The 1,014,841-nt window shown below is 41.9% G+C and overlaps 7 protein-coding genes and 2 long non-coding RNA genes across 17 annotated transcripts; 4 read left to right on the forward strand and 5 right to left on the reverse strand.

Annotated features, from left to right (window-relative positions):
- Positions 1 to 662: 662 nt before the first annotated feature.
- On the forward strand, positions 663 to 73,453 carry gpsm2 (G protein signaling modulator 2). 2 transcript variants are annotated; one of them, XM_067990606.1, is made up of 15 exons: positions 663 to 740; positions 15,462 to 15,785; positions 30,820 to 31,041; positions 33,545 to 33,680; positions 36,571 to 36,713; positions 38,067 to 38,190; positions 38,978 to 39,093; positions 39,866 to 40,021; positions 40,968 to 41,076; positions 52,436 to 52,565; positions 58,339 to 58,409; positions 59,651 to 59,839; positions 68,204 to 68,360; positions 69,698 to 69,921; positions 71,566 to 73,453. In XM_067990606.1, the coding sequence occupies exons 2-15, from the start codon at positions 15,727 to 15,729 to the stop codon at positions 71,740 to 71,742; spliced, it is 2,013 nt and encodes a 670-aa protein (XP_067846707.1). In that variant the 5' UTR covers positions 663 to 740; positions 15,462 to 15,726; the 3' UTR covers positions 71,743 to 73,453. The 2 variants fall into 2 exon arrangements, with proteins under 2 accessions (XP_067846707.1, XP_067846708.1); XM_067990607.1 differs by having other exon boundaries at positions 69,701 to 69,921.
- A 6,348-nt stretch (positions 73,454 to 79,801) lies between these two features.
- On the reverse strand, positions 79,802 to 122,433 carry clcc1 (chloride channel CLIC-like 1). 2 transcript variants are annotated; one of them, XM_067990609.1, is made up of 12 exons: positions 122,333 to 122,433; positions 112,525 to 112,587; positions 111,453 to 111,593; positions 110,198 to 110,323; positions 104,646 to 104,756; positions 97,400 to 97,615; positions 94,571 to 94,708; positions 90,693 to 90,792; positions 87,886 to 87,983; positions 87,652 to 87,798; positions 86,449 to 87,249; positions 79,802 to 80,192 (listed from the first exon to the last, which is right to left on the reverse strand). In XM_067990609.1, the coding sequence occupies exons 3-12, from the start codon at positions 111,582 to 111,584 to the stop codon at positions 80,151 to 80,153; spliced, it is 1,911 nt and encodes a 636-aa protein (XP_067846710.1). In that variant the 5' UTR covers positions 111,585 to 111,593; positions 112,525 to 112,587; positions 122,333 to 122,433; the 3' UTR covers positions 79,802 to 80,150. The 2 variants fall into 2 exon arrangements, with proteins under 2 accessions (XP_067846710.1, XP_067846709.1); XM_067990608.1 differs by lacking the exon at positions 112,525 to 112,587 and having other exon boundaries at positions 79,803 to 80,192.
- Positions 122,434 to 123,879: 1,446 nt separating this feature from the next.
- On the reverse strand, positions 123,880 to 178,780 carry wdr47a (WD repeat domain 47a). 4 transcript variants are annotated; one of them, XM_067990610.1, is made up of 15 exons: positions 178,542 to 178,780; positions 162,741 to 162,924; positions 160,243 to 160,326; positions 159,107 to 159,191; positions 155,389 to 156,191; positions 151,601 to 151,739; positions 144,687 to 144,865; positions 144,204 to 144,467; positions 142,569 to 142,662; positions 139,846 to 140,003; positions 136,525 to 136,694; positions 132,700 to 132,870; positions 130,723 to 130,854; positions 125,722 to 125,940; positions 123,880 to 124,960 (listed from the first exon to the last, which is right to left on the reverse strand). In XM_067990610.1, the coding sequence occupies exons 2-15, from the start codon at positions 162,896 to 162,898 to the stop codon at positions 124,815 to 124,817; spliced, it is 2,802 nt and encodes a 933-aa protein (XP_067846711.1). In that variant the 5' UTR covers positions 162,899 to 162,924; positions 178,542 to 178,780; the 3' UTR covers positions 123,880 to 124,814. The 4 variants fall into 4 exon arrangements, with proteins under 4 accessions (XP_067846711.1, XP_067846712.1, XP_067846714.1 ...); XM_067990611.1 differs by having other exon boundaries at positions 178,468 to 178,553; XM_067990613.1 differs by lacking the exon at positions 178,542 to 178,780 and adding an exon at positions 178,103 to 178,229.
- Positions 178,781 to 187,263: 8,483 nt separating this feature from the next.
- Positions 187,264 to 344,028, reverse strand: LOC137325470 (calmodulin-regulated spectrin-associated protein 2-like). 2 transcript variants are annotated; one of them, XM_067990615.1, is made up of 17 exons: positions 343,518 to 344,028; positions 335,564 to 335,823; positions 270,731 to 270,892; positions 255,556 to 255,639; positions 236,076 to 236,217; positions 234,477 to 234,616; positions 224,149 to 224,242; positions 223,348 to 223,453; positions 220,107 to 220,189; positions 215,407 to 215,479; positions 212,602 to 214,828; positions 205,295 to 205,434; positions 203,831 to 204,048; positions 203,328 to 203,400; positions 202,139 to 202,254; positions 197,203 to 197,321; positions 187,264 to 196,383 (listed from the first exon to the last, which is right to left on the reverse strand). In XM_067990615.1, exons 1-17 carry the CDS (start codon positions 343,657 to 343,659, stop codon positions 196,078 to 196,080), a joined length of 4,485 nt encoding a protein of 1,494 aa, XP_067846716.1. In that variant the 5' UTR covers positions 343,660 to 344,028; the 3' UTR covers positions 187,264 to 196,077. The 2 variants fall into 2 exon arrangements, with proteins under 2 accessions (XP_067846716.1, XP_067846717.1); XM_067990616.1 differs by lacking the exon at positions 255,556 to 255,639.
- LOC137325472 (uncharacterized) lies at positions 343,548 to 349,575 on the forward strand. The gene is made up of 2 exons (XR_010963883.1): positions 343,548 to 343,871; positions 345,643 to 349,575. It is a non-coding gene; the product is annotated as an uncharacterized lncRNA (long non-coding RNA).
- Positions 349,576 to 373,419: 23,844 nt separating this feature from the next.
- Positions 373,420 to 455,547, forward strand: kif14 (kinesin family member 14). Its single transcript, XM_067990617.1, has 29 exons — positions 373,420 to 374,549; positions 384,872 to 385,126; positions 386,019 to 386,103; positions 387,097 to 387,195; positions 388,150 to 388,202; positions 389,114 to 389,144; positions 389,291 to 389,398; positions 390,666 to 390,782; positions 392,560 to 392,678; positions 393,044 to 393,216; positions 394,847 to 394,994; positions 399,068 to 399,131; positions 399,886 to 400,070; positions 404,778 to 404,880; positions 410,429 to 410,589; positions 415,039 to 415,186; positions 416,196 to 416,345; positions 418,651 to 418,780; positions 419,589 to 419,682; positions 421,294 to 421,435; positions 424,463 to 424,557; positions 427,715 to 427,809; positions 430,744 to 430,968; positions 431,309 to 431,493; positions 432,828 to 432,986; positions 435,191 to 435,313; positions 440,777 to 440,851; positions 447,862 to 448,006; positions 453,479 to 455,547. The coding sequence occupies exons 1-29, from the start codon at positions 373,420 to 373,422 to the stop codon at positions 453,889 to 453,891; spliced, it is 5,010 nt and encodes a 1,669-aa protein (XP_067846718.1). The 3' UTR covers positions 453,892 to 455,547.
- A 5,256-nt stretch (positions 455,548 to 460,803) lies between these two features.
- On the forward strand, positions 460,804 to 718,659 carry LOC137324915 (adhesion G-protein coupled receptor D2). Its single transcript, XM_067989607.1, has 24 exons — positions 460,804 to 460,860; positions 461,572 to 461,599; positions 461,700 to 461,933; positions 474,100 to 474,741; positions 490,843 to 491,037; positions 494,960 to 495,045; positions 498,166 to 498,450; positions 501,156 to 501,267; positions 502,064 to 502,198; positions 504,894 to 504,999; positions 506,083 to 506,194; positions 511,999 to 512,054; positions 512,823 to 512,949; positions 514,174 to 514,277; positions 514,522 to 514,624; positions 516,620 to 516,773; positions 520,633 to 520,766; positions 522,811 to 522,926; positions 523,443 to 523,563; positions 595,368 to 595,409; positions 614,758 to 614,811; positions 627,194 to 627,386; positions 651,999 to 652,081; positions 717,079 to 718,659. The coding sequence occupies exons 1-24, from the start codon at positions 460,804 to 460,806 to the stop codon at positions 717,226 to 717,228; spliced, it is 3,429 nt and encodes a 1,142-aa protein (XP_067845708.1). The 3' UTR covers positions 717,229 to 718,659.
- On the reverse strand, positions 579,178 to 595,004 carry LOC137325040 (uncharacterized). Of its 2 annotated transcripts, none has more exons than XR_010963785.1 (2): positions 594,700 to 595,004; positions 579,178 to 580,601 (listed from the first exon to the last, which is right to left on the reverse strand). It is a non-coding gene; the product is annotated as an uncharacterized lncRNA (long non-coding RNA). The 2 variants fall into 2 exon arrangements; XR_010963784.1 differs by having other exon boundaries at positions 594,558 to 595,004.
- Positions 718,660 to 721,221: 2,562 nt separating the features above from the next.
- On the reverse strand, positions 721,222 to 901,840 carry nr5a2 (nuclear receptor subfamily 5, group A, member 2). Of its 2 annotated transcripts, none has more exons than XM_067990618.1 (8): positions 901,668 to 901,840; positions 897,148 to 897,273; positions 892,333 to 892,451; positions 891,212 to 891,353; positions 885,581 to 886,227; positions 793,501 to 793,620; positions 783,154 to 783,301; positions 721,222 to 723,767 (listed from the first exon to the last, which is right to left on the reverse strand). In XM_067990618.1, exons 1-8 carry the CDS (start codon positions 901,729 to 901,731, stop codon positions 723,520 to 723,522), a joined length of 1,614 nt encoding a protein of 537 aa, XP_067846719.1. In that variant the 5' UTR covers positions 901,732 to 901,840; the 3' UTR covers positions 721,222 to 723,519. The 2 variants fall into 2 exon arrangements, with proteins under 2 accessions (XP_067846719.1, XP_067846720.1); XM_067990619.1 differs by lacking the exon at positions 901,668 to 901,840 and adding an exon at positions 892,860 to 893,001 and having other exon boundaries at positions 897,148 to 897,235.
- Between the last annotated feature and the right edge of the window lie 113,001 nt (positions 901,841 to 1,014,841).

Below are 1,014,841 nucleotides of genomic sequence, written 5' to 3' on the forward strand. Positions count from 1 at the left end.
CACCACACTTTAGGAAGGGTGCCAAGAGGGTGCAGAGGAGATTTACTAGAATGGTACCAGGGATGAGGGACTTCAGTTATGTGGAGAGACTGGAGAAGCTGGGATTGTTCTCCTTAGAGCAGAGAAGGCTAAGGGGAGATTTAATAGAGGTGTTCAAAATTATGAAGGGTTTTGCTAGAGTAGATAGGGAGAAACTTTCCAGTGGTAGGTGATAACCAGAGCACACAGATTTAAGGTAATTGACAAAAGGATCACAGAGAGATGAGGAGAATTTTTTTTAAGTAGTGATTTTTGTGGTGATCTGGAATGCACTGCATGAAAGGGGGTGGCAGCAGATTCAATAGTAACTTTTAAAAGAGAATTGGATAAATACATGAAAAGGAAAATGTTGCAGGGCTATGGGAAAAGAACAGGGGAATGTGACTAATTTCAAAGAGCCAGGACAGGCACGATGGGCCGAATGGCCTCATTCCCTACTGTAAGATTCTATGTACCTCAGGTATTCCCAGTTCTTCCGCAGCTTCTCTATCACCATAACAACAGCGAGGTAACCCCGCCCTCCCCTCGGAGCCCGATTCAAATTTGAACCAATGAGAGCGCGGGGATCGCTCATTTGTATAATTTATGTATCCGCCGTTGACACGGAGTTTGAAGGCTGAGCGAGCTCGGGGAGGGCAGCGCGTAACTGAAAACTTCTCAAATCGGCGCTCGGAGCGCGAGCGGCCCCGAACCGCAGCACCGTGAGTATTAAAAACATAGGAGAGAGGCTTCTCTTAGTGACGGCGGGGGAAGGGGCCTGGGGTGGAGGGGGGACAGACTTTAAGAGGAGTGTGCGTTGGGACAAAAGGTGCAATCTCCGGGTTAACCAATCATTTCAAACACAGCGCAATGTTCGCCGTAGTCAAGTGGGGTTCCGATACGATCAATTTCAACAAAACTCGCCAGCCTTTTCTGGCTGGGCCCCACCGAAATACTCCTAGCCTCCAGCTAATGATTTTGGTAATGGTCAGTATGAAAAAATGTCTCCCCTCCCTCCTACTGTTTCGCTCTTCTCCACTTGGTGTTCCTTATTCCTCCTCCGCTTTCTCTTACTTCCTTCTCTCCTCTGACTAACTTTTGACTCTTTCTCCCTTCTCTCAGTTGCGACTCTCGCACGTGTTTCTCCATTCTCTCTATTTTGCCTATTTTTCCTTTTTTTTAAGTCATGTTTGTCTCTGCAAGTTTTCTGTTAGTTGTATTTTACACAGCATTGGAGTTGCTCTATGCGGAGTCAGTTCCAAGGGAAAGATGAAGGAACTGGGGACCGAGACTTTAAACCGTGCCGCCAAGCAGGCTGCTGAAAATTGACAAGCCCGCCCTCGCTAAATGTTGGTCAAGACTTTACCCCGGGCTGCTGGTTGCACCAGTGACCTTTTAGGTAACACTTGCATCATGTGGCTTATAATAAGTACTCGTCGACCCAGACGGCTGTTGACACTTCTTGGGGTAATCTTCAATCAGATTACGCCGTCATCCCAGAATTTGTCATTGGGGAGTAATCAGAATTTGGCATTGGTGTCAGTATTGCTTGCAACATGGAAATAGGATAACCAGTAGATAAGAACGTGGCAACAAAACGGAAGTGGGTACGCTGTGTTTTTATTGTTAAAAATATCAGATGTATTTGAGGAATTGAATAGGAAGAATACCAGTAGCTAGACTGAACATTAGGTGTAATATAATCTGAAGAAGGATCTGGCAGTCTAAGTATTATCAATTTGGGATTGGAGACAATGAATCGTAGAACAATTAGAACAAAAGATAAGCAGTTAATAACTGAAGATATATTGAAATGCAAAATTGCATTTTTGAACATCACTAAGTCTTAAAGTTTATAAATGGAAAAATCATAACCGCTGCACATAAAGTTAAAAGTAACAGACAGCTTTTCCTCTTACTGGGGCTGTGGAAGGCACAGAATATACAAGAAAATCGTGTGGGGAGGTTTCCAAGCCCAGAAGGGACCCCCTCGATTTTTGTCCATTTAAATTAACGGGTGGAAAATCAGGCAGAGTCTGCACTTCTCTCTGCCCAATTTTTCCTGTATTTGCTGGGCTCAGGCAATCCAACAGCCCCAAGCGCAGCATTGGGAAAATCTGTCCTAAAATTTGTTGTGAACTGGACTTCTTACCTCTTTGCAATGTAATGAAACACAGAATATATAGGCCCTGTTAACTGAACTATTGTGGAACTCATTCACTTTAGGAAGAGAGTAAAAAGAAATTGGAAATAACAATAAACGTATGGAATGCCAGTCATCAAAAGGCCATTCAAATATGGATCAGAATCCTTGTAATCTGTTGAATAGTATTAAGCACACAAGACCATCTTTAATATTCAAAATATAAAGAATATCTGATCTTTGTACATACACTATTGTAATATAGATGGACCTTACTGTAACTGCTTCTGGGAGTGGAATTAACTAAAAGGATTGCCAAATTTTTTCTGCTTTGCTGTACTTAGTTTTTGCCCATATTGGTTGGGAGTTGGGGGGAGGGGATCAGATGTAATGTCATCAAAGCTGTTTCATTTCAAATTGAATATTGATCTTTAAAGTGATGCAAAACACAAGTATGTTTAAAACAACTGGATTGCTATTTCAGACCTTGAGTTAAATTTTATATCACCTGATGCTGTTTTTTATAGTGCAGTATTTTCCACTGTTTTACAAATCATGACCATGCTGAATAATTAAGGCTAAATACTTGACTCAAAAGTCATTGTTTGTAACCTTGCTGGTAACACTTTGCTAGTGTCTGTAATGCAGACTTGGCAAAGTTTCCTTTTTAAAGATTAGCATTTTGCTGACTCGTCAATGAACATCATTCAGCATCTTGGTCACCTGTATACCTGATCTACAGTGTACAACAGTCAACATATGCCAATGGACAACATATGGCAACCACCAGTACCACATTCAAATTACTGTGCAAAAGGACCTACTGACCAAACCTGATCCCTCAATAGTTTTCAGTTCCAGAAAGCAAACGTAAATAGCTTTATTTGACTCTGAATGTCAAGATAACATGTTACGATGATTGAGTATTCTTCTAAGTAGCAACTAATCGTCCAAGAGTTTCTTCATCCTGCTTTATTCAAAATCCTTATTTATTGATCAAAAATGTGACAACAGCTGGTACCATAGTGTTAAAAGTATGCTGTGCCAATCTTATTTAATAGCTATCAATCTCTGTCACTGTCCTGCAATTCATCTGATATAATGAGGCACAAATACGTTCACAAAGTTAAAGCGCAAGCAATTTACAAATGAATGTACTGTCAGCCTTATTTCAGTTAATAGCACTTTCGCCTCTGAGTCAGAAGGTTGTGGGTTCAAGTCTCACTCCAGGATCTTGAGCACATAATCTAGGCTGACTCTTCAGTGCAGTACTGAGGGAGTGCTGCACTGATGGAGGTGCCGTCTTTCGGATGAGACGTTAAACCGACCCGTCTGCCCCCTCAGGTATACATAAAAGATCCCATAGCACTATTCTAAGAAGAGGAAGGGAGTTCTCCTTGTTGTCGCTAATATTTATCCCTCAACCAACATCACTAAAACAGATTATCTAGTCATTATCTCATTGCTGTTTGTGGGACCTTGCTGTGCTCAAATTGGATGCTGCGTTTTCTACATTACAACAGTGACTGCACTTCTAAAGCACTTCATTGGCTGTAAAGCACTTTGGGATGTCCTGAGGTCGTGAAAGGTGCTATATAAATGAAAGTTCTTTTTTCTACTGCAAAACTTAAGACTTATAGAAGTTGAATTGATGTATGTTACTCCCTCATGCTAACTGTGAGCAACCTCTCGAAGCTACGCTAATTATTCCTTTTTGCTTCTCTGTTACGTGCAGTAAAATTCTCTTTCAGATCCTGGACACAGACTTGTGCTTCAGAGGATGATTCCACTTTGATAATTACTAACATGACAAGTAAGATAATATCTGACTATCATTTTGTACAACAGTAGCTATAAAGTAAGTTGGCCAGCCAGAATTCAAATAGAAGTTATTCAGTGGGATCAGATCAAAGCTCTGCAGTCCTGCCACATCCAGTCGTGAATGGTGGTGGACAATTAAACAACTAACAGGAGGAGGAGGCTCTGCAAACATCCCCATCCTCAATGATGGCGGAGTCCAGCACGTGAGTGCAAAAGACAAGGCTGAAGCGTTTGCAACCATCTTCAGCCAGAAGTGCCGAGTGGATGATCCATCTCTGCCTCCTCCTGATATCCCCACCATCACAGAAGCCAGTCTTCGGCCAATTCGATTCACTCCACGTGATATCAAGAAACGGCTGAGTGCACTGGATACAGCAAAGGCTATGGGCCCCGACAACATCCCAGCTGTAGTGCTGTAGTGCTGAAGACTTGTGCTCCAGAACTAGCTGCGCCTCTAGCCAAGCTGTTCCAGTACAGCTACAACACTGGCATCTACCCGACAATGCAGAAAATTGCCCAGGTATGTCCTGTCCACAAAAAGCAGGACAAATCCAATCCGGCCAATTACCGCCCCATTAGTCTACTGTCAGTCATCAGCAAAGTGATGGTAGGTGTCGTCGACAGTGCTTTCAAGTGGCACTTACTCACCAATAACCTGCTCACCGATGCTCAGTTTGGGTTCCGCCAGGACCACTCGGCTCCAGACCTCATTACGGCCTTGGTCCAAACATGGACAAAAGAGCTGAATTCCAGAGGTGAGGTGAGAGTGACTGCCCTTGACATCAAGGCAACATTTGACCGAGTGTGGCACCAAGGAGCCCTAGTAAAATTGAAGTCAATGGGAATCAGGGGGAAAACTCTCCAGTGGCTGGAGTCATACCTAGCACAAAGGAAGATGGTAGTGATTGTTGGAGGCCAATCATCTCAGCCCCAGGATATTGCTGCAGGAGTTCCTCAGGGCAGTGTCCTAGGCCCAACCATCTTCAGCTGCTTCATCAATGACTTTCCCTCCATCATAAGGTCAGAAATGGGGATGTTTGCTGATGACTGCACAGTGTTCAGTTCCATTCGCAACCCCTCAAATAATGAAGCAGTCCAAGCCCGCATGCAGCAAGACCTGGACAACATCCAGGCTTGGGCTCATAAGTGGCAAGTAACATTCGCGCCAGATAAGTGCCAGGCAATGACCACCTCCCCTTGACATTCAACGGCATTACCATCGCCGAATCCCCCACAATCAACATCCTGGGGGTCACCATTGACCAGAAACTTAACTGGACCAGCCATATAAATACTGTGGCTACAAGAGCAGGTCAGAGGCTGGGTATTCTGCGGCGAGTGACTCACCTCCTGACTCCACAAAGCCTTTCCACCATCTACAAGGCACAAGTCAGGAGTGTGATGGAATATTCTCCACTTGCCTGGATGCGTGCAGCTCCAACAACACTTAAGAAGCTCGACACCATCCAAGATAAAGCAGCCCGCTTGATTGGCACCCCATCCACCACCCTAAACATTCACTCCCTTCACCACTGGCGCACTGTGGCTGCAGTGTGTACCATCCACAGGATGCACTGCAGCAACTCGCCAAGGCTTCTTCGACAGCACCTCCCAAACCCGCGACCTCTACCACCTAGAAGGACAAGGGCAGCAGGCACATGGGAACAACAACACCACCTACACGTTCCCCTCCAAGTCACACACCATCCCGACTTAGAAATATATCGCCGTTCCTTCATTGTCGCTGGGTCAAAATCCTGGAACTCCCTTCCTAACAGCACTGTGGGAGAACCGTCACCACACTGACTGCAGCGGTTCAAGAAGGCAGCTCACCACCACCTTCTCGAGGGCAATTAGGGATGGGCAATAAATGCTGGCCTCGCCAGCGACGCCCACATCCCGTGAACGAATAAAAAAAAAAATTATAGCCCCAGTGTGCTCAGATAGACAAAGATAACCATTTTAGGCCTCACTAATTTTTTTTTAAAAAAGAGCTTATATTGTGGACATGATGTATCTTTGGATTTAACATTTACAAGATCACCAGATAGGTTCAGATGGAGAAGATCCTTTTAATTTCATCCTTCCAGAAAAACAACCCTACCTCCTTCCCATTACAGCTACTAGTTGCTTCTTAAACGTGTCCATTGTTGTAACCTCAACCCGTACTGACAATTTGCTCCAGCTGTTCATGACTGTAAAATAAATACTTTTTGGTTCTGTTCTAATCTTGCCATTTGGATCCTTGAACCTTTATCAACTTGTCCTGCTTTCTTGGCGTGTCTGAAAATATTACTGTGGATCTCGTTTTCTATCTCATTAAGTATTGTGCATTCTTCTGTAAGGTCCCTTCAGAGATGTTTCTTTTCAAGGTTAAAGAACCCTCACTTAACTATTTGTTTATCGTAGCTTCTGGGCCAGATTTTGCTGTAGCAGGACATCTAACGGCATTTGCTGTTAGTTAGACTTGTTTGTGCACAGTTAGGTTTTACAATTTTTTGCATTGCAAGTTGCTGGAAGTGTGAGCTGATGATTGCTTGGGGAACGGGGCAACCAACTGTGTATCTCCTTAAGCAATCAGATTGAAGGATTGAGAAATAAACAGAAGAAGGAGGAAGTGTAAATTAGAGTGGGTGAATTCAATGTCAAATCAGGTCAGAAAGAGAGGGAAAGAAAGATTGGACAAAGAGAGAGAAAAAAGACAGAAAGGAAAAGTTTAAAAACTTTTTTTTAATTTGCCATTTTTAAAATCTACAACACTTAATACCTGAAGGAATGAGACTCCATACTTATAATAGTTAATTTTCAGTGCAGAGAGGTTGATTGGCAGTAATTAACATTTACCGTGTTGTTAAAGGGTAGTTTTGACAAGACTTAACTTTCTGTGGTGAGTTTAGTTTGTATCTACCGCGCAAATACAGCAACTTCACGACATTCATTGTGTGTCAATGATGAGGCAGGCAGTGAAATGCCATTTTCGCGAAACTAACGGTGGAGAGTGGCGCAACTTGGACAGCAACTTTTGGATATTGGCACTTAACTGTGCATCTACTCCTCGCTTGAAGTTGCTGTACCATTTACGCATAAATAACGGCAAGCACCATTAGCTTCACCGTTACTTTGATTGCAAAATCTAGCCTCATATTGCTAACGCCAGATTCATTAGCGATGTCCGTGGGTCTTGGATGGTTCTTTATGTTGCAATCACTAAAACTGATGCAGTACTCTAGGTACAGTTTGACCAGAGCACAATACAGTTTCAGCATGATAGATTTCATAAAAAGTTTCAGAATTTTTGTCTTGTTTTTATCAGTGGTTTTGCACTTTTAACTCAAATCCCTACTTCTAGTACCTCAAGGCTGTTTCTGTAAATCAAGGGACTTTAGCTGTCCAATACAAAGGGGACAACAGTATCTCTGGTCAAGGTAGACCTGATTGTTAGATATGTTGTAATTTCTTGTCAATTGGCCCACTTAGCTCTGATACTAACAGAACAATGTGTTTTGACAGAGGACAAGATGTGGCATAATGTAGCCTAGAGCCTCTGTTTTAATCTGCCTGTTTGAGGGCTAGCCAAACACTGCCCTCAGTTATCAATGCCTTTCTAGCATCCAGAAAAAGCTTCCATGCCTAAGAAGAGTTAAATGATTTGTTTGTTAATGCCAGGGTAATGTCTGCCATATCTTTTCTACACTATTTACTCTGTCTAAATGAGAGTTGATGTGGCAGTTGCATTCCTTTAATTGTTGGGAAATTTAGTGGTGAGCACCCAATTTTAACTAGGTTCATAAAGGACATTTGAAAAAATCAAGCCATTGAACACTGGATATTGCCTGTATGGAATTGGAATGTTTTGAACTATTTCATAATGGATCCATTAGAACCAACACCTTTTCTTGTAACTTGACTTTAATATGTTTTACCTTGCACTTCTTTCCACTTGCATTGTTAGAGATCCATGCTCTGGAGGTAGATCCAGCTTATTTAGTTTGACAAGCAAATATGGCAGTCATAAGACCAAATTTGGAATTGTTTAATTTCTCTTAGAAAGTAAGGGGTTGGAATTTTAACTTGGAAGGAAGCGTTGCTTCATTGGTGGTCAACATTTTGGTGTTCTTTGGTGGCTGTACTTGGTTTTAGTTACAATCCAGGAAGTTTGTTCCATTTGGTAACAAAAGTCTGGAAATTACTGTGAGCGATGCTATCACATGAACGATTAATGTGCCCATATCAAATTGCTCTTTCCACTATTTGACAATAAATGGGTTAATACTTCCATTTTAAAATAGCAAAGGGAAAAATTAAACATTTCTGTGATAACATTTGCTGAAAGTAATTTCCAGGCTAAATTCTTGATAAAACTCATTACAAAATAATGGCTAACTAAATGGGTTGTGCAAAGTGTGTCATATGCTATGACATTGTCCTGCTCTAATACATAATAGATTTTCTCTTGACATTGTGAACGCGAAGAATTTTATGTGCTAATTTGGCATAATCCAGTTTTAAATGTGGAAGTTGAACAAATGAGGAAGAATATTAGATCATCTATTATGAGTGAGGTCTTCCTCATGAACATTGTTCAGCCTTTATGCACAAAACTTCTTGTCTTTCACCTGGAGCTTCCTTTTTAAGTGTATATTTTTTCTTTTTGCGTTAATTCCTTTTCTCCCACTCCCTGCTTTCAAAAGAGCAGAGGTATGCTTCCAGGTCCTGTTCGTAGAGAGCATGGTTCTGATGTTGATTCGAGAATGGAATTTCTGACTGGTCAGGATTGCTGTAACAATTACTTCCAAATCTTTTTATGTTCCAGTAATTGGTTTTGAAATCACCAGTAATTAACTGTGTTTGTGTGCAGTTACTCTTAGGGTTAAAAATAATCATGTTGTGGACTAGAACATGTAGTTTCTTAGCCTCAAACACTCAAATCAGGCATCTTCTGCATGGTTCAGAACTGTGAAATTAGGGTTAAGGAAGTAAATGGAATTATGCTCTTGCATATTATTATTAACCTGGATTTTGAATTTCCAGAAACATTATTTTGTAATAAAACTGTTCACAGCATTAACATGGGTATGTTCTTTCATTTTCTTCATGTGGTCAATTCCCACTCTTCGCTGTGCTATTGGGAAGAGGCACGTGCAGGCTAGACAAGATGATTATAGTCTAAAAGATGTGCATGCATTGCATTTTTACCTGTATTAGTCCATTATATGTTACAAACAAAATAAAATTTGAGCCCAAATTTCCATTAAACAAATGTGAATACTTGATGAAGTTCATCTTAGAAAATTGAATATTTTTGTATTCTGTAATATCATTCAGTTGCCTACAAGTTCAGATCAGAATTCTAAATCCGTTAAGCAGAGAAAATGCAGATAATGAGGTAGAATCATAGAAGGTTACAGCACGGTAAACAATAAATTTTGTCTCTATGATTGAAAGTTTTAAGTTTGTGTTTGTAACAAACTGTTACTTACTGTACAGTACAATATGAAATTCTAAGTTTCAAAAGACTCCCATCATAGTCCAGGAATTGCTTGATTACTTGCTAATTTACCAAATTCAGTACTGGACTTTATCTAATATTTTGTTTTGGTCAATTTTGACATTAAAATGCTGTAGTATCCTAAGTGTGTGAGTGAATGGTGCTGAGTTATCCCATGTTTTGTGTGACCTAGAATAATAGTACAAATGGTGGAATGGTTTTCCTTTGTTGCTGTGCAAATATGATGGGATGCTGAAATAGACTTGGTTGTTTGGAATTCTGCTTGTTGGTTATATTTTTCAGTAGTAGCCATTGCGTTGTGCAGTAAGCATCAAAAACATACAAGTCTACTTTCTAGATTGTTCCTCATATGATGTTGACATCAAATACCTTTAATCCATAAACCTCAGAAGTCCATCTGGCATGGAGTAGAAGTGCATTCCAACCCAGGCCCTGACACCCCCACCTGCTGCTGAGAGGAGTGGGGGTGGGGAAGAGAGACCTACAGAGAAAGAGTTCTGCGAGGCATTTGGGAGGAAATGGAGAGAAGAGCAGACTTACCAAAAGAATCCATGGCAAACCATTGCAGTTGATGAGAAGGTATTTGAGCATACAAAGAGAAACCGAGAGTGAAGAAAGACAGGGAGATGGAAATGATTAGTGTGAAACAAGCGGTGGCAGTCACAAGGGTCAAGGATGTCTCGGAGCGGCTGCAGGACATTCTGGAGGGGGAGGGTGAACAGCCAGTTGTCGTGGTGCATATAGGCACCAACGATATAGGTAAAAAACAGGATGAGGTCCTACAAGCTGAATTTAGTGAGTTAGGAGTTAAACTAAAGAGTCGGACCTCAAAGGTAGTAATCTCAGGATTGCTACCAGTGCCACGGGTTAGTCAGAGTAGGAATGACAGGATAGCTAAGATGAATACGTGGCTTGAGAGATGGTGCAAGCTGGAGGGATTCAAATTCCTGGGCCATTGGAACCGGTTCTGGGGGAGGTGGGACCAGTACAAATTGGACGGTCTGCATCTGGGCAGGACTGGAACCAATGTCCTAGGGGGAGTGTTTGCCAGTGCTGTTGGGGAGGGTTTAAACTAATGTGGCAGGGGGATGGGAACCGATGCAGGAAGTCAGTGGGAAATAAAGTGGTGACAGAAACAAAACGCAGTAAGGGAGAGTGTACAGAACATGACCGGACAGATGGTCTGAGAAAGCAGGGCAAAGACCAAGGGAAGTCTAGATTAAACTGCATTTATTTCAATGCAAGAAGTCTGATGGGCAAGGCAGATGAACTCAGGGCATGGATGGGTACATGGGACTGGGATGTTATAGCTATTACTGAAACATGGCTAAGGGAGGGGCAGGACTGGCAGCTCAATGTTCCAGGGTACAGATGCTATAGGAAAGATAGAGCAGGAGGTAAGAGAGGAGGGGGAGTTGCGTTCTTGATTAGGGAGAACATCACGGCAGTAGTGAGAGGGGATATATCCGAGGGTTCGCCCACTGAGTCCATATGGGTAGAACTGAAAAATAAGAAGGGAGAGATCACTTTGATAGGATTGTACTACAGACCCCCAAATAGTCAACGGGAAATTGAGGAGCAAATATGTAAGGAGATTACAGACAGCTGCAAGAAAAATAGGGTGGTAATAGTAGGGGACTTTAACTTTCCCAACATTGACTGGGACAGCCATAGCATTAGGGGCTTGGATGGAGAGAAATTTGTTGAGTGTATTCAGGAGGAATTTCTCATTCAGTATGTGGATGGCCCGACTAGAGAGGGGGCAAAACTTGACCTCCTCTTGGGAAATAAGGAAGGGCAGGTGACAGAAGTGTTAGTGAGGGATCACTTTGGGACCAGTGATCATAATTCCATTAGTTTTAAGATAGCTATGGAGAAGGATAGGTCTGGCCCAAAAGTTAAAATTCTAAATTGGGGAAAGGCCAATTTTGATGGTATTAGACAGGAACTTTCAGAAGTTGATTGGGAGAGTCTGTTGGCAGGCAAAGGGACGTCTGGTAAGTGGGAGGCTTTCAAAAGTGTGTTAACCAGGGTTCAGGGTAAGCACATTCCTTATAAAGTGAAGGGCAAGGCTGGTAGAAGTAGGGAACCTTGGATGACTCGGGAGATTGAGGCACTCGTCAAAAAGAAGAAGGAGGCATATGACATGCATCGGCAGCTGGGATCAAGTGGATCCCTTGAAGAGTATAGAGATTGCCGGAGTAGAGTTAAGAGAGAAATCAGGAGGGCAAAAAGGGGATATGAGATTGCTTTGGCAGATCAGGCAAAGGTGAATCCAAAGAGCTTCTACAAATACATAAAGGGCAAAAGGGTAACTAGGGAGAGAGTAGGGCCTCTTAAGGATCAACAAGGTCATCTATGTGCGGAACCACAAGATATGGGTGAGATCCTGAATGAATATTTCACATCGGTATTTACGGTTGAGAAAGGCATGGATGTTAGGGAACTTGGGGAAATAAATAGTGATGTCTTGAGGAGTGTACATATTACAGAGAGGGAGGTGCTGGAAGTCTTAACGCGCATCAAGGTAGATAAATCTCCGGGACCTGATGAAATGTATCCCAGGACGTTAAGGGAGGTTAGGGAGGAAATTGCGGGTCCCCTAGCAGAGATATTTGAATCATCCACCGCTACAGGTGAGGTGCCTGAAGATTGGAGGGTAGCAAATGTTGTGCCTTTGTTTAAGAAGGGCGGCAGGGAAAAGCCTGGGAACTACAGACCAGTGAGCCTGACATCTGTAGTGGGTAAGTTGTTAGAGGGTATTCTGAGGGACAAGATCTACAGGCATTTGGAGAGGCAGGGACTAATTAGGAACAGTCAGCATGGTTTTGTGAGAGGAAAATCATGTCTCACGAATTTGATTGAGTTTTTTGAAGGGGTAACCAAGAAGATAGATGAGGGCTGTGCAGTAGACGTGGTCTACATGGACTTCAGCAAAGCATTTGACAAGGTACCGCATGGTAGGTTGTTACATAAGGTTAAATCTCATGGGATCCAAGGTGAGGTAGCCAATTGGATACAAAATTGGCTTGACGACAGAAGACAGAGGGTGGTTGTCGAGGGTTGTTTTTCAAACTGGATGCCTGTGTCCAGCGGTGTGCCTCAGGGATCGGTGCTGGGTCCGCTGTTATTTGTTATTTATATTAATGATTTGGATGAGAATTTAGGAGGCATGGTTAGTAAGTTTGCAGATGACACCAAGATTGGTGGCATTGTGGACAGTGAAGAAGGTTATCTAGGATTGCAACGGGATCTTGATAAATTGGGCCAGTGGGCCGATGAATGGCAGATGGAGTTTAATTTAGATAAATGTGAGGTGATGCATTTTGGTAGATCGAATCGGGCCAGGACCTACTCCGTTAATGGTAGGGCGTTGGGGAGAGTTATAGAACAAAGAGATCTAGGAGTACAGATTCATAGCTCCTTGAAAGTGGAGTCACAGGTGGATAGGGTGGTGAAGAAGGCATTCAGCATGCTTGGTTTCATTGGTCAGAACATTGAATGCAGGAGTTGGGATGTCTTGTTGAAGTTGTACAGGGCATTGGTGAGGCCACACTTGGAGTACTGTGTACAGTTCTGGTCACCCTATTATAGAAAGGATATTATTAAACTAGAAAGAGTGCAGAAAAGATTTACTAGGATGCTACCGGGACTTGATGGTTTGACTTACAGGGAGAGGTTAGACAGACTGGGACTTTTTTCCCTGGAGAGTAGGAGGTTAAGGGGTGATCTTATAGAAGTCTATAAAATAATGAGGGGCATAGATAAGGTCGATAGTCAAAATCTTTTCCCAAAGGTAGGGGAGTCTATAACGAGGGGGCACAGATTTAAGGTGAGAGGGGAGAGATACAAAAGGATCCAGAGGGGCAATTTTTTCACTCAAAGGGTGGTGAGTGTCTGGAACGAGCTGGCAGAGGCAGTAGTCGAGGCGGGTACAATTTTGTCTTTTAAAAAGCATTTGGACAGTTACATGGGGAAGATGGGTATCGAGGGATATGGGCCAAGTGCAGGCAATTGGGACTAGCTTAGTGGTATAAACTGGGCGACATGGACATGTTGGGCCGAAGGGCCTGTTTCCATGTTGTAACTTCTATGATTCTATGATTCTATGATTCTAAGTAGAGAGACACTTTAGTTTGTGAGCAATACCAAGAAATATCAACTAATATATAGGAAACAGTGATTATGGTTGGAACGATTCAGTGGATACTACTCTTCATTAAACTTGACTGCCTTTCCATTTGTTTTGCAAGCCATTTCTGATAGAACCTTTTAGTGGGGCCTCTTCTACCATTATAATCCTGCTTTAATCTGACTGTTTGACAGCTGTCCATAACAGAGGTCACATGTAAAGCTGATTATATTTTCTGCATAAGTGCTGACACAAAGCATGTGCAGTGTTTTTTAACTCTTGAAATAAGATGCTGGCATTTCTGTTGTATGGGAGTTTGATTATCCTTTTGCCCCATGTAAGCGCATGTTTGGAACCGTTTTCTGATTATTTTTGCTTTAAGGCATCACCTAAGTGTTTCAGCCTATCTTGTCTAGTTAGTTGAATTTGCCAAACAGCAATTCCACTAATTAGGTAGGATGGGCTTGTCAATTAAAATGTTTCAAACAAATAGGAGGAAAGGCTCTTTTTTGCAATTACAAAACGCAGTCCAAAACTACTGGGCACTATTGAAATGATTAAACTTGCTATTTTATTATAGTAGTCATAGTGCATAATTCATGAGAAAATGCTTTGAAATGTATGTTTAGTGTGAACATTTTTGAACTGGTGTCATAGGAATTTGCTTTTGTATTAAGGCACTTTTGACGAGCATGATACAATATAAACTGCAGAGATAATGAAAGAACATACGTGCTACCAGATCTTTTAAGTAGTAACTTTTGCAGCTAAACTTGGAAATATTCCTTGCAGTTGTCCATGCGCTTCTGTCTGCTTGATTATTTCCTTCTCCTGCACTCTGCAGACAATACAATAGTCAGTGAAGAGAAGCAAAATTGTATCAATGCAATTTCATGCTTGAAAGCGCACTTCATGACAAACCATTAAGAAGTACATTCCATATTTAGCATCTTGTTGTAGTTTGTGCATGTGTGCCTATTCTCTGATTTGCTTTTCTCTTCAAAACAGAAAAAAAACAACACTGAAATGGCTTGAGTCTAGTTGAACTCATGTTTGAGTGAATTAATTCCTCTTAAATGAAGTGATCAATCAGCATAATTTTGGCAATTTTTAAATATACTATTATATGACTGTGTACACATTTAAAAGTTATGCTGTTGTGTCAGAGATTTACTTTGTATCTAGTAGTTTAAAAATATTGTCTAGTTTCGTTCCATTTTCTATTTGAGAAATTTTACTGATGCACATCACAGAAAATAGCTCTGTGTTTTGTACTATTAAAAATTCTGACTGCCATTTGGTGGAATCCACCTTGAGCTCTATTTATAATTTAAAGCATGGATCAAATATGGATTAAACAGAACAAAATAAATCTTTAGGATGAACTTCCTATTGAGTTGATGTGAATTTAAAGAATAAAATTCAAAATACAGAGTCGTGTGAATTTCTGTAGCATATCACTTCAAATTTAAGTGAGCTATTGCACAGAATTTTGTTTTGATCAATTGTCACTTTTACGGTACTTGTCATTTTTAGGACAACTATGGGGGATTATCATTTTTTAAAATGAAAGATGAGTAAAATTCCAGAGCTGGCTTTTCACCAGAATCCTTAAAATAAATGAATACTGCAGTTTGCTGTGGCTTTATTGCCTAAAATTTATTGCTTGGCAAAATTCCCATGGTTACATGAAGTATTTCCCCTTTCTTCATTGTAGTGATTGATGCCTTTATCGTCTGGCAGTCATTAATGCTTATGCACATAAGCTGTAGGGTTATTGTGGGGCTTCACACATCAAATGGGACTTTATGCAAGGCATCTTGTGTTCCCTTTTGCAGATTACAGTTGAAGAAACTGAAAAGGCCACCGTTACAAGAAATCAGGACATCTTTTTTGAATATGTGAGCTGAATTGATTTTATATAGTTCTGAGAAAGAACAATGAAGGAAGAGCTTAGCATATAGTCAGCATCCCCAAAATCTTCATACTTATGGGAGCCTGTATTTTAAGCATTTATTTGAATTTTCTGAAACTAAAAGAGGAATTGGTATTTTTCCTGAGCCTACAGTGGATGTGCTAAGTGTCATCATATAATGCAACTGAATGGAGGCAAGTGATATTTTGGTTAACCTGCGTGAACACCCCTATCATATCCGATACAGGTAGGATTTTTTTCCATTTTTAGGATAAGTAAATTGTATAAATTTGTGTTTTGTAAATATTTTCATATTAAAGTTGTGATCGATTATTTTGATGAAATATTTGCCTTACTACTTAATGTTTAAAAAGCACTTTAAAACGGAATCTTGTATCTTGTATAGTAAAAGTGTGCTAATGTAGAAGTCTCAGTTAAATACACAAGAAATGGACTAAAGTATCTGGTTTAACTTTAGAAAGTTGTATTTCCTCCCCCCCCCCCCCCCCCCCACCCCCCACCTATATTTTCTTTCCATTATTTCCCCCGCCCCCCCCCCCCCCCCCCGCAGGATTTAAATATTTCCTGAATTGTTATGAGGGAGGTTTGAAGGGAAGAGAAACTAGAAATTATTTTTGCATAGCACCAATCCTATTCATTTTCATGTTTTATAAAATATAAGTTGGTCCTGCATACGTTAAAAATTCAATTTGTATACGTTTCAGTATCCTTCCCCTTCATCCCCCTCTTTCCTCCTTCCCCCCCCCCCCCCCCCAACTATTTTGGGAGGCATCTCTGTCTTTGTTGTACTTTTGTCAAGTCAGATCATAGGATCAGAATTTTTATACCACGCAGGAAGCCTGTCAGCCCATTGCACCTGTGATTGCTTCCAGAAAGAGAGCTCCTCCACCCTATCAGAGACCTTCCCTTTTGTTCTTTCCTCCACCCCTCCCCACCCCCCTTTACCCTGGCTCTGTACTTGCTTAAAAACTGTTTAATCTTCAACTTCTCCCAGTTCTGATGAAGGGTCATCGACCTGAAACGTTAACTCTTTCTTTCTCCACAGATGCTGCTGACTTGCTGAGTATTTCCAGCATTTTCTGTTTTTATTTCAGATAGCACCTGCAGGATTTTGCTTTTGATTTTCTGAAAGAACTGGCCACTTAGTCCCACCCTCCTGTCCTATTTCCCCATCTATAAATATATTAAAATGTTACATCTACTCGTGCTTCTGGTCAACCTTTTCCATTATAAATTCCTATGTCCATATTTATAATGAGAACAACCTATGTTAGGTTAAGCTGTAATTACACTATCATGTCAGTGGAGGTGCTGCAGCCCCAACCCACACTGGATATAATTACAATGTGACAAATTTATGTAAGCAGTTTCCATTATAAATATGAACATTGAAATTTATAATGGAAACATAAAGATAAAAACAGAATGTATGCTGTTAAAATGTGAACTGAATTATGTTTGCATGCCTTGGTCCAATTATCCTGCTCCCTCTAACCCTACTTCACCTACAAGACTACAAAATAACATTTCTTTAATCTCTCCCTTTGTTGTTTTAGTGATCACCTTAAATTTTTTTAAACCTCTAGTTACTGATTCATCAACCAGTGAAAATATTTTTTTTTCCTAATACCTTATCAAAATCCATTACAATTTTGAGCACCTCTATCCGATTTCCTTTTTAATCTTTTGTTTTAATGCAAAAGGCCACAGTTTCTGTATTCTCTCCTTAAAGCTAAAGCCCCTCATCCATGGTATAATCTTGTGAATCTCATCCTTTCTAAAGATCCAAAACTGGACACTATTATAACTGTGACCTAACTAATGATTTGTCTGTTTTAGCATTACCTCTGCTTTTGTACTATACGCCCCTATTTGTAAAACCTAGGATCTCCATATCCTGTTTTATCAACTTATCTACAAGAGTTGTACTAATATGAACATTGCTCCTTGCTTGGCCCAGAGATGCACATTTCTGTTAGGCAAATGTATCATTGACCTTTTTTTAATCTAATAGCTAACCCAAGTAATTCCAATTTAACTAAGGAAGTGAAGTGAGGAAATGAACTTGGCCTCTATTCGAGGCACTACACTTTAGTAGCATGGTATAGCCCCTTGAATCTTCGGAGATTGCACGTGGCTTTCACAACCTTGAGTGAGTGTATCTTTCTAAAAATAACAAAGAAATAGTTATAATTAAGAGTCTGATTTGATAATGATTTGGGCTCTGAATATATCATCTTACTCATACTATAGCATTTTGGTGTGCCACTGTAGATGAGGATGGCACTAATCATTTTTTCACTTTGTTCTCTCAGCTAAAACAATTCTATTAACTTTGTAATTTTTTTTTCTAGAGTATGATTGTTTACTTCTGCATTGCACCTAGTATAAAAAGATTAGCCATTCATTTTTCTTTAAACAAAACCTCATTTGTCTGCTTTAACTTGCTGTGAATAGGTGAAGATTAACATTCATTTTAGTGTCCTTCACTCAACATTGAAACCAAAGATATTGCATTTCATATTTGTAAAGATTGACTCAATGAATTGGGACCACAATTCTAAATGTCTACTGTTAATTCATGCCACTCTTAGAAAGCATTACTGTGATCACATTAATTAGACTGCATCATTCAGCAAAGCAAAAACAAGAGTAAGTGTAGATTGAGTTTAGTAGTAGTAAACCTTAACTCAGTCCAGTTGAATCTTCCCAAAATTCAGATGATGCTTTTACCTGTGACATTAGACAGCAACAGTAGTCTTTTTAGCTGTTGAATGATGGTGTGGAATCCATTGTTATGTGGGTGGGTGTGACATTCCAAAACCTGAGGAAGGAGGAAGCCTCCGAAAGCTTGTGAATTTAAAATAAAATTGCTGGACTATAACTTGGTGTTGTAAAATTGTTTACAGTGGATAAATTCAACAGCTTGGAATGCAGACTAGCCCAGTACACACCCCGTATTAGCATTCAACAATGGCAATCCATCATGATTTTGAAACACAGGCTCTTTAGGCAACTTTTATATTGTTCTTTGGCTGCTATGGCATGCTATTTTGGAAAAGTGCTGATAGAGACCAGTGCTTTTCTCTATAATGTGGAGATGCCGGTGATGGACTGGGGTTAACAATTGTAAACAATTTTACAACACCAAGTTATAGTCCAACGATTTTATTTTTAATCCCACAAGCTTTCGGGGGCTTTCCCCTTCCTCAGGCGGTGTGGAAATGACAGTTTCGAATCCTTCGCATTTTAAGATCACAGAACAATTCCATGTTGATTATTGCCCGTTGCCAAGGCAATCACAGTGAGCAGACAGAAAGGTGTCATCTAAAAGGCCACTGAATATACAACCCCCCAAAAAAAAAGAGAGAGAGAGAGAGAGATAAGGAAGACAGTCAATGACCCGTTATATTAAAAACAGATAACATTTGTTCGCTGGTGGGGTTACGTGTAGTGTGACATGAACCCAAGATCCCGGTTGAGGCCGTCCTCATGGGTGCGGAACTTGGCTATTAATTTCTGCTCGACGATTTTGCGTTGTCGTGTGTCTCGAAGGCCGCCTTGGAGTATGCTTACCCGAAGGTCGGTGGCTGAATGTCCATGACTGCTGAAGTGTTCCCCGACAGGGAGAGAACCCTCCTGTTTGGCGATTGTTGCGCGGTGTCCGTTCATCCGTTGTCGCAGCGTCTGAACACAACCCTGCCACAGTAACCTCTGCAAGACATGCCAGATCATCGACACAGATACCACCATCACACGAGAGGACACCACCCACCAGGTGCACGGTTCATACTCCTGTGACTCGGCCAACGTTGTCTACCTCATACGTTGCAGGAAAGGATGCCCCAGAGCATGGTACATTGGCGAGACCATGCAGACGCTGCGACAACGGATGAACGGACACCGCGCAACAATCGCCAAACAGGAGGGTTCTCTCCCTGTCGGGGAACACTTCAGCAGTCATGGACATTCAGCCACCGACCTTCGGGTAAGCGTACTCCAAGGCGGCCTTCGAGACACACGACAACGCAAAATCGTCGAGCAGAAATTAATAGCCAAGTTCCGCACCCATGAGGACGGCCTCAACCGGGATCTTGGGTTCATGTCACACTACACGTAACCCCACCAGCGAACAAATGTTATCTGTTTTTAATATAACGGGTCATTGACTGTCTTCCTTATCTCTCTCTCTCTTTTTTTTGGGGGGTTGTATATTCAGTGGCCTTTTAGATGACACCTTTCTGTCTGCTCACTGTGATTGCCTTGGCAACGGGCAATAATCAACATGGAATTGTTCTGTGATCTTAAAATGCGAAGGATTCGAAACTGTCATTTCCACACCGCCTGAGGAAGGGGAAAGCCCCCGAAAGCTTGTGGGATTAAAAATAAAATCGTTGGACTATAACTTGGTGTTGTAAAATACTTTTCTCTATAGGGAGAGAAGGAATGCTGGCTCTCAATTTCAGGGAATCAGTACAAAGAAACTTGATCACTTGACCTGTTTTGGATGGGCTGCATCATGGGGCATCTAGGGAAATGAGACTGGTCCTAAATTTGTGCATGTGTCTCCAGCATACTTTTGAAGACTGTTAGAAGTGCTGCAGGAGATCTGAGAATTAGGCTTCACTAAGATTGGATGGAGCCCTCAAAGAGGTCTCCTATGTCAGAGTGGTTGTGACTGGGAAAGGAAACTTTCAAGCTGGATACTTCCATAGTCCTAACCTGGGTTCTGCTGGGTGTTTGAAATGCCGATTAGAACGCAGGCGTAAGGCTTTCTGAATGGTGGATGGAAAGCACACTTGGGAACCGGGCCTGAGTCTTGGCTTGGACCCCTGAAGAACTCTGGGAGGTTTTGTGTCTAATCATTTCTCATTGAGATATTTTGCTTTGACTGGGCTACTGTGGTCAGTCAGAATGAGGGGTTGCCCAGTGTCACCCTTCCCCGATGGGTGCCAATGATGCACCCATAGTAGCATGAGTTCCCACCAGTAATTGTAAAACTAGGGGACCTCCCTCTCCCCCTGGATACTCCGGTAAGGTCAGCAGGAAAGATTCTGAGGTAGGCCAGTCCCAGGGTTGGGATCAAAGGCCTGTGGATTTTCAGGGCCACTATCTTCAAGAGTGTCTCTTTTTAAGAGGAAAAAATCTTGAAAATGGATCTTTCCATAAAGTACAGCACTATGATCTTTTCACTGGACAAAGCAATTGCAGTGTAAATTCAATTTAGATAACCTGTTGGGATTGAATTAAATCTTATGACTTATTTCCAGATGGTAACAAGATACCCGACTGGATGATCTGATGCACAATTACCATGAACAGACTCCAATGTTGGTTGTAGAAAATGGATACCTTTAACAGACTTAAATTTTTTATAAGCTACTCTAATTGGAACAAGATAACATTTCAGTTCTATTGCTAATGTTGGGTGACAATTGGGGGGGTTTGCTTTGAATGTAGGAACTTCTTTTTATAGAAGCAGCTCTGAAAATGGAGGGTTTCGACCTTTTTTGTTATTAACATTCTCATTGAGCAGGAGGATGAAAGTGACCCTAAAAAATCATGGCTACCACAAGTCTAAGTGGCTGAAGACCTCTCATTCACTTGCTATTGGTAAACTGGTAATTTTGCTTGCATTTGATGGTAAAACAGCTTCCCTAGTTTTGGGGAGCTTTGGGAGGATTAAGCTACACATAATTGCGGATGTGCAAGTAGCATTGGGAAGACTCCATCCGCTCTGACTGAAAACATGGCTGCTGCTGCTTTCACTTTCAATGCCGCCATTGTTTACAAGCAAAGTCCCATTAAACTGCTATTTATAGTGACAATTGGGTGGTTAATTCCTTTGGTAATGTGGCCACTGTAAAGGATATACAGCTGCTAAATGAAACTAAACCAATTTTAGTAAAAGCAGTTTATTTCATTGCAGGCCTTGTATTCTAAAATTACCCATGCACCCATTGTCTCAGGGGAAAAGGCATTATTTTTCTGCTTCCAGGCCTTAACTTTTACACATATGTGACCAAGTGCTGTATTTTACTTGTATTTTGGAGGCTGTTAAACAATTGTTTTTTTTAAAAAATCGACGCATTACAGCATACATTTTGAACTTGTTACAAGGTAATACACATTCTGCAAAAGAAACCCTGGAAGCAAGAGTTAAATTAATGTTTCAATTTTATATGATGAAAAATTAAATGAAGCAACAAAGAATATTTAGATTATGTGAGACTTGGCCTTCAGTGTCTTTACTGCTTTAACTGTTTGTGTGCTTTAAATGCATGGTAATACAATCCCAGTAGCTGAAATAGATCAGAGTGAAATGCAATGCGATTAACTGACTGCTTTTAAAATATTTAATGAATTTATAAAACATGGATGGATATTGTGAAACTTCTCAATGCTGGGTTATGTCTGAGACCTTGTGGTTTAACTGTTGCTAAGGAAATGGTTGTTGTTTTCTTTGTACAACAGATTACTTCAGGTAAAAATGTAGCACTAAATCTAGTGCAATCCATTTGTGTGGCAAAAACACAAACTCCTGTCTGTCAGCATGTGGGAAAAGAAAAATCAGCTAGACTCTTTTTTTTCAGATATCGACAGATGTGTGTCCTTCCAGTATTACCTGTTCTATCAGTATTTAAGTATTTTCAGTTTTTCTTTATCTCTCCATTTATATGTCAGTTTGGTCTAAGAAACTCCAAGTCCTACTTTTTCTCCATAAATTATTACAAACACTTCTGAATGATTCAAAAAGTGTGAATTACAATTTAACTTGGACATTTGAGTTTTATTGTTTTCAATCTAGTAAAGTTGATTTGTTTCGGGGTGGCAGCTAAGGTGGTCAGCTGGACCATACCAAGTAGTTTAAAGCATACCTTAGTCTGAAGATGTGATTTTTTTTTTTTTTGTTCATTTTTCTTTTGGGTGGGAGGTGTCTGGCATGCGTAGAACCCATCTCCATGTTTAAGATCCTCCAAACCAAGCTACTGAGAAATCCACACAGAGTTTCTGTCTGCCAAACATGGAATGCATATGCTGTCCATGTGAGGTCAAAATCCACCTATAAACTCCAGAGGACTTAGGCATAGGTGGCAACAGCAAAGACATAAAAGATCACAAAAGTATGCACTCGAGCTTCTGTTTTAGACAGATGAAACAGTATAGCTTACTATCACAGCATTAGTAATTTTCCAACTGCTGCTCTGGATAGAACCACCTTACCCATTAGGTGTTATCTGGCACTGATTAAAAATCCCAGCTCCTGTGATAGGTCTACCTCTCCCACCATTAATAACCTGCCACCCTGATTTAATCATCACTGTGGACCTGCCTGGTTCAGTTATCAGGATTACTGATTCTGCCATGATGCGCGGACTCTTCCATTGTCAGGCACGACATTTTACATAGAATTTACAGCACAGATACAAGCCAATTCGGCCCAACTCGTCTATGCAGCACATGAACCCTCTCCCATCCTACTTCATCTAACCCTATCACCATACCCTTATATTCCTTTCTCTCTCATCTTCTTATCTGGATTGGGTGGGAAAGTGGAGTTGAGGTCTAAGGTCAGCCATGATCTTATTGAATGGCGGAGCAGGCTCAAGGGGCTGTATGGCCTACTACTCCTATTTCTTATGTTCTTATCTAGCTTCCCCTTAAATGCATTTTAGAGTCAACTTGTTGTCAAAGAGATCCTGCTTATGCCACCCCCACCCCAAAAGAAGGAAGGTTATTCATTAGACAATTGACCAAGTTCAGGTTTGAGCCCTACTAGGTAGACTGTCACTACCAGGAACTCCTCCAGCACTTTAAGCAGCATAACTTGGATCCTACCATCCTCCTGTCCACAGCATGCAACATGCCATACCCATTGAACAGTGGTTTCACTGATTGAGGTGCTTGAACAGCAACCTCATGTCTCTTTACAACCCAGTCATGGTAGGCATTAATGGATATGTGAGCATGTAGTGTTGTACTGAGCTTCCAAGTAACTCCTTTCAGCAACTGTTGTATCAAGCCTCAGAGTTTCCTCATCAGCTATTCAATGTCCATGGAATACATACTGTGCTTCCTAAGTATGCTTTGATGTGTGAATAGTGAGCAACCATTTTTCCTCTTCCTTTAAATGTCATTCAGTCTTCCTCTTCAGTCATAACCCAGAATTTTTGAGGTTGAAAAAGCTTCACTTTCTGTCTTCCACAACAGTTTTTCTAGTTTGTCCTCTGTGCAAATCAGTGGTATCTGAAGTAGGAAATGAGGATTTATTTTTGAGTGACAGTTTACGGAACAGATCAAGTTGTGCTTGGTCAATATCTGGTGAGGTTGATGTATTATCGAGGCAAGGCAATGGCCGTGACACTTTTTTTTCTCATTGTGTCTGATGACTCATCTCTCTAGTTTAGGTCAACAAAGGCAGAGCCTTTTTATTCATTCATGGGATGTGGGTGTGGCTGGCAATGTCAGCATTTATTGCCCATCCCTAATTGCCCTTGAGAAGGTGGTGGTGAGCCGCCTTGTTGAACTGCTGCAGTCCGTGTGGTGAAGGTTCTCCCACAGTGCTGTTAGGAAGGGAGTTCCAGGATTTTGACCCAGCGACGATGAAGGAACGGCGATATATTTCCAAGCCAGGATGGTGTGTGACTTGGAGGGGAATGTGCAGGTGGTGTTGTTCCCATGTACCTGCTGCCCTTGTCCTTCTAGGTGGTAGAGGTCGCGGGTTTGGGAGGTGCTGTCGAAGAAGCCTTGGCAAGTTGCTGCAGTGCATCCTGTGGATAGTACACATTGCAGCCACAGTGCGCTGGTGGTGAAGGGAGTGACTGTTTAGGGTGGTGGATGGGGTGCCAATCAAGCGGGCTGCTTTGTCCTGGATGGTGTTGAGCTTCTTGAGTGTTGTTGGAGCTGCACTCTTCTGGGCAAGTGGAGAGTATTCCATCACACTCCTGACTTGTGCCTTGTAGATGGTGGAAAGGCTTTGGGGAGTCAGGAGGTGAGTCACTCGCCGGAGAATACGCAGCCTCTGACTGGCTCTTGTAGCCACAGTATTTATGTGGCTGGTCCAGTTAAGTTTCTGGTCAATAGTGACCCCCAGGATGTTGATGGTGGGGGATTTGGCGATGGTAAAGCCGTTGAATGTCAAGGGGAGGTGGTTAGACTCTCTCTTGTTGAAGATGGTCATTGCCTGGCATTTGTCTGGCGTGAATGTTACTTGTCACTTAACAGCCCAAGCCTGGATGTTGTCCAGGTCTTCCTGCATGCGGGCACGGACTGCTTCGTTATCTGAGGGGTTGCGAATGGAACTGAACACTGTGCAATCATCAGCGATCTTCCCCATTTCTGACAAGATGGAGGGAAGGTCATTGATGAAGCAGCTGAAGATGGTTGGGCCAAGGACACTGCCCTGAGGAACTCCTGCAGCAATGTCCTGGGGCTGAAATGATTGACCTCCAACAACCACTACCATCTTCCTTTGTGCTGGGTATGACTCCAGCTACTGGAGAGTTTTCCCCCTGATTCCCATTGACTTCGATTTTACTAGGGCTCCTTAGTGCCACACTCGGTCAAATGCTGCCTTGGTGTCAAGGGCAGTCACTCTCACCTCACCTCTGGAATTCAGCTCTTTTGTCCATGTTTGGACCAAGGCTGTAATGAGGTCTGAAGCCGAGTGGTCCTGGCCAAACCCAAACTGAGCATCGGTGAGCAGGTTATTGGTGAGTAAGTGCCACTTGATAGCACTGTCGACGACACCTTCCATCACTTTGCTGCTGATTGAGAGTAGACTGATGGGGTGGTAATTGGCCGGATTGGATTTGTCCTGCTTTTTGTGGACAGGACATACCTGGGCAATTTTCTGCATTGTCGGGTAGATGCCAGTGTTGTAGCTGTACTGGAACAGTTTGGCTAGAGGCGCGGCTAGTTCTGAAGCACATGTCTTCAGCACTACAGCCGGGATGTTGTCAGGGCCCATAGCCTTTGCTGTATTCAGTGCACTCAGCAGTTTCTTGATATCACGTGGAGTGAATTGAATTGGCTGAAGACTGGCTTCTGTGATGGTGGGGATATCGGTAGGAGGCCGAGATGGATCATCCACTTGGCACTTCTGGCTGAAGATGGTTGCAAACGCTTCAGTCTTGTCTTTTGCACTCATGTGTTGGACTCCGCCGTCATTGAGGATGTGGATATTTACAAGCCTCCTCTTCCCGTTAGTTGTTTAATTGTCCACCACCATTCACGACCGGATGTGGCAGGACTGCAGAGTTTTGATCTGATCCGTTGGTTATGGAATCACTTAGCTTTGTCTATAGCATGCTGCTTCTGCTGTTTAGCATGCATGTAGTCCTGAGTTGTAGCTTCACCAGGTTGGCACCTCATTTTTAGATACGCCTGGTGCTGCTCCTGGCATGCTCTTCTACACTCCTCATTGAACCAGTGTTGATCCCCTGGCTTGTTGGTAATGGTAGAGTGAGGAATATGCCGGGTCATGAGGTTACAGATTGTGCTGGAACACAATCCTGCTGCTGTTGATGGCCCACAGGCCTTATGGATGCCCAGTTTTGAGCTGCTAGATCTGTTCTGAATCTATCCCATTTAGCATGGTGATGGTGCTACACAACACATTGGATGGTGTCCTTACTTTTGTTTACACTTTTGTTACCATTTTCAGGCTTTAATCTTTGCAGTGTGGCTCAAAGCCCTTGCATTGTATGCAATAATCATGTTATCATCTGCGTCAGACAGCTAATAATCTTAGCTGTCATATGTACTGGAATATCTCCTACTTTATCCTTCGTGCCAATCCTGAACTACAATTCACGAGTAGACGTCTGTAGAAAGAAATAGATGCATTAACACCACCATATCCATTTGATGCTTAGTGCATTTAATATCTTTGTATCCGTTCGTGATAACGGCAAGGTAGACAACTAATTAACATTTCTATCTTGGGAGTACAACATGAATGTCAGAGTAACAATTACAATGCCACATTTTGTAGTTTGTATGCTTTTTTTTTCCCCTCCCTGAAATACTATAACGTGCTCTGTAGTTCTTGAATGTCAAGATCTTTACAAATTATTCTGCATGCATTGTGTGCTTCACACCTGGCTGTACATACAGAGTTGGATATATTATCTCATGTTGGAAAATAGTACTTCCATAGTTCCTGGAGTTAGTTCAAGTAATAGGAACAAAACAGTTGAAATTATGGTTGGGATGTGTGCAACGTGCAGATTTGCCAAATCTAGCAAGTATTGTGCAAGATTCAATGTGGTTTTAGTAGGCTTTTTTTCCCTCCCTAAAATACCTTAAAGTACTCCATACTGCTTGGAATTAGCTGCTTCAGTGCCTCTAAAGACTAATTTGGCCAAAAAAACACCAAGAAAGCAACTACTAAATACTAGCTGCTCAGAGCAGGAACATTAATTGAGCCCTGCTGTACCACCGCGTAGACGTGCGCTACTAGTGTCCTACTCTTTGCCATGACACCAGCCCCTCCTCTCATTGATTGTAGAGGATGCAATTTTGCTTAGGATTCTATTGCCTATGAAATTATTTTTGTTGGCACTGATAACTACCTTGTTAATAGGAAGTGACTGGTGACATCAGGAGCTTATGAAGTGTCACCCCTTCAATAAGACCATATGTGCTGGAGTATTTTGTCTATGTTGCTACTACTGAAACTACTCCCAACTGATTGGCATTTCAATCTTGGGAGTACAACATGGTGTCAGAGTAACAGTTACAATGCTGTCGTTTCTCGTTTATGAGCTTTTTTTCCCCTCCATAAGACCATAAGAGATAGGAGCAGGAGTAGGCCATTTGGCCCCTTGACCCTGCTTCACCATTCAATGAGATCATGGCTGATCTGATTTTTACCTCAACTCCACTTTTCCGCCCTTTCCCCGTATCCTTTGACTCCCTTGCCGATCAAAAATTTGTCTAACTCAGCCTTGAATATATTCAATGACTCAGCCTCCACATGGGGTAAAGAATTCCAAAGATTCACAACCTTCCAGGAGAAGAAATTCCTCCTCATTTCCGTCTTAAACGGGCGACCCTTTATTCTGAGACTATGCCCCCTAGATTTAGATTTCCCCCATGAGGGGTAACATCCTCTCAGCATCTACCCTATCGAGTCCCCTCAGAATCTTGTATGTTTCAAGAAGATCTCCTCTCATTCTTCTAAACTACAATGAGTATAGACCCAACCTGTTCAATCTTTCCTCATAAGATACTATAACATGCTCTGTAGTTCTTGAATATATATCAAGATCTCTACAAATTATTCTTCTGCACGCATTGTGTGCTTCACATCTGGCTGTATGTGCGGAGAGTTGGATATATTGTTATCCCATGTTGGAAAATAGTACTTCCATAGTTCCTGGAGTTAGTTCAAGTAATAGGAACAAAACAAACAAAATTTTGGTCGGGACGTGTCCAACGTGCGGATTTGCTAAATCTAGCAAGTATTGTGCAGGATTCAATGTGGTTTATTTAAGTTTTCTGATATGATCAAGTGTCTTTGAATGGAGTAAAGAGAATGGTCATTGTTTTGCAAAAAACCTAGGAACATACTTGGGGGAAAAAAAGTGGCCAAGAAAAGAAACCATCTGCTGCAGGAAAATAATGTTGAATTTCAAAAAGAAACCACTTGGTTGATTTAAGTTCTTATCCAATTCACTTTTTTAAAAAAAAGGGTCCCTGAATTTTATAGTCATTTGCGTATTCATTGAAGGTGAAATTCATCTTGCATGGTAATGCATAGCGCATTGGCAACCTGTTTTATACTCTGCCTGATTTTCTTTTCTTTTTTTTTGAACTTGATCAAAGCACTTAATACATCAGATACACACATTGTCTGCTATGGGCAATTTATGCTGTACAGTTTTAGTAAATTGCAGAAGATGCTAAACATTTTGTTGGGTTTAGCATGCTAGGAGTTAAAATTTACCCATTGTGTCTATGCCGGCTCTTTGTTAGAGCAATCCAAAACTAATCTCATTGCTCGGCTCTCGTTCCATTGCCTTGTATCCTCTACTGCTTGAAATGCCTATCCACTTTTCTTTTAAAAAGTGTAGTGGTCTCTGTCTCAGCTACTCCCTGTGGTAATGCATTCAATGCTATACTAACTGTAAAGAAATTTCTCCTAATCTTTCAGTAGCAATTTTAAATTAATGCCACCTAATCATTGACATTCCAACTAGAGAAGATAGTTTTTCATGATTCTATCAAAACATTTCATAATTTTAAAAATCTCTTTTAATATATGATGTATAGCTGGTTTAGCCATCACCAGATCTGGCTGGACCACATCAAGTGCTATCGGCCTTCACTCTTTGCCAATACCACTCCCCACTCCAGGATCATCCTGGAGAGCAAAGACAATCCCCCAGCTAATCTCTCCAACTGTCTCCTTAAATCCCTCTCTCTTGCCACCTCCACCCTTGCCTCCAACAAGTGCAAGGAACTCATGGACATCTTTGTCACTAAGATTGAGACTATCCATTTTGCTGTTTCATCCCTTTTCCCCTTACCCTTGAAGCCAAACCTGCCTCGGGTACCCCCCTGCTCTAGCACTGAGCTTGTGTCTTTCTCTCTAGTGTCTCCTATCTTCCCTCAAGGCTTTTCTTGTCTGAGACCCACCTCTTGCTCCCTTGGCCCTTTTCTCACTAAACTGCTGACCACCCAACTTCTACTTCTACTTTTACCTCCACAACATCGGCAGCCTTTGCCCCTACCCCAGCCCATCCTCATCCATGTGGTTGTCACCTCCAGAGCCAGTTCTCTCCTGGCCAGCCTCTCATTCTCCAATTTCCATAAACTACACCACATCCAAAACTGTACTGCTCGCATCCTATCCCACACCGAGTCTCATTTGCCTAACACCCCAATCCTTGCTGACCTACATCAGCTCCCCAACGCCTCCGTTTAAAATTCTCATCCTTATGTTTAAATCCCTTCATGGCCTCGCCCCTCCCTATATCTGTAACCCCATACAGCCCCCTCTGAAGTCCATTCCTACAACTTTGGCCTCTTGTGCATTTCCTCCCCCCCCCCCCCCCCCCCAATCATTGCTGGCTGTGCAATTTAAGTGGCTAGGCCCCACGTTCTGGAGTTCCCTAACTATGACTCTACACCTTTTTAGACCCTCCTTAAAAACCCACCTCTTTTACGATGCTCTACTGACTCCTCCTAATATCTCATTCTTTGCATTGGCTTCTATTTAGTTCTGATTACGCCACTGAGAAGTGACTTGGGACTTCTTTCTATGTTAAAGGCTCTATATAAGTAACTTATTATTCCCTTCTATCTTGGGATAGTTTAAATCTCCCAATGTTTAAACTATATTGCCCTGTTGTTCTTGCATATCTCTTGCAACTATCTGCAAATCTCCCTCTCTCTCATCTTAATTGTTTGGTGGCCTGTAATGGACCGTTTCCCTTCCTATTCCATAAATCTATCCACATGGATTCCGTATTAACACAACCCCCAGAGCATCCTTGTGTTCTGGTGCAGTCATTGAATCCTTTATTAATTGGATACACCACCCTCTTTAGTCCCTTGCTATCTTTCCTCAATATGTTGCATCCGGAATGTACAGTTCCCAATCCTGTCCAAACCTAAACCACATCTTTCTTACAGATACAATATCATACCCCTGTTTAATTATTAACTAATTAAAACTGCTGTCTTGACCATATTTAATTTTTACCTTTACTTGAGCATTGAAAATCAAATCTTTTATGGTGCTTCACTAACAGTATCTTCTACTTTTACTTTTGCATTTGTGTATTTACTAGACTTTTTAAAAAAAAACTTTAAGGAAAAATGTAGTGAAATTAGTCCAAAATTTCTCATCTTAAATCATTATGGTGGAATGAGGCCTTTGCATATCTTCATTACACACAATACTTCATGCGTGTGTTTTTTCAGTGGGTTAGGTCTTTTGGCTTCCACAGATGGTCTGACTGATATGCAACTTGGTGTGTGGAGAATCATGGCCTTAACTGTATTTTAACCATTATGTAGTGCATTGCGTTGGTACTCTGTTAGACATACCACCTGATCACCCTAGCTAGCTCCATGGTTTGAGATGTAACTTTTTTTGTATGTGTTTTCAAATTGATCCTTTCAGAACAACCAACCCATATGTTTCTATAATCTGTTCTAGTGCAACTTGCTTCATAAGCCAATTTTGTAACCTCTTAAGTAGCTGCAATTATAGAATCAATATCTTTTATTTCCTGGTGTCTTTGCAGAATGGAAGCTTCCTGCTTGGAGCTGGCCCTAGAAGGTGAACGACTCTGTAAAACAGGTGACTGTCGAGCTGGGGTGTCATTTTTTGAAGCTGCAGTTCAGGTTGGAACAGAGGACCTGAAAACCCTCAGTGCAATCTATAGTCAGCTTGGAAATGCTTATTTCTATTTGCATGATTATTCCAAAGCACTGGAGTACCACCATCATGACTTGAGACTTGCAAGGTAAGCAAGTATTCTGCCTCACTTCGGGTCTCCGTGTATACAAAGACCCATGCACCTATTTCAGCTTGTAGCTTTTGGAGAAAATATGCAAGAACCATTCTGCTGGAATTTCACCAATGAATGTTCTCGTGAGCATTTATATTCGACTAACAGTTTAATTTTGGCACTTGTCTGTCAGATGCTATGTTTTCCCTCTTTCACTTCTGGGTGATTATGTAATAACCATGTAAACATTTCAAATTGAGGAAAGTCCACACAATATTATTGGAGGACCAACCGCAACCAATTCTGTTATATAGATCCCAGATTAAAATCTCGCTATTAACCATCAAACATTTTATGCAGTAACTGCCAAACATTTTATATAGTCCGTTCTTTCAAGGAAAGTATAGCTCAGACTTTAACTCCCAGCTGGAGTCTTGCAGTTGGGGGCCAAGGTGGACGGCAAACAATCCAACCCTTCGCAACGTGACCTGAAATAACGTTCCCTGGCAGTCAAGTAAATGGTTCAAGGTTTCCTTGTGGGTCTGGAGGAGTACTCCTGCTCCTCCTGGCCCACAATGAAACACAAAATAAATTAAAATAACTTGCTTTTCTGGGCCTCCTGACCCTGGATCCAGGTTGGCCTTGGAGGTAAGCCATGACGACTTTGCTGCACAGACTGGAGGTTAAAATTGCAGTGAAGCCCCGATGAGGTTATTGGAGCCTGATCTGCATATTAAAGCAGGATCCCACTGCTTTCCAGCGGGTGTCCCACTTGCCTGCTAAAAACAGATGGCTAAAATTACATCCCGCGGGAAGGCAGTGAGATCGGAGGGGTTGGTTGCTGCCCCGAGTTAAACTGCCTACCTCTTATCTGCTGGGCTGTGGGGGGGTGGTGGGGATTAAAATCAGGCTTTGTGTCTGGTGCATAAGGAGGTTGTCATTTGAGTTGGGGAAACTTTATTAACTGTTCAGGTTTAAGAGCTGATTAACATTCCTTTAGTTATAAGGGGGAACATGTCTCTGGGGTTCTCCTGATCTCCTGGTGGAACTTCAGCGGAAGCCTTGGGGAAACTGTGCAAAAGGCTGCTTTTTTTAAAGCTGTTTACAGTGTTTCTCTAGGGGGTCTGCCAATCTCCTGCGAGAGAACTCTTGATGAAATTTCCAGGCAAAGATGTTCTAGTTACAGCCTTGAATTATTCAAGTAAATAAGAACCTCATATCTGTAATTTATATGATTCTTACAAGTGTACCTCTGACTAAATATTGTAAAGTCTTCACCTTATACAGTACAGAGCCTAATGTAATCCATCGTGACAGTGGGTACAGGAAGCAAGGCAAGTTGATGTTAAATCTTAAGGATGAAATTGAACTGAGTCAGAAGTGGCAATTGTACATTTTTGAAGCCTATAGTGTTCTTCCACGACATACCTCGGGGTTGGGGGGGGGGAGGGAAGGGAAACTTGGAGTTGTAATATGTAGCATTGTTAAACAATTCATGACTCAGTTTTGTGATCTCAATGAGCAAATTAGGCTTAAATTTAAAATATAAACATATTGCTGGAAATACACAGCAGATCCATTGACATATGAAAAGAGAAAAGGTTGCTTTGTACCCAAAACTTTAACCTTTCATTAGAATCCAGTTCTGATGTTAACAGATCTGTTGTATATTTCCAGCGTTTTCTACATAAGTGAGCTGGATGCAGAAACCAGTTGTACATTTGTTTAACTTCGGAGAGGACACTTAAACAGGAAGAACAGCGGGGATATCAAATGTGGTTAACAATTTGCATCAATTATGAAATTGCAAATTAAATATAATACTAACAAATGAAAAGTATTGTATTTTGACAAAAAATAAGCACAGTATGTATACAACAAAGGGAACAGAGTTAGCACAGGCCGGTTTAGAAAGATATCTGGAAGTAACAGCAAACCCATTACTTTCAATGTTAAGACAATATGGAGAAGCAATTTAAAAAGCAAAAAGCATTTGGCTTCAACTTCTTCCAGTTCTGATGAAAGGTCATTGACCTGAAACGTTAACTATTTCTTTCTCCACAGATGCTGCCTGACTTGCTGGGTATTTCCAGCATTTTGTGTTTTTATTTCAGATTTCCAGCATCTGCAGTATTTTGCTTTTGATTAAGCATTTGGGATATATAGCTAGACTAGTGATTTAGAAGTTTACAGAAGTTATACTAAAGCTTTTATAATGCACTGGTCAGACCACAGAGTTCAGAACTGGTTCTAATGAATGATCTATACCTGAAGCTTTAACCTACTTTTTCTCTTTTCAGATGTTAATGGACCTGTATTTTTCCAACATCTTGTTTTTATTTTAGCCAAATTGGTTCATTTAGATCATAAAACTGAGTCATGAATGATTTAACCGTACTACATGTTAGAATTTTAGTCACGCTTCAAAAGACATGAGATGAGTGCGAAGAATGAAGGACTTAATACAGAAAGCATTGCCAGTTGTTCGCTTTCATTTACTATTTGCTTAATTTTTCAGAACAATTGGTGATCGACTGGGAGAAGCTAAAGCTAGTGGTAACCTTGGCAATACTTTCAAAGTTTTGGGACGCTTTGATGAAGCTATAGTTTGCTGTCAAAGACATCTGGACATTTCCAGAGAACTCTGTGATAAGGTAGTGGTTAGCAAAGAATTCAATAAGCTTGATATTAACTCATTTGCTAACAATTTTTTCTGTGCTTTTTAAATCAATGACATTAATATATTCAACAATTTTATTTTGCCAATGAAGTGTTAATGTATCCAATCTCAACTCTGATGGCTTAATGGTTCAGTGCACTGCATGGTGTGACTCTGAATCATACAAACTGAGAAGGTCCAAGATTGAATCCCTGGTCTGTGCTGAGTGAGCAGACCTGAAGTGGCCAGTAGTGGGACACCTACATTTTGGCTTTATTCTCTCTGGCTGACTACCCACTCCCTAACAGAGTTTCACGGAATCACATAGGAATGACAATACTGAAATATTGTAAACAATTTTACAACACCAAGTTATAGTCCAGCAATTTTATTTTAAATTCACAAGCTTTCGGAGGCTACCTCCTTCCTCAGGTGAACGATGTGGAATTTCTACATTCGTTCACCTGAGGAAGGAGGTAGCCTCCGAAAGCTTGTGAATTTAAAATAAAATTGCTGGACTATAACTTGGTGTTGTAAAATTGTTTACAATTGTCAACCCCAGTCCATCACCGGCATCTCCACATCAATACTGAAATAGGCTGTGCTGGTGTTTATCCTCCACTTGAGCAGTATTCCTAATTCCTCCGTTCCTATATCCCTTTATTTCTTTCTTTCAACCACCTATCTGACCTAGTCTTACATTTTGATATGGCTCTGCTTCAATCACTAACTCTGGTTGTGTGCGCGGGTGGGCGACTGGATGGATGGCCGGCCATTGGCTTCTAGCTAGTCAGCCCTATGCCGCTCCGCTCCCGAATGCTAAGTAGTGTTTCCTGTTAGTATGGCCATCACGTGAGGATCCGTTTACACACTGCTGTATTGCCTTCCACAGTTGAAGAGTCTGTTCAGATATGGCCCAAGCGCACAATCGCTTAATTGAAGTGCCAGAGGATTGCCAGCACCAATAAAATCACCATTATTTTTATTTGAGGGGGGAGTGAATTAAAGAGGAAACATTTATATTAATTTACTTTAGGGGTATGTCACCAGGATTCAGCTACTGCGGCTTATAGTTTGCTACAGTTCTATTGCTTTAAAATATACTTTCTATGAAGTACAAAGGATGAGTAACTGGAAACTGGCTATGGGTGAGAAGTTCACTTTTTTTTTCTCCTAAATGACCCTGGACAACATTAATCGTTTCTGTGCTAATGGAACAAATGACAGAGTATTTACAGAATTTCTGAGACTGTCCCATTAATAGTATAATGCTTAACTTGCATGTGGTATTTGTACCAGGTTACTGAGGCCGTGCTAGCTTAACGCACAAATCTAACCACCCCCTCTCTTTTCCTCTCCTCTCCACCCCCCCTCCCAACTCCCCTCCACATCCAACGGCATTACCATTGCCGAGTCCCCCCACCATCAACATTCTGGGGGTCACCATTGACCAGAAACTTAACTGGACCAGCCAAGTAAATACTGTGGCTACTAAAGCAGGTCGCTGGGTATTCTGCGGCGAGTGACTCACCTTCTGACTTACCAAAGCCTTTCCACCATCGATAAGGCACAAGTCAGGAGTGTGAATATTCTCCACTTGCCTGGATCAGTGCAGCTCCAACAACAATCAAGAAGCTCGACACCATCCAGGACAAAGCAGCCCGCTTGATTGGCACCCCTCCGCCACCAACGCACGATGGCTGCAGTGTGTACTATCTACGATGCACTGCAGCAACTCACCCCCAAGGCTTCTTCAACAGCACCTCCTAAATCCGCGACCTCTACCACCTACAAGGACAAGGGCAGCAGGTGCATGGGAATACCACCACTTGCACATTCCCCTCCAAGTCACACACCATCCTGACTTGGAAATATATCGCCGTTTCTTCATTGTCGCCGGGTCAAAATCCTGGAACTCCCTACCTAACAGCACTGTGGGAGAATCTTCAGCATGGACTGCAGCTGTTCAAGAAGGCAGCTCACCACCACTTTCTCAAGGGCAATTAGGGATGAGCAATAAATGCTGGCCTTGCCAGCCACACCCACGTCCCATGACTGAATAAAAAAATTGTATAAAATTTATTTCTGCAGTCTTAATAATGCTGACTTGTTTCATCATTTGGGAACCTACAGTTTGAGTTAGAGTTTGGATTTCAAAGGGCAGAATTTTAACTGTGAAAAAACGGTTGGGTTGGGGGTGTGGGGGCATTGAAAATTGCAACAATTTCCAACCTGCCCATTTCCGTTTTTCACTGGGGTGAGACGAGGGGCGGGCAACCAACCTGCTCCCAGGAGGCGGGTTGATCGCTAAAACCTTTCAAGGAGGCTATGGGCCTCCATTTTGAAAGGTTTTGTGATTGTAACCTCTGGGTGCTGTGATTCTTGGCCCCTCTCCACGTTGCGTGAGAGGAGGCAAGAAGGTCCAAAACTGCAGGTAAGTCCCTTTCTGGCACATGTTGTGGGCCCGGAGGAGTGTGAGTGCTTCCCCCAGGCCCAACAAGCCTACCGACAGCAAACCCCCCCCCAAAACGATCGCAGGCCTCTGCAATGACCTTCCATCCCGAAACCCCCCTCCCACAATGACTGACTCCCGCCCACCCATCCGTACAATCTAAGACTTAGCTTTTCACGTCCTCTTCCTTGCTCTTCCCCATCCAACTGAGGCCAGCCTATCAATCAGGCCAGCCTGTCGGACAGTAAACCGACAAAAAAGAACAAAAGATTCGACCCCGCTCCCTTCCCGGCTCCGGGTCAAAATCCTGGCCGAAGTCAAACATAATGGTTTGTAATTGTACTTGGGGTGCAGCTACAGAATTTATTTTTCTTTTAAACAACTAGTGTTCCTTCATACCATTTTTTTGAATTTTTTTTGTGTTTATAAATAGGTAGGCGAAGCAAGAGCACTTTATAACCTTGGCAATGCATACCACGCTAATGGAAAAAGTCTGGCTTGTGCAGGAACTCAGGACCCAGGTGATTTTCCAGAAGAGGTGATTGTGGCTTTACAGAAGGCTTCAGAATATTATGAGTGAGTAATTTCTTTCAATAGAATCATGGAATTTTAAAGCTCAGAAGGAAACCATTGCATCTGTGCCAGTTCTCTGAAAGAGCTATCCACTTAGTCTCATTCTCCTGCCCTCTCCTCATATACCCTCTTACATTGTTCTTTTTCAAATGTTATCCACTTACTTTTTAAAAGCTGTTCTGTATTCTGCTTCCCCCAGCGTTTCTGTTCAGGAAGTAGTTCACATTGATGCGTTGAGGCAAAGTGGACAAGTATTTTAATGGCTCTTTGGGACAACTCGGGGAACTCTATTTGAATTGAGAGCCAGAACCGATCGAGGCATAGCTTTAAAATGATCTCTCAAAGCCGAGTCACCCGCAATGTCGATCAAAATTCTTTTAGACTCGTGACAATCTTGACCGTTGCTACAAAGTCCTGTGAAAATGGATTTCAAGCCTGGGCAAAATTCTACAATTCATTTGCTTCTCTTTTGGGGGGTGGGGAGGGAGAATGCTGCTGAATTTTGTGCAAAGCTGATACAAATACTCCAGAATTACATCTTTTACTTTTAGGACCAACATTTCACAGTCCATGATGATAGAAGACAATGTTGGGAACATAGGTACATTGTCTTTCAGCACATAGCTACTTCATAGCAAATGTTTTTGTTTGGCAAAGCTCCAATTTTTTGTGCATAATAAAAGTATTACAGTTCTTGCCTTGCAAAGAGATGTTACATATCCCTGCAAGGAGGGTGGGTCATTGTGAAGCATCTTTGTTGATTCTGCTAAGAGCTAGGTAAAGATGGGAGAGGGAATATAACCCCCAACAGTTCCTGAACACCCTGATTTATGTTTTTTTGTGGGGTGGAGGGAGATTTGGTTATTTCCCCAGGTTTTTGTACATTATATGGTACAATGCAGAAGCATTGCACATTGTTCATGTTGCATAAAATGTGTTTTCTTTGAGTTCTTTTTGACATCCCATCATCTTCCCATGAGAATTTTGATCAGTCTTGAAAAGTTTCTCCATCCAGTTTTACTACTTTGTCCATAGAAAGGAATGAAGAGGTGGTAAGGGGACTTGTCTGTACAAGGGAACCTAGCATAACCTCATAATGAGCCCATATGCTGCTTCATGTGCTCTTAAGGGTCAGATGAACAAATTTATTCTTGTAGTGGCTGACTTTGGCCTTTCACTTATGTGGAGACGTTAATTTGAACAGTGATCACTGTTCCAGATGTGTATTAATCTACTATTTTGTATTTCTTAAACCCAATTATTCCTTGCTTTGTCTTTTCTTATGCAAAGAAAAGTTCTAATTAGAATTAACCATTGCAAATCACGAGTATTTACCTGTAACAACTTTGTTCACAGGGCAAATTTGACAATAGTTAAGGAGCTTGGAGACCGGGCAGCCCAGGGACGTGCTTATGGGAATCTAGGAAATACACATTACCTTCTGGGGAATTTCAGAAAAGCAGTGAAATCCCACAAGGAGGTAAGAGATGTCAAACTATACTATTTTTACCCCAATCCTCATTTTGGAATGCCAGCATGGAGATGCGAATTAATAAAAAGGCATTGGTTTTCTTCATGTAGTTTTCTATGGATAGAAGGCAGGATAGGGTAGTGAATCTGGATTTTTTCCTTGATTAATGTTGTTTTGTCTGCCAATGGGGGATAGAAGTCTGACCATGTCAGTTCTCCATTTACTGTAGGCATAGATCTGAAGCCAGCAAGTCTCACTGCAAACATTTTCAAGGCACCAGCCCCTTTGAAAGTGTGCTCATCTATTCTTTTTATTTTTCTCCTGTTGAGGTCTGTTACATTTTTCAGTGCTTCTGTGGATGTAAATAATTCCCAAAACTGTGTTTTTGTTTGGCCTGTAGGCTTGAGGTATTTTTTCCTCCACATTAAAGTTTTGCTAAGACCTATTTTTAAAAATTTGTTTTAAGCTACAGGGGAAAAAAAAGTTTCCCCTTATTGGTCATAAAAGTGTACACTTATGATTCTTGAATCATGTGAAATTTCAAATGAAAAATGTAATGTCTGGGCAGTACTAATCAGTTGTCACTGGGTAGTACACTCAAAGTAGCTAGAGGCTTCTAATTTTAGTTTAAAAGTGCATGGGAAAAAAAGTGGCACAATCAAACATGTATAATCATCCAGTAAATAAAAGTGCAAACTACGAGTAGAATTTGCTGCGCAGTATACATTACAGTTGTCTAAATATTGAAGTTGACTACTTTGATATTCTGTCTGATTAACTCATTTCATGTTTTCAGCGCTTAGAAATTGCAAAGGAGTTTGGAGACAAATCAGCTGAAAGGAGAGCATGTAGCAATCTGGGAAATGCCTATGTGTTTCTTGGTGAATTTGCAATGGCTGCTGAATATTACAAGTAAGCAGTATTTGCATATGAAAAACTTTGTCTTTGTTAATTTTGAAATCAGATAGCTAAATGTTGTGAAGGCACGTGATTTTATTCTATTTTTTGGAAATTTCTTTAACGTTGGAGACTCTTTGCTCTGAGATATAATTCCATGGCGCCTGTATCCTTCCATGATCTCACCGAAGTGGTCATGTGTGAGCCTAGATAGTGACTGTCAGCAAGACATCTTCCAAACTGAGATGCTATTGCCAATTTGAATGGCCTTCTGTTGCCTTGGCTTGAGATCAGTTAGCTCTGCATAGATTAAAGATCAAAGTGGGACTTTTCTTGGTCTGTATGACTCAGTGTCATGCCACAAGATACATACTTGGCTATAGTGGTATCACAGCTGTGTGTGATCCTGCACTTGACTGTCATTCACTCATGCGTAGTTTCTGGATGGTGAATAGGAGCAGGAACTATGGCGCTGCATTTTTTTTTTCTCCTTATCAAAACTGAGATGCTATGGCCAATTTGAATGGCCTTCTAAATGACCTGGCTTGGTCAATTAGCTCTGCATAGACCAGAGATGAAATCTGGGATTTATTTTGGTCTGTATGTCTCCGTTCCACACCACAAGGTGCACTTACCCATTTGGCCATGATATCCAAGTATGTTTTAATGTGAATCAGTTCTATTCTTTTAGGATTGAAATATATCAAAAATTGTATTTGAAAATGTTGCATAATATGTAGATACTTTAAAATGTCTTGACCTGAGTAACTTACTCTTATTCATTTAGGAGAACGCTGCACCTTGCTCGACAGCTAAAGGACAGGGCTGTAGAAGCACAAGCTTGTTACAGCCTTGGAAACACTTACACTCTGCTTCAAGACTATGAAAAGGCCATTGAATACCATTTGAAACACCTTGTAATAGCACAAGAGCTTAATGATAGGTAAAAATTTTTTAAAAGCCCCTTTCATCTCTGTGTATGCATTATTGGTGTCAGATCAAGCCCATTGTTGTCATCACTGGTCATAGTCCACACTATAAATGTATTCCTGTACAAAAAAAGTTTTGCAATGCAATGATTGCAGTACTACATTCAACTGGTAGGTGACGTTATTGAAGAAAGCTGAGCTTACATAGAATCATAAAATCGTTACAGCGTAGGAGGAGGCCATTTGGCCCATCGTTACATTAAAAGGTGCTCACAAAATCTGAAGGAAACATTTTAAGATAATTTGTATCTGTTTAAATGAACAAGCCACTTTTCACAACCTTTTAGTGAGAATCCTGCAACAATCCCTTTTTATTTCTGAACAAGTGATCATGTATAATTAAAAGGGACCTAATTAAAAGACCATGCATGACCATTAAAGGGCCTGCACCAAAAAAACTAAGGATGAAAGAAAACACATTTGTTAATTTTTGTTAAGTAGCATTGCTTTCAATTATTGGGCCATATTTTTGTAAGCATTTATGCAAGTACTAACTTCTTATCCCCAACCACATACAATAAACCAGTAATAGTAATAGTGAACAAAATTTAAACACAAGGTTTTCTTATTAATTCATGTTCCTTGGCCCCATCACAGCACCTGTTCACGAATGACCCCTTACATATACAGTCACAAAACTAAAAATGTCAACACTTAGTGACAACAAGATGATTTGCATATATATGTAACTACCCACTTTTTGCAAGATGATAGCAGAGGTTAGTGCATAACTAACTTTAAAAAAAATAAGTAATCTATTTTCATTACCTGCTTTGTCTATAGCTAGGATAACTTCTGTACGTGTATGTTCTTGTTTAAGAAGTAATGGAACTTGAAAATATGGAAAAAGGCTAGGAGATATTATTTAACTTGTTAAATCTGTTTTCATTTGAATTTTAGGATTGGTGAAGGGAGAGCTTGTTGGAGTTTAGGAAATGCTTACACTGCATTAGGAAATCATGAAAAAGCTGTGCATTTTGCAGAGAAACACTTTGAAATTTCAAAAGAGGTAAAATTATTTTATTACTATGGGGGATGCAGTTAAATTGTTACTAGCATATATGTGAAAGGCTGTAAGATTGCAGTTCAACATATTTTACTAAATTGAGTTATCCAGTGATCTATTCTGGGTTAGAAACTGAGAGTTGAGGCAAGAAATTATAACTGAATGTCTCAGGTCAAGGACGAAAATTTATTCCACATATATATTCTGGAAGAAATTCATTAGTCTGAAACCCTGTTTGATGCATATTTATTTAATTTTCTCTAGTTCTGCATTTGGTTCAAGTTTAACCTGACGGCAATGCAGAAGAGTAGTCAGTAGTCTATTCTGTAACTAAGTGTTACACATTTTTCCTTTTTTATTTTAACATGAAAGAAAGAAAGAAAGAAAATACTGCAGCAAAAATAAATCTGAAACAAAAACAGAAAATGCTGGAAACACTTAACAAGTCAGACACAGCGTCTGTGGAGTGAAGTGACAAGTCAATGATTCAGGCATTGCCCTTCGTCAGAACCAGAAAACATTACAGAATAGCAGTTTATAAGAAGGAACATGGTGAGGGAGGAGAAAACCCCCCAAATAAATGCACAAGAAAAGGAACGGATGAGCTGTAAAGTGATTCGGTGGATAAAGGAGATGGTTAATTGACAGGTGATAATAGCTTGAGACAAAAGGGGACACAATGAGGAAAAATTAGAAAAATAAAAGATACAAAACCTAGAGAATGTGTGAATAATGAAAGCTGGTTGGTTAAGTTGGAGGGAGCATGAAAACCTGGCAAAGTGGAGCAGGCACCAGTGGCCCAGGAATCTGCTGGAAGAGAAAGACTAGTCAACATCAGGATATGGGCCACCCTGCTGGCAGTGTACTGATGGGGGAATCCCCACCTGTCACCTCCCCCATCCCTGGAAGCACTGATAAAACCAATCCACTTTACCAGCACCTATTGTCGAGAGAAAATGGGAGCAGTGGTTAAAGTTTGAAGTCGTTGGAAGTCAATACTAAGGCCAGATAGCTGCAAAGTACCTAGTAGAAGGATGAGTTGCTGTTTTTCAATTTTATGTTGAACGTCATTGGAACAGTGTAGAAAGCCAAGGTCCCAGGACAGAGTGGGAGTGAAATGGAGAATTGAAGTGGAAGCGATAGGGATTTTGGGTGTGCGGGTGGTCGAAATGGTTTTGATCTTCCAGAATTCCCCAGATTCTAGAATGGTAGCCAATGTAATCCTGTTATTCAAGAAAGAAGGGAGAGAGAAAACAGAACTATAGGCCAGTTAGCCTGACATCAGTAGTAGGGAAATTGCTAGAATCTATTATTAAGGACGTAGTAACAGGGCACTTAAATCATAACATGATTAGGTAGGGGCAACACAGTTTTATGAAGGGGAAATCGTGTTTGACAAATCTATTAGCGTTTTTTTGAGGATGTAACTAGCAGGGTAGATGTAGTATATTTGGATTTTCAAAAGGCATTCGATAAGGTGCCGCACAAAAGGTTGTTACACAAGATTAGGACTCATGGTATTGGGGGTAATATATTAGCATGGATTGAAGATTGGTTAACGGAGAGAAAACAGAGTCATTTTCGGGTTGGCAGATTGTAACTAGGGTGCCGCAATGGTCAGCGATTCCACAACCGATGGATCAGATCAAAGCTCTGCGTCCTGCCACATCCAGTCATGAATGGTGGTGGATAATTGAACAGCTAACGGAGGAGGAGGCTCTGAACATCCCCATCCTCAATGATGGCAGAGTCCAGCTCGTGAGTGCAAAAGACAAGGCTGAAGCATTTGCCACCATCTTCAGCCAGAAGTGCCGAGTGGATGATCCATCTCTGCCTCCGCCCGATGTCCCCACCATCACAGAAGCCAGTCTTCAGCCAATTCGATTCACTCCACGTGATATCAAGAAACGGCTGAGTGCACTGGATACAACAAAGGCTATGGGCTCCAGAACTAGCCGTGCCTCTAGCCAAACTGTTCCAGTACAGCCACAACACTGGCATGTACCCGACAATGCAGAAAATTGCCCAGGTATGTCCTGTCCACAAAAAGCAGGACAAATCCAATCCGGCCAATTACCGCCCCATTAGTCTACTCTCAATCATCAGCAAAGTGATGGAAGGTGTCATCGACAATGCTATCAAGCGGCACTTACCAATAACCTGCTCACCAATGCTCAGTTTGGGTTTGGCCAGGACCACTCTGCTCCAGACCTCATTACAGCCTTGGTCCAAACATGGACAAAAGGGCTGAATTCCAGAGGTGAGGTGAGAGTGACTGCCCTTGACATCAAAGCAGCATTTGACCGAGTGTGGCACCAAGGAGCCAGAGTAAAATTGAAGTCAATGGGAATCAGTGGGAAAATTCTCCAGTGGCTGGAGTCATACCTAGCACAAAGGAAGATGATAGTGGTTGTTGGAGGCCAATCATCTCAGCCCCAGGACATTGCTGCAGGAGTTCCTCAGGGCAGTGTCCTAGGCCCAACCATCTTCAGCTGCTTCATCAATGACCTTCCCTCCATCATAAGGTCAGAAATGGGGAAGATCGCTAATGATTGCACAGTGTTCAGTTCCATTCGCAACCCCTCAGATAACGAAGCAATCTGTGCCTGCATGAAGCAAGACCTCGACAACATCCAGGCTTGGGCTGATAAGTGGCAAGTAACATTCGTGCCAGATAAGTGCCAGGCAATGACCATCTCCAACAAGAGAGAGTCTAACCACCTCCCCTTGACATTCAACGGCATTACCATCGTCGAATCCCCCACCATCAACATCCTGAGGGTCACCATTAACCAGAAACTTAACTGGACCAGTCACATAAATACTGTGGCTACAAGAGCAGGTCAGAGGCTGGGTATTCTGCGGCAAGTGATTCACCTCCTGACTCCCCAAAGCCTTTCCACCATCTGCAAGGCACAAGCCAGGAGTGTGATGGAATACTCTCCACTTGCCTGGATGAGTGCAGCTCCAACAACACTCGAAGCTCGACATCACCCAGGACAAAGCAACCCACTTGTTTGGCACCCCATCCACCACCTTCGCCGCCGCACCTTGGCTGCAGTGTGTACCATCTACAGGTTGCACTGCAGCAACTCGCGAAGGCTTCTTCGACAGCACCTACCAAACCCGTGACCTCTACCACCTAGAAGGACAAGGGCAGCAGGCACATGGGAACACCACCACCTGCACGTTCCTCTCCAAGTCACACATCATCCCGACTTGGAAATATATCGCCGTTCTTTCATCGTCTCTGGGTCAAAATCCTGGAACTCCCTACCTATCAACACTGTGGGAGAACCTTCACCACACAGACTGCAGCGGTTCAAGAAGGCAGCTCACCACTACCTTCTCAAGGGCAATTAGGGATGAGCAATAAATGCTGGCCTTGCCACCGACGCCCACATCCCATGAATGAATCTTTTTTTAAAAAGTGCTTGGGCCTCAGCTGTTTACAGTCTATATCAATGACTTAGATGAGGGGACTGAGTGTAATGTATCCAAGATTGCTGACTATACAAAGCTAGGTGGGAAAGTAAGCTGTGAGGAAGACGCAAAAAGTCTGCAAAGCGATGTGGACAGTTAAGTGAGTGGGCGAGAAGGTGGTAGATGGAGTATAATGTGGGGAAATGTGAAATTATCTACTTTGGTAGGAAGAATAGAAAAGCAGGATTTTGTTTTAAAAAGGTGAGAGACTAAGCAGTGTTGGTAGTCAGAGGGATTTGGGTGTCTTTGTACATGAATCAGAGTTAACGTGCAGGTACAGCAAGCAATTAGGAAGGCAAATGGTATGTTAGCCTTTATTGCAAGTGGCTGGAGTATAAGAGTAAGGAGGTCTTGCTGCAATTATATAGGGCTCTGGTGAGACCTGGAGTACTGTGCACAGTTTTGGTCTCCTCACCTAAGGAAGGATATACTGTCCTTAGAGGGGGTCCAACAAAGGTTCACAAGATTGATTCTTGGGATGAGAAGGTTGTCCAATAAGGAGCAATTGAGTAGAATGGGCCTATATTCTCTGGAGTTCAGAAAAATGAGAGGTGATCTCGTTGAAATGTATAAAATTCTTAGAGGGCTTGACAGGGTAAGATGCTGAGAGGCTGTTTCCCATGGCTGGAGAGTCTAGAACTGGAGGTTGTAGTCTCAAGATAAGGGGTCGGCCATTTATGACTGTGATGAGAAATTTCTTCATAGAGTTGTGAATCTTTGGCATTCTCCACCCCCAGAGGGCTGTGGATGCTTAGTCGTTGAGTATATTCAAGACTGAGATCGATGGATATTTGGAAATTAAGGGATATGGGGACAGGGTGGGAAAGTGAAGTTGAGGTAGAAGATCAGCCATGATCTTATTGTATGGCAGAGCAGGCTCAAGGGGCTGTATGGCTTATTCCTGCTCCTAATTGTTACGTTATGTTCTTATGCAATGAGTTGTTATGATCTAGACACACTGCCTGAAAGGGTGATGAAAGCAGATTCAAAAGTAACTTTCTCACGGGAATTGGATATATACTTGAAAGAGAAAAATTTGCAGGGCTATGAGGAAAGAGCGGGTGAGTGGAGCTAATTAGATAGCTCTTTTAAAGAGCTAACACAAGCACAGTGGGCCAAATGGCGGCCTTCTGTGCTGTATGATTCTATGATCTGACTCTTCCCTTCCCGAACTTCTCTCCCTTTCTGGGGATGGGCTGTCCACTGACATCTTTTACAAAGCCATCGATTCCAGCAACTGCCTAGATTATACTACTACCCACTTCCTGAAAGGACTCCATTCCCTTCTCCCAATTTTTCCATCCCAGTCACATCTGCTCTGACAATGCCACCTTCCACACCAGAACTTCTGAAATGTCCTCCTTTTTCCTCAGCTGAGGATTTCCCTTCACTGCGATAAACAGAGCCTTCAATTGAGTCCATCCCATTTCCTGTACTTCAGCCCTCTCTAGCCCCTCACAGAACCATGATAAGGCCCCCCTTGTCTTCACCTTACACCCCACCTGCTCTGTACTCGACAGATCATCTTGCACCATTTCTAAAATGATCCCACCACCGAACACACTTTCACCTCCCTTCCCCTTTCAATATTTTGAAGGAACCCTTCCTTCAGTAAATTTTAGTCCATTCTTCCATCACTCCTACTTCCTGCTCTCCTTCTTGCATTTTGCGATGCAAATGTAGCAGATGCGACACCTGCCCATTCATCTCACCCCACAACATCATTCAGGTCCCCAAACACTCCTTCCGAGTGAGTCAGTGATTTATTTGTATTTCCTCCAACTTAATATATATTTGCTGCTGACAAAGTGGTCTCCCCTCTACCGGGAAACCAAACATAGATTAGATGATTGCTTTGCTGGACACCCGTTCCATCTGCAAGCATGACCCTGAGCTTCCTGTCGCTTGCCAGTTTAAATTCTCTATCTCACTCCCGCACTGACCTCTGTCCTTGGCCTTCTATACTGTTCCATTGAACGTTATTGTAAGCGAGAGGAACAGCACCTCCTCTTTCTACAAGGCACTTTGCAGCTGCCTGGCTGACTTCAACAACTTCAAATTTTAACCACAGCTCCCATTTTTTTCTCTGACTGTAAGTGCTGGTAAAGTGGAGTGGGTGTACGAGTGCTTCCAGGGATGGAAGAGGGGGCGGATGGATGCTTGGGGTGGGGAACCTCCATCAGTATACCGTCTGAGGGGTGATCGGCACCCTGGTATTAACATGCGCTTTTCTTCCTCCAGATTCCTGGTGCCACTGGTGCTTGTTCTACTTTGCTAGGTTTTCACGCTCTCCCTCTCTAACTTAATTAACCTGCTTTAACTATTCACACATTCTGTGGTTCCTGTATATTTTTTTGTTTTTCTAATTCTTCTCATGCTTCCCTTTACCTAAAGCAATTCAGCTAAAGGCATCACTCAGTTACTGAAAGGGGTACGAGAAGACCAAACTGTTTGCTTATGCTTGCTAGTACTTGACACTGTTCTATCTGCTGAAGAAGCGTTCAGCCTCTGGACTTCCTGAACTGTAAATATGTGCCTTGTACTCCAGCATTAGCCAAATTTTTTGTACTTCAGAAATTTGTTCTTAGGATGTGGGGAACTCTGGCAAGGCTATATTTATTGCACATCCCGAGCTGCCCTAAGAAGCTGGGTGGAACTTCTTGAACTAAAGCAATCTTTGTGGTGATCAGCTGTTTTAGTCTGCAAGCAACTGGGTCTGTTTATAATATCTCCACCTATTGTAAAGGGATTGCATGTAGCATGTGACTATATTTAATTCAGTTGCAGTACTGTAGTGAATAGCTTAAATCTCTGGATCCATGTAAGAAGCAAAAAGATCCAGATTTCAAATCTTATGGGAAATAGTCCACTCTTGAGAACTCTCATTAGGCTGTTGAATGAGAGAATTGTGCAAAAGAATCTGAAAAGAAACAATTCCTTATGAGGAAAATTGTTTCAGGTTGAAACTATGGCTTTTTAATTTTTTTTAAAAACTGTAAAACCTGTAAGCCATTTTGAGAATGATCCCCAACTCTGAAAGTGACAAGCTACTTGTCTTCAATGTAAAACATGTTACTTTTCAGATTAAAATGACTTCCTTAAACTTCAGTATGACCCCATTGTGATCAGCCAGAGGGACAGCAGTGGTTTTTACTTGTCCTGTACATGGCTGTGTTCCTATGCCCCCAGAAGAGGAGAGCTGTAGGGAGAATCCTAACCCTGTTGGAATGCCTATTTGTCCAATTCAGCAGTGTCTTGATCATTCATTCTTTCTCCTCTCCCACCCACCATTTTCAGGTTTGCCAGTTAAAGGAAAATTGAGTCAGTCATTTTCGTTTGTAAATGCATTATCAAATTGGTTTAAAAAAAGACTTGCATTTATATAGCACCTTTTCATGACTTCAGGACTTCCCAAAGTGCTTTGCAGCCAATGAAGTACTTTAGAAGTGTTGTCACTGTTGTAATGTAGGAAATGCGGTTGCCAATTTGTGCACAGCAAGGTCCCACAAACAGCAAAGTGACAATGACCACACAATCTGTTTTTTAGTGATGGTGGGGGGGAATAAATATTGGCCAGGACACCTGGGAGAACCCCCCTGCTCTTTTTTGAAATAGTGCCATGGGATCTTTTACACCTACTTGGGATCTTTACACCTACCTACGTCCTATCCCAAAGACAAGGCAGCGCTCCCTCTGTACTGCACTGGAGTGTCAGCCTGGATTATGTTCTGAAGTCTCTGGAGTGGGACTCAGAGGCCAGAATGTTACCACTGAGCCACAGCTGCCACCAGAGCTATAGTGCTCCGAGATCTCTGGATCGGAGTCATATATACCAGACAGCTCCTACATTGAAGATAGTCATTTTGCCAATCTTTAAAAAAAAATTAAAGTGTTATATTAGGACAGGAAAGTTGAATGTTGTGCTCTCGGTACAGTGCTGTTTTTCAAAATAACACAAGCTATGTATTGGCCCTCAGCCCTATTGAAAGTCCGAAAAGACAAGCTCGGGCAATGAGTTTGTAGACCAGTCAATGAATATCACTCTTTTTAGCACTGACGTAAAATGCCTGCTTGAAGTATTTGAGGATCAATGTAGAGGGAATGGATCACCGATACAGTATATCTGTCTGTTGAGAAATGCTCGTAATTAGAATCATAGAATGGTTGGTTGCAGCACAGAAGGAGGCCATTCAGCCCATCAAGCCCGTGCCGGCTCTTTGTAAGAGCAATCCAGTTAGTTCCATTCCCCTGCTCTTTCCCCGTGGCCCTGCAGATTTTTTTTCCCCTCAAGTATCTATCCAGTTCCCTTTTTAAAGCCACGATTGAATCTGTTTCCGCCACCCTGTCAGGCAGCACATCCCAGATCATAACCAATCGCTGCGTTAAAAAAAAGTTTTTCCTCATGTCTCCTTTGGTTCTTTTGCGAATCATCTTAAATCTGTCGTCTGGCTCTCGACCCTTCCACCAATAGGAACAGTTTCTCTTTATCTACTTTATCTAAACCTTTCTTAATCTTGAACACTTCTATCAAATCTCCTCTTAACCTTCCTTGCTCTAAGGAGAACAACCCCAGCTTCTCCAGTCTATTCATGTAACTAAAGTTCCTCATCCCTGGAACCATTCTAGTAAATCTTTTCTGCATTCTCGCTAAGACTTTCACATCCTTCCTAAAGTGGGGTGCCCAGAATTGGACACAATACTTAGTTGTGGCTGAACTAGTGTTTTATAAAGGTTCAATATAACTTCCTTACTTTTGTACTCTATGCCTCTATTTATAAAGCCCAGAAACCTGTGTGCTTTTATAACCGCTTTCTCAACCTGTCCTGCCACCTTCAAGGATTTGTGCACATATACCCCCAGGCCTCTCTCTTCCTGCACCCCATTTAGAATTGTACCATTTAGTTTACATTGCCTCTCCTCGTTCTTCCTGCCAAAATATTTCACTTCACACTTCTCTGCTTTCAATTTCATCTGCCATGTATCCGCCCATTCCACCAGCCTGTCTCTGTCCTCCTGAAGTCTTTTACTATCCTCACTGTTTACTACACTTCCAAGTTTTGTGTCATCTGCAAATTTTGAAATTGTACCCTGTACACGCAAGTCCAAGTCATTAATATATATCAAAAAAAGCAGTGGTCCTAGTACTGGCCCCTGGGGAACACTACTCTGTACCTTCCTCCAGTCCGAAAAACAACCATTCACCACTACTCTGTTTGATGTCACTTAGCCAATTTCATGTCCGTGCTGCCACTGACTTTTTATTCCGTGGGCTTGAATTTTGCTGCCGAGCCCATTATGTGGCACTTTATCAAACGCCTTTTGAAAGTCCGTATACACCACATCAACCGCATTGCCCTCATCAACCCTTTCTGTTAGTTCATCAAAAAACTCAATCAAGTCAACTAAACACAATTTGCCTTTAACGAATCCGTGCTGGCTTTCCTTTAATAATCGACACTTGTCCAAGTGACTATTAATTTTTTCCCGGATTATCATTTCTAAAAGCTTCCCCAACCAGCTGGCCTGTAGTTGACTGGTTTATCCTTGCACCCTTTTCTGAACAAGGGTGTAACATTTGCAATTCTCCAGTCCTCTGGCACCACCCCCATATCTAAGGAGGATTGGAAGATTATGGCCAGAGCCTCCACAAATTCTACCCTTGCTTCCCTCAGCAACCTAGGACACATCCCATCTGGACCAGGTGACTTTAAGTACAGCCAGCCTTTCTAGTACCTCCTTTATCAATTTTTAGCCCATCTAGTATCTCAACTACCTTCTCTTTTTACTGTGACTTTGACAGCATCTTCTTCCTTGGTAAAGATAATGCAAGGTACTCATTTAGTACCTCTGCCTCCATGTGTAGATCTCCTTTTTGGTCCCTAATCAGCCCCACCCCTCCTCTTTCTACTCATTTACTACTTATATGCCTATAGAAGACTTTTGGATTCCCTTTTATGTTAGCCGCCAGTCTACTCTCATATTCTCTCTTTGCCCCTCTTTTTTCACTTCTCCTCTGTACGTTCTATATTCAGCCTGGTTCTCTCTTGTATTTATCAACCTGACATCTGTCATAATCAAAAGCAAAATGCTGCGGATGCTGGAAATCTGAAATAAAAACAGAAAATGCTGGAAATATTCAGCATATTAGGCAGCATCAGTAGAGAAAGAAACAGAGTTAGCGTTTCAGGTCGATGACCTTTCATCAGAATCTACTTCATCTTACTCTCTATCGCTTTCGTCATCCAGGGAGCTTTGACTTTGGTCGGCTTACCTTCCCCCTTGTGGGAATGTATCTAGACTGTACCCGATACATCTCCTCTTTAAAGGCCGCCCATTGTTCAATTACAGTTTTGCCTGCCAACCTTTGATTCCAATTTACCCGGGCCAGATCTGTTCTCAACCCACTGAAATTGGCAGCCCTCCAATTAAGTATTTTTATTCTAGATTGCTCCTTGTCCTTTTCCATAACTAATCTAAACCTAGTGATACTATGATCACTGTTCCCTAAATGTTCCCCCACCGACACTTGCTCCACTTGACCCACTTCATTCCCCAGAACCAGATCCAGCAATGCCTCCTTCCTCGTTGGGCCGGAAACATACTGATCAAGAAAGTTCTCCTGAACACACTTCAGAAATTCCTGCCCCTCTTTGCCTTTTACACTATTGCTATCCCAGTCTATATTAGAATAGTTGAAGTCCCCCATTGTCACTACTCTATAGTTCTTGTATCTCTCTGTAATTTCCCTGCAAATTTGCTCCTCTGTATCGTGGCCTATAGAATACACCAGTAGTGTAATGACGCCTCTATTGTTTCATATCTCTAAATAGATTCTGTCCTTGACCCCTCAAGGGCATCCTCTCTCTCCAGTACTGCAATATTCTCCTTAATCAATACTACCACCCCCCCTCCTTTTTTTTTCCTTCCCTATCTTTCCTGAACACCTTGTTTCCAGGAATATTTAGTATCCAATCCTGCCCTTTTTTGAGCCAAGTCTCCGTTATCACCACTACATCATATTCCCATGTGGCTATTTGTGCCTACAGCTCACCAACTTTATTTACCATGCTTCGTGTATTTACACACATGCACTCTAAACCTATCTTAGACCTTCTGGTATTCTCTCTTAGTCTGATCCCACCTAATACTGTACTATTTCTTACTCTAGTACTATCTGTCGCTCCCAGTTCTTTGTGCACTTTGTTTCTCCTTTCTAATGCTACATCCTGGTGCCCAACTCCCTGCCAAATTAGTTTAAACCTTTCCCCACAGCACTAGTGAACCTCCCTGTGAGGACATTGGTCCCTGTGAGGACATTGGTCCCTGCTCTGTTGAGATGCAATCTGTCAGTCTTGACCAGGTCCCAATGCCCCAAGAATCTGAAACCCTCCCTCTTGCACCATATTTCTAGCCATGCATTAACCTGCCTTATTTTCCTACTTCTGTACTCACTAGTGCGTGGCACTGGAAGTAGTCCAGAGATTACTACCTTTTGAGATCCTGCTTTTTAACTTCCTTCCTAGCTTCTGAAACTCTGACTGCAGGACCTCAACCCTTTTCTTTCCTGTGTCATTGGTACCCATGTTGACCATGACTTCTGGCTGTCCCCCCACCCCGGCAGAATGTTCTGCATCCTCTGTGATGTCCTTTACCCTGGCACCAGGGAGGCAACACACCATGTGGGACTCACGTTGGCGGTCACAGAAATGCCTGTCTGTCCCCAGACTATCAAACCCTCTATGACTACTGCATTTCTACACTTCACTGTGTCCCCCCGTTCAGTCCTTTGCCCCATGGTGCCAGTCCTGCAAAATAGGGACACAGTTCATACAAGAATCCTCTGTGAAGTACTTTTAACAGTGTTTATATTTATTTACAGGTAGGGGATAGAAGTGGTGAACTCACTGCTCGAATGAATCTTTCAGATCTTCAGATGGTGTTGGGCATTAGTTACAGTGCAAACAACTCCATCTTATCCACAAGCCATGAACTGGATTATAACTCACAAGGTAGGTGCGAGGAGATCCTTTGAAAGGTAGTCTTTTGCTGCCCTGACTCTAATCTGTAGTTTGAGCGCAGCTCCCTGCTGGATTTGCTGAATTTATCCTGTTACCGTTTCTGTTGTAGAAATGCAGATCTCAACATGAATTTGTGTTTGGTATTAGTATTTTTCTACTCATTAATACAGTAATTTGCCACAGTTAGAAGCACTTGAATATTTCACCTGTTGTTTCTATGTCCAGCTGAAATGTGATTATTACACCTTATAGATCAGTGCTATCTTAGGATTCAAAATATGGGTTTGTTTAATTTTGTCAGTACAGGCTTTTTTAGTACCCACAAGAACTGATTAAGTGCTTCATGTGGATGAAACAACAGAGCTGAATAAAATTACAGTGGAGCGGGGAAAGCAATGGAAAGACATTTAAGATTAATTAATGGATATGTGGTGCATTTGGGCGAGATCTCGATTCTGGTTAAAATAATGCCGTGGTATTTAAAACAAAAAGGATTCTTAAGGCCATGAAGATTTTTTTTTTTTAAATCCGTTCACTGAATCATGAGCAATGGCAAAAGTCACTCCAGACTTGCTCTGTAAGGCACCCAGAGACCAGTCTTTACACCTTTGCAAATTAATGTGCAGACATCTTCAATCATAGTTTCCAGGTGGGAAAGTAAGCTGTTGAGAAGGACACAATCTGTAAAGGGATATAGACCGGTTAAGTGAGTGGGCAAGTAGGTGGCAGATAGAGTATAATGTGAGGTTATTCACTTTGGTAGGAAAAATAGAAAAACAGAATGTTTGTTTTTTTTTAAATGGTGAGAAAATATTAAATGTTGGTGTTCAGAGAAATTTGGGTGTCTTTGTACATGAAATACAGAAAGTTAATATGCAGGTACAGCAAGCAATTAGGAAGGCAAATAGTATGTTGGCCTTTATTGTAAGGGGGTTGGAGTCCAAGAGTAAGGAAATCTTGCTTCAATTGTATAGGGCTTTGGTGAGACCACACCTGGAGTATTGTGTGCAGTTTTGGTCTCCTTACCTAAGGAAGGATATACTTGCCTTAGAGGTGGTGCAATGAAGTTTCACTAGATTGATTCCTGGAATGAGAGGGTTGTCCTAGGAGGAGAATGGGTATACTCTCTGGAGTTTAGAAGATGTGGAGATGCCGGTGATGGACTGGGGTTGACAATTGTAAACAATTTTACAACACCAAGTTATAGTCCAGCAATTTTATTTTAAATTCACAAGCTTTCGGAGATTTCCTCCTTCCTCAGGCAAATGTTTCAAGAGCTCCTTGAAGCCTACGCATTTATACATATAGAACAATACATGGTGTTTACAGACTGCCCCTGCAACTGCCCGTTGCCAAGGCAATCACCGTGTTCAGACAGAGAGGTGTCACCTGCAGAACCCCCGAATACACATTCAACAAAAAAACAAACAGGGAAAAAAAACAGAGAAAAAAAACAGAGAGAGGCAGAAACATCCGGAAGGCAGAGAGAGCCAGCAAATGACCCATTATATTAAAAACAGATAACATTTGTTCGCTGGTGGGGTAACGTGTAGCGTGACATGAACCCAAGATCCCGGTTGAGGCCGTCCTCATGGGTGCGGAACTTGGCTATCAATTTCTGCTCGACGATTTTGCGTTGTCGTGTGTCTCGAAGGCCGCCTTGGAGTACGCTTACCCGAAGGTCGGTGGATGAATGTCCATGACTGCTGAAGTGTTCCCCGACTGGGAGGGAACCCTCCTGTTTGGCGATTGTTGCGCGGTGTCCGTTCATCCGTTGTCGCAGCGTCTGCATGGTCTCGCCAATGTACCATGCTCTGGGGCATCCTTTCCTGCAACGTATGAGGTAGACAACGTTGGCCGAGTCACAGGAGTATGAACCATGCACCTGGTGGGTGGTGTCCTCTCGTGTGATGGTGGTATCTGTGTCGATGATCTGGCATGTCTTGCAGAGGTTACCGTGGCAGGGTTGTGTGGCGTCGTGGACGCTGTTCTCTTGAAAGCTAGGTAGTTTGCTGCGAACGATGGTCTGTTTGAGGTTGGGTGGCTGTTTAAAGGCGAGTAGTGGAGGTGTGGGGATGGCCATAGCGAGGTGTTTGTCCTCATTGATGACATGTTGAAGGCTGCGGAGAACATGGCGTAGTTTCTCCGCTCCGGGGAAGTACTGGACGACAAAGGGTACTCTGTTGGTTGCGTCCCGTGTTAGTCTCCTGAGGAGGTCTATGCGATTTTTTGCTGTGGCCCGTCGGAACTGTCGATCGATGAGTCGAGCGTCATATCCCGTTCTTACTAGGGCGTCTTTCAGCGTCTGTAGGTGTCCATCGCGTTCCTCCTCGTCTGAGCAGACCCTGTGTATTCGCAGGGCCTGTCCATAGGGGATGGCCTCTTTGACGTGGTTAGGGTGGAAGCTGGAAAAGTGGAGCATCGTGAGGTTGTCCGTGGGCTTGCGGTAGAGTGAGGTGCTGAGGTGCCCGTCTTTGATGGAGATTCGTGTGTCCAAGAAAGAAACTGATTCTGAGGAGTAGTCCATGGTGAGCTTGATGGTGGGATGGAACTTGTTGATGTTATCGTGTAGTCTCTTTAGTGATTCCTTGCCGTGGGTCCATAGAAAGAAAATGTCGTCGATGTATCTGGTGTATAGTGTTGGTTGGAGGTCTTGTGCAGTGAAGAAGTCCTGCTCGAACTTGTGCATGAAAATGTTGGCGTATTGGGGTGCGAATTTGGTCCCCATGGCTGTTCCGTGTGTTTGGGTAAAGAACTGGTTATCGAAGGTGAAGACATTGTGATCCAGGATGAAGCGGATGAGTTGTAGGATGGCTTCCGGAGATTGGCTGTTGTTGGTGTTGAGTATTGATGCTGTCGCAGCGATGCCGTCATCGTGGGGGATACTGGTGTATAGTGCCGAGACGTCCATCGTGGTGAGAAGTGTTCCTGGTTCAACTGGTCCGTGGGTACTGAGTTTTTGTAGGAAGTCTGTAGTGTCGCGACAGAAGCTGGGGGTTCCCTGTACGATGGGTTTCAGGATGCCCTCGATGTATGAAGAATGAGAGGTGATCTCATTGAAATGTATAAAATTCTTAGAAGGTTTGATGGGGTAAATGCTGAGAGGCTGTTTCCACTGGCTGGAGAGCCTAGAACTAGGGGGCATAGTCTCAGGATAAAGAGTCGACCATTTAGGACTGAGATGAGGAGGAATTTCTTCACTCAGGGTTGTGAATCTTTGGTTGGAATTCTCCACCCCAGAGGGCTCTGGATGCTCAGTCGTTGAGTATATTCAAGACTGAGATAGATAGATTTTTGGAATCTTAAGGGAATCAAGAGATATGGGGATCAGGTAGGAAAGTGGAGTTGAGGTCGAAGATCAGCCATGATCTGATTGAATGGCGGAGCAGGCTTGAGGGCCTACTCCTGCTCCTATTTCTTATGTTATTTCTTACATTATGTGTCTCTCCTTAACTGGAACATAACAAAAGGAGTAATACCTTTTTAAGACGTGCGTGCTTTTTCCGTATGAACAGAAAATTGTCCCAGTGCTTTTTGCTGGGGTGAAAAGGGAGATAGAAAGGTTATGGACCCGATGTTAGCAGGGCTGCGGGTTCTCGGCGGGGGGGTGCTATTGGGCGCGTGGGTAATGCGCCCGGTGAAATTAGTCAGCTTCCCGTGCGATCGTAGCAGACAATCCACTAATTGGATCCACTTACCTGTTCCTCCGGGTTTCCCACTGCTGATCTGCGCGTCGGGCGGGCTGCGCATGCGCAGTAAGATCTGTCAGCTGGAGGCGCTCTATTTAAAGGGGCAGTCCTCCACTGACTGATGCTGCAACAAATAGCAAAAATTACAGCATGGAGCAGCCCAGGGGGAAGGCTGCTCCCAGTGTAATGATGCCTCACTCCAGGTATCAATACATGGGGTGAGGAGGAGGGGGAGGACAGAGATCTTCCTCCCGGCGGGCGGGAGGAAGCGGCCTGCCTCTGCCACCAGGAAGGCCTGGCTCGAGGTGGCAGAGGAGGTCACCAGCGCAACCAACATATCGCCCACCTGCATACAGTGCAGGAGGCGCTCCAATGACCTCAGTAGGTCAGCCAAAGTGAGTACACGTAGTCTGTCCCCTACACTCCGTCTGCCACATCACTGCCCCCACCCCACATCTCCTTCAGCACTGCCAACACTACTCTGTCACATCACCCCTCATACCCACTCAAACCTCATCCTCATCTTACATGCACCTACTCACCTCGCCAGTACTCATCCCGCCACTACCACTCAACCCAATCTTCATACAATCTCATGGCTCTATCTCGTACTCACCCTCTCGTGCATTTCTTTCACGGCCAGCCTCACTCAACCTGCCACTACCTGTGCTGCAGCCACAGGGCATGCGTCGCATATGTGCAGTAGGCAGCGAAAGGCAAACGTGTCGTGAGCATGAAGGGGATGCACAAGGGTGTTTGAGGGTTTGTCATGGGTGTTACTTATATTGAATTTCTGAACAACTCACATTACATATTTTGGCACCACTACTGCCATGTCTTCGCGAATCCTGTCTGGTTTGTGCAATAATGCCCGCTCCTGAGGATCACTATGAGGACCCACAACTGATGCCACCCATTGTGTCACTGCAGAGTGGGTGTAGGTGTATTTGCAGGGCTCTTCTGCGCAGACAACTGAGAGACATCGGCGATGTCCCCGGTTGCACCCTGGAAGGATGCGGAGGAGAAGTTGTTGAGGGCAGTGGTGACTTTGACAACGACAGGTAAGAAGATGGTGCTCGGGCCAGCCAGGAGCAGCTCGGCATGAAAGAGGCTGCAGATGTCCATGACTACATGTCGAATGACTCTGAGCCTCTGTGTGCACTGCTGCTCAGAGAGGTCCAGGAGGCTGAGCCTCGGCCTGTGGACCCTGTGGCGAGGGTAGTGCCCTCTGTGACGCATCCTTCTCTGCGGTAGCCCTCCCTCCTGCTGTACAGGTGGATGTGTCACAGCACTCTGTTGTGGAGCTCCACGTGTCAGAGGTGGACGGTGTGGATGGCGAGGCTGGTGATGCTGTTCGCCCTCCGAGGAGGTCATGACTGCAGCTACGGCAGCCCCCATCCGCAAGATGTACATCTGAGGGGGTCCGCAAGGTAGGTACATGTCTCCGGACCCCGGGGTAAGTGTGCAGGTTGGTGACTTTGACTGTCAGGAGGAGGGTGGTGGAGGCCAAACTTTGTCCCAAGTGACAGAGTGGCCTCCTGCAATGGGTGAGGGTCTCTTTTTTTCTCCCCCCCCCCCCCCCCCCCCCCCAACCCCTGTCAAATGGACCTTTGCAGCTGCCACAGGCTGACAGCTGCAACACGTCCATTTGACCTGGGAGTGTTTCCCCCATTGTGGGAAACAGTCCCAGTTTGTTCTAAAATCCCACCCCTCCTCACATAATCCCTTAATCAGGTCAGTTAATGACCTGAAATACCTAAATAAACACTGTCAAGTGGCATCCCGCTGGCTTTAATTGCCTGCGGGATTCCCACCAGCGGGGGCTGCGCGCGCACGCTGGCGCGTCAGCGGGGAACCCGGAAGTGCGCGGGTTCGGGGCGGGCTCCGGTCCAGCTCCGGGATTCTCCGATTTTCGGAGCCCCCCCCCGCCAGGAACGCACCCAATAGCGGGTGCTAAAATAGAGCCCTATATTTTTGGATGGTTGTGCGCAGTTAGTAACTCAGCTGTAGTTAAATGTTCAAGAATGAAGGCAGCAACAAAAAATTGTATTATTAATCTTTTATTCTTCTTCCAGGTGCTCGACCAAGATTAGGGCGTCGACAAAGCATGGAAAAATTGGAATTAATGAAGTTAACGCCAGACAAGGTACTGGCATTTAAAATTCTGGGAAATATTTCAGCAACTCATAACTTAAGGCCAGTTGGTTTGAAATTAATTTCAACAATAGTGCCTTTATTATAGTAAAACATCCCAAGGTGCTTCACAGGAGCATAATCAGACAAAACTTGACACCGAGCCAAAGTCTGAGATATTTGGTCAGGTGACCAAAAGCTTGATCAAAGAGGAAGCTTTTAAGTAGGGTCTGGAGGAGGAGAGAGGCAGGCGGAGAAGTTTAAGGAGGGAATTCCAGAATTTGGGGCCTAGACAGCTGAAGGCATGGCTGCCACTGGTGGGATGAAGTCGGGATGCACAAGAAGCCAGAATTGGAGTAACGTAGAGATCTCTGAGGGTTATGGGGCTTGAAGAGGTTATAGAGATAGGGAGGGGCTGGGCAGCCTGAAACAAGCAGAAGGCCTCTTTCCCTTGCAAATCTGGGTTGTAATGACTTAGTTAGGTTAGATTGCAATTTTAAGTGACACATGGGCGGAGCTTGCGACACGAACGCTCCGTCCATGTGTACTGGCATTCCGATCAGGAAATGGCCAGGAAGGTTTTAAAAGTTGATTTTTTTTTTTGTGTATGGATCTGGAAGGAGTAGGAGTGTTCTCCTCTTCAGCTCCAGAAAAATACTGTGGGCCTCTGCCTGCCTGGCTTTGCCCCACCTCGATATTGCGTTTCCCCTCTTTTCCCCCCACCCCCACCGAGCACTTACTGTGGACTTCTGCGAACAGCGCGACTGGCTGACATTCCTGAGACCGAAGAGCAGCGAGCTACATCAGAGCACTTGTCTGGCGTCCACAGCTCGCCTGCCAAATTCAAATGAGGCCAAGGTCTCACTATCACGGGCTGATGGCCACCCAAAAGTCAAAACTGACCTCCCTCTTTTAAGTCCTGAATGCTGTTTGGAACTTGGGTCCTTGCGTTTCCACACTGCTACCTTTTTAGAATATAAACTCATATTATCTCGTAGAAAATATAAGAACAATAGAGATGTATTGCAGCCTGTTCTAGGTTGTAGAGCTAGTTCCCAGTCAGTGTGTTTTCAACTCCTGTCCAGGGATGGAAAGGAGAGAATACATGATTACACCCTCCCTAGCTTAAACTCCTCTTCAATTCAAACTACTATTTGTTCCTCTCTTTCCCCCATTCCAGTGATCAATAAATATTAAGTGGTTATATTTTTGATGTGCATGTTTTGTAATATTGATGATTTGATTTTTGTCCAGGTTCAGAACTGGAACAGTGAAATTCTTGTGAAACAGAAACCTGCACTTTGGAAGCCGTCAACCAAGTTGCTGTTTGTAAATCGATTCAGGGGCAAAAAGCACAAAAATAACAATTCATCTGCAAAAGTTCTTAAGGACACCAGTAATTCTGTGATCATAAATGACGCTAGAGTCCACATTCCACAAAAGGTAAGCTGTGTTACAGTACTTTGTATTTCTTTGTTTACAGCTTGTGATTTGATAAATAATACACAACACATCAAACTCTTTATAAGGCATTCATGAATTGAAATATGAAGTAGAACAAATTTCCCAAGACCTGATTCATGTGTTTTAATTTCCATCTATCTGCCTCATTTCCTAATCTTAGCTGCATCACTTCCCCTTAGGAGGAGGGAAAAATCAATGGAAGAGGCCTCCCTGCAAAAAAAAACCAAAATGTGCCTCAATAAAACATATTTAATATAGGCAAAGCCACTTCAATTGTTTTCATACAGAACCAAATGGATGTGTTCTCCTGAAGAACCTTTCTTTTTTAGTGAGTGGATATGCTTGGAAGCTAATAGGGATTAAGTGGATGCAGATAAGTAGGTACTTGGCTATGCAAATAAATCAGGCTGTTATAGTGTTCCTGTGATAACTGCAGTAAGATTTATGAACATTTAGAAGTTTGTTCTTGTGTGCATGTCAGTAGAATGAAACATCTTCCATTGTGCCTTTTTTACCTCTCCTAACTGGTCTCCCATCTTCCACCCTCCATAAAATTGAGCTCATCCAAAACTCTGCAGTCTGTATCCTACCTCGCACCAAGTCCCTTTCACCCATCACCCCTGTTCTCGCTGACCTACATTGGCTCCTGGTTTGGGAGTGCCTCGATTTTAAAATTCTCATCCTTGTTTTTAAATCTCTCCATAGCCTTGCCCCTCCCTACCTCTGGAACTTCCTCCAGCCCTACAACCCTCCAAGATCTCTGCGCTCCTCCAATTCTTGCCTCTTGCGCAGTCTCGATTTTAATCCCTCCACCATTGGTGGCCGTGCCTTCGCGTGCCTAGGCCCTAAGCTCTGTCCTTCTGTGGCTTGGTGTCAAATTTTGTTTGATAACACTTCCGTGAAGCGCCTTGGGATGTTTTACTACGTCAAAGGCACTATATAAATTCAAGTTGTTGTTGGAGTCAGATTTAACTTGGCTTAAATTTTTGGGTTTTAGTGGATGAGACTTCCTAGCAATTATTTTGGAAGATTGAGTAACGGTGTGGGGTGGGGGGGGGAAGAGTTGTTGCATTTAGATATCTGGAGTACCGGTGATGGTGAAGGTAAGAGTGACAGTGAGTACGTTTCATACAATTGTAATTTTTCACTAAAGGCTCATTGCAATAATTTCTTTTATATATGAACACAGATATCTGCTGTGGCTTAGTGGTACCATTCTCGCCTCTGGGTCAGAAGGTTCAAGCTCCATTCCAGAGACTTGGGCCCCAATATTACCAGGGAGGTGGGACTAGGCATGTGGGTAACCCGCCCAGTAAAATCCGTCCGTTCCCCACGTGATCGCGGGTAAATTGGAGCCACTTACCGTGGCTTCCGGGTTTCCCGTCGTCAACCTGCGCAGCAGGCGGACTGCGCATCCACATCACAGGCTGTCACCTGGAGGAGCCCTATTTAAAGGGGCAGTCCTCCAATGCTGCTCCTGCAGCAAACAACCAAAATTATACAATGGAGCAGGCCAGGGGAAAGGCTGCTCCTAGATTTACTGATGCCTCATTCCAGGACCTACTGGATAGGGTGAGGAGGAGGAGGAGGGATATTTTCTACCCGGAGGATGTGGCCTGCCTCTGCCACCAAGAAGGCCTGGCTTGAGGTGGCAGAGGAGGTCACCGGCAGCAGCAACGTCTCCCGCACATAGATCCAGTGCAGGAAGCGCTTCAATGACCTAACTAGGTCAGCCAAAGTGAGTACACTTACTCATTCTCCTACACTCTGTCTTCTGCATCACAGCCCCTAACCCACAATTCCTTCTGCACTGCCAACACTACTCCATCACATCACTCCTCACACCCACTCAAACCTCATCCTCAACTTACCTGTACTTCCTCACCTCCCCAGTACTCATCCCACCACTACCACCCAACCCAATCCTCGTACAATGTCATGGCTCTGTCTCATACTAACCCTCTGATTCATCTTTTTCACGGTCAGCCTCACCCAAACCAATGCATTCAGCGGTTGGCCACGTCACCATCCTTCACTCACGCCTCTCTACTTTCTCCCTTATAGGAGAAGAGAGCCCAGAATGCACGGGAGAGGTCGAAGACCGGAGGGGGGGCCGCAACATCTGGTCGTCCTCACAGACGCGGAGCAGGAGGCTCTGGAACTGAGCCGCACCCTCGAGTGCCTGTCCATCGGGGACGCCGAGACTGCCACCCGACAAATGGCTGGTGACAGAACTTTGACATTCAGCACTCACAATAGCAAATGATGTTAACAGGCCTTGCCATCTTCAGCACCTCAACATCTGTCATCATGCTTAATATTGCCTTCTGTTCTCTTACAGGGCCTTCAGCGACTACCGTGACTGCAGAGGGCGATTCCTCAGAGGACCTGCCGGCCTCTGAGGGGGCACCGTCACATCTGAGGGAGCCATCCACCAGCGCAGATACACACACCTCGATGGGTCCCTGTCCTTACTTGGTTGGGGTTGCACGTGGTGGGTCACCACACACATGAGCACGAGCAGACACTGGTGGCAGGGGCAGCTGTGGAGAGTCCGCATCGGTGGGAGCATTCTTCTCCAGGCTCTGCTTAGCTGGACACAGATGCTGAACCCTGGGGGCCATCCATGAAAAGGAGAATGATCAGGGGGCAGCGGCACATTTGCGAGGTGCTGGAACAAGTGCCACGTGCACTCCACAATTGCGCAGAGGATGGAGGAGTCCAACTCCTGCATGAGTGGAATGGTGGTACAGGAGGGAATCTCTTGAGATACTGTCACAGGGATGTGAGGGCATCTCTGAGATAGTGTCGCGGGTAAGTGCGGGAATGTCTGCGATGGAGGGAAGGCTAGCCTCCATGGAACTTCAAGCACGGCTCACCAATGAGTCCATTGAGGCCCTGACAACGGCCCTTCGGACTCAGGGGAGCAACGTTCTGCCGCCTTAAACAGGCAGACAGATACTCTGGCACTGGCCTTACGAGGCTTCACACATGTCCTCCAAACTGTCGTCCAGCAGGGTGGTAGGAGTGGTGTGGGCCTGGCCCAGGGGAGGGAAGATGGTGAAAGGGGACATGGAAGTGGGGACGCCACTCAAAGTGACCCCACGTCTCACCCGTTGCCCCCCCCCCCCCCCCCCCCTCTCGACCAGTACCCGCAATGCTGCCTCCTCTCCAGGTGGTCGAGTCTTCCCCTGCACAGGTGCAGGTGGAGCAGTCTTTGGAGGGGCCCTCATGGGCACCGAAACCCAGAGGGCGTAGGCCCAAAGTATCTAATCGGTTAGGGCATGAACAAAAACAACCTGCCACTACCTCTGCTGCAGCTACAGGGGAGGCACCACGTAGGAGTATTCGTAAGCGTAAGGAGAAGGTTTTGAGCACAAAGGGGATGCACAAGGGTGTTTGACGTTTTGTCATTTAAAAAAAATTTATATTTGATTTTTATGAATGGCACATTAAATATTATTATTGTCACCACCACTTCCATGTCTTGGCCATTCTTGAATGGCTTGTGTAATAAGTCCCTTTCATGAGGTTCACCATGAACACCCACGCTTGATGCCACACATTGGGTCACTCTACAGTGGGTGTATGTGTAGTCGCATGACTATTTTGTGCATGGGGCCGGGGTGGGGGGCGCTGGAGTGGCCGCTGCTCTGTCCAGGTGGTGAGGACTGGACTCTTTACACTGTCTGATGTTGGGAGAACCATTCACACATCAGTGACTCCCTGGCCTCATGTGCAGCCAGGTGAGCCGCTGTTCTGACCCTGGGTTGCTCCTGCTCCTCCTCCTCAATGTGGATGGCAGATGTGGATGCGGCCTCCTCCAGCGGCACCTCTCTCTGTTGTGCAGGGCACAACAGACGACTATAATGCGTCCCACTCTGGTGCTTATTGATGCACTCCCCCAGAACAATCAAGGCACCTGAAGCACACCTTGAGTAACCCTATAGCATGCTCAATTGTAGACCTGGTAGCGATGTGGCTGTTGTTATATTGATGCTGTTGCTCGGTGGTGGGGTTCCTCAGAGGTGTCGTGAGCCACGTGTGCAGGGGGTATCCCTTGTCCTGAGGAGCCAGCCCTTGCGGGTGTTCGGTGCGTGGAAGAGGGGTGGGATGTTGGACTCCCGGAGGATGAAGGAATCGTGGTAGCTGCCAGGGTATCTGGCACACATGTGAAGGAATCTCTTGCGGTGGTCACAGATGAGCTGAGTGTTGATGGATGATAGCCCTCCCTGTTGATGAACAGTCCTGGCTCGTGTGGAGGTGCTTGTATTGCTATATGGGTGCAATCGATTACACCCTGCACCCGTGGGAAGCCAGCCACAGTGTGGAATCCCACTGCCCTCTCCATCTGGCTGAGGTCATCCATGGGGGAGTTGACATAGTGTGAGGCCCTGCGAAACAAGCCGTTGGTGACCTGCCTTATGCACTTGTGTGCAGACGACTGAGAGACCCCGGCGATGTCCCCAGTGGCACCCTGGAACGATCCAGAGGTGAAGAAGTTGAGGGCAGTGGTGACTTTGACAGCGACAGGTAAGAAGATGCTGCTCGGGCCAGCCGGGAGCAGCTCGGCATGAAGGAGGCTGCAGATGTGTGCAACTACCTAGCGACTGACTCTGAGCCTCCATATGCACTGCTCCTCAGAGAGGTCCAGGAAGCTGAGCCTCTGTCTGTAGACCCTGTGGCGAGGGTAGTGCCTCCTGCGACGTTGCTCTCTCTGTTGTTGCCCTCCGTGCTGTTGTGCAGGTGCCTGGGGCGCTGCACTGTGTTGTGGAGCTCCACATGGTGGAGGTGGATGGCATGCCTGGCGAGGCTGGTGATGTTGCTCGTCCTCTGATGAAGTGATGAATGCAGCTATGGCACTCCCCAGCCTGACGGTTTGAGTTTGAGGGGGTCCGCAAAGTAGGTAAATGTGTTTGCACAGCAGAGTTTGGGGTATAAGTTAAGAATTTTTAGTGGAAAGTCAAAGGTGTTGCAGCCAAAACTTTGTCTGAAGTGACAGAGTGCCCTGCTGCAATAAATGAGGTATTCCCCCCACCTGCCAAATAATCCTTTGCATCTCCCACTCACTGCTGGCTGAAACACATCTGCTCCAACAGGAAGTGTTTCCAACAGGAAGTGTTTCCCACAGCACGGGAAACACGCTGAGGATCCTTCAAAATTGCACCCCAGCCAAAATCTCCACTCAATGAGGTCTGTCAAGTACCTCAACTATCTACCTAACTATCTAAATCAGCATCCCGCCGGCTTTAATTGCCGGTGGGAGTCCTGCATTCGGGAGCTGTGCGCGCACCTGAACGCGTCACTGGGGAACCCGGAAGTCCGCGGGTGGAGCTGGGCCAGCTCGGCCATCCAAAAATCGACCCCTTGAGCACATAATCAAGGCTGACACTTCAGTGCAATGCTGAGGGAATGCTGCACTGTTGGAGGTGCCGTCTTTCGGATGAGATGTTAAACTGAGGCCCCATCTGCTCATTCAGGTGGATGTAAAAGATCTCATGGCACTATTTTGAAGAAGAGCAGGGGAGTTTTTCTCGGTGTCCTGGACGATATTTATCCTTCAACCAACATCACTAAAACAGATTATCTGGTCGTTTATCTCATTGCTGTTTGTGGGACCTTGTCGAGTGCAAATTCGCTGCCGCATTTCCTACATTACACTTCAAGTAGTGAAAGGCGCTATATAAATACAAGCACTTTAAATATTTACCATTTAGAAGGCAGTGTAAAAGTGGCTAAGTGAAAAGTGGTAGAAATGTCTGCTTCAAGGTTGTGAGTATTAACATTTACTTACTGGGTTTACTTACTATTCCCCTACTATGGACTCTACACTGTCTGATGTTAGGAGAACCATTCACATATCAGTGACTCCCTGGCCTCACGAGCAGCCAGGTGAGCCGCTGTTCTGACCCTGGGTTGCTCCTGCTCCTCCTCCTCCTCAATGTGGATGGCAGATGTGGATGCGGCCTCCTCCAGTGGCACCTCTCTCTGTTGTGCAGGGCACAACAGACGACTATAATGTGTCCCACTCTGGTGCTTATTGATGCACTCCCCCAGAACAATCAAGGCACCTGAAGCACATCTTGAGTAACCCTATAGCATGCTCAGTTGTAGACCTGGTAGCGATGTGGCTGTCGTTATATTGATGCTGTTGCTCGGTGGTGGGGTTCCTCAGAGGTGTCGTGAGCCACGTGTGCAGGGGGTATCCCTTGTCCTGAGGAAGAGCAGGGGAGGGCAGGAAAAGACCAGCTGAAAAAGGGCAGGAAAAGACCAGCTGGTCTATTGCGCTTAGAATCATAGAATGGTTACAGCACAGTAGGAGGCCATTCAGCCCATTGAGTCCGTGCCGGCTCTTTAAGAGCAATCCAGTTAGTCCCATTCCCCTGCTCTTTGCCTGTAGCCCTGCAAATTTTTTCCCTTCAAGTAGTTATCCAATTCCTTTTTGAAAGCCACGATTAGATCTGCGTCCACCACCCTTTCAGGCAGTGCATTCCAGATCATAACCACTCGCTGTGTAAAAAAACTGTAAAAATTCCTCATGTCGCCTTTGGTCCTTTTTGCCAATCACCTTAAATCTGTATCCTCTGGTTCTCAACCTTTCCGCCAATGGGAACAGTTTCTCTTTATCTGCTTTTTCTAAACCCTTCACGATTTTGAACACTTCCATCAAATCTCCTCTCAATCTTCTCTGCTATAAGGAGAACAACCCCAGCTTCTCAAGTCTATCCATGTAACTGAAGTCCCTGATCCCTGGAACCATTCTAGTAAATCTTTTCTGCACCCTTTCTAAGGCCTTCACATACTTCCTAAAGAGTGGTGCTCAGAATTGGACTCAATACACCAGTTGTGGCAGACCAGTGTTTTATAGAGGTTCAAACGAGCTTCCTTGCTTTTGTACTCTATGCCTCTGTTTATAAAGCTACAGATAACAGCCTTCTCAACTTGTCCTGCCACCTTCAAAGATTTGTGTACGTACAGCCTCCGGTGTCTCTGTTTCTGAATCCCCTTTAAAATTGTACCGTTTAGTTTATAATGCCTCTCTTCATTCTTCCTACCAAAATGCATCACTTCACACTTCTGTGTTAAATTTCATCTGCCATGTGTCTGCCCATTTCACCAGTCTGTCTATGTCCTCTTGAAGTCTGTTACTATCTACCACGTTATTTACTACATTTCCGAGTTTCGTGTCATCTGCAAACTTTGAAATTATACCCTCTATACCCAAGTCCAAGTCATTAATATATATCAAAAAGAGCAGTGATCCTATTACTGACCCCTGGGGAACACCACTGTACACTTCCCTCAAGTCTGAAAAACAAATGTTCACCCCTACTCTGCTTTGTGTCCCCTAGCCTATTTTGTATCCACGCTGCCACTGCCCCTTTTAATCCCACGGGGTTCAATTTTGCCAACAAGTCTATTTTGTGGTACTTTATCAAATGCCATTGAGTACAGATTATTTAAAATAAATATCCATGGGAGTGATGATAAGGCATTAATGTTATACCAGAGTATTGGTTTCATGTTTTGAACATAAGTCATGAATAAGCAGTGTTAGTTAAGTCTCAGTATGATTCTGACACCTTATAACCTTTTTGTCGATTCTTAGCAGAAACCAACAACCAAAATTACTTCATATTTTTAAAAATCTAATTTATAATTTGTGTTCCCAGTGACTAGTGTTTTTTGAGATCATACTGTAAGAACTTTGTGTGTATGTTTAAATGAACTGTCTGTGTGTGGATGCTAACTATAATAATGCAGTAATATAATTTTGAAGAAGTTCACGTAAAGTGGAGGGACACGATTACAGCCCTGATGGTTGCTAATTGCAAATTTACTAGTAGCTGTTAGCAGTAGTGTATAGATGATCTAAAAGTGAATTTTGAGCTTTGCATTGAAATTAATGCGGAAAATTATTTTAATGTATCTACAGTTGATGTGTATTTAAAATCAGTTCATACTGTAATTTTTTTCTTTCCCCTTTAGAATGTGGTTTAAAATATTTGACACTTGTCAAGGCACTTTTAGTATTTATTTACACTAATTTAGATTTTTTTTTGACTCCTGTGGCTAATCTTAATTAATCTGGTGTTTGCATATAACTTTCGCATTACAACAGTGTTAATATATAATCTGAATGCATCTTCTTTATATTTTATATATTCTGAATTTTCATTTCCCCAGAATATTGATCCCGGCTCGCCTCCTCTCGAGTTGCTTAAAGAGAAGGAATATATTCTCCTTGATGTGTGTATGGTACAGATTGTGCATATCTGTTATGTAGAACTTCCTAAATGCAGCTAAAGTTAGTGATGTACAATTTACAAAATTTGTTTTCAGAGAATCAGTTCCAGTATGCTGGGAGATGAAGGGTTCTTTGACTTGTTGAGTCGGTTCCAGAGCAATCGGATGGATGATCAACGATGTTCATTCATAAAGAGTCAGAATGGGCTGGCGAGGGTTGCACCAGCCTCATTAACCCCACCCAAAACTATGGGTGAGTGTTCTTTCAATTTTCCTGTCTCTTTATGCTGGAATTATGCTCCTTAATTTCACCCATGATTGTCCCTGTCGGTATAGGGAAATTTCAAGTGTGTTTTCAAATTTTTTAGGAATTTTTCCTTTTTTTGCTCACTTTTTTTGGCCAACTCTGGCTGAAGAGGGTTTCTAACACTGTGCAAAGGAATAGCTTGTTGGCAAAACTGGTTCCGCCAAAAACAGTTAATGTCTCTATAGGAATTTTTTAAAATTTATACTATTTGAAGGAAAAGGAGGCGAATGAATAGAGGGATGCCAGGCAAGTTAATTACATCATAGGAAGATGGTGTCCAACAACCTTTATCCTACCTATTGCATTTATAGGTAATGCCGCACTTGTTTGAAGAACAATGTATGTGGATGCACTGATTCACTATGGATACTGTGATGGGAATTGTCACATGCTGCAAGCTGGCCTTCAACCAAACTCCAGAACAGGAATGGCACTGCCAGTGGCTGATGTTGCTTCAGCAGGAGAGTCCTGTTTTTACCATATGTCAGGATTTCCCAAAGTCCCAGACTTCAGTGACTGCACAGATGTAGCCGTACATGCTGCTGCACAAAGTGGTAGTGCATCTATTTAACTGCAAGAGCTACTACTCCATCATTGTGCAACTAGCCTGTCACCATTTGCACAGGCAGCAGAACACTTATCAGTGCACTGTGCTAGTAAGCTGTGTGGCTTTGGTTGGTCAAACCCCAGCGGTCCCCCTGTGCACACTTTGTGGTCCCAGGCCTTTCTGTTGTCAACCTGCACCTAAGCTCTCGAGACTTGAATAAGTGCGGTTGGTCCCTATAGGGAGAGAGCATGCACACAACGCCAGGCAAACAGGAACTCACCTGTGTGTATTTATCAGTAGCTTGGCTTGGAGACCATTTAAACATGGTGATGGGTTTTCATGTTGTGGGCACCTGACCAAAAATTAGTTTATCTCCACTTGTAACAATGTTAGATTTTCACCATTCATGATAAGCGATATCCTCATTAGACCTGTGACTTTTTAAAAATAGTCTTGAGTTCAATATATGGGTATAAATATTAAATTGGGCACTGCAATAAATTAATTTGGTACTTTCACTGAATTTAGAAAGCATTTCTACATTGTAATTGTTTATTAAAGCTGTATTGCTTTACTGCAGATCATATTTGTTCTGTAACAATACTGTTATTGCATAGTATTTCAAGGTTACTGGGTTTATAAGCTAATTTCAAACCTGACATGGAAACAAATGTCCTTTTATTGAAGGTGCAGTTTGTAGTTTTTGACCTAAAGTATTATATCTCCAATATCCTAGCAGCTCTTTCTACTTCAGTAGTTTCACCACAGACAGATGAGTTTTTGGATCTGCTTGCAAGCTCTCAGAGACGTCGATTAGATGACCAGCGTGCTAGCATTAGCAATCTTCCAGGCTTACGGCTTAACCAGCATAATAGCCACTCTGTTCTCACTCACCTGATCACCAATGGTGACAGCAAGGAGCCAGACGATTCTTTCTTTGACATGCTAGTAAAATGTCAGGTAAGTCATAATTTTGTACTTTACACCTTTATTGACCGCATTTAAAAAAAAAATCAGGCGCAGTTCACGTGTAAAGTTTTTGAATGTTGGATTCTACTCTTGCACCATTTGCATTTTTGGTCCAAGTGCTGGGGGGGGTTCTAGAACGAGGGGACGCAAAAGATTAAATGTAAGAAATTTAGGAACGAGAGCAGGAGAAAAGTTTTTAACACAGGGTTATGAGACTGGAATGCGCTACTGGAATTAGTGATTGAAGCAGAGACCATGTCAACATTTAAGAAAAGGATAGGTGATTGAAGAAGTGGAGGATAAAGGGATTATAGGTATCCAATGGGCACTTGGGATTAGGACTAGTGCTCGTACAGAGAATAAACACCAACTTGGACTGTTGGGCCAAATGGCCTGTTTCTGTGTTGTCATCTCTACGTAATTCTGAGTTTTAAGTTCTAACAAGCGTATCCATTTATAATGGAAACCACTTCCTATTTATATAAACTTCAAACTCTAAAGTGGGTGTAAAGCTTCCAAGCACAGGCAATGTGTAGCATAGCATTAAGCAATGCAGACCAAATTCCATTCCTGGTCTGTGCTAAGTTTAGCAGTTGGGGATGCTACATTTAGTTTCACTACACATGCTGTGAGGGAAAGATAGTTTTTGAAGAAAGGTGAAGTAACAACCAGGGTTCCTGCTGGAATGTACACACGGTGAGTGTTGGGCATGGCGTTTATGTTCTTCACCGTTAAATAGTCTACTGATGCTTATTATTGTCTGGGCTCACACTTGAACATCCACTTGGCTTAGGTATTAGGAGGGCTGCTGGGGCCTGTGAAACTATACCACCTTAGTGAAAGAGTTTGTATGAGAAAAGGGGAGAAACACATTTGAAGTCTTAACAATTGTTTAAATAATTACAATTGGTTTAAATTGGTGCAGTGGCTCTCTGATGCACTGAGCTACAAATTGATCAGATGCAGACTTGGTACTGAGACATTTCACACACCAATCATCATTTGTGACATGCTAGCACAAGTATGGTCATGACAATGATTACAGCCAGAGCCATCAAGCATTCAAAGCTTGTTCTCTTCATTCCCTTAGGGAAAAAGCATGCCACATCTGATATAATGTAACAATGGAACTCATGTTTGGAGTCTGATCCATGGCAGTAGGAAGCTAACCTTACTGTCTCCTCATAAGTTCATTGGATTGGTCTTTGAACATGGGCCAGTATTAGCTTTAATATGTATGTGTTCTGCTGATTTATATAGTTCTAGGGAGAATACTGATGACTGTTGCTTTGCAGTTGTGTATAATTTCATAGTTTGATGGAAATCAGAAAAAAAAATCAATTTAATTTGACAAAACAGTCTTTGATTTGGCCTGTTTTTTCATTAAAGTCACAAAAAAATAGAAAAATTCAGAGCTGTACAAAAAATGCATCAGTTATGAGTTTACAATATCAAACCAATACTCTGCAATATTGCTGGCTCTAGTCACTTGTGGATGAAATAGTAAATTTCAGAGATCATTTAATTTATTACATCACATCCTTAATTGTAATAACTTTTAAATGTTTAGTTTCTTCAATTAACAGAAGTGGAAATAATTCTTTTAGTAGCTTAATCAGTTTACACTTTCGTTAGGGCTCCAGGCTGGATGACCAGAGATGTGCACCACCACAACCTGTACATAAATGTATTACTGTTCCCGATGAAGATTTCTTCAGCCTGATCCTGCGATCTCAGGCCAAACGGATGAATGAACAACGTGTCACACTTCCCTCAAATATGAAGGAACAAAAGAGGGACGTCTCCCATTGAACTGAACAAGTGGAATGTGTTCAGTTATGTTTTCAGATAATTAAAACACTAATTATTCAAAAGAAATTTAAAACAATGTCTGGGATTTGGTAAAATTCACACTGCACTTTGGGCTGCTGGCAACCTGCAATCTTGTCTTCTAAGGTTCTATTGTCCAGAAGTGTACTTTACATTGTTGAGCTATTGCTGTAAGTTTTACAGGAATTTGAATGTTGCAAAAGATGAAATTGCTAAAAGTAGTAAAATGGGACCAATGTTTAACAATTCCTATATTAAACCAGTTGCATACATTTGTCTAAGGATATTCCAGTAATATTTTTAAAATTGAAAACAATTTGTTTTCTTTATCAGTGATCTGATGATCATAACAGAAATAGAGATCATCCTGATTTGATTTTTATTGGTTTTACATATTAGTTTTGGATTGGTAATGTCAACATTTGTCTTACTCATTCTGTTAGCAGAAAATTGCAACTGCCTTTTCCGTTTCTTTTAAAAAGCAATTTGAAAAATGAGCACTACCCATTTTAGGCTTTTAGTTTAAGCTAATTTTTTGACATTTAATTACTACAGGAAATCATTGGTATTTATAACAGAACTATTTTCTGATGTACAAAAGTATTTGTAGCCTTTTTTAAAACCTATTCCGCTGCCAATCTTGTGCTGATTTGTTTTCTTGCAGTTTAATGAAGGGACCTTCAAACTGCATACAATTTTTGTGGATTTTTTTTTGTAACTGCTGCTGTAAGAAATGCTTTTAGTTCTTGATGATAAATGCAAATCCAGTATTGAGCATTTGTATCTTGTTTTACATCATTTCTAGATGTATTTGTTTTTGTGCTTGGGATCCATTTTGAGTTTTCACAAATTTAAGTTTAAAGCACCAAATCTATCTCCTTTTGTCTATGTTCTATGTCTGCTTTCAGTTAGGTAAATGATGTGTATATAGATAATTTTTATAGTATATTTGTGAAGGGAATAAACAAAAGTACTCAATCTTGTGAAAATACTTAGTCTGTTGTGTTAAAGTGTGCAGAATTGTTAAGTTTTAAATTTTTTTTCCAAATCTCTAAGATAAAAAGCCTACAGTAATGAGGCATGTTCAAGAAATTGTTTTGTAATGCTAATATTGTTCTAAAACATTATTTCACATTTTGATTTAATTTGCCTTTAACTTTATTTTTAACAAACCAATTATTTCAGCATTCCCTCGAACTGGGAGGCAAGTTAATGTTCCCTAATTGCAAAACTTATAATTTCTTAAATCTTAATAGCTTTTATAACAGTACCAATGAAATGATATGTAGTAGAGGGAGTTACTGGAAGCATAGGTTGGATAGACAGGCCAAGATTGAGGTACTGTCTATTTCATCCAGCTATTAAAAGGGAGATAGAGGGGCATTGTGTGTTTCAAGAAGATTTTAAAAAGGATCCCAGGCAGCTCAGTTTGAAAATATCTCATGTTGTTCTATAACAAAAGGAGAGATGTGTTATATTCATTATGTAAGTCAAGATAAAACACTGAATAATGGAAGAATGTAGTACTTAATTACATTTGTATTTTTGGGTAGGCAAGGACTTCAGGTTGATTTTTGTTAGTGTTAATCACAATTGCATTTCAGTGCAACCACTTGTTGCTTGTGTGCTTTTTTTGCAATAATTTACTGTGTTGTGAAATCATGACCTCATTAAAGTTTTTTTATTACTGTAATGTTATTACATCTGTATGTTGCCTCCAATATAGGAACATAGCTTCCCTTTCATTTGTTTAAGGCACTGGATAAGTAAAATTACTTGGTGGCTAATTAGTATGTTTTCAGTAACCCAAATATGAACTATTTTGGGCAATGTTCAACCAATTTGAGGCCGTCCTTACTGTGCTGACTTTAGAAAAATGAATACAAGCAGCTAGCTGCTTCAACTTGGAAACCGACATAAAAGCAGCCAATATTCACTGGTTATAATATGAACACAATTAGTAATGACTAAACTTAACCCACACTTTCAGCATGAAATTTTGTTTTTATATTTTATGTAAGTGGCTGTAAGATGCTTTGACTCAGCCTTATGGTATTCAAGTTAAAATCTATACTTCATAAAGTTATTTTGTTAGAGGGCTTACCAACACCATAAACAATTTAAAATAATTATGAAAATCTTTCCTTGATCATTTAAAAATATTTACACTGGAACTGTAGCAATGTGTCTTGATTCACAGTTCTGGGACTGAAAATTACCTGCACCAGTATCAGAAGTCTATCACTGATCTGTTTACATTCAGTACTGTCACGCAAATTTCTTTTTTAAAAAAAGTTTAACTTTTTTGCAGTAAACTAGGAAACACTATGAACTGTGCATTACTTGGCCATCTGTCGCTTCCTCTTGGTGTACTGTGATAATGCTGCTGTGCATCTGAAATGTGATAGCAATGTTAAAAGAACCTGGAAGTAACCAAAACCAACTAAAAACAAGGACAGTTCTTCGTTATGAAGACTTTAGTTCATAATTTGTCAGGTCAGTGGCTTACAGCAGGTGTATCATTTGTGATGTGCTAGGATTTAGAGTCATAGAGTTATACAGCACGGATAGAGGCCCTTCGGCCCATCGTGTCCGCGCCGGCCATCAGCCCTGTCCACTCTAATCCCATATTCCAGCATTTGGTCCGTAGCCTTGTATGCTATGGCATTTCAAGTGCTCATCCAAATGCTTCTTGAATGTTGTGAGGGTTCCTGCCTCCACAACCCTTTCAAGCAGTGAGTTCCAGACTCCAACCACCCTCTGGGTGAAAAAGTTCTTTTTCAAATCCCCTCTAAACCTCCCGCCTTTTACCTTGAATCTATGTCCCCTTGTTATAGAACCCTCAACGAAGGGAAAAAGCTCCTTAGTATCCATCCTATCTGTGCCCCTCATAATTTTGTACACCTCAATCATGTCCCCCCTCAGCCTCCTCTGCTCCAAGGAAAACAAACCCAATCTTCCCAGTCTCTCTTCATAGCTGAAGCGCTCCAGCCCTGGTAACATCCTGGTGAATCTCCTCTGCACCCTCTCCAAAGCGATCACATCCTTCCTGTAGTGTGGCGACCAGAACTGCACACAGTACTCCAGCTGTGGCCTAACCAGTGTTTTATACAGCTCCATCATAACCTCCTTGCTCTTATATTCTATGCCTCGGCTAATAAAGGCAAGTATCCCATATGCCTTCTTTACCACCTTATCTACCTGTTCCGCCGCCTTCAGGGATCTGTGAACTTGCACACCAAGATCCCTCTGACCCTCTGTCTTGCCTAGGGTCCTCCCATTCATTGTGTATTCCCTTGCCTTGTTAGTCCCTCCAAAGTGCATCACCTTGCACTTTTCCGGGTTAAATTCCATTTGCCACTGTTCCGCCCATCTGACCAACCCATCTATATCGTCCTGCAGACTGAGGCTATCCTCCTCGCTATTTACCACCCTACCAATCTTTGTATCATCAGCGAACTTATTGATCATACCTTTTACATTCATATCCAAGTCATTAATGTAGACCACAAACAGCAAGGGACCCAGCACCGATCCCTGTGGTACCCCACTGGCCACAGGCTTCCAGTCACAAAAACAACCTTCGACCATTACCCTCTGCCTTCTGCCACTAAGCCAATTTTGTATCCAAAGTGCCAAGGCACCCTGGATTCCATGGGCTCGTACCTTCTTGACCAGTCTCCTGTGGGGGACTTTATCGAAGGCCTTACTGAAATCCATGTATACCACATCCACTGCGTTACCCTCATCCACACGCCTAGTCACCCCCTCAAAAAATTCAATCAAATTAGTCAGACATGATCTTCCCTTGACAAAGCCATGTTGACTATCCCTGATTAATCCTTGCTTCTCCAAGTGGAGACTAATTTTGTCCTTCAGAATTTTTTCCAATAATTTTCCTACCACTGATGTTAGGCTCACTGGCCTGTAGTTCCCCGGTTTTTCCCTACTCCCCTTCTTGAATAATGGTATTACATTAGCGGTTCTCCAGTCCTCTGGCACATCCCCTGTGGCCAGAGAGGTTCTGAATATATGTGTCAGAGCCCCCGCAATCTCCTCCTTTGCCTCACACAGTAGCCTGGGATACATTTCGTCCGGGCCTGGGGATTTATCCATTTTTAGGCCTGCTAAAATCGCCAATACCTCCTCCCGCTCGATGTTAATATGTTCGAGTATATCACAGTCCCCCTGCCGTATTTCTATGTCTACATCGTCCTTCTCCATAGTGAAAACAGATGCAAAAAATTCATTTAGAACCCCTCCTACATCTGCCGGCTCCACACACAGATTGCCATTTTTATCCCTAATGGGCCCTATTTTTTCCCTAGTTATCCTCTTACCCTTAATATACTTATAAAACATCTTAGGATTTTCCTTTATTTTGCTCGCCAGTGTTATTTCATGGCCCCTCCTTGATCTCCTAATTTCTTTTTTAAGTATCCCCCTGCACTTTTTGTACTCCTCTAGGGCTTCCTCCGTCTTTAGCCTTTTGTATCTGCCAAAAGCCCTCCTTTTTTTCCTAATCCATTCTTGTATATCCCCTGACATCCAAGGTTCCCTGGAGTTCTTGGAACCACCCTTGACCTTTACGGGAACATGTTGCCATTGTATGGTCTCAATCTCCCTTCTGAAAGACTCCCATTGCTCCGATGCGGATTCCAGTCCATTTTGGCCAGATCCTGCCTTATCCTATTAAAATCGGCCTTCCCCCAATTTAGAACCTTTATTTCCGGCCCCTCCCTGTCCTTTTCCATGACCACCTTAAATCTCACCGAATTATGGTCACTCTCACTAAAGTGCTCACCTACTAGCACTTCTTCCACTTGGCCGGCCACATTCCCTAGAATTAGGTCCAGTACCGCCCCCTCTCTTGTAGGACTTTCTACATGCTGGCTCAAAAAGCTCTCCTGGATGCACATTAAGAATTTTGTACCCTCTAAGCCTTTTACACTCTGAGTATCCCAGTTAATATTGGGGAAGTTGAAATCCCCCACTATTATTACCCTATTATTTGCACAATTTTCTGAGATTTGCCTACATATCTGTTCCTCTATCTCCCCCTGACTGTTTGGGGGCCAAAAGTACTCCCATCAAAGTGCTTGCCCCCTTTTTGTTTTTAAGCTCCACCCATATGGCCTCATTAGAGGAACCTGCTAATATATCATCCCTCCTTATGGCAGTAATTGATTCTTTAATTAATATTGCGACCCCCCCTCCTCTTATACCTCCCCCTCTGTCTCGCCTGAAGATTCTGTACCCCGGAATATTGAGCTGCCAGTCTTGCCCCTCCCTCAACCATGTCTCTGTGACAGCAACAATATCATACTCCCATGTGTTTATCAACACCTTCAGTTCATCCACCTTATTCGCAAGACTCCTTGCATTAAAATAGATGCCATCCAGCCTTGCCCTCACATATTTGCCCTGTCTTCCAAGCTGACTTGTTTTTTTCTCTATATTTGGCTGCACATCACCCCCTATTGTAGCTCCACTCTGTATCCCATCCCCCTGCCAAGTTAGTTTAAACCCCCCCCAACAGTGCTAGCAAACCTCCCCGCAAGGATATTTGTCCCGCTCTGGTTCAGGTGCAACCCGTCCGACTTGTACAAGTCCCACCTTCCCCAGAAGCAGGCCCAGTGATCCAGGAAACTGAAACCCTCCCTCCTGCACCAACTCTTTAGCCACGCATTCATCTGTTCTATCCTCCTATTTCTATACTCACTAGCCCGTGGCACTGGGAGTAATCCAGAGATTACAACCTTTGAGGTCCTGCTCTTTAATCTGCTACCTAGCTCCCTAAATTCTTGATGCAGGACCTCATCTCCCTTCCTACCTATGTCGTTGGTCCCAATGTGGACCACGACCTCTGCCTGCTCACCCTCCCCCTTGAGAATGCCCTGTAGCCGCTCAGTGACATCCATGACCCTGGCACCAGGGAGGCAACAAACCATCCTGGAGTCACGTTTACGGCCTGTCTGTTCCCCTTACGATAGAATCCCCTACCACTATAGCTCTTCCACTCTTTTTCCTCCCAGCCTGTGCAGCAGAGCTACCCCTGGTGCCAGGAAGTTGGCTGCTGCTGCCTTCCCCTGATAAGTCATCCCCCTCAACAATATCCAAAGCGGTATATTTGTTTGAGAGGGGGACGGCCACAGGGGACCCCTGCACTGCCTGCCTGCTCCTCTTACTCTGCCTGGTGGTCACCCAATTACTTCCTGCCTGTACAACCTTTACCTGCGGTGTGACCATCTCACTAAACGTGCTATCCACGACGTTCTCAGCATCGCGAATGCTCCTTAATGAATCCATCCGCAGCTCCAGTGCCGCAATGCGGTTTGTCAGTAGCTGCAGCTGGATGCATTTCCCGCACACATGGTCGTCAGGGACACCGGAAGGGTCCCTGATTTCCCACATAGAGCAGGAAGAGCATAACACGGGGCTGGGCTGTCCTGACATGACTTACCCTTTAACTAATTAATTCAAATTAAATGAATCCCACCAATTTCACTTCAATTAAAAAGGTATACTCAAGGGCCTTTGCTGAACAGCAGTTCCCCACTACACAACAGAGACCAGAGAATCCACAAACTCTAACCTTAGACAAATTCAGCAGGAAAATACTCACCAGCCAATCACTTACCTCTTCCTTGGTGACGTCCCACTTGGATTACTTTTTGCTTCTTATTTATCTTAGGTCCAGGAGTTAAGTCCCTGTGATGTCGCACAGTAGTTGTCTCTTGGTGCAGGTCTGCTGCTGCTTTTATTCCACAATCTCAGTCTTCTACTCTCAGGTCCACTACCGCTCTGCAGGAAAAGTTTGGAAAAGCAAGGCAAAGCAGCACCTCCTTCCCCCCACTTCACCAAACTCCCACACTTACCGAACTCTCAGCACACTGTGTAATATCCGCACACCGTGCAGTCCGCACTGACAGGCCCCGATTTGTTAGGGTTGTACTTTTAAAAGCATTTAGAGAGCATCTTGCCATTCTAATAATCAAAACATTTATCTGCATAAATAATATAATTCACAGTGTCTGTGTTAGATTTTGTTTTCACTTTCCTGCTGATAGATACCTATTAAATCACAAGTATTGGCATTAGTGAGCCCAGTAGAGGAAGGGAGCTGTATTAGTGGACAGCTGAAATGACAAAAACTAGTGAAGTCTCTTGGGTTAGTGGCAATTAGAGGAAGTGCGTTATCATTGGACAGAGCCAATCTCTGAATCACCTCCAAGTTTCTATGCAGTACCATCAGAACTAATTGTACAACCCTAACAAATCCTAGCACATCACAAATGATACACCTGCTGTAAGCCACTGACCTGACAAATTATGAACTAAAGTCTTCATAACGAAGAACTGTCCTTGTTTTTAGTTGGTTTTGGTTACTTCCAGGTTCTTTTAACATTGCTATCACATTTCAGATGCACAGCAGCATTATCACAGTACACCAAGAGGAAGCGACAGATGGCCAAGTAATGCACAGTTCATAGTGTTTCCTAGTTTACTGCAAAAAAGTTAAACTTTTTTTTAAAAAGAAATTTGCGTGACAGTACTGAATGTAAACAGATCAGTGATAGACTTCTGATACTGGTGCAGGTAATTTTCAGTCCCAGAACTGTGAATCAAGACACATTGCTACAGTTCCAGTGTAAATCTTGAGCTATCTGTAGTTCTAGACTGGTGCTAATAAACAATGGAAATTGGACCAGACCAGCAAATGCTGGTCCCAGTCTAGATTATAAGCAATGAAAGAACAAGAAAGAAAAATTCAATTGAAAAAGTGTTGCAGTGTGATCATAATTATGTGCCCTTAATTGAATTTGGTGCTGAAACTCTAATGTAATTTTTTCAACTTCCTGTGGTCTTTGCATACATTCTTGCAAAAAATTTTTAAAACACAATACTGACATGATTTTTGTATCTAAAACTACTATAGATTAGATTGAAAAAGAACTACAGATGATAATTCATTTACAATATATTCCTGGAATAAACATTTTAAAAATTATCTTTTTGCTTCTGAAAATACACAACATTTTAGTAAGAATGTAAAACTTTTTATATATAAAGAAATCATATTGCACGTCAGATTTTTTTTCTTGATATTGGTATTACTTTATGTTCATGAAGTTTGCAGCTTTGTACACCAGGAGATGTATGTAAAATCTTGAGGATTGCAACAGTATTTGTCCACTCAAATTTAAAAAGCTCATTTGCAATACAAATCCTTGTGTTACTTCAAATGTTAACAAAATCATGAAGTATGAAAGAAATGTGTTAAACTTAATTACGAAAGGTACTTGAGATAGTTTTGCTGAAATTGCCAATAACCAGCAGTTGTTACAAGATACATGTTCCGTGAATGTTGGTTTCTTCAATAGAAGTCTTCATGTTCTTTGATTCTCTCCAGATTCTGGATTATTGAAAGCCTATGGAACAGACAATCATTAGATATTCAACTCAAAGCTTGCAAAATAATAATATACTTTATTACACTCCTTTTGTTAAGTGTTAATCAAAGAACTGATGTTACTCCATTCAGATACAATATGAACAATGTTAAGAATCTCAGAGTAACTTTAATGAGATAGTGAAATTAACATAAGAAAATCATTAAGTACATTAGGAAATTTTCCCAGTACACATTTAAACCTTTACTTAGGACTGAGATGAGGAGAAATTTCTTCACTGAGAGGGTGGTGAACCTGTGGAATTCTCTACGACAGAAGGCTGTGGAGGCCAAGTCACAGAATATATTTAAGAAGGAGCTAGATAGATTTTGAGACACAAAAGGCATCAAGGGGTATGGGGAGAGAGCGGGAATATGGTATTGAGATAGAGGATCAGCCATGATTGTACTGAATGGCGGAGCAGGCTCGAAGGGCCGAATGGCCTACTCCTGCTCTTTTCTATGTTTACGATTTCAAAACCTGTGTTCTGTATCACATTATTTGAGACAAAGTTAGACTGAATTTATAATTAATTTATAATTTACATTATCACATTAGTGACAAACCCCTTGTTTAAATCAAAGTCCAGAGGAAGAATCCATGCAAAAAAAAGGCAGTTAACATTACACAAATGAAGTTAAAATCAGAAATCTCATGACTAGAACTGATAATACTGTACATTATAGAAACTGCTCACCCACAAATAATAATTTGGCTTTTTCTCAGGAAAACACTTTAGATTCTTTCTTCCGGCAACTTCTGATTGATAATTAAACTACAGCCAAAAGATTTGTTTTTTTATTATTATTCTCTAGATGTGGGCAGGCAAGGCTGCATTTATTGCTCACGCCTAGTTACCCTGAGGTGGTGGTGGATCTTCTTATTGAAGCCAGTGGTGAAATAAAAAGATCTGGGTGTTACACTCCATCAAGGTTCACGACCAATGCCGTGAAGCTATAGTTAAAGCAAACAGGGTTCTAGGTTGCATTCACGGGACAATTCACTACAAAACAAAACATATCATTTTGTCCTTGGTTAGGACTCATTTAGTGTCCAGTTTTTGTCCCCTCACATGATATGGGATATTGAGGCTTTTGAAAAAGTACAGAGAAGGGCGACAAAATTGATTCCCGGCTTAAAACACCTTAGCTACCCATGTAGGCGTAAAGAGCTGGGTGTGTATACTTTAAGAGAAGCATAGACTCTGGTGATTTGATCCGAGGTTTATAAAATAATGAAAGGATGGATTGTGTTTACGTGGATCAATTATAGGTTTGCGAGAACCAGGGGTCACGCTTACAGGTTATGTAAGTACAGAACTAGGTTGGATGCTGGGCGGTTAGACCTGTAGAACAGATTACTAGCTCGTGCGATGAACACTGATTTGCTGTATACCTTTAAGGGAGAGCTGGACCTGTTTCTGGCTGGGGTGGAGATGACCTCATACAAGAGGTAGGTACCCTGTAATATAAATCAGGGTCAATGTGGTCTACTGGACTAGTTTCGATTGCCTAACTGGGTCGGAGAGGAATTTTCCAGATTTTTCTGCCCGATTGGCCTGGGTTTTTATCTTTTTTCACGTCTCCCAGATTACATGGCTCCAGGTGGTTAGGGAGTGTCTGTATCATGATGCCTAATGCACCACGGCTGTATGGGACAGGCTAGATGGACCATTTAGTCTTTTCCTGTCCAACATTTTTGTATATTTGTAAGCTGTTTTTGCGACTGAGTGGCTTGCTATGTCACTTCAGAGGGCATTAAGAGTTAACCCCAAAGTGTAGAACTGGAGTCAAATAGGCCAGATCTGGGTAGGGATGGCAGGTGTCCTGAAGGCCATTGGTGAACCAGTATCTTTCATGGTTAATTTTTTCTGGTGCCAGCCTATAAATTACCAGATTTATTGAATTCAATTTCACAGCTTGCCATGCTGGGCTTTGAACTCACAACCTTTAGGTTACTTGTCAAGTACCATAACTACTACATTACTGCACAAACCAACATTCTCAGTCAAAAAATTTCTACCCAATCACAACTCCTCAACTAGTTGCAAAGCTATCTCCCAAACCGACATTTGTTCCTTCAGCTAAATTTCTGGGACAATCAAAGGTTCACTCTGGTGTACATTCTCAGACCCACTCAGAGCACAGCCTTCATCAAATGGACATTAATAACGTAATAGAATTGGCAGTAAATAGTACCAGACCAATATCAATGAAAATAAATTCAGTATAATCTCCACGTTCACACAGAAATATTAACCTCTTAACTCTGCATCAACTAAATAAGTGTTCTAATTGAGATAGCTTAGACTTAAGTGGCTCAGATTCTACATACATGCCAATTTGTCCTGGTCCATACTCATAATGTCAACCAAAACCTAATTAGAAAACTAGTTTCATCTTCAAATACCTCTCCTCCTCCATGCAGAGGCCTTTTTTCAACTCTACTTTCCTTCCATCCTTTTTGACTATACTTCTGCTATTTTGTAATCTTATCTGATAAATAATCTGCAACTCATTGCACTATTCCTGGATGCTGAAGTGTCTTTAAATGGTAAATGGCCATTCCCCAAACACCCATGATGTTTTCACCTCCCATCGGTGCCAGCTTGTATTAAGACGCTCGACATTTCTTTGACACTATTGCTGCATTAATATCCTTAAGCTGTTAAAATCAGCTATTTACTCTTTGAAACATATCAGTTCCCACTGGATAATCCTTTCAATCTCACTTACAATCTAATCATTAAGCTTCCCAGTCTCTCCAACTTAAAAGGTGATGTAAATTAATTGAATACAATTAAAATTAATTTATTTTGTAGCCATTATGTATTACATGCCTTACATGTTCTGTTTCAATGTATTTTATACTGATGAACACTTCTTCACTTCACGTATTTCTTTACCAAGCTCAAGTATTTTTGTTTATAAATACACCATATGCCTATTTCTCATAATTACAATAATTCAATACTTTATGAATCAGACAGATCAGATAATCCTCCGCTATATAAATTTTTTTTTATTCGTTCATGGGATGTGGGTGTCACTGGCAAGGCCAGCATTTATTGCCCATCCCTAATTGCCCTTGAGAAGGTGGTGATGAGCCGCCTTCTTGAACCGCTGCAGTCTGTGTGGCAAGTCGTAGCTGTAGGAAGGCAAATGGCATGTTAGTCTTTACTGCAAGGGGGTTGGAGTATAAGAGTAAGGAGGTCTTACTGCAATTATATAGGGCTCTGGTGAGACCACACCTGGAATACTGTGTGCAGTTTTGGTCTCCTTACAAAGGAAGGATATACTTGCCATAGAGGGGTGCAACGAAGGTCCACTAGATTGATTCCTGGGATGAGAGGGTTGTCCTATGGGGAGAGATTGAGTAGAATGGGCCTATACTCTCTGGAGTTTAGAAGAATGAGGTGATTTCATTGAAACGTATAAATTCTTAGAGGGCTTGACAGGGTAAATGCTGAGAGGTTGTTTCCCCTGGCTGGAGAGTCTAAAACTAGAGGTCATAGTCTCAAGATAAGGCGGCGGCCATTTAGGACTGAGATGAGGAAATATTTCTTCACTCGGAAGGTTGTGAATCTTTGGAATTCTCTACCTCAGAGGGCTGTGGATGCTCAGTCATTGAGTGTATTCAAGACTGAGATCAATGGATATTTGGACACTAAGGGAATCAAGGGCTATGGGAATAGGGCGGGAAAGTGGAGTTGAGATGGAAGATCAGCCATGATCTTATTGAATGGCGGAGCAGGCTCGAGGGGCCTTATGGCCTAATCCCGCTCCTATTTCCTATGTTCTTACGGTGTTTGTGGGTCAGAGAGAAACTTTTAAAAGAAATTAGGACAGACACCAAAAAGGCAGGCAACAACATGCTGCACGAGGAGAACCTCTGTCCTGATCAAGGAGAGTTTGTGCTTTCATGTTAAATAAAGAGCCCATCAGAGTGGGCTAGGGTGCACATTTTTGTCATACTGATTGTATTAAGTGTCTCTCATTATACTGAGTGTTCTGAAAATTTTGCCCACCATTGAATAAAGCAATGGTTCTGCCAGGACCACTCGGCGCCAGACCTCATTACAGCCTTGGTCCAAACATGGACAAAAGAGCTGAATTCCAGAGGTGAGGTGAGAGTGACTGCCCTTGACATCAAGGCAGCATTTGACAGAGTGTGGCACCAAGGAGCCCTAGTAAAATTGAAGTCAATGGGAATCAGGGGGAAAACTCTCCAGTGACTGGAGTCATACCTAGCACAAAGGAAGATGGTAGTGGTTGTTGGAAGCCAATCATCTCAGCCTCAGGGCATTGCTGCAGGAATTCCTCAGGGCAGTGTCCTAGGCCCAACCATCTTCAGCTGCTTCATCAATGACCTTCCCTCCATCATAAGGTCAGAAATGGGGATGTTCGCTGATGATTGCACAGTGTTCAGTTCCATTCGCAACCCCTCAGATCATGAAGCAGTCCGAGCCCGCATGCAGCAAGGCCTGGACAACATCCAGGCTTGGGCTCATAAGTGGCAAGTAACATTCGCGCCAGACAAGTGCCAGGCAATGACCATCTCCAACAAGAGAGCGTCTAACCACCTCCCCTTGACATTCAACGGCATTATCATCGCTGAATCCCCCACCATCAACATCCTGGGGGTCACCATGGACCAGAAACTTAACTGGACCAGCCATATAAACACTGTGGCTACAAGAGCAGGTCAGAGGCTGGGTAGTCTGTGGCAAGTGACTCACCTCCTAACTCCCCAAAGCCTTTCCAAGTCAGGTCACAAGTCAGGAGTGTGATGGAATACTCTCCACTTGCCTGGATGAGTGCAGCTCCAACAACACTCAAGAAGTTCGACACCATCCAGGACAATGCAGCCCGCTTGATTGGCACCCCATCCCTAAAAATTCACTCCCATCACCACCGGCGCACTGTGGCTGCAGTGTGTACCATCCACACGATGCACTGCAGCAACTCGCCAAGGCTTCTTCAACAGCACCTCCCAAACCCGCGACCTCTACCACCTAGAAGGACAAGAGCAGCAGGCACATGGGAACAACACCACCTGCACATTCCCCTCCAAGTCACACACCATCCCGACTTGGAAATATATTGCCGTTCCTTCATCGTTGCTGGGTCAAAATCCTGGAACTCCCTTCCTAACAGCACTGTGGGAGAACCTTCACCACACGGACTGCAGCGGTTCAAAAAGGCGGCTCACTACCACCTTCTCAAGGGCAATTAGGGATGGGCAATAAATGCCAGCCTCGCCAGCGACGCCCACATCCCATGAACAAATAAAAAAAAAACTGACTGGTTAGTGTTAACTTGGTTCACTTTTGGAGAAACTGAAAGACTGCACGTGCGTAAGACACCGATCTGGTCCAAAACGCAACGGAGTTTCACCGTTACACTCTTGGGTCCCATTACCAGGCTAATAGATACAGGAGAGAGGGAGTCAACTTCCACAAGAAGCAGGCAACAAGACTATTTAAGGAAGCGACTAACACCACTGAACCCAAGTAGATATCTGCAGCAAATTTGTAACACCCTCTTCCCACGAGCATCATTTTTTTTTGCCTTCCCTCTTCAAAGCTGAGCACCAATGCCCTGCCCTGTGACCACTTTATCCACCTTCCTGTCCCACCCCCATCGAGGTACATCGTCACTGGCGCACTGCTCCTACCCAACTGAGAAAATGTTTTCAGCCCCCACACCTTCAGTGAAGAGGAAATCAATCTCCACCCAATGCACCCCTTCTCATTATTGAGTAAGGAAATCATCCGCCACCCATTGCATGCGCCCCCTCTCCCACCCCTCAACCTAAGCTGGAAAACGATCCACAGCCTATTGCCCCCCTCCATAAAGCATCTAAACAGGACCTGGCAAACTGTTCACAGCAACCCCCCACCCCCCCAAACCACCACTATTCAACCAAACATCCTCCACACCAGTCCTTTTTCCTCAACTTCTCTCTCTCCCCCTTTCCCCTCTTTCTAAGAGTAATCTTTAAAAATAATTACAAAACATCTGGCTTTCCCACATAATTCAGTAACTGATAAAACATTGCCCAATGAAAGGCTGCCAACAGACGAATGTCCAACATCCAATTTTTGAAACATTGTATATTTATATTTAAAAACATGAAATCCCACGCTTCCACCAATTACTATCTTGTAGTTAAGTATTTATAAAAAAGGTTTAATTTCTGTCACAGAAGTATCTAAATTTCCAGGAAAACTTACTTGCACTCCCACATTTTCGATGGAGGATGCCTCACTTTTAGATTTCCTTTCCTGTACAGGCTTTTTGTCAGTAACTTCTGTCTTTGTGGCACTCCCTCCTGATGGAAACTGTGAAACTGCAACAAGGGGCCTGTCAGTTGTCTCAAGTTGCTCAAGAACTTGCCCATTATTCTGCATATCCTTTTTGTCTGCTCTTCTCCCCTTGTGTAATTGATTGTCTGATTTACTTTCAGCCAAACCAGCTGCCTTATTTTGCAAATCATAACCTTCGCACTGTTCAACACTCCCTCCAGCTTGGAGAGCAACATCATCTTCCATGACACCTTGTGTAGCAAATGGTACATTTTCTTCTGGTGGCCGTGGTACGTTAGATGCAACAACCCCATTAATTGGCCCCAGCTCTTCAGAAGTGTACCTAGCACAATAATAGTCTTGCTGGTGTGGTACTCTTCTTCTGCGTAGCTGGTTGTCACCTCTCCCATCATCAGGTATCCCAGCTCTTTCCCAGTTCATTAACTCTTCCACACCCTGGTGATCTATATCTCTTGGCCTATTAGGACCTGTAATTGCAACATCAGGCTGGTGATGGTTGGTACCTCTTCTGAAGTGAGGAACATAGCCAGCATCTCCCCCAGCTTGGTAATCTACATATCCTCCTCTTTGGTAAAAAGTATCACGAACAGGGCCTTCTACACCATATGGCACATTATGGTATGCAACTGGAGCTCGAGGACCAATGTCTCGAAGTGGTCTATTTAAAACATATCGAACAACTGCGTGACCACTGGAATAGCAGAATGCCTGCAAAACACAGAAGAAAAAAAGTTAGTCCTAGTAATGTCTGAGAATCACTGAACAATAAATTATGCAAACCCTTTCCCCATGCTAAAAAAGAAAGTTGACAGAGGTGCTTCAGGAATAACGCAACTTAAAAATAAAGTGTAAAGTCTGCTACTTTAGTACGTTAACTTCAGACCGTTAGCCTACAGAAAATATTTTTTGCTGATAGATTTATCCAATATAAATGAAGAAAAGGTGCAGGAGATGCACCAAACAACCTGCATTCCTGTATTCTGTGCCATTGTCTGTTGGAACCCCAATATAACATAGATTAGCAGGATCTTATTAATAAATGAACCTTTATTGCTAAAATATAATTTTATATAAATATTATACCATTTGGTAATTAAAGCTCTTACTTACAATAACAGCCAATATTATTGTCAGGGTCACAGGAAACTGCAACAGCCAGGGTAGATCTTTAAGGAGATCTCGCCAAAATTGACTGATGGGTTGTCCAATATGTTTCAATGGTTCAGTGAAAAGTGTTGTTATAGTAAGCATCAGAGCCTAAAAGAAACCAAACAAATTACATCATTGGGTATTTCAAACAAAATTAATACATTTGCATTCTGACCCACTATTATTCATTTTTACCTTGGTTGGAGGAACCTCCAAAACTGGATCCACCAAGAGAGCTTCATAGTATTTTTCACAAGGGTCGTCCTGTAAACTCCATGTTCGCTTGAACCACTCTGTTTAGAGAAGAATCCAAGAATGTTAAAGAGCTTAGGAATCAAACAAAATCTTCCCTGTTCCTCAAAAATTAGAGTAATGCATAACATTTACAAAATATAAAGAGCCAACATTACATTGATCACCTAGTGCCAAATCTGGCTAACCAATGCTGTTACAGTTTTAATTGGAAAACATCCTTTTTCTCCCCTCAAAAATAGGACATTTGGGAGGTCTGGAACATCTGTAGCCAACATGACAATACAAAATTAGCTTCTCTATAAATATTTTGCCACAAGGTCTTAAAGAGGTCTGACCCTTTCAGATTGGAGCTAAATAGACACTGATAAACAAAGGATCACCAAGATAAAGGATTTTCTTTACAAGGTTTCAACAGTAGTTTTGCAGCCAAATCTATTAATAACATTTTTAATCTCCCATGCCTTTGCATCACAGACAAAAGGAACAAATAATATTTCACTTCCTGTCTAAGAAAAAGAGGCAGATGTTCCCTTTTAAATATGTCTATATGTACAAACCTGCCCAGTGAGCCTATAATAATCTACTTTTTACTGTCGGCAGCACTGACATGCTGTGGTCTATCTGATGCTCTCAGCGTGCAACAATGCAGTCGTTTTTCTGACAGCCTTGCCACATTTTAGGTTCTCGTGTAAATTTGGTCAAAATAGTTAGGCCATCCCTTATACTCGACTATATTGCTATCACTGTCTGTGGCCTTCCCTGACCATACTTCTCCGATTAGCATTAACAGACTGTGCACTTGGTGTCCATATAGCTGTGGATGCTCAGTCATTGAGTATATTCAAAGACTGAGATCGATAGAATTTTGGACACTAAGGGAATCAAAGGTTATGGGGATAGGATGGGAAAGTGCAGTTGAGTTAGAAGATCAGCCATGATCTTACTGAATGACACAGCAGGCTCAAAGGGCCATGTGGCCTACTCCTGCTCCTATTTCCTATGTTCTTATGTTAGTAAATAGCAAATATGGCAACATTTTATCTCAATCCTTTGGGTTCTGCTCAGTATATGAGCATATCATACTAGTTGGTGCACCATTAAAACTCTCTATAAGCCCATTTGTCTAAGGATGATTTGGAGTGGATTGAAATTATTATTTTTTGATAGTGTTACCATAATTGTGTGACTAACAGGCATAAAATCAGCCCCCAAGTGAACAATATCTCTTCTGGGAACCCAACTTGATTGAACACATCTAGCAAGGCATCGGCGACAATATCTGTGGTCCATGGACAGGATAGCTTACAGCATCTGGATAATTAGACATGTAGTCTACCATGGCTAATATGCACTATTTCCCTAACTGACTTCTGTTAGGCATAGGACCTGCAATATTCATGCCCACTCTTGTGACAGATTCAGTAATAATGGGGAGGGGATGCAATGAATCTTTGTTGCAATTTTCCAGTTTACCCATATATTGACTTTGATCATACATTTAACACATTTGGCTGTGTCTTTAAAGTTACTAGGCCAATGAAGGCTGTTGCACTGATTTTTATACATTTTACTGCCTGATGTCCTGTGAGAAGGATACCATGGGTTACCGATACATCTGTGATACCACTGTCTGTCAGAATTCTTCCAGTTCCTGATCCACAACAGCTTTGGATTTGTAAAATCGAGCCAAGTCTGACTTCATTACTATACCTTTCCACTGGTTCAGACTTTGTGCCCCTGTCATCTTGGGTGGCTTGAGCTTGCACACCCTCTATTGTAAGATCAGTCGACTGAGCCTCTTAATTTTTGGTGCTTTAAACCACCCAAGTTCCCCTGGTTAGTTGCTTGTTGTGGGATGCTGCATGGGGAAACATCAGCTCCGTCCTGTGCTTTTATTTGACTCAGCATCACTCTGTTAGTAGAAATCTCCTCACCCAGGACCTGTCTACTGTGTCAGGTGCCATGAGAGCTGAGCTCACTGTTGTGGCTGGTGTTGCTGCTATTTTGGACTGGCTTGGCTTCAGTCTTAGCCTGATTTTGTGTCATTATCAAAGCTTTCCCCTCCTCAGCTAAATTAATCTTAACGTTCTGATCATTCAAATCATTCCCCAATAAAACTTTAAACGATACCAGAATAGACGTTCCTATTTTCTTAACTCCCGACCACAAGTGGATTTACAGTTGGACCTCAGCCAGTGCTAAAATTGATTGGCCCAGTGAAACTACGAGCTTGGTTTATGTAAGGCAACTCAAGAGATAACTTTGGCATCATACAAAAAAAAACTCTAGATACAAATCTAAATCCCAATCCAGTTTTTATACTAAACTCACTATTTATATAAATATTATCAAAGAGTAAGTCCATGAATACAAGATTGCTGTCACAGTTTTTCTACTCAAGTATCTGTGTTGCTAGTGGTTTTTCTTTCCTTCAATCCCAACAAAATTATCTGCCAATTAGTTTGTACTTAGCCCTTTTCTTCAAAACAAAATCTCATTCAGAAACCTCCTTGTACAAACTATAACCAAATAAGTACCAGTATTGACGATTTTGACATTTTATAGTGTGAAATAATATAATTTAAACAAAATTCTTTGCTGGTGTTGAAGCTGTGTATGTTTGATAAATAATTCTTGCTACTGCTAACAAGCTGGCATTTTACAGGACCAACCACGAATCAGCAAGAGATATTACATGATAACGGTAATTTCTTTAAATACAAGCTTGCTCAACAAAGCTTACTCACCAACCAGACTGCCCTTCCAGTCCATGTCCTGTACTCCTGTACACATAGGTTTATCAAGTTGTAACTTGGCAAAATTTGCTTGTCGCTTAGCAAAAGCTGTCTGCAAAAAAAAGTTTTTCAACTTCAAGACTTACATTCTAAAAATTAATTGCATGGCTGCACTATTTGCATAGAGTATATTTTATGGAGTCCCCAAAACTCAGTGAATTTGAGGCAACCCGATGTGTTGTTATATAGAAGTGCTCTATATCCTATATAGAACAATTCTAAGAAATACATCAGGAATCCTTGTCTTCATGGATCTTCACAGAATCCTGGAAAAAAGATGTTTTGTGCAAAAAATGCCTTCTGTGCAAAATATGCAGCCTAATAGGAAAAGAACAGGAATATTGACTCATATGCAAGGTTTTTTTATACATTCATTTTTTGTGAATTGTTGTGCCCACATGGGCAACATCTGGCATCGGTACAGGCTTCCTCTGATATTAAAACCAAAACCAGGTAACTTTGAGTGCATACCCCACATCTACTTTATGGTACGGCTCGCCAGGGAGGTCAGCAATGGGTAATGAAATGCTGTTTCCACTACTGCATCCAGTATGAAAATTGAGCATTCCCACATCAGATGCAGCACAGCCATATGCGGCATAAGGCTCTTTCTATTCTCTCTCAAAATATGTCTTAACTATAACCTCAGACACAAAACTATGATTTTTCCTCTTGCACACCAATCATCCTTTCTATTAAGCCAGCCTTTTTGAGATTGCCAATTCAGTGCCAAATCATGAACTGTTTTGTGCTAATGGGCCGGCATCCACCAGAAACTGAGTTTAAACTGTTCAAATTCACATAGGACTCTTACAGCCAGCAAAAAAAGAGAAACTTTCATCCCATCTGGGCTAGGTTCCAATCTGGGTTCCAAGGATGAGAGAACAGTGAAAAAAGGTATCCTAGAACGGTCATCTACATCTGCAGAGACCTGAAGTAGAAAACAAATTAATAGTATCATAGTAGGTACAGTAAAGGAGGAGGCCATTCGGCCCATCGTGCCTGTGCTGGCTCTTTGAAAGTCCCATTTCCCTGCTCTTCCCCCATAGCCCTGTAAATTTTTCCCTTCAAGTAATTATCCAATTCCCTTTTGAAAGTTACTATTGAATCTGTTTCCATCCCCCTTTCAGGCAGTGCATTCCAGACCATTACAACTCGCTGCGTAAAAAAATGTTTCCTCATGTCGCCTCCAGCTCTTTTGCCAATCACCTTAAATCTGTATCCTCTGGTTACCGACCTTTCTGCCACTGGAAACAGTTTCTCCTTATTTACTCTATCAAAACCGTTCATGATTTTGAACACCTCTATCAAATCTCCCCTTAACCTTCTCTGTTCTAAGGAGAACAACCCCAGCTTCTCCAGTCTCTCCACATAACTGAAGTCCCTCATCCCTGATACCATTCTAGTAAATCTCTTCTGCATCCTTTCCAAGGCCTTGACATCCTTCCTAAAGTGTGGTGACCAGAATTGAACACAATACTCAAGCTGAGGCCTAACCAGTGTTTTATAAAAATTAGCATAACTTCCTTGCTTTTGTACTTTATGCCTCTATTAATAAAGCACAGGATCCCATATGCTTTTTTAACAGCCTTCTCAACTTGTCCTGCCACCTTCAAAGATTTGTGTAAGTGCATCCCCAGATCTCTCTGTTCCTGCACCCCCTTTAAAATTGTACCATTTAGTTTATATTGCCTCTCCTCATTCCTCCTACCAAAAAGCATCACTTCACACTTCTCTAAGTTAAATTTCATCTGCCATGTGTCTGCCCATTTCACCAGTCTGTCTATATCCTCCTGAAGTCTGTTACTATCCTCCACATTGTTTACTACATTTCCGAGTTTCGTGTCATTTGCAAACTTTGAAATTATACCCTCTATACTCAAGTCCAGGTCATTAATACGCATCAAAAAAAGCAGTGGTCCTAATTTCTAGTCTTAAATGTGAGTATATCCAGTAACAATTGGGGAACACCACTGTATACTTCCATCCAGTCTGAAAAACAACCATTCACCACAACTCTCTGTTTTCTGTCCCCTAGCCAATTTTGTATCCACGCTGCCACTGTCCCATTAATCCCATGGGCTTTAATTTTGCTAACAGGTCTATTACATGGTACTTTATCAAATGCCTTTCGAAAGTCCATATACACATCAACTGCACTATCCTCATCAACCCTCTCCATTAACTCATCAAAGAACTCAATCAAGTTAGTCAAACAAGATTTTCCTTTAAGAAATCTGTGCTGACTTTCATTTAATAGCCCATACTTTTCCAAGTGCCAATTAATTTTGTCCTGGATTATTGTCTCTAAAAGTTTCCCCACCACCTATGTTAGGCTGACTGGCCTGTAATTGCCGGGTTTATCCTTCTACCCTTTTTTGAAGAGGGGTGTAACATTTCCAATCCTCTAGTCCTCCAGCACCGTCCCCATATCTAAGGAGGATTGGAAGAATGTGGCCAGAGTCTCCACAATTTCCACCCTTATTTCCCTCAGTAACCTAGGAGGCATCCTATCTGGACCGGGTGACTTTTCTACTTTGAGTACTGCCAGTCTTTTAAGAATCTCCTCTTTATCTATTTTTATCCTATTCAATATCACTACTACCTCTTCCTTTACTGCTACAATGGCAGCATCCTCTTCTCTAATGAAGACGGATGTGAAGTATTCATTTAGTACCTCAGCCATGCCCTCTGCCTCCACAAGAAGATCTCCTTTATTGTCCCTAATCGGTCCCACACTTCCTTTGACTACCTTTTTACTATTTATATGTTTATAAAAGACTTTTGGGTTCCCTATTATGTTAGCTGTTAAGCTATTCTCATACACTCTCTTTGCCCCTCTTTTTCCCTTTTTTAGATCTCCTCTGTACTTTCTATATTCAGCCTGGTTTTCTACCATATTATGAACCGTACATTCGTCACAAGCCTCCTTTTTCTGTTTCATTTTAATCTCTATATCTTTAGTCATCCAGGGAGCTCCAGCTTTCAATGCCCTTCCTTTCCCCCTCGTGGGGATGTGTCTACTCTGTACCCGAACCAACTCCTCCTTGAAAGCATCCCTATTGTTCAATGACTGTTTTGCCTACCAATTTTTGATTCCAATCCACCTGGACAAGATCCCTATTTAACTCACTGAATTTTACCCTCTACCAGTTAAGCATGTTCCTTGTCCTTTTCCATAAGATATTCAAGGTTTAGAATAGTTAATAAAACATGTAGCTTTTTAATCCCTATGTAAGTTAAAGATCAAAGATTTCAAATGAAACAATAATCCTTCCTCAGTGATTACAATGCTGGACTTGTAATTAAAAAGCTGTAGGTTAAAGTCCCTGGACTGCAAGAGGTATGAAGTTCTCTCCCCTCATTTTGTGGCCAGATACAGAGTGACATAGACAAAGTCCTGGGAGGTCATCTTCTTGGTCAGGGGATAGAGGATTCTAAAGAAAAAGGACCTGGATAACAATTTACAACTTATTTAAAAAAAAAGAGGGCTCACGGGTCAAACTTCTAGTTGAAATCGAAGCATTAACCACGTGAATTAATGGGCCAAAGTTACAGAGTTTCTGAACAGATCTGAAAATCTAGCAGTCAAACTGTCTTCTAGTATTAATCAATTATACCAGTACAATGGAGGACGTAGTGACCCAAATTGAGGAAAATGGCAATGTTTCACAAAAATTTTGAAAAACAGAGAGCTAAAGCTATTAATATATTGATCTTTGAATTTAAAATTGGTATTCGATGTGCAATTATTTGACAGGGCCTAGAAATCAAGCAAAAACATATGACTATATGTTAGATGAGATAAACCAAATCATAGACTTCTGTACCTTGTATAAAAACATCCAGTTCCAAACAAAACTAATCAGGAAGCAGTACAAGAAGAAGCGAAAAGGCCGTGTAAATGGTGAGGCGACAGTCCATACAGTCCGTATAATTATAACAATACAAGTCAGGCTGGCCGACGACTGGGGAGAAAATGAAAAAAAGTATGTTAAAGGGATACCAAATTACTCGCAATTAAAGCCTATAGACCCAGTTAACATATAACATATTTAAATTCACACTGCAATGTATTGTATATTTAACTGGCAGTTTAGTGTGAGACAATTTCCTAGCCTTTGGTGTAGAGGGAGAAATTGAACCACAAAAGCATAGGAACCAGGGCAAAATGGAACCACAAGCAACTGCCGGAGCATGTTGGTAAAGAGACCAACTACCTTCACTGTTGCGAGGAGCTGAATGTAGTTTTAAAACTAAGCAGGCCCTTTACTGCTGTCATTATACATTAGCTGGTGCTGTTTTCTATGTGTCCTTATCTTTCAACTTGGTTCAGTGTTAGCATTCTTACATGAGTCAGAAGGTAATTGGTTCAAACACCACTGCAGGACTTGAGCACATAATCTAGCCTGACACTTCAGTGCAGTATTAAGTGCTGTATTGTCGGGGGCACGGTGTTTCAGATGAGACATTAAACCTTCTTGTTCAGGTTGATGTGAAAGATCACATGGCACTATTTGAAGACTAGAGTGCCCTTATTATTATTTGTTACATAGAAATTACACCACAGAAGCAGGCCATTAGGCCCAACTGGTCTATGCCGATGTTTATGTTCCACCCGAGCCTCCTCCCACCCTACTTCATCTGATCCCATCAGCATTTCCTTTTATTTCTTTCTCCCTCATGTACTTATCTAGCTTCCCCTTAGATGCATCTATTCTATTCACCTACATGTGGTAACAAGTTCCACATTGTAACCGTTCTCTGGGTAAAGAAGGTTCTCCTGAATTCCTTATTGGATTTATTAGTTTTTATTGTCTTTCTCCCAATATTTAACATGTTCATGGCACAAGGCAATTTCAATCAGCAGTACCTTTACGTCCTGGTCAACATTTATCCTTCAAGCAGCATCACTAAAACAGATTAACTGGTCAGTTATCTCATTGCTGTTTGTGGGACCTCACTGTGTGCAAATTGGCTGCCACTTTTCCCTACATAACAGTAATTACACTTCAAAAGTAATTCATTGGCTGTGAAGTACTTTGGGACATTGTGAGGATGTGAAAGGCTTTATGAAAATGCCAGTTCTTTCTCTCTTCTCTATTTCTGAAAATAAATGTAGGTTGTTAATTCGGAATCAGAGATCAGCTCAACTCTAATGTATTGATATTAGTGTTTTAGAGTGGCTTGAAAAAAAATTAAAGTACAGTGGACACTAATGACCTAAGATCAAAAGGGTACAAGACTTTAGTCATGACAGGAGACCATAGGACAGATTAACTGGTCATTTTCAAAAATGTTATTTTTTAAAAGAAAGATTTGCATTTATATAGCGACTTTCACGACCTCAGGACGTCCCAAAGTGATTTACAGCCATTGAAGTACTTTTGAAGTGTAGTCACTGTTGTAATGTAGGAAAACATGGCAGCTAATTTGCGCACAGCAAGGTCTCACAAACAGTAAGAAAAATGACCAGATAATCTGTTTTAGAGATGTTAGTTGAGGGATAAATATTGGCCAGACACTGGGGAGAACTCCCCTGCTCTTCTTCAAAATTTTTTATGTTCAACTGAGAGGGCAGATGGGCCTCGGTTTAACCTCTCATCCGAAAGACGGCACCTCCGACAGTGCAGCACTGGAGAGTCAGCCTAGTTCTGTACTCAAGTCACTGGAGTGAGACTTGAACCTACAATCTTCTGACTCAGAGGCATGAGTGCTACCAACTGAGTCACGGCTGACATTGTTCTATGTAAGTATGCTGGCCTGACCAATCTTGATTAACATGCATATGAAAATCCTGGCCAATTTTAAGGTTGAATGAAGATGAATTGGTGAGTAACTTTGGTTCCCCAATGACTCATTGGAAAACTCAACCACTCCAATCTAATTGATACTAACAGTCAGACGTTAACTGGGACTCATTTTCACAATTTAAACCAATTTCCTATTTCATAAGCTGGCTTTTAGCCCCTTTATAAATTCACAATGCTACAACTTAAACTAATTTCCTCTATTACAAAAGCAAAATATTGCAGATGTTGGAATTCTGAAATAAAAACAGAAAATGCTGGAAACACAGCAGGTCAGGCAGCATCTGTGCAGAGAGATAACATTTGAAACATAGATGCTGGGTGTTTCCAGCATTTTTGTTTTTATTCCACTTTCCTCTATTGTCTTGTAGGGTTGTAACAAAATTCAGAGAGTGCCTCTTGGAACTGAGGTGGTGTAGTGGAGTCTCCAAGCAGGTTTAGAAGGAATGGTTCCCAAAATAAAAGCAGTATTTTACTTCATAATTAATAAGTCACTTGATTTGAAGTCTCCCATGTGATATTAGAGACTAAGTTATAAAATCAATTATTCCTTCACTGACATGAGGAAAGCGAGGAGAAAATCAAACTTCTGGTTCTGCTGTTTTGGGGCAAGATTTGACATCAGCAGGAATCAATTATGGCTGCAATGCAATGAAATACAACAAGATTGCACTTTATCGCTGGACTGTTCATGCAACAATCAGGAACAAAGAACAAAGAAAACTAATGTATATGAAACATGAGCTGATATTTTTCAGCAGCCTCAGATTGTATGAAATTTATGCAGTTATTTTCAACATACAAAATAAATCATGTTTTAATATGAAAACCAAGAATTGCCACTCTCACCAGAAATGCTGTTGAGGGATCCACGCCAAATGTGTCCTCAAACTTCCATTTCCAAGCTTCGTGATTATGATGTTTAAAATTAATTAGAAGTTTACTCAGTGCATCATCCAAAGCACCAGCTTTCCATGCTTTAACATTGAGAAACTTCTTAATCTCAATCACATCCTGTTTTGTAATGATAATCTCTGCATCATAATGAACTTCATTGTTATCAGGCTAGAGGAAAAAAGTGGGAAAAAGAGTGTAAGGCTATTTAGTATTTTTATTGCAGCAATAGTACAAAATAGAACCTGTATACAAAACCCCTGAAACCGTATGATCTGTTTTTATATAACTGAAATAGTCTAGCATCTTAATAGTTTTGATTTCAAAGCAGCCAAGTAGCACTGAGAGCCAAAATAATTGGCTCATCCAGAGCAAGAATACTCCTAATTTGTTGATTAAAGGGCAAGACTGACAGTGGTTGCTAAGAGACCCACCATGAGGATCGACCTGTGCCTCTGTGGTGAACTAAATGGTACTCGAATGTTTTAAAAATGGGATTCTTGTTTATATTGGTCAACACTGAGAAATCTCTGGAGTCATCCATTCTTTAAACATTATAAGAACCAAAGGTAAAAAAGTGATAAAGTCCATCAGTCCCATTTCTTACACAAATTGCATGCAGTCTGCCATATTATTAATTTACCCCACTTACTTAATCTCCAGAGGTAATTGACCATAGTTAAAATTTCTTAAATTTTTAAAAATGAAATTTCTCCCTGATCATCAAAGTAAATCTTATGAAACTCCAACATTCAGCCTACATTATTGAACCCCCTCCAGTTGCTTCACATATACATTTCCACAGTACTAGCAATCTGGAAACTGCAACATTACAGCAGCATTTAATCATCTCTACCTTCTCCCTTGTGGCCTTCATACAGTGTGTTTTTTTAAAAGTTATGCAACACAAGATTAACAGGTTTTACTGGAGTGCTGCCTAGAAATTACCATCTGTGATATTAATATTCAAACATTCATGGTATTTGGAGAACAAGTGTTTGAGGCACAGAGTTTTGATAGGTAGGAGCTACATGGCTCTGTTTGAGCATAAAGTGGAATTTCCATTTGGAAGTGAGTAAGGGAGGAGTGTTTAATCAGAAGTGGAAGAGGCGACTACAGAAAGAGAGTGATGGCTACAGCTGCACCTTTACTTGGGCTCAGGGCCTATGCTCTTATTTGGCAGCATTTCCATTACATGGGAGGAAAGACTGAGGGTTTTTGGAAGAATTTTTGAAAAAAATTTTGTTAAGACTGTCTTTTGCGGTCAAGACTGTTATCCTTTATCTAAAGATTTTTTGTCGTAATACTTGTGGTCAGATGTTTTGAAGACTTAAAAAAAAGTACAAACAACCAGAGTAGCAGCCTGCAACTAGGGGGAAGTCTTGGTTTACGATGTTGCTGGGATCAAATTAGAGCTGTATGGTGAGAAACTGAGCCACTCAAGTTATGACCATTCTAAAGTCTACTGAAATGAGAGAAAATATCCAATGCAGTGACTACAGTATGTGTACCTGTAAAGTTTCTTTGGGTGGGAGGTTGAAAGGAGGTATCATGGTCTCTTTACTTGCTGCAAATATTTTAATTTTCTTTCATAAGTCTCAGTCTTAACAACAATTCACCAGATACCAGTATTACTCCAAATACCATTCATAAGCCCAACAAAGAAAAAGCCTAACCCTGCCAAAAATAAAAACAAGGGGACGCTTGACAGGGAAGCATACTCCACCTTCCCAGGTAAGTATTAATTGGACCTGACTCTTCCGCGATCAAAGGAGATCAGGCGTTTTTGGAGTAGTTTGGCCATAGGCCTAACCCAAGGTAGTCCTATCTGAAGCAGGCTTAAGGAGTTAGAAGAACTTATCTCCACTGGAACCTAGCTGTTAGGTAATAGGGCAGGAAACAGACCCAGGTGTAACAGTTGGAAAAATGAATAGTAGGACTAGAAGTCACGCCTTTAAAATTTTTAAAAATTCATTCATGGGATGCGGGCATCGCTGGCGAGGCCAGCATTTATTGCCCATCCCTAATTGCCCTTGAGAAGATGGTGGTGAGCCGCATTCTTGAACCGCTGCAGTCTGTGTGGCGAAGGTTCTCCCACAGTGCTGTTAGGAAGGGAGTTCCAGGATTTTGACCCAGCGACAATGAAGGAACGGCGATATATTTCCAAGTCGGGATGGTGTGTGACTTGGAGGGGAACGTGCAGGTGGTGTTGTTCCCATGTTCCTGCTGCTCTTGTCCTTCTAGGCGGTAGAGGTCGCGGGTTTGGGAGTTGCTGCAGTGCATCCTGAGGATGGTACATACTGCAGCTACGGTGCGCCGGTGGTGAAGGGAGTGAATGACGGTGGTGGACAGGGTGCCAATCAAGCAGGCTGCTTTGTCCTGGATGGTGTCGAGCTTCTTGAGTGTTGCTGGAGCTGCGCTCATCCAGGCAATTGGAGAGTATTCCATCACACTCCTGACTTGTGCCTTGTAGATGGTGGAAAGGTTTTGGGGAGTCAGGAGGTGAGTCACTCGTCACAGAATACCCAGCCTCTGACCTGCTCTTGTAGCCACAGTATTTATATGGCTGGTCCAGTTAAGTTTCTGGTCAATGGTGACTCTCAGGATGTTGATGTTGGGGGATTCAGTGATGGTAATGCCGTTGAATGTCATGGGGAGGTGGTTAGACTCTCTCTTGTTGGAGATGGTCATTGCCTGGCACTTGTCTGGCGCGAATGTTACATGCCACTTATGAGCCCAAGCCTTGATGTTGTCCAGGTCTTGCTGCATGTGGGCATGGACTGCTTCATTATCTGAGGAGTTGTGAATGGAACTGAACACTGTGCAATCATCAGCTAACATCCCCATTTCTGATCTTATGATGGAGGGAAGGTCATTGATGAAGCAACTAAAGATGGTTGGGCCTAGGACACTGCCCTGAGGAACTCCTGCAGCAATGTCCTGGGGCTGAGATGATTGGCCTCCAACAACCACTACCATCTTCCTTTGTGCTAGGTATGACACCAGTCACTGGAGAGTTTTCCCCCTGATTCCCATTGACTTCAATTTTACTAGGGCTCCTTGGTGTCACACTCGGTCAAATGCTGCCTTGATGTCAAGGGCAGTCACTCTCACCTCACCTCTGGAATTCAGCTCTTTTGTCCATGTTTGGACCAAGGCTGCAATGAGGTCTGGAGCTGAGTGGTCCTGGCAGAACCCAAACTGAGCATCGGTGAGCAGGTTATTGGTGAGTAAGTGCCACTTGATAGTACTGTCGACAACACCTTCCATCACTTTGCTGATGATTGAGAGGCAGAGTTAGGTTACACACTAGGAAGCATTTATTTTTGCAGAGACATCGCCCTCTTGAACAAACTGCTGAGACATATGGTGAAAGGGAACTTGACAAGTTCCTGAAAGAAGATGACATTTCCAGTTAAAGAGGACAAATTGGTACTTATTTGGCCTTATGATGAGTCATGGGCAACTGTGATTTTTTTTAGGAATTGGGATGGAATATCCCAACGTTTTTCTGATTTGGCCAGTGTTTTGCCCCTCTCAGGAGAGGGCATTGCTAGGGTGGATGGTGAGTGAGGTTACGACGTCAACTGATAAGGATTGGTTTAATTAGCTTGATGGTTTTTCCACATCCTTTTTATAATTTCATATATTGCAGTCATTTCTAGATATAAATTCTACATTTCTAATATTCTCTCAATACTAATTTCTTATGATCATTAGCTTTTTCTCAAAGCCTGTTGATTTGTGCAGTCGGATGTAGTTTATCCATGATTTATTAAACCAAACGGCTAGGGATCCGAACAATTTTTGTCCTGATAAAAATTATTTATCTACAGACTATCCCTTGGTAACATTTTCTGGACGCTTTCACCTGTACGTTGATGGCACCCGGCTCTACCTCACTGCCTCCTCCACTAACCCAAAGGTTGCTGCCACGGTCTCAGATTGCTTGCCTGATATCAAATCAAAGCCCTGAGGTTTTCAGTGCCCAACAACGTGTCTAACCCTGTGGTCCATAACCTCCTGTATGCCATCTCAATCTGAGTCAGGGTGTGGATCTTTGGCGTCACTTCATGCCAACTCCAAACTTCCATTATAATTACACTTGTACACTGGCCCTTTCCCCACACTGCCCTATCCTGTATGCAGCCCGATATCAGCAAATGATCAATGGAGTTTTATTACATCCAGTTCCTAACAAGGATAAATCTTACATCCGGGTGCAAGTGTGTGGCTGAGTTTCAGTACCGACACAAAGATGGCTTCAGATACAAACGGTCCCAGTGTTCACCTTGAACATACCAGCTATATCTCCCATGCTTTCAGAGTGCGGCTTACAGCCATTACAAGTACGGTGATCACTGCAGCACAATACTAGCATTGCTAAGGCTTGGGAGAAAAACCCCAGAAACTTGGTGCAGTATTATACTTCATTTCGACCATCACTCTTCCGGGTTCTGTCCATTATGATTAAAAAGAGATATTGACCTGTGAGCCAGAGCTGCATATCCCCATCAAGAGGCCCAAAGGCAGGGATAAAAGGCCCGAGAACAGAGCGAGAGGAGACACCCGAGAGCAGGGATAAAAGGCCCGAGAGCGGGGATAAAAGGCCCGAGAGGAGAGGCCCGAGAGCGGGGATAAAAGGCTCGAGAGGAGAGTACGAGGAGAGACCCGAGAGCAGGGATAAAAGGCCCGAGAGCAGAATGAGAGGAGAGGCCCGAGAGCGGGGATAAAAGGCTCGAGAGGAGAATGAGAGGAGAGGCCCGAGAGCGGGGATAAAAGGCTCGAGAGGAGAGTACGAGGAGAGACCCGAGAGCGGGGATAAAAGGCCCGAGAGCAGAATGAGAGGAGAGGCCCGAGAGCGGGGATAAAAGGCTCGAGAGGAGAATGAGAGGAGAGGCCCGAGAGCAGGGATAAAAAGCTCGAGAGCAGAGTAAGAGGAGAGGTCCAAGAGCAGGGATAAAAGGCTCGAGAGGAGAGTACGAGGAGAGACCCGAGAGCAGGGATAAAAGGCTCGAGAGGAGAATGAGAGGAGAGGCCCGAGAGCAGGGATAAAAAGCTCGAGAGCAGAGTAAGAGGAGAAGCCCGAGAGCGGGACTAAAAGGCCCGAGAGCTGAATAAGAGGAGAGGCCCAAGAGCAGGGATAAAAGGCCCGAGGGAAAGGCCCGAGTGTGGGGATAAAAGGCCCAAGGGAAAGGCCCGAGAGTGGGGATAAAAGTTCCGAGAGCAGAGTAAGAGGAGAGGCCCGAGAGTGGGGATAAAAGGCCCGAGAGGAGAGGCCAGAGAGTGGGGATAAAAGGCCCGAGAGTGGGGATAAAAGGACTGACAGGCCCGAGAGCGGGGATAAAAGGCCCGAGAGGAGAGGCCCGTGAGTGGGGATAAAAGGCCCGAGAGGAGAGGTCCGAGAGTGGGGATAAAAGACCCGAGAGGAGAGGATAAAAGGCCCGAGAGGAGAGGCCCGAGAGCGGGGATAAAAGGCCCGAGAGGAGAGGCCCAAGAGCGGGGATAAAAGGCCCGAGAGGAGAGGATAAAAGGCCCGAGAGGAGAGGCCCGAGAGCGGGGATAAAAGGCCCGAGAGAGGGGATAGAGGATTGGTTAACGGGCAGAAAACAGAGAGTAGGAATAAATGGGTCATTCTCAGGTAGGAGATTGTAACTTGTGCGGTGCCGCAAGGATCAGTGCTTGGGCCTCAGCTGTTTACAATATATATTAATGACTTAGATGAAGGGACCGAGTGTAATGTATCCTAGTTTGCTGATGATACAAAACTAGGTGGGAATGTAAGCTGTGAGGAGGACGTAATGAGTCTGCAAAGGGATATCGACAGATAAGTGAGTGGGCGAGGGGGTGGCAGATGGAGAATTAAGTGGGGAAATGTGAGGTTATTCACTTTGGTAGGAAAAATAGAAAAGCTGAATATTTTTTAAATGGTGAGAACCTATTAAATGTTGGTGTTCAGAGGGATTTGGGTGCCCTTGTACACGAAACACAGAAAGTTAACATGCAAGCAATGAGGAAGGCAAATGGTATGTTGGCCTTTGTTGCAAGGGGGATGGAGTACAAGAGTAAGGACGTTTTGCTGCCACTGTACAGGGCTTTGGTGAGATCACACCTGGAGTACTGTGTGCAGTTTTGGTCTCCTTACCTAAGGAAGGATATAAGTCTTAGAGGTGGTGCAACGAAGGTTCACTAGATTTATTACTGGGATGAGAGAGTTGTCCTATGAGGAGAGATTGAATAGAATGGTCCCAAATTCTCTGGAGTTTAGAAGAATGAGAGGTGATCTCATTGAAACATATAAGATTCTAAGAGGTATTGACAGGGTAGATGCTGAGAGGATGTTTCCCTTGGCTGGAGAGCCTAGAACTAGGGGACATAGTCTCAGGATAAGGGGTCGGACATTTAGGACTGAGATGAGGAGGAATTTCTTCACTCAGAGAGTTGTGAATGTTTGGAATTCTCTGCGCCAGTGGATTGTGGATGCCCAGTTGTTGAGTATATTCAAGACTGAGATCGATAGATTTTTGGACTCTAAGGGAATCAAGTGAAATGGGGATCGGGCAGGAAAGTGGAGTTGAGGTCGAAGGTCAGCAACGATCTTATTGAATGGCGGAGCAGGCTCGAGGGGCCGTATGGCCTACTCCTGTTCCTATTTCTTATGTTCTTAAGAACTGTTACCAAATAGGAACAGTGAGTTGCTCCAAAGTGGAGCAAAATATCATTATCTCCAGTTTCTTCAACAAGTTCTTTGATGAATACACAGTGACCACCGATTACTTTCTCTGTAAATCTTACAGCGTCCAAGGAGATATGCATCAGCTTGACACTTTAGGAAACCAGTCCTTCCTGGCTAGGAGACACCCTTCCATCCTCGAAGTTAAAAATATCCTCACATAACCAGCTAGATAAATACACTGTCATTCGGACATCTTAGCAACTTAACTGGTAATGCTTTTATTCTGATGGGGACCCAAAAGGAGGAAGCACAGGTGAGGAGAAAAAGGAGTCACAAGAAGCGAGAATTGCATTTGAAAATAAATAGTAAATAGCCATCCCGATTTCTACATGTGGTCTAGGATTTGCAATCCCAGGATCAAAGTAGACATCCAGGATAATATATTTAGTCTAGTTTTGAACTATATGTAGATGCGAAAAATACCAACAAAATTCTTTTCAAATATCCTGTTACTGGACTACTTACCAAACCTAATTTTCCAATCTCCAGCAGCAGTTTATTCAGGTATCTCTTAAAAACAGGATTGCAACTGCTTTCTGTTGACTCAGCTGATTGTTTCTTTCCACATTCGTCAAACTGTTAAAGAAAAATTCACAGCTCATTTATCTAATATACTTCATACCATGCTTATATCAATACGATACCTGTGTAAAAATCACATGTTCGCAAACAAAATGGACAAGCCTATTTCACATACTGCAATACAAGTACTGAGCATTACCACTGCCAGCATAAATCATCAAGCTGCACACCCCTTAGCTATTATTCTTCAATTCCCCATTTTTAAAATAATATCAGTATTAAAAATAAATATATGAACTTGCCTGACATCTTAATAAATGCTTTCGTGATGTGAAATTACTCACTGTAGTTGCAGGCTTCTTCATTCTATCAATACATTACAGTGTCTACATAAAACTAGGTTTTTTTTTCATTCGTATGGTGGGTGGAGGATAAAGAGGGCCGGATATTCTATTTGTGGATGGAGACTTACAAATTAAGAATAGTGATAGTTTTCTGATCTTTTTTCTGTAGAATTTATATTTATGAGTACTGAAAGATCTGAACATTTACCCTAAAATCACAGATTAAGGTAGCTTGCCTATGCATAAGATTTTACTTACATGAGAAATGTTTGTTTTCCACTCCCTTCTCTGAGATCTCTACCACTAAGAAGGACAAGAGCAGCAATGTCATGGAAACACCAAGTTTCCCTCCAATTCACCCACCATTCTGACTTGGACATATATCATTGTTCCTTCATTGTTGCTGGAGCAATGTCCTGGAATTCCCTACTTAATACCATCGTAGGAGCACCATCACCACATGGATTGCAGTGGTTCAAGGAGAAGGCTCACCACCACAATCTCAGGGCAACGAAGTATGGGCAACAAATGTAGCTTTGTCACCATCACCCACATCCCAACAACAAATAATTTTTAAAAATATTCTATTCCTGGTAATGCATGTTGGTTGACAAATACCACAACCTGCTTACAGACTAAATGCGATAATTTGCCAGTGGCATTGCTCATGGTCAGTTGATAAATATAATTAGATTAGATATTTTATATATATATATATATATATATATATATACACACACAATATATATACATACACACACTCATACACACACAAGATGGTGATGGAGTTGGGAGAGACACTTCAGAAACTTACATCGAAACTACAGCACAGAAACAGGCCATTCAGCCCACCTGGTCTATGCTCCACACAAGCCTCATCCCTCCTTACTTCATTTAACCCTAACAGGATACCCTTCTATTCCTTTCTCCCTCATGTACTTATCTAGCTTCCCCTTAAATGCATGTATGCTATTTGCCTCAAGTACTCTTTGCGGTAACGTGTGGAAACTTGTTCCATACAGCCACCTAGTGAACAGAGGCTACAACTACTTGTCAATTGACATAGTAAAATTGAATGGAGAATGTTGACAAAGCAATTTACACTGGTAAATATTGACAGGATATGCAGTACATGCATCATACGTACTGAATGGGGTGATAGTATACATTGTAGCTGCGGTGCGCTGGTGGTGGAGGGATTGGATGTTTAAGGTGATGTATGGGCTTCTGATCAAGCGGATTGCTTTGTTCTGTATGTTGTCAAGCTTCTTGAGTGTTAGAGCAGTTTCACGTATCCAAGCAAGTGGAGAGTATTCCATCACACTCCTGACTTGTGCCTTGTAGGTGGTGGAGAGGCTTTGGGGAGTAAAGAGACGAGACACTCGCTGCAGAATACCCAGCCTCTGACCTGTTCTAGTAATCACGGCATTTACGTGGCTGGTCCAGTTGAGTTTCTAGTCAATAGAGACCCCCTAGGATGATGATGGTGGGGGATTCGGCGATGGTAATGTCGTTGACTCTCTCGTTGGAGATGGTCGTTGCCTGGCACTTGTGTGGCGCGAATGTTACTGGCCACTTATCAACCCAAGCATGGATGCTGCACGAGGGCATGGACTGCTTCATTATCTGAGGTGGAGATGACCTTCGATAACCAGTTCTTTACCCAAACACACGGAACAGCCATGGGGACCAAATTCGCACCCCAATACGCCAACATTTTCATGCACAAGTTCGAGCAGGACTTCTTCACTGCACAAGATCTCCAACCAACACTATACACCAGATACATCGACGACATTTTCTTTCTATGGACCCACGGCAAGGAATCACTAAAGAGACTACACGATAACATCAACAAGTTCCATCCCACCATCAAGCTCACCATGGACTACTCCTCAGAATCAGTTTCTTTCTTGGACACACGAATCTCCATCAAAGACGGGCACCTCAGCACCTCACTCTACCGCAAGCCCACGGACAACCTCACGATGCTCCACTTTTCCAGCTTCCACCCTAACCACGTCAAAGAGGCCATCCCCTATGGACAGGCCCTGCGAATACACAGGGTCTGCTCAGACGAGGAGGAACGCGATGGACACCTACAGACGCTGAAAGACGCCCTAGTAAGAACGGGATATGACGCTCGACTCATCGATCGACAGTTCCGACGGGCCACAGCAAAAAATCGCATAGACCTCCTCAGGAGACTAACACGGGACGCAACCAACAGAGTACCCTTTGTCGTCCAGTACTTCCCCGGAGCGGAGAAACTACGCCATGTTCTCCGCAGCCTTCAACATGTCATCAATGAGGACAAACACCTCGCTATGGCCATCCCCACACCTCCACTACTCGCCTTTAAACAGCCACCCAACCTCAAACAGACCATCGTTCGCAGCAAACTACCTAGCTTTCAAGAGAACAGCGTCCACGACGCCACACAACCCTGCCACGGTAACCTCTGCAAGACATGCCAGATCATCGACACAGATACCACCATCACACGAGAGGACACCACCCACCAGGTGCATGGTTCATACTCCTGTGACTCGGCCAACGTTGTCTACCTCATACGTTGCAGGAAAGGATGCCCCAGAGCATGGTACATTGGCGAGACCATGCAGACGCTGCGACAACGGATGAACGGACACCGCGCAACAATCGCCAAACAGGAGGGTTCCCTCCCAGTCGGGGAACACTTCAGCAGTCATGGACATTCATCCACCGACCTTCGGGTAAGCGTACTCCAAGGCGGCCTTCGAGACACACGACAACGCAAAATCGTCGAGCAGAAATTGATAGCCAAGTTCCGCACCCATGAGGACGGCCTCAACCGGGATCTTGGGTTCATGTCACGCTACACGTTACCCCACCAGCGAACAAATGTTATCTGTTTTTAATATAATGGGTCATTTGCTGGCTCTCTCTGCCTTCCGGATGTTTCTGCCTCTCTCTGTTTTTTTTCTCTGTTTTTTTTCCCTGTTTGTTTTTTTGTTGAATGTGTATTCGGGGGTTCTGCAGGTGACACCTCTCTGTCTGAACACGGTGATTGCCTTGGCAACGGGCAGTTGCAGGGGCAGTCTGTAAACACCATGTATTGTTCTATATGTATAAATGCGTAGGCTTCAAGGAGCTCCTGAAACATTTACCTGAGGAAGGAGGAAGTCTCCGAAAGCTTGTGAATTTAAAATAAAATTGCTGGACTATAACTTGGTGTTGTAAAATTGTTTATCATTATCTGAGGAATTGCGAATGGAGCTGAACACTGTGCAATCATCAGTGAACTGCCCCACTTTTGACCTTATTATGGAGGAAAGGTTATTTATGAAGCAGCTGAAGATAGTTGGGCCTAGGATGTTACTCTAAGGAACTCCTGCAGCAATGTCCTGGGGCTAAGATGATTGGCCTCCAACAACCACAACCATCTTCCTTTCTGCTAGGTATGACTCCAGCCACTGAAGAGTTTTCCCCTTGATCCCTGTTGACTTCAGTTTTACTAGGGCTCCTTTCATGCCACACTTGGTCGAATGGTGCCTCGATGTCAAGCGCAGTCACTCTCACCTCACCTTTGGGATTTGTCCATGTTTGGACCAAGGCTGTAATGAGGTCTGGAGCTAAGTTAAACGGACCGTCGGTGAGCAGGTTATTGGTGAGTAAGTGCCGCTTGATAGCACCGTTGACAACTCCCTCCATCATTTCGCAGATGATCGAGAGTAGGCTTATAGGACGGTAATTGGCTGGATTGGGTTTGTCCTGCTTTTTTGTGGACAGGACATACCGGGGCAATTTTCAACATTGTCAGGTAGATGCCAGTGTTGTAGCTGTGCTGGAACGGCTTGGCTGGAGGCAAGACTAGTTCTGGAGCACAGGTCTTCAGAACTACAGCTGGGATGTTGTCAGGACCCGTAGCCTTTGCTGTGTCCAGTGCTCTCAGCAGTTTCTTGATATCACGTGGAGTGCAACTAATTGGTTGAAGGCTAGCAGCTATGATGGTGGAGATCTCGGGAGGAGGCCGAGAAGGATCATCTACTCGGCACTTCTGGTTTCAGCCTTGCCTTTTGCACTCATGTGCTGGGCTCTGTCATCATTGAGGATGGGGATGTTCATGGAGCCTCATATCATATTAAATGATGATATAATGATTTTAAAATAAATGTTCAGAAATAAAAATCTAATACATTTAAGTACAAACTCATTGACTCTAAATTCCATCTTTAATACACGGTAACTATAGCAAATTCAGTTTCACTTTTCTGTGCAAAAACACATGAGGAATAGGAAAAATTGTCTTTATAAATTGTTTTTGAAAAACAATTTCTTTATTTGGTAAAAAAAAGTTACCAGTTTCACATAACAAAAAGTTTATATAACTCAAAGCTACAATCAGTAGGTTAGGAGACCAAAGCCTTATCCATTAGACCACTGGAGCTGTTCCCTCTCAGTTGGCATAATCTTAGCTCAACATCTCTAATTAATAGTCAGGCTGTGATCAATAACTGAGCTTGTAGAGAATCTGGGCCACATCCTATCATTCCAAGCTTATGCTAGATATTTCAGTTTGTATTGTCTCCATTTTATCACCAATTTCTCCTTAATACTGCTGTTAACTGATTTTGCAAACTTGCCAAGGGGTAGAGAAATACTGCTTTACAATCAGCAGATAGGCAACGAAAGTTCAAAGTGCAGCGGACCAACCTTTGTAGCTTTCTTTTCGCCATCGAGATGTGGTGTTTGCCTTGGCAGAATGCTCCGTCCTGCAGCTCTATTGAAAGCCAACAGAATTCACTCAACTTGTGAGTTTGAGTGAATGTGAACAGTAGCAGTTCAATACTTGATCTTTCAGGAATTCAGTTGCCAATTTTACTTTTCTACAAATTTCATCTTATTTCATCGTATATCAATTAAATAGTAACATATGTTAGAATTGACAAATTGAGTTCTTTATTAAATTATTTTATTTGTATAATTCAATTGTCATCCGTAACATACATTGCAACTCCAAATGTAGCTTTTGCAACAATCCAGCAACACAAATCGCACTTAGTTGTAGAGTTTTTATTCCGTCTCTTTTGCTCTTCTTTAATTTATGTAATTAATTTATGGCACCAGCAATCACAATGAACTGGGGGAAGAAGAAATCACATTACTAACCCGTTTTTGTAAATTATCAAGTTGTCTCTCACAACTAGAACAATCAGGACAGAAATCTTTCCCCCGATTATCTTCTGTAAAGTCCTCAGTGGTCAGAGTTTCAGTATCGTCCTGTCCATCGCTGGTCTTTGACGAAAAGAACGGAAAAGCACTTAATTCACTGAACACTTAAAATACATTTTAAAATGTAATATGATGAGTAATATAGATATCGGACAGCTGATTACTGGTTACTTTAAGCTGTTCTAAACTGTAACTACTGAATCAGTCGGAGAAAGTGAAGAAATATTTTAATGCGTTTATTTTGAATTTAAATTTCCTTCAATAGTAGGCATGCATCCAAAACATGTAAAAAAACACAATGGCCCAGATTTTGCTGCCAAAATAACGGCGAGTTTAATGGCATTCGCCGTTATTAATGTGTAAATCGTAGTGAAAGGATTTGAAATTCAGAATTCTATGACTCAGGTCACGGCAATATTGATCTGTTTAATTCATTCACTGTTGCAGATGAGGTAAGCCATTGGCTGTGCTGCTTTTAAGGTCCCTGATTCGCCATATGCTTGCTGCTACATATTCAAATTACTTTCCCAGGAAATTTTGGTGTAAGCTCGCAACAGGAAGATTGATGGTGAAACAGCGTAATTTATGGTGTATTTTGCTGATCATGCTGTTCCAGAAAATTCTGGGCCATTAATTTAGGTGGATTCAGAGTTTCAAGATCAGTTTACTTAGAAACAATACTGATGCTGTATTCAAACAAATTTGCATATATGGTACATCGGTTTTGTACCACAAGTATTATTAAGCCATTTCCTGTCAGAGGAGGTGACTTATGTCAGACTTCTGTCAATATTCTCTGGAACTGACTGCTCATGGTAGCTTCCATTAGATGCTGTCAGGCTAAAAAAAATTATAAATGAATGAGGAAGTTTGATTTATGCTGGTTGCAAGACGCTAAATTAGAAGTGGAGTTTGGGGTCATCATGTGGCCAATTCTTGTATGGGCAGAATGGAGAAGAGAAACAAGCTGAATTATAATAGATACAAACACATTTGATCAAAGTTGGCTGGGAAACTGGCTGAATTACAAGGTAAGAAATGCCAAAATTATCATGAATGTAGCAATTTAGACAAAAACAATGATGCCAATATTTTGGAAAGTTTTGTTGCAATACTTTACTTCATATTATTTGGAGCTTAAAATGAGGTAATTGAATTCTGCTGCAATAAAACTTGCTGCACATTTAATTACCTGTTGTGGCCTTCTCATTCGACCTGCTGCAGCATCGTAGTTCAGCATGTCTGTTGGATCAATCCATTCATCATCATCTTGTAAACTATTCACTACCAGCAGCACTTGAAATATCAACCAACGCATGAACATGATTCAAATCTAGGACATGAGATAAACATGGCAAAATTACTGAATGTAACTCTGTGAATGCTGTAGCCTAGTTTAACGAATATGCCGCATAGAATACAAATAATGAATAGGTGCAAAATTGACTGTCCCATTTCCCTACATTACAACAGTAACTATACTTAATTGGCAATGAAGCATGTAGAGACGTCTTGAGGTCATAAAAGGCACTATCTAAATGCAAGTTCTTTCTTTTATTGGTGATGGAGGAGAAAATTATTCAGTGTTTCTTTCCCTGCTGCAACTGTTGCTTTGTGACCTGTTGGAAGTGCTTCCCTACCCCACTGACTAGCCTACTGCAAGTCCCATTCCAGCTTTTCACAAGCTGCGAAACAAAGTTAACTCCAAAAACAAAAAACTGTAGATGCTGAAAATTTGAAAAAACAGAAAGTGCTTGAAAATCTCAGATCAGTCAGCATCTGTGGAGCTAATATTTCTGGTGCAGACCCTTCAGCAGAACTCAAAAGCCTCCAAGTGATAAGTGCGTTTTATCCTTCACCTAACATTCATGGTTTCTTTTTTCCCCCTACTGCTTCTTTTGAAGTTCTTCCCTGTCCCACTGACTAACTCATCTACATCATAATACTTTTAATAAGTTTTAAAAATTATTTTCAGTGCTAAATACATGCGTTAAAAAGTATACAAGGATTCAACCTGGTACAAAGTTTGGATATTCTCCATCACTAGACTGTCTTTGAGCAGTGTGCAACTACAGTACAGTGCATTTGAAATACAGAACTCAATTAAACTTTTAAGTATGATATAAAATTACCATTAAAAATTCTCATCAAAAGTTGAAACTAAACAAAAATTGTAAGTTAGAAGTCACATTCCGACACAAATAAAATTATTGTAGTCTAGCAATTGTAGTACAACAAGGAAATTAACAGTGAAAATAACTAACCAGTATTATTGCAACCAATCCTACATTTTACCAGTTTCCAGTCTCCTCCCCACTTCCACAGCACTGTAGACAAAGCAGCACAATTTTGATTTTGATTTTGCAGCACTCAAAGCCATTTAAAACCAAATCTATACAACTGGTGCACACACTATACATTTGTAGTGTAATTAATATAATTTTTAGCAGCATGTAAGTGGCAATCATCCCTATTTTTTTCAATCTAAGAATTTACAGTCCACCTAATTCATTTTGATTAACTTTCAAAACATTACCACTTAAACAGTAAAATTCCTGAAGGTCCCATGAGAGGATAATCGAACAAAAGCTGAGAAGAATCAACTTGATACGGAGTGACAGCAGACTTCAGTTGTGAGGGCATCACAGCTGATCCTGACCTGGTTCTCAGCTAATATTCATAAATGAGAACTTTTCAACAGAAGTCACTGGATAGCAATCGGGAGCTGGAACCCTGGCTGATTTTTCCCTCGCGATAGTAAACCATAGCATCCTGCTACTGCTGAGAGACCAGCTAACTCGGCACAAGACGGACCAGCTAACTCGGCACAAGACGGACCAGCTAACTCGGCACAAGACGGACCAGCTAACTCGGCACAAGACGGACCAGCTAACTCAACATAGGTAGACCAGGCGTCAAAGCTGGCAGCTTCCTGGTCTGCGCAGCTCAGGTATCTACTTTGGTAGGCAAGTACTGCAACATGTCCAGGCACCGGAAGCGTGATTTCAGCACCCCTACTGTCCTCTCCACTACTTGGCGCGTGCACATATGTGCACGGTTGTACCTTTCCTGTACTGCACCATTGGTCCTGTGGTAGGATGTCATCAGCCAAGGCTTTAGCGGGTAGGCCTGGTCACCTAAGATCCATCCAGATCCTTGCCAGGCTCTGGTGAAGGCATCATATAAGTTTGAGTGCCAAAGGACAAAGGCATCATGAGCACTTACCCGGTGACCTGCACTGACATTCATGATCCGCAGTTGGGCATCGCAAAGGATCATCACATTTAATGACTGGTACCCTTTCCTGTTGATGTATGTCACAGGTGCACAATAGGGTGCCTTCAATGGTACGTGGGTTCCGTCGACAGCCCCCCTTCACTTTGGGGAAGCCAGCGATCCTGTGGACTGCAATAGACCTCTCCCTTTGCCACGCTGGGGACATGTCAAGGCTGATGAAGTCAGAAGCCCTGCGGAATATGATATCTGTGACCTGCTGAATGCAGACTCTCGCTGTGCTCTGGGTGATGTTGCACACATCACCGGTGTCTGACTGAAATGATCCACATGCATAAAATTTGAGGGCTGTAGTTACCTTCATGGCCACTGACAAGGCCCTGCGGAAGTTAGAATGTGGCTGAAGGTCCTCTTTTAACATTTCAGAGGTGGTCGATTGCCTCCTTACTAAAGAGTAGCCCCCTCACACAGAGCGCCTCTGACATCATCATGAAAGACAGCCTCTCCCTGTAGACTCTCTGGGGTAGGTAATTGTTCCTCCTGGTGAACCTCCGGGCATGGTGGCCGACTCCTCGTTATTGTTTCCTGTGTCGGCCTTCCATGCTGTACCGTGCAGGATTGTTGATGTTACATAAATGTGAAAAAAATCTGACACCCTGGGTCTCACAGATACTTCTACAAAGAATCTCACAGCTAGAAAGCTCCCTCTGTCCGAGTTGAGGCTTATTTAAATATGCGCGGACCATAAATTGCGCCACGACAGGGTACATGAGTCACTTCAGACTTTCTGTGTTGAGTTTAGTTCGAATCTACCAGAAAATGCAGCAACTTCACGCCATTCAATGCATTTCCAGGGTGAGGCAGGCGGCGAGATGCCGTTTTCGCAAAGTTAAGGGCAGAGCAGAACAACTCAGACAGCAACTTTTGGATATTAGCGTTTAACCGCACACCTACTCCTCCCCTGAAGTTGCTGTACCATTTACGCATAGATAAGGGCAAGCGTCATTAGCCTTACTATCATTTTGACAGCATAATTTGGTTTTAACTAGGAACCTATAACTTGCTAATACTTTGTTAAAGTAGTAACTTAAACGAGATAAATTAGTTTTAAAAAATAACTAAAAATAAACCAAATGAATTAATTACGTAATAACTTTAATAAAGTAAATAATTAAAACAAGGTTAGATAGAGATGGCAGTGCAGGTGGTGTGCCGTAACTGCAGCATGTGGGAGTTTGTGGAGAGCAGCATGATCCCAGGCAACCACATCTGCAGTAAGTGTCTGCAACTCGAGGAACTTCGGCTCAGAGTTGTTGAGCTGGAGTCCGAGTTGCAGACATTGCGATGCATCAGGGAGGGGGAGAGTTACCTGGACAATTCGACCCAGGAGGTAGTCACACCCCTTAGGTTAGGTAGTGGTTTAGCTTTGGTCAGTGATCAGGGACAGGAGGATGTGACTGCGAGTCAGGCAGGTAAGGAGACCCCAGATGCAGTGGTGGAGGAGCCTCAGCCTTTGCCCTTGCCCTATAGATGCAAAGTACTTGCTACCTGTGTGGATGAGAACAAAGACTGCAGGGAGGATGGGCAAATTGCCTGTGGCACCGTGGTACAGGAGGCCATTCAAGTGGGGGGAGCGAAAAGGAACGTGGTAGTGAATAGTCAGGGGTATACTGTTCTCCGCAGCCGCGACCGGGAGTCCCGAAGGCTGTGCTGCCTGCCTGGTACCATGGTTAATGACATCTCCTCGTGGTTGAAGAACTTGGAGCAGGAGGGGGAGGATCTAGATGTCATGGTCCATGTAGGAACCAATGACATAGGTAGAACTAGGAATGAGGTTCTGCTGAGGGAATTTGAGGAGCTAGAGTTCAAATTAAAAATCAGAACCTCAAAAGGTAATAATCTCTGGATTACTATCTGAGCCACATGCAAATTGACATAGGGACAAACAGATTAGATGGTTAAATGCGTGGTTGAAAGAGTGGTGTGTGAAGCAGGGGTTTGAATTCATGAGGCAATGGCACCTGTACTGGGAAGGGGCTGCACTTAAACCAGGCTGGGACCAGTGTCCTGGCGAATCGAATAACTAGGGAGGTAAAAGGTGGGGGGGGCAGTGGGAGGGTTTGGGTAAGGGTAAATTTATAAATCTAAAGAGAAAGGTCAAGGCTGCAGAGCAGAGTAGCGATTTGGGTAAAAACAAGCAGTGTGTGTCAGGAAGGGACAGTTTAACAATGGTAATATGGCATTACTGACTAAGGTCACATCAGGGAAAAATAGTAAAAAGTTAAAATTAAAGGCACTGTATCTGAATGCACAAAGCATTCGTAACAAGATAGATGAATTAATGGCACAAATAGAGATAAATGGGTTTGATCTAGTAGTCAATACCGAGACACGGATGCATGGTGACCAAAGTCGGGAACTAAATATTCCAGGGTATTTGACTTTTAGAAAAGATAGGCAAAATGGAAAATGGGGGAGGTGGTTGGCTAACCCTGATAATAAAGGATGAGGTAAAGGCAGTGGTGAGAAAGGATCTTAGCTCAGGAAATCAGGATGTAGAATTAGTATGGGTGGAGCTAAGAAATAACATGGGGCAGAAAACACTGGTGGGAGTATTTATAGGCCCTCTAACAGTAGTTATAGTGTAGGACAGAGTATAAATCAGGAAATTAGAGGAGCAACTAACACAGGTAATGTAATAATCGTGGGGGACTTTAATCTTCATATATACTGGGCAAACCAAATTGGCAAAAGTAGTTTGGAAGACGAGTTCATGGAACGCATTCGAGGCAGTTTTCTGGAATAATATGTCGAGGAATGAACTAGGGAACAGGCTAGTTTAGATCTAGTATTGTGCAATGAGACAGGGTTAATTATTAATCTTATAATAAATCCTCATAATATGACAGAATTTCATATTGAGCTTGAGAGTGATGTAGTTAAGTCCGAAACCAGGGTCTTAAATTTAAACAAAGCCAATTATGTAGCTATGAGGGGCAAACTGGCTAAGGTAAATTGGGAAATTAGATTAAAAAATGATGGTAGATAAGTAATGGTGAACATTTAAAGAAATAATTTATAATTCTCAATGAATATACATTCCCTTGAGAAATAAAAACTCCATGGGAAAAGTGATTCAACCGTGGCTAATTAGAGAAGGTAAGGATAGTATTAGATTAAAAGTGGCTTACAATGTTGCCAAAAAGAGCAGTAAGACTGAGGATTGGAGGGTTTTAGAAATCAGCAAAGGATGACCAAGAAATTGATAAAGAGGGAGAAAACAGAATATGAGAATAAACTAGTAAGAAATATAAACACAGATTGTAAGCGTTTCTACAAGTATGTAAAAAAAATAACAGAAGTGAACATGGGTCTTAGAGGCATAGGCAAGAGAATTTATTTTGGGGAATAGGAAATGGCAGAGACATTAAACAAATATTTTGTATCTGTCTTCACAGTAGAAGACATACAGTGGCAAACCAAGGATCTAATGAGTGAGAAACTTAAAATAATTAATATTAGTAAAGAAAAAATACTGTAGAAATTAATGGGACTAAAAGCCAACAAAGCCCCTGGACCTGATGGTCTACATCATAGGGTTTTAAAAGAGGTGGCTGCAGAGGTAGTGGATATGTTGGTTTTGATCTTCCAGAATTCCCTAGATTCCAGAACAGTTCCCGTGCATTGGAAGAGGCAAATGTAACCTCGTTATTCAAGAAAGCAGCGAGAAAGAAAACAGAGAACTGTAGGCCAGTTAGCCTGACATCAGTAGTAGGGAAAATCCTAGAATCTATTAAGGATGGAGTGAGAACATAAGAAATAGGAGCAGGAGTAGACCCTATCAGTCTACTCTCAATCATCAGCAAAGAACTGGAAGGTGTCATCAACAGTGCTATCAAGCGGCACTTACTCACCAATAACCTGCTCACCGATGCTCAGTTTGGGTTCCGCCAGGACCACTCGGCTCCAGACCTCATTACAGCCTTGGTCCAAACATGGACAAAAGAGCTGAATTCCAGAGGTGAGGTGAGAGTGACTGCCCTTGACATCAAGGCAGCATTTGTGGCACCAAGGAGCCCTAGTAAAATTGAAGTCAATGGGAATCAGGGGGAAAACTCTCCAGTGACTGGAGTCATACCTAGCACAAAGGAAGATGGTAGTGGTTGTTGGAGGTCAATCCCAGGACATTGCTGCAGGAGTTCCTCAGGGCAGTGTCCGAGGCCCAACCATCTTCAGCTGCTTCATCAATGACCTTCCCTCCATCATAAGGTCAGAAATGGGGATGTTAGCTGAAGATTGCACAGTGTTCCGTTCCATTCACAACTCCTCAGATAATGAAGCAGTCCGAGCCCGCATGCAGCAAGACCTGGACAACATCCAGGCTTGGGCTCATAAGTGGCAAGTAACATTCGCGCCAGACAAATGCCAGGCAATGACCATCTCCAACAAGAGAGAGTCTAACCACTTCCCCTTGATATTCAATGGCATTACCATTGCTGAATTCCCCACCTTCAACATCCTGGGGGTCACCATTGATCAGAAACTTAACTGGACCAGCCATATAAATATTGTGGCTACAAGAGCAGGTCAGAGGCTGGGTATTCTGCGGCGAGTGACTCATCTCCTGACTTCCCAGAGCTTTTCCACCATCTACAAGGCACAAGTCAGGAGTGTGCTGGGATACTCTCCACTTGCCCAGAAGAGTGCAGCTCCAACAACACTCAAGAAGCTCGACACCATCCAGGAAAAAGCAGCCTGCTTGATTGGCACCCCATCCACCACCCTAAACATTCACTCCCTTCACCACCGGTGCACAGTGGCTGCAGTGTGTACCATCCACAGGATGCACTGCAGCAACTCGCCAAGGCTTCTTCGACAGCACCTCCCAAACCCGCGACCTCTACCACCTAGAAGGACAAGAGCAGCAGGTACATAGGAACAACACCACCTGCACGTTCCCCTCCAAGTCACACACCATCCCGACTTGGAAATATATCGCCGTTCCTTCATCGTCACTGGGTCAAAATCCTGGAACTCCCTTCCTAACAGAACTGTGGGAGAACCTTCACCACATGGACTGCAGCGGTTCAAGAAGGCGGCTCACCACCACCTTCTCAAGGGCAATTAAGGATGGGCAATAAATGCCAGCCTCGCCAGCGACGCCCACATCCCATGAACGAATAAAAAAAATTACAGCCCCTCGAGCCTGCACCGCCATTCAATAAGATCATGGCTGATCTTCGACCTCAACTCTACTTTCCCGCCCAATCCCCATATCCCTTGATTCCCACAGTGTCCAAAAATCTATCGTTCTCAGTCTTGAATATACTCAATGATTGAGCATCCAAAGCACTCTGGGGTAGAGGATTCCAAATTTTCACAACCCTCTGAGTGAAGTAACTTCTCCTCATCCCAGTCCTAAATGTCCGACCCCTTATTCTGAGACTATGTCCCCTAGTTCTAGACTCTCCAGCCAGGGGAAACAGCCTCTCAGCATCTACCATGTCAAGCCCTCTTAGAATCTTATATGTTTCAATAAGATCACCTCTCATTCTTCTAAACTCCAGAGAGTATAGGCCTATTCTACTCAATCTCTCCTCATAGGACAACCCTCTCATCCCAGGAATCAATCCAGTGAACCTTTGTTGCACTGCCTCTAAGGCAGGTATATCCTTTCTCAGCTAAGGAGACCAAAACTGTACACAGTTCTCCAGGTGTTGTCTCACCAAAGCCCTGTACAATTACAGCAAGACTTCCTTACTCCTGTACTCCAACTCTCTTGCAATAAAGGCCAACATACCATTTGCCTTCCTAATTGCTTGCTGTACCTGCATGCTAACTTCATGTGTTTCCTGTACAAGGACACCCAAATCTCTCTGAACACCAACATTTAATAGTTTATCACCATTTAAAAAATATTCAATTTTTCCTACCAAAGTGAATAACCTCACATTTCCCCACATTATGCTCCATCTGCCATTTTATCGCCTACTCACGTAACCTGTCCAGATCCCTTTGCAGCCTCTTTGTATCCTCCTCACAGCTTACTTTCCAACCTAGCTTTGTGTCGTCAGCAAACTTGGATATATTACAAAGGTACCTTCATGTAAGTCATTAATGTAGATAGAGGCTCAAGCTCCGATCCCTGCGGCACCCCACTAGTTATAACCTGCCAACCTGAAAATAACCCGTTTATTCCTACTCTCTGTTTTCCGTCCGTTAACCAATCCTCAATCCATGCTAATATATTACACCCAATCCCATGAGCCTTAAACTTGTGTAACAACTCTTGTGTGTCATCTTATCGAATGCCTTTTGAAAATCCAAACATACTACATCTACTGGTTTCCCCCTTATCTATCCTGCTAGTTACACCCTCAAAAAACTCTAATAGATTTGTCAAACATGATATCCCTTCATATGTGTTGACTCTGCCTAATCATATTATGATTTTCTAAGTGCCCTGTTACTATGTCCTTAACAATAGATTCTAGCATTTTCCCTATGACTGATGTCAGGCTAACTGGCCTATAGTTCCCTGTTTTCTCTCTCGCTGCTTTCTTGAATAGCGAGGTTACATTTGCCTCTTCCAATCCACGGGGACTGCTCTAGAATCTAGGGAATTCTGGAAGATCAAAACCAATGTATCTACTATCTTTGCAGCCACCTCTTTTAAAACCCTAGGATGTAGGCCATCAGGTCCATGGGAATTGTCAGCTTTTAGTCCCATTCATTTTTCTAATACTTTTTCATTATTAATCTTAATCACTTTAAGTTCCTCCCTCTCATTAGACCCTTGGTTCCACACTATTTCCAGTTTGTTTTTTGTGTCTTCTACTGTGAAGACAAATATAAAATATTTGTTTAACATCTCTGCCATTTCCTTATTCCCCATTATAATTTCTCCTTTCTCTGCCTCTAAGGGACCCAGGTTTACTTTCGCTAATCTCTTCCTTTTTATATACTTGTAGAAGCTCTTACAATCTGTTTTTATATTTCTTGCTAGTTTACTCTCATTCAATTTTCTCCCTCTTTATCAGTATCTTGGTCTTCCTTTGCTAATTTCTAAAACCCTCCCAATCCTCAGGCTTACTATTTTTGGCAACATTGTAAGCCCCTTCTTTTAATCTAATACTATCCTTAACTTCTCTAGTTAGCCACGGTTGGACCACTTTTCTTGTGGAGCTTTTATTCCTCAAGGATATGTATGTTCATTGGGAATTATGAATTATTTCTTTAGTAACAGGGCACTTAGAAAATCATAATATGATTAGGCAAAGTCAACACAGTTTTATGGAAGGGAAATAGTGTTTGACAAATCTATTAGAGTTTTTTGAGGGTGTAACTAGCAGGATAGATAAAGGGGAACCACTGGATGTAGCATATTTGGATTTTCTAAAGGCATTCGATAAGGTGACACAAAAGAGGTTGTTACACAAGATTAGGGCTCATGTGATTGGGGGTAATGTATTAGCACGGTTTAAGGATTGGCTGACGGACAGAAAACAGAAGGGTCATTTTCAGGTTGGCAGGTTGTAACTAGTGGAGTGCTGCAAGGATCGGTGCTTGGGCCTCAGCTGTTTACAATATATATCAACGACTTACATGAGGAGACCGAGTGTCATGTATCCAAGTTTGCTGATGGTACAAAGCTAGGTGGGAAAGTAAGCTGTGAGGAGGATACAAAGAGGCTGCAAAGAGATCTAGACAGTTTAAGTGAGTGGGCAATAAGGTGGCAGATGGAGCATAATGTGGGGAAATGTTAAATTTTCCACTTTGGTGGGAAGAATAGAAAAGCAGAATATTTCTTAAAAGATGAGAGACTAGAAATGTTGGTCTTCAGAGGGATTTGGGTGTCATTGTGCACAAATCACAGAAAGTTAACATGCAGGTACAGCAAGCAAATGGTATATTAGCCTTTATTGCAAGGGGGTTGGAGTATTAGAGTAAGGGGGTCTTGCTGCAATTATACAGGGCTTTGGTGAGACCTACGCCTAGAGTACTGTGTGCAGTGTTGGTCTCCTTACCTAAGGAAGGACATACTCCCCTTAGAGGGGGTGCAAAGGTTCACTGGATTGATTCTTGGGATGAGAAGTTTGCCCTATGAGGAGAGATTGAGTAGAATGGAGCTATATTCTCTGGAGTTTAGAAGAAGAGGTGATCTCATTGTAATGAGTAAAATTCTTAGAGGGCTTGACAAGGTAGATGCTGAGTTGGTATTTCCCCTGGCTGGAGAGTCTAGAACTAGGGGTCATAGTCTCAAGATAAGGGGTCGGCCATTTAGGACTGAGATGAGGAAAAATTTCTTCACACAGAGGCTTGTGAATCTTTAGAATTCTCTAGCCCAGATTTTGTGTATATTCAAGACTGAGATCGATAGATTTTTGGACACTGAGGAAATCAGGAGGATATGGGGATAGGGCGGGAAAGTTGAGTTGAGGTCAAGGATCAGTCATGATCTGATTGAATGGCGGAGCAGGCTCTAGGGGGCAGGTGGCCTACTCCTGCTCCTATTTCTTACGTTCTGAAAATCTGGCCCAATAACTGAGCTAGTGGAGCAGGTGGATCCACACACCGCACGTTAACCTCTCTGTTCCCCCCGACAGGCCTGCTGACCGTTTCCAGCGTCTACTCGTTGTTGCTGTTTCGGATTTCCAGGCCTCTGCACTTTATTTTTGTGTTGCCTCTTGTCTATCGACGTTAGATGAGAGCCGCCGGCAGCAGAGTGTCGGTCGGTCCATAAATTACACATCGACCCACCAACTATTTAAACATTTCATATGAAGGTGCGCGAGTATCAACGGTTCAAAACAAAAGCTGCAAGCACTGGTACATCACCTTCCTCTCCTGGGCCGAGCCCGGCTCTACCCACCACCCCTGGACTGGACCGTCTAAATCTCCAAGGTAAACAGCCAGGTCACGCCGCCAGCCCCACTGCTGATGCGTCACTTCCGGGGACAGATGCACATTGGGAGTTGTAGTCCCACTGCAGGCGCACGCCCAGCTGCTCCAACGCCGTCCTTCCACAAGCCTCACGGTTGACCAATTGAGCTTCCAGCCCCAGTTTTTGATGTTACACAGGCCACTAATGCAAAATGTAGCCTAATGTACTGAAACTTAACCATAATATTTAAGAAATTGTCACCAAGCTAAAAACAAACGTGGATATTTCAATCCAGCATGTTTTTTTTCCACCTCTTAGCAGATCTTTTGAGCAAAAAAGGGTTAACAGCACAGGTACAATTCTACACTTTCTAGCTTGTGCCTTAAACTGAAAATATGACTGACGATGATGCAGTAGATAACAACTTGCATTTATATCGTGCCTTTAACATCCCAAGGCCCTTCCCAGCTAGGCGTAAAGAAATCAGTCACCCGGACAGAAAGGGGCAGATTAGTGGGCTTGGTGAAGAAATGGGCTTTCAGGAGGTTTTTTTTTAAAAAAGAGTAGAGATTCAGGAAGTTGCAGAGATTAGGATAGAAGTGGCTGAAGGTAGTATCCGGGGATGGGGCAAAGGGAGGGGGGCAGGGATGTCCAGAAGGTTGGAGTTAGAGGAATACAACATTCTGGAAGGGATAAAGGAATGGAGCAGATTGCAGAAATAGGTTGGGGCAAAGCCAAATAACGATTTAAAGACAAGGATGACATTTTGAATTTGTTGTGGAAACCAGTATGTCAGTGAGGATAGGACAGCAAAGACAACATTAGTGTGTATTTGAATCTAGATGTGACAAAAGCATGTAAAAGGTTTCTGTTGGTAGAGGTGGGCACTGTTTGTACTGCAAGTCTTGGTGATGGAAAGGATGTGAGGTTTAAAGCTCAGCCCAGGATGACAAGTTGCAAATGGCCTGAGATGGTAGTCAGGGGAGGGGGAAGTGTGCGCTGTGCACAGCTTTGTTAATTTGTTTCGTATTCTAACTCTTTTTAAGACATTGACATTTTCCTAGTCTCCAGGTGGCCCACACTACACCATCTGCCAGAAAGTGACTGTGCCCTGACCTCAATTCATATGATTCCAGGACAGGGCATCAGGAGGCACAGAATTAAGGTCTAAGAGAATTCAGTTCTATGTTTTCACTTCTTTGTTTTAAAAATACAAACTAAATAAATCAGCAAATGAATGTGTATGAGGGGCAAAGAGATGAGAGGAGACAGAGGGAAGCAGAGACTTACCAAAAAGAGCAGGGGAGAGTTACGGACAGAGATGCATATGACAAGTGAATGAGAGCCACACAGAAAATGTGAAGAACAAAGATAGGATAGGAGACAAGCAGGCAGTTACAGGGAGAAAATGTATTATTTTTGTCTGCACAACACCATGGGAGATCAACTAACTGAAGCAAACTGAAATAGCCATCATCTTCCAATCTTGGTATGAAACAAATTTAAGTTCTTTATTAAATAAATGTTTTTATTGAGAAAACACTGCACAATCACACTTCGTAATTCTCATTACATTTTCAATCATTACAAGGGTTAGAAAAAAAACTACTAAATGAGGTGCATAGGGTATAATCCTCTGGTTCCTTGTAACCAAAACACAAATACATAAGTTAAATATTAATGAACCCAACATTTCAGTGTTTATATTAAACTAAACTGTACAATAGAAAATATAATAAAGCATTACATATACAAACAGAAAAAAATATTTCACAAGTTATTTAAAAGTTTGTAAGTGCAGGAACACAAGCATTCATTAGTTTCACGGGCCTGTTTGTGTAAATACTGTACTATTACCCATGCGCGCACACATACACACACAGTGGAAAGCCATGCTACTGGAAGTATAAAAGCAAAGCAGTTTTGTCCGAAATGTTCAGCATCAACCAACTGTTCCTCACCATGTCATGAAATCAACTGGCTAGCTTTAACACTTCCTACATCAGAACAACAAATTCCTGTTTGGGCTGATTAAATATCAGTTCACTTTGACTTATTGTAAAATTAACATACACATCCAATAATTGGCTCTATAATACTCAGCCAGCTTTCTACATTAGTCACTGGCACAATGAACAAGGAATGCCATAAATACTAATTAAACAATTGCCTCACTTGATTCAGTCATTGTGTACATTTGGCGACAGAGCTCATCAGTGACAGCGTGATCACATGTGGAAGACTTAAGCACAGCATAATAATACAAACACAGACAGCAGTTCCATTTAGCTTGAACAGTACCACATGTTGACCTTCGCTGTCTCATACTTTCTATTGGTCAATTACATGTGCAGTTATCAATCTGTGATTGCCAATAAAATTCAGCACTTGGGATTACAATTACAATTGTGCTTTATCTGCATTGGCATCAATTAGTCAGCTGCTGTTGTAAGTCCAGAGGGTTACCGTCCTGTCAGCAGATGAAGATAAGAAAGATAGATCCTCAGTGTGCCATCTACACTGTATAACTTTGTCCTTGTGCTCAGATACTACTGTCATAGGAAGTGGCTTTATTAGATCTCCTATGGGTAGAAAGTTAAAGGTTACACAAGTCTGAAACTGGAAAATGTATAAGCATTTAATTGTACCAAATTGAGATGACCCCGTGATGCGTAATTGTAAAATGCTAACTGATGACCAAACATATTCCTCAAGTTTATTTTCTCCCCCATTCAGGTTTAATAAAATGATGTGTTACATACATCCTTATTCCAAGTTTCATAGCCCATGCAAGTACAATGCATAATCAATATGGGAAGATAACTTGAAAATAAATTAAAATAATTTAAACCCAGAAATGAATTATTAGACTCCAATAATTTATTGGGCAAATGCACCACATAATCCAGGAAGGTACTATGTCAGTTCCTAGTCGATTCTGTGTTAGCCAATGCCAGCCAGGGTAAGGATATTCCAGATAGTGTCAGCTAAGGTTCCTGTTCCCCATTATTATCCAGTTACTCCCACTCGAACTGCACAAACATTAATGCTGAGCAAGTATGAGGGTTCAACTTGGCTGTTATGGCTCCCATAGTCAATAAGCTTGTTGACACCTACTGTCTGGGCTCACAAATCAAGATTGAAATACTGGATGTCCGCTGCCACCAGCCATGCAACTTTACCCAAGTAGCAGTCACTGACTTTAGGAGTAGAGGTGCGAGAGAGAAATTAAAGAAGTGAATAAAATTATAAAAACTTCACCAATGTTTCTAGCACAGTTTAGAATGAAAAGTAACACACCTTTATCAAATATTCTCAATTTGTAGTTCAAAAATAGTTTTACCTCGTAAGTCTGTTACTTTAACAGTAGTGTCATAAGATCCTGTAAGAAGGTAGTAAGCTCCTGGAGAGAACCGCACTGAACGTACATCACTACCATGTGGTTGATAAATTTGTACCACTCGCCCTCCTCTGATATCATACAGCATGCAGCTAGAATCCTCCTGACCTGTGGCTAGGAGTCGTCCACTTGGATCTACTGCCACAGAAGCAACAGCGCTGCCTGTATAATGAAAGTCATACAATGATCCGACAGTGGTACATACTAACTATACTGAAAGCATAATCGACTCTCTGGTATTTACTGCAAGAAAACAAAAAGTTAAGATGGCTACTAAAAATAATTAAATGAATGACAACTGGGGATATCATGAAAGTAAGGAATCTGCTTATTGCCAATTCACGCTTTTACTTTTTTGGCAGGCAGACTTGATAGTGGCAACGTCAGTAAGTATATTGATCCAGCAATTTGGTGAGGCATAAAAACTCAAACATAATAGATATTTATATGATCATGAAATAAATGTTTATTCATCAGATGAAAGTTGGCTTTATGGGATTCGCAAAATAAATGATTTAATTTGATTCTATGGGTTATACACCTAACATAACCACAGGATTATTGAAACCGCAATACACATGCAAAACAATTTTGTAATATTATATCTAATTTGGTTATAAGTGACTGGTTCTGGGAACATATTTACAGATATCTGTCCTTCCTATATGGGAGATGCAACATCTTCACAAATTTGAATATTAAATGAGTTTCTGCATTACTCATGGTTTTCCTTTGAGCAATACAACAAAATCCACAGTTATAGACTCAAGAATTTTTCCACTCTTTGTAAAACCTTTCAATTTTACTAATCTGCACATACCAGGTTAAAGAAAAATAAATTCCTTTTAAATATTTTCTCCTACTTTATAAGGTTCTCATGCAGCATCCTCCAACCAAATGCAACTGCTAAAGCAGTGTTGTCCAATACATTAGCCACTAGCCACATGTGGCTAATTGCATTTCTGATTAGTAAATAAAAAATGAGTAATAGACATCTTTGGGCATGGGATCTCAATACTTATATTCACACAGCACATGTATATGCACTTTATCTTTTTATGTACTTTAACTTTTGTGCATTTGTTGGTGAAATGGTAAGATGAATAGCAGAATGTGTGAGTGTTTTTAGATTGTTGTGAGTGCTTTACATAGAATGTGCAGCACACAAACAGGCCATTCAGCCCAACAGGTCCACGCCGGTGTTTATGCTCCACACGAATCTCCTCCCTTCCTACTTCGTCCAACCCAATCATCATATCCTTCTAGTCCTTTCTCCCTCATGTGTTTATCTAGCTTCCCCTTAAATGCATCTACGCCAGTTGCCTCAACCGCTCCTTGTGATAGCGAGTTCCACATTCTAACCACGCTCTGGGTAAAGAAGTTTCTCCTGAATTGCTTATTGGATTTATTAGTGACTATCTTATATTTATGGCCCCCGCAAGTGGAAACATCAAACCTATCAATCCCTTTCATAATCTTAAACACCTCTATCAGGTCACCTCTTGGTCTTCTCTTTTCTAGAGAAAACAGCCCCAGCCTACTTAATTTTTCCTGATAAGTATAACCTCTCAGTCTTGGTATCATCCTAGTAATTCTTTTTTGCACCTTCTCCAGTGCTTCTATATCCTTTTCACAACATAAAATCATAGAATGGATACAGCACAGGAGGCCACCATTCGGCCCATTGAGCTCGTTCAGGCTCTCTGCAAGAGCAATCCAGCTAGTCCCACTTCCCCACCCTTTCCCTGTAACCGTGCAAATCTTTTTCCCTTCAAGTACTTATCCAGAGACCAGAACTGTTCACATTACTCCAAGATTCTATACAAGTTTAACATAACTTATCTGCTTTTCAATTCTATCCCTGTAGAAATGAACCCCAGTGCTTGGTTTGCTTTTTTTTAAAAAAATGGCCTTATTAACCTGCGTCGCTACTTTTAGTGATTTGTGTATCTGTACCCCCAGATCCCTCTGCCCCTCTATCCCATTTAGACTATTATCCAAGGAGTATGTGGCCTCTTTATTCTTCCTACCAAAATGTAATACCTCACACTTATCTATACTGAAATTCATTTGCCAATTCTGCAAGTTTATTAATGTCTTCCTGTATTTTGTTGCAGTCGTCCACGCTATTAACTACACACCCCAATTTGGTGTTGTCTGCAAATTTTGAAATTATACTTCCAATTCCCGAACCCAAGTCGTTTATGTAAATGGTGAACAACAGTGGTCCCAGCACCGATCCTTGTGGAACACCACTTTTTCCAGTCTGAGTAACTACCTTTAACCACTACACTGTTTTCTGTTTTGTAGCCAGCTTGCTATCCATTCTACTACTTGTCCACTGACTCCACATGCTCTGACCTTAGCCATGAGTCTACTTTGCAGTACCTTTTTGAAGGACTTTTGAAAATCCAAATATATTACACATACTGCATTCCCCTTTTCTATCCTTCGTTATTGAATTCTTTGAAGTAGTACGGTTGAATGGTTCACTGAATGGTGGTACATATGTTAAGTAAATATAGAAACATAGAAAATAGGAGCAAGAGTAGGCCATTCAGCCCTTCGGGCCTTCTCCACCATTCAAAATGATCATGGCTGATCATCTAACTCAGTATCCTGTTCCCGCTTTTTCCCCATATCCCTTGATCCCTTTAGCATTAAGAAATATATCTATCTCCTTCTTGAATACATCGAGTGACTTGGCCTCCACTGCCTCCCGTGGTGGAGAATTCCACAGGTTCACCACCCTCTGAGTAAAGAAATGTCTCCTCATCTCGGTTCTAAATGGCATACCCCGTATCCTGAGACTGCGACCCCTGGTTCTGGGCTCCCCAGCCATCAGGAACATTCTCCCTGCATCTAGTCTGTCTAGTCCTGTTAGAATTTTATATGTTTCAATGAGATCACCTCTCATTCTTCTAAACTCTAGTGAATATAGGCCTAGTCGACCCAATCTCTCCTCATACGTCAATCCTGCCATCCCAGGAATCAGTCTGGTAAACCTTCGTTGCACTCCCTCCATGGCAAGGACATCCTTCCTCAGATAAGGAGACCAAAACTGCACACAATACTCCAGATGTGGTTTCACCAAGGCCCTGTACAACTGCAGCAAGACATCCCTGTTCCTGTACTCAAATCCTCTTGCAATGAACGCCAACATACCATTCACCTTCCTAACTGCTTGCTGCACCTGAATGCTCGCTTTCAGTGACTGGTGTACAAGGACACCCAGGTCTTGTTGCACCTCCCCTTTTCCCAATCTATCACCATTCAGATAATAATCTGCCTTTCTGTTTTTACAACCAAAGTGGATAACCTCACATTTATCCACGTTCTACTGCATCTGCCATGTTCTTGCCCACTCACCCATCTTGTCTAAATCACATTGGAGCCTCTTTGCATCCTCCTCACAGGTCACGTTCCACCCCAGCTTTGTGTCGTCTGCAAACTTGGAAATGTTACATTCCGTTCCCTCATCCAAATCATTGATATATATTGTGAATAGCTGGGGCCCAAGCACTGATCCCTGCGGTACCCCACTAGTCACTGCTTGCCACCCGGAAAAAGACCAGTTTATTCCTACTCTCTGTTTCCTGTCTGTCAACCAATTCTCAATCCATGCCAGTAATATTCCCCCCAATCCCATGTGCTTTAATTTTGCACCCTAACCTCTTGTGTGGGACCTTATCAAATGCCTTCTGAAAATCCAAATACACCACATCCACTGATTCTCCCCTATCTATTCTACTAGTTACATCCTCAAAAAACTCCAGTAGATTTGTTAAGCATGATTTCCCTTTCATAAACCCATGCTGACTTTGTCCAATCCTGTTAATGCCTTCGAAGTGTTCTGTTATCACATCCTTTATAATAGACTCTAGCATTTTCCCCACTACTGATGTTAGGCTAACTGGTCTGTAATTCCCTGTTTTTTTTCTCTCCCTCCTTTTTTTAAATAGTGGGGTTACATTTGCCACCCTCCAATCTGTAGGAACTGTTCCAGAGTCTATAGAATTTTGGAAGATGACCACCAATGCATCCACTATTTCCAGGGCCACTTCCTTTAGTACTCTGGGATGTAGATTATCAGGCCCTGGGGATTTGTCAGCCTTTAGCCCCATTAATTTCCCTAGCACTATTTTTTTTTACTAATACTGATTTCCTTCAGTTCCTCCCTCTCACTAGACCTTTGGTTCCCGAACATTTCCGGGAGGTTATTTGTGTCCTCCTTTGTGAAGACAGAACCAAAGTATGTGTTTAATTGTTCTGCCATTTCTTTGTTCCCCATTATAATTTCCCCCATTTCTGACTGTAAGGGACCTACATTTGTCTTCACTAATCTTTTTCTCTTGACGTATTTATAGACCTGTGAAATACATTTACTTGTATTGTGTATGTGTATGTAGGGCATTTCCCAATTAAATTAGTGCAGGTGGCTAAAGCGGTGTCACAGTAGCCACACCTGTGCCTAGTCAGTGATTTCTGTTGGACAACACTGTGCTAAAGCCTATCCTGCCTTGGAACTATGCTAGGGTCACCCATGATGGCTTTTGCTCCAATTTTCCCTCCTTTAGTGAGGATAAGTATTTTCTCTTTGCTCAATGCAACACAGCAATGATCAAGAATTTGCTGCAAAAGGAATTGTGGACACGAACAGGTTTCCTATCATTTTATGGGACAATGACATCACCCTGTCCCAATAACAATTTTGCACGTTGCAATATTTTTGTATCTACAAAGTAATGGATCATGTACTTAACAGCAAATGGCACACTGATCTTGCTACAATAAATATCTCTAACAGAGTCTCAGTACAAACTTGTGTTGTGAATAAAGGTCCAATATCCTTATAATGGTTGGAAGGGTACAATCTGTTCAGCTGAAAATTTTATAATGAATATCATTTGTACAATCAATGACAAACAGCAGAGCTAGACCTACCTGATCCATGAAATGCTGTTCCAACCACACGAACACAGCTTGGCACTCTCAGATCCCAGAATCTTACAGTCTTGTCTTGTGAGCCAGATGCAATCATCCACCCTCCCCAAGTATAGAGTGCTAGAATATGACCTAAAATCACAAAACAAATACTGATGTCCAAAATTCACTATGCAGCTTGTAACCACTTATAAGGAACATGCATGCATTATGGATTGTGGAGTGTGAGGGATAATCCAAAGAACGATGAAGATTGTACAAGGTAGATAATCTACTGGGCCTCTGAACATTACAAACTAAATGGTATAATGGATAATACAATCCATTAGCCACTTTGTTGCAATTACACCCACAGCGCAAAAAAAACTGCCAGGACTTCCTAAAGTTCTGAGTTTGGTGAACATAAAAACTGTCTGCTTTGACATGGTGAAACTTATAATTCTCATGTACTAGATGGGGAGACAGATTAAAAAAAAAAGGGTACAACAATCTTTTATCACCAGTGAAACTGAACACTTGGAGAGACACTCTGGGAGGGTCCATTAACTACTCTATCCTCCTGTCCAAAAAAGGGCCGATTTTCAATCTGAAGCCTACAGCTCATTAATTGTATAAACTGATCCACTGCAAATAATCTGGAATATAACAAACTTCACAAGTGGTAAAAAATCTAGCCACACGCCATTGCACAAATTTCTACCATTTGACATATTAAACCCGAACAGCAGAGACTTTTCTGCAACGGAGTAGGGTTTCAACCATCAATTCAGCAACAACTTGATCTAGAAATCAATACCACTTAATAACCATGTTATCAGCCAAAAAGTATTCCTGCTTTCAATGCAGAATCTGACCTCCCACTGCTAAAAGAGGTCTGATGGTAGAGGAATGCTGACTCTACTTCCTGCCAAGATCACCAAGAACAATGGCAGTGAAGCGATCAAGATGAGTGGCTACGATTTGCCAACTCCACTACAAGCCTCCTTCCTATTGCTTAATTATACGACTGCATTGGTGTTGTAATAAGCCTGTGGTATGGACTACTTCACTTACTAAGCTGAAGGTGAATGCACGTGATTAAGGTAAAACCTCAAAAAAAATAAACTGTTACAAGAAATGTCCAAGTTTCCACATCGATATAATTCTCCTCTGCAGTGTGTGAAGGAGCGTGAATGACAAACAATATATTTTATTTGTCTTAAGACTCATTTTTTCCAGTTGAAATTCAATAGTTCTTGGCAAGTAAAACATTAGTGAATTGAAAAAAAAACTTGCTCTGATTAATATATTTATTTACATATTTATTTCTTTACCCCTAGAAGTTAGAATTATGCACAAGGAGAATCTTTCACCGTTTTTTCTTCCTCTCAGAGGCAATAAACCAAAGTGGTGAAATATGGAAAACTCAATTGCAAGAGTTGGTTCAGACAGACAAACTCAGGTCACCTATTCATTCCGATACCTTGGCTGATGCATTATTTAATACAACACCAAAAGCCACAGATTTGTGAAAAACATTTGGGAGCCATCTACTTTACACGAGGAAGCAGCCAACCAGACCAATTACTGAAACCTATTTGCACTTCTACCAGAGCTTTTTATTACAAAAGAAAACTTAAGATTCTAAAATGCAGGTGACAGATCACTACTTCTAAACTTGCTTATTCTCCTTCACACCCCACTCTGAGCTGGTGTGTATTTGGGGAAAATTAACCACTTTGTTGCAGTACTGTTCTAGATTAATACTAAAATTACATTTTAAGGCTAAAAAAATGTATTTTTAGGATGAAAAATGAATCTCTCCAACTAATGGCACTCAATTCTGGATAGCAAACTTAACAATCCATATCGATTAAACTGCATGCTTCATCTGGTTACAAAGAACATGCCACTTCTTCCATAACAATATTGTATTATATTATGTATGTCCTTTGTTTCTACTTATGAATGCTAGAGATTTTTCAATCTATTTCATACCAGTATGTCCACTGAGTGCATGTAATCCCTGGCCTCGCTGACAGTCTGTAGTGTAAATATTACAGTCTCCAGCTCCAGCGCTGATTAAGATCGCCCCTCCACTTTCTGGGCCCTCCATGAACGCAAGATCCCGGATTGTACCATCATGCATGCTGAACTCCAAATCAGGACCTGTGAAGAAACACATTACAGTCATTTAGGTTTTTACCCTCTCTCGCAACCAACCACAATAATGTGATTTACTGCTTTTGCAATTTAGTCGTAGCTTTTCAGACAAGTAAATCTCATTAATTAGTATAACATTTTGCAATACATGATGTCGTTCAGTACATTTTCAATCATGCATATTGCAGGTTCAATAGTTTTTTTTAAAACCAAATGCAGAAATACTACTAGTACTTGCTGCTAGAATAACCTCCCAGTTAGTAACAGAATATTCCATTCAATTAAGTTATACGATCTAGTTCCCAGAAAAGAATTAAGCTGGCAGCAAGTGAAGTTAATTTTGGGTGGTATATCAGACCTCTGCAGGGCTGAAAATTGGCTACGATTTGCCAATTCCATTACAAGCCTCCTTCCCATTTGTTAATTATACAACTGCACTGGTGTTGTAATAAGCCTGTAGTATGGACTACTTCACTTATCAAGCTGAAGGTGAATCCACATGATCAAGGTGAAACCTCAAAAAACTGAACTGTTACAAGAAATATTTAAGTTTCCACATCGACTTAATTTTCCAAACATCCTCATGGGAATGTGAAAAGTTTGCTGTGCCTTTCTACAATTTTATATTTCTCTAAATGAGTAAACATCGACAGTTCTCTTTCCTCTCTAACGTATCCAAAAGTTACTATTTTATACCATATTTGATTCATTTGATGCCATTAAAACTTACTAATTCTCAACCACAAACCAAAACTTAAATTAAAATCAAAACAATGAAATGAAACAAACTGCAGACTTTGGAAAGCACAAGCACAAAACAGAACATTATTAATACATTCTCTCTCACATAGCATATGGTATAATTCCCCAGAGAAGAGGAAATCTTCAGGACATGTCCAAGAGCATGCTGGATCATCCAAATAAGTGACCATTCTTTTTTCCACCTTGTGCTCATTTTGACTGGTGTGGACTACATTAACTCATTAGGGAACACAAAGGTGGATATTCTGGTATTGATTTTTGGACTGCAGGACCACTGCATTGCAAACATTGTACTCACTCAAACTAGGAATGGCCAATCCAAGTATTCTTCCAGGGTCAATCCAATTATGTACGAAAAATGAGATTCTGGCTTGGTTTATAACTTGCTGGGAACTCACTCAACGGAGAGAGCAGCTGCAGCTCTTAAAGGATTACAGCTGCCGTTTAAAGGGAAGTGACCAACATGAACAGCAAAAAAAAGACGACAAAAGGTGAGGCATAATTCTCATGAGTTCAAGTCCCACTCCGGAGACTTGAGCACATAATTTAGGCTGACATTTCAATGCAGTACAGACGAAGTGCTGCATTGTTGGAGGTGCCGTCTTTTGACGGGACATTGAACGGAGGCCCTCTCAGGAGGACATAAAAGAACCCATGGTACTATGTTGATTTGTTGTTTACCACCCTAATCATTTTTTCTTATGGAAAACCAGCAGCAGAATGGTGAGTGCTACAATTTTTCCACATCACAGGATTCCCTAAAATCCAAGCTGTTATTGCGTTATCTGTGTACTGCAGATTTACTGATTTTGATTATGTCCCCTCTGGTAGATTTGAATGAGCCAGAGGCATAAAACATCAGGCTGCCAATGGCAGTGCGGTTACTGAGAGCACGCTGGTCTGGTCAGATTCCAAAAGATGGCACAACGCCATCATTGCCTTCCTGATTAAGCGAAGTGTGAAGATAGTTGTCCTTGATTATGCTCGTGTGGAGCATAAACACCGGCATAGACCTGTTGGGCCAAATGGCCTGTTTCTGTGCTGCACATTCAATGAATATGTCCTGGCAGGTGCGCTGGGTCATACACATGGTTGCATGGGTAAATGTGGGCAGACCACATCCAGTGCGAGCAAATCCTCCTCACATCTCGCTTTTCACCCTCTTTTGCAGTCAAAAAACTCGAGAAATGCACATAAGAATTCCCATATTCCGATTTTTGATTTATCAAATCACTTGCAAATAAAAATCCAACAGGGAGCCAGCTATCAAAAATCCTGCAGTTCAACTCAAAGCCCAGAATAAGTCTGCCTTCCTCACCCATTTTATATGGGTGAGCTGAGCACACCGAGTATTTCCTGCAAGAAAACTGTGGAAATGCACACTTACTCATTTGAATATAATTTCCATGAATGAAATTCATTTCAGGCCAGCTGGAAGATTAATTGCTGTGTGATTTGGGTGGGTTCCTTCTAAGTAGATCTGCAGCAGATTTCCTAGTCTTGCTCACCCATTCCACACCAGCATGAACCATCATACCAGCCAGAACATCTACCCTACTTAAGCTATATAGCTTTTGAAATCAAAATTTGACAATAAACTTACCAAATAAGTCACAAGTGACTGAACTGCTCACGTTTGAGGCCATAGGATGTCAGCCTTGGGTCAGTGGTAGCACTCTCGCCTAGGAGTCAGAAGGTTGTGGGTTCAAGCACTACTCCAGAGATGCGAGCACATAATCTAGATTGACACTTCAGTGCAGCAATGAGGGACGTGCCGTCTTTCAGATGAGACATTAAACAGAGGCCACGTTTTCCCTCTCAGGCGGATGTAAAAGGACCCCTGGCACCATTTGAAGAAAAGCAGGAGAGTTCTCCCCAGTGTCCTGGCCAATATTTATCCCTCAGCCAATATCACTAAAAAAGATTGTCTGATCATTATCACCTTGCTATTTGTGGGACCTTGCTGTGCGCAAATTGGCTCCTGCGTTTCCGACATTATAATAGCGACTACACTTCAAAAAAAGTACTTAATTGGCTGAAAAGTGCTTTGGCAGGTCCTGAGGTGATGAAAGATGCTATATAAATGCAAGTTCTTTCTTTCTGTGATAGGATCATAATAAACATTTTTGTATATTTCACACATTTGGTTGTATCAAAGTACATTTTGCTTCAATAGGTATTTTTCACAGGTTATTGTTATCAGCATTAATTTGGTCTTTGAGAGAAAGAGAATTTTTTTGGCCTTTAACTCTATGTTCCCTCTGGAACATTGTCCATGGTATATAAAAAAGCAGAGAGAGAACTCAATGCAATACAAATCACTTTCCTGTTTCGACTTAAAATACACAATACATTTTCTAGCATCCTTCGCAATCTCGAAATGTGTCAAAAATAACATTATAAATTGTCAACAATTCTTTTTTTTTTGCAATTTACCCCCATATCTTTTTACCTGAGACTAATATAGGTAAGTCTATGCTGTCGAGAGACTATAGGAAATCTGCTCCAAAACTTCTAACAATGTTTCTTTAGCCAGCCTTCTGGAAGCACAACATACTACCAGGCAAACCATTCCTGGACAATTTTCCATCCTGCTGTAGAGAGGGATGCCATAGCCTCACAGCATTGCTTAACTTGGGAACCAAGCAGAGTGGGGGGGTAATCAAATTCACGACTTTCCTACTCTGTGGTGCTGCAGGCTCATGCACATTCTGTACTACTATCATGCTGTACCACTAAAACATTGGCTGTTAACTTTCAACAGAGTTATCAATGAACTCTTCAGTATCAAGTTTAAACCTTCTTAACAACTAGAAAGATTTATTATAGTTAAGTGCATTTTCCATCCTAATGTAATAAGGAACCATTTCAATGACATAAAACAGAACATCAATTTACCGGTAGCATTGCAGGTCTCTGCACTAAATGGCAGCACTTTCACATATTTATCGTTCGATCCAGTAGCCAGTAGTTGTCCACAATGACTCCAGGCCACACAGTAGATTGATCCCTTGTGGTGTTTGTTCCTTTTAAACTTTACTACTGGTTGCTTAGGTGAACTGTATGCACTAGAAATGGGTGGGGGGGAAAGAGAAAGAAAAAACAGAACAAGTGATAAATACTACATCAACACTACAATTCCCCCACTAAAGTCAGAAAATAATTATTTGTACTGGTGATTTCACATTCGCCAATATAGATTATAGTTATATCACATTAGTTAACACGGTTGAGGCCAGATGCTGGGTCATTTTGTATGAAGTCAGTCAACAGTGATTGACAGAAATTGTTCAGATTTACATTTAAGATTGAGAAATTAACACACCTAAAACAGCTTTTCTGCACCATAACGATACAAATCATGTGGGTTTTCGGTATTGCCAGTTGGAGCCTGAATAAAGTTTTTCCTCACTTAAAACTTTTCAAATAAATACTGGCTTGAACAAAAATCGCAAATGTCTCTTCTCGTCATCTATATGATGTAATAAACGTTCTCTGAAATTGCTGGATTGCAGAAGATAACTAATCTCTTGTAGGTAGTCATAAGAAAGATGCATTTACTTACACGGCTTTATATCAAAAGTACTGCTAGGGGACCAACATTTCCTGGGCTCAGGTGACTCTGAATATAATCTCAGCTGCTTAGTTGCTTCGGGTTGCTTCCTATAATGGAGCAGCCTCGTGGAGAAGGAGACCATACTCAAGGAGCTCCACACCAGCAAGATTAACATTTCCAAAACAAAAAAAAATTCACATTTCAGGGTGAGGTTATCCCCTCTCCACAAAAAGGGGTACGAGGGATCGGAGTAGTGCATGGGTTAGACACTAGCATTTCATCGCCTGGACTTGGGTTCAAATTCAGTCCAAACTGATGAGATGAAAGTCTCCTGTCTCATGAATGTAAAGGTCCTACGTGAAATTATTCTGGGCAGTCTAAATTCAGTTCCTAGTGGGCAAACGCCTATTGCAAAAAACTGCCCTTAATTCAGCACTAATCAGCAATGTCATTCCTGAAGCCACAGGATGGCTGGAGTAGGAAATGAAATAAAGGCCACACTGGTGCAATAGGGCACGCTCTTCTGTGGCAAGGAAGTGTATCTAGCTGTATTATTCCTGATCTGGGAATTCTTGATGCAAACACTGGGTGTCTGGTTAGTTAGGTACTGTTTTTTTTTAAATTGAGATACCAAATGAAACATCAGAAAGTAGTAATTAGGTGACTCCAAGCTTGGATTTTAACCACCTGAAGATCCAGTGGAAAGAGGGTGGGGGGGGGGGAGGCAGAAATTCCACAGTTTCCTTGCAGAGAACAAGCAGGCGGCTTGCTCCCAGACCTCAGCTTGGTCCGTAACTGATCAACTAGTTGCTAGAAAGTTCATAAGCATGGCTGTAGTTGACTTGGCTATTGATTTCACTTCCCTCGTTATGGGAAAGCACCCATTTTTTGTTCACAAGATTCCCCCCGCCTCTAAGGCATGGCCAAAACCAGGAACTTGAAGTATGTGAAAATTGCAGATGGAAGTGTCATCAATATAGTCAGGCACCTGGGTGTTTTTTTTTAAAAAGCATGTAAAACTGGTATTTCAAAGCCTCCAGAGACCAGAAGATATCTGATGAAATAAAGATAATAGGATAGAGTTTTCGCTTTGGGTCCATCGGCAAATTGTGCTTGAAATTGAACTGGTTAGCTTTCAGTTCAAGTTTCCGCTAAAAGGTATTTGCATCATCACAAACGTAAAATCTTCCATGAACTAGCGCAATCGGTCAACTTAATAGAACGTAATCATTTATTTTCTTTTTCTTTGCACTAAAAGTTATTCATTGAAGTATTTAAAGAGTGGTAACCTGGTGCAGTTTTATTAATACAGCTGAAAACGAGTTTATCACAAAAAATAAGCATTTTTAATAAGAGTTGCTTGTCTTCCACCTCTGAGTAAACTGACTTTAAATCACTGATGTGGAGATGCCGGTGATGGACTGGGGTTGACAAATGTAAAGAATCTTACAACACGAGGTTATAGTCCAACAACTGGTAATTTTCAAATAAAATTGTTGGACTATAACCCGGTGTTGTAAGATTCATTAAATCACTGAAAATGACTTAAAGAAAAAACTATACTCAACCATTTACTAGTTTCATTAGTGTACACTAGTCAGATTCTTAGTAAATTAAATAGTTTTTAATATGTAAAAACATTTAAAATGTGCCTATTAGTGCCTAAGAAAACAAGTTTAATTTGAAGACCCTCCTCGAACGGCCGCATACAGGCGCAATCGGTGGAAACTCGCCATCCTGGTTATTTCGATCTGGGGCGTGGCCAGTTTTGTAGGAGGGGCTGGCTTCGGACGCAATGATTTTTGAACCAGCATTAAAGATTACGGAAACTCGACTTATGCTTGACTTTCTGCATTCTTTTGTGCTGGTTTGGGCATATTACGCAGATAAAACCATCACAATAGAGCGGAAACTCTACCCCAATATATTTAAAGGAAAAAGCTCAATGATGAAAGCAAAGGACTTGCATTTATATAGTGCTTTATGAAGTCCTCAGAGTGCTTCCCATTCACTGAGTTACTCTTTGGAGTGTAGTCACTGTTATGAAGAGAACACACCAGCCAACTTGTAACACAGCAAAGTCCCACAAGCAGCAAATTAAATGACTGGTTAATCTGTTTTTGATTGCGTTGGTTGAAGGAGGAAAGTTTGACACAGAATCTTCATCATCTACAGTAAAAACACCTGTTTAAGGACTCATCTGAAAGACAGAACCATCAAAAATGGACCCTCCTCTGTACTGCACTGGAATATCAGCCTAGATTAGGTAGTCAACCCTGGAGTAGGCTTCAACCCACAACATTCTAACTCAGAAGGCTGTGGGTTCTAGCCCCTCTCCAGTTAAAACCACATATTTCACCAGTACAGAGCACTGTTAAACTTCCCAATGGTCACAACCACCCGACCAATTCAGATTGGCAGGATTATCTGGGTCCAAGTGGGAAGAATTCCAGTGACAGTTGTACCTTTAGGGTTCCATTAATACGCCAGGCTGCCTAGTCAATCAAAAGTGCAGACCTCAAAAGAGACATTGCTTGACCCCTCCCCCTAGCAGAATAGCCACCAGTTGATCAGACACTTGACAAAATGTAAGTTGGACCTCAATTACTTGTTATTTTGACAGTTATATTTCTCAATAGTTTCACAAATTAGTTTTTTTTTACCTTGGGTCAATAACTTCTGGGTATGCACAAACCCGTAAGGTTTTGGTATTTGAACCAACAGCATAGAGTGTCCCGCTTGGATGGAATGCTACTGCCCTTATGGCTTGAGTATCTTCCAGTGTATTAATGGGAATGAATTGCTTTTTGGACCCATCATCCTATTACATGTATAAAAAAAAACAATTAATTAAATGCCGTTGAGCTTCCAAAATATACACGAGTTCTACAAAAATAGTTTTATGCACATAGACTCAGAACAGGCTGTAATTAAATCACAAGATTCTCTTTTTAAAAATTGTAGAAATCTTATCAGTTCTCAAAAGGATTTAAATACATCTCAGATTTATGGGTTTCATTTTTGTGTTTACATAATTCAAATTGTTTTTTTTGGGTCAGCCAGATGTTGGAGATATGTGGAAGCCCACCACCATGCTTAGGAATCTCCAAACCAAGCTACTGAGAAATCCAGAGAAAGTGTTTGTTTGCGTGACATGGAGTCCACTCTCTCCCCACACAAGGACATACCCTACTTACGCAAGTCCAGAGCTTAACCAGCTAAACCAACACTGTTTACCAGCATGGAACACTGGTAAACGTCCCATTGCTTGTATAGCCAGGATGACCATTTCAGATAGGGTTTACAGGGTCACGTGAAGTGGGAAGAATTCCAATTCTCAGTGACAGTTCTACCCCTTAAGAGTCCCATTAGCAAGCTAAGTTGGTTGGTCAATCATCAGAAGTGCAGCCACACTGCCTGAGCATTTTTTCCACTAGAGAACCTGCAGGCCAGAACATGTACTTCTGCCAAATGTGTTTACTGCCCCTCGAGCCAAAATGGCTAAAAACATAAATTGGCATGTAGAGCTGAAGGGAACAGGGGCGATTTGAAAATGGTGCACAAGGCTGAAAAAAATAGGAAGCCCTGAGGTGGAAGGGAGCAAGGCTCGCACTGCAAACAGGGAGCCCGGTGGTGCATCAATGGCCTGCAAGGCCAAAGAAAAAGTCGTGGAATGGAAGGGAGCTGAGCTATTGGTGCAATAAAAAAAAAATCTAAAATGGCCTGTAGGGCTGAAGGATGCTGGAATGGTGCAAAAATGGCCCGTAGGGCCAAAAATAGATAGGCTGGACCTGCGGGGAACATGATCAGGGCAGGAGGGAAAATATCAGTGGGACTAGAGGAAGCAGGGCACAAGGCCAAAAAGAGGAATTGAAAGTCCGAGGAAGGCACGAAATCTAAAGGAAAGAAACTTTAAATTTACTTACCTTGGAAGGCTACACTGAGGCAAATTTTTAGTTGCATTAATAAAACCTCAGTTGCTAGATGACAAGATGGTGGTGGTGATGTACTACAGAACCACACAGTGGTGAGGTCTGCAAGTGCGCTACGACAGGCAACTGCTTACATGGAAATTCCCATTATAAATATTAACAGAGTTTTCATTATAGATTTTGAATTAAAAGCATTACTTAAAAATCATGTCAACAGGTGGTGAGGTTTATGCACCAAAAGTGTGTCATATACAAGACTTAATAATAGATAAATACATAGCTAGATAGACGACCCACAATATATTAAAATTCTTGAGTCACAAACTCCATTGAAAACTGTTTTGTAAACATTTATAATGGGATTTACAATGTTAAAATATCCAGTTAGCTGTCACAATTCTCTGTCATGCCTGTAGGTGGCACTCTTAATAGAATTTATTATGTTAATCTGATCAAACAGCTGTCACAGCTCCCTGTCAGACCATCAAGTCCAGCTGTACAACATGATCACAACTACTTCTCCATTGCTGCTGCTGTTGAGGGTAAATTACTTTTAGATTTTTAACTGCTGAAATATTATTTAAAGGATTTTATTTGCCTCTCGAAGAAACCTTTGTAGCCCTCCAATCTGAACTAGCCATAATGCTCTTTGTCAGAGACCACAAACTCAATCTGCTACTCCTTGTGCTTTTGCTACAACTTCTCCCATTTGGCTGGCTGCCTTGGCTACTGCCTGTGAGCATGCCAGAAATGTACTGCAATCAACCAACACACACAAACCACACAGTGAATAAGTGAGTACCAATTAACAGTAACCAAAATTTTAAAAAATGGAAAAATCTGATATCCTCATCAGAGTACATAAATTTAATGGGGTCAGATCCAGTGCAACAGGCAGTCAATCTTTCAAGCAGCCAATATAAGAGGAAACGAGAGGCTACAGATTAGAAGATCAAAAAGAAAGGAACAATCTCTGTTTGGAAGAACAAAAAATAACCATGCAACTGAAAGTAAACTAAGGCTATTGTTAAATTCCTTCTTCGCACAACAAAAAAAAATTGAATTATCAAAAAAAAACTTCCATGGTTCCCTTCCTCACCACGTTTTGCCATCCATGACCTCCTAACTGAAAAGAAACAGGAAAAGAGAGAGCAGAAGAGGACATGTACAGAAACATAAACACAAAAGGCAGAGACAGGATTCAAAACCCAAAGAGAAACACAATGAGAAACAGCAACACGATGCGAGGGAGGCAGAAGGCTGACCATATTTTCCAAAGCTATGGGAGATCTATTAGTATATAGGAAACGGGTGGAGGCAGAAAGTTAATACCAAACAAGTATGCCTCCATTAACAATCTGCTTGTGTGACAATCTTTGTTAGCTCACAACACATAGCACACACCAATAAATTCTGAATCTATCCATTAATAAAGCTTTACAAGTGAACAGTACCTCTTCGTTCTTTGTCCCATTTCCACTGACCGAAGCATTTTCCACTGTTGGTGAGCTTATTGCAGGGTCTTTTAATGCAGATGAAGAATCTGCACTACAGAAAAATAAAATAAAAAAGGTTTTGTTACTTACACCAGAGATACTTTTTAAGTAGTTTAGGATAATGTACTGTTTCAAAAAAAAACCAAGCTCAAGGAGCAATTAACTTTAAGTGTAATTGTCAAGTACTTACAACAGTGAACCTGTTGAGGTAACACGTTAAGTCAGATGGTTTGGGAGTGCAGTTTAGAACTGATTCCAGTAATAATTATTCAGTTTTCACAACTATAGCAACATTTTTAAAAGCCAGTTATGTTACAATTTTGCTAGGTTTGACAACATCTCAGCAGAGGTTGGGAGGGAAAAAACACATTAATGTGCTGCTTTGTAATGGGCTAAAGCCCCTCAGTTTACACCACCTCAGCAGGGCTGGCTCAGCATATGGCAGATTAAATGGAGGAAATATTTGTTCCAGAGGATATTGTAAATGAAAATGCTTCACTGCATTTCAATTATTTACACATCATAAATATGTATAAACATAAGACCGTAAGAAATAGGAGCAGGATTAGGCAATACGGCCCCTCGAACCTGCTCCGCCATTCAATAAGAACATGGCTGATCTTCTACCTCAACTGCACTTTCTCGTCCTGATTCCCTTAGTGTCCAAATATCCATCGATCTCAGTCTTGAATATACTCAACGACTGAGCATCCACAGTTCTCTGGGGTCAAGAATTCCAAAGATTCACAACCCTCTGAGTGAAGAAATTTTTCCTCATCTCGGACCTAAATGGCCGACCCCTTTTCCGGGACGACGACCTCAAGTTCTAGACTCTCCAATCAGGGGAAACAGCCTCTCAGCATCTACCCTGTCAAGCCCTCTAAGAATTTGAAATCACCTCTCATTCTTCTAAACTCCAGAGAATATAGGCCCTTTCTACTCAATCTCTCCTCATAGGACAACACTCTCATCCCAGGAATCAATCTAGCGAATCTTCATTTCTAAGGCAAGTATATCCTTCTTTGGGTAAGGAGACTAAAACTACACAGTACGCCAGGTACGGTCTCACCAGAACCCTATATAATTGCAGCAAGACCTCCTTACTTTTATACCCTTAACCCCCTTGCAATTAAGGTTAACATACCATTTGCCTTCCTAACTGAATGCCAACTTTGTGTTTCGTGCACAAGGATACCCAAATCTCTCTGAAAACCAACATTTAATAGTTTCTCAACATTTCAAAAATATTCCGTTTTTCTATTTTTCCTACCGAAGTGAATGACCTCACATTTCCCCACATTATACTCCATCTGCCACCTTCTCGCCCACTCTCTTAACCTGTCTATATCCTTTGCAGCCTCTTTGCGTCCTCCTCACAGCTTATTTTCCCACCTAGCTTTGTATCATCAGCAAACTTGGATACATTACACTCAGTCCCCTCATCTAAGTCATTAATATAGATTGTTAACAGCTGAGGCCCAAGCACTGATCCTTGCGGCATAAAAGGAGACTTGCAGCAAATATTATTAATAAACACACTGCACAATTTCCAGTCATGCGTCGATACTGTTTGCTGAAATATACATATCTTACTTTTGCATGGAAAAGAATGAGGACACTTCAGTATAGGGGAATACATTTCCTGTACTGGGTTTACTTGGAGTACTTGAGCACTGGTTCAAGCTCTCAGACAATCCTGAACACTGCTGATTAACTTCAAGTGGTGTTAAAAACTTTGTGGCTGAAGAGCCATTTTGTATATTTGGTTGGTTTCCATTATACGGTTGGTTAGGAGACTGCGTCTCAGTGCTAAGGTTATCCATTCCTAGATTTAATTCTTCTAGCTTCTGCATTGATCTGTAAGAAAATACAAAACCAAATCATACTATCAACTTCACCAAATGCAGTGATTAAAAAAAAATTCTAATGCTATAGTATTTTATTTCAAATATGTATGCCCACTGTTTAAATTGCATTTTCACAGAATATTCTTAGAAACACATGTTACAAGATACAAATGGTACCTTGTGAAGAAACATAATTTTTTTTTTGGGAAGGAAAAGAATTGAAACTAACCTGCTAAGGAACTGCTCTGTGAGGTTCTGTTGCTGGCCTGCTCCATTTTCTTCATTGACCCCTCCTTCTAGTAACATTTGCTGGTACAGTTGCTTTTGTTGCTCCTTTTGCTCTAGGTGCTGTTGGTAGCGCATTCGCTGTCGATAGTACTCTTGAAATTGATCTGTAGATTCCCTCAGCTGAGAAGGTAAAGAAAATTACATGAATAAATTATTTGCATTTATAAGCCTATTTAAATTGTAATTCAAACTTTGTGTTTTACATTTCAGTCTAATCAAGCAGAATCTTGTGCCGCATGTTCTGAACTGTATACTGCTGTTCTGTCAAGAAACCCAACTTGTAGCATTGTATTTTATCACAACTAGGGGAATGCCACTTCATCAAATTGCATTCTGGATAACAGTCCAGCAATAATGCAAGATTAGAAAATACAAGGAATTTCTTCACTTAGAGCGCTGTGAATCTTTGGAATTCTGTACCCTAGAGGGCTGTGGATGCTCAGTCGTTGAGTATATTCAAGACTGAGTTCGATAGATTTTTGGACTCCAAATGCACTGTATGTTATAGCACTAAACCATGCAACCCTGCAAGGTTCCAGATACAATCTCTGATCTGGGGCAGCGATATACTGAAGGATCATAAGAAATAGGAGCAGGAGTAGGCCATACGGCCCCTCGAGCCTGCACCGCCATTCAATGAAATCATGGCTGATCTTCGACCTTAACTCCAATTTCCCGCCTAATTCCCATATCCTTTGATTCCCTTAGAGTCCACAAATCTATCGAACTCAGTCTTGAATATACTCAACGACTGAACATCCACAGCCCCTCTGGGGTAGAGAATTCCAAAGATTCACACCCTTTGAGTGAAGAAACTTCTCCTCATCTCAGTCCTAAATGGCTAACTCCTTATCCTGAGACTATGACCTCTAGTTCTAGATTTACCAGCCAGGGGAAACAGCCCCTCAGCATCTACCTTGTCAAGCCTTCTCAGAATCTTATATGTTTCAATGAGATCACCTTTTATTCTTCTAAACTCCAGATAGTATAGGCCCATTCTACTCAATCTCTCCTCATTGGAGAACCCTCTCAACCCAGGAATCAATCTAGTGAACCTTCATTGCTCTGCCTCTAAGGCAAGTATATCAGTTTTCTTTAGGAGCCAAAAACCTGTGAAAAGTTGCAACCTGTAGTTGTGCTTCAAGAATAGTCAAAGACTCTAAAGAAAGAAGATAATACTGTGTTTATTAACTCCTTAAAAAAGACTGCTGTTAATCATTATCCACAATGCACCAGATAAAAGAGAATCAATAGCATTTCTCAGAGCTGAAGCTGGAATTCTCCACAATGCGTAGACCAGAACAAATGAGAAATAACGGAGTTTGCCTAATGCTATAGTCTGATGAACTGTAACTGTAACATTATAAGTACTATAACAGGAGAACTTTCCTTATAAACACTTTCAGACGGTTTTGAAAACATTTACACTAATAAGGTTTTTTTCAAAAAAAACAAAATCAGTTATTTTAAACTGTTTATCTTCAAAATTGAATTACATGCAATTGCTTCTCCCATTTTTGCCAGACTAGCCAACATTTTTAAGTCAAACAAGTCACTAAATGAGCAACGCAAACAATTCTGAGCATCTTGAGACAGGCTGCTGGAGTCAGAGGATAAGGAGCTATGTCATAATCTTCAAAATTTTCACTATCCACACTAATTTCATTATTTAATTCCAGCTCAAACCTTTGAGAGAGTTTGGGTGATCAAAAAGTCATCAATGTGATACTGTCAGACTGAGGAACATAAGCAGACATCAGTCCTGCTTGCTGAAGTTTCTCCCAAATGCTCTGCAGCTCAGGGCCAGCTTCAATTTCTTCGAGCTCCACCAAATTCTCCTCTTCTTTACTGATGATATCCGCACAATGAATGCAGTTCGCAATGATGCTCTGAGTCACAAGATCCTAACTTCTAGCAACCAGATTCATGGTTAAGAGTTCAGTCTTGGCCTCGTAACCAGCTAGTCTTTTTCTAGCCAGAAACCTCCGACAGTTACCTTTGAAAAGTTTGACAACTCCAGCGCCCATTGCCTGAAGCTTAGAAGCGGTATTTTTTGGAAGATGGACAAGTTCTAAATTCATTAAGCCAGAAATTTCAGGGTGTGTAGGGCAGTTATCCACAATGATGAATGCACTTGAAATTTTCTGTCCAGGGATCAAATATAATCCTCAGAAATCATACAAGTCAGCCAAGATTGCCAACTGAAACAGAAAATGATACCTATAATGAAGTGTCAAACATTTTTGAAATACATTGGTTGCTCACTTTTACTGATGAAGGAAGAGGAAGCTTTTCAGATCCGTCCATATTGTCACCCAGAAGAATTATGGCTCCTTGCTGTTTCCCATCAACATACATCCTGTCGCTAATGGTGTGCATCCTCCCTGGCAGGAGCTTCCAGAAAAGTCCCTCTTCATTGAGGTTGAACACATCACAAGGCCAGCACTTTTGAAGTAATGCAGGTAGAGTTGATGAAAGCCATTCTTGTGTCATTTCAGGGGTCACTTCATTGGCTCTCCAACCATTTTTAAAAAAAAATGAGTTATGACGTGAACTTTTTCCTATCTCTTGATCCATCCCAAATTGACTTTAGAGAAATTAATAAACCCAATTTGTTCTGCAACTTTGAGAGCTTTTTCCAATAAAATTGGTTCTGAAATTCCAGGGAGTTTTTAAATGACATGATGCCTTGAACCATTCAAGAAGATCTGCTCCAACATCATTGAGTTTAGAAGTGCACAACCATTTCATGTCACATCTGAAATCTCTGCTTCTGACCTGTTTCAAGGCAGAATCCTATTGTTCTTTGTAGATTTTGCTGATGGCTGCCTGAGAGATATCATATTCTTTTGGTAATTCAGTCTATGACTTTGACTTTTTGTCCAGAAAGGTGATAATTCTGTATTTGTAGCTCAAATTCAGATCTGTGCGCTTCGGTCTTCCCAATATTTAGTTGGAGGAAACATTTGCTCATGCAGTACTCGGATGTCAGACAAATCAGAAACAGTGGAGGGATTGAGGGAGGTGGTCGTGAGGTAGAGCTGGGTACTATCAGCATCCATGTGGAACCTGACTTTGTGTTCTCGGATGATGTCGTCGAGGAGCAGCATGTAGATGAGAAATAGGAGGGGACCAAGGATAGATCCTTGGGGGGCACCAGAGGTAATGGTGCGGGAGCAGGAAGAGAAGCCATTGCAGGTGATTCTCTGGCTACAACTGGATAGATAAGAATGGAAATAGGCAAGCGCAGTCCCACCCAGCTGGATGACCAAGGAGAGGTGTTGGAGAAGGATGGCCTGGTCAACCATGTCAAAGGGTGCAGACAGGTGGAGAAGGATGAGGAGGGATAGTTTACCAAGGCCACAATCACATAAGATATCACTTGTGACTTTGATAAGGGCCGTTTCAGTACTGTGGCGGGGCGGAAACCCAATCAGAAGGATTCAAACATGGAGTTGCAGGAAAGATGGGCACGGATTTGGAAGGTGACAACTCATTCAAGGACTTGAGAGGAAAGGGAGGTTGGAGATGAGGCTGTAGTGTGCAAGGTTAGAGGGGTGAAAGGTGGGTGATGATGACAGATTTAAAGGGGAGGGGGACAGTACCCGAGGAGAGGGGACCATTAACAATATCAGCTAACATGGGGGCCAGAAAGGGAAGTTGGGTGGTCAGCAGTTTGGTGGTAACAGGGCCGAGGGAGCAGGAGGTGGGTCTTGTGGTCAAGATGAGCTTGGAGAGGGCATGACGGGAGATAAGAGAGAAAGCTGAGAAAGTTGCGAGTTCAGGGCTAGGGCAGGGGGGAACCGTAGGGGAAGTTTGGCTTGGTAGGCTAGGAGAAGGGAGGAAAGTGGCAGAGACAGGTGAACGGATGATCTCAATCTTAGTGGCAAAGTAGTCCATGAGCTCCTCGCACCTGTTGTTGGAGGTGAGGGTGGAGGAGGCAGGGGAGAAGGGTTTAAGAAAACAGTTTGTAGTGACGAGAAGCTGGGGGTTATCTTTGCATGATAATGCACTATGTGGTCCAGCCAGATCTGGCGATGAATGGCTCAACCAGTTGTCTGCCTTAAGCGTTTAAGGCTGTGTCCCTTGGACTCAAGGGAGAGCCGATGAGGGCCATATCCAGGGGAACGACCAAGGTGAGAGAGTGTAATGGTTTTAACGGGAACAAGGGCAAAGGTTAAGGTGAAGGTGTGATTGAGCAGATTGGTAGCTGCAGAAATGTTGTGGTGAGGGCCAAAGACTAACAGTTAGGAATTTGAAAGTGCTGTTGTAAGTGACTTGGGAGGGGGAAAGAGTTTTTTTCAGGGGCGAACACAGAAGGAAATGGAGTTGGGAGGGGGAAGGGGAATGCAGTTGGAGAGGGATACAAGGAGATGATCAGAGATGGCCTTATCCGTGATTGACACGTTGAGAGTAGAGAGGCCACCTGAGATGGCAAGTTCGAGAGGGTGGCTGTGAATATGGGTAGGGGAGTTTATATGAAGGGAGAGATTAAGGGAGGATAGGAGGGCTGTGAACTCAGAGGAGAGAGAACATGATGAGTTGAGATGGAGGTTGAAATCACCAAGGATGAGAAGTCGCTCGCTCGTGCAGAGGCTGAGGGAGAAAAGCAGTGATGATATCTCGATGAGAAACTTGGGGTGGTATATGGGTGGGCGGTAGAGAACGAGGATTTTAAAGGAGAGGTGAGAGGGATGGAACAAGGCAAGATACTCAAAGGAGGAGGAGTAGGGGGACTGACCAAGGTGTGACTTAGTGATAAGATCCACACCGCCACTGTGGTGGTCTGGGCGGGGCAAGTGGTGGAAGATATAGCCAGACAGGGAGGCTTCTTTAAGAGGGAAGGTGTCATCACCTGTCAGCCAGATTTCCATCAAGGCCATGATGTCGATGCAATCATCCACAATAAGCTCAAAAATACGTGCAACATTATTTGACCTTTCGTTATGTGGGACTGCAAATTTGCATAACATTAGATGAATTATAACATTATACAGGAATAACAATACGCAAACTCAAATGTGTACAAAACATACTAAGCACAGCCGGGGCTGGCCGTCATTATAACATTATGTGGATTATAACAATAGGTGACTTAACATTATGCGACCTTGACTTTAATTTGTAACTAAGCTACTGAAAAGTACAAAGAAATATAGAGATAAATTATTACTGACTAACATCTTACTTGAGCTGTGCCTTGTGATCATTGAAATGCACAGACATCAGCCATGAATTTAGTATCCTATTCTACCCTGAAGGTGGCAATGGAAAAGCAGACAGATATAATCTAATGTAACAAATTAGAGTTATCTCAAGAGGCACTTTTGTAGGTTAATGGCTAAGCATGTTGATTTTCTGTGAGTTTTGTTGCTTTCTAATATATTAGCAAGGACAGCTTGTGAATTTTAACAAAAAGCAAAATACTGCAGATATTGGATTTCTGAAATAAAAATGAAATGCTGGAAACAGTCAGCAGGTCAAGCAGCAGTTGTGAAGAGAGAAAGGATCATTGAGCTAAAACATTAACCCTACCCTCCTCTCTCCACAAATGCTTCCTGATCTGCTGAGTGTTTCCAGCATTTTCTGTTTTCATTTGTGAATTTTAATGACGGACAGCACACTTGTATCACAGCAGAGATCCTTTTGTATAGTTTACTAATGCTCAATATTGTAAACCACAAAAGCAACAATGTTACATGGCAGCACATGGGATTCAAAGCTCAATGGCAAGGTTGCAAATGGTCTGGTTCCTTTAACAATTTAAAATTGTAATTTCAGTTTAGAAGAATGTCCAGACTACAACATAGGAGCATTCCAATTACTAGTATGAAAAAGTAAAATACAATGAAACCAAACAGTGCCAATCCTAAAAATATCCCAGATTTTAACCTTAATTAAAAGAGCGTCTGCTTATAAAAGAGATCATGATAACAGAGTTCAATGAGATTCTAAACTGAAATTACAATTTAAAGTTGTTGTAAGGAACCAGACCATTCAGACTTTGCTTCGAGCTTTGAATCCCACTTTCTATCCCTTACCGAGGCCATTGCTCCCACTTCTGCAACTCTGCCTGTCTCTGCCCCTCTGCTGCTGAAATGCTTATACATTCCTTCATTGCCTCAAGACTGGACAACTCAAATGCTCTCCTTTCTGGCCTCCAACTTATTAAATTCAAAATCTCTGACCTCATCTATAAATCCTTCCTTGGCCTTGTTCTATCCTATCTCTGCCATCTCTTCCAGCCCTATATGCTCTCCGGAATGCTTAGTTCCTTTAACTCCTACCATCTTTGCATCCTACCTCCCTTCATTCCAGCATTGGTGGCAGAGCTTTTAGCCACCTTGCTCCAACTCTGGAAGTCCTTCACTGATCCTCAAAACTCATTTTGACCAAGCTTTCTGTCACCCCTCCTAATCTTTCCTCTTCCTGGCTTGGTGTTTGTTTTGCTTATACCTAGTTGTGAAGCACCTCAGGATGTTTCTTTACATTGCAAGTGTGATATAAATGCAAGCTGCAGTATATGTTTAGGAACAGGAGTAGGCCATTTAGCCCCTTGAGTCTGTTGCTCTATTCAATGAGATCATGGCTGATCTGTGACCTAACTCCATATACCCGCCTTACCCAAGGGCATTAAGGTATATGGGGCTAACATAAATCTATCAATCACAGATTTAAAATTAATAACTGAGATGGCATCAACTGCCGTTTGCGGAAGAGTGTTCCAAACTTCTACCATCCTATGCAGACTCTTTGAATTTTTTGTCTGTGAACACAAACTACAGGACACAGGTGTAAAATGAAAAAAAAACCTGAAGGAAGAGACAGTTTTAATATAATAAATCTAACAATTACCTCATTCTTTTCCACTTTAGAGGTGGCTGGATTTGATGCTGCTTCTATGGAATTGCACAGAGATGCTTCATCCTGAATCAAAGTTTCACCATTACCACTACCAGTAGAATGGTGAACTCTGGGGACTGGGGAATCTGTCCTATTAAGACATGGTGGAAGAGTGGAGAGAAAAGGAAAAGAAGCTGAATGAGCAAAATAGTTAATCCAACATAATAGTTCTTTTAAAGAAACAAGGAAAAACAATGAGAAAGGAATTATTCCTCTCTGATGCATTACTTGTATGTTGTGTCCAAAAAGACCTTAGTACTCATAAGAATCAAGACTACACCGAACTTAGATCCTGAACAGTTCATTAAAATTTCAACCTGTAAATGTCAGAGAGGAAGAATTGATGTGACCTGGTCATCCAGTTGACAGATGAATTTGGAAGTGGCACGGGTTACCGAAAAACCAATTGGCCAAACCAAACATTCCAACTGATAGAAATCATGAGTGGATGTGAATGTTTTGAAAAGGATATATCTTTTGGCATCTTATAGACAATATTCTTTTACAACTAAGCATGATGCATGAAGCTTACTGAGGTGTCTAAGAACAAATGTGCTTTAAAAGATAACTACTCAAATTTGAAATGCAACTGAGACAGGAAAAGCTGTATCGTGCACTTTTGGGCCGCAAGTTATATGCACGAGATGCAATCTGAAAGCCATGCATGATAGCCTCCTGGAGGAGGCTTAAACTCTCAGCTTTAGTGTTCACATTAAGATCCTGAGTTATACTGATACTTTCACATTTATGCATATGCAAAACCACTTCACATCAATGCAAAGTGGCATTATAACTCCATCATAAGTTTCAAGACTCTTCATCCTTGAATTTAAATTATGCTAATTTCTTGCCAGTGTCTCAGAACTACTCCCAACTGGTCTTGCATTGAAGGCATAACGTTTAATTTTTTTTTTCCAGAAGTGTGAATATATAGACACAATTCTAGGAATGAAACAAAAGTAGCAAATTTTATTGGTGAATACACATATCGATTCATATTGTAAGCCTTTAAAAGTGCACAAGATTTTGCTTTCCTGATCTACAAGTTTTTCTTTGGTACAAAAATATCCCCAACTATTCAAGTTCCTGACTTAAACCACCTTCTTTCTTTCAGTTTAAAACACGGAAGGAGCAGCGCCTCCTCTCCAAAAAGATGCATACACAGAATCCAACAGCTTCTTTGCACCCCAAGTGACAGCTTTTTAAAAAAAAAATAAAATGCTCCTCTGGATATGATTGATTGAATTCTTTTCAGACTCAGAACCACAGACACTGTCACTTCTCTTCTGGTATAACTGACAGACTTCATCATCAGAGGACTGAATTATGAGGAAACACCGGAGAAACTTAGGCTTTTCAAACATGAAAGGAGATGACCAAGAAGTGACCTTACAAAAGCATACATTGTAAGATAGAAAACTGTGTGAACATTTCCATTCCGAGAACTACTTTCACGATGGCATCGCTGCAACAGCATCAATGCTCAACACTAACAACAGCCAATCTCCAGACGCCATCCTACAACTCATCCGCTTCATCCTGGATCACAATGTCTTCACCTTCGATAACTAGTTCTTTACCCAAACACACGGAACAGCCATGGGGACCAAATTCGCACCCCAATATGCCAACATTTTCATGCACAAGTTTGAGCAGGACTTCTTCACTGCACAGGACCTCCAACCAACGCTATACACCAGATACATCAACGACATTTTCTTTCTATGGACCCACGGCGAAGAATCACTAAAGAGACTACACGATAACATCAACAAGTTCCATCCCACCATCAAGCTCACCATGGACTACTCCTCAGAATCAGTTTCTTTCTTGGACACACGAATCTCCATCAAAGACGGGCACCTCAGCACCTCACTCCACCGCAAGCCCACGGACAACCTCACGATGCTCCACTTTTCCAGCTTCCACCCTAACCACGTCAAAGAGGCCATCCCCTATGGACAGGCCCTGCGAATACACAGGATCTGCTCAGACGAGGAGGAACGCGATGGACACCTACAGACGCTGAAAGACGCCCTCGTAAGAACGGGATATGACGCTCGACTCGTCGATCGACAGTTCCGACGGGCCACAGCGAAAAATCGCATAGACCTCCTCAGAAGACTAACACGGGACGCAACCAACAGAGTACCCTTCGTCGTCCAGTACTTCCCCGGAGCGGAGAAACTACGCCATGTTCTCCGCAGCCTTCAACACGTCATCGATGATGACGAACACCTCGCTAAGGCCATCCCCACACCTCCACTACTCGCCTTCAAACAGCCACCCAACCTCAAACAGACCATCGTTCGCAGTAAATTACCCAACTTTCAGGAGAACAGCGTCCACGACACCACACAACCCTGCCACGGCAACCTCTGCAAGACATGCCAGATTATCGACACAGATACCACCATCACACGAGAGGACACCACCCACCAGGTACATGGTTCATACTCCTGTGACTCGGCCAACGTTATCTACCTCATACGTTGCAGGAAAGGATGCCCCGGAGCATGGTACATTGGCGAGACCATGCAGACACTGCGACAACGGATGAACGGACACCGCGCAACAATCGCCAGACAGGAGGGTTCCCTCCCAGTCGGGGGACACTTCAGCAGTCAAGGACATTCAGCCACCGATCTTCGGGTAAGCGTACTCCAAGGCGGCCTTCGAGACACACGACAACGCAAAATCGTCGAGCAGAAATTGATAGCCAAGTTCCGCACCCATGAGGACGGCCTCAACCGGGATCTTGGGTTCATGTCACGCTACACGTAACCCCACCAGCGAATAAAAGTTATCTGTTTTTAATTCAACGGGTCATTTTCTGTCTTTCTCTTCCTTTTGGATGTTTCTCCCTCTCTCTCTCTGTTTTGTGTTCTGGCCGTTTGTATATTCGGTGGTCCTGTAGGTAACACCTCTCTGTCTGAACACTTTGATTGCCTTGACAACGGGCAGTTGGAAAGATTATCTGTAATCACCAGGTATTGTTCTCTGAATATAAATGCGAAACGTTCAAGGATTTCCTGACATTCACCTGACGAAGGAGGAAGCTTCCGAAAGCTTGTGATTTTCAAATAAAATTGTTGGACTATAACCTGGTGTTGTAAGATTGTTTACATTTGTCAAACTAAACTGTGAAAGTAGGACAAAGGGACTAGGTTAAACTAGTAAATGGCAAATTTAGGACTAATATTAGCAAGTTTGGGAAGTGGTTCTTCATACAAAGAATTAACTTCGGAATAAGGTAGAGGAGGCAAAAAATTTGCATAGATGTCATGATGGGGGGGGGGGGGGGGGGAGGAGAATAAACAACACTTTAGGGTCTTTCTGAGATGGTTTCAAAGATACCCTTCAATTGCATTTATCTTGTGACTCTCAGCAAAGGCAAACACATTTAAATTTCTTTCCTATTTGGGATTCAAACTTAGCTTTTTCACAAGAGCAATACTTCACTCTCACCAGCTCTGGGCAGCTTGCCTGGGAAAGGAGTTTTTCATTTACTGCACCATTCATGGGATTAACTCCTAGTTAACAGGTCAACACTCCAGCAAAAAAAGTAAGCACATTGGGAAATTATAAATATTTAAATCGGTGTACAATTTTTAGTGGTCCGTTTCAAAGGCAGATTTATTGTAAATGATTAACATATCACAAGACACGCTGTTGATCCAAAGCCTTTTACCTAACAGTAATAAATATGAACATACAAATAAATACAAAAATAAACCAACCTTTCTGGTGATTCCTCGTATATGCTGTGACAGTCCGTGTTTTCCAGCAAGAGACTTCTGGAAAGATTTTGTGCACCAGGGTAATGAAAGTTAGCAAAGGAATGAGACATTGGAGAACTTCTGTTCACTAAATCAGCATTACGTTTCTCCTGACTAGTCAGCCCATATGACAGGCCATCCAATGCTGGGTTCAAGGAACGTGACATGTATGCATCAGCAGACTGTGGGCGCCTCATTGGGGATGATGGGTAAGGAGACAGTTTATTAATCAGAGGTGTTAAAATATCAGAGTATGTAGATCTTGTGGGTTTTACAAGTTTGTCTGTATGAATATTCAAAATCTTTTGTTCGAAAGCACAGGAGAAAGTATTGGGTGATAAATTTTGAAGCCATGAGAGAAGACTCAAATCCAGATCATCACACCCATTTCCACATAGCAAATCAATTCCAAGCAGTACTTCACTCTCACTGATCTCTTCACCAGTGGCTCTACTCTGACAGAATTCTACACAAGATTCGTAGAGCAAACCTTTAATGATAAGTTGAAATAGTCTGTTGTTGCTGGCTTTGAAACCAGCTTCACTCAGCTTTCTGTCAGCAGGAATGAACTCTGCCACCATAACACAGGCCTCGTCAAAGCACTGGACACGAGCAGTGCTGGGGTTCCAATCCTTAAATTCCGCATGGTTTGTTAGGCGAGGAAGGGTAAGCAGTAGGCAGAGTTTGCTGTAGTCTTCCTTGGAGGGACAATATTCCTCTAGTGCATGGAGACACTTCACAGCCTCTTGCATCGTATACTCTAGCTGCAACAAATAATGGCCAAGATGTATGAGTTCTTCAGTGCAAGCATATTTTAATGCAAGTCTAACTTTTATGTTTACAAAGTAAAAAAAAAAGCACACACATAATGCTAGAAGTAATATCCTTTTGACTAGGAGATCCAAACTAAAGTCATATAATTTTATTTTAAACATTTGCACTCTGCCTGCCCCTTCAGTGACTTTTACTTGTCTCAAAGTGTGGGATTGAGGAAAAACTTGTCAAAGGAGAAAGGGGTGATTTAAAAAGTTAACCTGAAGTAAATTTACAATCATATGAAGGGAGAGAAAATGGGAAAATCCTAATCACACTGTTTAGTAATCTTTCATAAAAAATGTCTATCTGGAAACCACCCTGTAGAAGGAACAAAGGACATCTCCCTCATGCCTGAAAAAAAATGCAGGCACATAATCTGGCTTTTCACCATTAGCTCAAATTGTTGCACATGAAAATTATTAGAGGGTGGCAAATCAGAGACCATCTTGTCACTTTACACCGGTTATATAGTTTAGAAAATAGTCTGGCAAACATTTGGAAAAGTATGGACTAATAAATGAAAGTCAGCACAGATTCGTTAAAGGAAAATCCTGTGTGATTAACTTGATTGAGTTCTTTGATGAAGTAACAGAGGGTTGATGAGGGTAATGTGGTTGATGTTGTGTGTATGGACTTTCAAAGGTACCACAGAATAGACTCGTTAGCAAAATTAAAGTCCATGGGATCAAAGGGACAGTGGCAGCATGGATACAAAATTGGCTAGGGGACAGAAAGCAGAGAGCAGTAGTGAACGGTTGTTTTTCAGAATGGAGGGAAGTATATAGTGGTGATCCCCAGGGGAATTAGGACCACTGCTTTTTTTGATATATATTAATGATCTGGACCTGGGTATAGAGGGTATAATTTCAAAGTTTGCAGATGATATGAAACTCAGAAATATAGTAAACAATGTGGATGTTAGTAACAGACTTCAGGAGGACACAGACTGGTGAAATGGGCAGACACACGGCAGATGAAATTTAACACAGAAGTGTGAAGTGAAGCATTTTGGTAGGAAGAATGAGGCGAGGCAATATAAACTAAACGGTTCAATTTTAAAGGGGGTGCAGGAACAGAGAGACTGGGGGTGCACATACAAAAATCTTTAAAGGTGGCAGGACAAGTTGAGAAGGCTGTTAAAAAAAAAGCATATGGGATCCTGGGCTTTATTAATAGTGGCATAGAGTACAAAAGCAAGGAAGTTATGCTAAACCTTTATAAAACACTGGTTAGGCCTTGGCTGGAATATTGTGTACAATTCTGGGCACCACACTTTAGGAAGGATGTCAAGGCCTTAGAGAGGGTGCAGAAGAGATTTACTGGAATGGTGACAGGGATGAGGGACTTCAGTTACATGGAGAGATTGGAGAAGCTGGGGTTGTTCTCCTTAGAACAGAGAAAGTTAAGGGGAGATTTGATAGAGGTATTCAAAATCATGAACAGTTTTGACAGTAAATAAGGAGAAACTGTTTCCAGTGGCAGAAAGGTCAGTAACCAGAGGACACAGATTTAAGGTGATTGGCAACAGAGCCAGAGGCGACGTGGGGAAACATTTTTTTTAATGCACGAGTCGTAATGGTCTGGAATGCACTGCCTGAAAGCAGATTCAATAGTAACTTTCAAAAGGAAATTGGATAAATACATCAAGGGAAAAATTTACAGTGCTATGGGGAAAGAGTAGGGGAATGGGACTAATTGGCTAGTTCTTTCAAAGAGCTGGCATAGGCATGGTGGGCCGAATAGCCTCCTCCTGTGCTGTACCTACTATGACACTATGAAACCACTATTATGTCATCACTACATTGAACAGGAATTGTGAAACCATTCATGCTTAACCCTTTCCAAGTTTTCCCATGGAAAGGTGATTCAGCACTGCATCATTTTAGTTGATTTTATACTACTAGTTTAGATGTACACATCTCCCTATTAATCAAACATATCTGATTTAAATGTCAGTTGCTATTAATTAATTGGTTTGCAAGGATGTACTTCACCAGTGTTTATCACCACAAAAACTTTTACTTATACAGCACCTTTAACATAGAAAAACATGATGTGGAGATGCCGGTGATGGACTGGGGTTGACAAATGTAAAGAATCTTACAACACCAGGTTATAGTCCAACAGTTTTATTTGAAAATCACAAGCTTTCGGAGATTATCTCCTTCGTCAGGTGAGTGAGGAAGGAGATAATCTCCGAAAGCTTGTGATTTTCAAATAAAACTGTTGGACTATAACCTGTTGTAAGATTCTTTACAACAGAAAAACATCCCAAGGCACTTCACAGAATTATAATCAGACAAAAATTGACACCAAGTCAAAGAAAGAGACATCAGGAGGGTTAACTAAAATCTTAAAGGTGGGTTTTAAGGTGGATCTTAAAGTAAGAGAGGGAACTGGAGAGAGAGGTTTAAGAGTGGGAATTTTAGAGCATAGGGCCTGGACCAGCTGAATGGATGATCTGGATTTTATGGACGATGGAGGACCATAGGCCAGCCAGAGCATTGCAATAGGTGAGTCTGAAAGTGACAACAGTATAGATGAGGGTTTCAGCTTTGCAGCAAGCTGAGGCAGGGGCAATGCTACATAGGTAGAAGTAGGCAGTCTTTGTGGTGGAGAGGATATAGGGTCAGAGCTCAGCTCAGAGTCAAATAGAATACCAAGGTTACAATGATATTAGTAACTAAACTATTAGCGAAACTAACTTTATAGAGTAGAGATAGTAAACCCTTTGGGGCAGTTACTCTTCAGAACATTTTGGGTCGCCGGTGTTGAAAAGGATTTCATTTGCCTTGTCTAGCACTCCAGCTTACTTTACAGAATGCCACATTAAAAGAGAAAGTTCATTAGTTCAAGCACTTACATGTTGGGGTTCATCATCTGCTGACACTGCATTGTTCACACATAACGCTTCCAAAAACTTCTGTTTTAATATAATATACCGGAATCTGGAAATGTAGATTAACTAGATTAAATGATTTTGTACTCTATCAAAACAGTTAAGAATGAGCAGAGGTAATATGACACATTCTTACAATAAACCCAAGAAATCAGATCACAAATGAGACAGCACACAGAATTAATAGGCTGTAATTCTTCCGTTATCTCAATGTTTTTATACAAGTAATCACTAGGTATAATTTTAGCGGTAAATTTCTAATATCAAATATTCAAAGCTGTGAAATGCACAGATGCATGCTTCAGCTTCCATCTACTTGTATATAAAACTTCCTAAATTGGAAGTTGATTAATTTGCTTGTTAGGCAGACAGCCACATATACCGTTCTTATAGGATGAACACAAGCCAAAAGAATTAAGTACGTGATTCGTTTGAAAGAACAAACCCTAAATTACAATTGTGAGCAGCAGAGAGAATACTTAGAACAGCAGTCAATATCCAAGTCCAGCTTGATAATCCAATCGAGTTTTTGAAAACTCTGCTCCAGCCAGTTTTCTTGAAAATAATGCATCAGTGAACTGAAGATTTGGTATCAAGTCCTAACTATATTGCAAACAGCTATCACAAATTGTAGATTGAACGTCTTAGCAATTTGTATATGATTACCTATGTAATTAAAAAAAATATGGAAAACTAAAAACAAGAGCCTGAAATACTAGTTTCAAGTAATTAGCTACATCAACCTACAAGGCAGGACAAAGACAACAAGCTGCACTTTTGTATTGATTTATAATCAACTAATTTGCCTCACGTGACCAAGCTCCTTTTCAGCTAAGAGGGAAAATAGCCATCATTAGCCCTGTTTCATAATTCACAAACAGTAATAGGGCCAAACCAGATAGAGTAGACAGGTGAAGAAGGGCAACAGCAACCATTTTTTCTGGACCTGCCAAATAACTGCACCGTGTAAATGGGGTTATTTTACAAACTAATAATGATAGATATTACTTCTAACTACTGTATCCATGGTAGCTGCCTGAAACGCAAGGATATGGGAGAGGCAAATTCTTGAGGGAGTGGTGAAACAAAGATGAGCTTACCTTTTCCCATCAAATTTTTCCATACACTCAAGTGGCTGGATGAACTGAAGCACCTCATCCCAATGGCCATCAAGTACCAGCTGTCTGCAAAATATACAAAGATGATTTTTTTTTAAGTGAAAGACTGCACTGTTTAAGGTGGGTACAAACCAAGTTTACTTCGATACATTTTCACATCAAAACTAGTAAAGAAGTCAATGCAAATGTCACCACTACATTACTTGGCTATTACTCTTACCATTTAACTTACCTTTTTCCCTCTATATTTATGCTAAGATGGCAAAAGCAGAAGGATAGCTCTATTTTGTAACTTACAAGTCTATGTAATGGTAGGTTCCCCTGATGACTCTGAGCAGCCGAGTCACCGTGACCAGGAAGGTCCCAAGTTTGATCCCTAGTCTGTGCTGATAGCTGATCTTAGCTGGAGCAGTGGTACAGAAACTACAATTGGTCTTATAACCTCTGAGCCAGAGTGCAAGAACAGACAGGGTCTGTCGCTCGTACACAATTTAATAACCCCTGCTGGAAGTACGTGTCTCGATGAGGACAGAATTGCACTTGGTTATGATGCTCCTTGCAGTCAAATAGTGTGCCTGCGTGGATTGTGAAGGGTCAACACAAATAACGGCCACTGTGACAAGTTATTGCCCATAGAACCTTACCTCAAAAAGATGTCAATATCTTCAGGAGAGGAAAATTGATAAATCTGGACAACAATTTCAAAAAGGAGGTGTTAAAATGAGACAGTACATGTCTCCTGTTATCAGCAGACTGCTGTACAACATTTTTCATCTTGGTGCAGGAGATTGCCACCTGCTGAGGTCAAAAGTCATACCTTCCTGAACTTACGTCTTATTCAAAAGATATGTTAATTGCACTCTTTTTGGCTTTAGCGAAGAGTTCATCCCATTAAGTTCCAGCGTTCAGTGGTACTTATGGGCAACAGGTCCATGTACCCAAAAGTGTGGAAACACCGTTGAGGCCTCGTTTAATTGGATCAACCTGCCCCATTTAGTGAGTTTAAACTGGTGTTTTAATGACTTTGCCAATCCATTTCCAATGTTAAAAACACATGTTGGAAACTTGTAACCTTTGTCTTTAACAGATGGTTATGTTGAACCATCTGATTTTTATGGGTGTCATTCTATAGGCAAAATGTCTGTCAGCCAGAAACTCACTCCCATAATCATACTGGTTAACTTGTCCTTGGTTACCTGGTATCACATTTGATACGGCATTAAAACATAATGATATAAGTACAAGAGTTTTTGCATTTTAGAGAAAAAAGCTTACATGTGAAGTCACAGTGCAATTTGGTTACAGAATACTTACAGGAAAATAAATTGACAGATGGAGGCAATTGGCACAGTTAAACACATGCTGGAAACCACACACTTTGGAGCTCAGCATAAATTGGTTCAGCTGAATCAGGAAGATTTCAAGGATTCTATCTGTGCAAAGGGGTTTTACATGATTGGTTCTAGTTGAATGACAGAGAACCTGCGATAGTTTGTGATCACATTCCAAGTAGATTCATTCTTAGCTTCACTTGGATCAATCTGGGTGGAGGCGGTTTCCAGGAAAGGGTTCCAGACTGCCTGTTGTTTCTAGAACTTTCATGAACTGGTGGCACAATGGGTTAGACAATTGCCTTTCACCTCTGGAATTTGGGTTCAAATCCAACCCAGATTGATGGGGTTAAAATCTCCTTTTTCCAAATGCCTCAAGGATTCTATATAGGAAATTAGTTTGGGCAATCTCAATCTGGTTCCTAGTGGGCATGGCCTACAGCACAATGCTGTCCTTAATTCACCACTAAATAGCAGTCTCACTCAGAGAGAGTAAGACCTGGTATGTGATTTGGAAAAGAAAGTTACACCGATTCAGTAGAGGGTACACCTGAAGTTGAGGAAAAGTACAGCAAGCTTTACTGTTAGTAGACCAGCAGTTTGTACACCAATAACCTCTTTCAACTGCTTAAAGATTGTAAAGCCTCAAAAGTTCCAGCTTTGATGAAAATGACTTCAAGAGTCAGTTCTGGATATCAAACTCACAACTATCAGATTAGAAGGAAGGTACATCATAAGTCTGAATATTTAAAATGTTAAAACAAAAGCAAAACACTGTGGATGCTGGAAATCTGAAATAAAAACAGAAAATGCTAGAAACACTCAGCAGATCAGGCCGCATCTGTTTCAGGTCAATGACCTATCATCAGAACTGGAAGGTGTTAAGAGATTAACAGCTTTTAAGCAAATACATAGCCAGGGAAAAAGGGGGGGGGGGTTGGGTGTGCAGGAAAGAACAAAAGCAAAGGTCTGTGATACTGTGGAAAGCAGGAGTGATTAAATGACAAAAGCGATGTAAGTGCAAGGCAATAGAGGGCGATAACTGGACAAGTAAAAAAGCAAAAAGATGGTTACAGCAAAATTTAACATTAACATTTAACGCCCCAGATGTACAAAAATAAAATAAGACCAGCTCTCAACACCACATACCTGAGGAAGAGCATGTCATCTGAATAGAGTCCATTTATAACACCACTCTCTTTCTCGAGAGATAGCATGCTAATATGGAGCTTCCTTGAATTAAGAAAATCCAGGATTAGTTTGATTATTTCCGCCTCTTTAACATTTATTGTCTCCTCGGCTGTCATGATTACAGTTTCCCGAGCAAGTTGGCCTATAAATAAAGCATACAATTGATCATTTTTTTAAAAATTAACCTTTGTTATGCTTCACTCTAAAAAGTATACATCATTTCATACAATGAAAGAGCTTTCAATCAGTACATTCTTTTACAACAACCACTTGCATTTATATAGCGCCTTTAACATAGTAAAACGTCCCAAGACGCTTCACAGGAACATTATCAAACAAAATTTGACACCGAGCCATACAAGGAGATATTAAGATAGGTGACCAAAAGCTTGGTCAAAGAGGTAGGTTTTAAGGAGCATCTTGAAGGAGGAGAGGTAGAGAAGTTTAGGTAGGGAATTCCAGATCTTAGGGCTTAGGCAGCTGAAGACACGGCCGCCAAAGGTGGAGAGATTAAAATTGGGGATACAAAAGAGGCCAGAATTGGAGGAGCGAAGACATCTCGGTGGGTTTTAGGGTTGGAGGAGGTTACAGCGATAGGGAGTCTTTATAGATAAATCCCAGTCTTTTATAGTTCTGCAAAGTAAACAGTTCTGAAATAAAATGTGGAAGATCGACCAATTTGTCTAAAACGCCATACAAATTTTCCACAAGTAGAAAATCTTGTGTTAGTTTTCAGAATATCCTGTTTTTACTGAAGTATCTGTGTCATTAAACCAGATTTCCAACTTATTGTATCATATGAATCTCTGTTACATAACATTTGTTTTTACAATACAAAGCACTATCTTCTTAGTCCCAGAGGAAAAGACAGCTACCAAACACTGCAGTCTTCATTACTATTGCTGAGCCACTAGGAACTATGCAAACTGAAATGGAGGAAAACATTCCAAACAGCATGTTACCTATTGTAGTATGTATAATGACATAGCCAATCTAAGTCAGAAAGGAGAAAGCATGCAACGTACAATCCATGTGCTTAGCATCCAGTCAAGCACATTTCCGCATAACAGTCACTATGTCTTAATTCACTATGTGAAGCATTTGAAATGTTTCAATGTGATAGCAGTAAAAGTTCTGTAATGCAATCCTCTCCGCAAAAGTGTCTATGCAACCCATTAATTATGTTAATAGTTATAAAATGCATTACAGTGTCACTACAATAAAAATGTGCATATATTTAAAATTGTTGAAAAATGATAATGATATAAGTGGCATGGCACATTGGAATATTGCTGTATGGCAAAATGAAGGTTCAATTCTCCTATTTTGTTGAACTGCGTATCTCAAATTACAATGCTACGTAAAAGCACTAAGGGAAGTCAGGCACTTTCCATTGGGATGGAAAAAAAGTCAACCCTGGGCCACTCTTGTCTCTCAGATCAAAGGGAACTAGATCTATGGGTAGAACATTTAAGTTTACTTGCATTTGGTTTGTCTTTCTAGAAAAGGAGAGGAGGAAGAGATGCAAGGTGAATGTTACGGGAATTAAAGGAAAGGCAGAAAGACAGGTGATTTAAATTGGAACTGACTGCGAAACCAGGTAAGCAGAGCACAATTTCTACGGTTCAATGGAAGGTCACCAAATAGTTGGTTCATTCCTTAGTTGACAATATTTCAGGCTTTTTCTACCATAACTATGAAGCTACAGTAGGAACTTCCTAAACCTGCTATAAGAAAAATAAAACAAACCCAAGAGGCTTGATAACTGAAAGCTAGTGGTCTGCGTTCTGTGTGTTAGGCCAAACGGCCTCCCAAGGTTACAGTTGTTTTCAATGCTTCGGTAATAGACTGACTTGCATGTATATGAATCCTTTGAATGGAACTTCCTGGTCTTAAAAAGACTGGACCCTTCCTCTATGGTTACATCATCACAACAGCTGAAATCTAAGGGCTTCTCGAAACAGATGCAAGCGAAGTCTCAACAGGTGGTGCAGAAGGATGTCTTCATGGCAGAGCACATCAGCTTACTTCTCAATCATTAAAATGTTTAGAAAGTACAATAAGTAACAATGCTTTTCAGTTAACAGATCCATATGCATGATTGTACACCTACTTAGGCTCTATTTTAAGACCTCACGATGATTTAAGTACCCCACAATGCTGATCTCCAGTAAGTTTCAAGTATTTAGGCAGAAATTAAAGAATTTACCTTCAAATACCATGATATCCAGCCTTTCTTCCAGTCCTTCAGTTCCAACTTATCTCAAGGAACTGAAGACATTTCTCATTTTAATTCTAACACTACTCTAACAATTCATCCTAACTAAGCCACCCAAGATGGACAATCACAAAAATCTAAAGATGACCACCCTCACAAACGAGCTTCTTCTGAATTTGTTCAGTGTTTCCTCAGTGCACCCATAGAATTTGAATCATTTCTTCAAGTTCATTAAATCAGAGTCACTCTTCAACATTGACTGTAATGAAGATGTCCATGCATGTTTTACAGTCAAATTAGATGATGGTTGTTATATTTCAAGATCATAATGTCAAAAGTTAGTTTCAACTGTCAGTCACTTGCTGCTACTATGGTTTTAAAATCTAAAACAACAACAGCACAAGATATTAGAGAGTTCTATAAAAATAATTCTTCATCCAATATGACAGTATAACCTATTATGGTAAATTGTGCACCGAATTAGAACAATCTTGAGGGGCTATGACCTGGCCACTATGAAATTGATTGTGTGAAGAAAAATCTGCAATATAAGAACATAAGAACTAGGAGCAGGAGTAGGCCATATGGCCCCTCGAGCCTGTTCCGCCATTCAATAAGATCATGGCTGATCTTCGACCTCAACTCCACTTCCCCGCCCGATCCCCATATCCCTTGATTCACAATATCCTGATTATATTCCTATAAAATCTATAGCTGAATAAGACTTTTTTAAAAAATGAACTCATCAAGGAGCATGCAATCAAAAATTTAAACACAATATACAATACTCCATATGTGTACTTTAATTCTTTTTACATAGTAAACCGAAAGACTTGCAATTGTATGACAACTTATATTGTCTCAAATATTTCAAAATACCTCATACAGAATGAAAACCTTTGAAGTGCAGTTAATGCTTTTATGCAGGTAAATACTGTAGACATTCTGCGTGCAACAAAGGTCCCATAAAGAGCACAGAGATAAATTATCAGCTGATCTGTTTTTGCAGGTGTTAGTTAAGGGAGGAATTCTGAGCAGGGCACCTGCTCATCCTTGAATAGCATTACAACAACAACAACTTGCATTAATGCAGTGCCTGTAATTCAGAAAAATGGCTCACGGTGCTTGCTTCATAGATGTGTAATCAAAAAAAAACACCAAGCCAAAGGAGATATTAGGAGGGATGACTAAAGCTTGGTTTTACAGAGAATTTCAGAATGTGGGACCTAGGCATCTGAAGGCACAGCTGCCAATATTGGGGTGAAGTGGGGGGGGATGTTGCACAAGAGGCCAGTCGAAGGAAGGGAGTGTTCGAGGGATGCAAGAGGTTACAGATAAAGGGAGGGGCGAGGCCATTAAGTAATTTAAACTGGAGAATGAGAATTTAAAATTTGAGGCATTGCGGGACCAGGAACCAGTGTAGTTCAGTGACCACAGCAGTAATAAGCAAGCAAAACCCGACGCGGAATACAATAGGGGCAGCAGAGTTTTGGATGTGGTGAAATTTACGAAGGGTAGAGGATGGAAGGCTGGCCAAGAGAGCACTGAAATGGTCGAATCTTGAAGTGACAAAGGCATGGATGTGGGTTTCAGCAGCAGATGGGTTAGAGGCTAGAGTCTTACTTCTAGATGTATGGAGAAAATAGGGGGAAATATTAGGCTTAGTAGAAGTTGAGGTAGCAGTACCTGTATGGTAGTGAGCTACAACCTGCTCTGTAGGCTAAACTTGGCCACTGCAGTGGAGTTGTTTATAGTCTCCACAACAATTAATCTACTTCTGCCCCTCAAATCTTCCAAGCATAGCCTGCAACACATGCTATGTTATTTAAGACATAAGAAAATTCTATGAAACCCAGCTGTTTAGAATGTCAGCACCAGCAGAGACTAATACTTATGCTGGTGAATGCATAATTTTTTTAAAAATGGGTATTATTCTGTCTCTTACATTTTAAGAGCTCTTCCCAAGCCAAAAATGAAAGGAAGTAATCTACTCACAAGGCTGCCATTCAGTAATGATTGTTAGAATATATACAAGGAAGTGTGGCTTTGGTTGTCTGAACTTCATACTTTCCTCCTGGAACAAGTGACTATGTTCTACCCACTATTTCCCCTCCAGCCTAAACTGGAATTTTGCATCCTCTAGTTCTGAGATGCATTGTGCACAATACATCACACTGCATCATTAATCTACATTCAAACTACAATAAGAGGATATGTATTCGACTGCATCAATGGCAGTATATTATAGGAGTCCTTCTGACAGCATTTTGTCCAATGAACATTGAGCTTGAGCCAATAACTTGGATGTTTCTCAAACAAGAAACTCCAGAATGCAGCTCACTGATTAAGTTATTAGATAGGTAGTTATAGGGGAAGATAAAATTGTACTCCATAACATGTCCTGTAGTTCAAAAAACAACAAAATTAGTTTTCACATTTTAGTAGAATTAACTATCTAACTCTAACATACTGATTTAACAGTACCCACATTAAAAACAAAAGAACCAAACCATTTTCACTGATTTTCTTTCATTCATTAAGCAATTAGAACTGGGATAATAAATGTATCAGTAACCTTTTTTGCTATGTTTTGTCCTGAACCACACACAGTGACTGCAATTCATACCATTGGTGTGGCCTCAGAAGCAAGACACTACTTTCCTATGAAACTATTTTCAATAACTGTAAGGTGTACCACATGACCCACTCCTTGTTGGTGCAAAATAGACTGTAACTTAAACATGTGAAATTATAACAAAAAAATATAAAAAACAATCCCATCACTAGCAACAATCAAGTGACAACCAACAATCTCCAACATTACAAATCTACATTATAACAGTTCTGACAAAAGGTCAAGCTCAAAATGCATGCTCAGTCAATGAATAGTTAATGTTTTGGTTGCCTGCTGTTTCTTTCTTCACAGATGCTGCCTCACTTGCTGAGCTTTTCCAGCATTTTCTGTTTTTTATTTTACATTATAATAGCATTCCCTTGCAATATTCCATTTCGCTAACAAGCATTATGGTAGTCCTTCAGATCGTCAAATTTTTAGAAACATTAAAAAAAATGTAATTAAAACTTCTTATATTCATTGTATAAACAGACCCCAAGTCCTAATTTAATAGTACATTTAAACAAATCATGGACTTCATCACTGATGCATCCCACTCACAACAATACGCTGAAATATACAGACCAGTAGCATGGGGAACCATCTACAAATACTAAGGAGCTCCTGGGGACCTCTGTCTCAAGTTCTGAAAGATAAAGTCAGCTGTCCAAAAGTACCAACAAAGCAGAACATTTTTATTAAATTGATATATACCTAGCAACTTGCAAGTAAGTCAAAAGCAGAAAAGTGAAGAAATCTGAAAACAAACAAATCTGACAACATTGTTTCAAAAACCATGACATCGACAGGTGCTTGGAGTCAAAGGTCACAATGCAGATGCACACAGCTCAGATTTGAGATGAACTGTTCCGGTCATCAAATAAACCCAAGCATATCAGACACATCTCTTGCAGTGACTTCTCCTCAAACAACCAGCATGGTTACCATGGAAATGCCCCAAGACTCCATTACTGGCCCCTCATATTCTTGTCTTTCCCTCAGCTATATCATCTGCAAGCATTGGGACGCCCAAGTCTACCACACCTAAACCCAAAACGATTGTGCTGTGTTACTCCTTGTCTGACATGGACTCTTGAATGAGCCAGAACCTTCTCCAACTTAAATTCATGAACTGGTGAAGATCATTCATCTTGTTCAGCTCCCACTATATGCTCTGTACCCTAGTCTGACTGCTTCCTCTCCTACTAGCACACAATTTCAGTGCCCTGTTTGACCTTGAGCTGAGCTTCAAGACCCATATACTATCCATTACCAACATGTCTTATTCTCATCTTACTACTATCAACACTGAAAGCCTCACCACACCTGTCATCTCCAAGCTTAGTTATAACAACTTTTTTCTCACTGGCCTTCCACGATCCACACTACATAAACCCCAAACCGCCCACCCCTCCCATCCTATTCCACAATAAGTCCCGATCCCCTATCAAGCCTGTCTGGGCTGATCTCTTTTACTCCACATCCCCCAGAACACTGAATTCAAATTTCTTAGTCATTCTTAAATCTCTCCATTGCTTTAGCACCCCCCACTTCTACAATCTCCTCCAACTCTATATGCCAGCACATGCATTCCACTCAGGAACAGGAGAAGGCCATTCAACCCCTCGAGCCTGTTCTGCCGTTCTATTAGATCATGGCTGATCTGTACCCCAACTCCATTTACCTGCCATTGCTCCATATCCCTTGATACCTTTATTTAACAAAAATCTATCAATCTCAGTCTTGAAAATTTCAATTAATCTAGCATCCACAGCCTTTTGGGGAAGCAAGTTCCAGACCTCCATTACCCTTTGTGTGAAAAAGTACTTCTTGATTTCACTCCTAAATGGCCTAGCTCTAATTTTAAGATTATGCCCCCTCATTCTGGATTCTCCCATTGGAGGTAACAGCTTCTCTGTATTTACCCTATCGAATCTCTTCACCATTTTAAAAAGCTCAATTAGATCTCCCCTCAACATTCTAAACTCAAGGGAACACAAGCCAAGTTATGCAACCTGTCCTTATGATTTAACCTTTAAGCCCTGGTTTCATTCTGGTGAATCTGCGCTATACTCTCATGTCAGCCACGGCTCAGTGGTAGCACTCTCCCCTCTGAGTCAGAAGGTTGTGAGCTCAAGTCCCACTCCAGAGACTTGAGCGCATAATGCTAGGCTGACACTTCAGTACAGTACTGAGGGAGTGCTGCACTGTTGGAGGTGCCTTCTTTCAGCTGAGACGTTAAATCGAGGCCCTGTCTGCCCTCTCAGGTGGTCTAAAAGATCCCACGGCACTATTCGAAGAAGAGCAGGGGAGTTCTCCTGGTCGATATGTATCCCTCAACCAACATCACTAAAAAACAGATCATCTGGTAATTATCACAATGCTGTTTGTAGGACCTTGCTGTGTGCAAATTGACTGCCGCATTTCCTATATTACAACAGTGACTACACTTCTAAAAGTACTTCACTGGCTGTAAAGCGCTTTAGCACGTCCTGAGGTAGTGAAAGCACTAGATAAATTCAAGTCTTTCTTTCCTATCTTTCAAAGGCCAATATATCCTTTCTGAGATGTGGTCTCCAAAACTGAACATGGTACACCAGATAGGGTATGGCCAAGACTCTATACAACTGATGTATCAAGTCCACCCCTTTGAATTCCAACCCCCTTGATTTAAAGGCCAAAATTCCATTAGCTTTTTTGATTACTTTTTGTACCCGTGCACTAGCTTTTATTGATTTGTGTACAAGGACATCCAAAATCTCATTGCTCCTCCACAGTTTCTAGTTTCTCATCATTAAGAAAATATTCCAATTTGTCTGCGTTGGATCCAAAGTGGATGACTTCACTTTCCCCACATTGAACTCCATCTGCTACAGTTTTGCCCATCACAGTCTATCTATGTCCTGCTCCCATCTGCACAACTTACTATGCCTAACAGTGTCATCTGCAAACTTGGATATACAACTCTCTATACCTTCATCCAAGTCGTTGATATTGCAAGATTGGGTACCAAATATTCCTGGATACAAGGTTTTCAGGAAAGATAGGGAAGGAAAGAGGGGGTGGCAGTATTGATTAAGGAGAATATTGCAGTACTGGAGGGAGAGGATGTCCTGGAGGGGTCAAGGACAGAATCTAATTGGTTAGAGTTAAGAAATAAAAGAGGTGCCATTACACTACTGGGTGTATTCTATAGGCCACCAACTAGTGGGATATGGAGGAGCAAATTTGCAGGGAAATTACAGAGAAGTGCAAAAGCTATAGAGTAGTGATAACTGGGGACTTCAACTTTCCTAATATAGACTGGGATAACAATAATAAGGGGCACAGAGTGGGGGGGAATTTTTGAAATGTGTCCAAGATAACTTTCTTAACCAGTACGTTTCTGGCCCAACGAGGAAGGAGGCATTGCTGGATTTGGTTCTAGGGAATGAGGTGAGCCAAGTGGAGCAAGCGTCAGTGGGAGAGCATTTAGGGAGCAGTGATCATAGTATCATAAGGTTTAGAAGAGCTATGGAAAAGGACACGGACCACTCTAAAGTAAAAGTACTCAATTGGAGGAGAGCCAATTTCAATGGGATGAGAACAGATCTGGCCCGGGTAAATTGGAATCAAAGATGGGCAGGCAAAACCATAATTGAACACTGGGCGGCCTTTAAGGAGGGGATGGTTCGGGTATAGTCTAGGCACATTCCCACGAGGCAGAAAGGTAGGGCAACTAAAGCCAGAGCTCCCTGGATGACAAAAGAGATAGTGAGTAAGACGAAACGGAAAAATGGGGCATATGACAGATGTCAGGTTGATAACACAAGTGAGAACCAGGCAGAATATAGAAAGTTCAGAGGGGAAGCGAAAAAGGAAATATGAGGGGCAAAGAGAGGAAATGAGAATAGATTGGCGGCCAACATAAAAGGGAATCCAAAAGTCTTCTACAGGCGTGTAAACAGTAAAGGGTAGTAAGAGGAGGGGTGGGGCCGATTAGGGAGCATAAAGGATATCTACTCATGGAAGCAGAGGGGCTGGCTAAGGTACTACATGAGTACTTTGCATCTGTCTTTACCAAGGAAGAAGATGCTGTCATAGTGTCAGTAATGGAAGATATAGGTGAGATACCGGATGGGCTAAAAATTGATAAAGAAGAGGTACTTGAAAGGCTGGCTGTACTTAAAGTAGATAAGTCACCCGTCCGGATGGGATGCATCCTCGGTTGCTGAGGGAAGTATGGGTGAAAATTGCAGAGGTACTGGCCATAATCTTCCAAACATCCTGAGATACGGTGGTGGTGCCAGAGGACTGGAGAATTGCAAATGTTACACCCTTGTTCAAAAAAGGGTGTAAGGATAAACCCAGCAACTATAGGCCAATCAGTTTGACCTAAACGGTGGGGAAACTTATAGAAATGATAATCCGGGACAGAATTAACAGTCACTTGGATGAAGGTCGATTGATTAGGGAAAGCCAGCACGGATTTGTTAAAGGCAAATCTTGTTTAACTAACCTGATAGAGTTTTTTGATGAGGTAACAGAGAGGGTAGATGAGGGCAATGCAGTTGATGTGATGTATATGGACTTTCAAAAGGCGTTTGATAAAATGCCGCAAGGTAGGCTGATCATCAAGATTGCGGCCCATGGAATAAAGGGGGCAGGAGCAACATGGATACAGAATTGGCTAAAGGACAGGAAACAGAGAGTAGTGGTGAACGGTTGTTTTTCGGACTGGAGGGAGGTGTACAGTGGTGTTCCCCAGGGGTCAGTGCTGGGACCACTGCTTTTCCTGATAAATATTAATGACTTGGACTTGGGTGTACAGGGCACAATTTCAAAATTTGCAGATGACACAAAACTTGGAAAGGTAGTAAACAGTGAGGAGGATAGTGATAGACAGGCTGGTGGCATGGGCGGATACGTGGCAGATAAAATTTAACGCAGAAAAATGTGAAGTGATACATTTCAGTTGGAAAAACAAGGCGAGGCAATATAAACTAGAGGGCACAATTCTAAAAGGGGTACTGGGGGTGTATGTGCACAAATCATTGAAGGTGGTGGGGCAGGTTGAGAAAGCAGTTTAAAAATGCATAATGGATCCTGGGCTTTATAAATAGAGACATAGAGTACAAAAGTATGGAAGTCATGATGAACCTTTATAGAACACTGGTTCAAACACAACTGGAATATTGTGTCCAGTTCTGGGCACCGCACTTCAGGAAAGATGAGAAAGCCTTAGAAAGCGTGCAGAAGAGATTTACTGGAATGATTCCAGGGATGAGGGGCTTTAGTTACGTGGATAGACTGGAGAAGCTGGGGTTGTTCTCCTTGGAGCAGAGACAGTTGCGAGGAGATTTGATAGAGGTATTCAAAATCATGAAGGGTCTAGACAGAGTAGATGGAGTTCCCATTGGCGGAAGGGTAAGGGATCAGAGAACACAGATTTACTGTGATTGGCAAAAGAACTAAAGGTGACATGAGTAAAAACTTTTTTTACACAGCGAGTGGTTAGGATCTGGGATGCACTGCCCGAGAGGGTGGTGGAGGCAGATTCAATCATGGCCTTCAAAAGGGAACTGGATAAGTACTTGAAAGTAAAAAATTTGCAGGGCTATGGGGAAAGGGCAGGGGAGTGGGACTAGCTGGATTGCTCTTGCATAGACTCAATAGGCCGAATGGCCTCCTTCCATGCTGTAAACTTTCTATGATTCTATATGGTGAAAAGCTGAGGCTCAGTTCAGATCCTTGGAGAACATCACTTATCACATTCCACCAATCAGAGTGCACTCTCTTTATCCCTACTTTCTGTCTCCTATCTCTCAACTAATTTTACCAACCCATGTCACAAAGTTACAACCAATTCCTCGTGCTTTCATTATGCTAATAATCTCGTGTGGAACCTTTTTGTTACTTTATTCTCGGGATATGGGCTTCACTAGCAAGGCCAGCATTTATTGCCTGTCTCTAGTTGCTCTCGAGAAGGTGGTTGTGAGCCGCCTTCTTAAACCACTGCAGTCCATGTGGGGAAAGTGCTCCCACATTGTTGTCAGGTAGGGCTGTCCAGCAACGACGATCAAATGCCTTCTGAAAGTCCATATAGGCAACATCCATAGACACTCCCCTGTCCACCCTGTTAGTGACCTCCTCAAAAACTTCAACTAGATTAGTCAGATATGACCTACACAGATCTGTACTGATTCTCTTTGATCAGCTCATATTTTTTCAAGTGCTCCATCACTCTGCCCCTCATGATGGAGGGGGAGGGTGAACAGCCAGTTGTCGTGGTGCATATAGGCACCAACGATATAGGTAAAAAACAGGATGAGGTCCTACAAGCTGAATTTAGGGAGTTAGGAGTTAAACTAAAGAGTAGGACCTCAAAGGTAGTAATCTCAGGATTGCTACCAGTGCCACGGGTTAGTCAGAGTAGGAATGACAGGATAGCTAAGATGAATACGTGGCTTGAGAGATGGTGCAAGCTGGAGGGATTCAAATTCCTGGGCCATTGGAACCGGTTCTGGGGGAGGTGGGACCAGTACAAATTGGACGGTCTGCATCTGGGCAGGACTGGAACCAATGTCCTAGGGGGAGTGTTTGCCAGTGCTGTTGGGGAGGGTTTAAACTAATGTGGCAGGGGGATGGGAACCGATGCAGGAAGTCAGTGGGAAATAAAGTGGTGACAGAAACAAAAGGCAGTAAGGGAGAGTGTACAGAACATGACCGGACAGATGGTCTGAGAAAGCAGGGCAAAGACCAAGGGAAGTCTAGATTAAACTGCATTTATTTCAATGCAAGAAGTCTGATGGGCAAGGCAGATGAACTCAGGGCATGGATGGGTACATGGGACTGGGATGTTATAGCTATTACTGAAACATGGCTAAGGGAGGGGCAGGACTGGCAGCTCAATGTTCCAGGGTACAGATGCTATAGGAAAGATAGAGCAGGAGGTAAGAGAGGAGGGGGAGTTGCGTTCTTGATTAGGGAGAACATCACGGCAGTAGTGAGAGGGGATATATCCGAGGGTTCGCCCACTGAGTCCATATGGGTAGAACTGAAAAATAAGAAGGGAGAGATCACTTTGATAGGATTGTACTACAGACCCCCAAATAGTCAACGGGAAATTGAGGAGCAAATATGTAAGGAGATTACAGACAGCTGCAAGAAAAATAGGGTGGTAATAGTAGGGGACTTTAACTTTCCCAACATTGACTGGGACAGCCATAGCATTAGGGGCTTGGATGGAGAGAAATTTGTTGAGTGTATTCAGGAGGAATTTCTCATTCAGTATGTGGATGGCCCGACTAGAGAGGGGGCAAAACTTGACCTCCTCTTGGGAAATAAGGAAGGGCAGGTGACAGAAGTGTTAGTGAGGGATCACTTTGGGACCAGTGATCATAATTCCATTAGTTTTAAGATAGCTATGGAGAAGGATAGGTCTGGCCCAAAAGTTAAAATTCTAAATTGGGGAAAGGCCAATTTTGATGGTATTAGACAGGAACTTTCAGAAGTTGATTGGGAGAGTCTGTTGGCAGGCAAAGGGACGTCTGGTAAGTGGGAGGCTTTCAAAAGTGTGTTAACCAGGGTTCAGGGTAAGCACATTCCTTATAAAGTGAAGGGCAAGGCTGGTAGAAGTAGGGAACCTTGGATGACTCAGGAGATTGAGGCACTCGTCAAAAAGAAGAAGGAGGCATATGACATGCATAGGCAGCTGGGATCAAGTGGATCCCTTGAAGAGTATAGAGATTGCCGGAGTAGAGTTAAGAGAGAAATCAGGAGGGCAAAAAGGGGATATGAGATTGCTTTGGCAGATCAGGCAAAGGTGAATCCAAAGAGCTTCTACAAATACATAAAGGGCAAAAGGGTAACTAGGGAGAGAGTAGGGCCTCTTAAGGATCAACAAGGTCATCTATGTGCGGAACCACAAGATATGGGTGAGATCCTGAATGAATATTTCACATCGGTATTTACGGTTGAGAAAGGCATGGATGTTAGGGAACTTGGGGAAATAAATAGTGATGTCTTGAGGAGTGTACATATTACAGAGAGGGAGGTGCTGGAAGTCTTAACGCGCATCAAGGTAGATAAATCTCCAGGACCTGATGAAATGTATCCCAGGACGTTAAGGGAGGTTAGGGAGGAAATTGCGGGTCCCCTAGCAGAGATATTTGAATCATCCACCGCTACAGGTGAGGTGCCTGAAGATTGGAGGGTAGCAAATGTTGTGCCTTTGTTTAAGAAGGGCGGCAGGGAAAAGCCTGGGAACTACAGACCAGTGAGCCTGACATCTGTAGTGGGTAAGTTGTTAGAGGGTATTCTGAGGGACAGAATCTACAGGCATTTGGAGAGGCAGGGACTAATTAGGAACAGTCAGCATGGTTTTGTGAGAGGAAAATCATGTCTCACGAATTTGATTGAGTTTTTTGAAGGGGTAACCAAGAAGATAGATGAGGGCTGTGCAGTAGACGTGGTCTACATGGACTTCAGCAAAGCATTTGACAAGGTACCGCATGGTAGGTTGTTACATAAGGTTAAATCTCATGGGATCCAAGGTGAGGTAGCCAATTGGATACAAAATTGGCTTGACGACAGAAGACAGAGGGTGGTTGTCGAGGGTTGTTTTTCAAACTGGATGCCTGTGTCCAGCGGTGTGCCTCAGGGATCGGTGCTGGGTCTGCTGTTATTTGTTATTTATATTAATGATTTGGATGAGAATTTAGGAGGCATGGTTAGTAAGTTTGCAGATGACACCAAGATTGGTGGCATTGTGGACAGTGAAGAAGGTTATCTAGGATTGCAACGGGATCTTGATAAATTGGGCCAGTGGGCCGATGAATGGCAGATGGAGTTTAATTTAGATAAATGTGAGGTGATGCATTTTGGTAGATCGAATCGGGCCAGGACCTACTCCGTTAATGGTAGGGCGTTGGGGAGAGTTATAGAACAAAGAGATCTAGGAGTACAGATTCATAGCTCCTTGAAAGTGGAGTCACAGGTGGATAGGGTGGTGAAGAAGGCATTCAGCATGCTTGGTTTCATTGGTCAGAACATTGAATGCAGGAGTTGGGATGTCTTGTTGAAGTTGTACAGGGCATTGGTGAGGCCACACTTGGAGTACTGTGTACAGTTCTGGTCACCCTATTATAGAAAGGATATTATTAAACTAGAAAGAGTGCAGAAAAGATTTACTAGGATGCTACCAGGACTTGATGGTTTGACTTACAGGGAGAGGTTAGACAGACTGGGACTTTATTCCCTGGAGAGTAGGAGGTTAAGGGGTGATCTTATAGAAGTCTATAAAATAATGAGGGGCATAGATAAGGTCGATAGTCAAAATCTTTTCCCAAAGGTAGGGGAGTCTATAACGAGGGGGCACAGATTTAAGGTGAGAGGGGAGAGATACAAAAGGATCCAGAGGGGCAATTTTTTCACTCAAAGGGTGGTGAGTGTCTGGAACGAGCTGCCAGAGGCAGTAGTAGAGGCGGGTACAATTTTGTCTTTTAAAAAGCATTTGGACAGTTACATGGGGAAGATGGGTATCGAGGGATATGGGCCAAGTGCAGGCAATTGGGACTAGCTTAGTGGTATAAACTGGGCGACATGGACATGTTGGGCCGAAGGGCCTGTTTCCATGTTGTAACTTCTATGATTCTATGATAGATTCCAGTGATCCCCACAATTGACGGTTTCATAGTTTTTTGGTTTCTCTCTCCCTTCTTAAATAATGGAGTGTCTTGGATTCTGACCTGCTTTGCCTCTACCCTCCCTTTACCTTACACCAATTTGGCTCTACAATCTGGAACTCTCTCCCTAAACCACTTTACCTTACTACCCCTCTCCACCCATCCTCAAAAGCCACGTCAAAGCCTATCTCTTCCATCATGTCTTTGGTCACCTGCACAATTCTTCTCCTGATGCTCTGATGAAATCAAAAACGGTTAACTGGTCCTCTCTTTTTATAGATGCTGTCTGTCGGACCTGCTGTGTATTTCCAGAATTTTCTGTTTTTACATCAGTTGTTGGACCAGAGGCCGAGTCTGGTCCTGTTAATGTGACCAGGACAAAGACCGGTCCCATTTGTGATTACTATTTACAGGCTCTAGAGACCCCGTTCACAACGGTCTTTCCTAACCCCTCTGGCATATTTGTTACGGATTAAAAAGCCGACAGGGGTGTTTCCGTCTGGTCTCGGGGGCCTCACCTCGACGCCAGAGGTAGCGGATGCGACACGGTCGATGGGATCGACCCGGAGCTGCAACCCATCCACCGATCGCATCGCACAAAGACGCGGCCTCATTGCTCACTCCGCGGGTAAACAACGGGAGAGGGAGAAGGGAATGGATTGGATTGGATTTAAACATTAAACACACACAAAACAGGGACAACGTCAAGCCAGGTCTGATAGGGACCGGGATCACCGCCGGTGACCGGGCACCCGCCCTCACTACTCGCCAATACCCAAATCATTTACAATGTAAAAATCCAGGTAAGGGTTACAATTCGTACCGTGCACACGCGAGTTGTACCGACGCGGACAGCGCCCGTTTTCTTTGCTCACTGCTCCCGGCTCTTTAACCCACAATCGCTGCTGACCGTTATTTCTCTCTCCATCCCGGTGATAGCCGTGGCGGTGTCTCACTATATGGCAGGAAGTGCTCCCCGCACCACACTGCGCCGGCGCCCCGCCGCATCAACCCCACGGAGATGAGTATTTCGCAGGAGACGCCCCGGGTGCTAGTCCCGGTCCCGACCCCCACTCCCAGCTATCGGGCAACGGCCAAGAACCGAGATGTCGGAAAACTTAAACGAGACTCAAAACGGTAACGACCGACCTCCCACCCGCCCGCGAGCTGAGTCTCACCGACACCCACATCTGTATCATGATTAGAAAGTTCCAGACTGGCGGCCGATTGATCCCGATCCCCGGCCTCGGCCTTCTGCTTACCCGGGTCAATGTGGCGCAGTGAAAGAAAGCGCTGCTCGAGCTCCCGCTCCGGCTCGCGGCGCCGTTGTCCTGGTGCCGGCGCCGCTTACGTCCAATCACAGCGCAGCTCTCGAGCCCCGAGCTCGCTCTTTAGCCCACACAGCCGCCTGATCATTTTGTGTCTCGCTTCCAGGCAGAGACGTTGTGTGTTTGTGCTGCTCTCAGACCTTCCAAGTCTAATCTATAACTCACTGAAAAGTAGTGGCAAATATTTAAATGTCTCCCACATCGACTTGAAACGTTAACTCGGTTTCTTTCTGCGTAGACGCTGCCTGACCTGCTGAGTGTTTCCAGCAGTTTCGGTTTTTAGTTTAAGTGGATCTACCGTCTGGACTGTCGACACGTTTTGATCCTAAATATCAATACTTCCCCTTCGGTTCATTGCTGTATAAATATACTGTTCACATATAATTGGTGTGGATTGCTTCACACACAGGTTGTCAGTTTATAATGCGGTGTTTCTCTCAGTTCCCCATGACAACACATCTAGATTGTCTTTTTACCACCAGGGGAAAACAAAGACAACACTAGCGTAAGGGTATTGGAGTAATCCGTTTCTGACAACAGGGGTTGTCAGCTCCTGATCGCACGTCCAAAATATTCCCTGCGTAGCTTGAAATTTTTTTCCTGTACACCTTTTACTTACAAAATGTATGATTAAATATGGTGACTTGGATAATGTTTCACTCATGATACATTTACATTTTTTTTTAGGTATTCGCACTATTTAATGATTGTCAAAATGTGTTGTCCTAAATGTTCACCGGTCTGTCTTTTATCGCTGGCATCTTATTGCAAACAGCTATTATTAATTCCTATCCCTCCCCGCCTCTATGATTTTCCTGAAAAAATGCTCCGTATATATTTCGTCGAATGCCTGATACCATGAATAGTAACCACTACACAATCGATTCAGACCATTCACCATCACACCAACAAAACCCATCCTGGGTTATGGCCTGATTTCTGATGCTCACTGCTAAAAATTCTTTGAAAATCTTACCGATCTTTAAAAATAATGAACTCATCATTAAATTAAAATGGACTTCTATATTTAAAAAAAATCATGATGTGGAGATGCCGGTGATGGACTGAGGTTGACAATTGTAAACAATTTTACAACACCAAGTTATAGTCCAGCAATTTTATTTTAAATTCACAAGCTTGTGAATTTAAAATAAAATTGCTGGACTATAACTTGGTGTTGTAAAATTGTTTTAAAAAAATCAGACAGCAGGTGTCCAGTTTTTATTTTAGAAACTTCTGGACACACCGTTCAAAAATGGACTCCCTGGTCTAAAACCAAACCCTAGCAGGAGATTAAAGGTATTATCTCCCTCCACCTTCCTCTCTCTTTCTTTCACCCCCCCCCCCCCAAAAAAAGAAAAAAATTGAAGATTACAATATGAAAAAAAATGAACAATATTTGGTGATAATTTTTATTGCACAAATGAGGCAGGCCTACATAATTCAACAACAACTACTTGCATTTATGATAGTGCCTTTAACATAGTAAAACATCCCAAGGTATTCCACAGAAGCGTTACCAGACAAAATTTGACACCGAGCCACATAAAGAGATATTAGGGCAGGTGACAAGGTAGGTTTTAAGGAGCTTCATAAAAGAACAGAGGTCGAGAGGTTTAGGTAGGGAATTCTAGAGCTTAGGGCCTAGGCAGCTGAAAGCACAGCCGCCACTGGTGGAACGAAGGAAATTGGGGCTGCACAAGAGACCAGAATTGATGGAACGCAGAGATTTTGGAGGATTGTAGGGCTGGAGGAGATTAGAGAGATAGGATAGGGTGAGGCTATGGATCAATTTGAACACAAGGATGAGAATTTTAAATTCGGTGCGTTGCTGGTCAATGAGAAATGTAGTTCAGCGAGCATAGGGGTGAGTTAGGATACGGGCAGCATAGTTTAAGATGAGCTGAAGTTTATGGAGGGTGGAAGATGGGAGGCCGGCCAGGAAATAATAAACTTGCTAATAAACAATAATTCCTGTCAAGAACATCTCCCTATCTGTGTTATCGATCTATACTATGAGCAGATATTGTATATATTCAAAACTCCAATCAAAAGAACTGAAACAAGACTCAAATAACATAAGGATCAACATTATAAAGCTTTTATCAACCAAAATTCTCACCTTCATGTAGGTTGGTTTCCACAAATATATTTCTTTGTTTTGTCTCATGTCAACCGGCACATTTCTTTCCACTGTTTCTCTGCTGCTGTAGTGCTGTAATAATTAATGTCCCTTATCAAATTCAGGACTGGTTTCCACCGTTGATTTTAAATATTTTCTCCCTAAATTTATCCTGCTGGGCTGTCTCCAGTTTTAAATCAGTAGTGGGAGTTTGCTCTGAAGTAAGGAAAGTTGCCATTAAATGAAAAAGTTCCTGAAGGAATGGAGTGGAGCAGTAACCAATAGGAATGCATTGGTATGGTGCTGCTGCTGCTGAGTCAACTGATGAAATTGCTTTGCTAAAAAGGAAAACCAACCAGGATGAAAACCGGAGAGAATGAAGGTATGACTTGCAAGTAAGAGAGCCTCCTCCGCCCCCCCCCCCCTCACCAGTTTTATCCCCAAACAAGGAGATATATTTATCATAGCAGGTACAGCATAGGAGGCGGCCATTTGGCTCATCGTGCCTGTGCCGGCTCTTTAATGGAGCTATCCAATTTGTCACATTCCCCTGCTCTTTCCCCAATAGCCCTGTAACTTTTTTCCCCTTCAAGTATTTATTCAATTCCCTTTTGAAAGTTGCTATTGACTCTGCTTCCACCACCCTTTCAGGCAGTGCATTCCAGACCATTACAACTCTCTGTGTAAAAAAAAAAGTTTCCTCATGTCGCCTCTGACTTTTTTGCCGATCACCTTAAATCTGTGTCCTCTGGTTACCGACCCGTCTGCCACTGGAAACAGTTTCTCCTTGTTAGAACCATAGAAAAGATACAGCACAGAAAGGGGCCATTTGGGCCATCGTGTCCGCGCCAACTCAAAGAACAACCAGGTGCCCATTCTAATCCCACCTTCCAGCACCCGATCCCGTAGCCCTGCAGCTCACAGCATTTTAGGTGCAGGTCCAGGTACTCTTTAAAAGAGTTGAGGGTCCCTGCCTCTGCCACCAATTCGGGCAGCAAATTCCATACACCCACCACCCTCTGGGTAAAAATTTTTTTCCTCATGTCCCTTCTAATCCTTCTGCCAATCAGCTTAAATCTATGTCCTCTAGTTCTTGAACCCTCCGCTAGGGGGAACAGGTACTTCCTGTCTACTCTATCTGGGCCCCTCAATTTTGTACACCTCAATCAAGTCACCCCTCAGCCTCCTCTGCTCCAAGGAAAACAACCCCAGCCTATCCAATGTCTCCTTGTATCTGCAATTTTCAAGCCCTGGCAACATTCTTGTAAATCTTCTCTGCACTCTCTCCAGAGCAATTATGTCCTTCCTGTAATGTGGTGACCAGAACTGCGCACAATACTCCAGCTGTGGCCTTACCAGCGTTTTAAACAGTTCCATCATTACATCTTTTGTATTCTATACCTTGGCTAATAACGGAGAGCATTCCGTATGCCTTCTTCACAATCTTATCTACCTGTACTGCCACCTTCAGGGACCTGTGCATATGCACTCCAAGGTCTCTCACTTCCTCCACCCCTCTCAATATATTCCCGTTTACTGCGTATTCCCTTTTACTGCGTTTGCCCTCCCTAAGTGCATTACCTCACACTTCTCCGGGTTGAACTCCATTTGCCACTTTTCCGCCCACGCTACCAACCCATTGATATCTTCTTGGAGTCTACAGCTATCCTCTTCACTATCAACTGCATGGCCAATTTTTGTGTCGTTTGCAAATTTGCCAATCATGCCCCCTACATTCAAGTCCAAATCAATATATACCACAAACAGCAAGGGACCCAACACTGAGCCCTGTGGCACACCACTGGAAACGGATTTCCATTCGCAAAGACATCCATCGACTTTTACCCTTTGTTTTCTGTTACTGAGCCAATTTTGGATCCAATTCGCCACATTTCCCTGTATCCCATGGGCTTTTACCTTTCTGACCAGTCTGCCATGTGGGACTTTGTCAAATGCCTTACTAAAATCCATGTAGACAACACCCACTGCACTACCCTCATCAATCCTCCTTGTCACGTCCTCAAAGAATTCAATCAGATTTGTAAGGCATGACCTTCCCTGAACAAATCCATGCTGACTATCCCTGATTAAACCATGCCTTTCCAAGTAACAGTTTATCCTATCGCTCAGTATTGATTCTAATAGTTTGCCCACCACCGAGGTAAGACTGACCGGCCTATAGTTGTTCGGCCTTTCCCTCGTACCCTTTTTAAACAACGGTACTACATTAGCAGTCTTCCAGTCCTACGGTACCTCCCCTGTAACTAGTGAGGATTGGAAAATGATCCTTGTTGTTATACTCTGTCAAACCATTCGTGATTTTGAACACCTCTATCAAATCTCCCCTTAACCTTCTCTGCTCTAAGGAGAACAACCCCAGCTTCTCCAGTCTCTCCACGTAACTGAAGTCATTCATCCGTGGCACCATTTTGGTAAATCTCTTCTGCACCCTCTCAACGACCTTGACATCTTTCCTAAAGTGTGGTGCCCTGAATTGAACACGATTCTCCAGCTGAGGCCTAACCAGTGTTTTATGAAGGTTTAGCATAACTTCCTTGCTTTTGTACTCTATGCCTCTATTAATAAAGCCAAAGATCCCATATGCATTTTTTTTTTTTAAAAACAGCCTTCTCAACTTGTCCTGCTACCTTCAAAGATTTGTGGATGTGCACCCCCAGGTCTCTCTGTTCCTGCACCCTCTTTAAAATTGTACCATTTAGTTTATATTGCCTCTCCTCATTCTTCCTACCAAAACGCATCACTTCACACTTCTCTACGTTAAACTTCATCTGCCATGTGTCTGCCCATTTCACCAGTCTGTCTACGTCCTCCACATTGTTTACTACTGTTCCGAGTTTCGTATCATCTGCAAACTTTGAAATTATACCTTCTATACGCAAGTCCAGGTCATTAATATATATCAATAAGAGCAGTGGTCCTAATTTCTAGTCTTAAATGTGAGTAGATCCAGTAACAATTGGGTTGCAGAGTGTTACAATATTCTAACACTGGAATTTCCTGTGGGGGCAAAATCGATAAGTTACACCCAAAATTATGCCCATTCATGTGCCAATTTTGCCGATGGATATTTACAGCCAAACTTCCTGCCAATCTCATTAACATGCTGAAGCGTAAAAATGGGAATAAACAAGCGGAAATCCATGTGAACAATTGGGGCCTGAGGGACGCGCCAAACTCACACCATATACTCCTTCTTTAAGTATGAAAATCAAAGTTTCAAGCCGTCTATCATTCATGCACATTAGGCATAGCTTGCAATCATGGAATCTTTTCCATTTTTGAAGTGATTTATACTGATGCCATAAAAATCCATTCAAAGAAACAGAAAATACAATGCAGGTCTCAGTGAGGATAAATATTAAAATCACTCAAAAAAAGCTCAATCACACACTAAAAAAGTGACTCCTTCCTGCTGTGCTTAAAATTCTGGGCTTAATTTTTTACCTGTTTTGAACTAGCGTAATTACAGGAAATTTGCGTGTATGGCTCTTGAACCTGGGAACAGAGGCATTATAAATTAGCCAAGATGTGTTCGGTTGCAGGGATTGATAGACTGGCGTAAAAGAGCAAGGAAATTCGGGCATAGTATAATTACGTACTTTCCTTGGTAAACTCAATAATCCAATACATGAATTAGGTATGTCCACATCACTCCAAGATACTGTTACTGATTCACGAGCCAGACTAGCTCACTAATGGGACCTGGATGGATAGACCTATTGTGGGGGGGAGGGAGGAATTCTTTCTCACTCAGCTCCAGATAACCCTATGAGCCATTGCCCCAAAGGGTAAGGAGGTCCTATTTATAGCTGGATAAATAGCAAAAAATTTACCAATGCTTTCTACTGGTAAGCCTTGGAGTTTTAGCTGGTTAAACTCCAGCAATACTTCTGTATACACTTGGAGGTTCCTAAGCCTTGACTGTCAATCTGTACTTAAGATTTCCGTAAATGGGATATGTTACTATAGGGTGATTATACACACTCCATATTGCATTAACAGAAACCTTACAGGAGGTTGTAGATTTGCAAATAGCTTGAAGGGAGACTTAGATTTTGCGAAGGGTTTCCTTAGCTGATCAAAACTAAATATTTTTTTTAAAAATCAGTAATTACATTCTAAGCAATATGTAAGTTATCTGTGGGTTTTTCTTTTTAAAAACGCAAAATAAAAACTTATTACGAGAAGCCGGAGTGCTGTTTCATTGTGTTATTTTATTGCAGTGCTTAAATACTGACAACATGAAAATAGCTGCTAAAGGGTTTGCCTTTTCCCATTCATACCCACTCAGGATGTTACCTTGCTACCACAACAGATGTGCAGCCAGACACCAGAAAGGCAACAGCAGCAGGAACCATTAGTATGATGGCACTGTATCAAGTTAACTGCAGCACATAAATGACAATGGCCAATATTTTCAAGGACATAAGGAGATAAAGTGCTAAACCAAGGATCAGATATGGGTTCAGTACTAACCTTGAAATTAGAAGGAATTCAATACAATTTCCGATTTGACAGTGCATTTTTCAGCCTTAATGGCAGCTTCTTTTACACTTCTACAATCATCTCATGGTTGCTATAATATTTTTAATCTGTGTTCCAGACTATATAATACACAGTTCCTGTGTTAATTATGAATCAATCTACCAGTGAAGAACATTATGGAGATTGCAGTTTATACTTAGAAGCGAATAATACATGACAAATATTGGCAAAGGTGAACTTCACTCAAATCTCTTTTTACATAGAACGTACAGCACAAAAACAGGCCATTCGGCCCAACAGGTCCATGCTGGTGTTTATGCACCACACGAGCCCCCTCCCTCCCTACTTCATCTAACCCCATCAACATATCTTACAGTTCATGTAATAAGTAACACATGTAGCCGTTTAAACAATTTTCCTCCCATGAAAATATTCCCATGTTAGTAATATAGTAACAGGAGTAAGCCCCTCGAGCTTGTTCCGCCATTCAATGAGATCATGGACAATTTGTATCCTAACTCCATCCACATCCCTTAATATCCTTGGCTAGCAAAAATCTATCAATCTCAGTTTTAAAATTATTAGTGCAAACAGTCTTAGATCCACCTCTCCTCAGTATCAGCATTGCAGTGTTAAGTATAATTTTTTGTGAAATAAATTACAAAAAACAGGCTTTTTCTGCATCATAGGCAAAATGCCAATGATAATTCTACAGGAGAATGATGGGTTATCAATTCAGCAAGGCTTACAACTCCAGGTATATTTTCATTGACTTTCATTTTGTCTTAATTATTAGGATTTTCCAGGTTCTCCAAATATTCTGCAGTTTCATGCTTTACAGACTAGCAGCATTTTTGGAACCCAAAAGGCATGATAAACAAGACAAAAATAAGTGACATTGAAACTTTGCATCAATAAAGGGTACAGTGCTATTAAAAAAAAGTCATGCAGTGCACACTGGAATCCTTACTGGTGTGTTGCTGGATTTATTACTAGAGGGACTAGTCATGTCTTTCTTTTATGACTCAAGAGAAGAAACTAATGTTCAGGAAGACTTATAGCAATGATTTATATCTGTATTTATAGCCCCAACACCAAACACATATCATGTGCACTCTGGGATTTTGAGGTTCTAGATAGGCTATAGGGGCTGAAAAACCGATAAATCCTGTAAATGGATGAACTGTATCCCAGAATACCTACACAATCTATGGAGGAACACTGGAAATCTTTGAGTGTCAAATGAACAACAGAGAGGCTCTGACAGTGTCAGAGAAAAGAGATATGAAGAACAACTTGGTAAGTCACGGCTCTTCATCCTCAAAGAGATGGCTCGTAAGAGACCTTATAGGAGGTATATAAATACTTAACGGGACAGTAAAAGTAAACCTGAAACAATACTTTAAGATATGCCAGGGTAGTAGGACAAAAGGCACAGGTTCAGGGTTGTGAAAGGCAAATTTAAGACAAATGTCAGGAAGCATTTCCTTACTTACAGGATGATCAATAACTAGAACTGTTTGGCAGGAAGAGTGGTTCAGGCCAAGACACTAAACTCATTTAAGAAAGATGGTAGGATAGGTATTCTGAGTAAAGATAATATGCACTGATGGAGCTTCCTCATCTGAACTGATCAAGAGCTTGTGATTCCCTCACCCCTTTTCCTGTCTCATGGAAAAATTGGTGCTCTTACTTGAGAATCCCTTCCACCACAGCACAGGATTATGCAGTCACCATTTATAAAGTTGTGCTGTTTGTCAATTACAGGTTGATAATACAGTATATGTCTATGTAAATACTATTAAAAAACCCAGACTTTGAACACTATCTGCCATTAATTGACATTCAATTACAATGTTAATGCATTGGAAGGATTTGGGAGGTCATTTTGATCAGATATAACTGAAAGGGTGGAAATAAAGCTTTAATCATTTCAACAAGATTAGTCCATGATAACTGTGAGGCAACACTTGAAGCCGCAAATATTGTTTATATACAAATAAAAAAATTTAAGATGAAATTGGCTCTGCCAAACATAGATCATAGAACAGTATATTTTCATTAAATACATTGCATTTATATGGTTCACAGCTGTTGCTTTCAAGAGATAGACATCTTTCACTGATACACAATTATCTTTGTATTTTGAAGGCTACTTGTATTGGTGTGTCCAGAATGGGTAGCTGAAAATATTGGTAGTCAATTCACTGTTGCTTCACCATAATGTATTTCTTACAGCCTTGTCCAGGGATCAGTGACTTTGTTCAGTCACCAATCAAGCATTGCAGAAATTACACATTTGGACGCCAAATGTCTGCCACACTAATTTCCACATTATTCATGTTGCTTTTTTAAAAAAAAATTACTTTGCTGAAAATAGCAAATGATAGATTCCGCACAAAGACAGTAGAGTGTAGGCTGTTCTATTTTTACACTCTAAAACGCATTTCTTTTGAAGAATTTGTCTTGCTGGACTTTTCTTCCAGTGGAGAATCTAAAAGACTTGTTCCAGTCCAAGTCTCTAATGAAGCATGTTGCTGAACTGAAATTACAATATGTTGCTATCATTGCTAAGCCAATTTCTGCATCACTTGGCCTTATTCCTACGACAGAGGAAAGCACTGGCTGTTACCATTTTATTTATCAAGATTTTAAAGCCCAAGAAATAACAGGTTCCTAAAACAATGTTCAAATTTAAAATTCTAAATTTATACCCTACAAATCACTTTTACATATATTCGATAGACATATCAAATTATTTAGCAGAATAAATCGACAAATGGGGAGCAGTACAATTTGGGTCTTAAATATAGAAGGGAGAATGGTATGGGTTCAGGATTCTCACAGGCTCATGTGGCAGCATTAAAATAAAATGAAACTTATCTGGGGGACTATACATTAAAATATTCATTTAACATTGAGCATATCTAAAGAGAGAATAAGGAGAACAGATGGCTAAAGCTTACTCTTCAGAATCATTTACAGATCTTCCACATTCATAACTTATGTTCCCCAATCAAGACAAAATAATAATCTTCAAGATGTCATGCTTTATCTACTTTATTCAAAGAAAAATATTCCACAGTACTAGTAACTAGCTAAATAAATGATTGCATGACAGAATTAGACAGCACAGCATCTGATAAATGGAAGCAGAGCTCCACTAAAGTGGACAGATTATCAAGTTTGAACATACAACACACTGTACATTTAGCAACAGTGGCTTTTAATAAAAATTAAAGTCAATTCTGGCTTGAAACAGCCAAAACTATGATTGTAACAGCCAACCTACATGAAACCCCAAAAACAAAGAAACCAAATGGTTTCAGCAACTGTTGTGACTGCCAACAATAATTTAGTTGGAGAAACAAATATATACCACATAGTCTATAAATATACCCCTGATGAAAGCACCAGTGTTTGTGATGGGATAGAAAACTATGCTATCCCCAAGTGAGCTTTGCCAATTACGATTAGAACCGAACAAAAAGGTACAAGTGACTCCAAGACTTGGACACATTCCTCCTGTCCCGCCGCCCCCCCCCCCACCCCCCATGATTCTCAATTCATAAAAACAATTATTTAACAATGGTATTAAATTAAAGTGACCCATTCTGCTTTTTAAAAACAATGCACATGCATTATCCAAGTACACTGTATCAAACATGTGGAAACGGCAGCAGTAGCAGCATTAATACAAAGGCCTGCCCCCTTTACAACTCCTTGTTCCAAAAATTCCTTATTTACAGCATTTTGATTATGATACCTGCATTTTTAAGTAAATGTAACTTTAATAGGGGAATACTACATATACTAATTTATTTGACAATAGGAAAAATTATACAGGCAGTCTGGTGGCACATATCACATTGATGTACTAACACCCTGTCATGGAGTGGGTCATCTTGGGTACCCACAAAGAACCAATGATGTTAACTAATACACCGAATGAAGAGGCACAGGCAGGACGGTTGGTCGGTCAAGTTGGATAGTAGTCAACCTGGTCTTCAACTGCTCCTGGATACCTCCCAGCACCCAGTCACAGAACAATACTGGCACAGAGACCCAAGACCAAATCACTCGCAATTCCTCCTTCTCCAAGCAGGGAAAGATGCAGGGTGGAAGAGACCCAAGGGGCAGATGGAAGTAAAAAAATGAAGGAACAGAAATGATTTCAGATACTGTAACCTGCCTTTTTGCATAACTAAATTATGTATTCCATTATTTGGATAATGCAAATATTAAAAACAAATTCCAATTTCCATTGAAGATTTTAATCAAATCTCTTCATTAATGGAACTGCAGATTCTATTAAAAACTGTTACCAGGAGTATTTTGGTAAGTTTGGGGCAGTGTGTCTAATCAGTAAAATGTGGCTGACAAAGCAAGCTCCGAATATTGGTTTTATGTACATGTTCATCTATACAAATCATTACATACAGTTTATAATTGTGCATTACATGTAACCTTATTGTCTGTAACATGCAAACAAGTATTACAAAATGTCAGCCATTGTAATTTCCCAATAGTAAGAGTAAACAAGTCTCAGTTACTAAATATGTTGAGGTCCATGTCTAGAATTTTGCATATACAGTTGACAAAATTATACATAGATATGATTGCATAAATTATATTTAAATATTAAAAAAAGAGCTTTTGACTTTAGTTTCATGATAACGAGGGGGATCTGAAGCCTGAGGCCTTGGGCAAACAAAAGTGAAACGACCAGCTGGTAAGATGCTGAAGCAATGTTCATCCTTTGTCCAGCAGGTATAGCATTTTAACTGTCAAACAAGTAGACCACATTAGGGCAAAAGGTCAAATATAGAGAGGGGGGGGTGGAAAACAACACAATCACTTAATCTCAGATCACTCTGTATCTGGAAAGCATGAAAGTAGGGGTTCCCCTTTCTCCCTGTTGCAATCGCGGTGGCAGCACGATAATCAGACACATTGAATACATGCAGTTGAAATTTTTCAATGCTTCACGCCACTTTGAGACTAAATTTTGGTCGACAATGACTTCATTATCTGAGATAGTGAATCAATATTTTTCACCGTAAGCACTTTCCTTACTGCTGGACAACAGGGCAGCATTTCTGGATTACATAGAAGCTAGTGGTGTCCTGTCATACACTTCAGAACATAACTATCAAGGAACAGCAACAGGTTTTCTGTTCCCATCATCATGCAAGTTTGTAGAATATATTACCCTATATACAAAAGATAAACTTAAAGCCTCATATCAGTTACTGAATAATCAAAATTACATATTTTGCCTAATTATTTTTATTGATGCTGCAATGTAGATGATATCTAACATTCAGATTAGTACACTGCAGCCCTCTTGGGTGTTTAGCAATACGACATTTTAAACATTTCCTACATTAAAGTAAAATCTTCATTTAGAACTCATTCTGTTCTAAATGCTACTCATATGTTGGGAAGAACACAAATCAATGCAATGTCAGGCACACCCAAACAGCCAAGAGGAAAGCCAAATATTAAACAATTAGTTCAGCAGTTTCTAGTACAACTGAGCTGGATTTGAAAAAAAAATCCGAAGACTTGTTCTCTGCTCCCTTTTACATATATAGTTAATTAGGCTGAATGTGGGACAAAAGGGAGAAATATGCAAAGTTTCCTTAACTGGATGGATATAATTATTTTCTTCTACACTTGGTACAAACACAAAAACACAAACAGATTTTGACAACCACATCTTCCCCCTCCCCCCAAACTAGTGCAAACCTACCCAAACTTGTGATGAGGCTCAGGGAGGACGGCTGGAATGTGGGTTGTGCGCACTGCCAAAACACAATGACCAAAGTGTTTGCAGATAAAACACTAGTTCAACGTACAGCATAAGGACAAAAAGCATAAGCAACTGTAGCAAAGAAATTAGCAACTAGATGGTCATAGGAAATCTCCAAAGAGAGCATTTTAAATGACCATAGAAGCTGTGTGTCTTGTCTTCCATAACTACACAGTAATCCATGAATATGGACATGAAAGATTTGGACATGGGCAAACAAAGGAAAAACAATTGCCTTCATTTTGCGGCAGAAATTTCTAGTTTACTAAATTTGGGGAGTGTCGGGTACAAAGTAACAATCGTACCTTCCAACAGTCTTGATTTAATCGAGACGCCCAACATTAAAACGGCTCCATTGGGAAAAGCAAATGCACACAAGTCACCCAAACCAGCAAAAATCAAATGATTTGCTAGCTCTACAGAAGACCAAGTCCATGACTCTTAAGCGCCGACTTGAATTCCACCCTTTCAACACATCTAAGGCCGAGAGGCATGGTAGCAAATATGATGAAAAAGCAAGGTCAACATAAATTTCCAAAAATGTTTCGTGGTCAGTTCTGAAATGGTAGTCTTCATTTAAATCCACTCTATGCTATGATCACATTTTAAAAAGTGATCAAAATATTTCAAAGGAAAGCTATGGCAGATACAGTTCCATCACCATCTTTAATTTTACTGAGATGACATAAATATGGTGATAGCTTTATCTTATTACTGTTCCCCTCCCCATTGTCCTTGTGAAATGTCAGTTCTTGGACAGCAATGCATACATACTTTAAAGATTAAAACACATGAACCCCTGAAGAAACTAGTCAAGTCAGTCAGATGCTGTTTATTGAGTGTATATTTAAATAGGTAAAATTCCCTAGGTTGTACTGGACAATAGCTCTAAAACTCTGTGCGGTCCACCTAACCCCACCTCTACCTACTGCTGCTGCTGCCACTAAGGAAATCACTGCCTTTCATCAGGCAAAGATGTGATGCAGGTAGATAGGCAGGGGTTCGGTCAGGGTTTTATGAAAACCTGTCAGTTTCTTCCCTTGTGCTGCAGATTATAAATGCAGCAAAACAAAAACAGCCAAAAATGTCAGAAATGGAAGCCTCTGCAGTCAGCCGGAAGTTCAAACACTGAAGAACTGCTGAACCTGCAGTACTGTGTGAGTGTCATCACAGCATTGCAAAATGTTGGTCTAATCACGCTGAACATGAATTAAAAATTTCAATTGTTCTCTCCATGCGCCTCTTCTTTCTGCTGCTGGCGTGGCTACCAAGTAATATTTCACTTTAGAAGTAACCTGTCACAGGCTGATGATCAAGTACCTTGCTTTAACAGCACCCAGCTCTCCTGGGCCTACCAATAAGTTACCTTGTTGGCCTTTTGGGTGCTTTGAACTTTTGAAAGAAAACCAATCTTTGACCTAGAGCGACCAATTCAAACTTTTAACGTTCAGTCTCCTGGTTAACTGAAATAAAAAAGCTTTTGGAAACAATGCCCAATTTTACTGATAGGGTTTCAGGTGGAATACTACAGGATGGTGACTGTACAGAAAACTATCAAAAAAAGGAAAAAAATGTTAAAATATAGTACATAGGCAATGTAAAATAAAATAGCAAATATATAGAAGAAAATGAGAACACAGAAGTAGAGAAAGCAGAAAGAGCAGAAGCAAGATTTCTAAGGCTTATTTTTATTTAAAAGTTTAAAACTGTACATTTTAATAACAGTATATTACAGTAATAATGCTACTCCAGATACCTCAAAGGCCTTATTACTGTAACAATAGGTGCAATTACAGCATTACAGAGTGAACTTAAACCTGAAAAAAAGAGCTGGCCAAGGAGTACAGAATTCCATGGGGTTGGAATTCCCTGGATCTGCTGGCACTCCAGGAATTTAAAAAAAGGTGCAAACAAAATCATATGAACAATCCAAGTGACCTAATGGTGATACTGAACTCCACCATATAGTCAGTCTGAGGTTTTATCATACTAGTACCATTTTGGTACTTAGTTTTGTTAATTCTAAAATAATCCTTGGTGTAAGCCTGATATAAAGAAGTCTTTTCATGTATTACTGTGCAAGAAGGAATGGATTTGGTCAAGATATTCATAGAAAAAAATAAAAACTAGGAAGAATTTGACAGAATGGCAGATAAAACAGGAAAAGGAGAGAGAATGAGAGAGAAAGCGAGCTTTCAAAGGGTGGAAACCAAGATTGAGCAAGACAGTAAAAGCAATTGAATGAGTGAGCACAGGAGACTGTGCACATGTACTGAAATGTGGCAGAATGTGCATAACATGGCACAGCAGTTTCCAGGTGATCCAATGGGCTGCTGCAAAGCCCAAGAGGTGCAAGGGTACCTACTAGGGCCTGTGTGCACTGGAAACTACTTTGCATCAACATGTAAGCGGTAACATTGGCACGTGGGAGTGATGCAGACAAACCACAAACGACGGAGCCTACGACACAGAAATAGTAGCAGCATCAGAGCAGTACATATGCTACAGAAAGAATAGCAGAGTTTTCATGCAAGAGAGTGAGCAGAACATGGCATGTTCAAGCAGCACTGCAAGGCCTCAAAAGAGCGTGAGACTAAGACATCACACAAAATACATAAAGAGATGACATGCAACATGAGCACAGGACGCAGAATAACAGTGCAAGCAAGCACCGGCGTGAGTGTGACAATGACAAAGACAACTCATGCACGGTGCCATCACTTGTACTTCAGAGTCAGAATGTGAATACAGCCAGACTGCAAAAGAACAGACGAGTGGGAGAATGTGTCAAACACACAGAGCGATTGACAGAGGAATGAGACAGAGACGCGTACAATATTTGGGGGGGGGGGCGGCAAGTGACAAAGGGGGAGGGGAGAGAGACAGTGAGCATATGGGGGGGGGGGAGGGGGAGGAACGGGGACAAAGAGAGACAGAAGGGAGAAAGATAACAAGCATCATGCGGGAGAAGGGGACCGCATGCATTGTGGTAGAAAAAAACACACAAAACAAGATCTCAAACCAGCGACAGATGTAGAGAAACAGCATGAGAGATTTAAGAGAGTGCACATTGGCTTGGGGAGAAAGAGAGCGGGGACGAGAGAAATACAGAAGGAAAAAGAGAATGCAAGTGGCCAGAGTAAGTCAGTTCAAGGACAGGATGATGGCTTGGATTCTGAAGATGGGTTTGCTGATAATGAAAATTAATTAAAACCCTCAAAACCTCCATATCCTGAAGCATAAAAGAAAGTGGAAGAAAAGTCATTAAAAACTAGGCTTCAGAATGGTTTAACTTTTAGAAACGTCTATACAGCATGCTCAAAAAATGATTCCATAATGAGATTGGTGGCAATCCTAAACTACAGCGAAATTCTCATGTAGGGCACATGTTCTGTAAGCAGGGAAGGTGGGCGGTAAATTATGTAGATAACGTTTTTATTACACAAATGCAATGTGTGAATTTTTGGTGGGGGGGGGGCGGAGAAAAGAGAGCGCTTGATATCTGGTGTACTATTGGTCACTGGTCAAAATCAAGTAGAGTCTGCGTTTTTCAGGAATGATCGGGTGGGGGGGGGTGGATGGGAAAGCATATTATCCAGCAAAAACAGAAGGAAACTGTATACTAGTGCTAATTATCCTAGTAATACTCTCTACAATATTCTCAAGGAGCAGTTTTTGTATGTAAAAACTATTTTAGTCAGTACTGGCAGGTAGCAATTCAGAATGCTGTGCACCTGGTCACCAGTGTGTGCCCTCTGATTCAGTTGAACACCAAAAGGTATTACTTAAAATTGTCTTGAACACGGCTTTATTTTTCCAACACATTAAAATAAGCAGGAGCATTGCATTTTGGCAAGATAAACTTGCACATTATTATTCACAAATGGAATGACTCCTCTAAAGATGGAATGTGAATTATGTTTCTCTAGCTGTTCAACATAGACTCATGTGGATCACTAGTCTAACCATGGATTTAAAATTATTTTAAAAATCTTGTTCCTTTGCCATGTCCATAATTTCGTTCAGTCAACTTCCTAATACATAATCTAGCGTCACTACGGCTGATCTGATGTCAGATTTTGGTCTCTACGTCCAATCGCTCATACATCACTATTACTATCAATATCCTTTCTTGATGTTCAAGATACACTGTACCTATTAAGAAGACATCAAGTAAAACAGCAGAAATCACAGGCAAATACCATTCACTCGTGAGGCTAATGTTGCATGCATCAGTAGTGTACTTAACAGCAACACTGGAATTGCCAGCAAAGGTTTTAAGAATTCTTACCATGACAGCTTAAAAACACCTTAACCACATCAAATGATGCTGTACTCCTAACACTGACCAACTAAGGATTATTTGGGTTAATTGTCAATACTGGTACAAAATCTGTTTCCAGTAGATATTCTGGAAAAATAATGGTACCAGACCAGTAGCTTTGTATTGGAGTAAATCATTGTAACATAGCACCCTTTCGGACTAATCAGCCGTCATCAGCCCCTTTATGCAGATATGGCTAATACTGAGGAACACTGAATATAAAAGAAGATTGAATGCATATAAAACACCTACCCTTTAAAATATACCATAAACAGAACCTTATGACAGTTGTAAAAACATAAAATGTGACTAAGGCAAAAATATTACTGGCTAGTTTAGATAGGCAACATTGAGATCAACGATGCTCCAGTGTACCAAACAATGAGTTATGGTATCGACGTCACATTAATTAGCAAATAGAAAACTACAAGCATGATCAGGTTAAAATCACTGCACACTTAATAATTTTACCTCTAATTGCAACAGTGATGTCCTTCAATGCCTCTTAACACATACATTCCAGTTGTGCATAATGAAAACAGAGTTTGGTGTCCAGTTTTCAATTGTTGTACATACTAGATATATTATCAAACCTACAAACATGAGAATTGCTCTTGGCAACTAGAAAACCCTTTCTCTTCAGGCAGTTATGATGAAGTGCAATTGTTTAATGCCATTAGTGTTTTCATGATGGCTCTCCTTACTATGACCTTGTTGGAGTGAGCTTTTTGGGGGTGTTGGGTCTTTTATACTGCCACAGGTGGCTGTGGATGATAATTGCATCCACACAGGCAGACAAAGATTTGGCAGGAATGCAACTAAACTGCTTGCGATCAGAGTTGTACTTGTAGAGTCCCTCAATCATTTTCTTTACGATGTTTTTAGGCCCTATTCCTGCCAACTTAATAATTTCTTCGGTTTCTGGACTGTAGGTGTAGAGTGAACGGAATTGGCAACCAGCATCTCGGAAAAGGATCAAAAAGTTATTGGCTTCGGAATTCTCCATTTCCTAAAAATACACAAAATATAGCTGTGATAACTTGGTCACCTTTAACCTACTGAAAGCACATTTGAATATACTATAGAAATATTTCAATGACTGAACTAACTGAGTCACAGAGAGCCAACGATCCATACAGATGGATATGGTCCTTGTACTATGCGTAGCTGGTTGATCTCAGCCAGTGTGACAACACGGGTGCTACAACTGAACACAGTTATGATGCCTCTCATGTAGGTATACTGTCTAGGCTCACTCATGAAGAATGGCCCCTCAGTTGAGGTATTTGGTTACACTCAGGTGCATGAAACTGTATCCGAGCAATGAATCAATGTCTTAATAGTAAATGCATTATACAAAAATGTAAACAATTTTATAAAAGATATTAAACTGAGTGAATGCAGCCAATATTTGTTAAGTCAAAGTCGTTTGCTCTAAAAAAAAATCCAGTAATATAAATAAGCAATTTAACTAAAAAAGGCACAGGAGGTGCTTTTTGCATAACTTCAATTCAAAATTAACAGATGATCGGAATTAAGGAGGAGACTTTGTAAAAAAAAATCTGATTTAACAAAAAAAAATTCTGGCAAAGGCAAACTCTAACAGCATATAGCACACTCCATTCATCGTACACTTAATCCTACAGCGATCACTGCAAAAGGGAAGGCTTTAAATTAAAAGAACTTTTTCACGACTGATGAGGGCAGACAGTTCAGTTTTGGAGTTTGTTGCACTGAATTATATACCATTAAATAAATGCAGTCTTTTGGTTTTTAAAATAAAGATTAGTTTTAGCATCACTATAGATATCAAGAATTCAGATCTTACCGCAAGTATTTTATTCTTCTGATTCTCATTGACTTTTCCAGCCAGACAGCAGTGAGAGATTGCATTCTGAATTATATGCTTGTTAGATTTTGCACTGGGTTCCTTATATAACTTTGGTCCTGCAAAATATATAAATAATTATAGACACATACACCAAAAGAACCACATCAAAAACCTTTATTTTTATCAATTCATGAATTTTACTGCATGATGCTAACAAGTATTACTTCTGCCTAAGCTACATTTAGCTCCTCACTTCAATTATCCAATGACTACATATGAATTACATATAGAAAATTATAACTTAAGGCAGAAGAAATACAGGATGTCAAAAATGAAAATGTAATATTTGAGTGTTCATTTACAAATATCTGTCAGCTCTGAAAGTTACAGCATTAAGTTTAAACTAAAATGGCCCAATCTAAAGACAAGGGTCCCCAGAGATTCCTGGGGGCACGCAACGCCAGTTTAAGTGTAGCAGAGTGGAAACCCTGACCGATCCCCCTCCTCACCCTAGCTCCTGGCCAGAGCCCCTTTCCTAAATCCCGGGGACAGGGTTATTTGGATAGCCAGGGTGGGCCGTTGGTTCCTCCAAGGGTGCATCAGCAGCTCCCGCCCTGGCCTGACTCAATCCATCTTAAGGCAGAGCAGTGCCTTGCCACTCCAACTTAGGTACTCTCCCTAAAGGCCCAACCGAACTGAAGACACCTTTTTCCCTCCCATCTTCAGCTTCCATTGGAGCCACTGCCACTCCCCTCTAGGATCAATTACCCTATTCCAGTGAAGGTTCAGGACCTAAAAAAAAAAGGGACTCGCACTAGCTCTCAACTAAGTTCCATTGAGGCCTTTCAAGGGCTTCAAGGGAGGAATTTTGGAACTCCCCTCAATATCCTCCCTCGATGTGGGAAACAGCTGGCCAAATCTCCCCTAAGCCGAATTTAAAGGTTTCATCTAAATAGGGCAGAATCTCAGTGGAACCTGGTTCAGCCTCATATTCCTGTCCTTTGGTTGGAAATCGGGCTTATTATCTTTCCAACCCCAGGAATTTCAAGGCAAAAAAAATCCTGCAGAAGTTTAGACACTCACTAGAATGCGGTCAATTGCCAATGCAAGGGTGTTGCACGGTTGGTGCCACTTGCAAACATAAACGAGCTGACCTCCATACAGGCAGCAGAAATGGACACCTACCTTTTTGAGGATCTCACAATCAGCCATCAGAACACCAGTTCCCTTCTGCAACCTGTGAAACAGGTTGAGCTGGTCCAATGTGTCAGCATGCTTGCACGATGATGAAAATAGCATCAGTGTGGTGCAAACTGACCGACCTATAGAACCAGCTAAGCAGTAAATTCCCAGGCTTGTCCACTGCGTGCACCTCGATGTGCATGCATGTGTGGAACAGCAAGTCTTCAATTTCTGTTCCAGTTTACATGGAGACCAGAAAAACCAGATAATGAGATTACGCAACAACAACTTGATTTGGCATCACTTTCCTGAGACTAAAAAGGTAAAAGTGTCTAATACAGAAATTCAAATAGAACATAAAACGCATTGAAGCCATTCGTAAATTCACCCCATCAATCTGTTTATGCATACAGCACAGAAGGAGGCCATTCAGCCCATTGTGCCTGCTCTTTGAAAAAGAACTATCTAATTAGTCCCACTCCCCTGCTCTTTCCCCATAGCCCTGTACATATTTTCCCTTCAAGTACTTATCCAATTCCCTTCTGAAAGTTATTACTGAATCTGCTTCCACCATCCTTTCAGGCAGTGCATTCCCGATCATTACAACTCGCTGCGTTAAAAAAAAGTTTCCCCAAGTGGCATCTGGCTCTTTTGCCAATCACCATAAATCTTTGTCCTCTGGTTACCAACACTTCTGCCACTGGAAACAGTTTCTCCTTATTTACTCTATCAAACCCATTCATGATTTTGAACACTCTATCAAACCTCCCCTTAACCTTCTCTGCTCTAAGGAGAACAACCCCAGCTTCTCCAGTCTCTCCACATAACTGAAGTCCCTCATCCCTGATACCATTCTAGTAAATCTCTTCTGTACCCTCTCTATGGCCTTGACATCCTTCCTAAAGTGTGGTGCCCAGAATTGAACACAATATTCCAGCTAAGGCCTAACTAGTGTTTTATAAATGTTTAGCATAACTTCCTTGCATTTATTCTCTATGCCTCTATTAATAAAGCCAAGGATCACATATGCTTTTTTAAATAGCCTTCTCAACTTGTCCTGCCAAATTGAAAGATTTGTGTACATACACCCACAGTTCTTTCTCTTCCTGCACTCCCATTAAAATTGTACTATTTAGTTTATATTGCCTCTCCTCATTCTTCCTATCAAAATTAATCACTTCACACTTCTCTGCATTAAATTTCATCTGCCATGTGTCTGCCCATTTCACCAGTCTGTATGTCCTCCTGAAGTCTGTTACTATCCCCCACATTGTTTACTACATTTCCGAAATTCATGTCATCTGCAAACTTTGAAATTATACCCAAGTCCAGGTTATTAATATATACCAAAAAGAGCAGTGGTCCCAATACAGACCCCTGGGGAACACCACTGTATAGATCTCTCCAGTCTGAAACAACCGTTCATCACTACTCTCTGCTTTCTGTCCCTTAGCCAACTTTATACCCACGCTGCCACTGTCCCTTTAATCCCATGGGCTTTAATTTTGCTAACAAGTCTATTCTGTGGTACTTTAACAAATGCCTTTTGAAAGTCCATATACACAAGATCAACCCTTTCTGTTACTTCATCAAAGAACTCACTCCAGTTAATCAAACTCGATTTTCCTTCAACAAATCCACGCTGACTTTCATTTATTAACCCAAACATTTCCAAGTGCCAATTAATTTTGTTTCGGATTATTGTCTCAAAGTTTCCCCACCACCACCGTTAGGTTTACTGACCTGTAATTGCTGGGTTTATCCCTCTCCCCTTTTTTGAACAGGAGTGTAACACTTGCAATCTTCTCGTCCTCTGGCACTGCCCCCATATCTAAGGAGAATTGGAAGATTGTGGCCAGACACTCCGTAATTTCCACCCTTACTTCCCTCAGTAACCTAGGATGCATCCCATCTGGGCCAGGTGACTTTTAAACTTTGAGCACTGCCAATCTTTAAAGTACCTCATTTTTATCCTGGTCACTATCGCTACTCCCTCCCTCCCTCCTCCTTTACTGCTACAATGGCAGCATCCTCTTTAGTGAAGACTGATGCAAAGTGTTCATTTAGTACCTCAGCCATACCCTCTGTTCTCACAAGATCTTCTCTTTTGGTCCCTAATCAGCCCCACCTTTTATAAACATAAATAGTAAAAGACTTCTGGGTTCCCTTTTATGTTAGCCGCTAATCTATTCTCACACTCTCTCTTTGCCCCTCTTATTCACTTTATTAGATCTCCTCTGTACTTCCTGTATTCAGCTTGGTTCTCCACTGTATTATTTGTCATAAGCCTCCTTTTTCTGTTTCATTTTAATCTCTAGTCATCCAGGGAGCTCTAGCTTTGGATGCCCTTCCTTTCCCCCTCATGGGAATGTGTCTACTCTGTACCCAAACCAACTCCTCCTTGAAGGCCTCCCATTGTTCAACTACTATTTTGCCTGCCAGTTTTTGATTCCAACCCACCTGGACAAGATCCCTTTTTAACTCATTGAAATTAGCCCTCCTCCAGTTAAGTATTTTTACACTTGATTGTTCCTTATCCTTTTGCGTAACTATTCTAAACTTGATATTAGGATTACTGTTCCCCAAATGCTCCCCCACTGAAACATGATCCACTTCATTCCCCAGAACTAGATCCAGCACTAGTCCTGGACTAGTGCGTAACTATTCTAAAACTTCCTCGCTGGGCTGGAAACACACTGATCAAGAAAGTTCTCTTTTATATATTTCAGGAATTCCTTCCCATCTTTGCCTTTGCTACTATCCGAGTCTATATTGGGATAAATTGAAGTCCATATTCACTGCTCTATAGTTCTTTCAACTTTCTGTAATTTGCCTGCAAATTTGCTCCACCATCTCTTTCCCACTATTTGGTTGCCTATAGTATACACTCATAGTGTCATAGCTCCTCTATTGTTCCTTAATTCCAACCAAATAGATTTTTTGACCCCCTCAACTACCTTCCAGTGCTAAAATAGTTTCTTTGATCAATACTGCCACCCCTGCCCCCACCCCACCAAGTTTCTTTCCTGAATAACTTGTAGCCAGGAATATTAAGTTTCCAATCCTCCCCATCTTTGAGCCAGATTTCTGTTATTATAGTCCCACGTGGCGACTCGTGCCCGCAGCTCACCAACCTTATTTACCACGCTACGCATATTTACGCACATGCACTCCAAACTCATCTTAGACTGCCTTGCATTTGCTCCCTGTCTGATCTCTCCTATTTCTGAACTATTCTTTACTATAGTGCTATTTGTCTCTCCCACTCCTCTGTGCACCTTATTTCTCCTAATGTTTCATCCTGGTGCCCATCCTTCTGCCAAATTAGTTTAAACCCTCCCCCACAGCACTAGTTAACCTCTCCGCGAGGATATTGGTCCCAGCTGTGTTTAGGTGCAACCCGTTCATCTTGAATAGATCCCTCCTGCCCCAGAACTGGTCCCAATGCCCCAGAATCTGAAGCCCTCTCTCCTGCACCATTTCTCCAGCTACGCATTAACCGGTCTTATCCTACTATTTCTATACTCACTAGCACGTGGTACTGGGAGTAATCGAGGGATTACTACTTTTTGAGGTCCTGCGTTATAACTTCATCCCTAGCTCCTGAAACTCTGACTGCAGGACCTCAACCCTTTTCCTTCCTAAGTCATTGGTTCCCACTGTGGAGGAGAAAATGGTCCAAGAGAGAGTGTAAATTCACCAATTGTAAAGGACTACCCAAGAATATTCGAGAACAGTATGTGAACATTACCCGTGTATTCTGTTGCAGAAGCCACTGAGGAAGTTGTTGAATCATTTTCCCAGTCTTTTTCACCAGTGCGATTGGTAGAACGACTTGGTGACATAAATGCATCAACTGATTCTGTCCTGTACATTTTTTTTTAAAGTGAAAAGAAAAATCTTCAATGAATACAGGAATTTTGATACGATTCAATATGCCACATTATAATTTGTAATTGGCAGACAAACTATTGCAGGGACAAAATTTCTCTGTTCTGAACTTTTCTTGTGCTTTATTCTTTGTTCCATCAATAATATGTTTTGAACCTTTATGGAATAATGGCCTTGAATCTATATTGCACAATGTAATAAATTCTATGTAACTTCCTTTGTCTGCTCGGCGATGTTAACCTGTTTAAGATGCTAATATTGTACAATGTTCACTAAATTGTACAATAAAGGCCAATATTCTTAAATCAGCTTTTAATTGTATCACTGTGTGTGCTACCAATGGTATTAAAGGAATGTTTAAATTAGTTGACTCTCTATATTATAATTTTAATGAGATTGATTTAACACATGAGTGAAGCAGCTTACTTACAAAAAAAAACACACAATATGTAATGAGAGAGGGTATGTAACTCTTTAGAAATCTACTAAGCCCCATTCTACCTATCAGTAGTCAGGATACCTGATAATGATCCCTCTCAAAACAAGCCCACCTATCTGGCACATGATTTAAGATTGTGTTAGAAACTTCGATTATGATTGCAGTGGACCCGAGATGGGAATAAGTTGGAGTCTACATTTGTAGAAAAAGTATTTGTAAGTGAGAGAGTTCATATTTATCCTCTGCATCCTAAATATACTGTAGCATGTCTTCTCCTCAGGGCTGAAGTCAAAATTTCAATGCAGTGTTGTAACTAAAAATTTCAGATTTGCACAGTGGTCAGGCATAACCATCTCTTGACCGAACAACACCAAGAACTTGTGGTAACATAGCGCCTTTAACATAGTGAAACGTCTCACGGTGCTTCACAGGAGCGTTATTAAACAAAATGTGACACCGGGTCACATGAGGAAATATTAGGACATATGACCAAAAGCTTGGTCAAAGACAGCAATCCAAATTTCATAGTACTATTCAAAACTGTTCCCTGTATATCACACTGTACAGCAGTCTTAACAAGAATTTAAATATCAGGTATGATTATTATTACCTGGGAGTTCTTTTTCCTGAATGTACACTGTCAGCATCTGCTGTGTTCAGTGATGCCAAAGATAGACAGGACACTGGAAAACAGTGAGCACATTGTGAGTCTATGTGAAAATAAAACAGTTGTTAAGAGTAGTAAGTCTAATAGTTTAGTTCTTTAAAAATGTTGTTCACCAGTGTCTGTACTAGGGCTGTCATCATCGGAGAAGAGAGATAGAGAGATGGGTTAACCTTTCGGGCGTGGAACCCTTCATCAGACCAGTCTTTTCTCTTTTCAGATGCTGATGGGCCTTCTGTGTGTTTCCAGCGTTCTTAGATCTCCAGTTTTTTGTTTGTATCTCTAATTTTTTCCCCCCAAATTGCTAGGTTACATGCAGTGATAGCAAATGTAATTTATGGTTACTTCATTTTCTTTTAGTAAGAGACTCTGAAAATGATTGACAAATAAACATCAACATTGTCTGTTCATTTGGAGAGACTCTTAAAAAAAATGTAGGTATTAATTACCTGCTGATGATCTGACAGGTGTTCGTGGATTCTGTGCATCCTCTCGGAAAGACTTTGGACGAGCCTTTTTGAGTTTCAGACTGGTGGGACGAGGCTTTATCACACTATCCATGTCTGTCATTAGTTTCAGCTGTTTTTTTCTTAGGTATTCCTGTTTAATGAACTCTCTGCGTGCCCTTTCATCTTCTTTCTTTTGTCGCTCTTCTTCAGCTTTGAGTCTGTGGGAAATTCAAGAAAGAAACAAGGAACTTGCATTTATATCATGCCTTTCAAAACCGCGGGACATTCCAAAGCACTTCACAGCCAATGAAGTACTCTTGAAGTGTGGTCACTCTTGTAATGTAGGGCAACACAGCAGCCAATTTGCACATTGCAAGGTCCCACAAACTGCAATGAGATTAATGACAAGATAATCTGTTTTTTAGTGATGTTGTTTTGAGGGATAAATATTGACCAGGACACCAGGAGAACTCCCTGCTCTTCTCAAAATAGTGCCATGGGATCTTTTGCATCCACCCGAAAGGGCAGATAGGGCCTCGGTTAACCTCTCATCCGAAAGATGGCACCTCCAATAGTGCAGCAATCCCTCACTACTACATTGAAATGTCAGCCTAGATTATGTCCTCAAATCTTGAATAGGGCTTGATCCTGCTAACTCAGATGAGAATGTTACCAATCAGTCATGGCTGACACCAAAAGTAGTTTAATGGCAGGTCAAAATTTTCTGGAGTGGAATATTTTGATGCATGGTACTCACTATGGTGCTCCACTGTTGTACCATAAAAGTAATAAATTAAAAGGTAGAAAATAGATCTCCTTGGTCAGGTCTGCAGTGGACCCAATACCTGTAACCCTGTGTTGCTATTAGCACAGGCTATACAGCACTCTGCTATTAGCTCACTTAATGGTGCCAAGGACTGAAATCTGGTAAAGATTCAAAAGAAAATGGTTTCCAACCACTTTTTAAATTTTAGAATGATAAGCAACTACATTCATAGACGCTGAAACATAATTCATCACAGCACGGCTGAGTAATTTCTCAAAAGGCAACAAATATCCCAAGTTACCAGTTCTGGAGTTATTATAAAAACAAAGTGTTTCATGCCATCAAACCTATTGTATAAAAAAAAGTGAACGTAAAGAAATTTTGATTGCCATGGATCACAGAATGATTTTAAAGTTTAGTAAAGAATTTCTTGTGGTTTATCTTCCGTTTTGAATAAATGCAAGTCTAATTAACAAGGCTCAAGTTGAAATCATCAAGCATTATTGTGAAACCAGAGGGGTTTGTTATGTAAATGCAATTCATGGCAGTATTGCTGTAAGCTGCAGATTCACAAGACTGAAACCCAAAAACATGCAGGTTCAAGGCACCTTTCGATAACTACATATTAAATATAAATCAGCAAAAATTCTAGAAAAAGCTGACTTTTAAAAAAAGTTATATTTCTGACCATGCAGTACCTAGCTTCTTCCTTCTTCTCTTCCAACTCTGCTTCCAGCTGCTGTCGTCTAATTTGTTTTTCCTTCTCCCTCCTCATACGTTTCTCCAAGAGGGCTGTTCGTTTCACAGCAATATCATCTTCAGCTTTCTGATCATCATCCTTTAAAAATGAGTTAAATTAGGAATTGATTGTTTTTAAGTGTGCATTTTATTTAAACATTAAAGTATATATAATATGAAACTACAAGATACCGCATTAAAAGAACACTGTGCTGTCATCTTCTAAAAACACATCAAAAGATCAGGTATCTCAATCCTTAATACTAAATCTTAACTTCTACATTTAGTTCTAGAAAAAGATTTTAAAAAGCTGGTAAGGAGTGTGGGGATCTACCACTCACCTGCCTACTGTCCCCACCATCACGATTTAGGAGAACCTTCACTTAGCCATAAACTTGGTGAACAGTATAGAATCATAGAAGTTACAACATGGAAACAGGCCCTTCGGCCCAACATGTCCATGTCGCCCAGTTTATACCACTAAGCTAGTCCCAATTGCCTGCACTTGGCCCATATCCCTCTATACCCATCTTACCCATGTAACTGTCCAAATGCTTTTTAAAAGACAAAATTGTACCCGCCTCTACTACTGCCTCTGGCAGCTCGTTCCAGACACTCACCACCCTTTGAGTGAAAAAATTGCCCCTCTGGACCAAATGTTACCAAATGTAGTGCAGGGAAATCAGACAAAGACTCATATCTACTCCGCACGGGGGCCTCAAGTCTACAGAGAATTGCCATCATGACACTGAAAACACATAATAGAATCTCACCCCATAAAACTCTGGAGGGCATTTCTAATGTTTTTCCTTCTAATTTTGAATGATGATTTGGAGTACTGTGTGCAGTTTTGGTCTCCTTACCTAAGGAAGGATATACTTGACTTAGAGGTGGTGCAACGAAGGTTCACTAGATTGATTCCCTCAATGAGTGAGTCAGTGCTTTTAGCAGAAAATTGGAGAAAAAATAAATGTTAAATTTAAAGGGTGCCGTGTCTAACATAAAGGCAGAAAACATCTGGAATAGTTACTTGTAAACATCATGTGCAACAGACATGATGTTTTTTGCAAAGCAATGATGCATTTTGACAAAATTTATGTTGCATTAATGAGCATTGGCAAATAAACAGAAAGAGGTTACCTTCCGGTTGTCAATAAATTCTCTCCCTGTTTTCTGCCAGGAAGAAAGTTGGATTTTGGGGTGGAAAGGTGGGTTTTCCAAATTTTGACATATGTTTGAATCTTTCAGTAGAACAAAAGTTTCCACGTTGTCAAAATCTATCAATTTTGCCAATTGTTAGGGGGCAGGTCCAACTAAAGTTTGAGCCATTGGGATCTACCACTGCTACTTTAGCCTTTCATCATGGACAAAACTTAGACTCGGACCTGATTTTAAAAATGAAGTCTGCAATGCAAAAAGGATTTCTATTTTTGTAATGCTGCCTTTATATCATATTCTATAACTTTTGTTTCTGTTGAACATACTTACATCAGTTAACCAATGCCTATGTTACCAAATGTTGACATTTTATAATGCAGCTATTGTCACCAAATGAGCAGGAGTAGACCATACAGCCCCTCGAGTCTGCTCCTCCACTCAATCAGATCATGGCTGATGATCTACCTCAACTTCATTTTCCCGCCCTATTCCTATATGTCTTGATTCCCTTAGTGTCCAAAAATGTATCAATCTCAGTCTTGAATACACTCAACGACTGAGCATCCACAGCCCTCTGGGGTAGAGAATTCCAAAGATTCACAACCCTCTGAGTGAAGAAATTTTTCCTCATCTCTGTCCTAAATGGCCAACCCCTTATCTTGAGACTAGTTCTAAACTCTCCAGTTAGGGGAAACAGCCTCTTAGCATCTACCCTGTCAAGCCCTCTAAGAATTTTATACGATTCAATGAGATCACCTCTCATTCTTCAAAACTCCAAAGAATATAGGTCCATTCTACTCAATCTCTCCTCATAGGACAACCCTTTCATCCCAGGAATCAATCTAGTGAACCTTCGTTGCACCGCCTCTAAGTCAAGTATATCCTTCCTTAGGTAAGGAGACCAAAACTGTACACAGTACTCCAGCCCCATATTACTAGGAAATGGTGTACTTAAAAAAAAATATGCATCTGAAAATGTAATGGTATTGATAAATAATTTAAATATATTGGTAAAATCAAAACAAGTTAGTACCTAAAGGAGGAGCCTAAGTTTCAGATGATTTCAGAGATTACTCAATGCCATTTGGTTGTACCTTCAATTGGAACTCAGGTGCAATGTTATGTAAAATTAAATTCGAAACCCATTATAAGATGAAAAGCTGTTTTCCAAAGAACATTGAAAAGTTTTATGGTAAATTTTAAAAGTGACTATAAACCAACTAAACATCAAATGAGGTGGATTCACCACAGAAATCCTAACTTTAAAATGTATTAGCCTCAATAGTAAATCCTTGTATGTGGTAAAATTTAAATATGAGCTGTAAATCTGATAGTAAAATGATCTTGGGATTAAATAAACAACATTGTAAGAGTCAGATTGCAATCAAGCTATCCACACTTAATTGTCTTAGGAGCTTTGGAAGGAATTTTCATTGGATATACCCTCCACAGAGTCATTCTAAGGATGGAATGACACGTCAGCCACAGTGTCACTAGTTGGTGCCCTAGCATACTTTCCAAGTTGGCCTTGAACTAAGTACACAGCGAGTGGTTGGGATCTGGAATGCACTGCCCGAGGGAATGGTGGAGTCAGATTCAATCATGGCCTTCAAAAGGGAACTGGATAAGAACTTGAAACAAAAAAATATGCAGGGCTACGGGGACAGGGCGGAGGAGTGGGACTAGTGGAGTGGATTGCTTGTGCATAGAGCCGACCCGGACTCGATGGGCCGAATGGCCTCCTTCCGTGCTGTAACCTTTCTATGATTCTATGATTTTTCTGCTATCATTCAGCTGATAATTTCTTAATTTTATTTGAAAAAAACACATATAAGCAGGTCACCCAACAGAAGTAAAGGGGGCGCGAAGGGAATATACATCTTCAGAGGCTCAAGCAGTGAATAGCCACACACTGGAACAGAACAGTCAGAGGAGGGCCAATTGATACCCACTCCTTAAATACAGCAACTACAATTTACTCAAGGTGGTGCCAGGCAATGTAATCACAATAAAATGGGCACTCATCTATTAATAATCGTGGTTTGAATTAACTGAAGTTGTGCATTTTGAGATGCATGCTTCGCTATTCCTAACTCTTCTCTTTTAAGTAATAAAAAGCAACCAGATTTTAACCTCTGTAACACTACTGAGGATCATTTTGTATTGTTTTGGACCAAATGCCAATCCCATTCATTTACTTCTTATGACTTGGGGCACATCAAACTGTTCCCTTCTAGCAAGGAGAGGGGAGGTATAAGAATAAAGGAGAACGTCACCATTTAATGTACAATAACCACACAAGCCAAATTACCTGGCTTGCCTTTGACCAAATGATTGCTGTGTCATGGATACAATAAGATGGGGAGCACTATTACAAATCCAGATACCCATCTGAAATAAGGAAACATGCTAGATAAAGATGGTTTGGTGGGGGGGGGGGGGGAAAGTGTTGGAGAAAGAGAGTTAGCTGCCCAATAGGGAAGAAATTTGAAATAAGTTTTATGATCAGTTTTATTAACATCAATGTGACCTAATTAATTCTGGAGAATTCCTGGGCAATTTTAATAACACACACTAAGGAAAAAACAAACAATCAATTCCTAATTTAACTCATTTTTAAAAAGGACCCTCAGATCATTACACTCCTCCAATTCTGGCCTCTTGCACAGCCCGATTTTAATCGCTCCACCACTGGTGGCTGTGCCTTCAGCTGCCTGGGCCCTAAGCTCAGGAATTCCTTCCCTAAACCTTTTTGCCTCTCTCTCTCTCTCTCTCTCTTTCTCTCTCGCTCTTCCTTTAAGACGCTCCTTAAAATTTACCTCTGATCAAGCTTTTGGTCACCTATTTTAATATCTCCTTATGTGGCTCAGTGTCAAATTTTGTTTGATAACACTCCTGTGAAGCGCCTTGGGATGTTTTACTATGTTAAAGGTGCTATATAAATGCAAGTTGTTCTACTAATACACTGAATAGAGCCTTTACAGTTAAAAGCAGACCTAGAAACAGGTAGTATCAAGTAAATGGAATTCAACAGATCCTAGGCCTGCACAATGATAAGTAGCAGTGATTATAACACATTATTGTTATGTAGATCCATAAACCAAATATAGATTTAAAAAATTTTAAAATTCTGTTACACTGTAAAAATGAACACTTCAGGTATGAGACCAAATAAGACTTACACTATTAATTTAGGAATACAAGATGTATTTATACAAGTAAAAAATAAATAAACTATTACACTATTGTACAAGCTTTACATCAAGTGAAATGAATACGATGTTTGATCTAAAGCTATGCAAAAATGCTTATGTATCTGTTTGCTTTTTGGATTTGTAGGAATGGGTTAACAAAAAGAACTAAGTTCTATTCTGTTACTTAACATTTAAATATTAATTACAAAATTAAATGTTCCACTTTTGACTCCTCAACCTGTATTTGGTTAAAGAAACTAACTCTTTCATGTTAGCTCAGCAAAATCTGGTTAGATTAGCAATTATTGTGATTTATGTTGAAAGGTCAAATAATAAAAAACAATCTATTTGGCAAGACATCTCAAGACTGTTAAAAAGTATGACTGTTAAACAGGATAGTAAGTTCAAGAAAGTTTTGACCCGTTCTCTAGGTAGAGTTCCCAATCTCATCCACAACAAAAGTGCCAAGCTGAGATCAAGCATCTTATCACATGGGAAAAGGTCAAAGTTGCAGGTAGATAAGTCACCCACCTATTCTTATGGCCTGGTCAAAGTAATATTGGCAGAGACCCAAGAGCAGGGAAAGGAAATAAAATGCCTTAAAAATTGGGAGGGAGGAGAAGAAATGTCTGCATGGCAAATCTATTATATATTAAATTTGGTTGTGGGGTGCACATTTAATTGAAAACTCATTCTAACTACTTTTTACTCCTGTAGGTGATGCTGTGCTAGGTATTTCCAATGTTTAAAGGTATCACACTGACACTAAATAGCAGCTATTTTAGAGTATATTAACCTGAGATTATACAATCTGGCCACCAGGTTCCCATAAATCATTCAAAATGCTGACTTTTTTTCCCATCTGACATTTTCTCTGTAACTGAAATTGATAATATCCAAAATAAGGGTTTAAGCAAAATAATTTTTTTTTTAAAAATCAAGGAATGACATGTTTCACAATAACATGATTAAATTTATCCATTGAATTTTCTTTTGTTTCTTTTAGTGCTTTTATTAAAGTTTTGTTTTACTTGAAGGCCTCAGCTTCTCTGGGTTTGGACTTGGTATTTTTGTCCAATGCCGTGATTGAACTGAATTTAGATTGTGCAGTCTGAGCATGTACAGTCTGAGCATATACAGTGTACCTAATTTTTCCAGGATGCATCAATACCAGTCATCTGTTCTGATGGGGATTTTTTCATAACCTCCTAGCACAAGACAACAAATTTCAAAAGCTTTACTGGAGGTAAAATGTATAGTATGCTTCTTTTTTTAATATAAAAGAGGCTGTGTTTGCATGTGTGATAAAGCAAATGACAGTGTTCTGATTACAAACCTGTTCTAGCTTTTGTTGTGTGTTCTGTAAACTATAAAAATGTATTAAAAGGGGGGAGTAGAAAAGAGAAGAGACAGACTGAGGTCAGAGGTCAGAGAAAAAGAGCGAGAAAAAAAAGTCTCATGTAGAGGAGCGAGACAGATAATGGGGTAATTTTCAACTTCACTGTCTGGGCGGTGACCCAGGTGGTGAAGTTGAAATTTCTCTCATTGTGTCTTTCTTCATTTAATGTTACTTAAATTTTCAAGTAAAATGGTTAGTTGAATTTTGAAGCCAGCTAATTATCTCCATTCATGCCTTGTTGCCAGCTAGTAAACGGTCAATGCTAAAATCGCATACACCTGTTAAGACAGAGATTCTAATTTTGAACACCTATGAGAGTTAAAGGGAGAGAAGGATCAGAGAAAAGAAAGAGAGAGACAGACAGACAGAGAGAATCAGCAACACAAAGACATCACAAGACAGGTAAGAGAGTGACCATATTCTCCGACTTACTGTGTACAATGCCATGGAAAATCAACAAGTTTAAAATTGCCACACAATGGCAAAAATACATTTATAAATATATAAAATATCCATACTGGGTTCCATGCAACAACACTTAACGTGCCAGACTGTTACTATGGACTTTTAATAGATGTGCTAGGTTTGTGCACTTCCTCTTGGGTCACTTTTTTGGAGAAAAAAGTGAATTTGAAGCAACTTAAGAATCAATGCACCATTATTCTCTTCCCTATTAACTCATCGGGGAATTGTAATCCTTAAAAGTAAATGATTTTGCACGCAATGCCTTCTATGGAGTTAAGCTTTTAATTTTATCTGCTCCACAGCTTATTTGATAATCTTTAACATGCAAACAATCAAAGCTTTGAACCGTATGAAATTGTGGTCTTGATACTGCATGATTCATAAAAAGAAAGTAATTCTTACATTTATATAGTACCTTTTATGACCTCAGGACATCTTAAAGTCAGTGAAGTACTTTTGAAGTGTAATCACTGTTGTAATGTAGGAAATGTGGCAGCCAATTTGGACACAGCAAGATCCCACAAACAGCAATGAAATAAATGACCAGATCATCTGTTTCAGTGATGTTGATTGAGGGATAAATATTGACTAGGACACCAGGAGGAACTCCCCTGCTCTTCTTAGATATAGTGCCGTGGGATCTTTCACGTCCACCAGAAAGGGTAGACGGGGCTTCGGTTTAATATCTCAGCCAAAAGACGGCACCTCCCAACAGGGCAGCATACCCACTCAGTACAGCACTGAAGTGCCAACCTGGATTATATGCTCAAGTCTCTGGAGTTGGACTTGAACCTTCAACCTTCTTTCTCAGAGGCCAAAGTACCACCACTGAGCCAAGGCTGACACCTATGTTGGTATTGACAGCTTATTAACAAGATTACTGTATACAATTTTGTTTTAATAAAATTATAAATGTCCAACAACCGACTGTTCCTGCATTGGTCAGTTTTTATCTGTGATGTTGCTGTTTTAGAGACTCAAAATAAATTCAGTTCCACTATTGATTCATTCTTGCACTGTAGTCCAAGAAAGCAAAAAAATTACCACTTACTTTAAAGAAGAATCCACAACACAATTTTTGTTGTTCTTCAAAATGCTCCCGTTCAACATCACCATCATTTGCCTCTTCCTGCTTCCTTTCAGCATCACCATCATTTGCCTCATTTACTTCCTCCTCTGAAGACTTTAGTTCTGAAAGGGAAACCTCAATTAAGCTTGCGTTCATGCTCTCGTCAGAAGGATGTTTTCTTTTAATAGGACTGTCTGTAAGAGCCACATATTTTCCTGTGGGCACCTGTGAAACCCAGAATTCAACAGGCTGCACGCTATCCTCTTTCTCTGTTTGCAAGGGATTTTCATTTGCCACTTTATTTTCTTCTGTCGGAGGTTCTGTTGCCTCATTAGTTGATTTTACGCACTCTCCTTTCGACGAAAGATCAGGTGTGTCATCTCCAAGAAAAATGAATGATCTAGTCTGGACCTGACTGGGAGAGAACTTTCTGAGATGAGGAAGACTATCAACAGTACGTGGGGGTGTGAGGACACGATTTAATGGTGTTACCTTCAATTCATTTGGCCTTGATTTTGAGTTTTTAACATGAGAATATGAAGACCTTCTGTGAAAAGTCTGAGGAGATCGTTGATTAGAGCGAGGTGATTCACCAGATGATGATAGGGAAGGAGATAGTGACCCGGTTGATCTTGAAGAAGATCGAAGTTCTCGGACTTGCTTTTGTGGTGAAGGTTGAGGAGGAGAAATTACCCATGGTTGTTGTTCCCTCATCTGCATTATTAATTCCTGCTGGTTTGCCAAGCGTTGCATCTCTTGTTGCAGGGCATGCAAAGCTATGTTCATTTTCTCAATTAACCTGTTGTATTCTGTGATGTCAACCTCTCCTAAAGCCTCTTCAGTGGGGCTACTTAAATTCCAGGCAATTTGTTTTTCTGATTGAACTGCAGTGATGGGGGATTTAAGGCCCTCTTTATCACTATCTGCTGAGTTACCATTCATTCCAATTGCCTCAGGTTTTAAATCATCTATTTCCTCAACACTCTCAGTTTTTGACATTTTCTTCACATGTGACAATTTGTCTCCATGGTCACCACCAGGTTCCGCCTTTAGTGGAGAAATTCCATCACCCTTCTTTTTAACTACGTGCAAAAATGCCGTCCTGCCCATTTTTTGTCTTTGCTTTGTAAAAGCAGCTTCAACTTTCTTCTTCTGGGCTTCAATGGCTCGACGTTTTTCTTCTAGTTTCATTTTAAGCTGAATCATTTCAGATGCCAAAAGCTGAGCAGGATCTCTAGTTTGTCTGTTGGGACTCAGCTCAGGCATGTAATCACAGGAAACCACACCTGGAGTGTTAAGCTCTGAACTCTCCGGGGTAGTCTTTTGGGAACTGCCACTGCTTAACCTGACATCAGTAAGATTCAACTTTTTGAATTTTTGTTCAGCAAAACTGGTCATTTTAATTGCAGAACTTGGAGAGATGCTATTTCCAGCTTGGAATGCAGCATTCAGTGAATTTGAACCTGGAATTAACATATTATGATCATCACTTTTTAGATCAAAGTCTTGAGGTTTGGAAGAGTCTTCCATGTCAGAATCCATACTAACAGTGTAATCTCTTAAGGAAAAGTCTTCATCTATTGTTTCTTGAATATCTTCAGATGGCACATGGATCCCTGTGTCTACCTCAGTATTATCAGTCAAGGGGCTTGTAGCACCCTTACTCTCAGCAATGGAATCAAGGCTGCTGGCTTGATTCATTTTGGGTTTTACAGGAATGTCATTGGCATTTTTAACATGTAGAAAAAAACCATCAGCTAGCTGCTCAGACTGAAGATCTGAGTAGTGCTTGTCTACGTCATGAATTATCTGCAGTGCTTCTTCTATGCTTGGTGGCCCAATGTGATTACCATAGTCCTCGATATCTAAACTATTTTCCTTTGGTCCATTTAATACTGTATCTTGCATGGGTCGTCTTCTCAGGATATCATTTGCCAAACCAGGCCTCCCAGTGGAACCTTTAGGTGGCTTCTCATAATTGTGATTAGATAGATGCACTTCTTCTTCTTCTTCTTCTATTCCATTGCTCTGTTCATTTATTGGCTGAAAAGATGCATTTCTCACTAAGTGTTTGGGTGTATTGTTGATGTTTGAAATCAAACTGTCATTACTAATTGATCTAATTATTGTCCGGTTATTTGTGGTGAAGGAATCAATGTTGTTGTCCGAATCAAAGGGAATATTGAAAGACACTGCTTGAGGCAAGGATCTGTTTAAAAGAAAAACATAGCTGGGTGAGCAGATTTTCAAATTTCATCATATTAAAATAAAATTTCTAAATGTTTTAGCTGCAGAAATGGACTCAATAGTAATTATGAGTTTTAAAACATTGGTTGCACAAATGTTTTATACAATTAAAATATACAGTGCCATAAACTTGAAGTGATGTTAGTACCACAGCACACCTTAATGTGATCTATCCATACTTCAATGAATACAATGTAGACTTATTTATATACGGAGAGAAAAAAAACAGTACAATATGTTTAATCTTGGTACAACATGTTACTTATATGTGAATTTTAAATTCTTGCCACCTCAAAATATGGGCAAAACACAACAACTTAATACAGTGCACAATGAATTTGGGAGGATCGTTATAAATAGGAAGATGAGTTTATTAGGATAATAAAATGTTTTTAAATAAACCTTGTAAACGTGTAATCTCAATGTTTCATTTTTAGCAGGATTAATTTGTACTAGAAACCAAAATTCTTCAGTACAAAACAAGTTACCAATTTCACACATTTCAACTTAAGTTGGAAACTTTTTAATGTCGTCACCAACCTTTGTTTCTTTTCGGGCCAGGTTCCTGCATAACCCTCTACATAAGACATGGATGCAGATCGACGCATGACTCCTAAAAGATTAAAAGTTTTTTAAAAAATTATGTGATTTCGACACTAGGGACGTGAAACTCCAATGAAAAATGAGAGAATTTCCATTTCTCCATAACAATCTTAAATCGCACTCAAATTATACATTTCCAAGCTATGTGCAAAACTAGCATTTCCACATTTTTGTTTAAATCAAGAGGAACTTCGGGCCCTTTGTAATATGAATTACATTCGACCCAAAATAAAAGGAAGGAATTTAAAACTGCTTTTCACTCATTCCTCTCTTTTGAGTCTCCATGCATGACGTACGTTTCCTAGCTGAGAGTGTGAGCAGGTGATCTGCTCTCAGGTGTCTGTTCATGTGGCACTGTGGTCAGCTGTTAAGAGGTGCATTACCGAGACTGGGATGAGTTACAGGAGCAAAAAGCCTGGTTGATTTTTCTTTTCCTTAGCCCAGGCAGCTGAAGCCTGATCAATCTGGCTTGTATTCCCTTGAGTTTAGAATGTTGAGGGGTTACCTAAATCGAGCTATATGATTAGGGGATTCAATAGGGTAGATTAAAACAGGTCAGTGAGGACAGGGGTGATGGGTGAGCAGAAGATCTCTTGCTGTGCTAAGTTAATTGATCAGGCTTCAGCTACCTGGGCTAAGGAAAAGAAAAATCAGTGGGTTTTAAAGAATGTCATTGGAGGAGAGGGAGGTGGAAAGGCAGAATGGTTTAAGGAGGGAATTATTGATAATGGAGCCTAGGCAACTGAATACATGACCATGAATGGTGGATCAAAAAGAGTGGCGGGGGTGGGGGGGGCGGGGGGGGGGGGGGGGGAGGGAAATGGATGAGGCCAGAGTTGGAGGAAGAGACTTTTCTGGGAGTAATTGTAAGGCTGGCGGAGGCTACAGATACAGGGAGGGGCAAGGCCATAAAGGGAATTAAGCACGAGGATAACTTTAAACTGGAGACAATGGGGGACCAGGAGCAAACGTAGGTCAGTGAGGACAGGGGTGATGGGTGAGCAGAAGATCTCTCGCTGTGCTAAGTTAATTGATCAGGCTTCAGCTGCCTGGGCTAAGGAAAAGAAAAATCAACCAGGCTTTTTGCTCCTGTAACTCATCCTGGTAATGCACCTCTTAACAGCTGACCACAGTGCCACATGAACAGACACCTGAGAGCAGATCACCTGCTCACACTCTCGGCTAGGAAACATACGTCATGCATGGAGACTCAAAAGAGAGGAATGAGTGAAAAGCAGTTTTAAATTCCTTCCTTTTATTTTGGGTCGAATGTAATTCATATTACAAAGGGCCCAAAGTTCCTCTTGATTTAAACAAAAATGTTTAAAATGACCACATTTTTGGTCGTCCCTGCTTATCTCTCTTTTTGGCTCAGCGTCTATTTTTTTTCTAATTACACCTCTGAACTGTGCCTTGGAACATTTTTCTATGCTAAAAGCATTACATAAATGCAAGTTGTTGTATGGTTCAGTTTCATATTTGCACCTCTTGAACAGGTACAAAAAGTAATCAATAAGGCTAACGGAATGTTGTCTGTTATCTCAAAGGGATTGGAATTTAAAAGTGAGGAAATGATGCTTCAGTTGTAAAGAGCCTTGGTCAGACCCCATCTGGAGTACTGTGTTCTGTTTTGGGCACCGAACCACAGGAAAGATATTGGCCTTAAAGGGAGTACAGTGCAGATTCACTAGTATGATACCAGGGCTTCAAGGGATAAATTATGAGGACAGTTCACATCAATCTGGCTTGTGTTCCCTTGAGTTTAGAATGTTGAGGGGTTACCTAAATCGAGCTATATGATTAGGGGATTCAATAGGGTAGATACAAAGAAACTAATTTCCTCTAGTGGGGAATCCAGAACAAGGGGGCACAATCTTAAAATTAGAGCTAGGCCATTTAGGAGTGAAATCAAGAAGCATTTTTTCCACGCAAAGGGTAATGGAAATCTGGAATTCCTTCCCCAAAAGGCTGTGGATGCTGCATTAATTGAAATTTTCAAGACTGATTTTTTTGTTAGGTAAGGCGACCAAGGGATATGAAGCAAAGGTGGGTAAATGGAGTTGAGGTACACATCAGCCATGATCTAATTGAATGGCAGAACAGGTTCGAGGGGCTGAATGGCCTACTCCTGTTTCTATATCCCACAGTGGCAATATTCGCTGAATCATGAGTGGAGCTGTATGTTTGTCATGGGCTGCATCTGTTGCTGTCAGCACGCTTTATAAATTCAATGAATACCAGTGTTTTACATAGATTTTAGGAGATAGATAAATCCCTCCAAATTTGAAGACGTTCAGGGAGGTGTGTAACAAACATAGCCAGTGAAAAACAGAGCTTCAACTATGGCTTGTTATGTTTAAAGAGAATGTGTGTTCAATTTAATTGTTTTTTTATTTCTACAATATTCACAGTCCAGTTTGTCAATCAAAAATAGTACAGGTTAATAGTGCTGTTAATTCCTCCTGTAGATGAGACTAAGTGGTGTCACCTTTTATTTGACAGAAAATAAAGCAATGGTGCAACCTTTCTAAAATGCCTTTTCCACACTAGTTAAAATATTATTTTGGTTAATAGCTTTTTATTAATGTTTAATGGTAATTTTAGATGGCTTTTGTGCAGGAATACTGTTTTTAAATATAAACTAGAATACCTCCCTTCACACTGCTCACATAAGTTGGAATGATACACTGCTTGATCAGGACAGAATTGTTATTCTATATAATGCACCGTGCATTATTCTACTAAAAAGTGGATCTGTGTTCTTTTAAGTCCCAAAAAATTAACTGTGAAGTAAACAGTGGTTCAATCATTCAGAGTTTAATTGTGGTTTAATCAGGCAAATTTGCAGATTGGAATGTGCTCATCACTTTCAGCCTGGAGGTTAGAATTGCAGGCAGAAGCATCCAGCATTTTAAGGTTGTTTTGCATCTGCAACAAATGGTGTTAAATGTACCATTTAAAATTTATTAGTAGTGTATGTTCCACAGTGTTGCTCATGATGAGTTGGAAGATATGCTAATTTGTAATGATTGGAGTACTACTGATGACAAAATTGTATTGACTGGATTGTTAGATGTGTTGGGGCCGGGTGCGAAGGTAGTTACTAAGGGGGTGATTGGAAATAGATATGTGGTGGGAAGGGGTGCAGAGGAATGAAATAAATAAAATAGCAGAACACGTGGGCATGAAATAAATAACCAACAGCAAATAGGTTGGGGAAAATAAGTAAGAGTATGAAAAGCCAGAATAAATAATTAATAAATAAGGAAGGAAGTAAAAGAGGGGACGTGAAGTAAATCAACAATCTGAAAGAGGGGGCATAAATTAGTTGGGATATATTTAATGTAACTACATTAAGGGCCAGTTGAGTGAACATGAGCAATGGGACTTATTTTATTTCAATACCTTTGATGGGTTGCTCAGGGATCAGGGGTAGTGGGGAGAGCAATTTTATTTAATATTCAGAGACAGTTTTATTTAATAACTTCCAGCAATGTTAGTTGAATGTATATTTTATTATTTAATTTGATTACATGAAACTCCAATTCCACTGGGGGGAGGGTGGAAAACGAGAGAGGTGGGTCCAATATTTTATTTCTCAATGAGTGGACCATTAAAAAATGATTTTTCAGTGATTAAACAGGTAGGTACAAATAAAAATGTTTAAAAAGCAGCAATTGGGCAGATGTGAAAAATACTTGGGAGTGATAGAAGGCCAAATGCCAGCGGGGGATTGGGAGGAGTTAGCGCAACATTTTTTTTTCTTCTCATGGCGTGCAAAAAGGGAAGAAATCAAACTATCAAAAAGCACCACAGCAGCTATTGGAAGAAATCCGAGTGGGGTGGGGAAAGTCCATCTCGGGGCGATAGAGCAGTGGAAAAGGCAGCAAGGGAGTGTCAGGGAACTGACAGGGAGTTGGTTGGTTGATTTTGGTATCCTGATGAGGTGTGGCCCGAGTTCTGTAGGTAGCAGAGTATGTGAGACATGAAAGAGGGAGGTGTAGCATTATCTCTAGTGTTGGGAAGATGGTTATTACCCAGTGACAGAGGCAACTGTTTAAGAGGGAGAATTATTGAAGATCAATGTTGACATATAAAGCAGGACACAAAATAGTGACTCAGGAAGTAAGGATAGCAGACAGAAAGAGCACAGCATAAACAAAACCTTTAATAACAGATAGATGTAATAACCTCACTTTACAATACAGATTAAAAATATATTGGCTTCACTTTAGGAAGTTATTTGATTCACAACAGGTTCATATTTAATACTAAGTAAATAGCAAAATGCCACAATATTTTCCAAACGCTTTTTCTAGCTTGATCTCTAGGTCGTAGAAAAACATTTTACTTGTACTTCAATATTATATCACTCCATCATTAAATGGAAGAACATTGGAAAATGCAAAAGCAAAGACTGAAGATTTGCTGACAGCTTTGCAACGCCCCAAGAATTTTATTTAAAAGCCAAACTTTGCTCATCAACTTGATTTCTACTATCAGGGATCTAGCAGCATTACATATATGGAAGTGCAGGACCTGGAGTTTAGCGGAAAGGATTTGGTACCCAAGAATGGAATTAAATTCAACCTCTGCACAATGTATACAACACAGAAATATGTAACGTATTTTTGTACCTGAACCGGATGAATGGGGACGGTGCTGCGTGTGACGCAGGGGAAGAAGTGGCTGTGATGGTGAAAATGTTGGACTCACTTTGCTGGAAAAAATGAGCAAGATTTATTGAATGAGACCAATTAACCTTGAATTGTACAAATAGAGGGAAGATGTCCCGTTCGCTCCTTGCAGCAAAATCAAACACATTCTTTATATTTGTAACAGAATCATGTATGCAAATAACAGGAAATCTTTCTCTGCAGTTTGCAAGTATTGCAAGATCCAAATGACTGTAAATATTAAAATCACTTTTGAAAGTCACTGACACACTAATTTACTGGTAACAATGAACAATGTTAAAGGCACTCTGCCACACTTATCAGCGCTGCCATTAACCCAATGCTGTGAATGATCATAAAAAAAGAGCAGGAATCTGTTAATGCTGCATGCAAATCAAAGGTTTTCAATACTACTGCCTACAAATATTTTAAGCACATTCTATAACACTTTAAAGGCCACACTGTAATGCAACAAACTTTTTTTAAAAAATGCGATAAATGCATTCTAATCATCCCAGATAGATTAGATTCAGGCCTGCTTCTGTAATCTAGTGGTTTTCTCCTGCACTGATGATGTTGTGGTTACCACAAAAGGAGGATTTATCAGCAACTATTCATGCATTTTTGAGGAGCTTATTAAACTTAGAAGACACACCACCCTTAAGAAAATAGTTAGGAGGTGTGCAAAGCTGGTGTCAACTCGCCATCTGATGTCCTGTCCTCCCCTCCCCCCGGCAAACTCGCCATCTGATGTCCTCCCCTCACTCTGGCAAACTCGCCATCTGATGTCCTCCCCTCCCCCCGGCAAACTCGCCATCTGATGTCCTCCCCTCCCCCCGGCAAACTCGCCATCTGATGTCCTCCCCTCCCCCCGGCAAACTCGCCATCTGATGTCCTCCCCTTCCCCCGGCAAACCCATAAGGGAGGCGTTTGATCTCTGCTCAGAATCCCATACCACACTGCGTTTGAATCTTCATCCCACCACTCTGTCATCAAATTGCTGATCCAATATGTACTATCTTGAACCGTCAAAATTCATAGTTGCACATTTTGTTATTTATTGAAAGACTTCCTAACAAAAAAAAATCGAGGGAGGATCATGATGGGTTAAGTAAATGTGGGGGTAACTTAAACAGATGTAGATTGCATGTAGGCTAACAGGGGAAGGTGGAAGAAGAACAAACTCTTTCCTGGCTAGGGAGACAAAATACAGATACCACAGAAAAAAAGTTAACTTTTAGCGAGTCTTTATGCAGATTTGACCGTGGAGAGGCTGGTAGCCGTTGGCTAGGAAGTATATAGTTTGGAGCGGAGATAAGAACATAAGAAATAGGAGCAGGAGTAGGCCAATCGGCCCTTCGAGCCTGCTCCGCCATTTAATAAGATCATGGCTGATCTGATCCTAACCTCAAATCTAAATTCATGTCCAATTTCCTGCCCGCTCCCCGTAACCCCTAATTCCCTTTACTTCTAGGAAACTGTCTATTTCTGCTTTGAATTTATTCAATGATGCAGCTTCCACAGCTTCCTGGGGCAGCAAATTCCACAGACCTACCACCCTCTGAGTGAAGAAGTTTCTCCTCATCTCAGTTTTGAAGGAGCAGCCCCTTATTCTAAGATTATGCCCCCTAGTTCTAGTTTCACCCATCCTTGGGAACATCCTCACCGCATCCACCCGATCAAGCCCCTTCACAATCTTATATGTTTCAATAAGATTGCCTCTCATTCTTCTGAACTCCAATGAGTAGAGTCCCAATCTACTCAACCTCTCCTCATATGTCCACCCCCTCATCCCCGGGATTAACCGAGATAACCTTCTTTGTACTGCCTCGAGAGCAAGTATGTCTTTTCTTAAGTATGGAGACCAAAACTGTATGCAGTATTCCAGGTGCGGTCTCACCAATACCTTATATAACTGCAGCAATACCTCCCTGTTTTTATATTCTAGCAATAAACGCCAACATTCCATTGGCCTTCTTGATCACCTGCTGCACCTGCATACTAACTTTTTGATTTTCTTGCACTAGGACCCCCAGATCCCTTTGTACTGCAGTACTTTCCAGTCTCTTGCCATCAAGATAATAACTTGCTCTCTGTTTTTTCCTGCCAAAATGCATAACCTCACATTTTCCAATATTGTATTGCATCTGCCAAATCTCCGCCCACTCACCCAGCCTGTCTATATCCCCCTGCAGGTTTTTTATGTCTTCCTCACTCTCTACTTTCCCTCCCATCTTTATATCATCTGCAAATTTTGATATGTTACACTCGGTCCCCTCCTCCAAATCATCTAATACAAGAGATAGATACTGTAGCAGGGCCAGAGTGGTCTCTTGGACTAGTGCTAATTGCTTAATGGGGTTGGAGAGGAATTTTCTAGATTATTCCCCCCTGGGTTTTTAAATCTGGTTTTTCGTCTTTCCCCGGAGATTACATGGCTTCCGTTTGGGGTGTGGAGTCTATGTACTGTGATGCACAAGACATCACATTTGTGTGGGACAGGCTGGATGGATCAGTAGGTCTTTTCCTGTCCATCAGTTTCCGTATGCTCTCTACAATACAGTCACAATATTACAGTTTCTACTGACATCTCAATCACAAATACAAACATTACAAAATGGCACTGTAGTAAATTGGTGGCTCGAAAAGTACTGCTTGATTTTAGGCTCTTACAATATCAGGGGACACAACTTCGAAATAAGGAGCAAGAAAAGAATCTATGTGAAACTTATTACCCTTTATGTAAAAACATAAGAGTTTTCGAATAAATTATCAATGAAAGGCAGTGGAATGGACAGTGCAAGAATTAGGATGTACATGATGAGAGATTGGGCATGTGAGCTTGTTCAGCCTAATGGCCTTTACTTGTTCCTAAAATTCCTTATCTTCTTAAAACCAAGCTATTTAAATGAAACCACATATGGAAAACAAGGCAGAATCTAATTTAAAAATCATTCTAAAATGTGCAGCCTGTTGTTTTTATACAAAATGGTTAGAGTGCACTACAGCTTCTCTGGGAAATTCAATTCCCTCACATACCAATATACACACTTTGGTATTACTGTGGACACATCATCTGACTGACAGTTTTGATAAACCAATTCAGGCTGATGGTGACAAGAACTGCATACTCCAAATCTTTCACTTCATTTACTTTGCTTGAAATATATGTGTTCCAAAATATAATTCAGCAAAATTCTACCTGCAGCCAAACTCCAGATTGGGAGAAGTATCCATGAAACTTTTTCTGGTGGCATTTGAAATTGGGAAAGCAGCAGGTATGTTCCTTATTGGGTGGAGTGGTTCAGCTGTGGATTAAGTTAGACATTTAATATTTACAGAAATACAAAACTGTTACTTAATACCAAGAGGGCATTCTAGGCACTTGCAATGTGAAGGAAATGAAATTAGGTTTTTTTTTGCCTGATATTACTAATCAGTATCTAATTACCAAGTGCACATTGAGCAAAATTTTGAAAGCATTTTTAAAAGAAACTATACAGTTACATTACATTTAAAATATACTTCAAAATTGCAGTATGCGATAATGATCACAGCATCTGTGAAAATGTGTTTTAACCCTTTGTATAGTGCCTGGTATAACCTTAAACTTCTCCTTTGTATCTGTCCTGCCATCAAACTTGACACACCCAGAAATATTTAATTTGGCACTCCTCATTCCACACGTTTTTTTTTTGTTGTGTAAAACTCTTGCCCCACTTTCCCCTTCGGATTCCTCAACTGTTAGCTCCCATCACCCTGCTTTAGCAGAGAAGGTGTGACAGTCTTGGCAGTGGAGTTTTCTACTCTGACAGGCTAGAAAGAGGTAAACTTGAGTTTGAATATGGAGGTGAGGCTGGGATTCAACTGGTGACCTTGTAGTTGGGAAGAAAAATACCCTACCAGTGAATCTGCATTACATGAAATCTCCAAAGATCTTCAACACAATGAACACTTAATAACCATCACAACACTACATAGGATTTAAGTTTCAAGCACTTACCTTCCACCTGAGGAACCATTCTGGGCTGTACAAAAGGGGGTTTCACCACCTCAAACCACCAGAACAGCTCTGCCATAAATACCAGGTAGTTATTCTTCAAAGAAAGCAGATTTAAAAATCAGTTGGACACCTTTGCCAGAAATAAAGACAATGATAAAAAAACATCTGCACATTTTGCAATGAAATGTGCAACTATTAGTTCTAACACATCAGAGGCTCACAATTCATGTTTTTATGAAAGATGCAAGCAGCCTGGTTTAGTTTCTACTTATCATAGACACCGATCAAAAACAGAAGCACTCATAATTTTGAAACATGAAGAAAAAGCTTTTAGTGGCAGAATGAGAAATATCAGCCAATCACAAAGCACTTGCAATAATATTATGCTTTAATACTTCTCAAACTGGTAAGGAGCCATTAAACCAGTATAAATCTCTCCAACTTCAGTAAATGCAGCTGGGGATCATGCAATTGTTCTGCTAAGTGGCTCAGACTTTACCAATTATGAGGGAACTCATGAATCTCTATTGGTGTATCTCCACAATGAATCAGATAAGATGCTGTTTTATACCAAAAGCAGGGTGGTACTATGTAATGCACAATGTATTATGCTGTTGCTGAGGTGCCCCTATAAAGTCCAAATTATATAAATAGGAGATCCTGAGTCAATTAGAGGTTAATTGCTGTGCGCAAAAGAAATTTGCAGATTGAGAGGTGCTAGTACATTTTCAGCTCCAGATCAGAAGAAATCAACATGACTACCTTTCTCCAGAGAGCAAGAAATTTAACTTTGAATGTTTGCTAACTTTTCCACATTCTGTCACTGCTGTGTATATGGATCCCAAGAGAAGGAAGGTGGGAGGCCAGGAGGAACAATGTGAGTTCAGAACAGTGGAAATACACCAGGAACAGATGAGTATTGCCCAGAGGGAACTGCAATACCATCACTTGTGTACAAGAAAAGCTCCCGACTTTAAACTGCCACAGTGGAAAAATTCTATTTATAACTCCAGTATATACAGCAGTTATAATTTAAAAAAATAATACACCCTAAAATATCCTCATGTTTTAAGCCAGTTTCCATAAAACAAACTCCTCCAAGTTGAAAACAACAGCTTCTGATTGGAGTATTGAAATTGTGAGTTTTATCATTTGATGAGTTGAAGTCTTTAAATCAACCTTGTATAAGAATTGGTACTTTGTTCTATTGGAATGGATGGCAACAACTTTTTATATATTATGTCTTTAAAGTAATAAAGCAACCCAAAGAGCCCCACAACAGTGAGACCAGTAATGGGAGAAGAATTAGATGTGACCTAACACATGGGGGGGCGATTTTAAACCCCAAGAACGGGTGGGTTGGGGGCGAGTGGGGGTTGAAAATAGTTTTTTTTTGGGTTGCAACCGTAAAATTTTCGGACTTTGCAATCCCAGTGGGAAGCCTGTACTTTTACACGCCGACATTAAACCCGGAAATAAAGTCGGGTTGCGGTCGCGACCCTAAAAACAACTATTTTCAACTCCCACCTGAACCCAACCCACCCGTTCTTGGGGTTTAAAATCACCCCCCCCTGGTCAAAGAGGTACATCTCAGGAGGGTTTTAAAGGAGGCAACAGAGGTAGCTAAATAGAAGGGTTCAGGTAAAGGGCTCCAGCGTGTGGGGTCAAGAGTCTGCTGCTGACGGTGGATTGGAGCGAGATGCTGATCCAAAGGAAGCAGAATTTGAAGAGTGGAGGGTACATGCTGGTGGTTAGGACTGGAGATGAATGCAGAGATGGGAGGGGCAAGGCTTTGGAGGGACTTGTAGATGAAGACAAGAATTGTTGGGTGGAGGAAGCCAATGGAGGTTAGCGAGGTCAGCGGTCATATGAGGTTTGCTGCAGCAAATGTTGTGGACAACAGAGTTCTGGAAGAGTTAGATTATCTAGAGTGGAATGTGAGAGTCCAAAAAGAAAAGTAGTGGAGTAGTCAAACTCAATGTGACAATGGTATATATTTAGTGCTATAGAGATGGACCATGGAGGATAGACAAGGGAGGAGGATGGGGACAAACACACCGGAGAGGTCAAGGAGGGATAGTTCACCACAGTCACAAAGGTTGTTCGTACCTTTTTCAGGGCAGTCCTAGTGGGCAGGGTAGCAACCAGACTTAAGGGATTTGAATAGGGAGGAATGGGAGACTAGCATGGAGTTGACCGGTGACAAATTATTTGAGGGCCTTAGTGGGTAAAGGAAAGTTGGAGATAGGATGGTAGTTGGAGAAGACTGAAGAATCAATGTATAACGGACGTAGAAAATGCCATATCTTTGGTTATGATTAAATTATTTGGGCACATTTCTTCTTTTAGTAATTAGATAAGCACAAATAGATCACCTGTGTGCATATCTTATTCGTAATAAGATAAATTAAATTACTTCCAAATTCTTTTTTTGGCAGCAGTTACCATTTATGTGATGCTTGTACAGGAATGGAGGACCTTGCCAGCAAGTATGGGTCTTCTAAATTTATTTTCATTAAAGTCATTGGCTAACCTCCTGTAGTGAGACACATAAGGGCCCATTTGTCCCAAAATTTGGGCCCTTTTTTTTTAATGAAAATATGTCCCTATATTTGTTTCTGCTAAGATTCAGCATGGGTTCACCATGCATCAATTTCGTTTACATATATATATCCAGTCAGTATGTGGAAAATTATAATCCGAGGCCAAAACACATATGTACTCGCTGCACAGTGCAGAATGCTCATTAAGGTGAGAAATGTTAGTGCTGGGGAATGAATATCTTCCAATTGGCATTAAGCATTCCCAGTCAGATATAGCACAGCCAGATGCACAGTATATAGCTCCCTCTACTCTGCCTCAGTCTCAACCTGAGGAGATTTACCTCCTGCAACATTTTCTCCATTTCTCACACCAACCATCCAGTGGCCTCTGAGGGAGACTGCCAATTATTGCCATAGAACAATAGAAGTTTACACCATAGAAGGAGGGCATTTGGCCCATCATGTCAGTGCCAGCTCTTTGCTAGAGCAATCAAAATCTAATCCCACCTCTCTGTTCTCTCTCTACACCTCTATCTTCCTTTGCTTACAGTATTCACCTCCTCTGATCTGTACTCAACCCATTCGTAAGTATAGGCACTAGATTCCCACTGCTTCCAGTATCTCCCACCTCTGATTTAGCATAATGCATTCATGCACAAGTATAGGTACTCGTTTCCTTTTGCTTCCTAATATTGGAAAGGGGAAAGAGAAGACATTCCAGTATAGGTTCAAATACCATTTGCATCCACGGCACGAGGCACAGAGAAGAACTGAGGCCTCTCATTTGTGCAGTCATCTGTTCTTTTTGTTTCCAAAAGAATAACGGGGCAATTAATTTGTTTGCTAAATTACAAGAAAGATGCAATTTTCACTTTACGAATTAGTTCAAATGAAACTGCCTAGGTATGTTTTTGAACTTGTATTTGGTAACACGCTGAAGCTTATGCCTTGGATAGTGCTTGTGTGGTACATCCACAGTATGGATTTCATACATTTGCACTGACTGATAACAGATACAGGTTTGGGAAATCATTCACAGCTCACAAATTAGACGAACCCAGCAAATATCAAAGGGCTAATTTGATGTGCGTGTAATTCAAAATTGAGCAATCAGTTTCATATTATGCAGAATCATTTTGGCAGCCAAGGGCACAAAACTAATCGAAGATGCATTAGTACTCCTGCAACAGCAGTTGTTGTTAATCTGGATCCTTTTGTGTGCTGAATAAGATCAGGAATAATAAAATGAAACCAATTACAGCTCTGACTGTAAGAAGTCTCTTTTTCTAAGTCACTTCATAGCTAAGCTTAATTACATTTGCCTTTTACTACTCTGCATAACTCAAGTTTAAATACCAAGTGATTATAGGTAGTGATCATCTGGGCAAGCAAGATTAGTGACATACAAAGTGCCCCTCTAGAGTTCATTAATACAGTGTTACATTCATGACAGCTGTGAAATCTCCACACCAAGTGGCCCAGGGATTCAAAACAAAAGAAAACCGCAACAAGATATTCTCAAATCAATTTTAATATCCATGTTTCAGTCATAATACTATCTATCTATCTGGCTAAATATGAATATTTACAGCATACTAGTTGATTGGAACAGATGTGAAATACTGGCATTTTACTGTTAGTTGGATCTGACACGGGGCCAACCAGTGCTGTTCCTCAATGATTTTTCAAGACTGATCGAACAACAATCTGTTCAGCAGCAGATGGCAGGCACAAGGTTTCAGCACATCACCCAACATAACTTTTGCTCTCTGAAACAGAACCATGGCAACCACAAGGTTCTGTTTCTGAATAACCATAAATGAGGTTTAGCTTGTTGCACCATCAACAATGAACCAGAAACCAACAACACAGAATGAACAGAAAAGATTTATTGTGCAAAGTTAATCTCTAAGATTGACTGGTAAGATTACACCACTGTGGCCATGGTTCTATGTGCTTCATTATATACACAGTGCAGATATCTTTATATATTATATTAATCAATCTCCCATGGCGCTGCACACAGGGAGTGCAGTCTGATTACCCTCCCTTCCAATCCTCTAATCCTGCTTGACCCCAATACTGCTCTTGGTCTTGACTTACACCACCACCTACTGGTAAAATACATTTGGAATCCTGAGACCACTCGCCATTTTTAATATGTAATAGATATATTTATGTTAACTGTGAAATGTAGTCATGTTCCTTTAGGCACACTTTATAACACCATTGTGGCTACACATATACATACACATGATACAAATTACACTTTCTCGTGCAGATCAGCATGAAACATTGAAAATCATGTTTTAAAAGGGTATTTTCTTTTATGAAGCAGAAAAATATTACAAAATAATCTAATAGGAGGATAAAAACACAAAGCGTGTTTGTGCAGATGAACATTTGTCTCTCTGCAATTGTTGGGGGACTGGGGGAAGATAGTACTTGAGGAAAGGAGCATCAACAATGTCAGCAAGCACTGGGCTAAGCAAGGTAATTGTGAAATAAGGAATTAATTTGGGAGAGAGTAACGGTGATAGGAAATGGGACTTATGAAGCAGATGAGCCGGAATTTTTTTTTGGGTGGGGGGGGGGAGTGGAAATCGAGTAGGAGCTACAATCAGATATGGTTGGGAGGAGGTCAAGTCACAATAAAATTCATGGAAAAAAAATCCATGAGCCCTCACAATTTATGTTGGAGGTAGAGGGAGAGATGAGGCGGAACTGGTTTGTCATCGTGAAGAGGAGTTTGGGATTGTGCTTACCTTTCAGTATAGTTCTGGAATAGATGATGAATTTTGGCTGTGGAACGGAGATCAGTATTACTTAAAGTGGTCAAGCCAGATCTGGCAGTGAATAACCAGTAGTGTGCCAGGTACATTCAAGCTGTGACCCTCAAGATCTAAGAGTGCAGGGGTGGAAATTGTCAGGCAAAACTGCTAGGATGGGAGAATGTGAGTACCATTGATTTTCTGGTAGATGAGGAGGAGTTTGTGAGGGTGTTGGAGAAGGAGCTGGGGTAGTTTCTTCCAGGGGTAAAAGTTGCTGCTAGAGGGGTTGGAGGCAGATAAGGAGATATCAGTGTTGAGAAAAATGATCATAGATAACTTTTAAGTGAAAGAAATCTCAGAGGTGGCAAGGCTTCATGTATGGCAAGATCAAACTGGTGGGGGTGTTGATCCACAGGGTGGTGGTGAATATGGACAGTAGTGCTAACAAATCAGAGGAGCGTGCGCTAGGGGAATTTAGATGAAGGTTGAAGTTACCAAGGATGAAAGGTTGCTCACTGGAGAGGCTAGGAAAGGAGAGTAGGGGTGCAGATCTTGACAAGGGTGTTGCCAGAGCACTTGGGAGACCAGAAAGCGATGAGGTGGGAAAGGGTGAAGTTCTCATAGAAGGTACCAGAGAAGAAAGGGTGCAGGCTGAAATGGGACTTAGTCAGGAGAGCCACACAGTTGCCATGGTTGGGTTAGGTTATGTGGTGGAACATGTAGCCAGGTGGGGAAGCCTCAGTGAGGGAAAGGAGTCACTGACAGAGACCCAAGCTCTGGTCAGGAGATTGATTAAGGATAAAGTTGTGAATGGCAAGTAGCTTTAGTCACAAGTTAGATAGTGGAGTAGATAGGATGGGAATAGACCTACAGAAAAGAATTGAGGAGGCGCAGGGGCAGTGAAGAACTTAAACTTGGGGAGGGGTTGGGGGGGAAGGGAATTACACTCACTTAAATAGATCCCAGAAATAGCAAGATATTGACCAAAAGAAATCTTCATGAATGCATCTATGATGTTGGTATTCGTGACTGGAACAATCCTTCCCTCACAGTTTGAAAGTAGACAGCACCTATGGCATCCTGACATAAAGTGGGTAGGAATGTGGTGCTCTACGAAACTGCATGACTGTGCTTTAGCCAAGGACTGCAACCACGAGAGATCCAGGACATACTATAAACCCAAATTACTGCACAACCTGCAATCTGGGCACTGGTTTAAATAAAATGGCTTAAAACTTCTTTACTCAAAGAGTAATAAATGTCTGAAATAATTTACCAATCAAGGAAAGAAGCAACAACATTGTGGTTGTTCAAAATGTGGGAGGCATGCAAAATAAGCAGTTTAGAAAAGGTAAATTTGAACAGTAACCTAAATCATAACAGTGGAACAACATCAATGCATAGAATGGACTTCCAGGTAGGGTAGTGGAGGGAAAATCAGTGGGATGCAATGCTATGTTCCGGTGGTGGGGGTGGGGGTGGGGTAAGGGACTGTAGATTCTGAAGGATGAGCTGAAATGGGGCGAAGGCCTTCCTCTTCCATACCCATCTTGTGACACATATTTACTATACAGACAGTCATTGCAGCATTTATCTTTCTCAGAAGTAAAATAACATATCAAAGAAATTCTAATTTGCAACTTTTGAAAAGACCAGTATTACAAAATAACCCTTTTATATACTAACAGAAAAAGTTCCTCATTGCGTTCTAATTGTTTGCAAACAATGGAACCACATTTCTACAGTTGTCATACAAATGAAATACCACCAGCCCTTCCATGGAACCACAGGAGGCCATTTTGGCCCATCACGTCTGTGCTGATTCTTTGCTAGAATCCAAAACTCATCCCACTGCCCTGCTCTTGCCGTAGACCTGTAACTTCCTCTGCCTGAAATGTTTATCGACTCTTACCTTAGTAAGATGCAATAGGGCACCCGACATTTAAAAAAATCTCCATCTCAGTTAACAAAAAGCATCTGTACCATGGTTTCTCATTCCCTCACATTTATAAATGTTTGCTAGCCGTCAAATGCCAATTTCCACTGTCCACTTTTGTACATTCACAGGACAGGTATGTGCTGTAACTGAGAAACCGCTTCAATCCTTTGACCAAACCAAACGATGAAAGGAAAGAAGCTGGTGAGGCTAACTGAGGCCACGCTGGGATAATTTTACTTCTATCACCTGAATATGGAAAGAAGGAGGGCGTGCCCGTTTCAGTAGCCTCTCAGACATTAAAATAACAATAGTTTAATGGCTTTCCTCACAAGCCATTACACTATTCTAGCTGTTTGTGTTATGAGTTTGTTGAACTATAATTTAATTCTCAATTTGGAGAAGGCATTTCAAGGTTAATGATTCTTACTTAACAGACAATGCCAGCATCCATTTGCTTCTGCCTATCTGAATCACTGACATTTTAAAATGTTTGCTTATTTCTTTCCTTTACCACAATGTACTTTTTAAGTTTACTTCCTTTTCTTCTTTCTCCCCACTATTTATTTTTAAAATTTTAATTAGAGCTCATTCTTTGTTCTTTTTAACTTTTCTTATCCCTTTTGTTAAATTGCAGACAATTCTCAGTAGCAGGTTGTAGAACTTAATTTTTATGTAGCACCACCCAGTGGCAAACCCAAGCACTATAACAGCAGACCATAATATTGCGGCACAGGCTTTCTTAAAGCACATTTTGTTACTGTAGTACATAATGGGGAGAAACATTTGCTGGAAGTTGATTAGTAAAATTTTCCAAAAACGAAGGACAGGACAAAACTAACTGGTGCAAGTTATGCACACCCTGACCCCATCTTCCCTTCACACCCCAACCAACCATACAATCTCCTGAGAGGCAAAAAAGAGAAAAAACCTTGGGTCAATTTAGGAAAATACAAAAAAAAAATCAAGAAATTCCTCTAAGACCTCCAAAGGAGATCAAATCGGTTTCAGAAGACCACGATGACTGGGAGACATGTCACCGAATACCCACCTACCTTCTTTACGTTGTTATGTTGGCCACACTCAGGAACCGGTCCAGTTCCCTTTTGAATGTTTGTAGCAAATCCACACTCACTGCACAAACCGACAACCTGTTTCATAGGTTGATGGATCTCTAATAGTAACCGCTTGACATCTAACCTAGTTCTTTACTGACATAACTTATATTCATATCCCCTGGTCCTCCTTAACCTAGCAAACTCAAAAAGCCTATCTACATGACCAAATCTAATCCTTTCGTTATTTGACGAACCTCCATCAAATCTCCTTGAAGTTTTCTAGAGTAAAAAAGCTCTAGGTCTCCAAGCTTGTTATGGTAACTAACGGCCTTTTTAACTAGGTATCTAGCTAGTGGCCCTTCTCTGGATCTTTCCCATGACCTCTATCACCTACCATATGAGAGGACCAAAACTGGACAGTTTTCTAAATGGCACCTAATCAAAGCCCTGTACTAAGACAGTATAGAGTTTTTTTGTTTGTATTTAATCATCCTGGCAATACATCCAAACACTGTTTGCTTTTGCAATAGCCTTGTGACACCTTCAGAGATTCATGCACTATAACAGTTGGATCTTTCTTCCACTCAACAACCTTGACCATACGACCCTACACGATAGTATGATCAAAATAAGCACCATTTTTAAAAGAACATTTAATTATTTATAATCCATCGCATAACAAGCTCACTTTCTCATTAGTAATGGGGAGAATGATAGACATCTGTATTATTTGTGTGACCGGATTGACAATAAAACATGATAAATACTAAATCTTGTAATTAAGTTTGAACCACCAATAGGTAAACTTTGTATCCTTAACTGAAAAATGATAGGTACAGAAAGGGTAACTAAAATTAATGGTAACTTTTCTTTTTAAAAACATTCCAAATTAATTCTTTTATTATAAAATTATATTTGTATTTCTTTTTTTCCCATATCCCCATAAGCTGTTGACACCTTGCTGAGGTATGGTTCCACGGAAATAAGAACATAATAAATTACTTTAAAATGGGAACTGAATAACGTCTACGTTTCCTGGTCCAATTATCCCTGCCCTCTAACCCCACTCCACTTGAAGACCAGACTTGGTCTTGACTTCCTGTGTGCGATACCATAGGAGAGATCAATTAGTATGTATTTCATTATATTGTATAAATTAACTAAACAACACATATGACTGTAGATGCACAAGTTCCTGTAGGTCCTTCAGAGGTTTCTTAATTACCAGCTCATCTATGCTCTAGAAGAGACCAAAAGGGTCTTTAGCTATTTCAGAAACGCCATCATTTGGACCAAATAAATATACTGAAAGCAGTGCAAGAATTGGAAATTTGGTTACAAAAACATTTTGCTCCCACAGGAGATGAGCAAGTGAATCCAAACTTGAAACAAGATTGCACAGAGCTCTAAATCCAGACATTAAATACAAAATTCTTCATTGTTTCACAGCACTGTATCAAGTTCTCAGGCTGCGATTTCTCCGTTTAAAGGCTGGAAATGGCACAATAGGGTGTGTCATCTGAGGTCCAAATTAATCCATACTTGGGCAGGTCTCAACAGATCTAAATTGGGCCAATTCAGATGAATTTGGAGCTCGCCCCAATACACAATGCCATAGTCTGAATACATAGTTGGTAAAGCTGCTGACGTTACAATGCAGTGAAGCAGCCAGTAAGGAGGTACACACATTTACAATGCAAAATATGAGTGCTATAATTGTCAAGATCCATGCACCTCAAGTGGCAAACCTGAATCCTTCAGATTTTCCACCTCATCTACTGACTTGACAAAGTCAGCTGGGTTATATGGAAACCTAAATTATGTTTTCTCATGCATTTGACAGCACTATGTAAACAAGGCTGTTATCAGCACAGTATGCAACTAATTTTTCTTGACCTAAACTAGACTTTTCCATTAATGTACTATAGCCAACAATTCAATTATTAGAGCAATGGAAAAATCAGAGTTCAAAACTCATAGGTAAAGCAAATTAGATGTACGAGGTTCATATCAGTTTTACCTTGATTGATGAAGAAGCGTAAAGCATATCTTCTAGTAGAAAATGGCAGCACTGGTTCAAATACCCTTCACAAAAATCCTGAATCAACTGCAGATTATATAGGCCATCAGCCAATGACATAGTCTCCTTCAAGCATATATCTGAAGAAACAAACATTTACAATTTAAGTGTCAGTGAGCCTCTCCTCCAGTCTCCATTTGCAATAATGCCTCCAATGGCAAACTAATAAAAATGATCCTTAATAGTCTGGCTCTGATTTTGTGCAACTGTCAGTCTGAATTAAAGTGGCTGCAGCACCCCGAGATTCCATGTTTATAGTTATTTTGCTTAAGTTATATTTGTTGTTACCAGCATGTTGATTTTTAAAGCATTGTGATTATAACAGTTACAGCAGAACTCCCAAGAAGTTTCAGGTGTACAAGCTTTGGTCTGCATGAGGAAAACTCAAAGGAACCAAAACAATTACCTGTTGCCTTGTGCTTTCATCAGCTATCCACGGTAACACAAACCCTTTGCAGTCATTCACTATAGACACACAACACAGTGCTTTAAATGATATTACACTGCCTCAAGCACGGAGGTGGTTCCGCATACAGTACAAAACAAAGCTCTCAATCTGCATTTTAAGAATGGAATTCAGGTTGGCACATGGGATAGGAGCGTGGCCCCTATGGAACTGGCAAATCACGGGGTTTTGCCAGTTCGGGAGTCTTGTAGCTACAACTGCTTTTCTCAGTGATGCTGTTTAATGTCAGGCATCCCAACTGAAATGATACAATTTAATATGGTATAGAAAAAAGCTTCCCCTCAGTTGTCATTGTAATTTTTCAGTGAGCTAGCAAGGGCAGCGTTACCAAGTGTAAAGTATTCTGTATTGATTACATTTCACAAAAAATCTGTGTCAAACATTAGTCTTCAAAGATTACTGGTAGTGCAACTGAAAGTATTGTAGATGAATTTACCTCATCTCATTCAATTAGCTTTTCTAGAATCTGCTCTTTACCATAAACTTATATTTTCTCCTCAAAAGAATTTTCCTTCATTGTGCACAATCATACCTACATGCAAGAGTAATCTACAGATGTCAAAATATGGATTAATTTATTCTGCTAAAAATTGTACACTCACTTTAGATTAGTTGATCATAACTTACTTAAAATGCACAACATCCTCTCCAATTTTGCTATAAATAACATACCTTCTCCATTAATTCACAATATGGATATTTTTTAAAAAATTCATAGGGAAAGTGGAGTTGAGGTAGAAGATCAGCCATGATCTTTAGAGGGTATATGGTGGTACATGTGACATCTACCATTAGATATTCACTGATTTAATATTTTGGTTGTCCAGCCAACACTGAATACAAGGTTTTCCAGTACTCTGCAGGAATCTGAAGGAAAGATTTCTAAAATATTCCAGAGCAATAAAACTCATTTATTTAATACACATTACATCATAATGTCATGACACAATCATCACATGTTCAAAACCACTGAGGAGAGTGGGTTTAAAAAAAAGGTTGGATCCTGAGTTACTGCATTACGGGAAAACAGGATGCATTCTTTGACACGGGATCCTTCTGAAAAAGAGCCTCACCTTCCATTCGGATAATATCGGGACAGTAAAAATGGATCAATGCTGCTAATGTGCAACCATCTGTGGTGTTCTTCAACAGATTTTCTACTGACGGGATGCAGGGCAGCTGTCTGGGTAGCATTTGCTCTTTCCTGTAGCGGGCCTATCACCAAATAACAGAGGCAGTTAGACAAATAAATATATTTATAAAAAGGAACAGCAGACCTGCTTTAAAAAATTCTCTATTCTCTAAAATAACAAAGAACATTTATTGAAAACCGTGCTCACATAGCTCACTATGCCTTTCAGTGATCTGAGACTAGGCCAATTTAAATGCATTTTTTTCGGCATTTTGTTTGGATATGGAAATGCTCTCACGTGGCACTAACAAAATACACAGACATTTCCATTCTACAGTGCTGCAGCAAAGTTTAAACTCTTTTTTACACTTTTTTAAAGGCACCGTGGACATTGAGTGGCAGGCATTAGGAAGCGTTGGTGTTTAACTTTTTTTTTGAATATATGTCACATTATGCATTCCATTGTTCTGTCTGCTGGTTGTAGCAGTCAAAAACATAGAAAATTCATTAAAATACCCGCATCAGCGCCTCAGGCTCCACATGAATACTTTGTCTGTCTCTTCTCTGTGGTGCGTTGCAGATTAAATAATAAGCGCTGAAACTGTGTGTGGAGGACGCAGGACTTCAACGATATCAGCTTTACAAAATACACGTTAAACTTAAACTTTTTTTAAAACCAAAATGCTAAATAGAATTTAGCCACCAATACGCACCTTGCGAGCCTGTAACAAAAAGCTATTTATAGAAGTTAAAAATGCCACTTTTTACTGCTTCTAACTTAACAATGGATCACTTTTGTTAACCCAACAATATCCCATCCAGTCGGGCATTTCAAAATACAATGTCTTTGAGAAAGATAATCAACTGAGGACAGTGGGGTCATGTAGCTCTTTTGCCTCAGGGGAGTGACACAAGTGCATTCTGAAATAGAAATGGTGCGACCTCCAGAACTCTGATGGTGTCACTGACTCCCTTTTATATGACTCTGGAGAGCTGCCATCTGATTACTTCTCGCTGGACTGCATCGCTTAATGCAAGGAGCGACTTCAGTGCATCTGGATGCTCTGAAACAACCAGTGCAATTCCCACATTGGCCTCCAATGGCCTATGGAGGACAGCTCCAGACAATAAACATAAACTGGGGAGATCAGTTCCTGGAGGTCATAATAATACCGCTTTGCCGAGACTAGGTACCATTGGGTCTGTGAGGTAGAAGTAGTCCTGGTCTGTAAATTAATGATTGTTCATGATGCATGCAGGTTGAAAAGTTAGTGATTTACAGTACTTCTAAACATGTCTTCCCAACAATATTGTTGGCCAGCAAAGTATCCCACTATATGTAAATACATCTATAATCATTTAAGTGGTGATGTGGTTCAGGTGGACCGAAGAGGTGAGCCACCTCTCTCACCTCTTGGGTTTTCAATAGAAGTGGTTTGAGATAAAAGCTATATGTAGGAACCCAATCCTATATGGGGACATTGTCTGGATCTCATAACTAAAAGCTGAGCAAGAAAGCCTTGATGGAAAAATCTCCCTGGTAGCAGTCATAGAACCATAGAAAATTTACGGCACAGAAGGAGGCCATTCGGCCCACCGTGTCCGCGCTTGCCAAAAATGAGCCACCCAGCCTAATCCCATTTTCCAGCACTTGGTCCGTAGCCTTGTATATCCAAGTACTTTTTAAAATGTGATGAGGATTTCCGCCTCTACCACCCTTTCAGGCAGTGAGCTCCAGACCCCCACCACCCTCTGGGTGAAAAAAATCATAGGATGTGACCAAATCATTGTAACTAAACTCCCTCCGTCTTAAGAAATGGTGATTACTTTGAAATCAATACATATTTGATTGACAGAGATGGCTTTTTTTTTTAAGGCTAATTGTGAATATTGTTCAGTATCAAGAACAATAAGTCTGCAGTAACAGGTTCTGAAGATTTGGAATCCTCATGGAAGTCTACATATTGCATAAGATCCCTTCCTTTTCTTCACTTCCAGCAAAGGTAGCATGACGAGCTTGACTGGCAACCTACTGTAGTCACTGCTGCACCTTTTACCACCTTTGTTCTAAAAGTTTCCATAACAAATTATTTAGTATAAATTATTGCTACAACTACTAAATACTCAAAATAGAGCAGGTGATAGCATTAGTGAAACAAGCCCACTTATTAATGTCTAAGTAAGAAATGAAAATACATCCTGGGAAAACTGGGAATATAAAAGGAAGGTATAGGAGGCTTTTTAAAAAAAAAAGTTAATACAATATATATGAAGGTATCTGTACTGACTTAGTTCTGATGAAGCATTGTTTCCATTGTGGATTATTTATTTTTGAATTTGGGCACATTAAACTCTTGTAAAAGAGTCCATCAACAGCTTAATTGATAAATGTACCATATGATGCAACAATAGATTAGACCGACAAGGAGACTGGGATTTTTTTTGCTTCTGCATTCACCAATCCACAATTATCCGCCCATTAAAGTGAATGAGCAGAAAATAACAGGCTGGCAAGGGCAGAAGCAAAAAAAATCCCAGTCGTAACGTCTCTGGCCTTAGTTCAGGTTATCCTGTTTCAGCGACGGTTCGACAACAAACCTAAACTTCCCAATTCCCGGAGATGGAGGTGGAGATTGATCTCACACACCCCTCTTTTCCATCAAATTCTGCTGTCAGCAGCAGAACTGATTTCTGAGGAATCTTTCCAAGTTCTAAAATATCAACTTGTTATTCCACATTTTTTTTTAAAAAGGTAAGAAACTTGACCATGAAATAGGGTTCCCAACCCTCCTGGAATGATCGGGAGTTTCCTGAAATTGGGGTTTCCAAGCGTTGTCTCCAGCAGCCCGGGAGATCAACGATTTAAATTTCCTGCCACAGTGCCCTCTACCCCCCACTCCGTGATGTCGCTGGCTGCTGTCAGAGGAGCCTCCGGCTCGGTAACATCATCTGCAGAGCTGTGACCACATGGAGCGCAGTCGGGAGGGGGCTGGAGAGTCTCAGCATTCGGGGGGGGGGGGAGGGGTCTCTGAAATGGGGGGGGGGGGGGTCTCTGAAATGGAGGGGGGGGGGGTCTCTGAAATGGAGGGGGGGGGGGGTCTCTGAAATGGAGGGGGGGGGGGGTCTCTGAAATGGAGGGGGGGGGGGTCTCTGAAATGGAGGGGGGGGGGTTTCTCTGTTTTCTCTCTTCCCCGGACTCTGTTTCCACTCTTCCCCTGCTCATGGGTGGCCTCAAGGTTCTTGGAGCTTGTCGCACAACAACTGCTGGCACGAAACCACGAGCAAAAATACTCAACGACAGGGGACTCAACCGTTCTACGGTAAATGCAATAACATTTGTAGAAGTCATGTGATCAGATGTCACGTGATCAAGCATCAGTCAGATGTCATGTGATAAGAATATCACATGATCAAACCACCAGGAATGCCTCGAACCAGAATTGGCAACCCTACCATGAAGGAGAGCTACATGTTTTAGTTGACAAATTTGATGTTTCCTTTACATATTGAAATAAACATCTACACAGTATAAAAACTCTTGTATTACTACATAGTAAAACAAAAAAAAATTGTTCCATCTTCATTTTTGCAACAGAAGAACCAAAAATTGTTACATCCAAACACAATCATCCAGTATATGCTTGTATTCACTGTACACAAAACCTTCTCACTTTTCTAAATTTTGGAGACATTTCAAACTCTGATATGCCTCATATAGTAACAAAATGAGTTGTAATAAACACAAAACCAATCTGTTTGCCATTGATTTCCGATCAACTTTACTTCGACATTTGCTCTACCTTATTCAGCATGGCACTCAACCCTGACCTGGCTTGGTTACATCGCGAGGGTGCTTAGATCACACTTGGAGTACTGTGAACAGTTCTGGTCTCCATATTATAAAAGGGATATAAAGGCACTGGAGAAGGCACAACAAAGATCTACAAGGATGATACCAGAACTGGAAAGATGAGCAGGCTGGGGCTCTCTTCTCTCGAAAAGAGAAATGTAAGGAATCTTACAACACCAGGTTATAGTCCAACAAATTTATTTTAAAATCACAAGCTTTCGGAGATTATCTCCTTCGTCAGATGAAGGAGATAATCTCCGAAAGCTTGTGATTTTAAAATAAATTTGTTGGACTATAACCTGGTGTTGTAAGATTCCTTACATTTGTCCACCCCAGTCCATCACCGACATCTCCACATCATAGAAAAGAGAAGACTAAGGGGTGACCTGATAGAGGTCTTTAAGATTATGAGAGGGTTTGATAGGGTAGACGTAGAGAAGATGTTTCCACTTGCAGAGGAGACCAGAACTAGGGGCCATAAATATGATAGTCACTAATAAATCCAATAGGGAATTCAGGAGAAACTTCTTCACCCAGAGAGTGGTAAGAATGTGGAACTCGCTACCGCAAGGAGTATTTGAGGCGACTAGCATAGATGCATTTAAGGGGAAGCTAGATAAACACACGAGGGAGAAAGGAATAGAAGGATATGTTGATAGGTTAGATGAAGTAGGGAGGAAGGAGGCTTATGTGGACCATAAACACTAGCATAGACCTGTTGGGCCAAATGGCCTGTTTCTGTGCTGTACATTCTATGCAATGATGCAGCCATATTATGTAGTCCCTAAGATTTATTTCTCCAAGCTATCAGCTAGGAATCAGCACAGGAGTAAACAAGACTCAACGCCTCAGTTCTTGGACAGAGTCTCCACATACTAACCAACAAACTCCATCTGTAGTTACTGGTTGGCCAGGGTTTCTACTCCTGGTCAACCATTGCCCATTTCTCCATCCCACCCCACCATTTCCACACTGCCCGCCGACTCAGGCAGCCACTATAGGAATTTTTAATTTTCAAGTCTGTGAATGCAAACAAAGTCCAACACACACATATCTTCAATGAGTAATGGAAGAGTTGCCCATCAGTATAAAGTGACTGCTTCGCACTTTCACTCTGAACCTGGATTAGAGCACAAGGTCTCAGCCTATAAAACAATATCACAGTACCGGACTGAATTATAAAATCATACACGTTTCTCAGACAAGTTATCCTAATTGTTGAGCTAATTTGTCAGTTTAAGATTAAAGCCCAGTCTGTGCCAAAATGGTCCATTCCGATAGACTCAGGCTGCCCTACCTCCTCATGTGGTCAATACCGAGGGAACGAGACAAACAGCCACAGATGCTCAAATTAATTTCTTTGCCCTGATTTAGAACCTGACGCAGAATCAAGAAAGGCTTTCAGTACTGAAGGAAACTAATGTCCTCTGGCTACCTCAGTCCTTAATGAGCAACAAATACATTGGTGTAATTAATGGCCTTAATTAGAGACAGAGATGCATGATTATTGTTAAAGTGAAAAGACTTCTTTGTAACTGTGTTAAAGAACCCACACAGCAGTGACAGCAATCAATAAGTGACAATGAATCACATTTCTACATAACGGGTACATTCCAATTAATAATTTATGTTGGGGGGGGGGGGGGTGGGGGGTGAACGACGACATTGGTTGCTGGCTCTGATGGCTGTCGGTAAATGGATCACATATTGTGACAATAAGGGATATTGATCAGGAATGCCTCTGGTTTGAATCCTTCTTCTGTACTGAGTTGTGCAGGTTGAGTGAGGTGCTATAATTGGCCCCAATATCCTAGGCTGTAGGGAAAAACAAAACACGATGGCCAGGGTTTCTACTCCTGGTCATCACCCAGTGAAGTTTGTTAGATGTGCACTATCATGGCCTGTCCAGTTATTGGTAGGTCATTCTGTGTGACACATTGGGCTCGATATTACCAGGGCAGCAGGTTCGCGGTGGGGGGGGGCGATTGGGCGCGTGGGTAACGCGCCCGGTGAAATCAGTCTGCCCCACGTGCAATCGCAGGCTAATTGGATCCACTTACATCTTGTTCCGGGTTCCCCGCTGTTGAGCTGCGCGGCGGGCGGACTGCGCATGCACAGAAAGGTCTGTCAGCTGGAGGAGCTCTATTTAAAGGGGCAGTCCTCCACTGACCGATGCTGCAAGAAATAGGAAAAATTACAGCATGGAGCAGCCCAGGGGGAAGGCTGTCCCAGGTTTAATGATGCCTCACTCCAGGTATCATTGGATGGGGTGAGGAGGAGGGGGAGGACAGAGATCTTCCCCCCGGCGGGCGGGAGGAAGCGGCCTGCCTCTGCCACCAAGAAGGCCTGGCTCGAGTTGGCAGAGGAGGTCACCTGCACCACCAACATATCGCCCACCTGCATACAGTGCAGGAGGCGCTGCAATGACCTAAGTAGGTCAGCCAAAGTGAGTACACTTACTCATTCCCATACACTCCATCTGCCACATCACCGCCCCCACCCCACACCTCCTTCTGCACTGCCAACACTACTCTGTCACATCACCCCTCACACCCACTCAAACCTCATCCTCATCTTACCTGCACTCACTCACCTTGACAGTACTCATCCCGCCACTACCACTCAACCCAATCCTCATACAATCTCATGGCTCTATCTCATACTCACCCTCTCATGCATCTCTTTCACAGTCAGCCTCACTCAACCTGCCACTACCTACCTGTGCTGCAGCCACAGGGCATGCATCACATATGTGCAGTAGGAAGCGTAAGGCAAACGTGTCGTGAGCATGAAGGGGATGCACAAGGGTGTTTTTTGAGGGTTTGTCATGGTTTTTACTTATATTGAATTTCTGACCAACTCACATCACATATTATATTGGCACCACTACTGCCACGTCTTTGCGAATCTTGTCTGGTTTGTGTAATAATGCTCTTTCCTGAGGATCACAATGAAGACCCACAACTGATGCCACCCATTGTGTCACTGCAGAGTGGGTGTAGGTATATTTGCAGGGCTCTTTTGTGCAGACGACTGAGAGACGTCGGCAACGTCCCCAGTGGCACCCTGGAAAGATGCGGAAGAGAAGTTGTTGAGGGCAGTGGTGACTTTGACAGCTACAGGTAAGAAGATGGTGCTCGGGCCAGCTGGGAGCAGCTCGGCATGAAGGAGGCTGCAGATGTCCACGACTACATGTCGAGTGACTCTGAGCCTCCGTGTGCACTGCTGCTCAGAGAGGTCCAGGAAGCTGAGCCTCGGTCTGTGGACCCTGTGGCGAGGGTAGTGCCCTCTGCGACACATCTCTCTCTGCCGTTGCCCTCCCTCCTGCTGTGCAGGTGGATGTGTCACAGCACTCTGTTGTGGAGCTCCACGTGTCAGAGGTGGACGGCGTGGCTGGTGATGCTGTTTCCCCTCCGAGGAGATCATGACTGGAGCTACGGCGGCCCCCATCCGGAAGATGTACATCTGAGGGGGTCCGCAAGGTAGGTACATGTGTCTGGACCCCGGGGTAAGTGTGCAAGTTGGTGAATTTTGTTGTTAGGAGGAGGGTGGTGGAGGCCAAACTTTGTCCCAAGTGACAGAGTGGCCTCCTGCAATGAGTGAGGGTCTCCCCCCGCACCTGTCAAATGGACCTTTGCAGCTGCCACAGGCTGATAGCTGCAACACGTCCATTTGAACTGGGAGTGTTTCTCCCAGTACGGGAAACAGTCCCAGTTGTTTGTAAAATCCCAACCCTCCTAAAATATCTCGTTAATCAGGTCTGTAAACGACCTGAAATACCAAGCTAAATAGCTTAAGTGGCACCCCACCGGTTTTAATTGCCAGCGGGAGTCCCACATGCGGGGGCTGCGCGCGCATGTCAGCGCGTCTGTGGGAAACCCGGAAGTGGGCGGGTTGGAGCCGGGCTCCCACCCCGCTCCAGGAATCCCCGATTTTCGGAGGCCCCCCCACCAGGAACGCACACGATCGCGGGTGCTAAAATAGAGCCCAATATCTCAGCATAAATCAAGTGGGGAAAATTTAAATTAAAAAAACATTAATTCCTAAATTCAAACATAATTGTTTTAATTACAAATAATTATGTAGTCTTTTTGGAATTTGAATAATTTAAAAGTTATCCAAACTTGTGACACCATTTCCATTTTATGTTTCTCTATTTCATGCTATAAATAACCTGGATAGAATCACTTGTTCAAAGTAAAAAAAAACCTCCAATAATATTAATTATCTGGCAATGCATAAAATACAACCTGTAGTTGAAATCTGAATCTACGAGCCCATGTATACGAAATTTACAGAACTTTATAAGTGGAGCACAGTTCCTTTCAGGAAACAAGATGCAAGAAGTTTCTTACCTGGCACCTCCAAACAGAATTACCAATTTAACCAAAAGGTTTACCAGAGACACTACTTATAAGGGTACCCACAGCATATTATGGTACAACATTTACATGTTTCAAAAGGCCGGATTTTGCTGTGAGCAGCGAACGAACGGTGCCAGCTGTTTGTTAGGCTCGCACATGCCCATCGACTTTCTATGGGATTTTGCGCGGCAAGTTACTGTCAGCGGGAGAGACAAACAGGGTGGCGCCCTCTACAGGACATCTGCACCTGTGAACAAGGGAAGCAGCTGTGTATCTCCTTAACTAATCAGACAGAAGAATCGTTAATGAGCAGCGCAGAGTCTGAATGAGGAAGTGTAAGTTAGAATAGTGAATTCAATGTCCAATCAGATACAAAAAGCGAAATAAAGAGGGAAAGAAAGATTGGATTAAGAGAGAAAAATAAGAGACAGAAAGAAAAAGTAAAAATTTTAATTAAATTAATTAAAAAAAATGTTTTAAATCTCCAACATCAATCAAAAGCTAAAGTAATGAGACTCTGCACTTGTAAAATTTAATTTTCAGTACCAGAGAGGTTATTTGGCAGTAATTAAGACTTGCCACGCCATTAAAAAGGTACTTAGACTGGAATGGACAAGCCCTCAACTGTGGTTAGTTTAGTCCCATCAGTACAGGAACTTCATGCGGGTGAATACATTTGAATGGGGGGCCAGATGTGCTGTTAGCCTCACTGTTATTTTCACAGCAAAATTCAGCGAAGTGTCATTCGTGTTTTCATTTCGTTATTGCTGAGTGAAACTTTTCTCCCGACCATGTTTTTCTCCACTAAGTGGTGCAATTTTCCGCCTCCAGTTTTCCTTCCCTTCCTGTCCATAGCTTTGACGTTCCCCTTGTACCTGCTTACTGCAGCACAGCTAAGACCTACAGACATGAACCTAAATCCCATTATTCTGGAGAGCAACACACTGCTGCTTCAATGCAGGATACCATCTATATATAATTTATTAAAAGTCTTGTGTCTGTGTGCACTTCCTGTGAACTATTTCCAATAAAAGCTCCTATTTATAATGGAAATTGCCTTTATAAACTTGTCATGCTGCCATTACATTCTGCCACCAGTAGAGGTTCTGTAACTGCATCATCACTTGTGGGAGAGTGTAAGTACTGCATAGCGTGACAAGTTTAATTCGGTTGTTTCCATTGTATATGTGGACACGGCAATTAATAATGGTAACAAAAATAAAGAACTGAATGTATGACCTTAAAATTGGGCCTAAATTACATCTCTGTTCCCTGGCCCAATTATCCTCCGCCCTCTAACCCCACCTCACCTGAAGACTAGATTTGTTCTGGACTCCCCGTGTGCATTGCCCTAGAAATCAACTAGTATCTTATTAAAAATGTTACGTCTGTGCACATTGTCACACTTTTGTGTCAAACTTTTGCATTGTAAATTATTATGTCCACATAAATTATGTCCAGAGATTTGGGCACGTAATCTAGGCTGACACTTCAGCGCAGTACTGAGGGAGTGCTACATTGTTGGAGATGTCGTCTTTTGCATTAAATGTTAAACCAAGGTTCCATTTGGCCTCTCAGGTGGGCATCAAAGATCTCATGGTGCTATTTGAAGAGCCAGATTTCCATTATAAATAGGAACTTTTATTGGAAATAGTTCACAGCAAGTGCACACAGACACAAGACTTTGAATAAATTAGACATAGATGGTATCCTGCATTGAAGCTATTTCTCCCCGAATCACCAAAAACAGATTATCTGGTCATTTATCGCATTGCTGTTTGTGGGACCATGCTGTGCACAAATTGGCTGCCACTTTTCCCTAAATTATAACAGTGGCTACACTTCAAAAGTACTTAATTGGCTATGAAGTGCTTTGGGATGTCTTGAGGGTGTGAAAGGTGTTGTATAAATGCAAGTTTTTCTTCACATTTATAATGGAAATTTCCTATGTAAACTAGTTACTCTGAAATTGCACAATCTGGCCATCGGGTGACATTGTATTATCTTTCTTGGGCAAATCACTCAAAATGGCATCAGCCTCTCCCAAAAGCCTGGGCTTGGATTTGATATTTTTGCTCAGAGCTGTGATGCTGTCAGTTAGGTTTGAATTGTGGAATCTGAGCATGTGCAGTGTACCTAATTTCCCAGAATTCGTAATTATCTTATCTGTGTCTTATTGTCAGTCAAAACAGCCATGGATTATCACCGGTGTTCTGTTTATAGAAGTAACGGCCTCTAATTATCAGCTAATTCATCATTCACACACACATATATATATGCAAATTCTCAAGAACTTGTTTGCTCTATTAACCTTCAACTTGACAATTTTTAAAAATTTTACAGACAAACTGCGACAACTCCTTAAAAAGAAAAACTTTCTATGCTAAGGGAAACATACAGATGTGTGTGGAAAAACTGTGGTGAGGATCATCTTTAAATAAATGAACAGTGGAAGTGAGGGTTAATGCCAGGAATTATTGCATCACAGCAGAATAAAAAATGAATACAGCGTTAATCAGCACAGGTTACCACTACAATGTTGAGAATGAAATGAATTATTCACAAATACATTGAATCATTAGTCAGTGAATTAACTTACAGGCACCAATTTCCAATACCATTTGGTAGGAGACTTCAGAGGAAGCAGCATCAAGGAGAGAGAAAGGATTGGAGCAATGAGGAAAAAAAAAGAAAGTCACAATTTTGTCAAGGTTCACATGCAGTACTTCAAAATCCTTCACTTGATGACTAAGGTCAAATTTTAGAAAAAAAGATACAAATGTCTTAAAAGTTTGTGAAATGTCAGACTTTGCCATTGTGTACTTTAGTCTCATTCATAGGTTAAGAGCAGGATCAGCATTACTGTTTCTCAGTGCACTGTGGTTATAAGTGGAACTATGCAGCAAGAAATGGTTACACAGTTTAAGAATTGTAAAATGTTTTTGAATTATGTCCAAGGATTTTTACAAATGGAATCTGAACATTCCCTGCACTATCATAAAAGTCTTAACAACCCTGTCTTGAATACAACTGACAATGTGAAACACACAAAATATCTGGTTACAATAAATGGCCCTCTAGATTTCCAAAACCAAACTACACCCGTATTTCTTTTTCACCGACTGACAGAGCACCTATGATGGCTTGATTGGTAAAGGCACTGTCCAACTAGGCCATACAGATGAAAAAGTAACAGGCTCAGTCTGTAACTTGTAGGGAGTAAGCGGTTCTCTGGAAGTGTGTTACAAATTGGCCTCTGTGCCTTGGAGCTGGTGAGGGGAAAAACCAGCAAGGGTTTCCACTCTTGATGGCTATTCATGGACTTGTGTTGCAGAGTGAATGTCTGGACTTTGGGCAGCACTAGGATTGGGTTGGTTGCGATGCCCTCCATCATCAAATAGCTTGCCAACATCTTACGGGCTCATACATGAAGAATGGCCATGTGGGTGAGATACCGGAGGGCTCCCTTACAACTTGTCCCAACACCAGCCAATGCCTTCAGGAGAAGCGGGGGGTGGGGGGTTGAAGAGGGAAGATTGGAAGGAATAAAAGAGGAAAAGAATCAACAAGAGTAGGAAACTGATTTTGGTGATAAAACTTTCTTTAACTTAACTTGTTTAAAACTGCAGTCATCTTTAGAACAAAAGCGAAATGAGCCATTTTGAAATCGCATAAAACATTTTTTTTTAAAAAGACACTTCGCATTTTAGTATCTTAGAATAACCACATTTCCCATCAGCTCCCACCTTTTGGGCCTTTCCAAAAGCTATTTTCTAAAATCTGTTGGATGGCATATGTAAAGAAACACAATACACGTTCAGACGAAAGGTCTTCGACCTGAAACGTTAGCTCTGTTTCTTTCTTCAGAGATGCTGCCTGACTTGCTGAGCTGATCCAGCATTTTCTGTTTTTATTTCACAATATATGGCTGCTGGATTAAAGGTAGGTAAGATTGCACAGATTGGATTGCTTCCTGCCAAACTGTTGGACAGTTCAGCAGCCACAGCTTGAATAGCAAAGCTCTGGAAAAATTACAACTTTAAAAGCTGTGGAAACGTCCAAGTGTGAAACTTCACTTTTAAAGAAAAGCAGAAGAATGAATATGTTTCTCCGTATTGAACGACCTACTCATGAAATCTCAGGAAGGTATGACTTTGAAATGTGAGAGTTGTGAGCAGTTTGGCAATTATGGAGAAAAACTGTCATTCCCCCACTTTTTGTCCAAAGAGGAATTTCACCCCCATACTATCTCATATTATCATAAAGCAATAATAAACATTTATCAAGTAATGTTTCTACAATGTCACCATACTACTAGCATCACTTGTATGGGAGAGGCCTAGAATATAGGCTAACACAGACAGCCATTGAAGACCAGCTATTCAGACACGGACTGTCAGTCTGTGTAGTAACCGTTCATACATATAAGAACTATAGAATGTATACATAAGAACATATGAAATAGGAGCAGGAGTAGGCCATCCGACACCTCGAGCCCACTCCTCCATTCAACAAGATTATGACTGATCTTCTACCTCAATGCCATTTTCCTGCACTATCCCCATATCCCTTGATGCCTTTAATATCTAGAGATCTTATTCTGAGACTGTGACCACTGGTTCTAGACTCCCCAGCCAGGGGAAGCATCCTCCTTGCATCTATCCTGTCGAGCCCTGCAAGAATTTTGTATGTTTCAATGAGATCACCTCTCATTCTTCTAAACTCTAGAGAATACAGGCCTAGTCTACTCAATCTCTCTTGTGCGACAATCCCGTCATCCCAGGAATCAGTCTGGTGAACCTTTGTTGCACTCCCTCTATGGCAAGTATATCCTTTCTTAGGTAAGGAGACCAAAATTGTACACCATACTCCAGGTGCGGTCTCACCAAGGCCTTATATAATTGCAGTAAGACACCTTTACTCCTGTATTCAAATCTTCTTGTAATAAAGGCCAACATACCATTTGCCTTCCTAATTGCTTGCTGCACCTGCATGTTAGCTTTCAGTGACTCATGTACAAGGACACCCACGTCCCTTTGAACATCAACATTTCTCAATCTCTCACCATTTGAAAAATACTCTGCATTTCTGTTTTTCCGACCAAAGTGGATAATTTCACATTTTTCCACATTATATTCCATCTACCATGTTCTTGCCCACTCACTTAGCCTGTCTATATCCCCTTGAAGCCTCTTTGCATCCTCCTCATAACTCACATTCGAACCTAGTTTTGTGTCATCAGCAAATTTGGAAATATTATATTTGGTCCCCTCATCCAAATCATTGATATAGATTGTGAATAGCTGGGGCCCAAGCACCAATCTCTGCGGTACCCCACTAGTCACAGTCTGCCAACCTGAAAAAGACCTGTTTATTCCTACTCTCTGTTTTCTGTCTGTTAACCAATTCTCAATGTATGCCAGTATATTACCCCCAATTCCATGTGCTCCAACTTTGTTCACCAACCTCCTGCGTGGGACCTTATCAAAAGCCTTCTGAAAATCCAAATACACCACATCCACTAGTTCCCCCTTATCTATTCTACTAGTTACATCCTCAAAGTCATCCAGTAGGTTTGTCAAACATGATTTCCCTTTCATAAATTCATGTTGACTCTGCCAAATCCTATTATTATTTTCTAAGTGTTCTGTTATCACATCATTTATAATTGGGCCGAAGGGCCTGTTTCCATGTTGTAAACTTCTATGATTCTATAGAGGGATATGGGCCAAGTGCAGGCAATTGGGACTAGCTTAGTGGTATAAACTGGGCGACATGGACATGTTGGGCCGAAGGGCCTGTTTCCATGTTGTAAACTTCTATGATTCTATGATTCTATGAATAGATTCTAGCATTTTCCCTACTACTGATGTCAGGCTAACAGGTCTGTAGTTCCCTGTTTTCTCGCTCCCTCCTTTCTAAAATAGTGGGGTTACATTTGCTACCCTCTGATCTGCAGGAACAGTTCCAAAATATATAGAATTTTGGATGACAACCAATGCATCCACTATCTCTATAGCCACCTCTTTCAAAACCCTGGGATGTAGATCATCAGGTCCTTGGGATTTATCGACTTTCAGTCCCATTAATTTCTCTAGTACTATTTTTCTACTAATACTAATTTCTTTCAGTTCCTCACTCTCGCCAGACCCTTGGTTCTCTAGTATTTCTGGGAGGTTTTTTGTGTCTTCTTCCGTGAAGACAGACACAAAGGGGGTGATTTTAAACCCCAAGAACAGGTGGGAGTTGAAAATAGTTGATTTTTTGGGTCGCAACCGCAAAATTTTCGGACTTTGCATTCCCAGTGGGAAGCCTGTACTTTTACCCGCCGATGTTAAACCCGGAAATAAAGCCGGGTTGCGGTCGCAACCCAAAAAATAACTATTTTCAACTCCCACCCGTCCCCAACCCATCCGTTCTTGGGGTTTAAAATCATCCCCAAAGTATTTGTTTAATTTCTCTGTCATTTTCTTATTCCCCATTATAAATTCTCCCATCTCTGTCTGTAAGGGACCCACATTTGCCTTCGCCAGTCTTTTCCTTTTTATATACCTACAGAAGCTTTTACAGTCCATTTTTATGTTTCTTGCTAGTTTACTCTCATTCTATTTTCCCTTTCTATATCAATTTCTTGGTCCTCCTTTGCTGAATTTTAAAATGCTCCCAATCCTCAGGCTTACTGGTTTTTCTGGCAACTTTTATATGCCTCTTCCTTTGATTTAATACTATCTTTAATTTCTCTTGTTAGCCACGGTTGGACCACTTTTCCTGTTAGTTTTTGTGCCTTAAAGGAATATATATTTGTTGCAAATTATGCATTAATTCTTTAAATGCTAACCATTGCCTGTCTACCATCATACCTTTTAATGTAGTTCCCCAATCAATCACAGCCAACTTGCACCTCAGACCTTCGTAGTTTCCTTTGTTTAGATTTAAGACCCTAGTTTCAGATTGAACGACATCACTTTCAAACTTAATGAAGAATTCTATCGTATTATGGTCACTCTTCCCTAAGGGCTCCTTTACAAGATTATTAATTAACCCTTCCTCATTGCACAATACTAATAGCCTGTTCCCTAGTTGTTCCTCAACATACTGATCTAGAAAACCATCTCGTATACATTCCAGGAATTCGTCCTCCACAGTATTAGTGCTAATTTGGTTTGCCCAATCTATATGTAGACTAAAGTCCTCCATGATTACTGTTTTACCCTTGTTACATGCACTACTAATTTCCTACTTTATACCATGCCCTACATTACCACTACCGTTTGGTGGCCTATAACAAATGTTTTCTGCCCCTTGCTGTTTCTTAGCTCCACCCAAACTGATTCTACATCTGGATCTGGATCTTCTGAACCTAGATCCTTTCTCACTATTGTACTGATCTCATCCTTTATTAACAACGCTACCCCACCTCCTTTTCCTTTTTGCCTGTCCTTCCTCAATGTCGAATATCCTTGAATATTCAGTTCCCAGCTTTGGTCACCCTGCAGCCACGTCTCCGTAATGGCAATTAGATCATACCTATTTACTTCTATTTGTGCCGTCAATTCATCTACCTTGTTGCGAATGCTGCTGCATTCAGATAAAGTGCCTTTACACAGTGTTTACGGTGGTAAACAGTTGGGAAATCGCTTTGCTATACTGTAGACATGTACTCAAAATAAATTTTCTTTACAAATCAGCATTTATTTTAATACCTACAGTACACCGAAGAAAATTGTTCAATCAGCAACATTTCTGGACAATATAAATTTAAAACCTTTGTTTCAAGTGCTTTAAAAATAGTTTGGGTACAACTGATGTACTCTAATTTTCTGCACAATCAATAAATCCCCTTGCAGGAGAGGGAGACTGTACACCTGTGGACAATCTCTTGAATGATGATAATGGTTTCAATAAAAAAAAATCCAAACAAAAGTGTCAGGCTGTTAGATACAAGAGGTGTGGGTTGGTGATGGATTTCCACAGACAACAGTTTTTGCATACGACCATAAGAACATAAGAAATAGGAGCAGGAGTAGGCCATACGGCCCCTCGAGCCTGCTCCGCCATTCAATCAGATCGCGGCTGATCTTCAACCTCAACTCCACTTTCCTGCCCGAACTCCATATCCATTGATTCCCCTTGCAGTTACTTAAGAAGCCAGTGGAGTATGTGAATACAGACCAGGTATAATTACTTAAGGTCTTTAGAAAATACAATCTTCAGTCATTCACGTCAGTTATACTATTTTCTTTAAACATTCATTATGTTTGCAAATGAAAAGAATCCCTCAACAGTCGAGGCAGTTCGCTTGTAAACACTTGAGCCTTCTCAAGCAGTTGATTTAAGAATCGAGCAAACAACAGTAAACCACAAGTAAAACACCAGAACAACTTTTGTCAAACCCCCATCTCAGGGTGAGGGGATTAAAAACTGCAGCAGGGGTACCCATCCAGCCCTGTTCAGCAGTAATGGAGTGGCTGTGATTTTGTGTCTCTGCAGCCAGCCCTCTCAGGTTTAAGGAGGAAAGAAAATGGGGGGGGGGTGGATGGGTGGGGAAAGTTCATCAAAGGAGACAAAATAGGCCTCAGCAGTGCACAAACATTGTAAATCCAAAACTAATCACAGGCACTGGGAAATCTGCAACCGACCTATTGGAGCGTGAAGAAAATTTAATTCATTCATTCAACACATTTCTAAAATGTACTCATAAGATATCAAAATGCACCATAAAATTCAAATGTCATCTCCACTCTGAAAGGTTACAGGTACTGTTTTATATCAAATTGGAAGGAGAATTTCTGCTAAATGTTATCTTTATATTACTAAAATTTCCACAATTTAGAATTATTTTTAGCTTTGTTAACCTGCACTTTTTAAGATTACTATTTGATCTCCCATTATGCCATGGGTCTGAAGCATAGCTGTCATGTTTTAGCAGCTAACATGGAACTCTTTCACCTGGCCCGTCACATGGTGTACCATTGTGCAAAGTGATCTAAGAAGGCACATCCTGAGATCAACTACAGGTTAAATGCTGAGAGAATTTTCTGTAGGTTGGTAGCAACCTGTAAATCTTAGGAGCTGGGATTTACTAGGAGATGTTAACCTGCAGAAAATACTCTCAGCCATTAGTCTTAATTGGGAAGAGACCAGATTATCAAGGTCAGAGAAAACAACAGGAAATAAATGGCTTCCTTTTTCAATATTTTTGACACTTTGAAGAGTGATGTCTAAAAAGTGTGACATTTTATAGATTTTCTGCCTTAAGTCTCACAGTACTGTAAAGTTACCAACTGCTTTGCTTTTCCATTCACATGCAATGTGGCTGATTAACCTCAGATTACACAATCATAGTTGATTTGTGGAGCAAATTATGGCCAATTGCACCTTCTATTAAATTAGCCACACCCAGGGCAGACTTGATTCTTAGCAATTGCTGACTGGAAAGAATGATATAACAAATTCAATCTGACATATTACAAATTGGAACAAATTAACCATTAAAATAGTTGTGCATAATTTAATTTCAGAAAGGTTCACACTCTGGTAAAATATCTGCAGAAACTGCATGGTGTAAGCAGATAAGGGAGGATGCAATTCTATACCAACATTCTAGATCATCTATCTTTACTGTTAGTAGGTGGTGATGTCAGGCAAAACAATATATGTAGTTAAAGAATGAAATAACAACTCCTCTACCTGCCTGGGACTAGCAGAAAACAGGTAAGGACAAGTACAGCAGTATAAAACAATGGTTTGGCCACAACTGGAGTATTGTGTCCAATTCTGGGCACCACACTTTAGGAAAGATGTGAAGGCCTTAGAGGGTGCAAAAAAGATTTACTAGAATGGTTCCAGGGATGAAGGACTTCAGTTACGTGGATAGACTGGAGAAGCTGGGGTTGTTCTCCTTAGAGCAGAGAAGGTTGAGAGGAGATTTGATAGAGGTGTTCAAAATCATGAAGGGTCCAGACAGAGTAGAGAGAGAGAAACTCTTCCCATTGGTAGAAGGGTCAAGAACCCGAGGACATAGATTTAAGGTGATTAGCAAAAAAACCAAAAGCGACATGGGGAAAAACTTTTTTACACAGCGAGTGGTTATGATCTGGAATACACTGCCTGAGGGGGTGGTGGAGGCAGATTCAATCATGGCTTTCAAAAGGGAATTGGATAATTAATTGAAGGGAAAAAATTTGCAGGCCAAGGGGAATGGTCAGGGGAGCAGGACTAGCTAGATTGCTCTCGCAAATATATTACATCTATTGCATTACCCTTGTCTATCCTTTCTGTTATTTCTTCAAAAAGTTCAATAAGGTTGGTCAAGCATGACCTTTTGAAATGTGACATCAATTAGTGTCGTAGGCCAATGCAGTTACTGGATAATGAAATATTTTCTGGGCTCAATAGTGAGAGTGTGTTCCATCAGTTGCTAACTGCCTGTAGATTTGTTCTGAAAATGTCTTTTATCTTTTGGCTCAACATAATTGAGGTCTTGCACCAGCTGGCTACTTAATAAGAGCCCTGAGGTGTTGTAAAGCAGGAGTGTTACATTGGGTTCCTGAATTGGTACAAAAGGAAATTCATGCCAATCTTCCATGAAATGTGGAAACATTAAAATAATGGGCTGATGGACAGTCATGTAAAACAGCTGCTGTAATAATGCTAACTGCTTATGACCAACAATAAGGCCCATAACACTAAATCTATCAAAATCTAGCCAAAAACTTCAATAACTCAGATCATTCAGTTTAAGTAAGCTACATTTCCTGCACTCCACCGATGAAATTTTAGGCTTCATTTTATAAATTATGAAAATATTTCTTGTTATTTAGTAACATGGAGTTACTGCTGATTCAGTCTCAAAGAATTTTACTTTCTAATTTGGTAGCTGTTGTTTTTAAAAATAAATTGGCTATCTTGTTACCATATCATCCATATTGTTTAATGAAAAAGCCCTTTGAAACCTGAAAGCTTTTTATGGAGCTCAGAGTATAGTTCTATTTCCAGAAACAGGCTGCCTGTAAAGATTTACTTTGCAATGATTTAAAAATGAAAGATAAATATTCACATTATTACATGACTAGCAAAGGAGCTGACACATCCTGTGGGGTAGAAAGCATTATGTTGAAAACGTGTATTTTTTTTACACTTGAATATTGCTGTTATCCTTAAGAAATGAAGCACAATTAACAGAATTTAAATTTCTGAGTTCCTACCCTTTGACTTCCAGGTGTTTCTGGCCCTTCTGGGCACCTTAACTTCTGCTCCTGGCCAACTATTTCTTTCAAATGTTCATTTACCTGAATCAATTATGAAACACAAGTTTAAGATCGCTATCCAATACATGTATGGCTTTTATTCCACTTCATTTTAAAATTCAGATCATTTATATTGTTGACCAGTGGTTTAATGACTACTTAAGATTCAATGGGAAGTGAAAGGTTAATGCGAGTGAGTGCAATAATTACAGAGAAATTGAACGGATTAACTGTTATTGCACAGAACCTCATTTGTGGAGATTTACTCCACTAATTCAGCACTAACATTTCTGGGTCTATACCAGAGAGAGAGAGAAATAGAGAGAGAAAAATAATTCATTTTCATACATTTTGATGTTCAGTTTTGTTAATAATGTACCCAAGATATATATTCAATGGTAAACATTTCAATCAGCACATTAGTAAGCAGAACAAAAGGTGGTCAAAAACTTTAAAATCATTGATGTTGATGCATGAAACTAATCTGTGAATCTCTGCAGCAGTTTGCATGTTGGAAAGGGGTCATTAACTTGTTTTAGTCACTGTGACAAAATGAGCCATACCATACCTACTGCAATTACACAATATTCAAAAGGGAACTGAACTACTGATTACCTTCAGTGCCGCATCATTGTAACTGTAGCCTACCAATATTACCACTAACAGCAAAACTTTCTCCGAAAAAGGTCCAAATATCAGTCACGTGTATAGTGATAAGCATGGGATAGTTGTATGGAGTCAGCCTAAGTGAGATTATTATAGCAGAAATCTAGCAGCATGATTCAGCACTCAGAACTTAATTTCTGAATATTGTCCTAGCTCTAGAAACTATAGGAGAGTCTTTGACCTTCCCCCAAATACTAAAAACCTTACAGTCTTTATTTAATTTTAAATTAAAGCACCCAATATCAGCAGCCAGCAAGCCCTGGTCAGTTACAGCATGATTTAATACAGAGTAAAGCTGCCTTGGCTGCTCCAACAATGTACCTTAGCCTCAACCTGAGAAGATCACCCCAAATGCATCAGTATGATACTTCTGATTCCCATACAAACTATCTTTGCAGATTCTTGGAGTGAGATTGTCAACTTCGTGCTGTGGGCTCACACCTAACAGGGACCGGGCTGAGATTGCCCAAACTAATTTCACATGCAACCTTTGCAGCCAGTAGATAAAGAAACATTTATCCCATTAGCGAGACTATTTGAATTAAAGTCACAGAGGTGAAAGGATAGTAAGGTAACCTACTGTATTTACTGCAGTGTTTTTGAAAACACTATGGTTATTAAACATGATACAATGAAGTTATTAGTTCTGAAACCCTAACTGTGGCGTTCAGCACCAGGAACACAGAAGCCTTATTTGTGTGTCAAGTGCTGAATGCAAAGCTTTCCTTAAGAGATACAAAGTTATTTGATACAAAATAAAATGGCACAATCCAGATTGGCAGATTTTGTTTCTTACAAAAGAGTTATAACTTGAGTTTTTTGATGTTCAGACTTTGCCTAAAAAATCTGGATTTCAATTTAAAAAACAATTTAGTCACAGTAGTGCCCTTTAAAATTAATTTCATGGATATCTCTCCAATATAGTTGGGCCTACATTAGAGAAACGGGCTTCCAAAATGCCAAACTATCTCAAAATGCTTAGGTTCAGCACCACAGCAATTTACTGCTTGGCTCAACTCTCACCTCTCAGTTGGAAGGTGGAAGGTTCAAATCCTACTCCGGGATTTAAGCATATAATCTAGGCCAACACTTCAGTGCAGTACTGAGCTTTATTGTAGAAGAATAAATGAGACTGTAGAATCCAACAAGACTGGGGTTTCCTGGAGCAGGCAGATTTCAAGGTGACCTGGAATTAATACAATAAACAGGCAATGCTGAACATCGGTGATCAACTGAAGATCAAATTGGAGTTTGGCTCTGCCAGATCGCATTGTCTCCTCACACACAAAAAGCCAAAGCAGCTTTGATCTTTGTTTGCCTCTGGGTCAATTCTGATATATGTACGGCACATAACTAGCATTAGTTAGTCTCACGCTACACGTATCAGGTGATTATGTCAAACAGATGGCAAAGAAGTCGATCAGACACATCAGTGAGTCCAATTACCGGCTTTCTCAGACAACCAAACCAGAATTAGGAGGCTTTCTTTGGAAATTATGCACTTCTAGGAACATGCTACTGATCTCTGATACAGAGTGTACTATCATGCTTCTGAGCTAATTACTGCCTGAAGGTACAAGGCATCTCCTTGCTTCCACTGGCCCTGGACAAGTCGCACCTCTGGTGCCCTGCGCTTTTCACCTTTACTGCACTGCAACCATCTCCTCCAATCTGTTATTGAACAGTGCTACCCCTCAGTTCAACCAACAACCAATCCTGGTAATGTGCAATTCTAGTTGTAAGAAACATAAAACATTAAACCTGACTACTCCAAACAGAAGTAGTACAATGCATGTTGTATACATGCAAATTTATGAACATGCTGGCAATAAGTTATAGCTGAGTATGACTTATTGTAAGTCCTGAGAAAAATAGGGAGATACATTTCAGATATTCAAACATATTTTCAGATAACGAAATAATCAAAATGAATTCTGTGAAGCAGAAAATCAGCATTGTTAATCAGCATTAATCGCAGTTCATTTTGAGCACACATCTATAGTTAATGAGCCTATGAAGTAAAATTCTAAACAATCATGACATTTTAGTGAGTGCAAGAGTACTCCCTTTCCAACAGTGAAGTAGGCTGACAGAAGGCATTCCCCTAGGAATTAGATAAGATTCTTGAGAACCGAGGTGCTGTCACTGCTAGGCTGCTGCAAGAATCCAATTGTTGCTATTAGTACAATTCTGCAGCCACCCACTGCATGAGTAAGAGGGAGGTATCAAACCTTGATACTGCTTTGCTAAAGGAATTATGTGCCACATTTAATTTTTTTTAAGGTTCATGGTTATTCAGTTTAATTTGTATTCCAGTGTTTTATTAAAGTACTAAATGAAATGAAGGCTTGACATCGACAGTGTGTAAAACTATTTCCAACAAAACATGACACTGCATGGGTATCAGTTAAGTCCCTTACAACAGATGCTTTTTGAATATCAATGAATCAGCTTCAGATCATCCATTGAGTCAGGCAGGATGCTAACAGCATACAAAGATCTCTGTTAATATTGAAATGTTTTAAAAGCTGCAATTCTAACATTTCAAGGCTTTTTATTACCACTGTTAAAGGAAATAATTAAAAACGTTTGGGGAAAGGGCAGAGGAATGGGACTAAGTGGACAGCTCTTTTAGCGAGCTGGCATGGGTGCGATTGGCTGAATGACCTCCTTCTGTGCTGTAAAATTTCTATGATAAGGCAATACAATCTTCAAGTAATTGTGCAATAAATAACCCAACAATTAAAAAAAACATTTTCACAATGCAAAATTCGCTATCTATATACACTTAATTGATAATCTGTGCACACTATCTATCTGCACAACTTGACTGCCTGTTATATTTGTGTGTCAACATTTTCCCATTTATAAATTTAAATGTTCTCATTTATAATGGGTTTTGTTTATATAAGAGTGTCACCCTGATTTCACAATTTTGCCACCTGGTTTCTACAAATCACTCAAAATGCTTGCTGATTTTTTTTTTCATATGCCTTTTTTGTTCCGTGACTGACATTTAAATCAAATAAAAATTCAAAATAACATGATAACATTTGTCAACTGAATTATTTTTGTGTCTTTTTATACCTTCATTAACATTTTACTTGAAGATCTGTCTCTCCAAAAAGCCTGACATTTTTTTCTCCAGACCTGTGATTCTGAGCTGAATTTGGGTTGTGCAGTCTCATTAAGTGCAGTGTACCAAATTTCCCAGGATACATCAGTATCAGCCAGCTGTATGAAGGGAATAGTTTTATTTAGCTTCTAGAAGTTTCTGGGCCACAGTTTTAGACCCTATATGGCCAATTCTAGAGGGAGTTAATGTTGAAAGGGGGGGGGGGGGAAGAGAAAGAGACAGAAAGAGAAAGCGAAAAGACAGACGACTGATTACATGGCCGTTGTAGCTGGCAGGTACTGATATATCCTGGGAAATTTGGTGCACTGCACTTAATGAGACTGCACAACCCAAATTCAGCTCAGAGTCACAGGTCTGGAGAAAAAAATGTCAGGCTTTATTGTTTTATAAATGTAAGTACATTAAACTCAGATAGATGTTTTTCCTTATTGTAACTGAGTTCAAATAAAGTTGAATTTTTAAGCAACCAGCTTTTAATTATCTCACCTGATAATTAGCTGTTGATAAGAAATGTCATTCTAATTGCTAACTGATGTCAAACAGAGGCAGATGGACACAGAGCGACTCACAGAGTATTTTTCCTCATTTAAAAAACTTTAATTACCACCTGTGTTTTGTTGATAGTAATTAGAATATTTTTTATATAGTTGTGACATAGAGACAGGGGGGAGGAGAGAGAGAGAGAGAGAGAGAGATACACATTCAGAAACCAATCACAAAGCACAAAGTTCAAAGTTCATAGAGATCAGTTATCAAAAGACACAAACCACTGCTGCCAGACATGGGATCCCCCCACCTAATCAGTGCTGTCAGATCCAAGCCGTACCCACCCACCGCACTCCCGCACCCCCTCCCCCCACATCACCACCCCGACCCAACTGCTGTCAGTTGTACAATTATACCAAACTGTAAGTATCCCTCAACAGTGATGGCACATCAAAGGACCCCCACAAGCTGCTAAGCACCAGCAGCCACAGTATAGTGGTAACTCTAGGACCTCCTCCTAATTCTGTCAAACCCCAGCACATTCATTCCCTAATGCTACCAAAGTCCCCAAATACAACTAAACTCCATTTACCTTTCCCAATACACCCAAGTACCAGTTTTCCACCTCCAATTGCGACATCTTGCATACCATTTTGCTGTGTATTCTCTTTAAAAATGTTATGGAATAAAAATTAAATACATAGGTGAAGAAATATATATAAAATAAGTCAATTTACTGTAGCATTGCGCACAGATAATAATAACTTGTAATAACAAGTGTGGTCTTAGGTAAAGCAGGGCAAGAGGATGGGAGATGACCAAGAAATTGACAAAGAGGGAAAAAATTGAATGTGAGAGTAAACTAGCAAGAAATATAAAAACAGGTTGTAAGAGCTTCTACAAGTATATAAAAAGGAAGAGATTAGAGAAAGTACACGTGGTTCCCTTAGAGGCAGAGACAAGAGAAATTATAATGGGGAATAAGGAAATGGCAGAGATGTTAAACAAATATTTTGTATCTGTCTTCGCAGTAGAAGACACAAAAAACATACCGGAAATAGTGGGGAACCCAGGGAATAATGAGAGTGAGGAACTTAAAGTAAATAAGATTAGTAAAGAAAAAGTACTGGAGAAATTAATGGGACCAAAAGCTGATAAATCCCCTGGACCTGATGACCTAAATCTGATGGTTTTAAAAAGAGGTGGCTGCAGAGATCGTGGATGCATTGGTTTTGATCTTCCAGAATTCCCTAGATTCTAGAATGGTCCCCATGGATTGGATGGTAGCAAATGTAACCCTGCTATTCAAGAAAGGAGGGAGAGAGAAAACAGGGAACTATAGGCCAGTTAGCCTGACATCAGTAGTAGGGAAAATGCTAGAATCTATAATTGAGGGCGTAATAACAGGGCACTTAGAAAATTATAATATGATTAGGCAGAGTCAACACGGTTTTATGAAACAGAAATCATGTTTGACAAATCTATTAGAATTTTTTGAGGCTGTAACTAGCAGGGTAGATAAAGGGGAACCAGTGGATGTAGTATGTTTGGATTTTCAAAAGGCATTCGATAAGGTGTCACACAAGAGGTTGTTACACAAGATTAGGTCTCATGGGATTGGGGGTAATATATTAACAAGGACTGAGGATTGGTTAACGGACAGAAGACAGAGAGCAGGAATAAACGGGTCATTTTCGGGTTGGCAGGTTGTAACTAGTGGGCTACTGCAAGGATCGGTGCTTGGGCCTCAGCTATTTACAACATATATCAATGTCTTAGATGAGGGGATCAAGTGTAATGTATCCAAGTTTGCTGACGATACAAAGCTAGGTGGGAAAGTAGGCTGTGAGGAGGATGCAAAGAGATATAAAAAGGTTGAGTGAGTGGGCGAGAAGGTGGCAGATGGAGTATAATGTTGGGAAATGTGAAATTATCCACTTTGGTAGGAAGAATAGAAAAGCAGAATATATTTTAAAAGGTGAGAGTCTAAGAAAGGTTGCAGTCAGTGGGATTTGGGTGTCCTTGTACATGAATCACAGAAAGTTAACATGTAGGTACAGCATGCAATTAGGAAGGCAAACGTTATGTTAGCCTTTATTGCCAGTGGTTGGAGTTCAGGACTAAGGAGGTCTTGCTGCAATTATATCGGGCGCTGGTGAGACCACGCTTGAAGTACTGTGTACAGTTTTGGTCTTCTTACCTAAGGAAGGATATACTTGCCTTAGAGGGGGTGCAACAAAGGTTCACTAGATTGATTCCTGGGATGAGGGAGTTGTCCGATGAGGAGAGATTGAGTAGAATGGGTCCATATTCTCTGGCGTTTAGAAGAATGAGACATGATACGAACACACGAATTAAGAGCAGGTAGGCCATTTGGTCCCTCGAGCCTCCTCTGCCATTTGATAAGATCATAGCTGATCTGATTGTGACCTCAACCCTACTTTCCCATCTACCTATTATAACCTTTGACTCCCTTGTTAATCAGGAATCTATCTAACTCAGTCTTAAAAATATTCAATGACCCTGCCTCCTCTGCTTTCTAGGGAAAGGGAGATCCACAGACTCACGACCCTCAGAGAAAAAATTTCTCCTCATCTCTGTCTTAAATGGGAGACCCCTTATTTTTAAACTGTGGCCCCTGGTTCTAGTCTCTCCCACAAGGGGAAACATCCTCTCAGCATCTACCCCTTCAAGTCCCCTCAGGATCTTATATGTTTCAATAAGATCACCTCTCATTCTTCTAAACTCCAATGTATACAGTCCCAACTTGTCCAACCTTTCCTCATAAGATAACCCCCTCATCCCAGGAATCAGTCGAGTGAACCTTCTCTAAGGCAATTATGTCCTTTCTTAAATAAGGACACCAAAACTCCACACAGTATTCTAGATGTGGTCTCACCAATGCCCTGTACAACTGTAGCAAAACATCTCTACTTTTATATTCCATTCCCCTTGCAATAAATGAGAACATTCCATTTGCCTTCCTAATCATTTGCTGTACCTGCATACTAACTTTTTGTGATTCATGTACTAGGACACCCAGATCCCTCTGTACCTCAGAGTTCTGTAATCTCTCTCCATTCAAATAATATACTGCTTTTCTATTCCTCCTGCCAAAGTGGACAAGTTCACATTTTTCCTCATTACACTCCATATCTCATTGAAATGTATAAAATTCTTAGAGGGCTTGACAGGGTAGAAGCTGAGAGGCTGTTTCTCCTAGCTGGAGTGTCTAGAACTAGGGGTCATAGTCTCACGATAAGGGGTCAGCCATTTAGGACCAAGATGAGGAAAAATTTCTTCTACCCCAGAGGGCTGTGGATGCTCAGTCATTGAGTATATTCAACATGGAGATCCTTGGATATTTGAACACTAAGGGAATCAAGGGTTCTGGGGATCGGTCGGGAAAGTGGAGTTGAAGTTGAAGATGAAGATCAGCCATGATCTTATTGAATGGCGGAGCAGGTTAGAGGGGCCGTATGGCCTACTCTTGCTCCTAATTCTTATGTTCTTATGAGATAACTGGACGAAGGCTTGCATATAATTCAGTCCCCATTTTGAAGTCATACTTTCTGCCCCTATTTTTATAATTCAATTTATAAATTCTTTTGTCCACATTTATAATGGAAGTTGTCTACATAAACTTGTTATGCTGTAACACTTCTACTGGTGGGAGGGTGTAATTACAGCATAATAAGTTTACATAGGCAGTTTCCATTACAAATGTGAACATAAGAATTTATAATGGAAAGGTGACAGAGAGTGCATGCAGATAAAGGCCACTCATATATAATAATGGTTAGAGTTGTGAAATTCAATCCCCAAAGGATCAGTAAAATTCCCAAAATGCATTTTCACAAAAATAAATGATTTATTCAGTCACTGTTAAATAGTGACCCCGATTTATCCCTTATATGGATAAACACCCCTATTGCAATCAGCAAATCCTATAACTCAGCATGAGAAAAGGAACAAGAGATATACTAGTAAAGTACTAAAAATCTTTCATCTGCAGGCACTTCCTGTCAATTTGTTACATTATAATACAGCTTGACAAATTTACGTAGGGTGTTCTGTAAATTGTAATTATAGGCTTCCTCCAGTGGAGGCAATTTCCATTCTAAATGTGGACATAAGAATTTATAAAGGAAAATAAGGAGAGAACGTATGACTCTAAAATGAAGACTGAATTACGTATCTGTGCCCTGGTCTACTTACCGCAGCCCTCTAACCCCAACTTCCCTGAAGACGACACTTGATCTTGACTCCCTATTTGCAAAGCCACAAGAGATAGAGTAGTATTTTTTCAATTATACAAATCCTATTGTGCAATTGCAAATTTTTTTTTAATAGGCTCCAAGTATTTTCCAGCTCTGCTCATTCAAACATAGAGCAGCTTTTTGTTTTGGGATTTTTTTTTTCTTCTTTTTATTCGTTCATTGGATGTGGGCGTCGCTGGCAAGGCCAGCATTTATTGCCCATCACTATTTGCCCTCGAGAAGGTGGTGGTGAGCCGCCTTCTTGAACCGCTGCAGTCCATGCGCTGAAGGTTCTCCCACAGTGCTGTTAGGAAGGGAGTTCCAGGATTTTGACCCAGCGACGATGAAGGAATGGCGATATATTTCCAAGTCAGGATGGTGTGTGACTTGGAGGGGAACGTGCAGGTGGTGTTGTTCCCATGTGCCTGCTGCCCTTGCCCTATTAGGTGGTAGAGGTTGTGAGTTTGGGAGGTGCTGTCAAAGAAGCCTTGGCGAGTTGCTGCAGTGCATCCTGTGGATAGTACACACTGCAGCCACGGTGCGTCGGTGGTGAAGGGAGTGAATGTTTAGGGTGGTGGATGGGGTGCCAATCAAGCGGGCTGCTTTGTCCTGGATGGTGTCGAGCTTCTTGAGTGTTGTTGGAGCTGCACTCAGCAAGGCAAGTGGAGAGTATTCCATCACACTCCTGACTTGTGCCTTGTAGATGATGGAAAGGCTTTGGGGAGTCAGGAGGTGAGTCACTCGCCACAGAATACCCAGCCTCTGACCTGCTCTTGTAGCCACAGTATTTATGTGACTGGATGGTGGGGGATTCGGAATGTTAATGCCATTCAACGTTAAGGGAAGGTGGTTAGAATCTCTCTTTTTGGAGATGGTCATTGCCTGGCACTTGTCTGGCGCGAATGTTACTTGCCACTTATCAGCCCAAGCCTAGATGTTGTCCAGGTCTTGCTGAATGCGGGCACGGACTGCTTCATTATCTGAGGGGTTGCAAATTGAACTGAACACTATGCAATCATCAGCTAACATCCCCATTTCTGATCTTATGATGGGGGGGGAAGATCATTGATGAAGCAGCTGAAGATGGTTGGGCCTCGGACACTGCCCTGAGGAACTCCTGCAGCAATGTCCTGGGGCTGAGATGATTGGCCTCCAACAACCACTACCATCTTCCTTTGTGCTAGGTATGACTCCAGCCACTGGAGAGTTTTCCCCCTGATTCCCATTGGTTTCAATTTTACTAGGGCTCCTTGATGCCACACTCGGTCAAATGCTGCCTTGATGTCAAGGGCAGTCACTCTCACCTCACCTCTGGAATTCAGCTCTTTTGTCCATGTTTGGACCAAGGCTGTAATGAGGTCTGGAGCCGGGTGGTCCTGGCGGACCTCAAACTGAGCATCGGTGAGCAGGTTATTGGTGAGTAAGTGCCACTTGATAACACTGTTGACGACACCTTCCATCACTTTGCTGATGGTTGAGAGTAGACTGATGGGGCGGTAATTGGCTGGATTGGATTTGTCCTGCTTTTTGTGGACAGGACATACCTGGGCAATTTTCTGCATTGTCGGGTAGATGCCAGTGTTGTAGCTGTACTGGAACAGTTTGGCTAGAGGCGCAGCTAGTTCTGGAGCATAAATCTTCAGCACTACAGCCGGGATGTTGTCGCGGCCCATAGCCTTTGTTGTATCCAGTGCGCTCAGCCGTTTCTTGATATCACGTGGAGTGAATCGAATTGGTGAAGACTGGCTTCTGTGATGATGGGGATATCGGGAGGAGGCCGAGATGGATCATCCACTCAGCACTTCTGGCTGAAGATGGTTGCAAATGCTTGAGCCTTGTCTTTTGCACTCATGTGCTGGACTCCGCCATCATTGAGGATGGGGATGTTTACAGAGCCTCCTCCTCCCGTTAGTTGTTTAATTGTCCACCGCCATTCACAACTGGATGTGGCAGGACTGCGGAGCTTTGATCTGATCTGTTGGTTGTGGAATCGCTTAGCTCTGTCTATAGTATGTTGCTTCTGCTGTTTAGCATGCATGTAGTCCTGTGTTGTAGTTTCACCAGGTTGGCATCTCATTTTTAGGTATGCCTGGTGCTGCTCCTGGCATGCTCTTCTACACTCTTCATTGAGCCAAGGTTGATCCCCTGGCTTGTTGGTAATGGTAGATTGAGGAACTCCTGCAGCAATGTCCTGGGGCTGAGATGATTGGCCTCCAACAACCTCTATAATCTTCCTTTGTGCTAGGTATGAATCCAGCCACTGGAGAGTTTTCCTCCTGATTCCCATTGATTTCAATTTTACTGGGGCTCCTTGATGCCGTACTCAGTCAAATGCTGCCTTGATGTCAAGGCCATGAGGTTACAGATTGTGCTGGAATACAATTCTGCTGCTGCTGATGGCCCAAAGCGCCTCATGGATGCCCAGTTTTGAGCTGCTAGATCTGTTCTGAATCTATCCCATTTAGCACGGTGGTAGTGCCACACAACACGTTGGATGGTGTCCTCAGTGTGAAGACACTTCGTCTCCACGAGGACTGTGCGGTGGTCACTCCTACCAATACGGTCATGGACAGATGCCTCTGCGCTAGGTAGATTGGTGAGGACGAGGTCAAGTAGGTTTTTCCCCTCGTGTTGGTTCGCTCACCACCTGCCGCAGGCCCAGTCTGGCAGCTATGTCCTTCAGGACTCGGCCAGCTCAGTCAGTCGTGGTGCTACCGAGTCACCCTTGGTGATGGACTTTGAAGTCCCCCACCCAGAGTACATTCTGTGCCCCTGCTGCCCTCAGTGCTTCCTCCAAGTGGTGCTCAACATGGAGGAGGACTGCTTCATCAGCTGAGGGAGGGCGTTAGGTAGTAATCAGCAGGAGGTTTCATGCCATTAGATTTCATGGGGTCCGGAGTCAATGTTGAGGACTCCCAGGGCCACTACCTCCTGACTGTATATCACTGTACCGCCTCCTCTGGTGGGTCTGTCCTGCCATTGGGCAGGACATACCCAGGGATGGTAATGGAAGAGTCTGGGATGTTGGCTGAAAGGTATGATTCTGTGAGTATGGCTATGTCAGGGGCTGTTGCTTGGTGAATGGACAAATATTTAATCGGTACTTTTTAAAACCACTGTGATGTTGCACATACACAAACCTTTGAAAGTGGCAGGACAAATTGAGAAGACCGTTAAAAAAAGCATATGGGATCCTGGGCTTTATCAATAGAGACATAGTGTACAAAAGCAAGGAAGTTATGCTAAACCTTTATAAAAAACTGGTTAGGCCAACTGGAGTATTGTGTTCAATTCAGGGCATCACACTTTAGGAAGGATGTCAAGGCCTTGGAGAGGATGCAGAAGAGATTTACTGGAATGGTGCCAGGGATGAGAAACTTCAGTTACGTGGAGAGACTGGAGAAGCTGGGGTTGCTCTCCTTAGAGCAGAGAAGGTTAAGAGGAGATTTGATAGAGGTGTTCAAAATCATGAATGGCTTTGATCGAGTAAATAAGGAGAAACTGTTTCCAGTAGCAGATGGGTTGCTAACCAGAGGTCACAGATTTAAGGTGATTGGCAAAAGAGCCAGAGGCGACATGAGGAAATATTTTTTTACGCAGCGAGTTGTAATGGTCTGGAATACACTGCCTGAAAGGGTGGTGGAAGCTGTTTCAATTGTAACTTTCAAAAGGGAATTGGATAAATACTTGAAGGGAAAACATCTACAGGGCTACGGGGAAAGAGCAGGGGAATGGGACTAATTGGATAGTTCCGTCTAAGAGCCAGCACAGGCACGATGGGCTGATTGGCTTCCTCCTGTGCTGTACCTACAATGATATGCTTATGACATGCAAATGTTCTTACAAATCGGCTGGGTGATCCTTTTCCAATTGAGCCCTATTTTCAAACAGAGACATGACACTGCAGGTTTTTTGGACAGGAGTCCAGTATATCCAAACTGAAACAACACTGCGATCCCTTCCGACAGAGAAAAAGTTGCTGAAAGGAACGGCTGTGAGCCAATTGACTATTAACTCACTTCAATATTCACAGCAATGACGCAGAGCCTCATAGAATCAGTGGATCGAAGTCTGTCTTGGAGCCGGAGCAACCAACACATTAAAAAAAAATGTGACATTCAAGAAACAGTGACATTTTATGAACCGTATGCATCATTTATATAATGATGTGGCTGTCACACAGCAGCACCATTCACATCATTAACACCCACTGTGCCTCGGGATGAGTGACAGAGAACTGACTGACTGCAAATCCTCACAAGTCTGCTGGAAATGACAAACTAAGATCTGAGCAATTGGACACTTTCTGTTAATGATAAACAGTCATTGCGAGGCAGTCAGCAACAAGACTAATCAAGTTCTGCAATGCTTCTCAGGGGCATTTGACTACAAGTCAAAACAAGCTACTGGAATGGTGTACGTATCATTGTGGTCACATTTAAAATATTGTATGTTCTTTTGGGTATGCTTTCTTCAAAAGGACATTGGTATTAGAAAAAGTCCAGAGAAGGACAAAAGAAAATACTTTGTAGCTTACTTACAAAATGATAACAAACATTTAAAATCACACAAAATGCCCAAAATTGTGATCTCCTTTCTATGACCTTGTCAGCATTAACATAGCAGGCCCTTATTGGGACATTCGAACAGAGTTCTCATGATGCCTGACTGTCATTTTTCGATTATATTTGACAAACTTCACACCTTTGTGTCACAGTTCCACGCATCTTGGAAAATTTGGAACACACCGAGGTTGGAGTGGGCGGAAAATGTCTGGACTGAGGGAAAGGGATTGGAGAAGGGTGGAGGGAGAGAGAGAGATAAATAGATAGGGAAAAGAGTGGAGAGGAGGAAAAATGAGGAGAGACAGAGGGGAAGAGTTCAGAAGACAAGTGAGCAAGAGTGAGCGCACGTGAGTGAGAGATTGAGAGAGCGAGATAGCGAGAGCCTGGGCCAGGAGAGAGAGCTACAAAAGAGAGAGCGAGCAGGTGTGAGGGAGGGTGCACACAAGAAAGGAGCTCATAATAGAGTGCATGAGAAAAAAAGCGCACAAGAGAAAAAGAGACAGCACACACAGGAGAGCATGCACAAAAAAGTGAGCATGAGAGATAGAACGAGAGTTTGTGCACCTCTCTTGCGTGGACTCTCCCTCTTTCTCTCCTGTGGTTTGCACACGCACATGAGAGAGAGAGACAATGATATATATATATGTACAAAGAGCAAGTGCATGCAAGACAGCGTATACGATAGCATAAGCATACAAGAAAGTGAGAGTATGTGCGCATGAGAGAGCATGTATGAGAGCCCAAGAAAGTGCATGAGAATGAGAATGAGAATGTGATAGCATGCCAGAGAATATGTGCCAGAGAGTGCAAAAATGAGTGAAAGGCACACACTCACTGCAATACTTTACTGAAATCTTGAGACAACCCCACATGGTTTCTTAAGTTGTCATGAGAAAAGAAATCCCCAACTTTGTCATAAAGTAACACAATGCAAAACAGTTGGACAATCAGTTCTTTCTCATCTACTCATTGTGCTTTTCTCCCTCAGTAGCTATACAGCAATAACGGTTGAAGTTAATCAGAGCCAGACACCTGCCTCAATGGCTCAGTGGGTAACTGCACTGCACAATGTGGCATTGGTCCATACAGAACAGGAAAGGCCTGATTTAGTCATACTCAGCATTGACTGTAATCATTCTTGGAAGTGTGTGTGTGTGTGTGTGTGTGTGTGTGTCTCTCTCTCTGCCAACTGTGGGCCACAGTTGAGCTTAGCTTTGAAGGTCTTACAGCTGAAGAGATTGAAAACATGCACTGTCTAGGTTCACATATGAAGAACAACCACTTGGGTGAAGTATGGGGGAAAGCATTTCTGCCCATGGAACGGTACCTCAGCATGAGTCACTCTCTACAGAAGGGGAGAGGAATGGGAGAAAAATTGGAGAAACAAATGTTTGTTGATGGTCGTCCAATTATTTTTGTATATAAAATACAAGGTACATTACATGTATTGATTTTACTAAACTAAAATTATTCATGTGCAAGATGTGATTTACAGTCAAGTTTTCTAATTCTATTGAAAGGGCAAAATTAAGTGAATAGCTTTGTCAGGCACAACAGGACAAACTGCTTCCTTCTACTCAGTTTTCATTAAACAGGTTTAAAATGCATCTTTATAGAGAAGGTACTTGCAAAAGAAGCATCTAAGGTCCAAATGCTTACATACCACGCCTCTAACTTTTTGATCCCCAGTTCTCTCGCATATTACCTGTGTTTGTTCCCTTTTGGAATAGTCTCCATACATATCCTTTAACAGAGAGGCATAGCCTGGGGAAGCAGCCATGACGTATGATAAGGCAAAGTGCGAGTTTCCACCCACTCCCCCAGAGATGGACCCTCTGCTTCCATAAGGTATCCCACCGACAGCTCGGTGGATAGCTGATATCATTCATCATGCACAGCTGTTGAATCCAACTGCCTCAATGCCACACTCAATAGCAATGACTGTCCTCACACCACTTGAGTTATGAGCATACTCAAATGTTGCTCAATAATTTCACTTTATCAGATTAGTGACACTTTACCTTATTTATCCAGCACACAATGGCATCTTCAATGTCATACGGAAGTTCTGTGGCTGGGAAGAAGTTTGTGAACTGCTGGACACATGAGACCACTTTCTCAATGCTGATCATTTCTACAGTGTAAGCCATCATCAGAGTGTCAATCATAGCCAGGTGGGCGGTCTGCAAAGAGAAAAGATTCAGAGTAGTCTTCAGTAAATGTCACAGCTATATTAAAGACATGCTGAAATGGCAGAAGTGCCAGTCTTTTCTCCATGGTTATATTTCGAAGCTTCTGCTGCTTCATTTTGTTTAATTCAAAGAGGTGATAAGGATGTCCCTACAAGGTATTGTAAGGTCATTACACTGGTGACATCTCAGTACCAAACAAAACATAAACATGGATTTATTCCATGCTAGTTTCAATATTAACAGATTATTTGCAGCTGGTTTTACAATAGTCTAAAATAGAATAAGCTGAAGGCAGCAAATTTATTATAGAATTACATAGAATTTAGAGCACAGAAATAGGCCATTCGACCCATCTGGTCTATGCTGGTGTTTATGCTCGACATAAGCCTTCACGCCCTACTTTGTCTAACCCTTTCTGCCCTGTCCTTCTATAGCCAACATGATGCAACACCATTACCTACACACTGCTGATTAGGAACATAGGAACAGCAGCAGGCCATTCAGCCCCTCGTGCCTGCTCCGCCATTTGATAAGATCATGGCTGATCTGTGATCTAACTCCATATACCTGCCTTTGGCCCATATCCCTGAATACCTTTGGTTGCCAAAAAGCTATCTATCTCACATTTAAATTTAGCAATTGAGTTAGTATCAATTGCCGTTTGCAGAAGAGAGTTCCAAACTTCTACCACCCTTTGTGTGTAAAAATGTTTTCTAATCTCACTCCTGAAAGGTCTGGCTCTAATTTTTAGACAGTGCCCCCTACTCCTAGAATCCCCAACCAGCAGAAATAGTTTCTCTCTATCCACCCTATCTGTTCCCCTTAATATCTTATAAACTTCGATCAGATCACTCCTTAACCTTCTAAACTCTAGAGAATACAACCCCAATTTGTGTAATCGCTCCTCGTAACTTAACCCTTGAAGTCCGGGTATCATTCTAGTAAACCTACGCTGCACTCCCTCCAAGGCCAATATGTCCTTCCGAAGGTGCGGTGCCCAGAACTGCTCACAGTACTCCAGGTGCGGTCCAACCAGGGTTTTGTATAGTTGCAGCATAACTTCTGCCCGCTTGCACTCCAGTCCTCTCGATATAAAGGCCAGCATTCCATTAGCCTTATTGATTTATTTTCTGCACCTGTTCATGACACTTCAATGATCTATGTAACTGAAACCCTAAGTCCCTTTGGACATCCACTGTTATTAACTTTTTACCATTTAGAAAGTACCCTGTTCTATCCTTTTTTGATCCAAAGTGGATGACCTCACATTTGTCTACATTGAATTCCATTTGCCACAGTTTTGCCCATTCACCTAATCTATCAATATTCCTTTGTAATTTTATGTTTTCATCCACACTGCTTACAATGCCACCAATCTTTGTGTCATCGGCAAACTTAGATATGAGACTTTCTATGCCTTCATCTAAGTCGTTAATAAATATTGTGAATAATTAAGGCCCCAAGACAGATCCCTGCGGGACTCCACTAGTCACACCCTGCCAATGTGAGTACCTACCCATTATCCCTACTCTCTGTCGCCTTTTTCTCAGCCAATTTCCTAACCAAGTCCGTACTTTTCCCTCAATTCCATGGGCTTCTATCTTAGCTAACAATCTCTTATGTGAGACCTTATCAAATGCCTTCTGGAAGTCCATATAAATAGCATCCATTGACATTCCCCTGTCCACTACTTTAGTCACCTCTTCAAAAAATTCAATCAGGTTTGTCAGGCACGACCTACCTTTCACAAATCCATGCTGGCTCTCTCTGATTAACTGAGAATTCTCGAGGCGTTCAGTCACCCTGTCCTTAATTATAGACTCCAGCCATTTCCCCACAACAGATGTTAGGCTAACTGATCTATAATTCCCCGGTTTCCCTCTCTCTCCTTTCTTAAAAAGCGGAGTGACATGTGCAATTTTCCAATCTAGAGGGACAGTTCCTGAATCTAGAGAACTTTGAAAGATTATAGTTAGGGCATCTGCAATGTGCTCACCTACTTCCTTTAAAACCCTGGGATGGAAACCATCTGCTCCTGGGCATTTGTCACTCTTTAGTGCTATTATTTTCTTCATTACTGTTGCTTTACTTATGTTAATTTTATTGAGTCCCTGTCCCCGATTCAATATTAGTTTTCTTGGGATTTCCGGCATGCTATCCTCTTTTTCTACTGTAAATACTGACGCAAAGTAATTGTTCAACATGTCCGCCATTTCCCCATTGTCAATGACAATAGCCCCTTTTTTAAGGGGCCAACACTACTCCTGACCACCTTCTTTTTCCTAATATAACTATAAAGGTTCTTCTTATTGGTTTTAATATCCCTTGCAAGTTTCTTTTCATACTCTCTTTTTGTAGCTCTTACTATCTGTTTTGTGACCCTTTGTTGATCTTTGTATCTTTCCCATTCGCCAGGATCTGTGCCATTTTTTGCATTTTTGTATGCCCTTTCCTTATGTCTTATACTGTCCCTTACCTCTTTAGTTTAGATTAAACAACTTATAAACATAATTTGAAGCCCAATTTTCTGTTCTGGTTTTTAACTACCTATTGTTTGAGCCTTTGCAGCATATGATTATAAGATATGTCGAATCCTTAACTGGATTAATTCCTGCAATTAGAGAATATTTCATTCACTGACGTTGGGTCGATTACTGTATTATAAGCTGTTCATCTGTAACATCTTCCAGTTCTGATGAAAGATCATTGACCTGAAACCTTAACTCTACGTTTCTCTCTCCACAGACTCTGTCTGACCTGCTGAGTGTTTCCAGCGTTTTTTGTTTTTGTTATGAATTCAGGTTTACCATAGATAGCATTGGATGCAGTAGAATCAGTCACTCCATTAAGCGATCTAAGCATCTTACTTTTATGGGAGTTGACTTGCCTTGTCTTGAATCTACATGTACGGCAGCACAATCCAGGGATGTAACAATGGCACCTCCTTGTGAGCTGTACCAGATACTCATGCCCTTCACGTGTATCTTCAAATCTCTCCATTGGCAAAACAACTTACCACTAGGTGAAGCGAGGCTTGACATTAATCACTAAGCTGCTTTATGCCACAATAAAATGAACATAGAGGGGAACAATTATGATCAGATCCATTTATTTTAAATCAGTAAAACTTATCTTTGCTTAATGATATAAAGATAATGACTTCGCTATGCTGCCCCGCTTCAGTGGGTGAGCTTTCTTAACTTAAACAGAGTAACTCCTCTGCATTCTGTCCTATAGCCCTGAGGACAGAACTGTCTTTCCCTGCAGTCTCCTGTTTTTTCTGAGTCTACCTTTTGCTGCTCGACTATCTGAACAGCATCCCATTTATAAAAAAAAAGAAACCCGACTCCAGTGTCCGCTTTTAATCATAAAATCAAAATAATCCACCAGCTTAACTCGGAAATGGCCTCTGCTGAGTTAAAAACAGAGTTGATGGAGTAGCAAAGATTGTGAATGATTACTGGAATGTCAAACTATCCTTCATCATCTGCAGTACGCTGGTTCAGATGCATCTGAAATTTAATTTACACCTACCAGCCCCGTTGTCCTGAGAATTTAACCCCTTCAGATCCACTATTAGTTCAACATTTTTAAAAGAAAGAACTTACATTTATACAGCGCCTTTCATGACCTCAAGATGTCCCAAAGCGTTTTACAGCCAATGAAGTACTTTTTGAAGTGTAGTGTTGCAATGCAGGAAAATGCAACAGCCAATTTACAAGCTCTGCCAAACAGCAATGAGATAACTGACCATATAATCTGTTTTAGTGATGTTGGCTTAACATAAATTACTCAAAGGTCCTCCTGCCACTTCCAGTCGTGAATGGTGGTGGACAATTAAACAACTAACGGGAGGAGGAGGTTTCGTGAACATCCCCATCCTCAATGTTGGCAGAGTCCAGCACATGAGTGCAAAAGACAAGGCTGAAGTGTTTGCAACCATTTTCAGCCAGAAGTGCAAAGTGTATGATCCATCTCGGCTTCTTCCCGATATCCCCACCATCACAGAAGCCAGTCTTCAGCCAATTCAATTCACTCCACGTGATATCAAGAAACGGCTGAGTGCATTGGATAATGCAAAGGCTATGGGCCCCAACATCCCGGCTGTAGTGCTGAAGACTTGTGCTCCAGAACTAGCCGCGCCTCTAGCCAAGCTGTTCCAGTACAGCTACAAAACTGGCATCTACCCGACAATGAGGAAAATTGCCCAGGTATGTCCTGTCCACAAAAAGCAGGACAAATCCAATCCAGCCAATTGCCGCCCCATCAGTCTACTCTCAATCATAAGCAAAGTGATGGAAGGTGTCGGTGACAGTGCTATCAAGTGGCACTTACTCTCCAATAACCTGCTCACCGATGCTCAGTTTGAGGTCCGCCAGGACCACTCTGCTCCAGACCTCATTACAGCCTTTCCAACAACGTTCACCTGAGGAAGGAGGAAGCCTCCGAAAGCTTGTGAATTTAAAATAAAATTGCTGGACTATAACTTGGTGTTGTAAAATTGTTTACAAAGGAAGATGGTAGTGGTTGTTGGAGGCCAAACATCTCAGCCCCAGGACATTGCTGCAGCATTTCCTCAGGGCAGTATCCTTGGCCCAACCATCTTCAGCTGCTTCAATGACCTTCCCTCCATCATAAGATCAGAAATGTTCGCTGATGATTGCACAGTGTTCAGTTTCATTTGCAACCCCTCAAATAATGAAGCAGTCCATGCCCGCATGCAGCAAGACCTGGATAACATCCAGGCTTGGGCTCATAAGTGGCAAGTAACATTCGCGCCAGACAAGTGCCAGGCAATGACCATCCCCAACAAGAGAGATTCTAACCACCTCCCCTTGACGTTCAACGGCATTAACTTCGCCAAATCCCCCACCATCAACATCCTGGGGGTCACCATTGACCAGAAACTTAACTGGACCAGCCACATAAATACTGTGGCTACAAAAGCAGGTCAGAGGCTGGGTATTCTGTGGCAAGTGACTCACCTCCTGACTCCCCAAAGCCTTTCCATCATCTACAAGGCACAAGTCAGGAGTGTGATGGAATACTCTCCACTTGCCTGGATGAGTGCAGCTCCAACAATACTCAAGAAGCTCGACACCATACAGGACAAAGCAGCCCGCTTGATTGGCACCCCATTCACCACCCTAAACACGGCGCACCATGGCTGCAGTGTGTACCATCCACAGGATGCACTGCAGCAACTCGCCAAGGCTTCTTCAACAGCACCTCCCAAACCCGCGACCTCTACCACCTAGAAGGACAAGGGCAGCAGGCACATGGGAACAACACCACCTGCACGTTCCCCTCCAAGTCTCACACCATCCCGACTTGGAAATATATCGCCGTTCCTACATCGTCGCTGGATCAAAATCCTGAAACTCCCTTCCTAACAGCACTGTGGGAGAACCTTCACCATACAGACTGCAGCAATTCAAGAAGGTGGCTCACCACCACCTTCTCAAGGGCAATTAGGGATGGGCAAAAAATGCTGGCCTTGCCAGCGACGCCCACATGCCATGAACGAATAAAAAAAAACAAAATCCTGGAGTATTTCATGGGTCGATTAGTTGCTATATTTGCAACATATTTCATACACTGACGTTGGCTCAATTACTGTATTTATTGGATATTTTATATGCTAATCCAATGAGCAGGTTACTCTATTCATGGTATATTTCATACATTGATCCAATGAGTTTAATTACTGTATTGTGGTATATTTCATTCAGTAAATCAATAGATGGCTTTGTTCCTGTATCTACGGTATATTTCATTTGCTGATCCAGTGTGTGAGTTGCTATATTTGATACTTCAGTGCAATACCAAGGGAGTGCTGCATTGTCAGAGGTGATGTCTTTCGGATGAGATATTAAATTGAGGCCCCGTCTGATCCCATGGTGCAATTTGAAGCGGAGCTGAGGAGTTCTCCTGGTGTCCTGGCCAACATTTATCCCTCAACCAGCACCACCAAAAACAGGTTGGCCTGGAATTTCCTGGAAATTTGACATAACTACGGTGTGGAGTTTTTTTTAAATAAGGAAATTTGCATGTAACTGGTTTTATGCCGAAACGTTGGTACTGGCCAATTTCCTCGATCATTTGTGCCACTTCTGAGATACAGCCGCTGAAACCCACTAATGCTCATTTACAAAGCCCACCCCCAACAAAAGACGTGAGTTTCCTGCATTTATGCTAGTAATGCGCTGGTATCGATTTAGGCCCAAAACTTTAGGTGAAGCACGGCCTGAAGTCGCTGATATCGGTGTAACTGAGATTTCAAATGTCTCCAATGACAGACCGAGTTACCACAAGGTAAGGCGAGTGGTTTTTTTAAAAATTGCTCTTATTGAGACCTGCACTATACTTAACCCAAGTGCCGTCAGTCTCTTTTTTTGGACCCCTGCTCTGCCCCATGAGTTCAGAACTAAGCAGCGGGAATGGTATTCTTAATAAGCATATCCCTGTTCTGTATAATAAGAGAAGAGGAAGAGGTTCAGGAGAGGCATGAGTCCAAGAGTGAGGCGCCATGGCAGAAGACAGCAGCCCACTCGTCTTATTGGTGGCCGCTACATCGGCGCTTGTTTTACACTGGTTTTTACTTTCCGACGTAGACGGCACAGAAAATTTTGGCGCGTTCCTGTCGGCATGATCGGTGTGGAAACCAGTATAAATTTCAGCGTTATTTCAGTCTAAATGGGATCGAGGAATTTTGACGCCTGTGTAATTCCATCATTTTCTGCTTTTGGTCTCAGATTTTAATACTTCAAGTGTTCTCGATGTATTTATATAGATTACACATCCCTGCTCCCACCAGCTTTTTAGTTTCTATATTTTACCTGTGAAATACAGGAATTCCAGTGAATGATTTGGGAGCCCTGCTGGCAGGTCAAGGGGCAAAACATAAAAGTTCTGCTCAGTATAACTTTGTTGTACTACTCATTTTCTGCCACTAGAGGTGCAAAGTAAACCCTCTGATGGCAGAAATCAAGAACTGCAACCCCATAATTGCCGACTGATTTGCCACAGGTTCAATCGATGTTCTCTTGGACCTCATAACTGGACAGTTTTTCTCCTTTAAGAGGTAAAATACTGCAAAAGACATCTGTAATTTTCTGACAGAAATAATTGGAAACATTTCTCTGACAGAACCACTTGCTGGTTGGTACTATAATTCTGCCAGATGTCTACTCTGATGTGTTTTAATTGTTTGACAGCTGTGTCGCACAGTATAATATTGCCATATATGGCTTTATAAACAGTCAAGTGCTTCAAGACTCACCAGAACTATACAATTATCCCACTCTCTGCCAGCTGAGTACCATTCTCACAGCAAGTACACTGTACGACTAGGTTAATGCCTTCAGTGCATTTTGGTCAAATCTTTATGTTTATCCTGCTGAAGGGGTTCAATCTAAACAGAAGTTGAAATTGTACTGTTCTTATGTTCATACAAACCAACTCAGTTTTTGGTAATTGTCATCAAATCCTTCTGTTCTCTCCTCTGTCCATTGATCTGCAAAGACAAGGTCTTCCGAGAGACTACTGAACCTGTAATTTTCCTTCCCTGCAGACGATGATTAAGAACTACAATTCGGCAGGTATGAGAATGAGCTTGGGCCTTCTCCGCCCTTACTGTTGTGGTACACTATGTTGATATTCCAATGATTTGTGCTGACTGCACCAAACAACTTTTTTTTTAAATTGCTGAACCGATCCATTAAAAATCCCATCACACTTGATCCAGTTGATGTCAGGAAGCACTTCTTCACACAAAAGGTAGTGGAAATCTGGAACTCTCTTCCCCCAAAAAGCTGTTGAGGCTATGGGTCAATTGAATATTTCAAAACTGAGATTGATAGATTTTTGTTAGGCAAGGGTATTAAAGGTTACGGAACCAAGGCGGGTAAATGGAGTTAAGATACAGATAGGCTATGATCTAATTGAATGGCAGAACAGGCTCAAGAGGCTGAATGGCCTACTCCTGTTCTTATGTTCCTCAGTACCATAATATATAGGGAATTAATCTACAAAACCTTATTTTTTTGCCATCTTCAAGTTGAGGTTTGTAACTGATTCAAGTCGAGTAATACAGTTGCCAGACTGGCTCAGTTGGTAGCACCCTAGCCACCAAGTCATGGGTTCAAGACTCACTCCAGGATTGAGCTCATAATCTAAGTTTCATTTCAGTGCAGTACTGAGGAAATTCTGCGTTATTGGAGGTGCCATCCTTCAGATGGGACGTCAAACTGAGGCCCCATCTGTCTGGTCAAGTGGATGTAAAAAATCTTCACATGCCACTATATGAAGGAGAACAAGGAGCTGTTTTGGTGTCCTGGCCAACATTCCTCTTTCAGCCAACACCACCAAAAAACAGATTACGTGGTCATCCATTCAAATGCTCTTTGTGGGACCCTGCCGTGTACAAGTTGGCTGCCAAGTTTGCCTACATAACAACAGTGACTGCACTTCAGAAGTAATTAATTGGCTTTGAAATGTTTTGGGGCATCCCAAGGACATGAAAGATCAGATATAATGTCAATTTTTTTTACTTGCAGTAATCTTTAAAGACTTGCACCAAAGATGCTAATGATATATTGATAAATTCATTTATCCAGTGATTTTTTAAAAAAAAGATTGGTTGAAGAATGAGATTCCATGCTAATGGATAAACACAAATGATACAATTCACCTTAGAACATAATTAATTCTTCGTTGTCGGGACCATGGATGAGTCAGCTGTGTAACGAACCTGGGGATAGTGAAGTAGTGTGGGTGCTGTATAAAGTTGGATTAACACCCTGCAGGATTTGCTCCGTTGCTGTTGGGCATCAGGGAGAAATTGCAGAGCTTCATCTTGCAGCAAGTTACCTCTGTTGCCACCACTCAAATAACCTGGGAAGAGTCCATGCTTTGACAAAATTGGACATGAGCTTTCCTGAAACTATACTTTACATGCTAAACGCTATTCCAGGAGTATGCACAATATTTTGTTAAATTGAGTCAGTATGTGTTTTCCTGCAATTGTCAACAGAAATTATTTCTAAAAGATCTCCCTAAATACTGGCCGCAAGTCAGATTAACCAGAATGTCATTTCACTAAAGGTTTTTCAGAGAAAAATCTCTTAACTAATCTATATTTATCTATTTATCCATCTAGACCAATAGCTCTCCTGTGATATTGCTCATGGTAAGTTGGGGAATGGAGGCAGGAGACGAGTAAGAGAACATTGGGGAATAGGGGAAAGGAAAAGCTGAATATTGGGAAATGGTGTTGCAAGAGAAGGAACAGAAGCTTAGGGAATTGGGTGGGTGTGCAACAGAAAGACATTGGCAATGGGGAGAAAAGAGGCAGAGTTTCAGGGAGTGGAAGCGAGGAGCAGAAAAATATTGAGGGAGAGGGCAGGAGAGAACTAGCATAGGATTAAAGGATTTAATTTGTGACCTTTTATTTCTAAAGTTAATGCTGTGGAAAGGATGGTCATTTAACAAGCTTTAGTAAACGAGAGATAAGCTACGATAGCCAGGAGTGCAAGGCATGTTACCACGGCATAGAGCTTGGAAAGCAAATGGGCTAATGGTCTTTTGAGCAGCCTGGAAGCTTATTCAGATGAAAGAAAGAAGAGGGAGAGAGGCTGTGATGGGCTGTGTGTTAGGAGTTGTGCAGTCAGGGAGTGGCTAGTCTTTCAGACCAACAGGAAAAGAAAGTAATTAGATGTACAGACAGACTATTCATCAGTAATTTTATTTTATCTTTTTAATATTTATAATTAAATGACTGAAATTACAGGTCAGCTATGCAGTATAAACTCTTTCAAAATCAACCAGGAAAATAATCATGAACAGTAAGTTTTGTTCAGTAATTTAAAAAGAAAATCTGTATTAAGATTGTGTTATGAGCACCAGTAGAGGAATCAGAGGAAACTGAGGCAAATTGACTTGCTTTAAGAGGCAATTTTCTAAAAACTATAATAAGTAATTATTCACGTTGAGGGGTAGATGTTGGAACAAGAGCCATTTTATGAGTCTACCCACAGAAGAAGCATTGTTGAGCTTTAAAAGGTAACATCAGTGAAGATCTGGTGGCAAGAGATGGGGGTCCTAAAAGGTGGATCTGTAGATTTCAGTCCTCAAGCTCCTTCTCCGAAGGAGCCTCCATATTTATTCTGTTCATATCCAGTTACTTCCACGTGTGTTTGAAAAAGAGGCAAAGCTCTACTGTACAAGCCACTGCTATAAGACTCTGCAGAAGCTCACGTCACCAATTCACACTGTACTGTTCGAGGTTCCTTCAAACAACATACCCTCCGTTCCATTACAACTAGTTCAACATCAGGTACACACAACTTAAGCAAGGGCAGTAAAATGTAACTATGAACACTTCAGTAACGGAGACGAGTAGCTTAAAAAAAATCAATTTGAACTGTTGAGATATTGGTAATGTGCAGTCTAAATCTCACTTCAAATTAAAAAAATATTGTTGAGACAATTAGCAGAACACATGAATAGCCTGTATTTTTTTTGCATCATTGCTGAGTGCACATTGTGCCGACTAACTGGAAAGAATGTTGATTTAGCTTCCTGGCACAGAGCTAAATCAGAGAGTAGTCTTTGGGCCTCCCTCACACAAGACTGCAGAACTGTGAGGCTCATAACAGCAACAATAAATATCAGCCTTATAAGTGAGTCAAATTCTGTGGAAAGTTATACTCCAACAGAACCACAATGAGGTCATTCTCCCCTGAATATGCTATGGAAAGGCAACCAGTGATATTCCAGCACTGGCAGAGTTACAATAACACTGGCTTAATTCTTTCAAATAACAGTTGCACAGGGAGGATTCCACCTGTGAATAAGCTATTAACATTTACTCCTTTGAAACTGAACAGAGTTTCCCCTTTGACTGGAAAAAAAACTTAAGAAGATACAGGCAGCTTTAGTCATTCTGGATAGTTTGTTTAACCCTTAGGCTGCAGCTGATGGACATAACATAAGAATATGAGATAGGAGCAGGAGTAGGCCATTTGGCCCTTCGAGCCTGCTCCGCCATTCAATGAGATCATGGCTGATCTGATTCTGGCCTCAACTCCACTTTTCAGCGAGTTCTCCATATCTTTTGACTCCCTTGCTGATCAAAAATTTGTCTAACTCAGCCTTGAATATATTCAATGACTCAACCTCCACCGCTCTTTGGGGCAAGGAATTCCAAAGGTTCACAACCATCTGAGAGAAGAAATTTCTCTTCATCTCCGTCATAAATGGGCGACCCCTTATTCAGAGACTATGCCCCCTAGTTCTAGATTCCCCTATGAGTGGTAACATCCTCTCAGCATTTACCCTGTCAAGTCCCCTCATAATCTTATATGTTTCAATAAGATCTCCTCTCATTCTTCTAAACTCCAGTGAGTATAGGCCCAACCTGCTCAATCTTTCCTCATAAGAAAACCCTTCCATACCCAGAATCAACCTAGTGAACCTTCTCTGAACCACCTCCAATGCAAATATATCCTTCCTTAAATAAGAGGACCAAAACATTACGCAGTACTCTAGGCAACTGATAAGGATTACAGTGGAAATTTTAACTGGTGTTTAATTTTAAAGTTCAACAAAAGATCCAGAGCCCATCAGATTGTTGTTGCATATTTAACATTAGCGAAGAGCTAACAGGTCAAAGCAATCTTCACAAACATTAAACATTTCACCAGTATTCTGATTCCAGCAAGCAGAGCTCTGGTATTCACTTAACTCATACACACAGGGCTAGAAATTACTGTCAAAATAAAGGTGAGGCTAACAGCGCTCACTGTTATTTATGCGCAAATTGCACAACAACTTCAGGCAAGGGCAGATGCGTGGTTAAACGCGAAAATCCGGACGTTGCTGTCAGAGATCCGCCGTTAGATTCCCGGCAACGGCATCTCGCTGCCTGACTCACTACTGAAATGCACTGAACAGTGTAATGTTCCTGTACTTGCATGGTAGATACTAACTAAACTCACCACAGTAAGTTAAGGCTTGTCCATTTCAGTCTAAGTACCCTTTTTAACGGCATGATAAGACTTAATTACAGCCAAACAACCTCTCTGACACTGAAAATTAACTTCTGCAAGTGTGGAGTCTCATTCCTTCAGCTCTTAATTGTTGTTGGAGATTTTTTTTTAAATGTTAATTAAATTTTTTTTTAAAACTTTCTCTTTGTCTCTTCTTTCTCTCTCTTAATCCAATCAATCTTTCCCTCGCTTTTTTCGCTTTCTATACCTGATTTAACATTGAATTCACTATTCTAACTTACACTTCCTGGTTCAGAATCTGCTCTGTTCGTTAACAATTTTTCAATCTGATTGGTTAAGGGGACACACAGTTGCTTGCCCTGTTCACACAGGTCCCAGATGCCCTGTAGAGGGCGCCATGCCATTTCGATCTCCTACTTCCAGCAACTTGCCGTGCAAAAGCTCATGGAAATTAAAGGGCAAGGGCAAGCTGTTCGTTTGCCAGCTACAGTAAATTCTGGCCTATTAAGAATATGAGCAGAGAGTGATGCAAGCAAAGTAGTATAAATTGGTTTAACCCAGTGCTGTTCCCTCGTATTTCTCTCAGAACAGGTACTAGTGACCCAACAGTGGAACACTAAAGGCAAGAAAACAAGCAAGTTTAGTGTTTAAACATAAAATAAAGGAGCTGTATACTTCTTTGAAATCTAATGAGCATGAAAAAGCCATCAGACCCTATCTCATTTGTACTGTCCACAAGATGCCCATGCAATGACCCAGTTTCAGAGTTTAGTCATTGTAACGTTACTTCACAATATAAATTTAAACATTCAATAAAGTTAACTTAACAAGAACCCAAGAAAATCCAACTTGAATCCCCAGCTTCTAATATTGTGCTGTAACAAGAATTTATAAAATATCCTACACAAATGTCAGTAGGTGAATGGAAAAGTCAGCTCTGTGATTAGAAACAAACAAGGCTGAAGTTCTGGGAAGGGGCTAAACAATATTGCAAATACGCACAATGGCTGGTATATTCTCACAGATAAGAGTTCCACTTCAATGTTAGTGACCAGTGTACGTGTACAGACACGCACACACCCATAATTCACAATGCTTTGGAACAATAGAATCACCTTTCCAAATTAACCTTCTGGTCAATTTCACAAAATTTATCACCTAATAATTTCCGGAATGATTTTCGGACAAGAAAAATTGGACAAAGAGTTTCTGGTTGGTTGCGTTTTAATTTAGAAAATTGACAAGATCATCAGTTAATAGCTTTCCAATAAACTGCAGTTTTAAAATAACCTTGCATTAGCATGGCACAATGCCAACTTGGGGCAATATGCATTTTCTGCTAAATATTACTTTTGTGCTTATGCACTACGGCTAAAAATATATTTCCAGAAGCAATTACAAATACATGGAACACTACAACGTTTAAGAAAAGGGAACACATCACAGGAGAGAGACTATTACATATCACTCCAAAAATGTATTTCAATTTCCGTGAAGAACTGTGGTTAGTGGTGCTAACCCACAGGCTTGGCCAATGATTCTTAAGAGATCTAATGTATATGGAGTACTTCTGGTATGTGAATCAACAGCGATGCTCATAATATGTTAGAAAGAAGGACCTGCATTTATATAGCGCCTTTCACCATCTCAGGACGTCCCAAAGCACTTCACAATCAACAGAGTACTTTTAAAGTGTAGCCACTGTTGTAATGAAGGGAAACGCACTGCAAGGCCCCACAAATAGCTGTGAGATAAATGATCACTTAAACTGTTTTAGTGATGTTGGTTGAGGATAAATGTTGGCCAGGGCACTGGGTGTACCCCCTGCTCTTCTTCAAATACTACCATGGTATCTTTTATGTCCAGAGAAAGTAGACAGGGCTTCAGCTAACGTCTCATTCAAAAGACGGCATCTCAGAGAGTGGAGCATTCTCTCAGTACTCCACTGAAGTGTCAGCCTAGATTGTATGCTCAAGTCTCGGGAGTGGGGTTTGACTAAGATGAGAGAGAGCTACCACTGAATCAAATCTTGGCTCAGTGAAAGCACTCACGCCTCAGAATCAAAAAGCAGCACTGCAGCTGCCCAAAACCACCACTGAGGTGCTTACAGAATTACACATATTTGTTCAACTGAGATATCTGTTCTTAAGGCCTTTATTGCACAGACTCTTCCATAGTAGAAACTCTGGCTGCAACTTTAATATTGCACAATGGTGGCACAATATCTTGGTTACTTGGTCAGTGAGAATTAAGTCATTTTTTCAGGAGTGCTCCACAGTCTAAGGGGCCGTCTTTTTGATGAGACGTTAAACGGATACTCCGTCTACTCTCTCAGGTGGACATAAAACATCCCATGGTACTATTCAAAGAAGGGCAAGGGAGTTTACGTGGTTCCCTGGCGTTATCCATCATCCAAAACCACTAAAATTGGTCATTTATCTCAAAGGTGTTTGTGGGAACTTGTTGTGCGCAGCCAATGAAGTACTTTTCCTGCAGGGAATCTAGGGAAACATGGCAAGTTCCCACAAACAGCAATGAAATCATCTGTTTTTGGTGGTTGAGGGATAAATATTGACCTGGAAACTTGGAGAACTCCCCTGCTCTTCTTCAAATCTCAAGTCCCTGGAGTTGGTCTTGAACCTACAACCTTCTGACTCAGGGGCGACATTGCTATCACTGAGCCAAGTTTGACACCTGACGGATAAGGGAGATTATGATGCACTTCAGGAGGTAAAAACAATTCCTCAGATCACTTCTGCCCATCAGTTAACATACCTGTTCTATTCTTAAATCTTCAGCAGTTTTCTTACATACAAGATATGCTGGAATACTTGAGATTTTGGCCATGTTTAAACTGAAATTTGAATTGTCGATAAAATTGTTGAAATCATGGGGAGGGGGTTGGGCTAAAGCCCTTGGGCTTTGCACTACATATCTGACCGGTTCCAATAGATACAATGCATTGTCCTTCTACATTTTAAAAGATTATCTTTCTTTTAGTGCACGAACACACCTCTTTTCCTGTCTCGCTCTCTCAAGTAGGATGAGGAGTCGTCCCAGTTTTGTTAAAAATTTGAATTCATCACAGAAGTGATATCAAATAAATCAGACTGTTAGAAAATAGGCATTTTCCCAGTAAGCCAAAAGTCACAGATATTAAACAATCTGCCTTACAATTCTGTCCATCCTTCCTGCATAGCTAAAAGCTAAATATATAAAAACCTGAACAATATTATTACAAATTCCAACGCCTTTGGGAGATAAATCGATTTAACAGGCATTACCTATAGTTATTAAATAAACAGCCTGTCCCATCAGGCTACAGGGTTTTAATAGTGAGGACCAAAGCCCCCAAACGTAACAAAAATAGTAAACTAACATGCATTTTTCATTCATCATCAAATATGTCTACAGTAGTATTTCTTAGTTATTAAAAAGTCACAGCTGACACAATATATCTAAGTTCAGAACTCTACTACTTATTTGGATTATGGTATAGTCCTTCCAGGATTTTTCCTCCTTTTCTGATCATTCCTTATTTTTCTCCCAGGTACACTTTAATAAAAGAGATTCAACCACCCTGATCGCTCAGAACATATTAAAAAAAGTAAACAAGTAATGCAAAATTTCAAATGCAAAGTTTCACTTGTCACACTAATCCTGTGTTTATACCGATGATTTCAGAACCTTTCCTCAGTGTAAGCTACCCAGATGCCTCCTGGGCAGCAAAACCTGATTCCCGTTTGCTGGCTGTGGATGTAAAATCCGAGGTGTTTACATATCAGATTCCTCTCCAGTTATCTCACAAAACAATATCCTTTCTCCCCATTTGTTGCAATGAGGTTACAAAGCTAGTTAAAATTAACACATGCATAAAAAAAAAATAAAAGGACTACCAATTTTCCTTTTTTTTTGTTATGTGTTGTATTTCTCTCTCATTGACAGGCTAATTCTTAAACATTGGCCGTAATACAGTGAGGCTGATTCCATTCACATATGCAGTTTACTGGTATTTTTAAGATTTTGTGTATTAGCTACTTACAGATAATCTATCCACTCACCATCTTCAGTTTAGTAGTTGCAACGTCTTTCCAACTAACTGGTTTAGAATAATAATCATAGAACTGATATCATTTTAAAGGCAGCAAAAGCCGATAAGATGGAAGGTTTACTTTTTACTCTGTTGAAGGAATAGCATGCAAAACTTTATTTGATGAATAGATCCATCAATCTTCTCAGCACCATCATTTTGGAACAAGGAAATCAGATGGTTAGAATATCCTATCCAGCACCATAATAAAATCTATTTTTATTGAAAGGGGGGAAAAAAATCAAGTCAGGGGAGGGGTTAATGAGTCCTGCTGGGTAAGCATTCCAGCAATACACTTAGCCTTTATTTCTGGCCTAACAACCAAAACCAGTCCTTGGGCAGCAACAAAATTTTTCAGTGTTGCCTGAAAGCGTCAAATAAAAGGAAGCCCCATCACTCATCCAAACCAGCATCATACTGATCACTGAGAGAAATATTTAAGATATTCAAGGGATCACTTCCATTTATCAGACACATTTACATTTCATGTTACATTATGTTCTATTTTAAGAGTTAGAGATTTTAAACTTTAGAGCATTGAATAGATCACGCAATTTCAAAATTGAAGACTATCGCTGGTGACAACGTCATAGCATCATGAGGTTATATGATAATATCTCACACTGTTACTGGGTAATGGTTGACTAAAGAATATGATTAAGTAACTGGTCGCAGAAACTATTCCATGTGGCGATAATTCAGGCTTTTCCCCAAAGCTTTTTAGCCATGCAGCTACCAGAAGCGAGCCCATGCCTATGATTCCGAACATATAATCCTATCAGCACGGAGCGACTCCATTAGCGTTCCACAAGATTAACAGCTACTCTTTTAAAGCTGGATTTTGCCAGAGTTCCATGTGGGCTGTCCACCATGTACTCCATCCTTTCCAAATAGTGGAAAAACACCATTCTTCAGACTGCATCATTCAGATTAAACTGTAAATCGGTTTAATTTACAAGATTACACAGAGAAAAACAAATTATTATATGTACTCTATTTTATCCTGACTTAAAAATAACAAGTTTAGAAATCTTAGACTCCTTTTCAGAATCTTGCAACTGAGTCTTTGAATTCTTATATGAAATTCTGTCTCACTGTGACATGGAACTAAATGGTTGAAAAGAATGAACTTAATAAATGACCCAAAAGCCTGCAAAAGATACCCTATCCGAGGCCTCTGAGCACAGAGCTGCCAATCAAACCATATCAAAGACAACCATTCACGTCAGCCTATTGTCTGAAGAAGTCCCTGTTTTTTTTAAACAAGCTGTAATTCTAATAATAATTATTTCTATCACCCAAACAGACATGAATAGCATCCACTTTATTATCTCGAGAGTAGTTTACTAGGTTAGGCCTTTTTGGAATTTCTGTCTGACCTGACATCCCTTAATGGTAATCACAGACAGTGAAGTTCAATTCCTCTCACAGTCGAAAACTTGCATACATTAACTTTTGACAAGCATAGGGTAGTAGTCGGACAACCTTGACCTAATTAAGTTTTGCATTTACAGAAGCAGATCACTTTGCCTTGAAACTAGCAGCTCTGCTCCAAAAAGGATTTGTGTCAATATAGTCTCCCCCAAGGCAAAAAAGTTCCATCAAATGTTCCATTTTAAAGTCACAGTGCATGGCCTGACTTCAATTTCATGTGAATAAGATATAATAAAGAAATATTTTTATGATGAGATGCAGAATGAACTTCTGCATCTCACCATAATTGCATCATATAGAATAATCTGTACATCAAAATCACTAAAATCACTAATATGTACTAAAAATATCTGGTTTTATTGAATAATATAAAGGCTTTTATCCAGTCAGAGTGACTCACCAAAACTTCAGCCAGAAAGATCAAGGGAGAGCTACTACTGACTGGCACTCAGCAAAATGAATGCAGTCGATTAATTTCATAGAATGGAGACTAAAATAATGGTCTACCACTCAGTTACAATCACTCAAACTCAAAAAATTACAATAAACCATCAACTGCAATTATCAGGAATTTGTGAAATTATTTTCATTTCTTAGAGTAAAACATGCTAAAAAAAAGATACTCTGCCATAATAATGTTGTTTCAAACTGGCACTGCATGGTCAAAGCTACTTTTAGCTATTCTACCTGACACTAATTAAAATCAATGTGCATGCTGTACTGTCAGCTAATAATTTGCACAGAGACCCTAAGCCAAATTACTTTTTAATGCATTACAAATGACATTGTGCAACAGTGAACCCTGCTTCCCACCTGTCCTCATTCTCCCTTCTTCTCATCTGCTTTTGATGCTGTCGGCTACGCCATCCTCCTCCAATGTCCTTCCTCTGCAGTCCATCTCCAGGGCACTGCTCTCTCCTTGTTCTGCTCTTAACTGACTCAATGCAGGCACAACAGCTTCTCCTCCTCTACAAGCATGGTCATCTCCAGTGTAGCCCATGGGTTCATCATTTGCATCCTACTCTTCACTGGTTCCCCTTGGCGACTTTATCTGAAGCATGGAATCCACTTCCACATGTATGCTGCCAACATTTAGCTCCAACTTGCTGCCTCCTCCATTGTTACCACATTGTTAAATTGCCGGTCTGATACCAAGACCTGAACGAACCAAAACATCCTTCAGCTGAATTGCAAAACTGAGACCCTCCTCTTCGGTTTTTATTAATTAAACATCTATGAAGTGGAATAGATTGTATGAATAATAAGATCTTCATTAACATAAGCAGTCAGTCAGTACTGATTACGTTCATGCAGATCTTAGTATTCATATGACGTTAGTTTATAGAGTCAGAGGCGGGAATTAACACAATTTGAATGGTTTGTGTTTGAAAGCTTTTTACCCCAGTTTCTTCTATAGCAATGAAAAGATTATTTTTTTAATGAGATCGATACTTAGGTTTTGCAACCTACTAATCCTTGCAGCTTAGTTGCAGTATCCAATTGTAGCTCTTCTGACTATCATTTCGTCTTTTGGGCTTAAAAGCCACACAAATTGCCGATGAAAGCGGAAAATTATGATTCAGGAACCGTTCGTTTAGATTGGAAATTGTACATGTCACTCCACTATTTAAGAAAGGTGAGAGAGGGAGAACAGGGATTTATAGACCAGTTAGCCTAACATCCGTTGTTGGGAAATTACTAGAGTCTATAATTAAGGATAGAGTGACTGAACACCTTAAAAATTTTCAGCTGATCAGAGAAGGCCAGCATGGACGTGTAAAGGGTAGATCATGCCCGACAAACCTGAATTTTTTGAAGAGGTGCCAAAGGTAGCGCACAGGGGAATATCCATGGAAGTTGCTTATACAGACTTCCAGAAGGCATTCGATAAAGTCCCTCGTAAGAGACTGCTAGCTAAAGTTGAAGCTCATGGAATTGAGGGCAAATTATTGACCTGGTTAGGAAATTGGCTGAGCGGCAGGAGACAGAGAGTAGGGATAATGGGCAGGTCCTCAAATTGGCAGGATGTGACTTGTGGTGTCCCACAGGGATCTGTGTTGGGGCCTCAACTATTCACAGTATTTATTGGATGACGGAATAGAGAGCCACATATCCAAGTTTGCCGATGACACAAGATAGGCAGCATTGTAAGCAGTGTAGATGGAAGCATAAAATTACAGAGAGATATTAATAGCTTAAGTGAATGGGCAAAACTGTGACAAATGGATTTCAATGTAGGCAAGTGTGAGGTCATCCACTTTGACCTAAAAAGGACAGATCAGAGTACTTTCTAAATGGTGAAAAGCTCAAAACAGTGGAGGACCAAAGAGACTTAGGGGTCCATGTACATAGATCATAAAAATGTCATGGACAGGTACAGAAAATAACCAGAAAGGATAATGGAATGCTGGCCTTTATATCTAGAGGACTAGAATACAAGGGGGTAGAAGTTATGCTGCAGATATACAAAACCCTGGTTAGACCACACCTGGAGTACTGTGTTCAGTTCTGGGCACCACACCTTAGGAAGGATATACTGGCCTTGGAGGGAGTGCAACGTATATTTACTAGAATGATACCTGGACTCCAAGGGTTAAATTACGAGGAGAGATTCCACAAACTAGGGTTGTATTCCCTAGAATTTAGAAGATTATGGGATGATGTGATCGAAGTTTTTAAGTTATTAAGGGGAACTGATAGGGTAGATAGAGAGAAAATATTTCCGCTGGTTGGGGAGTCTAGGACGAGGGGACATAGTCTAAAAATTAGAGCCAGGACTCTCAGGAGTGAAGTTAGGAAACACTTCTACATACAAAGGGTGGTAGAAGTTTGGAACTCTCTTCAGCAAACGGCAGTTGATGCTAGCTCAATTGTTAATTTAAATCTGAGATTGATAGATTTTTGTTAACCAAAGGTATTAAGGGATATGGGGCTAAGGAGTTAGTTAATGGAGTTAGGTCACACATCAGCCATGATCTCATTGAATTGCGGTACAGGCCCGAGGGTCTAAATGGCCTAGTCCTGTTCCTATCTTCCTATGTTCCTAGAAATGAGTTTGATAAACAACTTCAAGAGAATTGTGAGACACATGCATTTTAACGTATTCCAAAGCTACACTACCAATGGCCTTCCGTAATTATGGGATTTTCTGTGATGATGGATGTGAGAAATGGAAATCCTACAGTAATCTCATGTCAGGAAGGGAATTTTTTGCATTCTTAGCGTCAGAGATTCTCATTGCAAAAAACTGCTGTTGCCCGTCCTTCATTTCATCAACGTTCAGTTTAGAAATAACTTACCGTTCTCAGAGAACTGTGAATGGTTAGACAGTAATAAAGTTCTGTGCTCCTTCCAGATCTATTAAGATTAAGTGAAACTGCGAGATATATTTGGCACATCTGATTTACCATTACTTTAAAAATGTGTCAAGGATTAGATTTTGTACATTTAGACCATGGCCTCTTGGTAGTATCCTATGAACAGGAGGAGATGATGAGTGACAAATCCACTCTCCTGGCCTCCAATGAAAGGTTAGATTTGGCATACTGTGTCATATTGATAGCTCAAGAACTAGCCTCCTGGCCTGATGCTACTTGTAAGTTAAGCAACTTCATCCCAGCCCAGAGACAACAGCAGATTTCAGGGCATCTTGTCAATGGTTACCGTATAAATTGTTTCCCTGTAATCTAGACTCTTCTGCGATTCCAGCCATTATAATAGGCTTCATTTAGAATGGTGTTGCAGTGGATTACGAGATGCTACAATAGTCCCAGAGTCACAGCACACCTTTCAGTTACAAGAAAACAATTTCTACAATTCAGTTAATCTAGATAGTTTTATGATATCTTCAGGCTCGTCGGGTTATATTTTCATGGCAGTGGGCTTACTGGCTGTGATGAACAGGCTACTGCAAAGTTTCATCATTTTCCCATCATGGTACAAGAGAATCATGTTGTAAAGTACATCATATACGGATCACTTACATAGTGGTTATCACCATGGGCTCAGGTTCACTTACCTCAAAAATGTCCAGATGACGTGTTAGTGTTTTTCAATTGCTTCCCACATAAATGGAAGCAGAAAAATGATGGCACCAGATGCATCTTAAAACCTCTTTTTCAGACCAGTGTGTTGGCATGGAGAGTGCCAGGATGGAGAATCGGCCCATGTGGATCACCATGAGGAGGCACAGAGCACAGCCAAGTGCTTCACACCAACAGGTAGAAGGAGAGCTATTGGAGCAATTACACCTTTTTGTACCTCTTGGTGGCTGGTTATAGAGTGCCACAGACCGAGGCCAGGAGCAAGGTCATTCCTTTGCTATCTCAACTGAGGAGGGTTTGCGCAGCTGGGACATGCAGAGAAATGGAGGAAATAATAGTCAGTCAATTTAGGGAGTTAAGCCATACCACCAATCCAATATAGGAGAATCTGCTAACATAGCTTTAGATTATTCGTAATGTAACAATATCCTGAAACTGCAATGATACGAACCAGCAAAGTCCACACATAACACTAAATTAACCATCCGCTACCAAAGAAACTGCTTCCATTCTAGCAATGGGATCTCAGTTCTCACCATAATTGCCGGTAGTTAATCCACGGATATAACTAAGAGAGACAATAATGGATTTAGATGCTACTTGAGTGCAGTTTTGCTGGAACATTAATCCCCACAATGAGAACAATTCTGAACATGGATGTCTGCTGGGTCGCCTTATGTGGCTCTGCTAATATTATGTTATTTTGCTTCCTTCTAATGATGAGCTGTTTGATTGTCTACCCATTCCCCAAAAGTTCACAGGACAGGATTTGAGAAGAAAACTCTACATTTATGTAACTAAGCTAGGCCTGCCATATCCTTTAGTTTAAAAACAGATCTATAATGTCACTGTGGCCGCTGAGAATAACAGGAGCAGATGATCAGGTAAGCACTGCGAGCCCCCCTGGGCAATGCACTTTTCATACGAATAATGCTATCTCCATTTCTCCAACTGAAATTATTGCTGACCTCAGCATGAATTCATCATCAAAGCTCCCTACCCTAAAATGGGAGAACGTTAGTTGAAGATAAAATATATAAGGTGCATTAAACTACCCAACAACATATAGAACTTTAAGGATATATCTGACCCTTTGTGTTTTGTCTATACTAGGGCTTATAAAACTCTTTTAAGCAGTCTGCCACAATACTAAAACAGAAGCAGCAGCTGCTGGTAACACAGTTATGCAACATATTAAAGCATCAATTCACTGCACAATGCATTGGTAGGATGAAGGCTCACCCATGCAATTCCTCACACGACGAGTTACTAGTTGTGGCCATGCCATCATCAGGAGGTGCCAAGTGGGGGCCAGATGTTTTGCCAAAGGAAGAGAGAAGATCCAAGAGACAGCTACCGTTAAGCACTTACAATGCACCATTGGAGGGGGTAGGTCTGGGAGAACCTCAGCTTTTAACTGGGGATTGTACATGGCACAGAAAACAGAGAAAAACAGGAGAAAAATACTAATATCTTTAAGCACACCCAGGAACAGCAGTCAACACAACATCCAACAGTGGCTGATGAACAATGACATCCTGCTTAACCCGGCAGTGTCCTCAAATGGGAGCTTCAGGAGCTGTATGTACATCTGTTGCTTCCAGTTTATAGCTGCTGCCCAACTGGTTTCCTGACAGATGTTCCATGTGAAATTTCACAGAGATAGTAATTTAGCAGTTAATATTGGCAGAGATCCTAGATAAACAAGTATACTTATTTATACAACAAGGATGGGCGTTGGATAGATGACTGCTGAGATTCCTAACATACTCACCTCATTATATAACAAACAGGTCTGTAATAATTAAACAGCAATCTGCAGAGATTCCTTTTCTTTTCCAAAAACATACCACTGAGTAGTCTGGAACTACAGCCAGTTAGACACCAAGTGACAGTAGCAGACTTTCCCTTCAATGTTGTGCAAAGCCTAATTCCTCCCAAAGGATGAAATAGTTCGACAGGCTTCGGAGAAAACTCATCTCTTCTCCTGAACTTAGTACAGCCTATTGGACTTGATCAAAATGGCTCACTCCATGGTCAAGATTATCTGTGAATTAATGGAGAAATAAGGCCAAGCTCTCAGTCTTCTACAGGATTATGACTGGAACATAGGTACAGCAGTAGGCCATTCAGCTCCTCGAGCCTGCTCCGCCATTCTATTAGATCATGGCTGATCTGTAGCTCAACTCCATTTACCCGCCCTTAGCTCCATATCTCTTAATACCCTTACCCAACAAAGGGTCTCAATCTTGAAGTCAGTCAGACTGGGGTTGCTTTAAAAGAGTAATTTGCACTTAGGCTAGGCCTCTTTGTTTACATCAGAAACACAAGAGCTTTTGCAGCTGCACCTCACCATTCCTTATCAATCTAAACACATGCGTACAGCAATGAGGCTTCACACACCATTGTTCCTGGCTGTGGAGCTCTCTCCCAGGCAGTGTTTACAGCTGGAACTCTGCCCTTTGTATGCAGAAGTTCAATTGCAGGAGTTCGGAGCATTCACTAGGCAATGGGAAATTTTGCCCTCTTGGTATTCGAATAGCCACTGTGTTGAAATTCTTGAGATGCCGATCCCCGTTAACAGTTGTCTGAAGTTTTACACTGTTAGTTCACAATCGAAAAAGTCGTCAACTCACAGACATGCCCCAGTTGCGGTAATAATATTACCAGACAGATTATCTAGTCGCTGACCTCGTTTGTTTGTGGGACCTTACCATGTGCAAGCTGGCTTCTGTGCTGGCCTATAAAACACTGGCTACATTCAAAAGTAATTCATTGGCTGCGATATACTTTGGGATGTGCTGAGAACATGAAAAGCTCCATATAAATTCTTCCTTACTCACTTGGTTGGAAGTGAAAAATATTTTTAAAGCAAGGAACAGTGGAAATATGTACTATTAATATATTTAAGACCTTCAAAAGGACATCATGGGGATTGATTGTCTTAGAGAAAATAGAACAGAATGATACTGGTGATAATAACTGATGAGCACCACAGCACTGAGTTTGTTATAGGCCCAACTCGATTGTCTTCCATCCCATAAGCCACCATTTCCAATAATTATTCTCCATATATGTATGTTTAAAAATGTTAAGAGTTATTAACAGTATCAGGTTGCTGGAGTAATGTTAGTGTTGCAACTGGAGTGATGAGCATTGTTTAGAATTGTGGCATCAGAGGACCAGATTTTAGTAGTCACCTCCGCTCTCATTCGCTGTAGCACAGGATTTCCAAGCTGCTCAGAGGAGCAGAAACATGTGCAGAGGAGCAGGAAAACCTAGATTTCTGTGTATAAATCCCAATGGTGAGAACTGTTACCCATACTGCATAATGTAGGTGGTACTGTTCTATAAACAACATAAGTGGCTTCATCTCCAGCCAGGAACATATGGTATGCATGTCTGAAACATGGTAATTCTAACCAATGCTCCTTAGATCGGGAGAGACCTCTCAAACACAATTAGTGTGAAAGTATAATGTATGTACTGAACTTAGATTGGCAGCTACAGTATCCATTCATAGCCAGCAGTACCTTGTTTGCACACACACAGAGCAATTATATTTTAAATATTGTGAAAACATGGATAGGAGCACACACATTCTCAATACATTTAAATAAGCTCTGGATATGTTTATCAAGTGACGTGGAGTGAACAACAGACCCCCTGAGCACTTTGTAAACCCCATCCGACAGAGCACTGGAGTTGTACTCAATGCGGTGTTACACCCAAGCCCCTTCCAAGGGGTCTCTCTCAGTTCTGCTGTCAGGATCTGACTCTGGAATTTTACTGCAACTTAAAGAGTTGCTACAGCTGCAGTATAAACGCACTCACTTCTCTTTCCCTCCCCCTCCCAGCATGAAACAGTGCACTCAAAAAGAAAGAGAATGAAAACAGTAGACAGAGATTTAGTACTAAAATACAGCTAATCCATTTCTACAATATTTCAGAATTCTGTCAATAGATCAATTTCAGCATTGGAGCTGATCTTACAGGTGTATAATTTTGAACTTTCGTGCTATTTGAAATGAGCCAAAACCATATCAGTAAAATTCTTATTCTCTCCACGGTTAAGTGGAAACTTGACTTGACTTCAAGTTTCTATTAAGAAGGAAACATGGCCTTATTCAGATTTCAAACCAGCAACCCTCAGTATAGCCTTTGTTAGGCTTGAGGCCTTCGATTTATACTGGTGGCGATTGTGTAATATATTATTCAAAAAAGCACACATTTGTAAATCACTAGCTGCCCAGTTAACAATTGCCTGTAGCTACTAGACAAATAAATATGTTGATAAAGGACAGAAGACCATTTTGCCATTTCTGTATCAACATTTCTGCAAAGCCCCCATCCAAAAAGAAACTGTGAAGGCTGGCTGGAAAAAGGAAATGTTTTCTTTTCTACAATGAGGATTAGCACAGAGTGCTCATTGCCATGTATCTAAAAAAATGTTGAATGCACAAAACTATTTCTAGATTTTTTTTAGTAATAAACATCACTGTAAAATGCGGATTCTGTAAATTGCTTGTGATCCTAACAATAACTACCCATGCTGATTCTCTATATGCAGTAATGGCAGTCTGCTGGTATTTTTACGCAGGAGCAGAATATGAGCCAACTCAAAAAATTAATTTGATTTCAACAAAGTTACAAGAAGTAAAAAGAGACTGCAAGTTTGAAGAAAAATTAAAAATTGTCATGACCACATTAGGTAAAAATACTTCAAAATGCAAGTCTACAAGTTAGTGACGTCAGCAGACAGACACTGAGCACAATCGTATGACATTTTACTGTTTACTAGTTTAGCAGGGACGTTGAGTCCTTTAAACGGGTTTTCACTTGCATTAAATTGCAGAGAAACAAATGTCATACAAACAATAAGGGGGCAATTTTAACCCCCAAGAACGGGTGGGCAGTAAAATATTAAGTTTCGGGAGTGGAACCACATCCCGGCTCCAAAGAGCCCACTTCCGGGTTTGTCCCAGACACGTTTGGATGCACACATGCAACAGACACCCACGCAACATTCCCGCCGGCATTAAGGGCCAATTAACACTGTTGTACCACTTACGGCGATTAAATCTTTGTGTATCGAGCCAGACAAACAATTTTAAACTTTGCCTGAATGTGTATCCCGTGGCCTCTGAAACATGCCATGGAAACAGAGGTGAGTTGCAGCCGACCCTCATTTGGACCTTTAAACCAGTGATCGATACATATGAATAAAAGGTGAGCTTTTGCAACAGGGCAATCAGTTCTCTCAGACAAACCTCTGGCTGGGAGTTCTTTGCGTTTAGACTGAGATTTCTTTGTTTACACTGAGATTTCTCGTGTTCAGACAGATTTACCTACATTTTGGACCCCCTCAAACTGACAACATCGGGATGGAGGGCGTAAAGTTATCTATTCTACAGTACATCTAAGGAAGAACATCACCATCTGCAGCAGACACAACATGCAGTTCTGGGAGTTGCAGGTGTAGAAGACAGAGGTGCGCCACAAGGACCTTCAGAAGAGCAGAGAGAGAACCAACAGAGTGGCCGAGGTCGCAGGAGGCACTACCCACGTGAGTGGGTGTACAGGCAGAGGCTGAGCTTCCTGGACCTCTCTGAGAAGCAGTGTCTACGCAGACTCAGATTGAGTCGGCAGATGGTCGCAGACATCTGCACGCTCCTTCATGCAGAGCTGCTCCCAGCTGGGCCTGGTGGCCACGCATTGCCCATCGCAGTTAAAGTCACCACTGCCCTGAATTTCTTTGCCTTCGGATCCTTCCAGGGCGCCACCAGTGTCATCTTCAGGGTCTCTCAGTCGTCTGCACATCTCAGTCCCCCGCAACATCAGCTAGACTGAAAGGGCAGTGGGTTTCAACTCTCTGGCTGGCTACCCACTGGTGCAGGACGCAATTGATTGCACACACACGTAGCAATCCGAGGACCTCCACATGAGCCACGACTATTCATCAACCGAAAGGCGTGTCACTCCATCAACGCACAGCTGGTTTGCGACCACCGAAGGAGGTTTCTGCAGGTGTGTGCCAGATTCCTTCATTTTGCGTGAATCCAACACCAAGCCCTCTTCCACGCACAAGTCAGGCTTAAGGGCTGGCTCCTTGGAGACAAATGCTACCCCTACAGTAGTGGCTTATGACACCTGTGAGAAACCCCACCAACAAGGCCCCACAGCGGTACAACGACAGTCACATCACCACCAGGTCTGACATTGAACAAGCCATAGGAATGCTGAAGATCCACATCAGGTGCATGGATCGATCTGGAGGAGCCCTTCAGTGCTCCCCAGTGAGGCTGTGCAGAATAATAGTCTTGTGTTGCGACCCACACAACATCGATCAGCAGAGAGGGTTACAGGTGGAGGGGCTCGAAAGCGCTCATGAAACATCCTCATCTGCCGGCAACATTAACGAAGAAGAGGAGGACGAGGATGAGGTCGAGAGCGAGAAGGAGGAGGAGGGGCGAGAAGGAGGAGGAGAGGGAGGAGGACGAGGATGAAGATGAGGATGAGGACCCCATCACCAGAGCAGTGGCACACATGGCTGTTCATTGGTGCCAGGGAGTCATTCATATCTAAAAGGATCTTAGAATGATATCTGTAACCTGAAGATAGCGAACTACGCAGGCCATCTGGAACAACCACCGCCACCAGCACCAGCCCCCTCCACCTCTGTTAGTATAAAACAGTCCTTCAACCATGCATACAACCATTGTAAATGCACACAAAGGATGGCATCATGTCTTGGCATTCATGATGAAGCACATGCTTTCACAAAAGGGACTCAAGAATGGACAAGATGTGGCAGTGGTGGTGAGAATTATAACATTTAACGTGCATGTAACAAAAAACAAATATAAATGAAAAACATGACATTCTGTCAGACACCCTTGTGCATACCCTCGGTGATTACAAACCCTTAGTCTTTCTGTTCCTAGCGCTTCTACGTGGTGAATCCCCTGTGGCATCACTAGAGGTAGTGGCAGGTTGTTCAGATTCATGCCCTGACTGATGAGATGCTTTTGACCTACGACCTCTGGGTTTTGGAGCCTGTGAGGGCCGTGCCATAGACTGCTCCCCTGCCCCTGTGCAGGTGCAGACTCGGCCATCGGGAAAGGAGGCAGCATTGTGGTGAGGGGGGACCTGACTCCAGACTTACGCTGCAACTTAACACTGCAATGAAGAAAATCCACATCACTCCTAAGCTACCACTGTACTGTAAGTGCAGCCTTTGAGGAAAAAGACGACAAATTCCTTGGCCTTGGCCACAATTACTGAAATATGGTAGAAATGGATTGGCAGAAGCCTATAAATGAGTTACTCTGGTGGAAAATAGAGTGGAGTGGAGTGCAACCTAAAGGCAAAATAGAGAGTGTTGAGAATGTGGAACTCGCTGGAGTAGATAAGGCGATTAGCACAGATACATTTAAGGGGAAGCTAGAGAAGGACATGGGGGAGAAAGGAATAGAAGGATATGTTGATAGGGTGAGATGAAGAAAGGTGGGAGGGGGCTTATGTGAAGCATAGACCTGTTGGGCCGAATGGCCTGTTCGGTTCTGAATTACATAAGATTACAGAATTTTATGTAATTCTACGTAAAATAACTTACAACATTGAAAATGAGGGCTGTGATGGAGAAAGTCAGATAAAAGTGAGAATAAAATTCACAATGTTCCTAAAACAAAAATGCTACAAAAATTATGAAATAGAACCTTGTATCTTATTAACAAGTCAAATGCATTGCTTTAGTGTCAGCATGGCTCAGCTGATAGCAATCTCCCCCCCAGAGTCAGAATGTCCTGGGTTCAAGTCCCCCCGCCCCCACCTCAAAGCACATAATCTAAGTGAGAGACTGCAGCATTATCAGAGATCTCATTGTTCAATAAAACATTAAACCAAAGCCTCGTTTTCTTGTTCTGGTGGTTCAAGTGGATGTTAAAGATTGGGGAGGAATTATTTGAAGAACAGGGAGTTGTCCTGGTGTTCTGGCAAATATTCCTCCCTTAACCAAAAGCACCAAAAACAGATTAACTGGTCATTCATCTCATTACTGTTTGCGTGACCTTGCTGTGTGGCTGCCACATTTTCCTACAAAATGACAGTGACTACATTTCGAAGTAATTCATTGAATATGGGGAAGTACTTTTGAGAGGAAATATAGATGCAAATCATTCTTTTTTGCTCTACCACTCCTGATTTTTCAAAATCAGAAAATGAGCCTTCCCCAAGTTTTGAGGCAAGAGGTAATACTTTACTCTTAGAAGGTACTTTTCTCTTACCTCTATATAGTGTGTGTGTGTGTTTAGGGGAGGGGGGGGCGTGGTAGGATTATATAGCATTAATCCAGGTTTACAAATAATTGAATTAACAGTATTACTGAAGCAAGACAACAACCTATGTAGTGCCTTTTACTTAGATGATCGTTCCAAGGCCCTTCACAGAGATGCAAGGTAAAAAATAAAGTCGAGCTAAAATATAAATTGGGCAAAGTCATCAAAAAGTGCAACATTCCAGACAACTTCAGATGCCGCAACTGTTTCAACTTGCTGACAGCTAACCTACAGGCAGACTCAACAACTCGATAGAATTTATTTGCGGTATTAATAATTATATTAATGAGTATGAAAGTTATTCCATTCTTGACAGGTATGAACTACTTCAGAATCTGAAACAGGAAACACTGAGAGCAATCACACCTAAATCACAAAATGGAATGCAAGTACAGTTACATATCACTAAGCAAGGCTGCTGTCTGTTATGGAGAGGATCCTACTTAATTTCCACCAAAACATTAGAATAAATCATTTCTGCACTCAATTTAAATGAGTGGATGCAGGGCTGACGTATGGAAATCTTAAACGTCTCAACTTATTCCTACCTATATCAGTGCCAGCATTAAAGGTCATATTAATGCAAATACAGTTATGTATCACTAAGCAAGGTGGCTGCCGATTATGGTCCATTATACAGAGAGGATCCTATTTGATTTCAACACAAGGACCCGTTTAAAAAGAAACCTAAGACACAAATCCTGTGAAATGAAGCAAGACATAAACTTGTTTACAAACCCTATTTTTTTTTTACACAAAGATTACTGTTACTGCTAAAATAAGGACTGCAAGCGAAGAAATCTTTATGCCACTACATTTAATTTTATGTTAACTACCAGAAATATATAGAGAATCAAACCATAGAGATTATGTGATAGACATCATAAGGAGTAGTTTATAGTGATAGAGGACATTCAGTGCTGTTTGAAATACAACATAACGGAAAAAAACATCATTCTGCTAAAGTATCCATGACATCAAGTACTAAAACTTATGCATCAACTTCATAAAGGACAGCTATAACACAAACTCTGTGTTATATTGCATAGAATATGTCAGTGTTTGTAGGTTGCAGGAATTGTTCCAGTGTTAATAAGCTCAGATTTATCAAAACCCAATTTGCATACAATGACAACAGAGTCACACTTTACTCAAAGAAAAATGCAATTGCGCAATAAAATCTCTGCAAGTAATCTCTTTTTGCAGAGTTTGATTGCATTACTCACTAAGAGATATGCACCACTAGACTGCAGCAAGAAATGGGATAATAAACTATAGCCACATAAAGCAAGCATACAAAAGTTGAAATAGCCAGCAACCAACAAAGTTGACGATATTATCAGATTTAAATACAGTGAAGGATAGCCACTGAAAATAACTGTGACATTAAAAAGCGGCAGAGAGGTAAAAATATGACATGGGACCCATTTCAGTGTATTTTTTTGTGAACAATGTTGATCTATTATCTCTTTGGTAACAATGACTTCACAGTACATGCAAGTGTCTTTGATATTAAGGAACACCACATAGTTGACACACCGTAAATTATAGTTTCCAAGTGCTGTATGAATAATTAGTCCCAACATGGCAGCCATCCTTCACAGCAGTAAAGTCTATCACCATGGAAACAGAGTCCTTCAACTCAGGCTGTACAACACTCGACAGAGTTGTTTGTGCTGCTGTAGGAAAGGGAGTGCACAGAATCAGGTCTGGTCATTTTTGAATCAGTGCTGTTGATTACGTCTCATTTTGAACCCATTGGATTTTCGCTTTGAATATTTTTTTTAAGGATAGTTGGTACCTGCACAACCCCAACATATCGAAGAAAAAAAATGTCTCCTTTCCCATCTCCCCCCTCCAACCTTCCACAAAGAAAGCTTTGCCAAGTGACTCAACGAGCCTTTAACTGGAATAAGCTGAAAATTCATTTCTCACCAGCAGGAGATAAGCAGTCAGAATATCAATGTAAGGCACTGTGCAAATATTTAATACAGATATATAAAGGAGGATAACACTACCAGGAACACTCATCACTGAATCTCAAAATGAAATGAATGCAGTACATTGCTAGAATTGTCAGTGCATCTGTTGTTGTGGTTTCATTCACAGGTTACAGATTCAGACATGAAGAAAACCATGATAAGAATTTGGAGTTTTATTGGAAATGAAAATATTGGTGCTGCTACTAGTAAAAGGCTAAAGCTGCAGCTCAGAAACATCCAACTGTAGCCCAGCTCTTTGGGCAACGTTTCACAGGCAGACACAGACTAAAATCACTAGAGTAAGCAAAGTAAGCGTGACCCAAATTACATATCAGAACAAACCTAGACGAAAAATATTTACATTGCAATAACTCTAGACCGCACACCTCTGCTGAGCTTGCTAATGATCCTTGCGGAAACACATTCAATGTTACATCATTTTTGATGTCAAGAGTTATTTACAACGTATTAAAAAAAACAGAATAATGACTGCTTACGGCTAAATTGGTTTCTTTTTCTATATAGATTGGCAGCGAAATACTATGAAAACTTATAATTTCATAAGGATCGTCATTAATGATTTAGAGAAGTAGGCTTCAGGAACATTGTAAATCCCATGAGCACACAACATACAGAGGTGGAAACACATGCAGCAGACCTGCAACTGACCTTGCCTCTGAAAATCAGGCAAAGTCACCACAGGAGTCTCTCACACTCCCTAGTTGTCAGTCAAAATGTGGTTCCCAACAAGGCATAGTCAAAAAGGCTAAATTATCCACTGTAACAACAACAACTTGCACTTGTACAGAGCATTTAACATAGTAAAACGTCCAAAGGCACTTCACAAGAGCGGTATCAAGCCACATAAGGAGATATTAGGAAAGGTGACCAAAAGCTTGGTCAAAGAAGTAGGTTTTATAGAGCGCCTTAAAGGAAGAGAGAGAGGTAGAGAGGTTTAAGGAGGGAATTCCAGAGCTTAGGGCCCAGGCAGCTGAAGCCACGGCTGCCAATGGTGGAGCGATCAAGATCAGGGATGGGCAAGAAGTCAGAATTGGAGGAACGCAGAGATCTGATAGAAACATAGAAAATAGGAGCAGGAGTAGGCCATGTGGCCCTTCAAACCTGCTCCACCATTCAATATGATCATGGCTGATCCTCTACCTCAATACCATATTCCCGCTCTCTCCCCATACCCCTTGATGCCTTTTGTGTCTAGAAATCTAACTATCTCCTTCTTAAATATATTCAGTGACTTGGCCTCCACAGCCTTTTGTGGTAGAGAATTCCACAGGTTCACCATCCACTGAGTGAAGAAATTTCTCCTTATCTCAGTCCTAAATGTCCTACCCCGTATCCGGAGACTGTGACCCCTCGTCCTAGACCCCAGAGCCAGGGGAAACATCCTCCCTGCATCCAGTCTGTCTAGCCGTGTCAGAATTTTATATGTTTCAATGAGATCCCCTCTCATTCTTCTAAACTCTAGTGAATACAGATCTAGTCGACCCAATCTCTCCTCATATGACAGTCCTGCCAACCCAGGAATCAGTCTGGTGAACCTGCGCTGCGCTCCCTCTATGGCAAGTATATCCTTTCTTAGGTAAGGAGACCAAAACTGCACACAATACTCCAGGTGTGGTCTCACCAAGGCCCCGTATAACTGCAGTAAGACATCCTTGCTCCTGTACTCAAATCCTCTTGCAATGAAGGCCAACATACCATTTGCCTTCCTAACTGCTTGCTGCACCTGCATATTTGCTTTCAGTGCCTGGTGTACAAGGACATCCAGGCCCCTTTGTACGTCAACATTTCCCAATCTATCACCATTTAAATAATACTCTGCCTCTCTGTTTTTCCTTCCCAAGTGGATAACTTCACATTTATCCACGTTATACTACATCTGCATGTATTTGCCCACTCACTCAACTTGTCTAAATCGCCTTGAAGCCTCTTTGCATCCTCCTCACAACTCACAATCCCACCTAATTTTGTGTCGTCAGCAAACTTTGGAAATATTACATTTGGTTCCCTCATCCAAATCATTGTTATATATTGTGAATAGCTGGGGCCCAAGCACTGATCCCTGTGTTACCCCACTAGTCACCGCCTACCACCCCGAAAAAGACTCATTTATTCCTTCTGTTTCCTGTCTGTCGGAGGGTTGTAGGGCTGGAGGAGGTTACAGAGATAGGGAGGGGCGGGGCCATGGAGGGATTTGAAAACAAGGATGAGAATTTTAAAACCAAGGTGTTGCCGACCGGGAGCCAATATAGGTCAGCGAGAACAGGTGCGATGGGTGAACAGGACTTGGTGCAAGTTAGGATGCGGGCAGCAGAATTTTGGATGAGCTCAGGTTTATGGAAGGTGGACGATGGGAGGCCAGCCAGGAGAGCATTGAAATAGTCAAGTCTAGAGGTAACAGAGGTAAGAATACAGTTAATGGGCTTCTGCATCTCTTCCTCCCCCCACCTCAACTATTAATAGTAACATAAATATGTGTATTGTTTTCTCATCATATACAAAGACTTATTTCTGGGTAGTTAACTGATAAACTTCCATCAATAAACTTGCAGCAATTATATTGTAATTACTAAGCCTTCATGGTGTCAGCCGTGGCTCAGCGATAGCACTCCCGCCTCTGAGTCAAAGGTTGTGTGTTCAAACCTCACTCCAGAGACTTAAACACAAAATCTAGCACTTTCCAGCAAAGTAACACTGGCGGAGCAGGAGCAGCTCAAAGCAATTTTCCACCAGGATAGCTAACCTGCCAGATGTTCAAATTTGATCTGCACACTTTTAAATACCTTCGTCGAAATATTATAGATGTAGGATAACCTATTTTTGTTGTTGATTAAATGTTTTTTGAGAAGTTTCAAAAAACGTCAGGAAATTGCCACTATATGTGAGCCACGAATAGGCTTCCTGTAGAATGCTCCACTCAATACAAAGATATTTTTCCTGGGCTCTTGAGAACATTGTAGTATAGCTGACCCTATCACTTGAGTGCCATACTGATCTATAAAGCGGGCTATTTTGCTGGGAGAAAAATCACTGATGAAGGCAAAGGTTAAGAGTTGCTTTTTCCTCGCTTGCTGGATAAATACTTCAAGTGATTTAAAATCAAAATTAACACAGGTACAGTAGTCTTCATAAAGGGGACATATTTTAACAAGAACTGGATGATTCACCACCCAAGATTTCTGCTTTGAAATTCCAACTCTGAGGTCTGTTTGAAGGCATTTGTTAATGCTGCTCCTAACTCTGCTGTTCGAAAGTGCACAAAGTGTCTCTGGCTGGCTCAGTCTCAGAGCCTCTTTCCCACTCTCTGGGTGAACAGCACCCCCCCACCTCCCCCACTCCCCTCATCTCCAGCCACACCTGGTAAAAAAACACGCCAATTGCTTTGGAGCGGGGGGATTGGCATCCGTGATTGGGAAGGATGCCAAACCCTTCTCAACACAAAGAGAGCTGCTGAAAGAGAGATCCACCACATACATCACCAGAGCAGATCTCTTCTGTCTGGGAAACCTAATCTGGCGAGTTTCCAGCAGGCTGCTTTGTCAAGATGAAAAGCTGGAACTTCTCGGGTAGAAATGATAAACAATTTTTTTTTAAAAGGTCTTTCTTTCCTCCACTCCAAGGTATTGCTTCAGTATATTTCAAATGTCAAAATTTCACAGCCGATTTATCTTTCAGTGTGTAAATTAGTGAGCAGAAATATATATATATATATATACACACACACACGTGAGTCTATAGAGAGATTTATATATTATATATGTATATATCGAAAGAGAAACATGAGGAAAAAAAGGCTTTGCCCTCCCTCTGCCTCCAGTACATGTTTAACATCTGTTCCAGTAGGGATCAGTGTGTCCTTAAAGCAGAATGCCTTATAATGTATTGATGTGGTTTGTTGCTTAAAGTAATGCAGTCACTGAAATTGCAAATTGTAATCAGTTTGGTTTTAATTAATTCACTTTAAGATGTGTGCTTCTGTCTTCTTTTTAAAAAGTCCTCCCTTTTTCTCCTGTCCCTTTCTCCTCTCCTAGAGGTTACAACTCCTTGCTGGGATACGGCTCCATGCATGCTAGTTGCCATCAGATATCTCACGTAGGGTGTGCCAGTTGGCCGTTTGCCTGCAGGGTTATCGCAGCCAAGCCCAATCCTGCCCTCACTTGATTGACACAAACAAGTGCTTTCAGTTGCGGGTGGGGGTGGGGGGGGGCGGTGAACAAAAAAAAATAAAAATCGATGAATGAGGAGCACCTCATTTTAAACTTAGTAAAAGCAAGTGAGAGAAGAACAAGTGCTACCCTGCATCATGATTCTTCCTCCCTCCCGGCAATTATTGTTAAGCTTCTAGTAACAGCGAGCAGTTTTCTGAGCAAACATGTTTTTGTCAGCTGCAGTGTAATCCTTTACTTGTTTTTGACCAAACTGGATAAGTATCTCCACCTAGTTACCAGTTTAACACCTCATGCTATGTTTAAAAAATAAATAAACCTGCTATTACTCATTGATGGAAAATGGGACAACGATGAAATGAGACTTTAAAGGTGGATAAACACCGTACTATGTATATATACTGGGGGAAAGTAATACATCACTTTCCAACCTCCACCCACCACTGCTAAGTAGACAATGTATATACTGTACCCAAATTACAGCAGCTTGACTTTGCCCTCAGATGTGGAGACCTTGGTAAGTTTTATTTAATATAACTTTTATGAAGCAGCTTCTTAAAAGACATGTAATTTGTTTTGATTTAGAGCTCCCTCAGGTTTTAACATCTCCAAAGACATTGCAATAGACTGCAGATTTTTAAAAAAAACTTAAAAGGGAGAGGGGAAGAGGTTGAGACTGTGATTGCAGTGTACTAAACTGCTGTGCGACTGTGGTTAAATACAGTATTTTGCCTGTGGCTCACCATATGACAGTCTCATCAACGGGGTGAGGCAGCAGGAGAAGCCTGGGCAGGTGAGGTGGTTACGCATATAAGGGAAGGAAGGGAGGGTGACTCATACAACTCTCAGTGGCTGATGAACTCTCAGTCGCAATGAAGAAAGGCCAAGCACAGGTTGCCTTCTGACATACTCAGCAGGTTGGAGAAGAGCAGGCTGAATAAAATGATGAGAAAAATATAGAAATGGTGAGAGAAGGGTCATATAAATAAAATCAAGAGTCTCCAGATAGAAACCGCTGCACTGGAAGAATCTTACTATTTAAGAGCATCATTGATTTTTCATAGAACTGTTACTCTCATTGACCTACATTGCCGATGAGCTCTTGCGGATAAATTTACAGCCTGGCACAAATATATTGTGGGATTTGGCACTGGAGCAAAATACAGAGCTCAGTCCAGACTAAATGTCTTTACAAGTTATAGCTTCCCACTAGTGACAATGCTAAAGAGATGGTGTTCGGTCTGTGCAAAGGGGAAGGGCAATCTGACAGTGTTTGGGACACTTGTTTCTGCACATAAGCCTGATGCTTGATATATCTCATGGAATTCTTTGAGGAGATAAAAGATATGGGGGAAATGCAAAGACTGTTGTGTACATGGACTTCAGGAAAGCCTTTGCTGCAGATTACTAGAGAAGTTTAAAGGGTATGGAATTTGGGGGTGGGGGGTGGTGACGGCAAACTGGATTAAAAATTGGTTAGAAGGCTGAAAGCTGAGAGTAAGAATTAAGGACAGTTTTTCAGAGTAGTTGGAAATGGGTAGTGGTGTCCTACAATGGCAGTTCTGGGGCCACTTCTGTTCACTGCGTACATCAATGATTTGGATATAGGCCTAGAGGGAGTGGTGTCAAAATTTGCAGATGATACCAAATGGGAAGGTATAATTAATTGTTTGGAAGACCAAAGAAAGTTACAAAATGATATTGGTAGGATGGGAGAAATCGGCTAAAAAGTAGCAGATGCAATTCAATGTCAATAAGTTTGAGGTGATGCATTTTGGTAAAATAAATAACAGCAGTAATTATACTCTAAGTAGAAGTAAGTTTGGTGCTGTGGAAAAGCAAAGGGATTTGGGTGTACAGGTTCACAGGTCATTAAAGGCAGCACCTCAGGTTGATAAGGCTATAAAAAAAAGCCTAATTGGAATATAAGGTCTCATCACAAGAGGTATAGTAGAGTCATGACTAAGGTCATAGCATGTGGAGTCAGGGAACAAGTAGCAGAATGGATAGCAAGTTGGCTACAGAACAGAAAACAGAAAGTAGAGGTTAAGGGTAGCTACTCAGACTGGCAAAAGTTGGGAAGGGATGTTCCACAGGGATCAGTGCTGGGACCACTATTGTTCACCACTTACATGAACGAATTGGACTCAGAAGTACAATTTCAAAATTTGAGGACAACACCAAATTGGGGGTATTGTAAATACTGAGAAGGACTGCGACAAAATACACGAAGACATTAATAAACTTGCAGAATGGACGTGTAATTGGCAAATGAATTTCAATTAAGTGTGAGGTGGTGCATTTTGGTAAGAAGAATAAAGAGGCCACATACTGCTTGGATAATAAGAGTCTAAATGTGGTATAGGAGCAAAGGGATCTAGGGGTACTAATACACAAGTAGCGACACGGATTAATAAGGCCATAAAAAAAAGCAAACCAAGCACTGGGGTTCATTTCTCGAGGGATAGAATTGAAGAGTAGAGAAGTTATGTTAAACTTGTATAGAACTGTGGTTAGACCACACTTGGATTACTGTGAACAGTTCTGGTCTCCATGTTATAAAAAGGATATAAAGGCACTGGAGAAGGTGCAAACAAGATTTACAAGGATGATACCAGAACTGAGAGGATATACTTATCAGGAAAGGCTGAATAGCCTGGGGCTCTCTTCCCTAGAAAAGAGAAGGCTGTGTGGTGACCTGATAGAGGCCTTTAAGATTATGAAAGGGTTTGATAGAGTAGATGTAGAGATGTTTCCGTTTGTGGGGGAGACCAAAACTAGGGGCCATAAATATAAGATTGTCACCAATAAATCCAATTGGGAATTCAGAAACAAAGAGTGGAACTCTCTACCACTAGGAGTAGTTGAGGCGATTAGCATAGATGCATTTAAGGGGAAGCTGGATAAGCACGAGAAAGGATTAGAAGGATATGCTGATAGGATTAGATGAAGAGGTGTGGGAGGAGGTTCGTGTCGAGCATAAACGCTGGAATAGACCAGTTGGGCTGAATACATAAGAACATAAGAAATAGGAGCAGGAGTAGGCCATTGGGCCCCTCGAGCCTGCTCCTCCATTCAATAAGATCATGGCTGATCTTCAACCTCAACTCCCGCCCGATCCCCATATCCCTTGATTCCCTTAGAGTCCAAAAATATATCGATCTCAGTCTTGAATATACTCAATGACTGAGCACGCACAGCACTCTGAGGTTGAGAATTCCAAATAGTCACAACCCTCTGAGTGAAGAAATTCCTCCTCATCTCACTCGTAAATGGCCGAACACTTATCCTGAGACTATGTCTCCTAGTTCTAGATTCTCCAGCCGGGGGAAACAGCCTCTCAGCATCTGCCCTGTTAAGCCCTCTTAGAATCTCATATGTTTCAATAAGATCACCTCTCATTCTTCTAAATTCCAGAGAATATAGGCCTAGTCTACTCAATCTTTCCTCATAGGACAACCCTCTCATCCCAGGAATTAATCTAGTGAACCTTCGTTGCACCACCTCTAAGGCAAGTATATCCTTCCTTAGGTAAGGAGTCCAAAGCTGTATACAGTACTCCAGGTGTGGTCGCACCAAAGCCCTGTACAATTGCAGCAAGACTTCCTTACTCTTGTACTTCAACCCTCTTGCAATAAAAGCCAACATACCATTTGCCTTCCTAACTGCTTGCTGTACCTGCATGTTAACTTTTTGTGTTTCGTGTACAAGGACACCAAAATCCCCCGGAGCACCAACATTTAATAGTTTCTCACCATTTCAAAAATATTCTGTTTTTCTATTTTTCCCACCAAAGTGAATAACCTCACATTTCCCCACATTATACTCCATCTGCCACCTTCTTGCCCAATCACTTAACCTGTCTATATCCCTTTGCAGACTCTTTGCATCCTCCTCACAGCTTACTTTCCCACCTAGCTTTGTATCGTCAGCAAGCTTGGATACATTACACTCGGTCCCTTCATCTAAGTCATTAATATATATTGTAAATAGCTGAGGCCCAAGCACCGATCCCTGCGGCACCGCACTACTTACAATCTGCCAACCCGAAAATGACCCATTTATTCCTACTCTCTGTTTTCTGTCCATTAATCAATCTTCAATCCATGCTAATATATTACCCTCAATGCCAACAGCTCTAATCTTGAGTAACAGCTTCTTGTGTGGCACCATATCGAATGCCTTTCGAATGGCCTGTTTCTGTGTTGTAGACTCAGTCATCATATGTAATTCTACATGTAGAACATATAAGCTAAGAAGTAATGATGACCTGCTATAAAACTTCAATCAGACCTCAGTTATAGTACTGTGTGCAGTATTGGGCTCCAAACTATTGGAATGACACTATCACTTTAGTGCAACGTAGATTCCCAAGAATGTTGCCTGGTATGACTGGACAGCACCTCCCAGACCCGCGACCTCTACCACCTAGAAAGACAAGAGCAGCAGGTACATGGGAACAACACCACCTGCACGTTCTCCTCCAAGTCACACACCATCCCAACTTGGAAATATATCGCCGTTCCTTCATCGTTGCTGGGTCAAAATCCTGGAACTCCCTTCCTAACAGCACCGTGGGAGAACCTTCACCACACGGACTGCAGCGGTTCAAGAAGGCGGCTCACCACCACCTTCTCAAGGGCAATTAGGGATGGGCTATAAATGCTGGCCTCGCCAGCGACGCCCACATCCCATGAACGAATAAAAAAAGGCCTTGAAAAATTGAGCCTTTTATCATTAGAACAATGCAAGCTATGAGCGATATAACAGAAGTGCTTAAAATGATGGAAGGAAGGGACAGGATAGATAGAAGCAGACTATTTCCGGTAGTTGAAGGGTGTAGAACGAGGGGCCGTAGATACAAGATTAAATGCAAGAGATTTCGAACAGAGCAAGAGGTGTGGGACTGTGGAATTCACTTCCAGGGTTACTGGTTGAGGCAGAAACTGTCAACATTTAAGAATAGATTGGATAGATGGTTAAAAGGATATGGGAACAGGGTGGGTAAATGTGATTAAAGCTATTTGCTCACGTGAAGGGTAAATGCCAACATCAGCTGGTTGGGCCGAATGGCCAGTTTCCATGTTGTAACTACTATGTATTTCTATGATGCAATTACCAGTTGCAAGCTGATGATAGTACATGTACAACATATGGACCAAATTACTAATATTTGAAGAAAAATTGGATCAATCTCTTGCTTTCTTTTTCTGTTTCTCCTATTTTCATGGGGGTCCTGATTGCATGTTCTGCAAATCTGGTCATGATGAAGAATTGATTAATTGTCCATCATGTTTTCACTTGTGGTTCTGTATATTTTTGCAAACCTTTTTGCAGGCCCATTAATGTCTTCACTGACAGAAACCTTGACACAATTTGTGACCAATTACATGCACACAGGTAGACAGAGGCACATCCACCATCTGGAAAGTAGCTTTTGACCTTGACTTCCAAACAGTATTAGTATGTTCATAAAGCCTGGAGACTTCACTTGGGAGGTGTGACTAACCCCCTCCAGTGAACCACTGAACCTGGAAATAGGCCGAGAAGGGGAAATGTTACACAAATAGGTGAGTGGAGTGGAGTGAGATCGCGAGTGGGTGAGATTGCGTGTAGGGTGAGGTGAGTGAGACAGCGAGAGCAAAATAGTGAACCACACAAGTGTGGTCCTGGATGAAATGGAACCAATAGTGAGTGCTGGAGTGTATTCCATACTGCAGGTAAACAAACTTACTTGGCTTGGAGAGAAATGAAGCGCAGTGGGCACAAGTGATCTAGATGTGTGTGAATCCTAAAGGCCACAAAGTCTCTGCAGGAGCTGAAAACTGCAGGCCTACAGCCTCTAGCTCACAAGCGACATGAGGCCTACCTACATGAAATGTGGCAAGAGTGTTGCAAAATGGATCAGCTCAACATAATAATTTAAAGTTACATTACGCTGCTGGCAGTGAGTAGTGAGAGATACTTGTCCCGCCACAGCCTATTTCTGAGTCAAAAGTGCGTGCAGGCAAATTGTGTTGAGACCTCTGTAAGCGCCTTCAGCAAATGCAGAAGAATGGGCAAGGTTAATGTGCCCACTCATTTTCCCTCAACCCCATGAAGATGTAATCGCAACCTGTATTTTATGTCACTTTCCTGTAATATCAGTCTCCAGGAACACATTTTCTTTGAAATTGTATTTTATTTGTCTCTAAAATTGAAAATGGGTTTTATATCAGACCATTTTTGGCAGCAAAGCTATGTGATAGCTCTTTTCAAGAACGTGTAACTTCAATATTACACAATGTGGCCTTTCCTGAACAGGTGCTCAGATTGAAATAAATTCCAAGACGCCATAGGATTTTGTTGCATCAGCCAATAAACTCAGGGGCCGATTGGGACTGCAGTGTTACTTCCATCGGAAACTTGACTTGTGTTTCCTATTTACATTCGCTTGTTGGTACCTCAGCAGACTTTCACTATAACTTCACTTTTCTTCCTTCATAGGGCATCAACACAGAGTGAAATAGAAGTCTCAGATTATTTCACACACTTACAGATGAGAAAAATTGATCGATTACTGGCATTGTTGCTGCAAATGACTTTAAGACAATCTCTGATCAACTGGGAAAAAAAGCGCAATCAATTAGCAAGTTGTTCAGTTTATTCAATGAAAACTTTCTAAATAATTTCTGGATCCAGATAACCATTAAATGATAACTAGAAGATGTGCTTTTGGATTTGATTTTTACATGTGTTAGTAATTAAATTATTAGTCCCATAGCCACAGAGTAAAACTGTATATGTGTTCTACAGTAGCTTGATGCAAAAAGTACATAAAACCAGCATTCCCTCACATATATTTGTTAAAAATCAATACAACAGTACAATCATAGAACAAGTAGCCACGGTGAAAGATGACTTCAACTGGTTTTGAAATTTCAAAACAATAAAGTTTTCAAAATTGAATTTCATGTGTTCACTTTTCCAATCGCTGTTGCTCATAACCTGGTTGGTCAATTTATGATGTCCCAATGCTAAATATCAGGGATGAGAGACAATTATTTTTCCCCACTTCTAAATCTGGAAAGAGGACCAAGTGGCTAAGGTAGAAACTTCTGTTTGGCAGAGGGAAAAGTTATGGTGCAAACGATTCTTTAAAATGTTCAACCACTTCATAGGAACAAACTGTACTGTAAAGAGTTTAGAAATAAAAGGCAATCATGTTGAATTAAATTGAACACATTTTCTTCAAACATGACAAGTCAGAGTTGAAGCTCTTTGTTTTTCACTGGCTATGTTTGTTGCATACCTCCCTGGAGTTCCTCAAATTTGGAGGGACTTGATCAATGTCTCCTAAAATCCATGTAAATCACAATGGCATTCATTGATGCCCTCTGGCAGCAAGAGGTGCAGCCCATGACATTCATAAGATATGGTTCAGCGAATATTGCTACTGTGGGATATAGAAACATAGCCCCAGGGTGGGGGGGGGGGGGGGGGGGGTGCGCGTGCATGCAGCAGGAAATGCTGGCAAGCGGAGATCCTGCCGAATTTAACGGCAAGACCTCATTATCATTTTTATTACTCCGTTTCATGCTAGGTCGGGGACGTGGCAGATCGCGTGGGCGGAGGTGGGGGAAGTGGCAAAGACTTTCCACCATCTACAAGGCACAAGTCAGGAGTGTGATGGAATACTCTCCACTTGCCTGGATGAGTGCAGCTCCAACAACTCTCAAGAAGCTCGACACCATCCAGGACAAAGCAACCCGTCCACCACCCTAAACATTCACTCCCTTCACCACTGGCGCACCTTGGCTGCAGTGTGTACCATCCACAGGATGCACTGTAGCAACTCGCCAAGGCTTCTTCGACAGCACCTCCCAAACCCACGACCTCTACCACCGAGAAGGACAAGAGCAGCAGGCACATGGGAACAACACCACCTGCACGTTCCCCTCCAACTCACACACCATCCAGACTTGGAAATATATCGCCGTTCCTTCATCGTCGCTGGGTCAAAATCCTGGAACTCCCTTCCTAACAGCACTGTGGGAGAACCTTCACCACACGGACTGCAGCGGTTCAAGAAGGCGGCTCACCACCACCTTCTCAAGGGCAATTAGGGACGGGCAATAAATAATGGCCTTGCCAGTGATGCCCACATCCCACAAAACGTGTGGGGGGGGGGGGGGGGGGGGGAGGGCGGGAGGCAGATCGCGTCGCGCGGAGGGGGGGGGGGGGCGGGGGGGGGGAGAAGACGAGGCAGATCGCGTGGGGGGGGGGGGGAAGACGAGGCGGATCGCGTGGGGGGGGGGGGGAAGACGAGGCGGATCGCGTGGGGGGGGGGGAAGACGAGGCAGATCGCGTGGAGGGGGGGGGAAGACGAGGCACATCGCGTGGGGGGGGGAAGACGAGGCACATCGCGTGGGGGGGGGAAGACGAGGCACATCGCGTGGGGGGGGGGGGGGGGAAGACGAGGCACATCGCGTGGGGGGGGGGGAAGACGAGGCACATCGCGTGGGGGAGGGGGGGAAGACGAGGCAGATCGCGTGGGGGGGGGGGGAAGACGAGGCAGATCGCGTGGGGGGGGGGGGGAGACGAGGCAGATCGCGTGGGGGGGGGGGAAGACGAGGCAGATCGCGTGGGGGGGGGGAGACGAGGCAGATCGCGTGGGGGGGGGAAGACGAGGCAGATCGCGTGGGGGGGGGAAGACGAGGCAGATCGCGTGGGGGGGGGAAGACGAGGCAGATCGCGTGGGGGTGGGAAGACGAGGCAGATCGCGTGGGGGGGGGGGGGGGAGACGAGGCAGATCGCGTGGGGGGGGAAGACGAGGCAGATCGCGTGGGGGGGGGGGAAGACGAGGCAGATCGCGTGGGGGGGGGAAGACGAGGCAGATCGCGTGGGGGGGGGGAAGACGAGGCAGATCGCGTGGGGGGGGAAGACGAGGCAGATCGCGTGGGGGGGGAAGACGAGGCAGATCGCGTGGGGGGGGGGGAAGACGAGGCAGATCGCGTGGGGGGGGGGGAAGACGAGGCAGATCGCGTGGGGGGGGGGGAAGACGAGGCACATCGCGTGGGGGGGGGGGAAGACGAGGCACATCGCGTGGGGGGGGGGGAAGACGAGGCACATCGCGTGGGGGGGGGGGAAGACGAGGCAGATCGCGTGGGGGGGGGGGGAAGACGAGGCAGATCGCGTGGGGGGGGGAAGACGAGGCAGATCGCGTGGGGGGGGGAAGACGAGGCAGATCGCGTGGGGGGGGGGGCGACGAGGCAGATCGCGTGGGGGGGGGAAGACGAGGCAGATCGCGTGGGGGGGGGAAGACGAGGCAGATCGCGTGGGGGGGGGAAGACGAGGCAGATCGCGTGGGGGGGGAAGACGAGGCAGATCGCGTGGGGGGGGGGAAGACGAGGCAGATCGCGTGGGGGGGGGGAAGACGAGGCAGATCGCGTGGGGGGGGGGGGCGACGAGGCAGATCGCGTGGGGGGGGGGGGGGGGGAGACGAGGCAGATCGCGTGGGGGGGGGGGAAGACGAGGCAGATCGCGTGGGGGGGGGAAGACGAGGCAGATCGCGTGGGGGGAGAAGACGAGGCAGATCGCGTGGGGGGAGAAGACGAGGCAGATCGCGTGGGGGGAGAAGACGAGGCAGATCGCGTGGGGGGAGAAGACGAGGCAGATCGCGTGGGGGGAAAAGACGAGGCAGATCGCGTGGGGGGAGAAGACGAGGCAGATCGCGTGGGGGGAGAAGACGAGGCAGATCGCGTGGGGGGAGAAGACGAGGCAGATCGCGTGGGGGGAGAAGACGAGGCAGATCGCGTGGGGGGAGAAGACGAGGCAGATCGCGTGGGGGGAGAAGACGAGGCAGATCGCGTGGGGGGAGAAGACGAGGCAGATCGCGTGGGGGGAGAAGACGAGGCAGATCGCGTGGGGGGAGAAGACGAGGCAGATCGCGTGGGGGGAGAAGACGAGGCAGATCGCGTGGGGGGAGAAGACGAGGCAGATCGCGTGGGGGGAGAAGACGAGGCAGATCGCGTGGGGGGAGAAGACGAGGCAGATCGCGTGGGGGGAGAAGACGAGGCAGATCGCGTGGGGGGAGAAGACGAGGCAGATCGCGTGGGGGGAGAAGACGAGGCAGATCGCGTGGGGGGAGAAGACGAGGCAGATCGCGTGGGGGGAGAAGACGAGGCAGATCGCGTGGGGGGAGAAGACGAGGCAGATCGCGTGGGGGGAGAAGACGAGGCAGATCGCGTGGGGGGAGAAGACGAGGCAGATCGCGTGGGGGGAGAAGACGAGGCAGATCGCGTGGGGGGAGAAGACGAGGCAGATCGCGTGGGGGGAGAAGACGAGGCAGATCGCGTGGGGGGAGAAGACGAGGCAGATCGCGTGGGGGGAGAAGACGAGGCAGATCGCGTGGGGGGAGAAGACGAGGCAGATCGCGTGGGGGGAGAAGACGAGGCAGATCGCGTGGGGGGAGAAGACGAGGCAGATCGCGTGGGGGGAGAAGACGAGGCAGATCGCGTGGGGGGAGAAGACGAGGCAGATCGCGTGGGGGGAGAAGACGAGGCAGATCGCGTGGGGGGAGAAGACGAGGCAGATCGCGTGGGGGGAGAAGACGAGGCAGATCGCGTGGGGGGAGAAGACGAGGCAGATCGCGTGGGGGGAGAAGACGAGGCAGATCGCGTGGGGGGAGAAGACGAGGCAGATCGCGTGGGGGGAGAAGACGAGGCAGATCGCGTGGGGGGAGAAGACGAGGCAGATCGCGTGGGGGGAGAAGACGAGGCAGATCGCGTGGGGGGAGAAGACGAGGCAGATCGCGTGGGGGGAGAAGACGAGGCAGATCGCGTGGGGGGAGAAGACGAGGCAGATCGCGTGGGGGGAGAAGACGAGGCAGATCGCGTGGGGGGAGAAGACGAGGCAGATCGCGTGGGGGGAGAAGACGAGGCAGATCGCGTGGGGGGAGAAGACGAGGCAGATCGCGTGGGGGGAGAAGACGAGGCAGATCGCGTGGGGGGAGAAGACGAGGCAGATCGCGTGGGGGGAGAAGACGAGGCAGATCGCGTGGGGGGTGGAGGAGAAGACGACACAGATCGCTTGGGGGGTGGGGGGGTGGGGGGAAGAGACGAGGCAGATCGCGTCGCGAGGTGGGGGTGGGGTGGGGAAGAGACGAGGCAGTGTTGAAATTTCATTTAACTCAGCATCCACACAGCCTTTTGCGGGAAGAGAGTTCCAGATTTCCTCAACCATTGATGTGAAAAAGTGCTTCCTGCTTTCCCTCCTAAATGGCCTCCCTCTAATTTTAAGATTACACCCCCTTGTTCTGCACTCCCCCAGCAGAGGAAATAGTTTCATTGGGCTCAATATTAGGAGGGCGGCGGGGAGATTGGGCTCGTGGGTAACGCGTCCAGTGAAATCAGTCTGCCCCGCACACGATCGCAGCCTAATTGGATCTACTTACCTGGTCTTCCGGGTTCCCCGCTGTTGATCTGCGCATTGGGCGGACTGCGCATGCTCAGTGAGGTCTGTCAGCTGGAGGAGCTCTATTTCAAGGGGCAGTCCTCCACTGACTGATGCTGCAAGAAATAGGAAAAATTACAGCATGGAGCAGCCCAGGGGGAAGGCTGCTCCCAGGTTTAATGATGCCTCACTCCAGGTATCATTGGATGAGGTGAGGAGGAGGGGGAGGACAGAGATCTTCTCCCCAGCGGGCGGGAGGAAGTGGCCTGCCTCTGCCACCAGGAAGGCCTGGCTCGAGGTGGCAGAGGCACCACCAACATGTCACCCACCTGCATACAGTGCAGGAGGCGCTCCAATGACCTCAGTAGGTCAGCCAAAGTAAGTACACTTACTCATTCTCCTACACTCCATCTGCCACATAACCGCCCCCACCCCACATCTCCTTCTGCACTGCCAACACTACTCTGTCACATCACCCCTCACACCCACTCAAACCTCATCTTCGTCTTACCTGCACTTACTCACCTCGCCAGTACTCAACCCAATCCTCATACAATCTCATGGCTCTATCTCATACTCACCCTCTCATGCAACTCTTTCACGGTCAGCCTCACTCAACCTGCCACTACCTGTGCTGCAGCCACAGGACGTGCATCACATATGTGCAGTAGGCAGCGTAAGGCAAACGTGTTACGAGCATGAAGGGGATGCACAAGTGTGTTTGAGGGTTTGTCATGATTTTTACTTATTTTTAATTTCTGACCAACTCACATCACATATTATATTGGCACCACTACTGCTACATCTTTGCGAATCTTGTCTGGTTTGTGCAATAATGCCCTTTCCTGATGATCACTATGAGGACCCACACCTGATGCCACCCATTGTGTCACTGCAGAGTGGGTGTAGGTGTATTTGCAGGGCTCTTTTGTGCAGATGACAGAGAAGTCGGCGATGTCCCCGGTGGCACCCTGGAAGGATGTGGAGGAGAAGTTGTTGAGGGCAGTGGTGACTTTGACAGCGACAGGTAAGAAGATGGTGCTTGGGCCAGCCGGGAGCAGCTCGGCATGAAGGAGACTGCAGATGTCCACGACTATATGTCGAGTGACTCTGAGCCTCCGTGTGCACTGCTGCTCAGAGAGGTCCAGGAAGCTGAGCCTCGGTCTGTGGACCCTGCGGCGAGGGTAGTGCCCTCTGCGACGCATCTCTCTCTGCCGTTGCCCTCCCTCCTGCTGTGCAGGTGGATGTGTCACAGCACCGTGTTGTGGAGCTCCATGTGTCAGAGGTGGACGGCGTGGCTGGTGATGCTGTTCGCCCTCCGAGGAGGTCATGACTGCAGCTACGGCAGCCCCCATCCGGAAGATGTACGTCTGAGGGGGTCCGCAAGCTAGATGCATGTCTCTGGACCCCAGAGTAAGTGTGCAAGTTGGTGACTTTGATTGTTAGGAGGAGGGTGGTGGAGGCCAAACTTTGTCCAAAGTGACAGAGTGGCCTCCTGCAATGAGTGAGGGTCTCCCCCAGCACCTGTCAAATGGAGCTTTGCAGCTGCCACAGGCTGATAGCTGGAACACGTCCATTTCAACTGGGAGTGTTACCCCCAATACGGGAAGCAGTCCCAGTTGTTTGTAAAATCCCACCCCTCCTGAAATATTCCCTTAATCGGGTCTGTTAACGACCTGAAATACCAGAATAAATACTGTTAAGTGGCACCCCGCCGGCTTTAATTGCCTGCGGGAGTCCCACATGCGGGGGCTGCATGTGCACGTCAGCGCGTCTGTGAGGAACCCAGAAGTGGGCAGGTTGGAGCCGGGCTCCCGACCCGCTCCGGGATTCCCGATTTTCGGAGCACCCCCCACCAGGAACGCACCCGATAGCGGGTGCTAATATCGGGCCCATTATATTTACCCTATCAAATCCCTTAATTATTTTAAAGACTTTCGATTAGATCAGCCCTCAACCTTCCAAACTGAAGGTAATGCAAGCTAAGTATTGCAAGCAAACTGTTAAGCCCTTTGAGAAATATTGAAACAGTATTTTGGTTAAGAGCAAAAACTTTCCAATACTTTAGCGATTTTAGTAGAGAAATTGCAGAGCAATGCAGTTTTAGTTACTACTTGCATTCTGAAATCTAACAGGTTGCCATTGGAGAATCTCAGATCCTCATCAAGTTCAATTTGCATTCTCATTTGTTGCACACTGGCTTTGTTTTCTCTCATTAGGATTTGTTCAGCCCACCAAGATGGGTAGACACAGGAAATGACAGATAGATTATTGAAGGAATGCTGCATCTTAACTCTTCATAAATACAGACATTTTTGATTGGATTTTCTGAAGGACAGCAAGTAATGCTTCAAAATGTTTTTTTTAAACTTTTGTAAAAATGGGGAATGAGAAATACAAAACTTTTTGAACCAAACATTGCTTTATTTATTTCTTATTCCTGCCCCCTTCCAGTCCCTCATGCCACTCGTCCATAATTAATTTTTCTTCCCTTCTTTAGGAGGTACATAAAGGCAGCCTGGGGCAGCTTGCATCTTATAACTATGCAAAGCGCAAAGAAGCACCAGTGCAATGTGCCTCCTTGCTTTTGTTCTGCCAATGTTTGTCAGTGGAGTTTTAACATATTGTTAACATGTCACTACATGTACCATTGTCTTTACTTTGGTTTTCACACTCCTCCACTGCAAATTACAACATTTTGAAATACAATATAAATTTGGTGAAACAGAAATGTCACTGTTACTTTCATAACTTAGAAGACTTTGGAGCCCTAGGCGGCCATATTTCTGATTGAAAATTCTACTCGTGTGCCTGATTTTCAAAGCATTTATGATCTTGCAAATACATTTACAATGTGTATTTCTGATGCATGCTGAAGATGCAGTGGGTTTACACAGTCACTGGAGTCTCATTTTCCTTTAGATGTGTTGCAAAAATGCAACGAAGGTCACTTTGCACAAATCTGGTCCCTCTCTACCAGGTGCTATTCTTAAACTAATTTGTTCCCCACAAATCCCAAAGATAGAGAAAAGGAGCAAATAAGTTTTCTAAACATTCCAAGATGGTCAGAAAAATGAACAGCAGAATTGCACCGATCTTTAAACAATCCTAGTCCATAATATTTTCTATGCATTGTGAAATGTGCTCTTATGATGCTGTGATTCCCACACCTTCAGGCTTTTGGAACCATTTCAGCCAACTTTCTCCATTGCTTCCCAGTGCTATCGGTTGCCATGTGTTTCCATCAAGACTACAGTGTGACTATTTAGAAGTCTGGCCACAATTCTGATTTTCTGGGTCAAGCACATGATTAATATGGAATCTCTTAACTGAAGAAATAAAGTTGTTGGTTGCTTACTATGAAATGCCAGTGGCAAAGTTAAGATCACCCTGCAGCTACATAAGCTTTGTTTGACCATCTCTTAGAGGGCATCAATAGTCAGTTCTTATTAAACCATTTGGCTTGTTGTCACTTGTATGTTGGCACTGCTGGTACAAGTGGAGTTCGGATAGCGTATTTCAAGTTCCCTGCTCCTGAATTGTTTAGGTCTGCAAGTTATTCAAGCCACACTGTTTGGAAACAGGTCAGTAAATTCACTACCCTGTATTATCAGATTTCAATTCTCAGCATCAATTCATAACCCCTTTCCAACTGCTTAGTCTAAATTATGCAACATACTCTGCATGGATTTTTGTTCTTTTAAAAAAAAGCAATCTTTTGCAAATCTGGTCCCAGGTTCTTGAATTTTATCTGTGCAAAATAGTAGTTAATAATGGCCAAAAAACCCCAAGCTGTAAAGTCTGCTGTAAAAATACTGTAAATACTTTATACTGAGGCATTAATAAAAAAACTGACTGAATACCATTACCTGCTGAAAATGAAGCTGGCATGTTGCACAAAGTTTCTAACAAGTCAATTGAATATTCAGGTAGATTAGTTAAACAGTAAAGCTGCTGTAAAAGTCGTCATATGGTTCCAGTACATTTTTAGAGATGGAGCATTAAAGCTCACACAACATACGTGATGTACCCTTGAATTTAAATTGCTGTTTCGTAGATGAATAGCTGTGTTGACATTCTTCCTACGATGACCCTGCTGCAATAATGATGACACTCTAAAGCAGTAAAAATAGAAACAAAGTACAAATATTAAGGATCTTTACTTAAAGATAAATATTCCTAATACCTCATCGTAAGCCACAATTCTACCTGATGAAAATGCACCCACGGTAGAGAATAGGGTACTTTAGTAGTTACGTTATTAGAATAGTAATCCAAAGGCCTGGAATAATAATGCACAGAACAGGGGTTAAAATCCCACCATGGCACTCTGAGAATTTGAATTCAGTTCTTGAAGTGACCGTGAAGCTGTCAGATTATCATAAAAACCCAACAGTTCAGTGATGGCCTTTACGGAAGGAAACCTGTCATCCTCACCCAGCCTGGCCCTACCAAAAAATATTCCTGGGCCATTTTCCGAACAGCCTCCAGTGGTCCTAATGTTGCCCTCTGAAGTGGTCAAGCAAGCCAGTTTTTTTTATTCGTTCATGGGATTTGGCGTCACTGGCAAGGCCAGGATTTATTGCCCATCCTTAATTTCCCTTAAGGTGGTGATGAGCCGCCTTCTTGAACCGCTGCAGTCTGTGAGGTGAAGGTTCTCCCACAATGCTGTTAGGTAAGGAGTTCCAGGATTTTGACCCAGTGACAATGAAGAAACGGTGATATATTTCCAAGTTGGGATGGTGCAGGTGGTGTTGTTCCCATGTGCCTGCTGCCCTTGTTCTTCTAGGTGGTAGAGGTCACGGGTTTGGGAGGTGCTGTATTAAACCGCAACAGTTCAAGGCCCACCACCATCTTCTCAGGGCAACAAGCAATGTACAATAAATGCCAGCCTTGCCAACAACGCCCACATCCCAAGAGCGAATTTTTTAAAACTTCCGCTAGTTTCAGATTTTAGTAGCTATGATTTGCATCTGCCTTCAGATTTAACTACGGGAAGATTCAACTTAGTTCACAAGGCAATGCAATCAAGTGACAAAAATAATCCTTTTTTTTACTCATTACAAGAAATGGCAGGAAATTACTTTCTGGCCATACCATTTTAAACCCAATTCAGTGAGTGAAGTAAACGATTTGTATTGTACTTCAAAATGTCATATTTGTTGGACAAAATCTAAATGATCATGTATTTTTCTTTCACATATTGATTCAAATCATAAAAGTTTCCTGGTCTGTTCACAATACTCAAAAAAAATAATCAATATACAGTAAAAGCCTCTTACTGGAAATAACAAGGGTTTCCTGCACCTGCACAGTTAATCAAACAAAATGGAGTGCACTGATGATGAACCTGGTACAGAGACAAATCCCACCCCCCACCTCTTAAACTATCATTGTGTACAGGTAACTGTCACAATAAGTGGTCACATAAGGAACAGGACTGGTAGTTAAATATTGCAGGATATAACATATATAGAAAGGACAGAGAAGGAAGAGGTGGGGGGGATGGGGTAGCTGTATTAATTAGAGATACCATAATAATAATAGAAAAAAGGGACATAAGTAACATTAAGATAGAATCAGAATTCATATGGATTGAGACAAAAGATGAGAAGGGATCAATCACGTTAATAGGTAAATTCTACAGACCACCTAATAGTGGAAGGGAAGTGGAGGATGAATTATGTAGACAAATCTATGAAATGAGTAAAAAACATTGAATAATAATCATGGGAGATTTCAACTACCCCCAAATCAACTGGCAAGAAGAGGTAGGGAAAAGAAAAAAAGGGAATGGAGTTTTTGCAGTGATTCCTTTCTTACCCAGTATGTGAAAAGCCCAACAAGCTGGATCGAGTAATGGGAAATGAATCAGAACAGATAAGGAAAGTAAACATAGGGGAACATCTAGGCAACAGCGATCATAGCAAAATAAGGTTTAAAATAATGATTGAGAAAGACATAAGTAAGACAAAGATCAAAGTAATAGATTGGAAAAAAAACTAATTTTATGGGGATGAGAATGGAACCAGGGAAGGTAAACTGGAAAAAAAAAATTGACAAAGAAATAGAACAGCAGTGGGTAATATTTAAAGCGGTGATCATTTGAGTTCAGGAGAAGAATATTCCTCTTAAAAGCAAGAACTAGCCAATAATGAATCACCATGGATGAATAAAGAGATAAGGGTAAAATTGAAACTAAAGAAAAAGCCATTCTCTAAGTATATAGACAATAAAGGAGATGACAAAAGGAAATATGAAGAGGTAAGGAAAGACATCAAAAAACAACTAGGAAAACAAAGAGAAACTATGAGATTAAATTATGAAGGAATATAAAAAGAAATAGTAAAGCATTCTATAGACACATAAATAACAAAAGAAAAATTAGAATAGGGTTAAGGCCACGAAGGGATGCACACAATAAACTCACTGGTAACAATAGCGAAAGGGCAGAAATATTGAATAATTATTTTGCCTTTGGATTTACCAGGGTGGGAAATCTAACAAAGTGGGCAGGACATTAGAAGGAGAGATCAAAAAAGATATTAAAACATTTAAGATAGAAAGTGGGGAGATTATTAATAAACTAATCAAACTTAAGGAGGATAAGATCCCTGGTCCGGATGGATTGCATCCGTGAATATTAAAAGGAGTTAGGGAGGACATAGCAGAGCCACTATATTATATATATATATATATATATATACACTAAAAAATTCACTAAAAAAGGGAATAGTGCCAAATGACTGGCGGACAGCTAACATTATTCTTATATTTAAAAAGGGAGATAAAACAAGTCCAGGGGACTATAGACCAGTTAGCTCAACGTCAGTGGTAGGAAAGATAACGGAATCTTTACTCATAGCTGTAACAGAAAGACATCTAGAGAGCGAAACTATAATAAAGAATAGTCAGCATGGATTTCAGAAGGGAAAGTCAAGCTTGACCAACCTTATTGAATTCTTTGAAGAAGTAACAGAAAGAATAGATAAGGGTAATGCAGCAAATGTAATATATTTCGATTTTCAAAAGGCCTTCGATAAGGTACCGCATTGTGGACTCAAGGCTAAGGTTAGAGCATGTGGAGTCATGGGATAGGTAGCAGAATGGATAGCAAGTTGGCTACTGAACAGAAAACAGAGATTAGGGGACAAGGGTAGCTACTCAGACTGGCAAAAGATAGGAAGTGGTGTTCCACAGGGATCAGTGGTAGGACCACTGTTGTTCACAATTTACATTAACGATTTGGAAACGGAAGTACAATTTCAAAATTTGCAGACGACACCAAATTGGGGAGTGTAGTTAATACAAAGGAAAGAGGCATCAAAATGCAAGAGGACATTAATAAACTTGACAGAATGGACATGTAGTTGGCAAATGAATTTCAATATTGATAAGTGTGAGGTGGTGCATTTTGGTAGGAAGAATAAGGAGGCCACGTACTGCTTGGATAATAAGTTTAAACGGGGTAGAGAAGCAAAAGGATCTAGAGGTACAGATACACAAATCACTAAAAGTAGCGACGCAGGTTAATAAGGCCATAAAAAGGGCAAATCAAGCACTAGGGTTCATTTCTAGAGGGAGAGAATTGAAAAGCAAAGAAGTTATCTTAAACTTGTATGGAACCTTGGGTAGACCACTCGTGGAGTATTGTGCACAATTCTGGTCTCCATATTATAGAAAGGATTTAGAGGCACTGGAGAAGCTGCAAAAAAGATTCACAAGGATGATACCAGAAATGAAAGGAAAACCTTATCAGGAAAGGCTTAACAGGCTGGGACTCTTTTCTCTAGAAAAAAAGAGAAGGCTGAGGGGTTACCTAATGGAGGTCTTTAAGACAATGATGGGATTTGACAGGGTAGACGTAGTGAAAATGTTTCCACTTGTGGGGGAGTCCAAAACTAGAAGTCATATATATAAAACAGTCGCTAATAAATCCTATAGGGAATTCAGGAGAAACTTTTTACCCACAGATTGGTATGAATGTGGAACATGCTACCACAAGGTGTAGTTGAGGCAAATAGCATTGATACATTTACGGGGAAACTAGATAAGCACAAGGAGAAAGGAATAGAAGGGAATCCTGATAGGGTTAGATGAAGTAGGGAGAGAGGAGTCACGTGTGGAGTGTAAACTCTGGCATAGACCAGTCAAGCCAAATGGCCTGTTTCTGTGTTGTAGTTTGATGTAACTCGATGTAACTGGTGTGTGAATGGGCCTTACATTTGCCTTCCAGCTGAAAAAGAGTGCAGTTTGCAATGAGCTGGAGGCAGAACCCAGAAACAGGCAACACCAAAAGTTTCCACACAGTTTAGATATGTTTTACAATACTTTTACAACCTGGACTGAACTGATTCTGAATTTAGTTCTCCAAATGAGAGGTTATAGGAACTGCTGCTTGGGAGGAGAGAAGAGTTGGCTTTTAGGCTCCACTGAATTTGGAGCTGTGCTGAAATTAAGTGCATTACTTGTTTTAATCAAAAGAATATTTAATAATTTATTAAAATTATATAATCATCCACATTAAACCATCTTCAAAACTGCACCAACAATTTGCATTTCTAACTGTACATTTGATACTGGATTCTCAACACATAGGGTAGATAACAAAAGTTAAGCAATAACAAATGGCAATTCATGCAATAAACACACTTAGAATTGCCACAGTTTGAACAAATTGACCAGTTTAAATTCCAGAACCTATGAAATAATCCATTGTATTCTTTTACACCCATTTCTCCAGTACAAAGCAATAAAATCTAAGACAAAGAATATTTCATCCAAATGGAATAGTTCCTACAATTTGTCCACAAATCAAATTCCTGTTCTCTACAACAACAACAACTTGCATTTATGTAGCTCCTTTAAAGTCATTAAATGTCCTGTGGCGCTTCACAGGAGCGTTATCAAACCGAGCCACAGAAGGAGACATTAGGACAGGCGACAAAAGCTTCGTCAAAGAGGTAGGTTTTAAGGAGCATCTTAAAGGAGGAGATAGAGGCAGAGAGCTTTGGGGGGGGGAATTCCAGAGCTTAGGGCCTAGGCAGCTTCACGCCAACAATGCAGCAGTATCTTCATTGCATCTATTTGCTACTATATCAGTCTAGAAACCAGACAATATTATGTTAGATGCTTTATTTGTGAAAGCCCTTGGGGATCTAAAGATAGAGTCTTAAGACACTTAACCCAGTGAGTTGTGAGTTTGAATGCCAGCCTTCACTGACATTCAAACTTTAGTCCTCTAGAGGTCTGTCAAGTTTTACTTCAATTTGTTAAAGGGTCTAAGGGTACATTTACACAGCAGCTATCAGTCTCAGAACGGTAGCTACAGTTACTTTTTATTTGTTCTTGGGATGTGGGCGACACAGGCAAGGCAGTACTTTGCCTTTCTCTAGTTGCCCTGAGAGCATTAAGATTCAACCACATTTCGTGGGACTGCAGTCACACATAAGCCAGACCGGGTATGGATGGCACCTCCCTTTCATGAAAGACTTTACTGAAACAGTTCGGTTTTTGCAACAATCTCGTAGCTTTCATGGTCATTTTATCTGATGCCAGCCCAAATGTCACCAGATTTAATTAATTCAATTACACAACTTCCCACGCTGGGATCTGAACTCACCTCTGGGTTCCAGCCATGATAGAACCTCACTTGCATTGCAGGGCTGGAATTGTAACAGTCGTGCCCGAGACGTAGTGGTGTACCTGCCTGGATACAGGTGTGAGCAGTGATCTCTCCCAACGGTTAAAAATGTAAATGTTTAGAAAGTGGGGAAGGGAGAAGTCCCATTTATAAATATTTAAAAATTGAGGTTAGTTGGGTTTACACGCGTCCGGGGGTCTAACGGACCCCGAGCGCTTTATAAATCAGGTTTTATACAGCATTACATTTAAATTCCACCCGGTGTCAACCCAAAGTGGTTGTGGACTAGCCACTCCATAGAATCTCACTCAGGAGTCATGCTGGACCCTGGCTCTGGATTTATATTGTGAGTTTAGCATCTGGGTGAAGTCAAAATCACTTTCCACCCAAACTAAACGTGCCATGTAAAAGCCTCTTTATAGAACAATCAAAAACCTACTTTTGTTTCACACAATTATATGACAGATGCAGAACTAGAGTTTTTCACTATTTATAAATAGCAGACTATCAGCCAGTTATAATTCATTATTAACACTATTTATTACATGTTGATCTTTGCATACAGACAGCAGGACTCAAATAATAATCAGTCTATCTATGCTGTATTTAATGGGATCCAGTTGCAAATGAAATTGGTGATAAATTATTTAACGGTACAGCGTCTATGACAATGTTCTCTCTGCAACTCAGTGAGGCAACCCTAGAAATCAGAATGCATTAGTACTGGGACAGAGAGACACCATATATCATGTTATAAAATTGTGGTTTGGCTGCTAGAAACTTATCAAGGCCAAATGATTAGGATGGAAGTCCTTTACTGATGCTTTGCACAATCACAATTACATAGAAATCCAAGCCCATAGCACCAATACATCTTGGCAATTAGCATTAAAATATATATATTTTAAAAGAATGCTCTATTACCAGCTTACTGAAAAAGTAATCTTAAAACTGTGTTTTGCAGTAACAGAATTTTAGTTTGCATAAATAAACATTACACCAATGTAGTCAAACTGCTGAACATTGTAATATTTCATGCAAAATTCAGTTAGTAACTATAAGCATGTAATTTGGCTAAAAAGCTTTAGTTTTATACAACTGGTGACAAATAGAGGATTTCTTCCTGATTCTCTTCCCATCATTGCAGTATCCTCAAGTGAATAGTTGCTCCAGTTTATAATTCAATTACTGGAAACAAAAAGAATTCACAACAGACTGAATGGTCACAGTTAAGGTGCTGGGCTTTCTTAGTGTATCATTTTAAACCAAACAATGTAGCTCTGATATATTTGTCTCAGGGACATGCAGCACAATAACCCTCTACTTATCCCAGCATATTGTGGTCTTCACTGAGATAGAGATAATTAAATTGCTGTTTACTTAAATTGTTGCTTAAACACTGTTTTCAGTCTACAGATCTACAACAGATTAAGAAAAGAGATATACAGATAATACATTGGGTTAACAATACTTCTCCTCCCAAATGGATACTATAATTCCAAAACTTAGTTTCCTAAGCCAGGCACTGCTTCACTACATACCTTCATGTTCTGGCTAAACAACATTCTTCCTGGTCTAGTATTGATTGCATATACATAGGAGTAATGTATTAGCTGCTCAATTGACCAGAGTCATGGATGCTGACTTCTGGATAGTCCACCAGGCCAGATTCTTAATATTAATGAAAAATGGCTCCAAATATTGTCCTACTGATAGTTAAGAAATTCAATTTTAAAAAGGTTAAACATATCCACCCCACCTTCTGACAAGCACTGGGTAAACCATATATGGGAGACACTTCCAACAGACAATGTCTTCCTGTCCTCTCAAGCAATACCTTTGGATTTTCAAAACGCCTTCGATAAGGTACCGCATTGTGGACTCATGACTAAGGTTAGAGCATGTGGAGTCAGGGGACAGGTAGCAGAATGGATAGCAAGTTGGCTATAAAACAGAAAACAGAGTGTTGGGGTTAAGGGTAGCTACTCAGACTGAGAAAAGGTGGGAAGTGGTGTTCCACAGGGATCGGTGCTGGGACCACTGTTGTTCACAATTTATATTAATGATTTGGATTTGAGAATTGGAAGTACAATTTCAAAATTTGCAGATGACACCAAATTGGGGGGTACAGTTATTACAAAGGAAGAGTGCGTCAAAATGGAAGGGGTCATTAATAAACTTGCAGAATAGGCGTGTAATTGGCAAATGAATCTCAATATAGATAAATGTGAGGTGATGTATTATGGTAAGATGGCCACATACTGCTTGGATAATAAGAGGCTAAATGGGATAGAGGAGCAAAGGGATCTAAGGATACAGATACAAAATCACTAAAAGTAGCGACGCAGGTTAATAAGGCCATAAAAAAGGCAAATCAAACAATGGGGGATAGAACTGAAAAGCAGAGAAGTTATCCTAAACTTGTACAGAACCTTGGTTAAACCACACTTGGGAGTACCGTGCACAGTTCTGGTCTCCATATTGTAGAAAGGATATAGAGGCACTGGAGAGTGTGCAAAAAAGATTGACAAGGATGATACCAGAACTGTGAGAATATATTTATCAGGAAAGGCTGAATAGGCTGGGGCTCTTTTCTCTGGAAAAGAGAAGGCTGAGGGATGACCTGATAAAGGTTTTTAAAATAATGAAAGGGTTTGACAGGGTAAACGTAGAGAAAATGTTTCCAATTGTGGGGGAGCCCAAAACCCCAAAGGTCATAAATATAAAATAGTCGCTAATAAATCCAATAGGGAATTCAGGAGAAACTTCTTTATCCAAAAAGCAGTAAGAATGTGGAACATGCTACCGCAAGGAGTAATTGAGGCAAATAGCATAGGTGCATTTATGGGGAAGCTAGATAAGCACACGAGTGAGAAAAGAATAGAAGATTATGCTGATAGGGTTAGATGAAGTAGGCTCGTGTGGAGCATAAACACCGGCATAGACCAGTTGGGCCGAATTACCTATTTCTGTGCTGTGGTTTTGATGTAATGCGATGTAACATATTCAGCATCATCTTAGCTCCCTAATCAGCTGTTATAGGGACAGGAGAACTTTGAATGCCAGACTTGTGAACAACCAGTTAGTCCCATAGACCCTATCATGTTGAAACAGACTGACTGAATTGCATTTGTTTGCTCCCACCTATCTGTAACTATACGCAGGTAGACACTACACTTTTGTTACCATATTTGATTCCAGAGGTGATGTGAAAGTGACTGTCCTTAACATCAAGGCAGCATTCGACCGAGTTTGGCACCAAAGAGCCTTAGTCAAACTGAAGTCAATGGTGATCTGGGGGAAAAATCTCCACTGGCTGGAGTCACACCTGGCACAAAGGAAGATGGTTGTGGTTATTGGAGACCAATCATTGCAGCCCCAAGACATCGCTGCAGGAGTTCCTCAGGGCAGAAACCTAAGCCCAACTATCATCAACTGGTTCAAAAAAAACCTTGAAATTTACTGAGTTGGCATATTCTGTATCCTGCTGTGCAGTTTTGACGGCATCGCATTTGTTTCTGCCCTTCAGCAAAAACAGATTTAGGATGGAAATTATCTGTTCAAAAAACTGAAAAAACTGCTCTACAATTTTGAAACTACAATTTAGCCAGTTTTTTTGTGCAGCTGTGACTATCACTGTGACTCTTTTGTTCTTTTTTGGCTGCATCTATTAAAATTTGATAAATGTAATATAGGAGTAAAAGAAGTCAAGTTTATTCATGCAACGTGTTGCATTTATATAGCAGCTTTAACATAGGAAAATGTTCTAAAGCACTTCACAGAGGTGTAACCAAAAAAATGGATCCCGAGCCAAAAGAAGAGTTATTAGGAGGGGTGACCAAAAGCTTGGTTGAAGCGATGGTTTTAAAAGGAGGAGACGGAAGTGGAGAAGTTAGGGAGGGAATTCCAGAGCATGTGGTGTAGGCAGCTAAAGGCAGGGCAAATGGAGGGGGGTGAACAAGAGACCAGAGTTAGAAGAATGGAGAGTAGGGGGGCGTGGGATTGTAGGGCTGGAGGAGGTTATAGAGATCAAGATGGGGGATTTAAATATGAGAATGAGAATTTTAAAGTTGAGGCATTGGGGGACTGGGAGTCAATGTAGATCAGTGAGGACAGGGATCATAGGTGAGTGAAACTTGATGCGGGATAAGATACAGGCAGCAGAGATTTAGATGACCTGTTGTTTACGGAGGATGCAGGATGGAAGGTTAGTCAATGTTTAGCTGGAGGGAATGGGATGAATGTGGATCATAAAAAAATATTTTATTTGTTCCTAATTGCTGGTGATTTTTTCTGCTCCTTGTGGGATGTCAATACAGGGAGTCAAGTGTTCAGCACTCCAGGTAAGTTAATAGTGTGGGACAGATTTATAGTGAAACTCCTTTCATTCCAGGGGCTCTAAACTAATGGATAATGATATAAAGTTGGCTGATGGGGATAATTCTAAATATGAAGAAAGTACATTTTCTTGCTTTAGACTATAATATGACACTTCTGTTTAGTAAAGTCCACCACCAATAAAAGTGCCATGTCAATTTATCATCATATGTAACACTGTGGTACAGGACCACTTTCATACTTGCCAGCTGTTCACACAGTTCAGAGGCAATCAAGGCACCTTTCACAGAACTGACAGACCTCATGCTAACTCAGCTGCAATGTCTCCATGTTAAGGGAAATTGAATAGTTTTGAAGCTCAAAATAACTTAAAATCGCCGAGGTAACTTACTCCTGGAGCCTCGGGAGCTGACTGGTTTGGATTTTCGCCCGCTACAAGGGCACTGCCCAAAGCCAGCAAAGTCCATTTTTAACATACGCTTATTGGGTCTGATGACACCATCGGGATCCGACTACAATTTTAACTTGGTGGCCTGAGCAGGAAGCGGTAATGAGTTTCCCACCAGACCAACCCAGTGACACAGCGGAGCAAAGCCAGAAGACTTCCAAGAAGGTGAGTTTTTGCAGCTCAAAAGAACTTATCTCCTGTATAAGTCACTCTTTATGTTTCAAGGACATAAAGGCGTGACAGAGTGCCACTAAAACACCACATTTTACCGCGCTAGCGTGTTATGCAGGCTAGTCTTCTTAATTCAAAGTTATTTCATTTAAATGATCTGATAATTCAAATTTTAAGTACAGGAATTAAAGTTGTGATCAGTTCAGACAATGTTCTTCACTACAGAGGTTCCTTTACAAACATGATTTCTTCTAATACGGAGTCTCATTTGAGTCTGATTCACCTTGTACTCACATCTTCTAATTCTCTCCTCACAGTCCAAGACAGATGGCCTGATTTCATCATACTTTGTCCACTGGTCTCTGTATTTTAAACGCTGGGATCATGTCCTCTCTCATTCTTTGTTTCTCCAATGAAAATGATTAACTTCTGATTCTGAAGATCAGTTACTGAAAGGAGTCTGCTCAAGCAACAGCTATTGGACTTTAGACTATGTTATTTTTCATCTGATAGTTGCACGTTCTTTACTAAGGATTATAGAATTAAACCTGCTTTTCTGTATTTTAATACAGTAGTCATTTGTAACCAGTAGCATACAGGAGAGATCTGAACGTGTTCTCTCACCCAAGAACTTGTCTTTAGCTCTTGCCATCCCTGCAAAAAGCTGATGCATGTGGTGGATTTGTACCAGCAATCATGCACACACAAACTTCAGCACTGTGCTCCAGGCACACCTGTCCCGTATTTCACCAAGAGCAGTCGCAGCTGATCCCTGGGGTCTGACACGTTGAACGTTTCAGTATTTTTTTGCAAGGAACAGAAGTCTAGAAGTTACTGTTGGCCAAATTAACAGACAAACATTTAATTTGTTCGTATGAGATTTCTTTGCTATTTTAATACTGGCATCAATGCCTCAGCCAAAATAGTAGAGAAAAGAATATCATCAAAATGTATCAAGCATTCAGCTCCTAATAATGCCACCAGCAATTTCTTCATGAAAGTCTTAAATGCATGCTGTTAAGCCAAAGAACATGTTCATCAGTGAGAAGCAAAGGCTATGGAAAACTGTGATACTGCTGTTTATTCCAGTCAATGTTATTAAGAATCAATCAAGCAAATGCAATGATAATCCATTTATGCTTCAGAAGATGCATTTTTCATGAGTTCCAACAGCCTGTCTAACATCCACTACACTATATGTCACCACATTATTGAGCCAAGGACTGAACAATTTCATGTACACTGATACCATCACAAACTGTAAGACATAACGTATGAAATTAAAGTTTTTGGCATTGTATGTTTCTGACAAAGCACGCTTATATTGCAGCAGAGCCATTAGCTAAGAATCAATTTGTGTTGCTTCCACAGACTGAAACCAATCAAAAGAAAAACAATAATACCTCGTTACACAGTTACTTGTACAGCTACTGTACACCACAGGGATCAATAAAACTCTCAACCATTTTTCAACCTTATCTGACAACAGTAATCAACATAACGTGTTCAGTTCCGACACATCTACAGCCCTTCATTTATCAACAACGTACCTTACCTTGGCCATTAGCTATCTCATAGTTTGTCTTCACCTCCCCTCCCCCACGAGTGCACTTAGGACTGCTTAGGATACAATTAAATTCCTTCTTTCACTATTTTAAATGGTTTAACGTCTCAATTAAAATGAGCATGTTAACACCACAGTTAGAACAATGAAAGAAGGAATTTCATACCTACACATTAATTTCAAGACCAATGTGATTTAGCTTAACTGTCCAAAATGGATGAGGTGACAAAATGCAAAGCTATGTATTTTCTACATGCAAGTAATAGCTTAATAACTACCAGCAAAGAATATGTTAAACCTTTTACTATATTTCCTATATTAGCTTGGTGCTGTTTACTAATGCTTTGGGCCTCCATTCCTAGTCTCTGGGCTTCTGCCAAATTGAGAGGACTAGACGCCAGGAGCATACAGCAGAGGCTGCCCAGATCAGTACAGAAACCACACATACCCTTGGATGAAGGAAACAAATACCGTGTCTGTAAAACAGAATTAGAAACACGTATTTTCACGACTAAGCTTCCTTAGCTCATACTTACACATTGTGACTATAGGGCATCCTCCATAGTCTTAATCATTTTACCACTGCAAACAACTGGAAACTGCCCCCACACAATTCCCAAGTGAACACCTGGAACTCACTCACAAGTGAAGTATGCACTTGAATGATCCCCTAAATTATACAAAACTAAAGTTGAATTAAATCCAGAATGCATAAAACTAGTATGTAAGTAATTTCAATTCATGCACATGAATAAATCATCTTTTTTGCTCAAGAGTTATCAAAGTACTAAACAGTATAAACATTATAATAATCCCCATGGAATAAACTGTTTCCACATTATACAATATTTAGTGTCTTAAAAACATGAAAAACATGTTTCATATAAAGCTTAAACTACAAGGTGTTGTAAAAGAAGTTGAAGGACATAATACATATTTTTGTGGTAACTTCTCAAATGCAATTTGATCTCTTTCAAACACTCACCATCTGAATAGGTTTCTTGCGAAGATCTCTCTCTGTCACTAGCTTCTCCTGCTCTGTGACATAAAGACCCTTCTGTGCAAGAGCCTGTACAACTGCATCATGACCCAGCAGTGGTTTGGCAGCATCACTCTTCAAGATCAGGCTCCCAGCACGACAGTACAGCTCAGCAGAAAGAAGCAGGTTGACAACAGGTGGTTTAATGTGTTCCTGTTCATACTGGTCTGTGTAAAACGGTTCTCTAAGTTCCTCTGGTACATGGTCTTAAAAAAAGCAAAAAAGCAAAAAAGCAATCAAATCAGAATGTTGTGCATGCATAATGCTAGAAAACTGGATAGCATTTTATTTTGCAAACAAAATACATTTTTACTTATTGTTACACACAGTATTCTCACAGTACGTGTTGAAGTTTTCTCTCTACAATGAATACAGTAATCGCAATTCTCTCTCTAATACTCCCTTCAGAAATTTTGTGAAAACCATGTTGTAAATTGAAAGGCGCTTTAACAGAAACAGCGCATTTCATTATGCAGCCGTAAGAATGTCTGCCATATCAGACTGCAGGATATCCGAGGATCATACTAAAGTGATATTGTGCTAACATCTGCACTGGTCACTTAAAAACTCCAACGTGTTTTTAAAAAAAGATCTATTTACCAGTGCTAGTTCAATATGTTGTACAATCCAAAAGATTTGTCAGTTGAAAGTAGAAGCATAGAATTTTGCAGCACAGAAAGAGGCTATTCAGCCCATTGTGCCTGTGCCAGCTCTCAAAGAGCTAACCACTTAGTCCCATTCCCCTGCCTGTTCCCCATATACCTTTCCAAATGTTTTTTTTAAATGTACCAATTCCCTTATAAAAGCGATTATGAATTCGGCTTCCACCACTGTTTCTGGTTCGACGTGCCATATCCTAACAGTCCTCAGCATAGATCAAAAAAAAATTCCAAACCATTCTTTTGATGATCTTAGATTTATGCCCTCTAGTTACTGAATCACTGACCAGTGGAAACATTTTTCCCTATTAACTGTCAAAACCCTTCATAATTTTGAACATCTCGATCAGATCCTCTCTGAACCCTCTCTGCTCCAATGAAAAGAACCCCAGTTTCTTTTTTTGGCCAAAGCCTCTCATCCCTGATGTCATCTTTGTGAATCACTTCTGCACCTTCTCCATGGGTTTGACATCCTTTCCAAAGTGGAACACCCAAAACTGGATCTAATTTTCTAATTGTGGTCTAATCAATGAATTGTACAGATTAATTAACATTACCTAATCTTTGCTTTTATAGCCACTGCCCCCCGTTTATAGAAACCTCTGATCTCATATGCTAAATCTATATAAAAGGAGATAAACGTGTCGGACTTTTGTTCTTGTTATTAAGCAGACAATATGATGGAAATTACCATCCTATGTGGAGCATTACAATGAAATATAATGCTACAGAAAAACTTAATATAAGAAATGGTAAAATATGAAATCAAGCAAAAGTTTGAAAGTTTCTTTAATTAGAAATAATAGCTTCACTAACCCCTCTTTGGAGAGGAGGGTTAAATCTAGCTGTACTTTTTAAAATAATCATGTCCTAAATTATGATAATGTCCATTCTTCTCTGCAAAAAGATATAATGCTATCCCCACTCCCAGCTTCTGTCAGTAACTCTAAACTAGTGACGCCTACATTAAAAAAAAAATCACAAACCAAGGTCTAGGAATATATTTAGTGCATCCCTTTTTGAGATAAATTATGTCTTCTTACAACGCAAGTCCATTTTTATTGGAAGATCGTAGGTAAAACCTTCACGAGTCTCATTTCGACAGAATATAAGTTTGTTTTTCAGAAACAATATATTTTCCAATTATGACAAAGCAAATGATCTAAGCCACATTGCTCACTGCTTTACTTTACAGGGCAGCATTACATATCGGTATTGTTGAAAAATGTTTCAGCTTCTGAGCATTATTTCAGTCAGCCTTAGCTCTTCAATCAAAAAAACTGGTATGTAATGCACTTTGTAACCTAAAGCAAACACATGCCTGAGTGCACTTTGCTTACATATACAGTAAGGATGCAATGACACTCAGAACTAACTCTACAGCAGTACCACATGATGGAAGAATATAATTACATTAAAGTGGTACACAAACTATCAGAATGAACGGTTGCCATTATCCAGCAGCTACAATGAAGCCACATTATAAACTGCCCTATTTGCTCCTCAAATATGATTCATTTTTCCCATGCTGCACACATCCCCAGTCATGAATTAGGTATTTGCTTCAGATAATGTTCCAATTTAAATTTGCCTATGGTCCACTCAGAGCTGTGCTGTGCTGTACTGTACTTTTTATCTTCAGTTCAGCCATAAAATAATAATCTGTGAAATAATATAACTTTAAATGAGGCTGAAACTCTTAGGACTTTCATATAAACTGTATTGTGGCAAAGAAGTTTAAAAGAATTATTAACTAGAAACATTTCAGAATGTCATATCTTAATGGGATACAATAAATATTTTAAATCGAATGGAATCATAGAACGGTTACAGCACGGAAGGAGGCCATTCAGCCCATCAAGTCTGTGCTGGCTCTCTGCAAGAGTAATCTAGCTAGTCCCAGTCCCCCACCCTATCCCCGAAGCCCTGCAAATCTTTTCCCTTCAAGTACTTATCCAATTCCCTTTTGAAAGCCACGATTGAATCTGCCTCCACCACCCCCTCAGGCAATGCATTCCAGATCATAACCACTCGCTGTGTAAAAAAGTTTTTTCTCATGTTGCCATTGGTTCTTTTGCCAATCACCATAAATCTATGTCCTCTGGTTCTTGACCCTTCTGCCAATGGGAACAGTTTTAGTCCCATTAATTTCTCCAGTACTTTTTCTTTACTAATTTAATTACTTTAAGTTCCTCACTCTCATTACACCCTTGGTTCCTCACTATTTCTGGTATGTATTTTGTGTCTTCTACTGTGAAGACAGATACAAAATATTTGTTTAACATCTCTGCCATTTCCTTATTCTCCATTATAATTTTTTCTGTCTCTGCCTCTGAGGGAACCATGTTTACTTTCTCTAATCTCTTACTTTTTACATACTTGTAGAAGCTCTTACAATCTGTTTTTATATTTCTTGCTGGTTTACTCTCATATTCAATTTTCTCCCTCTATCAATTTCTTGGTCATCCTTTACTGATTTCTAAAACCCTCCCAATCCTCAGGCTTACTATTCTTTTTGGCAACATCTTCTCTTCTTAGAGAAAAGAACCCCAGCCTGTTCAGCCTTTCCTGATAGGTATAACTTCTCAGTTCTGGTATCATCCTAGTAAATCTCTTTTGCTATGTTCAGTTTTAATGTCCCTATTTTTAATTAACCTTTTTTAAAAAAAATTTTTTTAAAGTGTGCAAATCCTTTCATTTTTTCCTCAGAATCCGTCTCCAACTCTGGCAGTTTCGCGAGGCCACATCAGCTGCAATTAAGAGAGCAGGCAGACAATGTAAGAAAGGTCAAGGATGAGAAAAGGTCATTTAGCCTATTTGAACTTCATCTTTCTAGTATTCCAACTGTCCCATTAAAGCATCCAGTTGGACTTTGAAAATTCCAAAAGTTTTTTCCCCTAAATCACACTACCTGCCAAATTATTGCAAGCTTTGCAAAAAAAAAAATCAAATAAACAACCTAATTTTTCAAATAAATATATAATTTTTACTCATCAAGGGGAGAGGTGTCACTGCTGAGGAATGGAAAGCTTTTCTATTTTTGGTTCCAAATTTCAGCATCAAGTACAGTATTCAATGGTCAGGTATTGCTAAGATACATTTGAGAATAAAGCTGACTCCAATATACCCTAATGACGTGTTGAGAACAAAAAGGAAAATGTTTAGTACAGAATACTTCATCATTTGGATTTTAAAAATGGGTTAGTTAGGAAATCTCTCCTTAATGGAAGTGTCACCTGTGGCTCAGTGGTAGCACTCTCATCTGAGTCAGATGGTTGTGGGTTCAAGCCCCACTCCATAGACTTGAGCACATAATCTAAATTGACATTCAGTGCAATTACTGAGGGGGTGCTGCATTATCAGAGGTGCAGTCTTCCGAATAAGACCTTAAACCAAGGCCCCATCTGCCCTCAAAAAAGATCCCATGGCACCATTCGAAGTACAGCAGGGGAGTTCTCTCAACCAACATCACTAAGACAGATGATCTGGCTGTTTATCTTATTGCTGTTTGTGGGACCTTGCTGTGTGCAAATTGGCTGCCGTGTTTCCCTACATTACAACTGTGACTACACTTCAAAAAGTTCTGCATTGGCTGTAAAGCTCTTTGGAATTTCCTGATGTCAAGGAAGATGGCATATAATTGCAATTGTAAACAATTTTACAACACCAAGTTATAGTCCAACGATTTTATTTTTAATCCCACAAGCTTTCGGGGGCTTTCCCCTTCCTGAGGAAGGGGAAAGCCCCCGAAAGCTTGTGGGATTAAAAATAAAATCGTTGGACTATAACTTGGTGTTGTAAAATTGTTTACAATTGTTAACCCCAGTCCATCACCGGCATCTCCACATCATATAATTGCAAGTTCTTTCTTTGTTTTCTTTGCACTCACACTGCAAATAGCGCAAGTGGTTTTGGCTTTGCACCAATACTAAGCCTATGAAGTGTATATTGGGTGTCAAGGTCTCAAATGATTCAAAAGCAAAACTGCTTCACGCCAATGCTACAGCTGTAGTATGAATGCAGGAGTAGTTATTCATTTTTCCTCTTTCAGGTCTTCATTCACAATTAGTACTATTGCAATCATTCATGTATAACAACAACAACTTACATTTATATAGCACCTTTAACATAATACAATGTCCCAAGGTGATTCACAGGAGTATAATCAGACAACATTGACACCGAGCCCAAGGAGGAGATATTAGGACAGGTGACCAAAAGTGTGGTCAAAGAGGTAGGTTTTAAGGAGCGTCTTAAAGAATGAGAGGGTGACCCAAGTGCATATCGGAGGAACTCCATTTATTTTCATGGAAGCTGCGAGCCTGGAAGCCAATCCAAAGGCATCTGAGCTGGGAAAATTAGAACTACCTGGATCTGGCTATGTACTCAGCTTGGATTAGCTGAAATGGTGGGTCTCCATAGTGCAGCAAAGATGAACTAACAGAAAGTATCTCCTACTGATATTAAATATCTGACTTACTTTTTCTTATTACTTTGTATCAAAAGTACTTCCTCCTTCTAGAAAAGCACACATACAAAACTGTTTCCAACAGCAGTCACCTTTATAGCATCTACGAAGAGTGCCCCTTTGTGCCAAATGGTGGGTGGCTATTTTTTTGTGCGAGGACTAGCACTAGGATCTGGGCTGAGAATATATAAACTCATTTCACAGAGGACTTTCAGAGCTAAGAGAGCAGAAACATCCCATCAGTGAAGATATATGCGAACTTAGGGCCCAGAGGTAAACGGAATCAAGAACCCAATTATACTGCACACTTAAGAGGGCATGGAGAGTGCTTGCTCCTATTACAACTAATAATAAACTATGTTGTGGCCTGAAATGTAACCAATAAGAGATTTGCTGACAGAAATTGGAATTTTGAAAGGATGTGTCAAAAAGCAGGAAGTGGCAATACATGAGATGACAAAAGGTGACATAACAACTAACACAGAAAAATAAAATATAATCCTGTTTTATTCGTGTTCCAGTGAATGTTTTACAAAAATAGTGGCAACATAACATGCCAGTGACCACCTTTATATCAGCTTACAAAAAAATAATTTTAAATTGGTGACAGATTAAGAGATGATATTCTCCTTTTTAAATATTACTAAATGTGCTGTTTCTTTTGTAACTGCTTGTTGGAAAAGACTTTTACAACACCAAGTTACAGTCCAGCAATTTTATTTGAAATTCACAAGCTTTTGGAGGCTTCCTCCTTCCTCAGGTGAATGTGGAAATTTGAAATTCACAAGCTTTCGGAGGCTTCCTCCTTCCTCAGGTGAATGGTGAATTTCCACATTCACCTGAGGAAGGAGGAAGCCTCCGAAAGCTTGTGAATTTCAAATAAAATTGCTGGACTATAACTTGGTGTTGTAAAATTGTTTACAATTGTCAACCCCAGTCCACCACCGGCATCTCCACATGTTGGAAAAGAGTTAGCACAGGCAAAACAAATGGATCAGTCTCTTTAGCTCACCTCTGCTAAAAGGGAAGATACTGTAAAATTTAACAGTTCTGAGCATGCACATTGTAAACACATCACAACAGGAGTTTGGAGAATTTGCACTTGGCTCAATGGCTCTGAGCCTGAGCTCTAGGTCTGGCACTGAAAACAAAAACAGAACAGACCAAACCAGCACTCTTGATAATCGCCTAAGATACTATTGTTTCAAAGGCAAAGTCAACTATTCAGTGACATCAAACTCACTTCCAACCAGAAGAAAAAGTCAGTTGGTTAGAATTCATAATGTATTTTTAAAATCACAATAAAAAATGTTGCAAAAATGAAAGATCTCATATAGAGACTATGCTGTATGTTATCATTTGTAAAATAAGTCATTTTACTATAAATTAGGGGAAAACATTAATTACAGCAAAGCTGCTTAATTTGATTTTTTAAACAGCTAAATGTGCAACAAATTTACAATATTTTGGTTGATTCAGAAAATCATGTGAATTGTAAAGTATCAAGGGATATTTTTCCATACTGGATTCAAAATCTACAGGAAATAACAGTAATACAGACTGAAACTTTGTGTCAAATTGTTGTGCCCTCACAATCCCCCTCCCACACACAAACAAAAATGTTTGTTGAAGTCAAAGTAAATTCTAGTATCACTATAAAATACAAGTGCGCTTCAAAAAGCTGTGACTAAGAAATAATCAAATCAAGGCATTTATTGCTAATCTATGTCCACACTGTACTGAATTGATAAGCCTTATCAACCCATCAAAACAAGTGATTGTGTTCACCAAGCTCTTGGTTAATCACGGCAACTCACAGTTTAGCTCTCAGCCTCTATTTCATTCGTAATTCCAAAATAATGCTGCCTTGTACTTTTTAAAGGACCAATCAGCGTCGTTAACGCAGAGACAGTGGCTCTAACAGGCCCACAAAAACCCATTTTCCTCCGCCTGTTCTAAGCCTACAGATGATGCCGGTTTTCTGGACGCCACAATATCAACTGCAGATCATACAAAAAAATCACTCTCGCACCTCTCCTTGACCTTGCACCTATCTTGCCTACGTTTGGACATTTGCAATACTACAAAACGTGTACATCACAGATGCAAAAATGCCTATCCATAAAAAAATGTACTCCACATATTCATGTTAAAGCTATAGCTAAAACTACTGAACCTCGATAATTAGAGAATTGTTAAAAGCAAAATTCATATAGGGTAACAGTAAACAAATAATCGCAATGCTGTCACTAAATATTTAACATTTTAGCATTTAACCTAATCATGCCACATCAGTTTTAGATGGGAAATTATGGATGCGTCCAGCAGTTTGTCGTTTGATCTGTATAAATACAAAACAAATACATGTACATGCTTGGCATTCCTACAACACAATATAATCTAGTAATACGGCAAGGGATAATGACAAACACATGGGAAAAGATAAACTGGGATCTTTCATTTTTGGGGGAAAAAAAACAAATAAACCAGTAAACTTTCCGTGCTTTAATCGGGATTCAGATCCAACAACTGAAGAAATAGATAAATGTTTAAAAAAATGAATTAACGTCCGAATTTTAAGAAAATGAAATCTTTGAAGGGGGACGAGGTCAGCCCGATGGCGTTCAGTGTATGGGATGTCCGGGTGGTGGGAAGGAGGGAAGGAGGGCCGGCTGTCTCTCTGCTGCATTCCCCACTATTGACGGTGGAAATGCCCGAGTTCCCCCCCCCCCCCCAGCCCGACCCACCGAGGCTCCGCAGAGGCGCCACCTACCTGTCCCGAACGCCTTCGCTACCAACCACGAAAGGCTGCAGGCGATCTTGGCTCTGGAAAAATCATAATGATCGAAAGCTTTGATGGTCGGGACGATGAAGGTCTTCTTCATTTCCCTGCCCGGATCCGTCGCGTCGCCCATAATAAAACTGGTCTTTTTTTTTTGTTTCCTCCTCCTCCTGCTAATCACCAATCTTTAAATCGGATTTGCGGCAAGGAAAACCCCTGCGTGATCTACGGCATCCTTGCAACGTGGGAAGAGTCCGCTCCTTCCAATGGCTTTTAAAATCATCAACCAGCTCGGGGTGGGTTTCTGGCGTTGATATGATGATCCTCTATTTTTTTGCTAAAATGGTAAGAGAGCTTCTGCTGTCCCCGCCGAGAGCCGCTGGCTGCCTCCCATCACATCCCAGCAGGTACAAGTGAGGCTCCGCTTCCTTCCTTCCCTCCCTCCCACTAGTAACAACAAGCCCCGGCTCGCCGCTCCCGCTCCCTGTCCTCGGCCGCTCCCATCCTCAGCCTCCTGTCACTGGGCTCTGCTCCTGCTGCAATTTCCGCTGCCCCTCCGCTCGACTCCACGCAATGCGCGCTCCCGCTAACACCGCCCGGTCTATGTGTGTGTGTGTGTTAAAAAAAATTAATGCTTGCGCGCGTCCCGACCCGTTTAAAGCGCGCGACCGTCACATTCATTCCGCTTTGTAACGCGCGCGACCGTCACATTCATTCCGCTTTGTAATGCGCGCGACCGTCACATTCATTCCGCTTTGTAACGCGCGCGACCGTCACATTCATTCCGCTTTGTAATGCGCGCGACCGTCACGTTCATTCCCCTTTGTAATGCGCGCGACCGTCACATTCGTTCCCCTTTGTAATGCGCGCGACCGTCACATTCATCCCCCTTTGTAATGCGCGCGACCGTCACATTCGTTCCCCTTTGTAATGCGCGCGCCCGATCGGCGCGCGTTCCACGCCCGGGGCCGCGCGCGCGTGCGTGTGCGCGCTCCAGCTGCAGCTTGAGTTGTAATCACGCTCCACTCCTCCCGCTGTGTAAACCTTTCACAGACAGTGGACACGATTACATTTAACCACCGTTCCTTCATCTCTGCATTCCCGGGCTACCTTTAATCGCTTGCTTTTTAAAAAAAAAACCCGGAGCAATTCGAAATAATCAACAGACGCATTAACTGCAGCACATTTCAATTTAACTCACTTTCCATAACATTCGCTTGATGCTTTATCGTTACACCAGCCCTAACTTTTTTTTCCACAAACTCTCAGGATTGGAAAAATTTTGGAAACAATCCATTCCTGATATTTGTTCTATATATGTCGTTTTTAAGACAGTTTATATTACATTTGATCTTATTTTGGAAAGTCCACCGCAGGAAATATTACATTTTCATGAACTCAGCCAAACAACATTAGGGACCGTGGATCACGTAAAATAATACATAAACTGCCACAACTCACGCATATGCGCGGGACTTATGAGAATTATATGAGTCAACAGCACTGGCTAGTTCATTAAACATGATGTGGAGATGCCGGTGATGGACTGGGGTGGACAAATGTAAGGAGTCTTACAACACCAGGTTATAGTCCAACAGCTTTATTTGAAATCACAAGCTTTCCGCGCTTTCCTCCTTTGTCAGGTGAGTGTAGGATTCCATAAAGGTACAGCATATATAGTCAGAGTGTAATCCTACACTCACCTGAGGAAGGAGGAAAGATCCGAAAGCTTGTGATTTCAAATAAAGCTGTTGGACTATAACCTGGTGTTATAAGACTCCTTACATTAGTTCATTAAACCACTGGTTCCAAGATATATCCTCTACGAAAAAATGAACGAATTAGAGCATTTTCCCAATCCTGATGCAAATTTCCAGATTTTGATTTAATTTAAAACTATATATCCAAGGATTGGAGGTCCTATTTAAATCTATCAATGGAAGTAAGTATTGCAGCCATCCGTAGTCCAACGGTGAAACACCATAGTAGTAACTCTGGGTAGTGATGAGCAAAATAAAAAAGGAATTTTCATTCCATTTTAACCTGAAATTGTATTATTGTCCTGCCATGTTAACATAGCTATACATAGCTTATCTGAATTTGTTACTATACACAGGACAATGTATGAAGACCTGGGATTATGGTTTTGTGTTTGACCTACTAACCCAGAAGTCATGATGTGGAGATGCGGTTGTGAATGAGTAACCCGACTGGTGTTAGAATCAGAGAAAGTTACTGCACAGAAGGAGGCCATTTGGCCATCGTGTCCATGCCGACTGAAAAAGAGCTATCCAGCTTAATCCCACTTCCCAGCACTTGGTTGGTGGTCCTGTAGGTTACTGCACTTCAAGTGCAGGTCCAAATACTTTTCAAATGAGTTAAGGGTTTCTGCCTCTACCACCCTTTCAGGCAGTGAGTTCCAGACCCCTAACACCCTTTGGGTGAAAAAATTTCTCCTCAGCTCCCCTCTAATCCTTCCGCCAATTACTTTAAATTTATGCCCCTGGTCACTGACCCCTCTGCTAAGGTAATTGATCCTCCTTATCCATTCTATTTAGGCCCCTCATAATTTTATACATCTCAATTAAATCACCCCTCAGCCTCTTCTGTTCCAATGAAAACAACCCCAGCCTATCCAATCTTTCCTCACAGCTAAAATTCTCCAGTCCTGGCAACATCCTTGTAAATCTTCTCTGTACCCTCTCCAGTGCAATCACATCTTTCCTGTAATGTGGTGACCAGAACTGTACACAGTACTCAAGCTGTGGCCTAACTAGTGTCTTATACAGTTCGAGCATAACCTCCCTGCTCTTATATTCTATGCCTCAGCTAATAAAGCCGTATGCCTTTTTAACCACCTTATCTACCTGTCCTGCTACCTTCAGGAATCTGAGGACATGCACTCCAAGGTCCCTCTGTTCCTCTACAACTCTCAGTATCCTTCCATTTATTGTGTATTCCCTTGCCTTGTTTGCCCTCCCCAAATGCATTACCTCACACTTCTCCGGATTGAATTCCACCTGACCAGTCCATTGATATCTTTCTGCAGTCCACAGCTTTCCTCCTCACTATCAACCACATGACCAATTTTTGTATCATCTGCAAACTTCTTAATCATGCCCCTTACATTTAGGTCTAAATCATTAATATATAACACAAAAAGCAATGGACCTAGTACTGAACCAGGTGGAACCCCTCTGGAAACAGCCTTCCAGTCACAAAAACAACCGTCGACCATTACCTTTTGCTTTCTGACACTGAGCCAATTTTGGATCCATTTTGCCACTTTCCCTTGGAGCCCATGGGCTTTTACTCTTATCCCACAAATCTTTGTAATATCGTCTCTTTACACCATACACTAAAAGATAATTAGTTAAAGTTAATTAGGTAAAGAGGTACTGCGCAGTCCTTGTGGAGATGAAATCCCATCTTCACACTGAGGACGCCATCCAACGTGTTGTGTGGCACTACCACCGTGCTAAATGGGATAGATTCAGAATAGATCTAGCAGCTCAAAACTGCGCTGTGGGCCATCAGCAGCAGCAGAATTGTATTCCAGCACAATCTGTAACCTCATGGCCTGGCATATTCCTCACTCTACCATTACCAACAAGCCAAGGGACCAACCCTGGTTCAACAAGGAGTGCAGAAGAGCATGCCAGGAGCAGCACCTGGCGTACCTAAAAATGAGGTGCCAACCTGGTGAAGCTACGACACAGGACTACATGCATGCTAAACAGCAGAAACAACATGTTATAGACAGAGCTAAGCGATTCCACAACCAACGGATCAGATCAAAGCTCTGGAGTCCTGCCACATCCAATCGTGAATGGTGGTGGACAATTAAACAACTAACAGGAGGAGGAGGCTCTGTAAACATCCACATCCTCAATGATGGTAGAGTCCAGCATGAGAGTGCAAAAGACAGGGCTGAAGTGTTTGCAACCATCAGCAGCCAGAAGTGTTAAGTTGGTGATCCATCTCAGCCTCCTCCCGATATCCCCACCATCACAGAAGCCAATCTTCAGCCAATCCGATTCACTCCACGTGATATCAAGAAATGGCTGAGCGCACTGGATACAACATGGGCCCCGACAACATCCCAGCTGCAGTGCTGAAGACTTGTGCTCCAGAACTAGCCACACCTCTCGCCAAACTGTTCCAGTACAGCTACAACACTGGCATCTACCCGACAATGTGGAAAATTGCCCAGGTATGTCCTGTCCACAAAAAGCAGCGCAAATCCAATCCGGCCAATTACCGCCCCATCAGTCTACTCTCAATCATCAGCAAAGTGATGGAAGGTGTTGTCGACAGTGCTATTAAGCGGCACTTACTCACCAATAACCTGCTCACCAATGCTCAGTTTGGGTTCTGCCACTCGGCTCCAGACCTCATTACAGCCTTGGTCCAAACATGGACAAAAGAGCTGAATTCCAGAGGTGAAGTTAGAGTGACTGCCCTTAACATCAAGGCAGTATTTGACTGAGTGTGGCACCAAGGCGGCCTAGTAACATTGAAGTCAATGGGAATCAGGGGGAAAACTCTCCAGTGGCTGGAGTCATACCTAGCACAAAGGAAATTGGAGTGGTTGTTGGAGGCCAATCATCTCAGTCCCAGGACATTACTACAGGAGTTCCTCAGGGCAGTGTCCAAGGCCCAACCATCTTCAGCTGCTTCATCAATGACCTTCCCTCTATCATAGGTTCAGAAATGGGGATGATTGCTGATAATTGCACAGTGTTCAGTTCCATTCGCAACCCCTCAGATAACGAAGAAGTCCATGCCTGCATGCAACAAGACCTGGACAACATCCAGGCTTGGGTTGATAAGTGGCAAGTAACATTCGTGCCAGACAAGTGCCAGGCAATGACCATCTCCAAAAAGAGAGTCTAACCACCTCCCCTTGACATTCAACGGCATTACCATCGCCGAATCCCTCACCATCAACATCCTGAGGGTCACCACTGACCAGAAACTTAACTGGACCAGCCACATAAATACTGTGGCTACAAGAGCAGGTTAGAGGCTGGGTATTCTGCAGCGAGTAACTCACCTTCTGACTCCCCAAAGCCTTTCCACCATCTACAAGGCACAAGTCAGGAAGGTGATGGAATACTCTCCGCTTGCGTGGATGAGTGCAGCTCCAACAACACTCAAGAAGCTCGACAGCATCTAGGACAAGGCAGCCCGCTTGATTGGCACCCCATCCACCAACCTAAATATTCACTCCCTTCACAACCAGCGCACCTTGGCTGCAGTGTGTACCATCTACAGGATGCACTGCAGCAACTCGCCAAGGCTTCTTCGACAGCACCTCCCAAACCCACAACCTTTACTACCTAGAAGGACAAAGGCTGCAGGCACATGGGAACAACACCCTGCACGCTCCCCTCCAAGTCACACACCATCCCAACTTGGAAATATATCGCTGTTCCTTCATTGTCGCTGGGTCAAAATCCTGGAACTCCCTACCTAACAGCACTGTGGGAGAACCTTCACCACACAGACTGCAGTGGTTCAAGAAGGCAGCTCACAACCACCTTCTCAAGGGCAATTAGGGACGGGCAATAAATGCTGGCCTTGCCAGCGATGCCCGCATCCCATGAATGAATAAAAAAAAATACAATTGGTTTAATGGTGCACTGTTTCCAACTGTGGTTTATTCCCAGTGCACCTGGAGGCATTATGAATACGCACTAATTTATTGCTGTTTGCTGCAGGATTATAATGTTTATGGATTGAATATTTTCTTCAAACTAATTTTCAAAGAAAAAGCAGTTTGAGTAATTAGCATATGATCAATATCATTTAAGAAAAGTTACATCTTCATTTAATATAATTGATTAATTTTTAATATAAAATATTAACAATTAAAGGATTTAAAAATTGTACCTCAGACAAAGAGTAATGACTCACTAGCCCCCTCCCCAAAACCCAGGGTGAAAATTCATGTTTTTTGTGCGGGAAAGTGGTTTTTACTTTGTTTTGTTTATCCATTTTGATCAAAGAAGACAACAATAAATCATAAACATACAATTCAAACTTATGTACGTGTTCAATTAACTCTTTCATCATTAAGATCAAAAAATGGTTTGTCCCATTTTTAAGGGAATAACTCATTTGTACCAAAATTGCATTTACAATAAAATTGTCGCATAAATTTTCTGCTGCCCAATTCTTCTAAATCATAATTTTATTGATATGAAAAGAGATTAACATCATTATTTGTAATTTGTTAGATGACCAAATGCTAGGAATCACTTAAAGTGGTGAAAACAAAGTGGGTTGCAAATGGCCTCTTACAATATCCCCAACATATTAAAATGTATATAAGAGATGGGTTTGTCTCTTGGTACCTGATTCACATTGTGGATAATATATTGAGGCAGTAAATGTCGATAAAAATCAAAAATATATTTTAAAAAGAGGTTATGCAACATGTTACACAGAAGGTAACTATGTAATTTGGCCACTAAATTTTGTAAAGTACTCAAATGGGAAGGAAAGTCAAATTGGAGTATTTTCTATTCAAAGTATTCCCCTCAACAGTGCTCAAAAAAATATAGCACCAAACATAGAATTACCTCTCATTAAATATCAATATGTTTCTGGCCTCATAGAAACATGATATGTTGAGTGTCCAGTTCTCTTCACCTGTTCCAGTGATGTCAGTTATGGAGAAAGCCCATATACAACCTTATGGCTCCATTTATTAAAAGGGAAACCAAAATCTGAGACCAATTTAGAGGTGATCCAAAGTCTAATCTGCGAAAAACACTGAATGCTTTTGAAATATTTGTTTAATTATTGTTCAATTAGAATACAATTAGAATAATGGCGTGGGAGGGAGGGGTTCCATTTCATGGGACACTGGCACCAGTGTTGGGACAGGAAGAAGCTGTACCGCTAGGACAGGCTCCACCTGAACCAGAATGGGACCAGTGTCCCAACGGAAAGGATAAATAGGGCTGTCGATAGGACTTTAAACTAGTAAGATGGGGGGGAGGATCTGTTGAAAATAACGTAAGTCTGAAGATAAAAGAAATAGGACATGAGAGTAAAGGTCAGACCAAGGTAAGGAACAAGGGTGACATAAACGGTCAGAGAACAAATACAGTTATAGAACATGAGTACAAAATGATTGTTAAAAATGAAGTGAGGGGAACAATTATTAGAATCATAGAAAGGTTACAGCACGGAAGGAGGCCATTTGGCCCATCGAGTCTGCACCGGCTGTATGCAAGAGCAATCCAGTTAGTCCCACTCCCCCGTCCTATCCCCATAACCCTGCAAATTTTTTATTTTCAAGTACTTATCCAGTTCCCTTTTGATTGAATCTGCCTCCTCCACCCCCTCAGGCAGTGCATACCGGATCCTAACCACTCGCTGTGTAAAAAAGTTTTTCCTCATTTCACCTTTGGTTCTTTTGACAATCACCTTAAATCTATGCCCTCTGGTTCTTGACCCTTCCAATGGGAACAGTTTCTCTCTATCTACTCTGTCTACACCCTTCATGATTTTGAATACCTCTATCAAATCTCCTCGCAACCTTCTCTGTTTCAAGGAGAACAACCCCAGCTTGTCCAGTCTATCCACGTAACTGAAGTCCCCCAACCCTGGAATCATTCTAGTAAATCTCTTCTGCACCCTCTCTAAGGCCTTCACATCTTTCCTAAAGTGCGGTGCCCAGAACTGGACACAATACTCCAGTTGTGGCTGAAGCAGTGTTTTATAAAGGTTCATCATGACTTCCTTACTTTTGTACTCTATGCCTCTATTTATAAAGCCCAGGGTCCCGTATGCTTTTTTAACCGCTTTCTCAACCTGCCCTGCCACCTTCAAAGATTTGTGCACATATATTCCCAAATCTCTCTGTTCCTGTACCCCTTTTAGAATTGTGCCCTCTAGTTTATATTGCATCTCCTCGTTAAAAACAAATTAAGTTGCCTGTACAGCAATGTGCACAGCTTCAGAAACAAAACGGGGGAACTGGAGGCAATAATTCGTAGTGAGGAGCCAGGTGTAGTAGGGATAACTGAAACAGGACTGTCAGTTAAATATTGCAGAATATAATGCATTTATAAAGGAGAATAGTGGAGTAGCTGTACAAATTAGAGACAACATAATGGAGATACAAAAAGGGGACATAAGTAATATTAAGATAGAAACAGAATCCATGTGGATTGAGACAAAGGATAAGAAGGGATCGATCATGTTAATAAGCATATTTTACAGACCACCTAATAGTGGAAGGGAACTGGAGGATGAAACATATAGGCGAATCTATGAAATGAGTAAAAAAAAAATCAAAGAATAATCATGGGAGATTTCAACTACCCCCAAATAAACTGGCAAGAAGAGGTAGGGAAAGGAGAAAAGGGAATAGAGTTTTTACAGTGTGTACATGACTCCTTTCTTACCCAGTATGCAAGAAGCCCAACAAGAGCGGAATCATTGCTGGATCTGGTGATGGGAAATGAACTGGAACAGATAAGAGAAGTAAACATAGGGGAACATCTCGGCAATAGCGATCATAGCATAATAAGGTTTAAAATAATGATTGAGAAAGACATAAGTAAGACAAAGATCAAAGTAATAGATTGGAAAAAAACTAATTTTGAGAGGATGAGAATGGAACTATGGAAGTTAAACTGGAAAACAATTTTGACAGACAAAGTGATTGAACATCAGTGCGAAATATTTTAAAACGGTGATCAGAAGAGTTCAGGAGAAATATATTCCTCTAAAAAACAAGAACAAACTAACCAATAATGAAACACCATGAATGAATAAAGTGACAAGGGTAAAATTGAAACTAAAATAAAGGCATACTCTAAGTACATAGACAATAAAGGAGAGGATAACAAATGGAAGACAAAGAGGTTCGGAAGGATGTCAAAAAAACAATTAGGAACCACGAAATTAAATTATCAAGGAATATAAAAAGAAATAGTAAAGTATTCTACAGACATATAAATAACAAAAGAAAAATCAGGATAGGGATAGGGCCATTAAGGGATGCACACGATAAACTCACAGGTAATGACAGCAAAATGGCAGAAATATTGAATCGTTTCTTTGCCTCAGTATTTACCAAGGAGACTAACAAGGTGGGCATGACATTAGAAGAGGAGATCAAAAAAGGTATAAAGACATTTAAGATGGAAAGGGGGGAGATAATTGATAAACTAATCAAACTTAGAGAGGATAAAACCCCTGATCCGGATAGATTGCATCCACGCATATTAAAAGAAGTTAGGGAGGAGGTAGCAGAGGCACTATTACATATATATATATAAATTCATTAGAAAAGGGAATAGTGCCAGAGGACTGGCGGACAGCTAATATTATTCCTATATTTAAAAATGGAGATAGAATAAGTCCAGGGAACTATAGACCAGTTAGCTTAATGTCGGTTGTAGGAAAGATAATGGAACCATTACTCAAGGATGTAGTAGAAAAACATCTAGAAAATGAAAATATAATAAAGAATGGTCAGCACTGATTTCAGAAGGGAAAGTCATGCTTGACCAACCTTACTGAATTCTTTGAAAAAGCAACAGAAAGAGCATATAAGAGTAATGTAGTAGATGTAATATATTTGGATTTTCAAAAGGCCTTCAATAATGTACCGCATTGTAGACTCATGAGGAGCATGTGGAGCCAGGGGCTAGGTAGCAGAATGGATAGTAAGCTGGCCACAAAGCAGAAAATAGAGAGATGGGGTTAAGGATAGCTACACAGACTGGCAACAGGTTAGAAGTGGTGATCCACAAGAATCGGTGCTGGGACTACTATTGTTCACAATTTACATCAACGATTTGGACTCGGGAATGGGAAGTACAATTTTAAATTTTGCGGATGACACGAAATTGGGGAGTGTAGTTAATACAAACGAAGAATGCATTAAAATGCAAGAAGGCATTAATAAGCTTGGAGAATGGGCGAGTAATTGGTAAATGAATTTCAATATAGATAAGTGTGAGGTGCATTTTAGTAGGAAGAATAAAGAGGCCACATATTGCTTGGATAATAAGGGCTCGATTTTAGGATGTCCCAGCGGGTGCGTTCGTGGTTGGGGGGCTCCGAAAATTGGGGATTCCCGGGGCGGGTCCGGAGCCCGGCTCCAACCCGGCCACTTCCGGGTTCCCCAATGACGTGCTTAGATGCGTGCGCAGCCCCCGCATGCGGGACTCCCACCGGCAATTAAAGCCGGCGGGATCCCACTTAAATCAATTAATTTGATACTTCAGGTCGTTAGGAGACCTGATTTGGAGAATATTTTAGGAGGGTTGGGATTTTCATCCAAACTGACCGTGTTTCCCGTACTGGGGGAAACACTCCCAGTTGAAATGGATGTGTTCCAGCCACCAGTCTGTGGCAGCTGCAAAGGTCCATTTGACAGGTGGTGGGGGGAGGCCCTCACTCATTGCAGGAGGCCACTCTGTCACTTTGGACAAAATTTGGCCTCCACCACCCTCCTCCTAACAATAAAATTCGCAAACTTGCAAGCTCAACCCCGGTGTGCAGATACATTTACCTACCTTGCGGACTCCCTCAAACGTACATCTTCTGGATGGGGGCCGCCATAGCTGCAGTCATGACCACCTCGGAGGACGAACAGCATCACCAGCCTCACCGGCCACGCCGTCCACCTCTGACACGTGGAGCTCCACAACACAGTGCTGTGACACATCCACCTGCACAGCAGGAGGGAGGGCAACAGCAGAGAGAGATGCGTCGCAGAAGGCACTACCCTCGCCACAGGGTCTACAGACCGAGGCTCAGCTTCCTGGACCTCTTTGAGGAGCAGTGCACACGGAGGCTCAGAGTCACTCGACATGTAGTCGTGGACATCTGCAGCCTCCTTCATGCCGAGATGCTCCCGGCTGGCCCGAGCACCATCTTCTTACCTGTCGCTGTCAAAGTCACCACTGCCCTCAACAACTTCTCCTCCGCATCCTTCAAGGGTGCCACCGGGGATGTCGCAGGGTCTCTCAGTCGTCTGCACAAAAGAGCCCTGCACCCACTCTGCAATGACACAATGGGTGGCATCAGGTGTGGGTCTTCATGGTGATCCTCAGGAAAGGGAATTATTGCACAAGCCAGACAAGATTTGCAAAGACGTGGCAGTAGAATTTTTATGTCTTTTTGCAAAACAAACGAAAGTAAATCAAAAACATGACATTTTGTCTTACACCCTTGTGCATCCCCTTTATGCTCACAAAACCTTCGCCATATATTTACGGGAACCCCTACGTGGTGCTACCCCTGTGGCTTCAGCAGAGGTAGTGGCAGATTGCTCTTGTTCATGCCTTGACCGATGAGATGCTTTGTGCAGAAGCCCTCTGGGTTTCGGTGCCTTGAGGGCCCCTCCAGTGACTGCTCCACCTGCACCTGTGCAGAGGCAGACTTGGCCACCTGGAGAGGGGGCAGCATTGCGGGTACTGGTTGAGAGGTGGTCAACGGGTGAGATGTGGGAGCGCTTTTAGTGGCGTCCCCACTTCCATGTCCTCTTTCACCATCATCCCTCTCCTGGCCCAGGCCCACATCACTCCTTCCACCCTGCTGGACAACAGTTTGGAGGACTTGTGTGAAGCCTTGGAAGGCCAGTTGTGAGGTATCTGTCGGTCTGTTTAAGGCGGCAGAATGTTGCTCACCCTGAATCCAAACAGCTGTTGTCAGGGCCTGAATGGACTCACTTGAAGCTCGACGGAGGCTAGCCTTTCCTACATCACAGACATTCCCGCACCTACCCGCGACACTATCTCAGAGATGCCTTCACGTCCCTGTGACAGTATTCCACTCATGCAAGAGTTGGACTCCTTCATCCTCTGTGTGATTGTGGAGAGAGCACGTAGCAACTATTCCAGAACCTCGGCAGTGTGCTGCTGGCCCTCGATGACTTTCCTTTTCATGGCTGGCCCCCAGGGTTCAACATCTGAGTCCAGCTGAGCAGAGCCTGGAGAAGAGTGCTCCCACTGACGCTGACCCTCCACGGCTGTCCCTGCCACCAGGGTCTGCTCGTGCTCACATGTGCGTGGTGACTCACCATGTGCAAGCCCAACTAAGTGAGGATGGGGACCCACCGAGGTGTGTGTATCTGTGCTGGTGGATGGATGGCTCAGATGTGATGATGCACCCTCAGAGGCCAGCAGATCCTCTGAGGAATCACCCTCCGCCGTCATGGCGCTCGCAGATGGCCCTGCAAGAGAACAGAAAGCAATATTAAGCATGTGGACAGATGTTGAGGTGCTGCAGATGCCAAGTGATGCTAAGATCATTCACTATCATGAGTGCTGAGTGTTAGATTTCTGTCACCAGCCGCTTGTGCGCTCCCAGTCTCGGCGTCCGCCACGGACAGGCAATCCAGCGTCCGGTTTACTTCCAATGCCTGCTGCTCCACGTCTGTTAAGACCACCTGGTGTGGCGGGCCCCCTCCGGTCCTTGCCCTCTCCCGGGCATTCTGGCATCTCTTCTCCTATCAAGGCAAAACACAGAGAGGCGTGATTGAGTGATGGTTGCATGGTAACCCGCTGCATGCATTGGTGTGGGTGGGGGTGACCGTGAGGGAGATGCATGGGAGGGTGCGTGTGAGACATAGCCATGAGATTGTATGAGGATTGGGTTGCGTGGTAGTGTACGAATGGGAACTGGGGTGGTGAGTAAGTGCAGGCAAGGTGAGGATGATGGTTGAGTGGATGTGAGGAGCGTTGTGAGAGTGTTGTGGTGGCAGTGCAGAAGGAGTTGTGTGGTGGTGGAGGTGATGTGGAAGACGGAGTGTGGGAGAATGCGTAAGTATACTCACTTTGGCTGACCTGGTTAGGTCATTAAAGTGCTTCCTGCACTGGACCCAGGTTCAGCACACATTGCCGCTGCTGCTGACCTCCTCGGCCACCTCCAGCCAGGCCTTCTTGGTGGCAGAGAAAGGCTACCTCCTCCCATCAGATGGGAACAGAATTTCCCTCCTCCTCCTCACCCCATCGAGCAGCACCTGGAGTGATGAGTCAGAGAATCTTGGAGCAGCCTTGCCTCTGGCCTGCTCCATGCTCCAAATTTGGTTCTTTGCTGCAGGAGGAGCATTGGAGGACTGCCCCTTTAAATAGGGTTCCTCCTGCTGACAGCCTGTGATGCGGACGCGCAGTGCGCCCACTGCGCAGGTCTGGAACGGGAAACCCGGAAGCACGCGTGAGTACTTCAATTGGGCTGCGATTGCGTGCGGAGCACCCCGAATTCACTGGGCGCGTTACCCACACACCCAGTCGACCCCCCCGCTGCCAACCCGCCTCCCTCCTAATATTGGGCCCAAAGAATCTAAATGGGGTACAGGAGCAAAGGGATCTCGGGGTACAGATACAGAAATCACTAAAAGTAGCGACGTAGGTTAATTTGGCCATAAAAAAAGGCAAACCAAGCACTGGGGTTCATTTGTAGAGGGATTGAATTGAAACGCAGAGAAGTTATTTTACACTTGTATAGAGCTTTGGTTAGACCACATTTGCAGTATTGTGTACAGTTCTGGTCTCCATATTATGAAAAAGGAAATAGAGACAATGGAGAAGGTACAAAAAAGATTCACAAGGATAATACCAGAACTGAGAGGATATACTTATCAGGAAAGACTAAACAGGGTGGGGCTCTTTTCTCTAGAAAAGAGAAGGCTAAGGGGTGACCTGATAGAGGTCGTTAAGATAATGAAAGGGTTTGATAGGGTAGACGTAGAGAAAATGTTTCCATTTGTCGGGGAGTCCAAAACTAGAGGCCATAAATATAAGATAGTCACTAATAAATTCAATAGGGAATTCAGGAGGAACTTCTTTACCCAGAGAGTGGTAATAATGTGGAACACGCTATCACAAGGAGTAGATGAGGCAAATAGCATAGATGCATTTAAGGGGAAGCTAGATAAGCACACGAAGGAGAAAGGAATAGAAGGATATGCTGATGGGAATAAATAAAGTAGGGAGGGAGGAGGTTTGTGTGGAGCATAAAAGCTGGCATAGACCTGTTGGGCTGAATGGCCTTTTCCTGTGCTGTAGACACAATGCAACTCAATGTAACAATGCACAAGGATACATGAAGGTTCAATGACAGTGAAAGATGGCTTATATTTGCAATTCCATTCTGAGGATAAGGATAAGTGATTTGCCTCCACACATTTACTCTTCTGATGGTCTGGCTGAGACTGGAATGTGCTGTATGAAGAAGCATGGGTCAGAATTTTCATCCTACCACATATATTGGGGTAATTTTAACTTTTGGCGATATTGTAAATCTGTTGATTTCAATAGAAAGGAAAATTGGGAGAGATGTACAATGGGCGGCTGATCTGATATTGCCCATTTTACACTATCGGCAAAGAAATCTATGTCCAACCTGGATAATTCTGGAGAAGAAGAAGGTGGGCCTTAAGAAAGGTTTTGAAAGAGGGGAGGGAAGTGGAGACACAAGGCTTTGGGGTGAGAACTGAAGAGTGCAGGACCTAGGCAACTGAAGGTACAATTGCCAATGGCAAAACAAAGGGTGGGGGAATGCATGAAGTGAGAGTCAAAGGATCAGAGTGTTCAGGGTGGGGGGGTGGTATTGTAGGGCAGGAGAAGGCAATGGAGGTAGGAAGAGGAAAAGCATGAAGGGATTTAAAGCTGAGGAAATGAATGTTAAATTTGAGACATTGGCGGATTCGTTGCCAGTGTCGGTCAGTGAGGTCAGGGCGTTGAATGAACGGGACTTGGTGCAGGATAGATTAGAACAGCAGAGTTTTGGATAAGCGGGAGTTTGTGGATGGCGGAGGATGGGAGCCTGGCATGGAGAGCATTGAAGTAGTCAGTCTGGGGGTGATGTTGGTACGAATAAGTACTTTGGTGGCAGATGTGCTGAGATAGCAACAGTGATTACACTTCAAGAGTACTTCATTGTCTGTAAAGTGCTTTGGAATGTCCTGTGGTCATGAAAGGCATTATTTAAATGCAAGTCTTTCTTTCTACAAGTTGTGATATTATGGAGATGGACGTAGGTGATCTTTGTGATGGAAAGGATAAGGGGACAGATTCTCAACTCAGAGCTGAACAGAACTCTGAGACTGTGAACAGTTTGCTGCAGCCTGAGAAAATGGCTGGGGAGCTTGATGGAGTCATCAGTGAGGGAGCATAACCTGTTGTGCGGGCTGAAGATGATGGCTTCAGTCTTCTTAGTATTTAACTAGAGGAAATTAGGCTCATCCAAACTGGACATCGGACAAGCAGCCTGACAGCACAGAGGTGTTAGAGGATTAAGGGTGTTGGTGAAGAGGAAGAGCTGAATGTCATCGCATACATGTAGAAATTGAACACTGTAGCTTCCTAGAAATTTAAATGTAAACTTGAAGTAAACTCTATATTAGAACCTTTCATCTAGATGCAAATGTTGCTGGTGGAAGTGATAGGAAGGGATATTCTGGCTAGTGCTGACACAGGCTCAGAAAAAATCTGCAGCCTTCCTGCTTTCAGTCATCATCGGGGCACCAGAAAAGGCAAGAAAAAAAGGACAAACAGAGTCCAGGAAGAGGTGTGGTTCCTGATGAACTGCACAGCTTCCACAATAATTACAAACCACAAATGTTTTTGTTGAAGTATAAAGGAAAAGTAGAAAGATATTGGAGCTTTATGTACCGTGCCAAAGACACGTTCTCACTTCAGAGAATAATGTGTTTTACAACTCATGTTCTCATTGAGAATCTCTTCAGTAGTGAATGTGGCAGGCCGACATTTAGTTGTTGCTGTACACATTATTTTGCTAAGTAATTTTTCAGTTTAATTCTTTCAAACTAGAGGAAGTTACAACAGAGCTTCAATCACCTGCCCTTCTATTATCTATGCTCATGATTATCTGCAAAATGGATGGGCTCTGGGTTGGGAGACATCTTTGATTTTGGGCCTCAACTTCAGGTTATGGTTATGAGCAACTCGAATTGGGCAATACACAATTCACTTACAATAAAACATGCTGCTTCAAATCAGGCCGTTTTGTCTCTTTTGATAGGCTTCTTTTGGCTACTGACCGACCACTTCAAATTGGACTGGGCAATGGTTGGGAGCAGCAGCTTGATTATCCACCAATTTTGATATTTGGACCCCTCCATTATAGTGGATAATTAAGGTTCCATTATACATTGGAGTAATCAATTCTATACAATTGAAAATTATAGAAGAAATCAGATCCCAGAAGCAAGCAGTCACATTTTGGGATTTTGAACCATTTTTCCACAAAAAGGATATGGAAAAGAGTTAAAATGAAATATTGGGTTTTTAAAGCAAATTGTATTCACACAAACTTCAAAAAGTACCAAGGTGAAAGATAAAGCTAATGAGTTAGGCATTGAAGTTTTTTCCCCAAAAATCAAACGCAATAAGCATTTCATTACCTGTCTCTGTAATTGATAAATGCCTCATACATATTGTGTCCGGAGTTGTCATGCACATCCTCCCCTCTCGTTGTGAACACAGGGAGATAAAATAGGGGCAAATAGGGACAGAGACACATACTGACCATCAGGTTTTTAAACAGAAAGCTACTAGATAGGCTTTTGCCAGGCTCAGAAGGTTAAAATGCAGGGGGGTATTTAAAAGTGATTTTGTTTAAATCAAGTAGCGTATCCAATTGATGTGGGGAACTGTAATATGTTTATTATTTTGTATCATTATGCAAAAACAAGAAATGCTGATTGAATTAAGTGAAAGAAAAGCTAAGAATTTACAGCACTCAGCACAACATAGCACTTCTGCTGGAATGTGTCCTCACCTCTATACTTTCATCTGACGCATTATATGTGTATATATGTTCTGTATGTTTACTTGCTGCCTGAGAAATAAAACAACTTAATGATTTGTATCTGGCCTTGTCTAACTAATTGTTTTCTAGATCAGCCTTTAAAAAGATTGGAGAGGTGAATGCGGGGGCATATGCAAATGTCACAAATATCCAGTCCAGATTACAAGGGGGGGTCCTATTATTATACCCCTGGGTTACGCTAATATATGGCTACATATTGGGTTGTACGACAAATCCCTAAATGTAAGATGCTAAGACAGCTTGCAGGAGCAACCAGCGCTGATACGCATGAGAGACTATCTAAGGCAAGGCTCCAAATTTGTAACACAAGCCTACAAATTAATTTAATATTCAATGTGATTTTAATAGTTAACGTGTTCTCTCTTCCCTTTAACATTTTGAAACAATATATCCATTATAATGAGTTTTTTTTGCTACTTTACTACTCTAAATCTGGCGCAAAGCATTATATTTGTATCACAATAGAATAAAACTCTAAGCAGGAAGTGGCCACATGCAGCTTCCAAGCCCTGGCAGGCTAAGCATCAAAGCACAGACAGTGTTATAAACTGGATAGCCAAGTGGTGAAGGATAGAATATAGAGCCTTGTCTTCACTTGCTTCCAAGCCTTTTTGATTGCTTTGTCCTTTTTGAATTGTGTGGACTTGCAGGTTTGAAAAAGATTGTTTTGAGTGCTGTTGCTTCATTGGAACACCAAGATCAGTTAATATCAGCAACTTGAGATATGTGAAAATTAATGGGTACGCTGATTTAACCTATAATATGTAGTTTCCCCGCCAAAGTAGTACATGTCTAATTGGCCTGCAAAGACAAAAACACCTTAGACACCTGCTCTAAGCCTTTTGTTGGGTAGGTCATGTCTAACGAACCTAATTGAAGTTTTTGAGAAAGTAACTAAAGTAGTAGACAGGGGAATGCCTATGGATGTAGTTTACATCGACTTCCAGAAGGCATTCAATAAGGTTCCACATAAGAGATTGTTAGCTAAAATTAAAACTTATGGAATTGAAGGAATTGACCTGGTTAGGAAATTGGTTAAGCGGCAGAAGACTGAGAGTAGGGATAATGGGATGTACTCGAATTGGAAGGAAGTGACTGGTGGTGTCCCACAAGGATCTGTGCTGGGACCTCAACTATTCACTATATGTATTAATAACTTAGATAACACAATAGAGAGCCATATATCCAAGTTTGCCGATGTCACAAAGATTGGTGGCATAGTAAATAGTGTAGATGGGAGCATAAAATTACAAAGAGACATTGAGAAAGTAAGTGGGCAAAACTATGGCAGATGAATTTCAGTTAAGTGTGAGGTCATTCATTTTGGACCAAAAAAGGATAGATCCAAGTATTTTTTAAATGGTGAAAAGCTAGGAACAGTGGCAGTCCAAAGAGATTTAGGGGTCCATGTAATCAGATTACTAAAATGTAGTGGTCAGGTACAAAAAATAATCAAAAAGGCTAATGGAATGTTAGCCTTTATACCTAGAGGGCTAGAATATAAAGGGGAGGAAGTTTTGCTACAGCTATACAAAGCCCTGCTTAGACCACATTTGAAGTACTGTGTACAGCTCTGGGCACCACACCTTAGAAAGGATAATTTGGCCTTGGAAAGAGTGCAGTGCAGATTCATCAGAATGTTACCAGGGCTCCAAGCGTTAAATTATGTGGAGAGTTTAAATAAAATAGGCTTTATTCCCTGGAATATAGACTATTGATTGAGGTTTTTAGGATTTTGAAAAGAATTGATAGGGCAGAGAGAAACTTTTTCTGCTGGTGAGGGAGTCTAGGACAAGGGGACATAACCTTAAAATCAGAGCCAGGCCATTCAGGAGAGGTTAGGAAACACTTCTTCACACAAAGGGTGGTAGAAGTGTGGAACTCTCTCCCACAAAGAGCAGTAGATGCTAGCTCAATTAATAATTTTAAATCTAAGATCGATAGATTTTTGCTAGCCAAGGGTATTAAGAGATATGGAGCCAAGGTGGGTGGATGGAGTTAGGATACAGATCAGCCATGACCTCAATGAATGACGGAACAGGCTCAAGGGGCTGAATGGCCTACTCCTGTTCCTAGGTGCCTATGTTTAGTGACCACTGATAGAATCCAAAACTGAATATGGGAAATGCACAACAAAATCAGTTACTTCCCTATGTTCAGTCCCAAATCTTGTGCTACTAATTACAAAGAAAGTGTCAGTATGGAATGTCTCAGTGTATGTGGAAACACATGATGTGGCCCTTCACCTTTGATGCCCTTGTTTCCATTAAAACCATTACTCTCTTTCACCCTGGTTGCTCCCACTGGTATGGCCCTAATCACCGCTCCCTTAAGTCCAAGGGACACAGACTTGAAAGTTTATGGCTGACAACTGATTTAGCCATTCATCGCCGGATCTGGCTGGACCACATAAAGCACTATCGGGTCCTGCACTCGTCTGCCAAAACTGCTCACTATTCCTGATAGCCCCTGACTCCTCTTCTCCACTGCAAACCGTCTTCTTAAACCCCTCTCCCCTGCTCCCTCCACCCTCACCTCCAACAAAAAGTGCAAGGAGCTCATGGACTTCTTCATCACTAAGATAACACCATCCATTCAGCTGCCTCTGCCACTTCCCCCTTCCCCTAGCCCACCAAGCCAAATTTCCCCTATGGTTGCCCCCCTGCCCTAGCTCTGAGCTCGCATCTTTCTCTAGTTTCTCTCCTATCTCCCCTCATGCCGTCTCCGAGCTCATCTTGACCATGAGACCCACCTCCTGCTCCCAAAACCGAATTCCCACTAAACTGCTGACCAGCTAACTTCCCTTCTTGGCCCCCATGTTAGCTGATATTGTTAACGGTTCCCTCTCCTCAGGTACTGTCCCCCTCCCCTTCAAATCTGCCGTCATCACACCCATCCTCAAAAAACCCACCCTTGATCTCTCTGTCCTTGCAAACTACCATCTCCAACCTTCCTTTCCTCTCCAAAGTCCTTGAACGTGTTGTCACTTCCCAAATCCGTGCACATATTTCCCGCAACTCCATGTTTGAATCCCTCCAATCAGGTTTCCGCCCCTGCCACAGTACTGAAACGGCCCTTATCAAAGTCACAAACGACATCCTATGTGACTGTGATGATGGTAAAGTATCCCTCGTCATCCTTCTCGACCTGTCTGCAGACTTTGACACGGTTGACCACTCCATCCTCCTTCAACACCTCTCCTCTGTCGTTCAGCTGGGTGGTACTGCACTCGCCTGGTTCCATTCTTATCTATCTAGTCGTAGCCAGAGAATCACCTGCAATGGCTTCTCTTTCTGCTCCCGAACTGTTACCTCTGGAGTCCCCCAAGGATCTATCCTTAGCCCCCTCTTATTTCTCATCTACATGCTGCCCCTCGGTGACATCATCGGAAAACACGACGTCAGATTCCACGTGTCGCAGACGACAGCCAGCTCTACCTCACCACCTCCCTCGTCCCCTTCACTGTCTCTGATTTGTCACATTGCTTGTCTGACATCCAGTACTGGATGAGCAAAAATTTCCTCCAACTAAATGTTGGGAAGACTGAAGCCATTGTCTTCGGTCCCCGCCGCAAACTCCGTTTCCTATCCACCGAATCCATCCCTCTCCCTGGCCACTGTCTGAGGCTGAACCAGACCGTTCGCAACCATGGCGTCCTATTTGATCCTGAGATGAGCTTCCGGCCACATATATGCTCCATCACCAAGACCGTCTACTTTCACCTTCGTAACATCGCCTGTCTTCGCCCCTGCCTCGTCTCACCTGCTGCTGAAACCCTCATCCATGTCTTTGTTAGCTCGATACTAGACTATTCCAATGCTCTCCTGGCTGGCCTCCCATCTTCCACCCTCCATAAACTTGAGCTCATCCAAAACTCTGCTGCCCGTATCCTAACTTGCACCAAGTCCCGTTCTCCCATCACCCCTGTCCTCACTGACCTATGCTGCCTCCTGGTCCGGGAACGCCTCAATTTTAAAATTCTCATCCCTGTTTTCAAATCCCCCCATAGACTCGCCCCTCCTTATGTCTGTAACCTCGTCCAGCCCTACAACCCTTCGAGATCTCTGCACTCCTCCAATTCTAGCCTCTTGCGCGTCCCCGATTTTAATCGCTCCACCATTGGCGGCCGTGCCTTCAGCTGCCTAGGCCCTAAGCTCTGGAATTCCCTCTCTAAACGTCTCCACCTCTTTACCTCTCTCTCCTCCTTAAAGATGCTCCTTAAAACCTACCTCTGTGACCAAGCTGTCCGAATACCTCCTTATGTGGCTCGGTGTCAAATTTTGTTTGATAACACTTGTGTGAAGCTCCTTGGGATGTTTTACTACGTTAAAGGTGCTATATAAATGCAAGTTGTTGTTGTTGTTGTTGGATAAGGAGTGATTTTCACTAATGCCTTGAAGAAATGCATTTGACAGTTTTTGAACATACAAACATAAAATAAATTGAAATAAAAAGTCTGATAGTCATCACCCAAAAGCAAAATTACATTCACTTTCCGTAATTTTCATCATCTGAAACATTATATATGGAATTTTGGTAAGTGGTGAAAACCTGTCCTGGATGATTCTGCTTTGTATAAACAGTTAGATTTGGTAAAGTTTGCCCTTCAATGCTTGGCCAGATTGTACGGTAGAGCATGTACAGATGACATCTCAGAAGAATCCTTCACTTTATTAACAAAAAAAACGTAAAGAACGTGGAGACCAAAGATTAACTGAATTGTTATAGCAAAAAATCACCTCACTCTTTTCATGTCAATATGCACTATCCGTTGATAATTCAACAAGCTCATCCAGTGAGTCCCATGTCTGAACTTTGGTCTGTGCTGAATTAGCTGATTTCTGCAAAGACAGGTCACTTCCAGGCACAATCAACCACGATCCCAGCTCCTGATTGCAACCCAGTGACTCCTGCTATAAAGTGCAAGTATGCACTTCAAGTAATAACAGGATTGTGTTTTGTTGTGATGCTGTGTGCAGTCAAATAGTTTGTTGACACTCACAAAATGTCCACTTGGGTGAGCTACCACAGGATTCTATCAGTGGTCATCCAGTGCCCACAGCACTGCAACCCCCAGAAAGGATTTAATGCCTTCAGGAGACAACAGACTAATAAAAGTAATATCAATTGTATGAAAACTAACCAAATATCTCTGTAATATTTTCTTCTTATCAGTTGCTTAACATGTTCTTCTCCATGCTAAGATGTGATTTCATCTTGATTTATTCACAAGAAAAGGCATGCAATCCAGATACCATGGGAACATTCCTAAATAAAGTTTCTTGTCATATTTCTGTGGGGCTAAAGAATTAGCTTTTTCAAGGCTCATTCATAAACAATGCCCACTTGGTGTGATATTGGAGGGTCACATCTGTCTGTGGAACTATACCCCAGCAAGGCGTTGATGTATTCAGGAGACGAGGGTAGAACATGGCAAAATAAAATCCATCACACATCAGGGCACTGATGCTATGTAGTACCCATACAACAAAATAAAATTCTGTCCAATGTGTATTATGGCAAAGGCTGTAATATAGCAAGGAATGCCTTAGTGTGGAAAAACATTACTTCTCATTTTTAAAGTATAACAAAGAGCAGAACAACAATGACTTCACTAGGAGTGTCCAAGCGGTTCTAGTTTTTTTTAAAAAGCTAGTTTTCATTGTGTTGTAAAACTTTATTTTAACACTGGTGGATTCCCACACTAGGTAGTCATCGGGTGATGCAGGCCTTACGGAGCCACCACTGGCTGGAGGGTGCAATTACAGTAACAAGTTTCCATACGCAGTTTCCCGTATAAATGTGAACAATTTATAATGGAAAAGTTGACACAAAAGTGTGATAAAAATGTGACAACACAAAATAAAGTTTTGTAGAAAGGAATTGATGTAGGATTTTTAATATATTACAGATTTATAGTTTGCAGTTAATATTATTTGTCCATTATTTCAACTTCAATTTTTTGTGTCCCTTTTTCAGTAAAATATGTTTTGTAATCAGTTTTTACGGTTAAAATTATTTCACATTATTTTTTTAATTGATATATTTTGATTATTTGAATGTTTTTTAATTAATTTTTTAAATTAATATATTTTGATTATTTGAATGTTTGCTTAGCTCCAACATTTGTGTTACTTTAATTTGTTCTACCTACTGTACTTCCAAAACTACATTTTCTGATTTTGATTTTCGAAATGCTTTTGGGCTTCAAGTTCGCCCACCTACTTCCCACACTTCCTGGTCACAATGTATCAAAAATGCGAATCGAAAAGGCATTTCCTTTCCAAATATGCGAGTTTGCTGGATAAAAATACACTTCACTGGAGGGAGGGAGGGGGTCACTGAAAAGAGTCTGCTTTAAACAGTCGACCAATTGAGCAAAGCAAAGCAGCTCTTCCGCGAGCCGCGCCGCGTCACCGCGCGCAACGTCACAGAAGCGGAATGGGCCAATGAGGCTGCGGCTGTGGGATTCGAATGCGCGAGGCGGGCGGGTGGACGGAGCGAGCGAGCGAGCGAGTTCGGGCCGGAGGAGATCAGAGTGAGTGAACATTGAGTGAGGCGGGCGAGCGAGCCGGCCTCCACTCACCTCCCCCCGGGCCCCCTACTGTCTCTCTGCCGTTTGTTTCAGCCTCACGGCTGGTGGGGGGGGGACGCCGCTGCCGCTGCCGCTGCCGCTGCCGCTGCCGCCGCCGCCGCCGAGCCCCTTTGTTTATGTTTTGCTGCCTTCCTACCCGAGTCGCGATTGTGTCACCTTGTCTCTAAAAGCCGCATCTTCTCCCCGTCTTCTTCACGGGAAATAACACGGTGATTATTTCTTATCACTTTAAAGGCTCCTTTTAGGTTTGTCCGGAAAAAAAATTAACGGTTAAAAAGCTTGGGGGCGGGGAGTTGTTATTTAATGTGGAATTGGGGACCAGCTGTTTGCTCGGTCCTAGCGCCCGACGGGTTACTTTCCGACTTCCTCATAACATACTGTCAGGCGGAGAGGTAGAGCTGGGTGTTGTCAGCCTACATGTGGAACCTGATCACATGTCTTTGGATGATGTTTGCCAAGGGGCAGCGTGTAGATCAGGAATTATAGAGGCGGAGGAGAGGTCCTTGGGGACTTCAGAAGTAACCATGCATGGGTAGGGTGAAAAGTCATTGGAGATGCTAGGGCTGTGGTTGGATAGGTGGAAATTCTACTCAGCTGGACAACGTAGGAGGATGATGTGATTGACCATGTCAAAGGCTGCAGGAAGGATGAGGAGGGACAGTGCACCCACAGACACAGAAGATATTGTTTATGTTGTTTCAGTGCTGTGGTGGGGTGCAAAACTTATTGCGTGAGATTCAAACATGGAGTTGTGGGAACGATAGGTGCAAATCTTGGAAGTAACCAAATGTTCATGTATTTTGGAGAGAAATGGGAGGTTGGAGATTGAAAGGTTTGCGAGGGCAAAGGGGTCCAGGATGTTTTTATTGAGGAGGGGGTTGATGACCGCTGTTTTGAAGAGTATGGGGACCTTGTGGAGAGGGAATTGTTTACAATGTTAGCTAGCATGAGGACCGGGAAGGGAAGTTGGGTGGTCAGCAGTTTAGTGGGAATGGGATCAAGGAAGCAGGAGCTGTGTCTTGTGCACAAGGTGAGCTCATAGAGGGCATGAGAGAAAATGGGAAAGAAGCTAGAGAAAGATGTGTGTTCAGGCTAGGGCAGGGAGCAAACTTGGAGGCTCAGCTTGGTGGGAGAGGGGATGTAACAGTGGCAGCTGAATGGAAGGTCTTAATTCTAGTGACTAGGAAGTTCATGACCTACTTGCACATGTTGGGGCATGGAGGAGGGGTTTAAAGAGACAATTGGTAGTGGAGAAAAGAAGCTGAGGGTTACATTTGCTTTCCAGAATGATCGAGGTTTATGTCAGAATATTTGGTGTTAAGTAGTTTACAAATTATAAAACAGATCAGATCTTTTTAATGTTAGTCCAAAATGTATAGATTAAAATTTGATGGTTTGTGACTTGTGCTGTTCTGTGGGCAGAAGAGAAGAGATGTTGTGATGGTTTCTGAGCAGGAAAGGAAATATTCTGATAGTTGCATGGAGGGGGAGGAGAAATACTGACATTAGTGGAGAGAGATGAAAGGGAGGAGAGGAGAAATACTGATTGGGGCGATGGGAAGAGAAGAGGAAAAATCAGTGTCAATCTACACCAAAGCTTAGCTGTCTTTTTTGATGCTGATTGAGACACGCCAATTAAAGACAGCTGAGAGCTCATTAAAGCTGCGTCCCACGGGTTAATTATAGCAGATGTCCTAATAATTGCAGAGTGGGTTCTTGGTCCGTTGAATGAAATTGCAGTGTGCATGTGACCCCACCACGAGTATACTTCAAATGACAAGACTGTTCCCCATTAATTGGGAAATGGAGTTGTTCCTCAGCTATATTTACATGTCCTTTTGGGTGTTTTGTCAATGCATAGACTCTGGAAAGACAGTATGGAAAACCCTTGTAAAATAATTTACAGTGAAGTTTGGCCTGTAACCCTCTGTGGTAATGTAAAGACATAGATCTTCCTTTTTTGAGGTAGTGCAAATGATGTGATCTTCAATATACAGTATATTGATGAGCAGTCTGGTGTGTCTACTACACCCTCAACATTTCTTTTACGGTATGTATTAGCCAAGACAAGCACTGAAATATTTATCTTCCCTACCCCTATGAAAAAATAATTTGGAAAAGATCTCCTTCAGTTGCACTTACTTTTCTGGCAAACTAAAATTTCCCAGTTAGATTATTCATATCCACAGAGAATGTCACTTTGTTGGAGGAAGGAAAGTTAGTTCAAATTTACCATGTCTTAATGTCTCAGTTGTGTGGCTAAAATGCGAGGGGTGTAGGAACAAAAAAAAACTTTGCTTTAAATAGAATTTTGAAATTTCTATTTTGACTTAAAATTATAAAATTGATTTGATTTGAAACTGGCTCCATATTTGGTTTTGCTTACTCATAGATACATAGAAAATAGGAGTAGGCCATTCGGCCCTTTGAGCCTGCTCCGCCATTCAATATGATCATGGCTGATCCTCTATCACAATACTATTCCTGCTCTCTCCCCATACCCCTTGATGCCTTTTGTGTCTAGAAATCTATCTAGCTCCTTCTTAAATATATTCAGTGACTTGGCCTCTACAGCCTTCTGTGGTCGAGAATTCCACAGGTTCACCACCCTCTAAATGAAGGAATTCCTCCTCATCTCAGTCCTAAATGTCCTACCCCATATCCTGAGACTGTGACCCCTCGCTCTGGATCCCCCAGGCAGGGGAAACATCCTCCCTACATCCAGTCTGCCTAGCCCTGTCAGAATTTTATATGTTTCAATGAGATCCCCTCTCATTCTTCTAAACTCGAGTGAATACAGGCCGAGTCGACCCAACTCTCCTCATACGACAGTCCTGCCATCCCAGGGTGAACCTTCGCTGCACTCCCTCTATGGCAAGTATATCCTTTCTTAGTTAAGGAGACCAAAACTGCACACAATACTCCAAGTGTGGTCACACCAAGGCCCTGTATAACTGCAGTAAGACATCCTTGCTCCTTTACTCAAATCCTCTTGCAATGAAGGCCAACATACCATTTGCCTTCCTAACTGCTTGCTGCACCTGCATGTTTGCTTTCAGTGACTGGTGTACAAGGGCACCCAAGTCCCTTTCTTTGTACATCAACATTTCCCAATCTATCACCATTTAATACTCTGCCTTTCTGTTTTTCCTTCCAAAGTGGATAACTTCACAATTATCCACGTTATACTGCATCTGCCATGTATTTGCCCACTCACTCAACTTGTTTAAATTGCCTTGAAGCCTCTTTGCATCTTCCTCGCAACTCACGATCCTACCTAGTTTTCTATCGTCAGCAAACTTGGAAATATTACATTTGGTTCCCTCATCCAAATCATTGATATATTCTGCGAATAGGTGGGGCCCAAGCATTGATCCCTGCGGTACCCCACTAGTCACTGCTTGCCATCCCGAAAAAGACCCATTCATTCCAATTCTCTGTTTGTTTCCTGTCTGTTAACCAATTTTCAATCCATGCCAGTATATTACCACCAATCCCATGTGCTTTAATTTTGCACGCTAACTTCTTATGTGGGACTTTATCAAAGGCCTTCTGAAAACCCAAGTAAACCACATCCACTGGTTCTCCCTTATCTATTCTACCAGTTACATCCTCAAAAAAACTCCAGTAGGTTTGTCAAACATGATTTCCCTTTCATAAATCCATGTTGATTTGTCTAATCCCATTGATATTTTCTAAATGTCCTGTTATCACATCCTTTATAATAGACTCTAGCATTTTCCTTACTACTGATGTTAGGCTAACCGGTCTGTAGTTCCCTGTTTTCTCTCTTTTAAATAGTGGGGTTACATTTGCCACTATCCAATCTGCAGGAACTGTTCCATAATCTATAGAATTGTGGAAGATGACAACCAATGCATCCACTATTTCCATGGCTACCTCTTTTAGTACTCTGGGATGCAGATTATCAGGCTCTGGGGATTTATCGGCTTTCAGTCCCATTAATTTCTCCACTTTTTTTACTAATACTAATTTCCTTTAATTCCTCCTTCTCACTCGTCCCTTGGTTCCCTAGTATTTCTGGGAAGTTATTTATGCCCTCTTCCGTGAGGACAGAACCTAAGTATTTGTTTAATTGCTCTGCCATTTCCCTGTTCCCCCATTATAAATTCTCCTGTTTCTGACTGTAAGGGACCTCCATTTGTCTTCACTAATCTTTTTCTTTTTACATAGATGCTTTTGTAGAAGCTTTTACAGTCCACTTTTATGTTCTTTGCAAGTTTACTCTCATACTCTTTTTTTTTTTTCCCCCTCTTAATTAATTTCTTGGTCCTTTTTTGCTGAATTCTAAATGGCTCCCAATCCTCAGTCTTGCAACTTTATATGACTCCTCTTTGGATCTAATACTATGCTTAATTTCTCTTGTTAGCCATGGTTGGGCCGCTTTTCCTTTTGTGTTTTTGCACCAGAAAGGAAAGTATAATTGTTGCAATTCATGCATTTGTTCCTTAAATGTTAGCCATTGCTTATCCACCGTCATGTCTTTTAATGAAGCTTCCCAATCTATCATACCCAACTCACTCCTCATACCTTCGTAGTTTCCTTTGTTTAAATTTAGGACCCTAGTTTCGGATTGGACTACTTCACTTTCCATCTTAATGAAGAATTCTATCATGTTATGGTAACTCTTCCCTAAAAGGACCCCGCACAACAAGATTATTAATTAACCCCTTCTCATTGCACAATACCCAATCTAGGATAGCCTGTTCCCTGGTTGGCTCCTCAACATACTGGTCTAAGAAACCATCTCGTACACACTCCAGGAATTCATCCTCCACAGTTTTATTGCTAATTTGGTTTGGCCAGTCAATATGCAGGTTAAAGTCAACCACGATTACTGTAGTACCCTTGTTACATGCATCCCTAATTTCCTGTTTGATCCCATCCCCTACATTACCACTACTGTTTGGAGGCCTATAGACAACTCCCACCAGTGTTTTCTGCCCCTTGGTGCTTCTTAACTCCACGCAGACTGATTCTACATCTTGATTTTTCTGAGCCACTATCCTTTCTCACTATTGCTCTGATTTCATCCTTTACGAACAACGCCACCCCACCTCCTTTTGCTTTTTGCCTGTCCTTCCTAAATATCGAATACTCTTGGATATTTAGCTCCCAGTCTTGGTCATGCTTCAGCCATGTTTCTGTAATTGCTATTATATCATATCAGTTTACATCTACTTGTGCTGTTAATTCGTCTACCTTATTACGAATGCTTTGTGCATTCAGATACAGTGTCTTTAGATTTGTCTTTTTAATATTTTTAGACATCTTAACATTTTTCTGTACTATGGCCCTATTTGCCTTTACCATCTTTTCTTACCCGGACCCTATTTGTTGTCTTTTGTTTGTATGCTCTGTCCCTTCCTGACACAATCTGGTTATCCTTACCCCAATCACTTTCCTGCACTGCTTCTTTGTCTTTACTCTTCAGCATTCTAGATTTCTCTCCACCGGGACCCACCAACCCCCCCGCGCGCCCCCCCCACTTTAATTAATTTAAAGCCCTATCTACCTCCCTAGTTATACGATTCACTAAAACTCTAGTCCCAGAATTGTTCAGGTGTAGTCCGTCTCAATGGAACAGCTCGCTTTCCCCAGTACTGGCACTGGTGCCAGTGCCCCATGAATCCCACACCAATCTTTGAGCTACGCATTCATCTCCCTGATCCGATTGACCCTATACCAATTTGCTCGTGGCTCAGGTAATAATCCAGAGATTGTTACCTTTGTGGTTCTGTTTTTCAGTTTAGTCCCTAGCTGCTCAAACTCTCTCAGCAGGACCTTTTTCTTAGTCCTACCTATGTCGTTGGTACCTACGTGGACCATGGCAACTGGATCCTCCCGGTCCAAGGACATCTTCTCCAGCCCGGAGGAGATGTCCTTAACCCTGGCACCAGGTAGGCTACATAGCCTTCAGGACTCATGCTCCTGGCCGCAGAAAACAGTGTTTATCCCCCCCTAACTATACTGTCGCCTGCTACAAACACCTTCCTTTTCACCCTGCCCCCCCACTTGAACGGCTTCAACTACTCATTTCTCAAAAGTGTAGTGTAAATAGTTACAAACATTAAAAATATCTAACATAAAATGTATATAGATCATTCACTCTTCCTTGTTCCCAGAGTAGTAAATAATGTAATAAAGTAAAATTGAACCTAAACATATACATTGCATATGGCTGGTAATATAATACCTATCTCAAATGTAGTAAAATAACAGTGTAGAAACCTCAAGAATACATACACAGAAAAAGTTGAAAATATTTGACGAACTGCATTGTAATAGTTTTTTTTTATATATTTCAGCAACAGTTTGTAAACATGCCTACATCAAAGAAAAATTCTTGGCTACTGAGAATATTTCTGTTCTGCTTTAGATCTTTTAGTTAGTTAAAAGCAGAATAGTTACTTATAGGTGGCTTTAATCAAAATCCTGCCAAGTAAAATGCCTATTTACACTACACCTTCCAGGGATCGAACCATGGTAATTGGTGCTCTACGTTCAGTGCAGAAAAATCCAGTCAACGTTCTGAAGAAAGGAAGTACTGCATTTGGTCCACAACCTACATCCCAAGTGCAGAACAGTGAGACACAAGGGCAGTCAACATTGTCCCTGGATAAAAGCATTGAGATTAATAAGACTTATGTAGTGTCAGCTAGTAGAAGAACTCCAGGACCCCCCTTGCCATCCAAATCTGAGGGTAGGTTGACCCTCCAGAGAAGAAAAACTGCAGATAAAGGAAATCCATGTGCTCATGATGGTACTCATATAAATGCTGATATAGGTGAAGGAGAAAGAAGACTTACCTTGCAGCGCCGTATTAAAGCAGGTAACTCGGAAAGAGGAAATAGCATTTTGAAGGAAAATGCACAAAGCAAATTACAAAGTGCCTCAATGCTGGGCCCAAATAATAACCTTATGCAAACCAGGGGCACCAATTCCACAGATTTTGTGTCTTCTGCAGAGCTTTCATTAATGCAAAAGATAATAGATACCAGAAGCAATCTTTCTGCAACTGCAAAGCAGGCTCCAATTGGCAAAGAACAGGAAAATTCAATAACCTCTTCCTATCGGACAACTGCAGAAATAACTGTTAACAAGGGGGAGATCCTATACAAACCAAGAACACCTGTTAAAAGGTTGGTGGCTGGTAAACCTGATGGAAATGATGACCAGCAAAAGGCTGCGAAAAAGGCTTTTAAAGTACCCACCGATCAGGATGGAAATTTGGTTAGAACCAGGACTTTAACGGCTGATGGAATCAAAACAGCAATGATGAAGCTTGGTAATCAGCAAGAAACCAAAAACCCAACGAATTATTCTGTTAAAACAATGGCCAAAGGCTTCCAAACCACAAAACCAACAATTAATTCTGGGATCAATAACTTAAAATACTCAGCAAATTCAGCAATGGATAGTGGAGATCGAAAGCCACCAAGAAGTGGAACACTTACAAGGGGAACTCTTAGACAGGCAGAGATATCAACGCAGAACCCATGTACAGGGAATGAATTTTTAAATGGAGAAGACAGTGCTGTGACTGTGGCTGTTCGATTGAGGCCTTTCAACAAAAGGTAAGTGTATGAAAATTGAATTGGTTGACTCAGATTCTCGGGAGTCCAAACTGTTCACAGAAAGTATACAGTTTGAAATTCTACATCAAAAGGTTCAATTCTTAGAAGTTCTTTGAGGCGATATTCTTATTTTTTGTCCCCATATTGGTTTAAGGCTGCATTTACATGATATTTATAGCAAGGGTGTGAAGTTGCTGGAGCTGTACTTTAAATCTGAAGTCCAAGGTTAACCTGAACCTGGAGTGAAGAGGAATGAAACTCACTGGAGGATGGACCCTGGTGCCAGATTTACACTACAACTACTTAGCACTGCTGCACACCAATGATATTATTGTAGTGTAAATGCAATGTAATATACTTGTGTGGATAAAAGGAGCAATGATGCACTGAAGCAGAGCACAAAGCATGGGAAGTAGGATTCTTAACTCATCTGTCCTTTCAGCAGATCGAAATAGCTTTGAAAAGCGCATCAAGAATAAGAACATAAGAACATAAGAAATAGGAGCAGGAGTAGGCCAATCGGCCCTTCGAGCCTGCTCTGCCATTTAATAAGATCATGGCTGATCTGATCCTAACCTCAAATCTAAATTCATGTCCAATTTCCTGCCCGCTCCCCGTAACCCCTAATTCCCTTTACTTCTAGGAAACTGTTGATTTCTGCTTTGAATTTATTCAATGATGTAGCTTCCACAGCTTCCTGGGGCAGCAAATTCCACACACCTACCACCCTCTGAGTGAAGAAGTTTCCCCTCATCTCAGTTTTGAAGGAGCAGCCCCTTATTCTAAGATTATGCCCCCTAGTTCTAGTTTCACCCATCCTTGGGATCGCCTCTCATTCTTCTGAACTCCAATGAGTAGAGTCCCAGTCTACTCAACCTCTCCTCATATGTCCGCCCCCTCATCCCTGGGATTAACCGAGTGAACCTTCTTTGTACTGCCTCGAGAGCAAGTATGTCTTTTCTTAAGTATGGAGACCAAAACTGTATGCAGTATTCCAGGTGCGGTCTCACCAATACCTTACATAACTGCAGCAATACCTCCCTGTTTTTATATTCTATCCCCCTAGCAATAAACGCCAACATTCCGTTGGCCTTCTTGATCACCTGCTGCACCTGCATACTAACTTTTTGATTTTCTTGCACTAGGACCCCCAGATCCCTTTGTACTGCAGTACTTTCCAGTCTCTTGCCATCAAGATAATAACTTGCTCTCTGGTTTTTCCTGCCAAAGTGCATAACCTCACATTTTCCAATAATACATAATGAAACTTTATGAATACATAATGAAACTTTACCAAAAATCATATATGTACACATTATAAAATCAACTTGTGATCGTTGCAAATTTAGAGCAATTGTTCATAATTTTTAACCCTACAGTGATATTATGAAGTATGATTTGTAAGGAGCCTCTTCCTTAAAAAAAAAATGAAGTCCTTAGACCGGCATCAGCTCAAGAGGAATGATTATTTCTTGATCTGGGTAGATTTAAATTTTTGGTTCATGACTCAAATGCCATGTCTAACTTCATTACAGTAATATTACCCTAAAAACAATAAAAACCTAAAACTTTTTAAAATTAAAATATTTTTTCAAAAATGAAAGCCTTTTACTTTGCTTGTCCCCCCCCCCCTCACTTTCCCTGTTGTATTTTTTTGTTAACTTTTACTTTTTTTTCTGACTAAAATATCTGTTAACCTTTAGTTTACAACCAGTTCCATTGCCTAGCCTTTGGGACATATGAAGGGGAGCTTAATACAATTTGTTGAACAGTGGGATTATGTTCATTAATTTCACAAGCAGCTTAGAAGTTCTGATATTGAATATGGAGGCTAGAGTTATGAGAATTTGACTGTCTTGTTTGAATATTTATCAAAAGATATCTGGTTTTCACTTTTGTAAACCAGCCTACCAACTGCTACTAAGGATGACTTCGACATAACTACAGCAAAAAGCGTCTGGGCTTGTTTCTCTCTAACCTTTTATAGACTGATCTGATGTGGAATTTTAGGCATTTGGGTGTGTTTGTATTGTCAAACCATTGACAACTTTGGTTCTTTTTGGGCAATTTGCCTGATGTGTGTGTGCGTGTGTAATATATTTAAAGACTAGGAAATTTACTTATGTTTAAGTGAATGGGATCCTTAAATGGAGGGCAGAAGTATATAGGGCAAAATGGATCGTTTACTGAAAAGTTATCTTCAGGGCAAATGTAGAAACAAGAAGCAATGAAGACTAAGGTGGTAACAAATTTCTGAGGGATGTTTCAGCTTTTTGTACATTTGTCCTTCATGACTGCAAAAGCAACAATAACTGGTTTAGATGGTGTGATCAGGAGAACTTGGGGCTAATACAACTTTAAATCATGCCTAGCTCAATGTGGCTTTGACACAATAGGTAAGTATTTGAGTATAGAACCTTGTTACAGTCCTAAAAGGAACCTTCATAGGTTTTCTGGATGTAGTTCAGCATTCTTGAACCTTATGTTTATATAGAGTATCACACCTAATTATCCAACATAGTGGTCAAAACAATATTAATCAGTAGAATGAGTGATAAAACCAAGGAATAGTTCAGACACTGATGGGTTGAAATGTTGTGCTCAACAATTTTGTTGTGAGAACTGTCGGAAATATTTCCAGTGCAAAATTAAAAAGGACTGTTATAGCACAAGGTACTAACCCCCTTCCCAAATTAAAATATCTTCAACCTGAGATAAGAGTCTCATTGTCCCAGTGTAAAAATAAAGCACTGTTGACATCCACTGTCATATCTCCCAACTGAAAGTGATGTCCCTGATAATAAATTGAAGAGGAATAGATGATGAGAATGTCCAACAAAGGCCGCAACGTCTGAGCTGGTTGTGGTGGGGGTAGGACGGAATACCTTACTCGGCATGCATGTTTTTCTCTTTGTTCCCCATTTCTTTTCTACTCAACCAGATAAATGGCTTTGTTCTTACTTTGTCAAGTTCAGCATCTTTGAGTACAGTATATGTGATATGGTTTGAAAAAATCTCTATCTTTTAAAAAAAAATTACTCTTTTTGAAACAATTGCCTATTCCTGATGGCTTATCAGTGCATATTTGTAAGATTTAAGGATACTGTCTTAGAAAAAAGTTGTATAGCTAAGAATATTGGCTGTTATGATCACCACTTACTTTTGTTTCAATTTATCATGTTTTTAGATATTTATAAAACACATTGGGATAGGGCAGCATGGTCGTGCTATGTATTGGAGTACAAATGGCAGAGTGGATTACTGATGAATGTTTGATTCCCCACTCTGCTGACTTCTGGATCACAGCCCTGCCAAATGGAGGTCAAGCATCTCGAGGGAGGGAGGGAGGGAGGGAGGGAGGGAGGGAGGGAGGGAGGTAGAATTGTATGGATTACTTCTACCTTGGCAGCCAACCAAGAGTAGCAGTTGCAGTGGTCTGTGCACAGGTAAGCTACCTGGCCTCACTACTTGGAGGCAGCAAGAGTGAATTGGAGGATAGGGAGACCAACAAAGAGACAATGGACAGAAGGTACCTTTGTTCAAATGAGGGTACAGATCCTCAAAATAGAGCAGTTTATATGGATCTTTGTGAACTCTATCAAAATACAACCACGTGTTGTCTTTTGTGTCTTCTAAGAGTTACACTCCAAATTTGCAAAAATAAACCAAGGAAATGGTCAAGGTGAACAAAATGTAATCAAGACAGACCATTGAGAAACAATAGTTGACATTATAACTTGGAGCAGAGCCAATCTGTGAGTTTACATAACATTGGCTTACCCAATACAGTTTTCAGGCTTAAGTTGATCTTGCAGTTGCCTATCTCTGAACACACATCTGATGTTTGGTTTTATCTTTATCAAGTGTCAACCGAGGCTCAGTTGGTAGCACTCTCTCCTCTGAATCCAAAGGTTGTGGGTTCAAGTCCCACTTCAGTGACCTGAGCACATAATTTAGGCTGACACTCCAGTGCAGTACTGAGGGAGTGTTGCATTGTCGGAGGTGGTGTCTTTCAGATGAGATGTTAAACCGAGGCTCCGTCTGCCCACTCAGGTGGATGTAAAAGATGCCATTTCACTATTTTGAAGAAGAGCAGGGGAGTTGTCCCCAGTGCCCTGGCCAATATTTATCCCTCAATGAGCATCACTAAAATGGATTATCTGGTCATTATCACATTACTGTTTGTGGGAGCTTGCTTGTGCACAAATTGGCTGTTGTGTTTCCTACATTACAACAGTGACTACATTTCAAAACCTTTCATGGCTCAGGACAAAATACTAAAACCTTAGAAATGTAAGCCACGCATAGTAACAGCAGAGAATTTATAGCAACGGAAACAGATGCCAATCTTCTATGAGAAAACGCAGGAAATGAGGTCACTGTCTACATGGCAATCCACTTCTATGTGGATAGAGCAATATTTATCAGTCACAGGGAAATGGAAAGGATTGTTAAGTGTATCTCGCTCCCCCAGCCCATGCATTACTCGAGAAAAACTTTTTCATATGAAAGTAAACAAGCAGATGGATGATTGATGAATCAATTGTCATACAATGCTTAAGATGGAAAAAAGCCACAGCACTCTTCAAATGCTCTTGTTAAAAATGAAAATGCACAGTACTGTGCTGAAATACCTCATTAGAAATCAGGAATATACAATAAAACTATGGCATTCTAAGTGATCTAGTCATAAGAAAATGTTAGTTAAAGTTGAAGCTCGTGGAATTGAGGGCAAATTGTTGACCTGGTTAGGAAATTGGCTGAGCGGCAGGAGACAGAGAGTAGGGATAATGGGCAGGTACTCAAATTGGCAGGATGTGACTTGTGGTGTCCCACAGGGGTGTGTGTTGGGGCCTCAACTGTTCAATGTATTCATTAACGACTTAAATGACGGGATAGAGAGCCACATATCCAAGTTTGCAGATGACACAAAGATAAGCAGCATTGCAAGCAGTGTAGATGGAAGCATGAAATCAGAGAGATATTAATAGATTAAGTGAATGGGCAAAACTATGGCAAATGGATTTCATTGTAAGCAAGTGTGAGGTCATCCACTTTGGACCTAAAAAGGATAGATCAGAGTACTTTCCAAATGGTGAAAAGCTTGAAATAATGGATGTCCAAAGAGACTTAGGGGTCCATGTACATAGATTAAAATGTCATGGACAGGTACAGAAAAGAATCAAAAAGGCTAATGGAATGCTGGCCTTTATATCTAGAGTACAAGGGAGTAGAAGTTTATGCTACAGCTATATAAAGTGCTGGTAGACCACACTTGGCGTACTATGTTCAGTTCTGGACATCGCATCTGAGGAAGGATATATTGGCCTTGGAGGGAGTGCAGCGTAGATTTACTAGAATGATACCTGGACTCATTACGAGGAGAGATTACAAAAACTAGGGTTGTATTCCTTTGAATTTAGAAGATTAAGAGATGATTTGATCGAAGTTTTCAAGATATTAAGGGGAACTGATAGTTTCTCTCTATCTACCCTATTTCTGCTGGTTGCGGAGTCTAGGACTAGAAGACATAGCCTGAAAGTCCTGGCTCTAACGTTTAGGAGTGAAGTTAGGAAATACCTCTACACACAAAGGGTGGTAGAAGTTTGGAACTCTCTTCTGCAAATGGCAGTTGATGCTAGTTCAATTGTTAATTTTAAATCTGAGATTGATTAGATTTTTGTTAACCAAAGGTATTAAGGGATATGGGGCTACGGCGGGGATATGGAGTTAGGTCACAGATCAGCCATGATCTCATTGAATGGCGGAACAGACTCGAGGGGCTAAATGGCTAAATATTCCTGTTCCTATTTGAGTCTTGGGTATTTCTTGATGTGTGATGGAATGTGGGTTATGCCACTGTTCTCTATCAAGTTCTTGTATAGTACATGGGGAACTGTAACTTTGATGTCTGTGGGATCTTGCCATGTTTGCCTACATAACAGTGACTATAAAAGTAATAATTGTAAAGCACTTTGGGAAGTCCTGAGGATGTGATACGGTGCTGTATAAATGCAAGTTCTTTCTTTCTAAAACAAACTCTGATCAATGATGTAGCTCTCGAAGTCATGTATGACTGACGCTGATTAAATCAATTCAATTTCCTCAGTACTAAAATTGCCTGTGACTCAAGCTTGCTCACCTTGTCTAAACCACACAGAGCAAGTAGTGACCTGCTTTCAAGTCCCATTCATGCTGTTGTAGAAATTTATTGAGGTATGAGTCAGCTAAAGGCGTTCGTTCATTTTTTTGCTTTCACGCAGCAGAAATAATTTGCCTCCAAATAAACAATTAGACTTTTCTTGCAACACAATGTTTTGATTGTTTATTGTAAATTACTTTTTGAATTTTAGATCTCCCTAAGTAGATAATGGATGATGGACACGACAGAATGATGCAAGGGTCCTAAATGAGACAATGTGTTATTGACATAAATGGACGTTTCAGTACTATTTTGTGACTGGATGATGCAAAATAGAGTGGGGCCTTCGTTACCTGCCGGAATTTCTGCAGGACGTCACCTCAGACATAGTTTGCTAATGTTTCTTCTCTTTTACCTCCTGTTCTTGGTGAATAATACTACATAATGTTTCTCTTGTTAATTGTATTGTAAAAGCCTTCATTACTGTTGCTGCACCATGCAAAAAAGACCAAATTGTGGGTACTCTCAACTTTCTGCCAATTTCTCATTATCTATCTGGTGATTTGTTCTAATGTGGTAGGTAATGGAGGTTCCACTTTACTGCTTCCTATCATACTTGCAAAGCGTGTTAAGGCTGTTAAGCAGAACACCATTGTTACACCATCTTTTCTCTGCTTTTTGACTCCTTGAATTAATGTTGGTCTTCCACTACCAAGCTCAAATGGTTATTCTTCATGCTTCAGCAAGCCATGCAGTCATGGAGTACATCGCAGTCGAGCCCAATCCTGTGAGTAGATGTACGTGTATACTAGGATAAACACTTGTGCATGTGTGTGGTGCACACACACATACAGGTGCAGACCTGCATTTTCTACAGGAGTCATTGTGTAGTCATCAAGAGTTGAGATCCTGAAGTGCTCTCCCTTCCCCCTTCTGTCCTCTGTGTTGAGGCAAATTATAGTGACCCCACTGCTGCTTCAACTAAGATCAGCTAACTCAACAGACAGGGCATTAGACCTGGGACCTTGTGCTCTCTGGCTAGATGCTACATTGAGCAATGCCTTTATCTACTGGACCATTGGATACGAACATACGAATTAAGAGCAGGAATAGGCCATTCGGCCTCTCGAGCGTGCTCTGCCATTTGATAAGATCGTAGCTGATCTGATTGTGACCTCAACCCTACTTTCCAGTCTACCTACTATAACCTTTGACTCCCTTGTTAATCAGGAATCTATCTAACTCAGCCTTAAAAATATTCAATGACCCTGCTTCCTCCGCTCTCTGGGGAAGGCGAATATTCAAGGCGATTTAGACAAGTTGAGTGAGTGGGCAAATACATGGCAGATGCAATATAATGTGGATAAATGTGAAGTTATCCACTTGGGAAGGAAAAACAGAAAGGCAGAGTATTATTTAAATGGTGATCGATTGGGAAATGTTGATGTACAAAGGGACCTGGGTGTCCTTGTACACCAGTCACTGCAAGCAAACATGCAGGTGCAGCAAGCAGTTAGGAATGGTATGTTGGCCTTCATTGCAAGAGGATTTGAGTATAGGAGCAAGAATGTCTTACTGCAGTTATACATGGCCTTGGTGCGACCACACCTGGAGTATTGTGTGCTAGATAGACTGGATGCAGGGAGGATGTTTCTCCTGGCTGGGGGGTGGAGGGGGTCCAGTACGAGGGGTCACAATCTCAGGATACGGGGTAGGACATTTAGGACTGAGATGAGGAGAAATTTCTTCACTCGGAGGGTGGTGAACCTGTGGAATTCTCTACTACAGAAGGCTGTGGAGACCAAGTCACTGAATATATTTAAGGAGGAGATAGATAGATTTTTAGACACAAAAGGCATCAAGGGGTATGGGGAGAGAGCGGGAATATGGTATTGAGATCGAGGATCAGCCATGATCATATTGAATGGCGGAGCAGGCTCGAATGGCCAACTCCTCCTTTTCTGTGTTTCTAAAGGAGTTCCACAGACTCACAACCTTCTGAGAGAAAAAATTTATCCTCATCTCCATCTTAAATGGGAGACCCCTTATTTTTAAACACTGGCTTCTAATTCTAATCTAGCCCACTAGGGTAAACATCCTCTCAGCATCTACCCCTTCAAGTCCCCTCAGGATCTTATATGTTTCAATAGGATCACCTCTCATTCTTCTAAACTCCAATGTATACAGGCCCAACTTGTCCAACCTTTCCTCATAAGATAACCCCCTCATCCCAGGAATCAGTCAAATTAACCTTCTCTGAACAGCCTCCAAAGCAATTATGTCCTTTCTTAAATAACGACACCAAAACTGCACACAGTATTCTGGATGTGGTCTCACCAATGCCCTGAACAACTGTAGTAAAACATCTCTACTTTTATATTCCATTCCCCTTGCAATAAATGACAACATTTCATTTGCCTTCCTAATCACTTGCTGTACCTGCATACTAACTTTTTGTGATTCATGTACTAGGACATCCAGATCCCTCTACCTCAGAGTTCTGCAATCTCTCTCCATTTAAATAATATGCTGCTTTTCTATTCCTCTTGCCAAAGTGGACAAGTTCACATTTTCCCACATTATACTCCATCTGCCAAATATTTGCCCACACACTAAACCTATCTATATCCCTTTGCAGACTCCTAATGTCCTCTTCCCGACTTACTTTCCTACCTACCTTTGTGTCATCAGCAAATTTAGCAACCATACATTCGGTCCCTTCATCCAAGTCATTGATATAGATTGTAAATAGTTGAGGCCCAAGCACTGATCCCTGTGGCACTCCACTCGTTACATCTTGCCAACCTGAAAATGACCCATTTATGCCTACTCTGTGTTTCCTGTTAGCTAACCAATCCTTTATCCATGCTAAAAGATACCCCCTACACCATGAGCTCTTATTTTGTGTAGTAGCCTTTGATGTGGCACCTTGTCAAAAGCCTTTGGAAATCCAAGTACACCACATCTACAGGATCCCCTTTATCCACGTTGCTTGTTACTTCCTCAAAGAACTCTAATAAATTAGTCAAACACGATTTCCCTTTCACAAAGCCATGTTGACTCTGCCTGATTGCATTGAGTTTTCTAAGTGCCCTGCTATAACCTCTTTAATAATAGATTCTAGCATTTCCCTAGGAGGTCTGAATTGTGTCCTGATTTCAGAATTCTAATTTTTATGTTGCTGCAACCCATCTGATGTAATGGTTATCTCTAGAACTTACTGTGGCCCTGAAATTGTTGTTTTAGGAGATATTCTTTTTTTTCTTGAAAAGCGCTGTAGTTTCTGGTAAGCAAACAATTCTTTGAGCTCTGCTTATTTTTTCAAACTGCCTCTCATTTTCAAATTATATCTTTTTAAAAAATTTGTAAGTAAGACTCCCTTCATTTTGTTCTCCATTCCCTGGGCCAAATACCAACTCTGCCTGAGAAGATGGGAAGCTTCCTTCTGTGCCATTCTACACTGGATATCTGGAGGCATATGAAGGCAATCGAGATAATGCTGCTTCTCATTTTCCTTCCATCACCCTTGGTGACGTGGCTGAGATTGGGAACTCAGCTGTACGATGGACTACTGGTTCAAACCCATGTATCACCATTCTGTGTCCCTGTGATTGGTGCTCAGTAAACTGTACCACCTTGCTACCTGTTCCTTATGTTAAATGGAAGTGAAATTTTGTATTCAATATTTAGTGTTTATTTCTATTTTTTTTTGCTGTTGATTTGTCCAGGTGATGGGGGTGGGAGGTGTAAACATATGAGAAAGGGTGGGAGAAGATTAGTCCATCAATTTAGTCCATCAATCCTGCTCCATCCGACATGACGCAGCATTGTGCATCATTGACCCCCCCTCCCCTACCCCGCCATAGTCATGCAATCTCCTGGGAGATGGATGGACCTTTTTATCAATTAAGATGGGGACGGTGGTATAGGTATAGCTAATACAGAGCAGTATGAAGAGATGTGGATGAGAAACCTTATGATGGAAACTACTTTTTGGCATGTGCAGTATGGCCTTAGTCACAATATTGTAGAAAGAGATCACTGAGTCAATACCCTAACAGTGCTACACAGATATTAAAAGGCAACATACATTTGTTTCTGTATTCTCAACATTATTTATTGGTAACATAGTAATGTTCTCTATACTTGTGTTGAATCTGTTCCTCTTATTTTTGTTCAGGGAAAAAAATGAAAATGCGCAGGAAGTAGTTTTCATGAAAGGACAGGACACAATCGTGCAACATCCAGAAACCAATCACGTGTACTCCTTTGTTTATGACTTTTCCTTTTGGTCGTTTGATGAGTTGCATCCTGAATTTTCAAGCCAGGAAACAGTATATAAGAAAATAGGATTCCCTCTGCTAGAAAAAGCCTTTGAGGGATACAACACATGTCTTTTTGCATATGGGCAGACTGGCTCTGGAAAGTCGTACACGTAAGTTAGGGTAGAAATTTATAATGGAGGTTGTTTTAATGATGCATAAAAGTGTTGCATAAAGTATCTGGGTTATTATAATCTGAGAATCATTCCACAATATGAATTTTCACTAACCTGGTCGCTGGTAAGATCAGGGTTGTGGGTTAGTGAAAGGAGTGTTTCAAAATCCAAATGTAGTTCTTGAGAATAATTCAACTGAAATGTTTTTGTTTAGATGGACATCTCGTCAATCCTATTGTGACCCATGAGTCATTCCAGATTCAATGCTGTTTTAAATTTGTCCCTTGCTGTAACTATATTGTTTGTTTACAATATCAAATGCACCACATTCATGCATATCCTCCTCTCTTTACAGCGGGACCTACAGCGTGCGTACTTAATTTGAAGTTGCTTCATTCAAATTATGTAATAATTAGAATCTTTTGAGCTCCAAATTCCTACATTGCTGTTATTTTGAATTATTGGATAACTTGAATTTTTTTAGCACAACAAATAACTTCACATTGTCATTATTCCTGACAATGAGAAGGTGTGCACATATCACTATAAGAAAAGTCCAGAATTCTCCCCAGCCCCATTACCAAGGAAGCTCAACAGTATCTTGTTTAGTCTAACAGAAACTGAACTGTTGGAGTAAAAATGATGTGAACAATGATTACTGTGGAACTATACCTGGTCATTTCTTTTAATCCTAAATTGAATTGATTTGAAGTTTCACCTGCAATGCATCATTGGAAAATACAACATAATCCCAATATTTTATCACCACTGTAAAACCTTGACTTGTACAACTGTAACTATTAATTTTTTTTTAATGAAGCAGTCAGTGTAGTTTATTTCATATAAATTTAGCTCATGATGCTTAAATATATTTTTGATACTTTAAAAGGATGATGGGCTTCAGTGAAAAGGGGATCGTACCAAGGTTCTGTGAACAGTTGTTTGCCAGGGTAGCAAAGCCTGAAATGCAGCAGGTTAGTATTCTTTCTAAAAACAAATTTTACACTTGTAGTGGTCCAGCCTCATTGAATTTTTTGAAAAAGATTTTCTGCTTTAATTAAACATGCAGTTTAGATTTGCAGAGCAATTTTGCTTTTCTTTTCAAAATCTGTCTGGAACTGAGATTAAAGGCCCGATTTTAACCTGGAGCAGGAATCAGGCGGGTGGGGACTGAGGCAAGTGTGAGGCCCCAGCAATTTTTAACTCCCAGTCTTCATCTGCATGCCACCGGTCAGTTCCCACTTAAAACTCGTGGGAAGTGGCAGTGGAATGTTGGGCAGCAGGAGGCTGCTGTCCAGGACAAAAGGAATGGTTCCCAGCACTCTGGTAAGTTGCAGGGAGGGGGATTTCAGCATAATCTTGTGATGGGGAAAGTGGGTTGGGGGGGGGAAGCCTAATCTTTCCTTGTGGGGGCCCAGAGGAGCACTCCTGCTCCTCAGGGTCCCTCAAGAAAAGTTTTTAAAAAGTATCTCTTTTGGCCCCGGCTCCTCTTTTTCTGCTGTCTTCACCTGGTGAGAAAGTCGCAACGGTTTCCCCCGATCAGGCCATCGATGATATCAACAGAGCCCAATCTGCATATTTAAAGAAGGATCCCGCTGGTTTCAGGCGGGTGTCGTTGCCGTCTGCTCAGAAAAGCAGGTTAAAATTCCAGACTGTGGGAAAGGAGCGGATGACAGCGGCTATGTCTCCTGGCCTATTTTAACTGCACCTGCCTGCCTGGTTTCCGCCAGGCGGAGAGGGTTAAAATTCCCCATAAGTTATTAGCAGACAATGAAGTTAAGATTTTATACGCGGAAATGTTCTGATCTGTTTATTCAGCAGCTTAAGAGTTCAACAGAACAAGGTTAATCATGCATGATATATTTTGTAGTACAGTAACATAAATTTGTTCTTGATGTGAAAAATCTTTCCATTTCATGGGTAATAAATAGAATCCTATCTTGATATTTTTCTTTTGATTTTCAAAGATTACTTACCATATTGAAATGAGCTATTTTGAAGTCTACAATGAGAAAATTCATGATTTGTTGGTTGGTGGAAATGGAAAAATGCAAGTTAAACAATCTGTAAGTGTGAAGAAAATTATTTACATAACCAAAACTTATTTTGTGTTTTCAAATTTAATTTCTCTCATGTTTAAAAATTCAGTTCAGGTAAAATGCTCCAAGGCAGGAATGCTACCACTAATCCAAAGGCTCACCCTTCCTCTCCCAGTACTATTTTTAAATTTAGTTCTCCATGGCATCATTCCTTGGCTGAGTGGCAAGGCAGGTGATCTGCTTGTCGGTTTCTGCCGGTGCCAATCTTGATCATTCTCAAAGAAGAGTGTGAGGGGTTCCCGAAGTGATTTACCTGCTGATTAATCTTTTGCTTTCCATCAATGTGAGGGTGCTCCTAATCTTTGCTTGTTAACTCTGGCATTTCAGAGATTGGGAACTTATAGTGTGCGAATCCTGAGCATATGTCCTTGATTTACTACTCTAGTGAATCAGGTTTATGTGCTAGAAATTTTGTGAGAGCGTCTTTCTTATTGAATACCCTATTCCTAAACTGGATAATGTTTAACAATCAGATGGAAAATTGCCATAGTCTTAGATTATGTTCATTCCACTTAAGAAGCCAGTGAGCCAATGTGAAATGTTGCCACTTTGAATTTTTCCTCCGCACCAGCCCAAGCAAACTGAAGCCGGTAGTCGTGCTTACTCGAACACCCTGCCTGAGACTAGTTCTCTCAATGCAGACTAAGGATTAAGCATGGAATCCTCCTTGCCTGTGTGGCTCAGTACCACACCAGGCAGTGGATTTAACTGCTGGGCTACCAGAAGAGCCGCCACCTATTAAAAAAAAAATCAATAAACTTAAAATCTAATAGCTGTTTTCAGACCTAAAACTTGACTGCGTTTGAACAGCTGGACTGGTATTTACACTTTTTTTGTGTGTATATATATATATATTACGGGTTCTATTGCAATATTTATTTTGAGGTATAGTTAAAACACTGTGTTCTTTGTTACTTACAGCTCCGAGTGAGAGAACATCCAGTCTTTGGACCTTATGTGGCTGATCTCTCTTCGTAAGTTATGGTCAATGAGTTTATACCAAAGGGTAATGTACATTCCATTAAAAAAATATTTTGTGCAGGATGGTAAAGGTGACATTTATGATGGGATAGTTTTCTTCATGTTTTCAACATCCATACATAAATAAGAATTTCAGTCATTCAAGGGGTGGAAGGAGAAATCCCTTGGGGATGTTTCCCTTTTAATAGTTTTGTACCATGCACTGGCATCTTGCTTGGATGGCTTTCTCCCCTCCATTCTTTCATAATTGAGTTTTTCTTTGGGCTTTGCTCTTGGCTCTTTCTCCTGTTGTCAGAAGTAGATTCCTATTACTCATATCTTAAAAGTTAATGTTTCTTTGTACATGAGTAGTTTAATTTTTTTCATTGAGTTCAGTATCTTTGTGGAAGTGAATGCTTTCCTCATTTTTAGATTAACTTTCCTCATCTCTAGACTCCTCATTTTCTTCAAAGGAAAGGTGGAAGAAAGAACAGCAGAAAGATGAGCGAGGGGTTTGGATTTTGCATCTCTGCTTGGCATGGTTCACATTTGGAACGGAATGGAGTGGGATATTGAACTTGTCCTCTGATTCAGTGGCATGGAGCATTTCTGCACCAGTGCCCACTGCTCAGTGCCACCAAGCAGCCCTGGTATGATAGAAATTCCTATTTGCATATGGAGAACCAAACCAGGGTTTTATTGCCAAATTGAGCATTTACCCATATGTAAACATGAAACAGGATATTTATTGTAAATCATTGATCTAAACACTGTTAACTGATGCTAAATTTTATGTCAGTCTTTCTATTGCCTAGAAGAGATTCCAAAGCCTGGATTAAATCACCTACCGTACAAATACGCACAGTTTTTACTAGTTTACTTTTATCTCAATTATGTAAGTTTAACTCTTTTTTTTATTTCCCAGGAATGTTGTCACCTCTTATGTAGATGTTCAGGTGAGCATTATATCTCTTGTTTCAAGTCTAAAGAAAATGGTCCTCATTTGTAATGCAGAAAGGCTTGTCTTTACAACATTTGTTTTATTTAAAAGCAAACTGGTGCTATTAGAGATACTTTTTAAAAAAAAATATTTCCCCACTAGGGCTGGCTAGAACTAGGGAATAAACAAAGGGCGACTGCAGCCACAGGCATGAATGAAAAGAGTTCCAGGTCTCACTCCGTCTTCACGCTCGTCATGACACAGACCAAGGTACAACATCACTAATTAACTTTGAATGCAATTTATTTTGTATGACTTTTGACACTTTTACATTTGCTAACAGGAACGGAATCAATTTTTGAAAATGTTCTTAATTGAGGCTTAGCAAATTGAAATCCACTTAATCTGTTTTTTTGGGCACTGGATGTGCTTGCCAGAATTTATCTTGATTGCATCCTTTTCATTGAAAAGAATGTCAATTGGCCTAGTGGAGGAACCATTGAATTCTCTGAAAATAAGGAAGGTACTAAGAAGCCTAATAGAGTAAGAACATTACACAAAAAGTTCCAGTAGTGTCCTTTCCTATTAAGGATCCCTTCACGCATTCATCAACATAAACCTACATTTCTTATTGAAGCATGTTTCGCACCATAAACCTAATGCCCGGTAGTTGCCATTTTATCATGGACTGGTGTTGAAAGCATTTCTCCCAAATTAAGTGCTACCCATCTGTTCCTCAGAGGTGTGCGAAGCAGCATTACACATGAATCAAATCTGTTCTGAAGCCTTCTACAATGCAGTGCACCATTTAATATGAAGTTCTACTTTGGAATAGTTACTTTAACAATGTTTGGGAGAAAAAACTAAACAAATTTATTTCTGTACATAAAAAATGACAGATAGGCAAACATTGCCTCCTGAATTTTTTTTTTAAATGCTGGGTACAGAGAAAGTGATCTTTGCTTTACCCCTCATGGGGAATAGCCATGAAAATCTAATGTTTTCTTCATCCCCTTACTTGTTTGCATTGTGGCTTCTACTCCAGTTAAGACCACATTCTAGAGCACCCAAGTGTCTCTGAAGTCTCCTGAGTTTTGTTTGGTCATTGCAGATCTTCATTATGTATTTTTTTGATAAATTAGGATTGAAAAAGTGGAAGAAATATATTTGACCAGTACTTCAGTGAGATCGACCAGTTCTTCAGCTTTATTATACTTGGCAAGCCTGGTCTGACAATAGCTTGAGACTGTTGCCACTCAAGTGTATTTCTGTATGACATTGCTGCCTGTTCCAATACTATAGATTGATTAGCATTCCTTAACATGAGAGAGCTAGGTTCATGGCTGGTATTCTGTGAATGAAGTGCAAGTACAACCTGGGCAGCTCCATCAAAATGAGCAATGACTGGTAGCAGTCTGATAACTTTTGAGTAAGTGTGATTGACCAGTGAAAAGGAATAATTCCACCTTGGTTGTTAATAGTGTAAATATTCTGTTCAACCTTTTAATGGACTTCAAATCTTTTATTCTTCCTGTAGACTGAATTTGTAGAAGAGGAGGAACATGAACACTGTGTAACGAGCAGAGTAAATCTAGTGGATCTTGCAGGAAGTGAACGTTGCTTTACAGCTCAGACCAGTGGCGATAGACTGAAGGCATGTGCTTTACAAACAACTGTTAGTCTGTAAACGTAGTAAAACATTCTGTTTTTGTCTGAATAGCTCTCTAACAGCACATATACGGAACATTTGATTGTGTAATGACTGCTCTCTCTGTTGGCTGGTGGCCTTTTATTTATAAGGTCTGCAAATATATTAATATGGAGGCCTAGAATTTTTTTTTACATGGAAATGACAACAGAGAGACTGGTCACTTGGCACAATCAGTCCCTGTTGGTGTTTATCCTTCACATGAGCAGTAGCCCTAATGCTGCTCTGTTCCAAAATCCCTTTATTTGAACCACCTATCTAACCTGTTATTAAATATTGACATGGTCTCTGCTTCAAACACTAACTCTGGTAGTGCATTCCACAGCCGTACAACCCTCTCTTTTTAAAGGTTCTCCTGCTCTCTTACATTTAATCTTATATAAGTTCCTCCTTCACAGTGCAATTTTTGGCCACTACACAAACATTGTTAGCTGAAGATCACAGGACTCATCCAATGCAACAGGATGTCTGAATGCAACTTCGCTACTTAGATATAAAATTGGAGGGGGGGGGGGTGTGGTGGTGGTGGTGGTTATGGAAATACGTGAAGCAATCAAGAAAAATGTATATTTTGTTTGGCAGTTGTCAGTTCTTTGAGATTGCAATGTGTACATTTCCTGGTTTCTTCTCTCTACCTGGATAGTTTTTGATTTATATTTCCCAAAACTATGCACCATCTCCCAAGCAAGAATCACCTTCATGTTCCCCTCCAAGTCACACACCATCCCGACTTGGACATATATCACCGTTCCTTCATCGTAGCTGGGTCAAAATCCAGGAACTCTGTACCTAACAGCATTGTGGAAGCCCCTTTACCACATGGACTGCAGTGGTTCAAGAAGAAGGCCCACTATCACCTTCTCATGGGCAGCTAGGGATTGGCAATAAATACCGGCTTTACCAGCGATGCCCATATCCCAAGAATGAATTTTTAAAAAAGGATGTCACCTAGTTCGTTTTTGCTGGTGGCAATATTGAGCTGGCAGTCCAAAGTTGTGAGAGTGCAGCATCAGTTAATTCTGTGCATTGCTTCTGCTAGATTCCTCCATCAGATGTACTGAGTAAGGTCAGAAGTTTACTGTGTGGGCAATTAAAAGGGAGAAATAGCCATTTGTCAGTTTATGCCATGTTATCTTCATTTGCTGCTGAGTGTCTGTTGGCAACGTATTTAATTGCATTGAATTATTGTTTTCAAATGTGTACTGACCATTTTTCTAGTAAATGCTGAATATTTCTCAAGCTTACAGTAATTACATTGCAATTATTAATCTTTGGTGTGAATAACCTCACACATGGATGACAAGCTACATTAATTGTTTTGTCAATCTAAATAAAAATACCACATTAAATTATCAGTTTTTTTGGTAGAATAAATGTTAACTTCCAGTATTTTTTTAATGAAGTAATCCAATCTCATGGGGCTTAGATGACTTGTAAACTATTTGGTCTTCCCTGCCATAGTTCTTCACATCATCTGAACCCTTTGATTACAACGCAGCTGTGTACTCACTTCAAGTATCATTATTTTCCATTTATTTTTACTGCACTAGATCTGATCCATTTATTGCAATAATTAAAATATACCATATTTCTCCCAAATGGTCTTCAGGCCAGTTTGAACATTCTGAAGTGCAGTTTTACAGTACTTTATATGTGACTCCTGCACCACTAGAATGTTGCCCTTCAATTTAAAAACATTGACATTTTGTCACCTTTCTTACAGGAGGGTGTAAGCATAAATAAATCTCTCTTCACCTTGGGAAAGGTTATTTCTGCACTTTCAGAACATTCTCAGGCTAAGAAGAAAGTCTTCATCCCTTACAGGGAATCAGTGCTAACATGGTGAGTTCTAAATTATGATACAGTGCTGAAAGTGAATGTTGAACAGAGTTGTAGTTACATGGCATTTGCTTTTTTTTTGGTGTCACATACATGATTTAAGCTTAGTAAAGCTGGCTTAAGGAAATTGCATGCTACACTTAAAATGGGAAAAAAAATGTTTTATTAAAGAAAATGCCGCATAATCTAGCAGGACTAATTAATTTAAGATGTGCAAGATAAGATTTCATAATGCATCACCGTATTCTGCTTTTACACTGCATGTCGAATGCATGCTAGTATCTCCTACATGTATGTTCTAATTTACTACTGCTTAATGACATTTCAGAACACTGATTCTTTTCTTTTGGTTATCAAATATGCTGCAGGTTATTGAAGGACAGCCTTGGTGGCAACTCAAAAACAGCTATGATAGCTACCATCAGCCCATCTGCTTCTAATGTGGAGGAGACTCTTAGTACACTTCGATATGCCAAACAGGCTCGCCAGATTATCAATATCGCAAAAGTCAATGAGGACTCGAGTGCAAAATTAATTAGAGGTTGGCTGACATTTTCCATACAAGTCAACTTGTATGTGCTTTGTTTTGACATGAATTCATGTTTAAATTTTAAACCAGAAACTTGAACTGTAAAAATGCAACAAGCCCTTCTCAAGTCTAGGTTATTTTCTAGAAAAAAGTTGAACTTTTGTAATTTTTGGCTTTTTCTGTATAATATGAAAAGGGGGGGGGGAGAAGCATAATGAATGCTATATAACTCAATTTTTAAAATCAAATCACTTTTTTGTACATTTAGCATTACATTATTGGTCATTCGAGGTCAACTCTCTGTCATGGTGCAAGTAAATCCTATTCTACTCTTTGGCATATTTTAGCATTTCAAACTTTGCACCACCTTATAGTTTAAATATGTTTGTAACAGTGAAGTGTTTGGTACGCTGGAGATTTGTGTTTGTACTGTGGAAGAAATAGCCACGTATTACGCATGGAGCCACTTCCTTCCTAATCACAATGTTACAAGTGAAAATGTAGAAAATGGCACGAAGGTTGTTTGGGTCAGTCGCCATCTTTTTATATCGGATTTATCAACGTGCTTTTCATTGGAACTTAATTTTCAGACATGAATTTTGGTTAAGCTGTAATAAGATAAAGAGGGCAGGTATTTAGTTTAAATTAACTATAAAGTAAAATGTTGATCATAAGTTCATGTTCTGATTATGATAACAGTATTTTACTTTGTAACAACTGAAAGTAGTTTTGTACCTGGAAAATATTGGATATTAGGTAGGTTTGAACAAAACGCTTTGAAGGCTTGTAGTTTGGTGAGGACATTATTAAATATTATAGGGAATATCCAACTCTTCAACTGTCCAGCAAGTGGTGCTGTTCTTCTGTTTGTGTAGTATGTTTCAAACAATTGCCAAATTTAAGAAAAGTGCGTTTAACATTCAAGGTGAAGGATCTTCTGAAAGTAATTTGGAAGTTGTTTTAGTACAATTTGGTATCTCAATTAAGATGTGGAGATGCCGGTGATGGACTCAATTAAAGCAGTGACAATCTTCTGGAATTCAGATGTGTTCTCATATTAATCTGAGAGCTACTTTTCTGCTCCTGAGCTATCACTGTAAATATCAAGGTTCAATGCCTGTAATTCTTGAACTGAGAGTATTGCAGTGTGCCGAAGCAGTGAGTGGCACAAATTCCATTTCCCATGTTAGAGTTGCCACTCTAATCCAATGAGGAGGCACTGAGTGGAGGCAACACATTTCCTCATCAAGGGAGGGGAAACCAGAGAGTTATTCCTGGAGCTACTTTTGCATACTCCAGTCAGCTGCAGAGTGGCATTGCATTGGCTCTTGTACCAGGTCAGCAACCCACTTCATGGCTCCAGTTGTTGCATGGTTAGGGGTCACCAAGAATACTGAGGAGTATAAGGGTTCATACACTTAAAAGAATAAAATTATCCCTGGTGTCAACAGGATGTATGTAGAAAATAAAATTCACTATTTGATTGCAAATGTTTTTAAGTGAAATTACTATTCACTGAAGTATTCCAACCTGAACATTGAAACCGTTGATATAATTAGTATGTTTGTAGCAGCTTGAGGTTTTAGCACCATAAAGAGTTTTAATAAATGTAATTCTAACTTTTGATTTCTTACTGAATCAGATCTGAAATTAGAAATTGAAAAGTTGAAAGCTGCCCAGATGAGTAGTCAAGGAATACAGTCTGAGAGGTATAAATCATCCCAAAAGGAAATAGGAGCCCTAAAATTGAAACTCAGTCAACAGGAGAGGGAAATGGCAGAGGTACAGAGGTAAGATGATGGATCTGCTGCATCACAGATTATTAAGGATGGAATGATGAACGGCAATTTGGCCCATCAAGCTCACCTTGTCAAAAGATCATGTACAATCAATTGTTTTTGCTCGGTATTTTCCATAATGTATGTGTGTGTGAGAGAGAATTTCTTTTAATAGGAGCATGCGAACACGGGTAGACCATTCAGCTCCTCGAGCCTCTTCTGCCATTCAATAAGATCATGGCTGATTTGTACCCTAACTCCATCCACCCACCTTGGCTTCATATCCCTTAATACCCTTGGCTAGCCAAAATCTATCTGTCTCCGATTTAAAATTATTAATTGAGCTGGCATTTACTGCTTTTTGTGGGAGTGTTTCAGACTTCTACCACGTTTGACAAGAAGTGTTCCCTAACTTCTTTCCTGAATGGCCTGGCTCTGATTTTTAAGGCTATGTCCCCTTGTCCTAGACAACACCACCAGCGGAAAAAGTTTCCCTCTCTACCCTCTCAATTCTTTTCACAATCCTAAAATGAAAGATCATGGGAGCTCCATCACCCCCAGGTTCCCCTCCATCATCCTGACTTGGACATGTATATCCATTCCTTCATTACCAATATCCTAGAATTCCATACCAAGCATCAGCACAAGGACTGCGACTGGTCAAGGGAAAGGCCCATCACAACCACCTCAGGGCAACTAGGGATAGGCAACAAATGCAGCCTTTTGAGCATCACCCACCATTCTTAGAACTAAATAAAACAAAAAGCAAGTTCATTTCTGAGAGAACCTCTGAGATTTAGGACTCAAAGTTATGAGGAATTATCCATGTGACTCTTCTCTTCACTCTGTCTACAGTACGTATTATGCAGAGCGTCTAAAATGTTTTGAGTATTTGTGTTATTTGGCCACTTTAACATTCTTGTGTACAAAATGCAATGCAGTGAAGTCTATACTAAACAGTCACCACGTGCCAGGTGGGAAAGTGGATGAAGGCATTGTCCTTCCACCTGCAGAACCCAAAGTTAGACCCAATTCTTTCCGTTTGGGCAGTTTCAATCCACATTTCACTGGCCAAGTAACTTGCACAAAACTCACCTTGTGGCTCACAACACTTCTTCCTCTCCTTCATTGAAAATATGATACATGGACTATGTAAAGTTGGGCAATTGTTGATGCATGGTTGCTGTTCAGATTATGGAAATGATGGCTTCCAAAGGTTGATAACTGCTTAATTCACTTACCATTTAGGCCTAAGTCATTTTTGTTAAATTCTAGGCTAATGCTTCAGAATAATTGTTGTTTATATCTATGATGTGGAGATGCCGGTGATGGACTGGGGTTGACAATTGTAAACAATTTTACAACACCAAGTTATAGTCCAGCAATTTTATTTTAAATTCACAAGCTTTCGGAGGCTTCCTCCTTCGTCAGGTGAACGATGTGAAAATGAAATCCTCGAGATGAAATCGCATTTATAATTCACAGAACAATGCTTGGTGAGTACAGACAGTTTTTTCAACTGCCCGTTGCCAAGGCAATCAGTGTGCAGACAGACAGGTGTTACCTGCCAGGTCTCACAGAATATACAAATCACCAAAAAAAAACAACAAACAAAAAAAAAAAACAGAGATAGAGAGGTAGAAACATAGAAAAGACAGCAACTGACCCGTTATATTAAAAACAGATAACATTTGTTCGCTGGTGGGGTAACGTGTAGCGTGACATGAACCCAAGATCCCGGTTGAGGCCGTCCTCATGGGTGCGGAACTTGGCTATCAATTTCTGCTCGACGATTTTGCGTTGTCGTGTGTCTCGAAGGCCGCCTTGGAGTACGCTTACCCGAAGGTCGGTGGATGAATGTCCATGACTGCTGAAGTGTTCCCCGACTGGGAGGGAACCCTCCTGTTTGGCGATTGTTGCGCGGTGTCCGTTCATCCGTTGTCGCAGCGTCTGCATGGTCTCGCCAATGTACCATGCTCTGGGGCATCCTTTCCTGCAACGTATGAGGTAGACAACGTTGGCCGAGTCACAGGAGTATGAACCGTGCACCTGTTGGGTGGTGTCCTCTCGTGTGATGGTGGTATCTGTGTCGATGATCTGGCATGTCTTGCAGAGGTTACCGTGGCAGGGTTGTGTGGTGTCATGGACGCTGTTCTCTTGAAAGCATGGTACATTGGCGAGACCATGCAGATGCTGCTACAACGGATGAACGGACACCGCGCAACAATCGCCAAACAGGAGGGTTCCCTCCCAGTCGGGGAACACTTCAGCAGTCATGGACATTCATCCACCGACCTTCGGGTAAGCGTACTCCAAGGCGGCCTTCGAGACACACGACAACGCAAAATCGTCGAGCAGAAATTGATAGCCAAATTCCGCACCCATGAGGACGGCCTCAACCGGGATCTTGGGTTCATGTCACGCTACACGTTACCCCACCAGCGAACAAATGTTATCTGTTTTTAATATAACGGGTCAGTTGCTGTCTTTTCTATGTTTCTACCTCTCTATCTCTTTTTTTGGTTTGTTGTTTTTTTTTTGGTGATTTGTATATTCTGAGAGACCTGGCAGGTAACACCTGTCTGTCTGCACACTGATTGCCTTGGCAACGGGCAGTTGAAAAAACTGTCTGTACTCACCAAGCATTGTTCTGTGAATTATAAATGCGATTTCATCTCGAGGATTTCATTTTCACATCGTTCACCTGACGAAGGAGGAAGCCTCCGAAAGCTTGTGAATTTAAAATAAAATTGCTGGACTATAACTTGGTGTTGTAAAAATATTTATATCTCGTAATGCATTTATCCCAAAAGATCAAAAGTAAATTAAATGTCAAGTTCTTATGCGGGTCTGGGTTGAGTCTGATTTGCAATGGGATATCTACAGTACTTCAACCTCTATTTAAATAGAAGCGGTTGCATCGATATTGATATTTTCTATTTGTAGTCTTTTAATAGTTTCACATCATGTATTAATGCATACAGTAGCAGTCCCGTTGTATGCAGGGTAGGTTTTGTCAGTACTGCTGTTTGTATCAGAATAAATATTGCTTCCATTGATGAATCAGACATTTTGTCTTGATGTGGAAACGAAAAATTGGAATATTTCAGTGTACGACAGACTGTGTTGCAGTGTCTGCTCTCTTTCTATCTCTGGCATGCAGAGGGTAACTGGTCCAGCTTTTTTCTAAGTTCTTTTTGTATTCAGGTTGTACAACTATTCTGCCAAGCATGGTTATAACTCTGTTCAGCCATATCTTTGATATCAGCTGTGGCTCAGTTGGTAGCACTCCCGCCTCTGATCAGAAGGTTGTGGGTTCAAGTCCTACTCCTGAGACTTGAAAACAAAATCCAGTCTGATACTCCAATGCAGTACTGAAGGAGTACTGACCTGAGGTGCTGTCTTTCGGATGAGACCTTAAACCGAGGCCCCATCTGTCCCCTCAGGAGGACGTAAAAGATCCTATGGCATTATTTTCGAAGAAGAGCAGAGGAGTAATCCCCGGTCAATATCTATCCCTCAATCAACACCACTTTTAAAAAAAAAAAACAGATTATTTGGTCAGTATCACATTGCTATTTGTGGGAGCTTGCTGCGTGCAAATTGGCTGCCGCGATTCCTACATTACAACAATGACTACACTTCATAAGTACTTCATTGATTGTAAAGCGCTTTGGGACATTCTGAGTTTGTGAAAGGTGCTATATAAATGCTAGTCTTTCTTTCCTTTCTTCTTTCTTTGTTCTGCTTAGGAACTTTTATATCTTCTTTCATATTTTAAAATAGAAATTAAACAGCAGATCAAATTTTTTTTACCTTTTTAGCTGCTCTTTTAGTGCACATTTTATCTATAATCTACCTTTTTCGGTTTTGCCTTATCTCAATTCTTTCTATTTTTTTAAATTCCCCCTCCCTTTTTCCATTTTCTTATTCTCTATACCTGAATAAAATGACTGCAATGTATTGCTTCTGGTGATTATTGTGTGAAAGTAACTGAAATTATGTTATGCTGTTACTAACGTTCTGTGACTGATGTACTAAAGTTTTTTGTTACAAATGGATGATATTTGTCATGGCAATTTTAGGAGATGGAGAGAAAGGTTGGACCAAGCAGAAAAGAGAAAACTTGAGGAAGCAAGAGAACTACAGGTAATCAGTTGATTTTTGTAATGCATTCTTTCACTTCCATGGTAATGCTATGTAATAATAGCTTCTTAATTAATATATTCCCTCCACAAAATATTCAAATTTTGTTTTGGTCAGTTAGGTAGTTGACATGTATGGAAGTCCATTACTATGCTTGAGAGTCTCCAAAGCAAACTACTGAGAAATCCACTTAAGTGAAGTTTCAGAACTTAGGCACAGGTTGGCAAGAACCAAAGCTTTGGGCATAGGGGTACTGTTGCAGTTTCGTGGGCTAAAACCACATAGCTTACCAGCACACAGCACTGATGAGCTTCCCATTGCTTGTCCAACTAGGGCTCCCAGGACTTTGGCTTGTGAGGTTACTTGAGAGAAGTGGGAAGAATCCCAGCCTCCAGTGATGAGTCTACCCTTCAGGCCCCATTATTGTTCCAGGCAAGCTGGTCAACTGGCAGCTATCTGGGTTCAGTTGTTGGATTATTGAATCTACCACTGATAGGAAATTGGAACCAAGTCGACCATGTTGGAGCCAAATAGATCTCGTTATATTTTTTAAAAATCTTAAACATTTTGGCCAATAATAACTAATGGGTTACTGGTAAGGGTGTGAGTATGTTGTTTTTAAGGATGTTTTTCAAAAAGCGATTAAAAATGTTTATTCTTTTGACAAATCGAGAAAGCTCGCATTAAATATAACCGTGGTATTTGGTGGCAGAGGAAGGAACATTTTACCTACTAATAGGAACCTCTTTAACTACAGAAAGCTGGAATCACTTTTAAAGTGGATAACAGTTTGCCAAATCTAGTAAATCTCAATGAAGATCCCCAGATTTCAGAGATGCTCTTGTACATGATAAAAGAAGGTCAGACAAGAGTGGGAAAACAAAGGCCAAACTCAAAGCATGACATCCAGCTATCAGGAGCACTCATTGCTGATGATCATTGGTGAGTTCCAAAATTTTGAATTCTCTGCACAACTAGACATGAAAAAAATAATGGTCTTTTTTTCTCTAAATATATTTGCATTTTTTTGTCAATTTTCTTTCTAAGGTTTGGGAATGCAAATTACTGAAAATAAAATCTGAATTTATAACTGCCTTATCACATCTCTGGGAAACACCTCAAACTGCTTCACGTACAATTAATTACTATGGATTGCAGTGATTATTGTTACCTAAGCAAACAGAGTAGATCATTTGCAAATAGCAAGATCCCATAAACAACAAGGAAATAAATGAGCACTTGATCTGTTTTTGCTATGTTTTTACTGGCTGTGGGAGGATGTAGGCTAAAATGCTGGGAGAACTTCTAATAGTGGCATGACATCTTTAAATCTACCCCGAACCATCAGAACAGGTAGATGGGACCTTGGTTTAATCCAAAAGACAGGATTTCCTTCATTACTACACTGAAGTGCCAGCCTCAATTATGTGCTGAAATCCTGGACTGGAGTTGAACCCACCTGACGTGGTCACAAGAATGCTACCAAGTGAGCCACGCTGACACTGAGGAACTAAATGCAGAGTTAACCATTACTTGCTGACCTCGGATTGCTGGAACATGTGTTAGGCTATAGGAATTTTGTGGTTTGTCCTTCGGCGCCCTAGTAGAATTTCTCGAAGTCTTTCTGTGCTCCCAACAACTACCAGGGTCAAATTTGTGATCCATTTGCCTCATTTCAGTTGTTTCTGGCAACACACTGTTGTTATTAACAGACTCCTTCTCCAAAAATGTTGTGATGTACATCTAGATATCTGGAAAAAAAATTCTCTCTGCTGTTGGTTTAATACAAGTTCTGGTCGAACTTTTCTGGGAAGGTAGTTTTAGAGTCTTAGTTCAGCAATATCTTTACAAGGGCTCATGTACTGTAAATTATTTTTGAAATGTTTGTTCTGATACTATTCAATTTCTGCCATATTTTGAATCTGCTGCTCTATTCTTTGAATAACTTGCACTCAGACCAACTTTTTTTTTTAAACCCTTGAAGCATTGTTGAAAAGTTCCCCGAGAGTATTGTTAACTCGGGTAATGATTTTATGTCTGAGGCCACAGTCAAGATTGAGCATTCTGGGTTTAAGTTTCATTTTTTTAAAAAAAGCATATAACATTGACTAGGTCAGTTTTGACAGCTGTTAGCCTAGAATGACTGAAAAAAGACCTTTTGTCATTTTTAGCCAATCAGTGGCCAGCTTTTCAGATGTAAGTTCCCACCTCAAATGGATGGTGGATAAAGAGGCTTGGGGAGGGAGGAGGGAAGTGAAATGATTAGACTTGAAGTGCCAACCCAGAAGAATTAGAACATAGTCTTAGTTTGAAGTAATATTAATTAATGAGAATAGAGGTAAAATGATTAGGCAATCAGAAGTTATGCACTAAAATGCTTTTATTTTAATTTTAAATGTTCTGTTTTAGTTGTGTATACATTTTGTACTATAGTAATAAAGGTACATCTGAGTAGCTTAGTTACCATCATATTATGGTTTGTTTTGGCGTCTCTGTGCGAGCTGAACAATTAAAAAGAAAAGACTGGTTAATTGATCCAGGAAGTTCCTGAACATGTTTATAGTCTAGGTGTTAATTTTTAGTTTAGCAGAAGGTTAATCTTGAGTGTATCAGCCTCAAGGCACTGCCTGACGAGTGGACTGATTTTTTTATTCTGCTCCTCTTCAATAACTGGCTCTCTAGTTCACATCAATCAGGCCAATATTACTTGTCATAGCATGGTACAGTGCAGGAGGGGGCCATTTGGCCCATTGAGCCTGTGCTGACTCTTTGAAAGAGCTATCTAAGTCTCATTCTTCTGCTTTTTCCCTATGGTCTTGTAAATGTTGTTCCCTTCAAGTATTTATCCAATTCCCTTTTGAAAGTTACTATTGAATCTACTTCCACCACCCCTTCATGCAGTGCATTTCAGATCATTCCAACTCGCTGCGTTTTTAAAAAAAAAAGTTTCCTCATGTCACCTCTGGCTCTTTTGCTGATCATCTTAAATCTGTGTCCTCAGGTTACCCTGTTTGCCACTGGAAACGGTTTCTCCTTATTTACTCTCAAAATTATTTGTGATTTTGAACACCTATCAAAAATGTCCCCTTAACATTCTCTGCTTTAAGGAGAACAACCCCAGCTTCTCCAGTCTCTCCGCATAACTGAAGTCCCTCATCCCTGGTAACATTCTAGTAAATCTCTTCCGCACCCTGTCCAAGGGCTTGACATCTTTCCTAAAGTGTGGTGCCCAGAACTGAACACAGTACTCCAGCTGAGGCCTAACCAGTGTTTTATAAAGGTTTAGCACAACTTCCTTGCTTTTGTGCTCTCTGCCTCTATTAGTAAAGCCCAGGATCCCATATGCTTTTTTAACAACCTTGTGGTTTTTTGGGTGGCAATTCAAACAACTATCATTGTGTACTGCAGTAATCTCTATTTATTTTATCTGTTGAAGCCCTGCATCATTGCACATTTCCTGCTGGGCAATGCTTACTTCCTGTTACATTTTTTCTGTTATGGTTGCACTTGTCTCATACTATTTCTGTCATGCTATTTTGCCACTTGTTTTATTGACTTTACATAACTGAGAGGTGGAACCTTTGGGGAAAATTAAAATGAAGAGGAAGAGGGTGTGGATAAGGATAGGGGAAAATTTGAAACGTGGTCATTTTCCTGGCTTACAGCTCAGGTGAGGAGGGAGTAAATGGGGGCAGGGATAGGGGAAGGTGAAACAAAGAAGGAGGGATGGGAAAGTGAGGGTAGGGGAAGCTGGAGAGATAAAGGATAGACAGAGGAGATAGGTGAATGGATTGAAGGAAAGCAAAGAAACAACGGGATGAGAGATGGGGAGGGGTGAAGTTGGCATACGGGGCTAAGGGAGAAGGGTGTGGGAAAGGATGAGATTAAAGAAGATGGGGCTCTGGCAGAATGGAGACTGATGGCCTCCATAGTCCACTTGCATTCCTCAAAAAATTGCCAGACTGCTCCTCCCCTGTGCCCTCATGCTCCCACCTTCTTCAGTATTCTCTGGCCTCATTCCCCAGTGATAGCTGATCCTAGAGGCAACAGGGTGGGTGGGGAGGTCATACTCTGCTGATTCACCCTGAGCAGCTCCTCGGGTAAAGTTGAGTTTTGTTTCTAAAAGCAAGCCTTGAACGAGGTGGGGTAATTTATAGATTAGAGTTCTTTTCAAACTAACACAATTATCACTACCTATGATATAAAGTATTGAAGATTATTGTAGGTTTGCTACTTGCAGTGTGGAGTACTTAATAGCGTTGGATGTTTGTCTCCTAGCTTGTATTAATATTCCTTTTTGCAGTTGTGGAACTTTTTCATTTGGTGATTAGTGGAATTTCTTTGTGGAATCAACATCACCTAAGAAATCTCTTGTATGAGAAAGTACTAATTGGCCATATGTTGCTTGAAAAATAATGGCGAGTTAACGACGCACACCGTTATTAATGCACAAATCGGCCAGCAAGTTCAGGGGATTAAGAGATACATTGTGAGTTGCAAATCTCCAGAATTTGCCGGTTGATTTACGCTGCTCGGCCATTTGCTTCGCACAAACGGCATCTCGCCCTTAGCCTTCCTGTTATTTTTAAGAACTTGCTGGGTTTGCATATTTGCCCATTTAACTTGCTGCTGAAGTTAAGTGGTCATTAAGAACATAAGTACCATTTTAATAATGTGATCATTGTTAATGCAAAGCCAATCAACCTCTCTGGCCCAGAAAGGGAACAATTTAAATGGTTCAATCTCATTCCTGCATGTAGCCAATTGTTAGAGATTTTTAAAATGTCAAATTTAAAATTATTTTTTTTCCCTTCCTGTCTCTTTGCTCCTTTTTTTCTCTTCATCCAATCTTTCTTTCCCTCTTTATTTCTCTCTGTACTTGATTTGACTCTCATTCACCCTTCTCTGTTGATCCTCTGCTTCTTTCTCAATCCTTCAATCTCATTGGTTAAGGAGGTACACTGTTGGTCCCACTGTTCACTAAGGTCCCAGATGGTCCATTGCCCTCGCCACACCATTCTTCCATGCATTTCCCGCAAGTTACGGCCCAAACATTTTTTGAACTGAAGGGTGCAGACAAAAGTCTAACTAACGGCACGTGCCGCGCGATGCCCCACTCCAGCAAGATCCAGCCCTCTATAAATAATGGAGTTCACTTTTCGATGGAATGTAGTTTATTTCAGTTGGAATAATATGAATAGTTCTTGTGTAGAATGTTTTATACTCAGTTATAGCAATGTGATAATTTAAGCTATTATGAGTGCAATTGTTTGTGATGCTGGGTTTTTTCTCTGTTCTCTTGAATGACTCCTGTAACTGTGATTGTGTATCGGCTATATGTGATAAGTGTGGTTGTAATTGGGACTAACTGGACCTTTCCTATCCTGGACTCTATAAAGATTTGTACAGCCAGCTTGAGGCATTCAGTTTAGATGGGTTGCAGAATAGTTGGGAGGCTAGAAGGGAATTATGGCAATGTTTTTTTAAAAAATTACTGCAAAACAAATTATGAATGAGAGAAAGTGAATTCTGCTGATTAAAACTTGCCAGCTTTTTAAATAGTGTTAGCTTTTTTTTAATTAGCAAAAAAAGTGAATTGAATGCACAATCTTTTTATTCACATATTTCTTGTATTATTTTTACTTGCAGTGTCATACAAAACCTAAATGGTACAGTTAGCATTGCCCCAATAGGAAATGCAAACACTTATGTCAATGGAAACCTTATAACAAAATCGACAGTGCTGCACCATGTAAGTTACTTTTGATAGTCTATCTTAATCGAATAACGTTGTTTTTGTAAGGCATGTTTTTATTTGTTATACTCCGCATAGCATGGATACATAACTTGACCAATTGGGAAATACAGTAGTTGCTGTCTTTTTAAGTGGGCCTTGCAACCTTCCGTTTCTTCAAAGTGAGAGGATGTCATGAGCCAACCGTTTTCATTTGCTTTCTTCTGGGTTTATACCAGACTAGTGTCATGTAAACCTGCTGATCTGCATGTTTTCCCCCAGTCTTGTAAACCCAATACTTGATTTTTTTTTGCAGCATTACAACAGGTTTTAAATTCTGTGGCCTGGTGCTGCCTCTGATGCTTTTACTTTGGTCATGCCTTCATCTCGTGTGAGATCTGTCTCTGTTTACGGGAGAGAAAACTTGAGAATGTCCAGTATTCTCTTAAATCAAATTGAAAATGTCCTAGTTGTCTTAAATTGGATAAGGACAATTTGAGCCATGTGCCTTTTCCTCACTTGTCACCTCATCTGTGAATAAATTTTACAAAATGTCTTGATGGTCTGGCCAGCTTTCATAAATGCCTCAAGGCTGGCTTACATTAGATTTTATATAGTCCAAGTTGGTAAAGGTCAATTTACAACTATTCAGGTTGAAGCAGATCTGCAAACCAGTACCCTGGTTTGCAACACCTACCAGGAATAGATATGGTCATTTTTAAAAAAATGTTTGTTCTCAAGATATGGGTAATGCTGGCAAAACCACATTTTTATTGCCCATCCCTGGTTGCCTTAAGGTGATGGTGAGCCTTCTCTTTGAACAGCTGCAGCCTTTGTGCTGATGGTGCTCCCAAGATACTATTGGGTAGGAATTCCAGGATTTTGACCCAGCGACGATGAAAAGAACAGTGATATATGTCCAAGTTAAGATGGTGTGTGACCTGGAGGTGAAATAAACAAAACACTAAAGACACTATAACCAGCAACTTTGAAATTGACATTAATGCAAATGGTTGGTTTTCGCTTTTTGGCTGATATAAGCGAATGCCCGTTTTTAAACGCGGATGTTTTAAGTGGTGGAGACTGTACCACCGAGTCACTCTTCGGGATTGGCATTGAAGTTCCCCGCCCAAAGTAAGCTTGATGATCTTGCTTCTCTTGGTGCTTTGTCCAAGTGGTGGTCAACAGAGAAGAGTACTGATTCATAAGTGGAGTGAGAGTGTTGTGGGTTGTCATCGGCAGGTTTCATTCACCTTGTTTGACCTGAAGCTAAGAGACTTCATGAGATCTGGAGTCAATATTAAGGACTCGCAGGGCCAAGTCCACCTGACTGTATATCACCTCTGAAGGTCCTATCCTGCAGACAGGATATACCCAGGCACAGTGATGATAGAATATGGGAGGCTGTCTGATGACTTTTTGTGAGTACAACTGCATCAAGCTGTTGCTTGGCTAGTCTATGGGACAGATTTACCAAGATGTCAGTGAGGAGCATTTTGCAGGCTGATTGGGCCGGAATGGCTCAATTCTAATCCTAGGTTGTTACCGTTAGGTCTGTCTGATATTTCTCTTAAGATGATGTTCTTTAGCCATTGTCAGACAGCATTAAGTCAACCCTGCATTGTAGGACTGGATACATGTGTTGGCTGGACTTGGTAAGGATGGCAGGTTCCCTTCCTTGAAAGATATTTGTGAACCAGTTGGGTTTTTCCGACAATCAGACAACTTTGATGGCTATTTTTTCCTGGTGCTAGCCCATCAATTACCAGATTTATTGAATTCAGTTTCATAAGAACATAAGAAATAGGAGCAGGCCATACGGCCCCTCGAGCCTGCTCTGCCATTCAATCAGATCATGGCTGATCTTCCACCTCAACTCCACTTTCCCGCCTGATCCCCATATCCCATGATTCCCCAAGAGTCCAAAAATCTATCCATCTCAGCCTTGAATATATTCCATGACTCTGCATCCACAGCCCTCTAGGGTAGAGACTTCCAAAGATTCACAACCTCTTGCGTGAAGAAATTCCTCCTCATCTCAGTCTTGAATGGCCAACCCCTTATCCTGCAACAATCCCCCCCCCCCCCCCCCCCCCGCCCCCGGTTTTCTAAACTCTCTAGCCAGGGGAAACAATCTCTCAGCATCTACCCTGTCAAGCCCTCTAATAATCTTATGTTTCAATGGGATCACCTTTTATTTTTCTAAACTCGAGAGAATAGACCCATTCTACTCGACCTCTCCTCATAGGACAACCCTCTCATCCCAGGAATTAATCTAGTGAACCTTTGTTGTACTGCCTCCAAGACAAGTATATCCTTCCTTTAGATAAGGAGACCAAAACTGTACACACTACTCCAGATCAGGTCTCACGAAAGCCCTGTACAACCGCAGTAAGACTGCCGTACTCTTGTACTCCAACCCCCTTGCAATAAAGGCCAACGTGACATTTGCTTTCCTAATTGCTTGCTGTACCTGCATACTAATGTTTTGTGTTTCTTGTACGAGGACACCTGAGTCTCTCTGAACACCAATGTTTTATAGTTTCTCACCATTTAAAAAATCTTCTGTTTTTCTATTCTTCCTACCAAAGTGAATAACCTTACATTTTGCTACATTATGCTCCATCTGCCAACTTCTTGCCCCCTCACTTAACCTGAGCAAATCCCTTTGCAGACTCTTTGTGTCCTCCTCACAGCTTACTTTCCCACCTAGCTTTGTATCATCAGCAAACTTGGATACATTACACTCGGTCCCTTCATCTAAGTCATTAATATAGATTGTAAATAGCTGAGGCCCAAGAACCAATCCTTGTGGCACCCCACTAGTCACAGCTTGCCAGCCTGAAAATGACTTGTTTATCCCTACTCTCTGTCTTCTGTCCGTTAACCAATCCTCTATCCATGCTAATATATTACCCCCAATCCCATGAGCCCTTATCTTGTGTAACCACCTTTCGTGTGGCACCTTATCGAGTGCCTTTTGAAAATCCAAATATACTACATCCACTGGTTCCCCTTTATCTACCCTGCTAGTTACATCCTCAAAAAACTCTAATAGATTTGTCATACACAACTTCCCTTTCATAAAACCATGTTGACTCTGCCTAATCATATTATGATTTTCTAAGTGCCCTGTTACCACTTCCTTAATGGATTCCAGCATTTTCCCGGCGACCAATGTCAGGCTAACTGGCCTGTAGTTCCCTGTTTTCTCTCTCCCTCCCTTCTTGAATAGCTGGGTAACATTTGCTACCTTCCAGTCCACTGGGACCATTCCAGAATCTAGAGAATTTTGGAAGATCATAACCAATGCATCCGCTATCTCTGGAGCCACCTCTTTTAGAACCCTTGGATGTAGGCCATCGGGTCCAGGGGTTTGTTGGCTTTTAGTCCCACTAGTTTGTCCAGTACTTTATCTCTAGTGATGTTCATTGTTTTTTAAGTTCCTCACTCTCATTTACCCCTTGGTTCCTCATTATTTTTGGTATGTTTTTTGTGTCTTCTACTATGAAGGCAGATACAAAATATTTGTTTAACGCATCTGCCATTTCCTGATTTCCAATTATAATTTCTCCTGTCTCAGCCTCTAAGGATTACTTTTGCTACTCTCTTCATTTTCACATACTTGTAGAAGCTCTTACAATCTGTTTTTATATTTCTTGCAAGTTTACTTTCATATTTTATTTCTGCCCTTTTTTATCAAGTTTTTGGTCGTCCTTTGTTGGTTTCTAAAGCTTTCCCAATCCCCAGGCTTATTACTCTTGGCAACATTATAGGCCTCGTCTTTCAATCTAATACACTCCTTAACTTCTTTAGTTAGCCACGAGTGGATCACTTTTCCTGTGGCGCTTTTATTTCTCAATGGAATGTATACTTGTTGTGCAATCCAATCATTGTTTCACAATTTGTCTTGGGATTTGAACTCTTAACCTCTGGGCTGCCAGTGAGTACCATAATAAGTATGCTACCTACTAGATCTTACTGCTTGTACATAGGTGCAGGCTTGCAATGACCTGGACATTGGACTTCATGCTCAACACTGGTATACACAAACAGATCAGGCCATTGAACTAGTAAGGGTTCTTTGTGCCTCAGTTTCTTGTTGATCCAGGCCTTCAGCTATCCAAGTGTTCAAATATTAGAGACCTAGCCTGAACATCATTTGAGACTCTGGTTCATAGTATCAGGAATTGGCTGTTTGGTCGACATGCTGCAAATTTAGGTTTTATATGTAGAGGTGGGCCTTGTATATCTCAATGCTCAGTTTCAGTAATTGGGACACAGGCAGCTGTGCTGTTTGTAGTATTTTGGCTTTGGGACTGTCTGACTGTGTTCCTTCAGACTGAAGAGACTTCAAATGCTCTCTGATAAGTTGATCCTTGAAGATGCTGTTCCAATTAAGGAGTAGGATATCTGCACATCAGAATGATGAGCTTCAGCACCAGTGCATTCCGGATTAATGCAATGGTGTCAGTTGCTGTGTGTCGCACATTGATGAGTAAGCCAAAGGTTACACATAGTAATCAAATGCTAAGGTTTTTCAGCATTTTGTCTTCCTCTCTCAATCTATACCTACTAGTCAGAAGTACCAATGAGGCATCTTTCTGTACTTTTGAGTTTAGAAATTATATCAAGTTCCCTGACTTATATCTAAAGTCTGATGCCAAATTAGCATTAGCCCCACTTAAAAAAAAAAGTCCTCTTAACACAGATTTTGCAACCTTGTAAAGGAAGGAGTGTTTTTTCCAATTGGACATGGTATGTATTTAACAGACAAATTAGATGAAGCTGTTGTATCATTAGATAGGAAAAATGTAATACAACCACTGCAAAAAAAAAAAGACTTATGTAAATATTGGAGGGAGAAAATTTCAAGGATTTGCCACCTCCTAATATTTTTAACCAATTTTATAAATTGTGTAAGTAGTGCTTAAAAGTTTGTACAGATTGCAATTGATTATACATTGATGCTATTGTTAAAAGCTGGATCTAAAATGGAATTACATTTTTTAAATTTCATATGGTTAAGCAAATATTAAGCTGGAGCTGGTTTTCATGGAGTATTAGGACACTGGTTGATTTCTAGATTTCTTTACATGACAAACTTCTGATTTAAGCTGGGTTTTCTAGAGGTGCTCAGCATTGGTAACCATTGGTAACGCTTTTGCTGAAGGGAGAAAAATGAAAGATGTTGATCCTACATACTTCACTGAATAGAATTATAAAACTTTCACAGAAGGAGGCTGTTTTGCCTATCGTGGCTATGCCAACCTTCTCTGAGATATCTCATTAGTTCCATTCCCCTGCCCTTTCCCTATAACCTTTCCTGGAAACCAGCTCAAATATAGCAGCAGAGGGGAGCTTCGGAGCAGGTCGCCTGCTTATCCGTTTAGGAAGAGAAATTGCGTGTTCCATAGGGGAGAAGAGATATCAAAATGGGACTGAATATGTAAAATAGTTATGTGGGGAGGATTGATTAAATGTATATGTTTAAATTAGAAAACCTATGACTGTTTACGTTGTATTATGTTTGGTATCAATATAAATCTATGTTGTACGTTTATAGGGGGACAGAGTGATTTTGGGTGGAGATCATTACTTTAAGTTTAACCATCCTCTGGAGGTTCAGAGTGGACAACGAGCTTCTTCTGGGAATGCATTGCTTGGAGATGGTCCCAAAGATTTCGAATTTGCAAAAAATGAACTTTTGCAAGCTCAACAGACAAGGTAAAACAAAATGTTACTAGCTGTTTCTCAAAATTGGATTAAAAATAGACAGAGGTGCATATGCTTTAACACACTTTAACCTTTTCGACTGAAATTTGTAAATCGCACAGTGAAAAAGTTTGATGATAAACACCTGTATCTGTGTCCTATACACCATATTTTACAACTGTCAAAATTATGGAATAAAGGAGTTACATTTAAAGTTTAAAAAAAAAATAAAAGTATGACAATTCTAGTATCCTGCCTCCTTGTAAATTTCTGGACTTTTATAACTACCACCACTAGATGAGGCTAATGTGATCTTCCCCAGTGCTGTGAACATATGGATGTGAAAATCAGTGTTGGAACACTGCATTTTTTTTTGCCCCATAACTGGTGGGATTTTGCTGCTTTTCTGCTTGTTGTGATTTTATTTCCAATGAAAATTGGATCCAACGGGACACTTTTGAAATACTGGGTTACAAAATATTTTGTGATCAATATTCTAGGTAATTTATCCTAACTGTGACTATTTTAACAGGAAACCTAAAGTAGAAAAAAGGCAAAACAATTCTGTTCAGTTTTCAAAAAAAAACTTTTGTCCTTTTAAATGTAATATGAAACAAGCCAGATTTCTTAATAATTGTACTGAGATTTTGTATGGATGAATTGATTCATAAGCAAGCAAAATTTTCTTTTTAATGTGGTGAGTTTCCAATTATTTTTGTTCCGGATGATTTTCCAAAATTGTATAATTATTTATCTGTCCACATATTTGGTTAGGCGATTAGAGCAAGGGAAATGCAGTATGCTACCTGCAGCCTTGTCACTACAGCTTTCTTCTGTTATTTTGCCTCTAATTGTTTGCAAACATTGGTGACTTTCATCTTTAATGCTCCAAAAAGTTAATGTTTCTTCATGTAGTATTAAATGTGGGTATTGGGTGTTGGGAAGAGTACTGGTATAACTATAACCATCATTTGATTGCACTTCACAATGAAAGGGTTGAAATGAAAGGGTGGAAGAGGAGGTGGAGCAGGAAAGCTATAGATAAGGAATTGATACTGAAAAAATTGGGGAGCAGAGAGATGAAGGGCTTTGGATACACCAATCGAGTATAGAGTACGGGTGTAGAGGTAATGCTAAACCAATCCAAATCATGGGTTAGAGTATTGCTTTCCGTTTTGGATGCTTTATTTAAGAGGATGCAGAAGAGATTCACCAAGATAACACAAGTGATAGGGAATGTAGGGATAGGAGTAGGCCAATCAGCTGCTTGAGCCTGTTCCGCCATTCAATTAGATCTTGACTGATCTGTACCTGAACTCCATTTATCCACCTTTGCTCCATCTCCCTTGATATCCTCATCTAACAACAATCTATCAGTCTTGAAAATTTCAACTAACCCGGCATCCAGAGCCTTTGTAGGGGGGGGGGGGGGTGAGAGCTCCAGATTTCCACTCCCCTTTGCATGAAAAAGTGCTTCCTGGTTTCACTCCTAAATGGCATACCTCTAATTTTAAGATTGTGCCGGCTTGTTGTGGATTCCTTCACCAGAGGAAATAGTTTCTCTCTATCTACCTTATCGAATCCCTTTATAGGTTTAAACACCTCGATTAGGCCACCCCTCAACCTTCTAAACTCGAGGGAATGCAAGCAAATTTATGCAACCTGTCCTCATAATTTAACGCATTAAGCCCCGGTATCATGTGGCAAATCTGCACTGTACCTCTTCCAAGGCCAATAAATCATTCCTAAGGTGCAGCGCCCAAAACTGAACGCAGTACTTCCGGTCTACAGCTGAAGCATCACTTTCTCACTTGTGAATTCTACCCCCATCCTGAGATAAAGGCCAACATCCCATGAGCCTTTTTGATTACTTTTTGTACCTGTGCATTAACTGTTATTAGAGATAGTGGATGCATTGGTTATAATCATCCAGAATTCACTAGATTCTGGAAAGGTCCCTGTGGATTGGAAAACCACAAACGTAACCGTCCTTTTCAAGAAGGGAGTGAGACAAAGCAGGTAACTATAGACCAGTTAGCCTAACCTCTGTCATTGGGGAAAATGCTAGAATCCATTATTAAGGAAGCAGTAGCAGGATATTTGGTGACTCATAATACAATCAAGGAGAGTCAACATGGTTTTATGAAGGGGAAATAGTGTCTGACAAATTGATTACAGTTCTTTGAGGAAGTAACGGCAGGGTGGATAAAGGGGAACCAATGGATGCAGTATATTTGGATTTCCAAAAGGCGTTCAGTGAGGTGCCACATAAAAGATTACTGCACAAGATAAGAGCTCATGTTATTGGGGGTAATATACTGGCATGGATAGAGGATTGGCTAACAGAAAACAAAGAATCGGGATAAAAGGGTCATTCTTAAAATGGCAATCTGTAACTAGTGGGGTGCCGCAGGGATCAGTGCTGGGGCCTCAACTATTTACAATATATATCAATGACTTGGATGAAGGAGCAGAGTGTCTTGTGGCCAAATTTGCTGATGATACAAAGATAGGTGAAAAAGCAAGTTGCGATGAGGACACAGTGTCTGTAAAGGGATATTGACAGGTTAAGCGAATGGGCAAAAATTTGGCAGATGGAATATAATGTGAGAAAATGTAGAATCACCCACTTTGGGAGGAAAAATAAAAAAGCAAAATATCATTTGAATGGAGAAATACTACAAAATGCTGCGGTACAGAGGGATCTGGGTGTCCTCGTACATGAAACACAAAAAGTCAACATGTAATCCGGAAGGCAAATGGAATATTGGCTCTTTTTTTTCTAGGGGGATGGAGTATAAAAGCAGGGAAGTCATGCTGCAACTGTACAGGGTGCTGGTAAGACCACACCTGGAGTACTGCATACAGTTCTGGTGCCCTTATTTAAGGAAGGACATACTTGCATTGGAGGTAGTTCAGAGAAGGTTCACTAGGTTGATTCCGGGTATGGAAGGGTTGTCTTATGAGGAAAGATTGAACAGGTTGGGTCTGTACTCATTGGAGTTTAGAAGAATGAGAGGAGATCTTCTTGAAACATACAAGATTCTGAGGGGACTCGACAGGGTAGATGCTGAGAGGATGTTACCACTCATGGGGGAATCTAAAACTAGAGGGCATAGTCTCAGAATAAGGGGTCGCCCGTTCAAGATGGAAATGAGGAGGAATTTCTTCTCCCAGAGGAGAGGTGAATCTTTGGAATTCTTTACCCCAAAAAGTTGTGAAGGCTGAGTCATTGAATACATTCAAGGCTGAGTTAGACAAATGTTTGATGACCAAGGGAGTCAAAGGATACGGGGAAAGGGCGGGAAAGTGGAGTTGAGGTAAAAATCAGATCAGCCATGATCTCATTGAATGGCGGAGCAGGCTCGAGGGGCCGAACGGCCTACTCCTGCTCCTATGTCTTATGGTCTTTTAGTGATTTGTGTATATGGTTACCTAAATCCCTTTGCTCCTCCACAGCGCCTAGTCTCTCGCCAATAAGAAAATATTCCGATTTGTCTTTCTTGGATCCAAAGTGGATTTCCTCACACTTCCCTACATTGAACTCCATCTGCCACAGTTTTGCCCACTCATTTAATTAGTCTATGTCCCTTTTTATAATTTACTGCTCTCTTCTACACAACTTACTGTACCTCCTAACTTAGTGTCATCTGCAAACTTGGATTATACAACTCTCTATTCCTTCATCCAAGTCATTAATATATATGGTGAAAAGGTGAGACCGGAGTACAGATCTCTGGGGGATACAATGTCACATTCTGCCCATCAGAGAATGTTCCCTTTATCTCCACTCTGTCTCCTACCTCCCAACCAATTACCGACCCACGTCACAAGATTACCTCAAAGGAAAGGCTACAGAAACTGCGGCTTTTTTTCATTGGTAGAAAGAAGGATAAGAGGAGATGTGGTAGAGATGTTCAAATTTGAGGGCTATTGATGGGGTCAATTGGGAAAAACTCTTTCCACTGGTTGGTGAATCAGTAATGAGATGGTATAAATTGAAGATCATTACCAAGAACGAATGGAGAGGTTTGGTGAGTTTTTTTTATGCAAAGGATTGTTAGGGTATGGAATGCTATACCAGAAACAGTAGTGGAAGCAGAATCCATAATAACTTTTAAAAGGGAAAGGGATAAATATTTGCAAAAAGAAAAATGTAAACGTGTGTGAGGAAAGGACAGGGGTATGGGACTAAGTGGATAGGCTCGTTCAGAGAGACAACACAGACACGATGGGCTGGATTCCCTCTTCCTGTACTGTAGAATTCTATGATTCAAAAGGTTATTGGTACATACAGAATTATTGATTCTAACCTGTTGGACAAATAAATCCTGTTGAGTTGAGGACTGAGTTACTGTTCTAATCTAATATCTCAACAGGGAAAAATTAGATACTTCTCAATCATCTATTTTTAGCAGGTTTGCAGCTCATCATCTTGTTTTTCTTAACTTATCTTGGCAGACTTGAAGTTGAGATTGAAGAGGCACGTTTGCAAGCCAAAAAGGAAATGATGCAGGGTATCCAAGTTGCAAAGGAAATGGCTCAGAAGGAGTTATCTAGTCAAAAATCGCTATATGAAAATAAAATAAAAGAACTTGAAAAGGAATTGGTAATCTATTTTTATATGCTGTTTGTTGATGTTGATTTCTGTCAGCAACCTACATACTGCTCCTGACCTATCCAGGTTCAAAAGAGAAAGAGTCTGAGAGAATATACAGCAGGGATGAATTGAATACTGAAATTGGCCTGTAAGATGCGCTGTTTTTTCTTGTGGCTACCTTCTTCGTATTTTTGTTCTTTGATGTCTTGATCACTTGTGCATGAAGTGAGTTGTGAAGTATAATAAACTCTGTATTCTGTTAGGTCCCGGAGTGTGAGGGTAATAAAGATTAAGTTGTTTTAGTTTTAATGGTGATTTTATGACACACTGTATTTGCTGAGATTTTAACACATAATTTATTTTTACAGTTGTGTATGGTAATGGCAGTTGTATCCAATTTTTTAAAATAGCAGTAAAACACATTTTTAATATTTTTGTCCAAAGGATAGTTGTAATTAACAAAAATTGTAGTATATTAAATGGCAAAAATGAACAGTTTCAGCCCACAACACTAGTTATGGTCTCCAAGGAATAGGAAGTTTCACTTTTTATAGTATCTAATGTCTTGCTGAACAGCAGTATTCTCTCTACCCTTTACTTTATGCAGAGAAAACAGGTATGAGAAAATGATCACAAGGCAGTCATATTGAGGGATATAGAAAAGAGGAGTGACAAATTGAAAACACAGCTTAGGAAGTTTGGTACTCATCTGCACTCTAAAATGGGATTACAGCCTTGAAATCAGTGTCATGCATCCTTTATTATAATGTTCTGTAGCCTTTGTGATCAAGATCAGCAGTTCTGTGGTGTGGGCAAGTCAGACTTGCGTCACACCACTATGGTGCTTTGTATCCATGCACTAATTCACTAACAAAGTTACTAAATCTGATTTTTTTTCTACCTGTTTGGGAATGAGTGCTGCATGCATTTTTTTTCTATTATATGCAATTTATATTAAGGTGAAAGCGTGTAACCTGTTTGAGAATCTCAATTTTTCTCACTTATTTTAATGGCTCAGGTGAAGGAAAGCAAAAGAAAGAAAGAAATTGAGGAGCTGCAGAATGTAAAAAAGCAACTTAAACAAGAGATGGAAGTAAATAGGCAACTTGAACAAGAGGTGGAAGTGAATAGGAAACGCCTAGAGATGGAGACCTTAGCCACAAGACAGGTACAGTAATAAAATCCCATGTAATAGGACTAATAGTTAACAGCCCTACCTCCAATATTGTTAGTACATTGATTCATCCGATTGAGGTTTGTTGACATTGGCAACAAATATTAATCTGTGGTAGAAGCCTGCAGCTCTGGCTTGCAACTGGAGCTCTTTCTGATCTTGTTTCAGTCGATAATGGTTTGGTATGAATAGTGTTTGTTGAATTGTTCCATTCAGAAGTTCCATTTGTAGCTCGTATTTAGGCTGTCTGATTTTTTTTCTCAATTTTGGTGAGAAAAGTAGGGTGAGATCAGCTGCAAGCAAATACATTCTTCCTTACAAAAATAAATCAGGAAGTTAGGGTTTAATTGGGAATTCACAGCAAGTCAAAAAAAAACATTGCCCCACTGTTACAGTGAAAGTATGAACTGAATTGATCAGAAGAAATCTGCTTTTGCAAAGAAGAGGGGCACACCATGTGCCATGCATCATGAACCACCATCTTCATCTACTGCAGGAGAGGAGATGAAATATTTTTATCTTAAATTTTGTTTGGGCTGAGCGTCGTGTTTCTGGTTTAATTATCTTGGGGTTTAGCCCAATAATCCCCAGAGATCAGTAGTCCTATGTGTACAAATACTGATGCAAATTCATGTTTTTGTAGCTAGTTGTTAACAACTTGTGGATCAAAGAAAAGGGGAGGACATTTTTAAATTTTGGATACATAAAATATGATAGACAAACAGAGAGGCAGTATCAGTTGAATGATGCAACAAATCATCTCCAGGAAGTGATTTACTGAAGCATGAAAGAAACAAAGGTCACGTGAATAGCTAAGGAAGTGAGAGGCCTAAGGAAAATGTGAGAAAGCAGTAGAGATGGAACCAGGTTGAAATTAAAACAGGTTTGAAATTGAAATAGAAGATATTGGCAAAGCACAGGGGTCCACCAGCTCTGAAAAGAGAAAACAGGTCACTAGAATGGGCACAGCCCCTCTTGCACCCCCAACTAGTAATCTGTTCTGACAGTGTCTCTCTCCCTCCACCCAAATGCCAACCCATCTTTACTTCCCTTTCTCTCCTTTCCCCCCCAACCCCCCCCCCCCCCCCCCAACATTTACAGAATGCTGCAAGAGCCAAGAGTGTAAACAATGCTGAACATTGGCTTTGGCAGCATTCCATATATGGATGGGCCATGAATGGACGACCCTGCAAAAGTGAAGGAGGTGGATCGCAGGTGCCCCCTAGGTTATATTACAAGTATCATTGCTTTACACTCTGCTACGAGAAAGAAAAAGGAAAGACAGATTTGCACTTATATAGCGCCTTTCATGACCTCAGGACGTCCCAAAGCGCTTTACGGTCAATGAAGTACTTTTGAAGTGTAGTCACTGTTGTAATACTAACTTTTTACATGCTGTATTATGATTTGTTCCACTCAGCAATGCCTGGAGTGCAGTCTGCTTGGGTCCAAGTGCTCTGGAAAACAGCTACGGCAAATACTCTCAGGTTAAGGTTGTTCAAATATAGCCTTTCTACCTGGGGTAATGTTCATGGTCACTTGCAGCATATCCAAAGCTGTAGGTAGTTACTAATACTGAACATCAGAGACACAAGGGTTCCAGAAGTGGTGGTAGTTTATTATGCTTTGTTTCTGGGCTTTCTTGGGTAGCAGTAACCCACTTGCTTCAGTAGGTTACGATTGCAGTGGGCTTCCACAGCTTTGAGCTGTGGGGAAAATAAGAACTGCCCCATGGTAAACACACCACCTGAGAGCTGAATCAAGACTGCCTTTGGCACTGAAATTGTGGTCTGGCCTCTACCTAAAAAGGATTTTAAAAAATGATCAACATTACAGAAATGTTTAACTTTTCCCCCTGCTTTTTTTGGGCAATTTTCTTCCCCCTTCCTCTCCCAAAGATTTCTTGCTAGAATATGATTCCGTGGACACCTCTGGTCATTAATCAGGTGCAAACCTCGTGGTGAGTATTGGTAGGCGATTCAACCTCATGGTGTAGCCCAATTCTGTCTTCTCCCAATGTCCACGTACATGCACTTCTCACAATTGTGCAATCCGGGGCCCCCACCAGATCAGCTAGCTCAGCATGGACTGGCAATCAGATCTGGGATCTGCATCTACACCATGGGTACTCAGAATTTAAATTAAATGTCAGTTTTCTCACCCAAGTACGTCTATTATTACACAATAATAAAAAGTGTTATTTTAGTGTCGTTTACAAGAAGAAAACCTATATTGGTTGTCCATATTTTTTTTTGAGCTAAATTAAACTATTAATGAGTTTTTAAAATTTCCCTCCCAGGCTCTAGAAGATCACAATATACGTCATGTAAAGTTTCTTGACGCTCTGGAGGCAGAGAAGAGAAAAATGACACAAGATTTAGAGAGAATACAACAAGAACGGAAAAAGAGACTGGAGACTACATGTAAAAGTATGCTGCCTTTTTAAAATATTAATATGTGACACAGTGGCACAAATTGCTTGAGCTCCACCGGTGTTCAATTTCTCTCACGCCTGGAGTTCCTGATCTCAGCCAGTCTGCTGTTCGGAGGGAAAATTGAAGAGAGAGTCAACCTTGTCATTATTGCACATCTAGTGGCTGACTCTCTGGGAGCGACGTGGGACCAGTTCACTCACCCACCCTCTTGAATGCACTGATGTTAAATGGTTTCTCTAAACACAAACCAAATTCATAGTGTGCTCGCCTCTGAAATGTTACCTGCAGCTGTCAGTCGCAATTATTATTAACTGGCACTATGGATGAGGTGTGGGGGATGGTGTGGTCAATAGGTTAATGTACTGTCATTTCATATCTGAGATCTGGGTTCAAATTTTGAATCCCGACTTCTCATTTTGCACTCGGACCCTTTCGTGGCCTCCTTCACTTGGTGCCATTCTGATAACTAACTTTCTCTCCTCAAACTCCACCCAGTACACATTGAGCACTCTTGATTGCAGGTTGATCACTGTTATATCTTCACTTGTCTTTCTGCCATTCCCAAAATGTGATACTATATTGTAAACAAATTTATAAAATGCTGATCAAATATAGAAAGAAACCTTTAAAAACAAGATAAGCAGAGGTTAAATGTTGAGTGCGACTTTTGTCCCACTTGTGACTGAGTTATTTGGGCTCCTTTATTTGTGGGACCATTTGTATTCAACATTTAAACATCCTTTATGTATTTTACATAGTAAGCTGAATTGATGTATAATTTATCCCCTAATTTGTGTTTCAGGTAATTCAAACTGGAGCTCCATGAAACTTTCAATGATGATCCAGGAGGCTAACGCCATTAGCAACAACCTGAGAAAACACACTGTTTTCAGCAGGTCAGCATCACCAAAAAAAAAACCCATATATAATCGTCAATCTTCTAACTGTTGAACAACAGAGCTCGTTCTCTGAGCCAGATGGTTTTCATTTCAGATTATTACTATAGTTGATTTTGCTTGATATTACAATCACCTTAATTAGAAAATGATTGGCCATAGATTGTTTTTGATGCATTCAGCTATGTAAGTTGTGATTGATTACCTCTGGTTTAGATATGTATTTATATGTGCACTTGTTCAGATTCCATTAGATGTAGGTGATTAAATTTAAATGCAGTTAGCTGGATATTGAGCAAAGATATCCCCTAGCAGTATGTAAAATAATCTGCAGAATACAAAGGATAGTTGGCAAGTGATTTTGATGTGTGGTATTTTTAATTTACAGGTAGTATAATGATTAAACTTGCGTACAACTTTGCAAACATTTCATTTTATTAGAATTGAATTTTTTGTCGGTATATTTTTCATTCTGTTGGATTTTCAGTGGTGTGTAGGGTTAAAAGTAATGAGTGCAAAAAAAAGGTGAAGTTTATCCAGATTTTTGTAAACCCTCTTTCCCCCCCCGCCCCCCCCCCAAAAAAAAGCAAAATTGCTGTGGAATTGCTCAAATTTAGGAATAGCTAAATAGTGCATTCATTATAGAGAAGATCTGTAATTTTTGTGCAGTATTTTTTGTAAAAGTATTCCCCCCCCACATCTCTTGGTACAGCATATCGCAACAACAATTGTATTTATTTAGCATCTTTAAAGTATAAAAATGTCTCAGTGCTTCAAAGAAGCGTATTGAAAAAAAAATGGACACTGAGCCAAAGGCGCTGTTATTAGAAAGGGAGACAGAAAGCTTGGTCAAAGGAGGAGAGGGAGGTGGAGAGATAGAGGGGTTTAGGAAGTGAATTTCAAATTGCAGGGCCTGAGTAGCTGAAGGTACAGCAGCCAATGGTAGGGCAACGGGAGGGGGATGCACAAGAGGCCAGAGTCAGAGTAACAGAGATCGGGGGGATTGTAGGATTGGAGAATGTAGAGATAGGGAGGGGTGAGGCTGTTACGGATGAACATTTTTAAATTTGAGGTGTTGGGAGACCGGGAACTAATGTAGGTCAGCGAGGACGGGGGTGATGAGTGAGTGGGACTTGGTGCAGGATAGGGTACAGGTAGCAGAGTTTTAGATGAGCTGAAATTTATGGATATATGAGTGAGGTGGCCTGCTCCCAAGGCCTCTGCCAATATCATTTGAGTCCGCAAGATAGTGAGAGATGTTTCCTTTTTTTCCTCCTCCGACCATCTATTGGGGAAGTAGCTGGTCTCCATTCTACCTCCCCCAAGTAAAATGGGAGAGACTGAAAACTTTCTATGTGGAACCATGGGCATAAGGCACTTTTCTTGCCACTCTGCCAAAACATCATGGAGTGCCAACCTGCTGCACTGCCTGAAAACCAATTCTTGTAGGATATCTAAAAATGGCTGTTCATGGTAACATTAGCATTGGTTTTCAGAATAGGTCAGAATACTTCCAGGTGAAATGTTATAATTTGCTGACCTATTTCATGGTTGTGGTTATATGTATTTCTTTGATCGTGCAGTACTAAAGCTCATGTGCACTTTTTGCAGGCATGAAGAGCCTGATAATGAAAATAAAAGCATCCAAACTCCAATTCAGGTGCAGGTTAAAAATACTAAGCTGGGCATAAGCACTTTCTGGAGCTTGGAAAAATTTGAGTGGAAGTTGCCAGCTATGAGGGAACTTTATCAGGTAAAATTTTGTTCTAACTATAACAGATTAAAATATCTGTCCCAGCAATCCAGTATCTTGTTTAATGCATACATGAGCAGTAATCTGGGCCTGTTAGCAGAAAGTAAAACAAACTCTAATGGTTTCCTACAACTTCTAATTGCCACTTGGTGACACTAGTTAAAGGCTGTTGACTGTCTCCATTTTTCAGTCACCAGGATCCACTACAAACCAAGTTGACAGATTTATGTAGATGCCAAAATAATAAAATAAATCAAATGCCTCAAATACACAAAGCCTTTAATTAGGGACATATCCCACTGTCCTGCTTTATGTTTCCTCTAAGACTTACTCCGAAATCCAAGTTGTGTATATTTGTTACATGTTGGTGCCTATACAGAAAATGTTGCCATGTTATTACTGCAACACGGTGTGTACTACTTTACACAGTGGCCCAAATAATTTGGAAATGCTTCAAGACAAATTTCCTTTTGTAACCAAAATTTATTTACATATCTTTGCACTGTTCTCTCTCTTTCTTTCCCTTTTTTATTTAATGCTTCCCTATTTTTCTACCACTATTTTGTTCCTTGTTACTTTTTTTTTCTATTTTACTTTTTTTAATCACTTATTTAGCATTTTTTGTTCCTTTTTTGAATTTTTTTTCAGTTCTGCAGTCTATCTTTGTCTGACAATTTGTCTATTGTGGATGATAGTTGTGAAAATAGTTGATTGGAATCAAATGCAAAGTGTCTTTTGAAAGTATTGTGTGCTTGATTAGATTATAAAATACACGACTAACTTTTTTTAAAGTTACAATCTAAATATTTTTTAAAAAGGAGAATCAATAAAGCTACCCATGTCTTTTTAATTAGAATTTGTTTTACTGTGAAGCAGTGATACCAAACTAATACTGTGGGATAAAACAGTGCAAGGTTTCCTTTGCTAAGCTCATAATATGCACGTGCTTTCATATTATATTTTGTTATTCATATCAAGTGCCCATTATTAATATTATGCAGATTCCCATTCTTTGTCATAAAAAGCATTTTTTGATCTGATTATGTTTTTTATCTAAGGTTTTTTCCTATGTTGTTTCCAGTGTTGTTTAAATTTATGTACTGCTGTTGCTGTGACCTGTGCCATCTCTGTTGAGGCTTGATAAGCTGAGGTGTGAAAATAAAGTCAATTCTTCAAAAATTAAATTGTATCCTTGCACATGACCTGGAGATTTATGAGCCATAAAAATGGAATCTGGACAGCTTCTGATAAAACAAATTCAAACGTCATTAGCCTGGTCTCAATCTCAGACACTGCTATCTATCTTTTCCAACTGAGGTTTAATCAAAAGGTGATAACCTGAGCTTTTTAAACACACCTTTTAAGATCTTCACAACATATTTTGCACAGTGCAAAATGTTCAGACCTATATTAAGCTTTACAGAAGAACATGGTAGTATTTTGTTGTAAAATGACTTATATTTTTTGAATGCTTTAAAATGCTGCCTGTTTCACTGTCCCGTTTCTGCTTCACTTTTATTTATATTGACATTTATAGCTTAGCAGTAGTTTTCCTTTTTTTTAAAATTTCTAGAGGCCCCGTTTTGAATAGAGGACTGTAAAATGAAAGATGTTCTCTTCTGTTCTTGGGCAGTTATTTGCTAAAGTTAATTTTAAATTTGCAAACTCATAGTTTAATACCCTGTGGGTATGAAACAACAGCATAATCAAGTTCCTTTTTTGCCATTTTCCATTCTGAATAGTATAGGGAGTTAAGAGTAAGGAGAATGGAAATTATCATCACATCAACTTTGTTCAGACTCGGATTATTTTGCATTGGATTGTGTAATAAACATTTGTGCTACACACTGACATCACTTGGTATGTCTTTCAACATAAGGAACTGAGGAATTTCTACAAAGTTTGACCATTGAAAATTAAGTGTATATCTCGAAGGACAAAAAAGTCACTAAGATGTTAAGAGCAGTAACATATGGAGTGATTAATTTTACAAGCAGCTTGTGATTTATGAACTCTTCACTTGCATTATTGATTCTGAGACCTCTGTTCTATATTTAATGCTGACTTCACCACACCTGACAAAGGAATGCTTTGCACTATGATTTGAATATTGGGGTAGTGTTACAAATTCCAGTCTGCCATAGATATCGTCTCAGGTTTGGTGGCAACAGTCATTCCTGTAAGCTGGTCCCGTGTCCCTTATGTTCTGGGGTTGACTCATTGCCCAATTTCTATTAAATAATGGGGTAAACCAGAGAATGTTAGAATACAGCTCACTTGGTATATGATGTATATCTTTCACACATGCCTTCATGAGTGCTTTTCCAATAATTTAGTGGGCAGACTGTTTACATTTTGTTGAGGTTAGAATGAATCATTACGGTGTTTTATTTCTGAGCAAATGAACTTAGAGCAACAGTTATGATCAGACACAATTAAATCAATGCAATGTGTCTTCACATAATAATACAAAATAATAATCAAGTTATACTTCCCCACATTAAGCTTGACATAAACAAAATAACTTCTAACTTCTAACTTCTACCAACACTCCTGCATTTTAACTTTCTGAGTCAGGGTGAAAGCCTGCCCTAGCAGCTTTTTGTTTAAAAAATCTGACTCAGTGCTTCTGAAACTATTTTATCTGTGTTTGCAACCAGAAGGGAGGGCCTATGCCAGCCATCCCCTGATGGAAATGTGGGACCAGAAGCTTCCCATCATAATGGATGTGAGGTCTTTATTGATTACAAAGATATGTTAACAAATTACTTACTGTTTTCAGTGTTTGTCTAACTCATTAGCATTTTAACCACCTTTTTGACTCGGTACTTTTATTAAAACTTGCGTGAATGCACTTTGCTTCAAAACCCAACATTTAAAGGGACTCTCTTCCAAATCTTTTCTGTGGAGAACTAGTCAAAAATACTGACATGTGACAGGAGGCAACATTCTGGCTTGTATTACTGTTTCTCTTTCAACATTAGTACCCACTCTGGTTGTAAATGGGTAAATACATTTTCTCAACAGGGAAATTCACATTCTAGAGATGAAGACCTTTTTTATGACGCCAATGATGACTGGGAAACTGACTTGACTGTCTCTTCCTCTTTCTCTAGAAGACGGTGAGTAGCTTTTGAAATGTGCTTCCATGCAATTTAAAGTTGATTTGAAAACTTTAAATATTCTGGGTTGAAAGGATATAATGCAATTAAAAGTACCAACAATAGATGGTTATCAGATATCCCACTTTTTACTGCTGTCAGTAATGGGTCATAGCCTTCTACTGAGGTTGCCAAAGATTTTTTTCCCTCCCTTCCAGTCATGTGTGCAACAATGACTTTGTTCTGTTCTCTTTAACTATATTGTCCTATGAGGAGAGATTGAGTAGACTGGGCCTATACTCTCGGGTTTAGAAGAATGAGAGGTGATCTCATTGAAATGTATAACATTCTTAGAGGGTTTGACAGGGTAGATGCTGAGCGGCTGTTTCCCCTGGTGTGTGAGTCTAGAACTAGGGGACATAGTCTCAGGATAAAGGGTCAGCCATTTAGGACTGAAATGAGGAAAAATTTCTTCACTGAGGGTTGTGAATATTTGGAATTCTCTACCCCAGAGGGCTGTGGATGCTCAGACGTGTTGAGTATATTCAAGACTGAGATGGACAGATTTTTGGACACTAAGGGAATCAAGGGATATGAGGATAGGGTGTTAAAGTGGAATTGAGGTAGAAGATCAGCTATGATATTATTGAATGGCGGAGCAGGCTCGAGGGGCCATATGGCCTACACCTCCTATTTCTTATGTTCTTATTACCTATAAATACTCAAATGTATTTCTGAATACACCCTCTAGTTGCTTTTGACTTTAAAAACTGTTTTTAGTTTGAGAAGATAATGCAAAACCTGTAGTAAGTATAATAAATCTGCAATTTCAGATTCCCTCTAACATCACTACTTGTATAATAATCATTTTGTTGATTAGGCTTTCATTTGTTAGAATATGGAGTATTAATTTCAAATGGAAAAAATACCTTGAGACATTTAGACGTAACACTAACATTATTAGGTTGTGTTCAATATTTATTCCGCACATGCTTGATTTGTATCTATTACAAGTGCTAATTTTTCTTTCCCATTTTTGGATCCAACCACTTCCCAACCCAAATTACAAACAAGTGATTTCCTCCGAGCCACTTTACCAATGGCATTCTTAATTGTGCATTTTCCTTTCTGTGCCCAGGAGTAGGTCTTGATGGCATGGCTGAGATTGTAGAGGGAATTTTGGGTGTGTCCTACTGCGACATGGCACAGTGCATTTGTTGGTATACCAAGTGATGCACACTGCCCCTTTTTTTTTCTAAAGCAGTAATTAATGTTTTATATGTTTGCAGCAATAGCTCCTGCATTTTTATGTTGTCTTGTTAGCTTGGTGTTATTTTGAGAACAGTACTTAAAATGTTGATTTTTAGTTATTGATCTGAAGTAGATGATGCTTGGTAAATTGTCATTGTTCCAAGTTTCAAAGTTTGAAAAAGCCAAGTTCACAGAATATGTGCCAATTTAAACGGAAGCTAGACTCCTTCAGAACAATTCCTTTTGCCAGTCAACAGCTGCATTGCTGAAAGGCTTACAATGTACATCTGTGAAATGTGGAGACAGACTGGGTGAAGATAGATTTTACACCACATGTTCATTTTGTTGTATTGCTAAGGCACTGGAATAACTTCTGCTGTAATTCTGTCTTGAACACTGGCAGTGCCTTTTATGTAAGTTTTGTAGTCCAGATGGAATGCTGTTAAAGGAGGATGGGTACAGGTCTTGGCAACATTTTACCAGCTTAGTGAATCGCTGGGTATCCAATTCTGAGAACCCTAAATATGTGCCATTTAAAACAACTGCATTAAAATGTTTATAATAAAAAAACAAGTTAAATAACCTTATTCAGTCTTGTTGAAAGAAATGTGCACTTGAAAAGAACATCCTTTAGAAAATAAAATGTGATATTTTGTTTGTATTTGTTACCTTTTAAGGTTCCATGCATACATATCTATAACTGCAAATGTATTCGTCCCTTCTGTGATGGTCATTAAGTTGATGTAGTTTATTAAAGCAACCTTACCTGATTGGTTGGAAGTACGTATTAATCACCATTGATTGAGACAGTGCGACGTCACATAAAAGTCCACATTCCTAGAATGACCTCAACTGCTACATAGCAATGTCGTAAAAAGGTTATAATGAATGAATGTTCCAGAACATTTAATTATCTTCCTGCCAGACCATCATGCTTTAATAAGCTCCCTGTCCTCTTCAAACATAACACACTCTAGAATGCTCTTTATAACTAAAGTTCACATTTTAACAACTTTATTTTAAACCTCCAGACTGGCATCGTTTGGCATATCCAATTAAATGGTAACAATCCAATTAAATGGTATCAGCTGAAATGCAGGAGTCAGCTGGTCCTATTTTGGGGCAGGAAAGCCTCAAACTAATTGAAGTGCTTGACCGTTCCCACGTGTGTGTCAACGTGGCTCAGTTGCCAGGGCTCTCACTTCTGGATCAGAAGATTGTGTTTTTGAGTTCCACACCAAGGCTATGGTGCATAATTTAGGCTGACACTCCACTGAGAAGGTGCTACATTGTTGGGACAACCACTGTTCAGATGACACAAAATCCCTCCTACCTGTTCAGAAAAACATTAAAAATCCTATGGCTGTATGCAAAGTAGAGTTCGGAATTCTGCCCGTCTCCCGCCAATGTACTTCCCTCAACCAGTACTACCAGCAAAAAAAAATCATTCATTTCATTGTTGTTTGCCACATTTGCCTACGTAACAGCTGCTGCGTTCGAACAACATTTCATTGTGTGAAACATTATGAAATGTTTTTCTAATGTCATGAAATACCATATAAATTCCAAGTTTTAAAAATTTTTGCTTTCATTATGCCTTCTGTTCCAACATGGATCATCTTGAATCTAGACAACATGCACATTAAGTTTATTTTTTAAAAAAAGGGTGTTCATATCAAATTATAGATACCATTTAAATATCTAGTGAAACAGGTATTATGAAACCTAAATATCTACTTTTGCATAAGTGCCCCTTCAGGAAAATATTCCAACATTAACAGTTCTGCTTTTGTTGAGACTTGTATTGTGATTTGACTCGTGTAAATGCATCGAGCCGCACTCAGAGTTTGATTTTATTGCAAATGAAATAAATGCAGCAACTTGTGATACTTGAAAGCTAAAATTACACACTTTTTTCCATGCTTAGAAGCAGAAGTTTTTTCAAAAGCAAACGAATGTCTGGATGTTTAGCAGGAATCCAAGCTTTTACCATTCAGAATCAGCAGTCTGTACATCCTACAGGTATCTGACTATACTGCTTCTGTATATTGTAGATTCAGTTAATGAATTATTACTGTTCTCTTTTCACAAATGGCTACAATGAAAACTTGAGATTTACGGCACTTATTTCTGTCAATTTTCTCTCTAGCTCCCTCCCCCCACCCCCCCTTCTTGACCTGAAGGTATTAACTCTTTGCTGGGATATAGTTCCTTGAGCGCTGATCACACTCTAGTTAGTGCCTGCTCTTCATGTCGGAGTCTAGGTGATGTTGGCAGATATTTTATCTGGAGGGAACCACACCCAAATCCAATCCTGTCTATATACATGCACGCCCTGCAGTGACCATTGGAAAGTTATCTGGAGCAGGAACCCTGACTGCTTCTGATGGTAAAAGGCGAACTAAATGGACCATGGTCTTTTTTCGCCTAGAAATTCCTATGTTCCTAGTTCTTTTTTACCCTCTTCCCTAACTCAGGTGCTCTAAAGCCAATTGTAGCACCGTCCCAGCTGAGATCTGTTCAATTTGCGCAGGCCAGGAATCAAACCTGGGACAGAGGAACATAGGAACAGGAGTAGGCCATTTAGCCCCTCGTGCCTGCTCCGCCATTTGATAAGATCATGGCTGATCTGTGATCTAACTCCATATACCCGCCTTTGGCCCATATCCCTTAATACCTTTGATTGCCAAAAAGCTATCTATCTCAGATTTAAAATTAGCAATTGAGCTAGTATCAATTGCCGTTTGCGGAAGAGAGTTCCAAACTTCTACCACCCTTTGTGTGTAGAAATGTTTTCTAATCTCACTCGTGAAAGGTCTGGCTCTAATTTTTAGACTGTGCCCCCTACTCCTAGAATCTCCAACCAGCAGAAATAATTTCTCTCTATCCACCCTATCCGTTCCCCTTAATATCTTATAAACTTCGATCAGATTACCCCTTAACCTTCGAAACTCGAGAATACAACCCCAATTTGTGTAATCTCTCCTCGTAACTTAACCCTTGAAGTCCGGGTATCATTCTAGTAAACCTACACTGCACTCCCTCCAAGGCCAATATGTCCTTCCGAAGGTGCGGTGCCCATGGTCTGCAAAGTTCGGCAACCCACTGACTTAACATAGGAATTGCTAGATGAAAAAAGACAATGGTCCATCTACTTCACTTCTACCATCCTGATAGTTGCATGATACAACAATAATGGAGTTGTTGACTAATAATAGCAATCAATCTCCATCTAGTCTACAACAGACCCAGAAATGACACGAGGAAAAACCCCAGTGGTGGAGAGCTTTGGGAACCATAGGCCCAAAGTCACCTTTGTCCTCCCAAGCATGCTACATTTACCATATGTCATGCCTCAAGTTACTTATGTACTGTAGCCCAAAATATTGTCCTGAATTTTCCTGAAAATTTGCACTACGGTACTTGTGCATCTATGGTGTATGCCACCATCATGACACAGAAATTCCAGTGATTTATGCCACGCCATAATTTCCTGGGACTTTTACGCTACTCCACGGAGACCCTTATCAAAACAGTTGATAAAGCCCCTCCCCCCACCTCAATCAATGGCAATCTTGAATTTGCTGAATTAACGCTACTTTGATCGCTGCTGACTGTTAGACAATTACTGAATGGCATTGGTGAGTTACAGAATGGTGCTGTTCGGCTCAATCAGTAAAGTTATTGCTCAGCAGGTTGCCTATACCTGAGGAAGGGCTTCATTTCATAATAAAATTAAAGTTTAATGTTGTCTTGATCGTAAAGGAATCCTTGAGGGGTAACATTTTTACTAGTGTGTTCTAGGAACTTCATTAAAATCTTAAACCTCAATTAAGTAATAAAATAAATGTTTTGACAGTCAGGCATGTTTGAGTAACATGCAAGAGTAACACTGCTCAGTTGACATTCAAACTTTAACAAAATAACAGCCATTTCTTTTTGAAACTGACTGTCTTAACGATCCACATCAGATAGACTGATGATATAAATCAGTTGTAAATATGGTGCTTAGACAGAAATTCAGATACCTTGTCATGATCTACATTATATCGTCCCTTTAGAATCCTAAAAGCAGCTGAACCACTGCGGAGGCTGTGGGGGCGGGGGGTGCTTGTTTTATATTTTACAGTATGTTTAGCTTAAGTACTAAATGTTTGACTTGTTTCCATTTCTGAAGCTACTAAATACAGACCTTTTTGCTTTGAATACTTCTGGTGCATGACCTCATTTGTGATGCATGTGGTAAATGTGACTGAGTGGTTTGTCAACATTAAATGCTTTTATTCCAGTGCAGTTAAGATTTTTAAAAAATTATTTCTCAGTAGTTGCAATTTTGCTTTTGACATTCACAAAGTAAGAATATTGGAAACTTTTTTATGAAGGTGAAAAATTGTTTTTGTTTTGAGTTTGTGCTTTTGAAAGAAAATTCTTGAGTTTGTTCTCACCATGGCAACTCTGTAGATGCCACATTTATCGTCCATGGCAGTTGCCAGACTTGAACTTGAGGCAACACAATAGCTCCTCTGTGACTAGATGAAGAATGCACGTAACCCCTGAGTTCTTTATGAATTTCAAGTTGCACTGCAGGTGGTTGGTTAAATTTTACCTGCTTTAATGTGTTTCTCGACAGCTTGGAACGTTGCCATTGCAAGGTTGATGGGCCTCAGTAGAAACTGCTTTGTTTCCCATAATGGATCCATCATAGATTTTCCCAGAATGACTGTTAGGTGTCTTCTTTCATGCTGTGCATGAAGTGTAATGGTTCATCAAAATCAAGAGCTGGTTTGTTTGGGGCAAAAAAAAAATATGTACAGTAAATTTTGTTGTAGATGTTTGTTTTCTGTATATCAATTAGCAATTCCTTTACTTTCATTGGTAAAGCTGGAATCATGAGTCTTTAAATTAAACAGGTACTCGAGTGTTTTCGCTGATGAGATTCTTTCCATTATGAAACAGATCTACTGAACGTTTCTCAGAGTATATGCATAGCAGCGCCTGAGTCGACACTGCCTGTCGTTTGTAAGGAAATTTTAGGTGCAGCTGTTGATTTTCTGGGAAGAAGTCATTTACCACCGGAGAACATTCCTGATAGACTCGTCACTGACCTGCTAACCATTCATAAAGGGACGATGGAAATCTCCAATGCCTATGAACAGCTAGATGAAGAAAGTCAAGAAAATTGTAAGTCGACAATTCTGCTGGGGAAAAAAAATTGTCTTTAGTTTTTAATCTCCAGGAAATACATTAGCACTTTTTAAAACTAAAAGGAGAATGCAAATAACTACATGTTTTTCAATGTTGTCATGAGACATTTATTCTGGGAATTGTGCAATAAATTTGAACTAAGTAGGTCTCCTTGGTATGAAGGAGATGGTTGTGGAGGAGGGAAAGCAAACTTATAAAATGACAAAATGAAAGGACTCTTGGAGTCATTTCTCTTCACTCGTGCTGTTCAATTTACTTGTGCATAATTTCACATTGCAATCTTACTTTAATAACTCACTTTTTTACTTCTACATAGTGTTCACCAGTAATCAAGCAATGCAATCTAATTGTGTCAGAGCTACATCAACTTTTGAAAGGGTGACAATTCTAGTGAAACTGTGGATGGACACTGCTCCACAAGACACTTGCTTTGGGATGATTGAAGATGAGCTGCTGGGGGAAGTTGGAACATTGGGTAGAAACTTACAACTATTATTGCAGGTATGCAATGCTCATTTTCATTGTGTCTATGTACAAGACAAAGTAGAAGAACTTACAGCAGGTAAGATTAAGATTAAAAGTTGTGTCTCAGTTTTTCCTTTCCCCATGAAGAAGCAGATCGTTAACTGTAATGTTTATGGCTCTCTATTAACGGGGAACCCATATATATGCTAAAAGACAAATGAATTGTAATGTAATGTAATTTTTCAATAGCACATAAATGTCTTGCCTTCATGTTGAAAGTGTTTTCCACTTGTGCTTTAAAACAGTGAGATGCTAGCAAAGCAGTTTTGGTATACAGTTTAAAACACTTTCAGCATCTGGTTATTTCATCTGTGAGCTACTATATCAGCTTTTATAAAAATCTCAATTATAAAAGAACTGTTTTCTTTCTTTCTTTCAAGGTGGAATGCTGTCATTAAACATTTCCTGATACAGATTAAAACTCCTGTACTCTGGTCCAACAAAGTCCCTTAACTCCAAGCTCAGCATTACCTGCAATGCTAATTCAAACTTTTCTGCTTTTCTATTTTCCGTATAAACTATTCTTCTAGCTTCAATGTCAATAAATGTGAGGTTGTATATTTTGGTTTTAAAAAAAAAAGTATTAATTATACTCTGGGGGAAGACTGAATGATATGGAAGGACAGAGGGCTTTGTGGATTCAGGCTTTCAAAACATCAAAAGAGCACTTCAAGTGGATAACTCAATAAGAAAAGCTAATGGAATACTGGGAAGAGGAGTAGAATATAGAAATCAAGATGAAATAGCAATTTGGGGGGTGGGGATGTGGAGAGAGGAGGACCATAAACGAAATGGGGGTCAAGGAAAATTTGACAGTTGGAATTTAGTCTGACAGAATTTAAAATGTGATAATTTTATTAAATAGTGCTTGCGCATAAGTATTTTACTGTCATCCAATTACCTTGTAATATGCTGTTTGCTCAAGAGGAACTTTATGCCGTACAGCCCAAAACAGAAAATGCTGGAAATCTCCTTCAGAACTATCCCCAAAATGTCATCCTGCCTTTTCTCTCTGCAGCCACTGAGTGAGCTGCAGTGCATGTCCAGCATTTTCTGTTTTTATTTCAATTTCCAACATATGCAGCTTTTTTGCTATTTATTTGAGGTTGTCTTTATTAATATTCAATAAAGGTTTTACATAAAAGTTTTGAGTACCAGTGAATTTTAATTGAATTTTTATTTGAATTCATTTTTGTCCATGTACAAGACTTCTGAAAGTTGGAAAGAGTTGTTAGTGCTTGTTAATCCATTTAATTTAAATGAATTAATTAAATATCTTGTTGCAAGCTGATGCCTGTTTGTGTTTCCAGGGCTGTGATTCAGACATTTCTTCTATGGTAATAGAAGCTCAGAACAAAATAAGCCAAACAATTAGAAGACTTGTAAAGCACATAGGTCATTTGGCAGCCTTCATGAGTATGGAGCTGCATTTTGACGAAGAGAACATGGATGATTCACCCAGTTACAAGGTACTGTGCTTTTCTGATTCTGAATAAGAAAAAGTTCCAGGCATTGAGAATTCAATGAATAATGTGAATTTTGTTCTTGCCCCATTTTCAAGAAGCTATATGTTTTTAAACAGTTAAAATGTGCAGCACTATATCAACTGCAGGTATATTTAAAATCTGCTAGTCTCAATACAAAGCAGAATTACTAAAACAATCTGTGACGATCATTGGCATGTTTGCCAAGTCCATTATTTTTCACTTTCAGCTTGAGGGCTGGTCAACCTTATGCCACCCTAAATGTACCCCCTGATAATCAACCTAAAGTATATATTCTTCTGGAATGAATGGAACTGGAATAGAAGGACTCCAAATTTGCTTGGTGCTTAAATAAATTACTAAAGAGTCCTAAGTTCCTATAATCTCAGTTGTGACAAGTAAAAAATGTCCCCTTTCAGGCACTGTTATAACCATCAATAAGTTTTGTGGTTAGACATCAAGCTGTTGCCATCTTTTTTTAAAAAAAAATTTGTTTCATTTATCTGATCTCTCCACTTCAATTTTCTTTCCCAATGGCCAAGTCTCAGCATTACAATTAAGTGTGGTCCTCCAGCAATGATCTGTATGACACAATCACCTCTAGAGTCCTCCAGTGATCTATCCTTGGTCCCCTCCTCTTCCTCAACTATCTCTCAGTGACATCATTCACAGGCCCTGGGTCAGCTTCTATATCTACTTTTACTTCTCCACTGGTTGACCCCACGACTACCTCTGTGTTGTCAAACTGCTTTCTGACTCTGTCGTGAATGAGTCAAAATTTCCTTAACTAAACATCGGTAAGAGAAAAGCTGTTGTTTTCACCCCCACCATAAACTCCGCTCCCTTGATACTGACTCCATCTGCCTTCCTGCCACTCAGCTGAACCTTGGCATTCTGTTTGACCCAGAGCCATGTTTCAAACCCCACATCCTAGCCATCACCGACTATCTGCTTCTACCTCCAAAATTGCCTGCCTCTGCATCTACCGTATCCATCCTTTTTGTCACCTCTAGGCTTGTCTTCTCAAGTAGTCTTTGACAGTCTCTCATATTCCACCCTCCTTAAACTCTAACTTGTTCAAAACCTGCTCACCCCCCATCCTTAGCTCCCTGTCCCCAATGTTTGAATTTAAAATCCTTTCCTCATCTTCAAATCTACCCATGGCTTCATTCTGCCCTATCTCTGCAGATCCCCTCCCTTCCATACCCTTCATAAGCACAGGAGTGGGCCATTCAGCCTCTCGAGCCTGTTCTGCCATTCATTTAGATCATGGTTGATCTATGCCTCTACTCCATTTTACCCGCCTTTTATTCCCTATCTCTTGCTACCGTTGCCTAACAAAAGCAGATCGATCACAGTCTTGAAAATTTCAATTGACCCAGCATCCACAGTCTTTTGGGGGAGTGAGTTCCAGATTTTCACTACCCTTTGTCAGAAAAAAATGCTTTCTGATTTCACTCCTAAATGGCCCAGCTCTAATTTTAAGATTACGTCTTCTTATACAGGATTCCCCACCTGAAGAAATAGGATAGACACAGACAAACTATCAGTCACCCAACTCTGGCCTTTTGTGCATCCTGCTCTCCTTTGCCCCAGCATTGGTGGCAGAGTCTTCAGCTGCCTCGGGCATACTCTGAAATTCACTCCTAAATCACTGTGCCTTTCTGCTTTTTACACTTTAAAAACCTTCAGGTCATGTTCCTCAACAGTCTCACCATGACCTGGCATCCATTCTTCTATCTCGTTTCCCTCCCTCTTTTTTTTCTCCTCCCCCTCCCCCCCCCCCCAATATTCACGCGAGGAGTGGTCAAAGCAGGGAACTGGGTCTTCAATTGAAGTGAGAATGGAGTGACTTAGGGAGGGGACTTTATGCAAAGAATAGTATAAGCAGGAAAAGGTGATTATAATTCTCCACTGTTAACATTGTCCATTAACTTCCTAGAAATCTTGAATGCAAGGGCCTACTTTTACATTTACACACATAATAGTGCGGAATTGAACTGTTTCTGTTCCAAAGCCAAATGTAGTTTCTATGAAATAAATGTCATCACTAGAAAAAAAAAACTGTCTAAATAAACCACCTGGCTTGAAAAGAAAGTCATGGTCGTCTTTTTAAAATTTGATACTAAGCTTAGATTAGGTTTGATTAGTCATGTTCAGCTAATTCTGTGTTCTGAATGTCTTCACAGAGGAGTGTTCTGGCCTGTCTTTTTGAGGGAGCAGAATCTGGAATGGAGAGTCTCCTAAATGTTGGTCTAAAAAGAATAAAGGAATATCAGAAGCTATTGCAAAGACCATCATCGAACATAGAGGTAATCTGATTGTTTAAAACTCCCCATCTGGTATTGTTGAGTCTGTAAAGGTAGGATAATGTGTTGGATTAAATTACAAAAATATATAATTTCAGTAATTGCTTTTCTTCACATGGCTAATATTGATATTGAAATCCATTGAGTTCTGGCACTTTGCTTCCAAATCTACATAATGATCAAGCTTCAATGCAATAAAATATACTTTCTAAACCTACAGACAATATTGCTGAAAATGTTGGTTTATACTAGATGCCATATACTGTAATCTGAGCCTGCAAATTATTAGTAAAGTGCAAATATTGAAAATGTTGCTTTGAATCAATAAACTTAGAGATTTCAAACAATAGCCCACCACACTACTACCTTTTTTGAAGTTATCAACACAAGATATCAAATGTGAAAAAATAGGAAGGCAACTTGTGTTTATGTAGTGCGTTATTACATGGAAATATCTCGAAGTGCTTTATACAATTAATTATTGCACTAACCATGCCACAAAACCTTTCTCACTGCTAGCACCCGTTTTCCCTCTTTCACCAAATGCTGTATTAGCTTGTTGGTGATGACGTTAAACGAGAAATAACTTTTTAATCATTTTAGGAATAGTGAAGTTTTAATTGTTCAGGAGAAGTTTATCCTAAAATGGGCCAACAGAGAAATATGTTCGTTTACGCTTGACTTGTGTAACCACTCCTACGTTGTTTCCGCTAATTCCTGAATGCACGTTGAAATGTTTTACAAATTGTTGATTATTATAGCTTCATGACTTGCACTTATCTGCTTTGTCATTCTCCCTATCTTTCTCACACCTCTATAACTGCTGTGCTGTATGTAAAATATTTGCAAGATGACAATGTGTTTGTTTATGCCTCCTAAAAGTAGATATAGTTTTCCTAAAAGTTGCTGTTTGTCATCCTAAGAAAATGGCATTATGAGGTTAATTGAAGATCTCAAGTGATGAGTTAAATCACTCATTGCTAGAATCAATGCCATAAGGTAATCCTCATATCCACATTACCGTTGCTTTATTGCCTGGCAACTTTGACCTTTTTCTCTTGGTAAATACAGACAGGCAAGTGTGCGAGCATTGAAGAAGAGTTATTGTACTTTAATGGAGTTACATGTATGATGATTTGCATTAGAAGCTTGTTTATTTGGGTGCTGTAATGTTATAATGTAACCTTTTATGGCATTGATTCTAGCAATGAGTGATTTCACTCATCACTTGAGCTATCGAATTAACCTCATAATGCCACTCATTTAAGGTGACAAACAGCAGCTTTTGGCAAAATTACAACTACCTTTCAGGAGGCATAAACGATCACCGCCCCTCTCCGCATCCCCCTGCAGCATGTTCGTTCACTTGCGAACAAGGCTGTTGCCATCCATGACCATATAGTGGATGGTTACATTGACATCATGGCCTTGACAAAAACTTGGCAGAAGGGTGACGACACCAGCCTCCCCACCTGGCTATACCTTTTACTACCTGCTTTGCCCAAATTGTCACGGTGGCCCTTATCACCAAATCCCACCTTGATCTTTTCCCCCTATTTCTCTGGCACCTTTTCCTCCCCTTGTTTTACCCCTCTTGCCTCTCTTTTTAAAATCCTTGTTCTCTTTTGCCCACCCAAGCCCCACACTGAGTTTCTCACTGAGATATCTTCACTCCTTTCCTTCCTCACTGAGCGACTTCTCATCCTTGGGGAATTTCAACCTCTCTCTCAATTAACCTTGCCCTCTCACCCCTGAGTTCAGTGCCCACCTGTCCTCCTTTAACCCCTTGCTCCATATAAACTTTCCTACTTGTATTGATGGCTACTCACTCAACATTGGTATCTCAGGTGGCCTCTATTCCCATTGTATCCTTCACCAATCACATCCCCCTACCCCGTTCCAACCCCACTTCCTTTTGAGTCTGCTCCGGCAAAAAAAAACTCTTCCAAGTTACTTACAACTGCACTTTCAAACAACCAACCTTTGGCCCTCTGTTTGCCACGATTCCTTTGCAGCTGTCAATCTGCTCAATCACTCACTCACCTCCGCCTTTGATGCCCTTGTCCCCAGTATAATCCTTACTTTCTCCCACCCTGGTCATTCCCCCTGGCACGGCCCATCTTCACTCCCTTAAGTCCAAGGGCAGACATGAAAGTATATGTCGCAAAACTGGTTTAGCCATACGTGGCCAGATCTGGTTGGACCACATCAAGCACTATTGGGCCCTGCTCTCCTGCCCAAACTGGTCATTACTCTTAAGATTGTCGTGGAATGCCAATATAACCCCGGCTTCTTTTCTCCACTATCAGCTATCTCCTTAAACCCCTCTTCAACTTGACCTCCAACAATTGCGAGAAGCTCATGGACTTCTTTATCACTAAGATTGGGACCATCCATTCAGCTGACTCTGCCATATCTTCCCTTCCCCTTTCCCACCAAGTCAAGCTTCTCTTCCCCCTGCCCTTGAGTGGCGTTGGAGCTGCACTCATCCAAGAAGCTCGACACCATCCAAGACAAAGCAGCCCGCTTGATTGGCACCCCATCCACCACCCTAAACATTCACTCCCTTCATCACCAGCGCACTATGGCTGCAGTGTGTACCATTCACAGGATGCGCTGCAGCAACTCGCCAAGGCTTCTTCGACAGCACCTCCCAAACCCATGACCTCTACGACCTAGAAGGACAAGGGCAGCAGGCACATGGGAACAGCACCACCTGCACGTTCCCCTCCAAGTCTCACACCATCCCGACTTGGAAATATATCGCCGTTCCTTCATCGTTGCTGGGTCAAAATCCTGGAACTCCCTTCCTTAACAGCACTGTGGGGGAACCTTCCCACACAGACTGCAGTGGTTCAAGAAGGCGGCTCACCACCACCTTCTCGAGGGCAATTAGGGATGGGCAATAAATGCTGGCCTCGCCAGCGACGCCCACATCCCAAGAACGAATATTAAAAAAAAGCTTGAACTTGCATCTTTTAATTTACTTCCTATCTCCCCTCATGCTCAATCCCAATTTATTTTGTCTATAAGACCCACCTCCTGCGCTCTCAACCATATTCTTGCTGAGCTGCTGATCTCCCAACTTCCCTTCCTGGCCCCTATTGCTAGCTGAGATTGAAACAGTTCACTCTCCTCAGATACTGTCCCCTTTCCCTTTCAAATCTTCCATCATCACCCCCCTTCTCAAAAAAAAAACCTAAGCTTGACCCTTTTTACAAACTACTGCCCCATCTACAACCTCCCATTCCTCTCCAAAGTGTTGTCACCTCCCAGATCTGTGCCCATCTATCCTGCAACTCCACATTTAAACCTCTCCAATCAGGTTTATGTCCCTGCCACAGAATTGAAGCAGCCCTAATCCAAGTCACAAATGACATCCTCTGTGACTGTGGTGCACTATCCCTCCGCATCCTTCTCGACCCCTCTGCATCCATTGACACGGTCGACCACACCGTCCTCCTCCAATGCCTCTTTTCCATTGTCCACCTGAGTGGAATTGCCTTTGCCTGTTTCCACTCTTAGCCTGTCCGGTCGTAGCCAGAGAATCTCTTGCAATCATTTTTTTTTCCCGCTCCCGCACCGTTACCTCTGGAAATCTATCCTTGGCCCCCTCCGAGTTCTCACCTACGTGCTGTCCCTCAGCGACACCATCTGAAGACATAATGTCAGGTTCCTCATGTATGCTGACAACACCCAGATCTACCTCACGACCGCCTCTCTCAATCCTTTGACTGCCTTTTGGAGTTAATGCATTAAATATTAAAACACCCCTAAACCTTTTTATATTAAACAAACCAAAATAAGGCATTAACCAAACCCTCTTGTGACATGTAAGAATTTTTAGAAACAGGAAAAAATCATTTGGCTCAACGAGGCCATCCTTTTTCTGAGATCAGCCCCACCTTCTTGTAGTATCTCTCAATTCACTCCCTATCAAGAAACTCAAAGTTTGAATCCTTCACCCATAATTACCTAATTCGCTGGATCTATTTTGTCAGTTTTCTTCAGTCTTAAAAAATTCGAGGTGGGATCACCTTGAAGTATCTTCTTTTCCAAAAAAAAAAGACCAACTTCCTTAACATTAACCTTCCTCTTAACTTGCAATTCCTGAAACCCAGAATTATTTTTGTTGCTTGTTTCTACCCTCCTGCCTATGGTAAGTTGGCAAGAAATGCACTTAGTACTTCATGTGGGATCTGACGACTGCCTTAATTTAGTTTGTATTCTGTCTCTAGGCTAATGCAACCCAGTACCTTATTTGTCTTTTTACTGCAGCTTGGCACTGTTGAAGTTGCATAGATTTAGTCACTAGAATCCTAGCTCTCTCTCTGAATTAATGCGTTGTACTATTATTCTATTTAACACACACTCCCTCTTTTGGTTCCTTATTTCCATATTAATTATTTTAAATTTGTTCATATTGAATTGCACCTGATCCCTAGAATTTCAATTACACTCTAATATCGTGTCCCCTGCAATAATTGTATGTATTTTTAAAACTAACATAGTTGTGTCCTAAATACAACCTTAAATAATATTCTGTACTCATTTTGACTTGAGGGCATTGAATGCAAAATGCCTGTTATTAGATATTAGCAATATTTGTGCATCATATCACATCACATCCAGATACTCTGTTAGCTTTAATTAAAAGCTGTGGTCACCGATATTTTTTAGAAATATAGGGCAGGATTTTAAAAGGGAGAAACGGGTTGGGGGGAGCATTAAATATTGCAACAATTTCAGACCTGCCTCCAACCCACCCATTTCCATTTTTTTTTTAACTGGGGCAGGATGAAGGGTGGGCAACCAACCCACTCTCAGGAGGCAGGTTGGTCACTAAAACCTTTCAAGGAGGCTGCGGGCCTCCATTTTGAAAGGTTTTGCAATTTCAACCTCTGCGGGCCTGGATTCCCGGGCCTTCTCCTCTTGAGAGGAGGTGAGAAGGCCTGAAACTGCAAGTAGGTGCCTTTTTATAGCACAGCTTGTAGACCCGGAGGAGCAGGAGTGCTTCCCCCAGGCCCAACAAGCCTACCTGCAGTGACTCACCCACCTCCTCCTCACCTCCCTCAATGTATTCAATCTAAGACTTAACAGAATACTTACCCGTCAATCAGGTCGGCCTGTCAGACGGGAAACTGACAAAAAAAAAAAACGTCCTTACGTCAAAATCATAAGGACGTCCGGAAAACCCGTACTTTCTGGTTTTCCCTCCACGATTTGACCCCCTTCCTGGCTCCAGGTTAAAATCCTGGCCATCTTATCTAAACTAATTATTATGATTCCCTGAAGGTAAACATATTGTGTATAAATCAGGGCATTATTAAGGATGTACACCCAGGAAACATTATAGTTTCTGAAATTTGAATGTCAGTTGTTTGGTGGTGTATACCATGTAGCATATGTGTGCTGGTTTTGTATAGTAAATGCAGAAAAGAATGACCATCTTTCTTTAACATTGAGGTATTTGAGAGACTGAAGAAGAGGAGCATGGCACTGTCTGTGTCCATTAATAACTACCTCATGGAGCTTAAAAAGGTGAGGGGATATCAATGATCTGTGCTTACTGCTATGTTACACTTGTATGATTGACAATTCTATTCGCTATCATTTTTGGCCCCAGCGTAACTATGACCAAAGAATAAATAGAACATCTTATTGAGTGGTGAGCAGAAATAGTTTGACTTACTCATACACACCCTATTTGAGAGGTGTCGCTATTTCACACTCATGAAAGTGTGTTGATCATACCTCTTCAACCAGCAGTGAGGAATGTTGCGTCGAGAAAATTATCAAGTCAGGGATGCTTGTTTTTGACTGTGTGTAGCACCTCAAGCCCCAGTTTGCATATTACTGTTCAGTATAGTAACCTACCTCTTAAAATTATAGTACTGCACCAGTAATGCTGTTTTTATGCTGCACTTTTCACATTAGTGTTGTTTTGAGTGATGACTTGATGCCAAAGTGCAGTATAAAATTTCTTGTTAGCCAAGTTTTATTTAATTGTTAACGAAGCCATCAGGAAATAATGGTCTTGAACAAGTATGGGTGGATAATGGCTTTTGATTATCTCATTAGCTATTTTCAATTGATTAAATGTGCACTTTAAGTGGGAGGTTGGTGAGTAGTGGTTTGCAGATGCTTTTGAATACACGTCCTGAGCTCTGCTTACAATATCTCAACAATGTGAGTGGGCAGTGAAAATATGGCCCCCCACTTGCATTATTGTGAAAATGGAACTGATACTTCACCCCTTGCTGTAGTGCAAACGTGGCATTGATGTACCAGTGTTTTCTTGTCTCTACTTTTTTTTTCTTTCTTACTCTTGGTTGTCTGTTTAACCATGTGTTGATATTAAATTTTTTAAACACTGCCAATCTCTAACCCCTTCTATTGCTCTTCAGTAAGAGCAAACAACAGAAATATCTCAGTAGCCATAGCGCAGATGAAAGGGCTTCACCAATGGCTTGTTGCATTAATGCACTACGTGTTGTGCTTTTGAACCATTTGTCCAGGAAAGTTGTGGGGTAAATTCCCAGTGTGTGCTGAATTAGCTGATCTCAGCTGCAAAGTTATGAGAACACTTAAATCAGCCTCATCATTCCCAAGGAAGCGCAAAATTTGTTCAGATTCTTTTCAATGTTAGCATGTGATGCGTAGACATTGGTTGAGGCCAGGTTTGAAGACTGCTGTGGCACTCTTAGTTTTGTGGACACTTGTGGTCCAGGCTTTCACACGAATGGCTTCTTGGGTGAGATACCAGTGGCTTGAAAACGGGGTCAGCACTCTGTGCGGGTCATTTCTTTCAGCAGAGAAAGAAATTAAAATAACTGGAAAGGAGAGAATTGCAGTAATTGCATGAACAGCTTGCTGTAGGTGGCATTCCACCAGTACTGACCTATTACTGTATCTGTTCAAAGATGCATATATCACGAGCTCTACAGTGCATTATGAGCACTTTCTGATAAATGAAATAAAACCTGTAAAGCATCAATATGCATGCAATCGATAGCAGCAATAACTTTTTAGAAGCTTCAAATGTTGAAGTTTGTATTTGTAGAATAGAAGGATGTTTCCCAGTGATGCGAGTTCACGGACTGTGCGGTTATGCATGCTCCTTTGTTGTTTAGAGGAATAGTTTTGTAAGGTGAGTTTGCTGCAATTGTCAGGTGGATTGGGAATGCTTAAAAGGAAGAGTGTCATCTAAGCTAGAGTGGTTGCTCTAATCAGCATCCAAACTCAGTTCTTTGAAGTCATTATAGATTTTGAGTTTTACTTGCGAGAAAGTTGAGGTGCAAGGGGTATTGATGAGTTTTATTTTCACTGCTGTACAGTACCATTGGTGGATTTTTTAAAAAAAAGATGGTAACTGAAAAACTTTTTTACAATTTGTGATAAGTTGGCAATGCAACATCAACATCAGAATAGCAATTTATTCTTTTGTAACATTTAACTTCAAATTGGGGTTAAATGGTTATTAATAAGCAGATTGGTTCAAATAAAAATGTCTGTGATTTTATCATAATCAATGGAATCTACATTGTAACCTTAGGGGGTGTGTATATATATATCCATCTTTAGTCACTACCTTGTTTTTAAAAAAGGTATATTAATCTGACATTACTGTAACTCATTGAAATGGATTCTGTTGAACCTCTATCTTGTATATATTTTGTGTGTCCCAATTTGAGCTAAATTAAATAAAATGAATTTTTCAGTTTTAATATAGAATGTGCTGAATTAATAGATAATGCTACAGAGTGATTAGTATTGTTGGGTTCTTATTTACCGAGCCTTAAACCTATCCATTTGTTCACACCCATTTACTGCAGATTGTGTACTCAATGGAAATCTTATCTGGACATGACAGATTCTGTTATCTCTAACACCACATTCTCTTCCATGACTGAGCACAAGCAATTTGTAGATTAAGTCAGCATAGACAATAGAAAATCTGCATTTTCTTTTATATTAATCAGTTTGTAAAAGGATTAATGATTGAAACCCTTTTTTAAAATTGCTTGTCAAAATGTCTTTTATCCACTGCTGTATGTGAATGGACTCTGCCATTTGTCATCATTTAGGCCTGTTTATTGGGAGAGGAGATGCGAGTGGCATTGTTGCTACAGTAACACCATTTTGGTGCTACGTAGTTTAATTTTTATGGTAGTTTAACTTGAGTTTTGGTAACACCATTGCATTCAATTTAAATTAGGAAAATAAGTACTTATTCAGCTAGTACATTTGAGATTGCGGGTCTTTTAGCGCTTGGGCATGTTTGCTGTATTGCAAATAGCAAACCAAGGTTATTAAACATCTTGTGTTTAAATATTCCACAGAAAAGCTGTTTTCTTCCCCGAACAAAGGAATCCACTGGCCGCTTGCATTGTAATGTGTGATTTATTGAAGTGGGCAGAGAAAAGCCAATAAGTATCCCCTCACACAGCCAGCTTTTTGTTACCTATGCAAAACACACAAAGCAAACTGTCAAGCTGAAATGTTTATATAGCAGGGGAAGAACCACGTGATTATCAGTAGTTATGAAAGACTACTTTTGTCTGATACTAAGGAGCTTGTTTAAAAATTCATCGTTCTGTTTATTTTGGTCACTGCATGTTCTTTATTTTATAATACCAGCTTGTATTGGTGTTTGGCCTGAAAGTATAATGAAAGTGTACATAAGGTTATAAGTACGTGAATGTGTGTATACATGTTTTTATTGTAAGTGGAAATGTATACAAATAGACATTTTGATGCAATGAATTTGACATGAAATTTCATTTATACCTGAGAAATTAGCATTAATTTTATGGCAATTTTCTTTCCTGATTTCCTAATCTTTTTGTTTGAAATTTGAAGGGGATCCAATTATCAGTGCTGTAGCATTGTGATGTCTGGGCAGCAAACTCTGCTAGAGATCTTTTTTAAGCTGTAAAACTATAACTTTATAAGTAATAAAAATAATTCTGTGTATACATAATTTGTATAGTACCAGTCCTAACAATACCCAGTGAACATGGTTCCTGTCTGTATTGGCAGAAATGCAATAATTAGCAAGGAAGTTATGATTAACCTTTATAAATACCGGTTCGGCCACAACTGGAGTATCGTGTCACATTCTGGGCACCGCACTTTAGGAAGGATGTAAAGGCCTTAGAGAGGGTGCAGAAAAGATTTACTAGAATGGTTCCAGTGATGAGTTACATGAATAGACTGGAGAAGCTGGGATTGTTCTCCTTGGAGCAGAGAAGGTTGAGAGGAGATTTGATAGAAGTGTTCAAAATCATGAAGGGTTTAGATAAAATGAATAAAGAGAAACTGTTCCCTTTGGCGGAAGGGTCAAGAACCAGAGGACACAGATTTAAGGTGATTGGCAAGAGAACCAAAGGCGACGTAAGGAAGAACTTTTTAACGCAGCGAGTAGTTATGAACTGGAATGCTTGCCTGAAAGGGTGGTGGAAGCAGATTCAATTGTGGCTTTCAAAAAGGAATTGGATAAATACTTGAAGGGAAAAAATTTGCAGAGCTACAGGGGAATGGGACTAACTGGATTGCTATTAGAAAGAGCAGGCATGGGCTCAATAGGCCGAATGGCGGCCCCCTGTGCTGTAACCATTCTATGATTCTATAAAACCATAGAAATTTACAGCACAGAAGGAGGCCATAGAATAATATAGAATTCAGTCCATCGTGTCTATCCCAGCTCTTTGCTAGATCAATCCATTACATAGAGTTGCATAGAAATTGCAACATGGAATTAGGCTGTTTGGCTCAACCAGCCCATGTTGGTGTTTGTCCTCCACACAATCCCATATGCCTGCCCTGTTCCCCATATCCCACTTTCCTTCACCCACCCATCCATCCTATCCTTAAATATTGAACTGTAACGCACACCAAAAATTATACTATTTCTCTTGCGATTTATCCATATGGATTCTGTCTTAACACAACCCCAGCACATCTTTGTTTTAGTGTTTTAATGGAATCCTTCACACAACCATCCCATTCCTCTCTTTTTCCCTCCCTATCTCTCCTGAGAATGTCATAACCAGGAATATCAAGTTGCTTAGCTTTCTATATACATGTGAAGACTAATATGAATTGAAAAACAGCAAATATTGGGAATCCAAAATAAAAATAAAATGTGTAGCAGGTCAGTCAGTATCTGAAAGAGCAAGTTTTTTTTGGGTATGACCCTTTTTGATGAAAGGTCACACTTGAATGTTAATGTAACTTTCTCTTTTTAGATGCTGGCTAACGTGTTGTGCATTCCCAACAGTCAGATTATATAATTGTATTTATGAGGGCTAGTGTATTTTGTGTGTTTTCTTTTTACTCACCCTTAAGCCTTTAGTATTGATTTTGTTTTTGTTATTTCTGTCATTAGATTTTTTTTCTGTAGTTATTTTCTACTACCTCGCAACAAAGGGAAATAACAGCAAACTCCAAATTGTCAGTTCAAGAATGCTGCAGGTTGACTCATTTGTCAATTTGATATATGGAGTTGCTGCTTATTCAGCAGGGTAATGGTCAAAATAATTTTGTGTTTGAATGTAGTTTTCACCTAATAGTGCTAAACATAAATCGACTATTGAAATGCTGAGCAGAAATTGACATTACCTGCTATTATTGACCAGTGCCCCATTTTAGTTGCTCAATTATTTTGTTGCTATATAATCAGAAGAGTTAGGCAATGACTTTTCTCTATTATGCCTAATGGTGACTACAAAGAGGCCCTGCAAAACTTCTTATTTATTCTCTCCACCTTTCATAAAATGTGTATGACTAAGACGGATTGAAGTGAAACATGATCCTTTTTTATGAAACTATTTAATGATGTACAATTTAGCATAGTATCTACCAGTGCAATAATGTATCTGTAATCTTAATGTAATTTCTAACATTAGGATTCCATAAATTATGTTCAATACAAAAGTTAGTATTTCCAGTAGTGAGCTCAAAAGTTGCCTCTGGGCAATTTTGTGTTTGTCAAAATTTTCCAAGTTTGTGTTTTGGACCCTGTATTCTGGCTACTTCAGGCAAATATGGATTTAAGGTTTTAAGCACCAGAGTTTCACTCAGCTCTACTTTAAGAAAGGAAAAGAAAGAACATACATTTATACAGTGCCTTTCATGACCTCAGAGGGTCCCAAGTGCTTTACAGCCAATGAAGTTACTGTTGTAATGTAGTAACACAAAAATCAATGTGAAGGTGTTCTAGAATAAAAACATTGCAACATGAAGGAATCTAAGGTTCACTCTCAGACATTCAAATGAGAGGAAGAAAATATACTAAATCATTGGAGGTTATTAATACAGATTCTGCCCTAAGTGAAATGGGCTCATTGAACCTTTCTTTTTGAATCAATGATGACGCTAGGTGTTCATTTAAGAGGGAAGTAGTTAAATGCTTGAAAAAAAAAATTAATAGGTAAGGAGAAAGCGTAAGGAAATGGCATTAAAATAGATAGTTCTGGTGTGGATCTAGCACTGGCACAGGTTGAATGGGCTCCTTCTGTGCTGAAATCTCTGCAACTCTTGAATGCAGATGTCTTGAAAATATGCATTTTACAATTATACTTAATTTCTTGAGCTTGCCATCCATGTTGTCCAGTATGATAGAATACAAGTGAACAAATGGCTCCATTCTTAGATTTTTTTTTTTAGCCTTCCCCTAAATGATGAAGCATGATCTGCACCAGGCCTTCTGCATCTTCTATGGTAGACAGTTCCACTGCCCCTCCATCTTTTTAGTTTTGTATCCTGAGCTAGTTTTGTTCCTGACTGAAATCCATATAACAAAAGGCAGAGTTTCAGGTGAAAACTTGGATGAAAACTGATGCGTGCACCAGAATAAACACACCTGATAACGTACTTGGGTGGGAATTTGCTCTGGCAGAAATTCCCTGAACTGGCATTTGGAAAGTTGGAATGCCTGCTAGGGAGAACATTGTATAATAATGCACCAATTTACCTGGATACAAGGCAGTATGAAAAACTATTTGCCTCCCAAAGCATGGGATTATATCAATTAACAACAAACTTGCATATATATAGCAACTATAGTGTAGAAAAAGGTCGCAAAGCAGTTCATAGGTTTATTAAAAAACTGGACGCTGAACCCAAAAAAGGAGATATTTGGATGGGTGACCAAAAGCTTGATCAAAGAGGTGGGTTTTAAGCAAGGCCTTAGAGGAGAGAGAGGTTAGTATTCCTAAATGTCACTATTGTACTGTAGCTTGTATTGCAAAGAGGAAATATAGAAGTAAAAATTGTGATTACTTTATATTGAATTTTGTGTCAGTCAGCTCTTCAGCTTTAATAGATCGAGCAGGCTAATTCTTGTATTATATAGTATAATTGAGTTCATCTTCAAGCTAATCTGATTTGTGTTTAAAGTGATTGAATAAAAGCTTTTTAATTAAATGGGCCTATGAAATAGAATGTTGCAATTACATGCCAAAGCATTATTAAGTTTACTCAGTGCTGCAGCTTAAAATGTCTAACACCTTTTTATTCTTATTTTTAAAATAAATTTCTGGAAGAAGATGGGTACTCTAATCCAAGAACGTGCAATCTGTCACCAGGACTCCATAAAGAACCTGGACAGTATCACTGCTGTTACTGCTGAATTGGTGAAGTTTAATAAAAGTTCTGAAAAGATGTACCAGATGGTGATTTCAGTACTGAGAGGTAAAATATTTTAAGTGATGACTTTTAGCCATTATAACTGTATCGAGAAGTCCATCCATAATGGGTACAGTAGCATAGTGGTTATGTTACAGGACTAGTAATCCAGAGGCCTGGACAAATAATCCAGAGTCATGAGTTCAAATCCTGCCACGGCAGCTGGGGAATTTAAATTCAATTAATTAAATTAAATCTGGAATTTAAAAAACTAGTATCAGTAATGTAGCCATGAAACTAACGGATTCATCTGGTTCACTAATGCCCTTTAGGGAAGGAAACCTGCCGTCCTTACCCGGTCTGGCCTATATGTGACTCCAGACCCACAGCAATGTGGTTGATTTCTTAATTGCCCTCTGAAATGGCCGAGCAAGCCACTCAGTTGTAAAACCTCACTTAAAAAAAAAAAGTCATAAGAATAAAACCGGACGGACCACCCGGCATCGGACCACTAGGCACCGGACACGACACAGGCAAACCAAGCCCAGTTGACCTTGCAAAGTCCTCCTCGCTAACATCTGGGGACTTGTGCCAAAATTGGGAGAGCTGTCCCACAGACTGGTCAAGCAACAGCCTGACATAGCCATCCATACTCACAGAATCATACCTTTCAGCCAACGTCCCAGACTCTTCCATCACCATCCGTGGGTATGTCCTGTATGTCCAGAGGTGGCAGTACAGTGATATACAGTCAGGAGGGAGTGGCCCTGGGAGTCCTCAACATTGACTCCTGACCTCATGAAATCTCATGGCATAAAGGGCCGGGGGCGGTGGAGAGACACCTAGAATGCTAAAGAGAAAAAACAAGGAAGTAGTGCAGGAAGCTGATTGGGGTAAGGATAACCAGATTGTGTCAGGAAGGGACAGAGTGTACAAACAAGAGTGCACTAACAAATAGGGTCTGGGTAAGAAAAAATAGTAATAAGACAAATAGGCCCATAGTACAAAATTTTTTAAAGATGTTTAAAAATGTTAAAGACAAATCAGAAGGCACTGTATTTGAATGCACAAAGCATTCGTAATGAAGTAGATGAATTAACGGGGCAAATGGATGTAAATGGATACGATATAATTGCAATTACAGAGACATGGATACAGGGTGACCAAGGCTGGGAGCTGAATGTCCAAGGTTATTCAATATTTAGGAAGGACAGGCAAAAAGGAAAAGGAGGTGGGGTGGCATTGTTAGTAAAGGATGAAAGCAGAGCAATAGTGAGAAAGGATATTGGCTCAGAAAATCAAGATGTAGAATCAGTCTGGGTGGAGTTAAGAAGCACCAAGGGGCAGAAAACACTGGTGGGAGTTGACCAGAGGCCTCCAAATAGTAGTGGTAATGTAGGGGATGGGATCAAACAGGAACTTAGAGATGCATGTAACAAGGGTACTACAGTAATCGTGGATGACTTTAATCTACATATAGGCTGGCCAAACCAAATTAGCAATAATACTGTGGAGGATGAATTCCTGGAGTGTCTACAAGATGGTTTTTTAGACCAGTACGTTGAGCCAATCAGGGAACAGGCTATCCTCAATTGGGTATTGTGCAATGAGAAGGGGTTAATTAATAATCTTGTTGTGCGGGGTCCTTTTTAGGGAAGAGTTACCATAACATGATAGAATTCTCCATTTAAGATGGAAAGTGAAGTAGTCCAATCCGAAACTAGGGTCCTAAATCTAAACAAAGGAAACTACAAAGGTATGAGGAGTGAGTTGGCTATGATAGATTGGGGAGCTTCATTAAAAGGCATGACGGTGGATAGGCAATGGCTAACGTTTAAGGAACGAATGCATGAATTGCAACAATTATACATTCCTTTCTGGTGCAAAAACACAAAAGGAAAAGTGGCCCAACCATGGCTAACAAAAGAAATTAAGGATAATATTAGATCCAAAAAGAGGAGTCACATAAAGTTGCCAGAAAAAGTAGCAAGCCTGAGGATTGGGAGCTGTTTAGAATTCAGCAAAAAAAGGACCAAGAGATTGATTAAGAGGGGAAAAGTAGCATATGAGAGTAAATTTGCAAGGAACATAAAAGTGGTCTGTGAAAGCTTCTACAAGTATGTAAAAAGAAAAAGATTAGTGAAGACAAATGTAGGTCTTTTACAGTCAGAAAGGGCAGAATTTATAATGGGGAACAAGGAAATAGCAAAGCAATTAAACAAATACTTTGGGTCTGTCTTCACAGAAGAGGACACACATAACTTCCCAGAAATGCTAGGGAACTAAGGATCGAGTGAGAAGGAGGAATTAAAGGAAATTAGTATTATTAAAAAAGAAGTGCTGGAGAAATTAATGCGACTGAAAGCCGATAAATCCCCAGGGCCTGATAATCTGCATCCCAGAGTACTAAAAGAGGTCGCCATGGAAATAGTGGATGCATTGGTTATCATCTTCTAAAATTCTATAGATTATGGAACAGTTCCTGCAGATTGGAGGGTGGCAAATGTAACCCCACTATTTAAAAAAGGAGGGAGAGAAAAGAGGGAACTACAGACCACTTAGCCTAACGTCAGTAGTAGGGAAAATGCTAGAGTCTATTATGAGGATGTGATCAATGGGATTTATGAAAGGGAAATAGTGTTTGACAAACCTACTGGAGTTTTTTGAGGATGTAACTAGTAGAATAGACAAGGGATGAGGGAACCAAATGTAATATTTCCAAGTTTGCTGACGACACAAAACTAGGTGGGGTTGTGAGGAGGATGGAAAGAGGCTTCAAGGCGATTTAGACAAGTTGAGTGGGCAAATATATGGCAGATGCAGTATAACGGTGATAAATGTGAGGTTATCGACTTTGGAAGGAAAAACAGAAAGGCAGAGTATTATTTGAATGGTGATAGATTGGGAAATGTTGATGTACTAAGGGACCTGGGTGTCCTTGTACACCAGTCACTGAAAGCAAACATGCAGGTGCAGCAAGCAGTTAGGAAGGCAAATGGTATGTTGGCCTTCATTGCAAGAGGATTTGAGTACAGGAGCAAGGATGTCTTACTGCAGTTATACGGGGCCTTGGTGAGACCACACCTGGAGTATTGTGTGCAGTTTTGGTCTCCTTACCTAAGAAAGGATATACTTGCCATAGAAGGAGTGCAGTGAAGGTTCACCAGACTGATTCCTGGGATGGCAGGACTGTCTTATGAGGAGAGATTGGGTCGACTGGGCCTGTATTCACTCGAATTTAGAAGAATGAGGGGATCTCATTGAAACGTATAAAATTCTGACCGGGCTAGACAGTCTGGATGCAGGGAGGATTTTCCCCTGGCTGGGGGGTCTGGAACGAGTGGTCACAGTCTGAGGATACGGGGTAGGACAATTTAGGACTGAGATGAAGAGAAATTTCTTCACTGAGGATGGTGAATCTGTGGAATTCTCTACCACAGAAGGCTGTGGATGCCAAGTCACTGAATATAATTAAGAAGGAGCAGGATAGATTTCTAGACACAAGGCATCAAGGGGTATGGGGAGAGAGCGGGAATATGGTATTGAGATAGAGGATCAGCCATGATCATATTGAATGGCAGAGCAGGCTCGAAGGACCGAATGGCCTACTCCTCCTATTTTGTATGTTTCTGTACTTATTCCTATCTCCAAAGTTTACCTATATTGTATTTTCATATTTTTTTGTTTCCCTTGTTGCAAATAAATGTTATCATTTGTAAATTTTTCGAATTTGAAGCTGGATTCATTTGTCACAGATGCCAGCTCCCATCTATGCAGTCCAGCAACCTTTATTATCTTAATCTGGGGCAAAAAATGTGCCTCTTGTTGGCTGTTTTTATTTGTGATGTGTGAACTATTTTGCCAGTGATTTAAACACATCCCTGTTATTCAAGTTTTATATTAGTGTATACAGGGTCAGAATATAACAACTTCCCTTGCAATTTCTTGCTGGTGACTTCTACTATTAAACAGCTTTTTAAAATAAAAACATAAATGATTTCTTTTTGCTTTGTCATCCCTGTTTTTTGAAGATTTCTCCACTAATTGTCTCAGTCATCATGCTGATTCCTTCAGGCAGATGGAGGGGATAATCTAAGCTATGGGTATCTCTATGGCTGCTGTGTATGTTGTTCAAAGACTGGCGGCCTGTTTCCTGCAGTACTAGTTTTCCTCTTTCTCATGGTTCCTGACAGTCATTTATGCTCATTGGGTTGGAGCGATAATTAAATGTATTCCTTTATTTTCTGTGGTTCTGGAATCAGTTTCGGTTACTTCGCAATGCGATAGGCAATCTTCCAGGATTTGACTCCTGGAATTTCACTTGTGGGCCTTGTAGGGGCAAACACAGCACTCCTAAAATGTTCCAACTACAGAAATGTGAAGTTTTATTCAAAATGAAATATTCACAGCCTTACTACAGTCAGGTAAAGCTCCAGGTCTCATACGAGGATTCAATGAAAGAAAAAAAGTTTGAAAAGTAATTTCACATTATTTCTGGTGAAAGAATTTTTTAATAAGTGAAACATGCACTTTTTTTTTGTAAATGTAAGTGGTACAGGGAAGGTTGTTTAATGTTTGATATGCTGTCAAGTATTACCTTCAACTGCACAATTACACTTTGGGTTTTCTCAATATTTTTGTTTTCTACTCATGACCAAAGGCAGACCAAGGAACCACAACCTTCACCTTTGTACATACTGTGCGTGAAATACCATGCTTTGGATTAATTACACTATTGACCACTAGAGATCAAGTGGCTTTTCCACCACATTTTCCTGATTCCTTTGAGTGATGAATAACACCATGCTGTCAGATAGAATGCATGCAGGCTAAAACTAATAGTCAGATTTATTTAGAGGTTGAATAATACAGTGAGGCACATCAGGAAACTGGGAATACAATACATAAAAACAATGAAGATAAAATTTTTCCACAAGGGATTAAATGCCTTTTTTTAGAACCGATTCCTTACACCGTTTAAGTGACAGGATTTTTGGATGCAAGTTTGGATGAATAAATCTCCATGATTCGATGTTGTACATAGATGATGCAAATTTTCAGTCCATTCACAGAATTTAGATTCTTGGCTAGAACTAAAGCCTGTGCGAGTATTCTCCCACACTTAAAAACTGTCCATTTGTCGCTGAAGTCAGAGCTGTTTAATCAACCATAATTAAAGGTACAATGGTAGGAGAATGTTGCACATTCTGCTAATGAGCAGATATTTCCACTTCATCTCAGCCTCTCTGACCTGCTAATGCCTTGTCTATAAATAATTTTGTATTTAAAGCAAAGTCTCTGTATCCATACTATTTTCCGGTTTAATCAACCTGCCCTGGCCCCCCCCCATAGATATTTGTCTCCTGCACTTCATTTTAGATTTGGTGTGGGAAGATCACTTCATTTTAAAACACTGAAATAAAAACACACATTCTCCTCTTGTCACATTGTAACATCACATTTTATAGCCTGAACATTGATCCTTTTTACTGGAGGAGGAAAAGCTTTAATCCATATGTTTTTGGTAAACCTTCGCAGGTGAAAATGCAGCTGATGAGCAACTAAAGAAGCACATAGAAATGGTTTGTTCCTCAGCGAAGCAAGTGGCTGGTAAATTTGGTACGCTTTGGACTTTCTCACTTGATGAGGTAAATGCATCCTCAGTCAGAGTGTGTGAACTGGATAGAGAAGAACCTCAGTTAGTGCTCAGTGAAGTAGACTTGGCTGCCAACTCACTCCTCGATTTAATTGAGTATCTCCAGAATGAAAAGAAGAGTCACTCTAGCTGCGCAGGTAGGAATGAAATGAAAAATGAAGAGAAGACCAAGGTATCCACAGATGTTGGCTGTGCTACTTGGTGTGGTAGAGGAGTTAAGAAAATGGTATACACACTCCAAGGAACATCTTCAACTGCAGAAGAATCTTCACCAAGAGGTGTACAATGGGTTTGACAGATTATCTGCATGAAATAATTACACTGAGTAAATTTATAAGCTTTAAATTTAAATTTATAAGCTTTAAATTTATAAGCTGTAAAATTGTTAAAAATAATTAAGTTTCATTATACCTAAGTTTTGTAAGTTTATCATCAACAGAATCTGATTGCTGTACATTTTTAACCTAAGAGACCCAACAGGTACATTTAATATTGTTGCTTTTCATCATCGATCTCCAATTTGATTTTTGTAAACACTTTTAGGTACTGCAAATGCACCCTTTTCTCTGCTTTAAAATGTACTTTTCTCTTCCCTGGGGAGCAGCTGCAACCCTCAACAAAAAGCATGGGTAGATAATATGTTCTAAGTGCTTTGGTAATGTTTTGTAGCTGGCTGGAACAACCTTGGAGTGACCTGGGGTAATATCCTACCTTGTGTGGAACTCCCAAGCCTATCTTTGGTACTTCCACTTGATCATGTAGCCAGAATCGGGAACTTGGCATGTAATGAACTGGAGGCACGGACCTGCATCAATGCTTTGATGGTATTGGCCATCTTGTGCCACATGATTTCAAAGCTTGTAAAGAGAAAAGCTTGTCTTTATGCAAATTTGTCAACCCTAGATCACAATCAGTTTGGAAAAGTTTTGTACACTATATAACTTTTTAAATTCAATAATTTAAATTCAATAATTTTGTTGAATTTTACTGTACAGAGATAAAAGATAAAAAATAGTTATCAGCAAGATTCCTGATCTTGCTGATAACTATTTTAATTGCAATTTCTAGTTTAAAATCGACCTCCTCCAAATTAAAACGAGAAGCATTCAAACACACAATCCAGATTGGAGCACCAGATCTCAGCATAAACGGTACAAGATAAGAACATCTGATCTTGACTGAATCACACTGTAATGTCTTCCAGCTGCTTCAGTAATGAGTTAGGTAGCATTGTTATCTAAGACTTCCACAGAGATTGCATTATTGTTTTAGATAGTGAACACAAAAGTAGTACGTTGACTTTAGTCCCTAAAGAATTATGGAAAAAGTTCTTGTTATTGATATGTGGTAATCTTCTTCACAACCATATTGTACCATCCTGCTCTATTCCTTGCATTGGAAATAAAATAATCGATGGTGCAATGGGTTTGCACACTGACCATTCATTTCTAGGGCCTGGGTTCAGCCCAGTCTAATGGGATAATAGGTACCTTTCTCTGCTATTGTAAGGATATTGCATGAAATGGGTTTGGCTGGTCTCAAACTATTGCTGCCAATAATTTGCAATCTCAGATCATGAGGATGGTTATTATAGCAAAGGGAGCTTTACTCTGCAGCTGGCTACTTGGGAGTCCTTAAGGCTGACACTCAGCGATTTAATAAGTGGCCAAGCAACACTTCCCAGTTTAAACTTTTTTTGTGCATTAGTTCCTTTGCTAAATAAAAATAATTCCACATGGTTAGACTGGCAAATACCGTGGCTAGCAAAGCAAAGGGAAGAGTTGTACATAAATCAGATTTGTTACAGCACTAAAGACAATGCTATTTATTTGTACTTTGATACATGCCTGTTGACTTTACTGATCTGTATTCAAAAAGTGCCTTGTTTCTTTATAATAGTGTCATTCTAAATGCAGGGAAGACCTGTGATATTTTTCAATAAACTATTGCTTTGGCTCTTTAATGCTGAGACTCCTTTAGGATCTTTTAATTCTATAAATGTTATCAATTTAACGAACCATGCCTGAGGAAAAATGCTTGATATTAAATATTCAGTTATTCAGGACAGTGCAGTGGTAGATTAATATTGTACTTGAATCATAGAGTGCCATTCCTCATATGATGAGTAACCAATCCTGGCACTAATGGGGAGCTGGTGACTGGGGACCAGGCAATTGCCCTTTCTTCCCTTACCCCATCCAGGAAGGAGGGGTTGGAAAAACAGTGGGAGAGATGCCCAGAAAATCGTTGCACAACTAGTGATCAGTTACAGGATGGCAATATGGAAGCCTTGGAGTAGATGGCATTTTTTGAGTGAGGACAATCCATAGTATTGGGATACCAAAACAAAATGGAAGGGGAGCACGTATTTAAGTAAACTTCAAAGTCTTACTTTTTTTAAGAAGGGAAATGGAAAGTTGTTGAATATCTGCATAAACATTGTCACCCAGTCCAAACTCTGAATAATATATACTACCCTTATTATTTTACAGTAACCAACTGGTCATCACTTCTTGATGACCTATTAGTATTTGCAGCACAATGACACAGAATAAAATGGCCACTGATATATGCCTGGTTGTTGGCAACATTTAAGATGGAGAAAGCCCTGAATAAAACCACTATTTGTAGTTAATGCACATTGTGAAAAACAACATATTTTAGATTTGTAAGCTCTAATCTCATTTTGAAGTTATAAACTGTTTGAGCTTTGCATGTTTGGTTTATGAAGTATTCTGAACCCTTCAATCAGATTACTTCCTTAGAATACATACCAACTGTTATTTTTCAGGAATCAACTAAAGATTATAACTTTGAACTTTGTCCCTCTCTGGCCATTCTTTCCTGTCTCTTTCTCCTTGTCACCCAGTCATGCTACCTATCATTTCTCTCCTGGGTATTTTGCCCTCACCAACCCTACCTCTACCCTAGCTCTCCTGCAGCCGTCTCAGCCTTGAATATGCCCCTAGCTACCCTCTGTGCCTCTCGGCATTTTCCGAAAGGCTCATCGAGGCACTCATCACTGCTGCCTTGCAAGCAGCAAACCCAACTGCCTGATCCTCCTCTCTGGTCAACTTTTCAATCCAACGCGCCTGCTCGCCAACCTCCGTCCCGTCCCGCTTACCCTTCCTACCGCTGACCCCTTGGACTCTGCCAGCAGATCAACAATCACCACCCTACTTCGCATCTCCCTCCACAATGTCCGTTGACTTACGAGCAAGGCTCTTGTCATCCATGAGCTTATTTTGGACATTGACTTCGTGGCCTTGATGGAAACTTGGCTCATGGTTGGTGACACCTTGCCCCTTACAGAAGCCTCCCTGCCTGGCTATACTTTCCACCACCTGCCCTGTCCAAACTGTCGCCGTGGCGGTGTGGCCTTTATTACCAAATCTCACCTCTGTCTCTTCCCCCTACTTTTCTGGCCTCTTCTCCTTTGAACACCTCACCTTGTCCCACCCCTCTTGTCTCTCCTTTAAAATCCTTGTTCCCTACCATTTGCCCAAGCCCCACCCTGAATTTCCTACTGCGATATTCTCACTCCTTCGGTCTTGGCACTGAGCGACACCTAATTCTGTGATTTCAGTCTTCATCTCATCCCCTTACCCTCTCCTCTGAATTCACTGCTCTCCTGTCCTCCCTAAACTTCTCCCTCCATTTAAGCTCTCCTACCCATATTCACTGCAGCTCCCTCGACTTTGCCATCTCACGTGGCATCTCTACTCCCATGGTGTCAAACATGGTCAAGACCATCTCCAATCACTTCCATATATCCCTCACTACTCTCATCCCCCTACTCCCTTCAAACCCTATTTTATTGAGTCTGCTCTTGGGGTGGGGGGGGTGGAATCTTCCTCCAAGTTACTTACAACTGCACTTCCAAACTCCTAACTGTCTAGCCTTTGGCCCTCGATTCTCCATGATACTCTGCAATGTTGATCTGCTCAATCACTCTGCCTTTGATGCCCTTGTCCTCAGTAAAACCTTGATTTGCTCCCATTCTGGTCATTCTACCTGGTATGGCCCACATCTTCACTCCCTCAAGTCCAAGGGGCACAGATTTGGATGCATCTGGCACACAGCTGGTTTAGCCGTTCATGGCCAGATCTGGCTGGACTACATCAAGCACCATCAGGCCCTGTTCTCCTCTGCCAAAACTGCTCACTACTCCAAGATTGTCCTCGAATGCCAAGATAACCCTAATCAACTATCTCCTTAACACCTCTCCCCTGCCCTCCAATCTGACCCCCAACAACAGGTGTGAGGAGTTCATGGACTTTTGTGTCATTAAGACAGACCTTCTGTTTAGTTGCCTCTGCCACAGCCAGCCCCCCTTCCCTTGTTCAAAAAGCCAAACTTTCCTCCATGCTACCTAATGCCCTAGCCCTGAACCGGCTTCTTTCCCTGGCTTCTCTCCTTTCTCCCCTCATGCTCTATCCTAGCTGCTCTTGTCCATGAGACCCACCTTTTCCTGACCCCGTTCTCATTGAACTGCTGACCACCTTTCCTGGCCCTCGTTCTTGCTGACATTGTGAACGGTCCTTCTCCAGGAACTGTACCCCTCCCTTTCAAATCTTCCATCATCACCCCCTCCTCAGGAAACCCACCCGTGACCCCTCTGTCCCTTGCAAACTGCCACCCCATCTCCATCTTGCCTTTCCTTTTATAAAGTCCTTGAATGTGTTATTTCCCAAACCCATGCCCATCTATCCTGTAACTCCATATTTAAATCTCTGCAATCAGGTTTCTGCCACAGCCCCCCCCCCCCCCCCCTTGTCCTTCACTACCTCTCTGCTAACTTTGACACGGTTGACCATACCATCCTCCTCCAATATCTCTCTTCTGTTGTCCAGCTCTGTGGGACTGCCTCCACTTGGTCCCACTCTCACCTATCCAATTGTAGCCAGAGCATCTCCAGCAATGGCTTCTCTACCCACCCTTGCACCGTTGCCTCTGGAGTCTAACAAGGATCTATCCTTGGCCCCCTCTTATTCCTCATCTACATGCTGCCCCTCGCGACATTACCCGCAGGCATGATGTCAGGTTCCACATGTACGCTGATGATGCCTAACTCTACCTCTCAACCCCTTCACTCCCTCTGTTATCAGATTGCTTGTCCGAGCCGCAATATTCTCCAGTCAAACATTAGGAACACCGAAGCCATCGTCTTTGGCCCCCGCCACAACCTTCACCACCGATTCCATACCCCAGCCCGGCAACTGTCTCAGACTGAACAAGCCTGTTTGCAACCGTGGTGTCCTATTTGACCCTGAGCTGAGCCTCTGATCCCATATCTACACCATCACAAAGACCATCTACTTCCTCCTCCATAACATCATCCATCTCTACGCTTGCCCCTGCTGCTGAAACTCAAACCCTCATCCATGTTATTGTTGTTTCCAGACTTGACTATTCCAAAACTCTCCTGAACGGCCTCCCGTGCTCCACCATCTATAAACTTGAGCTCGTCCAAAACTCTGCTGCCCGTATCCTAACCTGCAGACCCATCACTCCTGTGCTTGCTGAGCTACATTGGCTCCCAATCGCCAAAGCCTCCAACTAAATATACTCATTCTTGTGTTCAAATCCCTTCGTGGTCTCACCCTTCCCAAATCCCTTAATGGCCTCACCCTTCCCTATCTCTGTAACATCTTCTGGCCCGACAACCCTCAGAACTGCGTTCCTCCAACTCTGGCCTCATGCATCCCGAAGTCCCTTCGCCCACCATTGGCGGCTATACCTTCAGCCTTCTAGGCCTTAAGCTCTGGGTTCCCCTCCCTAAATCTCTCCACCTCGCTCTCCTCCTTTAAAACCCATCTCTTTGACCGAGTTTTTAGTCTCCCTCCAAATATCTCCTCCTTTGGCTTATTGACAATTTCCATCTGTTTGTGCCTCTGTGAAGCACCTTGGAATCTTTTTCTATGTTGAAGGCACTATATAAATTCAAGTTATTGTAAGTATCATGCTTTCTGAACACTTTTTAAAGTAGGTTTTAGGTTCAAATCCTTACATTAGTGCTGCATTGAGAAAGTAGTGCATTGTCAGTACTGTCTTTCGGATGAAATTTAAACCTAGGCCGTCTACCTATTTAGTTAAATGTAAAAGATCCTGTAGCATTATTCAAAGAACAGCAGTTCATCAGCTAATACCACGAACAACAAATTAACTGGTCATTCTTTTTATTTGCTGTTTGTGGGACTTTGCTGAGTGAAAATTGGTTTTTGCCTACTTAACAGCGATTCAAAAGTAATCCATTGGTTGTAAATTGCGTTGGGGCATTACAAGGATCTGGTGAGCGTTATATAAATGCACGCTATTTTATACATTTCACAATACTGCCTCCTAGACGCTTGTCTTCTAAGAAACTCTCAGATTTGGAATTGGAGTGATGTGACTGACGACTTGAATACATCGCTTGACACTGATCGCCTGCGATACATATTTTAAAAGCAGCACAACAATTTTTAAAAAGAATTTGCACTGTAACAACTACGATCACTTGCGCTGAAAACTAGTCAATTTATATGACTGCAAGGGGCAAGAATTCAGGAAAGTGAGCTAATATAAAGACGGAAACAATGTTACAGATTTCAATCCTATCAAAAGCTATTTTGTTGTGCGGCATATATATATATAGATACCATAGCCTGTTACTGGAAATGTGAGATTTAACCCGCCTGAATTATGTTCAGCTCATCACTCCATTCTACGTCCTTAAACTGTTGCCCTTTACAAGTAACGGACCTTTGCTTCACTCCCCCCTTGTAACCTGTCTTGGTACCTAAATATAAGCACTGTTGATAGGTTAATTTCGTTGTCAATCAGCAGCAGCACCGTCGCCATACGCTGCTGCATAGTTTGGGCGTGTGCACTCTTTTCTCCTCGTTTAAATGTTTTTTTTAAAAAAGCACTTTCATGCCGGTAGCCCAAGGTACCGATTTAAGATTAGATTAGGACATGCTCCCGAATGAGGGCTCGCAGATTATCCTTCTGCTTCCGGGACTCGAGTTGTGTTTAATGCTATTGTCACAAGAGTGTGGGATTTCAAAATCAAAACCAGCGTTGGGAGAAGAGACATTTGAACTGGTGAAAGAGCAGCGAGCAGTGAATCAGGCCGGCGGGGCGGGGGGTGAGAGATACGGACCGAGGGGCACCGGGAATACTGCCTGATTCGGCTCTACATCGAGACAAGTGCTTGCAAGAGGAAATGACCGATGGCCCGGGATTCCTACTGGCTTCCACATCACTATTACTTCAAAAACTGGTAGGAGATGGGCAACACGGTACCAAAACGCCTTTGCATCCCCCGCCTTTTATTCTTGCAAACTTTGGAACGGCTCAAAGCTCAGCTTTCATTGCACCCTCTGATAATGTGCAAAGTCGATTCAGGGCTGGGTGTCATGACCTTTTAAGTCTAATTTACAAGAAATGTCTTACCCGTGTTATCTAATAATTACAATAAAACGAGTTGAAATTTAAGAAGCGAATACCAAATGGATTTGTCACCTTTTGTGTACTTTGGAAGTGTTTCTTTTAAAAACTGTGAAATGGATGTATAACCCTCTATTGCGCGTCGAGTGGTTAAATAAAAGAAAGGTTAATTTCGGTTGAAATTTGTCGCAGTCTCCTGCACGTCGCGTATAATGACGGCGAGGACAAATGGGAAATTAATTGCCCATTCATTGATGTCAAAAGTCTGGGGTACAAGGGGACGCTGAGCTGATGTTCATTACTTCATGTTTCTAAACGGCGCAATCGTTCCATTCTGTGTTAAACTAGTTGATCACAGGGAAAGGGTTTCGATCTAGTTCTTTTTTTCTCCAAAAAAAACAGGAAAATGCACCTCTGGGCGATCCTTCCGTACTCTGGATTTCTTGTAAGTGAAAACGATTTCTACAAATCTTACCAAGTATCAGTTCTGCTGTCCTTGTACTTCCAGATGTCATTTTCTATCTCTTTTTGTTTTTACCCACAGTTTTTCTGTGTCCGTGGCATACTAGCAGGTGAGTAGATTCAACCTCGCAACCATACATTTCAGACTAAGTACAGTTAATAGTTGATACAAAAAAATGCCTCTCTTTCCTCCCCACTCCCCCTTCCCAGAATCACAGCTGACATTACAGGACGGGCGATGTTTCGTTTACCGGGATAACTATTATGAACATGTACCCGAGGAGCTCCAATGGGCAGAAGCGGGGAGGCTGTGTCGGCAACAGTTTGGATTTTTGGCCACCATCGGAACAGTTGAAGATAACCAGAAACTGACCAGCTTCATGCAATCGATGAGTGTGAAGAAAGCATTGTGGATTGGCGCTAAAGTAAAAGAGGGTGGCCCTGGTGAGATTTATTCATTGCATCAGTTTTATTTTATCAAATCTTTTCATTATGAGTAATTCCAAATTAGTACTGGATCATATCACCTTTGTAATTGCCTTATTTAACATTTGGTTCAAGAGTTTCATCCCTTTTGAATGTGCTGGTACACAATGCAGTAGATTTTACCTTAGTGTGTACTTGCTAGGAATATAAACGGATTATGTACTGAAAACTTCCAAGGTTGCTTACTGTTATAAACACGCTATTAATATAGCGCCTTTAGCATCGTAAAATGTCCCACGGTGCTTCGCAGGAGGGTTATCAAACAAAATGTGACACTCAACCAATAATTTGATTCCGTGCATTTCAGAGCTAAACTGATTGGATTTCGTTTATTGTGGTCAACGGTTGCTAAGATGAATGCCCGAGCTGCACTTGTTATATTCAGTCTTGTTTGACACGTTCATAGAATCATACAGCCCAGAAGGAGGCCATTTGGTCCATCGTGCCTGTGCCCGTTGTTTGAAAGAGCTATCCAATTAGTCCCACTCCTCTGCTCTTTCCCCATAGCCCTGCAAAATTTTCCTCATAATTCTTCGATCAAAATCCCTCATAATTTTGAACACCTCTATTAAATCTCCCCTGAATCTTCTCTGCTCTAAGAAGAACAATCCTAGCTTCTCTGGTCTCTTCACTGTTGTTTAATTGAATGTTCGTGTAACGAGCACCTACTGTTGGCATTCTTGGGTAGCATTAATAAGGTGTCCACAATTTGAGTTACCACTTAAGGTTAAACAGGTTAAGTGCAGCTGTTATATGCAGTCTGATATACATATAAAATTCTCAGCAAATTTGCTGGCTGAATGAAATAAGAATCAAAATTTGTTTCAATGAAAATTTAATTATGGGCAAGGTCAATTTAAAAAGAAATCCACAATATTGTTATGCCACCTTTTTAACCCTTTTTCACCTCATTGCTTGACATTAATCTCCTCATCACCTCCCAAAAAGCATTAAGTTATGAAGTGATGCCATAATCATCACTAAAGTCAAATTTATGAAAGGAGCTTTACTAATGTGTGGTTTACAAAGGAAGATGGTAGTGGCTGTTGGAGGCCAATCATCTCAGCCCCAGCGCATTGCTGCAGGAGTTCCTCAGGGCAGTGTCCTAGGCCCAAGCATCTTCAGCTGCTTCATCAATGACCTTCCCTCCATCATAAGGTCAGAAATGGGGATGTTCGCTGATGATTGCACAGTGTTCAGTTCCATTTGCAACCCCTCAGATAATGAAGCAGTCCGAGCCCGCATGCAGCAAGACCTGGACAACATCCAGACTTGGGCTCATAAGTGGCAAGTAACATTCGCGCCAGACAAGTGCCAGGCAATGATCATCTCCAACAAGAGAGAATCTAACCACCTCCCCTTGACATTCAACGGCATTACCATCGCCGAATCCCCCACCATCAACATCCTGGGAGCCACCATTGACCAGAAACTTAACTGGACCAGCCATATAAATACTGTGGCTACAGGAGCAGGTCAGAGACTGGGTATTCTGCGGCGAGTGACTCACCTCCTGACTCCCCAAAGCCTTTCCACCATCTACAAGGCACAAGTCAGGAGTGTGGTGGAATACTCTCCACTTGCCTGGCTGAGTGCAGCTCCAACAACACTCAAGAAGCTCGACACCATCCAGGGCAAAGCAGCCCGCTTGATTGGCACCCCATCCACCACCCTAAACATTCACTCCCTTCACCACCGGCGCACTGTGGCTGCAGTGTGTACCATCCACAGGATGCACTGCGGCAACTCGCCAAGGCTTCTTTGACAGCACCTCCCAAACCCACGACCTCTACCACCTAGAAGGACAAGAGCAGCAGGCACATGGGAACACCACCACCTTCACGTTCCCCTCCAAGTCACACACCATCCCGACTTGGAAATATATCGCCGTTCCTTCATCGTTGCTGGGTCAAAATCCTGGAACTCCCTTCCTAACAGCACTGTGGGAGAACCTTCACCACACGGACTGCAGCGGTTCAAGAAGGCGGCTCACCACCACCTTCTCAAGGGCAATTAAGGATGGGCAATAAATGCCGGCCTCACCAGCAACGCCCACATCCCATGAACGAATAATAAAAAAAAATTGGGTAATGCATGCAGTGAATTGTTGCCTTTTAAGTAAAGGGATAACTGAAGTAGAACAATCTCCAAACAGTTGTAGAATCAACCCTTTTGTGTACAACAATGTGTCATTTAGAATGGCTGATTTTACATCTTGTTTTGTAACACAGCTTTGAACAGTTGTTTTTTCCGATAAGATGTGCTTCGTATTATTGTACAGGAATATTATGTTCCGTTGCATCCTATCATCTTTCATGAGCAGGTTGATACAAATGGACTTAGTTAAGATGTAGCAGTTTCAGAAATGAAAGAGAAAGTAATGGGTATTAATTAGAAGAATGAAGTCATGAAAGGGAGATATGTACTGAGTGCATTGCCACCGTGATCCATGCTGCAAACCCCATCCCCCCCACCCCCACCATTTCTAATCTACTTAAATGATCTGGCAGAAGTATGGCAGATGAAATTCAATACAAATAAGCGCGAGGTAGTATGCATTGGATGAAAAAAATGTGAACACACTTAATGACTGGTGTCACACTTAACATACTTAACCTTGCACACCCCCATTTTAATCGCTCCACCATTGGCAGCTGTGCCTCTCTCTCCTTAAAACCTACCTCTTTTACCAGTCAACTGTCCTACTATCTTCTTATATCTCCTACTTTGTTTGTTAACGCTCCTATGAAGCACCTTGGGACATGTTATTACATTAAAGGCGCCATATAAATGCAAGTTGTTGTTGGTGTTGAACCAAATGAAGGAGAGGCTGAAAGAAATCTAGGAGTGGTGGTAGAATCACGCTTACCATGTACAGAGCAGTGATTAACAAAGCAAATGGGATGCTGAACTTTACTGCTAAATTAGTGGAGGATAAGTCTAAGGTATTCTGTCAAGGGCACACCTTGAGTAATGGGTTTGTTCCACTCACAGTGGGATGAGAAAAACATCCAATCCCTGGAGGTTGTGCAGAGAATTGTGCAAGGTGACTCCAAGTGTCGGAGGACTTAGTCATGAGAAAAACTTGGCCCCTTCAGTCGACTTTACAGAGGCAGCTACGATACAAAGTGGAGGGCCGAAGCACAGGATGGGCATTGCAAAGAGAGTGGATCGTGATCCCAGTGGGAACTTGAGAATTTGGTTGGAATGGGACTCTTGTAAAGAAGTGGGTGAATTGAAATTAAAATTTAGTTCAAAATTTAATTTAGAACTTTAAAACTTTAAAAGAAATTGCAAGTTAATTAACGGTTAACAGAAACTGCAAGTCAGTGGCAGTTAACAGTAAATCAGCTGTAAAAGATTGCTTGAATGGAGGGTAATTACTGTGAGCTGGAAGCTGATTGAGTAGTTGTAACTGCTGTTCTCTGCGTAGAGTTGAGGGTTATCAGCTGAAGCACAGAGCGGGCATCACAAAGAGAGTGGATTGTGAGCTGAGTGGGAACTTGAGAATTTGGTGAGAGTGGGAATTAGGTGTAGAGGGGGAAGGTAGTGCTAAATTTTTTTTTAAAAGTGCAAAAAAATCCCCAAAACAGACTAAAAAGTAATTATCTATAAATAATAACATAATTCAGTTGAGAGAAGGGACGCTGAGCTCCAGGGGAGGAGCCCCAGGTATCAGTACAAAAGCAGGAGGGGAGTCGGGAGAAGCAGCGCTGAGCTCCAGGGAGGAGCCCCAGGTATCAGTACAAAAGCAGGAGGGGAGTCGGGAGAAGCGGTGCTGAGCTCCAGGGGAGGAGCCCGGGGTATCAGTACAAAAGCAGGAGGGGAGTCGGGAGAAGCAGTGCTGAGCTCCAGGGAGGAGCCCCGGGTATCAGTACAAAAGCAGGAGCGGAGTCGGGAGAAGCGGTGCTGAGCTCTGGGGAGGAGCCCGGGGTATCAGTACAAAAGCAGGAGGGGAGTCGGGAGAAGCGGTGCTGAGCTCTGGGGAGGAGCCCCGGGTATCAGTACAAAAGCAGGAGCGGAGTCGGGAGAAGCGGTGCTGAGCTCTGGGGAGGAGCCCGGGTATCAGTACAAAAGCAGGAGGGGAGTCGGGAGAAGCGGTGCTGAGCTCTGGGGAGGAGCCCCGGGTATCAGTACAATAGCAGGAGTGGAGTCGGGAGAAGCGGTGCTGAGCTCCAGGGGAGGAGCCCCAGGTATCAGTACAAAAGCAGGAGGGGAGTCGGGAGAAGCGGTGCTGAGCTCCAGGGAGGAGCCCCGGGTATCAGTACAAAAGCAGGAGGGGAGTCGGGAGAAGCGGTGCTGAGCTCCAGGGAGGAGCCCCGGGTATCAGTACAAAAGCAGGAGCAGGAGCAGAGTCGGGAGAAGCGGTGCTGAGCTCTGGGGAGGAGCCCGGGGTATCAGTACAAAAGCAGGAGCAGGAGCGGAGTCGGGAGAAGCGGTGCTGAGCTCTGGGGAGGAGCCCGGGGTATCAGTACAAAAGCAGGAGCAGGAGCAGAGTCGGGAGAAGCAGTGCTGAGCTCCAGGGGAGGAGCCCCGGGTATCAGTACAAAAGCAGGAGCAGGAGCAGAGTCGGGAGAAGCGGTGCTGAGCTCCAGGGAGGAGCCCCGGGTATCAGTACAAAAGCAGGAGCAGGAGCAGAGTCGGGAGAAGCGGTGTTGAGCTCCGGGGAGGAGCCCATTCCCCATTCACTAAGAACAGAGAGAGTGACATCACCGTGAAGTCACAGTGAACAGAGAGGAGGAGCTCTCAGAGACCCGGAATAAAAGGGTAGGTTAATCGGGGTAAGTAAATTAATAATAATCGAATATCTAAAGGGAGTTTAGAAAGAAAGGTTTCTAAATATAAAGGACGGGCAGCTGGGACCTATTGCCTGCAATTCCTGCGCCATGTGGGAATTTCAGGACGCTTCATGTGTCCTTGAGGGCCACGTGTACAGGAAATGCCTCCAGTTGCTCGAGCTCAAGCTGAGGGTTTCTGAGCTTGAGGGGCAGCTGGAGTCACTGCAGAGCATAAGGGAGGCTGTAGGTTTCCTGGATCGTACATTCCAGGAGGTGGTCACTCCGCAGCCACAGAGAGTTCAGGAAAGCAAGTGGGTGGCCATCCTAAAGGATAGGAAGAGGCAGGCAGTGCAGGGATCTTCTGGGTATGTGACACTCTCAAACTGGTATTCAGCATTGAATACCAGTGAGTGCCCTATGGTGCCATGCTCAGGACTGCAAAGGACTGAACAGGGGGACACAGTGAAGTGTAGAAATGCAGTAGTTATAGGGGATTTGATAGTCGAGGGACAGACAGGCGTTTCTACAACTACCAACGTGAGTCCCACATGGTGTGTTGCCTCCTGGTGCCAGGGTAAAGGACATCACTGAGAGGGTGCAGAACATTTTGTGGGGAGAAGGGGAACAGCAAGAAGTCATAGTCCATGTGGGTACCAACAACATAGGAAAGAAAAGGGATAAAGTCCTGTGGTCAGAATTTCAGGAGCTAGGGAGGAAGTTAAAAAGCAGGACCTCAAAGTTAGTAATCTCTGGATTATTCCTGGTGCCATGCGCTAGTGAGTACAGAAATAGGAAGATAAGGCAGGATAATGCGTGGTTAGACAGTGCAAGAGGGAGGGCTTCAGATTCTTGGGGCATTGGGACCAGTTCTGGGGCAGGAGGGACCTGTTCAAGACAGACGGGTTGTACCTCAACAGAGCTGGGACCAATGTCCTTGCTGGGAGGTTCACTAGTGCTGTGAGGGAAGGTTTAAACTAATTTGGCAGGGGGATGGGCACCAGGATGAAGCATTAGAAAGGAGAAACCAGGTGCATAAAGGATTGGGAGAGACAGATAGCATTAGAGTAAGTAATAGTACAGTATTGGGGGGATCAGACTAAAAGAGAATACGTGAGGTCTAAGATAGGTTTAGAGTGCATGTGTGTAAACGCATGAAGCATGGTAAATAAAGTTGGTGAGGTGCAGGCGCAAATAGCCACATGGGATTATGATGTAGTGGCAATAATGGAGACCTGGCTCAAAAAAGGGCAGGATTGGGTACTAAATATTCCTGGACACAAGGTATTCACGAAAAATAGGGAAGGAAAAAAAGGAGTGGGGGGTGGTGGTGGCAGTATTGATTAAGGAGAATATTGCAGTGCTGGAGAGAGGATGTCCTTGAGGGGTCAAGGACAGAATCTATTTTGTTAGAGTTAAGAAACAATAGAGGCGCCATTGCAATATTGGGTGTATTCAATAGGCCACCAACTAGTGGGAAGGACTTAGAGGAGCAAATTTGAAGAGGGGGAGGAATTTCTGAAGTATGTTCAGGAGAACTTTTTTGATCAGTATGTTTATGGCCCAACGAGGAAGGAGGCATTGCTGGATCTGGTTCTGGGGAATGAAGTGGGTCAAGTGGAGCAAGTGTCAGTGGGGGAACATTTAGGGAACAGTGATCATAGTATCACTAGGTTTAGATTAGTTATGGAAAAGGACAAGGAGCAATCTAGAGTAAAAATACTTAATTGGAGGAGGACCAATTTCAGTGGGTTGAGAACAGACCTGGCCTGGGTAAATTGGAATCAAAGATTGGCAGGCAAAACTATAATCGAACAATGGGTGGCCTTTAAGAGTTACAGTCTAGGTGCATTCCTACGAAGGGGAAAGGTAGGGCAACCAAAACCAGAGCTCCCTGGATGACGAATGTGATAGAGTAAGATGAAGCAGAAAAAGGGGGTGTATGACAGATGCCAGGTTGATAATACAAGTGAGAACCAGGCTGAATATAGAAAGTACAGAGGAGAAGTGAAAAAGGAAATAAGGGGCAAAGAGGGAGTATGAGAATAGACTAGCGGCTAACATAAAAGGGAATCCAAAAGTCTTCTATAGGCATATAAATAGTAAACGGGTAGTAAGAGGAGGGGTGGGGCCGATTAGGGACCAAAATGGAGATCTAGGCATACCGGCAGAGGGCATGGCCGAGATACTAATTGAGTACTTTGCATCTGTCTTTACCAAGGAAGAAGATGCTGCCAAAGTCACAGTAAATGAGAAGGTAGTTGAGGTACTGGATGGGCTAAAAATTGATAGAGGAGGTACTAGAAAGGCTGGCTGTACTTAAAGTAGATAAGTCATCCGTTCCGGATGGGACACATCCTAGGTTGCTGAGGGAAGTAAGGGTGGAAATTGCAGAGGTGCTGGCCAGAATCTTCCAATCCTCCTTAGATATGGGGGTGGTGCCAGAGGACTGGAGAATTGCAAATGTTACACCCTTGTTCAAAAAAGGGTGTAAGGACAAACCCAGCAACTACAGGCCAGTCAGTTTAACCTCGATGGTGGGGAAGCTTTTAGAAATGATAGTCCGGGACAAAATTGATAGTCACTTGGACAAGTGTGGATTAATAAAGGAAAGCCAGCACGGATTTGTTAAAGATAAATCGTGTTTAACTAACTTAAGAACATACGGCCCTTCGAGCCTGCTCTGCCATTCAATAAGATCATGGCTGATCTTCGACCTCAACTCCATTTTTCTGCCTGATCCCCATATCCCTTGATTCCCTTGGAGTCCAAAAATCTATCAATCTCAGTCTTGAATATACTCAACGACTGAACATCCACAGCCCTTTGGGGTAGAGAATTCCAAATATTCATGACCCTCCTGAGTGAAGAAATTCCTCTTCATCTCACTCCTAAATATCCAACCCCTTATCCTGAGACTATGTCCCCTAGTTCTAGATTCTCCAGCCAGGGGAAACATCCACTCAGCCTCTACCCTGTCAAGCCCTCTTAGAATTATATATGTTCCAACGAGATCACCTCTCATTCTTCTAAACTCCAGAGAGTATAGGCCCATTCTACTCAATCTCTCCTCGTAGGACAACCCTCTCATCCCAGGAATCAATCTAGTGAACCTTTGTTGCACCGCCTCTAAGGCAAGTATATCCTTCCTTAGGTAAGGAGACCAAACTGTACACAGTACTCCAGGTGTGGGCTCACCAAAGCCCTGTACAATGGCAGCAAAACTTCCTTACTTTTGTACTCCAACCCCCTTTCAATAAAGACCAACATACCATTTGCCTTCCCAATTTCTTGATGTACCTGCATATTAACGTTCTGTGTTTGAGTTTTTTGATGAGGTAACAGAGAAGCTTGATGAGGCAATGCGGTTGATGTTGTGTATATGGACTTTCAAAAGGAGTTTGATAAAGTGCCACATAATAGACTTGTCAGCAAAATTGAAGCCCATGGAATAAAAGGGACAGTGGCAGCATGGATACGAAATTGGCAAAGTGACAGGAAACAGAGAGTAGTGGTGAACGGTTGTTTTTTGGACTGGAGGAAGGTATTCAGTGGTGTTCCCCACGGATCAGTACTAGGACCGCTGCTTTTTTTGATATATATTAATGACTTGGACTTGGGTGTACAGGGCACAATTTCAAAATTTGCAGATGACACAAAACTTGAAAGTGTAGTAAACCATGATGAGGATAGTAATGGACTCCAAGAGACATAGACAGGCTGGTGGAATGGGTGGACACATGGCAGATGAAATTTAACACAGAGAAGTGATATATTTTGACAAGAAGAATGAGGAGAGGCAATATAAACTAAATGGTACAATTGTAAAGGGGAGTGCAGGAACAGAGACCTGGGGGTATATGTGTACAAATCTTTGAAGTGGCAGGACAGGTTGAGAATGTGTGTAAAAAAGCATACGGGACCCTGGGCTTTATAAATAAAGGCATAGAGTACAAAAGCAAGGAAGTTATGTTGAACCTTTATAAAACACAGGTTCAGCCACAACTGGAGTATTGTGTCCAATCCTGGGCACCCCACTTTAGGAAGAATGTGAAGGCCTTTAGAGAGGGTGCAGAAAAGATTTACTAGAATTGTTCTATGGAACAGGGACTTCAGTTGTATGGATAGACTGGAGAAGCTGGGATTGTTCTCCTTAGAGCAGAAAAGGTTGAGAGGAGATTTGATAGAAGTGTTCAAAATTATGAAGGGTTTAGATAAAGCAAATAAAGAGAAACTGTTCTCATTGGTGGAAGAGTCAAGAACCTGAGGACACAGATTTAAGGTGATTGGCAAAAGAACCAAAGGCGACATGAAGAAAAGTAGTTATGATCTGGAATGTGCTGCCTGAAAGGGTGGTGGAAGCAGATTCAATCATGGCTTTCAAAAGGAATTGGATAAATACTTGAAGGGAAAAAAATTTGCAGGGCTACTGGGAAAGAGCAAGGGAAGGGGACTAACTGGATTGCTCTTACAAAGAGCCGGCACAGGCTCGATGGGCCGAATGGTCTCCTCCTGTGCTGTAACCATTCTATGAATAGAAAAGGTGCACTATGCACTATTTCAAGTTAAGTCATGACTGCAGAAAAAGTGATATAGTAGAAACTGGTAAATGGCAAGTTCAAGAGTGATGACAGGATGCACTTCTTCTCACAAAGAATGATCAAAAACTGGAAGGGTCTTTTGGGTAGGGTAATGAGGGTAAAAACTCTGGAGTCAATCAAGAGGCAGTTAGATCGAGCTACTGGGAGATTATATGTTGCTATGGAAGGTTGATCTATCTGGGCTGAATGGCCTCCCTAATCTATTTGTATCCTTGTGATCTCTATGAAATAAACCATAAATAAAAAGCTTTCTTTTGGATGGTTCAATGCCATAGAGCTCCAATTCACTGTACTACGGAACTGTGGGATATGAATTTCCATTGCTGAGAGTTACTGGTCTCAGTTTTCTGTTGTGTGGAGGCTCGGAGCATAGGCCCCCATACTATTTATTGATGTAGAAGAAAGATCAGGAGGCTAGTCATGTTGGGTTAGCATTGCTTATGTTGTAACCATTGGCAGTAGAGCAGCATTGAGAGAGGACTGGCGACAGGTTTCTACTTTGACCTCATGAGTGAGGAAGGTTTTGAGTGAAATAACTTAACTCCTTTCATATACAGATCTCTTCAGCTGAAATTGTAAGTGAGATGGAATCCAACATGTCATATAAGTAAAACGTACAAATGTAAACCTTTTGGTGAAGTTCACATATGAAGTCTTAACGTCCTATAACTACATACATGTGTGTGCTATTTTTATGGAGATGTTAACCTGTTTATTTTAAATGGGTTAAACTGTGTGTATCAATAGCATACACGGGAATGTAGTATGAATGCCTTAAGTGCTTATTCACGAGCTTTGATGATCAAAAGTTCTACCCTAAAAGATTTGATAGAACCATTAATAAATGTGTGCATATACAGTAACTTGCCCTATAATGTCATTCTCATGAACTCGATAATGTTTAATGTTTAGTTATTTATGATCCCATCTCAATGTAAGTATTTTGATTTTAAAAAACCCTGTTATATGATATCCTGTTGCGTTCCCTTTTGATAAAATCAAATTATACTTGAGACTGAAAAAAATCTTAGCACAGAAGCATTTTATTTCAACAACAACAACTTGCATTTATATAGCCCTTTAATGTAGTAAAAGGTCTCAAGGCCCTTCAGAGGAGCGTTATTAAACAGAATTTGACACCAAGCCACATAAGGAGGTATTAGGACAGATGACCAAAAGCTTTGTCAGAGAGGTAGATTTTAAGAAGCATCTTAAATGAGGAAAGAAATGTAGAGAGGCAGAGAGGTTTAGGTAGGGAATTCCAGAGCTTAGGGTCTAGGCAGCTGAAGGCATGGCTTCAAATGGTGGAGCGATTAAAATCGGGGATGCGCAAGAGGCAAGAATTGGAGGAGCGCAGAGATCTTGGAGGGTTGTAGGGCTGGAGGAGAATACAGAGATAGGGAGAAATGAGGCCATGGAGGGATTTGAAAACAAGGATGTGAATTTTAAAATTGAGGTGTTCTCGGATTGTGAGCCAATGTAGGTCAGTGAGGACAGGGGTGATGGGAAAACAGAACTTGGTGCGAGTTAGGATATGGGCAGCAGAGTTTTGGATGAGCTCAAGTTTATGGAGGGTGGAAGATGGGAGGCCGGCCATGAGAGCATTGGAATAGTCCAGTCTGGAGGTGACAAAGGCATGGATAAGGGTTTCAGCAGAAGATGAGCTGAGGCAGGGGCGGAGACGGGCGATGTTACAGAGGTGGAAGTAGACGGTCTTGGTGATGGAGTGGATAAGTGGTCGAAAGCTCATCTCAGGGTCAAATAGGACGCCAAGGTTGCGAACGGTCTGGTTCAGCCTCAGACAGTGGCCAGGAAGAGGGATGGAGTTGGTAGCTAGGGAACGGAGTTTGCGGCGGGGACCAAAGACAATAGCTTTGGTCTTCCCAATATTTAGTTGGAGGAAATTTTTGCTCATCCAGTACTGGATGTCAGACAAGTAGTGTGACAAATCAGAGACAGTGAAGGGATCGCGGGAGGTGGTTGTGAGGTAGAGCTGGATGTCGTCAGCGTACATGTGGAATCTGACATTATGTTTTTGGATGGTGTTGCCAAGGGGCAGCATGTAGATGAGAAATAGGAAGGGGCCCAGGATAGATCCTCGGGGGACTCCAGGGGTAACAGTTCGGGAGCGGGATTGGAAGCTATTGCAGGTGATTCTCTGGCTACGACTGGATAGATAAGAATGGTACCAGGCGAGTGCAGTCCTACCCAGCTGGATGACGGAGGAGAGGCTTTGGAGGAGGATGGTGTGATCAACCGTGTCAAAGGCTGTAGACAGGTGGAGAAGGATGAGGAGGGATAGTTTACCATCATCACAGTCACTGTGAAATATTGATTCTGTTAGGATCAATCAGCTCTCTTCAGACCATAATTCTAGCCATTAGCCATTTAAATCCAATTTTTTCCCCCCATTCTCACTACATTATAATTTCTTAGTCAAATCACTGTGTGCCCAGAGGTGTCATTGCTGCAAAGGGAACTTTATTATCGGGTAAGTCCTTACCCTCAGATAAGTGAGAATTTTATGATGTCAGATTAGTTTGTGATAAACAGTACTCCAGATTACATACATCAAGCATTAATGAAGGTAATCTGGCACAGCCTCTGAAAACAAATTACTGCTATTCCGATTCACTTTTTTATTCAAGGTAAACCTACAAAAGTGGAAAAATGTTTGATTTAAGACAGACTGCTGCAAAGAGCAAAATATCACAGCACATTAATTATTTATCTTTTTTGTTTGTTTAGGTACTTTTGGTTCACACATTCTGACATTTTCTGGCAGAACTGACACCAAGTATGCCAAACTTTTGAAGCAGTTCCCTCAAATGTATTCGGTGACTGTTTGTGCTCAAGTACAATTCGATTCAACTTATGTGGGAGTTTTCACTGTCTTTTCCTATTCAATCCCATCATTTATTAACGAGTTCCAGCTCCGTGCTAACATTGTCCGTGATCAGCAAATCCAGCTCGCGCTGCTTGTCCATGGTGTTCATAGTCCTTACTCCCAGGCTATGGAGAATAATGGCAGGTGGCATCATTTGTGCGTGAGCTGGACCCGCCATGGTGGTGGCTGGGCCATTGCAGCAGATGGATCCGTCATTGCATCTGGAGACCATCTTTACATTTCTGACGATATCGGATCAGGTGGAGTTTTCATTATTGGTCAAGAGCAAGACACATTCGGTGGATCATTTAAGAAGGATGAATCGTTCATTGGGAATATTACACAGCTCCACATTTGGGATCGTGTTTTGAATGTCAGTGAGATTCAAGCTTTAGTAGAAGATTGTTTGGTCGTTCCGCTGGGATTATTTTTTCAGTGGAACTTTTCCGCCTTTGAAGTTGAATCCACGGTGCAGGTACACAAAGGATTTTCCCAGTGTAAAGGTAATTTGACAAAAATAAGTATTTCTTTCTATTTTGTTGGGGACTGCATTTTTTAAAAGGTTGAGTTATGCGAGGGAGGCTGTTTGGTCTACTAACAAGGTATGTGTCAAAGTGATAAGATTTGGGTTTGGGATGTTAAGGTGCTTGAGTGGTTGTGACCCATTTCATTGCAGGAAGTGAAAGTTGGAGTATTAGTCAACATGGGTGAGCAGGTTAGCTTCTCTGAGCTGGTACCTCCTGCCCTCCATCATTTCATTGGCATTCAATTATTTAATGAGAGAATTAAAAAAAATAGCTACAGAACTAGAAAGCGTTTCCCCACTGTCTCTGAAGTATCCAGGGAAGAGCAAACTATGAAATTGATGAAATGCTGCAAATGTAATATATCTATGTTCATTGAGGGCTTAAAGATCAATTTGATAAATAGGAGGTTGTGAGCATGATCACACAGAGCTGATGGAGATAATATAATTTTAAAAAGTCCAAAGTGAAAACAAGTAAAACCCCTGAATACTGCAAACCTGGAAAAAAAGCACTCCAGAAAATTGAGGTCAAAGTGAAGTTTCCAGTGTGTGAAGCTGTGCTAACAGAAAGTCTTTGAGCCAAACAATGAGTAATCTTATAATGCTTTCCACACTTATGTCATTAAATTCTTGTGGTACTTCACTGTCATTTATCTTTGAAATTTCAGTAGAGATAGAATAATGGAGAGTGCTGCTCCCTAGTGGTAGGAAGAAGCATAGTCAGGAAGAAAATACTGCACTGGTGTGCAGGTACAATGAAAATAGACACTTAACTATCAGAGTTTTTATTGGGAAGGAGGATTGTGTATAGGAAAGTAAGGGCACTTTTCGTGAGAAGAAATCAACGCTTGAGGAGAAAATGTGTCAGGCACTAAGTCAGTACTCGTGATTGTTTATATCTTTTATTCAAGTGCAAAAAACATTTATGTGCCTCTTAAGAGATTTGCAGGTCATGACTAAAACCAACATTGATTTTCAACATAATATCAGTTCCTTTTGGGATATACATTTGTACAATTCATTTATTTCTAATAGCTGAACAAAATGATTTTACTTCAGCCAATTTCATTTTAATATTTGTCCCTCAGTACTACACTCAGCTTTTAAAAACAAAGTTATCAATTTGGCTGTTAACTATAATCAAATCTGCACAGAAGTGAGAAATTTAGCATTTTACGTCTTCCAGCAAAAGTATTTCTTTATTAGCCAATTAATTACTGAAGTGCTGCAGCACAAAATCTAAAATAGAACTTACCATTTATCACTATTAATCTGTCAAACCGTATTAATTCAGTTTGATTCATCATTTTAGTTTGAGTCATGTACTTTATCATTTTCATTTGCATGATACTGTATGCATACCATTGTCTCCAAGTGTCTTCACCACCGTTTAGACTTTCTGTATATTATAAAGGCTAAAAAAATGAAGGAATGTGTTCGAACACAGCCACTCATCTTGGGGATTAGATCGGCACATCAATAAAGCAGTTAAGTTTTGCTGTTGTGGCATATGTAGTCTTCTGAGCCCCTGGACATGTTGCTGCCTTGTATTGTATAAGCGCTGGTTTTCCAAGGTTCTGCTGGCAGCGAAGAGCCTCACTGGCCAAGAGCGTGGGTTGTGAAATCAGGCATGCAGCCTGGTGTGTTTCCAGCAAAGAAAAAAAAGTGGGTCTACTGGTGGCTGCACTGCTGGCCAATGCAACTACTCTTTCTGTGACCGTGCATTAAGGCTTTGCAACACTGGATCCTTCCAAGGCATATGCCAAATCAATCAGTTGTGCACAGATGCATCAAGCAAGTGGACAAGGCCTTGTTTGCAAAGGGCAACCTGTTCACCGCTCTCCCTGTGGAAAGGAGGCATCAGCTCAACAGGGCACAGAATGTTTCCTAGCTGCTGGGAGTCTCGAGTACGGGGTGTCGTAGATGGCATCCAGCTTTGAGCCTAGCTACCACCTCCTGACAGGCAAGGTGCACAGTTGTCCTCTGGGGAGGGTGCTCTGAAGTGCTGAACAGGGCAAACTTCCTTGCCCCCATTTCATGCAGTACACATCTACTTTGCCGGCCATCAAGCAGGGAGTCAGGTCCTGCACTGTTCTGTCACTTGCCTACACACTGCATTTCATGCCTCCACATTGGATTTCCTTTCACTGCATTTTTGCCTGACATTTCTTCCCTCTATCCCTCCTGTGGCCTTGGCAAAGGCTGATAAATATTTAAAATTCATTATGAAGCTTTATAAAGGCTCTAGAATTCCCTCCCTAAACCTCTCCACTCCTCTACCTTTCTCTCCTCCTTGAAGATGCTCCTTAAAACCTACCTCTTTGACCAAGCTTTTGGTCATCTGTCCAAATTTCTCCTTATGTGGCTCAGTGTCAAATTTTGTTTGATTCGCTCCAGTGAAGTGCCTTGGAACGTTTCACTACATTAAAGGCGTTCTATAAATGCAAGTTGTCATTGTTGAAACAATATTTGACCCCAGAGGCAGCCACTTGTCTTTCAGTGAGCATGTCTCTTTACATTCGAGTGGATGCCCAGATTTTTGAATCTCCCATTAAGTCAGCTACCAGCAACATTATGCTGGGAGCATAGTCGTCTTGGTGCACTGCGGGCTAACTCGGGTCCACCAGCCATTCCCTCAACAGATTTTGCTGCCTTGCAAAATCGTCCCTATAGTATAGATGTGTTTTTTTAGAAAGTCTTTATTGTGAGGTGCTAGCTGATGGTAAAATGGCATGCTGTTTACTGTTTGCTACAACATCACTGACATTTTTATTACCCTTTTATATATATCATGCCATCATTGCCGGGCTCAGCATGTCTGCAGAATCATGGCAAGCCTCAAAGAATAATTTCTTATTTAATAAATATAAACCGTGGACTATATATAAAAGATAGATTTTATGAATTCACGTTGCCAGCATGAGCTTTGCACCCAAATTCCTGATGTGCCCCCTCAGCAGGTGAAGCTTCACATCAGCCGTGTGTTTGTTAATTTTTACAGTATAGAGTAAATTTTTAAGAAATGTATGGCAGTAAGTTTAAGGTAATATTTCAATTTGTTGCACGTTGCATTGCAATATTGCTTGTTTAAATTGCTGCTTTGTAGCACACTGCCAGCCATTGATTGTCCTACATGTAACTCACTTTAAGGTAACCATTGTCCTCTTTTAACATATGGGCCTTGAAATTGCACTGGTAGATGCTAACATATGAATGATTAACAAAATGCCTCTCAACTGTTTTTAAATAGAGCAATATCTCCATTAAATAAATGGGCTAATGTCTCTGCAAAAATACTAGAGCGAGGAATTTCAAATGAAGGTGTTTGTGCACTGTTACCTCACAGCACAATTTCAAAACCATGGATGCTCTAGTGAGCGAAGTTTATATTGGAAGAATATGCACAAACTATTGTTAGCTGATGCACTAGACCTCTGTTTACTTTTCTAAGAATAACTGGGATTTCGCATAATGCAGAGCACATGTTCTGTATTGTATTTGACATTTATTTTATAAAGAAAATTGTGTTGATGATCTTGCAAACCAGGATTAAGGAAAAAGTTTACTGGCTATTCTATTTAAAATCAACTTGTGCCAGGCCTGTACAAAGGGCAAATTTGATTGAAGTACAGATTTTACTTTTATGGCTTGAATTGTCTATTTGGAGCAAGTTTATTCAGCTGCACTTCAACTGCTGACCAAAGAACACCTTTCATCTTTCACCTTTTCACCCTCGAGTTTTCCTCATCACTGATGATCTATGGGAACACCACGAGTTCAGAATGCACCAGTAATTGATTGATAAGCGAGGGAAGGTCTAATTGATAATTTCATTCATATTCTAAGATTGTTCCAGTGAGTTTAAAAAAAAAATTCTCTCCCACTTTAGATTCCTTCTTGCTGCATTATTACTGGCAGAAAGAGGTGGGAGATGACTTGATGTCAGGCCTCTCCTGACCCTGCTCTTGGGCTAGCTGCTTGGGGGTGGATGAGAGTGGCCTAGCATGACTCATTTATTGATTGATTTTTTTCCCCTGCTCTGTGCCTCACTCTGAGGGTATAACGGAGATTAGAACTTTCGCACCGGGAATGCCACATGCCTGATGTATCTCACACATCAACTTATTATACTCTTGGACATTACTCAACATGAAAGTTATTCGTTTTTGAGCAACTTACCCTGAGTGCAGTGGAAAGAGAAATTTCTGATGAGAACTGCTAATTAATTAGCTTGGCTTCGAAATATGCAATTTAATTTTTTTTTATACATTCATGGGATGTGGGCGACACTGGCAAGGCCAGCATTTATTTCCCATCCCTAATTGCCCTTGAGAGGGTGGTGGTGAGCTGCTGCCTTGAACTGCTGCAGTCAGCCTAGCAACACAATTTTGATTAGCATTAGTGCAAAACTAGCAGCTGATCATCATTTGCTTGTAATATTGATCATTTAATGCAGTCAAGCTGCTAATGAGCCAACCTAACCAGTTTAAATGTAAAAAGATTCATTAATGATGCTTTACACAAGCAATTGAGAAAAGTCAAATTTTTCTGCATCAGCATCTCTTTATTAACTTCTATAATGGCGCATTGCAACGATTTTTTTGATGGAGTTCGGTGGCCCCAAGCATGTTAAGGATGTGTCAAGCTTTGCAATATGATGTTGGAAGAGTCGATTCATTCTCAACTACTTGGAGGACCAGGCTGGGGGTCTGGAAGAAGTTTGATGACTTAAAGTAGAGCACAAAGGTAAAGCATTAATGTTCGTATCAAGTAGTAGTACAGAATGTATCTGGGCAGGGAGGAAGGTAGTGATATATGACAGAGAAATGGTAATAAGTAATGCTTTAGAAGTGGAAATAGCAAGGTTATGCAAATTATATTACACATACCATGATGGGAAACTGGAATATACTGTAGCAAGGAATTTGCATGGGTCAGGTCACCTTGTCTCAATCCCCACTGCTCTTATATTTAAATTGTAAACAATTTTACAACACCAAGTTATAGTCCAACAAATTTATTTTAAATTCCACAAGCTTTCGGAGGCTTCCTCCTTCGTCAGATGAACGGTGTGGAAATGAAATTTTCGAATCCTTCGCATTTGAAAATCACAGAACAATGCCTGGTGATTACTGCCCGTTGCCAAAGCAATCACAGTGAGCAGACAGAAAGGTGTCACCTAAAAGGCCACCGAATATACAAAACCCCCCAAAAAAAAGAGAGAGAGAGAGAGAGAAGGAAGACAGTCAATGACCCGTTATATTAAAAACAGATAACATTTGTTCGCTGGTGGGGTTACGTGTAGTGTGACATGAACCCAAGATCCCGGTTGAGGCCATCCTCATGGGTGCGGAACTTGGCTATCAATTTCTGCTCGACGATTTTGCGTTGTCGTGTGTCTCGAAGGCCGCCTTGGAGTATGCTTACCCGAAGGTCGGTGGCTGAATGTCCATGACTGCTGAAGTGTTCCCCGACAGGGAGAGAACCCTCCTGTTTGGCGATTGTTGCACGGTGTCCGTTCATCTGTTGTCGCAGCGTCTGCATGGTCTCGCCAATGTACCATGCTCTGGGGCATCCTTTCCTGCAACGTATGAGGTAGACAACGTTGGCCGAGTCACAGGAGTATGAACCGTGCACCTGGTGGGTGGTGTCCTCTCGTGTGATGGTGGTATCTGTGTCGATGATCTGGCATGTCTTGCAGAGGTTACCGTGGCAGGGTTGTGTGGTGTCGTGGACGCTGTTCTCCTGAAAGCTGGGTAATTTGCTGCGAACGATGGTTTGTTTGAGGTTGGGTGGCTGTTTAAAGGCGAGTAGTGGAGGTGTGGGGATGGCCATAGCGAGGTGTTCGTCATCATTGATGACATGTTGAAGGCTGCGGAGAACATGGCGTAGTTTCTCCGCTCCGGGGAAGTACTGGACGACGAAGGGTACTCTGTTGGTTGCGTCCCGTGTTAGTCTTCTGAGGAGGTCTACGCGATTTTTCGCTGTGGCCCGCCGGAACTGTCGATCGATGAGTCGAGCATCATATCCCGTTCTTACGAGGGCGTCTTTCAGCGTCTGTAGGTGTCCATCGCGTTCCTCCTCGTCTGAGCAGATCCTGTGTATTCGCAGGGCCTGTCCATAGGGGATGGCCTCTTTGACGTGGTTAGGGTGGAAGCTGGAAAAGTGGAGCATCGTGAGGTTGTCCGTGGGCTTGCGGTGGAGTGAGGTGCTGAGGTGCCCGTCTTTGATGGAGATTCGTGTGTCCAAGAAAGAAACTGATTCTGAGGAGTAGTCCATGGTGAGCTTGATGGTGGGATGGAACTTGTTGATGTTATCGTGTAGTCTCTTTAGTGATTCTTCGCCGTGGGTCCATAGAAAGAAAATGTCGTCGATGTATCTGGTGTATAGTGTTGGTTGGAGGTCCTGTGCAGTGAAGAAGTCCTGCTCGAACTTGTGCATGAAAATGTTGGCGTATTGGGGTGCGAATTTGGTCCCCATGGCTGTTCCGTGTGTTTGGGTAAAGAACTGGTTATTGAAGGTGAAGACATTGTGATCCAGGATGAAGCGGATGAGTTGTAGGATGGTGTCTGGAGATTGGCTGTTGTTGGTGTTGAGTATTGATGCTGTCGCAGCGATGCCGTCATCGTGGGGGATACTAGTGTAGAGTGCCGAGACGTCCATCGTGGTGAGAAGTGTTCCTGGTTCAACAGGTCCATGGGTACTGAGTTTTCAGGACGTCCTATCGTATCAGGCAACGGAACCCTGTGTGAGAACCTCTCTGGATACATCGAGGGCATCCTGAAACCCATCGTGCAGGGAACCCCCAGCTTCTGTTGCGACACTACAGACTTTCGACAAAAACTCAGTACCCACGGACCTGTTGAACCAGGAACACTTCTCACCACGGTGGACGTCTCGGCACTCTACACCAGTATTCCCCACGATGACGGCATCGCTGCGACAGCATCAATACTCAACACCAACAACAGCCAATCTCCAGACGCCATCCTACAACTCATCCGCTTCATCCTGGATCACAATGTCTTCACCTTCAATAACCAGTTCTTTACCCAAACACACGGAACAGCCATGGGGACCAAATTCGCACCCCAATACGCCAACATTTTCATGCACAAGTTCGAGCAGGACTTCTTCACTGCACAGGACCTCCAACCAACACTATACACCAGATACATCGACGACATTTTCTTTCTATGGACCCACGGTGAGGAATCACTAAAGAGACTACACGATAACATCAACAAGTTCCATCCCACCATCAAGCTCACCATGGACTACTCCTCAGAATCAGTTTCTTTCTTGGACACACGAATCTCCATCAAAGACGGGCACCTCAGCACCTCACTCCACCGCAAGCCCACGGACAACCTCACGATGCTCCACTTTTCCAGCTTCCACCCTAACCACGTCAAAGAGGCCATCCCCTATGGACAGGCCCTGCGGATACACAGGATCTGCTCAGACGAGGAGGAACGCGATGGACACCTACAGACGCTGAAAGACGCCCTAGTAAGAACGGGATATGATGCTCGACTCATCGATCGACAGTTCCGGCAGGCCACAGCGAAAAATCGCGTAGACCTCCTCAGAAGACTAACACGGGACGCAACCAACAGAGTACCCTTCGTCGTCCAGTACTTCCCCGGAGCGGAGAAACTACGCCATGTTCTCCGCAGCCTTCAACATGTCATCAATGATGACGAACACCTCGCTATGGCCATCCCCACACCTCCACTACTCGCCTTTAAACAGCCACCCAACCTCAAACAAACCATCGTTCGCAGCAAATTACCTAGCTTTCAAGAGAACAGCGTCCACGACACCACACAACCCTGCCACGGTAACCTCTGCAAGACATGCCAGATCATCGACACAGATACCACCATCACACGAGAGGACACCACCCACCAGGTGCACGGTTCATACTCCTGTGACTCGACCAACGTTGTCTACCTCATACTTTGCAGGAAAGGATGCCCCAGAGCATGGTACATTGGCGAGACCATGCAGACGCTGCGACAACGGATGAACGGACACCGCGCAACAATCGCCAAACAGGAGGGTTCTCTCCCTGTCGGGGAACACTTCAGCAGTCATGGACATTCAGCCATCGACCTTCGGGTAAGCATACTCCAAGGCGGCCTTCGAGACACACGACAACGCAAAATCGTCGAGCAGAAATTGATAGCCAAGTTCCGCACCCATGAGGACGGCCTCAACCGGGATCTTGGGTTCATGTCACACTACACGTAACCCCACCAGCGAACAAATGTTATCTGTTTTTAATATAACGGGTCATTGACTGTCTTCCTTCTCTCTCTCTCTCTCTCTTTTTTTTGGGGGGGTTTGTATATTCGGTGGCCTTTTAGGTGACACCTTTCTGTCTGCTCACTGTGATTGCCTTGGCAACGGGCAGTAATCACCAGGCAGTGTTCTGTGATTTTCAAATGCGAAGGATTCGAAAATTTCATTTCCACACCATTCACCTGACGAAGGAGGAAGCCTCCGAAAGCTTGTGGAATTTAAAATAAATTTGTTGGACTATAACTTGGTGTTGTAAAATTGTTTACAATTGTCAACCCCAGTCCATCACCGGCATCTCCACATCATGGCTTATATTTAAAGGCACACTCACATAAGAGGAGGGATACAGCATGGAACAGGTGATGGACTTCATACATGAAGCAGTTCAGTTCTTATGAGCATCACAGTTTAATTTATTTGTGAGAGTGTCTGGAAGCATTGTGACTGTGGTGATTGAAGAATTGTTTAGAACTTTTGATTTGTATCATTTACCGTGATTTTCACACTACATTAAACCAATAGGTCCATACATATTGATTATGCACAATGGTGCTCCTGACGACAGTACCAAAATGGGTACATACTCATAATATCTCTCTGCTACCTTCACAGGGCAAAGAGAACCCAGTGGTCTACAAGGCACTCTGGACGAACCCCACTCACCTGAGTACCAGAAGCCACCAATTTCATTTGAAACAAGCACTTGCAGGGGTACACATACCATAGGTGTATATAGTGATGTTGAGAATAAAATAGAAAGTGAGCTACTGAGCAATGGTAAGGAAGAGGTTGCAATGGTGATTGATTGGGGCCAACTGGCACAGACTGGAATTCCAGCATGCTTAGACTCCCTGCTGAGTTGTATGCGATACACAGACTTTAGTGGGTCTAATTTCAAAAGGAGGTCAGTAAAACAATAGCACAATATTGATGAGCAGTTACTTCCTACTTCCCTCCTTGCACATGGCATTGGAAATTCATTGGGTAGTGTGGGAGGGGAATCCAACATTCAGATATCTGATGCCATCTCAGATATAACTGTTGTCGTCGGACAATGGTTATTTGCACTGCTGTGTGCAATTGCAGTCAACTGTAAGTAGGTCACTGGCTAGGTGTTAATTCAATACTCTTTGACTGGATGTTAACTGAACAGTTAAAACTGGTTTGTGTTTGAAAGGTATTTATAGGGCGAATTACCTGCAAGAGCACAGCACTCAAGTAGAGTGCACAGCAGAGTGTGCTGGTCACGGAGTGAGCGGGGGATAGAGTGAGGACTTTTAAAATGGGAATTTGGTGAGAGTGGGAATTAGATGCAGAGGGGGAAGGAGATGGTAAGTAAATTAACTGGGGATCAAAATTTAAGTGTTCAATTATTTACACTTGTTTTAATGCTTAACTGTGTGGTAGATTAAGGGTCTACAAAACTTAAGAAATAGAAATGAATAAATAAGAGGTGAGGGCAAAAACCTAACTAGCAGCTTTAAGTTGGTAATAAAAAGTAAATATATAAAAACTGATGTCAAGTAGGGAAAGAAATAGGATATTTGAACTAAACTAAGCAATAAAAAGTACCTGAAAGAAATAAAATTAAATCCACCTGATCAAAATTTAGCATTAAAGATGAATGAGTTAGCTTTGGAAATAGATAAATAAATAATTACTGTACAATAAATAAAGAACAGATAATGGCAGCACAGGCAATGTGTCGGGACTGCAGAATGGGATTTTGTGGACACCGGATGAACACACCTATGGGAAATGTCTATCTCCTGAGTCACTCTGGCTCAGAGTTATTGAGCTCAAGCGCCAGTTAGAGACACTCTGACACTTAAGGATGGGGAAGGAATATCTGGATAGTTTACTGCAGAACAAAGAGGAATGTGTGACTGACAATCAGCAGGATAAGGGGGACCTAGTGGAGGTAGGGAAGGAGATACTGTAGTATTTGGACCTGTCCAACAGGTATGACGTACTTTCTGCCTATAGAGATAAGGAAGAAGGCTGCCCAAAGGATGGCCAGAATGCTAACCAAAGCACCGTGAAGCAGGAAGCAGTCCAAGAGGGGGAACAGCAGAACAGAAAGGTTGGAGTTATAGGGGATTTGATAATTAGGGGAATAGAGGGTCTCCCCTCAGTTGTGATTGAGAGTCCAGGAGGGTGTATTGCTTATGTGATGCCAAGGTAAAGGATATCTCAAAGCGGCTGAAAAGGAACTTGGAAACGGAGAGGGAAGAACCAGTTGTTGTGATCCAGGTTGGAACCAATGACATTGGAAAGAACAGGGAGGAGGTCCTGCTGAGGGACTATCAGGAGCTAGGTGCTAAATTAAAAAGCAGGAGCTCAAGCATGGTAATCTCTGGATTACTACCTGAGCTACGTGGGAATTGGCATAGGGATAAACAGATCAGGAAAGTAAATACATGGCTGAAAGACTGGTGTGGGGAGGAGGGGTTCCATTTCTTGGGACACTGGCATCAGTACTAGGACAAGAAGGAGCTGCACCACCAGGTGCAACCGAACTGAGCTGGAACCAAGGTCCCAGCGGAAAGGATAAATCCAGCAGGCTGGGAGAGTTATAAAAAGCAACAAAGGGATACAAAGAAAGCAATAACAGGTGGAAAAAGGGAATATAAAAAATTTGCAAGAGATATCAAAGGTAGCAGTAAACATTTTTATAAATATATTAAGGGAGAGTGATAAAGGGGACTGTGGGCCCATTAAAGACAGACACAGGTGAAATTATAATGGACAATAAGGAAATGGCAGACTTGTTAAATGAATACACTACATCCATTTTCGCAGTAGAGGAAGTGAACAAAATACCAACGGTACAAGGGAATCTAAAAATAAATCAAGTGGGTGTACATATTAGTATAAGTCTGAAAATGGTAATGGAGAAAGTAATGGGACTTATGATAGACAAATCTCCAGGACCTGATGGTTTCCACCTCAGGGCTTTAAAAGAAACAGGTGGGGAAATTGCAGCTACGTTAATCACTATTTTCCAAAGCTCGCTAGATTCAGGAATTGTGCTGTTGGATTGGAAAATTGCAAATGTCACACCATTATTTAGGAAAGGAGGGAGAGAGAAACAAGGAAATTACAGACCTGTCAGTTTAACATCAGTTGTGGGGAAGTCACTGGAATCTATCATCAGGGAGTGAGTGACTGAGCATTTGAACAAGTATGAGCTGATCAAAGAGAGTCAGCATGGATTTGTGAAAGGTAGGTCATGTCTGACTAATCAAGTTAAATTTGGAGAGGAGGTCACTAACATGGTGGACAGGTAAGAACATAAGAAATAGGAGCAGGAGTAGGCCATATGGTCCTCGAGGCTCCTCCGTTATTCATTAAAATCATGGCTGATCTTCTATCTCAACTGCACTTTCCTGCCCTATCCTCATATACCTTGATGTCCTTAGTGTCCAAATATCCATCGATCTCAGTCTTGAATATACTCAACGACTGAGCATCCGTAGCCCTCTGGGGTAGAGAATTCCAAAGATTCACAACCCTCTGAGTGAAGAAATCTTTCCTCATCTCGGTCCTAAATGGCCGACCCCTTATCCTGAGACTGTGACCCCTAGTTCTAGACTGTCCAGCCAGGGGAAACACCTTCTCAGCACCTACCCTGTCAAGCCCTCTCAGAATTTTATACGTTTCACTGAGATCACCTCTCATTCGTCCAAACTCTGGGAGTGTCTATAAATGTTATCTACATGGACTTCCAGAAGGCAATTGATAAGGTTCTGCACAAGAGATTATTTACCTTATGACATGGGTTGGGAATTGGTTGGGAGATAGGAGACAAAGAGTAGGGATAAGGGGTTCATTCTCTGATTGGCAGGATGTGATGAATGGTTTTCCGCAGGGATCTATACTGGGCCTCAGATTTTCACCATCTACATCAATGACTTGGATGAAGGAATAGAGGGGTTAAATTGGTTAATCCCCGAAAACGGACGCGGGGATCGCGGTGCGTGATTTAGCCGCGCCCGGTCTTTGAGATGCAGGCGGCATGTAACATTTTACTGCCTGGTGATTTCTATGATTGCTGCGTGCAGCCAGTGCTACCTGTGCTGCTGAATGGCTGTTTACCAGCAGGGGACCCAGATATTGCAAATGGCTAGCTTCACTTAAAGGCAGCCTGCACCTTTTAAAGGGAAGGTGCATTATGGCTGCAGGAAGTGGTGGAAGTCAATAGTGAAGTGAATCTGTGCTGCAATATTGTAAACATGGTGATAATGGGAATTCTGGAATTTTTAATGAGCAAGAACTTGGCTACTCAAAGTTTACGGGACCCATATGTTTTCAAACTATAAGATACGGAGTCTGAATGGAGATCAGAAATTGCACACGTAAAAACACAGATGCAGGTCCCGTCCTTATGTTTACAAATTGTTGAGTTCCTTCAAAACATTGAATAAAGGTTGCTCAGCACTATGCCCCCCCATCCCCCGCCACCAATCACCCACTTACCAATAAACTCTTTCAATCAGTACTTAACTCTTCCGATCAGATGCTTCATCTCACCCTCACACATTACCACTGTTGCAAGCCACACACCCATAACTCACAGGTCAAAAACACTGGCAGCAATTCAATCATGACAGCCACATCACCCAAACTTCTGGCAGGACATCTCACCGACACACTTCCCGCTTTCTTGCAGGAGAACGTGGCACATCACAGGAGGCAGCAAGTGGCAGTGGCTTCATGGAACACGAACCTGCTGTCCTCTCTCAGGATGACAGCATTCCTGTCCCACCCCTACCACCCCACCAGTGCCCATGCTGTTGCCTGTCAGCTAGCCAGCCCACTCCCTGTAGAGTATTGAAACTTTATTATAGCAACATAGGAACAGGAGTAGGCCATTTGGCCCCTCGAGCCTGTTCTGCCATTCAATAAGATCATGGCTGATCTGTGACCTAACTGCATATACCCGCCTTAGCCCCATATCCCTTACAAAATCTATCAATCTCAGATTTAAAATTAACAATTGAGCTAGATCAATTGCCATTTGAGGAAGTGTTCCAAACTTCTACCACCATTTGTGTGTAGAAGTGTTTCCTAACTTCACTCCTTGTCCTAGTATTCAAGTATAGGAGACCTCCAAAAACCAGTACAAAATCATCAGCAGCCAGAAGCAATAATCCAGCAACTAACCTGTAACTTCTGCATGATCCCTTTAAATAGTGTTGGGGGGTGGGGGGTCCCCGTGCTGTTTAAGACCTGTTCAGCTATGCGGGGTTGGCTGGAGCGTGGAGTTCCAAAATCGCATCTGTCCCTTTAAATCAGTGTTGCACACTGATCTACCGCATAATCTCCCTACTTTACATGCTGCCGGCGTTAGTTAAGTGCGTGTGCGCAAACACCTTTACCAAAATGGTGTCCTGCGCATGTTGATTCAATGGGCTAGATACAGAAAAAGTATTTCCTCTGGTGGGGAATCCAGAACAAGGTGGCACAATCCTAAAATTAGAGCCAAGCCATTCAGGAGTGAAATCAGGAAGCACTTTCACACACATCTGGAACTTCCCCACCCCCCCCCACAAAAGGCTATTCCCCCCCCCCCCCCCCCCCCAAACTAGGTCAATTGGAATTTTCAAGATACAGATTGAGAGGTTTTTATTAGCTAAGGATATCAAGGAATATGGATCAAAGGCAGGTTAATGGAGTTGAGGTACCGATCAGCCATGATCTAATTGAATGGCGGAACAGGCTCGAGGGCTTACTCCCGTTCCTGTGTTGCTTTGTGCAGAATTTAGTTACACAGGCTATAAGCAAAGTAGAAAGATCTTTCATGAATGCTCCCACTCTTGCTCTGAGGCCCAATCTCCAAGTTGAAGTCACAGCTGGCTTGAATTTGTTTGGTTACAGCCAAGCATGGGGGGCGGGGGTGGTGGAAGGGGGAAATTCTAAGACCTCACAAGTGCCCACTGTTCTCCACTTAGACAAAATGGTATGCATCATGAGTAGAAACTCTCCAGAGTATCACTGGAGCATCAGTTTGCACCTATGTCAGCAGTAGTTTTGTGGCATCATTTAGCCCAGCACAAGTTGACAATAGGCCGACATCTAACAGCAACGGGACCCTGGCACTGATGCACATGCATCAGGGTTAGTTGTAGGTACATACAATGGGTATTCTGCATCCCTAGAAGCTCTGCACTTGTCAATCCAGACATGCACCAGCACTACTCCCTCTCCTAGAGGAGCCTTTAGTAAGGCACTTGGGTAACTAAGGCAGAGAAATTCATGACCACCAAGGGGCAAATGTTAAACATGTACATGACAGACACCATAATAAATTGAATGCACTTTTAACAAATATTGGCAGTCTGCCATTCTTGTGTAGAAAAGAAGGCATTGGTTATCCAAAAGACAAATGCAGCAACTGATTCCTGAGATGTCACCTTTGGGTGACTGGAAGGTCCTTGTAACATTAAAGTTAATGGCAATGGTGACCTTTCACTGCATCTGGTTGTGTATTGCAGATGGTTTACTGCTTCTGTAGCTCTTGTACCAGGTGGCACACGCAGTAATAACTTCCTGTTGAACTTAATTCTCCTTGTCCGCACTCAGTAAGCCCTGGTAGACCCATTGTCTGAGGTAATACCTGCTGTGACTCATATGCCCCTTATGCTCTTGCACTTCCAGATGCCCTCTCTACTTGCTTCAATATGCCTACCAGTGGTGACTACACTCGTGCTCTTGAACAGAAAACTATGAGTACTGTTCATATCTTTCACCGCTGTGCTGATGCTTACAAATCTTCCTCTTTATTAAATTCATCAATACACATTTTGATTTGATTGTGCAGTTGCAGAATGTTGTACAAATTCATCACTAATTTTCATTAACTAGCATTTTTTCTATCCCTTTTTATTACCTATTTTTACTTTTACTTTGAAGCGATAGGAATCCTTAGCTGTGCTAAACATAGTCTCCTGGCATTTTCTTCTGACACTACAACAGATTTTAATTTTTAAAATTAATTCTCGGTACGTGGGCGTCACTGGCAAGGCTGGCATTTATTGGCCACACCTAGTTGCCCTGAGAAGGTGTTGGTGGGCATTCTTCAACTGAGTGACTTGCTAGGCCATTTCAGTGGGCAGTTAAGAGTCAGCCATGTTGGTGTGGAACTGGAGTCACAGCCAGACCGGGTAAGGACATCAGGCTTTCTTCCCTAAAAGACATTAGTGAACCAGTTGGGTTTTTACGACAATCCGACAGATTCATGTTAACTTTTACTGGTACCAACTTTTTATGTCTAGATTTTTAAAACTGAATTCAAATTCTCAAACTGCCATGGTGGGATTTGTACTCACCTCTGGATTATTGGTCCAGGTCTCTGGATTACTATTCCAGTACCATAACCACTATGCTCCTAGAAAGAAACAAAGAAATTGCATTTACAGCACCTTTCACACCCTCAGGATGTCTCCGAAGGCATTTTATAACCAATTAAGTACTTTTTTGAAGTGTAGTCACTGTTGTAATTTTACTTTTTAAATTAACATTAACAGAGATAGAAATGTCAGGACCGCTGTGTCTGAAAGAGCCTCAGGGATGTAAGGAGGTGAACTAGTTAAAGAAATATAAATCCAGATACAGCACACCTTTTTGTTTAGCAGTAGAAGATGGGTTTGAATAAATATATTTATTTTGAATATGCATGCTGTAAGATTTGTTAATCAGTGACTTAATGTGTTTCTCTGTCTTGTAACTCATGACATTTACATTTATTTGTTTGTTCGTTCCATTGTAGGTGATGGATTCCAAACAACAGAACCATTTGACATTTTGTGGGTTGATGGAACAGTGCCCCTTTTTCACAATATCTCATCAGATGTCAGCCATGCTGTTAATAAAGGAGAATGTGTAGCCTTCGACCCGTTGACTGGAGCATGGGCTTCTGAAATGTGCTCAAAACAGAAAGAAGCACTCTGCAGATATGACAAAGGTTGATTTAACAGTTTATTATTACATTTTGAATGTACATTACTTTAAAGCAACAATTACTGTATCCTCACTGAAAATAATTTCTCTTATCTTGACATAAATTAAATAAGTTTGTTTGTTTCTTTCTATAATTTAGCCTAGAATATTAATTGCTGGCGGAGTAGTGATATGTGATGTTACATACATCAGTCAATAGGAAAAACACAGTGGATTTTACAAAACTGAAAGCAGATGTGAGACAAATACAAAACAGCTTCATTTTTACTTCTATTGGATGGTAGGAAAGCACATCAGCATTTGATTTTTTTTAGGATGGGACTGTTTTTGGAATCCTGAAAATTCAGACATTAATAAAACTGAAGCAGCAGCCAATGAAAGACCAGCCAGCAATCACCACCAACCAATGAAAGACCAGCCAGCAATCACCACCAACCAATGAAAGACCAGCCAGCTATCACCACCAACCAATGAAAGACCAGCCAGCTATCACCACCAACCAATGAAAGACCAGCCAGCTATCACCACCAACCAATGAAAGCCCAGCCAACTATCACCACCAACCAATCAAAACCCAGCCAAATATCACCACCAACCAATCAAAACCCAGCCAACTACCACCACCAGCCAATCAAAATACAGCCAACTACCACCAGCAGCCAATTTAAGGGAATTTAGGGTCTTTCCCAGAGATTCATAGATCTGGACCATAGTTCAGGCAAAGAAAGCAACCTGATGAGGTAGTTTTGTGAATCAAAGTGATTCTTTATTTAGTAATGTAAAAAGAACACATAGCAAGCATGAAGCAACTCAATTAATACAAGGATTACTCTACCTGATAATACAAGTGGGGGTTTGCAATGTTCCTTACTTAATGATTTAAAAGAGCACATAAGCAGGCACAAAGCAAAGTGAGCAAGTAACGGATATAACCTTATGCATCAAAGCAGTCATCTAGGTCAAAGCAGTCCTTTAGGTCCAAAAGTAGGGAGTTGATTACAGTGGTAACAGGTGATGTGTTGAGGTTCTTCTCATCAAGGTTTGTCTTTTCATCAAAGTTTACAGACAAAGTAATTTGGTGAAAGCTCAGAATCAAAGTCTTCTTGTCAAAGTTCAAAAACAAAGTCTCATTGGAGGAACTCATGCTGCAGTCGTTAACTCATGAAGCTTCTTCCAGCTTCTCCGATGTTGTCTGTTGTTTTGACTGCTACGATGTCTTATTTTTATATGCTTCTGAGCAAATAGTGTGAACCGAGCTACGAGAAGGCCCAATTTGTCCATTGCATTAAGATGGCTGGCTGGTTGGACCACTCATGGACCATATGAACCTCTTATATCCTCCCCTCTTCGCAAAGGCAGGTGTCCTATCATTTCTTTGCCCTTTGCAGTTGTTGACATCAAAAACCTTGTGGAAGCTTCTCCATATCAGTTGTTATTGAAAGTCGCAGCCTGTTTACAGTTTCTGTCCTGTATTGCTCCTGCAGTGTTAAACTGATGTTCAACTGTCCAATTTAAACAGTCTGCACTTTGCTGTTTTGCAATTATGCATTTACACTGTAATAGCCAGGGCAAGTTATCCCTTGCTTTCGAATGTACTATCCAAGTGAATGTCCAAATCCTTAAAGGGACTGGTTAAACCTTTATGTTGAATCGTCCAGTAGTTCAAAAAAGTAAAATGGGGTTTGACCCAATGTCCAAAATCCATACACAATCAAAACCCAGCCAGCTACCACCACAAGCCAATCAAAACCCAGCCAACTACCACCACAAGCCAATCAAAACCCAGCCAGCTACCCACCACCAGCCAATCAAAACCCACCCAACTACCACCAGCAGCCAATCAAAACCTGTGGCACTGTGTCCTTTCATCTCCCCATCTGCCCGCTGATACTGTTTCCTTACCCTCCCTAGTTCATGGTGGTATTGTGTTCCTCCCAGTGCCACCCTGAATTTTCCCTTCTCTCTCTTCCCATCCAACCAGAACTTCCCCAGTCAGTCTTGCCCCAATCCCTACCCGAGTCCTGTTGCTGCTGCAGCAAAAGCTGAAATGATTACATGTGGCAGCAACGGGACTCAATAGGAACCAGTGGGACTTGGGTAGGAGGCCAGCTGGAATGAATTGGAGAGTCCTGGCAGATCGGGCAGCCAGTGGTGAGTGTAGAGATCGAGAGCTCACATTGAAATAATCCTTTATGCTTTGTTTGAGAGAAATGCCTGAGTAAAAGACTAAAGTTGTAATTAGCTGACCTTGGCTGAGGTGTTGGTGGGTCGTTACAATTAGCCTCAGCGTCCCTGGGTTAGGAAAGGAAAATTGGCCATGGTTTCTGTTCCTGATTGCTATCCAGTTTACCCTGCTGCACATGCACACAACTAGACGTTGGTTGGGGGTAGGGTTGTGCTCGACTGCAATTCTCCCCCGTGGTCAAATAGCCTGCTGATATTCCCTACCAAGATTCACTTATGAAGAATCAGCAAGGTACCAGAGGGCTCCTGGTGCCTGAAACTGTACCCCAGCAAGGGAGGAGGAAAAATATCCTTTAAAAAGAAGAATCTCCATTCATCAGGATTCAGTGTTTGCCTTCTCTATGGAAATAACCAATTCAGCAGCGCAACAGGTACATCACTGGATTCTAGCATTGTAATATGCTGTCTAAAATTTCAGAAATTTCAAGGGCTGCTTCCCTGATTTTGAGCTGGATATTGAGAAAATTATTTCATTCACGAGTTTGGGAGTATTCCAAATTAGTTTTGTTGTGAAGTCACATTGGATTCCACGCTTTTCATTGATATGGTTTCCAAAGCTTTGATATGGTTAACAGTGGAAACACTGGTGCATCATTGTCATGTTTTAGCTCGATCTCTTTTTGTAGTCGGGGCTGTGGTTTACTGCTTTCCACTCAGATAGAACGTTGCCAGTTGAAACAAGTGAGGAAGGAGGCCCATAAATTTGTCAGACAGAATTGAACTCTGTCCCCATTCAGGCCAGTTGCTTTTCCAGGATGAAGCCTCAGAAGGAAATTCTTAACTTTCTTCTGCCTTGGATGGAACATTTGGTTTGAACCAAGACCACATTACTGACACCACATACAAGATTCTGCACGTTATTTTGGAGGCTGAAACTTCAATGGTCCTGGACTATTCTTTTGAAGACACTTGCTGTTGATGTTCCTTTTGAGGAGCATTTAGGATTGGGATCCATTCAGGAATGTCTAACATAGTGTATCATTTTATAGATACTAGCCTATTGATTGTGACCTTGCACATGGGGAGTCAAGACCAAATGTTGTCTTTAAGTGAAGTGGACTTAGAGAGCAGGGGATAGGAAAACCTACAGCAGTTTGGGAAATGGAAAAGTAAAATTAGTTGGAACATAGGAGTTTCTCGGTAGGATAGACGGAATTACTGGGAGATGCAAAACCAAACTGTTATGGGGCCAGTGTGACAAGCTTACATAGGAAGTTTCTGTTATAAATGTGGGCGTAGGAATTTACATTGGGACAAAAGTGTGCCAAAAACAGGAAGTAAAGTTTTGTGGCCAGAAAATGAATGCAGACGTGAGACTTTCAAATATATTATAGATATATTTGTTTGAAATTGCTGCTGTTACATTAAATGAAAATTACATTTACAGTACCAAAGTTTATCTATGTTCAGAGAAGAATTTAATTGTATGTTTCATTTAACTACTTGATGCTAATAGCATCATAAATGGGACAATTTTGTCAACTCACCACCATTCTGAAACAATCTCTGTAAAGCAGAGGTAGGTGACATAAGGCACCTCTTTATACAGAATCCAAAAACATCAAAGGAAACTAAGTTTCTCATTGTGGTAGCTCGGATGGGCCTTTGTTTGATTTATATGCCAATTGCCATACAATCACAGTGATTTGTAAAATATTCTAGTATTTTTGTTCCCTTTTCAGATGTATATGAACAAATGCAAGCCTTTTCTTCCCTACCTCCCTCTCCATTTCTCTTACGTATAAGGGAAAAGTCTGCTGCTGTTTCAGTAAGTAATTAGTTGTTGTTTTGAGCAATTACTTCACAATGTGAATTACACTTGTTGCATTAGAGAGTTCCATGTTTTAAATAAAAGCTAATGTCCATAGGATCCAAATGTACTTGCTTTTAAAATTGATTGATTACTTTGAATGGAGTTAAGTCACCTATAATTACATGTCAGCGGAGTGTCTCCTAGTTAAATGGATTTTAAATAATTGCCATACTAAATTTTAGGGAAAAAACAATTTTGAAATGGAAAAGTTGTTATTTGCATGTACAGTTTAATTTGTTTTACAGTCTGATCATTTAAACAACTGTGTGAAGGATTGTTGTAACTTTGGGGTAATATTGGTGAATAAAAGAGATACTAAACCACATCAGTCTTGTATGTTAATATTTCTGAAACTAAACATGCTGAAGGATTATTCATCTTGTGTTATCTTAATACTCTTGTTTACTAAAGATAAATCTACATAAGAACATAAAAAATAGGAGCAGGAGTAGGCCGTACGGCTCCTCGAGCCTGCTCCGTCATGCAAAAAGATCATGGCTGATCTTTAACCTCAACTCCACTTTCCTGCCCTACTCCCCATATCCCTTGATTCCCTTAGCGTCCAAAAATCTATTGATCTCAATCTTGGATACGCTCATCGATTGAGCATCCACATCCCTCTGGGGTAGAGAATTCCAAAGATTCACAACCCTCTGAGTGAAGAAACTTTTCCTCATTTCGGTCCTAAATGGCTGACCCCTTATCCTGAGACTATGACCCCTAGTTCTAGACTCTCCAGCCAGGGGAAACAGCCTCTCAGCATCTACCCTGTCAAGCTCTCTCAGAATTTTATCTCTATTTTGATCTGCAAAAAATTGTATAATTCTTGTGTTTATCGCTTATCTTTTAATTTCTATTTTAAACAATTTGCAGAAAGGAAATTCTTAAGTTCTTCCATGTGCATATTTCAGAGTTGCAATTCCCATAAGAAAGTTTAATGACGGGTTAAAATTTACTGCTGTTTCACTGCTGGTGGATCCAGGTACAATTCTCACCTCTCTTAGCAGTGTGATTTTGAAAGTATTCAATGCCACACAGTATGACGCTGAAACACACACTAACGTTACAGTAACAAAGCACCTCACATGTCAGGAGGAGCTATTTCACTTCAAGATTAAAATAAACACTTTCTTTCAGCTTGATTTGTTATGCCTTTTGCCCTGCTCTCTTTGTTCTGTCTTTGAATTTATTATGTTTGTGCATAATCTAACCCAAACTATCTTTTTCTTGTACTTACATTTCTCTCTGCTTTTAAAAGAACTCTTTCTTTTGCCCACATTGTGCTTTTAGTAAGTGGAAGCAAATTTAAAGAAAATTGATTTTTTTTTTGCACTGACTCAAAAGTACTTTTTTTAGCCACTTGAAAGCTAGAATAATGAAGATTGATATGGCCTGCTTATTGTATGTCCAAGTAGAAAGATGCTGCCAACAAATGAATATACTTGCCAGCAGCCCACGGAGGAAGCATTTGACTTGATGAATAAATTTGTCTAGGATGCTTAGGGTTAAGGCAGCTTACTAACCAAAAATCATGTTTGAAAAGGCTAAACTTTCCCTCTGATGTTCTTGTGTTGTCAGAGGCATTTTTGGCAGTAAAGGCATTTTTGACCAGATGCTAATGCAATATTAGCCGTACTGGCAAACTGGCCATAAACCTCCACTATCCAGTGCCAGTGATGGGAAGTGAAGTATTAAACCTGGCAGGGGGAGGAGATGAACCTCTAGCTCCAGTGACCCAATCCTAACCTTACTTGACCACAGAGAAGTAGAAGAATGTCTTCCCACTACTGCTGAAGTTTGTAGAAATTGGTGGAGACTTGTGGATAGATGTCAACAAGGGAGTGCTGTCTGCAGCATCCAAAAAATAAAACAAAACTCACATTTGTGCTCATTGCCCATCATCAGTATTTGCATTTGTGAACTTACTGAAATAAGGCAACTAACCAGGAATAGGAAAGTCAGCAGTAATGGCGTGGTGGAATATGGATGGGCTCTGATCAACAAGGAAAATGTAGCCCAGGACGTTTAGACTTTTCTGTGTATATCAAGGCGAAGAATGTCTTTGCTGGGGAATGGAACACAATTACACCGTTCACTTATGACTATCCTTATGGATAACATTTTCCCATTTTAAAATAACAATGCTAGTAAGGATCAAGATGAGGGTTGTCAATCCTACAGACCTGGTGTCACACCCAATCTCGGTTAAAGCACAGGTCAGATGCAGAGTCAACCTCTCATCTGCTGTTGTCTCATCTATATGCCTTAACATCAGCTTCAGAGAAGTGCTCCCAGTGGCAATGGTGGGTTATTCTATTTTCCACATCAGCCATCTGTTATGTGGCAAGCCACCAGTCTGGGCTATATTCAAATCTAAGTGCCAACGGTGAAAAGACAGTATGGTAGCTCACTGCATCTGTCATTCCCCAAGGGGTATTAAGAAATTGAAAAGAAATAGAAATTGTTTAGTGTAAATCAAATTATGCAATTATATCATTTGTTATTAATGGGGCTAACCTCTGCTTTTGGTTCTTGGTTGAGATTAGCAAGAAGTGGGACAGTGAATGAAAGTCAGTGTGATGAGTAAATAATAAATACCTATCACACAGAGTTTTACAATCCACTTCCAGGGTTAGTAGTTGAGGCAGAAACTATGTCAACATTCAAGATTAGTTTGGATAGGTGGATGAAGGAAAAGGGGTTGAAGGGATATGGAAACAGGATGGATAAATGTGATGAGAGCTATTTGCTTGTGTGGAGAGTAAATGCTGACACAGATTTGTTGAGACGAATGGACGAATTCTATTTCTATGATTGACGAATTTAGAAATAGTTGAGTTCAAAAATAAAATAGTAGCTGTTCAACATGTGTTTCAAACATGATTATTAGTAACTGCTTTTGTAATATTTATCGTTGAAACAAAAATCTTATTGTAGGGCATTACACCATTAATTATTTCAAAAGTTTCAAGAAACTGCAATAACTCATTTTATTTAAAAGGTACAATATTAGTTATGGACTCCATGTTGTGATGTGTATTGTATGGAAATTTTTCTATGTGTTGGTTGCTTTAGATTGCAGATTATCTTTTGCTGAACAAAAGTGATTACCCACAAAACTTGACCAGTGCAAATTACATCACCAACGTATTATTAGAAGCTGCAGAGGAAAGCCATGTTAAGCTCACCTCTGCTGACCTGCTGGCACTGACCAGATTTCTTGGAAATATCGCTGAACTGGATTTTGAGACAGAAACAAATAATTCAGAAATAGTTTTGAGCTTGGCTACTAACTACATAAAGTTGGCAAGCAAAATCATAGACGCCAAGTGTTCCTTGGAATGGCTCATAATATCTGAGGTGAGAATGCTTCATTTTAAAGTTTTATTATACTATAAAACAATATTCAATATTTAAATATCTTTGATGTGATGTAGAAAATAAAATAATTCAATGAAATATTAATATTAATCTGTGAAACATTTATATGAAGCTTCTGTGCAACTAAATTACTTTGTGAGTAGACAAAGAAATGCTTGAAAACAGTTATTAAAGGATATACATTGCCGAGTGAATTATGGAGAAATAAAACTCTGATTGAATAGGGCTGTATTGCAGCCGTGGGTAGTTGAAGTTGGCCATGTTAAAAGTGATTTATTTTCTGTTAATTCACTGATATCCTAACATTTATTTTGTTTAAACCACACACCAACCCTGTTTGCTTTGAGTTTTTTGGTATCAAAATATTACCTTTTAATTTTTTTATAATTTAAAATGGGAGATCTTAGTTGCCGTCTTTTGTATATGTAACAGTAAGATACTTGATGTTTAATGCAATGTACTGTGGAATCAGGAAGTGAGCAAAATATTGAAATCATGATCCTATCTGTGTCCACTTGGTCTACTGTTCACATCAAACAGCTTTGCAAAATAGAGAGTGGTATTTCCAATCCTCAGCATTGCAATCCTTGATGAGTATAAACATCACCAAAATCAATAAAATACAAGCGATCAAATTGGCAGGGTGAAGGAAGAGTCACTGCTATCTCAGTAGTTCCACACCCCAGCACCCCTCTTCCTGAATGCTGATACCCCGACATGTCCTCCCAAGCTTTAGTACCTCACACCTACTCCTACCACACTTGATACCCACTTCCCAAGTGCCAGCATCCTGCTCCCGCTACTCCGACATCTCAAGATTGATCTTCCACTTTTTCTATATCCTGGGATGCCTCAATACTCCCAAACCCCAAGCCCTTAGTCCCATCACATCCTATAATCCCCCCCCCCCCTCCTCCCAGTATCCCACATCGCAAAAGCACCTCTACTACTCCTAAACTGACAACCTCACTCCCACTTCTCCCACATCCTGGCAATATCTTCCCACTTGCCACTCCCATTAGTCCCAGATCCTAGGATACCCTCCCACTATTTGCATATTCCATGACCTTCATGTCCAATACTCCAATAACCCAGAAATACCTTCTTCACTTTTCTCACATATAAAAACCCTGTTCCAATTTATTTCATATCCTTAAACTTGCCTAATACTATAAACCCAAGAATTCCCATACCAGTACTTAGATATGCAGATTTTTTTTCCTCTATATATTTCCCCCATCATTCTATCCTTCATCACCAACCAACTCTCTTCTTCGCACCTCATTTCAGCAATTTCCCTCTCTTTTTATAAAACACATTGGACTCAATTTTCAAATTAAAAAATGGGTGGGTTGGGGGCAGGGGGGCATTGAAAATTGGCACCATTTCAGACCCACCTCCAACCTGCCCATTTCCTGTTTTCACCGAGGCGGGATGAGGGGCAGTTGACCAACCCGCTCCCAGGAGGCAGATTGGGCCTTAAAACCTTTCAAGGAGGCGTCAGGCCTCCATTTTTCACCAATTCCCGATTTCAACCCCGGGGGGCCGGGAATCCCGGGCCTTCTGTTTTAGGCCTCGTGAAAGGAGGCGAGAAGGCCCGAGACTAACGGGTATATACCTAGAAAGGCACAGCTTGTGGGCCCAGAGGAGCAGGTGTGCTTCCCCCAGGTCCAACAAGCCCACCTGCACCAACCCCCACCCAACGATCATGGACCCCCGATTGTGGACCCCCCTACCCCGACCCCAATCCTCCCCGACCCCGATCCTTCCACTCCGATCCTCCAACCCCTGACCCTCCCCCTCAACGATCGCGGACCCCCGCAACGATCCGCGATCCCGACACCCACCCCCGTGACTGACCCCTGATCCTATCCCCGTGACTTGCGACCCCCATGCCCACTAGTGTCCACCCGTGCCCATCCATGCCCCCCCCCGTGCCCCCGCTCCCATCCATACAAACAAAGACTTACCTGCAGACTTACCTGAAGACTTCCTCTCCCTGGCTGGTCTCCCATCCGATTGAGACCAGCCTGTCAATCATTCCGTCAGACGGACGGGAAACCGACAAAAAAAATAAAAGATATCCTTACGTCGAAATCGTAAGGATGTCCGGGAAACCCATACTAATGGGTTTTCCAACCTCAATTTGAACCCCCCGCCCCTTCCCGACTGTTTTAAAATCACCCCCATTATGTAGAAAATATGGAATCCGAGCCTGAAAATGACCCCATAATACTCTAATAAAAAGACACTTTGACTTATTCGATTGCCATAGATCAGTAGCCCTCATAATATATTATACATTACGTGGGATAAGACTGCACATCAGCCAATTCACTGTGAGCAATGCCACAGGAGATCAGCCAATATCCACTAAATATCCATGACTCATGAGTTGAAACCTCTGTTTTTGCCACAATGTCCTGGACCAATTTTATTAATGATCGAATTCAGTAATTGCCCTTCAATCATGAAAATCACTGCCCCCTTTGAAAATTTACGGAATAATCTTAAAAAAACTGTTCTGAGCCTTTTACTGTGAGCTTGTAAGTCTTATGAATTTTAAAAAGTCACACACTGAGTTGGCTGCTGTAACAATAAAAGCGATAGAAGGATTTTAGATGTGTTATTCACAAGAGAATATACTGAAGGAAATGCTCACATTGTGACCTCTGCTTTTGCAGCTAATCCCTGGACCGTACGTTATAATTCACAGTGTTGATATGCTGGCTGAAAAGCTGGCTGATATTTTGCTTTCTATTGGACCAAGCATTGTCCTGTCAACAGAGAACATAGGTAAGGATTGAGTTTTACTTTGACATTGAAATGTTCATAATCAGAAAGTAAAACCATACTCTGATACTTGCCTACTCAGCAGCATCTTTAATTTCTGAAACGCAATGTTAGTGGTTTCAGGAGCTTGGTTGGGTGGCTTCTAATGTTAGAAATTTTTCCCTGACCACTTAGGGTTCAATTTTCTTAAATTCTCATTAACAAGTAGATTTATTATCAAGTGAGGTGATGATTTATTCTGACACAATTCATATCACTATGTTACGTCTTTAAATTAAATGGGGGGAAAAGATTTTCCAAATACTTTATGGTGCCCCTTTGATGCACGTTGTCAACTTTGAAGCTGCTTTTGGCTCAGTGCACAGGCTGTTCACCTGAACGATAAAGCACAGATCGAGGAATTCAAATTTCCTTCAGAAAACACAATTTATTTAATCATAATACATGAGATGATCTGTTGAGATCACTATGTTGTGTTGAGTAACTGGTAGACTTTGAGAGACCTATCATATTCATCAACAGTTAAAATATACTCAGTAATGGCACACTGAGTTTATCCAGTGAGTAACAGTCATACACCAGGAAGGTGCCGGGTTCTGGTTTGTGCTGAATTAGCTGATGTTCTGTGGGGTGACAGAAGAGGAGTTACAATTGGTCTCAGTGTTGCTGCTTTGACCATCTGGGTGAAATATTGGAGGGTTCTCAGTAACTGTGGATCCAAACTCCAGAAGAGTCATTGGTTTTAGGAGAAAAAAAAATTGACCATTTTGCATCAAATTATTCTGATATAATCTTGTAGATGTGCAGATCAAAGCAAACCAGTTGTCCAGTTTGGAAAGTGGACTTGTTTACAAACCCAAGTGTCTTTCTGCTCGGAATCGAGTGGATGAAATACAGATCCCTGGATCAGAGATGTCCAGGCTTCTCACTTTAGGTAAGTGACACTGAATAGTTTTATCCATACCTTCTGTGGTAGTTTTAATCATTTTAATTCGAGATTTTTCCTGTTGAGTGCCAACCACCAAAACTGCTCATAAGTTTTTCTTAATGTTGCCATAGCTCAATTTTGAAGAGTAGGAAAAACTTCTAATAAATGTTTGTCTACTTTAACACAGGAGACATGAATTAAGCTAAAAGGAAATACATGGCTTCTTCAGTGGCTTGGGTGGGACAGCCTGCATATAGAAGGTTTCTGGCTTGATTCCCAGTCCGCGCTGAGTTAGCTGATCTTCGCTGGGATAGCAGTAGAGGTGGTACAATTGACCTCAGCACCACTGGGCCAGGCAGGGCAAAATCAGCCAGCGCCCCCATTCGATCACTATCCAGTGACCCTTGCTGGAAAATGCACATTTGGCTGTTACATGGGGCTCATCTGTGATGTCTTCATAGTAAATAATCTGCCAGCACTCCCTGTTTAGACTTGCAATGGAAAATGGGCACTTGGGCGAATTACCTGAGGCAGAGTAGTGTCTCAGGAAAAATTTTCAGGAGACATAGCGAGAAAATTGGAAGGGAAAATTAAAAAAAAACAACTGAAGGAAATACATAGAGTGGGTGGGATTTAGGAGCTTAGTGAGCTAAAACACTGTTCTTTCAAAAACAGGAACAATTTGCATTTATATAGTCTTTTAAAAGGCATATGAAAACTGAGGCCAAGCAAGGAAGGGGATGGGTGACCGAAAGCGTGGTCAAAGAGATGGGTTTTCAGAAGGTTCTTGAATGAAGACAGAGAGATGGAGGGGTTTAGGGAGGGAATTCCAGACAATAGGATCCAGACAGCTGACAGCTGTGCCACCAAGGGAATGGGGATGCACAAACAGCTGGAAACAAAACTAGAGTGTTTGGGGGGTGTTTATAGGCCGGGAGAAAATTGCGGAGATAGGGTGGGGTGATGCCATGGAGGGATTTAAAGACCAGTGAGGATTTAAATTTAATAAATTTGGAGGATGGGGAGCCAGTTTAGAAGTAATGCAATGGGATATGTACGGCAGAGTTTTGTACAAGTTGGAGTTTATAGTGGTCAAATCTGGAGGCGTTGAAGGCATATGTAAGGGTTTCAGTGGCAAAGAAGCAGATGCAGGAAGCTTTGCGGAGGTGGAAGTAAACAGTCTTTATGATAGAAAGGAATCGGGGTCCAAAACCCAGCTCAGGGTTGAATAGGACGCCAAGGTTGCCAACAGTCCAGTTCAGCCTGAGCCACTGGCCGGGGAGGTAGTTGGAGTCAATGGCAAGGAAATGGAATTTGTGGTAGGGGCCAAAGATGGTTGCTTTGGTCATCCTAATGTTGAGCTGGAGGAAGTTGTACCTTATCCAAGATTGCAAGTCAAACAAGTAGTCTGACAGCATGGAGGTGGTGAAGAGGTAGAGCTTGTGTCATCAGTGTATGTGTGAAATCTGACCCTATGTTTGCAGATGACTTTATCCAGGGGCAGGATGTAGAGGAGCAGGAAGGGGGAAAAGATAGATCCTTGGGAGACTCTGAAGGTGATGGTGTGAGGGGTGGAAGAGAAGCCATTGCTGGAGATGCTCCAGCTATGTTCAGGCAGGCAGGACTGGAAGCGTGTGAAGAAATTTCCACGGAGCGGGGTGACTGGAGAGAGTTGTGAGAGGAGGTTGGCATGGCCAACCATGTTAAATGATGCAGAGAAGATGAGGAGGGATAATGCACGATGGCCACAATTACAAAGACTGTCATTCATGATTTTGGTTAGAGCCGTTTTGGTGCTGTGTGAGAAGGATGGAAACTGGACTGGAGCGATTCAAAGAGGGAGTTTCGGGTAAGGTGGGTGTGGAGCTGTGAGACAACAATTAGTTTGAAGACCTTGGAGATTAGAGATGGGGCAGTAGTTGGTGAGGATGCAAGGACTGAGGGTGGGTTTTTGAGGGGGGAAGGTGATAGGAGGTTTTGAAGGGCAGAGGGTTGGTGCTTGAGGAGAGGGAACCCTTTACAATCCCAGCTAGCATGAGGCCAGGAAAGGGAGTTTCACCTGGAACTTGTGTTTGAATCCAGCCTCGAGTGGATGGATGTTGCTCATCGTTTTTCTAAATTCAATTAAATTGGCCTCAATCCAATTCGTAGTAGGCCCAAGACAACAATACAAACCAACCAATCGATACTAACACGACCATTTCACTTGATGAGGCTGTAAGATGACTGGTGTGTAAAATGGAGATATCACAATGGGGAGCGCTCCTTTAAAAATACAGGTTCAGACATACTATTGGGGCAATAGATGCTAATAAAACAACTTGAAAGAGGGATTTCTTATTTAACTAATTCTCACTGGAGATTAGAAAAACACATTCTAAACTCAGCCCTTAATCAATCTTTAGCAAGGCCTAATGAGTGTCTGCACATGCAGTGGAAAATGAAGCTTTACAAATTCTTTGGAGAGCCCCTTTAAATGAAGAGAAGTTACATGATCAGGAAGGAGCTCTGGGAGTGTGTTTATCAGTGACTCCACTTACCCACAGTTACCTTCCTTCAATTTCCAGTTGCTTTAATGGTGCTGTTGTATTGAGTTGTCAGAATCAATAAGTGGTTGTTATTACACAGCATTGAAGGACATATTGCTACTGTCCAGTGTTTTCATTATTGTGAGGTGTTTACAGAAATACTGTTTTTTTAGGGTACAGTGAGTTGATATTTATACATGCTTACTACCGAAGTGTGGAGTATCATTTGGCAGCTCACAATCTAGACTCCGTATTACTGGCTGGGAGGCCAGACAAAAGGTAAGATTATGTTATTAAAGAATCAATGACTAGAAAACTTTGTTCATAATATCAAGAAGCAGCAGCATTTTCAGGTCTATAAACCCAGACTGCAATTTTGAAATAAAAGCAGAAATGTGTAGTGACCAGTCAGCATCTGAAAGAGAAAAATATTGTTCAGATCAGAACTGTTGCCTTTCTCTTTCAGAAGGTGATCAACCTGCTCTGCATTTACAGCAGCTTCTGATTTCATTTCACATTTTATTATGCAAAGCCCACAAGAAGTCAATAATACGTGAAAGATGCTGATATAGTGGGATAAGAAGATTCACTGTGCTGAACCATGAAAACAAAGAATTAGGCAGTGTTTTATACTTGGATTATTATAATACATTTACAATTTATTGGATGAGGAACTTTGTATTTTGTGAGTGAATTGAAAATAATTTGGTATGTTGGAATTTTGAAATAATGGATCAGAATTATATTCTGATCAAGTGTATGTTTATTATGTAATGCTCTATACAATCAAAGCAAATGTCACAATTAGCTGTAATATCATTTCTTTTGTTGTACAGATAATCCACAACTTTACTCTTGATAATCAATTCCATTATTTCACATGGAATTGAAGTAAGACCAATAGATCTATAGTTGCCTTTGTCTGTTTTGTCACCCTTTGTGAAATTGGATACCACACTACTCTGCACAAGAATGCGTACTGTTAACATATATAATGGTGGTTAGAGCAGTGTGTCTGGTTTCTCGTATGCCTCATTGACGTGTAACATACTGTACGTGGAATGGAGAGTTTGATATCAATTGATGTATTTGATCTGAGCCTTGTCTTGCTAGGTGTGTTAGCAAACTCTGTGTAACAAATCAGATGCTATGATTCTATAATTAATGATTTTAACAGTAAAGTAACAGGTCAATCGACCACTACAATATCAGAAAAGAGCTGTTAAATACTCCACAAATTGAAACACGAGATAGATCTTTTATCTTTCATAGCATATGCCGACTACAGAAACTATCATAGGTGAATTTCTGTTATTTTTGCAGTATGAGCAGCCGATACAACTCGATGTACTATGATTCCAGTTTGCAAGCAAGCCAGCTTCAAACAGCTGTTATCTCCTCAACTGTACGTGATCCACTCGGAGCGAGAAATATCCCCACTGCTGTGCAGTACTCTCTGTCACATAGGGCTGTGGTAAGCAGATTTAGAATGTTCCTCAATCATAGAATCATATGGGTTCGATTTTACAATGGTGGTGGGTTGGCGGCGGGCGGGCGGGTGAAGGTGCGCGTGGCAAACCCGCATGAACAAAACTTAACGCTTCCGATGCGATTGCACGTTGATCAATGATTATTAACGTCCTCTCCAGGTTTCTTTAGCCCGGCAGCTAGCCTGATTGACAGGCTGGCTGCCGTCAGGAGCTGCAACGCGAGGTGGGGTGGGGGGTGGTGAGAAAGAGAGAGAGAGCGCGACGTCATCAAACGCTGGAACGGAAGATCCGGCAGGGGGGGAGAGGAGAAGATCCGGCGGGGGGGGGGCAGAGAGGGGAAGATCTGGCGGGGGAGAGAGGGGAAGATCCGGCGGTGGGGGGGGGAGGGGAAGATCCGGGGGGGAGGGGGAGAGGGGAAGATCCGGCGGGGGGGGGGGGGGAAGAAGGGAAGATCCGGCGGTGGTGGGGGGGGGGGAGAGGGGAAGATCCGGGGTGTGTGAAGAGGGGTAGATTGGGGGGTGAAGAGGGGTAGATTGGGGGGTGAAGAGGGGAAGATTGGGGGGTGGAGAGGGGGACATTGGGGGAAGATCGGGGGGCGAAGAGGGGAAGATCGGGGGGCGAAGAGGAGGACATTGGGGGAAGATCGGGGGCGAAGAGGAGGACATTGGGGGAAGATCGGGGGTGAAGAGGGGTACATCGGGGGGGGGGGTGAGGAGGGGGACATCGGAGCAGGATACATTGGACATCGGAGCAGGGTGAAAAGTTAGATTCATTTAGTGTTTTCACTTCCTTCCATAGTTTTTTATTTAATTTATTTAGTTTCTTTTTCCCTGATCCGGCCCGTCACGTCTGGTTTCACCAGGAATGATTCAAAGGTGGTGGGCAAGCCGCCCAGGTAAGTTTAAAAAATCATTTTAATGACTTACTCTGTCACAGGTTAAGTGCCTTAAGTACCTCAATGAGGTACATTTGGCTCTTTAACTGTCATCCCACCGGCTTTAATTGCCGGCGGGACTTCCGTTTTTGGGTCACCCGCACCCACACAGGTGGGTCCCTGGGAAACTCGGAAGTTGGCGGGTTGGAGCCGGCTTCCGAACCCAAACAGGATTTCTGCGATTTTCGGAGCCCCCCGCCCCCAACGCACCCGCAATTGCTTCCTAAAATCACCCCCCTAGAATCATAGAAAGGTTACAGCACGGAAGGATGCCATTCGGCCCATCGAGTCCGCGCCAGTTCTACGCAAGAGCAATCCAGCTAGTCCCACTTCCCTGCCCTATCCCTGTAGCCCAGCAAATTTTTTCCTTTTAAGTACTTATCCAGTTTCCTTTTGAAGGCCATGATTGAATCTGCTTCCACCACCCCCTCGGGCAGTGCATTCCAGATCATAACCACTCGCTGTGTAAAAAAGATTTTCCTCATGTCACCTTTGGTTCTTTTGCCAATCACCTTAAATCTATGTCCTCTGGTTCTTGACCCTTCCACCAATGGGAACAGTTTCTCTCTATCTACTCTGTCTAGACCCTTCATGATTTTGAATACCTCTATCAAATCTCTTCGTAACCGTCTCTGTTCCAAGAAGAACAACCCCAGCTTCTCCAGTCTATCTACGTAACTAAAGCCTCTCATCTCTGGAATCATTCCAGTAAATCTCTTCTGCACCCTTTCTAAGGCCTTCACATCTTTCCTAAAGCGCGTTGCTCAATCTTCTGTGGCTGAACCAGCGTTTTATAAAGGTTCATCATGACTTCCATACTTTTGTACTCTATGCCCCTATTTATAAAGTCCAGGATCCCGTATGCTTTTTTAACTGCTTTCTCAACCTGCCCTGCCACCTTCAACAATTTGTGCACATATACCCCCAGATCTCTCTGTTCCTGTACCCATTTTAGAGTTGTGCCCTCTAGTTTTATTGTCTCTCCATGTTCTTCCTACTGAAATGCATCACTTTGCATTTTTCTACGTTAAATTTCATCTGCCACATGTCCGCCCATGCCACCAGCCTGTCTATATCCTCTTGAAGTCTATCACTATCCTCCTCACTGTTTACTACCTTTCCAAGTTTTGTGTCATCTGCAAATTTTAAAATTGTGCCCTGTACACCCAAGTCCAAGTCATTAATATATATCAAGACAAGCAGTGGTCGTAGCACTGACCCCTGGGGAACACCACTGTACACCTCTCTCCAGTCTGAAAAACAACCATTCACCACTACTCTCTGTTTCCTGTCCCTTAGCCAATTCTGTATCCATGTTGCTATTGCCCCCTTTATTCCATGGGCTGCAATCTTGATGATAAGCCTACCATGTGGCACTTTATCAAACGCCTTTTGAAAGTCCATATACACCACATCAACTGCATTGCCCTCATCTACCCTCTCTGTTACCTCATCAAAAAACTCTATCAGGTTAGTTAAACATGATTTGCCTTTAACAAATCCGTGCTGGCTTTCCCTAATCAATCCACACTCATCCAAGTGACTGTTAATTCTGTCCCCAATTATCATTTCTAAAAGTTTCCCCACCACTGAGGTTAAACTGACTGGCCTGTAGTAGCTGGGTATCCTTGCACCCTTTTTTGAACAAGGGTGTAACGTTTGCAGTTCTCCAGTCCTCTGGCACCACCCCTGTATCTACGGATGTCTGGAAGATTACGGCCAGTACCTCTGTAATTTCCACCCTTACTTCCCTCAGCTACCTAGGATGCATCCCATCCGGACCGGGTGACTTATCTACTTTAAGTACAGCTAGCGTTTCTAGTACTTCTTTATCAATTTTTAGCCCATCCAGTATCTTAACTATATCTTCCTTTACTGAGACTGTGGCAGCATCTTCTTCCTTGGTAAAGACAGATGGAAAGTACTCATTTAGTACCTCGACTATCCCCTCTGCCTCCATGAGTAGATCATTATCAAATAGAGTGTTACTTGATTAGAACTGTATTATTAAATTTTATGGTTCCTAAAGTTCTAGATTAATAGGACTGTAGTATATATTTCATTGTATTCTTCAAATAGCTCAAAATTATTGCTTTTCTACACAACAATATTTTGGAAACTATAGGAAAATCATTTAGGCCTTGCAGAATAGATTGTTGGAAGACAATTTGTTTCAGTATACTTTTAAGAACAATTCAAGACTCTTTTTTTTGCAGTTTTTTTTTCTATATTTTTCCCTTTATTGACCAAAGGAACATGTTAGCAGCTCCTTTGGTCAATAGGATAAGACAATTAGCACCTGGAACAAAGTTGCTGCATTCTGACTAACTTCCAGATCAATCAACCTGGTCTGGTCCCATAGACGATTTGCCTTTGACCGCCATACTGTCCGTTGGTAAAGAAAGACAGCTCCCATTTAATTTTAGCTACTTCATAGCAGTATAAGATAAAATATAGAAATCTCCCTATTTTATCACAAGGATGAAATAACCGACTGAACCCTGGCAGGACTCAATCCAGAGCTTCCTGGCCCTGAGTCTAGCACTCGACCAACTGAGCTACTGGCACTCCATTTGAATAACCAGGTTTTTAAAAAAAAAACTTTTGAATGTTAGTTGGAAGAAGTTCTCTGTTAACAAGAATGACTCCTGGCCATAGTACTGGCTTTGCAAGGCCTAAAACAGAGAATAGTTGGAGGGTTGGTCGACCAATGACCTGTCGAGGATGCAAATCTAACCTCCACTTACTTAAAGCACCAGAGAAGTAGTGATCCAACTGCACTGCATCCCTGACAAGGTAGAGTGGCCTTTTTAGCTTCCCTCCCGAATTACTGTTTAGTAACTTATTTGCATTACTTTTTCTAGGAAGTTTTTGTTGCTTTCCATTTATGGTTTATTTCCATATTTCTTAGCTTTGATTGTCCCATTTCAGAACATAGCTTGTTTTTCATATTAAGTCCTTTGGTCAAGACATATATTAATCTATTGCTCTGATTGGATTATTTTCACTGGTTGCTACGCTGATTGTATTGTCAACACCAATTAAAATAACCTGTTCTCCAGATAAGCACCAGTGTTTCTGTGTATAGCCTGTCCAAAATGTTCAAAGAGGGCTTATCATGAATATTTGAAGTACTGGAAAAAGATTATGGAGGAAATAATCTATTGCTAAATACTTCACACCCCATCAAGGAGGCCTCTGAATTAAGTCTGCATATGAAACAGAAGAAGTATAAGCAGTTCAGGTCAGACAAAGAATCGGATGCAGGACATAGTTAGTTTTTGGACTGCATTACATTGAAAGTAACCAAACAAAGCATGGTCTACATTCACACTAGGTATTTTTCTTTTGATGTATATTGTGCTTGCATTGGATCAAAATTTGGTGTCATTCTCCCTGTGAATCATGTCATGGGTCATAACTCAATCCTTGATCTCCCTTCATTTTCTGATTTTCCAGACACTGATAATCCAACCTCCCATATGAAATTTCAATAAGATGTGTTGGGACAGGGTGGATAAATTACCTAGAGTTCCAATTGTCATCAAGGGAACCCTATTTACTTAGGAGCATATGAGAAAGGACAGAGAAACACAAACTGGTCCAACCTGTCTCGTCCCTTTACATGGATTAATTTGCGATTTTTATGCATTCAGATGAAGTACGACAAATTCTCCTAACCAAAACAAGAGGCCTGTGTCTATGACAAAAAGTCTCAAAGATTAGATGCTTGAGGGATAAGCCTATGAATGCTACTCTTAAAACATTCATCTATCAACAAATGGCCAAAATTAACATTACAGTAGGCGAACACTTGGCTCTGTCCAAGGTCGCTCAGACACGGCGACATCATTGTGCAGATTGCTGATTTATGTTAACAGTCTGTTGTTGATGTCATCAAAATTTACTCTCGAGTCCAGGATCTCTTGCTGCATGAATATTCCCATATTTGCTTAAGAATATTCCCACAGACAAAACTTTTAGTGATCCCTTCTAAAGAGACCTCAATCATTGTGATTAAGATGAAGATGTGCAGAAAGTTTTTAAGAAATGTTGGCAATATTATAAAATGACCCAAGGCATGATTCCAAAGTTGCTTTAGTCAGTTACCAGCATGAATGAGCACTAATCCTCTATCTAGAAAAGGGCAGGGTCCCTTTTGAGGCAACTGGGCAGGGGGGAGGGTGAAGTCTACACATCTGAGTTCAAGAAGACCAGACAGGCATACCGACAGGGAATTTGTACGCGGTCTCCTCCCATTGGTACCCCCACTGTCCTCCTCCAGCAGTAACTAATGCTGCCACTATACTTGTCTTTCGGCGTGAATTCTGACTTCGTAGTGCACTTAATGTGGTGTTAGCTTTGCCATGTACATTAGACAGACTCTGCAGTTTCCCTCTCCCATTCATTTGAATTATACCAGTGTGTGGAGCAGTGGTGGTTCTCTGAAATTTGGAGAAAGCAAGCTTGTATGCCCAGTATCTGTGTCATACAGTCCTAGGTATAGCATTGTTAGATAGAGTAAAGTTCCCTTTACTCCACCTCAACGTTGGAACTCAGCTGCTATCCCATTGCACCAGTGTGACATTACCATTCCTACACCAGCCATCTGGTGGCCCCTCTGAGATTGTCAATTCGTCAGGGACAATTCTGTGCTGTCGGTCCATGTCTACTTGAAGGTAGATTGAAACTGCTCAAACTCAGTCACATAGTACCCCTACAGTCTTATTTTAATTCAATGTAGATGCAAACAAGTTATTTTGAATGAATATATCAAAAAAGCAGTATTGTTGAAATCTAGCACTGATTTGGGTTTGACCAGTTTGACCACCATTGTTCTTTGTTCTTTTAAAGGTTGGATTTTCCAAATTTGCCACCCCAGTGTGTGTGTTTTGGAACTTCAGTCTCCAGTAAGTACTCTGACATTTGCACAGTGCAGACTAGTTCATTCCATGTGTATTTAACAAGGATGAAGTGTCTCATTACATTGGTCCACTGCCCCGCCCCCATCCCCATTATTCCTGTGCTTTCCTGACAGTAGTTACACATACTCATGTCTGGTTCTGTGGTTGCTCCATGCTCTATATAGTACCTTGTCCAAATGGTCAAGGTAGCAGAGTGTCAGCAGGCTGTTCGCATCGAGGTTATTGCAGTCAATGTTTACCTCCATTTGCTAACAATAGTGAAAAAGGCACTGTGAGTATAAAGCAGGTTTCCCCACCATTTTTTTTCCCTGTCATTGGCAAATGGGGGAAAATATACTCCTCCAGTCCAGCTGGGGTTAGTGGATATCGGTCAAGAGGAGGAACCTAAGTCAACATCCCCCCCACCCCACCCCGCTACCCAACAGGCAGTAAGGCAGGTAGTGGTGCCCTTACCTTTAGGCAGAGATCAACTGACTCTGCAAGGACTGGGGATTAAACCTGGGTCCCTCCTTATTCTGTTGTATACTGGGTAATACATTTACTTTATTAATTTTCTTAATGAAATATCAGATACATTTCTCTGCTGGCTATTAGTTGAGGCAAGAAATGCCTTTTCAAAATGTATATCTGCTTCCAAGTTAACCACTAATTTAATAAAACATCTGCCTGTTGTATGGAATACTTGATTATTTGAAAGCTTTAGGCTTTAAAATTTATATTCTTCAGAGGCTGGATATTTTTGTAATGTTTCAGAGATGGAAACTATGCCGGATGGTCAAACCAAGGTTGCCAAGTGAGCCAGTTTGACTCTGAGATCACGATCTGCTTTTGTAACCACACAACCAACTTTGCTGTGTTAATGCAGTTCACAGAAATACAGGTAGGTTTGCAATTAAGGGAGGGGAGTGCATGTCTCCTTCCATCATAGAAATAGTCTATGGACATGTTTTTTCATTCTGGAATGCTTATTTGAGTAATGTGTGGGAACTTGAATCAGTTTCCCTTTTTCTCATCTATACTGAGTTTGGTGTGAACCAGTCTGGATTACACAGTGTGACTGACTAATTGAGATTGATGCATTATAGGACTGACTGGAAATGATTTACCACATTGGAAACAATGTGGAGTTTGTGTGCGTGTATTAGTGCTCAGTCGAACATTTGCTGCACTGAACCAACAAATTTTCCTGACAATCCAACATAACTTCTGTGTCAATTTGACATTTTTTACATGTATCAATGAGGTTTCTCTGTGTGTGACATACTGACTGAACATGGCTGGTTGTGAGTAAAAGTGATTGCTGCATTTTAAAAAAGCAACAAAGGAATCATTTATGTTCCCACATTCAATGAAGTCAGAACCAAAATGAAAATAAATTGTGAATTGACACCTGATGTCTGTCATATGCGTGCCATCACTTAACTTTATTTGCACAAGTGCATGATTTTTCCATAAGAACATTTGAAGTTTTTATTATTTTTGATGTACAATTTCCCAGCCCTTATCCCTAAACTTATTAAAAATAATAATCCTTTTCACATCAAACTAGTCGGTATAAGTATATGCTAAGCTTTTTAAACAGTCATAAAATTGTTCTGTCTTATAGTAAAAACACTGTTTTCAATTTACAAACATTTTTCCTTCAATTTTTTTATTGAATTGTGCCACATTTATATACTTTCTTGGGTTATGTTACAGGTTACATGGCACTTGCACACACGCACATTGGGATTGTACAGAGTTCTCTACAGATTGACAGGGCTTAGGTTAAACAAGCAAGGAGGGTGGGTGGGTTGGGGACTTGTTTGGGCAAGGCTTTGGCAGAGCATAATCTCTGAGGGTGTTTAGGGGGGGCAGTGGGATGTGGGGCTATCCCACTTATCACTTGGCCCCAACCTCACTTTGGCTGTAGGGTATGGGGAAGAACGTGACAGTGGCTTTTGCACTGCAATGTACATTATATGTACTCTTCTATGGACTTAGCTCTGATCAGTGTTGCATATGATGGAATATAAAATTTCACTAAACAGGTGTCCACTGTAATGTATTTCATCAAATAAACAGTTTCCAGTGACATTTTGTTGTCTCTTAATGTTTTATACAGTGGGGTTTGGAGACAGAGATTGTCTTAAACAAACTGACGTTCATCGGATCTGGAGCCTCGCTCTGTGCCCTAGTGGTGACCTTGACTCTTTTCACAGTGCTGGAGTAAGTATTTTATTAGATTTGCTGTTTTATAGGTACATTGGTAAGTCCTGCTAAATTTTTTTAAAAGCTGAGGGGCGTGATATGAGAATTTTCGCATCGTATGACAAGATCCCAACCATAGTTACTGCTCCTTCACTACCACCGTAAATTTGCTCTACACTGGCAGTACTACCAGATTTATGTTTCCTCAAAGTGACAAAAAATGTCAAATGATTGTAATTTTTGTCTTTGCTTAAATCTCTAGTATTCCAAAATCTGACCGAACCTCCATTCACAAGAACTTGTTTGTAGCTCTGATTGCCGCACAGGTGGTGTTACTGAGCAGTGACTCAGCAACCAACAGTGAGGTATGTTTTAATGTTACAACTTGCATTTATACAGCGCCTTTAACGTAGAAAAACAACCCAAGGCACTTCACAGATGTGTAATGAAAAATAAGAGGTATTCTAGGGAGCTGAGCAGCACAGTAACAGCCATTAGTAGCGGCAGTCCTGAAATATTACTGCTTTGCAGCTCAATACTACTGAGAATAAACACTTTTGAGACTCAACAGTCGATAGTGTTTCTCAATATCTCTTTGAGTCCATTGTTTTGACATTTTCAGATCATGCTCAGAAGTGTTTTGAAGTCCAAATCCACACTGTTACTTTGGCCTGTGGATTAGTTTGAGGGAAAGGCGGTCCTTAACATTTGGGATGGTAACATAAGTCACTAACTCTTCTCTAAATACTTTGCAGTAACCTCTCTAACCATAGGAAAGTGATCTTGGTGTGAGGTCATAATATATTGTGTAGTGTAATGATCATGTTTGAATAGGAAAGAATTTTTAATAATTTTGACTATTTTACTGGAAATATTTATTATAAACAATCATGGATGGATTTTTACTTGTAATCAAGAAACATTGCTTTGTTTCTTCCTCCTCTCTTACTCTGAATATGCAAATCATGTCTGGATCTATGATGCTGGGTGCTTCCAGTAATCCTATAGCCCGTGGCCATTCAGCATATGTGAGTCTAGTTAGTGAGTGCCACCAGGATGCCTGACCAATGGGACATCACAGCCACGCCTGACCTTGTCCTCAACTGATGCTCACACAGTACATAATGGCCAGGAGTGGAAGCATAACTGATTCCGCCCTTCCCAACTCCCGGCACTGAGGCTAAATGTAACATCCCTCCTGCTTCCCTGGTGTGAAATCAGCTAGCTCAGCACAGATCAGAGATTGAACTGGGGGCTTTCCTGGTCTGTATGGCTCATTTACACACTACCATTACCAATTTAGGAATGTTAATGGATACCTTAAATGTGCTCCACACAGAAGATAAATGATCGGGTATGGTCTCCCAGCCTTGGGATAAAAAATAATAAAGCAGAATGAGACTGGTGTGTTTTGAGTTTGTGAACAAGAATAACGTATACTAACTGTTGGGACTGTTAACAGTTGTCGTGAATCCTGTACTCTGTAGAAATGGGGTTGCAGGGGTTAATACTTGTATCACATTTTATGATGCTGATGTTTTATATGTTGATGTGGATATCATTTTATGTTCCTATCGTTGAAATGTTTCTTCTTCAGCTTACATAGGTGATTCTTCGGTGTTACAACTAATAATGCAGTAATAATGTGACGAGGCAGTTTTATTAATGTAATACAAATAAAATAAAACAACCTTAAAAATAGTTTCAAAACTTTACTTCTGCTCTGCCTGCTTTATGTTTCCTCTATTTTCTGTTCTATATTCTCTATTTAACTTTTATTTTACATTTTTTCTTAAAGGTATTGTATAATATAACTTTTATCTTATTTTTTTATTTTAAAAACTCACCACACCTCTTCAAGGCCTGCGCTGTCCCATTACCCATTTTGGAACATTTTGTGATCTGCATTGCAGTCTCTGATTGGCTGAGAATTGATTCCAAAGGTCAGTTCTTCAGCCTGTAGGATATTGAAGTTTAACCTGGTTGCCCAATTAGAGCAGCCGGCTCAAAGAGATTACTTTTTTAGGATGGCACTGGGCACTCCAAGTACTCAATGAGGTAACTTGTTGATGCCCTCAGAGCTGGACGCATCACAATGAGGTACATTGTGGTGGTAAAGGGTTAATTCATCTCAAGCAAACAACGGAATAAATCAAAGAAATTACACCTGAATCTAAAATAGACGAGTACAAATGAAACATTGGTCCGCAGATCACGTGTGGTAGAAATGCAGCCATATGAGTAATTTTAAAGCTGGTCCTAGCAAATAATAGTATGTAATATCTAAAGTGTTAGGAAATTATGTAAAATGGTTACAGTTACAAGTAATGAGAGAGCTAATCTATTGCATCTTTTTCTAGACTGCCTGCACTGCGGTTACCGCTCTTCTGCATTTATTCTTTATGGCTGCTTTTGCCTGGATGATGGTGGAGGGACTGCTCCTCTGGAGTAAAGTGGTTACTGTCAATTTGAGTGAGGAACGGAGAATGAAATATTATTATCTTATTGGCTGGGGTAGGTCGCTTGAAGACTAGACATGGTACTATTGAAACTATAGTTTCTAAACTTTGGTGCATCAGTGCTGCTCCCATGTTTTGCTGAAATTAGTGTCACTGTTTTACAAATGCCTAATTTATGTAAAAAGTGAGCTGTAATCTGCAATCGATAGATAAGTTTATCTAAAAATTGCAGTATAGGTTTGGTTTCAACTTCATCTTGACACAGACAAGTACAAAGTCCCCAGCTTTTTTTAGGTTTAAAGAGTTCAGGAAGACATTAAAATTGGAATTTTACATTTTTCCCCCCAAATCTCCTGACATATTATTGGAATTACTGAGAAACCAGATATCCAATTTTACGTACACTACGACTCTGTGCATACTTGACAGGGAATAACAAAATAAATTTATTAAAGCACACACAGTATTGTTTTCTTAATCATAGGTTGCATCATAGGAACAATGGGCTTTTAATTTGCAAAGGTATTACTGAAAATTCAAAGATGATGGTTGTACATGAGTTCAGTTCTATTTGAGTAGTTCAGTATTAACAGCAAGTCAAGAAGGATCTTTACTTGTTGATATTGTTGAGTGTTATGATGTTCATATGAATCTGTTCAGTGCATCAGGTCAAGATGGTGTCACAGCAATTAAGTTTTACATTAATAAAATGAATTTATCAATACATTTTTGGTCATTAACTTTAGTACATCATTGCAGTTCCACTAAGTGTTTATGGGTTTGGGATGTCCAAATAATGTCCTGTGCGCCACATGTGGTTTGTGAGCCCTGGCAATCTGGCCTGTGAAGCCCAGGCAACTCGGTTCTATTTCTTTTTATTTCTAACTCACTGGCTTATCCTGTTTGACTTTAGTGAGCCTGAAGATTTGAAGGGGACTGTTCTTTATATGTGGCCCACAAGACTTTTAAATGGTTCACGAAGACAAAAGGGTTGGATACACTTCAGGGGTTGACGATATTCTTGCTGGAGCCACTTAGCTCAGAATCCAGATGAGCAAGCATGGCATTACAGTGAGTGACTGCGCTCAGAATCATGACGAGCAGACATGGAATAACATTACAGTGAGTGACTGCGCTCAGAATCATGACGAGTAGACATGGAATAACATTACAGTGAGTGACTGCGCTCAGAATCATGACGAGTAGACATGGAATAACATTACAGTGAGTGACTGCGCTCAGAATCACAAGTAGACATGGAATAATATTACAGTGAGTGACTGCACTCAGAATCACAACGAGTAGACAAGGAATAACATTACAGTGAGTGACTACGTTCAGAATCACAACGTGCAGGCATGGAATAATATTACAGTGAGTGACTGCGCTCAGAATCATGACGAGTAGACATGGAATAACATTACAGTGAGTGACTGCGCTCAGAATCACAAGTAGACATGGAATAATATTACAGTGAGTGACTGCACTCAGAATCACAACGAGTAGACAAGGAATAACATTACAGTGAGTGACTACGTTCAGAATCACAACGTGCAGGCATGGAATAGCATTGCAGCCGAGATGACCATTAGAGTCATTGTTTTTTTTATCCAAGCTATTTGGGTGATCATAATTTTAAGAATGCTTGTTTGTCCATGACCGATGATTTTGGAAATGTAAAAGCCATGGGTATATAATAATCAGACATACTGAATACTACCAGTTAAATAGCAATCTTCCTACTGCAGCAAGCTCTATTGATAGTTTCTAAGATATTTATATAACAGATCGTAATATAACAAGAAAGTATATACTCGCGATGCATATTGTGTCATGGATTGTTACCATTCTTGTTCATGTTATTGGGGTCCAGTGTTAGTCATGTAAGATATATAGCACTACATGTCCTTGTGTCAAAAAAATTATCCATACTTCCTTTAATTTCACAATGAGGAAATAATGATTTTGATATTACAAGACTATTAATGCCTTATTCCTGAAGATAGTGAGGATATATTTGCATAAGCTTTTTAATTACATATAATCAGACTTTAGACTATGACCAGCAGTTACCTTTAAGATTAATTTGTAGCAGAGAAACGAACAAGGAATAACTGGGCTTTGAACCTGTTCCTTGTAAATGGTACTTACATTTATCACAGTTTCATATAAATATTTTATTATCCATTTGTTAAATAAACTATGATTTATAGACAGCTAAATACTGGTTAAAGCTGACTTTTATCTAAGGTGCATTAAGTCTGGCACTCTTTTGTAATTGAATATCTTTCTGGAATTTAGAGCATTATAATAAATAATATTGGGGAGCAAACTCATTGTAATATTATGAAGCTTGCTGATGGCTACATGCAAGGGTAAAGAAGATTGATAAAACTGAATGGATCTGGACCAGTTGTGTGTTAAAAGGATATCGGATGGATAGAAAGAAAGAAGAAAGAAAGAACTTGCATTACTATAGTACCTTTCATGACCTCAGGATGTCCCAAAGCACTTTACAGTCAATTAAGTACTTTTGAAGTGTAGTCACTGTTGAAATGTGGGAAATATTGTAAAGGTGGATTTTAACGTGGATAAATGTAATGCAGATTGGGACATTCAATTTAAAACATGGGTACACAATGAATTAATTAATTCAGTCGTGTCAAGCTGTTTTTAATAGGACTGATCAAGTACTTGGTGCATCTCAAGTGCATTTAGTTCCAAGTCAAAGCAAGCTATTCAATCCTGTATAATTCATTGGTAAGGCCACACTTGGAAAAAGTTGTCAAATTCTGGCCACCCTACTTGCAAAAGGATATTGATGTTTTGGAGACTGTTCAGAGATAATTGTAGGACTTGGAATTCTAAGTTCTAGGATCACAGACCTGAACTTGGAGAAAAGAAAATGGAGAGGAGTAATAATCCATTTAAAATGATGAGGGACATGGGGAATCTAGATGTAACAGGTCATTTAAGTTAAACCGATTGCAGAACTGGAAGAAGTACATACAAAACTCTAGTAAGACTGGGGAATAGAAGAATTGTTTTATTGGATATGTGAAATAGATTCTGAGTAATAGCAGTTAAATCTATATTGATTAATTCCTTTAAAAAGGCTGGATAGTATCTGGTTAGGAATGGGATTGAAAGCTTTAGGGATACAAATGGATGCTGATGCTCAAATTCTCTGTGGAACTGTAGAATTTGTGGTCCTGGGTCTTTGTTCAATTTCAATTGTTCAGAGTTGAATAGCGTGGGTTGTTGGAAGAATTTTCGTAGAAACTTCACCTTCTTGAAGGTTTTATATAAGTTCCTTTGGCTCCTTCAGGACATTGAATGAGTTAGGTAGAATCTATGATAGGCGACATAGTACATGGACTGTGGGTATAGAATCCATGAGAGGGAAAATTGGACAAAGACTGTGGGCATCGAAACTATGAGAAGAAAAATTGGACTTGGATTGTGGACATAGAATCCATGAGAGGGAAAATTGGACATGTCTGCGGGTTAAGAATCCATGAAAGGTTCGGGGGGTGGGTGGGTGGAATTGTACATGGATTATAGGTATGGAATCCATGAGAGGGGGAAATTGTACATGGGAAGTGGGTATGAAATCCATGAGAGGGGAAAATTGGACATTGATTGTGGGTATAGAATCCATGAGGGGGGAGAATTGGACATGACTCGATGGACCAAATATTTTTTCTGCCTTGTGTTCTTAAAAATAAGCATCTATGTTCATCAAAATGTTAAGGAGATCCAGATAGTACAAACCTGCCAAAATGATAATTACAGAATACATTACTATGAACTTGAGACAGCCCATTTTAATTGGTGCAGACCAATTATCATTATCTTGTCTATCTGTTCAAGCCTGCCATTATTTGGAATGATTGCTTGCATTTCTACTCTAGGTCTCCCTGTCCTAATAGTAACCATCACACTGGCAGCAGCACATGACAACTACATTGCAGACAGATACTGCTGGTTGAATGTTCACAATGGAGTAATTTGGGCCTTTGTTGGACCAGTTATCTTCATTATTATGGTAAGAATGCAGTTAAGTTTTGAAACAATTAACTTTCAAATCTAGAACCTTTAATGCACCGTAAATAAGTATTTGTTGGCATTTGCAATGTTTATCAAGACCTTTACCATTACTTTATCAAGACCTCTCCTAATTTTCTTCTGGTGTATGATAGCGGTGCACAATGTACTGAACAGAGGCTATTCACACTTGGCTCAGTGATAGCACTCTTGCCCTTGAGTCAGACAGTCACAGGTGCAAGCCCCACTCTGGGACTTGAGCACATTATCTAGCCTGACAATTCATTCAGTACTGAGGGAGTGTTGTCTTTCGGATGTAATGTTAAACTGTGGCCCTGTCTGCCCTCTCAGTTAGATGTAAAAGATCTGATGGCACTTTTTGGAGAAGATCAGGGAGTTCACCTGGTCTTCTGGCCAACTTTTATCCATCAACTAACTTTACCAAAAAAAAACAGATTATCTGGTCACTATCTCATTGCTGTTTGTGGGACTTTGCTATGTGCAAATTGGCTGCCACATTTCTCTACTACAATAGTGACGATACTTAAAAAGTACTTCATTGTCTTTGAAGCACTTTGGGGCATCCTGAGATCATGAAAGGTGCTATAAAAATGCAAACCCTTCCTTCCTTCCTTTCTGCACTTCAAGAGGGAATAAGCAAAAATTGTAAAATGATTCATCTCCATTCCGCCTTCATTTCCCAGTGAATTTCAGTATCACACTTGGGCTTTGGTATTCATTGCAGAATACATTTCTCCATTCGAGGTTGAAGAGATCTTGCATTGATATATGAGGACAACTGTATGGTGCACACATGCCCTTTGATAGATGTGTTACACTAAACAGCACAGCATCTGAGGGATGTGTAAAATGTTTGAGTTAGATTAACTTCTAAGAGTTCTAAGATACATGTGGTTTGTCTGGCTTTGTCTACACCTGTTACACCCTACTAGTTACAGTTACTTGTAGGTCAGTTCATGCAAATGCACTGCTGGGCTGTATATACTGGGTGGGTTCTTTCTCTGACTGTTCATTGTGATACTGATTTGAATGTGCAAATGCAGAACATATAAAACGTTATTCCTAATTGAGGAAGAAGAAAGAGCTGGCATTTATATAGCACCTTATCAGGCCCTCAGAGCATCCTAAAGTGATTCGCAACTAATGAGTTACTTTTGAAATGCTATCACTGTTGTTATGTGGGCAAATGTGGCAGCCAATTTTTGTGCAAAGCAAGGTTTTGCAGCAAGACTAAAGTAATGCGTGACCAGTTAATTTGTTTTTGATGGTATTGTTTGAGAGAAGAATTTTGGCTCGAACACTGGACGAACTCCCTTCTCCTCTTCAAATAGTGCTATGGGATCTTTTAGGTCCATCTGAATCACCAGAACATCTCATTCAATGAGAGGCAATGCAACACTCCTTCAGTACTGCACTGAAATTATGCGCTTAAATGCCGGAGTGGGGATTGAACCCACAACATTCTGTCTCGAAGATGAGTGTGCTAACATCTGAGCCAAGATAGTTGGCAAAGCCTACTTATATATTACATTTTTTCTTGTATCTGACATACAAATTTATTCATTTGGATTGGATTAACGCCAACCAATCACATTCTACAAAAAAAATTACCAACTCAAAATAAAAATTTCTGAGACACATCTGCCATGATACTTTCCTTACTGATGTAACCTCAGCCTCAACCCGTCACACTTGCCACTAGTATCTGTTTCTCCCAGCAGTTTTTTTCCGGCACCACTTTTAATTAATATTACTCCCTTTTATCATCTGTAGCTATGCTGGGAGAAGGAGGGAAATAGTTCTTTGTGGGTTAACATTACAAAAATAGCATATCCTCAGACTTATAGAAAGCAATGCTATAGGACATCCACTAGTCTTTTAAAAAGTTTATTAATTTAGAATTCCGTAATAAATTTTTCAGTATATGTATCTTAGCTGAAAAAAGGTACTGCTGGAGTATATTTGCATTAACTTTTTTAAATGACTTCATAACAAAATCCAATCATCATTTCTTTGCTGCACAGGTGAATATGTTTGTGCTTACGCGAGTTGTGCTGATCACCATGTCAACTGCCAAGCGACGTGCAATCATGCTTGCCGTTAACAGCAGTCCCATAGAGCAAGCCTACGATCAGATTAGGTGAGAAATGCTGTACAGGCAACGGTCCTCTAGAGGGCAGTATTGAATCAGTTTGTCATTCCTCTTCAGGAGAAGAAATGAACTGCTCTTTGCCAAATAAAAAGCAACATACAGTACTGCAAATGCTGGAAATCTGAAACAAAAACAGACAGAGCTGGAAACATGCAGAAGCTCAGTCAAATTCCATGGAGTGAACCCATGGTTAACATTTCGGGCTTGCACCCTTTTTCAGAACCCTCTTTTTAGCATTTGACTTTAAAAAAAAGCATTATCAAAGTTTTGTGACCATTTCCCACTTTTCTCGTTTGCCCTTTATATAGTCAATTTGGGTAAAGTACAATCAATGCAGACCATAGGACCAATGTTGCTTCTAAAATGACTATAATTACATGAAATAGTTCTTTCTGTTACTCTGGCGATTTAGTTGCCTGCGAGGAGTGAGAGTTTTGGTTTGCCTCATTATCACAAGTCCATGTGCAGTATTTGCTTCATTCTGATGCCAGTGTTGTGTTGTAGGGCTGCCGTGAAAGCTGTGCTGGTGCTCTTGCCCATTCTGGGCCTCACGTGGCTCTCTGGAGTCCTTGTTCCACTCTCTGTTGTAATGGCGTACATCTTCGTGATACTCAATTCCCTGCAGGTAAGTGACAATCTCTTCCTAAATCCAGGTTACCAGAACAAGCAGCTCTTGAGTTCTGTAATGAGCAGTTTCCGCTGAGCTTATCATTGTGAACGTATTAATGCGATATTGTTGCCTGTATATTTGTTCAATGGACACGGAACTAAAAAAGAAAACAAATGCTTAGATTCTTTTCCAACTTGTTGCTTTTCTAAATGTCTGTACTTCCAGCTGAACCTCTGCCTTTTTATATTTGACCTTTCTCTGAACTGCAATCCTTATTCGGAAACTTTTCATATTCAACTAGGAACGGGACGTTTTATTTTCAATAGCATTCCATGACTGGCAAAGATTAAATTGTCATATTTTGCATGTAAATTAATTCTGCACAGATTGGCAGTAAAACATAGGTAATATTTTGACACCTGCTTTTCAGTTAACAGGGAGACTAATCTCATGATCTGAAGTATTTCCGTTTCAGGGTGAAGCTTTCGACTTATCTTGTGCAGCAGATTTTTTTTTCTGGAAACTTGGCAGAAAGCACACACGTTTAAATTATATGCAGTTGTGTTGAGATTTTCGCTGACAAGTGTTTATATGATAATTGTCACTCCCAAGACATGCGCAGTAGTACTGTACATTTGGACTGTGTTTTAGTACATGTACAAGCAAGTGTCTGTTTAAACCAGTGACATTTGAAGTAGGTCAGTAGGCACTCTTTATCGACAGCTTTGTGCTTAGCTACAATATTTATTTTCCTTTTGCCCCCTTTATTTCCTCCAAAACTATCTTGACCTGCCCACTTCTAAATCCAGTCTGTAATACGCCAAGGGTATAACAGGCAATTTGCAGTCTGTACACATCAGCCCTCTCTCAATCTCTGGTAGGAATAAAAAAACTACTTTCTGCAAAAAAAAATGACGGAACTAGCAAGAACACCAGGGACACTTCAAATTCTTCCAGTTCATTTCCCGGCGGCTGCTGCTGCTGCTGAGACCAGGATGAAATTAATTTTCTGACTGGACAGACTTCTTAGGTCCGTCCTGATTATAACACCTGATCTTCACCCATTTTATGTGCAACCTCCTGTGGGCAGGGAATGTTGGTGTAGCAAGTGCCCACCTGAAGTACGTGGGAGCTTCATTTAAATATTGATCTGGAAGTGGGATTTTTTCCCCAACATTTCCCAACATCCATTTGTAATCACACCCATGTGAAATGGCTGTCCAGAGTTGCTAGGTAATAGTAAGTATACAGAAGGTCATGGAAAAGTCAGCTGCGTTTCCTCCATTTCTTGGCTGTTATTCTTTATTGGTTTTCTGTTGGCACTAAAGGTTCTCATGAGCCTTTGTGCCAATTATTTGAATTTAATTTTGCCTCCAGCATCATTGCTGATACCAATGGGTTTCTCAATAGGAATTTGCCCGTCTGAAGTGTTTGGAAGAGGAGGAGAATCAAAAGAGGAATGTCAGGCAGGTTAGGCTGCATGAGAGGTGCTCTCTACCTACCAGCAGGTACTGAACACCTGCATCTGCAGATTTTTTTTTATTCATTCATGGGATATGGATGTCGCTGGCAAGGCCAGCAATTATTGCCCAACCCTAATTGTCCTTGAGAAGGTGGTGGTGAGCCGCTGCCTTGAAAATTGCCCAGGTGGCGAGCCGCTGCCTTGGACCGCTGCAGTCGGGATGGTGAAGGTACTCTCACCATGTTGTTAGGTAGGGAGATCCAGGATTTTGACCAGGCGACAATGAAGGAACGGCGATATATTTCCAAGTCAGGACGGTGTGTGACTTAGAGGGGAATGTGCTGGTGGTGGCGTTCCTATGCGCCTGCTGCCCTTGTCCTTCTAGGTGGTCGAGATCGCAGGTTTGGGAGGTGCTTTCAAAGAAGCCTTGGCGAGTTGCTGCAGTGAATCCTGTAGATGGTACACACTGCAGCCACTGTGTGCCGGTGGTGAAGGGAGTGAATGTTTAGGGTGGTAGATGGGGTGCCAATCAAGTGGGTTGCTTTATCTTGGATCGTTTGGAGCTTCTTGAGTGTTGTTGGAGCTGCACTCATCCAGGCAAGTGGAGAGTATTCCATCACACTCCTGACTTGTGCTTTGTAGATGGTGGAAAGGCTTTGGGGAGTTAGGAGGTGAGTCATTCGCCACAGAATATCCAGCCTCTGACCTGCTCAAGTTTCTGGTCAATGATGACCCCCAGGATGTTGATGGTGGGGGATTCGGCGATTGTAATACCGTTGAACGTCAAGGGGAGGTGGTTAGATTCTCTCTTGTTGGCGATGGTCATTGCCTGGCACTTGTGTGGCATGAATGTTACTTACCACTTATCAGCCCAAGCCTGGATGTGGTCCAGGTCTTGCTGAATGCGGGCACGGACTGCTTCATTATCTGAGGGTAGATGTTGCGAATGGAACTGAACACTGTGCAATCATCAGCTAACATCCCCATTTCTGAGGGAAGGTCATTGATGAAGCAGCTCAAGATGGTTGGGCCTAGGACACTGCCCTGAGGAACTCCTGCAGCGATGCCCTGGGGCTGAGATGATTGGCCTCCAACAGCCATTACCATCTTCCTTTGTGCTAGGTATGACTCCAGCCAATGGAGAGTTTTCCTCCTGATTCCCATTGACTTCAATTTTACTAGGGCTCCTTGGTACCACACTCGGTCAAATGCTTCCTTGATGTCAAAGGTAGTTAGTCTCACTTTACCTCTGGAATTCAGCTCTTTTGTCCATGTTTGGCATCAGTAAGAAACGTGAATGTCTTCCCAACTGTAATGTTAGATGCTTTCTTAAGACCAGATTCAAAGTAAATATTATTTTTCTTTGTACTTTCAAAGTGAAGGACGTGAATGTATCCACTTTTTGTGCCGAGTTCCCGAATTCTGGTTAGGTGTAGCACAAGTTAGATTCAGGTAATTCTTCCTCTGCATTGCTTCAGCACACCTAAGAAGAGCTCCTTTTCCAGTACCAGTGTGATATTTCCATTTCCTACACTAGCCATCTTTACGGCCTGGTTGAGGGAGATGCTAATCTAATGAGAATTAGTGCTGAAATTTGGGACATTTGTTTTTGGGAGGCTATGGATTCGTGCTCATTCAGAACTGGAGCGAGGCAGTCCAGGTTCTTTTCACTTATATCCAACCACCATCTGAGAGAGAGAGAGAGAGAGAGAGACTTTTCTTCAACATTTGGGGCTGGATTCTGCTCTCGTTCCCTCAGGCACGGGGTTCTAAAGGACTGATTCTATGAATGCACATCACCTGCGAGGAGTCTCTCCTGCCAGCCTCACTTAATGGAAAATCGTGGCTGTGCTGCGCATAATTTCTTTTTAATTTTACACATTTGTCAAATCAGCCCCTCTGGTCATGTTATTATTTCTTAACTGGATCATTTTTGGAAAATTAAAGAAAAGAATGAAAAATAAGTGGCATCAGAAAGGGACAGCAATCACAACATAATCTTTAAAGCAGTTTTTCAGAAGCAAAGATAAATTCACTCACCTGCCATTAATTGTGGCCGCTCTTTGCCAGTGCCCTATATTATATATTGCAATAAGTGGGGGTGATGGTGAAAGCTGCATTAGCGTATCATTTGGTGTTGGTTTTGGAGCCATTCTATTCTACACCAAAAAATGTGCAGTTGCCTTTATAGCAGTATTGATGACATAAAATGGCCAAAGCATGAGATTATTACTGAAATTACCAGATTTATTTTTTCTGTTTTGAGTGTCCATTCACACCGTGGAATGAAAATTTACTAAGAATCCTTTGGCACTTTCTCCCCCTCAAAAGAACACAGTGGGGAAGAAGAGAAAAAGATTAGGGTGAAGTCTTCTCTGAGCAGAAAGGATCAATCTGTGACAAAATGTGGATTTTTGCCCGTGTTGAATTTTTAACTTGTATTTTTTATTGCTGAAAACAGCAAGTGAGGGGTTAAAACCCTCAGTCACACAGCATATTTCTCAATGAGCTCAGAGACCAGACAGACTGGCTACGGTAAACTTCACAAGGTGCTCAGTGTTAAGGAAAACAAATTAGGGAGTCTAAGGTTCTATTTGTACCAAAAAAAAGCAGTAAAATAGTGACTTCATACCAGGGGCCAAGTAAGGTTTAATTGTCTAACATAATTCGGTCCACTAGAATGTATTAGACATACCACTGTGTATTGTGCAATGAGGAAAATCTCTTGGAATGCTCGTGTGGTCCTGAAAATCTCTTACAGTACTGTCAGATGTGTGTGTGTGGGGGTGGGCTTTGTTTGTCAGCTGTGGCGCTTTCTTGCAAGAAATTAATACTGAATCAAAGTGTTTCTAAAGCACCTGTTGACTTATGTACATGATACTGTTTCCGTTCTTCTGCTAAATTGGCTCCCAAGGTTAATTCTGCAAAGAAATATTTGGTTTACCATGCTGCACTCCTGACTGGAGAATACCAACAAACTCCCTACAGGGTAATTAAGTGAAATTCAACTGGTACCTGAATTTATGTCTGTTGTTAGTTGTACTAGATGTTCATGCGTGTAATACGTTATATTCAAGCTCCTGCAAACAGATAGTGGAAGCAAAGCAAATTTACAGGCAATAAATTTTTATGTGTTCTTGTTGCTGAATCAGTTTTCATTTATTGTTACGATTTTGTAATAATTGAAAATGGTAACGTAAACTTTTTCAGTAGATTTGTAACACCCAGGATCAATACTGCAATAAAATATGAATTTCACTGGAATATTTAAATTGCCACTGGCCGCCTGAAAATCAGCACGTCTGTGCTTTGATGTTGGAACATCAGTGCTGCAGCAACCAGCTTGACCCATCATAATTCATTCACACGCAGACAGCGGCAGTCGACTTGCGTTTTTAAAAGGGCTTTAGTTCCTAAGTTTCTGCAATTGGTGAAACTTTCTGGCTCAGTCAGCAGCAGCCCATCTCAAAGTCCACTCATGATGGCTGTTGAAGCATAATCCAAACTGCAGTCGATGCTGTATTTGCTGCAGTTTGAAGATTTTTTTCTTTTTGCTGTCACAAGAACATAAGAAATAGGAGCAGGAGTAGGCCACGTGGCCCCTCAAGCCTGCTCTGCCGTTCAATCAGATCATGGCTAATCTTCCAACTCAACTACACTTTCCCACCCTATTCCCTTATGCCTTAATTCCCTTGGTGTCCAAAAATCCATCGATCTCAGTCTTGAATACACTCAATGAGCACCCACAGCCCTCTGGGGTAGAGAATTCCAAAGATTCACAACCCTCTGAGTGAAGACATTTTTCCTCATCTCGGTCCCAAATGGCCGACCCCTTATCCTGAGACTATGACCCCTAGTTTTAGATTCTCCAGCCAGGGGAAACAGCCTCTCAGCATCTACCCTGTCTAACCCTCTAAGAATTGTATACATTTCAATGAAATCACCTCTCATTCTTCTAAACTCCAGAGAATATAGGCCCATTTCTACTCAATCTCTCCTCATTGGACAACCCTCTCATCCCAGAAATCAATCTAGTGAATCTTCAGTGCACCCCCTCTAAGGTAAATAAGATCTATGAAAACCCTCTCTTTCTCCCCCTACACGTATTCGCATCTCTCCGAGCTGAGAGAGTTGGTGATTGGACTGCTCCTGCGCTACCGCTTATGCAGTTCTTCAGCTGGCTGTTTGGCGGTGAGTGAACCGCAGTCTGGCAGTGGACGTCACTCTACTCGTTTAATCCTGGTCATTGTTGGAAGACCTCTGGCTTCTGCTCAGTGTCTCCTCTCATTGATGAGGCTGAGATGGGAACCTAAGAGCAGGGGGAAATCAAACCCACAGTCGCTTTCCTGTGTGGCAATCTCCATTAGTGCTGCTCTACTACGATGCAGTTTTATATACTTTCATTGAAGTTTCAAAAATGGAATGGGACAGGAATAACTGGCGACAACATAATCATCACACTCCAATGGCCGGGCAGTATTGCAAATTTGGTAAAATACGTGCAAGACATTTCTGGACAGCGACTCTTTAACTGTGGCTCTGTTGAACAATGAGGGGTTCCCACTTTTTGATCCATTCATGTGCAGCTACCTGAGAGTGGATAGATGTTTCATTACACAACATTTTTTTTGTATCTGATGAACTCAGATGTAAATGTTCAAATGCACCACTTTTGATGCAAAGGGTACCACAATACTGGGAATATCCCAAAATAAATCAAGGAAAGTAAGAGCTATAATTCATCAGTTGGTTCTGGTTAATAAGTAAAATTCTTATTTCTCAAAGGAAAAACCATAAGCTCAGAGATCAAACAGACAGGCTACTGTAGGTTTCACAAGGTGCACAGTGCAAATGAAAAGAAAATATGGAATCTAAGATGCTAATTGTACCAAAAAGAGCAATAAGATAGTGACTTTTAAAAAAATTCGTTCATGGGATGTGGGCGTCGCTGGCGGGGCCAGCATTTATTGCCCATCCCTAATTGCCTTTGAGAAGGTGGTGGTGAACCGCCTTCTTGAACCGCTGCAGTCCGTGTGGTGAAGGTTCTCCCACAGTGCTGTTAGGAAGGGAGTTCCAGGATTTTGACCCAGCAACGATGAAGGAACGGCGATATATTTCCAAGTCGGGATGGTGTGTGACTTGGAGGGGAACGTGCAGGTGGTGTTGTTCCTATGTACCTGCTGCTCTTGTCCTTCTAGGTGGTAGAGATTGCGGGTTTGGGAGGCTGTCGAAGAAGCCTTGGCGAGTTGCTGCAGTGCATCCTGTGGATGGTGCACACTGCAGCCACAGTGCGCCGGTGGTGAAGCGAGTGAATGTTTAGGGTGGTGGATGGGGTGCCAATCAAGCAGGCTGCTTTGTTCTGGATGGTGTCGAGCTTCTTGAGTGTTGTTGGAGCTGCACTCATCCAGGCAAGTGGAGAGTATTCCATCACACTCCTGACTTGTGCCTTGTAGATGGTGGAAAGGCTTTGGGGAGTCAGGAGGTGAGTCACTTGCCACAGAATACCCAGCCTCTGACCTGCTCTTGTAGCCACAGTATTTATATGGCTGGTCCAGTTAAGTTTCTGGTCAATGGTGACCCCCAGGATGTTGATGGTGGGGGATTCGGCGATGATAATGCCGTTGAATGTCAAGGGGAGGTGGTTAGACTCTCTCTTGTTGGAGATGGTCATTGCCTGGCACTTGTCTGCCACGAATATTACTTGCTACTTACGAGCCCAAGCCTGGATGTTGTCCAGGTCTTGCTGCATGCGGGCACGGACTGCTTCATTATCTGAGGGGTTGCGAATGGAACAGAACACTGTGCAATCATCAGCGAACATCCCCATTTCTGACTTTATGATGGAGGGAAGGTCATTGATGAAGCAGCTGAAGATAGTTGCGCCTAGGACACTGCCCTGAGGAACTCCTGCAGCAATGTCCTGGGGCTGAGATGATTGGCGTCCAACAACCACTACCATCTTCCTTTTGTGCTTTGTATGACTCCAGCCACTGGAGAGTTTTCCCCCTGATTCCCATTGACTTCAATTTTGCTAGGGCTCCTTGGTGCCACATTCGGTCAAATGCTGTCTTGATATCAAGGGCAGTCACTCTCATCTCACCTCTGGAATTCAGCTCTTTTGTCCATGTTTGGACCAAGGCTGTAATGAGGTCTGGAGCCGAGTGGTCCTGGCGGAACCCAAACTGAGCATCGGTGAGCAGGTTATTGGTGAGTAAGTGCCGCTTGATAGCACTGTCGATGACACCTTCCATCACTTTGCTGATGATTGAGTACCAGGGCAAGTAAGGTTCAATTGTCTAATATTTTTCGGTCCATTGGAATGTATTAGACATACCAACTGTGTATTATGCAATGAGGAAAATCTCTTTTACATAGAGTTATATTGTAACTACTCCTTGTGGTAGCGAGTTCCACATTCTGACCACTCTCTGGGTAAAGAAATTTCTCCTGAACTCCCTATTGAGTTTATTAGTGACTATCTTATATTTATGGCACCTAGTTCTGGTCTCCCCCACAAGTGGAAACATCTTCTCTACATCTACTCTATCAAACCCTTTCATAATCTTAAAGAACTCTATGAGGTCACCCCTCAGTCTTCTCTTTTCTAGAGAAAAGAACCCCAACCTGTTCAATCTTTCCTGATCTGTATAACCTCTCAGTTCTAGTAAATCTTTTTTGTACCTTCTCCAGTGCCTCTATATCCTTTTTATAATATGGAGACCAGAAATGCTCACAGTACTCCCAAGTGTGGTCTAACCAAGATTCTTTACAAGTTTAACATAACTTCTCTGCTTTTCAATTCTATCCCTCTAGAAATGAACCACAGTGCTTGGTTTGCTGTTTTTATGGCCTTATTAACCTGCGTTGCTACTTTTAGTGATTTGTGTATCTGTATTCCCAGATCCCTCTGCTCTTCTACCCCATTTAGACTCTTATTATCCAAGGAGTACGTGGCCCCCTTATTCTTCCTACCAAAATGCACCACCTCACACTTGTCTATATTGAAATTCATTTGCCAATTACACACCCATTCTGCAAGTTTATTAATGTCTTCTTGTATTTTGTCATGTGGTCCTGAATATCTCTTACAGTATTGTCAGACGTGTGTGTGTGGGGATGGGTTTTGTTTGTCAGCTGTGGTGCTTTCTTGCAAGAAATTAATGTTGAATGGTGATCTATGGTTTGCAGATGGGAACTATGGGAATTTATCACATCAAATTTATTTATAGCTTATTTGTAGAGTGAAAAATTTGGTCAGTAAATGGCCATCCTGACCTAGCCAAGGCTGGTTCACAGCAGCCTTGTGCTTCAGAAAGCAAAAAAAAATATTGTGGGTTTACAAACAAATCGATACAGGTGCATAAATCATAAAACAAAAAGTAAATTAAAATTTACTTAATTGAAAAATCTCCAATTAATGATCACAAACACACACACAATCGCAAGGTGCTAAAGGTTGCAAAAGCAATAACTAGACCAGTAATTGATTCCCAGGGATGATTAATCAGCTCCCTCTAATCACTACATCTCTTAATGTATGAAGACATGTATGTTTCAAAGCAGCAAGTCAGCAACTGTAACGGTTCTGGGAGACTACTCACTTCCCAATACCTGCCACCAGATGGCAGCATGACCTTCATTGTTTGGCTCTAGTCTTTATAAACCTTGAGGTTTCACAAGAGATCAGGTTACAGCTTTTATTTTGGGAGTTTTGACTTGCAACAGATTTTTTTTCTTCTTTCGGAAATTTTTTGAGATGGAAGTGATGGGAGTGGGGAATAGATTGGCAAAATAACAAGACCAGCAACTAAATGGTTACTCACATTCCTGTCAGCGATGTTGATTTAGGAACATGGGCTAATGCTTCTGTTAAAATAGCGGGGAGAGTTATTTAGTACAAGCGCATCAAGCATTTGTAAGATAACATTGGAGAAGTAATTTCTACCCTGTAGTGTGCATTGCATTTAGGGAGGGATTACACTGCAAAGCCGAAATAAATTAATATAAAATTCAGGTGCATTCATTCCGGCTGTTAATCATCTGTGGGTTCTTACCAATATGACTAATAATTTATTGTAGAACTCAGCTGTTCAGTAGTAAAAATTGAGACTTTGAACAATAAAACAATTTATTTGCAAGCTTTAGTGGAATCATCTAGTGAGTGGCTGTGACCTTCCTAATTGTTACAGAACCCATTATCAGCACTGCATGGATAGTGGATGTTTTGTAGGGGATAATGGATACCTACAGATGAATTACTACAAAGCAGTAATCCAGTCGAGGGCAGATTCTGATTGCTCTCTGGAACACCCAGATTGGATTACTGAACTTCATTCCACTTAGACAGATCTGTTAACATTTACTCAAGAAGGGTTTCTTGCTATTATGGTGTTTCATTTCTCTGTTGCCTGAAGTTGAAAGTATTGCTGTGTGAGATTGGATAACTGGGCAAGACTGGCAATATTACTCTTTTTTTTCCAGGATACTCACTGCCTATAATATATTCCAATGCAATATTTGGGGATTATATAATTGCTTTGTTTATTTTCCTTCTGCCTCTATTTGGATTTTTGTATTTGCTTTTGATCCATTTTCAGTCGAGGATTCTAAAATGTTTTTACTCCAAGTTGTCAGTCCATTCCTTTAGAGCTTATTAAATAACAACTGGAAAAATTACTTAAGCTTTAAGTGAAATATAAGCTTGTAGTTTATATATTTTACGAATTTGCTTGCTGTGTACATGAAAAGGAGAAATATGGCAATGAGCTTATACAGTTCTTTTAACCTTTTCCTGCTAGAAATCCCATTTATTTCAACATGTGTTTCTGGCTGATTTGGTGGGACATGGTTAATATGAATCACAGACTTTTCTCGAATCTGCCTGCGAATTCCACAGAACTACAATCCCTGATATGACAGAGGTATATCATTGCTGAACAGTGCAAGGACTGTAATGGCCATGGTTAATGTGTTTTTGTTTTCAAAACTACATACGAAGAATATATTGAAGACACTGGGAATGTTACATGAGCCAATAATTCCTCATGTTAAATTGAAAGTATTTAAAATGGATGCATTTTTGTCCTTTCTCAAGTGGGTTATGCCAGAAAGAGACTGCTGGTTTATGTATTTTACATTTGTAGTTGTGTTTCTAATGGATTTGAGCATCTAATGTAACTTCCAGGTGCCTGAATTTTGAGAAATTATTACATACCATTTAGTAACTTTGACATCGACTGATAGTTCTTTTGTTCAGAGTGTGGATTCCATCAAACTAATAATTAGAGGTATTGAGCTCTGAAACAGGATTGCCGTTTAGGTTGAAAGCAAATTTTAAAATCTCTTGTTTTGTCAATAGCAGGAATGATTTTATTGGTGAATGTCAGATAATCCAACAAACATCATCACTCAGTTGATCTGACCCTCGTTGTTTAGTTGAAACTCTGTATTTCCCCACTGTGGAACTATATTGGAACTTCTGGATATTGCAAATTGGTAGCACTGTGCAATTGATTCCACTTAAATAATCCTAATGATTGACTTTTTTTTGGCACGGGGCATTCTGAAGTTTTGGAATCAGTTTCAGATGGGGTGCAGCTGAATTTTACTCCCAGCCTTCAGGCTTTCTAAATTGCTTTGCTCATTGTTGATACAGCTTAGATCATTGTAAGCTTGGAAGTTTTAATCATTTCAAGCCAAAGTGTCAAAAAATGTTTTTAATCCTAGCTTTTTACTTTTTAAAAAGGAAATAGAAGAAGCAGATACAAGATCATTTGATATCGCCAATCACTGCATTCATTTTTATTGATGAAATATTTCTGCTTGTATTTCCCCCAGCTGCAGGTAACTGTTTACTGAATACACTACTCTGACCGTATCTTGGTAAATGCTGAATACTCGACACCAACTGTAACTTGCTATACGCTAAATACACTACTCCAACTGTATCTTGCGAAACGCTGAATACACTACTCTGACCATACCTTGGTATATGCTGAATACTCTACTCCAACCATATCTTGCCATACGCTAAATACTCTACTCCAACCGTATCTTGCCATACGCTGAATACTCTACTCTGACCGTATCTTGGTATACGCTGAATACTCTACTCCAACCGTATCTTGCGATACGCTGAATACTCTACTCCAACCGTATCTTGCGATACGCTGAATACTCTACTCCAACCGTATCTTGCGATATGCTGAATTCTCTACTCCAACCGTATCTTGCAAAACGCTGAATACTCTACTCCAACCGTATCTTGCCATACGCTGAATACTCGACACCAACCGTATCTTGCTAAACGCTGAATACTCTACTCCAACCGTATCTTGCCATACGCTGAATACTCGACACCAACCGTATCTTGCTAAACGCTGAATACTCTACTCCAACCGTATCTTGCAAAACGCTGAATACTCTACTCCAACCGTATCTTGCGATATGCTGAATTCTCTACTCCAACCGTATCTTGCAAAACGCTGAATACTCTACTCCAACCGTATCTTGCCATACGCTGAATACTCGACACCAACCGTATCTTGCTAAACACTGAATACTCTACTCCAACCGTATCTTGCAAAATGCTGAATACTCTACTCCAACCGTATCTTGCCATACGCTGAATACTCTACTCCAACCGTATCTTGCTAAACACTGAATACTCTACTCCAACCGTATCTTGCTATATGCTGAATACTCTACTCCAACCGTATCTTCCAAAACGCTGAATACTCTACTCCAACCGTATCTTGCTATACGCTGAATACTCTACTCCAACCGTATCTTGCTATATGCTGAATTCTCGACTCCAACCGTATCTTGCAAAACGCTGAATACTCTACTCCAACCGTATCTTGCCATACGCTGAATACTCTACTCCAACCGTATCTTGCTATACGCTGAATACTCGACTCCAACCGTATCTTGCTATACGCTGAATACTCTACTCCAACCGTATCTTGCTATACGCTGAATACTCTACTCCAACCGTATCTTGCGATACGCTGAATACTCTACTCCAACCGTATCTTGCAAAACGCTGAATACTCTACTCCAACCGTATCTTGCCATACGCTGAATACTCGACACCAACCGTATCTTGCCAAACACTGAATACTCCACTCCAACCGTATCTTGCAAAATGCTGAATACTCTACTCCAACCGTATCTTGCCATACGCTGAATACTCTACTCCAACCGTATCTTGCAAAACGCTGAATACTCTACTCCAACCGTATCTTGCTATACGCTGAATACTCTACTCCAACCGTATCTTGCTATATGCTGAATTCTCTACTCCAACCGTATCTTGCTATACGCTGAATACTCTACTCCAACCGTATCTTGCTATATGCTGAATTCTCTACTCCAACCGTATCTTGCAAAACGCTGAATACTCTACTCCAACCGTATCTTGCTATATGCTGAATTCTCTACTCCAACAGTATCTTGCTATACACTGAATACTCTACTCCAACCGTATCTTGCTATACGCTGAATACTCTACTCCAACCGTATCTTGCTATACGCTGAATACTCTACTCCAACCGTATCTTGCTATACGCTGAATACTCTACTCCAACCGTATCTTGCGATACGCTGAATACTCTACTCCAACCGTATCTTGGAAAACGCTGAATACTCTACTCCAACCGTATCTTGCGATATGCTGAATTCTCTACTCCAACCGTATCTTGCAATACGCTGAATACTCTACTCCAACCGTATCTTGCTATACGCTGAATACTCGACTCCAACCGTATCTTGCTATATGCTGAATTCTCTACTCCAACCGTATCTTGCAAAACGCTGAATACTCTACTCCAACCGTATCTTGCTATATGCTGAATTCTCTACTCCAACCGTATCTTGCTATACACTGAATACTCTACTCCAACCGTATCTTGCTATACGCTGAATAATCTACTCCAACCGTATCTTGCTATACGCTGAATTCTCTACTCCAACCGTATCTTGCAAAACGCTGAATACTCTACTCCAACCGTATCTTGCAAAACGCTGAATACTCTACTCCAACCGTATCTTGCAAAACGCTGAATACTCTACTCCAACCGTATCTTGCAAAACGCTGAATACTCCACTCCAACCGTATCTTGCAAAACGCTGAATACTCTACTCCAACCGTATCTTGCTAGACGCTGAATACTCTACTCCAACCGTATCTTGCTATACGCTGAATACTCTACTCCAACCGTATCTTGCTATACGCTGAATACTCCACTCCAACTGTATCTTGCTATACGCTGAATACTCTACTCCAAACGTATCTTGCTATACGCTGAATACTCTACTCCAACCGTATCTTGCTATACGCTGAATACTCTACTCCAACTGTATCTTGCCATACGCTGAATACTCTACTCCAACCGTATCTTGCTATACGCTGAATACTCTACTCCAACTGTATCTTGCTATACGCTGAATACTCTACTCCAACCGTATCTTGCTATACGCTGAATACTCTACTCCAACCGTATCTTGCTTTCCGCTGAATACTCGACTCCAACCGTATCTTGCCATACGCTGAATACTCGACTCCAACCGTATCTTGCAAGACGCTGAATACTCTACTCCAACCGTATCTTGCTATACGCTGAATACTCTACTCCAACTGTATCTTGCCATACGCTGAATACTCTACTCCAACCGTATCTTGCCATACGCTGAATACTCTACTCCAACCGTATCTTGCTATACGCTGAATACTCTACACCAACCGTATCTTGCCATACGCTGAATACTCTACGCCAACCATATCTTGCTATACGCTGAATACTCTACTCCAACTGTATCTTGCCAAATGCTGAATACTCTACTCCAACCGTATCTTGCGATACGCTGAATACTCTACTCCAACCGGATCTTGCCATACGCTGAATACTCTACTCCAACCGTATCTTGCTGTACGCTGAATACTCTACTCCAACCGTATCTTGCCATACACTGAGTACTCTACTCCAACCGTATCTTGGTATACGCTGAATACTCTACTCCAACCGTATCTTGCTGTACGCTGAATACTCTACTCCAACCGTATCTTGCCATACGCTGAATACTCTACTCCAACCGTATCTTGCCATACGCTGAATACTCTACTCCAACCGTATCTTGCTGTACGCTGAATACTCTACTCCAACCGTATCTTGCTATATGCTGAATACTCTACTCCAACCGTATCTTGCCATACGCTGAATACTCTACTCCAACTGTATCTTGCCATACGCTGAATACTCTACACCAACCGTATCTTGCCATACGCTGAATACTCTACTCCATCCGTATCTTGCCATACGCTGAATACTCTACTCCAACCGTATCTTGCCATACGCTGAATACTCTACTCCAACCGTATCTTGCGATACGCTGAATACTCTACACCAACCGTATCTTGCCATACGCTGAATACTCTACTCCAACCGTATCTTGCCATACGCTGAATACTCTACTCCAACCGTATCTTGCGATACGCTGAATACTCTACACCAACCGTATCTTGCCATACGCTGAATACTCTACTCCAACCGTATCTTGCCATACGCTGAATACTCTACTCCAACCGTATCTTGCCATACGCTGAATACTCTACTCCAACCGTATCTTTCTATACGCTAAATACTCTACTCCAACCGTATCTTGCCATACGCTGAATACTCTACACCAACCGTATCTTGCCATAAGCTGAATACTCTACTCCAACCGTATCTTGCCATAAGCTGAATACTCTACTCCAACCGTATCTTGCCAGACGCTGAATACTCTACTCCAACCGTATCTTGCCATAAGCTGAATACTCTACTCCAACCATATCTTGCGAGACGCTGAATACTCTACTCCAACCGTATCTTGCCATACGCTGAATACTCTACACCAACCGTATCTTGCCATGAGCTGAATACTCTACACCAACCGTATCTTGCCATACGCTGAATACTCTACTCCAACTGTATCTTGCCAGACGCTGAATACTCTACTCCATCCGTATCTTGCCAGACGCTGAATACTCAACTCCAACCGTATCTTGCCATACGCTGAATACTCTACTCCAACCGTATCTTGCCATACGCTGAATACTCTACTCCAACCGTATCTTGCTATACGCTGAATACTCTACTCCAACCGTATCTTGCCATACGCTGAATACTCTACTCCAACCGTATCTTGCAATATGCTGAATACTCTACTCCAACCGTATCTTGCCATACGCTGAATACTCTACTCCAACCGTATCTTGCCATAAGCTGAATACTCTACTCCAACCGTATCTTGCCATACGCTGAATACTCTAATCCAACCGTATCTTGCGAAACGCTGAATACTCTCCTCCAACCGTATCTTGCCATACGCTGAATACTCTACTCCAACCGTATCTTGCCATACGCTGAATACTCTAATCCAACCGTATCTTGCGAAACGCTGAATACTCTACTCCAACCGTATCTTGCCATACGCTGAATACTCTACTCCAACCGTATCTTGCGAAACGCTGAATACTCTACTCCAACCGTATCTTGCCATACGCTGAATACTCGACACCAACCGTATCTTGCCATACGCTGAATACTCTACTCCATCCGTATCTTGCCATACGCTGAATACTCTACACCAACCGTATCTTGCCATACGCTAAATACTCTACTCCAACCGTATCTTGCCATACGCTGAATACTCTACACCAACCGTATCTTGCCATACGCTGAATACTCGACTCCAACCGTATCTTGCCATACGCTAAATACTCTACTCCAACCGTATCTTGCCATACGCTGAATACTCTACACCAACCGTATCTTGCCATACGCTGAATACTCTACTCCAACCGTATCTTGCCATAAGCTGAATACTCTACTCCAACCGTATCTTGCCATAAGCTGAATACTCTACTCCAACCGTATCTTGCGATACGCTGAATACTCTACTCCAACCGTATCTTGCCAGACGCTGAATACTCTACTCCAACCGTATCTTGCCATACGCTGAATACTCTACTCCAACCGTATCTTGCCATACGCTAAATACTCTGCTCCAACCGTATCTTGCCAGACGCTGAATACTCTACTCCAACCGTATCTTGTGATACGCTGAATACTCTACTCCAACCGTATCTTGCCATACGCTGAATACTCTACTCCAACCGTATCTTGCCTTACGCTAAATACTCTACTCCAACCGTATCTTGCCATACGCTGAATACTCTACTCCAACCGTATCTTGCCATACGCTGAATACTCTAATCCAACCGTATCTTGCGATACGCTGAATACTCTACTCCAACCGTATCTTGCGATACGCTGAATACTCTACTCCAACCGTATCTTGCCATACGCTAAATACTCTACTCCAACCGTATCTTGCCAGACGCTGAATACTCTACTCCAACCGTATCTTGCCAGACGCTGAATACTCTACTCCAACCGTATCTTGCCATACGCTGAATACTCTACTCCAACCGTATCTTGCCATACGCTGAATACTCTACTCCAACCGTATCTTGCGATACGCTAAATACTCTACACCAACCGTATCTTGCCATACGCTGAATACTCTACTCCAACCGTATCTTGCCTTAAGCTGAATACTCTACTCCAACCGTATCTTGCCATACGCTGAATACTCTACTCCAACCGTATCTTGCGATACGCTAAATACTCTACTCCAACCGTATCTTGCCATAAGCTGAATACTCTACTCCAACCGTATCTTGCCAGACGCTGAATACTCTACTCCAACCGTATCTTGCCAGACGCTGAATACTCTACTCCAACCGTATCTTGCCATACGCTGAATACTCTACTCCAACCGTATCTTGCCATACGCTGAATACTCTACTCCAACCGTATCTTGCGATACGCTGAATACTCTACTCCAACCGTATCTTGCCATACGCTGAATACTCTACCCCAACCGTATCTTGCCATACGCTGAATACTCTACTCCAACCATATCTTGCCATACGCTGAATACTCTACTCCAACCGTATCTTGCGATACGCTGAATACTCTACTCCAACCGTATCTTGCCATACGCTGATACTCTACACCAACCGTATCTTGCCATACGCTGAATACTCGACACCAACCGTATCTTGCCATACGCTGAATACTCTACTCCAACCGTATCTTGCCATACGCTGAATACTCTACTCCAACCGTATCTTGCCATACGCTAAATACTCTACTCCAACCGTATCTTGCCATACGCTGAATACTCTACTCCAACCGTATCTTGCCATACGCTGAATACTCTACTCCAACCGTATCTTGCGATACGCTGAATACTCTACTCCAACCGTATCTTGCCATACGCTGAATACTCTACTCCAACCGTATCTTGCCATACGCTGAATACTCTACTCCAACCGTATCTTGCCAGACGCTGAATACTCTACTCCAACTGTATCTTGCCATAAGCTGAATACTCTACTCCAACCGTATCTTGCCATAAGCTGAATACTCTACTCCAACCGTATCTTGCCAGACGCTGAATACTCTACTCCAACCATATCTTGCCATACGCTGAATACTCTACTCCAACCGTATCTTGCCGGACGCTGAATACTCTACTCCAACCGTATCTTGCGAATCGCTGAATACTCTCCTCCAACCGTATCTTGCGATATGCTGAATACTCTACTCCAACCGTATCTTGCGATATGCTGAATACTCTACTCCAACCGTATCTTGCCATACGCTAAATACTCTACTCCAACCGTATCTTGCCAGACGCTGAATACTCTACTCCAACCGTATCTTGCCATACGCTGAATACTCTACTCCAACCGTATCTTGCCGGACGCTGAATACTCTACTCCAACCGTATCTTGCCGTACGCTGAATACTCTACTCCAACCGTATCTTGCGAAACGCTGAATACTCTCCTCCAACCGTATCTTGCAATATGCTGAATACTCTACTCCAACCGTATCTTGCTATACACTGAATACTCTACTCCAACCGTATCTTGCCATACGCTGAATACTTTACTCCAACCGTATCTTGCGAAACGCTGAATACTCCACTCCAACCGTATCTTGCCATACGCTGAATACTCTACTCCAACCGTATCTTGCCATACACTGAATACTCTACTCCAACCGTATCTTGCCATACGCTGAATACTCTACACCAACCGTATCTTGCCATACGATGAATACTCCACTCCAACCGTATCTTGCCATACGCTGAATACTCTACTCCAACCGTATCTTGCCATACGCTGAATACTCCACTCCAACCGTATCTTGCCATACGCTGAATACTCTACTCCAACCGTATCTTGCCATACGCTGAATACTCCACTCCAACTGTATCTTGCCAGACGCTGAATACTCTCCTCCAACCGTATCTTGCCATACGCTGAATACTCTACTCCAACCGTATCTTGCCATACACTGAATACTCTACTCCAACCGTATCTTGCCATACGCTGAATACTCTCCTCCAACCGTATCTTGCAATATGCTGAATACTCTCCTCCAACCGTATCTTGCAATATGCTGAATACTCTACTCCAACCGTATCTTGCCATCCGCTGAATACTCTACTCCAACCGTATCTTGCCATACGCTGAATACTCCACTCCAACCGTATCTTGCCATACGCTGAATACTCTACTCCAACCGTATCTTGCCATCCGCTGAATACTCTCCTCCAACCGTATCTTGCAATATGCTGAATTCTCTACTCCAACCGTATCTTGCCATACGCTGAATACTCTCCTCCAACCGTATCTTGCAATATGCTGAATACTCTACTCCAACCGTATCTTGCCATACGCTGAATACTCTACTCCAACCGTATCTTGCCATACGCTGAATACTCTACTCCAACCGTATCTTGCCATACGCTGAATACTCTACTACAACCGTATCTTGCCATACGCTGAATACTCTCCTCCAACCATATCTTGCAATACGCTGAATACTCTACTCCAACCGTATCTTGCCATACGCTGAATACTCTACTCCAACCGTATCTTGCCATACGCTGAATACTCTACTCCAACCGTATCTTGCCATACGCTGAATACTCTACTCCAAACGTATCTTGCCATACGCTGAATACTCTACTCCAACCGTATCTTGCTGTCCGCTGAATACTCCACTCCAACCGTATCTTGCCATACGCTGAATACTCGACTCCACCCGTATCTTGCCATACGCTGAATACTCTACTCCAACCGTATCTTGCTGTCCGCAGAATACTCTACTCCAACCGTATCTTGCTGTCCGCTGAATACTCTACTCCAACCGGATCTTGCCATACGCTGAATACTCTACTCCAACCGTATCTTGCTGTCCGCTGAATACTCTACTCCAACCGTATCTTGCTATACGCTGAATACTCGACTCCACCCGTATCTTGCCATCCGCTGAATACTCGACTCCAACCGTATCTTGCCATACGCTGAATTCTCTACACCAACCGTATCTTGCCATACGCTGAATACTCTACTCCAACCGTATCTTGCCATACGCTGAATACTCTACTCCAACCGTATCTTGCCATACGCTGAATACTCTACACCAACCGTATCTTGCCATACGCTGAATACTCTACTCCAACCGTATCTTGCTATACGCTGAATACTCTACTCCATCCGTATCTTGCCATACGCTAAATACTCTACTCTATCCGTATCTTGCTATACGCTGAATACTCTACTCCATCCGTATCTTGCCATACGCTAAATACTCTACTCCATCCGTATCTTGCAATACACTGAATACTCTGCTCCATCCGTATCTTGCTATACGCTGAATACTCTACACCAACCGTATCTTGCAAAACGCTGAATACTCTACTCCAATCGTATCTTGCTACACGCTGAATACTCTACTCCAATCATATCTTGCCATACGCTGAATACTCTACTCCAACCGTATCTTGCTATACGCTGAATACTCTACTCCAGTCATATCTTGCTGTACGCTGAATACTCTACTCCAATCATATCTTGCTATACGCTGAATACTCTACTCCAATCATATCTTGCTATACGCTGAATACTCTACTCCAACCGTATCTTGCTGTACGCTGAATACTCTACTCCAACCGTATCTTGCTATAAGCTGAATACTCTACTCCAGTCATATCTTGCTGTACGCTGAATACTCTACTCCAATCATATCTTGCTATACGCTGAATGCTCTACTCCAATCATATCTTGCTATACGCTGAATACTCTACTCCAATCATATCTTGCTAGACGCTGAATACTCGACTCCAACCGTATCTTGCTATACGCTGAATACTCTACTCCAGTCATATCTTGCTGTACGCTGAATACTCTACTCCAATCATATCTTGCTATACGCTGAATACTCTCCTCCAATCATATCTTGCTATAAGCTGAATACTCTACCTCAATCATATCTTGCTATACGCTGAATACTCTCCTCCAATCATATCTTGCTATACGCTGAATACTCTACTCCAATCATATCTTTCCATACGCTGAATACTCTCCTCCAACCGTATCTTGCCATACGCTGAATACTCCACTCCAACCGTATCTTGCCATACGCTGAATACTCTACTCCAACCGTATCTTGCTATACGCTGAATACTCTCCTCCAACCGTATCTTGCCATATGCTGAATACTCTACTCCAACCGTATCTTGCCATACGCTGAATACTCTACTCCAACCGTATCTTGCCATACGCTGAATACTCTACTCCAACCGTATCTTGCCATACGCTGAATACTCTACTCCAACCGTATCTTGCCATACGCTGAATACTCTACTCCAACCGTATCTTGCCATACGCTGAATACTCTACTCCAACCGTATCTTGCTATATGCTGAATACTCTGCACCAACCGTATCTTGCCATCCGCTGAATACTCTACTCCAATCATATCTTGCCATACGCTGAATACTCTACTCCAACCGTATCTTGCTCTACGCTGAATACTCTACTCCAACCGTATCTTGCCATACGCTGAATACTCTACTCCAACCGTATCTTGCCATACGCTGAATACTCTACTCCAACCGTATCTTGCCATACGCTGAATACTCTACTCCAACCGTATCTTGCTATATGCTGAATACTCTACACCAACCGTATCTTGCAAAACGCTGAATACTCTACTCCAATCGTATCTTGCTATACGCTGAATACTCTACTCCAATCATATCTTGCCATACGCTGAATACTCTACTCCAACCGTATCTTGCTATACGCTGAATACTCTCCTCCAATCATATCTTGCTGTACGCTGAATACTCTACTCCAATCATATCTTGCTATACGCTGAATACTCTACTCCAATCATATCTTGCTATACGCTGAATACTCTACTCCAATCATATCTTGCTATACGCTGAATACTCTACTCCAACCGTATCTTGCTGTACGCTGAATACTCTACTCCAACCGTATCTTGCTATACGCTGAATACTCTACTCCAGTCATATCTTGCTGTACGCTGAATACTCTACTCCAATCATATCTTGCTATAGGCTGAATACTCTACTCCAATCATATCTTGCGATACGCTGAATACTCTACTCCAATCATATCTTGCTATACGCTGAATACTCTACTCCAACCGTATCTTGCTATACGCTGAATACTCTACTCCAATCGTATCTTGCTATACGCTGAATACTCTACTCCAATCATATCTTGCTATAAGCTGAATACTCCACTCCAATCATATCTTGCTGTACGCTGAATACTCTACTCCAATCATATCTTGCTATACGCTGAATACTCTACTCCAATCATATCTTTCCATACGCTGAATAATCTCCTCCAACCGTATCTTGCCATACGCTGAATACTCTGCTCCAACCGTATCTTGCTATATGCTGAATACTCTACTCCAACCGTATCTTGCTATACGCTGAATGCTCTACTCCAACCGTATCTTGCCATACGCTGAATACTCTACTCCAACCGTATCTTGCTATACGCTGAATGCTCTACTCCAACCGTATCTTGCCATACGCTGAATACTCTACTCCAACCGTATCTTGCCATACGCTGAATACGCTACTCCAACCGTATCTTGCCATACGCTGAATACTCTACTCCAACCGTATCTTGCCATCCGCTGAATACTCTACTCCAACCGTATCTTGCTATACGCTGAATGCTCTACTCCAACCGTATCTTGCCATACGCTGAATACTCTACTCCAACCGTATCTTGCCATACGCTGAATTCTCTACACCAACCGTATCTTGCCATACGCTGAATACTCTACTCCAAGCGTATCTTGCCATACGCTGAATACTCTACTCCAACCGTATCTTGCCATACGCTGAATACTCTACTCCAACCGTATCTTGCCATACGCTGAATACTCTACTCCATCCGTATCTTGCCATACGCTAAATACTCTACTCTATCCGTATCTTGCTATACGCTGAATACTCTACTCCATCCGTATCTTGCAATACACTGAATACTCTGCTCCATCCGTATCTTGCTATACGCTGAATACTCTACACCAACCGTATCTTGCAAAACGCTGAATACTCTACTCCAATCGTATCTTGCTATACGCTGAATACTCTACTCCAATCATATCTTGCCATACGCTGAATACTCTACTCCAACCGTATCTTGCTATACGCTGAATACTCTACTCCAATCGTATCTTGCTATACGCTGAATACTCTACTCCAATCATATCTTGCTATACGCTGAATACTCTACTCCAGTCATATCTTGCTGTACGCTGAATACTCTACTCCAATCATATCTTGCTATACGCTGAATACTCTACTCCAATCATATCTTGCTATACGCTGAATACTCTACTCCAATCATATCTTGCTATACGCTGAATACTCTACTCCAACCGTATCTTGCTGTACGCTGAATACTCTACTCCAACCGTATCTTGCTATAAGCTGAATACTCTACTCCAGTCATATCTTGCTGTACGCTGAATACTCTACTCCAATCATATCTTGCTATACGCTGAATGCTCTACTCCAATCATATCTTGCTGTACGCTGAATACTCTACTCCAATCATATCTTGCTATACGCTGAATACTCTACTCCAACCGTATCTTGCTATACGCTGAATACTCTACTCCAGTCATATCTTGCTGTACGCTGAATACTCTACTCCAATCATATCTTGCTATACGCTGAATACTCTACTCCAATCATATCTTGCTATAAGCTGAATACTCTACTCCAATCATATCTTGCTATACGCTGAATACTCTCCTCCAATCATATCTTGCTATACGCTGAATACTCTACTCCAATCATATCTTTCCATACGCTGAATACTCTCCTCCAACCGTATCTTGCCATACGCTGAATACTCCACTCCAACCGTATCTTGCGATACGCTGAATACTCTACTCCAACCGTATCTTGCTATACGCTGAATACTCTCCTCCAACCGTATCTTGCCATATGCTGAATACTCTACTCCAACCGTATCTTGCCATACGCTGAATACTCTACTCCAACCGTATCTTGCCATACGCTGAATACTCTACTCCAACCGTATCTTGCCATACGCTGAATACTCTACTCCAACCGTATCTTGCCATACGCTGAATACTCTACTCCAACCGTATCTTGCCATACGCTGAATACTCTACTCCAACCGTATCTTGCTATATGCTGAATACTCTGCACCAACCGTATCTTGCCATCCGCTGAATACTCTACTCCAATCATATCTTGCCATACGCTGAATACTCTACTCCAACCGTATCTTGCTCTACGCTGAATACTCTACTCCAACCGTATCTTGCCATACGCTGAATACTCTACTCCAACCGTATCTTGCCATACGCTGAATACTCTACTCCAACCGTATCTTGCTATATGCTGAATACTCTACACCAACCGTATCTTGCAAAACGCTGAATACTCTACTCCAATCGTATCTTGCTATACGCTGAATACTCTACTCCAATCGTATCTTGCCATACGCTGAATACTCTACTCCAACCGTATCTTGCTCTACGCTGAATACTCTCCTCCAATCGTATCTTGCTGTACGCTGAATACTCTACTCCAATCATATCTTGCTATACGCTGAATACTCTACTCCAATCATATCTTGCTATACGCTGAATACTCTACTCCAATCATATCTTGCTATACGCTGAATACTCTACTCCAACCGTATCTTGCTGTACGCTGAATACTCTACTCCAACCGTATCTTGCTATACGCTGAATACTCTACTCCAGTCATATCTTGCTGTACGCTGAATACTCTACTCCAATCATATCTTGCTATACGCTGAATACTCTACTCCAATCATATCTTGCGATACGCTGAATACTCTACTCCAATCATATCTTGCTATACGCTGAATACTCTACTCCAACCGTATCTTGCTATACGCTGAATACTCTACTCCAGTCATATCTTGCTGTACGCTGAATACTCTACTCCAATCATATCTTGCTATACGCTGAATACTCTACTCCAATCATATCTTGCTATAAGCTGAATACTCCACTCCAATCATATCTTGCTGTACGCTGAATACTCTACTCCAATCATATCTTGCTATACGCTGAATACTCTACTCCAATCATATCTTTCCATACGCTGAATACTCTCCTCCAACCGTATCTTGCCATACGCTGAATACTCTACTCCAACCGTATCTTGCCATACGCTGAATACTCTACTCCAACCGTATCTTGCTGTACGCTGAATACTCTCCTCCAACCGTATCTTGCCATATGCTGAATACTCTACTCCAACCGTATCTTGCCATACGCTGAATACTCTACTCCAACCGTATCTTGCCATACGCTGAATACTCTACTCCAACCGTATCTTGCCATACGCTGAATACTCTACTCCAACCGTATCTTGCCATACGCTGAATACTCTACTCCAACCGTATCTTGCCATACGCTGAATACTCTACTCCAACCGTATCTTGCTATATGCTGAATACTCTGCACCAACCGTATCTTGCCATCCGCTGAATACTCTACTCCAATCATATCTTGCCATACGCTGAATACTCTACTCCAACCGTATCTTGCCATACGCTGAATACTCTACTCCAACCGTATCTTGCCATACGCTGAATACTCTACTCCAACCGTATCTTGCCATACGCTGAATACTCTACTCCAACCGTATCTTGCCATACGCTGAATACTCTACTCCAACCGTATCTTGCTATATGCTGAATACTCTGCACCAACCGTATCTTGCCATCCGCTGAATACTCTACTCCAATCATATCTTGCCATACGCTGAATACTCTACTCCAACCGTATCTTGCTATACGCTGAATACTCTACTCCAACCGTATCTTGCTATACGCTGAATACTCTACTCCAACCGTATCTTGCTATACGCTGAATCCTCTCCTCCAACCGTATCTTGCTATATGCTGAATACTCTACTCCAACCGTATCTTGCTATACGCTGAATACTCTACTCCAACCGTATCTTGCTATACGCTGAATACCCTACTCCAACCGTATCTTGCTATACGCTGAATACTCTACTCCATCCGTATCTTGCTGTACGATGAATACTCTACTCCAACCGTATCTTGCTGTACGCTGAATACTCTACTCCAACCGTTTCTTGCTATACGCTGAATACTCTACTCCAACCGTATCTTGCTATACGCTGAATACTCTACTCCAACCGTATCTTGCAATACGCTAAATACTCGACTCCATCCGTATCTTGCCATACGCTAAATACTCGACTCCATCCGTATCTTGCCATACGCTAAATACTCGACTCCATCCGTATCTTGCTATACGCTGAATACTCTACTCCATCCGTATCTTGCTGTACGCTGAATACTCTACTCCAACCGTATCTTGCTATACGCTGAATACTCTACTCCATCCGTATCTTGCTATATGCTGAATACTCTACACCAACCGTATCTTGCCATACGCTGAATACTCGACACCAACCGTATCTTGCCATACGCTGAATACTCTACTCCATCCGTATCTTGCTATACGCTGAATACTCTACTCCAACCGTATCTTGCTATACGCTGAATACTCTACTCCAACCGTATCTTGCTTTACGCTGAATACTCTATACCAACCGTATCTTGCCATACGCTGAATACTCTACTCCATCCGTATCTTGCCATACGCTGAATACTCCACTCCATCCGTATCTTGCCATACGCTGAATACTCCACTCCATCCGTATCTTGCCATACGCTGAATACTCTACTCCAACCGTATCTTGCCATACGCTGAATACTCTGTACCAACCGTATCTTGCCATACGCTGAATACTCTACTCCATCCGTATCTTGCCATACGCTGAATACTCTACTCCATCCGTATCTTGCCATACGCTGAATACTCTACACCAACCGTATCTTGCTATACGCTGAATACTCTACTCCAACCGTATCTTGCCCTACGCTGAATACTCTACTCCAACCGTATCTTGCCATACGCTGAATACTCTACTCCAACCGTATCTTGCAATATGCTGAATACTCTACTCCAACCGTATCTTGCTATATGCTGAATACTCTACACCAACCGTATCTTGCTATACGCTGAATACTCTACTCCAACCGTATCTTGCCATACGCTGAATACTCTACTCCAACCGTATCTTGCAATATGCTGAATACTCGACTCCAACCGTATCTTGCCATCCGCTGAATAATCTACTCCAACCGTATCTTGTCATCCGCTGAATACTCTACTCCAACCGTATCTTGCCATACGCTGAATACTCTACTCCAACCGTATCTTGCTGTTCCCTGAATACTCTGCTCCAACCGTATCTTGCCATACGCTGAATACTCTACTCCAACCGTATCTTGCCATACGCTGAATACTCTACTCCAACCGTATCTTGCCATACGCTGAATACTCTACTCCAACCGTATCTTGCCATACGCTGAATACTCTACTCCAACCGTATCTTGCTATACGCTGAATACTCTACTCCAACCGTATCTTGCCATACGCTGAATACTCTCCTCCAACCGTATCTTGCGATATGCTGAATACTCTACTCCAACCGTATCTTGCCATACGCTGAATACTCTACTCCAACCGTATCTTGCAAAACGCTGAATGCTCTCCTCCAACCGTATCTTGCCATACGCTGAATACTCTACTCCAACCGTATCTTGCCATACGCTGAATACTCTACTCCAACCGTATCTTGCCATACGCTGAATACTCTACTCCAACCGTATCTTGCCATACGCTGAATACTCGACTCCAACCGTATCTTGCAAAACGCTGAATACTCTCCTCCAACCGTATCTTGCCATACGCTGAATACTCTACTCCAACCGTATCTTGCCATACGCTGAATACTCTACTCCAACCGTATCTTGCCATACGCTGAATACTCTACTCCAACCGTATCTTGCAAAACGCTGAATACTCTACTCCAACCGTATCTTGCAAAACGCTGAATACTCTCCTCCAACTGTATCTTGCTATACACTGAATACTCTGCTCCAACCGTATCTTGCAAAACGCTGAATACTCTCCTCCAACCGTATCTTGCTATACACTGAATACTCTCCTCCAACCGTATCTTGCTATACGCTGAATACTCTCCTCCAACCGTATCTTGCTATACACTGAATACTCTCCTCCAACCGTATCTTGCTATACACTGAATACTCTGCTCCAACCGTATCTTGCAAAACGCTGAATACTCTCCTCCAACCGTATCTTGCTATACACTGAATACTCTCCTCCAACCGTATCTTGCTATACACTGAATACTCTCCTCCAACCGTATCTTGCTATACACTGAATACTCTCCTCCAACCGTATCTTGCCATACGCTGAATACTCTCCTCCAACCGTATCTTGCTATACACTGAATACTCTCCTCCAACCGTATCTTGCTATACGCTGAATACTCTGCTCCAACCGTATCTTGCCATACGCTGAATACTCTCCTCCAACCGTATCTTGCTATACACTGAATACTCTCCTCCAACCGTATCTTGCTATACGCTGAATACTCTCCTCCAACCGTATCTTGCCATACGCTGAATACTCTGCTCCATCCGTATCTTGCCATACGCTGAATACTCTGCTCCATCCGTATCTTGCTATACGCTGAATACTCTCCTCCAACCGTATCTTGCCATACGCTGAATACTCTGCTCCATCCGTATCTTGCTATATGCTGAATACTCTGCTCCAACCGTATCTTGCAAAACGCTGAATACTCTACTCCAACCGTATCTTGCCATACGCTGAATACTCTCCTCCAACCGTATCTTGCTATACGCTGAATACTCTCCTCCAACCGTATCTTGCTATACGCTGAATACTCTCCTCCAACCCTATCTTGCTATACGCTGAATACTCTCCTCCAACCGTATCTTGCTATATGCTGAATTCTCTACTCCAACCGTATCTTGCTATACGCTGAATACTCTGCTCCAACCGTATCTTGCTATATGCTGAATACTCTACTCCAACCGTATCTTGCTATACGCTGAATACTCTCCTCCAACCGTATCTTGCTATATGCTGAATACTCTACTCCAACCGTATCTTGCTGTACGCTAAATACTCGACTCCATCCGTATCTTGCTATACGCTGAATACTCTACTCCAACCGTATCTTGCTAAACGCTGAATACTCTACTCCAACCGTATCTTGCTATACGCTGAATACTCTACTCCAACCGTATCTTGCCATACGCTGAATACTCTACACCAACCGTATCTTGCCATACGCTGAATACTCTACTCCAACCGTATCTTGCCATAGGCTGAATACTCTACTCCAACCGTATCTTGCTAAACGCTGAATACTCTACTGCAACCGTATCTTGCTATACGCTGAATACTCTACTCCAACCGTATCTTGCTATATGCTGAATACTCTACTCCATCCCTATCTTGCCATACGCTGAATACTCTCCTCCAACCGTATCTTGCTAAACGCTGAATACTCTACTCCAACCGTATCTTGCTATATGCTGAATACTCTCCTCCAACCGTATCTTGCCATAAGCTGAGTACTCTGCACCAACCGTATACGCTGAATACTCTACTCCAATCATATCTTGCCATACGCTGAATACTCTACTCCAACCGTATCTTGCCATACGCTGAGTACTCTGCACCAACCGTATCTTGCTATACGCTGAATACTCTACTCCAATCATATCTTGCCATACGCTGAATACTCTACTCCAACCGTATCTTGCCATACGCTGAGTACTCTGCACCAACCGTATCTTGCTATACGCTGAATACTCTACTCCAACCGTATCTTGCCGTACGCTGAATACTCTACTCCAACCGTATCTTGCTAAACGCTGAATACTCTACTGCAACCGTATCTTGCTATACGCTGAATACTCTACTCCAACCGTATCTTGCTATACGCTGAATACTCTACTCCAACCGTATCTTGCTATATGCTGAATACTCTACTCCATCCCTATCTTGCCATACGCTGAATACTCTCCTCCAACCGTATCTTGCTAAACGCTGAATACTCTACTCCAACCGTATCTTGCTATATGCTGAATACTCTCCTCCAACCGTATCTTGCCATAAGCTGAGTACTCTGCACCAACCGTATACGCTGAATACTCTACTCCAATCATATCTTGCCATACGCTGAATACTCTACTCCAACCGTATCTTGCCATACGCTGAGTACTCTGCACCAACCGTATCTTGCTATACGCTGAATACTCTACTCCAATCATATCTTGCCATACGCTGAATACTCTACTCCAACCGTATCTTGCCATACACTGAATACTCTACTCCATCCCTATCTTGCCATACACTGAATACTCTACTCCATCCCTATCTTGCCATACCCTGAATACACTACTCTAACTGTATCTTGCCATACGCTGAATACTCTACACCAACCGTATCTTGCTATGCACTGAATCCACTACTCCAACCATTGCTTGGTATATGCTGCTTCCTGTGCCTGTTGTAGATTCCTATTTAAGAACTGAATTATTTTATCTTCTCTAGCACTACCTTCCTGTTTTGTGAATATTATTCCCATTCTGCAAGACTATATGAGCCATCCTTTTCTCTGTCTGGTTCATACATGCATACTCTGTCATACTTCCCGCCAGAACATTCCAAGTTCTTTTTTTGCTAACTGTATAAATTGTCCCACTTTATTAGTAATCATACAATGCTTGGCTGCCAGCCAAATGTCACCAATGTAATGGGTGAGCAGAATAACACGAGTTTCATTTCGTTTTACACTAAATACTGCTGCTCCAGTGCTGTAAAAATGTTTAAAAAACATTTAAAAAAACGTTAGTGTTTTAGTGCCTGGCTTGGTGATAGCTTCTGAATTCTTCTCTGAGACATGGGATGTTAGAACAGACAAGGAGTAATAAAGGAACTAGAGCAGGGAGCAGAGAGCTGGTGAAGGGGGATCGCACAGCTGAGTCAGAGGGCGGACAAGTGCTCAGAATAGAATTGAGCCATTGGGTGGACAAGGGACGGGAGTAGAGAAGGGGTGGGAATGGAGTGGAGACACGGGGTGGATGAAGACTGAGAGTAGGACTGGGACACAGAGCAGTTAGTAGGGGAGGATAGAGGTAGGACATGCAAAGTGGGAATAGACAAGGGCTGAAGAGCAGAGAATGGTTAATCGATCAGAGTGGTGGAGAGGACAGTGAACATAGGATAACAGTAAAGCCTGGATAAGGGGCAATTTCAGATTCCCTTAGAATAGGCTGATGCTAAAGTTTAACATTTTCATACATTAATAATACAATGTGAATGTAGATACTAATTTCATTTTAGTGAAGCCTGATATGGTATGTTAAGAGAAACGGGTCTGTAGTCAGCAGCAAGCGTTAATTTGAATTGTAATGCTACTAAATGGTGAATATACAGTTACTGAGAGCAAGTCATCAATAGCTGACAAACACATTCAGGCACCATTGTAGAACCAAATTGTAACCAAGATATCACTGTATATATGTTATGGGGTAAATTCACGGATTAAAGAGAGCATAGGTCAGAGAACTGGCACTGCAGTGTTGTAGCACCAATCAGTGAATTTACCCTTCTAAGTAAGATTTATTGTAATGTCAAATATTTTTAGTTAAGTTTATAAAAAAAAATTATAAAACAAACATGTTACTATTTTAGTGAATACAGTTTTTGTGGCAAAGAACCGAGTAACAGGAGCTGGTTATATGTGTCCTTTCACTGAACGTGGAAAGGGGATATTGAGGGATTGGCAGTGAATGGTACATTCTTCCATAACCATCAAGCTCCATTGCACTCGAAGTTAGTCGACTTGCAGAGTTCAGCGCAGTAATGGTACTGTAAGTTATTGAGGGGAACTGGAGTGTGGGGAATCAAATGGTGAGGAAAATAGCCTTTGAAGCTGCTTGATACTTCTGGCCTGGGAGTCAACTAGGCTGGAAATGAGCCCAAAATTATAATGGCGTGAAGATTATCTTAAAGGGGAACTGTATTTTCAAAAGTAATATTTGGAAACCTTTTTCTTCAATTGAAGTGGGAGAATCATCATGCACCATGCTGTCATAAAAGTCACATGGATCTTGGTCTGATTTTAGAAAAAAAAGTTTGTCAAATACTTTTTCAACGAGATACTGCCCCTTGAAAAATATACGGTTTTATATTCTTGATCTGCAAATGGCATTAGCCGCTCAAGTATTTGTACTGACTAAGCTTATAGCCCCCACCTACAACTTCTAAATGGCCTCATGACTGGACTACTGTGTATGACCTGGATGGTGGGTTTGCTGTGATTGTGTATGATTAATGGATGTTGTGATAAATGTGGAAACTTGAGAACCAGTTTATCTCTTTCTCAGCTGTCACAGCTGTGCCTCTTCAGTCAGAGGGCTTCCTTATCCCACTCCTTACTGCTGCTAAAGTACCCTCTTCCCTCTGGAATTTCTGGAAGTTGTTTGCGTGGATGCCAAGATGCCACAATAGCTGCAGCTGATTTGAGGAAATTCACTAATGCCTCTGCAGCTATGGCATTGGAAACTTACCTTTTGAATTTCCTGTAGGGAAAGTGTATTTTTAGAACAAAGGGATGAGCAGCATGTCATAAGTTCTACACATGGGTGTCTTCTTAAATATACATTTTCACTTTATTCTTTGATAATCTGCACATGTGACAAAGTTATCAGCCAGATGCTGTGAAAACAACGAGCGTCACATTGACTGAGATGTTTGTCCCAGTGACAATTGTGTTAGTGGCACAGAGTCTCCGAATAGTTTCTTTGGCGCATGTTTGCTAAGTATAGCTTTACCTTCTATTCTGAAGCACTGCTTCTGGTCACTAACTGGAAAACTCATTTGGACAGTATCTGCCAAGTTTTGTTACATCAAGCGGCTGTGGTCTGTCCCAATAGCTCAGCAAGTAAGTGCACTGCCTGGTGTGAAACTGAGCCATACAGACTGGTAAAAGGCCCAACTTTGAGCCCCAATCTGTGCCGAGTTAGCTGTTCTGCTGGGGTAACAGGTTGAGTGCCATAATTACATAGAGTTACAGAGTTACATCGAGTACAGCACAGAAGCAGGCTGTTCGGCTCAACTGGTCTACGCTCCATAAAAGCATCCTCCCACCTCTCTTCATCTAACCCTATCAGCATATTCTTCTATTCCTTTCTCCCTTGTGCTTATCTAATATCCCCTTAAATGCATCTACACTATTTGCCTCAACTACTTCTTGTGGTAGCATGTTCCACATTGGCTACTTTGAATGAGATGCTGATGGTTATCCGTGGAGATGTACCCCAGTATGACTCAGCAGAGAAGATTTAATGGTGGGGGGGGGGGTTTGAAGCATTTGTGGGAGTCTTCAATTGTGTAAAATTTACAGAAAATCAATTCTGCACATTATGAGAGGCAAGATCTGTATGTATTTTTGAAAACTTTCAATGGTTCACACTTTGTGAGAAAAGACTTGATTTTAAACCACATACGTTATGAACTTTTCCAGTGTTGCCCATGATAGCCTAACTCAACCAAGTTCTTGGTAAAATTCTACACAGTCTACAACAGTGAGTTTTCAAAAGAACTCTGATTGCACAAGTGGATTTACAAAGAAAGTTCAGTTCTGAAGGTTTGACCTTTGAGCACTGGAAACTCTCCAGATCTTTTTCTTTTAGATAGCACCTTCAAAATTATTTTCTTTCAAATTTTTGTGCTGTAAATAAAATTAGAAAAATGTACAGAACTAGAGAGCATTTCTCAATGCAGGAGTGCCATAAAATTTGCTTTACAAAACAATTCCTTTATCTTAAACAATGGTTATATTTTAGATGTTGGTGTCAGTCTTGTACTGCAGTTCCTGCAGTATTCAGATCATGCTTAACACCACATTCATAGAATTACATAGAAATTACAACATGGAAACAGGCCATTCAGCCAACCACGTTGGTGTTTGTCCTCCACATGAGCACTAATCCATGTGCCTGTTCTGTTCTCATATCCTTTTATTTCCCCTATCCTTCGACCACCTATCTAATCAATTCTTAGATGTCGACATGTTCTCTGCTTAAATCACAAACTCCGCTAATGCATTCCACAGTGTCACAACCAGCTGTGTGAAAAAAAAAGTTTCTCCTGCTCTCTGTCCTAAGTCTCTTAAATTTAATCGTATATCTATGTCCCTTCATTCTAAACCTCTCAATCACTGGAAACAGTCTGTTTCTTCCCACCAAACCTTTCATAATTTGAAACACCTCTATCACATCACCTCTTAATTACCTTCTGTTCAAACCAAAGTGACCCAATCTTTCAAGTCTTTCTATTGAACAGGAAAGTAGTTCTCTGCACATTTAAAATATTTCATTCAAATTAAAATCAAACTGCAAGATGACAACCAACTAATTGGCTGTTTTAAAGTGATGCCATCTCAAAATACATTTAGCTATTTTTCTTCTACTTTCTTAATTACATCTCTTTGCCTTGCTTGGAGGGTGACTGATCTGCAGACTCTTTTACAATGCCCAACTGCAATGTTGCTCTGTGACTTGGCTGACAGGAGAGTGAGATCTGACTTACTTTTTCATTTTTTGATGCAGTTTATTATCTAAAGAATCATCTTTGAAGTATGCAGGTTCACCAGAAAGCCTGGATGCCACATAGACCAGCAATTTGGAGGTGTGCAATGTGTATTTTACCTGGACGATCACCAAGATGAGAGGGCCCATCCCTAGATAAAATTCTAGCTGCACCAAGCAGATGGCCATATGGTGTCTGTAGCTTAAGTTACATAGTCTTCAACAGGCTAAAATCATCAATGGAATTCCATTACTGCCCTTTTGAGTATTGCCCACAGACCTCTAAAGTCAGCCCTTGGTTGGACAATTCAAGTGCTGCTGTTCATGAGTCTGCAATCATGGTTTGTCACTGTAGAACAAATAGAGAATGTGCAATAGCAGACTGTTCAATTTGTTTTTCTCAACATCTCACTTGAGGTGAGTTGATAATATAAGCTTGGAAATTATAGTTTGAATATTAGCTTAATGCATTTGTATGAAATTCCTCTCTCCACTATTTTAACTGAGATGGTGACCCAATTTTTAAAAAGTTTTTAAACTCCCTTCCTAACAGCACTGTGGGAGAACCTTCACCACACGGACTGCAGCGGTTCAAGGCGGCGGCTCACCACCATCTTCTCTAGGGCAATTAGGGATGGGCAATAAATGCCGGCCTTGCCAGCGACACCCACATCCCATGAACGAATAAAAAATAAAAGAGTGGACAGGGCGTTTTAGATGAATGCATTCAGCATCCACATGGTCATAACACATGGTGTAACTTCAAAACACTGCTGGAATCAGTACTTCCATAAGAGTTTGCTTTCTGCAGTTCTAAGAGCAGAATAAAAAAATCTGAGATACAATTTTAGTATACCAGATGGAAACTACATCACAACATATGGCAACCATTAAACATTAGATAAAATTATATTTCACACTTTAGTGTGAAGAATTCTTTTTACGCAATGAGAATTTGTTAGATTTTAAAAAGATAAGGGGGTAGATCTTGATTTTGTGTGAAAGTGTAAAACGGGTGATAGCGAGTTGGCAGTCTGATTTACGCCAACAGTTATAAAAATGGGGAGAGATGTAAAATGGGCTGCCGACTCGCTATCACCTATCACACACAATTCGGATCTACCCCAAGGATTTTAAAAGGGGTTTTTCAAGTCTTACAAGTAACAGCTCGTTGATGAACAGCAATGTCTGTGTGTATACCTGCAGCCCATCAGGGGTAGGGCCAGGCATATGGACTGTCCATAATTTCATCTCCTGCAGCAGAAAATCTACTGTCCAAGTGAAGCTGTGGCATCAGGGAGAAGCAGGCAATGAAAGGATCATGAAAGAGGTAAAATGTCCCTGTGAACTGATAGGGGGGTTGGTGGAGGAGAGTGCCTCTGATGCAGAGAGGGTCTTGGAAGTACAGAGTGCCACTGTGAGTTGATTGGGTTTAGAAGGAAGAAGACTCTTGTGACATGGGGGAGTTAGAAGGAGAGAGTGTTTTGTAAACTGGTGGGGTTTGAAGGGGAATTTTGGCTCCTTGAACTGGTGAGGCTCGGAAGGGAAGAGTGTCTCTTTGAACTGGGGTGGGTTGGAGGGGAAGTGTGCCTTTGTGAAGGAGAGAGGGCAGTGCCTTTATGAAAAAGGGCAATCTAACATTTTCCAGGGGAGCATGCAGCAGTTGATGAGGTTTGGGGGGAAGCATTTGGAAGGGTGTGTGCAATTTTACATTTGCTACATTTGGCACCAAGCCCAGCAAGCATTGTGAAGCAATAGCTGAGCTAAGGGTAATATACTGGTGTAAGGACACTTGCATTCATTGATAAAAGAACATCTTTAAACCACAGCGCTCGCATTAAGACTTTGCTTAAAGCCAAGTCATTAGCGATTCTCACATTCCCTCTTCTAGATACACGTACACACAGGCTTTGTTGTGTGTTGCCAAAAAACTGCATTAAAAAGTTGAACATGTGTTTTTATAACATGAAAGTGGAATAAATATACCTAGGTTTTCTTCTTTGCTGTAGAATTGCGATAATTTTGTCTGTGCGACAGTTTCACATCAAATAGGTTTAGCTCATAATGTGTTGTGTCATAGAAAAGCAAACCAAGTCAATTCACATTAACAGAGTGTTGTGGATCAGATGATGAGGCAGCTATGACTTTTTGACCCTTTCTTTTAAAAAAAACCCCAAACTATTGAGAATCTCTGCAGCAGCTAAATTATAACAATTGGGCTCGTTAAGGAATTGCACAGGAAGGCAGGGCTGATCTTGTTTTGCCCAGTGTGGACCCAAAGGTTACCTCAAACCGTACAAGATGCTTACATGCGGTTTGCAAGGTAGAATACATCAAATATTAGATGGAACTATGCATTGAATAATAAACAAGGGTAATTACAAAATTGTACTTTTTGGAGTTGGTACAAAAACAATGCCATTAACTTTGAAAGGTGAATGACCTGGTAGCTTTGGCAGTGGATTGTTGGACTCTCAAGCAGAAGACCTGAGTTCAAGTCTCAACTGAAGCTGTCATTTCAGCTTTGGAACTCTCATTGAGTAAGTTTTTTGGAATTTTGCTAGGCTACTAAATGAGGCCCTTTACAGATGTCAAGATTTTGATTTCACAGTGAGTGGGAAAGAATGAAAACTTGGCCGTACCTGCCTGACTGCACAGAAGGCTCCCTCCAGTTGGCTGACTAGGTGACATTATTGAAGCCAACCATGGAGAGGCCATGGATCAGACTATCCCCCATACCCAGTTGAAGGAGGAAGTGTAGCAGAGGGAAGCAACTGTAGTTCTTTATATTTAAAACCATGATGTTAAAAAAAAATAAAAGCAGACAGCAATTGTTTATGGCAACTTTAAACATACTTTGATTATATTCACATTTCTGCAAGAGTTGACAGGTCATTGAGATTCAATAATATTCATTCTTTTTGTTATTCAAATAGCAGCATAATTCCTCATATTAAAAGTAATAGATAAAAAACATATAGTTATTTATAAGGACTGGAATCCAGTTTAAATATTATAATTCACTGTGACAACTTTGAATATTTCACAGACGTAAGGCACAAACGTACGCTTCCTGTGGGTATATTGGCCAGCTTGGCAGCATTGGCTTCACAAAATGCCATGGCTTATGTTATTTTCATCAATGGAAACTCATGGTTTCTGGTCTTTTTTGGTTAATAAGTGTTTACAAAGTGCTGCTGATACTCATTAAACTGTTTCTTGTCTTCTACAACTGACAGAGCATGTGAAGTGGTCAAACTGGCATTTCTGACATTCTGTATGTGATTTCAATAGGAACACATGCCTGTTACATAGAACAGATGTAGATTGTAGTTGTTTTTCTTTGTAATTACAGTCATTATGTGAAAGTATGTGTCAATCAACTTTACACTTAAAGATACAATCCGTCTATAAGAAATAAAGTTGATGTGTGCCATTAAACACAAAATATATTTTGTCTTAAAAATATAAAGTTTTTCTGTAAACGGATTTTTTTTCCTCACTTGATATGACTGGAAATTTTAGCTTATGTTTATTTTACCTGAAACGAAAATACTGCTGGAAAAGACAAGATACAGTATATCTAGATTTACTCTGGGAACGCTTTAGAGTTTCATTATGTACCAATCTAATTTTAGTTTTATTCACAAGAACACAGGCATTGTAAAGAAACAACTGGTTCTAATGAAAGTTGTTTTGAAAATAATTAACAATTATCAGTGAAGGAATGTATCTTGGGCTCTTTCATTTCTTAAAGTGGGCCAGAGACTGTAGAGGTGTTAAACCATGTCTTTTTTTAAATCGACAACCACAAATGAAGCTAAGCATAATTAAATAGACAGGTTATGTCATGTATTTTGCATTGAAATGGTTTCAGCTTTGAATCAATGTAAAATGTATTGTCTTAACTTTGGTGCAAAGTGGTCCAGCTCACATTTAGGTTAAGTGATCTTTTTATCATTGCCGTCAGTCACCTCCACTAACTTCTCTCCCACTTCCCGCTCGGTGTCCTCCGATCCTCTGTAAAATGCCTTAGCTGTTTTGTTATGTGTAAGATGCCATGTAAATGCAAGCTATTGTTGCTGTTAGACAACTGTAAGAGGTTAGTCTTCAGCTTCACACCAGCTGCAGTTTAAATGTAAACTTATATAAATCAGCATTTTTTTACAGCATCAAAATATGTTATTGTTTATCAATATATATCTATGTAATATATATATAAAAATTAGAGATTTTTAAAACTATGTAAGATACCAAAAAGATCAATTGATAATGGACCATAATTTGTTGTAGCAGGGCATCTAATGGCATCTGCCGTTAGTTAGACTTGTCCTTGCATGTTTAGGCTTTAAATTTTTTTGGGTGGCCAGTTGCTGAAAGTGCGAGCTGATAACGGCACAGCGAGGGTAACAGGGCGTCTGAGACTTGAGTGAACAGGGCAAGCAACAGTGTATCCTTAACCAATCAGAGTGAAGGATTGTGAAATTAACAACGCAAGGACTGAGAAGGAAGCGTAAATTAGAATGGGTGAATTCAATGTTAAATCAGGTACAGAAAGAGAGATAGAGAGGGAAGGAAAGATTGGATTAAGAAAGAGAAAAAAGGGACAGAAAGGAAATGATTTAAAAAATTCAGTTTTACATTTTTAAAATCTTCATCAACAATTAAAACCTGAAGGAATGAGACTTCACACTTGCAATAGTTAATCTTCAGTGCCAGAGAGGTTGTTTGGCAGTAATTAACAGTTATCACCTCATTAAAAGGGTACTTAGTCTGGAATGAACAAGACTTAACATCCTGTGGTGACAAGCTCTCGGAGGCTTCCCCCCTCGCCAGGTGAGTGTAGGATTCCATAAAGGTACAGCATATACAGCATATTATGGAATCCCACACTCACCTGGTGAGGGAGGAAGCCTCCGAGAGCTTGTGATTTCAAATAAAACTGTTGGACTATAACCTGGTGTTGTAAGACTCCTTACATTTGTCCACCCCAGTCCATCACCGGCATCTCCACATCATGTCCTGTGGTGAGTTTAGTTTGTATCTACCGTGCAAATACAGCAACTTCATGCCATTCAATGCATTTCAATGGTGAGCCAGTCAGCAATGCTGACAACGGAGCGGCGCATCTCGGACAGCAACTTTTGGATAAGCGCACATCTGCTCCTCGCCCGAAGTTGATGTACCATTTACGCATAAATAACGGCGACGCCATTAGCCTCACTGTTACTTTGACAGGAAAATCTGGGCCATTATTCTTTGTAAATGGAGAAACTATCTTAAAGTATTTTGCTCTATTTCAATATATTTACAATAAAGTAGATTCATGGTAAATGATTCTTTCAAAACAGCCAGTTTAGCCAGACATTTTATTTAGGATCAGCATTTCTGTCAACTCCAGATCCAAATTGACAATTTGCAAGTCATCATACTATGGACCATTAAGTCTTTCGTTTAACAGTTACAGAAAAAAAAAGAAACTCCAGAAAGTACTTAACATAAACATTTTGTACACAAATGATTAGGTTTTGAAAACTTGTTGCCCTGTGGTGAAAATATGGCAGGTGATTGAATGTATTTAGTAAACTGTGTATTAAAAGCAGACAACTGGGGAATATGTAATGCTTGGATTTGAATGCTGTATCGGAGCATTGTGCTTGAAATGAGGCTTTTGGGCAATAGATGTGACTGAGACATGATGACAAATGTATCAAATACAGACAACACCAGGTAAATGCATCTCTGTAACAAACATTTGCTTCCAATGTACTAAATCATTGGGGGGTTCCCTCTGTTTACTATTCATAGTGAGGTTCACTTAGAATCTTACTACAGATAGCAAACAGTGGAAATCTTCCCTCAGAGTTTGGTAGTCTGAAGTGAGTGTTTTTTGCAGATATACATTTTTCTGCACCAATTTTGTGCACTTATCCACAGTGGTCGATATTTTGAAACACTTAGGGGGTGGGGGATCTTTCGGGTTAGGCAACGAATGGATGCAATATAGGTGATGCGACAGTGACGTGTGCCCAACGCAGCAATCAGGAGGCACAAACCACTTTCAGGTTCAGGCCTCTAACATTTTCCCAGTGAGTTGCAGGCACCAAACGGGCACCCACAGCAGCTCCTGGTGAGGAAGAAAATCAGCCGGATATGGCACACAGCTGGCCGGCAGGTAAGGCCTGGTTTGGAGGGGGTCGGGGGGTGGGAGTTGGGGGGAGCACTCCTGCTCCTACTGGCTCCATAAAAATCTTTTTTAAAAAACTGACCTTTTGGGAGAGGCCTACAACAGACCCTTTAAGGGAGAAAATGGGCCGTGGATGAGCTGTGCATTCTCTGCCCATTTCTCCTTGAAAGTTGCAATAGAGGTCGCACAGCCTCCTGCCTGATTCGTCCTGGCAAATGGGTGTACCAGGTCCCCACCAGATTTACAACTGCCAGTTGCCCGTGTTTCAGGCGAGGAAAAATAGTTTAATATTTAAATTCCTTAAATTTTAGCAAAGCAGAAACAGATGACTTGTGTGATACGACCATTATCATCAATTGATTAAGGACAACTGTGCTTTTCTGAATCCTTTTCCCGGATCAGTATAAAACAGGAGTTATTCCTTTTAAATAAAATGTGCATGGTCAGATTTTTAGGAATCTGTTGTGAGACTCACGTATTTTGTCCTAGACAGTGATAAAATATCACTGATTACATGTAATTATGTATTTAGAGCAGCTTTATACCAGTGACGTGAATTAAAAATTAAGGTTGAACTGTTAATTTTTACATGGTGACCTTCCCATACAAATAATTTGACAGATATCATTGATGTTAGTTACAATGTGCTCAGTTGTGCTATTGGTTTGTTTCTTTGTAGCTACAGGCAGCAGATATTTCTTCAGTGTTGAATAACTTGGTCTTTATGGGTTTAGAAAAATAAAGGAGCTGCATAAATACTTGATGGAAAAAAGTAATTTTAAACATACTTGCTAATTTTGGTCATTATGTTCTCCATATTTTAGTGTACAAATTCACATTTACTTTGACATTTTAGAGATGCTATGTATAAGTAATATAACGCCACTTCTGAAGCCTCTTTAAAGAATGAACCAGAGAATAAAATCTCTGGACAGGATCTGGCTGGTCAGAATTGCCTGGGTATATCAAATTAATAATATAAAGTATCTGATTTGGATCTATTCATATCTATCTTTGAATTAGACCATATGTTTCTGAAGTATACCAGACACATTACTGTTGTGTTTTTTCTGCCCTCTGTGGAGTACTTTCTGCATTAAAGGTGTTAAATGCAGCCTAAGGAACAGTCTCGTTTTCTCTCCACCATTTCTCCCCTCTTCCATTCCCTTGAGTATACAAGATTAAGGGGTGATCTAATTGAGGTGATTAAGATGATTAAGGAGATAATAGGGCACATAGAGAGAAACTATTTCCTCTGGTGGGGGAACAAGTGGGCATAACCTTAAAATTAGAGCTAGGCCTTTCAGGGGTGATGTCAGGAAAAAGTTTTTCATTCAAAGGGTATTGAAAATCTGGAACTCTCTCCCCCAAAAAGCTGCTAAGGCTAGTTCAATTGAAAACTTCAACACTGAGATTGATAGACTTTTGTTTGGCAAGGGTATTAAGGGTTACAAAACCAAGGCGAGTAAGTGGAGTTAAGATACAGATCAGCCATGATCTAATTGAATGGCGGAATAGGCTCGAGGGGCTGTATGGCCTACTCCTGTTCCTATGTTCATCAGAAGGCGCTGGCTCCTTGGTGGGGTTCGGTGCCATGGTCACTAGTCTTCCTCCCATACCCCTCCCATTCTTCATGTGTGAGCCTAGACAATAAGCACCAGTTGGCACTTCAATGACAGGGGCAGCATAGCCTCAAACAATGTCTATATCCTTACACTTCTGGGAGTTGTGGGGGGTGCCTGGATATTGAACAAGAAGCAGGAACCCTGCCTGGCTAATTCCACCCTCACCACCCCCCAAACCCAGAAGTGCTGAAGCCAATTCTAACATCCCAACTTAAACCCTGACTGAAATCAGCAAACTCACTATAGTCTGCATGGCTAAGCTGCTCACTTACTGAGCCACTGGGGGAAAGCAGAGGAACATTTCAGAAGATGTTTTATTAAACGTGTTGAAAACTAAATTTGTACAGTTAAAAAGACAAGTGCTTTGAGCAACACTTTAGAAGAGCACGTGAAACATTAACATTTGCAAACCTATGTATAATACGTTCAGACCAATTAATAAAACTGCTGACAAATGATAAATGTTTCTAAGAAAATCTGTATGAAGTGAATGCAGGAATATTATGTATAATACAAAGTCTGAAATATAACATATTGTATGAACTAGAATTAATTAATTTATAGAGAAAAAGGAAAAACATTTGTGACTTAGACTTGCTTTGATAAAAAAACCCTGCACTTATTTGTACATTTGACTACAATTAAATGATCCAGTCATGCTCTGTTATTACATCTTGTTTCATAGTCAGTGAGGCACTTTAATGGTTGCATTTTATTATGTAACCAAATCTGTGTTGAAGATTGTTTCGTTGAACAAGGGTCATCGTGGATGTTGATCTTTTTTACAATAATCTTCACAATCTAATAAATACAGCATTCATAACTGGTTTCTAGTTTGCTTTTGAGTGTTGACACCTTTTTAACACTGCATGTGTAATTAGACAATTAGCTCCACTTAAGTAAATATAAGGCAAAATGTTATTCTGTAATGAACTGGTATAGCTGCTCTATTTACTTTGTAAAATTGCCAGCCAAATAATAATTTGCTGCTAATAAAATAGAGGCAGCACCGGCAGAATCATAAGAGGTTTTTTTTGGGGACCTCAGTGCTTTGTTTATATATTTTGAAATTCCTAGCGGTTCTCTCATAATAAATGTATAGCCTTGATTACTAATTTCTTGCATTCCTGCTGCTTTTTGAGAATAATCCTTTGAGGCAAGCAATTGCAATGGCAGATTGTTCCCTGAGTCAGTGCAGTACTTCAAACACTGACTATAGCAATGCTACTCTCAGCATCATGTGGAGCAAATCCTGCATTTAGCAATGATTTATTTTTCCTAAAATCATGTGACACTTAAAAAGACAGGTATCATTAACCTTCAGCTCGGTCAGTTTGGAAACCGTGGGACCGAGTTAACTGACAAAAAAAAAAGGTTGAGGACAGGTCCCACCCCTGAATGTGTATAGACCAGAAACCACGGTGATCATTATCTATTGATTACCAGCAATTTACTGTGACACAGTCCCCTTTTTTGTGGGTTCCAGATAGGATATATAGTTTCAGGTCAGTTTTACCCCACTGGGGACAGGCAGTCATGAATTCAAACCACTGGTCAAAGTTCACTGAGCTACACAGCATTGAGCTGCTGAAATCTTATCTGCTAGATAAAGCTGGGCCTTCTCAACAAAAAAATTAAACATTTCCTACCATTTTTGTATTAATTGGGACTTGTCTAGTCTTGATAAACTACAGTACTAGAAACTGTTATTCTTTTTACTCGTGTGAAGAGTGTCATTTTTCCATTGGTTTGTTTTCTTTGGCTCTGAGCACATTGAGTTTAAAATTAGTTTATTTATGGACTAACTCAATCCGCCATGTGTTTGCAACAAAAGTTTTTTTGTTCGGACCATTCCAGCTCCTTTTTACTGGAGGAGTTTTCTTTGGAGGAGCCAATACACATAATTTGCATACATGTATATCATGTTGAGAGGAAGTTTGTTATGGTCTGTCATAGAGTGGGTTCACATGAACTGAGCTGAGTGCGCTAGGTGTGTGCAGGTAAAAGAATTAAAAGTTCCGCTCTGAGGCTGGCCTGCATGGAGCCTTTGTCATAAATTCTCCTTACTGACCTGTAACTCTTGGTAGCTGGAACATCTGTTTCTACCCTGTTGTTCCCCTTGGCTGCTTTTCAATTGGATTTCCTCATGCAGGTCCAAAGCTTGTCACCTCAGCCTGGCTCTGTTAACTATCACCAGTGGCCCCACATTAAGTAGGTGGTTCAGGGTGAAGCTAATAACTCTTCTGCCTTTCTGACTGATCATAGTTACTGTGTCTAGTCAGCTCACTGAACTCTTGTAAGACACAATTTTTTTTTTGTCCCCTCCTCTATAAAGGTAGAATTGTTTTTGGTAATTACATTGATAGGGTTACATTTAGAAGTTTAGGCTGCATTGTTGCTTGTATAATGAGGTGTTTGATCTTGGACATTAAGGTTTTTCTCATATCTCCTGTCTGAATTGAGTTATCTGCTCCATTTTAAATTGCTTGTTTCTCCACTCAAACTGGATTTAATTATCAATTTCCAAGAGGTAGAGTGCCAGATTAAAAAGAGTACATATACACATTATATTTAAAATTCTTGTTTGGGTAATAGAAGACGAACAGCCGTTGTGTTTTACAGATCTCAGACAGACTTTTACCGAAGCCTGTTGCCTTCGATTTTTTTTGAATGTGTGTTAAAATTGGATTTATTCTTCATAAACACAGAAAATGTTGGAAACAGACCTGCCAGCATCTGAAAAAAACAGGTTAATGTGTGAACCCCTTGTCAGAACTTAAAACCTGAATTTATCTTTTCTCTTGTCAGACCTGTTGTATAGTTCTGGCATTTTCTGTTTTTATTTCGGATTGCCAGCATTTTCACTCTTTTTTTTCTCCCTTTTACCTTGGATTTGCCCTTTTGTATTTTGGTCAAATGTAAATTCAAAATGTATCCCATAGATCTCATGCAGTTTGCATTGAGACTCTAGGGGGTAGAAATTAGAACTTGTTGCGCCTGGTCTAGAAGGTGTAAGGTGGACATAACGAGGGCCCATTTCGGGATAGCAATGTCCCATGCTCGATCAAGTGCGAGGGCGACGGGCACCATTACACTGGCCCGGGCACCCGTGGTACCTGCCTGAAACAGGCATTAGGCTCCTTACATATGTAAATGAGGGGCCTAACACCTGTTTCGGGACCCCTGGACTAATTTTGTGCGCAACAGGTTCCAGGCTCCAGGCCCGCTCCCTCAGGGCTCCTCAGCAGTCGCTGCGGCCTAAGCGGTGAACGCCACATAAAGTTCCTGTGGAGCCAGGAGAGCTCCTCACAGATCCACAGCACTGCCGAGGGCTGCTACCGATTCGCGATCGGGGGCCCCTCATCCGACCCGGGACTTACCCGAGGGCCGTTTCCGGCGAAGCAGGTGGCCCGAAATTTAAAGGCTGTCAATGGCCGAACTGCCTCTGGAAGCGAGACGGGCCTCGGCAGCTCTCCAATCCCAGGTGAGCCTCAGGCCTCCTGGCTTGGGCTCAAGCTCTGTGCTGCCCTTGGTTATGCGCCCGAAAACGGGGGGGAAAAAAAACTATTTTTACTCCTTTAGAATTTCTTGACTGCTCATATACAATATAAAAATATTTTTGACTGTGTACAGTTTTAAAAAATGTAACTGCAATGCATTCATACAGGTAAATCAAAATGTCACATTTAACACCTAGTTTACAATGACAACTGCCATAGAAATCACATTCCCTTCAAATTAACGAACTAAATCGAAAATCACCTCCTTGGGCTGGTACTGAGGTCCGCCTAGATTTTAGTTTCGGCAGTTTTAAATTATCTTTCCAATGCATGCACCAAACTTTCTTGCTGCAATAGGAAATCTGAATCAGGTGTTTGCATGAAGCTGATGCAAAACTCCAGATTCACAGCCTCAGGGACGAAGAGGTAGGAGGCTTGACTCTGACCTGCAATCAGAGTGACTAACCACGCATTGTTCATATACGACCTTAATTCACATTAGCTGCGCATTTAGGTACGGAAATCAACTGTTTCAACGTAGCCATACGTGACATATTTCGCATTTTATTTCAAGAAACTAAACATTACATGTAAACAACTTAGGGGTTGAAACAGGAAAAATGTCAAACATTTACTAGTTAATGGTCCAGCTATTTATATCTAGGAACATAGGAACAGGAGTAGGCCATTCAGCCCCTCGTGCCTGCTCCGCCATTTGATAAGATCATGGCTGATCTGTGATCTAGCTCCATATACCTGCCTTTGGCCCATATCCCTTAATACCTTTGGTTGCCAAAAAGCTATCTATCTCAGATTTAAAATGAGCAATTGAGCTAGCATCAATTGCCGTTTGCGGAAGAGAATACCAAACTTCTACAACCCTTTGTGTGTAGAAATGTTTTCTAATCTCACTCCTGGAAGGTCTGGCTCTAATTTTTAGACTGTGCCCCCTACTCCTAGAATCCCCAACCAGCGGAAATAGTTTCTCTCTATCCACCCTATCCGTTCCCCTTAATATCTTATAAACTTCGATCAGATCACCCCTTAACCTTCTAAACTCTAGAGAATACAACCCCAATTTGTGTAATCTCTCCTTGTAACTTAATCCTTGAAGTCCGGGTATCATTCTAGTAAACCTATGCTGCACTCCCTCCAAGGCCATTATGTCCTTCTGAAGGTGCGGTGCCCAGAACTGCTCACAGTACTCCAGGTGCGGTCTAACCAGGGTTTTGTATAGCTGCAGCATAACTTCTGCCCCCTTGTACTCTCGTCCTCTAGATATAAAGGCCAGCATTTCATTAGCCTTATTGATGATTTTCTGCACCTGTTCATGACACTTCAATGATCTATGTACCTGAACCCCTAAGTCCCTTTGGACATCCACTGTTTTTAACTTTATACCATTTAGAAAGTACCCTGATCTATCCTTTTTTGATCCAAAGTGGATGACCTCACATTTGTCTACATTGAATTCCATTTGCCATCGTTTTGCCCATTCATCTAATCTATCAATATCCCTTTGTAATTTTATGTTTTCATCTACACTGCTTACAATGCCACCAATCTTTGTGTCATCGGCAAACTTAGATGTGAGACTTTCTATGCCTTCATCTAAGTCGTTACTAAATATTGTGAATAATTGAGGCCCCAAGACAGATCCCTACGGGACTCCACTAGTCACATCCTGCCAATGTGAGTACTTACCCATTATCTCTACTCTCTGTCGCCTTTCGCTCAGCCAATTTCCTAACCAAGTCCGTACTTTTCCCTCAATTCCATGGGCTTCTAACTTAGCCAACAGTCTCTTATGTGGGACCTTATCAAATGCCTTCTGGAAGTCCATATAAATAACATCCATTGACATTCCCCTGTCCACTACTTTAGTCACCTCTTCAAAAAATTCAATCAGGTTTGTCAGGCACGACCTACCTTTCACAAATCCATGCTGGCTCTCTCTGATTAACTGAAAATTCTCGAGGTGTTCAGTCACCCTATCCTTAATTATAGACTCCAGCAATTTCCCCGCAACAGATGTTAGGCTAACTGGTCTATAATTCCCTGGTTTCCCTCTCTCTCCTTTCTTAAAAAGCGGAGTGACGTGCAATTTTCCAATCTAGAGGGACAGTTCCTGAATCTAGAGAACTTTGAAAGATTATAGTTAGGGCATCAGCAATCTGCTCACCTACTTCCTTTAAAACCCTGGGATGGAAACCATCTGGTCCTGGGGATTTGTCACTCTTTAGTCCTCTTATTTTCTTCATTACTGTTGCTTTACTTATGTTAATTTTATCGAGTCCCTGTCCCCGATTCAATGTTAGTTTTCTTAGGGTTTCCGGCGTGCTATCCTCTTTTTTTACTGTAAATACTGACGCAAATTAATTATTCAACATGTCCGCCATTTCCCCATTGTCAATGACAATATCCCCACTTTCAGTTTTTAAGGGGCCAACACTGCTCCTGACCACCCTCTTTTTCCTAATATAACTATAGAAGTTTTACACAAAAGAGAAAATTTGTACACTGGCTTTCACATTGGTATAGTACGAGGGGCAGAGTTTCTGCTTTGGGTGCAATTGGAAAATTGCGCCCAAAATGCACTTGAAATTGCGCTGGTTAGGTTACAGTTCAAGTTTCTGCTAAAATGCATTTGCATAAATCACAACCGCAAAATCTTCCATGAGCCTGTGTAATAGAACTTAATTGTTTCTTTTTTCATTCCATTAAAATTATTCCTTAATGTATTTAAGAGTGGTAACCTGGTGCAATTTTATTAATACCACTGAAAATGGGTTTATCACCAAAAATAAGCATTTTTAATAAGGGTGTCCAGTCCTCCACCTGTGAGTAACCTGATTTAAAATCACTGAAAATGACTTAAAAAAAATTATACCGAACCATTTACTCGTTTCATTGGTGAACACTAGTCAGTTTCTTAGTAAATTAAATATTTTTTGGTATTAAAAAACTTTAAAAATATGCCTTCTGGTGTCAGTGTGCCTAAGAAAATGAGCGCAATTTGAAGAAACTTCCCGAACCAGCGCAATTGGCAGAATCGCACAATTTTGACCGGGGGCGTGGCCAGTTTTGAGGGTGGGGCCTGATCCGGGCGAATTGAATCTTGAACCAGTGTAAGAGATCACGGAAACACGAATGTAAGTGGTTTTGGGCGTAACTCACATTTAAAATTCCCTGATCTTTTGCTCTGGTTCAGCTGGCTCCGCCCAGATTGCGTTGATATTACTGATGTAAACAAGCAGAAACTTAAGTGTATATTCTTACATTGATATAGTATTAATATGTATTCCCACATTGGCATAGTATTAATATATATTCTCACTGGGATAGTACAAGTGTATATTCTCAAACTGATATAGTATTAGTGTATATTCTTACACTGGTGTATCACTAGTGTATATTGTCACACTGGTATAGTGTTAATGTATATTGTCAACATGGGTTTTACAGGAGGATACATTAACAGCCTATTTGTACAGTTTTAGCTTGATTCTGTCCAAGGCATATTTGGGTGGGGGCAGCACAGCCAGACATGGACACACAGAAATCATCCCTTCCTCTCCAAGGGTATTTTTGGGTTGAGTTGCTCTCCCTGTGCAGTTGAGGGCCAAAGGTGTTGTGTTCTCTCATTTACATTAACCTGGCCCTCCCCCTATATGGATGTGTTGTGGGGTTTGTGAGAGAGTGGCCTGTGGAATAGGTTGCCAGGAAAGGGTCCAGGCTGCTCCATATTCAGATGCAATTTGATCTTTTACAAACTAGAAACCTAGTGAAACCAATAAAACGCTTTTACTGTACACAACTTGTCTTTAAAAAAACATTCAAAATAACTTCTAAAAATGCATATTTTGTTTTAGATTGTGCAAAATCATTTCTCATTAGAAATTGCAGGATAAAGCTTAAAAAACCCCAACTTTTTAGTTTCTGGGTGTCCTGCTGAGTTGACTTTCTTGTTTTTCGTTTTGTATTTATCCAAATGACTCATTAAACAGTGTATAAAACACATCTGTGCTTGTAGCACTCAGTACCACAAACAACTTAGTGAGCTGGCAAGGCTTGGAGGGTATTGTGCAGCGTGTGTGGGGCAGGGGGGAGAAATGGGTTGGGGGGAGGGGGTGGAACTGGTCATTTTGAGCTGTGTTGTTCCTTATGGTGGGGTGTTAAGGCTGGTGCTACTCTCTGTTCTTTTGGCTGTTTGGCTGTCGTTTATGGGGGTGTTGACGCTTTCACGGGGAAAAAAAGCCAATAAATTAGGAGTAAATATGATGAGAATGTTGACCCTCCCCAGAGGGTTCTATTAACAAAGGTTTCACTGACTCGTTAAAATGTGATTTTTCTGCAATAATTCACCAAATGACCATATGGAGACAATTGTAGAAAACCAGGTTCTCCCAGATGAACAAAAGCTTAGTGAGCAGGTGCCTATGAATACAAACTACCACTGTGTAAATATAATGTGACAACTTCCCTTTTGTTTATTAGGGTGAGTGCCAAAATGAAAATTTACTGCTTTATGCCAGAGTCTCCCTTGAAATGACCCTATGGCAGCAGCAGCGATATATAACAAGTAAAATCCTGTGCTATGGAGAACTGAAAGTATTTTCCACATAATAAAGTTTTGTGCTGATACTGTGACTGTGCTTAAAATCATATTTATTAGTGGTAAATTCAATTATGCTGGTAATATAAGTGTGCGTGATTCAGCTGACCACTGCATTTATGGTACATGAAGTTTTATTTTAGGCCTCTTCTCCATTATAAAGAAGTTGAGTTAAATTGGAAATGCTTACCTGCTGTAAAACTTCAGGTTCAATAAGGAGGCCAAATATGTGTTTTGAAAGATAGATTTATAGATTAAAATCTACGGTTGGATATTTCCCTTTTCACATTTTATCTCCCTACTTGGGAAAGGGCATTTTGAGATTGTCCTGTAAATCTGCCTGTTTGATTGTGTATGGCAAAGATGACAGCATTGAAACAACTCACAAATACCTTCCCTGATGGCGACCCAATCTTTTGCGTCAGCTCCATATAAAATGTCTTTCAAAGTTGGATTTGATCAGAGGTAGGTGAGAAAATCAGTGGTACTTGGTGGAGCCTTTGCCAATTCTATGGAGATATTTGTGTGTATGTATAATTCCGAAAAAACGTCAAGTGAGAAATTGCAGCCAACACCATAAACGAGGATGAAGTTTAGAGCCAGCTAATTTTGACTTCATTATTATTTATAGAATAATTGGAGCTCGGGGATGATTTACAAACATGTATTGGGTTCCTCACTGACTTCAGCCTCGGGTAAAATAATAGTCAACAATAGTTCCAAGACATTTCCGACTATAATTTTATGTGATTATATATCACATTAAATAATAATAAGGGGGATTAATATATATATATATATATATAGTTACTTCCTCACCGCCCCCACCCCCCCTTGCTTCCAATCATGAAAAGATGTCACACTGCAATTAATGTAAGTGAGGAACTAATGATTTTATCAAAGGTGCAATTCCTCATAATAACTGGAGGAACTCTTGAAGCTATCTTTGCCCATTGGGGAATACAGCCCTTCTGGTACCCTATTGTGGGAGTGTAGCAGAGAGGCTGCAAATTAGGTCAGGCCCCAAATATGCCAGGCCCTGGCCTTCCCCTGAAGTATCTGTGGGGTGTTGTTCAGAGTTGAGCCTCCGGCTGCTCCAAACAAGGCCAGCAGTGTAGGCGAGGCATGGCCAGGGACAGGGATTCCTGGGCTGGGAGTTCCTGTGCCTGTGGCCTGGGATACGTTGAGTGACACAAGGTGTGTTGGCCTGCTGAATGATGGAAGTGGGACTCTCTTGGGTGTACAGGCCTGAATTGCAGCCTGGACCCTTAAAGAAAGAATATATTTCGAAATATAGTTCAGCCCCCTTTCTTTCTTGGTGGGGGTGGGGGGATCCCTGGCAACCCCCTTGGACCCAGCTCACTCTGCCAAGATTCCAGGCCTACATTGGGCCTGATACGCTGCCACGAGGAAGTCCTGCAGCGATCTCCTGGGGCTGAGATGATTGGCCTCCAACAACCACATCCTTTGTGCTAGGTATGACTCCTTGCTAGTTATCTTTCTCAAATCAAAGTAGTGCCAGGATGACCCCCATATTGAGCACTGTGCAGTCCCACTCTGAGCTTTTTGAAGGATTTGAACATAGGAAAGGGAGTAGGCCAGTCAGTGCCTTGAGCCTGTTCTGCCATTCAATCAGATTTGCTGATCTGTTCCTCAACTCCATTTATCTGCCATTGCTCCATACCCCTTGATGCCCCGACCTAACTAAATCTATTGACCTCAGTCTTGAAAATTTCAATTGACCCAGCTTCCTCAACCTTTGGGGGAGAGAATTCCACATTTCCACTACCCGATGTGTGAAAAAGTGTTTCCTGCATTCACTCCTTTATGGCCTAGGTCTAATAACAAAAAAAAAATGCAATGATAGGTCATGATCCCAAATTATCCAAGACCACACAACATCTTCAGCCTTAGTTCTATGTTGCAAAATAACCTCTACAACTGACCACATGTGATAGCATTGGTGCTTTCAAGGTTGCTGTATCTGATTGACTCACCAATATAATCAAATCTTACATTAAGGTAAACTTTAGTTAATATATGATAATGCATATGGACTCAAGACTTCAAGCAAGTCATCCCTCCTCTCCCCCCACTCCCGATGGCTTCGTAGGGTAAATTCAGTGGGAGCTGTGGTACTGAACCACACAAACCAAGTTCGATCCCTGGTCTGTGCTCAGCTGATTTCAGCTTGGCTAATTATGGGGATGCTACAGATGGCTTCAGTGTCCCAAAAAGAATGCTCATATATGGATGTCGAGGTGAGGATTGGGCGTAGCTGAATGCCTTCCAGTTTGAATAGGCGACTGACTGACTTTGTAGGATTGTGGATTAGTAAAATACCAAGGAGGGGCTCATGCCTGTGTAACTGTACTCCAGCATGTCTGAACACCTTCAGGAGAGGAGGGAGAAAGCTGGAAGAACACAATGTTATCCCAAACTCACCTTTCTGGTCACAGCTCAACATACCCACAATAAATAGAGGAGATATTTGTGCTTGTGTATTGGAAATAATTGGTTTCTTGTCGTCATTGTTGGAATTCCAATTGCTTTGTGTGGCGTTTTATTGAAAAGGAATTCTCTGTTCTCGTAGTCTTTGTTCAGTCACTGGCTGTGTATTAAATATATGTTATATAGATATAAAAAGACTTGAATTATTCTGCCCACCTCCTGAAATGATGGAATAATGTTTCCTTTGAGTTAATTTTTTTGTGTACAAGTACTTGACAACCCTCTGTGAACAGATTTGTTTCTGAGAACCATCCTTGGCTACTTTTAAAAGACTGCATTATTTTGTGACCCTTTGCGTTTTGCCCTTACAGATATCTTGCACGAAATTCAGAAGAGTGAACTTTAATTTTCTGATTATCAAACAATGATTTGATTTCAAAATTATGTCAAATTGTGGGAGTGTGCAGCTTTGGCATATGCAGTTTGAAAATGTGATTTCATTGGCAGGTTGTTAATTACAGAGAGAAAAAATGGGCATTCTGTTTCTGTTAAGAGCAGTCGTGCCCTTCTCCGCTACTGCCTTATTTTATAGTGGGTCTTTACGACAGTCCAAGATCTCTTAACTGTCAGAATTTTCATAATTGTTGCTTTAAAAGTTCACATGTTGCTTTTGTTTTTAATTTTTATGCTCATCAAGGTCAGGGATGTTGGTGCTGCAGAATGGAACTCTTACCATTTTGGGCACCCAGTGTTGGCTCCCAGTTCAGGTATAGCACAGCCAGATGCAGAATAAAGCTCCTTGTACTGTGCCCCAATAACACACCTTAGCTGTAACCTCAGAAGAGCTTGGGATTTTTTTCCCATTTCCTACACCAGCGATCCTGTGGCCTTACTGAGTGAGATTGCTGATTGGTGTCGAATTAAGGACAGTTTAGTGCTGGAGGCCCATGCTCACTACACTGAGAACCTAAACTCATTTTACATCGAACCCTTACAGGTAGCAGACAGAGGAGACTTTCATCCCATCAGTCATGGGTTAAATTTCAGCCCAGTTCCAGGGATGAAAGGCCACTTTTTAACTCATCTGTTTCCCTTTTTTTTTGCTACTGGTATTTTATCTCACTCATCAATTCCTGTTGTGCACACATGTTTATGTAGTTATCAAATATGTCAATCACAGTGTTACTATTGAAATATTGCTTCAACGTTTTATTCTAGTGTGTTTTCATGCAGATATTGTTTGTTTTTCCCAAGTACTTTAATTTTTTCTATTTGCATTCTAAAAATTCTGGCTCATGGCATGTCATCCTCTGATTGAGTTTGTCACAATGTGTAGTTTATTTCAGCAATTGCTCATTGTGCCCTTTGTGGGCTGTTCATAATCCTTGATACCTGCCGTATGTAACCCTCGATACCCACTGTTATGTTCATTAAACTTACAGTTGGTGTAACAATGTAATGGCTGTAGGGTTGCCAATCCTCCAGGATTGTTCTGGAGTGTCCAGGAATTAAAGAAGAATCTCCTGGACTCTGCTCCGAGCAACCAGGGCAGTAAAAAAAGGTGTGTTTTTCAATTTTCTTTGAACACTTCTGTTTATCAGTTTTAAAAAAATAGGAGATGGGTGTAAAAGGCTGTTTAACTTACAGCCAAGGATCATCCAATCGGGTAAAGAAGAGCCACTTTCCAATTGGCGTGAGAAAGCGGTGTGCCGCAAGGATTGACACGTTGGGGGCGTGGGAGCGCGGCAGTTGGAGGCAGGACGTCCTGTGTGGCAAACGGAGTTCAATGTGGGGAAGTGTGAGATCATTCACTTTGGATCGGAGAAAACAAATTGGAATATTTTCTTAATGGTGAGAGACGAGGAGCAAAGGGATTTAGGTGTCTAGGTGCACAAATCACTAAAATCTAATGCACAGGTAAACAAAAAGGCAAATTGAATGTTGGCCTTTATCTCAAGGGGGTTGGAATACAAAGAGGAGGAAGTTTTGCTTCAGTTGTACAGAGCCTTGGCTAGACTCCATCTGGAGTACTGCATTCAATTTTGGGCACCGCACCTCAGGAAATATATATTGGCCTTGGAAGGTGTATCCCGCAGATTTACCAAAATTATACCAGGTCTTAAAGGGTTTAATTATGAGGACAGAATGCAGAAACTTGGTTTGTATTCCCTTGAGTTTAGAAGGCCAAGGGGTGATCTCATCAAATTTTTTAAATCATTAAGGGATTCAATAGGGTAGATACAGAGAAACTATTTCCTCTGGTGGGGGAATCCAGGTTAAAAGGGCCTAATCTTAAAATGAGAGGCCATTTAGGAGTGAAATCAGGAAGCACTTTTTTACATAAAGGGTAGTGGAAATCTGGTACTCTCTCCCCCAAAAGGTTGTGAATGCTGGGGGTTAGTTGGCACTTTCAAGACTGAGATCAATAGATTTTTGTTGGGTAAGGGTCTCCAGGGATATGGAACAAAGCCGGGCAAATGGAGTTGAGGTACAGATCAGCTGTGATCTAGTTGAATAACTAACAGGCTCGAGGGGCTGAATGGCCTCCTCCTGTTCCTATGTTTCTGTGATGAAACCTCCAGGAATACATCCAACCAGAGTTGGCAACCCTAAATTGCTGCTTTATTCAGTTCATTCTGGAACATTCCTCTGGAAATATTAACCAGTATCTTGAGCAGACTCTGGTTTTTTTTTACAGTATGCTTGCCCTCTAGTGTCCACGATATTCATGTACAATTCATATCACTTTCCTCAGCATTTCAAGGTGACAACAATCATCTTAGATATTTTTTATCAGTTAAAGAAATTCAGCAATCACATTCTACAATAAAACAAATGTTGTACAATATATAAAAAAACATCGTGGCAGGTAGTTCCCAAGAAAGATGGGTTATGCTAACACCAGAAGGAAAACCACTACACTCATAACCACCTACAAGTTCAAATGATTTGGAGTTTTCTTGACCTTTGGGGATATCTTCAAGTAGGTGTCAGCTGTGGTTCAGTGGGTAGTACTCTTGCCTCTGAGTCAGAAGGCTGTGGGTTCAAGTCCCACTCCAGAAACCTAAGCACAAAATCTAGGCTGACACTCCAATGCAGTATTGAGGGAGTGCTGCACTGTTGGAGGTGCTGTCTTCGGTTGAGATGTTAAACTAAGATCCTGTCTGTCCTCTCGGGTGAAGGTAAAAGGTCCCATGGCACTATTTGAAGAAGAGCAGGGGCGTTCTCCCTGGTGTCCTGGCCAATATTTATCCCTCTACCAACATCACTAAAAAAACAGATTATCTGGTCATTATCACATTGCTGTTTGTGGGACCTTGCTGTGCGCAAATTGGCTGCCACATTTCTTACATTACAACAGTGGTTACACTTCAAGAAGTACATAATTGGCTGTGAAGCACTTTGGGAAGTTCTGAGGTTGTGAAAGGCACTATATAAATCCAAATTTGTTCTTTCTTTCATAATGGGTGAGTTGGGACTAATGACAGGGTAGTAGTTGGTAACTTCTCAGGTTCGATTTCAACACAGTCTGGTTCCATAACTTCCTTTGCAGACCGTCTCAGAAAGATTACACCAGAATCAGGAGCACAAACAACATCCTGGCAGTGGTTGGTTTGTACGCATGGGAGTAGGCAAAATATCTGAAGCTGTCTGAGGAGGTGTAACAGCAATTCTGTTTGATGGACTAGGCATCGGCGGTAGTCACACTTGAAGTCATAATTTGATAATACCACATCAAAGGCAGTGGATCGATAGCAGTTCTTGTAATTGATTCTTATGACACTTCCACAGTAAACCACCCACCAAAAATAAAACCGTATCCATTCCAATCATCTGTACAATAATGGCAAAATTTTTTCACATTTCCCTGAAAATCGAGATGTAGTACTCTTTCTCCCACGCAATGTTGCTTCGAAGTTGCCGATTCCGCATTAGTTTTCTTCTCGATATTTAAAATTCCATGTCAGGTTTAAAAATATCAAAATGAGTCCGTAACTTCCTTCCAGCGAATAACTCAGAAGCTGCCATACCCTCAATGGTATGATGCGTTGTATGACAACTCAAGAGAACTACAGCTAATTCAGTTGCATGGTGCCAGGATCCTGTAACGCCTTCTTTGAATGTAAGTACAAGCCTCTCAATTTCCCCATTTGACTGTGATCGCCTGGGTGAAGAAGTAATATGAGGCGCATCATTCCTGTTCAAAAAGTGAGAAAAATTATATGACTGGAAAGGTGGTCCATTATCAGAGACCAGCTGAACAGGAAGTCCAGTTCGGGCAAACAAAGATCATAACACATCAATCGTCACCATTGCATCTGTTGATGACATCAGAACCACTTCTAGCCATGTAGAATTAGAAACCAAAACAAATTTTAAAAAAAACTTCTGTATCTTCAGCTCGGTGAAGTCAACATGGTTTTGTTAGCCATTGCCAAGTATTGGTTTCTGCAGGCTTTAGAAGTAAGGAGATCTGACCGGCTTGACACTCATGTCGTTATCTAGGGAAGACCACCACATACGCATTCTAGCTGATCCTTTAATTCTTATTATAACAGGATGACCGGCATGTAGTTCCTGGATCATACATATGGATTTGGAATTTAGGTGGGATAACAACACAAAGTCTACTAACCCATCTTTGATTGACAAGTCAGCTCGATATCTACCCTATAGTTCTGCTGGCAAAACTCCATCATCAGGCCAGCCATTCACCACATAGTACATAACATGGGATAGTACAGGGTCATGCGCTGGATCATTACAGATGTTACTGATCGTGATGGAAAGCAAGTCCAGCTGCTCATTAAACAATTTCAGCAATAAGTGAACCTGATATAGGTAGGTGGGACAACAAAAATCAGTATTGGCATTCGAATTCGACGGTTTAAACTTGATGTCATACTGATAAGCTAATAATTGAATAGCCCATCTTTGAATTTTCATCGAAGCTAATTCAGGTATCCCTCTGTTTTGGGAAAATATGAAAGCCAAAGACTTGTGATCAGTGTACAAAACAAAACGACGTCCGAGTGGGTATGTGTGAAATTTCTTCACTCCAAATATTGAATAATTGGTCTCTGAGGAAGTTAGAGTACGGGAGGTCAATGCTATCGGTCGTTTGGAGCCGTTAGGGTATAGGTGAGAAATCACAGCTCCTAATCCCACTTAAGACGCATCAACTGATGAAATCAGTGGCAAATTAGGGTTGGAATGCCTCAATAACGTTGCACTTACATGTTCAGCTATTCAAAACTACTCTGACAGTCCTTCGACCGCTCCCACTTTATATTCTCATGAAGGAGTCTACTGAACGGGTATGCGACTATCAACATGTTGGGAACAAAGTTTTGGTAATAATTGACTAGACCTATTTCTCCCTAGAGAAATAGGTCTAGTCAAAGACTGCAACTCTTTCACGTTCGTTGGAGCAGGTACTGAGATCATTGGGCATGGTCAGGCTTGCTCAGTCGCTCTGGTCAATGCCCCTGTGCTCCAGGTGATCTAATTCCGCTGGTCTCCTTTCCTTTAGAGTGTCGGGTAGCTCAATCCCTTATTACACACAATCCTCGATATCTACTATACACAACCCTCAGTTGCTTAGTATACCTAAAGACATTTACCAGGGTCAGGTATCAGGGATGAGGGACTTCAGTTATGTGGAAAGATTAGAGGAGCTGGGATTGTTCTCCTTAGAGCAGAGAAGGTTAAGGGGAGATTTAATAGTTCAAAATCATGAAGGGTTTTGATAGAGCAGTTAGGGAGAAACTGTTTCCACTGGCAGGCGGGTCGATAACCAGAGCGCACAGATTTACAGTAATTGGCAAAAGAACCAGAGGGGAAATTAGGAGAATTTTTTTGACGCAGCGAGTTGTTATGATTTGGACTGCACTATCTCAAAGGGTGGCAGAAGCAGATTCAATAGTAACTTTCAAAAGGGAATTGAATATATACATGAAAAAGGAAAAATTTTCAATGCTATGGGGAAATAGCATGGGAGTGGGACTAATTGGATAGCTCTTTCAAAGACTCGCCACGATGGGCTGAATGGCCTCCTTCTGTGCCATATGATTTTAAGTTCTAGGTCCTTTCCCTGTCTTGTGTTGAGTTAGCTGTCCACTATCAAAAGATTCCTGTAATACTGGAAGCTGGACTTCATGCTTGTGAACGGCAATCAAACATAATGGCCTACAAATTCGGCTGCACACATTACTGGCCAGAAGTGCGCTGCCCACCGTATTGGATAAGGTGGTTCTGCTGGTGCTAGGAGCACACGTTGGGAACATTTAAAGGGAGAAATAATTTATTTAAATTAGAGCCCTGCACATTCTGCACAGACCACGCACAACGTGGCACTAACCTGCAGGAAGGTCCCCATACCTACCTGAATGTGGAGTGGGGGAACAGCAGTGCTCCTCCCGGCTCCACGTTAAAGGAACGTGGGATACACCACCCTCCACACCCCCCTCCGCCCCCCCCCCCCCCCACTTCCCCGGCTACCAACCTCCACACCCACCTCCCGGCCACCGATTTCACCCCCCCCCACCCCAACCGAGGCCCGATCTCTTTTCCCCCTCCGACACCAATCCCTCCCTGACGCCCGATCTCTTCCAGTTCCAGCCCCCGATCTCCCTCCCCGTCTTCCGTTTCTGCACCCCGCCCTTCACTTACCCGAGGGCCGCTGCAGTGGCACAATCTCGGTTAACTCTTCGCCAGGGGGCTCCTCCTGCCACACCGGCTTTGATGTTAATGAGGCCTAATATCGGGGGCTTCTTAGACCTCACCATTCATGTGCAGGGATCATACCCAGCGTCCCCTGCACACCCATGAATGGTCGCCCCCAAATTTCTAGGCCTATGTTTTTTTTTAAAAAACTGTAGCTTTGCAGACATTTAGCCAGTTAATGCATTTTATATCACTGATCATTGAATAATTTCTGTCTGAGTGATGACTCACTTAACAAAATGTCTCAGAAAATTTGCTGCTCCTAAGTCAGGGCTCTGTAATATTTCAACTTGAAACTTATAATTGACTGAAAACACTCTTTGCAGGCTTTGAAAAGTTAGGTTAAAAGCATGCAAATGCCGTGATTAATGTGTTTTTGTGAGAAGGGTCAAAGGCATTACTGTGTCCTTTACATAAAGTTTGAACTCTTTCACAGCATTTAACCTCTCTAGCACTTTTTAACAATTGCCTCCATATGTTCATTGTCACAACCATTTAGGTAGAATGCCAGGAAGAAAGTTCAGGCACTAAATAGAACATGGAGAATGCGGCCGTAAATGGTTGGGTTGTAAAATAATGATAAATGGCTCTAATTTTTCTATTGTTTATAAAAATTGACACAGAATAACCGAAAATATTTTAGTTACAGTCGAGTCTTAAAGCTGTTGCATCCATTTCTGTTGTTCTGCGTGGGCTGATTTTAAACTTACTGAAGCCATAACTCAGTTGTCAACCATGTGCCAAATAACCCAATAATCGCTATAGGCCTGCACACCCCAGGGTAACGCTCTCCTAGTCATGTGATCTATATCACGTATCTGCTTTTTGTTTGTAGTACCATGCTAGCAATTTGTAGCTTTATTTCAAAAGCTTCTGAGATGGCTGTAACTAAGTATTTGGAAGCCATGATCAGTTCAAAAACTTTGATTTTAAAAATATGAAAATTATAGCTATATCAGACTTTTCAAACATAGAAAAAAATGTATCTGCATATCTCGGTGATGGATTGGTAGGGAGAGGACTTCTTTGGAGTAATGGGTTGCTGAAAAAGATATGAAAGGCCTTTTCTACATTATAACATGAGTTAATTTAGGAGCATTATTGCACTCTAAGCTCAGTGATATTAAACGATGCTTTCGCTGTTTGTCGTGCCATTGGAATGACTTTGGATGTTTTGCTGCTTTGTATGTCCCCAGAATCTAATTGTTTTGTGTCTTTAAACTGCGTAGATAGCAACAGTATTCAAAACACTGTACAATTGGCACGGTCAGGTACTCTGCCAGTTTAGGTGTTTCATTCTCATCGGAGCAGGGCCAAGCACTTAGGTTTTGGTTTTAAGCCCTCACCTCAAAGTGCCCAAAATTCAAGTATTTATTTTAAATTTAAGTATTAAATTTTGAGGTGAAATTTTGTTTTTTTTTTGCTGATCAGGGTGAAGGTGTGTGTGCTGGGGACTAGAACATCTTTACTCTTTGGGCACCCACTATCACTATCAAGCACTCCCAAGCTGGTACAAACAGGATTATGACTTGTCCCCTGCCCCTGCACTATTATTGAAGTCCAATCCTTCAGCCATTGGGCTCCTGCACTCTGCAACTCTCTCCCAAAAGCACTTTGCCTTTGCACCTCTCTTCCTGCTTTTAAAGAGCCTCTTAAAAGCCTAATTCTTTAACCCTTTTTTTGGTCTCTCCCTCTCCCCTGCCATGTTTCTATACCTCCTGCTCAGTGTCCTCTCCTTTTTATAAAGTGCTTTCAGATACTCTTTTACATGAAGAGGGTTATATGAGTGTGCTGTTGCTTTTGTTTTTGCTGCACAGCCCAAGACAAATGTTAACAAAGCTGCCTGTATCTACCCAACAATATGCTTTAAGCCCAACCTCACAAGAGCACCTTGTATTGCACCATCTCCCACACCAACTATCCTTGTCCCTTCTCTGAGTGAGACTGCCAATTTAATATTGGTTAATATAAATTAACGCTGAATTATTGGCAATTTCATGACATGAACACTTACATTGGACATTGGAGGTTGTGCTGAGATTCAGTAGACTCATTTTATTAGGTTGTTTATAGTCAGCAGAGAGAGACACTTTGATCCCATCAAGCTCTGCATCCAGAGATAAAAGTGCAATCTGTTAACCGACTGCATAGATCAGTCTCTAAATTCAGGAATTTAAAAAGTGGAGTCAAAGACCATTCTCAAAAATTCGAGCTGGTTCACATATACTCACCATTTTCCCTCCAGACCCCAAAGAGAGTCTGAGATCATGACACAGGTCAGCACTAGGCCACCACCTATTGGTTACTTTCCACTAGATCATGGGGATCTCTTTTTTTTAAGAGCAAGGTTGTCTGTGTCACATTCACCAATGATCATATACAGATACCAGCACTTGAACACATCCTACCCCCTCCCAAATCCCATGGACCCAGATAACATCTTTCCTCACCAGAGTCCGTCAGCTGAGTAAAACATGTTTTTTAAAAAAGCACACCACCTTCCACAGTTTATTTTGGCCAGGGTTGCAGTTTCAAGTGCCCATTGCTCATCTTTCAAGATGATGGCGATGTATCGTGGGCCACACTGGCACAGAGAGACATTATTTCCTTCTTTACACTAAGTGTTCCAAGTTAAGTACGTGGGTTTTCAGGATCATGCCTAAACTGGACTATTCAGGTCACTTTGGATTTTCAATTTGGGACACTGCCAACTGACGTTAATTAATGTGTACAACAACTACAGCCCCCTGAAATACTGCAAGGGGCAAAGTTCCTAATGGTTGGAAAGAAAAACTGTTACACCCTACTTCAGGAGTCGGGGAAAAGTCTCTCCACTCACCCTCTTTGGTTATTAACAGCATGGATGGCGGGTGGGGGTGGGGCGGGGGTGAAGAAAGGACAATTGAAAAACAAATCAAAGAAGAATTGTGTACTAATTTACTGATCAGCATGTCAGAGAAAATCTCAAGAAAAGTACTCTGCATCACTATAATTTTGATAAAAATAAGTATCAAAAATTTTAAGATGTTGTTATGGAATTAGTAACAATTAGACTTTCGATTATGATTAGTACACAGAATTGTGAACAATGGCTACTTTTTAATCTGTCATAAGATAACTGCAAGGCTGTGACTCGTGATTATGTAGATGCAGTATTGAGATGAGTTATACATAATTTGAACACTAATTTGATAAACTGATATGGTGTCACTCACCCTGAGTGCTGTTTGATGGATGTAAAATGTTTGCAATAGGAATTTTTTTTAAAAAGAGCAAACGGCCATTTACATCTCCAGTTTCTTTCCATCACTGTAGTTGGTGAATTCCGTATGAAACCAGTGTCAATTGCTATTATATATTTGCAGTGAAAAATAGAAACTTGTCCCTGGCTCTCCTTGTCGTGGCACTCTCTGTCTTTAATCATACTTTTCATCAGTACATTGAAATTTCGGTTACCAAGGACAACATCATAAATAAATCTGTTTGTTGAGTTTTACTTGCAACTTTCGAAGTTTGTGCACTTAGTGTGAGTGAGGAAGAGAGGCGGTCGTCTGTGGAAATTTATAATCATTTATTACATATGTGTGAAGCGAAGAAGGAATAAAAGCATGAAGGCATACATCCATAAACTGAGGCAGAAAGCCTAAATGAAAACTAAAGTGAATTCCTGGGTCTTGTCACAAAGTAATGAGAAACTAGGGCTTTTATTCATAGTGGCGGAAGATACATTTGCTCTCAATCTCTTTTTAGCAGTAAATGCTTCACTGATATATCACATCAAATTTGAACAGAAATATTTGTGCTCTACATTATAGCGAAGCTTTGGGAATTACTACATGGTTGAATAGATTCTGTGAAGGTTTATAGCATGTATGGTCACAGTTATTATATTTAATCATAATATATCTAATTCATTGTATTTTGCTCAGCTTGATGTGACTTGAAGTAACATTTTATGCTATGAAAAAATATCATAGTGCTGCAGTTTTTATTGAAGTAAATTACTAGTAATAAAGGATTCTGTTCTATTATTTAAATGCATTTTTTATTGTATGTTGATTGTTAGAAGTGATGTTTAATCAACAAAATAAAAGCTGGGCATCTGGAAGGCAGTTTTGAGCTTTGTGTACTCAAGAAGAAAATGTTCCTATCTACTCCAATTAATGCAAGATGCTCTCACTGACAAAGGCCACACTCAAAGTCTTTTGTTTTTTTCCTTAAACTTCCAAGATTGACCACAGATAATCAGAAAAGGGAGATGACTAATTATTCTGAATGTGTTCATTGAAGGGAAGTACATGTTTGCACATTCGTGACTTAGTGTGAATTAGTTCACTAACTAGAAACTGATTGACAATGAATTTAATGTTAGCTAGAGATATCACACAGCTGTAACAACTGCAAATAATAGAATGTTCATCTCTTCAATTTAGCGTGTGCTGGAGTTATGAGTTAACTCTAAAAGTTGTAGTTTAACATAATTTGTAATTATAGAAACATTGGGTTGAGGCTAATGATTGTTAAGCGAATGATACCAATTTTGCTAGAAATTCGTGTTGGCACATATGCCAGATGATGGCAACTTTCATCCTGAAGCAAATTGAAATGCCGTTGGCAATAAAGGGGATGAAGGAAGTTTATTCTGCTGAGGAAATCTTGGGGTGGAGTAAGGCATCGATTTCTAGAGCTTGCTCACGAGAGAGAGGAAGATTGCAGATAAAAAGAAGATTGGCAACTGAAATTGTGAAATTTATACAGGACACCCAACGCATGAAATAAAATTGGTTGGGCATCAAATTTGACACAAACCTCAATAATTTCAGTGCAAAATTACTGTATTACTTAAAGCATTTGAGTGTTAACATTTAAAACAGTTGTAACACTATTTCTTGTGCTACCCATATAGAGTTTTTGTGTAGACATATAGAGTTCCTGAGTAGATACATTTAAGTAATACGTTATTTCAGGACCCAGATAGTGAGTGTCTGGCAAACAACTATACTATTGATTTGGAACTCATTAAATCAAATGAGTCTTGTTAATCAGGAGATTTACAAATCATTGGTGTGCACTGGCACTTTCTCTGTTGAAAATATTTATTGAAATACAGTTGTAATGAATTATGTTGAAGAAACATCAGTGTTTTAAAATCCTGACGTAGGTGGATAATGTATTCTGGGGCCTATAGTCAACATTGTTGCGTCCGTTTTACGATTTATATGGGCACGCGGGCCACTGCTAAAATTGGCAGGGCCGCTTTTTAGGCGGCTACCAAAGCTGCGCCCAGTTCCGGACCCGTTCCTGAAATTGGTGAAAAGTAGTCAGAGCTTGCTTTGCCGCAAGCTTCAACTTTCTTTTTCAGGCTCTATAGCAGCCAAACCATTGGTCCATAAAGGGACCGCTGGGGAAGCAGACGAAGCCTGCAGGAAAGTTTTTTTTTAAACTTACCTTAATGTGGTGCCAGGAGGAGCAGGAGTGCTCCTCCTACTTCCATATTAATACTGCAGCCGCTGTCTCCTGATTGTCTCTGTCCCCATCTCTGCCCCCCCCCCACCATTCCACCTGTGTGCCTTGACCCGCGTCCCAGCTGGCTAAAATTCGAAGGCCCCGGACCCACATGCTGCATCTGGGTGTCCAATTGGTGCCCGCAGCTCTCCGCAATTATGATGATGAAGCCTTAGGACAAATTTAGGACGGTTCTTGGGCCCTTCTGTTCTGACGTGCCTTGGCTGCACACCATACAGATCACGGCCAGTTTTGGGCACTAATGAATTTAGCCCCTTATTATTTTAAAAGAATCTGTGATACTGTATATGGAATTAAATCTGAGTTTATGCGGTTTAATTAGACACATGAAAATTGTGTACCATGCTTAGTTCTTTTTCAGCAATTTCTGTGACATTTCATACAGCTATTGACTTGGTGTCAATAAAAGAAAATTGAATGCTCCACTAAAGACATACACCCCAAAAGGACACTCTAATAGATGAGAAGGGCGAACAAGCATACAGTCCAGTTAGCAACATGCTGAAGAAATAACTTCCTCATAATGGAGTAAGGATAAGATGGGCTCTCCTTGTCCAGATTTTCAATACAAGAATTTTAAGTGATCACTGCCAGAGAAGTGAGCATATCTTTCAGGACACAGATTGATCTCTCATTACATGGTATTGAAAAGATTGTCTTTCCACCACCAGTGGCAGTTTATTGGACATAAGCATCTTTCTCTTACTAAATGTTTTTACTTTCACTGAAGTTTCTATTTTTTTTTCACTTCTCTAGCAATTAGGAACTGGGAGAGGACCACTTGTCAGGAGGAAATTGAGAAATGGGGTGTACACACTCGGGAAGGTGCAAAGGAGGAGGTGTTGATTATGCCTCTCCCTCACAAGACCAGTGTCCTCCTTTCCTGATGAAGTATGGGAGCACTCTCAATTGAAGAATTCATTGAAGAGCTGGATCCCACCCAGGCTTGTTTTAGTTCCCAGCAAGACAATGTCTTGCCATCCTGACATATATCTCAATCCCACTTGCTTTCTTTTACACTGTCTTATTCAATGATGATGTGGAGATGCCGGTGATGGACTGGGGTTGACAATTGTAAACAATTTTACAACACCAAGTTATAGTCCAACAATTTTATTTTAAAATTCACAAGCTTTCGGAGGCTTCCTCCTTCCTCAGGTGAATGTCAAGAAATCCTCGAACCTCTCGCATTTATAAATCACAGAACAATGTTGAACAATTCAGTGATGTGACTGCAGTTCGAAGTTCATTGCTATGGCTCTCAGTTTTGTCTCATATCTCCAGATCCTATTCCTTTTTAGTCCTGTATGGTCTGTAGCAACTCAATTCTGTGTCATGCTCTCGATGACTATGACCTCTTATTATCTTTGTCTCATCTTGTATACTTTCTATACAGGCCTGTTGTTTGATTATTGACGGATTACTGATTAGCCTCCTTATTTTTGTAGGTTGTCTGGGTTGATTAAGTATTTTGTCTGGAGATATTTACCTCAGGGGATGAAGTTAGAGGGACGATGTTTGATATTTCTCTTTATAACGTGCAAGGAGTAGTTCTGGATTGTTGAAGTAATGCTTCTACTTCCTCAAACTAAGTTGAGTGCGAATTGCTTTGGGTTTTTATAAAGTGTTCTTTTCTTCACTTCTGTTGGGCTGGCTAGCAATTTTCTTTTGAATGCTGATTATGATATAAACCAAGACCATTAAACGACCCATTGTTTTTGGGTGGCTAATCTGTTGCCTAATTTTTCAGAAGTGCCATCTGAATTCTGAAACTTTGCATTGTAATAGCACGGGTAAGAATTATTCTTTTAACTAGTGGAGAGTCTAACAAATCAGGTAACATTTGTCAAAACTAGGTATTGGACAAGGTAACAAACAGTTACCAGACAATAGACGTTCTTGCATAAATAGAGATGATGAGGGGCATTTGTCCAACTGTAATACTGTGATTGATAACTGCATTTAACTTTAGACAATGGCACTTTGAGATTCTTTCAACTTGTAAAGAACAGCACCCACTCAAAGGATATGCATATAATCATCTGTTAATATCATGTGTACCCTCAGGCTTTAGTTGTGAAATTGCTTGGAGCTTAATTAGCTGCTGGGATTTCTGTTTCACATATGTACTGAATGTTATAAAATTCCAGAGTGAGACTATATTCAGCAATTAAATGCCAATTTTAAAATATCTAAACAATGATGTACAAAGGTGTCTTATAAATATGAATTTATCATCACTAAAAGATGCTAAATTAATTGCCCTCCATGGATAAATATACAAAGGCCAGCTCTACTGGAAACTATAATTTCAGCTTTTTCCCCTTTGAATATAGAGGGTTCACTATATCAATTTCAACTTACTGTAGGATAGACACTAATGTGACTAAATAGATCTGTCATGTAACAGCAGCACTTCCACTACATGTGTTATACCAAAAAAAAATGGTGGAAGAGCAGATTACATTGCAGACACAGTGCAATAGAGCAGCAACAGCACTGGATTCTTCATGCCTTGCAAAATCTTTACAGTACAGTGATGGAGGGGAAAGAGAGGACTGAGAATACCACAGCACACATAGTTCAAGGATGACAGATGATCCTGTCAGTGTTTAATTGATGTACATGGTCTTCGTGAGCTAGATTCGTTAGTGGACATCTACTGATTGAACAAATCAGTTTACTAAGCGACCCAGGGGAAAAAAGATGGGGGAAACCCTGGCTACACTAGTTTAATGTTCGCGCCAGACAAGTGCCAGGCAATGACCATCTCCAACAAGAGGGGGTCTAACCACCTCTCAGTGGCATTACCATCGCCGAATCCCCACCATCAACATCCTGGGGGTCACCATTGACCAGAAACTTAACTGGACCAGCCATATAAATACTGTGGCTACAAGAGCAGGTCAGAGGCTGGGTATTCTGTGGCGAGTGACTTGCCTCCTGACTCCCCAAAGTCTTTCCACCATCTACAAGGCACAAGTCAGGAGTGTGATGGAATACTCTCCACTTGCCTGGATGAGTGCAGCTCCAACAACACTCAAGAAGCTCGACACCATCCAGGACAAAGCAGCCCGCTTGATTGGCACCCCATCCACCACCCGAAACATTCACGCCCTTCACCACCGGTGCACAGTGGCTGCAGTGTGTACCATCCACAGGATGCACTGCAGCAACTCGCCAAGGCTTCTTCGACAGCACCTCCCAAACCCACGACCTTTACCACCTAGAAGGACAAGAGCAGCAGGTACATAGGAACAACACCACCTGCACGTTCCCCTCCAAGTCACATGACTTGGAAATATATCGCCGTTCCTTCATCGTCGCTGGGTCAAAATCCTGGAACTCCCTACCTAACAATACTGTGGGAGAACCTTCACTACATGGACTGCAGTGGTTCAAGAAGGCGGCTCACCACCACCTTCTCAAGGGTAATTAGGGATGGGCAATAAATGATGGCCTTGCCAGCGAGGACGACATCCCATGAACGAATAAAAAAAAATTAACGACCTAACATTATGAGCATTTGGGAGTGACTACACAAAACCAAGCACCCGGTTGTTAACCAAACTGCGTCAATACTCATCAATGCATTGGCTGTCATTAATTTATCTACATCAGTTAGAAATATGTGTCAATAGACTGCATGCAGACTTTTACCAACTACCTGGCTTGATCCTGACTTTGGGTTATATTCATTAACAGCAGCTTTCTGCAGTTTGCAGCTGGTGGTGTTGGAGAAAGTATGTGAGGTGCTGCACTGTTGCTGCTACTCAAAGTTTATGTAAAAATTTGAACAAATATGTAATGGTAAGAAAACATAATATTAAGGGGTAATGATGACCTACAATTTCAAGGTGCACTTGGTTTTACAAATTCAGCAAAATTGTCGGTGTTGCTAAGAACAGCAAAAGCACAGGTTTACCAGTCAGTTGTGAAGTGGCCGACCTCCTGAGATACCTCATCCCATTCACCAGGGCTTTGGCTAGCTAAGTAACCTGGTCGTAATATGTTCTGCTTTAACATTTTAGTTGCTGCAATTTAATGGAATGACAAAAAATCCATTATAAAATAAATAGAAACAAAAATCGTTTTAGAAAAAGAAATGAGTTGAGGTGAACTGTATTTGACCTGTGAATCAACTGGAGTGAAGACATTGGGGGTAATTTTAACCCTCAAGGATGGGTGGGGTGAGGGCGGTTGGGACGGTAAAAATGTAAAACCCGATCCCAACTCACCTCCTACCCGCCCTCTTCCGGTTTTAACGGGGGCGCGTGCTCTCAGGAAGCGGGTTGGGCAGTGAACACTTTGAACGAGGCTGCGAGCCTCCATTTTAATAGCTTTTTTATTTTTAACCCCTGGGGTCCGGGATTCCCAGGCCTTCTGATTCCCACCACATAAAAGGAGGTGAGAAGGGCTGGATCAACAGGTCTTTATTGCACTGCTTGTGGGCCAGGGCGAGCAGGAGTGTCTCCTCCAGGCCCAACACGCTTACCTGATGTCAAAATTGCCAGGATGTCTGGAAAACGCATACTTCCAGGTTTCCCATCCCAAAATCCTCCCTCCACCACCCCCCCCCCCTCCCACCCCTGCTCTCTCCATGGCTCGGAGTAAAAATCCAGGCCATTGCTTCCGTTTTGGTCATTCAATGCAGTGCAAATCCTTCTAAGTAAAGAATGATCAGGAAGAATATTGGTAGCTTTTGATAGAATTATATCATGTAACACGCTGTTGTGTTATTGCGTTTAACTATTCCAGTCCTTAACATTAGGGCTCATAATACAGAACTCCTTGATTACATATCGGAACAAAGGAATAGGAGTAGGCTATCAGCCCCTCGAACCTGTTCCCCCATTCAATGAGATCATGGTTGATCTGTATCCGAACTCCATTTACCTGCCTTGACTCCATATCCCTTAATACCCTTGGCTAGCAAAAATCTATCGATCTCAGATTTAAAATTATGAATTGAGCTCGCATCTACTGCTCTTTGTGGGAGAGTGTTCCACACTTCTACCATCCTTTGCGTGAAGAAGTGTTTCCTAACTTCTCTCCTGAATGGCCTGGCTCTGATTTTAAGGTTATGTCCCCTTGTCCTAGACTCCCCCACTAGCGGAACAAGTTTCTCTCTATCTACTCTATCAATTATTTTCAAAATCCTAAAAGCCACAATCAAATCACCCCCTAGCCTTCTATATTCCAGTGAATACAAGCCTAATTTATGTAAACTCTCCTCATAATTTAACCCTTGGAGCCCTGGTAACAGTCTGTGAATCTGCGCTGCGCTCCTTCCCAGGCCTCTTTAAGGTGCGGTGTACAGAACTGTACACATAATTACTCTTCTACCATTTGAAGAGGCACCTTTTACATTCTAGTCATTTTAAACATTAGGATCAATAATACAATTCTTAATGATGCTGCTCAAATGTTAAGGTACTGTAGTATCATATGAAAATATGTCAGCTTTCTACCTAAAGCTTGGCTTGTTTAGTTGATTATTTATTCTGTAGTAAACATTCTTAGACTTTTATTTACTGCTCATTTGTTTGGCTACAGTATACAGCACCTACTGGTCTTACACTAGTACAATTTTGAGAGTGATGTGAGCTGGCAGTACCAAATTATTCTGTTGCCTCAGCACTGCTCTCAAATTGCTATCCGAGTGCCAGTCACCTATCTAATGCTGTTAAAGAGCAGACAATTTAGTTAGTTCTTTATTAACATTAAAATTTTAGAGGTGATTTTTAAATTTAAGATAAAGTTAGTGCATGATGGAGTTAAATTCCAACTGGTGTGAAGACAAAGTGCTGTGAGACTACACCTTGGAGGTGATTTCACATCTGAAATTAAAGAAATCTTGCACTTAGCCTTGTCCTAAAGCACTTCACAATTAATTACTTACCGTTGTTGTGTAGATAAACATGGTAGCCAAGTTGTGCACTGTAAGGATCCACAACAGTAAATGGGATGAATGACTAGTTAATCTTTTTATTGATGATGTTGGTTGAGGAAGGAATGTTGATCAGGATACTAGGAGAACTCACCTGCTCTTTGTCGAATAGTGCCATGGAACTTTTTATGTCCACCTGAATTGGTAGGCAGGCCTCGGATTAACAGCTCATCTGAAGGACATCACGTCTGACAATATAGCATTCCCTCATTACTGCACTGAAGTGTCAGCCTAGAATATGTGCTCAAATCCTGGAGTGGGGCTTGAACCCATGACCTTCTGACTCAGACGAGAGTGCTATCAGCTGAGTCGAGCTGACACTCAAAGTGGTGCAAAATCTTGAATGGATGCAGGTTCAGCTGAATTTATGCGACGCATTTTGCGTTACTGTGAACTGGTTTTAACTTTGCAGTGGTGCAAAATGTGCAATATAACTGCCCTGTTATTCATACTAATGAGATTCTGCATCAAAACCGATTGTACTAATTGTGGTGGTAGATTCAATGGGACCTGTTCCTTTCAAGGTCCGCAATTGTCCCGATAACCTTGATTACTATTCAGTTGGGTAAGAGCGATTTGTAAAGAGCTGTTTTTCTCTGCGGTGGGTACTTGAGCTGTGGTTCATGAAATTGAAAAATAAAAATTGACCTTGTCGGTTGCAAAAGCCTCTTTGTGCTTGTTCTCAGGAAACTTTGTTTCAGAATTGCGAGTGAAAAAAATGATTACAGTTAACAGCTTTTTCCCCTCCTTTTGTCTTTATAGGGTCTCTTCATCTTCCTGATATATGGAGTGTACAACACAGAGGTAAGGCTAGTTATAGTGTCTCAAGGCTGACAGTCTGGAGGAGAGAAGTGACAGGCTTCTGATCTCACAGAGGGACAGAGCAGCTCTTCGCATGAGTGTCCTACTGCCCTTCATGCATGGACTGCCCCATATGCATTCTGGTTTACCATTAAACACTGACAACCAGACAGAAAAGGATACATTTCTCACAGTCACTTACTAATATTTCAAAGACCTTTTTATTTTTCAAGCAACTTAAGTTTACAGAGTGATGGCTATTTAAGATTTAGAACTTTTCTTAGCGTGATGGATGAGCTCTTTAGATTAGGACTGAAAGACTAAGTACTAAGGTGGAAGATCTTGCAGAGCAGCGTATTGCAGAAAAATATAAAAAGTATAAAATTATTATTTAAATTCTCATGAGGTTTTGTTATTTTCTGTATATCTATGTTGACCATCTTCAGATCAATTTTCTGGAAAAACAGCTGATCCATACAACTGATTGCTAATGGTTTTTGTAATGCATTAGAATAGCATTTGTTTCATATTTTATTTAGTTTCCACTTAAAACCCTCTAGTAATTGCTTTGACTATATGTAGAAGATATCAATCAGCAGTAATTTAGTAAATTTGCATTATAAGATCAAATTGCAAGACTACAATGTTTTTTTAATTATACCTATGGTCAATTCCATATTCCAGTTGGTTCGAAACCATGGTTTCAATCCCGATAGAGGATGAGCTACGGTGAAAGTGGTGCCACAAGAAAATTGATCAGTTTGCTCATCAGTGTCTTCAATATATTGAGGCCATGACCGAATAGCAAGACCATATTTGTACAAGTGAAGAAGCAAAGAATTGAGCATAAACCAGGCGATTGAAGGACAAGACCTGCGGCCTCATCCTTCAATTGTCCAGCCTATCCTCAATTTCCCAGTACAGCACACGGGCGTTATTGCTTAATTTGTCATTGAAGGTTATTCTCTCTCAACCAGTAAAAACTATTCTTCATGTGTGTCAAATGTAGCTTCCTTCTAGCATAGCTCTATTGAGCTGACTCTTGAATGAATGGACGGACTCTGAGAAGAATATCCACAAGAATGGATAAGCATCCAGTTCTATTCGATTGAAACACTGAAAGCATTGAAACACCAAAACTTGAAAATAAATAGATATTCTTACAGAGGAACAAAATCAGTTAGCTGGAACAAACAGCTAAATTGGATTTATAATATGTTCCATGACCATAAGTTTAAAAACAGAGTTATTAAATAAACACTGTAAATTCAATAAAGATGACTCGAGAATAAATGTGATTATAAATATACGGTATAAAATTAGTATTCATTTTTCACTTAGTAAATGAGGATTGCATTACTATTGGATGTACAACTGAGTGGAAATGTAGTATTGGAGCACTTCTTGTTAACATGACACTGCTGGAGAACAGAGAGCTTCATGGAAAAGCAAATACAGGTTTGCAAATGTTCCAATAAAAGTTTGATGCGATTTGCTGCAGTAGTTTGAAAGTTCTGGAACGGTTTTCCTCGTTTGCCACATGGGAAAGAGGTGGGGCGGGGGGGGGGAGAGTGGTCACTTAGTGATGCTCACTTGTACACAAATTCAGTGAGTGTCTGTTAGCCGACCCTTTATACAGAACCATGGGTAGAAAACCGGGGTGGGCAATTACAGGTCTAAACTCTGCTATCATTTCTCTTTCATGGTGAACATTGCTTAGTCTTCAAATGGTTAAAATCACACTGACAATCATATCCCTGGAGTGCTGCGGTAGTTTGAAGACATTGAGATGAGGTTCTGTGTCCTATTAACAGGGACAAATCTCTCATCGCCCCTGACATGTAGGTACAAGTGTGATATGATATCAATGCACATGTTATAGTCTCTTTAAATAAAGTATGTGGCAGACATTCATTATAGAAATGAGTTTCTCATGAGAATTGATTGCTCTCCCGGGAATGTAGTGCGTTAGCCATGGAAATTGTTAACAAGACTGGTCAGAACATTGGTCATTTACAAGGGCAGCTGGCTGCATATAAATATTGATGAGCGTGAGTTTAAGCAATTTAGGGCAAAGGTTGAGGTGCGAACTGCAGGAATTTATGGTTTTAACAACAGTGGGCAACATGCAGAATGAATGAATAGCAGAGAGTGATTACAAGCCTGTAATCTGATTGAGGGGCCCAAATGACGTCACGAGGGTGAAGCTCGAGTGGTTTGTAAACACCATCTCAATTTTAAAATTACTTCTCACCCCTGAAATTGCTCTCTGCTGTATTAATATTTGTTTAGAGGCTGAATATTTTTATATGTCATCACAAGGCCCAAAATCTTGTCTTTGCTAATTTTAGCTAAAAAGTAGATGCAAGTAAAAGTGGTGCAATGTCAGTAGAAGGTGTGCTAATGGACTAATTGGCCATGTTCAGCACTGCTCTTCCCCTTCCCAGAAATCAGTCATTGTTGGCCAAATGATTTTTGCTTGTTTATGGCCTTGTTAATGTTACTTGAGGAAGTTGTGTTGCTTTCTGCAGCTCCACAGTCAAATCGAAAGGTGAGTATTTTAGCCTATGTCAGACCAGGTATCTCGCCCCGGTGCTGTTACCTCCGGAGTCCCCCATTGATCTATCCTTGGTCCCCTCCTATTTCTCATCTATTTGCTGATCTCAGTGGCACCATCCGAAGACATGACGTCAGGTTCCACATGTATGCTGATGACACCCAGATGTACTCACCACCACCTAATTCGACCCTTTCACTGCCTCTCTGTTGTCAAATTGCTTGTCCGACATGCAGTCCTGGATGAAACGCAATTTCCTCCAATTAATCATTGGGAAGATAGAAGTCATTGTCTTCGGCCCTGCCACAAACACCATTCCTTAGCCACCGATTGAGCCTCCCAGGCCACTGTCTCAGGCTGAACCAGACAGTTGTCAACCTCAGCCTCTTACTTGATATTGAGCGGAGCTTCCAATCTCATATCCTGTTCATCATCAAGATGGTCTACTTCCACCTCCGTAACATTGCCCATTTCTGCCCCTGCCTCAGCTGAAAACCCTCATCCATGTTTTTGTTACCTTTAGACTCGACTATTCCAATGTTCTCCTGGCCGGCCTCCATCTTCCACCCTCCATAAACTTGAGCTCATTCAAAACTCCGCTGCCCATGTTCTAATCCTGCACCTAGTACCGTTCACCCATCACCCCTGTGCTTGCTGATCTACATTGGCTCCCAGTCAACCAATGCCTTCATTTTAAAATTCTCATCCTCATGTTCAAATCCCTCCATGGCCCGGCCCTTTGCTAGCTCTGTAATCTCCTTCAGTCCTACAATCCTCCAAGATCTCTGTGCTCTTCCAACTCTGGTCTCTTGTACATCCCCCAACTCCCTTCGCCCCACCATTGGCAGCTGTGCTTTCAGCCATCCTAAGCTCTGGAATTCCCTTCCTAAACCTCTCCGTCTTTCCACTTCTTTTTTTTGTCTTATTATGCGCCTGTGAAGCGCCTTGGGACAGTTTCCCACATTAAAACCGCTATATAAATGCAAGCTGTTGTTTTAGTGAGCATTATGAAGGGGAAATTTCCAATGCATCACGCATGCCTAGGAACAGTTCATAGATCCATTCTGTTGGCCACAAATGGATCATGCGAAATACTCAGGGCAAGGGTTAAGTAAGGAGGACAACAAAACATAAGAGTAATAAAATAGGTTGATTATGCCAATTAGCAAATTGACAGTTATATTACCCAACTTTAGAAAGTCAACTAAGAATGGTGGATTTAGACACTTTTGAAGAGAATATGAGGACCAAAGATGAAAGATCTCCATGTTCAGAGGATTTGGAGACAGCTCCTCCCCCCAGAAAATTCTGATTTTGTTTTACACTTTATTTGGTGCCTTTTTACAGTAATTTGAATAGCATTTTGAAGGGCAAAGCAAGTACATTTTCCTGTTAGCTGCTCTGACCTTTTACTTTGGAAGCCCACAGCAACGCCAAAGAATTAATCTGAACTCTTATGTAAAAATGGTACACTGCATAACTTTTAAATCAAGGGTGCGTTTACATTCGAAATTTAGGCCTTGTTATTCACTTGGAGCCGGGAAGAGAATGGGAGGGTGGATTTGTGGATGTGAAATCTGGAAGTAAAGGTCTCCTGCACGTCGTGACAATTTTGACAGTAAGATGTCTTTAAAACTTTTTCAACAGGTTTTGTGTCCAACAGCCATCCAGATTGACAGTCTGGTTGCCTATCAGGCGGGAATGCAGCTGGGGAGCGATTGGGGTCTTCGAGTTTTGAATCGGGGGGTCCGATCACAGGGTGCGGGAAGTCAGAAATCATGGGGGGGACGTCGGAGATCGCGCAGGGGTGAGCAGTCAGAGATCGCGCAGGGGTGAGCAGTCAGAGATCACGAGGGGGTGAGCAGTCAGAGATCGCGCAGGGGTGAGCAGTCAGAGATCACGAGGGGGTGAGCAGTCAGAGATCATGAGGGGGTGAGCAGTCAGAGATCACGAGGGGGTGAGCAGTCAGAGATCGCGCAGGGGTGAGCAGTCAGAGATCATGAGGGGGTGAGCAGTCAGAGATCGCGCAGGGGTGAGCAGTCAGAGATCACGAGGGGGTGAGCAGTCAGAGATCACGAGGGGGTGAGCAGTCAGAGACCACGAGGGGGTGAGCAGTCAGAGATCACGAGGGGGTGAGCAGTCAGAGATCACGAGGGGGTGAGCAGTCAGAGATCACGAGGGGGTGAGCAGTCAGAGACCACGAGGGGGTGAGCAGTCAGAGATCACGAGGGGGTGAGCAGTCAGAGATCACGGGGAGGGGGGGAATCGGAGATCATGGGGGAATAAGCAGTCGGAGATCGCGGAGGGGCTGAGCTGTTGGAGATCGCGGAGGGGCTGAGCTGTCGGAGATCGCGGAGGGGGTGGGGGAGTCGGAGATCGCGGAGGGGGTGGGGGAGTCGGAGATCGCGGAGGGGGTGAGGGAGTCTGAGATCGCGGAGGGGCTGAGCAGTCGGAGATCGCGGAAGGGGTGGGGGAGTCGGAGATCGCGGAAGGGGTGGGGGAGTCGGAGATCGCGGAGGGGGTGGGGGAGTCGGAGATCGCGGAGGGGGTGGGGGAATCGGAGATCGCGGAGGGGGTGGGGGAGTCGGAGATCGCGGAGGGGGTGGGGGAGTCGGAGATCGCGGAGGGGCTGAGCAGCCGGAGATCGCGGAGGGGGTGGGGGAGTCGGTGATCGCGGAGGGGCTGAGCAGTCGGAGATCGCGAGGGGCTGGGGGAGTCGGAGATCGCGGAGGGGGTGGGGGAGTCGGAGATCGCGGAGGGAGTGGGGGAGTCGGAGATCGCGGAGGGAGTGGGGGAGTCGGAGATCGAGAGGGAGGTGGGGGAGTCGGAGATCGAGAGGGAGGTGGGGGAGTCGGAGATCGAGAGGGGGTGGGGGAGTCGGAGATCGTGGAGGAGTGAGCAGTTGGAGATTTCGGGGATGTGGGAGTCAGAGATCGAGGGGGGGTGAGCAGTCGGAGATCATGGGGGAGGTGTGGGGAGAGTCGGAGATCACGGGAGGGTGAGAAGTCGGAGATTGAGGGCAGTGAACAGTTGGAGGGAGGGTGTTGGGGGAATCGGACATTGCGGGGTCCGATCGCGGGGTGTGTAAAGAGCTTATCTTTGGGGGTCCGGGAGAAGCACTCCTGCTCCTGGAAATCTGAAATAAAAACAGAAAATGAAACAACCTGAAACGTTAACTCTCCACAGATGCTGCCAGACTTGCTCAGCTTCTCCAGCATTTTCTGTTTTTATTTCAGATTTCCAGCATCAGCATATTTTGCTTTTGATTTAATGTTTCTAGAAATGGTTTCCTCACATCAAGACACACTGTAATTGTCTTGTGATACTTTTGCTCAGGCCAACAATCTCTGAATTATTTCTCACATGTTACTCACTCTGTTGATTGAATTTACTTGATAAGTCTTTGGTATGGCCAAGTTTCACATTTATACCTTAAGGCTTCAAACTCTGGATCGTTGAAACTGAATGTAATTAGGTTAATCTAATTAGGGATCTTATCACACTTAACTTCAAAAACTTTACATTGTAATAGTACTGGTGTAACCAACACAAAACTATAGATTGATACTTGAAGATGTGTTCTTGATTACAGTTCCTGATGGTGGCTTGTATTTTCTGATACATTATCTTTGAAAATGACTTAGAAATTAGAGTTGTCACATGAATGTGGAAATGTTAAATATCATTCACAGAGAGCTGCAAACCTTTGGTGTCCTATCGAAACTTCATTCCCTTTTCTATACATTCTCCCAGTCACAACATTTTTGATATTTTGAACATGGTGATCAGATAAAAGAAAAAAGAAAGACTTGCATTTATATAGCGCCTTTCATGACCGCAGAACATCCAGCCAATTAAGAATTTTTGAAGTGTAATCACTGTTGTAATGTAGGAAATGCAGCAGCCAATTTGCGCAGGACAATGTGATAATGACCAGGTGATCTGTATTTAGTAATGCCGGTTGAGGGATAAATATTGGCCACAACACCAGGGAGAACTCCCCTGCTGTTCTTTGACATAGTGCCATTGGATCTTTAATGTCCACCTGAGAGGGCAGATGTCTCAGTATAATGTCTCACCCAAATGACGGCAGCTCCGACAGTGCAGCACACCCTCGGTACTGCACTGGAGTGTCAGCCTAGATTTTGTGCTCAAGTCTCTGGAGTGGGACTGGAACCAACAACCTTCTGATTCAGAGGTGAGAGTGCTACCAGTGAGCCACAGCTGACACCTTATGCTGATCTCCATATTGTGCATCATGTGCACAACAGGTAGAGATTTACTGCAGGAAAGTTAAAATGAATGGCAAAGAACGCCCATTTAATAAATAGGGCAACAGCAAACGAGAATTTTTCTAAGGATATGGTACCAAGATTTAGGATTTTGCATGTTTTTAAATTTACAGCTGTGTTATAGGTTCCTAAAGTTACCATCATTAATTATATAATATGCAGATGAAGGTTTTACATTGCGCTTTTATTTTCTTACAAATTAAATTCTGTAACAAAAAAAAATCTGAAAATAAGGCTGTATATTGATCAGGCTACTATTTATAAACTGTTACTAGTGTTAAACATTAATATCTATCTCTACTTTGCTCCTAATCATTCTTGAGTAAGAAAGTCAGACCTGTCACTATGAACCAGACTACATGCTGTACCTTGTGGGTAAATCAGGATTTTCTCGACTGATGTTGAACTATTTTCTACAAGTGTTGCACATTGCACTTTGAGAAGTGTTTAAGGATCTTTATTGCAGGTGTATTATGGTTGATTGTCTCTTTTTTTGTTATCACTAACAAAATCACATTTTTGGGAATTACATTTCAAGAACTTCATTCGTGATTTATTAGTGGTGCCTTCATTTTGACAAAAAACAGATGTTTCTCCCATTTTTCAGAAAAATAGTAATTTTGATTCCTACATTAGTTAGTATTGCTGTTTTCGGTAATGGTCTGGAAGCTGTGTGAGATAAGGAGTCAAGAAAGGAAATTTCCGTAGTGTATGGAAATCACGAACTCATATAAAATACCTGTCACCAGTGGTAATGATTAAAATATGCTCATTAGAAACAGATTTTGATGCTACAGTTTTGACCTCCTGTTCTTGTAGTCGTTTGTGGATTTCTGTGCTGAAGTGTTGAGTGAAGGAAGATGGATAACAATGGTAATTGTAATATTACTACTGCAGATTTGCAAAGAAGCCATGAGGCAGATCTTAACATGCTGCTCCCTGGCCTGAAACTGGCGGTTCAGATGGGCATCAAAACAGGAAATGGACATCAGCAGGTTTCTATAATGGGTGGCTGATCCCAAATGTTGGTTTTACGTCTGGGAGGCAAGTTGAAAATCCACCCCCATGTGTTCAGTTGATGTTGTTAACTTTTTAACTTGATTAAGAGCCAGTCAGGGTGTAATTTTTTTTGACGCATTACTCTTTTCACGCATATTTCTGTGCCTTTTTTTATTACATACATCGTACAGCAGCTGACATTTAATTGACATCTAATATTATTAAGGCTGAAGCATATCTCAGTCTTAACACCTGTATCTTGTAAACTGTGCACTTAGCTGGGCTCATCATTGCAGAGCTCTGGATATGGGACAAGCTAGGCTGATGGGGGACAAGCCAATATTTGCTTGTCTAGCATTTAGCATAGGTGCAGCAACACTATAAATGGCTTACCCTCCATGGGAATTCTATACATCTCTTTCATACCCTGTAGGATCTGTATGCATGATCTAAGGAGCAATGTTCATGTAAGTACTGTACGCATGGTCCTATCTATATTGTTGGATATATGTATATTCCAGGTGGATGGTATGTTTGCTACCTTATTCCTTCATAGCAGAGCATTTCAAAGGGAGCCAAAACATGTTGGCATGTTTTCCTTAGGATACCTTGCCTAATGAACTTCGTTTGCTGAAGTTTCAAACTTTGTTGGCTTGTTGAACAAGGCAGCGGAAATGCTGTGTTGTATACTCACATAATGAGTGATAAGGTCATAAAGGTCCATTCTGTTTGTAAGGAGAGAATGATGTCACTTACAGCTGCAATTGTTTCCTTTCTGGTAGCCGTTCCTTGTATATCATAGAAATCAAATATCTGGGTGGATTAGATAAGCATAAATAACCGAGATAAAAGTAGCTGACAAACAATGCCTTTGTGGCAGAAGATCTAATCAATCCAAAAAAAATGACCATGCAGTACTTCAATAAAAATGAGCTGTTTTTAAAAAAAAAATTCCCCACGGAAAGTGCTGGAAATACTCAGCAAATCAGGCAGCATCTGTAAAGAAAGAAAACTATTAACGTTTTAGGCATAGCTGTTCATCAAAATCAGAAGATGAGCAGCTTTTAAAAAGGAACAGAGCGAGGGAAAGGGGGAAGAAAGAAAAAAATATATACACGAAAGAAAAAGAATGAACTGTAAAGTGGTTAGGTGGAGAACAAGAGATGGTTAACTGAAAGAATTGATAATAGCGTGAGACAAAAGGAGGAATGATGAGAGAAATTCAATCCTGATCCATTTTGATGTGAAGTAGTAAACTTTATATAGTCACATTACAGTCAATGGTACAATCTGAATTCTCAATTATTTAAAAAGAAACGTGCAGCATTCTGCTTTATTTTGTGAGAAGGAAATTAATTAATCTCTTCATGTACGTTTTAATATTTGGCAAAGATTATGCTCGTTGTGTAGTGTGGTTTGCACACATAGTTCGTTGTTGGCTATATAACAGAAAACGGATGGGTACTGAGACTTAATACTACACCTGATAGTTGCATGGATTGTGATATTTCAATTTTCTTCATGTTGCATACTTATTAATAGACAACCTTTCATGCAGTCAACTGTTTTAGGAGCAAAATGTACATTGTTCACGTTGTGTTAGTGTAATCTCCACCATTACATTTGATACTTGTGTGTTCTGTTGATGGATATGCATTGCATCATTTTCTTAATGTATGTAATGCACTTTGTTGATGGAACTTCTACTTGACTATTGAATTATGAGAACCAAATCATGTACATATAAGCCCATAAATAAGTTATAAACATCACATTATTGGGTCACTGTTTCAATATTTAATATTTCTTGTTATGAAATTCATTACCCTCAGGATCCAGTGATTGAAGAGGTGGGTTTGCACAAATCGATAACTTTGTCTGGTATGCCAGTGACATCTTTACTTTAACGTATGTAGTGACTTGTTAGATTTTCTTGCCCGTTCATAGTCAATGGATGGAAAATGTAGCCTGCAAAAGATTATGGGACAAAACCAGGGTGGAGAAATTGGTGGGAATATTAACCCCCAAGAATGGTGGGAGGTGAAAATAGTAGGTTTTGCGATTGCGACCGCAATCTGGCTCCAACGCACCCCACCTCCGGGGTTAACGTAGGTGTGTTCGAATGCACGCATGGGCGGATATTTAACGGGGAACCTAACGTCGTTTAGATACGTTAAGTAGCGTTTTTTTACTTGAATATAATTCAGGTTTAAATTTAACGCCTCCAGGACAGCTTTGCTGGGGCTCATGAATCTTGCTAAGTAAAAGGAGGTAAGAAGGGCTAGTTCATCAGGTAAATTGCCTTTATTGTGGGCCATGAGGAGCAGAAATGTTTCCTCCAGGCCCAACAAGCTTATCTGCCGCGATCGGCCGAACCCCCCGATGTCCAAGACACCCCCCCCCATGTCCGTCCCTCCTCGCGATGTCTCTGACCATCCCCCAATGTCTCCAGTCCCGATGTCTGACCCCCCCCACCCCGATGTCCATCCCTCCCCGCGATGTCTCTGACCATCCTCAAAGTCTCCAGTCCCGATGTCTGACCGCACCCCCCCACGATGACACCCCCCCACCCCACCCTGATGACTGACCACCCCCCCTCAACGATGTTAGACTTACCTGGCATCTGCTCCCTGGCTGTTTTCCCGCCCGATAGGCAGCCAGCCTGTCAATCTGGCTGTCTGTCATGCGGGAAACCCAGAAGTAAAATTGTAATCATTCAATTAGGTCAAGATCACACATTCCGATCCGCCAACATTACTTCTGGGTTTCGGGCCCGCTCTCTTCCTGGCTCCAGGTAAAAATCATGCCCATTGTCTCAATTTCACTGCAACTGGTTTCTGGACAATCTATAGTCACAGCACCTTACAATGATATTCTGCACACAAACAGTCTAGTTCTGTGTGGTTTGCACACAATAGATTTTTGATGGAGTTCCTTTTTTTAATGTATTTGTGCATGGGATGTGACAATTCTTGCAAGGCCGCATGATTACCAATCCCTACTTGCACTACAGTCCTTGTGATGGTGCTTCCACAATGAAGCCCAGCAAAATCAGGTGGAGTGGCAGAAATGGGACTTAATGAATTTTGTAGAAGTGTTCTATAGACAATGCAATACCTCTGATTTCATTGAGATTCAGGGGTTCCACTCTATGGACTACATGCAGCCGTATACACAAACAAACTGGTTGCATGTTCATTGTAAAATGGAAGTTAGATAGCATGGGAAATTCAGAGCACTCCTGAGGAACAATGGGGCACAAAGTACAGGCCCCTTTTAAAATGTTGAAGCTCATCATCGGCTACCATACAAAACTAGCCTTATACTTGTTGTACTGTGCTCTATACTTGTGTACATAGCAATATTACCGTACATTTATATATATATAAACTATACAGTTACCATTTCTACATTTCAGTAGCAAAAAGAACTCTCATTGCCTTTAATGGAACATTGTGGTTCTAGCTCTGAAATGCACTTTGGGAGGAACAACATGGAGAGGCAGTTAAATCTAAATGGTACTGTTTTGAGGGGGGTGCAAGAGCAGAGGGACCAGGGGGTGCATATTCACAAATCTTTGAAGGTGGCAGGGCAAGTTGATAAGGCGGTTAAGAAAGTGTATGGAATACTTGGCTTTGTAAAAAGGGGCATTGAATACAAAAACAAGGAAGTCATGCTAGACCTTTACAAATCACTGGTTAGGCTTCAACTGGAATATTGTGTACAATTCTGGACACCACACTTTAGGAAGGATGTCAAGGCCTTGGAGAAGGTACAGAGGAGGTTTCCCAGGATGATACCGGGAATGAGGGACTTCAGTTATGTGGAGAGATTGGAGAAGCTGGGATTGTTCTCCTTAGAGGAGAGAACGTTAAGGGGAGTCCTGATAGAGGTATTCAAAATAATGAGGGGTTTTGATAGAGCAAACAGGGAGAAACTGTTTCCTCTGGCAAGTGGGTAGTGGGTCAGTAACCAGGGGTCATAGATTTAAAATAATTGGCAAATGAACTAGAGGGGAAATGAGGAGAAATTTTTTCACACAGAGGGTTGTTAAGATCTGGAACACACTTCCTGAAAGGGTGATGGAAGCAGATTCCATAGGAACTTTCAAAAGGCAATATGGACATGTGCTTGAAGAGGACTCATTTGCGGGGCTATGGGGAAAAAGCTGGGATGTGGACTAAATTGAACAGCTCTTTCCAAGAGCTGGCACAGGCAAGATGGGCCGAATGGCCTCCTTCTGTGCTGTAAGATTCTACGATTCCAAGAAAGAAGTGATCGCATGTTAAACTTTGACCTGACCTGGTCTTGAACCTTACGAGAGCTGATCAATGGCACCTTGACCTCACTTTCTTTCAAAATTATGTTTACCCAATTCTTGAACAAATGTATTAGTGTTACAAATGATCACTTCTGATAAAAAAAAATGAATTCAATTATGAAGATGCACATGTTGTTTTGCCAGTTTTAACGACATTCTGACAACCCCATTAAGTACGGTAAATTCCAGGCCACTTTGGCCTTTTTAAGTTCTGCTCCAACCAATATACTTTCAATAAAGAACCATCCACGATTTTCTGTAAGAAACAGGAGGAGTAGATCCAAAGCAATTTAAGATCTCGGTCACCAAATGTTAGGTGAAGCATTGCAGCTCTACATAGAAAGACGTATACATTTTTTCCTGGCGTAACCTAAAGATGTAGTGTGAGTCATATATATTTAAACAAAATAATAATTAAAGGTGAGCTGTGCTATTGCCAGACATAAAGTTTTTCACTGGCGTATTAAGCTGTATTATACCACCAGCTTCTGGGCACACAAAATGTGAATTCTGGTTCCATCTCATATGATTGAAGTAGCAATGCACCCTACTGGACTGATGCAGTAGATAGCCGGTTCTCCTGGAGTGCACAAGTGCAGTTTAACAACTGTTGGAGCGGAGATTTCTTTTACATTCAAACCTGTCTAAGACATTTTTACAATATAAAAGTATTGGCCTGATTTTTGTTTTTTTTTTTGAACAGCCTACTGCAGTTTGTCTGTTGTTTAGGCATTGAAAATCGAAGCCTTTGGCCTTTGTGAGGAGCCGTTTTATTAAGTTATTTTTTAAAAAGTTGCTTTTGATCACTACTTTGTTATATTTTCAATATATTAACTTTTGATTAACTGGACAGCTGTGGTCTGTTCCGTTTACAGTATCAGTGAATATCAGCAGTGAGCCATCGGAACTGAGCACAGTCTCCACATTTATTTTACTCAAAGTTGCAAAGGATGGAAAATATCCAACTATCAAATCTCAGTATCAACAGGCATTTTGTAGCAACATGTTTAAATATTCTTTTAATCAAACACTTCTGTTCAATTTTTCTGCCCCTCCGGTTTTCCGTGTGATTTTCCTCCATACCCTTCTTCTGCTGGGAGTGGTGAGCCTTGTTGGAGTGTGATTCCAACCCTCCAGTATCTTGGCTGATTGGCCATTCTTTGTGTGTGAGCTGGACAGTGACTGTTGGGTTATTTGTCTGTAGGAGCTTCACAGAGATGAGCCAAATCCTGTCTTCACCCAAAATCCATGCATGGACACTTCTAGCGGGGATCACTGGATAGTAACAGGAACCCTGGAAGGCTTTTGCTTCTTCCCTTACTACTCTTGGAATGCTGGAGGACAATAGTGCACCCTTAACTTCTGCCCCAGTACATACCAGGGGTTGAATCGAACCCCCTCTTACTCTGGGTCAGTAGTGCATTTACCCATGATTTACTGGGGAGTTTTGTTTCCCTTTTCAGCTGCCAGATTTTGGCTGAGGCCATTATTGGAATGTTCAGAAACTATGGCAACCATTAAAGTGGGCTTCAGTAGTCCAACCTCACCTCCCTGCAACTCTTAAAACTATTTGAAAACAGTGCAAAGGCCAACAGAAACCCTGCATCAATGGAGTCAGAATCCAATGCTTCTAACTACAGATGGAGTGGGTAAATGGAGTTAAGATACAGATCAGCCATGATCTAATTGAATGACCGAACAGGCTCACAGGGCTGAATAGTCTACTCCTGTTCCTATGTTCCTTCCTATGTTCCTAATGAGATTGTCAGTGTGGGGTACATTCAGTGCACTAATTATGAGGTGATGTCATCAGTGAGTTGCAGCCTGCATGTCACCTACTAAAAAAATGTCAGTTCTATTAGCAATGCTTGAAGTGGGGATTTACCTGATTGATCCCTCCCACAATAGCAAAATGTGTCAATTCTGCATCGCTGCTAATGGGAAAGTTGAAGTGTGATTTGTGTTTCATCAAAAGACATTCACATCATATTCATGAAGTTGGGTAATATTTAATAATTCACTAATGCAGAATTGCATGTGGTGCAGCAAATATTATTCGCCGTCAGCCACGATCATCAGCTTGAGGGATTAGCTGCGTCAGATCCCAATTGATCTCGATCAGTGCGATTGCATTGATTGGGCCGCTTTCATACTTGCCCTTTGGATCTGACCTGATGTGGATGGCGCACATTATGACAGAGAAGTAACTGAAGCTTTAGTTGTTTTGTTTCTGGTAAAGCCGTAGCAGATTAGCGTGGGCTAATGATGGAATCTGAATCCAGGCTTTGGATTTGGAAATCTGAAGAATGGAATCCCGAACTGGATTCATATTCGAAATTGGAATCTGAAGTTCCAATTTGGATCTTCCTGATGCTGTGCTTAGTACGTTGATGGATGAACAGATCTATTTTCTAGTTGGCTACATAATCCCGTGCAATGCATTCAAATTGTCCTGACTCAAAAAGGATTACCCATTGCTGTTGCCAAGGCTAGAATCTCCCCTGACTCTAGAATACTAGTCATCGGAAACATGAAATGATATTAGTTTAGTAGCCCTTCAAATAAGTGTCTGCCTTCACCTATCTCTCTACCCTGGAGAGTCAAACGACCATGTATGAAAACACTGGGTGCAAAATAAAAAAGTAATAGTTCTTTTTAAGGAATATGTTCTGCAATATGTTCTGGACAGCAACATAAGTGAGATGGATGTTGAATAAATTGATTTTGTAAACTCAGACAGATATGGCATCATAAGGATATACTGTATTATAAGCTGCTTCACTGTAGTAGATAACCCACATGTGCGCAGCCTATTGTTCCCGTTCATTAACTGCTGGCAAGTCTTCAGTTGGGTGCATGCAACTTCAATCTGTTCAGCTACAACTTCCAGCCTTGTGTCAATATTCGAGTACACAAGCCATACAAATTGAGTGCCTCTGTGAGCCATGTGTGACACATGATCACTTAAAGCCCAAAGCAGCCATCTCCTCAGTTTTCACAGCCAATGCGTCACTTTCAATTTTTCTCCCCTGTCATGGTCGGCTGTTTTTATTTATGATTTCTAATTCTACCGTTTTAAAAACCATTTCACATTTGTGGTACAGCATTGTTTGTTAGTTTTCATGATGAACATTAGGAATGAATGATTGCTGATTGGATCAGTGAATAAAAGTCATCCCTTTTCTCTTCCCCCTGCTTATGTACATGATCTGAAATGTCATCATCTGCATCAACATTATTGTTGAAACAAGTCTAAAAAAAAGTATTTCTCCATTGGGATACAAATTGTTCAGTTATTAAAATTGATATTGGATTATTTTGATTAAACAGACTGATACAATAAATAATCTATTTTACATTAATATGAAAAATAGCTCTAGATTTTCCATGAGAAAACAAAGCTTTGGGGACTCTATAAATTAGAGAGTAGCAAGCATTATATGAATAAATGCATTTCTATGAAAATGAATATATCAGTAATTCTATAGATGAATGTTAGCCATTAGCCATTATCTTAACACATTTGTCATTATCCAGAATTTCTCAGGCTGTTTTTATTTGTGTCTAAGTTGTTCTTTTTTTAAAGTTATTTTACTGATAGTTTTGTGTGGTAAAATTCCTATTGGTTTTTACATATGCTTTTCCTCTCTTGATGTGGCTCAGATGCAAAATCTTCTTCATTACCACAGCCTTGCACCACGCAATGTGAATGGAAATGTAGGGCGGTGCTCTAGAAAAACTATTTAACCCATACCTAAATGTAAGGTTCATTACTTGTTGCACAGCGTGACAGTGTAAAACAATCTCATGTATTTTAATTAAACGGAGTATGCTGTCAGTTATATCTTTACATGACAATCCTCATTTTAACAAAAAATCTGCAATTGTGTGTTATCACAGTGCTTAGCTGTTGCAGGGAGGAAGCGTCTATTTTGGGTAGGGCTCCTCTGTCAAAGGGTGCTTTCTCTACGAGTGCTATTTTCTTGCTCTGCATTGTTTTAACATGCTATATCTTGTTGGTTTCTAAGCTCCTAATAGACCTGTCAAGTGTAAAATTATCAGGCATCATTTAATTTTGCTAGGCTCAATCTCATGTAATGGTGAGAACTTAAAAAAAATCCAATAAAAGCCTTCCACGGAAATCCAGCAGTTACTTCCAGACCCCGTTAGAATAAAAATATTGAAAGGTTACAATAACAATGTTCAACAATCAATAAGTTAGAAAATCCACAGTTTATAAAATATTTTCTAAATGTGTTGGGGTAGTGGAAAAGCACAGAAAATATTCTCATAAACTATTCATTTCCTTTATCTGATTTCCAATCAGTAGAACAACACTGAAAAGACAATTTTAAAACAATGATGTCTTTTGAAACTGAACTTATGTTTCAGAAATGAAACTTTTCGGTGATGGAAAATAATCTAAGTAAGAATTATAGTCCCTCGGCAGATTTCATTATATTCATATATTGCTCAATAAGATTCCATTAGATTCTATGATATAGTTTAAGGACAAAAGCATTTGTTGCTTATTCTATTGTAGAATAATTTGGCCTCCCCACCTGCCTTTTTTCACTATTTTTGGGGCGGGCAGAGGTTGAAAGCTCCTCGGGGAATTGGGCTGCCATGTATTATTATATTAGAAGAAAAAGGGTAGTCAAGGGTAATGTGGGGCCTTTAAAAACAGATGAGGGTAATAGTGCAAATGAAAATATAGAAATGGCAGACTTGCTGAATAATTACTTTGTGTCAGTCTTAGAGGAAGAGGATAATATACCTGACATTCCAGGGAAACTAATAATGAATCAAGGACTGGAACTCACTAAAGTTAACGTAAGCAAGAAAACAGTATTAGAAAAAATAATGGACCTGATGGTTTCCAGCCTAGGGTTTTAAAGGAAGAAGGTGAGGAAATTGCAGATGCTTTAGCCATAATGTTCCAAAGCTCCCTTGATTCAGGAATTGTCCCTTTAGATTGGAACATTACAAATGTAACTCCATTATTTATGAAAGGTGAGAGAGAGAAACCAGGAATAAAAGACCTGTCTGTCTAACATCTATTGTGGGGAAGCTATTAGAATCTATAATTAAGGACAGATTGATTGAACACTTGGAGAAATTTGAGCTGATTACAGACAGCCAACATGGATTTGTAAAGGGTAGGTCATGTCTAACAAACCTAGTTGCAATTTTTTGAGGCAGTAACTAAAGTAGTAGACAGGGGAATGCCTATGGATGTAGGTTACATGGACTTCCAGACAGCATTCGATAATGTTCCATGTAGGAGACTGTTAGCTAAAATTAAAGTTCATGGAATTGAATGCATATTATTGACCTGGTTAGGAGATTGGTTAGGTGGTAGAAGACAGAGAGTAAGGATAATGGATATGTACTCAAATTGGAAGGAAGTGACTGGTGGTGTCCCATAAGGATCTGTGCTGGGGCCTCAACTATTCACTATATTTATTAATGACTCAGATACCACAATAGAGAGCCATATATCCAAGTTTGTCAATGACACAAAGATTGGTGGCATCGTAAGTGTAGATGGGAGCATAAAATTACAAAAAGACATTGATAGATTATGTAAGTGGGAAAAACTGTGGCAGTAAGTGTGAGATCATCCATTTTGGACCAAAAAAGGATAGATCCGAGCATTTTTTAAATGGTGAAAAGCTAGGAACAGTGGAGGTCCAAAGAGATTTAGAGGTCCAGATCACTAAAATGTAGTAATAAGGTACAAAAAATAATCAAAAAGGCTAATGGACTGTTACCCTTTATAACTAGATGGCTAGAATATAAAGGGGAGGAAGTTTAGCTACAGCTATACAAAGACCTGGTCAGGCCACATTTGGCGAACTGTGGACAGTCCTGGGCACAGCACCTTAGAAAGTATATATTGGCCTTGCAAGGAGTGCAGTGCAGATTCATCTGATTGTTACCAGAGCTCCAAGGGTTAAATTATGAGAGATTACATAAATTAGGCTTGTATTCCCTGGAATATAGAAGGTTAAGGGATGATTCGATTGTGGCTTTTAGAATTTTGAAAGGAATTGATAGGGTAGATAGAGAGAAACTTTTTCCACAGGTGGGGGAGTCTAGGACAAAGCAACATAACCTTTAAATCAGAGCCAGGCCATTCAGGAGAGAAGTTAGGAAACACTTCTTCACGTAAAGGATGGTAGAAGTGCAGAACTCTCTCCCACAAAAAGCAGTAGATGCTAGCTCAATTAATAATTTTAAATCTGAGATCGATAGATTTTTGCTAGCCATGGGTATTAAGGGTTATATGGCGAGGCGGGTGGATAGAGTTAGGATACAGATCAGCCATGATCTCATTGAATGGCGAAACAGGCTCGAGGGGCTGAATGGCCTACTCATGTTCGTATGTCCTATATTAGGTGAACCTTTCCCTTTGTTTGCTGCAGGCTAGTCCCACTAGGCAGACACATGTAACGTTCATGCAAATGAAGGAAACATAGCCTCTACCATGTTCCCACATTTTGCAATCTTTGAATGCTGGGCTCTGGGCACCACCTGTTTGCCAAGCACCATTGAGACATTGGTGGAGAAGGGCCTGTGCAGGTGTTCGCTGAGCGTGGCTATGAATAGGCCCTACCAAGAAAATGTAAAATTGTCAGATGAAAAATGCTCTTTTTTTCCACAGGCAGCTTTCCAGCTGCCTCTTTCTCCCATTGCAGCAGGCCCCCAGAATGGGGCGAGTCCATGTTGGAGGCTGAGGAGCTCGTGTGCCGTATGTTGATGATCCCTGGGCTGGAATCAGGGGAGAGGCACCTCTGGCCCACTGGACATGTGCCCTAGTTAAGGAGTGCATGGAAAGCCCAGGCCAGTATATTCAAATATATATTGGCAACAAATGACACAACATAAAGAAAACCCCTTTAGGAAAATAATGTAACGTTATAATTTGTTTGGGTAATTGTGGAGAAATGCTGTAACAGCATCCCAGGGGTTCCCAAATGTCAAATTGTGCTTTCCTTCTCACCTGCTTTACTCAAGCCTTGTTTGGTGTTAATGGGGAGTGACTGCTCTGTTTAGGCAAGTGCAGTTGAGGTGTTGCAGTGTTACCAATGAGTCACAGAGCATGACTTTATTTCAGGGGCCTGTGCTATTCTTACTTTACGTATGAAACCTGATATGATCCTGCTTATCATTTTGCAGATAAGGAGCACAATAAAAAGATTAAAAGAGAGAAGAAAAGCTCTGAACTTTTCAGTAAGTAAAAATGTGCTTTATTAAAGTTATTATCATAGTTGTTAAAGCATTATTAGTGATTGAATATTTGAGTAAGTTTTTACTTAGTTATAAATATATTTTAGAAATAAAATTAATAAACCATAGGCAGTGACTTTTGACATCGTTACAGGAGTTATAACAGTTCCCTTTACAGAGCTTTGAAAAGAATTAGCAATGCACTTTAAACCACTGCACTACAGCTGTGTTAATTAGATGCACAATGGTTGTTGAATTAACAGTAAGAATATGGTTAGTGCAATGAGTTAGACATTGGGGGTAAAATTTAACTTCGGCAGGGATTAAAAACGGGTGGCAGTGGATTGGCCGCCCTTTATATACTACTGCCCGGTTTTCCTTCTCATTGACTTCGATGGAAAGGAAAATTTGGGGGTGAATAACAGGCGGCCAATCTGTCACCGTGTTTTGTGCCCTCCTAGAAGTTGCATTTCACCCCCATTAACTTTTTCCCTCTGCCACCTGAGCTCCATTCCAGTCCAGATTGGTGTGAGGACTGCCTGCTGTGACTGTAAGGCTCTTGCATGCGATGAGGTTGCACAGTTTCAATCCATTTGGGTTTGGGCTCACAGCACAAAACTCCCCCTAAATTTCCACCAAGGGTTTTGATGATCTTTATGTACTATTTTTTGGGTCACTGGTTAACACATTCCCAATATAAAGGCTAACAGCAGTGTTAAAATAACAAAAACACAAATTTGATGGGGATGTGTTAACCCAGTGCACATACTGCACCAAGAAAAACTAAACTCCCAAACTGACAATCTCACTTAGAGTGACTACAGGATGGCTGGTGTATTAAATGGAAAAATGGCACACTGGGGCAGCATGGGTTGCTCTTCTGAGGTCGAGACACATTAAAGGGCCAGAGAAGTCTGCACCCAACCGTGCTGCACCTGACCTGGGAATGCTTGATGCTGACACTGCAAAGGCCGAAATGGAAAATCCGCTACCGCCTGTTTTCTACCACACCTTGAGTGTTGAAATGAACTCTTCGAAACAAGAAAATGATGTTTAGAAAGAGAGTTGTGACAAGAACAAGGACAGACCAGGAGAGAGACATCAATGAAGAGAAATAGAAGATTGTAGAGCGAAGGCAAAAGGGGATAGGGAGAGAATTTCTCAGGCACATTCCAAAATAGTTGAGCTTGACACCTGTAAAACATTGCTACAAACACAGTGTGTTGCATAAATACAGAATAAGAGTGAAGTATAATAATTATTGAGAGGATATAATCAAAATATTATAATGTCATTATCATTTTATTTCGTTTTTGTTTATGTTTTGTTATTTTTGAAAGGGCCTTGCTCCAATACAAAGCTAAGGCTCAATTTCAATCTCAACGCTATGCAATTATTGTGAAATGAGTTTGAAGATTGGTGCAATCAAGACTTCCAGCAGTTCCTACCAACAGCAAAAATTGGAGGCTGTATGGAATCTGAGTCTGGGTATGATAAATGAAGATAGATGAGTTGATCAATGCGTCAATTAATTAATCAATATTTGGTTTTCCAGAAGAAGAAAAGGAATACAGATAGAATAAATATTTCCCTGCAAAAGTCCATGGAGGTAGTTTTCCTAATTAACATAAAAATCAAGGTATATATTCCACTGAATCACTTTCTGTGTGACGGGGCCAAGAAAAATAGAGTCAACTTTGTTATAAAGCTACAAAGTTTCAAATCCCTTTAGCGTTGTCCTTTGGCATTAACCTGTCAACAGTGTATTTATGTTTTGTGCTTCTGGCAGAGATCACGTACCTCAGTGAACTGGTTTAAAAATAGTTAATAGGAGCTACCGCATGACTTGTCCATTATGAATGATCACATTAGCTCGACCCAAGTTGTCATGCTTTATGAGAACAGGCAGTTTGTCCCAGACTGCAGGCACAGCAGGTAATTTGAAATGAAATGAGACAGTTTCTACAGCCAGATTGATTTGGGAATCTTGCATGTTTTCCCCTTTGACCTCTGACAGGTTGACACTACAAAGATTGTGACTTGTAAAAAATGATCAGTCAGTAATATATTTAGGCTGCTGACATACTGTTGGTAACACAGAGTGATTTTCCATGTTTTGAAGGGGCTGTCTGTGAAGGAAGGCGGTCCTTTTTTTCTAAAAAAAAATTTTTTTAATGCTAAGCTTTCTCCCTTTCATTGGAGATACTGGCCTGGAAATTCGGTTGCGCTGCCGTGTAAAACGGGCGCTTAAGGGCGGCGTGCTGCTCATTCTGCGCCGGAAGTGCGTCGCTGCCATATTGGATTATGCTGCTCAGTAGGCCTCCAGGGTATGCGCCGTAATTGTTACGAAGCCTCATTTTAATACTTAAATAAGGGTCCCACGGTTGTTGTAAGGCCCTTTTGTGAAATTGGTCTGCCCCAGAGCTTGTCTTGCCATGTGATTAACTCGCCCAGCAAATGATGGCACTAACAGGCAGCAAGGACCCTGCAGGAGCGCTATGTAAGGGCTCATTCACTCGTTCAGGTTAGTTGATGGTTTGTCTTCTTAGGCTGCTGGTTAACTTCCGGGCCTTCTTTGTGGCTTTTTTCTATGTTCCATAACTGAATTCTGACTTCTGAGAACAGCTTTGTGCGAAACTGTTTTTGTCTGTTTTGCAAACAGTTGTCATGGGTGATCTGGTAGGTTTGCCTTTGGGGCTAGCGGACGAGGGAGAGCAGTAAAGAAGACAGAAGAGAGTAGGAGCAGCTGGGAGAAGAGGGAGGAAATCGTGCAGGAGACCTTACCCACAGCGGGTCTTCAGGGAGAACATCTCATGCCCCAGCTTCACCGAGCAGCAATGTGTGAGGCGTCTGCACTTCATCAAGGAGGCTGTCACCAAGCTATGTCACCTTTGCAGCCACAACTGGAGCCCCAAACCAGGGCATGGACAGCACTGCCTGTGGCTGTCAATGTCACCGTGACCCTTAATTTGTATGCTAGGGTCTGGTTCCAGGCTGCAGCAGGTGACATCAGCGACATATCACAGTTTGCTGTTCACCGTTGTATCAGGGAGGTCACCGAGGCTCTTTACGATAGTAGGATCACCTGCATCACCTTCCCAATGGACAGAGCGAAGCAGGATGAGGGAGAACTAGGCTTCACCCATGTTGCAGGCTTCCCCAGGGTGCAAGGTGCCATAAACTGCACCCACATTTCCTTGCGGGCTCCTCATCACCACCCTGGCATCTTTCTCAATAGAAAGGGATTCCACTCCCTGAGCGTCCAGCTTGTTTGCGACCACAGACAGGTCTGTGCCCGGTGTCCTGGCAGCAGTCATGATTCATTCATCCTGTGCCAGTCCTCTGTGCCGCCTTTGGTCCAACCAGGCCATCAGGTCACAGGCTGGCTACTGCGCGACAAGAGCAATCCCCTTCACACATGGCTCATGACTCCTGTCAGGAACCGGGCACAGATGCAGAGCTGGCTTACAACTAGAGTCGTGCTACCACCAGAAATATCATTGAACAGACTGTTGGTGTGCTCAAGAAACGTTTCCATTGCCTGGACCATTTAGGAGGAGCTTTGTAGTACACCCCTGACCGTGTTTCTAGATTTGTAGTCATGTACTGCATAACTTCTGGGCAGCAAGAAGTAGAGGAGGAGGAGGAGGAGGAGGAAGAAGAGGAGGAGGAGGAGCAGCATCAATCACCAGTGCCCCTAGCTGCCAGAGCTCTCAGAGAGCAACTCATCCAAGAGCACTTCATGTGACCCGCCCTTCCACCCCCAATACACCAACAGTTCCACAATCTTCATCATCACTGTCCTTACTACAGTGAACAGAGAGGTGGCGGTACAGTGATATACAGTCAGGAGGGAGAGGACCTGGGAGTCCTCAACATTGACTCTGGACCCCATGAAATCTCATGGCATGAGGTCAAACATGGGCAAGGAAACCTCCTGTTGATTACCACCTACCGCCCTCCCTCGACTGATGAATCAGTCCTCCTCCATGTTGAACACCACTTGGAGGAAGCACTGAGGGTAGCAAGGGCACAGAATGTACTCTGTGTGGGGGACTTCAATGTCCATCACCAAGAGTGGCTCGGTAGCACCACGACTGACCGAGCTGGCGGAGTCCTGAAGGACATAGCTGCCAGACTGGGCCTCCGGCAGGTGGTGAGTGAACCAATACGAGGGAAAAACTTACTTGACCTCGTCCTCACCAACCTACCTGTCGCAAATGCATCTGTCCATGACAGTATTGGTAGGAGTGACCACCGCACAGTCCTTGTGGAGACGAAGTTCAGTCTTCGCACTGAGGACACCATCCAACGTGTTGTGTGGCACTATCACCGTGCTAAATGGGATGGATTCAGAACAGATCTAGCAGCTCAAAACTGGGCATCCGTGAAGCGCTGTGGGCCATCAGCAGCAGCAGAATTGTATTTCAGCACAATCTGTAACTTCATGGCCCGGCATATTCCTCACTCTACCATTACCAACAAGCGAGGGGATCAACCCTGGTTCAATGAGGAGTGTAGAAGAGCATGCCAGGAGCAGCACCAGGCGTACCTAAAAATGAGGTGCCAACCTGGTGAAGCTACAACTCAGGACTACATGCATGCTAAACAGCGGAAGCAACATGCTATAGACAGAGCTAAGCGATTCCACAACCAACGGATCAGATCAAAGCTCTGCAGTCCTGCCACACCCAGTTGTGAATGATGGTGGACAATTAAACAACTAATGGGAGGAGGAGGCTCTGCAAACATCCCCATCGTCAATGATGGCAGTGTCTAGCACATGAGTGCAAAAGACAAGGCTGAAGCGTTTGCAACCATCTTCAGCCAGAAGTGCCGAGTGGATGATCCATCTCGGCCGCCTCCCAATATCCCCACCATCGCAGAAGCCAGTCTTCAGCCAATTCAATTCATTCCACGCGATATCAAGAAACGGCTGAATGCACTGGATACAGCGAAGGCTATGGGTCCCGACAACATCCCGGCTGTAGTGCTGAAGACTTGTGCTCCAGAACTAGCTGCACCTCTAGCCAAGCTGTTCCAGTACAGCTACAACGCCGGCATCTACCCGACAATGTGGAAAATTGCCCAGGTATGTCCTGTCCACAAAAAGCAGGACAAATCCAATCTGGCCAATTACCGCCCCATCAGTCTACTCTCAATCATCAGCAAAGTGATGGAAGGTGTCGTCGACAGTGCTATCAAGCGGCACTTACTCACCAATAACCTGCTCACCGATGCTCAGTTTGGGTTCCGCCAGGACCACTCGGCTCCAGACCTCATTACAGCCTTGGTCCAAACATGGACAAAAGAGCTGAATTCCAGAGGTGAGGTGAGAGTGATTGCCCTTGATATCAAGGCAACATTTGACTGAGTGTGGCACCAAGGAGCCCCAGTAAAATTGAAGTCAATGGGAATCAGGGGAAAAACTCTCCAGTGTTTGGAGTCATACCTAGCACAAAAGGAAGATGGTAGTGGTTGTTGGAGGCCAATCATCTCAGCCCCAGGACATTGCTGCAGGAGTTCCTCAGGGCAGTGTCCTAGGCCCAACCATCTTCAGCTGCTTCATCAATGACCTTCCCTCCATCATAAGGTCAGAAATGGGATGTTCGCTGATGATTGCACAGGTTCAGTTCCATTCGCAACCCCTCAGATAATGAAGCAGTCCGAGCCCGCATGCAGCAAGACCTGGACAACATCCAGGCTTGGGCTCATAAGTGGCAAGTAACATTTGCGCCAGACAAGTGCCAGGCAATGACCATCTCCAACAAGAGAGAGTCTAACCACCTCCCCTTGACATTCAACGGCTTTACCATCGCCGAATTCCCCCACCATCAACATCCTGCGGGTCACCATTGACCAGAGACTTAACTGGACCAGCCATATAAATACTGTGGCTACAAGAGCAGGTCAGAGGCTGGGTATTCTGTGGCGAGTGACTCACCTCCTGACTCCCCAAAGCCTTTCAGCCATCTACAAGGCACAAGTCAGGAGTGTGATGGAATACTCTCCACTTGCCCAGAAGAGTGCAGCTCCAACAACACTCAAGAAGCTCGACACCATCCAGGACAAAGCAGCCCACTTGATTGGCACCCCATCCACCACCCTATACATTCACTCCCTTCACCACCGGCGCACCGTAGCTGCAGTATGTACCATCCACAGAATGCACTGCAGCAACTCGCCAAGGCTTCTTCGACAGCACCTCCAAAACCCGTGACCTCTACCACCTAGAAGGACAAGAGCAGCAGGTACATGGGAACAACAACACCTGCACATTCCCCTCCAAGTCACACATCATCCCGACTTGGAAATATATCGCCGTTCCTTCATCGTCGCTGGGTCAAAATCCTGGAACTCCCTTCCTAACAGCACTGTGGGAGAACCGTCACCACACGGACTGCAGCGGTTCAAGAAGGCGGCTCACCACCACCTTCTCAAGGGCAATTAGGGATGGGCAATAAATGCTGGCCTCGCCATCGATGCCCACATCCCATGAACGAATAAAAAAAAGGCCACTACAAACATCAAAGTAGAGTTTGAAACCGGTTTGTTCATTTTAATTTACTGTTCCTTAAATATATATTAAAAAAAAGTTTTGTCTCATTTTTACTATTAGGCTATTGGTCATCAATTTTTTTCCCTCTTTAATTCCTGTGTACTTCTTAAATGACTGGTAAATGGAACGTGACATGTCTTTCTTGTTGCTCCTTTTTTGTTTTCATGTGGATGGTTTCATCGTCCAGTATTAAAGATTTACACCATCAGAACACATACATTTGCATTTCAGTGAAAGACCGTGCAGACATTAGTTATTGTGGTCTTTGTACAATGATTTATACTGTAGGTCATATTCCAAAGGACATGGATTTGAAAGCACAAGATTCATGACTTTGTACTTTTCATTTTATAGACTAAAATAGAGCTGATGCTGAAAAAGTCGTCTTACCTGCAAGGACCTGCGGTGGTAGATGACCTAAGTGACCTGCAGGTGGTAGGCGTAGTATCAAATTGCTTCATGAAATAAAGCTGTCCTGCAGCATACTCACAATAAAAAATGATAGTCTTCCAATACTTGCCACACGGTATTATGACAAGAATGAAATATGGAATTAAATTGGAAGCAGATTAGTTTTTGGTCCTAATTCAAGTTATGACAAGATGCAAGAAGAGTGAAACAAAGAACGTGCAGTCTTGCTAAGTTAATATTCTCCATTTTTAGCTTTATTCTCAAGTAGCTCTAAAAGTGTACTGTGTTTAAATCAGTGCATGGTATTGATTAAATGTTCATACTGTTGCTGCATCATAAGAAATATGGAAAAACAGTGTGTCATGGCTAAGATTTGGAAAAAAACATAAGTTTGGAATCAAGTCATGAATTGAAAATAATACCAACTTTATTTGTACTACAAAAGTGATCCAATCTCAGCTAAATGTAGTTGCATTGAATATATTAGGCCCTGGGATATTCTTTTGGGTAGTAATATTGGCAGTATATTTTGCTGTGGTTTTACAGAACAACCCTGGTTCAATGACGAGTGTAGAAGAGCATGCCAGGATCAGCACCAGGCGTACCTAAAAATGAGGTGCCAACCTGGTGAAGCTACAACACAGGACTACATGCATGCTAAACAGCGGAAGCAACATGCTATAAACAGAGCTAAGTGATTCCACAACCAACGGATCAGATCAAAGCTCTGCAGTCGTGCCACATCCAGTCGGGAATGGTGGTGGACAATTAAACAACTGATGGGAGGAGGAGGCTCTGTAAACAACCCCATCCTCAATGATGGCAGTGTCTAGCACATGAGTGCAAAAGACAAGGCTGAAATGTTTGCAACCATCTTCAGCCAGAAATACCGAGTAGATGATCCATCTCGGCCTCATCCCGATAGCCCCACCAGCACAGAAGCCAGTCTTCAGCCAATTTGATTCACTCCACATGATTTCAAGAAATGGCTGAGTGCACTGGATACAACAAAGGCTATGGGCCCTGACAACATCCCAGCTGTAGTGCTGAAGACTTGTGCTCCAGAACTCGCCGCACCTCTAGCCAAACTGTTCCAGTACAGCTACAACACTGGCATCTACCCGATAATGTCGAAAATTGCCCAGGTATGTCTTGTCCACAAAAAGCAGGACAAATCCAATCTGGCCAATTACCGCCCCATCAGTCTACTCTCAATCATCAGCAAAGTGATGGAAGGTGTCGTTGACAGTGCTATCAAGTGGCACTTACTCACCAATAACTTGTTCACCGATGCTCAGTTTGGGTTCCGCCAGGACCACTCGGCTCCAGACCTCATTACAGCCTTGGTCCAAACATGGACAAAAGAGCTGAATTCCAGAGGTGAGGTGAGAGTGACTGCCCTTGACATCAAGGCAACATTTGACTGAGTGTGGCACCAAGGAGCCCCAGTAAAATTGAAGTCAATGGGAATCAGGGGGAAAACTCTCATGGCTGGAGTCATACCTAGCACAACGGAAGATGGTAGTGGTTTGTTGGAGGCCAATCATCTCAGTCCCAGGAGATTACTACAGGAGTTCCTCAGGCAGTGTCCTAGGCCCAACCATCTTCAGCTGCTTCATCAATGACCTTCCCTCCATCATAAGGTCAGAAATGGGATGTTCGCTGATGATTGCACAGGTTCAGTTCCATTCGCAACCCCTCAGATATTGAAGCAGTCCGTGTCCGCATGCAGCAAGACCTGGATAACATCCAGGCTTGGGCTGATAAGTGGCAAGTATAATTTGCGCCAGACAAGTGCCAGGCAATGACCATCTCCAACAAGAGAGAGTCTAACCACCTCCCCTTGACATTCAACATTACCATTGCCGAATCTCCCACTACCACTGACCAGAAACTAAACTAGAACAGCCACATAAATACTGTGGCTACAAGAGCAGTCAGAGGCTGGGTATTCTGTGGCGAGTGACTCACCTTCCGACTCCCCAGAACCTTTCCACCATCTACAAGGCACAAGTCGGGAGTGTGATAGAATAATCTCCACTTGCCTGGATGAGTGCAGCTCCAACAACACTCAAGAAGCTCGACACCATCCAGGACAAAGCAGCCCACTTGATTGGCACCCCATCCACCACCCTAAACATTCACTCCCTTCACCATTGGCGCACCGTGGCTGCAGTGTGCACCATCCACAAGATGCACTGCAGCAACTTGCTAAGGCTTCTTCGACAGCACCTCCAAAACCCGCAACCTCTACCACCTAGTAGGACAAGGGCAGCAGGCACATGAAAGCAACACCACCTGCACGTTCCCCTCCAAGTCACACACCATCCCGACTTGGAAATATATCGCCGTTCCTTCATCGTCACTGGGTCAAAACCCTGGAGCTCCCTACCTAACAGCACTGTGGGAGAACCTTCACTACACGGACTGCAGCAGTTCACCACCACCTTCTCAAGGGCAATTAGGGATGAGCAATAAATGTTGGCCTTGCCAGTGACACCCACATCCCATGAATGAATAAAAAAAAATCTATATTCTGTGATAGTTTACTGATCTGGTTTGATTATTAAGATCTACCAGTCTTTTACATACGGTATTTACATGTGAATGCTCTGGTATTTTTGAAATACATTTATACTATCAGGTGAGATATCTGCATGCTTATTTCTGTTGGATAAATCCCATTCAATTGTACAGGTCTTCCAGAACTTGAGTAAATGAAAATGAAACCTTCACTTAACACAGCACCATCTGAATTGAAAGAGGATTTTGTTTATGTATTTTCTGAATAGTATGGCATCCTTAAAGAATGTTCCCATTCCTTGAATATATGGTGCACTAAAGTGGTGGTAGAACATTACCGTCACGTCAAAGTGTGATACGTATCATTATTGCATATTAAAGACTTCACTTCTCCCAGTGACTGCTCATATATAGATGTGCTTAATTGTGTAAGTGGCCCTGTTTAGCAGAATATCTGAAAGCAGTCGGTTGTTCAACTGTGCAGGTGAATAACAGTCAAGTTTCAGAAGCTGCTTCAACAGCTTCCTTATGAAGTTTACCCTTAAGACTGCTGCTACTTCCAGAGAAATTCCTGGCTCCCGGAAGTGTTTTAAATTTTTTAGCTGACATGTGATGCTGAAACAGGCACTAATATTACAGTAATAAAGCCAATCAAACGCCTAAGGGTGTTGTTATTCCTGTAGTTTCTTAACTGCGTTAAAACCCAATCTTAAAAATAATTTTAATCGCTACTTTTACTTACTTTAGCTTTCCTTTTTGCCTAGACCCTGTAGTCTTCCCTACACTTTCTCTAATCTGTTTATTATTTTAAATTTACTTTTTATTTTAATTCTAATAATTGCTCTATCCTATCTATTAAAATTATTTTCTCTTTTAAAAAAACCCAATAATTTTAAAGCATTTTTTTTGCCTTTCTTTCTGTGTCTCTTGGACCCCTACCATCCATTTTAGAGGTGAGGGTACCATCCAAAACATTTGACCAGAAATCGGCTTGAAATCAACCCCAAGGACTGATTTTTTTTCACCTAATCGAGTGCCACCAATGTACATAGGAACAGGAGGAGGCCATTTAGCCCCTCGAGCCTGTTCCACCATTCAACGAGATCATGGCTGATCTGTGACCTAACTCCATATACCCGCCTTAGCCCCATAATCAATTAATACCTTTGGTTAACAAAAATCTATCAATCTCAGATTTAAAATTAACAATTGAGCTAGCATCAACTGCCGCTTGTGGAAGAGAGTTCCAAACTTCTACCACCCTTTGCGTGTAGAAGTGTTTCCTAACTTCACTATTGAAAGTCCTGGCTTTAATTTTTTGACTATGTCCCCTGGTCCTAGACTGTCCAACCAGTGGAAATAGTTTCTCTCTATCCACTCTATCGGTTCCCCTTAATAGCTTGGAAATTTCAATCAAATCATCCCTTAATTTTCTAAATTCCAGGGGATACAACCCTAGTTTGTGTAATCGCGCCTCGTAATTTAACCCTTGGAGTCCAGGTATCATTCTAGTAGATCAACGCTGCACTCCCTCCAAGGCTAACATATCCTTCCTAAGGTGCAGTGCCCAGGACTGAACACAGCACTCCAGGTGGTCTAACCAGGGCTTTGTACAGCTGTAACATAACTTCTACCCCCTTGTATTCTAGTCCTCTAGATAGAAAGGCCAGCATTGCATTAGCCTTTTTGATTATTTTCTGTACCTGTCCATGACATTTTAATGATCTATGTACATGGACCCCTAAGTCTCTTTGGACTTCCACTGTTTCGAGCATTTTACCATATAGAAAGTACTCTGATCTATCCTTTTTGGTCCAAAATGGATGACCTCAAACTTGTTTACATTGAAATCCATTTGCCACATTTTTGCCCATTCACTTAATCTATTAATAGCTCTCTGTAATTTCATGCTTCCATCTAAGCTGCTTACAATGCTGCCTATCTTTGTGTCATCGGCAAACTTGGATATGTGGCTCTCTATCCCTTCATCCAAGTCGTTAATAAATACAGTGAATAGTTGAGGCCCCAACGCAGATCCCTGTGGGACACCGTTAGTTACATCCTGCCAATGTGAGGACCTGCACATTATCCCTACTCCCTGTCTCCTGCCGCTCAGCCAATTTCCTAACCAGGTCAATAATTTGCCCTCAATTCCATGAGCTTCAACTTTAGCTAACAATCTCTTATGAGGGACTTTATCAAATGACTTCTAGAAGTCCATATAAACAACATCCATAGATATTCCCCTGTCCACTACTTTAGTCACCTCTTCAAAAAATTCAGTCAGGTTCGTCAAGCATGACCTAACCTTTACAAATAATGTAAAGATTGATATGCACATGTTAGAGATGCTAGCTGGATAATGTTTGGCAAATAGTTGTACATCAAATCAGGAGGCTTTGCCACAGGGTCAGCCATTTTGGACACGTTCCAAAGAGCCCAATCATGCCTTGTTGAAATAACTTGTTTATTGGGTTGTAATAGTTATAATAAATTTGGCAGGTGAAGCTGAGTTATCACCCAAACCAGTGTTATATATACCATGGGCATAACACTTTTGAGGACTAAATATCCTTCATCGGGTACACACCCGAAATGGCAATAAGCCTGTCCTTTCTCTTTATACTGACTGGCCTGCTGTGTATTTCCAGCATTTTCTGTTTTTATTTTCCACTTTCCAGCATTTCTGTGCAATTTCCCCTTTCTATTTTAAGAACAAACAAGCCTCATTTGCAGGACAGTATTTTAAAAATAAAATAGAAGTTTAAAAAAAACTATTACTTTGTTGCAGAGCTCCTACTTAAAGTCATCGAAGGGTTATAATCTGATTCAGAATGTGATCTTAGTAAGATCTACGAATAATTCAAACCTTATTTTTGTTCTATTTTACAGAATTGTGCTACTTCTCGACCATCCAGCTCTTTGACCAGCTCCAGACCTGCGAGTTCACCTGTCACAGGATCGGAGAGCCTTGCTAAGGAAGATGGGTTACAAGTTACAGATGGAGTCAATCTGCAAGGCATTTGCAAAATGTCTTTCTATGACAACAGTGTCATATATGAAAATCCAGTTGCTGCTAATGAGAGTAAGTTCTCTTTAAAACTGCATCTCCTGAGTTGTAACAGTTATCTATTTATACACAGCCTTTCACAGACATATCAAACAAAATTTCAATGTAAATTGATCAGAATATTAAATTACTCAGAGAAAGCACTCATAAATATTTGGAAAAAGAGGGATTCAGTAAATTACTAGACTATTTACCAAATATAGGATTGCACTTGCTATGCAAATAGGAAGTTTTTTTTTGGGTTATCTTTTAAATAGGGATCCATAACCACTGCATGTCATTGAGGAGAGCATGGACCATCAAAAGTAGATAATATCAGAAATGATAGTATAGCAGAGAGTGGATAGTATCAGAGATATTCATTTACCAAAGAGTGGATAATGCCAGATATTATAGTCTATCAGAGAGTGAACAATACTGCAGATTATAGTGTATCAGAGAGTGGATAATATCAGATATTAATTTATCAAAGTGGATAATATCAGAAGCCATAGTGTATAAAAAAGTGGGTAATATCAGAGGTTATAGTATATCAGACAGTGAGTAATATTGGAAGTTATAGTGTATCAGACAGTGAGTAATATCAGAGGTTATAGTATATCAGTGAGTAAGGCTATAGTATATCAGACTGTGACTAATATCAAAGGTTATAGTATATCAGATAGTGAGTAATATCAGAGGTTATACTATATCAGACAGTGAGTAATATCAGAGGTTATACTATATCAGACAGTGAGTAACATCAGAGGTTATACTATATCAGATAGTGAGTAATATCAGAGGTTATACTATATCAGACAGTGAGTAACATCAGAGGTTATACTATATCAGACAGTGAGTAACATCAGAGGTTATACTATATCAGATAGTGAGTAATATCAGAGGTTATACTATATGAGATAGTGAGTAATATCAGAGGTTATACTATATCAGACAGTGAGTAATATCAGAGGTTATACTATATCAGATAGTGAGTAATATCAGAGGTTATACTATATGAGATAGTGAATAATATCAGAGGTTATACTATATCAGAGAGTAAGCAAATGCCGCTGTGTTTTTGTCTTGCTTCCTAATTGTATAAATGTTAGAAAAACATTGTTAGTTTAATGGGCTGCAGTAAAAAAAATAAGTATTCAATTCTGTTGGACATTATTAACTTAATTGGAGAATTTCAAATGAATCTGGTGACACAGTATGAATGAATTTATTGCAGAAATTCAATTGGGGCAAATTGCAACTTTATTTCTTTATGGCATGATCATTTTCACAGTAAGAGTGGCCAGGCAATTCTATTGAAAATAATCAAGTTTACATCCTGTTCCAAAAGAGTAATATTGAACCTTAGCGTGGAATTTGTTAGGTGTAGCAGTAATGGGCATCAGGGAAAAAAGGTTTGTAAGTAAGTGAAATGCTGAAAGTTATTATTTATGGGAAGGAAGATAATGATTTATAACTGGTCATACGTAATGAAGGGAAACCTTTGCACAAGTAGTATTTCCTGAAAATGCAACCATGGTTGATAATGTGATTAGATCCAGGGGTATACTTTCTTTGTTTTATACTCACTCTGATTTTTTCAATCACAATAGCAATCGTAAAAATATATATTCATATAATACTTATTCACAAAAGTAAAAAGAAAATCTGTGGATTTTCTTGAAAAGTTATTTTTACATTTCCTGTTATTTTGGAAGTAGCTTTCTCTACCTCTTCATAGCCTCTCTGTACCACATACCATCCCTAAATCTGCAGGGCTGGGGGAGCCTGCTCCACAGTTTATGCCTATAGCACCTTTGAGTTGGCCAGTAAGAGACTGTGAGCGAAAACCAGGGTTTGCCCCTGATTGCCTTTCCATCTCCACCCTCCTGCTCCCTCGGTAAAATCATGCCCAATATAATTAGTTTTGCGCAGTAGACTTAAGCTTTAATTATTTTTTCATTTCATTACATTCGTGCATATTTACCTATGCCAAGATAAATGGTTTATGAGAGTATATTCCCACATTGCAGCTAAGATGGTTGTGCAATAGAGTATCTGAGAATGGAGACTACTGAGGGTACGTTTACAAACAAGGAACAGTCCCAAATAGAGTTCTTCAAATATCATCTTGATAGGAACCAGGAGATTTGAGATGTGCAAGAAAACGTCTCCCTTCCAAAGGAATGCTTCTTGGATGTCTAAATACAGCTAGCATTGATTGCATGGGTTGCAGGGTCTTAGCCATTGCTTCATTAGAAACATGGGGTGCCATTTTAATTTAATCCACCCGACAGGAAACTTGACGGGATCGTATTGGTCGCCTGATTTTACTTTCCATTGAAGTCAGACGGGGTGTAAAACTGGCAGCAGATCCGATGGCATCAATTGCCCACCGGGTGGGTTAGGTTAAAATTACTCCTCATGGGTTTAATCTTTGTTCTTCTTGATGTCAGGATTTTCATGAAACAATTGCAACTCAATCTATTGGCAGAATCGTTGCTCTGAATGTCACGGTTCTGAGTAGGTGCTGTGTATGCAAAATTTTCCAAGTGATTCAAAGAAAGTCAACTTTCTCTGATATTCACAGTAGTTGCCTTCCTTAATTATCTGGGAAATGGTACTTTAGAGCACCTGAAACGTGGTCTCCTCATAAATGAGCTGCAGTCGAGGATATTCTGGTAGCCTTAAAACAAATTTTAAACTCAGCTACAATATCACTCAGACCTCTTTTGCAAAATAAACAAATGGTGACTGAGATAGGGCTCTGATCCTTCTCATGGATAGCGTAGAGATTGGCCACAGGTGTAGACTATGTAAAATGCAACTGGCAGCCTAGAATGTAACAGGGGCCATCAACACTGTTGCAGACCCCCCTCAGGAGGAGCATTATATAGCTGTGAGGAGGGGTATCCTTTAGGAAATGGGTGGCTCAATATTCTAGAAAACTGAGGATTGACTGAGCAAAGACCTCAGAGCCTTCACCATCCATGACCATTCAGAAGTTTCTACATATCTTGTTTGCCGCTGGTCTTTAGGATCCTCAAAAAGACAAGGCCAAGGAAGGGAGCCGGGATAGTACTACTGGTAACTGTTCCAAAGAGATCACAAAGCTGCTGTTCTTAGAGTTCTTCTCATTTCTGGAGATTCATCCCTGGGCTCCACTGAACAGGGAAATTTGCTGTCTGGAATGAAAGGAACACTCTGACCATCTGGATTATTCAATCTATAATAGATAGCCTGGTTATTCAAAGGAACAAACTAGGTTCTCTGAGTCTACCATTGCAGGTGAGTAATACAATTGTAGCCTCAAGAAAGCCCACAACTCAGAAGGCTGATAACAGCAATTGCATAAAGATTTTCCATTTGGTGCCAGAAGGAAGGAACACATCTAACATCACCCCCTCTCTAAAGAGGTGCCTGAACTCCATCGCCCTTAAGAAACCATCCATATTTTTTCCCAGTGCACATTAATCTGCTGTAAAGTTAAGCTGGGAGGAAAAACAAAGTTCTGTTACTATGTAAACAGAGTGAAGAGCCAAAACATTCACACAGGAAATCTTTGTGGAAAGTACCATCAAAGGCTGAATCAGTGGTTTGTAGAATGCATTCTGAACAGTGACTAACTTTTGATCACTCTAACTAATCTCTCCTTCCATGGATCAGTGTCCATTTCCATGCCCATTTCCAATTGTGAAGTGCCATATAATTGTAAGTTGTTGTTGTAGCTGGAAGCGATAGATTCTTCCTGGATGGTCAAGAGCCAGATATGAGAGCAGTCACCACTCCACGAGCAAACCGATTAGAGGATATGGAATACCTCCTGCACCTTTACCAAACACTTTTTGGAGTTGGCTGCAGACAGTATCGATAAGTGCGAGAATATTCCTTATGAAAAATTTAGCTTATAGTTTCATTAGCTCATTATCATGCCCTCTGTTTCTTCTGCCTAGGTTTCATACAAATTACCTCTGTACCCTAATCTTACTGATTCCCTACATTATTTTAAAAACTGATTATATTCCCTTTATCATCTTCCCAATGTGAGTCGATTTAGCTTTGTTATCCTCTCCTCATAACTCACTGATCTAAAATCTAGAATTATCATTGATGCCTTCCTGTGATTCCTTTCTTCAGCCCCTGTGTCTTGAGTGCATTGATCACCTCTGGATATGGTGCTCGATATGTGGTTTCACTGCTATGGTCAGTTTTACTGAATTTATATTTAAGAATTCCTTGCACCTGCATTCTGTGAATCTACTTCTATACCCCAGTATTTTGCAGTACCATCTCAGAGTTACAAACATTTCAGAGTAACAGCTGCCATTTTGCATTACATCTCCTCCTACATTACACCGTATTTTAGTGCTTGATTCAGTTTGGTTTTGATAATTGTATCTAAAAGCAGGTTATTTTATACAAATAAAATAGTTTTTCCCTGTTACAAATACTGATGTTTTGGGGGCAATTTTAACCTAACCCACCCGTTGGGAAACTGGCTGGATCGGGTGCAATGCTGGTTTTACACCCTGCCCGATTTTACTCTCCATTGAAATCAATGGCGTAATATTGGGCGGGGTGTAAATCCGGCGTTCCAAGGAATCCCGTGGGTTTCCCGCCCGGCTAGTTAGATTAAAATGACCCCTTTTATAACTGTGGCCATTTCAAACTTAAATCAACTCACATTAAGAAAAAGATAAATGGAACATAATCAGTTTTTAAAATAATGTAGGGAATCAATAGAGTCATAGAGTTATACAGCACGGATAGAGGCCCTTCGGCCCATCGTTTCCGCGCCGGCCATCAAGCCCTGTCTAATCTAATCCCATATTCCAGCATTTGGTCCGTAGCCTTGTATGCTATGGCATTTCAAGTGCTCATCCAAATGCTTCTTGAATGTTGTGAGGGTTCCTGCCTCCACAACCCTTTCAGGCAGTGAGTTCCAGACTCCAACCACCCTCTGGGTGAAAAAGTTCTTTCTCAAATCCCCTCTAAACCTCCCGCCTTTTACCTTGAATCTATGCCCCCTTGTTATAGAACCCTCAACGAAGGGAAAAAGCTCCTTAGTATCCTTAATAATGCTGGTGTACAGAGGTCTTCAGGTGTCCATAACTCTGAGGCCTTGTTGTATTTGCTTTTTCAGCTGCAGCCGTGTACTCTGACTATGCTTAAACCCTGATTTAAATTCGGAGCGGGAATTGGGGGTTTGGAGGTGAATTAGGCGGCAACCTATCCCCCCCTGCCCCCACCCCCACTCCTCTGGAGCATGAGGCCTGGGAGATTTTATCTCTCAGGCCTCATTAGGCGTTTCCCTACACTGACTCCCACAAAGCCAACAGGAATGATGTCACCACCAGTGGCGGGAATCAACATTCGTGTATGGGCGGGGGAGGGGTGGGTGAGAGGCAGAGCCAGGCTGCCATAGGTGACCCACGGAAACAGTCCCCGGGCAAGGTAAGTAAGGAATTTGGTGGGGCGGTTGGGAAGTCCACGATCGAGTGAGGGGGAGGGAAGAATGGGGCAGGGGAGGCCAAAGGTATCATCATGGTGCCAGGAGGAGCACTCCTGCTCTTTGCCATTTAAATTAGGCCCCTGCTCCTCTGAGGTGGGCGTCCTTCCTGTGCCTGATTTCATGCTTGTTAAAATGGTGGAGATGTGGGAACCGGGCGCTAAACCCACCTCGCCATCTTAACCCCCAGCCCGGACCATTTTCACCACAGTGGGAAGGATTAAAATGCCTAGGATTTTTGGATTCGCTTTATTTAATGATGCAAACATGAATTGTATTTTACTTTTCAATATTAAATGCCTAGAAAGGTGTTAAGGAAGAAATATCTCTTCTCTGTGAGGGATAACCACTCTGCAAATACTTACCTTCCTATTATTAAATTTGCCCCCCATCTCTTCTTTGCCTAGTAGGATTGGGTTCCTGTCTTGTTGCACAATGTTGTACCTGTGGTTGAAAAGACCTGAATATAGACCAAATAGGATGATATATAAAGAGAGCAGGAAGGGAAGGAATGTGATACATGATGAAAATATCTCTGGATTGCCCGAAGTACCAATGATATGTGGAGAATACTTTAGCTTGAACATATTATGTTTGGAACTTACAAAGTTAAAACAGCATCCTGCCAATACAACTGTCTTTATACCATTACACCAGCATGCAGGATTATTAGCAGTGGCACTGTTTATTGGATAAATGTTTAAACAAATCCACTTACAGCTCAAATGTGTGACATTAACACAGTTGAGCTGTTAAGATATGCCACTGTTAGTAAGTCTGGGTGCTGAAGACTCAGTATTAAGATGGACATATTTTCAAGCATATTCTTTTTTTCTTATTTCCGTGTATTTTTTTTCGTGGTGTTGGCCAGTTTTAATTTGGGAATGTCATTTTTGGAGCGATACAGAACTAAAGTCCCACAGAAGTGATATTGCAACTTGAAAACTATAGAGCTATGCAGTTTTAATAATCCTACCTGGGAAAAAGAGATACTGTATTCTTCACATTCTGCATCAGTAGAAATTAACATATTGCTATATGTTCCTCCATCAAATGTCTGTTGTTGAGGTATTACAGTTTTGACATGTTACGTGAATTGAGTTGGCATAATCAATTTATGCCTTACTGCTCAATGGCCAGGTTCACCTGTGGCATAAAAATCATATATCATAGCTGGTCGCCAAATATATAGTGCAGGCCTGACTCTATATATCATACAGTTTCTTGGAAATATCAAAGATCATTATGCTTATAGCTATTAAAATGTATGATGGTATGGAAGGCAATTATCTGAGACTTTACAAATTTCATCAGTTTATATGTGAGTTTAATCAAATCCCTTAAGAAACCAATTCCAAGACTGCAATGCACAGCACAAAGCTGCCTGAACAGTGTAGCTGCATGCTAAATGTGTTTTGAATTATATCAGTGGTGGATAAAATTGCATAATGAGGAGAAGGCACAGCTAGAGGGGCTCTGCGGTATTCTGACACAGATGTACCATTATCAGAGGCTGTGGAGAGAAAATACAGTATTTACAAAAATAAATTGTGAAACTCATTTCCGACCCTTATTTTTGGTTCTCTCTGCACAATGCATCGTTGCCTAACTAAAAGAGTAGATGTGTTGATCTGCTCACACCCTTTCCCATGGCCATTCTTGAGGTGGCCATTAGAGGTGCACAAGAGTGGCTAATGGACATTTCCCTCTCTGAGAAGAGCCAGGCCTCAGCTCTGTGCTTCTCCCTACAACAAGGCCATGTTCAGGAGTTTGAAATGCAGAGAATCTCAGGCACATTTAATATTAGACTCTGGCATCTTTGCTACAGTGTCAATATCAATTGGATGGATAGGTTAAGAAGTACCAATTTGATGTTTAATTAAATGGAAGGTATTGCACATTGCTTTGGGAAATTATCTGGGTGTGATTATTGACTACTTAATGAAAATATGCAGTTAAAGTGAGGGTGTTTTCCATGAATCTAATCAAATACTGGGATGAATTTCTAGGGCATTTAGTTATATTTTATTTTTACCTTATGTAACACATTAGATAGTGTGGGGTACATTTTCCTTTGTTCAATACTGGCCCAGAAACTGCGGGAAAAATAATGGCAAATTAATGGCGCCCGCCATTGTTAGTTCACAAAAAATCCAGCAATTTGTGGCAAAGACAAGATGCGCCTTGAGTTCTGAGTCTCCACAAATTGCAGGACGATTCATGTCATAAGGACGCTGTTAATGACATGATTTATGGTCCTTACATGAAACGCATCCTTGGAGGCCCAGAAAGGGAACAAATGAAGCTTTAGATCGTGGATCATAGAATCATAGAATGGTTACAACACTGGAGGCCATTTGGGCCAACAAGCCCGTGCCTGCTCTTCGTAAGAGCAATCCAGTTAGTCCCGTTCCCCTGCAATTTTTTTCCCTTCAAGTATTTATCCAATTCCTTTTTGAAAGCCATGATTGAAACTGGTTACACCACCGTTTAAGGCAGCGCATTCTACATCATAAATGCTCACTGCGTAAAAAAGTTTTTCCTCACGTTACTTTTGGTTCTTTTGCCAATCACCTTAAATCTGTTTCCTCTGGTTCTCGACCCTTCTGCCAATGGTTCCAACCACAGCTTCTCCAGTCTATCCACGTAACTGAAATCCTTCATCCCTGGAACCATTCTAGTAAATCTTTTCTGCACCCTCTCTAAGGCCCTTACATTCTTCCTAAAGCGCGGTGCCCAGAATTGGTCACAATACTCCGGTTGTGGCCTAACCAGTATTTTATAAAGGTTCAATATAACTTCCTTGCTTTTGTGCTCTATGCCTCTATTCATAAAGCCCAGGATCCCATAAGCTTTTTTAATTGCTTTCTCAACCTGTCCTGCCATCTTCAAAGATTTGTGCACATATTACCCCAGGTCTCTCTGTTCCTGCACCCCCTTTACAATTGTACCATTTAGTTTATATTGCCTCTCCTCAGTCTTCCTGCCAAAATGTATCACTTTGCAATTCTCTGTGTTAAATTTCATCTGCCACGTATCCGCCCATCCACCAGCCTGTCTCTGCCCTTCTGAAATCTATTACTATCTTCCTCACTGTTTACGACACTTCCAAGTTTTATGTCATCTACAAATTTGAAATTGTGCCCTGTCATGTCATTAATATATACCAAAAAAGCAATGGTCCCAGTACCGACACCTGGGGAACACCACTGTATACCTTCCTCCAGTCCGAAAAACAACCGTTCACCACTACTCTCTGTTTCCTGTCACTTAGCCAATTTCGTATCCATGCTGCCACTGTCCCTTTTATTCCTTGGGCTTCAATTTTGCTGACAAGCCTATTATGTGGCACTTTATCAAACATCTTTTGAAAGTCCATATACACATCAACCGCATTGCCCTCATCAACCCTTTCTGTTACCTCATCAAAAAACTCAATCAAGTCAGTTAAAAACTATTTGCCTTTAACAAATCCGTGCTGGCTTTCCTTTATCCAAGCTGGAGTCTCCAGCAGGTGGTGAATTATTCCTAGAGGTTTTTTAAACTTTTTTTAACCTGTCTTTTTGTGCCGCTCCTGTTAGTGTCAGAAGGCAGTAATTTTCAGGATGTAGAGCTGGTTTGATACTCAGATATGCAAATTAGATAGATTCCTACAGGTAATAATTTTGGGATACAGTATATGAGTAAGAATGTTCGTACATTTTGCGCACCTAGCCTGCCATTCACTCATTATTAACTTCTCGAGGACCAATACAACAATTCCCAAACACAACTGGGTTACAATGTCCTCTTCTTCTGCTTGTTCTTTTCAATTTTTTTCTTACTTTTCTTTTCTGTCTCTCTTTTCTCTCTCTCTTAATGCATTCACTTTCCTTCTATTTCTCGTTCTGTAACTAATTTGACTCTAATTCACCCTATTTCCTTCTCCGCCGTTCGCTCTGTTTCTTTCTCTATCCCTTTCTTTCATGGGTTGAGGAGATAGACCACTGGGCACGACATTCATGAGGTCCCAGATTTGACGTTGACATTTTTGCGACATTATCAATTCACATTTCCAACAATTTGCGGGGCAAAAATAATGCAATCTGAAGGATGAGGAAAAAAGTCCAATTCACTTTGCTCTCCACAAGATGTGCCATTCCAGCAATTTCTGGGTCTATGTATAAATTGGCGAAACTTGCCAACTTTTTCACTAGCATTGGAGAACGGAGAATAATACATATTAGTATATAACTTGTCCCAAGTCCCGTTCACCCATCACCCCTGTGCTTGCTGACCTACATTGACTGGGAACACCTTGATTTTAAAATTCTCATCCTTGTTTTCAAACCCCTCCATGGCCTTGCCCTCCCTATCTCTGTAACCTCCTCCAGCCCTACAACCCTCCAAGATCTCTGCGCTCCTCTGATTCTGGCCTCTTGCACATCCCTGATTTTAATTGCTCCATCATTGGCGGCTGTGCCTTCAGCTGCCAAGGCCCTAAGCTCTGGAATTCCCTCCCTAAACCTCTCTGCCTCTACCTCTCTCTCCTACTTTAAGATGCTCCTCAAATCCTGCCTCTTTGATCCTGTCCTATTATCTCCTTATGTGGCTCGGTGTCAAATTTTGTTTGATAATCTGTCCTGTGAAGTGCTTTGGGACATTTTACCACGTTAAAGGCACTATATAAATGCAAGTTGTTGTTGTTGTTGTTGTTGTTGCAGTCTATGCAATCTTGAGTGCCTTACCTTAAAAATTACATATCCAGCATTACAACAGTGACTACACTTCAAAAGTACTTCATTGGCTTTGAAGCGCTTTGGAACGACCTAAGTTCAGGTAAGGCACTATATAAATGCAAGTTCTCTGCTTACAGTTCTGGTGCCCTTATTTAAGGAAGGACATACTTGCATTGGAGGCAGTTCAGAGAAGGTTCACTAGGTTGATTCCGGGTATGGAAGGGTTGTCTTATGAGGAAAGATTGAACAGGTTGGGTCTATACTCATTGGAGTTTAGAAGAATAAGAGGAGATCTTATTGAAACATACAAGATTCTGAGGGGACTCGATAGGGTAGATGCTGAGAGGATGTTACCCCTCACGTGGGAATCTAAAACTAGGGGCATAGTCTCAGAATAAGGGGTTGCCCGTTTAAGACGGAAATAAGGAGGAATTTCTTCTCCCAAAGGGTTGTGAATCTTTGGAATTCTTTACCCCAAAAAGCTGTGGAGGCTGAGTCATTGAATACATTCAAGGCTGAGTTAGACAAATTTGTGATGACCAAGGGAGTCAAAGGATATGGGGAAAGGGCGGGAAAGTGGAGTTGAGGTAAAAATCAGATCAGCCATGATCTCACTAAATGGCAGAGCAGGCTGGAGGGGCCAAATGGCCTACTCCTTCTCCTATCCCTTATGGTCTTATGATCTTCTCTCTATCTTTTCTTTCTTTTTTGGAGAGGGTTTAGAGAAAATGACCAGGATGATCCTGGGATTTAAAGCTATTAGTCATGAAGAGAACCCCATAGAATTGAACTTATTTTGATCAGCCAAAAAAATATATTGAGTGAGGACATGATCCAGGTCTTTGAAAATAAAATGAGGAATTTAGATGTAATGAGGTCCTAGATTATTTAGCATAGCCGTGATTGTAGAAATAGAGGACACAGCCTCAACTGAAACTTGAGATTGGAAAACATTTCTTTCCCCAGTGAGTAGTAGATATAGTGAGCTAATTCCTAACAAAAATGGTTAATTTTATGTCAATCAACTCTTTTAAGGAGGTTAATGAAGACCTGCTTAAAAATAAGATTGGGACAGTTATAAGGATAAGCATGGACACGGATGATTAAATACCCTATCAAACAGTTCTGTGGGACCATGGATATTCTATGTCAGGTACTACCAGTCCAAGAATGACCTGCATTTATATAGCATCGTATTACATCACTCAGAAACATCTCATGTTCAGGTACATGACTGTTGTTTTGTAGGCAAATGTAGCAGCCATTTTGCACACAGCAAGATCCCACAAACAGCAATTAAGTGAATGAGCAATTCATCTCTTTATTGGATGAGGGAGGAATGACATGCAGAAACTGAGCGAACTCCTTGCTCTTCTTTGAATAGTGCCATTGGATCTTTAATCTCCACCAGAACAAACAGACAGGGTCTCGGTTTCACATCCCCCTCCCCCATCGGAAAGATAGTACCACTGACTATCAGGACTGAATAATGTGGATTGTTACATTTAATTCAATATCCTGAAGTTTTTGCTTGATCATCTTGAGGAGGGAGTGAAACCAGCAAACAGCTCCGTACAGATTCATGTTATTTGAAGTTTCACCTGTGGTTATTCACCATTTTAAGGTTAAAATAAAGTGAGTTGGATGGAGTCCCTGACCCTGCAGATTGGACAAGTTCTTTCAGTAGGGCTCAGCTTGATGGCCATTTCTCACTTCATTCTTTGTGTTTTGCTTCACGTTGCAAGTATGTGAATCTCAAAACAATGCTTGTAAATGTCAATTAAATGGGCGACTTCTTTTCAGACGATATACTGAGTTGAAAGTATTTGATAAAAGTATACTCTATAGTTAAAAAAAATTACAGTAGTACGACACTGGTCGTTGATTCCGTGAGAATACGCCCTGGATGAAGTTTAATTTGGAAGAATCCCTAGGAATGACATGCACCACAAAAAACAATACAGTTTAAATAAAAAAATGCTTGACCTCAGATTCGGTTTCCTAAGGGGACTGTTAAAATTAAGCCTAAGCTAGCTTCAAACTTCCCCTCTTTGTCAACCATTTAACAGCTGGTGCTCTCTGACTCTGGCATTAATTGCAGCTCAGTTACAGTAAATAAAGTGTGTCATGACCACGATGCACTCAGATTTGCCACATTCACGCCATTTCCAGTATGTGTCCCATTCTTCTTGAAATGGCAGTTACCGCACGTGTTTACATCCCAACATAAAAATTAACCTGCACCGGCACAGTAATTTCCAGGACAGAAATATGTGAGAATTCTACAATAGGGAGAATTAAACTCAATGGCTTGTAGACCCGTTAAACATCTCCAAAACCTTGAGAGCAACGCTGAAACGTTTTGACATAAAAATGTTTGCCAGTTAACTGATATTTTGTGAAGCGTTGTGCGGTTTACTGGTTTTATTGGAAATTTAATGATACGTTTACATTAGGCGCCTGATATGGCCCAAATTGATATGATTATTAATTATGTACTGAATAAGCATGCTAATATAAAAACTTAAATATAAGTTGTGGAAACAGGACCATTTAATCACAGGGTGTACTGAGTAAACCAGGTGAAAATGCCAGGCCTTCTGAGGTAATGTAAACTTGTTACAAGTCAAAGCTTGCAGGATTTGACTCGTTTCCACATTATGTGATTTTCTGTACACTTGATGGATTTTCCATTTTTCAGACTGGAGAATTTAAATATTTGGTTCCAAGTGGCCAAAAAAACTGTATTAACTGAAAATATATATTTTTTTATCACAGGATGCATAATTTTCATATATCTCTGTTTAAAAAATATCAAAAAAGTGAGTCCTTAATCAGAATGTGTGGAGATGACAATATTCAATATTATTCAATGTTTTGTTTACCTATGGAGCACTTAGAATCACAGCCTAGTCAGGACTGTCATTCCAAAGAAAAATCCATACTTTGGAGACACAATATAAAGCACATCCACTCACCACAAAAGATGTCTTTATTTTCTTCTAACACTGGGTAAAATCAAAATTAATCAGAGTTATCGGTGTTGTTTTATTTGGCTCAAATCCAAAAATGCTGTACTTTTACCACAGATTAGAACAAATCAAAAAACTTGCAGACTTGTTCAAAACAAAGGATGTTGTTTGTTTTATTTTGCCCTTAGTTAATAATTAAACCTGTACTTTAGGTTTCAAATATGTGCGCTTTGCGATTGCCTCGCTGTACCTGGTGTATTACACACGATATTTGTTTTGAATTTCTGTTCATCTGACTCCTGTGACATTGTGTCACTCTAGCTCTGGGAAATAATTCCAGCGGTACAGGTAGATGAATCTGACATAGTTGAGAACTAACAGCATGTCAGACACTTTTTTTTTTCTATGGAAGGCTATAGATCAGGGAAGGGAATATGCCAGAGTTGGGTGGGTGACAGGGGAATAACATCCCTTTCTCCTCCATCGACAGGGGTAATAACTCCTGGCTCTCTGGGGAGAAATTGAAAAAGCAATAGCCATGAGCTGTGAAGCAATGCCTGTAGGAGAATTGAAAGTTAATGCTCTTCTTTATTTTTTGTCAGGAGTTGCATCTCAGTGTCATTGTTACGAAACTATTCGGAAATGTTATGCTAGGTTTGAAAATCCTTTCATGTTCCACTTTCTGAAGAAGGTGAGTGCAAAGCGAACCTGGAGAGCGTTGGAAAGATAAGCCCCACCAGTAGGTTTTCTCAGTCAAGAAGGACAAGGCCCTGTCACATCAGTCAGGACGAGGGGGTCAGGGCAGAGCCTGTTGATGAGTGAGGAAAAAAGAAGTGAATTCATTCTGCTTCAGGCACTTTGTCAAGTGCCAGTAGCTTACTGTTGAAAACTAGTCACCCATCACTGTGTTACTGCCATAGGGGTCAATTCCTATGTATAAATCATGGGCCTGCATAGGTTTTGAAACTTATTGCAGTTACCAAGGAAATGAAAATAAGGAAAATGCTTCTGCCTTGATTGGAAGGACTCAAAATATCTTCCCACATGTTGCTGCTTAATAAAATGTGTGGCTGTATTGATTCATAGAATCAAGTCATTAAAATGTGCAGTTTTGTTTATTGGAATGAAGCAATTAAATGGTTCACTTATGCCAGAAATAACCTTTTCTGATGAAAAACTATTGATTTTTTGCCACAGCTTTATAAGTGACAATGTTTTTGATTACTACTGACAAACCTCCTTAGAGTGTTAATTAAAAATGTACCAGATGAGCAGGTGCAGGAGATCATTAAGGAATGTGAGTACTACAGACCCATAATACATTTTTTACCTTTCCATAATGAATAGGGCACCAGAGAAAATAACAACTTCATCAGCAAAATTATCATCTTCACAATTTAAATATCGTTAATTCCTTTACCTTTAGAAACAAAGCAACTTGCCTTTAAATTATCATTTAATTTACGTTATAAGTATTTACTTAATGTCATGTAGATGTAGTTGCGTTCCTTAAAACGCTTCTTTATTGTAAATATGTAATGACATGTCGCAGGGTGTTTCCTTTTCCTTGGTTAATGATCTGTTATAGTTTGATAGGAGGTTTAAAGATTATTACATAAAAAACCAATGAATGCTGTTGAAGACATGAACTATAATTAAAAAATTAAGATAATTATATAGTTTTTCTTCTCATATCCCTTATGGTCCCTGGTTAATCTATAAAATGTAGAAAGTATTTCACTTTGTGCCAGCGAAATACAATACTCATAAGTAAAGTACTGAATAAACAGTTCTATGAATATTGTGCCACAGATCACAAGTTGTAGGATCATTGATTATAAAATTCCTTTCCAAAATTTAGTACAGCCAGGTTTAATATTATGTGATATTTATTAAGGCTCATGTTCTGCAAAATGTTATTAATGTGTTGAAGAAAAATATATGCAAAGTATCATCTTTAATTACCTAAACATTACATTGACGGTATAGACCACACACAGACACACGCGCACAGTTGGGCACAAGCTCACACATGCACGCACACGTGCGCGCACACATATACACACGTACTGAGCCCTGGTAGTACTAGTTAAGTGCTTGACTCGCAACCAAAAGTAGCAAGTTCAAGAAGTGTCAGGCACCACTCAAATTCACTTTACCATACTTGGATGAGGATCAGTAATTTATTGCTGCTCTAGTTTTTTTCTTGGTGGGGGGGAAAGGAGGATAATTGTCTACCTCACCCTTGGTAACCAATCGTAGGATAGTATTGATAGTGCTTGTAGAGAAGTCCATGATGCAGATGTCCCACCCCTGTTAGCAAGAAGAGTAATATATAATGGCTAAGTATCTTGCAATGGGGAAATTGGGAAGAAAGATAGACTTTCAAGACATTTTTCTGATATAAAATCAACAGTGATTATGGGAAGTTCAAGCCAAGTGGCCAAGGGGGGAAGGAGAATAAGAGGTGCCTAAGCCTTAATATTAGGTCAAAAGAGCAAATAGTAATAACTACAAAATTGATTTAGCAGCTGATTATGGACTCCAAAACCTCAGGGGACTCTGATTCCTACTAAACAATAAGCATTAATTCCATGTGGAGCTGCAGGAATATTAGGGATAAATAGCCATAATGGTTACTTGCAGGGATCATTGGTAATCTTAAATACAGTATCACAGAAGTCTCTAAAAGTACAGCAACTTCACACTTTTATCCCTTTATAAACCACTACTTTTCCACAAGTACACCGAAACCGACAACTGCAGCAACTAGCACCATTTCTATGTGGTTGCCGTTAGTTCAGATTGCATTGAATTATAGAATCTTACGGCACAGAAGGACGCCTTTCGGCCCATCATGTCTGTACCAGCTCTTTGAAAGAGATATCCAATTAGACCCACTCCCCTGCAAATTTCTCCTTTTCGAGTATATATGCAATGCCCTTTTGAAAGTTACTATTGAATCTGTTTCCACCACCCTTTCAAGCAGTGCATTCCAGATCATAACAACTCGATCCATAAAATTTTTTTCCTCATCTCCCCCCTGGTTCTTTTTGCCAATTATCTTAAATCTGTGTCCTCTGGTTACTGACCCTCCTGCCAACGGAAACAGTTTCTCCCTATCTACTTATCAAATCCCCTCATAATTTTGAACACCTCTATTAAATCTTCCCTTAACCTTCTCTGCTTTAAGGAGAACAATCTCAGCTTCTCTAGTCTCGCCACATAACTGAAGTCCCTCGTCCTTGGTATCATTCTAGTAAATCTCCTCTGTATCCTCTCCAAAATTTTTATCTGTTGTGAAGTGAAACACATCGGGCCAGATTTTGCGGTCAAAGTAACAGTGAGGCTAATGGCGCTCTCCATTATTTATGCGTAAATGGTGCAGCAACTTCAGGCGAGATGCAGATAAGTGGTTAAATGCGAATATCCAAAAGTTGCTGTCCAAGTTGTGCCGCTCTGCCATTAGCTTCGTGAAAATGGCATCTCGTTGTCTGCCTCACCGTTGACCCGTTGCCCTTTTTCCCTCGCTGCGCCGTTATCAGCTCACACTATCAGCAACTTTGTGGGCAAACATGTGGAGGGGCAAGTCTAACTAATGGCAGACACAGTTACATGCCCTGCTACAGAAAAATGTAGCCCATCGTGTAAATTGTGCAGACTTATATATCTTATTGTTACCAGGGAGCAAAAGTGCCCACCTCCTAATGCCATTTTTTTTAGATCAGCTTTGGATTACACTGTTCCAGATCAGGCTTGTGCAAACAGGCTGAGTGCTTTCTCCTGTTGTTTGTTTTATCCCCTGTAGCACTTAATCCATGGATTGAACAGTAACTTGATACAATGGAGAAATAATTTCTTATAAACACCAAAGTAGATCAAATTAATTTGGATCAATGGACTTGAATTAAGTTTGATCTTCTTTGCATAGGTTCATTTTCTTGAACCCATCATTTAAATGTTTAACTGGTTCTTTAGTTCTATCACTGATATGGTTTTGGGTTGATGTTTAGCTTTTTCAGGCTGTACATTACTGAGAGAAGAATGCAAGGCCACTTTTGAGTGGTTGCTTGCCCTCAACAAATAATTTCCACTTACAAAGCTTGATGGGTTAAACATATCATTGAACCAGTACCAGATTTATTATATAGGAGTGAGTCTGAAACAAAATTGGTAATATAACCCTGCCTAATTGTGCCATCTGGAATCATATGGCACAGAAATTATAGCTATTCAAAAATTGGCTTCAGGCCAGTGTGATCACAGAGGTGCCATAGTGTAAACACTTTCGAGGACTCAATCCAGGATTTCTATTCCAATCTTTTTCTTGTTGTACGTTAAAACATCACATAATCTCTCTTCCTCTACCCCCGCCCCCACCCAGCAGTAGGGTTGCCAACTCTGGTTGGATGTATTACTGGAGGTTTCATTACATGACCTCCCGCCTTCAACTGCCCTGCCCTTTTTTTCCTTCTCCAATATTTTTATAACTAATAAACAAAAGTGTTCAAATAAAATGAAAAAAACACAATTGTTTAAATGATTTTTCTCCCGGGATGCTTGCAGCAGTGGCCAGGAGATTAATCTTTAATTCCTGGAGACTCCAGGACAATCCTGGAGGGTTGGCAACCCTACCCAGCAGTGCTGGACCATTGTACAGATGACGAATGTCAAATCATAGTAGCAAGCCTAATAGCCCTCCTGTGGCAAGCAGTGTAAATGGGGGCTGTGGCAATTGATTTTCTTATCTTAGAACCCAGAGTGGACTACAACACTTCCAGTCTGAATAAGCCGAGTTTGCAAGTCTACCGAAGCTGGTGAAGAATTATAGACCGAAAAGGTAAAATACTAAATTAAGTTAATAATCGGGATCCTCTTGTCTAAAGCTGGTGGACTCACAGCTGTATTAAGATGCCTGATCTGTAGCAATGTGTTTGTGTAGTTACCAGTAAATGCTTCCCTTCCGCAGGTAATGCCATAAAGTCTTTCTTGTCAGTCCTCTGTGCTGCAGAGACAGAAGAACATCAAACAACAATTGTGTGACTTCTTTCAAGCGGCTCATTTGTTAGACGGGTTTCTTGTCAAACATGCACAACTCTGATTCTCACAGGACTGGCCCTTCTCTTTATTCTGTAGTACATATTGAAAAATCATTCCTGTCAGCTGACACTCTCCCAGCTGCTCACAAGAACTTTGGCATAGTTTTCATAACCTATAAAGCACTAAAGCAGAACACCGCTCCGATAAAATGCCTGAGGAATTTGGAGGGCTGCCACAGAGGATACAGACGACTCTGTTGCAATCTGACAGAAATTTCCACAAAACGCTGAAACCTAAGCATGCAGTCCCAGGAGCTGGCTGCGGCAGTTTACTTGAACTAAACATATATCAACTGTCACACGTCGACAGTCAATGTTGACCAAACACAATGGAACATCCAGATGGCTTAAACAAAGTGCACAAGATGTGAACTGCTATTTCCAGCTGTTTACATCAACTTCCAGTGTTACGGCTAGTTTTATTTTGTGCTACAAATAAATGTTTTAAGGATGCCAAATATGCAGGTTCCAGGTACAGCTTCCTCCACAGCTCTTATCCTCAGTTTTCAACTTCCCAACATTTAAACGCTGCAAATGGAAAAAAGTGGGTTCCCGGTATTAATTCAGAGATGTTATGAACTCATCCTGTCCCTCAAGTTGGAGAATTGAATAGTTAGTGTGTATAAGTGTCTTTAAAGTATTTATTCTTAGTAAAATCAAAGTATTATCTTCCAACGCAAGGCAATGGGGAAGATTTTAGAAGAAGGTAAATGGCATTTTTGTGACAAATTGTATTGATAAATTATTAATTGAGAATTCTAAAAGCATTACACAGGCGTATTATTCTGCCAGAAATAATCAGATATGCCACAAAATAGGTATTAATATTTTTGACATAAATTGGATTTTTTTCCCTCAAGTTCCCCTTCTGCCTTGGGTTTCGTAAATAGGTGCCTGGAAATTGCTGTTCAAGAATAAAAACTGTTAGTTATTGCACATATCCTCAGTGAAACTTGATCAGGCTGAGAAAAGAACCTTCACTAAGGCGTGCTTGGTGCATAAATCAAAACGGTGCTCATTCTTACCCACGATCCTTAGTGTAGGTGATTCCACTGTTGTTGTCTTTTGAAGCAATTTCACATACCTAAAAGAATAAAGATCAGAACTAGCAACATTGATAATTAAAGATTGGAGGAAAATTAAACTGATAAAGGCTAGATGAGGTCCAATCCAGTGACAGTATGGGGGGGTGGGGTGCAATTAGATTCCCTGCCTGTCTGTTAAGGGATTTATCAGACTTCCTTAGTGGTGTAGGAAGGATGTCTCTATGGTCATGCTGTAATCTTGGTTTTGTACTTTGTACCTTACTGAAGGATTCCATAAGAAGGGGTTTGTTGGAGGTTTCAAAATAGCTTCTCATGATTTTTGATATTGAGATAGCATGCAAACATTACATTAATTATTAGACTCCCACATTTTTAAAAATAGTTTCTGAGTTGATTTCTGCATCCAAATCTAATCTGAACATATCCTTAGAATGAATCTTCAGTTGCAATTGTTCTGCTCATTGTACTACATAGTACTGCATTTTGTGATATACATACTTCAGTAATGCATACTAAAACAATCTAGACAAACCCGATATTATTGCAGATGATTATGGTGAACATAAGAAATAGGAGCAGGAGTGGGCCATATGGCCCCTCGAGCCTGCTCCGCCATTCAATAAGATCATGGCTGATCTTCAACCTCAACTCCACTTTCCCGCATGATCCCCATATCTCTTGATTCCCTTAAAGTCCAAAAATCTATCATTCTCAGTCTTGAATATACTCAATGAGAGTATATTCAAGACTGAGAATCCACAGCCCTTTGGGGTAGAGAATTCCAAAGATTCATAAACCTCTGCGTGAAGAAATTTCTTCTCATCTCAGTCCTAAATGGCCGACCCTTTATCCAGAGACTCCCTAGTTCTAGACTCTCCAGCCCAGGGAAACAGCCTCTCAGCATCTACCCTGTCAAGCCCTCTCAGAATCTTATATGTTTTAATGAGATCACCTCTCCTTCTTCTAAACTCCAGAGAGTATAGGCCCGTTCTACTCAATCTTTCCTCATAGGACAACCCTCTCATCTCATGAATCAATCTAGTGAAACTTCGTTGCACCGCCTCTAAGGCTAGTATATCCTTCCTTAGGTAAGGAGACCAAACTGTACACAGTACTCCAGGTGTGGTCTCACCAAAGCCCTGTACAATTGCAGCAAGACTTCCTTACTCTTGTACTCCAACCCCCTTGCAATAAAAGCCAACATACTATTTGCCTTCCTAATTGCTTGCTGTACCTGCCTGTTAACTTTCTGTGCTTCGTGTGCGAGGACACTCAAATCCCTCTGCACTCCAACATTTAATAGTTTCTCACCATTTAAAAAACATTCTGTTTTTCTATTCTTTCTACCAAAGTGAATAACCTCACATTTCCCCACATTATACTCCATCTGCCACCTTCTTGCCCACTCACCTAACCTGTCTATATCCCTTTGTAGACTCTTTGGGCTCAATTTTAAAAGGGCAGTGGCGGAGGTGGGGGGAGGGGCGGGTCAGTGGCCGTGCGGCAAACCTGAGTAATAAAAACTTACCGTTCCCCATGCGATCGCGACTTAATTGGTGCCCCTTAACCTTGTTTCTGGGTTTGCCGTTCAAAAGCTGCACGGTCGGCAGACTGCGCACCTGCATGACAGGCTGTCAGCTGAAGCGCCTGGATTTAAAGGGCCATTGCTCCAATGGATTTTGCTGGAGCAAACAGCAAGAAGATCCAATGGAGAAGCACATCAAGGCTGCTCCAAGATTCAACGATGCCTCACTCCAGCTGCTACTGGCCGAGGTGAGGAGGAGGGGGGAATTATTTTACCCGGCCGACGGGAGGAAGCGCCCTGCCTCTGCCACCAAGAAGGCCTGGCTTGAGGTGGCAGAGGAGGTCACCAGCAGCAGCAACATCTCCCGCACCTGGATCCAGTGCAGGAAGGGTTTCAATGACCTAACTAGGTCAGTAAAAGTGAGTACACTTACTGATTCTCCTGGATTCTGTGGTGCACATCACCACCCCCAACCCCTCACTTCATTCTGCACTGCCAAGACTACTCCATCACATCACTCCTCAAACCCACTTAAGGCTCATCTTCAACTTACCTTCACTTCCTCACACTTCCTCACCTCCACATTTGTGACCCCCCCCCCCCACCACTACCACTCACCCCAATCCTGATCCAATGTGATGTCTCTGTTTCATACTCACCCTCTGATGCACCTCTTTCACAGTCAGCCTCACCCAAAGCAATGCATTCATCGGCTGACCACCTCACCATCACTCACTCACACGACTGTACTTTCTCCCCATGTAGGAGAAGAGAGTGCAAAATGCACGCGAGAGGGCGAGGACGGGAGGGAGGGGGGCCACAACAAATAGTGGTCCTCACAGACGTGGAGGAGGAGGCCCTGCAGATCAGCCGCACCCTTGAGTGCTTGTCCGTTGGGGACACTGAGACTGGCACCCCACAACTTTAACATTCATCACACACAACATGAATTAATGTTAACAATCCTTGCAATGTGGAACACCTCAGTATGCTCACCGCAACATGACACATCTGTGATGCTGCGCCTGGTGAGGATGGTGATGTTTCATCCTCTGATGTACTGGTGAATGCAGCCATCGTGCCCCCCATCCTGATGGTGTCAGTTTGAGGGGGTCCGAAAAATTGGTAAATATGTGTAAACAGAACAATTCTGAGTGGGAACCAAGAATATTCAGTTTAAACACAAAGATCTCCCAGCCAAAAGTTTGTCAGAGATAACTGAGTGTCCTGCTGCAATAACTCACCTTTTATCCCCATCTGTCAAACAGGGATTTAAATGTCCAAGTGGCTACCGGCTGAAACATGACTCCTTCACCAAGGCATGTTTCACACAGCACGGGAAACACGTTGAGGCAGCATTGAAATCGCTTGCCTTCATTGTAAATTGCATTTATTCATTTTTAAACTACTTCAACTAGTTCAATTGCTGCATTAAGCATGGTAAGCCTGCGGGACTACCGGATTTGGGAATGGCACGCGCACCCAGATGACTCTGGGTTGTGCGCGTTCTTCAGCGTGTTGGAGCTGGGATTTCTGCCCACTCCACAGCTCCTCCTCACAGCTTACTTTCCCACCTAGCTTTGTGTTGTTAGTAAACTTGGATACATTACACTCGGTCCCTTCATTTAAGTCATTAATATAGATTGTAAATAGCTGAGGCCCAAGCATTGATCCCTGCGGCACCCCACTAGTTACAGCCTGCCAACCTGAAAATGACCCGTTTATTCTTACCCTCAGTTTTCTGTCTGTTAACCAATCCTCTATCCATGCTAATATATTACCCCCAATCCCATGAGCCCTCATCTTGTGTAACGACCTTTCGTGTGGCACCTTATCGAATGCCTTTTGAAAATCCAAATATACTACATCCACTGGTTCCCCTTTATCTACCCTGATAGTTACATCCTCAAAAAACTCTAATAGATTTGTCATACACAACTTCCCTTTCATAAAACCATTTTGACTCTGCCTAATCATATTATGATTTTCTAAGTGCCCTGTTACCACATCCTTAATAACGGATTCCAACATTTTCCCGACTACTGATGTCAAGCTAACTGGCCTGTAGTTCCCTGTTTTCTCTCTCCCTCCTTTCTTGAACAGCGATGTTACATTTTCTGCCTTCCAATCCACTGGGACCATTTTAGAATCTAGGGAATTTGAGAAGATCACAACCAATGCATCCTCTATCTCTGCAGCCACCTCTTTTAGAACCCTAGGATGTAGGGTTATTAAGAGAATGCAGTTCTTCTTCAATTCTGAATTTATAGGTGTACATGTTCTCTCCAAATCAACCTAGCAGTTCATAGCCTATAGACTTTAAAAATATACCTCTTGATCCTCCATTTGTGCTGAGTCAAAAGCTCAGATGGGATAGCATTTAAAAAAAAATTTATTCATGAGATGTGGACGTCACTGGCAAGGCCAGCATTTATTGCCCATCACTAATTGCCCTTAAGAAGGTGAACGGCTACAGTCTGTGTGGTGAAGGTTCTCCCACAGTGCTGTTAGGAAGGGAGTTCCAGGATTTTGACCCAGCGACGATGAAGGATATGTTTCCAAGTCAGGATGGTGTGTGACTTGGAGGGGAACGTGCAGGTGGTGGTGTTCCCATGCGAATGCTGCCCTTATCCTTCTTGGTGGTAAAGGTCGCGGGTTTGGGAGGTGCTGTTGAAGAAGCCGTGGCGATTTGCTGCAGTGCATCTTGTGGACGGTAAACATTGCAGCCATGGTGCGCCGGTGGTGGAGGGAGTGAATGTTTAAGGTAGTACCAATCAAGCGGGCTGCTTTGTCCTGGATGGTGTCGAGCTTCTTGAGTATTGTTGGAGCTGCACTCATCCAGGCAAGTGGAGAGTATTCCATCACACTCCTGACTTGTGCCTTGTAGATGGTGGAAAGGCTTTGGGGAGTCAGGAGGTGAGTCACTCGTCGCGGAATACCCAGCCTCTGACTTGCTCTTTTAACCACAGTATTTATGTGGCTGGTCCAGTTTAGTTTCTGGTCAATGGTGACTACCCAGGATGTTGATGGTGGGGGATTCGGCGATGGTAATGCCGTTGAATGTCAAGGGGAGGTGGTTAGACTCTCTCTTGTTGGAGATGGTTATTGCCTGGGATGCCACATGCTCCTGGGCTAGTGATGAAGGATCAGCCAAGATTTGTACTTCTAATTACTATCCATGAGTGGAAAGTGAGCATTTGTGAACATAAGATTGAAGATAAGATACAACTTGGCTGTGATGCTTTCCATATTTGAATAGACTCTCACTGTCTAGGATCACCTGTGGTGAATGGTTGTCAAGGGGAGGTACCAGAAGGTGACTGACATGCCTGGAACTGTGCCTCAGCATGAACCCATGCTTTCAAATCACCTAGTAACATAGGAACATAGGAACAGGAGTAGGCCATTCAGCCCCTCGTGCCTGCTCTGCCATTTGATAAGATCATGGCTGATCTGTGATCTAACTCCATATACCTGCCTTTGGCCCATATCCCTTAATACCTTTGGTTGCCAAAAAGCTATCTATCTCAGATTTAAATTTAGCAATTGAGCTAGTATCAATTGCCGTTTGCGGAAGAGAGTTCCAAACTTCTACCACCCTTTGTGTGTAGAAATGTTTTCTAATCTCACTCCTGAAAGGTCTGGCTCTAATTTTTAGACTGTGCCCCCTACTCCTAAAATCCCCAACCAGCGGAAATAATTTCTCTCTATCCACCCTATCTGTTCCCCTCCACCTTTAACAAATAGTGTGACTAACATTTTTTCTTTTTCTTCTGCAGGACAGCTGTCAACCCCCAGCCTGCCACGAGGACCTGACGACGAGCTGTCGTGCTGTTCTCAGAGCCCGGTGACTTCCACTAAGGTACAGTCAGAGCCCTTAACTCACTGAGCAAGCTGCTCTTCCTTTCACCACTAAGCTTGTAAAATCACAGCCTTGTTTTATATTAGTTGCTAAGTTCATTCTGGGGTTCTCTATATTAGATAAACATGTCAAGAATAAGGGCTTAATTTCTGTTGAACTGGATGTTTTTACTTAAAACATTTTGTTTCCCTTATATTATATTTACAGTATGTGTACATAGCACAAATGAGTCCATAAATCCAGAAGTCTCTCCTCCCACATGCCAAATGATTATGGTGTAAATCTTTTCATATATTCTTGATATTTTAGATATATACACACATATATGTACATAATGTATACACACGTACATAATGTATACACACATATACACATACCAAATATATACATACCCACTGGGGCTGAAAATCCACATAAGTGCCATGATGTGCCTGCCCGTGACCTCCAACACTGACCCCGCTGATCTTGGGTTGTGGGCCCCCCCCCCCCCCACTACAGGAGCTGGAAGTGCTGTGGATTGTCTGCCCCTTTTTTATGCAAATGATAAGCAGCTACTGATAAAATATCACTATTGTCTGCTTGTGTTAGCTTTTTAAACTGGAAACTATATAATTGATAATGGGAAGAATAATTATATGTTGCAGCATCAAGTCAGCAGTGGTTTGAGGTATTTTATCAGGAAGGAGACAATGCAGTGACCATTGGAGCCTCTATGGGTTCTTAGTATATCAGCAGACACAGAATACACATCTTCAGATATAACATACCCATGAACATGCGTCTTTGTGAAAGAAAAGGACTTGTAACATACCAATAAATCCTCTGATTGACTATAATGTTTACAGACCACTGCCAGTGTAGCTCCCTGATCAACTAACAACAGGCTAACTCGTCACAGAGTAAGATAGACAATACCTGTTCAGACCCCCTTCCCCCACCCGTGTCCACATGAAAGTGGAACACTCACTCACTCACTTACTCACTCTCACTCACTCACTCACACACACACACACACGTACGCAGAAAACTGGCCAGAATTCCATCATGAACGGAGCATGAGCCCTGGGACTATGATGTATGACCACAGGAAACTGAAGCAAGATCCTGAACCCCACTACACTATCGAGTCCTTCAAGATTCCATTGTCACTATATCATAATATGGTTAATTTTTCAACAGCCTCTAAATTATATCCTTCATGTTTTATGTACTTCTGTATTTTTTTCCTCCTTAAATAATATTCAGGAGAAAACTTGACTGCAGAGCATTTTTAATGTTAAATAATATTTTTACATACTCTTTTCATTGAACTGACACTTTCTTTCATGATTTCAACCTTTACAATATAATTGCTGTGGTTACAAGTGCTGCAAGCCCCATGTATTGGTTTGTTAAACCTGGATATCCCTCACAATTGGTATTGCACAAATTAACAGTACCAACACGATTAGATGGTCCCAGGGAAAAAGTGATTTCAGTTCTGTTCAAGTTTGACGTTATAATAAATGATGGTTTCTGTGAGGATGGTCACTATCAGATCTGTAGAATTGCCTGTTGGCAATAGGTGACAACTGATTGGATGTTGGTGACTTACGAGTGGAGGCAATGATTACATCATTGCAGTGCACTCGGATTTATGACTAACAGCCAGTATTATAGACCCAGTGTAAGCAGAGTGGAGGGTTACAAATATTAAAGCAGTAACCCATTTTAAAATTCAAAACGGATTGGATTGAAATCTCTCTCTTCCATAATTCTATCATTGTGTGAGTATTCTGAATTTCTTTTTGTGGGATGGGCAAAGGGAATTTGAAACTATCTGTGTCGGACTTTTTGGAAGTTGAAACTGTCTTTAGTCACTAGTGGATTGTCCCATGGTGTCTGTCCCAGGGGAGACCAGGACCTGGGGTAAGGTTTTACTGGGACCCTGCTGCAGCCTTAATGTGATGGCGGTTCACTTATCACTGAATTCATTGAAGCAAAATATCACATCACTGATTTGAGGTGAAAATATTGTATGATGCACTAATACCAAAATAAACAGTTATAGAACCTTACAAGTCTACAGCACAAAAGGAGGCCGTTCGGCCCATGTGTTTCTGCCGGCTCTTTGCTATAGCAATCCAAAACTAATCCCACTACCCTGCTTTCTCCCCATAGCCTTGTACTTTCCTCTGCTATAATAATTGTAACATCATTTTTACTCATTTTACCGTCATTCACTTAAGATTAAAGCAATATTGTTTGTCCTTTTTTCCCAAAAACTCTTATTCTCAGTTTTTTATGTTATAAAAAATATATATTTTTGTTCTACCTTCCAAGGTGGATTTATAGTATTTGCTTAAGATGACAATAATGTTGTTTACTTATATTTCCTTTCTCTCTCAAGAACTTCCTTATTCTTAGTTATTTAATGATTATAAAAGATATTTTTTCTCCTCCTTACTTCCTATGGTGGATTTGTAGTTCTTGAGAAAGCTGTTGTTGGTGTAGACTCTTCTCAATGTTAAATCCCCAATGACCAGCGCCTGAACAGGTGGACATCCAGACCTTAGTCTGGGCCTGGCTGACTCTGGCTATATAATGTTTGAGGTCAGCATCGAAACACCTCATAAACACCTCCCTCTGAGCCTGCACAAACATTCATCCCCTCAGCGTCCCCCCTCCCCAAAAAAGGAACCCATGCCAATTAATGCCATCAACTCAGAATTTTAATTTAATTTCTTAAACTGTATAAAATATTGAAAAACTTTGATTTTTTTCACCACTTGTGTATCACAGCTGTTGTTTGCCGTTGTAGAATTCGCTTATTGGAACAGGGTGAAAGCTACAATTCCCATACTGTATCTCTCACTGGAACCCTCCAGTCCTATTCTATCTAGTCAGCATGCGATGTGGCTTCTTGTGGTGAACTCTGGATATTGAAGTTTCACAAGAACAGAGGAAAACCTCTTTCTCACACGCACACAGAATTTGTTAAGAGCAGCTGAGTGAAATTCCCAACAGAGGATAAAGACTAAAGGTCAGGTTTTAAGTGGGGAAAGGTTCTAGTAGGCCTTTCTAACATTAAATAATCAATCTTATGGGTAAACACTGATTCTTTATATAGGTAATGATATATTTATGTGCTTATTATATTGTAAATATTGGTGCTGAAATCCTCAATGCTTCCAGTGCACTCCAGCCATAACTGCAGCAGGTGTGCATTGGAAAGGCCACAAATTTTGCCAGGACACAGATACGCCAGGCCGCAGCCTACTGCTGAAGTTCTCATGGACCATGTTGAGAGTGGAACTTCCCCTGCTCTAAACAAGGTTATAGACACAGTAAAGGACTGTGGCTCCAGGAGTTCCCGTGACCCTACCTCTCACAGGAACCTGATGTAGGATAGGCTCGGGGGTACTGATCCAGCGCATGGTGGTAGTGGGAACCACCTGTGGGTCCAGGCTGGGATTGTGGCCTATAGCCATGGAGAGAATAACAGGTAATTTTTCTTTAATGAATGATAGGTCATCCCATCACAACAAAAAAGGGGTTGGGGTGGGGGGGGGGGGGCAGTGGTGGTCAATGCCAATGCCTGGCACACTTAAGCTGCAATTTGTGGCCTCTTTGGAGGGCAGGCATACTAGATGTGCCCCTAGCGGCAATGAAATCAGGGGACCTCCCCTGACCCTGCGAACTTATGCCAGGATGTGGCATCCACCCGGATTTTCATCTCCATTATTTCTAACAGTCGTTCATCTGATTGAAGAAGAAAAATTAAAAAGCAATTTGATTGGCAAGTTAATAGAAAAGTATTTATTTAAATCAATCCCAGTTTTGGTCCTGGGGTGTGTGGCACTTTGAAGGGATGATGCCCTGAAGTGTGACCCCTTTAAGGTACAATGCATTCGAGGACACACTTTCAGATGTGATGCCTTTTGAATTTGGCAACGCAATGGATGCGTGCAAGATTTTTAATTATAGAGATGTAGTTTTAATAGTTGAGAAATGCAGTTTATGTTTCAAAATTGTGGGATAAAGATGATACAAAGTGCCAGCTAATTCTGGTGCAGGTTTCAGTGAGCGTGTTTATTGTTATCTATCAAAACTAGACAGCAATGCCAATAAGTCTTTTGTTTATTAATTCACTGCTGCTGAGTCAGCTCAGCACATTTCTGTTAGTAGGATTTTAATCAAGAACAAACATCCAGTACCAGGGTAAATGCATAGCTATACACATTAACAATGCAATATTTATAATGCACAGCTCAAACAGCAGGGGCCCAATTTTCCCTTTTTATGCTGGGAATAAACACTCTTTGCATACACGCCAATCTAGAAAACTAGCAAAGGCTGACCAACAGCTTCAAAAAATAGCTGGCACAGACTCAAGAGAGCCCTGATATGCAGTTACTCTGAAAGTGTAGTAAGCCTCTGAATTGTCATACCTTAGGCTGCAGGTGTACCTAACATTTCGTCATTTGTATGGCAGTTAATTCTGCAAAAGTTGCAGGGATTTTCCCCCATTTCTTGGGATGAGAGGGTTGTCCTATGAGGAGAAATTGAATAGAATGGGCCTATATTCTCTGGAGTTTAGAAGAATGAGAGGCGATCTCATTGAAATGTATAAAATTCTTAGAGGGTTGACAGGGTAGATGCTGAGAGGCTGTTTCCCCTGGCTGGCGAGTCTAGAACTAGGAGTCATAGTCTCAAGATAAGGGGTCGGTCATTTAGGACTGAGATTCGTGTGTCCAAGAAAGAAACTGATTCTGAGGAGTAGTCCATGGTGAGCTTGATGGTGGGATGGAACTTGTTGATGTTATCGTGTAGTCTCTTTAGTGATTCCTTGCCGTGGGTCCATAGAAAGAAAATGTCGTCGATGTATCTGGTGTATAGTGTTGGTTGGAGGTCTTGTGCAGTGAAGAAGTCCTGCTCGAACTTGTGCATGAAAATGTTGGCGTATTGGGGTGCGAATTTGGTCCCCATGGCTGTTCCGTGTGTTTGGGTAAAGAACTGGTTATCGAAGGTGAAGACATTGTGATCCAGGATGAAGCGGATGAGTTGTAGGATGGCTTCCGGAGATTGGCTGTTGTTGGTGTTGAGTATTGATGCTGTCGCAGCGATGCCGTCATCGTGGGGGATACTGGTGTATAGTGCCGAGACGTCCATCGTGGTGAGAAGTGTTCCTGGTTCAACTGGTCCGTGGGTACTGAGTTTTTGTAGGAAGTCTGTAGTGTCGCGACAGAAGCTGGGGGTTCCCTGTACGATGGGTTTCAGGATGCCCTCGATGTATCCAGAGAGGTTCTCACACAGGGTTCCGTTGCCTGATACGATGGGACGTCCGGGTGTGTTGGCTTTGTGTATCTTTGGGAGGCAGTAGAAGTTTCCCACGCGGGGATCACGTGGGATGAGAGTGCGTAGGATGCTTTGAAGGTCTGGATCGAAGGTCTTGATCAGTTTGTTGAGCTGGTGGGTGTGTTCTTTGGTCGGATCTGCGGGTAACCGTCTGTAGTGTTCCTGGTTGTCCAGTTGTCGGTATGCTTCTTTGCAATAGTCTGTTCTGTTCTGTATGACTATGGCTCCTCCTTTGTCCGCTGGTTTGATGACGATGTTGCGGTGAGTATCCCCGCACACAGTATATAGCAGACTTCCATTCCCTGGACCAGCAGCAGCATTAGATAGGAGCCATGAAGATGGAGCTGTGATCGGTATTGATTTTGGTCTGTTAATATGGACACTGACTCCAGAATGCTGATTATCCATGTGATACGTGACCTGTCCACTTTTGTGTGTGGACAAACAATGATTCTAGCTAATGCAGATACTAAAGGGTTTCTCCCCAGCTATGAAATCCACCTTAGTTGTAGGACTTCAATGCTAACAACATATCATAATATATTAAAAATGGCAGTACCACCATTCTAGAAAGCATCTTCCCATGCCAAATGTGGTTCTTTCTTAAAAGTAAACACTGCATTTAGAGTGCAAAATGAAATTCCACACTTGATTCTGCACATTTCAGTTAAGTCCCACAGTCATCATGATCAAATGTCTTTCCCCTGCTTGTGGCTCATCTTTGATGGCGGATGGGATCTAAATAAGGCCTGCCTTAAGTGGGATCGATTTGTTTAACAAGCAGTACAAGAAATAGGGCTCAAAAATATGGTCTTACGATCCTACAGCAGTCAGGAAAACAAGGTTTTCAAAATTTTGATCGATATTATTTGAATTAACCAGGAGGCACTGCACTTAATCGTTTAGTCATCAAGGGCAACACGTCCTCCTGGTCAATACCCAAATAGTTTGGTGAAGAAGAACCATTGTGGTTCGATACGATTTGGTTACCATTTGAGTAATCAGATTTCATCACAAGTGACGAGAAGAAATAGTACTTTTGCAAACTTGTCGATGTTTTTGTGCTTCTGCTGACTTTGATCCCACAAGGGGAAAATTGGGACCCAGGTACTTGTGATTTTGAGTGGTATAGCTGCCACTTTATGTGGTCCAGGCATTGTCCTTTTTCTTTTTTCAGTTTGGCAATTTCAGGCCAGACTGTCAATCCAATATCAAGATGTTTAGTTTCCTGTTTTGCCTGTGTGGAATTAAACATCCTGACAAGGCTGCCCTCAGCTGCATATTTTCGCCCCAGAGAATCATCGAGAATGGGCTAATTTATTATCTAAGTAAACTGTTCGAATCTTAATTCCTGCACAAGTGTCTTATAAACACCTGCAATAAGCATTAATTTACTAAGCCCAACAATATAAGGGCCTGAGTTGATCATTCTGACACTAATTAAGTGGCTCATCCAAAGTTATTCATTTTTCAGGCCTGCATGAAACACCATGAACTGAAAGACATGGATTAGATCTTTTTTTAGTCTGTGCCACAGTGAGAAATACCCTGTCTGTCATTCCTCTGACCTTAAGCCGAAAGCCCTTAAAACAAGCTTGAGGGAAATTCCGATTCTTTGTGCTGATGACAGTAATGGACTCAAGGCTTTTATAAACTATATTAGTGTTTGAGCAATTATCATTACAGACGGAGGAAGTTAGTACTGGATTTCCACCCATTTATTGTCAATGGGAGGAAAATCCAGCCTTCGTGCACTGACATTTGGAAGCCATTTAAATTTTATGATGCTCAGTCAGTTAAGAGATTACAAAATTACATTAGAATATTATATACTATATAGAATAATATTTATGGTAAAAGTAATAATTTGTACACTTAATTTGTACTAATAGTGTATGTCTCTTTGTCATCCCTGTAAGTATTGTACGTTGTATACTTAGAACTGGAGGAAACCAGTATTGGAGAGCAGGCAACAATGACAGATGACTGGTATTTGAAATCAGGACAACATTGTGTTCTTGATAAAGCAACTGGTATATACTTATCAAGCAATTCATACCTGATTTGGATTGTCAATTAATGATCAAAGCAGGCCTGACACTGTACAAAATCTAATCTCATGCTGACAGTAAAAATAGTGCAGTTTCTATGTTACAAATCAGTCCTAGGAGTAGGTTACACGCTGGGACTAATATGAGGGCAATCTGATATAAACTGACAGTCTGATTTGATTTGTTGACAGATTAACCATCCTATAACATCATGTCTAATATTCCGTTGTTCCGAAGCCAGTATGAACACAGAATTGCTATATGTGCGTGAGCAAAATAATAAAAATGACATTTTGGCCGTGGTGGTGTCTCACTGAAACCCAGCAGTATTGTCAGAGTGCCTCTGCTAAATCTGACGTTACAGCTTTGAATATGGAGCCCAGATTAAGGCGCTGATATTGTTTGTATAACCAGTGTATTGGTCGTGTACAATAGCTGTAAAAATACAATTTTTCTCCCGTACAAAATGTTGCATGACTCCTGTGCAGATTTTATTCTGCATCCACATATGTTTATAAGTGTACATCTACCAAAGGTACTTTAGCTTTTATCGTCTTGCATATTCTGTGCCATTAAAATGCACTATGTGAAAATGTAGCAAGCCTTTTTCTGGAGGGCGACATGAGATTGACAAGCCAAGATTTTCAACATTATGGCGTCATGCACCAGTGACACAGTGATGAGTTTTGAAATCACTTACATCATCACTTCTTCTGTTTGTAGGCAAATGAAAAAAAGTTTGTCAAACATATTTTGGTGAAAATGGTGATCCTTTAAACAGAGCGACAACTGAAGTGAAGAGGCTGAATCTTGTACCTTGTTTATAGTTACAAATGTTCTCTGGGATCTGGACTTCTTTTTATTATTACAAACAATAAACGAAGTGTCTGTAGTTAAATTAGCAGCCAGGTCAACAAGATGTGCCTCAGAGGCTAGGCTTAACCATGGGGTTGTATTCTCTAGAGTTTTGAAGGTTAAGGGGTGATCTGATCGAAGTTTATAAGATATTAAGGGGAACGGATAGGGTGGATAGAGAGAAACTATTTCTGCTGGTTGGGGATTTTAGGAGTAGGGGGCACAGTCTAAAAATTAGAGCCAGACCTTTCAGGAGCGAGATTAGAAAACATTTCTACACACAAAGGGTTGTAGAAGTTTGGAACTCTCTTCTGCAAATGGCAATTGATACTCGCTCAATTGCTAAATTTAAATGTGAGATAGATAGCTTTTTGGCAACCAAAGGTATTAAGGGATATGGGCCAAAGGCAGGTATATGGAGTTAGATCACAGATCAGCCATGATCTTATCAAATGGCGGAGCAGGTACGAGGGGCTGAATGGCCTACTCCTGTTCCTATGTTCCTATAATACAGATCTACCGTGGAAGTTGGGGTCATCTATCAGGACCTACCTACCAGGACCATTCAGATACAGATCCATCCCATAAGTTGGATTTATCTACCAGGGCTATTTGGCTGCAGATGCACCCCAGGAATTGGACCTATCTACCAGGACCACTTGGAAACAGATACTGTCCTGTCAGTATGAAGTCTGCTGTATAATCTCTACCACTCTTGTTGGTTTACTCTCCTGATAAAGAATTTTAGATGAACTCTGTAGGCCTGCCACCATCACTTAAAAAGCAAATCAAGCCAATTTTCTTTCTTTGTTAAATCTGCCTATGCTCGTGCACTCTTGCTGAGTAGGCACACATTGTGCACATGTGTTGTTGCAGATATTTTAAAAGCAAATTTTGTCTGCTTTATTTACCTTTTAATTTGCTGTTGCTGGAACCAACAGAGCTGGTAGGAAAAATTTATGGGCAGGACGACAGCAGTTAGGACAGCAGCAGGGTTCCGTGTGTGCTACGTTTTGCTGAGTCTTGGTTTATTGAGCAGGCCTGCAGTATAAATGGTGTTTTTCCACAAACTGGGAAGCAAATACATAATGGATTATGGATCAAGGACATAATAATAAACAAGGTGCAAATCAAGTCTGTTCAGACTAACTCCTCTTCCCTTGTGTGAGCAGGAGCTATAATGTCACTGCTGCAGGATGTATCATCACTTTGAATGCACTGTGTTTATCCAGGGTGTGGACTAATTTACTGTTACTTCTGCTTTTAGACTGGATTTTGCCCAGTTGAATCATTTGAAGCAAAGGGGCACCTGATAGTCGTGTGGTCATTCACCCAAATTCAGTTATATTTTGTACACCACTTTAGATCCTCAAAGACCACCTAACTCTATACCCAGAAATATACGAGAATCGCAATTATAATTATTTTTAAACTTCAGGATGTTATTTCTTTGCAAGTGCCATTGCATCAATTCACTTCAATGAATTAACACTTAATGTCCAAGTGCTGTGACCATGGCAAACTCCAGCTTGGTCTGAGCTCAGTGCAGCATCGACTATTAGAGAAATACACTGGAGAACAAGTCCCTCAAGCATCTTATAGCAAGATAATGATGATGCATGAAAGCTGATAAATGCAGCTGGCTACGACAATGTATACCTTGAATTTTTGAAGAAACTTGATGCATAAGCTTGTAGTTGGCTCTCACTTTCCTTCTCTCGTGTCGGCTTTGAAGGCGGAATTGCAGCTGTAGGGCGCCAAGCCAGGCCTACTTAAGGACCCACAGTTAGTAGCTAGCTCCTGACAAATCTCCCTCCTGAGTGTTTGCTATAAGATGCTTGAGGGACTGGTTCTCCAGCGTATTTCTCTAACAGTCGATGCTGCGCTGAGCTCAGACCAAGCTGGTGTTTGCCATGGTCACAGCACTTGTGACCATGTATTCGCCCTAACCACCTTCATTAAAAATGGCTTTCGGAAAAATCTTGAGGCTGGTGTTGTCTTCCTTGATTAACAGCAGCTTATGACATACTAGTCTCCTGGTTGAAATATCAAGAGTCCTGCCGTTTTGGACCACCTTCTTGGTTGAATTACCGCCACGAGGCTGACGTTTCAGAGTGCACGTGGCTGACCACAACAGTTCGTGGAGGGATCAGTTCTAGTACCACTCGTTTTTAATAGGTACATAAACAACCTGCCTGTGACCAGATCGCAGAAATTCATCGATGCTGATGGCGATGCCTTTGCTACTCAAGTCAGTGACTTTTCCACCGGGAAACCCACACTCGCTAATGACATGAAATTTATGGCAGAGTATTGCCTGATATGGCTTCTTTAACCAGGTACCACAAAGTCTGTGTTCTCCATCTTTCACTTGCATAATTCTAGTGCCCCTCCTGAACTCACTATCATCCGAATTGGTCAACTTCTTAAACATAATGCTCACCCTGTTTACTTGATGACATCCTTGATCATTCACTAACCAACAATAAATATCTAGTGAAAACTGCTGAGAAAGTCAAAACCTGAAATAACGTAATCGTCAAACTTGCTGGCTCTGCCTGCGGAGCAAATGCCTCTACTTTACCCTCATCTGCTTTACCCTCATCTGCTCTCGCACTCTGCTATTTAGTTGCGGAATATTGTGCTTCTCTTTGGGCTCGCTCACCAGACACTAAGTTGGTGAATACTCAACCGCGTGCTACTATGTGACTTCTGTCAGGCACATTGCTTCCTACTCCCCTCCTGTGGCAACATCGCTCCTCCACATCTTTAATGTTCAGATGCAATAGCAAAATTGGTGAATAGACTTAGTGACAGAATCATGTTGTCTATTCACTCTAATTCGTTCTAACTGCACTCTTCGAGGCACCCAATATGGTTAACCTTTCCCGATTCCTTTGACTTTTCCATACCAACTCGCTGGTGTGAAGAGTGGACAGCAGATACTCCTATAAAATCACCATATCATCTCCGACCCTACAGACAGTCAACCAGCATTAAACTGGCCACGTCGTAGTTGGGCGCTTCTCAATCGCTTTCGAAATAGACAGGGACATTACACCTCAAACCTTCACTGATGGGGCCTTCGCAATGACAACAAATATACTTGTGGAGAAATCCGAATCAGGCCCACTAATTAAACTGTCTAGTGGCCTATGCATTTTGCGTGCTAATGACGACAATGCTCTAAGATGGCTGGAATTATACGGCTAGTCTGTGTATGCTAAATAAATAATAAATAGTGCATTAGTGATGTTCTTTCACTCTCATAGCAAAGACCCAGCTACTCAATTATAATAGTACCATTCAGTCATGCTTTGGATGATAGCTTAACGATTTTAAGATTTTCAATGCAATTGCAAGACAAAATATACTCACTCTAAACTGAACGTGCAATACAATATAATTGAGTTGGTTTTGCCAGACTTTTGTAGAAGTTAAAGGAAGCTTCCAAAACCCAAGCAACTTACAAGGACCTAAGAACAAGGAAGGATCATTCAGCCATTTGGTGAAGTGGCACTGGTGTTAGCCACCATCTGTTCTTATCCTCTATTTACTTCAACCACCCCTTCGATCACCACCAAATCAGTGGTTCATAAACTTCCCTACATGATGGGAATCTCCTTAAAAAAAAATTGCTGGAGTCCCGGGGTCACCTTGTACTAAACCGTCTGAAAGGCAGTGTCGGTGAACCAAGCTTGAAAGTACTACCACTGCAGAAGATGCCTTTTATTAGCACTGGCAACAGAAACATTGTGGTGATGTCAAAATTACAGGCGCACTGACAGAAGTCTATCTTTCATGTTCTGACATTGTGAGGCTCCTATCAACCTCCTTGGGCGAAAAGACCTCCGCTTGAAAACTACTGCCCTGGATTTAATCTTTTATATCCTGCAACAAACATCTGTTTAGTTCCCTTTAGATAGACACAGGTGGCACTAGGTGGCAGCTTATTCCATTAGTTATTAACTGTATGAGAAGGAGTTATTATTTCTAAGCTATCATTCAGCTGCTGGCTTATTAATTTTTAAATGTTTCTTTTCAGTCTGTATTAATTTTGCATAAGTTACTAGCTGTTTCTTTGAAAACATCCCATACTATTTTGGAAACACGAGTCATATCTCTCCTAACTCTCTATTTAGCTGAAGAGTTATTTCTTTTAGTCTATTTCTATAGTACAGCACTCTTAAGTCCGGCTGCAGACTGACCCTCATTACTTTCCTCTGTGTTCTTCTAATCAGTGTGTTTTCTCTATTGAATGCAATAATCTACATGCGGTCTCATTAATGTATTAGACAGAGTTAATGTCACATTCCTAAATAATGATGTGACTTTTTTGTTTTTCTTATTGGAGAGCAAAGCTAGATTATATGTATCGGGGGCAGTGTGGACAGAGAAGAACTTTTTATGCAAAGTACTGCCCCTTTTAGATGCCTACCATAAATGTTTTTGAAGCTATTTCTACCTGGCAGAAGAAAGCCCACACTTACATCCCTCACCTTTAATCCTTGCCTACACCTCCATGGAGACCGGAGGTTCAGGAAAATGGTGGGGGGGGGGCAGGTGGGGGGTGGGAGGGTGGGATGCAGCTGCTTGGCTTTTGTGAACCAAAGGCTCAGTTAGTAAGTGCTTCTGAAGCCTGGCAATCTTCTTCTTCCTGGGTGCTGATGGGAAGCTGTCAGTCAATTTCTACCTCAGTCCCTGTCAAGTACTGCAGGAACATGCACAAGAAATTAGAGCAGTAAACACAGGAGGGTTTCTTTTTTCTCAGTGATTTAATTCAAATAAAAAGATTTTGTATGTTACTAATTATCCTCTGATCTGCTGAGTATTAAAAAAAAAACTTATATTTCACTCTTGGAGCAGGTAGATTCTGACAAACCTCCAATAGTGACAAAAGGCTCTCAGCAGTCGTTGAAAAGCAGTTAACTGCTAGTCATGCAAATGAAAATCCTCCACTTAATATGACAAAAAAAGAATCCCAGGAACTAGATATTGAGGAAGGTTCTGAATATTAAATGTGCATTGTTTGGAGCCTGATGTTTATATTTGAACCCTCTTCAGGCTTCAAACTAGAGTTGCCTTTAATCACCTTTAATCTTGCTTTAGGCCAAACAAATAGCTATCTCTGTTCATTAAAGCAAACAAAATATGCTTCAGATAAAATCCAATGTAATATATGACTATACTGAAACCCTCAGTAGCAGTACTTCATGGCAAATGTACTGTTTAACTCATTGGTGTTAAAATTACTTTGTGACCAGTTGTAGGCCTATGTCCAGAGAAGGTCGATAGGACAAATTCCTTTGTAAATCAAACTTTTGATCATTGGATTTGTCAGATTTCCGCCTGCTTTTCACAACATGGCCCCTTTATCTTTTAAACCTTCTGGTGGAATTTTGTATGGAGACGGTGGGTGACATTTTCCATTTTTTGACACTGAGCATCAGGATCAAATACAACCAACAGGGAACAATATTCTTGTCCTACCTCAGTAATGTGGCTTAACTGCAACATCAGAAGTACGCCCCCATTAGAGTGGATTTTCCATATCACGCACCAGCTAATGATTTGGTGTTTCTGAGTGAGGTGGCCAATTTAATACCAAATTCCTTGTGTCCAATAGGACTGAAGTGGTCCAAACACATTTGATCTTAGTATTTTTATCGCCATCACAGAACCAATACTGTCATCTAATGGTTTCTGATAGATTTTAACCTAGGTCCCAGAAAGGGCAGTGTGTTAATTTTCTGTGCCTCACAATTCCCCTAAACCAATTTTAATAAAAAAACATATTTAGAATAAAGGCTTGGGTACCAAAAAATTACAAGAATGCTCTTTCAAGGTCTGTTTTAATCCAGCTCAGAGAAGAGGAATAAAGATGTTTCTGCCTGTTTACTGGCTGTTTTTAAAAAAAATCAGTCAACTCAGCAATGGTAATGTCAAGCAAGCTTTCAGTAGACAACTGACAACAGAAAATCCCTTCAGCTTCAGTGCCTGATTCACCAGTCTCAGTTCCAAGAAGGCCAGGATTGACAAATTAGAACAGAATAATACCAACGTGATACAGCACAGGATCCTCTTCTTAGGTTGGGATCACCCGTTGCAGCACCTCTCCTGTGCCGTAGACATCTATCGCCACATGTTAAATGGAACAATATTTATTTCCATGCACTGACATCCTTCATTCTGATAAGCACATAAAGAATATGACTAAACATGTCACAGGGGAATAGGTGGAGAAGTATTCTGTAATAAGCTGTTTATAAACAAACATAGCTAGTTTAGAAAAAAGACAAATCTCTTTTTATATATGGTTCCTAAGGGTTGGAAGTCACTAAGGGTATTCTAAATACTTATTACACCAATATGCAATATGTTCTACGCTAAGAAAAAAAGCAGGGCCGGAGCCATTTGTTTTCCAGAAAGTAAAGAATAACTAAGCAACTCAGAACAGGTTCTTCCCATTTTTAGAAGCTTCTCAAAGCAGTCTTGCTTAATGAGAAATAACTGGAGATTAATAGTGAGATAATCTGACATGTAAAACAATTTCTATTATTTATTTATTTCTATTAGTCCTCTATGCTTTGGAAACCAAGTTCAACTCTTCGTCTTTTTGAACCATCTTTTAAAGTTGTTTTATTTTTCAGCAATAGACCTATCCGTCATAGAAAATGAGTTTGAAACCCGTTCAGCCTCTAAAGGTAACGGCCTGGATCAGATCAGCACAATGTAACTCAAATTTGCTATGGATGCTCTTGCTGAACCATTAGCTCATGCAATCAATTTATCTTTTGAGCAAGGCTCAATGCCCATCAAGTGAAAATGTACTAAAGTTATTCTAGTCTGTGAAGGTAGAATAATTCATATTAATAACTACCAACCTGCTTGGATTTTAACATTAAAATCCAAAACAACAGAAAACATTTCTCATGCTGCAATTATATATAATTTAACAAACCCTTCTTTGATTTTTAACATTTCCTCTGTCCTTTTTTTAAGTTCACAGATCACATCTGCTCACGCATTGATTTCAGAAAACTTACCACAATTCCTTCACATCTTTAAGAATGTACGTGATCAAGTAACCACATGCTTTTTGTAAAATCATTTAGTGATTGTTTGCTCAGAATCACATTTTAATTGTGGTTTGAATTTAGACATTTGCGAGAAGAAGCAATAAACAATAAACAATAGTGTACACAATAGACCACAGGCATGGTCATGTGATGGTTGGAGGTGAGCATTCAGAGTTCAGATTTAGCTTCAATAACATTTGGGTAGGCTGAAGCTGAACTTTAGATAGCTTCCTGACTGATTCAACTGTCCAACACAGAAGATCTGACCATCAAAAACCATATCAAAAAAACTCAGCTTCATCAATCCAGATCTGAAATACAAGACCTAAACATTCATCAGTAGAGTTTAGTCCGATAGCAAGTACTCATTTGAATTTTGGAAAGGAAGTTACCAAATTAGCCAATTCACTCCAGTGTACTCTAGAAGCTATGTAACAGTGTCATTCAGTTTCCCTGACAATCTGATGCTTACATATCCATGATGCTCAGTTTTACTGATCTTTTAGAAGCTTTGCATATATGGCAACTAGTTGCTCTGGTGATTATTGGTTATGCATAGCTACAATATACTAGTAACGTATTAAAAATCTTGCATCTAGCGTAAACTTCGGTGTCAGGATTTATTTGCCATGTTTTTCAACCATGTCATGTCTGAGCATTACTGTAAGTTATGTATACTTTCGATTGTACTTGCCTTTCAGTCCTCCCAGTACTAGGTGACGCTGCTGCTACTCTAAGTTCAGTTTACAAAGTCCATTTTTCTGGACTGCTCTATGGGTAAGATTTCTTTAAATTTTACATTTATTTTTAACTTCTCTGGGCCTCCTGGGTTCCCTGCAGGTAATTTAAAAAAAAAAATTATTTAAGTTTTAACTTTTATTTAAATTTAAATTTTTATTTTCTGCCATCCCCTCCCCCCCTCCTCCCCCCACCCTCCCCCACCCTCCCCCCCTCCTCCCCCCACCCTCCCCCCCTCCTCCCCCCACCCTCCCCCCCTCCCTCCCCCCACCCTCCCCCCCTCCCTCCCCCCCTCCTCCCACCCTCCCCCCCTCCCTCCCCACCCTCCCCCACCCTCCCCCACCCTTACCTGGGTCTCTGGCTTGCTCGTCCTCACTGCCATGGGAGCTTCCTGCTGCCGCCACAGCTAGTGGGTCTCCTGGCCCTTGTTCTGCTGCATGCTCTTTGGTCCCCAGCCTGCCTGTCCTTGCTGCTGTCAGACTCTCCGACCGCCCTGTGTCTGCTGCATGATCTTCACTGGTTTCCCAGCACTAACCTGGTAGGGGGGAAAGGAGAAGGGGCTAAGGGGGAGAAGAGGTGACCATGAACCAAGAGAGGGAGGAGGATTAAGGGGGTTTTATAGAACAATAACCACATTAAAAAGGAAACTCTCAGTTTCCCAGCTTAAGTGCAGGGAAACTGGCTATCAGATCAGGCTGATGGAAGTGGAAAGGAGATGAGGGTGGGACAGAGAGTATACAAAGGGTGAGAGGTAATGGGAAGGAAGGGGTGGGGAGAGAGGTAGGAGAGGAGGCAGATATGGGGCTAAAGGATTAGACCCCCAATCCCCTTCATGGGCAGCAAGGCATAGGGAGCAAAGGTGGATAAATGGATTGAGGTGCAGATCAGTCATGATCTAATTGAACAGGCTCGAGGGGCTGAATAGCCTACTCCTGTTCCTAATGTTCTTGTGCTGTTTCCAATGTCTGCCTGCATCCTACCCCGATCTCTCCCCGCACCCAGGACCCAAACGCTGGCCTGTGGCTCTGGCCAAACACCTGAAAATTGCAGACTTTCTTTGGGATGGTAGGAATTAAGGCCACATGTGAATGTCAGGCTGCAGGTGGTGGGTGGCCTTAAATTTTCTCAAGTAATCATAAAATCAGGCTATACGCCATCTGATTATCGAAAGGATCAAGGTACTTGGTTAACTATAGGTAAATGAACTTCCACATTATCTTTGTCCAAGATACCGATGTCTGCCACTTCCATCATGGAGCAGTTTTTTTTATTAGGAACCACCAATGATGCCTAAAATACAACAAATTCAATCTAAACTGTTTCAATTATCCAGCATTAATCTGGCGTTCATTAACTAGCATATAACAGTAATCTTGTTCTTACTGATTTTGAAAACATTACACAAGCTGTGGGCACTTGGGAACATAAATTCCTCTGTGGCATGTTCCTAATGAATTGGTTAATGGTTATGGGTGAGATTCCTCTGTGCATTATTTTAATGAAGTCATTAACCTGTTTATAATAACTTCTCCATAATGCTGAACAGAGGAATTTCAGCTCAAAGGGGTAACCAATTTGTTAGTGTGCAAAGGAATTTCTACTTCTTTATGTGTTCCAAAACAATAATTACTGCTTTTGTTGTTTCTCATCTGGATTTTTCATGATTTAAAATGGAATAAAACTGTTCTGGCTGCCTTGAAACCAGCTACAGCTCTTTGTAACAGACCTGCCATCATAAAGCACAGCTACCTCATCTATCACTGAAAACTGCATTTTAGACTTTATTGGCTGCCTCCTGTTGCTGGCTTAGAGTACCACTTTGCTATGCTATTTTGTAAGCTTAGAAATATCTCCTGCCTGCATAACTGGCATGCTTATCAAGGCCTCACTGTTACATGAATGTAACATAAAATCAACAGCTGATTATTATCTGTTATTTATTAGGGTGCTTGCCATTTAAAATTTATAATGGAACATTTCATTTTTGTTTGTTAAAACCCAAATTTGGCAGCACTGTTATTACAGAGCCTAGCAGGTACGTGGATTGGGGCATCTGATTCCCAGGCAGTCTAGTGGGAGTTTCACTCTTGTTTTCTCTAACCTTCTAACGGTGGATATAGATTGGTGCTCTCCTTTAGTTCTCACAGACTATTTTGTATGAGAAGAAAGATGGGATGGGAAAAGAGTGCCATGGGTCCAATCTCTGATAGTTTCAATGTAGTTATGTGCCCATTTTCGGTGCTCTAGCGGGAAGTGTGTGCCTGTACTCTGGTTGTTGGGGGTGGGGGAAGATGCAAGAAACGTGTATATCCAGATTAAACTTTACAGTACCCCAACTTTAAGGCATTAAAGCTGAAAAACACAACAAAAAGCTCATCCCTCTAATTTCTCCATATAAAAATCAATCATGTTCCCTTTTCTACCTTGGCTCCCTGTTTCAAACATCTATTTTTTTTACTTTGTAATATTTGTTTTTTTATATAACTGTTTTCTCTTTGAATGGATACACAATGGTTCTCTATATATTTTTATTGATAACTGCCTTTTACCTAGTTGCCTTGGGAATTAAAAATTGTTCTATTTATAGTAATCTGTTTACTGGATTGAACATTGTCTAGTGCTACACCGCACATTGCTTTCATATGAACCAATGTTTTCTCAGGTTAAAGCAACTGACCTATTTTCTCAAAATTATGTAGAATATGAAGCACATAAGAACTCAGAAAATACTGTTGAGTATAATATCAAGCATTAATATAACCAGCCTAGCCCATAATACATTACTTACCCTTTCAATAACTCTTCTTGAAGAAATATAGTCGTAGCCTTTTCTGTTCTTGTTATTGCAAGATTTATTTTTTTGGACAACCATCGGTATTTGTGTCAAATGGAATTGAAACATGATGTACATAAACTAAACCACATGTTATGGAGTCCTCCGTCTGACTAAACCCCAGAACTCAGAATGAACTGCTGATTTGGAAAACCTTCAGTTTTTAACCTGCTATTTCTTTTGATGTCAAGATTTCAAGTGACTTGTGCTATCTTTTTAGCAAAGGAGAATGCTTTTGGATACTTTAGATGGGTTACTGGTCAAGCAGATGATGCTCCATACTTAGATTCAATTGAATGCAATAGACAGAACACACATATACATGATAGCCATACACTTCTGGCTGCTGATATCCATGCCGTACATGATTCCAGTCAAACAGTTGTGTTAGTTATTCCACAATGATCGAGGAACCAGCCAATACAAATATAGGAAATAAGAACTTAAGAAAAAGCCAGGGATGAGAAAAGACCATTCAATACATTAAAGCTTGTCCTTCCAATGCTTCAACCCAACCTGCTAGCCATCCACCTGCATTTTGAACTCCCCACATGACTTTGATTCCAGGTTTCCTTGATAGATTGCTCCAAACATTTATCATCCTTTGACTAAACTTACCTTTCACCAACTAAATTTATTTCCTCTTGTCTTACTGGCCTGACCTACCTTGATATGATATTCTGGGATCTCTGTCTATACCATTTAATATTAGTCCTTAATATTATCTCTATACTTTAGAGGTTAATCTTCTCCTTAGCAGCACAATGCATTGTGCATTACATGTTATAATCCTCCAGTCCTTATGTTACCACCTTACTCCGAGCAATGGCACAATATACAATAAAAACGGTGGCCCCAAAATCCCTGCCTTTTTAAGGTAGCACATTCCCAGCAGAGGCAGGAATTTGGAGCAAAACTTGGACCTTCTGGGTTTCTGCTCTGCTTATAGATTGATCTAAAATCCACTGAAAGTTGGTGGGCGGGTGGGGGGGGGGGGGGGAGGTAGAATTGATGCCCACCCTCAATGTGGCAGAAATATGGAAATGATGGGATAATGACATTGTGATGTCATGTTACCAGAATCCTATAACTTCCATCCTCACAAAGTAAGCCCCTATAAGGCAGGTGTACTTGGGTAGAACTAGCTGATGACCAATGCCTTCTTTGCCAGGGCAGGCCAATTCATCCGTTTCAACATGGGAATAAGGCAGCAAAGTAGGCGGAAGTATCTAGGGTTTTGCCTCAGGAGAAAATGAAACCAGTAAAAACAAGGAACCTTCCTACCTTGTGGGTCTCTGCTATTGTCCCTAAAACAGACGGTGGAAAAGATACCTCATTGGTCATATCGCCCGATGGTCTAAGTAGGCATGACTGTAGGTACACTAACAGTAACAAGCTTCCCCCTGCTATAAATACTCAACTGCAAAAAAGGAATTTGAGGGGAGATAAAACATCCCAAGGTTGACATTTTGGCTGAACAGATAGAGGGAAACAACAGTTGGCAAAGGGTGTGAGGGGAGGAGATGGAATTTTACTGCAGTTTGAGAGTTGCAGGATTTCCATGAGTTCAACGGGACATTGATGGAACCTATTAGGACCCCATCTGAGAATGCTCCAATCTATGTAAATTGCAGGAATTTCTATGTCATTCAGTATACAGCTTATTTGTGACAACCTGCACCGAGTCCTCTATGTGAACCCTCTTTATGCTGGCAGCTGCAATGATTTGTTCATCTTTCGGCATTCATATGTGCCAGCTATATTCCAGCTACCAGGCCAGGTGTCAGGGTGGCTCTTGGAGGACAACGGGGATACTGTCTGCTTCTATGGCTGATGACAGCCTTGTGAAGAACCAGCAATGAGGCCGAACAGAGGTATAATGATACACACAGTACCACCAGCATTAAAATAGAGCTACCATTGGAATGCTAAAAGGTTAGTTCAGGTGCCTTGATTGATCAGGTGCAGCAGTACGCCCCCAGTACTGTGTCAAGGATTGTGATTGCCTGTTGTGTTCTACACAACTTTACACTGCAAAAGGAATTGCATATGGAAGTCTTGGGGGGCAGATAAAACAGCCGAGGGTGAAGGAGAGCCTTAGAGAAATGTCACAGAAGAGGAACAACCACCTGCTGCAGCCAGATATCTACTCAATAATTATAGGGATCCTATTGTCCTTCTTCGACAGCACCTCCCAAACCCGCAACCTCTTCCCCCTAGAAGGACAAGGGCAGCAGATACATGGGAACACCATCACCTCCAAGTTCCCCTCCAAGTCACACACAATCCCGACTTGGACATATATCGCCATTCCTTCTTTGTCGCTGGGTCAAAATCCTGGAACTCCTTACCTAACGGCACTGTGGGAGAACCTTCACCACAAGGACTGCAGCGGTTCAAGAAGGCGGCTCACTGCCACCTTCTCAAGGGCAACTAGGGATGAGCAATAAATGCTGGCTTTACTAGGGACGTCCATATCCCAAGAACGAATTAAAAAAAAACTCTCAGCCCCAACTTGGAATTGTCAAACCTTGCATATTTTAACCATACACCAAACGTAGTACAGCTCCTGCAGAGAAAGGACTACACAGACACCCAGCAGCCCAAGACTACCAAATACCCTTTATTTTTAACATATCAAATAGAAAAGCTATTCTTTATCAACATTGTGCTTCCCCCTTGTCCCTGTGCCTCTTCTCTATCCTATTCTGGTGTTGCTTCTAGATGCAACCTGAGGGCAGGGCTATGTGAGGTAGACGGCTGTGCTGTCCTAGTTTGAGCCTTTTGAAAATGAGGTGGCCCTTCTCTATCAGGGCCATGGAATCCTGGGATAGACGCGTGGCAGATTGCATCTCTGGAATGGGCTCCAGGGCAGCCTGGGCTTGCCTCTATTGTGACATGTGTGAAGGCGTCTGCAGGGACTGGGAGGAGTGCAGGCATGTACTACCAGCCTGAGGGAGAACCACAAAACACAAGCATCCCTTTGCTACCCCACTGATACAGGGCCCTAGATTGGACTGATCACCAGTTAGCAGAACGGGAGACCTGATGGTTGCAGTCAGGTCCTGGAAACCCAGAGGGATGACGCTGCAAAGGTTTTGAAAGCAGCTTGATATCATTTTCTCCGAATGGTCTCCCAAGGCTTCAAGACCAGTGGTCATTGCACCCTGGTTGTAGGCACTGACTGGTCCGAAGACTTCCCCATTAGTGGGGACGAATGCAGATGTTCCCTGGAGCTGCCACTTGCAAGTAGTGATGCAGAGTTGAAAAGCCCATTCCGGATGGTGCCATAGAGGCTGGTTTCGGACTCTTTGTTCACCTAGCCATTTGCCACCCATCCTAAGTGATTCTACGAAGTGTGTGCTGTTCAGCCAGCAGGTCCCCTGAGTTCTGAGTCTGCAGGCTCCTGGGTCGAGGGTTGACATTGCCCGAGCCGCTGGTCGGTGTTGTCGGGCTCCATTTCCACTCCTGACTCCTCCGGTTGCCCTGTGCTCTGTGCATCAGGGAGTGCTGAGTCCCCTTCACACTGTCTCCTCTCGGGTGACTCTCTCTGGTGGTTGAGAGTGATAGAATAAATAATGTAGTGGGTGATGAGATGCTGGGGTGTGTCAGGGAAGAGGGCCCTGTTAATTTTTCTTCCTTATCTTCCTTACCCCTGTGCTGCTTCCTCCGTTCTGAAATCTGTAAGGAACGAACAAGACAAGAGGTTAAAGAAGGACTTGGGTGAAGCAGGAATTCATCTGGGGCATATCTGGGGTATGCTTGAAAGAAGGCTGACTGTGCTTCCGCCACAGAGCAGATTAAAGCACATTGGAACCACAAACCAACTGTGGGCACAGGGCCACCCTCTTCTCCATCGCCCACAGTCTGGGCAGAGTACCTCCCCTAGTACAGTTTCCCTCATGTGCGGTCAGCAAACAAATGTTAAATGGGCCCTCCCTACTGACCCGCCTCTCCCTGGCATTATGGCGTTTTTCTCCTGCGGAACAAATACAGACAGTGTGAAATACGTGTGGGCGATAACTCAGCCTATTCAGCGCATAAAGTCAGCATTCAAAGAGAAAGGCATGCTGGGAACTTGAAGGAGGCAAAGACATGGGATGAGAGCAATCAAATGATGAGGATGCATGACAGACTATGAGGGAAGGTAGGTACTCAGGTTAAAAGTGGGACTGCGACACGGCCTTGGACCATTTCTGTGGGACAGCTGAACAATACCGTGAAGTTGAAGAGTGGCGTTGTGGATCAGAGGGTATGACAGAGCACTCGGGGCACACGCCCGGCTCATCTCTTACCTTGGCTGCCCTCGTCAGATCATTAAACTTCTTTCTCCATTGCAAGAGTTTCCTGGGAGCTACGAAGGGAGCGGTAATGGCCACCTCCTTTCACATGGTGAGCTGGCTTCCTGCCACCCACCCCAAGGATGGTTATCCTCTATATCACTTTCTGGAAAATTAGCTGCCCTCCTCGCTGATTTGGATGCTCCTGGTGTTAACTGCCACTGCTTCCGGCTCTGTTGCTGCTGACATTTTAAGCTTTCTTTTTGCTATAAGGGTGCCTTTTAAGGAATCGTACAACATAAAATACTGCACTTCTGCCTAGCCTTTGCACCCCCACATGAGTTTTCCAGGCACCCTCACGTTAATATGCAGCAGGACCCACATCCTTGTCCTGCCCAACTATATTCAAATTAGCTGGCTCTGGGATTTCAGTGTGTTCCTGTGGGGCCAGGTTAGCCTGGCTTTGTGTTTAAATTGGTCTATTTCAAAACAGGACCCATTATGTCATCTCAGAAATATCCTCTGTTCTGCATGTAAGATTTCCTTTTCTCTCTGGTACTGCACATCCTTCATTTCCTTGACTTCATTTTCAGAAGGCTAGTGTGCCCAGAGGTGTTATGCTCCTGTTGCTGTTTAGTGGGAAAGAAGATGAAAGTGCTTGCCATACTGACTGATAGGTTAGGTTAACGTTACAGCTCTATGACCTGGTTCTGATGAAGGGTCATAGATCTGAAGCGTTAACCTAACCTTTTCCGTTCTCCACAGTTGCTGCCTAACCATGCTTAGTGTTTCCAGCTTTTTCTGTTTTATTTCTGCTCTATTTGGTGTCAGCCTTTCGCTCAGTGGTAGCACTCTCACCTCTGAGTCAGAAGGTTGTGGGTTCAAGTCCCATTCCAGAGATTTGAGGATATAATCTAGGCTGACATTTCAGTGCAGGCTCTGTTCTGTCTAAGCTTATAGTCTCCCCTCCTAATATCTTGTTCTTTGTCCGGAAGAGCACAGGTAGTCCCTTTCCATGGAGCGTACGTATATAGAAAATGGAATTAGCACCTTGTTATAAATATGTTTCTGACCTTATTTCATTCACCATTTTAAAATATTGATGTATGGTTTGTCTAAACTGCAACAATTTTTGCTCAGCAATATTTTGCTTTGCCTGTAATAATGGTGCAAAAGTTTATATTTGCTCTGTAAATAAGTATTTATTAGCTGTACACAGCACAGAATATTGGGAAAACCTCAATCACTCACCTTTGTGGTGGTTCTTAAGTTTCCATTCTTTTTCTGACAGTCCTGGGGGATTTGTAAAGTATTTGAGACTGCATTCACCCTCTGGGCCACTTGCCCCCACGTATGCTTACATCCAGCTTTCATGGTGGTGAAGCCAGGTTCACGAAGAGAACTCAATGATTTTCAATGACCACAACCATGGGTTCTGAGTTTGAATGTTCCTACATTACAACAGTGACTGCACTTCAAAAGTACTTCATTGATTGTAAAGCGCTTGGGACGTCCTGAGGGCATCTGAAAGGCACTATATAAATGCAAGTCTTTTTTTCTTTCTATAAATCAGGCTTTTCATTGCCTTCTTGCAGCCATAGCAGCAAGACCTCTGTTCAGAACAGCTCCATGTGGGTCAACTGTCACTTTACCCCATTTTGCCATCCTGTCATGCGGCTTGAAGGGTGTTGAACAGCCAAGAAATGAACAGGTTCAATGTTGGCTCAGTTTTGGCCACTAACAACAGTGGCAATGTAACAGCTCAGTGAAGAGCACGGGTCCAGGCTCACTACTACAAGCAAACAATCTTTTTATCAAACATTGTGCACCATTAAAGGTGCCAAGACTACAAGTAGAGAAATGGGCCCTGATCTAAAAAGCTGACATATAAACACCACCAGAGAGCACAAACTTACCAATAAACTATACTGATAGGAAATACAAGTGCAGACTGTGTTATAGCAGGTTAGATGAATATATCAGGATGCAGGAATCAGCCACAGGTAATCCCAGGATTGATAATTGCACCAATGCCACAAAGGAAGATAAACTGGCTTTGTGCTCAACTGTTGGATTGGAGGGATCAGATGCATTTTCCCCGGCCCCATCAGGCCTCAGGGATTTGAAAAACTCTAACTGTGCTGAGGCTGCAGCCATGGACACCAACTGTTCACTTGCCGTCCATTGTAATGGCAGGATGTCCACCAGTAGATTCTTGTGGAAGTAGTGAGACTTGAAATTGGCACTGAGCGCACTGAGAAATATTTCTCCTTTTCGTGAAATGAATTAAGCAAGTTTGGGGCTTTTGATGTGATCCAAAAATGGGCCAATCTGGACTACTGTTGGTACAGAGTTCAGTATAATGATTATCCTTATGTAGTTGTGATTTGTACTGGATAGATCAAGTATAAACAGCAGACAACTATGTACTGCAATCATAATCATATTGCTGTCATATATTGGGTTCCATGGACAACTTGCAGCAAATAAATGTATTGGCAAATAAGTTCTCTAATGACATTCCAAAGAAAGCCTTACAAACCAGCATGGCATTTTTGGCTTAAATGCTACTCTGCACAGGTCTGCTTAGGCTGCTGACTGACTGTATATCCTGCAGTTCTCAGTAAATGAGCTAATTAATTTTCACAGTCATGTGTTTTATACTCATGCATACTTTCAGTAAGCATCCAAATTGCTATGCAGTAGTAATTCTCATTTAACGCCACTAGCTGCTCCTTCTATTCCTGTGTAGAATTTTGTAAGGAAGGTGCAGTATTTACAGGGTATATAAGTTCTTAGTATTGTCTCTGATTATAAATCAGTCCAGATCCACATCTGTACATTATCCGGAAATATGGTGAGGTTAGAATGTTGCAAATTAGTTCTGGTTTTTGTTGTATACGACATTAAACTTCCACAGAGTATAATTTTTGGAGTTACTGTGTGATATTAAACAGATTCATATGGCACAGATTGCGAAGGAAATTCATTACTCAAAGGATTCAATGCAAACAGGATAAGTTCAGAGATGCAAACTGCAGTGAAACATTATGCAAACATTTACACCAACGACATTTTGATTGTTTTGATTGTTGTTGAGCCACACCACATAGTCACTTTGACAGTCTGTAACTTATTAACCATAATTAAATGACTGCGCAGCTTCCCAGCATGTAGCTTGTGCATAATGAGAAATTGCAAAATAATTACTAATTTTTGATTGTACAGAAATTGTAATTGTGGTAAAATTGATTGTTGGAAGTGGGAAATTGCCTGTGAAGATTTAGGCATACAGTTCTGTTTTATGTCAGCCGTAAATATCAGAATAGTAATGTACAGCTCTAAGCTAGTGACTGAATACCAATTATAAAGTATGTAGAAAAACCAAGGACACTGATAGGGGGAAGGTTTAATCTGTGGTATGGTTTTTAATTCAATTCATATCACATTACCAGATCAGGTCTGGTCTGCAGAGAGCAGTGCTGCAAACTCACTCTCACAGTTCACTGTCATCAACACAAATTAAGTCCATGAAGTCTTTGGGGCTATTTGCCGGAAAGTGTCTTCTCCTCCAGGTGCTGTCTCTGGTCTAGAAGATTGGCAGCCTTAGTGGTGAACATCCCTTGATCCTGAGCTAGTTGTTCAATTTGGTTTATCTTGACTTCAAATCATTCCTTAATATCTTCAAACCATGCTCATCTCTGTTTCCCCTCTTGTTGTCTTCTTCTCCCATATCAGCAGTTCACACATCAGTTGCCATTTTAATCTTTCTATGGGTTATTCATCACAGTAGCTCTCTGTCCGTGCAACTGGCCATTCAACAATACACAGCACCAATGTTTCAGTCTTCCATGTGCTGCTGCATGCAATGTCTAGGTTTCACACTTATATGAAGCCTTTGAGCATATTTCTTCATCTTGATACATCTTGTCAGGCTAAGTTGTTGGTTGGGAAAGAAGGAAAGACTTGCATTTATGTAGCACCTTTCATGACCTTGGCATGTCCCAAAGTGCTTTACAGCCATTGAAGTACTTTGGAAATGTAGTCACTGTTAGCAGCTATTAATGGCTTGATTTACTATTGCTACTTATCTTCACAGCACATGTTTAGCATCAGTGCAATTTCAGCTTCGCACAGGCACTAAACTTGTGTAGTGTAAAATGGGCGTGAACGCCCAAACTGATTTTGAAGCTAAGCCAAGTGAGACTCTCCCCACTCCCTTCAGTATCAGCTAGGGCCTTAATACCAGATCAGGGTTGTATTTATACTATAATCGCAGCATCAATGCAAAGTGAAACTGCTTCACTCTGATGCTACAGCTGCAGTGTCAATGCACCCGAAACCCCTCGACCACAATTGCCATTTACTGTTGTGGCATGTGAATGGATCAACAGTTATTCTGAAACAGTTCTGTTGCATGCTTCAGTTTATACATTACCTTAAGCTATTTACACATCTTGCTTCATTTTCAGCTAGTCTATAGTGATGAATTTTTTTTTAGTTAAATTGAAATTAAGGATTTTGTTGATTAAATTGGCTTCAAGTAAGGAAGATGAATAAATCGATTCTAAAGCCTTCAGCATGAATGTTGCTGGAAATGTGGTGATGCAGGCCTTCTACCCACTCGACTGCCCCAGCACCGACTCTGCCAAGGTTTCTGAGATCAGCCTAATTTGAATATTCTGGTTTAGTTCTTGGTGTTGTCCGTGCCCTTTGACTGGAGCTCACCTATTTGGGAGGTGGGAAATGGTAAGCTGCTGCAGCATCTTAGAATCCCAGGCATCATCACTGAAATTTTTATCTGAATCCTGCATTGAAAATTTGTCCAGAATGTCTGGGAGGTCTACTGCAGGGCTAAGAGGCAGCAGTAGAAATATTGCTGGGACAAATAAAGCAGAGGGGGGAGGCTGTGTTTGGGGACTGAGTGAAGAAGGCCCTCTAAAGTGAGTGCTCAGGCCCAATGGGAGGAGTTGGCCAGAGCAGTCAATGCCAACCTCACGCACAGCAACTCAGTGACTCAAAGATTTTAATGACCGTACCAGGTCAGGCTAGGTAAGAGAAGCTTGCCACAATTTGCAGCAATGCATTGAACTGCCACTGACAACCACCTTCTTTTCATTGTGTTGAAATGCTTCAAGAGATTACCATTAATGCTCTGGAGGTAACTCAGGCCCTTTTACATCCCCTAGCCCTCACATACAAATGTTCCTTCTTTCAGCCCGCTGAAAGTCTCACACAGTGTAATTGCTTGGTTCACACACCTGTCATCACTCCTGTTATGATCTGTTTGTTGACACCTCAGTTTGACTGAATCTCTAGGCATCTAAAGGGCATTTTCACTTTTTGTATTTTCCTTAGAGGAGAATACAGTCCATAACATGATAGAGATTAGCTACAGGTTGCACCCCCCCACCCCACCAAAACCTCCTGCCTTTCAAGACACAGAAGACTAAGTTCATGATTTCCTGGTAGGGGAGTTGGAGGGCCACACCTCTGTAATTAGAAGCGACCTAGATCCTCTTGCAATGTTTTTTTACTTCCATGTCGCTGCCCCTTTAAAAGAAAACTTTCACGTGAGGCCCATTATGTATACTTGACTGTGTGAGCTCCTGCTCGTAGTGAGTTGACTGTTTTCTTCATTTCTGTGCTGCTGCCTTGAGCTGTAGTTGGTGAACCTACATTTTTTTTTTAAAAAAGCTGTTAATGTCTGAACGGCTGCTAATTGAGGATGTTAGGGACCGGGGAGCACGTGGTTTATCCTGTCTGTAGTGAGTCAGATTTAGGAGCACGGTGCAGGATGGTGTTCCCATGGGAGGATGTAGGATACAGAAAACAACAGGAAAACAGCAGGAGTTTAAAACTGACTTGCTGTCTTTCAGGATATAATCACTTCCTAGAAGGTCTGTGTTTTGTTGTTACCCTGAGCATGGTTTTGATACCTTTGAAAGGTGTACCATTTTTGACTTTTTTGGGAAAAGAAAGCTGAAGGATACAATGATCCTGTATCTTTTGCCAAGCAACTTTTTCACCAGATCAATCAACTGTTTAAAAGAGTGAGTTGGGTAGCCAGTGCACAGTTCTAATTTCTTTTTTGTTGTTCTTTAATATGATACTTTGACAGAGTTGATTTGGGCCCACTGACACATTCCTTGGAATAACATTTGAAGAGGCTAGCATGTGGCTGTTCACTTTGGAATTATTTTCTTCGCAGTTAGCAGGAGTCAACTGTACTAATGAACTAACACAGGGAAAACTTCAGTGGCACCAGTTGTTTGTGATTATGCGCTATCTGTGTACCCTCACCATCTCAGGAGGAGGCACTAAAGTCCACCACCCAAGTGGATTGGGAGCTTCAGAATGTTGCCACCAGTGCTAAGTAGATAACTGAGTGGTTATAGTGCAATGCTGTTCAATCAAGCATTTCCTACATTACAACAGTGACTACACTTCAAAAAATATTTCATTGGCTGCAAAGCATTTTGAGAGGACTTGAGGTTGTGAAAGGTGCTATTTAAATACAAGTTCTTTCTTCTTTACTGTACTTCATTTAGTTTTTGGACTCATTGTATGATGCTTCTATGCACATTTGTTTGTGTATACACATAATATAGGTATCTATTACTGGGACTGAGCATAGCTGTAACAGTGATTGCAGGCAAAAACTTCAGCTTTGAATTTCAGAGGGTTTTGATTTCAGGAATAGTGAAAATTAAACTCTTTTAGATTATTTACTTGTGTTGGTGCCCTGACTAATACATCGGTGGGGGGATGGGAGGGAGAGAAAAACAGCCTTGTGACAAAATTAGCTGGTCTGGGGAGAGCAGGTCATTATACTGTCCACTTGCGTGTGGTGCTAGTCTAGATTGCTTCATTAAGAAATGCATTATTACCAAGAATCCAAATGAACATGTGAAATGGAAGGGCCTTGTTCTTTTAGGTGTGTAACAGAGTATAATATGATCTTATATTTCTTTCATTTTTTTCCTCAACTTTATTTTGATTTAGATTTTTATAACCCTGTTTTCATTCTGTTTCTGTACTCAGTTTGAAGGTAGTGGAAAGAATGTGTCATTGGTCTTCAGAGAGTTGTTCACTTGCTCTCTTGACAGAACAGAATTTGTTCTGTGAGACAAGTGACTGTGCAGCTCCCATTAAAATCATTACTGCTGGAACTGGGGAAATGTATGCGGCAGACAGGGATCACTTAATACAAGCAGTGATCATTAATACAGAGTACTTCGTGTCTGTTTTAGGTCTGGTGGTATATAGATTCACATAATTCTATTTGTCTCCAAACCTGGACAATTGGTTGCACAAACAGCAATACATGTATTCAATAACCTTAGTTCACAGCTGACAGAGGTTTGTGGTATGGTCTATAACAGGATTGAACTCTTATTGATTTTTCATAAAAGTTTAATAAGATGGTACAGATCAAAAGCTTTGTGGGATCGGCAATAAATTTCTATAGCACTCAACATGTTTTTTTAGATATGTAACAGGAATTAATGCAGCAGGAACATGTCTGGATTTAATTTTCTGTAAAGCTGAGTTCTGATAAGATTAACGTAATTCTGCAAAAGGAAAAAAAAATGAATTTAACAGGGTATTTAAAATGATCAGGTACAAAGTGGCATAACTATATACACGTGATAGGTCAGGGAATCCTTTTACCGCATTTATTGGAGTTAACCTTAAGTGGGATCCATTTATGTACCGATTGAACCCATGTTGCTGCAGTGAAAGTAGAATAGAATGCAAGCTGCTTATAACAGACTTGTTTGTACATGGGTCATTTGTCCATATAAATGGCTGTTAAAAATATTTTTTGGAGGTTGCAGAAAGCAAATTTAATCCTTACATGGGTTACTGTAGACTCCCAATGCAGCCAGGACCTAAATACTTAAACATGCTCCTGTGTCAGTGAATGGTGAGCAGTGTGTTAAAATGTACAGTAGAATCCAGTTATAATGATCGATTTGGCCAGTTGCTCAAATGGTTAGTTTAACCAGCTGATTCTTATACTGATTCCCATGTGTATTATGTTGCTCAGCACTGTTGAGCACTCAGGTGTTTAAATTGCCAGTTACTGCTTCGCAGCGCTCCACTCCGAGTGACAGTTATGAACTAAATGAAGAGTACTAAATGAATTTGACTAAAAAAAGAGGGGAGGATGAGAGGAGGGGGAAACCAATTGGTTAATCAGCTGTTTAAAGTGTTTGGCAGCACTGAACAGCCTCATTACAGGAATCTAGTATAAACTGATCAGTACAACTGAAGGAAAACCTGTGCATTAGTCTCAAGTTGGATTTGGCAACCAGGATTTAAACCATGCATCACTACAGTTGGATTCTATAGTAACACCAGTTGCTCTTAAAGTCAACACATGCTCTGTTCACTGGCTCTTAAACTCAAACCCTAATTTTAAACGGGTCCAGTGAGCAGTCCGTGTGCTAACTCTGAGACCGGCTAGTACATTAGCCAGCTAATACATTCAACAGCTGTTCCGCTCACTGTAACAGAAGCCTGTTTAAACAGGTAGCTCCTAGCTACATCAGGAGGCTCTGTAGTGATCTTAAAGTTAAGACTACCATAAGCCAGGCTAAGCTAACATGTTAAAATGGTGTTCAGTGAGGTGACGTGCAGTTACATGACATTAGTTTGTGAAAGCGCTGGAGCAATAGTTACTGATTAGATGCCTGTTCACTTAATGTAATCTTAATGTCCCTTGAAAATAATGAGCTCAATAAGTACTGCTTTTGGTTTCAGGATTTGCCTATAACAAGCATGCAATACTACATGAAGCTGAGTGTGATAGCTGGTATTAGATTATGTAACTAAAGTAACACAATCGAGAGGTTCAGATGAGTCTCGTTATTTATGATATCTGAATGCTCTGACAGTGTAACAAGTTTGTAAATGCTCAGCTTATATATTGAAATGGACAGTCAAGGTGAATTACAGAGTCCAAGTTGATATTGAGCCAGCATGTGTGCAGCTGGCATAGACATTCATTGCCCATTTATATTGTAGAGCTGCTTGAAGAAGGGATTGTGCAGTTCTTTCTGTGGCTTTCAGTGCTGTGGAATCCACCATATTGTATTGTGTACAGAACAACAGAGAAGCATGCTTTTATTTGAAAGCTGTGATTCGTAACCTGGGTTCTAGACCTCTCCCCATGCCTACCTCGGTAGCTGGAGGAAGGTATGTGCAAATCAGAAAGTGAATCAATACACCACACTTTTGACCTGAATGGGCAGGCTGAGCCCACTGGTGGCAAGAGAAGAAGGCATTCTCTACCTTTGCTGCAAATGTTTATATTCCTACCAGGGGCATTCAGAAACCCCGACTCCTGAGGTGGGTCTCAGAGACTCTAGAGCCTTCAGTATTGCATCCATGACTTTAGCACATGGCTGTCAAAGTCAGGTCTGCTGTTGATAATTGTGCAGTAAAGTAAATGGGGCCTCATCTATACACAAACCCAAACTCAACAAGAGAATCATTCAGATCTCTCATTCATCCCTGAACAGTCTGTTGTTTTGTATAATATATACAAAGTAGTTTCCCCCTTGTTTCAATTGTGCAAGATAACTGGCAACATGTCAGGGTGAGTTAATTGTATAAGTGACCATCAGCTATGAATCACATCATAGCATGTGAGGTAGAGTAATGGCTGCCAAGCTCTGGAGACACAGAATTACAGAATAATAATCTGCATACTGAGGAATGAACATGCAGTTTATAGAGATTTCACTTTCAGAAAATAACCAGGAATAAAAGTGGGGGGGGGGGAAATTGGATACGGCCTATTATTGGGTGTGGGTAGCACGATCTGCTATTTACCCTTGCCCAATGGCCCCTGCACAGACAGGACGAGAACTTCGTCTGGCCTCAGTACTCACCTTCAATAAGCGTCCAGGCCTTGCACATCGATTCAAGTAAATGCGCACTTGCCACCAGCAGGGGGAGCCCTAATCTCTTAAAGGGAGAATGTCCCTTAAAATCTCTTAAAGGTAGCCAGCACCTGTTATCTGCTAAAAAAATAACAGTCTGCTGTCTGCACGGAGTCTGAATGGAGATCAGATATCACACACATAAAACACAGATGCAGGTCCCGTCCCTATGTTTACAAACTGATGAGTTATGTTAAAACATTGAACAAAGGTTGCGCACCACTAAATCCTACATCCTCCAAACTGCAGGCCAGACCTCACCAGTCTGCCAATCTGAGTTAGTACCATTCCTGCGAGAGTGTGTGCACCAAGGTTGTCTGCTGATGCACTAGAGGCCTTGGTGCAAGGGTAGACAGAATAAGGGACATCCTATATCTGTGGGGGAAGGGGGGGGGGTGCAAGAGGCCCTACAGACATATGCCCAAAAGGTAGTGGGAGGCAGTGGGGGATGAAGTCAATGCCAGGTGCACAACACCACAATCATGGATATAGTACAGGAAGAAGTTCAATTCTTTGACACAAGTGGTCAAGGTGAGTGAGGTCAACTGTTAAGTGGCGTCTCCTACCAACTACACCAGTAGCCGCATCCACTGCTCCACGCACTACATCCTCATCACCCTCATACAAACAAACTCTTCCAATCAGATTCTTCCTCTCACCCTTACACATTACCACTGTTGCAAGTCGCCCACCCACAATTCACAGGCCACACACACTGGTAGCTATTCAATCATGACAGTCACATCAACCAGACACATGTCCCGCTTGCTTGCAGGAGAAGGTGGCGCATAACACGGGGCAGCAAGGGGCAGTGGCATTTGGCCCCTTGAGCCTGTCCGCCATTCATTGAGATCATGGTGGACCTGCGACCTAAGTCCATATACCCGCCTTAGCCCCATATCCCTTAATAACTTTGGTTCACAGAAATTTATCAATCTCAGATTTAGAATTCACAATTGAGCTAGCATCAACTGCCATTTGTGGAAGAGAGTTCCAAACTTCTCCCACCCTTTGCGTGTTAAAGCATTTCCTAACTTCACTCCTGCACGTCCTGGCCGTAAATGTTAGGCTATATCCCCACGTCCTAGTATTCAAGCATAGGAGACCTCCAAAAATAGTTACAAATGCATCAGCAGCCGAAAGCACTAATCCAGCCACTCACCTGTAAATCCTGCATTGTCCCTTTAAATGTTGCAGTGGGGGGTCCTCCAGGCACTCTAAGACATGTTCAGATGGTCGTGGTTAAGACTGTGCGTTGAGTTCAGCATTAAGTCCCAAAATGGTGTCTATCACTTTAAATCAGCATTTCACGCTGATTGTATCCATTTTCTGCTTATTTTACATGCTGTCGGCATTCGGTATGTGCGCATGCGCCAATACCTATAGATGGCGACCGGCACATGTCACACTGGAAACGTGCATGTGCAGCCAAGACGCCATCTTGGATGTTCGGGAGGCCGCGTAGCGCCAAAATAACGGACGCTACACGGCCCAATTTCTAGTCCAAAGTGTCTTGACTTGTGAATATCCAGGATACTGGATATTCTCAATGAATTAAAATCCAGAAATCCAATTCAAACACTCCAGATAACATAATTTGTTTGCCTTCTGAAACTCAAGTTTGGAATAATAGTCATTTCTCTGAGAGGCATCTTGTATCATTTAAAATATACTAGCTTATCTCCTGTGGCATTGCTCATGATAAATTGGAAGATATGCCATTTTATAATGACAAGAACAGTCTACCTTGTAGCTGCCAAGGTGTTTAATCTAGCCTGTCTCATTAAGACCAATTGCTGTTGGTGAGGGAAATTCGCAGATTGACAGGTGCTTGTAAATTTCCAGCACCAGGTCAGCAGAAACCAACAAGAAATGACTGGCTTTCTTAAAAAAAAGTCCAAGTTTATGTAAGGTAAATTAGGAGGTGTTTTCAGTTCAATCCCTCTGTAAAATTCCTCTTCCTTCATTCATTCTTTCCCTGTGCCTAAGCGGCCATGGCTGCAGCTGCTTTTCAATTTTTAAAAGAACGTGTTACAGCTCCGCTCCAGACCTTTTCCCTGCTTAATTATGCACCAAACTCCCAGTTTCCCATTCACCCAGAGACATGGTTTCCCACATTAATAAGCACTCATATTTCTCTCTCAGTGCTTCATTAACAGGTTGAACCGATAGAGCATTACATCCATCTCCCCATCAGTGATGCTGTCCACGGACATCTTGGCCAATTCACAAATCATCTGCTTCATGTGTGAGCCTCAGTAGTAGATCTCAAGCCATGTTCATTTTTGACTGATCGTTGTTCCTGAGATATGTTTAAAAACATAAGAACATAAGAAATAGGAGCAGGAGTAGGCCATACGGCCCCTTGAGTCTGCTCTGCCATTCAATACGATCATGGCTGATCTTTTACCTCAACTCCACTTTCCCGTCCGAACCCATATCCCTTGATTCCCTTAGTGTCCAAAAATCTATCAATCTCAGTCTTGAATACACTCAATGAGCACCCACAGCCCTCTGTGGTAGAGAATTCCAAAGATTCACAACCCTCTGAGTGAAAAAATTCTTCCTCTTCTCGGTCCTAAATGGCCGACTCCTTATCTTGAGACTATGACCTCTAGTTCTAGATTCTCCCGCCAGGGAAAACAACCCCTCAGCATCTACCCTGTCAAGCCCTCTAAGAATTTTATATGTTTCAATGAGACCACCTCTCATTCTTCTAAACTCCAGAGAATATAGGCCCATTCTACTCAATCTCTCCTCACAGGACAACCCTCGCATCCCAGGAATCAATCTAGTAAACCTTTGTTGTACCCCCTCTAAGGCAAATATATCCTTCCTTAGGTAAGACGACCAAAACTGTACACAGTACTCCAGGTGTGGACTCACCAGAGCCCTATATAATTACAGCAAGATCTCCTTACTCATATACTCCAATCCCCTTGCAATACGAACATATGAATTAAGAGCAGGAGTAGGCCATTCGGCCCCTCGAGCCTGCTCTGCCATTTGATAAGATCATGGCGGATCTGATTGCGACCTCAACCCTACTTTTCTGACTACCTACTATAACCTTTGACTCCCTTGTTAATTAGGAATCTATCTAACTCAGGCTTAAAAATATTCAATGACCCTGCATCCACAGCTCTCAGAGAAAAAATTTCTTCTCATCTCTGTCTTAAATGGGAGACCCCTTATTTTTAAACTGTGGCCCCTAGTTCTAGTCTCTCCCACAAGGGGAAACATCCTCTCAGCATCTACTCCTTCTGGTCCCCTCAGAATCTTATATGTTTCAATAAGATCACCTCTCATTCTTCTAAACAGTGTATACAGGCCCAATTTGTCCATCCTTTCCTCATAAGATAACCCTCTCATCCCAGGAATCAGTCAAATTAACCTTCTCTGAACCACCTCCAAAGCAATTGTGTCCTTTCTTAAATGAGGAGACCAAAACTGCTCACAATATTCTAGATGTAGTCTCACCAATGCCCTGTACAACTGTAGCAAAACATCTCTACTTCTATATTCCATTCCCCTTGCAATAAATGACAACATTCCATTTGCCTTCCTAATCACTTGCTGTACCTGCATACTAACTTTTTGTGATTCATGTACCTCAGAGTTCTGCAGTCTCTCTCCACAAGTTCATGTTTTCCCACATTATACTCCATCTGCCAAATTTTTGCCCACTCCTTCAACCTATCTATATCCCTTTGCAGACTCCTAATGTCCTCTTCACAACTTACTTTCCTACCTACCTTTGTGTCATCAGCAAATTTAGCAACCATACATTCGGTCCCTTCATCCAAGTCATTGATATAGATTGTAAATAGTTGAGGCCCAAGCACTGATCCCTGTGGCACTCCACTCGTTACATCTTGCCAACCTGAAAATGACCCATTTATGCCTACTCTGTGTTTCCTGTTAGCTAACCAATCCTTTATCCATGCTAATATGATACCCCCAACACCAGGAGCTCTTATTTTGTGTAGTAGCCTTTGATGTGGCACCTTGTCAAAAGCCTTCTGGAAATCCAAGTACACCACATCTACAGGATCCCCTTTATCCACGTTGCTTGTTACTTCCTCAAAGAATTCTAATAAATTAGTCAAACATGATTTCCCTTTCACAAAGCGGTGTTGACTTTGCCTGATTGCATTGAGATTTTCTAAGTGCCCTGCTATAACCTCCTTAATAATAGATTCTAGCATTTTCCCTATTTCAGATATTAAGCTAACTGGCCTGAAGTTTCCTGCTTTCTGTCTCCTTCCTTTCTTGAATCGAAGAGTTACATTTGCTATTTTTCAATTTGATGGGACCCTTCCTGAATCTAGGGAATTTTGGAAAATTAATACCAATGCATCTACTATCTCTGCAGCAACTTCTTTTAAGACCCTAGGATGAAGTCCATCAGGACCTGGGGACTTGTCAGCTTTTAATTCTAATATTTTTTTCAAAACCCTTTCCCTGGTGATTGTAAATGTTTTAAGTTCCTCCCTCCCTCTCACCTCTTGATTCACATTTATTTCTGACATGTTATTTGTATCCTCTACAGTGAAGACGGACGCAAAATAACTGTTCAATTCATCTGCCATTTACTTATTCTCCATTATTAATTCTCCAGACTCGCTCTCTAGAGGACCAACGCTCACTTTACTTACTCTTTTCCTTTTTAAATACCTGTAGAAACTCTTACTATCTGTTTTTATTTTTCTAGCTAGCTTTCTCTCGAACTCTAATTTCTCCTTCCTTATTATTCTTTTAGTCATTCTTTGCCGTTTTTTATATTCTGTCTAATCTTCTAATCTTCGCGGAATTGTATTCTTTTTCTTTCAATTTGATACTATCTTTAACTTCCTTGTTAGCCACGGATGGTACGTCCTTCCCTTAGAGTCTTTCTTTCTCACTGGAATGTATCTTTGCTGAGTGTTATGAAATATCTCATTAAATGTCTGCCACTGAATCTCTACTGACAAATCCCTTAACCTAAGTTCCCAGTTCACTTTAGCCAGCTCTGTCTTCATGCCCTCATAATTGACCTTATTTAAGTTTAAAACACTAGTCTTAGACTTACTCTTCTCTCCCTCAAACTGAATGTGAAATTCAATCATATTGTGATCACTGCTACCTAGAGGCTCCTTTACAATGAGGTCATTAATTAATCCTGTCTCATTACACATTACCAGATCTAGAATAGCCTGCTCTCTGGTTGGCTCTAGAACGTGCTGCTCTAAGAAACTGTCCCGAAAGGACTCTATGAACTCATCTTCCAGGCTACCTTTGCCAATCAGATTCTTTCAGTCTATGTGTAGATTAAAATCACCCATGATTATCGCTGTTCCTTTCTTACAAGCCCCTATTATTTCTTCCTGTATACCCTGTCCTACAGTGTGGTTACTGTTAGGGGGCCTATAAACTACTCCCACAAATGACTTCTTGCCTTTACTATTTCTTATCTCTACCCAAACTGATTCTACATCTTGGTCTTTAGAACTAAGGTCATTTCTCTCTATTATACTCATGTCATACTTAATAACAGAGCTACCCCTCCACCTTTTCCTAGCTTCCTGTCCTTCCGAAATGTCAAGTACCCTTGAATATTCAGGTTCCAGCCTTTGTCATCTTGCAGCTATCAGTAATGGCTATCAGATCGTTCATATTTATTTCTATTTGAGCTGTCAATTCATCCATTTTGTTACGAATGCTACATACATTCAGATACAAAGCCTTTAGTGCCGTCTTTTTACTATTTTTGCAACCTCTGGCCTTATCTCTGGCCTTATCTCTTAAGTTTGCATGCTCTGTCCCTTCCTGCCGCTCTCTGATTATTATTTCCCTTATCGCTACCTTGCTCTCTTGCCTTGTCTTCTTCTTTTAATTTATCACATCTTCCCTTACTTGATCCCTTGCCCCCACTATTTAGTTTAAAGCCCTCTCTTCTGCCCCAGTTACACAATTCGCCAGGACACTGGGCCCAGCACGGTTCAGGTGAAGCTCCCACTTTCCCCAGTACTGGTGCCAGTGCCCCATGAATCGAAACCCATTTCTCCCACACTAATCTTTGAGCCACGAATTTAACTCTAATCTTATTTACCCTCTTCCCTCGTCCTACCTATGTCATTGGTACCTACGTGGACCACAACAACTGGATCCTCCCCCTCCCACTACAAGTTCCTCTCCAGCCCAGAGCAGATGTCCCGAACCCTAGTACCGGGCAGGCAACACAGCCTTCTGGATTCTCGTTCTCGGCTGCAGAGATGTGTGTCTATCCCCCTGACTATACTGTCCCACTACTACCACTACATTCCTACTAACTCCCCCCGCTTGAATGGCTTCCTGTACCATGGTGCCACGGTCAGTTTGCTCATCCACTCTGCAGCCCCTGCTTTCGTCCATACAGGCTGCAAGCACCTCAAACCTGTTGGACAATTGCAAAGGCTGAGGCTCCTCCACTTCCACCTTCTCGACCCCCTTACCTGCCTTGCTCGCAGTCACACCCTCCTATCCCTGACCATTGACCAATTCAGACAACCCTATCCTAAGGGGTGTGTCCACCTCCTGGAAACGAGTGTCCAGGTATCTTTCCCCCTCCCTGATGTGTCGCAGTGTCTGCAGCTCAACCTCCAGTTCAGTGACTCTGAGCTGAAGCTCCTCAAGCCGCAGACACTTACTGCAGACGTGTTTGCCCCCGATCACACTGGAGTCCAGGAGCTCCCACATTCTGCGGTCGCTACACATCACCTGCCCTGCCATCTTTATTATATGTTAATTAATTTATTTTTCTTCTTAATTAAATTTCTAATTTATAAACCCTACTACTCCCAATAAGCTTTACAACTACTAGTAAACCTTCTACTACGACTAAAACCTTACAATTACTAAGTTACACTTGTTTTGAAAGTTAAACGAGTCAAATACTCTCCAATCACTTCCGTGTTTCCCTGTGATGACACACTTGGATTTTTCTCAGAACCTGGTGGGTGGCAGAGTCTGAACTCCTGCTCTCGGACCCTCCTCATCCCCCTCCCTCATCCCCCTCCCTCAACCCCTCCCTCATCTCCCCCCCTCATCCCCCCCTCATCCCCCTCCCTCATCCCCCCCTCATCCCCCTCCCTCATCCCCCCTCATCCCCCCCTCATCCCCCTCCCTCATCTCCCTCCCTCATCTCCCTCCCTCATCCCCCTCCTCATCCCCTCCCTCATCCCCTCCCTCATCCCTCTCCCTCATCCCTCTCCCTCATCCCCCTCCCTCATCCCCTTCCCTCATCCCCTTCCCTCATCCCCTTCCCTCATCCCCCTCCCTCATCCCCTCCCTCATCCCCTCCCTCATCCCCTCCCTCATCCCCTCCCTCATCCCCTCCCTCATCCCCCTCCCTCATCCCCCTCCCTCATCCCCCTCCCTCATGCCCCTCCCTCATGCCCCTCCCTCACCCCCCTCCCTCATCCCCCTCCCTCCGATCTCACTAACCTCGGCTCTCCCGCTCTCGGGCCCTCCTTCATCCCCCTCCCTCCGATCTCACTGACCTCAGCTCTCCCGCCCTCGGGCCCTCCTTCATCCCCCTCCCTCCGATCTCACTGACCTCGGCTCTCCCGCCCTCGGGCCCTCCTTCATCCCCCTCCCTCCGATCTCACTGACCTCGGCTCTCCCGCTCTCGGGCCCTCCTTCATCCCCCTCCCTCCGATCTCACTGACCTCGGCTCTCCCGCTCTCGGGCCCTCCTTCATCCCCCTCCCTCCGATCTCACTGACCTCGGCTCTCCCGCTCTCGGGCCCTCCTTCATCCCCCTCCCTCCGATCTCACTAACCTCGGCTCTCCCGCTCTCGGGCCCTCCTTCATCCCCCTCCCTCCGATCTCACTAACCTCGACACTCCCGCCCTCGGGCCCTCCTTCATCCCCCTCCCTCCGATCTCACTAACCTCGGCTCTCCCGCTCTCGGGCCCTCCTTCATCCCCCTCCCTCCGATCTCACTGACCTCGGCTCTCCCGCTCTCGGGCCCTCCTTCATCCCCCTCCCTCCGATCTCACTGACCTCGGCTCTCCCGCTCTCGGGCCCTCCTTCATCCCCCTCCCTCCGATCTCACTGACCTCGGCTCTCCCGCTCTCGGGCCCTCCTTCATCCCCCTCCCTCCGATCTCACTGACCTCAGCTCTCCCGCTCTCGGGCCCTCCTTCATCCCCCTCCCTCCGATCTCCCTTAGCTCAGCTCTCCCGCTCTCGGGCCCTCCTTTATCCGCCTCCGATCTCCCTTAGCTCAGCTCTCCCGCTCTCGGGCCCTCCTTCATCCCCCTCCCTCCGATCTCACTGACCTCGGCTCTCCCGCTCTCGGGCCCTCCTTCATCCCCCTCCCTCCGATCTCCCTTAGCTCAGCTCTCCCGTTCTCGGGCCCTCCTTTATCCGCCTCCGATCTCACTTAGCTCAGCTCTCCCGCTCTCGGGCCCTCCTTTATCCGCCTCCGATCTCACTTAGCTCAGCTCTCCCGCTCTCGGGCCCTCCTTTATCCGCCTCCGATCTCACTTAGCTCAGCTCTCCCGCTCTCGGGCCCTCCTTTATCCGCCTCCGATCTCCCTTAGCTCAGCTCTCCCGTTCTCGGGCCCTCCTTTATCCGCCTCCGATCTCACTTAGCTCAGCTCTCCCGCTCTCGGGCCTTCCTTTATCCACCTCGCTAAAGGCTAACATACCATTTGCCTTCCTGATTGCTTGCTGTACCTGCATGTTAACTCTGTGATTCATGTACAAGGACACCGAAATCCCTCTGAATACCAACATTACCTAGTCTCTCACCTTTTAAAAAATATTCTGCTTTTCTATTCTTCCTACCAAAGTGGATAATTTCACATTTCCCCACATTATACTCCATCTGCCACCTTCTCGCCCACTCACTTAACCTGTCTATATCCCTTTGCAGACTCTTAGCATCCTCCTCACAGCTTACTTTCCCACCTAGCTTTGTATCGTCAGCAAACTTGGATACATTACATTCGGTCCCCTCATCTAAGTCATTGATATATATTGTAAACAGTTGAGGCCCAAGCACTGATCCTTGCGGCACCCCACTAGTTACAACCTGCCAACCCGAAAATGACCCATTTATTCCTACACTCTGTTTCTGTCCGTTAACCAATCCTCAATCCGTGCTAATATTTCAGTCTCTCCCCTAACTCGCTGGTTCTGACCTTCCGGAAGACAAGTCTGAACAAAAACCTGCTCAACGTATTCTCATTGTTGAGGCTCTGCAACACCAATGCCTCAGCTCCTATTCTCTTTACCTGTTCCACTTATCCTCTATATCTCAAACTATCTGCTTTCATCATAATTAATCTCTCTTTCTTTTTCCAAAAACTGTTCAGAATTAAAAGCCCCTTGAGATTTTTATTTCCTCTTGTATAAAGTCAAAGAAAAATAATTTCATTAAATTATTTATAAACCAATGCCTTACATGGTATAATGTTTCCATTCTTATAAATCAGTGTATCCTCTGACTTTACCATGAGCAGCACATTGAAAATTCATATTGTATATTTAAATATCTTATAGTTAGCATGTGTTTTGTCTGTCACATTTTGGGTGTCAACTTTGGACAGCACTCCTGTATATCTGAACGTTTCTGTGCCACTCTTCCACCTGATTGGTTTAAATGATGCATTCATAAAAGAGCAACGGATCACACCGAAGGGGAAGAGAATGTACACATCAAATGTTTGGAAACAGTTAAACTACAATAAAGAACTACTAGGGATGTTAGAACACAGCAGATCAAACATTGAGGAAGGAGGCATTGCTGGATCTAGTTCTGGGGAATGAGGTGGGTCAAGTGGAGCAAGTGTCAGTGTGGGGAACAATTAGGGACCAGAGATCATAGTATCAAAAGGTTTAGATTAGTTATGGAAAAGGACCAGCAGCAATCTAGAATGAAAATACTTAATTGGAGGAGGGCCAATTTCAATGGGTTGAGAACAGATGGCCCGGGTAAATTGAAATCAAAGATTGGCAGGCAAAACTGTGATCAAACAAGAGGAGATGATTTGGATACAGTGTAGGTACGTTCCCACAAGGGGGAAAGGTAGGGCAACCAAAGCCAGAGCTCCCTGGATGATAGAGATAGAGAGTAAGATGAAGCAGAAAAAGGGGGCCTATGACAGATGTCAGCTTGATGATGCAAGTGAGATCCAGGCTGAATATAGAAAGAACAGATAAGTGAAAAAGGAAATAAGAGGGGCAAAGAGAGAGAAGAGAATAGATGGCTAACATAAAAGGGAATCTAAAAGTCTTCTATAGGTATATAAATAGTAAACGGGTAATAAAAGAAGGGGTGGGGTTGATTAGGGACCAAAAAGGAGATCTATGCATGGAGGCAGAGGGCATGGCAGAGGTACTAAATGAGTATTTTGCATCTGGGTTTACCAAGGAAGAAGATGCTGCCAAGGTCACAGTAAAAGAGGAGGTAGTTGAGATACTGGATGGGCTAAAAATTGATAAAGAGGAGGCACTAGAAAGGCTAGCTAAACTTAAAGTAGATGAGTTACCTGGTCCGGATGGGATGCATCCTAGGTTACTGAGGGAAGTAAGGGTAGAAATTCCAGAGGTGCTGGCCATAATCTTCCAATCCTCCTTAGACATGGGGGTGGTGCCAGAGGAACGGAGAATTGCAAATGTTACACCCTTGTTTAAAAAAGGGTGTAAGGATAAACCCGGCAACTACTGTTTAACCTCGGTGGCGGGGAAGCTTTTAGAAATGATAATCCGGGACAAAATTAATAGTCACTTAGATTAATAAAGGAAAGTCAGCATGGATTTATTAAAGGCAAATCGTGTTTAACTAACATGATTGAGTTTTTTGATGAGGTAACAGAGAGGGTTGATGTGTTTATGGACTTTCAAAAGGTGTTTGATAAAGTGCCATATAATAGGCTTGTCAGCAAAATTGAAGCCCATGGAATAAAAGAGGCAGTAGCAGCATGGATATGAAATTGGCTAAGTGAAAGGAAACAGAGAGTAGTGGTGAATGGCTCTTTTTTGGACTGGAGGGAGGTGTACAGTGGTGTTCCCCAGGGGTCGGTACTAGGAGCGCTGCTATTTTTGATATATATTAATGACTTGGACTTGGGTGTACAGGGCACAATTTCAAAATTTGCAGATGCCACAAAACTTGGAAGTGTAGTAAACAGTGAGGAGGATAGTGATAGACTTCAAGAGGATAAAGACAGGCTGGTGTAATGGCTGACACATGGCAGATGAAATTTAACGCAGAGAAGTGTGAAGTGATACATTTTGGCAGGAAGAACGAGGAGAGGCAATATAAAGTAAATGGTACAATTTTAAAGGGGATGCAGGAACAGAGCGACCTGGGGGTATAAATCTTTGAAGGTGGCAGGACAGGTTAACAAAGGGTTAATAAAGCACACGGGATCCTAGGCTTTATAAATAGAGGCAGAGTACAAAAGCAAGGAAGTTATGTTGAACCTTTATAAAACACTGGTTCGGCCACAACCGGAGTAGTGTGTCCAATTCTGAGCACCACTGTTTAGGAAGGATGTAAAGGCCTTAGAGAGGGTGCAGAAAAGATTTACTAGAATGGTTCCAGGGATGAGGCACCTCAGTTACGTGGATAGACTGGAGAAGCTGCGGTTGTTCTCCTTAGAGCAGAGAAGGTTGAGAGGAGATTTGATAGAAGTGTTCAAAATTATGAAGCATTAAGATAAAATAAATAAAGAGAAACTGTTCCCATTGGCGGAAGGGTCGAGAACCAGAGGGCATAGATTTAAGGTGATTGGCAAAAGAACTAAAGGTGACATGAGGAAAAACTTTTTTACACATCAAGTGGTTAGGATCTGGAATGGACTGCCAGAGTGGGTGGTGGAGGCAGATTCAATCATGGCCTTCAAAAGGGAACTGGATAAGTACTTGAAAGTAAAAAATTTGTGGGGCTACTGGGATAGTGCGGGGGAGTGGGACTAGCTGGATTGCTCTTGCATATGGGCCAAATGGCCTCCTTCCATGCTGTAACCTTTCTATGATTCTATGATTCTATTTACTGATCTCTTATAAACTTCTTTCCAAATTCTTTCAGTGGTGATGTGCATCCCTCCCTCGCTTTTACACATGAGAATCCCCTTGCAATAGCATAACCTTTGATTCACCATGAATAATATTTGTAAACAATTTTACCACACCAAGTTATAGTCCAGCAATTTTATTTTAAATTCACAAGCTTTCGGAGGCTACCTCCTTCGTCAGGTGAACGATGTGAAACGATGTGAACGATTTTCACATCGTTCACCTGACGAAGGAGGTAGCCTCCTTGGTGTTGTAAAATTGTTTACAATTGTCAACCCCAGTCCATCACCGGCATCTCCACATCATGAATAATATTGTGGGAGATGTGTTAGTTTTGAGAGAAAAAAAGTAGTGAAAAATTGGTGTGAAATTTTTATATAAGTAGGATAAACTAGTGTGCAGAAAAAGGCAAAAAGTAATATTTTATTTAATTTCAAGAAACATAGCCAAGTAGAACATGAAGTGGAATCATATAATTGTTGAACTTTGAGGTTTGTAGTTGTGAACACTGTGGGCCTTAGCTTCACATACTGATTGGAACAAAGCAATGTGAGGTTAAAATCTAAAACTTTCTCCTAACCGAAGAGTAAAATGTTGAAAACATTTAGCTGTTGACACACTCGTAGAAGGCAAAGTGAATTTTGTGACTGCATATTTGTGGATGCTTTTCTCTTGGACTGTTTTTCAATGGCGGACGGAATTGAATCTATACACCAACATTTGTTGGAAAGGACCATGAGAGAAAATGGGAGTGAGGGAAAAGCAATGACAAGATAGTTGTACTGTAGTATGCCTGGAACAATAGAAAGTTGGACAAAATGTTGTGAAAACTGTCCTGAAGGCATGTAGTATTATTGTGTTAAGTTTCAGTGGGAAAACAATGCACGGACTCTTAACACATCATGGCCAGTTCACACCAACCCTGTGTTCACATTATGTGTCTTATTTGAAAACTAAAAGCAAAAGCCTTCTTAATTATCTTGCATTATCTAGACCAGTGATTGAATTGCATTTGATGTGGTCATGCTCAGTTGTTCATTGAATTTTTTTTAATCAATGGTAAAAACCAATGTAATATACCATGAAGTGGCTGGGTGGGGGATATGAATGCAATAATGGTTTTCAGAAGACTGGCCTTTAAAACCCTAGGCAGACTTGCTGTTTTGACAAAATACAGGGACTGATGGGAAAGGTTAAACAAACTACAGCGAGTCCTGCCTTGAGCCTGATCCGTGATTCAAATCGGAGTTTCATGTCATTGACTGGACATGTTTCATTAACAATGTTGAACATGAATTTACTACAATTAGTAAACAATCTTATTTCCAATGCAGCTGCACAAAAAAACTGTGCACTAAGGGCAGTAAACTGAAACTAGTGCTGCTGTGTTATCATAGAATCATAGAGTCATAGTATCATACAACACAGAAGGAGGCCTTTCTGCCCTTCATGCCTGCATGAGCTCTTTGAAAGAGCTATCCAATTATCCCCATAACCCTGCAAATTTTTCCCTTTCAAGTATTTATCCAATTCCCTTTTGAAAGTTGCTATTGAATCTGCTTCCACCATCCTTTCAGGCAGTGCATTCTAGACCATAGCAACTCGCTGCATAAAAAAATTTCTTCTCATCTCGCCTCTGGTTCTTTTGCCAGTTACCTTAAATCTGTATCCTCTGGTTATAGAATTGCAATGTGTGCAAACATCAACAGTGACCAAATTCTAATGACATTAATAACAAAAGGGAATGGAATCTTCAGCGTAACCAGATTTTGAAACACTAATTTCTCTCTCTCTCTTTCTCTCTCCCTCTCTTTTCCTTTCTCTCTTTTTTTCTTTCTCTTCCTCTCTCTCTATCTCTCTCTTTCTCTTTCTCTCACTTTCTCTCTTTTTCTCTCCCTCTCTTTCTCTCCCTTGAGGTTTACAGTCAGTGCATTTGTTTAAATCCCTTTCTGGAATACTGCCGTCTGAAATATTAGGGAGAATTTCCCGGGCGGGAATCTGGCAGCATGACCGCCCTGGAGCTGCAGTAGGAGGCCATGACTATTTTAACAGCCGGGTCTCATTAACATCCTGCTGCCCAGAGGCAGCTAGCCAGCTTTGGGCCTATGAAGATTGGGCAGCCCGGAGGCCATCAGGTAAGTGCTGGGAGGTGATGGGTTATGCGGGAGGGTTTCGCCAGTTGGGAATGGGGAGTTGGGAGCATGGGGTGACAGCAGCCCAAACTTCCTTTGTGAGATCTGGAGGAGCCCTCCTGTTCCTTCTGGCCTCACAAAATTAGGTTTTAAACTTACATTACCAGCCTCCCCTCTCTCCTTTAAGACGCTCCTTAAAATCTATCTCCTTGACCAAGCTTTTGGTCACCTGTCCTAATATCTCTTTATGTGGCTCGTTGTCAAATTTGGTTTGATAATCGCTTCTGTGAAGGACCTTGGGATATTTTACTACGTTAATGATGCTATGTAAATGCAAGTTGTTGTCTAAATGATAGGACCCCAATTTGCAAATATTAATGACGCTCTGATCTGAGTCAGACGAGCACCACAACTGCCCAAGGAAAGGGTGGTGTTAAAATAGCCGCCGGACAGGAAACAAGCGGTAAGTGTAGCGTTAGGATTTTAACCCCAGTTCTGCCCCGTTTCTGCTGGGCGGAGGGAAGTTAAAATTCCCCCTAGTCTGTTTATGTTGACATACTCTATAGGGCTTACATACATATGATATAAAAGTTTCATCTATGGATTGTGATAGTATAATGTCAGGCAAATCTGTAACATTACGGAGGCTATCACTATATTATTGTTAAAATGGAATCATTAGGCCCAGATTATCGTACATTGTGTTGCTGCTGAGTTCAGTCCAGTAAATTATATAAATTTATATCTATATATTTAGCTATGACGTGCAAAAAGTTACCAGGAGTTCAGCTCCAACTCTCTCAAGCCTACAATTGTGGTCCTGTTTCCTGCTTCATGTTCAGGCTCGAGGCCGAGCCAGGAGTGAGCCTGCGCCTGGGGTGGACAGCTGCTTCCTCACAGGTGCAGTGTACTCAGGTGCCTTTCATGTGTTGGGCACCTGGGGAGGGGGTGGGGTGGGGGTTGGGGCCATGGAAGGAAAATTACCCTATAATGTTGTTGCATCACTGTTTGCACCCTCATGTATTTCCTTCATCTACAGACCTGAGAATGTGCTTTATCAGATTCTCAATCAGACAAGAATGCGCATTTGAAACACTGCAAAATACATAGTTTTTTTATTTGTTCATGGGATGTGGGTGTCGCTGGCAAGGCCAGCATTTATTGCCCATCCCTAATTGCCCATGAGAAGGTGGTGATGAGCTGCCTTCTTGAACCGCTGCAGTCCATGTGGTGAAGGTTCTCCCACAGTGCTGTTAGTTAGGGAGTTCCAGGATTTTGACCCAGCGACAATGAAGGAACAATGATATAATTCCAAGTATATATTGCAAAATGGCTGAAGAAGGTTTTAACAGTCATTTCTAGGAGGCTTTCAGAATTTTCCCCAGGTCAGGGATAGGGATGATCTGTCCTGTACTGGGATGTGCCGTTGTTAAAGATCCTAAAATTAATAGAGCCTGTATTGACTTAAGCTCACCTTTCTCTTGTACATTCCCTTTTGACCATTCTGCCTAATTAGTTTTAAATTCAGTCATTCTCATTTTGGGAGGAGCTGATTTAGAGAATAAGCTGGCATCAAAGAGAGTTACATTTGAAAAAAAAACTATTAACTACATGAAGATGTCAAAACAGAGCATTAACATGTTATTTGAGAACACATTTGTGGCCTTTAAGGAATTCCTCCCTTAGAAAATGGATTCTGTGGAGCACTGATAACACATGAGCCATGGTTTGGTTACTTTTCACATGGTTTTGTTATTTTTTTATTACTGCGATCCCGAGGTTTTTTTAAGATCAATGTTGGTGGTATTGCCTAAAGCAAATATATTAGTGCTTATTCTATTACTACCAGTCAGTAATAGAGTTAGAAACAGGTTCTTGGCTCTAAAGTGTATCAATGAACATTATATAAAAAAATCCAGTATTTATTTATTGAAGCCAAAGTAGTTTTTTTTATATGTGTGGGACTTAAATAAAAGGTTTATTCAACATTTTGAAAGTAATTCTGGATAAGGTGAACAAATAGATTCCACTAGATTTGTGGACACTGTTCAGCTCCTTCAGACTCTGGCGGTATAATTTCTATAGAGATGTTTGTGCTAGTATGGGATGTAGAATTAAAGGGTCAAGATTCCAATTTTCCTGTGGTTTTCAGGAGTACAAAGGAGTCTATATTTGTGAGCCCATTGTACTGCTGACCTAACAGGCAAATATTTAAACATTCTATAGAGCGGGTTTATTCCTTCCATTGGTTAATCATTGTCAGTTACCTATAGTAATGATCACTTACTTTTCCAATACTTTTTTTTAAAACAGATTCTAACCAATCCCCCCCCCCCCATATTGAGAATGGTACAGTGCTATCATTCTTATCTGTAAGGAAACAGTTTTTTTATGTATGCAATTAAAGTAATAAATAAGAGGGTAGTATAGAAGATAGTAGGAAATTATTAAAAGCAGAATTTATTTAATTTGTCATAAGAGACTTTACCATTAGGGAACTATTAAGGTCTTCCTTACTAGTTGTATAATGTTTGTATTCCACAGTTACTTGCTGAATATTCTGTTTGTACCACTCATAAATAAAAATGTCTTGAATGTAACACGCACTTCGTGTTAACTGTTACACTAACTTCCTGTAACACTTTCCCTGTTGCACTATTAATAACAGGCCTATGGTCATAAAACAACGTATTCTCTGGCTCAATATGAGCAACAGTGTTCAGTTCCATTCGCAACCCCTCAGATAATGAAGCAGTCCGAGCCCGCATGCAGCAAGACCTGGACAACATCCAGGCTCGGGCTCATAAGTGGCAAGTAACATTTGTGCCAGACAAATGCCAGGCAATGACCATCTCCAATAAGAGAGAGTCTAACCACCTCCCCTTGACATTCAACGGCATTACCATCGCCGAATCCCCCACCATCAACATCCTGGGGCTCACCATTGACCAAAAACTTAACTGGACCAGCCACATAAATACTGTGGCTACAAGAGCAGGTCAGAGGCTGGGTATTCTGCGGCGAATGACTCACCTCCTGACTCCCCAAAGCCTTTCCACCATCTACAAGGCACAAGTCAGGAGTGTGATGGAATACTCTCCACTTGCCTGGATGAGTGCAGCTCCAACAACACTCAAGAAGCTCGACACCATCCAGGACAAAGCAGCCCGCTTGATTGGCACCCCATCCACCACCCTAAACATTCACTCCCTTCACCACCGGCGCACTGTGGCTGCAGTGTGTACCATCCACAGGATGCACTGCAGCAACTCGCCAAGGCTTCTTTGACAGCACCTCCCAAACCCGCGACCTCTACCACCTAGAAGGACAAGAGCAGCAGGTACATGGGAACAACACCACCTGCACGTTCCCCTCCAAGTCACACACCATCCCGACTTGGAAATATATCGCCGTTCTTTCATCGTTGCTGGGTCAAAATCCTGGAACTCCCTTCCTAACAGCACTGTGGGAGAACCTTCACCACACGGACTGCAGCGGTTCAAGAAGACGGCTCACCACCACCTTCTCAAGGGCAATTAGGGATGGGCAATAAATGCCGGCCTCGCCAGCGATGCCCACATCGCATGAACGAATAAAAAAAACACCATAGAGATCTGTGGAAAAAAATATATGTGTGTGTGTATATTAATAGAGCCTGCATTGGCTTAAACTTCCCTTTCTCTTTCTTGTATATTCCCTTTTGCTTAATTAGTTTTAAATTTAGTCATTCTCACTTTCAAAATGTTTTGGGAGGAGCTGTTTCAAAGAATAAGCTAGCATCAAAGAGAGTTACATTTGCAAAAAGACTATAACAACATGAAGATGTCAAGAAAGAGCATTAACATGTTATTTGAGAGATATATATATTCATATATACACACACATATATAGATTTGATGTTATCTAAAGTTGCAGTGTCCACAACTCTCCCAACAACCCTTAACTTTCTTAACACCAGTGTTATAGAGATACCCAAGCTTGTTCAGCAGACATTTCAGGAGCATGTGGGTTTTGTATTTATGCTGCTCGCTTTGTGATCAGTCAGAACACAGCTGCAAAGAGCAGAGGTCATGAATGTACACAGTGAATGAGTACACAAGGTGCCTGCTTCTAATACTAACCTCTAATGAATCAACTTAAATATTGTTGTAATGAATGTTACACCAACTCTTCTCTTAATAGATAGACTCCTTTACCTCCTGCCTAAAAAAACATTTGTAATGTCGGTGAGAACATTTAAACGTTGATCTCTGTGTGACTAGAATTATAACATGTGAAGTGTGCTATATTAGTCCACAGACATTGGACATTCTTCAATAGGTCACAGGAATTGACTCCAGAATGGAGCTGTCATTATCTTAAACATTTTGACAATGGCCAAACATAGAACAATTTGCAGCACTGAGTCATTGGTACGGTTTTAGTTTCGTGATTCCAAAAAGACACCAAAAGTTGTAAAATACTTTTTAAAAAGACAAAAATCCACTACGCTGTACAATATTAAAATGCACAGAATTGATATCTGCTCATTCCATACAGATACCAAACTCAAATTTTATTTTTTTTAAACAATATTTTGGTCATTATATTAAAGGCATGGCAGGTGAAACTGATCCCAGCTCCACAACTCTTCCACCGCACTGAGCTTACTTCCATTCAGAGTATAATTACTGTTGTTATTTGTTTACCGAAATGCATCACCTCACACTTGCTAACATTGAATTCCATTTTAGCCCATTACCCCACGCAATCCCGAGTGTAAGTCACAACTTTGTTTTAAAATTAAGTTTGTAGAAAGGATCGGAGGATTACTTTCAATCGTGAGTGCTGCCCTTGTAGTTACTTATTTATTTAATCTTCCCTTCCTGTTAAGGGCAATTTGCAAATATGAGAGGAGGTTGAAAGATCACATTGAAGGATGAATTACTTTGGTTGCTACATTTAAGTACGTTCATAAAGATTTCTGTTGGTCAGCATTTCCAGTGGAATTGCAAACGAATTGGGGGTTAAATTGGTTAACCCCTGAAAACGGGCGCGGGAATCGCAGTGCGCGATTAACCCGTACCCGGTCGTTTTGATGCAGGCAGCACGTAACGTTCTACATGATTGCTGCATGCAGCCAGCGCCACCAGCACTATGAGTGGCCGCACACACCAGCAGGGAGCCCTGACGTCAGGAGTGGCTAGCACTACTTAAAGGCAGCCTGCACCTCTTAAAGGGGATGTGCTCTGTGGCTGCAGGAAGTGATGTAAAGTGATTCCTGGGCTGGAAACATTGAGGAATGCCTGCGAGAGCACGTGCACCAAGGTTCTCGGACGGTGCAAGAGGTGGACGCACGGAGGGGCATCCTTCATCCGCCAGGGGGCAGGAGGACCTCCAGACACATCCTCAAGAGGCAGTGGGAGGCTGTGGCACACAAGGTCAATGTCAGGAGCATCGCACCACGCACTTGGATGCAGCATTGGAAAATGTTCAATGATTTGACACGAGTGGTCAAGGTGAGTGCGTTCAACTGTCACGTGGCATCTCCTACCAACTACATCACGAGCCTCATCCACTGCTCCACCCACTGCACTCCCCGTCACCCACCTACCAACAAACTCTTTCAGTCAGTACGCAAACCTGCAGATCAGATGCTGCATTCCACCCTCACACAGTACCACTCTTACAAGCCGCACACCCACAACTCACAGGTCATGCACACTGGCAGCTATTCATCCATGACAGCCACATCACCCAAACATCTTGCCGGACACTCACTGACACACTTCCCTCTTTCTTGCAGGAGAAGGTGGTGGTTAACAACAGGCATCAGGAAAGACCTGAGGGAGGACAGGCGTGCCTACACGTCCTCACCCCCATGGAGGACACCATGCTGGTGATCATTGGGCAGTCCATCACTGTGCCTGTGGCCACTGTCGGTGCTGGAGGTATTGATGATGCATACCTAATCCTCCTCCTTCTCCCTCGGCCCACAATCTTTTCTGATTCACTTGCTGCAGATGGTGTCAGCACGCATGTCTTACTTTCTCCTCTCCCCTCACCACAACTCAACCCGTGTTCCTTTGTCATTTCAGATACCCAAGAACTGGGACCGGCACAGTCAGAGGAGGCAGAGGCAGATGACAGTCACTCGATCTTACACTCGCAGCCACCAGCTCAGATACTGACACTGCGCGCACTTTAGAGGGTAGGATAGAGGAGAGATCTGCATGTGGTGAGACACCAGGCATAAGTGCGCAAGACCTGGGGCGGGGGAACAGATACCACAGGTGCCAGCTCGCCGGAGGGTGAGGTTACACACTAATTCTGCTGCAGAGGATTCAGATGATGACTTTGATGGGCCAGGCTACAGAAGAACACTGATGGGTGTATACAACCAAATGCTTGGTGCACTGGAAAGCTTGCCTACAATGTCCAGGGGCATGGAGGAGTCCAGCTCCAATTTGGCAAAGGGTTTTGCACTGAGCTTGGCGCCCATCCTTTCCCACGTGGAACAGGCGGTCACCTCCATCAGCGCACCTGTGGAACCCACCACGATGCAGCGTCTGATGACTGATGTCACAGCTTCTATTGCAGCACAAACAGCCATCCACGGTCTGCATGCTTCATTTGGAGCTCAGACTGCTGCTTGGGAAGCTGAGACTGAGACTGCCCTGGGAACCACTGTGGAACTGTGCTTGCAGGGTGTCACAGCAATCCAGCAATCTGTTCTCCGGCAGATCACCAGGATTGCTGAGGCGCCGTCCCGGGAGTGTGGCAGTGACACAATGGAAGAGGAACCTGCTGTCCTCTCTCAGGATGACACCATTCCTGATCCCACCCCTGCCACTCTGCCAGTGCCCTTGTTGTTGCTTGTCAGCCAGCAAGCCCAGACTGCTACAGCCCAGGCCGAGATGGTGCAGTCTGAAGCCGGGCCCTCCCAGCCTAGAGCTGCTCGAGGTCGTCCTCCAAGGCCATCTGCACTCTCCTCAATTGAAGGTCAGCAGCCTTCCACCACCCATGCTCCAGCCACTGGGGATGCACCTCGTAGGAGCACTAGGAGAGGTAAAGGCACACGATCAACAGGCACTAAGGGAATGCACAAGGGTGAATAGTATCAGTTTGATAAATTTGTTTTGGATTTGCATTTGGTGTTGGTTTTCATTTCTGCAATGAGCTGAGGGAGGAAGCAATGTGTAATCATAAGGAGGACGATTTGTTGGTCATGTGGGAGTGGAAAGGTAAGGAGTGTTGGGACTGTTGGTGAATGGGGAGATGTCCTTGAGGTTATTGGTATCGCTCATTGATAATCTGATCAGGCAGAGCCCTGACAGACAGGGCCTGTCTACCTTGTTGCCTCCCTGCCTCTTCCTCCACTTCCTGCTGCACTTCACCATCCTCCTCCTCCTCCTCCTCCCTCTTCTCGCAGCTTGTCCTGCTCTGTGAGGTCTCTCTGCACTCTCCCAGTCATGTTGAATTCCCAGAGGAAGCCCTAGAAGGCCACCCATGTCTGGAAGTACCTTGTTCAGCACACTATTTTAAATGCCACTAACGGCACTGCACGACCACCCAGACCACTCTCTGTAGAATATTGCAACTTTCTCCAAGTATAGAAAAATTCCACAAACACCCTCAATTGTACCAGCAGCCAGAATAACTAATCCAGCAACTAACCTGTAACTCCTGCATAATCCCTTTAAAAAGCGCTGGTGGGTGTCCTTCATGCCCTTTAACTCCTGTTCAGCTGTGCAAGGTTAGGACGCTGCTTTGGCTGGAGTGGGGAGTTTGGAAATGCCCCTGGCTGCTTCAGATCAGCGTTACACACTGATCTATGTCATAATCTCCCTACTCTACCTGCTGCTGGCGTTTGTTAAGTGCGTGTGCGCAAACCCCTTTACCAAGATGGCGTCCTGCGCACTTCACGTCGGACGTGTGCGCGTGCATCTCGGACGCCATTTTCAGGGCTTAGGTGTCCGCTTAGCGCCTATACAACGGGTGCTACGTGGCCCAATTTAACCCCCACTGTTTTTAAACATGTTCACAATTTGCTACGGGTATTGACCAGAGGAAATTGTTCTCAATGACCTTACAGTGTCATGACCAGAGCAGCTCTTCCCTGAATGTTATTTCATGATGATGAAACAAAATTTATCGAATGAAAAATACTGACCGGAAGAGAGGGATAAATAATAGTTAAATATCTGGCAAAAGCACCCCAGCACACATCTCATGAGTGCTCAAGGCATGAGTTAGTTATGGTGCCTACAACTCAAGTGGTTTATTTTTTGTGCCTTTTCGACTGTACATTACATCTGAGTCAGAAAATCAATGCAAAAATAGAGTTCAAAATGAACCGTTGTTTAGTTTTCTCACAGTTTCTGGCTGGTCTCTGAAGTGCTGTTGCAGTGTGATCTGTGGAGTAGCCCATACTGTAACACGGGTCGATCTTAACCCCACTCCCCCGCCCGATGTGAACGGGACATAGGAGGGGTAAAGATCGGCCAAGTCCACTTACCTGCTCGAAGTCGCACTGTCACCGATCTCCCCGACTTTGCACCGATCCCCCCCCCCACGCTGCACCGATTCCCCCCTCACGCTGCACCGATCCCCCCCCCACGCTGCACCGATCCCCCCCCCCACGCTGCACCGATCCCCCCCCCACGCTGCACCGATCCCCCCCCCCACGCTGCACCGATCCCCCCCCTCACGCTGCACCGATCCCCCCCCCACGCTGCACCGATCCCCCCCCCACGCTGCACCGATCCCCCCCCTCACGCTGCACCGATCCCCCCCCCACGCTGCACCGATCCCCCCCCCCACGCTGCACCGATCCCCCCCCCACGCTGCACCGATCCCCCCCCCACGCTGCACCGATCCCCCCCCCATGCTGCACCGAACCCCCCCCCCCACGCTGCACCGACCCCCCCCACGCTGCACCGATCCCCCCCCCCCACGCTGCACCGATCCCCCCCCCCACGCTGCACCGATCCCCCCCCCCACGCTGCACCGATCCCCCCCCCCCACGCTGCACCGATCCCCCCCCCCACGCTGCACCGATCCCCCCCCCCACGCTGCACCGATCCCCCCCCCCACGCTGCACCGATCCCCCCCCCACGCTGCACCGATCCCCCCCCCCCACGCTGCACCGATCCCCCCCCCCACGCTGCACCGATCCCCCCCCCCCACGCTGCACCGATCCCCCCCCCCACGCTGCACCGATCCCCCCCCCCCTCACGCTGCACCGATCCCCCCCCCCCTCACGCTGCACCGATCCCCCCCCCCACGCTGCACCGATCCCCCCCCCCCCCACGCTGCACCGATCCCCCCCCCCCACGCTGAACCGATCCCCCCCCCCCACGCTGCACCGATCCCCCCCCCCCACGTTGCACCGATCCTTCCCCCCCCCCCCCCCGCCACACATCAATCCCCCGCAATAGAAAGTGTAGTTTGTGGATGAGCGCAGTCCCTGTACAGTGTGTTGCAATGGCTGATTTATCGTCATCCAACCAGACTTAGCATTTCTGTTGTATGTTATGAGTAGCTGCATTGGCCTTGACAGACAAAGCCTTTGAACAGGGTCCCAGGTTTGCGTGCTGATTAACAGTGATCTTCTAACTCATCGTACACAGTACTGGGAAGCCATAGCTCCCAGATCTGCTGTAAAGAAATTCTGGTTAAATGAACGAGATTTATAGTTTTCCTTTGTAGTTAAGGAGTACACTCCTGCCCAATGGAATTATTTTCATTGGACAGTGGATGACATTTAATATACAGGAGCTGCATATTAAGTACCGTTGTGTAGTTGTTTGAATTTCAGATTGATAGTGTGCATTAAGAACAGAACCAGGATGTCCTTTCTACTTTGTACTCAGCTTATAAGATTTCACAATATTTACATTTTAAAGGCGACTTCAAAACCCAGATCCCACCACTGTGTCTAAGCTGGCTGCTCAACTCCAACTATGTTCCCAAGTGAAGTGAATGCTGACAAACACCTTGACCTATTGAAAAGACCTGCTGCTTTCTCAGGGACTGATGTTAGTCCCGGTTGTAACAGCCCAACACAGGAGAGCACTCTGTAAAGCTGCTTCATGGTAGACACGCCAGTATCACATTGCAGCTTTGGTGTGATTATATTGTTTGTTGGGGAGGTTAGTGCATCTCCCTGCACCCTTTTAAATTGATTTGAGGCACCTGCTGTGCTGAAACTCTGCAGCATTTCCCCATAAGCTGAAACTCCAGGGCTTTAATAAATTGATCACCAACTGTATGATGGTTCAAGCTATTCCAACATTGTTAAGAACAATAAATTGGCCAATTCAGCTGCCACAGAAAAATAAAACACACCAATAACTCCACCGAGGCCTCAGCTGGTTAAGTCAGTGGGTCATTGAATATACAGACCAAAAAAAATCCCGGGATCGATACCTGATTGGTGCTAAGGTGGCTAATTCTAGCTGGGGCAACAGTAAAGGTGTTACACTTGGCCTCAGTGCCATTGGGTTAGTAAAGGGAAAATCCTAATTGCTACCTTACACGGAAAGTGTGCATGTGTGAACTTTGGATAAGAAAGGGATCAGGATTGGCTGTGATGTCCCAAGCAATAACATAGTCGAAAAGTTACCTGGGCAAGGTACTGGAGCATGATCAGAGTCTGCGGAACTGTACCTCAGCAATGTTATGGGCGGCAGAGCAGAGGGAACAATAAGAAAGAGCAACATAAATAGAGCTGCTGCTGCCTCATTGCTTCTTATAATATGCTCAGGAAGAACTAGCTTTGAAAGGCTGACTTTAATCACCAAATCTGACATAGCATTAAATCGGATGTAACACAGGTCTTTGTGATGGAGAGATATGCGCAGACAACCGTTGTTCCATGCCATCCCTCAAATGGCAGTCCAAACCCGCGACCTCTACCACCTAGAAGGACAAGAGCAGCAGGCACATGGGAATAACACCACCTGCACGTTCCCCTCCAAGTCACACACCATCCCGACTTGGAAATATATCGCCGTTCCTTCATCGTCGCTGGGTCAAAATCCTGGAACTCCCTACCTAACAGCTCTGTGGGAGAACCTTCACCACACGGACTGCAGCGGTTCAAGAAGGCGGCTCACCACCACCTTCTCAAGGGCAATTAGGGATGGGCAATAAATGCTGGCCTCGCCAGCGACGCCCACATCCCATGAACGAATAAAAAAAAAATCTGGGAGCTGGATTCACCCACATTACCCAGGCAACCTTCCACTGTTGAAAGCAAATGACTTTGCAAGATGGTGCTATTGTTGTAACAGGCTCCGTTTGGTCTGCATCCCCAGACAGCTCAGTAGCTGTTGGTCATACACCCTGTACCTCACCTCATCAACCAACACCACTGCAACCTCCTTCCTCACCAGATCTTCATGGTTCACAGTGCACTTCCTGAGCAGCATCACTAGCTATTCATCCCACAGTGTGCGTGTGTATCTGTGCTGGTGCCTGGGGTGGGATGTGTTGCTGCCCAGGTGCGTGGTACTCTTTTGAGTGCAGTGGGTGGTCCATTGGGTTCTCCTTGCTCTGTCAAGAGGCTAGAGTACATGATGAGAACATAAGCACACTTACCTATCTGTTGCTGTATTTGCCATCACATGCATGACTGTGCACTTGTACGGAAATTTGTGTGTGGACCCATTGGTGTAATCTGGATGTGAATGTGTGAGTCATATTAACTTAATCAAGATTAATATGGTATATATCAGCATGCGCTGTGAAATTCCACAGTCCTAATGCCTTGTAAATTCTCCCTCCTGAGCAATTCAGTAAAAGCTTCCTCATATGGGGGCTGATGGTAAACTCCTCAGGACCTGTAGCAATGCTGCACATCGGATGCTGATACCCTCGCATTATGGGGCACTAAGGCCTACGGAGCGCTTGCTAAGGCACCCTGGAAGTGCTTATAGCGCACTGAGCCTGTGCAAATGTTATGCACTATGGGCATTAAGCTCCTGATGAACATATTCCCTTTAACAAGAAGAGCATCCAAAGAGCACTCAAAGGGAAGAAGGAGGTTGAGTGTATCAAAATACAATAGAGATGGCCCAAGAAACTCTCAATGTTCTTCATTCAGGACAGGATCCTCTAATTTGTTTCATGTGAGAATGAATAACAACTCAATGGCCAATGAGGAGGTGATCAGAAGCCACATCAGGAGAATGCTAATTGATTGAACTTGTTGTGTAATGAACGTTTGCTTGGACTTATAGAGCTTGCTTTAGCTGTATAAAATTTAACTTACGACACTGAAGAGCTTTTGATTTGTTTATCGTGATTTGATAGTCCCTGTGAGGTAAATACATAGCGATCTATCTGATACTATTTCACTGATTGATTAATAAGGCGTCTATTTGCATGATCCTTTGCCAAGTAGTTGGGTTGTCAGAATGCAACATTGATAGATTAGGATACCCTACAGTGCTTGGGAACTGAAGGCAGATTGTGATTATTTTACAATCTGGGAAAGACCTCTTACCCTCTGGTAACACTATTGCAATTGATGGCCTTTACATCCAAACAAATCAGAACTATTTTGTCTGCTGGGTAAATGGCAGTGGCAGAGCTCAATTCTCCGATTGAGATCAATCGGAATTTGGCAGACTGTAAAAGTCTGCCCACCAGGGACAAGGTGCATGTCTATTCCCCTCTCACACTTAATTTATCAGTAGGAGCCTGTTGGATGTCAGTGAGATTGTGCAAATGGTTGTGTTATTGTTTATTTTATAAACTTGTATGTTGCCCCAGACTGAATGAAGTTTGAATATGCATTCGTGCTCCCAAATGAACTTTTCTCGTGCAACATCAACTAAGTGACAAAGCTGTTTCTATTTGTTAGGCCGGGCAGTGTGACTAATTTGTAGAACTGCTCATATCGGGAAAAGCACAAGAAAGCTGATGGTGCGAAGAGATCCTTCGGTGCAGTACATCATCCCTTGTAAGGTTGCCATCATTGTTTTAAGGACTCAAGGAAAGGATGTTTTAAAAAATGGCGGGGAAAGCGTCTATGGCTCTATGGTCTACAGACCAGGAAGGCCCCAGGCTCAAACCTTAATCTGTGCAGAGTTTGCTGATTTTAAGGTGGCCGACAGGTATTGCTATTGTTCTCAGAGCCTTTTGGTTAGGAAGTGGAACATCATCCAGGGTTCCTGCCCTTGTTTGGTATCCAGTGACCATTGCTGGAAAGTGAGCGAACTTCGGGTGAGGATAGGACCAGACATTCTGTGGTATTTCCCCCATGGTCATATTTCCCGCTGATGCTCATTGTTAGATTCTCACATAAGGAATATGAGGCACTTGAATGAAGTACAGGAGAGCAGATAGCACTCATAATTTGTGCTCCAGTAAGAGAGAAAATTAAAATAAAAACACATTTCAGACTCAAAGGGGAAACAGTTGATAATTTGCATCAATGTCAGACTGGCAGAAATCATCAAATGCCAGGACATTCCCAACTTTACAGTAATAACAAAGTCCTCAGTGTTACAGTCACAAGCCCAAGACAAGTTAGAGCTAATCAGCTTTTGTTTGTTTTTTACATAAAAGGGTAGAAATTACTGTTGGCAATATAATAGATCATTCGTATGAGATTCCACCATGGGCTATTTTACCTGAGGTGTATTTGTTAATATCTGTTATATTAATTTCAGTGATTAAAACATCTTATTGTAAAAAAACCAGGAAATTTTGTAAAATGCCTTGATACAAATTTGTTACAAATGTCAACAAGAGTAATTTCAACTCTATAATTTAAAATGTTGGCACTAAAACAAATGAATACGCAGGTAAAATGTCCAACTCACTTAGGTGAGAAGAATTAACCTTTAGACTGCTGGCATGCTCAGAAAAATGATAAACACAGACTTTATTTTGGGGGAATGGCGTAAATATATTAATTTGTATCCTACAAACCACCATTAAAAATGTACTAATTTTCTTCAGATACTTTATCCCTAAGTTGACCTCACAGTGACAGTAAATTATTAAAGGAGGACTCTTACTGCCTGTGGCATCCATTCTCAGATGTAAAATTTCAAGTTTTCTGTTGTGGGCAGTTTGATAACTTAAGTTTTGATTAAATGTTACATTTACTTAATGCACATGATGTATTATTTACCCGTACAATTAACTCAAGTATCCTCAGGAGCTACACTTCCACACGGTCCTGGAAAGTACCTCCCTGTTGGACATCCTGTTAATCCTAATGTATTTTTAAATCTCCCAGACTTATATTCTTTTCCTCTTTTAGGCTCTTGAGTGTGAGAGATGTTTGACTTTGAAAGGAACTTGAGGGGGTGGCAGTGTAACAAGTAAGAGCTGTGATAGGTCGCTGACAGGTTGACAGTTGGGTGCTTATAGTGACAAGAAACAGTGCTAAACCGCTACAGGATGCAAACCAGTATTCCCTCTGCTGATCCAATATTCTCTTTGATCACAACATGGCTGAATGGGATGTACTGCGAGTCTAAGCACGTTGTTGGTGTTAAGAACCAACAAAGCTTCTTCTGATTTAAAGTGACTGCCACTAGACCAGGTTCCAGCTCCACTGCAGCTTGAGAAACGACCCACTCAAGAGGTTTCAAGTCAATCAAGTAGCACTTGTTACTGCAATGTTTGGGCTACAACATTTGACACAATGTAAAAAGACCAGGCATCTAAGTGCATTTTGCTAAGGTAAATTTCTCTTCCAGTGGAACCGGCCCCTTTCATCACTTTGATATTTCGAGACTGGACTGCACTTGTCAGGCAGTTGCCCATGTGTGGTTAGCACAGTCTTTAATGGCCTACCTGCACCCTGCTTGGGGTGGATTGTCTGATACAAAGTATCAGCTACCTATAATGAAGACAAATGTTTGTGTATTGCCGCAATTTCTCATGTCATTTTAGTTGTCTTTTATTTATAAATCGAAACGCAAATGGTGTTCTCAATACTAATTGCAATGCAGCTGTATCTGAGCTGTAGAACTAGAAATGTGCCACACATAAAATGTAAAAAGTGAACTGCACACCTGGGCAATTTAAGCCAATATCCTGATAATGCCTGGACTAAATGTAATAGGATGACGCAACTTGCAACTTAACAGTGCTCCAAATGTTTTTGAATCGGACACAATGGCCTAGAAATTTGATCGTGCCCAAAAATGCACTGCACGCGCCTGTTCACTTGGTCACAGGGACTAGGTGAAATTGCTGCCGCCAACTCATTATCATGACTCGGGCTTGCAACCAGTGTCATTCATTGGCTGCACGCCTGTTTGGAGGGGGTGGAAAATCAGGCTTGATTGACCCCACTTAAAGGCAGTCAGCACCTGCTTAAAGGGGAGGTGCACTCTGGCAGCAGACAGGAAGGAAGACGTCTGAAGAAACAAATGGCTGCAAGACCTGCATTTCGGGCCCCAAGGTTCTCCAATGCCGCTTTGGATGCTCTGGTCCAGGCGATGGACAGGAGGAGGGAAATCCTGTTTTCCCTGGGGGGCAGAAAACCCTCCAGGCAACACTTTTGCCAGCAGTGGGAAGACTTCACAGAGGAGGTTATAGTAGGTAGACGGGAAAGTAGGGTTGAGGCCACAATCAGATCAGCCATGATCTTATCAAATGGCAGAGCAGGCTCGAGGGGACGAATGGCCTACTCCTGCTCTTAATTCGTATGTTCGAGGTCAATGCCAGAAGCTTAGCTCCCAGGACATGGCTGCAATGTAGAAAAAGTTCAATGACTTCACCAGAGTTGTCAAGGTAAGAACCCTGCTTCCTTACTCTCTGCTCACATCTCCATCACCGCCAGCCTCACTACTCACAATATTCCCTTCCCTTCACTCTCCTACAGTTACAGCACCACACATCACTCCATCACCTTCTCCTCCTACTCACACACTCTGCATCTCCTACTCTCACCACTATAGCAACCCTCACTTCCACACACCTCACATCTTTTACACTACATACAAACTATTCGACCATGACAAGCACATTCCCTAAACACCTTACAAGGCACACTCTCTTCATTCTTGCAGGAAAAGGTTGCACACAACTTGCTGCAGGAGGAGGCTGATCCCGCTTACACATCCTGTCCCCTATGGAAGAAAAAGTGCTGGCCATTATGGGCAGGGGAAGAGTCATGACCGTGACAAAGGACAACGCTGGAGGAGATATCGGACCAGGGTTGTTTCACACCTTATCCACTTTTTCCCTTCTTGCTTCTATCTCGCCCTACATGTGCTGCATGTCAAACTGCAGCTGCTTTCAGTAGCCACTCTTCTTTCTCTGCTCTTCCTTCACACTAAAAGCTAACCCTTGTCCCTCTCTTTCATTTCAGGTGCTGAAAATGTCGAGGCCCCTTCGCTGCTTTAGGAAGAGCAGACCGGCCTTCCTGAAGATGCTGCGTCACTCGATCTTCTGACCCCAGCTCAGAGACTGGCACCATGCGTACTTTAGAGGGTAGGCTAGAGGAGGGGTCTTCACATGGTGAATCACCGACCACAAATGTGCATGAGCTACGGCGAGGGGATAGGATGCCACAGGTGCCAGCTAGCTTCAGTTGGAGATCACATACAAGTTTTGCTGCGGAGGCCTCAGATGCAGACATTGAGGGCCCAGCCTACCGAAGAAAGCTCATGGGCACACACGAGGATGTGCTAGGTGCACTGGACAGCAAGCTTGCATGCAATGGCTCAGAGCATGGAGGAGTCCAGCTCCAAGTTGTGTTGGGGCTTTGCGCAGAGCTACTGAAAATACAGAAAAAACACGATTTTACAAAACACAGCTAACATGAGAATTGAGTTCTCACTAAAGCCATCTTTAAAAGGACGATACCTTTTATTTCATTCTAGTTTTTTTTTACAATGGATTTTTTTTGTCAATGCTTACTTGGGCTTTCGATAGTAGGTAGCCTTGAATCTTTTATGTCACGCCTGTACAATTTAAATGCCACTGTAAGGTTTTGTGACTGAACAGACTGAATTCTGTGCTTTTATTTTGAAAATGACAGATTGGTTTTCTAAAGCTTGTCCATTGTTCTGTTAATTAATGGAATGTTGGAAATGTTCGCATAGGGCTTCAGAGATTGAAACCACTGAATAGGAGGAGAAAGCAAAAGCTTTCATTAATACAATCCAAAGAATATCTTTGAATGCTGTGAATTTATTTTTTTATTGGTCTTTGATGTAAACCACTTTCCAAAAATGAGGGTTTTTTTCAATAGAACTCAGAGTGGCCATTACCATTTTATAAAGCCTTGCAACAAATGGAAGAGATTGAAAGTCAAGTTTATTTAAAAAAATGAGCCTAAGTTTTAGTTGGCGTCAACTTCGATGCATGCAACCAGCTTTTCAGAAATATTGCCCAAAGTTTAAATTTTGAATAGATGATTAATAATAGAATATTTTACTCTAGTATTAATTTTACAATGGAAGATTAATGAACATTCAGAGAGCCAACTAATGTGAAAAAAATGTCCATCAGCACTACAGACTGGAGTTGGGCATATTCTGCTTGAACAGGTGCTATCTCTCAGTCCAACTCAAACCAATTAAAAGGGACCAGCCAGTTACCACTGGGAGCACAAATCACTCACCCATAACTCTTTCGATAGATAGTAATAGTTTCCGGGACATTTAAGCTCTTAAAGAAAAAGAAATGCTGCTCCTTGTCCTAACCTAACACATTTTTTAAATCTACCTACAGGGTTGCAAAGCTGACTGTCCCTTTCCCAGTGGACAGGAGAATATGGAAGATGGCTGCAGCCTGCATGTACCCATAGAGCTTGAGGATCGTTCCTGCTACTCATTAAATGTCACGTCTCTGAAGCGAGTTGGCAGCTTATATTTGGACTGATTAAATCAAGATGACAAGTGTCCTTCTGACTTGTGTTGTGCATTGGGTTAGAAAGTAATGATGCTATGGTGGAACCTCTGTGTGTGGTGTAGAAAGCTCTTGAGTGTCTTTAAGGAAACAGCTAAACCAGATTGATAATGGGTGTTCTGTCATCATTAAGGGTGAGGCCCTTTTCTGCCACCTAAAAGTTTGCTATCATTCATAGGATCAGGGAGGTTAGTCTCCGTTCTAGCTCCATCTCTGTTTCACTTGACTAAAACACATCAGGCCAACAACAGTCCTATGAGGAATGGCATATTGAGCTTTTGCTGTAAAAAGGTGTCATTAAAAATTATTTCTAGAGTTTTTTTAAATCTATAGTATGATTGCCGACTGGAAGGATTATCCAGGTTGAAGTTAGCTAAAGTCATGGTTGAATGAATGATAGTTATTAAGCCATGTAGGAAAAGACAATGGTCAAAGCATCACAGTTTAAATAGTACAGATTAAAAAACAAGACCAGACATAGCTGCAGATTCCTTAAATAAATGACGGTGTAATGCATTTAACCATCTTCAACATCAATCAGGATTTGTCCTAATTATGGATAGTAACTGGATGTTTGCGTTGCTCTTTAAGTATGTCAATAATGCGAATCAGTTCAGTCGATAAGAATATAAGGAGCAGTGCTGATTCTTGCTGGAATTGCACATAGAAAGATGGCATTAGATCATTGCAAGAGACTGCCTGATGCACTGCTGCAGCACTAAATATTTGACTTGATAGTATGATAACTTTTTATTGTCGGATACAGAAAGGAATCTGAATGCTGCAAATGTTCTTTAGTTAGAACCTGTAGGATTCAACACAGAGTGTCTCATTTCTGGAGTAGGAATGTTGCAATATTGATGATATACTGACATATTGTGACACATAATATTAATGATCATTATCATCTGCTTTTTTTTATGATGGCAAAAGTATATCATAACAATTGTGGTAATTATGATAAATTAACAGGAGGACTTAAAAATGCCTGGAAAGTGGTGAGATTTATGGCAGGTCACAATATTATCACTTTCTCTGTGTCATATTTTTAAAATTGATTGTAGTGTGTTATTAAGAATATATTGTGAAATTCCTGTTTGTGAGTCTGATTCTGGTACTCTAGTGAGCGGGTAGATGTAGTTAAGGTACAGATCAGCCATGATCTAATTGAATGGCGGAACAGGCTTGAGGGGCTGAATGGTCTACTGTTCCTATGTTTCTAAATTAGCTGTTGATAAATGGCATTCAAATAAGTATGTAGTTTCATCAAATGTAGGTACACACACACACAAGCATTTTAAATGTTACAAAGTACAGCTAATTACAGGTTTTCTATGCTATTGACCATTCTGTACTAAAATGTACTTTTGTAAAATGTATTTTTTTTCATCTATGGATATTGATGTAGCCCTAGTTTCAAAAGATAAAATACACCAAACATTTTTGAGCCAAAGTTTTATTAATAATGTGTATTAGGTGGCCCAGTGCTAGAACTTGTTGATTGACCAAAAGGCTGTGTCATAGAACAGTAGAATGTAGGTTAACATTGCAGCTCTCCAAACAAGTTCCTGATCTTAATTGAAATTTCCGGGGCATGAGGGGCAAGGCAAGCTGATTGCCCACAGACAGTGAGGGGAAAATGGAAGATGTTTCATCTCGGCTTGTGCTGACACACCTACCTGATGCCTTGGCTGCCAAAACCTTTAGGAGAGGCCTGAAAGAATGGAGATAGAAAGAAACAAATTGAGGATAAAATTGGAAAATTGTTTTCTTTGATGGTTAAGTGAGTTTCTCCAGTGAATAGTTAAGTCACAACATAATTATGGATGACAAAAGTCACGTGACCCATCTTATTTCACATCCAGAGAGATCCTAACAGTCCCCACAATGGTAGAATCCAATTATTTCATATCTGAAACCAGGGTTTTTGCCTCCACTACTCTATCTGGGATTCTATTCCACACATTGATCACTCTTTGTGTGAAGAAGAATTTCATAATATCAGTCCTAAAAGTACCTTTTACTGTTTTGAACTATATCCCTTAGTTTTCTTCCCACGGTTTAATTTAAAGTAATATTCCGAGTTAACACTTTCTATACCCTTTTCAATCTTGTATACCTTTATAAGATCACCTCTCAGCCACCTCCTCTCCAGGCTGAAAAGCTCAAGGGGCCGATATTAGTTTGCAGCGGTAATCAAGCGGGCAGCGGGCATTGCGATTGTGCTGCCTGCCCGATCGCAGCATGAGATGCCCAAATCACCTTGGTGGTCAGGCCTCAGTAGCCCACGGCTGGTGAGCTGTGAGTGCCGAACGGATTTGTTTTTGGTGGTCTGCATCTGCCCCTTTAAGGATCGCTGGTTAGGCCTCTGCATGCCAGGGCCCATTGGGTAGGATGTGCTTGGCGCAAGCCCTGCCTATTGGTATGAGAGAATCGCGTTGGGTGAAGGACCCCGATTAAATATTTAAAGAAAGCTCCCGCCTGTTTTGAGCAGAAGCCCTAGCCGCTCATTTGGACACCTGCAGTCAGGCAGGCCTGGTGAAGACAGTCAATGTTGCTATTGCTGATGTTGCTGATCGCCCTATTCTCCAGCATAAACGGGTGGTAGGCATATGAGAACCAGTCCTCAAGTCTCTCTGGTCTATCCTCATAATTCGGATCCCTGACTAAGGATCAGACTTGTTTGTGGCTCTTCTCTGCATTGCCTCCAGCGCTTGAATAGCTCAAGCATGTTTCATGTTTCTTGGCGAACTGGACACAGTGCTCAAAGTGTGGTCTGACCAAAGCACTATCGTACTAGTTAAGAAAGCTTCGAGGCTTGATTTCCAGTCTGTGCTGAATTAGCTGGTGTGAGCCAGGGTGGCTGGAGAGGTGCCTTGGCACCTCCTGGGTTGGAGAGGGCAAAATGAGGCAGGCTTTTGGGTTCTGATCTTTACTTGAAGTACATGTGTGTGGATATCAGGTGAGAACAGGATCAGCTTCGCTGTGATGCTGCCCCAGCCCAATTACATAGATTGCTGATATATGAATAATGGTCCCTTGGGTGAGGTACTGGAGGGTGCCTGATGTCCAGGGAACTGTACCTCAACAAAGAGTCACCACCTTTGGGGAGGAAGGGAATGGAGAAGAATTGGTTGAAGAGAAAAAACACAGTTTACCTGTTAAGCATTCAGGAGAGAAAAAAACAGAAAATACTGGAAATCTGAATGAGGAAGATAGGTTAAAGTCTGAGGTGAAGTCCTGAAAGATTAACGTACCTTTCTCTTTCAGATGCTGACTGGCCCGTAGTGCATTCCCACTATTCTCTGTTTTCATTTGAGATTTCCAGCATATGCTGTTCTTTCAACCTCTACTAAAAGAAATTGGGAATCAGAAATAATGTTCTACTGCTATATTTAAAGTTTAAGCTAAAATATATTTAACATCAAAAGATAACTCAGTCGCCACATTAACAATTGATAGACGGGTGGAAAGATTTAATGCTTTAACAGAGAAAGGTTCAGAAACTAGCTTCTCCCCAAATGACAGGTGCAAATGTTATATGTGACAACTATAAAAGAAGGTAGTTGGTTGTGTACCAATCTTGGAATTGTGAGGGTCAGTAGCTGATTCCAAAAGTGCTAACCATTTACGAAACAAGAAGTGATGCTCAATAATAGCATGTTAAAACAAACTTAGAATGTGCTAGAATAGAATCCATGTGTGGTAATTATGAATTGTTTTGCTACAATGCCATTCATGTGTCAAACATGACAGCAACCACTTTGGTTGAAGATACAGTTAAGTAATGGCAGTGGAGGTGTGAGTGTGGACAGAAAACAGTTCCTTCACTGGGCAAAATGGATTCAGATTAGTGCAGATTATCGACTTTCGATGGCAAACAGTGACATTCAATATTCTTTTTGTTTTTCCTTTTGTAAAAGCCATCATAAAGCTTGCGTGCATACATAAAAACGTGACAAAAGGTTTGGACTCAACAAGTGATATGCCGCGCATATCATTATTTATTGAAATACTGAAAAATTCCATCAGTGTAAAGAAACTCTTGGCAAGAAATGACATGACAGTATGTCATTCCACTTATCATAGTACATTTAGAGTAATGAACCAAGTAACTGCACACTGAGTAGGAGTTGAATGGTCTGAAATCCAAGGCAGCTGCAGAACATCAGCAATACATAGAAAGTACTGACAAGACAGAATGTCTGTTCACACAAAAGAGCACAATAATAAAACAGTAAAAGCTTAACATTATTTTGTGATTTCTGCATCTGTTTATATTTACTACCAGGGCTTGCCAGATAAAACACTTACCAGCTGTATTTTTTTAACGTACTGTGTTGGGCAGTGTGAGAGAAACCCTTCGTTAGCCTGGCAGTGTCCTTGAAATCGCAAGGTAGAACTGCTCTGATTGAATTCTGGGCAATGCACCCATATAATACCCTCCAAAATAATTGTAAACAACACAACAGAGAATTAGCTTCACAATGTTCTGTAAGACATCAGTAAGGGGGGATTTCCTAAGACCTGAAGCAGGCAGCTAAGAGTACAGACAGGGACAATGTCTACCTATCTGTATTTTGTAGCAGACAAAGCTAGTTCAGTGCTTGTGTCCATTAAAGTAAGTATCACGGTTTTACATTCTGCACTGCAGTGAGACCATGGAATACAGAAAACATAAGCTAACTACAGTCTTTGGTATAGAACATACAGTTTACAAGACAATTTATTATTTAATGCAAGATTTCAGCTTTAAATCTTTCCGTTCAGTTAAAGATGAAGCCATAGTTCACATCATTTGCAACAGATTTATCCTTTTTTTTACATTTTCAGATTCGTATTATATATATATATAATATATATTTAAATGAACTGTGTGATTCTTTTTAAGATATACGTTTGTCCCTGAACTGACTGTAGCTGCTAATTTTCGAAAGGCGCTACAGTGAACAAATGCATTTATTTGGCTTTGTCATTCTTGCTCTCTTACACAAAGATGAAACAATGAAGAAATAAATTAGTAACATAATTGTCTACAGTTTAAACTATGATGTACAATATAAACAGTACTATTCCAATAACAAAGCCAACAATCCTGAAAAAAACCCTAATTGTTTATACAATCTCTACAAGTGATCGTGTGGCCAAAGATCTATCTGTTCAAATTAAAGTCTTAGTGAGATTCCCTTTTTGATTTTAGTGTCTCACGACATAATTAAGTACTGGTACAAAAGTTACCGATCAAACGTAATTAAGGAAATCATTGCTTTGCAATTCGTGTCATCACAGTTCTTTCCCACAGGAGCTAGTAAATGTAAACACCTTTGTTTGCTGAATTTACAGTATTAATACTTCAATTATATTCTTCCGCATATTCAGATTCACAGAAATAAGGCAAGGCTCACTTAACTGTGACATCACAAATTTAATACTACTATGTTAAGTATTAAGAGTTGTGAATGTGAGATGAGTTTTTAAAATCCCAGGTCAGTTATAGTTTATTTTCCTCTCATTATTGTTCTGCAGCAGGCTTTGGTCTATTTCAAATAACATGTACGCTTTGGCTAAAAAAAACCTAATGGGTACGTAAGGTGGTTGTCAAACTAATTGCTTGACAGATGGTTCCTTGCAGCCTTTGCAGGCCTCACACATAGATAGGCTCTTGTGATTTGAGCGAGCAAATGGAGAGCGAAGCCAACTACAGGCAGGCTTTCAGATCCCCTTTCAGGTACCACATCGACGATCACTGGGGACACAGCTTTTGGGAAGAAGAGGGATCGAGAAGGTTGTGACGACTCATTACTGTTACCAGATTTGCTTTGTATCCCACATGCTTTGAAATCTAAGGGTTTCTTAGTGCGCTTGAAGCCCCAACTGCATTGCCATTAGTGCACAACTCCGAAGCTTATTCTTAAATTTCCTAGAATTAATGGTCAATCTAAACAAATTAGAAACGATTATGTGATATTAGTTTGATCAGTTTGACAAAGTGAACTTCATTTGAGTAAGCGCTTCCTTAAAGGCCTCACAGAGGTTTCCTTTGGGGGTGGGGGGAGTGGCTGTGTAGCACAGGTGTGTTGGGTTCACAGTTATCAGATTCCATGGCAATACCCTGATACATTACTCATTTAATGATGAACTGATGTCATTATATTGTCCTCTTTCCATCTAGTGCACTGAAATGTTTCTTGTTTTTTTTTAATGATAGTTGCTTGGAGCAGCTCAGAATTTCTGCTCAAGATACAAATACCCCGGGGATGTAGTTTAGGCCCGTTTGGCATGCAGCATTTCAATGAGAAGGTTGTTGCAGGGTACATCTCCATTCAGGTGCTTGTAGTAGAGGTATTCTTCGGCCTGCATGCTGATGGCCCGGATTTCTGGTAATCGCAGGAGAAGCTGTCCAAACTTGTCTGTTTGCTGAGGGTAGTTACACATAGTATAGTCCAGCAGGGCAGTATTAACTTGCTCCTGAACACTTTCGACAAGATGGAAGTTCTCCAGGCTTTTTACATCTGAAAGAAACATTTAAACCGTGATTAATAACTGATTAAAGCAGCCAGGGAATGAAGGAAGAGGGGTAGAAAGAAAGATGTGACAAAAGTGCTTAATTTGTAATTTGCAGTTTTAGTCTATTCTAAGCATAAAAAGTAAAAGTCACCAATTAAAAGTTTCTTTAATAGCTACATTGATCTTTAATGAACTAATGTGAAAAGGGGACAAATAAAATTATCCATGTTAATTAAAAATAGAAAATGCTGCAAATACACAGCATGTCAGCCAATATCTGAAAAAGGAAGGCATTTTGGATGAGATGCTTAATAATTATAATTCAATTTTATTAAGGCCTGTCTTGCTTTTTTCACTTTCAAGACTTTATGGCTTGTTGTCCTAGTGAGAAGATGAAGCTGTTAGTTTTCCTTTATGTTCGTAAGAGAAAGAACAGAGTAGAAGGAAGTTAATGTGCATTTAATGTGACTAGGAATTGCTAGGTTAAGGTGTTTAACATTCAGCATGAGAAACCATGCTGGGAAATATCCTGACAGCTACAGCATGACCAAGAACCAACCCCCTTGTCTGTTGCCTATATTTCCAAAATATACATAATACAACAGTTCTAATCCCTGATTAATTTACTGAACCGAGGTTGAATTAATATCCAAACCTTTGGCTGTAAATCGCGGTTAAAAGCTGACAATGCTCTTGTTTCAGTTTGACATCTCTAAATGATTCTGAAAGCCTTTGACCTGTGCACGCACTGCTAATGAACCATCTGGTACACTCCAATAGCTCCTAAAATAATCTGCAGTGCAAGCCTCCGGACAGAGACTCTTCTTGACTGATGAGCAGTACGTAAATGAAGTGCATGTCCTTCATAAGGGATACTACATTGGAATACCCTTTGACCTTATGCCTACATTAAAAAGCACATTCGAAATTTCCCCTTTTCTAATGGCTCCTAAAGTGCTCCTAATCCTCGCTGCTTTCTTGTGGTAAAAGAGCTGTATGAAAGGAGTTGTACATTAAAATGGTCCGATTCACCTCTGTCTACCGCCTATGCTCAGTGACCATCAAAGTAATCTTGAGCTTCCACAACCTCTATAGTAAACCTTCCTCTAGGTTGTAATTTCTGATTTTTAAAAAAAATAGCCAATAAGGAGCAGGTACATGGTCCGTATGGGGTCCCTTAGCAACACTGATCCTTAGTACTTTCTAAATAAATTAGAGTCCTTTTTTGAAATCTGGAATATATTGCAGATAATCACACAAATACTTTTTAGGGGAGTAGTGGGGTGCAGTACTGTGACCTGTGGTCGATCTTCAAACCTCAGTAGTGTTCAAGGATTGATCAGTAATTGTTTCCATCAATCAAACGTAGGGAAGCAATTTAAATCAATACCAGTCATTATTTGCTCCGTGAGCTATAAACTAGTCTCTTGAACTCTATTGTGTTGGAGTTTCCTTCCCCCCTCCCCCATCCATTTTTTGTAGTTACACAAGATCATTTCTATTCTTACACATAGCCAGGTAACTTATTAATTGATTTCATTATTACTGTATCAGCACCGTGAGCTGACCAAATGATGTATTTATACTAGGAGTGTCTGAGTGGAAAGATTCTCAGACATTCATAATGTATTTTCTGTTCAAAAAGAGAAAAGAACACACAAAATAATGAAGTAAAAGGACGAAAGCCTGGAGAAGAATTTTCAAAGCAAATCTAGAAATGTGAATTATTATTAATCATAGCCAGTGGGAAAGCACTGCTTCTCCTGGATCAGTGTGTTGCTGTATCCTCCATAATCCATTGAATATTATTCACTTAGGGATTAATTACCAATTGTTTGCATGAACCAGCCCCTCTACAATCTTGTGGTGCCTATCCATGCATTTTAATAGTGTGTGTGGATGGCAGACTATTAGTCTTGTTGAATTTGTTGTTCGGTTTAACTGCTAATGCTGCTATTATACGTTTGATTTCTGGTTTTATCAGGAGGTATTTAGTCCTTTCAACTACCCAATGCTATCTGGTAGAATTTGTGCATGTGACAGCACAAAACCACACAAAGTTTGTGTATCTAGCAAATACAATTACTCCTTTTGAGTACTGCAGCTTTCAAACCGCACAATGATACAACGTAACATTTGCACAAATCATTTTCTGAAATGTTTTCCTGTATGATGCATCCTTAATTATGCTTAATCACATAAGTGTTTCAATGTCATTCTGTATTCTGTGAAAATGAAGTGGTTCTTTTTTCCATCCCTTTACTCCTCTTCTGAAGATGGTGTTGGTGGTTGTGTGTGTGGGAGGGGCGAGGGGGTGGTCGGATTTTAAGCTGTGGTGCTTTCAACGTGTGCTAGGAGCCAAAGTGCCAAAGTAGCCATTCTTCATGTTGAAGCTCAGTGACGGACAGGTATGATTATTCTATCATGGACTTTATTACCCACCACCATCTGTTGGTCCACTTTTGGGGACATTAGGTTCCTTCCCCTATTTCCCCTTGAGGAAAAAAAAAAATCAAGCAGTGCCATTAATATCCGTATAATTCTTAAACTTCCTTGTCAACCATTAAAAATCCCACTTTTTAAAAATGTCATTCTCGGGATGTGGGCGTCGCTGGCAAGGCCAGCATTTATTGTCCATCCCTAGTTGCCCTTGAGAAGGTGGTGGTGAGCCGCCACCTTGAACCGCTGCAGTCTGTGTGGTGAAGGTTCTCCCACAGTGCTGTTAGGGAGTTCCAGGATTTTGACCCAGCGACGATGAAGGAACGGTGAAATATGTCCAAGTCAGGATAGTGTTGTGACTTGCAGGGGAACCTGGAGGTGATGGAGTTCCCACGCACCTGCTGCCCTTGTTCTTCTGGTGGTGGAGGTCGCGGATTTGGGATTCCATGTGTCAGCTGACCTCAAATCAATTACTTTCTCTGGATTCTGTCCCACATGCCCACTATCCCGGTGACTAAAAAAAGCAAAAGCTCACCTGATCTTGATTTTCAATATGTATACAGACTGTGAAGGCGAGGTCTCACGAACCTTCTGATCTTTTGGGTTTTAAGCAGGAGGTGTCAGAAAAGTTACCACAGGGCTAACTGGCTTATGGTGGCCAAGCGTTCATAGTGATGTCACTTTTTCATCACTCTTCCTATCATTGTGAAGCAGAATTCACCAAACGTTGGATTGTTCACCCACTAATAGGGAACGTGAGCTGGGTTTAGACAGTTGTGAGACAGGATAGTTTTACCCTCCTGATGATGTATTGTTGCAATAGTAATCCTGCTCAGTATGAGAGGGACCGCTGGTTCAGACATTTGGTGTACATGCTTGGCTAAGGAGCCAATGGTGCGAAGCTACCATCTGTGGGATTATGACTGAAACCTCTAAGTCAGAATCCCCCCTAAATGGTTTGCTCGAGGTTTGTGAATTTTGTGCTATTGTCCAAGTGAAATATCTTACTTCAATTTTTTCTATACCCATCATCATTTTGAAGACCTCTGGCATATCTCCCCTCGGTCTTCATTTCTCAGGTGAGCCTTGCTTTATAACTTCACCCCCATAGGCCTCAACTCAACCTGGTCACTTTTTTTTCTGAAACTTTTCTAAAATATCTATATACTTTTTGAGGAGTAGTGACCAAAACTGGACACATACTCTGGAATTGGCCATTGATCTGTACAATGACACTCTTAACTTGTTCTGACTTATAATCAGATGCTCCCCACATGCATCGCAATATCTGATTTGCCTTATTGATAACTACTTCACACAGATCAGAGTATGCTCAATGATCACTCCAAAATCTTTCAGATTTTAGTCTTGGCCAGTGATGATCTTTACTGTTCTGATTCAGTTTGTTATTTTTGTTAGGATGCATCAACCACTCCTTGAATTTTTAGTGGTGTGCTCCTTGCAGGGGGAAGCACCTAGTCATATATTCCCACAGGATTGGGCTTCATCCAATTACACAATCCATTGGCTTACTACAAAATAGGACCCTTTCATGTTAATGATTACCTCTTCCTATATGCATTATCCTCTATTTCAAACTGCATTAAGAATCTTCTGCCATATCTCAGCCCATCTACATAATTGATTACCTTGAGATGGACTGGGACCAATCTCAACTCATTATCTGGCCACAGAGCTTGTCAGCGATTTTAATAGTACCACTGTTCTATAATATTCGTAAGTATTGTGAACAGCAAGGGTCCTAGGACACATCTCTGGAACTCATTGCATCATTTTCCATTTATCGCCAACTCTCTGTCTTCCGTTGTTAGCCAGTTCTTAATCCACCTGGACAATCTTATTATCTATCCCGTGAGTCCTAATCGTACCTATTATTCCATGGAGGAACTTTGTTGAACACCGTTTGAAAATCCAAGTAAATCTGCCTGATTATCCATCACCTCCTCAAAGGATTGTAGGTTTGCCAGGCATGACTTCTAATACCACGTTAATTGCTCCTTATGATATCCGTGCTCTTTTGATGTTCATTTGTAACATTCTGTAGAAAGCCTTCAGCCAGTTTTCCCACTAAAAGTGCTAGGCTAACAGGCTTGTAACTACACGGCCCATGCTTTATTTCTTTTCTGAATATTTTAACTACATTTGCTACCCCCAGTCATGAGCTCCAATGTTTATCCGCCAAAGCATCTCTAATTACCTTTCTTAATTCGTTTTCCTTAGCTATGCTTAGTAGCCTTTGTTATGATTTCTGATTGTACTTTTTGTTCCCTTGTTTTTTAGGTTTCTTCTAACCTCCTTATTTAATGGTCTAGGTCTTGTTATTTTTCTTTTTTTTTAATGGGATTTCTTTCCTCTTCTGCTATATAGCCATCAATATATTTTTCCTGTTCTACTTTTAAATATGGTTTCCCAAGACCCTGCTCATAGCTTTGAAATCTGCTTTCCCACAGTCTTGTACCATCGCATTTTTGTTTTTGGTCATAGCTTTGGTCATAGCTTTGATGGCAATATGAAATCTAACAATATATTGATCACTAGATTGACCATTTTAATTGTGGAGGCATCCCAGCCAAGCCTAATTTTCATCTTGCCCGTGTCCATACATTTGTTCATCCAGTAAAGGCAACTGGATAGTGATTAGAAGCAGCGGCTCTGTCAACGTTCTTCTCCTTTGCCCTAGGGCGTTAAGGTCAATTGTAGTGCTCGCACTACCTCCCTGGTTGACAAATGTAAGGACTTGCACAACACCAGGTTATAGTCCAACAGTTTTATTTTAAATCACAAGCTTTCGGAGCTTACCTCCACCTGACGAAGGAGGTAAGCTCCGAAAGCTTGTGATTTAAAATAAAACTGTTGGACTATAACCTGGTGTTGTGCAAGTCCTTACATTTATCCACCCCAGTCCATCACCGGCATCTCCACATCCCTGGTTGAGATCAGCTAACTCAACCCAGTGCAGGACCTGGAACTTCTCTCATCTGTATGGTTCACAACCACAACCTGCAGTAAAGTTACTCAATGAGGCATTCGAGGGGCAAACCAAATGTTCTTATACGTATATTCTGCACAATATTTTGATCATCAAATTGATTCCTACCCACTTATTTTTCTATTGCATCAGAGTTCATTTCCTGACTTAACCGTGATCAGTTAAAATTCCTATTGAGCTCAAACGCAGGCGAGTAAAGCACACCAAACTGTATGATAAAATGCCTAGAATACAGAAATAAAATGAACTGAGAATGAGCGTTTGTGTTTTTTGGTATATTCAAATTTTATATTTAATTAACCCCGAATGCAATACTGTAAATATTTGTATAAAGGGATTCCAATGTGGGATTAGTGTCTCATTTATTTCACTGAAGATTTCTTAATTACACAACCTGCTGCAGTGGATATAACTCTTTGGTCCCAAAGTGTACGACCTTCAGGATAAAGTGCATCGCTACAAATCTGAGAAGTGCACTTAACCATAAGATATTTTGTTGATAGCATTCTCTTAGTAAACTGAAAATGTAATTTGAAAATTGGTACAGAAATGAGACTGCAGTCCTTGAAAAGATTAATAATGAAATGTTGCACACGTGCACACACTGTTTTACTTCCCATAATACATGACATGGGATTGTGTACACATCCTGTTGATCAGCCAGTAGTGGTCTATGATCAGTATGCACCACATTGAAACAGCAAAGTACTGACACCACAACCAGGCACCATAACCTTGTGAAACAAATGCTGTTGCATCCTGAACTGCATAATGTTTTTCGTAGTTTAAATTCTGTGTCCTTGGGCGGATCTTTCAACTTCAGTGGGGGCGGATAACGAACGGGAGCAGATTGTGCGCTTGTTACACACCCTGCACTATTTTCCTTTCCATCGAAGTCGATGGAATGGAAAGTTGGGTGGGGTGTATAATGGGCGGCCAATTCCCCCCCCCCCCCCCCCCCCCCAAGCTGAAGTTGAAAGTTCAGCCCATTGTTTTCTTTCTTTGCTTGACAACAAAATCCAGCCAGCAAGTGGTATGAGGTATTGTCACTGCTACAGTTTGGGCCTTTCCCAATACCTTCCTCATGTTCACACCAAAACTACAGTTTCAGTCAGCAGACTAAGCTTCTCTTGAACTGAAGGCTAGGTCTGTATTTTCTGCTGTGCATGGGTTACTGTATCCCAAGTCTAACAATTAATTCTGAAGTGTATTAAATCAACCATTTAAGAATACATGGGCCACCAACCATTTTTTCCCATCACCTCAGCGAGTAAAAAAACAACTCTGCTGGACCACTGCATAATGGCTAAAAGAGCCATCCAAATTTATTTACATGTACAATTATATACAGAAGTAAAAAGTATAGACAAAATACAATTCAGTACAAAAATAAAACTTTACACCAATACAAACTGGGTGGTGTCCTCAGGGCGAAGACGGGACTTCATCTCCACGAGGACTGTGCGGTGGTCACTCCTACCAATACTGTCATGGACAGATGCATCTGCGACAGGTAGATTGGTGAGGACGAGGTCAAGTAAGTTTTTCCCTCGTGTTGGTTCACTCACCACCTGCCGCAGGCCCAGTCTCGCAGCTATGTCCTTCAGGACTCGGCCAGCTCGGTCAGTAGTGGTGCTACCGAGCCATTCTTGGTGATCGACATTGAAGTCCCCCACCCAGAGTACATTCTGTGCCCTTGCTACCCTCAGTGCTTCCTCCAAGTGGTGTTCAACATGGAGGAGTACTGATTCATCAGCTGAGGGAGGGCGGTAGGTGGTAATCAACAGGAGGTTTCCTTGCCCATGTTTGACCTGATGCCATGAGATTTCATGGGGTCCAGAGTCAATGTTGAGGACTCCCAGGGCCACTCCCTCCTGGCTGTATATCACTGTACTACCACCTCTGGTGGGTCAGGACATAACCAGGGATGGTGATGGAAGAGTCTGGGACATTGCTGAAAGGTATGATTCTGTAAGTATGGCTATTGCTTGACAAGTTTGTGGGACAGCTCTCCCAATTTTGGTACAAGTCCCCAGATGTTAGTGAGGAGAACTTTGCAGGGTCGACTGGGCTTGGTTTGCCTTTGTTGTGTCCGGTGCCTAGTGGTCCGTCCGGTTTTATTCTTATTGTGACTTTTTTAAAGCGAGATTTTACAACTGAGTGGCTTGCTTGGCCATTTCAGAGGGCAATTAAGAATCAACCACAAAGCTGTGGGTCTGGAGTCACATATGGGCCAGACCAGGTTTCCTTCCCGAAAGGACATTAGTGAACCAGATGGGTTTTTACGACAATCTGGTAGTTTCATGGCCACCATTACTGATACTAGTATTTTAATTCCAGATTTTATTTAATTAATTAATTGAATTTAAATTCCCCAGCTGCCGTGGTGGGATTTGAACTCATGACTCTGGATTATTAGTCCGGGCCTCTGGATTACTAGTCCAGTAACATAACCACTATGCTACCGTACCCACAACTGCCACAGAGTTCCTCTCGACTGCCTGCTGTAATTCCGCCCGAAAGCCCGGATAGATGTGTAAACGGATGTTCCGCCGGAGGACCCCCAAGGAAGCTCTCGGTGAATGTGTTACATAAACAGAATGCACAATCGAAAATAAAAACTTCATTTAAAAAATCTTTGATGACACTGGGTGGAATGATACTGTTTACTTCCCAAAATCATTGCTCTGTCATTGTATATCCTCAACTGATTTGGGAGAATTGCTCTCATGTTACAAGGTACAAAGGAGATTCAGTACTTTACATGTGCTCACTTCATTCACCCCTGTCAACACAATTTCCCATGCTTAAGTACATGAGTGCTATCAGCACAAGCACAGTGCCACCTTATCAGTTATGATGTTTGTCATATCAACAGTACTTTATTTGTATCATTCACATATTGAGTATCTTTCTATTTATGACAATCACTGCTGTCAGATGGAGCACTGACATGGTTGAGTTACTTCAAAAGGTTAATGTGTAGCTGTGAAAGGGCTCAGAACGTGAGACATTTTCTAAGTTTATTAGTCGTAATTTCGTGTGTGTGTGTGTTTGATTAGCAGATGCTTGAGTGGCACAAGCTGATATCGAAACTTGTGCAACTGTCTAGTTTATAATGGTAATTAAAAAACCTTTGGCTTTCTACTTAGCACATGTGTTTCTTTGGCTAGCTTTTCAAAGGGGACCAATAAAATGATAGAGCACAAGAAACTAAAATCAAAAGTTGGAAAAGCTTAACCTCATACAATAGGAGTGAATTTCCAGAGCCTGGTACTAATCACAGTAACTTTACTAGGCTGTAAAAGCTCCTGAGAATGCACAACTCTTTAAAAACTGAACAACAAACAAAAATTTGTCCCAGAATATTATGAAGTGTACAAAAAATCCTGATCATTTGGAACCAATAAATATTTATATCCAAGCTAAATGGATGTTTATTTGCTGCAATTGGACACAGAAGGATCCATACAGATCTCAACAGAGATAGTTGCCAAAAAAGAGCCACTGCTTCATTATAGAATCAGGCAGAACTCTGCACAAACTATTCAAGTAGTTTGAATTCACATGAAGTTTTTATACAATGAACGGATAGAATTGTGGTGAAGCTCGTGAGTCAAGGGGTGGACCAGTGGGAAGTTTCCTGCAACCTAATCATCTAATTTAAATAGTAATAGGGACCTGGTTACATTTCAGAGCTGCATCACCTACATTCTAATTTACTATCCACTAATGACTGGTGTCTGAAAGACAAGTTCTAAGTTGGAAGGCGAAACCTTGGGCAATTGGTAAATACGTAGTGAATGAAAATGAAGTAAACTACTCTATGGCTGATTGTGTTATTCTGGTTCTATTTCAGATGATTAGAGCCTTAAATCTATGTGCAAGTTTTTTAAATTTTCCATGTTTCATACCTTAGACTGATTACATAGTGATCATGTGATAATGGTGCTGGTGTCACCCCTGCTTGCAGCCATATCCTCCAATCATAAAGAAGCTCAGCTGCCTTCACTGTTGAATTGTTTCAGCATTGTTAAGAGTAACATTTATTACATTAAAACAAGTTTGTTTTTATACACTGAGTCTAGCTCACTAACCAATAAGATCTTTATAATTCATCTGTCACTTCACTATGTCTTTCTTACTCCAGGGATATATTTAGTGATGAATATGTGGGACAGCAAATCTCATAACTCAATATTTGAAATAACACCATCTTTATAGCAGCAGCCAGCAATGCACATTTATTTCAAACTGATTCATATTGGAGTGAATTGGAGTTATTCTGAAAAAAGTGAATGCACAAATTTAGACCAGTTCAAATTTGATTGGCCTGTCCCTTTTAAAAATATTTTGTGTGTATATTTTGTTTATTACCTTAAAAGTTCTGATCAAGGTAATTGAAGACAGCTGGAAGGGCATTATCCGTTCTCTTTGATTTATGCTGGTGTAATGAATGAGTCTGTGCTTATCAATCTACCTTTGATAATGCATACGTAAATAGGGATACCACACCTCATCTTTAAAAAAAATAATGTTTAGGCACAAATATCATATTGATAAAAGGCCAAGCAATCACAAACCCTACCTGCTAAATGAAACTGCTGATTGGTAGTCTTGCCTACCTTTAAGTGAATTTCATCCAATCAGCAACAGCAACTGCAAAATGAACCAATCACCATTTCCATTTACTAAACAGCTTGGAAACTGCTACCAATCAGTTATTAGCAAACATTCAGTAGGTAAATGAATATATATATACATATATATATGCCTCAAAATGGCTCTGGTCTCTCTGCTCTGCCAGTAAGCCACCTTAAAGTTAAAATCTACCCAATAGTCTTTCAAAATATTTCATTAGCCTAGTTCAAGGTAGTTTCGCTCACTCAAAATTGCTGGTATTACTTGCAACCTTAACATATGACAGAGGGAACTTTTAAACAAGAAGGATACAAGCTACCTACTTATATGGAGTGATTACACAGAGACTAATGGATGAGCAGCGGTGTCCACTAGAAAATAATCTCATTAAGCAGGCCAGTGGATGTCACGAGCTGCAAGACCAAAACTTGAGTGGTATATTGTTATCTGAACCTTGAGATAACATTATTTGCTTTATAATCTCTGCCAACCATACATTTTTTTCCTAATATATACATACCAATTCTTTTAAACACATATAAATTAAGTCTGACTTGTTGCTGATGTTTGCAGCTATATTTTCCTGGTAGCAGATGTCATGGTTGACATTCACAGCTGGACACTCCATTCAGTTCATACATAAATGAGAGCCTTGCTGAAAGGTCAATTTGTTGTGTAATCACGGCAAGATTATTGGAATGTAATCATCAATGGATAAATCCTTCAATCCCTATTGATGAAATCACCTTTTTTACCATTTAACATTGAATAAGTAGGGTATAGCACACAAGTGTGTTTACTAGAACTTTGAGCAGTCAATTGAAGCATAATTTGTGAAGAAAATGGTCAAAACATTAAAAGGATGACATATACTGCACTAGTTTTTGACATTTACATCGATTTACAGAATCCTATTATCGTTTGAGTAGTGTGGGCACAGTTTTTTTCCCTAGACTTATCTTGTTTATTATAAATTCTAAATGCATTGGGGGGGGAAACTGCCCACTGCAGCAAACAGTACACAAAGTACACAATTTAAATTTAAAAAGTGAAAGGGTTAAAGAAAATTCAGTTAACTGTATTGGGCTAGTTAACTGTTTGATAGTCTCAAGGTAACGACTTCAAGAGCTGGGCACATTTAAAAATGATCTCACAGTAAACCTCCCAGCTGTCATCTGGAATTTTGAATAAAAAAGTAAGGCAGCATCTCATTAAGGGGTTTGGAAGATACAAACTGCAGGAGTGAAGAGGCAATGCTCCATCTGTATAATGCATAGAAGACGCACAAAAGTGGCCTATAATTGACTTTCAATTCGACCTGCCCCTGGTGACACAACCGAGATCAGGAGCTCACCATGTGGGGAAGGCAGTGCAGCTCGTGTCCTATCACTCTGTGGTGCACCAGCATATCATACCACCAATGTGAACATTACTATTCCTACTACTACTACAACTTTATACAGCGTCTTTAACACAGAAAAATATCCCAAGGTGCTTCATGTTAGGAAAAAAAATGCATGTCGAGCCAAAGAAGGAGGTATTAGGAGGGGTGAGCAAAAGCTTTTTCAAAGAGTTGGCATACCACCAGTGTCAACATCACTATTATATCTATCTCTCTAGTTAAAAGTTTTGTGCAGTGTGTCGAAGGGACACGAAGCATGCTGACTGGCTCAAATTTCACATTCCCTGAGAAATACCCAATCAAAAACATTTAAGCATTCACAAACACATTCTCAAAATTTTTTATTAAACTCACACAAAAAAAGGAATCAGTCACATCCCTGAATTTTTTTCCCAAAGTCCTTTCGGTGACCATCTTGATTCTCCACTCATTCACTACATATCTTTAAAAATAAAATTTATAACATAATAAACACATAAGAAATCACAGGACTTATCCATAAACTCGCCCATCCCAACTTCACCATGTTTTGGCCTCCTGTTTCTGAGGGCCTTTCTGCTTAGAATCCAGAGCTTTGATCCTTGATTTGAATCTTGGTTCACTGAGCCTTTGTGCCTCTGATCATGCCAGATCCTGAGAACTCAGTGCCATTCACTGCTACTTTTCTGCTCCTGGGTGGCACATGTATGTATGAGGTCTTCCCTGCCATGTTAACAAGATGTCTGTCCATGAAAGTCAAAAATTAAGAGGAGAGAAAAGAAGTGAAGGAACATAGAAAGCAAAAAAAAAAAATCAACAGCTGAGAGAGAGAAAGGAGAGCAAGAAGAAAAAAGGAACTTGGAACAAATGAGAGGAGAGAAGAGTAAAGGAGCACAAAGCAGAAAAGAGAAGTGTAAGATAGGTCGAAAGAAAATGAGAGGACAAGAACAGAGCAGCAGAAGCGAAGGAGGAAGGGTAGTGAGAAGGAAAGAAACAAATGAAAGAGCGATTCACTTGCTGGTGGTGTGACAACTTTGTTAAGACAGCTCCCCTTGATGCTCTGGCGTTGCTTCCGAATATGAGAGCCGCGAATATAAGAGATGATTTCCTGCTGCAGGCTGTGCTTAGGCTGTTCTGCCGAGCTGCTGGTGTAAAGATAACCAACAGCACAACAAGTAAACTGCTGTCAATTATCCACTGTCAACTTATTTGAATAGTTATTCACAGCTGCCTGTGCAGCTTTGGCTTTGTGCTGGGAGCCAGCCTAATGGTGTGGAAAATCTGGCCAGTTCATCAAATTTAAAGGGGTGGGGTCAAGGGGAAGGGATTGAATATGGGGACAAATATTGTATTGGGGTTTATAAAGCTTTAAAATGAATTCTAAATGTTTGTCAGATTTTTTCCCAAGTGGGAGATGTGCCAGGCACAATGAAAGGAAAGGAAACCCAATGTAAATGCATGAAACGCATTCTGTGGGCGAGTGACAGAGTGGGACAGCAACTCGCCCCTTAATTTTTGAACCTACCTTGCCAGCTCCGTTCACGTGTTACTGGCACATAGCAGCAGCACATTTCCTCTATAGCTTCTGGAGTACCTGCAAATACACCTGCCGCTGCATGTTAGCGCAACTGCGACAGCAGTACAGATCCCTGGGATACGGCTGTTGCTCCTTTAATTACAGTACCTGCTTTAAGTGCATCTGTGGTTGCTACCTTCAACAGACCTGATGCTACAAGTACAAGCGCTGTACTTCTTGGGATTTCTACTCATAGTACAGCCAAGTAAGTCCACTTCAAGCAGTCGGACAAAGACACGGGAGCGACTTTCTGGACTGGACGAAGCTCTTGTGCTCTTTCCCCATTCCACCAGTACTCCAGCTTTGCTTGCCTTTAATGGTACAGTTCTTCCCTAGCAACGGCAGCCATTTTAGGCTGAATTTTGTTTGAAACATGTGCAAGCTGCTGGACGCTGCTCCGCACATGCGCACAGGTATTATAATTAATATGATGACTCCTCCCCTCTTCAAACTCCTCAGATAGCTGGAGAAGCACAATACAGTAAGTGAGAAAAGATCAGCATGATTTGGGGAGGAGAGAGGGGGCCTCAAGGGATTTGGCAGTAGCCATATTTTGCTGAGGTCACTGCCTTCAGTTTTGATGAAGTGCAGAAAGTTGCATTGGTTCCTCTGACTTTCAGAAACCCGGTTGTAGAAGGTTAAACTTCATCAAACTACTATATATGTAGTCACAAACATTGTATATATCCATTCATCTCTTCTTTGCTACTATAAATAGAAAAATCTCAGCGAAAAGGTTGGTAAAGATGATAATTGATCTGTCTAATGCATTCTTTCACTCAGAGTAATAAAGATAGTAATCAATCCATGTAGGATATATGCCGAGAGCAGCTGCTGGAACAAACTCTCTGAATGCCTATTAGTAAATGTCCATTTTTGGTTGGAGGACAAAAATGGTTGTAACAGTGGCTAGTATCAGTCCATGGTCCTGTTCGAACATTTGGTACTTTTGATTGCTCCTGCCCTAAATCTCTCTGAAAACTCAAGTTACACACGGGAGTTACATGCTGGCGAGCAGATACCGGCAGTTAGCAATTCGGTCATGTATTCTGAGGACATTCACGATGAGCGAATGGGAGCAGAACCGTGTGGCTGAGTTACTACCTGACAGTTATTAATTGTTTTTACAATATGTAAACGGTGCATCTAATGCACTTTTTGCTTGTCACACCAGTTCATGCAAAGTTCTTTTCTGTGATACACTTCAAAGAAGGGTTTAAAAAAAAGAGACTGAAAGTCAATCATTTATAATGCACAAAACAAAAAAAATACCTTATTGACACTGGACTCAGAACATCTGTAACCCTCTGATTGACCTTAGCAATCATACTTAAAAAAAGAGAAGGAAAGCCAGTCATTTAAAATTGGTGCCTCTGACCTGTAGACTTTCCAATGTATAATGTATAATGTTTGCTAACTAAACAACAGTTAAACTCTGATTTACTTGAGTCTGCATTTATTTAACATAATTAAAATTTAAAGGGGCACAACTCCACCTTTGCAGCAGAATAATGCATTGCGCATAGCACGCCTGTCCTTAGAAAAGTCTTTCATCTGACTCAATTGAGTAACGCCTTGGGAGATCCACTGGTAGATACGCCTATCTCACACATTACCAATCCAGAGTAACCAGTCGGCAAAACCCACCAATAAAAAAAGGTGAACCAATGAAATTGGTCAGAATATTTTTGGAAATTCCTTTTGGCTGCCATCTTTGTTTTCCTTTAAAGTCAGAAACTTAGTGCTGGAAATAGAGTTGGCAATGTACTGAAAACAAAAACACAAGTTACAAAAGTTACAAGAAACGATTAAACTCATCTACACACTGCTTCTCGTGTGTTTGAAATATTTCTAGCAATGTTTTCAATCAGAAGCCGATCCCTCTGAGATGTTTGAGTTTATGGGGCTTTCTTGAGCTATTGCTCTGCCAGTTCAAAGGATGTCCAAAGGAGAAAACAGACAAATCTCAAAGGATGCACGAGTGTAGACTGCGCCTAAGTGGTCTGTGCAGTAAACTCCCAGCATGCATCCAGGTTGCTTCTCTTCCAAGCGTTATCAACATATCTATATTTTGCAACTGGGGAGAGATTATTTATGATTGACAGCAAGACTGTACAGTAGTGTAGTGATTATATTACTAGCATTCCAGAGGCCTGGACTAATAATCCAGAGGATGTGAGTTCAAAACTCATCATTACAGTTGAAGAATTTGAATTCTGTATTAAAAAAATCTGGTAATAAAAAGCTGGTATCAATAAAAGTTGTTGTAAAATCCAAACTGGTTCACCAATGTCCTTTAGAGAAGGAAACCTGCTGTCCTTACCCAGTCTGGCCTATATGCGACTCCAGTTCCACACCAGCGTGGTTGACTGCCTTCTAAAGTGGCCTAGTCATATCAAACTGCTACCAGCAGTTCAAGAAGAAGGCCCACCACTTTCTCAGGGCAACTAGGGATGGGCAATAAATGGCAGCTTTGCCAGTGACGCCCATATCCCAAGGTTGAATAAAAAAGATTAGTCAATCATAGCCTTGCTCCTTCTCCCTATCTAGCAAGGATAGAGGCATTGCTGAGAAATGCCAGCAATTAAAAGCCAGGGAAAGCTTTATTTGCAGCAATGAATACTTCATAGATAACTGTGAACATTTTGGAAATAAAACCTCAAAACGTGAAGCTGGAACTTTTGAATTCTTTCTGAGGTAATTGTGTTTAAGGGACTGTTTATTTATGTAACTATAATTGTTACATACATGGATTCATTTATTAATTGAGACACGTGAAGGGAACAAATTTATTTGCTCATTCTCTACCTGCAGTGGTTAAGGGACGCACTACTTACTTTGCAAGCACCAATCAAAAAACACTTCACTGTTTCTGACAACGTTCTTTCAGTGGTGATGTGTACCCCTCCCCCACCTCTACACCCTCCCATTGTAACCCTCCAACTCATCCTCAGCAATGTTGTGGGAAATCCACTTATGTATATGACTTCAATATACTTTCGCCTTTTCTCCAATGAGCACTGGATCTATTGGGGTAGAAATCTGTCTGAGCCGATGTTTGGATCCAGAATTGGTGCTGCGCAGACAGCGTGCACACCAGCCGGGAGGCCTGAGGCTGGCTTGAAAATTGGGCCTCGGGCCTATGTCAATAAGTTCGGCGAGTTGCTGGCACAGCCAGCTCGCCCATTTCAACTTTCAGAATTTCAAGGTGCTTGTTTTGCCATCAGCGGCCGTAAGGCAAGTCTGGTGGGGGGTGGGTAGAGTGGCAAGGAGGTGACTGGTCATGATACTGTGGAGCCAGAGAGAGAGCAACCCTGCTCCTCCTTGATCAGCAGGAACGATTTTTAAAAGTTTTGAAACAAACCAACTCGCATTTTGTTGGTGGCTGCACTGGCCCCGGAAGAATCCTGAGCAGAGCAGACCCGACCCGACTCCTGTTCCGCTCATCCCAAAGCATTTTCTGCCAGGGGTCCTAAACCAGGCACTTGACCCCTCCTTTACATATATAAAAGCCGAACACTTATTTTAGGTGGCTGCCAGGGATAATATCAGGTTGGACGTCATTCAGGCATCCTTTGGCTTTGGGATGTTGGACCCTAAAATTGGCCCATGATGTGCCCGTTTCTCACCTGTAAAACAGGCACAATGAGATTCAATTTCTACCCCACTGCGTAGAAGAAGTGGCATCATACCATCGGTGAAAAAGTAATGAAGATTTTGCTACGATTAACTTCAGCTCTAACAGCCACAACATAGTTTATTTTGGTATCAGATTATTCATAAATATATCGTCCAATATACTACAGGACATTAGTATAACGTCAGGGTTCAGCTACATATATAAACTGCTTGACCTTTACACTTACACAATTGGTGATATTGCCAAAACTCCCGAATGATGCTACTGCTTTCTAACTGCCTTCTCCCTGTCCAGATTTGTTGAGTGAACTGCGATGCATTGTAGGAAGTACTGTACAACATAAAGGGCAAGGTAAGATTTTATTAACATTTTAATTCTGTTAATGTATATACTCTTACCAGATTTTCTACTCTGAAATGATAAGCAGCAAAGAGTTGAATTAAATCTAATATTCACTGACTATTGGTAAGAAGGGGCCCAAAGTGACAGAAAATCATTCTGGGGTCAAGTATCTGGTCTTGTTGTAAAGCCTATAGAAGCTCACAGGCCTGCGGTTGGAAACTGCTCACCTAATGAGGTCATTAAAGCCAAGCTCCCATCAATAATTTTTTGACAAATTTTAATTAATAATTCATTGAAGTGCCTTGGGATGTATATTTTGTGTGTGAAGGACAGATAATCCATATTGCGAATTTTTGTTTTCTTTTTCAAAGTTTAACGACAATATAAATGGCAGTACGGCTGACTACAGAAACTTGCTGTCATTTACATTTGTTTATTCCAAGGAAAATTCCCGAAGTCATTATGGATGAATTAATAATAGCACCTAACCTTTATCAATGTTCATGGAAGCTCTGCAAACATTTCAGCTGTTCCAAAAAAAAATGTAAAGAAACCTCATTAAGGCAAAACTTACAGGAGTGTTTCTTACACATGCGTTAAAATCCAGATATGGCACAAACTGGAGAAAATTTTCAGTTGACATCTATCTGCGGAAGTGTCTGTGTTTACTTTTCCTTACACGCTTCAAGGAAAATAGGTGACCTTCTTTAAAAAAAGTATTCAGTCGGACCTTTCATAGGGTAGATTTTCCTCCGCTGCTGAAAAATACCCAGCTCCCAGGCACAGCGACGAGGAAATGGGGAAGAGATCTGCTGTGTCAGGCCTCCATTTCCACTGTGCTGCCCTGAGATCTCCAGGAGTTCCCCAATGAAGTGTAACTAGTCCCTGGTGCAAGGACGGAGTAAGAGTGCAAATGAGGCAGGGTGGGGGGGGGAAGCGTTTTTGGCCTTCTGCCTCACTATCCTCTGACTTCGCCTGAGGGGGTGCCCAAACTCCGGGGACTGCGCCTGGACCCTTCAGACTAAATGCTCTGCAGGGATCCCAGGAGCAGCCTGAAGATCTGAACATCATTGTAGATGAGTTGTAAGTGGGATTAACCCATTCATCAGCCTTCCAACCTTGTGCTTGGAAGTACAAGAAAACAGGCCTATGGTATTATCCCTGCCCAAAACAATCTTTCGGCCTCGGGGCCTTCTGGCTGCACGGTGCCAGTAGCCAGGAGCGCAAGTGGCTCACAGCCCTTATAGGCACCACCCACCTCTGGTACGTTGCACCTGTCAGGGCGCAGTGGGGACTTGGGGACGAAAATCGGCCCTCATAGGAAGGATGGGGTTCACAGATCTCACAGTGAAAACAAACAGGACTTTCTGAATCAACCAGTCCCACTCCTATACATGGCAATCAGTAATGACATGCACTAAAAGTTACAAGCTTATCAGTTGAATCGAGCTAGTCTAACTTGCAGTTAACAAAGGCCATTTAGAACATGGGGGATATTTCACAATTGTTTCTCAAAGTTATGCTTTGTGAAATATCATGATAACCTCTTTTCTACTTTGACAAATTGTTTTAGGAACTTGCATGCATTGTGGATGGGGGAGGGGGAATGGGGGCAGGGAATTCCTTCTGTCAGTAGTTTTATCAAATAGATATTTGGAAACCCTGTTTTAAACCTGTGCGGGCTTTTTAGTTAAAGTTATCAACAGGAGTCATTTCAGCCCCCTCTGCCCCATCTTCATTGAACTGATGATACCAAAAGCTTCGCTGAGATAATAGAGAAGCATGAAATGAAGGCGTGTCCACTATAAATAATAAAAGATAAAACCTCAGCGTTGGATCGATAAAGGTGAGGTGAAGGATGAAGAATTGATCAATTTGGAATACAAGTTTCTGCTTCAAATTGTTTGGAATTTAACGAAACAATCACTTTAAGATACAGGAGATGGAAAGATGCCCTTCTTCCCAATGAGATAGTTGAGCGTGACCTCGCCTCCCCGTGCCCCCCTCCCCCCAACCTACTTGTGGGCTTTTGGCCCCGCCCTGTAGCACTTGGCACCTCCAGCTTTTGGTTCTGCTTCTGTAATCTTTATGATTTCATAAGTACTTGGTCATACTCACAGAAGGACAAAGAGCAATTGATTATTATAACAAGTTTGTGCAGATGTTGCAATGTAATTTTTTCCAAAAGATATATGCTGTGACCTGGAGCCATTTCTCGTCTCTGCCTTATCTCTTTGCAGTTCACCCTCCAAATCCATCCCTACAAAGCTGGGCCATGAAATGTGTTGCTCCCATCCGATAAACACCAGGCCACAACCTCCCCGCTCGCACAGGCTCCTAACCCTGCTCTTCCCTGCCTGGCTGCTCATAGCCCCACTATCTGGTCTCTCCCTCCCACTATTGATAACATGTAGCCCGCTGCCCAGTCTCTCCCTCTTACTGTAGTGTCCATACAGCTTGACATCCAGTCTCTTTCTGATGCTTGTTATAGATCATCACAGGCACTAAAACCCCTTGGTGCAGCATGAAAAATACAAACATTACGAAGAGTACTGATTTTACATAATATATAATGTACCAATTATACAAATATTCTGCTTTAGGAAGACCTGCAGCAAATTTTAGAATAGGGAGAAGTGTAGAAGTGCAGATTACTATGGCATGAACCTTTCATGTGAACAGATACATCCAAGCCACACGAGGCAATCTGCAGGGTTCACATGTATCAAGAGTCAAACCCTATGTTTACAAGGGGCAACACCTTCACCATTTCGCTCCTGGAAAGAAGACATCAGTTGGACAGAACTCAGAGCTTTCAGCAGGTGGCAGAGCTCCCTTGTGTGCAAAGTGCTGCAGCTAGCCCATGTGGAGATCAAGGTTCCTCATATCAACCCAATAGCCTACATGATCAGAAAGGGCTTGCATTCTTAATGTTCCAGTGTATGAAATATTGCCCAGTACAGTAGTGTCAGCAGTGATTGGGCTTTGCAACTTAAGATGTAGCGGAGCGGCACTAAGTCACTGTTTTCAGTGCTGAAATTTAGCATAGTCTTCTGTTGTGAAATTAAAAGTGGATGTACGTTGACTACACCTCTGCCAAGCTCTAACCCACAGCCCAAGCCCTCAGTCCAAAAACTAACCCTTGGTCCAAGTCTAGGCATTAGCCTCACTCGAAGCCCTAATCCTTAGCCCATACCTCAGTCTAATCCCAAAAACCTCAGTCCAAGGCCAAGCGCTTTTCTCCAAACACTACTCTGCAGCACAAGCCCTCAGTGCTAACCCAAGAATCAGCCCTCACTCCAAGCCCTATCGCTTGGCCCAAGCCTGCGCCTTCAGCTTGAATCCTAGCCCTCAGTCCTGGCCTTAACCCTCAGCCCAAATCCAAGCCCCAACCTTCAGACCAACATTCAGCACAAGATTAGATACCCCATTATGCACATTGAAATGAATCCCCTCAGGAATGGTACCATAGTGGCAGGAAGCAGTGGCAAGATGAAGTGTTTCAGACAGAAAATCAAAATGGAACATATCTGCACTAAGAACAGACTGGTCTGGGAACATGTGGCAGGAATTCTGCAGAACCAGCTAGGAAAGAGTTTTTACATAATCTAATGAGATCTGACAGCCAATGATAAAAACTAATTTTGGTAATCTCATGAGAAAATGAAGAATCAAAACTATATTGATCTAGATTGACTCCCGTTACCCCAGTGCCTCAAATTCACAGTATCATAGTAGGTACAGCACAGGAGGAGGCCATTCGCCCCATTGTGTCTGCTCTTTGAAACAGCTATTCAATTAGTCCCATTCCCCAGCTCTTTCCCCATAGCCCTGTAAATATTTTCCCTTCAAGTTTTATCCAATTCCCTTTTGAAAGTTACTATTGAATCTGCATTCCAGATCATTACAACTCACTGCATAAAAAATGTTTCCTCATTTCGCCTCTGGCTCATTTGCCGATCACCTTAAATCTGCTACGACCCTTCTGCCACTGGAAACAGTTTCTCCTTATTTACTCTGTCAAAACCGTTCATGATTTTGAATACCTCTATCAAATCTCCCCTTAACCTTCTCTGCTCTAAGGAGAACAACCCCAGCTTCTCCAATCTTTCCACATAACTGAAGTCCCTCATCCCTGGGACCATTTCAGAAATCTCTTTTGCACCCTCCCTACGGCCTTGACATCCATCTTAAAGTGTTTTGCCTAGAATTGAACACAATACTCCAGCTGAGGCCTAACCAGTGTTTTACAAAGGTTTAGCATAACTTCCTTGCTTTTCTACTCTATGCTTCTATTAATAAAGCCCAGAATTTCATATGCTTTTTTAACAGCTTTCTCAACTTGTCCTGCTACCTTCAAAGATTTGAGTATGTGCACCCCCAGGTCTCTCTGTTCCTGCGTCCCCTTTAAAATTGTACCATTTAGTTTATATTGCCTCTCCTCATTCTTCCTACCAAAATGTATTGCTTCACACTTCTCTGTGTTAAATTTCATCTGCATGTGTCTGCCCATTTCACCAGTCTGTCTATGTCCTTCTGAAGTCTGTTACTATCCTCCACATTGTTCACTACATTTCCGAGTTTTGTGTCATCTGCAAACTTTGAAACTATACCCTCTAGACCCAAGTCCAGGTCATTAATATATAACAGAAAGATCAGTGGTCCTAATACTAATCCCTGGGGAACACAACTGTACACTTCCCTCCAGTCTGAAAAGCAACCTTTCACCACCAATCTCTGCTTTCTGTCCTGTAGCCAATTTTGTATCCACGCAGCCACTGTCCCTTTAATCCCATGTGCTTTAATTTTGCTAACAAGTCTATTTTGTGGTACTTTTTAATCAAATGCCTTTTTAAAGTCCATATACTCATCAACCGCATTACCCTCATCAACCCTCTCCACTACTTCATCGAAGAACTCAAACGCGATTTTCCTTTAACAAATCCGTGCTACTTTCATTTATTAGCCCAAACTTTTCCAAGTGCCAATTAATTTTGTCCCGGATTATTGTCTCTAAAAGTTTCCCCACCACCGACGTTAGGCTGACTGGCCTGTAATTGCCGGGTTTATCCTTCGACCCTTTTTTGAACAGGGATGTAACATTTGCAATCCTCCAGTCCTCCTGCACCAGCCCCATATCTAAGGAGGATTGGAAGATCTCCTCTGTACTTTCTGTATTCAGCCTGGTTCTCTACCATATTATGAACCTTACATTTGTCATAAGCTTCCTTTTTCTGTTTCATTTTATTTTCTACATCTTTAGTCATCCAGGGAGCTCTAGCTTTGGACGCCCTTCCTTTGCCCCTTGTAGGAATGTGTCTACTCTGTACCTGAACCAACTCCTCGTTGAAGGTCTCCCATTGTTCAATTACTATTTTGCCTATCAATATTTGATTCCAATCCACCTGGGCAAGATCCCTTTTTAACTCACTGGAATTTGCCCTCCTTCAGTTAAGTATTTTCACATTTGATTGCACCTTGTCCTTTTCCATAACTATTCTAAACCTAATGATATTATGAGCAATGTTCCCCAAATGTTCACCCACCGAAACATGCTCCACCTGCCCCACTTCATTCCCCAGAACTAGATCCAGCACTGCTTCCTTCCTCTTTGGGCTGGAAACACACTGTTCAAGAAAGTTCTCTTATACGCATTTCAGAAATTCCTCCCCCTCTTTGCCCTTTATACTGTTACTGTCCCAGTCTATATTGGGATAATTGAAGACCCTCATTATCACTACTCTATAGTTCTTGCATCTTTCTGTAATTTGCCTGCAAATTTGCTCCTCTATCTCCTTCCTACTATTTGCCAATTGTATCCACCCAGTAGTGTAATAGCTCCTCTATTGTTCCTTAATTCTAACCAAATAGATTCTGTCTTTGACCCCTCAACCACATCATCCCTTTCCAGTGCTGTAATAGTTTCTTTGATCAATACTGCCATACCCCATCCTTTCTTCCCTTCCCTATCTTTTCTGAATACCTTGTAGCCAGGAATATTAAGTACCCAATCCTCCCCGTCTTTGAACCAGGTTTCTGTTATTGCCACTATATCATAGTCCTGTGAGGCGACTTGGGCCTGTAGCTCACCAACCTTATTTACCACGCTATATGCATTTTACGGACATGCATTCTAAACTCATCTTACACTGCCTCGCATTTGCCCCCTGTCTGATCCCTCCTATTTCTGAACTCTTCTTTACTCTGTTGCTTTGTCCCTGAGAGTCCTCTGTGCCCCTTGTTTCTCCTCTCTTATGTTTCATCTTGGTACCCACACCCCTGCCAAATTAGTTTAAACCCTCCCCCACAGCCCTAGTTCTATAGGCCACCAACTAGTGGGAAGGATATAGAGGAGCAAATTTGCAGGGAAATTACAGAGAGGTGCAAAAGCTATAGAGTAGTGATAACTAGGGACTTCAACTATCCTAATATAGACTGAGATAACAATAATAATATAAGGGGCAAAGAGGGGGAGGAATTTTTGAAATGTGTTCAGGATAACTTTCTTAACCAGTATATTTCCAGCCCAACGAGGAAGGAGGCATTGCTGGACTTGGTTCTGGGGAATGAGGCAGGCCAAGTGGAACAAGTATCAGTGGGGGAACATTTAGGGAGCAGCGATCATAAGGTTTAGATAGCTATGGAAAAGGACACAGACCGCTCAAAAGTAAAAATACTCAATTGGAGGAGAGCCAATTTCAATGGGATGAGAACAGATCTGGCCCGGGTAAATTGGAATCAAAGATTGGCAGGCAAAACCGTAATTGAACAGTGGGTGGCCTTTAAAGAGGGGATGGTTCGGGTATAGTCTAGGCACATTCCCACAAGGCAGAAAGGTAGGGCAACTAAAACTAGAGCTCCCTGGATGACAAAAGAGATAGTGAGTAAAATGAAACTGAAAAAAGGGGCGTAGGACAGATGTCAGGTTGATAACACAAGTAAGAACCAGGCAGAATATAGAAAGTTCAGAGGGGAAGCGAAAAAGGAAATAAAAAGGGCAAAGAGAGAGTATGAGAATAGACTGGCGGCCAAAATAAAAGGGAATCCAAAAGTCTTCTACAGGCATGTAAACAGTAAACGAGTAGTAAGAGGAGGGGTGGGGCCGATTAGGGACCATAAAGGAGATCTACTTATGGAGGCAGAGGGGATGGCCGAGGTACTAAATGAGAACTTTGCATCTGTCTTTAGCAAGGAAGAAGATGCTGCCACAGTCTCAGTAAAGGAAGATAGAGTTGAGATACTGGATGGGCTAAAAATTGATAAAGAAGAGGTACTAGAAAGGCTAGCTGTACTTAAAGTAGATAAGTCACCCGGTCTGGATGGGATGCACCCAAGGTTGCTGAGGGAGGTAAGGATGGAAATTGAAGATACTGGCCATTATCCTCCAAACACCCGTAAATATGAGGACTGGAGAATTGCAAATGTTACACCCTTGTTAAAAAAAAGGGTGTAAGGATAAACCCGGCAACTACAGGCCAATCAGTTTGACCTCAGTGGTGGGGAAACTTTTAGAAACGACAATCCGGGACAGAATTAACAGTCACTTGGACGAGTGTGGATTGATTAGGGAGAGCCAGCACAGATTTGTTAAAGGCAAATCGTGTTTAACCAACCTGATAGAGTTTTTTGATGAGGTAACAGAGAGGGTAGATGAGGGCAGTGTAGTTGATGCAGTGTATATGGACTTTCAAAAGGCGTTTGATAAAGTGTCGCATGGTAGGCTTATCATCAAGATTGTGGCCCATGGAATAAAGGGGGCAGGAACAACATGGACACAGAATTGGCTAAGGGACAGGAAACAGAGAGTAGTGGTGTACGGTTGTTTTTCGGACTGGAGGGAGGTGTACAGTGAAGTTCCCCAGGGGTCGGTGCTGTGACCACTGCTCTGCTTGATCTATATTAATAACTTGGACTTGGGTGTACAAGGCACAATTTCAAAATTTGCAGATGACACAAAACTTGGAAGGGTAATAAACAGTGAGGAGGATAGTGATAGACGTCAAGAGGGTATAGACAGGCTGGTGGCATAAGCTGACGCGAGGCAGATGAAATTTAATGCAGAAAAATGCAAAGTGATACATTTCGGTAGGAAGAATGAGGAGAGGCAATATAAACCAAAGGGCACAACTCTAAAGGGGGTACAGGAACAGAGAGATCTGGGGGTATATGTACACAAATCATTGAAGGTGGCAGAGTAGATTGAGAAAGCGGCTAAAAAACCATCCAGGATCCTGGGCGTTATCAATAGAGGCATAGAGTACAAAAGTATGGAAATCATGATGAACCTTTATAAAACACTGGTTCGGCCACAACTGGAATATTGTATCCAGATCTGGGCACCGCACTTTAGCAAAGATGCGAAAGCCTTAGAGAGGGTGCAGAAGAGATTTACTAGAATGATTCCAGGGATGAGGAGCTTTAGTTACATGGATAGACTGGAGAAGCTGGGGTTGTTCTCCTTGGAACAGAGACGATCGCGAGGAAATTTGATAGAGGTGCTCAAAATCATGAAGGGTCTAGACGGAGTAGATAGAGAGAAACTGTTCCCATTGGCGGAAGGATCAAGAACTGGAGGACATAGATTTAAGGTGATTGGCAAATGTACCAAATGTGACATGAGGAAAAACTTTTTTACACAGTGAGCGGACAGGATCTGGAATGCACTGCCCGAGAGGGTGGTGGAGGCAGATTCAATCATGGCCTTCAAAAGGGAACTGGATAAGTACTTGAAAGGAAAAAAAATTGCAGGGCTATGGGAATAGGACGGGAGAGTGGGACTAGCTGGATTGCTCTTGCATAGAGCCGGCATGGACTCGCTGGGCTGAATGGCCTCCTTCATTTTTATGATTCTATGATTCTAACCTCACTGCGAGGACATTGGTCCCAGCTCTGTTGAGGTGCAACCCGCCCATCTTGAACAGATCCCTCCTGCCCTAGAACTGGTCCCAATGCCTCTCGGTTGCTCCAAATCTAGTCTCTTTTGCATCCATTTGCCCCACTGTTGGCAGTCATGCCTTGAGCCGCCTAGGCCCCACACTCTGGAATTCCCTTCTTAAAACCCTCCACCTCCTTTTCCTCCCTTAAGATCCTCCTTAAAACACAGCTCTTTGACCAAGCTTTTGGTTCCCCCTTCCTAATATCTCCTTTTTTAGGCTCTGTGTTCATTTTTTTTGCTGATGCCTCTGTGAAGGGTTCGAGAACTTTCATGTAAAGGTGCAAAATAAATGCAAGTTGTAGTTGCTGTTGTTATTGAGGCAGTTCTCCAACCCTGTGCTGACAGTGAGCAGCCCCACCTTCATGGTAGCACACAAAAAGACAAGGCATGTTGCATGTGATTTTCTGACCAGTTAAATCAAGATGTGCTCAATGTGGCACGTACATGAGTTTCAGATATAGATGGACACACAGAATCAGTAGATTACCCCTTGGAAGTACCCAGTGAGAGAAGAACTGCTGCAGTGTCCTGGACCATTCAGGCCCAGCCAACCTTTAATCCTTGTTCCAATCTGCCTGTCACGGATGGGATAAGTTTCATGGAGTGTCTTGAGAGAGCAAAGCATTCCACAACAGAACAGTGGGTGGGCTTCATGCTGAACCAAGCATGTCAGCCAACGACAATGCAACGCTAAGAACAGCTACTCAGGTTACAGGCATCAAAACCAAGTGATGGATAAAATGGTCAGTTTAAAAGTCACAGAGGAAATTAATTCAGAAAGTTATATTAGAATAAATATTGGTCCCCGTCACTCCCGATTTGTGGGTGAAAAATAAGAATTAGGGAGACCAATTTCGAGACATGATCTCCCATGCCTGCTCTGCCCTCGGAATTGCACCGGCTGCCATCTTAGTAGCTGGCGACTTCTGAGTGCAAGGAGCGCCCAACGAAAACAGGGGCCCCTCGAATATGCTAATCAGGGGCCCAAAGCCTGTTTTAGGATCCCGATGCCAAACTCAGCAAAAACTCGGCGGTGCATGCTTCACTTAGGTGTCCCAGATCTACAATGGCCTAACCAGCTTTCCTTAAAGTGTCCAGTGGAGGCCACTGAACAAGAGGTAAGTTTCATTCTTTTTATACTTACTTTAATTGGAGCCAGGAGGAGCAGGAATATTCCACAGCCCCTCCCCCCACCTCCCCCCCCCCCCACACACCCTCCCGTTCGCTTGCTCCCCTCCCAGGACTTACTGCAGGCGGGTACAATTCAGAGCCTGACGAATTTTCCAGGGCCCCGACTGCCAAGCTACATTGGGACGCCCAATTGGTGTCCATAGCTCGCTAATATTATGTGCATGAGGCCCAAGGCCTGAAGCCCAATTTCCAACTAGCTTCAGGGCTTCATCCTCGGCTGCATGTTGTAGGTGCTCCGCCCATTTGGCACCGGTTTCTGGCATGAGATCAATTTCCTGGCCCTTGAAGCTTTTGGAATAGTCTTGTTTGAAGACTAAACTCACATGCCATGAAAACATGCAGAGGCCATTAAAGAGAGTTCGTTGAGGATTTATGCAGAAACTGTATATCCTTGTGGTTAAAAGGCCATTAGCATTTGAGCACAATGGAGTGGATATTCGTGCCTGAAGTAAGAACTGTAAACATGGTTCTCCTGAACACAGCAGATCCGGCGCCGGTTGTGTTTAGAGCAACCCAATTTTGGGAAGGGGGCCTCAATTGGGTATAATGCCCCTATTTGCATGTGCAAAAGGACTAATGCCTTGTTTTAGGCATGGGCCACGGACATCTAGACAGGAACCTTTACCAATATGGCGGGCAAAGCACATCCGGTGTGGAATGCCGTCTGCTGTATTGGATGCTTAGGCGCCTGATTAATGCCTTTAAAATGGGTGCCGCATCAACGTATTGCTAGGGCAATCTGTTTTAAAACCATGCAGAAACAAATGAATATTGCTCACTTATCGTAAAAGATGAGATCAAGAAATATTCAAGTTGCAGTTTAGAATTTTTCTAAAAGCCACAAATACTTATATTTTAAAATTATTTGAGCAGTACCTGCTGTATTTTCTTGATAGAATAAAAATTTGGGGTTTGTCTTTGGGTTTGTGCAGAGTGTGAGAGAGTTTTATGCAGATTGAGTGAAGATGCAGTGTCCCTTTCTATACTTAGAGCTTTCTGCTCCCGTGACTGTCAGAATATTCCTCAGTCCCATTTTCACTGCTTCACAACAATTGACTGACTATGATGCTAAATTCCATCCATTAGGCCAATTGAGGACTGAGGTTTCTATGTGGAGACGATGTGAGCGTTTCTTAGTATAATTAAATACATGTCGGGATATTCTCCCTTTAAAAATATCAGTGCTAAGAGAAATATAATGGGCTCAATTTTAAAACGGAGCCAGGAAGGGGGTGGAGGGGTCAATTTGAGGTCGGGAAACCCATTAGTACGGGTTTCCCGGACGTCCTTACGATTTTGACCCAAGGACGTCTTTTATTTTTTTTTGTCGGTTTCCCGTCCGACTGGCCGGCTGATTGACAGGCTGGTCTCAGTTGGACGGGAGACCAGCCAGGGAGAGGACATCCAAGTCTACAGGTAAGTCTTTGTTTGCATGGATGAGGGGGGGGTGGGGGGGCACATGGGAGGGGATATGGGTGGGCACGGGTGGGCATAGGGCCATAGGTGGGCAAGGGGCACAGATGTTCATGAGTGGGCATGGAGGTCGTGAGTCATGGGGGATGGGATCGGGGGTCAGTCATGGTGGGGGGGACGGGATCGGGAGTCATCGCGGGGGTCCGCGATTGCTGAGGGGATGGTCAGGGGTCGGAGGATCGGGGTCGGGGGATCGGAGGGGGGAGGATCGGGGTTAGAGGATTGGGGTCGGGGTTGGGATTGGAGGGGGAGGATCGGGGTCGGAGGGTCGGAGTCGGAGGATCGGGGTTGGGGGTCGGAGGGGAGGATCGGGGTTGGGGTCGGAGGATCGGGGTCGGGGGTCGGAGGGGAGAATCGGGGTCGGAAGGGGAGGTTCGGGGTTGGGGGTCCGCAATCGGGGGTCGGCGGTTCGCAATCGGAGTGGGGGAGGGGGGTCGGTGCAGGTCGACTTGTTGGGCCTGGGGGAAGCACTCCTGCTCCTCCAGATCCACAAGCTGTGCCTTTCTAGGCACCTACCTTCTTGGGCCTTCTCGCCTCCTTTCACGAGGTGTAAAACAGAAGGCCCGGGAATCCCGCCCCTCCCCCCCCCACCGACCCAGGGTTGAAATCGGGAATTAGTGAAAAATGGAGGCCTGAAGCCTCCTTGAAAGGTTTTAAGGTCTAACCCACCTCTTGGGAGCGGGTTGGTCGCCCGCCCCTCGTCCCAGCCCCGTGAGAACCAGAAATGGGCGGGTTGGGGGCGGGTCTGAAATGGTGGCAATTTTCAATGCCCCCCGCCTTCCCAACCCACCCGGTTTTTATTTTGAAAATCGAGTCCAATCTGTTTCCAAAACAACATTCACGTGGAAAGTTACTGATTTAAATACTTTTTCCATGAGATGTTTATAATTGCAATAAAATGTAAAGATTCTGCAATTGTAATTCACAGTAATTATGTGCATCTTTGCATTGGATATTATTAACATTATATAAATCTTTACCCCTTACTACAAGACATTGTTTTGTCATTGTGTTATACTGTGCATCAAAGCCTGCGAATTATTATTTACGATGTTATCATACAAACTCTTAATGAACTTGTGCTAAGTTCTTTGCTTTGCTCTTGTAACAGAGACTTTAACCCATTTGAAATAAATGGGTTAATAGTACTGCAGGGTGGAGAGGTCTATTTTGACTCTTAATATAATGGAGGATTTGTTTCGTATAATTTCTTCGACAACACCTCCCAAACCCGCAACCTAGAACGACAAGGGCAGCAAATGCATGGGAACACCATCACCTCCAAGTTCCCCTCCAAGTCACACACCATCCTGACTTGGACCTATATCGCCGTTCCCTCATCGTCGCTGGGTCAAAATCCTGAAACTCCATACCTAGCAGTACTGTGGGAGAACCTTCACCACACGGACTGCAGCGGTTCAAGAAGAAGGCTCATCGCCACTGTCTCAAGAGCAATTAGGGATGGGCAATAAATGCTGGCTTTGCCAGCGAAGCCCATATCCTGAGAATGAACAATACATAAATAAATAAATAATTCTAGAGATATTTGTTTACAGTTATATTGTCTTAATGAATTCCACTTCTGTTTCTTTGGTCTTTCAAGTTTCATTGAGATTCTTCACTGTTTTTTTTTACCCCCAGCTTTGATTTATCTGAACATCGCAAACAGTTCCATATGTTCAGTTTGTCGCTGAACACTAGAGTTTTAACTTCAGGAAAAGAAAGTCAACTTTAGATCGAGATGAACAGTAAATACTCCACTCCTCACAGATTGGAAACTTTGCTGCAAATTGTGCGGGCTGGAGCCAGGTATTCTGCCATCTGCCAAATGCAGGGGAAATATCAGTAATATTTTAAAAGATTTTGCAGCATTAACGCAAAGAAACTGAAAGGGAAGAAAATGCCATTCTACTGCAACTCAGCATTGCACATTTACTTTGCTCCAATAAGCTGGATTCTCCAGTCCTTTCAATGGAACACATTTAACAGGCACACATTATCCCCTCATGCTACAGGGAGAAAATAGTGCATGCGTGAGGCACAGCTTTATAGAATCATAGAATCACAGAAGATTACAGCACAGAAGGAGGCCATTCGGCCCATCTAGTCTGCGCTGACTCTATGCAAGAGCAATCCAGCTAGTCCCACTGCCCCGCCCTATCTCCGTAGCCCTGCACATTTTTTCGTTTCAAGTACTTATCCAGTTCCCTTTTGAAGGCCATGATTGAATCTGCCTCCACCACTCCCTCGGGCAGTGCATTCCAGATCCTAACCACTCGCTGTGTAAAAACGTTTTTCCTCATATCACCTTTGGTTCTGAAAAAGCTCCTAGTATTGTAAAAGAAAAAGTTTGGTATAATACCCCACCAACACCATCAGGTAAACTGACATAAAGGAAGACCCCCATCTCACTTCACCACCTGCATCCTTCAAACAGGTAGCAAATGCAACCTTGTACCGGAAATTACTTTCAATTTCCATTGATTTCTGAAGTATGTATCTCAAGAGCATGAGGAGCAGTTGAGAACAAAGTAACTGTGAAATAGTATTCACGGAAAACAAAACGTAAAGGCATCAGCTCGAATCACCATATCTGTGCTGAGTATAGACTTCTGTTGGCCCTATGAAAGTTAGAATTATACCATTTCTAATTAAAACAGCAACAACAACTTGCAATATCATGTAGAAAAATGTCCCAAGGTATTCCACAGGGGTCTATTGAGAAAAATGGACGCAGAGCCAAAGAAGGGGATATTCGGAGGGAGTCACCAAAATGTTGGTCAAAAAGGTGGGTTTTAAGAAGGGTCTTAAAGGAGGAGAGGGAGGTGGAGAGGTGAGGGGGCCTCGGCGGCTGAAGGCACGGCCACTGATGGTGGGGTGAATGGAGTGCGGGATGCACAAAAGGTTAGAGTTGGAGGAACACAGAGTTCCCGGAGGGTTGTAGGGCTGGAGGAGGTTACAAAGATTGTAAGGGGTGAAGCTTTGAAGTGATTTAAACGTAAGTATGAGAATTTTAAATTTGAAGCATTGGGAGACCGGGAGCCAATGTAGGTGAGTGAGGACAATTGTGATGGGTGAACAGGACTTGTTGTAAGATTGAATACAGGCAGCAGAGTTTTGGATGAGCTAAAGTTTGCGGAGGGTGAAGCACGGGAGGCCGGCCAGGAGTGCATTGGAATAGTTGAGTCTGGACGTGACAAAGGCATGGGTGAGGGTTTAAGCAGCAGATGAACTGAGATAGGAGTGGAACTGGGTGATGTTATGGAGGTGTAAGGAGAAGGAGAAGAAATGGGGTCAGAAGCTCATCTCAGGGTTAAATTAGATGCTGGGATTGCAAACAATCTGGTTCAGCCTGAGACAATGGCCGAGGAGGGGATAGAGTTGGTGGCGAGGGTACAAAGTTTGGAGCAGGGGCTGAAGGCGATAACTTTAGTTTTCTAAATGTTTAGCTGAAAGATATGATGGCTCATCCAAGACTGGACAAGCAGACAGAGGCAGTGGAGGGGTCAAGAGAGAGGTGGTAGAGTGTATAGCTGGGTGTATAGTCATACAAGAACAGGGAACGATTCTATATCAGAGGGTGATTTTCTGACTTGGCACTGCTGGAGGGAGCCTTGTCTTCCTGAAGTGCGTGTTTGTAGTTCGGACGTGTGTGGGACACAATTTTCCGATCATTAGTTAAAACAGCTGGAAAATATTGCACCGCGTGTACCCGAATTTCCCATTGGCACTGCCGGTGGGTAAAGCTTCCTACCGGTAGCATAAATTCAGAGAATTACCCCCCATGTGCTATAATTCGTGACTAAGCAAAGAGACGTCCAAGTGCAATTCAGACACGAGCAACAGTAATGTACCATACTGATGGAGGAGGCGAGTGTAAGATTCGTAAACAGATCCATTAAATCACTTTGTGCTTTTATACTCCGGTCTTTGGTGCTCATTAAACAGTGAATCTGATAGCACAGAGTGATACTCCCCACTTAGTTTATATGTCCAATAGTGATGAGTGGATATTGATTTTCCTGTAGTGGGTTCTAACCGTGACACTTGATACATCAACAGGAAAGGTAAAGTATAACGTTTGTGATGAGACAGAAAAAAAAGACTGTTGCAACAAATAAGCACATCACCATCTGAGGAGTCAATATGAGCCTTGTGCTTGCAACCTATGACTTTATGACAAGCCTTCCTTCTGCAGACATTCTAATCCACATAAGAGTGTAAAAAATGTAGCTACTATTTCAATACTGTACCATTTTGTAATAATCAATGATCTTTCCATTTGCTTTAGCTTTTATCCCATTATAACGGCATACTGAACAACCGCTGTTCACTTCCTCCATTTATTTAGAGTGTATCCTACACTGAAAGAGTTTCTGTCATGGTTTGTACTTATTTGGCATCCTCTTATTTCTGTCTGATTTGTTGAATTCTTTTTACTTGAACACCAAGTGCTGATGATATGCCCACCACAGTGGCTTGGAGAAGTTTTAACGCTGGACAGTTCAAGGGGGCTGAATAAATACCAGTAAAATGCAGGCTTACTAATTTATATCTTGACTGATGTTATTTTAATCTTTTCTCACTGTCAGGTATAGCAGCTTCTCCAAGCCAGTTTCCTTGATGAAGTCATTAGCACTCACCAATGGTAAGCAATATCAAAATTGATGACAATCTAAATGCATACATGTCCCTTGATCATTTGTCTTTCTGGACACTTAGAAATATATGAAAAACCCTAACAGTGACATCTTCAAAGTCTCCTGCCTCAGTGGTTGTCAGAAATGGTTTCTTCCACAATATCTTCATTACCAATTGAACAGCTATGTTGTTAACCGTTATAGGGCTAACCCTTGAATTAAATGCCACAAACATGTTTTAAACCAGACTTTCTGCACTCAGGTGAAGCAGCAAACTTTATTAGAAGTCATCAATAGCGTTTTGGCCTCGTCTGAACAGCCAGAAGTGCTAATTAATTTCTATGTAGTGTACTAACCCACCACTGCAAAGCAAAGCTAAGGAAAACCCAACCTCCTCTATCTCAAATACATCCTAGAGCTGATATGCAATGGCAGCAGCATTTAGGTTGATATCTGAAATTTTACCTGGACGTAATTCAGATGGAGCCAATCCATGGTACCATGGCTGACTGAGAGTGATGGTCAAAGTGAATGAAAATTCTCCATTTATTGTTCATATTTAAAGATCCCTTCAAATAGTTATCTTTATGATGAAAATGTGGTTTAAGCATTCACCACTTTTTAAGTGTGATGCTCTCTAACATCATTCAGTCCCTCACTAACAGAAACACATGAAACACCCCTTTTTACAACATGCTTTTTGTACGATTACCAATGACTGTCTTATGAAGGCATTCCACTGGAGGACATTTCTTCCTGTGAACTCATGAGTTTTATCCTGTTAAAATTGCAATTAATGTTACAAATTCGACTACAAATAATGCAAAATCCAATTACAAAAAGCTGGCGGAACATTAAAGGCATAGGGCAGCTGTTCTCAGCTCACTGGTGATTTTCAAGACTTCACTTTCATGTTAAATGTTGCCCTAGATTTTGTTGCTGTCAAATACCAATATCTCTGATCTGACATCACTGGTAAAATGAGCAACTCCCAGGCTTCAAATTTTTTTAGTCAGTAGAGGGAAAAAGATAAAAACCTGAAAATCTGAACTAAAAACAGGCAATGCTGCAAATGCACAGAAGGCCCATCATCATCAGAAAACAGTACTTGAATCAGAAACAGTTCATTCAGTCCCTGACCGACTTGCTGTCTGTTTACAGCATTTTACAATTTTATTTCTGATGTTTCTCCTCCTCTTACTTTAGCAAAAACGACAGACCAACATTACTGGAGATTTTAAAGAATCACTGGATTGGGGGTAATATTCTGGCATGGGTGGAGGATTGGTTATCTAACAGGAAGCAGAGAGTTGGGATAAATGGTTCATTCTCGGACTGGCAACCAGTAGCCAGTGGTGTTCCGCAGGGGTCGGTGCTGGGTCCCCAACTCTTTACAATCTATATTAACGATTTGGAGGAGGGGACCGAGTGTAACATATCAAAGTTTGCAGATGATACAAAGATGGGAGGGAAAGTGGAGAGTGAGGAGGACATAAAAAACCTACAGGGGGATACAGACAGGCTGGGTGAGTGGGCGGAGATTTGGCAGATGCAATACAATATTGGAAAATGTGAGGTTATGCACTTTGGCAGGAAAAATCAGAGAGCAAGTTATTATCTTAATGGCGAGAAACTGGAAAGTACTGCAGTACAAAGGGATCTGGGGGTCCTAGTGCAAGAAAATCAAAAAGTTAGTATGCAGGTGCAGCAGGTGATCAAGAAGGCCAACGGAATGTTGGCTTTTATTGCTAGGGGGATAGAATATAAAAACAGGGAGGTATTGCTGCAGTTATATAAGGTATTGGTGAGACCGCATCTGGAATACTGCATACAGTTTTGGTGTCCATACTTAAGAAAAGACATACTTGCTCTCGAGGCAGTACAAAGAAGGTTCACTCGGTTAATCCCGGGGATGAGGGGGCGGACGTATGAGGAGAGGTTGAGTAGATTGGGACTCTACTCATTGGAGTTCAGAAGAATGAGAGGCAATCTTATTGAAACATATAAGATTGTGAAGGGGCTTGATCGGGTGGATGCGGTAAGGATGTTCCCAAGGATGGGTGAAACTAGAACTAGGGGGCATAATCTTAGAATAAGGGGCTGCTCCTTCAAAACTGAGATGAGGAGAAACTTCTTCACTCAGAGGGTAGTAGGTCTGTGGAATTTGCTGCCCCAGGAAGCTGTGGAAGCTACATCATTAGATAAATTTAAAACAGAAATAGACAGTTTCCTAGAAGTAAAGGGAATTAGGGGTTATGGGGAGAGGGCAGGAAATTGAACATGAATTTAGATTTGAGGTTAGGATCAGATCAGCCATGATCTTATTCAATGGCGGAGCAGGCTTGAGGGGCCGATTGGCTTACTCCTGCTCCTATTTCTTATGTTCTTATGTTCTTATATTAATAGATATGTTTGACTCACGTGGGGTTAGAAAGGAAAACAGAGGTCTTGGATGGGGTGAAGATAGACTGTTGGTCCCTTCGCTCGCCAAGGTCCTAGATGCCCCGTTGCCCTCGCTGCGCCATTATCAGGTTGCACTTCCAGCAATTTGCAGGGCAAAATTTTTTCGAGTTGACGGGTGAGGGAAAAGTCTAACTAACGGGGCACACTACGAGATACTCCATTCCAGCAAATTCTTGGCCAATTATGTTCTTGTTCCCACAGAGTAGATATTTGCTGCTATTTTGTAATGTAATGAAGGGAAAATAATGAAATTGTATGTTGTCTGCTTGAGGTGGTCATGTGCTACTGTCACAATAGGAGTATCTGTTAGTCTCCTGAGAAGACCAGGAGTTAATCAGTAGTAAAATAGGAGTGCCAAAATAAGGACACCTACAAGACACAAGACTTTGATTACTTCATTCAATCATCTCTATCACTATTTATCCTTCTGAATCCTGTACCTTACTTGGTATTTATACTGTTCCATTTGAAGATATTTACCACAGAAGTAACTGCTTCAGCATATTATGTGAGTAAAAGCAGTCTCTTAGTGAATAAGGCCTTAGCGCACAATAGGTTACAACATATGATCATCAAATGCATTCCTACGCAGGACTCTCTCCTTAAATGTGTCTGAACCTGATTAAAGGTTAAAAACCACTGACTATCATGGTAGTGTCTTGCTTGGTGTTCCGAATTCTTTTCATGAGTTTTCCCTTTGATTCTGTTTTAAATGTCTCAGATCCTTTTGCTTGTCACATCTCAGAGATCCCAACACTCTCAGTTCTCAGCATGCACCCCCTTTCTGTCTTATGCCCATATTGATTGTTCTTAAACTCTGAACTTGGAAATGACTTATATCCACGAGCTGCCAAACTGCTTTGCTCACTAGGAAAAAAACGCTCCTATTATCTTGCAGTTAATTAAGACGTACCAGCAGTTTTATGCACCATAATGTGCTTCTGCCAACTCTCTGAGGTGTAAATATCGAACCGTCACCACTACTGAATGTTAATCAATCTTTACAGAATTTAAAATTATTTCATATATTTAAGAAATGGTAATTTGCAAACAGTGTTCTCTTGTCCCAGGAGTATGTAACCACGAACTCCCTTGTATGCACATTATAAAGAAATGAACATCAATTTTGACAGCTGATAGTATTTGTGGTTAATTAGGTTATTATTTCTGGGAATTCAAACAGAAAATAATGCGCAGATGATAGCCAGCCATTCAGAATCATTGTTTGGACATATATTTATTCTCAAATTAACCCTTTTGGTCCTTTCGTTGCCAATCTGGACAAATTCGAAACAATGATGGGTTGAAATGACACTGTTATTAATGAATGTTTTAAGGCAGTTGTTTGAAATTTCTCTATTTGCTGTTTAATGATGTTAACCTGTTTTTAAAAAAAATTGTATTTAGTACTAATATTGCGCAATGTGATTTCAACTAGTAGGTTTATGAATTAACAAAGGTACTTCTGATCTTAAATATACAGGAGTTTTCCTTATGTTAGAAAGAGCCCTGCTTGAATGGCAATGATTATGCTGCATATGTAGTTACCCCAACTAGCAAAATTGTTCTTTCGAAAAATGTGAAATAATGACTTGGTAAGTGACTGCTCATTCATTGATACTGTATTAGTGACATTTGCTCCAACAGAGACATTATTTTAATTAACCCCAGTAAGTCTGTGACAGGAAACTATAGCGATCATAACAAATATTATATGAATTTTATTTCTAATTGTGGGTGAAAGTTCCCACATGCATCACTTCTCTTTGTAGTCTCATGTCATAGCGCATTGCAAGTTCCTGCTTTCTAACGTAGTACAAAATAAAGTCGAGACATGGACAACCCCTGTGTTCTGCAAATATTATCAGCCCCTGTATTTGGCAGTCTAGAGTTCTAACTTAGGGAGCCAGCTGCCTGCACACACACTGTGTCAATATTCAATTATTGTTTTAATGAGCTCATTGTATTTTTATTTGCTTTGGGATAAATGCTCAACTTTATTTTATGCAACATTAGAATTTGCAGTGCACTGTGACCTGTGCCTACAAAGTAGAAATGACGTTTGGATACACTATGCATCAGACACAAAACTAAGCAGTAACATGATGCAGGGGCTAGGGTGCTCGGATTTACGATCACAATGGCCTGACCTCTTGGTTGGTAGGGGACATCAAGCCATGTCAGACTCTGCAAATACTATCAGCCCCCTGTGCTCTGCAAATATCATCAACCCCCGCGCATCTTGTCTTTAAGACAATCCACAGACAGCAGTGTCAATTTGCTAATGCTTCTGTTATCAGACAGGAAAAGCAAAAAATATATCCTCTCCTGCACCATATAACATGTAGACACAGTAGATTAAATATGTATTGGCAGGTCAGGTCATGGTGGTGTTTAAACTCTTTTGGTCTTTCTTTGCACTGGTTTGCAGCAGTTGAATGGAGTCTATTGTTTGACATGAATGCTGATTAAATGTTTACCATTTCAGCAAACCCCAATGTCCTAGGTTGAGTGAGATGCAGGGAATCAATAGTGCTCAGCAATTATTTGCCCATTGATAAACCCTTCATTTTTAAATGAACTACATTTATCTAAGGCTTGACAGTGATTGTAATGTGGTGCCAGTCACTTGGTGCTTGTTTCAGGATTGTGTTCAGTGTAAAGACAAGCTGCTGAATGAAGAGAACATGGGTCAAGTAATGCCTAACCTCCTCTTTATTGGCACTTCATTTTACAGGCACCCGGTCAAATGTAGCCAGTGACAAATAGCTGCTTATCTCCTCTGCCAGGTTCCGTTAACACAAGCCCTAACTGTTTTACCCATTAAAGCTGCACTTTTACTGGATTAAAACTCTATTAACTTGCATTTACTTTAGTTTCCATGGCCAGGAATTAAAAAATAAAGTCAAAAACATTACCTGATCTGGACTTTTGCAGCTGATTTAACGGGCACAATACATTGTCAGTGTATGTCATGTGCACAGCTTAGTAAATCAATGTATTATGGAAAATATGCTTTTAAGCATCTGCAAGCCATATGAGGCATTTTTGATTAGTATTTTTCCCACTGTTCTATTCCTTCTCATTTTAATTGAGCACTGCCAAGTGAAAATAAACATTCGCAACTGTTAACAACTATCTCACCGATTATCTTGGACCAAGTGCTCGAACTTAGTAATAATCTTATTCTGTATTTTTCTGGGATATCCAGCGTTGCAATCAGTCCTGTCTGCAATTAGTGCCTTGAGAAGGACATAAATCATAGAATCAATCATTAGAAGCCCATGGAATCGAGGGAAAAGTACGGACTTGGTTAAGAAATTGGCTGAGCGAAAGGCGACAGAGAGTAGGGATAATGGGTAAGTATTCACATTGGCAGGATGTGACTTGTGGAGTCCCGCAGGGATCTGTCTTGGGGCCTCAATTATTCACAATATTTATTAACGACTTAGATGAAGGCATAGAAAGTCTCATATCTAAGTTTGCCGATGACACAAAGATTGGTGGCATTGTAAGCAGTGTAGATGAAAACATAAAATTACAAAGGGATATTGATAGATTAGATGAATGGGCAAAACGATGGCAAATGGAATTCAATGTAGACAAATGTGAGGTCATCCACTTTGGATCAAAAAAGGATAGAACAGGGTACTTTCTAAATGGTAAAAAGTTAAAAACAGTGGATGTCCAAAGGGACTTAGGGGTTCAGGTACATAGACCATTGAAGTGTCATGAACAGGTGCAGAAAATAATCAAGGCGGCAAATGGAATGCTGGCCTTTATATCTAGAGGACTGGAGTACAAGGGGGCAGAAGTTATGCTGCAGCTATACAAAACCCTGGTTAGACCGCACCTGGAGTACTGTGAGCAGTTCTGGGCACTGCACCTTCGGAAGGACATATTAGCCTTGGAGGGAGTGCAGCGTAGGTTTACTAGAATGATACCCGGACTTCAGGGATTAAGTTACGAGGAGAGATTACACAAATTGGGGTTGTATTCTCTGGAGTTTCGAAGGTTAAGGGGTGATCTGATCGAAGTTTATAAGATATTAAGGGGAACGGATAGGGTGGATAGAGAGAAACTATTTCTGCTGGTTAGGGATTCTAGGAGTAGGGGGCACAGTCTAAAAATTGGAGCCAGACCTTTCAGGAGTGAGATTAGAAAACATTTCGACACACAAAGGATGGTAGAAGTTTGGAACTCTCTTCCGCAAACGACAATTGATGCTAGCTCAATTGCTAAATTTAAATCTGAGATAGATAGCTTTTTGGCAACCAAAGGTATTAAGGGATATGGGCCAAAGGCAGGTATATGGAGCTAGATCACAGATCAGCCATGATCTTATCAAATGGTGGAGCAGGCACGAGGGGCTGAATGGCCTACTCCTGTTCCTATGTTCCTATGATACAGCACAGAAGGAGGCCATTCAGCCCATTGTGCTTGTGCCGGCTTTTTGGAAGAGATATCCAATTAGTTCCACTTTCTTGTTCTTTCACATAGCCCTGCAAATTTTTCCCCTTCAACTATTTATCCAATTCTCTTTTGAAAGTTACAATTGAATCTGCTTCCACCGCCCTTTCAGGCAGTGCATTCCAGATCATAACAACTTGCTGCGTAAATTTTTTTCCCCTCGTATCGCCTCTGGTTCTTTTGATAATTACCTTAAATCTGTGTCCTCTGGTTACCGACCCTTCTGCCACTGGAAACAGTTTCTCCTTACTTTATCAAAACCCTTCATGATTTTGAACATCTCTATCAAATCTCCCCTTCACCTTCTTTGCTCTAAGGAGATCAACCCCAGTCTCTCCATGTAACTGAAGTCTTCTATCCATGGTACCATTCTAGTAAATCTCCTCTGCACCCTCTCCAAGGCCTTGACCTCCTTCCTAAAGTGTGATGCCCTGAATTTGCTACAATACTACAGCTGGGGCCGAATCAGTGTTTTATAAAGGTTTAGCATAACTTCCTTTCTTTTGTACTCTGTGCCGCTATTTATAAAGCCAAGGATCTCGTGTGCCTTTTTAACAGCCTTCTCAACTTGTCCTGCCACCTTCAAAGACTTGTGTACATACACCCCCAAATATACCGATTTTTCTCAGGAGTGCCACTCCCGCTTTTCTACGTGATAATCACCCCGACTCGCCCGCCCCGCCAACTGTTTGACATGGTGCCAATGCCGAGAGCTGACCATCTGTACATGCTCTCTTGAGGTTATACCCAGCTGCTGTGCTGGCTGACTACTCAAAAGAATTTGTTAGCACAACAGTGACACCACTTACTGATCCTCCACCCCAATAGAGATTGTGACCCCAATAGAGATTGTGACCCCAATAATTTGCAAGGGCAGTGAGACTTTCTGATCGACCTCCATATCTCAGCGTTTGAAAAGGTTCCAGTTGAAAAAAAAGTACTCTGAAACAACACGGTCGAATCAACAGCTCTGAGCATTACACCTCTTCTGGGTGGATCATGATTGCACAAAGTGCTGAATATTGAATCATACAAAAATAATTAGCTCCAATATCTCCTTCAGTCCACAATGTTTAGGTCGAAACTCCGCTCTTCCATTATAGACTAAGAATAATGGCCCTCCCACAAAATGTTCTCTAATTTATTACTAATTTACAATTTGTTTCACTGGTCCAATGAAAGAGGGATCACTTGGTAACATAAAAATGTCTCTTCATACAGTCCAATTCTGCGAACTTCATGATCATTGAGAATGAACGATTCTTCTCATTATATGGTCATAACGGAATTTATTTTCCGACCCTGATGATGAGGTGGTGGGACTGGAGTACCATGAGCTATGTGCTCTTGTGTTTGAAATGGCTGTCTTCGCTCAATCCTCCAGAGTTGGCCTCCCTAGTTACTTATGGTGAGCTCTTATCCCAGATTGTGTGCAGCTGTATTTTTTTTCATTCATTCATGGGATGTGGGCGTCGCTGGCGAGGCCGGCATTTATTGCCCATCCCTAAGTGTCCTTGAGAAGGTGGTGGTGAGCCGCCTTCTTGAACCGCTGCAGTCCGTGTGGTGAAGGTTCTCCCACAGTGCTGTTAGGAAGGGAGTTTCAGGATTTTGACCCAGCGACGATGAAGGAACGGCGATATATTTCCAAGTCGGGATGGTGTGTGACTTGGAGGGGAACGTGCAGGTGGTGTTGTTCCCATGTACCTGCTGCTCTTGTCCTTCTAGGTGGTAGAGGTCGCGTGTTTGGGAGGTGCTGTCGAAGAAGCCTTGGCGAGTTGCTGCAGTGCATCCTGTGGATGGTACACACTGCAGCCACAGTGCGCCAGTGGTGAAGGGAGTGAATGTTTAGGGTGATGGATGGGGTGCCAATCAAGCGGGCTGCTTTTTTCCTGGATGGTGTCAAGCTTCTTGAGTGTTGTTGGAGCTGCACTCATCCAGGCAAGTGGAGAGTATTCCATCACACTCCTGACTTGTGCCTTGTAGATGGTGGAAAGGCTTTGGGGAGTCAGGAGGTAAGTCACTCGCTGCAGAATACCCAGCCTCTGACCTGCTCTTGTAGCCACAGTATTTATATGGCTGGTCCAGTTAAGTTTCTGGTCAATGGTGGCCCCCAGGATGTTGATGGTGGGGGATTCGGCGATGGTAGTGCCGTTGAATGTCAAGGGGAGGTGGTTAGACTCTCTCTTGTTGTAGATGGCCATTGCCTGGCACTTTTCTGGTGCGAATATTACTTGCCACTTATGAGCCCAAGCCTGGATGTTGTCCAGGTCTTGCTGCATGCGGGCTCGGACTGCTTCATTATTTGAGGGGTTGCGAATGGAACTGAACACTGTGCAATCATCAGCAAACATCCCCATTTCTGACCTTATGATGGAGGGAAGATCATTGATGAAGCAGCTGAAGATGGTTGGGCTTAGGACACTACCCTGAGGAACTCCTGCAGCAATGCCCTGGGGCTGAGATGATTGGCCACCAACAACCACGACCATCTTCCTTTGTGCTAGGTATGACTCCTATCAGCGTTATCAGACAAAAACTGACACCAAGATAAGATAGAGATATTAGGATGGCTGACTAAAGACTTGGTCAAAGAAGTAGGTTTTTTGGAGGGTCTTGAAGGAGGAGGGAGAGTTGGAAAGGTGGAAAGATTTAGGGTGCGAAATTCAGAGCTTAGGGCCTAGACAGCTGAAGACACGACTGTCAACAGTGGGCGCGACGGAATTGGGGGATACACAAGAGGCCAGAGTTGAAGGAATGCATAGTTTTTGGAAGATCATAGAGCTGGAGGAGGTTATAGAGAAAGGGAGGGTCAAGACCGTGGAGGGATTTGAACATGAGAATTTAAATTTGAGGTGTTGGTGGACCAAGAGCCAATGTACGTCAGTGAGCACAGGGGTGATGGGTGAACGGGACTTGGTGCTATTGTGTAATTTGGTTTGGTCTGGCAAACTCATATCATATTCTATCCAAACACTGCTCCTCCCACAGAAAAAAAATCCTTTTCATGCCACTGTCTCTGACTCCATCCTGTGAAGGGATTCACAAGCTTGTCTATCAACCTAACCAACTGTCCCCTCTGCCAGGAGTATACCTCATGCCCTACCCGGAAGAATAGAATTATTCACCAAAATGGGTGTGAGTGTTTGTTTAGCCACCTGAGATAACATGATGAATTGCCTGGTCATCCAGGCTAATGGGCCTGGGCTGAGAGAATAGATCCTTGTTGTATCAGTTTGAAATGGGTTGTGAGATGAGACATTTCCCAAACTGGCTTGTCTGGCTTTAATACACGTTTTCAATGCCTCCTGTGCCTTTTCTTTTTAAACCCATCTGGTGAATTCACTTTGTTTTAAAACACAATCCATAAACATAATTCAATCCCAAAATCCTTTCCGTGAAGAAAAAAAAATGTAAAATCCCAAAGCGTGACAGATGTTCATTTACTCACCCACAAGCTAGAATGAACTTGGCTGTCACTGTATTCCCTCTTCATACTTCCAAAATCTACTCCTCCGCTTGCTGGACAAAGGACCACATAACAGGAGGGGCAAACCCACCAATAAACAGCTGTTTAAGCACGGGCAGCTGCCACTTTAACATATGCTCCTATTCTGTTTCTATAGGTACAGATGCTACAGATGGGCAACAACCAATCACCGCAAAGCTGTCAGCATCGCCCATCACAAGCTCCTGATAGGCCACCAGTAGTGCTATCCCTATGTTTGACATTGTCTGCAGGGAGACTTGATTCTTACGGCACAGCTCAGTAAGTGACTCCCTGCTCAACCTAAGCATTCTGAAACAGTACTCTTCAACCATTTCCATGTCTGGGCCTGTAGATGCAACGGGTGGCTTGGCGGTGGGTCCAGACAGTACGCCTATGGTGCCATCTGACATCTCTGGCAACCCTCCTCTGCTCCTCCTCCTCCTCGTCCTCCATTAAATCGAATAGCAAGGGAGCATTGCAACCCTTACCCATGCAGTAAACTTTTTGTCTGCACAGAGTGTGTAACTGCTGAAAACTCCCTCCTGATTCCTGACATGGAAGAACCTGTAACCTCAGCTGTAACACAGAATTAATGCATTGCATGTGCGATCTGTGAAGATTAGAATGTTATGGACAGACCCTCCTTAACGAGCAACAATCCTGGAACTAACAAGCTAACAAGGCTACCGGATGGTACAGCCATTTCCTTGCAGATATTTAATGGCTATATCATGCAAAATGACAGACTCCCCAAATTACTGGCCAGTAATGCTAAATTGCCAGCAGAATAAACCTTTACACCAACACCAATTCCTTGGCCCCTGTTTCCATATTAATTTATGCAGCAATGTTTCCTACATTACAACAGTGACTACACTTCGAAAGTATTTCATTGGCTGTAAAACGCTTTGGGACATCCTGAGGTCATGAAAGGCACTATATAAATGCAAGTCTTTCTTTTCTTTCTAACAGATCACCACAATTTTAGATTGAGCTGACGAGTGCTAAAATCAGTCATTAAATATACTTTGCAGTATACATATCTCCTTCGAAACACTTCCATTTTCCTCAGAGAGCATATTATGCAAAACCACTTAGTTATTCAAAGAAGTTAACCCACTCTTGCTAAAGACACTGTCCGTCATTAACATGTCATCAAGACCCACAGGGTATCGAATAGGGTTAAAAATCAGAGATTATAAACTGCTTTCCATGAAAGGTTAATTTGCGTAAAAGTACAAGGCAAAAGCACTGGCGAAACGGAGAGTTCTGGCAACCCCCTGTCCCACATTTATGTAAATATCTGCAGCGTGAGTCACAACTGCAAAATAGTACGAGCTACATCTAAATAATTTATATCTAGTTGCAGTCCAGCCGCATCCATTGAGCTGACAGCTGTTAAACAGAGGTTTGAGGTAAAGGAAAAGGAATACTGTGGTAGTTAAAGAATATAATAATAGGATGTTTTTTTGAAACATAAATAAGACATTTTGAAAGAAATGTTATCTCTTATTTGGAAAACATCACACAATGCCAGTAATTCATTCATTAATATATTCTAAATGTTGAGTATCAAACATCCAGAAAGCACACTGATATTACAAAAGAAAACCAAGCTGAAACATAAATTTTAACGACCTTCTGTTTGTGAAAGCCTAACTTAGTGACATAGAAAATATAATATATAAAAAAAGATTAAATTTTGATGACTCAGTCGAGAGTTCACAAGTGAATGGGACCTTTTAAGCATGATTTCCATGGTAGTCGCAATCAATACATAAAGGGCTCGATTTTAAAAGGGCGGCGGGATGGCAGTGGGGAGGGTCAATGGGTGCGCCCCAAACCCGAATAATAAAAACTTGCCATTCCCCACGCGATCGCGACTTAATTGGTGCCTCTTATCCTTGTTACCGGGTTTGCCGTCCGAAAGCTGAGCAGTTTGTGGACTGCGCACCTGCATGGCAGGCTGTCAGCTGAAGCGTCTGGATTTAAAGGGCCATTGCTCCAATGGATTTTGCTGGAGCAAAGACCAAGAAGACCCAATGGAGCAGCACAGGGGCAAGGCTGCTCCAAGATTCAGCGATGCCTCACTCCAGCTGCTACTGGCCAGGGTGAAGGGGAGGAGGGAAATATTTAACCCGGCCGACAGGAGGAAGCGCCCTGCCTCTGCCACCAAGAAGGCCTGGTTTGAGGTGGCAGAGGAGGTCACCAGCAGGAGCAACATCTCCCGCACCTGGGTCCAGTGCAGGAAGCGTTTCAATGACCTAACTAGGTCAGCAAAAGTGAGTACACTTACTGATTCTCCTGGATTCCGTGGTGCACATCACCCCTCCCCCCACCCCCCCATCATTCTGCACTGCAAAACATCACATCACTCCTCACACCCACTTAAGGCTCATGCTCAACTTACCTTCACTTCCTGAGCATGTCCTCACCTCCCCATTTGTGCCCCCATCACCCCAATCCTGATCCAATGTGATGACTCTGTCTCATACTCACCCTCTGATGCACCCCTTTCACAGTCAGCCTCACCCAAAGCAATGCATTCATCGGTTGACCACCTCACCATCACTCACTCACACGACTGTACTTTCTCCCCTTGTAGAAGAGAGCGCAAAATGGGGGCCACAACAAATAGTGATCCTCACAGACGCGGAGGAGGAGGCCCTGCAAAGCGCTGCACCCTCCAGTGCCTGTCTGTCGGGGACACCAAGACTGGCACCCCACATGTCTGGTGACACAACTTTAACATTCATCAAGCACAACATGAATTGATGTTAACAATGATTGGCATGTTGAACACCTCAGTGTGCTCATTGCAACATGAAACATCTGTGATGATGCTTAATATTGCCTTCTGTTCTCTTACAGGTCCTTCAATGACAGCAGTGATGGAAGAGGATGATTCCTCAGAGAAGCTCCCGGCCTCTGAGGGTGCACCGTCACATCTTAGTGAGCCATCCACCAGCGCAGATACTCACGTCTCAGTGGGTCCTAGTTGTCAGTTAGTTCGGTTGGCACCTGATGAGTCACCACACACAAATGAGCACGAGCAGACACTGGTGGCAGGGGCAGCTATGGAGAGTCCGTGTCGGTGGGCACACTCCTCTCCAGATTCTGCTCGGCCGGACGCAGATGCTGACCCCGGGGGCCATTCTTTAAAAGGAGAATGATCGAGGGACAGCAGCATATTTGCGAGGTGCTGGAACAGGTGCCACGCGCATTCTCCACAATAGCGCAGAGGATGGAGGAGTCCAACCCCTGCATTAGTAGAATGGTGGCACAGGTACGGGAGGGAATCTCTGAGATGGTGTCACAGGGACATGAGCAACTGTCTGAGATAGTATCGCATGTAACTGCCGAAATGTCTGAGATAGCGTTGCAGGTAATTGGAAATGTCTGAGATGGTGTCGCAGGTAAGTGCGGGAATGTCTTCGATGGAGAGAAGGCTAGCCTCCATTCAGCTTCAAGCACGGCTCACAAATGAGGACATGCAGGCCCTGACAATGGACGTTCGGACTTAAACAGGCAGACAGAAACTTTACAACAGGGCTTCCAAGGCATCATACATGTCCGCCAAACTGTTCTCCAGCAGGGTGGTAGGAGTGATGTGGGCCTGGTCTAGGAGAGATATGATGGTGAAAGGGGAAGTGGAAGTGCGGACGCCACTCAAAGCACTCCAACGTCTCACCCGTTGTCCCCCTCTCAACCAGTATCCACAATGCTGCCTCCTCTCCCGATGGCCGAGTCTGCCCCTGCACAGTTGCAGGTGCAGCATCTTTGGAGGGGCCCTCACGGGCTCCAAAACCTAGAGGGCATAGGCCAAAAGCATCTAAGCAGTCTGGCCATGGACATGAGCAACCTGCCACTATCTCTGCTGCAGCCACAAGGGATGCATCACATAGAAGCAGTAGGAAGAGAAAGGCGAAGGATTTGTGATCATGAAGGGTATGCACAAGGGTGTCCGTCATGTTTTTCATTTATATTTGTTTTTTGTTAGTCACATTAAATGTTATTATTCTCACCACTACTGCCAGGTCTTGCCCATTCTTGACTGGCTTTTGTGATAGCGCCCTTTCATGAGCTTCATCATGAATGACGACACTTGATGCTACTTTACAATGGGTGTATGTGTAGTTGCAGGACTGTTTTGTGCAGGGTGGCGGGGGACGCTGGTATTGGCGCTGGTCTTTCCAGGTGGTGTGAGGACTGGACTCTTCTCACTTTCTGGTCTTATGAGAACCGTTCACATATGAGTGACTCACGTGCAGAGAGGTGAGCCATTGCTCTGACCATGGTTCGTCCTCCTCCTCCTATTCCTCCTCAATGTGGATGGCAGATGTGGAGGTGGATGAGGGCATGATAACTCATCAACCGGTACCCCTCTCTGTTGTACAGGACACAACACACGACTATAATGCGATCCACTCTCGCTGGTGCGTATTGAAGGATCGAGTCACCGAAATCACACCTTCTGCAATCCTATCACATGTTCAATTATAGACCTGGTGGCGATGTGGCTGTCATTGTATCGCCGCTGTTGCTTGCTGATGAGGTTCCTCAGAGGAGTCATGAGCCACGTGTGCAGGGGGTATCCCTTATCCCCAAGGATTCCCTCAGAATGGACGAATCGTAGCAGCTGCCAGGGAATCTGGCGCACACGTGAAGAAATCTTTTGTGATGGTCACAAACGAGCTGAGCGTTGATGGAGTGATCTCCCTTTCTGTTGATGAACAGTCCTGGCTCATGTGGAGGTAATCGGATTGCTATATGCGTGCAACCGATTGCACCCTGTATGTGTGGGAAGCCAGCCACAGAGTGGAATCCCACTGCCCTCTCAGTCTGGCTGAGGTCGTCCATGGGGAAGTTGACGTACTGCGAGGCCCTGTGAAACAAGCCGTCAGTGACCTGCCTTATGCACTTGTGTGCAGGCGACTGAGAGACCCTGGCGATGTCACCGGTGGCACCCTGGAATGACCCGGAGGTGAAGAAGTTGAGGGCAGTGGTCACTTTAACCGCGACGGGTAATGAGATGTCGCCAGGCCCAGCCGCGAGTAGCTCGGCGTGAAGGAGGCTGCCGATATCTGCGACCACTTGGCGACTCTCTCTCAGCCTCCGTAAGCTCTGCTTCTCAGAGAGGTCTAGGAAGTTGAGCCTCGGTCTATAGGCCCTCTGGTGAGAGTAGTGCCTCCTGTGATGTCACTCCCTCTGTTGAAGCCCTCTGTGCTCTTGTGCAGTTGCCTGTGGCGCAGCACTGTTTGTGGAGCTCCAAGAGGCAGAAGTGCACGCTGTGCCTGGCAAGGATGGTGATGTTGCTCATCCACGGATGTAGTGGTGAATGCAGCCATCGTGCCCCCCTTCCTGATGGTGTCAGTTTGAGGGGGTCTGAAAAGTTGGTAAATATGTGTAAACAGAACAATTCTGAGTGAAAACCAAGAATTTTCAGTCTAAACACAAAAATCTCTCAGCCAAAAGTTTGTCAGAGATAACTGAGTGCCCTGCTGCAATAACTCACCTTTTATCCCCATCTGTCAAACAGGGATTTAAATGTCCGAATGGTTGCCGGCTGAAACATGACACTTTCCCCACAGCACGGGAAACACGCTGAGGCAGCATTGAAATTGCTTGCCTTCACTATTAATTAGATTTATGTACATTTTAAGTACTTTAAGTACTTGAATTCCTTGTTTAAATCTCGTCCCGCTGGCTTTTATTGCCGGCGGGACTTCCGGGTTTGGAAACAGCGCGCGCACCCAGATGACTCCGGGTCGTGCGCGTTCTTAGGCGTGTTGGAGCCAGGATTTCTGCCCGCTCCTGGAAATCGCGATTTTCTTTGCCCCCTTGCCCCCATTGCACCTGCAGTTCCGTTTTAAAATCGAATCCAAGCTGTTTTTATTTAGCAAACAGCTTTACAATATGCTTAATGCAGGAGTAAATTTGAGACTGACTTACTGGTACTTCAGTACTTGAAATACCATACTTGTGGGGAAGTCCAAAACTAGGGGCCATAAATATAAGATAGTCACTAATAAAACCAATAAGGTATTCAGGGGAAACTTCTTTACTGAAGAGAGTGATGAGAATGTGGAATTCGCTACCACATGGAGTGGTTGAGGTGAATAACATAGATGCATTTGAGGGGAAGCTAGATAAACACGTGAGGGAGAAAGGAATAGAAGGCTAAGTCGATACGGTGAGATGAAATAAATAGAGTGGGAGAAGGCTCGAATGGAGTGTATGCACTGGTATAGGCCTGTTGGGCCAAATGGCCTGTTTCTGTGCTGTAAAATGCTATGTAATTCTATGTAGCTTCACATCTTAGACCCTTAATCGGGATGCTAAAAGGATGCCATAATCCCTATAGCAGCTTCTGACATAGCCAACCAAAGCTTTACAGCTGGTTTAATATAGAAAGTAAACACACATAGGGCCATGGTAATGACATAGTTGTATTCTCTGAGAACAACAGTGGTCTGATGGTAAAATTTATTTAACTTACTTATTATGGAACAGTTAATCCTTCATCGTAATGCAGTATTTGAATACAAACAATTAGACAAACCAGAATCAGACCAGATAATGAAAAGCCTACAGTTTATGCACTAGCATTTCCCTCCCACACATTTAGAATGCAGATAATAAACTAAAGTCAATGCCTTTACTATAAGCAGGCTTGTTAAGAGGTAAATCTGTACCATCAATAATATGGCAGAGAACGCTGTGCTTCTGACATAAATATTTATCATTCAGAGCAAGAGCAAATGACCTTTAAAACTTAGGGCATTCATCCTGCACATGCACAGCCTGTCAGGTGTGTTCATCGGCCTGTGACCAATCATTGACCAGTCCATGAAAAAGTCACTTTACCTGAATCACATGAAATACTGCGCTTTAGTCATCCCGCTACCCATCTAATGAAACCTCACTCTGTCACAGCTCTCTCCAATTGATGCTGGTGGACAGTCCAACTTTTCACCATGGCAGATGATATTCAGAACCTTGTTCAATGACTTACCTCCTGCAGTTTTACAATTTCATGCTTAATCTCAATGAGTTCAATGTTTCAACTTCCTCTTACCTGGATACATTGGTTCTATAATAATGAGGGAGAGCGGGATTTATCCCTGAAAAAACCTCAGCTCGCTACACGTTTGCTAAAGACTCTAAGCACATCCTTCCAGCTTAGTTCAGTGGAAATGAGGCTTGCTTGATATGTCTAAGCAGAAATAACCAGTGCAAAAGAGGATCAAACAGTTCTAATGTGACATGCAGATGTCAAGCTTATCATTTCATTCAATTTCTTTCAAACCAGATGTAATATTACATTAATAGAACAAAAGTACCGCACTGCTCTCTGATTTAGTTTGTAACATCTCACAGGAAGCTGGATATATTATACTGTCATATAAAAGAAGTAAAACTTGAACTGTGCCAAAGGACTTGAAAACATTTACTCATGTGTGGTTGCCAGCTGTGGGGTCTTCTATGACTATTATAGGATCCTAAAATTCTACTTGCTAGGATTCTGTAACATCTTAACCTTTACCTTTATAAACCATTGTTAAACCAGCTTTTAATGGCAGAGACTATGTAATATGATTGTGGTATAGTGTAGGCACCATGGTCGAGTTCACTGGCACTTAACATTTACATATGTAAATTCTTGTATATATATATATATAAAATGATATCTTTACATGGCTGTTTATGCAGTTTTGGATGCACATTGATCGTGACAGTGTCACTGGGGAATCGAGTCAGCAATCTGAGTTCCAAACACACTCAAGCCACCAGCTTTCAGACCTTCAGAAGGCATTTTCATACCACTTGGGCCTCTCACTGGAGTACAACTTCAATATGCACATACATACAAGCCCACACACAGAGTTCCTTTGTCATTGGGTAGAAGCTCATGTTTGCTGACTGCAGATTGTACTCCACGGATACTGGTGCCTAGATTTTGATGACTTATGTTACCACTGTTGCATCTTTGTTTCTTATAATAATACATATGCACTTTACACTGGTCGTATGCAATATTTGGTCCAATCCAAGCTAATACATGCAACAGGTGTTGATGGAATGCTGACACTTGTTTCCATATTTCTCATATCCCTGATGTACATCAGTATTCCACCTAAATATTTGATTAAGTAAAGAATCTCTATATAGATACGATCAATATCTCGTCATTTCTCTTATCTGCTTCACTTCCAGTGTGGATGATGAATGGGTAGTGAAAAGGCTTTCTGGATTAGGACTTTAATCCTTTCTGTTTATTTGGAAATTTACTATATAATTTGTCACTGATGAGATTTTTGCCACATGGAAGTAAGGGGTATCAGTGCTGTGCAATGGAGTTTCCCCCCCTCAGTGTCAGCATCAAGTGCTCTAAGATCATGTATAGCAAGACTAGGCGTAGAGTGAAGCTCCCTCCATGCTATTTCAAACACTTGCTTTAACCCCAGCCTCAGAAAGGGACCTTCTACTGCCTTTGGATTACATTTCTGTTTCCTCCACCAGCCAATCTGTGAGTGAGATTTCCAATTTTGTGACAATTTGTACTTAGGTTCCACATGCCCTTGCTCACAGGGAACTGGGTTGAGTTCGCTCAAACTCATTTCAAGTACAGATGGCTGAGTGAGCAGACTTTAATTCCATTATTCTGGGCTAGAGTCGAACATAGGTCCCAGACTTGACCAATGTGCCAGTCTGTCTCCCAAGTAAATATTCATCCTAATGGATAGTTTGTCTGCGAGAAAGACTGAACTAAATCTGCACATATGTCACTGTTAATGGTGCAGGATCTGTGATGGACTGAGTCATTGATTGATGCGGGCAGGTCACCATGACTGATAATTCTATTTCTTTCCCTTTCAGAGAAGTCTGAAAATTTAGTTTGGTGCTGCCGATTATCGAAGTGTCTCAATCAGCTGTCTTAATGATGTGCACCGTAACACTACTGTGATGATTTGAATCTGGAATAGCCTCTGGAATACATTGCCAGCTGGTGTGGTGGGTGCTGACTCTCTGTATGTCTTCAAGAGGGAGTTGGACCGATTCTTGACTGGGGCAGAGATCGCATCATATAGAAGATAAGCATCTTTATAGATAACGCTTGGTCCTTGTGATCTTCAGGACTGGTTTCAATCACCTGAGGGGGTTGGAGAGATTTTATCCAGAGTATTTTTTCCCTCATTGGCCCTGGGTTTTTTCTCTGGTATTTTGCCTCTCCGAGGAGATTACATGACTGTGGGGGAGAGGAAAGGGGGTGAGGGTGGGGGAGGAGGGAGGAAGTGTTTAGTCATGATGCCCCGGCCAGTCTTGATGGACCAGCTGATCTATTCCTGCCGGTCAATTTCGTATGTTTGTATGTTCGTAAATGTGGAACTTCCCTTCCTGATTCCTAAAGGGCCTTTCATGCTTATTGGCTCTTCTACAAAATTACTCATGACCATATTCTCACCCAACATCCACCTTTATGGACAGTTACCATGCTCCTCAACTGTGATTGAAATGCTCATTGGATAAGTGTTGGATAACAGCATCCAGACAAAGTGTTTAGGTTCCATATCTCTCAATCTCTGAACCAGCCAATCAACACACAAAAATAAGGGACCAATTTTCTGCGTAGCTGCCCGCTAAAGACCATCCGCAACAGGGGGGAAAGTCGCCCAACCAGAAAATGAAAGTCACCAACTTGTGTCCATGCAGGTATTTCCTCTATTGGCACTGGTGCACTTCAAGCTACAATGTAAATAGAGCAGATTCCAAAGTGCAATCAGAACTGGTTCATCCTTGATTGTCCACCTTCATGGAGAGGACAACCTGGTAGATAGTGGAAATTGGCAGATAATCGAGGTCCTGCTAGAACGAGGAGCACACTGTTCAGCTACACAGGGGAGCTGAGGAACTGTCTGAAGGATTTGAAGATGAGCCAGTTCTGATTGCAGTTTGGCTGACAAAAAAATTGACAGGAGATAGCCCATAAGAACAGTGTGTAAAACGGATCATGGATTGGAGGGAAGTGGTAACAAATGGGAGAGATCGCTGGAGGAAAAGGATGAAACCCTACCAGGATCAGCAAAAGAAAAGCAAATGGTCAGCTATTCAGAGAGAATGGAGGAGCCCCTTTATAAATGTCTTTTCCCCACATCCTGTTTCTTTTCAAATCTTTTGCTGACTCTTGAGCTGAGCACTCCTGCTCCTCCTGGCCCCACCAAAATATATGGGCTCCTCTTCAGCTGGACTGCCAGCTGATACTGGGATGGAGTGTGCATGCTGCACGTTCCGCCCAGTTGGGTCCTAAAATGGCATCAGGGCCCTATCGACGTTGTAGAATCGCGATTTAAATACCTAAATTAGATGTGCATTTTAGCGGTCGCAAAATAGCGATTGCTAAAGTGGGGAATTGAATGGTACTTTCAGGGCACTACCGCCCCGTATCCACCAAGTGGGAGGCCTCAAAATTTCCTTCTTTGTTGATGAGGAGGAGGAATTGAAACCGCTGTGATGCCTAGCAACATCTGCATGATCTGCATAGTTGAGGAAGCAACAGTTTTATATCTATAAATTATATAGATTTATATATTTCTAATAGTATGTATATTTGTATATACATATATTGACTTTGTTACTTTCTAGGTGATGACTATGATGACACTCCTGCAGATAATCACTTGATAAACTTGCTTTGGTGTCATCACAATTAATTTCCCATTGAGGGTATCGTTATGGATCAACTGGAAATAGCGTCCTTGCCATCAGTGGCTGTCATAACACACATCGCCATCAAAAGATGGGAATGTAAACAGAATAAAACTGTTTACCAATCACTGTGTGTGGTGAGTGTGTGTGTTACCAATCACTGTGTGTGGTGAGTGTGTGTGTTACCAATCACTGTGTGTGGTGAGTGTGTGTGTTACCAATCACTGTGTATGGTGAGTGTGTGTTACCAATCACTGTGTGTGGTGAGTGTGTGTGTTACCAATCACTGTGTGTGGTGAGTGTGTGTGTTACCAATCACTGTGTGTGGTGAGTGTGTGTGTTACCAATCACTGTGTGTGGTGAGTGTGTGTGTTACCAATCACTGTGTGTGGTGAGTGTGTGTTACCAATCACTGTGTGTGGTGAGTGTGTGTGTTACCAATCACTGTGTGTGGTGAGTGTGTGTGTTACCAATCACTGTGTGTGGTGAGTGTGTGTGTTACCAATCACTGTGTGTGGTGAGTGTGTGTGTTACCAATCACTGTGTGTGGTGAGTGTGTGTGTTACCAATCACTGTGTGTGGTGAGTGTGTGTGTTACCAATCACTGTGTGTGGTGAGTGTGTGTGTTACCAATCACTGTGTGTGGTGAGTGTGTGTGTTACCAATCACTGTGTGTGGTGAGTGTGTGTGTTACCAATCACTGTGTGTGGTGAGTGTGTGTTACCAATCACTGTGTGTGGTGAGTGTGTGTGTTACCAATCACTGTGTATGGTGAGTGTGTGTGTTACCAATCACTGTGTGTGGTGAGTGTGTGTGTTACCAATCACTGTGTATGGTGAGTGTGTGTTACCAATCACTGTGTATGGTGAGTGTGTGTTACCAATCACTGTGTGTGGTGAGTGTGTGTGTTACCAATCACTGTGTATGGTGAGTGTGTGTTACCAATCACTGTGTGTGGTGAGTGTGTGTTACCAATCACTGTGTGTGGTGAGTGTGTGTTACCAATCACTGTGTGTGGTGAGTGTGTGTTACCAATCACTGTGTGTGGTGAGTGTGTGTTACCAATCACTGTGTATGGTGAGTGTGTGTTACCAATCACTGTGTATGGTGAGTGTGTGTTACCAAACACTGTGTATGGTGAGTGTGTGTTACCAATCACTGTGTATGGTGAGTGTGTGTTACCAATCACTGTGTATGGTGAGTGTGTGTTACCAATCACTGTGTATGGTGAGTGTGTGTTACCAATCACTGTGTGTGGTGAGTGTGTGTGTTACCAATCACTGTGTGTGGTGAGTGTGTGTGTTACCAATCACTGTGTGTGGTGAGTGTGTGTGTTACCAATCACTGTGTGTGGTGAGTGTGTGTTACCAATCACTGTGTGTGGTGAGTGTGTGTGTTACCAATCACTGTGTGTGGTGAGTGTGTGTGTTACCAATCACTGTGTATGGTGAGTGTGTGTTACCAATCACTGTGTGTGGTGAGTGTGTGTTACCAATCACTGTGTATGGTGAGTGTGTGTTACCAATCACTGTGTATGGTGAGTGTGTGTTACCAATCACTGTGTGTGGTGAGTGTGTGTGTTACCAATCACTGTGTGTGGTGAGTGTGTGTGTTACCAATCACTGTGTATGGTGAGTGTGTGTTACCAATCACTGTGTGTGGTGAGTGTGTGTGTTACCAATCACTGTGTGTGGTGAGTGTGTGTTACCAATCACTGTGTGTGGTGAGTGTGTGTGTCACCAATCACTGTGTGTGGTGAGTGTGTGTGTCACCAATCACTGTGTGTGGTGAGTGTGTGTTACCAATCACTGTGTGTGGTGAGTGTGTGTTACCAATCACTGTGTGTGGTGAGTGTGTGTGTTACCAATCACTGTGTGTGGTGAGTGTGTGTGTTACCAATCACTGTGTGTGGTGAGTGTGTGTGTCACCAATCACTGTGTGTGGTGAGTGTGTGTTACCAATCACTGTGTGTGGTGAGTGTGTGTGTTACCAATCACTGTGTGTGGTGAGTGTGTGTGTTACCAATCACTGTGTATGGTGAGTGTGTGTGTTACCAATCACTGTGTGTGGTGAGTGTGTGTGTCACCAATCACTGTGTGTGGTGAGTGTGTGTGTCACCAATCACTGTGTGTGGTGAGTGTGTGTTACCAATCACTGTGTGTGGTGAGTGTGTGTTACCAATCACTGTGTGTGGTGAGTGTGTGTGTTATCAATCACTGTGTGTGGTGAGTGTGTGTGTTACCAATCACTGTGTATGGTGAGTGTGTGTGTTACCAATCACTGTGTGTGGTGAGTGTGTGTGTTACCAATCACTGTGTGTGGTGAGTGTGTGTTACCAATCACTGTGTGTGGTGAGTGTGTGTGTCACCAATCACTGTGTATGGTGAGTGTGTGTGTTACCAATCACTGTATGTGGTGAGTGTATGTTACCAATCACTGTGTGTGGTGAGTGTGTGTGTTACCAATCACTGTGTGTGGTGAGTGTGTGTTATCAATCACTGTGTGTGGTGAGTGTGTGTTACCAATCACTGTGTGTGGTGAGTGTGTGTTACCAAACACTGTGTATGGTGAGTGTGTGTTACCAATCACTGTGTGTGGTGAGTGTGTGTGTTACCAATCACTGTGTGTGGTGAGTGTGTGTGTCACCAATCACTGTGTGTGGTGAGTGTGTGTTACCAATCACTGTGTGTGGTGAGTGTGTGTGTTACCAATCACTGTGTATGGTGAGTGTGTGTTACCAATCACTGTGTGTGGTGAGTGTGTGTGTTACCAATCACTGTATGTGGTGAGTGTATGTTACCAATCACTGTGTATGGTGAGTGTGTATGTTACCAAACACTGTGTATGGTGAGTGTGTGTTACCAATCACTGTGTGTGGTGAGTGTGTGTGTTACCAATCACTGTGTGTGGTGAGTGTGTGTGTTACCAATCACTGTGTATGGTGAGTGTGTGTTACCAATCACTGTGTGTGGTGAGTGTGTGTGTCACCAATCACTGTGTATGGTGAGTGTGTGTGTTACCAATCACTGTGTATGGTGAGTGTGTGTTACCAATCACTGTGTATGGTGAGTGTGTGTGTTACCAATCACTGTGTATGGTGAGTGTGTGTTACCAATCACTGTGTATGGTGAGTGTGTGTGTTACCAATCACTGTGTATGGTGAGTGTGTGTTACCAATCACTGTGTATGGTGAGTGTGTGTTACCAATCACTGTGTGTGGTGAGTGTGTGTTACCAATCACTGTGTGTGGTGAGTGTGTGTTACCAATCACTGTGTGTGGTGAGTGTGTGTGTTACCAATCACTGTGTATGGTGAGTGTGTGTTACCAATCACTGTGTATGGTGAGTGTGTGTGTTACCAATCACTGTGTATGGTGAGTGTGTGTTACCAATCTCTGTGTATGGTGAGTGTGTGTGTTACCAATCACTGTGTATGGTGAGTGTGTGTTACCAATCACTGTGTATGGTGAGTGTGTGTTACCAATCACTGTGTATGGTGAGTGTGTGTTACCAATCACTGTGTGTGGTGAGTGTGTGTGTTACCAATCACTGTGTGTGGTGAGTGTGTGTTACCAATCACTGTGTGTGGTGAGTGTGTGTTACCAATCACTGTGTATGGTGAGTGTGTGTTACCAATCACTGTGTATGGTGAGTGTGTGTTACCAATCACTGTGTATGGTGAGTGTGTGTTACCAATCACTGTGTATGGTGAGTGTGTGTTACCAATCACTGTGTGTGGTGAGTGTGTGTGTTACCAATCACTGTGTATGGTGAGTGTGTGTTACCAATCACTGTGTATGGTGAGTGTGTGTTACCAATCACTGTGTGTGGTGAGTGTGTGTGTTACCAATCACTGTGTGTGGTGAGTGTGTGTGTCACCAATCACTGTGTGTGGTGAGTGTGTGTGTCACCAATCACTGTGTGTGGTGAGTGTGTGTGTTACCAATCACTGTGTGTGGTGAGTGTGTGTGTTACCAATCACTGTGTATGGTGAGTGTGTGTTACCAATCACTGTGTGTGGTGAGTGTGTGTGTCACCAATCACTGTGTATGGTGAGTGTGTGTTACCAATCACTGTGTGTGGTGAGTGTGTGTGTCACCAATCACTGTGTATGGTGAGTGTGTGTTACCAATCACTGTGTATGGTGAGTGTGTGTTACCAATCACTGTGTGTGGTGAGTGTGTGTTACCAATCACTGTGTGTGGTGAGTGTGTGTGTCACCAATCACTGTGCATGGATGAGGGTGTGTGTTGCGTGGTGAATTTTCACTTTTACACTCGGGTGGAAAATAGGCGTTAGTAGTTCAGTCCCATGTTTTACACACTACTCGATCTTCATTTCCGTGAGTTCAATGGGAATGAAAATGAGATGGGCTGCAAAATGGGCAGCCAATTCACTACCCTGTGTGTGCATGTCCGTGTGTTTTTACACATAAAAAGTACATGCCAGTGATTTCTCTCTTTGAGGTACAAATGATGGTTATAACTGACTTGGGTTCATTCTTATAACATCATCTTAACCACTCAGTAAGATTGCTGCCTGTTAACAACTTACAGGTACCTACTATTCTCTGTACACCAAAGATGTGTTTAGGAATCATTGGGAAAAAGTGGCTGACACATTTATATTTTCACTAATAAATGTGCATAGGTTCTATTGTATCTCAATGGAGGGTCCAGGATCAGTTCTCATTCCTATTGAAAAATAATGAGAGCTTTAAATTCCCGCTCCTCAATCATTTGTTAGATTATCCCATGTTTTCTTCGTAACAGTTACACCAAGCAGATTCTATAGATTACTGTCAATATGGGCCCGTGTTGTCCTAATACTTTGTATCTTCTCCCTACGTCTAAGATTGACAGTGCAGCTGCCTCCGTAACTGCCCATGAAGTTTTAATCTGAGAGACAACTTGCCTACTTGCTTTAGTTCAGGGAGTGCAGCTACCCGGCTGAGCGCAATAACATTAGGTTGAAAGATAAAAGGACAAGACACTTACCTAGGCTGAAGAGCACAAGGAACTTGAGGCACACAAACTCTCGCTGGTCAAGCTGTAACGAGCGAAGTTTCACTACAAGCTCCTGCGCGTGACTCATGAGATTATTGAGAGTGCTCCCGGCCTGTGAGGCGATCACCGAGAAATCCACCTGGAAAAAACAAAACAAATTGTCTTTAAAATTTATAATTTATTTGGGCAATTTTATTCCGAGGAATAATTTTTTTTTCTCTACTTCAACTTCAGATGTGACCACATTGAAAATAGTAAACAATTTTACAACACCAAGTTATAGTCCAGCAATTTTATTTTAAATTCACAAGCTTTCGGAGGCTTCCTCCTTCCTCAGGTGAACGTTGTTGGAAATTAAATTCACCTGAGGAAGGAGGAAGCCTCCGAAAGCTTGTGAATTTAAAATAAAATTGCTGGACTATAACTTGGTGTTGTAAAATTGTTTACAATTGTAAACCCCAGTCCATCACCGGCATCTCCACAACATTGAAAATAAAATGCGGTTTAACCTCTAAGCTAGGAGATAAGTGCTTACTCGTGAGTTTTGTGGTTTAACAATAGAGAACAGATTAATAAAGGATACAAACCAAAGCCATTCCATATAGTGCGATGGTTTCCCACAACCTTTATTTAATCCTAGCAATCAGACGGCGAGTATGTAGTACATGTTAAAGGAGAACTTCATTAGGAAATAGTGTTCTCTAAGAAGAATTCTGAATTACCTTTTTCTTATTTATTCAGAATTTAGACCTTTGATCTTAATTGTGAAGCATTTTGCAGTATTCAGGTACATGACGTCTCAAAGCCCACAATGAGATGCCATCATATGGGATCTGTCCATGGGGCTCTTTAACTCCCTGAGCTGTGCTGTGGGTCCTTGTAGACCTGTCCGCCTGCCAGCAGCTCTTTCAGGTGCACTTAATATTTGCAGCAGTTGCAGATTTGTCTGTGAGGCAAGTCCATATCTGCCACTCACTCTGAGCCGACTATATTAAATTTTTATATTTATTGACAATTCATTACCATAATTGACTGCAGTATGTTCAGTGGTGAATGGAACATTGCTGCCTCTTAAGCAAGCGAGCCAGTCCCTGGAGCAGGATTTGCAATTAAAAACAAGGCAGACTGGAATTTTTTATTGGGTAAATATGATGAGTAGAATCTTTAGTTTTAACTGCAAGCCTGGAGAATTTTAGATGCAGTCCAGCTCTTTTTCTTACAATGGAACAGTATAAATAATTTTGTTAGTGAAACTAGCACCCAAAGGCTTCAATCAAATTACATAAATTTAATTGTGCCGAAAAGTATGTTAATGATGCTACCTGCATGTGTCAAGACAGAGTGGGTTTAGTGCTTGATTCATTTATAAGTAATAGGAGGGGACATCCTGTGGTATTGCTCACTCTTAGCCCTGGGATATGTCTGTTTGCAATGAGGGTGTAGTGAGTATGAACCAATGTCGCAATGATGCTCAGCCTCCATCTTTGGAAAAATCTACCAGCAGGAACACTGGTTTGCTGGTAGGCAATGCTCGGCCTGCTGATCTCAGGCGATTGATCGAAGGGATCGTGACCTCTGGTTCTCATATCTGATTGGTTTAAGGGACTCTACACCTTACATTTTAATAATACAGTAAGATTGATTCAGTATAAGTGATAATAATTAACTAAAGGTTAGAATGTGGAACCCATTACCACATGGAGGGGTTGAGGCGAATAGCATAGATGCATTTAAGGGGAACTAGATAAGCACATGTGGGAGAATGGAATAGAAGGATATGTTGATAGGGTTAGATGAAGTAAGGTGGGAGGAGGCTCGTGTGGAGCTAAACACCGGCATAGATCTGTTGGGCTGAATGGCCTGTTTCTGTGCTGTAAAATTCTATGTAATTCTATGTTAATTTCATTGGTGAGTAAAAGATGGAAGGGCAAAACAAAATAAACTGAACAAAAATTGAATGAAATAAATAAGTATTTGGCAAGAAGAGGCAGTGCAAGATGTTGGTGTACAGGTGTCGTAGGGTGTGTATTCGTGGCAGCAAATTCACTATACAGTGAACATTTCCAGTTGAGGTTACATTGTCAGTGGCTACTTAGAAGCAGATATTTTTCTGTGAGTGTGTGGTGGGGCAAGGGGGCAAAGGAAATCAATCCAAGCCACTCATGTGCACCCCTTAGCAACTGGGTTGAGAGTGGCCTTGGCTGAGGTCTGAGAGCCATTTGCATGTCCATCCGCTTGGCAGTTCTTGCATGGTCTAGAGAGACCTAAAGAGTGGTAGAGAATAAAATCACTTGAAACATGGGGAGGAGGAGGATAAAATTTAGATCAATATGAAAAATTAAACAAGATGCATCTTCTTTCAGGCTTTGTTTTTTAACACTTAATTATTGACATTGCAGGAAGGATGACAGCAGTGTTTAGTCTTTCTGTGTGATGGGGGTTCATTCTGAATCATTGGGCTCAATTTTCACAGTAAAAAACGGGTGGGTTGGGGGCGGGGGGGCATTGAAAATTGCCACCATTTCAGTCCCACCCCCAACCTGCCCATTTCCGGTTTTCACCGGGGCGGGAAGAGGGGCGGGTGACCAACCCGCTCCCAGGAGGCGGGTCTGGCCTTAAAACCTTTCGAAGAGGCGTCAGGCCTCCATTTTTCTCAAATTCCCAGGGAGGCAGGATTCCCGGGCCTTCTGTTTTACGCCTCGTGAAAGGAGGCGAGAAGGCCCAAGACTAACAGGTAGGTGCCTAGAAAGGCATAGCTTGTGGGCCCGGAGGAGCAGGAGTGCATCCCCCAGGCCCAACAAGCCTACCTGCACGACCCCCCCAACGATCATGGTCACCTGGCCCCCAAACGCGGGGGCCCCCCCCCGCCAATCATGGACCCCTGACACCCGATCGCGGACCCCCGACCCCGACGCCCGACTCCGATCCTCCGCCGACCCCGATCCTCCGCCCGACCCCGATCCTCCCCCTCCGACCCCGACCCTGATCTTCCCCCTATGACCCCTGACCCTGATCCTCCCCCTCCGACCCCCAACCTGGATCCCCCGACCCTGATCCTACCCCCACTCCAATCCTCCCATCCCGACCCCAATCCTCTCCCCCCACTCCGATCCTCCGATCCCCTGAACCCCGAATCTTGCCCTCAATGATCGTGGACCCCCGCAATGACCCCCGATCCCAAACCCCACCCCCCCATGACTGACCCCCGATCCCATTTCCCATGATGCGTGACCCCCGTGCTAACCTATGCCCACCCATGCCCCCATGTGCCCTCCCCCCATCCATACAAACAAAGACTTACCTGCAGACTTATCTGTCAATCAGGCCGGTCAGTTGGACAGGAAACCGACAAAAAGAAAATAAAGGATGTCCTTACGTCAAAATCGTAAGGACATCCGGGAAACCCATACTAATGGGTTTCCCGACCTCAATTTGACCCCCTGCCCCACTCTAGGCTCCATTTTAAAACGGAGCCCATTGTGTTGGCCAGCAACCTAGTGATAACATCAAGCATTAATTTGTAGCCTAAGTAAGATAAATAAGAATTCAGACCTCGAGGAGTTAGCCATAAAATGCCCTCAGGTACATTCTTGATGTGTGAGACAGAGTGGGAGTAATTTTGACTTTGGTCAATAATGTAAAATGGGCACTATCGGATCAGCCGCCCGTGATACACGTCTCCCGATTATCATTTCCATTGACTTCAATCGGGAGAGACATATAACAGGTGGCTGATCTGATATTGTCCGTTTTACACTATCAAAGTCAAAATTACCCCCAGTGTGTCTGCAGAGTATTTAACCATGAAGGAGCTCGATCCTGTCCTCAGTCAACATCCACATACATACATTTTCTGGTAACAGTGAGAACCTTGGCTGATCTCCTCCCTTAACTCCTAGCTGCTGGGGCTAATTGCAGCAACTGTTCCTGCCACTCTCACTGGGATTAGACCATCACAGGCCAGAGGATCGCAGATGGGCCTTTAGGCTTCAACTCATAAACGGCCGATCCTTGTGGCTCCAGATTTTCCCATCGCGTTCTGGTGTGGGCCAAACAGAATGAGACTGACCACTGAAATTTTTTTTTACAGCTTCTCTGAGAAATCAGTACACCTGAAAAACCCAACGCAGTAATGATCCCATTCTGCTGGCACCCTACTTCAAGCTGAAAGATGTTGCAGACAGAGAGCTGCTGACACCTCCAATCCTCCTCACCTACACATACACCGTCTGGTGTGCAGTGTTCTTAGTAAGATAATAGTTATAGTAGTGAGTCTATTTCACCACAAAACTTTGGTCACAGGTTCTACATGGCCGTTGTACTTTCTATGTCATATTTTAATTTATTATAATTTTTTAAAAGTACAATGTACACTACTACACAGCAAGCAAGATGTTACATTAAATCAGTTTGAGGTGCTTGAAACAGTAGCAGTGGGAGAACAATGTTATAGGAACGAGTTCTTCCTAATAAACGAACTTTGTCAAGAGATGCTTGTTGAAGCCTATCATTTTAATGGAGTATAAAATAATAGAAGATAATGAACTGTTTGGCATCGAGCTTTTCCCCACTGACGATACACACCAGATGTTCATTAATCAAAGTATGCAAATACCAGAGAAATGCAACACTTGTAATCTGGCAGACAACAAAGAGCTGGCCACTGTTGTTCCCCAGCATGAATGTAAATCAAGCATTAATGTTTGGCAGAGGAAGGCTTACCCAGGGAAAACTAGGGGAAGAACTGCAACTTGCTGCTAACTCAAAGGCAGCTAAGAAAACAGATCGGGACAACTTTAGTGCTACAAAATATCTGCTTGTCTATTGTACACGCAGCAGCACAACTCAAATGATCTAACAGCCCTAAAGAGGATGCTGAGGTGAGTTGACACTTGGCATTTTCAATATGCAGTTAGGAGTGAGTCGGGCTTTCCATTGTATTAAATTTACTCAGAATTCAAAAGGCTCTTATGAGAAAAAGTGGATTGGCTATTTGATCCAAATATTGGTTTTGAAGAATAAATTGTTAGCTTAAGTGGGGTAACTTTTAAGCTCATCTTTGCTACACCAAATTCTTTTAAATTCCTATGTTTAGAGTAACAATTCTCACGATTACAGGAAATCATTGGGAAGTTTTGAAAGATGAGTCCAATGTTTAATATAGGATTTAGTCACCCATCACCTCATATGTACATTTACATGCAAAGCAGATACCAGTCCTGAACAGATGTGTAAATGCGGCGAGATGGGAAAGATCAGAAGAGTTTTCTTTTGTGAAAGGAATGGTTTCTCTGCTCTAAAGAAGAAGGAGTTTGGAAATGTTTCAGACAGTTTCCAGGTCATACTAAGCTCAAAAATTAAATTCCAGATATTTAAATAAAATTTGGATATTTCAAACTCGCCTCAACTGTAAGTGGATCAAAATAAAACGCTATCAAATGAAACACTATTATTGTAGTTTTGTGAAATTTTATGCAGCAATGAAGGCTGTACTTAAGCTACTGAGCTTACCAAGCCAATTCCACTGGCAGCAGTGACCCTCTGATAGTTCACCGAAGAGGTCCTTCTTTGTGTATGAGTGTGAGCGAGTAATGAATGTGAATATCTATTTGTCTAGGGGCCCATCGCAGCTAAACCCAACCCTAGCTTCATCCAACATTTTGCAAACTCACACATTCTCTGTCTCTGTCTCTCTCTCTCTCACACACACACACACACACACACACCAAAGTTGTGCAAGAGGTTACTGGATAGAAATCAGGATTGGTATCAGTAGTCCATTTTTAGCCATTCTATCATAGAATTGCCTAATCCAACTCTTGTGCCCCGTCCCCTCCCTTCCCCCCACCCCTCTCCACCATCATGGCTGATATCAGCTAACTCAGCAGAGGTCAAGGGTCAAAGCTGGGAGTTTAGTCTCCATAGTTTAGTACTACACTGTGTGATGCATTTACCTACTGTGGCATCTGAAGACCCTCAGAATGTTAACATTTTTTTAAATGGAAACTGCCTGTTCCTTGGTGAATAAACCACACCATTTCCCAAAACATTCAATCTTTGCTAACTCATTGATATATGAAATATCAGAGTTTAGCAGTCATGTAAAGTGATTGAATGAAAGTATGTGTATTGTGCTAGGGCAAGAGAAGCCCTTAAAATACATTTTAATTACAAGTCAGCTTTTAAAGCTGTGTTGATTTTTATTTATTATAATTTTTTTAAAAATCCAAAACAACTTAATCTAGCTGAAAACAGTGTGTTTAAGTTGTAGTCCTGTGACACCTTACAATGAAATTTCAAAGCTTTAGGCTTTTCTGAAAAAGCATCAAAGCATTAGGTCTTAATTATAAATAGCCTGCTGTTATGATACCGATCAAAACACTAATAACATTCTGCAAGTAGATAATGCGACAAGACAAAAAATTGTTATTCCTTTTATTTAGCCTTTGGCTGCTTTTCTTGTGTCGCACACAATATATCAAACCTATAGTGTTATGTGCAGACTAGCTAACAAACAAAAGCCTATGGAAAAATTAGCACCGGTGATGCAGAGAACTTCCTCACGAACTATTGATTAAGTAACAAAAGAACATGCCACTCACGGTCAGTAATTTAAGCTGCAGCGTCCTTTAATTACCTTAAAGTGTAGTGTGCAAGTCACACTTTGATAGCTGGTGTTTTGTGCTCTGGAGACACAGGGGAATGACTTGTAGGCTTTTGATCAAAATAACCACTGCAGGATTGGGGATTGCTTATCAAGCAGTACGTCTTGAAACCAGTACATTTTTCAGCACTCGAGGCAAAGCTATAGAACGGTACTTGTGAGTATTTTTATGTTCATACTGGGTGAAATGTCACATTAGATGTCAATAACGTGTGATTTGTGTACTCATACAATTGAGCTCTACTCCATGCCCCCTGGCTCTGTGATCAGCCAGACCCTAGGGTTGAAGAATCAAAGCACACATCAGTACAACCGTGAGTGATCATTATAGGAGGAAGAAAAACTTATAAAACAGACTGAGTTTGGAAATCCATTTTGCAACAGTTGAACTGATACAGCTCGTAACTACAGAAGGAACCAATGGTTTTATGAAGCACTGCACCAAAGATATTAGTCATACATATTTGAACTTTTGTTATTTAGCAAAGTGGTGTAAAGACTAAATAACAATTCTGTACCAGAGGAGCACTTAATTTCTTAAGTGTACGTAATTGTCCACTGTTGTTACTTTGAAAGAAAAGGTACTTATTGTAGCACAGTAGTGTCTCTCCTATACTGTTGTTACAATACAAGCGTGTTTCACTGATGCTTTCAAATGGTCTCCTGACCAGCCTCTCTTTCTCCACCCTTTATGAAAATCAGCTCATCCAAAACTCTGCTACCCATATCCTACCCTGAACCAAGTACAGCTCACCTATCACCCCTGTCCTTGCTGACCTGGTTCCCTAACACCTCAAACTGAAAATTCTCATCCTCGTGTTTAAATTCTTTCATGGCCTCGCCCCTCCTTATCTCTGTAACCTCCATCAGTGCTACAATCTCCCCTCCGTCGCTGGCCTCTTGTGCTACCCTCACCCTTTATCCCACCATTGGCAGCCATGCCTTCAGTTGTCTAGGCCTCAGGCTCTGGAATTCCCCCCTAAACCCCTCCACCACCCTCTCTCTCCGCCGTTAACACCCTCCTTAAAACCCATCCCATTGACCAAGCCTTTGGTCATCCCGCCTAATATCTTCTTCTTTGGGAAGGGTCCATTTTTTTTTAATACAATTCTGTGAAGCACCTTGGGCCATTTTTCTACAATAAAGATATTATATAAGTCCAAGCTCTGTTGATGAAATGTTACAGAGAGTGCATTTTGCATGTTTGCTATATTAAAAAGGAAGTCATGAACTGTGACTTTATATCGAATGTTATGGCTTCCCTGCGAGTTATAGGCATTGCTTTTGTTTTAAATCACAATCAGGTTAATGTCTTCATTAAAGTACAGAGAGAAGAATTCACAGATATCTTAGCGTGTTTGTTATCAATACTCCAAAGTACAATTTTAAACCACATAACTCGAATTCCCCTTAATAATGGTGTGACCAAAGCCTGGAGTGTACCTGACACCACAATGAGAGCTGCCTCCATTATACACAAGTGACCCCCCACTTCCATCTTAAAGAACAAGAGTCATCATAAGTAGCCCTTATAAAAATCAAACTACTTTGAAGAGTTATTATGTTTTAGCATCCTTTTGCTTATCTTTGCCATTTAGTTGATATTTTTGGATATTTCATGACAAAACGAAGAATTGATGACACCTGAGAAACATTTTGTGGAATTTCTGGGCCTAACAGTCTGAGTAGCTAAATTAAAATGGCAGGACGGCTGAAGCACCCTGGGTTTGTGATTACATCTCTACTGTTGTTCATTTAGCTCCATTACACTGTTGGGCTCCATAACTTTGCCAAATAATTTCCACTGATCATATCGTCAGTAGAAAAGCAGGACAGAGAAAAGAATGATAATGAACAATAATTACTCTTAAGGTAGATGAAAGAAGAAAACATCAATTGCTGGAAAATTTGAAACTCATTGCAGATTCATCGGAATCTGAAGAGCCATTAAATTAAAGTTTCCAAGGTATGACCTTCCATCAAAACTCATGAGCTGGTAAGATGTCGCCATCTGAAACATTTAAGAGTAATATCAAATACCTGTCAGTTTTAGAACATAAGAACAGAAGAAATAGGAGCAGGAGTAGGCCAATCGGCCCCTCGAGCCTGCTCCGCCATTCAATAAGATCATGGCTGATCTGATCCTAACCTCTAATCTAAATTCATGTCCAATTTCCTGCCCGCTCCCCGTAACCCCTAATTCCCTTTACTTCTAGGAAACTGTCTATTTCTGTTTTAAATTTATTTCATGATGTAGCTTCCACAGCTTCCTGGGGCAGCAAATTCCACAGACCTACTACCCTCTGAGTGAAGAAGTTTCTCCTCATCTCAGTTTTGAAAGAGCAGCCCCTTATTCTAAGATTATGCCCCTTAGTTCTAGTTTCACCCATCCTTGGGAACATCCTTACCGCATCCACCCGATCAAGCCCCTTCACAATCTTATATGTTTCAATAAGATCGCCTCTCATTCTTCTGAACTCCAATGAGTAGAGTCCCAATCTACTCAACCTCTCCTCATATGTCCACCTCCTCATCCCCGGGATTAACCGAGTGAACCTTCTTTGTACTGCCTCGAGAGCAAGTATGTCTTTTCTTAAGTATGGAGACCAAAACTGTATGCAGTATTCCAGGTGCGGTCTCACCAATACCTTATATAACTGCAGCAATACCTCCCTGTTTTTATATTCTATCCCCCTAGCAATAAAAGCCAACATTCCGTTGGCCTTCTTGATCTTTTTATTTTAAAAAGAAAGTATTAACAAAAATGGAGCCTGAAACAACAGTCAAACCCTTTATAAGAGTTCTCAGGGTTAGATTCTAAAACAGTATAACATTAACCCAAGTTCTACAAGGAGCTCTGCACAGCAGTACATCAGCACCTTCAGAAAGAATTAGTAGAATAAAGCTGATCTTTGCACTTCAGCAAGGTTGAAACTGGTCTGTAACTGGTTCTCTGAAGCACAAAGAACACACATTTTTCAGACTGAAGGCTATCCATGACTCCTGGGATATCATCTTTTTTTTTCATTCTCAGGATGTGGGCATCACCGGCAAGGCTGGAATTTATTGCCCTGAGAAGGTGGTGGTGGGCCATCTTCTTGAACCACTGGTAGCAATTTGATACAACAGAGTAGCTAGCTCGGCCACCTCAGAGGGCAGTTAAGAGTCAACCACGTTGGAGTGGGACTGGAGTCACATAGAGACCAGACCAGGTAAGGATGGCAAGCTTCCTTCCCTAAAGGGCATTAGTGAACCAGTATAGGTTTTTATAACAATCCGACAGCTTCCTGGTCACTTTTTACTGGTAGCAACTTTTTACTTCCAGAATTCCTGAATTCAAATTACCATGGTGGGATTTGAACTCAAATTTTCTGGATTACTGGTCCAGTAACATAACCACTATGCTACCATCCCAAGTAGGAGAGGGTTAAAATTAAATGGTTACAGTCATCAACAACAAATTATGGTTGCACGATGACGGATACTTCTATGCTGGGATATAGTGATCTTAGTTTTCCTACCACAGAATCTAAAACAATTATTGGCCATATGACACATTTAGAAGAAAGCAAACTTGAATCACAGAATATTCTCATTGACATCTAAGTCAAATATTGTAAAGGGGTCAGAGAAAGGTAACTACATCAAGACAGCCTCTCGAGTTCTGCACTCACCTGTTGCCCAGTAACAAGGAGGATTGCACCTTCTTTCCAATGTGCCACTTGCCTATAAACGTGATCTAAGATTAATAGCTCACTCCAGCAGTTCTGAAGAAGTTTCATTTGGTCGTCCACCTGTCAAACACAAAAATACACTCGGTCAGTGCTCAATTCCCAAACATTTATTGCATTGATAAGAGAAGTGCAAATAACAGCTGCAATTCTCCAGCTATTATCAGTAATGGTGCAGACACAAACACAGGTACAAAGACTGATTCAAACACTGGAAAGAGTGCACAATTTCTTAGTATTAGATTGAATTGTTAAAAAAACGTACTTTGGAATAAACAATGTTGAAAACTAATTAAATATCTGAATAAAACAGTTTTTTTCCCAAAAGAGAATTTAAGGGATTCTGTAATAACATGGCATCAATAGTATTGGGTATATTTTAATAACTGTGTAGTCCTCACCTTAAGATTTTTAGTGGAATATTAATAATTGCAATATGTAACTAGTAACGGCCGACAGGTGATCAATAAATACTTATCTGAAATCCGCTACATATAAACACAGGCCCTGATATTTACGAGGAGGCAGTGAGGGAGCTGCCGGGAAACCCGGATAAACCGGGAAGGCAGAGGTCCTGCCAAATTTAATAGCAGGACCTCATTAGAAATTGTTTACTCCGTTTCCCGCCTGGCAGCTGGCCAGATTGAGAGGCCGGTTGGCTACCGGGCATGAAAGCCTGCGCTAGAAGTTCGCAGCTGGGGACCGGAGAGGAGGGAGGGAGAGATCGCGGGGGTGGGGGAGGAGAGACCACCCTGGAGGCGGGGGGGAGGGGGGTCGGCCGATCGTGGAGAGGAGAGAGATTGTGGGAGGAGAGAGATCGTGGAGGTTTGAAGATTGCGGGGATGGGGAGGCCGATTGCAGCAGGTTTGCTTGAGGGGCTGGGGAGGTACTCCTGCTCCTCCTGTCTCACAAGCTGTGCTGGAAAAGCACTCCCCTGCTGGATCTGGCAGCTCCCCCCTCTTTTTGGCTGCCATGTTTCCCAAGCCCCGGGAAACCCGTGCTGGAGGCATTAATTCCAAATCTGAGGCAGAGAGCCTTATTTAAATATTATAATTACCGACCCGTCTCTCCAGAACGGGTTACTCGGCCGACCCCTAACCCGCCACAGTTAAACCTGAAGTAGGCACGTTCGCGGTGGGTTGGCGTCAGGTTTTGTATTTTTAATAATTTAACCCCCCCCCGACCCTCTCCCGCCCATCCTGGGGGGATTAAAATTCCCCCCCCAAGTGACTGCCTTTACGTTTAAGGTGCAATCAGGAGACTGTGTGGTGTTAGAGTTCCAGTGTCCTGTGCTTTATAATCAGTGCCCATCTGACATGATGGAGACTTCATGCCATGGATTAAATGTCGTTTCAAGAAAAGAGCGAATGTCTTATGTCATAGGGCCAGCTGCCAGACAAGATAATGGGAGCACCTAGCACCATCTGATCAATTGGTCCATTACTAGAAGTCAATTGTCCTTTGTTGCCTGGTGCCCATTCTCCTATACAAATTGGAGACCCTCCATTAGCACAGAGTCATTGCCATGTTCAGTCCCCCTCCTTCCACTCAGGGTCATTATTATTTGTAATAGGGTGATCGCACCTGGGTGTATATTCAGAACATTGCAGAAAAATATTTATCAGAAATGAAAATGTCATTCAGTACTTTTAGCATATTATTTTCTAAATGTTAAATTAAAAATCAAATATGCAATCGGCATTTATATTGCATTAGTTTTAAATTAAAATTATATTTGTGAATACTTTGTTTCCTTAGCTTAGGCTGTGGAAGACCCAAGCAACTGTATTGTTTCTGATCATAAGAATCTCTATTAGTGTCGATTTTTCAAGTTTCTCATGGGAGAGATAGCTCGCATGCTGCAGGAAAGGGCTTGGAAAATCTACCCTATTATTTTATTGGAATTTGTCGCTTGCCAGTATTGTAACAATTTTAAAATTCCTTCTGTGATCTTCCAGATAGCTATCTATATTTCTATGTATTGGGGATGGTGAGAAATGAACAAAACTGGCTAATACATGCGGTGCCCACTTCAACTGGAGTTGTCTGCCCTCTGTTTATATGGGTTACTTAATAAGTATTGGGAGACACAAAGTCTACCCAGGTGATAGAAACACTTAATACCGATCATTGGGCTATAAATTGCGTCTATTTCCATCGATGGCCTTTCCGACTATCCCATCAGGGCACCTGCAAGCAAGATTATCTTGGTTTGGCTGATTCCTGAATGTATGTAAGTTCCTTGTCTGGTGCCTGAGAAACCATCCTGTTCCCTGTGAAATATAACTTGACAGATCTTTCATTGTAAGGAATGTTTTATAGTGGGTTATTAATTGCGAATGAGATCTGCCTATCTTCCTTCATACCAGTCAAGGGAAGAGAGAGATACATCTGGAAGTAGAGTATTTACTGTCCCATTTCCTTCTCACTCTATTGGCAAAGGCTAATACAGGACTCCATGGGAATTTATTTCTCACATAAAAACTTCCCCTCAAGAATGCATGATCCAAGTTACCAAGGTTACTGAAGAGAACTGCTAAAGTTACTTTTACTGTTTTGGAAGAAACATTGTGAGTTAGCTGGAGTATTGTAATCTCGCTAAATCTGCTATTTTTAATCACACTTGTGTTAATCTTACTTCTTAATACTTGTTCTGTAACTTTCAGTCCGAGTCTTACAGTCTGTCAGTGTGGTATCTTCTGTCCATCAGTGAGGTCAGAACTGTACTATTTTCAGTGCATACTTCATCAGTAAAAGGATTCATTGTTCAACCTGTGACCTGCTATCAGAGATTACTACTCACAAAAGATTATGGGCTCGATTTTCGGACGTCCGAACCGGCGGGTTCGTGGCAATGGGGGCTCCGTAAATCGGGGATTCCCGGGGCAGGTCCGGAGCCCGCTTCCGGGTTCCCCAGTGACGCGCTTAGATGCGCGCGCAGCCCCCGCATGCGGGACTCCCGCTGGCAATTAAAGCCGGAGGGATCCCACTTAAACTAATTGTTCAGGTCATTTGCAGACCTGATTTGGAGGATATTTCAGGAGGGGTGGGATTTTCAACTCAACTGAGACTGTTTCCCGTACTGGGGGAAACACTCCCAGTTGAAACGGGCGTATTTCAGCCACCAGCCTGTGGGAGCTGCAAAGGTCCATTTGACAGGTAGGGGAGGAGACCCTCAGTCATTGCAGGAGGCCACTCTGTCACTTTGGACAAAGTTTAGCCTCCACCACCCTCCTCCTAATACTAAAATTCACCAACTTGGAACCTCAACTGCGGTGTGCAGACACATTTACCTACCTTGCAGACCCCCTCAAACGTACATCATCTGGATGGGGGCCGCCACAGCTGCAGTAATGAACTTCTCGGAGGATGAACAGCATCACCAGCCTCACCAGCCACGCCGTCCACCTCTGACACGTGGAGCTCCACAACACTGTTATGACACATCCACCTGCACAGCAGGAGGGAGGGCAACCGCAGAGAGAGATGCGTCGCAGAGGGCATTACCCTCGCCACAGGGTCCACAGACCGAGGCTCAGCTTCCTGGACCTCTCTGAGAAGCAGTGCATACGGAGGCTCAGAGTCAGTCACCAGGTAGTCGCGGACATCTGCAGCCTCCTTAATGACGAGATGCTCCCGGATGGACCGAGCAGCATCTTCTTACCTGTCGCTGTCAAAGTCACCACCGCCCTCAACTTCTTTGCTTCCGGATCCTTCCAGGGTGCCACCGGGGACATCACCGGGGTCTCTCAGTCGTCTGCACTCAAGTGCATAAGGCAGGTCACCGACGGCTTGTTCTGCAGGGCCTCGCGCTATATCAACTTCCCCATGGATGACCTGAGCCAGATGGAGAGGCAGTGGGATTCCACTCTGTGGCTGGCTTTCCACGGGTGCAGGGTGTAATCGATTGCACCCATATAGCAATACAAGCACCTCCACACAAGCCAGAAGTGTTCATCAACAGGAAGGGCTATCACTCCATCAACACTCAGCTCATCTGTAACCACCGCAAGAGATTCCTTCACGTGTGCGCCAGATACCCTGGCAGCTGCCACAATTCCTTCATCCTTCAGGAGTCCAACGTCTCGACCTTCTTCCACTCACCCAACACCTGCAAGGGCTGGCTCCTCGGGGACAAGGGATACCCCCTGCACACATGGCTTATGACACTTCTGAGGAACCCCACCACCGAGCCACAGCGTCGATATAACGACAGCCACATCACTACCAGGTCTACAATTGAGCATGCTATAGGGCTGCTCAAGATGCGCTTCAGGTGCCTTGATCGTTCTGGGGGAGTGCTTCAATACGCGTCACACAGAGTGGGACGCATTATAGTCGTCTGTTGTGCCCTGCACAACGTGGCACAATAGAGAGCGGTGCCACCGGAGGAGGCCCCGTCCACATCTGACACCCATATTGAGGAGGAGGAGGAGGCCGAGAAGGAGGAGGACGAGGAGGAGGAACAACCCATGGGCAGAACAGCGGCTCACCTGGCTGCTTGTGAGGCCAGGGAGTCACTGATATACGAACGGTTCTCCTAACATCAGACTGTGTGAAGAGTCCAGTCCTCATCACCTGGACAGAGGAGCGGCCACACCAGCCCCCTCCCCCGCCCCCTGCACCAAACAGTCCTGCAACTACACCTACACCCACTGTAGAATGACCCAATGGGTGGCATCAAGTGTGCGTGTTCATGGTGAACCTCATGAAAGGGACTTATTCCACAAGCCAGTCAAGAATGGGAAAGATGTGGCAGTAGTGGTGATAATAATAAGATTTATTGTGAATGTGGAAGAAAACAAATATAAATAAAAAACATGACAAATCGTCAAACACCCTTGTGCATCACCTTTGTGCTCACAAAACCTTTGGCTGACACTTCCTACCACTCCTACGTGGTGCTTCCCCTGTGGCTTCAGCAGAGGTAGTGGAAGGTTGCTCTTGTCCTTGCCCTGACCGATGAGATGCTTTGCGCGGACGTCCTCTGGGTTTCGGTGTCCGTTAGAACCCCTCCAAAGACTGCTCCACCTGCACCTGTGCAGGGGCAGACTCGGGCACCTGGAGAGGAGGCAGCACTGCGGGTACTGGTTGAGAGGGGGGCAACGGGTGAGACGTGGAAGCGCTTTGAGTGGCGTCCCCACTTCCATGTCCCCTTTCGCCATCATCCCTCTCCAGGGCCTTCTGACATCTCTTCTCCTATCAAGGCAAAACACAGAGAGGCGTGATTGAGCGATGGTTGCATGGTGACCCGCTGCATGCATTGGTGTGGGTGGGGTGACCGTGAGGGAGATGCATGGGAGGGTGCGTGTGAGACATGGCCATGAGATTGTATGAGGATTGGGTTGCGTGGTAGTGTTCGAATGGGAACTGGGGCGGTGAGTAAGTGCAGGCAAGGTGAGGATGATAGTTGAGTGGATGTGAGGAGTGATGTGAGAACGTTGTGGTGGCAGTGCAGAAGGAGTTGTGTGGTGGTGGAGGTGATGTGGAAGACGGAGTATGGGAGAATGCGTAAGTATACTCATTTTGGCTGACCTGGTTAGGTCATTAAAGCGCTTCCTGCACTGGACCCAGGTTCGAGAGATGTTACTGCTGCTGCTGACCTCCTCTGCCACCTCGAGCCAGACCTTCTTGGTGGCAGAGGCAGGCCACTTTCCCCCGTCCGCTGGGAAACCATTTCCCTCCTCCTCCTCACCCCATCGGGCAGCACCTGGAGTGAGGAGTCTGAGAACCTTGGAGCAGCCTTGCCTCTGGCCTGCTCCATGATCCAAAATTGGTTGTTTGCTTCAGGAGGAGCATTGGAGGACTGCCCCTTTAAATAGGGCTCCTCCTGCTGACAGCCTGTGATGCGGGTGCGCAGTGCGCCACTGCGCAGGTCTAGAACGGGAAACCCGGAAACCAAGGTAAGTGCCTTCAATTAGGCTGCGATCGCATGCGGAGCACCCCAAATTCACTGGGCGCGTTACCCACGCTCCCAGTCGACCCCCCCCGCTGCCAACCCGCCTCCCTCCTAAAATCGACCCCCCTATGTTTCAGTTCAGAGGGAGTGAAGGCTTTCCTATGAAAGCAGATTTTTGTGTTGGGCACTCATCTGGAGTGAGCCTTAACCATGACTCAGGCATCGATGCATTAAAAAACATAATTATTCCATAAAATAATTAATGCGAGCTTGACATATCTATATAGAAGCAAAGCACGCATCAACATCGTTTTAAGGCTATGGTGACAAAAACATATATTGTCATTGATTTATTGTAATTGCTTGTAACATGACTTTAACATTCTGTTTTACATTTTCAGACTTTGATTTTACATGTTGTTTCAACACTGTAAGATTTTCTTTCCATATTGATAACTTTCCTAAATATATCAGATTCTATTGTTATTCTATTACAGTGTTTAGCAAAATACCAAATGAACTGATCCACCACAGCTGCAGAAGACCTCAAACTTATACTTTCAGTGTTTCTCAGTTATAAATGAATAAAATGTCATAGGTCAGATTGGCACTCATTATATTGTTAAAATATAGTGATGTATAGTAAAGTAAAATTTGCAGTTCAATCCAAGTTAATTCAAATTTTAAAAATTGACTTGATCACCTTGTAATATTTAATCTTGCTTTTATAATCTATCTCCCAAGATCACCTCTTCTATATTACATCAAAGGTGCAAAAAACATTAACTGTTTAATAGTAAATTTGTGACATTTGCTGCTGGAGATTTGAATTTATGCTGTTGTATTTCCAAATTTGTTGTACTTTAAATTTTGCAGAGAAATACAATTGTTGAACATAGAAAGGATGGAACAAGAAAAGGCCATCAAGCCAATTCTTTCTACAACTAGGACATGTGCATCCACCGGGTCTGAGGAGTTCTCTCTGATCGACAAGTGGATGGTATTCTGCTGCCTGGCAATCAACATTTCTTTAAACTTGCAGAACACAATGGGGGCCATTTTGAACTTATACCCATAATAGACCTCTCTTTGGGAGTCCTGAGACTTATGGGTAAATCAACATTTTTTAAAAGTTTTGCGGGCCCATTACATGCAGGGTTTGCACACTCCACAGCTAGTTTGGAAAAATTTGCATCATTTATATAGCTGCACAATATATGTGAAAGGAGCATTATTGTAGGTGCATTGTGATTAGACCATTTTCTTTTGTTTCCGCAATGAATTCTTAATATGCAAAGTTATCTGGAGAAAAACCATATGCAGCTGCCATTTCAATCTTGACTCATTAAAGCAATGAAATAAGGGAATTTAGCAATTTATTTGCAGAAATAGTAAAATAGCATCATAAAAACCTGCCTTGTACTCAATGCAGTCTCTGCATCATTACTCGAGATGCTCAGACAGTATTGCATCTTTCTTAATGGTTACTAGAATTTCTTCTAAAACCCAAATCACCCTATGCCACCTGACACCAAATCATATTTAATCAGAGGCAGTAAAACATTCAACCTTTTGAGGACTGCAGCAATGGTTCTGGGCCAACACCAGAAGTAGAACAAGACGTTTAGTTTAGTTCAAGAATGTAACAAGAATAGTTATACAGTTTCGCACCTTTCTCTAAGTCTCGATGCTTCAGAAATCTGATTTACAATTGTGTCAAAGTCACAGTCAGAAAGCTGAAAAAAATACTGAAACTTAGAGGACTATACTAGTTTCTATAATTAACAGTAAGTGGTTATGTGGAAGACAGAACAGTCATCTGTTGGGTAATTCTGCTTCGGATATGAATACAATATATGTGCTTTCATAAGTAAAAGGAAACTGGAATATTGTATTTTTGTGAAGAGGACCTGAGTTCAAAGAATTCTGTGCAACCTTGGTGTCGTTGCCAAGCAAATTGCATTATTCCTCTCTGAGTCACAGATGGCACAAAAGACAATCACAACCCATGTATTGTCCACAGATAAGTAGGTGGTGAGATACATCTGAAATGCAGCCATTTTTTCCCAAATCACTGTGATTCACATGAACTAATTTGAGATATAATCAGAATTTTCAATTTGCCATTTTAAGGAACTTTCTATGGAATTTTCTGATCTAAAAACAGTGATTCTAATAAAACGTAAATAATACAGTAGTAAATATATAAAAACAGAATTGTACGTTGCATTAAAAGAGAAGGGAGAAAATTGCATTGTTCTGTTTTCCACTAAATATGCCAAAGAGAACATTAAGGATTAGAATTCAAACTGTGTTTCATGCACAGTAAGTAACATCATTTTGCAAAGTCCCAGTGGAGCAAACTTTGTTTTATCAGAACAGTGAATAACATTTGAAACATTGGAGACAACTTCTGATTTTTTTAAAAAAGGTCCTAAAGGGCATCCAACATATTTTACTTCAGTAGAGCACTAATACTGAGATTTTTTTCAGTAATTTTGCTATAATAGCTCTCTCAAAATGTATCAAAATGCTGCATGTGATCACCTAGGTTTGAAAACATTGGGTGTTTTGGGGGGATGCTGTTGTACTCCCAGTGTCGTTGTATTTTAAACTCTGTTAAAAATGTAGAAAGGATGAAACGAGAAAATACCATTTGGCCCATCGGGCCAATTCCTTTCACAGACACTGTACAATCCACACTTTCGTAGACTCTCCCCGGGGAAAGGTCCCCGCCCCCCCGCCCCCACCACAAAAAGCAAACTCAACCAAAACTGCAAACGTTGCAGTTCTGATGAAAGGTCATCGACCTGAAACGTTAACTCTGTTTCTCTCTCCACAAATGCTGCTTGATGTGCTGAGCGTTTCCAGCATTTTCTGTTTTTATTTCTTATTTCCAACATCCGCAGTATTTTGCTTTTGCAGAAATTGTAGACTACTTTCCACCCTGTTTTAAAAAAAATACTGACATCTCTAAGGAAACTATTCTGTTCCACCTAGCGTTCGATCATTCTTATAACCTCAGTCCATTTCCTGACCAGATATTCATCCAGCTCTTTTTTAAAGATGATTATTGATGCAGCATTAATTATTTTAACTGGAGTCTATTTCAAATATCTGCCACTAGTCATCTTGAGGCTTGCTAATCTTGCACTCAAGTCACCAGTGGTATTGAAAGAATTAAATGAAAGGATGATTGTGGTTGCAATTACTAATAACCATGAACAGTGTGCCAGGAAAAACATTGTTTTCCTTTGAAATTTAGCTGGCACAACCTGGCCCAAAACTTGGCTGGTGCAATGAGGTCCCTAAATTTAGTGGGTATAACCAGCTATTAAAACGTGACAGGTGTGATTGAACTGAGCAAAAAAAAGCTTTCCTTGGTTTGGCCTGGAAAGATTTTGATCTCACTTCCATTTCTCCACTGCCCCCCCCTCCCCTACATTACCATAACAACAAGTAAAGCACAGGTTCCAAGTTGCAACTGAGCCAGATAGAGAAAATGTGCAATAGAATTTCTGTTGGGTCAGTCTTAGGGTTAGGTTATAGTGAATGCAATCAAGTTTGGCCTGAATCTGTCACAACACTGCTTCATGTCTGCTCACTCATTCTGGATAGTCATATTCTGAGATTTTTCTCAATGAACTTTGTACATCGAATGCAGTTCTCTATGAGAAGGGACTTGTAAAGATTTAGCTGCTTCTTTTTTCCAAAGATTTCATTCGAAACTTATTAAGCTGCTGGATGAGAATGCTGGTGAACAAAGCAAGCTTGTACTTTTTGCTCCCAATGGCAGCCATCAGACTTTTCCAGCTCCGTTAGAGTACGGGCAAGGTGCAAAGGTAAAGCTTTCTGTCAGAATTATCCATCCTGTCAGTCTGGCTTGGCTTCAAAGCCAGCTCCCAAAACTTAAAGGACAGTGCCTTAACTCATTCCACTGTGAAGAGAATTGTGGTAGCCATATACTAACGGAATTGAGATTTTGTTTAAAGTTAATTTTTTTTTTACCCACACACAAATATGTTGGCTTGTCCGGCATCTCAAAATGTCTAACTTAACTGCATTTCCTATGATGTGCACTGCCTTTGTTAAAGTTATTAATTAAGTAATTTGCTCACTGTGTGACAGGGTTCTGTACAATCATTTATTATTAATTCTATTATAGTAAATGGTTATCTGAAGCAAGTGAGTCTGTAAGCCAAAAAAATGCCTGAGGTGTCATTAAATATGAAGGAGTCAAACCCTGAACAAGAGAGTTATTGTTGCATGTGCTGCTCTTCCCACACCTCCTCACATTAGTTCATTTATACTGTTGCTGATAAATGAAAGCGATCATTGAAGTTAGTAAACAGAGCAGAAGAAAAATCTCTATAATATATAGGCAAAATGACATCTGTGTTCCTCTTATCTTCACTGTGTAACCATCCTTTGTACATTCTGTGACATTCCACTAAAAACTATTAATCACTTTTCTTAAGAAAGGGGAAAATTGTAATATTCCCTCCTTAAAAGGAGGCATTTTTCTTTCTGTGTTTAGTCCTAAATCAAGGTAGACAGTCCAGGTTAGCTATCAATATTTATCCCTCAATCAACATCGCTAAAGCAGATTATCTGCTCATTATCACATTGCTGTTAGTGGGACTATGCTGTGCACAAATTGGCTGCTGCATTTCCTACATTACAATAGTGACTACACTTCTAAAAGTAGCTCATTGGCTGTAAAATGCTTTGGAACGTCCTGAAGTCGTGAAAGGTGCTATAGAAATGCAAGTCTTTCTTTTTTTTCAGTTGGTCTGAGGCTAAGTCCTCAGTACATTGTTCTGAAGATGTTATACTCCATGTTTGTTACATGCTTAAAATAATGTGGGGTAAGGAGACCCAAGTTAAATTGCTCGCTCTGCGTCCCTTTCTGGCTCGGGAAAACTGGTGTCCAAGCCATAGACCCATATATTTATAAATTGCACACCAATGGGTTTAAGGCTGGAGTTATATTGTACTCAACGAGACAGTCTCCTGAAGGGAGGTCTCTTGTCTCACAGCTTTAGTGTGTTCAGTGGTCTCTTATGTTGTACTGTAACTTTGGTGCTGATGCCCACCCAAAATTACTTTGCACTCTGGTGCAAGTGGCAGCGTAACTCTGCACTAACTCTGCTGGCACTGAGCACTTCCTGTGGGGCAGAAATTTGGCTTCAAATTAAGAACTTAGTAATTATGGGACAAAATGTGGGCGGGGCTAACCCAGCACAGACCAGCAATTGAGGCGGAGAGCTTCCTGCTATGTATGGTTCAGTTTGGTATGAGGCAGTGCACTTGCCCTATGATCATTGGGACCAGTTTTGCTATTTTTCTTAAGTTTTGCTCTACACAATCTCCTATAACACGGAAACAAGTCCAAACTATGGATTTCTACATGCTCGGCATCCATAGCACTTCTGAACTGACAGTAACAATTGTAATCCATATTTTTCATTGTTGCATATGTATAATAAGCTAAGCAAAAATTGCAATGTGATGTTAGAATATATGCTTTGTTTTCAATTCCCTTGAATTTTGCTTTAAAAATGGAAAATAACTCCTTCCACATTCTCTGGTGCATCTCATGATAGTCCACCAGATTTTATGTATCATATTTTTTAAAAATTCATTCTTGGAATATGGGCGTTGCAAGCAAGGCCAGCATTTATTGCCCATCCCCAGTTGCTCTTGAAAAGGTGGTGATGAGCCTTCTATGTGGGCATGTGAGCACCGATGTGCTGCAGCAACACGACAACTGTTTTACTCCACCAGTTTAAGGGGCAAAACAAATTTGTTGAACAAACTCCACAAAAAATGCTTTTTTTCTTTTCCCACTAAATGCTGGTAGCAGAAGAAGTGCAGAAATGTGGCTCAGTGACCAAAGCTTTTTAACTCCGTATCACAAATGCTAACTGTCCGCGTTTGATGCAGACACTCGGCATTCTGGGGGCCAGTATCTGTGTGTTTGTGTCTGCAGACTAAGATCAGCGCAGACATTGGCGCCTCAAGTACTGCTCACGAGCTTTTAACCACGAAGACCACTCATGATTTTGAACGCCTCTATTAAATCTCCCCTTAATCTTCTCTGCTCTTAATTTTTTTTTAAATGAACACTTTTTTCTCCCAGTAATAAATCATCCGCTGCGATTGGGAAAATTTAATTTTAAACTAGAAAGAAAAATAAATGAATTCTCAAAATTGGCGGCAATAGAGTAGTTCTCATTAAAGTTTAGCAGATGTCCAATTCTTTATAGATGAAAGAATGCAATGTTCATGTTCAGTGTGGATTCTGAAATACTGGAAAACATACCAAAGTGTCAAAAATCAAACTGTCCATGCGGAGGTGTGGGGGGGAAGGTTCTCAGAAAATAAATTTAGTATCTTCAACACCTGTATCTCAGTTTAGGTTTGCGTGTACGGATATTGATTACTGCGCAGCTTAAGTTAGAAGCGTGTGTCCTGCTACACGTTTATTTATTGCTTTCACATACTAAAGACTTTTATTCAGGGAGATTTTTAAGTTCGGCATTTTTTGGAGTTGGGCCACCCCTCTTGAAGCGGTTGGTCAGCTTTTATTAGTCTTCTACAGGCCTGTACACCGCATAGCTTGGGAGTTTCATCAGAGCTGATCCCGCTCCGCCTCTGTAACTTCGTTGGAAGTGCAGCGGGGACACTGTTATCGCATCTAATTGGGGTTCTCAACCCATGTCCGGTGAAGTTACAGGGGCGGAGTGGGAGTAGCTCCTAGGAAATTCCCGCTCGTTATCTCCAAAAGCTGGAAAACAATCAAGGTCATGGATTTGTCCATCTTCGTTGCCAATAACATTCCCTGACCAGATGGCAGGAGGCACTCTTCTGTTCAGGTGAGATGGAAAACGTTATTTGTCCCTAACTCAGTGACAAAACTCAGCACATCAAGTAGATTTATGTGCCACAGAACACAAATTATATAGAGCAGGGCACCCATCACTATAACCACTAGGCTATAAAACAACCCTAATTTCATGAAGCACTTAATTTATTTATTACACTGCTAACTGCTTTGATTGCAGTAAATCCAGGCATCAACACTCTCTGGCATACTATTACCTCTGAATTAACATGGATTGATCAAGAATGGAAATGCAATGTAAACACTTCCTTCATACAGTCTCCTGTTTATCATGTATTAACTAAATCTCTTGATATTTCAGAGACCAAGTAACATTGCTTATATGCATAACTCTTGCTAACTCCATGTTCTTTGCTAATTACTTCACGACATTCCTGCTTTATGGACATTGATCATGTTCCTGCTGAGTTAGTTCTGGCTGTGATTAGTTCAGTTCTCAGCCAGCAACTTTAGTCACCAAATGCTACCTAGCTTTAGTCCCTTAGGTCAGCTACTGCTGACAAGTGTCTGTGCCTAAAGCTACTTGCTCAGGGGATAAGTAGTCGCCTGAGACAGATCGACACAGCTGTCAAGTTGCTGCAGTAATTGACTCCGAAGAACTGCATAAAGACGCCCATAAAGTTTACTCTCACGGATCTCATCAAAGGATCAGAGGTGCAAAGTGATGCTTTCTCGTGCCGTTGAGCAACATGAGCAATTTCCAGGTCCAGTTGTCTACACCAAAAAATACACCGTTCAATTAAGTATTTGACATTATGGATTCTGCTGAGCAAAAAAACCACTCAAAACACCCAGCTACTGTCTCTCTGCATCTACCCTATGTTAAAAGGATTCGATAGGGTAGGTACAGAGAAACTATTTCCTCTGATAGGGGAATCAAGAACAAGGGGACATGATCTTAAAATTAGAGCTAGGCCATTTAGGAAGGAAATCAGGAAGCACGTTTTCACACAAAGGGCAGTAAAAATCTTGGAATTCTTTCGGCCAAAAGGCTGGTGGATGCTGGGACAATTGGAGCTTTCAAGACTGCGATCAATAGATTTTTGTTAGTTAAGGGTATCAAGGGATATGGAGCTAAGGCGGGTAAATGAAGTTGAGGTACAGATCAGCCATGATCTTATTAAATGGCGGAGCAGGCTCGAAGGGCCGATTGGCCTACTCCTGCTCCTATTTCTTATGTTCTTATGATCTAATTGAATGGCGGAGCAGGCTCGAGGGGCTGAACGGCCTACTCCTGGTCCTATGTTCCTAGGATTGGACACTGCTTTCAAAGATTCAAGTAAAAATCCAAAAGCACTCTTAAAAGTCAAACTTTCAATAGTGATACTGGATGGGAATGCTGTGGTGTTTTAACAATGGCTGCTAATTCATTACACTCTACTAATTTAAATAATTTGAATTTTGTACATTGGTGAAGGGCAATGAATCCTGCAATAATACAACACAGGTAAATTGTGAATATTTCAGGATCTACAGAGTGCAAACAGTTATTAATGGTAATAGGCAGCTTAGAAGAAAAAGTACTCTTTTTTTTCCTTTAACAGGACTGTAATCATTTTTTCTAATCTGCCCTATCCAAGCAAGTTGGGATGACAGGATGGTCCAGGCTGTGGACATCTCATAATGTTCGGATATTCAGTGATGGTTGTCCTACTGGGAACCACATGGTAGGAAAAAGACAAACTGTGCTCCTTTCCTTTGCCAGCTTTTTCTTTGTCTCCCGATGACCTGGCCGAGACTATCAAATCTGCCTCCTAGTGGAAACCCTGAATAGGAACCCCAAATGGAAGTGTCAGTGGACAACAAAATGTAAACCCCGGCCCCCTGGTTGAGAGTTTCAGGCTTTGCTATTATCTCCACTGCCTCTCAAATAAATAACACATTGCAATTTCTGTGACTGATGACATGTGCTAGCTTCAGTTTGTTCAACCAGCCCAATCCTACATTGAGAATTAAAAATATCATATTTTTAAAGAATAAAATGTGAAAGAATGCTGTTTAAATAGGTTCATTGCTGCCTAAACAAAACTCAAGCAGAACGATGACAAATGTAAGTAGAGATTATAAACCAAAGATGGGCTTTTTTGTGTGGTTTGGCTGATTAGATACTATTTTGAGGTGCTAAAACTTAAAAATCATGAGTTCTTTATTAGCAACAATTTACTGTATATTTTAAATACATTTTCAGCTGTTGCCTTTCGTTAGACAATGTGTTCCCTTCTTTCTTGAAGTCTCCTTAACTTCATAATTTGATAGCAAAACTTACAGCACTCAAAGTTAGTGATTAATAATAAACTATAGAGATTTATTTCTAAGGCTTTTAAGGATTAATTTACTATCTAATAACGCACATCTCTCAATTAATCAGGTGTATTGAGCATACCACTCAATAGTTAACGATGAGGTAGTTTCCTAGGATGATAAATTGTACTGGAATTATTACTGAACGTAGGGAATCTCAATAAAATGTTCTCTTCCAGCCATTTAAAAAAAAATTGCTCAGCGTCTGAGCAATGCTGTCAAGGCCGCTTTTATTGCCCAACCTTAGTTGCCCTGAGAAGGTGGTAATGGACCTTCTCCTTGAACCACTGCAGTCCTTGTGCTGATGGTGCTTCCACAATGATGCTAAGTAGGGAATTACAGGATATGGAGCCAGCGATGATGAAGGAATGGTAACGTATGGTAGTTAGGATATTGTGTGAGTTGGAGGGAAACTTGGAGGTGATGGTGTTCCTACAACACACCCACTCTTTTCCTTCTCAACGGTCAAAGTAGCAGGAGAGGCAGATGTTTTTTAAATAACATGAGTTATTGGTGAGTTGCTGCAGTGCGTCCTGTAGATTGTACATACTGCAGCCACAGTGTGTGATGGGGTGGGTGAATACTGAGCCCACTGGCAGGGGCACCAATCAAGTGAACTGCTCTGTCCTAGATAGTGTCGAGCTTCTTGAGCATTGTTGTGGCTGCACCCATCTAGTTAAGTGGTGAGCATTCTCTCACACTCCTGTCCTGAGGCTTGTAGATTGTGGAGAGGCTATTAGGAGTTTGGAGGTGAGCCACTCACTGCAGAGTACCAACCCTCTGCCCTGCTCTTGTAGCCAGAGTGTTAATATGGCTGGTCCAGTTAAGCTTGTTGATGCTGCCGGGCACAACGATGGTGGAGCCACTGAAGGTCAGGGGGAGATGGCTGGGCTTTCTCTTGTTTTAGATGGTAATTACCTAACACATGAGGTGCAATTGTTACCTGCCACTTGTCAGCCCCAGCTGGGATGTTACCCAAATCCTGCTGTGGGCTGGCATGACGACTTCATTATCAGAGGAGTTGTTAATGGAGCTAAACACTATGGGGTTGTCAGCAAACAGCCCTGCCCCTGACCTTATGACAAAGCAGCTGAAGATGGTTGGGCTGAGAACGCTTCCCTGAGGAACTCCTGCCGTGATGTCCTGGGGCTGCGAAGATTGGCCTCTGACCATCACAACCATCTTCCTTTGTGTGAGGTATGACACCAGCCACTGACCCAGCATTCCCTTTGACCCCCTCACTGACCCCAGTTTTGCTAGGGCTCCTTGGCGCTGCGCTCAGTTGAATGGGGAAAGAGCAGGGGAGTGGGACTAATTTAATAGCTCTACCAAAGAGCTAGCACAGGTACGATAGGCCAAATGGCCTCCTTGTGTGCTGTATCATTCTATGGTTCAATGATTCTATGATTCAGTGATTCTATGAATGCTGCCTTGATATTGGAGGCAGCGGCTCTCACCTTCCCTCTAAACTAGGACAACAATGCATGACTCGAATGAAAGTTGTTTATTAAAAGGTTATATTACTCCAAGGAATGTAGAGCAGCTGTTATCACACAGTGATAAGATTATCTCAAAAGTTATGTGTGGTTATCACTTTTGTTGCAGTCAGCGGCCAGGATTCTCTTCTTCGAGGTGGGGTTCTGGTGCAGCGAGATTTCCAACCGCTCCTCCAAATCCGGCCCAAACATCGCCCCCTTTCCCTGGGTTGTGAGTCATTTGTGATGCACAGCGCACACCTGGCGGGATTACTCACATTAGTGTGAAAGGGACAAAACCCGCTGGTGTTGCATTGGGGATGTGGATGAAGCAGCAGAAGACCTGGTGAGGGACTTTAAAGCTTCCCAGAGATCGGAGTTGATGTCCCGCTGAAAGCCTGAACCGAGACTGGGGCCTTCGGTAGGTAAGTGTTGCGGGCAGAATGGAGGCCCTGGGCTGCCCTCTCCCCCAATCGGGGCAGCCCAGGGCCATTGCCGCTACTTTCGTGGACCTACTGCCATCCTCCCTGTGGCAGCCCCAGGAAGTGCCATTAACACAGGCAGTCCATGTGGATTCCTGACCCCACCTCCCTGCCACTATTTTCATGCAGTAGGCGAGGAAGGAGAGGGGTTAGCAGCGATACCAGTGGGGCCAGCGGACGGTGAGGTTGGCAATAGGCCTCACAGTCTGCAATTTTCTTCATTTCCACTGCTATCTCACTGGATTTTGGGCGGGACTGCGGAGTAGAATCCAGCCCTGCTTCTCTCCCAAACAACTGTGTTGTCAAGATTTTGCTTCTTGCAAGCATGAAAGGTATGTTCCAGTTTCCATTATAATTAATATTGACAAATATTTTAATCTACTCTTAATTTTATAATTAAGAATTGCTGGGTCTAAACTCTCAAAGCATGAACAACAATTTAATAAATTCTAATAAACGGAATGGATCCACTCCAAGATTCTGGGCAATTCAGCAAATTTTCCACATAGGGGCTGATAAGATGGTCCTGGTGTCTGCTGCATTTGCCTGTGCACAATTGAGTGAACCCACCCAATAATGCGAGGCACCTGCATTTAAATAATTTTCTGGTATTCCCACTGCCTAGCTGAGAGCACTTGGGCAGGCAGGGGCAAGGGCTGGCCACATTGGGACAAGATAGGCCTCAGGCTTTCAGTGCATCAGGAGCCCACCACAGCATTATCAGCTCCATAATCTCATTAGCCCAATTCGTATTGCCAAACCATAACTGCAACTCACTTCAATTCCAGTTAGCTACCACTCTTCTCACAATGAGGAAAGATTCCCTCTGTGAGCTATGTGTTAACAAAATCATGAAACCGCTTATAGAGAACGCTTTTATGATTTTGTTACACCCATAATGCACAAAGTAAATCATCCCCCTAAGTTTTACTACAACTTGGATTAGAGATTGATTTGACAAATCTAACTGGATTGGAGTCTGCACATGTCCAGTTTAGTTCTGAGATATTATCAGATGTAGCAGAGTGTCAAGATGCAAATGCCCTGATATTAGCATTCCGCAGAAAGCACCAATTAATTCAGATCAACATTTTGTGCAACAGATTAAACCCAAAGTAAAGCTGCCAGTGTGCTGACGTCTCAAGGGTTGAGCCCTACTTCACGTCCAGCATGAAAAGAACAATTTTGAGGTGAGGGGAATCTGACATTCAAATCTGCTTGACACAGTTTAATGTATTTAATGAGCTCCCAGCTGGGCTAATAGGCAAAGAGCCACATGGAAGTCCGTTCTAGAGGAAGGGGAAGAAAGCTGATCATGTCACATTCACCAATGCCCACCTTGCTTTGATTGTGCCCTCTATGCAGCTATCATGCCACAGTATTCAGAAGAGGCTGCAGCCCAGACCTAACTCCTTTTCTTGCTGGATGAGAATGAGTGGTTGTATTCAGCTGACAAAATCAGCAAAATGGAAGAGAGAGAGAGAGTAAAAAAGCCTGAAGGATCTCAACACATTGGATAAAGCTGCAGATAGTTACGATACCAGACTGAGTCTGTAGATGACATTTTATTCGGGAAACAAATATTCACTGATGCCAGAGTAGAGACATAACACAAACCAGTGAAATTCTCTACAAAGAACAGTGTGAACGAGGCTATTTCATGAACAATAGTTGGGGCAACAGGTTGCGGATTAGTTAGTCATTTACTAACAGCCCTAATAATATTCTCAACCATATCTCTCAGGAATAAAAAGAAAACTGCAGTGTGCCTTTCCTCCCATCTTTTTTTACAACAGCACAAAACTTTAGCTATTTCGAGGCTTTCTCTATCATTTTCCTTACACGAAGAACCTGCTGAAAAACTGCAATGACTCTTTAGGTTTAGAAGTATGTATTTCCCTCATGTAAAGTCAACTACTTGCACTCTGACCCATTCTCCAGGGTCAGTGGCAGATACCGTATCATGCCTGACGCTCCAGCTAATCTGGAGCGGGGCTTGGATAACCCCAATCTCATCACATAAACAAGCTCATCAGGATTTAATCAAAGCTGGTTGGAAATCTAGTCTAAAGAACTGATGAGTTTGCACTCTCAACGCAGAGCTTTACACACTGGGAACTTAAGTGCAGAGATCAGAGCACACTGCAGGACTCTGAAAATGAATGGATGGATAAACCTATGGGGTATTCAGGCCTCCACGTCCGCATTCCCACTACATAAACTCGGGTGCTTGAATCTCTGCAGTAGGAGTGCAAATTCCTAAAATATCCCCCTATATATGTTGCCAGATTGGGGGAAAAAAAGGGTAACAATTTTAAAAGGTACCATTGAGCCATTAATGTTAAACTGTAAATTTCTCAATGATAAATGACTATAAGCTCTTTTTTCTAATATGTGACCCATCAGGTCTCCAGTCTGCAGATGCAGCAGTTTAAGATACAGAAAACTGAACCCAACCCAAGTAAAATTCCTGAAGCTACAAGTTTGAATCCTATGGGCATCAGTACCATGTTTTTGGGAGGTTGGTTCAGTTTGGAAGCAAGTTCGTTTATCCTCAATCTGTTTCCTTCATTCATTTATTAATTGTCTTACCATGTGGAATTACATGTACATAAATGTATCCAAATACCAATTACAATTGCTTATAGAGATTACATATCCCGATTTGATATTCCTTGGAGTGTACGACTTTGATTGTTTTTCTCATTGCTAACCCATTAAATGTTAATGATACTTAGAATATCTAAACAAACACATTTGAGAAACAATAAAAACTATGGGGATTGATACTAAAGTGCATCAATATGTACGTAGGAAGAGAGGAATATGCAAAACTGGAAAAGACCATTATGATATATCCAGCTGGTTCCTCTGTACTATAACTTAATATTAATAATATATATTAATAACACTTTCTGTACACATTAACCTTTCTTTCTGTATTAGGCCTTTATAAACCATATGTCAACAATGGAAAAACCTGATAATGGGAGATTAATGATTATAAATCTCATGGGTTGTTGATGAACGAATTGAATCTCTTGAAATGCTTTTTGACAAGAATTTCATCCACTATTTTTTCTCAGCAACTGAAACTTATAATGTCCAAAATAAGATCTTAAACAAAAAAAAATACTTTGTGCATTATAGGTGTAAGGAAATTATAAAACTGTTCTCCAAAAAGCAGTTTTATGATTTTGTTAACGCATAGCCCACAGAGGGAATCTTCCCCCATTGTGTAAACAGTGGTCGCCAACTGGAATTGAAGTGAGTTATAGTTATGGTTTGGTAACAATAACATTAAATTTACCATCAATTGTCTTTTGTGTCTTTCAAAAGCTTCATTAAAGTTTTTACTTCAGGACCTCAGCCTGTCTCAAAAGCCTGGGCTGATATTTTTAAACACACAACAGTTGGAGAGAGCCTTTAAATCACATTTATGCATTCTCAACATGTGCAGTTGGCAGAATTTCTCTGCATGCAATCTATGCAACAGGAGCTGAAGCGTAGAAGGGTGTACCCCTTCCTCCTCGAAAGATTTGAAAGTTTTGTTGCTTTTTCCTAAAGACGTGAGATTGAATTCTCAAAACTTTATTTGAGGCAAGTCTGGTGTTTGTTTGATTTTGTTAATGAATGCTGTTTCTATTATGCACTACTCAAACTGACAACACCTGTCATCATCATCATGACTTGTAATTATAATTTATTTAATGTTGGTTAGAAAATAATAAAGAAATTGTTTTTTGAAAGTTGTCTTTTTTTTGGGTCATTCACATTTTTATTTTGGTCGTAGATTCAGTTAAAAAATGTCTCTTCTGAATCATTTTTGAGGGTTAAAGATTTTGTGGCATAATTTTTGTTTGTTTATGGAAATTTATGTTTATTATGAACTTATGAAAATAGACAAATGTAGCAGCCAAATTGCACACAGTAAGGTCCCACAAACAGAAAATGAGACAAGCAACCATTTACTCTGTTTCTGATGGTGATGTTTGAGAGACAGATGGCCATAACACCTGGAGAACTTCCCTGCTCTTCTTTGAATAGTGTCATAGGATTTTTTTACATCCACTTGAACAAATGGATGGGGTCTCGGTTTAGCACTTCATCCAACAGCACTTATAACAATGCAGGACCACCACGCTACAGCACTGTAGAGTCTGCCTGGATTTTTTTTTACTCGTTCATGGGATGTGGGCGTCGCTGGCGAGGCTGGCATTTATTGCCCATCCCTAATTGCCCTTGAGAAGGTGGTGGTGAGCCGCCTTCTTGAACCGCTGCAGTCCGTGTGGTGAAGGTTCTCCCACAGTGCTGTTAGGAAGGGAGTTCCAGGATTTTGACCCAGCGACGATGAAGGAACGGCGATATATTTCCATGTCGGGATGGTGTGTGACTTGGAAGGGAATGTGCAGGTGGTGTTGTTCCCATGTGCCTGCTGCTCTTGTCCTTCTAGGTGGTAGAGGTCGCGGGCTTGGGAGGTGCTGTCGAAGAAGCCTTGGCGAGTTGCTGCAGTGCATCCTGTGGATGGTACACACTGCAGCAACTCGCTAAGGGCCTAATAAATCCCAGTATGCAATATTTTATCCTCCTCCCCATTGAACACTGACGCTTGGTTAATCTTCATCCCCATCACAATACCCAGCTGATCCCCTAAACCTGTTCAAATCGTTCATCTCTCTTAAAGGGGGACCTGAACGAAGAAAGAAATCCAGCACGAGCGAACAGCTTTGCCACACCAAATACGAAAACATACTCCCCCCCCCCCCTCAAAGAATCAATCCCTTTCCTCTTTCTGCAACAAAAATGGCATTTACCTCTGCCCATAGGTTTTTGAAGTGAAGGCTATTAGATCATGGGATGCTTCACCACAAGTGGCTGTTGAGGCAGAACCTAGAGCATCATTTAAAAGAGAATGGGATAGGTATTTGAAAAAGAGAAATATAAAAGGATCTTGGGTGGGGGGAATGGGGTTACAGGAGAGAGCCAGCACCGGCACAGGGGGCCGAATGGCCTCCTCCTGTGCTGTAATTTCTATCATTCTATGAAAACTCTCCTTTATTGAGGGACTGCCTGGTGACAGGTTTAGAAATGTTGGTGCTAAGTTTAGGACGATGTGCCCTGTGAGAAATGCCCGAAACACTGAGCCCACTGCCTTTGTACGATCTCTCGGCTTGGTTCAGGTCAGTCTGTGACAGCTGGTTGTGACGTGTTGTCCAAGTACAGATCAGCTCTCACTGAGGCTCCTAGTTCAGAGCTGTCACCTTCACACAGAACCTGAGTTTAAATCAAAGGAGATAGGGAGAGAGGTGGGGTGTGTTAAATGTGGCACCCACTGGGGAGCCTGACCACACCTTGTGCAATGCAAGGGGATTCTGGCTGTAGTCACTGGGTGAATATCAGTGGGTTATAGGATTATTACTAGTTATAGGTAGGATATCGGGGTGTTAAACCTATTACTACCAGTTGTATGTAGACTATCAGTGAGTTATTGTATTACTGTTGGTTATGGAGGGAATCTGCGTGTTACCAGTATTATTATTAGTTATCTGTGCAATTTCAGTGATTTACTATCAGTTACTGGTGGCATTAAAGTTCCTTTCAGCTCTGGTTTCCCCTTGAGAATCCCTCCCTCACCCTCGGTTTTCCTTCTTTGTCTGCTCGTGGGTGGTCTGCTGGTTCTCGCACAACAGCTGCCGGCACAAAACCTTATAAGCTAAATTATTTGTAGATGCCACGTGACCCGATGTCACGTGATTAGATATCGCACGATCAGATGTCATGTGATCAGATATCGCACGATCAGACGTCATTTGATCAGATGTCATGCGTTCAGATATCATGGGAGCAAACCTCCAGGAATACTTCCAACCAGAGTTGGCAACCCTACCTGGCACGTTGTCACTCCCCTGAGTGTTTCTGCCAGCCAAACCTTCCCCCATAGATAATGGTTATCTCCCCGCCCAATGTATATGCCAACCAGCAATCCTCCAAATTGTTCCCGACCAACCCCTTTTCATCCCTTCACAGTGAGTATGCGCATTGGTCAGGCCCCCCTCTCCACTGTGCATGTTTACTAGCCACTCCTATGCTGTACATCTTTGCAAGCCCCCTCAACAGAGTCTCTTTACCATCTCCCCCCCACCCCACGACTGACTGTTTATACTGAAAGGGCCTCTTCCCACTCATTGTGTTTACCAACCTCCTCCACCTATGACTGCTTTTGCTGACTCACTTCCTAACAACCAAGCATATTAACTAGCCACCCCTACCGCACTGACTGCAATTTTCCCCCGCGCCCCCTCAACTTGAGTGTGTGTATCGGTTCTTCCCCCTCCCTTGAACGTGTTTCCCAGACAGCATGCTTGCCCACCAGCATCCTAGAACCCCCCCACCCACCCCCACTCCCACCATTGAATGGCTATCCTGGTCACCCCCCTCCTCCACAAAGTGTGAAATTCCCCCTCCCACTAAATGTGAATCTTGGTCAGTAATCCCTTACCTCCGTTCAGTGTAAATCCAAACATGCGGAAGGGAGGGAGAAAAAACCATACCCTCATCCATCCGTCAAGATGAAAATCTGGGCCTGGAGAAGGGAAAAGAAGCTTGGCTCTCCCCCACTGAGGTTGTTTCTCTATCTTTGTTCCTCCATCCCCACTCCCTCCCTCATTCCCCTACCCGCTCCTCCTCTTCCCCACTTGATCTCCCTCCCCAGTCTCCTTCCTCCTCTTTTCTCTATCCTTCTCCCTCTTTCCCACTTTCTGGCACCCCTCCCTGTTCACTTCTCCCATCCCCACCTCTCCCTTTCCCTCCTCCCAACCCACCTCACATAGATTTGAAACTCAGCTAGATATGATTCTTCCCTGATCCACCTAAAGTTCTCCAAGCAGTGACATTTAAAAAAAATATATATATATATATCCTGTTTATCTTTCACAAGGAACACTTTTTTTTTTCATTGTGTAAAAGATAAGCAGGATATGTTACAAAAATAACTGACTACCTTATCCATAAAGTGGCTGCGAAGGGACCTTGCTGCAGTCGTTTGCTCTCTTGCTGAAAGCAAAGCAGTGTTAGCTTGCATGTAACCATGAACACGTTTTTATTGCTGACGTTTTGTATTCTACTTGAGGGACTGAAGTGCTGTGACACATTTTTACACCATGAGCATCAAACAGTCCCAGATGAAATACAGCATGGGTTAGATGCAGAGTAAAGTTCTCTATATTCTGCCCCAACTCGCACTTATATAGCACCATTCACAACCTCAGGATGTCCCAAAGCACTTTACAGCCAATGAACTACTTTTTTTTTTGAAGTGCAGTCACTGTTGCAATGTAAGAAACATGACAGTCAATTTGCACTCAGCAAGGTCCCACAAACAGCAATGTGATAATGACCAGATAATCTTATTAGTGATGTTAGTTGAGGGATAAATATTGGCTAGGACGCCAAGGAGAACTTGTCTGCTTTTCTTCGATTAGTGTCTTGGATCTTTTACATCCACGAGAGGACAAATGGGGCCTCGGTTTAATGTCTCATCCGAAAGATGGCACCTCCGACAGTGCAGCACTCACTCAGTACTGCACTTGAGTGTCAGCCTAGATTTTGTGCTCAAGTCTCAACAACCTCTGAGGGACTCCTCCTACTATGCCAGTACCATTCAGCACCATGGACTTCTTTTCTCTGATATCAGTTAGTATATAGAATTTCTCTGTATTATTCAGGGTTTGGACTGCTGCTTGATGCTCATGTGATAGGGTCGAAATTTGCCAGTTCAAACTGCATGATATGGCGAGATTCCTGAAGGGGCATAGATTTAAGGTGAGAGGGGAGAGATACAAAAGGGTCCAGAGGGGCAATTTTTTCACTCAAAGGGTGGTGAGTGTCTGGAACGAGCTGCCAGAGGCAGTAGTAGAGGCGGGTACAATTTTGTCTTTTAAAAAGCATTTGGACAGTTACATGGGTAAGATGGGTATAGAGGGATATGGGCCAAGTGCAGGCAATTGGGACTAGCTTAGTGGTATAAACTGAGCGACATGGACATGTTGGGCCGAAGGGCCTGTTTCCATGTTGTAAACTTCTATGATTCTATGATTCTAGTTCTCTGATAGCAAGGATATTTGCAGCATACCTTTAAAATCTCCTCTCCTGTCACTTTAACAGGGCGGACTTTGTGCTGGGCATAAACTAGTCAGGAAACCCGGGAATACATCATTTGAATTTAATTTCAACACCGAATGACACTCTCGCAGTTCTGTGCAAGAGCGAGCAAGAGTAGTGGGAAGTGTGCCACGTATGAGAGAAGCAGGGAGTCAGCAAGTTTTGGAGCTCCCTATTTCTTGGCCCCCTAGCACCCAATTCCTGCTGATGAAATCGCTTGCACTGCCTGGAATCTTTACCCTTGGAACTATGATTAGACTATACAAACTAATTTCATGTAGGACAGGTAGAAAGACATTCATTCTCCAGTATGGGGCCATCTTATAGAAGCATATAAGATGGTAATCAGTATGGATTAGGCAAATCTGGAATATTACTTCAAACTAAATTGCAGAAGTAGTTCTGATGAAAGGTCATCAACCAGAAACGTTAACTGTTTGCATCTCTCCACAGATGCTGCCTGACCTGCTGAGTGTTTTCCAGCATTTTCTGATTTTATTGCAAAAGCAGGACAATGGAACACAGGTTCAAATTAGTAAAAGGCAAATTTAGAGCTGTTGGCATGGAATTCTTTGCACAATGAGGGATCAATACATGGAATGGATTTCCAGGTAGAATAGTGGAGGTAAAAATCTCATCATTTCAGAAACAATTAGATGTTGCAATGGGGAGTGGGGGTGAGTGGAGGGTCATTCTGGATGGATGAACCAAGATATGCCAAATGACTTTCCTCATCCAATTTAATCTTGTGATCTAGTGATATGAATTTCAGGTCCCAGAGGTGACTGGATAGTGTTCCCAGGGAGGCGTTAACCTAAAAAAATGAAACCCGAAGGGTTAACGCCCCCATTAAAATAATAGGCTGAGGAATGTCATATGAACTCATCAAGCATTTGTTCCTTAATGTCACCAGCAGTAATTTGTAACCTTAGAGCTTCAGTACTCACACTAGTGGATTCAGGAAACATCTGTATGAGGTCAGGGGATTTAGAAACTGACTGATCAATCATTCGAATATAATTCCTATTGGATTTTAAATAAATTTTATTCTATAGGCTTTACTTCAAAAAGCTGTAAGAATTTATTTTTTAGCAGGAAGCTGTGTAAGATTTAAAAGACAAGGCTCTGTAGCTGAAGTAGCAAACATTCCCCTCTGGGGGGGATCTCAGACTGAATTTGTTGGCTTGTTTGCTCCACTTTGATCCTTCTCTAATCCTGTGCCCCTTGTTTAAACACACGAGCTGACTCGCACATTGACCAATCTTGTTTTATAATCTCTCTGTGATTCACAAAGCCAGATACCAACCCTCAACCTGTCTGTTGCTTTACCACATTTGACCCTGGAGATTCCTGCGGCAATGTAGACTGAACTCATCTGCGGCTCACCTCCCGTCCTTCCTTTTTTTGAAGCCTGATTGAAATTTTACATCCCCATAACCCAGCAACTTCCCCCCTCACTCCCTCCCCCCGACCAAATCAAGAGATAAATGCGTTTCTCCAGAGTGCTGCTCTCAACAACGGGACTGTTTAATCCTGATGGAAATGCAGACCTAACCCAAACCATTCTTCCAGTCATAGTAGGAAGCAGTCAATTGCACGTGGAGACATGGGAAGATGACCTTACCAATATTTTCAACACAAACATGCAAATAGATAAATCTCACCAAGGTTGTTAAGCATGGTTTTTTAAATGATAGAAATTTATTACATTGGTAGGAAACCATCATCTTACAATATCAGCAAATTAAAATAGATTTTTGGATGAGGGGTGAATCAAACCAATTTCAAGGCCATGCTGATTGAAAGACCAAAAAAAATCATTCACCACTTACTCTTCTCCCCATGTATTCTCTGCAAAGACAAGTCTGATATTTTAACAAAAATATATATTATTATTAACACCAAAAGAAAAAAATAGAGAACCTACTGCCTGTTGCAAAATAAAATTCAATACTTCAAGGACTATAATAACGTAACTGAAAATCTCAACAGACTATCGTGCAGCCTTGGGTGAGGGGTGTATTATAAAGAGGGATTTGGATGGTTTCTCCAATAAGAGACTATTAAGAGTGAACTTCTTAAAATGAGAGTGGTATTAATCCCAGCAGAATAGAACACAAATTCTTAGTTTATGCTCGGGAAAAGAAAACTGGAATTTTATTGTTAGTCTCGATGCTTGGTTCAAATTAACAGCACAAGCTTACAGCTTTTGCTCTGTTTGGACTTCCACTAATTGGAAGGTGGGGCAAGAACATTGCAGGCTGTTGCGTTCATTACCAACCTATTGGCTTGGCTTGTCTTCAACTATTTTGGAATCCTGGAGAATGCTCTGCTATGCCTTTCCTGTGCTTTCTTTTTTATACAATAGGGAATAGAAGTTGGTATGTATTGTGCCCAATTTTGGGACGTAAAATGGGTGCAAACCATACCAATTTATCAGTGGGACGGCCTGTACCCAACTTGCACAGGCGTTGGTCCCATTGCTAAATTCGTGGGGCCCATTTTCTAGGCATCCCGAGCGGCTGCCTAAAACAGGCGTTAGGCACCTTGAATATGTTAATTAGGGGCCGTAAGCCTGTTGAAGGACCCCAGTGTAAAATTAGCAACGGATGAGCGGAGCAGGTGTTGGGCCTGCCTCACTCATGATTTTTCAGCCGCCCCCACGGCCGCTAACTAAAGGTAAGTTTGATTTTAATTTATTTTTTTTAAAAAAAACCTTTTTATGGATCCAGGAGGAGCAGGGGTGCTCCCCACCCACCCCCCCCCCACTTCACAGTCCTGGCGAACGCCCACACTACCTCCCTTCAGTGCCCGCTTCAACCCCCCCTCCCCAGACTTACCGGAAGGCCACTTCCGGCAAGGCAGGCAGCTTGAAATTGATCTTTTTCGTGCAGCGAGCTGCCTGTGGAGATGTGACAATGCCGACAGCTCGTAGATGAGGCCTGAGGAACAATTCCTGGTGATCATCGGGCCTCTTGCTTAGGGCATAAGCTGCCCCCACAGCCCCGAATCGGGGCCCAAACCAAAATCTACCCCGGTAGACCCAAATCTCAACTGATCTTAAAGAAATCTGTTTCCGCAATGTTGGGACAGGATGAAAATCAAGTGGTGGGGTACAATAGAAGCTGAACCACTTTTCTGGTGAGTGTCCCACCCCCTCTTTATAAAGTTCCCTAGCATTTGAGTCAGCATGGGGGCTCAAAAGACATGAACAGAGTGGCTGATAACAATATCCATTGGTGCTGGCATAGCAACAAGGTATAAATTTAGCTTTGATGTATGCTACATCATAGGTGATGTACATAGAGAGTGTTATGACTGAAGGGGAAAAAGAGGACTATGTATATCCTATTTTTCTTCTTTTTATCTATCATATTTATGGACTGTGTTTTGCAACTATCACTTCCATGTGACATGATTAATGTCTAAACATGAATTCCCAAACATCTATTCTACCTTGTCTTTGCTTTTTCACAGCGGTGTGTGGTCACAAGGTTAGACTTGAGTCAGTCACAACAAATCTCCTTCCCAATGCACAACGTATGTCAGCACTGATTTTATGAACTTCTCCAGGTAAATCCCATGGACCATCAAATCCATGCATTTAATCTGATTTGTCTATGCCCATTAATATAAAGTAAAGCTGAAAGCAATAAGATCCATTTTTCAATTCTAAAAAGTATACAGTACAAATCCTTAAAGCATGATCTTTCGATCAGTTTTAGATCAAATGGGCTTTTTTCTAATCATCCAAAAAAACTACACTAACACTGCACAGACCCCACGATTCATACAAGAGCCTCCTCTTGTTACTGCAGTCAAAAATCCTCTTGGATCTTGTTAGGTTATTAAAGGTTTAGCAGCAAATCCTATTGAATCTCACAGGACAAACTAACTACTGGAGGGTTATTCCTATGTCTTAGAGGATCTATATAGCAATTTCAAAATCCTATTAGTTTGCCTTATTAGGAACCCTTTTTTGTTATTGGTTATTAAAGAGCATGTGTAAAGTTTGTACATTTCAACAAAGCTTTATAGGAAACTATATGAATCAGTTAAAATCATATGTATTTCAATGTAATTTTTATATACCTAGTTTGCTTCAAAACTACAATAGTGCCTAGGAAGAATAAAGTGGTGTCTAGGACAATGCAGAAATGTCCATGATTCGGTCACTCCTGATCTGAATTTTATAAAATCTTTTGGTGAATTGAAGAAGATGTGGTTGCAAACTCTCGTCCTGCTGCCAATGCCCTTAGAGGGTGAGAGAATCGATGGAACAATTAGAGGCTGCTCCTCCTTGCTATCACCACACATCAGCAAATGCGAGCAGCATGTTGCCAAAATGAAATGGTGATGTAAATACACTCAACTTGTCTCACAAGATATTTTCTATTGGTTCTTTAGGGTCTTCGTTTGCACACCATCTGATGGAGGCCAAGTGGGATGGGCTGATGGGCCGCGGATCAATATGTTGAGGTATGGAGATTGATCAATTCCCTCAGTGACCACATTAACAGACTCCTAAAGGTGAACTCTGACCAGTGCTACGGTTTATATTCTATTCAACCTCACCATTTCCAAAATAAGAGTAATGCAGGTCAAAGGTCTCTGCTTCCTATTAATTAGTGCGGTTCTCCTTTGGGAGTCTAACTGTAAAGCTAAATAACCCCGCTTGTCAATAACACAATCTGCATTCATGTACAAATTTTCAGCCAGCAAGTACTTCCTCATACGTATGTCACATGCATCTCGGAAACCTGCTGTAAGGAAAAAGGAGTCACAAAGGAGTCTGCACCATTCGACTAAAAATAAAAACTGTAGAAAATACAGATTCATTAACTGGCTAAAGTGCATATTGACTGATGGAACTCTGCAATGTAAGTCCCTAATGAACTGTGTCTGAACACTTTGGTTGTACCCGCGTGTTTTATATGTACCGTATCACAAATTAATTATTGCTAATCAGAAATCTAATGTACTAGTGGCAGTCACTGATACCCTTACAAAAACGTCATGTCAACATCTGTGCTGAACACTGATGAGAAGCTCATGTTGATGCCAATAAATGTGGAAGCACAAACTTCTTTATCTCTCTTATTGATTTTCTTTTTTTAAGCACTCAGCAGGTGATGGGAATATTGAAACATTGGTATATCAGTGCTGGGAATATGAAAACACTGATATATTGACTGTGGGAAAAAAAATCAATAATCTATGTTAATTCTGCACGATTCGACTACAAGTCTTTCGAAGATGAAGTGATCATTGGAATTATGAAGACTGTGTCAGGAGGGCCAGGCAAATCAATCTTTCTGAAAATCAACATGTAATAAGCACAATACATATTTCTCTGAAGCAGCCCTACAGAGATCTGTGTTGCAAGACGAGAAGATACTTCAGCATCAAAGTGTAAGTGAAGCTTTTATCAATCGATCTACAATACTGTTTTACTGCACTTGCTATGAGACCAAAAATGTATTGTACATTTTGGTATCTGATGAGCTGTGGTGTGGGGGAGGGGGGTGGGGTCACTGCTGGGCTCATTACGTCATTTACCTATTTGCAAAGTGAAGGAATATGTCTACAGTTAAATAAGAGGCTGACAAGCTCCAGCTGAAATCGTTCTTTTAAGAATTATATGGGGCAGAAATTCATCTCGGGAGTTCGCGCAAAACGGGCGGTATTGCTTCAACCGCCCATTATACACACGTCAAGTACCGAGGTCAATGGGACTGAGTATCGGACGGGACGTTTAACGGGAGAGGCGTATAAGGGGCGGCCCGGGACAGATTTCTACCCCAGTGAATTGAAATCTTCCCTCTGGCCGCACAGATTTCATGTTTTGCCATTCAAGTACATGGGCTTTTCGAATTATTCTTTCTGATACCCAAGCATTAAGGGTTTTATACAAATCACTCTACCAGATGTTCCAGAATGGAAAATCATGTCGTTTTGAAAACTGATGGGGCTGTTTAATAATCAAAGAGTTATGAAACATTTGGGTAGGTTATGAAATTATAACAGATGATATGTTTCTGTTCTGGATTTTAAGAATCACGCTTGCCTCCTCTCGGCAACATAAAGATTTTGAAAATCTGAAAAAGTCAAATTTTCTGCTTATTTATTCCTGATTGCATTCCAACAATTTTGGGGGAAACATAACCGATTAGGGCTGGAATAATCCACCTCAATCTTCATTTAATGGCCCATAAAATTACACTGCAGCACTGACAAACTGAATTTACAAAGTAGCTACACAAAGTTATTTGATTTGTGCCACTTTTGAAATACAGTCTCTGGGTAGGTCATGAAAAAGGACTCGTGTCACTTGTAACAATAAGCACACAGTCTTGAAAATAAATGTTCAGCAGTAAAATCAAACTAAAGATAGACCTCAGCAGACACCTGATGACTAATATTGACAAACATCATTGACATTTCAATGACTCTACTCTTACTAAGATTTAATTAAAGGACTCTAATTAGATCAGCGAAACAAAAACATTTACAAGAATATCCATTACTTGTATATAAATGAATGTGGAGTATATTATGTTGTTAAGGTTATGTGGTTATGACACATATCTAGTAATAAGCAGCATAAGGAAACCTCTCCTGGTGGATGCCTAGATCACAGTCAGCAACAGACGAGCTATCAGCTGGTAACTCTTCCTTCGTGCCAACCTTTCATCCTTCATCAAAACAACAAGTAGATGAACAGATCCCTCTTTGCTGCTAGCACTTCTTCTTTCATAGCTCTCCAGAGGGACTGAAAGCTTTAAATCTCTTCTTTTAACACACACATACACACAAAACACCACACACATTTCCTTCCTACAGTCTGAGTCTGAGCTACATCACAGAGCTCTGGTCTCCTGCCTGCTAGTTTAACATAAACCCTTTCAAAACCCTGGTGACAAGATGGAACGGAATGCAGAACAACTGCATGGTAAAGTGAACGGAGGACTAGCAGATCCTTAACAACATGAGGTGACGTAAGGATCTCTTAGCCATCATTTTGATGAGCAAACAAACATTACCCCGAACCAAAAGGTTCATTTGATGCTTCCTTCCGAGTGCCAGCTCTGGCCAATGGAAAACGTTTGACATTATAATGAATAGTACTGTGGGGGTCATCAATCGGTGCCCAATGAAAGCAAATCCATACAACCTACTGTACATCTTCTGTACTGCCTGTGTCAAGCACAAAGAGAAAATCATTCCGTGGTGTTCAATTGATTTGTATTTTTTTGTTGTTTTTTTGTAAAGAGACATCCATCGTAGGGGGATTGCCGCTTGCAAGTCAGAACTTCCGGTGCACTAACCAGTGGCGAAGGTAAGAATTGAAGGCGGTGTCAGAAGGGTGGGTGTGCATGTCTCCTTCAATCTTTACGATAAGGATAGTTTCAAAGGTGTGATCTTCAGAGAAAGCTTCTTCCTTCATTGTTTAAGACTACGGCAGACTTATGTCCCTACGCAGTGGTGGGTTCAGAACGTTGTGAAGAGGTGTGCAAGTGCAGAAGGTGCAAGATTTATTTTCAACAGCATTTAGGAGGATAGCTCACCAGGAAATTTGTATTTTTGACACTTTTGTTTGGTGCATTTCCAGCATTGTGTACTCCAAATAATTTATATAGGTACTGAAGGCCTGGATCTGTGGGACACCTATTCACAGATATTGGATGGTGTAATTATGATTAAGACAAAATTTGTTCCATCAACAAAAAGACAAAACACATTATCAGCAATAAATACGAAACAGTCAGTTCATACCTATTTTAACTCCACTATAAAGTTGGAGGGAAAGTGACATAGTCAGAGTTTACACTGCACAGTGATCTCTTAACCCAACTTTAATAGATTCATTTCAATAGTTCTTTATAATTAACATTTTTAAGACTTATTTTCGCCAAATGTCAGCTGATAAAAAAGTCACTTTTTCCCCAACCTCTTACTACCATATCCATCATTGGGGTTGTCATCTAATCCAGCTCCATGCTGTGGGGAGATACTTGGGCCATATCTGGATTAATTAACAGGTTGATGTTTATGTTTGAGGTGGTTTTACTCACTGTTCATATGGTTGTGTCTATCTTGTCTTCTCAGTTTTGCTCTACACTGTGAGTTCCCATTTCAAATCCAGGCAAAGTGTCGGTCATTTAATTCTGAGTGCTTCTGGGGTGCAAAGGGGTGTCACTGAACTGCTCCGCTGCCTGATCATGAGAGGTGACACTCAGTACCCTGGTATATGACATGGCACCATTGCCTCATAGCATGCGATCTTACACTTTGCTCGCTGCTTGTGCATTTAACAGCAAATATTTATGAGTCACTTGTCCCCGCCCCTCCCCCCTGTTCAATTGTCTCCACCAACAGACCTCTTTTCTTCTGGATCGTCAGGTGAGATGAACCATCAGTGGCGTCATTGGCAAAAATTACCGAAGGAATATTGCTGCTAGCTCTATCTTCCCCTAAAGATGCACTGCCCATGAACCAGCCCTGCCCTTGTCAAGGATTCTTCCACCTTGTTGGTATATGGAAATATGGGCTTGCAGTCAGAAATCCACAAAGACAGAAGCAAACACATGAGTGTCCACCTCATGCATTTAAGGTTCCAAGCTGACATTCCAGCATGTCCTCTGTAGCTCCCCCCACCCCGCCGCCGCCTCAGTAATCACCCATCTAATAGGAATGGACAGAAAATTGTCAGCTCCTTATAAACCAACAAGCAAATGTGTCCCAACCTATAAAGCTGTAGAGACATTGATCTGGAGAGAAATCTGGAAACTTACTCAGCCTCTGTCCCAGTTGGAGATTTATAGCGGTGGAGCTGGGAGGCAATAATGAGGGCAGTAAAGCTTTATGTTAGTCTGATATTGATCGTGTCATTTAATTATATGCTACTTATATAAGTTATACAATAGCACAAACTGTTTGCGAGGACAAAATCAGCATCGTCAAGCGACATCATCATTGCATGAAAAAAGAAATCGGTTCAACCTTAGACGGAGTGAGAAATCTTCTGAGGCTCTTATTTTTTTGATTGAAAAGTGTCTGATTACGCACCTGTGAAGCTCCTTGGAACGTTTTACTACGTTAAAGGCGCAATATAAATACAAGTTGTTGTTGATGCCACAATTACCAGCTGCATAGCCGTCATATACATTTTCAATACCTCGCAGCTGGACTTTGAGATTATTAATCATGATGTTGGAGAGGTTAGAAGTGCAGGGTGATTAAATGCATCAAATTAGGAGAGCTGGAATGTAATGGTTGAATTTATGTTTAAATATGGGAGGAAGGACATCTTTTGATGGCAGCCTGGTGATTGGATGGTACCATGTGTATGAAGAGGATCCATTATTTTTTCAATGTCTTACAAAACACAGCATATTTGAATTTTTGGATATAATTGTCAATTTACATTTCCAAATTCCACCACAGTTCTTGGTCATCAAGTGTAATCACCCCATGAAATAACAATACTTCTAGAAAATCAAAGGCAAAATATTAAAGCTGTACCATATTTGTGTAATAAGTGGAACATTATAGATACCTAGAAGCAATTAGAAAGCAGTAATCTAATCAAAGTGTTCAGGTAGCATCATATAAACTGCAAGAGCACACCTTAAATAAATTATAAATCATCTGAACTCTGAGATTAAATTACAGGCTCAAAATTATTCCCCAGTGTATTATTTATAATATTTAGTGTCTAAATATTATGTGGAGTTTGATTCAAATAGTCTGTGTCAAAGAGCAGGTGCTGGGACGAATCATAATATGGAACCATATTCCATGGCTTCGTTTCACAATGACACTCACACTGGAGGACCAAAATCTATGATGCCACGCCAGGAGGGTTATCAAGAGATAACCTCCTGTTGATTGCTGGAGAATCAGATGTGCATTGTTGATTAATTAATTCCACACAGTGATTACATTTGATAACTAAGAACTGTAGGGGGATCACCATGTGGAATTAATTAATAATCAATGAACTGTCTTTTTTTTTTATTCGTTCACGGGATGTGGGCGTCGCTGGCAAGGCCGGCATTTATTGCCCATCCCTAATTGCCCTCGAGAAGGTGGTGGTGAGCCGCCTTCTTGAACCGCTGCAGTCCGTGTGGTGACGGTTCTCCCACAGTGCTGTTAGGGAGTTCCAGGATTTTGACCCAGCGACAATGAAGGAACGGCGATATATTTCCAAGTCGGGATGGTGTGTGACTTGGAGGGGAACGTGCAGGTGGTGTTGTTCCCATGCGCCTGCTGCCCTTGTCTGATGAGCGATTGACTCAGGGTGGGCTGGATACAGTATTGGAAATGCACCTGATTGGAGTTTTGTCAGGAAAACGAGTTTTCTTCATTTATTGACTGGCCAATTGATAATCAGGGCCTGAAATGCCTTGAGCCCAACTGCACTGGCCACCTGGGAATTTGCGCGGGGTTGGGGGTGGGAGCGGAACTTATAAAGGGAGGCCAAATTGGGCTGTGGAAACAAATACTTCTTGTCTAGTGGCACTGGCTTCAACAAAGGTCGGCTTGCTGGTGCTATTTTTTTATCGCTCTCCTTTGGCAGGGTGCCAAAGATGTGAAGTGGACGTCCACCCAACAGGTGTTAATCATGTGATTCCGCTCTGACCCATGATACTCCGGTGGGGTCAGGGATCGAGGTGACCAGTGCCTCCTCCGCTGCACTTTTGCCAGTGAAGCGGAGCTGAGGATGTTCAGTACCACAGTCCACCCCTCTTAATTCAAAGTCGCTTTACTGAAGTTATCTGACAAGTCCATTTTATTAGCACTAAATTCCAACTTTACTCCGATAGAATTATCAGAATAATTCTATTTTTTTTCAGCGCCAAAAGTGACTTTGAATTATCAGGAGTACGCTGTACACATTAGCCAAAAAAATTGTAATTGGACTGAGCTTAGATTAGCTCACACAGACATCTAGTTTTAGCGAGGAAATACTATACCTTCACCATAGTTCCATCTAGAAGAGTATTCAATGAATCTTCTAAGTTAATATTATACAGTATACGTTTTATTATCGTTTCACTTATGCCACACCTCTTACTGTGCACGTCTGCTGCGTAATAATAAGAAAACTAAAACAAAGAATGCCATTTTAATAACACAAACGACAGAACATATCTTGTGAGGAATAACGAATAAAAACAGAAAATGCTGGAAACACACAGCAGCTCAGGCAACATCTGTGGAGAGAGAAAAACAGAGTTAATGTTTCAGGTCAATTCAGAACCATGATGAAAGGTCATCGACCTGAAACGTTAACTTTGTTTTTCTCTCTCCACAGACGCTGCCTGACCTGCTGAGAGTTTCCAGCATTTTCAGTTTTTATTTCAGATGTCCAGCATCCGCAGTATTTTACTTTTGTTTTAAGGAATAACAGATTCCTGGTGCCGATGATAATTCAATCTCGTAGTTCTGCTGATGCTCATCAATTCTTTGTCTTTGTTGACGGGGAGTGGGGGGTGTTTACGATATCAATTCAGATCCAATGGATTGAATCCCACTTGGTGACTTTGCTGCCAGCTATTTGTTAACCTCTATAAATGATCAATTATCAAAACAAAGTGATCGGCACACTGAATAATCGAGTAATTTGCCGACTCAGTATGCACAAATATTAGTGCAACGCACAGAAACACAGAAGCTAGTGACATGCCCAGTAAAACTAGCTCAAGTGCTTGGTTTGGAGAGTCCTGGAGCATGCTGAATGTCTTGACTAACTGGCTCAGTTGGGTTTTCTTTTTTGACAGGTCACTGATTTGCTTGTTACCACATTATGAATGAACAGACAATAACCACCTCCACCCCCCCACCCACCGCCGCCACTTTCCCCACCCCCCCCTCGCGTCCCTCCCCTCCCGTTCTTCCAATCAAATGGATACGGTTACTGCCAGGTTCCGAAATAGCAGCCACAAAATAGAAGCTCCTGGCCAATGCTTGCACACGCCAGGTTCCGAGAGGAATGCGAAAGGTTGAAGAGCTCAGCAAAATTTTTACATACGGGATGAGGCCAAAGCAAAACTCACACGCCATCACCAACTGTGGACGGCAGATCATCTATCAGTGGACAAATGCAGGAACTTTGGAATGCTAGTTCTCAAATGAAATAATATATCTTTTAAAAGCCAATGCCCGTTTCGGGTCCAAAGACCATATATCAAGCCACAGGCGCTTGTGGATACACTTTAGAGTCATTAACCTTACACCTGTCTCCCCTTGTCCTTCACGATGATCCCCTGCCCTTGATTTTTTTTTTTCACTCCCTGTTCATCTTCCTACTCTGTAATATAAAACAGAGGGGCCTGTAGAATAATTCAAAGCCAGTGGAGCAGGGACATAGTTACAAATCTCTGCCATGAGCACTCTTGACTGTGAAAGGCAGTTTGTCAGTTCTGCACCAGGTGACCTTTGTGACACAGACGTGAGGGGAAAATATTGTCAATGAGCAAAACGACAGGTCTCTGAGTCCCAGATTAAATAATTAACTCCTTTTTAGAGCTGGCTGCAAAGCAGAAGTTATTAATATTTTTTAAAAAACGGAGTCCATTGGCAAGCTTCAACCAGCTGTTTTTCATATACACTGTCACTGCTGGATGCAGCCTAGCGAATAATATATCAAGCGCTTTTAACCCTTTCTGTGTCCCACAGACCAAAGTGCCTTTCCAAGGACTAACTCTATCCTCGGCATTGCACTTATCTGACTGCAGTTGAAGGACGCCTGTTGTCGATCTGAGACAATGGTGTCAGCTCAGGGCTGCATCATAAGCTGAATGTATTCCACACATCTGCCTTCGTTTCAGATCATGGATGTTATTACAGGATGATCCAAGCTGAAGACACTCTTGCAGCACTTGTGTCAGCTTCACCTCAGATTAAATGACTAACCTGGCATGTGCTTTGTATTTTTTCTCAGTGCCAGGATGTGCCAGGGGATTCGCACTGGCATCAACCTATTGCCTAACCCCTCCACCTGCCATGTTCACAATGGACTGGAAAGCTGGCATCCTGAAGGGAGACTTTCTACTCTGAGCTGAGACCCGAGTAATGGCAGAACAGAAAGCTCTAACTAATTCCAGCATCAGTAAATTGAATTGGAACATCCTTCTGCAGAATAGGCTGGGGACATAAGGGGTTAATGTTTCATGACTTACGGATCAATAGAATTTAAGAGCATCTGTACTGGATCCTGAAATTGCTTTGTTTTCATAATGTTATCCATGGCTATTAGGATCCCCATGTGTCACTTTAATGTTCTTCAAAAATCACTAATACCATACTATAATTCTATGATTATGCAAACAGCATGCATCAGCTGTATAATTTTAAGGCATTTGTATAGAAAAATGCAGGTTTCTCCGTAAAAGATTTATCTTTGCATTTCATCCAGCCATTTAGTTATAAAACGGTTTATGAACAGTTCAGTTTTAGTTGAGATCGGCTTCATTATAGCCAAAAATGGAAGCTGTACGACAGTTTTTTATTTTGTTTCCCCATAACTGTTTTAAGGTGCATTGTTGTCTCTAATTTGCCATTGGAAAAGCTTTTAAGTGACATTTGGACACAAGTCAGAAGAATGGTAAAATCCATGCCACAAAGGCATCATACATGTTACCATGCACGTCTCTGCAAAGAACGAAGGATCTTTTTAAAAAAATCTATTAAAAAAGTGAAGCATGGACTCACCAGAACTACTGAGGAGGTTAACACGTCTGCCACAAAGCAACCTTTCCAGGTGGCTGATGAAGCAGTTCCAAAACAGATCCCAGAGCAGACTTGGTCAGCTGTCTCAGAAATAGAATCTATTCCAATAACTTCCTCCAAGAAGTGGCTATACTTCTTTAAGGTGATTGATTTAGTGTTGCATAACAGAAATGAGTTTTTTCAGTGCTTAAAAAAATTACAGGAGCAACAGAGCCTGGGTGACTTTAAATATCCAAAGTACTTGACACTATCCCACTCCTAATACTAAATGATGTAAAGGTACTCCTGTCCCAAATACTTAAATATAATCAAATAGCATAATATTGATGTAACACAAGCACCATCATCTTCAGCTACTCAGTAATGAGATCTATTGGTTAAAGACATTAGGGTGGATTTTCCTGTGGCAGCACCTGGATGCATTGGATTTCCTGGGTGTGGATCATAGACGAAAACCAGATGAGAAGGATCGCATGCCCCTAAGGGAGGCTGCGCGATTTTCCATCTATTTAAATTAATGGACAGGAAATCGGGCAGGCTCCCTTAGGGAGCGCGATCCTTCCCACTTGATTCTCCTCCATGATCCACACGCAGGAAATCCAGGTGCATGCATAGGAAAATCTGCCCCAATGTCTGCTAGATCAGTCACCAGAATCGTTATCTAGAAAGTTAGCAATGTTACTGGATGAAGTCTTAACATTTTCAAATGGCATTCGTCTGTCTGCTATTTATTTTTAATTGCATTTTAGATTTGGTTTTCAACTTTTGCGTTCATCAAGCTGAGGGATATTTGTGCTGAAAAATTGGAACACATCCCATTTCACCACCTAGTATCGGGCATTCAAAGGTCAGATGTAACAAAGCAGAACTTGCAGGGTAAAGTTCCCTCTACCTTGCTCCAATAATATGTCCCAACCTTGGAAAAGCACCTAATATTGCATTACTGGAACAACCTTTCCATTTCCCACACCAGCCATCATATGGGCCTCTCTGAGTGAGATTGCAGTTAGTGCCAAATTAGGGATCGAGCGTTGGGCCTATGCCCCCTAGGAACTGGACTGAGATGAACCAAACTCATTTCATACAGGATCCTCACAGCCAGCAGACAAAGGAGACTTTCATTCTACCAGTCTGGACTGGATTTAAACCCTGGTTCCAGAAGTGAAAGGCTGGTGTTGAAACCACTGCACCACTCAGTTCACCTCTGTCTGCTACTTGAACGCAGGCATTCACTCAGTTATCTTAATGAGACAATGCCTCTGCTAAAACAGTGAACAAAGGAACGTCATATCAAAGGGTTAAGTGTTTGACCGTTAAAATCGCGAACAGAAATTTCTAGACTATCCTATTACATTGCCGCACATACTGGACTGCTACTGAATTTGCAGGCAAACACTTCTCAAATAACATGCTTGTGCATATAATAGACAACTTAGATTCATCCTTTACACTCTGATATTAATTATACATGTGCGTTCATATCACCTGCCCACAAACAATGTATGTCCACAAGTAGTTTGAAGGAAATTAATTCTAATTCTCGTAATGCAAACGTAAGAGGCAAAGGATTTGTAATTTTCCACAACTGTTACCCTGGATCATACACTGTCGCAATACTCAATATAGTGACAGAACCATGTCAAAACATTGTAGAATTATCAAGGAACCTGGATTATCAAATGTCTCTCCAAATTATATGCACTACAACAGTAATACTGTACAGAGAAAGTCACTGATCGATATCTCACGCTACTCTAAGGATATTGGATCATTAAATGTTACCCCAAATAATGCACAGTCACAGCACTAAATCTACAGCACTGGGCAAACCCCAAGAACTTTGGGAAATTGTGCTCAACACTGGCAAAAGTACGCACATCAGAAAGTGATTGTCTTTTAGAAACAGTCTGCGGGAATCCTGATCCAAGCAGAACATTTATTTTTATTTCATTCATCTTTACGGGACACCTGAAGCAAAGTGTGATTGAGAAAGACTCACTTCTAACCACATCAAGCGCTGGTCCCTCTGAAATAGATGTTATTAACGAAGGAAGTGGCTGTCAGCATCTGAAGCTTCTGTGACCACAATGCACTATACTGCACATTTAACAGACAAATAAAGAGGCAATTTAGGTCATTCAGAAGCAGCTCAACTGCTCGTAACCCATTTCTAAAACCGTTGAGCGAGAATTTCTAAAAGCCCAGTTTACATCAATAGATTTGCCTTTGCTCATAATTGCTAACTGTTCTTACTCTGGAATTCATTAAGGACCACCTCCCAAACCCCCATGTACCTGTTAGTAAGATTTGTTAAATAGTCTGACTTTCACCATTTTCATTTACAAGGAGCTCCCACTAGCATACTGCTCACTAAAGGAGAAATGAAACCAGGCCAAGTAACAAAATGTGATTCAAATCATGAATATATCAGTCAGTAGCACTCATGCTTTTGAGTCAGAAGGTTGTGGGTTTAAGACTCACTCCAGGATTTGAGGTGATACTCCAGTTTAGATTATGTACTGCATTTTTGAAGGTATTGTCTGCGGATGTTAAACCGAGGATCTGTTTGCCTGTTCAAGTGGATGTTAAGCATTCCATGGCACTATTCAAAGAGCAAGGAACTCTCCCAGTGGCTTGACTAACATTCCTCTCTCAACCAATATCACCAAAAAGATTAACTGGTCATTCATCTCATTGCTATTTGCTGGATCGTGCTTTGTGCCTACGTATCAACAGAGGCCTCACTTTAAAGTAAGTCATGTGAACTGCTACTGAGTGGCATGATAATACAAGTCTTATTGAAAGAAATGGTAATGGGAGAAATTCTTAGAGAAAGTGTATGACGAAGACTCGGGCCTCAGGCTGAGAGTGGTAAATATAGCATCTAATCTAGGGCAAAACGTGACTTCTAGTCAGCATATCTCCCCCAGGTATAACATGCTTTCTAACTGTGCTAAAGAAGGGGAAATAACAGCAAAATAATATTTACCTAATTAAATTATAATTACATTTGTTTTATTTTTCTTTGAGATGAATGACATAATTTTTTGAAAAACTATTTTTTTGTTCATTTTGGTGAGGGATGTTAGTGTTGTAAAATGAAACACTTCTTAGATTAGGCATTTAATGTTACCCGTCAAGTTGTCCCAAGTCAAGTACAGCATGGCTAGGTGCAGTGTAAAGCTCTTCCCTACAATTAGATGCTTTTAAGGGGAAGCTAGATAAACACATGAGGGAGAAAGTAATAGAAGGATATGTTGATAGGGTTAGATGAAGTAAGGTGGGAGGAGGTTCGTGAGGAGCATAAACACCTGCATAGACCCGTTGGGCCGAGTGGCCTGTTTCTGTGCTGTAAATGCTATGTATTCTATGTAATCTGCCTCAGACCCAACCTCAGAAGAATACATCTTACTACACCAATGTGACATTTTTCCATTTCTACCACCAAACATCCTGAGACCTCTCTGAAAGATTCTGCCAATTTTATACCAATTATTATCAAACTACGGGCAAATTTTGTGCTGTGGATCCACTCCCACTCGGAACTGGATTGAGTCCGCCTTTACTCATTCCTAATGTATCTTTTAAGTTTTACCTTAAAACAGAACAGTACGCTCGGCTGAGTGAGAGTTTAAAAATAACTGGACATTTCGCAATCTGGAACCTTGCATGTGATGTCTGCTGAGTGAGGAAACCCCCGGCTTTCTGTAGCTCTCCCTTTAAACAATGAGCTGCCCCACAACGGTGAGGTGTTCTTCGCAGGCATGAATCACTCCCTTGCGTTCTTTCCAGTCTTTTAAACAATTACAAAATGGGAAAAGTGCCACAAAGCATTGCTGGTGATAAGAAGCCGTATTGTCCTGAGAACATCTGTTTCCGTCTCTCACGCTGATCCACACAGTGAGGGCTGGGGCTGGAGTGGATCAGCCGCAAACGCTATAAGGCAACAGAAGGAACTGGAAATTGTTGGCATTACATCTGGATGAGTAATCTGCAGCCAATCCGCACAGGAAAAAAACCCTTTAAAACACGACATATCCATTCTGTTTGATTTACATTGCATTACGTTTTTTTTCTCCAAGGATCCTGTCTTGATTCCAAGTCACTTCTGATCCCGGCCCACAGTTCCAATTGACCAACTAATTTTCCATCTCTTCCATTATACGGCATTCCTGATCCAGGCAGCACATTTACAATCGTAAATCTGATCCAGGCACAAAATATTCCGCAACTATTCAGGCCTCAGTCAGCACTTGGCAAGCTGAGTATTGTTAGATCTGTACAGTATATGTCAGTCACCGTTCACATCATCAGCATTCACATTGGCTTTCTACGATGAAATAGTTACTTAGATTTATTTATATCATGGAGAAGATGCTCCCACTCGTTGGGGAGATCAAAACTAGGGGCCATAAATATAAGATAGTCATCAATAAATCCAATAGGGAATTCAGGAGAAACCTCTTTACCCAAAGAGTGGTTAGAATGTGGAATTCGCTACCACAAGGAGTAGTACAGGCGAATAACATAGATGCATTTAAGGGGAAGCTAGATAAGCACATGAGGGAAAAAGGAATAGAAGGATATGCTGATAGGGTGAGATGAAGAGGGGTGGGAGGAGGCTCGTGTGGAGCATAAACGCCGGCATAAACCAGTTGGGCCGAATGGCCTGTTTCTGTGCTGTAGCTTTTCGCATCTTCAGGGCGTCCCAAAGTGCTTCACATCCAAAGGACTATTTTTGAACTGTTGTTACGCAGGCAATTTACGCTCAGCAAGGACCCACAAACAGCAATAAGATAAATGACCAGCTAATTTGTTTTTGGAGGCATTGTTTGATGGATAAATGTTGGCCAAGACTGTCCTGGAAATTATAGGCCAGTGAGCCTGACATCTGTGGGTAAAATGTTAAGAGGTGGTCCTGAAAAAGGGTACCATGAAACACTGAGACAAGTATGAAGTCTTTGGGGTAGGTCAGCAGGGCGTTATGGGAGGAAGATCAGACTTGACAAGTTAGAATTCTTTGAGGAGGTACTGGAGCTTGTGGGTATAGGGAACTCTGTGAAAATTGTGGCTCTGAATACCAGGCATGAGAGGCTTTAGATATGAGGAGGCACTGGAGAAATTTGGCGCTAATTTATTAGAACAAAGAAGGTTAAGAGGTGATCCTATGGCACTATTTTGAAGAAGGACAGGGGAGTTCTCCCCGGGGACCCAGCTAACATTTATCCCTCAACCAACATCACTAAAACTGATTACTTGGTCATTATCACATTGGGACCTTGCTGTGCGCAAAATTGGCTGCCGCGTTTCCTACATTACAACAGAGACTACACTTCAAAAGTACTTTATTGGCTGGAAGGAAAAGTTGTGAAAGGTGCTATATAAATGCAAGTCTTCCTTTCTTTCTTTCTCTCAGACTGTAATATGTGAAAAAAAACAGGCCTGATGTTGGCAAAGGTACAATCAAAAAGCACTCAGCTTTTTGAAGCAATCGATGGAAATCACGATTGTAAGATATTACTGCTTGGCAACCTAGTTACAGCTTTAGAAGGATTTAACTACACTAAAACATGACATCTTGGTTAATCCTTCAAATCAGAGACGACTGGGCCCGTGCTAGGAACCATATTCCTTTTATTGGTCCACATTTGTGTTGACTTCGAGCTTTCTTGGTGGGGTGAAGGTGCTCAGCTCTTTTCCTGAGGGGGATTGATGGAAACACCATTTTGATCGTCCCTGAGGAAGGTCATGACCTGTTCCACATCCCTCACGTTTACTCATGCCTCCTGCCTATTAGTAGTTTTACTTTTTTTTGATACATTTACAAAAGGTTTTTTGGCCGCTAATCAATCAGACTTTGTATTAAAGCTGTTGAAGTTTAGAGTAACAGCAATCGTACTGTGCTCGTACCCTCCTTTACAGAAGCAACTGCCTGTGCCCCAGACACTCTCAGATCACTGCCAATGACTGGCCGCAGACTTCAAAATCCACACTGTAATTGTACAGATCCGCTTCATAGCTACTATCTCACTAATATGTTACATATGGCAGTGCAAACACAAACTGCTGAGGATACTTAACAGCATGACAAATTTACTGATGATTTTAGGGTTTCTACTACCACCAGTGTTAGCCGTGGCTCAGCTGCTTGCACTCTTGCTTCTGAGTCAGAAGGTTGTGGGTTCAAATCCCACTCCAGAGACTTGAGCACATAAACTAGGCTTGCTGGCACTCTGGTGCTCCACTGTCAGAGATATTGTCCTTTGGAGGAGATATTAAACTGAGGCCCCCTCTCCCCCTCAGGTGGATGTAAAAGATCCCAGGACATGATTTCAAAGAAAAGCAGCAGAGTTCTTCCTGGCCAACATTTATCTCTCAACCAAAAACATTAGCTGGTCATTATCATATTGTTGTTTGTAGGACCTTGCTGTGCACAAATTGGCTGCTGTGTTTCCCTATATTACAATAGTGACTACACTTCAAAAATACTTCATTGGTTGTGGTGGGATGTCCTGAGTTTTTCTTTTTACCATCTTGTTTTCACACGACACACACACATTTTATCAGCTTGCTTTGCAATTTCACTTAACTTAGTTCATCTGTGTTTAGTACAACTTCCCAACCCTCTGACAATTTAATTCCTTTCTAATTATTAAGATGATGCTCGTTCCATTTGGCTCAGTGCAGTACTGTGTCACATTTAGAGAGGCACAAAGGAGCTGGATTCATCCTAAAGTATGGTCTGTTTGTCAAACTCCCTTTTTCTTCCAAACTCTCTGCATGACCAATGACAGCATCTCTGAGACTTCCTACATGTGCAAAATGTTTTTCAGCAAAACCAGGTTGCTGGAGTCTCCACTGCTATCTCTGATTTCATCTCCCGCCCCCAGGTACTGCCGCTCTATCTTTGTGCTCAAATAAATAGATATCATTTTTTAAGAAGTTTCTGTGCATGCAAAATATATACATGCATAGTTAAATAATAGAACCGATTTACTTTTAAAAGTGCTTATTAAAGCAACGTCACACTGGTCTGTACAGTGTTGGTACAAAAAGGTGAGAATGGCCAGTGGGATGAGGAATCCAAGGGCCATAATTTGCTGTAGCAGGGCATCTAATGGCATCTGCCGTTAGTTAGACTTGTCATAGAATCATAGAATCATAGAAGTTACAACATGGAAACAGGCCCTTCGGCCCAACATGTCCATGTCGCCCAGTTTATACCACTAAGCTAGTCCCAATTGCCTGCACTTGGCCCATATCCCTCGATACCCATCTTCCCCATGTAACTGTCCAAATGCTTTTTAAAAGACAAAATTGTACCCGCCTCTACTACTGCCTCTGGCAGCTCGTTCCAGACACTCACCACCCTTTGAGTGAAAAAATTGCCCCTCTGGATCCTTTTGTATCTCTCCCCTCTCACCTTAAATCTGTGCCCCCTCGTTATAGACTCCCCTACCTTTGGGAAAAGATTTTGACTATCGACCTTATCTATGCCCCTCATTATTTTATAGACTTCTATAAGATCACCCCTTAACCTCCTACTCTCCAGGGAATAAAGTCCCAGTCTGTCTAACCTCTCCCTGTAAGTCAAACCATCAAGTCCCGGTAGCATCCTAGTAAATCTTTTCTGCACTCTTTCTAGTTTAATAATATCCTTTCTATAATAGGGTGACCAGAACTGTACACAGTACTCCAAGTGTGGCCTCACCAATGCCCTGTACAACTTCAACAAGACATCCCAACTCCTGCATTCAATGTTCTGACCAATGAAACCAAGCATGCTGAATGCCTTCTTCACCACCCTATCCACCTGTGACTCCACTTTCAAGGAGCTATGAATCTGTACTCCTAGATCTCTTTGTTCTATAACTCTCCCCAACGCCCTACCATTAACGGAGTAGGTCCTGGCCCGATTCGATCTACCAAAATGCATCACCTCACATTTATCTAAATTAAACTCCATCTGCCATTCATCGGCCCACTGGCCCAATTTATCAAGATCCCGTTGCAATCCTAGATCCTTGCAAGTTTAGGTTTTTAAATTTTTTGGGTGGCAAGTTGCTGAAAGTGCGAGCTGATAACGGCACAGCGAGGGTAACAGGGCGTCTGGGACCTGAGTAAACAGGGCAAGCAACTCGGTATCTCCTTGACTAATCAGATTGAAGGATTGTGAAATGAACAGCACAAGGACTGAGAAGGAAGTGTAAGTTAGAATGGGTGAATTCAATGTCAAATCAGGTACAGAAAGAGAGAAAAAAAAGAGACCGGAAAAGTAAAAAAAATTTAAAATCTGACATTTTTAAAATCTCCAACAACAATTAAAAGCTGAAGGAATGAGACTCCACACTTGTAATAATTTTCAGTGCCAGAGAGGTTGATTGGCAGTAATTAACACTTATCACGTTGTTAAAAGAATACTTAGACTGAAATGGACAAGACTTAAATTTCTGTGGCAAGTTTAGTTCATATCTACTGCGCAAATACAGGAACTTCACGATGTTCAATTCATTTCAATGGTGAGGCGGATACTGAAATGCCATTTTCTCGAAGCTAATGGCGGAGCAGCACATTCTGGACAGCAACTTTTGGATTTCTGCGTTTAACCGTGCATCTGCCCGTCGCCTGAAGTTGCTGTAGCATTTACGCATAAATAACGGCGAGCGCCATTAGCCTCACTGTTACTTTGACTGCAAATTATGGCCCTATGTAAACTGGTAAAATTTGTTTTTTAAAATAATGCTATCTGGTGATATAAACAGGGGAGCCCCGAAGAAAATTCAGAGACCAGTCCAAATGCCAAGGCTGGATTTCAGCAGCGCAAAAAACGCCCGAGCCCAGCAGAATGACATTGGCAGACTGGGTCGAAGTCCAGAGGGACTCCCCTGTACACAGCACCGGATGCTGTTAAGCTGGCAGTGCTGGTGTTGGACCCACTCTATCTGGGCAGCGGGGTGTGCTGTGGTTCCAAAGCTGGCATAGTTTTGTCCCACCTCGCTCAAGCACTGGGACAAAGCGTGGTTTACAGGCATCCCGTACCCGCTGGCCTCCGACACTAATTGAATACAGGTGATGGGGACAATCAGTGCTTTTTAAGTCAGGGGAGAATGAAAATGTGGCCTCCTGCGCCCAAGATTAAAAGTCCACGAAAAGGTGAACCTCGCCAACTCCCCAAAATTACTCAGCAGCATCCATGGAGGATCCATGGAGAAAAGACATCTAAAACAAAACATACAATGGATACGTGACATTTGCTCCAATGGCTCAACAGGGTACGTGCATTGTGGCTGTGGCACTGAGCTGAGTCTGTGCTGAGTCAGCTGATCACCGATGTGACAATAATGGGGACATTACAATTGTTATTAGTGTCCATGGACCATGGGTGGGTGCGAAATAAAATCACCTAGAGTTACCACTCCTGCTCACCATCCAGTGTGACCCCCTGCTGGAAAGTACACATGTGCGGAATGCCAGCTGAGGACCTGATCAGGATTAGCTATGATGCCCCCCACAGTCCAATAGCCGTCCAACACAGAGGCCGAATCACCCCCTCCCGCCCCCGCCGCTCAAGACCCGAACGCCCACCCTTCCTCACTTACTAAGGGCCGCTGCTTCAATGATGATCCGCCGGTACCTCTGCACAGCTCGCCGGCTCCATGGAAACCAGGTCCGAGGCCCAATATCTGGCGCGCCTCGGGCCTCACCATTCAGGCGCGGGGGTCGAACCCTGCGCCCCCTTCCCTCCCTGCCCCCCACCCCCCAAAAAAAATGGATGCGCCTAAACTGCCAGGGGCCTCACGGTCCAGGCCGACACATCGAGTGATGAACCGCGGCCGGGCCGGGCCGGGCCGGGCCCAATCTGCGCCGTCAGGGCAAGGAGCGGAGATTAAAAAGGAAAAGCAGACTTCACAACGGCTGCCGGCGGCTCAGCACAGAGCCCCGTGTGACATGGCCTCCTGCAGGTGATCCGTCCACGCTGGTGTTTTAAAGGGTCAGGCTGGAAACAGACAGTTCACCCAATACTTTTTTTTTTAACACGGGGGACAGGGGAAAATCTGCACTGGCCGCCGACACCAGATGGGCTGTAAAACAAAAACAGCAGCAAAATAAATCTTTCTCTCCGGTCAAACCGACTCGAAGCAGAGGGACACAGCCGGGCCTCACACTTCGCTCACTCTTCGCCTCTGAATTGAATCCACTCCAGGAAATAAGCCCATTAATGCAGTGACAACCTGCGGGACAGCACAGTGACCACACACCAACGATCCTCAATGGGGTTTCAAGCCCTGAGGGTGCAGCATCTCTATTGAGCAGTTAAGATGTGGAGATGCCGGTGATGGACTGGGGTTGACAATTGTAAACAATTTTACAACACCAAGTTATAGTCCAGCAATTTTACCTGACGAAGGAGGAAGCCTCCGAAAGCTTGTGAATTTAAAATAAAATTGCTGGACTATAACTTGGTGTTGTAAAATTGTTTACAATTGAGCAGTTAAGGTACAGACAGATGAAAAGACACAAACACCAGTCGGTGTCAGCCTTGGCTCACTCTCACCTCTGCACTGTCGGAGGTGCCGCTTATCGGATGAGATGCTAAACCAATGTCTGCCCTCTCAGGTGTACGTAAAACATCCCATAGCACTATTTGAAGAAGAGTGCGTGAGTTCATCCCGATGTCCCAGCCAATATTTATCCCACAACCGAAACAGGTGGCAAATGTAATCTCACTATTTAAAAAAGGAGGGAGAGAAAAAACAGGGACATGCAGACCAGTTAGCCTAACATCAGTGGTGGGGAAAATGCTGGAGTCTATGATAAAGGGTGTGATAACAGAACACTTGGAGGGCATTAACGGCATTGGACAAAGTCAGCATGGGTTAATGAAAGGGAAATCATGCTTAACAAATCTACTGGAGTTTTTTGAGGATGTAACTAGTAGAATAGATAGGGGAGAACCAGTGGATGTGGTGTATTTGGATTTTCAGAAGGCTTTTGATAAGATCCCACACAAAAGGTTAGTGTGCAAAATTAAAGCACATGGGATTGGGGGGAATATACTGGCATGGATTGAGAATTGGTTGACGGATAGGAAACAGAGAGTAGGAATAAACGGGTCTTTTTCCGGGTGGCAGGCAGTGACTAGTGGGGTACCGCAGGGATCAGTGCTTGTGTCCCAGCTATTCACAATATATATCAATGATTTGGATGAGGGAACGGAATGTAACATTTCCAAGTTTGCAGATGACACAAAGCTGGGGTGGAATGTGAGCTGTGAAGAGGATGCAAAGAGGCTCCAATGTGATTTAGACAAGTTGGGTGAGTGGGCAAGAACATGGCAGATGCAGTATAACGTGGATAAATGTGAGGTTATCCACTTTGGTTGTAAAAACAGAAAGACATTATTATCTGAATGGCGATAGATTGGGAAAAGGGGAGGTGCAACGAGACCTGGGTGTCCTTGTACACCAGTCGCTGAAAGCGAGCATTCAGGTGCAGCAAGCAGTTAGGAAGGTGAATGGTATGTTGGCGTTCATTGCAAGAGGATTTGAGTACAGGAACAGAGATGTCTTACTGCAGTTGTACAGGGCCTTGGTGAGACCACATTTGGAGTATCGTGTGCAGTTTTGGTCTCCTTATCTGAGGAAGGATGTTCTTGCCATGGAGGGAGTGCAACAAAGGTTTATCAGACTGATTCCTGAGATGGCAGGACTGACATATGAGGAGAGATTGGGTCGACTAGGCCTATATTCACTAGAGTTTAGAAGAATGAGAGGTGATCTCATCAAAACATATAAAATTCTAACAGGACTAGACAGACTAGATGCAGGGAGGATGTTCCCGAGGGATGGGGAATCCATAACCAAGGGTCACAGTCTCAGGATACGGGGTGAGCCATTTAGAACCGAGATGAGGAGAAATTTCTTCACTCAGAGAGTGGTGAACCTGTGGAATTCTCTACCACAGAAGACAGTGGAGGCCAAGTCATTAAATATATTCAAGAAGGAGATAGATATATTTCTTAATGCTAAGGCGATCAAGGGATATGGGGAAAAAGCGGGAACGTACTGAGTTAGACGATCAGCCATGATCATTTTGAATGGCGGAGCAGGCCCGAAGGGCCGAATGGCCTACTCTTGCTCCTATTTTCTATGATTCTGTGACAGATGATCTGGTTATTTATTTCATTGCTGTTTATGGGACCTTGCTGGGCGCAAATTGGCTGCCATGTTTCCTACAACAACGACTACACTTCAAAGGTACTTTATTAGTTGTAAAGCGCTTTGAGGCGTGCTGAGAGTGTGAAAGGTGCTATACAAATGCAAGGGTTTCTATTTCAGTTACAGGGCTGCTTTCTGGCCTCAGCAAGGAGGGAAAACAACTCAATTTTAAAGAACGGGGCAATTCCTCTAAACTGCCAGATAGCCCCTTTACTGTTAGACAATGATGTGCATCAATGTGAAAATACACCAACATTTAACCCTCCTGAGTATCACTGGCTCTATTTTGACATTTTGTTTTCTTTTGCTAGTGTCAGCAAAGCTTGAACATACAGCTTGTTTCAATGTGATCTCCTTGCCCTCCCTCCCCTCTTGAAGCTATGCATCAGCAAATTGCATATCATTTCTCTGTATTCGTGCGCAGGGACAGTTAGTGATGTAGCTGATATGCTCTACTTGACTAAGAACGGATACAAGTAGACTTGGTTTGTATAATTTCCAAACACAACTGGTAGAATGTAGTGATTGTACATTGGGTCCTTATTGTGCACTTTGCTGTATTCTCCTCCAGCCCTCAACCCTCTGAGATCTCTGCGCTCCTCCAATTCTTGCCTCTTGCGCATCCCTGATTTTCATCGCTCCAACATTGGCGGCCATGCCTTCAGCTGCCTAGGCCCTAAGTTCTGAAATTCCCTCACTAAATCTCACTACCTCTTTCTCCTCCTTTAAGATGCTTCTTAAAATCTACCTCTTTAACCAAGCTTTTGGTCACCAGTCCTAATATATCCTTATGTGGCTCGGTGTCAAATTTTGTTTGATAACACTCCTGTGAAGTACCTAGGGACATTTTACTATATTAAAGGTGCTATATAAAATGGAAGTTGTTGTTGTGTGACTTCTGGGGAATACAGCGGATGGGAATGAAGTCTCTGAAAAGATTTCGACACAATACTAGTTATCTTCCAATGACCAATTTAGGATTCTGCTGTAAATAGTTCGTTTGCGTATACTCACCTAAGAATAGCACCCCTCTTCACTATCTATTTATAGACACACAGCAGTACAATCAGGTTCCATAAGCGAAACAGCAAGTAATATTTCCTGGTTTTTATTCTGTTCCAAGTTTTTTTTTAATTGCTTTCTGGTGCAGCTTGCAATTCAGAAATTCACCGGATCCATAAAAAGAAAGAACTTGCATTTATATAGCAGCTTTCATGATCTCAGGACATCCCAAAGTGCTTTACAACCAATTAAGTACTTTTGAAGTGCAGTCACTGTTGTAATGTAGGAAACACACAGGCAATTTGTGCACAGCAAGGTCCCACAAACAGCAATGTGATAATGACCAGATAATCTGATTTTTTTTTAGTGGTGTTGATTGAGGGATAAATGTTGGCCAAGACACGGGGCAAACTCCCCTGCTCTTCTTCAAAATAGTGCCATGGGATCTTTTACATGCACCTGAGAGGGCAGACGGGGCCTTGATTTAACGTCTCACCTGAAAGCCGGCACCTCTGACAGTGCGGCACTCGCTCAGGACTACAGGAGCATTAGCCTAGATTGTGTGCTCGAGTCCCTGACATGGGACGTGAACCCACAATTCTCTGATTCAGAAGTGAGAGGGCTACCACTGAGCTACTGCTGATACCTAATATAAAATGACACCTGTATAAAATCATCTCAGTTGTTGTAAAATATTTCATACATTTCAGGAGCATTACAACCCATCACCTTCTGTCACATGATTTTTTTCCCAATTCCGATTTTTTAAATTTCCATTTTATGTCCCACATCTAAGTGGTGGTCGAAATGATTTGGGCAGAGGGAGAGGAACTTTTTTCCAATGTCACTCTGCAGCCATCCATTGGGAGTCAAGGGAGAAAGACCTGGTTCGGCATCTTTCCCATTTCCTCCAATATTCCTCAATGGAAGAGCTTGCTCTCTCATTCACACATTCCCCTCTGCCTGATGGCCAACCAGCCAGGAGCAAATGATCACTACTTTTTAAAATTCAAAATTGATTTCTAATGGATTTAGTTTCAGGTCACATAAAAAGATGACAAATTACGTAGGAGAAAAACTGTACTTAACACTGAAATCACTTCCATTCACTCCTTGCAACGCTGACTGAAAGACAAGTCTCTTACAAGAGGCACGCTCTCCGTGGTAAAGTGTTCGTTAACTCTTATTGTTGCTCGGGAAAGGAGAAAAGCCAGCAGAGGCGTGCTTCCCCATGATAGTGCTGAGCAAGTGACATGGCCATTAACTTTAACCGAATCTACATCACAGCATCCTCTGGAAATAAACGTGGCCGCTTTTGCACAAAGATGTGTCTCTTTAAAAATGAGTATGGAGCGGGATGTTGCCGTCAGACAGTGCGGTTCGGCAGAAAGAGCCTACCTAAGAGCTCATCACACCCACCACCCTGTCCTTTTTCTCCTTCCCGTTATATAATTCACTTCACTTAATCCAGCCGCAGTAACCTCATGTAAGCACAATGCTAATTGGATTTTCCACATATGTTGCACTGCATATTTATCCAAACAGCAGATAAATAGGCAATTAATTACAAAACATTCTGAAGTGAAACGGACTTTTATTTACTGGAGAAATTTTTTACTGTCATACTTTGAAAACGATTCAGAATCGTAAAAGCGAGGCTATTTACAAAATCGTCCAGTGCGCTGTTTTCTCACTGTAGTATAATCAACAAGCACTTCTGCAACCAGACCAGTACTTGGGAAGAGCAGAAAAATACTCATTATTTTATCGTTTAGCCACCTCATAAAATACCACCGGATACTGTTTAACATTGTGAATTAAACTTTTTGTCCTTTAGCCCTCTGTGAAATGAAGAGAGTCACACAATTATCCCGTTCAGTGTTCCTTGTGTTCCCTTTAGGTACAGAAGTGGGTAAGGGCTCATTGGAATATAGTGGTGCAATAGACAGGTCTCTGAATCACAGAGATCATTTCGTGAAAAGCCCATCGGTTATGTTAACGCCCACTGAAAGTTTAGGGACAGTGATGTAAAACAAGGCATGAAAAACTCGTTATTCTTCAACGACACTACTGATAATTGTCTTCTATTTTTATTTTAATTGCGCGGTTTTCTAGTTTACTTTAAGTTGTTCAGTTCTCAGTCGAGACTACTTGATTTCTTCCTCTCTGTCAACAACATGAGTCCATATTATTCTCCTCTCTGCAAAAGTCCTTTTAACTGGAAACTTCGCAATGCTTGACTTAAATAACGAGGGACTGTGATTTACTGAAAAATAAACCACCAGAAAATGCTGGAAATACATTGCAGGTTAGCCAGCACCTGTAAAGAGAAAGGACCGAGTCTACAACGTGTCGAGTCAGGGGACACACTCGAGATATCATAACCTGTCTTTTCTCCATATATACTGACTTGACACATTGTGTATTCCCAGCATTTTCTGTTTTTATTTCACTAAGAGCATTGAGGCCAATTGTAGGCCCCTTACCCTAATCCTGACTGAGATCAGCTAACTCAGCACAGACTGGGGTCATAAGTCAGACATTATTGGTCAGTATGGCTCAGCTTCTCATTCTTGAGCCACTGGAAGGACTTCTGATGTCACTTCATTTAAGCTTTTTTTGCTAAGCAGCGGTTCTTTGAATTTTGTTTTCGCCTCCCATTTCTTTCCCTTCTTGCTGCCTCCATGGCCTCGCCCCTCCCTATCTCTGTAACCTCCTCCAGCCCTACAACCCTCTGAAAACTCTGTGTTCCTCCAATTCTGGCCTCTTGCGCATCCCCAATTTCCTTCGCTCCTCCATTGGTGGCCATGTCTCCAGCTGCCTGGGCCCTAAGCTCTGGAATTCCCTCCCTAAACCTCTCCGCCTCTCACCTCTCCTCCTTTAGGACGGTCCTTAAAACCTACCTCTTTGACCAAACCTTTGGTCACCTGTCCTAATATCTCTTATGTGGCTCGGTGTCAAATTTTATCTGATAACGCTCTTGTGTAGGGCCTTGGGATGTTTTACTATGTTAAAGGCGTTATAAAAATTTGCTGGTGCCATATAACCTCCTCCAGTCAAGATGACAGGACAGTCCAGGCCCGAAGCCTATCAGTGGCTACTTTGAAGGCTGCTCTATGGTCAGCCAACACAATGCCCACTTGCAACATGATGAGTAATCCATGTTAGATTATCCTTCGGTCCGATATGGAATGCTGGGACATTGTAAGGCCCTCCACCTTACAATGGTCAGTCTCAGATTTGACCTGATTTAGTTCACATGCTGAAGAGTGTTAAATGACATGATGTCGGTATTTACTGGACCACAGGAAATCACTATAGCATCAGGCAAAACCATTTACCAGTCCACATTACTACCTAACTTCAAGTGAGCAAGCAGTTCTGCAGTGTTGTAACATAGCAGTTGCAACACAGAGAACCCTTTTTGTGAATATACCTTAGACTGACTGTTCTCCCCACTTCAACAGTTGTGGATCAGTTACTTCAGCTGAGATTGCCCCAGCCACCTATGTAGGCCTCTGCTACCACACTCTGCTTCTAATAATCTCCCCCACTTCCCCCCACCCACCCCGCCCACACCCCAGGCATCGGTAATTAAACTCCACCCACATTGCCTGACAGTAACTGGCAGAGCAACTCCAGCAATTAGGAAAAACCCCACTGATTATGGTGTGTGAGTAACTTCATTCCATAAGTGTAAAGGCTCCCTAAATTACAATTACTGCACGTCCATGTGAATCATGAGATCTTTCTCACGAGCAACATCAATCCAGAAATGTGCACTACATATGAACATACGAACATTAGAACCACTACAGTGCAGTACCATTTCGCATACATCAATAGTAGAATATTATTTTGCATTTGGGGAACATCACTAACATTGATGGTTTCCATAGGCGGGAGGTTTCAGGACGCATTCTATGATTGATGGGCCTTTGTTCTTGAGAAACCAGTGCCCACAGTGCTACTCCACAATGCATGCAGAGAGCAGCATATGATAATGATACTTTTACATACGTGTGTTTTCAGTTTTATTTTCATTGCTGATGTAGAGACTATAAATAAGGGTAACGATATGTAATAGTATTATTCTGAATCTACTGCAGTGGCTTTCAAGATGCAGGTCAATCTAGCACTGGTTGACATTGGTATTATCAGCTTTCAGCCCACTTACCTACCAGAGGTGGCTGAATTGCATTAAGCTATTTGCACTCCCTGTTGAGCAGCACTGCTGCTACTGTAGGAGAATCTGCGACTAATCCTCATACCCTCCCAGCTGGCGGAGGGTATTCCTGATTGGGCAGGAATAACGTAAAATAAGGAAAAAATGTAATATTAAACTTTCAGGTGTCAGCCATGGCTCAGTTGGTAGCACTCTCGTCTCTGAGTCAGAAGGCTATGTGATCAAGTCCCACTCCAGAGTCTTCAGCACAAGATCTAGGCTGACACTCCAGTGAAGTACTGAGGGAGTTCTGCATGGTTGGAGGTGCCGTCTTTCAGATGGAACATTAAACCGAGGCTCCACCTGACCTCTCAGATTGATGTAAAAGATCCCACAGCACTATTTCGAAGAAGAGCAGAGGAACTTTCCACGGTGTCCTGGCCAATATTTATCCCTCAACCAACATCACTAAAATAGATTATCTGATCATTATCACATTGCTGTTTGTGGGATCTTGTGTGCAAATTGTCTGCCGTGTTTCCTATATTACAACAGTGACTACACTTCAAAAGTACTTCATTGGTTGTAAACGCTTTGGGACATCTTGAGGTTGTAAAAGGTGCTATATAATTGCAAATCTTTTTTGTTGCACCAAAACTCTGGCATTATATCCTCCTATTATAAAAATATCTTAATATTACAAAATGCCAATTAAAATAAATTGATATTACTAAACTATTGTAACAAACTCCAACATTATAACAAACTCTTATATTACAAACGACCTGTTATAATAAGCTCTAATATTGCAAACTTCTGTTATAACAGTCTAACATTAAAAAGCCCCAATTATAATATACTCTGATATTAAAAACTTCCTGTTGCTAACCTTATATTGTAACATTCTCTGGTATTACACGCCTCTTGATACAACATATTTGGTATTATAAACTTCCGTTATAATATACTCTGCAATACAAACCTCCAGTTATATTGAACTCTAAATATGCAAACCTCCTGTTATAATGAATTCTGATAATATGAACCTCCTGTTATAATGATTTCTAATTTTACCACATCTTATATTACAAACTTTTAATATTTCAAGCCTCTCAATATAATAAAGGCTGATATATTACGTGCCTTCAATACATAACAAGTTTTAATATTACAGGTTTCTTGTTATAACAAGTTGTTGCCCCAATCCAGCAGAAGCTCCATTATATAAAGGAGGGGTGCTCCAGCCTTGATAAGATGACCTTCAATAAAAAGAACTATTTTGACTATCACAAGTTCATAACCATGAGATGTGAAAACATCAAGAGGTTACTGGGCTCCTACGGTACTGTGGGATCAACAGCCCATTATAGGTATAAGTTGAGGAGCTACCATACAGCTGAGGCTTGTGACTTATTTTCTAACTCACCCTATGGAGATTTTCACTGTCTCTAATGGCTATTTTAAGAGAGGCACCTGCAGAAAGTGTATTGTGAAGTACTGACTGAAAACCTTCTGTAAGCTCCTTGTAGTTTTTGAAGGGGAAGCACAAAAGGGGGTTGAGCATTATAAAGTTCCTGCCCATCTGGAATTAGTGGATACACCACACAGGTGAATCCTGAAGAAATTTGAACAATCTGATTTTAGAAACTCTTTCAGTGGAAACATTTTTCAGTTTGAAGAATTCTTGTTCTCAACAAAGACGCAGCACAATGAATCTTTGGCAATAAAACACAATTTCCTGCCAAGAATATTTCTTATTGTGTTCTAAGAATGGAATGTAGTTTTCAACAAGAATCTGATGAGTAAACAAGTTCCACACAATCACACTTATCTTCTATAGATGCTCTGTCCTCTATCGAGAAAATAGAAATCAATTCCTGCCATTGGTTAATGGAAAAAAGGCTTGATAAAAGTGTTGGTCAGGAGCTCCAGCAATTACTGCATAGTTTCTGAAACAAGAGTTGATTGTGGGCTTCCTTCCACAATCCACTTGGAGTTGAAACATATTGGTAAATGTGATGGAGAAACGGAGTGAATTTAAGGGACATTATTCAGATACAGTCTACAACCAATCTGTGCACTATAGTATAGTTTTATATATTGAGTCATACATTGTAAGAAAAAGCTGTATATTTTCAGTTAAATTTTGCTTCTATAAGTGTCACTCCAGTAAGTTTAGGTAACCTGTTGTTGCTTCTGTGTGATTCAATTATGCTGGCTTTTTGCCAGTATTTCTTTACTCCCCATGAAAACAATGGGAGCGTGAGAGGGCAATACTTTTCTATGCTACCCTGTATTGGTGGTCCTTACTCTCCCACTGTTTTTTGGTTAGTCATTTTCCATATGAATTTCTGAGTTTAACAGTAATGCAAGACAGTAGCCAGTGCAGCTGTCAATAAGCCAATCATTACAAATAAACTACTACAAATCCAAAGAACATGCAGTTCTTTGAAAAAAAATTAAATAAGAACATCATACACCTGCCGTGATATCACTATAGTTTTAGTATAACATACCATTTATAGGAGGGTACGTTGACAATATATTTACACAATAGTTTTACACACATCTCTGGAACAGGATGACCATGGCAGGAATGGTTGGCCATTGGACTATCTTACCATTTCTGGGGGTATTGTTGGGTTGTGCAGCTATTGGTATGCTTCAGTTCTCTATTTTACATCAACCTGCCCATTCCTCTGTGTGGTGGAGTGTGTGGTGGAGTTGGTGAGGGGACACTAGTAGCATGGGCCTCCAGGAAGGGGGTTCATATTGCATTGACATTTGCCAGTTATAAGCAGAGGCTGTATATCATGTTCTCTGACTGGCGTACATCCACAGGTGCTTAATCAACATGTTTCTGGTCCATGGAGTAGGGGCTTGTCATAGCAGAAGAGTAAATCTTGACCTCTAAAGAGCATGACAAAGTTTTACTATTTAAGCTTAAAGTGGTGTTGGGAACCCTACTGTTTCTGATTTACATCAATGACTTGGGTTCAGAAACCCAATAGACACTAGTGAAAGATGATACCAGACTAAGAGAGGCATTTGATTCTGAGGAGGCAGCTCAAGGAATACAAAGTGACTTAGACAAAATTTGTAAGTGAGCAGAATAATGACAGATAAAATTTTATATGAGCAGTTTAAACTGCTGCACATAGGAACAAAAAAAAGACATAAGTATTCCATGAAGGGAGTCAACATAGGTAAGGATGAAGTTGAGAGATCTAGGGGTTTCAGTAGATTTGATGCTGAACATATATAACCACTGTGGAGCAAATTAACAAATTAAATGGCCAAAACATTAGAATGCAAGTCAGAAGAAATCATGTGGCAACTGTACAGTGATCTGGTCAGCACACACCTCAAGTACTGTGTCCAGTTCTGGCTACTGAGACACAAGGGAGACATCTGAGCCCTGCGGGAAATTAAAGGACGAGCTCGAGACTGAGCTGTACTGTCAGGCATATGAAGAAAGCTTCAGCTTTTCAGCCTTGAGAGAAGGTGAGTGAGAGATGATTTCATACAGGCATATAAGATAATAAATGGTATAGAATAATTACATTCAGAACACATTTCAAACTCAACCATGACGTAGGACAATGGGACACAGGTTCAAAACTAATAAAAGGGAAGATTTAGAACTGATCAGGAAATTCTTCGTACACGGAATGGATTTTAGGGTAGGGTGGTAGGCTTGAAAACCGTAGAATCATTTAATTTGGTTGCCATAGCAGAGGGGAAATGCAATGGTCTTTCTGGATGGATGAACGAGAGGTAGAGGCCTAGAGGGCATAATTCTAAAAGGGGTACAGGAACAGAGAGACCTGGGGGTATATGTGCACAAATCATTGAAGATGGCAGGGCAGGTTGAGCAGGCGGTTACAAAAAGCATACAGGATCCTGGGCTTTATGGATAGATACGGGGGTGGTGCCAGAGGACTGGAGAATTGCAAATGTTACACCCTTGTTCAAACATGGGTGTAAGGATAAACCCAGCAACTATAGGCCAGTCAGTTAATCTCGGTGGTGGGGAATCTTTTAGAAATGATAATCCAAGACAATTAACAGTCAGTTGGACGAGTGTGGATTGATTTGGGAAGGCCAGCAAGGATTTGTTAAAGGCAATCCTGTTTAACTAACTTGATAGAGTTTTTTGATGAGGTAACAGAGAGGGTAGATGAGGGCAATGCAGCTGATGTGGTGTATATGGACTTTCAAAAGGCGTTTGATAAAGTGCCGCTAGGTAGGTTTATCATCAAGATTGCTGCCCATAAAATAAAGGGGGCAGTAGCAACATGGATACAGAATTGGCTAAGTGATAGAAAACAGAGAGGAGTGGTGAACGGTTGTTTTTTGGACTGGAGGGGGGTGCAGTGGTGTTCCCCAGGGGTCAGTGCTGGGACCACTGCTTTTCTTGATAAATATTAATGACTTGGACTTGGGTGTACAGGGCACAATTTCAAAATTTGCACATGACACAAAACTTGGAAGGGTAGTAAACAGTGAGGAAGATAGTGATGGACTTCAAGAGGATATAGACAGGCTGGTGGCATGGGCAGACACGTGGCAAATGAAATTTAACGCAGAAAAATGCAAAGTGATACATTTTGGTAGGAAGAACGAGGAGAGGCAATATAAACTAGAGGGCACAATTCTAAAACGGGTACAGTAACAGAGAGATCTGGGGGTATATGTGCACAAATAGTTGAAGGTGGCAGGGGAGGTTGAGAAAACGGTTAAAAAAGCATTCGGGATCCTGGGCTTTATAAATAGAGGCATAGAGTACAAAAGTATCTAAATCATGATGAACCTTTATAAAACACTGGTTCGGCCACAACTGAAGTATTGTGTCCAGATCTGGGCACCGCACTTTAGGAAAGATGTGAAGGCCTTAGAGAGGGTGCAGAAGAGATTTACTAGAATGATTCCAGGGATGAGGGACTTCAGTTACGTGGAAAGACTGGAGAAGCTTGGAACAGAGGTGATTGCGAGGAGATTTGATAGAGGTATTTAAAATAATGAATGGTCTAGATAGAGTAGATAGAGAGAAGCTGTTCCCATTGGTGGAAGGGTCAAGAACCAGAGGACATAGATTTAAGGTGATTGACAAAAGAACCAAAGGTGACATGAGGAAAAACTTTTTTACACGGCGTGTGGTTAAGATCTGGAATGCACTGCCAGAGTGGGTGGTGGAGGCAGATTCAATCATGGCCTTCAAAAGGGAACTGGATAAGTACTTAAAAGGAAAAAATTTGCAGGGCTACGGGGATAGGGTGGGGGAGTGGGACTAGCTGGATTTCTCTTGCATAGAGCCGGCTCAGACTCGATGGTCCAAATGGCCTCCTTCGGTGCTGTAACCTTTCTATGATTCTATGAATCTATGATCTAAGATGGATCAAATGGCCTTTCTCTTCTGTATTTATCTTGTGATCTTGTTATCTTCTTGCTGCTAGCAGTGAGTCGTGTTTGTATGCATATCTCAGGCAACCCTCGCACCCTTGTGGCCAGGACTAGCAGATAAGAATATGGGTCTGAGGAGGGTATCAGTCCTGGTCATGGACTTTGTTGCATCCTGAAACTTTGTACGGAATGGTTGGATTTGGGAACAGGAGGAGAAGGTGGACAGGAATGTTCCAGTCTGAATCCATCCTCTGCAGCACTCAACTGCCACAAAGCGGTGATACCTGTGGAACGTATGTGGGTATGGCACATTCAATCTATGAATTTGAATTAGCCCTCTTGCATTTTACTGTAAGAGGTGATTGTACCCAAATTTTCCTCTATTCTACCTCCATTATTTGGTGGCTTAAGTATCACTCCCAGGTTTACTTTAGGTTTGCTGTGGAGTCTGTTAATGTGGAAGTGAGCTCATTGTCCAGGGCAGAGATATGTTTACGTATGTCTTTGGGACTCAGGATGTTTAGCTCTAGTTGGATTGAATCTCACATAAATTAATGACCAAGTCTGGCTTTTGGAAAAGTGTGTGATTTGGAGGGTCTTTTAGTTGCTGGAAGAACAAGATCCAGCACGACGATTCCTTTCTCACGTTAGTGTCTGAATTCACTTGTAGTAATTGCAACTGAGACATCTTTGATGTACAAAAATGCACTTCCTCTGATCTTCTGGGATACATGAAGGGGAGATTAGACAGAGAGGTTGCTTGGGAGGCTCTAGCCTCCATACTCTATATTGATTTACTGTTGAGTCTCTGTTCTAGGGCACATTGCCCGACGTTGGGCCAACCAATTGTAGCACCTAACATTCACAAGTCCAAGTAGAGCTTAGAGAGTTGCAGGCGGCTGAGATATATTTGTGGCTGTTTCTTCCAGTTTTACAATAAGGAAACACCCATGATAAGTTTCATCAGAAAAAATAAATGTTTCTTTAAGTTAATTCGAATTAAAGTCTTGGTGCTATCAAGTAAATTGTAAATACATAATCTATCTTTTTAGAAAAAACATATTAACTTGCTCTGCTAAATAAAGAACAACTTCATTATTGTAAGCTCATGGGGGCTACTAACGAGTTCTTATTAAGGATTGGGATGATTGAACTATCAATAATGGAACTTTCAGCCAGCCTAAGTTGAAAAGTGTGTTAAAAGGAGAGTTTGTAATAAAGAGGTTCTGCCCGACACACATCATAACAGATTTCAGTTGTGGCCTATTATACAGCAGCACAATCCTCCTCTCAGTCTGTCAAGACATTCCATGCTGCTGAAAGCAACCGAGGAAGTGATTCCTTTCATCAGCTGTGTTAGCTATACTTCCCAGTCCAATCATCAAGCAGACACAATACTGCCTCTAAAAACCACCCCCATTGTAAACTAGTTTTACTGCTTTAAAAACATTCTCTAACTCTATACTTTGAGTTAAGATTTGTAACATTTTAGAGTACAGTGAAAATGTTGGAGAATTAAATATACAAAACGAAAATACAAAAATGCTAACTAATTCATAGACTTTTTTCCCCCCCCAGAATCTTACGCTGAATCTATTTTTTTTCCTGTTTTTTTTTGCTGCACGACTATTTGTTTCTTTATACGTTTCCAGCCCAACCAGGAAGGAGGCATTGCTGGATTTGGTTCTGGGGAATGAGGCGGGCCAAGTGGAGCAAGTGTCAGTGGGGCAAACATTTAGGGAGCAGCGATCATAGTATCATAAGGTTTAGAATAGCTATGGAAAAGGACACGGACCACTCTAAAGTAAAATACTCAATTGGAGGAGGGACAATTTCAGTGGGATGAGAACAGATCTGGCCTGGGTAAATTGGAATCAAAGATTGGCAGGCAAAACTGTAATTGAACGATGGGCAGCCTTTAAGGAGGAGATGGTTCGGGTACAGTCTAGGTACATTCCCACGAGGAAGAAAGGTAGGGCAACTAAAGCCAGAGCTCCCTGGATGACAAGAGAGTTGGAGAGTAAGTTGAAGCCGAAAAAAGGGGCATATGACAGATGTCAGGTTGATAACACAAGTGAGAACCAGGCTGAATATAGAAAATTCAGAGGGGAAGTGAAAAAGGAGTATGAGAATAGACTGGCAGTCAACATAAAAGGGAATCCAAAAGTCTTCTATAGACCTGGAAACAGTAAACGGGTAGGAAGAGGAGGGGTGGGACTGATTAGTGACCAAAAAGATCTACTCATGGAGGCAGAGGGGATGGCTGAGGTACGAAATTAGTACTTTGCATCTGTCTTTACCAAGGGAGAAGATGCTGCCAGAGTCTCAGTAAACAAAGATGTAATTGAGATTCTGGATGGGCTAAAAATTGATAAAGAGTAGGTACTAAAAGGCTAGCTGTACTTAAAGTAGATAAGTCACCCGGTCCGGATGGGATGCGTCCTAGGTTGCTGAGGGAAGTAAGGGTGGAAATTGTGGAGGTACTGGGCATAATCTTCCAAACATCCTTAGATACAGGGGTGGTGTCAGAGGACCGGAGAATTGCAAATGTTACACCCTTGTTCAAAAAAGGGTGTAAGGATAAATCCCGCAACTACAGGCCAGTCAGTTTAACCTTGGTGGTGGGGAAGCTTTTAGAAATGATAATCCGGGACAGAATTAGCAGTCACTTGGACAAGTGTGGATTGATGAGGGAAAGCCAGCACAGATTTGTTAAAGGCAAATCGGTATTTAACAACCTTGATAGAATTTTTTGATGAGGTAACAGAAAGGGTTGATGAGGGCAATGCATATGTACAATATGGACTTTCAAAAGGTATTTGATAAAGTGCTGCATAATAGGCTTGTCAACAAGATTGAAGCCCATGGAATAAAAGGGGCAGTAGCAGCATGGACACAGAATTAGCTAAGCAACAGGAAACAGAGAGTAGTAGTGAACGGTTGTTTTTCGGACTGGAGGGAGGTGCACAGTGGTGTTCCCCAGGGGCCAGTACTAGGACCACTGCTTTTCTTGATATATATTAATGACTTGGACTTGGGTGTAGAGGGCACAATTTCCAAATTTGCAGATGACATAAAACTTGATAGTGTAGTGAACAGTGAGGAGGATAGTGGTAGACTTCAAGAGGATATAGACAGGCTGGTGGCATGGGCGGACACGTGGCAGATGAAATTTAACGCAGAAAAATGCAAAGTGATACATTTTGGTAGGAAGAATGAGGAGAGGCAATATTCAACTAAAGGGCACAATTCTAAAAGGGGTACAGGAACAGAGAGATCTGGGGGTATATGTACACAAATCATTGAAGGTGGCAGGGCAGGTTGAGGAAGCGGCTAAAAAAGCATACAGGATCCTGGGCTTTATAAATAGAGGCATAGAGTACAAAAGGAAGTCATGATGAACCTTTATAAATCACTGGTTCGGCCACGACTGGAGGATTGTGTCCAGATCTGGGCACCACACTTTAGGAAAGATGTGAAGGCCTTCGAGAGAGTGCAGAAGAGATTTACTAGAATGATTCCAGGGATGAGGGACTTCAGTTATGTGGGTAGATTGGAGAAGCTGGGGTTGTTCTCCTTGGAACAGAGGAGGTTGAGAGGAGATTTGATAGAGGTATTCAAAATCATGAAGGGCCTAGACAGAGTAGATAGAGAGAAACTGTTCCCATTGGCGGAAGTGTCAAGAACCATAGAACATAGATTTAAGGTGATTGACAAAAGAACCAAAGGTGACATGAGAGAAAACTATTTTACACAGCAAGTGGTTAGGATCTGGAATGCACTTCCTAAGGGGATGGTGGAGGCAGATTCAATTGTGACTTTCAAAAGGGAATTGAATATGTACTTGAAAGGAAAAAAATTGCAGGTCTACGGGGATAGGGCAGGGGAGTGGGACTAGCTGGATTGCTCTTGCATAAAGCCGGCACGGACATGATGGGCTGAATGCCCTCCTTCCACGCTGTAACCTTTCTATGATTCTGTGATACCTTTCTGAGTAGGACTGCAAATTAGGACTAAGTGTTTGGTAGTTTTCTATTGTGGACATGTACCCAACTGGGAGCTGGATTGAGGCAGCCCAAAACTCATGTCATGCAGGGCCCTTATGGCCACCATAGAGCGAACAGTTTGGGATAGATATGAACTACAGTCCCAGTGAGGAGAGGACACTGTTCCAAATTATTGTGCCAATGTTTCCTCCAACAGAAAACTCTTGAGAAAAATTAAAGCTGTAAAGAATCATTTAAGGTCCCTCTCCCCCTCTCTCCCACCAGCTGAGGGTTGCTGCAGGAAACCAATGGTCCCAAAGTTAGACCCACTTCGCCAGCGAGCTGCCTGAAGACATAGAAACATAGAAAATAGGAGCATGATTAGGCCAGTCGGCCCTTCAAGCCTGCTCTGCCATTCAGTATGATCATGGCTGATCTTCTATCTCAATACCATATTCCCACTCTGTCCCCGCACCCCTTGATGCGTTTTGTGTCTAAAGGTGGCCATAGCTTGCCCGTCTAATTTAAATGAAGCTCGTTGTCCAATATTGGGTGTGCCTCGGGCCTACCTGTTCCAGTTCACGCCAGTAGGCTGACCCTATCCAATTTCTCCCCCCCAGACTCAATTGAAAAAACACTTGCATCTTCACCCCCCCTTTTTCTGAACCAAGCAAAATCTGCCTCTGAATTGTACTGATTAAAAATTAAAACAGGAAGTTTATTATGCTGATTTATTAGAAACAACACTCAAAAGTACTGCATTATTCAACAAAATACATTGGATTATATTAACTATCAGAAACACAGACATTCCTCAATCGTGTACTGAAGGTTGATGTCTTTGAAAGATAGCTGCAGTGTCTTGGTTATTGGCACCATATCACTGGAAATCACTGAAATTCTTGGCAGTAAAAGGCTAAACCCCCATCTCATCATTCCCTAGTGAACATTTTCTTACTGCTATCTATTTCCTGACAGCCGGAGGATGCACAAACCACTGCTTTCGGATCTTCCATGGTTTTTTTTCCCAATATAAAAATAATTGATTTCAAATCAACATGCAGATCATTGAAAAAAGGAAATATCTCTTTTCCAATGATATGCCCGTCAGTCTTACTGAAAACGAACCAAGTGGGATTACTCTGTGCTCTTCAGCTGCAAGTCTGTTAAACTGCTTTTAAATTGGGATTAGTGGGGAGCTGGGGGCCACTGATTCCTGATGCATGGGTCTTGTGCAGACAGCGATGATCCCAACAAAAACTTAAGAGATTTGCCAAGGTCGGTGGCTGAGTAAAAAGGGTCTTCCCAGCAGATGGTCTTGGTCAATTGGGCAGATTCACTTTGCAGAATGGTATGTTGCCTCCCTGGTACTAGGGTCAAGCATGTCACGGAGCGGCTGCAGGGCATTCTGGAGGGGGAGGGTGAACAGCCAATAGTCATGGTCCATATCGGTACCAACGACATAGGTAAAAAAAGGGATGAGGTCCGGCAAGGTGAATTTAAGGAGTTAGGAGATAAATTAAAAAGCAGGACCTCAAAGGTAGTGATCTCAGGATTACTACCAGTGCCACGTGCTAGTTAGTATAGGAACAGGAGAATAGACCAGAAGAATGCGTGGCTGCAGGGATGGTGTAGGAGGGAGGGATTTAGATTCCTGGGACATTGGGACCGGTTCTGGGGAAGGTGGGACCTGTACAAGCGGGACAGGTTGCACCTGAGCAGGACCAGGACCAATGTCCTCGCGGGGGTGTTTGCTAGTGCTGTTGGGGAAGGTTTAAACTAGAATGGCAGGGGGATGGGAACCTGAGCAGGGAGGCAGAGGAGGGGGAAACAAGAATAGAAACAAAAGACAGAAAGGGAAGAAGCAATAGTGGAAGGCAAAGAAAACAAGGGCGAGAAACAAATAGGCCACAGTGCAAAATAATATTAAGATGACTAGCAATCTTAAAAAGACAAGTCTAAAGGCATTGTGTCTTAATGCGCGGAACATTCGCAATAAGGTAGATGAATTAGCAGCGCAGATAGATATTAACGGGTATGATATAGTTGCGATTATGGAGACATGGCTGCAGGATGACCAAGGATGGGAACTGAACATCCAGGGGTATTCAATATTTAGGAAGGACAGCCAAAAAGGGAAAGGAGGTGGGGTAGCGTTGTTAGTAAAGGAGGAAATCAATGCAACAACGAGGAAGGATATTGGCTCGGAAAATCACTATGTGGAATCTATATGGGTGGAGCTAAGAAACACCAAGGGGCAGAAAACGTTGGTGGGGGTTCTATAAGCCCCCAAACAGTAGTGGAGATGTAGGGGAGGGCATTAAACAGAAAATTAGAGACGCATGAAAGAAGGGTACAACTATAATCATGGGAGACTTTAATTTACATATAGATTGGTCAAACCAAATTAGCAATAATACTGTGGGGGAGGAATTCCTGGAGTGTGTACGTGATGGATTTTTAGACCAATACGTTGAGGAACCAAATAGAGAACAGGCGAACCTAGACTGGGTATTGTGCAAAGAGAAAGGATTAATTAACAATCTTGTTGTGCGGGGTCCCTAAGGGAAGAGCGACCATAACATGATAGAATTCCTCATTAAGATGGAGAGTGAAGTAGTTGAATCCGAAACTAGGGTCCTGAATCTAAATAAAGGAAATTACGAAAGTATGAGGTGCGAGTTGGCTAGGATAGATTGGGGAACTTTACTAAAAGGGATGACGGTGGATAGGCAATGGCTAATATTTAAAAAACATGTGCAGGAATTACAACAATTATTCATTCCTGTCTGGCGCAAAAATAAAACAGGAAAGGTGGCTCAACCGTGTTTTACAAAAGAAATTAGAGATAGTATTAGATCCAAAGAGGAGACATATAAAATTGCCAGAAAAAGCGGCAAGCCTGAGGATTGGGAGCAGTTTAGAATTCAGCAGAGGAGGACAAAGAGATTGATTAAGAGGGGAAATATAGAGTATGAGAGTACACTAGCAGGAAACATTAAAACTGACTGTAAAAGCTTCAATAAATATGTCAAGAGAAAAAGATTAGTGAAGACAAATGTAGGTCCCTTACAGTCAGAAATGGGGGGAAGTTATAATGGGGAACAAAGATAGACACGATGGGCCGAAGGGCCTCTATCCGTGCTGTATAACTCTATGAAATGGCAGAACAATTAAACACATACTTTGGTTCTGTCTTCACAAAGGAGGACACAAATAACCTCCCGGAAATGTTAGGGAACCAAGGGTCTAGTGAGAGGGAGGAACTGACGGAAATCAGTATTAGTAAAAAATAGTGCTCGGGAAATTAATGGGGCTAAAGGCTGACAAATCCCCAGGGCCTGATAATCTACATCCCAGAGTACTAAAGGAAGTGGCCCTGGAAACAGTAGATGCATTGGTGGTCATCTTCCAAAATTCTATAGACTCTGGAACAGTTCCTACAGATTGGAGGGTGGCAAATGTAATCCCACTATTTAAAAAAGGAGTCAGAGAAAAAACAGGGAATTACAGACCAGTTAGCCTGTAGTGGGGAAAATGCTGGAGTCTATGATAAAGGGTGTGATAACAGAACATTTGGAAGGCATTAACGGCATTGGACAAAGTCAGCATGGGTTTATGAAAGGGAAATCATGCTTAACAAATCTACTGGAGTTTTTTGAGGAGGTAACTGGTAGATTAGATAGGGGAGAACCAGTGGATGTGGTGTATTTGGATTTTCAGAAGGCTTTTGATAAGGTCCCACACAAGTGGTTAGTGTGCAAAATTAAAGCACATGGGATTGGGGGGAATATACTGGCATGGATTGAGAATTGGTTGACAGACAGGAAACAGAGAGTAGGAATAAACAGGTCTTTTTCCGGGTGGCAGGCAGTGACTAGTGGGGTACCGCAGGGATCAGTGCTTGGGCCCCAGCTATTCACAATATATATCAATGATTTGGATGAGGGAACGGAATGTAACATTTCCAAATTTGCAGACGACGCAAAGCTGGGGTGGAATGTGAGCTGTGAGGAGGATGCAAAGAGGCACCAATGTGATTTAGACAAGTTGGGTGAGTGGGCAAGAACATGGCAGATGCAGTATAACGTGGATAAATGTGAGGTTATCCACTTTGGTTGTAAAAACAGGAAAACAGATTATTATCTGAATGGAGATAGATTGGGAAAAGGGGAGGTGCAACGAGACCTGGGTGTCCTTGTACACCAGTCACTGAAAGTGAGCATTCAGGTGCAGCAAGCAGTTAGGAAGGCAAATGGTATGTTGGTGTTCATTGCAAGAGGATTTGAGTACAGGAACAGGGATGTCTTACTGCAGTTGTACAGGACCTTTGTGAAACCACATCTGGAGTATTGTGTGCAGTTTTGGTCTCCTTATCTGAGGAAGGATGTCCTTGCCATGGAGGGAGTGCAACAAAGGTTTACCAGACTGGTTCCTGGGATGGCAGGACTGACGTATGGGGAGAGATTAGGTCGACTAGGCCTATATTCACTAGAGTTTAGAAGAATGAGAGGTGATCTCATCGAAACATATAAAATTCTAACAGGACTAGACAGACTAGATGCAGGGAGGATGTTCCCGATGGCTGGGGAGTCCAGAACCAGGAGTCACAGTCTCAGGATATGGGGTATGCCATTTAGAACCGAGATGAGGAGAAATTTCTTCACTCAGAGGGTGGTGAACCTGTGGAATTCTCTACCACAGAAGGCAGTGGAGGCCAAGTCATTAGATGCATTCAAGAAGGAGATAGATATATTTCTTAATGCTGAAGGGATCAAGGGATATGGGGAAAAAGTGGGAACAGGGTACTGAGTTAGATGATCAGCCATGATCATTTTGAATGGCGGAGCAGGCCCGAAGGGCCGAATGGCCGACTCTTCCTCCTATTTTCTATGTTTCTATGTTTGCCATTGGCTGTGGGAGACTCGCACATTTGTGAGTTGTTTGCCTTATGTCCCTCACAGAAATCCAATATAAAGGCTGCTTTAGTCTTACGGTCCCTCACTGAAACCCAATATAAAGGCGGCATTAGTCTTACGTCCCTCACTGAAACCCAATATAAAGGCCGCTTTAGCCTTACGGTCCCTCACTGAAACCCAATATAAAGGCGGCATTAGTCTTACGTCCCTCACTGAAACCCAATATAAAGGCGGCTTTAGTCTTACGTCCCTCACTGAAACCCAATATAAAGGCCGTTTTAGTCTTACGTCCCTCACTGAAACTCAATATAAAGGCAGCTTTAGTCTTACGTCCCTCACTGAAACTCAATATAAAGGCGGCTTTGGTCTTACGTCCCTCACTGAAACTCAATATAAAGGCAGCTTTAGTCTTACGTCCCTCACTGAAACTCAATATAAAGGCGGCTTTGGTCTTACGTCCCTCACTGAAACTCAATATAAAGGCAGCTTTAGTCTTACGTCCCTCACTGAAACTCAATATAAAGGCGGCTTTAGTCTTACGTCCCTCACTGAAACTCAATATAATGGTCGCTTTAGTCTTACGTCCTTCACTGAAATCCAATATAAAGGCGGCTTTGGTCTTACATTCCTCATTAAAACCCACTATAAAGTCCGCTTTAGTCTTACGTCCCTCACTGAAACCCAATAAAAAGGTCGCTTTAGTCTTACGTCCTTGGCTGAAATCCAATATAACGGCGGCTTTAGTCTTACGTCCCTCTCTGAAACCCAATGTAAAGGCGGCTTTGGTTTTATGTCCCTCACTAAAACCCAATATAAAGGCTGCTTTAGTCTGTCACCATGCGAACTAATACCTTCCTGCAAAATGATTCTGGGAGAGGTTCTTGAAAAGCTTTCTGCAAACAGTTTTTAGGAGGTTCCCATTTACTCTGCGGTCTTTTAAGCTACCCAGTTCTATGTTGTTTTGAAAAGTATTTTTGAGAACTGTTTTTCAGTAGACAGGCAGGTGGAAGATTCAACTACAGGTTCTGCCATAGATTATTTTCTGATCCTGGTGGTGACACACAAATCGAACAAAATTCAGTTCAATGTAGATAACCACCAGCAGAAAAGGAATGGAGGGGCACTGGCCTAGTGATGAAGTGGAAGTGGGATTTATTATTAATTTTTTTTTTAAAAGCCCGCCCCAGTGGTAACAAAACTCCAGTGATAACAAGACTCCAGCCATTTATTGGAGCAATATTTATAAGTACAGTATGTAATAATTGTTTTAATAATTGCTTTCTGCTCTTGATTTTCTGATAGAATTGGAACACATACGTTATATGTGTGTGTTCCAATTCTACTATCGGAAAATCAAGAGCAGAAAGCAATTATTATAGCTTCCTCCATTGAACATCAACATTAACCAGGGAAGCACAGTGACAATCGTCATAAGTGCCCCTGCCAGTGTCCAGCGGCAAATGGCATCCTTGGGGCATGCTCGGGAACCATCATTTGAAAATTGAGGTACTGCTGACCTGAAATATGCCCCTCTCTTTGTAACTTCCTCTCATCATTCATCAAACCAACAATATACAAGTGGATAGTCGTACAGAACTAAAATGTTTGCAGAGAGGTTTCTAAGCCATTCCACCAGAGTGTCAGGAACCCTTGGTGGGAAGCCAAATTCAGATTTTAGTCTCAAATTAATTATGGCATGGATCTCCCCAAAAGGTGAGTGCCCACAGGTTTTAGTCAGGTGATGGGGGTGGTGGTGACGGGGAGAACAAGAGGCAGGGGGAATGCATGTCATCACATGAAGTACTCCTCCTAGTGCCTGATTCGCAATAGAGAGCAACACTGCCAGCAGCCAGAGAGAAATCCATTCCTTCGAGCTTCCTACCACGCCAGCTGAATGGGAAAGCACAGAGGCAGGTAGGAGAACAGAGATGGGGGGATTAAAGGTGATGGAGGTAACGATTTAAAAAAATAAAATTGAAAGAATTTTGAAGAACAAAATTACAGCAAAAATGTCAGGGCCAAAGTCTGGAATTTATAAGATGAATGAAAAGAATGTATTGAAGGAAATGTCGACATAATGTTTTAAAAAAATGTCTGGAGATGAACAATAAGGAAAGAAACAACAGCTGAAAGAATCCCAATTGGTAATAATATTAGTAGATTGATTGGCAAGTTGCATCCACAAAGAGTTGGGAGATGCCATCTCTCTGTTATATTAATGTATTCAAAGTCTCACATGTTCAGTCAGAAACTCTTCAGGTGAGGAATTTTTTTTTTCCTGCTTTAACCTTTCAACTGCAACGGCAAATTGCAATTATTGCTGAAAGTTGAAATGAAATGATCTGACGAAAGGTCATCGACCTGAAACATTAACTCTGTTTCTTTCTCCACAGATGCTGCCTGACTTGCTGAGTATTTCCAGCATCTTCTGTTTTTATTTCAGATTTCCAGCATCCGCAGTATTTTGCTTCAGATCAATATCTACAAGCTTGAAGGCAACCGACAAATGCATAAACTTCATTATAGCTACTGCAGGAGACAGGAACGGAAACATCAAAACCAGCAGCCCTGCAAGTCAAGTGACTGCAAAGGAAAGGTAAAGATCACTCCAAACTCCAGCTGGACCATCTGCGAGTCAATCAGAAACATCTGTGCTGGGAATATAGTGTTACTGTGGTGTTCTGGGAAGAGCTGGCCTGTTTTCAAATGAGGAGGATCGATTGCAGGCGAGAACAGCCCATGAGCTGAAAACTGTCCAGCTTTTGCCAGGAGGTGATTGTAATAATTCATCTCTTTCCACTTCCTTCTTGTGCTAAGCTACAGTTGGAGATATCTGGAGAGGTGAGCACAACAGTGAGAGTGATCATTGGTTGCGGGGGGGGGGGGGGGGGGGGAGGTGCTGTTCCTTGTGGACTCCCCCTTTACTGTGATCCAGTGAGAAGAAAGGTAAGGGAAAGAGACTGACTTCACTGTGCAGTAGTAAAGTCGACCGACAGTAAACATTTAACATGTATTAAAAGAAAACAAAATAGGTTGTCGAGAAAACTCAGAATGAAGCACTTATACATTTAAAAAAAAAACCCGTGGAAACATCTAGATATAGGAAGGAATACAATTCTGTGATTAAAACAGACCCAGTGATGCTGAAGGTTATCGGCTGCAACTGCCCCACAGGATTTTCAACTTCATGGAATCATAGAATCATACAGCACAGAAGGAGGCCATTTGGCCCATCGTGCCTGTGCCGGCTCTTTGAAAGAGCTAAACAATTAATCCCACTTGCCTGCTCTTCCCTATAGCCCTGCAATTTTTCCCCTTTAAGTATTTATCCAATTCCCTTTTGAAAGTTACTATTGAATCTTTCAGGCAGTGCATTCCAGATCATAACAACTCGCTCCGTAAAAAAAATTCTCCTCATCTCCTCTTTGATTCTTTTGCCAATTATCTCAAATCTGATTATCGACCCTCCTGCCAATAGAAACAGTTTCTCCCTATTTTCTTTATCAAAACCCCACATAACTTCTACCTTTTGAAGGATTCAATGCTGAATTTGAAACATGGTTTCACTGACTATCAATTTAATGTTGGTATAGGATAGCAGAAACCGCCAGTGCACTACAAGAAGGCAAATGGTTCTGGTGACATCAATCGCCACCAAAAATGGTACCACAATGACAAAGTTACATTGAAACACTAGTGTAGGGAAACATGCACAGTGTATACAATTACACAAACAGATACTTTGAAAAAGTAACGGAATTGCTGTTGGAGGAAAGTTATAAATTCTTTATTTATTTGTATAATATTACACTGATTGTGGTAAATGGTGTTTTTGGAATTCCAGTTAGAAGAACTGATGAGTAACCAACGGGAGCTGCTGGGGATAATGTGTAACCAATGCAATTGGGTGTAACAGGCAAAGCTTGGCCACACAGCAATTTTTACTTTGTTGCTTTGTATCCAAGAAATGGAACGGATTCAGTCAGTCTCCCACAAATTCATAACGTGCAGTCCAGGGAACAGCATGCAGGAGAACTTTGGGCAACTCACTGGTTACTAAAACAAGCCAGTTAGCATCATTATCTTTTTAAAAAATATTAATTTCATGCTCCTGCTTTACATATGGGTTTACAAGAAGAAAATATTTTTGTTTAGCAGGAATACTAATTTGATGTCCAGGATATTTTAGCAATTCAATATTTGACTTGTTTTTAAAAGGTAGATTTTGTGAGGTTTGTCCCAGATTCATAGATGTTTTTGGTAAGAGGGATATAGATCCCTCCATAAACCCAAAGCAACTTGATTGGGGAAAGCCAGCACGGATTTGTTAAAGGCAAATCGTGTTTGACTAACCTGGTAAGAGTTTTTTGATGAGGTAACAGAGATGAGGGCAATGCGGTTGATGTGGTGTATACGGACCTTCAAAAGGTGTTTGATAAATTGCCGCACGGTAGGTTTATCATCAAGATTGTGGCCCATGGAATAAAGGGGGCAGTAGCAACATGGATACAGAATTGGCTAAGGGACAGGAAACAGAGAGTAGTGGTGAACGGTTGTTTTTCGGACTGGAGGGAGGTGTACAGTGGTGTTCCCCAGGGGTCAGTGCTGGGACCACTGCTCTTCTTGGTACATACTAATGACTTAGACTTGGGTGTACAGGGCACAATTTCCAAATTTGCAGATGACACAAAACTTGGAAGGGTAGTAAACAGTGAGGGAGATAGTGATAGACGTCAAGAGGATATAGGCAGGCTGGTGGCATGGGCGGATACATGGCAGATGAAATTTAACGCAGAAAAATGGAAAGTGATACATTTCAGTAGGAAGAATGAGGAGAGGCAATATTCAACTAAAGGGCACAATTCTAAAAGGGGTACAGGAACAGAGAGATCTGGGGGCATATGTACACAAATCGTTGAAGGTGGCAGCGTAGGTTGAGAAAGCGGTTAAAAAAGCATACAAGATCCTGGGCTTTATAAATAGAGGCATAGAATACAAACGTATGGAAGTCAAGTTGAATCTTTATAAAACTCTGGTTCGGCCACAACTGGAAGATTGTGTCCAGATCTGGGCACCGCACCTTAGGAAAGATGTGAAGGCCTTAGTGAGGGTGCAGAAGAGATTTACTAGAATGATTCCAGGGATGAGGGAATTTAGTTATGTGGATAGACTGGAGAAGCTGGGGTTGTTCTCATTGGAACAGAGACAGTTGCGAGGAGATTTGATAGAGATATTCAAAATCATGAAGGGTCTAGACAAAGTAGATAGAGAGAAACTGTTCCCATTAGCAGAAGGGTGAAGAACCAGAGGACATAGATTTAAGGTGATTGGCAAAAGAACCAAAGGTGGCATGAGGAAAAACTTTTTTACACAGCGAGTGGTTAAGATCTGGAATGCACTGCCCGAGAGGGTGGTGGAGGCAGATTCAATCATGGCCTTCAAAAGAGAACTGGATAAGTACTTGAAAGAAAAAAAATTGCAGGGCTACGGGGATAGGACAGGGGAGTGGGACGAGCTGGATTGCTCTTGCATAGAGCCGGCGCAGATGGGCCAAATGGCCTCCTTCCGTGCTGTAACCTTTCTATGATTCTATGATTCTAACCACTGTTGGAAATTCCAATCCTGCAGCTTAAAATTGCCAAACAAAATAAGGCAACTGCAACTTGCATATACATAGTGTCCTCAATACAGAAAAATGTCCCTACGTGTTTCACAGAGAAAGGAGGGGCAGGAAACAGAGAGTAGTGGTGAACATCTATGAGTCTTTGAGCACGAGTTTCAAGGTGACCAACTGATGGGATGTAGAAAGGCTTTTAAAGGCAGGATGGGAGGTTATGAGACGGAAAGGCTTGGGAAGGAAGATCGAGAGAGTAAGACTAAGAAGGCTGAAGGCTCTGTTACCAATAGTGGAGTGATGGGGCCATAAGCAATGGCTGTATTTTCCTGAAGATCAATTGGAGGAAATGTGTGTCTTATCCATGACTTAGTTGAGACAAGGGGTATGGTTATTGGCCCAGATTCTCAACTTATTAGAAGTATTTACAAGGGGAGATTTTCCTGGATTACCCAGGAAAATCTCCCCAACAATGTCAACGTATGTAAAGTATTGTAAAGCGATGATTTTTTTTATTCGTTCATGGGATGTGGACATCGCTGGTGGGGCCAGCATTTATTGCCCATCCCTAATTGCCCTTGAGAAGGTGGTGGTGAGCCGCCTTCTTGAACCGCTGCAGTCCGTGTGGTGAAGGTTCTCCCACAGTGCTGTTAGGAAGGGAGTTCCAGGATTTTGACCCAGTGATGATGAAGGATGGTGTGTAACTTGAAGGGGGACGTGCAGGTGGTGTTGTTCCCATGTGCCTGCTGCCCGTGTCCTTCTAGGTGGTAGAGGTTGCGGGTTTGGGAGGTGCTGTCGAAGAAGCCTTGGCGAGGTGCTGCAGTGCATCCTGTGCGCTGGTGGTGAAGGGAGTGAATGTTTAGGGTGATGGATGGGGTGCCAATCAAGTGGGCTGCTTTGTCCTGGATGGTGTCGAGCTTCTTGAGTGTTGTTGGAGCTACACGCATCCAGGCAAGTGGAGAATATTCCATCACACTCCTGACCTGTGCCTTGTAGATGGTGGAAAGGCTTTGGGGAGTCAGGAGGTGAGTCACTCGCCACAGAATAGCCAGTCTCTGACCTGCTCTTGTAGTTACCAGCTCTTGTAGCTCTTGTGAGCAGGTTATTGGTGAGTAAGTGCCGCTTGATAGCACTGTTGACGACACCTTCCATCACTTTGCTGATGATTGAGAGTAGACTGATGGGGTGGTAACTGGCAGGATTGGATTTGTCCTGCTTTTTGTGGACAGGACATACCTGGGCAATTTTCCACGTTGTCGGGTAGATGCCAGTGTTGTAGCTGTACTGGAACAGTTTGGCTAGAGACGCAGCTAGTTCTGGAGCACAAGTCTTCAGCACTACAGCTGGGGTGTTGTCGGGGCCCATAGCCTTTGTTGTATCCAGTGCACTCAGCCGTTTCTTGATATCACATGGAGTAAATCGAATTGGCTGAAGACTGGCTTCTGCGATGGTGGGGACATCAGGAGGAGGCCGAGATGGATCATCCACTCGGCACTTCTGGCTGAAAATGGTTGCAAAAGCTTCAGCCTTGTCTTTTGCACTCACGTGCTGGACTCTGCCATCATTGAGGATGGGGATGTTCACAGAGCCTCGTCTTCCCATTAGTTGTTCAATTGTCCACCACCATTCACGATTGGATGTGGCAGGACTGCAGAGCTTTGATCTGATCCATTGATTGTGGAATCGCTTAGCTCTGACTATAGCATTTTTCTTCCACTGTTTAGCATGCATGTAGTCCTGTTTTGTAGCTTCACCAGGTTGGCACCTCATTTTTAGGTACGCCTGGTGCTGCTCCTGGCATGCTCTTCTACACTCCTCATTGAACCAGGGTTGATCCCCTGGCTTGTTGGTAATGGTAGAGTGAGGAATAAGCGGGGCCATGAGGTTACAGATTGTGCTGGAATACAATTCTGCTGCTGCTCATGGCCCATAGCGCCTCATGGATGCCCAGGTATGCGCTGCTAGATCTGTTCTGAAACTATCCCATTTAGCACGGCGGTAATGCCACACAACACATTGGATGGTGTCCTCAGTGTGAAGACAGGATTTCGTCTCCACAATGACTGTGTGGTGGTCACTCCTACCAATACTGTCATGAACAGATGCATCTGCGACAGGTAGTTTGGTGAGGACGAGGTCAAGTAGGTTTTCCCACGTGTTGGTTCGCTCAACACCTGCCGCAGGCACAGTCTGGCAGCTATGTCCTTCAGGACTCAGCCAGCTCGGTCAGTATTGGTACTACAGAGCCACTCTTGGTGATGGACATTGAAGTCCCCCACCCAGAGTACATTCTGTGCAAGTGGTGCTCAACATGGAGGAGGACTGATTCATCAGTTGAGGGAGGGTAGTAGGTGGTAATCAGCAGGAGGTTTCCTTGCCCGTGTTTGACCTGATGCCATGAGATTTCATGGGGTCCGGAGTCAATGTTGAGGACTCCCAGAGTCACTCCCTCCTTACTGCATATCACTGTACCGCCACCTTTGGTGGGTCTATCCTGTCAGTGGGACAGGACATACCCAGGGATGGTGATGGAAGAGTCTGGGACGTTGACTGAAAGGTATAATTCTGTGAGTATGGCTATGTCAGGCTGTTGCTTGACTAGTCTGTGGGACAGTGCTCCCAATTTTGGCACAAGTCCTCAAGGAGAACTTTGCAGGGTCGACTGGGCTTGGTTTGCCTTTGTCGCGTCCGGTGCCTAGTGGTCCAATGCAGGGTGGTCTGTTCAGTTTTATTCTTATTATGACTTTTTGTAGTGAGATTGTACAACTGAGTGGCTTGCTCGGCCATTTCAGAGGGCGATTAAGAATCAACCACATTCCTGTGGGTCTGGAGTCACATATAGGCCAGACCGGGTAAGGACGGCAGGTTTCCTTCCCTAAAGGACATTCGTGAACCAGATGGGTTTTTTCGACAATCCGGTAGTTTCATGGCCACTATTACTGATACTAGTTTTTTTTTATTCCAGATTTTATTTAATTAATTGAATTTAAATTCCCCAGCTGCCATGGCGAAATTTAAACTCATGACTATGATTATAAGCAGCAATGAAAAGGTGTCTGCCTTATTTTTATTTAAATAAACGATCCTGATTTTTAAAAATCTGATTTGTAGATTGAACCATTGACTACCAGGAAGTTAAGAAACAGTCTTCTAACTTATGCTGTGACATTGTAGGGGATCGGCTGAGGTACTTCAACATGCTTTACCACTGTATCACTTGCCTTAAAAATCAAATAAATCAAAATGTTGCACCATTTTAAATATAAAATCCATGCACCTGAATCTCTGCACACACTGGAGTGAATTATAGCATTTGGAAAGAGTGCCTGTACGCTTGCACCACAAGCCAGTTTAAACAGATTTTCTTGAACATCAAAATTACTCCTTAACTTACATAGTATATATAGCATAGAAACAGGCCTTTCGGCCCAACAGGTCCATGCTGGTGCTTATCCTCCACATGAGCCTCCTCCCACCCTTCTTCATCTAACCCCATCAACATATCCTTCTATTCCTTTCTCCCTCATGTGTTTATCTAGCTTCCCCTTAAATGCATCTATGCTAGTCGCCTCAACTATGCCATGTGGTAGCGAGTTCCACATTCTAAACGCTCTCTGCGTAAAGAAGTTTCTTCTGAATTCCCTATTGGATTTATTAGTGACTATCTTATATTTATGGCTCCTAGTTCTGGTCTGCCCCGCAAGTGGAAACATCTTTTCTAAGTCTACCCTATCAAACCCTTTCATCATCTTAAAGACCTCTATCAGGTCACCCCTCAATTTTCTCTTTTCTAGAGAAAACAGCCCCAGCCTGTTCAATCTTTCTTGATAGGTTTAACCTCTCAGTTGCAGTATCATCCGAGTAAATCTTTTTTGCACCTTCTCCAGTGCCTCTATACCCTTTCTAGAATATGGAGACCAGAACTGTTCCGTGTACTCCAAATGTGGTCTAACCAAGGTTCTATACAAGTTTAACATAACTTCTCTGCTTTTTAATTGTATCCCTCTTGAAATGAATCCCAGTGCTTTGTTTGCTTTTTTTAAAATGGCCTTATTAACCTGCGTTGCTACTTTTAGTGATTTGTGTATCTGTATTCCCAGATCCCTCTGCCCCTCTACCCCATTTAAACTCTTATTATCCCAGGAGAATGTCACCCCCTTATTCTTCCTACCAAAATGTACCACCTCACACTTGTCCAAATTGAAACTCATTTGCCAATTACACGCTCATTCTGCAAGTTTATTAATGTCTTCCTGTATTTTGTCGCAGTCCTCCTCAGTGTTAACTATTCCCCCCAATTTGGTGTTGTCCACAAATTTTGAAATTGTACTTCCGATTCCTGAGTCCAAATCATTTGTGTAAATGGTGAACAACAGTGGTCCCAGCACCGATCCTTGTGGAACACCACTTCCCACCTTTTGCCAGTCTGAGTAACTAACTTTAACCCCTACTCTCTGTTTTCTGTTTTGTAGCCAGCTTGCTATCCATTCTGCTAGTTTATCAATTATTTCCCCCCTTTATATCTTTTTTGATCTCTTCTTCTAATGTTATGTCCACCATTTTAGTCTCCCTGGTAAATAATGAGGCAAAGTAATTATTTAATATTTCTGCCATTTTGCTGTCATTACCTGTGAATTTATTGTGTGTATCCCTTAGTGGCCCTATCCCTATCCTGATTTTTCTTTTGTTATTTATCTGTCTGTCGAATACTTTACTATTTCTTTTTATATTCCTTGATAATTTAATTTTGTGGTTTCTCTTTACCTTCCTAATTGTTTTTTGACATCTTTCCTAACCTTTTTGTATTCCCTTTTGTCATCTTCTCCTTTATTGTCTATGCACTCAGTGTATGCCTTTTTCTTTAGTTTCAATTTTACCCTTATTTCTTTATTCATCCATGATGTGTCATTATTGGCTAGTTTGTTCTTGCTTTTTAGTGGGATATATTTCTCCTGGACTCTATTGATCACCGTTTTAAATGTTTCCCACTGCTGTTCTATTTCTTTGTTTGTCAGTAAATTTTTCCAGTTTTTTTTCCCTAGTTCCATTCTCAACCCCTGCAAATCAGCTTTTTTCCAATTTATTGCTTTGGTCTTTGTCTTATTTATATCCTTCTCAATCTTTATCTTAAACCTTATTATGTTGTGATTGCTATTGCCTAGATGTTCCTCTACGCTTACTTCCCTTATCTGTTTTGGTTCATTTCCCATTACTAAATCCAGCAGTGCTTCCTCTCTTGTTGGGCTTTTTACATACTGGGTAAGAAAGGAGTCCTGCACACACTGTAAAAACTCCATTGCCTGTACCCCTTTACCTATCCCTTCTTGCCAGTTTATTTGGGGATAGTAAAATCTCCCATGATTATTATTCTATGTCCTTTACTCATTTCACTTATTTGCTTACAAATTTCTTCCTCCACCTCCTTTCCAGTATTAGATGGACGATATTATACCCCTATTAAAGGTGATTGTTCCCTTCTTATCTTTTATTTCAAACCATATGGATTCTGTTTCTATCCTTCTGTTAGTTATGTCCCTTTTCTCTACTGCCATTATGTTATCTGTAATTAGTGCAGCTACTCCAGCCCCTCCTTTCTTCCACCCCTATCCTTTCTGATTATATTATAACCTGTAATATTTAGTTGCCAGTCCTGTTCTTTATGTGGCCACAGTTATTCCTACTAGATCTGGTTCCCCACTACAGATTATTGCCTCCAGTTCCCTGTTTTATTTTGGACACTGCGTACATTGCTGTACAGGCAGTTTAATTCATCTTTAATAGTTGTTGCTATTACTTTATTTTTAACAGTCCTATTATACTTCTGTTTTATAACTGTATTTGTTCCTGGACCGCTTATGTTATCTTTATTCCTTACCCTGGTCTGACCTTTAACACTCATCTCCTGTTTCTTTTATCTTTAAGCTTTTGTTATTGCTACCAGATCCTTCCGATCATCTGGCTTGAAGAGCAGGGAATGGCACAGGGCACTTTCTGAAAATGTTCCTGGTTCTATTGAATGCTACTGTTATCAGAACAAAGGAAGTTTCACATCTGTCCGTATCATCATATGTCCCCTTATACAATTTAAGGACTTACAATACTAACTGTCCTCCTCACAGAGGGAGGGGTGGAATTTTAGATTCAACAAGATAAAGGAGATCACTGCTGGAGAATTAGCCACCCAATGTCACCAGCAGGCGCTTCCAGGTCAGGTACATCAGAGCGAGATACAGAGTGAGGCTCCTTCTATTCTGTCCAAATAGCCTAAAAATAAACCTTCCAAATACACTACTGTTGGATTTTCATTTATCGCACCAGCTATCCTGGTAACCTTTTTAATTCAGACTGGACACTCGTGTCCAATTAGAGGCAGCTTTCAGTTGTGGACTTACACCCATTAGGAAATGTCTGAAACTCATTTCACTCAGGCCTCTTTCAAAGAGCGGAGGCATTTATCCTATCGGACTGGATCAGATTTAAGCCCAGCTCCAATAGCAGACTGCTCCCTAGTTACATTCTCATTTAATATTTTTCATAGCTGTCCCACATTTTCTTTTAGTAAAAAATAAACTATATGTGTGGTTGCCAAGGTAACACTAATTATAGAAGAAATTAACCAAACCTAGGCTTTCAAATACAATATGAGCTAAATAGAACAACTTGCATTTGTAAAGCGCTGTTAATGTAGTAAAATATCCCAAGGCACTTTATTGGAGCATAATCAGACAGAAATTGACACCAAGGCAAAGAGATACTATTACAGGTGACTAAGACTTTGGTCAACAAGGTAGGTTTTATAGAGCGCCTTAAAGGAAGAGAGAGAGGTAGCAAGGCAAAGAGGTTTTGGGAGGGAATTCCAGAGCTTAGGGCCTAGACAGCTGGAGGCATGGCCACCAATGGTGGGGTGAAGATGTGGGTGATGCCCAAGAGGCCAGAGTTGAAGGAACGCAGAGTTCACAGAGGGATGTAGGACTGGAGAACATTACAGAGATAGGGAGCGGTGAGGCTGTGGAGAGATTTGAACACAAGGATGAGAATATTAAAATCAATGCATTAGTGGACCAGGATCCAATATCAGTCAGCAAGCTCAGGGGTGATGGGTGAATGGGACTCAGTTCAGATTAGAATATGGGCAGCAAAGTTTTGGATGAGCACAACTTTATAAAGGATAGAAAATGGGACCCAGCGAGGAGAGCATTGGAATAGTCAAGTCTGGAGGTAATAAACGTATGGATGAGGGTTTCAGCAGATGAGCTGAGGCAGGGGAGGAGATGGGTGCTGTTATGGAGATGGGGGTAGATGGTCTTTGTGAAGGAGCGGATATGGGTCGGAAGCTAAGCTCAGGGTTAAATAGGATGGAGAGGTTGTGAACAGTTTTGGTCAGCCTGAGGCAGTGGCCAGGGAGGGAGGGAGATGGAATCGGTGGCAGGGGAATGGAGCTTGTGGCAGGGCCGAAGACAATGTCTTTCTCAATGCTGGTCTTCTTAATGTTTAAGTAGGAGAAATTGTGGTTCATCCAAGACTGGATGCAGTCTGACAATACAGAGGCAGTGGAGGGGTCATAAGAACATAAGAAATAGGAGCAGGAGTAGGCCATAAGGCCCCTCGAACCTGCTCTGCCATTGAATAAGATCATGGCTGATCTTCTACCTCAACTCCACTTTCCTGTCCTATCCCCATATCCCTTGATTCTCTTAGTGTCCAAAAATCCATCGATCTCAGCATTGAATGTTCTCAATGACTGAGCATTCATAGTTCTCTGGGGAAGAGAATTCCAAAGATTCACAACCCTCTGAGTAAAGAAATTTTTCCTCATCTCGGTCCTAAATGTCCGACCCCTTATCCTGAGACTATGACCCCTAGTACTAGACTCTCAAGCCAGGGGAAACAGCCTCTCAGCATCTACCTGTCAAGCCCTCTAAGAGTTTTATACGTTTCAATGAGATCACCTCTCATTCTTCTAAACGCCAGAGAATATAGACCCAATCTACTCAATCTCTCCTCACAGGACAACCCTCCCACCCCAGGAGTCAATATAGTGAACCTTTGCTGCTCCCCCTCCTTAGGTAAAGAAACCAAAACTGTGCAAAGCATTCCAGGTGTGGTTTCACCAGAGCCCTATATAATTGCAGCAAGACCTCCTTACTGGTGGTGAGGTAGAGATGGGTGTTGTCAGCGTACATGCAAAACCCAACATTGTATTTATGGGTGATCAGCATGTAGATGAGAAATAGGTGGGGGATAGATCCTTGGAGCTCTCCAGAGGTAAAGGTGTGGGGGCAGGAAGAGAAGCCATTGCTGTAGATTCTCTGGTTACTCGATAAGTAAGAGTGAAACCAGGCGAGGGCAATCCCACTCAGCTGGACAAAGGGAGGAGAGGCATTGGAGGAGGATGGTGTGGTCAACCATGTCAAAGGCTGCAGGCTGGTCGAGAAGGATGAGTAGGGATAGTGCACCATGGCTTCAGTGATAGGATGTCATTTGTGACTTTGATTCGGGCTGTTTTATTGCTGTGGTGGGGTTGAAACCTGATTGGAGAGGTTCAAACATGGAGTCGCGGGAAAGATGGACATGGATTTGGGAAGTAACAACATATTCAAGGACTTTGGAGAGGAAAGGGAGGTTGGAGATGAGGCAGTAGTTTGCAAGGACAGAGGTATCAAGGGTAGTTTTTTTGAGGCTGGGATAATGATGGCAGATTTGAAAGGGAGGGGGACAATACCTGAGGAGAGGGAACTCTTTACAATATCGGCTAGCTCGGGAACCAGGAAGGGAAGTTGAGTGGTCAGCAGTTTAGTTGGAATATCATCGAGAGAGCAGGAGGTGGGTCTCATGGACAAGATGAGCTCAGAGAGGGCATGAAGGAAGATAGGAGAGAAACTAAAGATGCTAGTTCAGGGCTATGGCAGGGGTAAGCTTGGAGGAAGCATGGCTTGGTGGGCAAAGGGAAGGGAATGATATGGCAGAGGCAGCTGAATGGAAGGTCTCAATCTTAGTGACAAAGAAGTTCATGAGCTCCTAGCACTTGTTGTTGGAGGTGAGGGGAGAGAGGTTTAAGGAGATGGTTGGTAGTGGAAAAAAGAAGCAGGGGATGCAACTAATACCATCTGTAAATCCATATTCATATAATGACTATTTATCCTTCAATGTTTCATGCACTAGATATATTCACATAAAGTTGTTTTATATTACATATTCTGGATGTTTAACTTCTGAAAATGAAATTGGGAATTTATCAAAAATATCACAAGTTATAAACAAAGTGCAAACAATGAAATTGTTCAAACTGCTCCTATCTCAAGTAACAAACAACAAATGTTCTACTATTTCACTCCATTTATAGTCCTCAACTCAAAAGGCCTATTTATTTGATTGATGATAAGAAATGTTTTCTTTCTTTACCTTGTTCTCCCCACACCAAGCATTGACTGCAGCTGAGGTGGTAGTCACATCGGTCGGTGCCTTGATGACTGACCACTATCAGATGCTTCAGAGTAGCCCTGGATGGTTGTGTCTGCAATCTACATTCCCTCCCTGCAAGAAAACCATTTGCTATCACCTAGCATTTTCCCACACCAACACAGCCGAGACTGGGAACTAAGTAATGTAGTATGTGTTGTCGTGCAACAGGTGCTACAACATGCTGTATCACTGTACCATTTGATTCAAAAGTCAAATGAATTAAAATACCTCTGAGAAAACTGAAAGGCTGTAGTCATGGGTCCCTTTTTAGAACATAGTTTTGGGCAATCCCATGAGATGGACACTTCAACAATTTTACACTAATAACATTCTGTTGGGTGGAATCGAGGCAAGAATTACAATTTCATTTTTAGACTCCAGTCGTGCCCACTGGATCTTTAACACCCACCTGAATAAGCAGATAGGACCTTGGCTTATCATCTCATCTGAAGGATGGAACCACATACAGCACAGAATTCCTTCAGTACTACACTGGATTGTCAGCCTAGATTGCACGCTCAGGTCCTGGAACGGGCCTTCAACCCACAAACTTGTGATTCAGAAGTGAGAGTACTACCAACTGAGCTAAATTGAGAAATAGTCTGGACTGCAGATCGTCAGCATTTAACTATCTAAAGCAGTGTAGATTACTCACTAATCAGAACAATACTGGAGAAAACCATCTTTATTACAGCTTTTTTTTTGAATTCCGAGTTATTTTGTCTCCCTTCTTCGGGTATCTGCAAGCCAATCACTGCACTTTGAATGAACTGATGGAGCACGTGCCCAAGCCTCTGCCAATGCCATGCTCAATTTGGCCACTAGCAAGTACGTGAGAATTGCTATTGTAATCCTTTCCCCTTCACCACCCAGCACCCCCCCACCACCCCCGGACCAACGCCCCCCACCGCTGCCTTGTGTGGAATTACCTAGCTTCCACTTAGCATCTCCTGCTAACAAACTGGCAGAGTTCAGGAACTTGCTCCAGGACACAGCATGTTACTGCAGCAATGAATTTCCCTTTGACAGCATGCCACTTAACCATTTGTTAACCAAAATTACACTGTAAAAGAGAAGTCAGTCGAGTCTCATTGGGATTGCAGCTGATAACAGTTTCTTCCAACTGAACACTAGAAGGTAACGAAAGTGAATGGAGTCACCAGTTGCCTTTTGAGAATATAGTGCATTCCATTTATGGCCAACTCTTTGATTTTTCCAGTGCTAATCATTGTTGCTTTGTATTGCTTTGCTCATTATTTTCAATAGATCTCCATTCATTTGATTAGAAAATGAGGGCTATAACAATATTGTTTTGAGCTACAGAGCTTTGGCTTAATCAATTTGCTGGAGTGTTGAGCATATCCACTTATTTGGAGTTAAACTGGATTGAGGAACTGCGCTAGGGATGCATGGTAGGGACCAGAGAAGCAGGATTTAGGGCCAGTAACAAAGTTTCAAAGCTCATATCACAAATGGTGTTAAATGAACAAAGTATCAAAGGTTTGTTACAATTCTAAAAAAATGACACTTTTCATTGCCAATTCCCATCTATTAATACTCCTTTGCATAAAATATGTGCACACTGTATCGTTCTAGTGTCATAACAGTTAGAGACCTCAGAGCATGTACTCGCATCAAAACAGGAAGCAACATTAAAGCAACAGTTGTTCCAAAATAGTTCATCTGAGGGCAGAAAGTGAATCAATGCCTCTTGTGTCACTTCATGCTGATTGACACCGTTTTGGCTGCCTCATTGAAAGTGACAGTAACAAGAATACAACTGTCCTTACTCAAAGCAAAATGGTCTTCATGACAAAGGGTTAGAAAACACTTTTTCGGTTTGAAGAAAGGAAAGAGCTAGGAAAGCAGTGCCTCATTTTTATGGTGAAACAAAGCCTGAGTTGGTATTCCGGTATTCTCCTTAATTGGTTACCGTAAAGGCCTCTGAACAGGAACACCCCAATGGGACCAGAATGTGCACATTCCTACAACAACTTACATTTATCAAAGGCTCACCCTGTAGAACGATGTCTCTGGGTACTTTACAAAAGACAGGAGGTGCACACCAAGGCTGTTGACTTTGTGCGATAGTGCAAAAGGTTTGATAGCAAATCAGCACCCCTTATTATATCACTCCCAACTTTTATTTACATTGAAGTTAATGGAAATAAAAATGGGGAGAGATCTAAAACAGGCTGCCATTTCGCTATCACCCATTTTATACAATGCCACAAAGTCACAATCTACCCAAGGAGTTTAAGGTGGCAGACTGAGGATATGGTTGAAGGGGTAGGCATGTGGGAGCATTTTTTAATATGGGGAGAGGAATAACAAGGCAAACTGATTCTGAAAAATTAATTCAGTGGCTAAAAGGTTGGCTTCCAATGCTGGAGTAGATGGAGTGGGGAACAAACAGCAATCCACTATCCAACTTTTAAAATCACATTCTATAAGGTGCATGGAGATTTAAACGGAGCACGCAATCCGTAAAACAAACAATCTTGTATTATCGTGAAATGAAGTCTGAGTTAGTATTCCAATATTCCTCTGAACTGGTCACAATAAGGACCTCTTAACAAGAACACGCCATTGGGAATGTCATAACAGGAACACCTCAGAATGAGGTGTTCCTGTTATGAGATTTCCACAGTAAACAATTCAGAAGAAAACTGCAATATTAACTCAGACTTTGGTTTACAATAACACTGAGACATAGCTACCCTGGCACTTTCCCCTCTCCAAACAGAAAAAAAGTTTATGGTTGTGTTTAAAAATATATTCTACGGTATCATCTTTTTAAGTTTACATCTATTAAACAGAATTAACTCCTGAATCTGAATGGGTCTCAATTGGATCGAAACACAGTAATGTGGAAAAATCTAAAATATAGATATTGATGTAGGTGATCTTTTAGCACACAATGACTAAAAACTTGCCAGATTATTTACCCTCCGTGCATATATAACACCCTTGGTAAACTGTGATTCCTTCTTCTACGGCAGGCTGGAGTCAGTTACTGGCCTAAATTTGAAGGGATGCGTGACAGCAGAGAGATGTTGGCACAGATGGTATCTCAAATATACATATATAGATTGTTTTTATAATTTGCATTGCTAAATGACCATCCATCAGACTTATCTAGTGATCTGAGAGAATGATCTAGTAGCCAGAAGTGAGGAAGGGGGAGGCAACAGGCTGATTTTTGTCTTGCTACTGCCCGTTTTTAGGTGTAAAAGGGGCAGAAGTGGGACAAAAATTTTAAAACAAACCGTCGACTTACCGCTTGTTCAAATTTTCGGGCGGACTTCAATTTAGGCGATCAGCACTCCTGCCAGAAACAGGCAGGGACCTCGTTAACATACTTAAATCAGGGTCAAATGATGCATTTAAGATCCCAAAGCTATTTTGGTGTCAATCAGCGCTGCCGCCATTGTTTCCTCAACCCGCCCACAGACTATGGGCGGCACAAGGCGGCCATTTGCAGCACTACTTAAAGGGATCATAAGCTTTAGTTGGATAAAACTGGAGCAGGGCTGGAAATTACTTCTACTCCATTCTTTTTGGAACTTTTAGGTCTTAAAAACGTCCTTAAGTTTTGCCACTAAATCTGCTCACTTGCCACCCCCTCCCCCTTCAATTTTTTCAGCTCATCCCTTTTAAGGTGCTGCTGCAGGCCCACATCAGTTCATGCCTAGCCAGATTTCCTGCCCTCCCAAATAGTGAACTGTCTATGAGGATCTTAATTAGCGCTCGCAGCTTGCCTGTTCTACTTAAATGAGGGTTGACCGTGAAAATTGATTCGGCCTCCTGCTGATGCCACTGGACAAGTGAAACACTTGCCCCGGCTACTGCCTGCCCAATGTAAGCCAGATACAAATATGGACCCCAATCCCTCCAAATTCCCTGGTAGTATAGTGGGCGTGTTGGGGGGAGGGGAAAGGAGTGACGTCCATCCTCCCTAAAATAAATTTCCCCCATTTGCCTATTTTTTCAGGCTTTGGTGTGGACTATCCTTTTTTTTAATTCCTGGTGGGGAAGGGGAATCCAAAGTGAAAGTTCTGGTTGATTTGAATGCCCTTCACTGTACCATTTCCTTCACAACAAAATGATGATACATTGGGTTTGACAAATGAGGGCCGATCTTCAGGTGGGCTCACAGAAAGACAATCAGCAATTGTCATTTTCCCCACTGCTGCGATTTTCAGCTTTCTGGTGGTAAAAGACCTGTTTTTATATTCAAATCGGGAACTGCATCAGTGAGCGGTGATGTGGGGGGGGGGCGGGGAGGAGGGGGGTGTGGGGCCACAGATCCGCACTGTAGACTAACACTACCCCCGAATATCAAGAGTCCTGCCTCATTTAAGAGAGGGGATCTTTTACGTCCACCTGAGAGGGCAGACAGGGCCTCGGTTTATAGTCTCATCCAAAAATCAGCACCTCTTACAGTGCAGCACTCCCTCAGTACTGCACTGAAGTGTCGGCCTAGCATTATGTGCTCAAGTGCCTGGAGTGGGGCTTCAGCCTACAACCTTCTGACTCAGAGGCGGGAGTGCTACCAACTGAGTCATGGCTGACACCTTTAGGGGAGGGCTGTTTAACGGGCAAGAATTGTTAAAAAGTGCTCTCATCGCCACACCAGAAAACCAGAAACAAGAACAAAAAAATCTGTTGTTGACTGCGATTACTGGTGACAGGCCCCTAATTACCAGAATACATACACTAGCTGGTGATACACATTCCTTATGTGCACTGTTTATATGCACATTGGGATAGATCTTGACTTTGTGCGACAATGTAAAATGGTGATAGCGTGTCAGCAACCCGTTTTCCATTGAAGTCAAAGAAAATAAAAATGGGGAGAGATGTAAAACGGGCTGCTGACTCACTATCACTCATTTTCCACTATCACACAAAGTCAAAATCTACCCATCATGTTTGCCACTAAGAGGGTAGTTAGAAAGTCTCAATCATTAACAGTACACTCATATATCCCTGCTATATACACTCCTTATGTACACTGCTTGTGCACACTCTAGTCTGAAAAGGATCTGCAACCAATTTTTTCACTAATTCCGGTCATTCATAACAGCCATTTAATGCTGAAACCTTGATCTGAAAGCTCTACATCAACTTTTTGCTGCTAACTGGACAAGATTCCTTTTGTAGTTAGGTTTTGAGTCACTGGCAATCAATCGAGTGAATGATCTGTTGCAGCATAACTTCCCATGACATGCGAATTGCCACATTTACCACACACACAGTGATTTGGTGCCCATGTACTACAATATTGTATAAAAATGTGAAGACAGTGCAACGCCAGTTTTTAAAATGCAGCTAAGTTATAAAAAATCATTGAGCTGCAAAAAAAAACACTTGCCCTAGTCATGAATAACATGAATAGTCAGAACTATAAACTTCTATGAACTTTTCCGAGTTCAGCAGTTGAAAACCATCATGACCAATTACCTACAGGATACAATGATGCCCATTTTGAGAAGGTTTTTTTTAAACGCACACCCTAATTTTTAAACATTTTCTTATATGCACATAAAATCTACGTCCATTATTTTTAAAACTAATACAGCTTCCTGATTGTCAAAGGTACATGGGCTCCAAATTTCACTTGTGCAGTTTGAACAGATGGAATTTAAATAGTAGACTTAACCAAAATCCACTTCTAATATGATTTGGATCTGATAGAGGAATTTTACTATAAGATATAAAATACTAATCAGAGAGTGGGAAATTAGCTCCACAGTGTCGAGGCGGGTATGATATATAAACAGTACACTGTTCAGATTTCGATCAAGAAAGATTCTAAATCCCAGAAACTCACAGGGATAGATTTCCATCTGTACCACCTGGGTATAAAGTATAGCCCTGGGTGGTGTGCCGAATGGGAAATGGGGAGGGGAAGACTGCACTCCCACAACAGATCCTGCTCGATTTTCCCTCCATTTAAATAAATGGAAGGAAAATCAGGTGGATTCTGTTACCAATGTGTGATCCTCTCCGTCCCAATTTCTCCCACCCTTGCACTCCACCCAGGCAATGGTTCTCACCCGGGTGGTACAGATGAAAATCTACTCCATTGTATCTAAAATGTGATGTTTAGTTAACCAGTTATTTTAAGATGTTAAATAGATAGCAAATTGATGGGGCTTTGGGACTTTTACTTTTGAGAATGTTCTTTGAAATATCTGGAACGAACTTCAGCCATTAAGACACAGAATGGATAGGTACTTCCCCCCAATAACTTTGAATATAATTACAATACAAAATGATAGTCATACCTTAAGTTCTCTGAAGAATATGCTGCTTCGAGCCCACTCAACAATGGAGAAAAGGGTCTGATCTGCCATCTTACACATAAGCCCAAAAGTGTTGAGCTTTTCATGTTTTCCCCTGCTGGCCTGTTCTTGCTGTAGGTAGGCCAGGATCTTGGCCTGCACCTGGGGTTCATCTGGTTCACACTTCAAGAGTTCCACTATAAGATGTGGGATACTAGATGGAGAGTTGGTCGGATAGGTGTCCATATAAGAGTAGCCCATTAGAGATTCTGGGGAGCTAGTATAGGGGTCTGGATATTCTGACTTGATAGTACGACTTGGATAAGGACTATAGGTCTGATAGCCTTGCAGACTGCCATGTGTTGGCATTGCCATGCTAATTGGAGATGTTACGAATGGGCTTCTGTCATAGTCTGTTGGTGGCAAGGCAGGATGGTTTAGAGGTAGGCCTTTGGAGGCTGAGTGGATGTTTTGGATAGCAGAAGATATCGTCAGGTCTGTTGGCATTGTCTGCATCACCTGAGTCATGGCTTCTAGTTTAAGTCCATTTGCTCGTATCAGAGCTTTCTTCTGCTGTTTCAGAGCCCTGTCCCTCTTGTACATTGGCCCAAACTTGTTTCGACCTCCACGCATGCGATCAGCTCTTACAGCTGTGGAATACATAGTTTATTAAAAATCAGTACATTAAGTGATGCACAAACAAGAACATGTATATTAATTGTACAAAAATTCCAATTGTTTTGAATTGCTTCTCAAACATTATTTCCCTAAAATAATGAAGTATTCGGGAAATAAATTTTGTGCACTCAAAACCTACTTGGTTCAAGAATATTTGTTGGAAGGTTATGTTTTGTGCATCCCAAAAGTTTAAAATATAAAGCATGTGAAGTTAATACCTTCTAGCAGGAATGCATATCCTGCCTATATACTTTATGTGCTGATCATTATTTCATGTTGAAATAGAGATCTTCATTCTGCAGAAAATGTGTGCATAAGTGTAAGCTTCAGGTCAGTTTACAATCATCTGACAGAAGCAAGCCTTTCAAACCAGCAGATCAGACACACACACACACGTGCGACTATATATTAGTATGTTAAAATATCACTGTACAATCCTGCTCTGTATTGACTGAATAATCATCACTGAGGCAAACAACATTTATGTTCAATAATGGCAGTAAGGGATACATCCACACAAGGGAACATTGACGTATGCTGTGCATATAAATGAAGAACGAGTTTGTAGTATGACCAGGTTCTGTAACAAGCCCTATTAATGTCAGAAGCCTCTTCTTTATAAATCAATTTGATTTTCAGAGTATTCTTTCATACATTACTGAGACAAGGAATTATCCTTACATTACATGCATTCAATTGGTGCTTATGCAAAGACAAATACTTTTAAATCAAGAGGTAGTTATTACAATGATTGCACTCTTCTGAAATTCCCTTAAACAGGTGTTTCTTTCAAACCTTTTAATTTGTCTCTGGTTCAATGTACCCCTTTTTCCAATTCGATGTGCTGGACTTATTGTCATTAAAGAGGTAGAAAATATTTGATCTTCATTTTCAGTTCCTTACACTACTTTGCATCTGTGTTTCTGCCTCCTCCTGTCCTCTTTTCCTTTTGCTTGAATAGTATTATACAGTAGTCATGCATTAGTAAAGCACCATTATAATATTTCCCTTGTGAAAAAAACAAGCTCACTGTTATGTCTTCTAATATCTCTGGAATTAAAAAATAATTAAAACAAATCCAATTCAACAGATGCCTTGGGAGTCATTTTAATGGTCTCTGTCACAGTAGTGTCTGTCACCACTGAACAGATCTAACGGCTACTAAGGTATTCTCACTGAGCCAGTTTCATCTATTGGTGACTAAAGAAAAACAGGAACCTCTGACAGCTACGTGACATGTTGAGACTGCTGAGACTCACATTTGAGGTTACAATCGGAGCTTTTTATCTTAGGGATTAGTGCCACATTAAAAATTTATTACAGGCTTCATGTATCCATTATAAGAACTTTTGACAATTAGAGGTTCAAACCTACAAGGTAGAATGCAGACCAGTAACTAATTGTGAGTTCTCTTGGGAAAACATTCTTGGCTTCATGAAACCCGGTCAAGTACTTGCATTTATGTGCCTATAATAGTTTGTTAATTTATTATTGACTATCTATATATATTTATTATAAAAACAGCTCAGAATCTTGCAGTGGTCAAGTCCAAATGCAGAATTTGACTACAACTATTGAGGGAGAAATCAGAGTAATTTTTCGCTCAAGGCTGATTCATCTCCAGATCACTAAGTACCGTGGAAAAACTGTTAAAAAATGCCGTCATGCTAGAGTAAAAGACATACTACTGCTGGGGGCAGCACGCACTGTGACATGGAAATGCTGATTCAGAACCATTTCAGGGGCTGCCTTGAAATCCAGAACATGTAATCATGCAATGGGACATGCCATTGTGGTGATGTAATATGAGCTTCACACAATTCAGACTGTATAAGATTCTGAAAAACAAAAACCTCTCAGAAATAGTCCTTAAAGTTTATTTTGTTTTTCTTTAAATCTATTAATTTTGAACGTTTATAGAAGAATTATTTTGAGAGCCTTTTCCATTTATTTACTTATGATCAAACTACCAAACTACACAGGAAATGTGTTGCATTGGAACCGAAAATTTAATGGTAATTTCCTAACAAGTTTGAGGCACAAGTGACCATTTAAAGGTGATGATGAAGTGCAACTACAAATGACTCCAGATGTGTTCCTGAATCTCATCCCTGAAATGAAGGGAATTCCTTAAGGGTAACATGCAGTGAGGTGAAGTAAAACAGATTGATGTCAAATGGTGCATATTGATATGGAATGAAGTGGAGGATTGTGGAGTGGTGTAGATTGTAAGGTGATATAGCCACATGAATGAGGTAGGGTAGCATGCACTTGTAGGGAGTGATGTAGAAAATTGTATAGGGATATGGAATGATATAGTAGAATCAAGTGATATATGATGGAAAGAAGTAATGCAGAGTGATGAAGAGTGATGATCAAATTAAAATGATGTATAAAGATAAGATGTAAAGTGATGTACATTGGGTTAAAAATTCTTCTGCCTACTATATGTAGTGACAACATAAGTGTACTTATGAAAATGTCCTCGCTTTGTAAATTCTAGCTAAATTAGAAACCTTGGAAAACCTGTATTTATGACTCCACTAGAATTATTGAACAGAGAAAATATACATAAATACACAGTGACATGAGGAATTCTCACCCTATGGTGTAACTTATGGTGGAATAGTATGGAATGGTGTGATGTTAAATTGATGCAGAGTGAAAGGGGATGACAAGGAGCACAATAGAATGACCTGGAGTGATGTGACATGACTTAGAAAGATGTGGAGACTTAGATTGACCTAGGATGAGGTAGGGTGCCAAGACATCACATGGAGATGAAAGGTGATGTGTAAATGATATGGGTTGATTCTGAGTGAGAGTCCTGGTAAAGGATCCTCATATTTGTTTTCTTAATCTATTTAGGAGAGTTGACAAAAATGGAATTTAGTTTCTATTCGTTTTTGGTGCAACAACGATTCATAGTCTGATTCTGATTGGCAAATTACAGTTTCGAAATGTAATTTAAGTAATTATTGTCTCTAATATTTAAAAATCAAATGTGTCAAAATCAATTCACTTTCATTTCTGTGGGCCGTACAACTTTAGAGTCTCACATTTTCATTGGGTGATGATAAGTCTTTTTAGACTCTTCAAGAGCAGTACTCAACACTCTAAGAACTCCAAATGAAAGTAATAGAGCCCCCTTCATAGCCCAGAGCTCACCTACTGAACAGATCAGCAGGTCCCAGGATGGATCCCTGGTTTGTCTCACCCAGGGCAGTGGTGGGGGTGGTACAATTGGCCTCGGCGTCCCTAGGGTAGCAATCAGGAGTGGGAAGCCTTGGAAGGGAAAACGGGTCAGGTTTCCTGCTCTTGGTCCCTATCCAACAGCCCCTGCTGGAAGTGCATGAGTCTAGATATCAGATGAGGACAGGATCAAGTTCAGCTGCGATGTTCCCTGCAATTGACTGGCACTTGTAAAAACGCACACATGAATGATAGCCATTTGGGCAAGGTAACAGAGGATGACTGTCAGCCATGGGACCTTATCCCAGCAAGGAGTCATGACCTTAAGGGAAGAAACGGAGGCGAGTCGCCAGCTAAAATTGGCGAAAAAACGTAATAAAAAAGACACAACACCCCTAGTATTAGGAAATGCTGAGGAAGCACGGCAGGGATAACTGGGAGCCTAGGTATTGTTCATTGATATTGGATTTAATGTAAATTAAAACGGTACAATGCATGAGCACACTTTATCAATTTCATTATATAAGGATTAAATAAAACATTTTCATAGGGCTGTTCCAGTTGAAATATTTTATAAGTATATATGTGCCCCTGAATCCATTGTCGATATAGCATTATATAATATTGGACGGCCCAGTATCTAAATTCAGAAATGAGCAATTTAATTGCTTAAGTTAAGCCACGTAGCTGACTGATGCCCGATTATCAGCAAGCCACAATTCAGGAAATCGACTGTGACATTCACAGTCAGCATGCAAATAGATAAAAGGTGAAGCTACAATCAGCCTCCACGCGATCTTACAGTTTATAAAGGATTCTGGCCAAACGAAGAATATTGCAAGATAGGCTCTAGAATGGGAAGGAGAACTACTGCACAAAAGCCCTGAAATGTGCGTTAGTTTACAGGAATTGCTTTCAACTAATGATCTTTAACGTGCACACTATAATATATATATAATAGTATGTATACATTAAAGATTGTACGCGTGTGCGTTCTCTTTGGCACCACGATATATAATGTCACTAATTTTGTGGTGTTAAGGAGAACATTGAACAAGCATTTTGCAAATCCAGTCTAGATGTCTTTAAATCAGATAACATGCTAATTTGTTGATTTCAAAAAACAGTTTTATTTGCTTTTTGAAACATTGTTTCGGTTCCTGGGTAACTTCAGTGTCAACGTGTCAAATCCAACCGACACATCAGACAAAATGCCAAGTCCCTTGGAGTTCCTTCAAATTCGCTTTAATGAAAGGAGCCGTGGGTCCGCTCATTGCTATATGTGACTCAGCTTATAAACCAAACACCTCCACGTTTTGGGGAGGCGGGAGGATATTAAACCGCTCGTTGTGCCGATTTCAATTTTGGCACAAGTCATATCTGAGAACACTATATCTGTAATTCTGACAAACCAACTCCCTTGTGTATTTTATAGGTCTGCTAAAACAATTTAACTCCACACTAGATACTTTACAATATGATAGAAAGTCTTTTTTCGGCGTTGAGGCTGCGCTACCCGCCCTCTCCCTTTGAGCACGAACACGCATTTATTAAAATTGAGAATGAAATAAAATGAGAACTGTCTGCATATTCAATTCCTGTAGATACATTTTATCCGGATTGTTTTATTTAAACCTCACTCTGTGATCAAATTGTAGCCCTCCCATGTCCCGGTAGGTTAAATCATTCCGACCCTGCCTGAACCCACCGGAGCGGGGTAGAGGTGGGCAGGACACTCTGACTGGTTCTGAAGTTGCTCCTTACCTTCCAACTTCATCCCGACGCTCAGGCATTTCTGAAAGCGGCAGTAGGGACACCTTTTCCTCTGGGTCTTGTCGATCTGGCAGTTCTGGTTTTCTATACACGTGTACCTTTTGTTATTTTGAACTGTGCGTTTGAAGAAACCCTTTAAAAAGAGGGAGAGAGAAAGATAACATTGGTTTGTGGCAACCATACATAAAACACATTCATTCTTTCACTTCGGCGCCTGGTTAAATAAAGAGCACTCCAATCCGAAGATCCCACCCCCAGTTCACCCGCCGAGGTAAGGGGTAACCCCTGTCATTTAAACAAATCAAACTCAAATAACCTCATTTAAGAGAGTCTGTCTGGTTTCTAAAACAAATGGGACTAATTTGAGCATCGTTTGAGTGAGACGGTAAGACTGCTCAGCTGGGGTAATGCCGAGTAAAAGATTGGCGTTTGATGGGCGTTAAAATGCGCCCCGGGAGGTCAGCCGGAGATGCAGTCCCCTTCATTTTAATTCCAAGTTATGGTCAGAATGTCTAATAAAGCAGCAATAACAATAAAACTGATGGATAAATATTCTGGCAATGAGCTAGGAGTTTGTCCGACTTCCCCTTACCGTTTGCGAAAAGAAATAACAAAAATATAACTGTCCGCCTAGAGTAGATGTTGTCCCTTTTTTATTAATTTTTTTTGGAAACTGAGAATCATTTCTTTAAAATTCAGCTCTCTCGTTTCAAACCGGATTGAAATCTGCAGACTTTTCGCACTTTCACCAGATTCGGATCGACTACATATTAAGGGGGATGGTGTGAAATGGTGTCACGGGCCCTGCTGGGATGCCCCCTCTGTCTTATCGAGATATCCCCCCCCCCTGCCCTCTACCCTGTTCCCCAAATCAGTACATAAGAGGCAACTAAAGGATGCTGGAATAAAATGCTACAAACCTTTCCACCTGTGAAAGGGGGGGACAAAAAAAATGTTGAAACTTGCAAAGTTTGGACTAAAGGTATGTTAAAATGTAGAAAATCGTGGGAGGGAAAAAAATCATCACCACCACCACCAAGGTCGACTCTCCGACTTGGACCGCGAACGGCCAAGGAGGAACGTGCAGACCGAGTCAAGCGGACGCCACAAACCTTGCAGCTCTCACAGGTGAGGAGACCGTAGTGATATCCGGAGACCTTGTCGCCGCAAACAGGGCACAGCTCGTCCAGGTCTTCGTCGTAGGCATACTCCATCATCTTAAACTGGGTGGCTGCGGAGAGAGAACAAAACGGCACTTCTTCAGAGAGCACTTTAGTGTGGAAAAAAAAATAAGTCAATTGTAATTACACCGCGCCGGGGTGTAAATCAGTTCCGCTATGAATACACCATCGATCGATCGGGGAGGGAGGGAGGGAGCGGGGGCACACGCGATTTATTCCTTTCCCTCAAGACACTTAAGAACTTCGGAGAATCTAACAACAGCCAAAATGATGGGAGCAATGGGGGGGAAGGTATGAGAGGGGAGGGGCACTTTTATTCTGCTCAAGCTGAGGGGGTGTCGTAACCATTAAAAAAAGGGTTAATGACCATCACATAACAAGACCTGGAATCTTAATACAGTTTTAGTTATAGAAAGCAGGCGTAGAAAAAGCAAAACGTGCATGTAATGGTAACGCACCTTGTGAAACTGACTGATAAAAACTGCTGTGTCCTTTTTTTCAACACTATTTCAGGTCACTTTCAAGAATTCAAACTCGGGCAAGTAGTGTGGTTCTCTGCGCTCAGACTGACTTAGGTGCTTGGCGTCAGCGAATAAGTGACTGCAATAAAATGTAAATAACTTTTGAAAGAAAACTTTATCGGGACGAGATCATTATAGAAATTCAGACAGCTGCTCAATGCGTGTTTGCCTTTCCTCGTAGATTTCACTGGAAGCCTGTACAATACACAGGGCAGGGAGATTTTAGTACTTTAAGGAAAATAGGATTCCAGATGGAAGGGCTGCACTTTCTTTACCTATAGCGCTGTCATACATGTAGGTAACCGAAACTCGGATTGGCTAAAATAAACCAAACGGATCCCACTTGATTGCAAACGAGACTTTTCAATTTCGACTTCGCGCCTTTGAAACGATTCCACGCACTTTTTACAAATGTTTTTGATTCATCACAACGTACAGAAAATGACACAACTTCAAGCGCGATCTAAATTCTCACTAATTCCTGCTTTATATCCGACTTTATATCCCACAAATTCTCTAGTGTTGAAAAGTAATTCTCACAGACTCTGCAGGCAGTCTTGCCAAACAGGAGTGCTGTTTTTAGAATGAAAGTGGGAAACCCCAAACAGCTAAATCTGTGCATTTTGCGCCTAGGGAGTAATGTGAACAGCGCTGTGATAATTCTCATATTGGATTACATAAGGTTTAATGACTGATCTCTGTTTTTGGTGTACAATTTCTTCAAACCAGCCAGAACCTCACCTTTAAGGCCCTTCATTGTAAACTGACAGAACCTCACCTTTAAGGCAATTTATTACAAGCTGCCAGAACCCCACCTTTAAGGCCCTTCAATATAAATTGCCAGAACCTCACCTTTAAGCTCCTTCATTATAAACTGCCAGAACCTCACCTTTAAGGCCCTTCATTATGAGCTGCCTGGACCTCACCTTTAAGGTTCTTCCTTATAACTTGCCAGAACCTCACTTTTAAGGCCCTGCATCATAAACTGCCAGAACCCCACCTTTAAAGCCCTTCATTATAAACTGCAGAACCGCACCTTTACGGCCCGCCAGAAAAAAAAGCAGCCAAAAGTCGAGCAGAATCACATCGGCCACAAAACTGGAGCAAGAAATATCTCAAAAAGGCGTCCTGGCGAGGGAAATACTGGTATCTGTCCTCTGGGTCTGCTGGCTTGGCTGCAGTGCCAAAGATTGCCTGGAATTTAGTTCATTGTCAGATCTGGGCACTGGATAATTTACAAATACAAGAGGATGCCTCGCTGGGTTTTAAAGAGAAGTCACGCTCCATAAAATAGATTTTTGTTCACATGAAATTTAAAATCTCCCATTGTATCCCATGTAAAGCATTTTATAAACGTCAATTCAATGCGCAGGTCATGCAATAAAATATGCATTGTCTCCGTTATACAAATGATTGTCCTGGTTTCATCAAGATACATTTTCTTTCAAAATATATTTAAACCTTGCTGGAGTTTTCTGTTCACTGACACTCCCCCCACTCCCGCTTCAAATCAGCACGAATCCCCTGAACTGTGCGAGTGGTTAATGCTGAATGTTGTTATTGATCTGAAACTGATTACTGGGAGAGAGACAGGCATCCCTCATTTCAATAATCTGTTCCCAAATATATCTTCAAAACATTTTACCTCAAAGTGGTTGGAAATATATGTATACGTACATATATGTGCATGTGTCTTGGTTTTGTGGTGTGAAAATTGAATACAAATGCAAGTATTTCGATGCTCTCTGTAATTACTGAAATATTCGATGGCAAACGGTCTAATCCTTTCCTTCGGCTCCGGGCAGTGTTGACGGTTTAAAAGTTCACATTCTTTAAAAAGTTTTTTGAAAGGTGAAATGTTAACATCGGACATTTTAGGTGTCATTTCAAAAATAAAACTGCCGCTGGACTTGAGAGATCTGAAGAGTTCTAAATGTGAATAAAGCGACGGATTAAAGCGTCTTATTAAATGGCACCTCCCATCTGCTTACACTGACCATTTAAGTTATTATATTAATATATGTGCAAGTGTTCATCAAGCCGCTTCAGTCTCACAAAGCAATTCTTCCTCTCGTGAGGGGACTTGAGAGGCAGCGTAAAACGGACGGCAGCGAATCGACCGCCTGTTTTATTTTCCCCTATCGACTTCCAATTTGTTTTTTGAGTATAAGTAACCGGCTTGCTTGAAATTCAGCGCGGCGGCGCTTCGTTTGACAAGCAGACGAACCCCCTGCTGTTGCCTCGGCTATTTCCAGAACAATGTGAGCGGGTCTATTTCTGGGCCTCGTTATTTTTATGCTTATTGTAATATTCTGAATTAAAGTGGTTGGAATAACACACATGCGCACGTGCGTCCCGCCAAACAGGTGTTTTGTAAACTCTCAGCACTGGGCAAAACAAGGCTGAACATCTGCGGAGTTTTGAAAAGGCAGACACCTCGCATGCAGCCAACCTGCCCGAACACCTGACTTTCGAGTTTCGCTATTCAGTGGAATTCAACGGGTTGGATTCGTGCTCTCCAAATATTTAAAGGGCAACTGAAACCCAGTATACCGTAAATGGGAGAGAAAGTCACTAACAATTTGATGATCTGTTTGATGGGGCTGAAGAACACATAAAATACCCGAATGCGCCCTGGTCCCTCCTTGAAATAGATGTAACGGAAACATTAATAAAAGGGAATAGTGAACATTTCCTTGAGTTGTGACAAAAAATGATGGTGTTCTGTTGCTATTATTACTGGTCAAGATAATTCAAGCACACGTCACTGCCGAGTGTGAAGAAGCATAAAGTTTTGGGAGGGGAAGGTAAAATATAAATAAATGATGTGGCCGCACGCTTGTGACCATATGCACCGTGTCTCCATTTCTCTCCTCTCCTTGATATCTTTGGTAAAGTTGAAGCTGTGCATTCCCATAGAAAGGCCTAATTTGATTCACAATGCAGCCATTCCAAGTGTCCCGTTCACCTCACCTCACGTCAATCCCAATCATTTCAACACGAAAATCAAAGAACTAACCGACACGGAGATTTGCCGATAAATTTGGATAGACAGCGAACAGAGCTGTTTCGAATTATAGGTTGTGCCGTGATTAAGAGTCAAATGGTTTTCGCGCAGGTATCTCAGTCCTGGGAACAAGAAAATGAAGCGCGCTTTATGGTTTAGTTTAAATGTATCCACATATCAAGAAATTAACCAAAAAGAGTAACAAGTTTGCCTGTCTTGTCAAAACACATTTCATGTCCAATTCATATCGAAATCGGAATCTTTTTTCTTTCAGAAACACCAGGCGCAAAGTTTCTGTACGAGGACACTTGTGCCCTGATTGGTGGGTTTACATGCCATTGGCCTGGTCTGTAGGGGGGATTTTAAAGCTGAAACTACGAGCAGGAAGACAATTCTTTCAGATACCAATAGTTGATGCGACCATATTTGTGTGGTTTATTTCACTTTTAACAGTGACGCTTTTGACAAGGCGACGTTTGAACCTCCTGCAACTACACAGAGTTGCTTCCGCTCTTTTTTTGTGAAATTAGTTATCCAAGTGTATCCCTTCTCGGCAAACTGAACTGTCCGCCAACTCCCCAAGTTTCAAGTATTTCACCGCTAACCACTCGCTACTGACTTTTAGTGCGCTGGCTTCGGCATCTCCCGATTTAAAGCGGCGGTGTCTCTCTTTTGTAAATCAAACCTTCTGAGTCTTAACTGAAATCAGCCCGGCGCTTCTACCCCCTGGTAGTTTCACTTTAACACAAATCAACTCCACGCACATAGAATAAAAGAATTAACTTTTAATGTGAAACTGACAGTTTGCAAAGGGCACTGCGGGTTCACCTGAAATTACATGCACACCAGTGCTATCGCTATCTGTCAACAACCTGGGACTAGGTCTGTCTAATTTCATACCAGTTAAGTCTCTTGTTTCAGCATTGCAGGATTTCTGAGCACCTTAACAGAACAGTCTTTCTATATCTCATTAACATTCAGATTCACAAGCCAGAGAGCACGCAAACAACAACAATTCTTGGACACATCTTGAGCTAATTGCCCGAATATTCCTCCTAACATGCGTTAGTTCAGTACCAGATTCAACCATCTCTCCCCCCACCCCCATCCCCACCCCCCACCCCCCCCCCTTCCCGGTGTCCTCAGATGAACGCATTTACCGGTTTGTTAAATCGATTAATTGACCAGGCTGTTCAGTACAAAACGCAGTTCTCTTACCGTGCATAGTTTCCGGCATCCGATCCCCATGCGACCGAGCAATACCGATGGATTCTGCCTCGGCTTTGGGCAGCATGACACTACTCCGGGGCTGGCTGTGGGGAGACGCTCCGTCCAGCCAAGGACCTGAACGGGGAAGAGACACACAGCGCGATGGAAACAAGAGATTTGACTTGACTTGACTTGCAGATGAGATCGAACGCAACTGAACGAGCAGTGTGTGTGTGTGTGTGTGTGTGTTTTTTCTTGTTAGCGTGTATTGTAGCAACAGTCGAGACTCATCGTTTCCCCCCCTCCCCCCTCCCCCAACCCCCCCCCCCCCCCCAGACCAGACTGACACGGGCTAATTCTGGTGTTTGTATCTAATGCATTGAGAGGTTGTGTGAAGTTGGAACCTTTCGCTTCCTCCTCACCCGCGCTTTCCTGGACTTGATTACAAGCGACCTGGAGCCCGCCGACCAATAGGGTCTTCAGTCGGACCCAGCGTCAGGTCGAGTGAGCCAATCAGAAAATACTTGGAGCCGGGAGCACCCCCCCCCCCCCCGCTCCCCCCACCCCGGATAATATCAACATTTCACCAGGAATAAGGAGTAAGAAAATCAAATCACAATAATCTGCTCACTGGCCCGTCCTGTACCTGCACTGTATACTGTATCACTGGTAGCTCACCACACGCCAATTTTACATCCTTTTGTCCACTGAAGAACATTCCCAGATTTTTATTCTTCGATGTATGACATGTAGCCACATAAATTCACTCAGAAAGTTTTAAGAAACTATATACATCAGCAAGTACAGCCCCAGAACACGCTTGACAGCAAGTGGAATTCACACAGTTCACAATCACTGGATAGTTAAGTGCGGATTTGAGAGATTCGTTTTGGCAGCACCGTTCAAAGATGTGTGATCCTAGCCCCTGGAGGGACATCAGCGTGAAACCGATTCCAGTGGAAGAACATGTTATGAGATTGGGGGAGTGGACGAGCTGGGAATGGGATTCGTTTCGTACAGCTGTAAACCAGTTGGCTCAATAAGCACTTTTTCCAGCTCAAGGATTTGTATCTGGCATTTCCAAAGCACCTGGCCGCGTTATTATAATCATTAATGAATCAAAAGCGAGTCGTTGAATCCCGGTATTTCTAAAACGATATATACACAGTCCATTACAGAGATTAAAACAGGGTTAGTTGCAAATATGGACCATAAAATGTGTAACCGTATAACAACTTAAGATTGTTTTTTTATGTCCCAAAAGTTTTGTTTTACAGAAACATTAATTCAATATAAAGTCTAAGTTTCAAAATGGGATGCCAATCATAAAGGGTGCAAAATAACGGAATATTTTTGAATTACTTCTAGTGTAATTTGGGCATAAATATATAGTTTTAGTATAAGCGTGTTTTTACTTCTGTAATCCGATTCCTCATATAAATACAACCCAAATATCAACTGTCCCCGTCAGCTTTGTTAATGCCGGTTTTAGTGAATCCAACGGAATTTTTGAGTTGGATTTTCAGAGGGAAAAAATTGCGAAAAAGCCAATTGCTATTCCATTGAGAAGTTTGGTAACTAACGCCCGTTTCAATATTCTAATCCGGCTCTATATAATCCTAATACAATCAACCTCAGGGAACAGGCACGGCTTCATCTGGCAACGTATCTCTGACTTATTAAAGTACAGTACAATTTGAACACTGTTATATGAAACTGTTTATAAATAACTGCTTGATTCTGATTAGGAGATGAATGCGCTGCACATTGTATTCGATGCTGCAACTTTGACACGTTCACATATTTTTTTCTCAAATTGTCTACTAATTGTTGAATATTGCATACCAAAAAAATCCCATTGGTTCAATTAATTCAGTACGACAGACCTTCCCTTCTTGCCGGAGGTGGCTGATTGGCGAGACTGGAGGTGCGACAAGTAGAGGTAAAAGGTACAGTGGGAAGTAGTCACATATCTTCATCCGTTTAATGCTCGTCAGTTAATCGTGGTTGTACATTAATAAACTGGCGGGTTTCAATTTCCCCCAAAAAGGTCCGTTTGAAAGTTCTAGGAGATTGCACCTGGCTGTAGAATTAACCTGTGATATTAAACTTTAATCTCTTCGTTTTGAGAGATTATTGTCATTTGACGGGAGTTCAACAAACTCCACAGATATTTCAACCAAACAACCTCATATGCGCTGTCTGCTAGCTCCACTGCAAGTGTAACACTAACCGGAGCGAGGTGGCCCATATTAAGCTCGCATTGTCCCTTTGAAAAGAGACAGTCATTAATACTGCCGGGCTATTCTTTCCTCGGCTCCTGACAGCTCACATACTTGGAAAGGTCTCTCTCTCTCTCTTTCTCTCTTTGTCCGGCCAATACATTACATCCAACTCTCGAGAATCTGCCAACAAATCCAACAGAGCCAAGAATAAAACACAGGGCAAAATTTAATTATTGCTATCAGCTCGCCACTCTCCTCGGCTTACACGGCCAATACTTTTATTTACTTATCAGCTCTTTTCTCTCGGCTTGATAAATATATCTAAATAATAAAAATACATTACCAATACAAGGCACTGAACAGCAATTAGGTGATAACAGCTATTTAAAGAAAGCCCAGCTTTAACTCGATCAAGATGCTACGTTTTCTGTATTTAAATATATTGCAGTACAAGTTTGTGTCATTACGACACTGGTAAGCAATGCAACTTCTACAGTTATCTGTCATTCGTCTATCAGACTATCTGTCTGTCAACCGTCTATCAGACTATCTGCCTGTCAATCAGTCCATCCGTGCCTACATTAATAAACCATCAACACTTCTACAAAGATAGTTGCATAATACAGTGATCAACCTTGCTCCCTGGTAGTGTTCAATCACTATTTTAATAGCGCTATGGCATTATCGCCAGAACGACACGTGCGGAAACAGATAGCAATCTCGGTTTATTTTTGTTTTCTGGATGTCCTTTCTCTTGATTTTCCTATAATTTACTGATTTAGTATTTACTTCCCTCACATATATACCACGTCCAGGCTGTTTTGCAGTTGCCATTTGTCTCCTTTTTTGAAAGAAAAAAGTGAACAGGTCGAAATAATTTCAATCCTGTCCTTTGCACAGTGTGGCTGGATACAGTGGATCTACTGCTGGGATCACTGCCCAGAGATGTGTTATGGCGATGCAGGGATTAAATACTCTTTCCCCCTGTATAAAATCACCATGCACTTTTGCCAATAAGCGAAGGGCGATTTGTGACTAGTTTTGCTTTTAGCACAGGAAAATAAAATTAAAATAAAACCCCAACTCACAGGGAACATGTTGGAAGTGTCTACACGAGAGGCATTCAGTGGAAGAATGTTTGAATGTTTGATGTTTATTTTGAGTTCTCTTTAAGATGCAGATGTTCAATATTGTAACACATCAATAGGCATATATTTTTCTGCTTATTACCAACACTTCCAGTGTACTTTATATTATCGGGGCACTCCACAGTAAATATAATTGTTAAACCTGAGAAGGTTTATAATCTTCAATTGACATTTTAAAGTAGTCTACCCCGAGTGAACTTTCTGGCACGGCCCAAGCGTTCTTGTACACGAAAAGCCAGGTTTGTCCTTCGCCAACCGTCACTTCTACGGGACCATTTAGAAATAATCAGATGGCGAGTGCGGTGCAGTTTCTCGGGATCAGTGACCAACACCGAGACACCGATCGCTGCTGACCCGGGAAGCCTCAGCCCCAGGCTCTCGAGTCATGTAACCAAACGCTTGGCAGAGTCAGCGGCTGGCTCAACCCCGATGGACCTGGGCAGATCTCAAGCCACGAAGTCGGACATTGTTGAGCAGCCCGATTACCGTGCGTCGTTGGCACCGGATCAACTCATATCTTACATCGTGTTTGGCCTCATCATCGAACACGATAACGTTGACATGTCTACTCAGGTCCTCTGAAACATCTCCAGTGTTTCCAGGAGACGGAAGGTAACACTTCCCTTAAGTAGCATTATATGAGGATATCATTTCTCCATTCACAAAAAAAAACAAATTCTTACAAGGGAATCCTATAGGCCTCTGTTAGACACGGTTCAAATTCTTTAAATAAGCGTTTTCTCTCGGTAGAACGAAAGAACACGCACCTGTCCATCTCTAAATGAAACAAGAATTCTCAGGGCTCTAAATGCAGTGGCAAAATAATGAAGAAGAAGTGACAACGCAATAAAATATATCAGTAAACCAGGACGACTTAAATAATCAGAAGCCACCGACAGAAAGATATTGCATTGACCTTTTGAGCGCCAGATTTCTTTAGTAAGTCTAACTACTATTCTGAAGAGACGTGCAATAATGAATTGCTGTCGGACTTTTGAAGGTTCTCATTTATATGACAAACTTATCCCACCCTGTTTCCCCAACACACAGCTTATGTGTGTGAGGTATACCTACCTGTAACATGCTCGAGTCCTGTCAGATCTCTGTATCCCCCTCAGTCTCAACCGGAAAGTTCAATAAATGAAGTCCCACTTACCAACAGTTCTTAGGTCATGGTTTGTGGACGCCCGTTTGATGCCGGAGGAAGGGCCATAAGACATTATTAGCTACCAATCTGACGCCCTTGAATGTGCAGCATATAACATCAACTGGCACTGATGCAGCTTGTAAACTTTGTCGACCTTGGGTGAGAACGTGCAATAGTAACCTTCGCAGAAACTGAAATTAAAATATCATTCAAGATTTTGGGAGGATGCAATGCATGTGCCTGGCTGGACTCTGATCTGCTTCTAGTATCAGTGACCTGCAGTAAACCGTGTGTACCATTACACGCTGGTCATTAGTCAGAAGGGTGGAAAATTGGAGGCCAGCTACAGGCCCAGCACGACCACATGATGCGGCGCAGGTTGATAAGAAGGCCCTGTTATAAACTGACAAGCAAGAGAGATAAGCACACTGTTCAGATAATGGCAGAGAAATGATTAACCAGAAGAGCAGGAGTGAGAGATGTTGCAGGCCTCCGGCTCAATAGAAGAGTTTTAGGTGCTGAGAGAGGGTCAAGAGATCACATTCAGTGGATAAGTACCTGACCTAACCGTAGTCGGGCATCTGTAAACGTAGGCCTTGTGATTCAATGTTTTCGTGACACTAGTACTTTAGTCAGTGAACTGTAGACTGTAGATATTTTGATTGGTTTCAGCACTCTTCTGCTGATCAGTGCTAGTCACATTTATACTTGTCTTGCAATAATGTCGTTTTGCAAAAAAGGATCAGACATTTTGGGTACATTATTTTTGTAATTACCCGTTCATTTTTTTTCAGCCGGAAGCCAATAATAAAATAAGGTGGATAGATTCCACTGGGGTAACTAACCAGGGTTGTAGACAACGCTGTTACAAGGGCTCAGCAGTGTGACGGTTCAGCACGTTGGTGCTGTATGGATTCTCCCTTCTTTCCAATTTCAACGAACATCTGGGAGAGTTGTTGAGTGGAGGGGTGAGAGAGACAGAGTAAGGAAACCGACTAGTGTTCCTCTTGCATGCCTCCTAGTATCTAATATTGCAAGAGGTCTGGGACCAGGTTGATATTCTTTTGTCCTCTTTGGGAAATTGTTTATCTTGGTAGAAGATTTGAGAAAGGGAAGAAAATAATAACAACTTGCATTTAGATCTATAAATGGGGGAGAGGAACAAAAAGAGTTGCTCATTTCAAATGCTAAGTACTGTGAACTGGAAATATTCCCAGGCATTGACTCAGCTCCAGCCTTATCAATCATTCCATACTGATTCACTATGGCTTAGTTATACATTAAATGACAAGTACAGTTCCATTATTGTTCTGAAAAGAGAAAATGTTGCTAACCTTTAAAAATCAAGCATGTAACAAAGGATCATGGCTAACGTTACCATACATTTTGTTTTGTTCTGTTTGTTTCAAAGTTGTTTAAATTCAAACAGTTACACATAATTAATAACTTAAAAACTGAAACAAAAATGGATGATTATTTCCATTGGTTTCTTTTCCTTGAATATTTATGTTGAAATGGTGAGTGGTGATGGTAATATTAGGAAAAGTGACTTTGGGGAGTTGCTGAGCCTAACAGTGCAAGGGAGCTGCATGAACATCCACAGTTCAAATACTAAGATGGTTAAAATACTTTGGGTTGCCTAAAAACATAAGGAAACATCCTATCAAGCCCATATCTTCCACAGAACAGAAACAATCCTTTTTTGCCTGAGAAATGCTTCTGCAAAGTTTTTCCCTACCCCCATCCTTAGTACTGAACTACTTTTACATTATATATGTGAGGCAGGTAGGTTTTCTCGGTATGAGATTTCTCTGGTCCCAGCAGCTCAGAGACCATGCAAGCATAGCATATCCAATTAGCTCTGTCTGTATTTTCCCTTGTTACCCTCACAAAAATAAGTATATATGAGGAAGACAATTCCACCTGCCCAGCTTATCCTCAAATAGGATATGATAGCCTCCCAGTCACAATATCCAATTGGCTCTTGAATGATTCCAGAGTTTTGGTCTCTACTCTCCTATCCAGAAGACTATTCCAGGTATTGTTCACTATGTGTATGACAAGATACTTCTTGACATTAGTCCTGAGCTTGTTTTTTACTAATTTATACCCACATCCCTTTGTCCTACAGTCATGGTTTAACTTGAAATAGCATTCAGGATTTCTATTTCCAATTCCATCTTAGATATCTCTGTAGGGCCCTTGCTTATTTAGCTCCTTCCAAGACTGAACAGGAGGAGTATTTCTCTCATAACTCAATGCTCTGACACGAGGGGTCTGACATAACACCATGGGGTACTAATGTATGAATGTTTAATGTGTTTGTCTGGAATTCCTCATGCTACTTTTTCAGAAGAGTCTTTAATTAGTTTACATAAATGGGTTAATCCCTCTGTTACGTTTTTGAGTCTTTTCTACCCCTCTTACTCTAGATTATTTCAGGATTATCCAAGATTACTCTCATGGTGAGCCCTTACTCCCCACACTTTCAAGACTGTTTGTCCTGGCCTCGAGATCTAGATTAGCTTTCAGTAATGCTCTTGGTATAATGAACAGCAAACTCTGTTTAATAATTATTTTTAAGCTACTGGAATTTATCTTGTGTCTCCATAGGTTCTCTCTCCAGTTTATGAAAGTGGTAGAGCATCATGTCAGAACTCATCTTAAGTTTAAAATATTAAGTAAACTTATCAAACAAACAATGAACAAGCAAATAATCTAACAGTGATATATAATACAATACAGTAGAAAGTCTATCATCTGACCCCTGATATGAAAAAAAGATAATGAGTTATTATGTAATGCTAAGCAATTCTTTTATATCTAACATTGATATATGTAGCCCTTTTTGTTCATGTTCCTTTACCAACTATGAGAACTATGCTAATATACTTTATTTGTTCCTGTGAAGACTCCAATGGGTTCGATTAACCTCCACTATTTACCCTTTCACTGTGTTTTCATTTTCTTAACTAACATTCGGATCAAAAAAAGTTAGCTGTCATACACATAACTGAAGAAGTCACACAGTCTGTGTTTGTCCAAAAGAAGCTTGTTTCCTCACGTCAAGCCTACAGTTCAAAAACCGATTTGAATCATCCTCACAATATATATTTTAAATTTGGCGAGGACCTCGGTTTGTTTTTTATAACTACAACTAGCTTTAAACTTCTTCTGCATTGTGACTGGATTTAAAGGGACAGTTACCAAGCCAAACCTAGACTAACATAAATACTACACTTTTGTCACACCCTTCACTTAAAAAAAGTGTAGGAAGGAATTTCAGACAAATCCATTAAATGTTTGTTTGCTTGTATCCTATGATGTAACTTCAGGGACAAGGAATCATCCTCCTGGCTCCCTTTCTGAACTGCTTGGAGGCCTTGTATATTTCCCTGGTACTTGGTGAACAGAGTTGAATGCAGTACTTAAGATGAGGCTGCAGAGTAGCTTCAGCACAATAGTCTCAGGCTTACACATTCTACTGATCTGGCACTATAGCTCAGCATTCTGTTTACTTTGTTGATTGCTGCTGTAAAATGACTGGACCTGCTAAGTGTTGAGTTTACTATTACTCACAGATCTCTTTAAGCCTTTACTCCAGCCAGTTTGACACTTTTCATTGAGTAGAAATGCATCCCACTTTTTTCCTTCCAATCTGAAATGCATTGAACTTATCTGTTTGAATTTCATTTGTCAAAGTTCTGCCCACTTGCAAATATTGTCTGGCTCCTGTAGTTCCTTGGCTGTTTCTTCAGATTAGAATATCACTCCTAGTTTAGTATCTACTCCAAATGCATTGTGTTTCTGAATCCAGGTCATTTATGTAGATTAGAAACAATAGGGACTCCAGCACGTATCCTTGGGGCAGTCCATTCAGTACATATCCCCTGTCTACCATCACTGCCCCAACTAGTTGCCACTCAGTCTCATTCCTAAGCAGATCTTCATTTAGCTCTTTTCTATCAATGTTAAAACAGCAGTAACTGCTTTAGCTGGAAGTCTATTACCAACATACGCACAATCTGTGAGAAAAAAACTTCTTTCATGAGCCTTGTTAATTTTATATTCATATCTTACAGTTCTGCATTCTTAGTCAAATTTAAATAGCTTATTGCATCAACATTAACCATTCCTCTCACCATATTGAAAACCTGAATGATATCTCTACTTAATCTTATTTTCTCTAATGAATACAAGTTAAGTTCTGTGAGTCTCTCTTCACAATATAAAGCATCAAATGGTTTAATTCAACTCCATAAAACTTTTGTGAGAAAGGCATTTTCATGTTAAGAGTGCCATTGACAGCATGGGCAATGCTACTGTCTAATATAAAGCTGCCCAACGCCTACAGAGACGCACCTTTTCATGGGTTGTGATTACTGTTGGTGGTCTCCACTTCCCTTTTAATGATAATAATTATTTTGAGGAGTGGAGACACCATTAAGCATAAATGGGACTGTAGCTTATGGAGATGTGTGTCTCTGTATGAACACTACTTCTTAGGAACTGCATGTTAAATATAAAAGTGCCTTAAGTAACTCATCTAAATCATTTAATGTTATCATTCGCATTCAGCATTAAAAATCAGGGGAATAAACAAAAGCTCCGACAAAAGCATGTTAAAATTAACAGTGATGTTTTGTAAGCAATTCTTAATAGATGGTACCAGTGATGCATCTCTGTCTTTGGGATGATCTTTTATTTCCTTTTATATTGCCTTTAATTCACTTTGAAGTTCCCCCTGTGTTGTGCACCCTTTGCCATATGTTGCCTTTAATTGGAAGAGTCCAAGTACATAAATTTCTCCAATGGCACTCTAGTTTACCTGGGGTTTTGGGGTTTCCTGTTCTATTGCCCTCCCAATCACCTACCACCTGTTGTCGAGGACTGGGCTGTATAGTGCGCTATCTAATGGCCCAGCCTAGAACTGGTGAAATTCAACCAATGGAGGCAGATGAGGTTCCATTTTAAGTGTAGGATTTGAGCTGATGACTGATTGAAAATCCAATGCTCAACCTTTAAGGCCTTTCCATAATCCTGGATGTATAATATAGTGCACCAAAGTAGACTTACAGTATATATACATCTGATACTACAAAATCCCAAGCAAATTCTGGCTAGGAACACAGGTTTTCCTGTTATTCAAGTCTGCTTATAACTGAGCAACTCTCATGGATCTCCAAATCTATTGCATAGAACCGAATTTCACAGTAACTGACATGACTTAACTGGTAGATTTCAGTTTACACTAGTGCATTTTGCACTTGGATTTCTGTATTTCACAATCCAACAATTGACATCCCAATTGTCTTTACAAAGCAAGAAATGTCCCAGGTCATCTAAGATTATATTTGCCAAAGATGACACCATAACCTCGGGTGTGATAGTGGGCAGAAGTGTCCAGACTGTATCGCCCATTTCTGACTATAACAAACTTGCTGAATTAAGAATTTTTTTTACCCGAAGCACTATTGCACTCAATTTGTGCAGTACACACAACTGGAAGGTGAGGCCCTTAATCATCAAGTACCACATAATTCATTATTATCTTACTCAACTGGTATGGGCGTTGCTGGAGAATCTTCAGTGAGAAGCTGAAATCTTCATTTAAAGGTGAACTGCTTCAAATTTTTGGTCCACATGCTGGGTTTTTGCACACTATGGAGCTTGCTTTCAGTTCTACACTAGAAAGGACTTGGAACAGGAAGAACTGGCAAGAGCAGGAAAGGGCTGTCCACGATATCGGGTGGTATGCAAGTTGTGGTGCCATTGCTCCACCTGGACAGCAGGCCTCCTGTAAAAGGCACAGCTACTTGCTAATGACAGTAATATGTCTAAGAAGGCTGAGGTTTTAGAAAAGAGGCATTGAGGGAGCTGTGCCATCTCATTCCAGAAGATTTGTGCACAATGTGTAATATCTGTACAGGATTGCCAGCGGTCATCACAGTCCGTTTCACTGCATTGGACCCTTTGCAGGCTTCTGTGCCACTCTTTGGCATTCTCTGAAGGGTCCATCGAGGCACTCAATGCTTCCTCATTACGAGGAGCAACCCAGCCATTGTCTCAGGTTGATCCAGACTGTTGGAAATCTCGGCATCATATTTGACCCTGAACTAAACTTCCGACCCTATATCTCTCCATCATAAAGACTGCCTACTTCCACCTCCATGATATTGCCCACCTTCCCCTCTGCCTCCACCCATCTGCTGCTGGAAACCATAATCCATGCCTTTATCACCTCCAGATGACTATTCAAATGCTCTCATGGCCAGCCTGCCATCCTCCACTTTCTGTAAACTTCAACTCATCCAAAACTCTGCTGGTTATATCCTATTCCACATCAAGTCATTCCTGTCCTCACTGACCTACATTGATTCCCAGTCCCACAACATCTCCAATTTAAAATTCTTATCCTCTTGTTTAAATCTGTTCATGGCCTTCCTCTCCCTATCTCTGTAACCTCCTCCAGCCTTACAATCTCCCCTTTTGTACTCCTGGTTCATCTGACTTTGGCCATTTGTGCCCTCCTTTGCCCCACCATGCCTTCAGTCGTCTAGGCCCTATGTTCTGAAATTCCCTCCCTAAACCCCTCCGCCTCTCTTCCTTCCAATCTCTATTGAGATCCTCCTAAAAAACTATCCTCTTTGAGCAAGCTTTTGGTCACCTCTCCTAATATCTCCTCCTTTGGCTTGGTATCCATTTATTTCTGATTACACCTTTGTGAAGCATCTTGGAATGCTTTTCTACATTAAAGGTGCTATATAAAAGCAAGGTACTGTTGTTGCAGTACTGGGGACATCTGCAGTGCACTGTCCACATATGTATCGAGGTCAGAGGCAGAGGCCACTGCATCTTTAAAGGGAAGAGCAGATAAACAATTGAAGCAGAGGAAGATACAGGACTACGCGGAGAGAGCATGACAGTGGGATTAGTGTTGTACAGCTCTAGCAAAGACATGGTGGGCTCAATGGCCTCTTTGTATGCTGCAAACCTCTATGGTTCTTGGTGCATTATTCAGCAGGGCCAACCAATTAATCACTTAAACCACTCACCAACAGTATCAATATGAGAGGCCAGCACAGTTCTACAGAACTGCTGGCTGCCCCAGAATCCAGAGGGTTATCAACATATTGCCATTTGGCCTCCTGTGCTCAATGCTGTATGACTCAAAAAAGATGTTTTTCCTACGCGGATACAGGACAGAATCATACTGATCGATGCTCAGCTTCCCTAGAAGCTGTCACAACATCGCATTTTCAGGTCAGCATTCCAGTAGCCCTTTGTATACAAAGTACACAATGCAGCTGCAGTGCACCATTGGAGGAGTGGATGGATATTGAATTCTGTATCAGGAGTGACAAATCAAGTGGACCATTCTGCCCTGGGTGACGTTGAACTTCTTGAGTATTGTTGTAGCTGCACCCATCCAGATGAGTGGTGAGTATTCTATTACACTGCTAACTTGAGCTTTGTAGATGGCAAAGGGACATTAAGAGGTCAGGGAATGAGCCATGTATCGCAGAATACCCAGCCTCTGCCCTGCTTTTGTAATCATGTTGTTGATATGGCTGTTCCAGTTAAATTTCCAGTCAATGATGATGCCCATGATATTGATGGTAGGGGACTTTGGCAATACTAGTGCTGCTGAAGGTCAGCGGGAGATGGTTGGGCTTTTTCTTGTTGGCGATGGTCATTACCTGATACTTGCATGGCATGAATGTTACCTGCCAGCCCAATCTTGGATGTTATCCAGGTACAGGACATAATTCTGGTCATAATATGAGCTTCATTGCACCTGTGCTCTTAATCAGTCCGTGGTTGGTGTTAAGTTAAGTCTCCCTGGAGCCACTCTTCCACTCTTCCACTCGACAGTTACCTTCAAATAAGGGTGATTGCCTTAAAATGAAGGCATTGTGAGAGCTTCAAGGGAAGCAGACAATGATCTACATGATTCTGCCTGCCACTTGTTCAAATCTCTTTCAGCTCATCTCGAGCACAGTATTTGCACAGAGGCTTGAATGGCAACATGGGTCCAATTGCTGACTCCCTGGGAAAGCCAGAAGACCTGTAGCATGGTGTTGGCCCAGTGCATTGGCTCTGCTTTGTTATGATCTTCTTGCTACACTGGTCGACAGCAAAGAGCCTAATCCAGTTTTAGCTTAGAAGGAGCCCTAGGCATAAAATTTGAGGGCCATGCTGACTTTGACTGCCACTAGCAGTGCTATGCAGATATTACATGTTTCCTGGGAGGTCTTCCTGAAGGAGATGGCCCAGCTCTATCACTGCACGCTTGCTGAAACTTGGCACCCGCAGGCAACTCTCCATTGCCATTACTTGGGAGCTGTAGCTGGTACAGGAGTCCAGCCGTGTAAAGGAGTGATGGGACTTAACATTGCACTGTGCGTACCAGATGACATCATGGGCAGCCCTTCTCTGCTGGCATTGATTTTCTTCTACCCAATGCAATTCGAACAGAGCACTGAATCCAATCCCAATACTATGCCAAATACTTGAAGTTTCTATTAAAATATGTAACAACTGATCTTTAATAGAAGATGTCAGGTCCTAGGTTGCAGCCTCTGTATGAAAGTTAAGAAATTATTGCTTTTGGAATGTAGGGCACTCCTAAGTTAACAAGGCCATTCACCAGCAACAACTACCTTAATTACTTTTATGGACATCTGAAGTGCTCAGAATAAACTTGTAGTCACAAGGATTTTCTTACAATGCAAGAGACGTGTGGTAGGACCTTGCTAACTGGCACTCCTAATAGTATTGGACCACTAATATCGCTCTGTTGGTGTTAAGCTTAACGCTGGTAGTAATTCGTAGCTTTTAAAGTCAACTGATTTTATGTGTCATTTAAAATTAATTGAAGTGATTGAAGGTAAACAAATGTTACTAAAATTTGGTTTAAAAATAGATAAAGAGAGTTGCATGTTCAGCATATTGTTGTTGCTATCCTTCAAGAAAATTTGAAACTCTTCCCTCAATTCAGACAGGGATAATTGTGGAGGGAAAATGAAACTGTGGAATTGCAGATGCATGGAATAAAGGATTCAAACCACACAACTAACAACCTCTGTTATTTCTTAATTAATGTTTTACTATAAAATATACATCTTAAATCATTACAGAGGGGAAGCAAGAAAACTGAGAGTGGGGAACTTGAGACCTATGTACGTGATGAAGGGATATCCAAAGGACTAAAGGAGAAATGGAAAGGATTTGGTGTGATATATTTTGAGCATTCATTGAATGCTTCCAATTAGTGTGAACTTGGTCAACAAGGCTAATCAGGCAGTGGGATACATCACAAAGACATTTGACAGGAAGTTGAAACAAGTTGCTTTAGTCTTGTATAAATCATTATTGAAGCCACATTTCAAATATCATTTGCAACTTTAGGTATTTTATATCCAAAAGCAAGTTGATGCAGCGAAGGAGAAGATTTTGAGATTCAGACTCTAATGAAGTGAAGCTCAAAGAAATGAACTTGTTTCCATCAGGAAAAAAGGGTTAAGAAAAGATGGGATCATGTTTTTAAAATGCTAAGAAAAATGGATTTTTTTTTTTACTTGGAATATAAATGCAGCATTAGAGGACGTGAATATAAAATTGGCAAGATTTCAGATTAGAAGGATTCATCACCCCCCCACCCCTCCACCCAGAGCATTGGATGTGTAGTAGAGACATGCAGTTAAATGGTTAATGCTCTAGTTTGACACCTTCAAAAGAAAGAGCTGGATGAATATCTGGTTAGCAATGGGATTGCAAGTTATAAAGAATAAGTACAGACAGGGCTGTTTTGAATATGATAGTCGCTGAGCTGCTGGGACCATGGAAATATCACATGAAGGGTGAATAACGTAGGAGGTGAAGGTTGGGAAAATGTTCTGGAGTTTTTGTTGAATTGGTCTTTCAGAGATATATGGAGACATGTTGTTGTACCTTTTCTCTGAAAATTAAATGAGTTGGGTCAACGTTGTGACTGCAGGTGGCCTGGGAAAGGATGGGTTAGATGGCCATTATTTGTTCTGTGCATGCTAGTGTTCCTGCATGTCTACAGCTCCCAATTGGTGCGAGATGTTGTCAACAGCACTGTAATAAGAGTGGACAGCTAAGAACCTGTAACCAAACGGAACATTCCATTCAGGTGTCTGTAGGCCCCACTGAGTGTGATATTGGTAGTTGTGCAATCGTAACAAATTCTTCAGGCAGAAACAAACAAATGACTCCAGCTCAAATGTATTCCAATTGGTGGAGGTGCATGACATTCAAAATCACATAATGTATTTCTGGGTCCGAAAGTGAACGTGACGATGCCTGAGAAGAAAGCAGCTCCCAAGAAGGCCACAACAAAGCCGTGAGTAAAGTGCTAGCAAAGGGCGGCAAGAAGTGGAGAAGATTGAGGAAGGAGAGTAACTCCATTTACGTCGACAAAGTGATGAAGCAGATTTGCCTCAACAGCAGCATCTCCTCCAAGGCCATAAGCATCATGGTCTCCTTTGTGAACAACATTTTCGAGTGCATCGCCGGTGAGGCTTCCCGCCTGGCTCATTACAACAAACTCTGCACCATCAGCTCCTGGGAGATCCAGACCGCCCTGCGCCAGCTGCTGCCCGGGGAGCTGGCCAAGCATGCCATGTTGGAAGGGACAAAGACAGTGACCAAGTACACCAGCTCCAAGTAAAACGCCACAGTGTACTGAAAAAACACAACATCAGGCATCGTGGCAGGGAAACTGCAGCAATCAGGACTTTCTCCAGGTCACGGTTCCATTTACAAGTAATGAATGTCAACTGTTTCAGGGAGGTGACAAAGAGTTGCATGAAACAATAACAGGTCTTCTTGGTTCTACATACTTACTGCCAGGAGATGCAGCATCATTCAGTTTAATTATTAGCGCCATAAAACGCTGGTGTATTTACCTTCTTTTAATTGCTCTTCTGTAAAATACATTATCTACACTACCAGGTGCTGAAGTTCTCAGTATCACTAAGAAAGAATGTCCGCAAAAAGAAGTTTGAAAAATGACTTTGTCAGTGGATTTAAAGGCTCTCTTCCCCCCACCCCCCCCAACCCCAGCATTTACCTTTTCCAACAACCATACAATATACTTGTAGAGAGTCCAGGGGAAGGTTCTATATTTTAAGTTGCATGATGCTTTTTCAGTATTCACTATATTTATAGGAGCCACAATTCCGAGAAAATCCTTTTTTATATAGCCGTAAACAGTTGAATCCCAGATGCAGTCGCAGCACCCCGTGTCGATTTCAGATCAGTTTCATCAGTTCAAAATAGGACCAACAATTGCTCCACCCGCAGGGGCAGGCTCAAGGAAACTAACATTCACTATTTCAATACACGTTAAATAAAACTATGGAGTAGATAGAAAGCTAAACACATGACTCTTGATGTTACTGTTCAACCCTTGAAAGAGAACCTGATGGTTAAATTCCTTTAATCTAAACTTTAATCCAAATGACACAACAGGGAACATTTCCTCTGTGTGCTATTTATAAGAAATAACTTGTGATTATATAGCACCTTATCATTGTCTCTCAGGTTACTCCGAAGCACTTCACTTCCAATGAATTTTTGAAGTCTAGTCACTGTTGTTATTTGGAGGAACATGGCAGTCAATTTGCACACAGCAAGGTCCCACAAACAGCAAATGAGATGAATAAAGAGTTAATCTGCTTTTAGCGTTATTGCTTGAAGGAAGAATGTTGGTCAGAGAACCCCATTCTATTCTTCAAGTACTGCCGTACAATCTTTTACATTCGCCTGAACAAACAGATGGTCTTTGGCTTAAATCTCAGCATCTTCAACAATGCAGCACTCCTTCAATGCAGCACTCCCTCAGTGCAGCAATGCAGCACGCCCTCAATACTGTACTGATGCACCTTAGATTATGTGCAAATGGCCTGGAGTGGGGCTTGAACCTACAACCTTCAGACTCAGAGTTGAGAGTGCCACTGCCAACTGAAGCAAAATCATAGACGCATTTACAATTACACTAAATCTTTTATCAATGCTCTTTTAGTCATATCACAGCTTAAATACAATCTTCAAGGAATTTTAAGTTTAGATAAAACAGATGATGGCTTTGCCATAGACTCCAGCCAGACATACTTTTATAGGCTACAAAAATTCTATTGCAGCAGTGAGACCAATATTTTGAGAACTCTGTGAAATCATATTCCCTGGGCTGGAACAGTGCAATAGGTGTTCAAAAGATTTAAAGGAGACACTCTGCAATGATAAAGTGTTGGGAAGTCTTTTTTGTTTACAAACACACAGCATGATGATTTAGGTATCTATTACTAGAACAATTATGAATGATGATGTTGTGACAAAAGTTGCAAATGCCCCCTGTCCTGCCCCAAACCAGAAATGTTACTTTTTCTGAACTAGTGTCCTTTAAACTTACTGACTTCATGCGACCTCAGAATTTTTAGGGCCTTTCTCAAAGTACAAAAATGTACTTTCCGGAAAGTGTGAATTTAAACCCAGTGAACACTAATAATTATTTGACCATATTGTAAACTATAAAGAATCAAAAAAAAAGTCCCAGAGACTCAGATTTATACCCAGGTCAGCTATATATGTGCACCTCTTCTCCATACGTTAACAGAACCTATCGAGACCTGAATGAACCCAGGGCCGAGGAGGAATTTGTGCCACCCAACAAGCTGTTACTGCAGTACCCATGTGCTTTCTCAGCATTGTGTGTTCCTGTTAGAATGCTCACTACATACCACAATACTATAAGGCACGACATAGAAAAAAGATTTTGATTCGGAAGTTCAAAACTCATAAAAACTAAGTTTATAATAGTTAAAAAAAAATGTCAGGGTAACATCTTCAGGAGAAGCTGCAGTGTAAATCTTTCCATCATTTGGATAGGGTTAGAAAATCTGTGAATCATTTTCATCACAATGGCATTTTGCACCAGTATTGTGATGATGCAGTTCAGCATAATTGATATGTTGGCTGTTTGCAAACAAAGGAGAAAACTCACAATGAACATGACCCGATGAAGACGTAGCTAGACAAAAGACACAGCTGCAACAAAAACAAGAAATCGGAATGAGAAATAATAATTTGTGTTTTAGATTACCGTATTGCTTTTAATGATGTTTAGGATTTTTTAGAATAAGATCCAGATTCAAACTTTTTGACTGATCAAATACACCTAGCCTTTTGTACAGCATGTTGTTGATGGGCATGTTACAGCAAGGTCCTGAAGTGTTAACCGCCCTTTCTTTATAAGCCTGTACTTTCATCAGCTGTTGCTATTGTGCTGCTGCAGTCCAAATTAATGGGAGTGCAAACAATACGTTTAACCATTAACCTGTCAGCCATATTTGCACCAAGACTGCATTGGAATGGCAGGTACTAAAGCAGCAACAAGATCTGACAATTAGACACATTCTTCACTACAAATACTATTTTAAGTTAAAATAATACAACGATACTGCTGGAAATTAATCATTAATAAGCATTAACACATACGCTGCATCGATTTACAGCTTTAGAAGTAACAGAATTGCCTGTCTGTTACTCAAGAGTCACCAGGTGACACCATATGCCATTAAGGCAAGACCTGAACAACAAATTTTAACTCTCTTGGGATTGTAAACCCTGCCTCTGTCAATAAAATAAAACTGGCTAAATGAGATTTGAACAAAACCTCTTCAGTGGATTGGTGACTCTGCTGAGGTTTATCATCTGGAGACGAACAATATAAAAAAAGCCTTCGCCTCTAGCTGCACTATAAACACGGCTTGTACCTTCGCCCTTGTGCAGGTAGCCGACCTCTTCACGGTTTTCTGTATGTTTGTTGTGCATGAACCATATGCTAGACATGCCAATATTATCAGGCCAATAAGGAGGAGGTTGCAAGATGCAGCAACATGTATCTGTCGGGCTGTGTATGCTGATCTGTGACCTGGAAATGAAAATAAAATGAATGACAACAAAGTCTGGACCCACCTAAGTTGTGAATTCCCCCAGAAGGCCACATACTCTTGTCATAGATTGTGGATACATAATTGCACAGCAACTGCTGACTGGGAAATAGAGCTTTAATATTTAACCAGGTATTAGAGGCAGAACTTGTAACATGTTTAATGTCTGAAGGGAAATGCCAGCACTGTTACACAATAACTTGGGCACATTTAAACAGTCCAGAGACCACCACTCTAACAATATCAGTCTCAATCATTTTCTGCAATGTCACTGCTTTCACCCATCACAATAACTTTGCAATCCATACATAAAAACCATTGTGAAAAATAAAACCTTGCCTCAGATAAAACTGATTTTTTCAGCCTGATGCTGGCAAGCTACTTTATCACATATACAATAATATCAATTACACATATAGATCCTCGCCACTGCCTATAGAGGTGCAAATCTTTGGGAACCAGAAGTTAAGAGAGATGTAGGAAAGGTTCTGTTGTAGCACCCACTTTGGAGTTGCAGGTGGGAACTGAGGCAAAAAACTTTCTTTGCTATGCTATGGCTCAGTGGAATTTTCTTTAAATGAATTGACTTTTCTACAGTATTATATCAGGGGGGTTGGATTGATGTTACTAAAACCAACTCAAATTAAAGATAAGGAGAGTATTTCACAGCTGCTTGACAATTTTCACTCAGCACACCAAACTGCTTAGTTGCTTAGCCTGCCTCACTGACCAGGGGTTAAAGTGTGAAGGCAAGTAACTTCCTAACTGACAGTGACAATACACTAATTACCTTGTTTAATCAATGCTACAGGAATGAGTGTCAGATTTGTGGGTATGCACGTATGGATGGAGACGTTGATTTCTATTTTAGGGTCTGTAAAGCGCTAGTCCTCAAAGTCAAACTTGGAGACCAATGCCGCAGGTTGACACATCACTCACCCCAGCCCCAGAGTCATGGATGATCCCGTCATTATACTGTGAAGAAAAATGAATATTCACTCTGTACTGGCTGGATTGAGAAAATGACACCATTGCAACCCAAGAGATTATACACACTCTTCCTTCCTCCCCACCTTCTCAATCATCCAACTAAAACTACCAAAGGAAAAAAAGAATTCCTCCACTGCTCTTCTTTGAAATAGTGCCTTAGATTTTTTACATCCACCTGAGACCTCAGTTTAACATCTCATCCAAAAGACAGTACCTCCAACAGTGCAGAACTCCCTCAGCACTGCACTGGAGTATCGGCCTAGATTACATGCTGAAGTGGGGCTTGAACAACACAAACCTTCTGACCCAGAGGTGAGAGTACTACCACTGAGCCAAGACTGACACCAATGCTGACCAGCTTGCTATGTAGGCATGTTAGACGTGTATAATGGTGGCCGATCCAATAGTGCCCCGTTTACACATATCGGCAAATCACCCCCACCGTGTGTTGAAGCTGAACAACAGAAAAGGAAAAATCGAATGAGGAAGACAAATTGGTAATTAAACTGCACCAACAAACTTTGAATTCACCTGTGCTGAATGTGGTCACATTTGTCTCTCATGTTTACAATTAGTGAATCGTACAAAATCTCATGAGAGGAAATACACCAACCACCCCAATCCCCAGGCTATGACGTGATCAAGATGCCACTGTTATTCCGAAGGACAACCAGCCACTGGTGGAGTATAGTCTAAAACATTGCTCCATTTTTTATGGTTGGCCTTTGCCCTTTTAGAACTAAAGCTAAGCAGAAACTGTGTAGAACCTGTCTGTAGATTGTCACAAAAATGCAAGGTATGTCTGCGTTATATATACGTTCTGACCTACCAGCATGAAAACTCAACAGTTGTTCGACAAACCAAGACGATTGACATTGTAAGGAGCCAATCAGAAGAATACAAGATAACCTTATCAAAAGGCTTTCTTCCTCCAGATAACATTATATAATGGCTTTATAGTTTTGTACCCTACTCTCCAGGTTAGCAGAAGCAGTTTGGCAGGTCAGGAAAGTCGACACCAAGGGCAATAGAAGGATGAACTTAGTGAATTCTGATTTGTTGACCAATGAGAAAGAAAGAAAAGAAAATTAGAGCAAAAATCAATTGGAGTGGGACTGGGAGATGCAGTGGCTTAGAACCTCATCATTGCACGATCAGGACATGGGTTCAAATCCAATGTGGGTGAGGGATGACAGTAGCCTCTCTCTGTTATCTGTAGGGATCCTGAGGGACATTTGTTTTTGACCATTTCACAAGAAATGTTTAGAAGGAGGCTCTTGGGCTCATTTGTTTTCATACTTCATGAATATCAATACCACCATCTTCCCATTCCAACACCTGTTTATAATTGTGGCCTCACCACCTTTCCTCGTAACCTCATTCCAGCTGTTGGTCGCCCACTGTGTAACAAAATATTTCCCGCCATCTGTCCTAAACTTGCCTTCAGAGCCCTGAACAATGCCCTCTTGTCCTGCTTCCCAGTGTACCTCTCAAAGTATTGTTGCAGGTTTGCTTTCTCTATCTTTAATCATTTATAAAAGATAACTCTCTTTTTGAGACTAAAGAGCTTTACATATCAAGTCACTGTTTAGAGCTCGTGCATTGAATATTGCGGATTAGTCTGCTTATGTTTCTCTGGGTTGCCTCTAGGCTCTTGATGTTGTGGTAGCAGAACTGGGATGAAGTGTACACACAGAGTGATGAGATGAAGTGTACACACAGAGCGATGGGATGAGGTGTACACACAGAGCGATGGGATGAGGTGTACACATAGAGCAGTGGGACAAGGACCACACACAGAGAAATGGCGTGAGGAGCACACACAGAACGATGGGATGAGGAGCACACGCAGAGCGATGAGAGGAGTACACACAGAGCGATGTGATGAGTACACACAGAGCAGTGGGATGAGGAGTACACACAGAGCGATGTGATGAGGAGTACACACAGAGCGATGGTACTTTGTGCACACATAGAGCGATGGGATGAGGAGTACACATAGAGAGGTGTGGTGAGAAGTACATATAAAGCGGTGGGACAATGTGTACACAGAGTGGTGGGATGAGGAGTACGCACAGAGCAGTGGGATGATGGGTCATGTACCAGCAAGCTGTGTTTACAGAGGGGTCCAGTTATTCTGCAACTTGTGGCTAATAATCTTTCACAAACACTTGTGAAATATAATTCATCAATTAATAACTTGAATTGGAGTTGTATCACACTGGCCCGTAAATTGCTGTGAGGGCGAACTAACAGTGCTCACCGCCCCTTAGATTTAAATTCACCCACTAAGGTCTTTTTGGCGGAAACTTACTTCAAATGCGAGTTCAAAAAACTGCAGCGTTCTTTCCCGGGCTGTGTGAGCAGGGAAAGGGTCACTGTGTCACCTCAACCAATCAGCTGTGAGAACCAGGAAGTGAATGTCATTCACAAAATACACAAACTAACAACTAGGAAGTGCCAGACGAGATTAGTAAATGAACTATAAAATCAGACAGAGAAAACAAAATAAAGAGAGGGTAAGATTAAAAGACTGAGATAAAAAAGATGGAAAGAAAAAAAAATTTGAAATTTTTTAATTAAATAATTTTTTAATATATATGTCCAAAAATTATTTAAATCGGGAGTAATGTGACTCTACATTTTTAAAAGTTAATTTTCAGTGCCAGAGGGGTTGTTTGGCAGTCATTAATACTTACCATGCCTTTAAAAAATAGTTTAGACCTGATATAACTCAGCGTACTTTTTTTGTGGTGAGATTAGTTCGTTTCTAGCTGGGTAGGAGAGCAGGTTCACGGCGGGGTTTAAAAGGTGCTCGGGCAGTCCTTGGACCTCCTGGATACTTTTTAAACCTTATTGCATTCTCATTTAATGCTATGAGAAAAGAAATGCTCCTCGCTGCGTTCTCCTCACCTTAAAAAAAAATCACCACTATGAGGTGTGGTTCTGCTGGTGGGGAATAGAACCCAAATTCTTCATTGGTTATAAGGCGCATTGGGACGCCCTGAGGTCGTGAAAGGCGCTATATAAATGCAAGTCTTTTTACAAGTCTCAGACCAGTGCAACTGCAGCCTGGGTTTTATTTTAAATCGTTTAAATAAATGCGGAAAAATTAGAACACGAATCAAACAAGTGGAGTCACTACATGAGCAGAATTACTAAAATGGGCACACGTACTGAATGAGGCATATTATGAGCTGCTGCCCACTTAACTTCAACGACCACTGCAGTTTTTAGGTGAACTCTGTGAGACATCATATATATATATAAAAAATTAACCTGTGAAAAGGAAAATAAGGCCGTTGTGAAAACTGACACTAGTTGCTGGGAGGAAATTGCATCTCACGTACTGCATACCCAGCGTTACCCCGCAGAATAAACAGGAACTTCGGAAAGTTAGCACAAATACTGCTATTTGTTAGGGTTAAAACAAAGAGCACTTGTATTGTTTCCTGGAGAAATGCACTCACTCTATGTAGTTTTACACACACACAGTTGTCCTATTTTCTCCTCTCTGACTTCCAGTTATCCGCTACGCGCCCACACTCTCCTGAGGTGGAGAGGGCACAACAGTGCCACTTGTGACCTCTCCACGGATACTGTTCTCTTTGGCAGGAGGAGCAGAAATCATAGTCGAGCAGTGTGGGCGGGAAGACTGGTACAAGACACCTGCCCAGGGGGAAGATGGATCGTGAATGTCACAAGGCCCGAATTCAACCAAGGGCCTCTTCGCTTTTAGCCCGATATCGCAGCTATACTGAAAGGCACCTGCTCTTCCCAAAAAAAAAATTTGAAGCACTTGATTTGTGGCGAATGCTTCCTAATTGTCCAGGAAATCCATTTTTTTTTCTCGAATGGAATAAAAACTGACATGAAAATTAACTTATGAAACACGAACAGGCTGACAATACACATCACCAATTAAATTGCTCATGTTCAGCAAAAGGTAAGCATTTCCCGTTTTGTTGCATTATTAATCTTTTCGATGGTCAATGCTGACCTTGAGCCATTCTCTTTGAGGTACAACCGTGTCCTGCAGGGGCTGCTGGTCCCTTTCCCTGAGTGTGCTTCTGTCTTACCCCTTACTGGGTCCATTAGAGACCGGAGCTGCAGATTGTTTAAATGCACTATCCGAAAGAAGAGGCACTCTTGTCAACATCACCCACCATTTAAATGAAATTGAATCAGACAGAATGGTAAGAGCGTATTAAAAAGAAACATCTCCATTGTGTTTTAAGCCTTTTTTCCTCTTCTGAACAAAATTCCATTTGCGACTGTTCAAGAAATTTTATGAATTCAGTCCAGGAATTCTTAAATGGAAAGGTGGATTTTTGGTTTTGTTAGTGAAGCATTTTATGGAAATAAAATTAAATCATTTTTTTCAAAACACCCTTATCTAGCATTTTGCTAGTATCACTTTCCTGGATCCTCGATTATGATAGGCTTCCAATTATCTGACTGTTGGTATTCCAGTAATACAAAGTGCCCATTTTCAGAAACCCCTTTGATGTCTTCTGATCAATGTAACTCTACTGCTGACCTCCGGTTAGCCAAACTAATTCTGCATCTCCACAGCAGTTTGGAGAACTAGAAATGTGCAGTCAGAAGGAGCAGAAATCATAGTCGATTTGCACAGTGCTGCCCATGCTAAACACCTTTAAATAAAAACAACCCAAGAGCTCTCACCTTAACAGCCAGTAATGATCTTAAACTGAGCGTTTGGTTAAAATGAGACAATAAAACTGATGGGAGTGCCAGAAGCCATGTTAACAAATGTCGATGCCTTTACTTTCAGCCATTCAGAGTATGAGAAGGTTAAAAGACAAACAAGCCGGATAAAGTGATCGAAAATATTCAGACAGGACCATGTGCAGAATTGAAGTGATGCGATAACATCTCACTAGGAGACAGAGTGGGCGAGCCGTAACTGGATCAATGGAATTTTAATAGATCACTAGTAGACCTTCCATGGCATTGCACACGGGGAGTCAAGACCAGGTGAAGTCTTCAGGCGAAGCAGAGTTAGAGGACAGGGAATAATTGGACCAGGGCTCGCAAATGTAATTTAGTCCCCATTTTAAATTCACATTCTGTCCTTATCTGGATATTATGCTCTGATTATATACCAATATTTATAGTTATATAGCAAATGGAGTATAGTGGTTTCTCTGCAGTGCAGGGTGAGGAGCTGGGAGACACAAAACTGAGGTGCTATAGCACCACCATTGGCAGGAGGGTGTAATTACACTGGCAGTTTTCTTTATAAATATGGACATAGGAATTTACAAAAATAATTGACACAAAAGTGTAACAAAAAATGACAACAGGAAGTAAGGTTTTGTAGATAGGAAGTGCCTGCAGCAAGTTTTTTAATACATTATAGATTTTTTTAAGTGTGAAAAAAGTACAGGTTCAATATCTGATAAATATAACCAGTCAGATTTGGGAAAATGTATGATCATATTTCCAAACCAATCGGTCAGCTGAAAAGGCTCCACTGATACCACAGAGAATAACTATGGAAACCAATTATTTATTTGGTTCTGTGCAGAGCAGAATGTTCTTTGTCACAAGGTGTTTCTACACAAACTTCTTTCACTTTGCTGCAGTTGTTCCTTTTTAAATTTCAGATTGATATTTGTGTTAAACTTTCCCATTGGAATGTCCTTTGCATTTTTGGCAGCCCTTGAACACACATTACTATAACTCGGAGAGAAATTGAGTTGGAACCCTGCAGAACATGAGCAAAGGACCTTTTATTAATGCAGTCATTCCATTTATGGCAATACTAGATCAGTTAATATTTCTGTCAGATGTTCAAAAAAATCAGAAACAATCCTGCAACAAATCACAAAATGATTATCTTTACAAACATCAACCACTGCATTGCTCAGCTCTGCGTAAAGTTGGCGATGGCATTTGGACAGTCAGACCCTAGTTTTTACAGGAGGCATTGTCCAAAATTAATTTTCCATTGATGCAAGCAACACTTGTGTGAAAAGTTCAGCCAAATCTTAGTTACCTTGCCTTCAAATGAAGCAAGTCGCTGTCACGTGGAGGCTCATCCAGCAGCCTAGCTGAGAGCTAGTCAGCCATGGCTCAGTGGTAGAACTCTTGCCTCTGAGTCAGAAGGTAGTGTGTTCATAAACCAACTCCAGAGACTTGAACACATAATCTAGGCTGACACTTCAATGCAGTACTGGGGGAGTGCTGCACTGTCGGAGGTGCCGTCTTTCGGATGAAACATTAACCCAACCTTCTGCCCTCTCAGGTGGATGCCTTTTGTTTTCTTGATAGTTGCACTTTTCTGCGAAAGAGAATTGGTACCTGATGGTAGTGGGTTATGGGGTCATTGTGCAAGCCATCACAATGCAAGTTGCAGTCCTGAGCCACAGAGGTATAGTTATTATATCAGGTTACTGAGTCTATAAGTGGTTTTGTGTCATACATAAGTTACTGCTAAGGTGGTTACGGGACCTGATAACACTGCATGCCATCATATTATTCTGTAAGGCAAACTTTCATAAAATAAATCTAAAAGATCGCAGTAGATGATATTACAGAGTTGAAGCATCGAGTCACACTGGAAGGTGTCAAAAGTGTTACTGGTAGGATTCAAATATTAAAAAAATAAAAAATCTTATTGGGTTTATTTTATATGGCACAACATAATATTGTAATGCATTAAAGATTGAAATACAATTATAAACTGAGCAAAGGAGCATTGAATTCTATTAGTTTTGTGCGTTAATATTTTAACTTTGTATTCCAACCAAGCCTTCGATACTTTTGGTGTTTCCTCCAAAAGATAGCAGTAAATCTGTCATCCTAGAAGAAAATCAAATAGGTTGTGGCCTGAAGGAAGGTACAAATTGCAGCTTTAGGTGGAAAAGAACAATCTGTCAAGGGAGGGCTATTCATCATCATAACAAAACAGCTTTAACTGTTTTTAGCTGACCTGATAGAATATCCCTTGTAAGCAACTTTAGTGATGCAAGGCTCCAAATATTTTTCAGTGATCAATATTTGCTAGTTGTGCAATTGCAAGTCAGCATAAAAATGCCAGTCTTCAATGTGGTCATCTTTCTGTGATTGACCCTATAGAGCCTGCTACCCTTGGGGATTTAATGGCACAGCTATTAAAAGTTCCACTGTGCAGAATTTGGGTTCGAACCTTGCACAACACAAAAACTAGGCCCATCAAATAATGTGCTGTCCAAAACCCAACCTGACAACAAAACCACAGTATGGATGCTAATCTAAAACATGGGGAAAATGGACCAGCTAGCACTTTGCTTAACCTTTCATCAGAACTGAATTTCCCTGGCACTGTATAAATGTATTGTTTTACAGTTGTAAACAATTTTACAACACCAAGTTATAGTCCAGCAATTTTATTTTAAATTCACAAGCTTTCGGAGGCTTCCTCCTTCGTCAGGTGAACGATGTGAAAATGAAATCCTCGAAATGAAATCGCATTTATAATTCACAGAACAATGCTTGGTGAGTACAGACAGTTTTTTCAACTGCCCGTTGCCGTTGTTTTACAGAGTCAGGCCTGAAAGTACTCACTGCTATGGGATTCACCACTAACAAGTCACTAGGCTTGGAGTTGTAGGTTTTACTGCAATAGACCAGTATTTAGATTGTTTTCTTTCATCTCTGAAGAAAAATCAGTGTGAAAAAACATTAAGGCTTGAAAACATTCTTACACAAGGCCTTCTCTGCTGAAATTAATGGCTTATCCATTGGATTTTAACATAGCAAGTGTTTTAAAAGGGTAATAATCAGTCAAACTTCATTTTGAGTTCTTAATCTACTCTAAATACCTTCTAAAAATAAGGTAATAAAATGTTGCCTTATTTGCCTGTGATACTGGATCAGCACACAAAGATGGAAATAATCTACATCGTTGTTACTAAGTCTGATATTATAAAGTTTTCCATGCTATTATCACTATTATTGCAACTACACCCTGGTTTGTTGGTTGTGTAAGAGTTAGAAGTCTAGTGTTATATATTAAAGTCTATTATTGACACTAAAACTTTCCCACTTCAATGAATGACCTTATAACAGCACCGCTGTCTGTTGGTCCTTTTGTCACGAGACCAACAAGAGCTGGAACATCTCACCTACAAAGAGACAATTCGGTGTGCTGGGAAATCAATGGAAAGTAAAAGATTCAGTTTGAATTTCATACACTCGATTTGAGGTTATCCAGTGCCATCTCGTATATATTTCTTTTAAAAATGATGGACGTTGTGTTTTTTTTTGATTCAGTTGGACACTTGGGGTCTGATTTTAACTTGGAGCCAGGGACCCAGTCTGTCCCTAGATATTCCCGTGGGGAATCCGGAAGCCAAATGAGTGCGTCGCAATCTTCAATCGCAACTCAATCGAAGGTGAGTATTTGTGCTTCCAGGTTTCTCATGCACCAAGCAGACAGATTGACAGGCTGGCTGCCTGTCGGAAGGGAAAGGAGTGGTGGATCAGAGAGGGAGCAAGAGGGGGAGAATGCCCTGAAACAAATTGGAGGGGTGGGGAGGAGGTGAGGGACGTGGACAACATCATGGGGGTCCAGCCAACGTCGGGGATCGGGGGTCGGCGGGGGGGGGGGGTCGGCCGATCGCGGGGGCCCTGTCATGCCAGGTGAGCTTGATGGGCCTGGGAGAATCATTTCTGCTCCTCTGTGCAACAAAGGCATTCACCTCATGGCCTAAATTTTAACATTGAGGCAGAACCTCAGCGAGGAGGGTCAACAAGTGGGTGGGAAACCCGAAAAAAAATTTTGTGCGTGATCTCGAGCAATCACTACTTAACTGAACTTCCGAGTTTCCCGTCCTCAAGCTGCGCAGCAGGTGGACTGCGCATCCGCATGACTTGTTTAAAGCCCAATATTTAAAGGGCCACTCCAACAATGCATTTTGAAGGAGAAAGGAGGAAAAATGAGTATGGAACATCCTAGAGTAAAGTCTGCACCCAGGTTCTCGGACGCCGCCCTGGAGACACTACTGGGCCCTGTCAGAAACAGGAGGGAGGTGCTATACCCACTGGACAGGAAGAAGAAACCTGGTTCTGCCACAAAGAAGGCGTGGCTGGGGGTGGCAGACCGGGTAATTAGCAGAAGCACGTGCTCCGGTTGTGGCTGCATTGCAGGAAGCGATTGAATGACCTAACCAGGTCAGGAAAAGTGAGTACAGTTACTGATTTACCTGCATTCTATGGTGAACATTACCCCCACTCACATTGCCCTGTGAAGCCTCCACTATCACATCACTCCTCACACCCACTTAAGGCTTAGTGTCAAGTTACCTTCACTTTCTGTGCAATTCTTCACCTCCCCATTTGTGAACCCCCCACTCCCACTCACCCCAATCCTGATGCAATGTGATCAATCTGTCTGATAGTTACTCTCTGATGCATCTGCTTCATTGTCATCCTGACCCAAAGCAATGCATCCATCGGGTGACCACATCACCCTCACTCACTCACACATCTGTACTTTCTCCCCTTGTAGGAGAAGAAAGCACAAAATGCAAGGGAGAGGGCAAGGACTGGAGGTGGGCCTCCACAAATAGTGGCCCTCACAGAGGCGGAGGAGGAGGCCTTGCAGATACGCCAAATGGTGCAGTGCCTGGCCATCGGGGATGCCGAGACTGGCACCCCACAAACGTCTAGTGACAGAACTTTAACATTCCTCACACACAACATGGATTGATGTTATCAATGATTGACCTGTTGCAGACCTCAGGATGCTCATCGCAACATTACTTCTCAGATGATTCTTAATATTGCTGTATGTTCTCTTCCAAGGGTGTCACGGACCGAAGACATGGATGAGGGCGATTCCTCAGAGAAGCTCCCTGCCTCTGAGGCCACACTGTCACATCTTAGTGAGACATGCACATGCAGATACGCACACCTCGTTGGGTCCTATTAGAGAGATAGTTGGGTTGTCACCTGGTGATTCACCACTCACAAGTGAGCACGAGCAGACATTGGTGGCAGGGGCAGTGGTGGAGAGTCTGCATTGGTGGGCACACTCCTCTCCAAGCTCTGCTCAGCTTGGCACAGATGGTGAACCCCGGGGACCATCTTTGAAAAGGAGAATGATTGAGGTACGGATGCGCCTTTGCAATGTACTGGAAGACTTGCCACTCTCAGTCTCCACATTGACGCAGAGATTGGAGGAGCCTCCGGTGAGCTTCAAGCATGGCTCACAAATGAGTCCATTCAGGCCCTGACAATGGCCATGTGGACTCAGGATGCCAACATGTCTGCATCCTTAAACAGGCAGACAGATTCTTTAGCCGTGGTCTTAGAATGCATCACAGATGTGCTCCAAACTGTTGTCCAGCAGAGTGGTAGGAGTGATGCGACCGTGGACCAGGAGAGGGATGATGGCGAAAGGGGACATGGAAGTGAGGACTCCACTCAAAGCACTCCCACGTCTCACCCGTTGTCCTCCCTCAATCACTACCCGCAATGCTGCCTCCTCTCCAGATGGCCGATTCTGCCCCTGCACAGGTGCAGGTGGAGCAGTCTATGGCGAGGCCCTTACTGGCTCCAAAACCCAGAGGGCGTAGCCAAGGGCATCTCAGCAGTCCAGGCATGAATCTGAGCAACCTACCAAATCCACTGCTGCAGCCACAGGGGATGCATCATGTAGAAGCTGTGGGAAGAGGAAGTCAAAGGTTTTGTAATCACCAAGGGTGTGCACAAGGATGGCTGTCAGAATGTCATGCTTTTTTATTTACATTTGTTTTTTGTGAAATTCACATTTTGTGATTTTCACCACCATTACCATGTCTTGTCCATTCTTGAGTCCCTTTTGTGAAAGCACCCTTTCATGTGCTTCATCATGAAGAGCGCGACTTGATGCCACCCATTGGGTGCGTTTACAATGGGTGTATGCGTGGTTGTAGGACTGTTTTGTCCAACCTGGAGGGCGGGGGGATTGCTGGCATTGATGGTTGTGGTGGTCATTACAGATGGTCTGAGTACTTGACTATAGTCACTTCGCAGGTCTCCCTATGAGAATCTATCAAATATGAGTGACTCCCTGGCATGACGAGCAGCCAGGTGAGACGCTGCTCTGCCGATGGTTCGCCCATCTTCATCGTCATCCTCCCCGTCCTCATCCTCCACCTCTTCCTCGTCTTCTTCAATGTTGATGGCAGGTGTGGCTGCTTCTTGAGCGCATGGGACCTCATCCACCAGTAACCCTCTCTGTTGAGCGATGTTGTGCAGGACGCAACACACGACTATTATTCTACACACTCTCACCGGTGAGTACTGAAGGGCTCCCCAGATCAATTCAGGCACTTGAAGCACATCTTCAGCATTCCTATGGCTTGTTCAATGACAGACCTGGTGGTGCTGTGACTGTTGTTGTACCGCTGTGGTGCCTCACTGGTGGGGTTTCTCAGAGGTGTCATGAGCCATGTCTGAATGGGGTATCCCTTGTCTCCAAGGCGCCAGCCCTTAAGTCTGCTTTTGTGTGGAAGAGACCTGGGAAGTTGGATTCGTGCAGAATGAAGGAATCATGGTAGCTGCGAGGGAATCTGGCACACAGCTGCAGAAACCTCTTCCGGTGGTCGCAAACCAGCTGTGTATTGATGGAGTGATATCCCTTTCGGTTGATGAACATTCCTGGCTCATATGGAATTGGATTGTTATGTGTGTGTAATCAATTGTGCCCTATGCACGTGGGAAGCCAGCCAGAGAGTTGAAACCCACTGCCCTCTCAGTCTGGCTGATGTCGCCAATGGGGAAGTTGACGTAGCCACCTGTGACCTGTCATATACACTTATGTGCAAACGATTGAGAGATCTCGGCGATGTCACTGGTGGTGCCCTGGAAGGAACCGGTGATGAAGAAATTGAGCGCAGTGGTGATTTTAACTGCGACGGGCAATGCATGCCCACCAGGCCTATCCGGGAGCAGTTCTGCATGAAGGAGCCTGCAAATGTCTGCAATCACCTGGCGACTCAATCTGAGCCTGCTTAGGCACTGCTCCTCAAAAAGGTCCAGGAAGCCCAGCCTCTGCCTGTAGACCCTCTCATGTGGGTAGTGCCTCCTGCAACCTCGGCCCCTCCATTCTTCCTCTCTCTGCTCTTCTGCAGGTCCTTGTGCTGCACCTCTGTTTTGTGGAGCTGCAACTCCCAGAACTGCAAACCATGCCTGCCATGGATACTGATATGCCGCCTCCATTGCGCCCCCCCATCCTGATGGTGTCAGTTTGAGAGGGTCCAAAATGTAGGTAAATATGTGTGAACACAAGAATTCTGAATGGGAACAAAGAAATGTCAGTCAAAACACGAAGAGCTCCCAGCTAAAGGTTTGTCTGAGAGAACATAAATACTGTGGCTACAAGAGCAGGTCAGAGGCTGGGTATTCTGTGGCGAGTGACTCACCTCCTGACTCCCCAATGCCTTTCCACCATCAACAAGGCACAAGTCAGGAGTGTGATGGAATACTCTCCACTTGCCTGGATGAGTGCAGCTCCAACAACACTCAAGAAGCTCGACACCATCCAGGACAAAGCAGCCCGCTTGATTGGCACCCCATCGACCACCCTAAACATTCACTCCCTTCACCACCGGCGCACTGTGGCTGCAGTGTGTACCATCTACAGGATGCACTGCAGCAACTCGCCAAGGCTTCTTCGACAGCAAACTCGTGACCTCTACCTAGAAGGACAAGAGCAGCAGGCACATGGGAACAACACCACACGCCGTTCCTTCATCGTCGCTGGGTCAAAATCCTGGAACTCCCTTCCTAACAGCTCTGTGGGAGAACCTTCACCACACGGACTGCAGCGGTGCAAGAAGGCGGCTCACCACCACTTTCTCGAGGCTGATTAGGGATGGGCAATAAATGCTGGCCTCGCCAGCGACACCCACATCCCATGAACGAATAAAAAAAACCTGATTGCCCTGCTGCAAAATCTCACCTTTTCTTCACGTGTCAATCATTGGTTTAAAGGTCCAAATGAGGGTCGGCTGCAACTCATCTCCGCTTCTACGGCGTGTTTCAGAGGCCACGGGAGACACGTTCAGGCACAGTTAAAATCATTTGTCTGCCTCAATCCACAAAAATTTAATTCAGTTAACTACTTCAACTATCTTAATTGCCCTTTTAAATGCAAAGCCAGCGGGACTTCTGGGTTTGAAGGCGTGCGCACCCAGTTTTGTCTGGGTGAAACTTGTTATTCGGCGGGTTGGAGCCAGGATTTGTTCCCGCTCGAATCTTTAATTTTTACTGCCCCCCTGCCCCCAACCCACCCGTTCTTCCGGGTTAAAATTTAGGTCCATGGATCCGGCCCTTCCCGTCCGCTTTCACCCGACGTGAATCGGAAGCGATGGGAAACCTGAACAGATAGGGTTAAATTCATTTAACTTTTGCAATACACAAAAACTTAAGTACCTCAACTGTTTCAATGAGGAACATTTCCCCTTTAAGTATCGGCTCGCTGGCTTTAAGTGCGGGCGGGTCTTCCGGGTGACTGTTGTACGCATGCAGACAAACCTACCTGGGTCAAACCCGGAAGTGGGCTGGTTTGAGCCGGGATGCAGTCCCGCTCCAAAAAGCTGTTATTTTAACTTACCACCAGACCCCAACCCAACCGTTCTTGGGAGTTAAAATTACCCCCTTGGAGTAAAGACATTTTGTTATCAATTACTGTGAGAAACTATTGATTCAGATCTGGCTTGTAGTTTGATGCACTCAGGTCAGGTCAGACTGAACTGACCATTAGAACTTAACTACATCTTTTCACTCAACAACAACATCAACCACTTGCATTTATATAGCACCTTTAACATAGTAAAATGTCCCAAGGCGCTTCACAGGAGTGTTATCAAACAAAATTTGACACCGAGCCACATAAGGAGAGATTAGGACAGGTAACCAAAAGTTTGGTCAAAGACATAGGTTTTAAGGAGCGTCTTAAAAGGAGGAGAGTTAGAGAGGTGGAGAGGTTTAGGGAGGGAATTCCAGAGCTTAGGGCCCAGGCAGCTGAAGGCACGGCCGCCAATGGTGGAGCGATTAAAATCGGGGATGCTCAAAAGGGACGAATTGGAGTAGTGCAGAGCTTTCGGAGGGTAGTAGGGCTGGAGGAGGTTACAGAGATAGGGAGGGGCGAGGCCATGGAGGGATTTGAAAACAAGGATGTGAGTTTTAAAAATCGAGGCGTTGCCGGAACGGGAGCCAATTTAGGTCAGTGAGCACAGGGGTGATGGGTGAACGGGACTTGGTGCGAGTTAGGGTATGGGTAGCAGAGTTTTGGATGAGCTCAAGTTTATGGAGGGTGAAAGATGGGAGGCCGGCCAGGACAGCATTGGAATAGCCATGTCTAGAGGCAACAAAGGCACGGATGAGGGTTTCAGCAGTAGATGAACTGTATAAAATGCATTGAACTTCTTCACCATCTGTTCCTCTAGTCTTTGATCAAATCTTTTGGTAACAAGCAGCATTATAATTGTCAATTAAGAAATTATAATTGAAAAGTTTTAACATGTTCAGTTACAGGGACAGAGTGACTGAGCATTTGAATAAGTATGAGCTGATCAAAGAGAGTCAGTATGGGGATTTGTGCTGGGTAGGCTATGTCTAACTAATCTAGGTGAATTTTTTGACGAGCTCAGTAATGTGGTGGATAAGGAAATGTCTATGAATGTTATCTACATGGACTTCCAGAAGGCATTTGATGAGGTTCCGCACAAGAGATTGTTAGCAAAAATAAAAGTGCATGGAATTGGAGGTAATTTTATGACCTGGGTTGGTAAGTGGTTGGGAGGTACGAGACAAGTGATGTTCCCCAGGTATCTGTTCTGGGACCTCACCTTTTCACCATTTATATCAATGACTTAGATGAAGGAATAGAGAGTTGTAAATCCAAGTTTGCAGATGACACTAAGCTGGGAGGCACAGTGAGTTGTGTGGATGAGAGCAGGAAGTTACAAAGAGGCATAGATACATTAAATGAATGGGCAGATCTGTGGCAGATGGAGTTCAATGTGAGGAAGTTTGAGGACATCCACTTTGGATCCAAGAGAGACAAATCGGAATATTTTCTTAATGGCGAGAGACTACAAACTGGAAGAGTAAAGGGAATTGGGTGCCACAAATCACATAGGTACACAAATCACTAAAAGCTGGTGCACAGGTGTAAAAACTAATCAAAAAGGTTAATGGAATGTTGGCCTTTATCTCAGGGTGTTGGAATACAAAGAGGAGGAAGTTATGCTTCAGTTGTACAGAGCCTTAGTCAGACCCCATGTGGAGTATTGTGTTCAGTTTTGGGCACCGCACCTCAGGAAGGATATTTTGGCTTTGGAGGGATACAGTGCAGATTTATCAAAATGATACCAGGGCTTAAATGGTTAAATTATGACAGATTGCATAAACTTGGCTTTTATTCCCTTGAGTTAGAATGTTGAAGGGTGATCTAATGGAGTGTTTAAAATGATAAAAAGATTCAATAGAGTAGATACAGAGAAGCTATTTCCTCCAAGGGGGCATATCCTTAAAATTAAAGCTAGGTCATTCAGGAGCGAAATCAGGAAACATTTTTTCCACACAAAGGGTAGTAGAATTGTGGAATTCACTCGCTAAAAATCTGTGGTTGCTGGGCAATTGAAATTTTCAAGACTAAGATTGACAGATTTTATCAGGTATCAAGGAATTTGGATCAAAGGCAGGTAAATGGAGTTGAGCTACAGGTCAGCCATGATTTAATTGAATGGCGGAATAGGCTCGATGGGCAGCATGGCCTTCTCCAGTTCCTATGTACCATTTCAGTTTTGTTTTAGTGAGAATATTATTTTTGCAATTTTATCAAGCATTGCCTTAAATGTTAGGTTTAACTGCGTGAATTTGGATAAGCTTTACATTATAATGGTGTCCTGGCTAACATCCATCCTTCAATCAACACCACCAAAATCAAATTAACTGATCATTCATCTCATTACCTTTTTGTGGGATCTTGCTGTACACAAAATGGCTGCCACGTTCACCGACTTAACAATTATCCCTGAATTGCGAGTTACTTTCCCTTCACACATAGGGGGCAAGGTAATTTTGACTTTGTGCAATAATGTAAAACGGTGATGATGAATCGGCTAGCAATTGACTTTAGTGGAAATAAAAATCAGAAGAGATGTAAAACGGGCTGCCGACTCGCTATTACCCATTTTATATTATCTCACAAAATTAAAATGACATCCACTGTTGGTGATGGTATTTGTGCCAGCGATAATATCTATTGGATATGCCTCTGAGTCATATTTTAGCCTTTCAGTAAAATGTAAGATCAACGTTTACATACACTTCTGGCAAACCATTGTGCTGTTCTGGTGTTGGAATGCTGAACATGAACAGTCAAACACACTACCAACAGTTCAAAAGGGTATTCCATCACAAGATTTAAAAGGAAAACTCTTTTGAGAAATTGGTCCTTCCTGCTCTGTCTGTTCATTTTTTAAGGGGCTCGATAAAAATGTTAATTGCATATGCCATCACTTCCCTGCCTCTGAGATGGCCTTCTCAGCATAACCTGGTTGACGATGGGTCAACATTAATAGTATACTGCTGGCTATGCCCAATTTACCCAGAAGCTGAACACAAACTCTCATGTCTAAAAAAGCATCTTTAGCACTATTCCGATGAGTTAATAAATAAATACAGTGCCCAATGAGTTATTTCCCAAAATTCACAATTTAACAAACAAAACATTCTTGTTTGATTTATTTTTAACATTTTACTGACATTACAGGGTCTACAAGTAGGGTTAAATGAAAGCAAACCTAGGTCTAACAGTATGGAGGAATATATGGTTAACCATTGTTTCTGTTATACAGATATGAAACTTAGTGAAGTGGACAGCAAGAAACATCTGGTGAGTCACTATAAAACCAATTTAAGAAGGGGACAGATCACCACTCAATGCCCAACTACAGAAGGTACTGAACGGGGTCCTGAATTGAATTCTAATTGGAGAGGGTACAAAAAAACCCAAAGTAAATAAAACAAAGGACAAAACAAATATATAGTACATGACCATAAGCACCTTTAACCACACGGTCTGATTAACAAATTATTCACTACTGTAACTTAGAAATTTATTTGGAATTCTCCTATACTTGGGTAGACAGGGCTACTAAAAATTGGAAGCAAAATAAATTCTTCCTCCACATTTGCCTTCATTTTAATTAGAATTAATAAGCAACAGCGTTGTGTCATCCAGCCTGCCAGGATTTACTAATACAATTGCCTATTTTCAAATCACCATGCAGATAATCACTATTTAATCTTCGGAATTCTTACTATTTAATGTGCAGCTTGAGTAAAATGACTTAATTGATTAATTATAAGTAACATAGTTTACTCAAAGCCACTGACAGTCATCATATAATGTTTTGGTGTGTTCCTATATTTCATTTTAAATGCTTGCAGTCAGGAGCACATTGCAGTGACACTCAATGATGGATCAGCACAACACCAATTCCTGTCAATAAATGAACAAAGATAAGAAGCAAAGTACCTTGTCTTCAATGGTCAACATCTACCATATAAATCTTAGTTAACATCCAATAACAAATGTATATAAACCTCCTATGTTTTAAAACCTATGACAGCTGTATCGAATACTAAATCGTCTAGGGAGAAACAAGCACTTATTGATCTGAAGAACCGGAAAGAATTCTTCAGGTGCTGGAAAATACTGCTATTCCAGGCTCAGTATATAGACATAACTGCAGGGATCTCTTGGTGTTTTTACATGGGCATAAAAGGCCATTAATTCCAGTATGACATGTACACAACATGCTCTGTTATGGAGAGGTATGGGCAGCTATTTCTGATGGTGATGGCAAGGATTTATAATGGTATTTTGGGTGATCCACCATCATTGCTGTGTCTGAGTTTTAAATGTTGCTTGATATTCCAGTTCTACTAGTGAACTTTTCTGCTAAATTCATCCTTCTGCATCTTGATTTGCATTTTGATAATTAATTCATTTAAAAGATGGAAATCATTAACTGCAGCTGTAGCTACCAATTGTGCTAAAATACATGAATTGTCCTTTGTGAACATATGAGAGCAACTTGCAACATACTCTATAAAGCCACTAAGAAATTATCCTAAATGAAATATATTTGCTTTTGATAATCAATATCCCCCACCCTTACCACCATTGTATCCATTACAGGAAAAGATGACTTTTAATTAAGTGAAATGTCTCCGATTAAAATTGTCAACATATCATTAATAAGGCCGAAGTTGTCATTGCCATTTTCCATGTAATATATTTTCCAGATTCCTCCCCTCCCCCATACCACAACATGAAGAGATGACGCCAGGTCCATGCAATTTAATCATGTGATATTAAACCTTGTGATTCGAACTATTCTTGATATTGGGTTTCATTTCAATGCATGCTTCAGGGGATTAGCATACTCCATGCATAATAAAGTTCAATTAACCAGTTATAATACTCAGAATCAGATTGATTTACTTTATTCCTATTTGTACAGAAATAGAAACAGATGTCAAACAAATACTGGGTGTACAGTCTAAAATCTCAGTGCAGTAGTTTTTGATGGTTTAATTGAAGAGATCTCAGACTAAGTTTTTTTTTTCAGTTCTCTTTACATTGGAATTTGGATTTGATTTTGTGAAATAGGATTTGCCATTTTGTTTCCAGCAGGGAACATATTACTTCTATTTACAGAGTCACCACTTTAGCATTGACAATGCATCATGAGCACTGAATGACTAATTCTGAGATTTCACTACATCAGGCTCATATATGAAGGCAGAAAGTCTGAAGACTAATATCTGCCACACACAAGAGCTGGCAATCAGCTCAGTGACCAGGTCCCATGATGTGTCTGCATTTACATCCAAAAACTCAGCAGCGCCGATTAGTTTTCAGATGTGTTGGCAAATGTTGGTAAATTCCCTGAACTTGAAACTAAATAATGAATAAATCCTCTCTCATCTGATAATCCAATGAGCTAATTGTTAACACACAAGATCTAGTCAATAAGAAATTTACAATTGCATGACTACAAGTTAGTAACGTCAATGTGAGCCGAGTCTTAACAAAGTGAAGACCTCACTGCAGATTTTTGTGAAAGATAAATAGTGCATGTGACTGTGCCTCTGACTATGTGTATATCACTGTGCTCAAACATTACTCTTTCCTTCAAAGCAGTTTACCTGCCTCCTTTTTTGTGCAGCCTGCACTATTTGTGTGGGAGACAAATGCGCCAAAGTACTTAATAAATACGTTTTGGTGACAGATTTTGCTCATCAAGGTGAATGATGCCAGTATGTGAGCATGGAACACTTCCACTTCAGGTATAGCTGTGGTTACATCCAACCAAAAGCTCTCTTTACTCTATCACAGCACAGTACTCTATCTTGACCTACACCTCGTAAGAGCAGCCCAACTGTGCTAGTGCGCTATTGATGGATTTTTGTTAGACAAGGGTATTAAGGGTAACGGAACCAAGGCTGGTAGATGGAGTTAAGATACCTATCAGCCATGATCGAATTGAATGGTGGAATAGGCCCAAGGAGTTGAATGGCTTAATCCTGTTTCTATGTTCCAATGTTCCTATTTCCATATCCTGTACCAGCCAGCCTTGCGGCCTCCATGAATGAAGCTGCCAACTTAATCTCAATTCAAATTATAAAATGTGGGCAGTGCAAGACAGTAATATTTTTGTTGCGGTATACTGGGAAATTATTTAATGTAATCACTGAATAAAGTTTTTCTGAATTCGAAAGATAAGTTTGCTTAGAGTCATTACAGACCAATTAACCAGATGAAAGCCTTTGTTTTAGAAAATATTTTAAGGTCATAATGTACTGCCTTAAGTCTAGATAGTGGAAGCAATTTTTAAATTCCTTTGAGAATAACCTAAGAAATCTTGGCAGTATAAATAATAATCACCATCTAAATTAAAGATTTTTTTATTGCACACATTCCTTCGATGCCATTTTCTTCCATGTTTTCACCCCACCCCTCAGCTACCAACCTGCTGCCAGACAGGAGCCGATACTATTAGCTATGCACAGAGCAGCAGAAGCACTACCCCATCCCACCCTAACTCTAAGTTAAAGGGGATAGATTTTTCTAGCACTTAGGAGAACAATGTTGTAGCCAAGGTGTAGGCTGTATTGTCATCGGTTGCTAATTGTGTCTTTGTTTGGCAAATGATTTGACACAGTACGACATGTACAACAAATCCCGGAAATTCCAACATTTACCACCTGTGGATTACTCCCCAAATCCCACAATTTTACATAAAAAGTTCCAGAGGAAGTGCAAGTGCCAATCTCCAAGTGGATCTACAGTAACTATAAGACCATAAGAGATAGGAGCAGGAGTAGGCCATTCGGCCACTGGAGTCTGCTCCGCCATTTAATGAGATCATGGTTGATCTGATTTTTACCTCAACTCCACTTTCCCGCCTTTTCCCAATATCCTTTGACTCTCTTGCTGATCAAAAATGTGTCTAACTCAGCCTTGAATGTATTCAATGACTCAGCCTCCACAGCTTTCTGGGGTAAAGAATTCCAAAGATTCATGACCCTCTGGGAGAAGAAATTCCTCCTCATTTCCGTCTTGAACGGTTGACCCCTTTTTCTGAGACTATGCCCCCTGGTTTTAGATTCCCCCATGAGGGGTAACATCCTCTCAGCATCTACCCTATCGAGTCCCCTCAGAATCTTGTATGTTTCAATAAGATCTCCTCTCATTCTTCTAAACTCCAATGAGTATAGACCCAACCTGTTCAATCTTTCCTCATAAGACAACCCTTCCATACCCAGAATCAACCTCGTGAACCTTCTCTGAACTGCCTCTAATGCAAGTATGTCCTTCCTTAAATAAGGGCACCAGAACTGTACGCAGTACTCCAGGTGTGGTTTCACCAGCACCCTGTACAGTTGCAGCATGACTTCCCTGCTTTTAAACTCCATCCCCCTAGAAATAAAGGCCAATATTCCATTTGCCTTCCGGATTACCTGATGCACCTGAATGTTGACATTTTGTGTTTCATGTACGAAGACACCCAGATCCCTCTGTACCGCAACATTTTGTAGTATTTCTCCATTCAAATAATATTTTGCTTTTTTATTTTTCCTCCCAAAGTGGACGACTTCACATTTTCCCACGTTATATTCCATCTGCCAAATTTTTGCCCATTCGCTTAACCTGTCAATATCCTTTTGTGTCCTCATCGCAACTTGCTTTTCCACCTATCTTTGTATCAACAACAAATTTGGCCACAAGACACTCTGTTCCTTCATCCAAGTCATTGATATATGTTGTAAATAGTTGAGGCCCCAGCACTGATCCCTGCGGCACCCCACTAGTTACAGATTGCCATTTTGAAAATGACCCTTTTATCCCGACTCTTTGTTTTCTGTTAGTTAGCCAATCCTCTATCCATGCCAGTATATTACCCCCAACAAAATCAGCTCTTATCTTGTGCAGTAACCTTTTATGTGGCACCTTATCGAATGCCTTTTGGAAATCCAAATATTCTGCATCCATTGGTTCCTCTTTATTCACCCTGCCCGTTACTTCCTCAAAGAACTGTAATAAATTTGTTAGACATGATTTCCTCTTCATAAAACCATGTTGACTCTTCTTGATTATATTATGAGTCTCCAAATGTCCTGCTACTACTTCCTTAGTAATGGATTCTAGCATTTTCCCAATGACAGATCTATCTCAATATGACAATGAATTTAGTAGTAACAGAGTTAAGGGTGCATTAGGGAATGGTATACACTACATATAGAGAAAAATATTTGGGGGAATGTGACTGATTACAATAAAACATTTTTTTTCATGCCAAACTACTGCAGCAAAGATTGGGGGTGAAATACCTCCTATTTATAATTTTACCAAGAAGGTCAGCCCGGTTACAAAATTTGGAAACCCTTGCATGGACTTTCTCGTAAAATTACACCCCCACCAAGGCGGATTATTGCCAGTTGAAATGTTGTGTTATATATAATGTTAAAACGGTTGCTGCTGTGCGTTGCTATCTGTGGTGGTGGGCGGTACAGCCGGGATCACTCAATGCACGTGACGTGCTCATTGAAAGATTAAATTGATGAAATAATGGCTTAAGACCGTGCTGGAATCTAATCTGCAATGGATCGCTGGTAAATAACACTGATCTATATGGTCTAAGATTTTTATCCACAGCAGTGACTGTCGCAGCATTGACAGCTCAATCGCAGGAAATCCCAGCTTCACATCTTTGAGACGAGACAAACAAAACGCATAAGTTGAGGTTAATGCGCTCATACAGAAAATAAAGATACAGTTTACAGCGTGACAGAGTATTACTCATAGGTCAATCTTAAAGTGATGGCAAGTACTTTTGGGACTTTCCTTCGCCCAGTATTGAAATAATCCCAAGTCCCTCTGCATCAGAGCAGTGTGATATATTGCACTGCATGGATGCCAAACATGAATTAATACTGCCCTTCCATTTGGACTTGGAAGACAGTCCATCTGAGCTGTAGCCAATATCTATCATTAACAACCTCAACAGCAGTGAAAGGCCAGTTTGTAGTGCTTGTGTTTGAGTACAAACTTGCAGAGTTCTTCCTTTCCCCACACTAAACAGCAATGTGAATGGGCAGTATAATCATGGCTGCCTGATCATATTGCTATTTAAACTCATCACTGCTTGGTGTAGTGTAAGACATTAAAATCAAAGTGATTTTTTCATTATTTGCTTCGCTAAAAAATGTTTGGAATGTGAAGCTCATAGTTAGGTATATGTACAAATGCTACCACTATCCTCAGTATGGTTAAGGTATTGGATATAGATTAAAGCTCATTTAAACTGCTCTATGACATTCAATCTGATTTTGTGTGATACACTAATTATGAATCCCATCTTCAAGCTGCTCACATTCTTATCACCAAATATTTTTATTGACAAGAATATGAAGTTGTACAGTTTTGAAATGTAATTGTGGTTTTGAAATGTAATGAACAGAATTAAATACCATCAGTGTATTATTAAACTAGAGTGCGCACAACACAGTCTGAACAAAAGCACTTGATGGGCTGAATGGCCTTTTCTATTCCGTGTTTTCAATTGATTAAGAGTTCTTCATTCCATTTTGATTAAGACTGAATAGCTGGTATTATATGTCAAATGATGAGTAATCAGGATAAATTGCAAATGTATGAATTACAAAAAGGTCGACTCACCAGCATCTCCCTTTCACAAAATACAAAGGGGATAAAATACTTTATTTACATTATATATAGGCTAATAGATAGAGGACAGCAAGTTAGAGAGCAGTAATTCAGTTGAATGGTTCTAATGTCATAAACAGCAGAAGCAAGCTTGAGTGGTTTATGAACCTTAGTCGAACCCTTGAATTGAATTACTGCCTTAAACCAAGTGCCAGATATTTGTTATACCATCCCATATATATATATATATATATAGTTGAAAACAATCAGGGAGTAGTGAGAATAGTACAGGCAATGTTAGACAGATAAAAGGGTAATGTAAACGTGGTTTTATATTAATGCTGAGCAAACGTCTAAGCTTTCCCATTTTAATTTATCAGTGTGTTGGGAGTGATTGTGAGCAATGCCAGTAGTAAGAAGGGGTGGATTTACTGCTGCCGCCGAGAGCTGCTCTGGAGACCCATAAAAGGTTGGGTCCTGGCCTTCTTTATATATTCAGGTGCTGTCGCCTACTGGAGTATTGTTTTCCTGTACACAATACATTTAGATCTAGAGTTCCAGAGAGTGGGACCAAGACGGCTGAATGCTCTTCCCCAAAGAGGGGGCAGAAGGAGGAGGATGGAAATGAGGCCAACCAGACAAGCGGGAAAATATGACAGACTGTGGGGGTGGGTGGGGGGGAGCGATTTTCAAATGCCATCCAACTTGTTCACTTTTCATTGGAAAATGGGGTGTCCAGCCATTGGCCGCCTGAGGCCCACCTGATGCACATTTCAGATGGGCCTTGAAGTGGGTGGCTAGCACACCCGTCCAAAAACAGATTCCCCCTACCCTTGCCCTGATCCCATATCTTTCTCTAGTTTCTCTCCTATCATCCCATATGCCTACTCAGATCTCATTTTGTGCACGATAGCCACCTCGTGCTTCCTTGACCCCATTCCCATTAAACTGTTGATTACCCCCAGGCCAGCTGGCATTGTTCCCTATCCTCAGGTACTGGGGCCCTCCTCATCCAGTCTTGGATGACCTGAAAATTCCTCAAGTTAAAACATTAGGAAGGCCCAAGCACACTGTTTTCAGCCCTGCACAAACTCCATAACATTACTACTGATTCCATTCCCCTCCCCACCACTGTCTCAGGCTGAACCACACTGTTCGCAACCTTGGTGTCCCATTCAACCTTGAGCTGAGCTTCTGACCCCATATTGTCTCCATCACAAAGACCGCCTACTTCCACCTCCGTAATATTGCCCTATCTGCCCCTGCCTCAGCCCAACTGCTGCTGTAAACCTCATCTATGCCTTTGTCACCTCCAGACACCATATTCCAATGCTTTCCTGGTCAGCCTTCCATCCTCCACCCTCTGTAAACTTTAGCTCATCCAAAACTCTGCTGCCCATATCCTATCCAGCACAAAATCCTGCTCACCTCTCACCCCTGTTCTTGCTGACCTACTTTGCTCCTGGTTCCCAACGCCTCCAATTTAAAATTCTTATCCACCTGTTTAAGTTGTTCCATGGACTTGGCCCTTCCTATTTCTGTAACCTCCTCCAACACTCCAACCCACCCCCCCTTCCCCCCAACTCTCGGTTCCTTTTACTCTGGCCTTTCCCATCCCCCTTCGCCAACAGTTGCGGCCATGTTTCAGCCACCTCGGCCCCATCTTCTGCAATTGCTTTCCTAAGCTACTCTGCCTCATCACCTTCCTCCGCTTCTTAAGATCGACCTCTTTGAACAAGCATTTAGTCATCCGTCTTAATATCTCCTCTTTTGGCTCGACGACCAGCTATTTCTGATAACGCCTCTGTGTATCTCCTTAACCAAGCAGATTGAAGGATTGTGAAATTAACAGCACAAGGACTGAGAAGGAAAAGTAAAAGAAAATTAAAATGTTTAAATTTTACATTTTTAAAATCTCCAACAATTAAAAGCTGAAGGAATGAGACTCCGCATTTGTAATAGTTAATTTTCAGTGCCGTAGAGGTTGACTGGCAGTAATTAACACTTATCATCTTGTTAAAAGGGTACTTAGACTGGAGTGGACAAGGTCTAACTTTCTGTGGTGAGTTTAGTTTGTATCTACTGCGCAAATACAGGAACTTCACGCTGTTCAATTCATTTCAATGGTGAGGCAGACAGCGAGATACCGTTCGCGTGAAGCTAACGGTGGAGTGGTGCATCTCAAACAGCAACTTTTGGATTTTCACGTTTAATCGCGTATCGCCTGAAGTTGCTGTAACATTTGAACATAAATAACGGCAAGTGCCATTAGTTTCACTGTTATTTTGACAGCAAATTCTGGCCCAATGTTTCAACATCTTGAAGTTACTGATTATTAGTTTTCAGTTGTTAAGCTCACTGGGCACTGCACTTTGAAATTGTTTTTCCTCTCTTACAGAACTACACTGAGCTCTTGCAAAGGATATAACATACTTTAAAAAAAATATATAAGTTTCCCTCTTTTGTCCTCTTCTCTCATGGCTGTTCATCATCACACATCCTCCTTCAGCAGTAAGGGCAGATGAACAGGTCACAGCTGCTCTGTGCTCACTCTATAGGAGGTGCTTGCATTGGGGGAAGGAGGACGCAGTATCAGTTTGTTTCCCAGAAATTATAGAGATCCTACAGAAAGTTGCCAGTAGAAGTGGTTTACATGTTTAATTGTGAGTCCTTATTAGTAACCAAGTATCTTAGTAATGTCCAGCACCAAGTAAAATAGAAAATGTATAGGTGATCTGTAAGTAACTGAGGCATTTTATTAGTGGCTGCAACTACATTTAAGGTTTGTTTCTTGCATGGGAGAACTGAAAACCCAGTTGCAATCAAGACTTGTACTGTGGCTGTTGATGTAAGCAACTTTATTATACAGAATTTTATGCACTTCACGTTTCTATCACTGGATATTGTTTACCTCTATTTTTGAATTAATAACCATTAAAAAGTCAAAATACTACCCCCTTCCCCACCCAGATACTGTGTAGGCTATTCATAGTCTACAAGTGTAGGCTGTGTCATCCAACTCTTTAAAAATAACCCTTTGTTTGCATTGGCACAATCTACCCTGGAGCTGAAACAAAACCGAGATAAACATTAGTGAATTCCATACTTAATTGCTATAACAGACTGCTCTTGGAGTCAGGTCCATGTTCTTACTCATATAAAAGAGTAGACAAAACCATGGGGATGCTGACATTTTGAGGCCTGAAACTGGAACAGGGAAATGTCTAAATAAGGATGTCCTGCTATGAATGAATCAGTATATCTCATTACCTGCCTTCATTATCCTTCTGCAATTTCCATCTTCCTGCATCAGATACATGACCATTTCCTTCCTCTCCCACACAGAATGTGACTCAATACCTTTCAGTAGGCCTGTCTAACTAGCTACCATCCTCCTTTGCCTGTACGCAAGATCGTTAGTATTAGTAAATCATAGCCCTGAAAAATATGTTAGAAATACTGCACTTCCTTATAAGGGTAATTCTACTCCCATTTTTATGCAATCCTTTCAGGGCTGCAGCTGCATTTTTTCACAAAGATCAAAAAAAATGATTTTTTTCTACTTGACTATTGCAGCCTTTTTTTAAACCAAGTAAACAAAAAGATTCATAAATCTATTATTGTTATACACCTTAAATTCCAGGGACAGATAGATGATTTCCTCAGAGCTTTGACTTCACCGGAAGTGTAGCGGAAACCCAGGTGACGTCATGGCGATGGATCGGGAGCCGGTCCCAGGAAATTCCAAGATTTATTAAGCAATACAAAAGGTGAATAAACTTTGCTGCGATTGGTGTGTGTGGTATTCCAAAGAGGAGCTGAGCTGTTATGAAAAAAAATTGTTTGGCAAGCCACTGTGATGATCCAAATCATGTCAAAACCCACCATCACGTTGTGAGAATGGAAGGTTGTTACCTGTGCATGTTATCATTAGGGTGAAGGTAATATGCAGCTGTTCCACTCTGTCCTTCATTCCACCACCATGATCAAGACAATGCCTCTTTAAAGTAAGAAAATTATCATGACACAAATCAACAGCCATTGCAACAGCAAAATATGTGTAATGCATAGAATCGACAGCACAGAAACAGACCATTTGGCTCAACTGGTTTATGTTCCACACAAGCTTTCTCCCACCCTACCACGTCTAACCCTATCAGCATATCCTTCTATTATTTTCTCCCTCATGTATTTATCTAGCTTCCCCTTAAATGCATCGATGTGATTCGCCTCAACCATTCCATGTGGTAGCGAGTTCCACATTCTTACCACTCTTGATGAGGGACTGGTTATTGATTAAATTGTGTACAGTTTTGGTCTCCTTACCTAAGGAAGGATATACTTGAGATTGAGTAGAATGGGCCTATATTCTCTGGAGTTAAGAACAATGAGAGGTGATCTCATTGAAACGTATAAAATTCTTAGAGGGCTTGACAGGGTAGATGCTGAGAGGTTGTTTCCCCTGATTGGAGAGTCTAGAAGTAGGGGTCATAGTCTCAAGATAAGGGATTGGCCATTTAGGACCGAGATGAGGAAAAATTTATTTACTCAGAGGGTTGTGAATCTTTGCAATTCTCTAACCCAGAGGGCTGTGGTTGCTCAGTCGTTGAGTATATTCAAGATTGAGATCGATAGATTTTTGAACACGAAGGAAATCAAGGGATATGGGGATCGGGTGGAAAAATGGAGTTGAGGTCAAAGATCAGTCATGATCTTATTGAATGGTGGAACAGGCTTGAGGGGCCGTATGGCCTACTCCTGCTCCTATTTCTTATGTTCTTAAAATGCATTGAAAGAAATTCAGGAGGAAAGGATGGGGAACTGTGGAATCTAAATGTAGATTCCATATCTTACATCATGTAATTGTAATTGTAAATGCCCTTTTCACTTTTAATGAGGAACTGTTTTGGTTGTGTAATTATTTAAAACTAATAAATATCCAAACTTGGAAAAAAAATACAGCAGTGGATTAGGAGTCTCATTGTGGTGTTATAATGGTCATGTAGTCAGATATTAATTTCGCATCCACGATCACAGTACAACAGTACAGGTGACATTATTGTTGCGAGTTGATGATTGGTTATAACTGTTTTGTGTAACATAAATTGGAGGCATCATCTGTGATGAATATTTATTTTATTACATTAATCTATGTTGTCATTGGCCCATGGTGACAGCAGAAATCTGTGCTCCGTGTTGCTAACACCATTAGCCCCTGTTCACAGAGGTTCGGGGTATCTGCTGACCTCTGTCAGTGCACCTTTCTCTTTACACTGCTGTCCTCCAATAGTTATTGACAAAAATAAATTATGGGTAATAATTTATGAAACTCTGTAAATCAGCAGATTAACAAATGCTTTGTATCTAGGACTGGTACACTGTTCTAAACCATTAACATAATCACTTAACTGAACGAGATCACACAGTATAGAGATGTACTAGATAAATAACCACAAGATCAAAAGGAAATTGATGGCTGTGAGAAACCTAGAGAAATCAAATGGATGCAGAGTGCCAAAGTTAAACAGGTGATACTGTAAAATGCTATCAAAAAAATACAGCATCAGTTCAGATTCCCTATTAATTTGAAATCCATTTTTATCCCCTTGAAACATTTCCTGCATTGTAATTTTTCATGTAGATATATTTCACAGTCTTTAGTAAACAAGGTAGGTATTGGACATTACTTCCTTGATCAATGAGTCTTTGACTATGTTCACTGTATAACAGAGTATCAAATATAATGCTGTTTCTCTTGCATTATTGAGCAATGAAAGTCTTTTCTATCTAAGCGCTTTGGGACATCATGAAAGACACTATCTAAATGTAAGTGTGTACTTCCTTTCTCCCTCCCATACTCCCCCCTCCCTTCCTCCCTCCCTCCCTCCCTGGATAGGTCATGAATCTATATATCAGAAGGCATTGGAATCATAATGGGAACAATGCAATGGGATAATAGCTGGTCAGTGTCCACACTAGTGTTGAACTGAACTATATAGGTGGGTTGTTGATGGAGATAATAGGAGGAATATTTACTCCCAGAGCGGGAAGCTGCAGGATGCGTGGGCCGTTCAGCCCAGAGGGCAGCCCAGAGGCAGGCACACAAGTCGCAGGTGGGGGTGGTGGGGGAGGTTGGGAAGGTGGTTGGGAATGTTTTGCAGGCAGAGTGGTGGAGGGGGTAGCATGGGGTGGCAGCAGCCCAAACTTTCTTTGTGGGGCCCAAAAAAGCACGCCTGCTCCTCTAGGCCCCATAAACATACATTTCACACTTAGCTGATAGGGCCTCTGCTGGGTGTCCACCAGGTTTTTATTGAGGACGTCTGGCACAGTAGTCAGTTAAAATCACTTAGGTAGGACCCCTATTTGCATATATGTATGAGGCGCCTGCCTGGTTATATATTCCTAAATTCTGATTTATCTGCTCTGATGATTCCATTTTGCATTCCAGAAATTATGAATGGTTTTCCTTTTTTCTCTTCACTGCAATGTTCCTTTGTCTGGGATAGAGAAAGCTCTTGATTATGCCCACTCCATTTTCCATGCTTCCATTCTTACCCCTTCTCCCTTCTCTTACAATCTTCCTCCTGGGCATTTGGCAGTCCTCTGGTCTGAACATTAACGAGAGCAACTTCTGACCTTAGTTGTCTCCTCCATTTCCTGTGGGAATCTCTCATTGATATTCAACTTCATCTTCTATTTTGGAGTTGTTTGACTCACTTTTGGTCTTTGATAACCTGACTCAGATGATTTTTATATTACACTCAGTTCTTTTCACCTCTTCCCAGTTTTTAAAAAATCTGTTTCCTGGTTACTAATCTCATTAACTACCTTTTTGTAATAGTTGGTATTCCTGTGCACTTGCCCTCTACCTTTTGTTCTTTCAACCCCTCTTTGTTTACATCAGCTCTATAAAGGGTGTCCCACTTTCCTTTATCTGTTTTGATGAAGGGTCTCACATTTGTATTTTCTCTTTCAGATCCTGTCAGACCTGCTGTACATTTCTAGTACTTTATTTAGTGTTTTTAATTTCAGATTTTTAGCGTTGACACAATTTTCGTTTTTATCTCTGTCAAAATCCATAGTTGAATTTAAGGCAGGTTGCAGTTGTATCTCACTCAGCTAGTCAGGAGTAAATTAATGTTGGTAGCCGACACTCTCAAACGAGCGCTGCACTGCTGCCAGTTATTTCTTGGAAGAAACCCTCAATGGGAGTGGTGAAGGGAAGGGGGGGGGAAAAAAACTCCCAAATAGGATATGTCACTATCGTCAGCCATAGCATCCCCTTTCCCAAGTCCAGCCTAAGCATTCTCAAGTGCTAACAGTATAAAACAAACAATCCCCATCGACACTACAGAAACGACCAACAAAGCATATGTAACATCCCACAACTAAGTAACAGAAACACCACCTGACGAAAATAGAACCAAACACAATCTCCCCATCAAGGTCAAGACCTAATAAACAGCACATATGCATCACACTCACACTCTCCTTCACGAATTCATCTTTGATGACCAACTGATTCTACAATGAGTGCTGTAACTACGAATGTCCTTACACAGTCTGGGGACCAGTGGAACACCAACAATTATTCTGCAATGAAAAAGACTACAACAGATGACAAACTCTACTCAGCTACATCATTAAATAAATTTAAAACAGAAATAGACAGTTTCCTAGAAGTAAAGGGAATTAGGGGTTACGGGGAGCGGGCAGGAAATTGGACATGAATTTAGATTTGAGGTTAGGATCACATCAGCCATGATCTTATTGAATGGCGGAGCAGGCTCGAGGGGCCGATTGGCCTACTCCTGCTCCTATTTCTTATGTTCTCATGTAAACTCCCCTCGTAACAGGCAAGTTTCTTTTGCATTTTAAACTATATCACACAAACTTCACAAATACAAAACTACCTGTGAATTGATTGAGGGAGACATATAGCAGGTCTCTGTCACCTGTGAAATGTCCATTGTCCTTCACTTGTGGATCAACTTTCTATTCAACAAATGCATATCCTCTGTATAATCACAAAAGAGAATAATCTTAACTCAACATGCACTTTAATTGATTGCCTGCTGTCCAGTCATCCTCACTTGCGAAGTTGTGAATTTTATTTTATAGGTTGTCAGAATATTCCCTCCATGTACAAGGCTGCTTGAGCACTCTTGTCTTTTGGGGATATTGTGAAATGTTAAACATATTCTATACAGGATTTTTTTTCCATTACTTGGAATATTAATATGATTGCTTTAGGATTCAGCGCCATGCTGCATTACTAACCTTAGTCTCAAGGCTACATATTAACAGATTATTGATTAATACGGTACTATTTTAGGAATTAGCTGGCACCACAGCCCTACAGGTCAGGGTTTTGCATGTTTCTCTGCATGTCTCAAATCTTACAGCTTTCCAATATTTAAACAGTTCTGTGTGGTGCCAGATGCAAACAGTTTAAAATCAACTATGTTGTGTCATAGATTTTAGTTATATGAATCTGTGAGAGGGTGTACAGTATTTACTGGGATCGACAGTACAAGGACCTATGTTGCAAGTGAGGCTTTCTTAAACATGTGACCATTTTAAAACTCTGAAATAAAAGAGGCTGGCTCACTATGTTGGAGAATACTTTTGGCCAGACCGAGTTCTGAGAACAGAGTATTCTGAAAACTTTACTCAAACATTGTCTTGTTGGCCGCTGGTGAAAGTTTGCACTGCAGCAGATTCCAACTGAGGCGGGTGCTGCGGGTGTGTGTGTGGGGGGGGGTGGGGGGTTGGTGGGAGGAACAGGGGGGAGAATGAGAATAGTTGCTTACAGACATCAATTACATTCTGGTCCTGATAGTGAAGACTCCAATTGGGTACCTTAATTTCTCACTGGTGTGATTTGATGCTTTAGTGTCTGGACTGGGACTACTGCCATTGCAAAGGGAAAAGGAGAGTTCCAGCCCGGCAGTAAAGAATGGGATGGGTATAATGTACCTAATTAGCATCCTGCAGCCCTTGACTGGCATGACCTCACATAGTTCGAGCTCTGTCTTGATAAGGAGTTGATTCCAGTTATTTAAAGGGTGGTGCAGTGCAAACAGCTGCTTTTCTTTGTCCTCATCAGTGCACTGGTCTTAAGTTAGAATATTCAAAGGCCAGGGGCAATAATCGTTACAAAGATTTGAGCACAAGATCTAGGCTGACACTCCAGTGCAGTACTCAGGGAGTGCTGCACTGTCGGAGATGCCATCTTTCAAATGAGACGTTAAACTGAGGTCCCGTCTGTCCTCTCAGGTGGATGTATAAGATCCCACAGCACCATTTTGAAGAAGAGTAGGGGAGTTCTCCCCAGTGTCGTGGCCAATGTTTATCCCTCAACCAACATCCCTAAAACATTATCTGATGCATTTGAAGGGATGCTAGATAACCATATGAGAGACAAAGGAATAGAAGGTGATGCTGATGGGATTAGATGAAGAGGGGTGGGAGGAGGCTTGTGTGGAGCACAAACACCGGCATGGACCAGTTGAGCCAAATGGCCTGTTTCTGCGCTGTATGTTCTATGTAATTATCACATTGTTGATTGTGGGAGCTCACTCTGCACAACTTAGCTGCCTCGTTTCCCTACAACAGTGACTACACCTCAAAAGTACTTCATTGGTTGTAAAGCGCTTTGGGACGTCCTGAGGTCGTGAAAGGCACTATATAAATGTAAGTTCTTTCTTTCGTCTTTCTTTACCAGCCTCTAACTATTAGACTGCAGCCAGAACCAATGGTGAACTGTCACCATTCACCGGCATTTGGGCTTCCAAGTAGAAGCTGAGTGATGCCATTGGAAAATTAGAGTATCGATAACCCCTTGTGAAAATTCACAACATCATTGGCAATCGACAGCAGGCCGATGGTACGTGAACTATAGACTTGTGCATTTTAGGAGTTGCAAATGTCTTTCAGTGCACCAAGGGTTAATATGAAATCTGTGACGTCAGTAAATATGAACTCAAAACATCAAACCCTCTCTAAATGGATTAGGTCCAATCTTGATACCGCGAACCTTGAATAGTAACCATTTCAGCTGGTTACAGGGAGTTCTCAGTAATGAGCTTGTTCTGTGAAAAAAGTTCTGAAACTGCTAAAATGGAAGATTTGTTTATTTGTTTGAAACACATTTTAAAATGAGCACTTTATTTTAATTTTTGCTGTGCATGAAGATCAGGACACATTACTATCAGGAATCTGGGGCTCAATTTTCAAAGGGTGGTGAGATGGCAGCGGGGGGGGTGGGGTCAATAAGCACGTGGCAAACCCGGATAGTAAAAACTTACTGTTCCCCACGCGATTGCGAGTTAATTGGTGCCCCTTAACATGGCTTTGGGGTTTGCTGTCCAAAAGCTGCGCAGTAGGCGGACTGCGCACCCGCACGACAGGCTGTCAGCTACAGCATCTACATTTAAAGGGCCATTGTTCCAACGGCTTTTGGTGGAGCAAAGAGCAAGAAGACACAATATGGAGCAGCACAGGGGCAAGGCTGCTCCAAGATTCAGCGATACCTCACTCCAGGTGCTACTGGCCGGGGTGAGGAGGGAAATATTTAACCTGGCCGACGGGAGGAAGCGCCCTGCCTCTGCCAACATGAAGGTCTGGCTCGAGGTGGCAGAGGAGGTCACCAGCAGGAGCAACATCTCCCGCACCTGGGTCCAGTGCAGGAAGGGTTTCAATGACCTAACTAGGTCAGCAAAAGTGAGTACACTTATTGATTCTCCTGGATTCCATGGTGCACGTCACCCCCCCACCACCACCCCAACTCATTCTGCACTGCCAAGACTACTCCATCACATCACTCCTCACACCCATTTAATCATCCTCAACTTACCTGCACTTCCTGAGCACTTCCTCACCTCCCCATTTGTGCCCCCACCACTACCACTCACCCCAATCCTGATCCAATGTGATGTCTCTGTCTCATACTCACCCTCTGATGCACCTCTTTCACAGTCAGCCTCACCCAAAGCAATGCATTCATCGGCTGACCACCTCACCATCACTCACTCACACGACTGTACTTTCTCCCCATGTAGGAGAAGAGAGTGCAAAATGCATGTGAGAGGGTGAGGACTGGAGGGGGGCCACAACAAATAATGGTCCTCACAGATGCAGAGGAGGAAGCCCTGCAGATCAGCCGCACCTTCGAGTGCCTGTCTGTCGGGGATGCAGAGACTGGCATCCCACAAATGTCTGGTGACACAACTTTAACATTCATCACACACAACATGAATTGATGTTAACAATGATTGGCATGTTGAACACCTCAGTATGCTCATCGCAACATGACACATCTGTGATGATGCTTAATATTGCCTTCTGTTCTCTTACAGGCCATTCAACGACCGCAGTGACGGGAGAGGATGATTCCTCAGAGGAGGTCCCGGCCTCTGAGGGCGCACCGTCACATCTTAATGAGCCATCCACAGCGCAGATACTCACACCTCGGTGGGTTCCAGTAGTCAGTTAGTTCGGTTGGCACCTGGTGAGTCACCACACACAAGTAAGCACGAGCAGACACTGGTGTCAGGGACAGCTGTAGAGAGTTCGCGTCGGTGGGCGCACTCCTCTCCAGATTCTGCTTAGCCAGATGCAGTTACTGAACCCGGGGGGCCATCCTTTAAAATGGGAATGATCGAGGGACAGCAGCACATTTGCGAGGTACTGGAACAGGTGCCACGCACACTCTCCACAATAGCACAGAGGATGGAGGAGTCCAACTCCTGCATTAGTGGAATGGTGGTACAGGTACAGGAGCCATCGCGCCCCCCCATCCTGATGGTGTCAGTTTGAGGGGGTCCGGAAAGTTGGTAAATAAGTGTAAACAGAACAATTCTGAGTGGAAACCAAGAATTCTCAGTCTAAACACAAAGATCTCCCAGCCAAAAGTTTGTCCGAGAGAAGTGAGTGTCCTGCTGCAATAACTCACCTTTTATCCCCATCTGTCAAACAGGGATTTAAATGGACAAATGGCTGTTGGCTGAAACACGGCTCCTTCAACATTGAGTGTTTCACACAGCACGGGAAACACGTTGAGGCAGAATTAAAATCCTTTCCCTGCCTTAGTCATTAAGTACTTTAACAAATTTACCTGTCTTAATGACTGCTTTAAAGATCAGCCCGCCGGCTTTAATTGTCGGCAGTTCTTCCGCACACACACAGATGTGCCTGTGTGAGATGCAGAAGTCAGCAGGTTGGAGCCGACTTCCTTACCCGCTCCCGATTTTCATTGCCCCCCCCTCCGCTCCCAATGCACCCGGACGTCCATTTGAAAATTGAGCCCCGAGTGTTTTGAGAACTCCCACACCAGAACATTCGACGACCGTAGATAGAATTGTCATTTTCCTCAGTGCTGGCTATTTACAAGTGTTCTATTTATTGATTATTATTCTTTAGGTTTTCTAATAGTCATAATTACATTTTGCAGAATGGAGTTTCTCCCCCTCCCATCTCATCACCACTCATGACTTACTGCTGATGATTTTGGGTGATATTGAGGATTCGTTTTCTGTGCTAATACTTGTCAGCGGTAGGCTCTGAGTCAGAAGCTTGTGGGTTCAATTCCCACTCCAGAAACTTGAGCACAGAATCTAAGCTGACGCTTCAGTGCAGTACTGAGGGAGTGCTGCACTGTCAGAGGTGCCGTCTTTCGGATGAGATGTTAAACTTCCTAGCTTGACATTAGTTTTTGATATATCTTTCTGTGAAGCTCCTTTTTATGTTAAAGGCACGATATAAACACAAGTTGTTTTTGTTCTATATTGGACATTCTTTAAGGCTGTTTAAGCTATGTAGCTTGAGGTGGCTTTGATTACCTACCAGACCTGGATCCTTAATTCTTTTCAGGAGAAGATGACATCTCTTGCAGTGCCTAGTGCAGTTCCTGTGCTGACGGTCATCATGGAATTTCACAGTGGATGTGCTAGTTATAGCAGCAGATTTCAGTCTTTCCTGCATAAAGGACGATGAGCCTTGTACCTGTTGATCTATGTTTGTGTAACATATGTATGTCATTAATTTTGCAACAGATTACACTGGCACCAATCTTGCTGCAATCACATTTTGCTGCCACATCAGATCTAACACAAATATACAAAGCAACCAAAACTGCAACACAGTGCTTTTGTGGTTCCCCACAACTGTCGATCGTATCAGTTGAGCTTTCACATTGCGCGACTCTGCTAAATCTTGGAATAATGTATACAAGTGTGTGTTTGTTGAATGTCATTCTTGGATTGCTGAAAGAGTAATTGGCAAAAGAAGAAACTGATAACTCCACATGTTGGGTGCAGGTGATTTGCTGGAGCACAAGGGCCAAAACAGATCACAGTCGTGATCTCTCTCGGGACAGCTCTCACTGTGTTGGTGACCTTCTCTTCAGGTTGCTCCCTGTGCACCTATGCCAATCCTATGCCCAGTTCCTGTTTGGTCTACCTGCCTGACCCCTGATGCTGTGCTCGCTCTAATCTAGGAGTTTTAAAGCAAATTCCCTCTACTCAATGTAGTAAGTCACACGATGAACAGTAAGTGGACATCATCACAGGATGTTGCATAGGGGAATATTAGAGTAGAATTTTGTCTTTAGGGGCCTGAGCATTAATCATCGCCTGGGCACAGCGCAGAAAGGGAAATCTGGCAGGGAGGCTCACACACCTCTTACATAACCCACTGGAATTTTCCTTGCATTCATTTTAATGGAAGGAAAATTGGGCAAGGCTCCGTTACTGGCTTGTGATCATCCCTGCCAGGTTTCCCTTTCTGCGCTGCACCCGGGCGATGCTTAGAGTCCAGGGGGGCAAAGGCAAAACTTTTCCCCATTCCTCATCTTCTCCTTCTGAATGAAACCAGAGAATAATCAAATCGGAGACAGCGAAAGGGATGAAAATGCTCCAGCAAATAACGGACATTTGAAACATGTTAGAAATGACAGACAGAAAACCAAACAGGGAGACACAAAATCAAAGTCAATAGATGGAGAAAAACAGGCAATTAACTAACAGAAAAGCCATTCGCAGCTTCAGGGAGCTACCAGGAAATTTTTGTAAAAAATACCTTTCAATAAAATATTCCCACAACTTCAATAAAACATTTGCACATCTATCTGAACAAATTGCATAAACTATTACTCATGTTCTATAACCAACTTCACTGTAAAACATCTTCTACAGATATACATCACTATTCAACAATTCCTTCTTTATTATTTATATATTTTAATATCCCTCTCACTGTAATAAACTTGATCACAATGTGCACAGGTTAGATTGTGTCCCTTTAGGTGCCATCATCTGCTTTCATTTTAGAATGTCTCAAATGCAAGGCAAATTCACACTGCAGCTGGTTTAAGACCAAGTCAGACTCACCTACACTCTTAATTGTTGATCTGTGTTGGTCACCAAATGGAGTTGGAGTGAGTCGTTGGCTTCGTGGTAGCATGCCTGCCCCTGAGGTGGAAGTTGCAGGGTTCCTGTAACCCTGCTCCAGACAGTCCTTGCGAGTGGCAATTGGATGCCCTGCTCTGAATTCTGGGTTGACATCCAATGGGAGATTTGGTTCTGGTGGGTGATCCCCCCGCCCCCACTTCAACTTATGGGTTGTGGGAACCCTTAAAAGCCTCCTCCCACCTCATAGGACTAATCACCCTATTGGCTGGTATAAAGATGGTTACGGCCATGGAAGGAGTGTGCACTTCTTGGTCATCCTTCCACACCTACTAGTGCCACAGTACTCTACTCAGACAATTAAAGAAAGACTCGCATTTGTATAGCGCCTTTCACGCCCTCAGGACGTCCCAAAACGATTTACAGCACACAAAGTATTTTTGAAGTGTAATCACTGTTGTAATGTAGGAAACATGGCAGCCAATTTGCGCACAGCAAGGTCCCACAAACAGCAATGTGATAATGACCAGATAATCTGTTTTAGTGATGTTGGTTGAGGAATAAAAATTGGCCAGGATACCGGGGAGAACTCCCCTGCTCTTCTTCGAAATAGTGCTGTCGGATCTTTTACGTCCACCTGAGAAGGCAGATTGGGTCTCGGTTTATTGTTTCATCTGAAAGACAGCACCTCCCTCAGTATTGCACTGGAGTGTCAGCCAGGATTTTGTGCTCAATTAAGGTGCTAGCAGCACCGATTGGGAAGTATGATCTATGGGATTAGCGTTTGTAAATTCAAACCCACTCTCTTACACAAGCAACCTATAATGGATAGCTGAGCCTCTCCATAGTTCTTCATTTGCAAGACTTCAAAATGGGAATTGTGTTTATATTTTAAAAAAAAATCAATTTGAGTTATCACCCAAGTATTACATTGAGATGTTACTGCAGGCAATGACACTAAGGGACCTATTGTGTAGTACTGTGCAGCCTCAGGCGCTCCATATGCCTGTGGGGCAATGAGCTGACCATGTCCTATAATGCACAGTCCGCTCATTATAATATAATGTTGGTGCTCCCACTGCAACAAGCGCAAGGAGTGCCGGGTGGGGAGGATGTTGATATTGTTTTGGGTGTCAGCAGTCATTTCATGGGCTGCTGATTGCTCGTTCACCACTGGCAGAATATTATGGTGTGGGGGATAAGAGGAGAGGAAGGACAGGTGGCAGTGGAAGCAGAATGGGGAGCAGGGGATTTTTTTTTTAGGCGGGGGGTGGGAATTGGGACCTGCCTTCAGTGCCCATTGCAACTGAGCACTACCCGCGACCTCTACCACCTGGAAGGCCAAGAGCAGCAGGTAAATGGGAACAACACCACCTGCACGTTCCCCTCCAAGTCACACACCATCCCGACTTGGAAATATATCGCCATTTCTTCATCGTCGCTGGGTCAAAATCCTGGAACTCCCTTCCTAACAGCACTGTGGGAGAACCTTCACCACACGGACTGCAGCGGTTCAAGAAGACGGCTCACCACCACCTTCTCAAGGGTAATTAGGGATGGGCAATAAATGCTGGCCTCGCCAGCGATGCCCACATCCCATGAATGAATAAAAAATAACTATACAGCTGGAGTGCTGCTCAGGCACTCCAGAAGTATGATGGAGAAACCCCCAATTTAAATTCCCCCTCCCATGGCCTTAAATGAGCCTGGCACACAGTGTGTGCACTGGCTGTCAGTGCCCTTCATACTTGTCAACAACATTAGGGCCTCAGGCTTCATTTCCAACAATACAGCGAGTTTCAATGGATCACTTCAATGGGTGCCTGCATCGCATTATAGGCTCCTGAGTGGCCTCCACTAGATTACCATAATGTGTTTGATTTTTTGTCAGAAGACTAGAATGGGGAGCTTTTGTAGATATCCAGCAGCAGCCAAGCATCCATCTCACACTGAGAATAGAGGTGATTTTTGCTCAAGTCAGGAAAACAAGCAATTGTGTCCATTTCCTTACTGACAAAGCAGTGACAACAACCTACCAAACAGCAGCAATACCAGAGAGCTGGCTTCATAAATGTCCTGTGGCTAATCAGTTAGAGTCTTGGACAATTGCCACAAAACAAACCAGCTTAAAAAATAGGAGAGGTACCATTTTGTAAATATGAAAGTTAGTCTGTGAGATTATCTTTAGAATCCATTTTTCCCAACCTTATTTTCCCTAAAGGTGCGAGTATATTTAAATACGCTTTAGGAAGTTATCCTTTCTCTAATGATCCATGTAGGAAGCTGTCCCTCCTCTAGTGACCCATGTAGAAAGGTGTCCCTCCTCTAGTGACCCATGTAGAAAGGTGTTCCTCCTCTAATGACCCATGAAGGAAGGTGTCCCTCCTCTAATGACCCATGAAGGAAGGTGTCCCTCCTGTAATGACCCATGAAGGAAGGTGTCCCTCCTGTAATGACCCATCTAGGAAGGTGTCCCTCCTCTAGTGACCCATGTAGGAAGGTGTCCCTCCTGTAATGACCCATGAAGGAAGGTGTCCCTCCTGTAATGACCCATCTAGGAAGGTGTCCCTCCTCTGGTGACCCATGTAGGAAGGTGTTCCTTCTCTAATGACCCATCTAGGAAGCTGTCCCTCCTCTAATGACCCATGTAGGAAGGTGTCCCTCCTCTAGTGACCCATGTAGGAAGGTGTCCCTCCTGTAATGACCCATGAAGGAAGGTGTCCCTCCTGTAATGACCCATGAAGGAAGGTGTCCCTCCTGTAATGACCCATCTAGGAAGGTGTCCCTCCTCTAGTGACCCATGTAGGAAGGTGTCCCTCCTGTAATGACCCATGAAGGAAGGTGTCCCTCCTGTAATGACCCATCTAGGAAGGTGTCCCTCCTGTAATGACCCATGTAGGAAGGTGTCCCTCCTCTGGTGACCCATGTAGGAAGGTGTCCCTCCTGTAATGATCCATGCAGGAAGCTGTCCCTCCTGTAATGATCAATGCAGGAAGCTGTCCCTCCTGTAATGACCCATGTAGGAAGGTGTCCCTCCTGTAATGACCCATGAAGGAAGCTGTCCCTCCTGTAATGATCAATGCAGGAAGCTGTCCCTCCTGTAATGACTCATGTAGGAAGGTGTCCCTCCTGTCATGACCCATCTAGGAAGGTGTCCCTCCTCCAGTGACCCATGTAGGAAGCTGTCCCTCCTGTAATGATCCATGCAGGAAGCTGTCCCTCCTGTAATGACCCATGTAGGAAGATGCCCCTCCTGTAATGACCCATGTAGGAAGCTGTCCCTCCTGTAATGATCCATGCAGGAAGCTGTCCCTCCTCCAGTGACCCATGTAGGAAGGTGTCCCTCCTGTAATGACCCAAGTAGGAAGGTGTCCCTTCTCTAATGACCCATGCAGGAAGGTGTCCCTCCTCTAATGACCCATGCAGGAAGGTGTTCCTTCTGTACTGACCCATGCAGGAAGGTGTTCCTTCTGTAATGACCCATCTAGGAAGGTGTCCCTCCTGTAATGATCCATGCAGGAAGCTGTCCCTCCTCCAGTGACCCATGTAGGAAGGTGTCCCTCCTGTAATGACCCAAGTAGGAAGGTGTCCCTTCTCTAATGACCCATGCAGGAAGGTGTTCCTTCTGTAATGACCCATGCAGGAAGTTGTCCCTCCTCTAATGATCCATGCAGGAAGGTGTCTCTCCTCCAGTGACCCATGTAGGAAGGTGTCTCTCCTCCAGTGACCCATGTAGGAAGGTGTCCCTCCTCCAGTGACCCATGTAGGAAGGTGTCCCTCCTCCAGTGACTCATGTAGGAAGGTGTCCCTCCTCCAGTGACTCATGTAGGAAGGTGTCCCTCCTGTAATGACCCATGTAGGACGGTGTCCCTCCTGTAATGATCCATGTAGGATGGTGTCCCTCCTGTAATGACCCACGTAGGAAGCTGTCCCTCCTGTAATGATCCATGTAGGAAGGTGTCCCTCCTCCAGTGACCGATGTAGGCAGGTGTCCCTCCTCTAGTGACCCATGCTGACCAATCCTCAGTTCCTCCAAAGTATGTTACACATTGGTGTGACAGTCGATCAAATCAATGTTAACTACTGCCCAAAGTTACCCCCACATTTCTTGAGCCAAGCTACAGGTGGAATGGCATCTGTATGCCTCACCCATGCTCTCTCAGCTGCCCAAGGCAACAGGAGGAGGTGCTGGTAAGAACGATGTCTTGTTGCATTTAAAGTTGATGTAAATGAGGATATTGATTTCAGGTGCAAAAAAAAATATTGTGAATGATAGATATGTTCTTGATAAAATATTAACTTTCTTGTGAAAAATCGGATCTGCATTAGTGCTGCATCTGAACGCATAAGCTTGTAACCCTCTCTGCTCACAGCCTCCGTTCTTTATCAGAGGGACTGACTGCACTTCACATAAACATGCAAAATTAAAGAGGGAACAAGTTTGCTGTTAGCAGTCTGGCATTAACAGGGAAACTTGGACAGTGACAAAAAGGTGAACAAGCAGGAATTAAACACCTGCCAAAACTGGGCCATCTGAGTTTGAAATGCAATGTGCTTCAACAACATTTCCTTTTATTATAAAATGACCACACAGCTGCAGGTCTCATTCATTTTGCCTGTTAAAAAAACTTCAGGGCCTGATGTAAATAGGAAGAGACGAGGAACATCAGTTGAGCACGACACTGTTTTGTTTAAAAGTTGTTACAGGAAGAGTGTTGATACAGTTTGAACTCTGAGGAGTAGAGCAAAACAACATAATGACGTGCTGCACTGCTTATTTTGAACTGCGGTACAGAAAAGGACGCAGATAGCTACACGGTGTTGCATAGCAACCCCTGGGAGAAAGAGAAACTACTATACAGAATCATTACAATTTGCTGGTATAAAAAAAGAAAACAGTACAAAATAAGAGGGGAAGAAGAGAGGAGAATAAAGAAGTATTTAATAATGGGGAATTCCATCTCTGTAGAAAAGCTTCATGCTTTTCTCCTTCCAAGGTCATGAAAGTCCAGAATCACAATCTTTGAAACAGAAAAGCAGCATTCAAAATAAGGCTCAGCAATTTGTGGAATCAATAAGACCGCACACCTGTATTCAGAAGAACTGCAAGAACTAGCCCCTGAAATGAAAGCTTAATTGTTTCCTTTCAGATCTGCTTGCCAACATTGCTAAAAAAAAATGCCAAGGAACACTGTGTTTCTTTGAGATTAGAACACGCGAATATAAAATCCCATAGAAATACAAGCTAAGAGCACATTATAATGACAAGGATTGAACAAAAGTTACATTTTCCTTTCAAAGAGGAGTCGTTCTGACATGGGGGGCGGTGGGGGCGGGGGGGAGGAGGTGGGGGGGGGAAAACAAAGAAATAAAATGAGAGAAATGGCTTGTAATCCATCCAGCAGCTGACATTCACTTTTCAAACTGGAAGAATTTCATAAACATCCTGTTTCGTCCATCCAACTGTAGCTTCGTTTGCTTAATTCAAGATAGACATTCACTATTAGGAGACAAGTTTCCTCTCATAGTTCTGTGTGAACTCTGCTTACTATCAGAGCTGGTGTCTACACAACATCCTTTAGCTTTTTTCTTTGTCTTCCTTTAAAGCACTCAGGATTCTTAACAGAGTATCACCATTGGCAGCTGTGCCTTCAGCTGCCTAGGTCCTAAGCTCTGGAATTCCCTCCCTAAATCTCTCCACCTCCCTAACTCTCTCTCCTCCTTTAAGAAGCTCCTCAAAACTTACCTCTTTGACTAAGCTTTTGGTCACCTGTCCTAATATCTCCTTATGTGGCTTGGTGTCAAATTTTGTCTGATTACGGTCCTGTGAAACGTCCTGGGACGTTTTACTATGTTAAAGATGCTATATAAATGCAAGTTGTTGTTGTTATTGAGAATTTTGGTCCCTTGGTCTGCAAAGGCCATTGAACTCGCGATGAATAAGCAGAGGGAAAAGAAAAATTGCATTGTACTGCAAGGTTTTTGCAAAATTATCAAATCAAATCTTTGAGCAGAGGCTACAGCCACGGAAGGAAGTAGAAGCAATCATAATAAAATGGTATACGAGGTGCGAGCTGTTCCCACACACCTTGCAATGGCTAGATACAGGGCAGTAATGGCAGAGAAGGTTACCAGCAGCTCATCTGCCTACCTTCTTCGGCAGGGAATTAGAGCATGATAATGGACAACTTAAACAGGGAGAAGGAAACTTTCCCCACTGGCGAATGCCAACCCTTCAAGAAGCTTCTATATGCTGGAAAAAGAAGCTCGGTAAAGAATTAAGCTTTTGAGTCCACTAATATATTGATTTCTCATGAAATGAACTAAGATCTGAAGCAATTTAAGGCTAAAAATTATTTTACTAGAGGTAAAATCTAATCCATTTAATCAGTCCAGTTAATACTTCTGTTAAACTGGTGCATAAAGGAATCTCATACTATTGTGCTTATCTGCTAATATCACCAACAGTAATTTCTAGATTTTAAATTAAATTTTATTTTAGACCAATTTTCAGGTTTGTAAGGCAGCTATACGACTAAAATAAATGTAAATGCAATACTGATAAACTAATCAATTACAGCCGCCTTTAGTCTGTGTGTGTCTGTATGCCTCTCTCTTCACTGGATGCACATTTTTTTCTATTAAATATGCATTTTGTTTGATTTTATTGCTCAAACACATGCTTAAAAAAGAGTCAGCTCAAGTCATCTTGTTTTCCAATATGTCAACATGTCAAATGTACTGAATCAATAAAAATAAACAAAACCATCTTTTATCTGTCCCAGAAATTACCTCTGAAATGTTGTTGTTCCGACCATCATTTGTCTTTTTAAAAATATTCGTTATAATATAACAGTCCACCAGATAATTGCATATTCAAGGGTCACAAGGAGGTGTATTAGAAGTGGCTGGATACCTAAATTTAACCATCACACCCTCACATTAATTTTCTAGCAATATTTTGGATTCACTCTGTCAAAATTAGGACCAGAATTCATCTAGAATGCGTGAGAAGGAATCCAGGGTAATACTATAATCACAATTTCTTAAGCACAAGGTTATGCAGTATTTTCATTTTTTTCGATCTGTTTCTTGAAGGCAGTGACTCAAGCACAGCTCCACTGGCAAAGTTTGGTACCTTAACCAACTGGTCATTTTTCACGTGTGAACCTGGACAGTAAGATATGAGGCTATTTGACTGCGGAGGACATCAGAGCAAACCCTGTCCTGTCTCCACCCAATGTGCACACATAGGGGGTAATTTTAACCCCCAAGAATGGCTGGGTTGGGGGCAGGTGGGAAGTTAAAATAATAGTTTTTTGGAATGGGACTTTATCCCGGCTCCAATACGCCCACTTCCGGGTTTGACCCAGGCGTGTTAGGATGCACATGGGCAAAAGACGCCTGGAAGTCCTGCCGGCACTAAAGGCCGACATTGCATGGACAAAGTTAGGTTCTCACAGCACATAAAGGGATTAAATTTTCATGGATTCTGCAAGAGAAACAAATTTAAACCTATACTGAACGTGTCTCCCATGGCTTCTGAAACATGCCATACAAACGGAGGCGAGTTGTAGCCGAAGCTTAGTTGGCCCTTTAAACCAGTGAATGACGCATGAAGAAAACGTGAGGTATTGCAGCAGGGCACTCAGTTCTCAGACAAACCTTTGGCTGGGAGTTCTTTGTGTTTAGACTGAGATTTCTTTGTTCACACTGAGAATTCTTGTCTTCAGGCAGATTTACCAACATTTTGGACCCCCTCAAACTGACAACATCAGGATGGGGGTGGGGGGGGCGTAATGGATCTATTCCACAGTACATCTGAGGAGGAGGAACATCACCATCCGTGAGTCAGCAGTTGCACAAGACAGATGTGCGCCACAAGGACCTGGAGAAGAGCAGAGAGGGGACCTACGGAGGGGCCGAGGTCGCAGGAGGCACTACCCATGTGAGGGGGTGTACAGGGCAGAGGCTGAGCTTCCTGGACCTCTCTCAGGAGCAGTGCCTGCGCATGCTCAGATTGAGTCGCCAGGTGGTCGCAGACATCTGCACACTCCTTCATGCAGAGCTGCTCCCGGCTGGGCCTGGTGGCCACGCATCGCCCGTCGCAGTTAAAGTCAACACTGCCCTCAATTTCTTCGCTTCCGGATCTTTCCAGCGCACCACCGGTGACATCTCCAGGGTCTCTCGGTTGTCTGCACATAAGTGTATATGACAAGTGACGGAATGCTTGTTTGCCAGGGCATCCGACTACGTCCACTTCCTCCGCGATGATATCAGCCAGACTGAGAGGCAGTGGGTTGCAACTCTCTGGTTGGCTTTCCACGAGTACAGGGCGCAATTGATTGCACACACATAGCAATCCGAGGACCTCCATATGAGCCAGGACTATTTATAAACCAAAAGGGATATCACTCCATCAATGCGCAGCTGGTTTGCGACCACCGGAGGAGGTTTTTGCAGGTGTGTGCCAAATTCCCTTGCAGCTGCCATGATTCCTTCATTTTGCGCGAGTCCAACATCCCGGCCTCTTCCAAGCACAAGATAGACTTAAGGGTTGGCTCCTTGGCGATAAGGGTACTCCGTGTAGACGTGGCTCATGACACCTGTGAGAAACCCCACCAGCGAGGCACAGCAGCGGTACAAACAGAGCAACATCACCACCAGGTCTGTTATTGAACAAGCCATCGGAATACTGAAGATGGGCTTCAGGTGCCTGGATTGATCTGGGGGAGTCCTTCAGTACTCGCAGAGGAAGTGAGGCTGTGCAGAATAATAGTCTTGTGTTGCGTCCTGCACAACATCGATCAGCAGAGAGGGTTACAGGTGGAAGAGCTCCAATGCGCTCATGAAGCATCCTCATCTGCTGGAAGCATTGAGGAGAACGAGGAGGAGGAGGAGGAGGTTGAGAAGAAGGAGGAGGAGGAGGAGTAGGAGGATGATGATGATGATGATGACGATGGGCAACCTATCACCAGAGCAGCGGCTGCTCGTGATGCCGGGGAGTCACTCGTATTGAACAGGTTCTCATAATGAGATCTGCAAACTGAAGATAGTGAACTACTCAGGTCGCTGGAACAACCACCAACACTGGCCCCCTTCCCCCTCCTCCACTTGCACAAAACAGTCCTTCAACCACGCATACACCCACTGTAAACATGCCCACTGGGTGGCATCAAGTCTTGGCGATCATGATGAAGCACATGAAAGGGCGTTTTCACAAAAGGGACTCAAGAACGGACAAGATGTGGCAGTGGTGGTGAGAATCATAACATTTAATGTGGAGTTAACAAAAAACAAATCTAATTTAAAAACATAACATTGTGTCAGACACCCTTGTGCATACCCTCGGTGATTACAAAACCTTAGCCTTTCTCTTCCTACAGCTTCTTCGTGGTGCACCCCTGTGGCTGCAGCAGAGGTAGTGGCAGATTGCTCAGGTCCCTCAGGGGAGGACTCACTGAAACGGAATGCTGTCTTGGCCTTATGGTGCTGCATTCTGGATGCTCCTCCTTTCTCCTTCAAAATCCATTTTTGCAATGGCCCTTTAAATATTCCAGTTGACATCACATCATTCGGGTGTGCAGTGCACCGGCTGCGCAGCTTGTTGACGCGAAACCTGGAAGTAAAATTATGGGCCTTCATTTCAGTGGCAATCGCTCGAAACGATGCGCAAAAATTTTTTCTGGATTTCCCTGGTGAATAATCACCCGCTGACTTCCCACCGCCATGTTAAAATCGTGCTCATGGACTTTCCGGTAAGAATTAATGGATCCCTATCAGGAGCAGAATCCTGCTAGATTTCCCCCTTACTTTACAGAAGATACTCCAAGTCCAGAAATGCTCTCATTACTACTTCAGGTGAGGTCAGCTAAGATAACACAGACCAGGAATTAAAACGAGGTATTTCCTGCTCTCTGTGGCTTAATGCCACATGACAGTGCATTAACACATCGAGTCATCAATGATAAGCCAGAGTTTTAACACGGGGGTAATGTGTTGCATGTCAACTCAATCTTTGTATAATTTGAATGTAATAGAGACAAAGGGGGTGATTTTAAACCCCAAGAACGGGTGGGAGTTGAAAACAATTGTTTTTTGGGTCGCGACGGCAAAATGTTTGGACTTGGCATTCCCAGTGGGAAGCCTATACTTTTCCGCCCTGACGTTAAACCCGGAAATAAAGCTGGGTTGCGGTCACGACCCAAAAAACAACTGTTTTCAACTCCCACCCGCCCCAAACCCACCCGTTCTTGGAGTTTAAAAATCACCCCCAAAATACTCAACTAGTATTTATAATAAAATAAATGGAGATGGCTCAAGTTCTCACATAAAATATAAATGTTTAAACATTTAACATACCGCAAGAGATAGTCCTGAATAAAATGATTTATAACAATGTACATTATTTGAAATTAGGTTTGCCAAGTGAATTTGCAGTTTCAAAATGGATGCCAACTACCTGTAATATGATTAATAACTTCTGCATTTGGTGTAGCTTTTACCTTCCACGTTTATAGACCACCTTGAAAATACTCGGTGATTGTGTTAAAGTCTGTTGATTTTGTGTTAGAAATGGTATGCAGCTCACTCCAGGTTTTTGAAGATGAAACTTGCACCATTTTTATTTATTTTTTCCTTTATAACCATTTGCAGGAAATGTCCTGGTTCATTTCCCGGTGAAGACAGGAAGTCCTATTGCTACAATTCTTCCGCTTTCTTTGCATAAAACTTTATTTTAGTATGACTATAAGAGCTGTTTACATTTTTTTTTACTGGCTGTTCATTGCCAGGAAAGGATGTAAAAGTACTTGCTTGGCACAACTTTGAAGAACACGAGAAGCGACATCCTCCCTTCCATTGAAAACTCCCATCTACCTTCAGGTTTTGTCACCAGGACCTTTCTCGCTCCAACACAAAATCGGGGAGGGGGGGGTGCCACATAACTCTTTTCAGGAAGTCAGAGAGTAATTGTGAGTGTCAACACGCATCGTTAAAAAGACAACAAATCTTTTGCAGCTGAAAGTTGAACAAGAATTATTGTGCATTCAGCCTTCCTCTGAGGACTTTGTACAAAGACAGCACAAGTATACGCGAGTGAAAATAAGTTCAGAGGACAGTGGAGGGGAATAAGAGTGATGCTTGTCTGACAAAACAACATCACATCCATATAGATATCTTGCTTTGTGTTAGTGATCAATGTATACACTATGCAGAGAATTCTAGGTGGGTGTCAGCGAGTCATAAATCTTTAGTCCAAATGAAGGGGGGGGCGTCACAAAGATTGATTTTTATTCATTAGCTGAACGCTGAGTTCATATTATTGCCTATAATTTTCTCCATACCCATCTCATATTATAATGTTATACCGGCAGATTGCCCCTTTCTCACGGTGAGTCTGAGGTCTTGCTGTAGGGGTGGGGAGGGGGAAAGGGTGCACTTCTCCATGGAAAGAATTTGGAAAGATTCTCCTCAGCGATGGTGCATTATTTAATGGACCAAAAAAATACTTAAGCCCCAATTTTACAATCCTCTAAGAATTTTTTTTTTATTCGTTCATGGGATGTGGGCGTCGCTGGCGAGGCTGGCATTTATTGCCCATCCCTAATTGCCCTTGAGAAGGTGGTGGTGAGCCGCCTTCTTGAACCGCTGCAGTCCATGTGGTGAAGGTTCTCCCACAGTGCTGTTAGGGAGTTCCAGGATTTTGACCCAGCGACGATGAAGGAATGGCGATATATTTCCAAGTCGGGATGGTGTGTGACTTGGAGGGGAACGTGCAGGTGGTGTTGTTCCCATGTGCCTGCTGCTCTTGTCCTTCTAGGTGGTAGAGGTCGCGGGTTTGGGAGGTGCTGTTGAAGAAGCCTTGGCGAGTTGCTGCAGTGCATCCTGTGGATGGTACACACTGCAGCCATGGTGTGCCGGTGGAGAAGGGAGTGAATGTTTAGGGTGGTGGATGGGGTGCCAATCAAGCGGGCTGCTTTGTCCTGGATGGTGTTGAGCTTCTTGAGTGTTGTTGGAGCTGCACTCATCGAAGCAGGTGGAGCGGCTGAGCTTGCCTTTAGCGTGGGTGGGCTCACCCATGTGATTCATTGTCCACTTCCTAATTTGTCTAGGCTCCTTGTGTATGGAAAATGGGCACAGGGCGTCAGGCCTGCAAGATGACTGGCTGTGCGTTACAAAATCTAGCCAGGCAGTAGGATTTAAAAGGGAAGTTTCTTGCCTTTAAAAGGGAAAGCATGTTTTTCTCTGAAAACCAATATTTGAACTGCTGCAAAAGGAGCTACTCAGGCAAAATGACTTCTTTCAACGATGGCGCCCAGATATCTTATTGCAGGAACTACAGCAAAACAGGATAGCCTTTTTGAGGCAGAAGCAACCACCTGAAAAAAGTGCCTGGAAGGAGATAGCGCAGAATATCAACATTGTCTCTCAGGTCTGAACCAGGTAGCAAATGCAGAAGAAACTTTCTGGCATCCACATAGTGCCAAGGTAAGTGGACTCTCCATTGTAGACTACCTGCATCATTCTCTAGGTAAGGTGTGGAACATGGAGTTTGCTGCTCCTTGTATCCCTGAGGATGAGGATAATCCTTAGCACTTTTGCATGCAATAGGATGTATAAAGCACAGTTGCAATGGAGCATTCGTATACCTTTCACTTAGTACTTGCAAATTCTCCTCCAACTCACTATTGCCACCACAAAGATGTTGTGGTCATAGGTGGGCTATGTGGTGGGGCGGGGGGGGTAATACCACAAGAATGTCCATGACATTCTTCACTGTGTCCTATTTGTAGACCGAGGCTGCACATAACCAATGGGAGAGGACCATGAGATATAGGGACCCTTCAATCATACCGACTCTGACTCCACACAAGGAGATGGAAATGTGGAAGGCATTTATGTGGCCAATTTTGCAGGTATGATGTCACCATACCTCAAATATCCTTTTTTGACATCTTTGCCACATCCCCACCTCTCTCTCTCTCCCTATCCCCCGGGGCTACCATTATTAAGCAGACATATCACACACAAAATGTCTTATGTACTTATCTTTCCTTGAAGGCATTGTCTTGGGGATGTAATGTAACTGGCTGTCCTTTTCCCTTCCTGTACAGTGCTCACTCTAGACACAGTGCAGAGGAGAACATTGAAGTTGAACTCCTGTGTTAGAGGGATGAGGAACAATCAACCAGGGGCTCATCGGCCTTGAAGAGAGATGTCCCAGAGAGAACCTTTTGAAGGTGTACAAGATACTGAACAGGATAGTGATGTAACCATGGAACTATACTTCTGATACACCAAGGCAGCAGGGCAATGGGGCATGGGTTCAATGCTGTAAAATGCAAGTTTTGGATGGAGGCAAGGAACTATATCCTTACACAGAGGAGGGTCAATAGCTGGAGAGGTAGGCAGGGACAGTGGTTAATATGAGATAGCAGACAGCTAGAGGCTGTAATAGAGGACAGTAGGATTGATATCATGGAATGATGAAATCAAATGGGCTGAAGGGCCTTCTTTATCCTAACCTGCCTTGTGATGTGACAACTGTCAATATCATTGAATTTGCTACAGCAATAAATGTTGCAAGCTTTCTGCACTCCAAGTTGTTATTGATTTTGCTGATATTTGTCATCAAAATTTCAAAAATATTTAATCTCATTTATCAGGAGAACTGTCCCCATTCTTTTGAAGTTGCCAATGCATTAAAAAACCTATACATTACCAAGATACAAGATAATGGTCTCGATCTTCTAAAATGGGATAGATTCTAACATTTTTGATGAATGTATTACTAGGTTCTAACATTTCTGATAAATATTACTTGTTGAAAAGCTCCCTTCTGCTACGGTTCATGCATTAAGACCTAGAACGTGTTTATACTATAGCATCAAACCAGTCTCAGCCAATGCTCCAGTTTACCTCACCGACTGACTGTCTAATATACTACAGGTGTGGAGAGATAAAGCTACATGCTTTCACATCAACAATGTGGAAGTGAGAGCAATGCGTGGTGCTGGGACCCAGAATGTTTGGTCAAGAAAGTAGTTAAAATTAATGTTGGGTCCTATTTAACCCAAGTTTTCTTTATCCAGCTCAAATTATGTAATTGAAGTATGAAACAGTCATATTGGATTCAAGCTAAAGCACAAAGATTGTGCAGGGATTGATTTGTTGACGTCTTTGTGACAGTGTCAGCGATATAGTATGAAGAACCCCTTTGTCACTTTAAACTCTGTTGTGATGCAAAATTGACTTTAGGAATCTCCAAAAGTCTGCATTATACAATGGTGCATAACATGATGCTCACAGTAAAAGATGCAATTTTGCCTATCTAGTCGGGTTTATTTTTCTGTTAAATCCATGCTGTGCCCAATTGTCTCTAGATATGAATTGCACTCATAGCAACCAAGGTGATATGCAGTTTCTTTTATTCTTCACATTGGCTGCAATCTTCTCCTGAAATTCCCTCCCCCTATTCCCCTTTTGCTGAGACTGTTGGCTGCTTCGATTTTCGTTGCTTTCCTTTCTTTTAGAGCATTTTTGAATCCTTGCATCTCAGCTCCTCATAATGAAAAAGGCAGTGACCTCAAGATTTGGAAATGTGCTCAGTTTTTCTGCCTGCCATTATAAAGGCTAATGACTCACATCCTTAGGACCACCACACAACCTGTAGATATTCAAAACAGGACTTTTTTAAAATTAAGTCTTGGGAAATGGCTGTCACTGGCAAGGGCAGCATTTATTTCCCATCCCTAGTTGCCCTTGAGAAGGTGGTGGTGAGCTGCCTTCTTGAACCGCTGCAGTCCATGTGGTGAAGGTGCTCCTACAATGCTGTTAGGTACAGAGTTCTAGAAATTTGACCGAATGAAGGAACGGCGATATATTTCCAAGTTGGGATGGTGAGAGACTTGGAGGGGAACGTGCAGGTGGTGGTGTTTTCATGCGCCTGCTGCCCTTGTCCTTCTAGGTGGTGGAGGTCGTAGGTTTGGGAGGTGCTTCCGAAGTAGCCATAGCAACTTACTGCAGTGCATCCTGTAGATAGTACACACTACAGCCACAGTACACTGACGGTGGAGGGAGTGGATGTTTAAGACGGTGGATGGCGTGCTGATCAAGCGGGCTTCTTTGTCCTGGATGGTGTCGCACTTTTTAAGTGTTGTTGAAGCTGCACCCATCCAGGAAAGTGGAGAGTATTCCATTACACTCCTGACTTGTGCCTTGTTGGTGGTGGAGAGGCTTTGGGTAGTCAGAAGGTGAGTCACTCGCCGCAGAATATCCAGCCTCTGACCTGCTCTAGTATCCATGACATTTATGTGGCTGGTCCAGTTGAGTTCCTGAGGATGCTAATATCCAAAATTAGGATGCTATATCCAAGAGAGTGCCATACTAATGGATACCAGAAAGGATAAAGATCAAGAAATTCAAATAAGGACTTCATGGAATTTACTATTTAAAAAAAATGAAACGAGTGAATCAAACCTAAAATTAGCTGAATTGGGGGAACAAAAAAATGATATGTACAAATCAGCCAAAATTGGCCTCCTTCTAAACACAATCATTTTATTTTAAAATCAGTTTGACTCCTGACCCTTCCAAGTAAAATAACCCCCAATTTTCTCCCCTGCTCTCCTGAAACTGCTGACTGTACCTGAGGTATGGTCTCATAGACAACAGTGGCTCTCTGGTGCCTTATCCAAGGCAGTTATTCTTTGTGGGTGATTCAATACAATGAGTGTCAGCAGGTTATTTGATTATATACATATATATATACACACCACACCCAAGCCAACCCTCACTCAAACCCACACATGCACACTTTACCAGCAGGGATGTGATTGGGAGTTGGAGAGCCATCTGATTTTTCACCTTTTCCGGTACAGTGTTGTCCAATAGAAATCACTGACTAGCCACAGGCGCAGTTACAGTGACAAAGTTTTAGTCACCTGCATAATTTTAGTACAAAACGCCTTTCACACACTCACACAATACAGGTAATTATACTTCACATGTGTATATTTACTTAACGAGCAATACCACCATTCATTAACCAAGGAAGTAGAGCACTCACAATGATCAAAGAACACTCACACACACTGCTTTCAACTTACCAACAAACCCACAAAAAGGTTAAAGTACACATGCATGCGCTGTGCGAATATGAATATTGAGATCACATGCCCAAGGAACGTGTCTATTACTCATTTTTTATTTACTAATCAGAAATGCAATTAGTGGCTAGTGGCTAATGTATTGGACAACACTGACCTAGGATCTTCTGGTTTGTGTGGCTTATAGATCAGTTAATGCCTTTACCTACTAAGCCATCTGGAGACTTGTAAATCAACTACTAATGTGTCCAAGTACGCAGAATTAGATTTCATGAATGCTTTTGTAATCTCACATGCCACTTTACATTGCAAGGAACACCTGGGTTTGTAATGCTGAGGTTTGGTAGTAACTTTTTAAGATAGACTTTGCTACATTATTTTCTGTAGTTACATTTTTGCATCTTTACTTTATCCTTTTGACTTCCATCAATGCTATTGAGACAAACCCCAGAACGCAATTCACAATTAGGAGGAATTTCACTACTTCTGTGCATTGTTGAATATTGTATACTCGCAACTTACTATTAATGCACAGAGGGACCCATGAGTGGCAATAGCCATGTCAGTCAGATTTGCAAACTGCAGGCTATTAGTAGCTCTTAGTGTTATGAGTTACGGGAAATCCCCATCAGCAGTTCAGTTTGATCCATGGACTGCTGTTAGTGGACTGAAATATGAATTATAAAGTACCTTTTCAAGACACCGTATTACGGCACTGTCTCTTGTTGTCATGTTTGAATACCATAGTTTCAGGAAGTAAATCAAACATTTATGAAGCATTACAGATAAAATGGTACAAAATGCCATGTCAGATAAGAAAGTCCTAACACATTCAGTCAGACATCATCCCAGAGAAAAAGGACATAATTGGTCATTTTCAACATGTCACTTGCAGTCAAAATATATTCAAACATTCTTATGTCCAAATGGCTGACTGAGGAAGTAGCGATAATTCCAGCCAGAAGATGTGGATTCAATTTCTAATCTCAGCTGTCACTCAAACTCACCTGGTTGAGTGGGCTTCTCCCACTCTTAGGCAGGCCGCTTGATGGAGCTTATCCGGAAGTGGGGTGGAGCAGGGAGGAAACGCCAGGAGGATTAGTGCCACCTGACAGCAATGCAGTTACTGTCATACAGAGCACTGTTAAAGGATCAGAAGCTGTAGTGATATTTGTCATGGACACTCTCATATTTTCCAGCTAAAAGGAGCAGCATGTTAATAAATAGGGAATCTAAAGATTGAAAGCAAACTAATCTCTGCTTCTACTTTAAAACTCTAAAGGCATTGTTTTCACAATAGTACTTATTTGAAGGTCCCAATAGTCCTATAACTTTGCTTTTGATGTGATAAATAATTCCCTGATTATAGCCTCCTCTGAATCACATGAGAGTATCATTTTGCAGTAATTAAATTCACAATGACCTTTCAGCATTTTCAATCAAAATAATTTTGCCACTGCTTTTAGCTCTCGTTAACATTGTTTTATTTTAATTTAGGTCATTATGGGTATTAGGGAAAAATAATGGGCAGTTGGGAGTAATTATTCAATCTTGGGGTTCAGGCGACTGCTATAAATTACTCAAAGATTGCTCTCTCCTGGTTTGTGACATCATCTGAATTTCACGTTTAAATAACAGCTTTATTACTCACTCCCAACCATCCATAATTCTACTTAATCTGTTAAATAATTAATAGAGGTGTCACATCTAGCCTGATTTCATTACTATGTTTGAAACCATTTAGAAGAACTGTTTCAAAACAGTGTCATTAGCAGTTTGAACAGCAACACAGCTGTCAAATAGAAAAGGTGAAGTTGAAGACCTCCCTTTTCAAACAGGTAAAGGTTGACAATACCCAATGATTTTTTCTTAATCATTAAGAGTGAGAAGTTTATTTGTTTGACTTGCTGTCAATTCACCAAACCTGTAACATTCTGCAATGTTAATGCGGAATTATTTAAAGGGACAGTACACTGTTTTACGAGTTAGCACCTGGTATGCACAAATGCTCATAATCTTTTATGCAATTATTAGAAACTGACACAGAAGCAGAGTCTGACCTTTAAATGATACTGGTTAGTGGTTATGTCAGAAGTTTGGCTGCTCACATCACTGACCTCTGCCCTTTCCCCCCTGAGTTCTGGCTTTGTGATTGGCAAGAACCCTTGGGCACAAAGCAGGGGTCAGCGTGTGAGTATGTAAACTGCACATGCTGAAATCAATCACTACAAAAACTTACATAATGTGAGGAATACCATTTATTTTGGGGTGCATTCTGTAACACTCCCCTATACATAAGGAAGATTTAATTATGAAGCAATTGTGGTGTATTGTAGTTTAATACAGCAGTTAATTGCATTATGTTTGGATTTTGTTGATATTTTAAATAAGTAATGTTATTTTTGGTCAAATATGATTAGTTTATAGTATATACTGCTGTTACAAATTCAAGTCTGCTGTAGATACCTTCTTGGGTTCAGTGGTGTCAATCACTCCCTTAAGTAGTCTGAGCATCTCACCTTTGTGGGAGTTGACTTATACTGACCTATATCTCCTTCTGTGATAGTGTAACCTGAAAGTTTAACAATAGTACCCCTCCATGTGACCTGAATGAAATATTCGTATCTTTTGGAAGTGTATTGCTTCAATCTCTCTACCAGTGGATGGAGCAAATACTTGGCGAGACAAGGCCTGATACAAATAAACTGCTTTATTTCACATAAGGTTAACATTTGGATGGCAGTTATGATTGCACTCACTTAATTCAAGAAGTACAACTTATCTTCACATGATATAAAATGTTGCGTTTACCCACATCAGTGGGTCATCTTATTTGACTTAAGCAAGATCTCTCCTTAAAAAACAGATTGCCTGCGCAGCAAGCTTCCTGTTTCAAAATAGTTTACCAGCAGCCTACATTCCAATTTCTATCTTATTTCCCGCTGTTCACAGCTCGAAAAGGGATCAAAGACATCTCAGTACAATTGGTGTGAGTTGTTTATCTATTACTGAGACAATCTAATAAATTGCTTATTATTTACAGTCAATGAGGAAACAACATCAAATCTAGCTCATTAGCACCTTAACTACCTATTTTCTCAGGCCCTCTTTTTTAAAACTTGCATGAATATACTATGCTTTAGAAGGCAAAATTTAAAGTAATTTTTTCCAAATTCGTTGTGTAGACTAAAGGTTAAAAGATTCTGGGATGTGACAACTTATCTTCTTAAAGTAAATCTCAAATTTAAAATTAAAAAAAATATTACAGCAAAACTAGGACTGCTTATTGAAAAAATAAAGGAATAGTCACATCAAAGAACTTGCCATTAAATGTTCCTCGCTTGAACACCTCAATCCCTTTTCATGGTCAAGAATTCTTAGTTTAAGATCATCTCCAAACTCCTTTTCTCCACAATGAATTGTGTCCTTTGACCACCCTCCACCTTCACTTCCAACACCAAATTGACTTTTACACATTCAAAATCGAAAGCATCCGATCAACTGCCCCTGACCCTTCATCTTCCCAGCCTTCCTCCTCCTTACCCTTCCTCCAGGCACCCACATTCCCTTACTCCACAGTCTTTCCTCCATCTTCCACCTTCTTGTCACTAATTTAGCCCTTCTATGAAGCCCACAACTTGCTCCTTTGATCTCTTCCTGTCCCAACTCCTTATCATCCTATCTTCCCCTTCTTAGTGCAATGATCACTGATATCATCCACCTATCCTCCAGCTTTGTCCTTATTTCTTCCAAAACTGCTATCATTGCACATCCCTCCACAAAAAAAAACTGTTCTCAACTCTTCACAAAAGATCTGATAGTGCCACTGTTACTCACTGTTCCTCCTCATCCCCCTCTCCACTTGCTGACCACTAAACCTCTTCTGATAGCTCTCACCCACAGTCCACCTCCATGGCACTGCTCTCCCCTGGTTCTACTCCCACCTGTTGCACTATAGACATTGTATCACCTCCAATGGTTTCTCCTCCCATGCCTGCACAGTCAACTCTTGTGTACCCCAGGGCTTCATCCTTAGTCCCTTCCTCTTCATCACATACATACTACCCCTTGGTGATTGTTCTGTGTTGGGATATTTGATCATTTTTTTCCCTTTGAGGAAAGGATTTGGGATTGAGTTCACACAGGTTTAAAAAGGCTGCAGGCACTGAAGATGTGTAGTGAAGCCAAATGGGCCAGTTGGTGGAATGTCACAGCTCACAGTCCCTTTCAAACTGACACAATGAGGGTCAGTTTTCTCATCCCAGTCCCAATAGGTGACCCCTATTCATTCTGAGAACAGCAGAAGATGTTTTCTTCAAACCCATACTCCAAAAGGGAGTAGAGGTGGCTGTTTTTAATTGACAGACTTGTGCGACGAATCACGGCTAGAGACCATGAGGTATAGGCCTGAGATCCAGAGCTGGAAGATAAAATACAGGAAGTCAGTGCTAAAAAATGGAAGTGGTCTGAAAGAAAGGTAATCTCAAAAACAAGCAGTCAGCACATTACCAGGACAGGGATAAAGTAGAATGTGGTTTCCCATTTTTCATGGAGGAAAGTATGATTGAGTTAAGGAAATGGACTGTTACTCTGTATGTTCACTTGTCAGGGAAATAATGCAGTTTAATGATTCATATCTAGCCTCGTCTTGCCAGGTATTTCAGTTCATCTTTAGAAGGATTGAATTATGTGTGAAAGACACAATATTCAATTCAGATCATTATTGTTATGCTATTATATAGTTAAATATTGGGCAGTACAAGCACACTCCTGAACATAAGATGTTTGGACCGCTTGCAAGAGTTACCAGTAACACTGTACCGGAGAGTCTATGTAAGGTAGATAGACTTGTAAGAATGATATTATCATGATGCATGAAATCAGCTTTCACATGTATGCTGATGATATCCAGTTCTACCTTGCCGCCTGCTCCATCGACCTCACTGCTGCTGCCATTGTCTCGAGCTATCTACTCCACAATAATCCCTGGATGAGCCAAAACCTCCTCCAGCTTAATGCCGGAAAAAATGAAGGCGTCCTCTTTGGTAGTGCAGCATCTTTACCCCAGGGTATCAGGAAATCAGTTTCCAATATGATGGAACATCCTTTTAGAAAGTCAATTAAAAAGGCGGTAAATTTTAATGAGTACACACCAACCTGGAGAATGCTCTAACATTAAAAAAACAATAGTGAAATTACAGCAGTCAGTTTTAAAAAAAAGTCAGGAAACAATAGAGAATGTAATGACATTAGTATGTTTTAATGCTTGCAAGCAGTTTTTAAGTTCTTGTTAATGCTTTTCAAACATTTGGATATTTATGGTTAGAATGTGGAACTCACTACCACATGGAGTAGTTGAGGCGACTAGCATAGATGCATTTAAGGGGAAGCTTGATAAACACATGAGGGAGAATGGAATAGAAGGTTACGCTGATAGGGTTAGATGAAGAGGGGTGGGAGGAGGCTCGTGTGGAGCATAAACTAGTTGTGCCGAATGGCCTGTTTCTGTGCTGTGCATTCTATGTAATTCTATGTGATGAGTTAATGCTCAGGTGCAAGGAATTTATATTGGGGTAAGCCCATCTCCATATGGAAATTCAGGTCATTACATTATTGGAAGGATGCCACAGATGTCAATTTTATTGCTTGAGAGAAACAGTATAAGAAGTTGATACTACTCATGTCTTTGTTAAATGTGACCAGCAGAGAAATAGAGAATATCCCATTTTAAAACAGAATATGTGGTGTGGCAGCTGAGTGATTTATCATGAGATAAATCATGTGAAGCCATCTCAGTTACTTGTTATTCTGATGAGACTTACTGAAAAGAAAAGGTCAAAAACTCTAACCTCCTCATTCTAATGAATGACAAATCCGTCAACAAAAATTGAAAGTGGACAATTTTCAACTTTTTAGCCCTGATATCCGATTCCTTTTTATCTGGTCACCAATTCATCATGATCTGTCCAGAGGCAAAGACAGCTATTAACTTTTTTTTAAAAAAAACTACCCATCACTCGACAGACAAGTCTGCTGAAGCCTCGGGGTACAGGCCTCGCCGTCTTAGCCTGCCCCTTTAAGCAGTTTTTTCCAGGGTAAACCTGGTCAAAACAAAAGCCTGAAGTTACAATCACCAACTGCAAGGAGGCAGCTGCCAGCCACATATTGTATCTGGTTTCACTGAGGTACCTTTAATGCACCTGACGATTACGATTAGCTTTTTCCATCTTCAGATCGATTCGCTGTATGTTTTAGCAGAAAAGTAATTAGTCTCACTGAGGGGATAGCTCAGAACCTTTGCCAGCTATTGACAGCAGACTCCAAATGTGTACAAAAAGCTTTACTCTAGTGTTTCCACCTGACAGTTTCTCTCTTGGATGAGTCCCTTCAGAGAGTGAACAGGCTAGAGAGCAGTTGTCCAATAGTCCACCCTATTTCTCTTCTCAGTCTTCTGTGACACAGGTCATATCCACCTACCCAAAAGCAGATGCTACAGTGTATAGACCTTACGGAGTTTAAGATTTTTTTTACACAACAAAAATTTTAAAATTATATGCTATCGGAACTTAGGCTTTCTGGGATTTAGTGATAAATACAGAAATTCATAAATCTGAGAGCTTCAGCTTTGAAAATAGGAAGAAAAATAATTTAGCATACAGAATGAAATATGGTCTAAATGTATGTTGCATTTAATAAGCTGTTTCTATTAGGTCTGTGATTAGATAAAGCAATGGTCCATAAACTAACATACAATTGCCTATCATTCAAGCCCAGTGAACTCGGGTTCCATCTAATAGGTTGGGGCAGATACAAGGTTGTTTTAACCAGAATTATCGCAGTAGGATTGGCTGTACTATTACTGACTATGGCTGGTATATATGACACTGTATTTTCTTCCAGTAAATTTTCAGCAGGGAATTCAGGAACAGTAGCACTTCAGAAAGAGAACGCTGTATTGAATTTTTCTGAATGCAGCTGAATTCACGTGAGGAAAGATGAGAACAGATGTTATTCAAAAGGAGGCGCGGGCATTTCTGTTAGTGTGCAGAATCCGTTCAACAAAACTTTTCACTGACACTGTATTTTAGATCCAGTTACAGGAACTTCAGTTTCCTGTTATTGACTCACAAACAGTACAAATAGTACAATGTATCACAACTGACTTCATTTCTTATAAGATGAATTGCCTCTCCTTATTGCCCATATGGCAACAAAAAGAGAGAAGCTGTAACATCCAATGTATTGGTAATGTTGCTTTAAGAATGTTTTGGGATCGTTGTTTCTGGCCTAGCTATTGGATTTGTACGTTACATATTTTACTTAAATCCTTAACCAGAGAAAATAGGTTAAAACCAGTTTAGTAGGGAATGCAGAAAAGTAGAAATCCTTAACTCTACAACTTTTGGCCTCTGTATTGCTTCTTTATTGATATGTCTCCATAAAGGGCACATACGCATAGGCATCACAGTTGTTACTCACCCCTCCACCAGGGAGAGAATAATAGCATTGAATTTCTGCTGGGGTTCTCTCGATCTTCTGCCTAAATTCGTAAGCACCCGTTCCTCATGGTTTCCGTAGATCTGCCGAAGTTACTGGGAACGATCGGGAGAATCCCCGTGGAAATTCAACCCCATTCTATCCTCGGGCAACTTTCAAGGGGCAGACAGATATTCAAACCAAAAAAAATTCATAGGAATAGACCTGTCAAGACCTTGAGAAGATCTTTACATGGAATTACATAGAATGTAATGTGGAGTAGCTGTACTAATTAGAGATAACATAATGGCAGTAGAGAAAAGGGACATAACTAACAGAAGGATAGAAACAGCATCCATATGGATTGAAATAAAAGATAAGAAGGGAACAATCACCTTTAATAGGGGTATAATATAGTCCATCTAATAGTGGAAAGGAGGTGGAGGAAGAAATATGTAAGCAAATATGTGAAATAAGTAAAGGACATAGAATAATAATCATGGGAGATTTTAACTATCCCCAAATAAACTGGCAAGAGGTAGGAAAAGGGGTACAGGGAATGGAGTTTTTACAATGTGTGCAGGACTTCTTTCTTACCCAATATGTAAAAAGCCCAACAAGAGAGGAAGCACAGCTGGATTTAGTAATGGGAAATGAATCAGAGCAGATAAAAGAAGCGTAGGGGAACATCTAGGCAATAGCGATCTCAACATAATAAGGTTTCCGATAAAGATTGAGAAGGATTATAAGTAAGACAGAGACCAATGTAATAGATTGGAAAAAAGATGATTTTCAGAGAATGGAACTAGGGAAAATAAACTGGAAAAATTTACTGATAAACAAAGAAATAGAACAGCAGTGAGAAGCATTTAAAACGGTGATCAATAGAGTCCAGGAGAAATATATCCCACCAACAAGAACAGGCACAAACTAGCCAGTAATGATACACCATGGATAAATAAAGAAATAAGGGCAAAATTGAAACTAAAGATAAAGGCATACACCAAGTACATAGACAATAAAGAAGAGGATGACAAAGGGGAATGTGAAAAGGCTAGGATGCCTTGGCATCCTTCCAGTTCCTTGAGTTGATAGTCCTTCTCTGGATATCTGTGCTTTTCTTCTGGTCCTTGCTTCAGGTCTTTGAATTTTTGTTTGCTGTCTTTCGTTGTTTGGTGTTCCATGTTGATAACTGATCGGATCTAGTTCAAACTGTATGGCTGTCAGCCTGGGGACAATCCAATGTATGAAAAGCTGATGCCTTTTTCCTTAAACTGCAACATTTTGACCAATGTTGCATTTCTAGATTTTTGTACTAGACTTCTTGTTAGTTTGTCTGATAATGCTCCTGTGAAGCGTCTTGAGGAGTTTTACTATGTTAAAGACGCTATTTAAATGCAAATTGTTGTAATGTACCAACCAGCTCCTGTTTTAATGAGCTCTTATGGATTGTATTAGCCTTCTCTTTTCATAAGTGAGAACACTTCAGAAAACACAAGGTTTTTCTTTTGAATTCAGCATCGAGAGCAGCTTTACTATTTCTACAAAGCAAGTGCACCACATGACCTGAAATACCCACAAAGCTGGTCTTTGCCTTTCATTTCATGTCCTCTACCATTGGGTTTCAACACACTTACAGATTCTTCAGCAAACACTCAATGGCTAGAGCCACTCATCAAACTTCTCATAATGCAGTTTGCATTTACCTGGTTGATATTCTGAACAACAACAACTTGTATTTATATAGCAACTTTAACAGAGGACAACGTTCCAAGACACTTCACAGCAGCGCTATTGGACAAATATAAACACCGAGCCAAAGAAGGATGGGTGACTTAAAGCTTGGACAAACAGGTAGGTTTTAACCATTAAATGTTCTTCCTCCTGATACTTACCACAAATATAGTTACATTTTTACGATGGGGGTGAGTTTTCACACCACCCGGTTTGAAGACTCTTGCTACTGATCTCTGCCCTTTGGCTCTGTATTTCTCACAATAAGAGAGACGGAAATCAGAAGTGAAGAACAGATGGCAACAGCAACAATATGTTTCTAAAATTGACTTTCACTGTGAATACCGTAGCTTTATATATCAATAGAAATAACACTTTTCAAAAGGTAGCCTTCTTTAGTGCCTATCTGTTCATCGGGAAACAATTTTGCAATGGTTGCAGGGCACTGCAGCTTTAATTCACTTTTGGAGACTGTAAGAATCTGGCACACTGTTCCAGGACTGACAATGCAACACTGACTGATAGGCACGGTCTAAAGACATACAATGAAAGGAAATCTCATTAAGTGGAAAATATGCCTAATGCTCAGTGCTTAAAAATATGTACTAGAACAATGAGCGATCAATCAATAAAGTAAAACAAATAACATAAGGGCAATTTATGAGCTCCCCTGATAGCTCAGCTGGTTAAGACAGTGAATAGTTGCACAATACAGTCCAGGAGCAGGCCATTCAGCCCCTCAAGCCTGTTCCGTCATCATATTAAATCATGGCTGATCTGTACATCAACTCCATTCACCTGGCTTTGATCCATATACCTTGATACCCTTCCCTAGCAAAAATCTATCCATCTCAGTTTTGAAACTTTCAATTGACCCAGCATCCATAGCTTTTTGGGAGAGAGTGTTCCAGATTTCGACAACTCTTTGTGTAAAAAAAAGTGCTTTCTAATTTCACTTCTAATTGTCCTGACTCTTATTTTAAGATTATGCCCCATAGTTCTGGATTCCCCCACCAGAGGAAATAGTTTCTCTGCAACTACTCTATTGAATCCCTTTATCATTTTAATTCGATCACCCTTTAACCTTCTAAACTCAAGCGAACACAAACAGTTTACGCAAACTGTTCTTTTCTTTAATTTTCTCTAGGCCCCGGTATAATTTTGGTGAATCCGCACTGTATCCCTTCCAAGGCCAATATATCCTTCCTGAAGTGCAGTGCCCAGGACTGAATGCAATACTCCAGATGGGGTCGGACCAAAGCTCTATACAAATGAAGCACCCCATTGAATTCCAACCTCCTCGAGATAAAGGCCAACATTCCATTAGTCTTTTTAATTGCTTTTTGTACCAGTGCACTAGCTTTTAGTAATTTGTGTACATAGACACCCAAATCTTTATGCTCTTCCACGGCTCCTAGGTAGGGGGAGAAGAACTGGCAGCTCTCCCTTTATTGGGGAGGAGGTGGCAGATCCCCCTGTATTGGAACTCAGGCATCCCTACCTGTATTTGGAGGGGGAAGGGGATGATAGTCTACCCTGTCTTGAGGGATGGAAGCCTCCCTGTATACCAGATTTAAGCCTTTGCCCATGCTGTATTGGCCTCAGCAACCCTGGGTTAGGGAAGGCAGAATTGACCGCGGTTCCAGATCCTGCTTAGTATTCTGCTGAAAGCGTGGACATCAATGCGGGCAGGATCGGGCTCAGCTGTGAGGTCTCGCAAAGTTGACTTCACCATCTAGGTTCACGTCTGTAAAATGGTGAAGATTTGGTGGGTGATTGTGGAACTGTACCCAAAGAGGGAGTCAGTGCCTTCGGGAGAGGAGGGTGGGGGGGAGAAAGCTGTTGGAAATTTATTAATTGTTCAACTAGTTGGTAAATTCACACTGAAGGACCAATTATGGCCAAAGCTTAAACTTGTTTTGAATTTATTTTAGAACAGTTTTAAAAAAGAAGTCTTACATTTTTGGACAGATATAAAGTTCCCACATAAATAATTTTATTACAAATCAATAGACCTTGCTAATAGAAGCTTGGCTGCCTATTGCAATGCTGTTTAGTCAGCATGTTGTCTATTAGCATTCATTTTATCTGTCAAATACAGTTAACAGATGGATTTACTACAGTTGGCACAATAACACAGGTGATCCTGAATACAAAAGGTTTTCAAAACAAAAGAAACTTACTCAATTCTGCTCAATGTGTTTTTCTCTCTTAATGATTTCACGTTGCAGATCACCTTGTCCAGCTGGGAGGGTGGAGGATTTGGGGCTGATGACTTCTTCATGAGTGGTGGTCTCCTCATGGCTGTCCAGTAGAAGGTGCAGCATCCATGTTGTCATTCTGTCCTTCCTTCCCAAGATGGCAGGCTTGGTACCAAACAATGTTCCATCCAGCACTTCAACTAAAAATGGGCAAATATCACCCAACCAAGGCAAGTAAGCCCAAGAACACATAACCATGAAGTTTAAACCTTCTGGTTAAGAATTGAATGTTAAAGTGCTTCAGTTATTAAAGTCTCATGGGATCCAAGGGAAAGTGGCAAGTTGGATCCAAAATTGGCTCAGTGGCAGCAAGCAAAGGGTAATGGTCAATGGGCGTTTTTGGAAGGCTGTTTCCAGTGGGGTTCTGCAAGGCTCAGTACTAGGTCCCTTGCTTTTTGTGGTATATATCGATGATTTGGACTTAAATGTAAGGGACATGATTAAGAAGTTTGCAGATGATACAAAAATTCACCGTGTGGTTGATAGCGAGAAAGAAAGCTGTAGACTGCAGGAAAATATCAATGGACTGATCAGGTGGGCAGAAAAGTGCCAAATGGAATTCAATCTGGAGAAGTGTGAGGAAATGCATTTGGGAAGGGCAAACAAGGCAAGGGAATACACAATAAATGGAAGGATACTGAGAGGTGTAGAGGAACAGAGGGACCTTGGAGTGCATGTCCACAGATCCCTGAAGGTAGCAGGACAGGTAGATAAGATCATTAAGAAGGCATACGGGATACTTTCCTTTATTAGCCGAGGCATAGAATATAAGAGCAGGGAGGTTATGCTAGAACTGTATAAAACGCTAGTTAGGCCACAGCTAGAGTACTGCGTACAGTTCTGGTCACCACATTACAGGAAAGATGTGATTGCACCAGAGAGGATACAGAGGAGATTTACGAGGATGTTGCCAGAACTGGAGAATTTTAGCTATGAGGAAAGATTGGATAGACTGGGTTTTCTTTGGAACAGAGGAGGTTGAGGGGAGATTTAATTGAGGTATATAAAATTATGATGGCCGAAATAGGATGGATAGGAAGGACCTATTTCCCTTAGTAGAGGGGTCAGTGACCAGGGGGCATAGATTTAAAGTAATTGGTACAAGGATTAGAGGGGAGATGAGGAGAAATTTTTTCACCCAGAGGGTGGTGGGGGTCTAGAACTCACTGCCTGAAAGGGTGGTAGAGGCAGAAACCCTCATTGCATTTAAAAAGTACTTGGATATGCACTTGAAGTGCCGTAACCTATAAGGCTACGGACCAAGAGCTGGAAAGTGCGATTAGGCTGGATAGTTCTTTTTAGGTTGGCACAGACATGATGGGCCGAATGGCCTCTTTGTCTGCCATAAATTTCTTTGATTCTGTGATGAAGTCTCATAGATGCAGTTTTCAAAGCATGCATGTGTTTTGATTACACAACAGCTGAACATTACTTTGAAATACTTAGATCTTTAGTGTTACCCCTTCAACTGAGCCTCCCAGTGACCTACTGAGTCATAAAGACCAAGAAGGGGTGCAGGTTTTGTTTCCAGCTCTGCTGGGTTAACTAATCTCAGCCGAAGGATTGCTACAGTTGGCTGATGTGCCCCTGGGCTGGATGGGGGAGGAGGAAATAAGCCAGGGTTACATCTTCTGATTGCTTTATAGTGACTTCTGCTGGAAAGTGCACATGGTATATATTAAATGAAGACAGGATCAGTTTCGGCTATGTTGACCCCCATGGATCCCATATGCTTTAACAGCCTTCTCAACTTGTCCTGCCACCTTCAAAGATTTGTGTATGTGCACCCCCAGATCTCCCTTTTCCTGCACCCCCTTTAAAATTGTACCATTTAATATATATTGCCTCTCCTCATTCTTTCTGCCAAAATGTATCACTTTACACTTCTCTGTGTTAAATTTCATTTGCCATGTGTCTGCCCATTTCACCAGTCTGCCTGTGTCCTCCTGAAGTCTGTTACTATCCTCCACTTTGTTTATTACATTTCCTAGTAATCCAGGTCATTAATATATATCAAAAAGAGCAGTGGTCCTAATACTGACCCCTGGGGAACATCACTGTACACTTCCCTTCAGTCTGAAAAACAACCATTCACCACTACTCTCTGCTTTCTTTCCCTTAGCCAAATTTGTAGATAATAATAAATTAATTATGAATTTAAGAATCAATCGTTTTTTTACTTAGACTTAATTTTCATTGATTTAATTAATACATTAAATTTGTGAAATGTAGATCGAAATGCAGGAATATAATGGGCTGGATTTTGCTCTGAGTGGTGGACAAACAGCTCCCACCGTTCTGTAGACTTGCACTTGCCCATAGACTTTTCATGGACTTTTGCACGGCAAGTTCCTCTCATGGGGTCCTCAATCTAGCACGGCACCCTCTACAGGGCATCTGGGACCTGTGTGAACAGGGCAAGCAGCTGTGTATCCCCATTACCAATCAGATTGAAAAATCGTTAATAAGCAGCGCAGATTCAGAACCAGGAAGTGCAAGTTAGAATAGTGAATTCAATGTCAAATCAGGTAAAGTAAGCAAAATAAAGAGAGGGAAATAAAAATTGGATTAAGAGAGGGAGATAAAAGAGACAGAAAGAAAAAGTCAAAAAACTAAAAGTTCAAATTTTTAAAGAAAAATGTCCAATTAAAATCTGAAGGAATGTAAAAGTTAATTTTCAGTGCCAGAGTGATTGTTTGGCAGTCATTAAGACTTACCACGCCATTGACAGGGTGCTTAGACTTAAATGACTTGACATACCTTTTTTTGGTGAGATTAGTTCATATCCATCAGGTCAGTGCAGGAACTTCACACTGTTCCATTCACTTGAATGGTGAGTCAGACGGCGAGATGCTGTTCTCACGCAGCTTACGGAGGAGGGTCGCACCTTCCGGATTTCTACATCTAACTGCGCGTGTGTGGTCGCTGGAAGTTGCTCTGCCATTTGCACAGAAATAACGGTGAGCCCTGTTAGCCTTGCCGTTATTTTCACAGGAAAATCTGGCTCATTATGTTATTTTTTATAAGTTTGTTCATGTTGCAACGGAAGGAAGCTTTAGTTAGACTAAACTTTTTGATTTCAAGTTTTTCTTAAAACAATCCCTTCATCTGCTCACAAGTTTTTCTCTTCATTCTCAGGGCGTGGGTCGTTGGCAAGGCTGACATTTATTGCTCATCCCTAGTTGCCCAGCTTTGATACAACTGAGTGGCTTGTTAGGCCACTTGAGAGGATAGTTAAGAGTCAACCACGTTGGTATGGGACTGGAGTCATATACAGGCCAGACCGGGTAAGGACGGCAGGTTTCTTCCCCTAAAGGACATTAGTGAACCAGTTGGGATTTTACGATAATCCTGCAGCTTCATGGTCACTTATTCTGCTAGCAGCTTTTTAATTCCAGGCTTTTTAAAAAAAAACTGAATTCTCAAACTGCTTTGGTGGGATTTGAACTCATGTTCACTGGATTATTAGTCCAGGCCCTTTTGCTGGTCCTTTAAACTTGATTCAAATATAAGGCTGTAAACTGCTTTACTGTTCATGGACTGATCCTGTGGTGATGTTGTCACATCACATTTGAAAGAACAATGTCACAAAATTACCTTAGAGAATATTTAAATGGTTACTTTTCACTTATCAAACGCAAAGACATAATGAGAAATTCAGAGAGGTAAGGTCATTTTACAAATTCTACTTTAATTCAATTTCAAGTGCACATCAGATTTTTAAACCACGTAGTTAATTATAGGCCCTACAAGGACTTTAAAAATGCACAGAGGAAACTGTTAAAGTCATGGGCTCCTATCTAAAATGGACGCCAGTGGCTGGTGCAGTAGCCGAGGCTCTATGTGGCAAGTAACGGATTTTTCTGTCATCAGTCTCCACCTGGTCCTTCAGATCAGAAAGCCAGCAGTCTTCTTCCATGCTGGACAGCCTCAATCCTTTCATCTAGGCACTGCGGCTTAGAAGTCTCCGTTAGTTGTGTCTAACCCTGAGCCATTATTTGTCTGAAACCCCCTTTCTGAGCGTCCCTGAGGTGAATCACAGTTTATAAACATTCTACAAAAATGATATGAGAACTTGATACTTGCTTAAGCTTTGATCTCAGTTTTTAACATTTCAAATTTACGATCGAAATGCTTCCATCGGAAACAATGCAACTACGTAAAAAGCTTCAAAATTGCATCTCTTCTGCCTCACTGAAAATACAGAATCCAGTGCATGCAAGGAATATCTCATAAAGCAGTAATTCTTGGTAATCAAATGCAAAATTCACTTAATTCCTTCAGGAATAATATCCCCTCGGCCAATAGTGTGAGTTAACTTCAAGGTTATCAAAGGAAAATACACCCCAACAGGTTCAATCTTATACAGTCTGCCTAAAGATTTAATCTGAAAAAAAAGTAAAGGTGATGCTACATAATAAGGACCCACACACAAAAAAAGACAATGAACTATTTTTTTACTTGAATCCGTGGGCTGTATCCATTTCTTTTTCCACTATGGGATGTGTACAAAAGAAGATAAATCTCTGTTACAGCTTTAATTGGAAGAAGGATTTTGTATTAGTGACTTCTATCAATGACATTGTATGTACATCAATATATATTTGTAAAACATAATTTTTTCCTTTTTTGAGACAGTTCCTCCTCTTCACACATATACAGCAAATTCTTAGCTGAAACAGCAGATAGGTGAGCTGCTCCCAGCATCTACAGAACAGTCGCCTGGGAAAATGTGCTTTCCGATTATTCCTTGCCTGCCTTGAGGAAAGGCTTGGCCCTTAATCCATTGCCTCCTCCAGATAGCCTGGCCAAAATCACGAATTCAAGAGGTTGGTAGTTGCAGATAAACATGTGTCCTGTCCCTCCATCATTTGATAAGAAAAGCGATTGTTTGGCGTGGCTCATAGCACCGTCTTTTTAGTCTCGAGTGCAGGGCACTCAGGCACATAATTCCGGGGGAATCCCGAAGGGAAGTTTAAAGTTGTGTTCTCCTTTTACTTAGTGTCAGACACATTTTAGAACTCCCTTTTCCATAGGAATTGCTAGACGAATAAAAGACCAAGGTCCATCTAGTTCGCCTCCAACCATCCTGGTAGTCACATGATACAATGATTATGGAGTTGTCGATTAATCATTGCAATCAATCTCTAACGATTAGTCAACAACAGACCCAAACATGAGGTGAGGAAAACCCCAGTGTTGGAGAGCTTTGAGAACTATAGGTCCAATGTCACCTGTTCCTCCTGAGCATGTTACTTACCACACACATGTCATGTCTCAAATTACTCATATACTCGATCCCAAAATGTTATTACCATCAGCAGAAAAAGTTTCTGCTTAATATTCGGAGGCATTTTTCATATTGGCTGCACCAAAACCAGGGTGCAAGGTAATGAAATTAAAAGTTACATTGGCACAAAAGTATCTGTGATGCTGTTTGCTCTGATCAGCACAGGAATTCCAATTAATTCAGGTATTCCCTGTTAGCATTGGTGACAATAACATTATGAAAAGCTGCTGGCCTTTCATAGACAGGACAAAATATACTTGTAGCAAAATCATAAAGTAATTTTTTACAGAAATTAGTGCACAGGGGAAATCTTCCCTCTATATAACTAAATAGTGTTGGGAATTTAATCTTTAGTTCAGTAATTAAGCTCGCCTGTCCAAAATAATGCTGGAATTGAGAATGCCATCCCAGCAAGCTGAAAGCACAATCCTTTTGCCAGTAATGCCAGTAGCTGGTTTTGAAGACAGAAAAAAAATTGCAACAAGGAAAAGGTGTGTCCCTTCATCTTTTTTTGGTCTTGCCAGTTTTTTCCTTGCTTCTCCGGAAGGTTTTGACTCATTACTGGGGTGTGGTCACCAGGGCGCTGGGCATCCTCCATCAGCCAAGCAGCTATCATTCATGGGTGAGCCTTGACAGTGAATTTTGGCAAGCTAGTTTACCGTGGTGGTGGGGGGGGGCGGGAAGGGAGAGCAGAGCCTGGTCCTCTCATTGCCCAGTATCCATATACATGCACTTCCAGCAGGAGTCGCTGATAGTGATCAGGAGTGGGAACTCTGGCAGATTTAATCCTCCTTAACCCAAGGATGCTGAGGTCCCTACTCATTCCCTAGTTGAGACTAGCTAATTCAGCACTGACCAGAGACTGAACCTGCGGCCTTCTGATTAAAAACCCACTGAGCCACTGGGAGAGTTGACCTTTCACCTCTGGATCTATGCCTGTGTGGGGCTCAGCAGCTGTATTTTCCCTAACCCCCTCCCCCCTCCCTCCTCTCTGAAGCCTTGCTCTGCTTTCCAATGATAAATGGGGTAAGGTTCACTATTGTATTTGCTGCTGTACCTGTCCTTGAATGACCACAGTGTGGCACAAGGCTGGCTTAATTAATGGTATTGTACTCTAAAATTTTTGCAACAAAAAAAAGGAACATAAAAGTAAAGGACCCCTAATTAAAATAAGGTAAAGAATAGGTTATTTATATTTCAAAAATTCTAATACACAATGCACCATTAAGATGTGATTAATAGTAATACATTTTGTGTGTCGTGTTTTTCTAAACTGAAGGCTTTGTTGGAAAAATGGTAGTTTTGACCTTTGCTCTCTTACTTTAATACTCAAGCCAGGTCCTAATTTAACAGTACAGAATGCATGTGCAGCCGTTACTGCTTACTTCATTCTGTGTACTCGCTGCGACTTCAAGCGTACGATGGTAATCGAGCAGTTTGTTTTGGCACTAGTGCCATCTTTACGAGTCCAGCACCAGACCAATAAACGTTTGACCATCGGTGGGCAGACTAAAACACAGTTTGCCATTTAGCAACAAGTGATACCTCAATTGGATATTTTAAAATGATTAACTGCCATTTTGGACAGTTCTGCAGGACGATATATCTTATTTGTTTTCCTATCTTCTCCCTCCCTCACGTTTACTGATTATGAGTGTGGGTCATTTCAGCCAACAGACAGTCACAAGGACACTTCAGTGTAGGAGGTGGGCTTCGGTGGTGTGATTAGTGACGCCCCCGCCCCCAACATAGACAAACTAACCAGGTCAGACTGGTAAAACTCATTTGCTTGGATAAACCTGAGTATTAATTGTGATGAAATGTTGCCATCTTGTTTGGTTTTGAACAGGACAATCCGATTTGTGAGCAGGCTGCCCAGAAATTTTTACAATATATAAGATGGTTTGTTCTTTTAAAAAAAAAATAATGTTCCATTCTCCACTTTGCCCCTGCATCTGAATATGTGGAGACCTTACTTATCAATGCTGAGGTTTTCAATCAATTTTCACCTGCAGCAAAACAGTCATCAAAATTCAAGCCATAATCCCGGCCTCTAACCCACCTCTCCCAGTTGTGGACCTGAGAGAAGGAAACAACCTAACTCTGACTGAGATTCTAACTCAGTCTTTAATTTGGAGTCCAATGCTCCACTTGGGATCCTGTAGGAAAGTTATATATGTTGCACATGCAATACTAGCATATAGTGTGCCTTACATTTCCCGTCACAGATATATTTGACAAACATTTTAAAAATCAACATTTGACTACGACAATAACAAAAATGCCCAAATCACTTTTGGGCGTAATTATTCAGGCACCAAAGCTTGCAACCACTGCACTAGTAATTCCTGAGTTATTTGCGCTGTGCCATTGCTAACCTTAGTCCCCTCTTCAGTTTCGAAAAGTCAATAAAAAACATCAACGTTTTAAATACATTCAACAGACAAAAAAGATATCATAACAGTAAACTGCTCACTTAAAGGAAACCAGATAATACATTCAATATGTCACCAAATAAATTATTAATTAATGAGGTACTTTGGTATCGAACAAAACATTCTCAGATTTAGCTTCACCTAAATTCTGTCAGTCTCTGCATTAGCTGTAGGAGATCGTGGGTCTTTCTTGCATTTTTCCCAGGCACACTCATCTCATTTGTCAGCAAGTGCTGGCTCGCAGGAGTGTAAAACCACTTTAAGCAGCAGAGGTAGCTGTTGCAAGGGAACGCGTAGCAATTTTCCTATAAAATGACAGAAGGAGGACTTGTTAAAAAAACAAACTACAAGTGTTAAGAGGCACTTGGTTTTAAAAAAGCACAGACAGTTAGGTTTGTTGAGCAAGTAGATGTGTGTAAAGAAAAAGTACGGATTAAGATAAAACCACTGGAAATCTGAAATAAAAAACAAAAATTGCTCGTGACTCCCAATTATACTGTTACTTTTCATTGATGTGTACCCAAAACATCTTTGCCCCATTGATATATACCCAAAACATCTTTGCCCCATTGATATATATCCAAAACATCTTTGCCCAATTGATATATACCCAAAACACCTTTGCCCCATTGATATATATCCAAAACATCTTTGCCCCATTGATATATACCCAAAACACCTTTGCCCCATTGATATATACCCAAAACATCTTTGCCCCATTGCTGTATACCCAAAACATCTTTGCCCCATTGCTGTATACCCAAAACATCTTTGCCCCATTGGTATGTACCCAAAACATCTTTGCATCAATGATAAGATGGCAGTATAACTGCAGTCTAAATGAACGTAGAGAGTTCTGACAAGAAGTTGTCTGTGCAGAGGTCATTTCAAAACAGGAAAAACAATTTGGGGCTTGTTTGGAATTTTTTTTCCAATATAAATCCTGTAGTTGATTTTATAATTAGCTTAAGAGTTCAGTTATTGCAAGTAATATAATCCCCAAAACCCCACATAATACTGTAATAATATTCATTCAATAAATCGGTACCACATTTTGAGATTGCCACTGTCATGATAGAGAACAGTGGATGATTAAAGAGGAAGAGATTAGATAGTGTGTGTAATTCTTGGGCTAAGGAGACAGCTGCTCATGTAGTGTGCCAGTAATTGTACAGCCCTGGAACAAGATTGAACCAGATTTATGACTTTTGACCTCCAATAAACTTTATTAGTCTATTGCTAATTAGTCTTAAACTATAAATAAAAGGGGAAAAGACACATGGAGTAGTAACAAGCTGCTCAAGTGGAGTTTGAAGTGAATCCTGATACCTTGCTTTCCCAATGATGTCTTGATATACATCAATTATTGTTGCTATTTGATCCCATATTAATCCTTAGACTGCTGGAAGCTCCAGGGAAATCCAGGCTTCCTGGGCCAGTCAATTTTAAAAGTTCTCAGTTCACACAATGTGACCCTGAAACAAAGCCCAACCTCAATGTAAAGCTGTTCAAATGTCAAGACTAACTTTATTACTGTAATACTAACAGATCTTGCATGGCATTGCTTACAATAAGTCAAGAGAACAGCTGTTTTATAAGGACTGGAGCATTATACCATATAACGTGCAATGTTTTATCCTGGTGTTAAGGGGGGCAGTGTTGTCTTTCAGTCGATAAACCTTATTTCAGTAAAGTAGGTGCATCAATGTCAATTAGAGTATTTTCTGTTGCTGTAAACATTTCTCTAAAAGTACCAGAAATTAACTGGCTTACTCTATTTTTTTAAACTTTATTTTTATGCACAGGACAAAAGGTAATGCCTAAAGTGTGACAGACCCACTTCAGTATCCAACCTTCTATGTTTCTGCATTGTTCACATTAAAACAAAAGTGTTGCCATGGATGTGATTATGGGGGTAGGTTTTGGGGCTGGAATCCAAATTGTGTCGTATATGGTTACTTCAAGGCTAGATTTTTGTTAGGCATGAGTATTAAGGGTTACAGAACCAAGGCAGGTAGATGGCATTAAGATACAGATCAGCCATGATCTAACTGAAAGGTGGAACAGGCTTGAGGGACTAAATGGCCTACTCCTGTTCCTATGTTCCTAGATCAATGTAGTGTCCAATAATTGTATTTGCAATATAATCAACAACCAAGAGAAGTTCTTGGCCTGCAGAATGTTTATCAGCACCACAAACTGGCGCAGGCAATATACATCTCACCAATATGTCCAGTACCAACTTACTAACTGAAAATTTCAATCAATATGAATATCGATGCAGTGACTGGCCATTGCAGTGCTGTAAAATCCATCCATTCACTCAGAGTGCTGATAATAGAACTGTAACCTTTACACTGCTAGTATCAACTGGGAAAACCACCTCTATAAATAATATAGTCATACATGGATAAGTGTACATACGCATATGGATGTAATAAATATACTAGGACACGCATTTGTCACTGGCGAACTAACTTCTCTACCTGCCAATCATGTAACTTGGAGCAAACTTTGAATTGCTTGTTTTATTTAAATAAAGATCAGATTGTGTCTTCGATAGAAAGATCAAATTGGTCTGTTTCTCTGAATTAATCATCAGCATTATTCATTTTGAGAGAAAGAATTGGCTTGTTCTATCATTAAGATTTGTATATTTGTTGCAGGTATACAATGTGTTCATATCATCCTGGATATTTGCCACTTAACGTGTGACTATTGTTAACCAGATACATGTGCGAAGTACTGATGAATTTGTCTGAGGATCTATTAGTCACTATATTTGCGCCATCTGTTCCCTATTGTTAACTCGATATGCGCAGGAAGTATTCTATATACAGGAACCGACACATCAAAGAGTAAACAGAAGTGTTGGGGGTTTTTTGTGGTCTGAGATGTATCGAAACCCATCACCATCTATATTTATGAAGTAGATGCTAATTATTGTGCTTGATATTGCTATTTATTTGTAAACAGACATATTAGTTGCTTTATTTGATAAATCTCTGCTTTGTTCAAGAATAACTACCAAAAAAGTTGGTACTGCATCACAAGTTCAAACCAGCCAGCAGATTATTACAAATGATTGGGTGTGGAAAAAATAAGCACTGCAGGAAGTGCTGTTAAACTACCAGGGGACGAGATGGTTCAAAATATAATACTATAGACTTACAACTCTTATGAATGTAATTTATAAATCACTGGTTAGGCCCCAGATGGAGAATTGTGTCCAATTCTGGGCACTACACTTTAGCAAGGATATCAAGGCCTTAGAAAGGAGTATCAGGGATGAGGGATTTCAGTTATGTGGAGAGACTAGAGAATCTGGGGTCGTTCTCCTTAGAGCAGAGAAGGTTAAGGGGAGATTTAATAGAGGTGTTCAAAATCATCAACGGTCTTGATAGAGTAAATAAGGAGAAACTGTTTCCAGTGGCACAAGGGTTGCTAACTAGAGGACACGGATTAAAGGTACAGAAATTGGCAAAAGAACCAGAGGCGAGATGAGAAGAAATTTTTTGACGCAGCGAGTTGTTATGATCGGGAATGCACTGCTTGTAAGAGCGGTGGAAGAAGATTCAATAATAACTTTCAAACGGAAATTGGATAAATACTTGAAGGGGAAAAATTTGCAGTTATGGGGAAAGGGCAGGGGAGTGGGACGAATTGGATAGCTCTTTCAAAAAGCTGGCACAAGCACAATGGGTGGAACGGCCTCCTTCTGTGCTGTATCATTCTATGATTCTATGAATTATACAATGAGACGTACAAGAAAGTAACTGCAAAACCTGACACTTTGAATGGCACTAGACCTGGTGAAGCATAGTAATACTAGTGCAGGTTAAAATGATTGAAGATTTTAACTTCAATAAAATAAACAACAAAAAGTGAGATCATAGAGAATTCTCAGAGCACAAGAAAAAATCTTTCTAGGTGATATACATTGTATATAAATTCCTCAGTAAAAACATTGTCGGGGCCATATTATTTGTAAGAACAGTTTATGAAAGTTATAGTTTTTTTTCCGTTAACCATGTGGAGCTTTATTATCATCTACCACACTTCAGTTGGTCAAACAGGCCCTGCATATCATGTGATTTTGCTGTGAGTCTACACACACACATATACACACAGTTAAGCCTTTTATAAATACAGTAATGCTTGTTGAAAGAGTACGGTGATGTACGTAAGATTATCCATGATAAATTGGATTTCCTTCTTATTTTTGTCTTGAGTGCTGTAAGAAAATTCTTGCTGGATATTTTGACTTGGTGCCGGAAGTGATTGTCAGCAGAAGTGCTAAGGAATACTTGAGGCAGTGCGCGAAAACCCTCTCTTACAAATTACCTTACAGCACTGAAGACAGAAATGAGCAAGAAATGTAAACATGTGACAGAAAGAAATTCATTACATGCCGACGATTCTGAATGAATTGTAAGTTTCTCTTGCATTCAATGGGAGTAATTTTAACCCCTCATGAAGGTGGGGGGGGGGGGATAGAGGCAGGGGGGGGGGCTTAAAAATTCAAAAATGGGAAACCCGACCCCAACCTGTCGACTTCCGGTTTTGACGGAGGCGGGTTGGGAGGTGGACGAATAACTCGCTCTCCAGAGGCGGGTCCCTAAATTAAATACTTTAATGAGGCTGCTTGCCTCAAATTTTAGCTGTGTTTCTGATTTAACGCTGCAGGCCGGGTTTTCCAGGCTTCAAGAAATCCGGCAGCTGAAGGGAGGCGAGAACGGCCGGATCCAATAGATAAGTGCCTTTCCAGCACTGCTCGTGAGGCAGAAACGCTTCCCTGTTAACATTTCCATTATCGGACACCCACGATTGTCGCCCCTCCAGCCCCCCCTCACAGCGTGATCGGACTCCCGCGATCAGCCGCCCCTCCCTCCCCGCGATTGGCCGCGCCCCCACCCCATTTAAATTAATTTCAAAATGTTAGAGTATGCAGAGACAGCTTATATAGCTTTCATTTGGGCCGAGTAACTGCATACAAGCCCTTAAACAAGCACAAGTTTAAATTGACTTCAAGAAAAAGTTTATTGTTTTTTCAACATATCACCCATTTCGAGGGATTCCAGTTTCAATTTTACAACAGTGACTACACTTCAAAAATACTTCATTGACTGTGAAACGTTTAGGGACGTCTTGAAGTCGTGAAAGGCACTGTGTAAATGCAAGGGTACGGTAGCAGAGTGGTTATGTTACTGGACTAGTAATCCAGAGTCATGAATTCAAATGCCGCCACGGCAGCTGGGGAATTTAAATTCAATCAGTTAAATAAAATTTAAAACTAGTGTCAGGAATGGTGGCTATAAAACTACTGGATTGTTGTAAAAACCCATCTGGTTCACTAATGCCCTTTAGGGAAGGAAACCTGCCATCCTTACCCAGTCTGGCCTTTTTTTTTTATTCGTTCAGGGGATCTGAGCATCGCTGGTGAGGCTAGCATTTATTGCCCATCCCTAATTGCCCTTGAGAAGGTGGTGGTGAGCCGCCTTCTTGAACCGCTGTAGTCCGTGTGGTGAAGGTTCTCCCAAAGTGCTGTTAGGAAGGGAGTTCCAGGATTTTGACCCAGCGACGATGAAGGAACGGCGATATATTTCTAAGTCGGGATAGTGTGTGACTTGGAGGGGAACGTGCAGGTGATGTTGTTCCCATGTGCTTGCTGCCCTTGTCCTTCTAGGTGGTAGAGGTCACGGGTTTGGGAGGTGCTGTCGAAGAAGCCTTGACGAGTTGCTGCAGTGTATCCTGTGGATGGTACACACTGCAGCCACAGTGCACCGGTGGTGAAGGGAGTGAATGTTTAGGGTGGTGGATGGGGTGCCAATCAAGTTGTTTGCTTTGTCCTGGATGGTGTCGAGCTTCTTGAGTGTTGTTGGAGCTGCACTCATCCAGGCAAGAGGAGAGTATTCCATCACACTCCTGACTTGTGCTTTGTAGATGGTAGAAAGGCTTTGGGGAGTCAGGAGGTGAGTCACTTGCCGCAGAATACCCAGCCTCTGACCTGCTCTTGTAGCCACAGTATTTATATGGCTGGTCCAGTTAAGTTTCTGGTCAATGGTGACCCCCAGGATGTTGACGGTGGGGGATTCGGCAATGGTAAAGCCTCAAGGGGAGGTGGTTAGACACTCTCTGGTTGGAGATAGTCATTGCCTGGCACTTATCTGGCGCGAATGTTACTTGCTACTTATGAGCCCAAGCCTGGATGTTGTCCAGGTCTTGCTGCATGCGGGCACGGACCGCTCCATTATCTGAGGGGTTGCGAATGGAACTGAACACTGTGCAATCATCAGTGAACATCCCCATTTCTAACCTTATGATGGAGGGAAGGTCATTGATGAAGCAGCTGAAGATGGTTGGGCTGAGGACACGACCCTGAGAAACCCCTGCAGCAATGCCCTGGGGCTGAGATGATTGGCCTCCAACAACTACTACCTGTGACTCCAGATTCTTAATTGCCCTCTGAAATGGCCTAGCAAGCCGCTCAGTTGTACAATCTCGCTACAAAAGGTCATAATTAGAATAAAACCAGACGGACCACGAGGCACCGGACTCGACAAAAGCAAACCAAGCCCAGTCGACCCTGCAAAATCCACCTCGCTAATATCTGGGGACTTGTGCCAAAATTGGGAGAGCTGTCCCACAGACTAGTGAAGCAACATCCTGACATAGCCATACTCACAGAATCATACCTTTCAATCAACATCCCAGACTCTTCCATCACCATCCCTGGGTATGTCCTATCCCACCGGCAGGACAGACCCACCAGAGGTGGTGGTACAGTGATATACAGTAAGGAGGGAGTGGCCCTGGGAGTCCTCAACATTGACTCCGGACCCCATGAAATCTCATGGCATCAGGTCAAACGTGGGCAAGGAAACCTCCTGCTGATTACCACCTACTGCCCTCTCTCAGCTGATGAATCAGTCCTCCTCCATGTTGAACACCACTTGGAGGAAGCACTGAGGGTAGCAAGGGCACAGAATGTACTCTGGGTGGGGGACTTCAATGTCCATCACCAAGAGTGGCTCGGTAGCACCATGACTAATCGAGCTGGCCGAGTCCTGAAGGACATAGCTGCCAGACTGGGCCTGCGGCAGGTGGTGAGCGAACCAACACGAGGGAAAAACCTACTTGACCTCGTCCTCACCAATCTCCCTGTCGCAAATGCATCTGTCCATGACAGTATTGGTAGGAGTGACCACCACACAGTCCTTGTGGAGACGAAGTCCCATCTTCACACTGAGGACACCATCCAATATGCTAAATGGGATAGATTCAGAACAGATCTAGCAGCTCAAAACTGGGCATCCATGAGGTGCTGTAGGCCATCAGCAGCAGCAGATTTGAATTCCAGCACAATCTGTAACCGCAGGGCCTGGTATATCCCTCACTCTACCATTACCAAAAAGCCAGGAGATCAATCCTGGTTCAATGAGGAGTGTAGAAGAACATTCCAGGAGCAGCACCAGGCGTACCTAAATATGAGGTGCCAACCTGGTGAAGCTACAACACAGGACTACATGTATGCTAAACAATGGAAGCAACATGCTATAGACAGAGCTAAGCGATTCCACAACCAACGGATCAGATCAAAGCTCTGCAGTCCTGCCACATCCAGTTGTGAATGGTGGTGGAAAATTAAACAACTAACAGGAGGAGGAGGAGAATCTGTGAACATTCCCATCCTCAATGATGGCAGAGTCCAGCACGTGAGTGCAAAAGGCAAGGCTGAAGCGTTTGCAACCATCTTCAGCCAGATGTGCCAAGTGGATGATCCATCTCAGCCTCCTCCCGATATCCCCACCATCACAGAAGCCAGTCTTCAGCCAATTCGATTCACTCCACGTGATACCAAGAAATGGCTGAGTGCACTGGATACAGCAAAGGCTATGGGCCCCGACAACATCCTGGCTGTAGTGCTGAAGACTTGTGCTCCAGAACTAGCCGCAGTTCTCGCCAAACTGTTCCAGTACAGCTACAACACTGGCATCTACCCGACAATGTGGAAAATTGCCCAGGTATGTCCTGTCCACAAAAAGCAGGACAAATACAATCCAGCCAATTACCGCCCCATCAGTCTACTCTCAATCATCGGCAAAGTGATGGAAGGTGTCGTCGACAGTGCTGTCAAGCGGCACTTACTCAACAATAACCTGCTCACCGATGCTCAGTTTGGGTTCTGCCAGGACCACTCAGCTCCAGACCTCATTACAGCCTTGGTCCAAACATGGACAAAAGAGCTGAATTCCAGAGGTGAGGTGAGAGTGACTGCCCTTGATATCAAGGCAGCATTTGACCGAGTGTGGCACCAAGGAACCCTAGTAAAATTGAAGTCAATGGGAATCAGGGGGAAAACTCTCCAGCGGCTGGAGTCAAACCAAGCACAAAGGAAGATGGTAGTAGTTGTTGGAGGCCAATCATCTCAGCCCCAGGACACTGCTGCAGGAGTTCCTCAAGGTAGTGTCCTAGGCCCAACCATCTTCAGCTGCTTCATCAATGACCTTCCCTCCATCATAAGATCATAAATGGGGATTTTCGCTGAGGATTGCAGAGTGTTCAGTTCCATTCGCAACCCCTCAGATAATGAAGCAGCCCGTGCCTGCATGCAACAAGACCTGGACAACATCCAGGCTTGGGCTGATAAGTGGCAATTAACATTCACCAGGCAATGACCATCTCCAACAAGAGAGAGTCTAATCGCCTCCCCTTGACATTCAACGGCATTACCATCGCCGAATCCCCCACCATCAACATCCTGGGGGTCACCATTGACCAGAAACTTAACTGGACCAGCCATATAAATACTGTGGCTACAAGAGCAGGTCAGAGGCTGGGTATTCTGCGGCAAGTGACTCACCTCCTGACTCCCCAAAGCCTTTCCACCATCTACAAGGCACAAGTCAGGAGTGTGACGGAATACTCTCCGCTTGTCTGGATGAGTGCAGCTCCAACAACACTCAAGAAGCTCGACACCATCCAGGACAAAGCAGCCCGCTTGATTGGCACCCCATCCACCACCCTAAACATTCACTCCCTCCACCACCAGCGCACCGTGGCTGCAGTGTGTACCATCTACAGGATGCACTGCAGCAAGTCGCCAACGCTTCTTCGACAGCACCTCCCAAACCTGTGACCTCGACCACCTAGAAGGACAAGGGCAGCAGGCACATGGGAACAACACCACCTGCACGCTCCCCTCCAAGTCACACACCATCCCGACTTGGAAATATATCGCTGTTCCTTCATCGTCGCTGGGTCAAAATCCTGGAACTCCCTACCTAACAGCTCTGTGGGAGAACCTTCATCACACGGACTGCAGCGGTTCAAGAAGGCGGCTCACCACCACCTTCTCAAGGGCAATTTGGGATGGGCAATAAATGCTGGCCCAGCCAGTGACGCCCAATCCCATGAACGAATTTTAAAAAAAGTTATTTCTCGTGATCAAACTGATGCACCGTCAACCTTCAGTCCTTGTGGAAACCAGCAACAACACCTGGCATTTATAAAGCGCCTTTAACGTATTGATACGTCCCAAGGCACTTCACAGGAGCGTTATCAAACAAAATTGGACACCGAGCCACATAAGGAGATATTAGGACAGGTGACCAAAAGCTTGGTCAAAGAGGTAGGTCTTGAAGGAGGAGGTAGAGGCAAAGAGGTTTAGGGAAGGAATACTGGAGCCTAGGGCCTAGGCAGCTGAAGGCACGGCCGCCAATGGTGGAGCAATGAAAATCAAGGATGTAGAAGAGGCCAGAATTGGAGAAGTGCAGAGATCTTGGCTGGAGGAGGTTCCAGCGATACAGCACTGAAATGATCATACAGAATAGAATAAACAAACCAGACATTTTCGACAGGGTGATAATGATAAATATGAAATTAAAGAGCCCTATGGAGATAGACTCCTTTTTTGTTACCCGGTGAGTGGTATCCACAGAGACACTTGTCTGAACTAGCCTCCTGCAGATACTGTTGAAATGTATCCCCGTGTAGGGACCATGGCCCAATCTGTTCACCCAGATGTAGCATGGTACAGTACGACAGATAAATGGAGTCAGTGACCTACCCTCCAATTATATGAAATAGAGTCTGCGCAATCCACAATGTAACTCACACAGTGTAAACATTGAACAGAAAGGGAAAGTGAGTCAACAAAAAAAAGGCAGCAGAGCTGAGGAAGGGCCTGTTCATTGGAAGATAACAGATTTCCTCTCTGTGGATATCCTGAAGTAGGATTGGAACAATCAGGCAGGTGGATTTTAGCGACTGACAATTAGGAAGAGGTCACTTCGAGCCTTCACAGAGGAGTTGCCCAGCACCAACTTGTGTTCCTAACTGTAGATTTGTTAATATGTCATGGAAAATTCTCTGTGAATATTTAAAAAATGTATGTAATTCTCACCTTCCATACTTTCTGTTTCAAAGCATCAACCCCGAGACTTCTCCATGACTGCTAACACTGGCACCCCATACTCGTTCAGTCAAGGTCAGTGTTATCAGTTTTCCCATCCTCCTGGGCTGATTAATAACTGATAACGTTCCTTTACTTCAGGTAAATGACGTTCTGGTTCAGAACCAAGATCTTATCTGTTTGAACTACTGGGCTACCACAAGGTTCTGGGTTAAAAATTACAATTACAACCATGTCTGTGGAAGGAATGGACTGAGAGTGTATCCATGTGAAGGAAGGGTGGCTGCTTGTGAGAGGTAGGCATAAATGAGAGGAACGCTATCTGATATTCTAAAAGATGATTCCGAAATGAATTTGATTGTTACAAAGTCTAATATTGACAGTGTACGAAACAATGGACAGCAGGCACGGTTAGACACTTGCCTTTCACCTCTGGGACCTGGATTTAAATCCAGCCCAGTGTCCTTCTTCCTTGCAGCTTTCTTAATCCGGGTTCTAGGGGTATTGATGCAGAGAGAGATGTGTTCCCAAATTTTTTTGACATGGGTTATGTTTCTCTCTTCAAATTCCAGAATTGGGCATAAGCTTGCAGCACTGAATTGTCAATCTCACGCAGAGAGGCCTATACAGGTGTTCGGAATCTCATGCAGAGAGGCCTATCCAGGTGTTCGGAATCTCATGCAGAGAGGCCTATCCAGGTGTTCGGAATCTCACGCAGAGAGGCCTATCCAGGTGTTCGGAATCTCATGCAGAGAGGCCTATCCAGGTGTTCGGAATCTCACGCAGAGAGGCCTATCCAGGTGTTCGGAATGTCACGTGTGCACTTTTGAGGTTGGGCTGAAGGCTGGTTATTGAGGCTGAGTGGAGGGATTCAACTGTGCTCTCTCTGACTTGGCAATGGAGACAGTTTCATTCTGCAACACTAAGAACCCTCAACTTGATGAGCGCAAAAATCGTTTAAAAAGCTGAAGGACATGCATAAAAGATGCAAAAATTTACTAGCATTAATTCTTCTTACCACACTAACCAACCATAAAGTTCAATATGATGCATTTTCTTTTAAGAATGTTACTCAACAAAAACAACAACAGGACGATTTTTAATTGCATTCTTTATAATAGGCGCCAAGCTTAGTGCTTATCGAAACCTTTGGAAATAGAGAAGAGCACCTGGGATAATGTAACTACCCTAATGGTGCTGATCACACTGTATTATCCAGTCTAAAGAGCACAATTGACACAATCTCAAGAAACTCACAATGTTAGGTCTTACTGACTGCACTGTTAAAGATTAACAAACATACAAAATACATGAAGCTGAAAAAGAAATGAAAGAAAGCAAAAATAAAAATTGAAAAAAATACTTCAGTACCAGGGACATCCTGACTGTTCGTGCCAAGTGTGAATCTGATAATATTTCCGAAAATGAAACACTGGAAAATCTAACAAGAATGTGCCAACCAAGGTCTTTAGGTCAATGAGGGCCAGATTTTAATTTACTGAAGCTGTAATTACTAAACCTTACAACCAGTGCAAAGTGCAGCAGAGTTTTGGAAGAGGTCAATTTACGGAGGGTGCAACGTGGGAGGTTGGCCAGGAGAGCATTGGAATAGTCGAGTCCAGAGGTAACAAAGGCGTAGAAAGGCAGATGAGCTAAGGCAGGGGCTGAGACCGGGGGTGTTATGGAAATGGAAGTAGGCTGTCTTGTTGATAGAGAGGATATACAGTTGGAAGCTCAGCTCAGGGTCAAATAGGATGTCAAGGTTGCAAACAGTCCGGTTCAGACAGTGGCCAAGGAGAGGGACGGAGTCAGTGGCAAGGGAACGGAGTTTGTGGCGGGGATCAAAGACAATGGCTTCGGTCTTCCCAATATTTAATTGCAGGAAATTTCTGCTCATCCAATGCTGAATGTTGGACAAGCAGCGTGACAAATCAGAGGCAGTGGAGGGATCGAGGGAGGTGGTGGGACGTAGAGTTAGGCATCGTCAGCATACATGTGGAACCTGACGTTGTGTTTTCTGATGATGTCGCTGAGGGGCAGCATGTAGATGAGAACTAGGAGGGGGCCAAGGATAGATCCTTGGGGGATTCCAGTGGTAACGGCGTGGGAGTGGGAAAAGAAGCCATTGGAGGAGATTCTCTGGCTATGAGTGGATAGATAGGAATGGAACCAGGTGAAGGTAGTCCCACCCAGCTGGACAATGGAGAAGGCGCTGGAGGAGAATGGTGTGATCCACCGTGTCAAACGCTGCAGACAGGTTGAGAAGGATGAGAAGGGATGGTTTACCACGGTCACAGTCACATAGGATGTCATTTGTGATTTTGATAAGGGCCGTTTCAGTGCTGTAGCAGGGGCTGAAACCTGATTGAGGGGTTCAAACATGGAGTTGCGGGGAAGATGGGCACGAATTTGGGAGGCGACAACACGTTCAAGGACTTTGGAGAGGAAAGGGAGGTTGGAGATGGGGCAGTTGTTTGCAAGGACAGGGGGGTCAAGGGTGTTTTCTTTTGAGGAGGGAGGGCAATGAGAACAGATTTGAAGGGGAGGGGGACAGTACACGAGGAGAGGGAACCGTTAACAATATCAGCTAACACGGGGGGCCAGGAAGGGAAGTTGGGTGGTCAGCAGTTTGTTGGGAATAGGGTTGAGGGAACAGGAGGTGGATCTCATGGGCGAGATGAGCTGGGAGAGGGCATGAGGGGAGAAAGGAGAGAAACTAGAGAAAGATGCAAGTTCAGGGCTAGGGTAGAGGGGAACCTTAGGGGAAGTTTGGCTTGGTGGGCTAGAGGCAGCTGAACGGATGGTCTTAATATTAGTGACAAAGAAGTCCATGAGCTCCTTGCACTTGTTGTTGGAGGTAAGGGTGGAGCGGGCAGGCGAGGGGGGTTTAAGAAGGCGGGTTGTAGTGAAGAGAAGCAGGAGGTTATCTTTGCATTCCAGTATGATCCTGGAATAGTGAGCAGTTTTAGCAGAGGAGAGCAGGACCCGCTCGTGCTTTATATAGCCCAGCCAGATCTGGCGATGAATGGCTAAACCAGTTGTGTGCCACGAATGTTCAAGTCTGCATGCCATGGACTTAAGGAAGCAGAGATGGGGGGCATACCAGGAGGAACGGCCAGGGTGAGAGAGAGTAACGGTTTTAATGGGGACAAGGGCAAAGATGTGATTGAACAGATTGGTAGCTGCAGAAATGTTGTGGTGAATGGAGGGCCAATGGCTAGACTTTTGGGAATTTGAAAGTACCGTTGTAAGTGACTTGGGTGAAGAGTTTTTCCAGGGGCGAACACAGAAGGAAGTAGGGTTGGGAGGGGGAAGGGGGATGTGAGTGGAGAGGGATACAAGGAAGTGATCAGAATGGCCTTATCTGTGATTGACACGATGGGAGCAGAGAGGCCACGTGAGATGGCAAGGACAAGGGGATGGCCATGAATGTTGGTAGGTGAGTTTATATGCTGGGAGAGATTAAGGGAGGATTGGAGGGCAGTGAACTCAAAGGAGAGAGGACATGATGAGTTGAGATGGAGGTTGAAATCACCAAGGATGAGAAGTCGCTTGGTGCAGAGGCTGAGGGAGGAAAACAGTGAAGATATCTCAGTGAGAAACTTGACATGGTACTTGGGTGGGTGGTAGAGAACGAAGATTCTAAAGGCAAGGCAAGGTACATTAGAAGAAGCTGTAGCATCTCATTTCAAGGTTGGTTAATGGTACGTGTGTCCCAGGCTCTAGATTTATCCACTTATTTCATCTCTATTTGTTATCTTTTTACTTAACAAATCATGTTCAGTAGCACATTTGCTTCCTCCAACTTTTAGTAATTATATATTGTATTTATTTATTATATATTGTAACTAAAGTAATGGAAATTAACACAAATGTTCCATCAGTCTTTTTGAAAAAAACTGTTCTTGGGATGTGGGCAACAATAGAGAGGCAATATTTTATTGCCCATCCCTAGTTGTCCTAAGGGCCTTATGCGTTGGCCACATATTGTAGCACTGGAGTCAAGTGTAGGACCAGAGCAGGTCGGAGCAGCCAGCTCCATTCCCTGAAGGACATTAGTGAACCAGTTGGGTTTTTATAACAATCCAGCCATCTTCGCATCATGTTTTTTCCTGGTGCCAGGCCATAAATTACCAGATTTATCAAACTCAACTTCACAATTTGCTTCTCACAGAGAGGGATTTGAGCTCACACTCTGGGTCGCTAGTCCAGTACAGTAACCACTAGGCTACTGTATCTGTTGTTAAAATATCCTGGGCTGCAATCACAACTTTCCAAATATGCTCCAATTAGTGAGCAGTGGCAAGTAGAATAAGTATTTCATCTGCTTAATTAAAATAAAATGAGAGTTTTAGCACTAGTTTTAAATAGAATTCCTCCAGTCACTACACTCTTTGCTAGCAAACTTAGACTGCTCGTGATGCCATGGTACCGATTTCCCAATGAGAATTATTGGTTAATAATGAAATGGCCAAATTGTATAACCAGTTTAAAGCCCATCCCCTGTAACGTCAGTCTGATCATCTGCACAAGAATGAGGTATTAGTGAGGGTGCCTCACACAAGCACTGAATCTGTAGCGAGATAGCTCTTTCCACAGTCGTAGCAGAAAAACATCACAGCATAAATAATCAGACACAATATGCTCTGATCAGAGGAAAAGCAGGGAACTTTGACAATAATATAAATAGAGACAACAATAATTAATGCAACAAAACAAATTCCTTAATCTTTGGGGTTTCATTTCCCTTTAAAAGATTAATAACAGCGTCCACCCAGGTTCACAGAAAAGCTGGTCTGTGGACAATTACTGGATTTCAAGATGCAAAATGTGTGTGTGTGTTGTAATTATTAAAATCCTAGGAACATTCACATAGAATGATTGAGAAGGGATACCTTTGAGACAGTTGGAATTTGCAATTATTTTTACAGTGTCTGTACAGTGGTAATGCCCTACAGCAATACTGATTTCAGTCTAAAGTGTGCATGCTGCAGGGTATAAATATACTGCATCTTAAAGTCAGTACAAAGCTGCCCTTGGGGTACACACATGGAATGCAGAATTGGCTACAGCTTCTTAAATCTTTGAGCTAAATATTATGAGGGTATAATCGACTGCAAAGTAAAATATTGATAGAATCAGAGAAAAAGAACATTTAATTGAGGAAAGGTTTGGGTCTTTTCTTAATTGCACTTTTTTACACCCTAATTATTGTAGATAGTTTCGGACAGGTGCATGAACTTTCTGTTGTATCATGAAGTGTCGTGCACTTTGGACCTCAGAGATTTCACAATTGACCATATCCCAGGAACGTCACAGCTGTGAAACGGTCATCTCACTCAATACCTTTTGGAAAGTACTACTTGGAAATGAGATGTTAACATAAAATAAAAGTTAAACGTTGATTTTTTTTTTCTTTTTCGAAGAGCTTGCACCAAAACTATTACAAAAAAATTAGCGAATGCAGAAATGCTTTTGGAAGAACTTGAGGGGAACCCCTGCCCCCACCCCACTCCAGTTGTATTCCATTAATAAAGTGTACTCACATCCCTAATACTGCTGGAACATACAATTCCAGCTTCTCAAACAGCAATGACTGCTCTGCCTTACCTCTTGTTTTTTCTTTTAAATTTCATGAAAAATAAAACCTCCCCTGAGTATTGAAAGATTCATAGGATGTGTGTTTTTGTACCTCAACCATAAAGATTTTCTTCTTTCTGTGAAGCAACATTGATGAGGTGTAATATTGTGATGAAAGTATGAACCTCATGTTCTCAGCTGATCTGATTCACAGATTTACTACATATTAACTTTACCCCAAACCATTTTGTTTCAATGTTCTGCCTGTTAAAAAGCTTGGGGCTGAAATTACTCAGGTTGCAATCATCGAATCTTATGTGCAGAAAGAGCCCATTCCACCCATCGTGCCTGTGCTGGCTCTTTGAAAGAGCAATCGAATTAGTCCCACTCCCCTGCACATTCCCTATAGCCCTGCAATTTTTTTTACTTTTCAAGTCTTTACCCAATTCCCTTTTGAAAGTTACTATTGAATCTGCTTCCACCACCCTTCTGGTTCTCTTGCCAATTTTCTGAAATAATTAGGGTCTCTTTTCTTAAAAAATGAGAAGGCTGAGGGGTGACCTGATGGAGGTCTTTAAGATTTTGAAAGGGTTGGATAGGGGAGACATAGAGAAAATGTTTCACTTGTGGGGGAAACTGGAGGTCATCAATATGAGATAGTCACTAATAAATCCAATAGGGAATTCAGGAGAAACTTCTTTACCCAGAGAGTGATTAGAATTTGGAACGCGTTACCACAAAGAGTAATTGAGGCAACTAGCATAGATGCATTTAAGGGGAAGCTAGATAAACACACGAGGGAGAAAGAAATAGAAGGATATGCTGATAGGGTTAGGTGAAGAGGGGTGGGAAGAGGCTCGTGTGGAGCATAAACACCTGCATGGACTAGTTGAGCCAAAGGGCCAGTTTCTGTGCTGTACATTCTGTATATGGACCAAGAAACTGTGGGTGGAACATGTTGTGGATGTTTGTATCCTATAGTGCTGTGGTTCTTTGTGTACCATAGCTACCTTATAATGATCCAATGAAATTGGTGTTTATTTGTTCAAGGTCACCCCACTCCAGAACAGAAGCTGATAGTCAGTTGTGGATAGCGGGACTCAGGGTCACTTTAAGACCCCGCACAGTACCGCTTTGTGAAATAATGTTCAACTGAACACCTAAGAATACTGGATCTTAACAGAGATTAATGTCAGCCAAGCAGCCAGTTAGATTGTAAGATTTCAATAATCTATGTAATGCACTATAAAATATGTAGAGCATCTGAAACTAAAATCAATGAATGAATTCAGAAAAATAGTTTGGTATGGAGAAGGGAAGGGGGGAGATGAATTAGCAGGGAGCTATTGGGACTGGAACAATCAATAATTTACAATAGCAAACAATAATGCACTTTAAAACAAACCTTTCACATAACACTCTGCATTTCATCTCGAAGAGATTTATTTTAGGTGTTAATCAGTCTATGTCACAGGTCATCACCAAATATTATTCATACAAAAACACAAACTTTTCAACAGTTTACTTTATAAAGGTTTCATGGTTATGTCTTCCCTAAACAGGTTTTCATCGCTCTGAGATATCCCTCAAAACCTGCCGTAGTTCCTCCATTATTTTGACTAGTCCAAGATTACGAAACAGAAAAAGGACAAGATAATAAAAATAGATAAACCTGTGGCTCCAGTTACGTCAAATCTTCATAACTGAGCTGGGTCATCAGTTTTGTAAGCACTTTTTAAGTTTATGGGCACAATGGTTCTGTCTACGCTTGTTAAGGTTACTTTGGTGTCAACATCTTGATTACGATGAATTGTTACTGCCCAACCACTTTTTCACATTTGTTTAAGTCAATAGAGCCGGGAAATGACATTCAATAGAACACAAGATGTACTAACTGGAAATGAGTCATGTGACTTTTAATTCATAAGAATGCAATGATATTTAGGAACAGGAAAATGGCCTATTAGGCAAAACAGGCAGATTCCTTTTTTTAATAAAATAATCGATCAACCCCACCGACTCACCCACTCACCTTAACCCTTCTGTCTCCACATACACATCTAATTATTTCTTGAATGTATCCATAAGGGCCAGTTTTACAAATGCCAATGGGGATCCTTGCCTGCATACATTGGAAAGTCCAGCATGATGCCAATGTTTATCTGCTCATTAAAATGAATGAACGGAAAATTGTGGGCAATGTTCCCTCAATTTCCCGTTACGTACAGTCGGCAGGTGAGGCACCCTGCCTATTGCATACATTCCCAAAACCGAGCATACAGTATCCACTTCAAAAGCCTTCCCTCAGCCACAAATCGATTAAATATTCCACCTGATGACCTTTCTTGCTTCTAACCTTCGAATTTTATCTTGTGCTCCCTGGTATTTGAACCGTTCGCAAAGTGAACAATGACCATTTCAATTAGATCAGCTCAAAGTCTCATCCTTTCTAAAGACAAGAAGCCTGACCTCCTTAACCTCTCCCCATAACTTAAATGTTTGACATCTGGGAATTAATCTCCGTTATTTGCCTCTCCACTCTCTGCTTCCTATGGTTTGATGACCAGAACCACACACAGGACTGCAGCGAGGATCTGATCAAGGTTTGATACAGCAACAGTACAATCTCTTTCGATTTGTTCTCCTTTGTTAATGAACGCCAGTAATTATTTTCCTATTGTACTTAAGCTAACACAGACGGTTTCATAGATTTATCCACGATAATGCCGAGACCTCTTGCCCGATTAACATGCAGAACCACTATTCCATTTAACACACATTCCTTCTTAAGAATATATAGAACTTCTTTTGACGCCTTACTGACTATATTGACTATTTTACATTTATTCATACTGTATCTTCCAACTATTAGTCCCGTTACCCAAAAAGATGTAAATTTTCCTGAATCTGGTTGCATTGATTCCTCATTATTTATTCTGCCTTCTACTTTGGAATAATCTGCAAACTTGGAAATTTTGATAACACCATCTAATTCATGAATACACATTAAGAATGGCAAAAGTCCCAAGACTAGCACCTGAAGTACCCCCTCGCAACTTCTTGACAGTCTGAAAAGTTTCTATTTATGTCTAACTTTCACCCAGTGCCATAGTCTGCCCTCAATTCTGACTACTTAGCTTAAGCATTAAACGCCAGTGTAGAACCTGGTTAAAAGCTTTGTGACAATCCAACTATATAAAATTAATAGTACGTCCCCTGTAGGCAATATTTTCCAAAAATTCCACCAGCTTAATTAAACCCAACTTTCATTTCCTGAATTGACATTCACTGTCCATTAGCAAGTGAAGTTTCTCTAAGCGCTCACTCGATCAAAATCATTTCAAAGAATTACTGGTCTACACTTTCTAGATATGTCTTGACTCTTTTCTTTCACTGTGCTCCTGGAATAGAAATTAGTCTGGGCCCGCTTTTGGGCCCAGACCCGGCATTGCCTGGGCAGCACACATCCCAAGGTGGAGGCCCGAGGAATGATAGCAATTGGTGTTCAGGCCTTTTCTACATACTCGAGGCGAGCTGTCAGCACTGGCCGTGCCTCCACCGGCAGCCTGCCCAGCAGGAGAAACCAATTCTGGGCTGCCTACCTCGCTGATTGAAGCAGGTAAGCCCCGGGAAGGGACTTTGAGCAGATTGCGGTGTTGGTGGTGGTGTTTGCAATGTCTGCTTCTCCTGACTTCACGGGAAGCTGTTTAAAATTTTTTTTTAGATTTACTTGTCATTGGTGACCGCATGGACCACTGAAGAATTGAGCAGGCCAAACCCGACGCCCATCCTGCTCATCATCGACTAATGTTGTAGAGGGGTCCTTCAACAGGCGTTAAACCCCTAATAAACACATTCAAGGACCCAGCGCCTGTTTTAGGTGGTTGCTCGGGACGCCAAAAAATTGGGCCCTATGAATTTAGCGATGGGACCAATGCCTGCGAAGACCGGACGTAGGCCGTCCCACTGCTAAATTGGTATGCTTTGGGCCTGCTTTATCCCAAAAAAACCGGGTGCAACACATACCAATTTTTACCCCACTGACTCGTATTGTGACATTGTTTTGCAGGAGGCAGCTGTCCCCCTGATGCCTTGCCTAAGCAGCCATTCTTCATCTGTAAGCCCAGATAGTGAACGGCCCCAGGTTATCTGAATGTGGGGGCACTACCTCAGTGCCCAATCCTGCCTCATACTTGATCTGTACACTTGTATACTTTCCAGCAGAGGTCACTGGGTAGTGGGTACCTGACTCCATTTTCCCCTCCTTAACCCAGAGGCACCCACACCACCACCATGCCGAATATCAGCAAGTGCAACACAGGCGAGGGATCGAACTGAGGCTCTCCCATTTAGAATGGCTCACTTCCACACTGAGTGCATTTATCAAATGAGAGATCAGAGGTGCTCCTAGCCTCAATTATTAAGTGAATGATTTTTACGCTGGAAGTAATTGAAGCAAAATAAATTTCCAAAGGCTATTAACCACATTCAGAGCACCATCAGGTTCATAGCTTTAATAAAACAATTAATGGAAAGCAGAATTTATGAGCTCAGCAAATGCAACTGTTTATGGCAAGTGAACATCAAAATAACCGCACTGAGTACGTCCAGAAATTTAATACAATTTCAAAAAACAGAGATACAGAGGACTTTGGAAAATATTGCAATGACCTCAAAAGGCTGACAAAGTGAAGGTGGCCATAATAACAGACTACCACTACACAATGGGGAAGTGAAGGACATGTTGAACAATTACTTTGCGTCAGTATTTTCAGTAGAAAAAGAAAATAGCATGCCGGAAATCCCAAGAAAACTAATATTGGGAAAAGCAGACTAGCAACTGTCAGAGAGGTAGTGAATTTCTTGAGTGTGTCCAGGATAGTTTTCTACAGCAGTATGTCCTGGAGGCAACAAGGGGGCAAGCCATACTAGATTTAGTAATGAGTAATGAACCAGATTTAGTTAATGGCTTAACTGTGCGTGAACATCTATCCAATAGCAATCATAACATGATCGAGTTCAATGTAGTGTTTGAAAGGGAAAAAAGTGAATCAGCTGCTAAGATTCTAGACTTGGGTAAGGCCGACTTCAATGGGATGAGACAGAGACTGTCCACAGTAAACTGGGCAAATCTGTTAATGGGTAAAACGACTGATGATCAGTGGGAAATGTTTAAAGAAACATTTAACAAGATACAGAACCGGTTTATACCCCTGAGGGGCAAGAACTCTACTTGCCAAAAAAAACAGCCATGGACAACTAAAGAGGTAAGGGACAGTATAAGCCATAAGGAAAGGGCATACAAAAAGGCAAAAAAATGGCATAGATCCTGGCGAATGGGAAAGATACAAAGATCAACAAAGGGTCACAAAACAGATAGTAAGAGCTACAAAAAGAGAATATGAAAAGAAACTTGCAAGGGATATCAAAACCAATACGAAGAACTTTTATAGTTACATTAGGAAAAAGAGGGTGGTCAGGAGCAGTATTGGCCCCTTCAAAACTGAAAGTGGAGATATTGTCATTGACAATGGGGAAATGGCGGATATGTTGAACGATTACTTTGCGTCAGTATTTACAGTAGAAAAAGAGGATGGCATGCCGGAAATCCCAAGAAAACTAATATTGAGTCGGGGACAGGGACTCGATAAAATTAACATAAGTAAAGCAACAGTAATGAAGAAAATAACAGCACTAAAGAGTGACAAATCCCCAGGACCAGATGGTTTCCATCCCAGGGTTTTAAAGGAAGTAGGTGAGCAGATTGCAAATGCCCGAACTATAAACTTTCAAAGTTCTCTAGATTCAGGAACTGTCCCTCTGGATTGGAAAATTACACATGTCACTCCGCTTTTTAAGAAAGGAGAGAGAGGGAAACCGGGGAATTATAGACCAGTTAGCCTAACATCTGTTGTGGGGAAATTGCTGGAGTCTATAATTAAGGATAGGGTGACTGAACACCTCAAGAATTTTCAGTTAATCAGAGAGACCCAGCATGGATTTGTGAAAGGTAGGTCGTGCCTGACAAACCTGATTGAATTTTTTGAAGAGGTGACTGAAGTAATGGACAGGGAAATGTCAATGGATGTTATTTATATGGACTTCCAGAAGGCATTTGATAAGGTCCCACATAAGAGACTGTTAGCTAAGATAGAAGCCCATGGAATCGAAGGAAAAGCACGGACTTGGTTAGGAAATTGGCTGAGCGAAAGGTGACAGAGAGTAGGGATAATGGGTAAGTACTCACATTGGCAGGATGTGACTAGTGGAGTCCCACAGGGATCTATCTTGGGGCCTCAATTATTCACAATATCTATAAACGACTTAGATGAAGGCATAGAAAGTCTCACATCTAAGTTTGCTGATGACACAAAGATTGGTGGCACTGTAAGCAGTATAGATGAAAACATAAAATTACAAAGGGAAATTGATAGATTAGGTGAATGGGCAAAACTGTGGCAAATGGAATTCAATGTAGACAAATGTGAGGTCATCCACTTTGGAACAAAAAAGGATAGAACAGGGTAGTTTCTAAATGGTAAAAAGTTAAAAACAGTGGATGTCCAAAGGGACTTAGGGGTTCAGGTGCATAGATCATTGAAGTGTCATGAACAGGTGCAGAAATAATCAATAAGGCTAATAAAATGCTGGCCTTTATATCTAGACGGCTAGAGTACAAGGGGGCAGAAGTTATGCTGCAGCAATACAAAACCCTGGTTAGACCGCACCTGGAGTACTGTGAGCAGTTCTGGGCATCGCACCTTTGGAAGGACATATTGGCCTTGGAGGAAGTGCAGCGTGGGTTTACTAGAATGATACCTGGACTTCAAGGGTTAAGTTGCAAGGAGAGATTACACAAATTGGGGTTGTATTCTCTGGAGTTTCGAAGGTGAAGTGGTGATCTGATCGAAGTTTATAAGATATTAAGGGGAACAGATAGGGTGGATAGAGAGAAACTATTTCCGCTGGTTGGGGATTCTAGGAGTAGGGGGCACAGTCTAAAAATTAGAGCCAGACCTTTCAGGAGTGAGATTAGAAAACATTTCTACACACAAAGTGTGGTAGAAGTTTGGAACTCTCTTCCGCAAACGGCAATTGATGCTAGCTCAATTGCTAAATTTAAATGTGAGATAGATAGCTTTTTGGCAACCAAAGGTATTAAGGGATATGGGCCAAAGGCAGGTATATGGAGCGAGATCACAGATCAGCCATGATCTTATCAAATGGTGGAGCAGGCACGAGGGGCTGAATGGCCTCCTCCTGTTCCTATGTTCCTATCTGCCAGTCTACAGAGGTCTCTTGTCCCAGCTCTTTCCTCCCAAATGTCAGATGCTGCTAATGCAAGGTGTTAATGGAGTCAAGTTAAAACAGTTTGACAACAGCAAATAGAAACATGTAACAGTTTGAAATTTTTGGGCACCACCAGAAAATGTGAGGGATTAGAGCTAATTTTCATCTTGTAAGAACATAAGAACATAAGAAATAGGAGCAGGAGTAGGCCAATCGGCCCCTCGAGCCTGCTCCGCCATTCAATAAGATCATGGCTGATCTGATCCTAACCTCAAATCTAAACAACACAAGAAGTATGAGCAAGACCCGGCCACTCAGCCCCTGGGCCCGCTCCGCCACCCACAGGGCCTTGACTGATTCGAACTCAGCTTCATGTCCAATTTCCTGCCCGCTCCCCGTAACCCCGAATTCCCTTTACTTCTAGGAAACTGTCTATTTCTGTTTTAAATTTATTTAATGATGTAGCTTCCACAGCTTCCTGGGGCAGCAAATTCCACAGGCCTACTACCCTCTGAGTGAAGAAGTTTCTCCTCATCTCAGTTTTGAAAGAGCAGCCCCTTATTCTAAGATTATGCCCCCTAGTTCTAGTTTCACCCATCCTTGGGAACATGCTTACCGCATCCACCCGATCAAGCCCCTTCACAATCTTATATGTTTCAATAAGATCGCCTCTCATTCTTCTGAACTCCAATGAGTAGAGTCCCAATCTACTCAACCTCTCCTCATTTGTCCACCCCCTCATCCCCGGGATTAGCTGAGTGAACCTTCTTTGTACTGCCTCGAGAGCAAGTATGTCTTTTCTTAAGTATGGACACCAAAACTGTATGCAGTATTCCAGATGCGGTCTCACCAATACCTTATATAACTGCAGCAATACCTCCCTGTTTTTATATTCTATCCCCCTAGCAATAAAAGCCAACATTCCGTTGGCCTTCTTGATCACCTGCATACTAACTTTTTGATTTTCTTGCACTAGGACCCTCAGATCCCTTTGTACTGCAGTACTTTCCAGTTTCTCGCCATTAAGATAATAACTTGCTCTCTGATTTTTCCTGCCAAAGTGCATAACCTCACATTTTCCAATATTGTATTGCATCTGCCAAATCTCCGCCCACTCACCCAGCCTGTCTATATCCCCTTGTAGGTTTTTTATGTCCTCCTCACTCTCTACTTTCCCTCCCATCTTTGTATCATCTGCAAACTTTGATATGTTACACTCGGTCCCCTCCTCCAAATCGTTAATATAGATCGTAAAGAGTTGGGGACCCAGCACTGACCCCTGCGGAACACCACTGGCTACTGGTTGCCAGTCCGAGAATGAACCATTTATCCCAACTCTCTGCTTCCTGTTAGATAACCAATCCTCCACCCATGCCAGAATATTACCCCCAATCCAGTGATTCTTCATCTTGAGCAATAATCTTTTATGTGGCACCTTGTCGAATACCTTCTGGAAGTCTAAATACACTACGTCCACTGGTTCCCCTTTATCCACCCTGTACGTTATGTCCTCAAAGAACTCAAGCAAATTTGTCAGACATGACTTCCCCTTCATAAAGCCATGCTGACTTTGTCCTATTAAATTATGTTTATCTAAATGTTCCGTTACTGTCTCCTTGTGGTGCAAGTTGTGTTTAAAACTTAAGAACTGCTGCTAGATTTGCCTGGTGATAACATCCTAATATCACTCAAACTTTCTAGATCAGCTCATTTGCATCTTTATGCACAGATCCAGGTTTAGACTGGGTCAAGTGCATGGAGGACACCAGTGACAGGAGAGGAAATTTGTATCTAAATGAAATTTTAAAGGGATGGAACCAATAAAGGGGACTGTCACAAGGCGGGGGGAGGGGGGGGGGCAAAAATTCTGAAAGCCTTTCGAGAGGCTCAAAAGGCATCTCAGCCTTTAGTAGCCTTTGCCAAGGCTTAATAAGTAGGGGATTAAGAGGTACCAGAGAAAAATGAAGGCAAA

The sequence above is a fragment of the Heptranchias perlo genome, chromosome 9, assembly GCF_035084215.1.
Source record: "Heptranchias perlo isolate sHepPer1 chromosome 9, sHepPer1.hap1, whole genome shotgun sequence".
Classification (NCBI taxonomy): Eukaryota; Metazoa; Chordata; class Chondrichthyes; order Hexanchiformes; family Hexanchidae; genus Heptranchias; species Heptranchias perlo.

Excerpts from the sequence above, each read along its gene's own strand:
- gpsm2 (XM_067990606.1), top strand. The coding sequence starts at position 15,727 with ATGGAGGCAAGTGATATTTTGGTTAACCTGCGTGAACACCCCTATCAT. Across the intron at positions 31,042-33,544 it reads CATGACTTGAGACTTGCAAG|AACAATTGGTGATCGACTGG; the intron begins GTAAGCAAGTAT and ends TTAATTTTTCAG. Across the intron at positions 36,714-38,066 it reads AAGGCTTCAGAATATTATGA|GGCAAATTTGACAATAGTTA; the intron begins GTGAGTAATTTC and ends CTTTGTTCACAG.
- clcc1 (XM_067990609.1), bottom strand. The coding sequence starts at position 111,584 with ATGTTCATGCGTTGGTTGATATTTCAAGTGCTGCTGGTAGTGAATAGT. Across the intron at positions 110,324-111,452 it reads GAATGAGAAGGCCACAACAG|ACCAGCGATGGACAGGACGA; the intron begins GTAATTAAATGT and ends TTTTCGTCAAAG. Across the intron at positions 94,709-97,399 it reads ATCCCTCAACAGCATTTCTG|TCGTCGGCCAGCCTGACTTG; the intron begins GTGAGAGTGGCA and ends TTTTCTCCCCAG.
- wdr47a (XM_067990610.1), bottom strand. The coding sequence starts at position 162,898 with ATGACAGCCGAGGAGACAATAAATGTTAAAGAGGCGGAAATAATCAAA. Across the intron at positions 144,866-151,600 it reads CTAAAGTGGAAAAGAATGAG|CTGAGGGAATCTACAGATCA; the intron begins GTAATTGTTAGA and ends TTACCTTCTCAG. Across the intron at positions 144,468-144,686 it reads ACAGAGCAGTTCCTTAGCAG|ATCAATGCAGAAGCTAGAAG; the intron begins GTTAGTTTCAAT and ends ATTTTCTTACAG.
- LOC137325470 (XM_067990615.1), bottom strand. The coding sequence starts at position 343,659 with ATGGGCGACGCGACGGATCCGGGCAGGGAAATGAAGAAGACCTTCATC. Across the intron at positions 204,049-205,294 it reads GAGAAGAAGGAAGAAGCTAG|ACTCAAAGCTGAAGAAGAGC; the intron begins GTACTGCATGGT and ends AATTTCCCACAG. Across the intron at positions 196,384-197,202 it reads AGAAGAATAAAATACTTGCG|GAAATGGAGAATTCCGAAGC; the intron begins GTAAGATCTGAA and ends GTGTATTTTTAG.
- kif14 (XM_067990617.1), top strand. The coding sequence starts at position 373,420 with ATGCCTATTTACACTACACCTTCCAGGGATCGAACCATGGTAATTGGT. Across the intron at positions 387,196-388,149 it reads AAATGCAAGTTAAACAATCT|CTCCGAGTGAGAGAACATCC; the intron begins GTAAGTGTGAAG and ends TGTTACTTACAG. Across the intron at positions 399,132-399,885 it reads AGGAAGCAAGAGAACTACAG|AAAGCTGGAATCACTTTTAA; the intron begins GTAATCAGTTGA and ends CTTTAACTACAG.
- LOC137324915 (XM_067989607.1), top strand. The coding sequence starts at position 460,804 with ATGACCGATGGCCCGGGATTCCTACTGGCTTCCACATCACTATTACTT. Across the intron at positions 474,742-490,842 it reads AGGATTTTCCCAGTGTAAAG|GTGATGGATTCCAAACAACA; the intron begins GTAATTTGACAA and ends GTTCCATTGTAG. Across the intron at positions 491,038-494,959 it reads ACTCTGCAGATATGACAAAG|ATGTATATGAACAAATGCAA; the intron begins GTTGATTTAACA and ends TTCCCTTTTCAG.
- nr5a2 (XM_067990618.1), bottom strand. The coding sequence starts at position 901,731 with ATGTCTTATGGCCCTTCCTCCGGCATCAAACGGGCGTCCACAAACCAT. Across the intron at positions 793,621-885,580 it reads TATTCTTCAGAGAACTTAAG|GTGGACGACCAAATGAAACT; the intron begins GTATGACTATCA and ends TGTGTTTGACAG. Across the intron at positions 723,768-783,153 it reads CCTTGTGCTCTTCAGCCTAG|ATGTAAAAAGCCTGGAGAAC; the intron begins GTAAGTGTCTTG and ends TGTTTCTTTCAG.